The sequence below is a fragment of the Malaclemys terrapin genome, chromosome 1 (genome assembly GCF_027887155.1).
Source record: "Malaclemys terrapin pileata isolate rMalTer1 chromosome 1, rMalTer1.hap1, whole genome shotgun sequence".
Lineage (NCBI taxonomy): Eukaryota > Metazoa > Chordata > Testudines > Emydidae > Malaclemys > Malaclemys terrapin.
In genome coordinates this window covers 271,726,627-272,880,059 of record NC_071505.1, presented here as the reverse complement: position 1 = coordinate 272,880,059, position 1,153,433 = coordinate 271,726,627, and the positions used below count along the sequence as shown (strand labels likewise).

Sequence of the window (1,153,433 nt, the reverse complement as noted above, 5' to 3'; positions counted from 1 at the left end):
TTTTGAGTGTACCGGATTGCATGAGATGGCAGGTATTTTCAAACCTTTTCCCTGGGGTTAATATCTCTAGATTCCATACAAGAATGCTTTGACCTCTTCCCTTTCAACCTGCACCTCCCGACAAGCCACTCATGTCAAAAACTGCTTATGAGTGTGCTGTGAATACACTAATTAGACCAGCACAAATTCTGAGCTGGTAGTCAGTTTGTCTACATATGCTAGTGAGTTTTTATTTAAAACAGATTAAATAAAACATCAAGCCTGACAGCAAGTCTACTTATCATTTTGGCCCCTAGAAAAATAAACTGGAATCTAATTTCATTATGACTTTGCATAAGAATAATTTCATTCAGATTCATGATCTGAATTCATGTATATATATTCAAGATATTAATCTTATTTTAAAATGACAGATGAATGTCTTCAAATCAGGTGCATGGTATATTTCTATTTGTACAGCAAATCTCCAGACTGATTCTTTCTGGATAATTAACAGATTTCAAACCAGTGGTGCAGTTACAATAATTTGTTCCACAGTTCAGATCCATACTTGATTGACTTTAACATGTCGCAATAATAAGTTCTATAATTTAGACATAATAAAAGCTTAAATGAAAGTGTCAATTTGTTCAGTACAACATCGCAAACTAGTGCGTTAGTGTATCTCTTTTCTAAGGAAATTGAACTGGTGTAGTTGTAATTTGGCTATCTGCCAAATATTCTTATGGCTATTTACAGTATACAATTCAGCTTGAAACTGACATTAGAAATTCCCTAATATGCATGTCAGATTTGTATACAGAGAAAATGAGACATTTTTAATAGAGAAGGCCAACCTCATGTTTGTAATTCCATCTGAATTGGTGGAAGAGTAACATTAGACATGACTTCAGATCAAGGACTTGAATTAAGTGTGAACGTAGACACAAATATTTTTGTAGAGGAATTCCTTGTTCTCAAGAAGCCTGTAGATTTTGGCCATGTTGTTTATCATACATTTTAGATCTATTTACCTGTCCACGTACACAGGCATGTTTCTAGCTAAACTGCCAGATCCTGCAGAGAGCTATGTGGATGTACATCTTGCTATGCAGTGCGTATCTACATGGGACAACGTGTGATGGTATCATGCCTTTGTTGGGAGAGCATTCTTCAAACTTGCATGGGCAACAAAGTTTCTGTCCTGCCTACTGTACACCTGTAAGGTGAAATCTTGAACCTATCATAATCAATAGTGCGTAAAGAAGAAGAGGTATGGCTGTGGGTGGTCTTCCTTATTCCCAGTCCTTGAAGCAAAATTCCAATGCTCAGCGTCCATTCCCTTATTGAAAATTCCTATAGAAAATATGAATGCCTCTACACTTTCTTTTGGACCAGCTCTTAAAATACTGTACCTTCGATATAGAATTCTATAGGATGGCTTGAAAATATTCTAAGAGTTTTTACAGTCATTTCTTTGGAATCTTATTACGTTTTCTTATTATCTTACCTTATTACGTTTCCATGGGGTTTTGTTTGTATGTGATTGCTCTTGCATTAAAAGTAAGAGCACAGATCCTCAAAGGCATGTAGGTGCCTAACTCCCATTGATTTTATGGGAGTTAGGTGCCTAAATACCTTTCAGGAGATGGGCCAAGTTATTTATACAGCAAAGGTGCTGGTGCTGACCTCTGTTAACTAAATTAATCTCTGGCATAACTTCACTGAGCTCAAGGATTCAATACGTCTAGACCGATTGTGGTCAGGACTGGAAATCAGTATCTTGCCCTTGTATCTATGAACATCTTCATCCTATTATTCTGAGTCCACGACCTGTCCCCTTCTCAATAGAAAGGGAAGAATGGTGGCGGTGCTCCTGATGGTGGCAATATATCAGAGGGCTAAATTGTCACATTAACCTGTGCTGGTGGAAGTGCAGACCCACCCACCACAGCTGAAGTTCTAGGTAAAATTGGGCCCCTGTGAAGTTTGCTTCTTAGAACTCCAGGGATGTGCAGTCACTGCACCACTTTAAAGAGGGTAAATAGCAAGCTCCTCTGTTGCCATGGCTCTGTCTTGTCCTCATCTTCTTACTAGCCCTACCCAGTGATTGTGCTTCCTGAGTAGAAGTATTCCCCACCTTTTAGCAGGGTGCTAATGGGGGGTGGGAGGAGCAGATTCTTTCTGGTCTCTCATTTCTTGTGCACTCACAAGGGGTCTGAACCACTCTGTATTAGGGGCCAGATTGTGCCTTCACCCGAAAGGCTGTGAAAGTGGAGCTTCGAGGCACTGAGTACAAATAATAGATAAAATAACTAATTAAGAGTATCTTGAATATAGCACTACTGAAGTGCAGCCCCATTTAGGGGCCTGGCTGGCAGAGAGGTAGGGCACAATGTGACCCGTGGTGCCTGGGGCAGCCCTCACTGGAAATCCCAAGGTCAGAGCAGGCTTCAAAAGGGAGAGCAGATACTCCCAAGACTGGTGGCTAACACTGCCTCCCAACCTGTCACAAACTGTGCTTCTGATCCCCCCACAGGTTATCAAGAAGCAAAAAAGAAATCACACAGCCCCCTTTATTGCATTCCAGTTCTCTGGCTCCCAATCTCCACCTAGGTCCAGTTATTTTAAAACACTACTGACATATACAAAATGTTCTTCTGATCCCAAAGGCAGGGGCAGCAGGTTTGTATAATTTTTGGTGGTGCCCAGAACGGGTCCAACTCCTCCCCCCCCCCACCTACCCACACTTGCCTAAGGCTCTGGGAGGGAGTTTGGGTGTGGGAGTGGTGAGGGGTCAGACTCTGGGAGGGAGTTTGAGTCCGGCCTCTGGCCTGGGGCAGGGGCTTGGGTTGCAGGAGGAGGTGCAGGGGGTGGGCTCTGGGAGGGAGTTTCAGTGCAGGGTCTGGGCTGGGGCAGGGGGTTGGGTTGCAGGAGGGGGTGCAGGGGGTGGGCTCTGGGAGGGAGTTTCAGTGCAGGGTCTGGGCTGGGGCAGGGGGTTGGGGTGCGGGGGGGCAGGGGGCAGGCTCTGGGAGGGAGTTTGGGTGTGGGGTGCAGGCTCTGGGCTGGGATAGGGGGCTGGGGTGTGAGAGGGGATGCAGGGAGCAGGGTCTGGGAGGGAGTTTGGGTGTGGGGTGCAGGCTCTGGGCTGGGATAGGGGGCTGGGGTGTGAGAGGGGATGCAGGGGGCAGGGTCTGGGAAGGAGTTTGAGTGCAGGATCTGGGCTGGGGCAGGGGGTTGGGGTTACCTTGGGCGGCTCTCAAAAGCAACCCGCAGCCTCCTCTGGCAGCAGCTCCTAGGCGGGGGGCCGGAGGGGGAAGGGCAACATGCGGAGACATTCTTTCCCCCCCGCCCCGGGGCCACAGGGACGTGCCGGCCACTTCCAGAAGCGGAGCAGGTGGGCAGGAAGCTGCCTTAGCCCTGTTGCACTGCCGGTGGTGGTGGCGGGAGCCCTGGGCCCTTTTAAATCACCTGGGGGAGGCAGGTGGGGCTGGGGGACAAACCCAGCCCCGAACTTTGGTTGAGCTGGGCCCCACTGCTCTCATATTAGCGGAACTCGGGCACCACAAGCCCATACAATTCGCCCCCCCCCCCCCCCCCCGCCCAAAGGGTCAGACACATTACCAGGTCAATATAGGTTTGGATCTTACCCCAAATACCACGCTGCCAGCCAATCCTTTAGTGTCTAAAGCGGAGGAGGGATACCTCAGTGGTTTGAGCATTGGCTTGCTAAACCCAGGGTTGTGAGATCAATCCTTGAGGGGGCCACTTGGGGATCTGGGACAAAATCAGTACTTGGTCCTGCTAGTGAAGGCAGGGGACTGGACTCGATGACCTTTCAAGGTCCCTTCCAGTTCTAGGAGATGAGATAGCTCCATTAATAATTATAAAGGTTTATAATAAAGAAAAAAGAAAGAACAAGAAGAGAGATGCACATACATACAAAAGCTTCCAAGTCCATATATCAGGTTCCTAGCAGTATTGATGAGTTTGCTGGCTTGAAAGTCCATCTGGAACATGTCCACTGCTTGGATGGGTCATTCAGTCCTTTGTTCAGAGCTTCATTTGTAGAAAGTTTACTCCAGAGGTAAGAAGCAGGACTGAAGACAAAATGGAGAAGATGCAGCTGCCTTTTATAGTCTTTTGCCATGCGGCCTGTGCTTCCTTTGTTTCTAGCACAAGCTGCCCAGCACATGGCTTGGAAACCTTTTCTGTCCATAGGCATGTCCCTGCATGCCTGGCTGAGTCATAAGCTGTATCCTCTGCCTTCTCTCAATGGGTCAGTTGTGTAGCTGATGGTCCTTAATGGGCCATCAAGCAGGCTAGGCAGTGCTGATGCCAAACTGTCTAAGAGTATCACCCAAAAGAATAGCCCAAGTTTGAAATACAGACATACATATCTATAACTCATAATATAGAGGTGATACAAACATATAAATGATATGATCATATCTGCCAAATCATAACATTTTTGCAGATATCTTACATGGCATATCTGGCACAACTCTTGCAATTTTACAGTATTAATATTCATAATATCCTCAAGTGTCCCCCAGATGCCATACAGCGTCACACACAGCATGCTGCACCACCTTGTGTCAACCCTCCATGCGTGGCCCTTAATACTTTCCTCAGGGAAGACATTTGATCACAAAATAAGGTGGGGGGGAAGAAGCTATGTTTTCTTTGTGAAGAAACAAGTATTCACCTCAAGACTATGAGTCACAGAGTTTGGTTCTGATCTCATCGATGCTGGGGTATGGCTGGAGAAACTCCACTAAAGCCATTGTCATTAGGCTTCATGGTATAAACTACCATGAGATAAGAATCAGCCCTCCCCCCTCCACACACACATATTTAAATGTCTGCTGAGCCAAGACTGTCTATATTTACTACAAACATGATTTATAAGACACTGTACCCCAATCTACCCTCTCCAGTGATTGGTCCAATGACATCAAGTAAAAGGAAGGAAAGTTATTTAGCATTCTTTGCTAAGAATAGGTCTGAGGCCTTAGGGCCTAAAAATAGATTAATCTATGGGTCAAATGGTGAAAGGACAAAATTCTCTATCTTTACAGGCATGCTATTTCCTTTCTAAAACTAAAAATAGTTTTTCTTGTGTTACAAGCAGCTATCTACTTTATATCACTGTACACCCTAATAGAAATCACCATTCTAGCTATCAGCCTACCTGCCATGTACAGGTAGTGGTGAGCTTTCTTTACTTTCAAGACTTGTAACCTAAGTGATAGAGTTACGATCAGTTATTTTTCCAAATTCTTACTAATGATTGGTTGGAACAATCCCCTCTGCACAGGTGTATTTTTGCATGGATGCTACAGTAAAATAAGGCAATTTCTTGATTTTTTTAAACCAAAAAGTATCATAGCTTCCTTATAATTTAATTTTTCAATGGTTTTTAAACTCTAAAATACTTTCCTTTATTTTTTCCAACCAGCAACAGCACCCATTATGCTAGGGTTGAAAACATCAACTTTCTTAACTGTGACAATTAAGCTGCTCTGTGATTAGCAGCCAGTTATGCAATAATATAGAAAACATTGCACAGACTATTTCTCCTTTTCTCACTGGGGTAGTAAAGTGACCTGTCCTGTCACCAAGGACAGCAACCCCTTACCAATGCATTTAGAAAGTCACAGACACATGATGATAAACATAGATCAGTGACTCTGGAGAAGATGCAGTTGCCATAAATAATATTTGTTGTAGTAACTACATATAACTTTGAGCTTATTGCAAACAGCCATTTGGAGGAAAGGATTATTTCTTGCATTGGAAAATAGTCTTAATGAGCCTTTTATATTAATGTCCATTATTAATGTGCTTCTAAGTACAGTGAAAGAAGAAAACAAGCAGCTTCAATAGGAAAATGAGTTTGGAGGGAAAAGAGAGTGGAGAATGGTGAGTAGGTGCTCAGATATTATAGAGATGCGTGTCAGAACAATGCCAATGAATGAACGAATGAATACACACACACAACATGTGCTCATTGCACAGACTTATTTCCTTAGTGGGCATTTACTTATGAGGAATTTCATCATACAGCATAGCTTAGTGCCATATACTGATGAGTTACAGCCCTAGCCATTATACCACAATATATAAGTTTATATCAACATTTCCGCTCTAGAACCTTGTTTTCCAGGATTCTATAACTTAGTTGTAAAACTTTCCCCTGGGCTAAATCTTGACCAAAGTAAACCTCAACCTAGGAGCAATATCTTTTTTTTTAAATGTTTAAACGACATGCTGGATTTTCCACTTGCCATCAGATCTGATGACAATGCTTTGGTACCATTTTTTTAAACATGGCAAGATATTTCTATTCTTATAGAATCATAGAATATCAGGGTTGGAAGGGACCTCAGGAGGTCATCTAGTCCAACCCCCTGCTCAAAGCAGGACCAATTCCCACTAAATCATCCCGTCCAGGGCTTCTTCTTGCTTTCTTCATCTCAGACATTCTTCATAACATTCTAGACACCTTCTCTCCCTCTAATCCATCCTCCCCCTGCATGTTTGTATAGTTGGCATCAGATGAGTTGGGGCTTGTGCTTTGATACCTTGGGATCTGATCCTACAACCTCTTGCTCATGTGTGGAGCTCCACTGAGGTCAATAATGTCACTCACATGATTAAATATGGATTGACGGGATCAGGCCCTTGATCTGTTCAGCTCTGCTCTTACTGCTGCTGTTCTTCTCTGGCAGCAGCATAATAACACACTTATTGATCACACTGTGGATGCTTTTCCCTATCAGTTTGCCTGTTCATGATTTTTCATCTCTTAACTGTTGTTGATTGCCCAGTCTGTTCTTTGCCTCCCAAAGGCTGTTTTTTTAATAACAACGAAAACCCAGCTATAATTAATTAAAATGATGTATTCCTTTTATGTTTAATTATTGGGCTGTGATTTCTTCTCTGAAGCCTGGTGTGTTAACACATGCTTTTTCCAGAGGCTTTCCAATCTGCAATTCCCACTCCCATTGCTCCACTGAGAATTATAACTACCACTGTAGTGTTGCTTCTCTGTTTCTCTAAATCTTCCATATGCCATGGGCGTCCCTTTTGCATCAGGTTGCATCATGTGATGTCAGAGCGTGAAAGAAAACAAATCACATTCCCTAGTGCAAATATAGAAATAACCCCAAAGGGCAGTGCCAACCAAAGTCAGTGGGAATTTGGCCACTGATTTCATTGGCAATAGAACTAGGCCCAAAAGGAGTATATCAGAATTAGTCCTGGGAGGTGAATTTACTATTTAACATTTAACGTTTGAACTTTTCTTATAAAATAAAGAAATCCCCCATAGTAGTAAGTAGAATATCATAAATTATTCCAAGCCTTCAAACATCAAGGCCTCCACTGTGTCCCATCTTATGGCGGGAGTGGACAGCAAGAAGGAGATCCTTGTAGCTCCTGAGAAAACTCCTCTCTGTGGTGAGCCTGCCACTGGGGAGTGCTGGCAGGTCAGACCTGAGCAGTGACAATGTGGGGGGACAGAGGCAGGGGACTGGGGATGTGAAGGGGGGACATGGGTGCCAAAAAGTAGCGAGAGGAGCAGGAGAGGGAGCAGTTACAAAGTTTCCTCTGCATTTTGTCAGCGGGGGGAAGAGACAATGATATATTTCATCCTGTGGGGAAGAAGCCAGAGGCTCCACCCCTGTCACCTGCTGATATCTGAAAATACACCGAGTTCTTGGGGAGATCCAGAGATGGCCAAGGGCTTCTCCTACCCCCTGTAGGATCCATCCCACCAGTAGGTTTTCCTACAGAGTTGTCTCAGAGGACTTCTGAAGGGAGGGTCCACTATGCAGGGGGTGAGGCAGTGACTGATAACTACAGCCCTACCAAATTCATAGTCCATTTTGGTGAATTTCACAGTCATAGGATTTTAAAAATAGTACATTTCATGATTTCAGCTATTTAAATCTGAAATTTCATGGTGTCATAATTGTAGGGTCCTCACCCAAAAGGAGTTGTGAGGGGGAGGGTGGTTGCAAGGTTATTGTAGAGGGGTGCAGTATTGCCACCCTTACTTCCGCACTGCTGCTGGCGGTGGTGCTGCCTTCTGAGCTGGGTAGCTGGAGAGCGGCAGCCACTGGCCGGGAGCCCAGCTCTGAAGGCAGAGCCGCTGCCAGCAGCAGCACAGAAGTAAGGATGGCACAGTATGGTATTGCTACCTTTACGTCTGTGCTGCTGCCTGCAAAGCTGGGCCCTCACTCAGCAGCTGCCTCTCTCTGGCTGCCAAGCGCTGCAGGTAGCAGCACGGAAGTAAGGGTAGCATAGTATGGTATTGCCACCCTTACTCCTGCACTGCTGCTGGAAGGGCGCTGCCTTCAGAGCTGGGCACCTGGCAACAGCCACTGCTCTCTGGCCACCCAGCTCTGAAGGCAGCACAGAAGTAAGGGTGGCAATACTGCGACCGCCCAAAAATAACCTTGTGAGCCACCCTGCAACTCCCTTTTTGGTTAGGACCTGCAATTTGAGAAACACTGGTCTCCCTGGTGAAATCTGTATAGTATAGGGCAGGAGTCGGCAACCTTTCAGAATTGGTGTGCCGAGTCTTCATTTATTCACTCTAATTTAAGGTTTCACGTGCCAGTAATACATTTTAATGTTTTAGATGGTCTCTGTCTCTTGTTGTATGTAAAATAAATAAGGTTTTTAAAATGTTTAAGAAGCTTCATTTAAAATTAAATTAAAATGGAGAGCCCGCCAGACCAGTGGCCAGGACCCCGGCAGTGTGAGTGCCACTGAAAATCAGCTCGCATGCCACGTTTGGCATGTGTGCCATAGGTTGTCTACCCATGTTATAAGGTAAAAGCAAACAAAAGACCAGATTTCACAGTCCTTGATGTGTTTTTCTGTGATGTGAATTTGGTAGGGCCCTATTGATAACACAGCCTGTCAAGGGGACAGTGAGACGGCACAGACCCACCGACCCCTGCTATGAACCCCTTTCAATTGCGTGGAGCAGAAAATCCAAAGAATCCTAATGCCAGGGCTTCTGTGATTTGGTAGGGGATGCACGTGGCAGAAGTGCAGGTATGAGCTAGGGTTGCCAACCCTCCAGGATTGTCCTGGAGTCTACAGGAATTAAAGACTAATTTTTAATTAAAGATTATGTTACATGATGAAACCTCGAGGAATACATCCGATCAAAATTGGCAACTCTAGTACAAACACAGGACACAGGCATCTCAAGACTGGATGTTTTTCTAAAATATATGCTCCGGTAATTATTTGGGGGAAGTTTGTTGGCCTGTGCTATGTAGAAAATCACACTAGAGGACCACAGTAGTCCCGTCTGGCTCTGGCATCTATGAATCTCAACTTTCCCTACCCACAGACCTCATAACCAACAGACAGATATTTCAGCATACACTATCTACAGTCACAAACAAACACCAGTCTCCTCTATAGAACGACCAGTAAATGGACACTGTTGCGGTCCTGCATAAACCCCACAAATCTCACGTTCATCCGGAGCACCACCCTCTTCAAAAAATATAAACAACTCTCTCCTTATATACTGCATTTACTGCCTCCCTGGACCCCAGCCTTTGCTTTCTTTGCTGTCAGTGGCTCCCATTCTGAACTGTCTTGTCCCCTTGTATCTGGAGGCTAGATTAGCAGCTGGTAGCCTGGAGCGAATTTACAGCGGTCCTAATAGCATGGATGCCAAATCAGGAGGCCCCAAGAATCATGACAACTAGATAGAAGTTTCCAGAAAATCAGGGGCTATTTCTACAGTCCTTGTGAACCCCCTGCCATAGTCATAAATGTATAGTTGCATAGTTGCCTAAATGCCTCAGTGAGTTATATTGTAGTAATATTAGTTATTATTTTCTAAGCTATTGGCTCCAGAGCTATTATTTCTCTATATAGGAAACAACAGAATTTGTAATAATTGTGAACTAACTATTTCTAGTATTACCACTATTATATTGCCCGCAGACAGGCTGACAGAGATTTTAATGGTTGTGAACCAGCTATTTCTGTGCTCACGGTTATTAGCAGCTCTCCACAGAGGAGCCAAAGAAGTTTTAATGGTCATGAATCAGCTCGTTCTGGGTTCATGGCTATTACAAACTCCAAAGAAATGCCAGTGAAGTTTATCATATTCGTGAACTGGCTATTTCTGTCTCACAGTAATTATAAACTCCACCAAGAAACTGAAAGAGTTTGCAATAGTCACAAGCTAGCTCTCTCTAGGCTTGGAGCTATTATGAACTCTGATAAGAGGCTCAGGGAGTTCATAAAGTTCCCACACTGGTATTTCTATGGCTTATGACAAACTCAATATAAAAACCAATGGAGTTGCTAATGTTTCTCAGAAAACCATTTTCCAATTCACAATACCACCCTTACTTTATAACAGAGGTGCCCAGCCTCTGCTGTACTGAGAGCCACCATGGCAACTTGCCAGGAGCCTGAGGGCTGTAACTCATTTATATATGCATTTACATAAATTTACATGAATTTTGTGTCAATCTGTATTCCCCCAGTGTCGCAATGAGAAATATACTGGTGTGAATAAATAACATATATTTGACTAACCCTAAAGCGATCTCTTTTTTTGCTTTTGCTTTTCCTGCCCTCCTTCCATTTAGCTTCCTATTGTCTCCTGCTTGGTTGAACTGAGCCCTTAGGCAGCTCATTTTCCTATCCCAATTTTGGCTAGGCACCAGGAAAGCAAAGACACCATCCTATTGAAATCAGATAAAAAAGAACCATAGAGCTGTGGATTCGGCATGCTGCTGACACGGCATATTTTGCAATATACCCGCCCCCGTGGCGCCACATACATATTGAACAGGTCAGGTGATAGAACAACCCCTTACAGATCTCCACAAGTGAAAGTCTCCGCAATATTAATGACATTTACCTATTTTTAAAAAAAGTAAAGGTGGTAGATCTATTTGTATTTAAAACACCTCTTAAAACAGAGCAAGCCATTAAAAATATTTTAACTGACTAAATTCTTCATGCAACAGAGTCATTGACTCTCCTTTTCTACAGGCTCTGTTTGGAGTTAATGGACTTTGATGCCACTTTGTGCCTTTGCCTTCTCTTAAAATGCACAACTCACATAGTGTTTCATTATTTCTCAAGAGAGCTTGCAACGATAGGCACTATTTTTTCAGGTAATGGTCTATATCAGCCAGGACCTTGTATCTTACTTCCTACCAAGCACTTAAAGCCACTAGCAGTAAGATGGGAATAATTCCACTTGTTGTTTGAGCCACATTTAAATCTTCTGTAATTTTGCCCCAGTCAGGTATCAGGTAATCTGCTTTTCCCACTAAAAGCTCAGTCCTGGTCTACACTTAAAATTTAGTTTGACATAGCTCCTTTGCTCAGAGATGTGAAAAATTCACACCCCTGAGCACTGTAGTTAAGCCGACCTAACCCCCACTGTAGATGCAGCAAGAATGATGGAAGAATTCTTCCGTCAACCTAGCTACAATTGCTCAGGTAAGTGGATTATCCACATCGAGGAAAAAACCCCTTCTGGTAATGCTGGAAGTGTTTACACTATGAGCACTACAGTCGCATAGCGTCAGCTCTGTAGCTGTGCCGCTGTTGCACCAGTAATGTAGACATGCCCTCACCGGAGCACAAATTGGCTACAGCATACACATAAAAAGTTCTCAGTGTTTTTTTCTAGTCTAGGGCTGTGTCTACACTTAAAATGCTGCAACGGCACAGCTGCAGTGCTGCAACTGCATGGCTGTAGCGCATTAGCATAGACACTCACTACAGTGATGGGAGGGGTTCTCCTGTCTCTGAAGGCAATCCACCTCCCTGAGGGACAGTAGCTAGGTTGACTGAAGAATTCTTCCGACTCCCTAGTGCTATCTACACCAGTGGTTAGGGCGGCTCACACAAAATGGAGGAGGAGCTCCCTCATAACTTTTAGCCTAATGGCTAGAGTACTCACCGGAGAAGTGGGAGACCCATCTCAATTCCCCATCTGAGGGGTAGAAGGAATTTGAACAGGGAGCTGACACTTCTGATGTGGTGTGTCCTCAGTCTCTCCTGTTGAAGCTGGTCTTAATTTCAGAGAAGATCCTGGAAAAAGCAAGAGAAATGGACAAGTAATAACTACCATTTACCTATGTAAAAGTCATGAATCGCTGACAGAAACTCCATGCCAGCCTTCTAAAATTCATGTTTTGGTATGTTAAGCCAGTTAGAAGATAAAAACTTACTGACAGACACAAATGTCGTTAGTTTCATTGCCAATTGTAATCGTGTATAATTAACTAGGAAACCTGAATAGGTCTACGTGCATTGGTGCGCTGATTTGGTAATACAATAATTGTACTTAACCAGCACCTTTGATCTCACAATCTCAAAGTGCTTTACGAACATTAATTGAGTCTCACAAAACTCCTGTGAGGTGGGTAAGTGTTCTCCTGTTTGTAAAGAGCGGTAAATTGAAGCACAGCAAGGTTAGGTATAATAGGGAATAATTCTGTATTGGCAAGGAGATGAGCCCAAGGCCATAGAATCATAAGGCAAGATTGTGCTAGGTTCCATGTGGCTGCAACAGGCTGTGGAGGAAAGGTTATGTAGGGTTACCATATCTCATAAATAAAAAAAGAGGACCCTCCACGGGCCCTGGCCCCGCCCATTTCCCCACCCCTAGCCCCGCCCCAACTCCACCCCTTCCCCACCCTAACTCCGCCCCCTCCTCCCTCCCACTCCAAGCCAGGGGGAAAGGGCTGCCCCAGTGCTACCGGCTTCAGGGTTTGCCGGGCAGCCCCCAGACCCTGCACCCCCAGCCGGCGCTTCCCCAGCGCAGCTGGAGCCCAGGAGGGGAAGCGCCCAGCCGGGGGCGCAGGGTCTGGAGGCTGCCCAGCAAACCGTGAAGCCGGTAGTGCTCGGGCTTTGGGCAGCCCCTATGCCTCCGGACCCTGCGCCCCCAGCCGGGCACTTCCCCTCCCGGGCTCCGGCGGCGCAGGGTCCGGAGGCACGGGGGCTGCCCGAAGCCGGTAGCTCTCGGGCAGCCCAGCTCTTAAACAGAGCCGAAGAGTCGGGGAGGAACAGAGCCGCCATTTTCCCTGACATGTTCGGCTTTTTGGCAATTCCCCCCGGACGGGGGTTTGACTGCCAAAAAGTCGGACATGTCCGGGAAAAAGAGGATGTATGGCAACCCTAAGGTTATGTGCCTTTGTGCAAGAGCCGGTCTTTGGCTGCTGTAGCTGCTAGCTCTCCAGAGAAGGCTTGGAGGGGTGGAAAAGGGATAGGCCCTTTTTACTGCTCCTCTCTGGACTGCCAGTCTGCAGAGCATTATGGGCCCAAAGAGAAACAGAACAGTAAGATTATCTTCAAGGTTGGCACTGTGGCTGTGCTCCTGCATTCTCCAGAGCTCCAGGAGATACTGTGCCTGCCTCAGGCAGCATGCTCTGCAATCTAGTGTATCTCAATACTGCTTCCAAAGTGGAGCTGGGTCTTAAGAGCTTTGCCCTGGAAGATGCTAAGTGCCCTCAGTTACAGCGGGAGTTCAGAATGCTCAGTAATTTGCAAGGTTGAGCCCTGTAAACATATTAGAGCCTAACATATTAGACAACTCCCACCTGTTTATGCTCTCTGTATGTGTGTATATATATCTCCTCAATATATGTTCCATTCTATATGCATCCGAAGAAGTGGGCTGTAGTCCACGAAAGCTTATGCTCTAATAAATTTGTTAGTCTCTAAGGTGCCACAAGTACTCCTGTTCTTCTTTTTGCGGATACAGACTAACACGGCTGTTACTCTGAAACCTGTCATTAGAGCCTATGGATCCTTTCCTAATTTCATTCTGTTCATCCTAGTTATTTCTACACATTAAGGAACCCTTCTTGGAACTTCTGATATGCACCCTGAACCCTAATGAAACCAGTTATCAGGAGGGAATGTTTCTCAAACTGATGTCTTCCACAGATTTCCTCTAATGGGCCATGAGGGGGAGGAAATTCAGTGATGATAAGAAAGACACCTAGGGCTAGTCTGCAGGGTTGGGTAATGCCCTCTACAGGGGTGTGAGTTCTAAATGCACACTAATGTGTTGTGCATTATGTGGTCCGTGTAGATCATTGGTTCTCACAAGAAATTTTTTGGTGGCCTTAGTGTGTGGCCACCAACTCTTGCTGGTGGCCCGCTCTGATAACTTTCCCTAAAATACTTAATTAACTTTAGGAAAAACAAATAAATATGCACATATCCATGTCCAAATCATTGTAATTTATTTATGTAGGGTTTTTTTCAGACTCAAAAATAATGTACAGTTGTCTTTATTCTTTACTGGATCTAAACAGAATAGAAATAAAATAAGGTGCTTTGCACAGTCTTCTCTTTTCTGTTGTTTCTTTTGTTTTTTTGGTTGCTGGTTGTTGTTGGTTTTTTAGACTTGCTAGCTAATAAGTCTGGTCTTGTGAAAACTGATATTTGTAGGTTCGTTAATATCACTTTTCACAGCAGACTTATTCAGCCCTGGCAAGCTGGGGGACAAATTAAGCCCTGGATGGAGAGGTGGGTAGGGAGGCAGCGGGGGCCAGGGGCAATGGAGGGCTGGGGAAGGCAGCAGGGGCCATGGGCAATGTGGAAGGGGGATGGTGAGCCCGGGGCAGGAGCTTGAAGCCCCACGACTGGGGGATGGAGCCTTAAGCCCTGCAGGTGGAATCCAAAGCCCCATGGCCGGAAGCCCAAGCATCACTGCCCCTGGGAAAGAGGGGAAGTCACACTGGCTGACTGCTCCTCTAGTGTTTGTGGCTCTAGAGGGGGGCAGGGCCCAACCCCCATGGGTGACCCTGGGGAAGGGATGAATGCTTTGCCACTACCCACCCCCCAATCACTGTCCAGGAGGTTGTGGCTACAAGAAAAACCCCTGTTGGCTGCATGCGGCCATGGTGGCCACATTTGAGAAATGCTGGTGTAGATCCTGTTAGTGTGCTTTCACATAGTGCTGTTGGAAACAGTAGTGAGTTAAAGCACACTAGGGAAACTTTAGTGTGCACCAGCAGGGCCTATATGTACCAACTGATGGTCCACATTAGTGCACTTTAGCAATCACACCTGTAGAATGCATTATCCCACCGTGTAGACAAGACCTTAGTTTAAAAACTGGGACACATGGCAATGGTCCTTCATTTAGAAGGGGCAACTACTAATTGCTTTAAACTGCAGCCTATTGTGATGTATTTTGCTGATACCATCACTGTTTTGTTGGGAATTTCAAAGACATTTTTCATGAGGGTTTCTGAAAGGAAAGCAACTTCTAAGGCTGTCTACACTACAGCTTTTGTCAGCAGAACTTATGTCACCCGGGGGGGTGAATAAACAACCCTCCTGAGCAACATAACTTACACCGAGCTAAGCACCGGTGTGGCCAGTGCTATGTTGGCGGGAGAGTGTTCTGTTCTTGTGATGCCATTGAGTTTTGCTCATTTTGCCAGCAGTTTTCATTCTTTTACCTTTAGGGCCAGGACCTTCACTGGTGTAAACTGCAGTGGAGCTATGCTGATTTGCACCCATTGAGGATTTGGCCCTAGAGAGGCTTGGTTTTGTTAAATTTAGTGTTAGCATAAATATATTTATATACACTACTATCATCTTTGTTGATTAGGAAAAGCTCCAAATAGGCAGTCACTCAATAATAACTTCCAGGGAGACGCATTGCTATTAGACATATTCTGTGTATGGCTTTGTGTACACTGAACTTTCGTCAGTAAAACTTTTGTTGTTCAAGGGTATGAAAAAAACACACTCCCAGGCGACAAAAGTTTTACTGATGAAAAGTATCAGTATGAACAGTGCTTTGCGGCAGGAGCTCTCCTGCCGATAAAGCTACTACCAATCATTGGGGATGGAATTTTTTTGTTGGCGGGAGAGCTCTCTCCTGCCGGCAAAGAGCAGCTACACTGCACACCTTTTAGTGGCATGGCTGTAGTGGCACAGCTGTGTTGCTAAAAGGTGCATAGCATAGACATAGCCTAAGATCCTCTGGCTGGTAAGACCCACTCTCTCTCAGAAACTTAGTGGTAAAGAATGCTGTTTACTGGACTGGTATTTGATTTGAGGAAGAATGAAATCCCTATAGAAAATGACCCTGGGAGACATGCTGTTCTGTTCTCACAGTTATGTGGACAACCATATTCAAACGAGATAGTCATCACCATGGCATCACTACTAAGAGGAGATCAGAGAGGTTTACAGAGCATTTTGACACACGAAATAGCTAATCAGCTGGGCAGCCTCAGAGTGCCCACGGTCAGTTGTAGCAGGTAATGGGATTACTGCCAACAAGAAATAAAAGGGAAAACAAATGGAAAACAAAGTTCACTAACTGGGTACAGAAGCGTCACTATCAGACTTTTGCTGATATATTTTTCATAACCATCAGGCTGTTTGTGTTTCAACAATTTCACTAATTATTTCATCGTGAAATAATTAGCATATGGGACCTGATCCTGCAAGATATCCAGCACCTTATAGGCGGCACTAAAACCCTCTTATGTTTATGCTTCAGCTGACTAGCTCAGTGATTTGGAAATAATTCCAGCGATGAGCATTGTGCAGCATCTTGTTTTGTTTCTTCTGTTAACTGCTGTCTCTGTCCCTGCTTGGGAAAAGCAAGAAGTACAAGTGCTAAATGTTCAGTATTAATAAGTCTGATACAAGTAATTTGCTTGCTCAGTCTAAGTGCTGGCTAGACTGGCTGTCGTGTGGCAACTCCTGCTAGCCAATTAGAATGTTACTGATTGCAGTTTACATTATGTAATTCTCCTTTTGGCGCTGGCTTTAGTACCTGTGTGATGTGCGAACAGAGGAGGGGGGTACTTCACAATCTTTGGGCAGTTCCAAAGTTTCTGTCGCCTGGGCTCATTTCATTGCTGCTGGTAGGTGCCTGACCCCCTCCTCCTGGTGTGCTAAAGAATAAAGCTTGGTGGTTTCTTCATTGAGACAAGGACTTAACCACACTAAGGCCTGGTCTACACTACGACTTTAATTCGGATTTATCAGCTTTAATTCGAATTAACCCTGTAACCGTCCACACAACGACGCCATTTAATTCGATGTAAAGGGCCCTTTAAATCGATTTCTGTACTCCACCCCAACGAGCGGAGTAGCGCCAAAATCGATTTTAGCAATTCGAATTAGGGTTAGTGTGGCCGCAATTCGATGGTATTGGCCTCCGGGAGCTATCCCACAGTGCATCATTGTGACCGCTCTGGACAGCAATCCGAACTCGGATGCACTGGCCAGGTAGACAGGAAAAGCCCCGCGAACATTTGAACTTCATTTCCTGTTTGCCCAGCGTGGAGAGCACAGGTGACCACAGATACCTCATCAGCACAGGTAACCATGCAGGCTGATAATCGAAAAAGAGCACCAGCATGGACCGTGAGGGAGGTACTGGATCTGATTGCTGTATGGGGAGAGGATTCAGTGCTTGCAGAACTTCGTTCTAAAAGACGAAATGCAAAAACTTTTGAAAAAATTTCCAAGGGCATGATGGAGAGAGGCCACAATAGGGACTCTGAGCAGTGCCGCGTGAAGGTCAAGGAGCTCAGACAAGCCTATCAAAAAACAAAGGAGGCAAACGGTCGCTCCGGGTCAGAGCCGCGGACATGCCGCTACTATGCCGAGCTGCATGCAATTCTAGGGGGGGCTGCCACCACTACCCCACCTTTGTTCGTGGATTCTGGGTCGGGGATAGTCTCGACGCCTGAGGATTCTGCCGATGGGGTAGAGGAGGAGGAGGAGGAGGAGGATGAGCTTGCAGAGAGCACACAGCACTCCATTCTCCCCAACAGCCAGGATCTTTTTATCACCCTGACTGAAGTACCCTCCCAAGCCTCCCAAGCCAGTACCCAAGACTCTGACCCCATGGAAGGGACCTCAGGTGAGTTTACCTTTTAAAATATAAAACTTGTTTTAAAAGCAAACGGTTTTTAATGATTACTTTGCCTGACTTTGCATTCGCGGTCAGTTCAGCTACTGGAAAAGTCTGTAGCTACTGGAAAAGTCTGTTAACGTGTATGGGGATGGAGCGGAAATCCTCCAGGGACATCTCCATGAAGCTCTCCTGGAGGTACTCCGAAAGCCTTGCCAGAAGGTTTCTGGGCAGTGCATCCTTATTCCCTCCTCCATGGTAGGACACTTGACCACGCCATGCTTGCAGCAAGTAATCTGGTATCATTGCCTGACAAAGCCTGGCAGCGTATGGTCCCGGTGTTTGCTGGCATTCAAGCAACATCCGTTCTTTATCTTGTTGTGTAATCCTCAGGAGAGTGATATCACTCCTGGTAACCTGGTTGAAATACGGGAACTTAATTAAGGGGACAGAGGTGGCTGTTCCTACTGGGCTGTTTGCCTGTGGCGGAAAATAAATCCTTCCCTGCAGTTAGCCAAGCGCAGATGGGAAATTGGCCCTGAAGTTTTCCGCGTTTGGCTAGCAGGGATCTTCCCTGTTACCAGCCACGCGGTGGGGGGAGGGTACCGTGATCATCCCAGAGAATTCATGGCGAGGGGGGGGGGTCGGCGGCGGGGGGGGGGGTAGTTTGGTGCCTGCAGGGATCTTCCCTGATACCAGCCACGCGGTGGGGGGAGGGGTACCGTGATCATCCCAGAGAATTCATGGCGGGGGAGGGGGGGGTTAGTTTGTTTTCTGGTGCTGCTGAATGTTAACAGAAAAACCGCAGCACTCTACTTGCCTGAAGGGGCCCAGACAAGCCCCCCCACACTGCCCCCCCCCAACTGGCTGAGATTGGCCAGGCTTCTGCAGCACTCTACAGGCTATGCTTGGTATGTGGGAAAGGAGGGTGCAGAAGCTGTAAAACAATGGCTTACCATGGCCGCATGCAAGCCGAATTCTGTTGCCCAGACCTGTGATCTCTAGCAGCAAAGCCACAAGCACTCAGCATTAAGAGGCAAAATGCGACCTTGCACAGAAATCACATGTGCTATGTAATGTGAACAGTGTTGGTCACCGTGAAAGAGTATAAGCATTGTTCTGCAAAATGTAGCTTTTAAAACAATTCTCTCTTTTTTCCCCTCCCTACAGCAGCTGCAAATTCCTCAAGCCTCCCTCCTCCATCCCGAAGGTTATCACAGATAAGGCGTCGTAAGAAGAAGACGCGGGAGGACATGTTTTCTGAAATTATGCAATCCAGCAGGAGTGACAGAGCTCATCTGAATGAGTGGAAGGAAACAGTTTCAAAGTATAGGAAAGAAGTCAGTGAACGTGAGGAGAGGAGGGACCAACGTGAGGAGAGGAGGGACCAACGTGAGGAGAGGAGAGACGATCGAGATGAGAGATGGCGGCAGGAAGACCAGAGGATGAAGGATGCAACGCTGGGGCTGCTCCGGCGTCTGGTGGAGGTTCAGGAACGGCTGCTGGAAAACAGACTGCCGCTTCAGCCCCTGTTCCACCCTCCCCCCTCCCCATGTTCCGTATCCTCCTCACCCAGACGTGTAAGAACGCGGGGGGGGAGGCTCCGTACACCTTCCCATTCCACCCCAGTAGACAGCCCAAGCAAAAGGCTGTCATTTTTTTAACCTTTTCTTTGTGGCTTTTTCCTTCCCAGCAATCCTCCTCCCAAATACCACCCGGGTTCCCTCCCTCTTTTTCTAATCTATTAATAAAGAATAAATGATTTTTAAATGATAGTGACTTTATTTGGTTTGAAAGAAAGATGGGGGAAGGGGCAGGGTGGGTTCCTTACAGAAAATCAGTCAGTAAAGGGGGAGGGTTTTCATGAAGGAGAAACAAACAGATATTTCACACGGTAGCCTGGCCAGCCATGAAACTGGTTTTCAAAGCTTCTCTGATGCACAGCGCTTCGTGGTGTGATCTTCTAATCGCCCTGGTGTCTGGCTGCGCGTAATCAGCAGCCAGGCGATTTGCCTCAGCCTCCCACCCCGCCATAAAGGTCTCCCCCTTACTTTCACAGAGATTGTGGAGCACACAGCAAGCAGAAATAACAATGGGGAGATTTCTTTGGCTGAGGTCAGAGCGAGTCAATAATGAACGCCAGCGACCTTTTAAACGGCCAAATGCACATTATACCACCATTCTGCACTTGCTTAGCCTGTAGTTAAACAGCTCCTGACTCCTGTCCAGGCTGCCTGTGTATGGCTTCATAAGCCATGGCATTAAGGGGTAGGCTGGGTCCCCAAGAATAACTATGGGCATTTCAACATCCCCAACGGTTATTTTCTGGTCCGGAAAGTAAGTCCCTTGCTGCAGCCCTTTAAACAGAGTAGTGTTCCTGAAGACGCGAGCGTCATGAACCCTTCCCGCCCAGCCCGCGTTGATGTTGGTGAAACGTCCCTTGTGATCCACAAGTGCTTGCAGCACCATTGAAAAGTACCCCTTGCGGTTTATGTACTCGGTGGCTTGGTGCTCCGGTGCCAAGATAGGGATATGGGTTCCGTCTATTGCCCCACCACAGTTAGGGAATCCCATTGCAGCAAAACCATCCACTATAGCCTGCACATTTCCCAGAGTCACTAACTTTCGTAGCAGCACCTGAGTGATTGCTTTGGCTACTTGCATCACAGCAGCCCCCACAGTAGATTTGCCCACTCCAAATTGATTCCCGACTGACTGGTAGCTGTCTGGCGTTGCAAGCTTCCACAGGGCTATCGCCACGCGCTTCTCAACTGTGAGGGCTGCTCTCATCTTGGTATTCTGGCGTTTCAGGGCAGGAGACAGCAAGTCACAAAGTTCCATGAAAGTGCCCTTACGCATGCGAAAGTTCCGCAGCCACTGGGAATCGTCCCAGACCTGCAACACTATGCGGTCCCACCAGTCTGTGCTTGTTTCCCTTGCCCAGAATCGGCGTTCCATGGATAGAATCTGCCCCATTAACAACATGATCTCCAAAGCACCGGGGCCTGTGGTTTCACTGAATTCTGTGTCCGTGTCCGTGTCCATGTCCTCATCATGCTTGTCGCTGCGCTGCCGCCGCCGCTGCCTCCTCGCCTCGTTTTTCTGGTCCTGGCTGAGCATAAACTCCACGAGAACGCGCGAGGTGTTTGCAATATTCATGAGTGCTGTCTTGACCTCAGCGGGCTCCATGCTTGCCGTGGTATGGAGTCTGCAGTGTTCACCCACCCAGGAAAAAAGGCGCGAAAATGGTTGTCTGCCGTCCGTTGCTTTCATGCAGGGAGGGAGGGAGGGAGGAAGTGAGGCTGTACCCAGAACCACCTGCGACGATGTTTTTTGTCCCATCAGGCACTGGGATCTTAACCCACAATCCCAATGGGCGCGGGAGACTGCGGGAACTATGGGATAGCTATGGAATTGCTACCCACAGTGCAACGGTGCAGAAATCGACGCTAGCCCCGGTACTTGGACGCACACCACCGAATTATTGTGCTAGTGTGGCCGCACTCATTTCGACTTTATACAACCTGTTTCTCAAATCCGAATTATCTAAATTCGGATTAATCCCGTAGTGTAGACATACCCTAAGGCAGTGGCTACCACACTTGAACTCACAACTAATTCACACTGACACAAGCAAGCAAATGAAAAACAATAACCATAAACTGCATGTAAGGATTTGATTAAAGAGAAATACACAATCACTACAAATATTAAATAATTAAAATGACTGGAGATATTAATAATGCTTTTTAATTACTAAAGGCTATGGTGGCAAACATACTAGGGCACATGACCACACACTCCCCCAACGTTCCTAAACAGATGGGTCTCCCCCCTCAGGTCTGTCTGTCCCCCATGTCTCAGGTACCAGGTGGTGACACGTTGCAGGCCTGTATAGAGATGCTGTTAGAAACATATTTTATTATACTGGGAACTGGCAGTGTATTTCTTGATGATCCAGGCGGATGAAAGATCTTAGTGACAATGCACCTTAATGGCGCATGATTAAACCATAACTATCTATCTAATTACAACACAAGGTACTCACTCAGGTTCCCTTTCTGGCTGAGTGGTCTGGGTGCTGAAGCAGGCAAGCAGCTCCTCCATGGGGATTGCAGAAGAGGGACTAACCACCTGCCCATAGGCACCGACTCCTGGGGCAGGAGCAGCCACAGAAAAAAAATGGTGGGTGCTCAGCATTCATCAGCAGCCCCACTGATCAGCTCCTCCCCTTCCCTCCCGACACCTACCTGCCTGCCTGCTGTGGATCAACTGTTCAGCGGCGTGCAGGAGGTACTGGGGGAAAGGGGGCAGAGCGAGGGGAAAGAGGCAGAGCGGGGGCAGAGCGTGGCAGGGGCGGGAAGAAGTGGGGCCGGGGCGGGACCTTGGGGGGAAGGGGTGGAGTGGGGGTGGAGCCTGGGGTCGAGCACCCCCGGGGAAATGAAAATATAGCACCTGTGCCCCTGCCCCCTTCTGGAACAGAGCTGACAGTCTTTAAAGCTTGGAACCCACAGGTTCAGTTGGAAGCAGGTTGGGTTTCTGGATCCAAAATCCCAGGTCTGGTCTGGGCTGGCTGCAGGCAGGGCAAGCAGGCTGCAGGCATTGGCAGGAGAGACAGGCTGTCTCCTCCTATTGTTGGCAGGCTGATGGCAGGAGGAGTGGACTGTCCCCCCCTGAGGCTTTTCTGCAGGCGGAGGTTACATACAGGCCAGTAGGTGGGCTTGGAAGTGCTGTGCTGGCAGGCTGTAGAGAGATCTTATCTCACCTCCACTCCCTGGCTGGTCTCTGCTGAGGGGAGGGAAAGCAGGACTGTTCATAGCCTTGCTTCTGCTTTCCCAGGCATATGGGGCTCTGCTCAGAGTGAGTTATAAAGGAGTTTTTAAACTAAGGGCTGGGGGAAAGCTGACAGGTGCAGACAAGCACACAGTTCAGATAGACACATTACTTAGGGGAGTCAAGTATCAGGGGGTAGCCGTGTTAGTCTGTATCTACAAAAGCAACAAGGAGTCTGGTGGCACATTAAAGACTAACAGATTTATTTGGGCATAAGCTTTCATGGGTAAAAACCTCACTTCTTTGGATGCATAGAGTGAAAGTTACAGATGCAGGCATTATATACTGACACATGGAGAGCAGGGAGTTACTTCGCAAGTGGAGAACCAGTGTTGTCAGGGCCAATTCAATCAGGGTGGATGTAGTCCACTCCCAATAATAGATGAGGAGGTGTCAATTCCAGGAGAGGAAAAGCTGCTTCTGTAATGAGCCAGCCACTCCCAGTCCCTATTCAAGCCCAGATTAATGGTGTGAAATTTGCAAATGAATTATTATTTTGCGGAGGGACTGTCCAGTCCAGAGCAATGCCCCTTTGCCATGTACATTGGCCAAACTGGACAGTCCCTCCGCAAAAGAATAAATGGACACAAATCAGACATCAGGAATGGTAACATACATAAGCCAGTAAGTGAACACTTCAATCTCCCTGGTCATTCTATTACAGATTTAAAAGTCACTATCATTGAACAAAAAAACTTCAGAAACAGACTTCAAAGAGAAACAGCAGAACTAAAATTCATTTGCAAATTTCACACCATTAATCTGGGCTTGAATAGGGACTGGGAGTGGCTGGCTCATTACAGAAGCAGCTTTTCCTCTCCTGGAATTGACACCTCCTCATCCATTATTGGGAGTGGACTACATCCACCCTGATTGAATTGGCCCCGTCAACACTGGTTCTCCACTTGCAAAGTAATTCCCTGCTCTCCATGTGTCAGTATATAATGCCTGCATCTGTAACTTTAACTCTATGCGTCCGAAGAAGTGAGGTTTTTACCCACGAAAGCTTATGCCCAAATAAATCTGTTAGGCTTTAAGGTGCCACCAGACTCCTTGTTGTTTTTACTTAGGGGAGGATTTGTTAAAGGAGATACTCTATATCTAGTAAAGAGGAGAGGATAGAAGCAGATAAAGTAGAGCTAGGAACGCAAACAAAAAAGAGTCCCATTCAATTACCTCACATGAAGACAGACACCTAAATATTGACAATTTATATAAGTGCTTTTATACAAATGCTAGAAGTCTAAATACTAAGATGGGTGGACTTGAGTGCCTGGTATTAAATGAGGATGTTGATATAATAGGCATCACAGAAACTTCATGGCATTATGATAATCAATGGGACATGATAATATCAGGGTACAAAATATATAGGAATGACAGAGTACGGAGTGCTGATGGGGTTGTGGAACTATATGTGAAAGAAAGCACAGAGTCAAATATAATAAAATATTAAAAGAATCAAACTGTAACATAGAATCTCAATGGATAGAAATCCCATGCTTGAATAATAAGAGTATAGCAGTAAGAATATACTACCAACCACCTGACCTACATTTCTAGTAGGGTGACCAGATGAGAGACGTGAAATATCGGGACGTGGGGGGACAACAACAACAACAACAACAAAAACCCAAGAGCTGGCGGCGGAGGAAAAAACAAAAACAAAAGCAAAAAAACCCCCAAGAGCATAGGAAAAATTGGTGGGGGCTGAGCACTCACCGGCAGCTCCACGCCCCGCCCCCCCACAGCAGCTCACCTTCGCTTTGCCTCCACCTCCCCTGAGCTGGCTGCCACGTCCTTCTTCTCCCCCCTCCCTTCAGTGCTTGCGCCGCCATACAGCTGATTAGCACAAGCCTGGGAGGGAGGGGTGAGGAGGAGGAATGTGGCATGCTTGGGGAAGAGGCGGGGCCAGGGTGGGGATTTGGGGAGGGATCCAATGGGGTAGTGAGGGGACGGGACCAGGTGGGGATTTGGGGACGGATCCGATGGGGGAAGGAAGGGGCAGAGTCCGGGCAGGGCTGGGATGGAGTTGGGGCGGGGGGGCGCGAGCCCCCTCCCCCTGTGCGCCGGAGGGCAAAATATTGGGGCAATTCGTGTCCCGACCGAACATCGGTTGGGACGTGGGACAAACAAGTAAATATTGGGACAGTCCTGATAAAATTGGGACTTCTGGTCACCCTAATTTCTAGACACCATTAATGACTGCTTCTTGGAGCAGCTAGTCCTGGAACCCACATGGGGAGAGGCAATTCTTGATTTAGTCTTAAATGGAGCAAAGGATCTGGTCCAAGAATTGAATATAGCTGAACTGCTCAGTAATATCGACCATAATATAATTGAATTTAATGTCCTGGTAGGGTGGAAAATACCAAAGAAACCCACCACAGTATCATTTAGCTTCAAAAAGTAAACTACACAAAAATGAGGAGGCTAGAAATTAAAAGGAACAGTCACAAGAGTGAAATGCCTGCAAGGTGCATGGAAACTTTTTAAAAACACCATAATAGAGACTCAAACTAAATGTATACCTCAAATAATAATAATAATAAATAATAAAACCCAGTAAGTGGACCAAAAAATGCCACCATGGCTAAACAACAGAATAAAAGAGGTGGCTAGAGGTAAAAAAGACATCTTTTAAAAATTGGAAGTCAAACCCTACTGAGAAAAATACAAAGGAGCATAAATTCCAGAAAGTGTAAAGGTATAATTAGGTAGACCAAATTATTTTTTTTGAAGAGTAACTAGCAAAAGACACAAACACAATTTTTAAAAAATATATCAGAACATAAGAACGGCCATACTGGGTCAGACCAAAGGTCCATCTAGCCCAGTATCCTGTCTTCTGACAGTGGCCAAAGCCAAGTGCCCCAGAGGGAACGAACAGAACAGGTAATCATGAAATGATCCATCCCCTGTCTCCCATTCCTAGCTTCTGGCAAACAGAGGCTTGGGACACTTCAGAGCATGGTTTTGCAACCCTGCTGATCCTGGCTAATAGCCATTGATTGGACCTATCCTCCTTGAATTTATCTAGTTCTTTTAAAAACCCTGTTATAATCTTGGCCTTCAAAACATCCTCTGGAGAAGAGTTCCACAGGTTGACTGTGCATTGTGTTAAAAAATACTTCCTTTTATTTGTTTTAAACTTGCTGCCTATCAATTTCATTTGGTGACCCTAGTTCTTGTATTATGTGAAGGGGTAAATAACACTTCCTTATTTACTTTCTCCACATGAGTCATGATTTTATAGATCTCTATCATATCTCCCCTTAGGCATCTTTTTTCCAAGCTGAAAAGTCCCAGTCTTATTAATCTCTCCTTATATGGAAACTGTTCCATACCCCTAATAATTTTTGTTGCCCTTTTCTGAACCTTTTCCAAGTCCAATAGCTGACTGTGAAGAGTTACAAATGGATCTCACAAAACTAGGTGACTGGCAACAAATAGCAGATGAAATTCAATGTTGCTAAGTGCAAAGCAATACACATTGGAAAACATAATCCCAACTATACATACAAAATGATGGGGTCTAAGCTGTAACTCCTCATGAAAGGGATCTCAGAGTCATCATGATAGTTCTCTGAAAACATCTGCTCAATGCGCAGCAGCAGTCAAAAAAGCTAACAAAATGATAGGAACATTTAGGAAAGGGATAGATAATAAGACAGAAAATATCATAATTTAGCTATATAGATCCATGGTACTCCCACACCTTGAATACTTTGTACAGTTCTGGTCGCCCCATTTCAAAAAAGATATATTAGAATTGGAGAAAGTACAGAGAAGGGCAACAAAAATGATTCCATATAAGAAGAGATTAAAAAGACTGGGACTGCTCAGCTTGGAAAAGAGACGACTGAGGGACATATGATAGATGATTATAAAATCATGAATGGTGTAAAGAAAGTGAATAAGAAAGTGTTATTTACCCATTCACATAACACAAGAACTAGGAGTCACTCAATGAAATTAATAGGCAGCAGGTTTAAAACAAACATAAGGAAGCACTTTGTTACACAATGCAGTCAGCCTCTGGAACTCGTTGCGAGGGGATGTTGTGAAGGCCAAAAGTATAACTGTGTACCAAAAAGAATTAGATACATTCATGGAGGAGCGGTCCATCAATGGCTATTAGCGAAGACGGTCAGGGATGCAACCCCATGCTCTGGTGTCCCTAAACCTCTGACTACCAGAGCCCGGGACTGGACAACAGGGGATGGCTCTCTTGATAAAATTGCCCTGTTCTGTTAGTTCCCTCTGAAGCATCTAGCACTGACTACTGTCAGAAGACTGAACACTGGGCGAGGTCTGACCCAGTGTGTCCATTCACATGTTCTTATGTTCTTAAACTGCTTGCAGTCTGCCTGGCTGTCTTCTGCTCTCTAACTGGCTGCTGGGGGCTGCTGTTGTCTCCCCTCCTCCCACTGGTTGAGAGATGAGGGTTTCCAGGGTGACGGGGGTGGGGGCAACTGTGCATCCCCCTTCTCTTCCCTTTTTTGCTAGAGCAGTCAAACAGGATGTTAGGGATCATTAAAAAGGGGATAGAGAATAAGACGGAGAATATATTATTGCCCTGATATAAATCGATGGTACACCCACATCTCGAATACTGCGTACAGATGTGGTCTCCTCATCTAAAAAAAGATATGCTGGCACTAGAAAAGGTTCAGAAAAGGGCAACTAAAATGATTAGGGGTTTGGAACGGGTCCCATATGAGGAGAGATTAAAGAGGTTAGGACTCTTCAGCTTGGAAAAGAGGAGACTAAGGGGGGATATGATAGAGGTATATAAAATCATGAGTGATGTGGATAAGGAAAAGTTATTTACTTATTCCCATAATACAAGAACTAGGGGTCACCAAATAAAATTAATAGGCAGCAGGTTTAAAACAAATAAAAGGAAGTTCTTCTTCACGCAGCGCACAGTCAACTTGTAAAACTCCTTACCTGAGGAGGTTGTGAAGGCTAGGACTATAACAGCGTTTAAAAGAGAACTGGATAAATTCATGGTGGTTAAGTCCATTAATGGCTATTAGCCAGGAATGGTGTCCCTAGCCTCTGTTTGTCAGAGGATGGAGATAGATGGCAGGAGAGAGATCACTTGATCATTGCCTGTTGGTCCACTCCCTCTGGGGCACCTGGCATTGGCCACTGTCGGTAGACAGGATACTGGGCTAGATGGACCTTTGGTCTGACCCATTACGGCCATTCTTATGTTCTTATGTGCAGGACTGTCTTGGCCCCCCAGGGGCCTAAAGACATGCCTCTTCTCTTGAGGCACAGCCCCTTGCTAAGAGGGTGGTGGGCTACAATTGTTTATATATTTCGGTGGAACAGTTAATGTCAGCACACTGGGAAATAATGTCTTGTAACAAGATGGGGAGCTGGAATGTTTGGGTTTATGGGATTTTTAATTACTTTCTTTAACATCAACAATTAATGAAAGAAGAAGCAGTTTTGCTGTCGGTGAGAAGACACATTTTTATTTTTGTCTGAGGAGGAAGACTAGTAACAGCCAATTGAAAATGAATATGCTGATGGATAAGGCACTGTAGTTCCGAATGTATACCTATGTGTCGGTAAATACATTTTCTTAGACATTTTTTTCTTATTGTTTTACAATGAGAAATAAAATCTCAGCATTGGTGCACTGCATAAATATTTCCCTTGTGACTCTAATGTACTCTTGCTAGTTTGGATTGCCTTCATACACATACTGCAAATTAATGTGCACTGCAGCTCTGTATTACCAGAAGGCTAACCTATTCTTTTGCAGGTACTTCTATTGCTTCAATTATTGTAGCATCTGAGCACCTCACATTCTTGAATGTATTTGTCCTGGCAACAACCCTGTGAAGTAGGTAAGTGCTATTGTCTCCATTTTACAGATGGGACTATTATTTCAATTTCAGTGAGGGACAGGCTACGGGCACACAAAGTCTGTGACAGAGCAGGAAATTGACCTGAGTTTCCCTGTCCCAGGCTTGTGCCCAAACCACTGGTTTGTCCTTCTTCTCTCTTCACTTCTGGTATTTTTAACACACCTATCCCCATGGTATCTGAGCATAAATGACCAAGGACAAGATTTTAAAAAGTGACTAGTGATTTGGGGTATCGCAGTTTTGGTATGCCCAATTTGAAACACCTTAATAGGGGGATCTGTTTTTTTCAGAGGCAAGTGTCATAAGAGTTAGTCCAGGGGTCTGATTGCTGATACTGGACAGTGATCTGACAGTGATGTGTGCTATACCTCTAAAATATAAAAGTATTAATATAAAAGTCACCTAGGCAACAAAACCCTATTACTAAATGAGATGCTGTGAGTGAACATAAACGATACTGCATTGCTGAGTTATTTAAAGTCAAGGGGGGGGCTGTTGAAACATAAATGTCTGATAGATACATTTCAATGATAGCTGTATGTTAATGCATCCCACCCAAAAAGGTGCGAAGACAAACATTGTCTAAAATAAATAAGAAAATACCTAATACCTAAGGAGGAGGTGGATCTGTAATTTAGTAGGGTCTTTTCAGAATGAAGGGACTTTCTGAAGCCTTAGTGGAGTGTCACTTAGAATTTAAGATCTCTGGTAGCAATTTGTTGTAGGGGGCTCAGCGTACATAGAAATGATTAAGTGGAACCAAAGACATCAGTGGTATAATAGAAACCTCTCATGAATAAGATCCAATAAAGCATTTTACTCCTACTGTGCTGATTAGGTTATGAAGTTCAGTATAATTCACAAGGTTCAGCTCTCATAAACTCCCTGTCTTCAGTATGAAGGCTTGTTAAAGATGAATAGCAATCTATTTTACAGCTAATCCATATAAATAAAGGGTAAATAAAGTCCAAGTTGCCACAGCTTATTTTCTCAGTTGTTTTCTGGGGCTTTTTATGTCAAAGAGAATTGAGTTGAAGATGGAAATGATCAAACAATTTTTCTGTGAAGACTTGTTATATACATTTTGGACAAAATAACATGCTCAAGTACCCAGGTTTCTAAGGGTATGTCTGTATTACAATAATATACCTGTAGTTGGTCCATGTCAGCTGATTCGGGCTTGTGTGGCTCAGGCTGCGGGGCTATAAAATTGCAGTATAGACATTTGGGCTTGGGCTGGAGCCTGGGGTCTGGGACCCTCCCCCCTCACGGGGTCCCAGATGCTGGGCTGCAGCCCAACCCCAGACGGCTACCCTGCAATTTTATAGTTCTGCAGGCTAAGCCCAAGTCAGACGACACAGGCCAGCAGTGGGTGTTTTATTGAAGTGTAACCTCCACCCCCTCTTTCAAAAGAGAACCATGCAGAAGCGGGGATGGCTTTAGTATCAGGAGAAGGGGCAGCCTTTGCTTCTCCAAGGAATGCCACAGTGGTCCTCTGTGACAGTACAAAAGTTTTCAAGCATTCCCAGTGCCTGGTGGCCAGGGTCTCCCTGCTTCGAGACATGCCACACAAACTGGGAGAAAGGTGAGTGCATCAGGGATCTGCTCTGGCAGCTGCACAGACACAATGTGGTGTCCCTTTGCAGTGGGGAGGAAGGTGGCTAGCCGTCTTGATCAGAAAGTTCATGGAACACAGAACAGTTGCGATGTGACTCTCTTTCCCTGTTCCTTTCCCACTCTTTGCTGGATGAAGGGGCTAGGTTTCTTGATGCTGAGGGGCTTGGTTTGGGGATGAGTGGTCATTTGCAGTGATTCACGTCTCCCCCTCCATGCAGGCTCAGTCTGCTAGCTTAGAATATAGTCTATATCCATTCAAATTGCCTCCCAGTCCTGTCTGCATATGTCGGCAAATTTCTGGTGCAGCAGAAACTCCAGATGGTTCTTAAGGTTCAATAGCAGCTAAAATGTGCTTGGTCCACTGTGATCCAGCACCAGTATGAGCGTTCACTGGATCAGGCTGTCTCTAAAAGCTTTGCAAGCCAGTCCTGTACGGTGCCCTCTCTGTTTTAAAGTACTTGCCCTTAGTCTCGCAAAAGTTATGAAGGGTACAAGTATTTTCCCTCCTGTTCTCCCAGTCTCTGTCAGTTCCAAATATTTGTCCTCAACCTTCCCTCAAACAACATCTTTCTTTTGCTTCTGCCCCTACTCAGTCCTCTAAAGCACCTTTATTTCTCCCCATGCTATCCCACTCATTTCAGCTCCCTCTATCACTCAATCTCTGTCCTTTATCCCTTCCCTCTCTCTGTACCTCTCCCCTTATTCCTATCCCTTGCTTTTTGGCAACTGCCTGTTTTGGTGGCCCAGAAAGACATTGCACTAAGCACTTTCATCTTCAGAGGTGGAGGGGGTGCCTGCATGAGCTCTGATCAGGAGAGACAGGACAACAGTAACACCGTTATTCAGCAGCTCTCCGACTGCTCTCCATCAACAAATCAGCTGTTCAGTGCAAAGATGACTTTGGTATAACTATTCTTCTGTTCCTAAGAGATGTCCACTTCACGGTGCAACTACTGATTGTCAGGCTGGCTGGTTAGGAATGAGTGTGACTTGACAATGCTTGGATGTGACCGGGATCCTAACTTAATGGTGCAGGTCCATCTTTGCTACAATAAAACGACTGTCTTCTTTGTATGCAGATCATGCATGTAGCCATGCATGATGGACTTCATGCAGAACAGTTTAACCAGACGTTAAATCTTGCCTTGAGGGGAGAATGTTTTCCAAAGTGTGTGTATTCATTCTTTTATTCATTTAGATCTGTGTTTCTATACTAGTGGCTGGAATAAATCTTTATATTGTACTCAGAGAATAATAACAGAGGTCAGAATGCTGTCAGCAAAGTTTATTATGTACATTATTTGTACACATATAGAGATCTTCAAACAGGTACATAGCCTGAGACAGTTAAAATCCATGTATGTGTGTGCAAGCAGGTAATTAAACATTCAGTACATTGTATATGTTAATTTTATTTATACTTTTCAAGGAAAATATGACACCTCTATATCATCACAAACAGTATGATAGAATAAACACAGAAAGATATAATAGCTCTACTGCACAGATAACACTGGTCTACAATTTTTGAGAAGTCGTCTGCTTCAGAGTTAAAATGTGCTATTTATTATGTATTTTGATGTGCTGAATTCAAATATGACAATTAAAACAACTGTTGGCTACTGTTTCTAAGATATTTAAGTTTTTACATTTTATGTCTATGTATATTGTGTAGATAGTAGAGTTTTAATCATAAATTGTAAACCTAGGTCTTTTCATGTGTTTATGGTTGCTTTACATGATAATATTTCACCTGTCCTGTTTATGTAACACTTTAAAAATCAGCAAAAGGGTTATATAAATAAAATTTATTATGAAACAAAAAGCAAAAAACTATTCTGTACATAGTTTAGTCCTATTCAGTGTCTACTCGGCGCTTCTTGGCTTGTCTCTTGTATTCATTAAATGGAGCATCTCTTGTCACTGTCCAGCAATAGTCTGCAAGCATTGAAGGGTTCCATTTGCCCTGATAGCGTTTCTCCCTTGTTGCAATGTCCTGGTGAAATCGCTCGCCGTGCTCGTCGCTCACTGCTCCGCAGTTCGGTGGAAAAAAATCTAGATGAGAGTGCAAAAAATGTATCTTTCGGGACATGTTGCAACCAAGGCTTTTGTATGCCTTGAGGAGGTTTTCCACCAACAACCTGTAGTTGTCTGCCTTGTTGTTTCCGAGAAAATTTATTGCCACTAACTGGAAGGCTTTCCATGCCGTCTTTTCCTTGCCACGCAGTGCATGGTCAAATGCATCATCTCAAAGAAGTTCACGAATCTGAGGACCAACAAAGACACCTTCCTTTATCTTAGCTTCACTTAACCTTGGAAATTTTCCACGGAGGTACTTGAAAGCTGCTTGTGTTTTGTCAATGGTCTTGACAAAGTTCTTCATCAGACCCAGCTTGATGTGTAAGGGTGGTAACAAAATCTTCCTTGATTCAACAAGTGGTGGATGCTGAACACTTTTCCTCCCAGGCTCCAATGACTGTCGGAGTGGCCAATCTTTCTTGATGTAGTGGGAATCTCTTGCATGACCATCCCATGAGCAGAGAAAACAGCAGTACTTTGTGTATCCAGTCTGAAGACCAAGCAAGAGAGCAACAACCTTCAAATCGCCACAAAGCTGCCACCGATGTTGTTCATAGTTTATGCACCTCAAAAGTTGTTTTATGTTGTCATAGGTTTCCTTCATATGGACTGCATGACCAACTGGAATTGATGGCAAAACATTGCCATTATGCAGTAAAACAGCTTTAAGACTCGTTTTCGATGAATCAATGAACAGTCTCCACTCATCTGGATCGTGAACGATGTTGAGGGCTGCCATCACACCATTGATGTTGTTGCAGGCTACAAGATCACCTTCCATGAAGAAGAATGGGACAAGATCCTTTGGACGGTCACGGAACATGGAAACCCTAACATCACCTTCCAGGAGATTCCACTGCTGTAGTCTGGAGCCCAACAGCTCTGCCTTACTCTTGGGTAGTTCCAAATCCCTGATAAGTTCATTCAGTTCACCTTGTGTTATGAGGTGTGGTTCAGAGGAGGAGGATGGGAGAAAATGTGGGTCCTGTGACATTAATGGTTCAGGACCAGAAGTTTCATCCTCTTCCTCGTCTGACTCAAGTGAGAATGATTCTGGTGCATCAGGAACCAGCAGTCCTTCTCCGTGGGGTACTGGGCATATAGCTGATGGAATGTTTGGATAGTGCACAGTTCACTTGTTCTTCTTTGACACACCTTTCCCAACTGGAGGCACCATGCAGAAGTAACAATTGCTGGTATGATCTGTTGGCTCTCTCCAAATCATTGGCACCGCAAAAGGCATAGATTTCCTTTTCCTGTTCAACCACTGGCCAAGATTTGTTGCGCAAGTGTTGCAGCATATGTGTGGGGCCCACCTCTTGTCCTGATCTCCATTTTTGCAGCCAAAATAAAGGTGATAGGCTTTCTTAACCATAGTGGTTATACTGCGCTTTTGTGATGCAAAAGTCACTTCACCACAAACATAGCAGAAGTTATCTGCACTGTTCACACAAGTACAAGGCATCTCTGCTCACTTTGGCTAAACAGAAATGTGTCCCTTTGCAAAATCAAACACTGACAAATAAGAGAGCACGACACTGTATGATTTCTAGAGCTGATATAGGGCAATTTGTTCAGCAGAGTGATGTAAGCTTCGTTATGATTGCATCATCCATGACTTCTAGGAATAACATGATGCAATTCATATCATGTATGACGCAATACCAGCTTCAGATTGCATCATTCATTGTTTTGCCTAAAAAGCAAGTACTGTCCAAATCCAGTCACAGATTTATTCATAGATCCAGTCAAAGATGTATTTTAGACATTTCTGGTTTAAATTGAGATCCCTTCCCTTTATAACTCACTTATCCTCCATCATTCCCAGGTCAAGGGTCGTATATACTGACCCAATAGCATATCTTGAAAACTAGAGCCAATCAACAATTTTAAGCATCATTTTCGTTCTCAGTGACCCAGAATTAGTAAAGTTGGACTACATTTATTTCAGAAGCATTTTGGCTGTAGAGCAGTGTAATACATCCATCCTGCATCAGCGTTCACACTCTCTGCCAAGCATTCAGTTGATCAGTGAATACCTGTTAACATGGGTTAGAGCTTTGTACAATATTTATACCCTAAATCGGGGTGGCCAACCTGAGCCTGAGAAGGAGCCAGAATTTACCAATGTACATTGCCAAAGAGCCACAATAATACGTCAGCAGTCCCCCATTAGTCCCCCCCCACCTCCGCTGCTTCCAGCGCCTCCTACCCACCAGCAGCCCCGCCAATCAGTCCCTCCCCCTCTTTCCCTCCCCCACCTCCTGATCAGCTGTTTCATGGCGTGCAGGAGGCTCTGGGGGGGAGAGGAGAGGAGCGAGGGCATGGCAAACTCAAGGGAGGGGACGGGAAGGGGTGGAGTGGGGGCAGGGCCTGTGGCAGAGCCAGGGGTTGATCAGTGAGCACCCCCCGGCACAGTGGAAAGTTGGCACCTGTAGCTCCAGCCCCGGATTCGGTGCCTATACAAGGAGCTGCATATTAACTTCTGAAGAGCCGCATGTGGCTCCGGAGCCATAGGTTGGCCACCCCTGTGCTAAATACTCTGGTGCATGCCTCAAGGGAACCTCTCCTGGTGATAATTGTCAGGTTGGGGGTGGATTAAAAAGAAAGGCAGCCGCTCCTTCTTTGCTGTCTAGAATGGCCCTCCAGGGACAGTTTTCAGAGACGACCTGTAACTCTTGATGGTGGGGCGGAGGCATAATTTAAAGGTTGGGGGTGGGGGCATTTGACCCCTCTACGTGTCGCCTTTGGCCCCTGTCCCACTGCCCCAGCATCTCTCACACCTGCTTCAAGCCGGCACCAACTTGCCCCCACTCTCCTCACAGCTGCTTCCCCACTTATGTCTCCCATCGTCTCCCCACTGCGGGCGCAGCACAGGCCAGAGCAGGCTTGGACACCTACTGCCAAGTAGGTAACTGTGGCTGCAGGTGAGGAAGGGATGGACTCAGGGAGGTGCCCTGCCAGACCAGTCTTTCTCAGGTGCACCATTTCAGATTTGGTAGGGGAGAGCAACTTTAACTGCAATTCCAGGGGCTACGGAGGCACCTGAAAACTAGGGTTTTTTTGATAGCTTAGAAATTAGCTGACAGGAGCACTATATCTAATTCCTATATAAAGAAAGAAAAAAATATAGAAACACCAGTTAAAGCCATATTTTAAATTTATATGTAAGTTTAGAACAAACAGGAGATAATACAGCAAAATGTTACCAATCCCAAGCCTTCAGGTGGAGTCAGAACTGTTCGGCAGCGTCCTCCCATTAAACCATTCAGATCCTCATTCAGCTCAACTTGTGGAGGGGAGGAGCCTATGCTTTGAGAATGGGAGGAGTCCATTTCAATCTCTATGGCCAGGATAAAGTCCCATCTGAGGAGGGGGTGCTGCAGTCACTGAGGAGCCTGTTGCTCTCAGGAGAGAATTCTGGATTCGGGAATGACAGGTCCCAAGATTCCATGTTGGACAAGCCCGAGCAAAGACTGTGGAAGGTAAGGGATGGAAGCACTTGGTGCACAGAAATTTTTTATGCTGATGTCAGAATAACATCTGAATAGCTGGGTCTGAGGCAAGCTATGCTTAGGTAAGTGTGTAATGAACAGGCTGGCGTGCATTTGCTCCTTGTACCTCTCATGGTTCTGGCTGTCATGGGCCCTACACTGCTAACAAATAGCAGAGATTCTCTGTTAGCTCGGGCATCAGGGCCCCTGTGCTTTGGTGCAGGCTACAGGGGTTCTGCACCAGCCACAGCTGTGAAGTTCTCCAAGGCTGTTGTGTGCAGCACAGTGACACATGGTGGTTCCACCAGACTGTGGAACTGTCACAACAGAGCAGTACTCCCTGAGTTACTCCTGCACCATCCCAGGGCCTAGTGAGCTGTTCAATGCAGTGAAACGGTTGTCAGAGAATAGAACGGGGTCAAATAAAAGCTGCCTCTGAAATCCATGTGTGAGTGACAGGGCCATCTGTGACGTTGTGCAGTCTATATGGTTTTATAAAAACTTGATAATAAGTCAATATAATGTAACTGAGATAGTTTTAGAGAAAATACGGTAATAAGTGAATATAACGTAACTGGGATATGCCTCATGCAAAAGGTCTCTTGTAAGGTATCATTACAAAGCTTATAATCTACTGAGTGTGATCATCCGATTTGTATAAATGTACCACTCTTGTATCTAAAACTAGAAATATAAAATATAACTCTGAGGGCCCATTGTAATTGTGTAAAGTGTGGACCATTAATGATGGTTTGGAATCTTGATGACTCCCATTGTCTGCAGATGACTGTATTTACCTGTGAGTCTTCCTGTATATGTGTGTGCTGGCAAGTGAGTAATGAAGTCTTGCAGTGACATGTGATCATGTCACCTGAACTGGAATCCATCTTTAACCTGGTGCTTTTCCAGTGAGGGGGGGTGGAAACCCAGAGAGACAAAGAGTTCCCGCCTTATGCAAAAGATATATAAAGGGGGGAGGAGAACAGAGAGGGGGAGAAGCCATCATGAAGAATCCCCTAGCTATCACCTGAGCTGCAACAAGAGCTGCACCAGGGGAAAGAATTGTGCCCAGGCCTGGAAGGTGTCCAGTCTGAGAAAAACTTACTGAAGCATCTCTGAGGGTGAGATTATCTGTATTCAGTTTGATTAGGCATAGATTTGCGCATTTTATTTTATTTTGCTTGTGACTTACTTTGTTCTGTCTGTTACTACTTTGAACCACTTAAATCCTACTGTCTGTATTTAATAAAATCACTTTCTATTTAGTAATTCACTCAGAGTATGTATTAATACCTGGGGGAGCAAACAACTGTGCATATCTCTCTATCAGTGTTATAGAGGGCGAACAATTTATGAGTTTGCCCTGCATAAACTTTATGCAGGGCAAAACGGATTTATCTGGGTTTAGACCCCATTGGGAGTTGGGCATCTGAGTGCTAAAGACAAGCACGCTACTGCGAGCTGTTTTCAGGTAAACTTGCAGCTTTGGGACAAGTGATTCAGACCCTGGGTCTGTGTCTGGAGCCAGACGGGAGTGTCTGGCTCAGCAAGACAGGGTGCTGGAGTCCTGAGCTGGCAGGGAAAACAGAAGCAGGGGTAGTCTTTGCACATCGGGTGGCAGCTCCCAAGGGGGTTTCTGTGATCCAACCCGTCACAGTGGCGTAGTCGAGCAGGATCTGTGCACAGCTGATTGCTTTGAGATACTGGTAGTGATTTTAAGTGAGTTTTAAGTGTGGTGGCTGGAGAACAGACAAAGTGGTTACTGGTTTGTTATTTTCTGTTTGCTTATTTCGGGAAAGGGAAGTAGGGACAGAAAAGGAAGCAAAATAAGTAAGAATGAAGATCAAAAGAAGTTAAAACTACACAAGTTGCAAATTGCCCAGAAAGACTGAACAATGGGCGCTGGGAATGTCTCTGTTAACTAAGAAGCCCCTGAGCTGAGTGCATCTCAGTTTCAGTGAACTGCAGATGGGTGTGGCCCAACCTCTGTCTGTGCTGAAGCTGACTGGGGTGTCTAATTTAGCAAGACAGGAGTGGAGGGGTGCCTGTTCTGGCAGGAGGGTGTTCTCTGTGGTATCCCAGCTCATCAAGTGATGGTCTCAAGGGAAGACAAATGGAAATTGATGTACAATTTGCCTGGGGAAAGCCTGACCTGGAAAAAGAAAAGGCTGCCCACCAGCCTGGCCTTAAGAGACAAAGCAATTAAGACCCAGAAGCATGACCTGGCTGTAATGGAGTGGAAGAGGTGCACAGAGACATGTATCCTGGAGCTGGAAGTTGGGGTCCTGGTGACTGCTGCGGTGGGAACAAACCCCAAGGACTCTAGCTGGAAGCAAACCCAACCTGAGTGAAAGGGGGGGGGGATTTTGCTGGCCAGCGAAAGGTCCCTCATAGCTGGAAGCTGTGAGCCTACAGCTGGGTCAGGGTCTCTTTCCCTTTTGGGGGACACAGGAGTGTCTGCCCCATAGGGGAGCCCAAAAACGAATTTTAGGTATACTGCCTCCGCCATGGTCAGTGTCCAAGTCTCTGGCAGTAAGTTCAGGAGGAGGGTGTGACGTTGTGCAGTCTATATGGTTTTATAAAAACTTGATAATAAGTCAATATAATGTAACTGAGATAGTTTTAGAGAAAATACGGTAATAAGTGAATGTAAGTAACTGGGATATGCCTCATGCAAAAGGTCTCTTGTAAGGTATCATTACAAAGCTTATAATCTACTGAGTGTGATCATCTGATTTGTATAAATGTACCACTCTTGTATCTAAAACTAGAAATATAAAATGTAACTCTGAGGGCCTATTGTAATTGTGTAAAGTGTGGACCATTAATGATGGTTTGGAATCTTGATGACTCCCATTGTCTGCAGATGGCTGTATTTACCTGTGAGTCTTCCTGTATATGTGTGTGCTGGCAAGTGAGTAATGAAGTCTTGCAGTGACATGTGATCATGTCACCTGAACTGGAATCCATCTTTAACCTGGTGCTTTTCCAGTGAGGGGGGGTGAAAACCCAGAGAAAGACAAAGGATTCCCACCTTATGCAAAAGATATATAAAGGGGGGAGGAGAACAGAGAGGGAGAGGAGCCATCATGAAAAATTCCCTAGCTACCACCTGAGTTGGAACAAGAGATGTACCAGGTGTCCAGTCTGAGGAAAAAACTTACTGAAGCATCTCTGAGGGTGAGATTATCTGTATTCAGTTTGATTAGACATAGATTTGCACATTTTATTTTATTTTGCTTGGTGACTTACTTTGTTCTGTCTATTACTACTTGGAACCACTTAAATCCTACTTTCTGTATTTAATAAAATCACTTTTTACTTATTAATTAATTCAGAGTATGTATTAATACCTGGGGGAGCAAATAACTGTGCATATCTCTCTATCAGTGTTATAGAGGGCGAACAATTTATGAGTTTATCTTGCATAAGCTTTATACAGGGTAAAACAGATTTATTTGGGTTTAGACCCCATGGGGAGTTGGGCATCTGAGTGCTAAAGACAAGCACACTTCTGTGAGTTGTTTTCAGGTAAACCTGCAGCTCTGGGGCAAGTAATTCAGACCCTGGGTCTTTGTTGGAGCAGATGGGAGTGTCTGGCTCAGCAAGACAGGGTGCTGGAGTCCTGAGCCGGCAGGGAAAACAGGAGCAGAGGTAGTCTTGGCACATCAGTTGGCAAGTCCCAGGGGGGTTTCTGTGATCCAACCTGTCACACCTGTGTTATAATGCTCCTTGATTTCCCTATGAGAAAAGCTGGATGGCTAACACATTAGGCCCGTCACATAGTCTGAAACACTGGGGTCAGCATTTGTTTGCATTTGTCATTCTGCTTAATTTCTACTTATATTCCATGGCAGCTGATTGAAAATTTTTCTGCTGTGCACTGGAGATTGTGAGCCAGACCCTTAGCTGGTGCAAAGCAATGTATCTCCAGTGGTGCAATATATTCTACTGCTAACATCCATGTCTTGCATCAGATCTTACGGTCTTCTCTGGGGTTGCTGAAGTAATTTCTTATTCCTTGTTATGTTTGTTTATTTATTTTCACAGACTCACATTTTATACTGCCTTTAATTAGACTTGCCCAAATTCAGGCGATCAGCAAAAATAAACAAACAAAATAAAATAAAATAAAAAAGTAAAAAATTTTCAACTGCCCAGCTGCAATGAAGACTCTTGCTACTTCTTCATAAAATATTTCCAAGAGGACTACGCCTGCATGAAGGATTGCTGGAGTGTTGGAGACTGATGTGGGCTGACTGTTGTGGGCCGTGTGGCTGATCTCTTGGGATCAGAGGACCCTATATGTGGTGAAATTGGTTTTCAGTAACCACTCATCATAGAGTCCAGTGTCTGGGTTGTGAGACAAGGACTGGAATGCCTAAGAAGACTGCATTTCTGACTTCTTGTTATCCAGTGAGGTGAGACAGAAGTTTATTTTTGTTACTGGCTTGGTATATCAAATGGAAGAATAGCCATGAGTTTGGGCTGAGTGTGCCTTATTTCTCAGCAATTTGTCCTGAATCTGGTATTCTCAGCTGTGACCCACTGAGGCACTGTGACAGTACCCCTAAGTAAGACCATGTCTATTATATTAAGATTGCTTTGCCAATGTAGCAATACGAGCATGTTATACTGGCAAAATGCTCCTAGTATGAATGCAACTATATAGCTGCATCCACACGAGGGACTTCTGCTGGCTGTAGTCGGGGATCACACCTCTTTATTTCCCTGACCAACACAGCTATGCTGGCAGAAGCTGTAGTGTAGATCTGGCCTTAGGGTTCATATTGTATAGTGTTCCCCAAGAACATCACAGCATTAGTATTATCTTCAAATCTCTAGATTTCTCTTCCAGCCCAAATTTGTTTCATTAATCTCACTAATAACCTCAAGAAACTCTGAACATGAATTCTGATACCAGCAGTGACTTCACTTATAACTGACCAATATTATGACATCATCCTTTGACATACTTCTGAGATTTCTTCAGTACATGGCTGTAAAGACTGCTCGTGGAGATCAAAATTAGGGTGTATTTCAATACAGCGTTAGTTGGAGCCAGATATCCTAATCTTAGCAACTACCTTGAAAGTAAATTCTCAGACCAATTTTTACATAAAAACATTTAGGACTCAGTAATTTTAGTCTTTGTAGAATTTGCAGAAGACCCCCTGGACAGTAATTAAGTAGTTAAAGGATATTTTTCATTTTGTATGATGTCTAATAAGTGATCCTACTTAAAGCAAGTAACAGATCGAGTTACATAGTTTTCTTTTTATTAGCTGACCTCGCAAGCTAATAAATTCTTCCTGTATTTTTCTGCTACTGCCAATTTGCAGCATACAGGAAACTAATCTTGTACAATAACTACCTTCCTGTACTCAGTTCCTAAATGGAGTCAAATGGATTTGGTGGCGGAAGAGCTCCCCAGCAGTTCCTGTGAAACAGTGCTGAGCACAGCAAGAACTGATAGAGGCTGTTTGCTGTTATTGACTTTGACGAAGTAATTATGTTCTCATTTGGCTGCCTAGCACTTAAAGAATAATAATAATAATGATATACAAAAAATCCCCTGTACAATGACTACAACAATTTCAACATCAAATTGGACATGAGATATGTATTTTTAATATGTTAAATATATAGCTGTAGCTTTTTAAGAAGGCAAAACTTGTTAGCAGCAGTCATTTACTGCACAGAGGTCTTGGATATTAGTCCCGATGGTGCTGTAAAATTTCTTTCCAGACACAGAGGACTATGGTCAGTAATGAGTTAATAATGGAATTGTATTCTCATTAGAGAATCAGCTGCGGTTTTTAGAGTTAAAAGACCATTAATACATAGCACACAGCAAATGAATCCTGATCTCTTTCTAGCAAGTTCAGAGCCATGCATTTTGCATGCGCTATTTTGCATGCACACAAAAGGCCTTATCCTGCACCAATTGAAATTGGTTGCAAAGCTCCCATGGACCTCGGTAGTGCAGGATCAAACCTTAGCATGATGTGTACTTTGCCAGATGGACTCCTGTCTAGCCCAGTATACATGCAAATTCTGTCTATACATGTTTGGTAGTATACTTGCACAACTGTTATTCTTACTTTGCATTATGTGGGGAAAGGGCCTTTCAGAGTGAGCTTTCTGCTTTGATTCAGCCAAGGTAATGGTCCGGTTGATATTAGAGACAAGGTGGGGGAGGTAAACTTTCGATCTTACACAGAGCTCTTCTTCAGGTCTGGGCAACTAAGTCAGCGTGTCACAACTAAATACAAGGTTGATATGGCAATGAAAGTGAAACACAGCTTTATTTAGTTAGTTATTTAGAGGAATTGTCATCAAACAGTTTTACAACAAGCTACAAATTCAGGAGAAATATTTGAGTGACATTTTTGGAAAACATGTTTAATTATACCATTTCCCCACTGGCTCTCACCTATGTCTGACTCTTGCTTCATTTGCACTTATAGAAAAGGTTAAATGCTAAGTATGGTTCATATATTGTTCCCCGGGGGCGGGGGGACCTGATAGCTTCTGTGCTGTGGCTGTCATTACTGTAAAGCATTTATGAGAAATCACACATGCTATTCCACTAAAATAGATTCACTTATCTGCAGCAATCTTTATTAGAGCTGAATACCAGATCTACTTGTCAATACAGCTAGTTGGATAAGACTGGACAAAAAATAGTGTTCTAGAGGTGGACCTTTTAATGTGTGATTTAATGATTTAAAATGACACGTGGATAGTGGGCCCAACTTCAGAGCGCCGTGGTCAGTTAGAGTGCTGCTGCTAAAATGTTGTGTTTTGTCCACTAGAATCGGCTTTTGGGATTACTATTGGATATATTTGATTGTATCCTTCCCCTTCACATGTCACTGGTTATAAGCTTTCAGGGTAAGCTTTGTAAGTGTTCATACATACACCTAGTGCATCCAGCCCCTGATACTAATTGGGGCCTCTGGGCTTTACTGCATTATAACAATAATTAAAAAAAAAAAATCCAGGGAAATTCCCCCTTAATGGGTGTTATTCAATGCTTCCTTTTATCTTTATTCAGTGTGTGGCCTCCAGGCCTTAATGTTTTTTTAAAGTACGTTTTTTATATAGTTTCGTCACTGCCTAGACACCAGCAGCAGGAGCATTGAGAGTAGACGTGGTAGTCTCACTGCTTCAATTCTGGTGCAGCTCCCAGAAGCTGAGAGCAGCAATTGCCAGGAAAACCCAGCTCGGTCCTTGCAGCTCTTGGATGCTCAGTACAGAGGTGAAAGTAAGCCAGTAGGCGCGGTACGGCGTACCGGCAAGAGCCGGTGCGCCATTCCAGGGCGGATTGGCTTCCCTGGTGGCAATTTAAAGGGCCTGGGGCTCCCAGCAGCGGCTGGAGCCCCAGACCCTTTAAATTGTCCCCAGAGCCCTGCTGCCGGAGCCCTGGGAAAGCGGCAGCGGGGCTCTGGCCGCTATTTAAAGGACCTGGGGCTGCAGTAGCTGCTACCGCCCCGGCCCTTAAAATAGCTGCTGGAGCCCCGTTGCCGCCTCCCCAGGGCTCCGGCAGCAGGGCTCTGGGGACGATTTAAAGGGTCCAGGGCTCCGGCTGCCACTACCGCCCCGGGCCCTTTAAATCATCCCTGGAGCCTGCTGGAGCCCTGGGGTAGTGGCGGTGGGGCTCAGGCAGCGATTTAAAGGGCATGGGGCTCGGCCGCCGCTACTGCCCCAGGTCCTTTAACTTGCCACCGGAGCACTGCTGCCGCTACCCCAGGGCTCCGGAAGCAGGGCTCTGGGGACAATTTAAAGGGTCCGGGGTGGTAGCAGCAGCCGGAGCTCCGGGCCCTTTAAATCACCGCCCGAGATCCCGGCTGCCACTGCTTTCCCGGGGCTCTGGCAGCATGGCTTGGGTGGCGATTTAAAGGGTTTGGGGCTCCCACGGCCGCTACCCTCCGGGGCCCTTTAAATCGCCATCCGAGCCCCGCTGCTGGAGCCCTGGGGTAGTGGCGGCGGGGCTCTGGTAGTGATTTAATGGGTCAGGGGCTCCCGGCTGCTGCTACTGCAGCGGAGACCAGGGCCCTTTAAAGCTCCGCCAGAGGCCAGGGCCCCCTCCGATTGTGATTTAAAGTGCCCGGCTCCGCTGTGGTAGCAGCTCTGCAGCTGGTAGCTCTGGGGGTGATTTAAAGGGCCCAGGGCTCCCAGCTGCTGCTACCACAGCCCCAGGCCCGGGCCCTTTAAATCCTGATTTAAAGTGCCCGGGGATTTAAAGGCCCCGCCTCTTCCGGTAGAGGCCACGCCTCTTCGGTTGAACGTCCCCCTTCCCCCCCAAGGACTCTGGAGTACCGGTAAGTCCTTTAAGTTATTTTCACCCCTTGCTCAGTAGCTATATGGGGATGGTGCTTGCACAGTTCAGTCAAAGGTTGGAGCTGTGAGGGGATGGAGCATGTTCAGTGTGGATAGACTCTTCAGAGAAGCTGCTAAACTATAATGATTCCACTCAGCATGTGCAAACTGCAATTTTTCAGTGGCTTATAATGTGACCAAATTTGGATGAGTTTTTATAGGGATGACAAAAGTTGTGTCTGTGACACCAACGCAACATCCTTGCCAAATTTCAAACCTTTATTCTGGAGTATGGAGGCACTAGAGCTTCTCAGTAAAATGGTTGTTAAATAAACAAACAAACAACATGGTCAATATCTATATCTATATCCATGTTCTTTGTTTTGGAAGTGGCCAAACCATTTTGGCTGAAATGTTCTTAAAAGAAAGGTAGAGAGCCAGCATGGAAAATTTCAGTTTGAATCGTTAAAGTTTTGCTAAATTATAAATAAAGTAACTGAAAACAGGGTCTTATATGGAAAGTGTCAGGCAACCTTAATGATAGCTGGTATTAATGTCTTTGCCTATATCTATATAGTGCTTTTAGGTATATGCACACACATACAACATAAATAAATACACACCTGTCAAATTAAATGTACACATGTGCAAGATGTTACATATTTAACTTTCCCTGACTTTTAGGCAGTATATATTTACTTGTTGTTTTTGTCTTCATTGTTCATTGCATCTTCTCTATATGTTTTCAAGTGCTACAATATCTTATTTGATATGAGCCAACAAGAACAGAACATTATGTTCTAAGTGGAACCCTACCAGAGAAATGTATTATTCTCAACATTATCACATTTTTAGACTTCGAGTGTACCTGCTGGGAATTCTATTTTAGTGGTTTATTTTAATTTTTTGAGTCACTTTCACAGACACTACTACCTAGCTTATATGAGTTATTATTTTCAAGAGAATATTAGTGCAACAGATTGCTTTTTGCTTTGAGTTAATCTTATTTGTTCCAGTGAGCAGTTTTGGAACAATGTAGGTAAATTTCTTCCTGCATATCTGAATTTCCAAAACAAATCTCTGCATGATCTGACTAAAATTATGACTTATCTCAATGGTTCCCCACCAAATTCACAAGGATGTTAAAGTTCACCATTTTTTAGGCATTTATTTTGGTGCATTGGCATGGCAATCTAGGTAATTCTACTCACTTCAGGTGTTTTACTCCAGATTAACAGCAGTGTAACTGAGATGAGGATCTGGTCCATGTACAATTTGGCAAAGGTTTTAATCAAAATAAATAAAAAACAATTAAATAAAAGTCAATTTAATTTGTTCCTAGCTATCTTCTGAGCATCTCGCAGTTACAGTGATCAGTCAGACAGATCAAAAGTTCTCATGAAAAACAAAAACCCTTCAACCCAAACCTCTCTCCTGGAAACACAGGGTATGTTTACACTGCAATTAGACACCTGTGTCTGGCCTGTGCCAGCTGACTCATGCTCATGGGGCTCAGACTAAGAGGCTGTTGAATAGCAGTGTAGACGTTCAGGCTCTGACTGTAGCTGACTCTCCCACCTTGTAAGGTCCCAGAGTCATGATTCCAGACCAAGCCTGAATGTCTACATGGCAATTAAACAGCGAGTCAACTCAGCTGACACGGGCTAGCTATGGGTGTCTGATTGCAGTGTAGACATAACCACAGGGAGGGGAAGGGAAAAACACTCAACTAATCCTGGTGTTTACTTTCAGATTAAAATTGCACAGTCTGGCCCTGAGTCTTCATTGCCCTGTACCTTATATTGCAAAAGTGCAAAATAAGTGTAAAAGGCTACCATTCTTATTTGGTAGCATTCTGCACCCACTTTGCACAGGTTTTGGTAACTACACAAAGTGCAAATGGAGAATCAGGCCCCATCTCTTCTAATTAACCCTCGTTTGCAGGCATTGTAGCAAATGTTAGGCAGAGGGGCAGATCTGCAGTTCTTTCTCTACATTAATTTATTTTTATCTCTCTTCTTGACTACTGAAACCAGACTCATTCACTTTCAACCTTCTGGAACCTTCCGTGAATTTAGCAAGTTGTCTGTGTTAGAGAACTGATCTGCTTTAACACACCAGAATAGTCCTCATTTGGTCTCTGAGTCTGTTGGTTGGGAGTTAAGCTAAATTAATATAATTTTGCCTCCCTAATCTGGAGGTCATCTAAAATATGCTGCCCCATTGTATGTGAGGGTTTTTTCTCTTTCGCTAGTAAATATTCATTTCACACAATTATTGTTGTTTTTTGGCTTTCCTTTTCCTATGCCGTCCTGAAAAGATCTAATTTTCCAGTATCCTGATATGAATCATAAAGGAAGCTTTAGAAGTTTTGTTTCTGTATTTCTAACTCTTTTCCAAACTTGCTCCTATCTCCTGTATTTGAAGTGAAATCCTGGATCCATTAAAGTCAATATCATAAATTCCATTGAAGTCAATGGGGCCAGGATTTCAATCTGGATCTTGCTGTCACCTTGCGGTTTGCTCAGTGTTGTTTGTCACTTTGTGTATGTGCAGGAGGTGTTTGTGTATGGGGGAACACAATATAGCAATGAGTGAGCCTCAAAAGTTCTGCAATTTCGTTCATTTCAGCAGAGGCTCACAAAATTCAGATGTTTATGATTATTACCTGAATGCTGGGTTCCTTAAGACCAAAATCCTGACACCAGCATCTAAGCCAAGTAACTGGACTGGGTGCTACTGCTAGAGAGATACCCGAGGAGCAGGAGGAAAGAATCTTGGCTACAGACCAGGGAATGGCTCCAGCCACTCAGTGGAGTGCATTTCATACTAACGGTGGAAGCAGCCTGGTATAATGGTATAAGTTAGAGCATAAGGTAAGAATACGCACATACACTTGTAACAAGTTTTATGATGTAAATTCCTGAGCAGAGTATGCCCAGTCTCTGAGACAACAAAACACTTTCCAGAAACAAAACAATATTAACTTAAATGTTATGTGCTAATGCAAATGTAGGCTAGGTGTTATGACTTTCTGGAATCATTGTTGCAAGCTGTGAATTATGCATGAAATGATTAATGCCGGCTAATTCACAGCATACAAATCCTTCTGGCAACAGCCACATAGTGCTGGATAGAGAGAGAGAGACAGTAAATATTAAACTCAAAGAAATTACCCAGAAAAGTCCATTGTAACCCAGAAATCTAAAACCTAAAAAAACGCATTGCTTTTCCCCATCCAGAGCACACGAGCTAGCTAGAGCCTTTAGAAAAGAAGCTTCATATTACAGAACCTAGATTCTATGATCTTGTATTATAAATAGATTACGGTATAAATGGATTACAAACCACCAGCCACAGAGAAAAAAATCTTGCACACAAAAGCACTTTTTACGGAGTATTTTAGCTGGTTTTGTATGATCTTTTCACCTACACAATGCACAGGTCCAGTGTGGTTTCCTCTTTCCCAATGACAAACAAACACCAGTAGGTGCAGGGAAGCACTGGAGAAATCACTTAGTATGAGTTGTGCAAAATATTTGCAATGCAGTTTGAAAACCTCAACATCTGAGCATTTTTGCATGTCATTGCAAGTTTGAAGTGGGTCCCATTTTCATATTAAAATGGGACCGTTTTCAGTAACGTTGGGCCAATTTTCAAGTGTAATTGTTTTTCTTGACCTTGTAAGGATTTGCAGGCAGATTACTGTTTCATGAAATTTTGATCAAACAGGAATTTACTGAAATGTGGGAAACAAAATTTGGGAAAATGTAATGGGAAAGAAATATCTTCTAAAGTTGCACAGCCCTATCACTAAATCTTTAATACTCTCTTATAATAAATATGCCTGGTCTCATTCATGACTACATCACTCGAGCTCTACGCCAGCTGTAATGGAGTTACACAAGTTACACAAGTTAGATCAACTTAAACAGTAATGGAGACCAGTCCTCAGTTACTTCATCCAGAATAAGGCTGTCCTAACATGGTGCAGGATCGGATTCTCTTCAGCATTAGCCCTGTGGACACGTGCTAGTAGGGTTACCATTCGTCCGGTTTTATCCAGACATGTCCTCCTTTTTGTGCTAAAAATAGCGTCCGGGGGGAATTTGTAAATAACTCAAAATGTCCGGGATTTCCCCCCTCCCCCGGCAGAGCGAGCGGCTGGGAGGGCTGCAGGAAAGTCATGGGCTGGACTCCGGAGCAGCTGTAGAGGAGCTCCGCCCTGCATTCTGAGCCAGCAGCTCTCCCCTGCAGCCCGGCTCCGGCAACACTGTGCAGGGCCAGGGACCGGGTTTGGTTGTGCTGGGGAGCGCAGCCACGTGTCCGGCTCGCACAGAGCCCAACACCCTGTTCTGAGCAGCAGGGTAAGGGGGCCAGGGGGCAGGAGAAGGGGCAGGGAGGTTCTGGAGGGGGCAGTCAAGAAACGGGGGGGGGTCGGGAGTTCAGGGGGGGGCTTTTTGGGGGGAGTGGAGAAAGTTTTGGGCAGTCAGGGTACAGGTAGGGGGTAGGGTCCTGGGGGGCAGTTGGGGGGGGTCTTAGGAGGGGGCAGTTAGGGGACAAGGAACAGGGAGTCTTAGGTAGGGGGTGGGGTTCTGGAAGGCAGTTAGGAGCAGGGGTCCCAGGAGGGGGCAGTCAGGGGACAAGGAGCGGGGGGGTGGGGGGCTGGGAGTTCTGGGGGGGAGCTTTCAGGGGGCAGGAGTGGGGAGAGGGATCGGAGCAGTCAGGGGACAGGGAGCAGAGGGGTTTAGATGGGTTGGGAGTTCTGGGGGGGGCTGTCAGGGGGTGGGGAGTGGTTGGATGGGGCGTGGGAGTCCCAGGGGTCTGTCTGGGGGTGGGGGTGTGGATAAGGGTTGGGGCAGTCAGGGGACAAGAGGCAGGGAGACTTAGATAGGGAGTGGAGTCCTGGGGGGCAGTTAGGGGCAGGGGTCCCAGGAGGGGGCAGTCAGGGGACAAGGAACGGGGGGAGGGTTGGGGGTTCTGGGGGGGCGGGAAGTGGGAGGGGCTAGGGCGGGGCTCCTCCCGTCCTCTTTTTTGCTTGCTGAAATATGGTAACCCTACGTGCTAGCCAGCCCATTAATTTGGAGGGGCTTGATCATGGCAATTCAAAGAGAGTTGCTGACAGGGTAACATTCCTACCTGATGCCTCTTATTATTGGCTCAGAGCTCATGGCTTGATCCTGCACAGCACAGGAGCGGAGTGTTGAGCATATAAGTGAAAATTTCCTTAATGTAAAAAGTGGAAAAGGGAGCATGGAGGAACTCAATGAGCACATTGGTGTACAGTTGCCAAGTTACTCCTGGCCTCATTAGGATGATGAGGGTCTCATGAAAGCCCATGTCTCCTTAGTCACACTCAGTTTCTTTGCCCATGAGCTACACCCAGTTTACATTCTGCAGTTATGAATAAAGGAGCAGGCATACAAGAGCTTGAAACGTAATGCCACCCCGAGTGGAGGAGTATACCTACGATTTGACTTTACTTGCACTCAGACTTTGTTTGTACTGGAGTGGAGCTATCATGCACAGTGGGCAATGCAGTGCTTAGGATCAAAACCTTAGTTAATAGAAATGAAAAAAAAACCCACCTCTTTAATTTCTCTTACTGGTGAGCCCTTACCAACTGTCACTCCATACAGGGAGTGTATTTTAATAATTTCTTATGTATGTAGCATCCCTTACCTGTACCGCAGAGGCTGTGGAGTGCCATTTCAAGTGGGGACCATTGAGTCCCTCCCTCGCCTAACCATCCTCTTCCCCTCTCAGGTGCCCCTCCTTACCAGCAGCCTGATCCCCTTGGGGCCATGAGCCCCTACACCCATCCCCTCCAAATCTGACTGAGTGACATTAGGACCTGGCACACAGGGTCGCAGTTCCACTCAAGTTTGGCCCAGCCACAAACTGGTTGGGACATGGCCTGGGTGGCTCCCGTGGCTCTGACTATTAACCACCGAGTGTCTCAGATGCCTAGTCAACCCAAGGAACATCCAGGGACCGCACCTTGGTAAGAATCCCAGCATCTTCCAAGCAACTGCAGGACTTGGTGGTGGGTGGACTGAGCTACTTCTTATCATGGCACTCACCGATGGCCTCAGGTTTGTAGGAAACTCTCAAGTTTAGTAAACTTTTCAAGCCCTGAATATTATAAAAGATGAAAAGTGTGTTTCCTCAGTAATCCGCAAATACATTTCAAGAGTAGAAAAGTCAAGGAGACTCGTTAGTTCTCTTTGCAGTTATATCCATAAAACTGTTTCATTTTTTCTCTTCATGGGAGATGTATAACTGTTCCTGAAATGTGGATGTTACCTCTGTTCCAGCTGAAGGAAACTACAGGGTTATGCTTGGCTTGTTTTTTTTTTTTCTAAAGTTCAGCTCTACTGTATATAACTACAAGCAAAAAATTAATTGAAAATGTAAAATATATAAATTAGAATTACTCTTCTTGCACTAGGAGTTTAATTTTTCCAGTGCAATGTTCCTTGCCAGCAACGGATGCACTAAAACTCGTTGGCACCAAGAAGTTATTATTCGCTGGTCTTTGCCAATTTGAATCAACGTGATCTGTGGAATACTCAAAACAAAGACTGGGCTCTGTTTAGCAGAAAGCATATATGGGCTTCCACACTGTGTAGTCTGCAGGTCTCACTTCCGCACTCAGCCAAGCTCTTCGGCAGGAAATTTTGCCAGGGCATGGGAGTCTTTTTTCCTTTGTTTGGAGAGATTGCAGGTGCCTGGTGATGTAAAGAACTGTTAAGGGTAGAGATTTCATTAAAATACTTGCTTTTCTTCCTTATCTTGATTTGCCAGAGCCCAAAATCTCACAGCGTAAGAAGTTTTTTTTAATTATCATTTTCAAAGTTAATCCAGCTCAGAGCAGGAGAAGGGATAGCATATCCCCTTAAACATAGACTCAGCTGTTCTGCCTTGACTGCTGTTTTGACATTCTTGGATGCAAATCTATCCCTTAATGCTCAAACGTGGTGCACACACTGGTTCTCTGGCATGCCTATGCCTATCACCATCTGTTGGGGTGGCATTATGCCCACTCACAAAATTCGATGCCAATTTTAAGAGGGCATAGGTATCAACCAAATATAGATTTAGAAAAATAGCTAGCAAAATGCTACAGATGTCATTTTAGCTGCAAGAAATTCCTCTTGGTGTCAAGCAATCCCAAATGGGGTCCACACGTTTCAGAACAAGGAAGCACTTCTCTTAAGTTTTGTGGGCACTGGATTATCAGCAATGGCTTCGTATCCCGAACATCAAGAAAATAAGGTAAATGCTTCTTATTAACCAAAGAATGATAGCATGCTACACATTTATTCTTTCTTGAAAGACTCTAACCCACAAAAACAAACAGACAAACAAACCCTGCTGACATTTTTCATTGTTGCACTTGATTATCTTACCTGTCCCTCTTTTAAATTCAACGAATTTTCATGCCACTAGAGTTAGGGTATGACTTCACTAGCAACGTTAAAGTGCTGGCCACGGCAGCGCTTTAACGTGGCTGTGTAGTCATGGCACCAGCGCTGGGAGAGAGCTCTCCCAGTGCTGTAAAAAAATCACTCCCATGAGGGGAGTAGCTACCAGCACTGGGAGCATGGCTGGTGCACTGTCTACACTGCCACTTTACAGTGCTGAAACTTGCAGTGTTCGGGGGGGGTGTTTTTTCACACCCCTGAATGAGAAAGTTGCAGCGTTGTAAAGTGGCAGTGTAGACAAGGCCTTAGGCAAATATGGGGGGTGGTAGAGAGGGAGGGTGTTTGTGTGAAATATTCAAAAACGTTCATATGAAGAGTAACCATAAAGTCACTTGGAAGATATTTATGGTTTGTGAAAAGTGAAAGTAAAAACAATGCAAATATTTTTTGAAACACTTTGACATTTCCAAATTGTAAACTTTTTGGAACTTTCTGTTCCTTGAAAATGTTTTATATTTTGACTATTCAATCCAATTCAGGACAAAGCCACATTTCAAAATAGTAGATTTTCCTGTGGGTCAGAAATTGTGGTTTTGAGATGGTTCTAACTGGGGCCTATAAAACGTGCCTACCAGTGTTGCCCCATGCAGAAGTTTTTGACCATGCATCTGATATTGAATAAATAACAAGCAATAGTAATAAATATTTCTACCAGTAAACAGCAGTCTGCAAACGCCAAGAAGGCAAAGGGTCTGCTCTGCTGAATTTAGTCAAATGTGGTACATGGGAAAACCACACAGACAGAAGCTAGAGGAGATCAGCGTGGAGATCAGCGTTTAATGGGTCGATTTGAAGGTGCGTTATGGATAAGAAGTAAGAGACTGTTTCAAGCACTGAAGTGAGAGTGGGAAATGAAGGTAATAGGAAACAAGACTGGGAAGAGGATACAGAATAGGGGGAAATGAGAGCAAAGATGTCAACAGGATGACATTTTGGAGAGCCTTGACGATGACAGCTGGGAACTTGAACTTGATGTAGAAAAAGAAAGGAAGCTAATGAGAAAGGAAGAAATGAGATGATTTTAGCAATGGCATTTTAGATAGAGAATACATAGACAAGGTGACTTGCAGGCTGCCCAAGAGAAAGAAGTCACAGCAGTACCAAAGCAAGTGGAGATGGAGGAAAATGAATGAATTTTAGCAATATGCTAAAGGAAGATACAAGAGAGCTTATCAAAGGCCTGGATGCAGGCAGAAAAGAAAGAGGAAGGGGTAGTCAAAAAGGATACAGACATATCCCAAAATTATGAATCTAAGAATTCACAAGGAATGTAAATAGACTTGCTTATCTAAATCCAAGCCCTCATCAAGAGGATGAACTTGAAAATGTTTCAATTCGGCCAATTGTTCATATGGAATTTAAAAGTGTTAAGAGTTCCTTAAAGGACTACATCATTAGCGGTGTCATTTGCTTAGCCTATGAGGTCTTAAACCTAATATTTGCATGCATGTCACTAGGAACACGCTAGCTATGTGAGTCATCAATGCAGGCTCCTCAGGTAGGCTTTGCTTGCCTTTTCTTGGGTCAGAATGTGACCTTTACCTGGTCTTGTAAATTGGCTCTGAATCTGCCTTTACATGTCAGGTTTACCTTCTCATTGGTCTAGCTTCTGATACATTTACTAATGCTGAGTTGTATCTTATTCCCCAAGTAGTCCCACTGAAATGAATGGGGCAATTCCTGAAAGAGGCACTACTAAACAAGAATAAGTCTGGCCAGTGCAGGTGTCATCAGCCTCCACTGAAAATCATTGTCTCAGATATGGTATCCCATATTGTATCCAGAGGGTGAAGTTCTGTTCCAGTGAAGTGCTGGGATCATGCTCAGAACTGGAAGTACAGGGAGGTAATATGGCATGGAGCATTCCTCTCCTGAGTTCTTATTTAGATTTTACAGCAGGCGCTGATCCCAGAAGCCCATGGTGCTCCCAAAGCTGGAATCTGTCCAAAACATATATAGGGCTCACAAACCTCTTTTTATCTTAGAATGGGAGATGAATGCAACATGTCTGAATGCAACTTTTATAACAAGAGACCTAATTAGAATGATTATCTCATTAAAAAGCCCTGCAGACAATGAAAGAGACCTGTCTAATTGAGAGAAATTATGAGGATGACTCAGTGACCTATTTCATTCTATCCATAACTGAGGCCAAATCCTGCCGTTCATACTCATCTTGAGCATGTGTCATGCTTCTCAAGTAGTCCCATTGATTTCATCCTGAGTAAGGGTGGCAAAATCAGGCCATATGGCCCTGATTCAGCAAGTTACTGAAGCATGTGAGCAGTACTATTGAAGTAACTCAGACAGTTCAGGTGATTCCGTACTTAAAGACATAATAAAGACAGTCCCTGCCCTGAAGATCTTATAATCTAAAAACTGCTTCAAGGGAGGCACACGCTTAAGTACCTTGCTGAGTCAGGGTCTATTTCAGTAGATGCATTTTTAATTTTCAACAAGAAACTAGAATCAGTATTAGTTTAAATTAAACATCCCCAGAAATGAAAGGCTCAGCTACTATGACAAATGCCTGTGTCAAGAAAGAAAGAAAGAAAGAAAGAAAGAAAGAAAGAAAGAAAGAAAGAAAGAAAGAAAAAGAAAGAAAGAAAGAAAGAAAAAGAAAAAGGACACAATTTGTTGCAATGCTCACAACATTCTAACTTTGTGACTCACAGATGCATGCACTGGCTAACATTTTCTTGGTGACGTTTGAGGGAAGCAACAGTGTAAGGAACAGAATTATGGAAAGAACAAAGCCAACAGGCTATGGACAGGGAAGATAATTAGGACAAATCCCACAAGGATACAGTCTTTATTGTTTATTACTCTAGGAATAAATTGTGACAAAGACATTTGTTCAAGCAGCAAGTGGGAGAAAGCAACAACTCCATGCATATTTACAACACGCCTAATATGTGGAGGGAAAACAGCAACAACTCTAGAGCAATTAAATATTGATGATGTTGACAGTTGTCTTCCCTCTTAAAGCACTAGCAGAAATGTCTGGAAAACATAGTTGATGACTGACTTCCATTGCTCCCTGCCAGAGAAGCATGAAGTACATCTAAGGAAACAGGTGCCATTAGCCCGGGATTATGTCTTGTTACATTCTATTTGCTTATCTTTGACCCACCGCATTCTCACAAGGCTGTGTTGAAATAAGTGTCTTCTTTAAACTATTGTTAAGCAAGTTTTATTTGACAAAACTGTCTATCAACGGAAATATTTTAAAGGAGCATTTACTTACCAAGGAACAAGCACAGAATTTAAAATGTATAACTTCCTCATCTGAAGTTGTTTACAAATAGAATTGCATCCTCTGCATTAATTATTCTGTTGTAATGAGAATGGAAGCAATATGAATCCAGCCAGGACTGTCTTGGAATAGTAGTGAAGATCAAATGATTGCTTTTTAAAAAGTAGTGTATAGCCTTTTGTGACAGTTTGTATAGAGGGTTTTCTGTATCTATAGGAATGTTGTTATTTGTGATATAGAAATAGTAAGATTTTTATATTTGTCTTAATACTTATGAAGGGGAAAAAACCTGCAGAATTATTCCTTTTAAAACAAGCAAACAACAAGACTGAAAGAGATACGGGATTCTCAGGCTTCTCTCTATTAATGGGAGCTTTGTGCTTTTTAACAAAGAGGCACATTATAAATTCCTGTTTAAAAATAAAAACTCTTCATTGCAAGTCAAAAAATCAAGTACTAACTAAATATCCTAAGAAGCATATATTGGAGACTTTTGCAAGCTACAACACATTAAATTCATTATGCCAGTCCTAAATGTAATTATATAAATAGTGCGTTTTTTCAGTCTGAAATGCTTATTCATGTTGTAGTAACTACCAGAGTCAGTGGATAATCCCCTTGCCATACAAACATTTTGTAATTCTGACTGATCTAATATGACGGAAACAAGGATATGTAAGCAGAATCTGCATGAGTTCTAGCCTGATATCTAGTCATGAGCTAGGGAAGACGACTTCATGAATTGATCTCGTTTGCATAGACACGCCCTCTCTGCCTAGGCGCATAGCATGATGGGAATGCTTTGCCCAAATGATCACTTTTGACTGGTGTTGGATCACAAGTCACTTTGTTATTGGAGGTGGGCAGGAGTAGTAAAGTGTTGTTATCCTTGTTATGTGAATTAAGGGTGCTTGGCATATCTGAGGGACTCACCCTCAACTAAACTGCACTCGCTAGGCAGGGTGCCAAAGCACAGTGGAGTGGAGAGAGAGTGGGGACAATATTTGTAGCTGGTGGTGAGGGCCCTGCTGCAGGGTCCCAGACACCATTTGACCTTTCCTCTGTGTAGTAACAGAGATGATTAAGATTCAGTTGAGAGACTTATTGCACACTAATGGAGTTGAAGTCACTGATAATCAGGTCTAAGCATTAGACCTACTTTGGGACAGTGTTTCTGATGCATGAGGCTGCCCATTCTGCACTAACAACGAGGCTCCCCTCCCCTACTAAACAGCTGAAATCACTGAGAGCCCTGTGTTAATTGGTGGGACCTTGAGGCATCCCAGAGGGTGCTGAGTGGCTGGCAGGGCAGCCAGAGAAGTGCCTGTACAGTGAAGCGGGCAAGGTGCCTTCTCCTGCCATAGTAGGAAGTGAATTCACGCAGATGCACCTCTGAACTCTGGGTCTGCACTGACCAAGGACAACAAATGTGAGTGGGGTGTGGAGAAGGGAGGGGGACATTAAAGGAACTTTTGGTTGCTGGACTTAAGAATCTGAGGCAAAAGGACACTGCCCAATGTATTCTGGAGTGGGTGTTTTACTCATGGTTTTATGCTTATCCTGCTTGCAGTGTTTTCCCAAGTTAATGCCGGGTGACTTTCCCCCTTTTCACCAAAAGTTTCCTTTCTACATTCAGACTCTATGCTTGTGAAAAGGAAAGTATTGCCTCTTAGAGGTGCCCAAGAAGTGGTGAGTAATTGTCCCAAATTACTGGGTGGGGGCTCACGCCAGTTCTGTGTTGTATTGTTGAAAAGGAACTCTTAGATATTGAACCCGGCCCTTGGTGCCGACTTCAACTGAAAGAGGGGTTACAGATATAGAGATCACTCTCTGATCAGCACTCCTCTGTGTCATACAGTTATTACATGGTGTCTGGAAACAACAAGCAGAAAACAAACAACAACAAAATCCTAAGTCTCATTTTGGCAGAGAACAAAAAGAGGTGATTACAGCACTTCCAAATTTTCCACAAAGCAAATAGTATTGAGAAACCAGAGAGGTTCCCCATGAAATTCTTCACATGGCTGTATGTGACAGGCTCAGAGGCACTGGAGAACTACACTACATTCCACTGGGAGCATGAAGAGGACTGCAAATTGCTAGAAAAAGACATTTAGAAATTTCAAGAATACTTTGCTCCACATAAATGTCAGTAGGGAATGGCATGTTTTCTGTACTAGAAGCCAGCCGCCAGGTGAGATCATTGAACATTAGGTTAACAGAGATTTCTATTAAAGCTAAGTCATGTGAATTCGAATACTTAACAGAGGGAATAATTAGATCAAATTAACTGTGGTATAACTGATAAAGAGGTCAAAGCAAGGAGTTCATGAGAAATGGACATGACATTACTCAGAACAGTGGATATTTGCAGTGAAGAGTGTGCTTTTCTAAATGCAAATGTTAACATGCAGTGAAAGAAATGAAGTGTATCTAATTAAAAAGACACACCAAGGGATAGAGACAGAATAACAAATGTAAACAAATGGTAGAGACCTGCTTGCTATACATGGGAGGACAATCGCAACACAATACAATGTAATCCAGCACAAGGGATGCCATCTGAAGCATTGCAATAAAATCAACCATTTTGCAAAGGTGTGTCCCTCTCAGTAAAAACAGCAAAGAACTTAATAAAAAAGAAAAAGCCCCAGCAGATTCAAGAGATCCATACTGACCATTGTTAGAATATCTCCACACATCTCACTATGCTTTTTTAGGATCATCAGATCAGAGACTAATGGGCTGAAGGACAAAAATCGTCATGCAAATGTCTCAAGTCTCCTGAGCCAAAGGCAATTGTGAAGTAATTACAAAAGAACTTTGTCAGAACAGAAGAAACTGAAACAGAAGAACTGGAACAGAAGAAATACTAGGGCAGGAAAGAATGTTAGATTTCAAACAGAGAGTGGTTGGCAACTTGCTAACATAATGACTATTCCATGAGCACTAAGGATATAATCATAACTGCCTTGAGGATCAGTCCTACAGGAGGAATAGAAGACAACTATACAAAACCATGGAGGATGCTGGCTGGCTATTTCCTAGGGGTACCCAACATGCTGGTGTAAGCAATACATGTCCACCCAGTCACTGACAATGAAGAGAAACAGAAGCAACAAATAGACTCCAGGTGGCAGATCCACTTCAGTGGTGAACCAGGCCACTGCAGATGGAACTGTTCCGAGAATGAGAAGTGGCTATGTGAATGGATCAGAGAGCCCTTGGGGTTCAGAGATGTAGTTACTGACATATCCAATAAAAGACAGAATTCTCCTCTCACCTTGTCAGGGGGTTCAGCTTGCCTGCCCTGGTCTATTTATGTTTTATTAATTGGCTGTATTAGATGGTGATGACTGTTTTTTGATTATTGTTATGTTTTATTTGCATTTGATTTTCAAAAAAAGCAGCAGAAGAGAAGGTAAATTTAACAGGAGCTAGAGAGGTGTCAGTAGGTATTTACCATTACCATGATATAGAGGTATAACATGATTTTGCAACCCCATGTCATGTCACTGGGGCTAGGAAATAAGAACCAGATTGTTCCAGTCATGTGTGTCACACCTTTATTACAATTAGCACTGCAAATCAATATAGATATATATCAAAACAAATCATTATTGGGAAACAATAACCACGTTGGTAGATATCAGGCTCAATGTTCAAATCAATGATATTAGACTGAGCTAACAACAAATTAAATCTGCAGAATCAATTCTACTATTGGAAATGAAATCACTAACAATCAAATATAAAAAGCACATGCCAGTCATGCGATATCTATAGTTGCCATTCTGTTCACTTGGCTTGTGGAGTACTGTTTGGCTGTGATTTTAAGAGCAGTTACCCTTGCTCTCTGCTTTACTGTATGTCAGCGGTTCTCAAACTTTAGTACCCTGAACACCCCCATTTTGATTTAAAATTTCTTCACAAACCCCCTGCTTAGCCCCAGGCCCCACCCTCACTCCACCCCTTCCCCCAAAGCCCCAACCCCGCCCCACCTCTTCCTGCCCCCAGCTGTTCTGTGGCGTGCAGGAGGTGCTGGGAGGGAGGGGGAGGAGTTGATGAGCGGAGCCCGCGGACCCCCTGGAGTACCCTCGCGGACCCCAGTTTGAGAAACGCTGCTGTCCGTTAAGCAAGATATTGCAAAGTGGATGCATCTTATTACAGATGACATAGCTATTGGGTGTATTTTAGAGAGCTTTAGAAGGGTGATCGTATGCATCCAAGGTTGCTGGAGGCAGGAGAAATGATGGGGAGCACGCAGGCATAGTTCCTGGGACTCATGTTGAAATGGTTATTTAGCAGCTTTTAGGGGCAGCTTTTAATACTGCTCTGCCAGGCCTGTCCTGTTCCAAAACCTTTCATGCACGCATTCTCCTCTGATCTGCTCAGTGATAGATAAAGGACAGGCGGAGCAGAGAGAGGAGCACAGATCAAAAGCAGAGCGACAGCACCAGACTGATGGCACTGAAGGATCATTCCCCACTTTCTCAGTACCATATCTAGCACACACGTACTTTTCAAGCAGGCTCTCAGATGATTTCCTGGTGTTATCTGATAGTTTGGGGAAAGGAAAGAGAATGAAGGAACACGGAAGGGCCAGATATAGAGGCGTGACAATGCAGCAACATTTACATGCCTTAATTCTTGCTGAACAGCACTTTGCGCTGTGAAGAATCCCACTGAATCAATGGCACTACTCATGGAGCAAGGTCCTAGCCTGTAATATGATGAATGGAACAGGAAAAAGTTGGTCAGATTTCTGGAGGGACCTTGTTCGGAGTGTTACCAAGGAGCTCAGGAATGCCCGCTGAGTCCTCTAACTTTCAAACCATACAGCTTCCACATGTAACACTGGCCCCTCAGCATACTTCATAAAAAGCGCTTTCTGTCACAGGCCTAACTGAGCTTTCCCTTCTGGACACTCACCAGGTTGCTGTGTTTGGACCTATACACTGGACCCATGTTCATGCTTTTCAGCTTCCCTAAATCTGGGTAGGCTCCAGAATTATCTCTTTCCTTTGCATTTCCTGGGCACAGAATCTGTGTCTGTTACCCTTTCTCAGAAGTGGGACCTTGTTGTCCCAGCCACCCTAGGCCCCCGACGCCAGAGCTGAGCTCCCGCAGACTCCCTAGTATCTTAAGGACGTTGTTTTCCAGAGCGCTAACCCAATGGACACTCTGGTTTACAGTTCTCCTCTCCAGGAACATGTGATAGTTGAAGTACATAACACAAAAGCTTTGCAAAAGTTCCCAGACCAATCACTCTTTACTTTAGAAAGCACAGTACACAGATCTAGACAAAACAATAACATACTTTATACCTTTCCTATGTCTCAGTTTCTTCTCCTCTCTGGAGCATTATTTGGGTTTGGGTCAGAGTCCTCTTGGGCAGTGTTTCTCAACCTTTTTGATACCAGGAACCAGCTTACTGCCTTCCTAAATTGTGTCCGGGAAATCTCAGGGAGTAACACTGCTCTGGGGTGTGTCCAGGCTCCTCCCCTTCCTTGGAACAGCCTTGCTTTCTGTTCCTGGTCTCTCTTCTCTGGTAAGAGTGTCCTCTAGGGAAAAAAAAGTACATAACTCTAGGTGAAGCAATTTAGAAAGCAGCAGCTATAATTGAGATATCATCCCAGTTGCTGCAGCTCATTTTAAATGCTGTGAAACTGATGACAGTTGAACATGATACAGGGCAGTAGCCTCCACAGTGCTTAGTGGGGGCATTTGACGCAGAGAAAGATGTACAAATCTGCAGAGCAGTAAGTTAACTTTGTATTTTTTTATATCTAATTGATTCATATAGCACTTACATCTCTGTGGTCTCTACATTATAACAACTCTTCTGAGTACATGCACACACCTACAAATTGAAATGGTGAAAAAAAGATTAATTGTATTGCAAAACTCTTTGACAATTTGCTGAACCTCTGTATCACTGACATAAATCTTTTCCCCAAGTGCCTTGACTATCATTAACTTGAAAAATCAGCCAGGCAAAACCTTTATAAGTGGGTTCATGAAAATGGAGATACATATTTTGCAAGTACAGTATGCAGCAGACATCTGGCAGCAGGCAAAAACCTGCAGCATGATATTACACATTCTTCAATAATGCTTCATCTCTTTAGGACGATATTTATCTGAAGCCATGTACTATAGTTAGCAGGGCTTGTTTTCCTGGGGAGTGACAGCCTAATGTGAGGAATCGTTTTCATTTGCAGGTGGCCTCAAATTATGTAGATGAACTAATTTCCTTCTGTGGCCTCAAGGAGAATTCCTCAGCTCTCTCTTTTTTTCTCCCCAGGAATTCAACATCCAGCTCACTGCATTCATTTAAATACACTTCAATTTCAATAGCAAACACTAATGGCATTTGTTTCTAGCCTTTTCTGCACTTAAGAACTTCTGCTATAGAAGAGATTGGGAATCTGCTGGCTGATAGCTAAAATATAAATCCAAAGAGCTTGAGTAGATTTTGTTTTTTGTAAGTGTTGTAGTCTTCACACCCAGCTTTCTCTGTAATCAGAGACCGGTTCTTCAATAAATGGCATGTTATTTAAATCCTAACTTGTTTCATTTTGTCAAACTTTAGAAATTAGGGTTACCATACGTCCGTTTTTTCCCGGACATGTCCGGCTTTTTGGTAATCAAACCCCCATCCGGGGGAATTGCCAAAAAGCCGAACATGTCTAGGAAAAATACTGCTGGCCGGGCACTTCCCCTCCCACAGCTGCTGTGCTCCTCCCCTGACTCTTTGGCTCTGTTTAAGAGCCGAGCTGCCCGAGTGCTACCGGCTTCGGGCAGCCCCCTTGCCTCCGGACCCCGAGCCGCTAGCCGGGCACTTCCCCTCCCGGGCTCCGGGGGCTGTCCGAAGCCCGAGCGCTACCGGCTTCACGGTTTGCCGGGCAGCCTCCAGACCCTGTGCCCCCGGCTGGGCGCTTCCCCTCCCGGGCTTCAGCTGCGCTGGGGAAGTGCCGGCCGGGGGCGCAGGGTCTGGGGGCTGCCCGGCAAACTGTGAAGCCGGTAGCGCTGGGGCAGCCCTTTTCGCGTGGCTGGGAGGGAGGAGGGGGAGTTAGGGTGGGGACTTTGGGGAAGGGGTGGAGTTGGGGCGGGGAAGGGGTGGGAAAAGGGCGGGGCCAGGGCCCCATGGAGTGTCCTCTTTTTTATTTTTTAAATATGGTAACCCTATTATAAATGTTTCTAGTGCCAGACCCCAAGCCCCTAGAAATCAGGCCCTGAAAGACGTTTACTCATTCAAATAAGTTAAGTTAAATTAATAATTTAGGTGAAAAAACCCTGCGTGTAGTTTGGAATCTGCACAATGAAGAGACCTGCATTTTTGTCTGTTCTTTCTAGGTTTATATTTCTTTTCTGCTCATGGAAATGAGGATCTCCACACTCACATGATTCATGTAAATCCCGACTTGTAGCACCTCTGTTTTCATTGCTAGACACCCCTCCCCCCCAAATAGTGAACAATTTATTAAAAAACTTGACGTGGTTTTATGAGGTATATAATTGAGACTATGCTACAATTTGAAAAATTCAAGTTTCTCAAGTAAAAACTGACTTTACTTGAGAAGGCCTAAAATAAACTTTATCCCAAACTGCTTGAGGTGAAAGCCTCAAATTTATGAATGTGAATTTAACTAAATTGCACTGAGGCCACTTTAATTCTGAATAGGCGTGTCCACATAGAGGTTTAATGCAGTTTAACTAATCCATTTGAAAAATTAATTCAGATTAACTTTCCTGAGTATCCCAGTGTAGACAAGCCCTTAGATTTGTTATTGAAAACAAAGGCAAAATATTATGTATGAATGTATTCTTGTAATATTTACGAATAGTTTGAAAGAAATACACCACTAATCAAGCAACTGCACCAGTTTACTGGCAGATATAGTCAACTACTGCAGAAATATTAGGCTAAGAAATGATTTGACATATACTGCTATTATTCATCAAACAATGTATTCAGCTAATAGCTTTCGACCAGCTATAGAGTTGCTCAATTACCATAAACAATTATTTGCTGAACCAATTTTCCCATCAATTATAGCAATGCTAACCAAATCACATATTCAGTATTCAGACAGCTCTATTTATCGGGCTAGGACCCTGATTTTGCAATCAGATCCCCATAGATGCAGCCCTGTATTCATGGGGAACCCCCTGGAGATTTGCATGTGGGCAGAGGTTACCTGTGTGGCTCTGGCTGCAGGACCTGGGCCTCTGATCTTAGCTATGCCAGCTGGTTTACTGTGGGAGCTCTACCTGTAATGGAGGTTGGGCTGCTCTAACCCCCAGCATTCCGTTATTGGTTAGAGCATGCCCAGATGAATGCGACGTGCAGGCACAAGCTCATATTAAAGTTATGAGATGGAACAGTGAGTACCAATGGAAAAACCCAAAGGACCAGTACTGTTGTGAATTTCCAGGATTTCAATCATGCATATGACTCATGTGTATCTTTATCTGTAAAATGGGTTTCATGCTTTTTTATAAATAACTGAAAGCAAATAATAGAGCAATATTGTGACTAGCCCTAATGCGGATGTGCAGAGGATCAGCAAAGAGTAAAGATTCCCCCCACATCCCCTCACTTGTACATCTGCATTAGGGCTATCTGGATTTTAGCTCTGGTGCTGGGAAAAAGGCAAGACCCATGTACCAGATGATCTCCCCACATGGAAATTGTGAAGAGCAAGGATTGCCTCCCAATGTGCTGGCCTGTGTAGCTGGTTGTCTGCAGGAGAATTAAGCTGCTTTCTGAAAAGACCTATAACAAATTACTTCCCCAAGTGCAACCAGAGTGCCCTAGGGCTCCTCCTCAGCAATGCAACATCTCTCATTCATGCCCAGATCCAGCAAAATACAGAAGCACATGCTTAACTTTAAGCATGGGAGTAGTCCCCTTGCAGCATTGCTACCCCTAAACATTCAAAAATCAGCAATCAGACCCTCAAAACAATGAGAACTTAAAAATCTTTTGATTTTTAAGCCAAAGAAGCAATATGGGGTTCTTTTGTTTGCCTTCTGGCTTGGGGGACTTTAGGTTACACTCTGGTCACGTATTCAAGCTTTTCTTCACAACCAGAGAGCTAGAAACTTGCTTCTCATTTGAAATGAAAGCTGAGATTCTTAGGTAATCACCTGACTCCAGGAAGTGGGGCTTTAAGAAGAAAATCAAACATTGAGAGATTTGACATAAAATCATAAGAGTTGGCAACACTGCATCGACTGGTCATATTCTTTAAATTAAGCATGTGCTTAAGTGCTTTGCTGTACTGGAGCCAGAATACACAATCTAATCCTATAATGACTTGGGATCATTATTTTAGAAAATGTACCAAAATAACATGTTTCACCATCCATAAACAATGATGCAAATGATTATCATCAATAAGATACTGTCATCCTAACGCTAGGGTCCTAGCCATATTAGATATTTATTTTGTGTTCAAATAAATAAACCAAAAGTCTGTTACCTGATACATTTTTGGAGGTGTGTTATTTAAAAATACCAGGATCTGTTACAGAAATTGTCACCAATTTGCTTACTAGCAAAATACAGGAGGTCAATACATGACTTTGCCACTCTAATTCTTAGAGAGATAGACTACTGCCGCAAATGCTCATATTCGTATAATGTAAGATGTTTGTCAGCATCTGTTCTTTGGTTTTTAGAGGTCAAGGAGCATGACCTAAAACATGCAGCAAGGTCTATTAAGCACTATTGATGTTTAAAGGCACCTGAATGACACTGAACAGATGGATCTGAAACATCTGGGGTCAGGTGAGAAAGCAAACTCCAGCTGAAAAGAAATCAGAAGATTTCTTAAATAAAAAGGTGAAGCATCTGAACAAATTATGCTGCTAAAACATTTTGTGTGAGCCAACATATAATGATGAAAATGTTCTTTTCTTAGGAAAATTTTAGAATCAGTTTGTAGGGTGTCACCAAAATAATATTACTTGGAACTCTTCGGTGTACAGGATTTCAGAATTGTATGACTGAAATGTGTTGCTGTTTGAAAAAGTGTTTAATACAGAAGCCATCTTCCATACTGGAATCATTTCAGACCTCACTAAGGCAAATGCTTGTACAAGACACAGGAAACAAAAACTGTATTCTTCTGACCTAAGCTATTTTATATAGACAGAGAAACTCCTGGTAATTAAGCAGTCAGATACTGTTAATGCATTTGATGTACAACATAAAAGTGTACTTTTATCACAGCAGAATAAAAATAAATATAATTATTATGTGTATTTGCATATATTTCAGTTAAAAGACAGAAGAAAGCAGAAGGATGCTGCATTTATAAGCTCATAATCCTCTTTATCCACAAGACAGGCATAGCTAAATCTCACACAGTACAGATCACAAAGTAACTAGCTTGCAGTTACCATTACTACGTGGAACAGGAAACAGTTTAAAATGAAGATTGATCTCTCTCTTTAATGCCCCTCTGCATGTACTGTCAGCTTGTGTGTGTATTTATCAGCTGGAAGTCATGTCTGATTCCAATAAGCCCTGCTGTATTGTGGGCCAATTTAAACTTTGTAAGTTGTTTGTGAAAAGTTCAAACACTTCAAAACACTTGCTACTGTATGACAGGTACAAAGGGCCTAATGTCCTTGGTAAATTATTAATCCTGAACTGTCATAAACAAAAATTTTCTAGTATTTTTAGTAAACAGATCTGTAAAACAGAGCAGCAGCATGAGCTGGAGAACTTAGGAACTCCTTAGTTCTACGCCCATCTCTGACACTGGAACCTTGGGCAAATTACTTCACCTCTCTGCCTCAGTGTCCCCATCTGTAAAATGCTAATACCTTACACAGGTGCTGTTAACCTTTAATAGCTAATGTTTGCCCAGCATTGTGAACATGTTAATCCCTGTGTAAAAGGTAAGTAGCTATAACCGATACAGTGCAATGTAATAGCGCTTAGTATGCAAAGGGAATTTTATCTGCAATGTACTCTTCATAGGGAGAATAAACGGCAGCCTCCCGTATAGTACTGGTTCATTATTGGGATGAAGTCATAGACAATGAGAGCAAAAACGTGAGTGGTTTAACTAGTCAACCAAATGTCAAGAGGGCTTTATAGCCCCCACATTTAAAATTTGCCTTTCAAAATGTTTTGTATAAAAATGGTTCTGAATTACAAACTCAGATAAAGCAATCCCTTTCACTCCTAGCGTCCTTCCGTTCTCTCACAACCTGGTCACCTCCTTGATCTCATGTTCACTTTGCTTCTTTCCCTGGCACATTTTACCCCTCCCCTCTCCCTCACTTTTGTTCTTTGTCCTGTCTGGCCCTTTCCAACAGAACACTGGAGTGTCGGTGGATCTTCTTCAGATCACTAAATACAGCAGTAGTCACAGAGGCTATCCATATCTCTAATCATTCTCATCTTCCGTTCTGAACACCTTCTGTTTCTGCTATTTCATTTTGCCACCGAATGACTGAATCCCAGGGTAGAGTATACATTGATGTACATAGTGGTTTTATAATAGTTTCAGTATAACTTCCTATCCTATTCCTTGTGCATTCTAAGAGCTTGTTGCTTTTTTGACCAACATACTGAGCAGAGGTTTTCAGTGATGCCCACCTCTTTCCCCTTCGTGGTTAATTTGGAGTCAGATGAAAATTTCCTTAAAGTTTAGGGATTTCCAAACTGAGATAAGCTCCTGTCTAATTCACAGGTGGATTCCAGACTGCAGTGGACTTTCATTAACATTTTCCTGGAGCATCATCAGCTACCCCCCCCATTGGGTTGGACAGTGAAACAGTTGCTTGTTTACTTGTTAATCAAAGCCAAAGAACCATTTAGTAGAGTAGGTTATTAGTGAGATAAAAACCATGATAAAGCAGAAGAAAATTAGAGTCCACAGGAACTGTTATCCTTTCTGGAAATGGTATGAAATGCAGTGGAATTCAGACTCTTGATTGTTCTTAATCATTTTAATTTTAGTAAATTAAATTAGGGACAATGAAAACTGCTAGTCAGGCATTCCTGGAGAACAGAACTGATACAGCAGAGGCCACAACACTGTAAGTTTCTTTCTTTATACTGCCAACTTCTCTCCAATACTGTGCATCAGTCCTGAACTGGGTTGACCATCTACATTTATGAGAGGTCGTTTGATGAGAGACTCCGTGTCCAATCAATCCTTTGCACACTTTACTGACTAATCCAATGTGTCAATTTTACTAGTGGTTTGTGTAATGAGGACACCTACCTGCTCACTAGGAACTAAACCGAGGCTATCAGTTCATTTAATGAAAGCCACTAAATAGTCATCAGATGATAACAATTGTCACTAGTGCTGGAGTCAAACCAACGACCTAGGCATGTAAGACTACATTCACATCTCGTTAGCAATCACCCATTTCTAGAAGTGCTTGTTGAAAATTCAGGCCACAGGTTGGAAACACAGACGTGGCAGCTAAATTTCCTTGATGTGCCCAGAGATTAGTGAATGGTTACTCATTGCTAGGATAATATCTGTGCAGGGAAAGGTTTCAGTTTCATGATTAAGTGAGAAAGCTGAAAAGACTCAACTGAAAGATGATTTGCTTTATGATTTGTGAAGAGAGGGTTGTAGAAGAAATTACTTATTCAAAGTCTATGTCAAGAGTATCTCTTTGAAGATAAGATGTTTTCTACAAATGCCCGATATATATTCCCAATATAGAAAAAATAGCAGGTTTCCTTTCTGAAGTTTCTTGCAAAATGAAAAAAAGAAGTCAATGAATCTTTGTGTAATGTTAATGTAGCTTTTAACCTTTTCCTTATATTTTAATGTGCTTTCTCTCCAGTACAATTTGCCAGGCTCAGTGTGCAGGTAACAGTAAATCCAAGGGAATTTACTACTTTTCTATGGAGTTAAATGTATAAAACAACCTTGCATAGAGAAATTGTAAGAACAAAATAATCTTTCCTAGTACTAAGGGAAAGAATGACACATGAAAAATCATGCTGCAGAGAAAGACATTGCCGGTTTTAATTAGGGGTGGGCCAGGATGGCCAAGTTCTGCTTTTGGCAAATCCTCAATTGCCTTTCCATTGGCAAAAACAAAATCACACTCCATGTTTGGTTAAAAGCTATTAGCATAAAGTAATAGGGGTTATTTTACACTTTCCAAGCTTTCCCCCTGCAAATAACCTGGTCCTGTTTCTAAGAACATAAAGCGAATACACATGCTAAGCGAGGTCTATGGGACCTGTCTTGTTGACTTGGATTTCCTAGCCCATGCTTTGAGTATCCACACCCCTATATGGACATTCGGGCCTCACAACCATGCTGGCATGTCCATACTGCACTACCCAGACCTGTGTAAGAACATCAGGTTCTTGAGGGAAGAAAATGGGAGCAGATGGCAGTGATTAGAAGGGTCTTTCAAATGGAGAGGAGGGAATGGGTGAGAGAGGCTGGGAAGGGGTTTTTTGGAGAGGAGGGAGGTCAGTAGGTGACAGTGGGTGCATTGGGAAGCAGGAAAGGGAAATAAGAATAGGGACATATCAGAGCTCATGAAGAAAGGAAAAGAAAGTACATAAGAACAATGTTTTCCTGTATTTCCTCCTCCTCAAATCCTGACTGTCCCTTGTGACAGAATCTGAACAGGAGCTAAAACACCAGGGAGAAACCTACAGCTAGTGCTCTAAATCAAAACACCCCTAACTTGAAGGTGCTGGCATTCTGGTCACTGCTAGTCTATTATGTTCCTATTGGTTTCCCTTCCTATTTCTTTTTTAATGAATAGTTACAAATGATATTGAGAAACAGCATAATCTAGTACAATACATGCTTGGATGGGCACTCCTACCCTGTTTCCCCGAAAATAAGACATCCTCCGAAAATAAGGCCTACTTACAGTTTTGCCTCTCGTTGTAATATAAGGCATCCCCCCGATAATAAGACCTCCCCGATAATAAGGCATCCACCGATAATAAGGCATTTTTCATTTCTGAAAAATAAGACATCCCCTGAAAATAAGACCTAGTGCATCTTTGGGAGCAAAAATTAATATAAGACACTGTCTTATTTTCGGGGAAACAGGGTAGCTTCTAATCCTGGCTCCCTCAGAGATCCACAGTGTGGATGTGACAGGATCTACAGACCTCCCATGGAACCAAGAAGATGAGTAGAACAATACTGGGCTAGGGAGACCCATAGGGTGAGCAGACAGCAAGTGTGAAATATCAGGATGGGGGTGGGGGTGGGGAATAGGCTCCTATATAAGACAAAGCCCCAAATATTGGGATTGTCCCTATAAAATTGGGACATCTGGTCACCCTAGAGGCCCAGCTCCTCAACAGGTGCAGGGCATGTTCGCAGTGGAGAACAGTTTAAAAGGACACTGGTAGCCCAGGAGAAAAGGGAATGAACTGTATGTGATACCAGGAAGCAAGGCTGAAGCTGAGAGTTGCTCACGGAGTAGCAACAACTTTGTGAAGACTATGATAGCAGCAGGGACTTGGGTTCCCTGCCCTCTTTGGGAGCTGAAAGCCCTAAGAGAGATGGTCTAACTGATCTGGACACTGAGAGACTGAGGGGAGTCTGCTAAGCCCAAGACCAAACAGCAAATTGAAGAGCTCCAGACTAGTAGGTAGTGGGGTAATGTAATTTGGGATAGTTCAGTGATCAGGCTGGACACTTTGAGAGACCCCTTGGGCCCTGGGTTGGGACCCGGTGGAATGGGTGGCCCTGGATCCCCCTACATTGCCTGCCTCCCCCTCCTTTGTAGTGATGAGCTCTGGGACAATTGGAGCACAAGGGGGTGATTTGAGGCCACAGCTGGGGCTTCCTCTGGGATGACTAGGCCAGCAGAATCTGTAAGGTCACAAGCTGACCACTTGGCCAGCTGGTCACTAGACTTTCCCACTACAGTGGCCTTCTCCATGTCTCTGTTTTCCCATCTTTAAAATAGGGATAAATATGTTTACCTACCTCAGAGGAATGTTCTGAGGGTTAGTTAATGTTTGTACAAAGCTTTCAAAATGCTAAGTAGGGTTATTATGTTTCTTTTCTCAAGAAAACATTTCCTTACTATAATCAAACACTTTCAACCACCACCCATCAACCAGAAGTGACTCACCATCATCATGAGCCAAGGATATTATGTTTACTTCTGCAGGTTTGTTTGCGGAAAAAGAACAGCCTATAATTCTGAATGAGTCTGGCTGATTGCCCACTCCAGTGCAGGCAGAGTGAGAAATGGCAGAGTCCAGGGGTGTGGACATTGCTAGAATGCAAATTTTATGGGATCAAATTCTCTATGAATGTAGGTAGTGAAGCTGAGCAGGAAAGTGAACTGGAAAACTGAAGCAGGCAAATTCTTGCCACTACCAGGTTTCAGACCTAAGCAGAAATGCCATTTGGATCCCACATTCATCAGAATTGGTTGGGAACCAACAGTCACAAATAATAATTATTATTTATGGGTCAAAGTCAAAACAATTGTAGCTATGTTGATAGGAGAAGCTGTCCCGCTGACGTAGAGCTGTCTGCATGTGGCGGGGGGGAGTTCAGTATTACTACTGTTACCAGATTTGCCCGTTACTTTTAGGGTTACTCTTCAGGAGGGGGTGTGTGTGTGTCTGTAATTCTGTCAATGTACTGCTTGTGTCACTTGTGTTCTCATATGGAGCTCTATTTCTCCCTGTTGCAAGTTCCCTTCCAATGGAGCTATCCTGCAGGACCTAGGTTCCCCAGGGTTGGGTTCTTCCAGCCCCAGAATCAGACGGACACACACACACACACACATTAACAGAGTGCATCTGAGAGGACCAGGTTAATCAGCACTCCAAGCTGACCCCTTATATGTCCCTGGACTCAACAGGCTGGGTCGAAAAGCACCTCCAAGCTGTCACCCTCATATGCCATGTGCATCGCACCAGAATAGAGTATGTCTGAGCAGGCTGGGTCGAGCAGCACTTTCAATCTGCCACCCTTATATGCCCCTGGACTCAGCAGGCTGGGTCGAGCAGCACTTCCAAGCGGCCCCCCTCATATGTCCCAGGTTCAGCATGTCCCTATACCCACTTTCATGTTACAATTGTTCTGGTAGTAACCCACTTGCTGAGCAAACCCCACAGGATTTTTGGGTGCTGCAGGGATCTCTTAGCTTAGATACGAGGATCGTTGCTGCAGAGCGAATGGGGAAGCCAAAAAAACACCCTTGGGGGGGGGGGGGAGAGAGAGAGAGAGAGAGAGAGAGAAGCAACCAGCTTAACCATGAAAGTTATTTATTGCCAGGTAATAACCATACAAGGGGAGCCAAACAAACAAAACAGTTATAATATTAAATCTAATTTACATTTAATTATGAAAGTCAGGTTTAGAAAACTATAACTGATCACGCAAGTCAGGGTCAGAAGGCTATACCTACATAGAGAGAGAGAGAGAGAGAGATGGGTTCTTACCATTTAACGAAGCTTGAATCAATCAGCTGGTGGTAGCTGAGGGTCCGGAATGCTGGAGGCAGGCAGAGCCCCCAGCACAATCAGTCAGGAGAAGATGAAGTCCCAATGGAACTGATGCAGATTTTGGATCCAGGCATCAGAGCACTTACTTGAGCATGGGTAGGGGTTTTTGTAGGGAAACAACAATGGTTCAAGGGAGAACACTAGATTTATTTGTGGGTAAACTAATGGCTCAGGGAGTATACCAAAGTTGTTTTGTTCAGGCAACAATAGGAACTGATTACTCCTGGCGGTGTTCCTTCGCGGGAGCAATTAGGCAGCTTCAGTATTTTGTATACCAATAAAGGATTTATTACTAGAATTGGTCTGATAACTACTGAGCTGGGTGTGTGTAGGCGTGGGTTCATTAACATCTGGAGCAGAGATCCTCCATCATGCAGTGCTTCCCTGCTTTTCTGGTCCCAGAATTCAGTGCGGTTCTTGCCTTGGAATCTCTGTTCTCCATTTTGTATGCTAATGGGGATGCCTCCCTGTCCCATCTTTGATGCAACTGAGCCTAGGGGAGTTTCCTTAATCCTGTCACCCTTGTCTGGAGGATTTAGGTGGGTCTTCCACAGCCTTTTCATTGCTTTTTGTAAGTCTTTCTTCTGATTGGCTTTGGTTCAAGCAGAGGCTGGGGGTGGGGGAAGGTCTTTCATGAATCAGACAGGCTGGATACTGCACCCTGGTTCCCCAAGAACAGAGAGCTGGCAAGTAAGACTATGTCATTCAGGGGTGTGGATTTTTCACACCCCTGAGCAACGTAGTTATACCCCCATAGGTGTGTAGTGTGACTTGGCCTTAGAGAGACAAGGTGGGTGAAGTAATATCTTTTGTTGGACCAAATTCTATTGTTGAAAGAGACAAGCTTACATAGAGTTCTTCTTTGTGTCTGGGAAAGGTACTCAAAATGTCACAGCTAAATTCAAGGATGGAACAGATAAGGAGTTAATACATGTTACAAAAGACCATTCACAGTGAAGTGGGTAGTTAACACCTCTGCAGTCATAGGACAAATACATGTCAGATGTCTTTGGGATGGATACTTGTGCCTCTGTAGGGCACTCATTACCGCTAAGGAAGAGGTTCTCCTGTTGGCATAGTTAATCCACCTCCCCCAGAGGTGATATTTAGGTCAATGGAAGAATTCTTTTGTCAATCTATCACTGTCTATGCAGGAGCCTAGGTCATCTTAACTATGTAATTCAGGGTGATGTAGCTGGGTCAATTTAATTTTTGAGTATAGACCTGGCTTGAGTGTTGGCTGTTGTCTTGTAGATTATCTACACATCACCAAACTCATCCATTTCATCCTCACCCATAACAAATTTACATTCAAGAACAAATACTTTGGGAACAACCAGGGGTACTAGCTGGGCTCCCCAATATGCCAACCTCTTCATGGGTGACCTTGAGGAAGAATTTCTGGACTAAATCACCACAAAACCAGTGGTGTCTTATACCTGAGATACATTGATGATATTTTACTCCACTGGACAGATGACCTAACCTCCCTCCCTCATCAATTTCTACCACCACTTCAACCACCACCCATCCATCAAAGTGTCTCTAGAACACTTTCAAACCAGCCTCAATTTCTTGGACACCACAATCAGCTTCATAGTGGTACCCTACAGAGAACTATATACAAGAAACTGACATATCACCACACCACACTTACCTTCACAGATCTAGTAACCATCCCAAACTACACCAACAAATATGTTATCTACAGCCAAGCACTCAGATACCACAAAATATGCACTGAGGGGAAAGTCCAGGATACAGATCTTAGCTGCTTTCATCAAACAAGAACATTATACCAGAAGTAGACCACATCATGGAATTGGACCCATGGATAGCCAAGAATAGCCAAATACCCCAAGAGAACCAGCTTCAATACAGAAAAAAACCCCAACCCTCTCTGACTGCACGCCCCTAGTTGTCACCTATCACCCCTCACTGGAACCATGTGTGGTGTCTTTAAATAACTGCAATCCATAGTTGATGGAGATGACATCCTGAAAGAAATCTTTCCAGAACTCCCTCTTCTGGCCTTTGAACAACCCCCCAACCTTATCACCAGAAATAAGCGCTCCATAGACCAGGACACACCAACCAAAGTGCCACCAGCCCCTGCCATAACAACAGATGCAAAACCTCCAGACATATCTCCACTGCTACGATGATCAATATCCCACACAACACAGCTTTCAAGATCCATGGGTCCTACACATGCCTCTCACAACATATGGTGTTACCTCATCCAGTGTACTAAATGCTCCAACAACAACTGTGTGGTTAAAACCAGACAATCACTACACTCTCAAATGAACTCACACAGAAAAATAATAAAAGACAAAACCACCACATCACCTGTGGGTGAACACTTTTCACTAAACAATCACTCCATATCTGACCTCTTAGTCCTCAGCCTCCAAGAAAACCCATGCAACACCTTCAATAGACAAACCCTGGGAGTTTAAATTCATAACTCTGCTAGACATCAAAAATCATGGACTTAATAAAGAGACTGGATTTATGGCTCATTATAACAATCTGTAACCCACTAACACTCCTTTGTCCTATGACTGTAGGTAGACGTGTTAACTGCCCACTTCACTTTGAATGGTCTCTTGCAACATGTGTTAACTTCTTATCTATTCCAACCTTGTATTTAGCTGTGTCCTGGTCTACACTAGAAAGTTAGGTTGGCTTAACTATGTTAGTTAGTGCTGTGAAAAATCCATACCCCTGCATGGCATTATTAAGACAGCCTAAGTCCCTGTGTAGACAGCGCTAGGTCAACAAAGGAATTCTTCCCTCAATCTAGCTACTGCCTCTCAGGAGGCAGATCACCTGTCCTGATGGGAAAACCTCCTGTCAGCATAGGTAGAGTCTACACTGAAGCACGACAGTAGCACAGCTGCAGTAACGTTACTGTAGCATTTTAAGTGTAGACAATCCCTGTGACACTCAGGCCTTGGCTACACTCAGGACTTCCCAGCGCTGCCATGGCAGCGCTGTGACACGTGAGTGTAGTCGCGCCGCCAGCGCTGCGAGAGCTCTCTCGCAGCACTGTAAGTACTCCACCTCTCTGAGGGGAATAGCGTGCAGCGCTGCGAGTGAGCATGCAGTGCTGCAGGCTCTGATCACACTGGTGCTTTACAGCGCTGCACTCGCTGCACTCGGGGGGGGGGGGGCGTTTTTACACCCCTGAGCGCAGCAAGTTGCAGCGCTGTACAGCGCCAGTGTAGCCAAGGCCTCAGAGTATCTTTCCCAGACCTGAAGAAGAGCTCTGTGTAAGCTCAAAAGCTTGTCTCTCTTACCAGCAGAAGTTGGTCCAATAAAAGATATTGCCTCACCCACCTTGTCTTTCTCTAATATCCTGGGACCAACATCGCTACAACAACATTGCAAACAACTTTATTAATTTGTTTATTTATTTGGATTTTACAGTACTAGTGTCAGGCTATGATGGCTTCAAATTACTTGAACAGCTATAAAATTTAAAATCCACAGTTTACAATTCACATCTATTAATAAATGAACTGGCACATAAAACATCTTTTTTAATAGAGACCATAAAATATACAGGATGTGACCACAGGGCTGCATTACTGTTGCCAGCACAACGGAGCTGCCTTAGCTGTTGGAATTTCCTGACTTTGGAGTGATAGATCTTGCACCCTTAATCTTACATGAATGCTATTTATGTATACACATACATGGAGAGAGAGAGAGAGAGAGAGAGAGTCATAGGGACTGATTATGACTTTATAAGTAATGTAAATCAAGTCAGTGGAGTCACACCTGTGCAAAACTGGTTTAAGTGAGTTCAGAATCAAGCCCTTATTACATAAACAAAAACTAGAGCACTATAAATATGAATACACTTTAAAATTAATCAAATGGATTGTTAACTATAGTTATTAAGGACCTAGATTCACAAGGTTCCTGAGCAAGCCAGAATACACTTATTCCTAACGGAAACAGCTAGCCTGAGGCACCTTTTCAAATTTCAGTGAGCTAGGCAAAGAAATTAGTTTCTTCACACTGTTATTCTTTTTTTGCCTTCCCTTCTGGGAATGAAAAACAAAACGGGAGAACAGTTACATGCTGGTTAATGGACTGTGCTGTGTCACTAGATAAATATTCTGCACTCTAGAAAGGAACGAGCTAGTGTATTGAAAATGGATTCTCTCTGACCCTTGTTATCTAAAAGGAAGGCAGTGGTTTCTAATTAAAGTTTGCACTATAAAACATACAAAGTTGCAAATGAACAGTGAAAGGAAAGTCAAAAATGTTGCTGTGCACTGCAGCCTGAACTGAAGGCAAGGAAAGAAGACACCCCAGGCGGCCTATGCGATGGAAATCATAAAGTGGGAAATGGCCAAAGGGGAAATAATAATGGTGATCCACTATCCTATGGAAATTCAAAAGACAACAGGAAAGGGGGGTGGGGTGGGAGATAATAACAAGATCTTTATTGTGCATAAGAAAAGAGGATTTTATGTAGGTTGCACAATATAAGGATATTTGCTTGTGATTAGCTGCTTCTCACAGTCAGCAGATGATTGCAGGTTTCACAAGACAGGATTTCAGCTTAACCTCTTTTTCGAAAGACGTTGCTCACTGCAGTCTGCAAAATCAACTCATCTTGAATAGACACTGAAACCTGTGGCCCTCCTGCTATGAGGAGAGGACCTTCTCCTGAGATCCTCAGGAGAGGATCTTTTGTCTTCAGATGGAGCTGATATTCCTTTTCAGCTACATTTTGATCATTTTCTCTCTTGTCACTATAATTGATGAGAAATACCTTGTGGGGCAAGAGTAATTTTCATTACTCCATTTGAAAGAAGGGAACCTTGGCTTATTAGGGGAGGTAGAAAGAAACCCACTGGAAAAAGCTATGCTAGCTATGTGAATAAGTTTAATCTAAGAACTGTCCGCTGACTTTTAATTCTGCTCACTACATCCAGAGGAAAAGCATGTTCATTAGCTAAATCAGGTGCTTTCCATTTCAAAAGAACACCATGATCATTCCATGGGTGGCCATCATGCATCAATAAAACAGAGACAGTGACAGCTCTGCTCTTCCAAAGAATAGTTGTTACTCATAAAGAATACATCAGCTAGCAGGTGGAATTTTTTTAGTGCTGTCAGAACACAGCTGTTCTATGTCAAGTCAGTGACGTGTAGCACCTTTTCTAAAAAGCATATTTACACAGTTGTCACTTGTGTGTAGATATCTGCACACTACTGTTTGTCAAGTCTCCCCTTCCCCCATTCACTGCCTCGCTGGGATCACGGAAATAAAAATAAATAATCATTATACAAAATGAGTTACATTATTTATTTAGACGTATCATTCCAGGATAGGCATAAAGATGTATTTTGTACAATATACAATCCTGGATGCAAATCAACATGGTTACTTGAGGTAGCGTCTATATCACAAACATGACACAGAAAAAGGTCTAGTACCACAGGGTACTTGTACATTCTCTGAAACAAATGAGATATTTGGAAAACAGGTGGGATATAAAGTGTTGCTTCAAGGGAGACCTTAACAGTGCTCTGTAAATATATGGGGAGTGGGAGGGAGATCTTGTGCAAACAATATAAGCAACCTTCGTTTGGAATTGTGTCTGACAAAATAGAAAGCAGGAAGAACAAAAATGGGTTTACATATTTAATGTTTATTGATTTTTTACTGGGTTTTAAGATGAATTGCTCCAGGATGAGACTACAGATCTGAAAGGATTACTCGAAAGTGAGCTGTTGAGCATCCCCCTTTTTTCACTTTTGTCTTCTGCTTTTATCCCCTAAACTGTGCATCCCCCTAATTTTAAACAAACAAATGTCTGAGGATCAATTTCATTGGAAACAAAAAAGCCATAGATACAGTTAATATAGTTAGGAACAGATTTTTTTCGTAAACAAACCTGTTTATCCACAAATCTCCTCTGGAAGACATTTGAGGATATGAGTGAGTATAAAAACAAACAGCTAAACTGCTGCCTTCTGTGGGGGAGTCTGGGTTATTATTTTTAATAAAAAAATATAAGGAACTGCATCTTATTGACTTGAGATTGTAAATGTCTCTTTTAGTGCAAGATTTTGCACAGAATGTACTGTGTTTGTTACTGGAAAATGATTGCCGGCTATGATTTAGTGAATGTAATCACTGTATGGTTCTTGGAAAAGCATATTTTTTCCATGTACATTTAACACCTTTTTACATAACTGGGTTTGCTTTTGCCTGAACAGGAAGCTCCTGATAGACACAGATTTTCAAATCTCACAGTGTCTTCTTGTAATATGAGCAGAGCGTGTTGAGAATGACTGGAGTCTGCCTGCCTCCCAATGCTCCAACAAGTCCCTTTGTGGCAACAGTGGCCCTTCCCATTTCAGACTTAATGGACTCTGGGCTAAAATATCCAAAATGCAACAGTCAAATCTGGTTTCTCCATTTTCACATGAGAGCCCAGAAGACTGGTAGTTTTAGAGGGAAAGTGCAAGTCTCCTGGCTGGATCCATACTGAATACTGGAAGGGGGGTTGCAGGCTGCTAGGACTCTCCTCAAGAAGATGCATAAGCAGAGTGATGGGGCCAGCCCTGTTGTGCAAAGGATGTAGTTTCAGGGGGAAATCACTCAAGAACTCTGGCTATAATTCAGACACACAGCGAGACTTTATGTTTATCTAAATTGGACACAAATGCCAGAAAAAGGGTAGGTTCCTGAGTAAGGCACTGGACAGTGCTTTAGCAGACCTGGGTTCAAGTGATGGCTTTTAACCACAGACTTTCTGTGTGATCTTGGCAAAGTCACTTTCCCTCTCTGTGCCTCAGTTCTCCTTCTGCAAAAAGAGAACAACAAAACTTTTCCTGTCTGTCCTTGTGTATTTTAGATTATCAACCCTTTGTGGCAGGTACTGTTTCTCATTATTTCTCAGTGCTCAGCTTGTTGGGGCGTCTCTGTGTTACCATAATAGAACTAAACACTCCTTTTGAAGTTCATCCATCCCTACCTGTGCATCCATGCCAAGATAAATCCACTTTTCTCCTACCAAGATTCCAAAATCTTTACTTGAAGCCCTTATACTTTATCCCACCTTCTTACCCCTCATCCCAATCAGTTGACATTCCAGAGTGGAGTTCATCTCCCTATACTTCCCAATTGTTTGATCCTGCTCCCCAACTTCTTCACTTTAGTGGTCTATTTCTGATTAGTGTGATTAGCCTGAGAACAGATGGGAAGGACAGGTAGAGGCAGATCTGAGGCTAGTTCCTTGGAACTTTCTTGGGTGAGTTGATGCAAATAGGTATATGTTTAAAAAAAAAGAGAGAGAGAGAGAGCGCGCTAGTGTCCTGGGCAAACTATCAGAGTTGAGATTAGGTCTGGATAAATACCCAAAAGTCTAGATGCTTCTCTGAAATTTATATAAACTATGTAAACTTGAGCTGGAAATCTCTTCATAAAAAACTACTGTCTTATAAATTCCTGGCTCTTCCTTGTTCACTGCAGGATGAAATCCACAAGCAAAGTTGCAGAATAATGAAAGAAATGCCCCCTGCTTCCCCAACAATCAGTGACTGTATGTTATGGGAGATATCCTCTCTCCTAGAACTGGAAGGGACCTTGAAAGGTCATTGAGTCCAGCCCCCTGCCTCCACTAGCAGGACCAAGTACTGATTTTGCCCCAGATCCCTAAGTGGTCCCCTCAAGAATTGAACTCTCACCCCCTGGGTTTAGCAGGCCAATGCTCAAACCACTGAGCTATCCCTCCCCCCAATATGATCAATTCAGTCTAAAAAAATGTGTTTTGAGTTCAGGGCTAGAAATGGGGGAAGTGTGACATTATCTGATTAAAATATGACCATATAGATCATTGTTGCAACCACTGTTATATATTTGCAGCAAATATTGTACAAAGGTTGTTGAGTGAGGTGTCTAGGAAAAGGTTATGATTTGCTGGTTATGACTATGCTATCTGTATGCATGTATCATTTTTGTTTGTGACACTATAAGTATTGACTCTATACTTGGATTTCAAATGTTTGCTCCTGGGGGAATGCCTACAAAGTAATTAGCCAGCACATCTTGGAGGGATTATTCAAATTGAGTGGCCCATCGAAAGAACATTTAACTGACAATGGACCATGGGAGATGTCTATCTACATTTAATGGAATGTCCTGCTGTGAGTAGGCGAAATGCATGGACATGGGACTTGCCTATATGACTCCAAACTCCATCTTGTTGCTGTAATTTTTCACAGTAAGAACAATGGGATTCCCTCCACATGAAAAAGGACTATAAAAGGCAGCTGCATCTTCTTCATCTTGTTTTCAATCCTGCTTCTTACCTCTGGAGGAACTTTGCTATAAACTGAAGCTCTGAACAAAGGACTGAATGACCCATCCAGGCTGTGGATGTGTTCCAGAGACTTGACTTAAGCCAGCAGTTTATTCCATCACTGCTACAAGCCTGAACCAAGAACTTTGCCATTTCTGTATGTAATTGATTCCTTTAACCAATTTTCACTCTCACTTTTCTTTTTCTTTCTTTCTTTCTTTCTTTCTTTCTTTCTTTCTTTCTTTCTTTCTTTCTTTCTTTCTTTCTTTCTTTCTTTCTTTCTTTCTTTCAATAAACCTTTAGATTTTAGATACTAAAGAATTGGCACCAGCATATTTTTTGGGTAAGATCTAAGTTATATATTGACCTGGGTGTTTGGCTGGTCCTGTCGGATCAGAAGAACCTATTATTTGATGAGATTGGTTGTAAAGAACCACTCATCTCGGAATCCAGTGTTCTTGGTGGTGTTATAAGAACTGGAATGCCTGAAGAAACGGCCTTTATGTTTTCTTGTTATCCAGTGTGGTGAAACAGGAGTTTATTTATGTGGCTGGTTTGGTATATCTTATAAAAGAATAACCACCAGTTTTGGGTTGTGTTGGCCTTATTCCTCAGCAGTTTGTCCTGAATTTATTTGGCATTCTTAGTTATGACCCGCTAAGATACGGTTACAGGAAGGTTAGGGCTAGAGGCTATGTTTGTTATGGGAGCCAGGCTGCCCATTCATAGAAAAATGTGACTTAAATATTTGTTCATTTTTTTGATGCCTAAAACAATTGAAAGGTTCTGTCATACTTTCCTTTCAGATGGGGAGTCTGGATTTCAAAACAGTTTGGATCATTTACCTTTACATTCAGGTCTTCATTTATTTATATCTTTACATTTGCTTTTCATAGCAGAGGATGTTTAATTTGAAAAAAAAATACCATAAAAAGATAGCTTGACCCTTCCCCCACTTATTTGTAACTGCATTTATTATATGCTTAAAAGGCATTAACAAGAATACTGCTGTGTGTGCAAGTTTCTGAAGTCTCTTGTTTTGTTGCATAGTGCACAAACAAGTCATTTAGGAGAACAAAGTCTGAAAGTGAATCATAAACTTGTGGTTTTTTTAGCACAGTAGAGAATGTTTTTTGAAAACTCTCTCTGGTGGATGTGAAAACAGATAGCTGGTGTAGAGTGAATGCATAGGAGCAGTAGCTAGAATTTAGAGGCGTTTCAGAGGTGATTTCTGTGGACAGGTGAACAAAAATTTCTGTTGACTCTGTGCCAGGGATAATCACCTCATGCCTTAAAATATACCAGCAAAAAACTTCAGACTCTATTGAAAGGGACGCAAGTAAACAGCTTTGTTTATCACCTCATTAATAAATGCAGAATAAGGGAAACATCTACTCAACATAAAACCCCTATGAAGTCTCAAATGAGTTGTCATTTGACTAAACAGGAATGAAAAAAATATCTAGTTCAAAAAAGAGATCCGTTGTTAAAAAGAGGTTTGTAAAGATGTCTGGGTTATTATTGGAGATTGGCACAAACCAAATCCCCATAGCTAAGCACCTCCCAATACTGAGGGAGTTTGGGTCTCAACCAACTTGAACTTTGCTGCTATGTACATAATGGTGCTAAGACCAAACTGCCAGATAAGAGTCCTGAAATTTGGGGATGCTCCCATGTTTAAACATCAAACCCAAATGCTCCAAGCTTTGGGTTTGATGTTTAAAATATGTTCCCAATTTAGAGCTTCTCCCTGAATCTATTAATTATGAGATGGAAGACCTAGATTTAGTCCCTAGCTCTGCCACAGACTTCCTGTGTAACCCTGGGCAAGTCGTTTAATCTACCCCATGCATCACTTCCCCTTCTGTACAATGGTGTGATATGGGCCATATAGCTACCTACATGGCTTCACCTTTGGATACAAACCTGTCATTGCTCATTTAAAATTTTAACCCCTTTGTTTCTGAATGTTTTATTGGGAGAAAAGGAAAAAGGGGAGAAAAACAGTGGCAGCTGGGAGCAGGTGCAGAAGAGAGCGAGATGGAGCAAGGGGAGAGAAATGGAAGCGAGGGAATCAAAGCAGTAAGGGAGAGAGATGTGGGAGAGAAGGAGTGAGCAGGGAGGAGAAGATCCAGCAAGAGGCACTGGGCAGACAAGGTACCTGGGAGGTGGCTGGTTGGCAGGTGTTGAGCTGATGCGGTTGTGGTAGTGATTTGATGAGGGGAGAGGCAGATGTGCCTGTCAGCATGTGCTTGGGGTAGGCTGCTGCAGATAAGGGGATGCATGTGAAACGGAGGGGCTCCAGAACTGGCTGAAAGGGTCAGCTGTGTGGTCAAAGGGTTTCAGCCATAGGTGCCCTTTTCTCAGTTATTATTGTTATTATTTAGTTTTCAAGTGTCTGAATCATGTCACACAAAGAGCTACAGAGCCAGTTCCTGCCCAGCCCATTGTACAGTCTAAGGGTACGTCTACACTACCTGCTGGATCTAGACGTGATAAATCGATCCCCAAACGCGCTCCCCGTCGACTCTGGAACTCCACCGCTGCGAGAGGCGGAAGCGGAATCGATGTGGGAGCGGCAGCCATCGATCCTGCGCCGTGAGGATGTGAAGTAAGTCAATCTAAATTGACCTAAGATATGTTGACTTCAGCTACGCTATTCTCGTAGTTGAAGTTGCGTATCTTAGATTGATTCCCTCTCCCCCCGCCCCAGTGTAGACCAACCCTAAATATAACATGACACAAGAAAGGGCCATAAACAGGGACAGCTTGGGGAGAAAGGGTGACAATAATAAGAGTAACATGTTACTCAGCCTAATGGGCCTTGCACATCTCTTGAGAGCTGTGTTCATTTTATTTCCAGCTCATCCACACACATTTTTCCTGGGTGAGACAGCAGAAGTGAGAGTTTGAGGGGGATCTGAATGAGGCAAGTGAGGTCACTTGGAGAACAGGTTGGGAAACATTCTCAGCATAAAGGGCAGCGTGGAAGGAGGCACTGATATGTTTCAAAAAAAAATTTTTTCTCTTACTTAATTGGCCTCTCAGAGTTGGTAAGATAACTCCCACCTGTTCATGCTCTCTGTATGTGTGTATATATATCTCCTCAATATATGTTCCACTCTATATGCATCCGAAGAAGTGGGCAGTAGCCCACGAAAGCTTATGCTCTAATAAATTTGTTAGTCTCTAAGGTGCCACAAATACTCCTGTTCTTTTTGCGGATACAGACTAACACGGCTGTTACTCTGAAAACTGATATGTTTGCAAGAGGAGCTGAAAGTGATACAGATTCACATTTTTGGCAGCGTGGAGAAAGGGGGAAGAGGAAGTAGATCAGGAAAAAGATATAGGAGGTGTCTGGGTGAATCCAGGCCATGAAAGAAAGGGAGTTTAAACTCTGTATGCCGTTCAATGGGCAGTCAGTGAAATGGCTCATGGATGGGTCTTCAGCTGTCTCAGAGCTCCTCATGCAGAGCTGAGAGCTTGCTAAAAGTTACCTTTGTGCTCTTCCAAACCCTGAGGCGGGCTTTGCGTTTTACTTCTGTTTCTTTTTTTCTAATTTCAACAAAACAAATGAGATTTTGTATATTGTTTTTCAGGAGTTAAGAGACCCGTGAAACTGGAGTTAACATGGCAGCACTAGCAGGTTCTGAAGCACTATATAAAAGGGCTGGTGGAAATGTCTGTTGAAACTTTTTTAATGAGTTTTCAGCTACAGTCTTTTCATGAAAACTGCTTTCTTAAGAAAATGTTAGCTTTTTGTCAAATAACTGAAAAGTTTTCAGCTGGAAACTTTGCTTTCAGCTGAAAAATCTAAATTTCCTGATGAAAAGATGAGAAATGTTGACAAAAACGCTTTACGAGTTTGTGTTGAAATTTCCCACAGAGAAAAAAAAAAAAAAGACTGGCAAGCTCTACCATTTGCTCTTTGTTTGCCTGAAGATTAGGACTAATTTCATAAGCAGTTATAAATCTAATTTTTCTTTTCAGTGAACTAATGCCATATTAAATAAAACAAACAACACACCAAATCAAAACACTACACTGCACATACCGTTCTTCAGCTAGGATGAGGATGAAAGAAAGGATAAACCACAGATGTTAGTTATGTCATTTAATGCACTGTTGGAAAGTGCTCAGATACTACAGTGATGAAGGTGGCGTAAGAACCTGAATAGAATAGAATAAAAGACATGTAAGATGATACAGTCATTGTTAATAAAGAAGAGTGTATTTGTAACTAGAATATTCATATTTTCATTGTATGTCTAAACCAGAGCCAGAGTTCATTCCAATTTCACTTATACCAGTTTTGCACTGGTGTGACTAAGCTACTCCTACTTTGCATCAAGGTGCATCAGATCAGAACCGGACTCAGCGCATTCAAAACCAGGTTACATTTGAGCTGCAAGCTCATATCTATCTCAATAACAGGTTGATTCTGAACACCCAGCTGGAACACCCTCCACTTGTGGAATATTCAGATTTGGAGCTGGATTTCAACCTCCCAGGTTAGTGAGTGTTTGGATTCAAGGTTTGCATTATGTCCACACTAGAGATATGGGGTTTAGTCCTTGGGTAGAGTTGACGGCAGGATACAAAGAGGGAGGATTGTAGCTGGCACAAAGCAGCTGAATCTGGGGCAGGATCTGATCTCAGGTATACCTGGGTAAATCTAGAATAATTCCATTTACTTCACTACAGCTAATCCAGATTTACATCAGTGTGTATTTGAAATCAAAATCTGGCCCAAAACATTCACAATCTGGGCTCTCTGTGGTACATGGATGGAACTTGGAAGCTCCTTCCCTTCAATCTCAATTCTATCCCTGGGTTTGCTCGAGAGAGCCCTGAGCCCAGGAGCGGTGCCAGGGTTTTTGCCGCCCTAGGCAGCAGCGCTCCTCCTCTGAGCATTCAGGGGGCCTGGGGTCTTTGGCAGCGGGGGTCCTTCCGCTACGCATCTTCAAGGCACTTCGGCGGCGGGTCCCGGAGTGAGTGAAGGACCCGCCGCTGAATTTCCGCTGAAGACCTGGAGCAGAAGGACCCCCCCACGCCGAATTTCCGCTGAGGGCGGCAAAATGCTGCCCCCCAAATCCTGCCGCCGAGGTGACTGCCTAGAGTCGCCTAGTGGAAGCGCCGGCCCTGCCTGAGCCTTACTTCCCACTGCTCCATTTTCTAAAACTCTCTTTTCTTGAATAATCCCTTGATTCCCATTCACATGAAATTGCTACTGACCCTCTGAACCAGTGAACAAGTACAGCAGGCAAAAACAGTTGCTTTTAAAATTTTTTTGAAGGAAACTACTAGCTTTAACATATAAATTACAGTATATATAGCAAATTAACAGTGTATTAATAAATGAATTTATTTAGAAATCTTAAATTAATTTGCTCTAGAAATGAGCATGTAGATTCCAAATATAGAACCTTATCATCTTTCATAATTGTTTACACTAAAGGAATCAAGTAAATTCATGAACCTATACTGTTAATTTTAAAATCAAAGTATTTATATATAAAGCTTTATGCCAAAAGCATATTCCATATTAAAAAAAGCACTATGCAAATGATGCAGTGTAATTATTAGTGATGAGAGATAGCATTCAATATTACTGTTTTTTTGTGGTCAGATGCAAATGAATGGGAATTCCTCATTACCTGTGAGGTTAAGATTCAGAATTGCAAAAAATCTAATGACATAGGGCCAGAGTCTGATCTTAGTGACAAAAGTGTACATCTGAAGTAATTCCACGTAAGTAAATGGTGCTACTACAGATCTAGATCAATGTAACAGAGATCAGAATTCAGCCTACAATCTCTTCTCTTGTTCACTACAATGATTCCCAGTACCATTAGTTGCATTAGGAATGGAATCGCCACCAAAACAGGAAGGAATGACTTTCCAGCTTGTAACCGAGCAGACAAAGGAAAGGCGGAGGGAAGGAGTGGAGGATCAATAATAGCTTAAGTGGGCAGGGTTTTGTTATAGAGAAGACTATGAGGACTAGTACAGATGGTGACATGGGGGATGGGCAAGGGGAAGGAGTGCATTCAAGATTATGACTTATTTCTGCTTCCTTTTCTATGTACCAGTAAATCACTGTATGGATTCCTGCATTTTGTTTTATATTTGCATGTTTTAAAAGGATTTAATCCTGCAGTCTCTACTCTTGACTTCAGCGGGAGTTTTTTGTGAGTAAGGAGTGCAGCATCAGGCATGAAATCGTGTTATTGTTAGGATATCAGTTAAACAGACTATTTCTCTTTTCCTATATTATTTGGAAAATATTTGAGTCTTGTGACCCAGTTTCAGGGCATGCAGGGAACTGCTAAATAAGTAGGATCAAATTTTTAAAAGCTGCTCACTCTGCCACGTGCAATAAATATACAAAGCCTACTGCAAGTATTTTTTAAAGGAAAACATCTAAATTAAATCAGCTTTTGAGACATAATAACCTGTGCAAGGACTATTTCTGTGGGCTTTGCTCAGGTATTGCCACTGCAACTCATTTAATGTACACGTTTAACATAAGTCTAAAGCCTCAGTGGCAATGCCTTGCATGACACGTGGGAGAGTCAGGTTAGAAAATGACTGTGTCTCAATGTCCCTAGGCTACCAGAGGCTGAATTTTTTACAGATGGGACGATTTGGTCTCCAGGGAGAGGTCATAGCCTTGTGCTGCTGTTAAGAATCCTTTAGAAGCTATAAATGCCATGTGTGCAGCTCCCAAAGAAACAGGGGAGCAGTAAGAATTTCATTGAAGGGGAGGGTGGAAGACAGGCCCAGAAGAAAGAGGAGAGGTAAAATTCAGAGATTTTACTCCAGCAGGCCTCCCTCTTCTCTGTTCATATTTGTTAGGGATGTAGTCCTGCTTGTGCATGGAGGAGGAACACATGGTTGGTGCTCATTGTTTAAAATGAAGAATGAAAAATGTTAAAATACAGAATCCTTATTTACCGCAACTCTGACCACATCGACTTGCCACAAAGGCAACCCATTTCATTCTGAACTAGAAACAAGAGCAATACACCACAACAATCATTGGAGCCAGATATGATGTGACCTTAAATATATGTTGTGACGCTGCACCCCATAATGCTTTATGGGAATATGACATAACTGGAATATGTTTTGTGCTGCCTGTGCCATGTAACATATCTCTGTAATGGTTATGGTCTACTATATCTATTCATCCTATTTGTACACATATATCATTTTTTACTTGAGGTTAAGAATATTGTCTGTATACTTGCTTGATTTCTAAGTAAGCTTTGTGAGGCATTTGGTCAGCTTCTTTAGGAAGGAATTCACAAGGTTAAGTACTCAATCAGGAAGCACTTGGGGAACAATGCATCTTGGAATGCTCCAATCCACATAGGAAGTCTTCCTGGAGACATACAAGATACCATGTTGACAATGGCTTCGGCCTGTAAGGACTGTGAGTCATGCATGGACATGTGACTTGCCCAGGTGACTCCAGAATCCGTCTTGGAGCTGGACTTCGCAAAGGAGTGAGGAGGGGGTCTCCGCCCACAAGAGAAAGTCTATTTAAACCCGTGGGAGACCCCTCCATTTTGTCTTCAGCTGGCTAAAGAGATAGCCTCTCTACCCCCCAGGATACTTGGAAGAAACTGGAACAAACGACAGTAACTACAGGGGGTGTGAGTGATTGCTGGACCCAGGCTAAAAGGAGATTAGTTTGTAAAAGGGAGCATTCTGGAACTGGTGAGGATCTTATCTGTATTCAGTTTGATTAGACATAGATTTGTGCATTTTATTTTATTTTGCTTGGTGACTTACTTTGTTCTGTCTGTTACTACTTGGAACCACTTAAATCCTACTTTCTGTATTTAATAAAATCACTTTTTACTTATTAGTTAACTCAGAGTATGTATTAATACCTGGGGGAGCAAACAACTGTGCATATCTCTCTATCAGTGTTATAGAGGGCAAACAATTTATGAGTTTACCCTGTATAAGCTTTATACAGGGTAAAATGGATTTATTTGGGTTTAGACCCCATTGGGAGTTGGGCATCTGAGTGTTAAAGACAGGAACACTTTTGTTAACTGCTTTCAGGTAAGCCTGCAGGTTTGGGGTAAGTAATTCAGATCTTGTGTCTTTGTTGGAGCAGACGGGTGTGTCTGGCTCAGCAAGACAGGGTGCTGGAGTCCTGAGCTGGCAGGGAAAGTCTTGGCACATCAGGTGGCAGCTCCCAAGAGGGTTTCTGTGATCCAACCGGTCACATATGTGACTGAGAATGATGGTAGCAATGCATCCCTCACAGGACTGTTGTAAGGCATCATCAGTTATTATATGCTTTGAGATCCTCAGATAAACATGCTACATGCTGACAGGTTTCAAACTGTCTGAAATGGGTCATCTTGATTATCACTACAAAAGATTTTTTTCTCCTGCTGATAATTGCTCATCTTAATTAATTAGCCTCTTAGAGTTGGTAGGGCAACTCCCACCTTTTCGTGTTCTCTGTATGTCTATATATATCTCCTTACTATATGTTCCGTTCTATGCATCCGATGAAGTGGGCTGTAGCCCACGAAAGCTTATGCTCAAATAAATTTGTTAGTCTCTAAAGTGCCACAAATATTCCTGTTCTTTATGCTACATGCTGTAAGTGCAAAGCACTATCAATTTGACAATGCAGAAAAAAATAGCTAATATATTGTTTTAAATTAAAATCCCATTTAACTATAAGCATTGACCGTATGATGGACTTGATTCTACTTTTATTTATGGGGTGTTATTCAGGAATGATTCAACTGAAGTCAGAGAAGTTACAGTGATGTGGTGTATGTAAGACACGAACTATGCTGAATAGGTTTTTCATTTACTGGATTAGTTATGTCTTTTTCAAGACATTAAAATATCCAGAATTAATTCTAGCACGGAATATTTGAAAAACAAGTATAGACATAATGGACCACATCTTTCAATGGAGCTATGCCAATCTATATGAGCTGAGGAACTGGTCAAAAGCAAAAGTAGATACAGAGTATAATGACTTATCCATTGTGCTGTAGATACAGATTGTGATGAAATATCATGTAGATGTTTCATTCAGTTGAGCAGAAGTAGAACTATGCAGCAATTTATCTCTCACAATAATTAAATTCTGCTTAACTAAAAATCCCTCATCATTTTCAACTGGATCAGGTATTTATTTATTTATACTGGGGTGGGGGAGAAATATTTTCAAATGAGGATTAAAACATGTTAGGGGGAAGGAGGTATTTTATTTTGACTGATGATCTAATTGACAGTAATAATTGAATGTACTGGTAACAAAAGGAAATTCAAATACAAATCCTACCATTTCCTCTCCTCTCTCTCGCTTTCCTCCTACTTTCTCTCCTGTTTTGTTGGCCTTCCACATCCTCTTCTGTTATTACACCCACTTGCTGATCTTCTCATCCCGTGCTCTCTCTTTTCTGCCCCTGTCCTTCAAGGTATGCTGTAGCCTCACCATCACAACATAGCCTGGGATGGCAGTAGCCATCTGTGACGAACTGGGACTGTTCTTACTGTGGTCTTTGAATGCTGACAGGGGAGTGTGGCTAGGATAGTCTGCATTGGGGGATGGGAGACTGACCGACGGAGAATACCTGAGCATGTAACATGAGAACCCAGGAAGGGGTTAGAGGCCAGGTGACACCTTTGCCCGGGAAACTGAACAAAGGCTGTGGGAGGGGTCGCTGAAGGCAGAGTTTCAGGAGCTGGCTGGGAGGCAGATGGGGCTCTGACCTCGCAAGGGGGCTGGGGCGCCCTGGGACCCCAAGATGGACCTAACTGAGGGGGGTCTTGTTGTCTGTGCCTGCAAGACCTGTCTTGGACTGTATTCCTGTCGTCTAAATAAACCTTCCGCTTTACTGGCTGGCTGAGAGTCATGGTGAATCGCAGGAAGCCGGGGGTGCAGGACCTTGTGTCCCCCCACACACCGTGACACCATCACATACAAAGCAGTTCCTGGAGGGGATGTTCTCGCCAAGTGGACCTGGGACATGAATCTGCATAAGCCTATGGGAGTTTTTCCATTGAGCTAAATGGGAGAAAAATCAGGCCCTGGAAAGACAGACAGTATGTTCATTTGTAACTCTGTATGTTACTCAATGTATCTACCTTGGAACAAAGAAGAATTCAGTGAACATTAGGATCATACAAACCTATTCAGCCAAGAATCTTGGGAGACCAATCCAAGGACTGGACCACTAAACCAGACTCTCTACCTTACTTGCGAAGGCTGCCCATGAATGAAAGGTACTTTACCGTAGGTTTGCACCCAACACCTTATTTCCAAAGTTGATCAAAAGGTTTTATAAAATTCACTGTCATTATGTCAAGAAATAAGTGTTTCACTGTGAGGTAATTTGTACAGTTCTGCGAGATCGTTGTCTGTTTCCTGCCAGTAAAAAAGATGAATGATCACAAGGATGCTTTGGGCTTGTCTACACTTCATGGAAGATGCTTCCTACACTGATGAGAGAGGTCCTCTTGTCAGTGTATGCACGCCACCTCCCCGAGAGGTGGTAGAATTCTCCCACTGACCTAGCACTGTCTACATCAGGGATTAGAGTGGTTTACCTGTTGCTCAGGGGTGTGGATTTTTCACACTCCTGAGCAATGTAGTTATACTGACCTAATTTCCTAGTGTAGCCCAGACTTTAGAAATGAATGTGGTGTAGCAGTTGTTGGAATCTGGAGGGTCATAGCGAAAAATACTTAATAGGTCTAAAAAATAAACAAGCATTGTCCAAAAACATTAAAGAACAGTCCTAAATTCCAATATTCTGGAAAATAAGAATAATTGTCAGAATCCCCTCTTTCTTCCTTCCTGACTCCTTCCCCCGTCAGATAAAAAGCCAATTTTATCAGACAGCTTTATTAAGACTGAGTCTCAGACCACTTAAAACCAATTTTTACCTCCATAGCATAATTGAAAAACAGCCTAACCAAAACTACTTCTTGGATTCAGATGACGCTAAAAGTAACTGAATAATACAAGTGTTTGGCTCATACTTCATACCTGACTTTTCCTACAGAGGTGTTAGCATTCAGTGTAAAAAGCTTTCTCCAGGTAACAGAGGCCAAGTACATTTGATTTCATTTGTTTTCTGTTTCTTAGGGTATGTCTACAGTACAAAATTAATTCGAACTTATTCTATTCGAATTTTCGGAAGTGATTTTATACATTCGATATTGTGTGTCCCCACTAAAGTGCGTGAATTCGGCGGAGTGGGTCCACAGTACCGAGGCTAGCATCGAATGTTGAAGCGGTGCACTGTGGGAAGCTATCCCACAGTTCCCGCAGTCCCCGCCGCCCATTGGAATTCTGGGTTAAGCTCCCAGTGCATGATGGGGCAAAAACATTCTCGCAGGTATTTCTGGGTGTGTTTTGTCACTCGCTCCTCCCTCTGTGAAAGCTACAGCAGATGCCATACTGCCAGCAGACGGTGCAGTACGGTGCACCACTTGTCTCCTGGTACTATGAATCCACCTCGCATGCCCTCTTGTCTTTCTATCTACCCTTTTATCTGACCATTTCCCGCCTTTTACGGCTACCGTGAACCGAGCAGCACAGCTTCTGCCCAAACTCTGCTCTCCCGCTCTTGCATCGCTAGCTAATTTCTCCATGTTGTCTGTCCTGGGCTCCTGTGGAAAATACAGAAGGCAACAATTCCCCATCATTTTTCAGCCATCGTGAACTGAGCCACACAGCTTCTGCTGCAAACTCTGCTCTCCCACTCTTGCAGCTCTAGCGAGCTTCCCGCCTCCGTGAAAGCTACAGAAGACAACCATTTACCGCCTTTTATCGGCCATCTTGAACCGAACAGCTCTCCTATGTTTCACACCCTTTTTCCAGGATTACCCATGCAGGTGCCATAGCGTGGCAAGCATGGAGCCCGCTCAGATCTCTGCTGCAGTTTTGACCATTGTAAATACCTTGCACATTATCCAGCAGTATGTGCAGTACCTGCAAAACCGGGTGAGGAAGTGACGACAGCGTGATTACTATACTGATGAGGACATGGACACAGACATTCCTAGAAGCATGGCATGTGGCGATTGGGAGATCATGGTGGTATTAGGCCAGGTTCATGTTGTGGAACGCCGATTCTGGGTCTGGGAAACAAGCACAGACTGGTGGGACCGCATTGTGTTGCAGGTCTGGGATGATTCCCAGTGGCTGCAAAACTTTCGTATGTGTAGGCAGTAGCATAGCTAGCGGGGTTCAGGGGAAGCGGCTGCTTCCCCTACCACATTCCCCAAAAGTGGCGCCTGTGGAATGGGGCCGCAGGCTGGTTCCCGACACTCTGGGCGGCCGGCGGGACGGGGCCGCGGGCTGGCCTGCTGGCTCCCACCTCTTGCCGCTCCGGGCAGCCAGCAGAACGGGGCCGCGGGCTGACTCCCGACGCTCCAGGCGGCCGGCGGAATGGGGATGGCTCCCGGCGCTCCAGCTGGCGCATTGGAACGGGGCCGCGGGCTGGCTCCCGGCACTCTGGCCGGCGCAGTGGGGCCGCGGGCTCCTGGTGCTCCGTCCGGGACTCCGGCCCTGAGAGCGTGGCCGGGGGTCTCGGTGTCCCGGACAGCGCTCCGGATGGGGAAGCGGGGTGGCCCTGCGCATGCACCGCTCCGTCTTTCGGTGGCAGGGCTGCCAAAATGCCACTGAAGATCCGGCGCCTTTTTTCTCCGCCGCTCCTCTTCGGCTGCAACGCTGGCTACGCCACTGTGCGTCGGGTCACTTTCATGGAACTTTGTGACTTGCTGTCCCCTACCCTGAAGCTCAAAGACACCAAAATGAGAGCAGCCCTCACAGTTGAGAAGTGAGTGGCCATAGCACTGTGGAAGCTTGCAACGCCCGACAGCTACCGGTGAGTCAGGAATCAGTTTGGAGTGGGCAAATCTACTGTGGGGGCTGCTGTGCTGCAAGTAGCCAACGCAATCATTGACCAGCTGCTATCAAGGTTAGTGACTTTGGGCAATGTGCAGACCATTGTGGATGGCTTTAATGCGCTGGGGTTCCCTAACTGTGGCTGGGTGATAGACGGAACGCATATCCCTATCTTGGCCCCGTCACACCGGGGCAGCCAGTGCATAAACCACAAGGGGTACTTTTCCATGGTGCTGCAAGCACTGGTGGATCACAAGGGACGTTTCACTGACATCAACATGGGATGGCCGGGAAAGATGCATTACGCTCGCATCTTCAGGAACTCTGGTCTGTTTGAACAGTTGCAGGAAGGGACTTACTTCCCAGACCAGAAAATTACTGTTGGGGATGTTGAAATGCCTATAGTCATCCTTGGGGACCCAGCCTACCCCTTAATGCCATGGCTCATGAAGCCGTACACAGGCACCCTGGACAGTAGTAAGGAGCAGTTCAACTATAGGCTGAGCAAATGCAGAATGGTGGTAGAATATGCTTTTGGACGTTTGAAAGCTCACTGGCACAGTTTAGTGACTTGGTTAGATCTCAACACAACCAATATTCCAATTGTAATTGCTGCTTGTGTGTGCTCCACAATATCTGTGAGAGTAAGGGGAAGACATTTATGGCAGGGTGGAAGGTTGAGGCAACTCGCCTGGAGGCCAATTTCACACAGCCAGACAACAGAGCGATTAGAAGAGCGCAGCAGAGCGCGCTGCGCATCAGAGAAGCTTTGAAAGCCAGTTTCATGACTGGCCAGGGTACGGTGTGACAGTTGTGTTTGTTTCTCTTGAAGTTACCTGCCCCCATATATACGAAAGGAAATAAAGTCACAATTGTTTAAAAACCCTTCTTTATTACTTGTTGCACAACACATTGAGAGAAATCAGAAGGTACACCAGTGTTGGGGAGGGAGGGTAACTGGGTTAGTGGGGTGGAGGAGGAGGGAAGGACAAGTTCAGAAACCAAATCAAAAGTTCACATATTCCAGCTTTCTGCTGCTTGGGCAATCCTCTGGGGTTGAGTGTGTGGGTCCCCGTAACCTCCCCCCTCATGTTCTTGGGCGTCTGGGTGAGGAGGCTATGGAACTTGGGGAGGAGGGAGGGTGGTTATACAGGGGCTGCAGCAGCAGTCTGTGGTCTTGCTGCCTTTCCCGCATTAGATCCAACATACAGCGGAGCATGTCAGTTTGCTCCCCCATGAGCTTGACCATAGCATCCTGCCTGCTCTCATTGCGTGCATCCCTCCTCTCTTTGTGTTCCTGTAATGCTTTACAGGACTCTGCAATTGTTTGCCTCCACACATTCAGCTGGGCTCTATCAGTGCGGGAGGACTGAATGAGCTCGGCGAATATGTTGTCCCGGGTTTGTTTTTTCCGCCTTCTAATATGGACCAGCCTCTGGGACAGAGTAGATAGGGGCTGCGTTGAAACATTTGCACCTGTGGGAGGAGAAAAAGGGAAGGTAGTTTTTTAAAAGATACATTTCAGAGGACAAAGGGGACACTCTTTCTCAGTGAAACAGGCAATTTATAGTACACAGCACATGTTCTTTCTGTACAAGTTAGCATTTTGCCTCCAATACTGAAGTGCCTGCCACTTTGGTGTGAGTAAGCCATCACACACGGCCGGGCAACAGAATTCAGCTTGCAGGCAGCCTGGGGCACGCGGGGTTCTGCTTCTTCCACATTAATTTCAATGCTTTCAAACTGCTGGGCCCCCTTTCCTACAGCAAGCAATGCCTGGTGGGTTTGCCATATAAAAGGAGGGCCTGTGGGCTCTCTGGGATGATCACTTCACACAACACCCCTCCCCCCCACACCCACCTTTTGGCTCCGATGAAGCTCTGAGCAGGGATGAGCCCTTTAAACTAAATGCTGTGACAGTGTACCCCATAAGGCTTTATGGGGAGGGGGTGTTTATAAATGTATGTATGACATAACTGGAATATGTTTTGTGCTGCCTGTGCCATGTAATACATCTCCGTAAAGGTTATTGTCTACTATATCTGTTCATCCTATTTGTACATATATATCACTTTCTACTTGAGGTTAAGAATATGGGCTGTATGCTTGCTTGGTTTCTAAGTAAGCTTTGGGAGGCATTTGGTCAGCTTCTTTAGGAAGGAATTCGCCAGGTTAAGTACCTGATCAGGAGACACTTGGGGAACAATGCATCTTGGAATGCTCCAATCCACATAAGAAGTCCGACTGGAGACATACAAGATACCATGTGGACAATGGCTTCGGCCTGTAAAGACTGAGTCATGCAGGGACATGTGACTTGCCCAGGTGACTCCAGAACTCCATCTTGGAGCTGGACTTTGCATAGGAGGGAGGAGGGGGGTCTCCACCCACATGAGAGAGTCTATTTAAACCTGTGGGAGACCCCTCCATTTTGTCTTCAGCTGGCTAAAGAAGGAGCCTCTCCACGTCCCAGGATACTTGAAGGAAACGGAAACAAATGACAGTAACTACAGGGGGTGTGAGTGATTGCTGGACCCAGGCTAAAAGAAGATTAGCCTGTAAAAGGGAGCATTCTGGAACTGGTGAGGAACTTATCTGTATTTAGTTTGATTAGACATAGATTTGCACATTTTATTTTATTTTACTTTGTTCTGTCTTTTACGACTTGGAACCACTTAAATCCTACTGTCTGTATTTAATAAAATCACTTATTTAGTAATTTACTCAGAGTATGTATTAACACCTGAGGGAGCAAACAACTGTGCATATCTCTCTATCAGTGTTTTAGAGGGCAAACAATTTATGAGTTTGCCCTGCATAAGCTTTATGCAGGGTAAAACGGATTTATTTGGGTTTAGACCCTATTGGGAGTTGGGCATCTGAGTGCTAAAGACAAGCACACTTCTGTGAGCTGTTTTCAGGTAAACTTGCAGCTTTGGGACAAGTGATTCAGACCCTGGGTCTGTGTTGGAGCAGACTGGAGTGTCTGGCTCAGCAAGACAGGGTGCTGGAGTCCTGAGCCGGCAGGGAAAACAGGAGCAGAGGTAGTCTTGGCACATCAGGTGGCAGCTCCCAAGGGGGTTTCTGGCACCTGTGGGAGGAGAAAAAGGGAGGGTAGTTTTTTAAAAGATACATTTCAGAGACAAAGGGGACACTCTTTCTCAGTGAAACAGGCAATTCATCGTACACAGCACATGTTCTTTCTGTACAAGTTAGCATTTTGCCTCTTATACTGAAGTGCCTGCCACTTTGGTGTGAGTAAGCCATCACACACGGCCGGGCAACAGAATTCAGCTTGCAGGCAGCCTAGGGGCACGCAGGGTTCTGCTACTTCCGCATTAATTTCAATGCTTTCAAACTGCTGGGCCCCCTTTCCCACAGCAAGCAATGCCTGGTGGGTTTGCCATATAAAAGGAGGGCCTAGAATCATAGAATAGAATCATAGAATATCAGAGTTGGAAGGGACCTCCAGAGGTCATCTAGTCCAACCCCCTGCGGGCTCTCTGGGATGATCGCTTCACACAACCCCCCCCACCCCACACACACACACCTCGTGGCTCTGGTGAAGCTCTGAGCAGGGATGAGCCCTTTAAACTAAACGCGAACAGCCTGGCACGGCTGGGTTCCCCCCCTCACCCTGCACTGCGTGGCTCTGATCAGGCTCTCACTCACCAGAAGTACCTTCTCCAGGGTCATGGTCCGGGAGCCCACCTTGGGAATGGGGGGGGGGGGGGAGACTATTGGCTCCAGCGTTAAGAATAGTTCCTGGCTAGGGGGGGAAACGAATTCCCGGCTTGCCGCCTGTGCACTGTCCTCTTCCTCCTCTTCCTCCTCCTCCTCCTCCTTGTCCTCCAATGACTTATCCTCCTCGCTCCATGAAACTCCTCCCTTGTAGGTGTCCACAGACAGTGATGGGGTAGTGGTGATGTCACCCCCCATAATTGCATGCAGCTCACGATAGAAGCGGAATGTATGGAGCTGTGACCCAGAGTGCCCGTTCGCCTCCCTGACTCTTTGGTACGCTTGTCTGAGCTCCTTGATTTTTGTATGACACTGCTGTGTGTCCCTGGAGTAGCCTCTTTCCGTCATGGCCCTGGAGACTTTAGCATATGTATTTGCATTCCATTTTTTGGAACGTAGTTCTGCCATAACAGATTCATCTCCCCAACATGCGATGAGATCCAGTACCTCCCGTTCGGACCATGCTGGAGCTCGTCTGCGAATGCGGGACTGCGTGATCTCTTGTGATGGTGGACTCTGCATGGTTGCCTGTGATGGTGGACTGTGCTGATGGTCACCTGTGCTAATGGTGACCAAACAGGAAATGAAATTCAAAAGTTCCCATGGCTTTTCCTGCCCACCTGGCTAGTGCATCGGAGTTGAGAGTGTTGTCTAGAGTGGTCACAAGGGAGCATTCTGGGATAGCTCCATTCTGGCCAATAACGTCAAATTGCGTCCACAATACCTTTAACCCGGGATTGCGATCCCTATTTAAGTGCTACTCCACTTGCCTAGGTGGAGTACAGAAATCGGATTAAAGAGCCCTTTAAATTGAAAAAACTGGTTTGGTCGTGTGGACGGAATCTTTTTTTTTTTTCGAATTAAGTTGGCTAATTCCAAAATAACCGACTAGTGTAGACCAGGCCTTAGCCCTAAAACACGTGCCTTCTTTTTCAGCTTGATGCCTTAGTAACTGTTGAGAGGCAGTGCTTGCCTAACGAACCTCATCAGCACCTTTGGAAAATATGATTGGTTTCTTTGGCATTTAGTACTGGTCTTGTGTAGTCTTTGGTAAAATACCAAGGACAGATATTTAGACTTTACCTGCAAGAGTCACCTAGACAACAAAATTATGATCTGTATGTGGGAATTTTTCACAGAATAAACATGCATAAATTCTGGCTTTATGTGTTCCTCCCTGAACACTGTTTTGTTTTCCAATTGAATTAACAAGATATAGTTTACATATCACACTAAATATCTAATTACGTGCACATACGTGTAATAACTAATTACCTCTGCTTTAATTTTTTCCCAAAAGGGCTACTGAGATAATAATAGCAATTTTTTGGTATTTTTCTCAAGCTTTGTTGTGACTTGACGGGCCCTTGGGCTTCATGAAGATTAGAGAATTACATTAATTTCTTTCCATGAAATTAGGTGTATTTTTAAATGAGAGCCAAACCTGACACTAAAAATAGCCATACTGTGTGTTTGAGTAAAAGAGGATTTACTAGCGTCTTACATTTTCCTGCCCTGTGAAATAAATCAAATAAGTTTGTTCTAGCTCCCGATGTTCTCCAGGTTATTTCTCTAAAAGCTGGCAATTTCCCATTGCTTTCTTGTGGCACTTCAGACAAGTGGATATAATCCTCTCTTCCAGAAGGTGGAGACAGGTCAATGGTCACATCTGTCTCCCTAATGGAGGGAAGTTGCTGGCCCAGTTACTTCCTCTGGGTAGGCTGTTAGGATTTTTTGTTAAGCCAGGATCTTCGGAGCTGGGACCAAGACCCTGCTGGTTAGTGAGTTTGTGAATGTTTTCCTGCTGATTGATTTTAATCTCTGCAATACATTTCCTTTTACAGATATAGTAACAGACAAGTGATGAGGAGTGGGTTAGAGATCAGAGAAACAGTTTCAACTTTTTTCCCAATTCAGGGCAATGCACTTCCATCAAGAAGATGGTCCAGCTGCTGGTCACCAGATCCTGTCACCTGGACAACTCCTTGCCCCTCACCTCCATGACCTGTGCATTTTCATTTCCATTGGGAGAGCTCATGAGTCTTCTTCCATCTGACCTTGACTTGGGGGCCAAGGAGGACCCGAGCAGTCTCTTTGAAGCAGTGGCTACCATTGTAACTAGTGTTTCCTTGGTGAGGCTCATTTCAATTGATGCCATCATGTCTCTTCCCCCACTTTTTCATTGAAGCCCCCAATTTTTGTGCCAAACATGGAAAAGCAGGGGAAGTCCAATCCAGCAGCTGTAGGGACTCTGTGAGTTGGTTCCAGGACAGCATGAAGTGTCCTCTTGTCCAGGGTGCTCTGAAAAAGGAGCAGTTTAATAAAGAGATTTGTGTTCAGAGACAACAGCAGCTGTGATGGCAAGGAGGGTGCAGTAGAAAGCCCAGTTTTCAATGGTTATTCACCTGGATGGGCAGGGATGGTGTCCTTAGCCTCTGTTTGCCAGAACCTGGGAATAGGCGACAGGGAATGGATCACTTGATGATTATCTGTTCTATTTTTCCCTCTGAGGCAACTGGCATTGGCCACTGTCAGAAGACAGGATAATGGGCTAGATGGACCTTTGGTCCCTGTATGGACGTTCTTATGTTCCTTCAATCAGGAGGATTCTAAGGAGGTCCGCTCAGAACTCCATATCTTTTCCCTACAGGGTTAAAATATTTGCTTAGGTCCCACCTGAATGTTGTGTACACCAAAGTCATCAGACTGCTGGTCAGAAGAAATAAGAAGGCCTCTTTCCCTCAACCAAGGGCTCAAAATCTGATGTGGATTTATGATCCTAGGGACTATGCCATGGGTTTCTTGCTCAAACAATGTCCCATGGATTTCCTCTCTGAGAAAGAGCAGATTTTCTTTGATGAGGATTCAGAGTTTAATTAAGTCAAATAAATAAGTCTCTTTGGATAGATTTTACCCCCAAAATTTTAATGGAGTTTTTAAATTAAAAAGAACAGGGAAAAAAATAATTTCCTGACCAGCTCTAGATGACTGTCCCATTGTTTCACTGAAACGAAGGTGACATAGGAAGTTGGGATCATCAAGAGGAGGCCTTCTGGCAATTTGGGCCACCCCCATATAAGGTTTTGAAGAGGAGAACCAAAATCTTGAACTTGACCTAGTCTTCTTTAGGAAGCTGGTGAAGACACTAAAGCTTGGAGCAATGTGATTCCAGGAGCTGGTATTGCTGAGAGGCCAGGTAGCCATGATTTGAAATAATTGCTGCCTTTTTAAGGTCAGTGGTTTCATACCTTAATGCAGAATTATAACAAACAAGCCTTTTGCCCACAAATCTATGGCTTACCCGGATTAAATCCAAATCCATCTGATGAGGGAGCCAATCATCTTCTCAGCCACAGATGAAAAAAAAAAGGAGTTTCTCATGGCAATAGTAATTTAGGCTCTAGAAGTGGTGAGGAGTCCTGGTCAACACCAGGGTTGCAGATTTTGTGAAATAAATATCACATGTTGCCCAAGTTATATTTGTATGTAACTTCCTTTAATATGTGCTTTGATAAAAAAAAACACACCTGTTTTCACATTCAGGAAAGCTAATGGCTATGAAAGCTAATGACAAAACTTCTACTGACTTCTGTGGAAGCCAGATCAATACCTGTATGTTGTTTCAAATCAGTTCTGAATGTTAAAACACATCTTACAATTATCTAATTACAATGGCATTTCTTTCAACCACAAAATGTTATCTTAATTGCAAAGTACGTAGTTACAAAACATTGCTAGACCTTCGTTTATTTTTGAATCTGTGACTTACAGAGGAACAGTTCAATTGTTGTACAATACTCCCATGCATCTATCACAAGAGAAATGGCCTTATGCAGTTCTGTCAAAGTTGACAACTATCAGCTTTGCCACAAACAACTTTTAGACAAAATTAGGGATTGGCAAAAGAAAGAAGATCTCTTAGGAACTTGTCATCACTAACAAACTACACACATTTTAGATATCTCAGTTTAGCAACACATTTAAATAATAGACGTCTAAGCACTACAGCTTCACAGCAGATGAAAACCATTAAAAAAACAATCAAAATAAACCAAGTGCTCAATCACAGGAAATAACCTCTTTTTTATTCAAAGATACAAGGTTAAGGGTCTGGCTACTCCCCAGACAAAAAGCCAGAACTCCAGCTGAAAATGTACACAGTCCTTTCAAGCACTATAGAATCAGGATTATGCTATTAATTATGGATGACAGGGTAGGGTTTAAAACAAATAGTTTCAACCTCACCTTTAGGCTCACCTCAAGCTAAAGTTTTATTCCCAGTGATGAACACTTCTGTCTGTGTTCCTCCAAGATTAAAAAAACAGAAGGCCGAGTGCACCCCAATAGCAATGTTGCCTATTGACATTGACCTTCACAGCAGCAGGATTTTGCTCAAGGTATAATGTTGGCACGATTGTGAGCTGTTTTATTATTTAATGACAGGCAATAGTGAGAAGGCACTTTCTGGAGTTAGATAAGGTTGCTTGAAAAGCTAAGTGCAATGGAGATATTGATACTGATTCTCCACCGTCTTGCTCCTTGTGTAGCTATTTACATCATAAAAATGAACGCAAAATAGATGTAAAGTTCTACCATTGTAATCTGGTTGTACTTTATACCCACTTTATGTAGATGTAAAAGGATACACAAGGCACAAGGCTGTGGAAAATCAGGTCCATTGCGGGTAACCTATGGAAATCATGTAGGTTTACACCCAACTATAGCTCAAACTTTACTCTTAGTTAAACCCTTGAAATCCCACTGAATTTGATCCTATCTGTGCTATGCCACAGGACCATCACCATATAATCTACTACTTCCTGGAATTACATTACAGCATAGTAGGTGGGCACATGAATAAAAGAAGATCTACCAGCAGGTAGGAAAAGGCTGTAGTTTTATTAGTAGTAGTTGTATGTATTGTCATCATGTTTAGAAGCCTTACTCTAAGACCCTATGTTCATTATTCTATGCACTGTATAAATACAACGCAGATAAGTACAGACTTCTACTAAGCAATTTTCACTTCTTTTTAAGATTATAACACACAGGAAATATTACAATATTACAAAAAGGTGGCTGAGATCATTATGATGGCAATGTGACTTACTTTTGAAGAAGCAGAACAAATCTCAGTGGATTCCACATGAAGTAATAGCTATTAGATTCTCACAGGTACAAGAAAGAACCCATATATATCCCCTCTTGTGTTAGAGCAGACTACAATTTGGGGAAATGTCTCAATAAGAGAGCAAAACTTGTGAAGAGAGGAGGAAAGCTAGGATTGACATAAAGAATACAAGTAAAAGATAACTAAAGGAGTCAAAGTTTACTGCTAACATTTTGCAAATAGTTCAAGTGTGACAATGTATTCTTTGTATTCAATGTAGTTCATCAGCTGGAATGAAACAAGGCAGGGCTGGCCTTACCATGAGGTGAACTGAGGTGGCCGCCTCAGGTGCCAGACTGTGTGTGTGTGTGTGGGGTGCCACGAGGACCCAGAATGTAGAAAATTGTGTCTGCTGCTGGTGCATATGTATTCTTTCTGCTCTAGATGCACAGAGATGGTGGAGTGCTGTGCTGGAGGAAGGAGGGCACAAGAGACATAACAGGCAGGCAGGAGAAAAGGTGAGAGGAAATAACAGAAAGCAGCAGGAGCTGCAGGAAGAGAGAGGAGGAGGAGCCTCTTATGTACCTCTCTAGCACCCCCAGGAGCCTGGACTGATTAACACCAGTTTCTCAGGGAGCTTCCTGTTTCCTGCTGCTTCCCTGAACCCACTTGAGGAGAACAGGCAGTCAACTGAAGTAGTAGGAGCCAGTTAGGCCCTTAAGAAGCTGATATCTTCCCTCACTCAGGCCCTGCTACCAGCCTGCTTATTTGTCCCCTTCAATTGAGTGTTGAGAGCCACTATAGCTGGCACAGAACAGCAGTCATGAGTGAAAGAAGAAAACGCCCCTCTGGGGCAGCATTCAGAAAAAGAAAGAAAGCAAAGGAAGCTTTTCTATCTAAGCAGGAAGGAGCTCTCCTGAGATACATAGACACAAATGTTCATGGTGAGCTTTCCGGCCCCAATGAGGATGTGAATGGTGAGGAGATGCCTGATCTTCCAGTTAGTCAGAGTGCAGGTGACCTGGCAGCTATTGCAGCATCCATATCTCCATCTCAAATGGATGTAACCATGCACATTCCTCAAGAAAAGTGTAGATCAGAGAAGAGTGTGGTAGAGGCGCAAGAAACAACTGCTGGTGAGTTTAGTTCTTTAAGTCTAGATGATCCAGGACTCTGGACCCGCTTGAGCAGTAGCCAGAGGGACTTCTTTGTACTGCATGGGCCACAGCAAGTGAAAAACATCATGCTCCCCAAAGCCATTTCACACCATCCAACACATTACTGGCGTGACATCTCCAGTGGTGACAAAGTGGAGAGTCAAAGGCTTATGTACTCAAAAACCCAGAATGCTACATACTGTTTTTGTTGCAAACTCTTTCAGTCTAATGTTCCAGCAACAGTGTTGACACATGATGACATGTGTGATATTGATGCGAGTGATTTAGGTGATGAACTGAGAGCCCTCAAGATACATTTCAGCAGGATCAACTCCAAAGGCTGTTCTGGAATATAAGTGCACAAATAAGATGACCACCCTCTTTCCAAATGCTTTTGTTGCTCTGTGCATACTTCTAACACTTTCTGTTACAGTTGCCAATGGAGAACTCAGCTTCTCCAAGCTGAAGTTAATAAAAACACATCTACGCTCCACAATGACACAGGAGAGGCTGATCGGCCTTGCAACCATCTCAATAGACCATGAGCTGGCCCAGACTGTGGACCTTCAGGAAGCAGTTCAAATCTTTGCAGCCAAGAAGGCACGGAAAGCACCACTTTGATTATTCAAACAGATAAAAATGCCAGTGTTTACTATGCAGACAAGAAAAGTTACATTTGCTGTTCAGGCGTTTGAAAGTTAAGTGTTACTTAAAATTTTTGAACAAGGCATTTTAAGTTGTTAGTTCTCCTTTATTGGGGTAGGTAGCAGAGCAGTTACCATGAGAGGAGTAGAACAGGAAGAGGGCAGAATTGAGACCTGTGAGGAAAAATCTAGCCAGCCCTATAGGCCTCAATATCAGCCTGGGCCCACTCTGCAGGCCATAAGCCTGAACCAGGCTAAGTATTGTGATCTCTGACAGTGACAGTCAAAGGTTATAACCAGAGGAGGGAGGGAGGGGGGCCGGGGAAGGAGGATGGAAAGCCCCAGCAATAGAAATAATAGCGTGTGTGTTGATGGCTGTTGAAATATAATAACCGCTTTTGTGAAGTAATAAGTATAATGCAATTAGTTAGGATGATTAATTGTACACCCTCCTTACCCCTTTTGGGTGACCATGCCCTCCCCCTTATTTTAATTGCATAAGCACCTCCTTGTGTAATTGTACCCTGCCTGGAACATTTGTGTAACAGGCACCCCGTATAAGAAAAAGTAATGTCACTGTCGGAAACCACCAAGAGGCCCTCCACTCAATTTGCACCCTATTCTGGGAAAATTGCAAATGAGTGCCGAGAAGATCGGAAAGACCCTAAGTCTCCTATTCCTAATATGGGTATAATTAGTGGAATTGTGTGTAGCTTGTTTGAGGTTTTTGGCTTTAAAAAGGTTCAGTGTATTCTGCATTGGGGGAGCAGTATCTGACTGTTACCCCCAACGCGTTGGTATGTATTTAATAAATGTTCCTCAGGCTTGAGTCTCTGATCAAAGTGATGCATGGGTGACTTTTTCCACAACAGACCTTTCAAAGTTTTGGCCCAAGTGAGGGGGCATGGGGGCGTCATTTGAGCTCCCCGCCACAGGTGCCAAAATGTTGTGGGCTGGCCCTGAAACAAGGTATTAATAATGGAATGATCTGATGCAGTCTAGTTTGATCATATTGCCTTTCTGTCTTGTGCCTAATCATATTCATTACAGATGTGTGAATTCTTCTATGTGCAGGTTGTAGGTTTGGCCCACTGAGAATGGTCTTAGTAATTAAGATAATTTAAAGTAAGGATGGTCCAAATGACTTTTTGTTTCAAATTGTAACTCCATTTTATTTTTTTTTTTAAAGGTAAAAAAAACCTAGACATGAAACATTTAATTTGCCCTGAAATAAGTCGGATTTTTTAATGTAAATAAAATGGAAGTAGGATTAGAAACAAAAAAATCATTTTGACTCAAAAGTCACAATCTTTCATTTAAAAATATCAAAATTAAATGCTTTCGCTTTTTCAGTTTTTTCTTTTTCTTTTTCCAAATGAAACAACATGTCATACTTGACATGAATTTGTGAACTGTTTTGTATGACCAGAATATGCATTTTTCAGAGAAAAAGAGTTTCATCTGAAAAATTTCACTGAGCTGTCTTTGTTTCCCAACCCTTATTAATCCTCAAAGGCCCATCTGCTAAGCTTCTTTTTCTGGTTAGTTGTGGTGCTAGTGGACAAGCACAACCCACTTAACATTTTACAATAGTCAGATTTTCTCATGTGAGCACTTTGGCTCACAGCTGCTGCATAACCATTCTACATAAATCTGCTTCCAGGCTAATGAGCTGGGGAATAACTCTGGAGAACACTCAAAAAGAGCAGTACGTGGAATAAAATGGAGAAACATGTATGCAGATGAAATCAGCAACAAATCTACATGTTCATATAATCCAAACAAGCAAGATGCACACAAACTGAAATAGGAGGAACAGAAGCCAATGGCAAAAACAAAACAAAACAAAAAAACCAACTGCTCAGGTCTTTGGCTGGAGCACAGCACAGCACACTATATATGGCAAATCTAAACCCTTTGTAGTACTAGTGGTTCAGTTTCTTCTTGAGCGTAACCCCCCTGAATATTCATATGTAATATTAGTCTTGATAGTTATCCACTTAATGCAGGGCCGGCTCTGGCTTTTTTCTTTTCCATGTTACAATCAAAATGCTGCTGTCACCACTTATTTTGGACGAACACTATACCTGGCCTCCTCCTTTGCTAGCTGTATTTAGTGAGGATTGGTTATAGACACGGGTATGACATTGCTTAGTGGTTCTGCACTCTTGAGTGTGACCAGAATTCTCAAGCCATTTCACAACATGTTACAGTATTCTTTTATCATCGTGTCTGTTTGTACCAATATAAATCTGGTTTTCACTGTATTCTATTACAGCCACTTATTTTCTATAGGATGGAATTTGGTATAGAAGAGCATAGGCCAGAAGCTAATTTTTAAAATAATTTAATTATTATATAATATGTATTCAGCACCTACTATGTGCTAGGTACTTTCTGGAATATGTAAAATACACAGATCTCACCGCTGTGACAATCAAGAATAACTCTACTGAAGTAACCTGAGCTATGCCAGTGTAAAAACCAGTGTGAGTGATGTTAGAATTAAACTAGGGCTGTCGATTAATCGCAGTTAACTCACACGATTAAAAAAATTTAATTGTGAGTAAAAAAATTAATTGTGATAAATCACAGTTTTAATCACACTGTTAAACAATAGAATACCAATTGAAATTTATTAAATATTTAGGCTGTTTTTGTATATTTTCAAATATATTGATTTCAATTACAACACAGAATACAAAGTGTACACTGCTCACTTTATATTATTATATTTTATTACAAACATTTGCACTGTAAAAATGAGAAACAAAAGAAATAGTATTTTTCAGTTCACCTCATACAAGTACCGTAGAGCAATCTCTTTACTGTGAAAGTGCACTTTACAAATGTAGATTTTTTTTGCACTAAAAAAAAAACCACTGTAAAACTTTAGATTCTACAAGTCCACTCAGTCCTACTTCTTGTTCAGCCAATCGCTAAGACAAACAAGTTTTTTACGTTTATGGGAGATAAAGCTGCCCACTTCTTATTTACAATGTCACCAGAAAGTGAGAACAACATTTGCATGGGAGTTTTGTAGTCAGCGTTGCAAGGTATTTACATGCCAGATATGCTAAACATTTGTACGCCCCTTCATGCTTTGGCCACCATTCCAGAGGACATGCTTCCATGACACTCATTAGACAAATAATGCGTTAATTACATTTGTGACTGAACAACTTGGGGGAGGGGTGGGGAGAATTGTATGTCTCTGTCTCTGTTTTACCCACATTCTGCCATATACACCTCTACCCCGATATAACATGACCCGATATAACATGACCCGATATAACATGAATTCGGATATAATGCGGTAAAGCAGTGCTCCGGGGGGGCGGGGCTGTGCACTCCGGCGGATCAAAGCAAGTTCGATATACCGTGGTTTCACCTATAACGCAGTAAGATTTTTTGGCTCCTGAGGACAGCGTTATATTGAGGTAGAGCTGTATTTCATTTTATAGCAGTCTCGGATGATGACTCAGTACATGTTGTTTGTTTTAAGAACACTTTCGCTGCAGATTTGACAAAACGCAAAGAAGATATCAATGTGAGATTTCTAAAGATCGATACAGCACTCAACCAAAGTTTAAGAATCTGAAGTGCCTTCCAAAATCTGAGAGGGACGAGGTGTGGAGCATGCTTTCAGACATCTTAAAAAAGCAACCCTTCATTGTGGAAACTACAGAACCTGAACCACCAAAAAATAAAATCAACTTTCTGCTGGTGGCATCTGACTCAGATAATGAAAAGAAACATGCTTCGGTCTGCACTGCTTTGGATTGATATCGAACAGAATCTATCATCAGCATGGACACATGTCCTCTGGAATGGTGGTTGAAGAATGAAGGGACATATGAATCTTTAGCACATCTGGCATGTAAATATCTTGTGACGCCGGCTACAACAGTGCCATGCAAATGCCTGTTCTCACTTTCAGGTGACATTGTGAACAGGAAGCAGGCAGCATTATCTCCTGCAAATGTAAACAAACTTGTTTGTCTGAGCGATTGGCTGAACAAGAAATAGGACTGAGTGGACTTATAGGCTCTAAAGTTTTACATTGTTTTGTTTATGAGTGCCGTTATTTTTTTGTACATAATTCTACATTTGTAAATTCAACTTTCATGATAAAGAGATTGCACTACAGTATTTGCATTAGGTGAATTGTTTTTTCACAGTGAAAATATTTGTAATAAAAAATAAATATAAAGTGAGCATGGCACACTTGGTATTCTGTGTTGTAATTGAAAATGCAGAAAACACCCAAAATATTTAAATAAATGGTATTCTATTATTGTTTAACAGGGCGATTAATTGCATGATTAATCAAAATTAATTTTTTTTAATTGCTTGACAGTCCTAAATTAAACCCTTGGTGACTAAATTTATTATTATTATTATTTTAAATGGAGATATCTGGAAGGGACCTTAAAAGGCATTGAGTCTAGCCCCCTCACTAGCAGGTCCAAGTACTGATTTTTCCCCAGATCCCCCTCAAGGATTGAACTCACAACCCTGGGTTTAACAAGCCAATGCTCAAACCACTGAGCTATCCCTCCCCCACATAAGGTGAAGCAATCTAAGCACAGACAAGTTTAGTCAAGGCAAGGGATGGCAGGCAAAAGAGGGTAAGGGGCTGGAAGCAATTAAATAATGTGTCTGATTCTATAATTTGTGCATACTTTATAGTGGCTATTAATTTGTTTACAATTTAAAAAATTAAAACTGTAGTTTATTATAAAATAATAATAATTGTAATTAATAATAAGTAATTAATAAATGAAATCTGCTAATTTGCATGTATCCCAGGGACTTAAGATAACTTTGATTTCAAATATTAAGCTTAGTAAATGGTTATCCCATAATGCAGTCTAACTCAAAAGTCCTGCATGGTTCCTTTGGTTTTCCTTCATGAGGTAAATAATCATCCTTTGCATGAAAAATATCTATTTTAAAAATGCACCCTCTTCAAAATTATTAAATATCAAAACCATATTTCAATAAGGTTTAGTTTATTACATAAACTAATGCAAATTGTGAGATTCAATGTTAAGACAAGATTGTCAGTTTCAGCTTTGAATTTCCAGACATTAGTTAGTTGGCGTTATAATCTTAGGAGTCTATTCTACCCTCAGCATATGCATATAACTGCCATTATTTTTAATATGAATCAATACATGAGCACTGTGGAGAGGATAATGGCCTAAATGTTTCTTAACCATGACTTTGCTAGGCTTTTTTATTCTAGTTAATTCCCAGATCTATTGTGTAATGCTTTGTTCCCAAGAACAGGCTACTAAAGGCACACACAGTCTGTAACTCCCACGCTTCTCTCCATAAAAGCTACCCAAAGAAATCCATTTGCAGTTATCAACGGGAATAGTACAATTACCCAGCTGACATTTTAGCTCCTGTTCTCTTTTGGATATGTAATACACTAGTTTTAGTTCCATGTCGCTAACTGGAAAGTTTAGTAAATGAGTATTTTCAGGCAAGGGTGCCAACATGGGGGCTCAATTCTGCTCCCATTGAAAACTCCCTTGGCAAAACTCCGACTGACTTTAGGAGTGTAGAATCAGGCTTCTCTCTTGTTCGTGGGAGAGGCAACACAGGGTGCCAGTTGTGTAATAAGGTCATTCTCCTTTTGAGAAAGCAGTGTATATTCCCAGACCTGATGTTCTAACACTTAAAACACTTAAGTCCATTTCACAGAGGGGTGGATGCCTGAATCCCCAGCAACAGCTATAGTTATGGATTCCCAAGTGTTTCCATTATAAGTTTTTTGGTCATTGATCAGGACACTCATGTGAGTAAGGACAGATGTAGGGGTGGATTTTAAATGGCAACTTTATGAAAATGTAACATTGTGGAGAGGGACACTATCTGCCCCATCCCCCCATACCAGGCACTTAGGTGGATCCAGTGCAGGATTTACAAGGCATCAATCACATAACCCTTAACCCAGGGCAGACTCTCTACTGCCTACCCCAAGGATTCAGCTTGCTCTGCTGAATCCTCTCACTTTCCCTGCTGTGAAGGGGACAGAAGGTACAAAACAGGGACTAGGGTCTGCAAGGACTTCAAATCTCCTTTTCCACAGACCTGGGGTCCACCAGCAAAATCTCATTTCTCGTACTTTTGTGGTTGCTGGCCCTTTGGCCTTTTCTCCACACTGGACACTGGCCGCAAATTGCAAATTCATACAATTCCTAAGATTAAAATTCCTAAATTCTATAATTTAAACTAACTGTATCTCCATGATACTATGAGGAAGGTGAAACAGCCACTAGGCCACAGCTAATTTGGCCCTGATAGGAAAAATTCTTCCCTGACCCTTTAAATAGTGATTGGTCAGACCCAAAGCAGGTTAAAACCACAGTTTTTATTCTACTAACCAGAGGGAGTGACAGAGAGAGGGTTCAGCAAAAATTTGGCCAAGAGGCCTGATAAATCCTGGTTCAAGGGTTAATTAAATTATTTTGGGAAGCAAAAGCCCATCAGCTTACATCTCTCTGGCTGGCATAGCACCCAGAGGGCCTACCCCTGCCTACACTCCTCCTTTTATCTGAAATCTGTCTGGCACCTTGCAGATCCAATTAGGTTTCCCATTCATTAAATCAGTGGGTGGCATTTGTAGCTTTCTGCTTAAAGGATAAATTTTCAATACTCAGTTTCTGCCCAAAGGTGAATATTTTTGGAAAGTCTGAGCAAAATTTTTTCAACTTCATTTGAGTATGAGCAGTGTGTAAACTTGAAGAGTCCCATTATTTAAAATATATATAATTATTGTCACATGATTTTGAACAGCTCTAGAGATGAAACAACTTGGGTTAGAAAATTGTAATTTGTCATGTAGGCTCATTGAGGAGATGTACCTTTGAGTCTTCTCTGGTGGACGCTCGTTTTGATTTGATTTAGTTCATTTATTATGATATTGTAGGACCAATCTTAAATGTTGAGCCTTTGAGAACTGGACTTAGTGTATGCACAGTGTGCTTTGTATGATTATTTTTAGCACTTTTGGCAACATTTGGTGCTATAATTTACTCAAATGGCTTTGAAGCAATTTTCTCCTCCAGGCCATGGATAGATTCTTGACAAACCCTCTTTTAAAAAAGAATCCAGTTTTTCTGATTTATTTTTGGAATAAGGATGATGACCTTAAAAAAACAGACCCAAACAAACAAAAAAATCCCTATTATGTTAAACTCTCAATGGCACTAATGCACTGAACCACCTTGCGCGCCCTGCCGCCCTGCATCATTACTAAAACTGACACTGTGTTATTGATAATAACAAAAGCAAACAAGTCACATCTGTCAAGTATCAGAGGGGTAGCCATGTTAGTCTGAATCTGTAAAAGCAGCAAAGAGTCCTGTGTCACCTTATAGACCAGGGGTAAGGAACCTATGGCACACGTGCCGAAGGGGGTACACGAGCTGATTTTCAGTGGCACTCACACTGCCCAGGTCCTGGCCACCAGTCCTGGGGGCTCTGCATTTTAATTTAATTTTAAATGAAGCTTCTTAAACATTTTTAAAACCTTATTTACTTTACATACAACAATAATTTAGTTATTTATTATAGACTTATAGAAAGAGACCTTCTAAAAACGTTAAAATGTATTACTGGCACGTGAAACCTTGAAGTAGAGTGAATAAATGAAGAGTGGCACACCACTTCTGAAAGGTTGCTGACCCCTGTTATAGACTAAGTGGGTATTCACCCACGAAAGCTCAAGCTCCAATACGTCTGTTAGTCTATAAGGTGCCACAGGACTCTTTGCAAGTCACATTTGGAAAACTGAATTGTCACATCTTTTCATTATGAATCTTTGTTTTTCTGAGTTTATAAATCAGTTTATAACTTTATAAATCAATTTCAAACACAGTCTCAAGTCTTTTCCCAAACCTAAACACAAAGTTTGATTTGGTTGTTTTCAGGCTATTAAGCATAAAAGAGATAGTTGTTACACTTTAAGATCAGACAAAACAGAGACTGAAAAAGATCTAGCAGATAACTGCGTCTATCCTCCCTGCAAAATTCGGGGTTTAGTGGGAACTGGGAAACTATTAGTAGCTAATGTAGTCCAATCATTTTGATAAATGGCTTTTGCAAAACTTCTGTCTTTTTCTTAAAGATCTGCAAAAGGAGCCATTCCAATCCAATGACTTCACTTAGGCCAGACCTACATTACAGACCTATATTGGTATAACCACGAGGAGTGTGAAAAAGCCTATGTAGACAATACTGTGTCAACAGGAGAGCTTCTTCTGGCAATTTACTACCGCCTCTTGGATTAACTACGAGAAAGCTTCTCCCATTGGTGTAGGAGCATTTTCACTTAAGCGCTCCAGCAGCACAGCTGCATTGCTGCAGCTGTGCTGATGCAGTGTTTTAAATATTGACCTGCCCTTAGATTTAAAAACAATTACCTAGCTATAAATTTGCCAAGGAGATTGGCTACCTTCCACATTTCAGGTAAATAGGTGTTGTATTATAGCCTCTATGAAAGAGTTTACAATCACTGAATTGGCTTACAGAGAAGTCACCAAGCAGTAGAAGTTTCTTCTTTCCCTAAACTTGTTTTAACTATACCATATATGATATTTATGTTGGTGAGAGAGAAGTTTCTAAGAAATTTCTCTCACATAGACTGTGTAAATCCAATCAATTCAGAATGTTCTCTCTCTGATGGGATTATGTATTCATTAGAAACCGACTTGATCAAGTGTGAGTTGTGTCTTAAGTGTACCCAGCATTCAGCGGCTTGAAGATTGATTCTTCTCATGCCAGTCAAACCTCCCATGTGAGTGAAAACATATATATCCAGCTATAGGATAATGAACAGACAGTGAGTAACTGTGTTTTTCCCCACACAGAATACCTGCAGCTTAGACCTATGCAAATCCTTACCACAGAATATCTACACTTTAGTCCTATTCAAATCTTTACCCCAAATACACCTGGAACAGAAAATGAAAATTTATTTTCTCTGTGTAGCCTAAGGAATTAACTGGACTGTCCCATGAACAGAGTTAATCCAGATCACATAAGACAGTGGGAACCCCTTCTTCTACCAGGAACTAGTTGTATAAAAGCAAACAAGGTTGACTCATTCCAAATTATTGGCTAAATGAATGGACACAGGCTCTGAAAAAAATTCCATATTGAGTCATGATATTTACTCAAGCCAACTTAGAAACAGAGCTATACTTTCTACACAGGATTGGACTTGAGGCTATAGTGATGAATCTTTAACTTTGTGTTTTTTCACAAACCAAATCATTCTAACTTCGCATATAAACATCATTTTGATGCTGCAGGTCCTCCACATATGGAGAAATCAAAAGCTAAAATGTAGGGGGAAAGTGCTCCCTCGCCTTCCCCAACTAGTTTGCAGATTAATTAAAGCATTCAGTAACCTGGAGATAGATTGGTTTGAATCTTTTCATGCATGTAGAGCTTGCTATGAAAAAGGGATGCAAGATATTTGGACTCATTCACTTTCTGATTCACCTTTTCCTTGCAATTCTTACTGTTTCTACTGCATTTTGGGAATAAAAGGAATCTTATGTGGCTAATTTAACACCTGTAAATTATGACAAGTTATTAGATAATCATTCTATCTAGTGGCTAAGCCAGATTCTGCATTCTTTCTGCCCTGAACTAGATGCAGGAAGAGATGGGGGGAGACAAAGGTGGCCCTAAGCCTCTAGCCCAGCTGAGGGTCTGCTCAGCCTACGGCACATCCTACAGTTCTTTCATTGATTATAATCATGGATGTTACTTGTAATGATAGTAGGAACCAGGGTTCAGACTGAAGTGTGATGTTACAGTGGGTGAGATCCATGAAGGGACTTCAGCGCCGAAGTATCTAGGTGGATCATACTCCGTGAACTTTAATATGTAATATATATGCACAAGAGGAAAGGGTTAAACTTTCACGTGCAACCTTAACCTCTTCATTTCCTAATTTTTGAGCAGTTAACCATGCAACCTGAATGTTCCTTTAAAACTGGTTTTAAAGGACTAGCTGGCAATTTACTGCCCTACTGTTACAGTCTTAGATCACCATAGCAAACCACATGTAAGCATATTGATTTAGCTTTAACTATTGTATTAAATTCTGTTTCTATTCATTTCTGGCTTTCATTTGTATTTCTTTACATATCAGTTACAGGAAAGCGGGGGGTCTCTATCCTTCTATCTGAGCATCACACAATTGTGTATAAGAAATAGTATGTTCTCCACTCCCAGAATTAACTAGAAATGTTTCTGAGTCACAAAGTTCTGACCTGAGTATCAACTTCCCCATAGTTGGGGGATATTCAAACTCTTGGTGTTGGTACAGCTTATTATAAAGATGTTAGAGAGCTGTGAATTTTAGATCTGAATGAAAATTTTACCAAGATTCTGGAGTGTTGAGATGTAAGGAGTTGGTTTAGGCCCATTTCTAGCGTTAATGGACTGGCTCCTTGCACCCTCATTACAGTTAAGTGTGGTGGGATTATTGCTCAGTAGACCTGATTTATCTCGTCCTCTACCAATGCACATGTAGAAAATGGAAGAGGATGCTGTGGCAGATAGAAGAGGGAAAGACAGAAATTTGCATGAGAAACTATAGTAAAAAGATATTCTAATCAACTACTGTTAGAAGAGAGTATCAGACGGGTAGCCGTGTTAGTCTGAATCTGTAAAAAGCAACAGAGGGTCCTGTGGCACCTTTGAGACTAACTTCTGAGACTAACTTTGAGACAGAAGTTAGTCTCAAAGGTGCCACAGGACCCTCTGTTGCTTGTTAGAAGAGAGAGGATGATAGAAAGTCTATTTTATTACTGGTAGGTTACTAGTACTTATATTAAGAGTCTGCTAGTTCTTTGATGATACAGACGCTCCCCGGATTACATAAGACTCGACTTACACAAATTCGCACTTACGGAAAAAGTTCCATAAACCAGAAATAGGATTTTCGAGTTGCAGAAATTTTTGCGTAACGTACGGGTATACGTTTCTGACTTATGCAAAATTCGAGTTACGCAAGGCTTTCCGGAATGGAACGATTGTGTAAGTCGGGGGGCATCTGTATACTGGTATATCAGATCGATATCAGACAGGCTTCTCAGAATGTTGTGAGGTTAGGCCAGTATTCAGGAATTCAATGAGATCATCATTTCTACTTCTGAACATTGTGTACCCTCAGTACCCAAGTAATTCAGCTCTGTACTGAGCTCATTTCCTTCAAGTACAGGCAGACTTTCTTTAATTACTCAATTATTATTATTTCAGTTGAGAGCCATGAAAATAAAACTGATAGAAAATACTAAGCCTGGCCAAAATGGGAGCTTTGGGAAAGAGAGAAGTAACTGTAGGGGCCACCAGGGAGAGGTAGGATTAGAAGGTGAGAGTGAATGAGAGCAGTTGCAAAGTAGAGATCCACTTATCCAAGAAAACAATGAAGTACCACCTGTCACAGTTTCAGGATAACTGAATCTGTGTCCCTCCTCTGTGCTCAGGTCTCAGGTCACCAGTCATCATCTGTCTCTGGGCAAGGACCCTTGTCCCACTCCCTTCTGACCAGGGTTTTAAGGTTGCTCAGCTCCCTGCTCTACACTGTTATATCCCCAGCAAGTCAGTCTTCCCAAAGACTAGAGCCTGAGTGTTGCTTCCCCTCCAAGGGCTATGAACAGTGTGTTGCCAGCAGTTACAGGTCAACACACAGCTCTTTCTAAGCAAGCATATATATTCTTAAGGTAAAAACATTACAGAGGAAGCACATAGAAATAATAAACAAGTTGAAACACACACTGTACATACCAGGAGTAACTCTTTCACAAGGGTTGGGCCTCACCTTTTGGACAGTGTCCTGTCCATTTGCTGGATTAGAAAGTAGTCCCTGAGTCAGTTTAAATTCAGTCTTTTTATATCAAAAGTGCTTTCTTTGTTGGTTTCTGGAAAACCCAGTTTGATCTGGTATATGCAAATCTCCCCAGAGGGAGGTCCCTCTCTGGGGGTGTTTACAACCAAAATGATTCACCATACTCACGCCTCACTGTTTCTGGTTCCTGGAGGAGCTGTGCTAACTCTCCTTCCTGGAGTTGCATACAATCCCTGGCCCACAGTGATACATAAACTTAATACAATATTGCAAAGATATTGCATGTGGTTCCAATATCTCTCATGCCACCAGTGGAAACAATGAGCATTATTTCCATTTTGGGATGCTGGTAAATTTACAAAAAGCTCCAGCTTTACTTTCATGAAAACATCAGAATCCCTCAACAGATCCCTCTTAATTCCTACACACTCGTCATTGATAATGTGTTGATTGCAGAGGATTACTCACATCAGATAGTCTCAGCACCTTTTGTGGTTACAATTAAAACTTGATTTGGAACTGCATTCTTTAGTGCTGCATCCTTAAAAGCAGATCCAAAGGCTATATTTTGCATTTCTGTCCTAGGCCATCTCCCGTCTCCAACCCTCCTCTCCTGTTTGATAGCACTTGGAGACTCTATTTTGGACGGAACTGCATGACAAGAGTTATCTACTAGAATATTGAGAATCTTCCCAGAAGATCCCTACCTCTCTCTCGTTGAAAGAAATCCAAAAATATTAGGCCAAATTGTTCTCTCATGTAATTCCAGTGAATTCATTTTAGTGTTGAAGCCAGTATTGAAACTGATTTTAGTAGTGAAGCCAGGGATGAATTTGGACTACTGTGCTTGTCATCAATTGAGGATGCAGTAAGACAAGTATTCTAGTACAGTGTTTCTCAAACTGGGGTCCGCAGACCCCTGGGGGTCCCTCAGGGTACTCCATGGGGTCCGCGGGCCGCTCTGATAAACTCCTCCCCATCTCTCCCTGTGACCTATGAAGGAAGGCTGAAAGCATTGGGGTTGTTTAGTTTGGAAAAGAGAAGACTGAGAGGGGACATGATAGCAGTTTTCAGGTATCTAAAAGGGTGTCATAAGGAGGAGGGAGAAAACTTGTTCACCTTAGCCTCTAAGGATAGAACAAGAAGCAAATAGGCTTAAACTGCAGCAAGGGAGGTTTAAGTTGGACATCAGGAAAAAGTTCTTAACTGTCAGGGTGGTTAAACACTGGAATAAATTGCCTAGGGAGGTTGTGGAATCTCCATCTTTGGAGATATGTAAGAGTAGGTTAGATAAATGTCTATCAGGGATGGTCTAGACAGTATTTGGTCCTGCCATGAGGGCAGGGGACTGGACTCGATGAACTCTTGAGGTCCCTTCCAGTGCTAGAGTCTATGAATCTATGAATTTCCCAGCGCCTCCTTCAATCAGGGAACAGTTGTTCCCCAGTGTGAAGGAGGTGCTGGGAGGGAGGGGAAGGAGTGGGGACCCTGGGTCCGCACCACTCACAGAAGTGGCCAGCACGTCCCTACAGCCAGTGAGGAGTGACAGGGGGTCTCCATGCGCTGCCCCTGGCCCAAGCGCCAACACCACAGCTCCCATTGGCTGGGAACTGTGGCCAATGGGAGCTGCAGAGGCAGTGCCTGAGGGCAGAGGTAGTGTGCGGAGACCCTCTGCCCCCCCCCCCCCGCCTAGGAGTCCCTGTCAGAGAGATGTGCCGGTTGATTTCAGGAGCCGCCCGAGGTAAGCGCCTCTCCCCTCACCCCTTCATGCACCCCAACCCCCTGCTCCAGCCCAGAGCCCACACCCAAACTTTCTCCCAGAGCCCATACCCCCTCCTGCACCCAAACTCCCTCCCGCTCCCCTGGCCCCTGCTGAACTCCCTCCCACACCCCTTCCCATACCCAAACTACCTCCCAGAGCCTGCACCCCGCTCCCTCTCACACCCAAACTCCCAGCCCAGAGCACACACCCCTTCCCGCACCCAAACTCCTTCCAAGAGCCCGTACCCCTCACACCCCTCCTGCACCCTAACTGCCTCCCAGAGCCTGCATCCCCTCCTGCACTCCAAACCCCTGCCCCAGCCTGGTGAAAGTGAGTGAGGCTGCGGGAGAGTGAGCGATGGAGGGAGGGTGGGAGGGGGGATGGAGTGATCAGGGGCATGGCCTCGGGGAAGGGGGCAAGGAAGGGGCATGGCCTGTGGAGGGGGCGTGGCCTTGGGGAAGGGGGCAGGGCAAGGGCTGAACAGGGGGGTTTGAGGGTTCCCAAAAATTTTTAAATCAAAATGGGGGTCCTCGGGTTGCTAAAGTTTGAGAATCGTTATTCTAGTACATTGGTGAAGTTCTGTGGTTGTGAATCTTTTACTCAGAGGCAATGTATGTGGGAGTATGTGGGATCACCTGCCCTCTCCCCAGATTTGCAGCTTGGCTTGTATTGAGCATGCTCACAGAGACTGAGCATGCTCAATAACACTGCTGAATCTGGATGCCCTGACTCTGACCTCCCCCCCCACATACTATCAGGTCATCTCTGCTTTTACTACACATAAATAAACCATTCACAGTGATTTCCATAAACAACAAGACAATTATTTTCCTGGTGATTTTGACCACTTCTGTTTATTTGCTCAACCCCTGCAAAAACTTTAAATGTGGGAAGAATGGGATCTCCTCTTTTTGCTTCTCTTTACAGTTCTAAGAAGACATGAAGACAGCTCAAAACATTGTTACCTAAAGCATCCACATTTCTACCAGGCATGTGTTGACTGATTCAAGGAAAACATTTCATGCATGCGCTGGACCAAGCATAGCAAGTTGACGAACACATTTCAATCAGAGAATGTCTTTTTCAAACTTCACACTTTAATGGCACATACAGGCACTTAAAGGTATTGAGACATTTGATAATGGCTATTACCTACCAGTAAATTGCAGGTGTTCTTTGCTTTGCACATCTTTCTCCTCTACCCTGTTCATATCTCTTTACAGCATGTGAAACAAATACCCAGAAATGTTTAATTATTAAAGCAGGAGCAGTGCTTTGGAGGTGTAATTTTGCAGCATCACTGGCACCACTGAGAACAGTTTTACACAGATTTAAAAAAAAAACCACACCTTTTCACTGTACTTGCTATCCTAGTCAAATAAAGCAAACCTATTTTCCTTTTGTCTTCATAACAAAAAGTTACTCTAAGAATGACGTGTAGTTCTGTGGCCTGTGCATTGTGTGACGGAGTCCAGGGCATCATTTCAGAAATCCAAACAGTATTAAAATGGGAATATAGAAATACTAACATTATTACAGTAATGTTAGGAGCAGAAGAAACATACATTATAAGGTCAGATCTGGAGCTGGGGTAAACCAGGTTGGAGGCAATGGAGCTAAGCGGCTGCTGAGGATCCGGCGGGGTCCTTTCGAACATTTCAGAGTGCCATCACAGCTTCACAAATGGGCCTGATCCTGCAAGGTGCTGAATACCTTAACAGCACTCTGCAGGATTGAGCCCAATACTCTTTGGCTTTGTCTACACTACCAAGTTTTGTCACCAAAAACTGCCTTTTGGTGACAAAACAGTGAGTGCATACACACTGCGATGTGACTTTTGTCAGGAAAAATGCCCAGTTTCGGAGACAAAATACTTCTACCCCTACAATAGACTTTTTTCTTTTCCCTTCCCTTTATTATCGACAAAGAGCCAGTGTAGACCCCACACATGCTTTAATCACTTTATTTGGCCTCCAGGAAGTGTCCCACAATGCCCATCCTGACTGCTCTGGTCAGCAGTTTGAACTCTGTTGCCCTGCAGCCAGGTAAACAACAATCTGCCCCTCTCCCTTGCAAGCCCCGGGAAGTTTAAATTCCATTTCCTGCTTGCTGGCTTGGTGTGGGGAGGTCTCATCGTGTCTGCCCAAGTGACCATGGCTGGCTATCACACCAAATGGTCTTCTGCCTGGACCGCAGCAGAGCTGTTGGATCTGATCATTATATGGGGAAAGGAGTCTGTGCAGTCCCTGCTGTGCTTGACCCGTAGGAACTGGGATACCTATGGGCACATTTCTCGAGGCTTGTGTGAAAAGGGCTATGATTGGGACACGCAGCAGTGCAGATCGAAGATAAAGGAGCTGAGGCAGGCGTACCATAAGGCAAGGGAGGCAAACTGTTGCTCCGGTGCCGCATCTAAGACCTGCTGTTTCCATAAGGAGCTGGACGGTATCCTCGGTGGTGACCCCACCTCCACCGCCAAGAGCCCCGTGGATACTTTGGAGGGAATGGAAGCGGCGGAAAGAGGACCTAACCCTGGAGGATGAAGTTATTGATGAAAAGGTGGAGCTAGATGAGGATGTGGAGCTCCCAGCGGGGTCGACTGGTGGGGCAGGCAGACAGGAACTTTTCACCATTCCTGAGGTGCCTAGCCAGTCTCAGCAGTTGCTCTCAGGCGAGCAAGAAGCAGGAGATGAGATGCCTGGTAAGTGGCTGTGGCTTGTGTAGTGTGGAGATGGGTTCAGGGTATAGAAATGTACAAGGCTGGCTGCGTTTCTGTGAGCTGGACATTTCCCCATGTAGCTAATCGGTATGGTGGAACAGGGTGTTGATGCATGCTGAGATCTCACGGGAATCCTCCAGAGAGATCTTCAGGAAAGTTTCCTAGAGGTACTTGGCAATCCTCTGCCTCAGGCTGTGTGGCAGTGCAGCTTTGTTCCTTCCTGCGCCATTTGGCAATCACTTGTGCAGGGACCAAAGCTGCACACAGGTGAGCTGCATATAGAGCAGGGCGGAAGCCACAAGCATGTAGTGGCTGAACCCTGGTTTCCCTGCTTACCCTCAGCAGTGAGATGTCTGTTAGAATGATCCCTGCCTGTGGAAAAGTGTGGAATAATTTTAGAATTATTTCCCTGTAAAGCTGCACCGCAATCCCTGCAAAGACTGGTTTCAGAGTGGTAGCCATGTTAGTGTGTATCAGCAAAACGAGGAGTCCTTGTGGGACCTTGGAGACTAACAAATTTATTTGGGCATAAGCTTTTGTGGGCTAAAACCCACTTCATCAGATGCATGGAGTGTAAAATACAGTAGAGAGGTATAAATACACAGCATATGAAAAGATGGGAGTTCCTTACCAAGTGGGGGGGTCAGTGCTAATGAGCCAATTCAGTTAAGGTGGAAGTAGGCTATTCTCAACAGTTGACAAGAAGGGGTGGAAATCACTTTTGTAGTGCTAATGAGGCCAATGTAATCAAGGTGGCCCATTTCAAACTCACAAGAAGGTGTGAGTATCAGCAGGGAGAAATTAGTTTTTGTAGTGACCCATCCACTCCCAGTCTTTATTCAGGCCTAATTTGATGGTGTCCAGTTTGCAAATTAATTCCAGTTCTGCAGTTTCTCATTGGAGTCTGGTTTTGAAGTTTTTTGTTGTTGAAGAATTGCCACTTTTAAGTCTGTTATTGAGTGTCCAGGGAGATTGAAGTGTTCTTCTACTGGTTTTTGAATGTTATAATTCTTGATGTCAGATTTGTGTCCATTTATTCTTTTGCATAGAGACAGTCCAGTTTGGCCAATGTACATGGCAGAGGGGCATTGCTGGCACATAATATCATATATCACATTGGTAGATGTGCAGGTGAAGAAGCCCCTGATGCTGTGGCTGATGTGGTTAGGTCCTATGATGGTGTTTCTTGAATAGATATGTGGACAGAGTTGGCACTGGCGTTTGTTCCAGGGTTTGGATCCTGGGTTAGTATTTTTATTGTGTGGTGTGTAGTTGCTGGTGAGTATTTGCTTCAGGTTGGGGGGCTGTCTATAAGCAAGGACTGGCCTGTCTCCCCAGGTCTGAGAGAGTGAGGGGTCATTCTTCAGGATAGGTTGTAGATCCTTGATGATGCGCTGGAGAGGTTTTAGTTGGGGGCTGTAGGTGATGGCTAGTAGCATTCTGTTATTTTCTTTGTTGGGCCTGTCCTGTAGTAGATGACTTATGGGTACCCTTCTGGCTTTGTCAGTCTGTTTCTTCACTTCACCAGGTGGGTACTGTAGTTTTAAGAATGCTTGATAGAGATCCTGTAGGTGTTTGTCTCTGTCTGAGGGATCGGAGGAAATTCTGTTGTATCTTAGAGCTTGGCTGTAGACAATGGATCGTGTGATGTGGTCTGGATGAAAGCTGGAGGCATGTAGGTAAGTATAGCGGTCAGTAGGTTTCCGGTATAGGGTGGTGTTTATGTGACCATCGTTTATTTGCACTATAGTATGTAGGAAGTGATGACTTGTGTGGATTGGTCCATGCTGAGGTTGATGCTGGAGTGGAAATTGTGGAAACCCCGGTGGAATTCCTCAAAGGCCTCCTTCCCATGGGTCCAGATGATGAAGATGTCATCAATGTAGCACAAGTAGAGTAGGGGCATTAGGGGACGAGAGCTAAATAAGCGTTGTTCTAAGTCAGCCATAAAAATGTTGGCATACTGTGGGGCCATGCGGGTACCCATAGCAGTCCCACTGACTTGAAGGTATAAATTGTCCCCAAACCTGAAATAGTTGTGGGTGAGGACAAAGTCACAAAGTTCAGCCACCAGGTTTGCTGTGACATTATTGCGGATACTGTTCCTGACAGCTTGTAGTCCATCTTTGTGTGGAATGTTGGTGTAGAGAGCTTCCTCATCCATAGTGGCTAGGATGGTGTTTTCTGTAAGATCACCAAAGACTGTATGTGCTTCTGTCCAGGTACAACACTCTTCCCTCCCCTCCCAAAACTCACCATGTTTTGGGTGCTTGCAGAGATGTGTGCCTGGCAAGGGTCAGTGAGAAAGTGATTGGCATGTTGCACATGTACAGGCATTTTAATCATTTTCTTACTGGGATATGTGGCCTCAAATGTCAACATAGCCTCCTAGGAAAAAAACAGGGAATTAACCATGGAAGCTACTCTAAAGATATATGTTGCTGTTGTGCATTGTCAAAGTGCTTCCTCGAAGCCTCCCTGATTTCAATTGCCACCTTCTGGGCTCCTCTGACAGCCCTGGTATCTGGCTGCTCAAACTCAGTAGCCAAGTGCTTAGATTCACAAAGATTATGCAAAGTGCAGCACGCGGCTATGACCATGGGAATATGCTCCTCATTAAGGTCTAACCTGCCATAAAGGCAACGCCAGCACACCTTTAATCTGCCAAAGGCAATTTCAACTATCATCCAGCACCTTCTCAGCCTGTTGTTGAAATGCTCCTTACTGCTGTCCAGGTGTCCCATGTAAGGTTTCATGAACCGGGACTGTAAAGGGTAAACCAGGTCTCCCAGGATCACTACGGGCATTTCCACATCCCCCCACTATAATCTTGTGGTCTGGAAAGAAAGTCCCCGCTTGCAGCTTTCTGTTCAGGCCGGTGTTCCTGAAGATGCGTGCATCATGCACCTTTCTAGACCACCCCATGTTGATATCTGTGAAATGCCCACAGTGATCCACAAGTGCCTGCAACACCATGGAGAAGTACCCTTCCTATTGATGTACTCTGTTGCAAGATGGTTTGGTGCTAAAATTGGAATATGTGTGCCATTGTCCCTCCACAGTTAGGGAACCCATCTCTGCAAAGACATCCACTATTTCATGCACATTTCCCAGAGTCATGGTCCTTTATAGCAGGATGGAATTTATTGTCCTGCGCACTTGCATTAATGCAGCCCCAATGGTAAACTTCCCCACTCCAGATTGATTTGCAACCGACCGGTAGCAGTCTGGAGTCGCCAGCTTCCAGACAGCAATTGCCACACGTTTCTCTACCAAGCGGGCAGCTCTGATTCTGGTGTCCTTGCGCCGCAGGTCTGGGACCAGCTCGGCACACAGTTCCAGGAAGCTGGCTTTACACATCCAAAAGTTCTGTAGCCACTGCTCTTCATCCCACACCTGCATGACGATTCGATCCCACCATTCAGTGCCGGTTTCCCTAGCCCAAAAGTGACAGTCAATCCTATGCAGCTCCTCTGTGAATGCCAAAAGCAATGTAAAGTTGCTGCTATCCATATCACGCAGAATGCTGGGCGCCTGTGAGTCTTCCTCTGTCAGTAATTTCATGATTAACTGCACTGCCATGCGCAATGTCCTCATGACACTTAACAGAGCATAGTAGAGAAGTGTGGGATCCATATCTTCTCACTATAGATGCCGGGGTGCACAGCAAAGAATGGCTGTTGAAAAAATGGCACAAAAGAAAACCAGAAGCCAGTGGAGAGCTGGGACACAAAGCAATGCATGACGGGACATTTAGCACGGTCCCAAGATGTACTGTGATCCGCTCCGCCTTCCCACAACACCTAGTGACAGAAGGTGTCGCCTTGCTCTGTGGGATGCATACCCACAGTGCATTGCTCACACTGTCGATGATGGTGCCCCCAATGTGGATGTGATCTGTCTCCAGAGGGGGCTAGTTTGAACAAGCTTTTCTGATTTTTATTAAGTCAACTTTTGGGTGTCGATATAAGTGTAGGCAACAAAACTTGGTAGTGTAGACCAAGCCTTTGTTGCATGACTAAAGACTAATATTAGAATGAATGAGCTTCTATTTCCCTCGTTCGTCAGAGCAATATAGGATCCTAAATCAAAACTAATTTGGGGATCAGTTTAATGCCCCATTGATGATACCATCTGCTTTGGTTTTGAAGCGAGGAGTTATGGGTAGGGATTATTATTCAGTGGGATAACAGTGCCCAATTGGCTTGGCTACCCATTTCTTCAATAACTATTTCTGCTTCTTCGCACTAGCTGCTAAGAATGGAACACCCTCTGTAAATTAATCCATAATTGATCCACCGACTTTTATGTCATATCCCTCATCAATTAAGCATTTCTTCCAGGATGCATTAAAAAAATTATCCAATTAATAGAGAATAAACTGAGGGGTAGTGGTGTACAATTGATCGGTATTCAATAACAACAAAAAGTATATTATTCATACAAAAATTCTGTGTAAAGGTGTGTACATATTTTGATTGCAACCCTCTCCCCAGCTTTCATAAGTTGCTTGTCTTCTTTAATTTTAAGCTTTTGGGGGCAGGTGTGTGTGTTGGGGGAGAGACTGGTTAGTACATTGTGGGTGCTACAGGAATACAAATAATAATAACAAGCATAAATAAGTGCAGCTCCAATGCTACTTGGCTTGGCTACAGCAGTTTACACCAGCTGAGGATCTGACATGATATTTGTATGTGAAGAATCTCAGATGTCTATTGCATGTTCTGTACTCACTCTTTTTCAGCATATGCTGGAGTTCTACTGGGTCAATTGAGGACTCTGCAGCAGTGCACATCTGCGGGTGGGATTTTGCACTCAGTGGGAATTGCATTTCTCCCTAAAATCACAGGGTTTAATTTTTGAAAACAGTATGGACATCCCTATGTACTGCTAATGCTAGCAATACACTTTTGTCATGTTGGATTTATTTTCACAGTTGAGAGAATGATATTTTTTATGATTTTTTTAATATCCTCAAAATGGCCAGCTTCTTGATGAAAATTCATCTGATAAATTACTTGTGAGGGTAAATAATTTGTCATTTAACAACATGCAGGTATGACATCTTAAACACCACAAATATGCAAATAAATAAGTAGGGCTGGTGGCAATTTCTGCCTGCGAATTTGGAACTTCCATTGGTCATGTTACTGACATGCAGTTAATTCTCCAACACACAACACAACACAACAACTTGAGTGAAATTCAGATTGACATCATGAAAAGAAAGTTGGCAGAACACAGGGTCCTGTTGCTAAGCAATACTTGGCAATACAACACATGCACATTATGGCACTCATGACACCCCAAGGAGAGGAGATGTTTTCAATTTGATAAAAAACATCATTTCAGGGGAGAAAAACAGAGAAAATGGAGAGGAACAGTGTCATGGGAGCACTTCCATCCACCATATCCCCTTGTGGCCCTGAGGATGCACTGCATTCAGCATCCCCTTAGGTTCCTTCAATCAGTCACCCAGACTAGATTGGTTCAAAACATGTACCCCTTTCCTGGGGTCTGAGTTAGTAAGTCTTTCTATGAAGACCAACTCACTTCATCCCAGTTCACAGCCACTCTGGGTCCATATAAGATTCCCAGTCTGCTCTCTTGCTCCTGTTCCGGAGGCTCCCTCCAGCCTTCTTCCTGGAAGTGAGGATTTTTTACCCACGAAAGCTTATGCCCAAATAAATCTGGATATAGTGGCAGTTGGGAAGCCATTATTTCCAGTGTAAGTCAACTAAATTTGAAAAATGCTATTGCAAAACGACTGTCTTTTTCTCAAATAGCTATAATGGGAGCCAATTCACTCAGGGGCTGGTCATACAAGTTGCTGAGCACTCTGGCTCCAGTCCAGCAACATGCTTACGTACATGCCTGACTTTAAGCATATAAATAGTTCCAGTGAAGACAAGGCCTACTCATGTACTTAAGTGTGTCGCGGGATCAATTCTCCACGCCTTGCAGAACTGAACCTTGAGCACATGACACACATATGAAATGAATTTCTTAGCTACATGTGTCCCTAAAAGACCAGCCAGCTGTCTTTCAGGTAAACGTGTTTATGATCAGTGAACTGGCTGTAGAGAGAGAAGACCTCAGGCAGTAATAGTTTCCTCTCCACCTCACCCCAGTTTGTTTTAAATATACATGGTACGTTATTTGTATGTGTGAGAAAAGTGTCCAAGTCCCCCACTGTGTAATCCTAATAAAATCAGTGTGTTCTTTCTCTGACTGGATTCAGTAGCTCTTTATTATACACTTATTTCCCTAGGTGTGTGTTATTGGCTGTCAGAGCTGTGGGTTGAATTTACACCCTGTTGAGCTGCTTGGAGATTCAGATTGTTCTTCTAAGTGGATGAACACTTATATACACAAGTATAGCTCAGGCCTAGTCAATCCATTGCTCTTGCCACTTATTACCAGGAACAGCTTTTGAACAATAAAGGAAGGTAAAAAGAAAATCATCTGTGAAGCTTTTACTTTAGATTTTAATTGGGGAACATATAAGGAGACATAAGAAGCATAACTGTGTTCTCTAACATTGTGAGAGCACTTGTGAGTACAGCATTGTCCGTATGGTAATTAAGCACCACATACTTTAGGTCCTGGCCTGTTCATTTCTTGTTGACTGATTATGTCTGCTGTTTGTGTCTATATCCCACAGGCTGAGATGTGTGCTTCCAGTCTGATTCATCCTGCAAGTTGTCCAAGTACTGATCCTCCTCCTCTCTGCCCCGAGTAGTAAAAGGCCCTCCAATGGGTCTCCACTAGTGTGTGGAAAAGTGTGTGTCAGCATTGACCCTTATTGAGTTACCTGAGAAGCAGCGTCTCTGTCCTGTAAAAATGCCTTGCCTTATGTTTGAGTTCACTCATATCCCACTTACATCTGAATTTTTCCTGTACCTTGTGTACCTTACTGCTTCTTGAGACGGTGGATTACCTATGCCGACATCAGCATAGATAGTGTCTACACGGAAATGCAGTTGTGCCACTGTAGCATTTTCAGCATAAACAAGCCTCTAGGCAGCTGCTTGTGTGACTTATGTCTAAAGCAGGTCCTGGACTGACCTATTTTTGATCACACACTATCGGCACCTCTCCTCACTGCTCATTTCCCCTTCCCTCATTCCCTGTTGGCTTTCTCTCTACCTCTGGTTCCGAGATTCCCCCCTCTGCTGTGCTGAGCACAACTCCCAAGACAACTGCAGGTGGCAGAAGCTGAGAGTGCCAGTTGCCTGCGGCTGAATGAAGCTGGCAGTGAATAGGGGCAGCGGTCACTAAGCAGTGACACTGCCTATCACACAATCTGGGGACATTGACCAGGGCACCAGTTCCTTGGAACGAGTCCAACACTTTGGCCTGTCCCAGCTCAACAAGAACTACTGGCAGCTATTTGGTGGCTTCTCTTCTCTGCCTCAACTCCCTCTTAATAGGTGTATCAATGTAGGGGGAGAGGAGCCTTGTGGCAGGATCTCAGAGGGTACGTTTATGCAGCAATTAAATGTTCATGGATGGCCTGAGTCAGCAGATCTGGGCTCATGGGACTCAAGCTGTGGGCTGTAAAAATTGCTGTGTAGACATCGCCCATGGTCTGGGACCCCACAAGGAGGGAGGGTCCCAGAGTCTGGGCTCCAGCCACAGCCCAAACTGCAATTAAACATCCCCAGAGCCCGAGCCCACGGACTTGAGTCAGCTCATCAGGGCCAGCCACAGCTGTGTTTTATCCCAGTGTAGATGTACCCTTAGTGCCTCTGTGTTCCCGTGGCCAGTTCTCTGCTTGCTGGCTTTAGCCCCATCCCTTCTGCTGCTGCTCCTCTCCTCCAATCTCTGTTGGCCTCTACAGTTGCTGCACTCACCTTCTCCCTCCGCCTCCTGGGAGCCAATCAGAGACAGGCACAAAGAAAGTGACTGCCCTTGAAACTCAAACCCACTTTGATTTTTTCCACCCACCGTGTGCTGCAGGTTGAGTGTGGTCATATACAGCTGGAGATGACGTGCTCCCATGTGCAAGGTCTTGTGTCCTCCCATTCTACCAGCTGGGAACTATTGCGGTACTGTATGTAAAGATGCAGAAAATAAACCAAGGCCACAGAGGTAAGTCCCCTATTAGATATTGGAATATCTGATTATACAGTTAACCATACAAGCTATAGAGCTGTACAGCTATATACAAAGAGTTCAATATCTCTGGCTAACCAAACTCCACTAGTATTTAACAACTGTAATAAATGGATTCACAATGCATGGGTTTTCAGGGTAGATGCATAAAAACAAAAGACCAAATAGTTCAGAATCATAGTAAAAACAGGTTCAAGACTGAGTTGTGGCCATGGTCTAAAAGGGAAAAGAAATAAATTGTGAAGAATAAAAGCAAATGGACTCCCTGAAAGCAAAAAGAGCAGGCAATAAAGTTGCAAAACTCAAAAGTCAATTAAAATCTCTCTGCTTCACTTATCAAATTTCTCAAATCAATTTTAAATTGAGTCCTGTTTCTAGGATCTCAGTGAAGGAAAGCTGTAAGTCTCTCAAGGACTGCAACTTCACAAAATCTTGTTTGCCATCCATTGAATAATAAGGATACAGACTCTCTAGTCAATTGATTTAGGTGGCTAATGAGTTTGGCCTGAGGCATGAGCGCTGTGAATCAGGACACTGCCCAAATAAAAACAATGAGGCTTCCAGACATATTCCACCAGAAAATTTTTTTTACTGACTCTTTAGGATAGACTGGGCTATTTAACCTCTAAAATAAAAATGGAAAAGGACATTGGAGTAAGCAGATAAAAAGCACCATCTCCTAGTATAAATATAAACTCTATTAGCCCTTACGCCAACCCAATGCACTGTGTTTCTGTATCTTTGTTCCATTTATCAGACAAAAGCTTTATTGCTTGTATATCCCCATTCCACAGCAGACTAAAAAAAGGCAGAATTTATGCAAAGTTCAGCTCCTTAATAAGTGATAGCTTCCTCAGTCTCTTTAAGGTCCCCAGGACCACAAGCTCTGTCTGTCCACGGAAATGCAAAATCCTGTGTTAAAAAGTATAGTACTGCACTCTAAGAACTCGCTTCCGAAGTATACATGCTCAGGGAGTCAAGGTGTCAGAAACTGCTATCTTTGGCCAGCTGGTGAATGTGAAAAATGCTACATTCCTTCCACTTCTTGGAATATTTATATGTGAGGAGAAGGATTCAGGGTTCATTCTTACTAGGGAGAAAGTGGCCTACATGCATCTTCAGAGTAAGTAGTGTGAGGAAATCTTAGTAAAGTTATATAGCTGAGACAATGTGGATGAAGGAAAGACATGTAGAAAGTTTTTATAAATAGTAAGATCACACTCAACATATCACCTATTTTTCTGGTTAATTGAGCAAGTCATAAAGCCAGCTGGGTGAAACTGATAAGTCAAACTGCAACACCTAACTAACTTCTGTAACTTTCATAAATTCACAGATAATAAAGTCAGAAGGGATCATTGTGATCATCTAGTCTAACCTGGATGAAGCACTGGTGGGAGACTCTCTGGGACCAAGGCTAAACACCTTCAACCGTGGAGCTCCCTAAAATCAGAGACCAAGACAAACCTATATCTTGCCACTTTCTGGGCAAAAATGTAAGACTTGTCTCTTTGTGAAGTCTCCCTGTAATACTGGTGTTTGCAAAATGGCCTGGCACTGTTTGCCCTAGAGGTAATCAACAGGATGATCTTACTTAAGAATCAGGCATAAATTAATGTAGTAATGGAGTGTATGGTCCTCTTGGATACATAGATGTTGTACCTAGATACTGTAGTGAAGAGTGCATTATAAATGCCTAGATGAATTAGATTGGCTAAACAAACAGTGTTTGGTTGCAATGAATCAAAAGCTTACCCACCACATCCTCATGTTAATCAAAAGTTTTCATTGTAATGCTCAAGTTCTTCTCTGTGTTTCTGAACTGGACAACATCCAGTCAGCGAGGATAAATACACTTTCTCACTGTGTCTGGATGTTTCATGGGAGGCATGTGTGCCTCCAACCTAGTCAGCATGGAGTAAATCATCACAAATTACCACACAGGGATGAGAAGTGGGACAGCAGAATGGAAAAAATCCTTTAAGATATATCTCCAGTGTTCTAACAAAACCCATCATCGTCAGCAGGGAAGGATTAAAATTCTGGTTTAATGTGGGTGCAATGGAATTTGGAAGGAATAAAAACATCCTGGGCAAGATTCCAAGAGAATTCATAGGAAGAATGCCACAGGAATAAGCGCCTGTCAAAAGACAAGAGCCTAAAAACAAATTGATTCAGCTGTAAGTGCCAGCAAGTCTCTGTCTCTGTGGATGAAGCTACTGCCATAGGTCATGGGCAGTGAACAAGATCTTCAAAGAGGGTAACCATTTGTAGCCACAGAGGTAAGAATATTCCTCTAGGTAGCAGAGTGCAGCCTATCTCAGGAGAGGAAAAGAAAAATATTGAACTCCCCTCCCAACAAGATCTTGAAGCCCAGCAAAGGAGACAGGTTTTCTGATGAAGATTTAAAAAAAATTGAAAACGAGATAACTGGAAAATATAACATATGGACTCCAGAGGATCTGGAGCTGGCCAGAAGCTGGAGGTAATCTTTATGGATTAAAATAGTTACTCCCTGATTTTAGAATTATATGCCACATTAAAGACCTGACCAACCCAGGCCCAGGGCAATTTCTCATGTTGCTATGGGGAGAGAGGAGTTCCTTGTAGAAAAAAGCAATACACGAGTCTTTAGATTTGGACAAAAATCAATGAAAACAACATGCACTTTATTTTATTACGGACTCAACAGCCATTAAAAATAAAAATAAGGCCACTCAGTGGTGGCAGCAGTTAATGGATATTAATCCCTCTGTGAGAGTCATCAAATATAAATATCCATACGGGCCTGATCCAAAGCCCACATTGAGAAGACTCCATCTGACTTCGCTGGAGTTTGGATCAGGCCCCAAATATGTCAGGAAACATAAAAATTTCCTTCAGCATCTCAAAGGCATCAAACAAACACCAACATACCCAACTTATCAACAAAAAGGTGTTTGTTAAGTAAGCATGGTTCGCATTCCAGCAATAAAGTTGGCACTTATAAAAAAAATGACCCCCCCAAATCCCCCAAACCAGCCATTAACAATAGCAGTAGCTATCAAAACAAAAGTGGAATGTGCTTGGGTTGGAGGCAAAGGAAGAAAAGGAAGGCCAGCTACTCAGAAAACAGTTTGTTAAATGGGCCTAAGATACAAAGACCCTCTGAAATGGCCCACATCCCTAGTTACCATGACGCTGGACAAGGAAATGTCCACAGTCCAAAGGTATGAAGGGCTAATGTGTGGTAGAGTAGTGGGAAGGAGAACTGAAACCACCAGTAAATTTTGCATACCACCGTTTCTATTCCAGACTTTTTACACAACTTTATGTGAATCAGTCTCCGTGCCTCAGTTTCTCCAACAGTAAAATTAGGATAATAATTTTCTACATCACAGAGGTTTCAGGAAGCTTACTATGTTTGCCAAATACTTCCCTCAGATAGAAAGAGCTATAGAAGTACAAAGTAGGAAGGATGGACCAGTGGATAGGGTTCTAGTCTGAGCCATGGGTTAAACTCACTGTTCTGCCACAGGCTTCCCATGTGACCATGAGCAAATCACTTAGTCTTTCTGTGCCCCAGCTTCCCATCTGTAAAATAGGGACAATAGCACTTCCCTGCTTCATGTTGTTGTGAGATTAAGTACATTAAAGATTGTGAGGCACTCAGATACTGTAATAATAAGGGGCTATATAAGTATCTAAGATAGATCTGAGCTCTAATAAACCGAAGAAGCAAATAACATACCCGGCTTAACAATAACTAAAACTCAAAGGAAGGAAGGACAGGAATCCTAATGCTAACAGTGAACCGAGTGAAGTAGGCAGAAGTGATTGAAATAGTGGGTAAACCAACACTCTCATAAGTCCTCTCTCTGTTATCCAAAATACACTGCAGTACAATAGTGTGTTCTTCTCTTCCTAATAGTTTCTTGCAAGGTTTCAAAATAATAAGATAGAGTGCACAAACAACAGCAAAATGGTATATAGCCAAAAAAAAAAAAAAATTGATTCCCAGTATGAAATCTTAGGACCCCTCATAGCCTCTGACATCAGCCCAAGCCCAAATTCAAGCATCAAAGAAGCTATTAAGTATATATTTCATAGTAATAAATGTACAAGTGTAGAGCAGTTACATACAGTACAGAATATGAATAGCAAGAAATTAAATTAATGTCATATAAACAATGCTCAAAAGCAAACCTACTGTAGAACATCACTCACTACCTTTTGTCTCTTTTTCTCTCAGCCTCTGCAGCAAACCAAAAGGTGGGACTTCTTCAACAATAGAGAATATCTTCAACAATAGAGAATATTTAAGTGCTCTCTATTCTGTTAGCCCTACTCCACAGTCTGTCTCTCAGTCTTGCAGAACTCTTTACCAATGTGCTGGGGCTGCACTGAGTAACTCTCTCATCTTGGAACTCATGGGAGCCTCTCTGATGAACAGCATCCAAGATTCTAACTTTGTCATCAAAGCTATGTAGGCAGATGATTAGCATGGGGCTTATCGTCTGCATCAATAGAGTGGGTTGCTAAAGCTCAATGAGCCTGATCTGTTTTCACTCTGTCTCCAGTCCAAAAGCTTCCATTAGCCAAAATGCAAACAGCTCTGTTTAATTCCTTCCATTCCTTCTGCCAGGCTAATGTTCCAGAGGGGTTACCTGGTTTTTAATTTTCCTTTTGCTTGATTCTGAGAGGAACATGTCTTCGTCTAGCATGTCAATCCATCAAATACACTTAAGGGTGGGATCCTTCAGATCAGAAGCTCTTTGCTTCACTGTCTGCACTTCACTTGTCCATCACTGGTAAACCGACCTACCAATATTGATACTGAAAAAAATAGTTCCTGCTTTCTCCTGTGCATATACATGTACTACTTCTGCTCCCTTTCATGAGAAGAGTACTTAGATTTACCATAGTTTTTTTTGCAGGGTGGGGGGATTTTTGTGTGTAAATACATTTAGATTTATTAAACGTGCCTATTTGAGATTATAGATGCCTTGTGTATCAAATTTGACTAAAACACCCAGGACATTAAATGATGTAAAAAGTGATTGTGAGTGGAAACCCTGAGCTACTCCTAATAATAATAGTATTGCCGAGCAGCATATGTAACGGTCTATTTTAAAAAACAGTCCTTTATGTATCTAATATTTTTATCACTTTCTCACTGTTTTTCTTTCCTTCAGGATTTTACAATTTCTGAAATGCTAGCAGGTAACCAGTGCAAATATTATTTTATAAGATGTTGTTTCCAAACAATCACTTGTTTTAGTGGCATTTGGATTGCTCCATGTGTAAAAACCTGGAATGCTACTAAACCCAGTAAGTCTCTATGGCTGAAATTCAGCCAACCAAAGGGCCAATGCAAAACCTGTGTATCAGTTAAGTGTCTCTGTCTGTTTCTCTGTCACACACACCCCTGCTAACGCACATGCACACAAATGTAAAACAGCCATTGCTAAAGTAGGAGGCTGTACAAAGGGGTAGTTGCAGCATTTAATTCTGGAAAGCATTTGGAGATGCCATTTATATGCTGACTGCACAAAATATTGTACCATATCATGTACTACATATCAGCGCTATGTGGCAATTATTATATGCAAAGAAACCCCCTTTGAACAACATAGATATATGAAGAGATATATTTATTTGGATTAAGAAATAACTAGCAATCTGTGTCTATCCACTACTGGAAAATGAAATGTATATTTAATATTATATCCTCTCCATAATGATCTTGGTAACCATTTGAAAATCAGTATAGAGATGCTTACAAAGTGAAAAAGTGATGGTTTCAAAACACTGTGTAATAACACTATATAAAGATGCACAAGGAAGATCATAGACTCCATATATTATAAGTCTATTCTTTAATATACCAGAGATACTAAAAGCAACCATCCACATATTTCAGAGTTGGGGCACATACATGTATCCTGCCAGTGTAATAAGACAAATTCCCCAAATTTGAAACATAAATGTCAATGCCAGATTGTGAACCCCTTACACTAGTGAGCAATTACTCACCTTAGAAGACCACTGAAGTGAATAGGCTTTCTAAGGTGAACAACTGCTGACCAGTGTGAGTAAGAAATTCTCAGTTAGTGAAAAGGTATTGATTGGTACACTCTACCTACAGTAAAAGGAAAGATTGAAGTTTTTTGGGAAGAAGGGCAGCTACAGTCACTTATTTAATTTGTACTGTGATGCTAGGACACTGAGCATCCCAATGCCAGCGGGCAAGGGGCTCACTGCTATCAGGTAATGAATTTCAGCTGGCCTCATTAGTTTAATGTGCCCCAGCTCACTATTGTTATGGTCCACATCTAAGGGCTGGTCTCCCTCCCACAATCGATGCAGCAGGGATCAGTTTAGCGTGTCTAATGAAGATCCGCTAAAATGATGGCAGAGAACTCTTTGGTTGATCTCGGTACCCCAGCTCCCTGAGAAGAGTAAGGGAAGTCAACCGGAGTGTGTCTCCTGTTGACAGTGCAGTGTAGACACCAGGGTAAGTCGATCTAAGCTGGAGTAGCGTAACTTCGGTCGACTAACCCTGGTAGTGAAGAGAAGCCCTAAAGGGGGACATGTAATATATAATTGGAAAGCTCATAACTCACTGGTCACTAATATTCTTGTTTGATGTATGTAAGGTATGCATGGTGTATAATTTAGGTTTATGTCCATAACTTGTATGGGGTGTGATTTACAAGTTATGGACATAAATTTAAATTATAATTCTTAAAATGTGTTTGCCAGTCAAACAGGAGTCACCCAACTTAACAAAGGATTGTGTATTGGCTTGTCTGGACCAACTTGGTCATCAGGCAGGACAATGAAGGCAGATTGGCATGCCAGATAAACAAAGCTATCAAGGTAACAAATGGGGGGTTGGGGGGAGAGGGCAAGAGGAGGAGACAGCATAACTACACCCCAGCAGTGAAAAAAAACTTTATTTGAGCTATAAAGACAGGAGGTCTAATAATAAGCAATTGAATCAACTGGTTAACTACTATATTAATGTATCATGTAAGATTTTTTATGTATGCCAGTAACATGCTGATGATTAATAGCATTGCAAAATGACTGTATTAACACTACGGGAAGAATTATGAATACTCATTGATATTATGTTTTAAAGTGTGTGGCCAAACAAAGGAACAATTCCCACCCAGACAGTAGGGGGGCAGCTATTTGCCTGTCTCCTGTGTAAATTAAGCAGGGTGGAATCAAAAGAATAGAAGCCCTGTTTGCATAGACATCAATGGGGGAAAGGAAGAATAGCATGAGGTCAGCTTCTTGGTGGACATAGCAAGTTGAGCACACTGGAGGGCTTCCTGCCCCTGAAGCAAGGTCATTGAACTCTCGGAGATGTAAGCAAGGACAATCACAGAAAGCCATTTTAGGCATCCATCACTAGACAGACACAAGGGAGCAGAACTCCTGCAAGCTGAGAAAGATGGGTCCTTCAAAGATGGGGTTGAAGTCTCTGGAATTGAATATAGGTGAGAAACCTGCATAGGTAAAGCTCTTTCATCTAAGAAGACAAGGGAAACCAGCATCTTGTGCTTCTGTGGAAGGTCCTGACTGAAGGAAAGTTAGCTGTGTTTGGGAAGAAGAAGGACTGGTGAAGAAACCATCTTGAACAAAGCCTGTATCTTGCTAGATTAAGTTTTAGACTTTTAGATGCATGTTTTTGCTTTTATTTGTTTGTAATCCTTTCTAACTTCATTCCTTTTACTTAGCATCACTTAACCAATGTCCTACTGTTAATAAATTAGTTTTATTTTTTACTGTAAATCAACTCAGTACTGTGTTTAAAGGGAAGAATGTATTTACCCCAGTTAGTTAAATTAATAAGCTGTGATGTGGTTTTGTCTCTTTACAGGAACAACAAACCTTATTATTTCTCTGAGCAGCCCAGGAAAGGGCTGGACACATCAAGGCACATGGTTTTAGGGAAACTCAGGACTGGGAGTGTGTCGGGACTCATCTTACTGGTTGTTACCAAGGCTGCTGGAAACCAGAGTGTGACTGGTGTGTTGCTGGCAGGCTGCTGGACCAGGGCTGGAGCTATACACTGACACTCAGGGCATGACCTGCATGCTGGTAGGCTGGTTGTGAGTGGCTCAGTGAGCTACAGCAGCAAAACATTGTGAGGCTCCCAGGGTTACAGGGCAGGTGGTGACAACACCTCGCGGATCTGGATTGCATTCCCGACTCCCAACTGAACTGTCACAGATACATTAGGTTTTCTTTAGAAATTAATGTATGTCTCCAATAAAAACTGTTTGTTTGTATAACAAGTTTTGCATAGCTAAAGAAAATGGGTTCAGAGATTATTGCCATATTAAAGATACAGTATAAGTGTTTTTGTATGAATATTCCAAATGTTTTAAAGAGTGGAATTAACAATCTTTGATTCGTAAGATATAAAATCGAGGGTCTGAATGCATGTAGGACTGTAGACCCTTTGGTACTTTCTGTGAGAATAGAGTGTGCTAATCCCATTGTCCAGGCCAAATTTCAATTTGAAATGATCCAAATGGGTTATTATATTCTTCCTGCTCAAATTCCCTCTGCAGCTTTAACTGGAAATGTTATTCTTCATTTCCTGTGTTAGACCGTTGGGTTGTGCTGATGTGTGCTACTCAGAAGATGCTAGGTTCTACCTCAATGGGTGCTGAACTTCAGTGATGACTAAAGTTTTTATCCTGATGTCCTTACTCAGGGTCAGGTGATGCTCCCTCCACCCAAGACCTGCATCCAGAAAGTCCTCCCATGTGTGGATGCAATACCTCCTGCCTGGAAGGAGGCATCAGTGACAATGTTCTCCTTTCACCTGGACCCCACAGAGGGCCCTCACTGTGTCAAGGGATTTTTACAGAGGAAAGTGATGAGCAGTCTATAGGCTGAAGGAGAAGTGGATGACCCTGGGTAGGGCTTTGTCCCCTGCTGGCATCACAAAGATCAGAGCAAAAGAAAAATGTACCTCCACACTAGGGGTACCAGGGCCATCTGGAACGTGGGTCAGTATAGTTCCAATGAAACCATTTTCAGGGAGCAGGAGGAGAGAGGCACCCGAGACTCAGAGCTGACATGAAGGTATACAATCTCCACATAGATGGCCATGGCATCCCACTGGTTGACCAGGGTTTATAGGATTTGGAAGCCAGCTCCCCTGTTTCTGACAAGTTAAACCTTGCCCCCACACCAATGTAGAGGAAACTCCTCATGGGAATCTCATGTAGTTTCCTGGCCCCTAGTTTTTATTTAGTCCTTACTCAGACAAGGAATTTAACTGAGAAAAGACTGAATAAGAGTAGAGTAAGGCACTCATGATTTGGCTCACAAACTGATAATGGTCTTTGAGATTCATTTTAAGAGGAAATGCATTTTGACCCTTCACTGTTCTTATATGGCCCGAGCCAGCTCCTGACTTAAACCAACAGAATGGGGACCTTAAAGAAGTTGCATCAATGTAAAAAAAATGTAAGGGAGAGGAGACTCAAACTCTGCATGTGTTCTACTAATTCAGGAAGTATGTTACTTTTAGAGTACGTCTTCACTGCAGAGTTAAATTGAGTGGCCAGGGTGACAGACTGGCAATATCCTGTATTATCTTGAACAAACCTTTTGGAATTAAGATAAACTTTATTGAGTTAAGTTAAACCTTATTGAATTTGGGTTAACACCTTGGGGAAACACTGTTTGTAATGCAATTGCATATGTGTTATTGTGGCACTGTATATACCTTCTCTAGTAGGAAGGGGGATGCTAATGTATTCTCCCTTATCAACCCTTTGAAGCCACCCCCCAACCCCAGGAAGATATGCGTATACTAGTTCAAGCTGGATTTTCCAGGGACCAACAGACAAAGAAAGGGGTTTTGGATAAATAGCCTGTTTTTAAAGTGGCTCAAAGCCTTCTTCCTGATCCAGAAAATAGACAGGAGCCCTGGTCAATGGAGGTCCCCAGTTTTTTGGGAATGACTGGAAGGACTGGGTGTTTGTTCTGAGCTGGAGAAGTGATGAACTGGTAATCATAAGGAATCCCCTTGGGTGGGTGGGAGGGGGTGGGGGGTTAAGAATCCATGCTAGGCTTGGGGTTAATTCTGGTAAGCTTATTAGCATGTGTGTAGGTTCTTTTATTGTTTATAATATGTTTTTTCCTGAAATGCTTTGTACCTTAAGAATAAAATAGATTAACACTCAAGTGATTTAGCCTGCATTCCAACTGCAAAGTGGCTGGGTTACCAGCCTGAGTGAAAGCAGCAAACGGGCTATAACCCTTGCATCCAACTGGGCCAGATAGCCTGGGTTGAAAGCACCACCAAACTTAGCTGAGAGGGTTTTGTGTGTGGACAGGAGAAGGGTTAGGGGCAATACCCAGATAAAAGCCTGAGTTAATATGTAGTTAAGACATAACCCCAGAATATTAATCAGAAAATCTGTGTCTTCTATCAGAATGGACCCAGCGATTAGATTTGACAAGTATCTTTTTTCTCTTTTTCAAAGGAAGAAGTTGGTCTAGTTGTCAGGATACAGGACTAGTAACCAAGGCTGTCTGAGTTTTTGTGCAGACATTGCCACTAGCTCCTTCTGTGCCGGAGTGATGTCACATTAATTTCTATGCCTCAGTTCCTCCACCAGTTAGCCCCCCAAAATATGTATTTACCCACCACACAGTGGTAATAGGACAATTCATTAGTAAAAGCGTGTAAGTGCTTTGAAAATGGAAAAACACTATGTCGATGCTAAGGATTGTGATCAATTTTTCAAACATAGGCACCTGGGTCAGTTTTATGCACCAAAAGTGGCCTAATGTTCATAAGGCGCTAAGAACACTCAGCTTCCATTATCTTCAGCCCCCCCGAAAATCAGTCTAGGTTTATTTAGATGCCTAAATAAGGATTTAGTTGCTTAATTGTAGTCACCTAAGTTGAAAAATTTGGACCTATAATCATTATTATTTTAGTAATAATAAGTACCATTATAATAATAATAAGTAATAAACTAGCTCATGCTGGGTGAATATGATATGTACTTCTTTGCTCTTTTAAACCATACAAGAAGATTTAGACTTAGGGGGAAATATTTCTGTTATTAACTAACAATTGAATAATATAATGCCAATATTAACAGTCCTATAAGGGAAAACCTAGGATTTGCCATGCTTGCATCTTTTCAGGTATCAGAATGGAAACCTTGGGTTGATTACACAGATCACTGTCACATCACTATAGTATATTTTACCCTAGGCACAAACTAACTTAATATTTTATGAGATGTTTATCAGCATGCAGAAAAGTAATGTCTGAGGCAAAGTGATGGAACTGTCATTTGTGCTCCTTTGAGAATCTTAAAAGTAAATAAAGTTGCTTTAAAAAAAAAAGTGAGAGTGGGGCTCTGTGTTCCTGGAATTATTCCCAGGACACTCTATCCACAAAAGCACATGTTGTTATTAGCTAGCTGTAATAGAAGTGTAGCTTTTGGATAGCAACTCGGTGCTCATTTCATAGAATAGAAAAACATACCTTTCATCAGGTCATAAAGAAGGGAATTTAGTGGAAAGCTGTTAAAATCAAAGCCTGCAAGCACATACAAAGAGAGATTTATGCAATTAGCAAACTGAAGTAGATATTTTCATTGAAGGAAATTTCCATATGTGTAATGTATTTAATTGCTTAGGAAGTGTTAGGTAATTTAGCAATGATATAGGGCCTTATGTGGTAGATTTCCTGAATTCTAGATGAAGAATTATGTCCAACTCTTCTTTTAGATGAGGTCTTTTGGGAAGGAAGAAGCTTGGTAAAGTCATAACTTTGCTAGACACTAAAAATCATGGTCTTAATAAAAACACTGGATTTATGTCTTATTACAACAATCTGTAACCCATTAACCACCCTTTTCGTTCTATAACTACAGGGTTGTTACTTCTTTGAAAGGTCCCTTAGAATATGTGCTAACTAACTGCTTACGCTAAACTATCTGTTTGATCTTGTATTTAGCTGTGACACTTTTAGTACCTTTCCCAGCCTGAAGAAGAGCTGGGTGTAGCTCAAAAGTTTGTCTCTTTCACCAACAGAAGTTGGTCCAATAATATGGGATTACCTCACCCACCTTGTCTCTCCAATGTAACCAACACATTCTGATTGGAGCACTCTTCATGAGAAATCTGTAGGTGTTTTAAAGAGTTTGTGAGTTTCTGGTTGTGACATACCCAGGTACAATCAGGCTAATGAGCAGCTGTATAACTCCTGCCCTCTATCCTGGGGTGCCCTTTACACTGCTTTGCTGTTGTAGCCTCCAGGCTGAATTGCTCACACACGGCTTCCAGCAAGCAAATCACTACCAGCTATGTCTCTGTGTGTGCTGTAGCCAGCCAGCCACATCTTGTTCCCTACCAGCCTTAGTTATACTGCAGAGTGACCCCAGCACACTCCCAGTCTTAGATTTCCCCCCAGAAACGTATGTCTTGTACTGCCCAGCCCTCTCCTGGACTATACAAGCTTACATAAAGCAAAGAGCTAGATTTTAAGTGAATAGAAATAATGAGACATAAAAGTCAGAAGTCAGAAATAGTTGCAAGAAAATAAAATTTAAAAGGTACTGGTGCCTGACTTGACAAACTATATCAGATTCATCGTATATGCTCATCATATGCTTTCAGCAGTCTCATTTCATAGGCCAGGACCCCTTCTCCACTCCAATGCTGCTTCCTCTGTCCTTTAGAGTCCACGAATGAAGTGGGCGGAGGAGGGGCATGTCTTAGGGTGTTTGTCTCTCCTTTGTATAGTGTCATTTTCCTTCTTGAAAAACATTTCCAGCTGAGATTCAGGAGACAAAGAGTCTGTAAGGAAGGATGTTCCCTGCTGCTTTTCCTTATGTGCTGGAGCATCCTTTGTTTCCTTTCCTGCTTGATAACTCTGTTTACTGCTTAAGTGCAAATTAAGCAGAGTGCAAATTCCTTTGTTTGAGACAGACCTGTTTGCCAAACTCAGTTTGGAATATGTGTTAAGAATGCCATAGAGTGGAATCTTAGAACTTCACGTACAATGTTGCCACACACACGTTACCAGGCCAGTGAGGACCAGCAAATTATGAGTTTTCATATGATACCTTACAAGGAATACTTTGTACAAAAATTATTACAATAGTGTGTAGGGTCTGGGCATCGGTACATTCTGTCACACTGGTGAAATTAGCAGAGGATTGACATATTTACCTCCAAGCATCGATTACATAACCACTATGCCTGTGTTGTTCTGTGTGTAGAGGGCAAAAGCTGACTGAAGAAAAAGGAGATGAAACAAAGAATTTTTTTGATAATTTACCAATCAACAAGAAGTTAATTTTGTTGTTAAACTGACAGGTGATCATTGATTTAAAACAATGCAGGCACAAACTGGAAGGTAACAGCTGGCCATTGACTTGTATCTCTTGGCCCCATCATTACTTCAGTGAGTACAGTCTGATTTCAGATCAGGCAATTTCATTTCTAACGCCTAAGATGACAAGAAAAGTCTGTTATTTGGTGCTAAATTTCCATTTGTTTACTTTACTTCTCCTTATGTAATGACACTGGCATCAGTTATCTTGACACCCTTTTTGGTCTTGGCCTGCAGTCAGCATTTGAAATTGAGTTGCCTGAAGGATAGTGTGGACAACTGTGATTCATTCATGACCTAGTCATTGTACACTTCTGAGGACGGTAACAATCCTCAGATGCCAGCTTTCACAGTAAAATTGTTTTCTGCCTGCTAAATTCAAGTAAGTGTTTCTGAAGATACAGACGCAAGGGCTAGGGCTGATTCATTCATCACACAGTCTAACTCCCCAAATACATCTTAAATGTATCTCAAAATCTAGAGGTGAGTCTATGTGATGATAAAGGGAATATCAATAGGTGGAATACCTTCTTTCTTTTCTTCTCCCATCATCTTAGGGTATGCCTACAATACAAAATTAGGTCGATTTTATAGAAGTTGATCTTTAGAAATCGATTTTGTAAAGTCGATTGTGTACGTTCCCACTAAGCGCATTAAGTTGGTGGAGTGCGTCCTCAATACCATGGCTAGCATCGATTCACGGAGCGGTGCACTGTGGGTAGCTATCCCTCAGTTCCCGCAGTCTCCACTGCCCATTAGAATTCTGGGTTAAGCTCCCAATGCCTGATGGGGCTAAAACATTGTTGTGGATGGTTTGGGGTACATGTCGTCAGTCTCCCTTCCATCCCTCCTTGAAAGCATCGGCAGACAATTGTTTTGCGCCTTTTTTCCAGGGTTACCAATACAGATGACATAGCACGGCAAGCATGAAGCCCGCTCAGCTCACTGCTGCTGTTGTGAGCATTGTAAACACCTGACGCATTATCCTGCAGTATGTGCAGAACCTGGCTAAGAGACAGCAGCACGAAGACGATTGTGAGGAGGACATGGACACAGATGTTCCTGAAAGCACGGGCTGTGGTAATTGGGACATCATAGTGGCAGTGGGGCTGGGCCCGGCAAACAAGCACTGACTGGTGGGACTACATAGTGTTTCAGGTATGAGATGATTCACAGTGACTGCGAAACTTTCACATGCGTAAGGCCACTTTCCTTGAACTTTGTGAGCTGCTTTCCCCTTCCCTGAAGTGCAGGAATACCAAGATGAGAGCTGCCCTGACAGTTGAGAAGCGAGTGGCGATAGCCCTGTGGAAGTTTGCAACACCTGACTGCTACCAGTCAGTCAGGAATCAATTTGGAGTGGGCAAATCTACTGTGGGGACAGCTGTGATCCAAGTAGCCAATGCAATCACTGACATTCTGTTATCAAGGGTAGTGACTCTGGGAAATGTGCAGGTCATACTGGATGGCTTTGCTGCAATGGGGTTCCCTAACTGTGGTGGGATGATAGACAGAACACATATCCTTATCTTGGCACCGGACCACCTTGCCAACCAGTACATGAACCACAAGGGGTACTTCTCAATGGTGCTGCAAGCACTGGTGGATCATAAGGGACATTTCACCGACATCAACGTGGGATGGCTGGGAAAGGTGCATGATGCTCGCATCTTTAGGAACTCCGGGCTGTTCGAGCAGCTGCAAGAAGGGACTTACTTCCCAGATCAGAAAATTACTGTTGGGGATGTTGAAATGCCAATAGTTATCCTTGGGGACCCAGCCTATCCCTTGCTTCCATGGCTCATGAAGCCATACACAGGCAGCCTGGACAGTAGTAAGGAGCAGTTCAACTATAGGCTGAGCAAGTGCAGAATGGTGGTAGAATGTGCCTTTGGACATTTAAAAGCTCTCTGGCGCTGTTTATTGACTAGGTTAGACCTCAGTGTAACCAACATTCCCATTGTTAATGCTGCTTGCTGTGTGTTCCATAATATCTGTGAGAATAAGGGGGAGATGTTTATGGTGGGATGGGAGGTTCAGGCAAATCGCCTGGTGGCTGATTTTGAGCAGCCAGACACCAGGGCGATTAGAAGAGCACAGCTAGGCACCCTGCGCATCAGAGTGGCTTTGAAAACCAGTTTCATGACTGGCCAGGCTACGGTATGACACTTGTGTATGTTTCTCCTTGATGCAAAGCCATCCCCTTTGTTGATTTTAATTCCCTGTAAGCTAACTACCCTCCCTCCTTCGATCACAGCTGGCAAAGGAAATAAAGTAACTATTGTTTTGAAATTGTGTATTCTTCCTTTATTAATTAAAAAAAAGTGAGATAACTGACAAGGTAGCCTGGGTTGGGAGAGGTGGGGTGGGGTGGGGTGGGGTGGGGTGGTGGAGGAAGGAAGGACAAGGTCTCATTGCTTGATGTAGCCACACTACAAATCAAAACTGTTTGAATGACAGCCTTCTGTTGCTTGAGCCATCCTCTGGAGTGGAGTGGCTGGGTGCCCAGAGCCTCCCCCTCACATTCTTGGGCATCTGGGTGAGGAGGATATGGAACTTGAGAAGGAGGGCTGGCGGTTATACAGTGGTTGCGGGGGGGTGGGGGGGTGTCTGTGCTCTTGTTGGCTTTCCTGCAGCTCCACCAGATGCCTCATCATGTCCGTTTGCTCCCCCATTAGCCTCAGCATTGCCTCCTGCCTCTGCTCATTGCACTCACTTAAAGCTTTTCTGGCCTCTGCCACTGAATGCCTCCATGCATTAAGCTGTGCCCTATCAGTGTGGGAGGACTGCATGAGCTCAGAAAACATGTCATCAAGAGTATGTTTTTTTCACCTTCTAATCTGCAATAATTTCAGGGACGGAGATGATAGGGGGAGCATAGAAACATTTGCACCTGCGGGGGGATAAAAGGGAGAGTAAAATTTAAGATGATACATTTCTGAGAACCAAAAGGAGACTCTTTCACAGTGTATCAAGCAATTCACAGCAGACAGCACATGTGCTTTAGGTACAAGGTTGCATTTTACCTTTTATATTGAGCGCCTGCCCGTATGGTGACACATCGCACACGGCTGGGCAACAGAATTCAGTTTCCAGACAGCCATGGTAAGCCAATGGGTACACGGGGTTGGCTTCTTATGCCTTCATAACATGTGGGATGGTTTCAAATTGCAGCGCCCTCCTTTCCCACAGCAAGCAATGACGGTTGGGTTTCACATTTAAAAGGAGGGGCTGCAGTTTTCAGGTGGATGTGCAACACACACCTCCCCCAGACTCCGCATGGCTATTCTCTGGGGTGATCCCTTCACCTCTTCCCTCACCGCGGGGCTATTCTCTGGGATGATCCCTTTTAGCCAAGCGCAAACAGCCCAGCATGAACGGGGTCCTTTTACTGTTCCCCTACAAAATTTTCCCTACTTCAACCATGAATAATATCACTCATGAGGCTAACACAGAAACATATAGACCAAATATTGCTTGAATATGATTAAATCCCAGGACCATTCACTGAAATGCTTTGTGCTGCAATGACTCCGGGGAGAGGGATAGCTCAGTGGTTTGAGCGTTGGCCTGCTAAACCCAGGATTGTGAGCTCAATCCTTGAGGGGGCCACTTGGGTATCTGGGGCAAAATCAGTACTTGGTCCTGCTAGTGAAGACAGGGGGCTGGACTCGATGACCTTTCAAGGTCCCTTCCAGTTCTAGGAGATGGGATATCTCCATTAATTAAAATTTACTGGCTTGGCATGGTAAAGTGTCCTACCATGGAGGACAAAATAAGGCTTTCAGAGTGCCTCCAGGAGAGCTTCATGGAGATGTCCCTGGAGGATTCCCGCTCCATCTCCAGACACGTTAACAGACTTTTTCAGTAGCTGTACTGGCCGTGAATGCATCCCAATTTTTCAGGGCAAATCAAACATTAAACACTATTGCTTTTAAACCCTGTACTGTAGTTACAGATGTGCACTCACCAGAGGTGCCTTCTCTGGCTTCAGGGTCGGGGATCCCGCCGTGGGAGAGTATTGGCTCCAGGGTGATGAAAAGGTCCTGGCTGCCTGGGATTTACCGCTTGCCTGCTGCGCATTCTCCTCCTCCTCCTCCTCCTCCTCATCCAAAAAATCCTCCTCCGTGTTGCATAAGACTCCCCCCTTGCAGGTGTCCATGGTGGGTTAGTGGTGGGGTAGTGGTACGGTCCCCCCTAGAATGCCATGCAGCTGATCATAGAAGCAGCATGTATGGGGCTCTGACCCGGAGCGACCATTTGCCTCCTTTATCTTTTGGTAGGCTTGTCTGAGCTCCTTAACTTTCACGCGGCACTTGCTGTGTGTCCCTGTTGTAGCCTCTGTCCAACATGCCCTGTGCGATTTTGGCATGTATATTAGCATTTCTTCTTTTTGATCGGAGTTCGGCCTGTACAGATTCTTCTCTCCATACAGCAATCAGATCCAATGTCTCCCTTTTGGTTCATGCTGGAGCTCGTTTGCGATTCTGGGGGGACTGCATGGTCACCTGTGCTGCTGAGTTCGCCACGCTGACCAAACAGAAAATGAAATTCAAAATTTCCCGGGGCTTTTCCTGTGTACCTGGCTAGTGCATCGGAGTTCAAAGTGCTGTTCAGAATGGTCACTTGGAGCACTCTGGGATAGCTCCTGGAGGCAAATACCATAAAATTGCATCTGCACTACCCCAAATTCAACCCAACAAGGTTGATTTTAACATTACTCCTCTTGCTGGGGAGGAGTACAGAAGTCAATTTTAAGAGCCCTTTAGGTCGACAGAATGAGGTTGGTTGTGTAGATGCATTCATTTTCAAATCGACCTAACACGGCTAAATTCAACCTAACCCCGTAGTGTAGACCAGAGCCTAGATTCCCTTTACATTTCTCTCTGAAATTAGTCCACTGGGCATGATTATCCTCTCACTTATGCTCTGATCCAGCTCCCACTGAAGACATTGACTTGACTTCACTGGGAACTGGATCAGTGCCCTATTTCAGTATAAATCAAAAGCAAAATCCACATGTATTGTCATTGTGAGCACTATAGTGAAGGCTGTGTCAGCAGCTGCATTCCAAAGCTAACATATTACAAGATTTATAACTTTATGGTAAAGTTTTACTCCAGAGTAAAACTTAGCAACGAAGAGTGTAGCCTTGCTGAGCACACTGTTTTCCTTGTTTTTTTTTAAATTAAGGGATAAAACAAAATTAATAGTAGTTTCTGGCTGGGTTTTTTTTGCTCTCGTGAGATTATAAACCAAGAGTGTTTCTTGGATTTAAACTTTGAAAGTAACTATCTCATAATATGAATTTGTGCCTTCAGATGATTTAAGGGGAACAGATTATTTCATTTGCAAAAATAGTTGCTGCCTGCATGTAATATCCAATCTGGAGAAAGATTTTATGAGGAGACTTAGCACATAGTTATGGGCAAAATTCTCCTCTGTAATCTGCATTTTGGATCTCTATTGCATATGTTATTCTTCACTTTTTCTTCCATTGAGACTTCCACTGATATCTAAGAAATTTTTACCAATGAAGCAAGCTCAGAAAATGCAATAGGTGCTTCCAGTGTGGATCGGACAGGACAATTTTGTCCTAATACATTCATAGATTAAGTTCTTGGATATGGTAACCATAATTTGATGTCAAGTATCAGAGGGGTAGCCATGTTAGTCTGGATCTGTAAAAAGCAACAGAGAGTCTTGTGGCACCTGTAAGACTAACAGATGTATTGGAGCATAAGCTTTTGTGGGTGAATACCCACTTCGTCGGATGCATGTACATCCACCCACGAAAGCTTATGCTCCAATACATCTGTTAGTCTTAAAGGTGCCACAGGACTCTCTGTTGCTTTTTACATAATTTGATGGTGGACCAGTTTAATATTTTTTCACTTTTAGGAGTGCACTAAAAATGTACACTTTCATTCATTTGTACACATACATTTGTACACTTGTATCAGAGACTCTTCTTGCATTTTACAATGATGGGGTTGTTTAGTTTTCTTTGAGGTACTCTGTGAAAGATTTAATTTTTTTCTCTGCTAATCATTTGTCCTGGCAACCTTTGTTCACTTGAGTAGGGTTAAATGCAACTGCCTTTGGAGCCTAGATTGCCCAAAAGGGGATCACCAGAGTTCATACCTGCCTACTCTGGGGAGAAAGAGAGACCCCCTTTTAACTCATTTAAAATACACTGAACTGGAAGAGCTTTTTGGAGAGGTTGATTGCAATGACATCTCTCCCTTTTTTTTACCTTGTATCAGAGTGCATTGTCATCACTGTATTCTGTATCTACGTTCTGAAGTTTACATGAAACATTAAAAGGGCATTTTTCCCTTTTAATTGAGTTGAGTGGCTGTGGAAGCATCAGAAGCAGCTGTTCAAATTACCAGGCTGTGCAGTCAGGGAAAATGCTGGTCACAGCAAGGGCATCATCCAAGTTCTTGGTTTGAGTAAAGCCTCTTTGTCTGGTTATCCATTGCCTTACACCAGAGCAAAATGAGTACAAAGGGAGTGTAAAATGATACTAAATGATAACAGCAAAGTTTTACACTCATTTTGCACAGGGGTAAATAGTTACTGTAAGAGGTTGGACTCACCCCTGCAGCGCCTCTGGCTGGTCTCTCGGGGAATTAGCTCGACCCAGCCTCCAGAGTGCCCTCTGCAGGCCGGTGATCCGCCTTGTCCTCTACTGGGCCCTGTGTCCCTCCCAGGACCCCAGTGCCCCTTGCTCTGGGTGCTGCCCCCTGGCAGTACCCACACACACTAGGTCTCCCCTCCCAGGGAATCCCCTACCCACTAACCCCACCTTGCCTCAGTGTAAGACCACTGCCAGTCACCAATTAGCCCCCACTCCCTGGGGCAGACTGCAGTATAGGCCACTCATCACAGGCAAGGTTGGGTTTGGACCTGCTGCCTTGGCCTACACCTGGGTTGCCCTCTGCAACCTCCAGTACCCCTTGGCCTAATACTAGGCCGCAGCCTGGGGCTTTCCAGACTGGAGCTCCTCAGCTCCTCAGCCTTTCCCCAGCCCTTCTCCACTCTGGTACTCTGTCTTAGCTCCCTGCAGCCAGGACCTTCTCTCTCTCTAAGTGCAGAGAGGGACTCTGTCTGAGCTCCTGGCTCCCTGCCTTTATAGGGCCAGCTGAGTCTGTCTGGGGCATGGCCCCAGCTGCAGCCACCTCCCCCAAATCAGCTCAGCCTATCCTGACCCAGCCTTCTCCCAGGGCTATTTCAGGCCCTTTCAGGCAGGAGCTGGTGTCCACCCCACTACAGTTACATAAGGGCCAGGCAAAGGACAAACAGGTCTCCTGCCTGGGTTTACACACAAGGGGCTAGTTTTGTTTTATATGTATGCAAAACTCTACATCAACCCAGTTAGAAAGCTTCTACCTCTGATGTTGTCTCACACAGTATCTCCTCAATAGGGCTAGATCAGTGGTGGGAATGACGAACCGCGGCCACTGGGAGCTGCAGGGGGCTGTGCTTGTGGACGGTCAACATCAACAAAATGTCTTGTGGTCCACAATCAGATTACCCTGATGGGCCACATGTGGCCCACCACTGGGCTAGATTGTGCCTTTAAGGTTAATTAGAGAGACAAGTTAAGTGAGGTAATGTCTTTTATTAGACCAACTTCTGTTGGTGAGAGAGACAAGCTTTCGAGCTTACACAGAGCTCTTCTTCAGGTCTGGGAAATATACTCAGAGTATCATTGTCACAGCTAAATACAAGGTGGAACAGATTGTTTAGCATAAGTAGTAATACATATTTCAAGGGCTCATTCAGGTGAAGTGGTCCATAAACAACCCTACAGTCATAGGGAGGAAAGGAAGCTGGGTGGGAGTGGTTGGTTAGTGGGTTGAAGATTGATGTATTAAGTCATAAATCCAGTGTCTCTATTCAATTCAATTCAGTTCAGCTTTTAGTGTCTAGCAAAGTTATGAGTTTAAGCTCCCAGGCTCATCTTTTGAAAGTGTTGTGCAGGTTTCCTTTGAGGATGAGGACTGATAGGTCATATATCGAGTTATCACTTTGTGAAAAGTGTTCACCCCCAGGCATGATATGGTGTTTTTGTCTTTTATCATTTTCCTTTGGGAGTTCATGCGAGAGAGTAGTGCTTATCTGGTTTCACCCATTTAGCTGTTATTGGGGCATTTAGTGCACTGGATGAGATACACCCCATCTGTGATAAGTACGTGTAAGACCCATGGATCTAGAAAGGTGTGTTGTGGGGGATGTTGATCATTGTAGCACCGGAGATATGTCTGGGCTCCAGTGTATTTGTTGTTCTGGCAGGGTCTGGTGCCACTTTGAGTTGGTGTGTCCTGGTCTGTGGGGAGCTTGGTCTGATGATGAGCTTGGAAAGATTGGGCAGGGCGAGATGTTGTTTGAAGGCCAGAAGAGGCAGTTCAGGAAAGATTTCTTTAAGGATGGGGTCCCTCATCGAGTATGGGTTGTAGTTGTTTCATGATACCCCATATGGGTTCCAATATGAGGTGGTAGGTGACAACTAGGGGTGTGTGGTCAGAGGGGTTTTATTTCTGTATTGGAGTAGGTTTTCTCAGGGTATTTGGGTGGCCTGTACCATGATGTGATCTACTTCTCTGGTGGTGTCTCCTTGTTTAGAGAAGGTGGTTTTGAGTATGTTAAGGTGTAAATCTTGGACTTTCTCCTCAGCACATATTCTGTAATACTCTGAGTGCCTGGCTGTAGATAACAGATTCCTTGGTGGTGGTTACTGAATCTATGAAGGTATGTGTGGTGATCGGTGGGTTTCTTGTGTATAGCTGTCTGTAGGATTCCATTGCTGAAGCTCATTGTGGTGTCCAGGAAGTTGATGCTGTCCCAGGGAGTGTCCGTGAGAGAGTTGTTAAAGTTGTGGTGGAAATCAATGAGGGAGTTTAAGTTATCTGTCCAGAGGATGAAAATATCATCAACGTATCTCAGGAATATCATTGTTTTTGTGGTGCGTTTGTCCAGAAATTCTTCTTCAAGGTGGCCCATAAAGAGGTTGGCATATTGGGAAGCCATCTCAGTACCCCTGGCTGTTCCCATGGCTTGGATAAAGTGTTTGTTGTTGAATGTAAAGTTGTTATGGGTGATGATGAAATGGATGAGTTTAGCAATGTGTTTGGAGTGGATATCTGAGGGCTGTCTTGTAAATTTTTGAAGCAGGCAGCAATGCTGTCATTGTGAGGGATATTGGTGTATAGGGAGGTGACATCCATGGTGGCAAGGATGGTGTTCTGAGAGAGGTCGTTAATGTTGCAGAGTCAAGTGGTTGGAGGATGATTTTTATAAGTCCCAATATTCCTTCAGTAAGAGTGCTGTGGCCAGATATGATCAGTCTGTCTGGGTTCCCTTGTTTGTGTATCTTGGGAAGTATGGAGAAGGTCCATTGTAATGGGAAGTACAGAGAGGAACTTTCTTAAAGAGAGCATTGGGAATCATTCTCCACTAGAGAGGTACAGTGCCTCCCAGAATTTCTCATATGTGCTGGAATGCAAATAATTTGCTGCAGTCCTTAGAATCATAGAATCATAGAAGATTAGGGTTGGAAGAGACCTCAGGAGGTCATCTAGTCTAATCCCCTGCTCAAAGCAGGACCAACACCAACTAAATCATCCCAGCCAAGGCTTTGTCAAGCCTGACCTTAAAAACCTCTAAGAATGGAGATTCCACCACCTCCCTAGGTAACCCATTCCAGGGCTTCACCACCCTCTTAGTGAAATAGTGTTTCCTAATATCCAACCTAGACCTCCCTCACTGCAACTTGAGACCATTGCTCCTTGTTCTGTCATTTACCACCACTGAGAATAGCCTAGCTCCAGCCTCTTTGGAATCCCCTTCAGGCAATTGAAGGCTGCTATCAAATCCCCCCTCACTCTTCTCTTTTGCAGACTAAATAACCCCAGTTCCCTCAGCCTCTCCTCATAAGTCATGTGCCCCACCCCCCCTAATCATTTTTGTTGCCTCTCCTAGACTCTCTCCAATTTGTCCACATCCTTTCTGTAGTGGGGGGACCAACACTTTACGCAGTACTCCAGGTGTGGCCTCACCAGTGCCGAATAGCGGGGAATAATCACTTCACTCAATCTGCTGGCAATGCTCCTATTAATATAACCCAATATGCCATTGGCCTTCTTGGCAACAAGGGCACACTGCTGACTCATATCCATCTTCTTGTCCACTGTAATTCCCTGGTCCTTTTCTGCAGAACTTCTGCTTAGCCAGTCGGTCCCCAGCCTGTAACGGTGCATGGGATTCTTCCTTCCTAAGTGAAGAACTCTGCACTTGTCCTTGTTGAACCTTATCAGATTTCTTTTGGCCCAATCCTCTAATTTGTCTAGGTCACTCTGGACCCTATCCCTACCCTCCAGTATATCTACCTCTCCCCGCATCTTAGTGTCATCTGCAAACTTGCTGAGGATGCAATTCATCCCATCATCCAGATCATTAATAAAGATGTTGAACAAAACCGGCACCAGGATTGACCCCTGGGGCACTCTGCTTGATACCAGCTGCCAGCTAGACATCGAGCCATTGATCACTACCCATTGAGCCCAACAATCTAGCCAGCTTTCTATCCACCTTATAGTCCATTCATCCAATCCATAATTTTTTAACTTGCTGGCAAGAATATTGTGGGAGACCATATCAAAAGCTTTGCTAAAGTCAAGATATATCACATCCACTGCTTTCCCCATATCTACAGAGCCCGTTATCTCAACATAGAAGGCAATCAGGCATGACTTGCCCTTGGTAAATCCATGTTAACTGTTTCTGATCACCTTCCTCTCCTCCAAGTGCTTCAAAATGGATTCCTTGAGGACCTGCTCCATGAATTTGCCGGGGACTGAAGTGAGGCTGAACGGTCTGTAGTTCCCCAGGTTCTCTTTTTTCCATTTTTTAAATATGGGCACCATATTTGCCTTTTTCCAATCATCCGGGACCTCCCCCGATCACCACGAAGTTTCAAAGATAATGGCCAATGGCTCTGCAATCATATCAGCCAACTCCCTCAGCACCTTTGGATGCATTAGATCTGGACCCATGGACGTGTGCATGTCTAGCTTTTCTAAATAGTCCTTAACCTGTTCTATCAACACTGAGGGCTGCTCACCTCTGTGAAGACCAAGGCAAAAAACGTATTAAGTACTACAGCATTTTCCACATCATCTGTCACTATGTTGCCTCTAAAGTATGCCTTTAAAGTATGCTATATACTTTCCCAGGGCCATCCCTAGCTATTGTGGGACCCCAGGCCTCTGTGGGGGAGGGGGGAGGAAGCTGGCCCCAGGCCTCTGCAGGTGGGTGGGAGGGGTTGGGGCATGCGGGGAACCACCCCCGAGCATGCAATGATGGCACGGCTGGGGCCGGGCTGCTGCACTTCCTGCCACCGGTGAGTGCAGGCCCAGCCCTGCTGCACTCCTCAGGGAAGTGGGGGTGGAGCAGGGGCGGGAAGAGGTGGGGTGGGGTGGAGCAGGAGCGGGAAGAGGCGGGGCGGGGGAGAGCAGGAGCAGGAAGAACCGGAGCAGGGGCTGAAGCAGCATGCAGCTGCGCAGGGCACCAGAAAATTTAGTGCCCCAAATTTCCTGGTGCCCTACACAGCTGCGTACTTTGCGTATGGGGAAGGATGGCCCTGTACTTTCCCCTGTGCAGGAAACCAGCTCTCTTGTCTGGCATATGGAGGGAGAGAAAAAGCTATGGTTCTACCTTCCTATTACCCACCACGCCCAGCCCCCTTTCCAGTGAGTCGTTTCTCACCTGTAGCAGTTCCTATGCTCCCTTGAGTGCTGGGGCTGCTTCTCTAGTCCTCCCTTATGCTGGTAATGCAAAGGAGAGTGAGTGGAAGCCTTTTACTCCTTCCCCCACTCCACTACACAGCCGCATAAGGGCTAGATTGTGCCCCTTGTTTTACTTAGTTCTGCAAAGTTTCTTTCATTTAAACTGAAGCATAGTTGATCATCCATCTAAACACAAGCCAGACTTGCTCAAGGCCATGAAAGGTCAGATTTTTCCTGGCAGCTAAAACCAAAACAATAGTAAAAACTCAACTAGCAGTAAATCTCTACTCTAGCCACTATAAATACCTATGGGAAAGTACAACAGCAACAGCTACAGTGAACATTTTAAAACATTGCGACACATTGGATATGGGCCAAGATCTGCTGTCAGTTACACCCATGCAGCCACTTACAAGTCAATGGCACTGGGCTAGTGTCACAGATAAGAGTTTCAGAGTAGCAGCCGTGTTAGTCTGTATCCACAAAAAGAACAGGAGTACTTGTGGCACCTTAGAGACTAACAAATTTATTAGAGCATAAGCTTTCGTGGACTACAGCCCACTTCTTCAGATGCATATATATGCACAGATGCATATATATGCATCCGAAGAAGTGGGCTGTAGTCCACGAAAGCTTATGCTCTAATAAATTTGTTAGTCTCTACGGTGCCACAAGTACTCCTGTTCTTTTTACAGATAAGAGTATGGCCCATCACCTTTGCAATACACCATGAGCATTCAGTAGGAAGATCAACACTCCCTCTGAATCTGTCTGAAAGAGTTTTGATGGGAAAACATTCCTGTTAGCTGACTGGCAATCATCTGCTTTCAAAGGTCTCATCATTTACCCACCTTTTTTAAAATCATTTTTTAAGACTCCAGGTGAAACTCAGTCCATTTCTTTTTCTTTATTTAAGCTGAAGATTGTGTCATGCATTAGTTACAGTTCTGACATTAAAAAGAAAATGATGAATGCAGTCATTACTTTCACAGAGAAGAGTGGCGTGAGGAGTTCTCCATTAGCCATCTAGCCTTTGTATTCCTGTGCCTTTTTGTGCCATTTGATTAAAATTTGCCATTATGATTATGGATGCCATTATTTCTTTCTAAAAAGATTATTGTTATGCCTATTTTTCATCTGCATTGACCTTGTCCTTTATGTGACTGTGACTTCATTCATATATAATTATATCGATATATGAAAGTGGACAATGGAATTAGAACCCTGAAAAAGAAAAATGCTTATGGCTTATTATTTTTTTAAATAGAGCAGCTTAATTCAAAGTGGTTTTTTTTTTTAAATTAATGACATGACAGGCTGACAAACTGCTGACTCCCTGTTGAAAATCTTTTAAAAAAAATCTGGTGGGAAAGCTCTGTTTTTGTAGCAATGGATCTGGGTTCCCCACTGTTCATGTTTGCTTCTGATCTGCAAATAGTAGGAGGCTATTTGCTACTGTAAAAGTTCATTTTGTGCTATTTCAGAGTCTTCATTTCAACAGACACCCATCTGTCTGAAGAGAGGCTCTTTCTTCTCAGAGAAATATACACAACTAAATCTCCTACAATTTCTTCTGTGAATTAGTTTTTTTCTCTCCTCCATCTCTATAGATTGTTTCAAACAATGCAAAAACATGGCAGAATGAAATGATATAACCAGACTAGATTCTTACCCGCTGAAAATTTACAGACCAGTTCAGCTGGGAAAGCTACTTATGTAGCTTTGCATTTCCACATTCAGTGTAAATTTATGAATGGAAGAGTTTCTCAGCTGTTCACATTAATGTTGAACAGCACATGTACACTTCCTGCTACTAATTCATAACCTAGGCTTCCTAGCTTGTCACAACATGAACCACACTTACTGCAATACAACAAGCCTGAAACTAGGCAAGATTTGCTCCAAACTATTTTTTATTTAGAAGGGACCTCTTTGACTAGAGATATACAAAAGTTAAAACTAGGGAAGATAATTTCCAATAGGAGTTCAAAATCTGTTTGTCTTCCCAAACAAATAAAAAGGGAATGAAAGTTAGTATACATACTAATTCCCAGAGTCATCCACATAAAAAATGAAAAATTAAAAAGTGAGTTCAACTTTGTTGGATGCTACTTAGAGTTAAATAGGTAGCTCTTAATCAGTGTCTGTGGAGTTTCTAAAATGATGATGATCCTCTATTCCCTTTTATTTTGTTAATTTAAAACTTTGTTTTGACTTTTGTTAAAATGATATAGGGAAGGAAAGACAAAAACTATCAATAAAGTACTGCCTAGTCCTATTTGTTTGGATTTGTTTTAATTTTTCATATCACATAGCACTGTGCAATATGACATAATCTGAACTAATTTCCACCCTAACCCTTTCAAGTGAATAGCATATCAAATACTACATTACATTACTTTATCAGCATGATTTACATACCTGGCACAAACGTTATATATGTGAATGCATTGTATGTATATTGTATCAGGGCACACAATAAATTCAAGAATGCAAATGCATTTTACAACTGATTAGACCTTACAAGAATTCAAAAACAACCTATGTTAAGAGTATGCTAGGACTGCATGACTATATAGTCAAAAGTCAAGAGCTACCAAAGTTAAGGTTGTTTGTAGAACCTTAACTCTGCCCGCTCATGTGTACATTACACGATCACATATTATTTATAAAATAATACAGTGTAATATCACAACTTATTTTATCTTCTCCTGTACTAGCTGAGTGAGAAACCACATGCAACATTTTTTGTGCATGCTGGGTATGTGATTTTCAGAGACTCATAACTCTGTCAATTTTCATAAGAATCATCAGAAACATTTTTCAGTAAAGGCTATTAACCCCAGTCTCTCTTTCTGTGTATCTGTTCAATTTTATTTTATTAATTGGATATGTGAGGGCTTTTTTCAACCTCAAACCACTTTTCCCCTCAAATTTTCAAAAATAAAATCACTCTCAGACAGAGGAAAAGCCCCAAAAATATAGACCCTAAAGGCATAAATTCTGGAATAAATTCTGTAAAGGAGAGGAAAAAACCTGTACGACCCCAGAGGGCACCCCTGCATCCCTTACCTGTCATACAGAAGGCATTCCTGAGTGTGTCAATGACATTGTGGGTCCAATGCCGCGCCCCACTCAGAAGAGGAACAAGAATATCTTAGTGGTGTTGGATTTTGCCACTAGATACCCTGATGCGGCCACTCTGTCCAATATAAAAGCTGAGACAATGGCAAGAGCCCTGCTCACTATATTCAGCAGAGTTGGCTTCACTAAGGAGATTTTATCTGATCGGGGGGCAAACTTTATGTCGCAGTTGTTCAACGAGCTGTGAAAGGTGTGTGGTGTGAAACAACTTAAGATTGTTCCCTATCACCCCCAGGCCAATGGGTTGGTGGAAAGGTTCAATGGGACCCTAGAATCCATGCTGGGAATGTATACCAAGAAAAGAGGCCAAAGTTGGGATGAGTTATTTCCATTCCTGCTGTATGCTTACAGGGAGGTACCCCGAGAGTCCACGGGATTTTCTCCATTTGACCTTCTATATGAAGAAAAGTGAGGGGATCTCACTAAAGACACATGGGAAGGGTGCAATGAAGTGAGGGAAGAACCAGTAACTGAGTATGTTCAAAGGTTCAGGAGGGAGTTACAGGACATGATGGAAGTGGTCCAAACAACCTTCAAGACAGTCAGGCCAAACAAAAGGCGTGGTATGATAAAAATACTTGTAAATGCACTTTTGACATAGGAGACTTGATGATGGTACTCAACTCTGTGAAAAGGTTCAAAATGTAAAACTCCTGGGAGGGGCTCTTTATGGTGGTAGAAGTGGCAAATGAGGACATGTATCAAGTTAAAAAGCCCCACAATAATACTGTTCCCCAACTGGTACATGTGACCCAGCTCAAAGACTATCACAGAGAGGCCAGAGTAAACATGATCTGTTGTGTCCAAGGGGAAACTGAGGCACATCCACTCATTGATTTGATGGGTGAATGCCAAGATGGGTCAGCTCTTGAAAGTATGGAAATCTGTAATGAATTAACACCAATTGAAAAGGGGGAGGTGTTGTCAGCACTGCAAGGGTACAGTGAGGTATTTTCCAACAAGCCAGGGACAACGCACTTGCTGTCGCATAAAATCTTCACAAAAGGGACACATACCCTCCTTCCAGGCCTTAAAGGGCCACCGGTAAGGTGAAAGAGCAAATTCGTACAGAGATACAGAACATGGTGGACTTGGGAATAATTAAGGAATCTGACAGCTCGTGGGCATCCCCTGTGGTCTTGGTCCCCAAAAGGGATGGCACTGTAAGATTGTGTCTGGACTATAGGAAACTTAATGCTGTTACTGTAACAGATGCGTACCCCATGCCAAAAATTGATGACATGCTGGATGTGCTGAGCCAAGCCAAATACCTCAGTACTTTTGATTTAACTGGAGGTTACTGGCAGATCCCTCTGGAAGAGGAGGCACAACAAAAATCTGCGTTTATCGCTGATAAAGGGCTCTATGAATTCACGGTGTTACCTTTTGGTTTGGTAAATGCTGGTGCAACCTTCCAGAGACTGATCAACAAAGTGTTAAATGGTTTACAGAACTATGCAAGGGCATACAGAGATGACATTGCTGTATTCAGAAGCACCTGGGATGATCACAAGATGCACCTGGGGGTTGTGCTATCAAAACTCAAGGAAGCTGGTCTAACCATAAAACCCTGCAAGTGCAAGATAGGGGCAGCCAAAGTCCCTTATCTAGGACATTGGGTTGAGGAGGGGGCAAAATATCCCCCAAACTTCTTAAGGTAGAAACCATTGTAAAGAGGCTTGTGCCCCAAACTAAAAGGCAGGCCCAATCCTTCATAGGTGTGGCAAACTATTACAGGAAGTTTGTGTTTGTGTGTAAAACGGTGTAAAAAGCACCAACCTATTAAGGTAATTTGGCCAGAGGTGTGCCAGAAGGGTTTTGATAAGGTAAAGGCACTCTTGTCTGAAGAGCCCATGCTGGCCAGCCCTGACTTTGATCAGACTTTTGAATTGTGTACTGATGCATCTGACACTGGACTGGGTGCTATGCTGATGCAAACAGGGGAGGACAGCAAGAAGCACCCCATTGTGTTCCTAAGCAAAAAGCTGCCTCGTATTGAGCAGAATGACTCTGTCATAGAAAAGGCATGCTATGCCACAGTGTGGGCTGTTAAACAACTGAGACCTTACCTCTTTAATAGGAGGTTCAAGATTCTAACAGACCATTTGCCCCTGATATGGCTAAACAGAACCAAGGGCACAAACTCCAAACTGCTACAGTGGAGCCTGGTCCTGCAGGAATTTAACATGGAGATTGTGCACATTAAAGGGAAGGAAAACATGGTAGCAGATGCTCTGTCTAGAAAAGGGGAAACTGGGCATATTGCCTCTGCATTGGTCAGTGACCAACCCTCTGGCAATAATCTCAGGTGGGAGGTGTGACATCACACTCCATATTCTTTATGAAAATATGCTTATGATATGGATATGACATAGCTGAGATACACATTATGCAAGAAGGCTCATGTAAGTTATCATTGAAAAGATTATGATTTACTGAATGTGATTATCCAATTTGTATGCATGTCTCATTTCTGTATCTGAAGATAGAAATATTGACCATGTATCTGTATTTCAAATGTGTTACTTTAGGTGTCACCCACAGCTAATCCTTCAGGTACAACAATGAAAAGCCAGACAGGGCTGATGGCCCATTAGCAAAGACAATGGACTGTGAAAGGGCTTAGTCTTCCTGTGGACGCTTCAGACAGCCTGAGAGTAATGGCAGCCACAGCTCTGCAGAGACGTGGCTCCAAGTCATCCGGTACCAGACACCCCTCCACCCCCACCCGTCTGTTGAAATGCCAGTGTTTTTCCACTGGAAGAAAACAGTTCCCACTGTAAAAAAGAGCTATATAAGGCAGGGGAGTGACATCATCATGTTTCTCCTCTGCCTCCCCACCCAAAGAGACACTGAAAAACACCTGGAAGCAAGAACTGAACTGGAGGGGTAGAAGAGTTGAGCCCAAGCTGGAAGGGTGTCTAGCTTGTGAGTAATAATACCTGAGGTCTCAAGCTGAATGCTGGTGCAGCTGCCTTTCAAGACTTTCTGTAATCTGCCTGTAATAATATCTAGGGTGAAAAATTACGATTTGTAAACAATTTCTTTCGTGAAACAAGCTTAGTTTGCGTATTTTGTTTTATTGGCTTAGTAATCTGCTTTGTTCTGTCTGCTATCGCTTTAACCTCTTAAAATCTACCTTCTATAGTTAATAAATTTATTTTGTTTATTATTAAACACAATTTATGTAATTTCTAACTGGGGTGGGGGGAGAAGTTGTGCACATCTCTCTTCACATTGAGGAAGAGAGCGAATTTTTATGAGCTTGCGCTGTGCAGATTTTTCTATACAGCGCAAGACAGTATTATTTTGGGTTTATCTCCCAAAATGGGTGTGCCCATGAGTGCTGGGTGAGTCCTCTCACACAAAGCTGACTTCAGTCTGTGTCTGCAGTGGGGTATGGCCCTACCTGAGTGTGTGTATGTGTGCTGCAAGAGGCCAAAAAGCCTAATTCAGCAAAACGGGGAGAAGGAACCCAGGTTGGCAGAGCAGGAATGGCTCAGTGAAATCCCAGTACATCAGGCGGCATCTCGGACGGGGCGAGTCCAACCCGTCACAGTCAGGCTCACAGAATGCATCCCCTCCATTAAAAAAGGAAAAAAAAATGTTCATCCATCCCCAAACATGGAACCAAATTCAAATCTCAACTCTGCATATGAGGAATAATGCCATCAAAGGCAATGGAATTAGTCTGATTTTACACTGGTATAACTGACAGTGGAATTCTTCCCTTTTGCTATAAATGGAATGATCAATTGACAGATCTCAAAGAAATTTACAAACAAAGTATTCTTGTTTTATAGATGGGGAAAATGAAGCTTAAAGAGGTGGAGTGACTTAAATGAGAGGTAAATCAAGCACTCAGTCTTACGAAAGGTCATATTGAGGTCTCAGTCCTTCACTGCCTTGCACCTGTCATTCACACCTGTGAGTGCAATGCCAGTGTAATATGTCACTAATTCAGAATGGTAGCATTTTTCACCCCTTTTGCACAGGTACAAATGTCTATGCAAGCCATTAGAGTATCAGATCCTCAAAGCCCATATGGAAAGATATATTTGGCAGCCAAGTTTCTCCCCCACATTCCAGCCAGTTTAAATGTTACCTATGGCATGCAATTGGCCAACAGAGAATGATTCTCCAGTGGCATAGAGTCACTTATGCATTTCCCATCAGCAGGTGTGCCCTGGAGATCGCCAGCTTCCCTAGTGATCCCCTTGGAATTCCTTTGGGTCCATTTGCTGCCAGCACAAGTTAGAGCAGTCTGCATTTAGCGATTTGGAAAGTACCAAACTGTTCAACCATTAGAAATGCACTGATAGAGCTGGCAAGAACTGATAACTCTGTTATTTTATGGTAAACTAGAACTCTTACAGAATAAAGGCAAGTCTTCCAATCAAGTCTTCCAATCTCCTACAATTCTGAAGTGCTATGTTCTGACTGATGGGAACTTTTTTCTTTTAATTGATTAAAACATCACACAAGTTTGTTAAATAATGAGAACAAGATTATGACAATACTGAAATAATTCTATGTATGTGTGTGCATGTGTGTGCGGTATGTGTTTGTATTATTATTAGTCAAAGGCTGGGACCCCACCATGCTAGGTGCTGTACAAACACAGAATAAAAGGATGGTCCCTGCCCCAAGAGACTTACAATTTAAGTATGTTAAACTACCTCAAAAGTCACCAAAATTAGGCACCTAGGCCCATGTTTTTAAAGGTATTTAAGTGCCTAAATATGGAAATGGGTACTTAATGAGATTTTTGAAAGCACCTAGGTGCTTACCTCCCACTAAACACTTATCTGCATCTTTGGGGACCTCAATACCTTTAAAAATCTGGTCCCTCATAAGTTACATAAAATGCCATAAAAGCAGTGGTGAGCTGGAGCCGGATCGCACTGGTTCGCGTGAACCGGTTGTTAAATTTTGAAGCAGTTTTAGAACCGGTTGTTAACCGCTTCCCTGCAAGGAGGCACTGCGGCTTTGATGAGTTCTGGCCGGGAAGTGATGTAATTCCTCCTCCAGCCGCCGGGGGCACTGCGCTGGGGAAGCCATGTAGGCCGCCGCCTGGCCTTGGGCATGGGCCCTGTTGCGGCTGCTGCTCCCCTGACCCCTGGCCCTGAGGCTCCCACTGCTGCCTGGTGGGTCCCCAGCTGCTTTGCTGGGCCTGGGCTGCATCCTGCTGCTCGGACTGCTCCGAGCCGCTCTCCCTGTGAGTACCCGCCACTGTCTCCAGCCAGCCCCGCACCCCCTGCCTCCAGCTAGCCCTGCCCCATGCCCCTGTCTGCAGCCGGCCCCATGTCCACTGGTGCTCTGCAGTTCCCAGGGCAGTAACTCGGCACACCTGGTTCAATGAGGGGGCAGGAAGCAGCTGGGACCCACACATGTGCAAACCCTAGGGTGACCAGGTAACAAGTGTGAAAAATCGGGACAGGGGTTGGGGGATAATAGGAGCCTATATAAGAAAAAGACCCAAAAATTGGGACTGTCCCTATAAAATCGGGACATCTGGTCACCTTAGCCCACCCCCCGGAAGTGGCGGGAACCCACACATGTGAAACGGAGCTCATTTTTAGTTCAGGCCCATCTTTTTAAAAAAGAACTTTAGGTAGGGTTAACATACATGTCCGTATTTTCCCGGACATGTCAGGCTTTTTGGTTCTTAAATTGCTGTCCGGGAGGAATTTTTTTGCTTGTTCCTGGGAAAATACGGACGTATGGTAACCCTATTGGTACAAAAAATACATACTGTGGCACATCCCTTAAATCAGAACTTTTTATAGGGAACCAGTTGTTAAGATTTTGGCAGCTCATCACTGCATAAAAGTACCCACCAACAGTAATAGTCATTATAAAATTAATCTCCATTTTCATCAGCAGTATCAACTACCAATGAAAAGATTTGGTCTTTTTAAGAGGTTTCCCAGAATCAGAGTAGTGCAAAGGTGGCTTTCCTGTCAGTGCAATTAGATTGGTTCAGCTACATCAGTGCAAAAAACACTCTATGTAAACAAGCCCTTAATAATGCTACCTTTGCTCTGAAATAATTAGAGTTTACAATCACAAAGTAGATTATTCCCCATCAAGCGTGGCCATCTATATCAGTACAATGATAATAAACAGTGTGGTACTTTCCAAAGACCTGTTTACATACACCAGTCTATTACTAACCTCTGACAGCACTGGGCCAGATTCCCTTGTGCGCTCTGGATAGCACATTGCACCTTGAGTAGTTCTATTGCCCTCACTTCGAGTCAGGTGTTCCATACTCTGGCCCATCATCTTTTAATTTTAGATATTTTTGTGAACAACTGTAGGAGAGGATTTAAAAACCAAGCAAACAGCCAAAACTTCTAGTACTTTTACTGCTTCCAGTAATTTACCTACTTACTCCAAAACTTCCAGTACTTTACTTACTTACTTTTACTGTACTAGACCTGCTAAGCCTCTGCACTTTAAACTAACTTAATGTATCAAATAAGTTGTTGCAGTGAAAGCAGCAGCAGCAGGGAAATAACCTTTTTCTTAGGAAAATCCGTAAATTAATTCATACAGGTGATTTCCAATGTCTGTTATGGAAATTAAATATAGTAAGTTGTTTGTTAATATTAGCAGCAACATTTAACAATTACAGCCTGTCATTATACTGTAAATCATTTTACTGTACATATACTACAATAGCTCTCATTAAGTTAGCTGAATACCCTCAGTAATACAAAGAAAGTTGTCTGCGTTATTCTCTGTGAAAACATTACTACTCCAAAATGCTAATCTTCATGGCAAAAAACAAGCACTAATTGATGAAAGCTGAGAAGAAGCAGTATTTTCCCTAATTTTCCATAATAGGGATTCTAGCACTTTCTTTTGAAACTTCTGATACTGAGCACTGTCAGAGAAAGTTTACTGGACTAGAAGGTGCAATAATCTGTTTTAGCAATTACTGTTTCTATCTTCCTCACTGATATTTTAAGTTTCAGTAGTCCTCCCAACTACATATAATTGCAGAAGTCATTGGTGATATCAAATCCCTAGGCAAAGTTTAGTCCTTTTGTTTCATATCAAATGCTATACTGTTAATGTTTTCATGCATGATACACGGAGGCTGCATATTACATAAAATCAGGTAATATTAAAAAAGTACATGCCCTTCCAACATAGTTTTGTTCTGTAAATGCTAGTTTCAACTTTAATACACTACATGCTTTTTAGAGTAATAGCTCCAAGCCAGCTTGGGTCTTTACATGGTCCCCATCATTTTGGTATCTGAAAGCCAGATTTTTAAAGAGTTTTATGCACCTGAACAGGCAGATAGGAGCCTAAGTCCACTATGTAGGCACCACTGACATTTTCAAAGCCTTAGTTCAGTTGTCGTCTAACCCTACAGCTACCTAACTACCCGTGGTGCCCAGGGGTGGCCCTAGACTAGCTACCAGCAACTGGCACCTTAGGCGAACCATGCAATCGGTGCCCCCACCCCTAAACCCCAAGGGCAGATCTAGGCTGAGGTTTTTGGTAAAGTGGGAAACATTTTGCCCCTTTTTTCCTTTTAATGTTTTTTAAGCATTTTTTTATTTTAAACAGAGGCTTAATTATTCAGTTTGTCCATTCGTCCGTCTATCCAACTAATGTTTCTGAGATCAGATAAAATAGACACATGAAATTTTCAGAATAGATTTGTACACGACAACTAGATGATATTTCAGTCCAATTTCAAATAAAAATGCATTAAAAATGTTAATTATATTACAAATATAATTTGTTAATTATATTACAAATCCAAAATCATCCATTACGCTATCCTGCTTTAACTTCCATTACCACCACATCAAAATAGAAAGAAATAAGAAAACTCTTCAGTGAACTTTAACCTGTATTTACAAAATACTCCAAATAAAAAACACTCTGTGCTCTTAAAACATGACTTTTCTTGCTTTATGTTTTGAAAATTCAGTCACTAGTTCTTTTAGATCCAGTTTTCCAGCTATTTCATGCTCTATTGACATTGTGGCAAGTCTGACAAGTCTCTCTTGCACCATTGTTGAACGCAGATATGTTTTTATCAATTAACTTTGAGAAGCTATGTTCCCCACTACCTACGGAAACTGGCAAAGTTAAAAGAATTCGTAGAGCTATAAAAATGTTTGGAAAACTGTGAGTTTATTTTCACAAACAAACTTCAGTACTTCTTCAGGAGTGGGAAGTTTCTTAAGACGTCTTGAGAAAGCCTGAAGCTCACTACACAAATCTGTAGCATCAATGTCTTTTGAATTTTCATGAGTCAATGCCGTCTCCAGTTTTATACAAAATTCTCTTATCTGTTTTGCTGTTTTCTTTTGCGAGCTGTGGATATCATATAGAAAGCCAAATACTGACTCTAGCTGCTGCATCTGTTGAAATATTTCATCAACTGAGTGAATAGCAGTATTAAGGACTGCAAAGTAGAAATTCATTTTGAACCTTTGTTTTACGTTCAGAATGGGTGTGTCTCGTCCTTCATATGAAAACTGATGTTTCTTTTGCCGAATGCGAACTGGCTCTGGTTCAAATTCTGTTGGAAAGTATATTTCTTCAGCAAGCTCGAGAGAATCTACCAGTGTTCTTTCGAACCCTTCATCACTTCTGAATTCCTCCAGAATATTTTAGTTTGCTGCAATTTTTGAATAGGAGATGTTCAAGTTCTTTTCCTGAAGCTGCTTACTAGTGAGGTTAATCTTTAAAAGAATATTATACCACAAAATGAGTGATGTCACAAATTTGAACTTGGAAAGGCCATTTGCAAGCGCTTCTGCATCTGAACGTGCCGTATTGCCAGATGATCCAGTAAAGGTAGTATCATCAGAAATTTCAATTAGGGCATCATAAATGTTTCCAAGTTCATAGTGAAGAGGCTTCAAAGCATCAATGTGACTCTCCCATCTTGTCTAAGTGGTTTCACAGTTAGAGAATTCACATGGTGAGTCAGAATCTCCGAACTGCATGTTAAGCCTGAGAAAAACACATAAACATGTTGCATCAGGTCAAAGAAACTGCTTGCCTCCAAACAGCATCTAGCAGCATCATTGACAAACAAATTCAGAGAATGTGCACTGCAAGGAATGAAAAAAGCCCTAGGATTGATTTCCATCATTTTCCTTTGCACACTATTGTCTTTAGCCTTCATATTACCCCCATTATCATAGCCTTGTCCACATAAGTTTTCAACAGATAATGACATTGTTTCAAGCTCTTGTAGAATAGTTTCAGTCATAAATGCTCCAGTCGTCTCCTTCAGTGGTACAAAACCCCCAAAATGTTCCTTTATGAGCACGTCAATATTATCTTCATCTTCAGACTTTTCCATATCCATAAAATGAATGATCAATGTCATTTGTTCAACATGACTCACATCTGATGTACAGTCCAGTATTATTGAAAAGTATTTTGCAGAAAGGGCAGCTTCTACAATTTTCTTTTTAATGGCATTTGCTAGGATTTGAATTGGTTCATTCTGCATATTTTTTTCCTAAGTAAGAAACCTGTGTTTCATGATCAGTTATTTTACATAGATGCTCCTTCATGACTGGATCAAACAAAGCTAGGTATTCAACAAATTTTAAAAAGTTTACAGTACCTGGATTGTATAATTTTTCATTTCCATCGTGGCTGAGGAATGCTAAATTTTGCCCACTGAGAACTCTCACTAAAGCAATCAGATGCGCTAATATTTGTTGCCAATATTCTTCTTTTTCCTTGATCACACGTACATTTTCTTCATTGATAGTTTTTCCTTTTTTAATCGTAATTCAAGTTATTCCAATTTTGAAAACATTCCAAATGTTCTGTACTTCTTTCATGTGAAGAGAGAATTGAAGATATGTTTTTCCGGTCCTTTGAATCATTTTCACTAAGTGATGTACAAATTGCTTGATTTCTAAACAACTTGCAGCAAAAGCAAAACACAGAGTCCTTTGACACTGAATATTGTAACCACTTTCAATGAATTTCTTCCCCATTAATGAGTTTCCTCTTATAATGCTGAGCAGAGAATTTTCTTTTATTTCCGTCCTTAGAGAAGGGAAATTCATGAACTTGTTCAGGTCCATGTTCCATGAGAATTTGCCGCACACTGTTATCACATCTGGGCCATGAAGCTGGGTCCCCATACTGTAAATTGTTTGTAACTTCCTCATCCTTTCTTCCTTCTACTTCATTTACTTCAATTTCTGCATGGGTCTCTGAAGGTGAATAAATTTTCTCCACTTCCATATCAGTCTGTTCATAATTATACAGCCCGATAATAATGCTAAGGTTTAATAACGCTTAAAGATACTCACATTTTGGATTTATAATGCTGAAAGACGTTATTCTTTATTCTTTGGCACCAAGAAACACATTTTCCCACAGTATTTGCTCAATTCTTAACCATTTACCTGCAACGTGTGTTAAAATGACCGTTTGACATGTATTAACTCGCAATATCTCCGCACTACATGAATTTCTGGCTATGCGACCTTGATGTATATTCGAGTTAGGTGTCACTAGCATTGCAGCTCTTGCCGCTGGTGGATGTGTTTCATTGTGGCTGTTATTGCTTATCAAAACTGCGGAGTGGATCATCTTGACCCTACATCACAAATTGAAATAAACTTCACTAAAATATTATTTATTTTTGCAGTAAATAAAAGATTTGACATATTAATAAATTCTCAGAAATGAATTATAATTCATATTCTCTCCGTACACACATAGGAATTGAAATAATGACATCTTCGTTATTTTATTTGTATTTTTTTCATCTTTTTCATTTTTCCACCATTTTTTTTCAAATTTGATTTTTTTTTCCCTCGAATTTGGTGCCACATTTAACTTGGCACCCTAGGCGGCTGCCTAGTTTGCCTTTAAATAATAAATAAAGAAAGAAAGAATACATAAATAAATAATAATCCTTTATGGATGGGCTGCCCCTGGTGGTGCCTAAGGGCCAGATTTTTAAAGGGATTTAGGTGTTGCTCAGCTGAGCAGAACCATGCCTAACCCTGAGGAGATCTTCCACCTCGTGAAATGTTCAACCCCAAGTTAGGCAGCTCTGTGCTGCCTAAGGTGCCTATAGCATTCATGGGGATAGAAAGGGATGTTCAGAAGCCAGTCAACCGAGCAGGGAGCTGCTTAAAGTAGCCAGGAGTGAAATCCTGAGAGAAGGGGCAGGTAGAGAAGAGGGGTTTAAGTGCCTAGGCAGCTGACCTGGTGTGTCTGGCTGACAGGTCAGAGGTAGGTGTCTCCCTCAAGATCCTCAGGCTTGAACTCTCTTCTGGAGTTAAACTGCTGACCTGGTTTAGGTACCTAGGCAGCCCATGCCCTAGCAGCTGAAACATACTCTCTCTTTCTTTCTCTCACACATGTGCGCCTAACACTTTATGCCTCTCTCATGCTCGACCTATATTTCCCAAAGCATGGCAGAAATGTACACACTAAGGGGGGACTAGATGGGGCCTCAGTGGTAGCTGTGAAAATGCCAGTGACACCTACAGGATGGACTTAGGTGCCTATTTGCCTCTTTAGATGGCTAAATCCCTTTAAAAATCTGGTCCTAAATTTCCATTGGTCCACATTTTCAAGTGACAAAGCGCTGCTGCCACCCCACGGCTAACAAGCTGCCCAGACCCTATCTTAAGCTGAAGTCCCAGAGGCCTCAAATCAGGTTTTTTAAACTAGGTAGGGGAAATACCTGTCTTTTTATCAGGGCCTGGTCCCATAGGCGTGCTCTGAGCATGACTAGAACCTGATACCTGTTAGCCCCAACAACAGCAGGCAGGCTGGATGTGGGTACGGGGGGATGGGAGGGGCACGCACAGCACCCACACTAAAGCCAGGACACAAGGAAATCTAGGGTAAGACTGAGCTGGAGAGAGAGATTGTTTCACCTGCAAGGGCATAGGCTAGTCATGTCTGAGGATCCTGGCTGGAGAGAGGCGCCTATCTCTGGCCTGTCAATCAGTGGCAACAGTTCAGCTACTTGGGTACCTAAGCTCCTCAATATTTCACTCCTAACTAGTTTAGACAGCGGTTGGCTTCTGAAAATCCCTATTTTAGATACTTAACTCTTCCCAGGAACTCTGTGGGGAGCCTGGGACAGCCTGGAGGTGCCTATCTCATTCACTGGAGCAACTCCTAAAGCCTTTAAAAATCTGGCCAGGTGTGACTCATAATCAGGGCCACCCAGAGGGGGGAGCAAGTGGGGCAATTTGCCCCAGGCCCCGCAGGGGCCCCCACGAGTATGTCGGAGGCTCCCCCCACTTCCGTCTTCCCCCATCCCCTGGCGTCTCAGCTGGTAAGGGGGTGGGGCTGTGAGCTGCGGCCAAGTGGCAGGAACTCAGGCCCCGCTGGAGATACCATGCCGCTGAAGTGCTGCCCGGGGCTGCTCCTGGACGTGGCGCGCTGAGGCTCCAGGAGAGGGGGTAAGTGGCATGGTAAGGGGCCAGGGCCGGACACCCCCCAGACCCCATCCCCCACAGCCCTGACCCCCAACTCCGAGCCCAGCCCCTCTGAGCCGGACCCCCCCCGACCCCATTCCCCCCACAGCCCAGATCCCCAGCTCCGAGCCCAGCCCCTCTGAGCCGGGTACCCCCCCGATCCCATCGCCCCCACAGCCATGGCCCATGGCTCCGAGCCCAGCCCCTGTGTGCTGGACACCCCGCCGACCTCATCCCCCTCACAGCCCTGACCCCCAGCTCTGAGCCCAGCCCCTCTGAGCCGGACACCCCCCCGACCCCATCTCCTCACAGCCCTGAGTCCAGCCCCTGTGAGCTGGGCACCCCACAACCCAAAGCCCCGCTCCCCACCCAGCCCTGGGCACCAACCATCACCATCACCCAGCAACAGCCCATTATGTAATTGCAAATGTATACATACCATTAAAGCATTTAATGTTTTTAAATAATGTATTTCGTGTATTTTCAAATTATTACAAATTAATTTTTGAATGTTTTTCACTAGTTATTTTTTACATTTCTAAATACATGTTACTGTAGTATTGCAACTTTTTTTAATGGAAGGGGCCCCAAAATTGCTTTGCCCCAGGCCCCCTGAATCCTCTGGGTGGCCCTGCTCATAATCCTTAATTGAGCTTCACGTCACCTTTGTAGGCAGGGACATACTGTCTCCCCCTGCTATACAGATGGGAACTGAGGCCCAGAGAGACTACACTGCACACGCTGTATGGTAGAGTGTCAAATACATACACTGCACACCCGAGTAGCTTGGGTATAAATAGCAGTGAAGACAGCGAGGCACTGCTGGTGAGTTAAGACATGTCAGCTCTCTATACCACAGGCACCAACTTTTCAAAGTGCCGGTGAGTGCACGACCCCCGGCTTCATCCCAGGTCCCCTGCACTCCTCCCCGTCCCCCAAGGCTCCACCCCACCCTGACTTTTCCCACCCAGTTCCACCCCCCCGCCGAGCGCGCCGCATCCTCGCTCCTCCCCCCTCCCTCCCAGCCTCCTGCACACCGCAAAACAGCTGATTGTGGTGGGAGGCATGGGGAGGGAATGGGGGGGTGTTGACCTGCGGGGCCTGTTGGCGGGCGGAAGGAGCTCAGGGATGGGGGGGAGCTAATGGGGGCACACCCACGATTTTTCACCCTGGCGGCTCCAGCCCCACAGCACCCATGGAGTCGGCGCCTATGCTCTACACCCCCACCCCCCGTCCCCAAGCAGTACCTCCTCCCCCCCTGTTTACATGGCTGATTTTAGAAATGTAGTGTCCCACTGCTGGAGTTTTCCTCAAATCAAGGAAGTGGGGAAAAGCTCTGGCAGCTTCCCACTGCTGGAGCCTTTCCCCACTGTTCCTCCCTGCCAGAGCCTTTCACTGCCACGTTGATGTGAGTATGGAGGCAGCTTGCTTTTCATTGTGGCATGTGGCTATATGAACCCTACACACTGCCGCAACTGGATGTACCTTAAGTGTCTTGCCCAAGATCACACAGTGCCTGTGGAAAAGTAGAGAACTGGACCGAGCTCTCCCAAGCCCCAGGCTAGTGCCCTAACAACTGTATCATGCTTCCTCACTGATCTATGTGTGCATGGCACTCAGACTTTCAAGACACTGAGACTATGTCTACACTACCACTTTCATTGGTAAAACTTATGTCACTCAGGGGTGTGAAAAAAATCACACCCCTGACCAACATAAGTTACACTGACAGAAGCGCCGGTGTGGACTGCGCTATGTTGGTGAGACATGCATTCCCGCCAACAGATCTACTGCTGTTCACTGGGGGTGGTTTAATTATGCTGATGGGACAGCTCTCTCCTGTCAGTATAGAGCAGTTACACGGAAGATCTTACTGTAGCGCAGCTGCATCAGTACAGCAGTGCCACTGCAAGGTCTCTAGTGTAGACATAGCCTGAGTCAATCATAAATGCTGTCTTTAAAACTCCATGCTCAGGAGAAGATCTTAAAGCATATAATAGAAATTATTTCTAAGAACAGTCAAGTAGCCCTACTCCTCTGTAATTGTACTTGGAAATACAATGTTAGAGACTGCTTATGCTGGAAAAAGTTAATTTGGTCTTCATTTCCCTCCGATTTCTAAAAATAGATTAGAATTAAATGTCATGTACTTTTGGAATGTGTGTATTTGGTAGCTAACAAACTCATTATTTATGATCTCGGAATTCTTTCCATGGAAACTATTATAAGGTCATTATTATCATCAAGCAGCAATTAAGGCTGGTTCAGGAGTGTGTGGGTATTTTTGAGAGCCACTGGGGAAAGGGCAGGCCTGTAGCCTTAAAATTCCACTTGTCCTGCAGAAAAATGGTGTGTGTATATGAGTGTGTGTGTAAAAATATATAACACACATGCATTGTTATCCAGAAATTTTCTGTGTGTGTAACTATATAAGGCTACGTCCTCACTACGGGGGGGGAGGGTGTCGATATAAGATACGCAAATTCAGTTACGCGAATAGCATATCTGAATTCAACGTATCGGAGCCGACTTATCCCGCTGTGAGGACGGCGGCAAATCGACTACCGCGGCTCCCCCGTCAATGGCACTTACTCCTACCTCCACTGGTGGAGTAGAAGCGTCGATTCGGGGATCGATTGTCGTGTCCCCACGAGACGTGATAATTCGATCCCCGAGAGATTGATTTCTACCCGCCGATTCAGGTGGGTAGTGTAAACCTGCCCTAACACGCATTTATTATTTTCCAGGAACTCAGTGACATTCAGTGTAATTCATCTTACAGAGCAGGAGACCGTGCCCCTTGTCCCCCCACCACCATAGCACTGGTAGAATTTTTAAGTACCCTGGTTGTATAGTCATAGATGGTATTTTAAATCCCTGATGATATTCCAACCAAAATTAAGGCTCCAACCTACAAGGTGCCGAGTGCTCTCAACTCCCATTGAAGTCAAGAGAGTTTGTCGCCTTGCAAGATTGGGCCCTTTGTGTAGTGAGAAAGGGCCAGATTCTCAGTTATCTCAAGGCCTCTTGTCTGGGAATATAAAAGATCCTTAAAGTGAGTATAACTGTACTTCAGCTGTAAGATCCCCTCAGATTGCCAGAGTGGTGTAAAGGAACCTCAGGGTAAATGAGAATCAGGTCCTCAGTTATTGATGTAAGCTGTCCCTGTGGAAAGCGCTGATATTTACTCATATCCTCATCAGAGAATAGAGCATTGTTCTAAATCTTCAATTGTACAGACTCTATTCCTTATTGCTGAGAGTATTGCACCCTTTAGAGGACTGTGACTGTTTGTTGCCTAGAATAAGATGGGGGGTGGACGGATGCTGATTGAGAACAAGATTTTTTTTTTAAACAAAAAGTTTGTGTAAAGCATCAGAACTGGATTTGGGGTGACAAGTTACTCCAGGGATATAGCTTATGAGTTTATTTTAATTTAAAAACTGCAGCCAGGGACAATTTAGCAGTTTGGTTCAGTGTCCAAAATTAATGGGATCAACAAAAACTGCCTGGAACTTTATTGTTATAACATAAATAGGTAAAGTTAAAATACTTACAGCCTCTCTGCTAGTGAATACTATAGTAATACTATAATTAAAGATAGTGGCAAAAATACAGATTTTTATAAATAGGCACAAATATTAGGTGTAATAAAATTTCCACTTTCTAATAGGATACCTGAGTCAATTATTGTAAAAAACATGCAGAATATATTTTTATATTTCTCTCCCTCCCCAATTTATTTTATTTTAGGCATCTCTAGTTTTATTAGGATGCTCTGATGATATGATTTTGTTGCCTGATCATTTTAAGATGACCAGCATCAGATCTTTTGTTAAAAAGTTTCATAGTTGTGAGAACTCCCTGCCTTTAGTGCCTGATAGTCTAAGTCTGAATTTCTCTATCTGCAGTTTCCCTGTGGTGTGTTGCTGATGGGCATAGAGGGTGATGTAGGCTATCTAGCCTGTGAAAGGAATAACTGAAGTTTTAAGCAAATGCATCTTGCCTTCGAGAATCTCTGCAAATCTGCCTAAAACAACATTTAGTGTGAGAATTTGCTACAAATGTCCAATTTCTTTAGTATATTAAGCTTAGATTGAGTGTTTGTTTTATTTGTTGACCTGTTTGCTATCCTTTATAATCATTTAAAATCTACCTTTTGTTTTTGTTTTGTCCAAAACCAGTGTATGTGAAAATCATAACTTGGGGCAGAAAGCTGTGTATATTCCTCTCCACATTGAGGGCGGGGGTGAATTTCATGAGCTTACGCTGTACAGTTCTCCGTGCAGCGCAACAGTGTATTTTTAGATTTACCCTCCAAAAGGTGGTGTGCACTTGAGTAACTGGGCAGTTCCTTAGCTGAGCCTTCCCACACAGAGCTGATCTCAGCATCTGTGTGTATAGCTGCAGCTGGGTAGGTCCCTACCTATATGTGTGCTGGTAATGTACAGCCTAAAGCCTGGGAAAGGGCTTGGCAGGCTTGCCTCACCAGTAGTGTAAAGAGAGCCCAGGCTGGTGGGTCAGGCAGGCTCAGTGGTACCCCAGTTCCAGGTGGCACCCCTTGGGGGGAACCCATCACATAGACTTTATATTATATATTACTTTAATATGATTATATATTATATGTAATATGTATTATTTTATGTTTTGACATTATAAACACAAAAATATATGATATTATTGAAATGAAATGATTTTATATGATCAAAACAAAGCATTTTGATGTTTCTGAATCAACATTTTTCAGAATGTCCATTCCTCAAGGAATTTAGAAATGTAGACATTTTGTTCTGACTGTGAACAAAAATCAATTCAAAATGTCAAATTTTCTGCAGGCCAGAAAGTCCATTTTCCAATCAGGTCTACAGCTAATACTGTGCCATATATTGAGCTTAAGTAAGCTTTCTTCTGTTTGCACAGCAGCTGGACAATGGAGGACAACCCACTTATGCAATACTCTGAACCACATGTCCAAAGCATGATCAGCATTTAGAACAAAAATATGAAGGAAGAAGCATTGATTTCCATCCAATTCACATTCTAAAGGTTTTCTTCACAGTCCCAAGTACTAGAGACTTAATTTTTTAAAATGAAAGCTGGGATTCTGGAGTACAGACTCTAGGAAGGCATTGGCTCACTATGCCACCTCAGTTTGATCACCGTTTTAAATAAAGAATTAGTAAAATAAGGATGCCTTGGTGGTCACCCAAGAAAGAAAGTCTTTCCTTTATTCCCTTGGATACCAAGCCTAATTTCCTCAGGCACTATTCCTTCTTGAAGTCTCCTCCTCTCTCCCTTGATAGTTCAGAAACTCATAACATTTAATCCAGACCATTAGCAAAGTAAGGAATAACAATGTTCTTCTTTCTTAGCTGTTACCTTCAGAGCTTCAGTTTCCATACTAATGCACACAGTAGGGACCCTCTCTTTTTGCAAACAGCAACACCTATTTTAGTGGCAGTCAGAGTACCAGAAAGTCACTTTACAGAGGGGCTGATTAATTTGCATTACGGCAGTTAGACATTCCTAAATTCTAGAGCTGGAAGGGACCTTGAGAGGTCATCGAGTCCAGTCCCCTGCCCTCATGGCAGGACCAAATACTGTCTAGACCATCCCTGATAGACATTTATCTAACCTACTCTTAAATATATCCAGAGATGGAGATTCCACAACCTTCCTCGGCAGTTTATTCCAGTGTTTAACCGCCCTGACAGTTAGGATCTTTTTCCTAAAGTCCAACCTAAATCTCCCTTGCTGCAGTTTAAGCCCATTGCTTCTTTTTCTATCCTTAGAGGCTAAGATGAACAAGTTTTCTTCCTCTTCCTTATGACACTACTATCATGTCCCCTCTCAGTCTTCTCTTTTCAAACTAAACAAACCCAATTCTTTCAGCCTTCCTTCATAGGTCATGTTCTCTAGATCTTTAATCATTCTTGTTGCTCTTCTCTGGACCCTCTCCAATTTCTCCACATCTTTCTTGAAATGCGGTGTCCAGAACTGGACACAATACTCCAGTTGAGGCCTAACCAGTGCAGAGTAGAGCGGAAGAATGACTTCTCGTGTCTTGCTCACAACACACCTGTTAATGCATCCCAGAATCATGTTTACTTTTTTTGCAACAGCATCACACTGTTGACTCATATTTAGCTTGTGGTCCACTATAACCCCTAGATCCCTTTCTGCCATACTCTTTCCTAGACAGTCTCTTCCCATTCTGTATGTGTGAAACTGATTGTTCCTTCTTAAGTGGAGCACTTTGCATTTGTCTTTATTAATCTTCATCCTGTTTACCTCAGATCATTTCTCCAATTTGTCCAGATCATTTTGAATTATGACCCTGTCCTCCAAAGCAGTTGCAATCCCTCCCAGTTTGATATAATCTGCAAACTGAATAAGCGTACTTTCTATGCCAATATCGAAGTCACTGATGAAGATATTGAACAGAGCCGGTCCCAAAATAGACCCCTGCGGAACCCCACTTGTTATACCTTTCCAGCAGGACTGGGAACCATTAATAACTACTCTCTGAGTACGGTTATCCAGCCAATTATGCACCCACCTTATAGTAGCCCCATCTAAGTTATATTTGCCTAGTTTATTGATAAGAATATCATGCGAGACTGTATCAAATGCCTTACTAAAGTCTAGGTATACCACATCCACCGCTTCTCCCTTATCCACAAGACTCATTATCCTATCAAAGAAAGCTATCAGATTGGATTGACATGATTTGTTCTTTACAAATCCATGCTGGCTATTCCCTATCACCTTACCACCTTCCAAGTGTTTGCAGATGATTTCCTTAATCACTTGCTCCATTATCTTCCCTGGCACAGAAGTTAAACTAACTGATCTGTAGTTGACTGGGTTGTTTTTATTTCTCTTTTTATAGACGGGCACTATATTTGCCCTTTTACAGTCTTCTGGAATCTCTCCTATCTCCCATGATTTTCCAAAGACAATAGTTAGAGGCTCAGATACCTCCCCTATTAGCTCCTTGAGTATTCTAGGATGCATTTAATCAGGCCCTGGTGACTTGCAGGCATCTAACTTTTCTAAGTGATTTTTAACTTGTTCTTTTTTTATTTTATCTTCCAAACCTACTCCCTTCCCATTATCATTCACTATGTTAGGCATTGCTTCAGACTTCTCGGTGAAGACCGAAACAAAGAAGTCATTGCGCATCTCTGCCATTTCCAAGTTTCCTGTTCCTGTTTCTTCCTCCTCACTGAGCAGTGGGCCTATCCTGTCCTTGGTCTTCCTCTTGCTTCTAATGTATTGATAAAATTCATTTACTAAAGTCAGGTTATTTTCATTTTCCTAGTTAACTTTCAGTGTCAGTCTTATCAAAACCTTCTCTGTATCCATAATTTCCCCAAGCTGTGGTTTTAAATTTATAGGGTGTGGTTCTGGGCTTTTTTCACATTTTTTTTACTCTTAGCTCAATAGAAATAAATTATTGTTTGTCTCCATTATTATGTGAAGAAACTATTGGCATATGATCCCTTTCACTTGTCCAGGCTAGAATCTCATCCAATTAGAATAACTCTCCATATGCAGTTGCTCGTAGTGCAAATAATTTGGCCATTTTTGCTTATAGCATTTCTAGAGGAGTGGGGGTGGAGGACGTAGAGAGATGCAAGATGCATAAGGACCATCCCTTCTGATGGATGAAAGCCAATGGATGTATGTAAGTAGAGGAAGATTGGGAGTGGAATTTTCAAAACAATTAAGGGAGTAAGGTGCCCATCTCTGACAGAAAATCAATGCAGTTGGGTGCCTAACTTCCTTAGATGCCTTCGAAAATACTACTCATGATACATTATTGATGGATACTGTCAATGCCTCCTAGAAAGAGTGTAAGATACTCTTCCCACAAATGAGCTGTCGCACAATATTGGCAATCTCAAACATTCCCTAAGTGGGTAATCGCCTCTGATCACTCTTTTGGAATTTTCTGATTTCCTAGCTCCCTATCAGTCTTTTAAAGGTATGTTATGGAGATTGCATTGGTATCTTTGATTGACCTCCTGCTCCTGAGAATGGACAGAATCTGCCTCTGTTGTGTCTATAAGCAGCATTTGATAGCACTGACCACAAGTTGTTGACTCACCTACGAACACTGGCTGGAGGGGAAGGTTGTTCTAGTAGCCTTGTTCCCTCCAATAGAAAATATCCCGGAGACTGATGTTAAGCTCATCATCTGTAATACTTCTCTTATGTGAAGATCTGCAGAGTATTATTCTGTTACTTCTGGGGGACTTCTGTGCCAAAAAATTAAAAATTCTGCACAAAATACATTAAAATTCTGCAAATTTTATTTGTCAATATAACACTATATAATCACGCCAATTTCAATTATTTTGGTAATTTATTTCAAAATACCTGTCAGCAAGTATGTCTGTAATAATATAGACACACAAAAATTTCCCCAGGAGTAGAGAATTAAAGAAACCCCTATCACAACCCAGTTTCTATTTCTCTGCCCCCTTCCCTCCCCCTCCCCCCAGCCAGGGGACCAGACATCCACAACCCTCCCCCCACTTGTGACCCCCCCAAGCCAATACAGCTGAACCCCTTCCTTCCCAGAGCCCAACCATGCCCCCCCAGTCCACATACATGCACCCCTTACCCCCCCCCCCAAGCCCAGCCATGTGGCCTACCCAGCCTAGATACTCACACCTCCTACATCCCCAGAGCCCAGCTGCACCCCCTCCTTGCCCAGACACCTGTTCCCCTCCCCCACCAAGAGCCCAGGTATCCAGACGAATGCTCGGCTCCAAGCTTACAAAGAGTTTCCTGCACGCCACCCTCTCCTTCCTTCAGGGCATGCTGGGAACTGAAGCTGCCAAGAATCAGCTACAGGGGTGGGCAAACTATGGTCTGGGGGCCACATCCGGCCCTCCAGATGTTTTAATCCAGCCCTCGAGCTCCCACCCGGGAGTGGGGTCCAGGGCTTCAGCTGGGGACCGGGTCTGGGGACTTGTCCCACTCCGCGCAGCTTCTGCAAGCAGCGACATGTCACCCCTCCGACTCCTACATGTAGGGGCACGCTGCCCCCGCCCCAAGCACTGCCCCCACAGCTCCCATTGGCCAGGAATCACGACCAATGGGAGATGCAGGGGTGGCGCCTGCGGACAGCGCAACATGCAGAGCTGTCTGGCCGCGCCTCTGCATAGGAGCCAGAGGGGGGAATATGCCACTGTTACTGGGAACTGCTTGAGGTAAGCACTGCCTGGAGCCCACACCCCTGACCCCCCTCCTGCGCCCCACCCCTCTGCCTCAGCCCTGATCCTCCTCCCGCCCTCCAAACCCTTCGGTCCCAGCCCGGAACACCCACAACCGTGCATCCCTCATCTCTGCTAAGGGATAGAGATATGGTTTGTGATGCAGTGTAATCAGTATTCTGACAACATTCAGTTTTATGTCCCTCTTTTATCCTATCTGGATAGTGCAATCTCTAATTTCCTGGTGCTGCACTGAGATAGAGGTTCTCATATGGAAAACTTGGCTTTAGATCATTTTAGACAGATCATTAGCCAGAAGTGGTGCAAATATGTAGGGGAAAGCCTCTATACTGTAGAGTCTACAGGAACTGGCAGAGGTTGCATCTGTTGCTTCTATTAAGAGTGGAAAAGGAAATTCTGAATCTAAAAGTCTTTTTAAGATTCTTTGCTTTTTTGAAAGATTGTGGGAAAATTCCACCCCCAAATTCCATCTGTGGCATTCTTTTCTTTATGATGCAGCCTTCAGCATACTTCTCCAGGCCTTCATTATTATTGATGATATATGCATCCGAAGAAGTGGGCTGTAGTCCACGAAAGCTTATGCTCTAATAAATTTGTTAGTCTCTAAGGTGCCACAAGTAGTCTTGTTCTTTTTGCGGATACAGACTAACACGGCTGCTACTCTGAAACCTGTCATTATTATTGTTATTATTTATTGACAGTAGTGCCCACAACATTTTAAGTGCTATACAAACAGGGCCGGCTCCAGCATTTCTGCTACCCCAAGCAAAAAAAAAAAAAGCCGCGATCGGCGGCGGCAGTTCAGCGGCAGATCCATCGCTCCTAGAGGGAGGGAGGGACCTGCCGCCCCCAAATTGCCGCAGGTGCCGCCCCTCTCCCTTGGCCGCCCCAAGCACCTGCTTGTTAAGCTGGTGCCTGGAGCCGGCCCTGTGTACAAACACAAGAGAAAGATAGTCCCTACCCTGAGGTGCTCACACTCTAAAAAAACAAGGCAAATAATAGACACACATTTCCAAGAGAGGTGGACAAACATAGCACCAAGGATGGCATTACTGTTGGAGTGAAGAGGGAAAAGTAAAGAGAACAAGAAAAGCTAAATTGGAAGGGTCGTGTATAGTCTGTCACCTTTGCCACTTCAGTGCAAGGTACATTGTGATGTGCTTTACACAAGATAATCCTTGAAAACCACCTGGAAGCTTCATCAGCTGAAAAACACAATGACCTGCTTCCTTAGTGGTCTGCACTGTGTTGAGCATTTTCCACTTCTGCTCTGCGTGCTGCACTGGCTGCCTGCTCATTTTCAAACGTAATTCAAACTGTTGGGGTTATGAAGTCTTAAATAGTCTGTATTGTGGATAGCTATGAAACTACTTGTCTCCTTGTGTTCTTTCTTGACAGCTAAGATCAGCTAAGGAACTCTGGCTAAGAGTTCCTAGATCTGAACATCTGAGGCCTAGTGGCAGGACATTCATGGTGGAGGGTTTGCAATTCTGGAACTCATTTCCCTTATTGGTTGACCAGAAGTCAAGGTTATTGACCATCAGGGCATGACTCTCTTTATGCAGGTCTTTAATTAGAGAAGGCTGGATGTTGGTTATAGCTATGTATAAACAAATAAAATTGGGTGTTGTCTTTGCTTTCTGTAGGGGAAATTGTATGTATTGGTTTTAAATTATTTTGAGGACTAGCTTTCAATTGTTGACAGAATGTTATTGGTTTCAAATTCTGGTCTTAACTGATGTAAATCACCAATTGGGCTAAACAATGGATGCATGTTTTTGTTAATTAATTAAATAAGCACTGAGAGGCACAAAACAGCTGAGTGAAAATGTTCCCAGAATGCACCACCAATGTGTCTTCACCTTTATGCTCAAGGACTACCACTAGGGGTGAAAAGGTAAGTCACTCTCCAAAGCCCATTGACTCCTTGGCTGAAGCTGCCCCCAAAGATATCAGTTATTCCCAATTCCAGTGGTGGGAAAACTGTCCAAAAGGAACTGGACTGAAACCAGTGAGCTTGTTTCACATCCATTTGTAAAAACATTTTTGTTTAACTCCATTTTTTTCCTCTTCAATAAAACATAAAGCAGTTGTAAAAGTCAAGCCTTCTGATTTTGCCATTTTTCTGTGAATTAGGATGCCTGAGTAACCTTGATGGGCATGTTTAAGAAATATACTGCTTTGAAACTTTATGCTAATTGCCATCTTCATCAAGGATCGGCATACTGGAGACCCACTCTTGCCTTTATTTATTTATTTTGTTGTTTCTTCTTCTACAAAACAGAAAGTACAGTCATGAAATCATCTCGTGGGCTTGTCTCCTGAGAATTGTTTTCTTCACTCAGGAAAGAATATGCTTTATCACACAGTGGATTTTCTAGCTTTGTTAGGAAACACGTCACATGTCAGAGTGTTTACGTTTTAAGGTGTAACCTGAATCAGTGTACAAAAAAAGAAACAACTTTAGAAAATGTTTGGTTTAAAATTTTTATTTGAGCTCAGTGAGGTTAGGTCAGTACATAATAATAGGCTGTCTTGACAACAAAAGGCTGGATCGACATAGAACATGATTGGAATTATGCATGGCATTTATAATGAACCTCATTATGCAACAAGGAAGTCTAATTCTATAGTAAAGGCCTGCAGTTTGCAGTCTTATTAATATTCAGTACTGATGTCAGCATTGAACAATAGCTGCCCCTTCCACATGTTATAGCCATAAACAACAAATAGAAACCTATTTTTTTGTAGCTTTCACATTTTCTGGGGGAGGAGGATTTTTGTCATTGTTGCTTTTTAATTAAAAAGAGATGACTGGCCTGGTCTTTCCCTTAAAATTTGGCTTCCTTCAGGAAAAAATAAAAATAAAATAAGGTTATTATAATCCTTTCTCTGTACTGAAAGAAAAGCATGTATGACAACTGCCAAAATCCCACCAGGTTTTATATTTATTAACAATAAAATGCACTTTACTGTCCCTATTAGGCTATAATTTACATCAAGAAGGTTCTGTTATCCCCTTGATGGAATTATATTGTAGTTGGAAATACTGTATATTATTCTGTATATTGCTATGGATTTCCATTTTGATTGCTATTATTGAATGTATGTAGCATTTCCAGTTGAAATGTTGGTTTTAGGAGTTTATTGCTCAGCCATAAATGTAAAAGTGATTTTTCTTTTTATGCACCCATGTTCTGAATACCTTTTCAGCTGCTATTAAATACTGTTCCATAATTCGGTATTAAATAGTTGATAACATCAGCTGGAAGCAGGCCAGTAATGGGCATGTTTATTTGCTAAAATACAACTCTGCTGTGACACTATTTGACTTTAGAGTAGACATTTTATGTTGAATTGGGAACATGTTGGCAAATGGGAGTCAAATAAAATTCAAGATTTAAGAGGATTCAGATTGGCATGTGGCAGGGTTATATGAGCACGTAAAGATGGGGAAACAAGTGTGCACACAGATGAACTGATCATCTGGCCATGAACTAATATTTATTCAGATTCTTTTTAGAATACAATAGTACTAGTCAGTAACCTCTCAGCAGGCTGGTTACAATCAGCATCTATTAAAATAAAAAGACAGACATCTCAGTTGATCTCACAATTTTTATGTATGCCTGACTTCTATTGCAATCAATGGGATTTTTGCATGCAAAAGGACTGCAGTATCTGTCCAGCAGTACTTTACAAGCTCAAAATAACTATTGTATTTAGCTTACATTGACTTTCTAGTGACTTAACAAAACCAAAATAGGACCCTTTTGTTCCAAAATAGTGCTGACATACAGACTTCCACCAAAATAATAAAATGTGTGAAATAAAATGTACATCAGTGTAAGTTTGTGCCGACATGTTCTTACAGTTCTGTTTTTCCTTGAGCTATACCTCTCATTGTCTCTCAGATTGTAATTGTTTACCCTTTTCTATTAAAAGACCAAGTTCTAAAACAGGAGGAGATTAAAAATAAACTATCATAGATCTAAAAGAAGTTTACAATTATTAGACCTGGGACAGCTATTCAATCTGAAATAAAATAAATACCTCCAAATTTGCCTGGTTTTCAGTTTAGGGGGCTTATGGAAATGTATGTTTCCTACAAAATTTATCATACTGAAAAAAACATTCATCAGTTGAGCACTGAATTTCTGGCATTGCTGGATCTCTGTGAAAATGCTGAGGCAGCATCACCATTAGCACAGCAGAATGTTAGATTAACAATTGAACTCTCTCAGAAAAGCTGGGCCAAATGGGTTGTACTGATTTAAAAAAAATCATATAACTTTTATTAAAACAATTTGAATATTGCTCAACCTATGCTTATTTAGTATTTGTATTGCAGTAGCAAGTAAATGTCCCAAATCGGGACTGGAGCTCCACTGTGCTATGAATTGTGCAAAGACCTAATAAAAGACAGTCTTTGCCCCAAAGAGCTTGAAGTTTAAATAGACAAGACAGACAAAGCATGGGTGGGGGGGGGGAGGATGCAACATATAAGCAGAACAATGGGTGGCAGACATCATGGCAATTCCTTTAGTAACATTTATAGTGAGACATGATGTGAACAAGGGGAAGAGGGAGGGTGTGGGCGTTAACAGGAGCACGGGAGTGGGAAAGGAAGGAAAATATGAAGTGAGTGAAGTAGAAACAGACAAAAGAGGATGGAGGGGAGAGAGCATGTAGTTGCAGCAAAGAGGCTGTGAGGGCAGGAGGGGCAGAATGTTGGCAAAAGCAATCAGGCAGCAAGGAGGAAAAAATATCCAGAATCAAAACATAAAGGGGAAAAGAAAGGTCGGTCAAAGTTCCAGAAATTCCAAAGGTGCTGCCACTGCTGCTAACACTAGCTGCCTCTGCTCTCACTGCCTTCTGGGGGAGGAGAGTAGGTCTCTTGGCTCTCGGGGCTGACTCCAGCCACAGTTTCTGTCTCCCCCCGTGCACGTGACTGGTTGTGCAGTAGCATCATGAACCTCAGATATATGTGAACCCTATGCTGTCTCAAATCTGTTATATTCCCATGCCGTATATATTTGTCATAATCACTTGGAATGCTTATATGACAAACTGACATTGTGAACAATGTTTTTTATCATTAACAAAAAAATTAGTAACTAGCCTCTTGAATTTTGAGTTGGGATTTCTTACATGGTGGGAATCAAATAGTTGAAGTCGAATAGCATTTCCTCTGCTACTTGACTGGCTGAAGTTATCCTGTGTATTTAGGAGGCTCATTAGAAACCATTTTGATTTGTTGTCTCAGAGGAATTGCTGCATTTTATGTGCTTTCTCTGAGTCAGGCAGACTGACAAGCCCCCACCCCTGCTGCCGGAAAAAAATCTAACCAAAGCAGGTTTTTTGTCTGGCGTCTGTCACATTCCAAAGGCATGGGGTTTCCCTAGCAACCATCTGCCAAGATTTAAGGGATCAACATCTACCCCAAATCCTTGTGAGTGAGTGGTTCTGTGCTGATTCCTCCTGGGGGACATGATGAGAGGCAAAGGGCTACCTGTCTCTTGGATTAGGGGAAAGCAGGCACTAAAAAGGTGGGCAGGCTTATCACCAATGCCAGAGTCACAGAGGGAGAGTGGGCACATGGAAGTAGTCTTTACCATCCCCGCATCAGGCAAGGGTATAGGGGCCTGTTGATGGAAGGGGGAATGCAAAGACTTTGGAGTTTGATATGTTCCTCCATAGGCTTTGGATACTTATAAAACTGAACTTAATGTGGTTCCCCCATTGCTATATTCAGATGTTGCTTTGATCTGGTGAGGGCAGCTTGCTGCATTCCTCTGGGTTCTGTTGCGTTCATGCAGCAGTTTGCACATTTCTTTGTTTACTCCATTCAACAATTATTTAAAGGGGACGACCAGGCCTAGAAGAATGTCTAACTTGGTTGCTCCTGACTAATTTTATAATTAGATTGTTGCCCCTTTTCAACCTAAATGGTTGAAAGTTCGGGGCCTTGAGGATATTCCATTTGGAGGTAGAAACTGACGATGGAATCTAGTATTTTCTTTGATGCAATCTTGCTTATTTATAGGGAATGTACAAGGTTTTGCTTCTCCAAACCCAGGAGAAACCAGAAACAAAAATAAATAGTTTCTTAGCTTACAGCCCCATGCCTTGTTAGCCAATGCCAGACCCAAAGAACCTCTCTCTTGCTCTAGTTTTTTCCAGGGTCAGACACTGAGCTCGCAGGCTACTACTTGGCTTTCTTGCATTTTGCCTCTGTTTTTCTTTTTCTGTTCTCTTCTCCCTTTCCCCAAACACACACATTTTATCCAAAACAATACTCAGCAAAAGACTCTCTACCCACCCAGGGCTTGTTTACACTTACTGGGGGATCGATGAGCACAATCGATGCATTGGCAGTCGATTTAGCGGGTCTAGTGAAGACCCACTAAATCGACAGCATATCGCTCTCCCCTCAACTCCTGTACTCCACCGGATCGAGAAGAGTAAGGGGAGTTGACAGGAAAGCATCTCCAATCAACATTGCGTAAGTAGAGCTAAGCTACGTCACATAACTCAAATTGTGTAGTTTAGATTGAATTTCCCCTGTAGTGTAGACAAGGCCCCAGTCTAAAACTCCTGTGCTGGTTCACATAACCCTTTTGTTTTAGGTGGGGGTTTGTGATTAACTTTACCTTACCATTATGCCAACTAAGGGTATGTTCACACTCCTCTACCTCACTGGGTTGTTTTTTAACTTGGCATAGAACAAGGTTTCACCTAGCTCATAACAGTACTTTTTAGGGATCATCATTACTCTAGTAACTGTTTGCATGCAGTTCATAGGCCACAAGAATTAGTAAAGGTTTGTTTCAGAGTAGCAGCCGTGTTAGTCTGTATCCGCAAAAAGAACAGGAGTACTTGTGGCACCTTAGAGACTAACAAATTTATTAGAGCATAAGCTTTCGTGGACTACAGCCCACTTCTTCGGATGCATATAGAATGGAACATATATTGAGGAGATATATATACACACATACAGAGAGCATAAACAGGTGGGGGTTGTCTTACCAACTCTGAGAGGCCAATTATTGTTAGTCTCTAAGGTGCCACAAGTATTCCTGTTCTTCTTTTTAAAGGTTTGTTGGTACTTTGGGATCATGGTAGGTAGCAGGCCAGTTTATCTGCCGCTGGTTCTACTACTGATCCTTCTGCAGATGTCATTTGTGTGTGCAATTGGGTGTACTTTCTGCTTTAACCTCTGCTGAATCTTTCACCTCTTCTACTGGTGGTAGTTGCTGCTGAGGGTCGTTGATCTCTGTGTCTTATCTGCCTGGCCTAAATTTCACTGTATCCAGCCCAAGTCCCTCTTGCTGAATGCAAAGATGGAATAATGAGCTGCTCAGTTTACTGCAAATCTCATTACCAGACATGTGGAGCAGCATGGGTGAGGCATTTCTCCTCACAATAGAAAGCCTGTGAATCAGTCAGACCACCTACTACACAGGAGTGAGCACCCATGGGGTCAGTTTTAGGGAGAGAAAAAGTGGACGGGAAGAAGGGGTTCAATAACAGCATCGATCATTTTTCCTCTATCTCCTCCATTCTCTCCATTCCTACAATACACAAAAGAATAATTATAAAGGGGCCTTCCATTCGTAGCCTGGGGAATGTGGATATTTTGCATTTCTGCATAATGCAAAGCTGTTGAAATAACTGTTGGCCTGAAATTCTCTAACAGCTCAACTTGTAATGTATGGCTTTGAAATCTGGATAGCTATTGTCAGTTAAATTAATATTTTCATTGAGACATTAATGTTTGCCTGATGACATGTGTTCTATTCTAAAAGGAATAGCTGTCTGTCTCTCCCTTCCTCTGTCTGAAGTGGCCATTATTATGATTGCTACTCAGTTTTTATTGAATGGGAAAGTAAATAGCTACATAAGTCAGCAAGATAAACTTGTGTATGTTGGCATGAAAGTAACAGCTGTCAATGACAGTACATTCAGGTCTTCAGTGGCTTTGACATCTTCCGTTAAGCAGCATTTTAACAGATATACACATACATACATACATACACACTGTGACAAAATGACCAATGGTATGGTGGGTCCCGCGCTTCTCTTGGCAGGGGGCTAAGATGCCACCCCTTATCCCTGCTCTTGGGGCTCCGAGGGCCCTACTAGTGGCTTGGGAAGGTGGTAGAGAAGGGAAGCAGGGGAGGGGTCTGGATTTGCTCCTCATTCTGAGCCCCAGCCCCTCACAACCCCTGCAGGTTTCTTACCCTCTTCCCCCACATGTAGGGCTACCCTTGGTCCTTGAGACAGGGGGAGGGAGTCTCCCTGCCCTGCTGGAGCAGGGTCCCCCTTCCTTCAGTTCTCTGGTCTTTCAAGTCTCAGCAGGACACCTCCAAACTCCAGTCCTCTCTCCTTCCTCACACACCCTGACTGCCTGAAGCAGGGGGGTTTATTAGGTTCCTGACAGGGCCTTAATTAACTACAGGTGCTCCAGTTAACCTGTAGCAACCCTCCCTAGGCTGGAGGAGGGGCTTTTAGCAGTGGGCTAGCTAGTGCTCACCCATATCCCGGTGCTCAAAAGGACCATTCTTCCACTGCTCCCTGGCCCTGCTGTATCACAACATGCAGAGAAGTTTTTATGTTAGAACTCAAAAGTGTGGGCTGGTTTCTCCAAGTTCACGTTGTGCTATTTAAGCAATGCATAAGCAGCAAATTTAAGCTAAATGGAGAATTCTACACGCATGGAGGGAAATCTATGCTGGGGTAGGGCTGGCAAAGACAGCTCTGCTCTGCCACCTCCTATGCAGGAGCTGCACTGCCAAACATAAGGCAATTAGTACAGGGGCATGTCTTAGGAGGAGAAAGGAGGGCAGCCCTCATGGTGAAGCAAGGTTCCCTAGTGCTGTAATGTCCCTAAAGGACCTAACACCAGTGATATAAGTTAAAGTTACTCTCTGTGGGAGGAAGGATAGACTAGTGGTTTGAGTCCTAGCATGGGACTCAGGAGACCTACTTCAATTCCTTGCTCTGCTATGGGCTTCCTATGTGACTTTGAATTAGATTCCTAGGCACTTTGCTGCTTGGTGGAATTCACAGCCCTGAGTTAGGTGGCCAACACAGATACCTAAGAAAGGGATCATTAGAAGCCAGCATGGTGAGAGGGAAGCTGCCTAAGGTAGCCAGGAGTGAAATGGAGAGGAAAGGGGTGGGGTTTAGGGCCCAGCTCCATAAAAGTGGTGGGTTAGTTAGTTACCTAGCTCCCCTTGACCTGGGCGTTAGGCCCCTGAATGGCAGGCTGGATGGAGGTATCTATCTTCACTTGGGAGTCTCAGCTATGAACCCTCCTGGAGTTAGGTGCCTAAGTCAGGTCAGCCCTTTCTCATGAAAAAGGAGAATGACTCCAGCCCCATTATAGCCAGTAACTCAGGGGTTAGGCATGAGCGAGGGCGCTGAGCCGCTTGCAGTGTCAGGACTGAGGTGGTTTGTGCATGCCCAGCGGGCGGAAATTTAGGTATTTATGGGGATCGAGGAAGAATTCTTCTCTCGACCTAGCTGCATCTACAGTGGGGATTCGGTCAACCTAACCAGATCGCACAATGCATAAAAATTTTCACAGCCCTGAGCAATGTAGTTCGGTCAACCTAAGTGTTAGGTGTAGACAAGGCCTTAAATAGAAAAATGTTGAGGTTTTGGAAAGTTTTTCTTCCCAAATCATAAGAAAAAGCCACCTCCCCCCCCCTTTTTTTTTTGGTGGAAGTAAAATTCTACAATATTTCTGTCTGGGACAGTACCATATTTTCATTTTGGAAACACTGAAATGGAAACCTTTTGGTATTTCCAAAATGAAATACGCTCTCTGGAGTTCTGGCTCTGAAGCAGCCCAACAGGTAAGTAGCCTGCTGTAATAGAAACCTCAGAGCCAGGCACATGAGAGTCCAGCATCTGCAGCCAGCTCCCTGTTAGCCCCCCAGCCTCCATTCAAAGGCAATGAGATGAGCCTAGCACTTTTATCTAACTTTCTCTTTGACTGGGGAATAATGCACTTTTCATATGTATGGTATCATTTCTATGCCCAAAGAAGGAACAATTTAATAAATTTATTTAAAGAATTGTTCCCATAAAAAAGTGAAAAAATATCTGCTTCATGACTTTGTCCATAGTTTATAGTGAGCAAATTAGGTTTATGGGTCAAATTTTTCTATCAGACACATGCGATGCATTACCTTGCATCTCAGAAAAGCTATTACTGCTCTTACGGTATGTACACGTATGCACCAGCAGCTTCTTCTACACGCAGCAATCTTTTTCCTTTTAATAAATAGCAATGCAAGAATTATTTGCTCTTTGGTTTTTAATCTGTAAGATGCAGTTGGCAGAACTGCTTATCACAGGATTTGATTTTTAGTTTATGGAGATTTGATTATAGGCAAACGAAGAACAGCACATTATATCAAGGATATATGTGTGGTATTTATGGAAATGAAGGATTTTAATTCAAGGAAATAATCTTCTTTGCTAACCAAAAAAAAAAAAAAAAAGAAAGAAAGAAGAATAAAAAAACAGTTACAAGTCTGATTAAGTGAAGCATCAACTTTCCTAACAAAATGTAGGTTAAACTAAAATATGAGTGTCTCTTGTACAGAGTTGAGCACTGTGTAGGTGCTAGAGAAAAAAAATATATGGAAGGCCTGGGACATGAAATCTGGATCCAGATTTGGATTAGAGCATTTGCAACGTTTGGAGGCACTTCAGATCTGAGATTGTGTTTCACGCCCTTTATCAAATAGAACCAAGCCATAAAGTTCTGATCCACCTCTAGATCCAGATTTCCAGAATTCAGGGGATCCAGGTTTCCACATGTATAAACCATACCTTGAATGTTTGTTTTTGATAAACAGATTCCTCTCTATTAGAGGACAAAATTGCTCATACAGAGGTGGTTACAATGAAGCTGTAAAGCCGCAGAGGAGAATGCCTCTGACTGGATGTAAAACAGATGAATAAGATGTAGCCTTGTGTGATAAAAAGACAAAGGTATACATCCAATACAGGAATAATTAGAGTTGCTGACAGCTGTGCTGCAAATCATTTCTCAAAGCCACTTTTTAAACTGGCAATGATTTTAAAACATGGCATTTACTTTTTCTGATTCTTTCCTACAATTGACAGTGTAGGTTACAATTTGCAGGCAAACTAACAGCACCTTCTTTTAAGATAACTGATGTGGCCAGAGGAAGAACATTTACTGTCAGGCTGCAGTACAATATATGAAGAAAAAATATCCCTACAGAGCTGGCAAATGAACACGAGGCTGTTGAATGATGATTTACCCCTGGAATAATTGCTGCCAGATGCCCTTTCGGAGTATGCAGCTGGAATTAGAATTCTTGAGGAGGAATCCTAAGTGAAGGGCTGCAGCAAGGTTGGTCTTTCTTTTCTATTTTTTGTGCCGGAGAACAACAAAAAAAAAAATGTCTCTCCCTGTCTGGACAGAATGGTACTGTCCCAGACAGAAAGGTCCCCATAGGCCAAGCTATTCATGTAGCACTACACTGCTGAGAGTTCCAAGCTATGACAGTGATAGGGAGCAAAACAAGGAAACAACTGCAGTGCCCGCATGGCAATTAGCACAGTATGGATTGGCTTTGCTAGCCAATGCTGCAGAAAGAGAGAGAGAGAGGAAATAAGGATTAGAACGGAACCACCCACTATCTCAAGAGTTCCAAATGAATCACAAGCACATAAAGCAATACAGCAAATAATTCTTGCACCAACTTATTTCTTAAAATGAAAAAAAAAATAGCTTTGTTCATTATTTTGCCATATTCAAAATCATTTATTCAATAAATGTGGGGATGAATTCACTGAACATCTGTAAAGTTCTCTGGCTGACCCTCTGTGTATCTTTTCCAAGCCTTTTTCAGTTTGTCAGAACCATATTATTTATGAAAAAACAATCCTGTATTCAAAATTGCATGTACAGCAAAATGCATTTGTTTTAATGGTTCAGTTCCATATAGAAAATCACTGAAAATGAGAACTATACCAAAAATCTAGTAGCTAGTGCTGAAATAAGTGTATTTTCTGATTTGCCAGTAATAACAACATTCTTCAGGGTATCATCTCAATGTGATGTGTGGGGATTTATGCACATCACTGCTAGTAAAAGTCGTGGGAGTAATCCATGTAAATACCTGTGTGCTGAGATGAGAACAGGCTGTTTAGTATTCACACTGATATAAAGCTCCTGTAAAGGATCATCATTTCTCACCAGTGTAAAGTGTTTTTTTTTTTTATCACAATGAAGCATCGTTTATTTTACAAGTGATTCTTTAATTCTAATTTTGGGTTCCAGTTGGAGAATTTTAGCGAGATCCAAGTTTAGAAAACAGAACAATGATTTTTCCACAAATGTTTAAGAACTGATGCCATGTAAATATCCCAGCAATGATCTCTCCATTATGTTTCTCTATCACCTTTAAAAAAAAAACAATCAAACAAAAAACACCCCCATCAAACACACATCTCTCTTTTTAATGAAAACACACCCATTCACAGAGGAGGTCAACTTCATCAGCACAGATGTATTGTGATCAGACACTTGAAAACATCCCTCAAACATGGGTTTCTTAGTCTCTAAAAGCTCAGTCCACAGCATGCACAAGACTCAGTAATCATTATTGTCTTAATGTCAAAACACAAACGTCACAGAGAGTCATATAGCAGGAAGCAATACAAATCACCACCCTTCTCCCCCACAGAAAATACGCTATGCAAGGGGACTGTTGGCCCCTTACTAAAACTCAGTGGGTTTTTTTGGTTGTCTAGCTCCCAGTACCAAGAGGAAGGGGAAGAGTTGATGGGAAGTCAGGACCTTGAGACTGACAGTGCCCAGAACAATGGGGACAGGCAAGTGCTCCAGGTCAGCCTGATTGACAGTCTAATGAGGGAGTCAGGAGGCTGCGGGGGAGGGAGCTTCTCCTCCATGTGAGGTGGAGCTGCTGGGCCAGAGTGGGGCTGAGCTAAGGAGAGAGCAGAAGCTTGAGCTGAGCTGGGGAGGCGAACCATGCTGGCCAGAGAGAACCAGAGAATCAGCCCAGGAAGCAAATCCATGCTGGGAGCAGGGCCACAGCAACAAAAGCCAGAGAAGCAGCCCAGGGAGCAGGTCAGTGCTGGGAGCAGAGCTGTAGCAACCAGAGCCAGAAGGGCTGGAAAAGCAGCCCAGGGGGTTGGAGGCAGAGCAGCAGCAGCAGTGCTGGGGCAGGAGTTGGGGCCGGGGCTGGAGCAGTCCGGAGTCAGGTGTGGAGAGCAGCTGGAGAGAGTGAGGGGGGATCGTGGGCAGCGGGCCCAGTACAGGGAGATGCCCCCAGCCAAGAGGCCTTGCAGGCCAGACTTGAAGGGGGATCGTAACCGGGGGGGCTGACGCTGGGAAGCAGGGTCCTGCCACCTAGAGCCCGAAGGCATGTGGCTACCACCAGAGCAATTGTCCGACCCGCAGCAGCCCGGCAGCACAGCCAGGGCCTAAGAAGGAGGCTTGGGACGTGCGTGGAACAGACTGTGAACAGCCCTGACATTCCAGAGACGGCTGGTTGTGATGTCCCCGTGCCACAGAGCGGGGTGACGTGTTTTCCTTTAACCTTTCCCATATTTTCCTTATTTTTAAAAATTGATTGCTGTTTAATAAAGTGTATTTACTTGAAGTATACATAATGGTTAGTGGATCACGGAAGCGTCCAGTGCGGAGAGAGCACTTGAGAGTGGGGACACCCTAGTCCCTTTTCTAAGTGACCACAACAAAGTTGGGGGTTGAGTCCCCCAGGAATCCTGGTCCCAGCCTTGTTGGGGTTATGAGGACTCTGCTGCACAGGAGAGTGGAAGGGGAACCCTCAAGGTCAGGCAGGTCTCTGGGTAAAGAAAGGGGGAGTGAGGACTCAGATCCTTTTGGTAGCCAATTTCACCAAGGTAGTGTCTAAGCCAGGAAAGTTCCCCACAATAGCGGGACCGTTCCCCTGATTACACTTGCTACATAAAGACTTGATCCCGCAAAGTGTTTAAAGCTGCATTTTAGGTTAGGATCACCCTTAACTTCAGCAGATCCTAGGAATAGGCCCTAAGTTAGATTTCTGACAACTCACTGCCCCCTACTGCACACTACTCCATGACAGGGTTTCTCTGTAGCCACAGGGAGGATGAATTAGTCCTGTGATTCATCCAGGAAGATAGTTTGAGTAATATTTTCAGAAGAGCTACAGCTTATTTCTAGACTGAATTTATCTAACTTCAGTTTCCAGCCATTGGCTTTTGTTATGTGCTTGTCTGACAGATTAAAGCATCCTTTCCTATCAGATATCTCTCACGTCTGTACATAGGATGCAATCAAGTCACCTCTTCACCTTCTTTTCAATAATCTAAATAGATTGAACCATTAAGTCTCTCATTTCAAGGTATATTTTCCAGTCCTCAAATCATTCTTGTGGCTCTTCTCTGATCCCTTTCTAGTTTTTCAGCATTTGTTTTTGAAATGTGGGTGCAAGCACAGAGCCCCTCAGCTCCCAGTGTCCGCGGTTTGCTGTTCCCAGCCAATGGAAGCTGCGGGACGCTCCAAGTAAACAAAATGTCCCGACCCGCCAGCGGCTTACCCTGACGGGCCGGGAGCCAAAGTTTGCCAACCCCTGCTATATTTTAAAAGCTGGCATCACAAGAAACGCTCTTTGATGCGTCACTTTTTTACCAAAAATATTCAGCTTATGAACAAATTTTAAGATCTCTCAGTTGGTTTTAATCCATTTTATGTGTGCCCTATTCATTTTGTATATGCATACAGTTTTAATCAGTGGCATTCAGTCAAACACCTAAGAAACTACACAGAAGTCTAAATTAGGGCTGTCAATTAATCGCACTTAACTCAAGTGATTAACTCAAAACAAATTAACTCGATAAAAAAAATTAATCAGGATTAATTGCAGTTTCAGTCGCACTGTTAAACAATAATGGAGTACCAATTTAAATTTATTATAAACATTTTTGGATGTTTTCTACATTTTCAAATATATTGATTTCAATTACAACACAGAATACAAAGTGTACAGCACTCAGTGTATATTGTTATTTTTTATTACAAATATTTTCCTGTAAAAAAGATAAACAAAAGAAATAGCATTTTTCAATTCACCTCGTACAAGTACTGTAGTGCAGTCTCTTTAGTATGAAAGCGCATCTTGCAAATGTAGAATTATTTTTTTTACATAACTCAAAAACAAATCAATGTAAAACTTTAGAGCCGGCAAGTCCTCTCAGTCCTACACCTTGTTCAGCCAGTCGCTAAGACAACGAGTTTGTTTACATGTGCAGAAGATAATGCTGCCAACTAGTTATTTACAATGTCGCCTGAAAGTGAGAACAGGCGTTCACCCGGCACTGTTGTAGCCAGCATTGCAAGGTATTTATGTGCCAGATGCGCTAACCATTCATATGCCCCTTCATGTTCGACTTGTAGATTGCACTATCTGTTAACTTTTTTTACGGTGCAAAAATTTATAATTAATAATAATAATGTAAAGTGAGCACTCTACACTTTGTATTCTATATTGTAATAGAAATCAGTATATTAGAAAATGTAGAATAACATTTAAAAATATTTATAATAAATATAAAGTGGTATTTTATTATTGGTTAACAGTGCGATTAAAACTGCGATTAATCACAATTAATTTTTTTAATCATTTGACATTCCTAGACTATATATGTTATAGCAACAGTTACTTTATAATCTTACTAAAGATTATACCAAATTTGTGTGACGGGACCTACCGTATATCACTTATACTAGTTCTGAACTTCTGTGCAATAGGATTTTCCTCGTCCTGCCTCAGAGGAGATGGGAGATCATGGTGTATTTCAGTCCAGATGAGGAGAGTTGGAGATGTCTCCATTTGGAGCCAATCACAGCTTCTTCTCCGTGCATTGGCTAGTTTGGGTCACATGAGCAGCTCTTTGTTTCCACACCTCACAGGACTTGATGTATAGCCACCCACTGCTAGCCTTCAGGACAGAGAGCTGAGTATAGATTCCAGGTTGCTCTGACACCAGATTGCTATCTGCCACTCCCTCCCCCTACATTTACTGTTTCTGAATTTTTCTCTTTCTTAACCCTTTAAGAGAAATTAGAATGGCATTAGGAACTGGGTTGGATTTGAAGGACTGGTGGAAATGTTTTGATATGATTCTTCTCTCTCAAATTGCCTCTCATCTTCCTCTTTTCTTTTCATCCTCTTCTGAGCAAACTGACACACAATAGATGAAATAGATGAGTAGGCTCTTTGTGACTCAGAGCATCCCAAGGAAAAAGAAAACGGACGTATTAATTTGCTGTGAGAATCTTAAGGACTGAAAGAATTTTTTATGCCTGGAGAAATGTATGGTGATTGATTGAACATATACAATTTCAATAGAAACCAATTCATCTTTCATGGATGCTTGCTGAGTTGTGGTCATAGACTGACAAGTATGGGTCACAGTACCTAAAAGTAAAGTGTTTGCATTATAATTAAATACACCCACTGTGACACAGAGCCCCATTGGTAGTGCACCACTCTGTGTCAGCCACTCGTGTCTGCAGTATGGCATAGTCAGATGGGGGCTCTCTTTTCCCTGGGACATAAAGGGGAAGGAAGTGGGCAAGATGGGATTATACCCACTGGGTCCAACCATAGTCCCAAACCCTTTTTAGTGGGAGAGCATTGAGTCATATTCCCATTTTTCCTCAGACCCTACATGCAGAGATGATCTGTGCTGCCGATAGTGGGGTGGGGAAAGGACAGAGTGAAGGCAGCCAGCTTCAGCAGTGTTACTGAGCATGCTCAGTCTGTGTGAGCATGCTCAGTACAAGCCAAGCAACAAATCTCGGTGGGGGGGCACATGACCCCGCGTGCCCCTCCCCAATACGGCGCCTCTGCCTACATGAATGACTGCAGATGGTTGGGCTGTGGATGCTGACCCTCAGCCTAGTGAGGATGGAATGCAAGTTCCGGTGTCCACAGACCATTCAATCTGTATGCTTTGCTCCATAACTTGGCTCTTAGGTTCTGCCACACTGAAAATAAAATTAATATTGACTCCTGAAAAATTCAAGTTGTACTCCCTTTAGAGACTGGGGCCTGGTCTTCACTGAAAAGTTAGTTCAGGGGTTGGCAACCTTTGGCACATGGCTTGCCAGGGTAAGCACACTGGCGGGCTGGGCCAGTTTGTTTACCTGCCATGTCCACAGGTGTGGCCAAACGTGGCTCCCACTAGCCACGGTTCGCTGCTCCAGGCCAATGGGGGCTGCGGGAAGCTGCGGCCAGCACAGCCTTCATCCCGTGCCGCTTCCTGCAGCCCCCATTGGCCTGGGAACTGACTTCAGTGGGAGCAAGATCACCCACTTAGTTTGCATGATGTCCAGAAAGTAAACATTTTAAATGAAATAAATATTTTAAGACTCGTTATCCGAGATATTTAAATATCTAGTAAAATGTGCATGTAAAAACTGGCTTTTATTTATATAAACTGTCAAAGAAGTTACTTTCAATAGGACAAAATGTAAGAAAAAAACAGCTGAAAACTGAGTGTCCATAAATAAAAAATATTTTTTTTCCCCTACTGGTACAGTACGTGCTGTTTTGTGATGCCCTGGAAATATGGCTGGGAATGTTCAAAATGTAAACCAGCAAACATGGAGTGGTCAAAAACCAGCAAACAAAGAGTTCAAGAAATGGCTTCTTCTAATAAAATAAATATCCATTTAATAAAAAGGTAAATTGACAAATTGGTCTATTTGAGTCCTATTTCTGCAAAGCCATGTTAGGCTAGTTACTAATGTGCTATCTATTCATTAAAGAATGTTACTATAGTTACAACATCCATTACAAAAATATTCTAGTAACATGATATAGTGGCTAAACAATGCAATAACAAACAAGTCTTTTCTGTTTCTAATGAACACTTGGACCCTTAAAAACTTATAAACAAGTAGTTTAAAAAAAATACCAGTGTAATTTTACTCTGAAAAACAGCTCTGTAAAAACAGATCTGTTCTCTGTGTACATCCTGTGCCTTAGCTACTGACTTTAGCCAGATTATGCCCAGAGTTACGCTTATGAAATACAATGATTTAGTGACAGGTTTCAGAGTAACAGCCGTGTTAGTCTGTATCCGCAAAAAGAAGAACAGGAGTACTTGTGGCACCTTAGAGACTAACAAATTTATTAGAGCATAAGCTTTCGTGGACTACAGCCCACTTCTTCGGATGCATATAGAATGGAACATATATTGAGGAGATATATATACACACATACAGAGAGCATAAACAGGTGGGAGTTGTCTTACCAACTCTGAGAGGCCAATTAATTAAGAGAAAAAAAACTTTTGAAGTGATAATCAAGCTAGCCGAGTACAGACAGTTTGATAAGAAGTGTGAGAGTACTTACAAGGGGAGATAGAGTCAATGTTTGTAATGGCTCAGCCATTCCCAGTCCTTATTCAAACCGGAGTTGATTGTGTCTAGTTTGCATATCAATTCTAGCTCTGCAGTCTCTCTTTGGAGTCTGTTTTTGAAGTTTTTCTGTTGTAATATAGCCACCCGCAGGACTGTCACTGAATGACCAGACAGGTTAAAGTGTTCTCCCACTGGTTTTTGAGTATTTTGATTCCTGATGTCAGATTTGTGTCCATTAATTCTTTTGCGTAGAGACTGTCCGGTTTGGCCAATGTACATGGCAGAGGGGCATTGCTGGCACATGATGGCATATATCACATTGGTAGATGTGCAGGTGAACGAGCCCCTGATGGTATGGCTGATGTGATTAGGTCCTATGATGATGTCACTTGAATAGATATGTGGACAGAGTTGGCATCGGGGTTTGTTACAAGGATAGGTTCCTGGGTTAGTGGTTTTGTTCAGTGATGTGTGGTTGCTGGTGAGTATTTGCTTTAGGTTGGGGGGTTGTCTGTAAGCGAGGACAGGTCTGTCTCCCAAGATCTGTGAGAGTAAAGGATCATCTTTCAGGATAGGTTGTAGATCTCTGATGATGCGCTGGAGAGGTTTTAGTTGGGGGCTGAAGGTGACAGCTAGTGGTGTTCTGTTATTTTCTTTGTTGGGCCTGTCTTGTAGGAGGTGACTTCTGGGTACTCGTCTGGCTCTGTCAATCTGTTTTTTCACTTCAGCAGGTGGGTATTGTAGTTTTAAGAATGCTTGATAGAGATCTTGTAGGTGCTTGTCTCTATCCGAGCGATTGGAGCAAATGCAGTTATATCTTAGAGCTTGGCTGTAGACAATGGATCGTGTTGTGTGTCCTGGATGGAAGCTGGAGGCATGTAGGTAAGTGTAGCGGTCAGTAGGTTTCCGGTATAGGGTGGTATTGATGTGACCATCGCTTATTAGCACAGTAGTGTCCAGGAAATGGACCGCTTGTGTGGATTGATCTAGGCTGAGGTTGATGGTGGGATGGAAATTATTGAAATCATGGTGAAATTCCTCAAGGGCTTCTTTTCCATGGGTCCAGATGATGAAGATGTCATCAATGTAGCGCAAGTAGAGTAGGGGCGTTAGGGGACGAGAGCTAAGGAAGCGTTGTTCTAAGTCAGCCATAAAAATGTTGGCATATTGTGGGGCCATGCGGGTACCCATAGCAGTGCCGCTGACTTGAAGGTATATATTGTCCCCAAATGTGAAATAGTTGTGGGTGAGGACAAAATCACAAAGTTCAGCCACCAGGTTAGCTGTGACATTATCAGGGATACTGTTCCTGATAGCTTGTAGTCCATCTTTGTGTGGAATATTGGTGTAGAGGGCTTCTACGTCCATAGTGGCCAGGATGGTGTTTTCTGGAAGATCACAGATGGATTGTAGTTTCCTCAGGAAGTCAGTGGTGTCTCGAAGATAGCTGGGAGTGCTGGTAGCGTAGGGTCTTAGGACAGAGTCTACATAACCAGACAAGCCTGATGTTAGGGTGCCAATGCCTGAGATGATGGGGTGTCCAGGATATCCAGGTTTATGGATCTTGGGTAGCAAATAGAATACCCCAGGTCGGGGTTCTAGGCATGTGTCTGTACGGATTTGTTCCTGTGCTTTGTCAGGGAGTTTTTTTAGCAGATGGTGTAGTTTCTTTAGGTAATCCTCAGTGGGATCAGAGGATAATGGCCTGTAGAATGTGGTGTTAGAGAGCTGTCTAGCAGCCTCCTGGTCATATTCCAATTTATTCATGATGATGACAGCACCTCCTTTGTCAGCCTTTTTGATTATGATGTCAGGGTTGTTTCTGAGGCTGTAGATGGCGTTGTGTTCAGCATGGCTGAGGTTATGTGGCAAGTGATGTTGCTTTTCCACAATTTCAGCCTTTGCACGTCGACGGAAGCAATCTATGTAGAAATCCAGTCTGTTGTTTCGACCGTCCGGAGGAGTCCATGCAGAATCCTTTTTTTTGTAGTGCTGGTAGGGAGGATTCTGTGGGTTAGTATGCTGTTCAGAGGTATGTTGGAAATATTCTTTGAGTCGGAGACGTCGAAAGTAGGATTCTAGGTCACCGCAGAACTGTATCATATTCATGGGTCTGGAGGGACAAAAGGAGAGGCCCCGAGATAGGACAGACTCTTCTGCTGGGCTAAGAGTATAGCTGGAAAGATTAACAATATTGCTGGGTGGGTTAAGGGAACTACTGTTGTGGCTGCTTGTGGCATGTAGCAGTTTAGATAGTTTAGTGTCCTTTTTCCTTTGTAGAGAGGCAAAGTTTGTCTTGTAAATGGCTTGTCTAGTTTTTGTAAAGTCTATCCATGAGGAAGTTTGTTTATGCTCTCTGTATGTGTGTATATATATCTCCTCAATATATGTTCCATTCTATATGCATCCGAAGAAGTGGGCTGTAGTCCACGAAAGCTTATGCTCTAATAAATTTGTTAGTCTCTAAGGTGCCACAAGTACTCCTGTTCTTCTTTTTAATGATTTAGTGGTTCGGAAGGAATGCACCATGCTTTTGACTTCTTTTTGCATTGTACAGTCAACACAACTAAGAGAGAGTAAACTAGATTCCATTCATTCCTGTGCATCATCAGCACAATTACCTACTCATTGCCTGTCATTTATATCTGTGCCCACCATTAAAGGTGTAATTCGGACCTTCCTGAGTGACTCAGCACGAGCAGGAAAAAATCCAGCTTGAACTTTCAGACCCCAGGCTAAATATGCAGGACCAGCATTTAGAAAAAAAAATCTCTGTACTTATAAACTGAACATATTTGATATAAAATTCACGGAGACAATTATTATGGAATCCCACAATCCTATTTGCACCAGGTAACATTTCATTTAACTCTGCCTTATGTGAAGACATCCAACAGAGGATTCCGAAGTTTGAAGGATCTCTCTGTTCCAAGTTAGACCCGGTGGAGTGCCTAAGCTACCCGGCAGTAGAAGCTGCACTCTTGTCCCAGGGGATGATTTGCCTGGAAGCAGCTTTGCAATAAAACGACAGTGCAGTTCTGCCCATAGGAATGTTGTGGGTAGATGCAATGGGCTTGCCAAGCTCATGGCAGAATTTAATCATTTTCCATCTAAACAAAAACATTATTTTTTCCATCTTTTTAGGAAAGAGAATCCAAAAGTAATAAAGCCATTCCTTAAAAACTTGCTCCTGGGCTAGGTGCCTCTTCCTTAATAGCTTCTGGCCTAGAGTTGGCTTAGTGGTATTACTGCAGACTTATACCAGTGTGAATGAAATTAGAATTGGGGGCCTCTTCCAAGTCCTGACTCAAGGTGTCAGAGTCATTGGGCCCAATGCTCCTACATTGATGTAAATCATGAGGAACTCCATCAAAGTCAATAGAGTTACATCAATCTAAAACCGGTTTGAGATCAGAATCAGGCAGACAGACCTTTTCCAGCTCTAGATTCTATTTTATCATCCTGTGCAAGACCCTACAAATAGTGGTTGTGCCAAAAACACTATGTTCCTGAGTGCTTTGCCCATATCCGAGGAGAGGAAATGAACAAGAGGTCAGCGTTTCTTTCTGGATAATATTTCACAACATTTACAAAAAGAAGTGCTTTGCTTACTTTTCGGTTATCCAAATTCCATTTGTATGCCTTCTGGAAATATCCAGCTTTCAAATATCCAAATGCTATATCTTTAATAGACATGTCAACACAAGTTATTCAGATGGATGAATGATTTTTTTTAAAAAAAGAGTGGATTATCCAAATCCAAAATGGACAAATTATGTCTGAAACTGAATTTGTTATCTAAAACTTCACTCGGCTCTTCATTCTCGTTTTAAGTAGCTTCTTCTGCTTTCCTTGTGATATCTTCATACCATGTGAGAGCTCACTCTTTCCTGATGTTCAGCTTTAGAAGATATTTACCTTTACTCAGTTTCACCCCATTCTTATTAGTTATTTATCTTTGGACCATCCTGTACAATTCTTCTCCCACTTTGGGCTGATATCCTGTCTCGTATGAAGCCAGTGGCCAAACTCCCATTGACTTTAATGGGGACAGGATTTCATGCTTGGTGTTACACACTTTTTTCATTCTACCTATAGATTGCTATTTTATGTCCTCGGGGGGATAACACTCTCTGGAGGCTCCTCCTGTAGAGGTTAACATGACCACTAAGGGTATATCTACATTGCAGCTGGCAGCGAGCCTCCCAGCCCAGGTAGATAGACTCATGCTACCATGGCTTGAGAGAGCAGCTCTAGCAGAAACTTGGACTAGCCACCTAAGCTCAAACCCAGGAGGTATGGTGGGCTCGACAGCCCAATCTGCCGCCCGAGCTGCAATGTCCACACTGTTATTTTTAGCTTGAGCCCTCTAGAGCAAATTTCAACCCGAATAGGGAGGCTTGCTCCCATCTGCAGTGTAGACATACCCTAAGTGGGAGAGTGGGTTCACTGAAAAAGGATCTTTGGAGTGGTATTTGTGTGGCTGGCAAAACATTAGCCAAAGGTTTTCAAACCTTCAGTAAATTTCAGATTGGATTTGGTTCAAGGGATTGGCAGAAGTTCAGTCTGGTTCTTATTTTATCTGAGCCAGTTAGTCCATCCTGTAAAACCCTAGTTAACCTGTTAGCTTGATCCTATAAAACCCTATCCTATTTACAAGTACAAATTCTAAGTGTCTGGGAAAATCTCCCTGAGCTAAAGCAGTGGGTGAAGCAAGGGCACTGAGAGGAGACACCGGGGCTTAAATTCAGTTTGAGCTGTCCGGAGCAGAGCTCTGGTAAATATTTTCAAACCTGCAGAGCAGAAGCCCTGAGCTCCGGGAAATACTCTTTGAGAATTTAATTCCTGGGAGACACAAATGAATGTATGCATGTCACAAACAATATTACTGATTTCCAAGTTTCCTCTGTCACTGAATGGGTATATATTTTTGTATTAAGCCTGGGGCTTGAATTTGAGGTTTGCTGCATTTGTTGATTTGTAATTGCCTTGATATATTTGTATAGGCCAGGGATTGGCGGTGGGAAGCGGCGGCCAGCACATCCCTCGGCCCGCGCCGCTTCCTGCAGCCCCCATTGGCCTGGAGTGGTGAACCGCAGCCAGTGGGAGCCGCAATCGGCCAAACTTGTGGATGCGGCAGGTAAAAAAACCAGCCCGGCCTGCCAGGGTGCTTACCCTGGCGAGCCGCGTGCCAAAGGTTGCCGAGCCCTGGTATAGGCCATTCTTTCTAATTAGCCTTAGCTACCATGAACTCATTCTGTTTTACCAACCTTTTACTGTATTTTTAAAAACTATCCTTCTCTTTTCCCTTTTTTGGAGGGAGAGACCTCAATATTGATACAAAATTTATATCAGTAAAATTGTTATAACTTATTTTTTAAAGTCATTACAAACTTGTTTGCATCTTTACTGAATATTCAGACACAGCTACAAGAATGTTCTATTTCCAAGCAGCCTGGCTATAACAATACACATGGTTACACTAATTATGTTAAAACATGTTGAAGCAAATCAAGCATTGTTTGCAGTGATATTGTAGCCATGTTGGTCCCAGGATATTAGAGAGACAAGGTGGATTAGGTAATAATCTTTTTTTGGACCAACTTCTGTTGATGAGAGAGAGAGGCTTTCAAGCTTACACAGCTCTGCTTCAGGTCTGGGAAATGATCCTGAAAAAAAATCTTTCTTGAACCCCCTCTTCTCGCCTGCAAACAACTCTCCAGCATCAATAGCCCCTTGAAATATGTGTTAACTACTATGCTAAACAATCTGTTCTATCTTAGGCCTGGTCTACACTAGGCGTTTATGTCGAAGTTAGCGCCATTACATCGAATTAACCCTGCACCCGTCCACACTGCGATGCTATTTAGTTCGACATAGAGGTCTCTTTAATTCGACTTCTGTACTCCTCCCCGACGAGGGGAGTAGCGCTAAATTCGACATGGCCATGTCGAATTAGGCTAGGTGTGGATGGAAATCGACGCTAATAGCTCCGGGAGCTATCCCACAGTGCACCACTCTGTTGACGCTCTGGACAGCAGTATGAGCTCGGATGCTCTGACCAGCCACACAGGAAAAGCCCCGGGAAAATTTGAATTTGAATTCCTTTTCCTGTCTGGCCAGTTTGAATCTCATTTCCTGTCTGGACATCGTGGCGATCACAGCAGCACTGGCAACGATGCAGAGCTCTCCAGCAGTGATGGCCGTGCAGTCTGTGAATAGAAAGAGGGCCCCAGCATGGACTGATCGGGAAGTCTTGGATCTCATCGCTGTGTGGGGCGATGAGTCCGTGCTTTCTGAGCTGCGCTCCAAGAAACGGAATGCAAAGATCTATGAGAAGATCTCAAAAGACATGTCAGAGAGAGGATACAGCCGGGATGCAACGCAGTGCCGTGTGAAAATCAAGGAGCTGAGACAAGGCTACCAGAAGACCAAAGAGGCAAACGGACGCTCCGGATCCCATCCCCAGACATCCCGTTTCTACGAGGCACTGCATTCCATCCTCGGTGCGGCCGCCACCACTACCCCACCACTGACCGTGGACTCTGAGGATGGGATATTGTCCACGGCTGGTTCCTCGGACATGTTAGCGGACGGGGAAGATGAGGAAGGAGATGAGGAGGGCGAGGCAGTCGGCAGCGCTCACAACACTGATTTCCCCGACAGCCAGGATCTTTTCATCACCCTTACAGAGATCCCCTACGAAGCGTTCCCAGCTTCGTACACAGACACAGAATCTGGGGAAGGATCAGCCAGTAAGTGTTGTAAACATCTAAACATTTATTTTTAACAGAACAGGAATATTAACAATTAAAAGAATGGGTTGTTCATGATTACTTTGCCCTAGGCACTTAACCGTTCAGTCATGGGCAGTGCAAGTTTTGAAAAAAAATCTAGCAATGTCCGGTTATCCGTGATTGTCCTGCCCAAGCCGCTCTACTGTTTATTCCCTGCTACTGCAGCTACAGTAAAATGCGGTCTATATGTGCAGGGATAGAGCAGTAATCCTCCCGGGACATCTCGATGAAGCTCTCCTGGCGGTAATTGGAAAGCCGTTGCATGAGGTTCCTGGGGAGAGCGGCCTTATTGGGTCCTCCGAAGTACGACACGTTGCCGCGCCACGAGACTATCAAGTACTCGGGAATCATTGCTCTGCACAGCAGGGCGGCATACGGCCCTGGTCTTTGGAGGCTTTCCCGGAGCATTCTCTCTCTCTCGCTGTCAGAGATCCTCATCAGGGTGATGTCGCCCATGGTGACCTGCTTTGAATTAGGTAGGGGAATGTTAGTGTTGGGACTGCTTGCTCGTTCCTTTACAGAACTGTAACAGCTGGTTTGCAGCCACGCGGTGGAGGCGGGAGAGGGGCTGCCGAAAGGGATCATTCCTGGGGACAGCCGCGAGGGGGTGGGACAGGGGCAGCGTTCCCGCTTGCCGGATTGCTGGCAGCAGGGACTGACATTGCTTTAAATGTGAAATGAGGCCAGTGGTAATATAAAAGTTTTAAACTGCCACAAGTCTACGGCTTACCATGTCTGCCTGCAACAGAAATTCCGTTGTGCTGCCCCGCTTCTCAAATGTGCTGTGGAAGACCCCAGGCACTGAATGCGAAGGCCGAGAATTCGACCTTGTGCTGAGTGCGCATGTGATAGGTGCTGTGCATGGTCTTGTTCACAGAGAAAGACTATGTTCTTTGTTCACAACTACATTTATCTTTCTGAGGAATTCACTCCCTTTTTCCCATTCCCACAGCCACATCTGCGACTGTCTCACAACCTAGCCTGGCATCACACTCCCAGAGGCTAGCGAAGATTAGGCATAGGAAGAAGAGGACACGGGAGGACATGTTCTCTGAACTTATGGCCTGTTCCCAAGCCCAGGCAGCACAGCAGACCCAGTGGCGGGAGAAATTGACCCAAATGCAGCAAGCAAACATGGATCGGGAGGAGAGGTGGCGGCAGGAAGACCAGCAGGCGACTCAAACGCTGCTTGGACTACTGAGGGAGCAAACAGACACGCTCCGGCGCCTTGTGGATGTTCTGCAGGAACGGAGGCAGGAGGACAGAGCCCCGCTGCAGTCCATCTCTAACCGCCCTCCCCCGCCACCAAGTCCCATACCCACCTCACCCAAAGTGCAAAGAAGGAGAGGCAGCAGAGTCCCTGCTAACTCTCACTCCACCCCTGCAGAGAGCTCTAGTAGCAGAAGGCTCTCATTCCCCAAAACTTGAAAAGTTCTTTCCTTCCCGCCTGACACAAGCCCCCGTCCAAGTTTCACCTCCCAGTTCCATGTGTAGTTGATAATAAAAAATACGTTCATGTTAAGTACTGTTTCGATGATGTTCTTTTGGAGGAGGAGGGGAAAGGGGGTTGGTAATTGGATAGGACAGTCGCCTTTGGCAGGGTACATAGGCGGGGGCAGGCACAGCAGCAGGGCACATACACAGTGCAGTGATGCAGTGACTAGTTACTCTGGTTAGTCTGGGAGGTTGTTTTCATGTTATGTGGTGGGGGGTGGGTTGCTCTGTGACTTTGTGGCGGGGGAGGGCAGTTACAGATCTTAAGCGGCGGTCCTTATGCAGGATCACAGAGCCACGCAGCAGGGGATCTGTAACCGTCCTCCCCCTGCCACAAAGTCACATAGCCCCCCCATACACACAGTCCCGATCAGGAGGGGTGACAGGCTCCGTTGAAACAACCATCCCACCGCAGCGGAGCCCGTCAATCCTTGAGTTTAGAAGCTTCATTCGCGTCACTACACTACACCCTCTCCGCACCACAGTCTGCGTCCCAGTTTTAAAAAATTCCCACGAAAACAGTATTAAAGAAAACGGTGTGCATTAACAAAGTAGAACTATTTTTATTTCGAAACGTGTGTTGGAAGGGGGTGAAGGGGGTATGTAACTGGGTAGGATAGTCAACATTAACTGGGTAAAGAAACGGGGGCAGGTTCAGCTTCTCTGTACACAAACTTAAAAGTCACAGGTTACCCTGCTCACTCAGGAACTTTGCTTTCAAAGCCTCCCGGATGCACAGCGCTTCCCGCTGTGCTCTTCTAATCGCACGGCTGTCTGGCTGTGCGTAATCAGCAGCCAGGCTATTTTCCTCAACCTCCCACCCCGCCATAAAGGTCTCCCCCTTGCTCTCACAGAGATTGTGGAGCACACAGCAAGCTGCAATAACAATGGGGATATTGGTTTCGCTGAGATCAGAGCGAGTCAGTAAGCTTCTCCATCTCCCCTTGAGACGGCCAAAAGCACACTCCACCACCATTCTGCACTTGCTCAGCCGGTAGTTGAAGAGTTCTTTTTCAGTGTCCAGGGCGCCAGTATAGGGCTTCATGAGCCAGGGCATTAGCGGGTAGGCTGGGTCCCCGAGGATGACTATAGGCATCTCCACATCCCCAACAGTTATTTTGTGGTCCGGGAAGTAAATACCTTGTTGCAGCCGTCTAAACAGACCAGAGTTCCTGAAAACACGAGCGTCATGAACCTTGCCCGGCCATCCCACGTAGATGTTGGTAAAACGTCCCCTGTGGTCCACCAGTGCTTGCAGCACCATGGAAAAATAGCCCTTTCGGTTAATGTACTGGGTGGCCTGGTGGTCCGGTGCCAGGATAGGTATGTGAGTTCCATCTATGGCCCCACCGCAGTTTGGGAATCCCATCGCTGCGAAGCCATCTATGATCACCTGCACGTTTCCCAGGGTCACTACCTTTGGCAGCAGTACATCAATGATTGCCTTCGCTACTTGCATCACAACAACCCCCACGGTAGATTTGCCCACCCCAAACTGGTTCGCGACTGACCGGTAGCTGTCTGGCGTTGCAAGCTTCCAGAGGGCTATGGCCACTCGCTTCTGTACACTCAGTGCAGCTCGCAACCGGGTGTCATTGCGCTTCAGGGCAGGGGACAGCAACTCACAAAGTTCCAGGAAAGTTCCCTTCCGCATGCGAAAGTTTCGCAGCCACTGGGATTCATCCCAGACCTGCAGCACTATGCGGTCCCACCACTCAGTGCTTGTTTCCCGTGCCCAGAATCGCCGTTCCACGGCATCAACATGACCCATTGCCATCGTGATGTCCTCGGCGCTGGGTCCCCTGCTTTCTGAGAGGTCTGTGCTACTCTCAGACTTCAGGACATCACCGCGGTGCCGTAGCCTCCTCGCCTGACTTTTCTGCATCTGCCTCAGGGAAACCTGTATGATAAGCTGCGAGGCGTTGAGAGTGGCCACAACTGCAGCGATAGTCGCAGCGTGCTCCATGCTCACAGTGCTGTGGCATCCGCGCTGTCAATGACTGGAAAAGTGCGCGAACTGATTTCCCGCCGGCGCTTTCAGGGAGGGAGGGCGGGAGTGATGGACGGATGACGACAGTTACCCAAAAGCACCCTCGACACATTTTGTTACCCAGAAGGCATTGCCGGCTACACCCAGAATTCCAATGGGCAGAGGGGACTGCGGGAACTGTGGGATAGCTGACCACAGTGCACCGCTTCGAATGTCGACGCTTTCACCGTTAGTGTGGACTCACAAAGTCGAATTACTGTCCTTAGTGTGGACACAGACGTTCGACTTTGCAATATCGATTCCAAAAATTCGATGCAAGTAAATTCGAACTACTCTCGTAGTGTAGACAAGGCCTTATATTTAGCTATGATACTGAGTATGGTTTCCCAGACCTGAAGAAGAGCTCCAGTGCTTGTCTCTCTCACCAACAGAAGTTGGTCCAATAAAAGATATTATTGTCACCTACCTTGTCTCTCCAAAGCTAATCAAAGAAATTACAGAAGGTTTTTTCTTCTAGCTCCCAACCACAAGCAAACATCAAGCAGACAAACCATGTAAACACTTTTAGGAAGAAACCTGACTGTGAAAGGAATGCAAAGTTGTGTTAGCATAAATCTAGAGATAAAGTGGGCCTATGCCATCCCCCCATTTCTTTTCAAAGAAAAAATAAAGAATGTTAGAAATATCCGTATTGAAATTGATTATTTTGTAAACACACTAAAGTCTTCATTCTTTAAACTTGGAGAATATTTATGGTGAGAAATGTTGTACAGAAGATACTGGCTACTTCCAATTCATGTTTAGGCTTAAAGGGGAAAACATTTGTTCTTTCTCAAATGCTTAAGATGACATACGTTTCTTTTAATATATTTATTTGCAAATATTTTGTATCTAAATGCAAGCCTTCATATAATAACGTTCTGATATCATTGTTATTTGACTTGTAAGAGGTATTATATACAACTGTAGCAAGGTTATTTGATGCTAGACTAATTACTGATGTAAGTAGCTATATAAGCATAGAATATATATACTAATGGGGAATTAATGAATTAATTACTGGCAGTGTTCAAGCAAACCCTCACCCAACACAGGAAGATAGGAAACTCATCATTCCAAAAATTGCCATGTATAGTCAACAACTTAGGCTAACAATTTTGTAAGACTTACTTACTTTTAACAGGCTGTTTTGAAAACTAAAAACTCTTATATAAAGAACAGGAGTGTTTGGACTTTTTGAAAACATAATTTCATTTCCTGTCAAACTCTAATAAAAGTAAACAAAAAATCTCAGAAAATGGACTGAATAAAAAGAAGGCATTAAAACTAATTTTAAAAGTTATCTGGATCTTTCTGGCCACAAAAACAACTAAGACAATTAAAGAAATGTTGGATATTCATTAAACAGCCTGCATATTCAGGAGCTAAAATTGTCACCTAAGCCAACCCTGAAGGAACGGAATGACAGCAACCAACTTGAATCTAACCAATCATGAAAGAGGTGTGTTTTCCCACAATTTCATGAAAATAAGAAGGGTAGAAAAGACTTTGAAGTGAGCACCCCAACTCACACCCCCTGCTATTCTGCTTAGACAACAAGCACTTCACAACTCATTCCTTCCATCTCTAGAAGCAAGCTGCCACTGACTGATAAGAAAAACAGAGAAGCCTCAAGAAGAAACCAACCCAGGAAAACTCTCCAAGACTTCAACATGAACTGGTGAGAGGAAGTGAGCTAAAACACTGGCAAGGGATTAGATTTAAAACTCTTGTAATGATTTTGTTGGGATATTGAAGTGCGGTTGTAACTTAAAAGACTAACAGTTTCCCCTGTTAATCACCAAGTGGTTAGACCTTGTGTTCCTGGAGAGGAGACAGAGGCTATACAGAGAAATAGTGGGATTTAATTGGATTTAAAATTCTTAATGTTGGCTAATTAGCCTGTCTCAAGACAGCATCTTAAATGGCTTCTTCTCAGTAACTGATTTATGTATTTTCTTTGGTTTCATAGTTAAGATTGCTTAGTTTGACAGCTCTGAACTGGTGTGTTTTTTATTAATAAACAACAGGTCCACCTCCCCTAAAATCATTTGTGTTTGGTCATATGTGAAATTTCATGTTTTCTTTTTCTTTCTTTAATAATAACAAAATAAGCCCGGTTTAATAATTGTGATTATTTTGCTTGTTCTTGATCATGGCGTCCTCTGTGGTATGTAAAATAAACCCTTGTGATTAAATAGTGGGAGCCACATCCCTGAGCTGGCAGTAAGAGAAAGAGTTAGTCAGAGCTGGCTGGCCTACTACCATTTCTTCTTTCTAGACTTAAATATTTCTAAACTAAATATTTTTAGTAATTTTTAAAACAAAATTACTTGGCATCCAACAACGTAAAACTACCCCTTTAACTCCACACCTTTCAGCTTTCACTGACTGTATATTCCTGTTTGTTTCCTCTTCTAGTCTCCATTTACAGTGTAAGTTCTTTTCTCTCTCCTTCCCTATCCCCGCAACACCTTTAGCTTTTTGAGCAGGCTCTTGTGAAGCTACTTTTCAGCCACTTATTTTGCCTTCTGTAACAGGACAGTAGGGGGAGGGCTGTCAGTAGTGGAGACTGAGCTGTGGATGCCTGCATCTAAAAGCATGAACCGCAACTGCCTGAGCTAAAAGACCTAGCTTTCGAAATAGCAGACTCAAACTGCTTTAAGAACAGGAGTACTTGTGGCACCTTAGAGACTAACAAATTTATTAGAGCATAAGCTTTCGTGGACTACAGCCCACTTCTTCGGATGCATATAGAATGGAACATATATTGAGGAGATATATATACACACATACAGAGAGCATAAACAGGTGGGAGTTGTCTTACCAACTCTGAGAGGCCAATTAAGTAAGAGAAAAAAAACTTTTGAAGTGATAATCAAGCTAGCCCAGTACAGACAGGTTGATAATAAGTGTGAGAATACTTACAAGGGGAGATAGATTCAATGTTTGTAATGGCTCAGCCATTCCCAGTCCTTATTCAATCCTTTGTTGATTGTGTCTAGTTTGCATATCAATTCCAGCTCAGCAGTCTCTCGTTGGAGTCTGTTTTTGAAGTTTTTCTGTTGTAATATAGCCACCCGCAGGTCTGTTACTGAATGACCAGACAGGTTAAAGTGTTCTCCCACTGGTTTTTGAGTATTATGATTCCTGATGTCAGATTTGTGTCCATTAATTCTTTTGTGTAGAGACTGTCCGGTTTGGCCAATGTACACGGCAGAGGGGCATTGCTGGCACATGATGGCATAGATCACATTGGTAGATGTGCAGGTGAACGAGCTCCTGATGGTATGGCTGATGTGATTCGGTCCTATGATGATGTCACTTGAACAGACTAACACGGCTGCTACTCTGAAACCTGTCAAACTGCTTTGTGATCCAGCCACTGGGGGGGACAGACACAGAGCCACATGTAAGTGTAAGGTACATATTTACTCTTTTTTTAGGGAACCACAGTCTGATGTGTTTTGGGGTCTTGCCCACATGCTCAGGGTCTAACTGATCACCATATTTGGTGTTGGGAAGGAATTTCCCTGAGGGTCAGATTGGCTGAGACCTTGGGGTTTTTTCACTTTTCACTGCAGCACAGGGCATGGGTCATTTGCAGGTTTAACCTAGTGTAAATGGTGTATTTGTAACTTGAAGTCTTTAAAACATGATTTGAGGACTTCAGTAACTCATCCAGAGGTTATGGGTCTTTACAGGAGTGGGTGAGTGAGGTTTTGTGGCCTGCAATGTTCAGGATATCAGACTAGATGACCACAATGGTCCCCTCTGACCTTAAAGTCTATTAATCTTTGTGTCTATTCAGATATTTCAGCATTTTCCCTCACTTGTAGATTTTGATACTTCTTCCCTTTGTACCATGTTCTCATAGATTTAGTTGAGCTACCCCTGTTGGACACTTACCAAACTGCTGTGAGGGGATCCAAACACGGAACACCATGTTACCTTGCTGGTAACCCCATGTTACCCCATGAACTTACCTTGCTGGGGAAGGGCAGAGTTTAGGCACTGTTCCTGGATTTGGGACTCGAGGCATACACTCCAGTACAGACCTGGTGTTTGACACCATTCCTGGCAGTGGGGACCTCAAAATCCAATTGCCTTGCCCCTGAAATTGGTGACATCTCCTCCAGCCTTCCCCAGCAGGACTTGGATCTTCCCCAGAATCCCATCAAAGGTGTGAGCCTTCTGGTTTACAATTTACCTTGTGAAGAATATGCAGTCGTGAAAGCCATCAGACACACAGACAGACTTTACACAGGATTCTTAAACACCATTACTCTCAACTTAGCAGCATAAGAAATACACAGAGCTGTACAAAATAACAAATACACCTATGTGCATTGTCCTGCCATAGTTTCCTCACCACTTGGAAGAGTTCCTTGGGCTTGTATAAAGTACCCTGAGGCCGATGGGATCCTTCCCTTGAAGCTCAAAATGGCTCTCCAGAATCACAGAGTCTTGCCAGCTCAGCTAGCCTTCTCACCTGGGCTGGTGCTGTAGCTAAACTGGATCTCTCCCGTTATGATAGCCAGCACAATGAAAGTGCAAGTTTTGAAGTAATTCAGATTTTCAATTCAAAGGCCATTGATGAGTAAATGTGATGCAGAAATTATGTGCTTAGCCTTTGGAAAAGGAGCAGATTGGGAGATGAAAAGTGCCAATCATAATTCATCCCTGTTTGAACGATCCATAGAACAGCACTGATGGGAGCCTCAAAGAAGCCAACATTTTTTGACCCAAGAAAAAGTCACACTGATGCTACTAAGGGCAACTAAGAGAGCTACACCTATAATACAGAGAACAGGCAGTGGTGAAATGAAGAGTTGGCCAGTGGCGAATTCTTGGCCCCTTCCTGAAAGCAAAATGATTTATGCATAGGACTGGCTAGAAAACAAGAATTCTGTTACATGAAAAAGAATTTGAGGTTTCACATTTGTTTTCATTCTGCTTTGGAATGAAAACAAGACTTTTCCAAATTTTTCACAGACACACCAAAAAAAACAAAAACAAAAACAAAAACACACACAGGGAGAAGGAAAAACAGAGTCCAGGATAGCCTGTATGCCAGTGATTAGGCCACTCTTATGGGGTGTGGAAGACCCAGGTTCAAATCCTTACTGTGTCAGATTTGGCGCAAAGATTTGAACTTGGGTTTTCCACATCCCAGGTGTACTCCCCTAACTTCTGGGCTATTAGCTATTCTGGAGTGATTGCTGTCTCTCATTTTGACCTGAGAAACCTTCCTGATGAAAATTTAGCCAAAACTGGTACATTTTCATGAAAAAGTTTTAGTTTTGATGAATCAGCATTTTCTGATGAAAAAATTTTTTGTCAAAAATTCCTGACCAGCTCTACTTATGCCCATATTTTTCTACATTTCTCTAAAAGGAAAAAAAGATGATGTTCTAGGCTATGAACAACTACCTTTCCATTTGAGAGGTATCTCTGTTTTCATGTAGAAGATCAATAACCCTTGGCTGTTGATGTGAGCTGGGCAGAGAATAAAATGATTTGGACATTGGCACCCTTTTACACTAATTGGGGACTTTGTCTGTTTAGACATATGAAGTTCTAAATCTGTACATGCTCGTTAACCATTTGGTATCCAGAATTCCTCACATTTCTAAATAATCTTATTTTTCTAAGCCAAGCACCTACACATAGTCTAGCTGTCTGAACATTTTGGAATCTAATGGCTAAAGGATATATTACATCCTAGTATGTATTAGGTGAGGATTTTCCAGTAGAAATAGAGAAATATCAATGGCTTTGAACAATGCACTGGTAAGAGCTCACTTGGACTCCTCTGTATAATTCTGGTCACCCAAATTCAAGAAAGATGAATATAAACTGGAACAGGTGCAGAGAAGATCTACTAGGATGATCAAAGGAATGGAGGGCCTATTTTATGAGAGGAGATTGGGAGACCTTGGCTTATTTAGTCTCACAAAAAGAGAGCTGACAGAGGATATGACTGCCCTCTATAAATACATGGAGGGGTGGGGGGAGTGGCGGTAAATACCAGGGAGGGTGAAGAGCTCTTTAAGCTAAAGGACAAGGTTGGCACAAGAACAAATGGATATAAATTGGCCATGAACAAATTCAGGCTGGGGGTAAACAACTTTGTTTTGAGAGCAAGTTGGACAAATTTCGGAGTCCAATTGTAAGGATTGCTTGTGATGGTAGAGGGCAGAGCTCAACATCCCTGGGGCTCATTTCTGGTGTACGTCTTATGTTCTTAAAAGCTCATTCTTCGGCATTTCAGCCAGTCACCAGCAGGGGTTAGGAAGGGATTCTCCCCCACCATTTATTCTGGAGAGTTTTTGTTTTGTTTACATCTCCATCCTCTTCAGCATCAGGGATGGCCATGGCTGGAGGTGGGATACTGGTCTCATTGGGCCAGTGCTCTGAGGTGGCATCAAGCATTCTCTCACTCAGGTGCTTGGCTAGCAGGTTCTTCTTCTAACTGATGACCATATGTGGGGTCGGAAGGAATTTTCTCCCAGGTTGGATTGGCAGTGACCTTGGGGGTTTTTCACATTCCTCTTCAGTGTGTGAGTGCAGGTCACTTGGCAGGATTATCTGGGTGTATCTCACTTAATCTTTTTCTTGCTATTGCAGGGGTCTCAAGCACCAGTGCACCTCAGTGCCTCCTATTCTGCCCGTGGCACATAATGATCTAGTCTCCTGTGCGCTGTAATACTTTGGTCTAATTTTGTTTGTTGGGTTTAGAGTGCAGGTGCTGGGTGGTATTGGTGGCCTGTGATATACAGGAGGTCAAATCGGATGGTCTGGTGGTCCCTTCTGGCCTCAAACTATATGACTCATCTTCTTTTTTCCACCATATACAACCAAATGGGTCCAGTGACATCCAGCGTATCCCAGCCCCCTGATTCCCTCCACAGGGCAAGAGGCAGCTATGGAGCTTTTAAAATACAGTCCGCTCCAGCTGTGGTCAGTGAGGAGACTGCTAAGTCTGGAGAGATTCTCATAGACCTTAGAAGCTCTCTGTCTGTGTTAGTCTCAAGAGTAAATCCTAGCTGATTAATTAATTTTAAATCACATAAAAGAAACTCTAATATGTTGCGTTTTTACTCTTCTTTATAGGTAGATGCTCTGATCGGAATTCTATAGAACACTTTCATTGTCTTTTAACAAACATTGGATAGCTACTTAGCATCATGCCTCTGATTCAGACAAAAGATAAAGTGATTTTTCTGGAATTCCCTTTCCGCTCTGTCTGCTGAAAGTGCTCTTCACATAGGCCCATTGTTATACAACTCTCCTTGATTTCTGTAGCAAATATTTTTGATGGAGTTAAAATGACCACTGGCTCTTGAGTCATGAAGGTAGCTATGCAAGTTTAACTGTACTTTGTTATTGCCATGAAAGTGTTCATCAGAACATTGAGAAGAATCAGAATGGAGACAAATTTAGAACAGACTAAAGAAATAAAAATCTATTAAAGGCCTCCTTTCTTTCTCCTCAGAGGGCAATACATAAATAAATAAATAAAGTGGTATGAACAGCGAGTATGAAATATACAGCTACTAGACCTCCATTTATGCATGATGTGATCTTGACCTGTATTTATCTATTCTCCATTTTCCTATTATTAATTTATTATGTACCTCTCCTAACCATATCACTACAAATCACATGGAAAAACAAATCTCAATAACTGGATGTTTTTCTTTTGTTAAAGGGGGCAGACTTACTAGAGCGTAAAAAGACAAATTATTATTTACAAGTGAGAAACTAATTTTTCACTACTCCAGATTGGAGCAAGAAATGATTTCACTACCTAAAAGTGAGTTGTGCTATACCCTTAGGAATATGTTTATGGACTTATTGAAAGTGTTTTTAATGTTTCATTTTTCCACCTCTAGCTTTGCAGTGTTTTCTTTGCTCTTTTATGAGTAAATGACCCTGATGAAAGCAGAAAAAAGGAAGCAGGAAAATAGTCTTCCAGCCAATAAAAAAAAAAAAATCCAAATACAATATAGTGACCGTCATATGAATCTCATCAAATGAATTGCGTCAAAGGTAGATGTTACAAAGGTAGATGTTGTTACCTCCCTTTTACAGATGAGCAAAGTGAGACACAGAGAAGTTAAGTGACATACTCCAGGTCACAGAGCAAGCCAGTAGCAGAGTTGGAAAAAAAACCCAGTAGGTGTGCAGCCAACGCAGTGATGACGAGCACAGGTAAAGTACAGAGAGAATCTGGGTGTTGTTCTGATTCCTGGTCCCCTACCACTAGACCACATTGCTTCTCATTAGCTCAAACTTTCAGTCATGTTCATTTCTATATTTCTGATGACCGTTATTAATTGGATTAAAAAATCCTAAAAAATAGGGTGGGGGTGATCCACAAAAGGTCCAAAAACTTTGCCTAAAAAAAACCTGAAACCAAAACATTACAATTGCTTATTTCCCTTTACTTTGAATGTGCCTCCCCACTTTTAGATGGCAGCAAAGGTACCAAAATATAGCAAGAGAGAAGAGACTATTCTTACTGTATTTCCATCCAGGCCAAGATCAGAAATACTAGAAACTTCATGTAAGTGTGAGCTTATCTGATTTCTAGTTCAATTTCAACATCAAAGAGATTTGAGAAAAGTTTGGATCAAGTTCATATTTTCACCTAAACTTCTGGGTACTCAGCTGAAGCATATTTCTAGGTTCATCCATGAGCACCAGAAATAACTCAGTTACTTTATCTCATTTCAAACCTTTAGCCAAACTGGGTCAGCAAGCACTTTTCAGAATACTCTGTGGGGAATTCATTGGTACATTATATCTAATTATGTTTGAACCCGCACTACTTCCTGACATAACATCTTTTCCACAAGTGTTTCAAAACCAATACCAGAGCAAACAGTATCACAGCATCAGAAAAAAATGACTCTCTGGTACTTGTTCCATACTGCAATGCAGAAGGGAAACTTTCAGGAATGGTATGACCATCTGTAGGGATACACTGGGTCTCAGATTACTGTGAGCTCCTGGAATCAAAGCAGAGACTCAGTATTGGGATATACAGCATTACATCTGTGCCGCATGAGCAGCCACTGCTGACCAAACTCCCCAAATCGTCTCTTAAACCCTGACTCTGCACCACTGAAATCAAAGGGATTTTTGCCTTCGATTTCAACTGGAGCAGGAGGAAGACCTTGGAGCTCACTTCATCTTTGCTCTGTTCTCCTGTAGTCATTTATACCAGTGCAAAGAGGAGGCATTCTATTACCACTTCACAGCCATTTCCCCCATGCAGACAATGGGCTAGCCCCCTTAGCTTCCACTAGCCGGGACAGAAAACCTGTGATTTCTTTTAACTGGGCCAGTGTCCTCTGTGGTTGTTCTAAAGTCCTGGACAGGAACTGAGGGAGGGAGGGAGGGAAGGATGGGGGAGAATATACCCAGGACTTCACAGGCCAGATTTTTCCATTCAGATTCCAGAGTTCTCTTATTATGATTTTATCCTTAGGGTTTCACTCTGTTCTCCAGCCTTATGTTGAAGTATTGATTTTACTTGCAGGGCATTTCAGGCTTTCTGATGCACACCACCTATCACTTTTGTATATTACAATGTAAACTGCATATCAAAAGAAAGCTGGGTTTCTTGCCTATCCCAAATACAGACTTGCAAGATGAGTGGCATTCGGCCCACAATACATTTTCATGCTAGAAGATGGAAAAGTTTGATGCTTTCTTCAAAGCTACCACATACTATGGCAGAGCTGCTTGGCTGCAAGTGCAAACAACAGGTATAAATAACATCATCTGCCTTGGAAAGCGAGAGCATGATAAGGCACTTTTGCTTAGGGTTGTTTTCTACATAACAGCCTATGAGCTCTGGGTATTTTAATGCTCTCTTTATGCCGCTGGAGCCAATCGGAGCAGAGAGAGATTACACTGAGGAGGTAAACAAGTTGTTTACAACTCAGCAGGGCTGCCAGTGTATCCGACTTATGTCAGCTGAAAGGCAATAAGAGCTTTGGACACTGGGCTGCTGATGGGAAAGGAGCCCCAGAGCTGCTAAGCTCTGGCTCCAGAAATGTCTGTGGGTCTTCAATAACAGGAAATCACGTGTGCTGTCATTATCAGCTGCTGAGAGAGAGACAGATGCACCCAGATCAATATCAGTGTCCAATATCAAAGACATATTATGATTGTACTGAGCATATTGAACTAGGAAGAACAACAAAACTATTTTAAAATGATGGCTGGCAAAAATCCCAAGGGTCTCTCTTTTTTGTCCCCCTCCTCCCCGTTTGGAGGCAGAGGATTCAAGCTTCACAGTTATTAAAGGAACTGAGAGTTGTTTCTGCCTGAAGTAACTTTGATCGTTATTGATCTAATTAAACTATGTTTGTTTAGAGGTCTATGGAAAGGGGTTGTAAATCAGCAAAGACAGCAATAACCGTCCTGACCTCTTGTAACTGTAAAGGGATATCTATTAGTACAGTTTGGGAATCAGCATGTTTTCCAGTGCAATTGAAACCACAGTACGTCTCTGGAGTGCACAGCAATTGTGCTATGTTACTGGCTTTCCTTAGAAACAAGATTGGAGGGGAAGAAAAATATATGAATATGTATGAATGTGCACCTACGCCAAGATAACAGCGCTCAGGACCATTATCGTACTAGCTTCATATGAGCAAAAGATTCATTTTGTAATGAATGCTGTATTGCTTGCACTTTATTTCACCAAAATAAACTACAGTTTAAAAATCAGACAAATCACCTTTAATGTAATACAAACCATACTAAGGGCCAAATCCTGCTCCATGCACAGATGCAGCCGTCACATAACTTTAGATGCTATTTTAGATTTTTTAAAAAACGGAATGGTTAAGCTTTTTTTAATTTTCTCCTTTCAAAACATGGCAGGATTCTGGTCTAAAGGCTTCAGTCTCAGGATGCCCACGGAAAATCCATAGCTAGCAGCAGCAGAATACAGCTTTCCATGTGGGCCTATCCTGCACTGACTTAACAGATATACTCTGATATACATGGAATGACTCTTTCAAAAGAGACATTGGCTGTTGCTTTCCCCACCCCTTCAAAACACTCCTTCATCTTATATGAAATGAGAAACATACAACTAGCTTTCTTAAAGTGAACTACCCCTTCCCCTCCCCGCCCAAAAGCTGCTATCCTGTTTTAAGAGTTGAAGGTTAAAGATCTTTTTTATTTTTAGCAGTTCTGATGGATGGAAGCTAATGCGCTTGCTTTATGCTCTATAGTTCATAGTACAGGCTCTGCGTGGGTGTATGTTTGTGTATGTGTGTGTGTCAGCTTCCCACATAATCCTGCATATACTGATAAAAGCCCTCTATAAGGATGAGAGGTGGTTTAGCTTGAATGTTAACAGCCACGTACATATTTCTCTCAAATGTAAATCAACTACTTCAATGGAGTTAAACAAGGGATCTGGCCCCAGGATTTTATGTGGGTCTTAATTCAGGTTAGAGAGCCGCATTTGTCTGAGATCTCCCAAACTCACTGCAGTGACTACAAGTTTCAAGAGCTCAGTTTTTTGATGGCACGTTGTGAAAAAGTGGCCTAGCTTTCAAACGTACAGGGTAGTTCAGTGATGCGAGCATTGGCTAGCAGCTATTTTCTTTTCTGTTGAAAAGTCTTCAGCAAGCAAAGGGTTACACTAAGCCGTTTTTAGTGCTTGCTTGGGATTGTTTACTGTTTTTCACACAACCGCCTTGCTGCATGTTTCAGGTGCCTGAAGGAGATAGCCTCTGGAGCATCAGTCTCGTCTGGTACGATAAAATAGGCGAGTCATTAATGTGATTCTTCAGATCCCCGTAGGGAGATCCAGAAATGCTGCAGAATAAACAAGCAGAGGAAATAATGAATGAGAGCAAATCAGAAAGGCAACAGAGCATGGTAGGGCCTACAGCCTGTAGTAAACAAGTGCACATGCAACTCTGGAACCGCCCCTTTCTCAGCACGATTAGACCAACGGCCCTAGAACAGAGTTTTCCACGGAAAGCGATTACAGCCTTGTCTAAATTCCTTTTTTTAACTTGCCCCAAGCCTGGATTCTGAGGCTCTCGACCCACGTGCTCTGAATTCATCATTCTATTTTTACAACTGTCTGAGAGCCATGGTTTCTTCTGGCAGATCCACTCTTAATGCTATTACCTAGCAGAGGAGAAAAGAAACATAGCTACTAAAATAACTGTGTATAATAGAAATAGATGGAAAAGACATTGTAGGTCATGTAATCTATGACCCTGCCAGCCAAGCTTGTTACCTACAGAATATATGAGAGTGCTTTGTACAACCGTTTCTATATTTATATATTATAGTCTCCATTGCAGAGGGAGATTTTTCAGTGAGATGTTTTTTTTCTTGACCAATTAAACACACTTACACATTCACTGTGAGCCAAATTTGCTGCCAATGTAAATGGGCACGCCTCAATTAACGTCGATCAAACCATATCTGTTTACACCAGCTGGGAATTTAGCCCCTTCTCTCTCTCAATATTTTTTGCCTATTTTTTATGGCACAAAAGGTTACTCCCTGGAATACACAAATGTAAAACAAGGTCACTGGTACTGAACTGAATAAAACAATCTTACTGTTTCTCAGCAAAAGAAAGATAAATATGCTTGAATCACGGTTTCTTGCTATTTTTTTAAATTTGCTACCAAGTTTTCTCCTTAGCATAGCATTAATATGAAAATTGTTCAAGAATCCTGAATGACCTGTTGTGGTTTTGGGTTTCATACTGTTATCATTTATTTCAGCCAGAGGAGTACATATTCCAGGGATTGTTTTTAAACTCCCCAAATATTGTAATATTTCCCAGTGGACATCTGGGAAAGTTATAGACATCATTCTGCTGCACACTGGGGCCACCGGAATAAGGTACTCAGATCCTTCTCCTCCAATCCCTTAATCCTGCATCACCGGAGTAGGGAGTTTTGCCACTGACACAAATGGGAGCAGGAGTAGGCCTCAAAACACAGGCCCTGCCACTTGCTATAACTCAAGTCTTATTACTTAAATGTTAACATTATAGGAACTAGGATACACAATTGAGCAGGTCTGACTCTGTCCAGTAGAGGGCAGCGGTACACAGACAGTAATTTGTTATACACCTCTACCCCGATATAACGCGATCCGATATAACACGAATTCGGATATAACATGGTAAAGCAGCGCTCCGGGCGGGGGGAGGGGGCTGCGTGCTCCAGCAGATCAAAGCAAGTTCAATATAACGCGGTTTCACCTATAATGCAGTAAGATTTTTTGGCTCCCAAGGACAGCGTTATATCGGGGTAGAGGTGTATTTTGCCCCTGAAACCAGAATAGTTTAAAAACAAAAGAAAAAAATGTATTGATCTGTAGGGCAAATGGAAAATATATTATAACCAAGGAAGTATTTTCAAATAAAGATTGTGGTGATTAAATATGAAATAAAGTTATGGGTCTGACAAACAACGGTAGCCAGCAAATGTATAGATGACACTAAGCTAATATTGTGCATCACAATACATAAATACAATACTGCTACTGACTACTACACATTATTGAAAGTAATTAAAAATAAATATTGATACCCAAGAAAATGTCACATGGTCATCCTGTGAATCTCCAAATTGGAGAGTTTGAGACTGGGACAAATTATTAAACAATCAATTTGTAAGGACCTAGAGGATAATAGGGTTAAAAGGAAAAGCCAGTATGGATTTATCAAGAATAACTCATGCCAAGCCAACCTAGTTTCCTTCTTTTGGCCTATTGGATAGAGGTAAGGAGTAGACCTGATATATCTTGATTTTGACACAGTCCCACATGAGATTCTCACAAGCAAACTAGGGAAATGTAGTCTAGATCAAATTGCTGTGAGGTGGGTGCAAAACTAGTTGAAAGACTATACTCAAAGAGTAATTATCAATGGTTCGCTGTCATCCTAGAAGGGCATTTAGTGGGGTCCCGCAGGGGTCACCCAGGATATGGTACTATTCAATATTTTCATTAATGACTTGGATGATGGAGTGGAGAGGATGCCCACAAAATTTGTGGATGATATCAAGCTGGGAGAGATTACAAGCACATTGGATGACAGGATTAGAAACCAACAAGATGAAATTCAATACAGACAAGTGCAAACTACTTCTCTTAGGAGGAAAAAATCAAATGTATTATATATATATAAATTTATAAGCCAAAAAATGGGGGATAACTGCCTACGTGGTAGTACTACTGAAGAGGAGCTGGGGATTACATAGGATCACAGATTGAATCTGAGTCAACAATGTGATGTAGTTGTGAAAAAGCCTAATATTCTGGGGTGTATTAATTGGAGTGTCATATGTAAGACATGAGAGGTAATTGTCCCACTCAACCTGGCATTGTTGAGTACTGCATCCAATTATGGGCACCTTTAGGAAAGATGTGGACAATTGGAGGGAGTCAAGAGGAGAGCAACAAAAATGATAAAAGGTTTAGAAAACTTGACCTATGAGGAAATGTTAAAAAACTGAGCAGGTTTAGTCTTGAGGAAAGCAAATTGAGGAAGAACCTGATAACTGTCTTCAGATATGTTAAGGACTGTTATAAAGAGGATGGTGAACAATTGTCCTCCATGTTCATTGGAGGTAGCACAAGAAGTAATAGCCTTAATCTGCAGCAAGGGAGATATTAGGAAAAACTTTCTAACTATAAGGGCAGTTTAGCGCTGGAATAGCTTCCAAGGGAGGTTGTGGAATCCCCATCATTGGAGGCAGAGGCGATGGATGGGGGAGCACACGGGGTCATGTGCCTCCCTGCCCAGATTCCTGCCAGGGTTTGCCAGCCCTGTTTGGTCATTTGGTGCAGCTAGGGCCCCTCTCTGCTTGGCAGATGCCAGAGCCTATGAGCTGTGAGCTGTGACCCTCAGGGAGAGGCAGGAGCAACATCTGGGAGCTGCAGGAAGAGGCTGCTGCTTTCCAGGAGGGGAGACTGAGGCCAAGGGGAGGGTCTGCCTGGGGGTGGGGTGTGACTTGAGCTGTTCCAGGGGCGGCTAACACTTTAATTCCCCTCACCCCAGATCAGCAGGTATGGGTCATCTCTGATTGAAGGTTTTTGAAAACAGGTTGGACAAACACCTGTCAGGAATGGTCTAAGTTTATGTGGTCCTGCCTCAGCACAGGGGACTGGACTTCATGATCTCTCAAGGTCCTTATAATTCCATTTAATAAATTACCCCTATGTTTAGGGATCCCCTTTTCTCCTTCCTCTGCTGATGCTCTTGAGTCACTAATTGAAGAATGGTAGGGTTGTGAGGTTAGGTGTGTACCAATAGTAGTTGAAGCCACGTGAGTGGGTGAGATACACCAAAGAAAAAGGTGTAAAGTAAGGACAGGAGGGGACCAAGGGCAGAGTTCTGTGCCAGCCCAAAGTGGGAGGGAAGAGGTGGAATGATCACAGTGATAGGACAAGAACCGGGAGAGGACAATATTTTGAGAGCCCAGAGATGACAAGATTTCAAGGAGGGTTTGACTGACCGCTGAAAGCAGCAGAGAGGTCAGGGAGCTTGAATATGTAGCAGGTTCCTTGTGATTTAATGACAGAGGTCATTAGAGATGTTGGTGTGAGCAGCTGGAATGGAATGAAAAAAACAGAACCCAGACTGACAAGAAGAAATCAAGGCAACTGTTGTAAATAGGAAGAGAAGATAAGGTTACAGAGGCATGTGGCGGCAAGCATGTGAGAAATCTCAGTGTCAGTGATGGAGGGGAAGAAGGAACTGATGGGAAGTTGGGGAGAGTGAGGAGCAACGGAGAGAGAAAGAGATATCAAAACAGATTTTGTTCACCTTCTCATTGAAAAGTTGTCAAGGTCCTGCACAACCAGGGAGCTAAGAACTGAAAGGGTGGAGGGTTTAACAAGGTAGTTAGAGGTTGAAAAAAGGTGATGAGAACTGTGACTGGAAGTCAAAGAAGGTGGAGACGTATTGTTCAGCAGGTAAGGTGACAGAACTGAAAGAAGAAGGGAACAAATTTGTAGTGGAAATAAGCGTTTCCTGAACTTTTCCTAGAGGCTTTCAGTGGCACAGCTGATGGATGGCAATAAAGGAGAATATTACTGATTCATTGAATATATTTCAGCTCCATTAAAAAAAAAGGAGCAGAGCAGTCAACAGTTGTTTGACTCTTTTTACATTCATTTTATCTTTTAATAAGGAGACTTCTAGCCTTTTAAATTTCAATTTGTAAAGGCACCCCAATGATCACTTAATCGCTCTAGTAGTTACTATGTAATGGCTCTTACAGGCACCTGCTCACACACTAGCCATGTTAAAAAATAAATCCAAGAACAAACTGCTCCCAGTTTCAGCTGGTTGACAGGTGTGAGTTCTGCTTTTACAAATGTCTTGTCACTATCTTCAGTGCTGTTTTTGGCCTTCAGGTTAAGGAAAATGTGTAGTAATAACTTAAACCCATAGCACTTTTACATTTATCTACAGTCATTACATAAAATATAATACCAATGCATTCAAAGTCATGAAACAAAGAAAACAAAAATAATAAAATAATAATAACGTGATAATATATATCATATTGTTCAGAGTTTAGCTCTTAAGTGTCTCATGTCATGTTGGTTTGAGGAGACAGGGCCTTACTGATTTCTGTCAATTTTAAGATTAATACCTTTTTGTTTTCAATGAGTATGAAGACAAATATAATATCTCCATCTTTTAGATGTGATTTTCATGATACATAGGAAAATCTTTATAAATCTCTCTTACTTTAAAACCCACTTGCCATTAGAGACACTATTAATAGTGCAGTATAATGCATTGTATGGAACTGGGTCTTCTAACAGTGTCATTACAGATGGCTCTGAATGTAGTATTAGTTCAGAGAGATACACTGGGGTAAATTTTCAGACTGCATTTTCTCAACATGCCTGTGCTTTGCTTGCATATTCACTTCCAGCACTGTAGCAACTGTGCATGCAAGTGTTAGAGTTTGCCCTTTTAAAACTTATTGGGGGCCAACTGGTTTTGCAGGTATAACATTTGTGTGCATAAAGGTGCTGGAGTATATAAAGCCTATGCACAAGAGACAGAGGCTGAAATACTAAAAAGTGATTTGTGATTTCTGGATGCCCAACTTGAGACACCTTAAAGGGGACTGATTTTAAGAACACTTTCTGAAAACAAGCCCTTTTTTGGTATCTCAAGTTGGGCACCCAGAACTACTCAGGTTAGCGAGAATTTTTATTATCTGTGCAAGTGTTTGCATCTACCAAGTGCAATGTGCAAAGCAGAGGAAATGTACCTCACCGTATCAAGTCAGACATTTCTATTTAAAATCACAAGGAGTGGGATTCACAAGATATTTAGGCACCTAACTGCCACTTTAGGTGGCAAAATCCTACATTTAGGTACCAGTGGTATTCATAAAATACCTGCTTAGCAAGTGCCTAACCCTGTAGCTGCCTAAAAGCCAGAGACATCTAAGGGCTTATCTTCACTAATGGAGTAAATTGACCTAAGTTACACTACACCAGCTATGTGAATAACATGACTGGAGTCGACGTAGCTTAGGTCGACTTACCCCCGTGTCTTGACTGCAATGGGTCAACGGGAGACACCCTCTGTTCAACTTCCCTTACTCTTCTCGGAGAGCTGGAGTACCAGAGTCTTCACTAGACCTGCTAAATTGACACCCGCTGTGTCGATTGCAGCAACGTCGATCTCCCTGGTAGTGAAGACAAGCCCTAAGTTTCCACCAATTAAGTCCCCAAGGCACCCACATTTTGGTGTCTGGGCAAACACACCGCCACTTTAGTCCTCACTGCCCAGCAGCTTGGTGCCTAATTCATAAACTAGGTGTTTCCCCGGCTGTCTTGCCCTTGTGGTCAGATCCAGTAGGTATACTCAGAGCATGGATAAACCCACAGAAAATGGGGGGTGGGGAGAGGAAAGGAGAGAATGAAAATGTCTTTAAATCCCAGTGGTTAGCGCACTCACCTGGGAGGGAGGTAACCCAGTTTCCAATCCCCATGTTCCAATGAATATTTATTTATTTATCTGCTTTGGAACAGCTTCAGCAAGAGAGATTGGAACACCCTGCCCCAGAATACCCCATGAACCATTTGTCAGGGCACCCTCCTGCGAGGTACAAGAGTCAAGTTCAAATTCTTGCTCCACATCAAGCAGAGAAAGAAACTGAACCTAGGCCTCCTACATTCTGTCTGGGTAAGCGCCACAATCACTGGGCTAAAAGTTATAAGAAGATGGCCCCACCACCACAACCAAAAGACTTCTGGCTTAAGACTGAACTGGCTTAAGCACCTACCTCCAGGAGAGGGTTCATGATTGTGAATCCCGAGTGGAGATACTTATCTCCCTCTAGCTTGGACTTAGGCACTTAGCTCCCTTTGAGGGGCAGGGCTTAGGCCAAAATCCTCTGTTTGCCATTTGTTACTGGCTAACTTATTGGAGGCATTTCCTCCATATTTATGTCCTTCTTCCCCAGTTAGTTTGGCACCCTCTCTCTGGTGTAATTTTCCTGATTGGTTTTGGCACAGGCTTAACCTATCTAGCAACCCAAAAGGCGGGAAAATACCCCCTGACCCTAAACTAATCCGCCAAGTGATAGTGAGTCTATTTAAGGGGGCGTCACCCTCCCCTTAGTGCTGTCTGCCCTACCGTGTTCTCCTGGTTTGTGCGGTCTCCGAAAGTCAAGACACCATCCAGGCCTGAGATACAGAAGAGCTTCATCGCTTAGGTTTTACCTGGTTCCAAGTCCATTGATCCAGAGCATCTGTGTTCCCCTGTGAGGCTCACTCCATCAAGCTTCACAGTTGAAGGTCCGGATCTGAAAGCCGAGAAGGAGAAGCAAGCCGTTAAACATCATACCATCAGGGTTCCTGTTCTCCAGAGCAGTAATATTGTCTTATTTGTTATATGCCCATAGTTATTGTAAGGGCTTTGTGGGATCTGAGCTTCAAGCCTGCCTTAGGATATATGTTCATTTTTGTTCTGTTTTATATACATTGCTTCCCGCTCCCACTACTGTATCTAACCCTTCACTAAACCACTTACCTGTTTTGCACCCTTATCATTATATCCCTATTTATTTTAAGCGACCCCAGATGATAGATGCTGGAGGGGTGAAGATCCTGTCTATAGGGGTGGGGTCTGCTAAACAACTAAATTTGAACTGTTATGAACCCACCTATCCTGTTACTACACAAAAGCGTGTAACAAACTAAGACAGCTCCCCACTCAGTGTGCTGGCTTTTGTGAATCCCATGCATTGTGTAGGGAAACTGGGCACCTAACTCAAGGCTGTGGATTCCACTAGGTGGCAGGGCACTTAAGCTCCTCCTTATGAGCCCCACCTCAGACCCCTCCTGCCAAGCCTTAATTATTCCCCCATCACATTGTTCTACTTTGCTTATTAACACATTTCCCCTTTAAAAATAAAACAAAAGAAACATTAATACACTACATGGTAAGGCCCAAAATTTGGTTCAAATTTCTTTTTTTTAAATTCTCTGCTTAAGAATTTAGGTGAGTGACTGAATACAACCTGCAAGCAAGGGGTGGCCAAAAGCCTGCTGGCTAAGATACTCTCCTGGGATAAAGGCAAACTATCTTAGAGACTTAAACCAGATCTCCTCATTCCAGGTTACTGGCTGTGCAGGACACACACACAGAAGAAGTTTAATTTTCAGCAAAATAAGCACTTTGTTGGAAAATTCCCTACCAACTTTACTTGCAGGTGGCTGTGGATTCCTTACTTTCATATAAAACATTAGCCTTACATACTTTTGTCACTGTTCACCCTGAGGAAATAAATTTCAGTTTCAAAGCAGGTATGTGCTCTGCTACTCTTTCAGAAATTAGAAATTCTAATGCATTATTACAGGGATCAGCAACCTTTGGCACGCAGCCCATCAGGGAAATCTGCTGGCAGGCAGGGATGGTTTGTTTATCTGCAACATCTGCAGGTTCGGCCGATAGCAGCTCCCACTGGCTATGGTTCGCCGTCCCAGGCCAATGGGGGCTGCGGGAAGCAGCGGCCAGCACATCCCTTGGCCTGTGCCATTTCCCACATCCCCCATTGGCCTGGAACAGTGAACAGTGGCATGTGGGAGCTGCGATTGGCTGAACCTGCGGATGCTACAGGTAAACAAACCATCCCGGCCCGCCAGTGGATTTCCCTGATGGGCTGCATGCAAAGGTTGCCGATCCCTGAATTATTATATCAATCGATATTTTAAGGGGTCTTACATTATTAAAGCATTTTGAAACAAGGAGTGGAAGTTTTACCATTGAGTTCAATGGGACAGGATTTCATCCTAGGTTTGGATATACAAGTTATGTCAAGATAGAAATAGATCACGGTAACAATCCTTTACTCAGTACATATTAAACTACAGACATTCATAGTTGTATGCTGTAGACTTTACAAACTAAAAAAGGTTTAAAATAATCTTCCAAGACAGGTGTCCATGAGCCACAGTTGGATAGTTGGTCCATAAGTGAAGTCAATTTCACCCTCTGAGCCCAATAAATCTTTTTTAAAGATGTCAGCTATTGCACACACACTCTTAAACCACACTGTAAAAATGTCACAAATCTACTGGAGTAAGGTTAGGGCTGTGATTGTTGTGTGAGTGAGATGATATGTCTTGTGGAAGTGCAACACTCACTCTGAATTACTTAAAGTTCTACCATGTATTGTTTTTAATTCTAACCTTTTCATTCTAAAAGGTAATACACATTCAAAACACAGAGATGTGTCTGCAACCTTAACTTCACATCAGTAAAGTACTGTTTGCTGGAGAATAATAAAAGCAAGTCTATATGGCACATGGATCAACCTAAAAGAAGGAAATTTGGCTAAATTGGATCAGATTTATATCTTTTTCTTACCAAGCTGTCTGTGTGTGCCTGGAAATTCACCTAATTGTTAGGACTCCCTACATGCCCAGAATAACTGTCCTTAAATAGCCAGTGATCTTCATATCATTAATTTCCTGTTCTGAAACCTGAAATGCCCTTTAATTATCCAGCTGTAGGAACACTTAAGATGGTACTAAATTCTGCTTAAGTACAGTCTCCTGCCAAAACGGAAGCCAAAATATATAATTATGTTGGCATTAACATTCTATAGCTGTGTGATATCAAAGCTGCACAATGGCTGGAACATTCCGTGAAGGGCAACATTGTCTGGGTAATGTAGCAGAAACACTTATCTAATAGCATGCCCTCCTGTGCCCTCTGTCAGAGTGCCAGCATATTAGTCCTATTATCAGTCTGCAAATACTATAGGCTTCCACATAGTAACTGTTGCCAAAAGAAACAGTCTTCCCTGTTACAGGAGCAAATGTCTATGAATGTATCTGAAACTGAAGAGTAATTAGATTACAGTGTTTCAAGCTGACCCCTGTGCAAGGAAAGATTCCTGCTTGCTAATTTACATTAATACAGATCCCGCTCTTTTTACTGAATGTTGTGTTTAGTTCACAGGTCATGCATTTTCCATAATGGATTCTAAACAGACTATTTCAGACAAGTAAAGAATAGTTGAGGTGACCTCTCCTAATATTATCTGTAAAAGCAATACTTGATTCCCACTCCCCCACCCCCAAATTATGCCTTTTCACTTTAGGATATTATTTCAAAGATTCAGATCATTGCTTTATTGTGGCAGTTTGAACCAAAGAGGTTAAAAATATCTATCAGGGAGTTATTTAATATACTAGCCTCCCTCATTAGAAGCATGTTGCAGCTGTCTGTCACTATGTATAGCAGTCTGTCACTTCCATCTAGTGAAAAAAAGGATTCAGGTATTATATAGGATTGTGACAGGGTCGGTAGCTCACCGCTGTGGCGCCTCCTCCTGGCCGCTTCGGGGAATTAGTTTTGCGCCAGTAGAGCGCCCTCCTTGGGTGGCGTTCCGCCTGTCGTCGCGCCTCTGTGGGGTGCACGGACTTGCGTTGCTCCCGACGTCGGCGTCCTCTTCCGGAGCACTGCCCTCCGACAGTGTCCCTCTGTCCAATCACACCCCCTTCCGGGGGGGGTGTGTGTGTTAAACAACAGTGCCACACCCTCAAGTCCAATCCTCGCAGTCCAGGACCTGGTGTGGTTTTGACGGGCCGCTCCCTGCGGCCTGTGGCTGTGCGCGGGGTAGCACAGCAAACAAAGGGGGAAAAAGGGGGGGGGGGACTCAGGCCCGCCCACTACTCTGAGTCCCGGTCCAGAGGCCCTCGTGTGACAGTCTCACTGTCTTCCTACTCCTTACTCCTCTAACTACCCCTCTGGACCGCTTCCCCAACAGCCCTTCACTACGCTAGGCCTCCTCCTCCCAGGCCTGCCGCCTAGCAGGCTATGGAGTAGGGCCTTCTCCCACTCTCTCAGGCTGGCCTGCACTGCGCTGTCCGTGGTGCTGGCCTCCCAGCTCTGGAGACAGACCTTCCCCTCTGAAGGCCTGGGACAGACTGACTGCTCCTGCTCTGGGCAGCCTTTTATATGGCTAAGCCGGGCCCTGATTGGCTGGCTCCAATCTGTCTTCTTATTGGCTCCCAGTAAGCCCTCTCTTGATTGGCCGCGTGTCTGCGCAGGCGCCTAGGCCTGCCGCAGCCCAGTCTCTCTAGGTGTGGGGTAATCGCCCCACCACACACCCTCCCCCTTAAGAACCCTACCGGGGGGGGGTATCCTAACCGGCCTAATGGCCTAGAGCACGGAAAGCAATCTTTGTCCCGGAGCGGCTCGGCTTACCGGCTCAAAATCTAGAAACTTAGCCCTTGTCACTGGGCCTTATGGCCTACTGGCCCCAAAGTTCCGGAAATTAGTCTTTGCCTACGGGCAACCCGGCTTATCCACCGTCTCAGCGGGGGGGTCCCACCGAAACACGCTGAGGCTTACCGGGTCCGACGTACCAGTCCGTCTCTTCCCTTAAGCTGCCTCCTATCTGCTCCGCTGCTGGAGTGTCCCACGGGTCTCCTGATTCTCCACGGGTCTCGTGGTTCACCGCCTCGGCTGGTCCCTCCCAGAGTGAGGCTCCCTCTCGACCTGGAGAAGTCGCAGTCCTCGGCGGTTCCAGGAGTGAGGGCTGGTCCTCCACCAGGGCTTCCCGCAAGGGTTCTCCTCCCACGGCCGTCTGCCTAGGCTGGGGTATGTTCCCTCCTCTCGCACTCTCTGTGCATTTGAGACACACCCCGTACAAGCGTGACGGATCCTCTGCCGTCAGGGCTAACTGTTTAGGGCCTCGGCAGTTGGGGGGGAGCCTGACAGCCCCCTCACGGACCACCCCCTGCGCTAAGGATCCCCCTCCTTGATCTGATTCTTCGCCCTCCTCCCCTAGCCTGGAGAAGAAATCGGCGTTAGTATGGGCCTTACCCGGTCGGTGGAGCACCTGGAAGTCGTAAGGCTGGAGGGCGAGGTACCACCGCATAATTCTAGCATTCGTGTCTTTCATGCTGTGGATCCATCGCAAAGGGGCGTGATCCGTGATTAATTTAAAACTATTCCCTAACAGATAGTAACGGAGGGCGTCGATAGCCCACCGTACCGCCAAGGCCTCTTTCTCTATTGTTGAGAAGTGTCTTTCTCGGGGGAACAGCTTCCGACTTAAATACAGTACAGGATGTTCCTCCCCGTCTACTTCCTGGGAGAGTACTGCGCCCAGGCCGACTTCCGAAGCGTCTGTTTGGAGTATAAACTCTTTCGTGAAGTCGGGGTGCCGTAGTACTGGTTCTTGAGTGAGCCGTTCCTTGAGTGTGTTAAAGGCTCGCTCGCATTGTGTAGTCCACTGTACCTGTCGAGGCTGGGAGTTCTTCGTTAGATCTGACAGGGGGGCGGCTATGGATGCGAAGTCTGGTACAAAACGACGATAGTACCCAGCTAATCCCAAGAACTGACGCACTTGTTTCTTCGTTGTGGGAGTGGGTACATCTCTGAGGGCTTGTACCTTGCTAATCAGGGGTGTTAGTTTCCCCCCTCCTACCGTGTATCCCAGGTAGGTCACTTCTTCTTGGCCTAAGTGACATTTCGCCGGGTTAGCTGTTAGGCCGGCTGCTCTGAGGGCTTGTAGCACTGCTGCCAGGTGGTGTAAATGGCTCTCCCAGTCAAGGCTATAAACCACGATATCGTCGATGTACGCCGCCGCGTATTGGTCGTGGGGCTGGAGGACCTTGTTCATCAGGCGTTGGAACGTGGCTGCGGCTCCGTGCAAGCCGAACGGCATGGTTACGAACTGGAAGAGGCCGAAAGGCGTAGGGAAGGCCGTCTTTGCTCGGGAGTTTGGCGTCAGTGGGATCTGCCAATATCCTTTAGTTAAATCTAAAGTTGACAGGTACTTGGCTCCTCCGAGGCGCTCTAACAGTTCATCCACTCTCGGCATTGGATAGGCATCAAAACGAGAGATAGCGTTGACCTTTCTGAAGTCGATACAAAACCGGGTCGCCCCATCTGGCTTCGGTACTAAGACGATAGGGCTTCACCACTCGCTCGTTGATTCTTCTACCACTCCCATCTCCAACATCGTCTCCACCTCCCGCCGGACAGTGTCCCACATTTTCTTGGGTAACGGTCGATGGTTGTCCGTCACTCTCTTCCCGGGGTCTGTGGCAATATGATGACTCATTAGGGTCGTCCGGCCTGGGCGGGCCGATAATACATCTGAGAACTTCTCCGCCATCTGTTGCAGTTGTCCTCTCTGTCTGGGGTCGAGGCCTGACCCCACCACAGCCGGTCCGGGGTCGGGAAGATCTCCTGCTAGGGGTCCAAGTTCCGACTCTGGGGTGGACGGGCCGATGAACATGGCTTCCCGGGTCTTCCAGGCCTTTAGGAGATTAATATGGTAAATACGGGTCTCTTTGCGTCGACCAGGTAGTCTGACCTCATAATCGACTGGTCCCACTCGTCGGATCACTTCGTAGGGACCCTGCCATTTGGCCAGGAGCTTCGACTCGGAAGAGGGCAGCAACAGCAACACCCTATCGCCTGGGGCGAACTTCCTCCCTCTTGCCCTTCGATTATAGAGGCGCTCCTGACCTGCCTGGGCCCGTTCCAAGTTTTCACGGGCGAAGGCCCCTAACGTTTGGAGTCGCTCCCGGAGCTGTAGCACGTATTGTGTGGTCCCAAGGACCCGTGTCTCCTGTGCTTCCCACTCCTCTTTCAGGAGGTCCAGTATTCCTCTGGGCTGCCTGCCGTATAGGAGCTCGAAGGGCGAGAACCCCGTCGAGGCCTGTGGTACCTCTCTTATCGCAAACAAGAGGGCCGGCAACAAGGTGTCCCAATGTGAGGGGTCCTCCTCCACAAACTTCCGCAACATGGCTTTTAGTGTACCGTTGAACCGCTCTACCAAGCCATCGGTCTGCGGGTGGTACACCGATGTCCGGAGGGTCCGGATATGGAGGAGGCGACATAGCTCAGCTATTAACTTGGAGGACACATTGGTGCCCTGGTCCGTCAATATTTCACCGGGTATCCCCACCCGGGCAAAAATCTTTACTAGTTCACCCGCAATGGTCGGTGCCGTCGCTGTCTTTAGGGGCATGGCTTCGGGATAGCGTGTGGCGTAGTCCACGACTACTAGTATAAAGCGGTTCCCTGTCTTGCTTCGCTCAAGGGGGCCGACGAGGTCCATCCCGATCCGTTCAAAGGGTACCCCCACGACTGGCATGGGTACCAGGGGTGCAGGAGCTACCCCTTTCGGTCCAGCTCGCTGGCATTCTGGGCACGAGGCGCAAAAGACTGCCACTTCCCGGTGGATGCCTGGCCAGAAAAACCGGCGGGCCACCCTCTGTAGGGTCTTCTCGCGTCCGAGGTGTCCAGCCCAAGGGTTCGCGTGGGCTAAGTGGAGGAGACCGGCTCGCAGTCTCCGGGGGACCAACAGCTGACGGAACGTCTCCCGGGTCTGGGGTTCCTGCGCTATTCGGTACAGGCGATCCTGCCATACCTCAAAGCGGGGGCCCTGTGGAATCCGTTGCGTCCCGTCCCCCTCAATGACAGGGTTGGTGGCTTGCTCCCAGGCTCGGCTTAAGGTTGGGTCTTCCCGTTGCTCACGTAAGAAGTCCCCGTCGCGCTCTAACTCTACCCAGGCGTCCTCCACCGAACGGGGTCTGTCTCCCGGACAACTCGCAGGGGTCTCCACCGTCGAGGAGGTCCCCTCGCCGGGGTCATCCCTTAGCCTGCTCCCAAGCAGCCCCGTTCCCGGTGCTATAGTCCTGTCTAGTCGGGGCTTGGGTGGCTGATATCTTAGGAGGACCTCTCCGAAGCCGGGCCAATCTCATCCCAACACCACCGGGTAGGCCAGCCTAGGGGCCACTCCTACTCGGAGACCCTCCTCTCGGCCGCCTACTCCCATCTTGACCCAGGCTGTGGGATACTGGCGGATGTCTCCATGCACACACTGCAGGTAGATCGGGGGCCCCGAAAGATTGAGGTTCGGGACCAGCCCCTCTCGTATGAGGGTCTGACTACACCCCGAATCTACGAGGGCATTGGTGGGATTCCCTTCAACCTGGACCGGGACTATCAATTTTCTTACCCCCTTCTGCCGTGCCCGTTGTCCGGCCATCCAGGCCTGCCCGTAGCTGCAGTCCATAAAAGGGCAATCTCGCCGGAAATGTCCCTCTTGACCACAGCCCCAGCACCTCTCTCGGGTTTCGGCCGGGCTTGGGCCTCCTCCAGGGGGGCCTGTTCGCTCCGGGGGCTGTGGCTCCCTTCGAGTCGCCACCGGCAATAACTTGGGTCGGGGTTCAGGGTTGGAAGGTCTCGGGTGCCGATGGCTGTTGCCTGCCAGTGGTCCAGAGGCTCCCGCCCCACGAGGATTCCCCTTCTCTGCGCCGCCCTTGCGACCAAGGCTCTCGGCTGCTCGGGGTGGTGCCTCTGCCCCCTCGGCGGATAAGTAGTCCTCCATTAAGGCCACTGCTGCGGAGAGGGTGGCCGGTCGATGCCGTCGCACCCAGGCTCTCCCTCCCGGGGGCAGGATCTGGGTGAACTGCTCTAAGGCTACCAGCTCCGCCACCTGGGGTCCCGTCAGGCCCTCTGGGTCCAACCATCTCCAGCAGTGGTCCCGGATGCATTGGGCCACGGCGCGGGGTCGGGCCCCTGGAGGATATTGTTCTTCACGGAGACGCTGTCGGTAGGTCTCTGGGCTAATGCCGGTATGGTCTAGGATGGCCGCCTTGACTCGGGCGTACTCGAGGGCTTCCCGAGGGTCGAGGCTCCGATATGCGGCCTGAGCCTGGCCCGTCAAATAAGGGGCTAGTAACGTGGCCCAATGTTCTGAGGGCCACCGGGCAGCAGTTGCCACCCGCTCAAATGTGACCAGATAGGCCTCTGGGTCATCCTCGGGCCCCATCTTGGTGAGGCGTATCGGTAGGGCCCCTGGGGTATCCCCCAATCCGGTTCCCATGGGGGCAGCAGGGGTGCCTCCTGCCGGCCGTAACAGTGCGGCCATCTGTTGCACCAAATGTTCCTGCTGCACCCGCTGCTGGGTGGCCAACTCTCGAAGGAGCTGCTGCTGATTCTCTTGGTGCTGAGTCATCAGCAGCTGCTGCTGAGTGGTCATCTGCTGCAGCATTTGCATCTGCTGCTGGTGCTGCTGGGCCGACTGCTCCTGCTGCTTCTCTAGCAGCCATTTTAGTAACTTCTCAGCCTCCATATTGGGGTTCAGCGGGTTACTCCCGGCTCAATCCCCTCACTCTGGACCCCTTTGGTGGGTCCGGGTCTGTACCCACAATCTGGGTCGACCGTCTGTCTGCGCAAGACACTGTTCTGGGTAATAGACCGCAGTCTTGGCGCTGGCCCCTCGTATCAGGGGCGGACCGCTATGCCCGCATTCTCCACCACGTGTGACAGGGTCGGTAGCTCACCGCTGTGGCGCCTCCTCCTGGCCGCTTCGGGGAATTAGTTTTGCGCCAGTAGAGCGCCCTCCTTGGGTGGCGTTCCGCCTGTCGTCGCGCCTCTGTGGGGTGCACGGACTTGCGTTGCTCCCGACGTCGGCGTCCTCTTCCGGAGCACTGCCCTCCGACAGTGTCCCTCTGTCCAATCACACCCCCTTCCGGGGGGGGTGTGTGTGTTAAACAACAGTGCCACACCCTCAAGTCTGATCCTCGCAGTCCAGGACCTGGTGTGGTTTTGACGGGCCGCTCCCTGCGGCCTGTGGCTGTGCGCGGGGTAGCACAGCAAACAAAGGGGGAAAAAGGGGGGGGGGACTCAGGCCCGCCCACTACTCTGAGTCCCGGTCCAGAGGCCCTCGTGTGACAGTCTCACTGTCTTCCTACTCCTTACTCCTCTAACTACCCCTCTGGACCGCTTCCCCAACAGCCCTTCACTACGCTAGGCCTCCTCCTCCCAGGCCTGCCGCCTAGCAGGCTATGGAGTAGGGCCTTCTCCCACTCTCTCAGGCTGGCCTGCACTGCGCTGTCCGTGGTGCTGGCCTCCCAGCTCTGGAGACAGACCTTCCCCTCTGAAGGCCTGGGACAGACTGACTGCTCCTGCTCTGGGCAGCCTTTTATATGGCTAAGCCGGGCCCTGATTGGCTGGCTCCAATCTGTCTTCTTATTGGCTCCCAGTAAGTCCTCTCTTGATTGGCCGCGTGTCTGCGCAGGCGCCTAGGCCTGCCGCAGCCCAGTCTCTCTAGGTGTGGGGTAATCGCCCCACCACAAGGATCTTAAAAAAAACTTTAATTACTATTAATGAAATACATTACAAAATACAGGTTTTTTGCTCTTAATTTAACATTTTATTTTCAATATTCCCATCGACATTGTGCAGTAGAAAGCATCTGCCCAATGCAGCCCATGGAGCTGAATTTATAGAAGAATATACAGACGATCTATTTATTATTGAGTCCATCATGTTAAAACAAATCGATCAGTCGAAAGAGAAGATAAGAGCTCAGGAGTTTGAGTTTTGTGTGTATTTATTTTACATTTTTGCATTTATAACATTCTTAAGCATTGAACTGCAAAATAAAATCCAAACAAACCCAAACTCCAATTTTAGAAGTTCTGTTGTAATCCTCTAGGTTGTAGATGCCAATAAGCGAAGACAAAACACTAATGCTTTAATAGTAAATGCCTCCTGTTTGTGAAATACATTTGCCTGATCCTTCAAACTCACATTTCTATATGGGCCTCATGTGAGGAAGGACTTTTCATGGGCGTAAGTATGGTGCTGAAGCCAATCGGTTAATTCCATACATTTCTCAAAGGTTGTAAGGACACAGGGTTATGGAGCAAGGAAGCTCACTGGGCCGCTTGGTTCTTCCATTAAAACAGAAGAAGCAGGGACACAATGACAAATTGTAACAGTGTACATGAAGTCAAGCCCTTACTCATGAAAGCAGTGACTTTGATAAAAATGCATTTATTTGCATTCAAAATGGGCATGTACAGTTACCTGTTTCTGCACGCTCCTTTTACTAGTATTTTTAATGTATCAGCATGTCTAAATATCCCTGTGGTATATTAATGAAGTGTCCCAGACATGCATGCAAATAACAGACATATTCTTTTTAAAAATACACTTTATTTTGCTTCCCTTGGCAGAAAAGAGATGGTTGACACACTATCAATGAAGAAGTGCAATCAGGTTAAATAAGAGATGAGTGGAGCGGGAGGAGATTCTAGTGGTTATGGCTCTGGTATGGCACTAAAGAGATAGGGGGGTAATTCCCTGCTCTGCCACAGGCTTTTGAGGTATGCTTGGGAAAGTCATTTAACATCTCATTTCTCATCTAAAAAAATAGGACTAATAATACTTCTATTCTAAAACACATTAAATGAATAGATCATTACACAACTATTAATGTATCAGCTACTATGGTGATGGGAGGTATCTAAATATAGAGATAGCGGGAATAATGCGGTAGGCAGATCTGTAGGATATAAGGCAGAAAACTTAGGTGATCTTTTCTACCATTGATCTCTACAAGTCTGCAATGATTTTATTATCAGCATCTCAAGTGGAACTGCGAAAACATACTTCCTAACATTCATGTGAAATCCAATTTGTGATTTAATACAACTGTGCTTCTGCTTTTTCTTTTTACTTTTCTACAAATATTCATCCAACCAGTTTTTATTCACATGACTGGAGAGGAGCACTTATTTGTTTGAATATGGATATTCATGCATGAACACATATATTTGTGTGCAAACAACTGTAGTCATACTAGGAGCTCTTATCTGGGCGACCGGTACATGCTGGTTGTGTGTGTTTGGGAGTGATGTTTCTACAGACAGGAAGAGAAACAGGAGAATGAGAATACCATTGACTTTCAAACAAATAAATGTACCTGAGTGATCAATCAACATGAGCAATAGCAACTAGGAGAGGTAGAAAGATACAAGGGGGAATGGTCAAGCAGAAGAAAATTCCCTCTCCTGGTGACATTTCCATGTATTCCAGTCCCAGAACGTGGAGCAAGATATCTGTACTACATATATTTAGGAGGTGTAAGATCAGCCACTGAATACAACTGCCCTATGGAGTCATCTGTATGCATAGCACAGTGCCATCAGAAAGTGACACGTTAGACACAACCAGAACAAAGTCAAATAGTGGAGCTCTATCAACCTCATCATCATCAAGAATGAAGAGAAGTGGGGCCACAGCTGTTGGTTGGTGGAATGTGATGAGACTATTTAATGTAAAGTTAGCTAGACAGCCAATAAGTCTGTCTTGTATCTTTCTCTTCTTGTTAGGGCATGGAGGAAATGCAGATACATTGAAAACAGATCCGCTGATGCTGCTGAATACAGGGCCTCATTCTGATCTTAGTTACATCAATTTTCACCATAGTAACTCCCCTGATGTATGTGGAATTATTCCTGATTTACACTGGCATAAGTGAGTTCCATATCCAATGGATGATTTATGCCAGTTGAGGATCTTGGCCTACACAGAGTCTCATTGCACATCACCACAACCACCAACTCTGCTCTGCCAAAGATGCCCTCCTCGATGCACCCTTTCATCTGCTTCTCGTACAACCCTCACTGTGCCTTCTTCTACATCACTTCAATACTTAGAATGCCCATCCCTCATCTAGCCTGCAGAGATGCTATCCTTTTAAAGGCCACTTCATTTTTTTAACAGCAAAATAATTAACCGTTGGAACAACTTACCTGGTGGATTCTCCATCACTTAAAGTCTTTACATTAGGAATGTGTCTCTTTCTAAAAACATGCTGTGACTCAGTCAGGAGTTATGAGCTTGATACAGAAATTATGGGTGATATTTTTTTGGCCTGTGTAATGCAGAAGGTCAGACTAGATGATCATAATGGTCCCTCTGGCCTTAAAGTTACATGAATTTTATATTTATTCTTATTTTGTGCAACAGCCAATGTCTTCTTGACAAGCAGGTGCATAGGAGTCAGCAGATGTGTAGGTAAAATTAAAGAATATCACAATCTCAGCACAGATCAGTGTCATGCTCCATTACAAAAATATATCCTATGTGTTCTTCATTAATAAAAAGACATGCCTAGCAAGTGCTTTTGACAGCCAGATATTCAAAAGACACTATGCAAAGAGGCTGCATGTGCTTTGTTGATGTCTTCTGGAAAAAAACAATGGCTAAAGTAATATTCTTTACTTTAAAAAAAGAAGAACAGGAGTACTTGTGGCACCTTAGAGACTAACAAATTTATTAGAGCATAAGCTTTCGTGGACTACAGCCCACTTCTTCGGCTGCATATGCATATGCATCCGAAGAAGTGGGCTGTAGTCCACGAAAGCTTATGCTCTAATAAATTTGTTAGTCTCTAAGGTGCCACAAGTACTCCTGTTCTTCTTTTTGTGGATACAGACTAACATGGCTGCTACTCTGAAACCATTCTTTACTTTGTTGCACTGTCCTGATTGCATCCTTTAAATTAACAGCACTCCCCTGCCCTTATCCATGTTGACTTTATCTTTGAGGTCATAAATAATTGATAAGGTGATAACATTCTGATTTTTATAATATTAGAGATACAAAGGACAGTAAAAAGAGTAAAGAAGTTACACTTCCATCGATCGATGGCTGTATAGTATTATTTGTGTTATTCATTATTACTAAATAAACTAGTATAACTTTAAACCCTCAAAACAAGCAACAGCAAACTTAATTAACTTAAATCCTTCAAACGTAAATAAAACAAGTTAACAAAATATCCAAATAGATAAAAAGGAAGAAAAATAAAAAGCTGAACAGAAGTACCTTCAAGTCTGGATTATGGTGCTATTTTCCAGGAATCTAAGTTCTTTCATCAAATAAGTGACAGACCGTACAGTATGTAATCATTGATTCTAAAACAATGAAATCTTCCTTCCTATAATCTGCTATAGTTGGGTAGTATTGAAAAGAAATGTTTCAATCCCCAAACTGTGCCATTATCAGATCTGGGTGAAATACTCGTGAGAAAATGGAGCCAAAATATGCCAGGTGTTGAGCTGGTGGAATTTGTGGAAAAGCAGCATTTTACAAAATATTTCCATTACAAGAACTTTTGAAGACTAAGGACATTTTATGAGACAACAGTGGTGACTCTCTAGAGCAGAGGCGGGCAAACTCCGGCCCGCGGGCCACATCCGGCCCACGGGACCATCCTGTCCGGCCCCTGAGCTCCTGGCTCAGGAGGCTAGCTCCCGGCCCCTCCCCAGTGGTTCCCCCTCCCCTGCAGCTTCAGCTCGCTCCACCCCCGGTGCAATGCTCTGGGCAGTAGGGCTGTGAGCTTCTGGGGCAGCGCAGCTGCAGAGCCCGGCCTGATCCGGTGCTCTGTGCTGCGCAGGGCCAGCTCCAGGCACCAGCTCAGCAAGCAGGTGCTTGGGGCAGCCAAGGGGAAGGAGCGGCACATTGGGCTCTTTGGCGGCAATTTGGCGGCGGGTCCCTTGGTCCCTCTCGGAGGGAAGGACCGGCCGCTGAATTGCCGCCGAAGAAGAAAGCAGTGCGGTGGAGCTACCGCCAATCACGATCACAGGTTTTTTCCCCCCCCCCACCACCGCTTGGGGCAGCAAAAACCCTGGAGCCGGCCCTGGTGCTGCGTGGTGGCGATGGTGTGTCTGGCTCCAGCCGGGCGGCGCAGCTGTAGCACTGCCAGCCACCGGTGCTCCAGGCATCACGGTAAGGGGCAGAGAGTGAGAGGGCTGGATAGAGGGCAGGGGAGTTCAGGCGGGTGGGCAGGGGATGGATCGGGGTCAGGGTGGTCAGAGGATGGGGAACAGGGGGGTTGAATGGGGACAGGAGTCCCGGGGGGCAGTCAGGAATGAGAGGAGGGGTTGGATGGGGCAGCAGGGGGCAGTCAGGGACAGGGGTTCCGGAGGCAGTCAGGGGACAGGGAGAAGGGGTGGTTGGATGGGGCAGGAGTCCTGGGGGGCAGTCAGGAATGAGAGGGGGGGTTGATAGGCTGGTGGGGGCAGTCAGGGGCGAGGGTTCTGGGGGCGGTCAGGGGACAGGGAGCAGGGGAAGAGTATGGCGCAGGGGTTCTCGGGGGGCCATCAGGGAACAGAGGGGGTTGGATGGGGCAGGAGTCCCAGAACGGGGTGGATGGGGGGGAGGCCGGGTCACGACCCCCTCCCCTAACTGGCCCTCCATACAATTTCCAAAACCTGATGCAGCCCTCAGGCCAAAACGTTTGCCCACCCCTGCTCTAGAGGCCACATGGATACAGGGGTGGGAGCCAGGAACTTAGGGGTCAAATTCTCTGCTGCCACAAATACCTAGCAGAGAGTTCCTGTCAGAAGGAACTCCTAGCTGGTACAAATACCCACCAGCCAGATCCTGCACCTCACCCCCACATCCTGTGAATGGGCTATGTCAAGAGGAGGGGATATGTCAAGAGCAAGGAGGGATGGGGTGGAACAGAAGTCTGCAACGCAATCTTCCATTGGTGTTGACTCCATTTAGGACCATATGCCAGAGGCACAACTTGGAGCATATCAGCAGCTGCTCTAAGCTACATAAAGGCTGTGGCTGGCACTGGCTCCTGACATACTCTCACTTCCCTCCTCCCTCCATTTCCCCCTCCCGCCCCCGAAGGCCAACAGTGCCACAGCGAGCATCAGCCAGGTTCATGGCCAATCCACTAGGCCACAGTGCCTTCCAGATATCTGACAATTTCTGTCATTTAGCATCCCCATCCGTACAGTGATATCAGTGATATACCATACGTAAAATCCAAAATCACACAGGATTTGAAGTATTGCCAGATATGTGTAGGTACGTATTGGCAACCTCATATTACAGAGGAGAAAACCAATTGCATTTATTGCATTGATGCTTGTTCTCTTGTATTATCTTGCACAGCTGCCTCTATAAATGTGACCCAGCGAGACCCTGCAAGGACTGACTATTTTTTGAATGGAGCCCATCTGGATAAGGTTCTCTTTTTCAGCTTGAAAAAAGAAAGATTTGTTTCTGGTCCTCAAGTGACATTTGAGGATCTGGGAGTGCTGCATAGTATGGGGCACTGCATCTAGGGAAGGCCTAGAGAAGAGCAATAACAGCATGCTACAATCCTGCTAACCAAAGTCCTGGGAGAAGTTAGCCAACCAATCCTATTCAAGTAATTTGAAGAGATGGCCAAAGGTTTGAATGCATTATCAAACTGACCCACTCACTCCTAACTATAATGCATATTCATAGGTTTGTACTGGTTCTTATTTTGCCTAAACAGCTTCACCCACCCCATATTTTGCTGCAAGCAAGAAAGCACCAAACACATAATGTCTTGACTTTTTGAGGTTAAAGTATCCACCTAAGCCAGGGATCGGCAACCTTTGGCACGGCAAAGTGGCGGCCAGCACATCCCTCGGCCCACGCTGCTTCCTGCAGCCCCCATTGGCCTGGAACAGCGAATCGTGGCCAGTGGGAGCTGCGATCGGCCGTACCTGTGGACGCAGCAGGTAAACAAACCAGCCTGGCGAGCCACGTGCCGATCCCTGACCTAAGCATTGCAATGAGAACACTTTTTTGCTTGGGACGTTAATGCTAAGAGATATTTTCTCTAGGCTTTATGTTACTGTTTGCATTTCAAGACAGTGCAGGTGTGTAATTAGAATGGCAATTTATATGTTTGGTAATGGAGTTTTATGAGTTGCAATTTCATTATGAAAAGGCAACTCTGTACAGTTTACTAAAATTCCTTACAAATGTATTGCTTTTTATAAACTGGGTTCTAAGAATAGAACCTCAGCATTTGGAACTAGAAGAAAAGGGAGCACTTACTAAGCAAGTGGAGCTACTGAAGTCACGGGGACTATGCATGGTTGTGTTTGCAGGTTTGGGCCCTAGTGTCCCAAATCTGCTACTCTTGTTAAGGTAACTAGTTCTTATTAGTCCCACAGAAGGTAGTGGACTAAATCTTGAAGTCTTTACTCAATGTTTAATCAGTCCTCACACAAACAAACCCTTTGGGAAGACAAGGAGAGTTTGCTCGATTAATGATGATGTATACAGTGTCGTCATAGCTGTGTTGGTCTTCTTCACTCTGCATAAGTTCCCAAGCGTCTCCCTCTCACACCAACAGCAGTTGGTCCAATAAAAAGATATTACCTCACCCACGCTGTCTACTCCATCATTAGAGAGACATTTCATAAAGACCTTAAAATTTGCATATGTGCAGAAGGGTTGTAAGATCAGGCCCCTAATTTAGAATGAACTGAAAATGAACAGAAAGTTGACCATTTAAAAAATGTGGAAAGACTGAGCCTGGTCCAGACACAATTCTGTGCTGTATCTGTCATGTTATGGGAGTAGCGTAACAAGATGTGACTGATGTAGCTTGACAGAACATTTTACAAAATGACACATTAAGCTAGATTCATTGAAGGGATAATGGACAGATGGTTTTCATTTGCAGAATTTTATTAGTGATGTGACATTCATAGTCATTAGTTGTTGCATTTAAAACTTTATTAAATAGTGATTTTTTTGCTTTCCATGTTTTAACACCACAATACCAACACTATCATTACACTCGACAAGCCACTTCCATTATAAACATCTATTTGCTGGGAAGCTATAACATTCTGAAAGAATGTCTACTTGGACTGAAAGTTTTCATGCTTATTCTCAGCACAACATTTATTTATTTGAAGGAAAAGTGGCAAAAATAATTTGAGCTGATTTCAGATACCTCTGTGTGAAAATATGATGTTTTCTCATTGGTTAGGAAATGTGGAGGTTGGGTAACTCAAAAAAAGTTTTTTCTAAAAGACTTCATAGAGCTATCAATTGAGACCCCTCTAAAAATGTTTTTGGCCTATTGGAATTATTTTTGTTTCCAAAGAGACACCTAAGAAGCCAGACAAAATATTATGAAATATATCTGTTTTTTTTAAAATTAAGCCAGAGAGGAATTTCTTCCAAGCTGACAAAAATCATTCAAACCAACTTACCTGTCTATAATTTTGCTCACTCTTAAATTTTTAAAATTACAACAAAGTTCAAAGCTGAAGACACAGACGATAGAGATATATTCACCTTTTACATTTGTATGCCTTGATCTTTGTAACTCTATGCATTTATTTCAATAATTAGCTATTTGAATAATTGAAAGTATTTTATACAACTTTTTTTTTGCATTTCTGGTTCTCTACATGTCATTTCTATATTACATCTACTGGTTTCTGGTGTCTATAGGAAGTGTCAAAATATCAAGACCAATGGCTGTGTGGAGAAGTACCTCCAAGGACTGAGGTGTTGCTCAGGTCACGTCTATGGGAATGCTAAATAATTCATATGGACAAGAGGGATGATTTATTGTGGAAACCATAATTATGAATTCTGGTTTTTTAAATCAAACATTAGTAAAAAATATGTGTATTTAAAAACAATTAAACAGTAAATAAATAGTAATTAATAAGGGTTTATTCTGATATCAAAATGCATGCTTGCCTTTTATAGGGAAAGGGTTTCTTGAGGATGAGGGCACACTTAATAGAATACCTGTATAATCACTAGATACTGCAACACAATTTGTTAATTAGAATGCACAGTTTTTCATTAAACCAATCTAAGGACTTATGTGGCCCCTTCACTGCGGTATCTGATTGTTAGATAAAAGTAGAAACATATCATTAGAACTCTAAGATCTGAAATGAGATAAGTAATGAACTGGCTTTATTCACTGAAACATGAACGTCCATTATGCCTTTGATGGCTAGTCGTCCACTGGTGGATTCGACTTCTCATAGACATTCCATTATTCTTGTGCATGTGTAAATACTTTACAAAGTTTATTTATGTAATTTACTTATTTATTTTAAGGCTTAGGCTTTTTCAGGGGCTGTGAGCATGCACAGATACTGCTGGACATTCATTTTGAGGGTCAGATTCTCTTCCTTTGTGTCACTCAGGTATGGCAAAGGGAACGGAAACCTTCTTCAAGTCTCCTATTAGGAATGCTCCACTGGCCTGAGGAGTTCCCAGTGGGTATAAAGCTAATAGAGCTGGTTCTTATGACTCCTTCCCTGCACCCCCTGGCATAGGTACATGTAAGGGTAGGGATGGGGAGTGGCCAGAGCAGTGTTCCCATATGATACCATAAGGATCAGAGCCAGCTGATGCAGCTTTGAGCTGCCCTATGGTTGCTTTAACCAGCACCCAAGAGAAAGTAAGGGATCATAACTGGCTCCCTGACAGCTCCCACTCTCTGCTGAGCCCAGCAAAAAGACGGACAAGGCAGAAAGTCTGGTTCTGATTCCTGAATAATCTGCACTTCACTATATCATTGATTCTGACAGATTAACAGTGCATGTCAGGGAAGGAGAGCATTCCGCCTTCCCAGGAATATCAAGCTGTATCCAGAGAGTTTACAGTTATTTCAGTGCGATCTATTTCACACACAGGACAATCTCAACTGGTGTGGCAGCCTGAACATCTTGTGTTGGCAGCTGTGAGAACCAGGTGCAGGAGTAGAGGCTCAGCATATCGTAGTGAGGATGTACACACTCTCCATAGGGGGATGAGGTTGGTGATGAGTGCCTGCTACCCCTTACTCTGCACTGTCTCAGTCCTGGAGTGACATTTGGTGTCACCTTTATGAAGAGGCTGGCACAGTCATCTTCTATAAGGTGTCTCACTGGCAACACTGCAAACACAGTCTGACAATTAAAAGCTGAATTAGAAACGCAAAAATCTGTAGGAAAACAAAATCCCCAGTTAAGGTAAGAGGCGTAAAATGTAATTGTGTAAATGCTACCTGCTACCCAGGCCTAGTGCTGGGGTTGAAACTTGCCCTAGGCAAGCTGCAGAATAGATGTCTGCCAAGTTACAAGTCATTCACACCACAGAGCAACCAAACATTTTTCTGCCCAAGGCAACCACCTGTTTTGTCTGTGCAGCAGAGGTAAGCTTGCTGTGACATATTTTTATTCATACAGAAAGGGCCATTGTACCACAGGCAGAACTTTGATTTCTTATATAAAGAGTAAACCTTTAAAGAAATAAATGGAAACTAAAGAGAACGCAGTTTTGCCATTTTAAAAAGATCTTAAAACTTTTTTTTACACTTTGGTGCATCACTATTTTCCCTGTCAGTTATCTGTGAGTGACAAATCACCAGCTTTGTTTGGCTTTGGTTTTGTTGGCAGTTGTTTTGATTTTTGAAAAAAAAAAAACCCAACTTCCTCTGTGCTATTATTATTGCCATGCAGCCTGAATCTTTGAAATTCAGGTTGAATGGCATTAATCTTAATTTTATCACAGAGCTTTCACAGAGTAATCACAAATTTCAACCCTGCCGGAGGAGTTAGTATTTTTGTAACATGCCTCTCTCTCTCCACTAGGGATAGCTGACAGTGACTACAAATTTAGTTCACATATATCACCGAAAACCCATCTGAACTGTTGACCCAGCCGACATATGACACGGTGCTTCACGTTGAACCCCAAATAGCCTCAGCATTCTCAGCCGTGGAAGCTCCACAAGGTTGTGGATCCAAGCTCTGCAGAAAAATGGCTTAATTAGAGAGACCAGCCTGCCACAGGAACCCCCAAAACACTGTTCACACACGCACACACACACCACCTTGTATATTAAGGTTAAAGATGAAGAACATGCTGTTGGCAATAAATGTAAAGGGCAACAGTAACAATAACTAAGATGAACCTTTGCTACGGTGGCATGATCAAATTGCTCTAGTCATGGTGGATGATCCCTTTCATTGTTAGACTGATGATTTCTGTTATGACTGTCAAAGATATCAAGTTACATGTCAGGTGACAGAGACAGAAATCGCTATTTAAAAAAAAAATATCCCAGGAAAATGGGAACCCCCAGTTCCCTAGCAGAAGGTACTTCTCCATCTTATTAAAACAAGCTAGATACAGTATCGCACATATTTATTGCAATCATAACCAAACAATAGTTTCTTAAATTGCATTCTCTGTTCATGAGAAGTTAGTATAAACTTTTTTCTGCAAAAAGTTTAAATGTCACAAAGATAATATACAATCTGTAAAATTATCCGATGCTTTTGGGAGGACAACTAGACATAGTGGTTGAAAAACACCTCCATCTGCCTGTTTGCATGGCAGTCTCTGGAGAACGCCACTGAACAGCTACACTAGCACCAGTTGTTCAAACAGTCTGTTGTTGAAAATTCATGTGGGGAGGGAGCCGAGAATGCTTAGCTAATCTAATAGTTTCCTCCAGGATTTTCCTAACCAATGTTCCAAATTTTCTCAATTTTAAAAGGTTAAAAATGGCTTTGAGAGGACTGGCTTGTTTTTTCAGAGTATCCCAGCATGGGGCAAGCATGTTATCTTTGCAGTCTGCTCCTGAAATCCTGTACATGAGCTACAAAGAAGGTTTGTTAACTTCAGCTAAACATTAGTAGGTGGTGTTTTGTACTCATGCAGTTGTTTAGATCACTGGTAAAATGTAAGAGCTTTTCAGAGCTAATCCTGTCAGCCATAGCAAAAATGTGAAGGCCAAGAAGATTAATAGGTAACTGAGCATCACACGGTTAAGCAGTGAATAGATTATGAAAGGTAGGAACTGGCATAGATTTGATTCTAAACTTGGTCCAAATGTCCCAAACCTGATGAGCCCTGTAATCAATCTCATTTGAATTTTGCATAGGATTTCATTACTGCTATCATCCACAGAGGATAGGGAAATACACGCTTTTGCAAAAATTGGAACACAAGGAACAAGAATGAGCAGAAGCAAGCTGTGCTGTAGAATTCAGGGTTGGAAAGCTCTCTTTTTGGCCCTCAAACTGAACATTATGGAGCTCATGGAACCCCTGTATAAAACAGTTGTAAGTGGTGAATGTGGATATAACCCTCCAGAAGTTAACTGGCCAAAAGTCTCTTGAGTGAATCCAGATTCTGTAGGTGTTTTCCAGGCAGTTTCCAAGCGTTGCTTACACCATCTATAGTTTTTGCTTAGCTCTGGAACCAGCCCAATGCGGGATTGGGTTTAGTAAGGTCAGCCATTTAAATTAACAAAACAAACCATCAGGGCTACTACTACATGTTCTCTCAGAAACTGATACACTTTTGGTAAAAGCCATAGCAAAGATGAATTTGGCCTGTGTTGCCAATCCTGCTAAGTTAATGAGTTGACTCGAGAATTGAAGAGATCTCCATGACAACAACAGTAATGTAAAAGCTGTTTGTCACTGATATAATGCTACCATGTAAGCTCTCCGTACTCTGCATATATATTGGAAAATATTTACATGTAACCATGAATGGTAATTCCCTAAAGTCTAGGTCAATAGATGACATGGTGGTTCTGATTTTCTGCCACATAAGCCTTGTGTATATTGGGCAAAAGCATGTGTTTGAAAAAGTTAACTAACAATTTTAAAATAGCACAATGTTAAATATCATTTTACCTTTAGCATGAACTTGTCCTAAGCCAGGCCCAGCTAACACATTTTTAAACACAACTGTCCTTGTCTATCCTAGTTGCTAAGTGATTTTCAACAGCACGTGTAGTTCAAATGCTAGTTACCATGTTTGCTAACATGATGTTTTTTCCCCTAGTATAGACACGATCATAATATGATCTTTTGCCCAGTTCATAGCGCAAGGCAAATCTTCCTGTCAGCAAGGTGTTTTTGGGACTAGGGAAAACAAGAGGGAAGAAATATGCCATAGCAGCAACACTGTCTGAACACATATGCCTTTGTCAAATCCTAAATTCATCCTTTTCTCTGTCCCTGCATATAAACTACTTGCTCACACTGTAATCATTTCCCAGCTACAGTTAATGGTAATTGTCCTGTGCATTAAGTTCATACTGTTATGCTGCGGATTGGACAATCAAAGCACCTCACTGAAGTTGTTGGGTGTGATAGGTGCTTTCCTTTCAAGATAAATGAAGGAACAATTAAATGATCTTTTGATAGCTGAAGCAAAGGAAATAAGACCACACGCAAGCTCGGCGCCGTGGTAGGCCATGCGGTCCAAAGAATTTCTTGGGGGGTCTGAGAACAAATACAAGGGCAGAGAATTCATTGGATCGCAGCTGTGTGTATATGTATGTGTGCACGCGTGTGAGTGCACAAGAGAAAGAGCAGAAACACCTGAGAAACACCCATAGAAGCAGCAGAAAGCTAGAAGACCACCAGGGTAGGACTAAGAAGATGGCTCAGAGAAAAAGCCTATAGAGTGCTTTTTGGGCAGAGTGTTGACTGAAAGAGGCTTGGAACTGTGAGTAAAGAAACTGTCTCCTGCTGTTTGAGTCCTATCGTGTTCAAAGGAACAGGACTTTGTAAATAAGCAGAATTGCATCAAAGGAATACCTGACTCTAACATCAATTTCTCCTCCTAAAGGAAACAACCTGCAAGACCCCATTGTGACACTCTCTACCTCAAAATAGTACCCTGGAATCCCATATTCGCCAGGGTGATATGATTATGATATGTTTTGTACCAAGTGTACCTTGTGAGGTATTATTTTAAAAGTCTTGATTTGTTGAACATTAATATCCTGTTGGATATTAGTTAACTTTATTTGTAGAGGAGAAAAAGAAGGGGGAAATGCCATTGCTAAGAAGGAGGCTACATAAATATCAATTTTTGCTGTTGACTTGAATAATTGGATATAGCCAGTTCTAGAATCAGACATAAAGAGTAAGTTTGTTGCTTTCTCCGCGTAATTAGTCTCTAAGGAGCTGAACTACTCTACGTATTAACCTTATGGGCTGTAGGGTGAGTTTTATTTTAGTATTTAGGGATCAAACAATTTTATACCAGTTATATAGTTTGATGTTAAATTAAAGAGTGACTTCATTATTTGGAGAGAAGTTTCCAGAACATTACACCAAATCTGCAATACTGGGGAGAAACAAAATGTAATCTGACACGGATTTAGGCATTTAGTCGATATGTTGAGAAAGTTTCATTATTTTTAACGTCAGTTTTAATTAAAACCAACCTTCCACTAGCTGTTAATTTTCTACGTGATATTTGCTTTTACCCGCGAGATTTTTACATTTTATAAGTGTTGCCATATTTCCAGCCATAGGCATCGACTCCATGGGTGCTCTGGGGCTGGAGCATCCAGGGGGAAAAAAAATAGTGGGTGCTCTGCACCCACCAGCAGCCCTGCAGATCAGCTCCTCCCCGTCCCTCCCAGCACCTCCTGCCCACCGTGGTCAGCTCCTGCCCCTCCCTCCCAGCACCTCCCGCCCACCGTGGTCTGCTCCTCCCCGTCCCTCCCAGCACCTCCCACCCACCGTGGTCAGCTCCTGCCCCTCCCTCCCAGCGCCTCCCACCCACTGTGGTCAGCTAGGGGGAAGGGGAGGAGCGGGTGCCATAAGAGGCAGAGCAGGGGTGGGGGCTTGGGCGAAGGGGTGGAGTGGGGGCAGGGTCTGGGGCGGAGTAGAGGTTGAGCACCTCCTGGGAACTGGGGAAGTCAGCGCCTCTGTTTCCAGCACCCCTGCACGTTCACCATCCCACACAAATTTCCTCCCAAGTATGTTGGTTTTGAAATTCATTCCTTGAACCATTTATCTGAACCACTGAGCAAGAACTGCATTTCTTGCAAAACGCAATTGAGCATTCAAGGGAAAGATATGGGCTTTCTCGTCTACTTTATCAGTTGTTTACTGCTTTAACTTAAAAAAAAAAAAACCAGTTGTCCAATGCCACTTTTGTAAACATTTGGAAAGATCTAGGCCCAGATCCTCAGCTGATGTAAATTGCAATAGCTCCATTGACTTCAGTGAAGTTAGGCCATTTTGTACATGTTCAGAATTTGTTCCCTAAGACTTGTTAACACTACAATCTTAACTTAATGTTTTTCGTTCATTATTCTGCATAACTAACTCGTTTTTAAAACCATCTTTGACCACTTACTAAAGAAGCAGAAAAATGACCCTACCAAATAAGCTACTCAGCTCCATGCTCTTCTCTACCTCCCTCTTTTTAATTGGGTGAATAATTTCACAATTTTACCCGCACAATGATGACAACAGACACCTGTCCTTCATATCTTCGACTGACTCCTCTCCCTGGACTCCTTTCCACTTCATCTTAACTTTCTCTGGATCACCTCCAAGATAGACATCTCCCTACCTGGCAAGCTGGGTCTCTGTCTCACTTGTCTTCCTTTCTATTCCATTATCTTCAGCACTATGTTCAACTTTCCAAAAAAATAGCAGACTCTGCCGGCCTAACCACTGTTACTTCAAAAGCCAACATCTGCCCCACCTTCATGCTCCCTGCTGAATCATTCATTCATACTTGTCACTTCATTGCTCTATTGCTGCAATGCTCATCCCAGTGACCTCTCAAACTTGCTCATATTCCGTCAGCTCACATCTATGGAGAAGGTCTCTATTGGTCCTCCTCATCCTTCTCTGTCCACACTTGCCTTGTTTTCAAGGCTTTCATGGCCACATTCCCTCTGTTCCTTTTTCACCTCATCTCTGTACTCCCACTCTCTCACTTCACTGAGAGAGTGTTACCTGCGGTCAATTAGGATCAGCTGATTCCAACTAAGGGCTACCTGAGACCTTTTTAAACCCTCCCCTGTTGAGGAGAGAGGGGGGAAGTCAAGCTGCCAGTAGGCGAGGAACAGCAAGCCTCACCAGGAGGGGAGGCTGCATTCCCTCCCATAATGGAGAAAAACAAGCCTAAAAGACTGGCTGCAAGAAGGGGCGGACTGCCCCTGTGCAGCCAAGAGGGACTGTTTTACCCCAAGCCCATCTCGCCAAGGCTAAAAACAGCTGAGGCTGGTGAGATCGAGAAGGTGCCTTGCCACAATGGTAAACACAACCTATATTCTGCAAAATGCAGGGAGATTGCGAGCACACAAGGTCTGCACAGCACAACGTCTGAATACCAAACAATGCAATTTCCTAATATATTGTGCGCATGTGCGAGCTTCCCTTTCTATTCGTCTCACTCTCACACTATAGGGGTCACCAGGGCTTAAATTCACTTGAAGTATTTTCCAGAGCTCCTGATGCCCCCCCAACACATTCTCTACCGACCAGACTGGGGATGGGAGCTTGGGTTTCTGCCCTGCAGCGGGGTGGTGAGTCAACTAGCATCTGCCCTGCAGGGTTTTGGGGCTCGGGGCTTCAGCCACAGTAGTCCCTAGCCCGCCCCCCACTGCAGGGCAGAAGCCGAGCTCCCCCCCACCCCAAATCTGGTAGGTGGAGAATGGGGGGCCATGGGGGAGCTCAGTGAGCTGCAGTTTAACTGTAAAAGAGCTGCATGGGGCTTGCAAGCCACAGTTTGGCCACCCCTGCTCTACAGCCTGGAGGTTCAGGCACTCAGCTGGGGTCAGGGATGAAGAGAGAACACCTGGGTGCCAGTCCCTGCTCCAATGAATAATTATTTATCATTACCTCCTTCTCCACCTTGGTTTTGTGAATGGTGCCCAAGTCTACTTTTAAATCTAGCCTGAAAAATCATGTTTTTTTAATGTTAAAATGAACCACTTTAACATTTCTTAACCGCTCCCCGCCTTTTCGACTGAGACAATTGGCTAAAATGGATATGAATTCGTAGAATATTTTAGTCTATCATCATTTTTTGAAAAAAAAAAAAAAAAGTTTTGACTGAAAAATTCCCCCCCGGGCATTTCAATTATATTATAATGTACCTAAATGTACAAATAATAACAGAGGCATAGAAACAGAGCTTTATCTTTAAAAAAAACCTTTGCAGTGTCTTCACTGTATATAGCATGCCAGGGATAAATTTTCCTTTGGGCTCAGGGGAAGGAAGGGAGTCTCGTTCTTTCTTTGCCAATCTAACACAGTAGAGTACCTCATAGCTGTATTTAGTGTCACAGAATGTTCAAGATGGCTGATGTTTCTTTGTAAATATTTAGGGTCAAATATAACCTCTTTTTCTCTTCATTAAGATACAGCATTTGAATTCAAGAGCTGAGTATGTGTCTAAGTGTTTAATTATGCAGGTATTCCAACAGCAGAAGGATGAACACAATTTAAGAATATTCTGAAACTGATTAGAATTGGTACCATCATGTCCAATTAAATATTAAGTACTGTACATTTGCTAGCAGAATTGTAAATCTACAGCAAAGTTACTTAGCACAATTCTCTTCCACTAAGCTTCCAATATTATTGTTGAATATTAGGGATTCTACATAAAACCTGAGTATATTATTTTCAGCCTCTTCTAATCTTGTCAGATATACTGATAAATATTCTGGATCCTGCTATTAGAAGAGAGGGAATCATTCATTCTCTTGGCAGTTTGCTGAGACACAGAGTTTTACAGTACATGAAAACACCCATAGTTTGGTTTAATTTACAACAGAACAGATAAGGCATTACTTTGTAGATATGAACAGCAAATATACAACTTGGAATCTGAGTGTTTTACACATGGCGATATAAAAGCTATAAAGGAGTCTGATGTCAAGTGCCTTAATTTCTCCTGACTTGTGAAAACTTTCTCCAAAGCAACACTTGTATCTCTCTTCCTATTGCTATCTAGCTCTTTCCTATGTGCTAAATCACTGTAGTATTTAGACAAAATTATGTAAAGCAACATACAGGCCATATAACTGTATTCATATTTCTTCCTTTTGTTATGTTATATATATTTAGTTGTTAGAATATTTCTTACTTCTCTTCCGGGTAATGATACCAGGCCAGTCTTTAGGGCTGTTAGGCCTGGTCTACACTAGGAGGTTATGTTGAATTTAGCAGTGTTAAATCGAATTAACTCTGCACCCGTCCACACAACAAAGCTATTTAGTTCGACATATAGGTCTCTTAAATTCGACTTCTGTACTCCTCCCCAACGAGGGGAGTAGCACTAAATTCGACATGGCCATGTCGAATTAGGGTAGGTGTGGATGGAAATTGACGCTAATAGCTCCGGGAGCTATCCCACAATGCACCACTCTGTTGATGTTCTGGACAGCAGTCCGAGCTCGGATGCTCTGATCAGCCACATAGGAAAAGCCCCGGGAAAATTTGAATTCCTTTTCCTGTCTGGGCAGTTTGAATCTCATTTCCTGTTTGGACATTGTGGCGAGCTCAGCAGCACTGGCAACGATGCAGAGCTCTCCAGCAGAGATGGCCATGCAATCGCAGAATAGAAAGAGTGCCCCAGCATGGACTGATCGGGAAGTCTTGGATCTGATCGCTGTGTGGGGCGATGAGTCCATGCTTTCGGAGCTGCGATCGAAAAGACGGAATGCAAAGATCTACGAGAAGATCTCAAAAGCCATGACAGAGAGCGGATACAGCCGGGATGCAACACAGTGCCACGTGAAAATCAAGGAGCTGAGACAAGGGTACCAGAAGACCAAAGAGGCAAACGGACGCTCCGGATCCCAGCCCCAGACATGCCGTTTCTACGAGGCACAGCATTCCATCCTAGGTGCGGCCGTCACCACTACCCCACCACTGACCGTGGACTCTGAGGATGGGATATTGTTGACGGCCACTTCCTCGGAGATGTTAGCGGACGGGGAAGATGAGGAAGGAGATGAGGAGGACGAGGCATTCGACAGCGCTTACAATGCTGATTTCCCAGACAGCCAGGATCTCTTCATCACCCTCACTGAGATCCCCTACCAACCGTCCCCAGGCGTTAACCCGGACCCAGAATCAGGGGAAGGATCAGTCGGTAAATGTTATAAACATGTAAACATTTATTTTGAACAGAACATTAATATCAACAGTGGGTTTTTCATGATTACTTTGCCCTAGGTGCTTAAAGTTTTAGTCTTTGGCAGTGCAAGTACTGCCAAAAAAATCTAACAATGTCCAGTTTATCATGATTGGTTTGCCCTAGGCGCTCTACTGTTTAGTCCTTGCCAGTGCAGCTACAGTAAAATTCAGTCTATATGTCCGGGGATAGAACTGAAATCCTCATGGGACATCTCCATGAAGCTCTCCTGGAGGTAATTGGAAAGCCTTTGCATGAGGTTCCTTGGGAGAGCGGCCTTGTTGTGTCCTCCATAGTAGGAAACGTTCCCGAGCCAGGCTAGCAGCAAGTACTCCGGGATCATTGCCTTGCAGAGCATGGTGGCATACGGCCCTGGTCTTTGCAGGCTTTCCCGAAGCATGGGTTCTTTGTCCCTGTCTGAAATACGCATCAGAGTGATGTCGCTCATGGTGACCTGCTTTGAATTAGGGGAATGTTAGTATTGGGACTGCTTCCCTGTTCCTTTACAGAACTGTAACCTGCGGTTTACAGCCATGCGGTGGAGGCGGGAGAGGAGCAGCATAGAGGGATCTTTCCCGGGGCAGCCGCGAGGGGGTGGGACAGTGGCAGAGTTCATGCTTGCCGGATTGCTGGCAGCAGGAACTGGCCAACGCTACGAGCATTGCTTTGAACGTGAAAGTAGGGCAGTGCTATTATTGAAGTTTTAAGCTGCCACAAGTCTATGGCTTACCATGTCAGCCTGCTACCCGAATTCCGCTGTCCTGCCCCGCTTGTCTGATCTGCACTGCAAGACCCCAGGCACTGAATGCGAAGGCTGAAAATTCGACCTTGTCCTGAGTGCGCATGTGATAGGTGCTCTGCATGGTCTTGTTCACAGAGAAAGACTATGTTCTTTGTTCACCAAAAAATTTATCTTTCTGAGGAATTCACTCCCTTTTTCCTATCCCACAGCTGTGACCAGGGCCGGCTCTAGGCACCAGCAAAACAAGCTGGTGCTTGGGGCGGCACATTTTTAGGGGCAGCATGGCCGGCGCCAGAATGCCACCCCTAAAAATGTGCCCCTGCCGCCCTAGCTCACCTCTGCTGCTGCTGCCACGGCGCGCGAAACAGCTGATTCGCGCGCCGCTGCTCCCACTCCCTCCCAGAGTTGAGAGCCTGGGAGGGAGGGGGAGCAGCGGCGCACGAATCAGCTGTTTCGCGCACCGCGGCGGCTCGGGGTCTCCCCCTCCCTCCCAGGCTCTCAAACCTGGGAGGGAGGGGGAGATCCCGAGCGGCCGTTTCGCGCGCCGCTGCTCCCCCTCCCTCCCAGACTTGAGAGCCTGGGAGGGAGGGGGAGAAGCGGCGCCTGCACCGCGACCACTAGGAGTCTCCCCCTCCCTCCCAGGCTCTCAAACCTGGGAGGGGGGGAGACTCCGAGTGGCCGTGGCGCGGGCGCCGCTTCTCCCCCTCCCTCCTAGGCTTGAGAGCCTGCGGGGAGGAGGCAGGGCTGGGGATTTGGGGAAGGGGCGGAGTTGAGGCGGGGCCGGGGGTGGGGTAATTAAAGAATGGGGGGGGGCAGCCAAAATTGTTTTTGCTTTGGGCGACAAAAATCCTAGAGCCGGCCCTGGCTGTGACTGTCTCCCGACCTAACCTGGGATCACACTCCCAGAGGCTGGCGCAGGTTAGGCGTAGAAAGAAAAGGGCATGGGACGACATGTTCTCAGAACTTATGGGCTGCTCCCCAGCCGAGGCTACCCAGCAGACCCAGTGGAAGGAGAACATGTCGCAATACCAGCGAGCACACAGCGAACAGGAGGAGAGGTGGCGGCAGGAAGACCAGCAGGCGACTCAAATGCTGCTTGGACTAATGAGGGAGCAAACAGAAATGCTCTGGCGCCTTGTGGATGTTCTGCAGGACCGGAGGCAGGAGGACAGAGCCCCGCTGCAGTCTATCTGTAACCACCCTCCCCCGCCACAAAGTCCCATACCCCCCTCACCCAAACTACCAAGAAGGAGGGGCGGCAGAGTCCGTGAAAACTGTCACTCCACCCCTGCAGACTGCTCAAGTACCAGAAGGCTGTCATTCCCCAAAATTTGATAAGTCCTTTCCTTCCCAAGCCCCCATCCCAGTTGCATCCCCTAACTGTGTAGTTGCTAATAAAAAATACATTTCTGTTCATTACTGTTTCCATCATGTTTTTTTAGAGGACAGTCTGTTTGAAGGGGGTGAAGGGGGTTGGTACAGGACAGTCACCTTTTCTAGGGTACAGACACGGGGGCAGGTTCAGCAGCAGGTCACACACACATTGCAGTCACTAGGCACCCTGGTCAGTCTGGGAGGTGGTTTTCATTTTCGGTCGGGGGGGGGGAGGCTATGTGACTTTGTGGCAGGGGAGGGCGGTTAGAGATCTTATGCAGCGGTCCTTATCCTGGATCACAGAGCCACGCAGCAGGGGATCTGTAACCATCCTCCCCCTGCCAGAAAGTCACATAGCCCCCACACACAGAGTCCCGAACAGGAGGGGTGGCAGGCTCCGTTCAAACAATCAGTCCGCCAGTGCGGACCACTCTAGGCAGGAGCATGTCATTCCTCGAGTTTAGAACCGTCCTTTGCATCACTACACTACACCCGCTCCCCACCACAGTCTGCGTCCCAGTTTCAACACTTTACCGCGAAAACAGTAATAAAGAAAACGGTGTTCATTAACAAATTTCCAGTGATTTTATTTTTAAACGTGTGTTGGAAGGGGGGGAAGAGGGTGAACGGGGTATGAAACTGGAGACGATAGTGAACATTCACTGGGTAAAGAAATGGGGGCAGGTTCAGCTTCTCTGTAAACAAACGTAATAGTCACAAGTTTCACAGGTTACCCTGCTCACTGAGGAACCTAGCTTTCAAAGCCTCCCGGATGCACAGCACGTCCCGCTGGGCTCTTCTAATCGCACGGCTGTCTGGCTGGGCGTAATCAGCAGCCAGGCTATTCGCCTCAACCTCTCACCCCGCCATAAAGGTCTCCCCCTTGCTCTCACAGAGATTGTGGAGCACACAGCAAGCTGCAATAACACTGGGGAATTGGTTTTGCTGAGATCAGAGCGAGTCAGTAAGCTTCTCCATCTCCTCTTGAGACATCCAAAAGCACACTCCACCACCATTCTGCACTTGCTCAGACGGTAGTTGAAGAGTTCTTTTTCACTGTCCAGGGCACCTGTATAGGGCTTCATGAGCCAGGGCATTAGCGGGTAGGCTAGGTCCCCGAGGATCACGATAGGCATCTCCACATCCCCAACAGTTATTTTGTGGTCCAGGAAGTAAATACCTTCCTGCAGCCGTCTAAACAGACCAGAGTTCCTGAAAACACGAGTGTCATGAACCTTGCCTGGCCATCCGACGTTGATGTTTGTAAAACGTCCCCTATGGTCCCCCAGTGCTTGCAGCACCATTGAAAAGTAGCCCTTTCGGTTAATGTACTGGCTGGCCTGGTGCTCCGGTCCCAGATTAGGGATGTGAGTTCCATCTATAGCCCCACCGCAGTTTGGGAATCCCATTGCGGCGAAGCCATCTATGATGACCTCCATGTTTCCCAGGGTCACTACCTTTGACAGCAGTACCTCAACGATTGCGTTGGCTACTTGCATCACAACAACCCCCACGGTAGATTTGCCCACGCCGAAGTGGTTCGCAACTGACCGGTAGCTGTCTGGCATTGCAAGCTTCCAGAGGGCTATGGCCACTCGCTTCTGGACAGTCAGGACTGCTCGCATCCGGGTGTCCTTGAGCTTCTGGGCAGGGGACAGCAACTCACAAAATTCCATGAAAGTTCCCTTCCGCATGCGAAAGTTTTGCAGCCACTGTGATTCATCCCAGACCTGCAGCACTATGCGGTCCCACCAGTCCGTGCTTGTTTCCCGTGCCCAGAATCGCCGTTCCACAGCATCAACATGACCCATTGCCACCATGATGTCCACGGCGTGGGGTCCCGTGCTTTGTGACAGGTCTGTGCCACTCTCAGACTTCATGTCCTCATCGCGCTGCCGTAGCCTCCTCGCCCGATTTCTCAGCATCTGCCTCTGGAAAAGGTGGATGATAAGTTGCAAGGTGTTGACAACGACCATAACTGCAGCGATGGTCGCAGCGGGCTCCATGCTCGCAGTGCTGTGGCATCCGCGCTGCCACTGACCAGAAAAGTGCGCGAACTGATTGCCCGCCGGCGCTTTCAGGAAGGGAGGGCGGGAGTGACGGTTGGATGACGACAGTTACCCAAAACCACCCTCGACACATTTTTTCCCCAGCAGGCATTGGGGGCTCAACCCAGAATTCCAATGGGCAGCGGGGATTGCGGGAACTGTGGGATAGCTGCCCACAGTGCACCGCTTCCAATGTCGACGCTTGCCCCGTTAGTGTGGACTCACACAGTTGAATTACTGTCCTTAGTGTGGATACACACGTTCGACTTTGTAATATCGATTCCCCATATTCAATTTAAGTAAAATTGAACTACTCTCATAGTGTAGACAAACCCTTACTAAAGCTTTTATAAAGAAGTGAATCTTATATTTTATTTGGGAGATTGGTACTTTAATCCAGAAACAATATTTTTATAATTTTATCAAAAATAAAGTGTGTCGTCTTGGGAAAGAGCAATCTTTATAAATATAATATTTTATTTGCCCCTTTCACGCCTGCCTCCCCCCCCCCAAAAAAAGATAAAAGCATTCTTAAATATTAGTGGGTTCAAATATTGAATGAGCATTATAGCAGGATCCTATTTATAACACTGAGTTATTTAGGTACAGTTGAGTGAAATGTTTTACCTGAACTAAGAAGGGTGGGAATTGAAATCAGTCTGTTTTAGGGTTCATATTGCTTTGGTGAACTTGTTGTATTAGATAATTATTGGCATGAACAAAACAAGATTGCCAGCCCCATTAATTCAAAATTCATGGGTTACATCAAAATACAGACAAGAGTTCAGAGGTGTATATACACACACACAGGTCAGGTCTTCTGATTTTTAAATTCTTAGACTGAAGCCTCCAGTCCATGTGTATGCATTTGTGTGTGTTGGGTTGAAAATTCAACCTGAAATCTACAGAAAACGCACACACAAATATCAAGGATCCTTTGGGGAAAAAATTAAAGACACGTAGCTGCTATCACATTACACTTTTATGTTAATTTTATAGGGATAATTTGCATATCTGGAAATAATTTATATTGCATCTTAAAATTCAGTGAAATAAAAACCTGTGTGAGAATTTAGTACTGGTGAAAGCATTGGAATGAGAGTCTTGGTCAATGAAGTCCTCCAATCATATATAATGCAGCAGCAAGTTAAACTTCCCCCTCACATTACTCTGCCAGCACACTTCAACCCTGATCTGAGGGTCTTCCTCTACGAATAACAGGAGTAGTTAAGTCTTGTGGTCGTCCTGTTCTTGGCTTTTCTGCGGCGTCCACTAATGAATTCAAAGCCTGTTGGAGAGTTTGTGATACAAGAGCTGCAACTGGCATTCACAAAACTCATCTTTACAGAGCTGGTCAAAAATGAAAACCTGTTTTTTTTGGGGGGGGGGGGGGGAAACAATGTTGGTTTAATTCTGAAGTGTTCAGAATGGACTAATTTTCATTTTTCTGCAAAAACTGAAAAAAGACAGACTGAAAATTTTTCGTGAAAAATTTCTTTTAAGAAAAGACTTTCCCCCCCCCCCAAAATCTCACAAAATGTCAACTTGCTCTATTCTGCCTCCTCTCAGTGTATTAGATTTTTTAAAAAATACACGACTCCCTCTTACATTAGCACAGGTTATGGGAATGAAGGCTTCTGGATACCTTTTACCCATAGCCAACAGTTTGAATCCAGGCAATATATAGTAGGGAATGAAGGTCATTCCCATCTAGTGGATGTTTGGTGGCTCTGTTTTTCCTACATCGAGCTGGGCAAATAATGGTTTTTTCAGTTCACTGGCAATTTCAAAGAGCTGAAAATTTTTCGAATGCAATCTGCATTCTGACAAAAATCAGAATGTTTTGTTTAGATTTTGATCATTTTAAAATATATATTAATCTTTAAAATAAAATTAAAGAACATTTTGAAAAGTCATTTCAAACCGAGACATTGAAATGTTTTTGTTTTAAAAACAAATAAAACAAAAATGTTTTGATTTTCTCAGAATGTTTTTTTTTCTGAAACAAACAATTCAGCAAAGTCAACACAAATGCACAAAATGCTTTGGTGTTACCAAATCTGTCCCCCCCCCATTTTATTTGCCAAAAACCCATTATGTATGAAAAATTTGGCCCAGCACTACTCCTATGAGATAGATTTTGTGGATCTCATATTTCTTCCTGTAATTTATTAATCATTATAAAGAACTATATATATTTCCAAAGAATTTGTAACAGCTATGCACCTGATTTAATTATACAAATAAGATTTTATTTGCCCCTTTAACCCCTGCCTTCCCCCTTATCTTAGTTTATTGTACAATTGTAACACTGTATTGCATTTGAAGAGTTAAGCATGACTATAAGGCACTAAGTCATCAGCGCATTTAAAAACATACTTAATTTTAAGTCAACGAGATTCAGGCACAAGCTTAAAGTTAAGCAAATGAGTAAGTGCTTTGCTGAATTGGGGCCTACGTGTTTACAGGACTGGGACTGTAGGCTCAATTCACATACAAATCTGTGGACTTGTGTGCATAAAGAATGCTTGAGCAAGCCCAGGTTTGTGGGAAAGTTCCCTTGCTGCACTACAGTGCATTGCAAACAGTCCTACTTTTTACTTATTCCACTAACCATCTCTGACTTTTAAATCTAACAAGAACTTTTGTTAAGGTAATTTATTATTAATAGGAACTAAATTGATGGATATTTACAGTACTTTCCCTACTGGTAGAAGTCTAGCAGATCATGTCTTGGGTTTTGATTGGTAGAAAATCTGTCATTAACTCAGCAAAATTACTAATTTTCCAGAACAGCTGCTCAGACATGCTGTGTCTGCTATCATTTAAAAAAAGATTATTGCTATTATAAACCATTGATTATGGTTTATTACAAAAATTATTACTTTTAATCAATTATCACAGTTAACAAGTGATTTCTTGGGGATTATTATTACCTAATTATTATTAAAGATCTGAGTACAGATGGCATATGCAATTCATTATTATTTATTGCTTTGACAAGCACAGATGGTGTAGTACAATCAGTAAGACTAATAGACAGTGATCCTTTGCTGAATATAATTATCAAATAAATGTGTCAAATGATTTTTCCAGTTTTGCTAACAGGCTGCAGAATAACTTAATGGGCTTGGTTCTTCAGACCATAGTCATATAAGTGCAATTAAGAAAAAAAATTCCCAAGACATTCCCAACCCAATTTGTGGACTCCCAGTTCATGTGCTGAGGTTCCAATCCTCATCCAGACCTAACCTGAAAATTGCCTAGGAGTCAATTTAATATGAGCTGTGTGTAGACTCTGTTGGCAAAACTTCTGAAGGCATAAAAAAAGATAAATTCTAGCAGTATAACCAGAGAGAAGAAAAAGAAAGCTCAACAGCATTTGAAGGCAGAAGATTTAAGAATAGCATGGCAGCTCCTTTAAAAAAACAAAAGATACAAAAGCCACCACGGCAAAAGACAAAAAAATCATATACCTTATAAACTACTAAGAGGAGTAACTTACTGCAGTGAAAAGATCAAAGGTTTATTTCAGCAGCAGGCACGTAAAGCACGTTACACCTTCTTTCTTTCCTCCCTTTTCATCCCTTGGACCTGACTTAACGCAGGACGATAACTATGTAATTTTACTAAATGTCTAGTCAGATTAAACTACTCCAAAGAAACAATACAAATGAACTAATATTCTTTTACTTGTAAATACATTTTAACTCTATTATTCACTCAGATTATATCACTGGGCCCAACACATTCGAACAATTGTTTGTCACAGTCACATTCCTTCTCCCAGCCACAAATACAGCTCCTCCTCCCCTACCCCGCCCCTTTCTTCACTGCTGACTCCCTTTGCCCCTCATTTCTTTTAAAGGCGCAGTGCCATATATTATCACTTAGTGATACCAATGCACAAATATCAGTCGATACAGAGCTGGGATTTTTCAAGCCTAAGGGACATAGGTCCTTCATGTACAGCTAGAATTCTTGTGATCCTATTTACTCCTATGGATTAGCCCCTGTAGTCATCAGGATCCCCTACATCAATTGCATATAATCAGAAGGTCTTTTTTCTATTCAGATGTAGGTCATTCCAGCTGCTAATATACATCATCCCCATCAGTTTAGAATATCCTGTTCCCATCTCACAAAAAGCAAACTACAACTAAGTTTCATTGCAAAAAATATAGAAATTCTTCTGTTTCTAAACATAATGGGAAAAATAAAAGATAAAACAGTGGGATATAATTATTTTAATGTTTATTATTCAATCCCCAAGCCAAATATATATAAACATATATAATGGCTAACTAATTCTTTCAGTCACATAGCAATAACTCTATTACTGATTTTTAGCTATTATTTTGAATTATATCCAAGCTGGAGTTGTCATGGTGAAGTTCCCAACATATATTTATATAGATAAATATTAAAAATGCAGAGTGATGTTATAAGACAAAAGGTAGATAACTCAATATATTCCAAATCAGAGCAGATGGTATTTTTACGAAACACAACTACATTTCAATATGTCAAAACAAAAGGGAGAGAAAGCAACGCAATCCAGTATTTAAATTTTGTCTACTTTTTCAGAACATTCACTCATGGGGAATCTGTAACGTAAATTTGCAAAGCCAAACATATACATTTAAACTTGTTCTTAAATCCCTTTGAGGATGGATTCACTAGTGTCAGGTCTTTTGGGGGCTTGATTCAACACCCAGGAAGTCAACAGAGTTGAATAGCATACTATTTGCAGTGTAAAATACTATTCAAAGTGAGTAAGGGTGGCAAAATTTAGCTCTTAGTATGTATCCAGTATGTACAGCTAGATTGTAAGATTTTACCACAAGAGAGAGAAGTCCCTGTGACTGTCTCCTATACACAGGCTTGTAAGGATTAGACTTTTATTGGTAAATGGCAATAAATGGCAATTTCACCATACACACAAACCTATTTCCATCAATAATAATCCAAATTTACAGATAGAAAAAGAAAGAAAAATGCTGCTTGAGAATTTTAGTTTGATTCAAGGATATTTACTTTGTATATGTTAAAACACAAACTGTGAACATTAAAAGTTAACAGACATAAAGCTTTAACTTTTAAAATCTCAATAGCTACCGTCATTAAATAATTATTGTTTAATTCCCTATAGTCTGGCCCTCCCCTTAATTTCCTACAACTGTGAAAATTTAAAAATAGATACTTTTTTTAAAAAAAAAGTCTTAAAATAAACATTGATCTATTTTGTTGAAATTGTCAGAATATAAAAATTGAATTCTGCCAAAGCCTACTTGCACAGAGGGCAAGAGGTAGTCAGGAAGTCCTGCCCGACTCCTGCCTCCTGTAATGTCCAGGGACAGGCTGGCCCAACAGAAGTTGCCATTGTTTCCAGTTTGTTTTGTTGATACCAAGGGGTTCAGTTCTTTTATTCAGAAGGTATCAGATAAACCGATTGAGCTGAGTATCAGGGGGTAGCCGTGTTAGTCTGTATCCACAAAAAACACAAGGAGTCCAGTGGCACCTTAAAGACTAACAGATTTATTCGGGCATAAGCTTTCGTGGGTAAAAATCCTCACTGCATCTGAAGAAGTGAGGTTTTTTACCCACGAAAGCTTGTACCCAAAACCTTAGTCTTTAAGGTACCACCGGACTCCTCGATTGAGCTGAGTTATCAAACAGACAGAAATCAGCACGGTACAGAAGAGGTTAACATTTTACCCTGGCTGGGAGAACAGGATTGTAGCTTACATCTTCACTCTCTTTCAAATTGATTACAACTATTGGTTTTTTTACTTTACTTGTTTACAACAGACAGAAAATGGTATAGATTCCACCTTATTAATTAAAGACGTTACACACCTGTTCTTATCTAGTTTCCAATTATTTTTCAGGTCACAAAGACATTTGAAGGACCAATTATCCATAAAACAGATAACTAGCATTGCTCAGATTTGGCAAACTTTATCAGAATCTACAGCTTGTTTTTGCCAGTTCTTACATCACTTCTCTACTCTGGTCCTTAGAAGAGAATCAAGAGTGTAATAATACTAAGTATTAGCATTTCATACTTTTCAATTTAGCAGTACCATGTAAACAGTATACGGGATAGACATAAGTAAGCAAGTATATGCCCCAATCCTATACCTACAAGTAAAGAATGATATAAAAGCAGCCTCGTCACTTAAATTATTAAGTGCTAAAACTTGCTAAGTATAAATCCAAGAGACTCCCTCATCCCTTCTCTGAAACAGATTACTTGCTTTTACTCTGCTCCCCTCTGAAGTCAGAAGGTTCTCAGTTCCCATGCAGCTCAGGCAGGAAATGGCTAATTTTTCCTCCCAAAATGTCTTGCTTCAGGGGAATTCACATCTCACAGATTTACAGAGCTCTTGAATTCTATAATCCTCATTTTAAATTCTCCCAAGTTACAGCTGTTTTCTGCTCCCTCCAAGATCACAAATTTTCACTACAGTAATCCCCCCGTTACCAATTGGAGCCATGCAGAAGTGTGGGGTAGGGAGGAGAGGATTTAGTATCAGGGCCTGTTACCTATCGGAAAGAGAAAAGGAACCTTTGCTTCTCTGAGGAACATCACAGAGGTCCTCTGTCACTGTACAAATGTTTTCAAGGTTCCTCCTCTCAAAGCCATGCCACACTAGCCAGGAGAAAAAGGATGGGGAGATCTGCTCCCTTGGTTGGACAGAGACAACATGGTGTCCCTTTGCAGTGCAGAGGTGAGTGGCTTGAGGTCTTGATTGGAAAAAGGTACAGTTGCTGTATAATATTTTTTTTTTTCGTTCCTTCTCTGCTCTTTGCTGGCCGAAGGGGCTGGATTTCCTGATGCTTTGGGGCTGGCTTGGGGATGGAAGGGCATTTGCAGCAGCCGTCTGCTAGCTTAGAATATAGTCTATTTCCACTCAAATTGCTTCCCAGTCCACCCCTGTAAGTATATGTTGGCAAATTTCTGATGCAGCAGAAACTCTGTCTGGTTCTTAAGGTTCAATGACAGCTAAAATGTGCTTGGTTTACCTTCATAGCTCACCAGCTTCCCCCTACCCCCACTACTATCCTGCAGCTGCTTAGTGTGAAATTTAATTCCCATTTTGCTGGGTTGTTGATATTGGGGGCAGAATTCCATTAGCCAGGGTAGGAGCACATACATGGGGTCCCCAGATTAATGTAGGGCATAGGTACACTGTATAGAACAATGTAGTTTCTGGGGAATACATTCACTTCCTCCCACATCAAATACAGTTCAGATCTCCTCAGCACCCAGGCTTCATGGACCTTTCCTGTGTGTCTGACGTTAGTATTTGTGAACCTGCCTTTTTTGATCCACTAGCCTTTGAAGAATGAGGGCGTAGTAATCTTTTTTGATGGACATACTCATGCCTTTTGGTGTGCAAAATATGGGGATGTGGGTGCCATCGATGGCCCCTATGCAGTTAGGATCCCCATTCTCTGGAACCCAGCTATCATTTCCAGAACATTGGTGATGATGAGAGTGTGGATAACTTCACAAACCTGCACCACCACATCCCCGACAGTGAGATTTCCCACCCCGCAGTGGTTTGTGACAAACTGGTAGCAGTCCAGCACTGTCAGCTTCCAGAGGACAAGAGCCACCTGCTTTTGCAGAGGTATGGGTCTCTGGAACCAATTGTTCAGCTGTAGGGTTGGGGCCAGGGCCTCACAGAGTTCCAGGAACACCCGCAGCCAATGGTCGTCATCCCAAGTTTCCAGTATTATTTGTTTCAACTATGCTGTGCTGCTTCTGGTTCAGAAGTGGTGGTCTACCCATGGACATATAGTCACATCACCTGTAGTTGCCTGCGGATCTATGTCATGCAGCAACAGTGGATCAGTCACCATCATGGTCACCTGTCTTCCGCTTGTGGGAAACTTTTGAGTCCATTCCCCCAAGATTCTAGCTGGCTGCATAGTGCAACACACACACACACACACACACACACACACACACACACACACGTTCCTCAAGAAGGAGCAGGAACAGAAACACATCATTGGTCACTTGCACCACATCTTCCACCAAGAGAGGCAGGACAAAAGGATAAACAAGGAACTGCCATTTGCAAATGTGTGAAGGCAGGGGACAATACCAACAACACACCGCAAGGTGGTTCCTAGAGTGTCTCCTGTGACGCACAGAACCCTGACATACTGCCCCTGAAATGGTAACACCAAACGTATGTGCCAAGAGGTGTCAGCGGGGACATGGATATTCACCTGTATACAGCTTGTATTCAGGTCCAGCACAGCTTATGTGGACACTCAGCATGGGTATGGGGTACCTGTGCAAGCATATACACAGTTAAGTACCCGAGTATGCGTGTCAGCGTAGGCACAGCCGCAGAGGGATCAGTTGCTATCCTCCAGGGGAGTAGTAGGCTGGCTGGTGCTGGGGAGCAAGGCTCATTGCATCCTCCCACTTGCTATACTGTGCAGCAGCCAAACCCAATCTCTTTTCTGCAACTATCTTATCATAACCTCTTGCTAATCAGTTTAATCACAGGTCCTGTGCCCCTACCCCCAGATGTTTGGAGCCAGCATAGAAACATCTTCCCCAGACTGCAGGGTTCACAAAAGGTGCTGAGACTCCCTTTTGATGGCTTAGGGTACGTTTACACAGGAAAAAAAAGAAAAGAAAAAAGAAAAGAGAAGGAACCACAGCTGCAAGTCTCAGAGCCCAGTCAAATGACTTGAGGTCATGGGGCAGGTGCTGTGGGGCTACAAATATCAGCATAGACCAGAGCCCAGGCTCTGGGTCCCTCCCGCTTCGCTGAGTTTCAGAGCCTGGGCTCCAGCCTGAGCCCAAACATCCACACTGTTGAGAATGTTTTCATCTTTGGTCAGATCCTGCAAAGTATCTTTTTTCTGCACCAGCAGAACTTTTACAGATGCCTTGGCACAGGGACAAACTAGTCTTCATAATAATAAGAAAGAAAATCTCAGCTTCTTCAGAAAAAAATGTTTGAAATTTTTATGGATGTAGCAGTGGCTGGTCTATAGTGGGAAGCCAGCACTTCTTATCAGCGCTAAGATGGAAAGACTTCAAGAGTCGGATGTGATTAGAAAATAATCCCATCTTTTTTTATGGTGCAGGATTTCTGGAAAGCCTGCTCTCTTCCTGAGCAACTTCCAGCAGTGAAGACAGAAGCAGCCAGTATCATGAAAACTGCTTCGAGCTTTAGGATCTTACAGGGTCTCAAAACTTGGTATGTATATATAATCAACATTTATGTTAAAAAAAATCCCATAAAACAACACAAACAAAAAGACTTATTTGAAGTACTTTTTCAAGAGTAAAATTAATAAACTGAATTCCTGGCATATGTACATTTTTAACATTATACATTTACTTTTGTGCATGTGAGTGTGTTTAGAGAAAAATACAGCAAAAAATTTACATGCCTATTTGCTGAGTTTTCTACAAATGAATTCACATCAGCTGCGCTTGTTCCTCTTTTTTGTTCACTTTCCACAAACATCTGCTGTGATTAGGCATCTAAGTATTCGTAGTAACTAATTCACGTGAGTATATTTGTTCGTGCTCAGTCCAAGAACAGAACAGTATCATGTGATTTGTCTGACCGGTCACAACTAATCAACACAGCTGGAGTTCTGAATATTAGACATAGCATAAACACAGAAGACCATTTATGATCAACCAAAATATTATTGTTTAATAAGGAATACTTTTGATGAAATTGTGATCTACTCACAAATATTCTCTAAGCAGAAAAAAAAGTGTAAATTTATCAGAAACATTATCAGTTATCTTTTCTTAAGACCAAATTTTACCCTGGGATCAAGGTGCCCAGGGGTATCCTGTTAGTTTAAACTACCATGAAATGTTGTCCTCAATTATTATAAATGTACTTCTTAACAATGGGTTCCTACATCCTTAATGAGGCTTTAAAATGTCTTAAAGTTATACTGGGTCTGGCATTACTGGACGGTGAAATTTCATTAGTTTGCAACAATGTTTTAAGGACTAGGAAAAGCTTGTCTAATGCTACTCTCCTTTGAGAAAGGCAGAGAAATTATTTTTAACAGAAGTAATACCAATGTGATAGAAGAGTATTTTTCAGTCAGGGAAAACTGCATGACTAGTGAGAACACTGAGGGTACGTCTACACTGACAAGAGCCGTGCACTTAATCTCAGAGACTGGGTCAGTAGACTCAGGCTCACACTGCAGGGCTAAAAGTAGCAGTGAAGACGTTCCCACTCAGGCTGGATCCTGGGCTCTGAGACTCTATCCCTTCACTGGGTTTAAGATCCCAGGCTCCAGCCCCAGTGAGTATATCTACACTGCTATTTTTAGCCCCACAGCCCAAGCCCCGCAAGCCCCAGTCAATTGAGCTCCAGCTCTGAGTCTCAGTGCTGTGGGTCATTTATTGCCGTGTAGACATATCCTGAGAGGCTAGCTGGGCATGGGAGCAGAGTAGTGACTCCCAGAAGTTTTGTTACTGGCACTTCAGGTGGTAAATGGCAGTGTGGTCAAACTCAAGATGTCAAAAGTTAGAGGGCAGAACAAAATAAATCCTTTACAGCATGGGAAGTGCACAGAATCCTTCCAGGCACATGAACCCTGTGCCCTTCATGTGCATTATAACACCCCTGTGAGCAGCAGTGTGTCCAAAAAAAAAAAAAGAACAGGAAACATACAAGAAAATACTGTATTGTATGGTCGGTCACCACCTGCTCCATGTTTGCCAGCTAGAAAGTACTTCTTTAGATTTGGCCAAATTTCTCCTCCAGTGGTTTGCCCTTCAGAGTGACTGACCCACAATGCTCAGCCTACCAATGACTGACCCTATTTGTGCTTGGATTTATTAGGCCAGTTCTGACACTCCCTGTAATACAAACCACCTTAAGCTAGATGATCATGATTCTGCCCTTAAAGTCTATGAATCTATAAAACGTGGGCTCTGTGGCCAGTGACCTGGTTGTAATTTGGTGATGTATTACACACTCTACATAAAGTGGAGTCTAGCCATTTAAAAAAAAAAAGAGGCTCAAAAAACAAAGTACATGATGCCTGTTCAAAGAATTACTCCTATTGGGCCAACAGCTCTGTCTGGAATGGACACACACACACACACACACACATTTCAGAGCTCAGAAACACTTGCCTGTCGGTTACAGATGCAATTTGTACTAGCAGGAACATTTTAAAATTTTCCTCAAGCAGAGGTCCCTGTGTGTCATGTTCTGTAGGAGCAAAACCACCCCCAACCGTTTATGTTCCAATATGCTCTTTGAACAGCAGTGGCATCAGTGCTTGTTCTCTGTCTCTGTACCTTAACAATGAATGTTCAACCAGGGAGAAATACTAACTACATTGAGAACCCGAGGCCATGTAAAACAATGTATTAGTAGCTGAACAAAGCAAGACTATTAAATATATGAGTTTTCTGTTCTCTGTAGCTTTACATTTCTGTGGAGGAACTAAAATACGAATTCCAGCTCTAGTAAATATAGCACACTTGTGGGATGTTAACAGATATATTTTGTTATGTATCAGAGGGGTAGCCATGTTAGTCTGAATCTGTAAAAAGCAACAGAGCTTTCGTGGGCAAGAACCTTCAGATGCATCTGAAGAAGTGAGGTTCTTACCCACGAAAGCTTATGCTCCCAATACTTCTGTTAGTCTTAAAGGTGCCACAGGACCCTCTGTTGCTTTTTACATATTTTGTTATTTAGCCCAATGAGTAAGAATTGCCCACATGGTTTGTCTTATCTACAATAATCCAGAATCTCAGACTATGGATTTAGTTTGGATTCAGAAAGATAGTTTATTAGTATAGAGTATATTTAACAAGGAATCTTTATATCTTCTGGAGATGAAAACATCACGAGGTCAACTGGATGTTCGTGAAAAATACCTTCAGATCTCTTGGCAGTTCCCTCCCCATAGCTAGTACACAGTTCTTGTTTTTAATCTTACAAAATAAATCTATTGGCCCATATTCATTCCTGGTGAATTTACACCACAGATTAATTAGCTTATTATTTGGGGGGGGGGGAGGGAGAGACGACTTTATTAAAACATGTTGATTGTTCTTCTTCAGATACAGAAGATAAACTTGGGAAATGTTTTTTTTTCCCCAAAACATGCTGTTGATACATCATTATACAGTGTTCTAAAATACTTTATTCATTTAGCTTTTATTTAAGGCTATTCAAAACATAATGGTTTCAATTTACATCAATTCTATAAACAAAATCCAGAGGGTCAGGCACTCAGGAGTTTACAAAGAGAGTCCTGGATTCAATCCTGTCCTAACCACTAGACCATCCTTCCTCTCTGGTCAGCCAAACTCCTTCCATCACACAAATCCCCTCTCCTTCCAACAACCTTCTCCAGTTACTCATTTCCTCTCACATCCTTTTCCAGTTACCAAAGCCCCAGCCCTTCTGATCATTCACTCCAAGAGGCCCCTTGGAGACAGGACATATGAGGAGGTCTTCTGCTTCCCAGCACCTCAAAGACTCAGGGAACCATCCCATTTCTGGAGACAAATACAGATTCCTTTTTAACAGCATTACAAAATTAATGGCTGAAGGCAACATGGTGGATGTTTACTGTTTTGAGTTCTAGTGTTTGCTACAGTGCTCTGTGGTTTAGATGCGCTCACTGTGACATGCATTGAAAAGTGGCTGATGGACTGTAAAAAAAGGGTTGCGATAAATGGCAGAGAGCTGAATTGGAGAGAGGGCATCACATGAATCTGTGGATCACTAAGGAACTAGAAGAGGGAATAAATGCCATGTTAATGAAATTTGCTAATGATACTAACTTGGCAAACATCAGTGAGGGTAGGTAAATAATAGAGGAAACATGGGCAAAACCCCCAAGAAATGAAATTCTACTTGAGAAAATGCACATGAGGGGAAATCATCTGAAATCTACACTGTAAAAACAAAATGTCAGAGAGACTTATTTCAAAAATCCTGTCTATGGTACAGTGTGCCATCATTTTCTAACTATATCACTAAACAACCACGTTATGTCTGGGTCCCTCAGCATAGGCCGTTAGGTGTGACAGCACACAGCAAATTAGATGCAAGTTTGCAGGATAATATAGCAGCAAAAAATCAATAATCGTGTCACAAGACAGGAAGGGAATATTCTCCCTCTCTCTGGCTCTGGAATTACCATACATGGAATGTTGTGAACAACTGTGCACTGGAGTACCAGTGAAATATTGACATATCTGATGGTCTTCAGAGAAGAGCAATAAATATGGTTAGAGATGGAGGGGCAGGCTTGAGTTAAAATATTCAACATGTATATCTTGACTAAGAGCAATTCAGAAGGGACATAATAATGATATACAACTATTTGAAGGGTGTAAACGTCAAGAAGCAAGAGATGTTATTTAACACAATGAGCCAGATAGAAGGGTACTGCATGAAAAGAGATATAATGAGATGAAATTAGGAAAGTGAAAATATTGATTCAATGTCAGGGTAGGAGTGAGGGAAAAAACCCTTCCTATAGTGAGATCTCTAAGAGACAAATCCAACTTCCAGGGAAGTCAATGGAAGTTCTAGTGATCAAGCCATTAGTCTGTGGAATAGACTCCCAAGGCAAGTGGTAGAAGCACTACTTAGCACATTTTTTAAATTAGACTTGACATGGGCATGTCCAAACTGTTGAGAGAAGGCTCATGATAGCAAAGCTCTTCTACCAATACTGAATTGTCACTACTTGCAAAATAAAATCCTTCCCGGACTTGTAGTGAAAGGAGACAAATTTGCTGATCAGCTGTGGTGAAGGAAAAAAAGACAGAGAAGGAGATAAAAGTGACTTTTATAAGACCCATACCTCCTCGCCTTTTTAAGGAGCCGGAGAGGGCATCCTTTTCTTGCAAGTCTCCTGTGGGGTGTCGATTTGGGAGCTTCTGGAAAAGTAGACAAAAGAGACAAAGTGCAATCAGCTTTGAATGAAAAATGTCAGGTTCTTGGAAGTAACATTGATTGTCCTGACTCTGAGGTAATTACTTTTGATACCAAATTTCAAACATTAGATGAGACTGAAACACGTAGAAACTTCCAAAGACAAAATGGCTTGTCTGTTTAGATTGTAAACTCTTCAGGACACATATTGTCCCTCACTGTATGTTTGATCAGTGCCTGGCACAATGAGGCCCTGGTCTCAGCTGGGGCCTCCAGATGCCAATGGAATGCAAATAATAATAAAATGGAGGAGTACCTATAGAAGAAAATTAAGTTTAGGAGAAAATAATATTACTAACCTGAGAAAATAGAGGACAAGATATAGTGGGCATCTACAAAAGTGCTGAGAGGGGCATGTAGCAGTTGGAGCTCCCAAAACTCAACTAGAATTCTGTATGGCAGGGGTCTCAAAGTACTGGCACACGGGCCATCTGCAGTCCTAGAATCTCCCCCCCTGCAGCCTGCAGAGGAGATACCCATGCAGCCATGCTTCCGGCTTTGTCTGCTGCAGGTGCGGCCCCCCGCAGCTCCCATTGGCTAGGGGAGAGGGACAGAGATTCCATCACAAGTCGCTGGGCCGAGTCAGCCATGGAGGCAGCGTCATTAGTTGCCGGGCAGAGTCAGTCATGGAGGCAGTGTCACTTTTATCCACAATGAATAAACAAGTCAAAATACCGAACACAACTATCTGATGCACACACCTTGCTGCAATCCTGAAAGTTTCAACTGCTCAGTCACTGAGGCCAAACATCAACAAACTCACAGAACTGAAGCGTTGCCAGGTGTCTGGCAAACACTAAAAACTCTCTGGCAGGCGAAGAACTGTATAAAGTTGTGCGACAGTTTTATTATTTCTAAGAAATTCGAAATAAAAATACAATATAAACATTTACTTTTCTGAACACCATCTTCAGTGACATTATTGGCCCGCTGGGAGGATTTGAGGACTGGCACTGGCCCTAAGGTAAATTGAGTTTGAGACCCCCTGCTCTGTGGAGACTCCTAGGAGGGGTGAAGCATGTATTTCCCTTTTTGCTTAGCCAGCTCTGCTGGCCAGTGCCTCCTCTTTCAAACACCACACACTTCCATGGGAGTTCCAGAAGTGAGCAGGAGTTACGCTCCCCATCAGAATTCTGGCCAGCTCCACGAAAGGGTGTAAAGGGGGCTGTGTGTGGTGGGCATATGGGAGAGACACTTCTTATAAACATGTCCTTTCTGCACCCGTACAAAGGCTTGCCAGGGTCTGTCTCATCACATTCTAAATCAGAATATGCCAGATTATAATAGTTATCCAAATTGTGGTAATGTGTTATTTCTTGATCTTCCCTCTTGTTAGGTAATTATATGACTTTTTCTTATTCTCAGAGTATATTCCAACTACTCATTAGAGCCAATACCCCCATATACATTTAATCTAATCAGGGCCGGATCCAGGCACCAGCCTGGCAAGCAGGTGCTTGGAGCGGCAGCTCCGGAGAGGTGCAGCAGGTCCAGCTATTCGGCGGCAATTCGGCAGACCGCCCCTCACTCCCACTTGGAGCAAAGCACCTCCCGCCGAATTGCCGCCGCAGATCACGATCGCGGCTTTTATTTTTATTTTTTGGCTGCTTGGGGCTGCCAAAATCCTGGAGCCGGCCCTAAATCTAATCTGTTGGTTTGAATGTTTTAAGCATAGGGATGTGTTAATCTTTTGCCTATATTAACCTATAAAACAGGACTTTGTGTATAAAAATCTGTTAAGGGAGGCCTTAGCGGCTATATTGCCACCTCCTACAGAAGAAGGACAGACTTTTTACTTTGAATAGAGTCTCAAATGGCTTTTTTTCTTTCTGCTCGGGTATGATGGTTACTGCTTAGAAACTGAAGAAAGTTAAAAACCTTTGGAGAATTGTTCTGTTTAAATATCTAGCATACAGGACCTAGTGACTTTATGCAGTAATATAAGGTGAAAGGCAGAGATGATGTGGGTGTGAATAAGGGGTGTAGTCAGTCTACATAGTGAGGCTATGTAGGTCAATGGGATTCTGGAGGAAGTTAACTTGTTGTAATGAACACATTGGCTGCATCTACTCCTAGCACATGTTAATACCAATTCTTCAGTATCAATGCATCAATATCGCCAGACACACCAGTATAGCGTTACCGTAGAGAAGACATGGATGTTTTTATAGTTGTCATGAAAACCTGCTCTGCACCTGATGCTAATTACACTAGCACTTACACTGCTGCAGTACATTGAAATGGACATTCAATTTGATAGTGTGGATGCGGCCTCTGAGGAGGCCAGAAAAAGGTTAGAGTTGCATGAATTCAGCGTCTGATCCATTGCTGATTGAAGTCAACTGGAATCCTTCCTTTGATGTCAGTGTGTGCTGGATCAGGCCATGAAATTATCTTCCGGTTCCCTTAGGCCAGGGATAGGCAAACTATGGCCCACGGGCCGCATCCGGTCTGCCAGCTGTTTTAATCCAGCACTTGAGCTCCTGCTGGGGAACGGGGTCTGGGGTCGCTCCACACAACTCCCAGAAGCAGCATCATGTCCTCCCTCTGGTTCCTACACGTAGGGGTAACCAGGGGGCTCTGCTACACATGCTGTCCTGCCCCAAGCATCGCCCCCGCAACTCCCATTGGCCAGGAACCCATTGGCCCTGATCCCCCTCCTGCCCTCCAAACCCCTTGGTCTCAGCCTGGAGCACCCTCCTACACCCCAAAACCCTCATCCCCAGCCCCACCCCAGAGCCTGCACCCCCAGCCAGAGCCCTCACATTCCTCCCCCCCCGTCCCAGCCTGGAGCCTCCTCCTGTACTCTGAATTCTTCATTTCTGGCCCACCCCAAAGCCTACCCTCTCCCACATCACAACCCCAATTTTGTGAGAATTCATGGCCCGCCATACAATTTCTATACCCAGATGTGGCCTTCGGGCCAAAAAGTTTGCCCACTCCTGCCTTAGGCTGTATCTTCACTCAGTAAAAAGCTATGTTCTTGAATCAAATTAGTTAATCGGGTAAATTCCTAGTGAAGCTCAGGCAGTATGTAGTTTTCACACAAGTTAGCAGGTTGAGCTAAAGACTCGACTTTCCCAGTGAAGACAAGGCCTCTGACTCACCTCTGAGTTTGGTACTGTATATCCTTACCTATCTCCACTATACCTTATCTTTTCTCCCCCTGTTAAATTCTCTCTCTCCCTGCTATTTGCTTTATCAATTTCATAACTGTAATATTTTTATATTAGAATGTGTTATGGGATTTGCTATACTGTGATACTGCATTCATTTAAAAACCATAACAAAACACCTCCCATTAACAGTCACAGGACAGAAGCATATAAATTCCACCCGCACTGAAATGAGAAAGAAGTTACACCACAAAGGTATCCATTCCCCAAAATAGGTTGTAAGGGGTAAAGAGTTGCAGATTATTATCTTGCTTTCATTTAATATTTTAATCAAGCTGCCTTGAGTCCCACAATGAAATAAACAACCCTCTGCCAAAGGAATTTCTCAGAATGAACAAATTGTTAATATTGAAACTCCATCTCTTAACTTCAGGTTTCAAGTAGCCAACTGAGATATAGATGGAATTAGGATCACAGTGGGAACTTTAGGACATAGGATATGTAAAGGCTCAATTCTTTCATGGAGTTTAAAGACAAAATAAAGTGTCCCTCCCCCCCGCCACCAACCAAACAACAAAAATCCCTCTTCCTTTTAACAAATGTCCTGTTACCCTCTATTGGCTGATTCATCAATAAGCAGCATTCAACACAGATTGGAACACAGCCGTCCACATTGTACAGGCCTCCTCTCTACTGCCAAGCACCAACTCAGCAGCTACACATCCTTCCTTTGAGTGCTTTGAAGTGATAACCCAGAAAGCAGAACCTCACTCTCTCCTTTTCCAACACAAAGACCAGAGCCACTCCCCCACTCCTAGGCACCATGAGGACAGATGCTACAATACCATTCCTCCCTTCCCCTTCCCATACTTGGTTCATCCCAATGGCGACCCCATTTTCCATCACTCTGGAGTGGAGCTTTGCCACCTCTGCCTCTTCTCACAGCACAGCAACAGCACAGGGCCCGGGATATCAAACAAATTTCCCAGCTATGGACATTTGGTGGGCCCTCACATCTTCATTAACAACTTGCTTTAGTGTAGTCCTCAGAAGAGTTGAGCTGTCTTGCTATTCTGTAAGTTTCTGGTGCACCCTAGATCAGTGTCTCTCAACCTTTTTCAGACTACTGTACCCCTTACAAGAGTCTGATATGTCTTGCATACCCCCCAAGCACAGTTGCCAACTTTACTGCAGTAAATAAGCACCCCGACTTTCACAATCAGTCCAAAATCAAACTAATCCCATTTCAAAACAAGGCCAAAACAAGCAAATCCCTAGGAACCCCAACACTCTATGTGATTAGATCCCTATGTAGCCTGTTGTCAAACTAGGCAAACATCTAGATGAGTTAATGTAGCCCCTGGAAGACCTCTGAATACCCCTGAGAACCACTGCCCTAGATCACCAGTATGGCTTGTTAGGCCGACATTCCCTTGCATCCCCCAGTACAACTGAAATGCAGAATGTCCCACAAAATGTGGTGTATTTGAGAGCTCTGACCTTGTCTAAGCTGTTTAATCTACAGAATACATTTATATAGAACATCTGAAATTCTGTAGGTGTGTCTCAATTGTTAAATTGCAGGTGCTAGTTTTTTGGGTGCCATTTTCTTTGGAGTCACATTTTAAACTGTGCATATTTTTGTCTATTTGCGAACATGGTTTTGATTATTTTTAATTACAATTTGTGTAAACCTGTTTATTGATATCCATAGGTATTACTCTGGCAGCCACTTGGTTATGTATGGAATAAGATACCTTTTAAATCTTTTAGAGAGAAAATGCACTTATTTTCTGGGATTGATGTGTAGATGGAGTTTCTTTGAATAGGATCGTTAAATGAAGTGAAGGAGAAAGAATTAGAATGGTATCTTAGGGATAATGTATTGACTACTCAAAAGGGTACACTTTCGCAACCGGAATTGTATTTTCTTCATTTAGAGAGTCTATCAGTGAACATTTTCCTTTACATGAACCATCAAAGTGCTTTGTGCAAAGAGAAAAATCATCACCTGCAAAAGAGGCATGCTTAACTATTTTTAAATGCCAAAAACATACATCTCCTTTAATTGTAATAGAATGACAGTCAAGCAAGTTAAATCTGATTCCTGCCCAGGCACCATTTTCCTTAAGAATTGTTTAAAGTTTGTATTCATGACAATTAATTCTTGGGAGTAAAAGCTCTTTCTCCCCTTTCCTCTCCAGTGCACTCTACTAGGATGCATAGTTAAAGGTGTGGAAATTGCACTTGGTGAATATGAGGTTTGGTAAATAGGAAACCTGAGTAATTTTTCCTTCTTTTAAACAGTCAAGCACATTATGTGCTTGTGTCTGTGCAAAGCAAACCCACAAATCCCATCCCAGAACTGTATAGTGGAAAGTCAAATGGATTTGCTAGGTGGATGCCTTTCCATAACCTTTTGCTAACATGGTTAAAGTAGAAAGAAATCAAACTCAAAGAATCATTCTTAAGAAAAAGACTCAGATAATCAAATCTACTAAGAAGGATTTATCAGCTGCTAGTATGGCCTTTGTGATTAGCAATCACGAGGACTGAGGAAAATGCTATGATAAAATGCCTATTATGTTAACAAAGTACATTATCTATTGTAACTGTGATACCAAAACATTCATTTTGTTTTGTGCAGTTCAAGCAATTGCTGCTTAAGTCACACTCAGTAATCATGAGAAAATAGACGTCTGGGTTTTTGGTAACATCAGTAGCATTAAGTGTTGGATGAATAATGAAAACAATTAATCAAATAATTTATTAAAAATATGGTGAAATTCATCTGATAGATTCTTCCAATATGATTTTGCTAACTCTAGTAATGCCATACGAAAATGCATATACCGAACAGCTCTGTGTAGCTCAAAGACTTGTCTCTCAATAGCAAAATTTGGTCAATAAAATATATTACTCACCCACCTTGCCTCTTTATACCAAAGGACAGTAATCAAATGACAGACCATACAAAATTTGTTTATTATGGTATATTTACTGAGTGTGGATTATACCTAGACCTCCCAGAATGTTGTAAAGACCATAAAATCCACAATGTATATTATTCACTTTACCCTGAGGGAAAACATGCCTGTATTACACTCAAAATCCATTGAAGTTAATAGGATTCTTTTCATTGACTTTAATGGGCTTTGGATCAGACCCCCCCAAAAGGATGCATTTGAGAAATGTTATTATTGTTATTATTGTTGTCATTATTGTTAGCCATGCAGTTAAACATGATGTATCAAGGATATTTATTGAACTAGTAAGGGCTTGCCTACGCAGGAATACTCAGGAAAATTAATCTGAATTACATTTTAAGCTAAATTAATTCTGAATAAAAGTAGACACACCGGGATTTAATGCAGTTTAACTCATACACTTTAAATTCACATCTTCACTTAATTTGGATTAATTTTGCTGAGTGTCCCTGTGTATAGAGAAGCCCTTATTAAGAAGTTGGGAGTGTTTGTACATGAATGAATATCGTTTGAGTTAATTTTATCCACCAGAATTAGAAATTTGGGGTGTTATTTTCAACAGCACTGAGTGTTGGTGTAGTCACACCCATTAATGTCAATAGGACAGGGGTTGTCTCCCCCAGGGGGTCACAAGGTTATTACATGGGGGGTCATAGATTCATAGATTCATAGATTATAGGACTGGAAGGGACCTCGAGAGGTCATCGAGTCCAGTCCCCTGCCCGCATGGCAGGACCAAATACTGTCTAGACCATCCCTGATAGACATTTATCTAACCTACTCTTAAATATCTCCAGAGACGGAGATTCCACAACCTCCCTAGGCAATTTGTTCCAGTGTTTAACCACCCTGACAGTTAGGAACTTTTTCCTAATGTCCAACCTAGACCTCCCTTGCTGCAGTTTAATCCCATTGTTTCTGGTTCTATCCTTAGAGGCTAAGGTGAACAAGTTCTCTCCCTCCTCCTTATGACACCCTTTTAGATACCTGAAAACTGTTATCATGTCCCCTCTCAGTCTTCTCTTTTCCAAACTAAACAAACCCAATTCTTTCAGCCTTCCTTCATAGGTCATGTTCTCAAGACCTTTAATCATTCTTGTTGCTCTTCTTTGGACCCTTTCCAATTTCTCCACATCTTTTTTAAAATGCGGCGCCCAGAACTGGACACAATACTCCAGCTGAGGCCTAACCAGAGCAGAGTAGAGCGGAAGAATGACTTCTCGTGTCTTGCTCACAACACACCTGTTAATACATCCCAGAATCATGTTTGCTTTTTTTGCAACAGCAACTGTTGACTCATATTTAGCTTGTGGTCCACTATAACCCCTAGATCCCTTTCTGCCGTACTCCTTCCTAGACAGTCTTTTCCCATTCTGTATGTGTGAAATTGATTTTTCCTTCCTAAGTGGAGCACTTTGCATTTGTCTTTGTTAAACTTCATCCTGTTTAACTCAGACCATTTCTCCAATTTGTCCAGATCATTTTGAATTATGACCCGGTCCTCCAAAGTAGTTGCAATCCCTCCCAGTTTGGTATCATCTGCAAACTTAATAAGCGTACTTTCTATGCCAATATCTAAGTCGTTGATGAAGATATTGAACAGAGCCGGCCCAAAACAGACCCCTGCAGTACCCCACTCGTTACGCCTTTCCAGCAGGATTGGGAACCATTAATAACAACTCTCTGAGTACGGTTATCCAGCCAGTTATACACCCACCTTATAGTAGCCCCATCTAAATTGTATTTGCCTAGTTTATCGATAAGAATATCATGCGAGACCGTATCAAATGCCTTACTAAAGTCTAGGTATACCACATCCACCGCTTCACCCTTATCCACAAGGCTCGTTATCCTATCAAAGAAAGCTATCAGATTGGTTTGACATGATTTGTTCTTCACAAATCCATGCTGGCTGTTCCCTATCACCTTACCACCTTCCAAGTGTTTGCAGATGATTTCCTTAATTACTTGCTCCATTATCTTCCCTGGCACAGAAGTTAAACTAACTGGTCTGTAGTTTCCTGGGTTGTTTTTATTTCCCTTTTTATAGATGGGCACTATATTTGCCCTTTTCCAGTCTTCTGGAATCTCTCCCGTCTCCCATGACTTTCCAAAGATAATAGCTAGAGGCTCAGATACCTCCTCTATTAGCTCCTTGAGTATTCTAGGATGCATTTCATCAGGCCCTGGTGACTTGCAGGCATCTAACTTTTCCAAGTGATTTTTAACTTGTTCTTTTTTTATTTTATCCGCTAAACCTACCCCCTTCCCATTAGTATTCACTATGTTAGGCATTCCTTCAGACTTCTCGGTGAAGACCGAAACAAAGAAGTCATTAAGCATCTCTGCCATTTCCAAGTTTCCTGTTACTGTTTCTCCCTCTTCACTAAGCAGTGGGCCTACCCTGTCTTTGGTCTTCCTCTTGCTTCTAATGTATTGATAAAAAGTCTTCTTGTTTCCTTTTATTCCCGTAGCTAGTTTGAGCTCATTTTGTGCCTTTGCCTTTCTAATCTTGCCCCTGCATTCCTGTGTTGTTTGCCTATATTCATCCTTTGTAATCTGTCCTAGTTTCCATTTTTTATATGACTCCTTTTTATTTTTTAGATCGTGCAAGATCTCGTGGTTAAGCCAAGGTGGTCTTTTGCCACATTTTCTATCTTTCCTAACCAGCGGAATAGCTTGCTTTTGGGCCCTTAATAGTGTCCCTTTGAAAAACTGCCAACTCTCCTCAGTTGTTTTTCCCCTCAGTCTTGAGCTGTCAGCCTCCACCCCAAACCCTGCGTTGCCTTCAGCATTTATAATGGTGTTAAATATATTTTAAAGTGTTTTTCATTTATAAGGGGGGTCACACTCAGGTTTGGTATGTGAAAGGGGTCACTGGAACAAAAGTCTGAGAACCACTGCAATAGGAGCTTTGGATTTGACTTCAGTGGCACTTTTAAAACTACCACCATTAAGTTCCTATACAGATTTTTTTCTTGTTTAAAATATATATTGGTCTTGTCAAACATAACACTACTCTGTGGAGCAGTATAAAGAAATGCATGAAGATAAAATACCTTTACTATTTACTCACTGGATAGAGGGCTAGGAAGTGTCCTGAGATTCAGATTTTGTGCAAATACAAACACGTTTCAATGAAATTCAACTTTAAAAACCACACACTAAATCTGTGTTTAGCTTTTCCTCTGATTTCTTGCCTGTATGTTATTGTCCCTCTTCCCCTGAAGCAGCTTATAGCACTTATATAAAAGGGACAGCACAGTTTGTGATTGTTGCATACTAAACAAATGTTGCTGAGGTCATCTTTTCCCTTGCTGGTGAAAAAAACCCTAAAGGTAACATTACCTCACACATGCAAAAAGGCAGCCATAATTTGGTCCTATGTAGATTGCTCTGAATTTGTATAACAATAAAATCATATGAAAAAATTAGATTATTTTCACTAGTGTACTATTATATAAACCTCTACCCCAATATAACATTGTCCTCGGGAGCCAAAAAATCTTACCGCATTATAGGTGAAACCGCGTTATATCGAACTTCCTTTGATACGCCAGAGCGCGCAGCCCCGCCCCCTCGGAGTGCTGCTTTACCACATTATATCTGAATTTGGGTCACGTTATATCGGGGCAGAGGTGTACTTAATCCAAATTGAATTTCATGTGTACTATCTAGTCCTTTAATGGGTTTAAGTCTGTCTGGAGAGTCTCACTCTCTTTCATGACCCTTACTGACCCAACCATAGAGTCGACACCAAATATGGGGCCAAATCCACAGCTGGTGTAAATTACTGTAGCTCCATTGATTTGCCAGTTTACACTTACCAAGGATTTGGACCTTAAATGCACTGACCAGTCCCTCCTGTGGAACATTAAATAGCACCGGTTCCAACATCATTCCTCAGGATTAATCACTATTCACTTAGCAGCAACTAGTCATTACAGCTACTTGCTTCTTATTGCTTAACTAGTAAAGCTGGTTGGAGAAAAAAATGGGGAAAGTTTTTCACACAATTTTTTCAGATTTCAATTTTATTACCCTTATAAACTAAGCAGTTTTTAATTCTTTATGAGACTTTGCTGCTTATCCCACGATCATTCATTTATTTATTAATCACCTCCGATTGCTCATCAACAGCACTTTAAAAGCCCAAATAAATTAGGTCTGAGTCATCTTTCTCTACTATTTTACTAACATTTTCAAAGAATTCTAGCATAACAGAGATGCACATTTTTTCTGTATGTAAAGTCTGTTAGACTAACATTATACTAATCCAAGAATTATACTAATCAATTCTAAATTCAGCCTTATAGCACAAAATCTGCCATAGATACAAATAATAATATTTTCCTTTTCAAAAGGAAACATCCCCTGTCCCCATAAGGCAACTGGATGCTGCCTAATAACAGTACAAACACAATAAAAAAGGTTATGCCCTCTGGAAGCATGAAGATATGCATAATGTCAAACACAGGAAAATAAAGCTGGTGTAGGACCAGTGGTCAGTATGTAGCCAGTTGTTACATTGAGTATTGACTCTGCTGTGAGAATGTCAGTGTCTCATTGCCGGAGGAAACAGGGCCCACTTCCGTAAAGGAAGCAGATATGTCCATGCTCAGGAAATCATTCTTTGATGTTGACAGTCTTGCTAGCTAAACACCCTGTGTCTAAAAGCCTTCCTTGTTAGAAAAGAGTAATGAGCACAATAATGAGCTGCTTCAGCACAATCTCGAGTCTTCAGGCAGCTGAACACTTTGGGCTCGAGTCACAAAAGGATTTAGGTACAAAACTGCAATTTTAGTCACTCAAATCCCAGCATCAGACCCCACTGGGATTCACAAAGCTCCTTCTCAGCTGCCACTGAACCTGTAGGTGCTTAAATTTTTGCCTATGTGTTTGCCTCTGTGCACACACACTGCAGCCCCACATCAGCTATCCACACCCCTAAGCCTCAGGGAGATGCATGAACTATGAAAAGACAGGAGTTCCTCGGTCTAACTTGTCTGCAGGGCCAAGGCGGTTAAGCATGCTCGGAGCTTGCCTGTTGGATCAGGACCCTACAGATGAGCTTACACAAAACAGATGGAGGAGGAGCACTTTCCTCATAACTTTTAGGTCAGTGGCTAGGGTTCTCAGCTGGGATGTGGGAGACCATCAATTCAAGTCCCCACACTACCTAAGGGGGAAAAGGAATTTGACCAGGGATGTGCCACAACTCAGGTGAGTGTTCTAACCACTGGATTACAGGATGTTCTGATATGGGGGCTCCCTCAGTCCCTCCTGTTCAAGCAGTTCCTAGGATTGCCAGGTGTATGTTTTTTGACCGGAATGCCCAGTCAAAAAGGGACCTTGGCAGCTCCGGCAGTTAAAAGTCCAGTCGGCGGCGCAACCAGGTCCCTGAAGCCCCTAGATGCATGGGCAGCCAGAGAGGCTCCTCACGCAGCTCCCATTGGCTGGGAACCACAACCAATGGGAGCTGCAGAGGCGGCACCTGCAGGCGCAAGGGTAGCGTGTGGAGCCTCCCTGGCTGCCCCCACAGCTCCCATTGGTTGTGGTTCCCAGCCAATGGGAGCTGTGGAGCTGGCCATTGGGGTGGGGGCAACGCGCGGAGCCTCCCTGGCCATCCATGCTTCTAGGGGCTTCAGGGAGCTGATGGCCACTTCCCAGGAGCCGTGGTAAGCGCTGCCGGGATCCTGTATCTCGAACCTTCTCCTGCACACCAACCACCTGCCCCAACCCGGAGTCCCCTCCTGCACCCAAACTCCCTTCTGAAGCCCACACCCTCCCACCAACCTGCCCCAGAGCCCTTTCCTGCACCCCAAGCCCCTCATCCCCAGCCCTACCTGAGTCCACACCCCCAGACGGAGCCCACACCCACTTCCACACTCTGAACCCCTGGGCCCCAGCCCAGAGCCCTCTCCTGCACCCTGAACCCCTTATTTCTGGCCCCACCCAGAGCCCACACCCCCAGCTCAGAGCCCCAAGCCTCCCTGCACCCCAACCCCCTGCCCCAGCCCGGAGCCCACTCCCACACCCCAACCCCCTCATCTCTGGCCCCACCCCATAGCCTGCACCCCCAGGTGGAGCTCTCACCCCCCTCCCGCACCCCAACCTCCTGCCCCAGCCCAGTGAAAGTGAGTGAGGGTGGGGGAGAGTGAGTGATGGAGGGGAGGAGGGAGCGAGCAGGGGCGGGGCCTCAGAGAAGGGGTGGGGCCTCAGGGCAGGGGGCAGGGCAGGGGTGTTTGGTTTTGTGCAGTTAGAAAGTTGGCAACCCTAGTTGTTCCACTGTGGGAAAATAATGTTAAAAAGTCATTGGAGCAGGGGGACTGGAGCCTGGGTCTCTCACCTCCTATCTGAGTACTCTACCCAGCAGGCTACAGCGTCATTCTCATCTTTGTGCATGCTCTTCCTCTGGTCCAATAGTTCTCTTGTTATATAATGAAGACCCCTCACCAGCTAGTAAAGTGGGGGAGCTGCCTAGTATGCTGGCTTTGGTGAATCCCATTCTGAGGCACCTATCTTTCCCCATGCATTGTATAGGAGCGGAGGCACCTAACTCAGCCTTTGTGAATCCCAGTGATTTTCTAGGCATCCAATATGACACTATTACAAACGTGTATTTCCTTGATAGAGCTCCTCTCCTTCTAACTCAGTTTTTCTTCCCTAGCGCCTCCCAGAGTTCTAACTTACTGCACTGGATAATTGTTTACCTGCCATTTTCTTTCAGCCTAAGTCATTAAACTAGCCCAGTACAGATTCCTAACAACAGCAGTGAAGGCAAGTGTTTCTTGTCTTCTTACCAGCAAGATTGCCTGCCATGTTTTCAACCACATACATTTATGATCTTCACCTGCTGCTGTTAATTACCTCTGAGTACACCTTTAGATGTCAATTTCACCTATGTGCTTTCAGTGGCAAGAACAGCTGTTTCTAAGGCCAACAGCTAGTTGAAGGTGTTTGTGACAGAGAGCTGTATGTTGGGTTAAGCATAAGTATTTTGTGCTTTACTCCTCTCCCTCCCTTCTCCTTCGCCCATTAGAAGCTGTGTTCTCAAAGTGTTTTCAGGAGTGCGAGTTCAGGGTGGGTGGGTGTATAGAGAGTGTTGTGAGGCTTTAATGTTTTTGTTCAGTAGTTGTTTGCAATGTTGTTATAGCATGTTGGTCCCAGGATATGACAGAGACAAGGTGGGTGAGGTAATATCTTTTATTGAACCAACTTCTGTTGTTTTGTCCAGTAGGACAGATTGGGAGAGTGCACACTCCGTTTCTTTTGTTGTTTAGTTTTGAGAGTTCTTAGTTGTTTTTTGGTGGTTTTTAGTGTGTGAGGGGAGTCTGCCTGGCGTAAAGACTGGGAGGGAGAGTGAGGGTGTTCTGGCTCCCTCCCCTTTCTGTTTTTGTTTGTGACCTTATTGATCTAAGCAGGTTTTCCATTAAACTGGAACAATTTCACTAAATGAAAATAAAAATGTGAAAACCTTCGATTATTGTTTTTAAATGTAATTGTAAATTTTTGTGCTGATCTAGCTGTTACCATCAGCAGCCTGCACAATTCTTTCCTGGCCTGTCATGCTGATGTGGCCTGTGTAAGACCTGGCTGGATGTTGATGCTGACCCAGTTCCTGCACAGCTGGTTCTGGCCAGGTACAGTGTGACCCACTAACTTCATAAAGAACGAAATGTGGTGGTCAGAGTAACTGATTTTAATCTTGCTTATGGAACACAAGATGGCCAGCCAGAGAAATGAGTCCATTCAAGTAAATTGCTATTCTTGTAGGGTGGGTGAGAACATTTTATAGTTCTGCTGCCACCACGTTACTTGGATCTCTCCTGTTGACACTTGTATAAAATACTTGAATAGCCAGAGGGAGAATGATTTTATAGCCTAGTAGTTAGGACACTTACCTGGGAGGGCAGACACTGAGATTTCAGTGCCCCTCCAGAACAGAGAGTCAAACCTGGGTCTCCAACATCCCATCTTAGTGCCCAAATCATTGGCTATTAGGAATTCAGGGGGGTCACTACCACCTCCTCCTTGGTTTTAAGAATCTAGCCATTCCTTTCCTTTCCTTTCCTTTCCTTTCCTTTCCTTTGGGTTTCGGTTCAACCTGAAGCAATTTTTTAAAAAACTTTTTGGAACTACCAGCAAATCAGTTATTCATACAGCTCTACCCTAATCTCCACCTATCATATTTCTGAGCAGTCTTTGCACTCTGAAAAACCATAAAGATTGCCCTTGTAGCTGACCATGTTATTATTGGCACATGGTGGGGAAGATTGATTGTATCCATCTCCACTACTTTACCATAGGTAGAAAGGACCAGACACAATCTAACCCATAATTTATCATCAATTAATAACTAATAACACTTCTGTACAAATATTGGCTTTTGAAGACCAAAGATTTGATGAAAGGAAAACAAACTCTCATCCAATTCCTCTTGAGGCAAACACTTAGAAGGGAAATGCCCTTAAGCCATTTGTCACTTTTCCAAAAACAGTCTTTAACTGCTGGGTGCAAGTCTTCTCCCTTGGGCAGTCAGATATCTGTGACCTCCCCAGCTCATACGCTCCCAAACAAACTCAGTCAGCAGCAATGTAATAACACACACAGACTTTTATTTTAGTCAAAGGCTTTCACATAGAGTCTCCAATTCACCCCAGCTTAAGTCTATTGAAGTCAGTGGAGTTAAGTATTAATTTGGCTCAAAGCACTTCTGTTGCCTTGTGATATTCTTGTGATCATTTATGTTAGTAATAAAAAGGTTTACTTTTTCCCAGTTAGCTAGCTGTTATAGCATTTGAACTATGATAAAAATCCTATAATATAAATGCTATAATTCACATCTGGAATGGGGAGTTATAAAGGATTTTGTTCATTTAAGAATTGTGGTTGGTCAGGGTTTGGCTCAGCGTGGCCGTGAAAGAGCCTCTGACACTTTTCATAAAGAACAGAGGTTTGGCCAGACTTGCCACACTGTGAATCATTCAGTACATGGGACAGTGGCATAGTCTGCAGGGCTGTCAAATATCATTTATCTTATATGAGACCATTGCATTTGGCAGCCCCATCACACAGATCTAGTTCGCACCCATCTACTTGTCCCAGACAACTACAGACACTCAGCACCCCCACTCATCCCTAGGATGCCCAAACATTCTCCCCTCTTCCTCAGCCAAAGCTAACTAACTTTGGGCAGATGCCTAGACCACCAATGATTGGGCCAGGATGTGCTGACCATGAGCTGAAGTTTCTGGTCATATGCAAATTAGTTCACTAAATAATTTGTAAAACATGTCATGAATGGAGTGGCACAGGATTCGGCAGCTGTGGAGCTGAGTAGCTAGAGAGCTTAGAGGAGGCTCAAGTTTGAACACGCAGATTTTTGCTGGGCTTCCAGGTGTCCTGGTGTAACCAGAATAATACAAGCTTGGAAAAAGGCCTTGGCTGCATCCTTTCCATAAAGCCATATGGCTGGTAAACAGAGATATTGTACCTCTGGGGCTATCCAAATGGATGAGCCAAAAACACATTATAATAAAACCCAACCATTGTTTTTAATGCTGCCAGAGCCCTCACAACAAGTGCCTGTTCCCTGAGAGATGACTACAGGCAGCACCTCACCTCAGGGACACTTTCTCTTTCACTTTGTATTCCCATAACCTCTAAAACCACATCCAGTTTCAACCAGAGAGGAAAAACCCTTACAATTCACAACAACAAATAGGGCAGCTCTGATATTTACCTGGAGTTTCACAACCAGGGCTGCTGGAACCATTTGTATGGTGGGGTGCTGAGAGCCATTGGACCAAATTGTAAACCCTGTATATAATGGAAACCACTTGAAGACACCCGGTACCCCTAGTTCCAGCACCCATGTTCACACACAGCCTGGCTTTTGTTCAGTGAAGTCCCTTTTTCCCTTCTACAAGGGAGTAACCCACGCGTCTTTAAGGTGCTGAACTTTGCTGGGCTCAGGTGCAACTAATGAGCTGGGATTGTACCCTTTCATGAATACCCCCTACTGAGACACTCTAGGCTGTTGTGACTAAGGGCTGGTCTACACTATGGGGGGAGATCGATCTACACAACTTCAACTACGTGAATAACGTAGCTGAAGTCGATGTACTTAGATCTACTTACTGCGATGTCTTCACTGCAGTATGTCGACAGGAAACGCTCTCCCATCAATTCCCCTTGAGCTTCTCATTGAGGTGGAGTACCGGAGTCGATGCTAGGGTGAGCAGTGGTTGATTTATCACATCTATACTAGACACGATAAATCGACCCCCGTTGGATCGATCGCTGCCCGTCGATCTGGACGGTAGTGTAGACATACCCTAAGATCTCTTTATAGGGGCAGCACTAGGGCAAGGTGCAGCAGGGCAGTGGGGTGCCCCCTGAAGAGGACCAAAAGACCTGTGTAGCACTCCATTTATGTACTTTAGAAGCTTTAGCCTGTTTTGTTATGAGCTTGTGGTACGAGGGAATCTAGGGGATTTAAAACCAGAATCTTAAACTGCTAGCCATTTCCTAGGGTAATTAAACATGCACCTTCTGTTTACAGAAAGAAGACTTGTTTCCAACATGTTCCAGTTTGGTTTTCTGTTTTTTTCTTTTCCTTTTTCCGTGTTTGTATTTTTTTAAAGACTAATGTGCTAAAAATAGCTCATGCATTGTTTTGGAACATACAGTACTCTGCTTCACTATAACTCTGCTTTAAAACTGCAATGTGATTGGTCATGACCCTGGGCAGAAGGAAAATTAAGACCTTTGCATGTGGCATACAAAAGAGATCTAGATTCAATCTTGTAAAGAAAAACGGCTAAACATTTATGTGATTATGAGGAACAGCATATTCCTCTGTAGCCATGTGCTTCTGGATGTATTCCAAGATATTAATAGCAGGAGTGACAGGGCTGTACATTATATTGTTATTTCCTACTTGGAGAGAACAGAATGTTAGACTGTGAGAATATGACATGGAAACTATGTGAGTTGGCTGCGCTGTTCTATTTTATTTACTCCTTCTTGAATCTTTCTGTCCTTTTGCGCTTTTGCAATCACTTTAAAAAGGATTCACTTTTTACTCAAGAGGAAGAAAACAGGAATTTCCTCTGAGGATCACATTATGGCCCATTTAATCCAATATTTTGTCTTTTATCATTACAGCAGCCAATGATGCATTATATGAAGGATTAAAACTTGCTTTACATTTCTTCACCCAGTTGGTGATCACTTTTTGCCAATAAGTGTGAATATTGATAGACTTAATTTTTTATCTTAATTGGATAACTGCAGATATTACATATTCATATAAATCCTTTTCATGTAGATCTCATTAAGCTACATGGTTTGCATTAATAATATCCTTCAGCTGTGGGTTTCACAAGTTAATTATTAGAACTATTTGTAGTGAATAATTGATTCACCAAAGAGGAAGTCAGATACTTGGAAGAGCCTGGTCTAGAAAATTAGGTAGAAAAGAATGTCTCTGTTTTTAATTGTTGTTACAACCTGGCCTAGAACCTGCTGTATGATCACCAATCTGTTATGAGTAGAGCAAAATGATGGGTGCCACATGCTTCCAAGTCAAGTGGGTCTGGGCTGAGTCTAGTCATGTTCCTAGCTCTGCGTCTCTAGGGCACAGTCCCAGGTACAGATGTTTTATCTGAGCCCTGCCTTGGGCCATGGGCCTCTGGAGTCCAGCTGCTCCAGACCCTGGAACCAGTGTTTCAGACTTTGTAAGCTCCCTAGTTTCCAATACACAGTTCCTCAGAGTTTCACTTAGCTGTGAACTCTCTGTCTTCTATTTCAAACCCATCAGGGACAACGTGGCAGGAAGGCAAGGAACACAGGTTTAGCAAAGCAATTTCTTAACTACAGATGTTTTACTCTTAAAAAAGCACTAGAGTTATAGATCTATGCACAATACAAAAATCCTGAGACTTAACTCCTGAGTCCGATGTTCTGAGTCCAAGGTCTTGTCAGTGTTTCAGGCTAGGCAGAGTCCCTCCTGACTTCTCTCTGACTCTCCAGACCGATCTCTTTGCATGTGGCAACGAATGCTGCACCCTCCCCGCCCCGCCCAAACACTCCTTCTTAAATACCGTCTGTCGCTTTTTGCCATGTGCACCACTGGCATGCTTGTCCCTTCCCCCTTTCCGGGTTCCTGCATAGAGAGTCCATTTTCCCTCAACTACCAGCCTATCCCAATGGAACAATCACAGTCAATGGCCCTAGATTGTTATATTGAAGGAGGAACTCTGAGATGTCATAGTGAAGTGTCAAACAACTTTTCTGGGCAAGCATAGCTGACTGGAATGCACCATAATAACTTTGCCTTGGGCAAGATTAGATGTGAGTTCAGCACATAGCACAAAATGGAGTTCCCTAATCCGAAATGGAGGTTACAGTACAAATGGAGTTCACTGTATGACCCACACATATCCTGCTGTGTTACAATGGTGATGAATTCTCTTGACTTTTGATTTTTTTACAGATTTGTTTGTCATTCAAAATATAGATGCATGTGTATATAGATCCTTTTGCAGGTGCATGTGTACTCATTTTGATCAGTTCAAGCATGAAGGACTGAGTGTGTTCATTATCCTTTATTAGCTCCTACAGTAATGGCCTTTAGAGTTAACCTCACTACTTGGGTATTGCAGTTATTTCATAGGGATAGACCATGGTATCTGTGGTACCACACTGTAGTAAGTACCAACATAAATAGCAACCACTGAATTAGCAACACATAAGGGCAGTCTTCCCTGGACACACTTTTCCAAAAGCACCCAATAGAACTTAGGCTCCCAAGTAACTAAGAGGCTTTTGAAAATATTGCCCACCCCCCTTCGCTTTACAAGAGCATGGTAAACTTCTATCCACATAGTTTTATCAGACATATTTCACACATTCTGGTGTTTATGGTGGTGAAATCTTTAGAAATCTAGAAATGTAAACGATGAACTATGTTTGTGCTTGCTTCTTTGCATGAACATTATACCTGAGTGCCAAAAGATAAAGTTTTCAAAATGGCAATGGTAATGCATCAGAAAGCTGCACAAACGGCTGGGAATGTTGCAAAATCAAATGAACACCAAAAACATGAAATAAACTCTTTGCCTGATTCATTTCTACCATCCTCCAAATCTTTTGCCAAGCAAAGCAGAAAGAAGTTTGACAAAAGCTCTGGCATATGTCGCCAGATTGTCTATGTCTAGACTGAGCAATAATAGCCCACTGCAAAATGGTGGAAAAAAGTCAAAGAATATTGACAACTTGTGGCTGCAGCTATGCTGGGTGCTAAGTTAAGGTTGCCATTACAAACCAGAAAATAGCTCTTCTTGTTCTCTAGCTATATTAAGAAGTTGCCACACTGCATATGCAATTTTCTCTCTTCCCCGTGTGCATGTAAATTATAATACGGTCTTTAATTACCTGATCACATGTATATTCAGGAACAACTTCTGTCTGACTCTTACACGGGAGTACAATGAGGAGCAGGAGGGTGGAGAAGGCAGAAGAAATCCACACCCCCTATTGCATAGCTTGAGAAAGGCAAAACAGAATTGTAGCCCCAGTACTCTTCAGGATTTCATTGACTCCTATCTTTGGTTCCCAAGGAATACACAGCACAACAAAAGGGCCCTGACCCCTCATCCCATGAAGAAATGTAATTGTAGGTATACTCCATCTGTGTGTCAAGGAGTTCAGGGAGGGTTTTTTTTTTTTAAGTATTCAACATTGCATTCTAAACATAATCTTTTATGCATAGACTGTACAACCATAACTAACAATAGAGCACAGTATCCCGATATTTCCTAAATCTGAGGGCTTACTGTATTCCACAGACCCTGCCTTGTCCGATAGCTATGGTACAAGACGGATAAGGACTTGCACCCCTAAATGATCTTGTTGATCTATCGGCCCTATTTCCTTTTCCTTACCCAAGGATGAAAATTCTCTCATCTTCAGGATATTTGGTCAGCTGTTGTTCCTCCACTAACAGCCACATCCACAACCAAAATAATGTTTTTTATAAAAAGAAACATGAAGACAAAGAGGAGAATTTCTGCTGTCTCCCACCCAGCTGTGATGTGTAAAGCTTTGCTATAGGACTCAATTTCAAATAATTTAAATATTGGTAACATTAAATAATCATTGTCTGCTAATACCAACCTTTCAGTCTGTGGTGCCCAAATTCTCTCCATCTGTTCCCTGAAGCTAACAGTCTGTTGCAACATTGAGTCAAGTGAGAATCCTTCACAGTATGTACAGCACCCCTTCAAGGTTTAATGTTTACAGGCACAATCTCCTTTTGTTGTGGATAGAAGCAGGTGTCAAAGACTCCATTAGCATGTTGAGATAGGACTTCATATTTCAACCAACATGGTATATTTCACCTTTTCTTTGCTTGGAGCCTTTCACAACAAGCTATTTGGAACTCATTTGCTACTAACAATTTTCATGATTATTTCAAGAGATATTCCCTTCCCAACCCCAAAACACAGAAGAAGAGGTGTAATATGGGAGTTTCAAACTTTCCTCTGATGCACTGTGGGTTGCTCCATTACAGATCAAACACTGAACTAGATTTAATCCAGAGCAAAAATGCCAGTTGGTTTCTCTTCTTGAGTGAAAAGTGAATCCCTTTAAAAGTGATTCAGTTAAAACAATTTTGGGGATGGGTGTTCAAATTCAAAAAGAGAGAAAGAGAAAAACTGGTGATATTAAATATATGTTAGGGACGAATATATTTAATTTTTGTTTGTTTTTAAAGTGGAGTGAATTAACTGGCACATTAGTTCTCTTTCCTGGCACAGAAGTGGTGCTACAGCTTTGAACCACCAACCCTGATATAAAAGTGGAATCTCCATCACTTGAGATAAAGCAACAGCTACAGTAACTTTTAATAGTTATACTCTCTGTGGAGCATGCACTGGTAGCAAGTGAACTACAATGATTTTGTTTTCTGCATATTATAGTTTAAATTTCTAGGATACTGCTGTTTCAAAAATTTCTAGGATACTGCCATTTTGTGAGGTAGATAGTTGCAGCACATTAAAGAGGCAACATACACTGTGCTCTCTAATGGAGACTTGACTTTTGGTTCTATTTTGTTTTGTTGTTTCTTTTAATTTAAATATAAATAACTCTCTATTCTGTAAGCCTTTAAATTAGCATCTCACATCTAGGCAAGAAGGGTTACAAATGGAACTGGATTCCGCTGAGTTAAGTCAACAAAACAATAGTGGCCCAGAAATCAGAAGGAGTTTAGTACAGGCATTCCAACTAGAAGCCTGAATTTCAAAAATGTATAGAAGGAACAAATTATTTTTTTTCTCCTTTAAATCTAGAAACAAATACTTTTTATGTTTGAACTTGTAGGGCTGAGTTTTGAGAGGAGTGTTGAGTGAACTAAAAAGTGCTTTATACCTGGCTTTGTGTCTGTAAACACCTATGTGCATGCACAAAGAGGCATATTTGTGTGCACACATACAGTTTTTCAAATTCCCCGTTACTCTTCCCCCTCTAGCACTAGAAAATTGAGCCCTTGCTTTGTGACTGACTTTGATTTTAAAGAGCATAATTTTTAAAAACTAAAGTGTTTTATAGTTGCTCTTTTAAAACCAAAGATTCTCATTCTTGAGCACAGCAGAAGATTACAGATTCTGAGCTTCCATATTCCTAAAGCAGTCACTTGAGTCTTTTATTATGACTGTACTTACTCCCACTGTGAAATCACCCCAAGGGGCCACCTATGCATGATTTATTTAACAAATGATGCATTTATGTTCCCTGTAAGGCTGTTCCATTAGAAATACACTATTTTGCCATTTAAATTAGCATTGGGCCCAAGCGATGAATTTGGAGCTGAATTCCCCCAACAGGTGAGGGGGTTTGCATCTGATATTCTCCTGCAGACTTCTCTGTAGTATGACAGGCCAGAGAAACAAAGGTGGAGATTTGTAAAGCTGCCTACGGGTATATCTACTCTACATATTAAAGCAGGGCCTGTGTGACCCATACCTGCAGACTCGTTGCCAAGCTCAGACTTCAATTCCCACACTGCATTGCTATGCGAGCCTCATACCCATGCCAGTGCATCCATACTGAGCTATGCTGACATGAGTCAGACGCTGTTGCTTTTTTGGGGGATACATCCCCCAAACAAGCTGCTCTAGGGCTTGTTTCATGGTGTGTTGTGGGAGAACTCATCTGTCCAACCCGCAGCACTTGACCACCAACACATCCAGCTGAGTCATTTCTGGGTTGTGTGTGCTCCCTGCAACCAAAGTTAGCAACATAGATCCAGCACTGGTGGAAGACCTTCTCCTGCTCACACTTTCACTCCTATTTTGGGATTCAGGCACAGCATCTGAGAGATGCTGGTGGACATTTCAGTGGCACTATTTGTCCTATTGAAGGCACCTTTTGAAGGGTGTACAGACATGGTGTCTGCAACCCAGCTGATGCCGCTCATGTTGGTTGCCAAAACCACAATTCCCCTCTATGTAGACCAGCACTTCTGGACACCAGCATCAAGATACATGTATGAGGGAGGCCATCCCTGTCCAAAAGTAGGTCACTGTAGCCATCTGGAAGCTGGTTACCCCAGACTGCTATAGGTCCATGGCTAACCAGTTGGCAAGTCAACTCTGGGGGGTGTGGTAGTGGTGGTTGGTGAGGCAATCAGGACTGTGGCTTACCCAAAGGTGGTGGGCATTAGCAGTGTTCCTGAAATAATTACCAGCTGTGAGGGAATGGGCTTTCCAAACTGCACAGGAGCTATCAGGGGGACTTGTGCCCACAGTTTGCCCTCTGCAAAGAATGTAAGAGTACATAAACTGGAAAGGGTACTAATTCCATCATTATGCAGGGCCTGGTTGACCAAAGAGGCAGGTTCACAGACACCAATGTGGTAAGTGATTTGAATGCCCAGTTCGCAGCTTTGAAAATATCAGCTGATGTGCAGATCTGAATCCAGACCTGAACCATCCCAAAATATCAAGGGATGCACAGCCAGTGTTCTAGTTCAGGTCCCTGTGTAGGAGGGAATGCAGGAAATCTCAAATTACTTGAAGGACCTCACAAGCTTTGAAGCACTCAAAGATTCAGTAATTTCTGGTGTCTGCATAGTTGATAAAATCTCACAGAACAGCACTTTCTTAATAAGTCTGAAAGGTTGACTTCACTTTATAGAATCATAGAAATGTAGGACTGGAAGAGACCTCAATATGTCATCTAGTCCAGTGCCCTGCACTGAGGCAGGACTAAGTATTATCTAGACTGTCCCTGATAGGTGTTTGTCTAACCTGTTCTTAAAAACAAGTTATGAACAAAGGATAAACATAAGGATACAGGCTGTCACAGATAGGTACTATATTGCCCTTTTCCAGTCCTCTGGGATGTCTCCTGTCCTCCACAATTTCTGAAAGATAACTGCTAATGTCTCAGAGATTTCTTCAGACAGTTCTATAAATATTTGAGGACGTATTTCATCAGGCCATGCCAACTTGAGGACATCCATTTATCCTTTTACATCTCTACGACACAAATCAGACATCAGGAATGGTAACATACAAAAGCCAGTAGAACACTTCAATCTCCCTGGACACTCAATAACAGATTTAAAAGTAGCCATTCTTCAACAAAATAACTTCAAAAACAGACTGCAAAGAGAAACTGCTGAGCTACAATTCATTTGCAAACTTAACACTATCAATTTGGGCTTGAATAGGGACTGGGAGTGGCTACTTCACTACAAAAGCAATTTTCCCTCTCTTGATATTGACACCTCCTCCTCAATTATTGGGAGCGGACCACATCCACCCTGACTAAATTGGCCTTCAACATTGGTTCTCCACTTGTGAGGTAACTAACTCCCTTCTCTTCATGTGCTAATATATATTTATGCCTGTTGCTGTAATTTTTACTCCATGCATCTGAAGAAGTGGGTTTTTTACCCATGAAAGCTTATGCCCAAATAAATCTGTTAGTCTTTAAGGTGCCACCGAACTCCTTGTTGTTTTTGTGGATACAGACTAACACGGCTATCCTCTGATACATTGTATGGCTTGGCCTTTCTAATTTTGTCCCTACATGAATGTGGTTTTTTTTTTTATATTAATCCTTTATAATTTGACCTAGCTTCCACTTTTTGTATGTCTCTTTTTTGAGTTTCAGGTGACTGAATATCTGGGTAAGCCAGGGTGGTCTCATACCATACTTCCTATCTTTCCTGTGCATTGGGATAGTTTGCTCTTGTGCCTTTAATAATGTCTCTCTAAAAAATTGCCAGCTCTCCTGAAGAATTTGGAATGTCGGGTCATCTTCTTTGATGGTTCATATGGAATCCATACATCATTAAGATTACTACATGCGGATATGAGTTAATCTCTTCTGCTACATACAAGAGAAAATACCACTTTTTTTTTAATGTTACTTCAGTTTATGGAGATTCCCCTGCATGGCTCAGTCCTGTCAGCATGAGGAGTAATGATGTCTTCATACATGACAATGTATATATGTAGGCTATGTCTACACCAGCACTTTTGTTGGTAAAACTTTTGTCAGTCAGGGGTGTGAAAAAATACCCCGACTGACATAAGTTTAACCAACAAAAGTACTGGTGTGGACCACTGTTCATTAGGGGTGGTTTAATTATGCCGATGGGAGAGCTCTCTACAGATCTGCTACATGGGAGACCTTACAGCGGTGCAGCTGCAGTGGTACAACTGTGCCACTGTAAGGTCTGTAGTGTAGGCATAGCCTTAGCGAGACTCTTGCCATTTAAAATTAATTTAAACAATTCCCTGTTACACCATTGGACTATTTAGCTGGGGAAAGAACCCCAAATACAATAAAATGTTTCAATTATGATATCATTTGATATTTACCTGGAGACTTGACATCTACTTGTTTTTGTGAACTGGAATTTTACTTGGTACTTTCCAGCAAATAAATACACACACAATGGCTCAGTCTTGGCAGTGGGATCATCATGAGGCTACTTGTGGAGAAACAGCTTCAGCAAGAGCTATTCCAGAGAATTGATATAGAAAGATGGTGGACTAATTAACTTGCCCTGAATATTTATCTGTCCTTTAAGCTTATACAAAATATTCTTATCATGTGCTGGCCATGGTAACCAGAAGCTTTCACTGGGGTTGGCATAATAACAGGATGGGGTGTCACTCTTCCTTCTCTACTCCCTTTTCCTCTTCCCTCTTTTACATTTAGTATGTAAATTCTAAATCACTTGACAAGGTGACAGGCAAGTCAATATCAGGCAGCCAGCAGGTGGGCAGCAAGAAAGCAGGACAGCAGGAGGGCACCAGTGTATTGTACAACTTGATATTCAATGTAGCCATTAAAGATTTCAGCACACATAAAATCTATAGGAAAAAACTGTGGCCCAGATCCTCGGCTGGGGTGAATCTGCATAGCTCCACAGGCTCATTGAAGAGGACTTCGCCATTACCAGCTGCATACTGCATTCTCTGTCTCACTCCTTCACTCTCTGACTCATTTATTGTTCCTTTTCCCTCCCCTTTACATGTATAATATTTGTACAAAATTACTCTATACACCAATGACATGTAGAACCAGATTCTTAGGCCTGATTATCCATAGGAACACTTTAAGGATTCCTGCTGACAGAGTTAGGATAACCAGGTGTCCGGTTTTCGACCACTGACCAGGCTGTTAAAAGCTGACCAGCACCGCTGACCAAGCTGCTAAAAGTCTGGTCAGCGGTGCTGCGGCGCTAAGGCAGGCTAGCCCCTATCTGTCCTGGCTGGCCAATGGGAGTGGGGCGGGGGGAGGGGGGAGTTGGAGCCTGTGGGCAAAAGCAGCACGTGGAGCCTCCTGGCCGTCCCCCCTCCCCCAGCCTAGGACCTGGACCTGCTGGCTGCTTCCAGGGCATATGCAGCATGGTGCCAGCCAGGAGAGGTAGGGGCTAGCCTGCCTTAGCCCCCACGCTGCGCTGCTGACTGGGGCCTGTCTAAGGTAAGCCCACATTCCTACCCCTTGCCCCAGCCCAGAGCCCCCTTCCACACCCTGAACCCCTCATCCCCAGCATCCCCAGCCCAGAGCCCATACCCCCTCCTGCACCCCAACCCCTAGACCTGAGCCCCCCCCCCCGCACCCCAACCCCCTGTCCCAGCCCAGTGAAAGTGAGTGAGGGTGGGGGAGAGTGAGACACCAAGGGAGGGGGAATGTAGTGAGTGGGGGGGTGGGGCCTTGGGGGAAGGGTGAGGCAGGGGCAGGGCCTCCGGGAAGGGGCAGGGCTCGGGTGTTCGGTTTTGTGCGACTAGAAAGTTGGTAACCTCAGACAGAGGTGAATCCTTGAGTGGCGCAGAATCAGCAATGACTAGCTGGCTCTACACCACCCACTCCAGTGCTCTTTCCATATTGGATGTGGGGAAATGGCAGTAAGGGGAATGCCAGGTGCAGAAGGGAGCAGAGTGGAGTGCACAGCTCTCTGCCTGATTTTTAGCTGATTTGGCAGTACTTCCTATAGGATACACTAAAATATGCCAGGTGCTATTTAGGTCTCAGGCCAGTGCAGGATTGGGGAGGAGGCAGAAAAGTCAAGAGTCATCCAGGGGTGGCTAAACAATGCCTTTTTACAGTTAAAGTGCCGCTTGCAGAGCCCCCCCACACTCCCAATCATCAGGGGCGGCTCTAGCTTTTTTGCTGCCCCAAGCACGGCACGTAGGTTGCCTTCAGCGGCTTGCCTGCGGGAGGTCCCTGGTCCTACGGATTTAGCGGCATGCCTGCGGGAGGTCTGCCAGTCCCGCGGCTTTGACGTGCCCGCCACCGAATTGCCGCGGACCGGCGGACCTCCCGCAGGGATGCCACCGAAGGTGGCCTGACTGTCGCCCCCTCAGGGACCGGCAGGGTGCCCCTTGCTGCTTGCCACCCCAGGCATGTGTTTGGAGCGTTGGTGCCTGGAGCCCCCGCTGGCAAACATTCTCTACATACAAGGCTCGGGGGAGGGGAAGGGGGAGCTTGGGGCTTCTGCCCTGCAGCGGGGTGGTGGGGCAAGGAGCTTCTGCCAGAGACAACTGATGCCTGCTGAGAGTGGAGGGCACAATTTAAAGGTCCCCCCTCCCAACAGCTTGAGTCACACCCCACCAGGCACACACAAACACACACCCCTCCTTACCCTCAGCAGCCTCTCCATGCAGCTCCCTGGTGTTAGCTCTGTGTGGAGAGGCAGCAGCAAAAGCAGTGGCTCTCTCTGCAGCTCCCAGCTGTTTGCTGCTGCCTCTCCCCATGGCCACAGCTCCCAGCTTGCAGACTCCAGCAGCTGTTGTGCAGGGAGGGGGCTGAGCGGCACTATGTGACCAAACAGGGCCAACAAACCCTGGCAAAAATTGGGGGGGGGGGAGGGCATGGTCGCATCCCCCCCCCCCATGTCGCCTCTGGCTTCTGCCCCGCGAGGAGGTCATCTCTGGGCTTCAGCCCCCCAGGGTGTGCCTGCCAGGGCTCAGAGTTTCACCAGGCATGGGTCTGAAGCCCCAAGCCCTGACAGGCCAACCCCACGGGGCTGAAGCCCCAAGCCCCAGCAGGTATGCCCTGGTTCTCAAACTTCTGAAGATTGTCATATGCAGCTTGGAGGACAAGTAAGTTTGGCTACCCACCCTGGTCAGTCATCTATTCCTCCCCTTCTTCCGCTAAGTAACACAGAGTATAAACTCAGCACACAGCTAAGGAACTGTCCAATATTCTTTAGTAATACTAAATTAAGTGTCTTAATGATCAGCACTTTAAAATATTTTTTCTCCTTAGAGCTGCTCAAAATCCCCATCCTCCCTACTCCTCCCAGGAACATGTTGACTTCATGAACAGTCAAAAACTGAAACATTTTGATTGAGAAATGCCAATGTGTTGCCTCAGGAGTTTTGGTTCAGATGCCTTATGCACCCAGTTTGCTCTACATGCCAAGCTTCCGGGTTGGGCTACATCTCCTATGATGCACCATGTTGAGGGGAGGCAGTGCATCCTGGGAGTCCAATGGCTGCAGTTCATCATGGGCATCAGGTAAGTGAAGTACAACTACCATGAGGAATCGTGGCGGTGTTTCCTAGTCAAAGTATTTCAGTTTTCATACAAATATTTTGGTTTTCTGGAGTTCAGTTTTTTAATGATAAATCAAGATATTTCCATGGAAAGAAGACACTTTTGGTGAAAAATTATTTTGTCAAAATCCAATATTCTATTAAAAAAGAATTTAAACTACAATTTTTCAACCAGGCCTAAGATACATGCGTGATTTCCAAATGCGTTGTGATGGATCTGCAAAGCAGGGGACTACAACTCTCATCAGCACCCTCCCCATCATAGGTGTTGACTTCCTCTCTACTCAGGAGATGCTCGATCCCCCCTCTCCATCCCAGGCCTACCCCCACTCCACCCCTTCCTCCAAGTCCCCACCCCGCCCTGCCTTGTCCCACCTCACTCCCCCGAGCACGCCCTGTCCCTGCTCCTCCCTCTCCCTCCCAGTGCCTCCTGCACCCGTGGAACAGCTGTTCCCTGGCATGCAGGAGGCACAGGGAGGGAGGGGGAGGAGTTGATCAGGGTGGGTGTAAGACACGGGCGGGTGGGGAAGGGGGGGAGCTTGGCTGCCAATGGGTGCTAAGCACCCGTTAATTTTTTTCCTTTGGTGCTCCAGGGCTCTAGCACCCATGGAGTCAGCACCTATGCTCCTCATTGCACATCTCCTTCCTCCTGGCTAAGTAAGGACTACATTTCCGATCATTCCCCTGTCCATTGCATTTCCCCTTCCCTGTACCAGGTCAGGGGTAAGGTGGTGAACTGTAAAGTGGCCAGGTTCTGTTTGTGAGTGTGGGAACTGCATGGCAGCAGGGAACTGGAAAGAAGCCCCAGGAACTGTGGACAGAGCTGCATCTGGAACAGGCTGTGACTGCTGGACATCTTACCTGGGTGCAGGTTTGCATGGGACTTATGGGGGAGCAGCAACAGTTGGGCATGGAATGGTTATTGGGATCCACCAGAGCTACTGCCTACAAGGCCTAGCTGCTGAAGCACCTACAGTGCTTGCCTCTGAGACCTGTTAAATCAGGCATGCTACTGGCAACCTAAGAATTTGGGGTACAGAGTAACCTCAATAATTAGAGTATGTTTACCATGTTCTGTTTACCTATTGGCATTTATTTTAAAGAAAATATAAAAGATATTAAGTCTTAGTATGTGGCCCTATAACAGATAAGTAGATTAAAAATATATTAGTTTAATCTTTGAGTATTTGTTGCCCAGAAGTTCTTAAGCAAGATAATTCAGCAAAAATTATTAAAAAGAATGAAGGGGCTGAAAAAAGCTACTGGAGTAATAAGATCAGCTTCCCTTCGATACCTTGTAATATCATCCTGTTCCTCTGCCTCATTTACTTAGTGATAGAAACTCATTTGCTTTGAAGGTTCATTAACTTTCCAGTCCACATGAAAGATGTGTTCAGATTAGAAGTTCAAGAACATCTGATAAAATTAGACCTTAAGTCTAGGTCTACACTGCAAAAAACTCACGGCTGGCCCATGCCAGCTGACTCAGGCTCGCGTGGCTAGGGCTAAGGAGATCTTTATTTGTGGTGCAAACGTTCAGGCTCAAGCTGGAACCTGAGGTCTAGGAACCTGTGAGGTGAGAGCGTCCCAGAGCTCAGGCTGCAATCAAACCCAAACGCCTACACTGCAATTAAAAAGCCCCTTCGCCCGAACCTCGTGAGCCCAAGTCAGCTGGCATGGACCAGTCATGGGTTTTAAATTGTAGTGTAGACATACCCTTGCTGGCACAAATGTCCCAGTATGGATTGGACTGAGAGTTTCTTTAAACATTATTAAAAAGTATTCATCCACTTAATACTTCCACGCACACAGTAGGTTACTAAAATACTAGATTTCATATACTTTTTGTGGTTACAGAATATGATAATGAAGTAAAGAAATCCACACCAATGCCTCAGTTGCCTGTGACTCATAGACTCATAGACTCATAGACTTTAAGGTCAGAAGGGACCATTATGATCATCTAGTCTGACCCCCTGCATGCTGCAGGCCATAAAACCGTCCCTACCCCTTCCCTGGACTCTGCTGTTGAAGTCCCCAATCCTGTTTTAGGTGACTTCAATCGGCAGAGACCCTCCTGCTAGAGATCCCTGCCCCATGCTGCGGAGGAAGGCGAAAAACCTCCAGAGGCTCGGCCAATCTGCCCTGGAGGAAAATTCCTTCCCGACCCCAAAAATGGCGATCAGTCAGACCCCGAGCATATAGGCAAGAGTCACCAGCCTGACCCCTGTCAGCCATTATACGATTTACCTACCATTGTTTGGTTTTCCTTGACTACTATGTTTTACCATTAAACCATTCCCTCCATAAATTTATCTAACTTAATCTTAAAACCAGACAGGTCCGTCGCCCCCACCGTTTCCCTCGGAAGGCCGTTCCAATATTTCACCCCTCTGACGGTCAAAAACCTTCGTCTAATTTCAAGCCTGAACTTCCCCACGGCCAGTTTATATCCATTCGTTCTCGTATCCACATTAGTACTAAGCTGGAATAATTCTTCTCCCTCCCTTGTATTAATCCCTCTAATATATTTAAAGATAGCAATCATATCCCCCCTCAGCCTTCGCTTTGTCAGACTAAACAACCCAAGCTCCTCTAGTCTCTTTTCATACGACAGGTTTTCCATTCCTCTGATCATCCTAGTGGCCCTTCTCTGCACCCGTTCCAGTTTGAGTTCATCTTTTTTAAACATGGGAGACCAGAACTGCACACAGTACTCCAAGTGAGGTCTCACCAGCGCCTTGTACAACGGGAGCAGGACCTCCTTATCCCTACTAGATATACCTCGCCTAATGCATCCCAAGACAGCATTGGCTTTTTTCACCGCCACGTCGCATTGTCGACTCATAGTCATCCTGCGGTCTACGAGGACCCCTAGGTCCTTCTCCTCTTCCGTTACTTCTAACCAATGCGTCCCCATCTTGTAACTAAAATTGTTATTAGTCATCCCCAAATGCATTACCTTACACTTTTTACTATTAAATTTCATCCTATTTCTGATACTCCAATTCACAAGCTCATTCAAGTCTCCCTGCAGGATATCCCTATCCTCCTCCGAATTTACAACGCCTCCCACCTTCGTATCATCCGCAAACTTTATCAGCCCACTCCTGCAATCGGTCCCGAGGTCAGTTATAAATAGATTAAATAAAATGGGTCCCAAAACCGAACCTTGAGGCACTCCACTAGTAACCTCCCTCCAACCCGACAGTTCACCCTTTAATACGACCCGCTGCATTCTCCCCATTAACCAATTCCTTATCCACCTCTGGATTTTCATATCGATCCCCATGTTTTTCAGTTTAACCAATAATTCCTCATGGGGTACAGTATCAAACGCTTTACTGAAATCCAGGTATATTAGGTCCACCGCATTTCCCTTATCTAATAAATCCGTTACTTTCTCAAAGAAGGAGATCAGATTCGTTTGGCACGATCTGCCCTTCGTAAAACCATGTTGTAATTTATCGCAATTGCCACTAACCTCCAGGTCCTCAACTAGTTTCTCTTTCAGAATTTTCTCTAACACCTTGCACACTACAGATGTTAAACTAACAGGCCTGTAGTTACCCGGATCACTTTTTTTCCCTTTCTTGAAAATAGGAACCACATTAGCTATTCTCCAGTCTAACGGGACCACCCCCGAGTTTACAGATTCATTAAATATTATCGCTAACGGGCCTGCTATTTCCCGCGCCAATTCCTTCAATATTCTCGGATGAAGATCGTCCGGTCCTCCCGACTTAGCCCCATTAAGGCAATCAAGTTTTGTTACTACCTCGAATACGGTAATCCCCCATCCCGAATGCCCCTCTGTAGTGGTGCTAGTATCCCTAATACCTTCATTGGCCTCATTAAACACCGATGCAAAATATTCATTGAGATATTGCGCCATGCCTAGATTGTCTTTAATCTCCTCTCCGGCAATAGTCTTCAGCGGTCCCACTTCTTCTGTCTTTGCTTTCTTCCTATTTATGTGGCTGTAAAACCTCTTACTATTGCTTTTAATTCCCCTCGCTAGGTCCAACTCTACACGGCCTTTGGCCTTTCTCACTCTATCTCTACATTCTCGGACTTCACTAAGGTAAGTTTCTTTACTAATCCCTCCCCTCTTCCACTCTTTGTACGCTTTCTGTTTTTTCCTAATCACCCCTTTGAGTCGGTCGCTCATCCAGCTCGGTCTAAATCTCCTGCTTTGTAATCTTTTTCCCTTTTTTGGAATGCAGGCCTCCGACAGCTCATGCATCTTTAACTTGAAGTAATCCCAGGCTTCTTCTGCCTTTAGATCCCTTAATACGTTTGCCCAATCCACTTCCCTTACCAGTCCCCTTAATTTGTTAAAATTGGCCTTTTTAAAATTATAAACCCTAGTCTTTGACTTAATTCTGTTACTCCTCCCATGTATTTTAAACCGAATTAGCTCATGATCACTGGAGCCCAAATTGTCCCCCACTAGCACTTCCTCAACGAGGTCCTCACTGCTTACCAGAATCAAATCTAAAGTGGCCTCCCCCCTCGTCGGTTCAGCTACCACTTGATGAAGGAATTGATCAGCAAGCACATCTAGGAACATCTGAGCCCTATTATTACTACTAGCGTTTGTGCCCCAATCTATATCCGGGAAGTTAAAGTGACACTTGTAAATAAAAAAAATTGATTTCTCCTAGTCATCCAATGAACCTTTGGTGGGACCCAGTCTTTCTATTCAGGGTTTGCCTCCAAACAATTTCGGCTTCCAGCTATCTCCTGGTCGTCCCCTCTAGCAGGGGCTCAGCTAGTAAGCAAACTAGCTCAGTCTCTGGGCTGCAACCAGGCTTCTCTCACATCAGGCGAAGGAGAGCGTTAGTCTCCTGCCTGGGCACCCCTGAACTGAGCTAGGTCTTCTCCTTTTAACTCTCCTCTCTCCATGCCTGACATTTGCTGAAGGTGTAGTGGGGAGGGGACAGCTGGTTTCACAGGCTCTCATTAGCCCTCTTCCTGCCACTGGTGGGGGGGAGGGTGGGTGAGCTATCTGCTCCATCACAGATTTATTTTTTTAAATGCTCTAGTTCAAAAGGAATTATTGTACGAGAGTTCTATTGCCTGTGTTATACAGGAGGTCAGACTAGATGATCACAGTGGACCCTTGTGGCCTTGGAATCTATGAAAAGCAATAAGACCAGGGCGGGCGCACCCATTAGGCGACCTAGGTGGTCGCCTAGGGCGCTACAATTTGGGGGGCGGCGACCGCAGCAGTATTTTGGCGGCTGGACCTTCCGCCACCTCTGTGGGGGGCGGCATTTCGGGGTGGGACCTTCCACTGCCTAGGGCGGCAGAAAAGCTGGCGGCGCTCCTGAATAAGACAATATAGATATCACTTAATACACTCTAAATGATGATAAACAGGACATTGCTTCAGTGAGATTAGTACTTTTGAAACATCAGTATACGGCTGAGAGTTAGAAATGCTTGAAGCAGCTTGGGAAAACAAAACAAAACAAGAACAAACACTCACCACCACTGATCCTTAAAATAGTCACAAACAAAAAGTTTTAATAAAAAGAGCTAAGTGTGATTCAGCTAAACACCCAAAGCAATACAACATGTTCTCGAGTTGTTAAAAACACAGACCTGTGTGCCACATCTGGAAATGACAGGTTATGGAACCTAGTCTGTTCTCAATGCCCTCTAACCCTTCATCACTTACTTGCAACCCAGCAGATTTATAACACATAGCCAACCTTAACAGGATCTGCTAGAATTAGCAAAATTTACCCACCCTCCCTTCCTCTGGTCATTCCAAAGGTCCCTGAGACCATACCCAACACCTCATTTAGTTCTGCTGACATCCTACCCCTCTTACCAACCATACCCATCTGTTCATAAACAAAACGACTGTTTAGATGTAAAAAGAAGGGATATTCACTGAAGCATTCATGAAATTACTTGAAAATGCTTAGAAAAAGCATCCCCCCAACATTTACTAAACATGGACTTCACGGTTTGCTTAGACAAGAGAAATAAAAATGTTTATTTAAGAAAAGTGCTAAGGACAACAGAGAAGTGTTAAGTAATCAATATAGTTTTGCTCTGGGTAACTTAAAAAGTCTCTTAAGTGTAAGATGGAACAGTTTATCCCAAACAGTACAGTGACATAGGAGAGTGAGTTTGTGAAAGGGTAGAGTAGGGACTATAGGTAGGGTGACCAGATAGCAACTGTGAAAAATCGGGACGAGGGTGGGGAGTAATAGGCACCTCTATAAGAAAAAGTCCCAAAAAATGGGACTGTCCCTATAAAAACGGAACATCTGGTCACCCTAACTATAGGCATTAAAATTCCTTACTACTGAGTCCTGGGAGAGATCAAAAGGAAGAACCTAACTGCAAAGTTAATTTCTCCTTTCTTCTTTCTGATTACCTTCAGCCTGAAATAATAGTGGTTTAGGTAATTTTACCTTGGGGTAATGTGATCATGGAGTTTTCTTGGAGCTGAAAGAAGCTGCACTGTTTGATGCTAGCTGTCAGACTCCATTAAGGGCAAGGCAGCTTCTACCAGTAACCCTACTAGCTGTGAAGACAAGAACAAGCTCCTGAGCTAAAAATTCCAGACTGGGGTGAGATTTGGAGGTACCCAAAACTTCTAACCAGGAGTGAGCGTCTCAGCTATTCTGTATTACAGGCTAAGATGAGCTCCTGTGCTATACCACATTTCTACACTAGACTTCTCGCCTTAAGAAAAAAGAAGACTTTCAACTATACTAAACTCTGAAACTGGAGAAAGAACAGGAGTACTTGTGGCACCTTAGAGACTAACAAATTTATTTGAGCATAAGCTTTCGTGGGCTACAGCCCACTTCATCGGATGCATGTATAGCCCACAAAAGCTTATGCTCAAATATATTTGTTAGTCTCTAAGATGCCACAAGTACTCCTGTGCTTTTTGTGGATACAGACTAACACGGCTGCTACTCTGAAACCTGAAACTGGAGAGAGTGCTTTAGGCTTTATGATCTCTGAGCCCCAACCTTTGGTAGGTTCTAGCCAATCAGTGCTCTCCACTTGACCCAAAATGGAGTCTCATGGGGTAGGTGTGCAAGGCTTGTGGCAAGGTGAAGATGCAGTGGGTGGGGCTGGCCGCTGCCCCTGCTGGTCCATCAGTGCAGCCCCCACTGCATGCTGGCTCTTGGCCAGCAGGGCCCCACCCCCATCCCATTTCCGGCTGGCACTGGCTGCGTGCTGTGAGCTGCGGTGGCTGGTGAATGTGGGCTGGTGCCAAGTGGCAGGTGGTTATGTGTCACTGCTGTTGCCCACCCATCAGCCCTTTACGTGTTCCTCCTCTCGCTATCCTCTCCCTGCTTTGCCCCTTCACGCCCCCCAGCCCAGCTGCTCTCCCATGTCCCCCTCAGGAGGGCGCATCCTGTTCCCAGTGCTGTGCAGAGAAAAAGCCCCTGGTCAGAGCGCTCAACTCACCAGCAACCTGGCCGGCAGGCTCTGTCCTCTCCCACTGCCTCTGGCTGGGCTGGCGCCTGGGAAAGTCCAAGACCCTCTGGCCTGGGACACTGGCCAGGAGGAGCTGAGCCCTGCATGTGCCAAAGCCCCGCACAGCGCTGGCCCAGGGAAGCTTCTTGGTCCCTCAGCTAAGCTCTGGAATGGCGGGGGAGGGGGGGGAGCAATTTCCAGCCTGTTTGCATTGCGAACCTGCAGGCTGCACAGCAGCCCCTGGAGCAGGGGCTTAGCACCCTCTTCACCTGCCTTGCCTGCCATGGGTCCTGCCCCCAGGAAACATGGGGCTGCTCCATCCCCTAGGCACCCTCCCCTGCTGAGCCACCTCTCTGCCCAGGTTCACTGAAGCCCCTGCAGTCAGGTTTCCTGAGCCCTGGTGCACAATGCATCCTTAGAGCTTAACCCCTTCCTGCCCGTGCTGTAGCGGAGGCGGCTGGGTTATGTCAGTGGCCAGCAGCAGCCTGCAGGTGTTTGCTGCCTTTCGACACTGTGCGGGCAGGAAGGGACAAGCTGCTTCCATAGGGTTACCATACGTCCGGTTTTTCCTGGACAGGTCCGGCTTTTCGGCAATCAAACCCCCGTCCGGGGGGAATTGCCAAAAAGCCGAACATGTCCAGGAAAATGCCGGCCGGTCACTTCCCCTCCCGCGGCTGCTCTGCTCCTCCCCTGACTCTACGGCTCTGTTTAAGAGCCGAGCTGCCCGAGCGCTATGGGCTTCAGGCAGCCCCCTTGCCTCCGGACCCCAGCCGCCGGCCGGGCACTTCCCCTCCTGGGCTCCGGCAGCGCAGGGTCCGGAGGCATGGGGGCTGCCCGAAGCCGGTAGCGCTCGGGCAGCTTGGCTCTTAAACAGAGCCGAAGAGTCAGGGGAGGAGCAGAACCTCCGGCTGCAGCGGCTACGGGCTTTGGGCAGCCCCCATGCCTCCGGACCCTGTGCCGCCGGAGCCAGGGAGGGGAAGTGCCCGGCTGGGGGCACAGGGTCCGGAGGCATAGGGGCTGCCCGAAGCCCAAGCGCTACTGGCTTCACGGTTTGCCGGGCAGCCTCCAGACCCTGCACCCCTGGCTGGGCGCTTCCCCTCCCGGGCTCCAGCTGTGCTGGGGAAGCGCCGGCCGGGGGCGCAGGGTCTGGGGGCTGCCTGGCAAACTGTGAAGCTGATAGAGCTCGGGCAGCCCTTTTCGCGTGGGAGGGAGAAGGGGGCGGAGTTAGAGCGGGGTTGGGGCGGGGAAGGGGTGGGGTTGGGGTGGGGCTGGGGGTGGGGAAATGGGCGGGGCCAGGGCCCGTGGAGGGTCCTCCTTTTTTATTTGTTAAATATGGTAACCCTATGCTTCCAGCCACACAATGGGTGGGAGGTCAGAGAAGAGATGAGCTCTGCAGAGACATGGGCCAGGTCATCCCTTCCCCTCCCCCAACTCCCCTGCAGCTGGAAGTAGCTCCCGTCCCTTTTCTCCTGCACAGTGCTGAAAGGCTGCTGCTGGCCATGTTCTGGTGTGAACCCTGGTAGAAATCTGGGGAGGGGATCCTGTGACCCTGTGTGACACCTCCCCCCCAACACACATGTTGTCTCAGGAAGACACAGCACCAGGTACCAGGAGAGGTACCAGGACCATCCCAGGGGCCCAGCCAGGCATGGGGGCGGAGAGTACTGGATAGGGAGGGTCAGGTCAGTCAGTCACTGCCCCTGTGTGAGAGAGGGGGTATGGGAGTGTGTGTGTGCGTCATCACTCCCTGTGTGAATCCTAAAGCCTTAAAGATAAGAAGGTAAATAAAAAGAATCCAATTATGCAATATTTCTTTTTAACAGGGGTTCAGTCAACATGATGTTAATTTGAATGTTTATACTGCATAGTTCTGATTGATTATCATTGAACTTGCTTGAATACGAGTAATTTTACCAGGTGTCCCATATTCAGCACAGGGAAATATGGTCACTCTAGTTTTAAAGCTGTTTATATTATTAATCTTTAAGTCCCTCACTACCCACTCCTCCCTAGATTTCAAAGGACACTTCTTAAGAAGGCCAGCAAAACAAAAATTCGACTTTCTATGTCAAACCACTTAGGAACTAAGATGGACTCCCCTCTCTGCCAGTGTATTTAAAAAAAAAACTTCAGATAAAACAAAACATTTTGGGCCTAGTTCTCATTTACACTAAAGCCCCTTTACTTTGGTGTAACATAATTTACATTCACACCCACTTAAAAGGCCCTTTTACACTCCCAGAGTGGGGTAAGAGAAGAATCAATCTCTTAACTTTAATTGTCTGCATTTTCTGAGTTGTACCAAACTTCCCAGAAAAACTCTACCCTGAAATGAGATACTGCATGTACTTTTTTTTAGAAAAATTGGTATCTACCTGAAGAACCTAGGAAGTGGGTTTTAAAATCAGGCATATACTGAGGAGCCAGCTTCAGTCTTAACTATGAAGTAGCAAATATTAGTACATAATATGCCTTCTGAAAAGACATTAAAGATGGACATAATTACACTCCCTTGTGCCTACCCTGTATGATATCTATATATTCTTGTTATTTGGGGGATACTGCTTTTCATGGCACAAGTCTTTCCCAGATTGCTCACGCAAGCCAATACAAAATCAGTGGGAATTTGTGAGCAAATCAAGCAGGGCTTAGCCCCATGCATGTAAGGATGGAACTGGGAATTGGGAGTACTCTAAAGATATCATTAGACCAGTGTTTCCCAAACTTGGGACGCCGCTTGTGTAGGGAAAGCCCCTGGTGGTCCGGTCTGGTCTGTTTACCTGCCCAGTTCGCCGCTCCAGGCCAATGGGGACTGCTGGAAGCGGCGTGGGCTGAGGGACGTACTGGCCGCCGCTTCCAGCAGCTCCCATTGGCCTGGAGTGGTGAACCGCAGCCAGTGGGAGCCGCAATCGGCTGGACCTGCAGATGCGACAGGTAAACAAACCGGCCCGGCCCGCGAGAGGCTTTCCCTTCACAAGCGGCGTCCCAAGTTTGGGAAACACTGCATTAGACAATGAAGCACCTTTGCTGGAGAATTGTGCACAGTCCTCATAACTCTAAAAGAGTTGACAATACGTAACTCTCTTTGGTCTCAGTTTGCAGAGTTTTTGCTTGTTCAGATGGAAGATATATTGATTTAAAATATTTCAATAAAAACAAAGTTTTGCTATGGGCAGCATCCCAAACTGCAACCTGAAGTCATTTGTTTACTGCACAGACTGAGCAAGCATAAGCTTTGCCATGCTGTGCTGCATCCATGACTTGAAAATGCTTCCTTTAAAGAGCTGTATGCAATGTTGCTGTAGCCATGTCAGTCCCAGATATTATAGACACAAAGTGGATGAGGTAACGTCTTTTATTGGGCCAACTCCTCTGTCACCAACAGAAGTCAATCCAATAAAAGCCATTACCTCACCCACCTTGTCTCTCCTTTAAAAGGTGTCATGCTCAATCTTCATGCCCATTCAATCTTTGAGCTCGCTGGTGAGACTTCCAGTCAGGGATGACCATTGTGAAGGATTTTTAAACAGGTGTGTGGGCTGAAATTACTAACCCATCTCACGTAGACCTCCAAGCAGCCAGCAAATAGTATTAAGATATGCCTATATATTTTTAGAATTGAACGTTATGACACAGATTGTATATTGCACATTTCAGAAATTTTAGTCTAAAATATGTGTGGCTAGTTCAGAAACAAGAATTTCTCTACCTTGCACTGAAATTACTGGTTCCTGAAGAGGCTACTTCAATATCAGAAAGAAATGGGAACAAACATAGTCAATCTTTCCCACTTGTTGGGGTCAAGTGACTAACTCTGAGAACTCATTATTACCTCTAATGAAAGAACTTCTCTTGCACCTAATGAACAATTAACTCATCGCAGATTCCCATTTAAATGTGAAGAAGAGACTCAAACACATGATCTTATGACTCTGGGGTATTTATAACTAGAATGGGTCATTCAGTAATGCAGAAGTTACTATTTTTCTTTTGATGACTGATGTTGACTTTGTGTAACGTGTATCCTGCATTTTGAATATCTGTGTGGTCGGGGCAGTTTTTTACTTTTCTTTTCTTTTTTTAATTGTCTTCCCCCCAACAGAAAGTATTTAGTTACTGATCAGAGCTTTATTCTTCATAAATTAAATTATATTCTGCAAAGGTGGTGAGCCAGGCTTTGTTGGTTCAGTATCTATGGAGAAAAATACTAATTCCTTTTGTTTTGTTTGGTTTGGTTTCTTAAACAAATAATTGAGCCCAAGAAATCTCATTCCACCCCATCCCCAAAATATGTGGTGACTGGAAGCATATTTCCATACTCCTACATCCCTTATGCTATTCATACTCTAACAATATTGATGACATTTTGAGGAGTCCACTGAATATGCTCAGTGAGTTCCAGGCTCTTCCTGACAACAGGAGAAGCCACTCCAGGAACAGTGGTTATTAGTCATTTATGAATCTGAGTGCCATAAAATGTTAGAATGCATTATGGGCCTGTTATAAGGAAATCTCCCTCAGGGCCCGGCTGACCAGGATGCTCTGTCACCCTAATCACAGTGAGGAGAAATAGAGACAGTGCAACTGGAAAGCTAAATCTTTGTCCTTATTTTATTCTTGACCTTTGAGGAAAAAATCCCATGGATGTCAGTGGGAATTGCTCCCATGAAACAATCTGATTATCCAAATGTAGGATTAATGTGTTTGTAAAAACTCACTTTCTGTTTTTCGTTTTCTTTTCACCTTTACTTCCAATTAATGAGTCGTAATCTTTTGGCATCAGCATAAAATGGAACAGAAGACCTGTCTTCATCTCATTATTTCGCTGCCATGAAGAAGGTACCATAGAATTGAAAATGATTTTCCATCTCTCCGTTGCATTGGTCATTGTTTACTGGAGGCTGTTCTGTAACACAGTGACCATCTGTTGGTAAGCAGTGAAAACACTTAATCATGCAGTCTGTTACTGTTAAAATACCATAATCACATCAATGATTGCTGCAAGGTATTAATATACTTTTCTCACTAACAATAATTACATCTTTAGAAGGCCAATTCAGCTCTCAGTGGCATTGGTATAATTCCAGAATAACTGCACTGAAATCAAAGGACTATCTCTGGATTTATAATGGTATAACTGTGGTCAGACTTTCACTCAGACATTTTATAAGAACGTTGGGAAAGACTTTGTTTTGCATAAATTATTTTCCTCATAATATTTATGATTCAAAATGATTTTTTTATTACAGTTAATAATTCAAAAGAATAAATACAAACAAACTATTTCTATCACACACACAAGGGGTGGGTGTAGTTACATTCAGTTATTACAAGTGGTAAATATTCTAATTATTGAGCACTGTAGTTTAAAGAAGTGCACTTTATAATCACAGGTACTAATTTTATCTTCACAACATTGTCTCATGTTTAAGCACATTCATTGGAGTTTTCGTAAAGGTACCCACATAAGAGACCACCCACACTATCAAACCCCAGAATTACATCTGGGTGTAATTCAAATAGAAATTCACATCAGTACATCTTAAAGGATAAGCCTTGAATGAGGCTAGTTAAAAGTAGCCATGCTATTACAACTGCATGTATTATTTTTTGTATAAAAGGAAGTGGTACCCTGAGGATAGAGCAGGCGCAAGAAATACTGTCCATACATTAAAAAGAAGAACAGGAGTACTTGTGGCACTCCTGTTCTTCTTTTTGCGGATACAGACTAACACGGCTGCTACTCTGAAACCTGTCCATACATTGAAGGTTATTTTCTGTATCAGGGTGGGAAACCATTTCTAATTCAAGAAAACCTTTCTTTGTATCATTTATTATGACCATAGGCAACAATCACTTTACCCACTAAAATGCTATCGTCAGTTAATGATTTAATAAATTGCAGACAAGGGGAGGCGATGGGAAAGGCAGAAAAAGTGACCAGGGAAACCTGGTCTTTGGGAGAGTTGTAAATACCTTCAGTGAAGTGCTAAGTGCCCTCAAATCCATTAGCTTCATTGAAGTTGCTCAGGACCTCCCAGAAAAGCATTCTGCACATTATAGGACTAGGCCCTGGGTCAGTGAACTCACTAGCCAGGTACAATAGAAACATTTACTTTGAATTAGATTACTCCCCAGCATGTCAGAACTTTTTGCATACACAGAGGCCAGGCCAGTTTAAAGTGAGATCATTTATTTCTGACAATGCTTGAAAACAGCCAGGGCCATCAGGTTTCATTTTGCCGGATGCAAGCTACATGTCTTTAGACTAATGAAACAAACAGTTAATATATTTAATATCATGACAACAGGTTTAGATCTCATACAATTCCAAACAAAGCATTTATTGTGTGTCGTGTGACATTACTAGAGCTAGGGGATCGCATAACAAACAGTTTTATATGATGAATAGATCCTTTCCCCCTTCCCACTCCCATTCATGAGCTTTCCATGAACAAATCACAAATTCCCCAAATCTGTGCATGAGTCACTATTTTATTTGTATATTCGTTTGTCTAAATAAATTATAGCCTTTGGCAACTGAGCTTTTTGAACACAGGTCTGTCACATCTTACGCGCATTTAACATAAGCGATTTCAACTTTACGCGGTCGGCAAAAAAAAAAAAAAAGAAAAAAGAAAGAAAGAGAAAACCAACAGTTTTAATACTATACCTGTAGTGCGGGCGATTTCGCCCGCCATAGAACTCAATTGGGTTTTGGCTATACGCGGTTTTCGCTTTACGCGCTAACCGCGGAACGGAATCCCCGCGTAAGATGAGACAGACTTGTACTCATTATTGACCATGAGGGATTGGTTCAGTTCTCCACTTGGATGACATGAGCTTTATAAACAGAGGCATGCCTGAGCAAATCACTTTGTGCTTTGAATCTCTCAGGTGGTGAGGGATGCAAGGTGCACATTATGGTGAATAACAGCATACTCATATACATGGTTCATGTGCAGCGATAGTTCCATATCACAGTTACCCTCAAATGCTGCTGTTGTCCACCGTGTCCCATAGCGATACCCCAAAGTGCCATACACAGACAGTGCCCAGTGGATTTGTGCAAGAAATTGAAAAGGATCATTAAAACTATTTTCAACCAATAATACAGCAACATGCTTTAATCAAAATGAAAATAATGCTCAGCAAATATGTCCCAGAGAGATTACAAATATTAATAAACCACACAGAAGCAGCTCATTTGCATGAGTATTGTGCTCATTTCTTACACTGTTGCTATACCCTAAAATAAATTATGATCTGAGATATTTGCTGTGGGAATTGTTAAATGATACCTAATCTGAAAATAGCAGTGCGATTTACTCTACATTGTATGACATTTAGCTTTTGTCACATGATGATGTAATGTAACATAACATGAATATGTGCCATGAAACCAAGGTCACAATTTAAAATATATTCTTCCTTTTGGCTTTGCTACTCATGATCAACTTGTGGAATAAGTATCTAGTCCATTGCAAATTTGTGACCAAGAACCTAAAGATTTCAAAGTATCGTCATTTAATTCAGTGCCAGCAAAGCATAACATTAACCTATTCACAACATCCGGATAATAGGTGTAATTTGATTTAAAAACTACTTTATAATCCTCAGAAATTTAACCTCATTTCTTGTTTAGCTGCGGAAAGAATTTTTGCTTGAGAGATGTAGAATTCTGGATGGATTTTTTTATTATTATTATTGCTTTTTGACAGTTGACTAATTTTTTTTCTTTTCATTTATGATTTTATTATCTTTTCCTATTATTTTCCCTTACAACATAACTGGTTGGTTAGGCAAGACCTATTTATGTGGAAAGCGTTAGATCAGGGGTCGGCAACGTTCGGCACGCGGCTCGCCAGGGTAAGCACCCTGGTGGGCCGGGCCAGTTTTATTTACCTGCTGACGCAGCAGGTTCAGCCGATCGTGGCCCCCACTGGCCGCGGTTCGCCGTCCCGGGCCAATGGGGGCGGCGAGAAGTGGCGCGGGTGAGCAATGTGCGAACCGCAGCCAGTGGGGGCCGCGATTGGCCGAACCTGCTGCGTCAGCAGGTAAATAAAACTGGCCCGGCCCGCCAGGGTGCTTACCCTGGCGAGCCACGTGCCGAATGTTGCCGACCCCTGCGTTAGATGACTGTTTTGTAGGCAATGGAACTTTCAGCAGGGGATAAGTCCTGCAGCTAGTGGGGGTGCTGCAAAAGCAAGGACTTGAACATTTAGTCCAGGTTTTCCAGGTGTGAATCAGTGTCTACATTACACGAATGAGCTCCAAACTGAAAATGTATAGAATTACCTGCTGTATAAAGGTGAATTCTCATACTTCAGTTGAACTAAATGCAAGTAGTTTTCATACTTCTCAGCAGCTGGTCAGAGAGTGACATTGTAATCTCCAGTGAGAGGAGACTGCTTGTTTTTCAAGGTGCATGGTGAGTGTCCATGGCAACTGCTGAGGTCTGGGAAGGCAAATAGAATTATACAGAGGGGAAAAGCAGGCAACACTAAAGAGCCTTTGGGCCTCATTTGAGATGAACTACTTGGGTCACTGCCAAAGGTAATGAATTCATTGACACAGGATTGATAAGCGCGAGCGACAGGAAGCTCAGATCACAGTGTGGCCTCAATAGGTGAGTGTCCAATTTACTGATTATCTAATTTTCATTGCGTTCTGTTAAAATGCAAAAATAGGTCTAAGTCTATATTAAGGACAAAGGGGCTGATCCTGCAAACGCTTATGCATGAGTATATTTAACCCTCTGAGTATTCCAATTGTACAAAATGAGACTATTAGAAACTTGTTCAAGTGACTTATCAGGTTGGAACCAGTAAATCAGATTTTAGCACCGCATATCCCCCCATGAGGCTGCTTAGTGCAAAGCAGCCACAAAGCTGTGTTAGCTGGCCAATAAAGGAGTCTGCCAGTGCAGGAGAATCCACAGGTGGTGTAGGGCTAGTGTAGCTGTCTCTATTTTACCCCAGCAAGGCCCCCTCTCCTTCCTCAGAGTGGTCCTATGGAGGACATTCCTGGGGACAGAGGGTGTAGCTGGAAAATTGCTGTGTGAACCCTAGCAGCCAGAATGGCTCTTGGGGGACATTGCAGGCAAGCACAAATTAGGGGAGACCTTAAACTACTCTAACTTAAGCTAGAGACTTAAAATAAAAAAGAGCTAGGTATACACACTACACATTCCCACTGGGTTGCATAGGGTCTACAGAAGTATGTTTCTTGGCTCTTGATGCTGTAGTTTTGATTTTAAAGGGATAGCCCATTGACATAGCAAGCCCAGGGGCAGTTAGTTCAACATTAACTAGCTGTAACTGGTCAGGCAGAAATATATTACCTAATATTCAATCTTAAAACACATATGCAATGTTCTTGTAGCTGTGCTGGCCCTGAAGAAGAGCTCTGTGTAAGCTTGAAAGCTCGTCTCTCTCACCAACAGAAGTTGGTCCAATAACACATATTACCTTCCACACTGTATCTCCCTAACCTGAAAACATCACACACTTATTGAAAAGTTGAAAGAAATTCGAACCAACGAAGAAACAGGGAAGAATCTTTGAATCAAGGAAGAATTTTAAACTAAACAGGCCCTTGAACCACACTTTGATTGATACCCCTCCATACAGCCGGTCCTATATTCAGTTTCCTTAGATGAATCAGTTACTTTTCTTAATGAGGAACAATTAGTACAAGGAATATACTTTCATTATTTTCTCTTCAGAAACTTTTCAGTTTTCTGGTGTAAACTGTCTTTTACTGCTGACCAGTGCTGGGATTGGGCAATAATAGTTTGCAGTCTTCGCCAGTATAAATAACACTGCATAGAAAATGCAAATGTTTTGGTTATGTGCACAGTTAAACAGAAACAGAGATAAAGAAGGATAGAAAAACTGAATTAGCCGTTGGACAAAATGTTTTTTCCTGGTACAATTTCAAGACTAGCTAATTTTAATGGAGCAATGATATAGTCTACATTGGTATGGCAGATAGTAAAACAAATTAGAATAAACAGTACAGTGAATGATGATAAACAGGGACAATAAATAAGACCTATAAAATGTATCATGATGTATTGTGCTGTAGCTAATAGCTGCATAGACATTCATAAGAATGTCAGGAGGCCTCGGGTTTTAATTGGTGATATTTTAAAGGAAAAAGTCAAACGCTTCTAGAACAAACTAAAATAAATCCAATCACAGGATTATTTTATTCTGTTTACGGAAATGCCAACCCCTCCAATTCCCTTTAAAATTTTGTAAGCAAAACACTGATTTGTTAGTGAAACATCATATGAAAATAAGTTTTCAGGTCTCTTTGAAATATTTAATATTCCCTTAGATTTAAAGCATGGCACAGATTTGTAGATTCTGAAATTATAAAGCCAAAAGGGAACATTGTGATTATTCAGTCTGACCTCCTGCATAACACAGGCCAAAGAAGTTCCCTGAGTTAATTTCTGTTTGAACTAGAGTATCATTTAGAAAAGCATCCAATATTTATTTAAACATTTCTACTGATGGAAAATCTACTACAGCCCTTGGTAAATTGTTCCAGTGGTGAATTACCCACATTGGTAAAAATGTGTGCATTATACCTAGTCTAAATTTGTCTAGATTCAAATTCCAGTCACGCAATCATGTTATATCTTTATCTGTTAGATTGAAGAGCCCTCTATTACCAAATTTCTGTTCCTCCATGTGGCTACTTATAGACTGTGAGCAAGTCACCCTTTAACCTTCACTTTGATAGGCTAAAGAGATGGCGCTTCTTGAGTCTTTCAATGAGGCATGTTTTCCAATTCTTCTTCTCTGAACCCTCTCCAATTTATTAACATCCTTCTTGAACTGTGGAAACCAGAACTGGACAAAGTGTTCGGATAGCAGTGGCAGCAGTACCAAATACAGAGATAATTTAATTCCCCTACTCCTACTTGCTATTCCATCCAAGGATCACATCAGTCCTTTTGGCATCACCAAGAAAACATTCATTCATGGAGCTAGTGGTGTCACTAAAAGGCTTACCCAGATGTGGAATGAAAGACGACTTATGTTAATGATCTATTTCTCACAATCACACTGTAAACCAACAAGGGGATTTCTTTATTTCTTCTGGAAATCAACCCCTTGAGTACACAAAGAACAGCAAAAATGGAAGAACAATATTTCTTCATACACCATTGAGTTTTGTTTGGATACTGTAAAATATTTAAGCTCAGATGGTGTTTTTCTCAAAAAAAGTATATACAATATAATACAGGGATCGGTAACCTTTGGCACGCGGCCCAACAGGGAAATCCGCTGGCGGGCCAGGCCAGTTTGTTTACCTGCAGCATCCACAGGGTTTGCTGATTGCAGCTTCCATTGGCCGCGGTTTGCCATCCCAGGTCAATGGGGGTTGCAGAAAGCAGCAGCCAGCACATCCCTCGGCCTGCGCTGCTTCCCGTAGCCCCCATTGGCCTGGAATGGCAAACCATGGCCAGTGGGAGCTACGATCAGCCGAACCTGCGGACGTGGCAGGTAAACAAATTGGCCTGGGCCCTGGCAGGCCGCGTGCCAAAGGTTGCCGATCCCTGCAATATTTAGTACTGTTCTGGAACAGTTCTGTTCTAGAATTCTTTGCATTGGTCTTCACAGTTGAAGATGTGAGGGAGATTCACAAACCTGAGCCATTCTTTTTAGGTGACAAATCTGAGGAACTGACCCAGATTGAGGTGTCGTTAGAGGAGGTTTTGGAACAAATTGATAAACTAAACAGTAATAACTCACCAGAACCAGATGGTATTCACCCAAGAGTTCTGAAGGAACTCAAATGTGAAATTTCAGGACTACTAACTGTCATCTATAACCTATCATTTAAATCAGCTTCTGTACCAAATGACTGGAGGATAGCTATTGTGATGCCAACTTTTAAAAAGGGCTCCCTTCTTTGAGGGTGTCAAAAAGCATGCGGACAAGGGGGATCCAGTGGATATAGTGTATTTAGATCTTCAGAAAGCCTTTGACAAGGTCCCTAACCAAAGGCTCTTAAGCAAAGCAAGCAGTCATGGGATAAGAGGGAAAGTTCTCTCATGGATTGGTAACTGGTTAAAAGATAGGAAACAAAGAGTAGAAATAAATGGTCAGTTTTCAGAATGGAGAGAGGTAAAGAGTGGTGTCCCCCCCGGGGTCTATACTGGGCCCAGTCCTATTCAACATATTCATAAATCTGGAAAAGGGGTAAACAGTGAGGTGGCAAAATTTGCAGATAATACAAAACTTCTCAAGATAGTTAAGTCCCAGGCAGACTGCGAAGAGCTGCAAAATGATCTCTCAAAACTGGGTGACTAGGCAACAAAATGGGAGATGAAATTCAATGTTGATAAATGCAAAGTAATGCACATTGGAAAACATAATCCCAACTATACATATAAAATTATGGGGTCTAAATTAGCTGTTACCACTCAAGAGAGAGATCTTGGAGTCATTGTGGATAGTTCTCTGAAAACATCTACTCAGTGTGCAGCAACAGTCAAAAAAGCTAACACAATGTTGGGAATCATTAAGAAAGGGATAGATAATAAGACAGAAAATATCATATTGCCTCTATATAAATCCATGGTATCCCCACATCTTGAATACTGTGTGCAGATGTGGTCGCCACATCTCAAAAAAAAAAGATATATTGGACTTGGAAAAAGTTCAGAAAAGGGCAACAAAAATGATTAGGGGTATGGAATGGCTGCATTTTGAGGAGAGATTAATAAGATGGACTTTTCAGCTTGGAAAAGAGACGACTAAGGGGTGATTTGATAGAGGTCTATAAATCATAACTGGTGTGGAGAAAGTAAATAAGGAAGTGTTATTTACTCCTTCTCAGAACACAAAACCTAGGGGCCACCAAATGAAATTAATAGGCACCAGGTTTAAAACAAACAAAAGGAAGTATTTTTCACACAATGCACAGTCAACCTGTGGAACTCCTTGCCAGAGGATGTTGTGAAGGCCAACACTACGACATGGTTCAAAAAAGAACTAGATAAATTCATAGAGGATAGGTCCATCAATGGCTATTAGCCAGGATGGGTAGGGATGGTGTCCCTAGCCTCTTTTTGCCAGAAACTGGGAATGAGCGACAGGGGATGGATCACTTGATGATTACCTGTTCTGTTCATTCCCTCTGGGGCACCTGGTATTGGCCACTGTTGGAAGACAGGATACTGGGTACCTTTGATCTGACCCAGTATGGCTGTTCTTATGACTAGTAGGTACAGAGTTTAATTATTGGAATTTAAGATTTAACAGGCAAATGAGAAAACTTATTTTAGGCTTCTCAGAACATTTCAGATATTAGCAAGCTTTACCGAGAGGAAAATAAGGTGATTATTGGGGACCTGAATAGAGCAGAATTAAAAACTGAATCTGGCTATTACTATCACTGCAGTACTACACTACACTCTATTATGTTTTCTCAGCTAGTTTAATGAAATTCTTTGTCCTACACACAAAAGACCTGCAATGTAATAAACTTATTAATGAACATTAGTGAACCTCTTTGAAGACATTAAAAGGATCACTGGCAAAGAAGGGAGAATTTAATTCACTTATTCAACAATAATGTTATTGTTTTGTAAAAAAATACACCGGCGTTTTAAAGTTTTAAAAGGCTTATTTCATGCTATAGACATGTAAAAGATCTTGTAAAAGATTTGTGCGTGTATTTTTCTGGACATCTACATCCAATTTTAAAAAGTGGAAACAAGGTATTGCTTTTAATCCATACTAGGACTGTAGCTATAGAAAATAAAGAAGCACTACATGCTATTTCATGAACAAAGAGGAATGGTTCATAAGCTTTAAAAATTCTCTCATGCCAATAGGGTTTTTTTTCCATTATTTATTTGTTTGTTTTCATTCACTCTTGTTGACTTTAGACCAACGCTGGGAACTTCATAAGCTGTAAAGCATGTGTCTAATTCTTAGCATTATGTACTGTACCAGTTGACAATTTGCATGAAGTTCAGTTTGTTTCAAACATAAAACAATTAAGCAATAAGGCACAATGTGGAGATGTGATTATCTGATGATAACCAGAGTTTCCTGAACTTCCTTTATTGCAGTATAAAGTGTATTTCAGATTGTTCTCTGGAAACTGGTGGCAGCAGAGTTCAATCTATCCCTTTAGAATGTTGAACTCACAATCCTTTTTTTTTTTTGTCTAAGCTACTTGTAAAGTACAAGAGAGAACTACATACGCTCAAAAAACATTCTAATTGGCTGGTGCATATTCCACAGGGGAGATTAATTTACAAGCACCATACAGTTCTGCTAAAACTACTTCTCGACATTTCAAAATGTCAATAGTATGTTTTTCCAGCTCTGTAAACATATTTTAATCCATAATATAAACTTTAATATTAGTTTTAAGACACCTTTGGGGATGTGGTTATTTAAGCAATAAGATACGGTAGGATGTGAATTATGGTCTAATAATTTCACACCAACTGCATTGTTAGGCATGAGGCCAAAGGCCAAGGGACCACTGGACACAGTAGGTGTAAATTATTATATTATAATTCACACTCTGGAGTATCTTAATGCAATTAGAGAAATCTTCTAAACATGTTTTTATTGTATTTTAAATTCATAGTCTGATAGCCTTCCAACATTAAAAGCTGTTCATTGTTGATACTGGGCTCACTATCAATCAAAATATCTCCATATTATTTGTTGTTTGTTTTGCAGTTTTACATGCTTTAAGGGGGAATCTCGGAAGCTACATTTCCGACTTCATATCCTGAAAATGAAATCAAGAACCTTCTGCATCCAATAGAAATGCAGTAATATGCTTCTATTACCCTGTGTACAATAGCAGAATGATTACATCAGTTTTGTATCAATTTCTCAAATGTAACTGTATCAGTGAAACAGTTTATAACGCTAGGCTAGCATATTTTCATTTTCCAGGCACTGTATTAGCTTGTTATACAATTCTTCAAGGGTGAAGAGTGTTGCTTTGATCCTGTCTCTGCTTCTTTTGTAGAGGTTGACCACAGCTCTAAGACAGCTTTTAACTAGGTTTGTAAATGGTGTTATGTGGACACAGGGCCGGCTTTAGGAAGTGCGGGGCCCGATTCGAACAGTTTTGACGGGGCCCCGGCAGGGATGACTGAAAAAAAAAAAACCCACGTAAAAAACACGTGGGGCTTGTACTCACCGGGCGGCGCTCCTAGTCTTCGGCAGTGGGTCCTTCACTCGCTCCGGGTCTTCGGTGGCACTGAAGGACCTGCCGCAGAAGTGCTGCCAAAGACCCAGAGCGAGTGAAGGACCCGTCGCTGAAGTGCCGCCGAAGATCCGGAGCGCTGCCGGGTGAGTAAAAATTAAAAAGGAGCCTCTAGCCAGGGAAGAGATTCTCGGCCACTTGCCCCCACCCCGGCGGCCCTGCCACTGGGCACGGGGCCCTCTTAGGCGAGGGGCCCGATTCGGGGGAATTGGTGGAATTGGCCTAAAGCCGGCCCTGTGTGGACATAAACTATGCAACCCCATTTTGAATTACCTTCAATAAATGTGTTTTCCTGTCTTAAAACGTTGATAGTATGAATAGAGTTTCAGGCATAGGTATCTGAAGGACATATCAGAGGGGCAATAAGCCTTAGCAATTTGAGCATGGAGCCAAAAAACATGGATTTCTGCATTATAATCCTGGTTTTGGCATAATTGCTCTGTGGTTGCATGCCATTGCCACATCCCCTCATGAGCAACAACCTCAGCTGGGGTAAATAGGCCCAGCTAAGTATTACAGTATAGTCCACACAGAACTGGCCTCAGAGATAATTGCAGTCCCTACCCTTCCTTGATTATCCTGAATGTTTGAATCTCTAGTACAGGGGTCGGCAATGTTTGGCACGCAGCTCACCAGGGTAAGCACCCAGGCGGGCCGGGCCAGTTTATTTACCTGCTGATGCGTCAGGTTTAGCCGATCGCGGCCCCCACTGGCCATGGTTCGCCATCCTGGGCCAATGGGGGTGGTGGGAAGCCACGGCCAGCACATCCCTTGGCTGTGCCGCTTCCCGCCGCCCCCATTGGCCCAGGACAGCAAACCGCGGCGAGTGGGGGCCGCGATCTGCTGAACCTGCCGTGTCAGCAGGTAAATAAATTGGCCCGGCCCGCTAGGGTGCTTACCCTGGTGAGCTGCGTGCCAAACGTTGCTGACCCCTGCTCTAGCAATACAGAAGACTTAGTTCTGCCTAGGCAGCTGGACAACAGGCTGGGGCTTAGGGGGACAATTTTAAGAGCTCCTTCCCAAAAAGCCCATACCAAACAAAAGCAAACATGGGATTGCATTTTAGCTTCTCAGCTAATCTGAAATTTCTGTCAAGTGGAGAGAAAAGCATTTCCCCTCACAGCCAAGTTAAAAACTGCTTGTCAAAACACCTCCAGCCACAGACCAATTTTTAACTTAGCTTAAATTTTAAAATGTTAGTTTAATATATATATATATATATATATATATTGTGACAAAGTTCCTCCTCTATCTTGGTGGGTCCTGCACTTACTGGCGGATTTTCTTGCCTCAGAGATTCACCATGTGGGTTGGCGAACAGCCCAGAGACCTTCCCCTCTGGAAGAACCCACAGTCCAGGTCTATTGGGAGGTTTGGAGGGAACCCGTCCCACCCTCTACTCCGGGTTCCAGCCCAGGGCCTTGTGGACTGCAGCTGTCTATAGTGCCTCCTGTAACAGCTGCATGACAGCTACAACTCCCTGGGCTACTTCCCCATGGCCTCCTCCAAACACCTTCCTTATTCTCACCACAGGACCTTCCTCCTGGTGTCTGATAATGCGTGTGTTCCTCAGTCCTCCAGCAGCACACGCTCTCCCTCTCCCTCTCAGCTCCTTGCGCCTCTTGCTCCCAGCTCCTCACACTCCCACCACAAACTGAAGTGAGCTCCTTTGAAAACCCAGGTGCCCTGATTAGCTAGGGTTACCATATTTCAGCAAGCAAAAAAGAGGACGGGAGGAGCCCGGCCCTAGCCCCACCCCCGTCCTGCCCTAGCCCCGTCCCTGCCCCTCCCACTTTCTGCCCCCCTCAGAGTCCCCAACCCTCCCCCCGCTCCTTGTCCCCTAACTGCCCCCTCCTAAGACCCCCCCCACCCTAACTGCCCCCCAGAACCCCACCCCCTACCTAAGCTCCCTGTTCCTTGTCCCCTAACTGCCCCCTCCTAAGACCTCCCCACCCTAACTGCCCCCCAGCACCCCACCTCCTACCTATATCCTGACTGCCCAAAACCTTATCCACACACCCCCCCCGAAAGCCCCCTCCCGAACTCCCGGACCCCCCCGTCTCTTGACTGCCCCCTCCAAAACCTCCCTGCCCCTTCTCCGACCCCCTGCCCCCTTGTTGTTGGCCTTCGTCTAACGTCTCTGTGAGCCGTTCGTCCCGGCATGCTGGCTGGCAGGGGAGGAGGAGTAGGGGAGGAGCTCCAGACTGCCGGTGCGAACTGCCGGAGGCGATCTGCGAATGCAGGGAGGGAGAGAGGGAGTAATCTCTGCTGCAGGGGAGGTGGAGGACGTGCTCTCTCTGGCTGTCGGAGCCCCATGTAAGTGACACCATCCGGCCGGCTGCCCTGTTAGCCGTGCGCGCTCTGCATGGGGGAGGGGGGGGAAGTCCGGACATTTACAAATTCCCCCCAGACGCTATTTTTAGCTCAAAAAGCCGGACATGTCCGGGGGAATCCAGACGAATGGTAACCCTAGATTAGCCTGCCTTAATTGATTCTAGCAGCTTCTTCTTAATTGGCTCCAGGTGTCCTAATTAGCCTGCCTGCCTTAACTGGTTCTTGCAGGTTCCTGATTACTCTAGTGCAGCCCCTGCTCTGGTCACTCAGGGAACAGAAAACTACACATCCAGTGACCAGTATATTTGCCCTCTACCAGACTCCTGTACCCCACTGGTCTGGGTCTGTCACAATATATATATATATATATTAGCCCATTTTTATCTCCCGGTGCCCGGTAGAGAAATTTCCTTAGGGGCCCCCCAAGCTACCTCTTGACACAGGTAGCAAATATATCTGATATATATATCTCCCTTTTCCCTTATCTCCCTCATAGGGGTGAGAGAGGCAGGCCACCAGGAAGAGTGCCTCACATTAGCTTTAGATAGGCCAAGGACCTAAAGCAAGCAGCCCCTGACAAAATAAGTTTTTTATATATGTGTGTGTTGATATATAAATTATGCCATTTTAATGGCAAATAAATATTTCAGAGACTGCCATACAGTAGCAAACTATTTTCCAGCAGCATGTTATTCTCAGATTAGTATCACTGCTCAGAGAACTCATGTTCTCCAACCAGAATCTCCAACATCTGAGACCATTTTATTACATGAAATCTAAGGTATAAATGAACCATGCTTTGTACCACTATAGGGGCATAATCCTTTAATACACCCATCTCCATGAAGCCTTGTGGCTTAGATCAGTAAATCAAAGTTGTACTTTCATACCTAGTTACTATTATGTATCTTTCCACTGACTCCTTACTTTATACATAATCAGCTATGAATTATAACCAGACTTACAGTTTAAATGAGTACATCATTATTTCACATAACCCAGGAAGAAATAAGTTTTGAGATGAAATTACATATATTCACAGTCCACTCATTCAGAAACAGAGGGGCATAATAAAGAAGCAGAGCTCTCTAATTCTTGAATGTGAACAGCATTAACCATCACTGGCACATTTGCAAGGGTTTCAAGAGCTGACGCTAAGGTTGACATTGCCAGTGCTAGAACACCACCGCAGTGTGGAAACTTTAGGTACATTATTAAGGATAAACCATGAAAAAAAAAAAAATACCAGTACTGTATTTATTACCTGTATTCTGAAGAAAGAACAACAGCACCAATTGCATAAAGTTGTAAAATACCAGTAATAAACATGTAAATAATTATCATGTTTGCAATTCCAATAAAACACAGACATCTACAAAGAACTATTATATATGTATAGGTAATATAATAAAACCATTCATTGAGATACAAGAAACATCATATTATTGTACTATATAAAACAGCTGTACAGTGTGCACACAAACTTCCCCAATCTCTCCAAATTGTTTGCCAATTACGTCTCCCTATCCTCACTCACTTAACACAGAATTTGTTCATTGTCCATGGGAGAGCAGTAGGTAACTATCTTGTATTTTTAAACTATGTACTTATAGTGCAGTTTGTCTCCATATATAAAAAAGGAAATAAACACACATATATACACACGCACACACACACAACAGATCTATGTAACTCCTGCTTCCTGTGCTCTTGAATGGATGTTTGTAGAAAATCCTGCATGCATTGCAGGGGCAGAAACTTGCTGACTCTGCAGATTGAAATCATTAGATGGTTTTGCTTCTAATACTCCACAAACAAATTGAAATCACATAGTGGTATCCCAGATCCCTGAAGACAGTCTGTTGCAGGGTGTATCTTCTGCCTTCTTCAGCAGAGTTGGCTTTTTACAGGGAGGTGGGGGAGGAGCTGTGATTCTTTGCTCAGTGTTGTGCAGGATTTTCTGCCAGTCTCCTCTCTCTTCACACAGCTTTCGCCTCCAGTCCAGGAGTTCCTGCAGTGCAGCGCTCTCGTTCTCTGAAAGTCTGAGCTGGTGGATAACCTGTTAATAAGAAGGGAAAGAAAAGAAGAATGCATCTACCGTTAATTATATTGGTAATGTAAAATCATAAAGCTTACACTGGATGCTTTTCAGTACAGGAACTCTTGGCCTGCTGCTAGATCCACCAAGAGATGTAAGTGCCTAACTACCTGCCACTAAGTCCAACATTTATGTGCCACTGAGATCCTCAAAACTTCCACTTAGCTGTAGCCAAACATTGGAGATGCCTAAATTTCTGCCAGTGCACACACCTAAACCTTGGCAGAATTCACAAATTAAGCATTCCCTGCCTATCTTGCTTGCAAGGCCTGATCCAACTAACCTGGATAAAGTGAGGAGTTAGTGGTGCCAGTGCTCCTCCACACCTCTTTTAGAACACTGACCCAGGACGTTAGAGACCAGGTTCAAATCCTCATGCTGCCTGATTTGGAGCAGGCACTTGAACTCAGATCTTCCATATCCCAGGTGAGTGCTATGCAGTGGGGCTCCCTCACTATCTCCTACTGAAGTTGTTCCACTTTGGATAAAATATATAAATAGTCATTGGACCAGGCAGAGAAAATGAGGCTGACTCCATAGTCTGGAGTGGAGTTACCAGAGGTTTACATCAGTGGAAATGAGAAGTAGAATCAGGCCCCATGTGTTTTGTTGGTCTGTAAAGCACTCATGCACATACATGGCATTGTACAAATAATGACTTTCGAAATATAGCCATGAATTGGACTCATAATTGATATTGTTATATTGAATGACCCTGTGCTATGAGGTAACCACTCCCCACTCTACAGATTCTATCAATTTTTGCTGAGTACACACACACAGGAGGAGATTAAAAGCTTATCCTCACATCATGAATGGAAATTCTAAAACTCCTTCAATGTGACCAAGCTCAAGTCTTTCTAGATGGTGAGGAGCTGGCTACTGCTCTCATTTCATTGTACTCAACTGAACAGATAGGTGGCACAGAACCTTTACTATACATAAAGCAAACAGTCCTCAGAAGTTTTGATGTATAGAACAGCAAGAGTCCCCCCTTTGACACCCTCCCCCCCAACAGTTTTAGGCTTAAGGTTACATTTCAATGCATTACTGTTTTGTAGCTCATTGCTACCTAGATGCGATCTTTCACACTGATAAATTCTGGATGCTAAAGTTTTGTTAATCTGTTGTTTTACACCCTTGTGATGCTATTTACTGAGCCTGCTAAAAGGGGGTGAGACGGTATCGGTTGGATTAGATTCAGGTAGCATCAAATATCACCAATCATTCTGGGTAAATTAGTGCCCCATCCTGATGTGAATCTATAGATCTACAAGTGTGTGTGGAAATGGTAGCTCTTCCTCCCGAAATGGCAAAGCATATCACCGTGGGACAAATTCAGCCTGTTGCAAACAATGTGCAACTCTCTATAAAACCAATGGAGATGCACCCACTTATAGCAAGGGCACCTTGGTATGTAGGGAATGTATTGAGATGATCTACTGGAGGTGAAGGTGATACTCTTCATGCTATATTTGAAATGGGAGAGACACTTGCCATCTCTCTTCTATTCGTAAGAAGTATATGTCTCTCCCAAAGACACTTCTCACCTTAAGCTTTAAAAATAGATATTTTACACTGGAAATAAAAGAAAATCAGACAATTTATAATATAGAAATAGACATGCCTTGGCATCTGCCTCCCAAGAGTGTCCAATTTGAGAGTTACAGAACTCAAGTTTACATCCTGACACAGTGAGAAACTTTGAAAAAACACTGTATACATGAGCCAGCAATACATGCAAAATATTTAGGCCTGTCCACACTGGGAAATGGACCATATTTTTAAGCACTTGTCTTTAAAATGTTATCAGGCGATATATAGCAGCTCTTCTGCAGTCCTGGCCCTCTGCAGCTGCCCAGGGAGCAGGATTTGCCCCTAATCATAGGTGCCTGAAGAACTACATGTAATCTGCTTAGTTCCTTGGTGATCCGTAATACTACTTGTCATAGATACGTATTAGCCTTATAATCTCTCTCAATCATATTAGGCAGAAATCAGCTATAACTATAATATCAATTTAATCTCAGATTTTACTCAGTCCCAACTCTCGTGAGCATCAGCAAAAGGTTTACTTGTCTATGATCTGTGTAAGGACCTCAGGATTTTGCCTATGCTTCATAACTAGGCTTTGCAGAATTAGATTAACAAAATGTTTGTGATGGGTAATGTTGATGCTTATTTTTAAGCATTTTTAATTTTTAATATATATTTAAATTTTCACAGTTGAGCAAAATTATGGGTTTCAAGCATTTCCCCCCCCCCCTATTTTTATCTACTTAAATGTTCAGAGTTGTGGGAAATTATGAAGGGTCAGACAATTATTTAGAGACAGTAGACACTGAGATATATAAAGTGAAAGCTTTATAATAGTTTAAACACAAACTGTCAACTAGCATAAGGGTGATCCAGTGGATATAGTGAATTTGGACTTTCAGAAAGCCTTTGACAAGGTCCCTCATCAAAGGCTCTTAAGCAAAGTAGGCAGTCATGGGTTAAGAGAGAAGGTACACTCATGGATCAGTAACTGGTTAAAAGATAGGAAATAAAGGGTAGGAATAAGTGGTCAGTTTTCACAGTGGAGAGAGGTAAATAGAGGGGTCCCCCAAGGATTTGTACTGAGACCAGTGCTGTTCAACATATTCATAAATGATCTGGGAAAAGGGATAAACAGTGAGGTGGCAAAATTTCTCAAGATAGTTTAGGCCAAAACTGACTATAAAGAGTTACAAAGGAATCTCACAAAACTGGGTGACTGGACAATAAAATGGCAGAAATTCAGTGTTGATAATGCACATTGGAAAAACAAAATCCCAACTATACATACAAAATGATGGGGTTTAAATTAGCTGTTACCGTACAAGAAAGAGTTCTGGGAGTCACTGTAGAAAGTTTCCTGAAAATATCTGCTCAATGTGCAGCAGCAGTCAAACAAGCTAACACAATATTAAGAATCATTAGGAAAGGGATAGATAATAAAATAGAAAATATTGCTGTGCCACCACATAAATCCATATTATGCCCACACCTTGAATACTGCATGCTGTTGTGGTCACCCCATCTCAAAAAAGATATACTAGAATTGGAAAAAGTACAGAGAAATGCAATAAAAATGATTAGGGATATGGAACAGCTTCCATATGAGGAGAGATTAAAAAAACTGGGACTATTCATTTTAGAAAAGAGACAACTAAGGGGCGATGTGATAGAAGTCTATACAATCATAAACGGTGTGGGAAAAGTGAATAAGGAAGTGTTATTTACAACTTCACGTAACACATGAACCAGAGGTCACCCAATGCAATTAACAAGCAGCAGGTTTAAAACAGACATAAGAAAGTACTTTTTCACACAACGCACAGTCAACCTGTGGAACTCATTGCCAGGGGATATTGTGAAGGCCAAAAGTATAAGTGGATTACAAAAAAAATCAGATAAGTTCATGGATGATAGACCCATCAATGGCAATCCACAACCCCATGCTTTGGGTATCCCTAAACCTCCGACTCCTAGAAACTGGGACTGGACAACAGGGGATGAATCACTCAATAAATTGCCTGATTCTGTTCAGTCCCACTGAACAGTGGCCATGGCCACTGTCAGAAGATAGGATACTTGGCTAAGTGGACCATTGGTCCGACCCAGAATGGCCATTCTTATCATCTTCTGTTCTAACATCATATGTCAAAATATACAAAGTAAATATCCTTAAATTAAACTCTAATAAGTTCTTGGCAGCATTTTTCTTTGCCTATTTGTAAATTTCAATTATTACCTAAGGACATATTCTTTTAATCTGTTTGTGTGTGTTCGGTGAAATCAACGTTTACCAACATTTACTGACAAAAATCTAAGCCTTCCAAGTCTATTCATAACGTTCTGGGGAAAAAAAGCAAACAACTACCTGGCTAAAGAGGAGCTTTCAACAATTTTTTTTTAAAGTTATGCCCTATTCATGCTGGAAGACACTAGCCAGAACAGCAAAGTTACCCGAATTAACTAGAGGACTTTTTAGATAACACTATAAACTCAATAAACTTTTTGTCTCAGTGTTACAGAGACTACACCTTCCTCCACTCTCACATACTCCAGAAAACCAGCTAAAGATTGAATCCAGATAATTTACTGGAAAATAAAATACTCAACATATATTGTTAAAAGGATATTGCCAACCCTTTGAGATACCCAAATTTATCTTCCATTTTCTGTGGGGATGGGTATATTGGGAGAAAAGAAGCACATCTGGAACTTGATGTAGGTCAGGGGTTGGCAACCTTTGGCACACGGTTTATTTACCTGCTGCGTCCGCAGGTTTGGCCGATCGTGGCTCCCACTGGCTGCGGTTCGCCGTTCCGGCCAATGGGGGGCTGTGGGAAGCGGTGCGGGCTGAAGGATGTGCTGGCCGCAGCTTCCCGCAGTCCCCATTGGCCTGGAGCGGCAAACCACGGCCAGTGGGAGCTGCGAACAGCCGAACCTGTGGACGCGGCAGGTAAACAAACTGGCCTGGCCCGCCAGGGTGCTTACCCTGGCGAGCCGCATGCCAGAGGTTGCCGACCCCTGGTGTAGGTCATATAGATGCAGGAGTTGGTATCACTGTAGCACAGGATTGGAAGTGATATTCACATAAGGGCTAATTCCTATTGACGTTGATGGGCTTTGGATCATGGTCAAAACCCAAATTGACAAGACAGGGTACATTTTATTTTTTTTACTGTTACCATTCATATCTCTGAAGACAATAACAAGCAATTCTGCTATATCACATAAGGTCCCATTTTAAGGACTGAGGAAGGTACAGAGGGCCCAAAGGCTTTTAGACCAGTGTTGAGCATAATACTCTGACAGGTGCTAATACATTTGAAGAGGAAGTTGAATTAGAATGTCAGCTAAAAGCTTTCATTTAAAGAGCTTCAATAAATAAATAAAGTTGTACATAAATGGTGAGAGTTAAATGTATTTAATGTCAAAACAGATCCTTTAAAAACTCCTCCTAAGGTGCTATCAGGTGTGTTAAATGATTATATTTTATGGCATTACTTTAATGAAATAGTAAGGAATTTTCATCTTTGAAAGATACATAGAAGTGTTTGAACTGAGAAGGCTTTGTTGCTATTCTGTAACTGAGAAACAAAGGCACACAGGTGCAGGGTGAAAAGTAAGTACAATCTGACTGCACAAAGAAATTGACAAATGCATCCTATTTATAGCATGTAGAAACTGAAAGCTTTATGATACTGGCACCACTTGTGCGTGTTGTAGTTAACATTGTGTCAGCATTTTCATTATACACCCCATTTTTCATTTTACAATGGACATAAAAATTTGGTCCAGGTTTCAAATGGAGATACATCTTTTTTATTTTATTTTTTTGTTAACCAGAACTGAAAAAAAATCTGTTTGGCCATTTAAAAATTGTACACGTATCTTTTTCAAATCTTTTTTTATTTGTTTTTATTTTTATTTGTATTAACCATTGGGAGACTGAAACATGTATACATACACCCTTCTAAATAACCATTTGGCTAGTAGTCTGGAAAGTATTAGTATTTTAACGTGTATAGACAAACAAGTAATGCAACAAGAAGTGAGGAAAATACACAAGAAACATTAAATCTTTATATGGGTTCATTAATATACTTAGATTTGGGTGAACAACTAAGAGAATAATCTAGTGGATACATTTTCCTCTTTTCTGTTCATGAATTGACTTATGAAAAGCTAATAATTTTCTCAAGTTTATTCATTATATAGAGAGATTTACTGAACCATTTCTGTGAATGATTCTTAGTCTGTAGCATAATATTAAAAATGCAAGCTGTGCTTCTCAGTGATGACAGAATACATATTTTGCTAAGGACAAGCAGAAGAGGACATAGGGAATGGGTAAGACCTTATTATTGTATATAAGTATAGAGCTTGTCATGAAAATTGAACTGAGAAAGCCTGGCGTATCTATTGGCAGGAGAGAGACTTTACCAAGTTTAGACTGGGATTTTAAACAGGACCTAAGGAGTTAAGCACCCAACTCCCATTGAAACTCAATGCTCAATGGGAGTTTGGCAACCTAGATTCTCGGGCCCTTTGAAAACCTACTTTGCATTTTCACAGAGAGAGCTGGGAGTTGAGAGTGGGGATGTGGGGGGAGGGGCGAGGGAGGGAAGGGAGAGGAAAGGTAGAGGAAGAGGAAAACAAGGATGCTTATAGGCCTGGAGGGGAGCAGGGCTGTGTTTGTGGAAGGGGACTGTGTTAAGGAGACAAATGGTACATGAAGAGTGAGATCTGGGTGAAGGATTCCCAGTCCCTGAGTCCCAATCTTTTTGTCCATTAAAACTCTCCCGTCACTCCTGAACTCAGTTCCCTTGGCAGTGCTGCTTCCCTGTACAGTGAAGCCAAGATGGTAGTGCCATGAAGACCCTTTCAAGCATTCATGCCCAAACTAGCATGCAGCCCAACAACTTTTAAGAAGCAGTGATAGCTGTGGCCAAGTCATCCACCAATGAGAAATCTTAACACAAGTCCAGTCTCTCTTATCTCACCGACTCACTACAATCAATAGAATTGTAGCACGCAAAGTAGATGTAGAGGAAGGGTGATGAGTGACTGTGTTCCTATGACAGCAAAAAGGCCTTAATTAAGAATGACCAGAACTAGTGACTTGGTTCTGTCTATCTATAATCATGACTAGCAATTATAACAACACTTGATAATTTATCTTAATTATAATCTTCAAATGGTAGTCTACACACAAGATTTTAGTGAGTTTTAACTATGTGAAAGATTCTGTTATTCTATCATTAAGATCATTTGGAACAAAACAAAAATAATAAAGGTGCCACAGAGGGCAAACATTTTTAAAGGACCCATTTAAAATTAATTTTAACTCAAAGTAATTTATAGATGTACATGTAAATGATCAGATACTTGATTCTGTAATCAAAGATCAAGTGCTTTAATATTAGGGATAAGTTTTATTATCCATATATAACAAAGAGGTTGAATCCCTGCTTTAAGTTTCAAACTCAATGCAGCCTTAACTATAAACCCATGGCCAGTGCCTCCATAATAAACATAAATGTCTATTAAGTTCAATTTTGTTCATTTATGTAATTCTGTTTCTTTAAAATTCATTTAACAAAATTCAGTTTTTTTTGGGTCACTCTCTCTTTGGAAGAATTCAGTTTTTGTTAAATAATTCACAAAGTATGTAAATCAATTTGTTGGTCATTTGTCATTGTACTGTTTTTTCTATTGACTATTCACCTGAAGGAGGCATTTAATGACATTTATGGAAATTAAAACAGACAAATAATTCTACGTGCTCAAATAATAACAGCTCAGTACTCTGAAATGCAAATTTAATTTCAGTAATTTTTGTATGGGGCTAGTAAAATTCATTAATTAACATACATAACCATTACAGAAACTGGCATATTTGCCACAGTGTAGTTTCTGTGGTAAATATTGACTGTAAAACTGTGCTCCATAGACATTTGTATAAAGTAACTACCACTTATTTTGCTTCTGTAAATATATTGCCGATTATGTTCATGTAATGACTTTATCTACCACGGTGTTGCTTTAAACTAACCATCAGCAGATTCTGGCAATTACCATAGTTTTGTTCTTCCTCCATGAGTATTTTACATTATTAATAAAGTCAAACTCACATAATGGAAGCCACAAGGGAGATTAAATAGCAGAAGTATCTAAGGGTGGCTTTTTTTTCCTCCTTACAATCTGATTAGTTTTTAAAGCTACTCACAAAAGAAACTTAACATGCTTTATAGTAAGAAATTATAATTAACTCTTAAAAAGCTGAATTGCCCTGACAGAGATTTCCTAGATTTAAAGCCAGAAGGGACCACTGCAACCATCTAGTCTGACTTCCTGAGTAACACAGGCCATAGGATTTCACTCAGTAATTCCTGCAGAAATTATTATTCCTAAAGGAATTATTCTCCCTACTATGTAAGTGATTACTAGTGAGCTGAATAACTTGTGGTTTAATCTTGCATGTCATGCCTCTCTCTCACAAGCACCTGTTTCCAAACTCCTCCTCCTTCACCATCCTCCAATTCCCCTCCTTAGGGTATGTCTACATGGCAATTAGACACCTGCGGCTGGCCCGTGCCAGCTGACTTGCATCCATGGGGTTTGGACAAAGGGGCTGTTTACTTACGATCAGGCTTAGGCTGCAGCCTGAGCTCTGGGACCCTCCCACCTCACAGGGTCCTAGAGTCTGGGCTGTAGCCCAAGTCTGAACGTCTACACAGCAATTAAACAGACCCTTAGCCTGAGCCCTGCGAGCCTGAGTCAGCTGGCACAGCCAGCCACGGGTTTTTAATTGCAGCCTAGACATACCCTTAGTGCCTTGAATCTCTCTCCAACTGCCAGATCTGCCTGCAAACCTCATGTGTGTCCTGATCTGACTAAATCCAGGCTGTAATACTCTCCCGTCTGTTATCTATACTTGACCTCCTTTCAATTGCTCATAGTTCTTGGTTTCGAACTCTTTTCTCCAGATACATTTCCCCAAATCCTCCTCCAGCTGACAAATCCTTCTGCTATCTACTTCCTGAAACCCAATCTCAGCCTTAGCTGCGGAACCCACTGTAACCTCTCCAAGAACTAGATCTTGTCCTTCTTGCCCAGGCGTCACTAACCTGGAAAATAGGAACCAGACTATGGGTTAAATAATAAAAAAACCTGCATTTAAAGTTAAATACAAGTAAAAATCCTCCCCTCCCCCCCAAAGATAACAAGGGTATGTTAAAATCCCTGTTAAATAAATCAAATCAATATGTTAATCTGTGTTTCACTGGGAACCCACCATTGGTAATTTAAGATCACAGCGGGGAGCAGAGATCAGCTATGATAAATGAGTTTACATGTTTCTACATTCCATTTCAAATAGAAGTGTGCCACTGGGACCCAAGCTGAACCATACAATTCTCTTGTGAATTTTGGGACATGCATTTTTTAAACACTGTCCCCTTGGACTCAGTAACTTGATATTGGATCTGCCTCAGAGAAGTGATCTAAGTTAATCATTCCCACAAACTGATGATGACTTTCAATGGTTTCATTGGAACAACATATTTCGTAATATACAAGATTCCTCATAATTTAAAATCATAAATGATAAATTTATTTATTGAAAAGGCATAACTGCCAAATGCTTGAGGCCAGATACTTATGCTGGTACAAATCTGGAATAATTTTGGAAGGGTCATTGGAGTTATACCAGTTTAACTCCAACGTGAGAGGAGAATCAGGGGCATAATTAATACAGACTGTATTCACCTTCTTGTGAATGAGAGCAAAATCTGTCCCTTTATGTTTAAATTGCATGTTATCAAATCACATAAGAATGTTTTCCGCCATTATTTTCATACACCAGACATACTCAGCTAGATTTAGAAGAAATACTGTATAAATCACTATCACAGGAAGTCATAACATAGCTGGATATTTAAAAGCACTGAATAATCTTCTGAACAGTAACAAACTTCCTATGTATGCAGTCTAAAATAGGGAGAACAAGATGATATACTTCTGAGAATAAGTGATTGCTGTAAGGAGCAGGAAGGAATACTACCACACATGACCACCATTTCATAGATGTCTGGGTGCATTATGGCAAGTTTCTCTTTCCTTTCAAGCACCAAGTATTGGTCACTACTAGAGGCCAGTTCCAACACGGCAAACCCCATGTCCTGTCCTAATTTCAGAAATTAACTATTCTTCCCTGCTTCCAGCTGTTATGGCCTTGGGTCTGATTCAACTCCCATCCACGTTAATAAAAAGACTCTCTTTGACATCAGTGAGTATTGGATCAGATCCCTTGTCACTAGTGAAATTATCAATGAACGATCAAATGTTCAAATATCAATGAATGATCCAAATATTTTATTTTAAGTAGATTTGTATATATATTTTAAAAAGTGTACTTTTAAGTATAAATTGGTCTCTGACTAGTGAAAGCACACAATAAGATTGTTTGCTCAAAATGGATTTGGTCAACCATAGTACAGCGAGTGGCGACTCTTACTGCATCAAAAACTCACAGATAAAGTGAGTTGGCATCTGTTGTTTGGTATAAAAGAAATAATCAAGACTCTGGTGTCAAAAGTTTTCAGACAAGAGATGTTTCACAGGAACACAATTAGTAAAAATATAAATTTAAGACAAAGCCTCTCTACCAGTACAATTTTATGTCAAGTTGTATCTTCTAACAATTTTACACAATAAAGAGTCTCTATTTCATTTTCTTACTGGTACTTTGGAAGTGTTAAAACTTTAATATGGAAGTACGTTTGTTCTTTTTTATGGATAAAATTTATTTGACTAAACAATTAAGTAACTAGCTTGATTTATTTTGGAAAACAACATAATTTTGCTTCTGAAGAAAATGTGTTTGAATATCTTTTTTCATCCTTTTCTGGACTGTATTGCTTTAATGTTAATCTCTCTCTCTGTAACTACTACTCAGTTAATTCCTTCTATACTGGGACTAAAATGAGTAGTGAAAGCATTTAGCATCATGAGGGATCAAACTCTAAATCATAAAATAATTTTAATATTAATAATTTTCTTGTTCTGGCTGTGTTCACACCATGTCTGATCTCAAGAGGCTCTGCAATTCCAATGAACTCAGTGACAGACGGATCCAATTTTTCAGTCATTTGTCTGTATACTTTCTGCATTACATCCATGATGGATAATAAAAATATACTAATCAATTTCACTAGTTGGCTTCACTTTTTATGGTTCTCATTTGTTAGCAGGAGGCTACCACGTTGTCTTAAATATTTTATTGGAAAATTGGATAAAAAAGCATAGAATGTATTGTTAACACAAGCACACACACACACTTTTGGAAACAGGCACTGAAAAGCAATTTGCCTCAGAGAGAATGATAACATCATACTGACCAAATGACCTCCTAAGGTATAAAAGGGGTGCATGCCCTATACAGGTTGCAGCATATTCCCCTATATGTGCCATGTCATGGCTCCCTCTTATTTCCTTTTGGGCACTACATGTCCCCAAGGGAGTATGGATGGAGCAGTCTCTCTGAAACCAGGATATGCAGTTCTTCCTGGCCCTTACGTGGGTTGCGGAAGGTAGGAGGATGGAGAGGAAATAAAAAAACTTCTTGGGCATCTCTCCCCTACTCTACACCCGTGTAAGTGCAGGGTGCAATCTGGCTCAAAGTAAATACTCATAATTGTCACCTGTATATGTTCTTGCTCTTTCTGATTAACTTTATCTTCCACATCCTAGTCCAACATAAACCCATTCCCTGCCCTATGGTGCCTATTTACAAAGAACATTCGTAGTTTGGAATATAAACCACAACATCCAAGACGTCAGAAGAAATTTTAACTATCCAAGTCATGGATAGCATTCATTTTTTCATTCTAGAACGTTTATGTTACAGCTGGGGTGATACAGAGTTCATTTGTGACATGTGAGGATAATAGAAATTCAAGCCACTGAAAAGGTGGTGTTGCTTTTGACATATTTCCTCTTTATTTCTCAGGTAAAAGGGCTGGTGTATGGCTATGTGGGCCCATCATATAGTGTCAAGCAGGACAGCTTGTAGCCTATGGGTACAGGTATTGTCTAGGTCTGGCATAGGTATAGGCTGTAAAGCAATGAGGATAGAGGCCACAGGCAATAGCTTAGCCAAACTAATCAAGGCATGAGAAGCCTTAGCATAAGCAGCTAACTCGGCATAACCCTAGATCATAAGATAGGGCAAGATAGAATGCTGTAATGACTAAACTGCTGATAGGTAACCACAAAATGCTAGTTTATACCAGCTTGAAATATTTTAAAATTAGGAACATCAGCAGATGTCCGACCACAAGAATACCATGGCAACTAATTGACGTTGATGCTATCTATGGGAGAAGGGTACCTGAGGGTAAGGAAATACAAAAAAAGACAAGGGGATGAAACCCCCTACTGAATAATGCATTAAGCATAGTGACATCAGCGTAACATTATAAAAGTTGTATCCCTGCCTGTGTGCCTTGGGAGATATAACTCTTGGGAGCTGCCAGAATGATGGTGACGAGGAAGAAGAGGATGATGATGAAAATAATGACTAACACTCCAGGTACTTCTGTGGTGAGTATATGGATGGTCAAATGCTCATTCTGTCTTATTTCTATCTATCTTGCTGGGTCGGAGTATTTGTAACTTTGCTAACACTGTTAATAAAACTATTACAAATATAGAAGGATTTCCTAAGTGTGAGTTTTGCAACCCTGCACGTCAGGGTTCCCAACTGAACAATAATTCTAATAAGACTGGGCCTTATTTTGGGATAAGAACCTACCAAAGCTCAGAGTCTTAACTGGGAATTCTTGAGTAATCAATATAAACAATACACAATCAATAGATCAGGCAAAAAGTGCCACTGATTCAATGGAGCATCACTGAGGATCTGGCTCCTGATATAAAGGAACATAGTTTTCAAAAGGATAATTTTTAGGATGCTTTTTTGCACCTATATTTTACACCTACAGTCTCATCAGGTACTCGGTGGGGCACTACTGGGCACTACCTAGTACTCAGACTGGGTTCCGCAATTAATTTTTGCAGGGGTAAATGGTATCTGCAAGAATGGAGGTTGGTGTTCAGACCTTTTGAACCTTTATCTCATAATGACATATCAATGTGTCCATGACCACAATAACCTAGATCATTAGACCCAGAGAGCTTCCATACAGAGTGAAAGTCTTTTCAGTGGTCAAACAATGCCACTGTGTTGTGTGTGTGTGTTGGGGGAGGAGGGGGAGTGATGTGTAAATTCCAGGAATATTAGGGCTGTGATGAGCCCAGCAATAAAACCAGAAGATCCAAGTCTATATTTATTTGTATGATTGCCAGGCTGTATTCTCTGACCAGGTACGAAGAATATCAGAAAGAGGGAAAGCATGTGACAATTACAAAAATGTTGGGCCAAATTGTTCTTGACTCTTAGGGAAAAAAATCGAGTTGATAATGGAGAATTATTACTTACTATGAGTTATAAGTATAAAAGCTAACATGCTCATTGAATTAAATGAAAATGAGTAGTTTGACTAGAAGTTATGTCTGGTGGCTGGACTTAAACCAAGATATTGTAAGAATGTCTAGTCAATGTGTACTCTGTAGCCAGGAGCCAGTTCCATGAGGTGCATATTCTTTCTTACCACAGCTCATGAACTCGGCCTACTGAAAAAACAATGCTATGGTCGATGTGATATTCCCAAACAATTGAAACATGGATTTCCTGCAATTTGTTGAGGTCTTGCTGTATGCAGCAACTTCTGTTGTCTTCCTGTCTGTGATTAGGGCCCTCCTCCCTTCACATGAGGTGTCCTCGCAAATCTATCACGTTTCTCACGGTGAACCCAAACACCAATGCAATATACATTGCTCCTTCCAGGTTATGGTCCTTTCTCAGCTACTTTACTCAAAGCTGGATTTTTGATACCAATATAAAATGGTCCTATCCTAAGGGCCTCCTGCAAGTGGTCACCAAAATGTCAGTGTGTGGACATAATATCAGATAAACAGTTTCCTTCTTGTTTCTGCTGGGGTAAAACTTATCCCAGCTAGAATATTTGTTTGGGTATGTAGTGATTTTTTAAAACGTCAGCAATGTGCTCATAGTTCCTATTACCCAGTTCTTGAGGGAAATATATTTTTCAGGACAACAACTGTCTTGTTTCTCTATCAGAGTAAGGTAAATGGATCATTTCCTGCAAATGACTTCAATGTAAATGGCATAAAAATACTGTACAGCAACTTAAAAATCCTTATCTCTTCAAAGTGGAATTCATTCATTTTTTCATTGCCATTTATTCATTTTTTAAACCTTTCTTTTTCTTCTTTTCTTTTTAACTGGATGCTTCTTCCTTGCTACTTAATTGATCACTTCCATCTTGTTGTTTCAAAGAAACCCTTGAAAGGTAACACAACTAAATGGACCCCATTTTCATTCCCATTGATTTTCTTGTTATGTCATCAAAATCCAATCAGACACTTTAATTTAGCTACAATCCATAACCTGTGTGTCATCTTTGACTTTGACATTTCTCTAGGTCCACATATCCAGGCTATGTGTAAATCTTGCTGAGTCTTTCTTTATAACATCTCTCATCATCTCGTGTCTCTGTTACTAGACTGGTTAGGAACTACGAGGAAAGGGATAGATAATAAGATAGAAAATATCATAATGCCACTACATAAATTCATGGTAAACCCACACCTTGAATACTGTGTGCAGTTCAGGTCACCCCATCTCAAAAAAAGATATATTAGAATTGGAAAGGCAATAAAGGCAGAGAAGGGCAACAAAAATGATCAGGGGTATGGAACAGCTTTCATACGAGGTGGGATTAGAAAGACTGGGACTGTTCATTTTAGAAAAGAGATGCCTAAGTGGGTATATGATAGAGGTCTATAAAATCATGAACATTGTGGAGAAAGTGAATAGGGAAGTGTTATTTACCCCTTCACATAACGTACAAACTAGGGGTCACCTGATGAAATTCTAGGCAGCAGATTCAAAACAAATGTAAGGAACTACGTCTTCACACAGTGCATAATCAACCTGTGGAACTCATTGCCACAGGATGTTGTGAAGTCCAAAAGTATAAGTGGGTTCAAAAAAAGAATTAGATAAGCTCATGAAGGATAGGTCCATCAATGGCTGTGAGCCAAGATGATCAGGGACGCAACACCATACTCTGAGTGTCCCTAAGCTTCTAACTGCCAGAAGCTGGGACTGGATGGCAGGGGACTTATCACTTGATAAATTGCCCTCTTCTGTTCATTTCCTCGAAAGCATCTAGCATTGGCCACTACTGGAAGATAGGATACTAGGTTAGATGGACCACTGTTCTGACCAAATATGGCCATTTTTATGTCTTTCGCTTTGGCCTTGACAAATCCAATCTTGCCCTGATCATATCCATTCAGAATTCTGCTGCAAAGATCATTTTCCTAGCCCATTGCTTTGACTATGTTACCCCTTTCTTTGAATTCCTGCACTGGCTCCCCCTTCTCCACTGCATCAAACTGCTTGTATTCACTTTCAAGGCCAATCCTTACCCTGCCTATCATCTCTCATTCACTGCTGATGCTTACCTCTAATCGGTTCATAATGCCTTCCTTCACTGCTCACTTAGTAAATTTCCAAATAAGACCCTATATGCTTTCTCCCATGCTACTCCACACACTTTTGGGAGGAACTCCCCATCAATGTCCACACAGCTACCTCATTAGCCACCTTTAAAGCCTGCCTCAAAATTCTTCTTTGCCTATAAACAATTTGACAATAGTTAGGTTGCTGGTGTGCAGAGACTCTTACATACCATGCTGACAAATACGGTTTCAGTGTTTACTTGTACATCCCCATCTGTTTGTATCCATTTGCTGTCCCTTGTCTTATACTTAGATTGTAAGCTCCTTGGGGCAGGGACGGTTTTTTTGCTCTGTGTTTGTACAGCACCTAGCATAAGGGGTCCTAGCCCATGGCTAGGACTCCTAGGCCCTACAGGAATTAAAATAAATAATAATAATAATAATGACAGAAGGAGAAGAATAAGAATAACAAGAAGGAGAAGAAGAAGAAGAAATAATTCAAGTTTGCCTCCGTTGTCTGCAATGCATTTCTACATAATGGACTGGATCAAAAGCTTAGACTCAAACACTGAATTTTGGATTCAGTGTTTGTGTGGATGAGTGCCCTCTTCGCCAACACACCATGGATTGAACCTGGCGAACTCCAGAGCTAAAATATACAGCCTGAGCTAAAGCTCTATAACTGGCGACTGTAGCACCTCACATCCTCTGTGGATGAGCACAGAAGGGGCCCTGTAACTCATACTCACCAGTGGGTTACATTTACAACATATTTGGACTGAATTTTGCACTTTTGTCCAACTCTGCATATAAACACAGAGTGTAGCTAGTACTGCATGGATATATGAGGAGAGAAGAAGGCAGAAGTAGTTTTCACTACCTTCCCGTCAGCAAAACCACAATTCCACTCGCTGAACGTGAGGACAAGAAGATTTAAGCACTGGAAAGTGCAGAACTTTCTCTATTAAAGGACGTAGCAGTTGTTGCGTAATGGTCATGACATTTCCCATGATGTGTGTACACCATTGATTCAGATATAACATAACTCTGCCTTATTTAACTCTATGAAGCCTTTTGCAATATATTTTTGTCTGAAAAGCCTGATAAGAAATAAAGTTATAGTATGTTATAACTCTTCATTTTTGTCCGGGTGTGAGATTACAAAAAGATTTCTTTGCAATTACTGTCAAAACAACAAACTTGAAAACAATTTATGGTATTTCTCGATTCAGATCAATGATATATAGGGTATTATATGACATCTCTTGGATGTTGTACGTCTATAAAGGTGTTAGTGATTTTTTTTATTAAAGACTAGACTTGCTCGATTGCCACATTTTTCTTCAAAGATGATCAAAGACTTCTGCCAGCTAATGGTTGAACATGACAGACATTAATAATGAATTTTAGAGCCATTTAGAGCAGTGATAACAGGCTAATGGTAACAGCTCACAGCAGTATCCAGGATTAATTTTTTTTAACTTCTGAACATTCAACAAAAAGAAGTGATTGACAACAAATATTAAATCAAGTATGAACAAATAGGGCCCTGGAAACTTCACTGAATATGCAGTTCTTTCTGAGAGGATAGACTGCTGAAACAATAAGATTTCACCAAATAAGAACTATGGCTTAAGCTCTAATGAAACAATAAATACATTCTTAACAAATGTGAAAATATGTTTTCCCATTTTTCATTGTCAGATGTTGGCTGCTTTTTTTACTGCAATATGCCAAACAGTGCTGTGAGGGTTTATTTATTTATTTAAATAGAAGAGTAGGTGTGTTGATTCTCTAATTCAGAAATTGGTGAGAAAACAGACATCATTATTGACCTCACTGCCTTAAGCACTGGTGACAGAAGAACCAGACATTTCAAAAAGGGGTACTCCAAAATCTTGTGGTAGGATGTACACTTCCCAGATATTATTCTATGTAGCAGGCTGGTTGGCTACTAATGGCAGTTTTATTTAATGTATCACTATGGATCCAATACTGGAAACTAATAAGTACCCTCAGCACTCACTGACGTCAAGTGAATCAATACTCAAGGCTTAAACCAATCTCCAAAAGAGATTTCACAGCTCTTGGTGGCAATTCTTCTACTTTTTCCCTGCTATGGTGAAGCACCCAAACTTTGTGGCACATTTCTCGGAGCCTCTGTGTTATGAGAGACATGGATTTGACATAACTTGCAGCCAATCTGGCCTTGGCTTAGGCAGACGGAACAACGGCAGCTGCCTGTGTTACTAACAAGGACTGAGAAGGTGGAGGGGGGGGGGCGGAGGAATGTGAATAGCTCAGCTTGAGTCTGGGTGCCTGCGTTTGTAAGTTTCTTGCTCAAAACTGCTTTGCCGATAAGTAGAAACTATGAGTTCTTTGTTGTTGCTAGGGAAACCCAAACCTATTAAAAGTTACTATGAGTGCTTTGTTTTGAGGTACCTATAAAAGAGTTTAGAGAGTATGTGCAATTTGGAGAAGTTTGGGAGAAGTTCGAGAGGATTTTTATGAGCTAGGAGACCGACACCTAACTCCCCAGTGGCTAGGAGACAGGCTGGCCGCTGAACCGTGCTGCTGAATCACTAGAAACCGCCTCAGACCTTGGGTACCTATATCAACCTGGGGTGAGTCTAGACTATTGCTAGGTTTTCATGTGTGCTTTAGACTCAATAAAAAAGGATCTTGGGGTGGAAGCAATCATTTATCAGATGGAGGTGCTGTGTCCCCCACTGATTTATTTCCTGACACCGCCTGGAAAACAGGGATTAGTTACCATAGCTTTGGGTTCAGATAACCCTGGGTAACAACTGGGTTGAGATCTAATTTGCATAGTAAGTCATACTATAAATATATGCACATTAGGTACATTATAAAATTCTTTTATATCCCATTTGTCTATACCAAAAATACAAAGGCAAGAATACATAAAATAATTTACTCACCACAGAATTATGTGAAACATCTTGCTGATTCCATTTCTTTGTCTCTCTGTCCTTCAGTCTCCTTATTTTCTCATTTATCCCTATATCTTTTCCCTTTTCTGTCATTTTAAACTCCCCTTTGTTTTCTCTCCCTGATCTCCTTTTTATTATTCTTGCTCTGTCTCTCTTCCGCCTTTTCTTCTTTCCTAATCTTCTTATCCATATCCCCACATCTCTTCTTTGCCTTCCTTCTCAGTCTGTTTGTCCTTGCTACAAGCCACCTTGTTTGTATCATCCTTTGTTTGGTTCCCAGCTTATCCCCACAATTATTTCCCCATTTCTTTTGCCCTGCCCATCATTTTCCACCTGTTCTTTATCTCCACGTTGTCCCCCTCATCTACTTTACAGACTGTCCATGGTGCTTTTTGATGCCCACATAAGGACATGGAAACTTTTAGCCAGCCTGCTCTTTCCTCTCCACCATGCTCTTTCTCTTCATCTCCCAAGCCACAGACCAGGGTAGAAAATGGTAATAACAACTGTATCAAAAATACAGACAAACAATTCACAATTATATAGGGAAAAAAATCAGAAAGGCCAGCACACTTTCATTTTAATGCAGAGTGCCTGGTAGTACTTGGCAAAGCTTTTCGGATGGAACTTTTTTTTTTTTTTTTTTTGCAGAAAAATGCAGATCCAGGTTGACTGAAACATTTTGTGAATTCATGTCGATTTTGGCTAATTGTTTTGAATGAAATGAAAAACATTCGGAAATGTTAAAATGAACCATTTTGACATTATCAAAACTAAATATTTTGGTTTTTTGAGGGGAACTTAGGCACCATTCACAGACAGGAGGTAGCAGTGGACTCCTTATATCCAAAAGCCCAGCCAACATCCTATGGGGAAATCTCCTGTTGAAGCTTTCCCACTCTGAGTGTTTGTTTCTTAGATTCCCTGTGCTTAATAATGTTAACTTTTAAATAACTATGCTTTGGGACCAGTTCCTGGAATGTGACTAAACTGAAAAGAATGCATAAATCTCACCTTTGCACTCCCTTGCTCATGTTGCTGCTCTGTGCAGGGCTAGTCCTCCATATTATGTTATTGCAGAGGCAGCAACATTTCCCATCTAAATAAGGCTGTAAGGTAACTGAGAAGAGGAGGCATCTTTTGGCTTTCTCCTCCATTTTGAAGAGCTTTTGTGCCCCTTACCTAGGTGTCTAGAGTAGGATGGGAGTTGTATACTGTGCAGCCAAGCACCCCTGAAAGGCCCAGTGGTCTACCAAGAATTGACTTGAAAAGGAGAATAGGTTAAGATAAAGAAATTTTAAGTTAAGTCTGAGAAAGGAAGAGATTCCAATGCTCTGTCTCAGAACAGCAGGGTCTGGTGATTGCATGTTGAAGCTGCCAAGAGGCAGAACAAATTAGGGTTTTTCCCAGAAGGAAATTCGGGTTTTACCTAGAAGGGAGAGGCAGATCTCCCTTCTGTGACTGACAGATCTGGTCCTGCCTTCTGAAGAGCTTGAGCACAGGAAAACTTTTGTTGGAATGACAGACTTGGATATAATGAAAAAATCAGTTCCTTCAAGAGTAGCTTTACTGTCCAGCTTTAGTTTACATTTTGAAGGCTTATCTTTGCAACAGAATGGGCTAGAAAGCTTTTCTATTAAATAAAAGCTTAGAATAAATGGAACCTGGAATCCCCAATTAGGGAAAAAATCCTTATGCTTGTGCATTAACACATATTTTTTAAAAAGATGTAGTATCTGAGTAGATTCGCCCACGTGGAACACTTTCTCACCAGTCTGTTACTGGCCTCTCCTTTGGATCACTGATCCTCAGATCTATGACACCCAATCCAGCCCACCATATTGTTTAGGGATGCAAGAAGGATGAGATTAATGCTACAGCACCACACCCAGTGCAAAGTTATGAGCCATTTGTTTTTATCGGGCATCCACTTGCTATGTATATATTCTACTGAGCCTGGAAACTTATGACCATGCAGTCACAGAACTGTAAAAGGCAGTACAGGGTTAACTAGTGCTGGCTGAAAAAAGGTAAGTATATTTTGTGAGGTTTTTTTTAAAGAAAGATTTTTCATTTCTTTTGAAGAAAATTTATTTTTTGATAAAACATTTTAAAACAAAATTTCACTTTGAAATTCATTTTCTTTTGGTGGGAAAAATTCCACTCCTATTTTTAAATGTTCTCCCTATTTTCCAGTGAGAGAGAGAGAGAGAGAGAGGGATTTTTCTGACAATTCTTAAATGTGAAATGGCCTGTCAACATTTTTCATTTTAAATTTTTGACAAAATCCAAAATATTTGGATGAAAATGAAATTGTCAAAACCCTATTGTTCAATTAAAACAGTTTTTGTCAAAAATTGTCAACCAGCACTAGGGATAATCATCTGAGTAACTGATTTTAATTCTATGGGATATTTGGTGCTAATTCTGAATTATATGAAAACTTCATTATTGTTTAAAATTAAAAGTCACAGGTGCTATACATGTTATGCTCCTGTAAATGGACTTGACATTTGCTCTTTAATGTGTGTATATGTGTGTTTTCGTTGCATTGAGAGTAGAATGTACCATGAGCCACATTACCATAACTTCATCTGTGATATATCAGAGTCATGAGATTGTGTGACATAAGTGAAATTAACTCTTCTCGCCTCTATAAGCAATTCTCTGTAAGATATAAAAAAAGCATAAGTATAAAAAGACCTCACAGGCTAATGAACCAGTTTCCTTTAGCTGAAGTGACAGAGCATCTTCCAAGGCATCCAAAGACTCCGTTTCAGTCCTATGTATGCCTCTTCCTATATAGCAATTAGGATCTTTACAGATCTGTGCAACAATCTTTGTCTGATTACATGTCTGTAAAAGAATTGCTGCTACGTGAAAAAGTGAGGCTAATGAAGTGAAGCATGGTAAAATGACTTACCCTGGGCTCTCATATTGCTAGTGTCACCATCAGTGTGCTAAGAAATGCCAATTGTAATTAAAACAAATCATTGTCAAATACATTTCATAGCATACTCATAATGAGGAATGCTTTTCACTCTGTGGATTTTCACATCTCTCTGCTGAAAAAAATGAACACAGATTTCTTTCAGGTGTTCTTTTCTTGGTAGCAAAACTAGCGACATTTTGGGATGCATGCATTCATTAGAGCAGATTGTATTGGAAAAGCATAAAATGCAAGCCCACTTTCTGTGGTAGACGTAAGATATCTTCATCTTACTGAAGTTGTATTTAAGATTGCACTTGTAGGTATGAGTTTTGAGAACATGAAATGAAATTTATTTTGGAGACAAGACTTCTGTGAGTATGTTCAAGTTCATGATATTTGGGTGGCAAGACATCTGTCTTTGGTGTGGATGTAAACATTGCTTTAACTGGTGAGTTCCTTGATTTTTAGTGTTTTTATTTACAGGAAGTGCAAAGGATCTGTGGGCCTCAGAAGCTGCGGCTCTCAAGAGGTGCTTCTAAAGCCAGAGACCTTGGCTGAGTTTGTGATGGCGTGAGTTTGAGGAGCATCTGAAGTGTGGAAGGGGGAGGGTAGAAAGAAAGTGCTGTCAGAGGAAGAAGGTGCTGAGCAGCCCGTTGGTGAGGGAAAGGTCCCGGTCAGGTGTTGCGGGAGGAGCTGTGTAGTCCCCAAAGGCAGCCTGCTGAGAGGCTTTTCCCTGCAGTAGCTTGGGGTCTGGGGAAGGCAGGTGCAGCACAGCTGCAGCTGGCCCGGGGCACCTCCGGGTCGGCAGAGGTGGAGGGGAGGCTCGGGGCTTCGGCTGGCCCAAAACTCTTCTGGCCAAGGGCAGGGTGAGGGGGGAGGGTGCTAGGGCCTCTGGCGAGTACGGGGTGGGGATTCGTGGCCTCGGCTGCAGGGAAGGGGCAGGTGGTCTCGGGGCTCCAGCTGGGGGTGGGGGGAGAGGGAAGAGGCAGAGCCGGGGGCTAGCCTCCCCTAAGGAGGGCTCCACCTGCCACCCATGCTGGGCCCATTGAACTCACTGACAAAACTCCCATTGGACATAGGGCCTGGATTTCACCTTTGTTGTTTTGGATTGCCAAAAATAAAAAACAAACAAACAATAAAAATCTTATACATTTCGACAAAGCACATCCCTTATCTTCTAGTACAACATTTTGAAAATTGCATCGTCTAATTAGTTCTTACTAATAAGGAAATTCCGCTAATATATTTTCCCCTTGGACTTCATTTGGCAGTTACAGCAAGATTTTTAGTTTCAAATAAAACATGGCTCACAATTCTATTTTTTTTTTTAAAGACAGGATGAAACATATGAGGATTACAAATGGAAAATTCTAATTATATCTGTTAAATAAAGTAAAAATAATGGCTGGAAGGCCTAATGCTCGAACAGAATTGAATAACTGGAATGCAAAGTGTTTCAGGTTTTGTACAAAATACTGAAGAAAAGAATGAAGAAAATACATTACTCCATGTTCTCCATTCCTCCCCCACATTTGTTTTACTTAATGTACTTTAGAGCTAATTTTATGTTGGTAATACTTTATATTAAGTTCCATTAATTAAACACAAATTTCAAAGTAATTAAAGTGCAATATTTATATTTCTTTTGTACCTAATGATATTTTCAGTGACTTCAATACTTTTGCATGAAGAGACTATATAATTATTAATTTCTTCTTATGAAGCTGATTATTATTCAGGTCTTTCTGGTGCGACTGTGAATATTTTGGGAGAGATCAGTATCCTCTTTCCCCCAGGTTGCTGAGTCAGATTGCCTTTCTGAAAATTATGCCCTCACAAACCAGCAATGTAAAGTGATATAAACTTTGAATTGTGGCATTAGAAACCTCCAAGAAGATCATCTCCACAATGAAAAAACTTGAAAAGAACACTCATAATTGTATTTGGCTTAACATAAAGAGAATAATTTAAGGGAAACCTGTATTTTTCAAAGCCAACACAAACATGTGAATAGGGAATGCTTTCAGTATGCAGTCTCTGTGACATTCTTATTCGTTTCAGTATATTAGACCATCTGTAAAATATTTACCTGACTAGTGTGGCTCTCCCTGTGCCTTTGATTTGATGAGCTCGCTGTAGTGCTGGCCGACAGTCTTGAATATTCATTTTCCTCTGGTAAACCTAAAGCAGAATAATACTAACTTATAGCCTGACATTTATATAGTGCCAGACTTTCAGCCAGAGATTGAAAACGCTTGACATTTTTTACTAGATGAGTACAAAAGACATAAATATGATGACATATTGCTATACCCAGGGTTACTGAAATTTTCCAAGAGATAAATTATTGTTATTACTTATCAGCTACTGTTGGTGTATGTGCCACTTTACAGAGAGAACAATGATGCTGGAAAAGCTTACACCAACCAGGGATTCTCCCTATGTCAGAGGAATCCCTGGTTCCCTTGTAGAACAATTTCCATCCCCTTTGTGCCACTGGAACAGTGCAAAGGGGACAGAGCAGAGGGCCAAGACCTGGCTCTAAATGCATTTCCCAAGCTCATGTAGGAAGTCTGTGGAAGAGCTGGGCTTAGCACCTGGATCTCCTGAGCCCCGATCCAGTGTCTTCACCATAAGAACATCCTTTCCTTCAGAATCAAGCTCTAAATGATGTTTGTACACTGCACTCTTTGCAAATTGTTGTGTATTGTACATAAAATGCATGAAATCTTTAAAGAAATAATCAGAGGTCCAAAATGTAATAAAGCATAAACTAAAATGAGAACTTGTAATGCATTGAGTTTTTTGCTTGTATAAATGGCCCGGGAACCGTGCTGTCTTGCAAACTTCTACTTGTCCAATCATCAGAGGTGATTTTTTTAAACAGATGAAAAACAACTGTTTTGTATGTGGATATTATTTTTTGTGAAACAGAGATAATAGATAAATTATCAGAATTTTTAAAAAAATTAGCTAATATTCTACACTCTATATTGACATCACACCAGTTCTATACTGATGCCTCTTCAGTGATTTAAGGTGAGTTATTCCTGATTTATCTCGGTCCATATGATTAAAGAATCATCCACATTCTTTAAATGTATAATGCTATTTTGAGTGGGCACTGTAAGAACTAATGTGAAATACTGGTGTGATTGAAGAACATCATCAAAATAAACTAAAAATATTTTCTTAGCCACTACTGTTTTTTTTCTTTAAATAATATTGTAGTATATCCTTCCACATTAGGACACTCTTAAAGGATAACCTTGATCTAAGTCCCAGGCATCAGTGATTCATCTGTTTATTTCTATGTAAGGTACTTAGATAAGATGTCTTATCAAATAAGCAGAGTTTCCATGTACACTGAAGTTCAAAGAAGTACGTCAGCATGGACATGGAAAGCAGAGAGCTGGTGGAGTTTGGAAAGATAAATGGAGTTGTAGATTACATTCTGAAAGGTTTCCTTTACATACACTTGGGTAAATATTAGGACACCACAGCTGTGCACTGAATAAGACCTTTGCTTAATTCATCACAAAGTTGGAAATATCAGTTTAGCAGGTGCACAACCATTAGAACAAAAGTTGCTTAAATCAGAGAATCAGGTTTGAGGACAAATCATGGTCTCTGGGTTGGGTTTTATTGAGGAGCTTCTGGTTTAACCCAAATTAACACCAGTTTAACAAAAGCATCCAGCTTTGTTTCCTTCCAAACACTTTGATAGGCACTAAATTCAAAAATATGAAACCCAGAAGTATAACCTATACAGGTTGTCACCTATATTTCCTGAGACTTTCTTGCCCTAGTTTTCTGGTTAGTATAGCTCTCTTTTCGCTCTCAACACAGCCTTCTTCTATGCCAGGGTTTCTCAACCAGGGGAAAGCGGGGGTCACATAAAACTTTCTAGGGCAGTGCAGCGAGCCTTCTCACTCACTCACTCACGAGGTCACAATGCCACTGATTCAAATTTGGCCCAGTCACCTTTCCTTCTTGATGGAGGAGTGCCTCGGCCAAATTTCAGTGAGTCGTGTTATGAGCTAGTATGCACGGTTGCAATGCTCATTAGCACTCTTCAATGATGAAATTGAGAAATACTTCCCTGAAAATATTGTGCGATATTAAAGTATGTGCTTTTAAAGGTTTCCTAGCCTGTTCACAGTTAGACAGCAGGATCAAAGGAGTGCTTTATTTAAAGTAGAATCCCCTTTATTGGAATCAATGTATTAATGGCCCTGGTTCATCTAGATTGCATTGGGAAGTCTCATTTTGGGGGAGGGTGTTCCAAGTAAAAAAAAAAAAAAGGTTGGGGAGAGTGTGATTCAAAAAAAGGTAGAGACCCCCTGTCACATGGCATTGATTCTAAGGCCTTGACTCCACTGGAAAGGGTTTTTTTCTTATAGCAATACTGGTAAACCCCCCATAGTAGAGATTCAGCTTATAGCAGCAAGAGAGTGCTTTTGCTGTTATAGCTTTTACCAGTTCCCTGAATAAAATAAGCTATGCTGGCAAAAAGACATCTTAGCTGATATAACTGAATTTACAGTAGGGCTTTTGCTAGCATAGTTATGTCGGTTAGAGATGTGAGTTTTTTCACACTCCTAATCACACAGCTATGTTGGCAAATCCTTTAAGTATAGAGCAGGCCTAAATAAGCAACCGTTGGAGCTGCCACTGAATCCTGGTTGGAAATTAATACTTGAAATGACAAGCTATTGTTTAGCTTAGGCTATGTCTTCACTGCAGAGTTAACTCGAGTTATCTACACTTGAGTTAACTTCTCTCAAGCTAGCCTACCTCAAGAGTGGCCACACTGCAAAATAACACTTCAACCTGCGATAGCAGCACAGAGTGGTTGTGTCAGCAGCTGATGAATTGTGCTAATTTGAATGCTAGCCTACACTGCCTGATGAGCCAGCCAACTTGAATTAACACCACCACTATGCTTGAGTTAATGTGTTTTGTGTGTGGCTAGGACTTGAATTAGGGGCGACACTTGTGTTATAACTCAAGTTAGCTCTGCAGCAAAGACAGAGTGGCCTCTTCCTAGGGACAGTGGTGGGGCAGACTGCAACATAGTTTGGGGATTTGTCTCTCAAATTCACAAAAAGACCTGTATGTTCCCATCCAGTATAGTCAGTTTATTTCATAGTGGTTATAGCTAATCATTTTTCTTAATTTGTTATTCCCAGCTCTCTTCTACCACATTTTAATTAATATTTGGAAGGGATGAACAGTAAATTTCCATGCACTCAGAGTCTATCAAGTCCATACACTGGAGTCTATCAAGATCCTGGATATATTAGCCCACTCTTCAGTACTTGAGCGCTTTCTTCCATGAACTCTGCTTTTTTATTGTTAGGATCTGGCACTTTTCAGCTGTAGGCCATAAAGTGCTAGATGGAATTTCTGCTTATTGTCTGTGTGTTTTAGAAACACTTATGTGGTTCTTCCTGTTAAACTAAAACTATGGTAGGTCTGGAGGGTTAGTGCTTTAGGAAATGTCACAGTTCTGTTGTGGCACTCTGCTTTTCCATGCTGTTACTGCAAACACTGAAGGAAGACAAACTAAGGAGGAAGAGGATTACAATATATAAAAATGAAAAACTTCCATTAAAATTCCATACTAATTCAACTTAGCTTCTGAATGTGATACAGCATTCGTCTGTTAGGAGGTTGTGCCAGCCAACTTTTTAGCTGCTTAGGAATGGTTTTCTAAAGAATTCATCAGATTCTTTCAGAAGTAAGATTAAAGTCTTGCAAAATGATTGTTCTTTTCAGTATAATAACTTTAAATTTCTTTTATTATACTACATGCTTCAGAGGAGTGGTACGGTCACTTCACTCTTCATGACAGCAAAGGACAAGATTTTATTTAAGAAATTGCTTCAGTATTTGCTTAAATGAGTAATGTATTAATCTGGATTTCTACTTCTAACTATGGAAATCAGACTGCTGGTACATCTCAGTACTTGGTAGTTTTATCATCTAAATATCATATATTTAATCATGCATTTCATGCCAAAAATTCCACAAAGTTAGCAGAGTTTGATGAGCAGTAAAAGAAAAGAGTAAGTCTATACTTTAAAATGGGATAAATCTTATGGGCATGTTTTCAAATGTCATCATTCTCTAAAGATGCCCAAGAAAAGACAGACTTTAAAACATTTAAGAAGCTAAGCTCTCATAACTGAAGGACTTTTCTACTTTTTTTTTAAAAAAATAGATCATCTTTGGAACCCTGGATTCCTTTAATCCTTCTTCTGAAGTGCTCCAGAGGATTTTCCCATTTGTTAACTGATGTAACCATCATTACTAGGGCTGGCTGGAAAACAAGAATTCTGTTTTGTAAAAAAAAATAAGGTTTTGGAATTTGGTTTCATTCCAGTATGGAACAAAACTGAGACCTTTCCATTTTTTTCATGAAAGATCAGAAAGAGAGGCCCACCCATCAGACCCTGTAATAGCCAAGAACTTGGGCACTCATCACTGATTCAGAGCAGAGATTGAAATATGTGTATCCCACCTCCCAGGTAAGTGTCATAAGCCACGGGCTATTCTCTGGTGGGATGGGTCTCTCATTCTCTCCTGTTGGAGCTGTTCCATCTTGTATATATAATCATGTATTCATTGGACCAGTATGCTAGAGATGAACTCTGTGGATTAGGGGTTAGGGTACTCACATAGGATGTGGGAGACCCATGCTCATGTCCCTGCTCTAGAGCTTAGAGCTTCCACATCTCTCCTGATTAACATTCTATCAAAACTGATCTGTTTCTGCAAAAATTCTCAGTTTCAGCAAATCAGCATTTTTGAACGAACAAAATGGTTGGAAAATTCCCAATCCTCTCTAATCATTACACTTTCTGGTCACACTGTATATTAAAGTTCTATTTATTAATCATTTTAAAAGGGTTGATAAATTATTCATAGATGTTATAAGCATGTTACCAATGTGAGTAGTATGGGTTATTGATATTATAGAATAGAAATTATAAATGGCTACAAGCAAACTCTTGACCTGTTAGATTCTGTAACAACTGATTAGCTATTTATGAGAGAAACTCTTAATCATTTATTAACCCTTTATAAACTATTCAGACATGTAAATTTAATATATAAAATGTAACTTAATTTCTTAACTGTCAATAGTAAGCAATCCCTTCAGGACATTAGAAAATACTACTAAAACCCTAGATAGATAAGAATTTAAAGCCCAGTCCACACATAGATTTTGTACCAGTATAACTATTTTGGCGCAGGGTGTGATATATTTATATCAGGAAATATTTATACTGATACAACTTCCAGTGTGGATACAGTTATACCGGCATAGAGGTGCCTTACAGTGGTATAGTATGTCCCTCTTTCCATATGGGAATGGGCTACACTGGTATAAGCATCTTTATACTGATATAATTGTGTCCACACTAAGGGGGTTGTACTGATTTAACTGTCAGGTACAACTTTTGTGTGTAGACAAGTCCTAAATAGATTAAAATCAATGGGTTTTAGGGCAATTAGTGCCTTGGAGGACCTGGCCATCACTTCCTAGGTGCTTGTAAATTTGTATTGTTTCTTCAGTGCCACTTACAACCACACATTACTCAGCTTTCATTAGCAGGAAAACCTGTACCAAGAGAAGAGTATGTTTTCCATTTTCAATCCACTTTACATTGATTAGAAGATCAGAAGTCTGAATTCTCAGTTGCCCAGGCCACTTATATGAGCTAGTGAGCTAACTACAAATTCCTCGACAAAGGCAATTCTGTGTCATTCACGCTCAGTTATTATTGGAGACAGGCTTACTAACTCATAAATACAAAGTTAAGCCAGTTTTTGATGGATATTTTGCAATTCAAAACATTCTAGAGTTTGACTATATCTTAAAAAACTCATTCAGAAAACCACTTAAGCAATTTTATGTTAGAATGTTTTTAGATTAAAAACCGCTTACCATTTGAGACTGAATTTCCATTTTCAGCAGTTACGGAACTGGACAGTGGATTAGACGATTGAGTTCCATGGTTGTTTGCATTTTTATCTTGGGTTTCTGATCCAACTTCTGATGTGGTGGGATCTTCCCTGCTTGTCAAGTTCATATTAGTTTCAACACCTGATATAAATAAACAGCCTGTCAGCTTTTCACTGAATAGTGTATCTCTCTCTCTCTCACACACACACACACACACACACACACACACACACACACACACACACACACACACACACACACACACACACACACACACACACACACACAGAGTAACCTGGTATCTACTAATCAAATTGCATTTTAAAATGAATTTTAAGTAAACACTAAACCCACTAGAAAAAAAATTTCAGGCAAAGACAATAATGAAATGCAATCTAAAGTTTATAATAGCAAAGAATTAACTGGGTTTCATTTGTGCTGTTTCTTTTCATACATATATCAGTTTACAAAATCAAAAACAAGTGTTCCTCCTTCTACAATGCATGATAATCTCTTGCTCTGAAAATTCTTGGCAAATATACTGCCTATATTTTAGATTCTATTCTATTCTATATAGGTTCTTATACTGTCCTTACTACTGTAATATCTCAGTAAAATGTGCTAGTGCATTAAGTGATGTGACTAATAACGGTCACATGTGGTTTTGTCTTTCTCTCACATTCTCCCAGGAGGAGAATTTAGGTGACCTTTCGCACAAACTCAAATGAATGGCAAATACCCGTTTTCTGCCATGACAGTTCTTTAAGAATTATTCCTCCTAAGATAACCAAGAAAAATGCACGAAAGTCCATCATCTTAAAAAAGTAGACACAGAACTGTCACAGACATAGTTTTGAGACTGTCCCTCTAATTTCATTCTAATGTCTTACATCCTGTATATAAGGCTCCACTGCCTAGCACCTTTTGTAGCCATTGACAACTGTGCAAAGGAGGTATAAGTACTGCCAGATCAGAATGGTAGCCTTGCTGACCTAATGTGGACGATGACAGCTGGTGCAAGGCAGTGAAGAATCAGGTGTCTTATCTTTGTCATTCTGCTTTTTCCACCCTTGTCTGCAGAAACAAACATACGTACTGCCTTGAAATAGTGTCAAGGCTCTGGATGGGAACTCAAGATAACTGGGTTCAATTGCTGCCACAAACATTTTACGTGCTTATGAGCAAGTCATTTAATCCATCTGTGCTTCAGTTCCCTCTGCAAAGTGGGGATAAGAATAGTTACATTTCCTTGTCTCACTGTCTTGTATGTTTAGACTGTAAGCTCTTCAGGGCAGGGACTATTCCTACTATGGGCTTGTACAGCGGCATTGTACTGATCTTGGATTTGATCCTTTTGATGCTACCATAATAACAACCACCATCATCAGAGAGCAAAATAAGTGTACATTGTTAAAGTGTAACATCAGAATCCTCCTTAAGGCAAATCCCAAAATGACACGGACTCTTTACAGATTGAGCCCCACCCAGAGTGATCTCCAGCTAGGTCCATAAGACAGCCTGGCTCTGACAGTTTAACACAATTCTAAAGCCCTGGGGTATGGATCCATGCCTTTCCAAAGATACTTTCATTTCTCCCCAAAAGACAAATAATGTCTATAACACGTGTGCACATTGAACCCCTATGCAAAGGGAAGGGAAAACTGAATTTAAATTAACTCTCTGTTCATCAGCTACGTCTCCTGCACCCTCTCATATTAGCTGATTTAGGAAAAGAGCTAGAGCCTCAGCAGAGTCTGACTTGGCACACAGTACAACATTAAAGAATGTGAAGTAAATGCTTGACTTAGCCTTGGTAGTAGCAGGCTAGCTGTAAAGTACAGCTACATATTATAGCTTATATAAAATTTGCCTGAAAGAGAAACTCCACAAATCTTTAGTGGGAAATAGTCAGTACAGTTGCCTATAGATCATCATAAACCACCTACGTAATTACTATGCCTCCTATTACATAAAAAGTAGAAAGTCATTGAATAGGGTCCTTCTTTTTCTTGATACCCAGAAGATTTATTGAGTGCCCCCAAAATCTGCAATTCATATGAGAAATTCAAGTTGACAGTGGATTTTTGTATATCTATTTTGCAAATTTTTTTTCTTTCAGAGACACATATATGTCTCCTTTGACTAATGCAGTACCCTTGAAAAAGAGGATTTTTTGTTTTGTTTTATATTTTAAGGTTGAAATGCTGAAAAGCATTATGGACAGTTATTATCCAGTTAAATGGATAGTCTACTACCACCTTTAACTAGAAGAAGAAAACGGTGGACAGATATGAAGTATATCTGGGACAGACATCTTTAGATACAAATTAACTGTTCCATGTGCTCCATTCACGGTAGCAAATGCATGCCTTTAATTGCTAACAGGGCAAATATTAAAGAGAAACTACAGAGATACAATTCCTAGGCCTTGTATACACTGGCAGTGGTGTGGATAGTACGTGTAGAAACACACCACAGTGAAAAGCAGGCTGTGTCCATACTGTGATGTGCAGCTATACGTGGCAGTGAGAGGCATTGACTCCCCAAAACCAGAGCCTTTCCCCACTGCTGGAGCTTTTCTCTGTGACCGGGAAAGGCTCCAGCAGCGGGAAAACAGCAGGATAATACACTGCTAAAAATAGCGGTGTAGACATGGGAGGCACTGCTTGGGCATGTAGAGAGCCACGTAGGGTTTATACCCTAAGATTCTGGCATGTTTTTACTCTACTCACTAAGCAGTGTCTCACCGTCTACACTGTTATTTATACCCATGCTCGGCGTCTGTATTCTACACACTGCCGTAAGTTTAGACATAGCTAGTGCGAACCACATTGGTATTTGAAATAGTTCTGTCTTCTCTACCAGAAGCCTAGGTGAGGGGAAGCAAATCTAGATTTCACCTCATAGAAGTCTGGGTTATATAACTGAACTTATGTTTATTTTATATATGTAGGGCATTTCTACTTCTCAGTACTAGGTTCCAGTGATCCAATAGAAAAACACCACCGCGTATATTGGCTGATTGCTAGTAATGGGAATAAAACCCTACAGTGAACAGCTATAGTGCATAAATATTGGACATATATTGTTGACTTATTTCCTGCTCTGTGGAATTAGGTGAGTTTTCTAAATAAGGTCATTCTGTGGATAGCATAACAAATTGATCTCTATTTTTTTCAAAACATATTTATTACATAAGCTGTTGCATTGTGTAGTGGCATCTTGAGATAAGTATACTGCACATCATGCACAATTAAATATTAGCTTGAAACTCACTTGAACTTCACAACATCCTGATACACTCCTACAGTAATTTGGAAACTACTTTCTATATATAGTACTATCAACTTTCCTCTGTCCGGTATCCCTGACACAAACATACTTGTGCACCGTTCCTCCACCCCTGTCAACGTTCTAAAAATGTCAACAAAAATTCTTTAAGAGAAAAGAATAAAAAAAAAAAATGGCTTCTAAAGCTGTCATGCTGCTAGTCAGCACTATTGAGTGTTGGCTGTTTGTTCAAACTCACTCTGTTGCTCTCACCATAAGTACATTGCAACAGAGATTGGCAGTGTCTTAACTTGATAATGAATAAACAAAAGCTTATGTGAAGAGTGATACTGACACTGATATTGGGAGAAGCCAGTAAGGGTGAAAGCATGACAATAGGCAGTTTATGGTAGGCAGGCAGGCAGGATCAGAGGCTTCAAGAGTGGAAGATTTTAAACGGAAAACTTCCCAGGTCCTGTGATGAATAAGAATATTTTGAACATTATTAGACTTTGCCAGGAATATGATGGAGTGTTTAATTCTCATAGTCAAATTCTGCTCTGACTTACACCTGGCAAAATCTCACTGAAGTCAAAGAGATTGAATGGGTTGTAAATTGGGGCACAATTAGGCCATTACTTGTGGCATGGTGGAGAGTCAGAAACATTGTCACACTCTGTTTATCTGTAAACCACTGGAGTATTTTTTTCAAATGTAACAAATACGATACACAGTAGAGTCAACTCATGAATCCCCCATTCACCTGTTATGTTCCGAGTTCCTGGAAGAGATGATGTTTAGAGCTCATGACATAATCATGAGACAGTGAGTGTAATAAAGACACTCGCTCTCATACTGGGGAAAAAAAGTTTGATTATGCCAATCATGGAAATGATTAACTACTACTGTTTCTTTTCTTCTCTTTCTTTATGTGAATTCCTATGAATCAAAATACCAGGGGGCTAAATGATCCTTCTCTCTTTGACAAAGAAAAAATGTCCCTATTTTAGTTGAGCTGTAAATATTCAAAATATTCTGTTATAAAACATGTATCTCTTTGTATGAGCACAAATGTGAATTTCCATACACTATATTTGTTTTATGAGTAGGAACATACTTAAATTAATATTGTTACCATCAGCTTATATAGCTAGTCACACATCCTTCATGGAAAATGGATGAACAGAACCTACCTATCGGGTCCAATTGGCCTGCAGACACAAGTTGTATATTGACACATATTGAAAGACTATATGGTAATTAAGTGAGAAAATAAATTAAATCTGCTCTCCCACTTAAATAAACTTAGAGACATAATTTAGCTCAAATGTAAGTGTCAACATGTACACGGATTTCCACAAAATATCATTATGCTAGCAAGATTCACATACTCATGTCTTAGCCAATTGATTGTCTTTTTCTATTTCTGAATCCATATCTTTCCTGCAGAACTACTCCCTCGTGGAATGACTGCCTATTTCTCCCTCTAGCTCTCTCTTTAAAAAAATACCTCTACCTTCCTTCCCATAACTCACCTGCCTCTTCCAATTTTTTGTCTTTCCATGGCAGTGGTTCTTGAGTTCAGAGCTCTTTTACAGACTGATCCAAAGCCCAGTGAAAACAATCGAAGGCTCCTATTGATTTTAATGGGTCAGGTTCATACTTCCCCTGCACGATTGGTGCAGTGTCGCCAAAGTGCAATGAGAGCTGTAATATGGGTCATTAGGGATAAGCTTTCAGTACCCACTGCCACAGCTCAGAAAGAAAAGAAAAATCTGCCTCTGAGGACAGGTCTACACTACCACTTAAGTCGATCTAACTTATGTTGCTCAGAGGTGTAAACCTGCTCCTCTCCCGAGCGACGCAAGTTACAGCGACCTAAGCGCTGACCACACCAGCTCTATACGGCAGGAGATGCTGTCCTGCTGACATAGCTACTGCCTCTCACGGAGGTGGAGGAATTGTGAGGACTCTCCCGTCGACATACAGCGCCTTCACCAGACACGCTACAGCAGTGTAGCTGCAACAATGCAGCTGCACCAATGTAGCACTTCTAGTGTAGACCTGTCCTCAGGTGCAGAAGGTCAAGAAAGACTAACATCATTTAAAAAAAAAGAAAAGAAGAATTAAAATAAATGGGATTAGTAGTTTATGCTGAAAACTGTTTCTCTTTTAATAGAAAATGGCCAATGTCCAGTAATGCTTTCAGTCTGCAGATTCAACCATAACAGCCAAAAGTCATTTCATCTTTCAACCCTGTGGAGTAATGGCTACCCACTAAAACCTTATCTCTCTCTCTCAACATATATTAGAGTATATCTAGCAATTTGATACTGGAAGAGCATTATTTCCTTATGTGCCAAGATCATCATGGCCTACTGAAACACAGTACAGTAAGCTGTAGAGAAATGAGCCATCCTATTACCATTTTTATCTGACCTTGAAAATATTAAGAAAATAATGTAACCCAAGAAGAAAACTACTAAAGAATAAGTATGGCTGTGGTTGAGCTAAGTAAAGGCATGGAGAATATAGAACATATAATGGTGAAATGCTCAACGCAGGAGGCAGAAGTTCTCTCTCTCTACCAAAAATATCATTTAATGCTGATATTAAAATGCCCTACTCTATCCCATGTTTCAGTGGGGAGGATGTTTGATGAGACCGGCTAAGGGAAAAGCAACCTGAGTCCTGAGAGGAGGAGAGGGAAAGGAAGGGTCAAGCTTGTCTCTTTCACAGCCTTCCTCCTCCCAGAATGTACATGGAAGTTATGCATTGGCCATGCTCTGAGGGGAAAGAAGATTAATTCAAATGGCTCCAGCCCTTTGCTGAATATAAATCTCTCACAGGAATGCAGCAGCCATCCTGCTGCTGTTGCTGCCCAGCCCTAGATTCGAGGTGTACTTTGAACTGTGTTTCCAGTTTGGGGAACTGTTTCCCCTCAGGGCAAGACTGACAAGGTGTCAAGCAGTGGTTTGTTTTTGTTTGCCTTGGCACTCTGGAGGCCCATTTTCAGGCTAGGAAGGTGTAATGACAGAAATGTTGTAAATGTATAAGCGTAATTTCATTGCAACGTGTGGCCAGTGTCCAGTGCAATGAGAGGCTCAGTGGGGCCAACTGCCAGAAGTGAACATAAGAAAGAGACTCAGAAGATAACTGGAGGATGCTATCAGCTTGTATGAAATAGGGAAGATCTTTAAGGCTTTTCAGACTGATATATACCTGATGCAAACCCTGAATAATGTAAAGCCAGGGACTGAGGTTGGGATGCAGAGTCTGTTGCAGAGGGTATAGGGAAACAGGACTTTTGAATGTCTGTCTCTTCTGTGGTGGTTCATAGGGCTTCTGATGTAAAAAACTGCTGAGCCATATGTCTAGATCTCGATGGGCAGTGGAACTTACTCTTAGGGACAGGCATGTACATCCCCAGCGAGTAGAGGGTAGCTCTGAGTCCTTAAAGGCATGGAGGGACTCGTCTGTCTTCTGGTTCAAGAGGTGTGATTCATCAAAGGGGAAGTCCTCAGTGTTATTCTGGATCTCCCTAGGGAGCCTATCGCATGGAGCCATGACTCCCTGCACATAAAAATGGCAGTAGCCATAGCTCTAGAGGAGGTATCAGCAGCCTGCAGATTGAAGAGCAGACCTGGCTATCAGTTTGCCGTTGTCTATCAGAGATTGAAAACGAGCTCTGTCATGCTGCGGAATGCTGTCAGTACACTCTGCAAAATAGACGTAGCTCAGGAAATCATATTTAGCCATTAGTGCATGTTAATTGGCTGTCCTGAACTGGAGGCTGGGTGATGAGAAGATCTTTCTCCCCACCATATCCAGGCATTTCCCCTATTTATTGATAGGAGTAGACCATGGATATTGTGGTCAAGCACATTCAAAAGCTGGATGGACCAGCAGTGAGTTGGGAGTAGGGTGAGAAAACAGAAATTCCACTCCTTTGGCTGGCACATAATAGCGTTTCTCCACCTTATTGTGGGTGGGAGCACGGGTGGCAAAGGTGTGCCAAACTGTCCTAGCTGGCTCCAGTATGGCTTCATTAATGGGGAGAGCTATTCTGTTGGGTCCAGCTGTTGGGATGATGTCTAAAAATTTATGCTGGGAGTCCTGGATCTTCTTAAGAGGAATCTGAAGCTCTCCAGCAATTCTGCGGCGAAAGTCCTGAAACTGCCTGAAACCATTGGGGCGGAGGGTAGGGTGCTGGGGAAGGGGGACTAGAGAGGGAAGGAGATGTAGAAGTCACTGCTTTGTCTGGGGATGATGATGGCAGCCTTGCTGGTTCCAGAAGGACCGCTGGATCTGGAGTGTAATGTTCCTTCTCCTCTTCTGCTAGATCCAGGAGCAATTTGAACATCCCCTTAGAGGGGAGGAAAAGGGTGACTCTCTGGTAGATCAGATTGACTCTGCAGGGGAGTACTAGTCCCCAGGTCCCCAAATGGCCAGTAGTAGGAGTCAACTGGTGGTCAGGGAGGGCCCCAGGGCATGGGGTACCAGCGGCTTCAAGAGAGATGATGTAGAGTGTGGTGCTTAGGGTATTACATGGGAGGTGGGAACACTCAACTTCTTGTCTCTGTTCCAATAAATATTAATACAAAGTGGTCCCACTGAAAAGTGATGGACCTCACAGGACCTGGGTGAGGTATGCTTGGGGATGTTGGGCTTGGGGAGCCAGCCCAGTGACATGGTAGGCAGAATGGGGCTGCTGATTTAGGAAGGTGGCCCCAGCACATCTGGGTGCTGCCTCCTAAGGTGAGACTAAAGGGCACTGGTACCAGACTCCCTGCCCCATGAAGGGTTAGACTTAGGAGATTCCTTCATAGTGGTAGCAAGCAGACACAGTTAGCTGCCTCATTCCTCCCACCTGACCTTCCTCCCTCTCATCACAAGTCCCAGTCCATTTTTTTTAAAGTCAGTCAGTGTCCTACTCCTACCCTCCTCTCTCTCTTCCCTGCCCTGACTAAATGACATATTGAAAATTGTGTAGAAAATGCCTACTAGTGGACTTCCTGTTCTGGGTCAAAAAGGGTTAAAACATTTTGTTCAATATTTCTGATAGAAATGTTTCATAAACATTTATAACAAAAACACTTAAATGAATCAGAAACAAATTCCCCTTTCCTCATAATTGTTGTTTTATGGAGAATTTCAAAATGTGGAGCTTTCAATTCAAATCAAAATTAATACAAATTTTGAAATCTCAACATCCTCCACAAAACAGAATTATCATTCTCCACCCAGGACTAATTATATGGCACAAGGCCACTTAACACCATTGTGGGCCCAAGTAAATACCTAGAATATCCTCCTGCAAAAAACTTAAAAATTAATAAAGTGGTGGCTGGCCACTTTAAATCTGTTTCATTGTTTCATTCTCCTTCATGTCCTGATCAAGCTAATAACGGCGCTACAATAACTTTAATCCCTTAGCAATGAAGTCAGGCCATTTTTATTACTAAATAATTGCATTTTATATGTACAGGCGTCAGAACTTTCTGATGTTGCTGCCACAAATGACAGCTTGTTTCAGTTCAATTTTCTTTATTTGTTCTCTCCGCCCTCATGTTGTTGGCAGGCAACATCAATGCACCTCTGCTACAATCAACACAGTGCATGACTCCTGAACAATGCATTCACTGGACCTGCATCTTGGATTCAAGTCTACCTCCATATGCCATTACATTATTGATTATTTGAAAATATGTTGTTTACATTTTAAAGATTCCAATCTGGCCATGCTTCTCAGTTACAAGGTGATTTCCAGAATCCAGCAATAAAGATGGAACGGTACTCCAGGCTGTTAGTTTCACTTTCCAATTAAAATAATAGGCTTGTAGATTGCCACCTGAATTCCATGTTACATGCTGAGTGTTATTACAGTTTATGTGCTTGAGATACACCGGGGTGAGGTGGTACAGCTTAGTTATTGTGCTTCTGCCATAGAATGGATGTGGGAATTAAGGGAGACAAAACAGAGAAAAACTTAGAAAAGGTTAAGTGTTACATAAAGCATGAGGACTGGAAGGGAACTCACATGGAATGGACAATTTAAAAAGTTATTTGAAAAGATTGTGCAGCCCTCCCCCCTTAACTTCTTCCTCTTGAGACAGTAATTATGGAAAATCTCTAAAGCCCCAATCCTGCAATGTCTTATGCATATGTTTAATTTTAGGCATGCACGTTTAATGATATAAGTGGGGTCTGAATGAGCTCTCCCCAACATCTAAGACAAACTGGGGGGGGGAAGACTTCAAGAGCGGACCAAGTTCTGGGTACCCACTCTCTAAAAATCAGGGCATTAAAGGTTTCTCTAGTTGGGCAATCAAAAATTGATACACTCATAATCAAAAACACTTTTAAAAATGTTGACCTAAGTATGTGACTGAAATTAGGTAAATTTGAATGTGGAAAACCACACAAACGTGAGGAAAGTTTTCCCTACACCCATCACCATTGCCCTTCCATAGAGGCCATTAAACAAGACAGCCCACATCCTTCAAAGTTAGGAATATGCAAATATGACAAGAGAATATTAAATTAAATTCTATTATTAGGCTACAATGGACTAATTTTTTCTAGGAATGATGCCTTGATAAAGGCCTGTGCATGGCCCAAAAAGGAAGAAAAAAAAAGCATAACACTGTCTAAAATTCCCAAATCACATCTGTTACCTCTCTCCAGTGGTTTCTTCAAGACCTTCTACAGATTAAAAGAGAAACACTGGAGGTCAGGGAACACCACAATACCCTGGAATTTATGTGACTTATTGCATGTAGCTAACAGTTCCAATTTTAAATATTTTAAATACTGACTATAGCTATCAGATCCTCAGAGTGAGCTGCTTATGATCAATCCAAGAGAAAAAACAAACAAAAAAATCAAATAAAGGGTAAATTTGACAGGCATAGAGCTGTGAGTGTGCCTCTTTCCCTTCCTTTCTCATTCCTATAGTCTTCCTAGCCTCCCCATTCCTCACCCTACCACTATACCAATTAAAAACAACAAAAAACCCAAGATCAACAAGGAAATATGTAACTAAAGATGTGATGCCAGTTCTTCACCATCTTAATACGCTTGTATGTTACATCCATGTGCCCCAACTCTTTGTTTTGCATCGTTTTGCGTGAAGGCTCTCCTGGACAATGTTTCTTCTCCATGTTTGCACAGCACCCTGCACAATGTGTCCCCAATCCCAACTGCAGCCTTTTGGCCTTGTCACTATATAAATGTTTATTACTTTCCCTAATAAAAAAAAAAAAAAAACAACAACAACTTGTCTGGAATTACAAAAGGTTCATGGAAATTCTCTGAGCAAGAAAAGAGGCTAGGCAGTAAGTTTCTCTGGCCCACTTCATTCTCCTTGTGCTGCTCTGGTAACATGAAGGCAACACTACTTGCTAGCTAGAGAACTCCCCTAGCATGGCAGAATTTCCAGCATGGAACTGGTGTTGCTAGCTCCTAGGCTACCTTCTCAGTAATCCCCTGTTTAGGGGGTCCATGGCCAACCAGTGTAAGGCTAATTTAGAAGTGACTCCAGCACCGAAGAGCTATGAGCAGCTCTCTTGATTTCCCCCACTCTGCTGTATCTAGTAGAAATTGGGCACAGCAACCCTAAATGTGTAGAGTAAATTACTCACTTGTGAATTATTCAGCTGTATGCACATATTCAATCTGAAGATTAGTCACAGAAAATATTTGAGTCAGACAGAACTGTGTTAGGTAATTAAACAGATGTATATAAGCAGGTATTGATCTATGCCAAAGAAGTATTTTGAAGCTTAATTCATTAATGTTTTAAAAGTGCTTTGAGATCCTCAGCTAACAAATGCTATATAAATGCAAAGTATCATATTATCATTTCCTCGGTACTCCTGGATAACAGAAGATAAAAGGTGACAGTATATCCTTCTATAGTGCTCACAATTTGTAAATTCTTGGGCTTTGCTACAAAAGAATGAAATCTATTATGTTATAATGTAGGAATAATGAGATGCAGATATGAATATTATCTTTATTAAGTTGCTTAAGAAGAAGGGTTGAGTGGCTTAGAGGATAAAGGACTGGGATTTCATCTCTCAAACCCAAGTGGGAATTTAATTTGCAATCCAGTATAGAGCTATGTTAGCTACCAACAGTAGCTTACTTTAATCGGCTCATAGTGGGGAATTATTTACAAGCTATCAAAAGAATACCCTCCTCTGACAGGACATTCCTTTACAGAGACAAGAACCAAGTTGCTATTTTCCACAGCTCTGCCTATCATATAAAGCGTGTTTGTTTGCTAAGCTCTAGCTGGAACTAGGATGCCAAAATATCATAGAATCATAGAATATCAGAGTTGGAAGGGACCTCAGGAGGTCATCTAGTCCAACCCCCTGCTCAAAGTAGGACCAATCCCCAACTAAATCATCCCAGCCAGGGCTTTGTCAAGCCTGATCTTAAAAACCTCTAAGGAAGGAGATTCCACCACCTCCCTAGGTAACCCATTCCAGTGATTCACCACCCTCCTAGTGAAAAAGTTTTTCCTAATATCCAACCTAAACCTCTCCCACTGCAACTTGAGACTGTTACTCCTATCTGCAATACCTGGGGGCCATTAGCTTCCTGAGTATCACAATTATAATTGGATAGCATGGAGCTGCTCATTTGCATGTAAGTTTATCTGGGAAATATCTGACTCAGGAAGGGGGTAAAAAGGGGACCCAAAATAGGTAATGGATGTGAAGGATGTGGGAGATGCCCATAACATTTTATGAATATTATATGTCTATCTGATTGTTATTGTGTTGCTTGCTGCATGATTTCAAAGGGGGTAACTCAGACATGAGCTGGCCTGCACATAGACAAAAAAGCAGACAAACACCTCTGATAGCCACCCCAGCCCCACATTTATTGATAATTAAAGGACAATACAGAGAGCCAACTGCATGGAAGTCTATCCGCAACCCATTTCTGGTGGGGCTGCAGAAATCAGTTTAACCAGGTTTAAGAGATACAGGGAGACAAAAAGCTTTGGGACTGATAAATGAACAGCCTTGAAACACAAGGGGAAGACACAGGAACTGAGTGCAAGCAGACTGTACTCCAGTTCCTAGAAGTGGGAATGCCTTGGTAAGTTATGCTTACCTTAGCTTCAGGTAAGACAGTTATCTGTGTAGACTGCTGTGTTAAAACTGTTTGCTCTTGTAATGCTCTGTCCTACCATTGAGTTTAAACACTACTTTATTTTGGAAAGGCTGTTTGGGCTCACTGCATTCATCATTAGCTCCCAAAGGGAAGATTATTGGGGCTCAAACCCAGTAGGACTTGCTTAGGAATCACGATCAGGATACTGAGCCTGGGACCCATTCTGAGAAGCGGAAAATCATGGGGTTTCTCCCCAGAACAGATGAAGAAAAGAGGCCTGTCACCTGGATGAGGACACTCAAAGAGACTCGAGAGGGAGTCAAAGTTGCAGCTAGCCCCGAACTGTGACAATGGGTATTGAAATTTTTATCTTTGAAATCAGTAGCATAATCTAGATAGCAGCAATGGTTTTGTGGTTATGGCACTGAAGTGGGACTCATAAGGGCTAGATTCAAATCCAAAATGCAGAGTTCAAGTCCTGGTCCTGGGCTGAATGACTCAGGGATAGCATTTGTCCCAAATTCCCTGCAGCGCTGCTCTGCACCTGCCCGAAGCTCAGGGGTGGTGACTGCCTCTTCCCAGCATGGGGGATAGAAGTGGGCCTTAGTGCCCCCCACCCCCAGCCATGAGGCCCTGTCTCTGCTTCTCCTCTTCTCTTGGAGGTCCCGCCTCCTGGCCAGGCTGGAAGCTGGAGCTGGGCTGTGGTAAGAGCTACCCAGGGAGGCCAGGACCTTCCACCTGCAATGGGTGGCACTCTCAGGGGGCAGGAATATGGGCCGGGGGCTGCTCTCAGGCACTCCAGCCCCCCACCCAGGGCAGATGGAGAGTCTGGGACTCCCCACAGCGGCCCGAGTTCCCTGGGCGACTCTTACCATGGCCTGGCTCTGGTTTCCAGCCTGAGCAGGGGGTGGGTCCTCAGAGGGAGAGGAAGAGCGGGGCAGGGCCTTGGGGAAGAGGAGGGATGGGGCCACAGAGCAGGTGGGGCTCCTACATGTGTCCTACTTTTGCCTTTAAAAAGGGGTGGTCACCCGTGTCTCTGGTCTGTCATAGTCTTCCTTTATGACCTTAGACAAATCATTTAACCTCTCTGTGCCTCAGTTCCCTACTGTCTGTTTTGTCTATTTAGATTGTTAACTCTTCAGAGTAGGAATCTTCTCTTAATATGTGAACAGTATGTACATAAATTAGTACAATAGGCCCTGATTGCAGTTGGGGCCTCTACGTGCTACAAAGGAATAACAACACTAATATAAGTCGAGCCCAGTTCAGTAGTCCCTGAAAATTATTCCCATCTGCTGGGTGTTTTGTGGTCTATGTGAAAAGAGCTGGTGCAGTCTCAATCCAGTCCACAGCAGGCAAATGTCCATGTCACAAAACCACTGGTTGGTAGTTTCAACAAAGAGGTCAAGAAATGAATGGCCATGAGAGTCTTCTCACCCCTTGAGATTGTTCCTCCAGGTCAAGACTGAGGCAGACTATTGAGATTTGCTTGCACTGCCTCTATTGTACTTCTGGGAATAAAGAAAGAACTTTAGTCTCCAAGGCTGTAATCTAGTACCTTTCACACTCGATTTTTAAAAAATAAATGAACTACTATGAAGAGCTCCAAAAACGAGCCTTACTTTTAGTGAGATCTCTGGATGAAGTCTTGGCCTTACTGAATAGCATAATGGGGTAAATTAGCTACAACGAATCAGGAAAAAGATCTTGGAGTCATCATGGATAGTTCTCTGAAGACATCCACGCAGTGTGCAGCGGTGGTCCAAAAAGCAAACAAGATGTTAGGAATCATTAAAAAGGGGATAGAGAATAAGATAGAGAGTATCTTATTGCCCTTATATAAATCGATGGTATGCCCACATCTTGAATACTGCGTACAGATGTGGTCTCCTCATCTCAAAAAAGATATACTGGCATTAGAAAAGGTTCATAGAAGGGCAACTAAAATGATTAGGGGTTTGGAACGGGTCCCATATGAAGAGAGATTAAAGAGGCTAGGACTTTTCAGCTTGGAAAAGAGGAGACTAAGTGGGGATATGATAGAGGTATATAAAATCATGAGTGATGTGGAGAAAGTAAATAAGGAAAAGTTATTTACTTGTTCCCATAATACAAGAACTAGGGGCCACCAAATGAAATTAATGGGCAGCAAGTTTAAAACAAATAAAAGGAAGTTCTTCTTCACACAGCGCACAGTCCACTTGTGGAACTCCTTGCCTGAGGAGGTGTGAAGGCTAGGACTATAACAGGGTTTAAAAGAGAACTGGATAAATTCATGGAGGTTAAGTCCATTAATGGCTATTAGCCAGGATGGGTAAGGAATGGTGTCCCTAGCCTCTGTTTGTCAGAGGATGGAGATGGATGGCAGGAGAGAGATCACTTGATCATTACCTGTTAGGTTCACTCCCTCTGGGGCACCTGGCATTAGCCACTGTCGGTAGACAGGATACTGGGCTAGATGGACCTTTGGTCTGACCCAGTACCGCCGTTCTTATGTCCATTGACTTCAAAAAGGCCTGAATTTCACCCTCTATTTTGAGATAAAGTCATTGACTGGATTATACTCTCTTCAGTGAAGAGAATCACATAGTAGTAAACTGAAGATCACTGTTCTGGACAAACCTTTTAATTTTCATGCACACATGGCATCACCTACTATAGATAAACCATTTCAAATAAAGAGAATCTGGGGAAAGAGAGGAATCTTGCAAGAGCTTAAAATTCACTAGACAGAATAAGATATTATAAAAATACTAGACAAGCCAAGAAGTTATGCATTTTCCAATATAACACTTCAAATTTTGCATAAAGCAATCCACTTCCTTATGATACTATCTTATTAAAATGCACCAGAGGTTAAATGAAAGGTAATATTTATAACCGCTGTTACAAGAGAAATGAACTATAGTAAACTAAAATGTGAGCCGTAAAAACACACTGTGTATATTTGTCTGTGTTTCTTTGATGCAATAGATCCTTTTTCTCATCAACAATTTATATGTAACAATTTATATATAACTGCACTTAAATTTATGCAGCAGCTTTTATCTAATAAAATATTGATTTTAAATTGTATGGTATACCTTCCTTGAACTTTGATCTTTCATACTTAGTGCTGTCTTGATGAAATATTTAGGAGTCCAATATTTTCCATGTGAAAGGTAAATTCAGAGTTGCTAGATGGTAGGTTTAGTTGATACACTAGCCTCGGATCACAGGATACCTGAGCTGATCTCCATCTTTTGATCACAGGTAATGAAAAATGAGTTTGTAGAAATCTCTAAACCTGAGACAACCTTTTGTGTGGATCATAAAAGCCAATTTGCAGTCTCTGTTGAAGTGGGCCTACCGTGCTGCACTAAAAGGGAAGTGCTTAGGTGCATTGAGAATGCACTTCCACTTCCAATTTAACAACCACTTTTGAGCCAAAGACATAATGGTGAGAGAAACCAATTAAATTTGCTCTCCTTATATGAAAAAAAGCCAAAATATTTTCAATGTATTTTGTCAAATGTGTGTAAAGAGTATGTGATGTCCACTTTAATGAAAATTCCTAAATATATTTACTTAATATCCTCTAATTTAGTTTGATTCTGCTCTATTATATCCGCATAAACTAACCCCACAGGAGTCAATGGAGCTGTGCCCATAGAGAATACAATATACAAAAAATGAGAGGATAATCAAGCCAACGATACATCGTTTTTCATTATGTTTGAAAGTAGGAAATCAGACCCAATTTAAATATGCCATCAATATTTACACAAACAAAGCTAATTACTGGGCCAGATATGGGTTCAAAGATGGAAAAGAGGATCATACATTCAATAATCCTGGATTTTAAATTAACAGATTCTGGTATTAAACAAACTGTTGACACTCCCCACAGACTAGGACTGTCCAAGGAGGACAGCTGGCACACTGCTTTTATATGGAGAGAAACTGCTGTATATAGTGCATTACATACTTATTTTTTTTTGGTATGTGGTTGTTATTAAATTAAAAAAGTAACATTAAACCAGATGACCAGACTCCACTTTTGAATCAGACATTAGAAGACTTGCCAACTGCATTATTAATATAGCTAAAGTAACTGCTGACATCAAGATGAACTCTAAAAATTCATAATCTGCATGCACACCAATCTGGAGCTTCACTATTCTGTACAATAATAACAAATTAACAAAAAATCTTAAACCTTTTGCTCCTTGCACAAGGTGAATGACTGAATAAGGATCTGTAAAATATTATGGTCTCAAAACTATGTATGTAAAGTAGCAAGCTTCTGCTCAATTGCATCAGGTACAATGGACTTTGCTCTGCAATCTGAAAGCCTGGTCATCAATTAGGGTGTGTGTGTGTGTGTGTGTGTGTGTGTGTGTTTCGTTGCAACCCCTCTTGTATTAGATTGGAGTCTTAAATTCTTCTAAATGGAGAAACATGATTGCATTATCCAAACTCGTGTCTTCATGAAAATGTAATAATGAAACTCTGAACTGAAGTCTTCAAATTAAAGTAAATATTCTGTATGATACAGCTAATCTACTGAAATATACAAAATACAATTTTGCAGTCAAGATATTGCCACTGAATTGACATTGTAAACTCATCTTCATATGATGTACTATCTAGTCATTTTGTTTAAACTACTGGAATGTGAAGAAAAACATTTAAATTTGTAGTGTAAGAACTGACTAGTAGATGAAAAGTAGACATTTCAGAGAAAACTTGAGGAACTGTATAAACTGCTAATATATTTTCTGCATTTTTATTCCCTGATTTCTCACAACTACAAGATATATATTTTATAAAAATAGGCCATTGGTTTCTAATTTATCTACTTCTGACACAAGTTGTTTTATTTTGTGGGACAGTTTCTCTGTGAAACTGGAGCAATAGCAAAGTAAGCATTAAAAAAACCTATCTTCCTCTCCGGCTTCAAGAGGAGCCGCAGCCCCGCGCCTACCGGGGACAGAAAGCTCCAGGGCTGTGGGTGCCGGAGCTCACTGTCCCCGGCAGGCACGGGACCGCAGCTTCTCTCCCCTGCTGGGCACTAGGCACTAGGTGGAGCACATCAATGCACCACCTTGGGGACCACTGACGGGCTTGAAACCCCGCTATACCGCGACCCCGCATTTAGCGCAATGTAATTTTTTGGACCCCAAACATCGCGATATAGCGGGGTTTCACTGTATCTGAGCTGGAAGGAATACCTTAAAACAGCCCACAAAGAATTAGCAAAGTAATGCATCGCAACTTGGGGTTGTGTATGGATTTTTTACATTTCTTTGAATCTGAGCTATGAATAGTTTCTTTTAAAGGTGGTTGAAGAGATGGGCATAATGTTTTATTTTCACATTATTTTGCTTTAAAACAGGCCTTTTCTGCAAAAAGTTGTGAAAGTGAAAAACATGGAGATTCTCCTGACTGTAGTACTTCTGAAGAACAGTTCCAGTGAACACATTCTCTTTCTCTCACATACGTGCACGCACACACACACACACACACACGTATGTCAGTCTGGCAGTTAGTCAACAAATTGAAAAGAACATACTGGTACTCCAGAGATGCTATGCTGAGTAATTTGTAGATCTGTTTGTGGTCTTTGTTTTAGAATGTAAGTATTTTTGTAATTTAACTCTATACATATATTCTCTTAATAGTTGGGATCTTAAAATAATCTATTTATTATTATTAAATACCTATATTGCCATACTTCCCAGTGCCTCCATCAGGAATGGGACCCCATTATGCTAGGTGTTGTACAAACACAAAGGTAGACAATATCTGTGCCACAAAGAGCTTACATTCAAGAGGATAAGTGGCACATGAAGGACAAGCCAGCAGGAAACACAAATATATATATAAATTTCCCCCCTTTGCTTTTGTACTATATGAATAAAAAAAGTATCAGATATCTCAGACTGCCCCAAGGCAAAAATCATTACCTAGCCTACCTTAGCCATCATCAGTTAGCAGAGTTCATGTTTGTGGTGGCAGAGTGGGACTTGGAGAGGGAGCTGATGGAACAAAGGGAGTGTATTCACTGCATAAGGATGAGTGTGGAAGAAAGCATGAGGACATTTGTGGGGGAAGTGGATGATGGAGGCAGGCATAGTTGGTGAAGGTGCAGTGCTGACAGTATGATAGAAGAGATTAAAACATTTACTTATCAGTGCTTTTCAGTTCACTTTTAAATTTAATAACAAAACCAAAAGAACTGGCACAAATATTGAGATACAGATATTGTCAACTGAGTGTGTGCAGAGAGAACACACAGTACGGTGAAGTATTCCCATCAAGCTTACCTTCAGGCTCCCTAATCTTTCTTCCTGCTGCGGACTTTCGAAGCATGCTCCGTCCTGAGTTGAACAAGCTAGTTAACTCATCAAGGGGACTGGTCAAGGGTCTTGAGTTTGTAGGGCTGTATGGAAGTGGAGATGATGAGTTGGAGTTTGATTTCCTGTGCTCAGCTCTTGCCACCTTTACTGGGGAGTAAGGCAGCTTGGGGAATGGGGAAGATGAACCTCCAACTTGAACAGGATTTGGTCTTTGAGGTACTTTTGATGGATCTGAGTTTGTTCCTGTGTTCCCTGTATTAGCCAGAAAAGTAGCACAAGTCTCTGGGGGGAAAGTAAAATGTGAGGAAGGTCGATAGGAAATAGATGGGGGCATAGGAGGAGGCGGGGGAGGGAGAGGAGGAGGAGGAGTTGAAGGAGGAGATACTTTGCTTGAAACATTAAATACAGCCAAACCTGGGGATGAAGGCCTTTCATTCTCCCCTTTCTGGTTTTTGGAATACTGTGGGGATAGAGGACTTGAACCCTCTGACTGCACCGGGTATTTTAGATTGGTTTCCAAGACAGGAAGCTTTTTCACTTCTAGTGGTGTTAGGGGTGATTCATCAGAAGCAGGTGAGCATGTTACAGGGGTTGGAGGAAACACAAGAAGTGGGGGCCTATGGGGAAGCAAGTTTGGGAAAGGGGCTGGAATGTCACAAGAGTCTTTATAGCCCAAGGCTGCTTGATTATTTGCATCAAGTTCTTCAGCTGGTACAGAGTTTTTGCTCTCAAACAACAGCGGAGGAGATCCGGTCACTAATGGAACCATCCCATTACCATTGCTGCCTTCTTCCGGTAAAAAATATTTCATCTCTTCATAAACAGACTCTCCTTGGTCTGGGCTTTCTGGTTCAGCAGAACTATTCATCATAGCATTCCCTACCATTTCAATATACACCGGCTCAGTTTCCTCCTCTTCCTGTGACATACACAAACTCAACGTACTGTGATGTGGCCCATCAGCAGAAGTTGCTCTTTGTATTGTCATAATGTCATGACCACCTGTTTTAGATACTATGTTTGAATGTTTCACATCCCCAGGCTTTTGGCCAGATATCTCTTCATAAGAGCCACTGAGCTTTGTGTTGGGACTTCTTTTTGGCTTTCTCGGAGGAATCTTTTTCATGGTGCTATAGTCATCACTGTGTGGCCTTGGTCGGGTCAATACTGAAATGGAAATATATAAGTATATATATTAACAACAGATCAAGGTCTTGAGTCTTCTGCAAGATAATGTCTTACAAAAGTTTTGTACTTAAACCTTCATTGCATAGGATTCAAGGTACTGTAATGAGCTCTGGTCAAAAGCTAACCTGCACGCATATGGAGTAAGAAATAAGACTCAGGACTTTCTGCTTCAAAAACCACTGGCCTCTATCATTGGAGGTGAAGAGATGGAATCTTGCCTTCCTATCAGTAGTACTAAAGTTAGTCATCAAAGGGTGAGAATCAGAAATACCTGAACAGATCAACAAGGAGTCTGGTGGCACCTTAAAGACTAACAGATTTATTTGGGCATAAGCTTTCGTGAGTAAAAACCTCACTTCTTCGGATGCATCCGAAGAAGTGAGGTTTTTACTCACGAAAGCTTATGCCCAAATAAATCTGTTAGTCTTTAAGGTGCCACCAGACTCCTTGTTGTTTTTGTAGATACAGACTAACACGGCTACCCCCTGATACTGAACAGATCAGTCATTCAATGAGCGGTGCTCTGCAGGAGTGTGCAGTGTCCACTGGGTTTGCCCATTTTTGCTGGCTAATGCACGAGGGAGGGAAGCAGCACAAAGGAAGTAGAAACCACACACAAGGTCCCTGCCATGAAGTCCTACAGCCTGGAGGACATTCTCTCGAAGGGTTTAGAGCTGGCATAACCAGATTGTAGTTACCCTCCTCACAGCCTCTGGTGCAGGAAGGGAAGAGTGGAAGTGGATGGCATGCCAGGGGCTATCCGCAGCTGGTAATTGATCCCTTAGAACCCTGACTAGCTGTCACCAACTAGAGTAGCCCCAGACACCACTTGGGGTAGAGAATCAGGGAGCTATAGCTGACTCTTTGGACAGACCTCCAATCTGTCATTCCCATCAGAACTTGGGTACAGTAAAGAATCTGGTCCAATAATTTCACATTTATTTAGCCCATGCACCTTCAAAGATGCCAGGTGACTTATAAATTAGTACATATACACTACCATTAACATAAGAAAAAAATGTCTTTATTTCAAAGAACCATTTGATTGTAGGTATATTATTCCTCCCTAGCGCTGCTGGACACAGAAGGCCCAAACACTGTGCAACTGCTGCAGTTTCACTGAACTGGGATAGAAAGCCTCAAGCATGGACTGGAACTCTCCATCCCTTAAATGCATCTCTCCCCTCTGGAGCACAAAGAGCGGTTTCAGGGGTGGATGGGCCAGAAGAAGGATAGGAAAGATGGAAATACATCTGACATAGATACATCAACCTAAATTATCAGGCAAAGAGGATATGCAGGGCCTCTAGCCACCATACGAGTGGCTACAGAGTGGTTGTATATTATTTCCCACCCTGATTGCAGCAAAGGAAGGATCTGCTAGCCTCTAGGCAAAATCTGATTACTCAGGCTTAACAAGTGAGAGCGAAAACCATTTCTTCCTCTTTAATTTTAAGTACGGCGAGGGGGCAGGACTACTTTAATCAAAATTGCAGTTTACACACTGTAATGCTTTGAAACATTTTTGGACTTTCATCCTATTTCAGTATGATCTGTGTACCATTACCTCCAAGTTCACCACATGTGAATTCTCATATAATTCACTTAACTCGCAACTCAAGTGCCGCTATCTCTGGTGTGGTTTATTCTTGTGCCTTCATATTAATGTGGAGAGAAAGAGTAGATAATTTAGATCTAACCTAGTAAAATTCAACATTCAAAATGTTCTACGTTAGCTGTCAAAAGATTATAACACTGTTTAAAAGTTAAATAAAATAGTTAATAGGGCAGAATGGCTAAAATTGACACAGCTCACTTAACTCCAGGGAGAACTCTGTAAATAAGTTTTTGTTGTTGACAAACTAGGAAATTAGAACAAATGAATAGTTATTTACTGATTTAGTTGGAATTACTGATAAGTTGGCCATTTTATTTATTGCCACTGAAGATATTCTAAGGAAACAAGACTTTATGAAGGCCTCTGAAAACATTTTAAAGATTCAAAGTCAAAAGATCAATGTTTGTGAGGGTTAGTCCCTTTCTGCCTAACCTTCATTAGCTGTTTCCTTAGAAGCTGCCGACAGGCAAGCGCTAACAGCCTCGTATGAAGCGCTCAGTCTTGTGTTGGGGTCCCTCTTTGGTTTGGGAGGAGGCTGTTTCCTTGGTGATGGCAGGCTATCATCCATGCTGAACACAGAGTACAGGGAGGGGGATCTGATGGATGATCCAGCCACAGAATGTACCAAGCCATCCACTGCCATGGGGACAGGCACAGAACTGGAATGAAAATGCTTAGGCGTTCGGCAGCCGGCAAAGCTGTCCTCAGAGACCTTCCCACCCCTGTCTTCAACTCTGAAAACACAGAAAAGATGCCCAGATGCATTATTCAAATGATAACAATGAACCTGTTCATGCAAACATAACAACGGCTTTTTGGTAAACAATCTTCCAACACCCCTGCTGTGCCTAGAGGGTGTGTGTAGTAATCTTCTGACAAACAAATCCAGATCAAGCTGCTAGCATTCTTCCATTTCCTGTTTTATGATAAAACAGGACACTGGATCTTTTTCACCCAAATACAGCTTTCCTCAAGCACTTTCATATTGTTTATCGGACATTCATTGAATGAATTGTTCACACTTTGATTGTTAAGCACAGTCAAAAGCTAGGATTTCAATCTGAATGACAATTTCTGGGAAATGCATTTTAATAGAAAGTTACTGAGGCAGCAAATGCTGAGCTTTTATCACTGTTTTCTAAAAAAAACCACAACTATAAATTCTACTTATGAAATCCAAATCTTTAAAATATTGTGACCTTTTAAGAGATGAATTTGGCTTTGTGTTATATCCTACCTATACACCAACACAAGTCTTGTTTAAGCTTTCCATTATTATCATTTTGAGCACAATTGTGGATTTTTCTAACTTATTGTAGTGATTGTACTTAAAATCTCAGCAGTTTCCAATATATATTGGAAAATAATGTTGCTAGTTTGATTCCAACAAGCTGGTGAAAATGAGACCCCACCCCCTCCACACACACCAAATTTCTTCAACCTTAAAAAGAAAGAGTTACTTAGATTAAAAGTAACTGAAGACACCTTCCAGATATCTAAAACCAGCCTTGTAATACAGTGTAGCAATGTACTGTACTAACTAAAAGATGGTAGTACAATAACTTTACAAACAAGCCCTCCAGCATTTGTTTTTATAATTGTATTTCTGCATGGCAGATCACCAGCAGAGCTGGATTCAACTACAGGATATAGCCAGCTGCCCATGTAGTACATGAAATAGCTAAAGATGAAAGCTTGGTGCTCAGTGGATAATTTGTTTTCAGTGTAATGTTTAATTACAGTCTTTCCTACAAAGGCATTTCCTTCAGTATGTAATCAGTGGGATATCTGAAGCTAATTAAACAGACCCACTCTCATTTTTACTTCAATAAAAATCATCTGACAGAGGCAATGGAGGCCAGGGGAAGCTGTTTCTGATAAGATACAATGAGCTGGAATCAAGCTCCTGTGGAAAAATAAACATTCCTATGATCAGTGAGTTATAGACACAGATAATAAGTTTATATTACAAAAACCACCTCTCCATGTAGGTATCTGTACTTAACCTACAGGGATGGATGCTAGAATATTTGCTAGATTTGCTAGAATAGGTTCATTAAACTTCCAATTAATGCTAAACATTAAGCGATTTTTTAAATGAGAAGAAAAGATCCTCTTGGCAATCTGTCTATTAGGCACATTTCTCAGTCTGGACTTCACTGCTTTTTTTATGCCTGCATAGCTGTTCCTGTTAATTTGGCATGCATCCAGTTGAATTTTCTAAGATAGAGTTATTATTATTAATTATTATAATTATTTATTAAAATCTCACTAAAAATCTATTTCACTTATACTGAAACACTATTTATTTTTAAATGCTAAAATGTCTTAGAGATTTTAACAATAGTTATTGTATGTGCTGGTGCCTCCTGAATCAGATATCTTTTATATTGTTGCTTTATGCAGCTAGAATTAATTACTTGATATGGCTTTACAAACAAGAAAAGTATTTAATGAAGACCCAAGAGTCATTTGAGCATACATTTAAAGAAGCCAGAGTCAAGTTTACATATGAGCATTATTACTGCCATGACTAGCATGGACTGCACTGAGAACTTTAGGAAAACTGATTCCTACAGTTAGAGAAGTTGCTTTCTTTCCTTACCTTTTGGGGGCTTCTTCTTGCCTGTTTCTAACCTCTAACTTTTCCCTACGGTACGCAGCATTCATTTCATTGCGGAGCCGGTCATTTTCCCGAGCAATGTCAGAAGCATTCTGAATGACCAAAGCATCATATGCTTTCAGCCCCATATCCTCTGCATTCTGCAGAAAGTCTTTGATTGATGTGATCTCTTGCTGTTTGATGCTCATCTTCTGTAGCAAACGCTGGCGAGCTAGAAATCCTCTTACAACTGCCATAATGGAAGAAAAAAGATATAGACCAATGAGAGATAGAATTCAACAATGAATAACTTAATATTATTGTGCATTCAGCTGTAAAATGGATAGTGTGAATAAATATCTAGCAATATCCTTTATAAAAGGAGAAAGAAATATTAGGCTCTCTCTACCAATTGCATACCAAAATGGACAATATGCATTTTTTGCTCACTAATAACAATGCCTAAACTGAGGTATAGTAATAAACTCATTTACCAGTTTGAGTTACCAGTACTCAGTATTTAGTTTCACTGGCAATTTTTCACCCCTTGCTTATATTACACTATGAAGCTTATGTCTCTGCTAGGGAGTGTGAGAGGATAATATTATGGCATAAATTTAAAACATAATTTGGCTCACAATGTGCTAATTTTCTGTATGATAGAATGTACAGTTTGTCAACTTCCTCTTAGTGGGAAAGAATGATGGTACATGTCCGATTGTAAAAGAGATGATAGCCTATTCTTATATCCATTCAATTTTTCTCTCCTTATTATGTACAAAAATTAAACTCTTAGTCTCCCAACCAATGCCAAGAGATTAATAAAAACTGTAGAAGGGGAAAGAGTCTCTGGGTTCCATGTATTATAAAGAATGTATATTTACATTCTTTGTAATATAACAGTATCATCCTTTGAATACTGGAGTTTTTCATATGGACACCTGCATACAATTGTTATTTTAGATATATGTTGTTTCAAAAGAGGTGGGTGGATAGAGTTATTGACCTATATATTGGGGCAGTAATAATCAAATATGTGCTGTGGCTTAGTAGGAAGAGTGAGCTAATTGTATTGTACTTTACTTGTAATTTTAAATAATCAACAGAATGCTCAGAGTTTGTTGGTTGACATTTTATTCTAAATCAAATTGTGCATATACACATACAGTACAGGGAACAGATAGCGTAGTGTGTATAAAGGTCTATTTGCATGAGTTTGGGACAATCACATTACACATGAGTGATGAAGCCATAGGTGAGTTATACAAGTCATCTTAAATTATGTTTATAAAATGTTCATACTACATCACCACCATGTATATTCTACATATATGTCATAGTTTACAAGAAACAATTTCACAAATGTTTTGGAGAAATTAAAAAAGTGCTTGGGATTATTTCATAAGTTCTTCTGCCTGCAAAATCATGTGCATTAGTTCACCTTAGTAAAAATGTAAAGGATTCAGGGAGAAAAAATGAAATAAAATAAATATATTTAAATATAATGCACCCCTACAATCACTAAATATAGTTTTTTCTATTCATGAAAATGTCACAAATTAAAATCACATGTATCATCTTTTTCCAGGGTTAGAAATGCAGTGTGTCCCACTGGGAAGCTGTTTTAGGACTATTTAACTGATGCCAGAAATATTTAGGTGATTTTATTACTTTGACTTCCATCTAGTAAGAACAAATATCCACATTGAGCCAAATCTCACTCATTCATGTAGTTAGTCCCATTACAGCCAACGGAAATATTCCTATGACTAAGGTGAGCAAAATTTGACGACTGCCTTTATTCAATGTTGTTTGAGTTCAAGGGAAAAAAGCATCAAAACAATAAAAAAATTGATATTAAGGTTTTCAGATAAAGACCTGCCAAAAATCTAAAAAGCATACAGCTTTTTTTTTAATTGCACAACTGAGTATTTAGCTCTTAGGAATGCTGTAATGTAAAATGAAAAAGAAAACAGTCATGCTGAACTAATCTAAAGGAAAAATGTCTTCCAGGAATGTAAAATGTTACTGAATAAAATAAAGAGGATAAAGCTGAGAGCAACATAAGATATTTGTTATCACCTTCCTTGTCCTTGTTTATATATTTATAATCAGATTTGGATGCTCAGTGTTTAATTGCTTGAAATGTAGGAAAGGTTAATGTGAATATACCAGTATTCTCTGTCTCCAAAATTCACTGGGGTTTGAATTCACCCAGTCTTATCTATTTCAAGCATGTTTATAATGGAGGAATTTGAGGATTTACATTTCCATTATTGTAGCCAACTGTGTCTCAATCTCTCTAACCACATTTTATAATAAAAGTTGACTTCTTTAACATCAGAAACATTAATGCACTAACCTTATTTAGTTCAAAAGGAAATTAATAGTGCATTTTCCTTTTGACAATTTTATGAGAGGCTTCATATTTGACGCACACATTACGGAATCTGAACTCATAAAATGCTGGTGTTGAGGAGGTAATGAATACATGCACAGAACATAATCTAGGAGAGTTCACTGCTCTCAAATACACAATATTGAAAGAGCTTAATCATATAGAATTGTTCCTTCACCTGCTGTACTTTCTGAAATATATTTTCAGAGCAAATGGCATATTTGCTAAACATTTAAGCAGAAAATCCTAAATCACCTTGAAGAAAACAATATATTTCTAAAGCTGTGAGACCTTTTTATCTTTGTTTTAGATATTTTTGTTTTATTTTTTTAAAGATAAATAAAGCAAAAGTGAACCACTGGTAGAGGATAAGAAATATATATATGTGCTGGATAAATCTACATTATGATTGTTAGCAGGACTGCAGAGGACGGGACACTGAAATTGATATGCTGGTCATTAAAACTGGTCATAATATTTTTGATGACATATGCAGTTTCATTGAGGCAGAGATGTATCGGTTTTGACTAAAAAGCGACAAAGAGTCCTGTGGCACCTTATAGACTATCAAAAGTATTGGAGCATAAGCTTTCGTGGGTGAATACCCACTTCGACTAAGTTCATTGAGAAGACTGAGAGAGAAAGACTTTCTCCACACACACATACACCGCCTCCCACAAACTTCCTGAATTGAACAGCTCTGGTTTCAATCCAAAAATGGACATTTCAACAAAATTCTGTCTTCATTAAAATATTTGAGAGTTTTTGTTTTCATTCCAGTGCACAATGAAAACAAATTTTGAAACCTCCAATGGAAGCTAAATGGAAGTGTCATCTTTTGGCAGGCTCTCTGTTCATAATGTAGTCCTTACTGCACTGCTTTCCTCATTTATGTTGGCCACTCCCAATACCAGAGGTGTACCTGATTCTTTAGGGTTCCCTTTGGTACAAAGATTGGTGTTGTGGAAATTGTGGAAGGTTGTGGATTTGGCTTCTATACACAGATAAATTAATTCATACTTTGGCTGGATTGTGATGGAAGAACTTCAGGAAAATTAGCTTTTCCCTCAGTCCCCTAATCAGTTCTCTAGTTGATTCAGAATGATCAGAACTGCTCCTGGGTAGCTGCTGAACTTGTACACCCCTGGGTTACTACAGAGGTTGTGATAATCTGAAGTATTTGAGCTCACAGCTCCTGGTTTAGGTGGGATGGGTCTCGTAGGCAATTTTCAGGGAGGGATACTTGGCTCTTTAAGTTGCTTCCCTCCTTTCTCCACTACAGTCTGGGCTTGATGACCTATCAACACATGATGAAAGACTTACCTGTTTTCTCAGGATTTTGTTGAAGGCAGGGTGGAAAATTACTGAGGGGATGACTGGAAAGGTTTGGATGGATGATAATGTTTGGGATCGATAAGATTTTTGTATGAGGGCTGTTTTTCTTTTGGAGAACTCTGAGGTGTCCTGTTATATTATTTTATGAAAATTATCTACATTTTTTACTGTGCTTTGAATTTGAGATAGGCACAATGACTATATTTGAATAAATAAATGTAAAACTTCATTTTACCCATTTCAATAATAGATTACCTATTAGAGATTGCCCTGATCTACAGATGTGAGTCTATTCTGGACAATCTAATGTCATGACTGGTATTTGATGCCACTGCATTATGCCCTTAATCAATATGTCATAAAGAAAAAGACATGTCTTTAGCTTCAAAAGATCTCTGGCTTGAAGTACAACAAGACTGATGTCCATCAGCCTAAGAGTACCTTTGCGTTACTGTCAGTAGACTCGGTGCAATCCATTTATTCTAGGGGTAGAATGGGTTATGTAAGGTCATGTTGAGTCATACTGCTTTTTCGGGAGAAGCAGAAGGCATTCCAAACCTCTCAAAGCTCCTGGGCTTGCTGTTGTTACATACTTGCAACTACACCTATTTGTGGAGTATTGCTTACTTTGCAGGCCGATGCATGGATGGGGGAAATCTGCCTGGGCCTTACTCAAGCCATGTGTGGGACAGGAATGTTCCTTACTCCATCAGCTTCCTCAGACTTCCCACACCTGTGTAAAGACAGGCAAAATCTGCCCCACAATAGGTGAGAGCTTTCTAAATACTGTTCCTGAGAAAGTGAATTTTTAAATGGAAGTCAAATCCAGAGGCTGGAAACAAGAAGCTGAGAAACTGAATTTTGTGGGAAGTTAAGAAAGCATTTATCCTCCTTACTTAGGATTAAACTTTGCAGATGTCATGTAAACCTTGGTGTTATGGCAGCTGAGGAAGGTCTGGTTTGTGGTGAAGTAGAATATTACTGGTCATTGAGTTTAAACTAGATGCAAGAAGGTGAAGATTGTCAACTTCTGTTGGTAGTCAGCACGAGAGGGAAAGCAGGATGAATCAGTTTTGCTTTTCTATTGCAGATAAATGTGTGGAGGCAATGGGGCTAATTGCATTTCAAGTTAGACATGTGCTTCAATACCTTGTTGAATGGGGATCTGTGTAAACGACCATCCTCCAAAATCTGAAACATTATTAATTCCTATTATTATTTCCACACAGATGACTTTGTTCCCCTTGCTTCAAGTGTTCTCTCTCTTTCCCCTGCTTTCTCTCTACAACCCCCATTTAGTGAAGAACAGATCATTAAATTGACAGTTTTAAAAAATATATATATCCAGGACATTTTTTAACCAACTACGTGATAACTGTAAAATCAAGACGTACTTCTGTCTGTTGAGTCAGCTTTTTTTAAAAGTGTTAATGTGAATTGTTGCTGCTACAAGCCAACTAAATAAATAATGTATAGTGTGAAGGAAGCTGTTTTATACAAAGCAATATTCACTTTTGAAATGGTTATTTGAGATTCTGATGGGAAATAGAACAGAAACTACAGGAAATCAGGAGACAGTGGATAGTATCTCCTTAAAAAGTGTGCCAAAAATGTCAAAATGACCTTAGTAAAGACACCAACATAAAAGTCAAAGAGAAAAAAAAAACAAGCCAAAAGAAAATAAGCAAGATACCACAAATGAGAACAAAATAAAGACAACCAACACCCTATATTAGTAGCATTAAAATAGCTGTTTTATGGATGTAAGATATATGCAAATATTTAAAAAGTTTGCATCTTCTATACTTTATTGGTTATATAGTGGGGAATTAAGAGTGATATTAAAAACTCTCAAATCCTAGAAATATAGTCTGTTCTTTAAAAAATAAGAAGCACTGGTGAAAAAGGAATGATAGAGGGACATTTAGTTTTAATTGCAGCCAGAAACTAGAACTGAAACTGGGTTTGTCAGACAAAAGGTGCTCTTGTTAACAATGTCAGTCTGGACTTCTAAAAATCTGTATAGTCAGTTAGTTGGAGGTGGAATTGTTTGGAAATGTGTCAAATACAATAACTAATCAAGGAAGAGAAAACTCCCATACCACAAAATGTTCTTGCACTCAATGTACAAAAATTATAGTTCAGAAATATTTGTTCTGTAATTGTTACCTTTTTGACAAGTTATAATTTTCCTCTGCAGCTGAAGGCACAAATCATTGAGATGGTCAGCTTGCCAGTACTTTAGAAACACTTTTTGGACTCCTATCTAAAATACAAACAGCAGAGAAACCTTTACCATCATGAAAAAAAAGGGCAAGATGATTATAGCTAAATAATGATCATACATAAAGCATCTAGCAAACGGTTGAGACGAGATCAGAAACGTAATATATGTCACAATACCTGTATTTGGTGTTTTTCCCTTCCATTTATAAGGCCACAAGGAAACACCTTGCTTTTGAAACTTTCCGAACATGCACATAGACAATACAAAAAATCCTTAGCAGTTCTTTTTATGCACAACTTTCAAAGACATTTCTTTCTAGCTGCCTTCAAAAACCTGTGTCTTTACAAACAGTGAATACTGAGAAAATGGGAGTATTGATTAAGTAAGAGTTGCTCTCATGTGCTATTTTCTTCTCAAGATTTTTTGTGGAAGAAGCATTTCTTTGCTACTTAGAATTGTAAAGAAGAAACAAGCACGCAGTGAGCTATGCTTAACAATGAAGAACATAGCTCTTTTTGCTGCTGGGATTGCTACTCACCTGTATGGTTAATAGGTGTGTGGATTAATTTGTACAAGTCTGGCAATAATTGCTCAAATTATTCCAAATTTTACTTGCTTGTAGCCTACAAGCCTGGTTCTGCTCTGTTACACCAATGGAGCCCCATTGAAAATATTTTCTGTGGGGATGCCTTTGTGTGACTGACAGCAGAATTAGAAAAAATAACCTTTGTACAAATGGACAAAAAAAGCTCAAATCATCATAAGCTGATAAAACACAGAAGATATTGCAATTTATGTTGTGCTTTCTTCAGAATACCCCATATACGCAGCCGAGGTTACAGAATTAACATAATACTATACCGCTGTTTGATTTCAGCAAAATCTACAGCCAGTTAATAAAAGCATATGCAAAACTCTGATTAAATAATTTAAGCAATGATTCAGTGCTGGACATGGCTAAAACCAAAGTAAAGAAATGTCAGTATGCAATGATGAAACAAACCTACAGTTTCAAATCTCCCATGTATTGTAACCCTCTTTAACCAACTCGTATAATAAGAAATATTAATAAAACCTTACATTTATATTGCACTTTTCATACTGAAGGGTCCCAAAGTGCTTTCCAAACAGGAATCATTTAGGCCAAAAATGATTGGCTAATATTTTGGCAGAATTTGCACCACAACACTCTTCTGAATTGGATGCCAAACTAATTTAACAGTTTTTGATTGTCTCACCTCTAGGCCTTGCCTGTACTAACAAGCTTTGTAGCGATAATTCACCATTTGTGCAGTTCCATTGGCTGCAGCATTAGTCACTTAGAAGCACAAAATGCCAGTGCCCTATCCACATAGGGTTGCCAGTTTTGGTTGGACATATTCCTGGAGGTTTCATCACATGACATAATCTTTAATTAAAGATAATCTTTAATTCCTGGAGACTCCAGGACAAACCTGAAGGACTGGCAACCCTATGTCCACGTGAATCTTCCAGCACTGCTACTGGTGGTAAAGCTGCACTAGTGGTGAATTACACTTGTAAAAGTTGTTATTGTACATGTAGCCACAGGGCCAGATACCAGCTTGTAAACTCAAAACTCTATTTGACTTCAATGGGCTTTGCATTAGGTCCTCTAAATCTGGCCAAAAAAAAAAAAAAAGAGAGAGAGAGAGAGAGATAAACTCTACCAAAGATCATAGAGAGATTCTCTTTTATGTTATCTCTTAGCAGCCTGGACTTTTGGAGATGAAAGTAAAGATTCCCCACCCCATTCCAACATGTGTGTGATTCAGCTCATAACTATCGGTCTATGTGGGGGGGGGGGGTGTGAAGTTTTGCTCATTTCTTCTGCAGGCATAGAGAATGCAGATGAAAGAGTACAGTTCTGCTGTGTGAAGAATGAGTGGCAGGATTCAGAGACACAACACAGTGAAGTCTGCACCCCTTGTGGAGGGTTAGGTATGGGCCAAAGGAGAGATGGTTACATCTCTAGGACTGTATTTTACAGTTAGACAAAAGCAGCAGCTGTAGAGCAGTTGTGTTTCCACGCCCAAGTCTGGTGGGGGGATTGTTTCCCTCCAGCCCTTATGCTATTATACTACACATTATTCTGGCCACAGGCTTAACTGACAAGTGAGACCTATATGTGTGGCTACTTACTGTTATAATGAGATTATTCAAATTCAAAATTGGAAGTCTCAAATTTCAGATCTTCTAACATACAAACTACATTTCTGTAAAGTGTAGGTGGTTTGGACAACAAAATTCACCAGATAGGAAAATAATTATGACTACCAGTGCTCTTGATGTTGGAAGGCATGGGAATGATTTTGCTAGTGAGAAGATACATAATGTTTTTCTGCGAAAGACTTTGTTAATTCTTTTATTTAGATAGCTACTTTTGTAGTTAATAAAAGTGCTATTCTCGCTAATCAACTTGCCTCCTGCGTGCCTACCAAACATTCCAGCTACTTTTATTAGTTGGGTCAAGAATAAATTTCCTCTCCTCTCCCACCTCCATATATCAATAAACAAGTAACTGCATTATGGGAGTTTTATAATTGCCTCTGAGACACCCAGTATTAGCTATTGTTGGGAATAAGATACTGTACAAGAGGGACCAATGGTAAGATCCGGTATGATATTTCCTGTAAAAATTCCTAAATATCTGGAAGAATATGACATTCACAAAACCAAATTTACAGTTGTGGTGGTTTCATTAACTTACACTATGTTGCTTGCTTTGGTTTATGTGTGTGTTGTGGGAAAGGGAGGTCCAAAATTGTCAAGCTTCACTCTTCATGCTGTAGATACCATCTAACTATTCATTTGTTTTGTTTTATTATGTTTGTTGCATTCCCAGAAAGTTACAGAGGATAGTTGCTCAATGTTTATTACTTCACTTAGTGTACTGTCTTTCTTTTTTGAAATTGCTCACCATTTTTGGCAGCAAATTGGTGTGACACTTTGTACAATATCTACTTGTAGTATAAATCTGAGACACAGGAATTAGCAAGGAAATGTGCACACTTTCTTCAACTCACTCTTTTCTATCTGACCACTACTGGCAGATATATGCCACTGATAATAATGCTAAACTATGAAATATAAATCAAGTCTAGAAACTTAAAACCAAATTCAGAAATGGTTTAGGGCATTCTTCCATTCCTGTGACTTCATGTAGATTGATGTTTTGGACCAAATGTTCAAAGTGGCCTTCAGTAATTTAACTCCCAAATTTTGCAGATGAAAATGATAGGTGAGTTATCTAAATTCTGATTTGAGGATATAAAGATTCTTATTTATATATATATCTTATATATAAAGATGCAAAGACTCTTTTCTAAAATTTCTATCTATTTCATTCTCGTGCACAATCATCATAGTAAATTAAGCCTTTTGAGGGAGGTGGGAACTACATTTCACTAAACTTGCTTTAGTAGAAACCTACAGAGAATCTTAGGCCTTGTCTACATGGGAAAATTCTTCAGCATAGCTATTATGGAATAATTATTCCACTATAGCTATTTTGGAATAATTCTTCCATATGGACACTCTATTGCAGAATACAAGCGGTTTTATTCTGGAATAGTTATTCCTTTCACAAAGTGGAATAAAATTACTTTTATCTTGCAATAGAATTTGCAGAATCATTTCTCCCTGCCTTTTACTATACAAGTATACTTGCTTATACAAGCAAGACTATGCCTTTTCCTTGAGTCAAAGAAATGCAACCACCACTTCCTTACTTAGCCAAAAAGATCTCACCAAGGTCTCTAGTGACCTCTTTATACTGTAGTCTATGGGGCCATTCCTCTATGGGGTTATCCTTCTTGATTTATCAGCTGACTTTGTGCAGTTGATCTCTCCCTCCTTCCCAAACTTTCACCATTCTATACCTGCCTGGTTCTCTTAATTCTCTGACTTGCTCCTTTAGTGTCTCTTTTGGTTTCTCCATCACTCCTTGCCCAGTCTCTGCTGCCTTTCCTTAGGGCTCTGTCCTCAGGTCTCCTCTTTTTTTCTCGACTATTTTCTGGATAACCTCAAATGTTATCATGGCTTCAACTATCATCTCTATTCCCACATATCTCTCTCTCTCCGCCCCCAGTCTCTCTACCTTTGTTTAGATTTGCATCTCTGTCCTTCAGGCATCTACTCTTGGATTCCCTGCTTCAAGGTCAAGTGAATGTACCAACAAATAACTCCCCTTATTTCCCCAGGAAAATCATCCCAAATTCCTCTCTTCGTCCTCACTGCTGAAAATTCCATCTTCCTTCCTGACACACACGTCCAAAATTTTGGTGTGATATTAGATTCCTCTCTTGACTTCTCCCACCACATCAAGTTTGTCACTAAGTTCTATGGGTTGTCACTAAGCTCTCAATCATCAACTTTTCAAACTTCCCCCTCCAACCCTCCCCCCCCCCCCAGAAAAAAACCTGTTCTTTTCTTCTCTATCCCTATGGCTAACACGTTTGCTATGCTGTTCTCATTTCTTGTCTTGACTACTGCAACCCCCTTCTCTCTGGTATCCCTGCTCCTCACTACTTTACTCCACTCATCCAAAATCCTTCTGTTAGTATTATTATCATTATTTATTATTTGTATTAGAGTGGTTCTCAGAGGCCCCAATGTTGGGCATGATGACACCCATTAAACTAATCTTTTCCTTCTACTCTGATTATGTTACTTCCTCTTTTTACCTTCTTTTCTAAGGTTTCCATTAGCCTTCTGTATCAAATTGAAGCTTTTCATTCTCAGTTTCAAGGCTCTGCCCAGTTGTGTGCCTGCTCTGATTTCTGCATATTCCCCACATAGCTCCACACAATTCTTCTTCCTAACCACCCTCTAAGCATCTTTCTTTCACTCTTTTCATGTCTGTTTCCATGCTGCTATAAAGTCCTCTGGGCGGGGATTATATATTTTAAATTACCATGTACATGTACAATGACATCCTAACTACCAAAATATTTAAAATAATAATGCAAAACTATAGACACTTTTCTGTGTTTAGCATTTTCACTTCAGTGGATATATTTTTGTTGAAAAGACGAGTATTACAAACAGCTGATGCTAAATGATTTTCTCTCTTTTTCTGCATGCAAATGTTTGACTGAATGAGCGGACTAAAGCTTCCTCAAATTTGTACATCACTTGTATTTATTCAACACATTTTTGTTTTTGCATTTTTCTTTTAGCCTTTGGATTGAACATGAAAAATTCACTTTGAGAATTTAAAACTCTTTATATATGAAATTTGTTGGTTAGTTGCACTTAGTCTCATAAGAAACACAGTATTGTATATATTCCTGGAGTGGATGAGTTTATAATTAGATGGGAAGCTCAAAGAAGCCTATGGAGCTTTATAAGTGAACCCAAAAGGAACACAATCATGACTGAAGCAAATTCATTTTTAAATTTGCGTAAACACTATTTACGATTTTTTGCAATATGTGACATCTCTACTGACAGTACACCTTTAAACAACATCTACTGTTAGAGAAATTGGCATGAGACATTAGATTACTTTAGTATTAATTGAGCTTTGTATAGATCTACCTTTGAAATGAATCTTCTGAAGTTAACCTAGAACATCTATACTCACTCCACAATGTATAATGTTGATGCTCCTTGAAAGGGAGAATAATGAAAATGTTTGGATTTCATACATCAGTTATGTGTCTCATAAAAACAGTTTTTGAGACTACAGCCTGTCTTCATTTTGGTCTTCTCTCTAATCACATAATGTTTCTTGCTTGTCAAGGGGGCGGGGGGGAAGGTTAAAATGTTCTACTACCAAGACACTCACTTCTCAATACTTTCAGGACTACAAAATGCTCTCATCTGAGGTTGAAATTTTAATGTCATTCAGTCTCCTGTAAAAGTAAACGATCTGTGAATTATAGTCATAGTTATTTTAATTAGAAAATCATAAGGGTTTTAATGTTATTTTTCAAAATGATACATTCTTAAAGATTAAGTAAAATTGTCATTGATGACTACCAAAGCTTCAATTACTGCTATTTTTTTTAAAGAAAAGGTGTAGGATGCAAAAGTACAGACATTCAAAATTACGGAATGGTTGCTGAGATGGAGTGTAGGTGGTATAAAGGCAGTATTAGATCATACTTAATAGGTGTCAAGGGAATCTGTGAAGCTATTCTTTAGTTTAAAAAAGGCAATTTGTGGGAGTGCTGTGTGTTTCTGGCAGTACGTTCAAAATAGCTACCTAGAAAAGACAGACAGTTATAATATAAAGATATTTTACATGACACACATTTTCATAGTACATTAATGAAATGTGAAAAAAACCTAAAGCTATTGTAAAATTTGTCTTTTTGTGGTATTAATGTATATAAAATCATTATAATGACATACACAGTTACAGGGCACAGATATAAGAACTGAACTATTATTTGTAAAAGCACTAACTTTCTGCTTTATTTATGAGCTTTTACTTACACATTTTTAAGGCCTTGTTCCATTGTCTCTGGCATACTAATGACCTCTGATTCTGGCATGAACCAAATAGGACGTCAATTCTGCAAATGCTTATGTATGCCCTTAGCTTAAGGCACATGAGTAGACCCATGCTCACATAAATAACAATAAGCATGTGTTAGTGTCTCAAGAATTGGGGCTTTAGAGCATCCCCTCTTTGCTGCACTTCCATTTCCTCTCTCCAGGTAAGGAGAAAGGTCCTGAACCAGGAAATAGCTGGGGTTTGTTGGGAAGTGGCTGCTGCATGGTGTGCCAGAAGATACAGAGAAGCTGGAGGCACTGAGGGACCCCTAGGACCTGAATGCAGAACAGGTTTTCACTGCCAGATATTACAGCTGGGCGCAGGTCTCTATGGGACTTGTGGGGCGCTAACTGAGCTTGGCCTGGAAATCTGCAAGATCCTATTTGCTAGAATAGAGACTGAATTGGAGAGGGAACTCCAGGCACCAGGCCTGAAGAGTCCTGACTCTTGATTGGACTGCCCATGGACCTAAACAAGAACCACTATTGCTTACTTTAAATTCTAACTGCGTAAGCCCCTGTACCTAGGTTACTTGCAAACTTTCCCTTTCCTGCCAGCCTTAGTAAAGTACCCTTTCACTTACATGTGTCGGAACGGGGTTATTGGGACACACCAGGGCTAGTGCCTAAAAGGCCTAGCTGTTGAAGCACCTACTGTGTTTACCTCTGAACCGGGTGTGCTACTGGCACTTTGAGGGTTTGGTTTACTTCAGCACTGAGCAGCCCCAATAATTACAACTGCTACAAAATAGACTGACAGCTCTGTTATTTGAAAATGCTAGAAATATGCAGAAGGACTGAAAAGAAAAAAATATGTATGTGTGTTGAGACAGACATACAGACAATGAGAGACAGCAATAGCAGCAACAGTTGGGAGCTGAAAGCCTGGAAGACAAAGCCAGATATATAAAATAACAACTACAAAGGCATGTGCTGCATAGGAGGAAAGAGATAAAGAGGGCTAGAGGGAATGAGAAGTATGTAGAGGAGAAAGTAGGCTAAAAGAGGAGGATTGCAAAAGCTTGGCTGTGGAGGAAAGGATCAGGGGACATGTAATCAGAGAAAACAATCTCTGAAGCAAAGAGATCGGCCTGGACAAAGATATGGGCTGAGATTTAAACACATATGCAATATAAAACAAATAAAGAGCTTTCAAGTCTTTAGGTCTTAAACAGATATACAAGGAAGAGAGGAAAAAAGAAGGAAGGAACAGAACCGAAACATGTTCAAGAAGCAAAAAGTTAAAAATAGGAACCTAGGAACAGAGTTCAGAAGATAGAGAGTAAGAGCACATGTGCACACCTAGGTGAAAATTAAAGACCCATCCCTTAAAGATCTCGCAGCCCAAGGAGACTGTGACTAACATTTTTGTTTGTGTCCATTTATGTCACACAATGCAAATAATTTTTTAGTTGGCAAAATAAGGGTCCAATTTACTCCTTGGGTTCCTCCAGCAGACTCTTGGGAGGGTGGGATGCAGTAGTGCTTCAGGCCAGGCAGTCAATAGGACTGGCCAGCGATAAATAAATGGAAAAAAGAGAAATTAAAAGGAAAAGTCACAAGAATAAAATGCCTGCAAACTGCATTGAAACTATTTAAAAACACCATAATAGAGACTCAAACCAAATGTATACCCCAATTAAAAAAAAAAAAGCCACTGTGGCAGAATAAAGGAGGTGGGTAGCAGCAAAAAGCCATCCTTTAAAAATTGGAGGTAAAATCCGATTGAGGAAAATTGAAAGGAACATACACTTTGCAAGTCAAGTGTAGAGGTATAAGGCAGGCCAAGAAAGAATTTGAAGAAGAACTAGCTAAAGACACAAAAACTATCAACAATTTTTTTAGGTACATCAGAAAGCAGGAAGCCTGCCAAACAATCAGTGGGGCCACTGGACATCTGAGCTCTAAAGGAGCACTTAAGGAAGACAACAAGAGCATTGCCTAGAAGCTAAATGAATTCTTTGCATCAGCCTTTGCTGCAGAGTAGGTGAGGAAGATTCCGACACTTGAGCCATTCTTTTTAGGTGACAAATCTGAGGAACTGTCCCAGACTGAGGTCAATAGCAGAGGTTTTGGAACAAATTGATAAATTAAATAGTAATAAATCATTAGGACCAGATGGTATTCACCCAAGCGTTTCGAAGGAACTCAGATATGAAATACGTAACCTGTCGCTTAACTCCACCTCTGTACCAGATGACTGAAGGTTAGCTAATGTAATGCGAATTTAGAAGAAAAAAAAGGCTTCAGAGGCGATCCTGGCAATTACAAACTGGTAAGCCTAACTTCAATACCAGGCAAACTGGTTGAAACTATAGTAAAGAACAGAATTATCAGACACATGGATGAACCCTATTTGTTGGGGAAGAGTTAACATGGCTTTTGTAAAGAGAAATCATGTCTCACAAATCCATTAGAATTTTTTGAAGGTGTCAACAAGTATGTGGAAAAGGGTGATCCAGTTGATGTAGTGTACTTGGATTTTCAGAAAACCTTTGACAAGATGCCTCAACAAAGGTTCTTGAGCAAAGTAAGAAGTCATGAGATAAGAGGGAAGAAATCCTCTCATGGCTCAGTAACTGGTTAAAAAAGACAGGAAACAAAGGGCAGGAATAAACAGTCAATTTTCACAGTGGAGAAAAGTAAATAGCTGGGTCCCCTACAGATATATAGTGGGACCAGTGCTGTTCAACATATTCATAAATGATCTGGAAAAGGGAATAAACAGTGAGGAGGTAAAGTTTGCAGATGATACAAAACTACTCAAGATAGTTAAGTCCAAAGCTAACTGTGAACAGTTACAAAGGGATCTCACTAAATTGGGTGACTGGGCAACAAAACAGCCGAAGAAGTTCTGTGTGGATAAATGCAAAGTAATGTACATTGGAAAACATAATCCCAACTTTACATACAAAATGATGTGATCAAAACTAGCTGTTATCCTTCAAGAAAAAGAACTTGGAGACACTTTGGATAGTTCTCTGAAAACATCTGCTCATTGTGCAGCAGCAGTCAAAAAAGCTAATAGAATGATAGGAACCATTAAGAAGGAGATAGATAATCAGACAGAAAATATCATAATGCCATCATATAAACCCATGGTATGTTCACACCTTGAATACTGTGTGCAATTCTGGTTGCCCCAACTCAAACCATTAGAATTAGAAAAGGTAGAGAAGTACAACAAAAATGATTGGGGGTATGGAACAATTTTCATATGAGAAGAGATAAATAAGACTGGGAGTGTTCAGTTTAGATAACAAGCAACCAAGGGGGGATGTGATAGATGTCTATAAAATTATGAATGGCACGGAGAAAGTGAATACATTGTCCTGTTTTGTTCATTCCCTCTGAAGCACCCAGTACCCGCCACTGTCAGACGACAGTATACTGGGCTAAGTGGACCATTGGTCTAACCCAGTGTGGCCATTTTTATGTTCTTATGTAATATATTCTGTGACGGCTCCTGCCACTGACAAATTCTTTCCAATCCCAGAATGGGATTATGTGTTGTTTAGACAATGCATTTTTTGCTATCAGATTCTTTGCACAAACATTTCCCAGTCTAGTAGGGGCATTATTAACTCCTTTAATTTTATAGTCTGGCAACTCCTCTTTCCTATTTATTTAGTATCTTTAAAACTGTATCTTTATTTTAAATGTCATAAAAGAAAACAAACTGTGTTAAAAATAGGACATTGAGAAAAACTTTTTGTTTCAAAAACAGTTAAGATTTCTAAATGACAAATTTATAAATTGATACATTTACAAAATCCAAACATCTTCAATGAAGGAAAAAAGAATAGTTACACTGTCTACAAAATAATCAAACACTATATTCATATCAAGTACAAAGAAATACATATTTCATTACAACACAGCTACTTTAATTCTGAGCCAAAACACATAATGTTGTTAAATCAATAATCGCCAAATATAAACAACAACAAAACTGCTGAAATAGAAACATAAAATGTACATAGGTACACACTGGTGTCTCACATGCAGAAGTCCATATACATAATTTTATCATAAATCAACTATGTTTTGCGCATTCTATTAAACTACCACTACAATATGATTTCCCAGAGAGAGCAAAAAGCACAATTAAGTACTTTATGAAAATATCTACTATCTTTTGATAAACATATTGATTTAACATTTGTGTTTTAATCGTATCATGTAAAAGAACATATTTAGATCCTGATATCACAAAAATGCAGTAAAAACTCTTGGGTCATGAAACATGCATTTCTTTGTACTTGATAAGAGTCATGGACCAAATCCTGCATTATTTTAAATTCCTCTTTTGACACTCTGCTGGTGCAAAGTGGACTTAGAGCAATCCTAAATGGGCAGCTGGGGATTCCACTTGCATAAGGATTTAATTAAAAAAAAACCCTGAGAACCATAACATGTATAGGGTCCTTCAAACTGGAGAGGGTGGTATGTTCAGGAACATTGTGGGCTTCTGCTATAACCCCATTAATTCCTATGAGTAAACCTTCAGCAGCACTGAACTCCTGGCAACATGCTTAGGCAATTGTTCAGTACCTGACTCTGAAGGAAGAGAATCAACCATACTGAACTACCAGTACCATTTCCTGCAGACCTAACATTCCTCTGAGTTCTCCCATCCAAGTACCAGTCCTGTCCAATTCTCCTCAGTTTCTGAGATCTGAATGGTATAGGTGTTGAAGGCTATTGGGAAGAAAGAATTGCTGAGGGCTTTGGAGAAGGTAAACTAGTTACACCAAAGGTTAAAGTATTAAGTTAAAACAATGCTCCCAAAAGGCAAAAATTTTATGATTCCTATTTCTTACTCAAAATAGTATTTCTAATATTCAAAGCTTGAAAGGTCCATTCTAGTCTAGTCCTACCCTGCTGGACTAGCCATTGATAACTACACCAGCTTTAAATCATAGAACACTCTTTTGGGAATAAGAATGAAAAGTTAGGATAGAGTTTGCAAAGATGCAAACAAGGTCTGTATAAAATGACAAAAAAAGGATTAACTGCAGGCTACTGACGTCAGCCAATCAAAATTTAAACTTGAGAGTTTTGACTAGAAAGCTCAATAAGCTACTGTGTTAACTACACCTTTACTGAATTTATATTTTCAAGTTCAACTGTGCGGGGAATGATAATCCAAATAAATGAAACTTTCCTTCTGTCATTATGAAGTAAGAACAGCCAAAGATTGTTTGTGCCATATATTTGTCCCAAATATTGCTAACAATCGCAAACTGCGTGTTGTGGGAGTAGTGTGTTTTGCTTAGTAAATATTCTGAAATATTTTTTAAAAATTGAAATTTTTTTGAAAAAATGAAAATGAGAATAGAATGTGAGGATTAGAAACCTTTACTAGTGGAATGTGAGTACAAAGTTGGCCGAAGGCCAGTTGGTTGTGCTACACTAAAGTGGGAGTTCAATGGCCCTGGGGTACTTTTATTGAATGTGTCCCTGAATTTACTGGGATCAATTCTGCTCCCTCTAATGTCAATGGCAAAACTTCCATAGAATCATAGAAATATAGGTTGGAAGGGATCTCGTGAGGTCATTTAGTTTAGCCCCCTGATCTGAAGCAGGACCAAGTGAACTTAGACCATCCCTGAGAGGTGTTTGTCCAACCTGTTCTTAAAAACCTCCAGTGATGGGGATTACATAACCTTCGTTGGACTTCACTGGGAGTTGGATTAAGCCCATCATTTGAAATCTCAAAGGAATAGGAATAGTGTATATTGGTTTAGAGATTTTTTAGGGCTGTTGATTAATCACAGTTAACTCATGCAATTAACTCAAAAAATTAATCATGATTAAAAAAATTGATCGTGATTAATCGCAGTTTTAATCACACTGTTAAACAATAGAATACCAATTGAAACTTATTAAATATTTGGATGTTTTTCCACGTTTTCATATATATTGTATTCTGTGCTGTAATTGAAAAATATATGTTATTTTTATTACAAATGTTTACACTGTAAAAATGATAAACAAAAGAAATAGTATTTTCAATTCACCTCATACAAGTACTGTAATGCAATCTCTTTATCGTGAAAGAGCAACTTACAACTGTAGATTTTTTTGTTATGTAACTGCACTCAAAAACAAAACAATGTAAAACTTCAGAGCCAACAAGTCCACTCTGTCCTACTTCTTGTTCAGCCAATTGCTAAGACAAACAAGATTGTTTACGTTTATAGGAGATAATGATGTCCTCTTCTTATTTAAAGTGTCACCAGAAAGTGAGAACAGGCATTTGCATGGCACTTTTGTAGCTGGCATTGCAAGGTATTTAGGTGCCAGATATGCTAAACATTTGTATGGCCCTTCATGCTTTGGCCACCATTCCATAACGTGTTAATTACATTTGTGACTGAACTCCTTGTGGGAGAATTGTATGTCCCCTGCTCTGTTTTACCCGCATTCTGCCATATATTTCATGTTACAGCAGTCTCGGATGATGACCCAGCACATGATGTTCATTTTAAGAACACTTTCACTAAAGATTCGACAAAACACAAAGAAGGTACCAATGTGAGATTTCTAAAGATAGCTACAGCACTTGACCCAAGGTTTAAGAATCTGAAGTGCCTTCCAAAATCTGAGAGGGATGAGTGTGGAGCATGCTTTCAGAAGTCTTAAAAGAGCAACACTCCGATGCAGAAACTACAGAACCCGGAACCACCAAAAAAGAAAATCAACCTTCTGCTGGTGGCATCTGACTCAGATAATGAAAATGAACATATGTTGGTCTGCACTGCTTTGGATTGTTATCGAGCAGAACCCGTCATCAGCATGGATGCATGTCCTCTGGAACGGTGGTTGAAGCATGAAGGGACATATGACTCTTTAGCACATCTGGCACGTAAATATCTTGCGACATCGGCTACAACAGTGCCATGAGAATGCCTGTTCTCACTTTCAGGAGACATTGTAAACAACACACAGGCAGCATTATCTCCTGCAAATGTAAACAAACTTGTTTGCCTGAGCGATTGGCAAGCTCTAAAATTTTACATTGTTTTATTTTTGAATACAGTTTTTTTTATCATAATTCTACATTTGTAAGTTCAACTTTCACAATAAAGAGATTGCACTACAGTACTTGTATTAGGTGAATTGAAAAATACGATTTCTTTTGTTTTTTACAGTGCAAATACTTGTAATAAAAAATAAATATAAAGTGAGCACTGTACACTTTGTATTCTATGTTGTAACTGAAATCAATATATTTTAAAATGTAGAAAACATCCAAAAATATTTAAATAAATGGTATTCTATTATTATTTAACAGTACGATTAATCACGATTAATTTTTTTAATCGCTTGACAGCCCTAATTTTTTTTACTTGATATGGTGTGCTAACAATGTTTCCTTTGCAGTAGGCAGCTACAGCTTGTTGCATGGCTGCACACTGCTCAAGTATGTATTTAAATTGAAAAGAAAGCCATATCAAAGCAACAGCACAGAAAAACGATGTGAAAATGTCTTTTTGTTAATAAGACTGCACTTTTACAACTCACATTTCAGCAGTTAAGCTAAGTGCAGCAGTAGAAGTGCTTTGTATTGTATGCCAGCTTTAATAAAACAGCTCCTTTTTGTCCTAGTATAATTATCTCCAGTTCAACTTACCCAAATAACAAGGAACCTTTCATAAAACTATCAACACTTTTCTAACAAATACTTTCCTTTCAACATGGAAGCTGCTGAATCAAGCACCAGCTCATGACTGGTTGATGTTGTTTACTCTTGAGTTTTATAAAACAGAAAATAAAGCATGAATGGATTCTATCCCTAGATCTCACTCATCTGCCTCTGCGATGCAGCCCGCACTATGTTATATTACTGATAGCATACGTGTTTATTCTGACCAGGCTCCAACGTTTTGGGGAATAAATTGTTCATTGAGTAGGCTCTGGGTTTGTTGTTGTTGCTGGTTTTTAGTTATTAGAAAGCTTTCCAAACTCATGAGTTAAATTAAAAGCCAGATAGAGATAGTCAAGTAAAAAAAATAAATTGCTCATTTTTGAGAGCTTACTAAGAACACAGTTTTTTTTTTAACTTAATATCTAATAGCAATGAGGATCTACATACTCAAATAGGGTGGCATGGTGCATTTTAGCAATAAGGTTAAACAATTTATCACTCTTCCACTCTGAAAAAAGTAGTCCAGAGTGTGCTTAATTTTCCTCCACCACTGAATTTATAGGCAAAAGGATTCTGCGTGGACTCCTCCTGAAGGTCAAAACAACAAACTGGACTTCTACACAGAGTGCTTCTGCCAAAGTGCACGAATTGAAATTGTGGAAAAGCAGCATCACTTGCCCCATAACCTCAGCCGTGCAGAACACAACGCCATCCACAGTCTCAGAAACAACTCTGACCTCATAATCAAAAAGGCTGACAAAGGAGGTGCTGTCGTCATCATGAATAAGTCGGAATATGAATGAGAGGCTGCTAGGCAATTCTATGATACCACATTCTACAAGCCATTACCCTCTGATCCCACTGAGGGTTACCAAAAGAAACTATACCATCTGCTCAAGAAACTGCCTAAAGAAGCACAGGAACAAATCTACAAAGACACACCCCTAGAGCCCCAACCAGAGGTATTCTATCTGCTACCGAAAATCCATAAACCTGGGAATCCTGGATGCCCCATCATCTCAGGCATTGGCAGGACCGTCTGACTATGTAGACTCTCTCCTCAGGCCCTACACTACGAGCACTCCCAGCTATCTTCGAGACACCACTGACTTCCTGATGGTTTTCCAAAAAACACCATCCTAGCAACTATGGATGTAGAGGCTCTCTACACCAACATTCCGCAGAAAGATGGACTACAAGCCATCAGGAACAGTATACCCGATAATGTCACAGCAAACCTGATGGCTGAACTTTGTGACTTTGTCCTCACCCACAACTATTCCAGATTTGGGGACAATTTATACCTTCAAGTCAGCGGAACTGCCATGGGTAACCGCCTGGCCCCACAGCAGGATTTCAACAATTTCCACCCCACCATCAACCTCAGCCTGGACCAGTCCACACAAGAGATCCACTTCCTGGACACTACAGTGCAAATAAGCGATGGTCACATAAAGACCACCTTATACAGAAAACCTACTGACTGCTATACTTACCTACATGCCTCCAGCTTTCATCCAGATCACATCACACAATCCATTGTCTACAGCCAAGCTCTAAGATACAACCGCATTTGCTCCAATCCCTCAGACAGAGACAAACACCTACAGGATCTCTATCTAGCATTCTTAAAACTACAATCCCCACCTGGTGAAGTGAAGAAACAGATTGACAGAGCCAGAAGGGTACCCAGAAGTTACCTACTACAGGACAGGCCCAACAAAGAAAGTAACAGAACGCCACTAGCCATCGCCTTCAGCCCTCAACTAAAACCTCTCCAGTGCGTCATCAAGGATCTACAACCTATCCTGAAGGATGATCCCTCAGTCTCTCAGATCTTGGGAGACAGGCCACTCCTCGCTTACAGACAGCCCCCCAACTTGAAGCAAATACTACCAGCCACTACACACCACACAACAAAAACACTAACCCAGGAACCAATCCCTGCAACAAACCCTGTTGCCAACTCTGTTCGCATATCTATTCAAGGGACACCATCATAGAACCTAACCACAGCAGCCACACCATCAAGGGCTCATTCACTTGCACATCTACCAATGTGATATATGCCATCATGTGCCAGCAATGCCCCTCTGTCACATACATTGGCCAAACTGGACAGTCTCTACGCAAAAGAATACATGGACAGAAATCAGAAGTCAAGAATTATAACATTCAAAAACTAGTCAGAGAACACTTCAGTCTCCCCGGACACTTAATAACAGACTTAAAAGTGGCAATTCTTCAACAAAAAAACGTCAAAAACAGACTCCAATGAGAATCTGCAGAACTGGAATTAATTCGCAAACTAGACACCATCAAATTACATAACTGCTTTTTCCTCCCTTGGTATTCTACTGTTGAGAATAACCCACTTCCACTTTAATTGAATTGTCTCGTTAGCACTGACCCCCAACTTGATAAGGCAACTCCCATCTTTTCATGTACTGTGTATATATACCTGCCTACTGTTCCTTTCCACTCCATGCATCTGATGAAGTGGGTTTTCACTCACGAAAGCTAATGCCCAAATAAATTTGTTGATCTCTAAGGTGCCACAAGTACTCCACGTTGTTTTTCCTTTCTCTTGTGGTGTCATATAGAGACGGGGTTATTTCCATCACTTTCTTCTACTTCTTCATAGTTCATTTGGATTATATATTTATCAGTCAATCTGCTAGTGCTCTTCAGGGAATAATAGGCAAGAATTCTGGGGAGGACTTTGCTTTGACTTATTCATGAACTCCTACATCAAATAAATTTTCTATTCCAACACTGATTCATTTGAAGTAATCACTGCTGGCAACAGGACAGACTAAATTGGTTATACATGCACCCCCTACCTCTTGTGTGGTTTTTTTAGTGATACAGTACAAGATAACTCCTTTTCTCAAGGCTTTGTTCACTGACATCATCCTGTATTACTAATTCTTCCTTTTCTTTTCTTTCTGCTCCCCTTCTTGCCTTTTAAAGATTCCTCTACTGTTGTAGCACAGAGGAGGACATCCATGACAACTGCTGATTGTATAAGCTTCCTCTTTTAGACTGTTATTTAAAGTTCAACTTTCATGATTAGTCAAACAAGCCAAAAAATGAAAAGAGGGATTATGTGGCACACATTACTCACCGATGCTGGAGACGTGGATTCTTGCTTTTATGTCACCTACTGTGCTGGTTAACTCTTGTACTTACTGGGCCTTCACCTACAGCAAACTTACATTCTAACCTTACACTGGTTATTTCTCCCCTTCAGTCATGGACACCTCTCTGTTCACTCCCCATAGCTCACCGCTCTTTGGAGTATGTGCATGGAGCGAAGGTCATTTATTTGCCTCAGCACATCTTCCCTTCCAGTGCTTCTCAGCCATTGAGTCATTACTTCTCCTTAAATTCACATTAAAAATGTTCTTATCCATGGAGCTTATTGTCTGAATCTCTCAAGTGTTCTGTGATTCTCTGGTTTGAAGGACATTGCATTGTATACTGTTGTATTTTTGCACAATTCACTTTTCAACATGTTATATTAGCTTACAGCTGGGACATCCAAAATGTTTTAGAGATCACAAGTTTCCTTCCCTTTTACAGCAGAGATCCTGTGTTATAATTCCCTTTTTACATTCCTATCTTTCAAGGTTTCAGATTTGTTTTCAAATGCCAAGATCATTGTTCTTGAATTGCAGGCATTTACTGCTGGCCAATTGCTTTTTAAATTCTCTTGTTCTAGCACTATTTCTGACTCCCCGTGGAGTTCAACTCCACAGGCACCATGCAGTGCACTTTCTGACCGGACTACAATATATAATTACAGTTCCTCAGCATTTTCCCACCTGGACACTTGAAGCTCCAAATAAAGTTGTGAAGGTTAGTGGCACACTCAGTTAACATACAACAGGTTTTATACTAGAGGGTGTTTTAATAGAGATCCCTATGGTCAGGGTGCAGGGCATAACCCAGAAAGGCACTTATGACATTCAGGATGAAACTGAGTTAAGAAATCTTTCTGGGGAAAGTGAAACTATTGAAATGTTTTTGTCTTTTGTCATGTTTCTAACCTTTTGGTCTTTCTTATACAGGACATTAGATCATATAACCTTCTTGCCTTATAACCTATGAATCTAAACCAGAGGCTGTGCTCTGGTAGTAGCCATGCACAGACACTAGATGGGAGACTATGGGCATTATTATGTAATTGGAAAAGCTTTAAGCGATGAAGACTAATCTACAAAGTATGTACACTTAATTGAGCTTCCTCACTCCCAACAAGAGTGCTTACTGATTTTTTTACACATATTAATGATCACAGCTAATGATGTTCTACTAAATTCAGTAAATCAGATTATTTCATTCCAAAGAATACGTGTAATGTCTTACTCACACCAAAACATCAAAAGGATATATTTTTGCAAAAGATCTGGTGATTCCCACAATGAAAATTACTCCTCTTGCTTGTTTAAAGACCTAAACTGATATTTTAGTTATTTTATAAGTCACAAACCTGCCAGCCTTGTAATTTACACTGCTGAAGAACAAGACGACATTTCTCCTTGGCAGATAACTTCTTTTTCTCTCCCAGTGCTGTATCAGACAAGTTCTTATACCTGCAAAAATCAGCAAAGGGATAGTTGCACAAGCAGGTAGTTCACAGGTGTATCCTAAAGTTACAGAGTATTGTAAATGTTGTTTATTGCAATTGTCAGTTGCTATCTCAGTTTCCACATAGTTTAGTGTTCTAAGCACTGAAATTGCAGCTAGTATTCCTGAGTTCAAATGCTAGAACAGAAAATGTCTCTGCAGCCTTTGTAAATCCATTTACTAGATCTGCAGAACTGTCTATGTATACAAGTTTTAAATTGCTAGATGCACCCTCTTATCACTCCCAATAATGATGTGTATCAGGTGACATTAAAAGTAGCATTTACTTCTTGCATGTTCTTTTGCAGTTTCATCTAAAACCTACTGCAGTGGAAAAACTCAGATTAATTTCACTATGCTTTGGATCAGGTCCTGGGAGGGGAAAATATTTTTCCAGCAAATCTCACATTAAAAGATGGATATTTAATGAGAATTAATTTGGAAGTGACATGGTTAAAAAGTGGCTGGGTTTTCTACCAATCTCAAATTAGTACATTTTTTCCAACAATTTGAGGTTTTGAAAAAAATGACTTATAGTCAGAGACTGAAGGAGTTTAATCTGTTTAGTTCATCAAAAAAATTGTCTGTACCTATTTTCAAATGATTCTCAGCCTATGAAGTTTTTATTTAGAGATAAGCAAACTGAATTAGCTTGATTTTACATGTGGTATAGTACCTTGTTAAGCACATGTAAAAAAAAATCTGTGTCAAAATGTAAAAGGACAACACATATCATTAACATATCAGATGCCTCCCATTGTGAATGCAGTGTAGTTGTATCGGTGTTGGTCCCAGGATATTAGAGGGAGACAAGGTGGGTGAGGTAATATCTTTTAGTGGACCAAATTTTGTTGGCAAGAAAGCCTGTCTCTCTCACCAACAGAAGTTGGTTTAATAAAAGATATTACCTCCCCCAACCTTGTCTCTCCTATTGTGAACTGCAGGTCACATTATTGTCTAATACATATTGTAGTTAGCTTGGTAGCCTCTAAAGGCAAGTGTTTTTATTTCCTCCTGGACATCAGAAAATCATATTTTTCTTTGTCACGCTCATTATAGAATAGCTGATAATACTGCACAAATATTGAATTGATGGTGCAGGTTTATATACGGAAGCAATTTAATTTACTCGGAAACATCAAGACCTATCCAGACTTTGCCTCTGTGGAAATATAACCTGGGAAGCCTCTGCAGTCACAAAGATTATTCCCTGTACACAGGAAGATCTTATAAATTAAATAAATAAATATATTAATGGAGATACCCTATCTCCTAGAACTGGAAGGGGCCTTGAAAGGTCATAGGAGTCCAACCCCCTGCCTTCACTAGCAGGACCAAGTACTGATTTTGCCCCAGATCCCTAAGTGGCCCCCTCAAGGATTGAACTCACAACCCTGAGTGTAGTAGGCCAATGCGCAAACCACTGAGCTATCCCCCCAAAAACAGCAGCCTGAGTCTAGCCTTATGCAGGCACACATACCTGACCCAACTGATTAACATACCGTAGAGCCATCAGGCTTGGGAGAATGACGCTAAGGGACCTCATGAGAATGCTCAGTGCTCCTCTGACATCCTAACTTAGGGCAGGGGAGGAAGGATATTCAACCAGCCAAGGAAAAAAACTTTTAAAAGGGCTGGGTGGCATCTCTTTGATGACTCCAAAACAAAGCTATCACCCAGACAAATTTACAGGATCCACTGGATCAAAATCAGCCACCACTAAAATGGTAATTAGGAGATAAGAGTTCTCTTCAGCTGGAGGCACCCTTCCTGATACTGTTCCTGAGGAAACAGGTTAGACAGTTGGTAGCAGAGTCACTCTCTTTATCTCCAACACCCTCTTCCCCACCTCCCACTTGCCCCCATCGGTGAATCTGGATGGGACTTCCCTAAATATGTTTGTTGTGTCAGTGGGGTTTAGCTCTGTGCCCCCTGTGCACACAGCTCCACGATTCCCAAACACAAAGAATGAGCAATGTGTTTTGTTCCTTTCGAAGCCAGATGACCAGACTGGACCAGAGAGCAGCCACCATACATGGCACTCTGGGGTTATTGCAACTCCTCTCAGTCCCCATAGTCCTCATACCTCTTCTGCTATTATTTGTGAACAGAGCTCTTCCTTGTAGGTGGTGGTTTTGTTTGTTTGTTATGGAGGCTTGACACTGTTACAGCAGTTTCAGGAAGCTTGTAAATATGGGAAATTCATTCCACTAAGCTCTTCACAGATAAACACATCATCTTATCATTTTCTCCCTCACTTCCCCTTAAGTGCACAATTGACAAGATCCAAAATGATGATGATCTTTGGATGGAATATTCCTCTGGGCGTATGTTACAGCACAGTAAGCTAAAGTAATATTCTCAAAAGCAATACACTATTTTATTTACACAGAACTCGCACACAGACTGTGTCTGTAATTGTAGCACTACACACAGTAAGTCTTCACTCATTTGAAAACACTTCACAGACTTGCTTTCAATGGCACCACTTACGGAATAAGGTACTAATCAACAGGAGCAAGAGTGGCAGAATCTGGCCCTTACACTGCAACAGAAAGAACACACAAAATGGAGCACATGGGACACAAAAATGAGGAATCCCAGCTCAAGAGCTTAAACACACTGATTAGACTTGCTTGAGCTATGTCCACGAACATTTAAAAGTCTTCTACAAAAGGACAATTCTTTGTGCCACTTTCCCCATCACTTCCTTCTCTTTTAGAGCTAAGGTAGACTGAAGTGATGAAGTTGTCAGTTTTCTCTGTTATAGCCACACATATTAATACAATCCCAAGGTTTCAATTATAAAAAACTTGCTTCAAAGCAATTCTCTAGATCATTTCCTTGTGGTGATTTAAATAAGGAAACTCCAGCATGGCATGCAGTTGCTACCTGTAAGTTAAATGATGTATTTTTAAATAACCAAACAGTTGTGGGGGGAGGGAGGGAAGCAAAACTGCCACTCTAAATCTTCAAGCTGCCATTTCATTCTCTCTTCTTTTTTGGTTTAATATATTCTGTTTGCCAATTTAGCATGGCATTGTTCTAATGCTTCTATTCAAAAGATAAATCATTGCAGAAAAACAATCAAAATGAATTGGTTTCTCGTGTTTACATTTAATTGCATTTAAAAAGAATGAATTGCCATCATAAAACAAGAAAAGCAGGTAGCGCTGCATTGCTGAATTCCAATGATCCCTTCCCCTGGCACACTCTTTCTCCCACAGCTAGTATTGATCTGGACACCCAAGTGACTGAGGACAGATGCACGGATGGATTTTAAGCATCAGACTGCAATGTCAGTAAAATTTAATATTACAAATGACAATGTAATAACGTTTTGAAGGGAGATACCTTTGGTAGTGGTGCTAGGCCAGGGATCAGCAACCTTTGGCACGCGGCCCATCAGGGAAATCTGCTGGCGGACCGGGCCAGTTTGTTTACCTGCAGCATCCGCAAGTTCGGCCGATTTCAGCTCCCACTAGCCACGGTTCGCCGTTTCAGGCCAATGGGGGCTGTGGGAAGTGGTGCGGGCCGAGGCATGTGCCAGCTGCTGATTCCTGCAGCCCCCATTGGCTTGGGATAGTGAACTGCGGCCAGTGGGGCTGCGATTGTTCAAACCTGGCAGAACAAACTTCCCTTCTATGAACCTTGTCTTGCATTGGACCCTTGGTCCCTTGTCCATTCCTGAATCCACATGGAGCTCAGGTGCCTATGAAATTGACTAGACTGAAATAATCTTCCAAGGGAAATAGTCACTTGGGACATTTTAATCTAAACTGGATGAAAATTAAAAAATATAGCAAATAATTATGCAATAAAATAATCATGCACTGGTATAGGGGTGGGCTCTTGGCCTTTTCCATCTCTAATTTTTATAATTTTATATTAGGTTTCACCATCAGCAACCATCACAAGACATCTGAATTTCAATCTCTGGAGAGAAAAAATAACTAAGAAGCGTGTCTTAATCCTAGAGCATCTATTCATGCACTTCACGTAATTAAGCAAGGGTTTCCTCATCTCAGACAATGTGGCAGCAGAATAATAAATGGAATTCTAAATTATATTTTCAGCTCTTGGGATTAGTCAATTCAGCTTTGCAAATAAAAATGAATTCATAACATCTGCTAAAAATTTGCATTACAATACTTTCATGTCCTTTTACTTAAAGTTGACATTCCCATTTCATCTTGATAATGCAATATAAATTATTATATTTATTAAAGAGACTGGCAAAAATGACACATTAAATCAGAAATTCCCTAGCCTAAAACATACATACAATCAGGTGGGCGAATAAAAATCAATGATTTTTTGAAAAAAAAAATCTGATTTTTTTTTAATCAGATTTTTTTGGGTGGTGGTGATTTAAATTTTAAGAAGTTTTTCTTTTAACAAATAAACCTGTTTAAAATGAAATCTGAATTTAATACAAAAGTGTTAAGTCCTAAATCTCTTAAAACATGTACATAAAAAATAAATATGCTGAATGGTCCAGCCTCTATCAAAAACTCTCAGCTAAGGCTACTCTTCTACATAAAGAAAGAATCAGGGGAAAAACATAACTTTTGACATCAAGCTTTATAAATATGGCTTTATAAAAATGTCCTGTATTAAGGACTTGATCTTGTGTGGGACCCGGGAGGTAGTGCTACTGGGTACAAGAGACTGACAAAGTCATCAGAGGCATGGGACCCAATCTCTGAGTGCAAGACATAATATCACATGTAGATCATCAGGATCATCCACTGAGCCCACCTGGGTGGTCGCATACTCCTATTTTATAGCTTCTCCCTACCTGAGCTCTGATTGGCTCATTTCTCAAATTACAAATATTTATGACTCCAGCCACCATGGAAACTTACTCTCCAGATCACGGAAGAACACTGATCTGCCCAGGACCTACCAGACCTTGCTTCTGGATGGTTCTGGGCACTTCAAGTAAATGGCCTTGCTCTGTCTCCTGCCATGTGTACACAGACAGCAATACAAACAAACAGAAAATCTCAACTGCTTCCCTCTGTCTCTAATCAAATAAAATATTGCAGAGCAAAATACAGGTGGGCTACAGGAGCAGATAGGGCTGGGGAGTTCTGTAACAAGGGAGAAGGAGCAGAGTGTGCAACCAGAAAGGAGCAGAACTAGTGTCAAAGCAGGACACCATGGGGAAAAAGGACAAACTGCTCAGAGTGCAGCCTCTAAGGTTAATTTCAACACCTGGGAACTGGAGGAAAAAAATTGCCATGACTGCAGGTCATTAAAAAAAAAAAAAAAAGATCCAATCTGGGAATATGTTCAAGAAATTCCTGTACCTCTAGGTAACAAAGGAACAAATGCCAAATGTAAACAAAGAGATGCAAACCCGGTTGTCAGAATGAAATAACATTATGAAAAGTGCTCCTCAGAAGGCTCTTACCATTGCCCGGCTGCAGCTCTTCATATGAAGTCGACATACCTAGACCTACTCACTGCGGTGTCTTCACTGCGCTGAGTTGACTGCTGCTATTCCCCCATCAACTCTGCCTGTGCCTCTCGCGGCGGTGGAGTACAGGAGTCGATGGGAGAGCGCTCGGGGGGTCGATTTATCACATCTAGACTAGACGGGATAAATCAACCCCGCTGGATCGATTGCTGCCTGCCGATCTGGCGGGTACTATAGACATTCTCTAGGTAACCCATTCCAGTGCTTCACCACCATCCTAGTGAAATAGTTTTTCCTAATATCCAACCAAGACCTCCCACACTGCAGCTTGAGACCATTGCTTCTTGTTCTGTCATCTGCCACCACTGAGAACAGCCGAGCTCCATCCTCTTTGGAACCCCCCTTCAGGTAGTTGAAGGCTGCTATCAAATCTCCCCTCATTCTTCTCTTCTGCAGACTAAACAATCCCAGTTCCCTCAGCCTCTCCTCATAAGTCATGTGCCCCAGCCCCCTAATCATTTTAATTGCCCTCCTCCTGACTCTCTCCAATTTGTCCACATTGCTTCTGTAGTGGGGGGACCAAAACTGGATACAGTACTCCAGGTGTGGCCTCACCAGTGCCAAATAGAGGGAATAATCACTTCCCTTGATCTGCTGACAATGCTCCTACTAATACAGTCCAATATGCCGTTGGTCTTCTTGGCAATAAGGGCACATTGCTGACTCATATCCAGCTTTTTGTTCACTGTAATCCCAAGGTCCTTTTCTGCAGAACTGCCACTTAGCCAGTCAGTCCCCAGCCTGTAGCAGTGCATGGGATTCTTGCTTCCTAAGTGCAGGACTCTGCATTTGTCCTTGTTGAACCTTATCAGATTTCTTTTGGCCCAATCCTCCAATTTGTCTAGGTCACTCTGGACCCTATCCCTATCCTCCAGTGTATCTACCTCTCCCCCCAGCTTAGTGTCATCTGCGAACTTGCTGAGGGTGCAATTCATCCCATCATCCAGATCATTAATAAAGATGTTGAACAAAACCAGTCCCGGGACCGACCCCTGGGGCATTCCGCTTGATAAGGGCTGCCAACTAGACATCGAGCCGTTGATCACTACCCGTTAAGCCCAACAATCTAGCCAACTTTCTATCCACCTTATATCCATACTTCTGGATTGGATGAATCCTGTGGGAGACCGTATCAAAAACAGCTAAAATCAAGCTATATCACATCCATCACTTTCCTCATATCCACAGAGCCAATTATCTCATTATAGAAGGCAATCAGGTTGGTCAGGCATGACTTGCCCTTGGTGAATCCATGTTGACTGTTCCTGATCACCTTCCTCTCCTCCAAGTGCTTCAAAATGGATTCTTTGAGGACCTGCTCCATGATTTTGTCAGGGACTGAAATGAGGCTGACCGGTCTGTAGTTCCCCAGGTTTCTTTCTTCCCTTTTTAAAATATGGGCACTATATTTGCCTTTTTCCAATCATCCAGGACCTCCCCCGATTGCCACAAATTTTCAAAGATAATGGCCAATGGCTCTGCAATCACATCAGCCAACTCCCTCAGCACCCTTGGATGCATTAGATCTGGACCCATGGACTTGTGCATGTCCAGATTTTTTAAATAGTCCTTAACCTGTTCCTTCACCACTGTGAGTTGCTCAGCTCCTCCGCATACTGTGTTGCCCAGTGCAGCAGTCTGGGAGCTGACCTTGTCTGTGAAGACTGAGGCAAAAAAAGCATTGACTACTTCAGCTTTTTCCACATCATCTGTCACTAGGTTGCCTCCCCCATTCAGTAAGGGTCCCACACTTTCCCTGACCTTCCTATTGCTAACATACCAGTAGAAACCCTTCTTGTTTCCCTTCACATCCCTTGCTAGCTGCAATTCCAATTGTGCCTTTACCTTCCTAGTTACACCCCTGCATGCTCGAGCAATATTTTTACACTTCTCTATAGTCATCTGTCCAAATTTCCACTTCTTGTAAGCTTCCTTTTTGAGTTTAAGCTCACCAAAGATTTCACTATTAAGCCAAGCTGGTCGCCTGCCATATTTGCTATGCTTTCTGCACATCCAGATGGTTTGTTCTTGCACCCTCAATAAGGCTTCTTTAAAATACAGCCAGCTCTTCTGGATATCTTTCCCCCTCATATTAACCTCCCAGGGGATCCTGCCTATCAGTTCTCTAAGGGAGTCAAAGTCTGTTTTTCTGAAGTCCTTTCTTCCTTTTGTCAGGATCCTGAACTCAACCATCTCATGGTCACTGCTGCCTAGGTTGCCACTCACTTCTACTTCCCCTACCAATTCTTCCCTGTTTGTAAGCAGTAGGTCAAGAAGAGCACGGCCCCTAGTTGGTTCCTCCAGCACTTGTACCAGGAAGTTGTCCCCAACACTCTCCAAAAACTTCCTAGATTGTCTATGCATTGCTGTATTGCTCTCCCAGCAGATGTCAGGGTGACTGAAGTCCCCATTAGAACCAGGGCCTGTGATCTGGAAACTTCAGTTAGTTGTCCAAAGAAAGCCTCGTCTACCTCATCCTTCTGATCTGGTGGTCTATAGCAGTGGTTCTCAAACTAGGGCTGCCCCTTGTTCCGGGAAAGGCCCTGGTGAGCCGGGCCAGGCTGGTTTGTTTACCTGCTGCGTCTGCAGGTTCGGCTGATCGCAGCTCCCACTGGCCGCAGTTCGCCGCTCCAGGCCAATGGGGGCTGCAGGAAGGGCGGCCAGCATGTCCCTTGGCCTGTGCCACTTCCTGCAGCCCCCATTGGCCTGGAGCAGCAAACTGCGGGCAGTGGAAGCCGCGATCGGCTGAACCTGTGGACGTGGCAGATAAAAAACTGGCCCAGCCCACCAGGGCTTTCCCTGAACAAGTGGTGGCCCTAGTTTGAGAACCACTGGTCTATAGTACACCCCCACCATGACATCACCCTTGTTGCTCTCGCATCTACACTTAACCCAAAGACTCAACAGGCTTTTCTCCAGTTTCATACTGGAGCTTTGAGAATACTTAAACGTATATTTATACTTTTAAGAATACTTAAAAGGAATAGCAGGAAAAGCTATAACAAACTGTGAACAAAAATTCAAGTGTCAAATGCATAGCTTTGACAAAATGCTGCACATGTAGCCAGGATGAGAAGAAATCTAGAAGAAGATAATGAAGGGAACTGAAACTTATAACATATGGATACAGTGCTCACGTGATGCACCTTTTATCCAAAGACTTAAGTACAATTCCAGGAATAAAGGAAACTCTTGAAATTGCAAAATACTTCTGTTGCTTCAGTTTTACTGAAGAGAACAAATTAATCCTCCCCGACCAGGACAGGGGTGTGGGTAACCTGGTGTAACAGTGTGTATAAACCCCTCACTGGACAGGAGGTGGTTAAGGAGCAACTCTGGGCTAAGAAGGCCCCACCCCTCTTCCAGTGCTGAGCATACTTAGGTTGGAGGCAGGGTTTGAAAGGCAGCCAGACACCTCAATCAGGGCTAGGGGCTGGCATGCCAGGAAGAAGGATGTGGTCTGGGAGCTCCAGGGAAGGATGTGAGCCGAGCCCACACCGAGGCCGGGAACAGGGGAGCTTCAGCACCCAGAGTCTGGGACCAGAGTGGGAAGCCCGGAAGGCAGCACTCTCCAGGGACAGACGGCAGCCAGCTGGGATGCAGAAGAAGTTAGGAAGTCACTCAGAGAAGCGGACTTGAGGCTGACGCAAGGCACCACCAGGTGGGCAAAGTCAAACCAGCCTCCCAGGGCTTTGGGTTGGAACCCGGTGAAGTGGGAGGGCCTAGGTTTCCCTTCCCCACCTATAAACTGCACCCACAAGGTGGAGTTGTTGCCAAGATCTGTACACGTTAGACAGAGCTGCCACCTATGAACTGTGCCTGTTAGGCATAGTTGCTGTGAGAAGCTGTACCAACTAGGTGGATTTGCTGCCCAGAACTGTACCCACTAGATGAGGCTGTCGCTGGAGACAAATCATTGGGTGTAACTGCTGCCTTGAGCTATTTATTAAGAACTGGCCTAGTTTGATGACAATTTGTGACAAAATAGATGGAACTATCACAGCCAAAGTGGTCAACATTGGACTAATGAGAAGTGTAGAAGTGTAGAAGATATACTGAATATACTGAAACCTATTTCCATATCCTTGGACAAACCTATTTCCATATCCTTGGACAAACTGCATTAAGATTGCTGCTGAATTGCTGATGCTGTTGAAATTTGGAAAGAACTTCAAGAGAAACTAAAGGAAGAAATACCCGACAACAAAGTTACATTGCAGGCAGTAAAGAAGTGGATGGATCAAGTACTTACTCCACCTCATTTTCCTGCCAATATTCTCAACCCAAAGTACCAGGATAGATGCCTAGCTGATGAAGAAAAATGCTGCTATGACATGGGCATCTAATAATTTCTCATCAGTCATGCCGACCATAACAAATTTCAGGGCTGGAGATGAAGCAGCACATGTTTGCTGATGATGTTTTAAAGAAAGCCACACCAATGAACTGGTGGAAGTCACTAGCTAAGCACCAGGAGTCAGTGTTTGTTGAAGGGCAAAACTAACTTTTCATAGCAGTAGTGTCTTCTGCAGGTACAGGAAGAACATTTTCTTCATTTGGACTAATTCTTTCAGTTTTGAGAAATCAATTGGAAGTTGAAAAAGCAGGAAACTTGTCTTTCTCTTCCATTCTATCAATAAAAATTATGAGGGAGAGGATGAGATCTACTAATTTTAAAAGTTTGACAGCCTAAGTAACTTAGGAGACTGTTGCATTTTCAAGAGACTTAGACAAGTAGGAATTTACGCTCAAGTTGCTTTCACTTAGGCATATTTGAAAATTTTCTGAGGCTGACCTGAAATAATCAATTAATTCGCTGACTAAAGTTAATCCCTCCATTTAATAAGTCATTTAGTTGTAAATGTGAAATATGTTTTGATAAGAGAAGTTAATGTATCCAGAACATTTAAGATGGTTTTGTTTAATAAAAATAATGTTTTTATGCTGTTTTGTGTGTTTAATTAAATTCCAGTTACCATCCTAATGCAGCTTGACACAAATCACGAGCAACAAATTAATTATCTAGTAAATAAACAATATCATGGACCATTTTCTAACACACTAAAATGTGCAATTAATAAGAATCTGAAAATATTAATGGTTTAAATAAATGATATCGTTATAGTCTACCCTTCCAGGTAGAAAAAAAAAGTACCAAGTCTAGGGTAAAGGCTCTATTGAGTTGTAAATCAACATGTTTTAATGGTTATATCACCTGTAAGAATATATCACCTTTCTTTAGAAAATACCTGAACTACAAATGGAAAAGTTGATTAAAATCCATGATTTAAATGTAGCCTTTCCACTTGGGGATTTAAACATGATTTTAATCACTTTTATTTAAATCAATCCACCCTGCAACCAGCCCTATTCCATAAGAACTCACCTGTAGCTCTGTAAACATTGAGATTTAACCACAGATAGATGGATCTTTCCTTTAGTTTACCCTCGCTGGTGCATGCGCACACCCCACACAGGAGACATATCAGTGAAGAAGCAGCAGAATGCTGCACTGCTACACAGAATACACAGATTGTAGAGCAAATTTAGGATTCCTGTCAGTCCACTAGACTTGATATTGTATAGCATGGAGCTGATGTGAAGTGGTGTGTAAGGCTTATCACACTATTCTCTGCTCCACAATTATATTTCTCAAGAAGGCAAGGAACCTAGAAACACACATCATGTATTCATTCTAACCTGTGCATGGAATCCTCTCCTTCATTACTGTGAGCTGCCTCATAAAAACACACAATGGGTAAAAGACAGGCCTGACTTAGGACCAGAATCTGCAGCTCTGACTCTTGTTGAATAGCACCTCACTCAGTGAGTGAACACGCTGGTTTCAATTGGACTACTTGAGGAGATAGATACTACTCCATGTGAGTAAGTGGACCACAATCTGGCCCTTTATCAGTTGTTATTTATTATACCATGCCACAGAAGAATCAGGGCTTGATCTGAGCAGATACTATGCCATCCTGATACTTATCTGTCCTTCTGATCAGCTCTTTTCTGACCATCCATGTACATTTCCCCAGCCAGGACAGGCCTGGTGCAGCCTCACCCACACTAGACGCAGCTCATTAGCTGTCAGGGTAAGCACTGCCTAGTCAATTTGGCAGGCTGAGGCAGGCACTACTTAGAATTGTGTGTGTGTATCAAAAGCAGAAAGCAAAAGCACTGAGAGGAAGGGAGGCCTTGACCTTGACAGAAAATATTGTTTCTTAGAATTGAACCTTGTGTTCAGTCTAGGTTGAGTTCCCTTTTCTTCTCTGCTTTTATTGTTCTCCACTGCTAGGTCTCTTTTGCTCTAATGGTTCTTATCTCAGCCTCCAGTGCTGCAAGGCTGACTGGCCCATAAGCACAGAAATGCAGATAATCTCTCCAATGCAACTGGTGGCTCAGGTAGCAAGGAATTCAGGGCAATGAGGAGATCCTTTTTAAGCCCTTCTGAGACCCTGAGAGCAAAGAAGGCTCCTCTTGAAGTCTATCTGTAGCTCTCTTTAGAGGGGGCTTCTCTTTGTGCACTTCAATAACATTGGAGGGAGGGTTTGTAAGAACATAAGAATGGCCCTAGTGGGTCAGACCAAAGGTCCATCTAGCCCAGTGTCCTGTCTTCTGACAGTGGCCAATGCCAGGTGCCCCAGAGGGAATGAACAGAACAGGTAATCATCAAGTGATCCATCTCCTGTCACCCATTCCCAGCTTCTGGCAAACTGAGGCTAGGGACACCATCCCTGCCCATCCTGGCTAATAGCCATTGATGGACCTATCCTCCATGATAAGGATGCTTGAAATTCCAGCTTCACTAAGATTTCTCTACTTGTGAAAGCTAGAAGAGTATTTATAGCTTATGCAGTCTGTACACACCCCAGTATTTTCCATGGGGCATTGCCTGAGACCTCTGTAGAAACAATGAGCCAGATTCTGCACTTGGTTACATTGGTGTCTGACAGGAGTAATTCAGCTGAAATTGATGGAGTTAAACTGGTGTAAGACACAGCAGAGTAAGGCCTAGTGAGTCCTGTCCCTATAAGTAAATGGAACCCACACATTCAAATGTGTATCAGGTTTCTATATTCACTTTCAATTGTCACTAACAGCACCTATCTCACTCACATCATTCAGTCAGACTGGGAATCAGGCCCTAGACAGCCTCCGCTAGTATCTGCTTCTTCTGGTGGAGGTTATCAGGATATCAGAATCTTCGGAAGGTGGTGTAGAAAAGAGCAAACATCTGTTTGTGTTAAGGGGACAGGAAAGAAAAGCCTAGCATTTGCGATACCAGGGAGGCACGAAAGAGAAGGCGAGACAGAGGTGGAATGGCCTTGGAAAGGGTTGCAGTTATATGTATGTAGTATCAAGTCACATGTTGGGAAAGTACTAGCAGTCAAGCTGGGAGTAAACCAGCATATTTTGTTCTGGCCATGGGGAAATACAGATATACTGACTTAATCAATGACTGAACAATTGTTCTTTTAAAGCTACGTTATTTAAGTAAATTAGTCTATTCTTGTCAAAATTTGCTCCTTAACCCGGTAATTCTGCTGTCTTACATATTTGCATTGCATAAACTAGTGTACAATGGATTTATTTCTTTAAAATGTTTTTTCTCTTAGCTGGCCTGTGTTTTTATTAATTTAAGAGGTTTATTCGTTTAACAGGAATTTGCTTAGAAGCATTTTAATATGTACAGATTTGTAGAGATAGTAGTGGCTGATAATACTTTCTTTTAACAGGTTTATTCCTATGTCAGACATTTAATGAAGCTTCTTACTACCATATATACTTTTCTGTGCATTTTTCTTTGTCATTATGTGCTACCCACAAATTACGAGGTAGTTAAGAATCATATTATCTTGATAGAAACATAGGGGGGGCTGAAATCTTTTAACTTTGTTAGTTGCTAGTTTCTGACAGAATTTGGGCAGTTTTTTGGGATATGAGTCAAGAACTTTAGTTTACTAAGACAAATGAATCAAATCTAATTTAAATCTATCTTTCTAATCTAGTATCAGAGGGGTAGCCGTGTTAGTCTGAATCTGTAAAAAGCAACAGAGGGTCCTGTGGCACCTTTGAGACTAACAGAAGTATTGGGAGCATAAGCTTTCGTGGGTAAGAACCTCACTTCTTGCATCTGAAGAAGTGAGGTTCTTACCCACGAAAGCTTATGCTCCCAATACTTCTGTTAGTCTCAAAGGTGCCACAGGATCCTCTGTTGCTTTCTAATCTAGGTATTCATACGGCACCTATTACCATGCTATCTTGGTGCTGTGTCCTCCTGTTTGGAAACAGCCTGAATTTTAAAATTCATGCATGCACAAAATGCATGGAAATTATAAGGATACAGCAGGATAACAAAAAGTTATTTATTCCTTTAATAAATATTTGGTTAACCCTGAGAGATGGAAAAGTCAATTTCTAGTGGATATATGGGAATTGGGCCAGGATGTCAGTCCAGAGATACCAGGGTTGGCACTTAATAACTCTGTAACTGGAATTAACTTTTTAAAGTTTTCAGAGAGATTGTATTTAAAAGGAGAAAAACCTCTAGAACACAGGTTACCAGGGCAGTTGAAAAGCGGCTGGAAACCTAATAGGATGCCCATGGCATGATGGGATTGAGAAACATGTATCATGTGATGCTGAACCTGCCCCCTATGAGGCACTGCAAACCCTTCCCAAAACACCCTGCAGCCAGCTGCACAGTGGGATAGCTACAAGGAGCATAGTGTGGACATGCAACAGTGGTTTAATTGCACCGGTGGCTGTAAATTGACATAATTTAAATTGATTTAACTTTGTAGTATAGACATAGACTTACTGTAATCTGATGACATGAGAGTCTTCTGATTACACTATTTACACATGTGAACCTCCCCCATCACAATCAACTCCTTCCTTCCCTGAAAGCATTGTAATTGGGGATGTGAAAAATATTTATAATGAAACCAAAGTAGACAAAATAAGAGCCCATATTGGGAAAATATTTATTTGGGTTGCATATACCTAGTTACTATATTTATTTAATTTGGGGGGTTATAGAGGAGTAAGAGAGAATGTGGGAGACAGATAAATTAAGGGCCTTCACAGAGGATAAAAACCAGATCCCGAGGTTGTTTTAATCTAAGAAGTATTGTACATTTAACTGACTTTTTAAATGTGCTCACAGGAGTTACAGGGCCAGAAACCAACCTCTGCTACTGCCTCTTGGCATTGCTCCATTGGCCAAAATCAAATAAATATAGCCTTCCATTGGATCTGTCCCAGGTGCTAGAGATTTTCACCCCAGAAAAACTGAGTATTCTCAGTTTCTATTTCAATTCTATTTCTCAGTTTGCTCTGTATGAGATTTTTTTTTCTCTTTAATGTACATTGGTACCCGATGAGCCCATGATATACATTGACAATATGCACCTTCTCTGAGAGAACTCTAAATTGTTTTCCCCTTTCACTAACGAAGGCATTTTGGTAGAGTTTGGTGCTTCCTGAAACTTCCTTGTCTGCTTATAAAGAAATACTCTCACTTCCAGACTTGCTCAGATTTAGCTTTGCACATGGCATCCAGAGTCGAGGTAAATTTGTCTGTCTCACATTTCGAATTTGTATTTGCAGTGTCCTCAAAATGACTGTGTCAACATTTTTGACGTGCTCTATCTTTTCTGCTGACTCAACACTGATCTCATGAAAAATGTACATGAAAGCTATATTCAAAGAGAAGAATGCTTATTTTATTTTGTCAAACAAAAATTATTCTAATATCAACACTAATGAGAACCACCAATTCAGTTTCTAAATCTGTGACACCATATTACATAATAGGCCAAATCTAGAGTTGATGTAACTTTGTGTTGCTCCATTCAAGAAAATGAAGCAATTCCAATTTACACCAGTTTCTCTCATAAAGATTAATGGAGTCTTAGTATACATCAAGGCACTAGTCTATGAGCAGAGTTATTTTTTAGTGTTATTCATTAGGGCTAAAATAGGCCAGCCAATCTGATCACCTGTCACTTTGTAAGTGTACTTACTACAGAATTCTTACTAATGTCCTGCCTAACCTGTTCATTAGTGTCTGCAGACTGTTCTGCAGTTTCCTTTCTTCATAGAAGGTTTGGGGTATATTTAGATCAACATTTCCTGCTAACACAAAGCTAGCTTCTCCACTTTTTGCACTCTCAATATATATTTTAAAAAAAACTCTCATAATTTCCTTCTGAGGAAAAGGAGAGAGGAAAAAAGAAAGAACTGTTTGTGAGAGATTAACAGTCAGATGCCTGACTGCTCTTCTGGAAGGTGATCAGATTCCACAGCAATGAGGGGTGTAGATGAACCTGAACAGAACTGCAGGTTTTAAGTTCAGTGAAGTATGATTTCTACGGCGAACTTCAAAATTGCAGTCAGATTAAAAACCATCACACTGTAATTAAAATAGTCATTGTATGTATTTCCCTGTACCTATTGCCATGATTATCACAAGAAACTATTATTGTGACATTTTATCCTCATCACAATATTTGCAGTAAGAACTGATTAGTTTTGTCATCTTTTTAAATTGTCTTAAGAATGAAACAATCAAAATGTTAACTCCTCTTGAATGTTTTTTTTTTAAATAAACAGCTTTCTGAAGCTCCAACCAGTGACTAAATCTTCTCCACTTTTGAAGGTATTTCTGGTAGAATCTTTCCTACTCTTTAGTAATATCTGTTGTACGTTTGCAGAATAGGTTGACTCTAACCCCATGAACCATCAAGAAGCCACACCTTGAGATGGAGAATGCTCAGATTGGGATGACTATCATTCTGGGAGAGGAGCTGAGGAGTGATTGGAAGATTCATCGCTGGACAAAAAGCTAGGTGAAGCAGGTAAGGTATTAGGATAACTCTGGACTTATCCTCTCTGATTTTGTGTACCATTCTGAGAATGAAAGGTGCTGGGGGAAAACACATAAAACAGCATCTTCATCCAAGCGTGGAGGAAGGCATTCCCCAAGGAATTGTGACCTAGATCCCCCCTTCAACAGAATAGATGGCCTTTTTTGTTCATAGCTGGGGTGGAGAGATCCACTTCCGGAAACCCCCAAGTCTGAAATATGCTGAGAAGAACATGGGAATCCAACTTACATTTGTAGTCTTGGGAAAAACACCTGCTGAGAGCATTGTCTGTGACTTTTTACCTGCCCGGGAGATACATTGCTGAGATTCCTATGCAATGTTTTATGCACTAGTTCCATACCATAATTGCTTCAGCTCAGAGGGAGAGGGTTCTTGCTCCTCCCCTGCAAATGATATAGAATATGCAGGGCACGTTGTCTCTCATGACTTTGATAAACCTGTGTCTGATGAAAGGCAGAAAATGGAGACAGGCATTTCTGACCTCTCTACGCTCCAACAGGTTGATATAGAGGATGGTTTCTTGGGGTGACCACCTGCCCTGTACCATGAGAGAACTGAGATGCACCCTCCATCCTAACAAAGATTCATCCATGGGTATAATTGTTAGGCTCTGGTTCCAGGCAGTCAGGCCTAGTGGTTGGAGAGGTGGTCGAAGTCAGACAGAGGGTCAGGAACAGGCTGGGGGCTGTGCTGAAACTGGGGTCTGGGAACAGACCTTGGGTCAGAACCAAGTCAGAATTCATAGGCAAGCCCATAAGTGTCATTATCAGAATCCAAATGCGGGCCAAAGTTGAAGCAGGATTATCCAAATCTGTAGATAAACCAAATCGATATTGTAGTCGGAGTCCAGATGCAGGCCAAGGGTTGGAGTCAGTCCGAGGGTCTGGGGGTCAGGAGGTGGATGAAGGGCTGGAGTCGGTCAGTAGCAGGCATGGCAGCTAAGTGAGCAGCACTGGGCTGGCTGCAAGTTTGCCTCACAACAGTTATCATAGGTGTTGGTTGGAAGAAGGGAACACCCTCTCCTACATTGTGATGAGCCTTCCAACAGTCTAGAGAGAGTGTTTTCCCTGTTAAAGAACTGACACCTGTTTGTCTATGTCATGCCTGTTTGGCAAGTAAATTGATCTGAACCACCCCTAGAACCAGAGAAGGCATAATCTCACATGTTCTGACACAAAAGTGCAAGCCTCATGGTATTCTCTGCAAACAACTTCAGTCCATCAAACAGGCGATCGTCTACCGTATTCTGGAAAACTGGGATGCCCTGTGCAGATATCAAAAGCAACAGAGTCCTGTGGCACCTTTAAGAGTAACAGATGTATTGGAGCATAAGCTTTCGTGGGTGAATTCACCCATGAAAGCTTATGCTCCAATACATCTGTTAGTCTTAAAGGTGCCACAGGACTCTCTGTTGCTTTTTACAGATCCAGACTAACACGGCTACCCCTCTGACACTGTGCAGATATGTGCAGCATTGAGAGCTGCCAGAAGAGATATTCTGGCCAGGAACTGCCCCTCAGTAGTGGGAGTCTGAAATTGTTCCATTTGTTCTGGAGGAAAGTGCTGAATAAAGGAAACATGTTCTGCACAATCTGTAAAGTTTTATTTGGCCATCAGCACCAGGTAATTTGCAATGAGGAATTGTAGAGCAACCAATAAGTAAGAGTTTCTCCCCAGAACGTCCCTTCTAGTCTCTGTCATACATGGTGGACTCATACCACTATTGTTTGGGTGAGAAAATAGGGTGAGAAAAGAGGAACTCTGAGTCCTTGGTGGGAAGATATTTTTATCAGCTCTCTTACTTGTAGATGTTACTGTAGCCAGGGTTTGCCAAATGGTTTTTGCAGGTTCCAGCAGAGCCTCACTGATAGGAAGGGCAACTCCGGAGGGTGTCACAGAGTGAAGAATATCCAACAGTTTATGTTGAGATTCTTTAATCTCCTCAAGAGGTTTCTGTAGGGAGTCTGCCACCCATTTAATGAGGTCTTGAAACTGCCAAAAATCACCAGCCATAGATGGAGGAGGAGGCATTACCACCTCATCAGGCGATAAGGACAAGATTGTTGTTTGAGGGGTATATTCTTTGTCTGCCCTAGCCTCCTGATCCGTGAACATTTCCTCCTGTTGCTGAAGACAAGAAACTTGAATGTCCCTGTCATCCCAATGAGAGAAGGGCGTGGCCCTGGAGAGCTGTCAGCAATACGCTGCCCATGGATCCCAATATGGCCATTGAGGACCATATGGGGGAGGGGATGGCATCCAGGTTTGCTCCCACCAAGACTGATGAGGTTCCCACACATATTCCATGTCTCTTTGAGAAAGGGGGTTTCTGCAAGGGTACACAGAAGAATACTGGACAGATATTGATAATACTAAAGGTAGGTCTCCATCACTATCCTCTTTTTGCCCCTAATGGGGGAGTTCCAACCGAAAGGGGAGGTGACGGTACCAGGAGTGTATAAGTGTCCGGAGACTGAGTGGTTCTCATTACTGAGAGAGTTGGTACCTGCAAGCAATGGAGACTGTGGTTCAGCAGTTACCAATAAGTTCTTTAGGTACCTAAAGTCTTGCAGTACTGAATGGAGTTGAGTCGTGGTACTGGTGGCCCAGTACATTTGTCCCTGCAGAACAGTACTGAGGATTCTGAGTGCTTCCCAGACAGTACTGACCTAGATGAAGGCTAGTCTTACACAGTACCAAAGAGCTCAGTGGGGTGCTGGAAAAACGGTTAAGTCCAACAGTACTGATCTTTTATGTTTGCTCATACCATCTCCACAAGATGGTACTGGAGTCTTCTCAGTGCTATGCTTACTCTTAGAAAAACTATGGGATTTTCATGACTTATTGGTACCAGAGGAGCCCTTTGCCTCTACAGTACTGAGCCTCGAGGAGAAAGTCTCTGGAGGATCTTTAGAGGAAGTCTCTAAGGAAGTCTTTCCCTTTAGAGGAAGCCTCCTTTGTAGGAGAATGTTGCGCCGAGGTTGAAGAGGTGATGGAGAACCTTGGAGACGGATATACAAAGGGGTTCTTCTGACCTGACTCTGAAGCAGGGTGAAGGGAGCGCTCCATCATTAACAGTTGTAGCTTGATTTCCCAGTTCTTCTGTGCCCTGGATTTGAGGGCTAATTAGAAGTTACACTTCTGTGAGACATGCAACTTCCTGGGCAGCAAATGCACATAGGGTGTCCGTCGCTGACTAGGATAGCTTCCTTACACAAAAGGTGACATTTAAACCCTGGTGAACCAGACATGCTGCTCACAGAGAGGATTTCCCCAAAAGAAATAAAACAGTCTCTCAAATAACCAGTAGCTAACTAACTACCACTACTAAGTAACTAGCTAACCTAAAATAAAGTAAGTTAGATCTAAGTCAGCAAGCAGCCCAGGTACACTGTGGACATACTAATCTCTGCCTCAGGCCCAGGTGGTTGAGAAGGAACTGAGGGCGTTCACCCACGCAGCCTGATGTAGCATTGGTGTGGGGCATGAGGACATCAGCAGTGCATGCATGGGCTAACTGGACACTGCTAATGAAAACCTCCATCAAAGGCACATGGCACATGTGAAGTGAAGCACCCATAGGGACATTATTCGAAGAACCATTTCTTCCCAACTAAGATCACCTGAGGATAGTCTTGAAAAAGGGGACTGCACTTTTATAAAAGAGAGACTGTCTCACAAGCTATTTTTAAGTAAAGAGACCAGAAGGAGAAATAGTCAAGAATGGGTAGGAGGAAGAGGAGAAGTGAGTCCTGGAACTGTGAAATGACATTGACCAAATCCCAAAGGACTCTTGGAGTAGTGAAGAAACAGAGGCAGGGATTTCTTAACTTTGGCACCCAGAAAGATAATGGAACAAATAACAAACCATCAGTTTGTACGCAGCTAGAAGATAATGTGATAGGTAGCAGTCAACATGGATTTGTCAAGAACAATTCACATCAAACCAACCTAATATCCTTCTTTGATGGGGTAACCAGCATTGTGGATGGGGGGTGAGAGGAAGCAATAATGTGATATAGCTTGACTTCAGTAAGGTGTTTAATAGTGTCTCACAGAACCTTGTCATAAACAAAGTAAGGAAATATAGCCTAGACTAACCTACAAGGTGGGTGCACAACTGTGTGGAAAACCATCCTCAGAGAGTAGTTATCAATGGCTCACATCAGGCTGGAAGGGCATATTGAGTGGGGTCCTGCAGGGATCTGCCTTGGATCTGGTTCTATTCAATATCATGATTTGGATAATGGCATTCAGAGAATACTTGTAAAATTTGCGGATAATACCAAGCTAGGAGGGGTTGCAAGCACTTTGTTGTACGGGATTAGAATTCAAAATGAATTTGACAAACTGAAGAAATAAGCAGGATTAAATTCAAGAAGGACAAATGCAAAACACTACACTTAGGAAGCAATTGCACAAATACAAAATTAGAAATGACTGCCTAGGAAGGAATCTACAGAAAAGGACCTGGTTATAGTCAGGGCCGGCACTAGACAAAACAATTTTGGCCGCCCCCCCCAACGCTTATTTAATTACCCCACCCGTGGCCCCACCTCAACTCCGCCCCTTCCCCAAATCCCCAGCCCTGCCTCCTCCCCCCAGGCTCTCAAGCCTAGGAGGGAGGGAGGAAAGGAGGAAGTGGGAGAAGCAGCGCCGCGGCCACTCGTAGTCTCCCCCTCCCTCCCAGGTTTGAGAGCCTGGGAGGGAGGGGGAGACTCCGAATGGCCGCAGTGCGGGCGCTGCTTCTCCCCCTCCCTCCCTGGCTCCCAAGCCTGGGAGGGAGGGGGAGCAGCAGCGCGCGAAACGGCCGCTCGGGATCTCCCCCTCCCTCCCAGGTTTCAGAGCCTGGGAGGGAGGGGGAGACCCCGAGCCGCCGCGGCGCGCAAATCAGCTGATTCGCGCGCCGTGGCAGCAGCAGCAGAGGTGAGCTAGGGCGGCTGGGACACATTTTTAGGGGCGGCATTCTGGCCCCGGCCATGCCGCCCCTAAAAATGTGCCACCCCAAGCACCAGCTTGTTTTGCTGGTGAGTAGAGCCGGCCCTGGTTATAGTGGATTACAAACTAACATAAGTCAACAATGTAATATTGTTGCAAAAAAAGCAAACATCATTCTGGGGTATATTAGTAGGAGTGTTGTAAGCAAGACACAAGATGTAATTCTTCCTCTTTACTCAGAACAGATAAGGTGTCAACTGGAGAATTGTGTCCAGTTCTGGGCACCACACTTTAGGAAAGATGTGGACAAATTGGAGAAAGTCCAGAGGAGAGCAACAAAAATGATTAAAGGTCTAGAAAACATGACCAGTGAGGAAAGATTAAAAAAACCTGGGTTTGTTTTGTCTGGAGATGAGAAGACTGAGGGAGGACACGATAACAGTCTTCAAGCACATAAAACATTGTTATAAAGAGGAAGGTGATAAATTGTTGTCCTTAATCACTGGACAGGATTAGAAATAATGGACTTAAATTGCAGCAATGGAGATTTAGGTTAGACATTAGGAAAAACTTTCTAACTCTCAAGGTAATTAAGCACGAAATTACCTAGAGTGGTTGTGGAATCTCTGTCACTGGAGGTTTTTAGGAACAGGTGAGACAAACATCTCTCAGGGGTAGTCTAGATAATACTTATTCCTGCCTCAGTGCAGGGACTGGACTAGATGACCTATCAAGGTCCCTTCCAGTCCTACATATCTATGATTTCTACAGTTTGTGTGCTTGGTGTTCTTTGATAGATTTGCATATCTCTTTTTTCTCTGTGAGCAAAGTGGATATGTGATTGAAAATTCCTTTACTTGCCTAGGCTGTCATGTAGTTCCACGGAGGGGAACAGTAAACTATAGACTCTACGGTCTCAGTGGAACTGTCTCATGATGCAGCAGCTGCTGGGAAGGCTTGAAGGAACTGTCACTAGTTTCAGGGCCTAGACTGTGAGGTCCCTACTGCCAAGAAGGCTGTCAGACATTGGGTCTGGACATGGAGTGTGTGAGTAGAGGGCCAGGGCCAGAGACACAGTACCTAAACTCTGCCCAGGCCCAGCAAGTCAAGAACACATGGGACTCAAAGTTTGGGTCCAGTAAAAAAAGCCTGGCAAATGCCCACAAGGAGGCGCTCCTCTAAGGTTGTATTAGAATACAAAAGTGTCACATACAAATTGTACCTGGGGCAGGGAGGTTCTCTTTTAGCCTTAATTTTGTTAGTTTCTAATCCAAGATGCAAAATGTCATTTTAGAAAATAATTTGAGAAAGATGGGGCCATAATAAACTTGTTTCAAATAATGAATGAGAAAAACAGGAGCACATTACTGCCTCATCCTACCTGAATGTACTTTAACAGTTCTGTCCTTCTGCCTCAGTGAGAAAGAAACTGAAGGTTGGCTCATTACTTTGGATGGACATTTGTACCCCAAATGGCTTTTACAGGTTTGCCTTGAGCACCAAGTGAGATGAATGACATGAAGCTCAGCCAGCTTCCATTTCATTAATTGATACAGAGAGGTTAGGGCCTAGGAAGTGCTGCTAACATGATTGGACTCTTTCAGTGCCTCAAAGCTTTTTGTCCCTGTGATTCTACACTAGTGGTTCTTGGATATTATGCATGTTCTGCAGTTGCATATGACACCAACAAACATCAAGTCTGTTACCCAGTTCCCAGTGAAAGTCTGGTTGGACATCATCTGTCCGTAGGTTGTATGGTACATTGTGATTGTTAATGCAAAAACTAGAACGTACAATGGTTTGGGAGGGCTGTGTGAACACAGTCTTTTTTTTATTTCTGTTGCTATTTTTTCTTCTTTCCAGCAGAAAAATACATTAGTGAAAAGATTATAGATTTCTTCCACAAATCAGATTTTTGCTTACAAATCAGCTACTTTGATGTCTGTATGACATTGATTGTGTATGCAAAGTGCAGGCATAAAAAGGGAGGCTACGATTTCAAAATCTAAGAACATAAGAATGGCCGTACTGGGTCAGACCAAAGGTCCATCCAGCCCAGTATCCGGTCTACCAACAATGGCCAATGCCAGGTGCCCCAGAGGGAGTGAACCTAACAGGTAATGATCAAGTGATCTCTCTCCTGCCGTCCATGACCACCCTCTGACAAACAGAGGCCAGGGACACCATTCCTTACCCAGCCTGGCTAATAGACATTAATGGACTTAACCACCATGAATTTATCCAGTTCTCTTTTAAACCCTGTTATAGTCCTAGCTTTCACAACCTCCTCAGGCAAGGAGTTCCACAAGTGGACTGTGCACTGTGTGAAGAAGAACTTCCTTTCATTTGTTTTAAACCTGCTGCCCATTAATTTCATTTGGTGGCCCCTAGTTTTTATATTATGGGAACAAGTAAATAACTTTTCCTTCTTCATTTTCTCCACATCACTCATGATTTTATATACCTCTATCATATCCCCCCTTAGTCTGCTCTTTTCCAAGCTGAAAAGTCCTAGCCTCTTTAATCTCTCCTCATATGGGACCTGTTCCAAACCCCTAATCATTTTAGTTGCCCTTCTCTGAACCTTTTCTAATGCCAGTATATCTTTTTTGAGATGTGCCCAAGATGTGCAAATTCTTAAGCGGTTAAAGCAGAAGCTGTGGATATAATTTTTCAAAAGTTTTAAATAATTGTAGGCACTTTTGTTTTACTGTATGCTGCTTGATAAGCTTTAGAAACTGAGCCAACACTGCAGGCACGTTCAGCAGAACTACTGCAGCAAGAGTTGGCAAATCCCACAGTAATCATATCTATCATTTGACAATTATACCCGTGCTGTTTTAACAGCATTTAATAGTATCTATTTATAGTATTTATTACATATTCATTGACAGTAACTGGCACTACTTCCACTTAACCAGAACTTTCAGAAGATTTCAGTCTAGGTCAGTGATCCTTGGTGATTGACTAGTTTATTGAGCAACTGTTAACTTTTAATTCTATATTCCAGAAGTGATTAAGCCAAAAAAGTAATAGTATTACAGCTAATGTTTAAAGTATCATTGCTCAGGAAGCAACTTTTTTGTATACAGAAACCTTTTCTTTACAATTTCCTTTCTTCAGACCCCTCCCCCCCCAAAAAATATTACAAAACGACTCATCACATATATTGGAGACTACTTATATTTATTCATAGTTAATAAACAATAAAACAAATTAATCTAAACTCAGCCCAGAAAATTTGAACAGTACCTTCTTGCTAATATGATACCCATTTGTCCCGTTACACCATTCCTTTTCCACAAAGGCCACTACTTCAAACAATCAATCAATTTATTTGCCCTTAGAAAAGCATTCACTTTTTAAACTTACCATTTAACCGATTATTTATCCTGGCCACATCACCCAGGTTATATTAATAGAGACTAGTACAAAAAATAAAACATAAAAATAACCCCCCTAAAATGGGACTGAACAAGTGGTCTAGCAGCAGTGTGATATACCCTCAAGTCGGGATCCGGCCCTCAATTACCTTTTTGTAAAGTGCTTTGAGATCTACTACAATTATCCTTTGCTCCTTGGACTGGCAAAGGCTGGGAACACTGTAGAGATAGCAAATTCAGCCTTGGAGGAAAGAAAACCCCTCAAATTGGTAACAAATGCTGCTGAGTACCACAACTACATTCATTACAACTCAGCCAATCAAAGAGTCACTGCACTCACTCTTTGAGAGTGAAGGTAGGGGATGCATTAATCTCTCAACCCTTGGGCCTCTGAGAATGACAGATCTTCTTGAGTTTGAAGTGTCCAGTTAAAATGTTTGCTTATAGGCCTATCTACAAATCATTACAACCTTGTTCCAAGCTGCGGTGCTCCCCTCTGCCTCCTGTGGAGGCCCGGAGCACTGGGGATCCTCCTTGCCTCCCACTGTGGCTGGGAGCTGCCAGGGTCCCCCCTGCCACCTGCAGCAGCTGGGAGTTCCAAGGATCCCCCCACCACCTGCCATGGTGGGGAGCTCTGGGGATTCCCCCTACCCTCCGCGGTGGCTGAGAATGGCAGGGGTTCCTCTTGCCACCCACGGTGGCCGGGAGCAGTGGTGATTCCCCCTGCCACCAGGTTCCCCCTGCTGCCCGCAGGGTCGGGAGCAGTGGGGATTACCCCTGCCACCAACAGCAGCTGGGAGCAGCAGGGATTCCCCTTGCTGATGGGTCACCCCTGCTGCCTGCAGCAGCTGGGAGCGGCCGATCCCTCCTGCGACCTGTGATGGCCAGAAGCAGTGGTGGGGAGCTGTGGGGCTCCCCCTGCAAAACACAGTGGTCAGGAGCTGCAGGGGTACCCCCCGCTTCCTGCCTCCGCAGGTGGCAGGGAACCCTGCAGCTCCCAGCCGGCACTGGCTGAAGTCACAGAGGTCTTTGGAAGTCATGGATTCCATGACTTCCATGGCCTCCATGACTAAATCACAGCCTAACCCATGGATACTGAGGATGTTACAATGGTGATTTGGTACAAGTGCAAATGATGACAAATACACATGACACTTGTCACGGAGTCACCGGGCAATGCCCTGGAACTACTCCATACAAAGCCAGTCAGGACTCTGGGGGAGCATGTCTCCTCTTTGTGAGCATACTGTCTCCAGGGCAAGAAGCTTACACAGCTTCGACCTTACTGGGTCTGACCTTGGAGCATTCAACATCCCCTTCTCACACTGTGTGCTTCCCACAGCGAGTCCGCACAGGTGGGGCTCCTGGGGAAGCCAGTGGGCCCTGCACCCCAATTCCACAGTCAGATGTGACTCTCAGCCAGCCAGTAAAACAGAAGGTTTATTAGACGACAGGAACACAGTCCAAAACAGAGCTTGTAGGTACGAGAACAGGACCCCTAAATCAGGTCCATCTTGGAGCCAGGAAGGCTAGAGTCCCATCTGGGCCCCCCTCCATTTCCCAAGCCAGCTCCAAACTGAAACCCCCTCCAGCCCCTCCTCTGGCCTCTCTCTCTTTCCAGGGCCAGGAGGCTACCTCATCTTTTTGTTCTCCAACACCTTCAGTTGGCACCTTTGCAGGGGAGGGGCCGAGGCCATCAGTTGCCAGGAGACAGGGCATCAGCCATTCTCTGTGCAGACACCATCAGACTGGCCCTTTAGGGCTCTGCAACAATCACACACCCTTATCACACCACCTAGATACTTAAGAACTGCACAGGGGAAACTGAGGCGCACACACACAGTATTCAGAGAAAACATTAAGAACATTCCCACTTCATCACAACACTTTAGCAAGGTAAATGAAGACCAAGGTCTGTTCTAAGGGGCTTATGTTCCTCCTCCAATTTCCAAAAAATAAAATCTAAATACAATTGGCCAGATGGTGACAGTGCAAAACATGCAAAGAGGATTAAGCATGGTCCTGTGACATGTACTCCATGCACTCAATTGAGAGTAGGGGCTCCCTCCCCGCAGTGGCCCCCATCCCGCACTGCAGGTTGGTAGCACTGAGGTTAGCAGGCAGCACCTTTCTGCAGAAGAGTAGTGTTGAGCTGTTTTTCTCCTGTTTGGTGAGCTTGCAGAGTATCATCAAACTAGCGGTTACTGTAATCAAAATAATCGTTTCAAAATAAGTATTTTAAGTGTACTCCCTTCTCGGAGTAAGAAATAATACACCTAAATATATGAAAAGATGTCAAATTTCTTTTCTTGTATTTCTTTTGATCAGACAACATTCAGTTTAATTTTGCTGCAGTATTAAAAGAAGTTCATGAAAATGTTACAGAAACAGAAATATACAAAAACCAGTGATTAAAAGGGAGGAAGAAAAAAGTGATGGTTTGGCCCCAAAAGTGGTGGTACATTTCTGCTTTCCTCCCCTTTGCCCCACCTTTTCAAATATTCCCTTTTTTTTCCTGATAGCAGCAGTGAAATGTGGATTTACGGTATAAACACTTGTAACCCCTCACCAGACAAAGCACCAAAATAAACCAGCACTTGAGATATGAATACTAGATTTCACAAGAGCCCAATAACAAACTAGAAAATGATGATGAAAGTGATGTGACCATTTCCTGTTCTAAACCAATTTAAAACAAAAATTACATGGAGATACTATGCTAATGTTTTACGCTATATATTGATGCTACTAAAGTTCAATCATTTACATATTTGCTCAATCAAGAAATAGTTCCTATATAAGATTTATTTATGCATCATGTGTATGATTCCTTCAATTTAAAGAACGGTGCTCTATGCCAGCTCAAGTAATTTTTCTCTAAAGAAAATCTGAAAGGCTCATCAACAAAATAACAGTGTAAACACTTACACAATATGACAGAAGGCACTGTGCTGTAGGTAATAAAAAGCTTTTATCAAACTCAAAAGAATTTACCTTGACAAGAAGTCAGTGAAAGAGAGGCGTACTGGATAACCATGCCGTATGATTTTCACCATCTCTAGGACACCAATATACTGCAGCTGAGCAGACACGTAAAAATTATCAAAAGAGTCTGGCAGCTTAGAGTTATTGGGTTTGATACAATGAACAGAATGAGGTGTGCAGTTCTGAAGCTTCCCAATAATATCTGAGAGTGATTTCTGTGGAGAGAAATAAAACCCAACAGATTCTCAAACAGTCATTTGTCAGAAGTGAAAGAGTTGCATAACATAAGATATATCTACCTTTTAAAAAAATGTATTTCACATCATTTTCTTAAAAGGCTTGACCTGAATGCACATATTGGTTACACAGGCAAATCATACTTCTGCTTGTCCTTGTAATCTGTACAGTTTCATTCTGTGCTTAAAACTCTTCTATAAATCTTTATCCAGCAAACATTTACTAACCCTGAGCTGTGTGGCCATAGTGAGTGGGCCCCCTCGTTCCAGTCTCTGAAGAAATGTGGAAGTTCCTTTCTTTTTCAACAACTGTGGGTGAGAAAAGTGTACACAGAATATGGTTATACCAATACAGGCCAAGTATTACAATTTTCCTTGGTAAGGCAGTTCACTAATAGAGGCAAATATAAAGCTGTGTTTGAATCATGTCATATAGCAAAAAATCACTTGAGGCTAGATTTTCAAAAATAGCCAGGAGAATAGCTAGATGCCCTCAGAAAACTGCATAACTAAGGCTATTAATAAAGTTTTGATTTCAAAAGTGGTCCTGTATGATTGTATGTGCAAAATTCCATTTGAAGACAGCATGTAAATGTACTGTTACACTGAAAATAAGTATGTGTGCATATGTAAAATCATTCCTTCTCAGAATGAGGCAAAGTAAAAATGTTATGGCATCAGAGCTTGTAGATTTAGTGTAACATACAGATTGTATATCATAATACTTATTTCTGCGAAGACCCCCTTCATCACTAGATGGGTTTTGAATGGCTGTGGGATTCAACAATTCCCAGGGCTAATGGTAAATTATGAATGAAAAAGCCCCGATATTCATGACTGAATTATTTTTTTCCTCTTGTTACAGGTGAATGTAGTTAAAACATTTTTTTAAAATCATGTAAAATATGATTAGTATGAGCGGGTATTTCCTGTACCACCAGGACCAGTAATATCTACTAGTAAGCACGGAAAACAAAACCTTTTAATAGTGTCCACTTTGTATCTTTGAGACAATACTGTAAAGATTAATTATTTTAAGAAGAGCCACAAGAAGCTGGCTTCTTCTGCTGAGGTTTCTAAATTAGGGCTGGCAGACAACTAGCTTCTAATGTAGGGGCTCCCAAACTTGGTTCACAGCTTGTTCAGGGTAAGCCCTGGTGGGCCGTGAGATGCTTTGTTTACCTGAGCGTCCGCAGGTACGGCCACTCTCAACTCCCAGTGGCTGCGGTTCACTGTTCCCGGACCGCCAGGGGCTTACCCTGAACAAGCCATGAACCAAGTTTGGGAATCCCTGGTCTAATGTCAGGTCTACACTACCAACTTACATCAGTATGAATATGTTGTTCTTGGTTGTGAAAAATCCACATCCCTGAATGACACAATTATGCCGACCTAACCCCCCCACGTAGACAGTGCTATGGAGGGTTTCTCCCATTGACATAGCTACTGCTTCTTGTGGAGGTGGATTAAATATGCTGATAGGAGAAGCTCTCCTGTCAGCATAGTAGCATCTTCACTGATCTGCTACAGCAGCGCAACTGAAGCATTTTAATTGTAGACTTTCCTGAAGATTTCATCAAGAGTACAGAAATTAAGATACTATTCACATCCATGGATACTTATACATATCTGTGACAATCTTTTATCCTTTCGCCCTCTTTCAGTTCCATTTTTCTAGTCCACTTGGCCCATAACTCCCTTTGTCTCAGAGTTGGTATGTTCTAGCCAACTCCCATCCTATCCAGTTGTACCAAAATGCAAGTGTACATAGTCATCTAATCACATCCAGGTCAAATCCTGTTTATAGAAGAATTGCATTGCCCCACAACTTAATCACTGTGCTGGACACTGCAGCTGTTTACTCTTTTAAATCTCACACAGCGTGGAACAAGATTTGAAAAAAAAATTCATCTCCATCCTCGAACAGAGACTGGAGGTCTGCAGAGCCCTGATCTCTTAATAACAACACTTAGCACTTTTATAATGTTTTTCGTCCATAGATCCTAAAATGGTTTAGAAATGTGGGTAATTAACTTAATTTTATGCAGGTGTCATTTCAATTTTACAGATAAGGGAAACTGCGGCACACACACAAATTAAGTGACTAGCTCAAATTCACTCACTGATTCAGTAGCAAAGCCAGGAACAACATTCTGGTTGCTTAACTCCCAGTCTGTGGTGTTACACCCACAGCTTTGCTTCCTCCCTCTGGGGTTAGGGCTACTGGAGAACAGGGAGGCAGGAACAGAAGATGAGTTTAATCAAAACTATCCTAATCTTGAATATTTTCTGCTTTGGATTCAAAAATAAGGGTTGTATCAAATCATGTCTTAATTCTCCAGATACACTCTAAATCTCCTTTCAGCTCTTCACAGACACCAAATTTGGCTTTGACAAGAATGTTTTATATTTGAAAATCTTGTTCCTCTGTCAGATCTACAAGAGAAAGTGTGGGTGTCTAGCTCCATAATTACTGTTAGAAGGAGAAACCTACAATATGTTTCTACTTCCACAATATTTTAAAGTTTTAATTCCCAACAATCTTGTAATTGGTGTATTTATCCCAAATATGCCTACCGTGGGGTTTCTTGCATATGAAAGACCTAGGTTTACTTGGTCCTGCCTCAGTGCAGGGGGCCTGGACTTGATGACCTCTTGAGGTCCATTCCAGCCTGTATTTCTATGATTCTATTTGCAGATTAACAGTTAAATGAAGCACAATGATCCAAAAAAGTCACAGTGAAGAGTCAACAGTGATAAAAAAGCTTTAGCTAGTCAAATACTTTATATTTAGTCTTCTGGTTTATAAAAGCTGCTGTAAGGCTGATCCATGCAAGGGAAAGGTCAGTGTGTAGAGCAAGGCCAAAAAAGTCTGCATCAGGAAGCTACCAAGGGGCTAGAAGGAGAAGAGCTGATGTGATCACATGAGAGTTGTGAGAGTATGAATAATAACTTCCTATTTTGGCTTTTTGTCTCTTCTGTGCCAGGAGGCCACACAGCTTGTAGGAGTTTCACAGCCTTTAGTCTGGAGTATAATTTGTTTGTAGCCTCACTGGGAGGAGGATGACCAGACACCAGGTCTACCATGACCTACTGTGCATTCCAGAATTATGACCAGATTTCAGATCCAATTGTGTACTGGACTGGTGCACTACCCTCATCACCACCACCACCACAGATAGTGCTGCAAAGGAGCACAAACTCATTTTGTGGTAGTATGCTCCAAAATCAATGAGGAAATCTTGCCTGTGAGCACACAGATAGGCAGGTGAGTGGGCGTATTTAGAAACACAGGAAATTAGCTAAGCCCGTGAAAGAGCTAAGGCTGAAATGAGCTTTAAAGTAGAGAGGAAGTGGGAAGCAGCAGAAGATTGGGAATCACAACTAACCCACCTCTAAAGACATCACCTACCTAAAAATATCACCTCCTACTACCTCTCCTCCCCTCCCAAACCATAACCCACCCTTATTTCCTTCTACCAGTCAGTGACATGGGCACTTCAAATCATTGCTATCTGAATTACATCTGCCAGCCTTATCCATCCCCACACATGGACACCTCCTAGCTCATCTCTTCCCACTGCCTACTGTAATGAGACAAGTCTCAAACAGCTGCCAAAGCCCTCCCAAACACATGAGGAAATCACCCCTCTCCAGTTAATAAAACCTTATGAGCATTCCCTCTTCCTTCCTCCTGCGTGGCCTCTTCTGCTTTCTAAGCCCCCCACCCTCACCCCCATGATAAACTTAAGAAAGGTGTTGTGGTTATGGCTTTCAAAATGGGGTCATTTTGTTTGTATGGAGACAGAACTCCTATGTCCCGTTATTCTAAATAATAATTAATGAATGGATACTTTAATTAATTAATTGATACTCTCCCTGGATAGATTCTGTAGGCTGCGTGTTGGAAAAAAGGAGGAGATTAAGGTATGATAAACACATTTTTTAAGGGTCTAGGGTTCAAACCATTTTTTAAGGGTCTAGGGTTCAAACCAGCACCATTGAAGTCAATAGCCATATTGCTATTGACTTTACTGAGAGTGGGAGTAAACTGTTGTCATGCTAATTTCCAAGGGCATTTATATGAAAAACTCCCATTAGTATTCACTGGCGTTACCTGCATAGATCATCCCACAAATAGATGTGAGAGCAAACTCTGCAATCCTGTGGCTGGAATTGATTTTTTACAGCTGTATGTCAAAAGACAAAACTATGCAACTCAATAGGCCTAGTGATACACCTGCTCTATTCGGGGAACACCTTTCCTGCTTTTCTAGAAAGAGGTAATATTCCATGATAGCTTCAAACTTGGATTTAGCAATTATGTGACTTCTATTTAAAAGGTAATACTCCAAGTTTTTAGGTCCACTAAACCCTTCAACATAATTTGTTTTCATTGATTTCACTACTATAAAATGGCAATAACTTTACAAAATATTTTGATTCAGTGAGGAAAACAAAATGTTGTCCTGCAAGGGACAATGTTGCAATCGAACAATAGATTGTTCTGGACAGACTCCCAATTGTGGTTTCCTTTTTTGTTTTTACTTTTGGCTGAAATCAGGTAATGGAAGTGAAGACCAATTCAGATACTGAGGGATTTTAATTTCAGCTCAATAGATTTATATTGATATATACAAAGGCCTACACTACACAGTTCTCCTCCAACTCTGACTTAACATTGTCTACTGTTCTGTTCATCTTTAATTTTTATGATATAAACAATCAGGCAGAGAATGAGAGTTTAACCAATATACCACATATATGCATGAATGTAAAATTATTGCTTGTAAACCATAAACCTCTTATGTGATGCATACCAACAGATTAAGGAAGATAAATTTATCCCTCTAAGTTTACTGTCCCTTAAGTTATTTTACATTCATTATGACAGCCACATAGATGAAGCATCCAGTGTTCCACATAATAATTTTGTTGCTGTAATATTGAACTCACTGCTATATTGTCCAGGGAAGACAGATTTCAGAGATCCTTCAATCAACAATAATATTGTATAGTTTCCTCAGTTGCTTTGCAATCAGAATGGTGTGCCTGATTATTTCAACAGGTAAAATTTAGAATGTTGCCTGGAATTTATGGAGCTTTCTGAAATAACCAGATTTCTTGGACATTATATTCGATGAGGAAAGGTTTTTCTCTAGTGTTCAAGAGTGAAAAAAGTTCCAAACTCCTACCTTACTGAGCTCCATATATTTCTTTGCTTCTCCTCTTGTGTAGGCTACTGATGTTTTCTTATTGAGCAAGGCTGCTTTGGATCCTCTAATTTTAAGAGAATGATATGGAGGGACAAGGGATCCTGTCTGCGTCAGTTTAGACTGGAACAACTGATTGATTACTATATTTTCACTAGCTGGAAGAAAAAGAAAATTAATGCACAGAGATAAGATACAGGTGAGAAAATCACCTACACAGTGAAAGGAACAGGACACACACAGCAGGAGATAGTTTATGCATCGTCTTGTTTAATACTATTTCAGATGAACAGCCCATTAAGTTTTGCATTTATGCATTGTTAGTTATTCTAATCCAAGTCCAATAGCATTCAATTATCCCAGTCATCCCAGTTGTCAGGCATCAGTGATTGTTTTTAAATGTGCTTATGTCAAAATATGCTTAAATTGAACTGAGTGGGGGCACTAAGCAACACCAAATAAAGTTTAGGATTCGGTGTTACAGGTCTGTCTAAACTTCAGTGTTTGGGTGATGATTATTTTGGATGTTTTGCTATATTCTGGACTCCTATTTAGTTACTGTAGCTTGCACCTACATGAATTAAATAGTGTAAAATGAACATATGCTGTAAAAATGGTATGATATTTTGTAGCATCCAGATGTATGCTAGGCACGTCACAAAAGTCAGATAAAGACACTGTATCTGAGACAAAGAAAAATAATCTGACATGACACAACAAGTGGGAGTTGTGACAGATGTGAGACCTGGGAAGCATGCAATCCTGCAAAGATTATTATATTGAAATGTGTCAGAAATGCATGGACTTTTTAGACAGTAAGTGTTTCCATGGTCCTGGCTGAATTGGTTTCCTGGAAAATCCCTGGGTGATGCTTACTGCAAAATTTCTCAACAGTTATGCCAAAACCCAGCTTCTGAAGCTTTGGTCCCTGAAAAAGGGCCTGTTACAGGAGGCCAGAGATTAAAGGCCTAGACTATATAAAGAACCAACTGAATTGTCCAAGATTGTTCTTGTTCTGAAACTTGATATCCAAAGAGCAAACCTATTGAGAACTTTGAAAGATGGGCTCCTACCAGAGACCTATGTTAGATAGGGTTACCATACGTCCGGATTTTCCCGGACATGTCCAGCTTTTGGGGGCTCAAATCCCCGTCCGGGGGGAAATCCCCAAAAGCCGGACATGTCCAGGAAAATCAGGAGGGCTCGGTGGTGCTCGGCCGGGGCCGGCGCCGGTGCGGGGCCGGGGGCATGGTGCCGGGCCGGGAACCAGTGGGGCAGTGCCGGGCCAGGGTCACAGTGCCGGGCCGGGGAGCCGGTCAGCCGGGGAGCCGAGCCCGCAGGGCGGGGAGCCGGGAAGCCGAGCCCGCAGCGGGGCGGGGAGCCGGGAAGCCGAGCCCGCAGCGGGGCGGGGAGCCGAGCCCGCGGGGCGGGGAGCCGGTAGCCGGGGAGCCGAGCCCGCGGGGCGGGGAGCCGGGGAGCCGAGCCCGCGGGGCGGGGAGCCGGGGGGGTGCGCCGGGCCGCCGGGGCCGGCAGTGCTGGGCAGGCCGGGGGTGATCGGCCGGGGCCGGCACCCCAGGGCCCGAGCCGACCCAGGCTGGAAACGCCGGGGGGGGCCAGCCTGGGCCGCGCCTCCTCCCCCCACACCCCCCCTTACCTGCTTCAGGCTTCCCGCGAATCAAATATTCGCGGGAAGCAGGGGAGGGGGCGGAGACTTTGGGAGGGGGCGGGGTTGGGGCGGGGGTGTGGGCGGGGCTGGGGGCGGGGCCGGGGGCTGTGGAGTGTCCTCCATTTGGAGGCACAAAATATGGTAACCCTATGTTAGAGGTGGGTGGCCTCTGGTAAACTTTTACCATGTGTGCAGGACCATTTCTTGTTTTTTTGAGTTTTCTCTGATGCTTTTTCTCCAAGAATAAATGTAGTATGCTTTGTGAAGACTGACTGGGTAGTTGGAGTATACTGTTGCAACCCCTGGAGAAAGAGCAAACCACATGTGCTGAACCCTGGTCAGATCTGCTGCGGAAATCACTGTGAGAAGCAGAGTGACTGTAAGCCTAAATTCCTGGAGGCAGAAAGACACAGGTTTCTACCCAAGAGAGGTGACAGGTAGGGCCTGAAACATTTAAGTGCGTGCCTTTGAGGAAACCAAGGAGGGGGAGGGTGTCAAAGGTGCAGTTAACCCTGTGATGGGTGACAAACAGTAAGGGATGGGAAAGAGAAGAGAGAGTTGTAGCAACCTGATTTCACAGTTGTTCATTTTAAACATGTGCATATTATAGAGCTTCAGGGTAGTTTTTAATATGTGTACCAAATAAGAGCAATAAGCTGCTATCTATTTTTGACTCACTTATTGTGGATAGCACAGAAGAGATGAGTTTTCAAGGGGAATTTAAACAAGAGGGTACTGGTTTGGCAGGCAAGAGTAGGATGTTCCATAAAGGGGGTCGGCATGACAAGACATGAAAAAAAATATGACAAAGAAACAATGGTAACTGAACTTTAGAGAACGTCTGCTGGTGAGTGTTATGCTAGTCACAGGCTGAGTAGACTCATGTTCTAAAATTTCTCCTGTAAGGAAAAGGTCACCTGGGTAGACTTGGTAACGGCTTTGCTTGGAATGGAAACTAAGCACCGAACTAATCTGTGAGCTGACTGAGGGTTGAAAATTCAAAATAAAAGCTCAGTTGTCCTTCCATGGGACAAATGATGGGTCAGGCTGTAGAACTAACATGGAAGGCTAGAAAATGATTGCATTATTAATTCTTAAAACAGTGTGTGGGTGGGGAGGAAGAAGAAGGGGCTTTGCAAGAAATCTAGGTTAAGATTTTAGAAAGTGACATGAGAATAGTTTATACTGGAATGTAAATATATAGTGGAATACCAAAATAAAAACTAACAGCTAATTCTTATTAATATCCCTCATTGCTTTTATTTATTTAAATTCTTGTTTTTAGATGCTATGGTGATAGATTCCCTATATTTATTATCATGTGCTATTTGCTTTACAGGAGCACCTTGGAGACCCAATCAAGAGACTATTGTTGAATGTGAAATACAAACAAATTGAAAAAAATAAATAAATAAAAAGGCAGTCACTGCCCAAAGAACTCACAATCTAGGATTATGACAAGACCTAATGTGTGGATGAAATAGACAGACATGCAGTAGGATGTGGGATTGAGGAATGGAAAGATGAAGTAACAGTAAAATCACAATATTTAGCATAACAAGCAGTAGTTCTACAGGTTGCTCTTTACTTGTGACAGATTGTGTAAATTAACAGGATAATGGATCAGCTTCCCTTTTGTTGCAGAGACTACTATAATTAACATAATAGTAATCATATATTTAAGGAGAACTAGAGTCTAAAACAACTCCCTTGACTCAGTAAGACCACCACTACTCTCTATTCAAAGCGGGATCCAAGGGGATGACCAGTAGCCCCAGTAAAAAAGGGTGTGTCCAGTGCCATCATTAGAAGCAGTAACAAGATGTCCCCCAAAATTAGAATCACAGTCTATGCTAACAGGTCTTTGTCTTTGTTTCTGTGTGTTTGTTATTTTAGGCGCAGGGTAAAATTTTCAAAAGCCTCAAAGTGATTTAGGAGCCTAAATCCCATTTTCAAAAGTGACTTAGGCTCTTAGGAGAGAGAGAGTGTGTGTGTGTGGGGAGACTAGGCCCTGGTCTATACTGGGGGAGTGGGTGTCGATCTAAGATCGACAATTTCAGCTATGTGAATAGCGTAGCTGAAGTCGGTGTATCTTAGGTCAACTTACCTGGCCGTGAGGACAGCGGCAGGTCAACCGCTGCCATTCTCCCGGCGACTCTGCTTCCGCCTCTCGCGAGCTGGAGTACAGGGGTCGACAGGAGAGCATTCAGGGATTGATTTATCCGCATCTAGACGAGACGCGATAAATCGATCCCCGATAGATCGATCTCTATCCGCCGATCCAGCGGTTAGTGAATACCTGCCCTAAGACTCACTGAAAATCAATGGGAGTTGGCATTTAATTCACTTAAGCAACTGTGGAAATCCCACTAGGCACCTGTCTGCATCTTTAGCTGGTTAAATACCTTTGTAAATCTGGCCTTCGGAGCCTAAGTTTCATTGAAAGTCAATGGGATTTAAGTATCGGGGTAGCCATGTTAGTCTGTATCTACAAAAACAACAAGGAGTCTGGTGCACCTTAAAGACTAACAGATTTATTTAAATGGGATTTAGGCTCCTACATGCCTAAGTCACTTTTGAAAATAAGAAGGTGCTTTAGAAAATTTTATGTTTAGTCCTCTTCAATTAGTTGGATCTATTGATATTTGACTTCTAAATTATATATACACTCACATTCACCATATCAAAGAGTTTATATATCAAATGCAATTTCCCCTTTTTCCTTATAAAAGACTGCCTCAACTGGATCCATAATGTAGTAATTAAAATAAAAGGAGAGGCTATATGATAGAAAGGAATAATGCTCTCTGTCTTTTACCAAACACTGTATGTTTATATATATTTCTTATACTCACTGTCTAGCAGATCATCATACAGCAAGGAATAGTACAGGGGTTGGCAACCTTTCAGAAGTGGTGTGCTGAGTCTTCATTTATTCACTCTGATTTAAGGTTTTGCGTGCCAGTAATACATGTTAACCTTTTTAGAAGGTCTCTTTCTATAAGTCTAATATATAACTAAACTATTGTTGTATGTAAAATTAAATAAGGTTTTAAAAATGTTTAAGAAGCTTCATTTAAAATTAAATTAAAATGCAGAGCCCCCCGGACCAGTGGCCAGGACCCGGACAGTGTGAGTGCCATTGAAAATCAGCTCGTGTGCCGCTTTCGGCACGCGTGCCATAGGTTGCCTACCCCTGGAATAGTATAATACAAATTAAGTTCAAACAACAAAGAACTAGAATATTGCTAAAACTATAATAAATAGGAATATATTCAAGTTCAATTCTTTATTTGTTCCTTCATCCATAATATTATTAAAGGCTCATATTTTTGTCAGTACTGCTTGTCTTTGAAATGCAGCAATGACTTTATCAGAGAATTTAGCTAATTTCACTGTATAATTGCTAGGAAGTCAATATATTCTACTAGCAGTGTTGATTCTGAAGGCAAATATTACATCAGAAGACCTCTATTTCTGTGGCATAAAATATAATAGATAATATTTTAGTTGAAATACTCTGCAGTGGTTTAGGGAAAGAAAGATAACATCTGCGAGAAAATAAACTGTCGTGTTTCCTTGAGGAAAGTGGATTTCTTTTTAAATACAAAGACAAAGGTAAACATAAAATGACAAGAAATTTCTAACTATATAATTATAATTCACTAATAAATAAACAAAGATGTCTACAAAATTATTACTAGACATACAATTATAGAATAGGCACACTGAACCAAATTTACAGAATCCTTTTCCTCACCTAGACACATTATGTGTCTATTTACTGAAAAATACAGGCACACCCACAAAATGCCATTTTAGTAGCAGTTCTTGAGTCATTTTTAGTAATTAAATTAATCCCACTACAATTGGTATAACTTTAGAAACCTTAGTTGTTTTCATTAGTCTTTAGAAAAAATCTTTTCAAAATTCATACCCTTAATGTCACAGAAAGGTGTTTTACATGTACAGCTGTTAAAAGCCTGTTTAAATTAAAGTTTTGATTGGGCTTCAAAATAACTTGTACACAATGTATACTATAGTAAGAGTATTATTATTTCTGGTATTGAAAATGAAAAGTTTCTTTCAATTATTAAGTTGTGGATGACATATTTTATAAAACTATGGTAATGATTAGAAAGTGAAGGCATGATGTAGCACATTCTAACAACAAAAAAGCACTTACTTTTCATTACAAATAGGAGATTTTGTGAAAGTGAATCTTTATTTTTTTCAATAGCTCCAACAATTTCGTAAGTCACCTGCAGTCAAATATAATAGCATAATTAGTAATGTTTAAAACTGCATTTAAAAATCTTTCGCTGTAAAACTTATAGTTGTAGCTGCACAGTTATGGTTGCAACCAGATAAGCCCTGTTTCTAGCCTTCCCCCAATCTCACCAATAACACTGGTCTACAATTTTTGAGAAGTCATCTGCTTCAGAGATACAATGTGCTATTTATTATGTATTTTGATGTGCTGAATTCAAATATGACAATTAAAACAACTGACTGGCTACTGTTTCTAAGATATTTAAGTTTTTACATTTTATGTCTATATATATTGTGTAGATAGTAGAGTTTTAATCATAAATTGTAAACCTAGGTCTTTTCATGTGTTTATGGTTGCTTTACATGATAATATTTCACCTGTCCTGTTTATGTAACACTCTAAAAATCAGCAAAAGGATTATATAAATAAAATTTATTATGAAAGAAAAGGCAAAAAACTATTATGTACATAGTTTAGTCCTATTCAGTGTCTATTCGGCGCTTCTTGGCTTGTCTCTTGTATTCATTAAATGGAGCATCTCTTGTCACTGTCCAGCAATAGTCTGCAAGCATTGATGGGCTCCATTTGCCCTGATAGCGTTTCTCCATTGTTGCAATGTCCTGGTGAAATTGCTCGCCGTGCTCGTCGCTCACTGCTCCGCAGTTCGGAGGAAAAAAATCTAGATGAGAGTACAAAAAATGTATCTGTAGTGACATGTTGCAACCAAGGCTTTTGTATGCCTTGAGGAGGTTTTCCACCAACAACCTGTAGTTGTCTGCCTTGTTGTTTCCGAGAAAAATTGCCACTAACTGGAAGGCTTTCCATGCCGTCTTTTCCTTGCCATGCAGCGCATGGTCAAATGCATCATCTCGAAGAAGTTCACGAATCTGAGGACCAACAAAGACACCTTCCTTTATCTTTGCTTCACTTAACCTTGGAAATTTTCCACGGAGGTACATGAAAGCTGCTTGTGTTTTGTCAATGGTCTTGACAAAGTTCATCAGACCCAGCTTGATCTGTAAGGGTGGTAACAATATCTTCCTTGATTCAACAAGTGGTGGATGCTGAACACTTTTCCTCCCAGGCTCCAATGACTGTCGGAGTGGCCAATCTTTCTTGATGTAGTGGGAATCTCTTGCATGACCATCCCATGAGCAGAGAAAACAGCAGTACTTTGTGTATCTGCAGACCAAGCAAGAGAGCAACAACCTTCAAATCGCCACAAAACTGCCACTGATGTTGGTCATAGTTTATGCACCTCAAAAGTTGTTTCATATTGTCATAGGTTTCCTTCATATGGACTGCATGACCAACTGGAATTGATGGCAAAACATTGCCATTATGCAGTAAAACAGCTTTAAGACTCGTCTTCGATGAATCAATTAACAGTCTCCACTCATCTGGATCATGAACGATGTTGAGGGCTGCCATCACACCATCAATGTTGTTGCAGGCTACAAGATCGCCTTCCATGAAGAAGTATGGGACAAGATCCTTTTGACGGTCACGGAACATGGAAACCCTAACATCACCTGCCAGGAGATTCCACTGCTGTAATCTGGAGCCCAACAGCTCTGCCTTACTCTTGGGTAGTTCCAAGTCCCTGACAAGGTCATTCAGTTCAACTTGTGTTATGAGGTGTGGTTCAGAGGAGGAGGATGGGATAAAATGTGGGTCCTGTGACATTGATGTTTCAGGACCAGAAGTTTCATCCTCTTCCTCGTCTGACTTAAATGAGAATGATTCTGGTGCATCAGAAACCATCAGTCCTTTTCCGTGGGGTACTGGGTGTATAGCTGATGGAATGTTTGGATAATGCACAGTCCACTTTTTCTTCTTTGACACACCTTTCCCAACTGGAGGCACCATGCAGAAGTAACAATTGCTGGTATGATCTGTTGGCTCTCTCCAAATCATTGGCACTGCAAAAGGCATAGATTTCCTTTTCCTGTTCAACCACTGGCCAAGATTTGTTGTGCAAGTGTTGCAGCATATGTGTGGGGCCCACCTCTTGTCCTGATCTCCAATTTTGCAGCCAAAATAAAGGTGATCAGCTTTCTTAACCATAGTGGTTATACTGCGCTTTTGTGATGCAAAAGTCACTTCACCACAAACATAGCAGAAGTTATCTGCACTGTTCACACAAGTACGAGGCATCTCTGCTCACTTTGGCTAAACAGAAATGTGTTCCTTTGCAAAATCAAACACTGACAAATAAGAGAGCACGACACTGTATGATTTCTAGAGCTAATATAGGGCAATTCGTTCAGCAGAGTGATGTAAGCTTCGTTATGATTGCCTCATCCATGACTTCTAGGAATAACATGATGCAATTCATATCATGTATGACGCAATACCAGCTTCAGATTGCATCATTCATTGTTTTGCCTAAAAAGCAAGTACTGTCCAAACCCAGTCATAGATTTATTTATAGAGCCAGTCAAAGATGTATTTTAGTCATTTCTGGTTTAAATTGAGATCCCTTGCCTTTATAACTCACTTATCCTCCGCCATTCCCAAGTTAAGGGTCGTATATATTGACCCATTAGCATATCTCGAAAACTAGAGCCAATCAACAATTTTAAGCATCATTTTCATTCTCAGTGACCCAGCATTAGTAAAATTTGACTACATTTATTTCAGAAGCATTTTGGCTGCAGAGCAGTGTAATTTTAACTAGAATTAGTTTGGCCTTATTTATTCTGTTTCTGCAAAGTGTGCTAAAATTAAGTCAAACTGATTTTGAGATACATGCACTTCAAAATTATTCAGATTTAGGATTTTGACTGATATCTATCATCTCTTTGTGTCCCAACAGATCAAAACCGGCTTGTTGCTATGCTTTCAAGCTTTCCATAGAGTTAAATGCCCTTGACGACTAGCGCGTAGGCTGCATTTGAAGGAAACCATTTTAATAAAGCACTATTGTTAAGATCTTTTGTACTTTTGTATGTAATTGTAAGTGTGTGTGTGCGCCTGTGTAGCTTTGAGACCTCATGGGGAGATGCAGAGTTATTTTGTTGACATGCTAGGTAGCCAGACAAGGTTAGACTCATCAGAACCAACTAGGCAATGAGCTCATTGAGGCTAGGTGGAGGGACAGAGAAAACGTGTGCAAGTGATTATATCCATACTACACCATTTTAAGTTTACAAAGTGCTTTGCAGTCATTAGTTAATCCTCACAGCAGCACTGTGAGGTAGGACATTGTAGTATGATTTCCACTTTATAGTTGGGACGCTACAGAGAATTGATTATGAGCACAGTCTCTCTTCAGGCTCTTTTTACTTATGTCACATTTTTAAAGATACAGAGTAAAGATAACCTTCAGTAAAAGGGTGGATTTTGGAACAGCACAACAGGCCTCTATCACATATTTGTTACCTCATAAAATGGTCTATAGAAATGAAGTCTCCCTGGACATGAAACTCACAGCCCTTAGATATTGCAACTAATACAGCAGTGTTTCTCCTCAGCAACAAAAGTTATCCTGAGTAATTCAAATCTCTCCTTTGGTCACTACACTGGCTCCCCATTGATACCTAGATCAAATTCAAGATCTTGGTCCTATTCTTCAAGGAATTCAAAGGCCATGGGCCAAGGAACTAAAACACCACTAGAAGTGCTGGGGTGGGGACCCCAGACAACAGTTTCACTCCTCTGGCACAATGAAGTTGTCTACTGCATAGGAAAAGTTTACCTGTGCAGGAGACAGAGCCTTCTTGGGACCTGCCCAAGACTGTAGGAGCAACTCTTACGGGATCTAGGAACCACAATAAACCTCCCCACTTTTTATTCCAAGGACAGAATGCACTTTGACTGAGTGATCAACAAGAAAAACACATAGTACTGCAGACATCCACCTCCGACAAAAAACAAAACCCAACTAAAACAAAACCAGTCACACACAATTATTCCCCCAAGTAGAGGAAGAGAGAAAAAAAGGAAAGACCCACATGTGATGGATTCCAGTCATGTTGCTTAATATACTACTGGAAGGCACTCAGATACCACAGTGATAGCCACAGTATAAGATTCTTGAATAGCATAACAAAGCGTAACACAGTAATACAAACACCACCTTCCCTCCTTTATGGGTCCATCGCTCCTGGAGCACAGTTGTCCATGGTGATGGGAAAATGGAACCCAAAGTGGTTCTCAATCTCTTGATTTTCTGTATTCAAATTTCCAAATTTAATTTTGTATTAACATCAGTTTTAATATTTCATCTCACATTATATGTATGTTAAAATGCTAAAATGATTTCTCTCATATCTAACAATTTTAAATAGATGCAAACCATGACTAAGGCTGAAAACAAGACCTGCATTAATAATACACCTTGGGTACAATTTTGAAAGATACCTAATGTAAGCTTAAGTCCCATTTTTAATATTACATAGACATGTAGAATCTCAGTCCCAGTGTCATTCAAAGAAATTTAGGCTCTTATGGTACTTAGGCACTTAGTAATACTGATCAGTAAAATAAGTTGCTTTAATTAGGTCATTTGGCAATTATGTAATGCTGTACAGGCAGTCCTCGGACTTACAACACAATTGGTTCCTGAAAATCACGTCTTAAGTCGAAAACATCGTAACTCGAATGTCCCATAGGAACAATGTCAGATCGAGCATTGTAAAGTCGAAACCCACGTTGTAAAGTTGAAACACGATGACAATTTATAAACGTCATAACTTGAACATTGTAAAGTCGAGGACTGCCTGTATTACTCGTGAAAAAAGATTATATGACTTGGATCTATGTAACACGTTATGTTAATTACATCATTTGACAATTACTTAGTATGATATCTGTCATAGAAAAGGTCTGACAATAGAACTGCATGCCATTTCTTTTCTTTTTTTTATGACAGATGCAATATTATATAATTCTTTAATGACACCTCTTATTAACAGGCAGCATATTTACTAAACTATTAGTATAATTTAAATAGACTATTAAATGCTTTTAGTGTTCTTAAAATAAATGTTTCACCATATTTCTCCATGAATAATAATTTACAGCACTTATTTTACAAATCCATAACATCATTTCTTAATTGAGAATGTTAGTCTTTAACTAAATTAGAAGAAGAGTTACTATCAGTGGTTATAGTATGTAAAGCAGGTGATGATAATAAATTATCCTTATATGTCTGCACAGAAGTGAACAAATTTGGGAACCTGGGGTACTGATATAATTCAGTACTAAATGCTGGATTTCTTTTTTTAATAAGACATCTCTTATATTACTTGTGATATGTAAAACAATTAGGAATCTTATTTATGATGAAATTACTATGCTCACTATCAGGGTACGTCTACATACAAAAACAACCCTGTGATACCAAGTTTCAAAGCCCAGTCTGCTAACTCAGGCTTGCAGGTCTTGCGCTGCAGGGCTAAAAATAAGTGTAGACATTTGGGCTTAGGCAAGAGACTGGTCTCCGAGACCCTCCTCACTTGCCGGGCTTCAGAGCCCAGGCTCCAGTCAAAGCCTGCATGTGTACACTGCTATTTTTAACCCCACAGTGCTAACCCTGCATGCCTGAGTCAGTTGACCTGGGCTCTGAGACTTGCTGCTGCAGGTTTTTTATTGCTGTGTATATATATACACCCACACTTTTTCTTGCTGACATGGTGAATTAAGTCAATGCTTCAACTCACTGAAGAGTGATTCTGTAAAAGTGGTCTTGTGGGGCTTCATATGTACTATCTCATAGTGATTCTAGTTCACATGTGCTCAGTTCATAAGTAAAAAGATGTTCTACTTTTTTGCCAGCCTTGTACATTCAGTCATCCACTCGGACAGTGCTGCTAGCTTTGAATGTCAATTTGTCCACTTCTCTCATAAATCTCTACACTTTCAAATTTCTACACTCCTTATGCATGCAATATGCTTCCTAGACTAATCAAAAATTAGTCCACTCCTTCGTATCCATTCCTCAGCATCAACTTCTGCTGTGGTGCCTACAAGAAATGGCCACATTGAATTGTTGTCAAGCACAGCTAATATTTTTAATTGTAAATTATTCAGAACCATCAAAATGTGCACATAGCTAACCTATGTAACTGCATGCCCCTATCTTCATAACACCTTTCCACCTTCCCCACTCCCCTTCTGCTGTTCATTACAATTGTTTGTTGCATCTCATTTCAAGCTCTTTGGGGCAGAGACTATATCTACTTACGTATTTGAACAGCACCTAAAGTAATGTTTGGGGTCGTTGGGTGCTAACACAATATAAATTAAACACAGTCATATGTACAGTACCACATGACATATGGTTTCAGTAAAAATAAATGTTTGGGTTGAGTTTATGTCTTAAAGTGGGTGAAGTTCAGAGGGGAGGGTTTTTTGTTCCTTATTTTCTACAACCCAGTTAGTCTACCCTTAAAGGTTTTCACTATTTTTAGTGCCACCGAATCAATAATAAGCCAAAGCAGAACCTGGGAACTAGCCCCTTTAAAAAAATAGGGAAAGTACATATCTGAATTTATGACTCAGGCCTTTAATGGACTCAAACTTGAACCCCAAAGATAATTGGAAAAGAATGATCAGGATTTGAACTTTGATCTGGCTCAAAGTGCATCTGCATTCAAATCAGTTAAAAAGTAATGCCTGGCTGTTTTAATAATGAGATAAAGTGTAATAAGCATATTTTGCATTGTTTTGATAGTATTACATTGTTGTGGTGGGTTATCCACATTATGTAAAATTAATTTAACATTTCATGCTGATAAAGCATCTCACCGTGAAACTCTGCAAGAGATTTAAGATGTAGACACTGGTCTTAATTTGCAGTTAAAACATTTAAATTCGGTTAATGGTAAAAAAGACATTTATCATTTTGCATAATTTAAATGAACACACTGAGTGCAGATATCAACACACTGGGCCCTCATTGGTATTTTATTTATTACTTTCCTGCCAGAAGATAAAGATGTAGATAAAAGAAGCTATCAAGTCTTTGATGAAACAGTGAGATCACTTACAAGCTTGAACCTATCAATCTCTTTAGTTTTCTTTCTAGAACCTAAACCTTGTTAAGTGAACATTCTTCATATATTCTGACATGATTTAGTCGAACACACTGATAGAAATAATAGACCATGAAGACACACATCTATTTAGCAGCAAGAATTGGCTAGGGGTTTTTTGGGGGTTCTTTTTTGGGTGGGAGAGGCGGGAAAGACCTGTAAATAAACCTCCAAAACCAGGTCTGATTTAAAAAAAACAAAAAACAAAACACAACTAACTTCTCTCTGTGAAAGAGAACATCTTTGTCAAATAACCTTTAGTGGCTCAGGTATAACTTAGAGTAGACTGATTTGATTGTTCTGTCTGGGGATTCAGCCTGGGGAAAAAATAAAGAAAATAAAAGCTTCCCTATTGATTAATCCCTCTATTTGGTCTTTTGATTTAAAGGTTCAGTTTCAGAGTCTGCCTGGGCTGTAAAACTGTCTCACACAAGGCTCCCATTGGTGAAGGTGAGTTGACAGTTGAGAGAGGTATTTTTGACACATACATAGTTGGGAAATTGAACGGACATTGATCTGCACTTAAAGGACATTATGTAAACAGCTTTAAAGAGCAAAGAAGCCGGTCTTTTGGTCTGATCAGTTTATTACAATTCTGTAGGTCAAAACTGTGGCAAGGTATGTAATGTCAAGGGGTCTATCAAATTTGTTAATGTGTTCGTAAATTTAGGCTGCATAAAGCTTGAGTTATAATGACAAATTGTTCAGATAACGTGGATTACATACAGATAGAATCTCTCAAGTATCAGTACATTAAATGTCTCTGATGGTTTAAGATGTGGCTGTTAGCATAGTACTAGGATGATATATTTCAGATTTACTTACTGGTACATTAACACCATTTATAAGAGAAGAGATATTTTGAGCCCTGGCAAATGTTCAGTAATGGAATACTATCCTTTCGTCCTAAAAAAATCACTTCCATCAGCAATGCTAACAGATCAGTAACATAATTCATGAGAAACCCTGATGGCATGTGGGAGCCAGAGACATGTGGATGTCAATGTTCTGAATCCAAGTATCTCCAAATTCTATATTGCACTTTACTGGTGCAATTCCATCAGATGGTGAAATTCATTTATCAAATAAAATAAAAAAACAGTATTAGATTCAGCAATACATATTCATAGTGTGTAGTATGGGACTTAGCTACTTCAGAGACTGTCTTCATCCATGATGCCTTAAGAAAACTACACACCCCAGGGAAAATGCAGCGGAATACACCCAGGCTCTGAGTATTAGACCCTAGGAACAAAGCATTCTCAGAAGCAAGACCCCAGCTGTGCAACCCCTTTCCAGAAGAGATCAGACTAAGCCCTAGCCTGGTGGTGTTCAGATCAAGGTATAAAACAACTTTTTGATAAATCCTGCCATCAGAATTGATTTTTTAAAAAAAATCCTAACACTCAAAGTCATGTTCCTCTCCCACTGCTCCAAAAGAACAAAACCAAAACTCCCCAAAAAAGATCTTATTGTTCTGTTTATGCTCCTTTAAGTACTTACATTCTGTGATGCTAAGTGCTAAATAACATCCTACAACAAACAGACATTATATGTAAAGATGATATGGTTCTGTTCAGTTGCAGAATTAAACTCAGAGATAAAGTAATGCACATACCCATGAAACCCTACTTCTGCCCGCTTGTGCATATCCATTATGGTACAGTCTTTAATTATATGGTCACATTCTATTTTTTCCACATGATACCTGCCTCATTCTGTTAAATCTCTCTAATGCCTCACTCTTTCCAGTCTCCCACCCTCAAAATCTTTCTCTCACATAGTATTGCTTCTCCCTCCCCACTCCTTGCTCCCGTCCCACCCCCACCCATAAATCAAAGAAATAAACAAATGTAATTTTATATTGTATTATTATAGGTGATTGCTACTGCACTTTTTTCTGCAATATCAGATGCACAGCTGTCAATACCCATGTAGCATCTGGTAATGTTTTCTTCACTGAAATCAGCCGAACAATCTCACAACAAATACAGTGAATACATGAGCCAAGAAAAGAACCCAGAATTTCTGGCACCAGGACTGCCAAACCACCTGCCACATAGGGCCCTGGGTCATAACGATTCCCTATGAGGGCCAGGGTGAAGTGCTAGCATGATTTGTTTGTTCTGTACCACACATAGTGTGAATAAGCCATTTCACACTGACTAAGAAATATGTGGCAACAATAATTTGAGCTACCTAAGGTCATCAGGCTGTCCGCCCTCTACTGTTTAACAGAAGACTCGTATCCATTGTAACTTTCTACCAAACACACACTGGTTCTAGAAAAACTGACTGACTTTAAATGGGTAACCTTAGAGGGTTGAAAGCTCCATATTCAATTATCAAATGCCTTTGTACAGGTCATTCATTTTCTACCCTCTGAGCCTAATTCACTTGTCATTTACACTCATGTCAATCATGAGAAACTTCCCTGAAGTTAAGGGAGTTACATCAGAGTAAAATTGGTATAAGTGAAATCAGAATCAGGCCCCCTTGTTTTAAATGTTGGGATCTCAAAGTCAATGAGTCATCCAAGTGTTGCTTTACACTTCATTTACTTCAAATACATTTAATTGAACAAGAGTATAACAATGGCTACCAAATACCGCCAAACTATATTGATACTTTTTGTATGAAAATCTTATTTTGGATTGCCAATACAACCTGATATATTTAAAGGTCTGATTTGCTATCAAGATGCACCATAAAGCACTTAACAAAATGTAGTAACAGCACAAGCTTAAGAACAGCATCAGCAAAAGTAAAATCCCTTAAAAATTCCTGCGGTGTTTTTTTAAATGAACCCATTAGGCTATGTTGGTTTGGGAAAATCTGCATTTTATGTACTTATTTATTAAACAACTATTCTTCTGTTGAAGAAATTATACTCTGTGATAGCGACATAATGATCCCAGGAGAAATGAAAAATGCGAATGTATTTTTGAAAAATGCTCAACCACCATTCAAACAGGGATGCCTTAACATTTCAAAAGGATCTTTCTATCTTTGCAAGACAAGAGCCTCTTACCCTCAGTTAGCATCCTATCAACAGCTTGTCAAGTCTTGCACACACTGGGCCAGCTCCTTAGCCATTGTACAGAGTATCTGCACTGACTTTAATGGGGCTATGGGGATTTACATCAGCAGAGGTGCTGGCCCATTGTTCATACTTTAGATTAAACATCATTAATAGTACTGGGGAAAGGTCAAACCAAAAGTCTCTTTAATAAAATGAAATTCTAAGGATAAAACACAAATGAATGAAAGGTATACAATTTACCACTCAGGTCCTAAGTTTTGGAACTAGGTACCTGAGGCTTTGATCTTAATTAATGGTCCTATTGAGTGTTTTGTAAGAGGATACCACAAGCACGTTCCTCCCTCCCCCAGCCCCCATGTGGCTTTTTCAGTGTGCTTATTGTTCTTGTTATGAGTTTAATTTTCATTCCTTAACTGCTTCACTGCTGCTCATTCATGCCAACTTGCATATTGTTCTGGGGCGCGGTAGCATTCTAGCACTATTTTGACATATCTTTATCATTATAATAGAACATCGTGTCATGCAATCTACCTAGCTATCGTAGTTATACAGCACCTATCACCACACTATCTAAGCCCAATATGTTTGCTACACTGAGCAGTACTGCAGGAGAATATTGCTCTAACTACCTGGCATGATGAAGAGTTATGTGTTATGCACTCTTGGTGAAAAGTTCCATTTCTCTTGGGGGGGGGGGGGAATGTGTGTGTGTGTGTGTGTGTGTGCGCGCGCGCGCATGCGCAATAGAGTGTATACGTTCTAACAATTATCTATTCAACATCATTTGTAATTAAGTACAATAATCAGATATCCCAGTTAACCATGCTTGTATAATTAGCCTAACTAATTATAGTGAAATTGAGGTTTTCATCATTGATCAACTTGTTTACCAAGCTTACCTTTCCTGTCTTCTCCCTGTCCAAAAGGGAAAGAATCTAGGGCAAGGTGTCTGATATACCACAGGGCATATAGAACGTAGGACATAAAGCTTATATATCTACACACACACACACACTACATACACCAATTTAGTTTATAAAGACTATCTTTAAACATAGGGCCTGAACTTGCAAGCCACAAAACTGTTATGTGAGTTTCATGAGCAGATGGGTTCGCAGCATGAATGGCACAAGAGGGAGAGAGAGAGAAAAGGCCAATCTAATTAGACATAAGGACCAAATCCTGCAATTCTTATTCTGTATCCTTACATGATGATTTCATTTGGAGTTTTGACTATATAATGACTGTAGGGTTTAAACCATTGATTCTATACATTCAGAACACAGAACATCAGCAGCATATCAGAATGAGCCTGAAGAAGGATTTTTGAAATTTCCTTTGGGCCAAGAAATTCTCATATTGGCCCTGTCCATCACCATCTTGTACTGTGGCATATTAAATACCAAGAGAAAACATAAAGGAGTATAAAATATATTTCCCATATCAGCAAAAAGAGAAAAGTGATTGTCCTACTATCAGAATGGTGCCTGCACTTTTTAAAAAAAAATCTGATTTTGATTGGTAGGACAGAGGAACAGTGTGCAGACAGAGATGAAGGAAGAGAATTAATGTACGAAGAGGGAGAAAGAGTACTGGATTTCAAAGCCAGTCAAAATTTTCCAAATTATGATTTTTTGTTGGAAAAAAATTTGATGTATTTTTCACAAAAGTTGCCAAAAATTCACCCTGTTTTTTGACCATCTGGAGTGAAATTTCAAAAAAAAAGCACAATATTTTGGTGTACATTTTCACAAAAAGAATCATTTTTTTTTAATCAGATCTCTGGAACATGGTAAGGATTTTCAAAACCTTTCCTAGGCCAAGAAATTCTCATAGTAGCCCTACCAATCATCACCTTGTACCTTGTCATGTTAAGGATCAAGAGAAAACAAAGGAGCAGAGGCACCGTCTTTCTAAGTGGCTCAACCCCCGCTCCATCTGAGGCCCCGCCCCCACTCCATCTCTTACCCCAACCCCCTATCCCGCCTCTTCCTGCTTCACACCACCCCACCTCACCCTGCCCCATTCCATCCCCTCCCCCAGTGTGCCCCACCCTCGCTCCTCCCCCCACCCCACCTCCTGCACACCACTGAAAAGCTGATCATGAAGGGCAGGAGGCGCTGCGAGGGAAGGGAAGGAGCTGATCAGTGGGGCCCACCAGTGGGCGGGAGATGCTGGGGGGAGGGGGAGGAGCTGATTAGGGTGCTCTCGATGGGTCCTGAGCACCCACTATTTTTTTTCCATGGGTGCTCCAGCCCTGGAGTACCTATGTAGTCGGCACCTATGTAAAGGAGTATAAACTATGAATTTTGAGATATTAGATTCTTTCTAACAGTGTATTGTCAGATAAACTGATTTGTTTATAATGGACTCAGCTCTTTCTGTTAGCTGTCAGAACTTGTTAGTTCAGAAGCTTTGAGGAATCTCTTTTATCCTTACTGCTCTTTTCCTTAGCCATATATGATTCATTACTCACTTCCCTCTACTCACTTACCCTTCCAGCGTAATGCATAACAGTGAAGGTGGGACTCTGATCCTTTGGTGCAACATTGCCATTTCCATCTTTCATGGAAGAATATACTGCATTTGTGTCTGAGGTTTCCAGGTACGATTGAAGGCGTTTAGAAAGATTCTGTTCTATTGACCAAATGGATTGGCTTTCTTCATCCAGCATGGCCAAAAAACCTGATGGTTTCTGAAATGAAAAATGGATGATCTTAGATTTCTCCGTTTTTACTCATTGGCAGAATACTATTCTTCCATTTACAGTAAATGTCTTGTTTATTAAACAGAATTGTGTATCGCTGTAGAAAAAAATCTTTCGGTTAAAGTCTGCTAAGCACAAGAGATAGTCAAAAAATGCAAAAATTCACATTTGATTTACTCTAAAATTGTGATCACTAATCTCTTAAAAAAACAGCAAGGGATTATGCTATTTCATAGAAATCATACTCCAGAAATCAATTCCAAGGATAGAAGAAATCTCCATGGTCACAACAGGAGTCAGAAATCTGTAGTAGCATCTAGGGACTGTATACAGACCCTACGTGTGGGGGCCAGTGGATCAGTAAAGGCAGTTGACCTCTGCCAAACCCTTTACCCCATACTGGTGCACAGGGCAGTTATGGAGGCCTCCTTCTATGAACTTTTTGCCCCTGTCACCTTCTCTAGAGACACTTAAATCAGAAACTGCTAGTCTGGATTTTTATTAGCCTAAAACAGAGACCATGTGTATAAATATAAATGGTGTATAAATGGGTTTGAAAACTACCTGAAAGAAAAAATCCAAGGCTTCTGTATGGTTACCAGGAGAATATGTTGTTTCCATAGTAACTCCTTCCTGTACACATTCTGCTTGCTCTTGTAGAAAAAGCACTTCATTGATATACCAGTGTATCTTCTCATTGATCATGTTCACACACAGCTGTTGTAAAAAGAAGGAAAAATAAGTAATAGAAATTTACAAAATAATTCATCAATACAGACTTTACTCGGTGTCTAATATCAAACTTGATGAAATGTTGATGTACAATGTGTGATCTCTTGTTAAACCAGAGATTAGGAAGGCACTGGGGAAATGTACATTGTAACTACTATTAGTACTAAATTGAGAAGAAACAGTTCTCTGTTTATACTGATTATTGTGAATTCTACATATTAGTCCAAATTTTACCAGTACTCTGATATACTGGTGTAAATCTCAAGTAATTCCACTTATTAAAGTGGAATTACATCACATTTACATAAAACACCACCGTGAGGGAAGGTAGTGCATCATGGGACTCCAATGGCCACAGTGCATAATGGGAGATGAAGCCTGGCTGGAAAGCCCAATCAATAGAGGAGAATGGGGACATGAGGCAGCCAAACTGTAATTCCGACAGAGCAATGCATCGAAATGTGTTTCTTTCCAGCTGAAAATGTTTGGGTTTTGGCAGAAAATGGAAAACTTCATTTCAAGTATACAGCTTTTTGACAACAAACAAAGAAACAAAACCCCCAGAATATTTTCTTCAGAAAGCACACACATTTTGCAAAAAAAATTGTCTAGCTGAGAAGCCAAATTTCAACTGAAAAATAGTTGAGATGTCATTTTTTGATTGGACATTTTTTAGAGATATCAGCCTGTGGAAGAATACATATTCGATTACTTCATGGAAGAGTGTTTCTTGAAGTATTTTATTCAAATTAAGTGGGAAATAGTCATAACTAAGAAAACCAAGGGTTGGAAGAACTGAATTATGAGGAAAGATTAAAGACTGAATGCATCCAGTCTCTTTTCAGATTAGACCTTAGTCACATGTTTATTTTGGCTAGAAATGGTGTCACCCAGGAATAAAGGATATAAAAATAGTTCCAATCAATCAATTATGTTTTTTTTTAAATGACTAAAATATGTAGTTCAGTCTTGAAAGTACATGATTTACCATTAAGATCAGCAAAAAGACTCCAAATAATGGACATTTCAGAACAGCTTTTGTACTTTAAAACCTAATACTAATGCAATCTGCTTGCAATCAGTGAAGCTGTGTAGCATGACCAAAAAAAAATAATAATAAAAAAATCCAAAACAAACAAAAAATCAATTTTATAATTGAGTGCATATCCAAATACAGAATAATAGAAAATAAAAGTCTTAAATGCAACCATCTATTTTTAAAGTGATATTTCTAAAAATTAATCAATTTCACAACTTTTTCTCAAACACTTAAAACTGAAACTAGAAGAGTGAATTACACAAACAAGCAATACATTTAGGAAAAGATACTTTTTTATATAACTTTATATAATCTATTATCCTTCAGTTTCAGAATTCTAATTCTAGTTACAGAATCCTTCTTCCAGAAAAATCTTAACATTACTTTAAGAGACATCTAGAACATAAAAAAACTATCTTTTGTTTAACAGAGTATCTGAATCCTCATTATGACAAAAATTTGTGCCATGAACACATTCATGACCAGACACCATTTAATTTTGCACAATAATATTTTTTTTAAAAAGGTAATTAGTTAAAATAACTTGCCATGAGTTCAAGATTATAGAATCATAGGAGTGGAAGGGATCTTGAGAGGTGATCTAGTCCAGTCCCCGGCACCCAAGGCAGGACTAAGTATTAACTAGACCATCCCTGACAAGTGTTTGTCTAACCTGCTCTTAAAATATCTCCAGTGATGGAGATTCCACAACCTGCCTAGGCAATTCATTCCACTGCTTAACCACCCTGACTGTTAGGAAGTTTTTCCTAATGTCCAACCTAAACCTCCCTTGCTGCAATTTAAGCCCATTGCTTCTTGTCCTATCCTCAGAGGTTAAGAAGAACGTTTTTTTCTCCTTCTTCCTTGTAAGAACCTTTTATGACCTTGAAAACAAAGCCAGTTTTTTCAATGGTCATGTTTTCTAAACCTTTAAACATTTTTGTTGCTATTCTCTGGACTTTCCTGAAATTTGGCCACATCTTTCCTGAAATGTGGTGCCCTGAAGTGGACACAATACTCCAGTTGAGGCCTAATCAGCATGGATTAGAGCAGAAGAATTACTTCTCGTGTCTTGCTTACAACACTCCTGCTAATACATCCCAGAATGATGTTCACATTTTTGCAACAAAATTACACGGTTGACTCATATATAGCTTGTGGTCCACTATGACCCCCAGATCCCTTTCTGCAGTACTCCTTCCTAGGCAGTCATTTCCCATTTTGTATACATGCAACTCATTGTTCTTTCTAAGTGGAGTACTTTGCATTTGTCCTCATTGAATTTCATCCTATTTACTTCAGACCATTTCTCCAGTTTGTCCAGATCTTTTTGAATTATAATTCTATCCAGGGCTGCACAGAGGTGGGGGGCAAGTGGCGTAATTTGCCCCAGGCCCTGGGCCACGCAAGGGCCCCCATGAGAATGTCGGAAGCTCCCGCCCATCTCAGCACGCCACATCCAGGAGTGGCCCTGGACAGTGCTGCAGCCATGTGGCCTGAGCGCCTCCCACTCGGAGCCACTTGGTAAGGGGGCTCCGAGCTCTGAGCCGAGGGGCAGGAGCTCAGGTCCCGTGGAGCCACGCCGCTGCAGCGCTGTCCAGGGCCACTCCTGGAAGCTGAAGCTCCGGGAGAGGGGGGAGGCGGAAGTAAGCAGCATGGTAAGCCCCTCTGAGCCGGGCACCCCCAACCCCACCCTCCCCCAGGCCTGACCCCCCCAGCTCTGAGCCCAGCCCCTCTGAGCTGGGCACCCCCCAACCCCATCTCCCCACAGCCCTGACTCCCAGCTCTGAGCCCAGCCCCTGTGAGCTGAGCACCCCCCAACCCAGAGCCCAGCTCCCCACCCAGCCCTGGGCAATAGTAGCGCCACCCCCAGGCAGCGACAGCCCATTGGCACCAACCATCACCATCACCCAGCAACAGCCCATTATGTAACTGCAAATGTATACATACCATAAAGCATTTAATGTTTTTAAATAATGTATTTTGTGTATTTTCAAATTATTAAAAAATAATTTTTGAATGTATTTCACTGGTTATTGTTTACATTTCCAAATACATGTTACTAGAGTATTGCAACTTTTTTTTATGGAAGGGGCCCCCGAAATTGCTTAGCCTCAGGCCCCCTGAATTCTCTGGGCGGCCCTGATTCTATCCTCCAAAGCACTTGCAACCCCTCCAGTTCGGTATCATCTGCAAACTTTATAAGTGTATTCTGTATGCCATTATCTAAATCATTGATGAAGATCTTGAACAGAACCAGACCCAGAACTGATCCCTGAAGGACCCCACTTGTTATGTCCTTCCAGCATGACTGAACCACTGATAACTACTTGGGAACTATTTTCCAACCAGTTTTGCACCCACCTTATAGTAGCTCCATCTAGGTTGCATTCCCCTAGTTTGTTTATGAGAAGGTCATGCGAGACAGTATCAAAAGTTTTACTAAAATAAAGATATACCACATCTACTGCTTCCCTCCCATCCACAAGGCTTGTTCCCCTGTTAGAAAGCTATTAGGTTGGTTTGATAAGATTTGTACTTGACAAATCCATGCTGTTACTTATCACCTTATTATATTCTAGATATTTGAAAATTGATTGCTTTATTCTTTGTTCCATTATCTCTCTGAGTACATAAGTTAAGCTGACTGGACTGTAATTCCTCAGGTTGTCCTTATTTCCATTTTTATAAATTGGCACTATATTTGCCCATTTCCAGTCTTCTGGAATCTCTCCCGTCTTCCATGACTTTCCAAAGATAATCGCTAATGGCTCATTCTCTGAAATGCTTCCAGTTCCACATGCAGGGCCAGTTAGACAGGCAGAAATGCAGGGTCTCAATGCATGGATGAGACAATGGTACAGGGAGGAGGGGTTTAGATTTATTAGGAACTGGGGAAACTATTGGGAAAGGATGGGCTCCACCTAAACTAAAATGAAACCAGATTGCTGGCACTTCAAATTAAAAAGATCGTAGAATAGTTTTTAAACTGGACCACTCAAAACGGGGTGACTGGGCAACAAAATGGCAGATGAAATTCAATGTTGATTAATGCAAAGTAATGAACATTGGAAAACATAATCCCAACTATATATATAAAATGATGGGTCTAAATTAGCTGTTACCAGTCAAGAAAGATATCTTAGAGTCATTGTGGATAGTTCTCTGAAAATATCCACTCAATGTGCAGCGGCAGTCAAAAAAAGCAAACAGAATGTTAGGAATCATTAAGAAAGGGATAGAAAATAAGACAGAAAATATCCTATTACCTCTATATAAATCCATGGTACGCCCACATCTTGAATACTGCACACAGATGTGGTCCCCCCATTACAAAAAAGATATATTGGACTTGGAAAAGGTTCAGAAAAGGGCAACAAAAATGATTAGGGGTATGAAACAGCTGCCATATGAGGAGAGATTAATAAAACTTGGAAAAGAGACGACTAAGAGGGGATATGCTAGAGGTCTATAAAATCATGACTGATATGGAGAAAGTAAATAAGGAAGCGTTATTTACTCCTTCTCAGAACACAAGAACTAGGGGCCACCAAATGTAATCAATAGGCAGCAGGTTTAAAACAAACAAAAGGAAGTATTTTTTCACACAACGCACAGTCAACCTGTGGAATTCCTTGCCAGAGGATGTTGTGAAGGCCAAGACTATAACAGGGTTCAAAAAAGAACTAAATAAATTCATGGAGGATAGGTCCATCCATAGCTATTAGCCAGGATCGGCAGAGAGGGTGTCCCTAGTCTCTGTTTGCCAAAAGCTGAGAATGGGTGACAGAGGATGGATCACTTGATGATTATCTGTTCTGTTCATTCCCTCTGGGGCACCTGGCATTGGCCACTGTCAGAAGATAGGATGCTATATTAGATGGACCTTTGGTCTGCCCAGTATGGCGGTTCTTATGTAGATATCTCCTTAGCTCCTTGAGTATTCTAGGCTGCATTTCATCAGGCCCCGGTGACTTGAAGACATCTAATTTGTCTAAGTAATTTTGAACTTGTTTTTTCCCTATTTTAGCCTCTGATCCTACCTCATTTTCACTGGCATTGACTATGTTAGATGTCCAATCACCACCAACCATCTTGGTGAAAACTGAAACAAAGAAGTCATTAAGCACCTGTGCAATTTCCACATTTTCTGTTATTGTTTTCCCCACATCATTGAATAACAGGCCTACCCTATCCTTGGTCTTCCTCTTGCTTCTAATGTATTTGTATTTTCTTGTTACCCTTAATGTCTCTAGCTAGTTTTATCTCATTTTGTGCCTTGGCCTTTCTAATTTTTCTTCTACATACTTGTGTTATTTATTTATATTAATACTTTGTAATTTGACCTAGTTTCCACACTTTTTATAGAACTCCTTTTTGAGTTTCAGATCATTGAAGATCTCCTGGTTAAGCCATGGTGGTCTCTTGCCATACTTCCTGTCTTTCCTTTTAATCACATGCAATTCTTCTGAAAAGCATTACACAAATGGAATACATCAAGAGTGACTGACTATGCAGAAAAATTACTAGACAATGTAATTTGAGTTGGCAGGTGGGAACATCTTAGTCACATCTTGAAAATGTCTGATGTACAATACTTGAGTCAATCATAAAAACCCCACATGCTATTCTGTGAAGGTTTTCCACATTTCCACAGAACACAGGAGGTTATTAGAGGAAAACAATACTTTGCAATGTGAACTTTACTGATCAATACATTGCAGCATACTACATAAATAGTTCAATTTTCAATGGTAAGACACTGAAAATAGAAACGTGTCATTCAGATCCTCAGACCGGAACTTATGAAAGTGGATTCTGCTACCGAAATCAAAAAGGAAAGTAAGTTCAATTGGCTACATATCAAGAAGCAAGCTCAGATTTCTGTAGATGCATTCAATTAGTAGACACACTAAGCACAGAGAAAGAGTAAATTCTGACTCCTTAGGTGATTCTAGTAAGCATTGAAAGTGGAAACATAAGAGAGAGGAGGTGTGGAGCTGCAAGTGAGCTGATGGCACTATACCTGAGCAAATAATTAACCCAGGTTAAAAATCAGTTTGTTTAAAACTGAAACTGATTTGTTTTCAGTTTTTGTTACCGACATGAAAAACTGGAAGAAAAAAAAAAAAAAGAGTTTGGGTCGAACAAAAATGATTCATTTAGAAACAAAACATCAAATTGGGTAATTTAGAAAATGTCAAAACAAAGAGTTTTGACTTTTTCAAAGTTTTTTCCTAAATTTTTATTTGGCCCAAACTAATTGTTGAATTCTACTCAAATCACAAATATTTTCGGACAGCTCAAAACTGCATTTTTAGGCAAATTTTCTATTCTCCAAAAAAAAAATTGTCCAACTTTAATTTTCAGTTCCCTTATACTGACAATGGTTTTCCATACTCATGCCAGCATAACTTAGACCATCCCAATATGTCTCTTACAAAGAGTGTAGGGAGAATACTAATTGAAAAGTTTCAGAGTGCAATTTAACAGATTAATGTAATAATTCAAAAAGCTAAAATTGAAATACACTAAAACTAAATTATACTAAACAAATTCTGCTAACCCAGCCTCTTACTGAGTGCCATATCAAATACAATAAACAGTAACATATTTTCTAGTAAAGTACACAGAAATGACAGACCATGTAAGAGCACACATTATACAAACATCTGCATCAAACTTAGAAGGAAATGTAACAGTAATATGAGAAACTAACATGATGAAAATTATCCATACAGTAAATACTACATAAACACCTTTAAGCTCTATTGATTTGCTTCACTTTTGCCTATGGTGCTTCTTTTCATCAACCTTATTCTTTTATTATTTACATGCTTCTATCTGGTTCCATCATGTGCCTCTTCATTATGAGAGTGCCCATTTCTATACAGGTGACACTCAAGGGCCACATGAATAGTACAATTGAGCTATTCTGTTTCATCAAATATCCAAGAGTAGATGTCTTAGTCTTAGGCCATCTCTACACTTACCAGTAGATTGGCACTGCTGGAATCGATGCAGTGGTGTCAATTTAGCAGGTCTAGTGAAACTCTCAGGTCAACTCTGGTACTCCTGCTCCCCAACAAGAGTAAGAGAAGTCGATGGGAGAGCATCTCCTATCAACACAGTGTGGTGTAGACACCGCAGTGAGTTGACTTAAGCTACATCAACTTTGGTTACATTACTCATGTAACTGGAGTAGCGTAATTTATGTTAATTTACCGCAATAGTATAGACAAGGCAAACTGAAGTGTATCTTCTCTGAGTCTCCTGGTAGATAACAAGTTTGCACCGTCTATAATCTTTAATAATGACCACTTAAAGTTCAGAACAAATAAACTGTCTATTGCCCACACATTTTTATTGAATCAGACTAGCTGTCCACTTCTACTGCTAGGAGATGTTTGTGGCTTAGTTTTGAAGTTGGAAAATTTACAAAAGGAAGCAGGATAAGTACTGCAAGAATTATGGGAAACCAGAATGGAACTCTTTGTTTCTACACTATTAAACCAAAACAAGTATCTTCTATGTCTTTTTCAGTAACTGGTAAAATTTGATGGTACTTGGTAAAGTAAATCCTTAACTCATCACCACATTAAATAATGTATCCTAATTGGAAATTCTCACAACCCTACTTTGGTGGCAATTATAGCTGACTAAATAGCACAACCTATAAGTGTTCTCCAAATCCAAAGGCAAGTGGGAGACAGAAATAGTTCCTGACCTCTACTAAGCAACTATAATGTAATTAAAACTTTCTCAATCACTTGTTCTTTATTGTATATAAGATAACATTTGAAAAAAAATATTGCCAAATAACTTGGAGATTGTAAAAAGAAAACTTGATGATTGTCAATCAACTTTAATGCTTTAGATGTAAACCACTTGAAAATCTCTTTCATATTCTCTGGTCATGCAAGATTACCCTCTCTGAAAATGAATATACAACATGCTGAGTAAAGGTTATAGGTGTTTTATCAACCCATCTATTAAGCTGTGGGGTATAGGCCTAGAGGAGGAAGCTCCCCTGCCAAGTCTAATTGAGAAAGGTGTGCTCTAGCTTGAGTAAAAAAAGTAATCCTGAGATACAAGGCAGAATCTTCTACTTATTCAGCATGGATTGAGAAGTTATTTCGAACTTGAATGAAGACAATCACTCATTACTACAGAAAATATTTTGGTGATTTCTTATCTTGTCCTGACCACTCTAACAAAACAAAACAAATAAGTTGATTGCAAAGACTCCTCATAGAGCTTTGCTTGGCACTTGTGAGAAGTCCACATCATTATGTATAGAACTAGCTGAATATTTTCTACTAGATGTACTTTCATTGAAATGCACAGTTTCATCAAAGCTGAAATGTTTAATGGATGTATATAAAATTTGACCAAGTTTTTGACAGGAAGGTTTCTGAAGTCCAGGATGAACTCTGTTAACTTAAAATATATAGATAGATGGGGGGGGGGGGAGAGAGAGAGAGAGGAAAAAAAAAGATGAATCAGATTATTTTTGGTCCTATGTGGAATTCATTTCTTTTTGTGATCTTCAAAAGTTGTTGGGAAATGGAATTGTCATTAGTTAGAGCTGGCTGGAGAATAACTACTCTCTGGGAACATTTTTCCAACCAGTTATGCACCCACCTTATAGTAGCTCCATCTAGATTGTATTTTCCTAATTTGTTTATGAGAAGGTCATGCAAGACAGTATCAAAAGCCTTACTAAAGTCAAGATATACCACACCTCTCGCTTCCCCCTACACAAAAGGCTGTCAAAGAAAGTTGCTAGGTAGGTTTGGCATGATTTGTTCTTGACAAATCTATGCTGACTGTTTCTCAGCAGCTATTATCTACGTGTTTGCAAATTGATAATTTAATTATTTGCTCCATTATCTTTCCATGTACTGAAGGTAAGCTCACTGGTCTGTAATTACCTGGGTTGTTCTCATTCCCCTTTTTATAGACTGGCACTATATTTGACTTCTGCCACTCTTCAGGAATCGCTCCTATCTTCCAAGAGTTTTCGAAGATAATCGCTAATTGCTCAGATATCTCCTCAGTCAGCTCCTCTAGTATTCTAGAATGTATTATATAAGGCCCTGGTGACTTGAAAACAACTAACTTGTCTAAATAATTTAACTTGTTCTTTCCCCTCTAATCCTAGCTAATTTTCACTGGCATTCTCTATGTTAGATGTCCAATTGCTACTAAACTTTTTGGTGAAAACCGAAACAAAAATGTCATTTACCATTTCTGCCACTTCCACATTTTCTGTTATTGGATTTCCCCCCTAACTGAATAATGGGCATACCCTATTTGTGGTCTTGCTCAGGCTTCTAATGTATTTGTAGAATGTTTTCTTGTTACCCTTTATGTCTCTAGCTAGTTTAATCTCATTTTGTGACTTGGCTTTTCTAATTTTGTCCCTATATACTTGTATTATTTGTTTATATTCATCTTTTGTAATTTGATCTATTTCCACTTTTTGTAGGATTTTTTTTTTCTTTTTTCTTTTCTTTTTTTTTTTTTTTTGAGTTTCAGATCACTGAAACTGGTTAGCCAGCGTGGTCTCTTGCCATAACTCCTACCTTTCCTATGCAGTGGGATAGTTTGTTCTTGTGCCCTTAAAAATGTCTCTTTGAAGAAACTGCCAACTCTCTTGAACTGTTTTCCCCTTTAGACTTGCTTCCCAATGGGATCTTACCTACCAACTCCCTGAGTTTGCTAAAGTCTGCCTTCTTGACATCCATTTTCTTTATTGTGCTGTTTTCCCTACTACCATTCTTTAGAATCATGGACTTTATCATTTCATGATCACTGTACCCCAAGCTGCTTTCCACTTTCAATTTTTTAACCAGTTCTTTGTGCCAGAAATATAGTGCAAGAGAAACCAAATATTGTGTTAAGCTTCTAATATAAATATCAGTGACCTGCAGAGTGCTCCAGCAAGAAGCAGAATATTTCTCTAAGTTATTTTGAAGATATATGAATTTAATAAATAAATAATAATAACAACAGACTTTCCTTAAAAGAATTTGGAATTAAAGACTTCAAACTGGCTCCAAATTTTCCACTCAAGAACTTTAGTTGCTTCTCAACAAATCAAGCATTTCCTGTGTAAAAATGGATGCTGCTGTGGAAAGCTACATATCAATTTTGTTGATCATTTCCTTTCTATGGTATTCCATCCATGACAAACAGAATCTAGTTGGTAAACCTAAGTTTCAGATAAATTATTTTATTTCCAGATATGATGTGCCCAACATAAAAAAAAAAGACTTATTTTAATGTTGGGTACCTAGTATACACTTTGATACATCCACCTTTCAGAATAATTTGTTTATTGGGAAGATTAGACATGTCCTAATAGTAATCAAGCAAGAATAAAGAAATGAGGGAAATCAAGAAAACAGATCAAAGAGATTGGGGCGGCAGCAGAGAGAAATGGCCAGGGCAGTAGAGAGATGGTGTAGAAAGCGGTGAGACAATCAAATCCAAGTACAAGTCAAAGAATAAGACATTAAAACCTTATTGTGAACATAGGGTGGTAGATCTTGACTTAAATGACAAAAATTTTTACCTGTTAAAGACCGAAATGGAGCTCTAAGCCCCTTGTCACATTTGGAGTGAGGGGATTGAAGTACTTGCAGCTGCTCCTTGAGGCATTGTGCTCATGGTCACTGTATTGTCTCTTACCTCCCACAGCAGCAACAACATTTTAACCAGTGTGCACCCTGTCCCATTCTGCTACCCCAGTGCTTGCCTAGCTCTGCTGGCTGATGTAGAGGCAAGCGGGATGAGGGCTACACCACTGCTTACCCATGCATATGGGGCTCTGAAAAAAAAAGTGGGAATGCGTGCAGAGCTGGGCATGTAACACTATGTCACTTGTTCACACGACCTCTAAAGCATTACTCGTGGATATGCCATACACTCTGTAGTAAAGACAATGGATAATCTGTAAAATCTAACTGATGTTCTCTGTTGAGTCATGTAACATCTTCTCTTTTTACATCTATCTACCTACTGTGACAAAGTTCCTACTCTATCTTGGTGGGTCCTGCGCTTATTGGCAGATTTTCTTGCCTCAGAGATTCACCATGTGGGTTGGGGAACAGCCCAGAGACCTTCCCCTCTGGAAGAACCCACAGTCCAGGTCAATTGGGAGGTTTGGGGAGAACCCAGGCCCGCCCTCTACTCCGGGTTCCAGCCCAGGGCCCCGTGGACTGCAGCTGTCTATAGTGCCTCCTGTAACAGCTGCATGACAGCTACAACTCCCTGGGCTACTTCCCCATGGCCTCCTCCAAACACCTTCCTTATTCTCACCACATAACTCTTGTGCTCCTCAGTCTTCCAGCAGCACACCCTCTCACTCTCAGTTCCTTGCACCTCTTGCTCCCAGCTCCTCACACTCGTACCACAAACTGATGTGAGCTCCTTTTAAAACCCAGGTGCTCTGATTAGCCTGCCTTAATTGATTCTAGCAGCTTCTTCTTAATTGGCTCCAGGTGTCCTAATTAGCCTGCCTGTCTTAACTGGTTCTAGCAGGTTCCTGATTACTCTAGTGCAGCCCCTTCTCTGGTCACTCAGGGAACAGAAAACTACTCATCCAGTGACCAGTATATTTGCCCGCTACCAGATTCCTGTACTCCACTGGTCTGGGTCTGTCACACTACATAATATACAATGAATTTACATGCTTAGATTTCCAGAAACTAGCTGAGGCAATCGGAGATATAATCTAAAAGTCAAGGAAAGTGTGGGCCCCTTACTGAATGAGGGAGGCAACCTAGTGACTGAGGATGTGGAAAAAGCTAATGTACTCAATGATTTTTTTGCCTCTGTCTTCATGAACAAGGTCAGCTCCCAGACTGCTGCACTGGGCAGCACAGTATGGGGAGAAGGTGACCAGCCCTCTGTGGAGAAAGAAGTGGTTCAGGACTATTTAGAAAAACTGGATGAGCACTAATCCATGGGGCCGGATGCGCTGCATCGGAGGGTGCTAAAGGAGTTGGCAGATGTGATTGCAGAGCCATTGGCCATTATCTTTGAAAACTCCTGGCAATCGGGAGGAGGTCCCGGATGACTGGAAAAAGGCTAATGTAGTGCCCATCTTTAAAAAAGTGAAGAAGGAGGATCTGGGGAACTACAGGCCAGTCAGCCTCACCTCAGTCCCTGGAAAAATCATGGAGCAGGTCCTCAAGGAATCAATTTTGAAGCACTTAGAAGAGAGGAAAGTGATCAGGAACAGGCAGCATGGATTCACCAAGGGCAAGTCATGCCTGACTAACCTAATTGCCTTCTATGAGGAGATAACTGGCTCTGTGGATGAAGGGAAAGCAGTGGATGTGTTATTCCTTGACTTTAGCAAAGCTTTTGATATGGTCTCCCACAGTATTCTTGCCAGCAAGTTAAAGAAGTATGGGCTGGATAAATGGACTATAAGGTGGAAAGCTGGCTAGATCGTCGGGCTCAATGGGTAGTGATCAATGGCTCCATGTCTAGTTGGCAACCAGTTTCAAGCAGAGTGCCCCAAGGGTCAGTCCTGGGGCTGGTTTTGTTCAATATCTTCATTAATGATCTGGAGGATGGCGTGGACTGCACTCTCAGCAAGTTTGCAGATGACACTAAACTGGGAGGAGTGGTAGATATGCTGGAGGATAGGGATAGGATACAGAGGGACCTAGACAAATTAGAGGATTGGGCCAAAAGAAACCTGATGAGGTTCAACAAGGACAAGTCCAGAGTCCTGCACTTAGGACGGAAGAATCCCATTCACTGTTACAGACTAGGGACCGAGTGGCTAGGCAGCAGTTCTGCATAAAAGGACCTAGGGCTTACCGTGGACGAGAAGCTGGATATGAGTCAACAGTGTGCCCTTGTTGCCAAGAAAGCTAACAGCATTTTGGGCTGTATAAGTAGGGGCATTTCCAGCAGATTGAGGGACGTGATTGTTCCCCTCTATTCGACATTGGTGAGGCCTCACCTGGAGTACTGTGTCCAGTTTTGGACCCCACACTACAAGAAGGATGTGGAAAAATTGGAAAGAGTACAACGGAGGGCAACAAAAATGATTAGGAGGATGGAGCACATGAGTTATGAGGAGAGGCTGAGGGAACTGGGATTGTTTAGTCTGCAGAAGAGAAGAATGAGGGGTGATTTGATAGCTGCTTTCAACTACCTGAAAGGGGGTTCCAAAGAGGATGGATCTAGACTGTTCTCAGTGGTAGCAGATGACAGAACAAGGAGTAATGGTCTCAAGTTGCAGTGGGGGAGGTTTAGATTGGATATTAGGAAAAACTTTTTCACTAGGAGGGTGGGGTGAAGCACTGGAATGGGTTACCTAGGGAGGTGGTGGAATCTCCTTCCTTAGAGGTTTTTAAGGTCAGGCTTGACAAAGCCCTGGCTGGGATGATTTAGTTGGGATTAGGTCCTGCTTTGAGCAGGGGGTTGGATTAGATGACCTCCTGAGGTCTCTTCCAACCCTGATATTCTATGATTCTAAAATAGTTTTAATTATTGTACTGACTAAGATAGGTCACATGATTGAATCCTAAAACACAAAAGTCTCAGCAAGCTGTAACTGAAGAGGAAACACACTGAGAAATGTAATTTTATTCCCCACTTATAGATGAATTTATGATGAAATTCCTTTGAGTACAATTAGCCTGTGCAAGACCTTCTATGCCACTTAAACTCCATGTTGCAACTATGAAAGGGGAATCCTGAATGGAGCCATGGAGACCTGTGCATTTCCTGCATTCCCTGCCTGAGGAGGGCTCTGAACCAATCCCCCACACAGAGGCTGATGAAAAGTGCAGCACGATCCATGATTGTCCTGTGGCCCTAATGATCCACCCATGAGGTGGTCCAGCATAGTCCAGGGGATAGAGCATGGGACCAGGAGTCAAGAGATCTGGATCCTGTGCCTTGTTCTGTCACCTGCTGTATAACCTTGGACAAGTTCCTTAACCTCTCTGTGCCTCTACTTCCCTATCTGTGACATGAAGGTTGTGATACATACCCTCCTTTGCAAAGCATTTGGAAATCTGCAGATGAAAAGTGCTATTCAACAACTAACCACCATTGTTATTCTAGTCTATTGTCTGGATTAGTGGCTGCAGGAGAAAGGAAGGGCTGTGGTACAATACATTTATCCTAATCTCAGATTGTGGATGAGGATTTCACCCTTCCCAATCTCTGTATAAAGCCCTGGGGTGGCGAGTTATATGGGCCCGTGGTGCCTGGGCTCCAGGAATATTCAGGGCCCGGGTGCCTGGCACCACCAATGTTCGGGGCCAGATTTCTCCGCCGGCTCCACCTGCTGCCCCTGTGTGCCTCCCCTGGAGAGTCTCTTGCCCCCACCTGCCACCTCTGGGCAATTTAAAAGGGCCCAGGACAAGGGCCCCTGGCCGCCGCCACCACCACTGGCAGCGCAGCGGGACTAAGGCAGCTTCCTGCCCGCCCGCTCCACGCCACTCCCGGAAGCAGCCAGCACGTCTCTGCAGCACCTGGTAGGGGGGGGAGGCGGTATGTCTCCCAGCACTTCCCGAGCACTGAGCTGCTGCCAGAGGGGTGTGCAGGTTGTTTCAGGAGCTGGCGCTGCCTGAGGTAAGCGCCGACCCCCTGACCTCCTGCTACACCCCAACTCCCTGCCCCATCCCAGAGCCCACAGCCCACACCCAAACTCCCTCCCAGAGCCTGACCCCTGCACCCCAAACCCCTACTCTATCCCAGAGACTGCACCCTGCACCCAAACTCCCTCCCTGAACCTGAACCTCTCCCGCACCCAAACTCCCTCCCAGAGCCCACACCCCCCCCGAACCCCAACCCCCTACCCCATCCCAGAGCCTGCACCCCACACCCAAACTCCCTCCAGAGCCTGTACCCAAACTCCCTCCCAGAGCCTTAGGCGGGGGGCGGGGGAGGGAGGGGAGAGGTGGGACCCGTTCTGGGCACCACCAGAAATTATCCAAACCTGCCGCTAGTGCTGGTACTCGGACTTTATACAGGTAATGTGAATCTTACTCTTGGAGCACCATGCCTGGTTCTTCTGAAGCTTTTTGAAGCTTTCTTGGCAACATTGTAGGAAACAAATATTTGGGGAAAATGACATAAATGACAACAACAGATAACCTCAGCACCCTCCCTTCCATTTCTTCTTAACATTCATTGGATGTGTCTTCTCTTTAATTGCATTTCACACTCTTTTGGGCAAGGAGAATTTCTGCCTATGTGCTTGTACAGCTTCTAGTACAGTTAGGCCTCACTCTTAACTGAGACTTTTGGGGGTAACACGTCTAATAAATAAGATAATATTAAACACCCCAGGGCAAAAGTGGATACCTCCAATATTTAGGGGGAGTAAAATGAAAACAGAATAGAACAGAACATAAAAGGACAAACCTTAGAAAATGAGAGAAAAATGAGATTCAGTTACCTTTCACCTAAAAGTGCTACTACTATTATTGCCAGACTACTGATACTGACAGAGACAGTCACATGATCATATAAGCTAAAAACATTTTTAAAGGAGTTTTTAAGTTTATAGGGCAAATTATTCCATGATTCTCTTGATCTTGTATTAGAAATGTAATTTCCAGTGAGCAATAATGCTCTTAGCCTGTATCTTCTTGCATTATTATTACACTACCAGTTTTTGAACTTGTGGTGCAATGGTTTTCTACTATCAACCTCTACTGCAGTTACTGTTAGTTATTTATGTACACTGTTTTGCTAACGTTGTTCCAGAAAGAATGATTTGACCTACTATTGTGAAGATTTATGTGTTTAAACTATTGATGCTAAACAAATATAAGTTAAACAGCATGCCCAATACTGATTTTAACATTGCAGCATTCTTCTTTTATGTGATCTCTAAAACTCATCTCCTAGTTAGTGCCAAGTTTTAATTGTCTTGCTTTCTGAAGTTATCAAGCTTTTGGTGTGGAGATAATTACGTTTCTTTTTCCAGTTCCCTGGCATCTATTATCCTGTTCATTGTTCATTAACTATCACTAGACTAATTCATTGTTTGTCTTTAGCATTTCAACACTTTAGTGGCTCATTCAATCACATTCCATGGAGTGAACATGTTATCTGACCAAAATTGTCTTGCTCCCTTTTCCAGAGACATATCATGCATCTTCAAACCTGTTTTATAATAGCTGCTTACATTTTATATATGATTTAGTAACATATTGTCACTTTTAACAGTTAGATTGAAAGTCCTATTGGTCTGTTTTAAAAATGAGAGAAATTCAAAACAATTTTCAATGTTCTCAATCTGGCAGATTTGGACAATTGGAGTACTTTAATCTTTTTTGGAAAGAGTTACATTTTTTCATAAAAACAAGCAAACACATACTGAGGCGAATGCATTTTCTTACAGTAATCAGAAGCAAAAGTTTAAGTTCCCCAAAATTATTTTTATACTGTTTTAAAATAGGTTAAGTTAAATTTAAAGAAAAATTAAATTAAAATTGGGCCACTTTGCAGTAAGGGACAGTAATGGTTAAATGTTCCCCATGGTAATATCTTTAAAATCTGTGTTGGTGTTATTCTTTTTATCCTTCTACAGCCTCCACAGATCTAGAGACAGATATAGGCATATGTATATTTTATGTGCAGTAGAGCCCTAGTTACCCAAAGATTTCATCTGACTGTGGAAGCTTGGGATAAATTTGTCTTCAAAAATCAGGAGAGCCATCTCAGCAGACATTGATAAGGGCCTGATTCTTCCACCAGTATTCATAATTGTTCAAATTCAGTAGAGTTTCCCTGGTGTAGAACTCATGTGAGAGCAGAATCAGGACTATTTTTTCTGAGGTCAAATTTCAATACCTTAAGTACAAAACTTATCATTGTTTCATGAAGCCATTTGAAAATTGCTACTGTTCTCTCCCTTGTCCTGACTGTAAAATCAACCTCTGAACATCTCCCTGACTTGCTACTCAAAACTGGAAGACAAATCCCAAACTGCTTCTCACTGAGGAAGTGTTATCTCTCATTGTCTAATCTGCTGTGTTCCAAACATAACAAACTTCACTTGTTTGCATTTTTATCCCAGACAGGGCTGACTGCACCTCTGCCCTCTTTCAGATCTCTGTGAGTGCACCCCTTTAGGTGTTAGACTTTGAGCCCCCGAGGGTGGAATTTTGCAATTCTCCCATTCTTGGACCAGGATCTGGGTACAGCAGTCCATTTATACCAGTGCTTCTCAATCTTTGGCCGGCCGGTTGCTTGCAGCTCAATCAGCACAGAGCTGTGGCACATGTGACATCCTTAGGGCCATACAGGTAGTATTGGATGTGGCCCACAATGGTAAATAGGCTGAGAATCACTGATCTATACTTATTAGTGTACAATGCTGACTGGACACTTGTGTTTCTTCCCTTTGAGGAGCCTGTGACCAGCGATGTAATGACTGACAGCCTTCTTAAAAACAAGTATATTTATTAGCAAAAGGAACAAACTACTAGTGAAACTGACTTCAAAACAACAGATAGCCTACAAACGTTTAGTGTAATTTAACCTCACACCTCACTACAAGCTAAATTATATGGGCTTCTCTCTTGAGAAACAGGAAAAGAACAGAACCAATTTACATTCTTTTAAGCCACTTTTGCACCCTCCTGATCCTAAACTGCTCTAAGTTACAACGGCCTCTCACTAGCTACCTACAGGCCACAGCACTGCCCATAATCTCAGTGCTACTTGCAGTGGCCCCATCCCTTCAGCCCACAGTCCCACCCCCAGAACATCCCCTACAGCAGGGCTTATGAGGAGGTCCATCGAAAATAGCCTCACAGCTGCCCATGTTTCCTCCCTAGTGGAGAATCCCCTGCTGAATTGAAGGCTTTTAGAGCTCCTTTATGATTCTCCAGCCCTTTGAGTCAGTGTAAAGGGGCCAGTGCAGAAGTACGTATCTCACCTAATGGACTGCTCACGTGCAAAGAGTTACAAACATGCTTAATTGTTCTGATGGATAGAATCAAATTTTAATTGAGGAGATTCATTGATCTGGATAAACACAGGGACTTAGGTGCCTGACCTCCAGACCTAAGGGCCTAAGTCTCAGTTTTAGGCTCCACTGCAATCCACAAAACTCCCGTTCCATGCCTCTGTGCATGCACACTGCTGCCCCACTCTTGGGGTCCAGATGCCTATCTCCTCTCTAAGCCCCAGAGCAATCCGCACACCAGGGCAAATAGGTGTTCATGTGCCTAACTTTTGTGGAGGTCCTGATCTGGCAGGCTTTGGTTCACACTTGTTAGTTGGTTGGTGAAAGCTAATTACAGAATTCAACCAATTTGGGGATTGTGTCCTGTTCCTTGACAGTCTGCACTGAGGTTGGCATACACACTCACGAACCACTTCAGACAGTGTGACACCCACCTTATAACTTTTAGCCCAGTGGTTCTAGTACCCACCTGGCATCTGGGAGACCTGGGTTCAGCTCCCCCCTCTGCCTGAGGGGGAGCAAGGATTTGAACAAGGATCTCTCAGTTCTCAAGAGTGTGCTCTAACTCTGAGCTATGGAATATTCCAATGTGCAGCTCCACTCAACCTCTCCTGTTGAAGCTGTTTCACTGTGGATTAAATAATTAAAGTCACTCGGACAGAGAACAAGAGAGAAAGTGAGAATGACTCTGTAACCTGGTGGCTAGGTCACCTGTGTGGGGGGTGGGAGATCCATGGTGCAATCCCCCTGCTCCAATAACTATTGGTAGAAGGTGGAATTGAACCCAGGTTTCCTACATCCCAGGTGAGTGTTCTTACCATGGGGCTCAGATTTATAAAGTGGACTCTTTCTCCCCCCACCCCTGTTGTGTGGAGTCAGAGTGTGGCAGGTGCCTAAAGGCTTGTCTTAATGTACAGTGCTACCGCAATGCAGCTGTGCCACTATTGCGCGTTCACGACGATCCTCCGACACTGATGTGAGCTTCTGACCTCCTTCTGCCACCTCCCCAAGGAGAGAGCTGGGCTAGCTGGCCAGAAAGGAGAATGGAGCTCTGCCCGGAGGGAGCTTTGCCTGCAGAATTAAGGAGGGACAGGCCTGCTGCCAGAGCAGCCACTGGGGAGATGCACTTAGAGCCCAAGAGGTGAGTGTTGCACAAACAAGAGACTGTTTAGGAACCATGCCTGATGGAAATGGCAGAGTGGAAAGACTGGTGGGAGGCCCAGTATTGAGTTTGCTTTTTGTTTTAGAATATTTCAGGGGTAAACCCCTCCAAGCCCCCTGAGGGAAGGGACAATTAACTAGTTGGCTGGACTCCGCCTCAGTGGACACTGGAGACAGAGACTTCTTCCTCCTGGGGAGACCTCTGGTCATGTTGGGGTGCCCGAAAGGTTCACGAAGGGGTGCTGCTCCAACTATGATATTACCACACTGGAAAATGCTAAAAGTAAGAGAAAATGGTTTGAAAAAACCCTTTTACTAAATCTGAGAAATATAGTCCAAGGATGTATGGAAATCAGAACTGTAGTTTCACTGCTTGTGCTGAGTGACTCTGGACTAAAACATTTGCCTGAAACCAAAACCATTTCCTGGATTCTGTAGGGACTGTAGCTTAGATACCCGAGAACTAAGAAACTGCTACCTGATTACGAACGTCAACCAGGAGGAAGAAAGGGTCTCCCTTCTTCTCTGGCACACTCTGAAAGTAGAAATAGCCTGACAAAGGCACAGCACAACTGTGTGTCCTTCAAGTTATGAATGTAGCAGAAGTAGTGACTTCTCTCCTCTGGCATGCATCCTAATCCTGGAACTAAACCAAAAGAAGACACTTTGTGGGATCAAGAAACTGGGAGAGTGCTGAAGTCTGATTTTAAAAAATCCTAGTTGGAGGTAATTACAATAATTAATTTTTATCTGGATGTGAGTCTTCTAATGTGGGCTAAGATCCTAGAAGCTAATATTTAGAGGCATGATCAATAGCTGTTTTCCCACTTTTTCTCAGACCAGAAAAATAGTAGAGTTGACAGCGAGTCCAGAAATAATTTTCAGAACATTTCCCCTGATCTCAAAGATGATGATCCTTTGAAGGCAAGTAACTAGCCTGCTACTGAATGGATCTGTGAATTGGATTGCATCTTGCTGTCATGGCCAGGGGCTCCAATCAGGATCAAGACCCCACTGTACAATCAGATAGGAAGATCTGGTCCATGTCTTTTAAAATAATTACTTGAATTGCTTATATATGGAGCTATACCCATCTCATAGAGCTGGAAGGGACCCTGAAAGGTCATGGACTCCAGCCCCCTGACTTCACTAGCAGGACCAAGTACTCATTTTTGCCCCAGATCCCTAAGTAGCCCCCTCAAGGGTTGAACTCACAATCCTAAGTTTAGCAGGCCAATGCTCAAACCACTGAGCTATCCCTCCCCCCACTGAGCTTATGGCTTTAATGCCTAGATTTTTATATAATAAATTGGTATTTGCAGAAGTGTAAATTACTATGTAGCATAAAGAAGCTGGAGATTGATTCAAACAGCAATACTGTCATTGTATAATGCATAACTGGTTGTGAGCCTATAACTTTAAGTGGATCACCAACCATGGTTGTCAAAACAAAGTCCAAGCTCTCAGTTTCAGTTCCACATCTTTTTTCCCAGAGCCAGTTTTAATAAGAGACAGAAAATAAAAAATAACACAAAACTGTGGGTAACAGACACCTGGCTCCACTTTCCACAAGCTGGATAAGTAGAGAACACACACTTCCCACTAGATAGTCTTTCCTAGCTAATTCTGAGGACTCCTGCCCAGTCCACAGAGAGGGATTTCCCTCAGAGTATTTCCTCAACCCTCATCTCCCCAAGACAAACCCAGAAGCCTTCCTTTCTTATACTCTCCAGCTGGCAGTCATATGATACTTTGTCAGCTGACCTGCCATCGTGAGTACTGTCTACACACTACAACTCCCAGCAATCCCTGATCTTAAAGGATTCAAGAGCTGTAAAAGGCACATTGGGATGTGTGCTTGCATCCCAAGATCCAGTGCTCTCTTGCAATAATCATGTCTTACTAAGTGATTTTAACTATAGTGAACAAGAGTAGGACAGTCAGGGCCAGCTCCAGGCACCAGCTGACCAAGCACATGCTTGGGCGGCACCTTGTAAGGGGCGGCCAATCTTGGGGTGGCGGGGGGTGCTCGGGTTTTTTGTTTGTTTTGTTTCAGCGGGGCAGCGCTCGGGGGTATTTTTTTTTTTTTGGTTTGGAGGGGTGGCGCTTGGGGGGGTTGGTTGTTTTTGTTTGGGCGGGGCGGCGCTCGGAGGGGTTGTTTTTGTTTCGGTGGGGTTGTTTTTGTTTCGGCGGGACAGGGCTCAGGGGGGGTTGTTTTTGTTTGGGCAGGGCGGGGCGGCACTCTTTTTTTTTTTGCTTGGGGCGGCAAAAAAGTTAGAGCCGGCCCTGAGGACAGTATCCCTTTAAAATAGTTTATGGCCTCTCAGTAGCCGTCACCATGGTGTGTGTTTTAGAAGCTGTCAGTATCTATCTGGGGAAGCAGAGCATATATAGCTTAGAGGCTTGCCTGGTGTGTATATTTGGTGAACACAATTATTTGGGTCCCTGTGTGCCAGTATGATTCATACAAGTTATGTCTGTTACAAACATACAACACCTACATATCACTACTTGGGTTGAAAAATCTACAAAGGGTTTTCGATTCTCATATGACTGAAGTGTGTATATTGTGTAGGAAAAGCAATAGATTGGAATATTTAGATATTATAGATTAATATACAGACTGTTTAATTAATGTACCCCCGATGTTTATTAGAATCTCTTTAAAATTCTGTCTTCTTTCAATTTGAATATCTCAAGTGTCCCTTTGACTTGATATTATGGTCTGTGCTTACATATAAAGGTTAAGGGCTGGAGTCTGCCTAGCCCTTAAGCAGGTGTGAAGTGGGTGCGGGGGAGGGAAGGGAGTAAGAAGGACCCCTCTTCTTGTGCAGTCTGCACAAGGATTAGGGGGAGTTGTAATCCCTGCATCTAGAGAAGCTCAGGAACTGTATCCTAATAACTCCCCAAGGCATACTGAGCCCAAAGATGTCATCTTGAGGTTGGGGAAGGGTGGGGAGCAGGTTGAGTCATAGTTCCACCATGTTGGCCAGCAGAGATTGCTGACTAGGGAGGGAGGAGGAGAGTATGAACTGATCAGAAGCCAAATTGGAGGGAATCAAAGAGAGAGTTGGAGAGAAAGTTGAGCCACCCATAAAATAAAGAATTTACTGGGGGAAGAGAGCAACCTCTACATTTCCACTGATTTCACAGCATAATAAACCTTTTGGCTTTTGTTGGTACTGAAGTCACTTCCCTTCCTGCTACTTCTTTAATTTTCTTTTGCTGCTGCAGTACACAATGAACAACTGAACAATAATAGACATTTTCTTTCAGTTCTGTGGGCAGAGGTCAGTATGTTTTGTAAAACATTCAGTTCTGAAAATCTTTGGATCCAATAAGTGATGCTAAAAGGTGAACACATAGTTGTACAATTTTCACAAAGTGTTTGATTTTAAATGGATTTTTAAGCATTCAGAATGCTAGATTAATTTCTTTTCAATGGTTTTAATTCAGCTTTTTAAAAAGTCACATGCTGTAATGTCATACAGAGGTGAATCTGCCAATAATAGCACTGAACATAATGTGATATTTTCATTCTATTCTTTATCCAAAGCGTCTGCAGACCTCTTGATCTTACTTCTAATCCAGTCTACTATCCTCCCACTCACTGACCTACTTGAAGTATCAGTTCCATAAGCAAGAAACCAGACAACAAGAAGTACTTCTCTGAAAATATTTTTTAAAGCAGATACTATTGTTCTCCCAAGCAATTATGTTAGATGTTTACTAGCTTCTTTGAAAATGATTAATAACTCTGCAAAGCCTGAATTTTAATTTAGAGCCACGATGGCAGAATGGGAAGAATTTATTGTAAGAGCAACATTTTTCTCCTGTGTGTGACATTGTTTTCAGTTGGGGCAAATGCTTGTTTTGTCTCAAAAAAATAAAAGCGTATCAGATAAACAGCATTTATACTTGCAACCAATCCAGCAAAATAAAGCAACTTACCTGTTCATACTTATTCTTTTGAAATTCCTCAAACCCAAAGATATCCAATATTCCAATTTCAAATACCTGGTCACTGAAACAATAAGATAGTACAGGTTACAGGTATTCAAGCAAGTGGAAAATGTATTGCTCCTGTCCATATAAGTTTTGTTCTAGGATGCAAGTACTCCACACACTACAAAATAGTATGGTGTACATAAGCACACCACATACATGATAAATCCTTGTGACAAACTGCACTGACTTTGACTGCCTCATCAGCACCCTACCCCATGAGCCACCCTGCACAGGGATTGTTAATATTCCAGAGGTCTAAGCAGTTTCAACAGCCACCGTTTAAATATAGAATAAAATAAATCCGAAAAATGTTTCGCTTGTTTACACTAAGACCAATGTTTTCAAACATTCAGGAGCCCATCTGATAACTCAGATGTGAGATGGGCAGCTAGTGGGAATGGGTAGGTGTCTGGATGCACCCAGTTGCCCAAGCATCCATTTTTCAGCGGGATTTTTCCAAAACATCTGTACCTATTTCCTGTGTGCTCAGTGCAGAGTGGAAATGCCAAATGGATGCATATTAGCATAGGAAAAGTCTCAACTTATATATGCTAATGGCACTTGGACATCTAGTGAGCCATGTAAAATATCATTTTCAGTCACTGTTGGAGATTACCCAAGCCTACAAGATTTTAGGCTGGTACTAGTGACAGTGCAGACAAGGAAGCTCAACTGCACAGATCTAGACATTGACAACACCATTATAAAAATCAATGAAAAGAAAAGCCCCCAAACTTTGTGGACATATTGCCAGGCAAGCACCCAACAACCATATGTGCCAATGTAACACAGAAGCTGTGGGCATTGTGTGTAAACCAGGTAACAGTTAATGGGGGCAATGGAAGGATGTAGGAGCTGTGGTATGTCGCCAGATATCTAGCTACCAAACCCATAAACCCTGGTGCATAGCTATCATACTCATAGCACAGGTGTGGTTTTGATTTCTATAGGTTGCATTTCCTGCCATCGGTCCCCTCAGAGGGAAGTGTGAACCATACACGGGGACCGGTATAGATGGTAAGTTCACCATAATGTAGGATTCCTGAATAATTTAATGCTGGGTCTGCCTACCCATAGAGAAGTTCATCTTTATCCCTTGGGCTCTTAGATTTAGGAAGCCCTTTTAGGGTTTAGCATCTACACTGTATTTTAAAACCTGCAGCAGCAAGTCTCAGAGCCCAGGTCTACAGACTTGGGTGTGTGAGTCTCGTGCTCAGGCACTAAAAACAGTAGTGTAGCAGCGCAGGCTGGAGCTTGGGCTTTGAAACCAACCTTCCCTAGGCTTCAGAGCCCAAGTCCAAACATCTTCCCAGATGCTTTTAGTGCCACAGAGCGAGCCCTGCAAGCCCAAGTCTATAGATCTGGGCTCTGACACTCATTGCTGTGGGTTTTAAAATGCAGTGTAGTCATACCCTTAGACACAAATAGGCTTCACTGATGCCCATAGTGTCCCTGATGGTCCTCGGAAAAGACACAAGAGCATCGACGCCAAGTGGCAGGGATGCCAAGTACTCTGGCTGGAACAGTGGACATTATTGCTCCAGGTCAGCCTCCACAGCTTCCTTCATGTCATCACATCCTAGAGGTACTGGATCAATTCAGGGGTAAGCCTGTATCTCTGTATGACCTCAGGCTCAGGAGAGACAAGGAAGGTCCTCTGAGGATCATAGAGCCTGAGAGGAAGGAAAGGCCATCTCTGCTCAGAGCCTTGACCTCTTTCCTTCACTATCCTTTCCCTGAGTTGCCTCAGAATGTATCCAGCTCGGTTAGCTGGGCTACTGCAGCCTCTTCCGACTCCCAATTCCCCCAGTGAAAACCGTCACTCTAAACCCTGCTATATGTATCTCTTTCATCTCCTGCACCCTGCCTCTCCTATCCCCTAATCCTCACTATCCTCCTCTTTCCCTACACCAGTTGTGTACTCCTCAGTAAAACCTGTCTGTCTCAAATTTTTATTTGGGGATTCTTACACTCTGTGCTGTCTGCTTCAAAGGTGCACAGACTACAGAGCAGTCAATGAGGAGTTGAGGTGTGAATATCTTCCTCCAGTTTGTGTACCCTGCCTTAATCTGCCCAGTTCAATTGCCCAAGCCACTGGGCATTCAGACAACTTTGAACATTCTTAGGGGTGGCTATTTGCATGTACCAAAACATTTGAAAGTGTGGGACTTTGGTACCTCCACCATTCAACAGCTGTCCCTCTTACTTGAGCTTTGTTTCCAGGATCAGCATTTGGGCTTCAGCAGAACAGACATCTCCTCTCTCTATATATGAGGGTGCTTACATAAAGTTACTTGTCAGCAGTGCATATCATCCCCATTAATCAAATATGTATATCGGGTAGTTAAGCCGAAAAAAAGTATAAAATGTTAAATCCTCAATTGGTGTAGTTCCTCTGAAGTCAATTCAGCAGCATCCATTCATACCAGGTGAGGATCTGGCCCTAAATTTCAAAACAGCACCTACTTACCTCAACCCACTCCCCCAGAAACCTCTTACATTTAATAAAACAACAGAATTACCAACATCTTTGCTGACATTCTGAGCCTTCCTCTCAGACAGGCAAGGCATTTTTAAAAGCGTTCCTTAGCTGTCATACCCCAAAAGTTCCCATTCATTTCTGAGGAGTAGTAGTTCAATAGTTGCATTAACTCTACTGGTCATTGGAAGACTGACTATATTCTCAAATGACAGAGAGATGCATAATAAATCTAGACTAGACTGACTTTGTTGGGTGGGAGAGGTTATCATGAGATTGATTAGCATATGAGAAAATTTCTTCACCAAGAAAAAGAGAAATAGCATGGGCTACATTTCTAATAATGCAACCCATTTTAACTTTTTGCTTAAATAATGTAAGCTTCAGTCTCATATGCTCATGATTCAAGTCTCCATTTAAGCAGAGATATACCAGCCTTGTACTCTCTGCATTTTCAAGAGGATCACCAATAGATGAATCATCTCTAATGTTTATACTTTGCATTCATTCAGAAGTTATAATAGCAAACAGCATGGGTCTAAATTAAACCCAGGGAGAGTTACACACACCTAAAAGAGGGCAGAATTTGGACCATAGTCATTTTCGAAAGGAACATCTACCATCTTCCCTGAAAACACTGTATATTCTTTTAAATACTTAGCATGTTATAATTTTAGTAAACACATTTGAAAGTTGAATGAACACCAGAATGCCTTTGTTATTTGTGGATTGGCAAATATCCGTCGATTTACCTTAATAGTATTTGCAAAATGATGAGTTCTCCCATGCCTTTCCCTCAGTTAACCTACATACAATGTTGTCTAAAATACACCCTATTGCTAGGGTTTTCAACAATGGAATCCTACAGACACCTATATATAATAAACACAAGGATCAACACACCTATCTTCACAGATCCAGTAACCACTCCAAACAAGAAATCTGTTGTCTACAGCCAGACGCTCAGATGCCACAGAATATAATCCGAGGAGAAAGTCTGGGATATACACCTTAATACATTTAAAACCACCTTCCCTTAACAAAGAGACTTCACCAGAGAAGTAGATCATATCATGGAACAGGCCACCCTAATACCTCGAGAGAACCTGCTTCAATACAAGAAAAAAAAAAAAAACATTGACCACACATCTCTAGTTGTCAAATACCACCCTACACTGGAACCCATATGGGCTATCATACAACCCATATTAAATGGGGACCCCATCCTGAAAGAAATATTTTCCGAACCCCCTCTTCTGGCCTTCAAATAACCCCCAATCTTGCCGGGCTTATCATCAGAAGCAAGATCCCAACAGACCAGAACACACAACTCAAAAGTAGCATCAGACCCTGCCAGAACAACAGATGCAAAACTTCTAGATATATCTCCACTGCTGAGATGATCAATACCCACCACAACACACCTTTCAAAATCCCTGGGTCCTATGCAAGACTATCAAAACATGTGGTGTACCTCATCCAGTGCACTAAATGCACGAAGAACAGTTATGTAGATGAAATGAAACAATCACTACACTCATGAATGAACTCACATAGAAAAATGGTAACAACAAAAACACCATATCATCCTGAGGTGAACATTTTTCACAAAACAATCACTCCATATCTAATCTCTTGGTCCTTGTTCTCAAAAGGAAACATGCACAATATCTTCAAAAGACAAGTCTGAGAGTTTAAAATCGTGGACTCAAAAAGGCACTGGATTTAGGTCTCATTACAACAACCTGTAACCCTCCTTTCTCCTCCGACTGCAGAGGTGTCAGCAGCTCACTTCACCTTGAATAGTCTCTTGCCACATGTGTTAACTCCTTATGCTTAACAATTTGTTCCACCTTATAGTTAGCTGTGACACTCTGAGTATCTTTCCAAGACCTGAAGAAGAGCTTTGTGAAAGATCAAAATCTTGTTTCTTTCACCAACAGAAGTTGCTCTAATAAAAGATATACTTCACCCACCCTGCCTCTATAAATTTCAAGACAGATAAATTAGATAAAATAATTCTTCACCTCTCCCAGAAAGCCTAATACCTTTCCATGTAACTTCCTCTCAGAGCAATACCCAGGGCCTGCTTTCCTTGCTTCACCACTATGTAACCCATCAGGCTCCCTTTCCTCAAGTCCTATGTTAATACTATTAGACAGAGCCTTGCCACTGCCTGTGAGATTTTCCTTCTGATGAACAAGAGAGTTCCATGACTTCTTTAACCCCAGCAGGGTGGAAGGTCCCTAAAACAATTGGCCATAATAATGACTATCATCATCTCAGGCATCCTACCCAAGGACCATTGCTGTACCTCATCTCCAGAAATCCCCAAGGACAAAGGTGACATGAATGGGGTCTGCTGTCTTGAGCAGCATAGTTTTAACTAAATCATCTTGCACTTATATTTGGACACACCTGAAAACCACTAAACCTTATCCCAATCCTGCTTCTAGCCTGACTGGCACAGAATATCTTCAGAGGATACAGCTGGCCAGAAAATAATAATTTTGTTTCACAAAAAAAATTGAGGTTGTGAAAGTAGTATTAGGTCCAATGTGGAAACTGTTTCTTCCACATCCGAGAAGCGTGCCCTAACCATTGGGATATTGGCTATCTTGACAAAAGTTTTGTCCAAACTGACACATTTCCATGAAACATGTTGACAGAAAAAAAGTTTGTCAAAAGAATTTGATCTGCTCTACTTGAGATTCCTGGCCCTTGTGTCCTCAGTGAGGTCATCTCTCTCTCTCTCTCCACACCCGCATGCAGTGCAGTCACACTACATAAATCGGACTCGATTTTTTTCCCCTTTTAATAAGAGCCACCTAGTCTGGCTACTAGGAGCTATATCAGAATAACTGCAGCCCCACACTGGTCCTTAAGTCTGTCTTCCTGTCATCATAGTGTAGAGCTGGAAAAATGGATTTGATTAAGAAATCCAGTCATTATCTTTGTTAACTTTTTGCCCATTTTCGGTAACTTAAATTTCAACAGACAATGTAATACACTAATTAAAATAATATTTTATAGTTGGCTATAAATTACTTCACTACATTTATGTGTATGTGTCCTTATCCCACTTTAAGACTTTTCCCCCCAGGAGAGGGTTGGGACATATTTTTCTTGCTTAGTTGTCAATCATACTAATTCCAGCAAAATTACTTTTCTTAAATTAATCATAACAGAGATTTCCAAAGCAAAATAGAAGGATCTGTTTTCTCATGTTTACAAAGTTTACAAAGCACTGCTTTCTTACCTTCATTAAACATGGCCTGGAAATATAGAAGCACACACCTTACTTATTGAAAGAAAGAAGTCTCTAGAGCCAATATTCCTATATTGTGATATTGGTTTTACTTCTCATTAAGTTTGAAAGACTCAATATTTACATTGTCTAAGTGTCAATACTGTTGAGAAATCCTAAAAGAAAGTAAAGTAAAATAAGGACTATTGAGAAAGAAAATTCTTCCTTTTTAATATGTGTCCCTTGAGATTTCTGGTGGCATATATCACTTTGGTAGATGTGCAGGTGAACGAGCCCCTGATGGTGTGGCTGTTGGTAAGTGAGGGCTGGCCTGTCTCCCAAGGTCTCTGAGAATGAGGGATCATCCTTTAGCAAGCTCCTGATGGTGTGGCTGTGATCTAGGTTGTAGATCCTTGATGATGCTCTAGGAGAGGTTTTCGTAGGGGGCTGTAGGTGATGGCTAGTGGTATTCTGTTACTTTCTTTGTTGGGCCTGTCCTGTAACAGGACAGGACGCCACTAGCCATCACTTACATCCCCCAACTAAAACCTCTCCAGCGCATCATCAAGGATCTACAACCTATCCTGAAGGACAGCCCCTCAACCTGAAGCAAATACTCACCAGCAACTACACACCACACAATAAAAACACTAACCCAGGAACCAATCCCTGCAACAAACCCTGTTGCCAACTCTGTATGCATATCTATTCAAGGGACAGCACCATAGGACCTAACCACAGCAGCCACACCATCAGGAGCTTGTTCACCTGCACATCTACCAATGTGATATATGCCATCATGTGCCAGCAATGTCCCTCTGCCATGTATATTGGCCAAACCATACAGTCTCTACACAAAAGAATAAATGGACACAAATCAGATATCAAGAATTGTAACATTCAAAAACCAGTAGAAGAACACTTCAATCTCCCTGGACACTCAATAACAGACTTAAAAGGGGCAATTCTTCAACAACAAAAACTTCAAAAACAGACTTCAGCGAGAAATTGCAGAACTGGGATTAATTTGCAAACTGGCCACCACTGAATTAGGCCTAAATAAAGACTGGGAGTGGATGGGTCACTACAAAAAGTAATTTTCCCTCTGCTGATACTCACACCTTCTTGTCAACTGTTGGAAATGGGTGACGTACACCTTGATTGAATTGGCCTCGTTAGCAGTGGCGAGCTGGAGCCGGTTTGCACTGGTTCACGGGAACCAGTTGTTAAATTTAGAAGCCCTTTTGGAACCGGTTGTCCCACACAGGACAACTGGTTCTAAAAGGGCTTTTAAATTTAACACCGGGCAGCTCTCCCTACTTGGTAATGCAACTCCCATCTTTTCATGTGCTGTAATATTTATACTGCTTACTGTATTTTTCACTCCATGCATTTGATGAAGTGGGTTTTAGCCCACGAAAGCTTATGCCCAAATAAATGTGTTAGTCTCTAAGGTGCCACGAGGACTCCTCATTGTTTTTGCTGATACAGTCTAATACAGCTGCCACTCTGAAACCCAACTCCTAAGAGCAACTTATAGATACCAGGTTTCCTGATTGATATTACCGTGGCAGATGTCATACCAGTGATGATCATGAGGTGCTGTTGACCCATTTGCAATTCTTGGGAGAGATGGACAAAATTCCCTTAGAATGGTTCTGCACACTCATTTCAGAGCAATCTTACATGTTGATATTGAGTAACTACTCTTCTGCTCCTGAAGGTTTTCAGCTATGGACTTCAGTAAAGTCCAGTCATATCATCCCTTTGGTTCAATGTCTATGTAAAGCAATGAGGTGCGACTGTGAGGTTGTATGGCTTAACATGTCATCACTATGATGGCACTCAGCTTTACATCTCCTTTTCATCTGATCCAGACACAGTCCTCACCCTGCTCCTCCAACATCTGGCAGTGACCAGGATGAAAGCTAGCTGGTTTAAGTTTGATCTGGATAAACTACAAGTGATACTGATTAACAAGGGGAAGTACTATGATGATTTGATACAGTATATAGCCTTTCCAACTGAGGCCTAGTGTAGGCCTATACTCCTACACATACATTGCCAGAACAGCAGTTCACCTTTGCCTACAACGATTATTAAAACATAAATGTAAAGGTTGATGGAACTGACTTAGTGGGTCTCTAATTCTCTTGATTATCCCTCAGACACTGTGGAGGCACTGACTTTTCTGTTTACCCACTCCTCTGAGGCCTGACTGGTATATGCAGGTTGGACATGAGGAGTGGGGACGGGGGAGGAGGAAGGAATCACAGACTGAACTTCTGATGCTGCAGATACTTGCATGACTAGTAGTGGGTGGTGAAGATTTTCTTCAACCACAGTATCCAGGTTGATTAAAAACCTTCCTCAGTTCACTCAATGCTAGCTAACTTTCCCATCTCTTGAAAGGCTAGATTTGTTCTGCAGTTTAAGAATCTGTTTTTGTCTTTTATGAGTAAGCATAAAAAACCCCCCAACAACAATGCATACTGGGCCAAAGCTCAAAAAATGACATTATGCCCCATACTGCATTAGGGATTTTTATTTTCCAAATCATATGGGGGAATGTTCCTTCATGCTGTTGGTTCATGTTTTCAGTTGAAGGGTCCCCCTATGATACCCTCCTATTGCTGAGCTCAGTGATAGATGAATAGAAATTTTTGTCAAGAAAGGGAAAAATTCCTACTGATTTCTTCTCTAAGGCTGATAGCTATATGCCTCAAAACTATCTTGCATGTGATCTTATTAGAACTCAAATGATGCATAATGCATGTGAAGGAATTCTGTGAATGAGATTTCCAGTATTTTCCTTGTGCCAAAACAAATGTTGCCACTGTTATATTCTGTCAATATTTGAAAAGATTTTACTATGGATAAAAAATTACACTGTTGAAAGATTCAAAATATGGTTTCAGAAATATTTGGTAGATTATATTTCAAAGGGAAATTGCCTGTGGCTGACTTAACACCATGGATACGAAGCCATAATCAAAAGCTAACCTCATTTGCTAGTCTGCAGTGCCTCAAATATTTTGGCATTAGCCCCATCTTCAGGTAATGAAACAGGGAGACTTTTTCTTTTGCTAACAAATTACTACGAACATAGTACCCGCTACTTTGTAAGGGGCATAGGTAGCAAGGCCAGACAAAAAACTAGGTTTTCCAAACTAAACATATCCAATTCAATATTTTTTTCATCAGTTAGAAAAGATAAACATTTTCTGAGCCTTATAGGCATTGCTAGTACTCTATGAACAGGCCCTCTTTCAACTATCAGTCAGGACTTCCTGATATGTCACATTAATACATGATATATTGGTACTAATGTCAGATGCTCTAGACCTGACACTGCCAAAGGGTAATCAAATAATTTAAATTGCAACAGTCAATGATATTTGTTTAAGGCTCTATTATCCAAAGCTCACAATCAGCAAGTTTGTTAGCAATACAATAAACCTTAGCAATACAAGGTCTTAAACACTCATGCAGATGGTTTGTAAAATACAGTAGATAGAACAGAAGCATCTAATATACTTGAAACTAAAAAAGTTAATAAATATTCTTTTTTAACAATGATGAGCACTAACAAGCATTTGGAGTTACTTTTCTATAGTCAAATTTTAGAACTCTAATCACACATGATTAGTTTCCTGTCATAGTGCCCTCCTTAAAAACAATATCATACACGACAGACAAAGCTGTGAACATGGAAGTACTTGGTAATCAGCCTTCATTTGTATTCATGGTTATAATTATGCTGGTTAATATAAAAATGGTGCTTTAATTAGACAAAATTGTGAGTCACTATGAATGAACAAGTTCAATTTTCCTGAAGGTGAATAATAACTCTATCTTTACATTGTTATTCAAACTGCTGCTGTACATTGATTTAACTGGCATTATTCATTAATGTGTTTGTCAGATTCTGGCAATGCTTTTATCCACTTTGCACCTAGATAGCTATGTTCTCGCATCTACTCAGTACACTTTTTTCCCCTTAAATCTAATGACAATCATCCAGTTTTTCTTCACCTGTAAACCACCCATTAGCTATTTCATAGTAAATAAAAAAATCAATATTAATGATCAAATTATAGTAATTCCACAAAGAAAGTGAAGCCCAGAATTTTTTAGTAATGCACTTTGATTTTCAATATATTGAGTCAGATTGTTTCTAGCACATTAGCATCAAATTTTATTGTTCTATAAAGTCTTGTTAAAAGAACTTTGTAACGCACTTTGGGCCAAGTCTTATTCCAAATTGCACTGTTGCAATCCCACTGATTGCCCTGGTATAAATAAGTAAAATTTGATCCATAAACTGCAGATGTATGTGATAAGTTGCATTTATTCTATATCTTTGATTACTTCACCTGCACTCTGCCCAGCTCCACCAAGACAACTTCTAAGATTCCAAACCTCTGAGCATCTTCAAACAGCTGCCATATTATAGTCCGGATAGGTAGCACTGCCTTTTATTAAGGCTGCCTGACTATTAGAAACAACTTGACAAATATATCTTTCTCCCCGCCAAAATGTAGAACTCTCCCCAAGCATACTCAGTTACAACTGGATAAAATATAGGATGAGCAATATGCAGTCCTGTACAAGTGACAGTTTAAGGTCTAACATCTTAAGATTGCGTTAGGACTAGGAAAAAAGAGGCACCGGGCAGGAAAGACACCAGCTCCTAGCTTTGATAGGTCCTGAAATATCAAACCTTAAAATCACAGATAATTATGTATAAAAAAAGCTATTTCCAATAATTTTGGAGGTTTTTAGAATGTGTTGTATGTTTTTCTCTCCCTCCAAAGCCTTAATAATTGGACTCATGGTAACTAAGGCTACATCTAAACTACACGTTAAGGGTGTGTGATGGAATACATCCCAGTGTTCACACCCTACACACTATTGTAATAATCTTTGTCCAAAGTATGCCTTGTAAGGTATCATTTGAAAATTCAATTTGTTGATAAAATGTGAGGCAACACTGTATGTGAAGTTATAAGATTCCCCTGTATGCTGTTAAAAATACATGTTAAGACTCATGTAGTACCATACTGGTCAAACAGACCTGTCTTGAACAAAGGAGTGTATGTTTGCCTTAACTGGCATTTAAGCAGTAAACAGGGTCACCAAGCAGGAGGGAAAAACAAAGGATGTTCAAACAGGAGAAAAAATCAGCAGGGAATATCCTGCCACACGAACTCTTTGTCTCCTGGTTCTCAGCTGGAAATGTTTTTCAAGAGACTGACTGAAACCATAAAAAGGAGGGACAAACACCCCCAAGGTACCCCATCTCTCCCTGTCCACCTCATTCTCCACATTCGAGAAGACAAAAGCAAACAGCTGTTGGACTCTTGAGGAAGGGTCCTGATCCAGAAGCTTGGGCAATAATCTGCTGGAGCATGTGGTGAGAAAGTTTGTTTTGCAGCTAAGATAGTTTCTTAAGTAGATATTAGTGAGCATTGTTTCTTTATTTTTCTTGTAACAATTTCTGATTTTTATGCCTCATTACTTGTACTCACTTAATATCTATCTCTTTGTAGTTAATAAACTTGATTTACTGTGTTATCTAATCCGGTTTGTTTAAGATGAAGTGTCTGGGTAATTAATTTTTTAAGGTAATAAAATGGCATATTATTCCCTTAAAGAAATAACAAATGTAATATATTTGTACTGCCCAAGAGAAGGCTGGGCAGTACAGGTCATACATTTCTGGGGGAAGATCTAGGACTGGGGGTGAGCTGGGGTCACCCTGTACTATAACTAAGGCTAGCGAGAGCCAGGGTATAGTTGGCAGGCTGCAGTTACATGAAGACCCTTAGGATGTGACCAGCATGCTGGCAAGCTGTTTGCGAGTGGCCCAGCTCGGTGCTACTACAGAAAAGCATGGTAAGGTACTTAAGGTTGCAGGGCAAGAGTGACGCAATCCCCCACTAGTCTGGATTGTGCCCTGGTATGTCAGAGGGCGTGATCATGGCTACACTGATATTTATATTTGAGCTAGTTCAATGAGAGCTAGTGCAAGTATATGTACACGAGCAAGGGAATCACACCCCTAGCTCATAGTGTAGACATAGCCTAAGATAGCCTGGGCCCAATTCATCTCTGTGCCAGAGCTGAGCTGGTCCAAGAAGCTCAGGGAGGAGGAAAGAGCAAAATATAGCTCTGTGCCACATTGTACCCCCCTCATCATGAACAGACCAAGGGCAACTTCTGGCACAGATTAGAGCAACCTGAAGTTGCTCTAACTTGAGCCCAGTTGCATGTGGCTCTAAGGGGCTGGTCCAGTAAAAGAATCCCAGGCGAAGCCACCTTCCACCTTGGAATGCCTCCAGTACATTCCCTGCATTGGCATAGAGCTGGGTATGCAGCTCTACTCTAGCCAGGGAAGCCCTTTATATTGGGGGAATTCCCTGATGCCCAGCTATAGTAGCTTTAAAGCCCCTTTATGACATTAAACCTGTATGGAAGAGATGCAGAGCAATTGTGATTTTGGCTCAACGGCTTTACAAATGGATGGATTTCTTAAAAAAACAAAACTAATATTTCTAAAATAGTATTTCTGCTAAATATATGGCCTGTACAGCCTGGTGGACTGTGGTATAAAGGGATTATTGGTACTTGTTAAAGACGAGCCACAGAACTCACTTGTGGTTTACCACTTGTGAATAATGCCAAACCAGCATGTATTTGGTATATATGAAAAAGCCGGTATTTATCAGTGTGCATGTGACATTTTGAATCTTAGTTAAGACACATACATATTACAGTCTAATTAGACCTCTTGTTTTAGTTTTCTGTCTGAATTCTGCTGAGATTAATGCATTTTAATAGGCATTCATGTTTTCCAAGAAACCATGTCAGATGTAATTTGTTTGAGTTTAGCAGATGATTACCTAAAGGCCTGTAGAAAATACTCTTAAGATGTCACTCAAAGAGAAGTGAAATTTAAACATGTATTTGAAGGCTTTTGAGCTGAATTTTCTTTTTAATAACCTGCCCAATATCATGAGCTATTGAGAAAAAGAATAAGTGAGCTTTGCACCAACTAAATGCCAACCAGACCACTACTTGTTAAATACCATATTTGATGCCATAATGCCAACTTTTAAAAAATTAGCAGTAACATACACCATTATAGAAGAATATACAGACTAATACCAATAACTTACATGAAAAAATAACATGCCTACTAACATAAAGCAGTGTCATATCAACTCTGGACTCAGCTTAGAGCAGTTACAGATTTGGATTTGATATGCAGTTAATTATCTAGATACATAAATATTAGACACTGACTGGTGTAGAAATAATCACCTCTCTCTTTGGTCTGTAAATTCATTTGCATACAAGAACACAAGGTACATTTTTTTTATCAAGCAGTGAAGAATTTGGAACACTCCATGAATGATCAATAACATCACTAAGTATAACTGGAATGCTATAATTAAATGCTTTAATGATGGCTACATTGCTCATGTGTCTTTTGTACGTTAGATTTTTTGTAATAGGACATCAACATGTAAGATTACCAATGGGATTAGTTAGCACTTGAGCTCCTACCTGCTGCTCTCATACTGATTCTGGAGGTAGTAGTTGATTGTGTTCACTAAAAAACTAAATAAACGACTATACAGTGACTTTGCCAAAAGATCGCGGTAAAAGTCTGCAATCTCTATAGTGTGTCTCCTCATGATCATGTCTCCTAAGAAAGTAAACACAAAAAGGAGAAGAAAACATGATTATAAAGTGTACAAACTACTTTAAAAATACTTTTTCATATAATAATCTCTCTGTCCAGCCTCTTCACTTGTCCCATTTCCCGTGCCCCTGCTGTGTACTAATTATGCAGAAAGACCTAGTGAGTCAAATAACAAAAGCTCCCACTAACATACTTGGAAGATTCTCAGGTTAGGAGCGAACATAGACAAAAAATAATTTGTGTGGCATACAGGCTCCTTTCTTGGTGCAGGTGACTTATCTGCATGGAATTTCTTAATGACACTGGTTTTTAAAAAACATTGAATTTTAGCATTAGGACCTGGTCTGTGACCTTGCTGCAAGGTTCACCACAGTTGAGGTCTATCAGCGTCAGCCTCTGATCTGTTGCTGAGCTCCATGTTACAAAAGGTTGCTGTAATTCCAAGGCCCAGTTTGATCTCCTCCAAGATATCCTTGAGAGAGTCTCTTTGCTGGTTCATAAACAATTAGAAACAAACCATTAACTCTTTTAGCTCTGACAGACACCAGAAGGATCTAAAAGCTACCAAGTCTGATTTATTAGAATGTGGACTTGGAAGAAAGTACCTTTGAAATACTGGACATCCGTTGTTAAGGCTGAAGCAAGTTCATCTGGCGATACCTGCAACATTCCTGCCACTAAAAGGAAAGAGTTGTTTTGAAGAGAGAGGAACATGTGTTCAATTACTGTATTTCAATATATAAACAGATTTTTTATTTCAATGCTATTTTTTGTAAACAGTGAAAAAGCCTACACAATAATGCAGAGTTAGCTGTCATAGCAGTAATCAAAATTAATGAACATGTAAAATCGGCTTACTATAATCAGGACTTTGTAAAGGTTGAATGTATCTGTATATTAAATTACAGCTTTTTTTCTGTCATACAGATTACACAGAACTTTCCCTAGGGCTTGGCAGGATCTCTTTAGTATTAGAGTTAAGGTATGCTGCTTATTGGTAATCTGTATTCATAAGCCACTTTGAGGAGATTTGTAAGTGACCAACAGGGCAACTTCAAAGCAAGAGAAGCTTTTAAGGCAAGGATTTCTGAATGTAAGGAATTCTATTAAATGCAAATTGCTTAGACGTTGACATGCAACAAAAGTATATGTAGATATAGATAGATAGATATAAAAAAGACCAAAGTACACTATACAATTTCTTTGGGCAAATGGCACCATTGAGAATGACACTGAATTTGATAATTTGCCACAATAGCATTTTGCTTATTCCCATAAAAATCTGTAGTTTATAAAGCATCAGAGTCAATAGGGTTCTGTGTTTCCCCAGTAATTTATGAGTCTCCAGGATGCAGATCTTTGTTTGCCTGGAACAGTGTTTCCATCTATTGGTGAATCAGTGAAATCACCTGATTATAAGAAACAAAGTAGGCAATTCTAGAAGGTCACGTTCTACTGACCTTGTTCTAATAGCCGCAGGTCTGACACAAATGCTGTCTCAGCGTCTGTCAGAGTAGTAAACCGAATATCTCCAAGATGCAGAATTGCTGAGAGAATTACAAACAGGTTTTCCACCTCCTGCACATTTTATACACAAACATAAAGAAAAGTTCAGCTGGGCATACAAATGAAAGAAGATCTTTTATACAACATACATGTGCTATAAATATACAGCAGTGGCATTTGTTCAACTAAAAACTATTAATTTATTATGTGAGGATTTAGGGTTTAGAAATCATACTGTGGCCAATACAGTATATAGAACAATAAGAATAGTCTAATGCTTTTACTTTTGCATTTATGTAAATCAAATTAACTGATGAGATAAGAAATAATAAAATATCTTTAATGGAAGTATTATTTCTGCAAGAAATAAGCATTTCTTGCCTATTGAGAATTCTAACAGTGATAAATTCTACATCTGTGAAGAGCACTTTTTTTTTCTTTTAGCCAGTCATATTCACAATCAAACAGTCTAGTTTAAAGTTAAATTATACCAGACTCCATGTAGTGAAAACTATAGTTAAGTTTGTTTGTTTGTTAAATCCATTGTGATATTCTGTTTTCAGATGTTCATAAGTTTGGAAAACAATCATCTCTTGGTTGTAATTTTCCAGATATAGTTTCTGTGATTTTTGTAAAAATGTTTTTAAAATTAAGCAAATGATGGTCCAGGAAACTGGACTGGAAAAAAGAAAAAACAACAGTTTTCCCATTATAAAAACGTTCTTGTGAATCTTTAAAAAAACAAACAAAAATCAAATAAAACAGCCTATAGTCAAGGCCCTTTGTACTATTTAGCAATTCGATTTAAATTATGTGGCTAAGAACCCTTATTTACTTGAGAGAGCTACATTGCATTACTTAGAAAGATTAACTGATCATGAACTTATTTGATAAACCTGAAATAATTACTGAATGAATTCTTAGAGCCCAAACCTGCGAAGACTTATACATGTGCTTTCCTTCACACACAATGAGTATCCCCATTAAATACTCTTTGAGAATCAGGGCCAAAATATGCACTACAATATGTAAACATTTAACCAGAGCATCTTCTGCAGCAGAGACCAAATTAGCTTTGCAAATAACTGCTCAGAAATCTAAAATTTCTTGAAATTGACCCGAGACAGTTTTCCAGATGTTTGGAGAAACAACAGAGCTAGTAAAAGATGCTTCTCCCTTTTGCTGCTTTCTCTACCAAAATGACCCTGGGTAATGAACAAGGCTATAATTTGTATTCTTACCTCTTCCATGAATAATCTGAATAATTTCTTTATATTCAGTGAACCATAGTGAGGCACCACATGGTCTCTTAGAAGTTGGCAAATATCATTACTGCAATTTTTCAGATTGGGTAAATAAGGCATAGAGAATCTACATGACTTGCTACAGGATACAAAAAGGAGTTTGCAGATGATCTAGGGCAGGGGTCGGCAACCTCTGGCATGTGGCTCGCCAGGGTAAGCACCCTGGCAGACCGGGCCAGTTTGTTTACCTGCCGCGTTGGCAAGTTCAGCTGATCCCGGCTCCCACTGGCTGCGGTTCGCTGTCCCAGGCCAATGTGGGCTGCGGGAAGCGGTGAGGGATGTGCTGGACACGACTTCCCGCCGCCCTCATTGGCCTGGGATGGCGAACCGCAACAAGTGTGAGCCGCCATCGGCTGAACCTGCTGACACGGCAGGTAAACAAACTGGCTCGGCCCGCTAGGGTGCTTACCCTGGCGAGCCGCGTGCCAGAGGTTGCCGACCCCTGATCTAGGGTAAGGAAACAGATCTCTTATGCAACCTCTCAGGAGTTATGCTACTATAAAAAAAACTAATAATGCTTTCTTATATAATTTGAAATCTACAGATGGAAAAGTCACGATATCAGTGAAGAGGTTTATTAGCCCATTTTACAGATCGGAAAACTAAGATTCAGAAAGATTGACAAGCACACAAGGACACTGGGAGTCACTTTAAATCGCAAGGATTTTGTGTGGCTCTGGAAATCAAGAGACTGGGTTCTAGTGCTGGGTCAGATACTTATTTGCTGTGTCCCTAGACAATAATGATTCCCCATCTTTAAAACAGGGATATTAAAAAATATTAGCCTGCCTCACAGGATGGTTGAGGATTAATTAGAAATGTTTATGTAGTTCTTCAAAAAGATAAAGCGCTATGTCAGTAACTCTTATCTGTTCCCTGCAGCTAGAAGGACCAGAGATCACTGTACATGGGTTTTTCCACAGATATCAAAGGTGGTATAGAGCTAAATTACAGGGCATGGCTGGCTCTATACTAACCACCATATTACCACCAGCATAAGAGGCATGTGTATAGTGCTGCTGTGTGCCACTGATCCCCGCTGGCCAAATAGCTCCTTGCGGGGACTACTGCAGCCAAGTGAAACTAAAGAAGCCGGAGTCTGCTCTAAGTTAGTCCAGAGACCACTTCCTCAGCTATTCCAAGTGGAGCTATGGTGCAACTGAGGATCTGGCTCTGAGAAAAAACTCTGCTTTGGATAATAAGGTGCTCTCAAATGTCCTCTACTGCTCTCAAAAGTTTGTCTGTAACTGTGTATTTAGGGGCTGAAACTCCCCTCCTTAACCAAACAAAAGAGCTAATGAAACTCATCCAGATTCTGGTTTGTTTTCAGAGTTGAAACCCCAATACTACTGGAAAGTAGTTGTGAGTTGACCCAGCACTTTGTGGATTAGTATGACAATCAGTATGCACAGAAAGCACCCCACTTTACTTCAGAATTTCTCTGTCCAATACAGCTACAAATATCGTCTCTGTAGAAGTAGCTGGGTTTTTTTTAACTCAGGCCAGGAGTCCCTACACTGCTCAGACATTGGCACTGTGTTTTTTCTAGTGAGAATGGTAGGCAAGGAGAGTAAAAACAAAGGGGAACTTAACTTCATATGTTAACGTGTGTTTTGTTTTTAATAGAATTTTCAGGATTTTAATTTAATAACCTGACCTTTTAGGATATAATGTTTAATTTGGGGGTTGAAAACAAAGTTGTACAATTTAAAATCTGCCAAGATGTTGAACTATGAAAAACAGTTACAGTATTCTGCTTATTCCTGACGATTTCCCTACACATTTGCTATTCAGGACTCATATTACGAAAATGAATTCTACTGACAGATCCAGAACAATCTACGCAACATATTCTAGGATTGCATTATGGGCTAAATGCTGGGCCCACTGATGTTAGTGGGAATTTTGCTACTGATTTCTGTAAGACCAGGATTTGGCCTATCAAGAATAAAGAAAAGTGCAATTAATTGTATTCCACATAAGTGTAGACTATTAGTAGCAATCACACAAATGCTCACAGAAATACATTCTTCATATTGAAAGTCTGGGTAGGTGTCAAATTATAGCTGATAATGGAACTGTAGTTGCTACCTTAACTAAGGAGTTGTAAGCAACGTCATAATACTCCATCACCACAAGAGCCTCAGTCTAGCTCCCAGTTAGGTAACAGCTTCACCATGGCATCACCAGTTTATTTCTTTATCGTTGCTGACAACTGTTGATCTCTTTCCGTTAGAAATGATGCCTACCTGACTTCATATGACAATCCAGCCTATTGTCACATTAGCTTTTTCTCAGCTTTACCAGGATGATGTTAGGTAATGGGTATTTGTTTTTTATGCGTGTTCACTGGATTTTTATTATTTATTTGAACAATGGTAATGCCTAGCGACTCCACTTCTTGTATAGTCTCACGTATAACAGAGAGAGAGCGTCACAGTCATATGAGCATGCTTCTGATTTGAAAGGGGATTACATGGCATACAAAGGTGTTCCCAAATCCAAACACTTATCACCCTAGATTTCATTCTTCCCATTTCTGTTTTCCTTCTTTACTCATTCCCAAATTCGCTCCATTGCCTGGTTTATATGGTTAAAGGCCGACTTTGAGCTTCTCTCTCTTTAAGAGCATAAGAACGGCCATACTGGGTCAGACCAATGGCTCATCTAGCCCAGTATCCTGTCCTCTGACAGGGGCCAGTGCCAGCTGGGTCAAAGGGAACAGAACAGGGAAATTATCAAGAGATCCATCCTCTGTCATCCAGTCCCAGCTTATGGAAATCGGAGGTTTTGGGACACCCAGAGCATGGAGTTGCATCCATGATCATCTTGGCTACTAGCCATTGATGGACCTATCCTCCATGAACTTATCTCATTCTTTTTTTTAACCCGGTAATACTTTTGGCCTTCATCTCCTAGCAACAAGATCCAAACGTTGACTGTGCGTTGTGTGAAGTACTTCCTTATATTTGTTTTAAACCTACTCCCTAATAATTTCATAAGGTGACACCTAGTTCTTGTGTTATGTGAAGGGGTAAATAACTCTTCTCTATTTGCTTTCTCCACACTATTTCTGATTTTATAGACCTCTATCATATCCCCCCTTAGTTACCTCTTTTCTAAGCTGAACAATCCCAATCTTTTTAATTTCTTCATGTATGGAAGCTGTTCCATGCCCTTAATCACTTCTCTGTACCTTTTCCAATTCTAATATATCTTTTTGAGAAGAGAAGACCAGATTTACATGTAGTAGTCAAGGTGTGAGCGTACCATGTATATATCTAGTGATATTATGATATTTTCTGTCTTATCTATCTCTTTCCTAATGGTTCCTAGCATTCTGTTAGTTTTTGACTGCTGCTGCACATTGAGTGTTTGTTTTCAGAGAACTATCCATGATGACTACATGATCTCTTTCTTGAGTGGTAACAGCTAATTTAGACCCCAACATTTTGCATGCTTGGTTGGGATTATATTTTCCAATGTGCATTACTTTGCATTTATCAGTATTGAATTTCATCTGCCATTTTATTGCCCAGCATCCTGTTTAATGAGATCCCTTTGTAGCTCTTTGCAATCTGCTTTGGATTTAGCCATTTTGGGTAATTTTGCAAATTTTGTCTGCAAATTTTGTCACCTAACTGTTCACCCCCTTTTCCAGATCATTTATCAATATGTTGAACAGTGCTGGTCACAGTACAGATCTTTGGGGGAACCTGCTATTTATCTCTCTCCATTCTGAAAACTGGCAATTTTTCCTACCCTTTTGTTTCCTATCTTGTAGCCAATTACTGATCCATGAGAGGACCTTCCCTCTTATCCCATGACTACTTACTTTGCTTAAAAGTCTTTGGTGAGGGATCTTATCAAAGCCTTGCTGAATGTCCAAGAACACTATATAGACTGTAGCACACTTGTCCTCATTTTTGTTGACACCCTCAAAAAAATGGATAGACTGGTAAGGTATGATTTCCCTTTACAAAAGCGATGTTGAATTTTCCCCTATATATTGTGTTCATCTATGTGTCTGACAAGTCTGTTCTTTACGATAGTTTCAGTCAAATTGCCTGGTTTACCAGTCCATATTTGTCAGGATTGCCTCTGCAGCCTTTAAAAAAAAGGGATTGCATTAGCTGCCCTTCAGTCATCTGGTACAGAGGCTGATTTAAGTGAAAGGTTACAAACCGAATAAATGCCCAAATACATTTGTTAGTCTATAAGGTGTCACAAAGACTCCTCATTGAAACCGCAGTTAGTAGTTCTGCAATTTGAATTCCTTCAGAACTCTTGGGTGAATACTATCTGGTCCTGGTGATTTATTACTGTTTAAGTTATACATTTGTTCCAAAAATTCCTTTATTGACACCTCAATCTGGGACAGTTCCTCATATTTGTCACATAAGAAAAATGGCTCAGGTGTGGGAATCTCCCTCGCATCCTCTGCAGTGAAGGCTGATGAAAAGAATTCATTTAGTTTCTCTGCAATGGCCTTGTCTTTTTTGAGTGCTCCTTTAGAGCTCAGTCATCCAGTGGCCCCACTGATGGTTTGGCAGGCTTCCTGCTTCTGATGTACTTAAAAAAATTGCTGCTAGTTTTTGTTTCTTAAGCTAGTTGTTCTTCAAATTCTTTCTTGGCCTGCCTTACATCTTTACACTTGATTTGCAGAGTTTATGCTCCTTTCTATACTCCTCAGTCGGATTTGACCTCCAATTTTTAAAAGGATATTTTTTGCCTCTACCCACCTCTTTTATTCTTCTGTTTAGCCAGAGTGGCTTTTTCCCCCCATTTTGCGTATATGTTTAGTTTGAGCCTCTATTATGGTGTTTCTAAACAGTCCCTATGCAGTTTGCAGGCATCTCACCCTTGTGACAGTACCTTTTAATTTCTGTTTACCTGGGTTTCTCATTTTTGTGTACCCTTTTTAAAGTTAAATGCTACTGGGGTGGGTTTCTTTGGCATTCCCCCCCACCAACCCCCCAACAGGGATGTTTAAATTTAATTACATTAAATTGCTATTACCGAGCAGTTCAGCTATATTCACCTCTTGGACCATATCCTTTGCTTCACTTAGGACTAAATGAAGAATTGCCTCTCCCCTTGTGGGTTCTAGGACTAGCTGCTCCTTGTTGCTTTTGTTAGTTGAAGTCAAATCTTTCATGTCACTTGACTGTAATTTTGTGTGTCTAATTATGTATATGCCTTTTTCAGATGCTAGCAATCAGACAGCATTTGGAATGTATACTTCACAAAATTAAAAGGGACAGCAATATAATCAGGAAGGGAAAAATACCCAGGGCGTTTTATAATTTTTTGTCATATGGGATTTGATTGTTTCTTGCTATCGAGACATTATGTAATTTAATTGTTCACAGGATTATAATTTGCAGCTGTTCTGTGAGACTTTAAGAATGAAAAAGGTTTACATTGTTGGTGCAGTATCTAATTAAAAGTGATTACAATCATTTCCCTGGAGTGAACTATCACTTTGTTTCATTGGCACAAAAAAGGGCCAGGCCTATATTTTTCTGGGGGGTCTGTCAATATGAGTTTCTTATGACTTTTCACTAGATAAAAGAGTCATTCTAGGCAGGAACTATATAGGCTTGCATAACTTACCAGGTTATTGAATCCAAAAGCAGTTAGGGCTTGTTTTAGGACAGCTAATTTCTCTCTGTTGAGAGTGTTCACTGTTACTGATGTCTCCTCCAGTACAGTCTGGTTCAGATACCTGCACGGGCGGGGGGGAAAAAGCATATAGCCTTTATGAGGTTGGCACGCAATCAAGCTTCTATGGTTAAAAGCCATCTTTTGCCTTCCAACCTAATGGAAGTCACACACAAACACCTGTACATAATGTTCTTAAGTGTTTACAGGAGACTCAGTGAATTGTTCTCTCACCTCTCTGAGGGAAAGGCATTTGTGACAGAATGTGTTTATGTTCTACATTTCCCTAGGCTCTTGCATAACTACCCATTATTACATGCAGCTATTAGCTCACAAGTTTTCCTTGTGACATTTGTGTGTATTTCGCTAGAACTTGCAAGGTGCATTTCTGCCATTCCTGAGGAGTCAAGTAAGACTGTTTAATTTTCATGTGGCCTCATGGTCCCCCCTCCCCCATTTATTCTCTTCCAAATATTCAGTAGCGTTGATTTTTATCTGTAGCCAAGCAGAGCTCAGGCACAGTGAAAAAGAGAGGTTGACAAGGAGCTGATTGTGGCTTCCCAATTCTCAGATACCCAAAGCCCCAGTGCAAGTTGAAGCTAAAGGGGACAACTTTAATTTATGCCACTGAGATCTTCTGCCAGTGAAGAATGGACTCTGACTGTGTCCTCCCTATCTCCCTTTTGCCAGCTGCTGGAATTCCTGCCTCTGCCAGCTTTTTTGCTGCCAAAGACTCCCCTACAAAGGGGTAATTCTCCAGTGTAACTCTCTGACTGCTTTAAATTCACTTTGTGCAGCTTGGAGGACTTGAGAATTCAACTCTTATCAGCCTGATCCCAAGTTCACTGAATGCCTGGGGACTGAGCACTTGAATTAAATGGGAGATGTAGTAAGATTGCTTAATTTTCTTGTGGCCTGATGTTTCCCCCTCTCAGTGTAGTGTCTGATCCTTAGAGATGCCGAGTACACACTTAAATAGTAAATGTGTTACATGTACTGAGTCATAAGCTCCCACTATAACATATAATATGCACTGAAAGGAAGTGTTAGTGAATTACAAATATCCCTGCAATGTGTCACACACACACACCCCTACCTACCTGTGTAAAAACAGACAATGGAAAACAAAAAGAGCCAATATACAGTGCAAGACAGCTATGCCACATGACAACTGAAATATAGTACTATATACTAACACAAAGAACAGCAAGCTAAGAAATGTTCTTAGCAGTAATATATTGTGGCCTTCCTATAACATGCATAGCAATACACCTAATTGTATCTCACTGCAAAATGAAAGGGAGAGAGAGAGAATGGGTGTTTGCATTTTCACATTGAGATGTCCCATGTCCATAACAAACAGACCTGGTGGCGGTTTGAGCTCTGACAATTCCTGATCACATTCCTATTCCAGCTGGGATGGATAGGTCTCATCATGGACTCCCCATTCAGTCATCAGACTACTCCCAAGGTCAGTCTACATTACAGTTAGGTCAACACGAGGCAGTTTACGACGACCTGACTATGAAAATATCTATACTTAAATTTTGCTCCTGCTCATGCAATTGCCCTGCTACTTAATAACTCCACCTCCATGAGAGGCATGGAGTCAAAGTCACAGTAGTTAGGTCAACACAGTTGACCTGCTGCTTATGTCAACTGTTACTGGCTTTCAGGAGTCATCCCACAATGCCCCCACATAGACAGTACAATCAACATAAGTGCTCCTGGTAAGGACATGCAACGCTGACACAAGGAGCAAAGTGTTGACACGCACAAGCGATGTAATTAATGCAGTGGCTGTATGCCGACATAAGTTAGGTCGACTTAATTTTGTAGTATAGACATGGCCTTAGGGAGCTCTCACAAGAGTTGTGCTTTGCATAAGAGTACACAGCTTTTACAGTTAGGTGTAGGAATTATTTGTGCTTCTCTAACCAATCTCACTGGGGGTTATGACAGACAATGAAAAGACTTATGAGAAAGCATGATGTGGTGAAATATATAGATGTAATAGCAATGAAGATTTACCCTAAATAAGGGGATCCCAAACTTGGTTTGCGGCCCTGCTTCCCGCAGCTCCCATTGGCTGGGAACGGCGAACCATGGCCACTGGGAGCTGCAAGTGGCCGTACCTGTGGATGCTCATGTAAACAAAAAGAAGAACAGGAGTACTTGTGGCACCTTAGAGACTAACAAATTTATTAGAGCATAAGCTTTCATGGACTACAGCCCACTTCTTCGGATGCTGTAGTAATAATAAATTTGTTAGTCTCTAAGGTGCCACAAGTACTCCTGTTCTTCTTTTTGCGGATACAGACTAACACGGCTGCTACTCTGAAACATGTAAACAAAGCATCTCGTGGCCTGCCAGGGGCTCACCCTGAACAGGCTGTGAACCAAGTTTGGAAACCCCTGCCCTAAATGGAAATTGGGTGGCCGAGAAACATGGATGGAAGAAAAATGTGTATAGAGGCACAGTACTTCCCACCGACAGGATAGCTAGACCAGTAGCTCTTTTTAATGTATAACAGACCTTACACCACTAGGACTGGAGTCTGTGAAGTTCTGACTTAACACCTCCTGAGGTACTCAGCATCTTGCAGAACTGGGCCCTTACAGTCAGATTTTCAAAAGAGATCACCACCCAGCAGCCCTCACGGAGAATTTATTACATCTCTCTCTGCATAGTTGGCACCTTATTTTCTCTCTTTTGCAGAATGGTATCATGTGCCTTTACACATTCAGGCAATATGGTTAATCCGCTCTTTTTAATGTTTTTGAAGAGTATATATATGAGCTTTCGTACAAATACTTTAATTAAATTTGCCAACTCAGGGTCCAGTCTTGGAAGGGGCTGAGTTTTCTCAATCTTCACTGACTTGTGCTCAGCATCTCCCACGATCACACATTTTGTTGAGAGATAATTGGTTGTTGAGTATCCTATGAGTGAGATTTTCAAAAGTGCAGTGTAGGCCAAACTCTGCTCACACTGATGCCAAAGATAAAAAAATATATTGACTTCAATAGGAACAAGGTTAGGCCAATGGTGAATGTTTTTCAAAATGAAATCCTAAGTACCTACTGGGACCGGCCAGCCTGGAGAGACTTCCACTTTCCCACTAAGGTTCTGACACAGTTGTGATCAGCACAGGCACTTGATAAGGAGCTCTCTACATTTAAAAAGTGGGGGTGGGGCAGCTGCAGGCAGGACATTTTCTGAGATGTGCTCAACTCTGGAATTTACAACTCTACTTCTTTGGCCTAAAATAGCTAATTTGCTGACTTTTAGAACATGCTGCAAGACCCATCTATTTCCCAAGCTACGTAAGGAGGATTGAAAGGTGAGAATTGCTGGGAAGGAATGGATATTTAGTTTTAAAAAATCACAAAGCTTTAGTCACTATTTTTAAATGTCAGACAGTATTTTAAAATTGTGTTAAGCATTTACAGGCCTAGGTGGACATTATATAAACCCAAACAGCAGAGAGCGCCTGTTATGTTTACTTGCCAAAATAGTCACAAATCACATTTTGTATTCTTCAACCTGCCCCAGCTGAGAAACAGTGACAACTGGAAAAGATATACTTCTAGTTATAAGAATACTTCCCCCCGCTGCTAAAGATGGACCCAGGATGCAAATGTCTTGAGACACATTGCAGACCATTTCTACCACATAACTAGACTTAGGATCACAATTCACCACCAGCTACACTGGTGTAAAACTGAAGTAAAGTGGTAATGAATCAAACCCTTAGCATTAATGTCATACCTCACACTACAGATACATAATTATTTAATAAAATGTTAACATTTTTTAATATTTATGATCACTCTCATTTATAGAGAACTTTTGGTTGATGTTGACATTTCAGTGACGGGGATGGAATTACATTGCTGCTGATAAAGAGGATGCTTTGCAATTATAAATGGCTAAAAATTTCCACTACAGACTGCCATATAGCATTCAGATATTAGCCTTACTTGCCTTTCTGTTACTATGAACTACACTCTGTTATAGCTATCATACATTGATTAAACCCTTTACTAATACTAGAGTGTTTATGTGTTCCAACAACAGTTTCCTTTGAATGTAATAGGTCATATTAATCGATACTTGATAGGAAATAAATAGATATTTTTCAGTAAGTAAATATTAGGCCAGATCCTCAGCTGGAGTATTGGCATAGCTTCTTTGAAGTCAATGTGGATATATCAATTTACGCCAGCTAACTATCCCGCCCATAAATTTTAATACTAACAATAAAGTTTTTACTATCTATAGTACCTTTCATCCAAAGATCTCAAAGGGCTTTACAAACATGAAAGCGTCACAACTCACTAGAGATAAGTATTATCACCATTTTAAACTTGAGGAACAGGAGGCAAGGAGAGGGTAATTGATTTGCCCAAGGTCACACAGTGAGTCGGCAATAGTTCTGGATACAGAATGCAGAACTGAATCATTGCCCTGTGCATAACCACTGGACAATTCCTCCCTCATTGCTATCAGTTTTAGTTCATTTTTTTTTCACGGGGTGGGGAGGGGGCTGGGGGCGCTCTCTTCTGTGGATACAATTTCAGCTTGCAAAATTTGTGCTCACAGTTCACTGCAGGCAGAAATCTAAGTACTTTTGTCTGCAAATACCTTACTGCATACATGGAATGCTTCCAATAGGAATAATGATTTCCAGAACTCCAATCAAATATATCCCCTGTCCTGAGAGGAAAAAGGGTAATCCCTGGCTTCAGTACAAAGTAGATAATTATGGGCCCATGACTTTACATTTATTAGTACGGAATGTCATCTCATTGCAAGACCCCCACTGTCCCCTTCTTTTTGGGTCACGACACATTTGCCACCCCTCAAATTTCGTTATTATCAACAAATTTGATTGTTGCCAAAGCTTACTGTGTGAGCTGCTGAAGAATCACAGTTAATGCCCTCCACCAGGGCCTAATTAGTTCTTGCCTGACATCATAGCAAGGCCCATCTGGTGAGAGTAAGGAAGGCAGGGAAAGGGACAGGCACTCCTCCAGGGATAGTTCTTTTTAAAATCAATCTGTTATGGGGGGGTCGGGGGTGGGGTGTTGGCAGTCCTGGCCTTTGAGGCCTAATGGAATTTGTCCACGTACATTTTTTAGCCAACTAAGTATATTAAACAGGAGAAACTGCCTGTGACACATGTGGCAATTTCCTGCAATATCCTTGAAAAACCTTACTGAATTAAGTTTAAGTATCTTTGGAGTACATTGTATTAGATGCAAAAGTTATGTATTATCATGGGCTAGGATTGTATGCAACCTCTCTAGAGGGAAGATGTGATATGAATGCTGGGTAGTGTTATGAACTTCAAAGGACTGTATTGAACTATGTGCCAGACAAGAATGGACTTTTGGGACAAACAGCGTCAAGTGGTTTGCCTGAGAAATCTCTAGGGGGAGGTGAATACAAATTCCCCACCTCTGGTTATGCAAAAAAACCCAACCTTTTCAAGTTACGCTCTGAGGAAAGGACCACTGTCTGCTGATTACCTGTTCCCAGAGTCTCAAGATCAAAGGTCCAAGCTGTATAAATGAAAGACTAAATTATTCTTGCGGGGAGGGCAGGATGTTACTTTTGAGTTAAGGCTGTTCTGAACTGGTAACCACAAAAATATTCTTTGTGGGGTTTGAAAGACTGATTCCTATCAGAGCCCTTGTCGGAGTTGGTAAGCTTAAAAGTATCTGTGTAGGTTCTTTTGTGGGTTTTAATGTTTTTTCTGTAATGTTTTCACCTTAAAAATAAGTGTGATTGCTTAGAAAGAGTACTGTGATAACCTGTAATTGAGGGCAATTACAACTGTTCATAAGCCTTCGAAGAAGAAGCAAAGTGCAAACACTGGGAATAGCACAGTGTAGGCAGGGAACCTCACAGCCTGGAAAAACCCCAGTCAAGAGGGAGAGAGACATGGGTCTCTGCCCCAGAGAGGTGACAGCTGAGGAGTGGAGAGCCTAAAGTGGATGCCCCTGCTTTGAACTGCACCACTGTTGAAACTTCATATTTAGCATCAGACTGAGTTTTCAAAATTCAGAGGTAAAGCCCATTTTTGAGTTCAGATTCCTACCTGGAATGGCTCTCAGGAAATGTGGAGATGGGGCCCTCGTGAATACCTAGATAGATAAAAAATCAGTGTCACCCTTGTGACTCCTGACCTATTAGCTGAGAAATTCCCTTTTATTTTGTTACTGAAAATCTTTGAAAGGTTGAGAGAGAGCGAGAGAGAGAGGTGAATAACACTGAGAATACTACTTAGGCACTGGAGTTTCCTTGTAATGTTTGATTTATGCAGGCTACATTTAGGAAATTTCTAAAGTCTTGCATACATGGAATTATTTAATATAGTTTCATTGGGCCTTAAATTGCATATTTAGGTGTGTGTTTACAGAACGGGTCTCAGATTGGCCGAACATACTGTGGTAGATTTAGAAATTCTTAAACTGAACCTTTAGGCTGATGGTGGCTGTTCAGACAAGTAATGTTCACATCCAGTCTGTGCAGTTCTAATAATTAACTACTTTCCACTGAATGTCTGACCATCTGTTTAAATGCTATCATGTCAACATTTGCCCTGGACTAGTGTAACCAGAGAGATTATCAGCACACAGAAAAGTTTTAATTTAAGAACATGTGAACAACTGTTTATTTCAAAAAGAAGAAATTAGCTGATCCACAAAATGGGATTTGTTTAAGAAGATAAACCGATCAATAATTGTACTACAGCACAGAACCTGAGTAAAATATGGTGCTGCTTTAGACTAAAACAGTTGCTTGAAAACTGAAAAGACGTATACATTTAGCTTTATCTTTCTAATCTTTTTTCTAATACAACAGGTCTAATCTGTAACAATTTCAAACTATTTCTATGCTCCCAAAAGAACAGATAGAATGAGCTATTCACCTTATTTCAGAAATATTCCATGCTGCTACTTTTAGATATAAATTTATCATAATATAGTTTTCCACATTTTATTTGAGGGAACTGGATTTCTGGGTTGAAATTTTCATATATAGATGCAACAAGAGATCACATAAATATATGTAAGCATCTGTTATGTATTGAAAGCTTGCACTGACACAGAAATTGAAATGCATGCATAAACTGATAATTTAATTATTATTAATACCTACATTGCAGTATAGGAGCTTTCCAAATAGAGAGACGACACATAGACAAGTGCCAGTTTATCTGTGAAAATATGGATTTTTGTGACACACCCACTGCATGCATTTGAAAACTTGCACCAAATACTCCAAAAGAGTAAGGGACACATTACTGGTTAAATCCCTTTAAGGTAACACTTTAAGAAAAGAGATTTATTACAGTCTTATAAGTTGAAAATGCAAATATCAAGGAGTGGAAACTAAGGCCTTTTCTACACTACAAAGTTAATTCAACTTAAGTTACGCTGACGATCATATGTCGCTTTAATGACATTGGTTGTGCACGTCCACACAATGCTCCTTGTGTCAGCGGAGCGTGACCACCGGTGCTTTTGTATCAACAGAGAGAGCATTGCATTGTGGGTGGCTATCCCACGGTGCAACTTGCCACCCTCCCCTATGGGAAGATCTGCGAATGGATTGCGGTGCATCATGGGGATGTGCAGATATTTCCGTCCCATCATTCCATGGACTTCCAACTTTGTTTCCTGCCATTTTTGAACAACCCCTGTAAACTGTGCACCTGCCATCTCTGCCTGAGAGCATGGATCCTGAGCTGCTGACCAGTCAGGTGATGAGCGTTATGAACACAACGTGGCTGGTCCTGCAATATTTCATGAGCTGGGAAACAGAAAGTGAATCTGTAGTGCCTGCCCTGCTCTGTGCAGTGGAAAGAAACAATTCAAGATTGCTGCTGGCATTCAAGCAGCAGCTTCACATGGTGGACCATCGGTACTGGGCTCAGAGTCAGGAAACAGGCACTGAGTGGTGGGATCGCATCGTGATGCATGTATGGGATGATGAGCAGTGGCTGCAGAACTTTCGGATGCGCAAAGTCACCTTCCTGGAACTGTGGGCAGAACTTGCCCCTGCCCTGAAAGCTGAATGAGAGTTGTCTTCCCAGTGGAAAAACGAATGGTGATCATTGTGTGGCAAATCCAGATTGCCTACCAGTCAATCACAAATCAGTTTGAAGTTCTAAAATCCACTGCGGGAGAGGGGAGGCGGGTTATGGTGATGTAAGTGCCCAGGGCTATTAATCGCCTCCGGCTACGAAGGACTGTGATTCTTGGTAATGTGCAGGAAATAATTGATGGCTTTGCAGCAATGGGATTCCCTAACTGTAGCGGGACAATAGATGGCCTGCATAGCCCAGTTTTAACCTCAGCCTATCTTGCGACAGGGTACATCAACTGAAAGGGCTACTTCTCCAAGGTCTTGCAGGTCACCGGGGCCTTTTCACTGACATCAATGCGGGTTGGTTAGGGAAAGTTCATGAAGCATGCATCATTAGGAACACTGGACTGTACAGAAAGCTGCATGCTGGGACTTTCTTTCCAGACTAGAAGATTCCAGTGGGGGATGTGGAAATCCCTATAGTGATCCTGGGATACCCAGACTACCCCTTATTCCCATGGCTCATGAAGCCTTACACTGGGAACCTAGACAGCAGCAAGGAGCACTTCAACAACAGGCTTAACAGGTGCAGAATGACTGTTGAATGTATCTTTGGCAGCTTAAAAGCCTGCTGGCACTGCCTTTTTGGCAGGTTAGACCTCAATGAGGAAAATATTCTGATAGCGGCCTGCTGTGCTCTGCCTAACATTTGTGAAGTGAAAAGCAAAAGTTTCCCCAGGGTGGAGTGCTGAGGAGTATAGGCTGGCTGCTGATTTTGAGCAGCAAGAAACAAGGACAATTAGAGGGGCTCATATCAGGAGGTTTTGAAGGAGCATTTGGACAATGAGCCCCAGTAATGTATCGATACATTCGGCCAGGCAATGTTTACTTGCTGTCTTGAATGACCCCTGTAATGCTTGCTTCCTGAGCTTTAATTATAGTGAGCAAATGTTCCTGCCTATAGCCACTGTGTTCGAATTTTAGTAGCAACTACTGTGTGAATGAGACAAATGAAGACTGACTCATTTCGTTTCAAAGAGAACACTTTATTTGTCCTCAAGAACACATCTGCATTATCTAACCAAGAGGATTGTGAGTGCACTCATAGTTCGTGAATCATAGAAGTCGCATACACCTCTTTCTCACTTCCCCTTGGCTAGCACATAGGTCAGAGAGAGTCCCAAATATGGTGAGTTCAGAGGGAGCATGGGGAAGTGAGGGTTGGGAAGGGGAGATGGGCAAGAAGGGACAAAAGGTCTGAGTGGCTTGCAAAGGTCATTACACACGCCTAGGGAGAGTATTCTGAATATTGATACCCTTTTGCACAGGATCAGGTAATCAAACCCGATATCTGACTCCTGAGAGTAACCCAGGATGGAAGAGTGCATCTCCTGCATGCATGTGGCTTCAGACTGGGTCCATATACTGCTTGCGTGTGTGCCGTTTTGGTCCCTGCAGAAATAATTGCCAGTTGGTGTGGCAAAGTTTCCTACAGTAGGGGGAGAAAGAAGGCAGCTCTGCCAAGGAACCTTTGGCAGAGGATTGCAGAATACCTATAGGAAAGCTTCCTAAAGCTCTCTATGGGGGAGTCCCAGGACATCCCGGCATATATTAACAAACTTTCCCTCCAGGCCCCCACTGCATAGCTGCATAGGTTCTGTTCTTAATTTCTATCCCTTAACCCTCCTCTACCATATAACAAAGTAAATGAGACCTCAATCTCCTATCACTGTGCAGTATCAAAGCAAAATGTGTGCCTACCGGAGCTTGCCTCTCCTGCTTCATCCGCGCCTGAGCCAGAGTGCTGGGACTGGCTAGACTCCTCCAGGGTCAAAAATAGGTCCTGGCTTGCCATGCCACTGGACAACTGCATCGCATAGCCCACATCCGCTTCCAACTCCACTTCCTCATCCACCACTTCGTCCTCAGGGTTGACTCTGTTGGCCATTGCCTCCAGTCCCCCCAAAGTATCCTTAGGCTCTTGGTGGTGGTGGTGGGGTTGCCACTGAGGAGGGATGCAGCTCCTCTTAGAAGCGGCATGTTTTCAGTGCTGCACCAGAGTGATGGGTGGCCTCCCTTGCCTTCTGGAATGCCTGTCTTAGCTCCTTGATCTTAGCATGACACTGCTGCATGTCCTTTCTCCTGCATGCCATGAGCAATCTGCCTGTAGATATCAAAGTTCCTACCGCTGGAGCAAAGCTGCGACTGCACAACCTATTCTCCTCACAGACCCAGCAGATCCAAAAGCTCTGGTGTACTCCATGCAGGAGGGCATCTGTTCCAAAAGCCGCCATGGTCAGCTGGGAAGATGTGTGAACAGTCCAAGCCGAGCAAACAGGAAGAAGAATTTCACAAATTCCTGTGCCTTTAAATGGAGGGAGAGGCACATGCCTGTGTACCAGCAGGATAGCAGAGTTCAACCTGCTAACCAGAGTGGTCATGATAGGCATTGTGGGACACCTGCTGGAGGCCAATTAGGGCAAAATAAGCAAGCACAGTACAGTATCTATGAATATGTTGAGTCACTCTATGTAGCAGAAATCGCTATGGCTCTTGTCAAGGTGGTTTTATTTTGTTGGCATAGCAGGGGAGTTACATCAGTGGAAGGAGCAGGGCCAGCTCCAGGCACCAGCTTGGCAAGCAGGTGCTTGGGGCAGCCACTCCGGAGGGGGGAGGAACGTCCAGCTATTCGACGGCAATTCGGCGGACGGTCCCTCACTCCTGCTCGGAGCGAAGGACCTCCCGCCGAATTGTCGCCACAGATCACGATCGCGGCTTTTTTTTTTTTTTTTTTTTGGCTGCTTGGGGTGGCCAAAACCCTGGAGCCAGCCCTAGGAAGGAGCATTTCAGTGTGTACACCTCCACTGTTTTGTCAACCAACACTGACTTTTGTCAACAAAACTGTGTAATGTAGATGAGGCCTTAGGAGGAAAAATTTGACTAGGCATGAGAGGCATGTTCAGATCAAGTTTAGGAAAGAATTTGGGTACAAGACTGAAATATGGGTTTAGGATTCGAATCATATTTAGTGGTGCCAGTAATGTGCAGTCTCAGTCTCAGCATTCTTCAGCCCCAAATGGCAGAAATCTTATGAGCGCAAATGATCTCATGATATTTGTGCCACCTTGAACTGTAAGCTTTCAAGAGCAGCTTTATCATGAAATTTCAACTGTTTGCGAACTAGAATCAGAAACTAACCCCTTCTATTTTGGATTTAACCAAAACTAAAACTGGAAGAGCTGGTTCAGATCCAGGGATTTGAAATTGAAATAACTGCTGTACTCATCCTACCTCCATGTCACACTCACCTGAGATGTTCAGATTCAAAGGGCTGGCTTTGGTACAAAGGGACCTTAGTAGGAACTGATGATTTTGTCCAGATATGTCTCTAGCAATATTGCAGAAAATTAAGAAAATAAGATATTTAGCATTCCTACCAGCAAACAACTCTATTAGAACACCATAAGGAGATGATTCTCCAGGCTCACTGTCTGAACCAAAACCTGGGGCCTTTAGAAGAGATGTTTTTCTCTAGCCAGACACCTATCCTTTCTATCAGTGAACAGGATGTTGAGTGGTCATTCCTAGTAGTCAGAGCAGGAGTCAGGAATTGAAGCCAAGGGTTAGAGCTGGAGTCTGATGTTAGATATCAGAACTGAGGGTCAGAGCTGGTGCAGGAGCTATCACAGCTATGGGCAAATGCTTTAAGCACCACTGAACTGCATCTTGCGCTTAGGAGCCAGTCTGCTGATTCTTCCAGTCAATCAGGCAGCCTACTACAGGTGAGCTGCATGATTAGGCTACTTGGAGATTAGCTCTGTTGCAGGTCTTGATTCTGGGGACTTTCCTTGTGAAGGCTGGCAGCTGTTACAATCAGAATTTTTGAGAAAACTTGCTGGGTGATGGCGAGACTGAAGGCAACTGTACTGAAAACATTGGCTGTTGGTCTTGAAGCTTTAGTATTTCTGCTTAGATGCTGCAATAAATGCTGAACATGAAGATAAGTGTCTCATAGATCTGTGGATGCTAATATTTCTCCTGTTACACAGCTGTTGTTATAGACTAAAGAGATTCTTTCTTGAATTTCTTGTACTAAAAAAAAAAAAAAACAGTTTAGCCCTTTGAGATCTCAAACTGCTGTGATGCTTCTTGAACATGTGAGGATTAAAAACAGAGGAAAAATGCCTTTATCCAGCTGATATGAAGTGACACGAAGAATAGCATTAGAATAGTAAAAAGACAATTTTGGAGATATTGAATGCACTTGTGTAAGCCAGTTTATTTGGATGGGAAGAGTCAGAGGGTTATTTTAGGTTAGTGTTTCTTGAAAGAAGTGAGGTAACTTTGACACAGTAACCATTTTTAAATGATTGAACCCATCTCTCAGATATGTTTTCCCAATCTGAGAAAATGACTATTTCTGCTTCCCAAAAGAATTGGAGTGGTGACTGAGGGAAACCAGGATTTTGATTTGTTGGGTCATGAACTTCTTCCTGTCCCTTTGGTATTCTTGAGCTACAAGAAAGAGATGATTGTGGTTGTTATGATCTTCTGAGAAAGCTTTGAATGTTTTGGGTGGAAGTGGATTGAGTTTATGCCTGAGGGGAGGAGAAACTCTTAACAGAGTAATAGTCTTAAATTAGTGCATCAAGGCCATTGCAAAGTCTGTCTGAATAGTAGGGACACAAGCGTTAATTTGTACTGGATCTTGATTGTTCTCTGGGCAAAGTAAAAGAGTTTTTCAGGTCACTACTTCACCTGCCAACCCACAGATTTTGGAAAAACCTTGCAAATGTTAAAGGTGATGTCATCTAGAAAGGCAGTAGCTAAAATCACACAATCTGATTCTTCTTATGGGATGATACAGCCTTCTTACCTTGAATTTTGGAAGCAAATTTTTGGTAATGAGCTCCAAGATAGCCCATGTCTCTTTAGAAAGTTTAGATAACATATTAGACAGCTGTCATGGAAGGTTTATAATCAGAGACTTTCCAAACACCTTTGATTCTTTCCTTTGACAAGAAAAAACTCTTTCATTTTTATGAGAGTTGAGTTAAAAAGCTTTTAAGATAGCAGGTGGAACAGCATCCTCAGTAAAATCTATGACCTTCTCAGTTTGATTAAGTGGCTCAAGTTCTCTTCATTAAACTCCTCAATCTAACTACAAAACAGGGAGATGAAGATGGACCCTTCTCCCTCAGAAACCTCCAGGGAGATATGCTCGGATGTCTTTTTGCTGAAAAGGTCTGCCAGCCTTTCTGGCATAAGGGTGGAGCACTTAATGAATAAGAGATCTATTGATTTTATATTGTTTGGCTCTCCATAGCTAGGCTGAGTGTGCTAATATGGGGGATGAAGGAGTAGCTGGTAAAGGCAATGTTATTTTTCTCTATTTTTGTCTGTTATTTCCTGAAGAAAAAAAGGTTGTTTGATGAATGTCAGCATCTGCTACTCACTGAGGCGAAGTGTAAACTGGTTCCTGTGGGGAGTTATGACTCCTTGTGGTAAGAGCCTATTCTGTCTTCAGGTTCATTTGCCTCCTTTCAATTACGTGTGGAAATCCATTGGTATGGATTGCCAGAGCTCCCTGCGGAAATGGGACAGTATTGGTTTTTGATCTAGTACTCAGGCAAAGTCCAATTTTTGCTAACAAATGGTCAAAAATGGTAGGCAAAGGAATTTTATCTGCAGACAGCGAAGATACAAATAGTTGAAAGTAAACAAATAAAATAAATGCAATACTTTCTCTTAATCATGTAATGAAAAATAGGATTTTTAAAATAATAATTTTCCAAATCTGAAGTTTTTCTAAAATGTCCTGTCAAAATCTTGACTGTAAATTTCTAAAATCTTGTGTACAAAAAAATTACATATGACAGATAAAGGTAATAACATTTTCTCAATTATTCAAAATAGCCGTAAAAGCTGGGATCCCTATTTTTTTTTATTTTTTTTTTTACAAGGTAGAAAATTTCACTCGTTTTTCTATATATCTTCTGTGACCACATGCAAATCTCTGTCACACAATAATTTTCCATATTATTTACACTACTCTGTCAAAGAAATTCACAACACAGGATGATGTAACGTTTTGTTGTTTTTTCAGAAGATTTCATTGACCTTGATACGATTTCCTGAGAACCTGTCCCAACACACAGAGGTACCCAAATTCTTTGAAATTCTGCTGACAGACAGTAAATAAGAGAATTGGTACATTGCTTGTTTAGCATGACCTAGTTTATGAGTCTCTCAGCTTTTTAGGCCAAAGGTAAGAAAGTGCACCTGCAGTTCACATAACGAAAACATCTTGTTTTATCCTAGAGAAGAGCATATCTCTTTGATTAAATGGGTTCAGATTAGCCTGAATAAATCCCTTCATGCACATGTGGACTTGAAAGGGTTTTTGTTACAACTTGATCTTACTTAAAATGGGTCGGTAACAAGCATATCCTACCTATGCTAGTTTCCATGAAATGTTGCACCTAGTTGCATTGATTGCTCTAAAAACAAATACAGTGTGTAATGACATAACAGAATACATGATTTCAGGTCACCAGGACAGTGAAACAGATCTAGTAAAGATGACATATTTCTATAGTGTGAAGTAGTACTGTGTGTTCACTCCACATGTGAATCAGGCCCTGATTCAACAAATCATTTAAGTGTGTCCTTAACTTTAAGCCCCTGCTTAAATCTCATGGATTTCAATGGGCAATTGAAATCCATGGGACTTAATCATGTGCTTAGTGTTGAGCATGCTTGGTGCTTATGTGGGCAAAATGGGAAGTCTCACATGCCTGTGCTGCCAACATACAACTTTTGTTCACCTACGTATTGCACACGACAGGAGACACTAAGATTTCCTTTGACTCAGTATTGAGAGAGAAGAAAGCAGAGCTTACAGTTAAAAGGGAAAACAGGGAGTAAGAAGACCTTGTTCTATTCCCAACCCTGCCATGGATTTCCAAGGTGATCTTAGGCAAATTATCTAACCTCACTTTCTTGATCCATTAAAAATAAGAATACTTTTGCTACCAACCTTATAGAGGTGTTGCTAGTCTCCATTAATTAATATTCATAAATTGTTTGAAATCTCCAAGAATAGCCCATATTATGTAAGCGCAACGTATAATTAAATAAGCAGACACCGTCTCTGGGGCAAGAAATATGTGTGTTGTGGATCCTATTTGACCTTATTTCCTATTAAATACAGTGGTTATCAATAAAATATTCAATATTATTCCACAATTATCACCTTTAATTTCTATTCAAAGTAAAGGGAAAACTGGAATATCTCATTATGTGGCAACTCATGGCAAATTATAAAATTTTTAATGCTTACCACTATACAAACAGTATGCTAAGAGGAAGGCAAGCAGTTTCAGGCAGATACAATATTCTTATCCTCCTGTCCTAAACAGCTGGCTAATATTGCTGAATGCCATGAGGCTGTTACTATGTCTTGCTCTAAAACTGGCCACATTTTAGCTGTGAGTGAAGTTATTCCCATATATATTTTACTAAATCCTGATGACCTTCATTAGGGAAAAGGACCACTGACTTTGATAGCAGTTTTGCCTGAGTAAGGACAAACAACTTCATGGTTTCACACACATTTTGTTAAGTGTTTTCAAATATACTAGGATAAAAGGTACTGTGTAAGTATATGATATTATCTAAAAAAAAAAAAACAACACACCAATCCACGCAACATTCACGAAGTCACAGGATAACAGATTACAAACAGTTTTTTTTCTTTAGATCTATCATGTGAACAGGAGGGGACAATGTACTCTGTTTTGTGGGGAAAAGCTGCCCTGCACTTAGTACTGTTTGATATGTAAACAGAAACGAGATAAGGACAAAACAAAACAGTTGACATCAATAAAGCCGACAACAGTTGCAGAACATGATAATGAACTGCTTCTGGCTTTTTTCTTGCAGGGAAGGGGGAATATTTTTACTGTCTCTTCCTTTGTCGTCATCTTTCCAACCTAATGTATAAACAAATCTTACATTCTCTGAACCAAGTTACCTTGTAGCACTGAGGTGAAATTAATACAAATTGTTCATCTCTGCAAATCTCTGCTAATAACCAGAATAATATGCTATTGCACAAAGCGGTCATTGTAAAATGAATATAGCCCTGTCAATGTTAGCAAAAAAATCAGGATAAAATTCATAAATTAAGCAGCATGGAGAACTTTTTGAATTTTGTGATGTCCATTGCATGGCTCTTGCTTTTATTATTCTAAAATCAACACATAAGAGGCTAAAACATCTGTTTGCAGTAAAGCAGGTTTAACACAGATAGCCAGTGCACTGTTCAGTCAATAAAGTTCTGCCTTGATATATTCACCAGTAAAACCTCCAGTAAATCTTTAAAAGAAATGTTCCATTACTATGGATTTATGTTAACTCTGCTGTAAGAGATTATTGATTAATACTTAACTACAGCTGGACTCCTCATGTTCTGTAACCAGATGCTATACCCACATGTAAACTGAAGAAATTTGGTTTGATCTTTATTTTTGTACAAAATACCAAATGCCTTTAGGCTAAGATATTTTAGCCAAGCATACTAGTAGTTTAACAGATGCTATATATTCCTTTGGGAAAGGAGCCAGTTACTGGATAGATCTTTTCTATTTTTAATAAATATTATTTTTTTATTTTTAATAAATATGTTCCTAAGAATATATGCAGAAATCTTATTTTTGTAGATATCAGGTTTTTGAATGGTGCTAACAATGCTTCCCAAAGAAAAGTAATGTTGTTTCAGAAGCAGATCACAGCATCATGATGTTCTTTTGAAGTGTGATTATATCTATGAAATAAAACACAGAATGATGTGCATTAGAGAGAGAGAGAGAGATCCTACAGGATTCCCTGTCAACTGTGTGTAACTCCTATTAACCTCCATGGAAGTTTTATAATCATTATATGAATTATATTATTATGCCAAATCCTGCTTCTAGTGACTCAGTTTTACACTTGAATGCAATTACTCTAGATTTATATAATTGAAGTTTATATTAAATATATACTTTCCACTGTGGCCCCATTCAAAAGCCTGATACACACTAGGAAATATGCAATGAATGCTGCTCAGCAGGTGCAGAAAACAGGTTAGTGCCTGCAAGTGCAGACAGGACCAATCCATGTTCAGCATTGTTTCAGAAACTGGTTGAACTTTCTCCTTCAGCTTGGAGTCACTTGGTACTTTTTGTTTAGATTTGTTCTTTTTCATTAGGTTACCTGCTAGATGTAATTAAGTTTATTAGGCTCTAGGGGTTTCTACAGAGTTCACTACTTATTTAATATTTAGGATAATGGTTCTAAGAGTCAAATCTAGTGTACTACATCTAAAAGTCAAAAAGTGAGTAGGATACTCTAGTTATAACTTTCTTCAGTGCACAATTATAGTGGATTCTTTTTCTGATATTATACTTTAAATCAATCTGTGTACTATCTGATAATTGTACACATACTACACACACTAATAAGCAGATAACATAACAGATGTATTTAAGAACCATTAGTAAATATATCAGTAAAAATAATGAACTCCGCATATGGCTCAAAACTTAACCTGTACATGATATTTTTTCAGTTAGTTAATTAATTAATTAACTCACCAGTGCTGAGTAGAAACTCCCTCTTCCCCCAAAGCAAGGAGAATTCTTCTTAACACTAAAGATGCTTTTTAACGTATTTCAACCTTCCAAAACAATTACTTTTCATAGAAGAAGGATCTGTGACATTAAATCACCCCTTCTGCAGCACCCCACCCTTAAATAATTTTATAAAAAGGGCAAAATACTACAATCAATGAGCTATATTCTACCAGAAATAAACCATTCCAGGTTATGCATTGGGGCCTGGATTCAGGAAAGCATTTAAGAAGCATGTTCTTAAGTCCCATTGACTTCAAATGATTTACACCTGAATAAAAGGGAACGGATTTTCCCGATTCAAAGCTCGGTAGTTTGTTGGTACTCTTCTCAAGTGGTGCACTGACAGCTGCACAAATAGACTCACTCCCAAAGGCATGCCCTGTTGAGTCTTACTGTTATAACTAATACTGTATTTACATACAGGGATTTGTATTTTGTGAACATTAGAAAATTAAGCCTGAGGTCATCATGACTGAGATCCTCAAAGTACAAAATTTAACTTCAATAACTAAACAAATCACAGGGGATCACTACAGATACCTGGTGTGCTCTATAATTCTGTAAAGAGGCCAGGTTTGGCTCACGCTGCATTGTTTTCTTGAAAAAAAAAAAAAAAAGGTGATACGCAGAAGAAGAAAGATGAGGACAGAATAAATTATGCCTCATAGCAGCCCTTTTCCTTTCACTTATATGAATGGGAAGAAAAGATAGAATATTATAATTACATGTTTACAAAATAGGTTCCACAATAAACTCCACAACCCCATAATATGATAATTTGTTTCCTATTATTCCAGTTTAGTTCCTCTCCACTGAGATCAACCTAATCTCATAACATAGTTTTAAAAATAAACATTCACTAGGGTAAATCTTTTTTGTTAGAGGAGTTTTCAGGGTGCTCCACTCATTTTAATATACTTCCTGAATCAGGAAGGTTGTTGAAACAGGAAATTCAGAAGTGGAAATATGGCAAATGTACCTACAGCTGATTAAAACAAGCTGATCTCAGGAGGGCAGTCTGTATCAGGTCACACAGGGTAGTAAGGAGACAGTAACAAATAAAAAAGCAAATGGATTTCTAATAGTGAATTTGATTTTTTTTATGTATGACTGAGAACAGTGGACAGCTCATACATACGGTTATAGGATTTTTTAAATGGTAAATTTCATGATTTCAGTTATTTAAATCTGAAATTTCATGGTGTTGTAATTGTAGGGGTCCTGACCCAAAAAGGAGTTCTGTGGGGGGTGGCTGTCACAAGATTATTGTAGGGGGGTTGCCGTACAGTGACTGCCTTCAGAGCTGAACAGCTGCAGAGTGGCGGCTGCCGGCCGGGATCCCAGTTCTGAAGGCAGAGCCGCTGTCAGCAGCAGCACGGAAGTAAGGGTGGCATGGCATGGTATTGACACCCTTACTTCTGTGCTGCTGCTCGGGGAGCGCTGCCTTCAGAGCTGGGTACCTGGCCAACAGCCACCACTCAGCTCTGAAGGCTGCACAGAAGTAAGGGTGCCAATAGCATGACCCCCTAAAATAACCCTGTGACCCTCCCTGCAATTCCCTTTTGGGTCAGGTCCCCCAATTTAAGAAACACCAGTCTCCCCCATGAAATCTGTATCATATAGGGCAGGGATCGGCAACCTTTGGCATGTGGCCCACCAGGGTAAGCACCCTGGCGGGCCGGGCCGGTTTGTTTAGCTGCCGCATCCGCAGATTCAGCCGATCGCAGCTCCCACTGGCCTCGGTTTGCCATTCCAGGACAATGGGGGCTGCGGGAAGCGGCGCGGCCCGAGGTATGTGCTGTCCACAGCTTCCTACAGCCCCCATTGGCCTGGAGCAGCGAACCGCGGCCAGTGGGAGCCGCGATCCGCCGAACCTGCAGACGCGGCAGGTAAACAAACTGGCCCAGCCTGCCTGGTGGACCGTGTGCCAAAGGTTGCCGATCCCTGGTATAGGGTAAAAGCACACAAAAGACCAGATTTCACAGTCCATGACGTGTTCTTCATGGCTGTGATTTGGTAGGGCCCTAATCATACAAAACCAACAATAAAGAAGAGCTCGCAAATAATAGGATGTCCAGGCATGTCCCTTAGAGCAACAGAAGTTCTTAACCAGCTTGTACGTCAGACAATGTGCAGATAAAAAGATTAGAAAATTATGTCCAAGATAATCATTACTGAGATCCTGAAAGTGAAACATTGAACTTCAATAGCCCATCAAATCAGAGGGGATTGCTACAGATACCCTACGTGCTCCTTTGAGTAGCAGAGAATTTTAATGACAAAAGTAGTTCCCCACATTTTTTCTAATGGACTATTGCTCTGTCTAGCTAAAATTTCCTATTGAATAGTATCTTTTATCACTTATTTTTAACCTGGCAAGACAACATAGGTTTTTTTTCAATGTGACTAGCACTATTCTCAGTCTTGGCAATCCCCAGTTTAGCCAAGCAAAACAAGTCATGAATCTGGCATCCATGTAAGCTGGTGTCAAAATAAACACTGTAATTACTGTGGAAGTTTAATATTAAGCTGTAACGCACCAGTGTGCTATACTGACATATACCCAATGATTTGGTTACATAAACATTTCCCAAATATTAAAGCATAAATTAAAAGATGCCAGTCCTTGTCATAAGCCATAAATTACGTTTCTCTATAATTGCTGTTACAAATGCTGCCTGTTCATCAGATGGCATTTGTACAGTGTTTTAGTCCCCGATTCTCTTATCTTGGTCAGTACAGAATAACCATTATATACGTTGCCACTAAGTTTCTGATTTTACGGAAATCTGTTTCCTTTGAACAGTTCATTGTGGAAATTAGAATCAACTTAAATTATTTCTGTTTCCCATCATTCTCCCATGTTGTCCAGGTTCAAGAAACTTTGAATCTTTAAATCAGCTAACTACAGGCCTTGTCAACAGAACTAGCTCACAGGCCGGGATGGCATACTAACAAGCACAGATAGCATCGGACATGCCTTCCTCCAAAACAGTCTCCACCCCTTCCAGCCATATTCTTCCCCAAGTCAGAGCCCCGAATGACATCTGTACTCATCTGGCAAAGGACTTGTATTTTTGCCTGGCTTAAGAGGCTCTTTATGTGCCAAAATACTTGAAGGATTCCAAGCCGTCTGAGCCATTTTGCCTCTGCTTATGAGCCAAAGTGAACTGAAGCTATGACTGTTGAATGTTGCTGTCTGCTCTTAAATGTCCTGTTTTATATGATTGATTTTGTTCTGAAGTAAGGTAAATTACAATGCCTACAGCCATATCACATTGGACTATGGTCCCTTTAGATACCTCAAGATAAGCAGAGATGAGCAGGGTTAATATTTGGGATAGAGGAGTTCCAAAGAACACCTAAGTGATGGTGATTCAGTTTGTGATGCTCTGAGGCTGTATTGAACTGATGCCCCGAAATAGCATACAAGGGCAAGGCCGATGGAGGTGCAATCTTTTAGAAGACAGCTAAAACTACTTGTGGGTATTAGTACTCTCCTAACATTTTTCACAACTATATAGTTGGTAAACCTAAGACTTGGCCAAAGTCCAACTTGGGTAATTATATTCTGACTAAATAAAATCCTTTGCCAATTTCAACTGGATTCAAGGGGGAATCCCTGGATGGCAAAGAGCTGACATAGCCGGCTTTATGCCACACCACCCAAATCTCAGTGTAGACAGCATTATGGGGAAAGGGAGTTCCCAGAGGAACGGTTAGGGTCAGAGCATGCTGTGCTCTGGTGCTCCTAGCTGCCTTCACTAGTCAGTGTATATTAGAGCAGCACTGAGGTTCTTCTAACTTAATCAAGAGGCCTAAATGATCTTTGCAGGTCTGGAGATAGGGTGAGTGCAAATAAGGGTGAGATATCCCCCCTCTCCTGATCCAGTAGGAAGTGGATGTTGTTCAACATCTTCATTAAAGAACTGGATGATGGGACGGATTGCACCCTCAGCAAGTTCGCGGATGATGCTAAGCTGGGGGGAGAGGTAGATATGCTGGAGGGTAGGGATAGGGTGCAGTGTAACCTAGACAAATTGGAGGATTGGGCCAAAAGAAATCTGATGATGTTCAACAAGGACAAGTGCAGAGTCCTGCACTTAGGATGGAAGACTCCCATGCACTGCTACAAGCTGGGGACTGACAGCCTAAGCAGCAGTTCTGCAGAAAAGGACCTGGGGATTACAATGGACGAAAAGCTGGATATAATCAACACTGTGCCTTTGTTGCCAAGAAGACTAATGGCATATTGGGCTGTATTAGTAGGACCATTGCCAGCAGATCAAGGGAAGTGATTATTCCCCTCTATTGGGCACTGGTGAGGCCACATCTGGAGTATTGCATCCAGTTTTGGACCCCCCGCCCACTACAGAAAAGATGTGGACAAATTGGAGAGAGTCCAGCAGAGGGCAATAAAAATGATTAGGGGGCTGTGGCACATGGCTTACGAGGAGAGGTTGAGGGAACTGGGTTTATTTAGTCTGCAGAAGAGAAGAGTGAGGGGGGATTTGATAGCAGCCTTCAATTACCTGAAGGGGGATTCCAAAGAGGATGGAGCTCCACTGTTCTCAGAAGCGGCAAATAACAGAACAAGAAACAATGGTCTCAGGTTGAAGTGGGGGACGTCTAGGTTGGATATTAGGAAAAAATATTTCACTAGGAGGGTGGTGAAGCACTGGAATGGGTTACCTAGGGAGGTGGTGGAGTCTCCATCCTTAGAGGTTTTTAAGGCCAGGCTTGACAAAGCCCTGGCTGGGATGATTTAGTTGGGATTGGTCCTGCTTTGAGCAGGGGGTTGGACTAGATGACCTCCTGAGGTCTCTTCCAACCCTAATCTTCTATGCATCTATGATTTTTTGGGGCTCAGCAAGGCCCAAAGACTGGGGCCTTTTGTGCTAATAAGAATATCTTAAGCAACCTACTCCGTACTAGAAATCGATTTAAAATAACTATAGCATGCTTATTTTAAGAATACTGTTCATAATATAAATTGCAGAAATATATTTTTGCCTTAGGTTTAACACAATGCAATATATAAGAGGTTCAGATGCTGAATCCACATGTGAATGGACCCCACATGTGAGACAGTTAGCATCTAAATAACTTTTAGGGACACATTTTGTACTTATAGTAATGGCAAAAATAGCTGCTTTAACATTTTTATAAATGAACAATCACATTTACTGTTCAGTTGAGGCTTTTGTAGTATTTTCACACTAAATGTAAAGTAAATCTCATTGCTATCCCTCTTGCCTCCAAAAACATCTTTGGGGCTACACCCATTCTAAGTATAACTGAAATATAACTCTTGCTGAATAACTCTCATGTCTTGATTTCTTCAACACTAAGGACCAAACTTAGCCCCAGGATAAGTGGGTTTAACTCCCACTGACCTCCAGGGAAGTTTCACCCTCTTATAAAGTGCCGAATTTGGGCCAGAAGTTATGCGATATTCAAACCTATCTTCTGAAAAACAAAACTCTAAAAACATTTGGTTCATGTTACATTTGTTTTTGTACTTTTCTTTCTTTGTTTCAATCAACCAGTTCCAAATAATACTTCATTATACGTTTAGTGTTCTGTTAAACACATGATCTACCCTGAGTACCCTAGCATCTGTACAAGCACTGGTTCTTTGGACAGAATTCTTCTTTTTTCTTTTTTTTTTAAACTTAATTACTGAGTTGTGTTTTCTCCCTCTTGAGTTAAACATATTTTCTTTTTTTTACCTCTCTCCCTTTGTTTTTATGCCACAGCCAGATTATCTTGTTCTTATTTTCTGCATGTGTTTCCCCTATCATGCTGAGAGAAAGAGAGAGAAACAAAGGCTCCCTCAATCAAAGAAATAGAAAATGATACCATGCCAAGGCAAATGAAGCAGCTGGCATGTGTATGGAGTGAAACAAAACATGCTGACATAGAGGGGTGAGACGCTACAAAGTGATAGGATAGAAAAGTTAGTGGCAAATCTTGTAATTAAACACAAAGACCGTGTGTCTGAGCCAACATAATTTTCCTCATTTTGAAGAGCAAAAAGTCACCAACAGAGTAGAGAGCACAAGAGATTACCAGCTCCCTGAGTTCTTATAGGATACTATAGAAGGGATGAAAACACACAGAGCTATAGGGATTTTGTGCTTCCCTACCTACCACATTTCACCTCTCCATAAATACAATTAAATGCAAAGAAAACTGTTAATTTGTTCATTACATGTAGTTCTATATCTTAAGCTCATCAGAATTCTGAGAGTGAGAGAGAGACAAAACATACTTATCAAAAAGAGAGGTAACAGAAATGATTTTCTGTCCATCTTAGAACCTGCAGGGGAGTGTCATACATAGCACTGTCTCTGTTCAGTCAGTATGCATGAAGAATAATACAATGAAGAAAGGACTGTTAACATAAGATGAAGGAATATACCCAGGGGAATAAGACTTTCAGATTTAGACTTTCAAACAAAGCAGAATTTGTATATCATTTATCCTGAAAGCCAGACAAATGACAAGTCCACTTGGACCAAGGACAAGGATTCAAAACCAGTCCCAGGTTGTTTACTACATAGACTTTGTTTAATAAAGTTTGTTCTTGGTCTTCATAGAAAGTAATGCTCCACTAGAGCTATTATTTGTTAAAGAATCCTTCAAGATTAAAGTGGTAACGAGGTAACATAAATAAAAGTATAATATTACTAAGGGAATAAAAAACAACAACAAAGAACCAAAGCTAAGGCACCTCAGCTTTAAGCTGATATACCACTTTCTTGACATGTGGAATATATAATCACTGGAAGAAGGATGAGCCAGAGTCTTGCCGCTTTCAGGGCCAGATTTTCAAAGTTGGGTGCATGGCATTATGCACATATATTTATGTGATCCTAGTTTAAAAGTATCTGAATACACTATGTGATATCAGTGCATATGAGGCCTGAATTCTTAGAGGTGGGTGGGCACAAGCTAAAAGCTTGTCTAAAAGCTCCTCCCCCAGGCTTGTGGGAGGAGCCACTGGACTCAGGATCCAAATGAATATGGGGGACAACTAAAGAGCAACAGGGTCAGGAGTGGAGATCAAAGGTTAAAAATTAGGGATCCAGTGAGGGACACCAAGCAGAGAACCCCGGACAGTGCCCACTGCTCCTCAAAGCCGTCTATGGAGCCAGTGGACACTACTCAGAGGAACTCTGCCTGGATATGTGAGACAAGAGAGGAACAGAAATAGGTCCCACAGTCACAGAGCACCTCCCCATGTAGCATCCTCCTCCTGGCATTGTAAATGATTACTTAGGCCAATGCCAGGAGGAGGCTGACACGGAGGTCTCGCGACTTTGTGGGGTCACGGACAGGGTGTGCATATATGAAGAGGTGTGGGGAAAAGTGCAGCCAGAACTTCAACAGGAGGTTCTGGAGGAGCCAGAATAAGGGCTGCAACCTGGTGCATTCCAGATAGGCATGTGCCAGGGTCTCCCTCACACCGCAAAATGGACAGGCGTCAGGGATGGGGATGAACCCATGCCAGGTACATGCCCATACTCATGGTTTCATGAAGGAGCCGCATATCAGGCATCAGCTTGTGCATATGGTTAGTTAGGAGCATGACTGACCCAGTGCATGGCTATCTTTGCAAATAAGTTAGACATATACAAATGTATGCACACAATGGCACATGCTTAATTCTGAAAAGCTGACCCATAATATCCAATGTAAAGTGTTTATGCCTTTCCTCAATAATAGAGTAATGTCATGATCCATCAACATTTCTTCTAGAACTTCACCACCAATATGTATCTCACAGGCCTATAGAGGATTATTAGGTAAATTTTCAGGGAGATATATGTTATCTTTAATTTTGTACACTAGGTATTACTTTTTGCTCTGTGTTTGCATAGCACACAGTGCAATGGGGTCTGGCAATGACTAGAGCCCCTAGCGCTATCGTAATACATATAACCATACAGCCATGAGTTTACTGGAAAGTGAGCAGACACAGTCAGTGACATGTGCAAGTCATACAGAAAATATGGGAGACCACTAAAGAAAATAATGGGCCTGCATCTCCTCTCACTGGGCCTGATTATCAGCTTCACTCAGCTACTCAGCAGTTGCTCAAAGAGAGCCCATTAGCATCTTAATCCTGTTTTGATCATAATCATAGTTTTAAACGCCAAGGTATTATGCAAAAATTATGGCAGATGAGTGTATTTAATGATCTGTGCAGTCCTGGAAAAACAAATTCCAGAGTTTGGTACCTAAATTTGGCTCTTCAAAGTACATCCTAAAATTTACCCAGATACTGGAACACACACAAATGAAGGGCTGAAAAAAGAAGAGCTGATTAAGGTGAAGGTTTGGGAAGTAAATATTAAAATATTAAATGACTTGTACACAAATATACTACTTAGGGGCCTGATTCTGCTCCCAGTGAAGTCACTGGGAGTCCTTCCCTATTGCCGTGACTCGAGAAAGCATTTAAGTGCATGTTGCGATGTTCTACTGAATAGGAATGGACTTAAGCACATGCATAAGTGGGAATTTGGTGAACTGAGGCTTAAAGTAATCATGTTTAGAAAATCAATATAAGGTGCAAAAAAAGCACAAACTTTGTTAAAATTAGTTATATTTATAGATGTCTACACACATCTAAAAATACCAACTGTAAAAATATTCCTATTTCTGCCAAATGCAGATACAATTAGTATTGTCAATCAATAGCACTTTACTATATGAAGATATTTATTAATACAACATAAAATACATTTTCACTGCCATAACCCCAACAATGCCAAATGAGTTAATCATGGTTATTGCTACATGGAATAACAAATAAATCATATCCATTGGCCAATTGCTGGGATGAAGCATTGCCTCTGGAGGAAGGAGTAAAGCAAGAGAATATGTGAGATGCTTGACGACAAAGCTCCAAGTGGTTAATGAAGGCTACATTTTGGAAAAGAATGTAATAAGGAGCTACAAAGGGAAAAAATGTTAACACCAGTTCCATTTTATACGTGTATTTTCTGAAATTTCTCTGCACATTCTTCTGTTGTCTTTTATTTTTTGGTTGATCAACAAATATTTTGGGTCAGATTAACAAGGTCAACTGCCTCTTAATATATGTACATTGCCACCTAAATTTTCTTAATTGACTGATGAATTTTAGATGTCCAATTTGAGAGGTCTTAATGAAGGCTTGATTTTTGCCAAATGTGTGCTCAATATTTTCTGAAAAGGTCCCTTTTAAATGTCTCAAAATGGAGGCAACCAAAATCACTCATCAATTTTGAAAATTTAGGCTGGAAGTTTTTAAAAAATAGTTATATTTGAAAAAAATATTGATGATTTCAGGCTGTACATTATTAATAGCTTAATTCTGAGTTATAATGAGCTCTGTCTGTGAAACTAACTTTTGGGCAACTGGTGTACATAGAAATACCATTTGCAATGTTTTCTTATCTTTCCAGAGAGAGCACACTACTTAGCTTGGATATGTGCAAATTACACACACCAAAGCAGAGCACCAGGTACTGCAAATATTAGAGATGATGTTATATGCATTTATATGCATCCAGTGCTTTGCTAGCTTTTTCTATTTAGTTAGACTTAGTAATTTCGCACCTTGACTAGTATAATCTCCTCTTTTACATCCTTCCTCTTTTTCTCTCCCTTATAGTCTCTCCCTCCTTGCTTTTTGTTCCTTCCTCCTCTGTTTTGTATTCAGTTCAAATTTCTCATTCCTACCTATAAAGCATTGCACAACTCTGTCGACACCTACAACTCTCTCTCTGATCTAAGAGTAGCAGCCGTGTTAGTCTGTATCCACAAAAAGAACAGGAGTAAGGTGCCACAAGTACTCCTGTTCTTTTCTCTGATCTAAATTCTTCCTGCCTCACTCCTGTTGTTCCCAATGCTCGGCCCAACCCTCTCCTATCACTTAAGCTGGGACCAAACAAAAACCTGGCAACGGGGGCAGGGGGGTAAATCAGAAAAAATCAGAACTCTTCTGAACTTTGTAAAATTTGGCTTTATAATGAGAACAATGAAAGCTCCAGATCTTAACATCCCCACGGCATTTGGGAGCTAGCAGGAGCAAGTCTTCCAGCCACCTAAAAATAGCTGCATAGACAGCACTTTGAAGTTGTGGCATGGTCTGGAGCTCGGGCTCTGAAGCCCACCCTCCTTCCTAGGCTTCAGAGGTAGAGTTCCAGCCTGAGCCACAACTTCAAATCACTATCAATACAACTATTTTTTAGAGTGCTAGCATGAGTCTCTCGATCTGCGCTGAGAGCCGGGAGGTTCGTTCCCACTTCCTCCAAAATACTGCATACTTGTTCTTCTGTGACTTCTTCCATTGCTGCCCCCAACACTTAAAGCATTTGCCATATTTCAAATCATTTCAAATCAATCTTAAAACCCCACCTACTGTGCAAAGCCTATGGGTGCTAATAAACACACCTAATTCCACTGCTGTGACTTGTATCATCGCACTGTACTGTAACTGTTAATGCATTGCAAGCTCTTTGGGGAAGAAGCTGTGTTATGTGTAAGGCTACGATTTAGTCAAAGTAAAAGTCACGGACAGGTCACGGGCAATAAACGAGAATTCATGGCTTGTGACCTGTCCATGACTTATACTAAAAATACCTGTCAAGTATCAAAGGGGTAGCCATGTTAGTCTGGATCTGTAAAAAGCAACAGAGGGTCCTGTGGCACCTTTAAGACTAACAGATGTATTGGAGCATAAGCTTTCGTGGGTGAATGCCCATGCGTCTGACGAAGTGGGTATTCACCCACGAAAGCTTATGCTCCAATACATCTGTTAGTCTTAAAGGTGCCACAGGACCCTCTGTTGCACTAAAAATACCTGTGATTAAATCATGGGGTGGGGCGCTGGGAGGTTGCTGCTGGGGGCCCGTGGGGACTGCTGCTGGGAGAGGGTGCCCGGGGCTAGCGGCACCAACTGCTGGGGCCAGTGGACTGTGGCTGCTCTGGCTGGCTTCCCGGGGACCACTGCTCAGGGCCATGGACCGTGGCTGCTCCAGCCACCCCGGCACCGGAGCCACATGCTTGGGTGGCCCTAGGATCAGCCACATTGGCCCCCACAGAAGTCACAGAGGTCACGGAAAGTCATAGAATACATGACTTCCGCGACCTCCATAACAGACGCGGAGCCCTAATTATGTGTATTCATAGATTCATAGATTCTAGGACTGGAAGGAACCTCGAGAGGTCATCGAGTCCAGTCCCCTGCCCGCATGGCAGGACCAAATACTGTCTAGACCATCCCTGATAGACATTTATCTAACCTACTCTTAAATATCTCCAGAGATGGAGATTCCACAACCTCCCTAGGCAATTTGTTCCAGTGTTTAACCACCCTGACAGTTAGGAACTTTTTCCTAATGTCCAACCTAGACCTCCCTTGCTGCAGTTTAAACCCATTGTTTCTGGTTCTATCCTTAGAGGCTAAGGTGAACAAGTTCTCTCCCTCCTCCTTATGACACCCTTTTAGATACCTGAAAACTGCTATCATGTCCCCTCTCAGTCTTCTCTTTTCCAAACTAAACAAACCCAGTTCTTTCAGCCTTCCTTCATAGGTCATGTTCTCAAGACCTTTAATCATTCTTGTTGCTCTTCTTTGGACCCTTTCCAATTTCTCCACATCTTTTTTAAAATGCGGCGCCCAGAACTGGACACAATACTCCAGCTGAGGCCTAACCAGAGCAGAGCGGAAGAATGACTTCTCGTGTCTTGCTCACAACACACCTGTTAATACATCCCAGAATCATGTTTGCTTTTTTTGCAACAGCATCACACTGTTGACTCATATTTAGCTTGTGGTCCACTATAACCCCTAGATCCCTTTCTGCCGTACTCCTTCCTAGACAGTCTCTTCCCATTCTGTATGTGTGAAATTGATTTTTCCTTCCTAAGTGGAGCACTTTGCATTTGTCTTTGTTAAACTTCATCCTGTTTAACTCAGACCATTTCTCCAATTTGTCCAGATCATTTTGAATTACGACCCTGTCCTCCAAAGTAGTTGCAATCCCTCCCAGTTTGGTATCATCCGCAAACTTAATAAGCGTACTTTCTATGCCAATATCTAAGTCATTGATGAAGATATTGAACAGAGCCGGTCCCAAAACAGACCCCTGCGGTACCCCACTCGTTACGCCTCCAGCAGGATTGGGAACCATTAATAACAACTCTCTGAGTACGGTTATCCAGCCAGTTATGCACCCACCTTATAGTAGCCCCATCTAAATTGTATTTGCCTAGTTTATCGATAAGAATATCATGCAAGACCGTATCAAATGCCTTACTAAAGTCTAGGTATACCACATCCACAGCTTCACCCTTATCCACAAGGCTCGTTATCCTATCAAAGAAAGCTATCAGATTGGTTTGACATGATTTGTTCTTCACAAATCCATGCTGGCTGTTCCCTATCACCTTACCACCTTCCAAGTGTTTGCAGATGATTTCCTTAATTACTTGCTCCATTATCTTCCCTGGCACAGAAGTTAAACTAACTTCTAGTATTCTAATGGGAAATCTTAGTTTGCCTGATTTCAGACAGAAACCAACAATTGGGGGTTTGAAAGTTCAGTCAGAACTTGCATGTTTGTATTCAACTTATGAAAAAAGCACCAGAGCTGGGCAAGAGACAATTCTATCAAAAATAGATGCAGCACATATATATTATATCTAGTAAACATGTATATAATATGTACACTATATATAAAACACTGTTTGTGCCAGCGTAGCTTCAAGAGTATATCCACCAGCAAAATACAGTGGTCTTTAATTAAAAAAATACATGTTGCTCTTTAAACTAAGTCACACAAAGAAAGAAAGAAAGAAAGAAAGAAAGAAAGAAAGAAAGAAAGAAAGAAAGAGACTGATTTCCTCCCCAAAACACCTGTATAAATCAGGAGTAACTCCACTAAGGACAATGAGGCTACACTGAAATGAAATCAGCATGAGTGAACACAGTGAGACTCTACAGCATTAAATTATACAAAGGAAGAAATAGCAAATTGTGAAACCTATAAAGTCTCATAAAAATCTCTAATTCTCTGAGATACAGAACCTTCATCCTTAATTCCAACAACTGTAACACATAATGTTCATAGGTAGCACTATATAAAAAACCCGCCACATAATAATAGTTTGATAAACTAATAATAAAAGCTACATTTTTCATTAGATTGGAATCAGAAATTCCATTTATCTTAGACACAAAGTCAAGGAGAAGACTTTTTAGCACAGTGCTCTAAAATAATTCTAGTCAAGGTGGAATGATTTGTAGAATGATTCCAGTGATATCTCACTTTTAAAATGAAATTTCTAATGGACCTTTCATAGATAAAGATGTATGCTGCTTCAGGATAATGGGGGAATGATGTGATTTCAACAATTGCTTCTGTACATCTGCCCACACAAGTCACATTATTTTAAAAATAATTCTTATCTTGGTTGAAATATTAGGTGTAGTTAGGTTTATTCATGTTATTAGTTCAGGCAAAACCTACTAAAAACACTGATCTTAATGATACACACATCTAAGACTAAGACATAAGGTTAATAAATACTATATTGTTGGCAAAGTTCTAAGGTGGATAAAAATGGTCAGTTACCTAAGATTTAAATCAGGGAAGAGGGAAGTGACAAATAGTGTAGGCAACAACAGTGGGTCCACCTGGATCATGGGACATGCAAAATGGAAGCGGACCCAAAAGTAGGAGGGCTGGTTGATATTCAAGTGTAGGGAAAATGGTTTAAAATAAATGGGGTGGGTAGGTTAACAGGTGATTTAAGCAATTTAATGCAGGAAAAAAGTGGGTTGGAGCAGACTATTACAAAGAGTTTTGCTTGTTTGTGTGTGTGTTTGTTTGTTTATTAAATGTTTAAAGGAAAAAGAGTTATTAGAAAAAAGGATTTTAGGGTGGTGCCTTGCTTGCTTGCTGTACCCTTAGCAATCGAAAACTGAAGGTTGGCACTTTTTATACCCTCAGAGCATCCTGCATCATGGAAAGTTGGGTTGAGTGGCTCCAAGAGCACTGCCTTCTAGAAGATTCCAAATTTGTGTGCCGTAGGGATGCACTTATGCCATGAATAGGGATCCTCATGGGCAATTCTAGAATAATCACCACTTAACTTCACATTGTTCTAGGATTCATTAGAAAAGAGGGTTGCCGAATACACACAAAAATTCTGAGGCATAAGACATTAGTGCCTTCAGTCATCTAAAACAGTGCACTTTGAAAACAGTCTCTCATGCTCTTTTTCTAAGCCACTCACTTTCCTTCACTGCTTTTTCACTGTTCTTTTTGACAAATGAAGTTTATCATTTAAATTGGAAGAATGATATTCTCAGTGATCAAGCAAAGAAGTGCTGATCAATTCAGATTTTAATGACTAATCCAGTTACTTCATTACAGTAGCTACTTTATACATCACGTTAATGTGAGACTTTCTTACTGGCACCAAAAATCATAAGAGGAAATACTAGCTAGGCTAGGGATCGGTAACCTTTGGCACGTGGCCCGCCAGTGTAAGCCCCCTGGTGGGCCAGGCCGGTTTGTTTACCTGATGCATCTGCAGGTTTGGTCAATCACAGCTCCCACTGGCTGCAGCTTGCTGCTCCAGGCCAATGGGGGATGCGGGAAGCGGCGCCGGCCGAGGGATGTGCCTGCTGCCACTTCCCAGAACCCCCATTGGCCTGGAGTGGCAAACCAGGGCCAGTGGGAGCTGTGATCGGCTGAACCTGCGGACACGGCAGGTAAACAAATCAGCCCGGCCTGCCAGGGGGCTTACCCTGGTGGGCCACAGGCCAAAGGTTGCCTATCCCTGCTCTATAATCAGCTCTGACTCTATCTAAATCATAGTGCATGATTATCTACACCCTGTTTCAAGCTTCTTTCCAGGCCTCTCCTTAATACTCTTTTTTTGTCCTCAATGATCATACCTTTTCTCCCTCAGTATGAGCCAAAGTTTCTCCCTTCTCCCTTTAGAACACACTTCCTTCACCAAGATTTCCACTGCACATCAAATACATGCTGATCTGCCCCCACACCATGTCTCTTTGTTCTGTAAATGTCCAATGTAGCTTTCATGTCCCTCAGGGAAAGGACCTGCCTTAACTATGAGATTGTAAAGGGTCATGCACATCTATAGCACTAGAAAAGAAACACATACAATAATTAGCATACATTTATTTTAACTCACATTACAATAATTTCCTTAATAAATTTAAATTCAATCCATACTCAGCCACAAAAGCAAACACAAAACAAGACAACTTAACCTGAAATTAACCTTTATACCATTTATCATTTATTTTCATTAAAAACCTTAATAAACTTCTATAGTTCTTTTAAAACACACAAAACCAATAGAGAGCCTGGAAATTCCAAATACAACCCCCTCCCCTAATTCAACTGCATGCAAATGAGTAGTTAAGGTCATTCAAACATTCTTTATTCACCCAGTAGCACCATCTTGAGAATCTCTCTTCACTCTTGACTCTCCCCTCTCTGTTCAGTCTTGCATCTCCAATACTACTGCCAATATCTCAGCATAGACATTCTGCCACCAGTTGAAAGTTATCTGGTTGAAAACCAAATTTATTTTCCCCCTTATTTGTCCCTCCATTTTCTATCACTGCCATTAGTTACACTTTCATCTCGGTCACCTAGGCTCACAATCTCAGCGTCACACTTGTCTCCTCTATTCCTTCTCCTCCCCATTCCAAGCTGTTTCCACAGTTCTTTCTTTTCATTTCCAGAAATTGTTTTTCATCAGCATTCCTGCCTATAAAATCTTTGTCCATGCCTTGGACATCTCTGACATTGTCTATGGAAGTCTTCTCAAATCTTGCCTCCCACCCACTCAGTCCATCAAAAATGCGAATGCCAAAATCATCTTCCTCACTAGCTGACCAAAGCGTCACTCCCATTTTCCAATCTATTCATTAGCTTCCATTCACCTATGCATCACTTCCAAGTTCCCAGCCCTGACACTTAAACTGGTGCATAATTCCAGCCCTGGCTACTTCACAGCTCTTATTGTTCTGACTCCTTATCTCATTTTTTCCACTGTGTCAGGTCTTCCTGCCTATCTGCTTCTTTTGTCTCCTCCTACGCTCAGCTTTGTACCTTCTGACATGTAGCAACCTGTGACTGGAACAGTCTCCACTCCTGAACAAAACTACCATCATTCAAAGCCATCTCTAAAAATACATCTTTCATGAACTGCTCAACATCACTCCATCAATTGTAGCAAGAGAGTGAAAGGAGAAAGTGTTAGAAGTGAAAATCTACAATACTTAAAAGCTGCTTCATAGCCAATCTCTTCTCTAGTCATTTGGCATGAGATTCTGGCCCAGTTGAAATCAATGGCAAAACTCTCATTTCACCCCCCGCGTCTCTTGTTTGTACTATCTATTAATCTCATAAGTCAACTTCTCAGAGAAGGGACAACAACATGTCATCCATGCCAGATGATGGAGCTTAAAATAAATTAATAATAATAATAATAATTTTTATTTCTTTAAATAAAAATGTTCATTTTTATACTGAAAACCAGGAACAAATAAGAGTTGTTTTAAAGCCTTTCCTACTCAACGTGCTTGATCAAATCTCAATGGGAACAAAGGCGTAGCCAGTGACCTTAACAAACCGTGGATAATCTTGAGACTGTTCAGTTTTCACTCTAATGGCTGCAATTTTAAATAAGTTAAGAAAGGAACAAAAGTCAGACACAAACCATTTCAACCAGCTGAGCATGAACTAAAATTCAGTTTCAAAGGAGATTTTACCTAATTAAATTTGTTATTAGTATCATGCTTACACATGTTTAAAGAAAACATGACAGATTCAATCATTGGTCTTACCAGAATGATATGATCTCATCAAAGTATTAGTCAGAAAGAAGTTGTTGATGATGGGCCAAATCCTGCTTGCCTTACTCATGCAAATAGTCTCATGATGTTAAATTCATCTCTGGTGTAACTCTGCCAACCAGGATGAACATTGCTAACTGAACTACTCGTGTGTAACAAAAGCATAATGCGGACCAAAATGTTTCTTAACAGTGCAAACTACAATCTACTGTATATAACTAAAGCAAAGCTTTATCAATAAAAGTAACTTTATGTATATATTCTGCTATAAATTACTTCTGGAGCTGGAGTTACGATGTACAAGTGTAACTCCGACAGACCCTGGTCAGTGGCGGGTGGGATTGAACTTGGGACCTCAATGCATGAGCCTCTAGTGCATGAGCTAAAAGCCAACCGGCTCTTAGCTAAGGCTGTAGAGCAGACTCATTTAACTTTCTCTAAATGGTCTGGGTGCCACTAGATGGGACAGAACACCACACCCAGAAGGTGTGTGGGTTACACAAGTATCTATTTAGAAATATTACTTTGTTCTTTTTGAATATTGATCAGCTATTTGATGAGATAACGTCTTTCTTCATATGAATCTAATTATCCAGGTCTTTGTTGAGTTGTTTCTTGCTGGAACTCCTTGCAAAGTAACTTCAAACTGTGCTATTTTCTGAAAAAATGAAGTGATTCCAAACAATTTTTGCTAAAGAGGAATAAATTAATGTTCTGGACCTCAGCAAAACAATTTTTTTGGTCTTCAAAGCCTTCAAAGGGTTTACAAGAAAAAAATAGAAGACAAATTTAACTGATTTTTCCCCTTTGAAATTATCTTTTTTGGGAAGCAATGTAGCCCCAGGTTTGTTTCAAAGTTGCTGTAGTAGCTTATTCTATCAGAAACTGTGGCAACATATTTAAATACCAAAAGAGTAAGGAACTTAAGGTGTTACCAAGCAGTGCCACCATAAATATTTGTGCTTAAAAAAATCAGTTTAGATAAAGGTTTTCCACCAGAAATGAAAATTACATCATCAGCCTCTTTACAGGCCTGAAAATCTAGGACAGTTGTTTTATTCAAGTGTCAGCCAGTATGGAAGATGCACAAATTGACAGAAAATGCCAAAGAAACATTCAAACATTGAGACATCAAAGGATCCGTTTCTGATTTTTTTTTTTTTTTTGCTGTTATCTAGTTGAAGCTCTGAACAGACGACCAATTTAAGGGGGGAGAGGGGAACAGTTACTTAGCCTAGAGTAACCGTGATTCTTCAAGTTGTGTTGTTCACATAGATTCCACTCTTGATGTGCATGTGTCCCTTGCACTCAAGATTAGGTTATTCTGACAATCAGCTTTAGCTGGGGCTTCACCTGTGTCCCAGAGGTCCCTGTACCATGCTGCCCAAGGACATAAAGCATAAAGGAGGATCAGCTGTTCGTCACCTTCACCAATACAGAATCCTGTAGTAGTAGGAGTAGGACTCCATAATAGTGGAGATGGAAGACGAGTTGTGACAACACATCTTGATGCATTACAGTTACTGTAAGGTAAGCCACTGCTCTTTCTTCTTTGAGTGACTGTCCACATGGATCTCACTCTTGGTGGTTAAGAAACAGTTATCTGTTTCTTGGAGGTAGGTGTATGAAATCTACTTTAACAATGACTGGAGGACAGCCCTACCAAAAAAGACATCTGATCTGAAAGCATCTACCAAAAAACAGAATCATAGAATATCAGAGTTGGAAGGGACCTCAAGAGGTCATCTAGTCCAACCCCCTGCTCAAAGCAGGACCAATTCCCAGCTAAATCATCCCAGCCAGGGCTTTGTCATGCCGGGCCTTAAAAACCTCCAAGGAAGGAGACTCCACTACTTCCCTAGGTAACGCATTCCAGTGTTTCACCACCCTCCTAGTGAAATAGTTTTTCCTGATATCCAACCTGGACCTCCCCCACTGTAATTTGAGACCATTGCTCCTTGTTCTGTCATCTGCCACCACTGAGAACAGCCGAGCTCCATCCTCTTTGGAACGCCCCTTCAGGTAGTTGAAGGCTGCTATCAAATCCCCCCTCATTCTTCTCTTCTGGAGGCTAAACAATCCCAGTTCCCTCAGCCTCTTCTCATAAGTCATGTGCTCCAGACCCCTAATCATTTTTGTTGCCCTCCGCTGGACTCTTTCCAATTTTTCCACATCCTTCTTGTAGTGTGGGGCCCAAAACTGGACACAGTATTCCAGATGAGGCCTCACCAATGTCGAATAAAGGGGAACGATCACGTTCCTCGATCTGCTGGCAATGCCCCTACTTATACAGCCCAAAATGCCATTAGCCTTCTTGGCAACAAGAGCACACTGTTGACTCATATCCAGCTTCTCATCCACTGTGACCCCAGGTCCTTTTCTGCAGAACTGCTACCTAGCCATTCGGTCCCTAGTCTGTAGCAGTGCATGGGATTCTTCCGTCCTAAGTGCAGGACTCTGCACTTGTCCTTGTTGAACCTCATCAGGTTTTTTTCGGCCCAATCCTCTAATTTGTCTAGGTCCCTCTAGAGTATTGTAAATGTGTGGACTTAGCTCCATGTAGCTGCCATACACATTTCAGAAATAAGAACATTCTTGAAACAGGCAGGTGGATCTATCTTCTAATAAGATCTTATACAGTGGACACCTATTCTGATAATCTTTGTGAGGATACTGCCTAACCCTTAGGGACTCTCATGTTCACAGATCCTGCATCTTGCCTCAGCTTCTTCAGGACTCTCGGTATCATGAGGGTCAGGGTAAGGCATACATCATTCCCAGTGTCCAAGGGAGGAAAAAGGCATCTAACAGGGATCCCTTGCTGGAGGCCTCTCTGGAGCAGAACACTAGCATTTCTTGTTCTGGTCTGTGACAAACAGCTCAAGAAATGGTTATCCCTTTTTTCAGAAAAAATCTAGGGCTCCCAGAGAAACTTCCTGCCAAAAGAATCTGGTCTCATGTGCCTGGGTTGCATGTATACTGAGAATGAAATCCATGTGGACAATCACTTAAAAGAGAACAATAATTTTAAGCAAACATCTTTTCAAAATTAGGACTCTGTGTTCAACAGAAGTTGAAGGTTCCCAGCACCTTTGAGGATCAAGGCATTAAATAGAAAACAAAAAAGATTATATTAGCTCCATAGCAAACATGAAATTGGTCTCCTACCTGTGTGCAGACAAATTACTGAGGTACAGGCCGTACTTTTCTTCAGCAGACAGCCCATCCATCAACAAGTAAAAAACAAGAAAATTGCTCTGGTTGAGAGGCTGCATGACAACACGGGACTTCTCCAGCATGTACGTATAAATCCTTGCTGATTAAAAAACAAACAAACAAGTGAATCATTGAATGGATTGTTTTTGATGTAAATTAAAAACCATTAGCTATCACAAAAGATGGAAAATAAACATTTACGCCTTATAAAAGGATCTATAGTACAAGATGAAAGACAAATATAAATCTAATGCAAGAACCACAGTCAAAACACTGCCAGTAAAAACCCAAGAGATTATAAATATAATGGGTGAAATCCTGGCTCCATTGAGAATTAATGGCAAAACTCTCTATTGATGAAATTGGTAATATTGGTGGTCTTCTATATTTGGTTTTGTTTATCAGGAGAAACAGAAGTCAAACCATTGCAAAAGGGAGAAACAGTCCAACTATAATGTAACTATAAACCTTCCCTGAAACAAGAAAAGAAAGAAACTGAAGTTCAAATAAAATGTAGATACTATTTTTTATTGACTATGCACTCAAAGGAAATGCACTCAATTTAGCTCTAAATTAAACATGTTTTGTGTACAAGATAATATCAGTACTGTATATTCGGTACCATATGCAGCTACTTTCAACATAGATTTCAGTGCAACATGGGCATTTAATAACTACTGATAAAGTGTTTATGACAGATGGTATGCATCTCTGTCCCTAATTCACAACAGAAATGTAGCATGTAGATGTGGGGATGGGTGTTGTGTTGAAGAAAACCCCAATCTGTTTGTCTGAAAAGATGATACAGAAATTGGCTGGGGCAGAGGTATGCAGATTGTTCTGTGAGTTGCAGCATCTGGGCTGGATCACTGAACCTTTAGAGGACAACCAATGAGCATCATTAAGAGACTTTGTGTCCTCCCTGAGCCATCTCCTGGAGTAGGCAGTGAACCAAGACCCTACTGTGCATATACAGAACTGGATAAGACTGGTATGGGGTGGGGTGTGGCAAGCCTGGATCAAAGGAAGCATGTCTGGACATGCAAACTGACCCAGAAGGATGGATTAGATAAAACAGATGGTCAGCAAGCAGGCTGACTAAAGAGTGGTCAGAGGAGAGAACTGCTTTTCTGAGATGTAAACTATTAATTCACTTCTCTGTCTTCTTTGTAACTAATTGAGAATGCCTATTTATTTTGCTCATCAGAAGCATAAACCTAGATACATTAAGCACTGTTTCTTTTCTTTTAATTCCATTTCCTCTCTCTTTTTAATAAATCTTGTCTTGGTTATGCTTACTGGTGTACGAATAGTTGGTTCCACACAAACATCCACAAAGAATCTCTAAAGAGAGGTGCAGAAAAGTAAAGCATTTTTGGACACTACACCTCCTTCTCAGTCTCAATCAAGGGGCATAGACAACGGTGTCTACTCCCAGTAAGTTGGGTTGCCATTAGGCTACAGTGGCTGAACGTATGGGGAGAAGTCAAAGGAGGTGAGAGTTGATTGAAGTGTTGGTCACAGTGCGCATTTTGATGGACTTAAAGCTGTGTATGTAACTGTTCTGACCAGGGCCGGCTCCAGGCACCAGCATTCTAAGCAGGTGCTTGGGGAGGCAATCTGCAAGGGGCGGCAGTCCGTGTGTTTTTGCTGCCCCAAGCAGTGCACTGAATTGCCGCCGTGGACGGCGGAGGCAGTCCGTGTGCCGTTAGGGTGGCACACACGTTTCCGCAGTGGCAGCAATTCGGCGGCAGCTTCTATGTTCAGCTGCCCGCGGTGGCAATTCAGCAGCTTCTGTCTTCCAATTGAAGACAGAAGCTGCCGCCGAATTGCCACTGCCGCGGAAACGTGTGTGCCGCCCTAACGGCACACGGACTGCCCCCGCCGTCCACAGCGGCAATTCGGCACGCTGCTTGGGGCGGCAAAAACAGTAGAGCCGGCCCTGGTTCTGACTGTGTGTTTTGGGTACTACACTTTTACATTTCTGGAAGTCTTCTGTCTCCTAGAAGCAGACACCATTTTCTGTTCAATTTAGATACAACCTGTTACAGAAGATATACACATTGGGTCCATACATGCACTGTCTTGCATCTTGTGCAGTCATTTATGTGCAAAGGGAGTGAAAAGTAGTTATAAAATGATTCCATTCTGATCTGAAAGAATTATACACCCATTTTTCAGAAGCGTAAATGACTGGAAACGGTGTGAGGCAGGATTTCAGTGCAAAACATTCCCACGGTCAGTGCCAAGCTTTGACTTCCTCTCTAACGCTGCCATTAGGAATCAAAATCACTATCACAATTTTTTCCCTAAGTAGATAGGTTGGGACAGATACTTCAGGGCTCTAAGGCTGCTTTGTGCCACAAGTGTGACATAATCTGGCCCTAACGCCATGATTTTAATCATTCCACAGATGAACCCACTGGTGTCATACAGCCAGCACAGGACATAGAGCCAACATGTCAGTCATCCAGCCTGCTGTCAGTGTAGTAAGAAAAAGGGGACAATGGGGGAAGAAAGGGATGTGTCTTGAAAACCATTATGCTGATCCTGGCCTGTGTTTTGGCCCCCATTTTACTGTGGCTGCACAGCATTCATTGCAGCACTGCTACTCTAACACAGATAGACAGCACAGGGAATCTGGCCTGAACAGAACTGCCCAAGAATCAGAGTCATTACGTGACTGTGGTTCCACCAAAGTGGAATAGAGAATATGAATCTGATTGATTAATACGTTAAAAATTCAGTGATGCGGAACACTTGTACATGCCAACACTATCAGGCCTTATTTAGGCAGTCAAAACTAAAATCAACCCCCATTCAACTACTTTAAGAGATCCACTTAAATAAGGATAAATGTGCTTATTAATCATCTTTGTTTGCTCATCTCCAGATATGGGAAGAACTGTTAAGAACTATCAGGTTTCTGATTAGCATGAATCAAAAATATTGTCCTCTTAACGCAGCTTAATGGAATTCAGAAACAAACCTAACAGTGCACTATTCTTCTATAAAGTGAAATATGTTTTTTTAACAATCTATGTGTGAAATAAAATGTATAAAGTTAAGGAAATATAATAGAGTTCTAAACCAAAGATGTATTATTTTTGTCCAGTGGAAATTATGCCTATACACAGCAAGGAAATTTCCACTTCCTTTCATAGATCACTTGACCTACTCAGTAGTTACAAAGTCAGCAAGCAGACTCTGTATTGTAAGTGTGGACATTGGGTCCTTTTTTCAGCATTCATTCTTTGAAACTGCATATCTCTCTCTCTCTCTCTCTCAAATACTGTGCTGTCTTCAGCAGAGCTGTTGCAAAAGACAAAATAATGTTTGATGGATTAGAGCTGAACCATTTTATGAGAATATATCAGAGAGCTGTTTTGGCTCCAGTCTCTTCATTCTTCATATAACAAAAAATAATACTCTGAAAAGTGGTTGAGACTTGAAACCGTTTTTTTTTTTTTTTTTTAAGCCAATCACCAGTATTTGTAACACACTGTTTCCTATGCTATAATGACAAACATTTAGGGGAAAATAAATTCTGCTTCATTTCGTGAATCAGGCTGTGTCCTTATGCTTTAATACTACGGAACTTACTCTCAGAAATAATGGCTTTCTTTCTGAAAGTGAGGCTTTGGAGCAGGGAGGTAGGAAACTGTCAGACTTGATTTCCTTTGGGCTTAACTGCTGACTTTCTTTTCAGATTTTTGAGACGCTGAATGACCGTGGCTTACTTCCTTATATCCATGACAGCCAGGTGCCAACTGAATACATTTTTTTCCCTCCAACATACTGAAATGTCCACGTTGGGTCTCAATTAACTTCTGGCAATACCAAAATCATCTGGTGTCATTTCTGTGCAATCAGTCTCTTCAGTGACTAAGGAATAAATATAAACTACTATAGTCTATCAGGCTAGCTCTATCAGCATAATGGCCAACAAGGGTCAGGCTAGAGACTCTTGCCTATATGCTCGGGGTATTACTGATCGCCATATTTGGGGTCGGGAAGGAATTTTCCTCCAGGGTAGATTGGCTGAGCCTCTGGAGGTTTTTCGCCTTCCTCCGCAGCATGGGGCAGGGATCACTAGCAGGAGGGTCTCAGCCGATTGAAGTCACTAAAACACAGGATTGGGGACTTCAACGGTAGAGTCCAGGGAAGGGTCTTGCGGCCTGCAGCATGCAGGGGGTCAGACCAGATGATCATAATGGTCCCTTCTGACCTTAATGTCTATGAGTCTATGAGTCTATGAGTCTATGAGCTCCAACTTCTATTAAACATTTAACATTTCATTTGCTAGACACTATTGTTCTTTGAGAGTCACGCCTATGCATTCCCACTTTGGGGAGTTGTCCACTGGTGGTAAGTTTGCTGCCAACTGGGAATGCTGAAGCCATCAAAGAAGAAATAGCAGTTGCTTCAGATTATAGTTAGCATGTTCCCAGGAAGGTAACACACAGAATGATGCTCTGAGAAACAACAGTAGGGCATATGAGAAATTTAGGAGGTCTTCCCAGTGTTAGATAGAGATTGAAGGGGACAAGAAGCCTCCGCTACAAACATTTTGGGATTGCATTGCTTTGGGGGAGGTGGAAGTTCAGACTGTGAGGTTCATTAGGCAGCTATGGAACTTCAGTATCTCATCAGACTGTAATTTAGGAGTGGTATTGGACTCCTTACTTACATTAAACTCTCACAGAGCAGGTTCCAGGAGTAACACTTTCTACCATCTCCACATGACTGCTAGACTGCCTACCATCCTGAAGCATGATGACTTGACCTTGGTTATACATGCCTGACTGGACTATAGCAATGCGATATCCATGGCATGAACCATTAATTCTTCAGAAACTCTGAGTACATAATGCTGCAACACATCTTCTCAACAACATGGGCTACCACAAGTGCATCAAGCCTGTCCTCTGCTTTCTATACTAATTTTCCACTGAGTCAAGTTCAAACTCTTCGTCCTTATCTTCAAGGCACTCAATGGCTTGGACCCAGCATATCTAAAAGATCACCTAAAGCTTGAAATAATAGCCAACATGGGTTTGTCAAGCACAAATCATGCCGAATGAACCAAATTTCCTTCTTTGACAGAGTTACTGGCCTAGTGGATAGAGGGGAAGCAGTAGATGTGATATATTTTGGTTTTGGTAAGGCTTTGATGTTGACTCACATGCCGTTTTCATAAGCAAAGTAAGGAAACGTGGTTTAGTTGAAATTAACTATAAGGTGGGTGGAAGAACTGGTTGAAAAACTGAACTCAAAGAGTAGCTATCAAGGGTTTGCTATAAAACAGGGAACATGTATATTGTAGGGGTCTGTCATGGGTCTGATATTATTCAATACTTTCATTAATAGCTTTGATAATGGATTGAAGAGTATCCTTATAAAATCTGGGGCTGACACCAAACTGGGACAGGTTGCAAACACGTTGGAGGACAGGATTAGAATTCAAAATGAGCTTAATAAATTGTAGAATTGGTCTGAATTCAACAAGATTTCTGCAGCCTAGAGCATGGGTCACTTCCAGGTTTAAACTAGTATAAATGATGGAATCTCTGTTACATGATGTCTTTAAATCATGATTTGACGACTTCAATAAATCAGCCAGAGTTTATGGGTCTATGACAGGAGTGGGTGGAAGAGGTTCTGTGGCCTGCAATGTGCAGGAGGTCAGACTGGATGATCATGGTGGTCCCGTCTGGCCTTAAAGTCTATGAGATGAAATTCAATAAAGACAAGTTCAAAACTCTATATTAGGAAGGGGAAAAAATCACACAAACAATTACAAATTGGGGAAATGACTGACTTCGCAACAGTACTGCTGAAAGGGATCTGGGGGCTATAGTGGATTACAAATTGAATATGAACCAGCAATGTGATGCAGTTGCGAAAAAGACTACTGTTCCCTTCTACTCAGTACTGATGAGGCATCTGCTGGAATACTGTCTCCAGTGTCGGTAGCTACACTTTTAAGAAAGATGTGTATGAGTTGGAGAGAGTCTAGAGAAGTACAACAAAAATGATAGGAAGTTTAGAAAATCTGACCTAAAAAGAAAGGTAAAAAACACCAGGCATGTTTAATCTTGAGAAAAGAAGACCGAGAGGGGACCCAATACCAGTTTTCAAATATGTTAAGGGCTGTTAGAAAGAGGATGTGCACCGAAGATAGGACGAGAAGTAATTGGCTTAATCTGCAGCAAGAGAGATTTAGGTTAGATATTATGAAATTATTCTTATAGTCAGAAAAATTTAAATACCAGAATAGCTTACCAAGCAAGATTGTGGAATCCCCATCATTGGAGGTTTTTAAGGACAGGTTAGACAATTACCTCTCAGGGATGCTCTAGGTATACTTGGTCTGGCCTCAGCATTGGGGGATGGAATAGATGACCTCTCAAGGTCTCTTTCAGTCCTACATTTCTATGATTCTATGTAGACTGTGACCGACAACTCTACTTCTCAGGCAAAATGGAACTTTCTTCTATAAGGGTAAATCTCATCTGTAAGCAGATGGAGCTCTTTCAGGGGCTCCATCTGCTGTTGATGTTTGGGTTTGGTAGGGCTATTTATTATGTACACACTATGTGTTTGTATTAGAGAAGGCAAGATCAAAGAAATGCACCTTGCTTTTGAATCAGAAGATGGTAAGATTTGTGGTGGTCCTTGAATTTCCACAGAAACTAAGAGCCATCAAAAAGCTAACCACTTTCTGCTCCAAAAACAAGGTGTTTCTTTGGCCTACCTTCTTTAATATAAATCCATAGCAGTGTGTATATAAAAAAAGATAAATAACCCTACCAAACACAAACACTCAACTGCATACATCATTCTTACCTTGGGGGGAAGATAAGAGAAAGAATAACTATGTGTGGCAGATGTTAGTGATATTACTTAATGTACTACAGGAAGGATTTCAGATACTATTGTGATGAAGGAGGTATAAGACCTTACAGAGAAGAGGAGAGACGAGAAGAGATAGGAATCCTGTATTTTTAAACCAACTGCAGGATTTTGTTATTTTTTAAGACCCTGACTTATGAGGACTATCAGTCTCCATTTTTCAGCTGTGCACTAAGGCACATTTTTAGGGTGCAAAATGTCCTTTCTAATTAGGGCTGTCAGTTAATTGCAGTTAACTCAAATGATTAACTCAAAACAAATTAACTCGAGTAAAAAATTAATTGGTATTAATCACAGTTTTAATCACACTGTTAAACAATAACAGAATACCAACTGAAATTTATTATAAATATGTTTGGATGTTTTTCTACATTTTCAAATACCGGTATATTGATTTCAATTACTATGCAGAATACAAAGTATACATTGCTCATTTTTTATGATTTCTTTTATTACAAATATTTGCACTGTAAAAAAGATAAAATAAATAGTATTTTTCAATTTACCTCATACAATCTCTTTGTCCTGCAAGTGCAACTTACACATGTAGGGTTTTTTTGGTTGCATAACTGCACTCAAAAACAAAACAATGTAAAACGTTAGAGCCTGCATCAGTGTGTTGCTCTTTTAAGACTGCTGACAGCATGTTCCAAACTTCGTACCTCTCAGACTTTGGAAGGCACTGAAGATTCTTAAACCTTGGGTTGAGTGCTGTAGATATCTTTAGAAATCTAATACTGGTTCTGTGTCATTATGCCCCATATTCTTCATAGTAATATTATTATGAGTATGGCAAAATTATGATGTATTTTGTGCAGGATAAGGCATGTGAGATATCACTGGAAAGGTTATGATTTACTGAATATGATTATCCTACTTGGACGCATATATCATTTCTGTATCTGAAGTTAGGAATATTGTCTATGCATCTATTACAAATGTGTTAACACTTGGGGAACGCCCATTAGACAGAATGCAATCAGTATAGATGGCTCACAGGGAAGAGCGATTTGGGAGAACAATAGGTTTTAGAAGATGCTAATCACCTACCTGCCTCAAACAGCCTCTGAGTTATGGCTGCAGGGACATGTGACCAAGTCACCTGGTACTGGACTCCATTATAATACTAGTGTTTTTCCACTGACCGGGGGTGGAAATCAACCTGGGAGACAAATGATTCTCGCCATATGCAAAAACTATTTAAGGCAGGGGAGTGACACCATCATGGTTTGTTCTTCACTGACTCCCTGCCCAAGAAAGAGGACTGCTGGAAACACCTGAGAAACAAAAGGACTGAACTAGAGGGAAGGGGTGAACCCAGGCTAGAGGGTTGTCTAGACTGTGAATGGAATATCTGGAGATTTAAGCTGCAAACAAGTGCAGCTTGCCTTCAAGACTTTCTACAAACTGCCTAGAACAACATTTAGGGTGAGAATTTGCTGTTAATATCCAATTTAATTAGTATATTAAGCTTAGATTACGTTTTTGTTTTATTTTCTAGGTAATCTGCTTTGATCTGTTTGCTATCCCTTATAATCACTTAAAATCTATCTTTGTAGTTAATAAACTTGTTTTGTTTTGTCTAAAATCAGTGCATGTAGAAATCATAACTTGGGGCAGAAAGCTGTGTATATCCCTCTTCACATTGAGGGAGGGGGTGAATTTCATGAGCTTACGTTGTACAGTTCTCTGTGCAATGCAAGACAGCATAATTTTGGGTTTACCCCCTAGAGAGGCATATGCACTCGAATATTGGGCAATTCCTTAGCTGATTTCAGTGTCTGTGTGTTTCTGCAGCTGGGTATGTCACTACCTGTGTGCAGGTGAAAGTGTGAGACTGGGAGCATGTCTACAGCTTGTCACAGCATTCCATGGTGAAAAGGAGCCCAGGCTGGTGGGTCAAGCAGGCTCAGTGATACCCCAATCCTAGGTGGCACCTTGAAGGGGGAGGGAACCTGTCACAGGTAGCTTCTTTGTTTTTTGTCAAATCTCCAGTGAAAATGTTCTTAAATTGAACAACATGTGCTGGGTCGTCATCCGAGACTTCCATAACACTAAATATATGACAGAATGCAGGTAAAACCACAGAGCAGGAGACATACAATTCTCCCCCAAGGAGTTTAGTCACAAATGTAATTAAGGCACAATTTTTTTAACAAGCATCATCCGCATGGAAGCATGTCCTCTGGAATCATGGTCGAAGCATAAAGGGGCATTCAAATGTTTAGCATATCTGGCACATAAATACCTTGCAACACCAGTTACAACAGTGCTATGTGAACGCCTGTTCTCACGTTCAGGTGACATTGTAAATAAGCAGAGGGCAGCATTACCTCCCCTAAATGTAAACAAACTTGTTTATCTGATCAATTGGCTGAACAAGAAGTAAGACTGATGGGACTTGTTGGCTCTAAAGTTTTACATTGTGTTATTTTTGAGTGCATTTATGTAAAAAAAATCAAAATTTTAAAGTTGCACTTTCACTATAAAGAGATTGCACTACCATACTTGCATGAGGTGAATTAAAAAATATTGTCTTATCTTTTTTACAGTGCAAATATTTGTAATAAAAATAATAATATAAAGTGAGCACTGTACACTTTGTATTCTGTTGCAACTGAAATAAATATATTTGAAAATGTAGAAAACATCCAAAAATATTTAAATAAATGGTATTCTATTGTTTAACAGTGCGATTAAAACTGTGATCACATTTTTTTAATCTCATGATTAATCACAATTAATATTTTAATAGTTGACAGCCCTATTTCTAATGTATATACTTATTTTATTGACATTCAGGGAAGGAACATGAAGCAGCCTTAAAATTTGTTTCTCAGAATATTTGGGGCATAGAAAAGAGCAAATTAGTCCTGTTTCTAGTGTATAAAGCATAACTGTACTAAGTCGCCAAAATGGATACGAGATGTTATTGTTTGATGTAAAATTTAGGTCTTTTCTCATATGTTGAATCACTTGTGATAAACTACTGTAAGGATGAATATTACTTTGGAGGCTCTTACTCATTTCCTTCACATTGAATTATTGACTGTAATTTTGTCAACATTCTCAGTTCTTGTTGCACCTCATTGTGCATCTTCTATGATAATTTGCTCTGAGTCAGACCTCGTAACAAAACATCTTTCATTAAGGTTTCTAAACAATCTAAAATCTTGCCGGTCGTGACCTATTTTTTAAGTTTTGTTTACAAACCAGCTGCATTTGTCCCTGTTTGCATAAATGTCAGTTATAAAGTCACATCTCAAGAGAATCTGGTGCTTTTGATATTTACACTGTTCATTCATGTTTAAACAGTGCAAGAGACGGTAAATATTGCTGCAAATGCTCTTCCATAGAGACACACAAAATCACGGAGTGGGTTTTAATCTACAGTTCAATACAATGGGCCTGATCCTCTTCTCACAGAGGTATAAATCAGGTATAACTTCACTGAAAAAACTGCAGTAGGATGGCCTATTTCAGCTTACAGCTACTAACAACAACGTTAGCCACTTTTCCTGCCACATTCCTTGTCTTCTGGCACCTTGGCATGTAAATGATGACAATCTTAAACTCCCTCAGACCCAGTAAGAATTACTGGGCCAAATTCAGAGGTGACGTGTAACCAGGTATAAGTTACATGTTAGTATATGCTAATGGACCTGATTCACCAATATATTATTCCAACCACTGAAATCAACAGAGCTACAGTGGTATAGATTTGTCTTGTTACACTATTTTTCATACCCCCCTAGTGAGGTCCCCTCTATTTCCAGTTCAAAATCCTTGCCAGATTATGTCTCTTTACATGCTCTAGCTTCCCACAAATGAAATACATTACCTTTGTGACTTCACTCTTCTTGGCTCTGGGACTGTGTTTTGTCAGTTTCTTTAACAGCCATCAGAGTCTCTGGCATCTGAAAGCAGACCTTTGTGATCCAGACCTCCCCTGGGTGCTTCAGTACTCAGCACCCACCAATAATTCCTTTTATCTCTGTTACTTCAGGGGCAAACCCAACATGCAGGTGCCTCTTGCCCACAGTACCTGCCCCATTGGCAGGACTGTCTGACTTCTTCCCCTTTGGTGTCTGTGATGGCTGGGCCTATCTGGACACTGTAATAGTGGGCTACCTACCAAGCCTGAGACTCATGCTCCTGAACTTGTTGCTGCTGCTTCATCTGCAGATTCAAGATATCAGAGATCTCATGCTTGAGATGGGCGTAAGAATTGTTTTGTATTATGATTCCCTCCTTGAGAAGAGGCGGTGCTTTTGGTACCATATTTTGGTGAGTTGCACTCACTTCTTTGAGCAACCCCCGGTGTCCTGGCACAGTGGTGCCATTTTTTTCAGCTACCTCTGTCCCCTGCAGGTCTTCTGTGGCTCAGACCTCCAGCTGGGTCACACAGTCCAACCTCCTTCCTGGTAAACTCAAGTAAAGCACCAATTATAACACAATGGTTTCTTACCCATCTAAGCTTAATTCCCAGTTCCTCAATCAACTCAGCAGGGTTTCTCCTGCACTCATGCCCTCAACTGTGGCCACAAACAGGCCCTGCCCTGCCCTGGCTCCTTTAACTGTGGCCTAGGAGGCATCCTTCTTCACTCCTCAGGTTACAACCAGGAACTGTCTTGCTAGCAGCAGGCGCCTCCTTTTATTTTGGCCTGCTGGGCCTACACTGGCTGGTGCTGGTCCCAAGGCCTTCTAGCTGCTACAGGACCAGATCTCAATGGCTCTCAAAATGGCTGCTCCTCGGATGCCTCTCTAGGCAAGTGTGGAGATGTAATACTAGCTGCTCTTTTCCTCTCAGAGAACTATTTCCTGGGGTGGGGTGCAGCAGAGCATGGGACCTTGAGCAGGGGGCCACAGAGGCCTGGTATATTTAGTCTCATATCATGTAATTAAAGGCTGTATTATATAATGCATAGGCAACCTTAATCTGGCATTTCCTAACTTCTGACTGCTTGACTTTGCAACCTTAATAATGTTATTTTAATCTAGGTGTGTGTGTTTCTCTCTCTCTCTGTTAGTTATACATGGAGTAGCTCTATTGACTTCAGTTAAAGATATATGAAATATAGGATTTTTAAAACCTGAGTTCTACAACCTTTAGCTTTAATCTTACAATCTCAAGTCAAAATGTGGTTTTAGTCCACGTTGATGTTTAAATCACCTTCTTTCTTCAAATCATCCTGCAGTGATTTATAAATGAAAAACCTTTTTACCCTTCTTAGTTTTAAATGTTCTTCATAAGTATCATATTCCTAATGGAAAAAATCCTTTTGGTTACACACATCATGATATTTTCATCATGAAGGGAAAAGAATAAACCATCTAATTTTACTAAGGTGCAGTGAGTTCTCCCGTAGAAATTGAAATGAGATTTTTTGTCCTTATTTCCGTGAACTGAAATATACCTAGAGAATGTACTTAGGGGACTTCTCTGAAAGCACAGACCAATTTAGAATGTTTAAAAAAATGGATAATTTTGGAAACGTGAGGACAATTCAATCTAATTTACCCAGAAGCTAGACTGTAGCTTTTGCCACATATCTGTGCCACTCCAGGAGAAGTTCAGGGAATTGTGCCTCTGAGAGATACAATTCCCTCCATGCTTACCTCTTGCTCTAGCCAATGGCCTGTATTGCCACCAAATTACAACCTCCCCTTGATAGCCCAGCTTTGCTGGCCAGTGTTTTGAGGATGATGCCAAAGTTACACCCACTCTCCATCCTTCTCACCAACCAGCTTTTGTGGGGAATTAGCAAGCTTCCACCTATTCATGTGCACCCAGACATACAGTCTAGGAACCTATAAGAGGATGAGTGGACTCTTACTTTCCCTATACCCTAAGTCAAAATCTAGCCCCCCAATGTTGGGATTTCTTCAATATCATTTTTCAAGACTGAAAATAAAGTTAACATTATCAAAGTAAATTCATGGAGCCAATTTCTGCCCACAAAAGAATGAATGCAGTTCTAAATGCACACAGTGGGAGACCCACAATGCATTCAAGGATCATGTTTAGCCCATGATGTTCACTGTGGCTCACACTTCACAAATATTTAATATTTTTTGTGTCTGAAACTCCCTGTATAAAAGGAAGCCCTAAGGGTTTAGGTGATATTAAAATACATCCTATAACCCTAATTACTAATGCTGTAATCTACGTTAATGATCCTTTATTTATTTTAATTTCATTAGAAGAGTAAAAACATCTTATTTTTTAAAATCCATAAACATACACCTCTACCCCGATATAACACGACTTGATATAACACAAATTCAGATATAACGCAGTAAAGCAGTGCTCCAGGGGGGCGGGGCTGCGCACTCCAGCGGATCAAAGCAAGTTCCATATAACGCAGCTTCACCTATAACGCGGTAAAATTTTTTGGCTCCCAAGGACAGCGTTATATCGGGGTAGAGGTGTATATAGAAATATAGTTTCCTTTAAAACATAGGAGGTATTCCACAATTTTTCCTTGTGTTTATCTGCCCTCTAGTGGTTAAGTAGAACAGATAACTTCTTTTTAATTCTGTACTTCTGATTCCTGCTACTGATTGGCTAATAATTACACAAATGCTAATATTTTTATGATTTTGTCTCCTTTGCCTCATACCACAATCCCTCTTGTCTCATCTGCCTACTACATCTGGTCTTTTGGATAATTAGCATTTTGGGTCAGGGACCATCATTTTCTATATGCCTAGCATAATGGGACTCAGATGCGGTAGTCTTCTAGATGCAACCATAATATAAATAATACTTACCTCCAGTTAATACTTTCTTCTTCTCACAGAACTGTAGCTCAAAATATTTTATAAAACAGCTGGACAAATCATTCAGAGTTGTTTTAGCATGTCCAAAAGCCTCCAAGATACAGTTTACCTGCGATAAAATATAAAGGTAGTGAAGTGACAATATGACAAGAAGTAATCAGGAAAGAGTTTCAGTGGGCTTCAGTGGCAGCTGTTGGGTGCATAGTACTTGAAATCAGGCCAGTTATTTGTGTGCCTAAATAGTGCTTTTATTTCTGAAACTCTTTGCCAAGGTTCATAGCGAAATAAGGAGGGCTCAAAGGACAAAGCCTTTGTAAGAGAGACAAATTGGGTGAGGTGATATCTTTTATTGGACCAATTTCTGTTGGTGAAAGAGACAAGCTCAAAGGAAACCTGCATAATACCTTCAAAAGAGCTTAAAATAACAACTTAGTTAGACACTAAAAATCATGGACTCAGTAAAGACACCAGATTATAGTTCACTATAACAATCTGAAACCCTCTAAGAGCAGGCCTTCACTACGGGGGGGGGGGGGGGGGGGGTCGATTTAAGATACGCAAATTCAGCTACGCCAATAGCTATGCTGGCTATGTGCCAGTTGGGGCCCTCCCCAGATGGGGAAATCTAGCAGCTTTATGGCCCCTGTGCACCATTAGACTATCACAAAGGGGCTGGAGTGAGGGAGAGGATCTGGCTTATTGACATCAAATAGAGTTACTCCTGATTTACACCAGTGTAAGACAGAGATGAATCCAGCTCAGCATTTTTTATTTTTTATTTTTTGGGGGGCAGCTCTCTCTATAAAAGCATTTCCTTGATTCAACTTACTGGGCAAATTATTTTTTTAAAGAACATATTTTGCAGAAAGAAAATAAGTTTTACTTTTCTCTCACACAAACAAATGACTGGTACAGATATAACATGCAGTGGTCAATCCAGATGCCATTTTTACACCTTTTTAATTTTTTTTTAAAGTTTTACAATAAAAGTGTATTTTCTCATTTAGTTGAGCCGGGGTTTGTGTGATTCCCTGTGTATTTAAGTCACTATATATCATATAGAATCAAAGGACTGGAAGGGACCTCGAAAGATCATCTAGTCCAGTTCCCTGCATTCAAGGCAGGACTAAGTATTATCTAAACCATCACTTTAGTATGTTATTTTTTAACTAGATGGAGAGCCTGACTCAGAACTAATTTGCACCTTGCATTCTCATTTGCACCTTGGAAAACTTGGGTATAATGCACTACTATTTTACTACACAAAAGTGCAAGGCTGTAGAAAAGCATGCCTAAGGTTGTGAATCTGTCACAGAAGTCATGAACTCCGTGACTTTCCGTGATTGCTGTGAATTCTGCAGCAGCCGGTACGGCTGGCCTGTGGGCCACCTGAGCAGCTCGGGCAGCCCCTGGACCAGCCGCACCATCTGCTACTAGGGCAGTCTCAGGCCACTGTGCCCCCCACGAGGAGCATCAGGAGTGTGTGTGTGTGGGAGGGGCTCAGGGTTGAGGCAGGGAGTTGCGGCGTGGGAGGGGGTGAGGACTCCGGACACTGCTTACTTTGGGGAAGCGGCAATATGTCCCTTGGCTCCATCCTAAGTGGAGGCATGGCCAGTGGGGCTCTGCGCATGCCTCTGCTCACAGGCACCACTCCTGCAGCTTACATTGGTCACGGTTCCCGGCCAATGAGAGCTGCAAAGCCAATGCTTGGGGCGGGACAGCGCACAGAGCTCCACTGGACGTGCCTCCATATAGGAGCTAAGGGACATGTCGCCACTGCCAGGGAGCCTGCCAGCTTTACCAACCCCTCCCCCGCAGCAGAAGCAGGTGTCCCAGGCCGCGCGCTGCTGCTCACCCCAACCCTAGCACCAGTAGTCAGGGATATATAGTACAAGTCTCGGACAAGTCATGGGCTGTGAATTTTTGTTTACTGCCTGTGACTTGTTCACGACTTTTACTAACAATACCAGTGACTAAAACGTAGCCTTGAAATATTAGAAATTCAATTAGCTATTTGTCCAGTAGATGGCAGCAGAAAATTGGCTAATTTAGTTCTGTAACTTCAGTAGAATTATATCAAGGATGAATTTGGCCCAGTGAGACTAATTAAGCACTTGTGTAAAGAGATACAATTCTACTGACTTTAATAGAGTTATATGTAGCTGCTGCAGGTATCAATTAAGCTTATCATGCTTACCAGTACTTCCTAAAAAGTAAATTAAAGTGAAAACCAAAGTTGCCTGCCTGTTACCACATGTACTCATTTACTTTTTATGGAAAGCATCTTAACTGATCTGAATTGCCCCTGCATGGGTGTTGATAGAAGTTGACCCAATGACAGAGACTAAGCCAGTGTCAGGAGCAGAACCCAAATTTCCTGACTCCTATTCCAGTTCCTTATCCACTGGACCATGCTGGTCATTTCCCCAGTTACTTATTCTCTGAGTCCTCCAGTTCTTCGTATTTATTATTTAATCTGAATTTTAGGAAAGGAAAAGTGATAGAAGATCTGATCTGGATTTTGAAATCATAACTGAGTTAAAATACAGGAGTACGATTTATGGGCCAGCCTTCAGCTGGAGCAAATCAGTGTAGGTCCACTGAAGTCAGTGGAGTTATTCTGATGTACACCTGCTTTAGATTTGACCCATTGTGTTTAACATAATGAACTAAGGCTTTGTTACTTGTATATGACTATGCTAATACAACATCAAACAGGAGAATTTAAATGCAAAAAACTGAAAAGTTGCACTTCCCACTCTAACATTAACACAGTTTCATTGATCATCTATATCAAAGCATGTATTTTAAAAAGCATCACCAGTGATTCAGACCTCTCTGTGTGGTACCAGTGCAATGCAATAAAGTCAACACTGCTCTGAGAACTTTAATATTTGAATTTCCAGACTGTGGCTTTGTTTGAATGCATTGTATAATGCTTGAAGTAAATTCAGCTGTGCTTATTTCAGTGTAATCAGATTTCAATACACAATTATTGAAATATAAATGCAGCTGTGTTTTCCAATAGCCAATCAGACATCAGTAGGACTCTTAGCTCATCGGCAATGTGAATGTACAAGATATGTATCTGCACATCTGTAGCGTCTCGTTTCCAAATCACTGATGGAAGGGTTGTCTATTTGTGTCAGTTGTACTTGGCCAGTGTTTCTCTATCTAGAATGCAGCATGAATATTTCAGAAAGAAAATAGTGTGTTTTGAATAACCTGTGTGTCAGTTTCAAATGCTATTACAAAAAAACCCCTAAAAATTAGCAAAGATCTCATTTCTTATTGAAGATTATGCATATGACAAGTCTGAGTTCCAAAACAACGACAATTTGAGTTCAGTTTAAGTGGTGGTGGTGAGTGAGGGAGAGACTGACAAGTTTTTTAAAAGCAGAATATTCAGAAATCAGAAATGACTGCATGGACTGCAGATTAAAACATTTCAAATATTATTACTATTACTGTTATTATTTGTATTCCCATAGTGCATAGAAGCCCTCATCATGGACCACGACCCCATTGTGCTAGGCACAGTAAAAACACAGAACATTCCCTGGTGCAAATAGTTTACAGTGTAAGAGAAGAGAGAACAGATGTATACAGACAGACAAATGGGGGGAGTACAAGTAAACAATAAGACAATATTGGTCAATATGGTAGGCAGCGGAACTAAGTCCAAGCATGAGTTGTTGAGCCCAAAAAGTCATTTTGGAAACAGTTATAAAAGTCCAAAAATAAGTGGTTTAGACTGGAGCGTCCATCTGAACCTTAACCATCGGATTCCTGCTGTAACAGTATAATGATAGGTGAGTTGCGCTGCCCAGCTGAATGAAAACTTTGTATTTAGTATTTACTGTCACAGAAATAGATTCTGCTGTTGGATACATGTGGCCAATTCCCGTGCTTTTCCTGACAGAATTTGATCCAGTTATAGAAATCAGGTATGAAATTAAGTAGAATTTATACATCTTATATCTATTTATAAATTTATGTTACAGTTTCCAAATAAAGGGCTGATAACTCTGCCCTCACGTAGGCTTTTGCAATCCCTTTTGGTGTAATGGCAAAATATGACTAAGAACATATAGAAATCATTTTGCTAAATTTATAGCTAAAAATAAATGATTAATATCGCTTTCAAAATGTAATGAACAAGTCATACTAGAGGAATACAATTAGATCTATGTTATTGTGATCTGATTTAACGGGGATTTGACATAGTGTGTAAATAAAAAATAATTCTTTTGCAAGTGACTGTTAGAGAATAGTAATGATAGTACTGTATGTATCACCAAGACACAGTGATTTTCCGTAAAACTTTCCAATTTTGTCTCCTATAAGATTACTTCAGATTCCACAATATTTTTTATACTTGCCATAAGGAGCACCAAGATGGAGAAGGTGGGTGAGGAAGTTCGAAAGCTTGTCTCTTTCACCAACAGAAGTTGGTCCAATAAAAGATATTACCTTACTCACATTGTCTCTCTAATGTCCTGGGATCAACACTGCTACAGCAATACTGCATGTAAGGAACACCACAGACACAGACATAATCTTATTTAGTTATTGAAGGCAATAGGAATGTTTTTAAGGGTGAGCACTGTACTATAGACATTCCCTATATGTAGAAGCAAGGATGAAAATCAAAATGACCAAAAACCATATTAGCAAAGCTGGTTTCCACATTTTGGCCCAATCTCTTCAGCTCAATGTGAGCTTGATCCTGCTCCTATTCAAGTCAGTGGGAAAAACACTCCATTGACTTGAATATGCAAGGCTGCAAGAAGCCTTTAATCTGTATTTTATGCAAAATACCTAAAATATTTCAATAGCTAGGGCAGGATCAAGCCCTATGTGAGCATGCCTGTGGAATTCACAGTTTTCCTCTAAGTAAAAATATCTTTCCTTGGTCAAAATACATATTGATGCTATGTTCTGAAACAGTTCAAAATACTACTTACATGTTTTATCTTTGAATCAAAGGTACTCCTGCTGGAATTGGATCTGCATGTCAGGTGCTTCACTATTTGTTTGCAGGCTTCAGTTTTCCCAGAACCACTTTCTCCACTGCAGAAAGGAGGGAAGGGAGAAAAAGGCCACTATTTAATTTTTTGTCTCAGTTTTATACATTACATTATTTACAGCCTCTATTATCTCTACTGGAGTGGATACTCCAGACAAATGTTAATTCCTAATAGAGGCATAATTGGGAAATAATATTATCATTAAATAATCTGGATATTAAATAATCACATAAAAGACAAACTGGAGCATAATCTATGATTATGGACACTAGCCAGTATATGCACAGTTTTCCACTTGTCCTCAGATTAGCACAGAGACAATCAAAAGTTAAAGTTCTTATCCTCTGTAGTGTTCTAATAGCAATGCTGTTACCATTCCTTTTAATGAGCCCAACAAGGTGATCATACCAATGCCGAGATATCTGGGGCTTTGTGTTTGAAGGGGGATGGGAGTGGCAAAGGTGAGAAGAAAAGAAAGAGATGGAAACTTACCAAGAGAATGAGGAATGGAAGAGAAAGAGACTGAAGAAAAAGACAGCTAAGCCCAAAGTTGGCTGACATATGGCACGCTGACGTGCCAGCAATTTTCCTTTTGCTATGTTGCCCTGCTCTCTAGGCAAGCTGCAGAGTAAAATTTTCAAGCTCCCCAATCTCTGAAGTGCTACATACTCAGACTTCAGAGATTATGACTATTGTTTCATTTCATTCCTTGCACATGGAGAAGAATAAACAAAGAATGGGAGGGAAGGAGTGGGCAAAGAAAACAGGTAATGGGAGGTAGGAACAAGAAGGTGGGGAGGAGACAGAAGAGAAGGGGAAAAGGAAGTGACATCACAGTATCAGCAAGGAAATTAACACAACAGAAATAAAGGAGTGGAGAGGAGAAAGACCAGGAGATGAAAAACAATACAGAATTAAAAATCATAAGCTTCCATAGAATCACCAATACACATGGATACTGAGGCAAGCCCCATTTGAAAATCTATGAAGGGACCATGCAGATCACAGATTTCTCAATAGGCAATTGAATCAAGCGAAGTTCAATTATGAGTACAGAAAGGGGAGCAACTACATATATCCTCCCATTTTACTTATCTATCAAGCTAACTTAAAAAAACCCCTGTTTCTACAATAGCCCACGAAAATGTCATAATTGTAATGGTCATGGCAGATGATGAGCCTGTTGCCTATTGAGGGAACCATGTGACCTTCAGTCTCATTCCTTGTGTCAATGGGAGATGAACAGAGGAGATTTTGACATATATTACTTGTCTGTAGAATACAAACCTTCCCCCTGCTGCCACTTCAAGCCTGGAGAAGACAAGGATACAAAAAGTGTGCAAAGGAAGAAACAAAGGAGAAAAGGGCTTTATAAAGAGTCAGGAACTTTGACAGTGGCCTCAGACAGTCTCTATAGTGTATGCACACAGATCCTGTACATATGACAATCTGTGCCTAGTGAACTCCTGTCCTAGATGGCAAGACTGAGCTGATGGAAGAAAATATCCGAGGATTGGAGATGCAGGTGGAAACTCTGGTTGAGTTTAGAAGGGGGTTCGAGCAGATGATGGAGCAAAGACATGAGAAGGCTGAAGGGAAAAGCTCAGACTTCCAGATGGAAGCAGGACCAAAGAACTCTGAGGGGAGACTGCTGGGTGAGGAAAGTAGACAATGGAAGCATGTGACTAAGAAAACCAGGCAGAGAAAAAGACAGGCTAGTGAAGGAGAAATAGAGCTCAGGAACAGGTTTGCGGAGTTGGAAAATGAAGAAGGAGCACAGCAGGTGGTCACTGAAGGTGAGAGGGCAAGGAAGAAGAGAAGAGCAGCTAGTCCTATAGGAAGAGGGGAAGAGTCAATGGAGATAACAACACCAAATATGAGCCCCAGGAGGATACGGGATGGGTTGCGGAGGATTGCAAGGGACAATAGGAATTGAGAGGATTTGCAGCCAGAGGGAACAGGGGATAGACTGGAGAATCGCACCATCACCAGGAAAAGGCAGGTCTACGTGATTGGGAACTCCTTACTGAGAAGAACAGAGAGGCCTGTAACCAGAGCTGATCCAGAGAACAGAAGGGTGTGCTGTCTGCCAGGTGCTAAGATATGGGATGTGGACCTGAGGCTGAAGAGGATCCTAACGGGAGCAGGAAAAAATCCGCTGATTGTCTTTCATGTGGGAACAAATGATACAGCTAGATTCTCGCTGGAACGTATCAAGGGAGACTATGCCAGGCTGGGGAAGATTCTTAAGGAAATTGAGGCTCAGTGATCTTCAGTGGGATTCTGCCTGTTCCTAGAGAAGGGCAACAGAGGTGTGACAAGATTATGATGAACAACACATGGCTCAGGCAGTGGTGTTATAAGGAGGGCTCTGGGATGTATGGCCACTGGGAAGCATTCATGGACAGAGGACTGTTCTCTCGGGATGGACTTCACCTGAGTAGGGCAGGAAATAGACTTCTAGGATGGAGGCTGGCACAACTGATTAAGAGAGCTTTAAACTAGGAATTTGGGGGAGATGGTTGGGAGATGTCCAGGTAATCTCCACGCTGGATTTTACCATTGAGAGGGAAGAAAACAAAGTAAGAAAGGATACAGCCATGGGTAGGAGAATGGACATAAGGAGGAAGGGTAGTGTAGATACCAGTCTAATAGGTGATACTGGCAGTAGAATGTCTGTGCATAATCAGGTAAAGAATGTGAGAGAAGCCAAACAGCAAAAATTAAGATGCTTGTACACTAATGCGAGGAGCCTAGGTAACAAAATGGAGGTGCAGGAAGTGAAACTAGATATTATAGGGATAATAGAAACATGGTGGAATAGTAGTCATGACTGGAGTACAGGTATTGAAGGGTATGTGCTGTTTAGGAAAGATAGAAATAAAGGCAAAGGTGGTGGAGTAGCATTGTATATCAATGATGAGGTAGACTGTAAAGAAATAAGAAGGGATGGAATGAATAAGACAGAGTCTGTCTAGGCAAAAATCACATTGGGGAAGAAAGCTACTGGAGCCTCCCCTGGGATAGTGCTTGGGGTGTGCTATAGACCACCGGGATCTGATTTGGATATGGATAGAGATCTCTGTAATGTTTTTAATGAAGTAAATACTAATGGGAATTGTGTGATCATGAGAGACTTTAATTTCCCAGATATAGACTGGAGGACAAGTGCTAGTAGTAGATAGGGCTCAGATTTTCCTGTATGTGATAGCTGATGGATTCCTTCACCAAGTAGTTGCTGAACTAACAAAAGGGGGATGCCATTTTAAATTTGGTTTTGGTGAGTAGTGAGGACCTCATAGAAGAAATGGTTGTAGGGGACAACCTTGGTTTGACCATGAGCTAATTCAGTTCAAACTAAATGGAAGGATAAACAAAAATAGATCTGTGACTAGGGTTTTTGATTTCAAAAGGGCTAACTTTAAAAAAATAAGGAAATTAGTTAGGGAAGTGGATTGGACTGAAGAACTTGTGGCTCTAAGAAAGTATCAGAAGCCTGCATCCCAAGAAAGGGGAAACAATTCATAGGCAGGAGGTGTAGATCAAGCTGGATGAGCAAGCATCTCAGAGAGGTGATTAAGAAAAAGCAGAAAGCCTACAAGGAGTGGAAGATGGGAGGGATTAGCAAGGAAAGCTACCTTATTGAGGTCAGAACATGTAGGGATAAGTGAGAAAGGCCAAAAGCCATGTAGAGTTGGACCTTGCAAAGGGAATTAAAACCAATAGTAAAAGGTTCTATAGCATATAAATAAGAAGAAAACAAAGAGAGAAGAAGTAGAAACACTAAACACCGAGGATGGAGTGGAGGTTAAGGATAATTTAGGCATGGCCCAATATCTAAACAAATACTTTGCCTCAGTCTTTAATGAGGAGCTTATATACTCTTTTTATTACTGACATTGGCACAAAAAGTGGGAATGTGCCAATAAAGTTTGTGGATGACACAAAGCTGGGAGCTATTGCCAATACAGAGAGGGACCAGGATATCCTACAGGAAGATCTGGATGACCTTGTAAACTGGAGTAATAGTAATAGGATGAAATTTAATAGTGAAAAGTGCAAGGTCATGCATTTTAGGGATTAATAACAGAATTTTTGTTATAAACTGGAGACGCATCACATGGAAGTAACAGAGGAGGAGAAGGACCTCAGAGTATTGGCAAAAAGAAGAACAGGAGTACTTGTGGCACCTTAGAGACTAACAAATTTATTAGAGCATAAGCTTTCGTGGACTACAGCCCACTTCTTCGGATGCATATAGAATGGAACATATAATGAGGAGATATATATACACACATACAGAGAGCATAAACAGGTGGGAGTTGTCTTACTAACTCTGAGAGGCCAATTAATTAAGAGAAAAAAAAAAAAAAAAAAAAAAAAAAAAAAAACTTTTGAAGTGATAATCAAGCTAGCCGAGTACAGACAGTGTGATAAGAAGTGTGAGAGTACTTACAAGGGGAGATAGTCAACGTTTGTAATGGCTCAGCCATTCCCAGTCCTTATTCAAACCGGAGTTGATTGTGTCTAGTTTGCATATCAATTCTAGCTCTGCAGTCTCTCTTTGGAGTCTGTTTTTGAAGTTTTTCTGTTGTAATATAGCCACCCGCAGGTCTGTCACTGAATGACCAGACAGGTTAAAGTGTTCTCCCACTGGTTTTTGAGTATTTTGATTCCTGATGTCAGATTTGTGTCCATTAATTCTTTTGCGTAGAGACTGTCCGGTTTGGCCAATGTACATGGCAGAGGGGCATTGCTGGCACATGATGGCATAGATCACATTGGTAGATGTGCAGGTGAACGAGCCCCTGATGGTATGGCTGATGTGATTAGGTCCTATGATGATGTCACTTGAATAGATATGTGGACAGAGTTGGCATCGGGGTTTGTTACAAGGATAGGTTCCTGGGTTAGTGGTTTTGTTCAGTGATGTGTGGTTGCTGGTGAGTATTTGCTTTAGGTTGGGGGGTTGTCTGTAAGCGAGGACAGGTCTGTCTCCCAAGATCTGTGAGAGTAAAGGATCATCTTTCAGGATAGGTTGTAGATCTCTGATGATGCGCTGGAGAGGTTTTAGTTGGGGGCTGAAGGTGACAGCTAGTGGTGTTCTGTTATTTTCTTTGTTGGGCCTGTCTTGTAGGAGGTGACTTCTGGGTACCTGTCTGGCTCTGTCAATCTGTTTTTTCACTTCAGCAGGTGGGTATTGTAGTTTTAAGAATGCTTGATAGAGATCTTGTAGGTGCTTGTCTCTATCCGAGGGATTGGAGCAAATGCGGTTATATCTTAGAGCTTGGCTGTAGACAATGGATCGTGTGGTGTGTCCTGGATGGAAGCTGGAGGCATGTAGGTAAGTGTAGCGGTCAGTAGGTTTCCGGTATAGGGTGGTATTGATGTGACCATCGCTTATTAGCACAGTAGTGTCCAGGAAATGGACCGCTTGTGTGGATTGATCTAGGCTGAGGTTGATGGTGGGATGGAAATTATTGAAATCATGGTGAAATTCCTCAAGGGCTTCTTTTCCATGGGTCCAGATGATGAAGATGTCATCAATGTAGCGCAAGTAGAGTAGGGGCGTTAGGGGACGAGAGCTAAGGAAGCGTTGTTCTAAGTCAGCCATAAAAATGTTGGCATATTGTGGGGCCATGCGGGTACCCATAGCAGTGCCGCTGACTTGAAGGTATATATTGTCCCCAAATGTGAAATAGTTGTGGGTGAGGACAAAATCACAAAGTTCAGCCACCAGGTTAGCTGTGACATTATCAGGGATACTGTTCCTGATAGCTTGTCTGGTTATGTAGACTCTGTCCTAAGACCCTACGCTACCAGCACTCCCAGCTATCTTCGAGACACCACTGACTTCCTGAGGAAACTACAATCCATCGGTGATCTTCCAGAAAACACCATCCTGGCCACTATGGACGTAGAAGCCCTCTACACCAATATTCCACACAAAGATGGACTACAAGCTATCAGGAACAGTATCCCTGATAATGTCACAGCTAACCTGGTGGCTGAACTTTGTGATTTTGTCCTCACCCACAACTATTTCACATTTGGGGACAATATATACCTTCAAGTCAGCGGCACTGCTATGGGTACCCGCATGGCCCCACAATATGCCAACATTTTTATGGCTGACTTAGAACAACGCTTCCTTAGCTCTCGTCCCCTAACGCCCCTACTCTACTTGCGCTACATTGATGACATCTTCATCATCTGGACCCATGGAAAAGAAGCCCTTGAGGAATTTCACCATGATTTCAATAATTTCCATCCCACCATCAACCTCAGCCTAGATCAATCCACACAAGCGGTCCATTTCCTGGACACTACTGTGCTAATAAGCGATGGTCACATCAATACCACCCTATACCGGAAACCTACTGACCGCTACACTTACCTACATGCCTCCAGCTTCCATCCAGGACACACCACACGATCCATTGTCTACAGCCAAGCTCTAAGATATAACCGCATTTGCTCCAATCCCTCGGATAGAGACAAGCACCTACAAGATCTCTATCAAGCATTCTTAAAACTACAATACCCACCTGCTGAAGTGAAAAAACAGATTGACAGAGCCAGACGGGTACCCAGAAGTCACCTCCTACAAGACAGGCCCAACAAAGAAAATAACAGAACACCACTAGCTGTCACCTTCAGCCCCCAACTAAAACCTCTCCAGCGCATCATCAGAGATCTACAACCTATCCTGAAAGATGATCCTTTACTCTCACAGATCTTGGGAGACAGACCTGTCCTCGCTTACAGACAACCCCCCAACCTAAAGCAAATACTCACCAGCAACCACACATCACTGAACAAAACCACTAACCCAGGAACCTATCCTTGTAACAAACCCCGATGCCAACTCTGTCCACATATCTATTCAAGTGACATCATCATAGGACCCAATCACATCAGCCATACCATCAGGGGCTCGTTCACCTGCACATCTACCAATGTGATCTATGCCATCATGTGCCAGCAATGCCCCTCTGCCATGTACATTGGCCAAACCGGACAGTCTCTACGCAAAAGAATTAATGGACACAAATCTGACATCAGGAATCAAAATACTCAAAAACCAGTGGGAGAACACTTTAACCTGTCTGGTCATTCAGTGACAGACCTGCGGGTGGCTATATTACAACAGAAAAACTTCAAAAACAGACTCCAAAGAGAGACTGCAGAGCTAGAATTGATATGCAAACTAGACACAATCAACTCCGGTTTGAATAAGGACTGGGAATGGCTGAGCCATTACAAACGTTGACTATCTCCCCTTGTAAGTACTCTCACACTTCTTATCACACTGTCTGTACTCGGCTAGCTTGATTATCACTTCAAAAGTTTTTTTTTTTTTTTTTTTTTTTTTTTTCTCTTAATTAATTGGCCTCTCAGAGTTAGTAAGACAACTCCCACCTGTTTATGCTCTCTGTATGTGTGTATATATATCTCCTCATTATATGTTCCATTCTATATGCATCCGAAGAAGTGGGCTGTAGTCCACGAAAGCTTATGCTCTAATAAATTTGTTAGTCTCTAAGGTGCCACAAGTACTCCTGTTCTTCTTTTTGCGGATACAGACTAACACGGCTGTTACTCTGAAACTCAGAGTATTGGTTATCATAGGATGACTATGAGCCGTCAATGTGATATGGCTGTTAAAAAAGCTACTATGGTCTTGGGATGCATCAGGCAAAGTATTTCCAGTAGAGATAAGGAGGTATTAGTACCATTATACAAGGCATTGATGAGACCTCCTCTGGAATATTGTGTGCAGTTCTGGTCTCCCATGTTTAAGAAGGATGAAATCAAACTGGAACAGGTACAGAGACGGGCTACTAGGATGATCCGAGGAATGGAAAATCTGTCTTATGAAAGGAGACTCAAAGAGCTTGGCTTGTTTAGCCTAACCAAAAGAAGGCTGAGGGGAGATATGCTTGCTCTCTATAAATATATCAGAGGGATAAATATCACGGAGGGAGAAGAATAATTCAACTCGGTACCAATGTGGACACAAGAACAAATGGATACAAACTGGCCATCAGGAAGTTTAGACTTGAAATTAGACAAAGGTTTCTAACCATCAGAGGAGTGAAGTTCTGGAATAGCCTTCCAAAGGGAGCAGTGGAGGTAAAAGACATATCTGGCTTCAAGACTAAGCTCGATAAATTTATGGAAGGGATCGTATGATGGGATAGCCTAATTTTGGCAATTAATTGATCTTTGACTATTAGCGGTACATATGCCCAATGACCTGTGATGAGACACTAGATAGGGTGGACTCTGAATTACTACAGAGAATTCTTTCCTGGGTGTCTGGCTGGTGAGTCTTGCCCACATGCTCAGGATTTAGCTGATCACCATATTTGGGGTCAGGAAGGAATTTTCCTCCAGGGCAGATTGACAGAGGCCCTGGGAAGTTTTCACCTTCCTTTGCAGTATGGGGCACGGGTCACTTGCTGGAGGATTCTCTGCACCTTGAAGTCTTGAAACCACAAGTTGAGGACTTCAATAGCTCAGACATAGGTCAGGGGTTTGTTACAGGAGTGGATGGGTGAGATTCTGTGGCCTGCGTTGTGCAGGAGGTCAGACTAGAATATCATAATGGTCCCTTCTGACCTTAAAGTCTATGAGTCTATAAGACTCGCCTTTTCTCTGAATCTATGCAGAATGAGACTGCCTTTGCTATTTATGGTTTTTGACTAATTTAAACTATTGTTGTTTTAATATTGTAAGTTTCTATCATCATTTAGAGTCTGATCCTGCATTCTTTGTACACCCAAAGCTCCTATTGAAGTGGATGGGAGTTTTTGGCTGTGCAAAGGTTTCAGAAGCCTTGTATGTATTTTATGCAAAGCACGTAAAATACTTCAGTAGCTAACATTTTTTTAAAAAATCATCATTGAAGTCAAGGAGTTCACTGGCATACCTAATCTGAATTTAACAGCCCAGTGGGATTTACAGTGCAAGGTCTGCGACATAAATGCACTATGCAAGGCTCCGGTCATCAGCATTTGGTTTCCTGAAAAGTTTCTCCTGGAAAATCTGATGTTATTCAAGGTTGTTTTCAGAAATCTGCCTGGTCCCAGATAATTTAATACCCTGCAAAGGTAATAATGTCTGTATTCACTAATGCATTCGTTTGCAAGAAAAGGGTTGGAAACTAAAAAGTTTCTTAACCAGACAGCACTGTATTCATTGTAATGATCTTAAAAAATCAGCCCTGCAAAAGGTCAGTGAACTTCTGCTAGTGGCATAAGCTGTTTGGAAAGGTCACAGTAGCTGCAGTGCTAAGGACATGACAACTCATGTTTGATTTACCAAGTAGTAGAAAGTGTACCAGCATGGAGAGTCATTTAAGTGTTTCGGTGAATTTAAGTTTAATCACATGCATTCATGTTAACATAATAAATATCACATAGAGGGATTTTCCCATAGCAAAAATCTCTGTAGCGAGTGGAAGGGTTAACCACTGAATAGAGCTGTAGCAGGAACTGGTTCTGTGGGATAAAGGGATGAGCACAGTAGTAATAACGGCAGTTTTGAAACTGCATTTGCTTCAGAAGAAGAGGAGAAGTTGCAAGCAGCACCATATACTATAAGGTACATGGAATCACAAAAGGTCTACTGGGAGTAAAAATACCCCAAAACCTCTCTTTCCCCCTTCCCAAACACTTCCTCCCAACAAAGTTCTACCTTCTTTGAAAAAGCTTCAAAATAACCCAGACTGCCTATTTTATTTCAGTAGTGCCCAAAATGTGCTAGGTGCAGTGCAGACACACTACCCCAATGCTACCCCAAATAGCTTACAACCTAAAGAGCAATGATCAGACAAATGTGGGGGAAATTATTCAAAACCCTGTATAACCAAAGCCAAACCCTGGCACATGTCTTGTTTGTTTTTCTATATCTATATCTACATATAACATCCATCTCTTACCAATCATCGTATTTTTATTCTCCCTTTTCTCTTCCTTTTTATTTTTTCTTCTTGCCCTCTATCTCTAACCACTCCGGTTTCTCACACTGAACACTCCTTCTCCAGTCCTTGCTTCCCTGCTCCCCGCCCCACCACTCATCACAGATCTAAAGCTGAGTGTAAGAAGCTGATATCATTAGCAGGGGCAGCTCTATGTTTTTTGCCGCCCCAAGCATGCAGGGGCGCCAGGGTTTTTGCCGCCCTAGGCGGCAGCGCTCCTCCTCTGAGCACTTGGCGGCGGGGATCCTTCCGCTCCACGTCTTTGGGGCACTTCAGCGGCAGGTCCCAGAGTGAGTGAAGGACCCGCCGCCGAATTTCCGCCGAAGACCCGGAGAGGAAGGAGCCCCACCACCAAATTTCCGCCAAGGATGGCAAAATGCTGCCCCCCAAATCCTGCCACCCTAGGCGACTGCCTAGGGTCGCCTAGTGGAAGTGCCGGCCCTACAAACACGGCAGTCAGGCTGCCTTCGGTGGCATGCCTGCGGGAGGTCCGTTGGTCACAGGGATTCGGCAGCGTTTCTGTGGGTGACCTGCCAGTCCCACGCCTTCAGCGTACCCACCACCAAATTGCCGCTGAACCCGCGGAACTGGTGGACCTCCCACAGGCATGCCACCGAAAGCGGCCTGTCTGCTGCCTTCACGGGGACCAGCACGCTGTCCCCCGTGGCATGCCACCCCAGGCACGCACTTGCTCTGCTGGTGCCTGGAGCCGCCCCTGATCATTAGGGAAACAAAGAAACTACTCAACTAGAAGACAACCTCCATGGTTTCAGGCATCTTTCTGACATGTCTAAGGATATTGGTGGGTTTGCTGGGGATTGGAGCAGAGCCCGCATGTCTTTTCTTGTCTGTCTTCCCAGAGCCCTTCAGTCACTTCCTGCTGGTGATGGAATGTTGGTACTTCCAACATTAGGGCCCTATCAAATTCACAGCCAGGAAAAACACATCACGGACAGTGAAATCTGGTCTCACACTGTGAAATATGGTCTTTTGTGTGCTTTTACCCTATACTATATAGATTTCATGGGGGAGACCGGAGTTTCTCGAATTGGGGGTCCAGACCCAAAAGGGAGTTGTAGGAGGGTCGCAAGGTTACTTCAGGGTGGTCGTGTTATTGCCACCCTTACTTCTGTGCTGCTGCTGGCAGCTCTGCCTTCAGAGCTGGGCGCCTGGCCAGCAGCCGCTGCTCTCTCGCCACCCAGTTCTGAAGACAGCACCGCCACCTGCAGCAGTGCAGAAGGGTAGCAGTACCACAACCCCCACTACAATCACTTTGTGACTCCCAAACTCCTTTTTGGGTGAGGACTCCTACAATTACAACACTGTGACATTTCAGATTTAAATAGCTGAAATCATTAAATTTACTATATTAAAAATCCTATGACAGTGAAATTGATGACCAAAATGGATTGTGAATTTGGTAGGCTCTAATCATGATTCCTTTCAGGGCCACCCAGAGGATTCAGGGGGCCTGGGGCAAAGCAATTTTGGGGGCCCCTTCCAGAAAAAAAGTTGAAATACTACAGAATACTATATTTTCATGGGGGCCCCTGTGGGGACCAGGGCCTGGGGCAACCACTGTAGTACACAGACTACCTGGGTAGCTTCAGGATGCCAGCAGCAACTGTGCCTTCACTGCCTTTGTTACCCACAAGAGTGAGGGATCCGCTCACATCACTACCATCCATGGAAAATGGTGCCAGCATTCAGTGCCATTGCCTAATATTCATAGTTTCATGTTACCAAGCAATTCTGTCTTCATTTCTCCGATCCGTGGCAGGTCACACTCACCATGGCTGGTGCTGTGACAACATGCACAAGCACTCCAAAGCAGAAGTGTCAATAAACATGTCTTTTTACAACTTTATGGGAGCAAGAAAAGGAATTTCAGGATCTTCAGTTTCACTTTCTGTTGTAACTCTCCTGACAATGGTACCTCTGTTTTTTTATCTGTAGCTGCTGCTGTTGTGGTCATGAAGGGCTCCCCCTCCCCACCCATGGAACATCTGAGTCAGATAATGAAGAGAAAGAAGAGGACTCAGAATGACACGTTCAATGAAATCCTGCAAGCCACTGTTGCATCAGCCTGTGAGCACAGGGCCTGGAGGGTGAATATTGCAGGCAGACTGGAGAAGGAAAGAGCAGAAAGGAGAAAGGCCCACGAGTGCCTGCAGGAAAAGGAGAAGGAGATGCACCAGGATATAATGGGGCTTCTCTGGCAGCAAACACAGATTCTGCAGACTCCTGGTAACCTACAGGTTCAACAAACCCAGGCTTGCCTCCTTTTGCAGTCCATAGAGAACTCCTTTGCAGCACTTCCTTACACCCTCCCTCAACATTCCATCTGGCATCTGAGGCCACATCCCTATCCCTATCATTCGACCCCATGGGACATTAAAGACAACCAGAGCTTCATATACGCTGACCTGTGAGAACTACGATAGCTGTATGTGTAGCTCAAATGGACACAAATGTTCTTTCCCCTTGATAAATTATGTTCTATCAATTTATTAAGTTTTTAATGTATTTGCTTTTACAATGCACAGATTTTTCTTTTCACTGATTTTGTTATTGAATAGAATTCTATTATTTGGAACATAATTTCATCTTTATTAGTACACAAGATATGCTGCAGAGTGCCTAAGAGGTCTGAAATCACCCACTTGCTTGTTACTGTGCAGTGACACACAACTCATGGGATCAGTGACAAACACTGAGATGTTATGTTATTATTACACAGGGTAATAATCATAAATTTACAGGAAGGACAGCAAATTTAATAGGTGCGTTGACAGTGTTATATGCTTACATGTACACCAAAAACCATACAATTTCTAACAGAGCCAACACAGCAGGACCAGGTAGAGCTCAATACACCACAACACACTACTGTGGCTCACTGTTAAAGTGCTCCTTCAAAGCCTCCATAAGCCATATAGCTCTGCACTGAGCTCTTCTAATAGTCTTTGTGTCTGGCTGTTCAATCTCAGAAGACAGCTGTTCCACCTTTCCCCCCTTTGCCTCACAGATATTATGCAGGACACAGCAGGCAGCTATAACCATGGGGTGTTATTCTCACTGAGATCCAATCTTGGGAGTAAACACTGCCAGCATCCCTCCAAAAACACATTCAACAGTCATTCTGCACAGGCTGAGCCAGTAGTTTCATTGCAGCTGTCATGGTGGCTGGTGTCTGGTTTCACAAGCTAGGGGAGCAAGAGGTAAGCCGGGTCCCCCAGGATCACTACTGGCATTTCAACATCAGCAATGGTAATCTGCTGGTCAGGACAGTCCCTGATTGTAGCTTTCTGAACAGTCCTGTGCTCTTAAAGATGTGCGTGTCATGCATCTTCCCTGACCAGCCCGCATTAATGTTGGTGAATTGTCCCTGGTGATCCACCAATGTTTGCATAACCATAGAGAAGTAGCCCTTTCTGTTCATGTACTCTGTGGCAAGGTGGTCTTGTGCCAAAATAAGGACATATGTGCCGTCTACTGCTTCATCATAGTTCAGGAACCTCACTGATGCAGATCCATCCACTACGTCCTACACATGGCTAAGAGTCACAGTCCTGCATAGCAGGAGGCAATTAGTGACCCTGCACACTTGCATGATAACAGCCCCCCAGAGTAGATTTTCCAACTCAAAACTGATTTTCCACTGACCGGGAAATTTCTGCAAATATTGAGAAATTTGCTTTCTAGTTATGAGACAGATTGTAATTTCATTAATATCATTGTAAATTCAAAAATCCAGCATTGCAAATTTGCAGTGTGATTGCCACTTGCTTCTCCACTGGCAGTGCAGTTCTCGTTCTGGTGTCCCTGTGCTGGAGGGCTGGGGAGAGCTCGGCACACAGATGCAGGAATGTGGCCTTGTACATCCAAAAGTTCTTGTCTTGTCATTCCAAGCCTGTATTGTAATGCAATCTCATCAGTCAGTGCTCTTTTCTCGGGCCCAGACAGAGTGCTCCACCATGTGCAGCTGCTCCATGAATGCTATCAACAACCTTGAATTTGTTCTTGCTATGTCCCATAGCAATCTGTCCTCTAAGAAACCGTCATGTTCCCTGCTGATTTGGTTATTCTTGCAGCTCTGCAAATACTAGAGGATCGTGCATTCTGGGCTTGCAATGCTTATGACAATAGTGCAGAGCAATGCAGGCTCCATGCTTCAATCAGAGATGGCAGATAGTGAGGAGAGTCTTGTGGGTTTATGGGATTTTGAAAAAAGGAGCGAAAATTATGGGATATAGATGACATAATGGGATGGAGACAGTTGCACACTGGGAAGTTGACCCCTTGCTCCCAGTCATCCTTGCGCAACTCATTTAGGCCCCAGCATGTATTGCCAAAACTTCCCCAAAGACAGTAGACTGGATGGTGGCGGGTTGCACATTGGTATACCTACCCATGATACACTGCACTCTGCATCAATACAAGCACTCTTGGTGAGTATGCGCAGCACAGATGCAAGGAGACAAGTACGAATGCACACAAGCAATATACTAACTGCAATGGTTTAATGCTGGCATCAACCAAAGTTTGTAGTGTAGACATGGCCAAAGACTCAGGTTCAAGCCCAGGATCAGTCATGGATCTGTTGTGTGACCTTGGACAAAGCACTTCGACACTCTGTGCCTCTTCTTGGTTTTATCTGTCTTGTCTGTTTAGTTCTCACACTATTTGAGGGAAGGAACTGTCTGTACAATGTCTAGCAAAATGGAGCCCTGCTTATAGTTGTGGTCTCTGGGTGCTCCTCTAACATAACTAATGATGGAAGGTAAATTTTGTTTTGAAAAAAGATAGACAAAGTGTAATTAAGTGATATGGAAAAAGTGCAATTCTGAGTCTGAAAATATGAAGGCAGTTTCAGCAACTTCAGTAAAGAAAAAATGTTCATAAAACTAGAAACCATGTTAAAAACATTAAGGGTAATTTCTGCAAATATTGAGAAATTTGCTTTCTAGTTATGAGACAGATTGTAATTTTATTCATATCATTGTAAATTCAAAAATACTGCATTGATTTAAATTACATTAATTCATATTTACACCAGTGTAACAGATCACATTTCTGACCTTTATGTTGTCTCCATTGTACCTAGAAATATATATAAGCTTTTTGAGGAAATCTGTGGAAACATCATATAATGGGTACCAGTGTTTCCTGCGTGTAAGAGGCATATTTGCTACATTAAACATGGAACTTATCTGCTCTAGAGGAGAAGTTGCATTACTTCTACTTTTGATGTTCTCCTGTGGTTCTAGGAGATTTTAAATGTGTGGGTTTAAATTTCTCATCGACAAGAATTTTCTGGATACAAAACTGGAAACCTCCCGTACACAGAAAAATGTCTATAGCCTAACTATGTTGTCATCACATGAGACAAACTCCTATTAATGCCATTTGAATACGGGGGGAGAAGGGTACACCTCTTTTAAATAAATAAATAATAAATATCTGAATGCAGTGCTTATAAAAGCTACTAATTACACATCCTTTGAGAAAAAAGTAGTCACAGAACTGCTGCAACATAGCAGTGATAATGCAAATGTCTGCACAATTCCCAACCAAAGTGTTTCACTCCTAACCCTTTTAATCCTTGGCCTCACCGTTATGAACAATAATGCTGCCTAGTAGGAATGAGGAATCTCTATGTGGTTCAAGGTTTTGCAAACTTCAGAAATATTTTTCAAAACATTTGAGTTTCACAAATCAAATATGAGTTTTAATTAAAACCAACAAAATAGAAGCCACTGCTTTACAAAAAGAAGAAAATAATGAAAAATATTTTTGTGCTACTTTGGGAAACATAACTAACATAACCAAACTGCCTAATGATGGGTGTCAATGGATTATACTGAGTACTGATGATTCACATGTAAAAATTAGGGCTCTTGATTAATTACAGTTAACTCATGCGATTAACTCAAAAAATTAATTGTGATTAAAAAAATTAATCACGATTAACCACACTATTAACAGAATACAAATTGAAATGTATTAAATATTTTTAGATGTTGTTCTTCATTTTCAAATATATCGATTTCAATTACAACACAGAATACAAAGTGTACAGTGCTCACTTTATATTATTTTTATTACAAATATTTGCACTGTAAAAATGATAAACAAAAGAAATAGTATTTTTCAATTCACCTCATACAAGTACTGTAGTGCAATCTCTTTATCATGAAAGTGCAACTTAGAAATGTAGGGTATTTTTGTTACATAACTGCACTCAAATAAAACAATGTAAAACTTTAGAGCCTGCAAGTCCACTCAGTCCTATTTCTTGTTCTGCCAATCGCTAAGAGAAACAAGTTTTTTTACATTTACGGGAGATAATGCTGCCCACTTCTTAATTACAATGTCACCTGAAAGTGAGAACAGGTGTTTGCATGGCACTATTATAGCTGGCGTTGCAAGATATTTACGTGCCAGATGCGCTAAAGATTCATATGCCTCTTCATGCTTTGGCCATCGTCCAGAGGACATGCTTCCATGCTGATGATGGTCGTTAAAAAATAATGCGTTAATTAAATCAGTGACTGAACTCCTTGGGGGAGAATTGTAGGTTGCCTGCTGTTTTATCCTCATTCTGCCATATATTTCATGTTATAGCAATCTCGAATAATGATCCAGGACATGTTGTTCATTTTAAGAACACTTTCACTGCAAATTTGACAAAATGCAAATAAGATAGCAATGTGAAATTTCTAAAGATAGCTAGAGCACTTGACCCAAAATGTAAGAATCTGAAGTGTCTTCCAAAATCTGAGAAGGATGAGCTGTGGAGCATGCTTTCAGAAGTCTTAAAAGAGCAACATTCTGATGCGGAAACTACAGAACCCGAACCACCAAAAAAGAAAATCAACCTTCTGCTGATGGCATCTGACTCAGATGATGAAAATGAACATGCGTCGGTCCGCACTGCCTTGGACATTATCGAGCAGAACCCATCATTAGCATGGACGTATGTCCTCTGGAATAGTGGTTGAAGCATCAAGAGACATATGAATCTTCAGCGCATCTGGAATGTAAATATCTTGCGTCGCTGGCTACAACAGTGCCATGCAAAGGCCTGTTCTCACTTTCAAGGGACAAGTTGTAAACAAGAAGCAGGCAGCGTTATCTTCTGCAAATGTAAACAAACTTGTTTGTCGGAGCGATTGGCTGAACAAGGGCTTCTAGGCTCTAAAATTCTACATTGTTTTATGTTTGAATGCAGGTTTTTATTGTACATAATTCTACATCTGTAAATTCAACTTTCATGATAAAGAGATTGCACTATAGTACTTGTAGATGAATTGAAAATACTATTTCTTTTGTTTTTTACAGTGCAACTATTTTTAATCAAAAATAAATATAACGTGAGCACTGTATACTTTGTATTCTGTGTTTAACAGTGCGCTTAATCACGATTAATTTTTTTAATTGTGTGATTAATCACGATTAATTTTTTTAATTGCTTGGCAGCCCTAATAAAAATCTTTGAAAATGGTATTAAATTAAGTATTGAAGCTACTCATATAAAGAAAAGTTTGTCAACAGCGCTTTCTTTCTAGCCATCCATGGCACTGATGGGGCATAAAGTTGTCTTACATTATTGCATTTTCAGACCCATGTGATTCTACATGAGAAAGGTCCATGTATTTGTCAGAGAGGGGCCTCATAAATTGATATAAATTTATGATAAATATTGCTGATCTGTTTATCTTAGTTTAATTTTGTTTTTTAAATAGAAATATATTTTTATTTATATGCATTTCCATGCTGCCCATCACTGTAGTAGTAGGCAGAAATGGCAGAGCTATTAAACAGATCCATATATGAAGTGTGTATGGACTACATCTGATCCCTTACCAACATGGAACTACCTAACATTAATAAGGTAGTCAATCCCTTAGACAGTTCATTAAAATTCCTTTTTGCCCCAACTACTATGAACCAATATGCTAAGAAAGAAGGAGAAGATGGTCTTATAAGGGGAACCAATGGGTAATGCTAAATTTTGCCCTGAATTTAATGTTATTGTTGATCTGCATTGTCCCACAGTTCACAAGTGTGAGTGTGGGGGTTCTTCATTTGAGAAATATATTGGGACCTTGTTTCAGAGTAACAGCCGTGTTAGTCTGTATCCGCAAAAAGAAGAACAGGAGTACTTGTGGCACCTTAGAGACTAACAAATTTATTAGAGCATAAGCTTTCGTGGACTACAGCCCACTTCTTCAGATGCAGCACCTTGATATGGGGGGGAAACAAGCAACTATTAACAGGTGTAAGCAATTAATCCCTGATAGACCAATCTGCTATTGACACATGTCATGACTTTTTAAAGAAATAAATATGCAGAAGTGGACACTAATATAGGTTATGGTTGGTCAAAACATTTCCATTCAAACTGTTTTTTGACTGAGAATTGGATTTTTGACACAACATTTTTTTCTGATTTCCTTAGAAAATTTTAGCATTTTGTAAAAAAAAGAGAACGACCCAAACTTGAAATATTTCTATTCAAAGTGGTGCCCCAGGTGCTTCATGGGAGTCGTGATTTAGGTGCTTATACCCCCATTCTCTTCTATGGGCTGGGCTCTCTGGCAGAACACACAATGGCCAGGGACACCTATGATATGCCTTCTTCCCTCATCATGAGCTCAGTCCACAGAGAAGAATAGGTTCATAAGGAACCCAAACAATTCCTCTGAGGCACCAAAGTGCTATTTTGAATAGAAATACTTCACATTTCATAAAGGAGAAATACACGGAAAAAAATTTGTAGTGCAACTGCTATATCAAATTTTAATAAGGAGAAGCAACGTATCTAAGCAGTACATATGTACAGCTTGTTTCTGTTCAGTAACATGCTACATTGTATGCAAGGTAGAATAGCTGCTCATAACCACAAATTGAATTTGTTTCTGTTAGGGCAACTTTGTTTTTTTGTCTGGACATTAAATAGAACATTCAAAGCTTTGGAAGAATGTCTAAAATGAGCCCCCATCTCCCCCCTGAAAATTGAAACCACGTTTTGTACCTGCCACTCATTCAACAGATGAATGAGGAGCTTGTGCAGCCTGGACGTGGAAGGAATCTATTCCACTACACAAACGTCCAGTATTTCATAATCACCATTTCTGGCTAAGGACAGAGGTAGTAGTGGTGGCACACTTAGTACCATACCCCACCCTCTTTATTTTCTATGTTTCATCCTTGCAAGTGCTTAAAGTGAATGAAAACAAAGGGAGTCAATGTGCAGTAGCCATGTAATTCATTATCCAATTGCTTGTCCACACGTCAGGGTGAAATGCACTATAGGTCCCTGAGTCTCTCAGTGTGCCTAAATGTCTAAGGCCCAATATCTTTTGGGAATTTCAACAGGCCAACAATAACATCTCAAAGGAATGCAATGCTATGGCTCTGCACAGTGAAGTTTTTCCACCACTAGCATTAAAAGTAGATTAGGTATACACTACAGTTGTCATCAGAGATATTTTTTAGTGAGTGAAGTTTTGGGATAAATGTTTATTTTCAGTTCCCAGGAAGTACTAGAACCAAAAGTGCAGAATACTGCAAAATAGGTTATTCTTGCACTATTTCCATTCATGACTTGAATGAGAAGTCATAGAAGTCTTGTTCACTTGAACTGCCAACCAACTTTGGAAACCCAAGAGATTCAGATAAGTTATAAATATGCACTAAATTTTTGGATGTTCCTCTGAATCCAAATTCTAAACACTTCCTGGTGTGCCAATTATTAATGCTAAAATCTATTCTGATACTAAGTAATAAATAGGTTGAAGAAAATCAGCTGGCAGATGGTAAGCTCTTTGGGACAGGAATTCTCCTTTTGTTCTGAGTTTGTACAGCACCTAGAACAAATGGGGTTCTGGTCCATGACTCGACTTCTTAGGTGCTACTGCAATACAAATCATTAAGAATATTAAGAATAGATATAAAACTATTGTGTTTATATCAACATGCTTATTGTTATATAATATTGACATTGGGGATAGATGTAATCCTTTTCTGCAACTGGAAATAATGCATCACTACATTTTTAACCAGAATTATGTACTATAAAAAATAAGATGCCCTGTAAATAGCAATCATGCATTAATGCTTTCTGATTATTAATTCTAGTAGAAAATAAGGGGTGATGAAACATTGAGAAAACAAAACAAAATTAGGTTCCCCAGTCTATCATTTTTAAGAGAAGAGAATCTCACTCCTTTTCAGATTTACACTGGATTTATAAATGCGGCTTATTTAGCTATTAGGCCATTGGACATTAGCACTACTGGTTGCTAAACTGGGTAACAGATTAAAATAATTCATTTGATGTAAGTGTTTTAAATGTTTTGTTTTAATCACCAAATTAGACATTAATGTCCAATATAAGGGTGGCTAAATCTGTTAAGGATGCTTGGCTCTCACCAAGACATCTATAAACTATCGTGTAGTTAGGCTTTCTGGATAATACTAATGCTTATCTTGTCAGTTCTTAATGCATTTCTAAAGCCAGGCATGCCTTGAGGGGAGGAGAAGGACAACTTTAGCAAGCAAGAAAAAAACAAATGTGTTAGAAACAAACTGGTTTGATACAGGGAAGTCCACCTCTTGGCTGTAAAAAGCACATAGTACAATCTAACTATATTTTAACGCAAACTGCACCCTGCACTGTTTTCCCTCTATTAAACATTAGAAGTCAGCTGAGAGAATAGAAAAAACAAACCAAATTACATTGAATAAATGGCAAAAAAATCTACACACAACCCTACAACATTTGGCTAAATGTATCCCTAGTGTAACATTATGCACTTCAATAAAGTTAACCCAAGGAGACATTTGGTCATTTTCAGAGTGAAAAAATGGAACTATTTTCTCATAACACCAAAAACCCCAGGGAAGAGACTTAAGAAGCGTATTTGCATGAGAAAAGAGATATTTTGAGAGAAAATATGAGGAGTTAAAGAAAGCTAATGTAGCAGACAGATTGCAGATGAGCTGCAGAAGAATTGGCTCTCTTGCTAATTTGGGGGGGATTGTGCGATGGAAAAGAGAGGAAATAGAAGGTAGATCAGCAGAGGGGCCAGGCCCAGGGGAAGATTAGGTGCATGAAGTAAACTGGAGCAAGACAATGGAGAACTTTAAAGGCCAGGGGAAAAGTTTCTACTGAATCCCAAAATGAAAACATATGGCCAATTCTCATTTGCAATAGAGCCCCTTTACAACACTCTGTGAAGGGTAAAGACCCATTAAAGTGGGCGCAAATTACAATTACACACACTGCGAAGGCAATATAAATTAGCCTTAGCATAAATGCAAACAAGGCTCACAGTTCTTACCCAAAGAGTAAGATTGAACATGGGGTGGTGGTGGATTTTTCGTTTGGTTGTTTTTTGTGGTCAGGGATGGGAGACAGTAAATCTCTTACTATATGAATACACAAATTTCTCCCCTCTGGGGAGATCAGAGCGCAGGAACCATGGGAGTCGCTGAAGCCCGCTGTTTATCCTCAAGCTGGATGGAGGATTCCTTTCATCTCCATTTTATTTATTATTATGTATTTGTATTGTGGTAGTAGTTAGAGGCTCCAGCCCCATCAAAGCTCTACAGACACCTAATGAAGAAACAATCCCTCATTTAAGACCATGTAATCTATGTGTAAATTTAGAGACAACAGAGAGATACAATAAAGCAACATGGGGGCAGGGGAGTTGATATACAAGGACATATATTGACAGTAATCTCCACTAATTGAGCTGTCTAGCATAAAGCTAGATTCCATTTTTGCAGCCACCGCCCTCCCTGAAGGATATCTGGATAAATGCACTGCAGCAAGCCCTCAGAAAGCACTTGTTGAAGTGGTAGACTCCACCAGACTTGGAGAGAGTGCACCATCTCCTTTTGTTTGTGCCTCTCAGGTTGTATTAGCTCACATACACAGGGAGTGGTGAAGAGATAGGAGGCTGCCATGCTCTCCCCGCATCCCTCCCAAAGTGAGTTAGAGTAGCGTACACAAGGGCACTAGTAGGCAACAAGGACTGTACTCTTCAGGCTCGACCTTACTCTAGCCCTGAGCCAGTAAGTATTTAAGCATAACTTTATGCATGTGAACAGTCCCACCGAAGTCACTGGGACTACTCATAGTCAGAAAGTTAAGAACGTGATTAGGGGGTGAAAATAAAGTAAGATGAAAGACATTTTTCACTGACTCCTGATATCAAAACGCATGTTACCTGAATGTGGCACCTGGTGGTTACTATTTCTTGGGCAAACGTGGAAGGAAAAAGTGGCTATATCAACTGAGAAAAAGTGTACCAATAATAGTTATACTGCATGCAGAATTCATCAGATACAGTTCGTGTGTCCAATGAAAGAGTAATTAATAAATGATTAGTAAAGGCCACTAAACCCATGGGAAATGCTTTCTTGCACATAAGCTTCAGGCAGCTCAGGAAAAACTGAACTAAAAACACAGCTAATAGAAGATAAACACTAACTTCACTAATAAAACAAGGTGACATGCTTGATGAGGGTGATGAGGATGAAAGAGTGTATGGTATATGACACTATTTCCAGGTTTCCTTAGTCTCTTCCAAGAATGTACTAGGTTGTTCGACATTGCACTGCAGACAAAATAAAGCATTTCTGTAGAGTGTGTGTGTGTTTTTTCTTTCTTTCTTTCCAGATTCTTCAGGAGAAATTTAAAAAAGGGGGTATTTGGTCACAATAGTAGTGTTGCTTTATTTATTTAACAGTAAGCAGTTAATGTGAGTACAACATGTTGACAATTGAAAATACAAAGCAAAACATAAGTGCTAAGTATTAATATCATGGGACCCGACTAATTTGCTTATCTACACATCCCACACTTTGCACTCAAAATTAACCACCTCTCTTCACTTGTTAGTAAAGCCTATTTAGTAAGAACTATTACTAAAACACCATTATTTTTATAAAACTTATTACATAGTTCTGTGCTGACACTATAAAGCATTGACATCAATAATTAAAACTAGACTAGACTTGTCAAACAAATGAATATCTTTGCTTATTTTTCTTAATACATTTCACTTACTCATTAATTCCCTTTGCAAAAGCAGACCCTTATGCCAGCATGGATTACCGTTTAACTTCAAGGGGACTCCACATGGTGATACAGTCCATCCATGTGAATCACTTTACACGATTAGGGCCTACTATAATTTGCAATAGCTCTCCTGCTCATTAGTACATAGAAGCAAGATTTTACTATATTAAGCAATTACAAAAGATAGACCAAACTACGAGTAACAAGATCAGCACACTTCAGACTCTGGGTTAGCTGCTTGCCTGTGTGGAGGGCTGATACTTTACTCTCCACTGCTACAGTGGTATGTTGGATAGTTCTGTAAGGTGAGATTTTGGCAAACCAATAAAGTGCCTGAAACCACTATGGTTTCTTGATAAAGCAACCTAGTCAGCAGGCTGTAAAGTGGCCATGCTGGGGGGAGGGAGATTTGGGGTGCCACAGAAAGGGCAGCTTGACCCCACATCCTTCCTGATAAGAATTGTGTTGAAGTTGCTGATACATGCATTTTAAAAGAGCAGGATGTGCCCCAGGAATGTCTATTGGGGTCTCAAGGCTACAACACTGGAAAAACCCACACCTGGTTAATCAGTAATCAGAAGGAACCTCTTGCTTGACCATTGAAACTGCTTACTTAACTAGTTTTCTTTAAGGGACGTGTCATTCTATTACTAATGTATAAATAAGGGAGGAAAGTTTGAGGTAGTTGGACTCGTTTGGGGACTCTTTTGGACTCTTTATGGACTCTCCCTCTGGATACATCTTGCGTTCTCCACCGGCAGACCTAAGATTTGGCCACCGGAAGCCTGCCGCTGTGTCACTCGAGAGCCACACTCAGCTTTGGTAATTATCAAGGGTTGGGGGTATTTCACTAATCTGTTGCGGACGTGTGTAAGTGCTTGAGACTAAGTAAAGTTTAGCTTGAAGTGAAAGCACTCTTGTATTGCCCTGTTTGTACCAGCCATCTATCGGTCGAACGGCCATGTCTCCCCTGATTTATTTCCTGACACCACCTCGCACAGAGTAAAAGTTACCAAGAGCTTTGTGTTGAAAGAACCCTGGGTAACAGTTCAGACTACCCACCTGAACCAGCAACAGCAGAAAATATCACAAGGAGAACAAATAAAGGATTCCTGTTAACTCAGAAGCCACTGTCTGTCATTTTGGAACCACATCACTGATATTTTATTATTATTATTAATAATGTTAATGAGACTAATAAAGGGATCTCTGATGACCACTTCTGACCAGGAGAAATGGCCTTATAATACTTGTGTTTAGCTTTGGTTTTGGTTTATATAAAAATGAGCATTAATTAGTCTATGAATCTCAGCATTCAAACCCTGCTAATGATCATTGATGGGGGGGGTTATATTACAGTTAAACATAACAGAATCTAAACTGATTTGAGACAGGAAAGATCTTTTGAATATCATTTCAAGTACTTCAGAAAATTCTCAATTCCCCCCTGGTCTTTCAGGGTATGTCTACACTGCAATTAGACCCTTGCAGCTGGCCTATGACTTGGGCTTGCAGGGCTCAAGTAAGGGACTGTTTAATTGTGGTGTAGACATTAGAGCTCAAGCTGCAGCCTGAGCTCTGGGACCCTGCCACCTCCAGCCAAGCCTGACCATGTACACTGCAATTAAACAACCCCTTAGCCTGAGCCCCACAAGCCTGAGTCAGCTGGCATTGGCAAACTGTGGGTGTCTAATTGCATAAGAACATAAGAATGGCCATACTGTGTCAGACCAAAGGTCCATCCAGCCTAGTATCCTGTCTACCGACAGTGGCCAATGCCAGGTGCCCCAGAGGGAGTGAACCTAACAGGTAATGATCAAGTGATCTCTCTCCTGCCATCCATCTCCACCCTCTGACAAAAAGAGGCTAGGGACACCATTCCTTACCCATCCTGGCTAGTAGCCATTAATGGACTTAATCTCCATGAATTTATCCAGTTCTCTTTTAAACCCTGTTTTAGTCCTAGCCTTCACAACCTCCTCAGGCAAGGAGTTCCACAAGTTGACTATGAGCTGTGTGAAGAAGAACTTCCTTTTATTTGTTTTAAACCTGCTGCCCATTAATTTCATTTGGTGGCCCCTAGTTCTTATATTATGGGAACAAGTAAATAACTTTTCCTTATTTACTTTCTCCACATCACTCATGATTTTATATACCTCTATCATATCCCCCCTTAGTCTCCTCTTTTCCAAGCTGAAAAGTCCTAGCCTCTTTAATCTCTCCTCATATGGGACCCGTTCCAAATCCTTAATCATTTTAGTTGCCCTTCTCTGAACCTTCTCTAGTGCCAGTATAACTTTATTGAGATGAGGAGACCACATCTGTTCGCAGTATTCAAGATGTGGGCGTACCATGGATTTATATAAGGTCAATAAGATATTCTCCGTCTTATTTTCTATCCCCTTTTTAATGATTCCTAACATCCTGTTTGCTTTTTTGACTGCCGCTGCATACTGCTGTCTAGACATACCCTCCATTATTGTTAAAGAAAAGAGAGAGAGAGAGAGAGAATTGTTCAAGGACCCTAACTCTTGGTGTTAGGTTATCCAGTAAGTCATAGCTTTACAAATTCTTTTTCTCTTCAGCTTCTAGTTCCATACTAAACTTTGGATCCAATTAGAGTCCAACTAAAAGATGCCTGGAATGTGTATGTCTGTGGATTGCGTTGGATATAACATACAGACATCAAGTTCTAATGATCTCAGCAGAACACTCTAACATCATTCCTCCATCAGGTCACTGATATACTGTAACCTAGAATGAACTGGATCGGGGCTCAATATTCTGAGCTCTGCTGTACCACGTATCGCCTCCCTCCTTATCTAAAATTATCACCATCATCTGGTCTCTGTCACTAAACCAGTTCTTTATTGAAGTGAATATCTCTCCATTTATAGCATTTGCCAATATTATACATTAGTATCTTAATTTGGTATTTGACATTTTTCAAAATGTAAGTACATTTTACCTACTGCTCCACCTCATACACTATTGTTGCCAACCCCTCAACACTATTAATCTACTAGTTATGTCCCAAGTGGATATGAAGTGAGAGTTCATATTCTGTGGAGCGCTTCATTGAAAACACTGAATGCCAGGGAATTTTTTATTTTTATCAAACAAATTATTTCACCTCAATAAAAATATAAATAAAGAGAATGTGAGCACAGGATAATGGTTTTCTGCTGCTTAAAAGTCACTGTTCCCTGCACAGTTCAGTAACAGCTCCATTCTGATTATGTTATAAAACAGGTGTATGGTTTGTTTCAGCCAACCAGCAGTCAGTTTTTCCATAAAAGTACATCTTTGTTTTTAAAAGTGCACAGTATTTTTTAAATGAATACATATTACACAAATGTTTACTTACTATATTCAGTGAAGCTCAGGGAATATATAGTGCTTCTACTGATTACAAAAAAACATGTATCTATTAAAGTACAATTTAATGAAAATATATACATGCGATTATGTCTATTCAGTTACCTCAACTTTCATAACCATGAAGCAGTCTGATTAGCCAGTTCTGTCTAATTTAGGTATTTATATGGCGCAGGCAGCCCCACAATCTACAAAGTATTTATAACTACCAAACCCCTGAAAATTACTTCTATCCCCATTTAACAGGATGGGGAACTGAGGCACAGAAAGACTTGCTCAGAGTCACCCAGGAAGTCCATGGCAGAGCAGGGACTTTAACCCATGTCTCCCAAGTCCTAGGTTACATCTGAGCCATTGGACAATCCCTCCTCTCTAGTTTGGGTCCTAGTTCATAATCAGTTTGATATAACTAAAAAACTAAAACAATTTTGGATTGTGGACAAATCTTTGTTATTAAAGATGCAGTTGAATGAAGCTCACATTTCTCCAACAAAATGAATAACACTTACACTGAATTAAATATTTTCTTTCACACTGTTATGTTGCAATTGGAGGGAAAAAACAAAAAGGAAACCTTGTCTGCAGAGTCCCTGGGGAAACATTTCAAAGGCATGAGTTATAAATCACTTAATAGAAAGATAGATTTTCACCTGAGAATAAAGCATTGAGGACGTCGCTCCTGGAAAAGCATGTGGTAAGCCCTTTCAGCACAGGAGAATATATGTGGGGGAAGTGAGGAACACAGTTTGCCAGAGTCACTTAGGTAAAGTTGGGTGACCTGAAAAATAACTGAACATTAACACAGGTGGCAAATTCTAAACCAATATTGTTTCATCTCTTCAATAAGACGCTTTCTTAGGGCTCTCTAGACAATATAAGCAAACTATTTGGGTTCCTTAAACTATTTGTAAAGCATTTCATTAAAGCAATACATACATCAATATCATCACAAGAGTTCTATTTAAGATATGCTATTTTAATACTTAATTATAATAATAGTGGCCAATCGTGGAGATTTGGCCAATTGTTAAAAAAACAGATAATATATTAAGTTACATTATTTATACTGCACATGATAATCCTTCAATGTCCTGGTTTTAAAATCTTAAACAAAAATAGCATGGATGCCCTTTGAAATAATAAGACAGAGATCAATGAAATCAGGTTACAGGTTAATTAATTTATTATATGACACAGCAGTCTCCCTGTAATACTTTATTTGCAATTTAGAAACACTTCTGTAATACACATAATTAGCAGCATGCTCTACTCTCATTGGCTAAAAATGGCAAAAACCAGTTATCCTACTGTTACCCTACATTCCTCTGAGACAAACCTGACATTTAAGGACTGGTAACTAATTAGAATCAGAGCCTTCAGCAAAATTGGCTTGTAAATATCTATAGTTTAGCTCATTTAAAAAATGCTGAGCCTGACTTAAGTACTATTGTATTTCACTAACTGTATCTCTGTATTAGATGAGACAACACAGAGCTACTCACCTACCCTAGAAAGTGAATATTTCCTTTTTCTTTTTGTCATGAATAGCAGAATATTTCAACAAGTTACAAACCACAGACTCGATCCTACAAAAACTTGATATACATTACTAGTCCCACTGAACTTATGTGTTAAATATTTGCAAGATCAGATTCCCGATTAATAAATCAGACTTTTTATTATTTCTATACTATCATTGTCTTAAAGAAATACTACATATAGGCAGGGCCGCCCAGAGGATTCAGGGTGCCTGGGTCAAAGCGGGGGGGAGCTGCGGCACTTGTATTCACCCGGCGGCGGTCAGGGTCTTCGGTGGCATTTTGGCGGAGTGGGGCCCTTCAGTCGCTCCTTGTCTTCGGCAGCCCTGAAGGGCCCCCGGCCGCTGAAATACCACCAAAGACCCGGACCGCCGCCAGGCCAGGGCTTGCGGGGCCCCTGTGGGGCCTGGGGCAAATTGCCCCACTTGCCACCCCCTCTGGGTAGTTATTCACCGAATCAATAAATATTTTATAAGGGTTAGTCTTTCAAGGTTTTTTTTATACTACATATATTACCAGGGTATTTATGAGCATGGTAAGATCTTTCTCATTTTCCACTTGTTCAAAATACTTTTCCTTATTTTTCTTATTGATAACAGGTATTTTAGGGGTTGAAAGGCTCAAACATTTTTGAATAATTGGTAATTTCACTCACTCCTCCTTTCAGCTTTTTCTCTATTAATTTGTTTTTCACTGATATATTTGTAAAAGTTCTTTATATTCCCATATGTCTGCAATGAACATGTCTACTTTTTGTCTGGCCTCCTCCTTCCCCGGAATAGTATCCATTTTGATTGCCTCGTTCTTCTTCAGTATACAATAAAGGATCTTAGAGTGTTCCGCCATCTGCATCAGCTATTTCTTGTTTCATATCTAACTCTTTGTCAGGGGAATTATTGCTTCTTGCACCTGTAGTCTGCCAGGATTTCCCTGCCTTCTTCTATAGTGGTAGATTTTAATACTTCCTTCTGTCTGATCCAAAGCCCAACAAAGCCTATGGGAAAGATAGCCATTAACTTCAATGGTCTTTAGAACAGACACCAACCTACTCCTACTGAAGTCAACTGAACAGCTCCCATTGCCTGCAAAGAGAGCAGTATGGTGTCTTGATTTCTTAATTCCTCCATATCTGCTTTCTTAGCATCCAATATACTGATGAGAGTACTTTCTGAGAATCTATTTCTTAACTGCTGAATTGCAGTGCTTTGTAGTCAATGATGTCCAGCTTCCCTCTTATTCCGACATTTTCAGAAAGTGCATCTTTGCAGGTCCAAAGTAGATCCAGGATTATTTCTCCTCTAGTTGGAAGAGACTAGCTTATGTTCTAGAACAATGTGGTTGGTTCATAGAGTTACACCGAGTGCAGGCTGTCTGAATGATTAAGTCCTTTATGATAATTTTGACATCAAGGGCAAAAATCAGGTCCTGTTGACTTTTACCTCAAAAAACAGGGACAAAATAGCACCAGCTGTGTTATTTTGCCATTGTATTCTGACCAAACAAGAAATACCTGCATAATACACAATGACCATGCAGATAGTTTACTCTGGAAGAAGTGGAAGTAATCCCAGTGGGCAGGCTCATAGGAGCTCAAAGGGTTATGTTCTAACCATACCCCATAATTCCAACAGTGCACTTTGCAGGTTTTGGGAGAAGAGGCAGAAGCTGAGGTCTGGTGTACAAATTCAAGAGCCGGTATGCCATACCGGACCAGCTTCCCCAGGGATAGCTGCTTCCCCAGGGGGCGATTTAAAGGGCCTGGGGCTCCCGGCAGCGGCTGGAGCCCCGCTGCCAGAGTCCCAGGGTACCTGCGGCAGCCAGGAGTCCCCGGGGCTCCTTCAGCAATTTAAAGGGCCCAGGGCTCAACTGCTGTAGTGGCGGCTGGAGCCCCAGGCCCTTTAAATGGACCCTGAGCCCCGGGGCTCCCAGCCTCCTCTGCAGCTGGTAGCTCCGGCAGTGATTTAAAGGGTCAAAGGCTCCCAGCTGCCACTACCGCAGCTGGAGCCCCGGGTCCTTTAAATCTTGATTTAAAGGCCCTGGGGCTCTAAAGGCCCCACCTCGTCCGGTTGAGGCCATGCCCCTTCTGGTTGAGGCCCCGCCACCTGTTCAGGACTCCGGCATACTGGTAAGTCTTTTAAGTTACTTTCACCCCTGCAAATTCAATACATAACTAGTGCATGGGCCTGCCTCACCACCCCCTCCAGCCATAGATGCTACTATAAATTCAGAGTTCCAGTGTCTCCGATGGGAGGGGAGAGGTCTTGGACCCGGCTTCCTGCTTCCCAGAACCCCTGCCATGTCCTCATTCTGCCTCCTCTACCTCTTCCTCTTTCAGGGTAACTCTAGGAGAGATGGCAGCTCAGTAAGGCCATATGCAGCAATGCAAAGTGAGGGTGTGATGTTACACCCCAAAAGGCTTTATGGAAATATGCTTATGAATGTATATATGTCATAACTGTAATATGTTTTATGCTACGTGTGACGTTGTGCAGTCTATATGGTTTTATAAAAACTTGATAATAAGTCAATATAATGTAACTGAGATAGTTTTAGAGAAAATACGGTAATAAGTGAATGTAAGTAACTGGGATATGCCTCATGCAAAAGGTCTCTTGTAAGGTATCATTCCAAAGCTTATAATCTACTGAATGTGATCATCTGATTTGTATAAATGTACCACTCTTGTATCTAAAACTAGAAATATAAAATGTAACTCTGAGGGCCTATTGTAATTGTGTAAAGTGTGGACCATTAATGATGGTTTGGAATCTTGATGACTCCCATTGTCTGCAGATGGCTGTATTTACCTGTGAGTCTTCCTGTATATGTGTGTGCTGGCAAGCGAGTAATGAAGTCTTGCAGTGACATGTGATCATGTCACCTGAACTGGAATCCATCTTTAACCTGGTGCTTTTCCAGTGAGGGTGGGTGGAAACCCAGAGAGACAAAGAGTTCCCGCCTTATGCAAAAGATATATAAAGGGGGGAAGAGAACAGAGAAGGAGAGAAGCCATCATGAAGAATCCCCTAGCTACCACCTGAGCTGCAACAAGAGCTGTACCAGGGGAAAGAATTGTGCCCAGGCCTGGAAGGTGTCCAGTCTGAGAAAAACTTACTGAAACATCTTTGAGGGTGAGATTATCTGTATTTAGTTTGATTAGGCATAGATTTGCGCATTTTATTTTATTTTGCTTGGTGACTTACTTTGTTCTGTCTGTTACTACTTTGAACCACTTAAATCCTACTGTCTGTATTTAATAAAATCACTTTTTATTTAGTAATTTACTCAGAGTATGTATTAATACCTGGGGGAGCAAACAACTGTGCATATCTCTCTATCAGTGTTATAGAGGGCGAACAATTTATGAGTTTGCATAAGCTTTATGCAGGGTAAAACGGATTTATCTGGGTTTAGACCCCATTGGGAGTTGGGCATCTGAGTGCTAAAGACAAGCACGCTACTGCGAGCTGTTTTCAGGTAAACTTGCAGCTTTGGGACAAGTGATTCAGACCCTGGGTCTGTGTCTGGAGCCAGACAGGAGTGTCTGGCTCAGCAAGACAGGGTGCTGGAGTCCTGAGCTGGCAGGGAAAACAGAAGCAGGGGTAGTCTTTGCACATCGGGTGGCAGTTCCCAAGGGGGTTTCTGTGATCCAACCCGTCACACTACGTATGCCATGTAACATATCTATGTAAAGGTATGATGTACTGAATGTATTCATCCTATTTGTATGCATTTATCATTTTTTTATTCAAAGTTATGAATACTGGCTGTGTACTTGCTTGATTTCTAAGTAGCCTTAGTAAAGCATTTGGTCAGCTTCTTGAGAAAGGAATGTACAAATTAAGTGCCAAATCAAGAAACACTTAAAGGACAATGAATCTTGGAAGGATCCAATCCACATAAGAAGTCTACTTGAGGACATTCAGGGTAGCATGTAAACAACGGCTGCTGCCTGTAAAAACTGAGTCATGCATGGACAAGTGACTTGCCCATGTGACTCCAAAACTCCATCTTGGAGTTGGACTTTGCATAGGAGAGAGGAGGGTGTCTCCACCCACAAGAGAAAGTCTATTTAAATCCCTGGGAGATGCCTCCATTTTGTCTTCAGCTGGCTAGGATACCTGAAATAAACTGGAACAAAGGACAGTAATTACAGGGTGGGTGAGTGATTGCTGGACCCAGACTAGAAAGAGACTAGTCTGTAAAAGGAAGCTTTCTGGAATTCCTCTGAGGGTGAGGTTTTTATCTGTATTCAGTTTTCTTACTGTATAAGACATAGACTTACGTGTTCTATTTTATTTTGCTTGGTAATTCACTTTGTTCTGTCTGCTATTAGTTGGAAATACTTAAATCCTACTTTCTGTATTTAATAAAATCACTTTTTACTTATTAATTAACCCAGAGTATGTATTAATACCTGGGGGGGGGACAAATAGCTGTGCATACCTCTCTATCAGTGTTATAGAGGTCGAACAATTTATGAGTTTACCCTGCATAAGTTTTATACAGGGTAAAACGGATTTATTAGGGGTTTGGACCCCATTGGGAGTTAGGCATCTGAGCGTTAAAGACAGGAACACTTCTTAAGCTGCTTTCAGTTTAAGCCTACAGCTGTTAGGGGACGTGGTTCAGACTTGGATCTGGGTTTGCAGCAGGCTAGCGGGCCTGGCTCAAACCAGGCTGGGCACTGAAGTCCCGAGTTGGGAGGGCAGGGAAAGCAGGGGCAGAAGTAGTGTTGGTACATCAGTTGGCAGCCCCAAGAGGGTTTCTGTGATCCAACCCATCACAGAGGGGAAGAGAACCCCTTGCACATGCATGTGACTCTTGGGATGCAACTCACGTATAAGGCAGGATCCCACTGACAAGGAAATTGGAAATATAGCACATGCCGAGACTTCAGTTTTACACTGTTAATACCTGTTTAAGTATTCGTTAACATGCTGTATTGTTGCAAACATTTCTGAGCTATGCAATAGGGGTAGCCTCTAAAAACAATGTGTGGACCACCAAAGGGTTTTAGTGGATTTTGTGCCCCTGTACTACCTTAAGGTTGCCCAGTCCTGCTCTATGAGGAAAGGGCTTGAGGAATTCCATATTCAACAAGGTGGGAGATTTCCAACTTAAGGACCAAATTTTAATCAGCTGCTCCTGCCACCTGTACTTTACACCATTTGTTTCCCGAGTTTACTATTAGGTCATACATGTGACATTTTAAACAGTCACAACCTACAGTCACCTAATGGTGATTCTGAATACTACAAACTCTCTGTAAGTCTTGCAAGGAAAATTACTACCTGTTTGTACAGTTCTTATCACAAGGCCGCCCATCTCAATATAGCACAAATAAAACATAATAATAATAATAATAATAATAATAAAAATAATAGGCAAAATTCAATGCTTCATACTGACCCTGTGCATCTAAAATGACCGGGCTAGACTGAGACATGACATGTAAAACATAATGTAAATTTATGTTATGCCCACATTGCAAGAGTACCAATATTTTGATACTGAAATGACAGACACCTTATTTATAAGTGGATTGGAGTTCATCAAATAAGATTAGTGAAAGAGAGCTTTGCCCAGGCCCAATTGAACCATCACTTTTAGGTACTTTTTTTTTTTTGGTACCCAAATAATCCGTGAATGAAATATTGTTCTGCTTATTGTCACCTCTAGCAAGATTGCTGTTTCACACTAGTAGCACTCAAGCAGAAGAAGATAAGTAACAGGCAACATCATAAAACAAAATAAAGATGGTTATGGCCTGAAGGAGACATTCATAAAGATATGAACAAGACACTGTGTGCCTTAGGCAAAATTAAATTTATTGCTACTAATGCAAAATTCAAATGAGATGTTCCTAATATGAAAAGAACAGAGGTATTTCTTATTGTTTTCCTTTTTAGTGCTTTGGGATCCCAGATGTGCTATATGAATGAAACTCCACTGAAGTAGATCTACATCATAACATTTTTAGAAGAAAATGCTTACCATAGTGGAATAAATTGGAAGTTCTTTAAATGGATTAACCAGCAACAGTATATCTCCAACATAGGTCTGGAAAATAAATTATAATTGGTTTATTAAGTGATAAATTAGATCTTTCAGGAAGTTAATGATTTTCCTTCAGAAAAGACTTTTTGCAAAAGCATCTTAAATCCAGTAATCAACAAACGAATTACAAGTTCATAGTTCCACAATTCAGAACCTTTTAAATTCTTGCTCTTAAAAACTAAGATCCAAATTTACAATTCAGATTGTATTATTATAAAAAGTATAATTAACACTAAATGCTTCACAAAGTAAAATGATTAACAAAGAAATTGCATTGCATATATTATTGTAAGATTATTTGTTAAATGAATCTGCAATTCACCATTTGTTAAGATTAGCAAAAATGAGTGAAGTTCCTATCACACAACCCAATTGCTCCATCATCTTATTATGGGATAGACCATGCTAGTAGTGCTAGCAGAGTTAGATAAATTGAATGGGTATTTAAAAAGTTGTTACTGGCATAAAAGACAGTAATCAACATAATTATGACACAACCTACATACATACAAATAGAATTCTAAATATTGACTACACTAAAGTCAATGACAAAATTCCCATTGTCTACAATGGGGCCAGGATTTCACCCACAATATTAGAACAAACACTACATGAATCCAGTGGGCTGCATTCTCCAATATATCCTGACTGCTTTGTGCCTTACTTTTTACTCACCTCCCAGTGGACTAGAGCTAATGTCTCCACACATCTTCTGATTCCTGACATAAGAGGCATGGCCAGATTGCCATATCAGCTCTTTGGGACCACAAGCAGCCAGTGAAAGGCTTCTCTAGCTTGTACCAGAGAGTACACCAGTGATGGGATGGCCTCAGGAGCCAGGATATGTAAAGGTGACTTTAAACCACCTTTCCCACCCACCTCCGCCCCAGTTTTTCACCCAACAAAGATTTTCCATAACAGAATAACCTTGTTCATACATGGGGCAGCTGAAGAGTAGTTTCTACAAAGAATAATAACAAAAGAACGTAAGAGCAAGCCAACTGAAACACATATATTGGCCCTGATTATTTTAATACTATGCACTATAGAAAACTAAAAATAAAAACTGAAGAATTGTTTGGTGGCAAATGCTTTTCTAATTGATTCATAAAATTCTAATACCATGAGGTGTTTTGTCAAACTGATAATGACTGAAATGATAGCTGTAGTTGTTGAGGAAAAGTAGAATTTAGTAATTTTTTTTCACATATACCTCTACCCCGATATAACGCTGTTCTCAGGAGCCAAAAAATCTTGCCGCGTTATAGGTGAAACCGCGATATACCGAACTTGCTTTGATCCGCCGGAGTGCACAGCCCCTCCCCTCCAGAGCGCTGCTTTACCATGTTATATCCGAATTTGTGTTATATCGGGTTGCGTTATATCGGGGTAGAGGTGTACTAAAAGTAATGTGGACTTCTGTTTACATTGTATTAGAACATCAAAAAGTGTTTTTCAACATATTATTAATTAAATAATTCAGTTAATATTGTACTTTTAAAAGATTCTGCCCACAAACACTGACTTACTTAAAGAAAAATGTTTCAGACATTCTGTTACCAAAACAAACCAATAAAACAAAACAAAGCAAAAAAACAACCAACCAAATAAAAAAAAAACACTAATAAAAAAAGACAAAGGAAACAAACAATGGCCTGAGGGAGAATTTTCCTCTACTGTCTCAATGTGTTTTGTGTTGTCTCCCGGTGGAAAGGACCATGTTGTCTTCTTTGTCTTATACAGCACTATGGACAATGTCTGAACTCAGTTTTAGCTTTACTTTTGTGTAAAAAGACTATACTTAATAGTTTATTTTCATGTAAACAATTATCTGTCACAATACAGTCCTCAATTTGCTTTTTATAATATTTAGAAGCCCAAAGAACGCAAAAATATTATGTCAAATCACTAGGCCCAGGCCCCTGGAGCCGCTCTGCGTCACATCCTTTGTGGAAAACTGCCATAAAGCCAGCACAGGCAGTTTCTTAACCAATCTCTGCAGGATTCCGTCCACATAGGGTGATCCTCTGATGCTGTAGAAATGTGATAGTGAGTCCTATGCCACCTTTTTGCTAGCTGCAAACTGTAAGAGGGTGAGGCCTCGGCTCTCTAATCACCAGCTGATTTCCATATGCCAAAAAGGGCCACTTGGGGCTATTGGCACCCACTGTAAACCCTGAATGCTATTCTAATGTACACCAAAGAACGGATCTGTGCCCAGTCAGTCCCAGGATCAGAAGAGCACATGGGGTGCAGGGATGGGGTGGGCGGTTAAAGATGCCTTTGCATCCATTCTCTGTCTCCCCATACAAGCTTTGCCATGTTCCTTGACTGAAGCCCAGGACCTGGCCCATTGTCATTAGAAAACCAGCAACCACTAGTATTCCAAAATTCTTTTGATGCCATTCAATCATATAATAGTCTTAGTGATTTGAAACTTTCATTGTATTAAAGTTCTGTTTAATTGTTGATTCTTTAAAAAATTGTTCTAAGACACCTATCATTAGCTCATTCTAAAAATCTATTTACATAAATAGTTTAGGCTTATCAAGGCACCCATATTTCCAGTAACATAAAGGTATCAGTTATTCCTATTCAAATATTTCTTACAAAGCAGCTACATTCACCCAGTGTTCTGCACAGGAGTGTATAAGGTGTCTATGAAACACAAAACTAGGCAGCACTGACCTGGGACCTGAGGCTATGCTGATTTAGCATATCCCCTGAGCAGCCATCACAGATGGGACTTCTGGGTTGCAACAAAAAAATCAAATCTACCCATCTGCCCACGTGCCCCACCTCTCTCCACAAACAGAACATCCTTATGGAGGGGAGGTACAATAAAACCACCTGCCCTCAGAATGAAGCCCTGCTTAGATCCCCTGTTGGATAGGGCAGATGTAGTTTATGCCTCTCTGCAACAGCTTCAGTGAGCATGGCAGTATGTGTGCTATGGTGAGGGAGATCTGGGTTTGAAAATGGCCTCCAGCAGCTTTTTCCTTTCTGAGATGATGGAGCCCAGGTAAATAATGGATGAGAGGTTTTTCAATTCTGATGGCAATCGCCACACACTGCACAAATGGCTGCTATTAACCATAACAGCACTGCTCAATGGCTTCGAGATCACTATTGTGCTCTTGAACAAAACAAAAATATTTAATTAGGCCAGAAGGATAGGCAGACATAGAACCTCAGGGTCAATCCTGAGAATGAGAAATCAGGTGAACTATTTTAAGAATAAACCTACACTTGGCCCTGATTTTCACAGATGCTGAGCATTTGTAGCTCCCATTGATTTGAGTCAGAGTTGTGCATGCTCAGTACCTCTGAAAATGAGATAAAAAGGAGGATTCACATAAACAAAAAAGGCAGGAACATAAATATAATCTCAGCATCTGAACAACATTGTTACTACCAACCAATATCATAGTACCTATGAACGTAATTTCCGTATTTAATTTCAGGTGTTTACAGTAGCTTGTTGTTTATGACATTCTGAATCTCTGCATTTCTCTGGTCTAAGCACACTCTGTCAATTCATTAGATTAAATCAGATTCACACATTTCACATTTACATGCAAATTACCTAATCAGCTGTTCAATAAGCTGGAAAAGGGTAAGTAGTTATGAATAGAGATGCCAGAAATATGCATATGCAGATTTTACTTTTGAAATAATCTATGGCTGACTGGATTCTCCCTTTGTTTAACATGGCAAGAACAGAAAAATCCTTTGCATGTAAATCATCTTGTAATTATTTTAGTGTGTCTAAATCATTAACTTAACAGTATCAAGAGAATTATTCATGTAAATTGTAGGAAAAAAGGAACTGGGAATCAAATGCTGTATACTGATTTCTGGATTTGTTATCCAAATCTCTATTCCATTCCGGTTATTGTAATCAGAAGCCTGCATGAAAATTATGCGTACCTAAAGTTAAAGACAGAAATCTCTTGATAGTTTAAGAGGAATGAGTTCACATGCCCCTATCACATTTTACCAGCACATATTTTCTGGTAAATATACATATAGACTTACCTGTGCATACTCACTATATCTTTTTTTCCCCTAATTTCAGACTTTCCCAATTAAATTTGAGTAGTTGTAAATTTAACACACACATACGCCTTCATTCATCTTAATATTACTCAGCAATATTGCCAGCCTAGTGTCCAGTAATTCTGCTTAGCTGGAATTACTAACAGTCCAATACTATTTTCTTTAATTGCTCATCACTGAAAGTTGACTGTAGGTAACTGAATAAAAATGCTGCAGTAAGCAGTTTCAAAGCCACTCACATATATCTGATTGTTACTGAAACGTTTCTGAATCTCATAGAGCAGGCTGCTGTCTGTTAGCTCACTCAGAGTAGCCAGGTCATCATTTGGTGCTGGAGGCATTAACTTGACCTGGAAAATACAAATCATACATTCAAATAATCTAACTTCATAGCCGCTCACCCTGCAGTGTAATGCCCTAGTTTCAATTACAAGTGACAACCACTACAATTGATATAAATGTTTATTCTGCATTATGAAACCAAAAAGTTGTCTATACTTCCCAAATAACTCTTCAACCTTTATTTTAAGCAATAGAAGTAAATTAGAAAGATTAATAATTTTAAGGCATATATTCTGTATGGGTTTAATGGGGACTTAAGTATATGGAAATGTACATGTATGCTATTTGCAATCTCTAAACGTGACAAGACTCCAAGTTCAAGTAGAACACTCCTGCCCTCTTCAGTGACTGTTTCTGATGAAGATGATCGAGAGTTGAAAAGTTAATGCTCTTGTAAATCACATATCGGCTGCCACCAAACAGAGCTCCCATATTGCTGTAGCTTCACCCTTCTCAGCATATGGAACTTAATATGCTATTGGAATTCAGCTGCACAGAACATAACAGAGGAAAGTGAGAGTCGGGAGTTAAACTGTCAATAGGAGTAGAAGGTGCTCAGCATCTAAGGTATGAGTCACAATGTTTTATTATTATTTATATCACAGTAGCACCCAAAATGTGCTTGGTGCTTTCCAAACACAGGAGATAAGAGGCCTAAAGAGTGTACAATCTAAATGTTATAGAAACAAATTCTGTTACCAAAGGAAAACTGCTTATATGTTGTAAAAGTACAATACATCAACTATAAGAGAACTGCTATAAAATACGATAAAGACTGATACATTGTGCAGTGAATTCTACTATACTCACAGTGCAGGTTGAATCATTGTTAATATCAGCTGGCAAGTTTAATGTTTCTAGACGCCAGAAGAACATATAGACAAATAGATAATAGTCACCTAGATGTGTTTGACGTAAACAACTGGCAAATCCACATTTTAACAAAAACAAAAAGAAAATGGCATTCACAATGTTATTTCATCAGTAATTGACCAATGTGATCAGTGCAAAAACACTGAGAGTACAAGCTTGAAGTCAATGGCGGTTTTGCCAATTACTTTAATAGGTGCAGTATCTGGCCCTGGGAGTCCGAAGTTCTGGGTTCTTTTCTTACATTTATCACTGATTCATTGTGTGACTGGGTAAATCAGTTAACCTGTATGTGCCTCAGTCTCTTGATCTGTGAAAAAGGACTAAATGGGACCTTTTTTAAGTGCTGGAGATCATTGACCAAAAGGTACTGTGATTATACATATATATATGAAAAATATTATAATTGTCATTTTAAGGCAGAGATAATCAGACACTGAGGCTACCCCCTGTGTTGTTGGGTAACCAAGATGAACAGGATTTGGTGCTCTACATCCATCCCCAGATGTGAATCCTTGGAAATAACAGAACATATATATTTTTCTCAGTCCATCCATCAATCAATCAATCAAACAATAAATAGGAGTACTAGATTTAAGATACCCAAGATACACACAAAAAGAGTGTTTGAAGGCACTCAACCTTCATCTTTATGCCAAGCAAAAAAAAACAAAAACCACTAGCCATTTGGTGTTTGACAGAACCACCAAATCCTGCTGAGTCTTATTGTTTAAATAGTTTACCAGCTTTTCTCAGAAACAATACATCTGTTGGTATAAAACAACTGAACTTACAAACATATAGCCCTTCTCTAGCATCACAAACAATTTCAGAATTGTAGAATATCAACTATGTAGCCCTTTACACTTCAGTTCACCCTAAAGATTCTCACAGGCTCAAGATTTGTGTCAAGAATGACAGCTCTCAGGACATGAACACAAAAAGGAGTGGCAGTTTTCTAAGTCTGCATTTAATAACAAAGCACTTTTTCTATTTTCTTCTTTATACATTGTTGTTACTTCTTGCATGAATCAGGACATGCTACTTATGAGAATTTTTTTCTATTTTTCAAACTTGTTATGCCTTTAGATATCATAGAGCACAATCACATACAGTATATACAAATGACTCAGAGTGAACTGCTCTATTCAGTTCCTCATCAATTCCACAACCAATCCTATTATTGTCTTCATTAAACTCCAACTCTATTCCTAATGAATGAGCCACCAATTTAAATCATACACTTGGAGGAAAACACAATTCAAAGCAAAAAAAAAAAAAAAAGAAAGAAAGAAAGAAAGAACACCTAATCTTAATTAGGAAATTAGGAAGTATTAAAGGTCAGAAGAAATAGATATTGGGGATAATTTCATTTCAAATTAATTTTTTATCATTTCCTAAAATTAAACTGCTTACATTACAGAACTCACAAATAAAAGTATTCATATGCATTTAGCTGCATGTGTGCTACATGATGACTCTCATGACTTTTATACAATGAGCCAACATGCATATTTTCAGGGTCACTTCTGAGTAGAACTTATAACAAAATGTGACCCCAATAATGGATATATTGTCTTTGGGCTAAACTGTGCCTTTAGGAATAGCTCTGTGTAAGGGGCAATGCATAAGATGCACCCCTCACACACACACCATGAGTAGCCCTGGGATGGGTTATGATTCAGAGATTCACAGTTCTTCCTCTGCTTTGCTCCCCTCTGATGAGATGGGTGAGGAGTGGAATAATTTATAGCTGGCCTCAAGAGTGCCGCTTAATTCCCTGCATACCAAACTAGCTCTGTAGAGTGACAAGTGGGAAGGGGATAAAACGTTGGCTCTGCCCAGTCTATCACACCTTGGGCAGCATACAGCAGAGTGTTAGCAACCACTTTAAGACTAGTCTCACTCTGGCTCGTCATTATTTTCCATCCATTCTTCAAAATAAAATTGTATGTGATAGGTAATATTCCAAATTTCACAGAAATGTGTCTCTTTTTTTGATCAGTACTAGTAACAGGCAATAAATACTGACCAAAGAAAGTCTCTACTCGTAGGTTTTGTCTACACTCCACACGTCTTGTGACGGCATATAGCGTAAGTGTAGCCACACACAGCAATGAAAAATAGGCTGCATCCACACTGCAGTATGTAGCTATGCATGACAGTGCAAGGCTCTGACAGGGGGAGGCAGCAGTTAAAGGTTCCAGCAGCAGGGTGGCAGCGGAACACTACACCGCTAGAAATAGCAGTGTAGATCGGGGAGGCACTACTTGGGCATGTAGAGAGCCATATACAGGGGGGCTAGAACAATTTGTATAGTGGGGGTGCACTGAGCCATTGAACCAAACTGTAATCCCAGTATATAATGGAAATAACTTCAAGCTAGGGGGTGCAGTAGCACCCCTAGTTCCAGCATGTATGGCCATATAGGCTATGTACCCACAGGATTCAGGTGTGTCTTTACTTTATACACATAAGCAGTGCCTCACCATCTACACCATTATTTATACCCATGCTAGGAGGCGTGTAGGGTATGTACTCACATGCCGCCATAAGCAGTGTGCAGTGTAGATATAGCCATAGGTAGGGTGACCAGGTGTCCTGTTTTCGACAGGAACAACCCGGTTGAAAAGGGACCCTGGCAGCTCCGGTCAGCACTGCCGACTGGGCAGTTAAAAGTGCAGTCGGCGGGGCTGCGATGCTAAGACAGGCTAGTCCCTACCTGTCCTGGCTAGTATTGTGCTGTGCCCCGGAAGTGGCCAGCAGGTCTGGCTCGGGATTTTTAACTGGGGGGCCATGGGACTCCACGCACGGCTCCACACTCCCATTGGCCAGGAACCAGCCAATGGGAGCTGTGGGGGATGGGGGGCGGCATCTGAGGGCGAGAGTGGCGTGTGGAGCCTCCTGGCCCCCCAGCCTAGGACCCAGACCTGCTGGCTGCTTTTGGGGCATGCGGAGCGTGATGCGAGGACAGACAGGCAGGCAGCCTGTCTTAGCTCCCCCGCTGCACAACTAACCGGGAGTCACCTGATGTAAGCCCGTGCCCCAACCTTGAGCCCCAACCTCCTGCCCCAGCCCTGAGCCCCCCCCAAACCTGGAGCCTCCCCGCACCCCAAACCCCTCATCCCTGGCCCCAGCCCAGAGCCCTCACCCCTAGCCCAGTGCCCATACCCCCTCCTGCATACCCATTCCAGAGCCCCTTCCCACATCCTGAACCCCTCATCCCTAGCCCCACCCCAGAGCTCTCACCCCCTGCCTCAACCCGCAGCTCCCTCCCGTACTCTGAATCCCTTGGCCCCATCCCTCAGCCCAGGGCCTCCTCCTGCATCCCAAACCCCTCATCCCCAGCCCCACCCAGAGCCTGCACCTCCATCCAGAGCCCTCACCCCCTCCCGTACCCCAAATCCCTGCCCAAGTCCTAAGCCCCCTCCCGCACCCTGAACCCCTCATTTTTGGCCCCACCCAGAGCTCACACCCCAGTTAGAGCCCTCAACCTCACCCTCTCCCGCACCCCAACCCCTTGCCCCAGCCCAGTGAAAGTGAGTGAGGGTGGGGGAGAGTGAACCACCGAGGGAGGAGGAATGTAGTGAGCAGGGGCGGAGCCTCAAGGAAGGAACGGGGCTAGAGTGTTTGGTTTTGTGCGACCAGAAAGTTGGCAACCCTACCCATAGGCAAACCATCATGTGCACGTGACAGCATGAATTTTACCAACAACATTTCAACATTTGTTCCACCCAACCTAAAAGAGCAGTTGCAGATATCTGGTATTCCTAAAGACCTTCATCTATAATACAACTGTTGAACTAGATCAAGTAGTAACATTCAAGGAAACCATATACGGTAATAATTCTGTAAAATATACATTCTGGATAGACCAAATAAAGACACCTCAATCAGATTTTGTTGTCACTATTAACATTTTAAGACTGTAGGCTGTGCAACTGTTGGACCAGTTTCAACCTGCTCAGTAGAAAAACCTTTCTTATACATATGGTAGTAAGAAATTAGACATCAGGGAGATCACCCTGGGGGGAAAAAAAACCTTGAAAAACTGTTCTCTCCTGGTCTCAGAGTCTCTTTAAAATCATATGAAAAGACTAGAGACAAAGCAGATTTAGAAGCAGAATACATTGATTCATTTGTTTACTCTCTGCAAGCTATGGAATAATAAAGTTTAAGGATTTTTTTTAAACCAAATGATGTGCCAGAAAGTTTGTAGTTATGCTATATTGTGTTTCCAGACCCACAGAGCGGTCATCCTTTTCTCTTATAATTGTGGAGATCAGATTCCAGAGTAAGAATTTGATATACTTTTTCAAGTTCTTATATTTTTATATCATGATTTTGAGATTCTTTGTCAGGACCTAGTTTATTTGTTCACAATGAGAATTCAGAACTGTCCAATTTATTTTTAAATTATGCTTCCTCCTTTCTGCTTTCACTGTAGAACTTTTCAGTAGATACCTATCACCTTATTCATATCAGAACTAGGGCTGTTAAGCGATTAAAAAAATTAATTGCGATTAATCGTGTGATTAAAAAAATTAATCGTGCAATTAATCACGATGTTAAACAATAATAGAATACCATTTATTTAAATATTTTTGGATGTTTTCTACATTTTCAAATATATTGATATATTGATTTTAATTACAACACAGAATACAAAGTGTACAGTGCTCACTTTATATTTATTTTTATTTTTATTATAAATATTTGAACTGTAATAAACAAAATAAATAGTATTTTTAATTCACCTCATACAAATACTGTAGTGCAATCTCTTTAGCATCTCTTTACAAATGTAGAATTATGTATAAAAAATAACTGCATTGAAAAATAAAAAAATGGAAAACTTTAGAGCCTATGTGTCCACTCAGTCCTACTTCTTGTTCAGCCAATCGCTCAGACAAACAAGTTTGTTTACATTTGCAGGAGATAATGCTGCCTGCTTCTTGTTTACAGTGTCACCTGAAAGTGAGAACAGGCGTTCGTGTGACAATGTTATAGCCGATATCACAAGATATTTATGTGCCAGATGTGCTAAAGATTCGTATGTCCCTTCATGCTTCAACCACCATTCCAGAGGACATGCATCCATACTGAAGACAGGTTTTTCTTGATAACAATCCAAACCAGTGTGGAACGACACAGAGCAGCGGCACAGAGGCAGCAAACAGGGCGGCTAACAGGGGAGTTTGAGAGGGAGTTCTCATTGGAGGAGAAGGTATCTGTGTTTGTGTCTGTCTTTGTTGTCCTTGTGTGTTTGTAGAGGCCTGCAGGGGCAGGGTGCTGGGAGGGACGCCGAGCCCTGATTAGGGGGCGGGGCTTAGCTGAGTAGGGGGCCCATAAAAGCGGCCACCCAGCCAGGCAGCGGCACAGAGGCAGCAAACAGGGCGGCTAACAGGGGAGTTTGAGAGGGAGTTTGCAGGGGGAGGTAAAGGGGGAGGCAGGAGGGTGGGGCGTGGTGTGTGCTCTGTGTCCCCAGGTGCTGTGGGCAGAGACTGCAGCAGCCATGAGCCAAGCAGCAGCAGCAGACGGAATGCAGATGGCGACATGTGGGAGCTGTGGTATGTATATAGTCCTAGCAGGAGACCCGGAACAAAGGTATGTGTGTATGAAGTGTCGCCTTATAGTGTTACTGGAGGAAAAGATTAAGGGGCTGGAGATGCAGGTAGAGACCCTGGTGGAGTTTAGGCGGGGGTTTGAGCAGCTGATGGAGGATGGGCAAGGCGGGGCTGAAGGGGAAGGCCCTAGGGTGCAGAAGGAGGCAGTAGTAGATGACAGCGAGAGGGGAATGGAAGGAGGAGATCCAGGGAAGTGGAAGCATGTGACTGTGAGAAGTAGGCCAAGGAAAAGGAGGGCCAGTGAGGGGGGAATAGAACTCAGGAATAGGTTTGAGTGTTTGGATAACGAGGTAGAGGGGCAGCAGGTGGTGACTGAAGGTGGGAGGGTGAGGAAGAAGAGAAGAGCTGCTAGTCCGAGAGAGAGGGGGGAGGAGTTGATGGAGACAGCACCAATTATGGGCCACCAGAGGATACAGGAAGGCATAAGGGGGAGCATAAGAGAAGATAGGAACAGACACAGGTCAGGACTAGAGGGATCGGAGACTAGATTACTAGATCGCACTGTTGCCAGGCGACGGCAGGTGTATGTAATTGGAGACTCTTTACTGAGGAGATTGGACAGGCCTGTGACCAGGGCGGACCCGGAGAACAGAAGGGTGTGCTGTCTACCGGGTGCAAAGATACGCGATGTGGACCTGTGGTTGAAAAGGATCCTAAAAGGAGCAGGTAAGAACCCCTTGATAATCCTTCATGTAGGAACGAATGACACGGCTAGGTTCTCGTTAGAGAGAATCAAGGGAGATTATGCCAGGCTGGGGAAGACTCTCAAGGAGATAGAGGCTCAGGTTATCTTTCAGTGGGATTTCAGAGTAACAGCCGTGTTAGTCTGTATCCGCAAAAAGAAGAACAGGAGTACTTGTGGCACCTTAGAGACTAACAAATTTATTAGAGCATAAGCTTTCGTGGACTACAGCCCACTTCTTCGGATGCATCCGAAGAAGTGGGCTGTAGTCCACGAAAGCTTATGCTCTAATAAATTTGTTAGTCTCTAAGGTGCCACAAGTACTCCTGTTCTTCTTTTAGTGGGATTCTGCCTGTTACAAGGGAAGGGCAGCAAAGGGCTGATAGGATTGTGAGGATAAATAGTTGGCTAAGGGAATGGTGCTATAAGGAGGGCTTTGGGATGTATGGCCACTGGGAGGCTTTCGGGGACAGACACCTGTTCTCGCGGGATGGGCTTCACCTGAGTAGGGAAGGAAATAGACTTCTGGGAGGGAGGCTGGCTCATCTTATCAAAAGAGCTTTAAACTAGGAAGTTTGGGGAGATGGTTGGGAGATGCACAGTTAATCTCCACGCCAGTTTCCAGTATTGAAAAGCTGAGTGTAATAAGAGGAGACATAGCCGGGGAGATGAGATTGGACATAGGAGGGACAGGGGGGACGAACACAAAGAGGCCCACAACATACAGTGCTAGTAATGGGAGACAGGCTAAACGACATACATTAGGCTGTTTGTACACCAATGCGAGAAGCCTAGGTAATAAAATGGAGGAATTGGAGCTCTTGGTCCGAGAATTGAAACCGGATATCGTAGGAATAACTGAAACGTGGTGGAATGGCGGTCATGACTGGAACGCAGGTATGGAGGGGTATGCGCTGTTTAGGAAAGACCGGGATAAAGGTAAAGGTGGGGGGGTGGCATTGTATGTCAATAGTGAAATAAGCTGTAAAGAAATAATAGTGGATGGAATAGATAACACGGAGTCCGTCTGGGCGATACTCAAGCTGGGTAAAAGGACTACTAGAGCCTCTCCGGGGATAGTGCTTGGGGTGTGCTATAGACCGCCGGGATCGACCCAGGATATGGATAAGGAACTGTTTAACGTATTAAGGGAGGTAAATACTAATAGAAACTGTGTAATTATGGGGGACTTTAACTTCCCGGATATAGATTGGGGAACAAACGCTAGTAGCAATAATAGGGCTCAGATGTTCCTAGATGTGCTTGCTGATCAATTCCTTTATCAAGTGGTAGCTGAGCCGACGAGGGGGGAGGCCATTTTAGATTTGATTCTAGTAAGTAGTGACGACCTTGTTGAGGAAGTGGTAGTGGGGGACAACTTGGGCTCCAGTGATCATGAGCTAATTCGCTTTAAACTAAATGGAAAGAGTACCAGAATTAAGTCAAAGACTAGGGTTTATAATTTTAAAAAGGCCAATTTTAACAAATTAAGGGGACTGGTAAGGGAAGTGGATTGGGCAAACGTATTAAGGGACCTAAAGGCAGAAGAAGCCTGGGATTACTTTAAGTTAAAGATGCAAGAGCTGTTAGAGGCCTGTATCCCCAAAAAGGGAAAAAGATTACTAAGCAAGAGACTTAGACCGAGCTGGATGAGCGACCGGCTGAAAGGGGCGATTAGGGAAAAACAGAAAGTGTACAAAGAGTGGAAGAGGGGAGGGATCAGTAAGGAAACTTACCTTAGTGAAGTCAGAGAATGTAGAGATAGAGTGAGAAAGGCCAAAGGCCGGGAAGAGTTGGACTTAGCGAGGGGAATTAAAAGTAATAGTAAGAGGTTTTACAGCCATATAAATAGGAAGAAAGCAAAGAAAGAAGAAGTGGGACCGCTGAAGACTATAGCCGGAGAGGAGATTAAAGATAATCTAGGCATGGCGCAATATCTCAATGAATATTTTGCATCGGTGTTTAATGAGGCCAATGAAGGTATTAGGGATACTAGCACCGTTACAGAGGGGCATACAGGATGGGGGATTACCGCATCCGAGGTAGAAACAAAACTAGAACGCCTTAATGGGACTAAGTCGGGTGGACCGGATGATCTTCATCCGAGAATATTGAAGGAATTGGCGCGGGAAATAGCAGGCCCATTAGCGACTATATTTAATGAATCTGTAAACTCGGGGGTAGTCCCGTTAGACTGGAGAATAGCCAATGTGGTTCCTATTTTCAAGAAAGGGAAAAAAAGTGACCCGGGTAACTATAGGCCTGTTAGTTTAACATCAGTAGTGTGCAAGGTGCTGGAGAAGATTCTGAAAGAGAAACTAGTTGAGGACCTTGAAGTTAATGGCAAATGCGATAAATTACAGCATGGTTTTACGAAGGGCAGATCGTGCCAAACGAATCTGATCTCCTTCTTTGAGAAAGTAACGGACTTATTAGATAAGGGAAATGCGGTTGACCTAATATACCTGGATTTCAGTAAAGCGTTTGATACAGTACCCCATGAGGAACTATTGGTTAAAATGAAAAACATGGGGATCGATATGAAAATCCAGAGGTGGATAGGGAATTGGTTAATGGGGAGAATGCAGCGGGTCGTATTAAAGGGTGAATTGTCGGGTTGGAGGGAGGTTACTAGTGGAGTGCCTCAAGGTTCGGTTTTGGGACCCATCTTATTTAATCTATTTATAACTGACCTCGGGACCGATTGCAAGAGTGGGCTGATAAAGTTTGCGGATGATACGAAGGTGGGAGGAGTTGCAAACTCGGAGGAGGATAGGGATATTCTGCAGGGAGACTTGAATGAGCTTGTGAATTGGAGTATCAGAAATAGGATGAAATTTAATAGTAAAAAGTGTAAGGTGATGCACTTGGGGACGAATAATAACAATTTTAGTTACAAGATGGGGACGCATTGGTTAGAAGTAACGGAAGAGGAGAAGGACCTAGGGGTCCTTGTGGACCGCAGGATGACTATGAGTCGGCAATGTGACGTGGCGGTGAAAAAAGCCAATGCGGTCTTGGGATGTATTAGGCGAGGTATATCTAGTAGAGATAGGGAGGTCCTGCTTCCGTTGTATAAGGCGCTGGTGAGACCTCATTTGGAGTACTGTGTGCAGTTCTGGTCTCCAATGTTTAAAAAAGATGAACTCAAACTGGAACAGGTGCAGAGAAGGGCGACTAAGATGTTCAGAGGAATGGAAAACCTGTCGTATGAAAAGAGATTAGAGGAGCTTGGGTTGTTTAGTCTGACAAAGCGAAGGCTGAGGGGGGATATGATTGCTATCTTTAAATATATCAGAGGGGTTAATACAAGGGAGGGAGAGGAATTATTCCAGTTTAGTACTAATGTGGACACGAGAACGAATGGATACAAACTGGCCGGGGGGAAGTTTAGGCTTGAAATTAGACAAGGTTTCTGACCGTCAGAGGGGTGAAATATTGGAACGGCCTTCCGAGGGGAACGGTGGGGGCGACGGACCTGTCTGGTTTTAAGATTAAGTTGGTTAAGTTTATGGAGGGAATGGTTTAATGATAAAACATAGTAGCCAAGGAAAACCAAGCAATGGTACATGAATAGCATAATGGCCAACAAGGGTCAGGCTAGAGACTCTTGCCTATATGCTCGGGGTATTACTGATCGCCATATTTGGGGTCGGGAAGGAATTTTCCTCCAGGGTAGATTGGCTGAGCCTCTGGAGGTTTTTCGCCTTCCTCCGCAGCATGGGGCAGGGATCACTAGCAGGAGGGTCTCAGGCAATTGAAGTCACTAAAACACAGGATTGGGGACTTCAACGGTAGAGTCCAGGGAAGGGTCTTGCGGCCTGCAGCATGCAGGGGGTCAGACCAGATGATCATAATGGTCCCTTCTGACCTTAAAGTCTATGAGTCTATGAGTCTATGTTCATTTTAATCATCTGAGTCAGATGCCACCAGCAGAAGGCTGATTTTCTTTTTTGGTGGTTCAGGTTCCGTAGTTTCAACATCGCAGTGTTGCTCTTTTAAGACTTCCGAAAGCATGTTCCACACCTCATCCCTCTCAGATTTTTAGAAGGCACTTCAGATTCTTTAACCTTGGGTCAGGTGCTGTAGCTATCTTTAGAAATCTCACATTGGTATTATTAGAGATGGAAAGAACGAGCAGGAGGACCCAGAGGTGGATTGAATAAATGGGCTTCTTTATTGCGGTACTTGTTCCCCTCGACCCAATTGTCGAGTAAGCCCTGAAATAATCATATCACACTCTTTTATCTAAGTTAATATGTAAATACCCACATTTACTCCAACACCCCCGAAACCCTTATTTGATAATATGAACACCCATATAATGAATATTAATAGCTATTTACTGAATATAATTATACCCGCCCCATTTACTGTTTACAGCATTAAGCATATTATACAGACATTTTTACCTTGAAGATACATTTCTTTGCAATAATTGTAGCCACAAGTTCCCTTAATCAGCAGTTCACAGAGGAGGGAGGAAGGGGACATGACCCGAGCTCGTTTATGTAGTTGGGAGAGGAAGGGAGGGGGGAGAGATAACACTTCTTCACACAAAGGGTATCCTTCAGACAACCATATTTCTTATGCAGCTACAAAGTTTATCTATCCTTAACAAGCAGAAGGGTGTGGGAAAGGGTGGCAACTTTATCTATCAAGGGAAGAAACAGTGCTTGCCAGTGCCTCACTTCCTATTACAATGGTAGTGGTTACCTAGGTCTTTACTTAACCCTTACATATCCCAACAGGCAGTGATGAGCTGCCAAAGTCTTAAAAACCAGTTCCCTACTGGTTCTTCGGTGGCTGATCCCTCACTCGCTCCGGGTCTTCGGTGGCACATCGGCGGCGGGTCCTTCAGTGCCGCCGAAGACCCGGTAGGGAACTGCCCCGGTGAGTACAAGCCCCACGTGCCTCCCAAAACAGCCTGTTCCCCCGTCCTGCCCCCGACTGCCCCCTCAGAACCAGCAACCCAGCAACCCCCCCGCTCCTTGTCCCCCAACCAACCCCGCCCAAGATCCCCCACCCTAACTGCCCCCCCGGACCCCACCCTCTACCCAACTCGCCCCGCTCCCTGTCCCCTGACTGCCCCGACCCCATTCACCACCACCCCGACAGATCCCCGGAACTTCCACGCCTACTCAACCCCCCCCCCCGCTCCCCATCCTCTGACCACCCTCCCCAGAACCTCCACCCCCTCCAAACGCTCCCTGCCCCTTATCCAACCCCTCCTCCCAGCCCCGGCCTGGCCCCCTTACCATGCTGCTCAGGGCCAGTGTAACAACTGAAAAACCACCCTCTCCCAATTGCCCACCCCTTTAACAACCGGTTCTAAACCGACTTCTGCATTTAACAACTGGTTCACGTGAACCCATGCGAACCAGCTCCAGCTCACCACTGCCAACAGGTACCTTCTTTACATTTTGTCAAATCTGTGGTGAAAGTGTTCTTAAAATGAACAACATGTGCTGGGTAATCATCCGAGACTGCTATAACATGAAATATATGGCAGAATGCAGATAGAACAGAGCAGGAGACATACAATTCTCCCCCAAGGAGTTCATTCACAAATAGTGGCCAAAGCATGAAGGGGTATATGAATATTTAGCATATCTGGCATGTAAATACCTAGCTATGCCGGCTACAAGATTGCCACGTAAATGCCTGTTCTCATATTCAGGTGACATTGTAAATAAGAAGCAGGAAGCATTATCTCCTGTAAATGTAAACAAACTTGTTTGCCTTAGCGATTGGCTGAAGAAGAAGTAGGAATGAGTGGACTTCTAAAGTTTTACATTGTTTTGTTTTGGAGTGTAGTTATGTAGCAAAAAATCTATATTTGTAAATTGCACTTGCACAATAGAGCTAGCACTACAGTACTTGTATGAGGTGAACTGAAAAATACTATTTCTTTTGTTTATCATTTTTACAGTTGAAATATTAGTAATAAAAATAATATACATTGAGCACTGTACACTTTGTATTCTGTATTGTAATTGAAATCAATATATTTTAAATGTAGAAAAACATCCAAAATATTTAATAAATTTCAATTGGTATTCTATTGTTTAACACACAATTAATTTTTTTAATTGCAAGTAATTTTTTTTGAGTTGACTTTTTTATGGGTAGAAAAGCTATTAGGCCATCTTCAAAGGTTTCTAAAATGTGTTTATTATAACTTTTCTCTCCCAAGGAGGCATGGGGTTGGCAGTCTGGCTTTATAGGAATAAAAAATAGAAATTCTGAATAAACAATTCTAAGATAGTTTTATTTAAATGTGTGGTATAGAGGGCCAATTCCTGATCCAAAGGATGTCAAGATAGGTTTTGCACCCATACAGAATAATAGGATGTTATGGTATTGTGATGGGTTGGATCACAGAAACCCCCTTGGGAGCTGCCACCAGATGTGCAAAGACTACCTCTGCTCCTGTTTTCCCTGCCAGATCAGGACTCCAGCACCCTGTCTTGCTGAGCCAGACTTTCCCATCTGCTCCAACACGGACCCAGGGTCTGAATCACTTGCCCCAAAGCTGCAAGTTTACCTGAAAACAGCTCACAGAAGTGTGCTTGTCTTTAGCACTCAGATGCCCAACTCCCAATGGGGTCTAAACCCAGATAAATCCGTTTTACCCTGCATAAAGCTTATGCAGGGCAAACTCATAAATTGTTCGCCCTCTATAACACTGATAGAGAGATATGCACAGTTGTTTGCTCCCCCAGATATTAATACATACTTTGAGTAAATTACGAAATAAAAAGTGTTTTTATTAAATACAGACAGTAGGATTTAAGTGGTTCCAAGTAGTAACAGACAGAACAAAGTAAGTCACCAAGCAAAATAAAATAAAATGCGCAAATCTATGCCTAATCAAACTGAATACAGATAATCTCACCCTCAGAGATGCTTCAGTAAGTTTTTTCTCAGACTGGACACCTTCCAGGCCTGGGCACAATTCTTTCCCCTGGTACAGCTCTTGTTGCAGCTCAGGTGATAGCTAGGGGATTCTTCATGATGGCTCCTTTCCCCCCCTTTGTTCTCTTCCACCCCTTTATATATCTTTCGCATAAGGCGGGAACCCTTTGTCCCTCTGGGTTTCCACCCCCCCTCACTGGAAAAGCACCAGGTTAAAGATGGATTCCGGTTCAGGTGACATGATCACATGTCATTGCAAGACTTCATTACTCACTTGCTAGCACACACACATATACAGGAAGACTCACAGGTAAACACAGCCATCTGCAGACAATGGGAGTCATCAAGATTCCAAACCATCATTAATGGCCCACACTTTACATAATTACAATAAGCCCTCAGAGTTATATTTTATATTTCTAGTTTTAGATACAAGAGTGGTACATTTATACAAATCGGATGATCACACTCAGTAGATTATAAGCTTTGTAATGATACCTTACAAGAGACCTTTTGCTTGAAGCATATCCCAGTTACGTTATATTCACTTTTTACCATATTTTTCTAAAACTATCCCAGTTACATTATAGTCACTTATTATCATGTTTTTATAAAATCATATAGACTGCACAACGTCACAGGTATTTGCTCTCATTTGGGATGCCACACATAAGTAATACTGCGTGAGGGAGGAAAAAGGGCTGCACATCGCCAGGATATACCATCCAGCCAAGGTCAAGGAGAAGAATTTGATGATGTTGGCCCATGAAGCAAATAAATGCTGTAAAAGCTAGATTTAAACTCAAGTAGTAAAAAAGAGACGTACATATAAGAAATTCCACATGCGTTAAGTTCACAAATGAATTGACTGGGGGTTAAATACTTCCAGGGCATTTCCAATTTTATTCTGTTCACCTCCTTTTTTCTGAGCATACAGATGAGTTTATTCTATTTTATCCTTCTTGCCTCCTGTGTCTGACTGACAAAGTGACCTTATAATATATATTTTATTACAGTTCTCAATACCCTAAACTAAGGCGACAGCAGCTCAAAACTAATAATCTGAACGGTCACTGAACATTCTCAGGCATAGATATATTAGAAGCTAAATGCTATCTTATTTTTAATATTAACAATGAAGTTTTCTATTTACTCATTTGACAGTGTGTACAGGTCTGTCTCATCTTACGCTGGGGTTACGTTCCGCAGTCAGCGCCTAAAGCGAAAATCGCGTATAGTCAAAATTACATTGAATGTAATGGAATCGCCCACACTACAGAAACAGTATTTAAATTTAAAGGACACCAAGTATTTAAATTGTTATTTTTCTCTTTTTGTTGTTTTTTTTGTTTTTGTTTTTGCCGACCGTGTAAAGCTGAAATCGCGCATGTTAAATGCGCCTAAGATGAGATAGACCTGTATGTGTGTTTGAGAATATATAATTGTTTATAATCTGTTTAAATGGCTTAATAACAAAACGTTAGTAATTTTCACTATATCACCAGAAGTAATTTTATTTATTAGTACCATTAATAAGGCAGTATGCATTCTATTTTCCATGCACAATAGTCTTCCAATCACTACTCTCCCCTGCATGTTTTATCTAACATTACAGCAATAAAGAAAAAACCACTGAATATTGTACATTCGAAGTCCACATCACATTATGTGGCCAACAATATGTGGCACAACAGTTCTATGCCAAGTCTGTTTTCAAAAAGAAATGGCTTAATCAAGCAAAAAGACTAAGCATTTTTGCTTGTGGAATGTAACGCACAACTCCTTTTCGTGCCAGAGATCTCAATCGTGTATTGGGGAAAATCTCCTCCTCAACTGATAAGAACAGAAATTGCCAACTATGCAACTATGGTGATTATTCATATTGCCTTCTTGATCTGGCATATTGGGTTCAGGAAATTAATTGAGATAAAAAAACATATTTCAGCTAGGAAAAAAAAAGAATCAAAAGTCCCCAATTGCTCATCTGACCTTATCTGGATATGGTATTTTGTTATTTTGTCTATTAACATTTTGTGCTTGTGTGTAAATCTGAGCTATTATAATTTTTTTTATTTCAAAACCAAAAATAGTGTTATATCTTTCAATATTACAAAATGTATATTCCAAGCCTAATAAGTTCAAAATCTTCTCTCAGATCCCCTGAGGAAGGCCTAATCTACATGCCATATTGCCTATGAATGTATGATATCTTTGACATGCACCAGGTGAAATATCATGCTGATCTGTTTTAATAATATATGAAGATAAAACCTGAGTAATGACTCTGCATATCGTAATGAAAAATTAAACAGAACATGATTACTTCCAGTATAGGTTAGGATACAAACATTACGGATAAATTACACTGAATCCTTGTTAGTTATATCACAAGTCCTATGTTGAAAGCTTTTATTTTTAATGTAAAGCTGTGACGTTGTGCAGTCTATATGGTTTTATAAAAACTTGATAATAAGTCAATATAATGTAACTGAGCTGGTTTTAGAGAAAATACGGTAATAAGTGAATGTAACGTAACTGGGATATGCTTCATGCAAAAGGTCTCTTGTAAGGTATCATTACAAAGCTTATAATCTATTGAGTATGATCATCTGATTTGTATAAATGTACCACTCTTGTATCTAAAACTAGAAATATAAAATGTAACTCTGAGGGCCTATTGTAATTGTGTAAAGTGTGGACCATTAATGATGGTTTGGAATCTTGATGACTCCCATTGTCTGCAGATGGCTGTATTTACCTGTGAGTCTTCCTGTATATGTGTGTGCTGGCAAGTGAGTAATGAAGTCTTGCAGTGACATGTGATCATGTCACCTGAACTGGAATCCATCTTTAACCTGGTGCTTTTCCAGTGAGGGAGGGTGGAAAACCAGAGAGACAAAGAGTTCCCGCCTTATGCAAAAGATATATAAAGGGGGAAAGAGAACAGAGAGGGAGAGAAGCCATCATGAAGAATCCCCTAGCTACCACCTGAGCTGCAACAAGAGCTGTACCAGGGGAAAGGATTGTGCCCAGGCCTGGAAGATGTCCAGTCTGAGAAAAACTTACTGAAACATCTCTGAGGGTGAGATTATCTGTATTTAGTTTGATTAGGCATAGATTTGCGCATTTTATTTTATTTTGCTTGGTGACTTACTTTGTTCTGTCTGTTACTACTTTGAACCACTTAAATCCTACTGTCTGTATTTAATAAAATCACTTTTTATTTAGTAATTTACTCAGAGTATGTATTAATACCTGAGGGAGCAAACAACTGTGCATATCTCTCTATCAGTGTTATAGAGGGCGAACAATTTATGAGTTTGCCCTGCATAAGCTTTATGCAGGGTAAAACGGATTTATCTGGGTTTAGACCCCATTGGGAGTTGGGCATCTGAGTGCTAAAGACAAGCACGCTACTGCGAGCTGTTTTCAGGTAAACTTGCAGCTTTGGGACAAGTGATTCAGACCCTGGGTCTGTGTCTGGAGCCAGACGGGAGTGTCTGGCTCAGCAAGACAGGGTGCTGGAGTCCTGAGCTGGCAGGGAAAACAGAAGCAGGGGTAGTCTTTGCACATCGGGTGGCAGCTCCCAAGGGGGTTTCTGTGATCCAACCCGTCACAAAAGCATTGTCTGTTACGGAAACATTTTGCCAAGATTCCTTCAAAGCAACTGCATTCAACAGAAATTTTAGTTCACAATAATAAAAAAGTATGTTATTTAGAAGGATTAGTGCTGAGTACATTATAGAAGTCAGAACTGCTTCATAAATACATAGCAGTCTTTCCAGTTGCTCGTGATCTATATCACGGAGACATTATTGGTGACAAATAGTTTGGAATGTATAGCAAATGGCAAGAGATTCTGAACAAACTATCTCTGTCTCTCAACTATGTCATGGACATCCATCATTGTATTAATAAAGGAAGTAAAACTAGCTACAGTCATATAAATGCTAATATTTGACTACACAGATTTTTACAATATTGTTATGAGCTGGGTGAAATCTCGTTATGGGATGTTAAACTGTGAACTCTCCAGTAAAGAGACTGCATAGTGTATGTGTTAATACAGCACTGTGTATATAATTATAGCAAGAGAGAGGAGAAAAAAAAATCATAGTTTCTTTATTTTTCTATTATTATTTGCACTTTGGTACCATGCAAAGGCCCCAAGGTTTTGAGTGCCTGACCAATTATTTAAAATTTAAAAACCAAATACATCTGCTGATCACAACTATGTCTATGGAATGCAGCGAGACAGGGGGTCTTTCAGGTAGTCTGATCCCAAGACATTGGGGTGTAATGATTTTGAGAATTATTATTGGAAAATGACTTTAGCCAAACTTATAGTATGAATTGATTACATTCCTGTGTTTTCTTGTTCATCAAATTTTAAATTTCCAGATCCAAGACATTTAAGAAACTTGACATGTACCTGTTCAAGTTTGGTTGTGTCAGTCACTGTGACATTGTCAGATGCGGTATCTTGAGACTGCTGCTTACATAAGCCTTTTGTTGCATCTTTGAACATGGTGTCTTTCTCCAGCAAACTGTCTTGTTTGGCAATCGGCAAAGCCAGGGGATTGCTACAGAGAGAATCAATAAAGCAATTAGTCTCCTTTTGAAGATGCCTGACAAAACTGAGAGGTATGAATGTGGAACTAAAATATAATTCATGTCTGAGACAGTTGTTCCTGATCCAAAAAGAAACATAAATTGGATGAGAACTGCAGACTGTTCACTGGTCTATGCCAAAGATACAGTGGTCTTGGCAAAGCACTTTGATTTAAAATTCACTTTTATGCAAGTCTGCTTCAGAAGAAAGCTAAGCAACCCAAATAGAATATGCATGAGGTTGTATTTGATAGTGCTAGGTTGGCAAATCAATAAGCAATCTGAAAGCTGAATTTAAATGTATGATTAACTTCCACAATAGTAATTTGAAAAATAATACATTTAAAAACAATTTGATACACAGATACTGTCATTGCATTAAATAAAATAAAAATGTATAGTTTTTGATAAGCAAATAAGCTATATTTAATTTGTATTAAAATATATATACACTGTTCCAGAATTAGTAATATAATAATATTTAAGGTGAAAAAAAGAAAATATCTGATACCTACAATGACTGCCAACGTACAAACACTCCTCTGTATGAGCTGAAGCTCTATTCCTAACTCCGGCGCTTGGAGTCCCCCACTGCCATATTTCCACTCCACAGCACACCGCACTTCTAAAAAAGCCAATGCCGGACATGCAAGCTCTTACAAGATTTTAGATACGTCATGCACCCAGGACACTAAACACCAGCAGAAGCCTTGGAATACAGGTAAGTTTGAAAAGTAAGATCCAGCAGAGGAGTTACTGAACCCAGTTTCCCCTGTTTCCTGGATATGTCTCCTTTGACCAACCACAGTGAAGGTGGAAGTAACGCGGAGGAAAGGAAGACTACCTGGAGAATAAAATCCTGGCCCATTGAAGTCAATGGGAGTTTTGCCATTAACTGTAGCAGGGACAGGATTTCACCTGGAGACTGTGTCCTGGCTACCCAAGAAGAATGGAAGGAGGGTTTACTCCCAACCCTAATAGTGGCCCCAATTCTTATTCAGGACTGCACTTAAGCACCTGCTTAACTTTAGACAGGCGCTTAAGTGCAGTCTTGAATAGGGGTGCACTTAAGCATATGCTGATAGCTTTCCTCAATCAGGACCATTTTTAGCAGTAATGTGATATTAAAATGTTAGTAAATAAAAGTGCCTTGTTTATAGTAACAAATAACTTCAGTGCTCACTGACAGAAATGACACATTACATTTTATTCCAAGACAGCTCTAATTCAAGGTATAATCTTGTTAAGTATTTTCAAGAGACCATATTTTAAAGGAGCTTTTATTTTTCAGAAAGTAATGCTCCTAGTGCTGATTGTCTCACACTTTTTTTTAGAGAATGGCGTGATTAGTAATATAAAATCCTAATTTAAAAACATGATTACATTTTATGCCAACTTCCCTTTTAATGCAACTTTTCCTGTTGCTCACAGCTTTCTGGAAGTCCTTTTGGGTTGGGATTTTTAATACTTAGTCTCAGCACAAAAGCTAAACTTTTAACGGAAAGTTTGAGCCTCATGACTGCAGGCATTTTCAAACTAATTTTCTGGTATTTATTACGAAAAAACAAACAAAACAAAACAAAAATAATATGAATGTTTCCCAAATTTACAAGTGCTCCCAATATATTCTGATTAGAAATTGTGCTCAAATACGGTGCGGTGATCATCATTAAAATCTTCACATTTGCTATTTGCAAGGTATACATATTAATACGGTATTCCCTTTGTAAGTGTTCACAGCTACAGGATCTTTCTGCTGTAATATTCCTCTTTCCCCATCCCATCCCAACTCTACCGTTTGTAGCACACCCAACCATCCCCAGACACAGCATGTGCACTTGTAGCCTCATGTTTAAAATTAAAGTGTAAGCTCTTCAAGGCAGAGAGATGAAAAGAAACTGATTTAGGGGTTGCAGATAGAAGCTGGTTATAGCAGACACCTTCAGGCAGCAAAGTGCAAAACTTCCGTCCACTCCTTTCGTGATGAAGTAGGTATATTTTCAGTTTAAAAAGAAAATACCACAATACATTGTGGAGGGTTCATTACAGTACATTTTTAACGTTAATGACATACTTTGATAATTCAGTACGTATGAATAGTAAATAAACCGCAGGCTAAGTTCTTAAACAAAAGCTGTGTAAACTATATTGATTTATGCCTGCATGCCACACAAACTATTTGTATTTAAGAGATTTTAAAAAGCCTCTAGATAATAAAAGTGCTGGAATATAATTTATATTTCAACAAGAAGGTGACATGAATTCCAACCAAGGAAAGACAGAATAACATATTGCACAAACAAATCTCTTTGATTTAGGTTCAGAAAGATACTAAGAACATTAAAAGAGATAGGCAACTTAGCTAGAAATATGATCTTTCCACCAAACAGTGGCTTTTAGTAAAATACCTCTATAAAAATTAATTGCAAGTTAGCCACAAGGTGAAATTCTATGTTTAAAACGGTGCAATTGAAAATCCAATTATAGCACAGTAGAAAGAAGATCTTATGTTAATGCAGGTGTGTGGTTAAGCATGAGCAATCATCTCCAGAATGTTGTGCTCTGCTACCAGATAATTAACCACAAAGGGAGTTATGTGGCTTGAGGCAAAAGTGAAGATGCATACTGGACACAAAGGTCAGTTATCAAGGGTAATCTACTTGAACTAGGTTGGGCTACTGTTATTGGCACACATTACTGGAAAAATCCCAGTGTGCTATACAAACAATAGTCACCTTAATTTTTAACTACATGAGCCATCTGTGTATTAGATTAATTTGTTGATTTTGTGCTGCAAAATATCACCCGAGTTATCAATTTCTAGCATTTTTACACTGAAAAGATTGTATGTAGAGGGATGTTTTGGAAGCTGACATTCAAAGATATAATAGTAGTTTTACAGTGAGTGTCTAAGTTAGCATAGCTGTTAACTAGGTAGAAAGTTGTCCGGGTAGAAAACTTTCTTTAAATACAGATATAAATGCAGAAACAGACTCTTATATCTTATAATCTCTGTTGGAGAGTACTTCTCGCCTGTACAATTTACATCATCCTCATTGCCTGATCAAATTTTGGTTCTTCCACACTGTTGCAAAATCAAGTAGAATTTGTAAACTCCACAATCCCAATTAATTTGGTTTAAAGAGTTTAAAAGTCTTCACCAGCAAAGCTTTCAAGTCTTAATTTCCATTTTTTTCTTTGTTTAAACACCAGAGAAATTAAAATACAAACTGTCATATAAATGTAACGTTTGAGTGTTTAAATTACAAATTTAAATGCTCCACCAGGAAATAATTAAAAAAAAAAAAATAACCTTCTCATTGCAGTGTTGACTCAGGCAAATTACAACTGTTGTATTTTGTATTCCTGTGTTAATTTAAAAATGTATTCATTACTGTGCTTAATATTTATGCTCTAAAATATATTCCAAAAAACATACAGTATGTGCAATGTGACTAAGGTAACATTGCTCTAAGAACCATTTCCTGACTTCAGAGTATTTATCCGTCATCTGGTCAGTGTGAGTGTTAGGCTTCGTCTACATTAGAAAAGTTATACCAGTGTAACTACATTAATTAGGGGGTATGGGTTTTTACCAATACAGTTATACTGGTGTAAGCCCTGATATGGATACAGTTATAGCAGTATAGAGGTGCCTTATGCTGGTAAAGCTTATTTCATTTCCTGAACCAGAATAAGCCATACCAATTTACACACTTTTAAACTGGTATAATTGCATCCCCACTGAGGAAGGGAGGTTTGCTGCTTTAACTATACCATTACAGGACACAAGCCCTTAGATGATTCATCCTGTGCAGTAACTGGATCTTCGAGATGTGAGTGCTCAACTTCAGGTGCATGTGTGCCCTACACACCTCTGATTGGGGATTTTCATTAGCAGTGCCCATTCAGCCCATGCGTATGCCCTAGACATCCTTGTGTCCCACACTGAGGTTATATAGGCAAATCACCTCAGTTCCTTCTCCACCACCAAGTCTCATAAGGAAAATACAAAACAGAGGGGAAGAAGGGAGGGTTGTGGAGCACCCATAGGGACACATCTCAAAGAACCACAGTTACTGTACAGGGTGAGTAACCTCTTTGTCTTCTCCTGAGCAGTACCTCCGAAAGGAGAAGGGAACTTCAGAATCGAGTACATAACTGAGGAAAGAACTGAATTACCAACTGCTGCATCCCATCTAGAGTCACTGATTAGGGCATAGTGCCTGTAAAAGGGACGTACCAAGGACCATGTAGCGACTCTGCAGATCTCAGGCTACATCTACACTACGGGGGGGGGGGTCGATTTAAGATACGCAAATTCAGCTAGCATAGCTGAATTCGACGTATCGCAGCCGACTTACCCCGCTGTAGGGATGGAGGCAAAATCGATCTCTGCGGCTTCCCGTCGATGGTGCTTACTCCCACCTCCACTGGTGGAGTCAGAGTGTCGATTCGGGGATCGATTGTCGCGTCCCAACGGGACGCGATAAATCGATCCCCGAGAGGTCGATTTCTACCCGCCGATTCAGGCGGGTAGTGTAGACCCAGCCTTAGATACTGGGACATTTTGAAGTAACAGCCATAGGTGCAGACTGCAACTTCATAGAATGAGCTGACACACCAGGAGGAGGTGGAATGATGGCAGCACCTTAACAAGTAATAATACATCCAGCGATCCATTTCCACAGTCTCAGGGCAGAAATAGTAGATCCTTTAGATCTGCCTGCAAACAAAACTGTGTAGAGGAGATTTTTCTGAATGATTTAGCCCAGGATCAGCAACCGTTGACATGTGGCTCGCCAGGGTAAGCCCCCTGGCGGGCCGGGCCAGTTTGTTTACCTGCCGCATCTCCAGGTTCGGCCGATCGCAACTCCCACTGGCCGCGGTTCACTGCACCAGGCCAATGGAGGTGGAGGGAAGCTGCAGCCAGCACATCCCTCGGCCCACACCACTTCCCGCAGCCCACATTGGCCTGGAACTGTGAACCGCGGCCAGTCGGAGCTGCGATCAGCCGAACCTGTGGATGCGGCAGGTAAACAAACCGGCCCGGCCCACAAGGGGGCTTACCCTGGCGCGCCACCTGCCAAAGGTTGCCAATCCCTGATCTAGAGTGTCAAAATCAGCCTCGAAAACCGAATAATATGGTTCTGGAAAGAAAACTGGTAAATAAATAATCTGATTCAGATGAAACTCAGAGAATACTTTAGGAAGAAATCTGGGGCATAAGGAATCCTTGTCCTTGCAGAAATGAGGGTCTGCCATTAAGACCTCAATATCATCCACTAAAAAGGCCATCTTCATAGACAAGTTCAATAATGAACAAGTTGCCATTGGTTCAAAGAGAGGTTTCATGAATTTTTATGAACTAAACGGAGTTCCCAAACTGGAATGGGGACTTTAACCTGTTTCCCAGACCTTTCATGAATGTTACAGTTGCAGGATGAGCAAACAGTGAGAACCCATAAATTGTGGGATGAAAAGCTGTTAAAGCAACTAAATGAATCTTGAGGTAACTAATTCACACCATCATTTTCTTTAAATGCAGGAGAACCAGTGGAAGCGGAGCACATTCATCAACAACTTTCTGGAGATGACACCAGTGACTAAATATTCTCCATTTCTGAAGGCAAATATTTCTGATAGACTCTTTCCTACCACTATCAGTTAGTAATATTTGCTGTACTCTGCAGAACAGGCTGACTCTAACCCAACAAACCATTGAGGAGCTACGTCTTGAGGTGGAGAGTTCTCAGATTAGGATGCAACAGTTGACTGGTGCCCTGTAAGAGGAGTTGAGGAATGATTGGAGGATTTATCACTGGACAGAGCGCTAGGTGAAGTAGGTAAGGAAACCATGTCTGCCTTGACCATGACGGGGCTATTAGGATAACTCTGGCTTTGTCCTGTCTGATCTTGTTCACCACCTGGAGAATAAGAGGTGTAGGAGGAAATGTTTCTCTACCCAAGGGAGGAGGAATGCATCCCTCCAATGATCTGTGGCCTAAGCCTCCAACTGAACAGAAAAGGTGACATTCTTTGTTTGTAGCAGTGGTGAAGAGGTCCACTTCTGGGAACCCCCAATATGCTGACAAGAAACTGGGAGTCCAACTCCCATTTATTGTCTTGCTGAGACCATCTGCTGTGATGTTTTGCCTGCCAGAGAGATTATTTGCCAAAATTCTTATGCAATGCCTTAACCACCAGTTCAATAACTGTATTTCTTTGGTGTGGGCAGAGAGCAGGTCAGACCCTTTCCTGCTGGTTGATGTAAAACATGCAGGACACATTGTTGTCATGATTTCGATAGACTTGTCTCTGATGAGAGGCATAAAATGATGGCAAGAATTTCTGGCTGTCCTGAGCGCCAATGGGTTGATTGGGGGGAGGGGGTTCTTGGGGCAATCATATGCCCTGTACCATATGGGCCGTATGCACCCTATCCCAACAGAGATACATCTCTAGCTACAGTTACTATTGGCACCAGTTGAAGGAAGGGAACTCCTGCACCTACATTGTAATCATTCTTCCACCAGTCTAAGGAGTGTTTCACCTGTTGGGGAACTGACATCCGTTTGTCTAAGCCTGTAGTCTACAAACTTTTTCAATATCACCCCCTCCCTTACCTGGTGTGTGCCCCTCCCCTCTCTTCCCCCCCCCACCGGAAGCTGGGGTGGGGGTGGGGGAATGAATGGGACAGGATGGGGGAGGGGGAATCATGCTCTGAGAGTGGGGGTGAATGGGGCAGGGTGGGGGAGAGTGAGCTGTGCTGGGGCAGGACGGGGGAGCCACTGGTACCTTTCTTGCTGGAGCTGTCCCTGAGTGCTCCTCCAGGCTCCAGCTGCTGCTCTTCCCACTCCCGCCCCCACTCCCACCCCTGGTGGCGGAGGCCGGTTACGGCAGGTAACCGGACTTTTAATGTCTGATCAGCAGTGCTGATCAGGCACTGCCAGGTTGCCTTTCCAACCAGACTTTCCAGTTGAAAACCAGTCACCTGGCAACCCTAAGTCTGGGCTTGGGGCCATGGCTGGGAACGGTGGCCAGGAGAGGAGCTGTGGCTGTGGCTGGGCCACAGTGGAACTGGGGGCAGAGTGGGGCTGGCTGGCACTCCCTCTCTGCCCCCCCGGATGGAGGGGTTTCCCGTCAGTGAAGGGTCCCCGCTTCCTGAGAGGCAGTAGCTAGATCAATGGAAGAATTCTTCTGTCAACCTAGTGCTGTCTACACAGGGACTTATGTAGGCTTAACTATGTCTTTCAGGGGTGTAGATTTTTCACACCCTTGACCGACACAGTTAAACCAACCTAATTTTCTAGTGTAGAACATGCTGTAATAAGAACTCATGAGAAGGGTCCCTGAAGAGGAAATGGGGAAGGGTGATGAGAAGGAGGGAGGAAGGAAAAGTGGATGGTGTACAGCCCATTGTTATTGCTTGCAGCACCACTTCCGCCAACATGATACATTCCCAGGCTTGTTGGAAATGGGAGAGACAGTTGCCAAACAGGGGGAGATGGGCAAGTAATTGCAGCTAACTGTCTAGAGAAAGGGGAAGGTTCAAACTGTCGACCATCTTGTCAAAACTGATGTTTTTAAGAAGAAGCCTGCAGTGTCAGATGGATTAAAGCAGTGGCTCTCAACCTTTCCAGACTACTGTATCCCTTTCAAGAGTCTGATTTGTCTTGGGTTACCCCAAGTTTCACCTCACTTAAAAACGTACAAAATCAGACCTAAAAATACAAGTGTCACAGCCACACTACTAGTGAAAAATTGCTTATTTTATCATTTTCACCATATAATTATAAAATAAATCAATTGGAATATAAATGTTGTACTTACATTTCAGGATATAACATATAGAGCAGTATAAACAAATCATTGTCTGTATGAAATTTTAGTTTGTACTGACTTTGCTAGTGCTTTTTATGTAGCCTGTTGTAAAACTAGGCTAATAGATAAAATGGAAGACCATTGAGTACCCTCAGGGGAACTTATACGCCTGGTTGAGTACCACTGGGTTAAAGGATCGCTTTCTCTGGAACCTCTGCCTCTTTCTTGGAGGTTCCAAAGGCCTATTAAACCCAGAGAAGTGCAGTGTGCAGCATCTTTGGGCCATTTGCTATCTATTGAATTTTCTTTTGTTCCCAGGGGTGTAGATGCCCAACGAATGCAATGTGGCTCCAGAGTCTTGTAGTGTGTGGAGCGATTCATTGGTATTCTCCACAAACAACTTCAATCCATCGAATGGGAGATCCTATTCTATTCTGGACTTCTCTGGGGAAACCATACACATGGAGTCAGGATGCCCTATCCATCACCACTGCTGTGGAGATAGAACAAGCCGCAGTAACTTCTAAGGACATTAGTAACTGTCCCTCAGCAATAATAGCCTGCAACTATTCCCTTAGGTCTGGAGGAATGTGTTGAATAAAACACTGTTTGCTCTTTCAGCTATGGGATCTCTCTTCCCCCTGAATACCAGAGGAACCCTTAGCCTCCACTGTACCATGCTTTAAGTGGAATCTTCCAAAGCTATTGCCCTGTTTGGACAGCGAGGTCTTTTCAAGGTAGACTCCTTAAGAGGGGAGGTAGAGCTCCCCTCTTGGAACCTTTAGAGGAGGCCTCTGAAGCATTCCCTTTCTGGGAGCATGCTGAACTGAGATAAAAGTGGCAGAGACTGATGTAAAGGCGGGGGCTCTCTTGACCTGACTCCAAAGCAGCTCCATTGTTAACCGTCACAACTTGCTTTCCCAGTTCTGTCTTGCCCTGGACTTGAGTGATAACCAGAAATTACACTTCTGTGGGATGCGTGACTCTGCTAAACAGTGAACGTGCTTAGAGTGTCCATCACTGACTGGGATGGCCTCGCAGCATGTGAGGCAGAGTTTAAAACCCACTGAACTGGGTGTATCCCTCTCAGGGAAAGAGGGCTCCCCTGAGGGAGTAAATAACAAACAATCCTCCAAATAATAGTCAACTAATTAATTAACTAACTGACACAATGAAACTAATTTAAACTAAGGCAAACTGAAGTCACCAAAGGCAAAGAAGCCAAGGCACACTTGATAAGGACACCCTAAGCTGTGTCTCAGTCTGAGGTGGTTGAGAAGGATCTGAGAGTGGTTCACCTGCATGGCCCTATATAGCCTTGGTGTGGGACGTGAGGATGTCTAGGAGGAGGGCAAATGTGCACTGCTAATGAAAATCTCTTGTCAAAGGCACATGGGGCATACACACACCAGAAGTGCAGCATCAATAGTGACACTATTTGGATTTCTTCTTAAGAGAACTTCATGCCTAAGATGTTTATATTTTTAGTAAAATGATACCAAGTATTATAATGCTATATTTTGCCTTTTAGCAAAAACAAGCAAGGATAAATATTTATCATATAAAAGTCTGACACAATGTGAAATCATCTTTTTTATTGGGTTATCCTCCACCATTCTCTTGCATGTTTATTCATGAGTGATAATGCTTTATCAGAAACAACAAGGAGTCTGGTGGCACCTTAAAGACTAACAGATTTATTTGGGCATAAGCTTTCGTGAGTTAAAACCTCACTTCTTCAGATGCATAGAGTGAAAGTTACAGATGCAGGCATCAGAACAATGAGAAAAACTCAGATCAGATGGTAACACAAACAGTAAAGGTATATCACAAACACATTTTGTAAATCCTGAACTACTTGAGGTTGCTGGTACAATCTGAATATGTGGAGAGGGAAAGAGCACTTACATATAATCATTATTGGCATTTCTTGTAAGTTAACTTCCTAATCTATCTCTTGTAATTTAGATATGTTAAAACTACTCAATGGAAGAACAAGAAAAGAAACATATTCCAATATAGGAATTATTGCTTCACAATCCCAGGAATTTAGCCAGCTGAGCCAAATGATTGCTCATCAAAATCATGTCTGCTTGGTAACCTACCATAATACAAACACACTGACAACAAAACTTTTATCTTTACTTGAAGAGTACATATTGACCATCAATTCATCTGTTCATGCTGTTCTGGACAAAATCAATGCTGTAATTGAAACCCAAATTGGACAAATTAAATTCGGTTGCTAGAGCAGGGACAATTGACAATAGGTTTCTAACATTGACTCCTTTTTTTAATATTGTTCAAAATATGACTTTAACAGCTCTATTCAAGCACACAATCTTCACCTGTTACAATGGAAGAACTATCTATATGTTACAGTTACAAAGTATTGTTTCAGTTTACTCTTACAGACAGCTCATCTGAATCATATCAGAACTACATATCAGAACAGTAAAACTTGATAGGGTGCAGAACTGAACATACAACAAAAGTAGGAAGGGAAAGATAAAGTTCACTCACCATTTGCTGTGGCCATGGTCTTGATTAAAGGAACAATTGTCAGATTATTATTACTTGTATTGTGGCAGCACTGAGGATATATCTACACAACAAAGAAAAACACGTTTGGCTTGAGCCAGCCAACTCAGGCTCACAGGACTGTGGGGCTGTTTCATTGCTATGTAGACTTCTTGGCTCCAGGTGGAGACTGAGCTCTGAAACTCTCCCATCCCTCCAGATCCCAGAGCCCCGCGGCCTGAGCCTCATGAGACCGAATCAGCTGGCGTGGGCCAGCCATGGATTTTTCTTTGCTGTGTAGACATGCCCTGAGAGGCCTCAATCATAGATCAGGGGCCCCACAGTACTAGGTGCTATACAAACAGATTCTCTCCAGAGCCAAGATCTGCTCAGCATGCAAGAATGGAGGGAAGCGGATACGAGAGCCAGTTACAACTCCCTGATTATGATGGCACATACATGCAGGTCTTGGACTTAGCATAGGTTAGGGCAATGGTGGGCAACCTGCAGACCGGTTCACCATTCCTGGCCAATGGGAGCTGCGGGAAGTGGTGTGGGACACAGGGATTCCTGTGACGGTCAATGTCAGCAAACTGTCTCGCGGCCCACCAGCAGATTACCCTGACAGACCGCGTGTGGTCCGCGGGCAACAGGTTGCCCACCACTGGGTTAGGGCAATCTGGGATCTTCTGTAATTTATGCCATCTGACAATGGTCTCTTAAGGGACTGCACAGGAGGATGTGGGGAAAGGACTGTGCTGTGCTCTAGGTATGCCAAGGCCAAGTGAGTCATGGTTCAGATATACTGATTCTGTGCCTGCTAAGAGATATCCCACAGCAGGGGAATTCTCAGCTAGCCAGTTCCAGGGGCTTTCCTGCCTCTTTATGCTGCAGTAGAGAATTTGACAGAATTTGTATTTGAAATGCCTGTTCTAACCGTGTAAGCTTCTACAACACCAACCAAACTATGGTATCTGGGAACTTATAAGCATCTTATAAGCATCAACCAAGTTATCTGATCATTGAATGTCATGAGAGAACATAGGACAAACAAAAGTGTGATGTGCCCTGCCGCTTCTGGGGTTTGCTTCATTATATTTTTGTTTAGATAAATCTAATTATCCTCATGGCTCCTGCTACTGTGACTTGTCTTTTGTCAAAAGATGGATTTTGCACTGAAGGAAACAATCTAGTGCAGTTTTCAGAGTGGTAGCAGTGTTAGTCTGTATCAGCAAAAAGAACAAGGAGTACTTGTGGCACCTTAGAGACTAACAAATTTATTTGAGCATAAGCTTTCATGGGCTAAACCCCACTTCATCAGATGCAAGCAGTGGAAAATATAGTAGGAAGATATATATACACAGAGGACATGAAAAAATGGGTGTTGCCATACTAACTATAACAAGAGTAATCAGTTAATGTGGGCTATTATTAGGAGAAAAAAATGTTTGTAGTGATAATCAGGATGGCCCATTTCCAACAGTTGACAAGAAGGTGTGAGTAACAGTAGGGGGAGAAATTAGCATGGGGAAATAGGTTTTACTTTGTGTAATGACCCATCCACTCCCAGTCTTTATTCAAGCCAAATTTAATGGTGTCAAGTTTGCAAATTAATTCCAATTCTGTAGTTTCTCGTTGGAGTCTGTTTTTGAAGTTTTTTTGTTGAAGTATTGCGACTTTGAGGTCTGTAATCAAATGACCAGAGAGGTTGAAGTGTTCTCTGACTGTTTTTTGAATGTTATAATTCTTGACGTCTGATTTGTGTCCATTTATTCTTTTGCATAGAGACTGTCCGGTTTGGCCAATGTACATGGCAGAGGGGCAGTGTTTCTTAACAACCAGCCCGTAGACTGGTGCCAGTCCCAGAGATTTCCCTGACACAGTTTAGAAAGGCTGCAAACCAGTCCTTGGCATCATAAAGTTTGAGAAACACTTGTTTAGAGCACTGTCTAAACTCTTCTGGTTGGGTATTACACAGCCTAGGTCACAATATCAAAAAGGACCAGCCTCCTGTGAATTATTACTAGATCTGTCCAGAGTGAGACTCTGAGGGCAAGCATAGATCAATAGAAAGGGGGAAAGAGAATGTAAAGTCAGGCAGTTTCATCTTCCACAGATGGTTCATCTTCAGAATCATTTTTTTTTAATTTTTCAATGAATTTTTACAGGTATTTCTGGATGAAGGTCACATTCCACGCGTCTGACGAAGTGGGTATTCACCCACGAAAGCTTATGCTCCAATACATCTGTTAGTCTATAAGGTGCCACAGGACTCTTTGTTGCTTTTTACAGATCCAGACTAACCCGGCTACCCCTCTGATACTATTCCACAATAGCTATTTTAATTATCATTGTATACATGGTAACTATTGGGAATTTCTCAGTGAGTCACTCTCTTCCTCTACATTTTAGGAAGCAAGGGATGAGGAGAGCAGATCACACAGCCTCTGTGCTGTGTCCCAACCACATCCTTCAAATGTTGATAGCTCTGGAAAGCAGAGTGCAATCTGTGACACAAAGTTCCAGAATACAGGAAATCTGAAATTAATGCATAATCTAATGATCAAGCATAACAAAAAAGCTGTTAGGAGAATAAAGAATGGGAGGCTGGTCAAGGGGCAGGAAGAGTCCAGGTCAATGTGCTACAGCTCAACTTCAGCTTCTAGTTAGCCTGTTTTTAAAAGTGCACATGGCCAGTTCATATGCATGCACCTAGGTAGAGGAGGTAACTTCAGAACTTAGCAATATATCTTCTTGTGCGTGCACAGAATGACAATGTTTAACTTTTTTCCTAAGGCATCCCTCCCCTCCAATTTAGCATATTGTGCACTCCATGCTAAAGACTACGTATGTAACAATTTCCACATTTTTGAATGTGTCAAGTTTTAAAATTCAGCTATTGTTCAGTTTCAGAGAATCAAAAATATTATTGGTTGGAGATCCTTTGGTAACCATAGGAGTCATTTGGAAAACCAACTAGCAAACAACATGCTTTTTTAAATAAAGAGGTAGGTTTAAAGGTAAGGTTGCCCTCAGGTAACTCCATTTTGATGTTTTTGATAACGGCACATCATATAAAACTGCAGGATACAGGTTGAAAATTGTTTGATAAAAATGATTGGTATGTGTATAACTTTCACTTTAGTTCTGTGTTTATTGAGGATGACAAAAGGAAAAATAATCACTGTTACAATAATGGTGTTATTAATGTTTTCACTGAAAACAAAAAAGGCTATCTTAAATTCAAGGGTTTGTAATGCAAAACCAATGTTTGACACTTTGAAGTTGAACTACTTTATTATTTGAAGATTGTTAAGATTACTTACACATTGAGGACAATGCAAGTTTTATGTAAGATGATTTGCTTATTCAAACTATCTTCACCATGAGTATTAGATTGGATTAATGTTCATTCCAAAAAACCAAGACTGCCCAGCATCCAGCTACACTAGTGACTGCTACAGACACATTCCCAAACTGGAATAAGCACTCCAGATCTACCATGTACTAAATATAGAATCTTTCCTAAATGTGACTGTGTAACATGTAACCTTGAATTTAAAGAGTTAACCATTTCCTGGCTATTGTTTGTTCCTTCCTGATTCTTATATAGTCTGTAAACTCTTTATAGAAAGTAAATTGTAACCGCTACTAAACATCAGTGACAATATATACATAAACCTTTATTTATTTTATTATTCTTTGTATAAATGTTTTAGTTGTTTTATGAAGAAAAAATAAAAAGCTTATACAAACACAGAGACAAAAGAGTCCTGCTAGCAACCAGAAATAATCTTACACTTTTCTTTATAAATGATCTGCATCTTTTAAAAAATCCATACATTACAATGTCTGGAAATTAACAATACTAATGGATCGAGCCTGTTGCTCACTATATAAACCCCCTCTCACCCACCCAGTTGACACCACCTTTCCCAAACTTAAGGTTGCCCCCTTTTAAGGCCTGGTTTACACTAAAGGGAAAAGTCGATCTTAGCTAAGCAATTTGAGTTACGTGAATAGCATAACTCAAATCGACGTAGCTTAGATCTACTTAACCGGGGCTCCACACTACGTGACATCAACAGGAGACGCTCTCTCATTGACTCCCCTTATTCTTCTCTATCAGATAGAGTACAGGAGTTGACAGGAGAGTGATCAGCAGTCGATTTAGTAGGTCTTCACTAGACCCACTAAATGACCACCAATGCATCGATCGCCACAGCGTAGATCCTCCAGTAAGTGTAGATGAGCCCAAAGATTTGCAAGAATACATACAAAGATTAAAATCCAACTTTTTGTCAAGAGAGAGAACTGAATCTGTGTTCCACCTAGTCACTCTGAGTTCATTCTATGGAATGCTACCATTCTCTCCACCTCACACCTGAATTACCATATGTGGTACAATTCAGACTACAAACTGTAACTGCCTGAATCAGTCTTCATTTCTGTCCATAGGTGCTTCTGTTATTCTTATTCTAAGGACATGACCCTGCTCCTATTGAAGTCAATGGTAGTTTTACCAATTCATTCTCATCTACCTTAATGGGAGCATGATTGAGTCTGTTAGAGGGCTTATTCGTTCACCCTCTCACTTCCCTGGTCCTTCTTGCATGAACAGAGAGCAACAATACCCGAAGTCCGAAGGTGCAAATAATTCAATGTTTGTTGGGGTGAACTTCCAGCAAGCAATGATTCCAATTTCCTTCTGCAGTGTCCCCCTTCCCAGCTCTGACACCACAGAGCCTTGCCTGTGTCCCTGTTCCCATTCCCCCTTTAGCAAAACATGATTTCAATTTACCACCTCCCACCCCTTACTTCCTGATTGACTGCAGACTATATAGTAAAACTTGAATTCTGCTTAGCTATACCTTAACCAATCATTTTACTGAAATTTAACTAACCAATCCTAACATTTTGTAACATGATTATCTAACCAATTATATCTCACCACCTTAATTAGTTTACACCCAGCAAAATTAATTAGACAGCAGACAGAAACAATCACAGAACCCGACAGAGATTATAAAGACAAACAGTAGGGAAATGGGGACTACAGTGATAGAACAACAAAGAAATGAGGATTTCACATCCCAGCTATTGATAAATGAGTTTAAATCTTCTAGGCTCTTCCCTTTCTCTGGAGGTGATAGATTGGATCACTTTTTTAACAGCCCAGAACTTCCTTATTTCAGTGTGATTGGTGAGGACATGATCATTCGCTTCCCAGCTTATGGCTGCCTCTGACGTTTAGCCAAAGGCCTTAGCCTAAGAACAAGGCCTCAGACTATCATAGTGAGAGAAGGCCTATAAACAGGCAGACTGATTTTGATTCTTGTTTTGTACCTCTATAACTACCTAAGTGATTATAAGAATACACCTACATTCTTAAAGTATAGGCCTTTGCAGACAGGCCTGAATATCTAACAGAGTCTAAGATGGTACCCCACAGTAATTCTGCTAAAATAACCCAGGAATTTTTACTGACTAACATAACAATACATTATGTTCTTCTTACCGTACTTTATAGCCTATATTGATGTACAAAATTAAAGCAAACTTAGTAGAGACGGGGAACCAAAAACAGAGAAACATAAAGCAACTTTCTAAAATGAGGAACCCAATTAGCCCATCAGTTGTGCATACAATCTACAGGAAAATCTTGCCCCAACATTTTATCACTTTAATAGTACACCCTTAACAATAAAAAAAAACTTACAGTTTATTGGAAAGTGCAGGCAGATCATGGATGATCTCTTCATATGGCTCCTCTTGTGATAAAGCAGAAACAGATAACGGGTCTTTCATTTTTTCCTCCCATACAGTTTCAGCCTTCAGCAGCATTTCTTCAATAAATTCAGAAGCTGCGATATCTAGACAGTGGCATAACAAGACTATCAGGCAAAAGAAAGTAGAACAGCAAAACCCTACTTGACTCAAAACTCCAGATCAGATTAAGATTTAACAAAGGTTAATATCAACATTTTGTCAAAAAGACAAGCACTGCTCCTGATATTTATCACAAAATAGTGCACCAGGTTATTGATAAAAAATAAATGTATGATGCCTTCTGTATGAAATTACATCATAATTGTTTACAGTACTTCAAAGCCAGTCTCATTCTACCAGGAGCTAAACTATTCAATATTATGTGAACTACAGGAAGATAAAAATATTGAATGCCATAACGGAAGAATTAGAGAGATGGGGTAGGTGAGGTAATATCTTTTATTGGACCAACCTCTGTTAGTGAAAGAGACAAACTACACACAGAAAGATATTACCTCACCCACCTTTTCTCTTTAATGTCCTAGGACCAACATGGCAACAAAAACATTGCAAACAATAATTAAACCATGTTTTTGAACAAAAGAGAGTATTGAAAGCTCTTGGTATCCCCCCCCACACACACAAATTAGTCTGACACCTAAAATTGTATACTGATTTGCACAAGTTGAAGTGCTGAAAGCAACTTTTTTTTTTTTTTTTTTTGTGCTATGTGAATATTCTGAGTTAAGGTTTAAGTTTTCAGATGGCTTATGTTCACTCATTGCAACCTTTCCTCAGAAGGTAAGGTATTGCACTTCCACAGAAGGATTTTTAATAATAATGCTTTGTTTAATGTACTATGTATTTCTTTGGTTGCTCCTCTTTTCCAGGGTATTTGCCTTCTTCACCTCTAATACTTTATTTGTAAGTAAGGCTAAAATTTTGTCATGCATATTTTTAGTAAAAGTCACCGATAGGTCATGGACAAATAAAAATTCATGGAAACCTGTGACCTATCGGTGACTTTTACTAAAAATATACATGACAAAATGTAAGCTGAAGGTCCTCACACCAGCAGCGGGAGGCCCAGCTCCAAGCTGTGGGTCCCCCACTGGATGTGGCTCAGAGGCCAGGAGCCTGGGGTGTCCCACCGGCTGCCCGTGAGGGCTGGGAGCTCCAGGTGTCTCCCCACTGCCTGCGATGATGGGAGATGCAGGATCTCCCACCCCCAAAAGGGTCTGGGAGCTGCAGAGCACCCCCCACCGACCACGGTGGCTCAGAGCTCCCGGGGCCTAGCTGCCTGAAGTTCCCAGGCAGCGGGGAACCCTGCAGCTCCCAGGCGCCATGGGCTGAAGTCACAAAGGTCTCTGGAAGTCACAGAATCCGTGACTTCTGCGACCTCCATGACAAAATCATTGCCTTATTTATAAGGTGAATTATGCTGAGGACACTACTTCTCCTAGCCTGCCAATAAGACTCTTCAGTTTTTTACAGTACTAGACTTCCATTTCCTCTATCTATATTCTACATACAGCCCAATTTCAAAATCATTTATTTCCTCACTTCTATTCTGAGGAAGTTTCCTTCTGAGACAATGACAGTGCTGCTCTTTGAGTCTGGTGGGTTAGAGAGGTGCCTCAAAGCAGCAGTACTATGGAGCAGGGTGAACTGCTTTTGCGACATTTTGCTTTTGCAACATTATTAAACATCCAGGGTTCAATTAGCAGCTGCTGCTGTGCCACTGTATGTGAAGAGCAACAGTAGCATGCAGCCAGGTACCCTGGAGGAGCAATGGGCTGGTTGGTGGGTGGAGGAAGAAGTAAAAAGGAAGGCCTGCAGAGGAGGGGTAGAGGCAGTTTTTGCAGGGAGAGTCATCTGTGCAAAAAGAAAGGGTTGCAGTACACTGGGAAACATGTTGCCCTTTGATAACTGAGCTGATCATGAGATCCTGATCAGGGCTAATAGGTTATGCCTGTCAATCCTGAGCATCTCTGAAAATCATGGAGATGAGCATCCAACCTTGTAGCATCTAACTCTGGCTATGGGGAGGTAGAGAAAGACAGGAACCTCCAAAACCAAGTCTCCATAGGAATAAAAAAATATGCTAAAAATAATACTAAAAGTTATAGAGAAGACATTTTATGAATGGATCTTTTTTTATTATGTTATCAGGTTTTTTGGATGACTTTCCATAAGAGAAGGCACAATTTACCTAAAATATACAAGAAATGCTATTATTTTAAAATACATGTAAGCAGAGTCTGAATGAGCTCTCCCTGACATCCAGTGATGAGCTGCGGAAGAGCACTTCAGTAGCTGATCTTGTTTGCATGGGGACACCCACCCTGCCTACATGCTCAGCCTGATGGGATTGCTTGCCCAAATGATCATTTTTGGCTAGTGTTGGATCCCCAGTCTCCTTGTTATTGGGGAAGGAGTAATAAAGCGTTGTTTTTCTTGTAGTGTGATCAAGGGCAGCACAACTGTACTTGGCATAGCCTGACTGAGAGACTCACCCTCAACTAAATGGCACTTGCTAGGCAGGGGACATCGGTATCAAAGCCCAGTGAGTTGACAGTGGGTGGGGACAGGTACTTGTACCTGATGGTGTGGGCCCTGCTTAAGGGTCTTAGATACTATTTGACTCTTCATCTCTCCACTGTATAATAAAAGAGCTAATTGAGACTCAATTGAGAGTCTTGTTACAAACTGCAGAGCTGAAATCACTGATACCTAGGTCTAAGTGTTAGATGTGCTTTGGGACAGTGTGTCTGATGCAAGAGACTGCCCTGTGTGCACCAGCAGTGAGGCTCCCCCCCTAACAGCTGAACTTACTGAAAGCTTTGTTAGTGGTGGGACCTGAATACATGATTGGCTGGCAGAGTGGCCAGTAATCAGCAGCCAGGCAGCCAGTGGAGAGGTGCCACGAGCAAGTTCCCAGGCAGTGGAACGAGTAAGGTGCCACCTTACCCCCCTCCACCCATGGTGGGAAGTAAACTCTGCAGATGCACCTCTGAACTCTGGGTCTGCACTGACCAAGGACAACAACTGTGAGTGGGATGCAGAGAAGGGATGGACACATTAAAGGGACTTTTGGTTGCTGGACATAAGAACTTGAGGGAAAAGGACACTGCCCAACTTATTTTGGGGGTCGGTCTTTTGCTCATGGTTTATGTTCATGAACCCTGTTTGCAGTGTTTTCCCAAATTAATGACGAGTTATTTCCCTCCTTTTATTAATTTTTTTTGCTACACTCAGACTCTGTGCTTACAAGAGGGGAAGCATTGCCTCTTAGAGGCACCCAGGGGGTGGTGTGTAATTGTCCCAGGTCACTGGGTGGGGGCTTGAGCTGGTTTTGTGTTGTATTGTTGAAAAGGAACCCCTAAATACTGAACCCGGCCCTTGTTGCTGCCAAATCTTACTGGCAGAAGGGTTACATACAATAAATCATCACCTATTCTATAACTTTAAGAAGATCCTTTAAGGCATTGGTCCTCATATAATGCCACAGCTTCAGAACCCAAAGGCGAGAGGTGAAAAGCACCCCAACTACAACAGTATTTTGTGAACACATAACCTCTCAAAACTTCTTGAGTCAGTCTCTTTGAAATTACATGATACGTTCTTGTGGTGGAATTATGCAGTAAAATTCCCTTTGAGGCATTCACATACCTCCATACAAAACAACTTACTCTTTGCATGGTGGGCTTAGCCAACAGTATACAGATGATGAGTGAAGGATAGAACCATTTGCTGAGGGAAAAATAAAGGACTATCAAATTTATTAGCACATAAATAACATTATTGGATCATCACCCACCTGAGGGCTTTTCATCATTGCAGCTGAGAAGACTAGGGTTTGCCCGATGCATCAACAGCAGTTTCACAAGTTTTGTCTAGAAAATGACAAAAATATTTTTGAAGTAACAAAAGTATGATGTGAATATCACAGTTACAATTCAATTTAAAAGGCCTCTTTAGTCAGTACTTCCATACCATGGGAAGCCGTGTAGTGATATGATCCACCTGCTCCAACCAACCCCACAGCCGTTTCTAAACTAAGAGGTGCACACAATGTACAATTCTTTCACAAGCCTAGGATTTCTTTTCCAAGTTTCAGTGTATCCCAGGCATACATACACTCTGCACATGCAGAGGTATCCCCATCAGCAATGACAGATTAACATTTCCCACCTGCCATAGCCTGGATCCCAAACATTCCACACATTTAACCAAGGGCTTGTCAACACAAGGGTTGCCACCATAGTGGAGCAGTGCATTTCTGGTCCATGCTGGCACCACTTTGAAAATAGTGCTAGCCCTCCCAGAGACGGAAATTTAAAAAATTTAAAATTTAAAAAATTTAAAAAATTAAAAAAAAATTGAACCCACGTGGCTTCTGCTTTGCATCCCACAATTCACAGGGAAAACAATCCCTTGATGCATATTGCTCAGCCATGAACCAAATGACCATGGGAAAACCTTTGAAAACTCTACTCCCTCAGTTCACATAAACCACTGCCATGCGTTCACATGATGCAAACTGAAAGTGGAAAGGCATCCCATGTGCATGCTATTGGTACATACTGTGAGTTACCAGATGCACATCAAAAAGCTTCACATTAAACTCCCTGTGCAGACACACCCTGACTCTGTACTAACTCTGTACTGTCACTGCCAAACTAGGGAACTGAATCATAGCCACTACAAAAAGAAACCTGTTCTTTTTTGCTAAAAGAAATTTGTCTTATGTTTATCAGCCCCTTTGATAGTAATGGTAAAAATTATCTTGATACAATATCGTACTGTCAACAGAATAATTTTTCCACTCCTCTTGCAAGAGTGCCGCAAACAATGTTTTTTTGATGTTCCTGCCATTGTACTGTACTGTAGCCTCTTAAGATATTTGTACAGCAAACAGGGTTTGTACATTGTCTAGTCTGATAAATGGAAAGATTAGAAAGAAAGAAGTAAGAAATGGCACTAAGAAGGGGTGGGGAATATACAGAGCACATGGATACACAGCTGAAAAAAGAAGAGAGGTCTTTTGGGCAGCTTGGAATATATGGTAAAGGCACAATGCTTACAACGTAAACATAACCAGACAGTTGAGGACTAAATGAATAAAGGTAGGTCAGACAGAAAATAAAAGATTCCTTAGACTTTTCAAACTTTTTGAATTAGTGACCCCTTTCATATAACAAGTCTCTGAGTGTGACCCCATTTTATACATTAAAAATGGGGGGGGGGGTAATTTAATTTAATGAGGAACTGTCAGCTCCATGGAGCTAATAGCTTGTGATCCCCATGTAACCACCTTGTGACTGCCTCAACCCCCAGTTTGAGAATCCCAGCTTTAGATCAAACTAAGAAGAGATCTAAAGAAAAATGAGACCTGGATGGGATGCCAGAAGAAAGGATGCAACTTGTCATGGAAGGAACAGTATGATGGTAAAAAAGGCTAGTGATAGGGAAATTGTTCTGAAAGAAATAATACAAATACTAGGAAGACACAAACAAGTTAGTAAATAAATAGAAGAATGGGGAATTACTTGATAAATGCAAAGGTAAAATAGAATGTCTATTCATACAAAGCAGGCAAATATTGTTTATGGAATACTGCTAAAATAATTTCTTTCTAAAACTACTTCAAGCTCCTCCCCTTTCTAATTCTGGTTTTCCTTTCTGGTAGTAGCAGCAGGGACAGCAACTGTAATAGTGAATTCCAAATCCAATTAGCCCTGCTCACGAGTTAGAACCCCTAACAAATCTTTGTGTGTTTTTCCATTGCAAATGACATCTACCCTGCTTAGTCACTGAGCAGACTAAATCAGCAGCAATTGCATAATCTCTTTAACAGTGATTCTAGAAAGAAGTAGTGGTAGTACTAAAACATGTATTTTATTCTCTTTCAATTCAGGAAGAATAGGTAGCTTCTGGTGTTAGACTAAGTTTTGGTCTTGGGCCATGCTGTAATGTCAGTGCTTCTTGCTGTTGAAATAATTCCAGCTGGAAATCCTTGATGCACATCACTAAGGCTAAGTTATTCAGGTCACTGCTAATTTCAATTACTTTATAACTCCTGCTCCTGGATAGTGAATGCCTGGCTGCTTTGGTTTGAAACTAATTTAGTTTACATGCTTTAGAACAGGAGGTTAAAATCCAGCTGGCATATCTCTTCATAGAATAGGGCTGGATCCACAAAGGAATGAATTTCTACAATAGCTGCAGTATGCCAATCCTGGGAAACACACAGTCTTCAGAAAATGCCTCCTACTGCAGGTATGTCAATTCTATAGAGATTATGACTAAAGTAGAGGTAATTAACGTAACATGAATTGTAATATATAATGATACATTATAGATCCTACAGACAAAATGACAGATAACTGTGGATCTATCCTTATCAAATCATATAATTTTAACCATTGTTTTTCCTAATGTGGTTGTGCCATAAGGAATGGTTGTGTGCTTATTATTTTTAAATTATTTTTTAATTATTAAGTAATTATTATTACTTGTAAAAAGTACGAAGTTCCTTAAGGGAATTAACTATCCCCTCCAGCCCATACGTCCTGGAGGGAGGTAGCAGACAGGGTTGTTTCATCTGCTTTCGTTGGCAAATTCAGTCAGTTGTTCATTTGCCCAGAACACATCAAATTTTAAACTTGTTAATATATATTCTTCTCTTACTGAATAATTGCAATCTTGCATAAGGGAAACACACACACATGCATCTATGCAGGTGAATTACACTTGGGTGTAAGTGAAACAAAATACATTCCTCAATCAGCAGTCAAAACACTGGGTAGTCCTATGACTCCCTTCACAACCACCACTCCAGTCCCTGGTCAGGAACAAGTGCCACAATCCTTGTGCATCCCATTGTGACCATTTGGCTACTGAATCTGAATATCAATGTGGATCTAGTGGCTACACCTCCGAACCTTTCCCCTGGTCCATCCCATTTCATGTTAGTTAATGCACAGCTAGCACAAATCTCACTTCTAGTACACAGACTGTGCACAAAATCACCCATTGCTCTGCAGAATACAGTGGAACAATGGGTTTTCTGCTCTGCTGAGAGCCTTGATATTGGTAGATAAATTTCACTCTATATGCAAACCCCTCAATAATATCAGTTTTCAGTCTTCACAGTTTTTAACCACTGCTTTGTTAAATATTATAAATGTTAAATGTCAGATTTATTCTTTTAATAATCAGCTCTCACTACATGCATGAAAGATACTACCAATTATATCAATGTACAATGGTATGTACATAGAGGGAAATCAGAATATTTGAGTCTAGATCCATGTTGCAGATCTGCGTGGATAATTTTTTTTCTAAATTACTGAATATAAATATTTGGGGCTCGTCTATTCATTGAATTACTGTGCCGGCAATCTAAGTTGTAAATCTCCAGCAAAACCAGCTTGCTGTGCAGTAACTCAGTATCTGGATACTGCTATAGAACAGTGAAAGTCACTGGTGTGGCTTGGAGCATGTCTAGACTAGCGAGCCTACAATGGCACAGCTGTAGTGTTGCAGCTGTGCCATCATAAGATGGCTCGTGTAGCTGCTCTATGCCAACGGGAGAGGACTCTCCCATCAACATAAAACCCGCGGTAGCTATGTCGTCAGGAGAAGCTCTCCCGCCGATATAGCGCTGTAAACACCGGGCTCCTGTCGGTGTTACTTATGTCACTGGGGGGGGGGGTGTTCTCACACCCCTGAGTGACGTAAGTTATACTGACAAAAGTGGTAGCGTAGACAAGGCCTTCGGGTGCTATGCTTTCAGCTACTATGCTTAGTCTGAAACAGCAGTAAGTCAAAGCTCACTGCAGAATTTGTAATGTGCAGTAGCAGGATCCACATGGTGAACTAGGGTTAGGGTACTTCTACATGGATGGAATAAAATCCCCATGGCATGGCTACAGATGGCCTGGGTCAGCTGACTCAGGTTCCCAGCGCTCGGGCTGTGGAGCTAAAAATTGCTATGTTGATGTTCAGGCTTGAGCTGGAGCCGAAGCTCTAGGACCCTCCACTCTCAGGCTCCAGCCTGAGCCCAAATGTCTACAAAGCAATTTTTCAGCTCCCAAGCCCAAGCCCCGCAAGCTCGAGTGAGCTGACCCAGGCCAGCCCCAGGTATTTTTATCCCTGTGTAGACATACCCTGCATGCACGGCAGGCTAGTACACTGTAGATTTATACCTCAACTTAACGCACACTAATTCTCCATACAGGCAAGCCTTTAGAACACTTTGGAAGCACTGCTGGTCCCAAAAATATATTTTTTTAAGTAACGGTCAGATCTGTTCTCATGTCCTTTGCTGGCTATACTCCCACATAAACATTTTTGACATTTTACAGGACTGCTGCAGTCCATTTCATGCCTGTATAATATTAAATAAAACCACAGCATAGATAAGTTAAATACAGAATGATTAAGAAGAGGTCTATTATTAGTATTCATATTACAATAGCATCTAACTTCCCAAATGAAATTGGGGTCTCAATTCAGGCCTATGCACCAAACATCTATATATTCCCAATGAGTTTACAGTGTAATGTAAGTAGACCAGTCAGACAAAATATGGGAGAAATAAAGTACTATTATCCCTATTTTAAAGATGAAGAATTGTGGCACAGAGTTTAAATAACTTGCCCATGGTCATACATGAAGTTTACAGCAGCACTGTGATTAAACCCACATTTTGTGGGTCCGAACTTTAAAACCATCCTTCCACTCAAGTAAGAAAAAAATACTGTTTTATATTATTCTAGGTCCACTGCACCCCATTTTTATCCTATAACTCAACTCAGTGACATACACCAGCAATCAGGCCAGCTCAGCACAGACAATGATATAAATTGTGTTTGTAGCCAGCCCAAAGTGGCATATAATATTACGTTCTATTACACTGGTCTACAATTTTTGAGAAGTTGTCTGCTTCAGAGATAAAATGTGCTATTTATTATGTATTTTGATGTGCTGAATTCAAATATGACAATTAAAACAACTGATTGGCTACTGTTTCTAAGATATTTAAGTTTTTACATTTTATGTCTATGTATATTGTGTAGATAGTAGAGTTTTAATCATAAATTGTAAACCTAGGTCTTTTCATGTGTTTATGGTTGCTTTACATGATAATATTTCACCTGTTTATATAACACTTTAAAAATCAGCAAAAGGGTTATAGAAATAAAATTTCTTATGAAACAAAAGGCAAAAAACTATTATGTACATAGTTTAGTCCTATTCAGTGTCTACTCGGCGCTTCTTGGCTTGTCTCTTGTATTCATTAAATGGAGCATCACTTGTCCCTGTCCAGCAATAGTCTGCAAGCATTGATGGGCTCCATTTGCCCTGATAGCGTTTCTCCATTGTTGCAATGTCCTGGTGAAATCGCTCGCCGTGCTCGTCGCTCACTGCTCCGCAGTTCGGTGGAAAAAAATCTAGGTGAGAGTGCAAAAAATGTATCTTTAGTGACATGTTGCAACCAAGGCTTTTGTATGCCTTGAGGAGGTTTTCCACCAACAACCTGTAGTTGTCTGCCTTGTTGTTTCCGAGAAAATTTATTGCCACTAACTGGAAGACTTTCCATGCCGTCTTTTCCTTGCCACGCAGTGCATGGTCAAATGCATCATCTCGAAGAAGTTCACGAATCTGAGGACCAACAAAGACACCTTCCTTTATCTTAGCTTCACTTAACCTTGGAAATTTTCCATGGAGGTACTTGAAAGCTGCTTGTGTTTTGTCAATGGCCTTGACAAAGTTCTTCATCAGACCCAGCTTGATGTGTAAAGGTGGTAACAAAATCTTCCTTGATTCAACAAGTGGTGGATGCTGAACACTTTTCCTCCCAGGCTCCAATGACTGTCAGAGTGGCCAATCTTTCTTGATGTAGTGGGAATCTCTTGCACGACTATCCCATTCGCAGAGAAAACAGCAGTAAAAGTACTGTATCCAGTCTGCAGACCAAGCAAGAGAGCAACAACCTTCAAATCACCACAAAGCTGCCACTGATGTTGGTCATAGTTTATGCACCTCAAAAGTTGTTTCATGTTGTCATAGGTTTCCTTCATATGGACTGCATGACTAACTGGAATTGATGGCAAAACATTGCCATTATGCAGTAAAACAGCTTTAAGACTCGTCTTCGATGAATCAATGAACAGTCTCCACTCATCTGGATCGTGAACGATGTTGAGGGCTGCCATCACACCATGGATGTTGTTGCAGGCTACAAGATCACCTTCCATGAAGAAGAATGGGACAAGATCCTTTTGACAGTCATGGAAGATGGAAACCCTAACATCACCTGTCAGGAGATTCCACTGCTGTAGTCTGGAGCCCAAGAGCTCTGCCTTACTCTTGGGTAGTTCCAAATCCCTGACAAGGTCATTCAGTTCACCTTGTGTTATGAGGTGTGGTTCAGAGGAGGAGGATGGGAGAAAATGTGGGTCCTGTGACATTGATGGTTCAGGACCAGAAGTTTCATCCTCTTCCTCTTCCTCGTCTGACTCAAGTGAGAATGATTCTGGTGCATCAGGAACCGGCAGTCCTTCTCTGTGGGGTTCTGGGTGTATAGCTGATGGAATGTTTGGATAATGCACAGTCCACTTTTTCTTCTTTGACACACCTTTCCCAACTGGAGGCACCATGCAGAAGTAACAATTGCTGGTATGATCTGTTGGCTCTCTCCAAATCATTGGCACTGCAAAAGGCATAGATTTCCTTTTCCTGTTCAACCACTGGTGAAGATTTGTTGCACAAGTGTTGCAGCATATGTGTGGCGCCCACCTCTTGTCCTGATCTCCAATTTTGCAGCCAAAATAAAGGTGATAGGCTTTCTTAACCATAGTGGTTATACTGCGCTTTTGTGATGCAAAAGTCGCTTCACCACAAACATAGCAGAAGTTATCTGCACTGTTCACACAAGTACGAGGCATCTCTGCTCACTTTGGCTAAACAGAAATGTGTCCCTTTGCAAAATCAAATACTGACAAATAAGAGAGCACGACACTATATGATTTCTAGAGCTGATATAGGGCAATTTGTTCAGCAGAGTGATGTAAGCTTCGTTATGATTGCATCATCCATGACTTCTAGGAATAACATGATGCAATTCATATCTTGTATGACGCAATAGCAGCTTCAGATTGCATCATTCATTGTTTTGCCTAAAAAGCAAGTACTGTCCAAACCCAGTTGTAGATTTATTTATAGATCCAGTCAAAGATGTATTTTAGTCATTTCTGGTTTAAATTGAGATCCCTTCCCGTTATAACTCACTTATCCTCCGCCATTCCCAAGTCAAGGGTTGTATATACTGACCCAATAGCATATCTTGAAAACTAGAGCCAATCAACAATTTTAAGCATCATTTTCATTCTCAGTGACCCAGAATTAGTAAAGTTTGATTACATTTATTTCAGAAGCATTTTGGCTGTAGAGCAGTGTTATACGAGAACACAGTAATCAATGTCATTGGCTCTAGTTGAAACAATTACTTGAAATATATTTATATCTTTGGTGGTGAAAAGCCTCACAGGTTAACAACAACATCTTTAAATACATTCTGTATGCTAAACATGACTCGTGCAGTGATGACACTGAAGTATATTTGTGCTTAACCTGCATGAAAAAATACCAAGGCAGCAGAATCTTGTACAGTTTAGTAATTAGCCTGCTTCACAAATCAGTAAGTAAAGCATTAAAAGAATTTAATTCAGGAGTGATAAAGGAAATAATAATCAGCTTCTCAGGATGTGGCAGGGATAAGCACAGCATAGCAAAAGTCTAGAAGTATTCTTCAAATGATATGTTTTAATCGGTTGCATAGTGAACAAAAAAAAAACAATTATAAAATATCTGACAAGATCTGAGAATAACTATAGGCATTTTATATGAATGTAACTGAAAAACAAATCATTATTATCTGTGATTTTAAATCCTGTCAGTACAGTAGTATTGCTATATTTAACTTAGAAGACAAATCTATTATAGAAATAATATTGAAAAGCCAGTATAATGCTTATGAACATTTCATTCCAAGGTTCCTCTGAGTCCAGACAGAGATATCAAAGGGCTACTGTCATTTACAATAGTTCAGGCCTGAATTGTATGTAAAAGCTGGGAAACATTTGGAAAACCTAATACATTAAAATATACTTTTAATTATTATTGGTAATTGAAAATAAATATTTCCCTATAGTACTTGCAATCCAAATACTATAGTACAGTTATAGTACTTGAATATGTGTTTACATAATGATAAACCAACCACTGAATTGTTGGGACTAAAAAAAGCTCCTATGAGTTGGTTATTCCATAATTATCCAGCACAGGGTTTCTGGCACCTTTCCTTTGATGCATCTGGCTCTAGCCTCTCTCAGGCCTGGTTGACACTAGAAAATTAGGTTGGAATAACTATGTCACTCAGGGGTGTTAAGCCAATCTAAATTCCCATGTGACAGCTCTAAAATGATGGAAGAATTGTTCCATCAACCTAACTACTGCCTCTTGGGAGGTGGATTAACTACACCAATGGGAGAACCCCTCCTGTTGGTGCAGATAACGTTTACACTGAAGAGCTACAACTGTGCTGTTGTAGAGTTTTAAGTTGTACTGGTTGAAACTGGATAAGCAATTCTTATGCTCTTGAATCCTCACAATGAAACTGGTTAGTCTATTTTTATTGTCCAAGGCAAGCATCCCAAGAGACATCCAGTCCTTAGACTGACATTTAAAAAGAAACAGCAACAACCAGTGTAGTGATATGGGTGATAAATAGATGATCGGTGTTATTTGAAATAGAGTAATACTGAATCATATCTAAATCAACTTGTCTTTGAAGAGACAACAAACAAACTATATTTTCCATTGATGCTTTCAATGCTATGGTATCAGGCCTTTCTTGGTTTGATGAAGTGATCAGTGGAAAAAAGCTACCACTTCCCATTTCCACAGCCTAAATTAATTTAATTAGGGAGTGACCTGGCATTGCTATAATTATTAAGGTGCCTCTTCTAAATGTCAAGTTAATTTCCTTAAATTTCTTTTCAGTGCCCAACTATATATAATAATACATCTGAGGTCACTGATGCACTAATACTATTTTTTATACAGAAGACTATTTTTTCTATCGTCAAAGATAATCGGCAGAACAAAGCAAAGCCCTACACTCAACTTGATGGCATTTCTCTGTTTCTCTGTTTGGGTGTAGTGCAATAATTTTTGAACTCTGCTTCTGATCAATTCCAAAAATATTAAGAAATACTCTAGACATCAGTGGACAGAACCCTATTGGAAGGGAAAAATAAATGGAGGACACACAGAGCCCCTGGCATCTGGTTACAGACCGAGCAACTTCAACCAGGTCAATTGTCTATAAATCAAAGAACCAGTTGACATCTGCCATCAGCACTTTCCAGCACAAAACTCTCCAACCCTCCCCTCCATTCAGGCTTGTCCATTGTCTCAATGGAGTTTAAAATGTTGACAATCTGAATGACTTGGAGGGAGAGAGAAATAGGGGGCATACAGAATTGCTGGCATGTGGAGGGAGAATGGGGAACACAGAACCCCTGACATGTGGCAGAGGATGAAATGGGAGGAGACATGGAACCCTGGAATGGGGAAGGAGGAAATGAGGGGCACACATAGAGGCCCTGGCATGAGGGAGGATGTGTGTTGGAGGGTTCAGGGATGGGAAGGGGAACACAGGGACTTGTGGGGAAACAGGGAAATAAAGGAATGCAAGGAGCCTGTAGTGTGTGCAATGCACTCAGCCTACAAAAGCAACGACATGTGTGATCCGTTAGTCTATTAGCAATGCTTCAAAAAAAACATGATTATTCATGAGGACAGGAAATACATATAAATAAGAGAATGTTAATCCTACGATCATGTAGAAGACAAACTTGAAAATGCTGTGTCAAAAATGTATTATTTAGCATCATGGCTTGTGATGAACAAGCTAGAAACTACCATCTGGACCAATGGTCCCCAGCCTTTCAGTGTGGTGGGCGCTGGACGACCAGCCGCCGAAATGCCACCGAGAAGCGGCATCATCGAGAACCATCGCTGCTGAGAAGCAGCGGCATTTCGGCAGCGACGCTTCTTGGCATTGATGCTTCTCAGCGGCATTTCGGCAGCTGCTTGTCCGGCGGCCATGCTCCTCGGCAATGGGGCGCTCCCTTGTCAGTAGACAGGCGCACATAAATGCCCCGGTAGGCGCCATGGCGCCCATGGGCACTGCGTTGGGGACCACTGATCTGGACAGTCTGACTGAATGCTCCTAGTAGAAAAAACATGCACTTGAAGAACTAAAGATCCAGTAGAACTAAACTATCTGTTCTTCTAGAGTTACTATGGATCTTGTTTAATCAAAACGTATAAAGATATTGCTCTCAGGAACAGCTGGCCTGGACATTTTTGATTCAATGAAATTTTGTCAAAATATGCTGTTTCTATGAAGTTTTCATTGGGAAAGTTGAGAGTGAGAGAGAAATCTCTCATGCTCAAGGGAGACCCAGGTTCAACTCCCTGCTGTGTCTGATGCAGCGGAGAGGTTTTCATCCCAGATCACTCTGAATTAGGAAGAACAGGTCAGGGCCCTAAAACATCTGGACAGACAGTGAGACACTCCTCTCAAAAGGTTTTGGGTTTGTTCTAATGTGAAATGAAAACAAATTTCAAAACCTTCAAGTTGCTGCAAAACAAAATTGCCATCCTCCAGCCAGCTCTACTCTTGGGTCTATCTTCAAGGAAGGCAGCCAGGAATTCTGTTGTCCTGAGTACAGGGTGGGGAGATGCCTGACTAGAATGAGCAAACTTAGTGTATGAACTTCTACTGCATGAGCTAAAAGCCACATAGCTTTTTTTTAGTTTTTTTTTAGGGGGGAGGGATAGCTCAGTGGTTTGAGTATTGGTCTGCTAAACCCAGGGTTGTGAGTTCAATCCTTGAGGGGGCCACTTAGGGATCTGGGGCAAAATAAGAACGTGGTCCTGCTAGTGAAGGCAGGGGGCTGGACTCGATGACCTTTCAGGGTCCCTTCCAGTTCCAGGAGATGGGATATCTCTTAGCCAATATTGTAGCAGACTTGTCAATCCTAGATGGTCTAGGTGCCACTAGAGGGGGACAGAGCACCACACCAAGCATGCGTGTGTCACACAGGCTCTTGTTTGAGCTGCTTGTAATAGATAGAAGATGAGCTCTCTGTAAGCTCAAAAGCTTGCCTCTCTCACCAGCAGAAGTTGGTCCAATGAAAGATATTAGTTCAACCACCTTGTCACTGCAATATGTACAGACAGCAATAGCAGTTAAGGATAGAGGATATACACACACATACAGTCTACTATATCTTTGCACACTTGCTCCCTATAAAAGAATGTGCAGAGCCTCTACCTGGAAAAACAGTTTGCAAATTGCGAATGGAGACATTTGTCCTCCCAGGAAAATTTACAAGGAAATCAAGAGTGATTCATTAATGGGAGCGATGTTTATGATGCAAGGAGCCAAGAAAACATGTACATATGGACAGGAAAAGCACAGAAGGTGTATCATTCACCCTGAACAACTTTACTTTCAACTACCTAAACAAGGGGTAAGAAACTTAAAACAGACAGTTAAAGAAGCAGCAGACTAATATTATAAAGCCCACCACACGTTAAAGCAGGGGTCGGCAAGCTCTGGCACACGGCTCGCCAGGGTAAGCACCCTGGTGGACTGGACCAGTTTGTTTACCTGCCGCCTCCACAGGTTCGGCCGATCGCGGCTCCCACTGGCTGCAGTTTGCCGCTCCAGGCCAATGTGGGCGGTAGGAAGCGGCATGGGCCGAGGGATGTGCTGGCCGCGGATTCCCGCCATCCCCGTTGGCCTGGAACGGCGAACCACTGCCAGTGGGAGCCGCAATCGGCTGAATCTGCGGAGGCAGCAGGTAAACAAACTGGTCCGGCCCGCCAGGGTGCTTACCTTGGTGAGCCACGTGCCAGAGGTTGCCGACCCCTGCGTTAAAGGTTAGCTAAGTTACATCGCTCAGTTATATAAACCTCAGGTTATGGTGCACAAATATTGTCCAGCTTGTAGCCAGTAAGGCCTGTTGCCACAGATAAGAGACTCCAATGACAGGACAGAAGACAGGATGCATGAAGAAGTGATAGAAAAGAAATTCCTCAGGAACCACTGCAGATTGTGAAGTCTGCTCTAAACTGTTACCAGATCATGTTTTGGTTTCTTTGTTCTCAGCTGGGGTACTTCTGAGAAGAGCAGGTTCAACTGTCCTGATAAGTGTCTCCCCTCTCCTGGTCTCTGGTCTGGTATTTTGTCCCTAAGTAGTATACAGGATCTAAAGTCTCTGTGGGTATGTCTACACTGCTGATGGCAGCAAACAGCCCAGCATGGGTAGACAGCTCAGGCTCTCAAGGCCACTCAACCCCCTGGCTCTGAGCTCATGCAGCTAGCCTACATCTCTGCCACAACAGCAATGTCCACATTGTTACTTTTAGCATGCTAGCTTGAGCACCACTAGCAGGAAGCTTGTTTACCCAGGCTGGGAGGCTCACTCCAAGCTTCAGTGTATACATATCCTCTGCAGCTGCTGACGCAGGGTAAGATACTAGCTCTGGTTAAGGCCTTTATTCCTCACAGGGTTCCCTTAATGATTCTCCCAAGCTTCAGTGTTACTCTCCCCCAGCCTTTTTTCCTCCTTCCCCCTTTGAGACACACTTGTTAAAGCTGTAAATTCAGAAAGCTGCAGATTTTATGCAAATAATAAAATGTACTAGCTTGCATATTCAATGGCTATGCATTACCTAATTTACATGTGTTCCTAACCATCAAATCCTTCCCTTCCTCACTCTTGCTCCCTGTCCAAATCCATATATTCTCCCTGTCAAACCCAACATTCCCCCCTACCCCTCTCCTTCTGGTTCCTTGCTTCAAGTTTCTTCCAAGTTCCTTTGAATTCTTGAATACATATTGTGCTATACAATGCTAGGTACTCTTAAAACTCAGGTTCTAGGTGTCTCAAAGCAGGCACCCAAAATTAGTGAACACTTTTGACCTTAATTGTTCTGTGCTTCAGATCCCTATGTGCAAAATGGGGATATCACCACCCCCTCACTTCATGGGGTTTTGTGAAAATAAATTCATTAAAGTCTGTGAAGTACTCAGATACTATAGTGGTGAGCTCCATAGAAAAGCCCATGGGGAAAAAAATGGTCATTGGAGCAGGGTTGAATATCATGCAGTAAATTAAACGCGGGGCAGCCCATTGAACAGTAAGAAAAAAAATATTGAATAGCTGCTGTCAGGGCTGGATCCCCACTTTGAACTTTAGGGTACAAATGTAGGGGCCTGCATGAAAACTTCTAATCTTAACTACCAGCTTAGCTCTGGTTCGGCTGCCACCATTTCAAGGGATTCCCTTCCTGGGAAACCTTGAAAAACCTTCACCAAATCCCTGGTGAAAACAAATCCAAACCCCTTGGATCTTAAAACAAGGGGAAATTAACCATTCCCCTCCTTCCTCCCACCAACTCCTGGTGAATCAAGATCCAAAACCCCTTTGGATCTAAAACAAGGAAAAATCAATCAGGTTCTTAAAAAGAAGGTTTTTAATTAAAGAAAAAGGTAAAAATCATCTCTGTAAAATCAGTATGGAAATTAACCTTACAGGGTAATCAAACTTAAAGAGCTCAGAGGACTCCCCTCTAGTCTCAGGTTCAAAGTACAGCAAACAAAGATAAACACTCTAGTAAAAGGTACATTTACAAGTTGAGAAAACAAAGGAAAACTAACATGCCTTGCCTGGCTATTTACTTACAAGTTTGAAATAGGAAAGACTTGTTTAGAAAGATGTGGAGAACCTGGATTGATGTCTGGTCCCTTTCAGTCCCGAGAACGAACACACTCTCCAACAAAGAACACAAACAACAGCCTTCCCCCCCCAAGATTTGAAAGTATCTTGTCCCCTTATTGGTCCTTTAGGTCAGATGCCAGCCAGGTTACCTGAGCTTCTTAACCCTTTACAGGGAAAAGGATTTTGGAGTCTCTGGCCAGGAGGGGTTTTATAGTACTGTACACAGGACAGCTATTACCCTTCCCTTTATAGTTATGACAGCTGCTCATTAAGTGAACATCTATTCTGTGCTCTGAATGAAGCTGGATGTCCTGTGGGAAAAATAGTACGTGATCATGTAATTAAAGACTATATCATAATACATAGTCCTCAGAGGTTGGATTAAGCACAGGCAATCTTAATATTGACATATCCGAAATTCTGAATGCTTGATTCCATAATGTTCTTTAACTTTGTGTGTGTGTGTGTGTAATTAATATCTATGTTGAAGTGAGAGTTATTACATCGAGTATATCAAGGACAGCTCACTTATACTGATCACTGAGGGGCTGTGATGGTCAAACAGCAATGTATAATGCATTAACTTAATGTCGCATACATTAACATATTTAGTTGAAAGTCTTGAATTATTTCTTAAAAACTGTGCCTGCACATAATCTGAATTTAATGCATAGAAGTGTATGTCTGTTTCAATGTCATCTTGTATTGTATTAAACCCTCTCCGCCTGTCTTAGCATTATATGGGCTGGTCCACACTAACCCCCCACTTCGAACTAAGATACGCAACTTCAGCTACATTATTCACGTAGCTGAAGTCGAACTATCTTCGTTCGAACTTACCGCGGGTCCACACGCGGCAGACAGGCTCCCCCGTCGACTCCGCGTACTCCTCTTGCGGAGCAGGAGTACTGGCGTCGACGGCGAGCACTTCTGGGATTGATCCCAGAAGATCAATTGCTTACCACCGGACCCGGAGGTAAGTATAGACGTACCCTATGTCTACAATTAGCATTTGAAAGATGTATTGAAATCTTCTGAAAAATAGTAAAAAGGAAAGCGAGAGAGAGAGAACATAGAAACCCAACTGTGGTTCTCTGGCTTGAGGGAAATCAATAGAATATAATCTGAAGGGAAACACTGACACTGTATCTGATGATCATCATGTTTGCTGAAAAGAAAAGACCAAAGGGAAGAGGATGATTTATACCTCGATAAAACAGTCTCTAGATTTTCGACCATAAATGAAAGATTCTAACTGCTTGACAAAGAAAATATATATTCTCTGAATAACTATACTCTATTCAGTTTGAAATACTGAACAATTCCAACCCCTTTGGGTTCAATTCAGTGAAAAATATCTTGGACTGTGTTTGCAGAAGCTCTGAAATTGAATTTGGGGGAAACTCTGCCTTGATATGCAAGCTAGTGGCAGTGTGAAACTGAGTATATTTTCCCCTCTTTTTTCTTTCTTTTTTTTTAACTGTCAGGTCTATTGTTACAATATTGAAATATGATAATTTAATGATCTTTGTACATTTATTTCAATATGGAGGTTAGCATGGAGTTAAACCAAATAGAATGAAACTACACTTCACAGTGGAGTAGAATGATAAATCTGTATTCATACCAAAAGTAAACATGAACAGGTAGTACAACAATCTGTACTATCAGAAGTCAGTGAAAGGGATATATTCCCTGTTGTGACCTAAAAGAAATGTTGAATTTGATGGGACTAAGCAGCAGTTCAATTTATGCGATTAAGCTAATTAATGGAAATTAATCAAAAAGATATTTAGGCGCAAATATACAGGAATCAATATTTAACTCAGGGAAATGTGTATAGACAATACACAAAGGGGTGGCGGGAAGTGTTTAAAGGATTGCTATTTCATGGGTAAACTTTTGAAAAAGATACATGTAGTATTAAATTAGGAATTCCCTAAAAAAGAGGAGCTAGACAAGTTAGCTTGCCATACAACGTTTTCAAGCTTTCTTCTTATAAAACACACTTGCAAGTGCACTTTGTGATGGTGTTCTCGGTAAAGTATGGAGAACTTCTATTTAACAATTGTATTATTCTAATTTAACATCATAGAAGCGTTGCCAACTTTCACAGCTTTATTATGAACTTCTGATATTTGGTAAGCCTCAGCTCCTGGAGTTTCATGATTATGTGAGAATCTCAGCTTGCATTTTCAAAAATAAGTATCTTTCCAGCCATGATGGTTGCAGGGAAAAGCTTGAAAATATGAAACCTAGAGGCTCAGAAGCAAGAGGTCAAATAAATAAAAAGACCGATAAAAAAAGAAACCCATATTTATTTAATGTAATGTATTTATTTATTAAATCTCATGATTTTTTTATGGCCTGACTCATAATTTTTGAATGTGTGGGACTGGCAATACTGCAGTAACTGGAGTCTGTTGCAATCTGATCTGTCCAAGATAGTGGATGACTTTTATTCCTATATTCCTATATAAAAGTGACAACAGCTCCATACATACTGTATATACACCCACTGACAGACTGATGTACCTAAGTGGTTACCTTTCTCTCTTGTTTTTTAATATTTGGACAAGCACTGTTTTAATCCATTTTATGTAGTATGTTTAGCAGTGACTATAATATATTTTACAATATTTTTCCATAAGAACATCAAACGTTCTTCAGGAATGTATGGACTTATCAGCGTCTGATATTTCTTCTCTGGAAGTTATATGCAACACACATGTTTGGTTTTGCTGATAGTGATACTAGTTAAAGCACATCAAGTGTGCATATACTATTTTATCATTTGCTTTACTTCTAAGCAAGGTGAATAAAAGTTCTCTGTGCCATGGATTCTAAGCCACATGCAACAGGTGGGCACATTAGACCTGTTGGCACACATTACACCATACCCTCACTGTTCCTGTATCCTGATTGAAACTTGGCGACCAAAAATAGCATCTGCTGACAGCTTTCACTGTAAACTGTTTGAGGGTGGTTTCGTGAAATATTGCCAACAATCTGGCTTGTTAGGATTTTGGTACCACCGTTTGGAAATGCCACAGTATACAGTAACTTTTTATTGTGCATTCAGCTTTTGGAGTTTTAATAGTATTTACATTTTGCTTTGTTCTACACATTCATAGAACCCTCTAATATGCATAGAAAAGGCAATAGCAACAGAAGGTCTTATTCAGACTCTGAAGACATTTCTTTTGCAGTAACAGGAAGCTCATGTAATATAGAGAATCTGAGATTATAGATCAGCTATGGAGAGTTTTATACCTTTAATGCAACTGGGTTAATACTTCCCTTCCATGTTTTTCATATGGTTTAGTTCTGATGTTATAGTGATAAGATACTAGCTTCAAAGCCTTTTTTTGTAATCTAGCAGCATTCATCCCTTTTCAGCTCAAGATTTTTAATGAGGTTCATGGTCTTTTTAATCTTTAATCACTGTAAACTTCTTCACATACAGCAGCTCATGCAATTTGCTCATTCTAAATTTTAAACCACATGATGCTTTCTTTTCAAGTATGGTTAACTAGCACAGTCTCTATTTTATTACGGCTGTAGAAGTAACAAAGATTTCTTTTCACTCCCATCTGGCATGTTATATGATATGCCTAAACATAAGACTTTGTTTTAAAAAAGAGTTATGGTTGAAAACATACTTGAGTAGAGACCAGTTATTACCCTGAAACAATATTATACTTCCTTTACAAAAATACGATCTTCAAAAAAAGTCTGGAAAGGAACTAACCATCCATTTTTTTCTGCTTTTTAACCCTTCATTATTCATTATCACATCACCCTACCTACACAATCTATACATTTGTTCTCCTTAAATTTGGCAAAAATACATGCCAGGGTCAAAATAAATTACAGGATTTTTCACCCTATTGACCCATCTTTTTGTTTGTTTGATTGTTTGTTTTGTTTGTTTTGTGAGTGAGGGCCAAAAATTTAAAGAGGGTTGGCTTGTAGGGTCTGCAGGGCAGGAGTCCTATGCTCCAGTAGGTCATGAGTGTCTCACAAAATCAAGTATCAGAGGGGTAGCCATGTTAGTCTGGATCTGTAAAAAACAACAGAGAGTCCGGTGGCACTTTATAGACTAACAGATGTATTGGAGCATAAGCTTTCATGGGTGAATACCCACTTCGTCAGATGCATGTGTCTGACGGAGTGGGTATTCACCCACGAAAACTTATGCTCCAATACATCTGTTAGGGTACGTCTATACTACCCACTGGATCGGCGGGTAGTGTTCGATGTCTCGGGGATCGACGCCCGTACTCCACCTCGGCAGGAGGAGTAAGCGGAGTCGATGGGGGAGCTGCGGCAGTCGACTTGCCGCCGTGAGGACGGTGAGATAAGTCAAACTAAGATACTTCAACTTCAGCTACGCGAATAGCGTAGCTGAAGTTGTGTATCTTAGTTTGAACACCGCCCCCCCCCCCCCCGCTAGTGTAGCCCAGGCCTTAATCTATAAGGTGACACAGGACTCTTTGTCACAAAATCAAGGCTCCTGGTCCTAATGACAAGTCTACAGGAGATATGAGAGCAGTATGGGGAGTTATACTTGGGTGAGATGGGGGTTAGTGAAAGGTGGAGAATAGAGGGGATGAGGAGAATCTTCAATGCACGTGGAAAACTTTAAGCACTTTTATAGCTAGAGACTTGTAAGTTTTTAAGATTGTTAATGTGGATCTGACTCCATCTTTTGTTGACCCACTTTATGTTTCCCCTCACCTCCACACCTTCTCTGATCCTCTGCAGCCACATGACATAAAAAACTAGGTAATTAGGCAACAGCATAGCAGAAAAGGGATAGATAATAAGACAGAAAATATCATATTGCCTCTATATGAATCCATGGTACACCCACATTTTGAATACTGCATGCAGATGAGGTTGCCCCATCTCAAAAAAGATATATTGAACTGGAAAAGCTACAGAAAAGGACAACGAAAATGATTAGGGATATGGAACAGTTTCCATATGAGGAGAGATTAATAAGACTGGGACTTTTCAGGATGGAAAAGAGATGACTAAAGGGGGATATGACAGAGGTCTATAAAATCATGACTGGTGTGGAGAAGGTAAATAAAAGGAAGTGTTATTTACTCCTCATAACACAAGAACTAGGGATCACCAAATGAAATTAATAGGCAGCAGGTTTTAAACAAACAAAAGGAAGTATTTCTTCACATAACGCACAGTCAACCTGTGAAACTTTTTGCCAGAGGACGTTGTGAAGGCCAAAATTATAACAGGGTTTAAAAAAGGACTAGATAAAATCATGGAGATAGGTCCATCAAATGCTATTAGCAGTAGCTAGGTGTCTAGCGGTTCTCTTAATCATTTTGCCTGGCATCTTCAAAGATAGAAGATGGGACAGGAGCTAGGTGGCACGCCACAAAACGGACAGGATTAATAGGGCAGGAGGCAGCAGAGGAGTGAAGGGGTGGAGATCATTTCACTTTTCTGAAGAAGGCATAGGGGCTGGTTTACCACCAATTGACAGTGTTTCCTAATTTTGAATATGCAATTAAATTTAGGTCACTGGATCTAAAAAACAAACACAGAATAGGTTTGGAAAAGATTATATAGAGATAGAAAAAAGTAATGAATGAGAGAATAGAGCACTCCACGTTACCCTAATCCATAATGCAGGGTGAAAAGAAATAAAAAATCTACATATTTAAAAATACAAAATATTTTTTTAATAAAATGTTCAGTTAACTTGTGGAACTCATTGCTGCAGCACATTATGGAGTTAAACAGCTAGTAGGATTCAAAGAAATATTAAATTGTTTTATGAATAAGAATAGCATTTGTAAGCACAACAGCAAGGACAGAATTTGACAGGCTGTCAATCATTGTGACTCAAGACATAGCATTATGATTGGATGGGGTCATGGTAGGGTACTGTAAAATTTGATGTTTTGTGAAGGTTTAAGGTTTTCTTCTGAAGCATCCATCATTGGCCATTATCAAAGACAAGATACGGAACTAGAAAGCCCATCTGTCCATTCTGATATGTTCCCAGAAAGCACAATGGAAAGAAGCCCTTAAGAAGAATTTCCAAGGTAACAGGTCTATGGGTTATGCAAGTATTTTTCAAAAGATGAGAGAATCATAAACACAGAACATTGAGGACTTCTATGTGCACATTCAAGGATTAACTATGCATGTTATGACTACACTACCATATTTCAAGGTTTTTGTTTTTCTAATGTCTAAATTGAACTGACTCATCCATTTAGATTCTAGGCTGCTATAAAATTAGTTTATCACCTCCTGGAATGATATTGCTATTCTCATTGTAAACACAAATGGTAATAAACATGTATCAAGCCAGAACCAAATGTGTTTGTGTACAGATCATAAAAGAGCAGTATGCTGCTCACACAGAGATTTATCACTCGCATGAGTTTTCTAAGTGAGACTTTTAAACAAAACCAACCACTAACATGTATTACAGAGCCCATTCCAAGAGGGTGGAGTTGTAAAGAGTAACATTTATTCAGCTCATCCTAGGAAATGCAGTTAATACATTTTATTACTAATCATAAATTAATTTCCCCTCAAAATTATTTGCATTTGAGGCATATTAATCATGGAAGGTATTTTAAGTGGGGTTGTCCTTAAACTGATATATTTCTCAAAATGTTATCAATATTCATAAAGCATCACATTACACAGAGGAAAAACAACATTTATAATAAAGCACTCAGTACAGATCTCTAAATATAAGATGCATATAAATTCATATTGAGGGTAAAAGATGTTTCAAAATATCATTATAAGAATGATTTTTTAAAAAAACAAACAAACAAACCGTGATTGCTTATCCATTGGGTGAAATATTTCCCTCCACATCTAATGAGACTTTCTTGACAAAGCAATTTAAAGATGATTTGCTTGTAACCTCTTACGAACAGAACCCACACTGGGTCATTGTTATCTATTAAGTCAAAATGGAAAATTATCCATGGTGTTAATAAGATAATATATTGAAAGTTGTATTGTTCATTAACTATGCATGGGAAAAGTGAATATGCTTTATTTGTTAATGGCAATGAGTGTCAGTGCAGTATTCCTTATTTATTGTTGTTCACAGATATCTGGGGACAGGGACCATTTTTTGTCATATGTTCATACAGTACCTAGTATAATGGGGTGAGACTCCTGGGTACTACCACAATAAATAATAATAATAATTAATAATTCCTTTGGAGTTATATGTGAGAGGATTGGAGGCCTTGCAAAAAGCAAGAGCTGCAAATTGTGTGTTCTTAAAGTCAGATAATGTATTCCCCAGTTTAAGAAATTCTGGAAAACCATTATGTTTGCATTTCTTTTCTTTCCAATGCCTATACATTAAATTACTCTGAGATGTATTTGAGCACGTTTAGAACTAAATGCTCTCCAATGTACACAGCCCAAACAAACGGGCTGTGAGCTGCAGTGGCCTATACAGGATAGAATTCTCCATCCCAGACTGTGGGGAGGAAGTGGAGCTGGGCTCTGAATGAAGCCCACCTCCTTCCTCGGGCTTCAGAGCCCGAGCTCCAGACAGAACCCGAATGTCTACACAGCTGTTTTTAGCACCGTAGAGTGAGCCCTGCAAGCCCAAGTCTGTAGACCCGGTCTCCAATATTTGCCGCCACGGGTTTTAGAACGCAGTGTAGATGTATCCAGGGATGCAGTAGCCATCATAGCTGCTGTGCAATGCCCTCAATACCTGTGCAATGCTGCTGTGTATGCCACCACATAGATCCAAAGGACATGCCCTAACTCATGTACAGGGAGCCTCTGCAGAGCACTGCTTTATAGTAAACATGTAGGTTTCCCACAACTAGCTCCACTCCTTCTCCCTGTATCAGATTCCCACCATTTCCAGTATGGTGATGACTTTCGGTGACCCGCACTTGGGCTGCAGGGTTCGTTCTTCAGAAAGTGTTCTCATTGTTTTTTCCGCACAATATCCATTAATGACCCCCAGCAAATTAAGGCATCAGAAAATAGAAAACAATATAAAATGAGACAAATCAACACTAGCACACACAGTTATCACACAAAATCTTCATTCATGCTCCATTTACAAACAAATACTTGTTTAGGTGAAAAATGGCTTATATTGAGAGAGGAAATTTGGCTATGAATTTACCTATTCAAATATAGTGCAACCCTATGCACATAAATCCCAATGATCTTTGAACCTAAGTACTGGAAAAAACTATCCAACTACTAATACATATGGTCACAGAGTTACAAGTATAATATATCTCAGAAGTAAAGGTTAATATTTTAAACTGAAGAATTAATTAGTTTCAAGTTCACTATTTTACCTGACTACTAATATGCTTTTTGCCACAAAGGATATTATTTGTTTGAACAAAGAGGGAAAAGGAGATATTAGAAGCCATTTACATCGTGAAAATGAGAACACAAACAGTAAGGGGACATGCATTGTAAGTTAATAAGCAACAAAACTTTAATCAATATGTAATTCTGTATAACAAATCTTCTCTCTGAATGTTTCTGGAAACTTGAAGATGGATAATATAGCAAGTGGGGGCATTAACGTAGGTGCACAATCTGTCAGATCAACTCTTTTATATATTTGTGATAAGTACCTGAATTGCATTTACAAAAATAATCTTGTCTTTGTAATTTTTTGGAACTGGTTAGGTGCTTAAAATGCAATCTGAAAATCTAATCCGGAATGTGAAGAATACTGTAACAGAAAGGGATTTTTAAATGAAATAAGCATCATAGTCTTTCCTAGCCTAGAAATTAGAAGAATGTTTTTTTTTTAAATAAATTGAACCCATTGTAAACAGCCTTATGTCCTAAAGAGTCAACTGTCCACCTTTCATATCTCATCACTCATAAACTTCGCAGTGTAAGTACATATAAATAATCGACATATCCATATCACTGAAACAGAAAAAAAGAGTTTACTGCTTCTATCAAAGACTAGATAGAGGTTGAACTATACTTGATGCACTGAATTATCTCCATTGACTTTTAGTAATACAATATTTGTAGTTTCTTTTCTTAGCTTTTACATAGTGCTTTATATTTTCAGTTTCTTGTACACATATTTCTTTATCAATCCTCACAGTATTACCATAAGACATGTAAGTAGAATTATTTTCATTTTACAGGTGAGGTAGCTGAGGAAACAAGTTTCAAAAGTATCCAAGAATTTCAAGTGCCCAAACTGAGAGATGCCTGGGTGTCCAAAGGTTGGGCTTTTCATTCTAGTTGACACTTTTGAAAATTTGGTCTAAATGTCTTTGCTGATAATCACACAATGAGTCAGTGTCAGAACCAGGATTAGAATTAAGAAGTTTCTGACTCCCAGTAGGCCACATGGATTTTTATTTATAGTTATTGAATAAACTTTATAAAAATAACAATCAGAAATATAAACACGTCTAACTCCTGAATTATGTATGGAAGTGCATGGCTCTCTCCAACCCAAAGTGTTGGAACTGGACATTAGAAATGGGATAAAATATGGAAAAGAAATGTAGTTTTGCACCTCTATTTCAAACCATATTCTGTCTGGCCATACCTCTCCACCTTCCCGTTCTACCCCCCCCCCTCCGCCCCACCAGACACAGGTACTGCCAAGATTCCTCACGGCAAAAGCAGAATAATCCGAACAGGGGTCGGTGTATAGTAGTGGACCAGGAGGATTTACACTATAAGACACCAGAACAGCCTTCCACATTTCAATAAATAGGGAGCTCACTGAATGCCAATTTTGGAAGCTTTGAGGAAGCCAGGCTTGGAATGCATCCCGTAGATACTCCTTTGCTATGTAGCTTTGTCTTGACTAAACTCTAGCCAATGGCATCAAAGTATGATATTTATTTATCATGGTATGATATCTATTTACCTAACCAAAACTATGTTCTTCTTTAATACATTAAAATATTCCCATTTAAAAATGCTCACTACTGAAAAAGGAGGCTACAACATACACTGAAAAGACATGCAGGAGAAAAATCAAACTTTACCTGTCCATATTTTGCAGCCAAATGCAGAGGGGTCCAGTACTGATTATCCACGACATTGACATCAGCACCATGATCCAGTATCAGAGATGCCACATCCTTGTACCCATTTGCACAGGCTATGTGCAGCTGTGAATAATACAAAAGCAGTGTATTATTTTAAAGACTTTCACAAGACATATGTGATTAGCAGGCATTTTAACTTGCCCAAAAGTTTAACTTGTGGGGAGGAGGAAATACTCTTCTTTCAAAACCGGGCAAATTATGAAAATGAGAAATGCAAAACCAGTATTTGAGAACAATATTCCAAACATTGCAGAAATCCAGTTTGATCAGAGGTTTTCAGTGTTTAGAAATTAAAGCAGGAAATATCAGAACAAAGGAGAATTCCAGCCAATCAGCATCAAGTGTTGCATTAATGATCCAGTCTGACCCAGATGCTGCTCTTACAATTTATAATTTTCATCCTTCCTTTTCTGTTCACTTCATGTTTCCTATCTTTGCCCTCAATCCGAGGCACCTGCACAGGTTCTATGAGCCCAGGCAAATTCATACCTTCCAACAGAGCTCGGTCTATGGCCTAATTTACTTTTGTCACAGTTTTAAAATCTCAATTGGGAGACGATGGTGCTTTACTGCTCCCAATTTAATTTATTAACACGCAATGGCACTAAACTCTTTGGCTTTGCAGAGGTTATGCTGGGGAAATCATAGTCACAGAACAAAGCCTCTATGATTTTACTCCAGTGTAAATTTTTTCTTTTTCTGGTCTCACCTCCCTGCATGTTTCAATGTTTAAAAGATTAGAACTGGGACTCTTGACTAGCCAGCTCCATGATATATTAAAGAATAAAAATTGTAACTGAACTGAGTGATGGAGATGCTCGTGAAACCACTGTCATCTTGAGCCCAAGGAGAGTATGGGATGAGGTGTTAAAGAATGAGGGAGAAGGGGAAAGATGAAGCGCAGAAAATAGCCTTACTTGTTAGAGGTTAATTTTAGAGTCATAGAATGTCAGGGTTGGAAGGAATCTCAAGAGATCATCTAGTCCAACCCCCTGCTTAAAGCAGGACCAACCCTCAGACAGATTTTTGCCCCAGATCCCTAAATGGCCCCCTCAAGGATTGAATTTATAACCCTGGGTTTAGCAGGCCAATGCTCAAACCACTGAGCTATCCTTCCCTCCCCCCTCCCCCCCGTTTTGGAAACCAGAAAGTTAAACTGTACAATTTTTTGTTTCAATGCCTGGCTCCTGCATGTGTTCTACATTTATGTCTGTACATTATTTTCATTACAGATGGAGAACAGTAATTAAAACAAATACAATATAAAATCAGACAAGTACAGCTCTACCCCGATATAATGCTGTCCTCGGGAGCCAAAAAATCTTACCGCATTATAGGTGAAACCACGTTATATCGAACTTCCTTTGATCCGCTAGAGCACGCAGCTCCCCCACCCACCCCCCAAGCACTGCTTTACCCCGTTATATCCGAATTTGTGTTATATTGGGTCGCATTATATCGGGGTAGAAGTTAATATATGGACACACAAAAGCTAACCAACATGAAAGAGGCTATAGGATAATGAAAATACTAGAAACTAAATGGATGAATAGACAAAAGTACAATAGAAGATACTGTATCAGGGATAATCTGCCATTAGGGATTCCTCCTGGAAACTCAGTTTTTATGCATGGAGAATAAGAACATGTATTATCATGAGGGATATACTTCAAATGTCCCAAATGATTCAGGTTAGGAAATGGTTCAGATTACCGATCAGTGGTATTTGTTCTCAAGCTGATATTTTCTATGGGTCCAAGCATCCATCTCTTATTCCATAAGCAAATGCCAGAGAAACCTGGAGGCTTTATCCTGGAGATGCGGGAGGGGAGCAGTACAAAATAACTGTCCTTTCCACAGCCACAAGGAATCACTTCTGCCAGACCTCCATGGAATCAGGATTGCAAAAGATTCTGGGCAAACTGGACTAAGGAGAGAAGGGGAGAAACCACTGTATGTGGCCTGGTCCTCTACCGAGACAATAGATATTCAACTGATATCTTTTCCTGAGTTATTTCTGCCTGAAGCAGCATTAAATGAGGCAGGTAGGGAAGAAGGTTGCACTCAGGATTGGAATGGCTGCCTATTGGCAAAAAGGCTCCTGCAGTTACCCTGTGCTAGGGATGAATGGGCCCAGGGTAGCTGCACAGAGGGGCCAACCTTTAGTATGGCTAGGACTGGATGCTCTCTTTCCCACTTATTTCTTCTTCAGCTATGTCTATAATTTATATAGATAGTTTCCATTGAGATCATCATAGATATAGAGCTATATTAGAGCATTTCTGTGGAAAAGTCTCCCATCAAAAAACACAGTTTTGTCAAAACGGAGGGCTTTTTGGTGAGAAAATGCCAATTCCAATGAAAAGTTTTGATTTCCCCAGGGGAAATGTGAAAACAAAAATTAAATTTTGTTTCGACATAAAATGTGGTTTTGACCTTTTGCTTAAAACAAAACAAAATTATACTGTATGTCAAAATGTCAATTAGGAATGAAAACTGTCATTCTGAATTGGCTTAAAACGTCACTAGGGAAAACCAACACTTTTTGACTGAAACATTTTAAACAAAGATTTTACATTTTGCCAACCAGCCTGCTTTTTCTCTACGTACATGCATACATATACATGCACCTATATATACACATTCATACATATGTATATATAGGTGGCTTGAGTCACTCCATGGGAGTCCTACCAGTGCAGGCTGCCAGAGATGTGCCAAATCAGGAAGTAAAATATATGGATAATGCATGTGCAGAACTACACATTATTTCCTAATGTACTGTGGTTGCCTGGAACTCATAGTGCCTTTTTCCAGACTTGTAGTTTTCACATTGCTGCTGAGAAGTGTGGACTGAATATTTAAAAGAAAGTTATATCACTCTTGGGATGCTGTTATACTAGGCTGCTCTGATAAATTGGCCATGGTTTTGATGCAGCCTGTCATCCCGGTGATAGGTTTATCTCCTTGGTACACCTAACTGTTATGGAATAGGGAATTTATTTGTGCCCAGCTTCTAACTATGACTGACATTACAACTCCAGGCATGAAAACCATTCAATGAACATAAAATGTATTCAGTTGCTTATACACAGAAAAAAGTGAGAGCATGGGAAACAACAGCATTACAAAAAAAGACTTGCTGCAATCTTATTAATTCACATCCTGTAAAAGCTTTTTAGTTTTCCCTTGCATTTCAAAACAGTTACTTCTCAGCCATGAAATACAGAGACTCTGGATGATATCACCATGAAACAGGCTTCCTTTTGCGAGCCAGAAATGGGATTTTTGCTATTGTCTCTGTATAGATAGGTTTATCAGGTACAGCAAAAAGCCCATTGCCAGAATCTTTTGACACAGACAGGCTGACTCCATATTAATGAACGGGGAGGAAATCAGTCTAACATAGTCTGTTGCTGAAATGTGCCTTTTGGATATTTTATCTCTCAGATCACAAAACAAAGGCTTTGCATAACATAAATCCCCAACAAAAGAAAAATAGTCCACTCTGTATCTATTTGCTGTCAGACAACAAATGCAGTTCAGAAATCAAAGTCCAAATAAATGACATTCAAACACAAATATCCCTGTGATGGGGCTGCTGGGCGCACTGGGATGTAAAGGGTTAAAGACACCCTGGGGAGGCTGTGCGGGAGGCAGCCAATAAGGAAAAGGCTTGTCATTCCAGCCAATTAGGGGAAGGTTTGTTGGAGGAGCCAACCAGGGCCAGGCTGGCCCATATAAGAAGGGGCTGCTGAGCAAAGCAGAGGCAGTCACTCCCTGGAGTTTGTGGGAGAAGGGCTGGCGCACCATAGACAGAGCAGTGCTGGGCAGGGTCAGCAGAACAGGAGAAAGCTCCAGGCTGATGGCTGCCAAACTGAGGCCCTGATAGAAGAGCAGAGGAGAATTGCTGAGGAAGTGGCCAGGGCAGCACATGGCTGCCAGCTATAGGGTCCCTGGGTTAGGGCCTGGAGCAGCAGGCGGCCTGGACTTCTCCCTGCCACCACCCTTAGCCCAATGGCCATTGAGGGAAGTGGCCAATGCATGGACTGCAGTCTGCCACTGAGATGAGTGGCTAGAACTGTGACTGTAGATTGCCACTGAGGCAAGTGGTTAGACTGAGGACTGTTGATCCCCTGGAAAGGGGGAAAGAACTGAGTGGAGCCAATCCAGAGGACTGTGTCCAGAAGAGAACAACGTGGTCCAGGGAGCGATGCAGAGACAGGAGACAGGATTGATGACAGGAGAGATGTGGAGACAGGAGTGACGACAGGTGAGACACCACCTGAGGAGGGTGCACCGACAACCCTGAGTTAATTCCCAGGACAGCCAGAAGGAGGCGCCGTGGTGGTGAGTCAAACGCCGTCACAATCCCCTTTTGCCAAGTTTCAAGAGCCAGACAGATTCCAGTATTTGTGCAACAAACTAAAAGATGGATTCTCTAAACCTTCTCTTCTTATAGTGCATATTTGTTCTTCATAATAAAATGGAGGTTAGTTATTGTAACTGGAGGTACTTCAAGATGTCTGGTACCTAGCTGTACTCCAAACATAGGTATGCATGCCATGTGCCCAAATCCAGAAGTTCTTCAAAGTAGTGTCTGTTGACCCACATGTGCCCAGTAGCTTCTCTTGTGTTCCTGACAGGGAGTATAATAAGTGGTGTGGGTCAACACCTCTCCAGTTCCCCTTCTTACTGCAATCCTACAGGATCCAGAGCAAAGGGGAAGAAGGGTGGGTAGTGGAATACAGATGGGGACCACACATCTTCAAGAACCTCCAGTACCAGTATGTAACTTCCATTTCTTCTTTGAGTGCTGGTCCCTATGTGTATTCCACAAGTGGGTGACTAGCTGGCAATGTTCAGAGTGCAGTAGGGTACGAGAAAGCTGGTAGCAGAGATGCTTGTAGTACAGCCAGTCCTTTGGCCTCACCCGTAGCTGCAGCTTGAGTGAGAGAGTCGTGTAATGAGAAGGTGTGGACAGAACTCCAAGTTGCCACTCTGCAGATGTCCTGTAGCAGAACATCCGATAGGGATGCCACGGAGACCACTTGTGCTCACATGGAGTGATCTGTGATACCCCCAGAAGAGGGAAGGTGTGCTATTTTGTAGCATTTTAATATGCGTCCTGAAACCCACTTAAGAAATCCTCTGTGGAATTTGGCCTATCCATGCAACCATTCTGCTTTGGCAACAAAGAATCTCGGAGATTTTCTAAACTGTTTGGCTCTTCGTAGGTAGAGTGCCAGGGCACATCTGATGTCCAGAGTGTGAAGTCTCTTGTCTGTGCAAGAGGCCTGGCATTTCAGGACCAATACAGGTTAGTGAACCAATTGATTGACATGGAACTCAGAAACAATCTTAGGGAGTAATTTGGGGTGTAACCTAAGGAAAACCTTCTCTATTGTATATGGAGGGTCTGCCATCATAGCTTCTAGTTCACTGATCTTCCTGGCTGAAGTTATGGTCACTAGGAATGCACCTTCATAGATAGGTAGGTCATGGCACATGTTACCATTGACTCGAAGGGCAAGCCTGTGAATACTGAAAGGACAAGGTTTAGGCCCCACTGAAGTATAGGTTTAATGACTGCTGGAAAGGTCCTGATCAAGCTCTTTATAAATCAAACTGTGGGTGGGTGTATGAAGATAGAACGTCCCTTCACCAAAGGAAGGAAGGCACTAATTGCTGCCAGGTGTATTTGCAGTGAACTACGGGCCTCTTCGAGGTGAAAAGATAATCTAGAATGATCAGGATGATGACTGTATGACTTCCCCATGGATACTGATGGCATTGTGCCCAGGGCATGAAACACCACCATTTGGCCCAGTAGCAGGATCTAGTGGAATCCTTCTGACTTTGGCTGAAGAGTTTTTGGATGGGGTGGAGCACCAGCATTCTATGTCTGACACCCATCTAAACACCAGGCCACAACATGGAGTAGGTCTGGGTTGGGGTGCTTGATCAACCCCCATCTGAGTTAGGGTGCCCTGAAATGGGTGGATTCTGATTGGTGGGCATGCGGACATCATTAGGAGTCTTGTGAACCAGACTTGTCTGAGCCAGTAGGGACCCTGAAGGATGACGGTGGGTCTGCCATGACAGATCTTTCAGAAATTTGTGGTAGTAGGGGGATGGGAGGAAAGGCGTCACCTTGGGAATTGCGGCCCATGGCTTTCCTGGAGCAATACACGGGGAGCTTCCTGTTTGTCTGGGTTGCAAAGAGGTCACATAGGGGAGTTCCCCATTATGGAACTATGTCGGCTAGAACAGTGTTGTGTATCTCCCATTCATGGTCTGTGGAGAAGCATCTGCTCAGCCTGTCTGCCAGGCAGTTGTGAATATCCAAGAGGTATGCACCTTGTATCATAATGCAGTTTCTGAGACATCAATTCCAAAGTGCTTCCCCACAGAGAGGACGAGATCACACTCCTGTTTGTTGATACAGACCATTGTGGTGATATTGTCTGACATTATCTACAAATGGAGTGAGCATATGGGAGGAAGGAAGCCCTTGCATGCAAGGCATACTGCTCTCAGTTCTAGTAAGTTTATGTATAGTCTGGTCTCTCTTGGGGTCAAGGTATCCTGAGCAGTGTGGTGACCAGGTGAGCTCCCCACTCTGTAAGGGAGTTGTCTGTCAAAATAGTGGCCTTCGGTATGAGAGGGTTGAAGGGAGTTCCCATCATGACCCTGTGTAGTTGGACCACCATACAAGGAAGATGAGAACTCTGGTAGGAACAGTGACACTGGAGTCAATGTGATCTCTGCTTGGTTGGTAGATTGAGTGGAGCCAAGCTTGCTGACATCTCAAGTGGAGTCTGACGAATGGTGTCCTGTAGCTGCATGTAGCCATGTGGCCTAGCAGAGAAAGACACCCGAGTATCATAGCTTGCAGTCTGCATGTAATGTATGAGATCAAGTTGCTCATTGCATAAAACTTGTCTGTGGGGAGAAATGCTCTCATGGACACTAAATCCAGCATCACCCCTATAAAATGTATTGTCTTTCAAGGGGACAAAACAGACTTTTCTTTGTTTATGCAAATCCCTAAGGTGGTAAGAAGGTGCCAAAGAAACCTTATTTCTAACATGACTTCCTGGCAAGAGCAGCCTATAGGAGCCAATTGTCCAGCTATAGGAACACCGTATATCCCCTATGTCATATTTGAGCAGCTACCAGGGCAAACACTTTGATTAATACCTTGGGTGCCATAGCCAGCCCAAAGGGGAGGACACAAAACTGGTAGTGCTCTTGACCAACCATGAAGTTGAGGAATTTCCTGTGATATCGGTGAATATCTATGTGAAAATATGTGCTCATCATGTTGAGAACTGTGAGCCACATTCCTTCCGGAGGAAGAGGATTATAGATGCTAGCATAATCATCCTAAATTTTAGCTTTCAAATAAAGATGTTGAATTGCCAAAGGTCCAGGATGGGTCTCCACCCTCTGTCTTTTTGGGGGATTAGGAACTATGGGGAATAGAAACCTCTCCTTTGGTATTGAGGCAGGATGTATTCTATCACTCCCTGGCGAACAAGGGATTCTTTCTCTTGTTGAAGAATTAGTTGATGAGAGTGGTTCCCAGAGGGTGATCAGTGAGGTGGCTTGTGAAGAGGGTAGGAAAGAAACTCTTCAGAGTATCCCTGATACATAATCTCCAGAACCCAACTGTCCATGGTGATCTTGTTCAGGGTGTGGGCAAAGAAAGTAAGATGGCCTCCAAAGATGACAGGGCAAGGTAGCATCTGTGTTGGTGCCTGGGTCTCAACCTTTATCTCAAAATTGGCCCTGGACCTGCAGCTGTGAGTAGGCAGAATATGTGGCAGCCCAGGAAGCTGGGAAAGCGGACTTCTTAGTCCTTTGCTATTTACGTGGAGGCTTGGTTAGATGCTGGTAATATGGACCATGTGAAGGGGGTACCTGTGACCTAAAGGACTGCCTCTGGTGTCTCTTCCTGGGTGCTGGAATGCAAATCCCTAGGGATCGCAGTGTGGCTCATGAGTCCTTTAGAGAGCAAAGAGACTCGTCTGTCTTCTTGTTAAAGAGATTGGACACATTGAAGGGAAGGTCTTGAATGGTGTTTTGGACTTCTCTAAGAAAGCATGACAACTGGAGTCAGGAGTCCCTTCACATGACAAATCCTGTGTCCAAACTTCTAAATGCCGTATCTGTGGAGTCCTAAAGAGCTACGTTCACCACCAATCTTCCCTCGGCTATAAAAGATTGGAATTGGGCTCAGCCTTTCATGGGGAGTTTATCTTTGAAGTCTGCAAGGCTGCTGTAGGTATTAAAATTGTATTTAGCTAATAGAGATTGGTAACTACGTATGCAAAATTGCGGACATGAGGAGGAGAATACCTTCCTCCCAAGAAGGTCCAGTCTCTTTGGGCCATTTTCTGCAGGGGTGGATTTCTGGTAGTGCGACCAACTTCTTTTTGTGGATGCATATCACTAGAGAGTTAGGGCCAGGGTGGGGAAAAAAGAAAGTCAGCTCCTTTAGGAGGAACAAAATAATGCCTCTTTGGTGTAGGGACACATGATGTTAATGTGTGTCAAATTGTTCTGGCCAGTTCCAAGATAGCCTCATTAATTGGAAGGGCTATTTTGGTCAGTCCTTGTGGCTGTAAAATGTCCAAGAGTTTGGGGTTCTGAACCTCTTCCAGCGGGATCTGTAAATTGTCAGCGACAGGTTAGCTGCATCATCTAGAAAAGACAAAGAAGCCCCCATTGGAACTGGCGGTAACAGCTCTGGCTCTTCCTCTTTGTAAACCGACAGAACCAGATGATGAGAGGGGGAGGAGAGGAACGGTTCCTGAGAGGGATCCATGTACTTGCCCTGGAGGGGCCCTTGGGCCAGAAGAAGGGATCCATCAGTCTTGGCAGCCTGAAAGGGAATCTGTACCACTTCTCTATGGAGGGTTCATATCCAGAGGGATGGTAAGCATAGCCTCTTGACTGTCTATCAGGGCTCCTGGGCCTTCTTGGAGATCCTTTCTCCTCTAGCTCCTCCACTTACGAGGATGGTTCAGTCAGTAGCAGTGGTACCATCAGTACTGGGGTGCTCTGCCCAATGACAAAAGTTGCTCCTGGGACATTGAGAATGGTTCTTCCTGAGGGGTAAAGACATCTCTTAGAAGTGAGGGGCCCAAAAGGAGTGGAGACAGCAGATAGGGGAGAAATATATCCTCTGGTGTTACAAAAGTCTCAGTGTGGCCCAGAGTTTGAGGAGTTCCCATGGGAACACCAGAAGGATCCATCACAGTCGGTTGTACTTTGACTAAATGAGGTGTTACCGATTGGTGCTTCCTGACTCGCACTAGAAGATGGGACCAGCAAGCGCCTATCATTACATTTTGGTCCCACTGACACTGCCTTGTGCCTTGCCCTCAAGCCTGAGGGTCTTTGGTGCCAGTACCGTGGGATCCATACATGAATCTCAATTGACCTGGACCAGCTTGGGGAGGAAATGCATTTTTTATGGCAGTCCTCTGCGGTGCATCCATGAGAGTGCCCTTTTCTCTCATGGGGAGCCCTATTCAAGGAGTCTTTAGGCTTCAGTGGCAGAGGGTCCACTCCAAGGCTCGTGCTTGGAGGGGTGCTGGTAGATGGCTGAGTCCAATGTACGGAGGGGAATCTCCTGGGTCCGGGTCAGAGTGGGGCCTCCTAGCTTCCTCAATCAGGAACTTAAGTCAGAGCTCTTGGGCCTCTCTAGTTCTGGGTTGGAAAATCTACAAATGCTGCACTTTGCAGAGATGTATGTTTTACCTAGCAGTACAGGCACCATTGACATCACTGATGGAGAAGGAGCAAGGAAAGGAGATGCAATTCCTGAATCCTGGGACTCTGGGCATAGTCCAAGACCAGGGAGGTTTTCCCCCTGAATGGGGTGGAAGGGGGAACTATCCTATACAGCAGGGGTCGGCAACCTCTGGCACATGGCTCGCTAGGTTAAGCACCCTGACGGGACAGGCCAGTTTGTTTACCTGCCACGTCCGCAGGTTTCGCCGATCGCGGCTCCTACTGGCCGCGGTTTGCCATTCCAGGCCAATGTGGGCGGCGAGAAGCAGCTTGGGCCGAGGGATCAGCCGAACCTGCAGACGCGGCAGGTAAACAAACTGGCCTGGCCCACCAGGGTGCTTACCCTGGCAAGCCGCGTGCCAGAGGTTGCCGACCCCTGCTATACAGACTATACACTATAATAACTGTGACTCACAAACTAGATATAAAAACTATTTACAGTGAGTTTATTTTACGGGTTGTTACTGTAGGAGAACATAATTCTGACTCGGGTCATGAGCCAATAAGAAGGAATTGGCAAGGCATTGATCTACACCCCCTATTATACCCATAGTTGGAACATGAGGGAAGCTACTGCACATGTAGGTCAACGGGCACTGCTTTGAAGAACTTCCAAACTCGGGTGCATGGTGCGTATGCATACCCACTTATAGAATACACATAGGGACCAACACTTGAAGAAGTAAAAGAAGTCAGCTGTGTCCGGCTACATACCACTAAAACTGAACTCCTTGATAATCCCAGCCATGTAAACACCTGCTGCTACTCACATGTTCAATTAATGTTTTAATTGATGATATTTTAAAGACAACAGTGATATTTTAAAACCATGGAATTAATCAGATAACATTTCAGAGACCCTTTTTTTCTGATTTTAGATTATTTGCAATAAATATCTAAGAATATAAAGTCAGGAAATTCCATATTTGGATTCCGAGGACAAACTCCCTGTTCTTCCCTCATGGTATATAACAATACCAGAGATTGTACATTGAGATATATCCTATCATAGCTGTGCTATTGCTTTTTATATTAGGAAGCAATAATTTGATATTATTGTGATACAATGAAACTGGACAGTTGAAATGGCAGCCGTTTCAAAAATGATAGTAGAGGGCTTTTTAATATAGCAGACAAAGGTGTAACAAGATCCAGTGGCTGGAGGCTAAACAAACGCAGACTAGATATAAGGCATGAATTTTGGTCAGTGACAGTTGTTAATCATTAGAATAATTTACCTAGCAATGTGGTGTATTATCCATCACTTGAAGTCTTTACATCAAGACTGGATATCTTTCTGAACGATATGCTTTTGCTCAGCCAAAAGTTATGGGTCAATCAGAAGTTAATCACTGGGTGAAATTCTAGGGCCTGTGTTATGCAGGAGTTCATATCATGATGGCTTGAAAATCTGTGCAGTACCATATTTTTCTGCCTAAGGTTTTTTTTTAAAGTTCCCATCACTCAAATGTCCAAGGGCTCATATAGATGCATATGTACAGCGTAGTTTTCAAAACTATGAATGAGTAAGAAACACGTCTTTATGAAATAGATGTAATACTAACCTACTTTAAAATGCCAAATATCGTACAAACCAATAACTGGATCCTACTTTATGTAGCATGCAGGCACATTGATTTCATCCCCCATCCTGCATCTGTCTCTGTATAGGCAGACCCTTCTACCTGCACAGAGCCCCACTGAAGCCAAAAGCCTTAGACCCCAACTTGCAAATATTTATGCACTTCATTGGGACTACTCACGTGTGAAAAGTGAAGCAAATGCATGTTCACAGGATTGGGATCTGAATCAACATGTACTTACCAGTGTAATTCCTTTATCATTCTTCTGATTCACACTCCCTCCAGCCAATATAAGTTGTTTGACATCTGCAAGCATTGTCATAGGTCTCTGAATCTTCATCTGGCGCAGTGAGTTCAGATCCACACCTGTGCAGAAGAAAATAAAACATTTAAAGAAAAAAGGCTAAAATCTTCCATTTTATTCAGACTTTCAACTATGAATGCTTATTTTGTTTTGATCTTTTGATTGGTAGGCACTGAATGAACAGGATGAAGAGCAGGTCTAAATGTTCACTTACAAATGCCTCAATTGTATAATGTCAGAGAAGATTATTCTCTTCAAGTGCATGGGCCTGACTCTTCACATCAATGTAAATCAGGAATAATGCCACTAATGGCCATGAAGTTGGTAAGGTGTAAAATTGGTGCAAATGAGAGGAGAATTAGGCCTGATCTCTTCCCTAAAGGGCTTTCAGTAGGAAAAGGGCAAAACTAGGATGGTGGAAAGGGGTGTGTGACAAGACCCTGTCACTTTGGTGCACCCAGCTTAAAAGTGGGGGAAAAGAACAGTGGGTTTAGACCTCTAAGAGATCCCTTAAAATATCATCCAGGATCAGTTGCTAGCCGAACCAATAAGAATTGGTCCTCCAGTGGCTTGAAAGGTCTGGAGTGGGCAAAAGCCAATCAGGCCCCGCATGCAAGGTAAAAAGGACTGTCTGCTGCCTTCCTCCAGGGGGCAGTTCTGGGGAAACTGGGAGAAGGGAGGAAGGATCTTTCTCATCTTAACCCTGCCTCATCAGGACCTAACACTGACTGCCCCTTTTGACAGAGTCAGCGAAATACTGTTTTGTTCATATTGAAGAACTTCAAGCCCAGATGGCCATCTCAAGTTGGGTATCAGTTTGCCTGCTGTAAAATGAAAGGGAGCTAGCTTTATGAGATACTCCACTGGTTCAGGTGAACCCATGACAAGGTAGAACAAAGATGTTTGGTGATGAAGTTGGCAGTTAGTTACATTTTGATAATATAATATTCAATCAAGATTCTGGGCCTGATTCTCCACTGCCCTGCACCCTGTATTGTCATTTATACCTACAAAAAGAAAATATGAAATGAGCATAAAATGTTACTCTTCTGACGAGGTAATGTTTTAACCCAATTTGCATGGGTGTAAATGGCTACACTACATGCAAGGCTGGGGAGAATCAGGCCCATTATTTCTTCCTACCATCCACAGGCTGTCTCGTGTTCTAAGTTTTATTTGCATGCAGATATTCAAATGATTCCAAATCAGGTGTGGAGTACTAGGAGTCCTAATATTAAAAGCCACATTCACTCATTCATATCTTTATACAGCTCTGTCTCCTCACAGCCTCTGCAGGACAGTACTGTTAAAAAGAAATATAAAACTAAACTGAAGAAAATTAGATTGCTGTATTGGGAAAATAAATCTCATATGTGGGCAAATCCTGTCCTCCTACATTAATATAACTCCCAGTAAAAAAAAATCTAGAATTAAAAATCACACAGGAGCCTTTATTTTAACCTTTGGTTTATTTTTCACCACGAAAGTAAATTGATTGATCCTGGGTTTTTTTCTCTCTATCTATATACACATTTTAATGAAGACCTTAGCTTCTATTTTGTTTTCAATGTTTATGAAATGTACAAAAATAAATTGCCTACCCTTCTTTCCTTACTCATTTAAATAGCCCCACTGAGCTCAACTGGGCCTCAAACTTGCCCTCATGGATAGTTGCTTATGGATCAGGGCCCTGGACTACTCATAAAAGTCAAGAAAGATTTGACACAAAGGTATGAGCTATTGTAACTGTGGAACTTGGCACATGTACTATTATTTTATTAGCATTTGGAAACACTGCTTCAAGTAAGAATCTTTAACCATATTCTTTTCATTTATCCATTTGTATAGAGTTTTATGCTGCTGCTATTTTAATTCGCATTGGCTTCAAGCTTGATATGCAGGATGTCAGCACAACTGCAACATTTTCCTGTACAAAATTTCATATTTGCTAAGCTATAGTTATCTTCATAATCAGAGTTATTGGTAGTTAAGAAATGGTTTATGCATGCACTCCTTTTAATTCTAAAAGTGAAGGATGAATTTTCACATGTAGGATGTAGCAATGTTGTTTGTGGTACTGTATTTTGGCTGCTGCAGCATCTCACTGACTGAAAAGAATGGGATAAATCAGTTAGGTGATGTCTGTCATACAGTTTAACACCTAGAGACAAATCACACCAATCTTACTGCAAGTAGTCCTATGGCAGTCAATGAGACTATCTGCATGAGTAAGGTCACAGGAATTTGGTCCCTTAATGGTGATATTGTGCCAATGAAGAGCAATATGTGCTTACTTGCTATTGACTGACAGTTGTAGACAAGAATGCACTTTTAATTTCATACAATATTCGATACAGAATCTAAGCATTCTTTCTGTCAGAACAGGGGGTTTTCCTCTATGTACAGATTTGCATTTCACAAATCACAGATTAAAAGACCTCAATAAAACGTGCAGGTACACTCGTATCCTATGTACTATCAATTCCACCTCCTCTTCCCTCTTGCTCTCACCTTTCTCCATCTTGTTTTTTAACAATAGAGTGACAGATTGTTGTTCACCACCCAAACCACCTTCTTATCCCAACGACTTGACTCTTTTATAAACACTGAGGCTTAAATAGCCAAACTTTTGTGGGACCTAAATAAAGTCCATATCACCAGTCATGTCACCTCATAGCACTCACTTCAAATGTTTTTCCCTCTAGTTCAACACTCATGTATATACGCAGACTGAAAGATGTTGGAGGTGAGGGGTGAAACATGAGTGACAGTGACGATGCTTTTTAATTGCAACTGATCTGTAGTGCAGAGAGTAATTGTGAAAATAGGCTTGAAATATTAAGTTTACTACTGAAATTTGAATTTGTCATTTGTTTCCTCTTCTCAGTTCCACCTGCAAACAATTATGATAAGTCTATTTCAGAAGGTTGTTAATGGTTACATGCCTCTCAAGCCCCAATAAAAGTAGCAATACCAATATAACAAATAACAGTTATTTGGTCTGTTAGTCTTAAAGGTGCCACAGGACCCTCTGTTGCTTTTTACAGATTCAGATTAACATGGCTACCCCTCTGTTAATATAACAAATGTAGCAATAGATAAACTAGAATACATATATATCCGCCACTCCACCATCAATACTCCTGGCCCCCGGACAAAAATATTAAGACAATAATGTTTAATTACTATAATGGCTTAAAAATATCTTGCCTTATATAATGTTTAGTAAGCACTAAAGTTAGGGTTGGCAAAAAGTCGGAGGTTTCTTTGTCTTTTCAAGTACTCAGGTTAGCTAAGTCTCCTCAGCCTTTGGAAAAACCTAGTTCACACTTGGCATACTAGGAGGCTCACCACAGGCAATAGCATGCTCACTCCCCATACTAATAATGTAATATCTTATCCTTATACCTTACAGGGCATGCTTTGAATAAAAAGCAACAGAATTATAGTTGCCTTCACAATCTTATCTTACCATATCATATGCATGGGGGGGTTGTGAATGAAGGTTGCATGAACAATTTTAATTCTGAAATTTTCTAACTTTAAAGGCCTTTATTTCCAGAGCTCAGGTAGGACTTTAAACACCACCACCTTAACATTCAAAGTACAAGACATATGTATTATTCACACATCTGGAGTAATAATAAAAGACTTGTTAGATACATGAAATATCTAATATTAGCCAAGGGCCAATATACTCAAACAATTTCTTTTAGCTTATTAATTAAATAGAAAGTTCTGTTAAAAGTAGGAAAAATGTACATAATGAGACTAAAACATTTATCTTGCACATGTACCATGTGGAAAGGTATAAAGCAACAGTAGTCTAGAGGTAGCTAAACCAATTATATAAATAACATTTTTTTCCCTTTTTTGTTATAGCAGCTTGAGTATGTATACATTCTCATTGTACTGTAAGCAGAAAGATATGAGTTTATTTTCAGATATACAAGACTGAGTTCAAATTGTGTTGCCAGTTCTAACAAACCAGTGCTTTGTTTTCTAAGATTAAATGATGATGATGCATTTTGGATGCGCAATTCTCCTAAAGGCTCAAGCCCAAGACACAGAAATATAAAAAGAATTCTCCTATTTTCAGCAATAAATTACACAGCAAATATGTCTGTCTGCCATGTGTCAAAGATGGAACCAACAAGTTGCATAATAATTTGCTACTCAGTTCTAGTTTCACCAATTTATATCTGAGTCATCTAATTGACAATGCAACTAAATACCATGAAAGGAAGTACTTTCTAAGTATTACTATTTAATTCAGTCTAACAGGGGAGGGATAGCTCAGTGGTTTGAGCATTGGTCTCCCAAACCCAGGGTTGTAAGTTCAATCCTTAAGGGGGCCATTTAGAGATCTGTTGCAAAAATCTGTCAGGGACAGTACTTGGTCCTGCTGTGAAAGCAGGGGATTGGACTCAATGACTTTTCAAGGTCCTTCCAGCTCTATGAGATAGGTATATCACCATATAATAAAAAAACACACATAAGGATCATACCCCATATCAGAGTTTTACTGTCACAAATTTTACTGGAAAACATTGTGCCTAAGTAAACAGAAGGAACTTGTATGTGAAATGTAAGTAATAATAACATCCCTTTGAAATGTATTTTATCAGTCAACTTTAAACCAGATATTTTTAATGCGCCACTGAAGCTTTGCTTTAAAATCAAACATAGACTTCATTCTAAATGAAGATTTTGCTCAAGAAAGGGGACATACTGGCATTCCCAAAGGTTGAAGTCCTCTCTTTATAAAACAAAATGAAACATACAGTCACACTGAAAGCTTTCACACACTTCCTAACCAAGATAGCTCAAACCTGTTCTGGAGTGAAAGGGTAGACCTGTGTACATCAGAAGTTTTCCTTTGTGTGTGGCTGCACAGGACCCCATACTTTCAGATCTGTTCTGTCAGTATTGCAGTGCAGAACATGTTGAGCACCTCACAGACTTAGCCTGTCATTCACCCTGTGCCTCAAACCTGAAAGATCAACTTGGCAACCCAACCTGCACCACACTGGCAGTGACCAGTGCTTCAAGCCATTTGTGACAGGGTACAACAGCACTCCCTAGCCCAGACCCTAAAGACTTAATGCTGCAATTAAACCTGAACTGCTAGAGGGAGCAGGGGAAGTATAAATGGCTGCCTAGGAGACAGCAAGGATGAAACATCTGAGTGTGAGCTGGAGCCCTGCTCACAGGTCTGTATGTGGAAACTGCTGGTTGTAGTTGATGTTTGGGTATTTCTTACTGTTTATACTCTTCATAAGTTCTCTTAAAGGTGTTCCTGAGAAGAAGGGCATACATCTAACTGAAGGCTGCCTGCCTGTTGTATATCATGTGCTGGGAAATCAGTGCACCAGCCCACCACACCAAAACCCTCATGAAGCCACCACTGATTAATGACATGCTCAATCCCCCTCATAGATGACAAAACCATCCTAAAGCCTCCCTAGCTGCCAAACCTTCCCTAACACTTAAATATACTATGCTGCTTGCAGAAGTCTGCCTCAGGCCCACACATTTTGATCTTCACCCAGAGCCCTGTAAATCTCAGGGATGCCCCTGAATGCACCACATTCTCAATGCCACTGATGCACATTACCAAGACAGAACTAAAACTAAAAGAGCTCTAATGAGAAGACAAGCAGAAAAATCAAGTTATTTCAGTATGTACAAAGAACAACTGCAGCTGATACAGATGAAACAGAGGGGAACTGATGTGCACTATGCACAGATTGTGAATGATGTGAATGAAAGAGAAGCAGATGGAAGGGATCAGCAGAGATGACTGTAACAAGGCAACAAAATTATATAAACAGGATGAACATTTAAAGATGTGTTAGACTGCATTCATTCTTACCATAATTGCTATATATTTTAATGAAAACTAGTGATTGATGACATTGTGCCTGGATTTTCCGTCACCACTCATGATCCTCTCCATCTCCCTTCTTATTTTTCTCCCATTCCCCCTTTGTCAATTTCCTAAAGTGCCACAATTTTCCTCCCAGTATTGTGAGAGAAGATAGAAATTTAAGATGCACTGTACAAAAGATATAATGAGGCAGAACAAATATAGCACTGTTGATATATTATAAGGGCAAGTTCCACCTGGATGGGCATCAGACATGCCAAACCCATGAAAAAAAATGCAGAAATTGGGCTTGTTTTTGGCTTAATTGGCTTGTGAGCTCCTTGTTGGCTAGTTTTTGGCTTGTAACTTGTTGCTTGTTTGGCTTGTTGCAGCCAGGGCCGGCTCCAGGGTTTTGGCCACCCCAAGCAGCCAAAAAAAAAAAAATAATAAAAAAGCCGTGATCATGATCTGCGGCGGCAATTCGGTTGGAAGTCCTTTGCTCCGAGCTGGAGTGAGGGACCATCCGCCGAATTGCCGCCGACTAGTTGGACATGCTGCCCCTCTCCGGAGAGGCCGCCCCAAGCACCTGCTTGCCAGGCTGGTGCCTGGAGCCAGCCCTGGTTGCAGCTTGTTGCTTCTTTTTTTTTTTTGATCAGCTCCCGGCAAGCAGGGGCAAGGGGGAGGCAAGCAGCGCAAGGGGGGAGAGTGTCAGGGGTGCACAGCGGGCCCACCACAGTCCCAGACTGCTTATTTACCATGTGAAAGTTGGCAACTGTGGTGGGCATGCCAGGAATGAACAAGAACACAAGGAGCTCATTCCACTGAATTTCTTTGTGGGGACAAGGCACAGTGGCATTTTCCAATCTCGTCTGAACACAAGCACTTCACAGAGTGAGGGCCTCTAGAGTGCTAGCTTCCCCAAATAGTCAGACAGAGTGGAAAGTTCATGGCCCTGTCTGTGACTATACTCTAACCAGTGATGGTTGCCAGATTTAGAAGAGAGCAGATACTGAACTTTTTCAAGGAGGGCACAGAGACCACATTCTCCCTATGCTCTAGGAGGCACTGTGCCCACTTGAAGCCCGATGCTTCCCAAAGCTCCCACTGGGCATTGGAGTACCACTTCTCCTCTCAATTCAGGGCTGTGCATTAAATGAAGCCTAAAGTAAACTGGAAGCACCTCTCCCCAAACATAAAGAATGTTTAGGGTACCCAGAGTTTGCCCTTAGGTAAGCGGAGACTGCTTACTGCTTTCTTCAAGTAGTGATTAATTTCATTAGGCATTACAATGCCACTATAATAAGCTATAATTAAGCTGAGTTTTATTGTGATTTCTATACAGGAAAACAGAATATGTGCATGAAATGCAGAACATTTCAAAAAAATGTCAGCCCTGTAATTGGTGTCTGAAAATCCACAAAAATGGGCAATATCCCACAGAATGTATGCCTACTTTTTCAAAGTAGTTACTAGAGATTTAACCATTTAATTCCAACTTGTTTTAATAAGAGCTGCATTGTTATATATCTGTGCATTAGTGGATAATATCCTGAAAAGTCCCTTGTTCAAGGCCAGATCAGTTTGAAAATTGGATTTGGAATGTGAAAAAATGTACAAAGCTGCTAAACCTGCTCAGATAATTAAAGAAAAGGATAGATACCATCTTGATGTCCTTGGAATCCATGAGTATAGATGGACAGAGATGAACAAAAACTACACTTTAGAGAAACAAATAAGACCATCATCTTCTCCAGGAATGTGGATGATAGACATGAAGATGGGAAACGTAGCAATGCTGTTGAATGAAGCACAATAGGCACTGACTGAGTGAAAATCAGTCAATGAATGAATTATTAGATCTTGCTTTCACACTAGATTCTTCAAACAAACAGTTACAGAATGCTATGTACCAACCAACAAAAAACTAAATGATGCTTTTTATGATTTGTAATCTGTGTTAAGCAAGGTCCCCAAACATGATATCCTAGTGAATGTGGGTGATTGTAATGCAAAGATTGGAAGTAACAATGATAGTTTGGATAAAATTATGTGCAAGTGCGGCAAAAGGATAAATAATTAGCAGAAATCTGTGGTGTGAATTACCTAGTGATAGATGGAACAATATTTCCTAATAAAGAAATTCATAACATGACATGGAACTCCCCCAAATGGTACTACAAAGAACCAGGTAGATCACTTCTGTATTTCAAGAAAGCTTTACAGCTTGTTGGCAGATGTACATGGGTAAACAGGAACAGGTGTGGGCAATGACCATAATCTTGGTATTGCTAAACTAAAGGTCAAGTTAAAGAGGAAGAAGAAAGTTAAAATAAGACCACACATCAACAGTGTACAATTTGAAGACCCAAACACAAAAAGTGCTTTTCAGCTTGAAATGAAGAACAGGTCAATGGTTCTCCTGGCATGAACAGAAGAAAACCAAGACACTGATACTTTGTGGGAAAACATCAGAAAGTGGTATCTAGAAAGTACAAAGACCATTCAAATAACAACGAAATATAAAAGGGGAAAATGGATTACTAATACAGCAGTGGAAAAGAGACGTGTAAAGCAAAATTTATCAGTGCTAACACATGTGAAGAGAGTAGCAAGTGGCAAGAAGATAGAAGCTCTTGACAGAGTGGTAAAAAGATGTGCTGGAAGAATAAAAGGGCATGTACTGATAGAAAATATCAAGACACTGAAGATGCTAACCAAAGATTTGACCTTACAACTTGAATCAAACAGTTAAAAGGAAACTTTACCAGTATTGGAGCCCTATTAAAGTGCAAATGGAAGGACTCTTAGTAGAGGAGAACAAAGGAAAAGATGGGCAGAGTACTTTCAGGCTGTATTAAATAGACCAAGACCAAGCAAACTACTAGGTATTGGTGATGAAGACTACCAATCGAGCTTGATATTGATTTGAGAGTTATTATAATGGAAGAAGTTAGAAAAGCCATCAGTAAACTCAAAAATGGCAAAGCAGCTAAAGAGGATAACATTACTGAAGAGATACTTAAAACAAGTGATGAAATGATCTCCAGACTTTCCTTGCATTTTTGGATAGAATATGAAATGAAAGAAAGTACCCAAAGCAGCGAAAGAGCAACCTTATCGTAAAATTGATAAGGAACGGTACCTTACCAACTGCAGTAAGTGGAGAGAGATCACGTTACTCTCAGTGCCTGGGAAAATCGTATGCAATGTCATCAAGAAACAAACAGAACTTCAGGAAGGAACAAGCAGCTTTTAGACCAGTGAGGCCATGTGAAGACCATATTGTTTTTCAGACACATTATAAAACACAGTGTGGAGTGACAAGCACGTCTTGTGATAAATGTTATAGATTTCCAGAATGCTTTTGAAGCATACACAGAGACCGTCTTGGGAAAATTGTGGCATACTATGAACTACCAGCAAAAATAGTTAGAGTTTTCAAGCATCTATATGATAATGACAAATGTGCAATCAGAGAAGGGGACAGTATTAGTCATTGGTTTGCAGTGACCACTGGAGTAAGGCAAGGGTGTATTATGTCCCCACTGTAATTTGCACTGGTCATTGATGATGTCATGAAGAAAGTAACCATAGAAGAAAACCAAGGAATTTTATGGACAAATGATGAAGCACAATTGGATTACTTGCTTTTGCTGATGACATTGTCCTGGTTAATTCAACACATTGCTTAATGGAAGAAAAGACCCAGCTTTTGGCCCATACAGCAAAATAAGCTAGTTTGCTCATTGACAAGGGAAAAACAAAATATATGACTTTCAATGTCCCAAAAATTATCATTAGAATGGCCAAAGAAACACTAGAAGTAGTAAATCATTTCACCTGTCTAGGGAGTGAGATGTGCAATGTCAGTGACACAATGCCAGATGTTAGGCAATGAAAAAGCAGCCAACAACTTTCATAACCTTAAAAATATTTGGAAAAGTAGCATGATTGGTACTGTCACTAAAATACGAACTTTTAACACAGGCACCACGTATGTCCTCCTTAATACAGCAGAGTCATAGAAATCTACAACAAAAATTGATAAGACAATAAATTCATTCCAAAATAAATGCCTACAGAAGATCTACAGAGTCCATTGGAGAGAGTGTTTTGTAACATCAGAAATTCTAAGTAGAGTAAAACAACCTAACACATCAAATATGGTAAGATGACAATGATGGACATATTTGATGCCACCAACACAATTTCCACAGCAAGTGATACTATGGACACCACCTGGAAAGAGAAAAATAGGGCAACCTAGAGAAACATTATGTAGAATAATAGAGAAAGAAACCCAATCCTTCAATTTTACACTCACAAGCCAGTTAATAGACTAGCACAAGACCAAAATAACAGGAGAATAAAGAGCAAAGATTAGTGGATAATGCACAAACAGAACTCATAGGAGAAAATCTATTTAAATTATGGTATCTTCAGCAAATTAGGGAATATTAAAAGGTAAAAAGGAAGGAGAATATGCACCTAATATGATGGATGTCATTTAGCACTTCAGGCCTTCCCCATATTAAATCTTGTTGTTAAAATGAACAATGGAGAAGGGAGTTTGTGTCCACAGATTCAGGAGAAACCTCTCTGTCGGATCTCAGATACTTTAGTCTTTTTGCTCAGCTTTTCCCTCAATCTCAGAATTTTTTTTTCAGGGACTTCTAGCAATACTTTGAATATAAAAATGAAAAACCTCATGAAATGTACCATAGATATTGTAGCTAAAGAATATTTACTAAGTGTGTGTGTGTGTGTGTGTAAAGTATGGAAACACTCTTTACAAATCCCTGTTCTACTGGTTGGGAAGGAATTTTTCCCCAAGTCAGATTGGCAGGGACTTTGGGGGGGTTTTACCTTCCTTTCTGCAGCATCGGGCACAGCTCACTTGCTAGGATCATCTGGGTATATCTCATGTAACCAATTCCCTGCCATTGCAGGGGCCTCATGTATTGATGCACCTTATTCTCGGTCTGTGGCACACAAGAGCTGAGTCTCCTGAGGCTGTAATATTTTGGACCAGTTCTGGTTACTGAGGGTGTTTAGTGGCCTACGACATACAGCTCAGACTAGATCATTTGATTTTAAACTCTGTGACAATGGCAAGTAAACACCACTGTTTTAGTATCTCCATAGATGGCCTTGTCTCTCATTATGGGACTGCCATTTTAATTATAGTCCCCAGCAGAGGTCCAATAAGTAGGACTGAATAACTCTGCTTTTCCAATATAAAGTATTTAGAAAACATTTTTATGTTCTGATTTAAGATTAGCTATGAACTGAGATGGATTTAGATACCACAGTGATGAGATCTAAAAATAAAAATACACAAATCGTAGCTTACCATAACTTTAAAGCTCTCTAATTACCAATGTTTTCTATACCTGCAAAGTTAATTGTTCCAATACTACTTTGAATCATCAGCTTGGGAAGACAGTAGCATTCAGATTCATTTTTAACTGAGCCTTTAATTATATGTAAAACTCTTGATTTTGTTTCTGTGTAATTAGAGGCAGTTATTAGAATATTTTCTGCATTCCATTGCCAGTTTCGTTTAATGCTAAAGTCAGATGGCATGATTCAATGGAAAACATCAAGAGAACATCTTAGGAATTGATCGATAGAATGGAGAATAGTGTAAGGCTTCTAGTAGTGGTGGTGCAGGGGAGAGGCTGTATTGTGTTGTTCACAAAATCACAAATTGAAGGCTGTGTGAAGTTCAAAAGACCAGACTTTCATGAGAATGCATGGCACTAATCAGAAAAATAGCAGAGAGATTAATTTATGTATGTAATAAACTGCAGAAGTCTGATTAACAAGTGACTGGGCACAGGCTATTGGAAAAATGCATCTTGGTAAAGGATTTTGACGTGGGTCTAAATCCTGAGTTTTGTTTTACTGACGGAAAGCTGAGCACCGACTTGGCCTGCTGTGAATTATTTTGAAAACACAAAATGGATAGCATTAATCCTGCTGTGTCAACCAGGCCTTAACATACAAGATTAGGATAAATGTGTAAAAGATGAAAATGCTTTGTGATTATACTGCTCATTTTTCTTTTTTATTTAGTGAAATTTGCAGTTTCAGGAAGCTGGGTTTTAGTATGGTTTGTATGAATCCCACAAAATGGTTAATCATCTCTTCAACAATTGACAGGTAACAGTGGCCTGTCCTCAAGGTATGTTCAGCGATTGAAAGCTTTGATATATAAAGCTTTTTTCACATGCATCCGAAGAAGTGGGTATTCACCCATGAAAGCTCATGCTCCTATATGTCTGTTAGTCTATAAGGTGCCACAGGACTCTTTGCTGCTTTTACAGATCCAGACTAACACGGCTACCCCTTTGATACTTGATATATAATGTTATCATGTTTTATTGCTTTATATGTTGTCATCACCCAATAAGATACTATGGAGATTCTCTGAAAGCCATCCTAACTGCAAAAAGAAGAACAGGAGTACTTGTGGCACCTTAGAGACTAACAAATTTATTAGAGCATAAGCTTTCGTGGACTACAGCCCACTTCTTCGGATGCATATAGAATGGAACATATAATGAGGAGATATATATACACACATACAGAGAGCATAAACAGGTGGGAGTTGTCTTACCAACTCTGAGAGGCCAATTAATTAAGAGAAAAAAAAAAACTTTTGAAGTGATAATCAAGCTAGCCGAGTACAGACAGTGTGATAAGAAGTGTGAGAGTACTTACAAGGGGAGATAGAGTCAACGTTTGTAATGGCTCAGCCATTCCCAGTCCTTATTCAAACCGGAGTTGATTGTGTCTAGTTTGCATATCAATTCTAGCTCTGCAGAACATTGATATGTTCCATTCTATATGCATCCGAAGAAGTGGGCTGTAGTCCACGAAAGCTTATGCTCTAATAAATTTGTTAGTCTCTAAGGTGCCACAAGTACTCCTGTTCTTCTTTTTGCGGATACAGACTAACACGGCTGTTACTCTGAAACTTGTCATTATGCAAGGCCATCCTAACTGGTCTCTCTAGCTTAGAGAACACTTCAACTCGCCTATTCATGTAGTTAAGCTTTTTATTAAAGAAGTTACTTTTTTCTCAACTTCCTCCAGGCCTGAATAGTGTTACTCCAAAAATAGCCTTTTGCTCAGAGCATGTCAGGGGGTGGGAGAGTTGGAATCATGTACTTTTTTCATACAGCTCTTGTCATTTCACAGAAAGAGCAGAACCTGGCAGCACTTTCATTCCCGGTGATTGAGCATAACTCATGCTTCCCAGATTACCATATATACTTTCTGTAATGTTTCCTTTTTTCACTTGTCATTTTGATAAAGCCAGTGGACTGTTTAAATAGTTTGAGATGCCAATTAAAAATAAAAGATCTCTAACTGCAGAATGAGTGCACCTTGGGATGAATATATTCAGGGCCGGCTCCAGGCACCAGGCACCCAAGCACATGCTTGGGGCGGCACCTGGTAAGGGGCAGCGGGGGGAGCGCGGCGTTGCATTCCGTGGGGGGGGAGGTGCTCCGGCGGCACGGCGCTGGGGGGGCGGGCTCCGGTTGTGCGGGGCTCGACGAGGGGGCGGCGCGGGCGCGGCGCTGGAAGGGGGTTCCGGCGGGGGCGGGCTCCAGCGGCGCGGCGCAGCGCAGGGCTCGGCGCTCGGGGGGGGGTTTCCAGCGCGCGGCACTCGGTGGGGGTGCGGCACGAGCGCGGCGCTGGAGGGGGGTTCCGGCAGCACTTGGCAGGGGGCGGGGGCGGGCTCCGGCGGTGTGGTGCTCGGCGGCGCAGGGCTCGGCACTCGGGGGGGGGGTCCAGCGGCGCTTGGCGCGGGGGGGGGGTGGGCTCCGGCACTCGGCGGGCGGGCGGCGCTCTGGGGGGGGTTCCGGCAGCGCTCGGCTGGGAGGGGGGCGGCGCGACGCTCGGCGGGGGAGCTGGGGGGCGGCGCTTTCTTTTGCTGCTTGGGGCAGCAAAAAAGCTAGAGCCGGCCCTGAATATATCACAGACTGGGTCTACGTGCACATTACAGCTCAAGTCGGTATAAGTTATGTCGCTTGGAGTGTGAATAAGCCACCACCCTGAGTGACGTAAGTTACACCAACCTGAGCTCCAGTGTGGATAACACTGTTGCCAGGAGAGCTTCTCCCGCTGACACAGCTACCGCTGCTTGCGGGGGCTGGAATAATTAAGTTGCTTAGAGCAGACAGTTTGTTTACATTTGCAGCTCCCAGTGGCCATGGTTCGCCGTCCCGGCCAATGGGAGCAGCGGATTACCCTGATGGGCCGCAGGTTGCCCACCACTGGCTTAGAGCATCTGTACCAGCAGCATACAACGGCTCAGCTGCATTGGGAAAAGTCCTAGCCCTATTGAAATCAACAGGAGTTTTGATTTCAGAGGGGCCAGAATTCCACTGAGTTGCAATCAGAGCCAGATGTATCACTGTTTAATTTTTTTTCCTACAACAACCTCCCACCACTCATCCAGAACCATGGTCTTTTGATAAACACTGATCTACATTTTGTCATACAAAGACACTGTTCCATATATTTTCCTTGAATCTAGAAAAATTGAAATGCATCTAGCAAACCTCTTTGAAATGAGCACCAAAATATTTGCCATTTATATTTATGTATTTCTCTTCTATAAGCAAAATAGCACACAGACAACCTGACTTGGGGGCAAGAGAACTTTTTAATGAAGAGCCATTGGAACTAGTAGTATAATAAGTAGAATTCATTCTGCTGTATAATATGCATGCAGGATGCAACTTTAGCCAAAGTTCTTGCAGCCCCAACTGTTTGCATAGTGCAGTGTAATGAGGATTCAAGCGGCTCGTGCAACTGGCAAACACACATTAATCTAATTTTCCAACAAGAAAGTTCTTGAAATGTGAAAAATTCTCCAAGCAACAGGCAAACAAGATGATGGAAAATATCATGATATGTGAACCACTGGAAACACCACTGATTATATTTGTATAACTACACATTGTATATCATCTTCTTGTCAGTTTAACTCAACTTTTCTCCCACATGTCCATTGGCAGGATGCTTTGACTTGGTTTAAACTATGATGGATTTCTTCGTTTAAGATCAGATTTAAGTAATGTATCTTCACATTATTTCCTTTTATTTATTTATGTTTATCAAATATGTCTTAGGCTTCATGGCTGTCATATACATAAATTGTTTTAGACCTCACTGCAATGTGAATGAATGTAAGTGTAACAAAACTGACATATTCCAGCCAAAATATTGCTGCAGATATGATACCTAAGTTTGGAATTAAACCGGTGAATAACAAAGTATCCCTGATATACAGTTGCTGTCATCTGTCATTAAAAAATACAAATCCATGTAATATCAATGCAAAATGAAAAGTTTTGAAAGTTGTAAAATTTCATATAAGTGATTTCCATTGAGAATAGGTGCATGATCAATATTTTACAGTCTGTAAAAGAAGACAATCACAATAGCCCGAAGCTATGCTCCTTGCATCTGAAAGGGAAGCATAGCAACTACAAATAGTTACTGCTGAATTTTGTAAATTCAGATTGTATCTGGATTTGACATGCCAAAATTGTTTGTTTATTTAAGTGGTTTATCTACTAAAGTACCCTAGGCTGCTTCTCTGCACTGAACTAGCATTCTGGTGTCTCCATATAAATGGAGAAAAAATCTCAGATGGCTACTATAGGAAACAATCTGTTGGTTTTCCAATTTCTATATATATTAATGAGATGCTGGGTAAGATTCACACCTAGTCAGGATTATTGTGATTGCACCCAAACCCCTTCCAAAAAAGCTCCTTTGACTTCAGTGCGGACTTATATCAGCTGAAGAGCTGCCTCTTGTACTTCTCCCCGCCCCTAGAAAGAAAGGAAAAGAAATCTAAAATAAGAGCTGACTTACCATTTTCTTCCAAGTATGTCAGAAGGATGCAGCTGGATTCCGTCCCTTCCATGGCATAATCAAGAGCAATGTTTCCATTAACATCCTGCAGCAGCACATTGGCCCCAGCCTAAAAGCAATAATTAAGAACATTTTATATCTTTAGATCTAAAAGCTACAGGTAAAAAAAGTTTGCAAAAGTTGTGAGTACAGAAATACTAGGGCCAATTTACAGTTTCTATAGACAAATATGTAAAACTCAGGGGGCTTGGATCATTTCCAGAAGAAGTTAGGCACATTTCTTTTGTTCTGGACAGCATTTTATTTCACATTGTGGTTTCATTTGAAAATGAAGCTCCAAATGAAAAGTGTAGACAAAACAAAACAAACAAAAACCACCTCTGTCACAAGGTTTAAACAACGTAGTGCATTACCTAAAGGACTGATGTCCATATTACTACAAATCCGACTCAAAATTTGGCATAAAGACAGATTGCTTAGGAGAGGCCTAGGACTGATTATCTTGTGCGGATGTGAGGGGGAAATGATGCCAGAATTATGGAGCCACACACTTCCTAGGTGGTAAGAACCATGGGAGAATTTCATATTTTCCATGTTAAGGAGGATTAGTCACAAGTTGCAATATGGTGGCCAGTCTAATCCTATTTTTACAAGAGATTTGTGCTATTCCATAAAAAAAAAAAAAAAAGATAATTGTATCACTGAGGAAAGCTTTATTGCAGTAAAGGGTCCTGTATCTTCTTTTAGAAAACATAACTTCTATTCAGTTTAAGTATTTCTCCCTGTGGCTTTATATCAACAGCAACTGCAAAACAAGAGTAACTTCTATTACATTTAGTTACTTTTCCTTGCAGCTTTCATAGAGTTTAAGGCCAGAAGGGACCATTAGATCATGTAGTCTGACCTTCTATATAACGCAGGCCATAGAACTTGACCAAGATACCCCTATAGTTAGCTCAGTGACTTTAGTGAGACTAAAACATTTCAATCCTCAGGAAACTAAATTATTATGTGCCACAGGCAGAGAACAGGAAAGGCCAAGGTGCCACCAATCCCTGAGGCCCCTGCAATGGCAGGGAATTGATTATGTGAGATATGCCTAGATTATGCTAGCAAGCAATCCATGCCCCATACTGAAGAGGTAAGACCCCCGCAACTCACCAAAGATCACTGCCAAACTGACCTGGGGGGAAATTCCTTCCTGACTCCAAATGTGGTAATCAGTTTGACCCTGAGCAAGACATACTACCCAAGCATCTAAGAAAGAGGATTTTCTGCACCGCCTCAGAGCCCTAGTATGCCCTAACTTGATGCTCTATTTCCAGCTTCAGCCAATTCCCAATGTTTCAGGCAAAAATAAAAAATAAACAACCCAAAATACATCCGGTCAATTGTGCATTGAGGGGAAAAAATCCTTCATTATCCCTGTAGATGACCAGCTGAAGCCTGTGTGATAAGAGTGTGGCTTACTTTTACTCTTATGAAAGTGATAGCTACAAACTAAGGACAGCCTCTCTTTAAACCAGAATGGCAAAAGTGCACTACTAATGGGGGGAGGGGGTTATTATTACTAGAAGACATGACTTGTGTGCTGAGGAGCTTAAATTCTAAGGACCTGATCCAATGCCCACCAAAGTCAATGGAAAAAAAAACCACCAGTGACTTTGATAGGTATTGGGGATCAGCTTCTGGGTTAGGATGACATTAGTCTATGTGGGTGGGAATGGGAGGGAGGTTTATACAGCATGAAATGTTTTGAAAATTTTCTACACTGATTCCATTAAAATACATATTTCTATTAAAGTGTCCCAAAAGTGTGAATCAGCACTAGAGAGATGAGGAAAACACATTCTGAGGATGGATTTGAAGAAGAGGATTACTTTAAAAGATCGATTAACCTTTATTTTACTGTTGTTTCACTATTACATTTACATTGTTTCACTATTCAGAATAATTTTGTATTTAGCATATTTATATTGGCTGGATTTTTTTTTTTTTTTTGTAGAACTAATGCACACATTTTTATCTAAAGAGCTTATTTACTAAAAGCACAATTTAAACCCTAAAAGTACATATCTTTTCCTGCATGAAACTCACATCCAAACAATGTCAGGCAACATTCACAAGAAAAAGCATTTATCTATACAGTACATATTTTCTTTCCAATTGGAGCTAAGAAACCAATATTCCTTATACACATTACAAATTAGGAAATGAAGGGTATTTAAGTTAGTCTGAAGGGTATTTAAGTTCCCTTTGTAAAGTGTAATTTCATAGAGGGAAGGATATGACATGAAATTCCTCAGATCCCATAAATTTTATGGGATGCCACTGCATTAGTTCACCTCTTTAAGAAATGTTTATGATGAGCCAATCACAAACAGGAGGTCAAGCTTGGTCAAACTTGCAGCTAGACAGATCAGAGATGCTTCAGAACTTGGGTAATGAAGTAATTCTGAACAGCAGTGCACATCTTTAAAATAAGAACTTGACCCAAATGTACTTTTAAAAAAGTATTTAATTACTGAACAATGAACGTGTTTAATATAAAAATATTTATAATCTTACATTATTCCTCTGATTAGAGACACCTTTATTTTAATGTAATAGCACCTTCAGTTCTGAAGAGATAGGAAAGGGAAGGAGGTGAGGGGGTGGGGAGATCAAGAGAAGCATCAATTACTGTTACCATGGTTATTCTGATTGTTACAGACCAATAAGGAAGTAGCTGCTAAAATTAGATTTAACAGTGGAGAGTTTTGCAATATAGTTTTCAAGCTAAAGACCAGAAAAATTCTCGTTGTTGCAGTTGTTAGACAATCATTTTTTCTTTCAATAGTCATAAATAAGCGTTTTAACTTTTTGTACAAAATAAACCCACAGTGCACCTACTCTCATTCCTGATCCCAATCCTTCAACTGAATCCTCTAGCATAGACCCTTATTCCAATGCACAGCCACATTAACTAGTAGATCTGACTGAGGGGTCAACTTTACTGGGGTTCTGCCCTGGCACACAGGTCTGTGCTAGCAGACCCAATTGTAGGTTCAGGGACTTAGGTGGTAAGCTCTTTAGGACAGATATCTCATTTTCCTTCTTTTTTCTGGTATTGCCAACAAAAACGGTCACTTACCCATACAGTAACTGTTGTTCTTCAAGATATGTTGTGCACATACATATTTCCACTGCAGGTGTTTGTGTGCCCAGTGCACCCAAGTCAGACTTTAGCCTGTGCCCGTTCTCCTTGGGTTCTGAGGCAAGGGCATAAAAAGGGTGGGGCTGCTACCTTCTTTTCTGTCCCTTCACACTGCTGCACATAATGTCCAAAGTAGAGGAGAAGGTGGGAGCATCATGTGATGTATATATGTGCACAACACATCTGGAAGGACAACAGTCACTGTGCAGGTACCTTTTCCCCCCTTGGAGTGATTGTGCACATATACATTTCATTGCAGGTGACTCATCAGAAGTTTCCTTATAAGTGGAGGGACTTCAGAAATTGTAGCACCAACTTGCCAAAGTTGGCTTTGTCACAAGAAGTTTGGGGGATGAACAGAAAAAGTACATATAGATGACCACATCGCTGCCTTGTAGATATCAGCTATTGGAAAATTGCTCAGAAAGAACTGATGAAGTAGACTGAGCCCTGGTGGAGTGAGCCATTATTCTCAGTGGAGGAGAGACTTTAGCAAGATTGTAGCAGAACTTAATGCAGTCAGAAATCCAATGTGAGGTTTGTTGAGTGGGCACTGATTGCCCTTTGGCTCTCTCAGCATAGGTTATGAAAAGCCTGGGAGAAGTTCTAGTGTGCTCCCAGTAGAATACCAAAGGTCTATGAACCTCCAATGTATGAAGTGTTTCTTCAGCTTTAGGAGATTGGAGTTTAGGGAAAAACACGAGCAAATGAATAATTGATTCAGATGGAAAGCTGAAACTACCTTAGACATAAACTTAGGGTGTGGCCTAAGGGAAACCTTATCTTTATCTTTATGGAAGTCCGGGAAAGGAGGATCAGCCAGAAGAGCTTGAAGTTCAGAAACCCTCCTAGCAAAAGTGATCAGCACCAGAAAAGTCATCTTCATAAACAATAACGGTAATGAAGCTCTCTCCATAGGCAGGAGAGGAGAGTTTCCTACGAGTTGAGAGAGGATCAGACACAGGAGGGTAAATGTTGGGTAGACTTTTCAAAAATTGAGAAAATGAGAGGTTGAGAGAAAATGCAAAACCCATCTATTGGTGCATGTAGCACAGAAACAGAAGCCAGGTGAAGGCTCACAGAACTAATTGCAAATCCTGAGGATTTCAGGTGCAACAGATAGTCCAGCACATGTGACCTCTCTGTGATGAGGTGATAAATATTGAGATTGTGCCAAAATCGAAAAATCTCTTCCACTTTGCTGTGTACATGGCGCTAATGGATTTCTTTCTGTTGCTTACCAAGATGGTCTGAACCCCTCATGAGCATGATTTCTCAGAAGAATTCAACCAGAGATCATCCAAACCATGACATGGACAGATTGAAGGTAAAGGTGTAGGGACTTGCCTTGGTTCTGAGCCAGGAGATCCTCAACTAGGATAAAGTTATCATAGCGCTGATGAAGGTCTGTGACCAATACTGTCTTGGCCATGGTGGTGCTTCTGCGAAGGTTATGTGCTGTGCCAGATGTAACTGTGATTCATCCACATTTATTTTCAGACCCAGACAGGAGAACGAGCTGGAGTCAGTGTTGCCACCTCAGATGGAACTGGTGAGCGCTTAAATTTCTGAAGCCTCAAACTGGTCCTGGAGGACTTCCAGAAGATTTTCTGAGAGAAGTCTGAGACTTCAAGGTTTTATCAGAATCAGAACGTCTGGGTCGCTTTGATGAGGCAGACAGGGAAGATGAAGCAGGACATTTATCACCGGACTTGTATTTTGAAACAGAAGGAGCTGGAGGGCACTTCTAATCAATTCTGAGTCCTCTGCTTTATGGTCAGCACTCGGCTCTGATGCAGGATGCATCACCTCTTACATGAGGTGGATTTTAAGATGAAAGTTCCTCTGTTTTCTGTCCTGATGTGGAAGGAGATACAAATAGAACATTTGTCCCTCACATGATCCTCTCCCAGACAAATCAAGCTGCTCTTGTTCCTAATCATGATAGGGATAACATGTACATGGCAAATTGCTTAAAACCTGGGGATTTTTTCATTCTAAAATCCTTCATGATAACTACTAAACTATAACTAACTTACTAACTAGTTTACTACTAATTCTAACACTATACACTAAAAGTTGTAGAGATGCTGGCTACCCAAAGCAAATGTTATGGGGAGTGCCAACTCTTGCCACAGGTAGTGAGAAGGAACTGAAAAGGAGGCAGCAGCCATATCATCACCTGAGAGCATGAGGAGAGCCAGGGTGCATGTGCCACCTTGTGGTACTGCTGGCAGAAGTTTCCAAGTCAAGTGAACTGGGTGCACAAACACCTACAAGGGAATGTATATGTGTACAGTCACACAAAGGAGAACCAAGAGTTCAAACTATCACAAATGAGGCCCCAGAAAGTCATGAGACTGGCTTAGAAATCATAAGATTGTTTTTTAAGTTGGGCCAAATAAGCCTTTAGATGTTTGAGCCATTAGGAATTATATTATCAATATTTTCTCTGGAACAATGAGGACTAGAAATGTACATTGTTTTAAAATGAAAGCCAATATTCTTGTGTATTCACTTGACTCCAAGAGAATTACAATTATAGCACCCAAGAAGAGCTACAGCCCTATGAGAAGCACCATCTGCCCAGGCAGATGCCTTTGTAGGTTTAAGTGTGTACCTGTAATCAGGCAATAACATTTGATAAACTTGGTTGCTTCTGGAGATGGCTGTTTTGTTTCTATGTTTAGCTGTGCATTTAAATAACTACAAGGACTTGAGATATGCACCTGTTTTTCAATGTCTTATAAATTTAAATAAACATAAATCCCTAGGCTAGTTGATCAATTTTGTTTCAATAGTGCCTTTTCAGCTGTCTGTAAGGAATAACAGTTGAAACTAAGGCATACTGGGATATGACTATTCACTTTTTTTGAAAGTAGTAATTTTCTTCTCAACTTCTCTCCTCCCCTCCACTCCCTTACATGATTTTCTGGCGGGTAAGCCCTTCATGACAGCTGTCTGAAAACAGCATCTCTTTCATCAAGGAACTAAAATTAATCAATATTATATATTCCAGATCAGGTTCATCTCATCAGCTAAGTCCTACAGTTGATGACTGAAGAGGCTTTATCAGCCTTTATTTAGTACTTGCCTTTATAATTTGAACCTCCAAACTATCCTACTGCAAAGCATATCCATCTTACCATGCACATATGAGGTAATGAAAATGGGTAGCATTTTATAATCTTTGTTCCCAAATATCCATTACATTTAGATTTAGTGAGACAGCTATTACATTCCATAGGAAAGAATAGAGGATTTGCTGGATGAATCTGACCATTGATCAAATCAAGCACTCCCCCAGCAGTGGCTACAATTAGATTGCTCCAAAGGAAAATAAGTTTTAATGCACCCTTCAAGGCAATCAAGAGGTTATTGGAGAACAGAAAAATTGGAAAACAAAAGACCTGACAACTGAGACCTCATCTCTGACTCCTTTGCTTCTCCACATAAGAGCTGCTACATGGTTGTTACTGTAGCTTTAGAGATGTTAACACCTCATTACATCAGCAGGGGGAGATAGATGATCACCAAGAAGTCCTGCATGTCTCTGGAGGTCATGGAGCTCATTTTCATGAGCTATCTGGACACTCCAAGTCCAATCCATAGCTTCAGACCAGGCCTGTCCTTCTTTAGTATTGATCATCCCATTGCAGAGCTGGTTTTATAAAGTGATGTTAAGAAAAGACATAGGAATAAGGAGGACTGCTGTAAGACTGTATTAACCCTACATCCATACTGATGGGAAATTTATATGGCAGAAGTTGTAGGAGACAAGGCTTCCTCATTTCCTCAGTTGTAGTACCTTTGATTTGGCAACTACCTGATAATTATACATCCCTTATGACCATGTTGAGTCGAGACACCCCAAGGGGAGAACAGAGGATATGAACCCCAAAGAGTAAGCAAATGATCAACTGGTCATATACAATGTTACTGTGTATAACAAAAAATATTGACTAAGGTTTTCTATGAAAGCTTGTAATGTTCTGAACTTGATGAGTTATGAGCTATGTATATATAGTTATGAGCTATCATTATGAGCTATGTATACAGACTGTGTTTATGAATCTATACTCATCTTTATAGAATACTGTGCTCATGACCTGTACTACAATTTTAAATGTACCTCACAACAGAGAGGGGAGTGTGACCTGACAGCAAGTGTAAAAAATCGGGATGGGGTGGGGGTATAGGCACCTATATAAGACAAACCCCCAAATATCGGGACTGTCCCTGTAAAATTGGGACATCTGGTCACCCTGAGGGAGGGGCACCTCTCAAGCCAAATGTTTACATATCAAACGATGGTACAACCCAGGAAAAGGCAAATGATGGAACATTACAGTTATTAGGGAGACACTGAGACAGCCCCACTACCAAGTTGAGAGTGAATTTCCTGCAGCATGTATCACCACAGAGAGAAAGAAAAAAAATCCCTGAAAACCCTGTTAAAAAGGAAGAGGTTTGAAGTGAAAGGTATCCAGAACTGAGGGTAACACTCTCAAAGGCGGGGTGTTGTCTGTGAACTCTGGATCTCCCCTAGATCTAAGGGGCACACTGGGAAACTATTCAAAGGCAATATGTAACTGATACTAGAAGAGGGAATTTGTCTAATATAGAAATATAAATTCGGAAGTTGAGTCTTTATGGTTATTTTCTATGTTACTTGTATGTGTTTGCCTTTCCTTACTATTTCATCTTTGAATCTGTGATTTTTCTATTAAATAAAACGTTGATTTTTTTACCCCGAGCAGGTCACTGGTGTGAACACTGTATGGAGTGTATGTGCCAAAGTTAACTGATAACTGGGGGGCTGGTTTCCCTCCTTCAGAGGTGATGAACCAGAGGGGAAAAGTCCAACTATCTGGTAATTAAGAACTTGAGAAGGATGGTTTGGGGGAGACTTGGAATTGGAAGGACTCTTGGGGTCACTCTGCAAGTAGTAACTTGGCTAGTGGAAGTCAGAGTGATACTTTTACGCTTGTGGACAGGTTACTGCTGTCAAGGTTCTGAGCTATAGCTGCACAGCATTAAGACACCCCAGGTTACAGGGCAGCTGTTAACAGAACTTCTTACTGGTCTGGATGATCCCCAACATGTCACACAATGCAAGCCTGGATCAGGGTTTCCCCTATCCTTTCTGTTACTCCAGTTACGCACCCATATCCAGATGTAATGGTCTTAAATCATCATTATTAGTTATATTCAAGCATAATTCAACTGAGTTCAGGTTGCTAAATGTTGCTTTGAAGGCTAAGGAGAATTGTTCTGCAAAGGCTAAAGAAAATAGTCAAAATGCTTTTTAATTACAAAAGCCATCCATGTTGGTATGAATATGTTATTTCTGTGTGTTCTTCTAGCTCAAAAACAGCTTGTTACAACCATTCCTAACAACCAATATAGTTAGATCCCTTTGAAAACTCATGGCTACTCTAAAATAACCTGTGGCCAGTAAGGGGTAATAAACAGGATACCAAACGCACTGTGCTCCAGCCCAGAGCCTCATCTGCCACTTGCTCAGCCCCTACCTCTGGCTTTCCCCACCCCGAAACACCCAGGAGCATTGACACAGCCACTGTAGAGCTGAAGAACAGGGGGAGTGCCCTTTTACAGGGAGTATTTCATAGAGCCTGTTTCTGACTTTCTTTTCAGGCACCTTTATAACACCAGAGAGACAAAAAGGGGCCTTAACATCAGTTAAAGAGTATTGAAATCTAGCTAACAAAAGGGCAGTATTTTTTTTTATTATTATTATTTATTTAAAATACTTTTTTAAATGTTGGACATAGCAGTATATGATTTATACAGCCTGCTTAGCCTGAGTGGCTCTTTGTAAAATCTGTATGGCTAAGCTGATGCTTTATTAAATTTAGGAAGAGTATGGATAAGCCAAGGAGAAATTAAAACCTCCCTCCAAATGCTGAAAGCCTAAAGAATCTGTGGAGTTCCAAAATTCTGCAGGATATATAGAGGTTGGGGACCCCGTAGAGTCTGCAAGCAGTCCTAAGAGAAGAACTCTTAGAGCAGCCAAGCATGCAGATAAGGAATAAGATGACCTTTTATATTGTCTGATTATTTTCTTAACAAAGAAAACCAAACTCTATGAAATGGGGAGTTTGGACTTTTTAGTGTGTGCACTGTATCGTAGATCAGGTTAGGAAAGGCATTAAGGTCAGAGTTTCAAAGGTTTTTAGGCACCAAGAGATACAAACAGATGTCTAGTGGGATTTTCAAAAACATCTAACATGCTTTGGCACTTTGAAGTTCCCACTAAGTATCTATCTGCATCTTTTGGTTCCCAAATACCTTTGTATGCATGAAGTAGGCATTGTATCTGATAATCTGCCTATTAACATACACTGGCATATAGGACCTAAAGGGTAAAACCATTAACTGCTGTACTTTGGCATCTCAGTGGTGGCCAAAGTGGCTGAAATATATCAACTATGCTTCATACAAACATCTCCCGTTCAAATAAACAGGGCATAAAAATAACAAACACATTTGTAAGTATTGTTCAGAGCTACATTTTCACTTGATTGACGTTGCGCAGTTGCATGCATTAATACTTACTTGCAAAAACAAGACAAAAGTTCCAATTACATCTTTATGAACATGCTACAGTAATTGCCCCAAACACTAGTGTATTGTCACTGCAAGACCCAGCATTTTGCACTAGTACTATAAATAGTAGTCTACTTTTTAAATACTGGAATTTACTGTACAATATATAGATTTCTGGGACAGGGTATATATGTTTTTCTTTCATAAAAATATTTCACAGTTAAAATAAAGACAGCAGCTGGGCAAATACCTGATTTTGCAGTTGGGCCAGCAAACCAAAAATTCAGAGAAAATACTTTGTTAGTAACATTTTCAGAACTTGTCAGCAAATCAGAAGAGGCCGAGAGAGACAAAGACAAAGAGCATTCTTTTAAAACCTTTAACCTAATATCTAAGGCACTTTCATGGCATGTTTGAATCCCCACTTGGGAGCAGAGACTTGAATTCAGATCGCAACCCTGCCAAGTGAGTGTCTTAACCACTAGGTTATAGGCTACTGTACTTTCAATCTCTCCTACTGAAGCCGTTCCACTTTGTATCAATTCTTAAATAATCATTGGGTTAAAAAGAGAATGACTGTATAAATGCCCTGGTGATAAAGGCACTCACCTGGGAGGGAGAAGATATGGATTCAGATCCCACCTCTGATGAAACACACTGCCAACACAGGAAGTAAAGTGTGCACATGCTCAAGCGATGTAATAACTGCAGCAGCTGCACGCCAATGTAATTTAGGTTGACATAATTTTGTAGTGTAGACATCGCCACAGGCACAGAGAAGATCTGAATCCCCATCTCCTGCCTCCAAGGTGAATGCCAGTTCTAACTGTGGATGTGTTATGATGGACCCTGACAAATAAAGTAGTACTGCTGACCATCTGTCTAGCAACAACAAAAGAAGAGTTTCACCCATGATTTTTCCACCCCTCGTTGCTTTATACTTGGGATTTTAGGTACATCATTTGGACAAAAATAAACAAAGATTTCAGAAAAGACAAATTTAATCCTAGTGTAACAACATTGACATTACTAGAGTTTCACAAAGCATCAATATAGCCAAAAACATCTATGTCAGGCTACAGCCCTGTTGTCTAGCAACTGCATGTAGCATTCTGACTCCTCTTCCTACATAGTTCCCTGACCGCCCTCCAAGTGCCTGACTGGGTGTTCACTTTCAAGCCATGCTTTGTACTCCACCCTATCCACCTGTAGGAGAGCTAAGTAGGTCGCTTAGTCCCTACTCTCTGATACTCAGATTGAGCCTCTGCAATCTGTCTCAGGACATAAATTTTTAGCTTGCTGCTCAATTGTTCTCTATATGATTTACTTTAGATATTTGAATTCTTTGAGTAATTCATTCCTATGGATACATGTTATTTAACACTTGTCTTTATATGTATGTAATCAGGAGTAAAACACTGTTCTCTGTTACTCATGATCGCCATCACTGGCTTCATGCGGTTGTATAGATGCAGCCAAGGATAAAATTTAGCCTGACGTATATAAATGACTATGAAATTAGGATGGACAGAGGAAAATGGACTTTTGCCCCATTAATGCAGCTCAGTCTGAAGTAAAAAATCTCTCTGCTCTGCATTCCCCTCCCAAGGTATCATTTGCTATTATTATTACTTTTGGGGTGCTCCAGAATATGCTAGGCATTGTGCTAAATGAAGAGAAAAAAATATTTGGCTTAATGATATGGACAAATGCAGAAGAGACTGAGGAAAAACTCCATTTGTTCTCTTCTAACCTAAAGTATATTTACATTGAACTCAGGTTTCCAAAATGTAAAGGGCAGCATTTATTCAGTAGCACTGTTCACTCTTTTCAATTTTTGAAAAAAATGCATCATCATTTTACAAAATGTTTCTTTACATAAGCTATTACAACTACATGTTACTAGACAAAAATATATAAATGTATTTACACTTTGGCCTCCTGTTCACCTGTATTTTTAGTATCATTCATTACAAAGTGTTTGTGTCTGTGTGGATGTAGACGCATGCACACACACATATAGTAAAATGAGCAGAAGGTCCCTAACCGTCTAACACAGTGATATTCTGAGCTCAGTAGTTCAGGAGCCAAATTAGCGATTAACATTACCCGAAAGAGTCACAGTCTGTGAATTCATGGTTTCATTTAACATTTATATGTATATACTGTATAATTCTCACAGCAAAATGACTGACCAAGTATTATTATTTTATCAACTACAACTGGTTAATAATATAGTAAAAGCATCCTGATTGGCTAATAACTAAGATTGGTTAATAATTAGCTCACACAGTGTTTTAATATCATGTGCTGCAAAGAGACGCAGGAGACACATTAAAGAGCCACTTGTGGCTTGCGAGCCTCAGTCTGAGTACAACTCATCTAACATATTAGATTTTAAGAGGTTTTCAAAGGCCTCGTGATGTCCACAGAAGCTGTTCAGCAGCATTTCAGAGGGGAGCCTGTGGGTGATAAAACAGCTTTAAGCAACATTTAACACCCAGTCAGATCGCCAATAGGAAAAATCAGTAGGATGTGCAGGGACCTCCATAGCTCCATCCCATCACCTTCCCTGGGGCAAAGCCTTGTAGAGGCCGGAACTTACTGCACTGAACTGTGCAAGTGTGGGCAATTCCCTCTTTTATTGCTCCTGATTGGACTCCAATAGTTTGACTCCATTTTTCTTGCAAAAGTGAAGGTGACAACGTTGCCCTATATATTTTCATGATGCAGGTCATTAGTATGAAAAATCATTCTTCACTAGCTCATGATTCAAAACCCAGCACTTAGAATAGGGCTCACAAAAATAAAGGAATTTTCTCATGTTGACAAATCACAAAGAAAGAAAATTAAATAGAACATTAAATAAAAATGACTGAGCAGCTGCCTTCTCTTTGAGTGCATGTTTTACTTCCAACACGTTTCAACAACAGACTTTGTGGAGGCAGAATATTTCACAGTTATCATCATTTTGCTATGAGAAGGTCTGATTAAAACCTACACTTCAGTGTTTACTATTTATATATTATTCCATTAAAATGGTATATATTATACTGACTGCATTCTCTTTTAACCCATGTTTACCTTCTGTCGATCGTGAGTCAAAATCTAATGTACACCTGTGCTTTGGTAACTATAGCCACAATGCTCCTCATAATGTTTTTGCTCTGACATATAATATTTCTATTGAAGATGGCAGAGAATACATCTAGTTAATATGTATTTTCCTGAAATACACTAAATTGACCTTTTACATAATTTGTCTGTTGCATTTAGATTCCAATTTGCATACTTACATTTTGTTTTTTTTCCCCTTTACCTCTATGGTCGTGCCCTATTTTTGTGACACCCCAAATCCTTAGATTATCAATGACACAGATAATCCCCAATTTCAGAAGAGAGAGAGCTAGTGCTTCCCAAGTCTGAATGGCTAAGAAGGGGGGCCCACCAAGTCCATAATGAGACAACTATCTTCTTCTCCAGAGCTGGCTGGCCTATCTGATATGGGACTAGAATACTGCAGTGGAGTTTCAAGTTTGCTAAATTCCACTGCTGTAATTCTCAATCCCTTCTTTCCTGGTCTTGACACAAGAACAGAACAGGTAGGAGGTTGCAAAGATGTTTTTAAGTCACCTTTGAACATCTTGAATTTTCACCTTAGCCTATGGCATAAATTACAGTAGCTCAGGGCTGCTCTAATGGGCTTCTTGGGGCTGTATGGCAGCCAAGAATAGCTTTAGTATATCATGCTCTGGTCATACTTCCCATGCTGGGGACTGGCTCTGAGCTAGTCCCCTTCCATTCTTACAGCTCTACATCAGTTGGAGATCCCTGTTATACAGGAGCTATTTCGAGGAGGTTGTTTCCTCCCCTTTTATGCCATCAGTGTAGCATAAAAGGACTGGGGAAGAAAAGAGAATCCAGGTCTACAGAATTACAGTTTCACAAAGGGGCCTCTCCAGTAGAGGGGCTTCCATCACTGCCTCCCCCAAAGGCTATGACAGACCTTTGATTAACAAGGAATGTTAATTAATCAAATCTGGTAATTGAGGCTCCAAGGTATCATATTTCATGAACAATTCGTGTTTCTTTCAGAAATGTGAATAAATATTAATGTTTTAAACAAAATATTCAGTAGCTTTCATTGTCATTCAGAAAGAATTAAACATCCCATTTAAAAAAAACTTAACTGTTATGGAAACAACAAAGTGGGGAAACACACCTAGAGATCCTCATGATCTTATTAGCCAACCTTGGCCTTTTATTACCCATTCTCCCAATTGTCACTTTCATCTATGCCAAGTCTAAAACCAGGCCCTAGTCTACAAAGATTTAAGAACATGAGTAATCCCATGGACTTCAGTGGGACTATACGCATGCATAATCAAGTTAAGCAACCATGCAACTCTTTGCTGGACTGGGGTCTTAGATTGATAATTATTTGTAGCAGAGGCCATGTCATGTTTTTAATTTGCTCTATAAGGGACTTAACACCATTTGGGGTAAATACAATGATAAACAACCACAATAGTATACTGCTTGACATACCATTATTGATTACTATAAAAGACTGTCAGTAAAAAAAAAAAAAAATCTTTCTATTGAATGTCAATGAGCAAGAAAAGGAAATCACTCACAGCAATGGAAGTACCATACAAAATTGTTCTAATATAATTGAAATAAAGGCATCTGGCCTACTTTTAGCTGAATATGAAATAGTTTAAAACAGTGGCTCTCAACCTTTCCAGACTACTGTACCCCTTTTCAGGAGACTGATTTGTCTTGCATACCCCCAAATTACACCTCATTTAAAAACTACTTGCTTACAAAATCAGACCTAAAAATACAAAAGGGTCACAGCACACTAGTACTGAAAAATTGCTGACTTTCTCATTTTTATAATTATAAAATAGATCAATTGGAATATAAATATTGTTCTTACATTTCAGCGTATAGTACACAGAGCAGTATAAACAAGTCATTGTCTGTATCAAATTTTAGTTTGTACTGACTTTGCTAGTGCTTTCTATGTAGCCTGATGTAAAACTAAGCAAATATCTAGATGAGTTGATGCACACCTTGGAAGACCTCTGAGTACCGCCCGAGGTACGTGTACCCCTGGTTGAGAACCACTGGTCTAAAGGCTTCTATTTGCACCTGTAGTAATTTCTGAAAAAAACAGCTATATTAAGAATGCCCAGTTTATCATCCCATTGAGGTCATGAATCAAATCCAATACATACATTGAAAATATAAAGCAAATTATGTATTCCAGATGTGGTGCAACCTTGTATTCACAATTGTAAAGGAGGAATTCATCATCAGCTCATACATAAGTAGAATATTTCCAAATTATCTACTATCTGAGATTTTCTGTTTTAATTTTTTTTTAATTGATGCCTATGCAAATCTATTGCAGTTAACACTCTGTTTAATTCAGACTTGGGTATTATGGCTCAACTTATCAGTTTGCTGTAACATTCCAAACATATTTCTCCTTTGTGATGTTTATTCACCTTGATTATATTAATAAAGACACTGCTGAGTGGAATGATAGAAACATCTTTTCTGTAACTCCCAGAATTTGACCAAACTAAATCACAGACATTGTGTGTGTGTTTAGCCACCATTGATTAAAAGCAGAACACCACATAGCAAGGAATAATTGTCGGGGCTCTTATAGGCAAGGCCAAATTGCAGCAATTTGCAGTTTTTTGCTAATCAGAATGGGACGAAGAAAAAAAGGTTAACAGGCTATGAAAATGAAAGGGAGGAAGTGGATAGCGACCTTGGTTCTGACATTTAAGTTTTATTTTTGTTATGTCTAGAAATACTAAAAATGCTTTGCTAATAAGAGATAATAAGCAATTTGCTGAAGCTAGAACAACTGGTGACCCACTAGGAGACACCATAAGTAATGTACTTTGTTTAAGTTAGCTATAAAAAATTAAGTGAAAAAGTACACGTTGAAGAATTTCCTGGAAGCAGTCCTGGGAGACTTTTCTCTGACACCCTACTCCACAACAAGAAGGCGACTGGCCATTGGTGACCTGCTGTTATGAAACCATCTCAGACTTTAGGTAACTATTTTGGGGGTATGCTGAACCTATTACATATATATGTGTGTGTGTGCTCAAAACCTAATAAAAAGGAATTTTTGGTGAGGCACTCTGGTTTGTAACAATCATTCATCAGATGGAGGATCTATGTCCCCACTGATTTATTCCTGACACAATATTAAAATAATAATAATAATAAAAAAAAAATAAGTTACCACTGCTTTGGGTTCTGAAAACCCTGGGAAACAGTCTCCCCTTACATCACTTCTTGCTGGAATCAAACAAACATGCATTTTTTACCAAGTTCACCCATAAAAAAACAAAAAATTGATAGTACCCTATTGCTGTTGTCAAGCTACATTAGTATGGAGTATAGGTTCCCAGACACATTATAAAGATAAGGGATGCGATTTTCATTTACCCTAAGGCCATTTTACACCACTGAGCAGAATAAAGACAGAGTTACAGTGGGAAAAAACAGTTAAATCCTCTTTAAGACCTTTTTCTACTACCAGAATGGCATAAAGAAAAGTCTGAATATAAATGGGAATCTGGCCTAAGTATTGATCCTGGAAAATTTTCAAGAGATGTGACAGTGTTGCTGTTTTTTTCCTCTTTTTTATTGCAATAAAATTATATAAAGAAATATAAATATTGTTATTGTATGGCATTTGTAGATTTCATACATCCTTTTATTTTCTTCTTTCTTTTCACTTCTGAGGGTAAGTCTACACTACCCGACGGATCGGTGGGCAGTGATCGATCCAGCCGGGGTCTAGTCTAATCTAGATGCGATAAATTGACCCCCAAGCGCTCTCCCATCGACTCCTGTACTCCACCGCCGTGAGAGGCGCAAGCAGAGTCGACAGCAGAGTGGCAGCAGTCGACTCACAGCAGTGAATACACCACGGTGAGTAGGTCTAAGTACGTCGACTTCAGCTACGTTATTCAGGTATCTGAAGTTGCATAACTTAGATCGATTCCCCCTCTCCCCCAGTGCAGACCAGGCCTGAGTCCCGCTACCAAAAGTAAGGGGCTCAGAGCTGTGGGGGTGGGGCTGGCTAGAAGCTCCAGCCCTGGGGCAGAAAATGTCAGGGAGGTCAGTAGAAGTCACAGATTCTGTGACTTCCGTGACATAATCGTAGCCTTAATTATAAGCTCTTTGGGGCAGGAAGTGTCTTTTTTCCCTCTGTTTACATAGTACCTAGTACAATGCGGTCTTGATCTATGACTAGGGCTCATAAGCACGATGATAATACAAATTAATAATAAAATAATAATAATAATAATAATAATAATAAAAAATATGGTATTTTTAAAGCAATACGACTTTTGTGTTTAGACAAGGCCTATGACTCTGTGGTGTCCCCTACGCACTACATTAAGGGAGAGAAAAGGAGAGCCAGGTGCCTAATAAGATCTGCATTGGCAACAATTTCTTTAAAAAGCAAGTTTCAGAGTAGCAGCCATGTTAGTCTGTATCCGCAAAAAGAACAGGAGTACTTGTGGCACCTTAGAGACTAACAAATTTATTAGAGCATAAGCTTTCGTGGACTACATCCGAAGAAGTGGGCTGTAGTCCACGAAAGCTTATGCTCTAATAAATTTGTTAGTCTCTAAGGTGCCACAAGTACTCCTTTTTTAAAAAGCAAGGAAATTAACAGAAAAATCTTTGTCACCTTTAAGTTAAGACCCACCTTCATATCTATGTAGGCATAGCAAAGAACATTACAGTTCAACAAACCAAAGCATTGACAAATATGAATTAGGACAGGTAAGAATAGACAGATAAATATTCAAATATAATAACTGTTCATACAATCTCTCCGATAGATATATAGGTATTTAATATAACATTTTTCACAGAAACACCCATATTTATTTGAAGACACACTTCCTGTCAACTTTCTGTGGTCTTAATTTCAATATAGTTAATAAAATATTATTTTAAAAATAATTATTTTAGGGTTGGCATTCTCCTTATGGGAAAGGTATTTTTAAATCAATTAATTGTAAGCAATTCCATGCCATGGGAAAGATTTTGAATAGACAAAAAAAAAAAAAAAAAAAAAGACTGTCATGGCACATTCTACAGCTAGCTTGACAGGCCTGGTCTGTTCCACTAATGCAGTCAGAAGATAAAAGAATTAGCACTGATGACTGAAAACTAAAGACTAACATTTCCACATCTACTCAAGCACCATGGGGACTTAAAATCTCCCCATCAGCTATAAGGCTTGTACAGAAAAACACAGTTCTGGCCCTGAACAATTCTGATAACAGTGAAGAAGCACACTGTCTTTTGAATAACATCCTTGATGGTAAAATATACATCAAATAAAACTAATCACATACACAAGGGATGCAAAGTTAATGCCAGCAATCCTAGGACAAGAAAGAAATAATTATTTAAAAAATAATGTAAACTCCAAAAATATAGGCTTGCCAAGCCATTGAAGTTTTAGTGCTCCAGCACCACTACTTCCTGGGGAATTCATGAACACCCTATTAATTCAGTATACATATGGATATACATGTGGGACATAACTAGTACTAAGTTGGTTTTAATGACTGCACTTAATATTTAGACAATTAAAATACGTCCCTGGGAAGTTCGCTGGTCGTTATCAGTTAATATAAATTCTTCACTATTTTCAGAACTAAATGAAAAACAAATTTATTTGACTTAGCTTTCCATCAATAGGGTCTCCTCCTCCTCCTCCCTCTGCCTTTCTCTCTTTTACACACACACACACACACACACACACACACACACACACACTCATTCACAATTCTAAAACCCTGTAAATTAATCTAGTTATTCTGCTTACACTCTAGAAAAGGAGAAAGTGACATTGTTTTGTTATAAAGAAGAAATTTAATTTTACGAACACCAACCTTATGACCCAGTTATACAAACCATTTTTCCCTCAAAGGAAAAAAAATAAATCACATAAAGAAAATAATGTAGATGAATAACAAGTCGACAGCCCTTCATATCCCAATATCTTGAATATAGTGTAAATTGCTTTGCAGGGGTTTGAAGGTCGAGGAAGCACTATACTGCAACTTATTTACTGTACATATTGTAATTTTGAAAGGTTGAATTCTATGAACTTTTTGATTGAACTCCTCTATTCCTAATTTGTTTTTAAAATAGAGGTTCTACTATATATATATTTTTTTCTTTTCTTACTTACATATTTTGCCATTTTAGGGTTGTGCAACAAACTTAAATAGAATCTAACCTTTACCATAAGCCTTAGCTGGAATCAATACTTCATCTTTTCATTCTCTCAGGAATAAGTTACCTCAGTTTTTGCCTCTCTTTCCTCAGATGCCAGCTGTTTTATTCCATTTACCATCGTAGGGTATGTCTTCACAGCCAAAAAAGGCGATTTTAAAAAATTTGGGTTAGATAACCCACATTAGGTAACTTGGGTTAAAACAGTAGTGAAAACACAGCAACTCAGTTTTCAACTCAGTTAGCAGCTCAAGTTCAATCGCAGGCACCTCTACAGGCTTTACCTCAAGCTGCTAACCCAAGTTAAAAGCTTAGCTGCAGTGTCTTCACTACTATTTTAACATGAGTTTGCTAACCCAAATTAAGAACACACTTTTTATTTCTTTTTGGCAGTGAAGACATACCCTTAGATGCCCAACTCTGTACTCTCTCCACCTTAACTATGACAAACAGAATGACCAAAGCTGGACATTATATTCCAAATGCTATCTAAACTATGTATTAAAAGAGCCTTGGACTTTACACCTGTCTTGATACAAGTCAACATTTTTATAGCCTTTGTAATACTGCTGAGAGGGGGAAAAATGAGCATTTAAAAGGCAAAAGGTGTTATAGAGCAGTCTAGCTAAGAATTAAAGTCATTTCACATTATAAACCTGATATTCAATCACAACATCCAAGTTTGCCAAGAAGAAATCAATACTCTGAATTTTTTACAAGTCACATTTCATGATAAGCTAGTTTTTTTTTTTTCTGGGATGTTTGGTGGGGAAACAGAAAAGGAGTTCTGAAGTTATGATATTTCAAAAATTTGTGTTATTCACTTTTTTAAAGATTTCCTAAAAGTTTTCAGAACATCATATATCTAAAATGGATTGCTATAAAAACTCTTTTTTTGTTGGTTTCACGGGCCACACTGAGAAAGCTTTGGGGGAGGGAGAGAATTAAAGGGATGGGAGAGAGAAGAGAGAGATGGGAATGTGTGGGGGGGAGGATTTTCACAGATTCATAGATTCCAAGGCCAGAAGGGACTACTGTGATCATCTAGTCTAACCTGAACAACACAGACCAACCATGGAATAATTCCCAGACCGTATCTTTTAGAAAAACATCCAATCTTGATTTAAATGCTGCCAGTGATGGAGAAACAATCACACCGCTTGGTAAGTTGCTCCAATGGCAGGGCCGGCTCCAGGCACCAGCCCAGCAAGCAGGTGCTTGGGGCTGCCAAGGGGAAGGGGCGGCACGTCGGGCTGTTCGGCTGCAATTCGCCGGTGGGTCCCTCTTGGAGGGAAGCACCTGCTGCCGAATTCCCGCCAAAGAAGAAAGCAGTGCGGTGGAGCTGCCGTTGGAGTGCCCAACCCTGGAGCCAGTCCTGTCCAATGGTTAATTATTTTTAGAGTTAAAGTTTACACCTTATTTGAAGCTAAACAGCTTCAACTGCAATTTCCAGCCGTTGGATGGTATTATACTTCCTCTGCTAGATTGAAGAGTCCATTAATAAATATTTGTTCCCCAGGTAGATACTTATACACTGTAATCAAGACACACCTTAACCTTCTCTTTGTTACACTGACGGAGCTCATTTATTTAGCTTATCAATAGAAAGGCATGTTTTCTAATCCTTTAATCATTCTTGTGGCTCTGGTCTGAACCCTTTCCAATTTTTCAAAATCCTTCTTGAATTGCGGGCACGCAAACTGGACACAGTATTACAGTAGTGATCACACAAGTGCCAAATACAGTTGTAAAATAACCTTTCTACTACTAATCTAGATTCCCCTGTTTATGCATCCAAGGATCTCATTAGCATTTTTGGCCACAGCATTGCACTAGAAGCTTACATGCAATTGATTATCCAGCATGACCCCCAAATCTTTTTCAGAGTCACTGCTTCCCAGGATAGAGTCCTCCTTCATGAGTTATACATTTACATGTAGACATATTAAAACATATAGCAGGGATCAGCAACCTTTGGCATGCGGCCCGCCAGGGTAAGCACCCTGGTGGGTTGGGCCGGTTTGTTTACCTGCCACGTCCGCAGGTTCAGCCGATCGCGGCTCCCACTGGCCACGGTTTGCCGCTCCAGGCCAACGGGGGTGGCGGGAAGTGGCGGCCAGCACATCCCTCGGCCTGCGCTGCAGCCCCCATTGGCCTGGGATGGTGAACCGTGGGCAGTGGGAGCCAGGATCAGCGAACCTGTGGACGCAGCAGGTAAACAAACTGGCCCGGCCCGCCAGGGTGCTTACCTAGCAGGCCACGTGCCAAAGGTTGCTGATCATATAGTGTTGGCTTGCACGCAGCTTACCAAGCAACCCAAATTACACTGCATCAGTGACCTGTCCTCTTCATTATTTACCACTTCCCTAATTTTTGTATCATCTAAAAACTTTATGAGGGAAGATTTTATGTTTTCTTCCAGGGCATTGATAAAAATGTGAACTAGCGTAGGGCCAAGAACCAATCCCTGTGGGGCCCCACTAGAAACACCCATTCAATGATGATGATTCCCTGTTTACAATGACATTTGAGACCTATCAGTCAGACAGCTTTTAATCCATTTCATGGAGGAGAAGAATGTTAGTGGGGAGGAATATAAAGATATAATAATACAAAGAGCTTGTAATGGAGTTCATATACCCATCACTGTAGTGCCACTTCTTAGGTCAGAACTCCAGAGGGAGCATGAGAACATCAGGAAGCATTGTGACTCAGCAACTCCTATCTGAGGCACAATTCTTCTACTGTACTGCAGAGGTGTGCACTGGGGGCAGGGAAGGGTAAGGTGAGGTGCTGCAGACCTTAAAAGGATGTGCCATGGTCCACTTCACGCAATCAGCCAACTCTACCCCTTCCTGCAGGTTGGAAAACCACAGCAGCTCTAACAAAACAAGTGGATGCAGATACAGCCATGTTAGACTAAGACACATCCTGGTCTCAGGAAAGTGGATGAAAAGGGATAATGCCTTGCAAAGGGAATTAGAAAAAGTGCCTTTCCCACCCCAGAAAAGTTGCTCAAACTTCCTACTGGAAAGGGAGAATTCCTACATGTGCTGAATAAAGAAGTGATATAATGAGGAGATAACAGGAGAGTGGGTGAGACCTGGGGGATGTGGAAGCTTTGTCTCCTTCCCTCCTTTTCTATTACAAAAGCAAACAAGAAGCCAAGGTGTGTTTGGGTAGTGGTGTAAGTGGGGTGGAGTGATGGTCAGTGTTGAAGGATTATGTGGTAGTGGAAACAGTGTAAGATCCACAACAGAGCAAACCTGGCTGGCTTCTTTAACTGCTTATTTCCACACTTAAAAAAAAAAAGATGTAAAACTTTTGTAAATGGTGTGACTATCTGGAGAGTGTTTGCTGGACTGCACTAACACACACTTTCAATCTCAACTCTTTAACTGAAATTTATTTTTCGAAGTATTGTAAAAATAATTGGGGATAGCTCAAAGAATGCATTTGACCATTGTACAACAGTTAAACAAATGGGATGCGAAGATGCACTGAAGAAGGCATAGAAAAACAGTTAATAAAACATTATAATGACATTACATTAAACAGTATGATCTTTGGGAACTGCATTCAGTTTTATTCACATATCCTTAAGATATTACAGCAGAAAATTAAAAGGTCAGGAAAAGGGCAATAAATATGGCTGAAGTATAACAGGATGTGTGTATGACAAGAGATTGTAAGACCTAGAATTATTTGGCAAGGAAAGGAGAATAAATACAAGGGGACCTTCAAAGTACCATTGGTGACTGAAACTAAATTATAGTATTTCCCCATCTGCTCGTGCACATGGGATTTAATCTGGAAGTCTTATAGAAAAACCAAACAATTCCACCACTGAATTCCTCTGATAACAGTGCAGAAGCACACAATCTTTTCAAATTTAATTTAATTTTAATTATTCAAAATTATGACAGATACAGTACAAAGTGATCAGTCTTTCTCTCATAATATGAGAACAAAAGGTCACTTGATGAAGTTAATGCCTGCTAATTTTAGAACCAAAAAGGTACTTCTGTTTCACATAGGAGTAACATTCTGCTTCACATAGTGTAGTCTGTCTGTTGAATTTACTGGCACAAAAAGTCATTGAACCAAATACATCAGTTAGATTTAAAACCAGGGTGGGTTATTTTTTGTTTATGTTTGTAAGTATGCAAACTAAGATCAATCAGAACTCATGTTGTAGGGCATAAAATGATCACCTGCAGGGGTCAAAAAGGAATGTCACTCATGTACAGCACTGCAAAGTCATTGCTGCCAGAAAAGTGAGGGTGGAAAACTTCCTCTGAAGATCAGCTATGGGGTATATTGCCAGAGAAGAGGGACAATAAATCTGGTCTAATGTGTATATCCTAGTTCTTAACTACATGCTTTCTTCATGGCTTCCATATTTTGGACTCCAAACAATGTAACGGGATATTACCATCAGATTGATTAAGATACTTTTCTTCTTCCCCTAACAGGAGTGAGTCCTTCCCTTCTGCTTGAGTCAGGCAGGATGATTAACAAAGTGCGAGGCACAGCTCTAAAGAGGAAAAGCTGCTCCTGGGCAGTTTCTAGCTTGTAGGGCCAAATGAACAACCTAACTGGGTGAATAAATGAGTTGTAGCAAAATCTGAGCAACTGGTTAGCAACCTGGACTTTTTCCCATCCCCCCTCATGTTGCTGAACCTGGTGTGGGTAGGCAGGAAGATTAGGAAGCAATGCCCCTTCCCCAAACTCCAGTTGCTAAGCAGCTAAAATTCACTGGTTGTACATCTCCAGTGCATATTCTGCTTCTAATTGATTCCTCATAGAATTACTTTTATTTTTTAAAGAGGGGAGGTGCCAAATGACACATGGGGATAAATGACTTAGTTTCATGTATGTGATTGGATACTGCCATTTGATACTGGTGTGGAGGTGACAAAATCTAAATGAACAGATACATGTGGATGATGTACATAAAGAAAAGGATGTATGCTGTCTCCCTGCACATGGGAAATGCTGAGAGGTTAAATGGTATGTAACAAGTGATTACTGTGTACGGTATCTAGTAGCTGTGAATATAAGTGCATTATGCTACTGCAAGCAGCTAATAGTTCCAAAACACTAAATCAACTAATTTGCATTTTTGCAATGTGTTAGATTCACAGGGGACACAGGGTGATTAATAAACTTGAGATATTCCAAGAGTTCAAGCTATGTGCTGTACAGCAGGTTAATATGCAGCCTGAGTAACACTCTCCTGATGGATGGTAATTACATCTATACACTCTACAAACAAGTCATTGTGTGAAATACCACTGTACTTAGAAAGCTTAGAATGCCATCTTAACTCAAAAGGAAACTGGATTCCAGAATAACATAGTGTAACTAGAGAACTAGTCCATCCAAGCAGACTCTGAACTATGAAGTTACTGTGTCTGTGTAATGCATGAAGTACAGTACACTAAAAAGATTTTTTAGCCACAGAATGCAATGGCATATTTCTATAACCACAATATCCTAATCCTATTTAAAAAAATCATATCTTTTCTTATTGATCAAATTTGATATGATCCTGTAATATATAGAACTCAACCAGTATGCATATATTTTGCATATTTATCAGCTATATGATTACAAGTTCATTTGCATGAAAAAAAGAATTAGTCAACTAATATATACGCATATAAACTTCTGCACTTGTTTTTCTATTTCAAAAGTCCAACAAAGTATTTTATAGGAAGAAATAGAGCACAGATACTTAAGGGACATAAGAATACCATGTGGCCTCTCAAGGCCTTTATCCCTAATTATGCATTTTTAATAGGTTAATTTGTTGTTTTCACAGGTTTTATCAAATCTTATATATTGCAATCTTAGCATCATATGATTGGTGCACATAAACTAGTTAATTCCCATCTCCAAAGTATGTCTAGTTTCCTCTTTTGTTTATCATAGTCTCCTTCTTCTCCTGAATGTAATGTTTTATTGCTCATTCTCTCAACAGTTCTGTCTTTTAAATATCTTTTCTGAAAATAAATCCATCCTGAACTATTTATAGGTTAGTCCTTTTCTTTTTTCCATGAGTTGCCCCATTCCATTTTTAAACTTGACCACAGTGCTGCTGCTTAAACGTGTAATTTGCATACTGTGGATCTTGGGTCAAGAAAACAGTTTTGAATATTATCAAGTTGCCTCCAGATTAAGTACTCTACAAAAAAAACCATAGACCATGCTTCAGGGAAAGATGTAAAACTGGTGTCAGCAGTTATTTTTGTTGTGTCTTAACCTAACCATGTAAGTACTACAAGTACAGTACAAACAGTTATGAACACCAGAGTTACGAACTAACCGGTCAACCACACACCTCATTTGGAGCCAGAGGTACTTAATCACACACACACACACACACACACACACACACACAAAGAAGCAAATGCAGTACAGTACTGTGTTAAACATAAACTACTAAAAAAAAAGAGAATTTTTAAAAAAGATTTGATGAGATAAGAAAACTGTTTTTGTGCTTGTTTCATTTAAATTAATATTATTAAAAGCAGTGTTTTTCTTCTGCGCAGTAAAATTTCAAAACTGTATTAACTCAATGTTCAGTTGTAAACTTTTGAAACAAAAACCATAACATTTTGTTCAGAGTTACCAACAACCTCCATTCCCAAGAAATTCAAAAATCCTACTCACAGATCTCCATTGTTCTTCAATTTAAGTCTTTAATGACTATACTTCATTTCCTATCCAAGTCTCATTAGTTTACATTGTTGTCCACTGAATTGAATTAGCTCCTCATTTTCAGAGACCAAGTCTACACCAAATTTAGGACTTTCGTTCCACTATATGTTTCTCCCCTCCTGTTATTTTAACTGAAGAAACTGCAAAGGTACATGTAAACAAACATGAACTTTTTTACTGACCCTTCTGCAACCTTCTTTATTATCTCCATTAACCCTGCACTGTTACCCTTTACCAAAACCATCTGCTTTCAGTCCATAAGCCAGTTTTTGCTGAAGCAGTTTTCTTCTCACTGCCTTTACACATCAATTGTTAGGGTAGCACATCATGACAAGCTGCCCTTGAATTTTTGATAAATTATGTCACTGCTGCATTTTCCTCTACTCACTCACTCATGAGCTCAAAAATTCATGAATATTCATTTGACTTCTCTCTTTCAAGAATCCATGATCATCGCCCCATGTAAATGACCTGGGGCCTACTTATCTGAAAGACCATCTCTCTCCCCTCACTTGAATCAGGGAGAGGGGGAAGCTGCAAAGATATTCTCTGTGAGGGCCCCTCAGCTTTGGATATCACTTCCCTATTGCTCCTAGCCATGAATGGATGGAAAGGCAATGATGAGGGATCTTTAAAACCTAAGCATGGTGGGTTTTTTGTTTATTTATTGCTGCTGAGTGATTGGTGATTGCTATGTATAATCTTGATTAATTGTTGGAGGAGGTAGGAGAAGAAGACAGAGAAACAGTACAATCTATGCTTGCAGATTTAAGAAATTTTCAGGAGTGCCTAGAGCACAGAATAAGTATTCCTTTTTTATGGTAATGTTTATAAATCAAGGTAACTAAATACCAGTGTATGAATGCACTAGACCCCTCATTTTTGGTCCCACTGTTTCAGGACTTCATCATTTCTAACACTGAGTATCTCACTCACCTTACTGCCCACTGTAACTTCAAATAAACTGTAGAGGAAAACCACTTATCAGAGGCCAAAAATCTTTTCTTCATTCTTCCTCCACTTGACATCTTCCACATTAAGAAGCCCTTCTGCCAATCCAGTATTGAAAAGCATCTTGATCATCATTTCTAATTGTTAAATTCTTCATATATCGTTAATAACAAGCATCTCTTACAGATCAAGCTATAAAAATGCAGTACTTAGGCAAATCTGAGAAGCCCTGCAAGTATCTTATCAAAGGGTTCTGCAAAACGTAGGACACTTCCTTGACTTTTTACAAAATATATCAAGTAGATGTTATTTGTCCTGGTCTTTCCTTTTACAGTGCTGCTTACATGTAATAACTTTTTACAATTGTGGCCTTTTAAAAAAAATCACCATTTCTCAGATACTTTGGCAATGTAGAGGGGCCTAAAAGTGGGTAACAAGTGTAATTTACACTTATTTTAAGGCTGTTACATTACCAGAGCGGTGTGAAGAGACCTTTATGTAAATGAGAATTCAAGCCAAAGTATTGAAGAATTTCAAAATCTGTGGCACTCCTAGGACAAAGTGAGCATTGAAAGAAAGGAGTTTAATTTCTTTTGTGCAAAAAGACTAAGATACATATCCCATGTCCTCATTGTGGATTATTTATCTAAAGATTTGCCTTTCAAATACAACATACTTTTATGACTAAAAGAACTCTTACTATTTAGCCATAATTTTACCATACCCACACCATTCTTTTATGTTTTCAAGGGTATCAACAATGTTAAAACCAACCAAATGTAACAGAACATCCCACTTTTGGTTCTTGGTGCATTACTCCTTGTCATGAACATGCAGCTAAGGGTAGCATAAAATCCCTCCTTTACCTATAAAGGGTTAAGAAGCTCAAATAATCTGGTTGGCACCTGACCAAAAGGGGAGAAGATACTTTCAAATCTTTGGGGGAAGGTTTTTGCTTTGTGCTGTGCGTTGTTCTCTATGAGACAAAGAGAGAGACCAAGCAAGAAATCCAGCTCCTACTGAAATGATGCATCTAATATTACAGAAATAATAAGTAATAGCAAGGAAATGCATTAGATTATCTTTTGTTTTAGCTTGTGAATTTTCCCTATGCTAAGAGGGAGGTTTATTCCTGTTTTTTTGTAACTTTAAAGTTTTGCCTAGAGGGTAATCCTCTGTGTTTTAAATCTTATTACCCTGTAAAATTACCTTTCATCCTGATTTTACAGAGGTGCTTCTTTTACTTTTTTCTTTATAATAAAGTTCTGTTTTTAATAATAGGGTCTGGTCTGTGCTCACCTTGATTACCTATTTGGTTGGCATATTATTCTCAAGCCTCCCCAGGAAAGCGGCTTGGGGGGATATTTTGGGGAAACAGGAACTCCAAGCGGTCCTTTTCCTGAATCTTTGTCTAACTCATTTGGTGGTGGCAGCGATATCATCCCAGGGCAAGGAATTTGTGCCTTGGGGAAGTTTTTAACCAAAGTTGGTGGAATATAAGCTTAGGGGGGGCTTTCATGAGGGTCCCCACATCTATACCCCACAGTTCAAAATGTGGAGGGAACCCTGACACTCCTATTGCTATTACCTGAAATTTGAAAATGTTCACCCATCTTCTTCATTTTTATGTAAAACTGGTATGGTTTCTAAAGTTTAAAAAAGTCCATTAGCAGGTGAACCCAGCAATTAAACTACTCTTGTCAAAAATACAATATGTTAGGAACTATACAATGCACACAGAGTATTATTTACTTTGAGTCACAGATTTAATATGTACCTCCAAAATCACAACCTGCTGGGCTACAGGTTTGCCTCTGAGTCATAAGAGTAAGGTAGTAACATAGATTCACAGCACTTAACTGCAGTGTCACAATACACTACACTGATAACCTGTGGTTGCAAAGAATTCTTAGACATTTTCCCCTTAAGTATGGGCCTTTACCCTTGTGTTCTGGCATAATTCCAATATGAGTAATATATATATTCCACCAACATAAAATGTAGTTTGACCTAACTAAAGAAATATTCTTCTTCCTTTCCTCTTCTTATACTATTGTATACAGTGTTTGTAGTAGTTTTAAAATGACTGTTGCATTCTTCTCTGAGGTGGCAGCATTTTGGTGATGGAGGGATAAAGGAATGCCTATATAGAGAACTGGTTGAAAAACAAAAACAACATTTCAGTTTTTCATCAAAATTGAAAATTCCTTGAACAGTTTAGTTGCAACGGTGGCTTTAAAAAGGTGTTATATTCAGTAAAAACATAAATAATAAAAAACAGGGCCTCTAGATCTCTTCAAAACTAGATGGATCCACAAATTGCTGCAAGAGACTCATCTTGCAAATGAGATCTATGAGAAGCTAACGGAAGAAAGGTTGCTTAGGTTCTTGTGAGAATTCTCCAATACAAAAAGTAAGGGCATAGCATTCCTTCATAACAAAGATTTCCCCTTTCTGACATCAGTGGTGAAATTCAGTTCCCAGGAACTTTATACTTTGCCTGAGGATCTTTCCACATATATTACCTACTTAATGCTCATATCCTAAACTGTCAAGACACAATATTCTTCTATCCAAATGAAATGTTTAGTGCCATATTTTTGGTATTCTGAGCTTGGTGAGAGAGAAATTGGTAGGCACAAAGGGGAATGTGTTTAGACGTCTTCAAGCCTTAAAAGTCTTCACATGTTTGTCTATATAAGACAAACCTTATATATGCCATTACTTTAACATCTGAGTACATCACAATATTTAATGTATTTTTCCTTAAAACACCCTTGAGAAGTAAGACATACTATTACACTCCTGTTTTACTGATGTAGAGCTAAGGGATACTAAATGAGTTGAACAATCCAGCACATAGGAAGTTCATGGCAGAGCAGGGAACTGAACCAACAGCTCTTAAGTGCCCTAACTACTAGATCACCTAATATTCATATCACTTTGTAGTCTAATCTCTGGCACGATGTGAGTGCCACCAGGAGCAATATACAATAACTTAAGTCATGCTTTACATAAAACAGAATTAAAAGCAAATTTTACCAAAAGATAGATTGGTGTCCCCCAATTTTCCTTTGTAATTGTTGTCCATTTTGTCAGTGATTAATTACACCACTTTCTCCACTGGCACAACTGAACAACGTTTAGCATTTCACACTTATGTCTCCCTTCTCATACCTATTATGAGAAGATTCCCTATCCAGTTAATGAACCACAATCACCAGCTTCTCTCACAAATACTGCTTAGGCAAAGTATTAACTCAATCTCTAAATATCACTCTCAGGTTACCATCAATTATTTCCTATTCTTGACCTTCAATGGTCCTACTGTCTCCTGTCCTTTAACTTTCTCTATGTCTGAAAAATGTTTATTTCTTAATTATATTCTTTTCTCTTGATTTCATACTACTGCTTGTTATGAGGTTATTTTTTAAAATATTATTTGCTAATATTTTTCTCAGGGTTGATATTTCTAACAAGCTCCTCATTTTTTATAATCACCTTTTCCCATGCACTTTTTAATCCCTGATACTATAACATGGACACTTGCACACAATCATTGTATATCTAGCTGGTATTCCATGTGATTTAATTCAATATATTACACAAATAATGAGAATTCTTAACTCCTGCAATACATTACTTCTGTATAATTATGAAACACATGTAGAATAATTAAATCCACACATCCCCATGATCACATCATATGTCCTGCAGTTTTTCATATAACTTTTATACTGCAGCAAGTTTCGTAGCCCATGAAAGTACAAAGTACGTGCTGAAGAACTCAGTGTTTTCTTCTTACTTCCATTTTATCTTTCATTTAATCCTAAAGCAATTAATATTGTGATCACTGATCATTGTTTGCCAGGATTCATCCTATTTTGGTGCTTTTAGTCAGATCCATTATAATGCAACTGTCCAAACAGTGCTCTCAGTCACACTGAAGTCAAAAGAGTTGCATATGTGGGTTGCAGAATTTGGCTTACTATATGTAATATAAAATGCTATTTCCAAATAGATGGGGAATTGACAGGGAAGTGCTCATTAACGAGCAACATGGGAACAAAATACCACAAATGAAACATATAGCCAGGTTTAAAATGTTCAACCAATATTATCACTGCAGCCAAATCTGACCAGTTAAATACAATACATTATTATGATGTTTGCCAATGTGGCAGTGGTTTAAAATTTTTTTTTCAGCTTTCCTTACCTAAACAGGAGTATAAACCTATCAGATCTCACAAGCTAAGCAAAATCAGAGCAGGTTGGTAAGAGATATCCATGACACACTTAGAGGATGAAGGAAATGGTACTGTGATTCAGGAGACAACATTCTCCCTTCTTAATCAACACTGCATCACTATTCCAGCACAGTACTCAGAATAATGTGCTTCTGGAGATGCTATACTTTAGATGAGATATACAACAGAACCATTTATGGTCATTAAATATCTCATAATACTTTTTGTAAGAATGGGACGCGTAAGCTCAAAGTCCTCACCAAATTCAACTTGAATAATCACATTCTGCCTAACTAAATTTCTTCTGTAGTTTCAATTAGATATGGTATAATTTACTTACTATTTTAACCAGTTGTGTAATGTTCCTGTTGTGAAGTTGTAGAGTTTCACTGCAGAAGTTAGCTGGGTTCTAATAATAGGCTATGTGATTCCAATATTTATAGTCTGTGGGCCTTATTCTCATTTAAAACTAATGCTCCCTTTCATCACTCCAACTTTTAAGAAGATCTAACAATAGGTGTAAATGTAATTTCAAATTAACACTTTATGGCCCCTTTACCATACCAGAGTGGTGAAAAAAATGGTGAGCCTCAATGTGAAGATTTAAAATGTAAAAGTTTTGCCAGTATAACTATGTTGTTGAGAGGGGGGATTTTTTCCCCTCACTTTAAGTATATCAGTATAGTTAAAGTGTCAAAACATCTTAGTGTGGACCAGCCTTTAAGTGAAAAATCAGATCCTGTACAATTGCTTGGTAGATTTTGTAAGAAGCTTTTGATCCATTTGGATAAGAAATGTTTTATGAATGTCAGATTGTTCTCAATGTAATCAATGAGAGTTGCACTCACTCATGCCAAGGATTGATTTGGCCAACTGTCTGTAAAACTATTTTATAAGAGAAAATGCCAAATCTGGTCATGGCTGGCTTTATTCTTACGCAAACACAAATGTCATGCCCAATTTTTTTGGTTCATTTCTACATACATGTAGTATCAGAGTTCTATAAAAAATATCCTTTAAACTGAGAGACCGTGCAGCAAGTAGTAATATGTCAAAATCTTCTCTTTGGAGGATAAATCATTTTCCAGTCTCACTGAAGCCTAAAAAGAACTTGATATTCTCTTTACACCATTCCTTCCATTTGCTTTTCAACACTGCATTACTCATACGTAAGATGGTCTGTTCACATGACAGAAACAAGAAATCTGCAGAGCAGGAGGTCAGCAACGTTGGAAGTCTGCCTATTCATTCAGGGGGCACTTCAAAAATGCCCAAATGAATTGTAGTGTTTGGTGTTACACAACTCAGACAACTTGTCTAACATTGCAGATCTGCTGCTGGGGCTTGTAAACCTAATGCAGGATGTTTCAAGCATAACTCTGTCTTATCTACTCAGAAGCAGCTCAGTTTTCCCAAATTCTTTTTTAAAAGATATTGGATCTAATACGGCCCCAGTACAACTCCTTTAAAGCAAACAGAATCTTAACCACCTAAACCAAAACTGAATTTTGTCCATCAATTCCAAGTAACACAACCCAGCTGAGCAAAAGCAACATTCACTCAGCTGACAGATAGTGATTAAATTCTTGGTTTTTCTAGTAATGTGAGAAAAAGAAACTATTAGAAATGGGTTTCTGCAGTACACAACTATTTTCATGTGCTTATAAACAAACAAAAAACCACCCTCATATACATGAGACTGCTGCTGTATATCATTCTAATTCATTATTAATCATGATTATTATGGACCATAGGATCCAATCAAGAATGAAGCCCCATCGTGCTAGGCACTGTACAAGCACAGTGGTACACAGTCCCTGCCCTGAAGAGCTTATGATCTAAATAGACAAGACAGGGGCAGAGGAAAGGAAAGGGTGTAACACAAGCAGATCCTCAATACTATCTCTGGGTGGCAATATAATGAACTGAATAACATCACCGTCCCTATGGCAATTGATTTCTCTTCTGCTGCACTCCTCTTTTCATGCAACTGGCTGATTAAACATCCTGTGATTAACTTGCTTTAAAAAAAAATGGCCTGAAACACAGATTGCAAATGTACTAAAAAAAAAAAAAGTAGTGAGTGTAGTGCTCTTTTGGGGTTCACTATAATGAAGCTGAATGATTAGTTATCAGTAACACTCGGAAACAAGGAGGAACTGTGAGCCCTAAAGACATTCATAGTCCATAAGGCAATCTGTGTTGAGTTGTATGGAAATAATGATAGTTGTAGAAAAATAATGATGAATCCATAATGATGAAACACGTCTGTTCCCTTCATAAGTATCTAATAATTATTAGAGCCTTAAAAAGAAAGACAAGACACTGGGCCTGATTCAGACTCCTGGCATTATGGAGTTGCACTAGCACCTGGTAAGAATTTGTTCCTTTGTGTTTTCCCAGCTCATTTATAGATATGTTGTTTTTGAACATCTTTGCCTTTCAAATAAACCATCACTGATCCTTATTTCAACAGTAGGTGTTAGGGTAAAAAAGGACATCGAAATGAAGAAAAATGAACAGAGGGCAGAAGCAAAGATCCACAAAAAGCTCTCTGCTTACTTCTCCTATTGTACAAAGATGCCAGATAAATTCACTGAATTCCAGTAGTGTACTACTATTATTGTATATGACACATTGAACAGTACTTAAGCTAAATGATGGTTGAAGGAATCAAATATATAAAGGGAAAAATACTTGGAGCTAAAATGAGTTAGGTTATGGAGAAACAAGTATGCTGCAGTGAAGGACACAAATTTAAAGTTACAACCATTAAGGCAGTGATACTCAGACTGAGGCTTCAGAGCCACAAGTGGCTCTTTAATGTGTCTCCTGTGGCTCTTTGCAGCACATGATATTAAACCACTGTGAGATTTAATTATTAACCAATCTAAGTTATTAATCAGTGTGCTTAAACTTAAACTGGCAATCAATGTGCTTAAACTATGTTATTAACCAATTGTAGTTGATAAAATAATAATTCTTGGTCAGTCATTTTGCTGTGAGAATTATATATCTATAAATCAGGACAGTCGATTAATCGCAGTTAACTCATGCGATTAACTAAAAAAAGTAATCGCAATTTTAAAAATCATGATTAATCGCAGTTTTAATTGCACTGTTAAACAATAGAATACCAACTGAAATTTAATTAAATATTTTGGTTTTTGTTCTACATTTTCAAATAAATTTTCAAATATATTGATTTCAATTAAAACACAGAACACAAAATGTACAGTGTTCACTTTGTCATTTTTACAGTGCAAATATTTATAATAAAATAATATGAACAAAATAAATGGTATTTTTAATGTATATATATATATACACATATGCACATATACATATACACACACACACCCCATTTCCCATCATACAGCTTAAATATGAATATATACTACTATAGTAAATGAAACAATGAATTCACACTACTGTGGCTCTTCTGGGTAATGTTGATCACTGTTTGGCTCCTGAACCACTGAAGTCTGAGTATCAGTGATTTAAAATAATACAGAATACACTGGACACTTTTCTGCATCTAAGAAAACACAAGCAAGACCCAAGCACAGTGTCTGGGGCAATCTATATATATTTTTTTTTATTGGAAGACAATTCACAAAATGTAGGAAGAACTGCAGTAAAAATAGAAAAGTCTTTTGGACATGTAGTTACATGTCTCAGCAGATGTTTTCAATTTAAATAAAAATTAGTGAAGAAAACCCATGATAAATGTAATATATAATACATCAGGGATCGGCAACCTTTGGCACATGACCTGTCAGGGAAATCCGCTGGCAGGCCAGACGGTTTGTTTACCTGCAGTTTCCTCAGGTTCGGCTGATCACAGCTCCCACTGGCCGCAGTTCGCCGGTCCAGGCCAATCTGGGCTGCGGGAAGCAGCGCGGGCCGAGGGATGTGCTGGCCGCCACTTCCCGCAGCCCCGATTGGCCTGGAACGGTGAACCGCGGCCAGTGGGAGCTGTGATCGGCCGAACCTGAGGACACTGCAGATAAATAAATTGTCCCGTCCCGCCAGCAGATTTCCCTGAAGGGCCACGTGCCAAAGTTGCCAATCCCTGTAATATATGCTGAACACAAACTTCAGAGACATTGCAAAAGGGATACGGCCCACACTGGCAGAATGGCTGTCAATAACATCTAGTTGTGTAGTGTTTGGAAGGAAGAGGCAAATCAGAACACATACTTCTGATATCATCTGGATATCTTTAATTATCTTCAGCTGCTGAAGATTTCAATTAACTGTAGTCATAAAAGTATACATCGCTACTTCAATCTATGGGGCTCTGTTCTTAAAGGAGAGGAGGCTGAAATGGAACTTTCGGGCTCTCTTTGGCCCACAGCTGTCTTGGCGTCTGCTGCTCCATGAAAGATCTGTGAACCTCCTGCATAAAACATTATGCAAAAGTAGTTCCTTATCCCACGGGGAAATTTCCACATCTGAAACTGGCAGGTAAATCTTTATAAAGCTGCCCAATCCCACCCTTTTTTCACATATAGCAATCTGAGTGTTAGGGATTATGAATCTCCTCTTGTGCTAGCAGTGGACCCGGGGCACAGTTCTTTATTGTTTAACTCTTTTATAGCTAGGAAAGATTATTTGGGACTGTGTTGTCCAAAGCTCCTCCTTAGCTGACAGATTCAAAATGGAGATTACATGAGGCCTATGGTTAGAGCATTACCCTGTTGTGGGGACTGAGGGGCAGGGGGGAACTAACTGCAGTCGGTATTTTTCTTTTTTAGCCTCTCCTGCTTTGTCATTCCCTCTTCCTTTTCCCCTTGCTGCCTCTGCAGCTTCAGAGAGTGGGCAGTGGGAAGAGAGGAATGTGCCGACACTTAGGAGTTGAGTCGCTGGGGGGGGGGGAATGGAGTTTTCATACATATCCAGTCACCCACAGGTCTGCAATTTCTACTGTCAGAACATGGGCCCCCCTCTCCCTCTCGACATTGTCTGACCTAGGTCCAGAATAGGACAGCCTGGTACACAGTCCAGGAATTTTCTGAGGAAACTATTTTGTTCACATTATCTGTTCACAAAAAATTTCAAGATTTCAACTTGGTCCTGATTCAGGATGGAAAAAATTTCAAAGTATCAAAATCCCATGGGATGGGAAAACCATTTTGTGGCCTGATCTACTTTTGGAACTTATATGGCCCACAAGGCTGTGTATAGTATGTAGTGTACAAGATAGGGGACTTGAGAAACTTTATCACAATGATGAAAATTGTTGGCCTTCTTTCCCTCTGTTTTCTATTTAGGACCCAATTTTGAAGTCCTTACTTGGGCAAGTTTCCCATTGACCTCTATTACATTTTTGCACAAGATAGAATTTCAGGATTTGGCCCATCGTGGGGAGGGATTGGGCTATTCTCTTTGAATTTATCACTTGTAGATATCCTGCATATTCAATCTTTAAGAGAGAAAATGTTGCAATTGTTTTCTTAGTCAAATAAATCACAAGGGAATTTTAAAAAAAATAAAACAAAATGAAGGAATTTATGAGGTTTTATGAAGTGTTGTTTACTCTTTTAACTGCATTGTAAATTTGTGGCATAACAGAAGTTGCCTGCAACTGATATGGACATTATCCAGTCCCACACTACACATTAGATACAGACTATGAAACACTCCAACCTCAAGGCAAAGCAATTATTAATATCAGAAGCTCACACAAACATGGTTTGGGGATGTGAAATAAAAGCTTCTCTACAATTTCTAGTTCCATTTTCACTTGGATGAAATGTTACTAAACATATTATTTATGTCACAGTTCAGAAACTATTGCTCATCTAACAATTTCCTTCTACAAGATTATATTTATTATTCCCAACCCTGGGAGAAAAAGTAAGTGATTTATGTAGTGTGGGCCAAAATCTGCCATGAGGAGTGCTGAGTACATAGGAAGGGGTCAGAATTTGCCAATATATGTGTATATATAATTACAGAAATACTCTTGTTTTGTGCAACTATAGTACACATAGGACAGCCTTATATGCTGCAATGTTTCAGAAGATGTGCAAAACCTTTTGAAAAACAAGGTTTGTATTAAATAGGGGTCAAAGCATACGGATGATGTGGGATGCAAAAGTACTTTGGTTATAGACTGGATTTGAAATAATGGGCTTGTATTCTACTGCAGTTCTAGGCAAAATCCTAGGGTGCAGAGGTGAGATTTTCAAAAGTGCTGAAGATTGCCCTAACTCTGCTTCCACTGAAGTCATTAGGAGTATATAATACTGAGCATTTTTTAAAATCCTACCTAGGGAGCAATGGCAGGCTTAAATAAGGACAATATTGTCCTGCTTCAAAAAGACATAATTTCTCTCATGAAACAGATTGAAAATAGGATATTTTAGGATCTTTTTAACCCATTTCATCAGGGAATAGATGCTCTTGACTGTTTGTGACTCAGATTTCCTTACTTATATTGTAAATTAGTCATAAAGAAAAGAAAATACATATCTATTTGTATGGCAGTACAATGTGCTCACAATGTCTTAGGCCATGATCCCTCAACTTGAAGAGACCAACACAGCAGGCTATGGAGAAATGGTAAATATTATATACAATCAAAGTTTTTGCTAATAAATGGTTGAAGATCATGAACCAGCTCATTGCTTCTGCAACATGAACTTCTCAATTTTAGCCAATGTAAAGGTCTTCTCAAACTAAAGGATGCTCAAGGAGGAATACACAACAAACAGTTCTAGCCTATACTCGTTAAGGTGGTGTGAACTTGGTCCAAAATATGCAAATACCATCTGCCAGAGATTTCTCAATCTTTGGCAAAAATAATGACAATGTTTATAGTGGCTAACTCCCACTCTATCATATCTGACAGCTGTGATTTAGGAACATAATAATATAGTCAACACACAAAACCAGAAAATAGTATACATAATACATGTTGCACCTAATGGGACCAATCCCAAACAGATGTCAGATGTCATTGATAACTTGAGGAAAACAGCAATCATAAATGAATTCAGAAATTACAAAAGGCTAAGACTCACCAAGATTCTAAGAAATGATATGGTGAGACTCAGATCAGACCTTAGGAATAGAAAAGGCTTAACAAGAATAAAGTGCTCATCTATCATAGGCTGAATGTAGTGTCTGTTATACTTATTATACATAACATTCTTTCTTTCATAGATTCAAAGTTGGTTAGATCAATATTAAATTTATCTTACTTTCATCAAATTCACAGACATCTCTTCATGAATACTGAGTGTAACTGAATGCTAAGAATACTTCTTGCTTTTGAGAAACAATTTTGATACGACTATCTGCCAGCTTGGCCTTTAATAGCAAGCAATAGGGAGAAGAGAAAGGAAATCATCTGCTTGTCCCATTTGGGACTGACCTATTATCCAGATATATCATCTCCTAACAAAAACAAAACAAAAACAAACAAACAAAAAACCCTTGACATGACATTTACACTGTAGACACTTTAAAGACCTGAAAAATTTCTTACCATAGACTCTTACCATAGACCTGGCCTCAGAAAGAAAGAAAAAGAAAGCCATGACATATGGATATATTCTTCTCACTGATCTGATTAGTTATATTATATGTTGCATTCACACAACCATTTCAGAGCTCATACTTTTGCATACTATGTCTCATTTTCAAGAACACGATGCACTGAATTTTTTTACTTACTACTAACAGTAGCAGGACAATATCAGGATTATCACATGCACAGGCTACATGCACTGATGTCCAAAAATCCTCATCCTGATGATTTACATTTACTCCTCTGTCAATCAGAATTTCTGCAGCAAAGGCATTGTCATAACGAGCACACTGAAAGAGAGAAGAGAAGATTAGACACAGAGCTTAGCTCAAGGTACAACTAAATTTATCAACGAACTTTTTTCAGTTTGTGTTTATTCTCTACATAACATAGAAAGTGATCAGATAATGTATTGAAGATTAAGCTTCCATTTCTGCAGGGAGCTGATGGATCCATGGAAATAAACTCTGTGACATGCAGGGGGTACATACTCTTAGTGTAGGATCCACGAGGTTCCCTATTGCCCAAAGAACAGAACTACACCAAATTTACAGAAGGCTTGGCTTTCCACAGCTACACAGAGAACAGGATTTACCCTTGATTAAATTACATCATTACCAGGGCTCTGATCTTTCCTAAGAATTTTCATACAGAACAAATTACAGATGGGACTGCACAGCTCCAGGCATAAACAATGGGGTACAACATCTTTTGCCTCTAGTTCATCAGGGTTTGAAAACAGCCCAGATGTGTAGTGACAAAAATAAAACAATCACTGCATTCTGATGTTTGTTCAGTGGCCTTTGTGAAATGAATTGGCAATCTTAGTCCACTTCACACAACAAAAATCAGCAATTGTAATTAGCTTCCTTGTTAGAGAGGGTGGTTGACTGACTGGGCATGCCAAATAAACAATTCTGTGCCTCCCAAAAGAATGGACACTCCAGGTGGTAATTTCAAAAAAGCTTAGGGCCTGAACTCTGCTACCATTGATGTCAATGGGAGTTAGGTCAAAACTTAGTACTTCTGAAAGTCCCACTCTCAATTGCTGGTTTAAAGCACATTAATATGGCAGCCTGGAAAAATGTGAATAATGCTCTTAATTCAGCATCTTCTACAGCTTTTATTAAAGAAATAGATCACTTTTTGGAATAGTGAGGAGAAGACACGGAGGAAAAAGGAAATAGAACAGCTTTATAATGTAAGTCATTTTTGAATGACATTTTATGGTAAATATATTTTTAGTTCAGTTCTTGAGTGAGCAGATTCCTCATACTAATGGCAAAGACTCCACAAGGATCATCCTTTTCCCTTACATAAATCAGATTATATCCAGTTAAATTTTAAAAACTGCTACATAAACAATCTGAGAATACATCTACACTACCCGCCAGATCAGCGGGTAGCGATCGATCTATCGGGGATCGATTTATCGCTGGTAGTATCAACACGATAAATCGATCCCCGATCGCTCTCCCGTCGACTGCTGAACTCCAGCTCGGCGAGAAGCAGAAGCAAAGTCGACGGGGGAGCAGCAGCCGTCAATCCCGCGCCGCGAGGACGCAAAGTAAGTGATTCTAAGTCGATCTAAGATACGTCGACTTCAGCTACGCCATTCTCGTAGCTGAAGTTGCGTATCTTAGATCGATTCCCTCCCCCGCCCCCCACTGTAGACCAGGCCTGAGTGAGCAAATCTTTAAATAAATGCCAAGTTACTATTTTTAAAAAAATCTTGAAATAAAGCTGGCTGCTCTATTTGTAGCATGACTGATCCCCAGATGTATTGGCACTGTGTTTAAAAGAGGGTCAAATCTGGGTCACATTGAAATCAATGCACATTTTGCCATTGTCTCTAATGGGATCAGGATTTGGCGGTAAATGAATTAACAATACTCACGAAACCAAGTCAGTAGCTTACATACTCTACAATATATCATGTTTCTCCCTGCATGAAGTTTTCACTTCTCTTGGAATTGTGTGTTAACTTAGGTAGTGACAGGCCCCACGAGACCTACTGAATGTAATGAGGCATGATGCATTAAGCTAAAAAAAACCTAAAAGACAGTTCACTGAGCTCTGCAGTTAAAAAGAATGTTCCAGTTGCCACGTAGAGTAACTTAAAATCCTTAGAGAAGGTTCTCTTTTGGTTTTAAAATGTGAGTGGGACAGCTTGCTTACAAGGCACACTGCTTTGTGGCTGTTAACTAGGGCCAAGATTTTCAGATCTGATTAGCAATTTCGAGGTACTCATATTTTTCGGTGCCCAACTTCACACACCTTAAAGGAGTGTCATTTTAAGAGGGCAGTTGCTCAACACTTTTCAAATTTCAGGCTCCTTTAAGATGCCTCAAGTCAGAAACTCCAAAACACTCATCACTTCTGAAAATCTTGGCCTAGAACTTTTGTTGGTGACTCCTAAATCACAGAGGGGCACGTGAGTAAGGACAACAACAGTAACACAAGGCCAGAGAAGAGAATTAATTTTTTTTCTTCTCCTTTTTCTTCTGGTCTTCTGAGATATAAGACACAAGAACAACCAATATGAATGGGGTGAAGATGGGCAGCACTGCATTGGTTGATAGGCAACATGGGTTTAGGATACAAGGCAACAGCACACAGAAATGGCTAAAAATTGTAAAATTATGTTGGGCAGGGAGTTGGAATTCCATCACAGAGTCAGAGACTTGAGTCTAGTAAGGTTACACTGTACCTGTAAAATGCCAGTGTGATAATGCTGCTGTGCTCCATATATGTAAAATGGGAAACATATGTCTCTCCAAACCAAACTGAAATAGTAGTATACTTTTAGGAGGCCAAATCTGCCCTCTATTGTACTCATGAAGCCATATTGAATTAATCAAGGTTACATTTGTGTAACAAACTTGGGCCCAAGCATCTAAGTTAGATGTGTTAGAACTAAGCCTAATGGCCAACAGCTATGGCAGCTGACCTGGAGCTACTCACAGCCTTCAAAAATAAGGGAACATGAAGGCTGGATACCTATAGTGAGATCCTGACCTCATTGAAGTCAACAGAAATTTTGCAACTGACTTCAAAGAAGGTAGGATCTTTTTCTCTAGAAAGAAGTGCTGTACAATATTTACTGAACTCTCTTGATTTATCACAGACAATACCAATTAACTGTGGGAAAACTTGTTTTTCGATAATCTTTTTCTTATTCTCCAAATGATGTTTTTGGCAAGGTACATGTTGGCTGAAATTTTGGTTCTTATTTCATGGACCTTACATTTGAAAATTGAAAAGATTAAGGAGTCATATTGTCTGTTTACACTCATCTCTCCCCTTAAAGCATTCTTCTTCTGTAAGGCCTTTCAGTGATAACCCATCATTTATACAGAACACTCCTAAAAAACAAATCCAAAGCTTAGAGTTGTCCCTTTGTCCTGCACATCATGTTTGGACTGTGTTATTTGTGTATAAGAAAGGATCCTGCTCTCTTACTCACACAAGTAGAACCCTATGCATTTTAAAGGCATTATTTGCACACACACGATTTGACCTTTAAACTGTGAACTTCGTGTGGCACACAGAGGCAGGTGGTCCTCTATGTCGACAAAGCAAAAATTGTCAGCGCTCAAATAAATACAAAAATATTTTCAAATCCAGCATAAATTTGAATCATTTAATGCCACTTAGGTTTTGCAGAGCTCTCTCAAGCAGAAATATCATACGACAATGGGGTTTTGCAGCATGTGTCACCTCCATCACAGGCCCTGCTTCCAGCCAGCGCCATAGTGAATGATGCTGGACAGGGAAGCAAAGGAGTGTGTGCTATACATCACTAGTAGTTTCCACAAAAATCAAACTTTTCTGTGGGAAAGTTTCAATTTTGCTGAAATTTTTCAAATTTCTGTTGGGAAAATCTAAACAAAATATTTTGTTTTGGGTTGGTTCAATACGAATTGGAATATTTCAGTTTGTTGAGCTGACCCAAAATATTTAATTTTTAGGCAATTCATCATTAAGCTGCATTTCGTATAGTGGCTAATGGCCTCATTGTCATTGTCATTAAGGCCTCCATTTTCTCCTATAGACTGGGCTTTCTGGCCAGATTATATCTGCCATGATGCAATGCAGATTCCCCTTTGCATAGGTTCATGTTGAACTGACTCAAAATGAAACATTTCACTGTTTCCAAATCGACATTTTTCTAAATATTCCATTCCTTGAAAATTTTTGACAAATTCAACTTTTTGTGCAGGTTTGGGACGAAAACAAATGTTGCACTATTGGAATTGCCCACTGGACAGATATTCTGATTTTCACTCAGCTGGAGGCATCAGGGTTCTGTACAGTCAGAGATATAACCTACAGCTGCATCCCACAGGCAGAACCCCCATGTAGTTTAAAGGCACTACATCTGCAGGGGTGGATCAAGTACATTCTGTAAGGTAGATTAAGATGAATACGATTTATTTTGGTATTAGAGACACAAATTACTAACTTCCTTGTCTGAATATAAAGTAGTAGCAGCAGTAATCATGGGATTGCTTCCACTGGATTTATTTGGTTTGCTAGCAGTAGAAATGTGTGATCAAATTCTGATTTTCAAGTATACTGCCCTTAATTTGGGGGTGTGTTTTTATTGGCTTTTTAAAAAACACTAGAAAACCAGGCAGCTTACATGAACATTTCATTAATATTTGTGAACCTTCTGAAAGAATCTGGGTAAATTAACCATTTTGTGTTCAAAACAGGCAAAACTTGTCATATTCTCCTGAGCATTGGGACATTTGACCCACCCCTCAGAGCAAAACACAGGTGCCCTGCAAACCTATGTGGGTCAAAATAGAAAACATGGTATGTATGATGGGGCCCAGCAAAATAAAATAATAGAGCTTCTTACAACTCTGCTGTGAGTCCCCAATTGCCATTCTGTACTTCACAGTAACTAAAAGTGACCCAACACCAGTGTATATGCTGTATTTCTCTCTCTCCCTTAATTACATGGTAAACACAAACCTGCTCCCTTTTCTTTTAATCGCTTAATCTGAAATAAAAATAACTATGGTGATCTAAATGCAGATACTGTGTTAGATTTCCATTTGTAGGAAATCAACACTGAAAAAAATAAAAAGGAAGGAACGACATCAGTTAAACTGTAGGTTAAATTGTCTTTTTTCTAGTCTGTGAAGGTTTTAAAATATTGCATTTCTCCATCCTACGAAGCAGGCAATTTTCCCTTTGCTCTTACTTACTGTGCAGATAATTTATGCCGAAAACATCTAACTGGATTTTGCTAGTGATGCATCCTTACTACATGATGCATCCCTACATAAGCCTTTTGAATGCCACCATGTATTTCATGTGCACAGCTGGATGCAATTATAATCACCGTGGTGCTCAGTGTAGATAAAAATTACTGATAAACCTTTCTTGTTGTTAATATGCCCAATATGCTACTCAGAATCTTGCCATATTTATCCACTGTCACTAACATTAATCTTCAATCACTCTTACCAGATGGAGCAAGGAGCCTCCTGAGGAAATAAGAGTGTGAGGGTCCGCACCATCCTTTAGTAGCCGTAGCACTGAAATATCAAAGAAAAGAGAAGGAGAAAGAATTAATGCACCAATGCACCCAGAACTGAGATCTTAATAGCCTGATTTTTCATCATCTTCATTAACAGATTTAATAATATATGCAAACCTCTGAGATAACATATGTAAAACTATCATGTCAGCATTTCCTGTCTCATTTATTTTAATGGCTAGGTCTGGCAGTTCAGGACCTTTGATAACTATCCTAACTATGAGCAATATCAAGGACTTCTCTAGAGCAGTAGTTCTCAACCAGGGATCCCACTGGGGAGCCACAAGCAGGTTTCGGGGAATCTGCAAAGCAGGATCAGCATTAGACATGCTGGGGCCCAGGGCAGAAAGCCAAATCCCCATCACATGGGGCTGAAGCCTGGGGCCTGAGCCCCCCCCCACTGGGGGTTGAACCGAAGCCTGAGCAACTTAGCTTCGCAGGGCTTTCTGTGGCATGTGACTGGGCCCCGGGCAATTGCCCTGCTTGATACTCCCTAATGCTAGCCCTGTTTTTTATATGCAGAAAAACAGTTGTTGTGGCAAAAGTAGGCCGTGAAGTTTTTTAAAGCATGTTGAGGGGGCCTCAGAATGAAAAAGGTTGAGAACCCCTTGCTTTAGAGTGTGGTTGTGTTTCTGTAGTTCTGAACACAGGATATTCCATAGCAAGGTTAAAGTCACCTGATTAGACCATGTTCGTGTGAGTGCAGAACACAGTTAACTGATTTTATTGTATTTTGCAGAGTTCCCCGAGACCTGGAGGCTCTTTTGCTAAATGATTGAGATTGGTGTTCATAACTTATATTGCCTGAAATTAATCTCCATGCCACAGCTTAGTGAAGTGCACTCCATTCAACCTCTACAGCACATTGTCTGATCACTGACATTGCATAATTCCTGAAAAGATACTTGGGGCCACATTCTGCTCACAGTTACATGTAACAAACTCTTTTGAAATGAACCCAGGCATTTAACTCAGAACAGAAGATAGCCCTGCATATTGGTGCTCAGTCAGGATTGATAATTCTTTATTCTTTTTCCTTGGTCTCTATGGCTTTTATAACCTTTTCACTTGGAATTCAGGAATTGACTAATTCACTCTATTATTGTTCATTCCAGGGCAGGACTGAATAATGAAAAGGCCAAGACATCATCAGGGGATTTCACCCTGTTTGTGCTGGCTAACTGGCATAAGAAGTCCACAATGACCTCACCCCTGAGAAATACCCCCAGCACAGAGGTCCTCTATAGAAGCACAGCTGGTTCCACATTCTCATCAGGAGGCCCTGGTCCAAGAGAAGTTATATGATGGGTCAGGGGTATGATAGGCCCATAGTAGAGGAGCGCACAGGTTAAGACAGCTCTTATGGCTCTCAGCCCCTGAACAGGGGAGTTGCAAACCATCCCCCCCTTTTGCTCTGCACTGAAGCTTGTGCCTCACTCAATATAAGAATTGTGAAATGCATAGAAATATTAAAAGCAGTCACTGAAAGAACCTGTCACAGTTTCACAGTGAACTCACTGTGGTCCAGTAAGGGCACCCACTCTAGGCTCCCAGCTCTAGGCTCCCAGCTCCCCAGCAGTCACCTCTTTTGGGTGGAGACCTACATCTTTCTCCCTCCTGACTGAGGTTTTTCCAGACTGCACAGTTTTCTGCTGTGTTATTCTCAGCAAGCCACACTGCCTAAAAAGGTCAAGGTCTGTGCACTGCTAACTCTTTGAAGGCTATGAATAACATAATTGCCAGCAGTTAGCTCTTTCTAAGCAAGCACATTTATTCTTAAGGTGAAAGCAATGCAAAGAAAAGCAATTAAAAATAAAATAACCTACGCATGTGCTAAAAAAATTAATAGAGGCCACCCCAACTCCAACCTTGGACTAGGGAAGGGTTGGAAGGACTGACACCTGCCAAAGGTTGCCACATAGGAATGGCCATACTGGGTCAGACCAAAGGCCCATCTAGCCCAGTATCCTGTCTACCGACAGTGGCCAATGCCAAGTGCCCCAGAGGGAATGAACAGAACAGGTAATAATCAAGTGATGCATCCCATCTTCCCTTTCCCCAACCCTTGGGCAGAAGGTTCTGTCCATTTGCTGTATCAGAAAGAAGGCTCTAAATCAGTTTAAAGTCAGACTATTTATCTAAAAGTCCTTTATTTGTCAGTAGTCTCTGGAGACTCCAATTTGAACCAGTATATTTGAGCCTCTGCAAGTGGCAGTACCTCCTTGGAGGTATTATAACCTCAGTCAATTTGCCTAATCAACCTCCACTGTCCTAGTTCCTAGAAAGCTATAGTCACCCTTCCCCATGGAAATGCATACAATGCCTGGCACACAATGATACATAAACTTAACACAGTGAGATCTTCCAAATATATTGCAGGAAATTGCCATCTGTCACAGAGGCAAGATGTGAACTCATGGTCTCTTGGCCTCCAGTTCAGTGTACTTCCCACAATCCATGAGATGCTTATATGGACAGGCAAGCAAGACCTGGGAGCATGCAAAGTCTATTGGAGCATTCACAAAACTAGCAGGCCAGTGATGAATCTGTTCTACAGCATATGAGCAAATGGTATTTTTGAGAGGTGTGATAAATGAGGGGGGTGTCCCTTTTGTGAACAATAAGCCAGCCAGTTAGCTATAGAATCCCTCTTGGTAGTTGTTCTCTACTTATTAACCCTTTACAGGTAAAGCAAGTCCACAGGTAAAAGGAAGGGAGTGGGCGCCTGACCAAAAGAGCCAACAAGAGGGCTAGAACTTTTTAAAATTGGGAAAAAAACGTTCCCTTTGTCTGGCTGTTGTTCTTCTCTGGAGAGACAGGACAGAGCAGAGACAGGGCTGAGACTATTCGGTAATAAAGCTTTTTGTCAGGTATGGAAATCATCAGATCATACCTAAAACTCCTCATTTGAACCCCAGATATGTAAGTAGATCATAAAATGCCTAGCAAGATGCGATTAGGTTTATCTCTGTTTATTTCTTATTGGCTTGTGGACTCCTCTGTGCAATCCTAAATGCTTTTGTTTTACTTGTAACCTTTAAGCTGGACCTCAAGAAGGTTATTCTTGATGTTTAATTTTTGTGAGTGGGATTTTTAAATCTAGCAAAAGCCTAAGTTCCAGATGTATTTTCTTTCTTTTTGTTTTTAATAAAATTTACCTTTTTTAAGAACAGGATTGGATTTTTGGTGTCCTAAGAGGTTTGAGCATACGTTGTTTAATTAGCTGTAGCAACAGCTAATTTCCTTTGTTTTCTTTCTCAGCTCTTCCCTGGAGGGGGCAAGAAATGGCTTGAGGATACCCCACCAGAAGGAATTTCCAAGTGCTCCTTCCTGAGTTCTCAAAAGGGAAAAGGTTTTTTTTTTTTGCACTTGGGTGTTGGCAGCATCTACCCATCCAAGGTCAGAGAGAAGCTGTGACCTTGGGAGTTTAATACCAGCCCGGAGCGGCCAGTATTAATTTTTAGAATCCTCAAGGGCCCCCACCTTCTGCACTCAAAGTGACAGAGTCAGCCTTGACAAGAGGTTTATAATTTAGCCAGATCTTGATGGATTTCCATGGGACACTTACAATTTGGCTCTCCCGCTATGTAATTTGAAGTTCCTGCTACAAACCACAGAAGCACTAGAGGTTTTCAATAATGGTCAGATGTGTTTTTTTGTTTGCTCAGTAGATTTTTTTAAACACTGGCAATTTCACTAGCTTTGTTTTCTGAAATGGCTGAGCCATTCTTGATCAAATTTTCCAGAAAAAAAAATCTTTCCGAGTCAGACACCAAACAGAAAATTTCAGGTAAAACAGTTAAAGTTCAGTAACGTTATAATGAAAATAGGGATTTATAATGGGAAGGGATAGGCAACCTTAAATATACGAGCAGTTACATGCTCCACCTATAATGATACGTCCTGGTATATATTTTGGAAGAATCAAAAAATGACAGTTAAAACAACAGATTCCGCTCTGTATTTCATTTCAGGCTTTGAAAATCAACAGACAGTCTAAACCCTCTTATAAATTCAAACCTGAAGAATAAAACCATCATACGTTCTCATTTGCTTTTTTACTTTTTTTTGCTTCATTTAATTTAGTTAATTGCAAATGGGCTTTGCTTTCTGGCAAACACAATTTTGTAAACTAAATACTCTTAGACTCTACTGTTGTTCTTGGCACTGCCACTGAACTGGGAAGCAGAATACTGAGTAATGTGGATTAAATGGACTGTGTTACAATTGCCAAGCAAAATGGAGAATATAAGGGAGCATATTTATACTTGCCATAAACTTGGCAAAAGTGGAAGAATGAAGGGAAAAAAAACCACAAATGATTTCTTCCTCTTCTCATTTATAGGAGCCCAGTGATTAAAGATCACTCGTCCTCCCACACACAACACATCCCATTATGGGCTAAAGCTCAAAAGCTGGACTTTTTGTCCCTATCAGTACTAACGAACATTACAGAGTGCCCTCAAAGGGGGATGGGGACATACTGTTCCCCTTACGTTACAGCTGCTAGAGTCCTAGACTCCCCAACACACACACACACACACACACTCACACTCTTTGTATAGTTTGTTCAGAAGCCTTGTAATAGCTAGACCACCAAAACTTCCTGGCACTCGCCCCGCTCCTATGCTCTGCATAGTTTCTAGCTTCACCTCTTCAGGGTCTAAGCCACCTAATAGTTTCCTTTATGTTGCAATTTCTATCTGAGGAACTTTACAAAAATGAACTAAGACAGGCTACAGCCCTCCAATATAGGTAGAATCCTCATCTGCAAATGAGGGAAGTGACATACATATTCCTTAAAAGTGGGATTTTCCCAAAAGTGTTCAGTGTTGGCCTAACTCTGCTCTCACTGATGTCAAGGGGAATTTCAGCGCTGACTTCAAAGGGAGCAGGCCTAGGCCAGTGCTGAGCACTTTTTGGAAATCACATTGTGACTCTGACAGACCAGGTGCCAGGTCATGCCAAGGCCCCATGGCTGAACACTGACAAATGCATAGCTGGAAACTGGTCTGGCTTACCTGTGGGTTACTGTACTTAAAATAGATATTAGTGTTATAAGAGTGTGTTTAGACTTTATGGAATGCTTGTAGGATGCTGCATGTATTAATCTTACTTATAATATCTGAATCCGTGGTATAAAGTTATACTGAATGTTTTCATTGTAAATCTTTGTTACTGTGTAACTCACCCAACAGGAAAAAGAAGCAGTAACTAAGGTAAAGTGTTCATCCGGCACACAATATGGCCCATTGAAGGCAAATGAGGCATTATGTAGCACCAAAGGACAGAGACCTTGTTGACTGCACTCCTAACTCCATTCTGGAAAGGGAGACCTGTGCATGAACTCATACTGTCAGCTTGGATTCTGGGTTGAGGGCGTATAAAAATCCATGACAAGGAGAAACTTGGTCTCTTTATGCTGTCTGGACTCTGAAGGGAAAAGATTCCTAAACACAAGCAAGAGATCCTCATGCTGTTGGCATGGGTCAGCCTCAAAGAATATACAAAGCTGCTTATTATAGACACTTTTATTACCTTTTTAAATCTACGACTGTAACTCATTTGTCTGTGTATGTTTCCTGTTTTAACCTTGTAAATAACTCTCATTTCTTTTCTTAGTTAATAAATCTTTAGTTAATTACAGGACTGGTTACAGATATTGTCTTTGGTTTGCAATCTGGGTACAAATTGGAGATATCTTATCTCCTAGAACTGGAAGGGACCCTGAAAGGTCATGGAGTCCAGCCCCCTGCCTTCACTAGCAGGACCAAGTACTGATTTTGCCCCAGATCCCTAAGTGGCCCCCTCAAGGATTAAACTCACAACCCTGGGTTTAACAGGCTAATGCTCAAACCACTGAGCTATCCCTTCCCCCCTAAATGTCTTAGGGTAAGTGACCGATCCTTTGGAACTGGGAGTAACCTGAATATTGCTGTGATATTTGATGTAAAGTGACCATCTATCACAGGGATTGGCAATCTTTGGCACGTGGCCCATCAGGGAAATCCACTGGTGGGCCGATATGGTTGGTTTACCTGCAACGTCCGCAGGTTCAGCCAATTGCAGCTCCCACTGGCCGCAGTTTGCCATTTCAGGCCAATGGAATGGCGAACCCCGGCCAGTGGGAGCTGCGATCGGCCGAACCTGAGGACGCTGCAGGTAAAAAACTATCCCGGCCTGCCAGCAGATTTTCCTGATGGGCCACGTGCCAAAGGTTGCCAATCCCTGATCTATCACATAGTCCAGCTTGCCTGGGTGGTAAAATAGAGTGGAATGCCCAATGTCTGTGACTCCATGGTAAGACTGTTATAGTGCTTCAGGAGTTCACATTTGTTAGTAGGTTGGTGAAATCTAATTATAGAACATACCACAAGTTTGGGGTGTCTGCCCTGCTTTTTGACAGTCTGCCCTGAGGTTGGCATTCATGGTCGTGAGCTACTCCAGACAGCGTGACACACATGCTAAGTGATATTCCAATATGACACAGGAAGTATGTCACAGAGACAAAGCATATCCCAGTGACAAATTCTCCCTGTGTTTTTTTATTATTAGAAGTGAAGCTGGGTTCTCAAGGCACCCCCTCTCCACAATAACCTTCAGCAGCCCAAGCAATTAACTGTCTGGAAAAAATTAACTGTGTGAAACAAGGTAATGACTTCTCAGCTCCATTTATCAATGACTCATGGTTGAAGGCAAAAATGGCAGCCTCTTCTAATGCATGATTCTCCCTCCTGCCAGTGAGTCAAAATACAGGAACACTTTGAAACATCTGTGATTCTTGTGACCACAAAGTGAGTTGAAATCTCTGCAGAGATAATGACAATGGCCCTCATTGCTTTTTCAGCAGAAACCAACTACAGAGATTACTCCACAAACAACGTATATAGCTGTTGTAGACATAAACCCAGTACAAAAATACACATTAAGAAGATCATGTTCATAAATATGTGGATGATTCATGTACAAAAATGAGATTAAAGAAAATAATCACTTCAAGTTTTTATCCATCTAGATTGCTTTCATTTTCTTCATTATTGCTCTGTAGAGTCAGCAGTACTACAGAGATCTCACATCACAAAGACTGTGAGGGCAGTGGATGTGAACTCTCATGTAGTTTGGGTCAATATTCTTTGTCCTGAAATAGGATCAGTTGTCACATTCCACAACACACAAAAGCAACTGACAAGCCTCTAGGATTTACCTCACTGTAAAGAAGAATAAATATCCCAATGCAATTCAATTAGATCCCTACTCAACATTCTCTAGTGATATTCTGCCCTGGTCTCCCCCCCATGAAATCTGGTATTTTGTGTGCTTTTACACTATACTATACAGATTTCACAGGGGAAACCAGCGTTTCTCAAATTGGGGGTCCTATCCCAAAAGAGAGTTGCAGGGGGGGTCACAAGGTTATTTTAGGGGGATTGCGGTATTGACACCCTTACTTCTGTACTGCCTTCAGAGCTAGGTGGCCAGAGAGCAGCAGCTGTTGGCTGGGAGCCCAGCTCTGAAGGCAGTGCCCCGCCAGCAGCAGTGCAGAAGTAAGAGCGACAATACCATACCATGCCACCCTTACTTCTGGACTGCTGCCTTCAGAGTTGGGTGGCCAGAGAGAGGCGGCTGCTGACTGTGGGCCATGATTTCATGGTCCCTGATGCATTTTTCATGGCCATGAATTTGGTAGGGCCCTAGTAATGCAGGAATAAGTGGTGCACAGATTTCTGACTCTCATATACTGTGTGGGTGCACTATGCCAACCTAACCGATCCTCATGATGGAAATCTATTGAAGCTACTGGGAATATTAGCTAAGGATGAGATGAACAGGCCCTAAAGCAGGAAGTTAAAAGTTACTTGAAAAGAAATATATAGATATATAGTCATCCAATCATATTTGAAAGAGAATCAAGATTTGCTTAGGATTTTAAGTAAATGCTGAGATCATTTCTTATTTGTCCCAACAAGTCTATCCAGTTCTCCATAGATGTAATTAAGATATGGTGCACTATATTATTAAAATATATTACACATATGAACACACAATCACTATTATTATCATCTCCTATCCATACCCTTTTCCCATGACTTCTACCCACTTCTACCTCTGCTTCTATCCATATCTCCCCACACTGGTCCCTGCCCCCACATCTCCTAACTCTGGCCCCGCTTCCCTTCTGTTTCTATCCACTCCCCCTAGACTGGCTCTGTGCCCCCTCTCTTTCTGTGCCTATTTCCCCCCATACACACACTCCTCACTCTTTGCATTCCAGTCAGGCTGTTTCCTCCTTCTCCTTCACACTGGCTGGATACCAGCAATTGAGAGCACAGGAGAGACAGCCTTCCTGTTCTCAGTTCTGATGCCTTATCCTTTATAAGAAAGTCCTGCTCAGCCCCTGGGTCATGCTCAGTGTAGATGGTATCTTTGAAGAATTTAGCCGCCAAACTAACAAGTCTCTACTAAGGATGTGTGAACTGAGATTTTTCATTTAGTTTATAACTGAGACAAATTTGGGTGGATTTTCATGGGAACAGCAAAAGGCCCATCCCTGACACCAAGGTGACCCCCTGCCCTCCCTCTGTACTAAAGCATGGAGGTGCTGAAGCTTTTCAATTACAAGATTATAAGATTGTGGTTTTTTTATTCAACGTGGATGCAATAATGTATTTTCCCCTAATCTCATTCTTGGAAATGGCTGAAGAACTGTAGTTGAAACTTAAAAACAAACAAAACAAAAAAAATCAGTTTGAGACAGACACCTGTCATGGAAAATTTCAACCTGAAAAATTTAAAGTTTGGCACAGTTAAAAGGAACTGAAAACAGGGTCTTATAATGGAAAGTGTTAGGCAACCTTAACTATAGGTGGTGTTCCTATCTGTAATATGAGCCACCAATTTTTATGAGACAATCCTGCATAGAATTCTTTAAACATATGTGGTAGGACTGAAGACTATTGTTTTAACTGGATGAAACCTCACTGGATAAAGGGGTTTTGTATTAGTAGAGATATGTGTGCCAGGCTATGTCTACACTATGAACCTTACAATGGCACAGCTTTGCCGCTACAGCCATGCCGCTGTAGGGTCTCCTGTATAGCCGCTCTATGCTGGTGGAGGAGATCTCTCCTGCTGGCATAATTAAACCACCCCAATGAGTGGTGATGCACTCCCACCAAAATAGCACTGTCCACACTGACACTTTTGTCAGTGAAACTTTTGTCGGTCAGGGGTGTGTTTTTTGTAGAGAGAGCTTTTGAGCTCAGTAGTGTCTGTTAAGGGGTTTGGAACTGTGAGAAAAGAGAGGGTCTTCTGTTTTACTCCTACTGTGATCAGGGAAACAGGACTTTGTACATTCAGTGTAAATCAAGAGGATTGTATGAAAGAAATTCCTGATTCCACCATCAATTACTTCTCCTATCAGAAATAATCCACAAGACCTCACATTTTGCCTAATTGCTTGGTGCATGTAAGTGAGCACAGTTCAATTGACTTCAAGGGAGTTTCCCCCAAGAGATAATTTGATTCTATGTTTATTATTTGTCTTATAGTAGTGCCTGAACATACCAAACAATTTAAAACCTCATTATAACAGATGCAGGAGAAAGAGTACATACGTTCTGAAAAACATTTATATAAAGTAATTTGATGTTGGCGTTTCCCTATACAACTCAACATGTCCATCACCTTTCCAAGAGGCATCTGACAATGCTGATCAAGGTAATAAAATGAATCTCCCTCACTTTCACTTGATTAAAAAGGATCTTTCCAGAGGTATTCAGTCATGTGAATCTCCCATTTCCTCCCTGAGTACCTGGCTCAAAGATCAGATTTTTTTTGTTTGTTGTTTTGTTTTGTTTTGTTTTGTTGTGGAGAAACACACAGAAGTAAATGATGACAACTTTACAATGTCAGGCAACATTCATTTCATATAAACAATCTAACTCTTATGCATTTAGACCTCAGTGTTTGAGTCCATTGAACTTTACTGATAATATTATTGTATGTTTCTGTTTCTTGCCTCAGCTGATGCTAATCTTAGTTCTCACTGGAAAATGTAATTTTCCTGGATATAAATAATGTCCCTTTCATTTTCTGTAATAACCACAATCCACGTGCACTCATTCTGGATGAAATTCACCCGAGTACACAGGGTCAGCCCAGATTTTATGCACTCTTTCAGCCCACAGCACAAAGGAGAATTTCACTGCTTATCTAGAGGGATATTTTGCTTGCTACCTTCAATAATACATCTTTTAAAAATATTGCAAGACACTTTTATTTTCCTGAGTATGTTATAATTTTTATAAGGAAGATTTTCGTAAAACATGATTACCCCTCAAAACCGTCCAAATATCTTCAAGATCAAAAGCAATCTGTTCTTTCCTTCTATAGTGATTCATTTTCCCACATGCCTATGTGAGTTTCATTGTGATTTCTGTTAAATAATGTAACATTTGTTAATACATGCACCATCCTCAAAATTGGCCTGAGGGACACCTGAACCAGTCACAAGAGACACCAAGGCAGAAGGAGCACTTGAGAATACATGGTTTCTGTGGTCTCATTTTCCATAAGACTTTTTTCAAATTTTAAACAGCTGATAGGCAGTCTTCTGACCCTCCAATCTTCCAACATAATTTTCTCTTCTCAACAATTAAAATAGAGATTCTGCACACAAATGTGTCAAGGAGAAAGTGTTAATGTGGCACTGGAATATTCCCTTTTTCTCATGCAAATCTGTAAGAAGATAGCATCTCTGATCTCTTGGGCACCAGAAGGTCTGACTAATTATGTTTACATTGTAAGATCCATTTGGTATGCTGAATGTACAACAGCTATAGAGCTTTCTACGAACAATTCCCGTGGGGAAAGACAGAAGCCATTTTGTTGCCAAAGTTGCTGCAGACAGTACAGAGGAAACACACACAATGGGCTTTCGAATGGAGACCAGGGCTGCCCAGAGGATTCAAGGGGCCTGGGGCAAAGTGGGGGAGCTTGTACTTACCGGGCGGTGCTCTGAGTCTGTGGCAGCGGTGGCGGCATTTCAGCAGCAGGGGGCCCTTCAGTCGCTCTGTATCTTTGGCAGCTTTGAGGGGCCCCCCACCGCCGAAATGCCGCCGAAGACCCAGACCGCCGCCGAGTGAGGAAAGGGATTCTCGGCCAGGGCTTGCGGGTCCTGGGGCAAATTGAGGTGCCCATTCATGCCACCTCAGCATTATTTCTATGCCCCAGCACCAATCCATTTTCACATTGTACCAATTACATGAAGATGAGCCTGCGGTGCAGATGAATACTGATTTCATATGTTATTCGTAGGCCCTGAAAAGCCAAGGAAATCAAGCCAGAATTGTCATAAATCTTTAATGAACATACTCCTAAAGCTACAATGAATTGATTTTTTTTTTAACCTTTGCACATTTGCTGTGATTGGTTTTAGAGAAATTTTAAGATTCAGGCAGTGTTATCAGTAGATGTAATCATCTAAATCATCCCTCCCATTTGTCTTATTAATTTAACATATATTCTATAGCAGCAGATTGCCACTAGTGATATCACTTATTGCTGATGGTTTCTTTCAAAGCTCTACCTATATGTTTCTATTATTTATTCACAGCAAGCATTAACACAATGAACACCCTTTTTGAGAAACTCATTCTTAATCTCTTGTTATAGAAATCCTGGGACTGAGATGTGATTTTTACAGCGATCTATGGCAATGTCTGTCAAATTTTCTCAAGCCAAGCTACTTTTTAAAATTTTTGAATAATACAAACAAAAAACCCTCTTCCTTTATCAAATGCATTTAGAAATGAAAGAAAATGATCAATTAAAAGAACCCACACAAAACAAGATTATACAAATTATGAACCTCCTGGAGAATGGTGGATGTGAAAGGGGAAAAAAAAAAAAAGGTTTTCCAGCGTTTACTGACTTAGAGAAATTTTATCGTGGGAGGTAGAAGTAACATTGATCTCTGTTAGGATACTGTCTTGGAAATAAAACAAAACTGCTGCCCCATTCTTCCTAGGACTATGTTTATAGCTTGTAAATCCCATGCAGCCAAGAGTCAGATGCAGATGGCCTCAGTGTAACTGAGACATTGATTTTCCTGAATTTAAAATTGTGATGTAAACTGTTGGACTGAATCAGGAGAAATAACAGCTGCATGATGTTTCCCTTGTTCTTTTATAACAATAAAATAAACTATTTTAAAAAAGATTAATTTCACTGACTTGGGCTCCAACCCCATTTTATAACTCCTACAGGTAGAGCCCTTCAACCGCATTCCCTCTCCTCTACTTCCCAAGCAGCAACTGACAGTCTTCCCCCTGAGCCCCTGTGATTAGAGCAATGCACTCCATAATGTCTGGAGAACGGGGGGGGGAGAGGAGATAAATTACCTGATCTCCTTACAAAGAGATAACAAGGTTGGGGTTTGCTTTACTTGGCAAAGTTGAGTTCTGTTATGGTGGCCAAAGTCCCCCCTCTCCTCCTCCCCCGCTTCTCAGAATGTAGAAGAGGTATGCATACAGCAAAGGAAGCTGGCAATTTCAAATATGGATTCTGGATAAATCTGTGAGAAACAGGATTTAAAAACAAGCTGATGCATATTGATTTACTATCTAAATAGACTCAAACAATTTGCATTTGAAACTTACATCAGACATATACTCAGTCTGGATATTTTCCATATGTCATATTAGCCCCTTTCTGGGAGTTTATTGTATTCTGTATTATAGCTGGTTTTCAAAAAATAATTAGAGACTGTGTGTCTATATACATGGACCCTAGATTTAAAATTACCTCAACTACATCCTGATTGAGGTAGAGAGAAAGAGATATACATTACATTTATCTCAGGCAACATTACTGCATGTGTATGTACACACACTGTTCTCTTTGTAAAGGGTGTGATCACTCACTTGTGTCTCTCTTTTTGGATTAGCTGTTACACTGACAAAACTCTGACCAGAACGATTATGAGGAGACAGTGCAGGAAACTGTTATATTAGATATCTCATCCCATACACCTACCAGTATTTTGTCTTTGTGCATTGATTAAATTAATGGATCTTCCTTTTTCTGCTATCATGTATTACCATCTCCAACTCTATAATGGCTAGACAAGCATTTCTGTCACAATCACATATATACTATTATAAATTCAAATAGAACTTAATGTAAAGCTTCTGATTTCCACATTAAGAGATGTAAAATGTATTAAATATACTTTTTGTTTCTGAAGAAATCATAGAACTATAGAAAGGCTTATGTGTGAGGAACTAGGGAGAATCTTGTACCTTTTAAATGGTGGAAATTAGAAAGATGTTGGCAAGTCTGTGTCCAGTTCTGCACTTAGTTACACCAGTCACTCAATGGAGTTTATGTGGATTTGCACTTAGAGTAGATTTGGCCATTTTCCCTATTGTTTCATAGTATTAGCAATGACTGTCATTGGGCAAAAGGGGTGAATTCCCGAGAAATTATTTGATAATCCATTTCCTGCCATGTTGGCACCTGGCATATTTTCATATTTGGGGGGAACTGAAAATTAGTCAGGGTGACTCATGGAAACCCACAGACCCATGTTCATGGGCAAAATCCACACCTGTGGATTATGAAGGAGCTGGAAGAAAAGGAAAGGCAGGTGCCTTACAAAAGCCACATGGCCAGTGAATTAAGCACAGTGCTTTGAGATTTTGAGTTCTGCTACCATCTCTGTCACTGACTTGCCTTACTAGTATCTTCTATTTCTATTGCACAGTATAGAGAGTCCTGCAACCACACCTTCTTTCTCCCAGCCTTCTCACCGGCACTATGGCCAGTGATGAGTGGCAGAGCGCTGGCTATGCTGGTTCTGGACCACCTGGGGATTCCCCTACACCTGGGGAACGTCAGCTAAGTCAGCTTACTGTTTGCTTCGTGCTGCACAGTGGTTTGTACAGTGCCTAGCATAATGGGCACCTGGTTGATTGCTAGGGTTTCTAGGCGCTTCAGTAATACTACTACTCCTATTAATAATAATAAAACAGGAATTATGAGAACCAGGATCTATCGCTGTGTCTTTTGACTTCCAGTCCTGTCGCTAGTAAACTAGATTACAATACTTTCAAGACAAATCAGCAACCCCATCTATAAAATGGGGACAAAATACACATCGACAAACAATATGTACATCTGTAGGCATCCTAAATTCTGTATGTCTTCAGACTTGGCTCATAGTAAAAATCATGATCCCACTCTTAAGCTGAAGAAGTCACAGGTCAGAGAGGTTAAGTAACTCTAATTTCGCAAAGCAAGTTAGTGTCACTACCAGGGTTAGAATGCAAGATCTGGATTCCTAATCATATGTCAGATCTGTTAGATCACAATGCTGCACAGCCCTTTATGGGCTATTCCCTTAGCTGTGTCTGAGATATATTCAGTTGCAGCAAAGACAGTTCCAAGCAGGGCAAAGCAGCCGAAAAGGAACTGAAGGCCCAATTTCGTGTGTCTCATTTTCTCCAACTATAAAATTCAGATGGTGATTTTTACTATAAGTGAAATCAGGAAATCCAGAGGATTTAAGATGTCCACAGCCACATGTCACTGGAGGTAGGTAAATAAGGAAAATTATTCCTTTTTTACAAATGGGAAAACGGAGACCCAGAAAAGTTAGAAGGACACTGCCATCTCAGCTGTATTGTTTGAACAATGCATATTTAGAATCCTTGTCTCAAGGATTAGCCTTTCTATCGAATTGAGTTTGCATTTTGCTCTGAAATACCTTTTTAGCAGGTGTAAAACAGAGGCTTGTGTTTGCAAGACTCTTCAAAATGTGCCCACTGCCACCTTCAGATGAGTGGGTCTTTGTCCAGTTAGCTGGAAGAAAAGGGGCGTTGCTCCTTACAGAAGGGAGAAGGGGGAGAATTGACAGGCATGGACAGGAAGGGCAGGAAGTAGCTGGGGCCAAGTCAAGTGAAGGTCACTGCACTGCCTTTCCTGCTGACCAGAAGAGAGAGACAGAGAGAGTGTGTCGGGGGGGGGGGGGTGTATTTATACCGTATGCAGTCCTGGAAGTCCCTCTTTATCAGGATTGAGTTCGCATTTCCATTTTCAGGATCATGCACATAGGCTGAGTAAGTGGTGATGTGGACTTGCAGGCACAGTATTATATACTGGGCATGTAAGAGAGACCTCCAAGACCTTGGGCAGTTCACATCTGGGCCCGGAGGTGAGGCAATCTTGAGCTGGCATGGAAGCAGAGGCATGCTACAGGAGCAGCTGATGCACCTTGTGCAATCTTTGGCAGCCTGGGAGTGGACACCGAATGCAAATATGGTTCATCTCAGTTAAAAAAGAGAGAGAGAGAGAGAGAGAGAAAGAAGAAGGAACGTTTGGGTACCTGGCAGGAGGTGGAGGGGAGGCAGCCAAGCTTTTTGCTGGCGCCTCCTTGTGGTGGATGTCTAGTGCAGGTACTTGGCATGGAAGAGAAATAGTTATAGGATAACATGAATTAGAGAAGGATTGAAGGACGGTATCCCTTAAGGAAGCTGAGTTAGAGGGGGTTGTACTGTGGGGAGCTGACCCCCACTCCTTTCCCTAGCCCCTTTAAGGAAGCTCAGGAAGTGGGTCTGGGGCTTCTGTGTCTGGAACAGTGAGGAGACAACTCCTCCGCTCCCTTCCTGCACAGTACAGTTTGCTGTGAGTGCTCCCATATATTTCAAGCAGATAAAAGTTGCAGCCTAATTAAACCACATCCATGGCCTCCTGTCTTTCTTCTAGTGTGTATAGACAATAGCTGGGGAGTGTTCAAGGCACATGGGTGTATAGGGTGTGGTCATCTGAGCATGGCAGCCTTTCCGTTATAGGAAAAGAAGCTGTGCGAGACAAAGAGAGCTTCTAGCCACCTCAAATAGTATGTCCTGGGTGTGCTGTATATATTTTTGGGGGGAGATTTGTGGGATGTGACTGAGAGGAGAAATTCTCTGCTCTCTCTCTCTCTCTTTAATTTAAAGGTTGATTGCTGGCTACAAAAGTGGTGCAAATAGGAATAAATAAAACCAGGTAACACTACTTCTGGAAACTTATTAATAGAGATCCAATACACTGAAATGGCAACTGAATCCAATACACTGGAATGGCATATTCATGTCTATAATATGTAGATATGAACAGCTGCTCTCCTCACATACTGCTCTGCAGGATGGCTGGGGGAAAGAGCCTACACCTTCCAGAGTAGTCCATACACCTGATGAAGTCACCTGTAGGCACATATGGCCAGTGCGCTCCAGAATGTGTCAACAATCTCTTGACCTGCCTAAGAATCAGCATTGAAAATAAATGGGGGAACTGAAGAAAGACAAATCCAATTTGAAAACAAATTTGATCTTGAAGCTTCTAAGCTGTTGTTAGTGTTAACTATACATATACAGACACCGCTTTTATAAACTACACTGGGAAAAGCATCAGAAACTAAGTAACAATTATTTTTAAATGTAACTTCGGGAGTGATAAAATAAGTGTTCTTTATGTTGCTTGCCTGAGATGCATTTGAATGGATTTGGCATAAAGGTGAGAGTCCTAATCAAGGTTCAGACACTGACTTGCTCTATGTCCTTGGGTAAGGCATTTGACTTCTCTAAGCCTGAGTTACCCCATCTGTCAAATTTCAACCATATCCCCCTTACCTTTCATTCTGAATTTATGCAGTCCTACCAATGCCCTGTAGTAATATAATGAAACCTCTTTATGAAGCCTTGTGGGGGATCTGTGTTGTTAGCAAATTATAAATAGTATAAATCAGTACCTTACAAAGAGGCTTTATATAGGTTTTCAGTTTAAATCAGACCCAGATAGAACTTTGATATGTAATTTCTATACTTTCTTGGAAAAATCCAGACCTCAGTACTACCTCTATAATCTGTAAATTCTTTAAACAATAATAATCTTTATAAATATTAAGAGTGTTGCACAATTTCCTGGAGCAAAGTTTCTCTAACGTGGGCTTCACCAGCCAGTCAAAGATACCCCCCGCATAAAGGAATCCATCAGTGGTAAAGAGCTGTGATAGTGATTCCCGGTATGGGGTTTAGGAGCTGTGATTGGGAGAAATGGCACCCCAGCAGTGCTGACAACTCTTACAATGTCATCCCAAATCTCTGTATATCTGGTGTCTTTCTTGAAGCCCCAGCTCTTCGAGTTGTGTGATTGCGGGAGGATCTCAGCTTTCATTAAAAAGAAAAATAAGTTTCTGGCACTCATGGTTTAGGAGAAAAGCTCAATAATGTGACCCAAGTGTAATTTCAAGGTTCAAAACCCAGAAAGTAAATATGAAGAACTCTCTACAGAACAAGGAGTAATGGTCTCAAGTTGCAGTGAGGGAGGTTTAGGTTAGATATTAGGAAAAACTTTTTCACTAGGGGGTGGTGAAGAACTGGAATGGGTTACCTAGGGAGGTGGTGGAATCTCCTTCCTTAGAGGTTTTTAAGGTCAGGCTTGACAAAGCCCTGGCTGGGATGATCTAGTTGGGGATTGGTCCTGCTTTGAGCAGGGGGTTGGACTAGATGACCTCCTGAGGTCCCTTCCAACCCTGATATTCTATGTTTCTATGTTTCTATATTCACAGAATTTTACCATGTTTGTTCAATTTACTTTAAATTTAATAAGCTCTCTTTTTCATGTTCATTAAATGATGGGCAATAACACATTTCTATCTTAGACAACAATAAGATATCAGAACAACCATTCTCTGTAGAAGCATTTTCCCATCCTGTTCCAGCTTAAATTCCAATCTACAGACGTCTCCTTTGCCACCCATTGATGGTTTTTCATGACTTTCCAAGTTAACAAACTTAGCTATCATGACTGGATTCCTTTGCCAGCTCTTTCTATAACAGCTGAAGTTAAAATAATTGTTCATTCCATTCAAGTTTTCAGCTGAAAGGATTATACACTGTCTGATTCTCCTATAATTTACACAGGTTCTCCAACAATATAACTCCTGTAGCTTCCATAGAATTACTCCTGATTTACACCAACGTGAGTGGAGTCCTTTTTTTTTGCTCCAATATCATACAAAGCATATGTAAAGTTTACACCAATTGGTTTACAAACAGTGCAAGCAATCCATTAGTGTTTGTATTAAAGATTTTCAACGATAACAAGCTATTGCCCTATCTAACAGCTGGGTGCTAATTGTCAGTACAGACCATCAAGCTGTGTGGATTTTATGCATACGAATAGGATTGACAGACTGTATCAAAGGAAACAAAACTATATTGGATGGTATGGAGCACATTTGGAAGTTTGCGCATGTATGTATTAATCCAAAATAATCAGATTTGTAAATCTGTGAGCAAGGCCATGAAGAAAATTGTTGGTGAGGGGAACATTAGTAAGACCTTGACCCCTTAACACATCTAGATCAGACACTATCTTTTCTCCTAACCAGTTTATTTCTTTTAAGAAATAGTCATGTGTGATACTGTAAATATCTTCTCTTTGAGAGGGTTTTAGGGAGATCCAGGGAGTGTCTTGTGATTGTCCCAGACTTAGGCCTAGTCTACACACAGATTTTGTATTGACATAACTATTTTGGTAAGGGATATGTTTTTTTACTGAAACAGTTATATTGGTAGAACCCCTACTGTGGACGCAATTATACCAGTATCAATATTCCTTACACTGGTATAGATTATTCCCCATACAGGAATAGTAGTATGGGCATTTTGATACTGGTATAACTGCATATTGGTATAGTTAAAGTGGTACTTTTACATGTAGAGAAATCCTTATTCCAACATATTGGACTTTGGTAGAACATAATTAATATAGCACTATCCCCCCACATTTCAACATATCAGACAATAACACCTATTGTTTTTGCATCTTTAGGTTTGCAAAATACATAGGGTTTGGGAATTTTAAATGTCCCAAATATTAAGACTATCAACATTTCTCATGGGAACACAACAATATAATATCTAATTGTCCAAGAGTTTCTTTCCCTTTTGACATCCAACATAAATGTTCCCTTATATTGCACTTATGTCTTTTTATACTTACTTGTTCGACTCTGAATAATTCCTTCACACTCTTGATATTTACACACTTCAAATATTTTGTAGATTTATTGGACTACAGCCTACTTCCACTAACATCAGTGGAAGCTTTTGATTTGACAATTCAATGGGAGTAGGAAAGAACCCATCAAGTCACCTCTTATTCTTATAAACATCTGCCCTTGTCACTTAGAATTCTTATTATAGCTCTTAAATTTGCACTCACAAGCCATTCCATCCAATCCACTGATCATCTTTGTTTTTCTTGTCCAAACATCATCCAATGTTTCAATTTATTTCCAGTAATGATGTGCCCATTAATGAAGATGTTTACTAAACCTAGGCCTAATGTTAATCCCTGCCACTAATAGGTTGAATAGCCACCTTCCCGAGATTCAATATAATGCCATTCATTGCTATCCTTCATTTATACACTTTCAGATAACTCAGTCTCTGCAAGAGTGCTCAGATCCAATTTGGACAATTTTGAGACTTGGATTTCATCCAACTATCAAATATTTGACTAAAATCTAAGTATATTGCATCTATCACAATCTCTTCATCTTCATGTTTGGATTCCAACCATACACCCATTGCAATCGACATCAAAACTCCCAATGATTTCAAATGGAGCAGAATTGTGCCTTAAATCCATGCACACACACAATACACAGGTAATCAAGTTAGTCTTATCAAGATTCCTTATCCTCTAGCTGTTTTGCCATTTTTCTCTCAGTATTTGTAGAGTTATTTTACAAGAGATCAAAGTTGGATTTAAAAATAACTATCAGGCTCATTCTTCATTTGGTTTTCAAAGATTGCTATCATATATATGGTATCTTTCCATTTCTTCCCAGCTCTCCATGATTTCTCAAAAGCAACTGGAAGTTGTATCTTAAGTTTTTATGTTTTGGTCTGTTTTATCCCAACGTGCACAAAAATGTAAATTAGGAATTTTCATGCCAATCCTGTGCCTCTTCATAGATAGTTCACAAACTAGGTGGAGATCAATCTTTCCACATTGGTTTTATCATCCTACCCGCTGTGGTTATGTGTAGCAAAAAAAGTCACTAAATGGGAATGGGGTCAGTTAGACCCTGCAATGTCAGTCAATGGGGAAAATGAAAGTACTACATTTCCAAGGTCTTTGGGGGTCTCTTGGACCCCAAACACATCCACAAATTTTAATAAAACATGATAGGCAAACCATTGCCTCTTCTTTCTTTAAGTATTCTCAAACTATGATGAACACAACCTGTTAGTGTTGGTTTTGTCTGCAGCCTTTCATGTATTTGAAGACCACTATCACATCCCCCCTTTATCTCCTCTTTTCCAAACTAAACGTACCCAGTCCCTTCAACCTTTGCTCATATCAATTGCATTCCATCCCTTTGATCATCTTTGTCACTTGTCTCTGGATGCTTTCCAGTTTCTCCACATCCTTTCTATACATTGGTTACCAATATTGGACACAGTACTGCAACTGAGGCCTAACCAGCGTGACTTGCATGCTATGCCTCTGTTAATACAACCTAAAATTGCATTATTTATTTATTTATTTATTTTGCAACAGCATTGCCTTGCTGGCTTGTGTTGAGGCTGTGGTCCACCACAACTCCTAGATCTTTCTCAGCAGTGCTGATGCCAAGTCAGTTATCCCCCATTCTGTATTTGTGCCTTTGTTTTTTCTTCCCTAAGTGTAGCATTTTACACTGGTTTTTGTTGAATTTCATTTTGTTGTCTATAGTCCAGTTCTCCAATTTATCAAGATCCCTCTGAATTTTAGCTCTATTCTCCACAGTATTGGCAACTCCAAAGATTTGGCAACTCCAAAGTATTGGCAGGTATTGGCAACTTGATCAATATGCTCTCTATATCTACATCCAGGTCATTAATAAAGATGTTAAACAAAACTGGACCCAAAATAAATCTCTTTGGAACCCCACTTGAGACCTCTCTCCAATTCAACATCATTCCATTAATAGTTACTCTTTGTTTGTGGTTGTTTAATCAATTATGTATCCTCTTAATGGTTGTTCTGCCAAGCCCGCATTGTGGGACTGTGTCAAAAGCCTTGCTGAAGTCCAGGTATATCATGTCCACCACATTCCCCCATCCACCAACCAGTTACCCTGTCAAAGAAGGAAATGAAGCTGGTTTGGCATGATTTGTTCTTGGTAAATCCATGCTGGCTGCTAGTGATTACCCCTTTATCCTCCGGGTATTCGTATTGTTCTAGTGCAGGGGTTCACAAACTTGGTTCATGGCTTGTTCCGGGTCACGAGACACTTTGTTTACCTGAGCATCCACAGGTATGGCCGTTCACAGCTCCCAGTGGCTGCGGTTCACCGTTCCCGGCCAATGGGAGCTGCGGGAAGCAGGGGCCCAGTCCGTCTTGCGGCTCACTAGGGGCTTACCCTGAACAAGCCGCGAACCAAGTTTGGGAACCCCTGCGTTAGTGGATTCCCAGATACCAAAGCCAGGCTGAGGAATTCCCCAGTTCCTCCTTTCCCCCCTTTTTTAAAGATGGACACAACATTAGCCCTTCTCTGGTCTTCTGGGATCTCTCCTATCATTTATACATTTGTAAATATTATTGCCAGTGGCTCCAAGATTTTCTTCAGCTAACTCCTTGGATTGTTTTTATTTTGAGGCAGCAGTTATGATATATTACATGAATCTTTCAGCATTGTTTTTATCATCATAGTTTCTATGGTTTTACTTTTGAAAAAAATGTACCAAAAGAGAGACCCCCAGTTAACAATTGCCTTGAGTATCATCATAATTGTCCAACAAATTGAGTTTCTTTGAGATAACAGTGTCAAAATGATTTTATGGGAAGCCTACACTTGCTAGGAAGAGATTCTGGGGAAGCCACAATTGTCATATACATTTTCTGGTGAGCCCACACTTAACAAATGCTGTTGCTGGGGCAAAGACTCACTGTTGATGAAGAAAAGAAGTGTGCTGAGTGTAAAAACTTTGTATATTCAGAATATATGTCATCTATTTGCTCCATTTGTTCAAAGCAGTAGGCCATTTACTGCCACTTTGTTGTGTTTGTGCCTTTTATATTGTTGCTATTGCTATTTGTTTTCATTGTCTAAACATGGGGTGGCAAAATAAGCTATACTGGTAGAAGCATAGCTTTGCTAGCATAAGCTGCATCCACAATAGAAGCGTTTTTTTCTGGTATAGTACACCAGTATACCTATACCAGTAAAGCACTCCTAGTGTAGACATGGCTCAACTAATCACTTTCATAGTTGGGAATGCATATCACTTGGATCATCTGCTTTATATTATGTTGTCTAAATATTTTCTTACATCTATATTCTCAACAAATTTCTGTTTTAACCTGCTAGTCATGTTAAAACTTCTTTTCTTTGTTTTTCTCACTAAAGACAGAACTAAAACATTCAGTACCTCAGCCATTTTAAGTCATCTTTCACTTCATTCCCTTCATCAGAAGTTAACAGGTATTCTTTATTTCTAATATTATTTGCCTCTGGATATTATTTGTAAGACCCCCTAAGCTTTGTAAGAACTACCCATAGTTCTTCAAAGCAAGCCTTCATAGCATTTTTGTTTGGTTGTTCCCTGCCATTTACTATTATCAATATAGGATTTTATATTTTAACACATCAGGGTACAAGAAATCCCTCATTAACTGGCTAGAATTTGAGACCCTTACTCACTGTTCCATTAGTCATTCCACTGAGGTTAATGGAAGTATCATGGAGTTAGGTGCTATTCAACATGAGTATGGGTATAGAATTGGTCCCTATGTCATAGTGATCATTCCTTGCCGTCTTCCTTCTTGAAAGAACTGAAAGTCTAGTGCACCTTAATTATAGGCTCTCTTTAGGATTTCCCAGCATTTTTCTAACCTGGTAGATTTCTACACTTTCCGCCTGTACACTTCACTCACTAGACTTCTTTATTCCCATTAATTTGTTCTCCTAAAATGTAATATAACTGTACTATTGTATTTCCTAGAATATATTCCTTTTTTTCAGGTGAGTGTTAAACATTTCAAGCAGATCATGTTCACTGGTCCCAACCTTCCCTATTTCTCTCTGATTTCTCTCTGTTTCAATCAGTTACTACCTACTGATAAAAAGTAACAGCGAGTTAAATGCTTCCCCCCCCCCCAAAACAGAGGTGGAAGAGAGCATGGTCATGGCATGGGGAGCAGCTCCTTGAAAGGATGCTTCCACCTCTTGCCCATTTCCATGCAGCTGTAGACAACTTGTGCCACTGTTCTATGGCTCAGAGGTGGAGGCACGTCAATGGCTGAAGAGTGATTTTGGGAACAGCTGACCTTCAAGGCATGTTCTGCATGGAACTTAATGTTGTTTCTAGGAGTATTTTACTTCCACTTCGATGCATTTTATTTCCGGCTTAGATGCGAAAAGCTATTAGCAGCACAATATTTCACTCAGTTATGCTACCATTTGGGAAAAGACAACAAAGTGACACCATAAAGGGTCAACATCCATATGGTAGATGCTTTCTGTCCATCCAGATCTCTGGGATTTGCAGGGTTTAGAGGCTGTAGCCCCTACTTCCTCCAACTCCAACCCTTTCAAAGGGGCATTTGTCAGAAGCTCTGCAAGCTAACTGGCCCTCTGTCCACTTTCACTGGTTTAGCAAGGTTATTAACAGAATTTAAAAGTAAGTGGTAAGTTTTAAAATCTAAAATGTATTTGCTTTTTCAAAGTAGATATATAGTTAGAACCACGCAGACAGGCAGGCTTAGTGGAAGCCTCATTGGAACTATACATGCTTCTACTTGCTTTGAATTTGGCCCTGATGCTCTACAATTCTATTCATATATATCTATGTTTCTTTAAACAAATTGTGCAATTCCAACCCATGTGTAAATATACTGAAGTCAATGGATTTAAGCCAAGGATGAATCTGGCTTATTGTGCTAAAATACATTGCAGTATGGTGAAGGCACCAGATGTACCCCTCCTTTGTGTCACCTTACTCATGAATTCAGGCACAGAGCAGCAGCTCACGTCTCCAACAGATTTTAGGGAAATTGCAAGTCATATTTTTCCTACTCTTTATGAGCAAATGTTGAGATCTGAAAACCTATCACTACATACCAGCAGTATCTGTGTTTGTGAAATGTGAAGCACAGACCTTAGCTGCAGTATTAAGTCACTAAGCTGTTGTGTTTGCCTTTTGAGTCTGAATTTAATCAAAACTCCAAACAGTGCACAGCATGAGAAATTACCTCCTGCAACCATTTCATGTAAAATTACAGTATCTACTATTTCAAGATCACATATCCTATACTGTAATATTATAGTCAGTAAAAGGAAACAATGTAAAAAAGTGATATGCAGTCTCAGGCTGTCTGCCTGAAATCTTCCTTGAATTGTGTACATGAGACTTATATGCTTAAATGGGTAGATTTAGAATAATTGTCAATGTCGTCCTAACTACTGACCTCTCCAGCTCATAGCCCAAATGCAATTCATGTTAACAATCAAGCTAAATTATCCATTCTTTTCGATTCATTAATTGAGTTTTTACCAGCATCAGTTCCTCCACTGTAAAAATCTGCAAAGGCTGCGAATAGCAATAATCAAGAAAAATCAGTTTTCTATTTATTATGCCATATAACCTATGTACTGTATTCAGCTCGAGCTCATAGCTATAGTTGTTGTACATTGTCAACTTGATGTACAAAGGTCTTTAATGGCTACAGTTTTTTACACAAAGTTAAGGACACGTCTCAGTGTGTTATGAAGAAAATATTCTTTCAAATGAAGTGACATATTAGTTCTGCCTTGTATTTTTTGTGTTTGGAATTGTTATTGGGGAACAAAATGTAGACAAGATAAGCTAAAGAAGGATCTAAAGAAACCTCTCAAAACACTGAGCACATAGTCCTAGGTCTTTTCCTCAGACACACAAGTGCTTCCTGGCCATCCCTGGAGGAAGTACTGCAATTCAGGCTTAGGGAAGAAGCAGAACAGCAAAAGCCCTGAGAAGAATGGGCTAACATTATTTTTAAAATTAATTTATTGCATTCCATTGGTTCCAAATTGTGTCCATTGCAACCAGGGGTCATGGGAGATTGTCCATCTCTGACAATCTTTAAATCAAGATTGGATGTTTTTTTTCTAAAAGCTATGATCTAGGAAATTTTGGGGAAGTTCTTTGGCTTGTGTTACACAAGTAGTCAGATTAGATCACACAGATCCCTTCATGGCTTGGAATCTATGAAATCTATGAGTGGACTTGTGAATACAGGTGGTTTATAGCCTCACACCACATTATATGGTGGCAGGAAGGCAGAATTGGAGGTTCCCATTAAAGTTAAGAGGCAAATTGCCAAATATGAGGTATTGATTTTTATTTGGTTTGTTCTAACTCCACATTATCATCTTTGTGTGATCACAGGTGGCCCCTTTCTCCTTGCTACACCAAGCTAAGGTAGAAAATTGTTTATAATTATAGTAACAAAGCACACACAAAACAAACAAAAAATTATAGTGAAAGAGACCAGAATGGAATGATGGAGGGGACTGACTGGCTGATGTCAAGGAAGTTGGAGACAAAGACCTAGGAAGCTGGACTTCAGCATTAGGCTTCATATCAGTTCAGGTCACTCTATACCTCTAGCAAAACTGGATCCCTGGAGAGGCCAATAATGATCTTAATGGATGGTGCCTGCATTTTTGTAATTAGAACTAATACACTTTTAAAGGGAAGTTAAAAAGTATTTCTAAAAAGTATGGGTATGTCTAGCTGCACCTGGGAAGTGGGATTCCCAGTTTGTGTGGCCAGACTTGTGCTAGCTCAACTTGAGATAGCATAGCACAATAAAACATAGCATTGTGGCACTGGCAGCATCTCAAATTCACTGTCCAACCTCGGACCAGGGATTGGCTTGCACTCAGGCAGCTAGTCCAAGCTTCCACCAGTGCCCCAATGTCTATGCTGCTATTTTTAGCAGATTAGTGCAAACTGAGCTAGTACATTTCTGTCTACACGCGCTGGGAATTGCACCTCCCAACTCCAAATTAGATGTACCCTTTATGTCACAAACTCCTGATTCAGGCCCTATCCTATAAAAACTTACTCACACGATTAACTTTACACAAATTGAGTAGTTCCATTGAAGTAAATATTATATCATAGTCCACCTATGAAAAAAGTCTGCAATTGAAAGTATATAGGCCCAATCCTAATAATTTCATTTAGGAAAACTAAATGAAAACATTCTTAAAATTATTTGAATTCTTGTTCTAAGTTTCTTTAAACACACTCAGTTCCATGCTTAATTGCTGATGAAAGTGATAGGGAACATCCTTTCTGGCCTTAAAGTCTATGAATCTAAAAGCTAGATGGCTTTAACAAAAAGCCATGCTACATTCTGGAGCCCCCCCTTCAGGGAGGCTAGCCCCTGGATTTGCCCCTTCTACCCATGCATCCCCCCAGCCAGAGCCCCAATACCCCTGCCCCCCCTGCAGCTGGAGCCCTCAGCCCCTCCCTTGACCAGAAGAATCCCAGGGCCATCTGGAGCCCTGAGCCCCTCGTCGTCGTCCCCATGGCCAGAGGAGCCCTGGGCCAGCTGGAGCCTTCCCAGCTCCAGTGTGCCTCCCCAGACCCCAAGGTGCCCCACAGGAAAAGCTCTTGTTTCTTCTCTTCCGAGAGAAGAACCTGAACTTTTGATATGCCCCAAGCAGGTTCCGGGGCAGTTTGTGTTATTCAGCTTCCCAGGTTCATCAGTAATCTCCCTGGAGTACAGGGAGATTACAGATGAACCCAGGAAGCTAAATAGCAGATACCACCTCTTTGGCCATCCCGGAACCTGCCTGGGGCATAATAATAAGCAAAAACTTCCGTCACCAAACCCACAGCTGGTGTCCGGCAGTCGCAGCTGTGCCAGGGAAGGCTCAGCCTAGCCTGACCTATTATACCCACTGCCCATGTGCTACAACTAGAATGGAATTTTTAAAGCTGGGCAGTCTACAAAGCCAGTCACAATGTTCATTAAGGACTTGATCCAAAGGCCAATGAAATCGATGGAAAGTCTGCCTCTGACTACGATGGGCTACAGTGCAGGCTCTAAGCTCTAGTGTTCATAGGCCTACAGCACAATGAAGAGTACAGTTCAGCCCTCAGGAACATAGCAATTTTGGGTTAAACAAAATGTTAATTAATCAGTTTTGTAAACCAGACTTATATACTTCTAGCTATTTTCTTCTAAAATGTATGCATTTCATATACATTTAACTTCATAAATATAAATCTTCCATATTACAATTAAATAATATTTTACATTTTAATTATACTTTTTTGCAAAACAAAAAAGTACCTTATTGTATAGTGTGCATCTTGCACATTTTTAGTGTATTTATAGAACACAAACCATGCACTGAAGACAAAAAGCACATATGGAATCCTGTAGAAATTCAAATGTATTCAAATTTTATCTCCCTGTGATTTTATGATTGCTTTGAAATGGGTTACTTTCATTACTTAACATCTGTTGCCCAATAACCAAAGGCTTTATGTTTCTCGGTGTTCTAACAAAAGGATGCCCTGTGTTACTGAATTCATCACACACTATGCCAAACAAGTTTAACAACCATGCTGGATCTACAAGATTGAAGGATTGCTCTGGTTTGAAAGGTGCCTCTGCCTTCTGGGCCTTTCAAACAGCCCCTTTGTCAATGGGTGGAAAAGCTGGTTGATGAGATGCTTCATTTTTCCATATGCAGAAAGGATTAAGTTACTAAGATCTTGTCTGGTTGACAATCAGCTGTTTTAGCCTTACACATATGTATGATTTCCTAACGCAGAATGCATTTGTTTCAACAGCCTTGGATTTATTCAATTACAGTATAACTATTTTTTTTCCTTTTTATAACTTCAATTCTGCAAAGATTTATGGACATCCATAACTTTACACACCATGAGAAATCCCATAAACTTCACTACTCACAGTGTGTGAACTGTAGCATGTATTCATTTTTTTTTGAAGGATTAGGGTCACGTATGTCACATTGTATGTGTATATGCATATATATCAATCACATTTGCTTTTACAACGGTTCCTCTTAAAATCAACATTTGCCAGTGGTTACCAAATAATGGTGTCTGACACACATTTTTCTCCTCTAATTAGAAAAGAAACTAACTGTGGTTTGCCCAAATGGCAATCACTGGCATTTCAGTGGCCACTACTGCATGCATACAGTTAATTCCATTTATATTCCCAGACAAAAACTGTGTTAAAATGGAGTTACTGTTGATAATACATAATAGTAAATTAAGGTAAATACATTATACAGGGATATTGTAATTATTCCAAAACAAAGCATTATAAACCCAGAAAATTTAGTGTTAAAGTGAACGTAGAGAAATCCAAACATGCTAAGGTATGAAAATGCACATTTAGGGCACCCAGATAAATTTAAATCTGCCCTGTAGTGACACAATGTAAAGAACATACGATTCTGATCAATATCTTTTAGCGGTTTTGGTCCAAAATTATATTAAACTGATTCTTAAAGACCCATTTGATTTTTTTGTATTTTCTTTCCTTATATGGTATCACTACAGAATAATTTACTAACAGGTCTCTAAAATTCAGTTCCATTTTAATGCAGTTTTTGTCTGGGAATTTCCTTTTCTTTTAAATTAAAAGTTTATTCATGCACATGAACCAAAAGTCTCACACTTCACGGGTATGCTCTGACTGGTTCATCTTACTCTAAAGCAGTGCAAAGCATTCAGAGCATATTGGCCAGTTCAACTGGGTTTATTATTTCAGCTTTGTTTCAACACTGCAGCACAAAATAGACTGGAAGTATATATCCCAGTTTCCCCCAGCCTCCTGTCCTCCAAATTTCTCCCTACCTCTTGCACCTCCCTGTTAGGATATAGACGTTCAAGCCTGTCTGTAAAGGCCTATACTTTAAGAATTTAGGAATATGTTTATTATTTAGCTAGTTATAGAGATATAAAAGAAAGAATCTGTGTAAGGGCCTTCTCTCACTGTGACAATCTGAGGCCCTGTTTAGTCATACTGAAATAAGGCAATCTGGGGCTGTTAGGAAGGTGATCCAATCTATCACCTCCAGAGAAAGGGAAAAGCCTAGAAGACATAAAAGGAAATTTAGTTTGATAGTTTTCTGTCTGGTAAGAACTCACTTATCAATAGACACAGCTGGGAATCCCTTAGGTCTTTATAGATGTAGTTGTGAAATCCTCACTTCTGTATTGTTTTGTATGTTTATTTGCATTGTCTCTGTCTGGTTCTGTGATTGTTTCTGTCTGCTGTATAATTAATTTTGCTGGGTGTAAACTAATTAAGGTGGTGGGATATAATTGGTTAGCTAATCATGTTACAATACGTTTGGATTGTTTAGGTAAATTTCAGTAGAATGATTGGTTAAGGTATAGCTGTGAATATTACTATATAAAATTAAGGGCAAACAGGAAGTTGGGATTCAAAAATAAGGAAAAAGGAACTTGGATTTAAGCTTGCTGGAAGTTCACCCCAATAAACATCGAATTGTTTGCCCCTTCGGACGTTGGGTATTGTTGCTCTCTGTTCATGCGAGAAGGACCAGGGAAGTGGGAGAGTGAAGGAATAAGCTCTCTAACACTCCCTACATTCCCAGCATGCATATCCCAAAATACCTTTCCCTCTTGTTCCACACACACACACACACACACACACACTTCCTATACCACCCACCTATGTCTTTGAGAAGAGATGGTGCAACATTTGAAAAGAGATATTTTAGATTATTGTTCACTTTGTCATTATTTTTCATAACTGCAAGTTTATCTGTCAGCAGAGGCTGGTGTATAAAATCATCTCCCACAGAGAAACTTAAAAAGAATTTCCCTTTTTCAAAATGTTCACCATTTCCCCATGTTGTCAGTGAGAACAAGAGACAGTGAAGCCAGCTTTCCCTCAAGGAAGATGGATACCCCTATGCTGTCAGAAGGCAGAAATACTCAGAATTACTGAGAATAGTGGGAGAACAGTTGCCATTTTCAAAATGCTCATTAAGAGAAGGCTGCTGAGGGTGGCTTTAGTCCATTGAGAACCTCAGGAGATGGCAGTTATTTTGGAGGAGAGAAGGTTTTTTATGGAATTCCCTGTAATAGAACATTGTTCCTCAGCCCCTGCTGAAGGAAAACTTTCATTCTTGAACAATATTGGGAAAAAGTGACCATTATTCCTTTAAAAATGTCTTCAACTGGAGCCAAGAAGAAATACTTAAGATTGAACATTAATTTGATGCCTGTGTTTCATTATTAAGATCACTTGAGACAAAAATGATCTGATGCTGGGTGCTAAATTTCTTAAATGATCCATTTAAAAAAAAATAATTTTAGCTCAAACTAATGAAGAGTTATTTGTATAAATTCTCAGGAAATTAATCCTGTACACAAAAATCAAGCGCTGTAATTTTGGGGAGGATATGCTCTATTCTCCCTAGATAATAAAGTGGTTGAATCCCTACTTCAAGTGCAAAGCTCACCTCAGCCTTAAGTATATCACTAAGAGCATAGTTTCCTCAATATCCACAGAATCATATAGGTTAGAGATGGGGGGAAAAACCCCAAAACATGCATGTAATCTAACCCATCATCCCTAACACGGCAGGGTTATTTTGCATGATTCCTAATGTGCTAGTCTAGCTTAAATGCCCCTAAAGAAGGAGCTTTAGATTTCCGTTAGTAGACTGTTTTACAATCTAACAGGTTTCATTGTCAGAAAGCTTTACCTGATATTAAGCCTACATTTTTGTTCTTTCATCATCTTTTCCAAACTACACAACCCTTATACCACTATAAAAATCCTCTCTATCTTTGGTGTTTATGTCCAAATTCTTAGTATTATGGGAATCTAAGTTCAAATATATGTAAATTATTAAAACTTGGTCAATATCACATCTCCCCAAGAGGCTGACCTGTACCTCATCGTGGTCAAGAGGTGTAACATCTGAACGAGGGGATTGCTTATTGGAGCTATGCCATCAGCAATGAAGGCTGGTCTGAAATATTGCCCTGGGGATTATGTGAGGTGGACAGATCCAATGTGAACCCTGAAAATGATGGCTAGCACAGGTGGCAAAGATGCAGGGCAGCACTGTGCCTAGCTACCTGAGATGAAGGAAGTCGCCAAGAAAGACTCAATGGCTTGGATCACACAGGACAAAATCAGTACTGGTAGACCAGGAAAAGGTTCGCAATACTGCGCTTCCATTTCATCCCAGTGGGACAAGGTATTCTTTGGGACAATCATTTGCTCTTGCTTCTATCAACATGAATAATTTAGTGCTAAGAAAGCTCCCGCCCTACTCTCAGCTGCAGATGCCCTGCTGGTGCTGTCTTCCCCTGACGTAAACGTGATTGGTTCAAGTCAAAGCCTCTCTGGGGACATGCGTCCTCTGATGTCAGCAGGTGCGTCTGCAGTATATCATGACAATGTATTCAATCATAGATATTATCTCCACCAATCCACCAAAATTGCAACCTGGAATGTTGCAACTATTTACAGGCGTGGTCATCAGCTCGCTGCCTCTCACAAAATGGACCATCTTGGCATATCAATTGCCAGCCTTATGAAAGCAAGGTGCCATGAGATGGAAGATTATTTATTTCTGTATTCCAGCGGTCCCAACCACTTATATCGGGGAGCATTACTACTGGGGAGAATGCAGCGGGTCGTATTAAAGGGTGAACTGTCAGGTTGGAGGGAGGTTACTAGTGGAGTGCCTCCATGTTCGGTTTTGGGACCCATTTTATTTAATCTATTTATAACTGACCTCAGAACCGATTGCAGGAGTGGGCTGATAAAGTTTGCGGATGATACGAAGGTGGGAGGCATTGCAAATTCGGAGGAGGATAGGGATATTCTGCAGGGAGACTTGAATGAGCTTGTGAATTGGAGTATCAGAAATAGGATGAAATTTAATAGTGAAAAGTGTAAGGTGATGCACTTGGGGATGACTAATAACAATTTTAGTTACAAGATGGGGACGCATTGGTTAGAAGTAACGGAAGAGGAGAAGGACCTAGGGGTCCTTGTAGACCGCAGGATGACTATGAGTTGACAATGTGACGTGGCGGTGAAAAAAGCCAATGCGGTCTTGGGATGCATTAGGCGAGGTATATCTAGTAGGGATAAGGAGGTCCTGCTTCCGTTGTATAAGGCGCTGGTGAGACCTCATTTGGAGTACTGTGTGCAGTTCTGGTCTCCCATGTTTAAAAAAGATGAACTCAAACTGGAACGGGTGCAGAGAAGGGCGACTAGGATGATCAGAGGAATGGAAAACCTGTCGTATGAAAAGAGACTAGAGGAGCTTGGGTTGTTTAGTCTGACAAAGCGAAGGCTGAGGGGGGATATGATTGCTATCTTTAAATATATCAGAGGGATAAATACAAGGGAGGGAGAGGAATTATTCCAGCTTAGTACTAATGTGGACACGAGAACGAATGGGTATAAACTGGCCGTGGGGAAGTTCAGGCTTGAAATTAGATGAAGGTTTCTGACCGTCAGAGGGGTGAAATATTGGAACGGCCTTCCTAGGGAAACGGTGGGGGCGACGGACCTGTCTGGTTTTAAGATTAAGTTAGATAAGTTTATGGAGGGAATGGTTTAATGGTAAAACATAGTAGCCAAGGAAAACCAATCAATGGTACGTAAATAGTATAATGGCCAACAGGGGTCAGGCTAGAGACTCTTGCCTACATGCTCGGGGTCTTACTGATCGCCATATTTGGGGTCGGGAAGGAATTTTCCTCCAGGGTAGATTTGCTGAGCCTCTGGAGGTTTTTCGCCTTCCTCCGCAGCATGGGGCAGGGATCACTAGCAGGAGGGTCTCTGCCGATTGAAGTCACTAAAACACAGGATTGGGGACTTCAACAGCAGAGTCCAGGGAAGGGTTTTGTGGCCTGCAGCATGCAGGGGGTCAGACCAGATGATCATAATGGTCCCTTCTGACCTTAAAGTCTATGAGTCTATGAGAATCAGCTTGCTGCCTCTCACAAAATGGACCATCTTGTCATATCAATTGCCAGCCTTATGAAAGCAAGGTGCCATGAGATGGAAGATTATTTATTTCTGTATTCCAGCGGTCCCAACCACTTATATCGGGGAGCATTACTACTGTAAGGCGAGGCCATGTCCACCTTGATAACTTGGGATGCCCGTGTCTTCTCAACTACTTATTGCACATCTGAAACATTGACAAAGTCATCTTGCTGTTATAGTAGTCTATGTGCCAAGAGAGGAATCAGCTGATTTAGTCAAAAACGATTTCTACTATCAATTGGAATCGTTAGTGTGCACTGTTCCTCCACATGATAATGGCCAATGACCTGTTCAAGCCCAATCAACAGAAAGCCAGTAACTGCATTCAGATTGCAGCCGCACAGGAATGGACCAAATGGCAAACGACTGCTGCGGTCGACTGTTCAGCTAAGTGTTGAAGAAGAAGATCACATCTAGCACTTATCCTGTTAAATCAGTCCCTCCAGCCCCCTAATTGTTTTTGTTGCTCTCCCATGAATTCAATTAATTTTATCCACCTCTGCTCAATTTATAAATATTAAAGCTGTGTGAACTTTTCATAATGAAACCCAAACACAAAAAGCTGTCTTGGGTTTCCTTAACAACATGAAACCCAGCCCTCCTTTGCTTTAAAGGGTTCACAGAAGTTCATACAAGTTTTGATGACTCTGGGTACTGTTTTAAATCAGAGAGTGAAGCAAGCAGCCATTGCCACAGTTGTTGTGGAGACTTTTGGGTGCCACAATTGTTCAGGTGATTCCCAGAGAGTTCAGTGCATTCTGGGGTACATCATGTCTCAAAATTAGGGAAACAGCCATTGTTACAGCAGCAGGACTCAGTGGATTAGTGGGCAAGATCTATATAGGTGTCCCCCTCCAACTGCAGTGCTGGGAGATGGGGAAACAGATTATCACTTTGAAGAGCATGAGCGTAGACAAGAACAGCCAACCACCACCTCACTTCGGAAAAGTGTGTTTTTGTGTGGTGGGCATTTGCAAATCACGGGCCAGTTCCCTGAGACAGAAGCAAAATGGAAAGAGAATACTTGGCCTGTTGAGGGTAAAGGTGTCCCTGGGAAGAGGGACAATGTCTCCTGAATTATTGGCCTCAGGTGAAAAAAATATATGAAACTCAGCAGTTTTGCTCTGAGTTTTTCTGGTTCATTAAAAAAAATGTAGTTTGATGGATTCCAGGGCGCACACACTGGGGAAAAAAAAATAAGATTTCTACTAACTCCTCAGCTGAATCTGGTGCATTTAGTGAGCCTTTAATATATAAATTTTCAGCACAACGTGGGCTCTGGTAACATTCAATTTTGCATTGAAAAAAATAAACAAATACCGTGAAAATCCCTTCATACCATGTAATTAACTAGTTAATGGTTATATTAGGACACAGCATATGTGTGTGCATGTATGATTACCCTGCTTAATTTAAAAGCATGCACACTTTGCAATGAGCTCTGCATGGGTACTCTGTGTGCTAAATGTAGCAGGGTCGGGGCTCTAGACCAGGGGTCAGCAATGTTCGGCACGCGGCTCGCCAGGGTAAGCACCCTAGTGGGCTGGGCCAGTTTATTTACCTGCTGACGTGGCAGGTTCGGCCAATCACGGCCCCACTGGCCGCGGTTCGCCATCCCGGGCCAATGGGGGCGGCGGGAAGCTGTGGCCACCACATCCCTCAGCCCGCGCCGCTTCCCGCCGCCCACATTGGCCGGGACGGTGAACCGTGTTGACTGGGAGCCGCAATCAGCCAAACCTGCCATGTCAGCAGGTAAATAAACTGGCCCGGCCCGCTAGGGTGCTTACCCTGGCAAGCCGCGTGCCGAACGTTGCAGACCCCTGCTCTAGACAGTCACACAAGGGCAGAGATATTCTGTTATGCCCTATTAACCAGTGTCATTCAAATGAACTCTTTAGAGCCATTAAGGGTATGTCTACACAGCAAAAAACAAAACAAAACACTGCAGTGAGCCTCAGAGCCCAAGTCAATGGATTTGGGCTCACAGGGCTCATGCTGTGGGGCTAAAAATAGCAGTGCAGCCGTTGAGGCTTGAGATGGAACCCGGACTCTGTGACCCACTCACACAAGTCACAACAGGATGCTTTTACTCTTCGGTATGGCAGATATTCTCTATTATATATACTACAAAAGTAATGCTGTCATATTTAAACCCTTACAAATGAGGAGATTTTTCACTAGGTCACGCATGTACACCTTTTATTAGTGTTAATAAAAGAGTATTAAAGTTGGAGAGATAGCCTTTGGTTTTTCACAATATAAAGTAGTTCAAGAACAAATGAAATTCAAGTGTTACCATACATTAAAATGACATATTAGTGACAATAAAAGAAGATTTACTACCTGAACACAATAATAAAATAACACAATCAATAATCACCCCTCTCCAGGTGAGAAGGGGAGATGTTTACAATGTCACTACTTCAATAAACTCAGATAAGTCTCCTGTAACACATTCTAACATTGTATCACTGCCAGAGTGCACAAAAAGCATCATGAACCTTCATGTTTCCATAGATCATTGTGAAGACATTCCACTCCCCCTCCCCAGTTACAGTGATTCAGGTATGAGTGGGGGGAGGAAGCAAAGTATTTGCCTGGATTTGCTGACAATACACACTCCTGGGTAATGGGCTGGCTCAGGGAGAGGCATCATCCCTTTTCTTACCTCTTGGCCACCTCATGTGTGGGTGAAGTACTGAGACTAGGAGGAGACAGGATGCCCCTAGCCCAGGGGTAGTCAATTATTTTTTGTCAAGGTCCACATTTCTTGGTCAAGGTATAGTCAAGGCCCAGATGCCACAGAAAACAATAACAAAACCCAATAACAATCATGAGTAAATAAAATGATTTGGGGATCTGTTCAAAAGCATCTGGCAGTCTGAATTTGGACCGCGATCCGCCTGTTGACTCCCCCCTGTCCTAGCACTTTCTCTGAGGTCTAATGGGTCTGTTTGCAGGCTATGAGGGCTCCTTGCTTCTAGAAATGTATACAGCTCCTCTTAAGGGCAGGATACCATACCGGTGCCTATTTTAAGCCTATCCCATGCTCCCCCTGCCTTGTGGTTTTTAGTTTGTTGCTCCTGTTCACTTTCAGTGGCTGCTGGATTTTTCTGTTCTGCTCTGGATTCAGCTTTTTCAGGGGCCAGTATTAATTTGTTTTTTCTCACCAAGTGAACTGTGTATGCTCATACATTCAGCGTAAATGTTAAATAGTCTGAAGGGTCTGACCTCTAGGCTGTGCTGCAAAGCATATCTACTATTCTGCCTGGCTTTTGGTGAGAAGGAAGCTGTGAGAAGATGGGGAGTGGTGAGGATGTTAATTTTTAAATCACAGGCATCACTGTTTAGGGGACTGAATGAGGGAATTGTATATTAAAACAATTGCATTTCTAAATGCTGTGAAGAGCACTTACAAGAGTGCCTATCCTTGGCTCTATCTGTTTTTGTTTATAAATCAAAATACATAATCTGATGCACTCAAATAATAGCAAATATACATAGCCACTAGCGTTGAGTGAAAGGTTCAGGAAAGAGGGGGAGGACAGAATTCAAATTTGTCCAACCCACCACACTGAAATGTGGTAAAGGAAGGCCAAACATAGCAGGGTGGAGTTGGCTAATACAAAAAGTAGTGATGTTCCATTGGCCAAGATCCTGCTTTAGAGCAGTTTTATGCCACTGTGGCAATGCCTAGTTACCCAAAGACAGATTTCCCACAAAATGGAGGGTTCCCCCTATGTATGTTGCATTGGAGCTATGAAAGTCACAACAGCAAGGACTCTGTTACAACCACTCCCAACCAACAATTCAGGGGACTGCTCAGGTCCTTAAACCATCCTTATCTGCCAGAAATGTCCCCCTTTTTGCATTTGGATTCAAGAACAATTTAGAACAGCCCTCATAATGCTGTCAGTTGCATCAGGGACTGGACAAGTGCCAACGGAGTCCCAGTACTGGGTAGCACAAAAGTGGCTTAAAGCCACCAGTGTCTGTTTGTGCATGTAGAATCATAGAAGTTCAGGACTGGAAGAGAGGTCATCTAATCTGGTCCCCTGCAATCAAGGCAGGACTACAGAATAGCTAGACCATTCCTGACAGGTGTTTGTCTAACCCAATCTTAAAAACCTCCAATGATGAAGATTCCACAATCTCCCTAGGCAATTTGTTCCAGTGCTTAACCACCCTGACAGTTAGGAAGTTTTCCTAATGTCCAACCTAAATCTCCTTTACAGTAATTTAAGCCAATTGCTTCTTGTCCTGTCCTCCAAGGTTAACAAGAACATTTTTTCTCCCTCCCTCTTGTAACAATATTTTATGTACTCGAAAACTGTTATCACATCCCCCCTCCATCTTCTCTTCTCCAGGCTAAACAAACCCAATGTTTTCAATATTTCCTCATAGGTCCTGTTTTCTAGACCTTTAATCATTTTGTTGCTCTTCTCTGGACTTTCTCCGATTTGCGTGCATCTTTTCTGAAATGTGGTGTTTAGAACGGGACACAATATTCCAGCTGAGGCCTTATCAGCGTGGAATAGAGCAGAAGAATTACTTCTTGTATCTTGCTTACAACACTCTTTCTAATACATGCCAGAATGATGTTTGTTTTTTTTGCAACAGTGTCACACTGTTGACTCATATTTAGCTTGTGATCCTCTATGACCCCCAGGTGCCTTTCTGCAGTACTCCTTCCTATGTAGCCATTTACCTTTTGTATGTGTGCAACTGATTGTTCCTTCTTAAGTGTAGTACATTGCATTTGTCCTTTTTGAATTCATCCTATTAACTTCAGACCATTTCTCCAGTTTGTCCAGATCATTTTGAATTTTAATCCTACCCTCCAAAGCACTTGCAACTTCTGCCAGCTTGGTATCATCTGCAAACTTTATATAAGTGTACTCTATACCATTATCTAAACCATTGATGAAGATATTGAATAGAACCAGACCCAGAACTGATCCCTGAGGAGCCCCACTTGATATACCCTTCCAGTTTGACTGTGAACCACTGATAACTACTCCCTGGGAACAGTTTTCCAACCAGTTATGCACCCGTCATATCTGAATTTCCCTAGTTTATTTATGGGAAGGTCACGTGAGACAATATCAAAAGCCTTACTAAAGTCAAGATATACCACATCTACTGCTTCCCCTTAACCACAAAGCTTGTCAAAGAAAGCTATTAGCTATTTGTTCTTGACAAATCCATGCTGACTGTTACTTATTGCCTTACTATCTTTGAGTTGTTTGCAAATGGATTGCTTGATTATTTGCTCCATTATTTTCCCAGGTACTGAAGTTAAGGTGATTGGTCTGTAATTCCCTAGGTTATCCTTATTCCCCATTTTATAGATTGGCACTATATTTGTCCTCTTGCAATCCCCTGGAATCTCTCCCATCTTCTATGAGTTTTCAAAGATAATCACTAATGGCTCAGATACCTTCTCAACGACTTGAGTATTCCAGGATGTATTTCATCAGGTCCTGATGACTTGAAGATATCTAACTTGTCTAAGTAATTTTTAACTTGTTCTGTCCTTATTTTAGCCTCAAATCCTACCTCATTTTCACTGGTGTTCACTATGTTAGATGTACATCACTAGTAAAATTTGGTGAAAACTGAAACAAAAAAGTGAGCAATGGGCCTTGGTCTTCCTCTTACTTCTAATGTATTTGTAGAAAGTTTTCTTGTGACCCTCTATGTCTCTGGCTAATTTAACCTTGTTTCGTGTCTTTGCTTTTATAATTTTGTCCCTATATGCTTGTGTTGCTTCTTTCATAGATTCATAGATTCTAGGACTGGAAGGGACCTCGAGAGGTCATCGAGTCCAGTCCCCTGCCCTTATGGCAGGACCAAATACTGTCTAGACCATCCCTGATAGACATTTATCTAACCTACTCTTAAATATCTCCAAAGATGGAGATTCCACAACCTCCCTAGGCAGTTTATTCCAGTGTTTAACCACCTTGACAGTTAGGAACTTTTTCCTAATGTCCAACCTAAACCTCCCTTGCTGCAGTTTAAGACCATTGCTTCTTGTTCTATCCTTAGAGGCTAAGGTGAACAAGTTTTCTCTCTCCTCCTTATGACACCCTTTTAGATACCTGAAAACTGCTATCATGTCCCCTCTCAGTCTTCTCTTTTCCAAACTAAACAAACCCAATTCTTTCAGCCTTCCTTCATAGGTCATGTTCTCAAGACCTTTAATCATTCTTGTTGTTCTTCTCTGGACCCTCTCCAATTTCTCCACATCTTTCTTGAAATGCGGTGCCCAGTTGAGGTGACACAATACTCCAGTTGAGGCCTAAACCAGCTCAGAGTAGAGTGGAAGAATGACTTCTCATGTCTTGCTCACAACACACCTGTTAATACATCCCAGAATCATGTTTGCTTTTTTTTGCAACAGCATCACACTGTTGACTCATATTTAGCTTGTGGTCAACTATAACCCCTAGATCCCTTTCTGACGTACTCCTTCCTAGACGGTCTCTTCCCATTCTGTATGTGTGAAACTGATTGTTCCTTCCTAAGTGGAGCACTTTGCATTTCTTTGTTAAACTTCATCCTGTTTACCTCAGACCATTTCTCCAATATGTCCAGATCATTTTGAATTATGGCCCTGTCCTCCAAAGCAGTTGCAATCCCTCCCAGTTTGGTATCATCCACAAACTTAATAAGCGTACTTTCTATGCCAATATCGAAGCCGTTACTGAAGATATTGAACAGAGCTGGTCCCAAAACAGACCCCTGCAGAACCCCACTTGTTATGCCTTTCCAGCAGGATTGGGAACCATTAATAACAACTCTCTGCGTATGGTTATCCAGCCAGTTATGCACCCACCTTATAGTAGCCCCATCTAAATTGTATTTGCCTAGTTTATCGATAAGAATATCATGCGAGACTGTATCAAATGCCTTACTAAAGTGTAGGTATACAACATCCACAGCTTCTCCCTTATCCACAAGGCTCGTTATCCTATCAAAGAAAGCTGTCAGATTGGTTTGACACAATTTGTTCTTTACAAATCCATGCTGGCTATTCCCTATCACCTTACCACCTTCCAAGTGTTTGCAGATGATTTCCTTAATTACTTGCTCCATTATCTTCCCTGGCACAGAAGTTAAACTAACTGGTCTGTAGTTTCCTGGGTTGTTTTTATTTCCCTTTTTATAGATGGGCACTATATTTGCCCTTTTCCAGTCTTCTGGACTCTCTCCCGTCTCCCATAATTTTCCAAAGATAATAGCTAGAGGCTCAGATACCTCCTCTATTAGCTCCTTGAGTTTTCTAGGATGCATTTCATCAGGCCCTGGTGACTTGCAGGCATCTAACTTTTCTAAGTGATTTTTAACTTGTTCTTTTTTTATTTTATCTGCTAAACCTACTCCCTTCCCATTAGAATTCACTAGGTTAGGCATTCCTTCAGACTTCTCGGTGAAGACCAAAACAAAGAAGTCATTGAGCATCTCTGCCATTTCCAAGTTTCCTGTTACTGTTTCTCCCTCTTCACTGAGCAATGGGCCTACCCTGTCTTTGGTCTTCCTCTTGCTTCTAATGTATTGATAAAAAGTCTTCTTGTTTCCCTTTATTCCCGTAGCTAGTTTGAGCTCATTTTGTGCCTTTGCCTTTCTAATCTTGCCCCTGCATTCCTGTGTTGTTTGCCTATATTAATCCTTTGTAATCTGTCCTAGTTTCCATTTTTTATATGATTCCTTTTTATTTTTTTAGATCATGCAAGATCTCGTGGTTAAGCCAAGGTGGTCTTTTGCCACATTTTCTATCTTTCCTATTCATCCTTTGTAATTTGATTGAGTTTCCACTTTTTGTAGGACTCTTTTTAGAGTTTCAGATTGAAGATCTCCTGGTTAAACCAGGGTGGTCTCTTGCCATACTTTCTATCTTTCCTATGCAGTGGGATAGTTTGGTCTTGTGCCCTTAATAATGTCTCTTTGAAACCTTTCCAACTCTCTTAAACAAACAGTTTTCCGCCAAGACTTGCTTCCCATGGGATCTTACCTACCAACCCCTTGAGTTTATAAAGTCTGCCTTCTTGAAATCCATTTTCTTTATTGTGCTGTTTTCCTTCCTACCATTCCTTAGAATCATGAACTCTATCATTTAATGATGATTTTCATCCAAGCTGCCTTCCACTTTCAAATTCTCATTCTCCCCTATTTGTCTAAATCAGGGATCGGCAACCTGGTAAGCCCCCTGACGGGCTGGGCTGGTTTGTTTACCTGCCACATCTGCAGGTTCAGCCGATCACAGCTCCTACTGGCTGCAGTTTGCCGCTCCAGGCCAACGGGGGCTGCGGGAAGCAACCTGGGCCGAGGGATGTGCTGGCCGCTGCTTCCCACAGCCCACATTGGCCTGGAGCGGTGAACCGTGGCCAGTGGGAGCTGCAATTGGCTGAAACTGTGGATGCTGTAAGTAAACAAACTGGCCCGGCTTTCCAGGGGGCTTACCCTGGCAGGCCACGTGCCAAAGGTTGCCGATCCCTGGTCTAAATCAAATCTAGTACAGCCTCTCCCTTATTGCTTTCTCCACCTTCTGAATTAAAAAAATTGTTTCCAATGTATTCCAAGAACTTGTTGGATAACCTGTGCCCTGTTGTATTATTTTCCCAACACGGGTCTGGGTAGTTGAAGTCCCCCATGACCATCAAACACTCCTGTGCTTGGAATGATTTTGTTAGATGTTTAAAAAAAAAAGCCTCATCAACTTCTTCCTGGGTAGGTGGTCTGTAGTAGACCTCTACCATGACATTACCCTTGTTTTTTATGCCTTTTATCCTTACCCAGCAACTTTCAACAAATCTGCTTACTATTTCCATCTCAACCTCGGTCCAAGGGTATACATCTTTGATATACAAGGCAACACTTCCTCCCTTTTTTCCCCTGCCTATCCTTCCCGAGCAAGCTATACTCTTCTATACTAATATTCCAGTCATGTGAACTATCCCACCCAGCCTCTGTGATACCAACTATCTCATAGTTGTAATCACTCACTAGGATTTCTAGTTCTTCCTGCTTATTCCCCATATTTGCATTAGTTTATTAACGTCTATGATACAGATTTGTTATCCCCTCTTGTCTCTCCTTTGTCTCTGCAATGCCCATGCTCCCCCCATATTCTGACTCTTCTCCCAGGTCTCCATGTTTTTTAATTACACGTGTGCCTACGCACAGGCATGCACACACTCCAGCTGTGAAGAGCATACAACACAGCTCAGGATCTGGGCAATTATGCTGTCAGGAGGTTACATCACATCACCAGCTCAGTGAATCCAGAAGCAAACAGAGACAGTGTTTTAATGTCAATGTTTCATAAAGCCAAGTCACTGTACATAAACGCTGTCACATCACAACAATCACCACCATCACTTTGGGGTCAGGGTTCATCAAACACTATGGCTAAAGCCCATCCTCTTAAGAATCACCAATTCCTAATAACCATTTAATTGCCCCCAGCCAGAGCCACATCTCCGAATGAAGCTTATTTATTTCAGAGCTTTGTTTAAATACAGGGAAAACATTTTTCAAAGCATCACTAAACAACAATTCCATGGCTGTGGTATGCAAGAAGTCAGACTACATGATCAAAATGGTCCCTTCTGGCCTTAAAATCTATGACTCTGTAAACACCTTTATCCTACAGTGACATCCTAAGGCCTCCAAAACACTATGTGCTTTCATCAAGGACATACAATATATGCCATAATGTTTTATATTATATAATACACATTTATTCTATTGCATGTTAATTGCAAAGTTCATAGTACATACTAGCTACAAATAACTAATGTTATTTGAAATTAAGTCTAAAATAATGCCCCAAGACACAAGGTAGTTGCTACTCTGAAACTTTTAGCCACACAAAGGAATAAACCATGAGAAGACTGCTAAATGCGTGTGGTACCTTCTTTGTCATCATGATGTATGATTGCATCCTGTATCATATCAGCGAGGTTGAAATGAACTCGGTGATTCTTTCCATGTTTCAATTTTTTCACATGTCCTTCCTGTTTCTGAAAAGCTTTTTCTCTTTCATAATATGCCTTTATTTGATCACAGCGCATACGCTTCACCAACCGCTGACGCTGGCCTAAAGGGAGGGACTCCAGCAAGCACTGGTCAATTTCCATGTCATGTGTTCGAAAAACATTACATAGCTGGAAACAGCCTACAAGAAATGAAAGTTAAACGAATTAAGGTCAGATAACACTGAGTTTTCAATGTTTAATGAAATTCCCACCAAACTTCTAGGGGTTTCTATTTAATTCTTTAGAAGTAAGCTTCACCTAGTTGACTAATGCTATTTGGGAAGCACCTGTTTTGCTATCATCTGCTTTATGGAAACACATAATTAATTCCATCTTAAAAATATTTTCACTTTTAATGCATGCTTTAAAATGCATAAACACAAAAATTAATAGAAAGAGGTCTGAGAGTTCAAATATGTGAGACATATGAGACATAAATAATTCAATGTAATACGAGTGGTTCCATTTGCCTACAAACAAGACAATATTATACAGGGAAATGCCAGTCTAAAATGTTTGTGCCTCCATTTTTGCATTTTCATTTTGCTTTGGATTAGCAAATTCCTGTTACTCAGTGAGAAGAAAAAACAAAATATCACAACTATAATGATTTCATTAGCATGATATGGGTACGCAGGCAAATGTCTAGCTATTAAAACCAGAAAAATCATTATTGATTAGTAACTATGTGAACAAGGTTTTTTGCATTGTATTTAGCTCTCCAGTGGAATCTTCTGATAAAGCTAGATATCAGGAACTGAAGAAGAAACAAACTGAAAATGTAACTATGTTTCAGTCAGTCATTCTCTATGCACCCTGAAGTAGGATTCCTTCCCCCGCACGCCAATGTTAAATTCGCCATTTTTACCAGATGGTAAAGATGGGAGGGATGGTAAAGTAACCCATGCTTGCCCAATGCAGCTTTCTGTCCCACTCTAGTGGCCGGCCCTCATAGAAGTTTGTACATCTGCTAGTGCCTTTGGACTAACAGGGCTTGTTTAGCTCTGGCAGGAAAGACTTGCAGTTTTAAGTCAGTGATCCCCAAACTTTTTACCTTGCACCCTCTGTCTGTGCCTTACTCCTGTCTGTACCTTCTCTCCCCCAGGGCTAGAAGCAGAGCTGTGGCTCCAGGAGGGGGAGGATGTGGACAGGGGCAAGGGGCCTAAGGCTGGGGCCAGAGCCAGGGCCAGGGCTGGGAGCAGAGCTGGGTGGCACTCCCTCCCCACTCCCTATGAGGGCTGGCCCAGACCCCAGCTGCACCCTCCTGAATGTTCCTCTGTGCCCCCATGAGGGGGGGCATGCCCCACGGTTTGGGGGCCTCTGTTTCAAGACCAGAGTTCAGTCCCTACTCCTGACAACCAGCCCAGGTACATACCATTACAGTAACATCAAGCTTTAAAAAAGTACTTTTTAGCACTCTTATTGATAAGTGTTTGCTCACTCATATTAGCAGTCATTTCAGCTAAAATGGAATGGTATAACAGTGCTTGGCATTTGAGCTGCCAAATATCAGAAAGCACAAAGAATAAAATATAGCTCCATGACGAGACAGTTGGGAGTGAACACCAGTTGGCAAACTGAAATCTTCATGAACATTTGAAATATTTATTTAATGTTTAGGATGGAAGGAAACTGGAAACAAAGTGGGACGCCGGCATCAAAATTTTCAAAACCATTACTACTCTTGTTTGCCTCGGTTTTTCATTTGCCTAACTTCAGACTCCTTGTGCTAAAACTTCAACTTGGCCTGCAATAGAAGAGAAATAAGGTACAGGAGGGAAAAGAACCAGTGCTGAAAATCATGCTCCAACACCAGTCAAATGAGACAAAGAAGTATTATCCCTTCACCACACTTCTGTTAGTCTCAAAGGTGCCACAGGACCCTCTGTTGCCCTTCACCACAGACACTGAACATCAGAACTATTCCAGTTGTTTGATATTCCAGAGATTATGATTAGCTCTGACTGAATATAAGTTTAAGATTTTCTTGTTGTGTTCTTCATGTAAAGAATCTATCTAATTTGGACCAGATGGTTGCTAGCAGGAGAGACAGATCTTCACCAAAATGGGACAAGTGCAGTATCTTTTCCCATTGATTTCAAATCGTTTCACTGAGTGGGGTTCCAGAGGCCTCTGGGGAACTATGGAATATAACCTATGATTTAGATCTGTGCCCCTCTTTGTTGATTAAATATAGCATCAAGATTCCAAGGAAGACTTCCGCTGGTATAAACTATCATAGCTTCATTGCATCACTTGAACTATGACAATTTGCACCAACTGAGGATCTACCCATCTGGGTTCGCAAGTGGCAGAGATAGTCATCTCAGTCTGAGATAAAAGCTATGTTGGTTGGCTCAGGGAAAAACTGGCAGAGTGGTTTGCCTGATGAGTCTTGTTTAATCTTTTGAAATAAAGTAAGTAAATCTAGAAGTTCCCTTTGATCCACTATTGTTTTTAGATAGCAAAGTTACAAGGGTATCCTAGTGTGGCCTCCTCCACTCCATCTCCATTTAGCAAAGAGATTGATAACTGGATGGATAATTGCAATGTCCTTGTCATTTCCAGACTAGATTACTCCAGTACAATGGGGTGTAAAAGCATGGGCCATTCACAAGTGCCCTTTTGCAGCCAGGTGTGACATTGCAAGAGTGTCCCATATTAATTTCTCCGGTCTGGGGCAGCAATAGGTTCACTTTACCTGCCTGGGGCAAGCAGAAGTCAACACACACTAACAAAATAGTATTTTGGAATCTTCAGGGAATTTAAGGGAAGATTTAAGAAGTCTCTACTCAGCCTGTGCTAACTGTGATAACCTAGCCAAATTTGAGCACATTTTCACAAAAGCACATACCTCACACAAAAAGCCACTCTCTTGCCACATTTTGAGTCCCCAAACCAAAGCAGGAGGGTGCAAAGCAACCAAACACAGGATCTTATAATTGGAAGTGCCAGGAAGATGAGAACTACCATGAGTAACTGTATGTGAACTGGGAATCACACCCCTAGCTTGTAGTGTAGACATACCCCAAGAAGACAAGTGACATATGAAGGGCGGGGAGAGAGGAAAACACTCAACTATATACAATTTTCATTTCATATACACACACACACACACACACACACACAGTTATTTTAACTAGACAAAGTAAGACAACTACTCCCACCTGTTCCTCTACCTACCCATCATGAACTGACTGATGTCATTTAAGCATCACAGCAGAGAGGGGCTTTCAGAAGGGATTTGAAGCAAGGGAGTATAGTGGTCTTATGGATCACTTCACATAAATTATATAATTTGTTGCCTATCAACATAATCAGACAAGAAAATATCTGAAATAAAGATAAGCTACAGTTTGGTGCAGTGGTTTGATAAGGTCATCATGACTGTCACTAGATGATTGTACATTAATAACGTGCTGACAATATTGCCTGCTATCAAATCCTTTTAGAAAAGTGTATTATTAGGTATGATTTATTTACTCAGATGCACTCTGCCAAAGTCACAACAGTGCAGGATGGCTTTCAGTGTGTACCCATCATGTAAGTACTATATGTCCCTTATGAATCTATAAGTTTGAAAAACCACCTGGAAATATGAAAGGCCAACAAAAGGTAAAAAATATATTTCTTGTTTGTTAGAAACTAGAATAGGACAAAGGAAAGCCATGGTTATTCTAAAGCAATTTAAGTGGTATTCACTATTATAGAACTACTTCACCAGACATGGGACCAAATAAAACCATTATGAAGAGTGTAATTATGACTACAAAATAAGCTGTTGATATAATTGTAGCAATTTGCTCACAAAAGCCTGAGTACCAATTTTAAACACAAATTACTAGCACGATCATGTATAAACAAGAAATTCCTGAGCAAATAGGATTTGCTCACTTCAAATTGTGCTATAACATCATTTTGAGGCTAAGGGAAGGAATTCTTAGTCCCAATAGGTGTTGCAGGGCTAGGGCTAGCTCACAAATGACTAACATAGGGTATGGAGGGTGCAGTGAAAAGAGTGAGAAAGCTAGTTAGATTTCTTTATCATACATGGGCCATGCTCTGCATAATTCCATACTTTGCATAAAACCATTGCCCATACCTCTCTTTGTGAATTATATGCACACATTTCCCCCTCTATGCTTCTGTTCCTCTGTGGGGGACAAGCTGCAGAAGACACTTTTGTAGCTTGAAACGGTGTGGAGAATCTCCCTGTCTGGAGGATCATTGCAGATTTGTCCTCAAACACAACAGAACACAGTTTCCCACTGGTGTTTGTACCTTCTACATCCAGATTTTCACTTCATTTCACAAATCTGCTATTGTGATCCACAGAAACAAATGCTGTCCCGATGTGGAAATAATGCTTTTTACTTAAGATAGCAAAGTTGCCTCCCCATTCCTTCCTTCCCCCTCCCCCCCCCCCCAACCGTTGGAATGAATTTCTGCTTACAGTAACAAGAATCTGAATTTTGTTGTGACACAAGATAAGAATGCAATATGTTGAAAGCTACAAAAGCAATTGAAAACATTAGTCTTTAACTTGCAAACACTGACATGTTTATCTTTACTCTACTATTAAAGTCAGGGGGACTAGTCGCCTTAATGGGAGAAAAGTTAAGTTTGTTGGTAAATGCTGGCAGGACTGGAGGCTTAAGATTAAATTGACAATGGTCTGTGATCATATTGGAAAATATTACAATATTTTAAGAAAGATTGTCTTTTAAACATACACCATAAGTCAGAAAAAAAGTATATACAGTCAGTAACATACCAGGAGTGTCTGTTATTTGGAATGAATCTAAACTTAATTTTTCTAAGCAGACTTTGGGAAAAAGCCAATTACTCGTGAAACATACACCCAGTGGTAGATTCAAGAAAAGGGGGAAAAAAATTTAACTTTGAAGACTGAATCACGCTTTGTATAATGTAAAATGTACACAGGGAAAAGTGTAGATTGTATAAGGATAATACAAGAATTATTAAATAAGGATTTATAGGTGCAATTATTCCTTAAAGACTGTAGACCTTAAGCTTAATACTGTTGTGTTAACCTGCAAGTTCTCCAGTATAGCACAGGTCAGAAAGGTATAATTTACAAAGCCTTGCTTTATCTCTGATTGGTTTTTGTTGTATGCATTGCTTTGTTATCCTCTGTTATAGCTGCACATTTTGAAATTCCCAAATCATAGCCAATCAGCAATAGATGGTTCCTCTTAATAAATCTACCCACTCTGGCAGTGGCTTTGAAATGAGAAGAGAAGTGCAGCTGTTGATTAGACAAGGGTGACAATGTAGGTGAGGTAATGTCTTTTAGTGGCTCAACATCGGTTGCTGTAAAGGACTAGCTTCCAAGCTTCTCAGAACTTTTCTTCATGTCTGGGAAGGTAACCAGAGTGTCTAAGCTAAATACAAATTGGAACAGATTGTTAAGCAGGAGGGGCTCACACATGCTGTAGGAGACCACTTAAAATGAAGTGGGCAGTTAAGGGATAGATTGTTAAGCATTGTTAAGCATAAGGGGTTCCCTCCCCATTCCTGGGAGTTAGGGGAGCTCCTATTCCACATGATGTCTCCAGAGAATGTCATGAGCCACTGGGGCTGTGTGTTGTGTCTATGCAGTGGTTGGGGGGGAATTCCCCCATCTTTCTTGCCCCACGTAGTATCTGCTTGGGGTGGAAGTTGGAGCAATGGGGCTACATATGAGGCAGAAGGGGTGCCCTGTTCAGCTCTCTCTTCCTGCCCCATGTGGTGGACACAGAGTAGGGCATGGATCACTGGGGCTATATGCTAGGTCCCCCTGCCATTGCTACAGCTGCTCAGGAAACTCCCAGGTGTTCCAGTACAGTGTGTGCTGATGATGATTTGGCAGTGCTGCTAGCCCAGCTTCAGAATGCTTTTGTCGTTATTATTTTGGCAGGTTGTCAAATATTTCCTCAGAAATGCAAGCGAGAGAACAAAAATTGTGATGTTGACAGTTTATATCTTAGCAAAAGCTGGATGGATTTCATTGAACAAAGACACTTTCACAGCCTGAGGGCTATTCCTTTGCCAGATTCCCAGGTGTGCTGCTAACAATAGAGGTGGGAAAGCTTCAAAAAGAAAAGGTCACAAGAATCTATATAATGGTAAGTGTTGGACTACTTAAATATAGGGGCCCTATAACGTTCACCCAAAATACATGGGTCAGAATTTTCAATTTTGGGAGCCTAAAATTAAGCACCTTAATCCATATCTCGGCAACTAAATGAAAATGGCCTGATTTTCAGAGGGGTCAAGTCCCTGCAACTCCCATTGACTTCAATGTTCTGTCAACAATAGTTTATCATTCATTTAAAAAAAAACAACAACTAATAAAACCTAGACTTCTATATTGCAATAATTTTTGCAGAATATAATATTACCAATCTGTACCCAAAATGTGGCTAGCTTAACGCTTAAGACGGATATGAGAAAATCCTGGGTTAATCAATAAATAACATTGTTAGTACTGGATCAGGTCTGCAATGGGTGTAAATCAGTGTGACTCCTTCAAGTTCAATGGAACTGTGCTAATTCACAGCAACTGGCCCCTTGGTAATTAATATAGGTTGGTGAGATTCTGATCATAAGATTAATGAACTCACCTTTTTCAGCAATTGCTACACATGGTTACTTCACTGCATACATTTCCTGCAGCAGTGATTTGCTGCTACCAAAAAGAAATGATTAAAAAGTCATTTATCATTGTTGCTGCAGCTGAAGTGAGTTTAGCGGCTGCAGGAGAAATCAGTAATATGTATGCAACAGCCCAACTGAAGTTGCAGTGCCTGCACTGTAAAAGTAATTCCTGTAATTATAGGTACCCTCTTTATAAATCAAAAGTTATCATACATCATCTTCATGTCCTTTCAGTTTTGAAAAAAAGTGCTTCTTAGCGACAGAAGCAGCAAGATTAGTGTAAATCCATCTCAAATTGCACTGTTAAAGTCAGTATCAAAATACTTGTATTTAAAAATCTTTTGGTCAATCTAGGGAAAATTACTTACAAGTTCAAGAGCAATTCTGTTACATCTGTTAGGCTTTTGCTGAAGCACACTGCTCTTAACCACTCACCTCACTTCAACAGCTGAAGTATTTTGGTTAGGTCACCAGCATTGTGTTCAGTTTAGTGAGATGCCTTTATTCCTTTTTCAAAGCAGATGAACAAGGAGTTATAAATATAAGTGTTATTTACCTCCATGTAAAGAATTCAACTAATGCCATGTCTTCGGAGCAATAAATTGCATCTCAGCAAAGATGTTGATCTGGCTCTCCTGTCCCTGGTTCTACTGAGCTCTTGTAGATGCAATTACAAAGTTAGGCCCCTTCAATGGCTTAATATACAAAGCTTCCTGATTTTCTGCCTTTGCTGAAGAGGAATACTGAGCATCGTCAAGTGACTGTCCCCTTATAAAACCTTACTCCTGTATGCTTTTCTTCAGAAGCCCTTTGATGTGACTAGACTGGTAAGCAGGAGCTGCAATCAATTTCCAGCTTGATACCAAGGAAAATAGTACTTATCGGACACTATTAATCAACTCTACAGGCTCTCTAATAGACTCTATTATCTATCTATCAGTGATGCTACTGCAACATTTTATAACAATTTATTACTTTTAAATCACCAAGTCAACCATTTGGGTTCTACCTTTGTAGGGCTAGAAGGAAATCTGAATAATAAAGAACCAATTTAATGGTGGGCTCTATTCTCTCATTTATGAGTTATGTCACGTAACACTCTGGAACATATGGATCTTGTGTGTATTAGGTAAGAATCATTAACTGCCTACTAGCCAATCCAACAAACATAATGCAACAATATACGCATGCACTGGCCTTAAATGTAATGAAATATGGATTTCAAATATGTGCAAAGGGATTCTCTATGGGAATGTATGTATACACATGTGCATATATATTTTAAAATCTATATGCATGTGCAGATATACACACATACAATATGGAAACAGGAGGAGGTCTAAATTCAAATTGTTTGTTTCACATGGTGCATTTCCTAAAATAGGAAGCCCTATCACAGTGGGCAGTGCTCAGAACTGCATGAATGTATGGGAAACGAATGGGCACAATCTGCTCGTGCTGATGCTGCTTGATCCGGTGACTGAAAAGCTGCTGTCTCCACATGCTCTCTGCTGCTGTTGTCCTTGCACAGTCTCTTAGAAGATGAGACAAGGGCACACTCTGGATTCTCAGAATAAGCATAATCAATCTCAAGCGCTCCGTCCCCCCAAATACAAAAACCACTACAAAAGGGAAACAAGCCCCGTGGATTGTTTGATGGCACTGGAGTTTCTGATAGAAAGCTAGTCCATAGTTGCCCAGTAACAGCATAAAGTGGTACTAGACCATTTGTCTCTCACCTTGCACCTAACCAATGTAACTGGGCTTTGTGTAAGGGACAAAGCTGGATGGAATTCAGCCCCCAGTCCACCAGCAACCTGCAAGATTATAATGTAGCCCCCTCTCCAGACTATAACTTCTGCCCTTCTGGTCCCATATGCAGGGGGTGTTGGGTGTCTGGATTGGTGAAATTAGGGATCCTGTAGTATCCCAAGCACATCTCCAACAGCCCAAATCTAATTAGTCTATTTGGGACAGGGGCAGAAGCCTCTTAAGGTATCTCTACACTGGCACTGTAAACCCAGCTAATGGACCTGGGAATCACAGCCATGCTAACGTGTCCATACTTCACTACACAGACCTTTTGACTCAGGTCTGCAGCTTGACCTCCATCCACACTGCAAAATGATAGGGCTTGGACCCAAGTCACAGCAGGACTCAGGCTCTAACCTAACCCCCAGCAGGCTCCTAGGACTGGGATCCTGAGGACTTCCTGACCCAAGTCAGAATGATGTGTATGTGGATGGAAGAGAGGCTTGGGCTCAAACTTTAACAGGTGTAGGGTGCAGAATAGACACAGCCCTATACAACAAGCAAAAGCAGTGAGGGCTCTGCAGCACAGCCGTACCACCTCTGTGCCTGCCCCTCTCCCCCATCAGTGAGATTAAAGTGGGTAGTGTACTGTACTACAGGTCAATAAATTTCACCCAGAGAAGAGGGAATTTTAGGAGTAATTATCGGCTAAAGTACATGAGGAGAGTTTAATGGGCATTAATCTAATTCCCATTGGACAGGTATCTAAATGCCAAAAAACAAACAAACAAACAAAAAAAAACACCACCATCCCTTCTTGCTGGATTTATATCTGTATTTACAGTGCTCAGATACCAGTGGTAAGCACGGTATATCAATAGACAATACATTGACCAGATGCCCTGATATTAGGGGCTTTGTCTTATGTAGGCAACCTATTACTGCCCCCCCTTTCCGCTTTTTCACATTTGCTATCTGGTCACCCTAACAGACAAACAGGCAGGCAGAGAAAAACTAATAAAGAAGAAAAACCTAGATGATCTCAAAAGGAAAAGATGTTTGTCCCTAAAAGAGATACAGAATTTTAAAAAGAACAGTACATTCATAATTAAACATTAATGCTGTCAGTGTTCAGGGTATGATGACTTCAAGGTATTTGATCAGAAAATAACGGTCAGGTGAACTGCATTAACCGTGCTACCAGGCAGTTTTAATTTTTCTCCTCACTTTTTTCAAAATGTTGGTTTAAAAAAAATGGTTAGAAGAAAGAAAGTGAGCTGACATCTTTGAGGTAGGTTTTCACCTTTTACAGCTTTCTTCAGTTACTCTTGGGCAAGTGCACCATGTCACAAGAGTAAACTGGATTCTAGGAGGTAACTAGTGGACATTACATGCATAATTTGTTAGATTAGCACATTAACGTTTGCTATGACTTTCAAAGCCTCTGCTGAAACGTGGTTTTGGAAGCTCTGGCTGGATTTTAATGTTTTAAAAACCTCTAAAAATAATTAGATCAACAGCAAATAAAAATTAAGAAGCTTGAAGCCTGAAGTTCCAGTGGAAGCACAGAGGGTCTGAGTTTGCGGTAAGAAATCTTAAAGGATAAGAAAAAAGGGGGGAAAGTGACTGCTAGGAAGTTTCTACTTTTAACCTACGGAGTTATCAGCTAGCTCTCTGGTCTTTTTTTTTTTCATGTTGGTCACACTGGGAAAAATATGAAGTTGCAACTAAACTGAATATATGGAATATTCCTAACATTCAGTAAATGGAAAAGACTTAACACATTCATTCATAATGCACACTGTCAGATGTAGAAAAACAGATTCCCTCATGCACTGCAGAAATATTCCCAGGCATTTCAGAATATTAACATATGAATGGTTTGTAACACAGGCTGAAGACATCAGAACTCACATATGTAACCAGGCTAAAACACGGAGATAGGTGGCTGCCAAGGTGAATTTGTAACTTTGAAGGATGAATTAATATACAAGTGCACAGTGATGGGAACCAAAAATAATGTTGCCCGGCTAAGATGCTGAGTGAACCCACACTAAAGTAAGGAAATTGTAAAAGGTGAATCGAGAAGGGAAAATGCTAGCCAGCAAGAGGCAGAAAAAGTACCTGTTTCCTAGTAAAGAAAAAACAGAGCAAACAAAAACACATAGGCGAGATCAAAACGAGCACAGAGGCATTTCATCATAGAGCTTCTCAGATGCCACTAAGACAGCAAGCATGGTAGGGATCAAGGGAAGTGTCCAGCACATGGAAAGAGCTGCAGAAAATGTAAGGAGGATGAAAAAATAAACTTTTTTTCTTTTTTTACAAAACCCCGCAAGCCACAAAATAAGGCACATATGGTTGAAGACAAAGAAGATTTTCAGTATCACACATCACATAAGAGCAAAGAAAACCAAAAGGAAAACTGTGGTTTCTAATTCAGAACATGAGGACTGGCAAGCACCCAGGAAGGAAACCCTGTGGCAAATGGATTATGGTTCTATATGCAATCTAATCTTTTAGAGAGATTGTTGCAAAGTAAGACCAGTATAAATGCAAAAATCTAGTTAACAGTACAGTAGACATAGGCAAAAATTCTATGACAGTTCTAATACGCAAGTCTGATGCACAGAATGGATGAGATAGAGTCTGTTTGGGCCAAAATCACTTTAGGGAAGAAAGATACGGTACTAGAGATTCCCCTGACATAGATACCCCCACTGGGATATCAGGATATGGATAGAGATCTCTTTAATGTTTTTAATTAAATAAATACTAATTGGAATTCTGTGATTATGGGATACGTTAACTTCCCAGACTAGAGGACAAGTGCTACTAATAATAGTAGGGCCCATATTTTCCTGAATGTGATAGTTGACAAATTTCTTCACCAACTAGTTACTGATCCAACAAGAGGTGATGCCATTTTAGATTTGGTATTGATGAGTAGTGAGAACCTCATAGGAGAACTGGTTGTAGAGGACAACCTTGGTTTCAGTGACCATGAGCTAATTCAGTTTAAATTAAATGGAAGGATAAACAAAAATAGATCTGCAATTAGGGTCCTTCATTTCAGAAGAGCTAACTTAAAAAAAATTAAGAGAATTAGTTAGGGAAGTGGACTGGACCAAAGAACTCCAGGATCTGAATGTGGCAGTGGCTTGGAATTATTTTAAGTCAAAGTTTCAGAAGTTATCTGAAGTCTGCATCCCAAGTAAGGGGAAAAAATTCATAGGGAAGGGTTGCAGACCAAGCTGGATGAGCAAGCATCTCAAACAGATCATTAAGAGAAAGAAGAAAGCCTACAAGGAATGGAAAATGGAAGGGATCAGCAAAAACAGCTACCTCTTGGAGGTCAGAAAGTGTAGGGATGAAGTGAAAACTGCCAAAAGCCAAGCAGAGTTGGACCTTGCAAAGAGAATTAAAACCGATAGTAAAAAGTTTGATAGCCATATAAATGACGTAAGCAGGGTCTGAATGAATTCCCCTGACAGTTAGCTGGGAGGCTTTAGGAGCAAACTGTATTTACATGAACACACCTGCTCTGTCTAGATATCTAGCAAATAGAGCAGTGTTGCTCAAAGTGATCAACCTTGGCTGGTGCTGGGTTGCAAATCACTTTAGTACTGAATGCAGGGGTAGTGAAGTGCTGTTTCAATGTTGTTTTCATTATTGTATGAATACAGGGAAGCGGAACTGTGCTTAAACTGTCCCTAATGAGGGCATCACCCTCAGCTGAAAGGACCTTGTTAAGCCAGGGGCTCAAATGCCAGAGCCCTGTGAAAGTAAGAAGGGTGGGGACAGGTGTCCCAGCCAGGAGCTGTGGACTCCCCCCAAAGGGTCCTCCCTGGACTGGTTTAACTTGTCCCTTACCCCCCACACACACTGTTCAAAGCAAGAGCTAAATAGGCTTCATTGGGAACCTCTTTACTATTTTAAATGCTCAATCTGAGCGGAAATCAGTTGTGGTAGGACTATGTTTCTTGCCCTGCCTGCTAAGAGCTGAAAATTACTAAGACTGATGTGCAGAGAGAGGCAGGTGGCAGCAGAAAGTCAACTGGTGGCAAGCGGCCAGCAAATGGCTGGCAGAGAGGGGTGGCGACAAGTGCCCGAGCAGTGGAGCGAGTAAGGTGCCTCTTTCCCCTTTCCCCCTCCACCCAGGGTGGGAGGTGAACTCTGCAGATGCACCTCTGAACTCTGGGTCTGCACTGACCAAGGACAGTAACTATGAGTGGGGTGCAGAGAAGGGACGGGCACACTAAAGGGACTTTTGGGTTGCTGGACTTAAAAACCTGAGGGGAAAAGTACACTGGCCAACATACTTGGGGGTGGGTCTTTTGCTCACAGTTTATGTTTATGAACCCTGTTTGTGGTGTTTTCCCAAATTAATGCCAAGTTACTTCCTTCCTTTTATTAAAAGTTTCTTTTCTACACAGAGTCTGTGCTTGCAAGTGGGGAAGTATTGCCTCTCAGAGGCATCCTGGGGTGCTGTGTAATTTTCCCAGGTTTTTGGGTGGGGGCTCAAGACAGTTTTGTGTTGTATTGATGGAAAGGAATCCCTAGATATTGAACCAGGTCCTGGTTGCTGCTGGCTCCACCTGGCAGAAGGGTTGCAATAAGAAGAAAACAAACAAAGAAGAAGTGGGACTGCTAAGCACTGAGAATGGGGTTGAGATTAAAGATAATCTAGGTATGTCCAAACACCTAAATAAATACTTTGCCTCAGTTTTTAATGAGGCTAACAAAAAGGTTAGGAGGAGTGGCAGGGTGGCTAATGGCAATGAGGATATGCAGGTAGAAATTACCACATCAGAGGTGGAAGTCAAACTCAAACAACTTAATGGGACTAAACTGGGGGCCTGGATAATCTTCATCCAAGAATATTAAAAGAATTGGCACATGAAATTGCAAGTCCAGTATCAAAGATTTTTAATGAATTTGTAAACTTGGGGTTGTACCTTATGACTGGAGAATTGCTAATACAGTTCCTATTTTTAAGAACAGGGAAAACAGTGATCCAGGAAACCACAGGCCGATTAGTTTGACCTCAGTTGTATGTAAGGTCTTGGAACAACTTTTGAAAGAGAAAGTAGTTAAGGACATAGACGTGAATGGCAATATGGGATAAAATACAACATGGTTTTTATGGTAGTTTGAGCCAGACCAACCTAATCTCCTTCTTTGAGAAGGTAACTGATTTTTTAGACAAAGGAAATGCAGTAGATCTAATCTACCTGGATTTCAGTAAGGCATTTGGCATAATTTCCCATTATCAGTTACATTGAATAAGATGGGGATTAATATGAGAATTGAAAGCTGGATAAGGAACCAATTAAAAGGGAGACTACAATGGGTCATACTGAAAGGTGAACTGTCAGGCTAAGGGAGGCTATTAGTGGAGATCCTCAGGGATTGTCCTTAGGACCAATCTTATTTAACATTTGTATTACTGACCTTGGCACAAAAAGTGAGAGTATGCCAATAAAATTTGCAGATGACAAAAAGTTGGCAGGTATTGCCAATACAGAGGAGGACCGGAATATCATACAAGAAGATCTGGATGACCTTGTAAACTGGAGTATTAAAAATGGGATGAAATTTAATAGTGCAAAGTGTAAGGTTATGCATTTAGGGACCAAACTAAGTTATTCAACTCCAGCTACATGCATATGAGTCTAAGGCCATGTCTACTCTTATGGGGGATTGACACTGCTGCGATTGATGCAGCGGGTTTCGATTTAATGGGTCTAGTGAAGACCCACTAAATCGACTGCAGAGCACTCTCTGGTCAACTCCGGTACTCCACTGGAACAAGAAGAGTAAGGTAAGTCAACGGGAGAGCGTCTCCCATCAACGCAGCGCAGTGTAGACACTGCAGTAAGTCAACCTAAGCTACGTCGACTCCAGCTACGTTATTTAGGTCAACTTACCCCGGTAGTGTAGACAAGGCCTAAGACTTATCTTTGATATAGTGTTCAGTTCTAGGTAGCAGTATTAAACTGGAGGCAGTTCAAAGAGAACAGCACAAAGGGTTATATGGCCTGCAGAACTGATTTATGAAGAAAAGTTTAAAAGAATTAAAGATGTATAGTTTCAGTAAGTGTTAGCTAAGGAGGGTCAAGATAACAGACATTTGAAGAGTGTGAACAGCAAAGAGGGAGAAAAGTCATTTACCATAATGAAAATGAGTAGAGTTAGGCGTAATGGGTGCAATTTAATGGAGCAAAATTTTAAGCTGAGTCAAGAAAAAGAACTCCACAGAGTGAGATTTCTTAGCCTGTTGAATAATCTCTCATGGGAAGGTGTGAAAGCCTCTTTGCTTGGCACATTTAAAAGAAGATTGGATAAAAATATTAATAAAGGTACACTAGGAAATGATGGGCTGGTGGGTTAAAGGGCAAAATGACCTCCTCATTTTCAGAGTCTAGATTCGCTGAACCTGGTTCTTATCTGCTGTGGCTCTTTAATGCCACCATACAGCAGATGGAGCTGGCCCCTGGGGAATACCCCTGGCATAAGGAAATTCTCCACTTGTCACTCAATAGGAGGAAGAGCTCTACTCTCTCCTCAATACTTGCTCGCATAGTAAGGGTACATATTAGTTGTAAAGATTAGAGGATGTTTGGGATTTGGCTGGAGTGCAAAGTGTTCTGGCTATTCTCAGCTGCCCCTTGGGTTTTTATGAATGATTGTAGGTTATAGTAACCTTTAAGCTGCTCTAACTTAAATCACGAGGTTGGGCAGGCTTCCAGATACCCTGATAATAGAGGATACAAAAATGGCTTAAAACCGTCTCCCCAGTCCTCCTTCCCAAACTTGTGTTTGTGCCAATGGGCATAAGATTCTCTAGCATGAGAGGAAATGAGCCTCTTTACAGTGGACACAGATGATCTCTATATAACAGTTCATAGTGATATATAACAATACACAAGGAATTCAGGACGTAACAGCAACAGCCATGTGAACTAGCTGAGAAAAAGAGAAGAAGCCAAAAAATTGAAGTTCCTCATTGAACAAGGTATATTGAAAAAAGGCACGCAGCCAAGCAACCGGATCAGTGTTGATCTACAAGAAACTCCTATTTCCTTCATTGTGCAAGTAAATAGCCAATGTACAGATGATTCCTCAAAGCTACCAAAAAAACAATAGCAGAGAAAATTGATCCTGCTCACAATATCAGATGTTGCCTAAAATTCATTATCTGTCTACAGCCAAATAAATTAACATAACCTGAACCTTAGATCTTATGCAAAGTAACACTGCACAAAAAGACAGGTTAATAGGATCTCTGGCAAGATTATCAAGCCCAACATTTAGCATCTGTCTAAAACAAAGTTTCTGTTTTAAAGTGTTCTCTGATGGTAGAAAACACACATTCTAGGATGGCAGAAATCTTCACATCCCAGCCCCTCGACTGAGGAACCCAACAATAAACCCTATGCTTGTGTGTTGTGCCATCCTGTCCACATTTCCTGCCAGTTCCATTCTTGTAAGACAGGAAGAGATTAAAACTGACAAATTCCCATCTCACTGGATCACCTTACAGAGCAGGAATCTTGTCAGATGTAGACCCCTGCCACCATGCAAAAATGGAACTGGCAGACAGCAGGGATGTGATGGCCAAACTTGCACATCTGCAAATCACAACAGACCAAACAGTCTGTCTTTTCCATTGTCATGCCAAGCAGCTGGAATTTTAATACTGTAACAGATTTTCTTTGGAGGGGCTTATTTTAATATTTGGAAAATGAGTTTTATGGGATGACCAAATATGGAAGCTATCAACTTTGACAGTGGTCTTTTATAGGTATGTGTGTAATCATAAAATATCAATCAGGATGGCCATTTATTTTGTTTCCGACCAAACTAAACCCGCCTTGTTCAGAATAGACACAAATGCTATTTTCTTTGGAATCAAACTAGATTATCTTTTTCACTGTATGAGTTGTCTTACATATCTGGAGTCATACCACATGACTTGTTTTTTATACTATTGTTTACTTTCTAAATGTATAGCTAATTCTCCTCTGATTTTAAAGCAGATCTACTGTGTAATGGCAGGTCACAGTTACAGATTTCAGTTGACAGATTTGGGAAAAACAGGATTGATCAGTGCCTTATTTTAGGTATGCAAAAAATAAACCCTGAAACTTGATTTAACATTGTAATAAAAAATGGGTTACGTTTGTACCATTTCACATCCAGAAGCATGGAGATACGCTATGCCATTTTCTGTTCTTGCCATAATCTTTGCCTCAAAAATGTGATATCAGAATCTTAATGTTTCATGCATGCTGTGCAATATGGTGAGAAAGTATGTTACTTTGACCTTTACAATTGTCTTTCATTTTATCTTCTGGATAGTCATATCTCTTTGCTGTCTACAGAATCTCTACCCTGCAAGGAAGATATAAGTAGCCTGAATACCAAAAAATGTGAGGTTTATGGGATTTTAAGCATATTAAAAGTACCTGGTATAATCTTTCACAAAAAACGCTGATGTCTCATGCACATTTTAGATTTTACAATGGGACTACAAAATGACAATGATAGAATATAAATCTATTCTGGGCATGATTGTAGTTTGCATGACAAATGTTACACATAAAACCTATTCTTATTTCAGTATGAAGTTTGAAATCCTGTGATCCTCAAATGTCCAACTAGTGGAAACTGCGTCCCTTACTTTTTATTCCGTGCTGTATTTAGCCTAATAAAAATGTAATAAATATCTTCTCTTTAAAATCTGCAAATGCTTTTCTAAGCAATTAATTGCAATTGTAGGCAGAAAGTGTTATACAGTCATATTCTCTCTGTGTCTCTGTCTCTCTCTCTCTCTCTCTCTCACACACACACACACACACACACACACACACACACTTTCAAATATGTGTCCTAATTCACATTTATTCATCTGAATAAGCATTCACATTTTCAAAAGCACTGAGCACCCAGCAGCTCCCATGGAAGCCAGTGGTAGCTGCTGGGTGCTCCACACTTATATAAAACTTTTCATCTGAAGATTTGTAGAAGTGCAAGTATCATAATGGTAGTATTACCAACCTAAAGCATTAAAAAAATCTTGAGTTAGCACCCTCTTCAAAGTATTAAATTTGAGATTCCTTTTATTTCTGATGGGGAAAAAAGGTAGAAAATATGACCCCAATCATGAAGGCTAGAAATTTCCTTTCTGAAAAAAAGGGAAAGCTGAGATTCTCTCATAGTCATATAAATCCAAGAGCTGGAAAAATCACCCAACATTGTGAGAGTCATGATAAAATTGTGAGAATGGGCAGCACTGCAATTAATTTCCCTTGTATACCTACACCTAGTTGGGTTGCAGAAGTGCTGGGATTAGAGGGAGAAAGCGGTTAGTGGGTGTAGTTCTGCATGTAGCCTGGGCTAGGGAATAGAGGAACTTGTGTGTTTGACTCTATTGAATTTAAAACAACATGGTCTTGCTTCATTCAATCAGATACCCACAATGCTACCATAATGCTAGTACTGGCTAAAGCTTTCCCCTCTTTTAAACCACTGTTTTCACTTCTTATAAACTTTAGTTGTCAAGGTGGGATGAGAAGTCCTCTGTGTTGTATTGTTATCTCTTTTCAATGTTTTTCATTTATGAAATGCCCAGAGCATTAGCTCAACACCCAGCGTTTTTTTTTTTTTTTTTTATAAATATGAAACAGCCAGTATTTCCTCAACCTTCCTACCCTCACCATAATTGGTGGTCAATGTGAACAAATAATTTGCAATTAATAGCTTATTCCAGTATTGTGAAGATGAAGATTCAAACATTGTGAGTCAGATCCCCCAAAATCACGATTGTTTTTAAACAAGAACTTTGGGGTTCATTTTATTGGTCATCTGGTTTCTGATCCTTTAGGGTGTGCTCAGTTCATATCTTCAAATTTTCCTCTCCATCCGTAAGGTCTAGAAATTTGCCTTATTTTTAAATGGAAGCTGAGTCTTTTCTTTCTTTTCCAGTGCCTTTACAAGAGTACACACACACACACACACACACGGTGGTAACCTACGCACAGTGAATCTGTCTCAATTTTCTTATTGGACCCCCCCCACCCCAGAGAGGAATCCCCTTCCACCTCTCCTAATCTCAGCAGCAGCTGACAGTTTCTTTTAGTTTTGCTAATCATCTCATTTCATTAATACTCATAACCTTATTCCAAAGGTTACTCAGTCACAAGCATGTACTAGGAAAAATACATTTTCCCTACATCCATACTGTGTACATGACTTAGCTCTTTTATTGTGGAATAAACTGTGACACTATAGTTAGCTGGCGCCATAATGATATTGTAAGCTACAGCGAAGAGTGGTCTAGTGGGTAAAGCCCTAGTCTAATAGCCAGGAGACCTTGCTTCTATTCACAGATCTGCCATTGACCAGCAGTATGACTTTGGACAAGTCATTTTATTTCCATGTCCTGTTTCCCTATCAGTGGTGTGTATAATGTAGAACATGTCATTTTTGTGGCACATCAGATATAATGGAGTAAATGAATAATATATGGAGATATACCTATCTCATAGAACAAGAAGGGACCCTGAAAGGTCATCAAGTCCAGCCCCCTGCCTTCACTAGCAGGACCAAGTACTGATTTTGCCCCAGACCCCTAAGTGGCCCCCTCAAGGATTGAACTCATAACCCTGAATTTAGCAGGCCAATGCTCAAATCACTGAGCTATCCCTCCCCCCATGAAAATTGGCTCTGGCTCAACCCTGGAAAGAGAGAAATCACAATAATAGGAACAGGGGGGAAAAAAATGAAGAATTTGCCACTTATTTAACCTCACAGGTGATCAAGGACATTAGATCACAGATTGTCAGCACAGAGTGAAACCTTTGGTCATCACTGCTCCTGGACACACAGATTGGTGGTTAGGAATTCATTCTTCCATTTTAGACTAACCAGGAAGCCACACTCTTCCTTTTCAAATCAATCTATCAAGAGTCACACTTTGTACTTACTCAAATTAAGAGATTACAACTCGCTCTACTGAATGGAACCACCACAAAAAAGGCTGAAGTTGTTGCCACATGTAGCAGCACACCTCCTAAGCAACAACAGCTGACAGGAACCAGGGCCGGCTCTGGCTTTTTGGCCACCCCAAGGAAAAAAAAACAAAACAAAAAAACCCCCAAAACCCAGGGCGGCCAGAGCCAGGGTGCAGGGGGAGGGAGAGAGAGAGAAGGAGGGTGGCCAGGGCTTCAGCAGGGCGCTGCCACGCGGCCCCTCCCGCCCCGCCACCTGCCAGGAGGGCTCTGCGCCGCTCCGGTCAGCTGGGAGGGAAGGACGTGGGCTGCCCTGCTGGGCTTACTGCAGGGCGCTCCCGTCCTCCACGCTGCCGCCCCCTACAGGGAGGCCGGAGCGTAACAACACACACACACACACACACACACACACACACACACACACACACACAAAAGCGCCCATGCCGCCCTAGGATTGGGCGGAATGCCGCCTCCTACAAGCTGCCACCCCAAGCACCAGCTTGCTCGGCTGGTGCCTGGAGCCGGCCCTGCAGGAACATCTCACACCTGTGCTTCACAAACTGCACTAGCTCCCCATTCACTATAGAACCAAATTCAAGGTCCTGATCTTAATCCACAAAGAATTTCTTGGACTAAGGACTATTTCAGAGACCATCTCACCTACCACAGCCTTCCCACATGGCTTCTCCCGCTGACATAGCTACCACCTCTCACGGAGGCAGGAGTTATTAAACCAACAGGAGAGCTATCTCCCATCGGCTGAGAGCAGCTTCACCAGAAGCACTCCAGCTGCATCTCTGTAAATGATGTAGTGTAGACATAACCTGTCACACTTAACTTTTTAACACACAAAAATATACAGTTAAGGTTCCCAGCAGTGTACACTGGAGTCAAAGCTAATACTTATTTTATCTGAGAAGGGAAACACCAAATTATGAGATTTTTTTTTTTTTTACAAATTTAAAGACAAAATCTCTTATAACATGTAAATTCCTGTAATTACTTTTCTCCAGCTGAAGCTTCTTTCCACCTTTTCAGATAGTATGTAGCAATTGGGGGCTATATCAGAGGCAGTTACTGCACTAACTTTGCACCTTTGGAAAGCTGGGTTCAAATCCTGACTTGTCACCAGTAAAAATGAATTAGGTGTTCTCTTCCTAGTTCCTGACATGATTCTGCATGAATGAAAGCCTCTCTCTCTTGCACACGCATACTTAAGTAAGATGAACTATTAGAACAACAGTGATGTTGCAGTAAGGGTGTGACTGGGTTCTGATATTCACATCTGCTGGACATAATATTTGCATATATTGATTTGAGCCAGACCCGTAGCTGGTGTAAATCAACATAGCTCCATTGACTTCACTGGTATTTAGGAAACAAAGTTCAATGTATATTATGAGATTTGTGTCAGAACTATGATATTTGAGAGAGTGTAGAAGCAAGATGCTGCATAATTTGCAAAATTACATTAATTCATACAGTTGTAGGTCATACTATTCAGCATGAGAGAAGAATGGCACACAGCAGAAGGCATGTAGTATTTCCTCTCTAACACTGTTCTCTCTGCCAGGGATGGAATGTGGCTCATAATAGCAGATAGCCAAGCAGAAGATGGTATAGCAACTGTCAGCACGAACAGTGACAGCTCTAAGCAGCAAAGGCATTTGGCTACAAAATCAGAAGGTCAATAGTAGTGGCAGCATGAGCTGTTCAAGCAGGCAGAAAGGAATAATGGGTTTGGGACTTAGGGTGTCTTTTTTTTTCATTTTGCTTTTGTTGGTGCTTGTGTGAATTTTATTTAACATATTGGCTATGTGCTCCCTACCCTATGGAAGTGGGGGCTCATGACAGTTTATCTGAAAACAGCATGATGGCAGACAGCAATTAAGCACCAGGAACTGCAGTGGCAGGCATCAGCATTGGCAGCCCTGGGCACAATCTGGGCAAAATGCAGAGACATAGTGATGGAGTGAATGGCCCATGTAGTGTGTGTTTGGATGAAATCATGGATTACCTCTCATTTTCAGTCTCCCACTGACAACAGTGCATTTAATGAATGTAGGAATAGCCAGTAAAACCCACTAATGGTACTGCATCTGTCCAGTAAGAACAGAACAGCATTTGCCCTCCTCCTCTCTTCCTTCCACCTCTCAGTTTGCAGTGGCTCATGGCATTTAGTTCAGAAATATAAACTACAAAAATGCCAAAGCCAAACAAACAGCACGAGCAGTTGCTAATGTGTTGGCTTATCTGTATCTCTAATTTTCATTTTTTTTTAAACATTTCCCCTTTTCCCAATCCCTACAGAAACTCAGAATGAGCTCTGTACAAACACATTCTGTCTAGTTCTCTCTCACACAGAAACCAGCAGCATGATGGATAAAACACATAAGTCACAGAGGGCAAAGTCAGATTCTAACCACTGATTGGTTAGGATGCTTTCCCAGGACCTGAGAATGATTGCATCGTCAGTACTGCCACCCTGTCCTCTCCTCTACCCCAAGCCCATACCTGTGCTTTGGTCCCAATTGTCTCCTAGCCCCCCCAAAAACTCCCCTCCCCAAACACCCCCCCCCAGCAATATAATTTGAGGTATTAGGCTGCAGAGTGAAGAGTCATTACATTTGTCTCCTCCTCCCCAGTTGCAGGCGGAGATGAAAGTGCATTGCTAAAGCTATGTGGAGAAGCTGATGCAGTAAAAGGCATCATGACTGGCTACAGGCAGCACCCATCACTTTCAAAAGTCAAACATTTAAAAGGAAAATTAAAAACATTGTATGTAGTATAATACAGATTTAGTAAGAGAGAGTTGATTAATGCAGCAAAATAATAGAAAATAAACACTACTGTTAAACATCCCCTCCGCCGTATTTTCTAGTGCTTCATTGCTGTCTCCCTAGTACACCTAAGCTTCCAAGAATCCATCATTTGCCTCCTTACTGCTATAAAATCCTATTGTCTTCTTTGACTTCTATTGGTTACAGAACCTAGAAGTCTATTTTCAGAATTCTTATATAGTGATATAGTCCATACATGTCATTATAGGTTATAATTTCATTACAGATTAAAGCCACAGCTATACTGTTAGTAAAGAAATATCACAGTGAATAAAGGCAGATCTAAAATATAGATCTGACATCTTACAAATGCTTTGTTTTGCTGCAAAAGTCTCATTATTAAGCCCCCATGCCAAAACCCACAAACTGATTATTAGAAATCTTTATTAGAGTTATACACTTATAAAGAGTAAGTGATCTGTGCTCATGTGTATGGTAAGGGAATTTAAGTTTGTAAGTCCCATTAGTAATAGGGGGCCTTATACATAAATGCCACTGAATCCACATGAGAGGAGACCTAATATTTAATATCTCCTTGAGATACAAAAGATAGTTTCAAGGTACCTTAATTCCATGACAAGGACACTGAAGAATCACATTCTTCATTTCTTAACAATAATACACTATTTTAAAAATAGTTCCAGGAATGGCCTTCAGTGCACTTGTGTCAACAAAGACCATAATCCAGGGAGAAAACCTCTTTCAGCAATGTCCCATTTGTCATTACAAGACAGTGACATTAATACTAGAAGAAGTCTGAAGTTTTCAAAGTCCTTCAATGGAAAATATCCACAGCCAGCAAAGCAATTATGGTTGCTTGGAACAAAACATAAAATGATAATTTCTTAGTCTGCTGTGACATCTATTATTTCCAGTCACACACTGGATTTTTTTTTAAAGAAATTAATTAGCTCAGAAAATACTATCAAACATGCAACTATGAAAAAGCACACCCTTTTAAAAGATACCAAACAGAGATGATAAGAAATTTCTCTGCACTGAACCAATACACTTAGATCCTAATCAGAGTCTTTTAGAGCTGCAGCATGCATGATTCAAGGGTAAAAGTTTATTTTTTGAGTCTGTCCCTGAGAATGGTTGCATTTTGCAGATTTAAATACTAGTGGGGGACACAAAGGATTGATGTATAGTAGATGATGTGAGTGTTTTAATTATGGTTTTATTTTCATTTTTATTAATCCTGTTGGGGACCAGAGATAGGTCCTGGGATGTCCTTGAAGGTACCCAGGACACAGACCTATGTCTGAGATGTTTCCTGTCTTTGGGTGTTTTGTTCAATGGCTGTTTAAATATATAAATAAAAGAAGTTTGGAAAGCTAATAATATGGGCTCTAAAATCAGAGCTGAGTCACACAGTGAAGTTCTCAGTACACAAGAGAAAGAAGCAACATTATACACTGCCTGCATATATTCACATGCAACGTAACAACTCCCTTCCATGACTATCAAATTGGCATCATGCAGTATCTGCCTTGATACTTTTTGCAAAGGCAGTAAATACAGACACCTCAGAAAACAAAATAGAGACAATTATAAAATCAAAATAACCATTTTGTTACTTACAGCACTTGATAAAATGGTAATGAGACATTCTTTCATCTCAGACCGTAGTCTTCCTACAGGTTTCAGCATTCTCTTCTGCTACAACTGTCATGCCTACAAAATACATTATTTAGAGCCTTTCCTCAGGTATCCAGTTTACCTCAGAATACATTATTTAATGTAGCTTCTGTTCCAAGATCTTGTAGAGGTTTCCAAGTCATTCTCACCCAGCTGCTGGAGTTAAGATAAACCTCTGTGTGTCTTGAACCATGACTATTGCACGTGCTATTGTAACACACTTGATTGACACTGCTCCTAATCCCACATCCCCGGAATAGTAAGATTTAATTGGCGTGCACTTGCAGCCACATTCTTCCAGCACTGAGGTGTGCTGCTGCACTGCGGCTCTCACAGTCCTGTCAGTTAATGGCTTTTCAATAGCTTTCAAATGGCAGCTTGATGAAACTAAGCTTGATGAGTGAGCTCGAGTGAAGTAGCAGAACAAGGGATCTTAAACCTTATTTATGCATGTTGTCTGTGAGCCAAATGTGACCAGATTCTTAGCTGGTGTTCAAATGGGATTATTTTTAGTTGCCACCAGTTGCTATGTGAATAGGAAATTGATACAGGTTACCAAAAATAACCTTTTAGCAACACAGATCGTTTTGTCAGTTTGTTCTAAGGTGAAAATGAGGACATAGCTCACAGCCACCTCCAGACGCTCCAGTTTGTCTGTGGGCTTGTTTTAAATTAAAAATGTTTGTGTTTGTATTCTGTAACATGCTCTTATTTTGCCACTTCTTTGAAGACTGTAGTGAATTGCATCAGTATTTATAATTGGACTATTTCTGACTGAACTGGAATTCAGAAAAAAGGAACTGTAAGGTTTACATATTGAACTCATAACAAATATATGTTTTTCTAATCATATTTTAACCATTCAAATTCTAATGATAAGAAAAATGTCTAATAAAATACAATCAGCTATAAATATACAATAAACTTCATTAAGTGCAAATTAATGTCTAGATATCTGACCTCTGAATAACATGTTGATGCATATTGATACATTACCCTGCATGTTCTGGGTTGTTTAAGGGCATACAAAAGGCAGACCTGCATTGTATTTTAAACAAACACTCAGACTCCATCATTGCTTTTAAAAGCAAAACATGGAGATCTGGCTACTACTACTTGGCAAATACTAATATAGCAGCAGAACCTATACTAAAATGTCAACTAGCTGAATAGCAATTTTAAGAAAATTATGCTTGGAAAATATCAAGGTACTTGAAGATGATGACAATGGTTTTGCTTCCTCTGTGCAACACACCATTATTATTATTTCACTGAGCAAGCATCTTGCAAAGTCAATCCGATTGGCTAGTCACAAATAGAATTACTGTTGGTCTGAAATATTGTTACTTTGTCTTATGCACACATGCCATTTTTAACATGTAAGTAGAGCAGGGAGCAGATCCACTTCATCAGCAATGATTACCAATTCAGATTTTATTAGCTGTCCTGTAAAGTACTAACGAGGTGGACTGATATATATTCAGACATCCAGTGATCAATTAGCAAGCCCCTTAGGTGAAAACTCAGTTCCTGACTAATGGCTAACTATTGCACCTTGGCTTTGAGGTGTGATCAGCATAACAATTGCTTTCCATGAGTTACTGTTCTTTCTTTGCTTCCAAAATATGTTTCTTTAAAATAAAATAAAAATAATAACAGGAATAACCAAAGGAAATAAGTCCAATCAAAAGCAACAAAGAAATTGAATTATCGTGCCATCTTTCCTCCTAAAACTCAACAGTAGACCAAAAGAATCAAATTAATTCATTCTCCAGTATCACTCTCAATCAGTACCTGGACATTTTTGGTCCATATCTGTTTATAAAATAAATAGCTATCTTATCTAAGAGTCAGTTCTAGTCATAGTCCATGAGCAAATGGCAACAAATCTGACAAAAGAACCCTTTCAGCAATGATTTTGGTGGTGACATTCCTGATAGGTTCAACCATGGTATTATGGTCAAATAGAAAGATTGTCTTTTATAATAGTATCATGCCTCTACCAATCCACACTGACTAAAAGCAGTAAGATTCTGTGTAAACCCTTCAGCAAGATGAATGGGAGCAGTGCCAAAAAAAAGGCCTTTGTCTTGAGACACAGAAGAATTACAGCTGTGAAAACAAATCAGATTATGGCTTGACCCAAATGTGGAAAAAATATTAATTGGATCTTGTTCATTTGTGAATCCAACATGTTTACATAAAGATTGTGTTTGCCAAGCCAAAAAAATAGGAAGGGCACTGCTAAGGATAGACAGTGTACTTGGTGCTGTAATAAAAAAAAGGAGGTACAGTCTCTGCCTAAAAAAGAATAAAATGTACAGGGCAGATTCTGAACTCAGTCACACTGCAAACAACTGCATGACTCCAGATTTACATCAAAGTAACTGGAAGCAGAATCTTACCTTTTACAGAGAGACACAACATGCACTACCCTCCACAAATGATATTTCCATTTTAGTACATACCTATGTTTTGCTTTTAGTGTATTAGGTGCTTACTGAATGGTTATCACTGGCTTTATGAAAGAAATGGGTTATAAGGAAGAATTTAAATTGAGAGGTTGATTCCTTCCACACTGCTGACGAGGAGGAGTTTTGGCATAAATGTGAGGGCAGTCTGGAAGACAGCACAAAGATGAGAGTGAAAGAATCATAGAATCGTAGGACTGGAAGGGACCTTGAGAGGTTTTGTAGTCCAGTCCCCTGCACTCCTGGCAGGACCAAAAAAGAAGGATCCCAAAGGAGTGGTTAGGTGGGAGTCACGATGGCCTAGTGAAAGGAATGAGGTGAGGAACGGGGATAAATGAGAACAGAGCTATAGACCTTTGTAGAGATGTGAAGAGCCTTGAGGATGAGAAGTGGAAGCTAAAATTGAGATAGAAGGTCAAAGGAACCCAGTGCAGGAATTTTTAAAATGGAAGTGACATGGTCCAGTTGGAGAGTATGAAACATGACTTTAGCTGTATCACTTTGGATAGATAGGCGAGTAAAGCTGCTAGGTAATTTTTCAACAAAATATGTGTAGTCAGAAAATGCTGATTCTTCAAAACCAAACATTTTCACAGAAGCATGTCATTTCTGAGGGAACTTTCATCACAAAAGTTTCTCAGGTCCAGGATGGAATTTCTGGATTTGTCTGGGATGTGGCAGACCCAGTTTCAAGACCTTGTTCTGAATTAGGCAGAGTCTAATTTGGGTCTTTGACATCCCAGGCAAGTGCCCTCACTACTGGGCTATAGCCTATTATGGGGCTTCTCTCTCTGAGATATTCCAAAAAGTCTTGTTCTGATGAAGAATGAAAACATGTTGCAAAGTCTCAAAAATTTTCTCAAAACAGAATTCTTTTTTTCCTGTTAGCCCTATTGGAGAGAGGCAGCCTGGAGCAGCTGGAGAGAGGAAGTTTCAGTACTCATGGTGGAAAATGATCCAGGCATAAACAAGGATTTAAAATATTAAAGCAAAGAGGAAAAATTAGGATTTTTTCAGACGCAGTGAAGAAAGAACCAATGGGATTTTTGCAGGCATTTGAAACTTGGCAAATTTCAGGTGATAATTCTAATGAGTTTGCAAAACTATTCGTTTGGTCAACAAAGGAAGTGGTGTATTGGTCATCTTGGATGTTTTTCTTTTCTAGACTGAAGTTAGGCAGTGAAAAAAAGGGAATTCTGGATACAGGGAGAAAAACATGAACAACAGTTAGAGATCTACCATGTGAATGACCACAGCAAACATGGATCAAACCTAAATGCACTGGCACACTACAGTTTCTGAATTTTCAAGGATATTGATACAGTGTGTCTAAACACAGGCCCTGATCCAGCAGAGTCCTAAAGAACATGTTGATTTCAACAGGACTAGTCACATGCTTGAAGCTGAGCACATGCTTATACGCTTTACTGGACTGGGACCATATACTGAACTGAAATCAAACCCGATTTCAAGTGTTTTGGAGGTTCAAATGGGCTGTTTTGGACAGTTTCATGAAAATCATAGAATCACAGAATCATAGAAGATTAGGGATGGAAGAGACCTCAAGAGGTCATCTAGTCCAACTCCCAGCTGAATGCAGGACCAACTCCAGGGGCACTCTGCTTGATACCAGCTGCCAGCTAGACATCGAGCCGTTGATCACTACCCATTGAGCCCGACAATCTAGCCAGCTTTCTATCCACCTTATAGTCCATTCATCTTTTATCTTTATCTTTTAAATGTGTTATGACTGGCCATAACTAGCACAGACATTTGACTTATGATATAAACTCTTTTACAGCAAAATCAGATGTTGTATCAGATTTGCACAATTCCTCCCTTCCTTTCATGAGAGGAGTTGCAGGGTCACAGCTTCCTTGTCTTATAAAAAATACCTTTGAAATATTTCATACAATACTGTAATAAACAAAAATATTGGCCAAAATGATGTTTTGTTACCTATTGTTGTGCTAAAACATTGATATAGTGTACTGTATAAATATTTTGTTATTCTTTTAGTGTTTTCTAGCGTCGCAAAAAATTGACCTTACAATATTCTTAGCATTAGAGTATTTTATACACTGTGTAGGATTGTAAAAATTGATGGATATATGCAGACCTATTTGAAAGCAGTTTGAATAATGAGAAAACACCATAGCTGCTGTTTTAGAAACATGATAAAGTTTACTGTTTGCACCATTTCCAATCAGCACAACAAAGCTTGATATTTTCCTTCACATGTTACAATCGCATTGCATTACAGTAACTCCTTGCTTAACATTGTAGTTAAGTTCCTGAAAAAAATGCTACTTTAAGTGAAATAATGTTAAGCGAATCCAATTTCCCCATAAGAATGAATGTAAATAGGGGTTAGGTTCCAGGGAAAAATTTTTCGCCAGACAAAAGACTAGATTTTATATATATACACCCACATACACAGTATAAGTTTTAAACAATTTGATACTGTACACAGCAATGATGATTGTGAAGCTTGGTTGAAGTGGTAAAGTCAGAGGGTAGAAGAGGGTGGGATATTTCCCAGGGAATGCCTTACTGCTAAATGATGAACTAGCACTCGGCTGAGCTCTCAAGGGTTAACATATTGTTGTTAATGTAGCCTCACACTCCACAAGGCAGCAGGAATGGAAGGAGGGGAGACAGCATGGCAGAGAGAAACAGAGATATACACAGTGTATGTGTGAGAGAGAGCTTATTGCCCCTCTAAGTACACTGACCCACTCTAAGTACATTGCCTTTTTAAGTAGATCAGCAAGTTGAGACAGAAACTGCTGCCAGCAAGCTCCCCCCTCCTGAGCCCTGTCATGTCCCACCCCTGCTCTGATAGGGGTAAAGGAGCGGTGGGAGGTGGACACCGTGACATTAGCACCCCTCTTCCCCCCTCACTCCCTTGCACAGCAAGCAGAAGGCTCCCGGGAGCAGCTCCAAGGCAGAGGGCAGGAGCAGCACATGGCAATGGGGGGAAGGACAGCTGAACTGCCCAGAAATTGATAGCCTGCTGGGCGGCTGCCATACAGGAACCTAGGGGAGTGGGAGCTGAGCGGGGAGCTGATAGGGGGGCTGGTGAACCACACTGGTATTCAAGCCCTCACCAGTTAGCTCCAACGGGCTGCTCTTTCTGCAAGCAGTGGACAAAGCAGGCAGCTACCAAACAACATTGTAAGGAAGCATTGCACAACTTTAAACGAGCATGTTCCCTAATTGATCAGCAACATAATAATGAAACAATGTTAACCAGGGCAACTTTAAGTGGGAGTTACTGTACTTATTTGTATAAGGCTGCATTGCTTCACCTGGCAACAAAATGAAAATTGCTTATGTGTTTTGACAAATGACACTAGGCAAATCAGTCCTATGTCACACTATCTATCCATTGATGACCACACCACAGATAATCTATAACAGGACTAAGCTCCCCAGTGAAGAACTGTTCTGTGGATGAGCCACACCACCTATAGACGCTTGCCAGGAATTACTCGACAGACAGTCTCTAATTGCATGGCCTACCTGATGAAGAAACAAACCACATATGATATTTTACGCAATGTTTTTCAACTAGGTCTGATGAAATCCTTGAGGATCTGGTTTATGTGAGTTACATGAAACTGACTCAACAGGACCCCTTGGAAAGCATTGGAAACAAGCTAGCTACTATGGCCCAGCAGAAGGTTTGGATTCTACTAACCCCAGATTTCCAAGAGGAATTCTCTTCTTCTCCTCTGCCTCCCTTCACCCACTCCTCTCCCTTCCTGTCTTACCAATAACACTGCTTTATTCAATGACGTGGTGATCTTCCTTCCACTCCTCTCTCCCAAGGCTGAGGCCCCAAAGGAAAACAGAAGTGAGGAAATGCTTTTGCTTCTGCCCCGCAGGTAGAGAAGCAGACAGGATCTGGTGTAATAGCTAGAATATTCAAGTGTGTAGTGCTTATGGGGCATTGTCTTCTTTTGGTCCTTGGCCTTGCAATGATAGCAGCAGCAGAAGTGTCTCTCCTTTCTGCCTTTTGGGGGAGATAGGTGCTGCCTTCCAGCATACTCTGTTGCGGCCCCTCATGGCTCTGCAAGTGCATTATGCCCATCACCCCTTCAGGTCTTTTCAATCAAGTACCCAGACTAGATTGGTTTGAAACATGTACCCCCTTCCTGGGGTCTGAGTCATTAAGTCTTTCTACAAAGTTTAACTCACTTTGTTAGTCACCCCAATTCAAAGTCACTCTGGGTCCATATAAGAGTACCAGTCTGCTCTCTTGCTCCTGTTCAGGAGGTCCTCCCAATCCCCTTCCTGGATCCAGGGGTGATATTGTCCTGCTCTGAGCTACTGAATAGCATTACCACTGCAGTCTGAAATATAGGGAGTAGAGATTTGGAAAAACTTTAGCGGTTGTTAAGATGGGAAGTGATTAAAGTAGGAACAATTATTTAAAAACCCAGCAAAGGTTTTAGTAAGTGAAGAAGGATTTGATATGATCATCAGTCTCTTCAGGGACCTGGGGTAATTTCAGAGATACTTCTTGTGCTAACCACAAACAACGAAAGGAAAAGATTGATACTGGAAATACTAATGGTGCAGAGAGAGTTTGGGATTGACAGAACATTTAAACATTTTATGATGACATCCTGTTTGAATCTGACAGAAATCACTTTAGCAGAAGAGGTTCCAACATCTAGATTAAAAAATAGCGGGGCCTGTTAGGCAGGCTTTAAAGTAACTAAGAAAAGTGGAGAAAAATAATTTTGCATTAACTCAAATAATCCAGTGAGTACTTTCAATATACAAAGTAAGGCAGTAGAGGGAGTTGTGCTGAAACAAAGAAGATCATTCACATTCTTAAGGCCTGTACACAAAAACCAAAAACATGAGAAACTCCCAAGAAGAAACTAGAAATGCTACTGAATGGATGGCGACTGGCATTTAGTCACCCTTGTGGGATAATTCACATACCTGGAATGTCAATACAGATGAAAATAGTCTGTATAGAGCAGAAACAGAAGAGAAGATGGAGGGGTAGCGTTATATGTCAAAAATATTTACAGCTCCAGGGAGCTACTTTTTTAACAATGAAAAGTGTAGAGATGAAAATATTTTCATTTAGATTGCAAGGACTGAAAAGAAGAGGATATGTCTGTGCACATCTGGTACAGTTCAAGAATAAAAAATTCCTAGTCGATTCTTGGGGTAATCAGCATCATGAGATACCATTTTCATGGAGAACTTTAACTATCTGCATATCTGTGGGTTAAAATTATATTATCTATAGAAATAAGATGCTGATTGTCACCCCATCTATGTGTCACTATGAAGCCTAGAAAATCTGTCGAATCAGCATGAAGTAATGAAAACAGTCAAGGCTGAGAGCTCTTTTTGTTCAGAATATCACCAATTCAGTCATCACTGGGCCAGTGAGAACCAGATGGAATGTTGGAGTCCAAAGATTCTGTGGCAATTGGAATTCAACAGTTGAGCAGAGAAGGTGGGAATAACAACTATGTGGGGTAACAAAGAGGTGGTTGTGCCTCCAGCCAGGAGCCAGCTCTGTGCACAAACTTTGGGGAACATGTACAAACAGCAACACTGCTCAATACAACACAGAGCATGGAAACAAGAGCCCACATTTAGGCTTACACACACACCTACCTTTACAAATTATACCTGTGCAACAGCATGGGCTTTCAGCTACTGGTATATTATATTATAATAAATATAACCCAAATTTGTGTGGGTTACATATATATAAAATCTCAAGAGAGGTTATTCTTAAATTATGTTGAACACAAATTTATGATCTAAAAAGCAAGGACTAGAACTAGGTAATAACGTAACCTAGATCTGTTTTGTTCTTACTTTCTGAATCCTTCTAGTGCAGAGGTCCCCAAACTGTGGGGTGCACCCCCTTAGGGGGGTGTGGTGGAATGTCCGGGGGGGTACAGCGGGGCCTGAGCCAGCCCCCTCCCATTCCCAAAGGGCAGGGAGGGAAGGAGGAAGGGAGGGAGGGAGCACCACCCAAACCCTCCCTGCCCTCAGCTCTGCTCCAGTCCTTCTCCCAACCATGTTCCTGGCTCCCGGCCCTGCGCCTGGCACTATCCCCAGCCTCCACGTGGCTCCACTCCTGGCCCCACATCAACCCCCAGCCTTGGCCACTGGCCACGGCTCCATTCCTGGCCTGGGGCCAAGGCTGGGGGTAAGGCCGGGAGGGGAGCTGCACCTGGCCGCAGGTCCAGCTGCCTTCCCCCAGCGTAGCCCGGCTGTAGCTGTTCTCTTGCCCCCAGCCTTGGTCCCAGGCTGCGGCCCCGCTCCTGGCCCCAGACCCACCTCCAGCTGCATCACCAGCCTCGGCCCTCTTACCTCTGTCCGCCCCCACCTCCCCGCCCCCGCTCCCATCCCTGGTAGGGTCGGGGGGGGGGAGCACGGACAGGGGTAAGAGGGGTATGACCTTAAAAGTTTAGAGACTGATGTTCTAATGGATTCCTTTAGATCTCTGTATCAAATGCAAACATCTCAGCCTCTCTTTCAAGACCCTGCTTACACGTCAACTCCATTTGTTACCACATTCCCTTTCATCACCTTTGCTCTATTAATACACCATCTTCATCATTCCTTCTTCCTCCTTCCTTTATTCTCTCCTTTAGACATTCTTTTTTGCATGCTGTACCCCTCCCCATGTACCTGTGCTCACCCCTCTTTTCCTTCAAATCTCTCCTCAAACTCACCTCTTTCTCAATGTCTCTCCCAGTGGTAAAATGCTGTGCCAAATAGCTCTCACAAGCCTTTACTAAAATATTATTCTTAACAAAATCAGACTAAGCTAGCACTTCCTGAGTCTCATATGGCACTTTTGTTATTGTCTGTCTACTGAGACTGTAATTGCCTTGGGGCAGAACCCAAGTTTTCTGTGGGTCTTACAGACATAAGCAACCTGTCAGCACTTAAATAACAACATATTATGAAGCAACACCCTGAACTGGGGCCTGATAACATTATAAATACTTGAAGGGTGAAATGACCAATGATGGAAAAGAAGTATTTGTGATGGTTAATGTGGCTTAGGAGTGATTAAAATTAAATTAAAAGGATGATTTAGGCTGAATATCAGGCAAAACTTCCTGGAATGACTGTGGAAATGTGTGATGATAAGGTAGCTCCTTCTGGAGACCCTCCTATGGCAGGCCACAGCATGACAGAGGTGCCTACCTCAATTTCCCCTTGATTCGGCTATAAAAAGAACATATTCTCTCTCAGTGTCCAATTCAAAAGCCCATCTCTGGGCTTAACTGATTTCTCTATATGTTCAATAGTCCCTCATGATAAAGCCATTCTCCCCAAAATACAACAGATTTATAGCAGTTTTCCATGCCTCCTCCTGGGATATAATTTCCAGTTCATCCTTCCAAAAGTCCATCTCCAGTCCATTCTCAGACTCTCTCTGCCCTTGTTCCAGGGCTCCACTCTCCAGACCATTTGCCTGAGAGCTCCCAGATTTGCTTATTTCCTGCTACTCTTCCCTGATAGTCCCAAATCAGGCCTCCCACAAGGGAATTCCCTACAGTGTTCCACTCAGACATGCATCCCTAAGTCCCACCCCTGCTCAGGGAACATCAGTTTAGGACCAACCCTTTGCTCAGCTTCTGCATCCTCCACTCAGGCCTGCTGCAAAGGGTCTTCCCACACTGTTCCACTCATCCAGGCTTTCCTGCCTGTGAGTTCTATCCCTCCCTGTTCCTGGGATTCACCCCCTAACATCAACCCTCTTATTTTGAACTCAGTTTCCTCTTTCCATGCTGCTTGGGACCCTCCTCCCCCTCCCCTGTTAATCAGCAGGGATTGCACAGCTCTAGTCAGTCCATACCAACAACATGCTTCACCTTTTATTTTTTCCCCATGGCTCTCTGCATCAGCTTTCTTCCAGTGTTCCTTTTTCTCCCTGAGTCTCTCCTTTCTTTTTCAGGCAGTTCTCATTGTCCTCTGTGTGTCTCACTTGCCCGATTCCTGTATGACTCTTCCACTGTCAGTCTCTCCCCATTTACATTGCCCAGGTGCTGTCTTTTAGCTCATCTGAGACACAGCTGATGAGTCACAGGTGGCAGTGGACCCAGCTCCCTCTTACAGGGGATAGTCACCCTGTGACAAAGAGTCTCCCAAAAAATAGTTATGGAATTCCTTTTTTGCTTTTGTCCATTTATAACTGGACTGGACAAAAGGCTAGCAAATATACTGCAGAACTTTCCTTCACTGACAGGAATATGAACTGGATATCCTAATAACTTGTTTCCAACTCTAACTTCTATTATCCAGCAGAGGTTGACTCAGTCAGTATGAATTCTAGCATTATTATTTTAGTGGAGATAAGCAGATTTACAAAAGTTACATGCGTGAGGAAAAAGCATTAATTGTAATTGGCTACTTAAAGATATCAACTTTGGGAACGAAGACAATGGCCCTGACTCTGGCTTCCCCCATAACCCCTTAACTTTCATACAAGGATAATCAGCAAAACAGAAACAGTTCCTTGGGAATCCTCCTGATACAAAGGGCTTCCTCGGTTGGCATAGAGCCAATAGAATGTCTCTAAACTATTCTGCCTCCTCATGGACCCTGAAATAGCAGCATGCTGGAAGCATGGCTATGGAAGGGAAGGGAGTGGGAAAGAAAAGGTAGCCTCTAACTAGTCTGGACTGCTGCAACAGCCCATAATGAGTGATTGCAGGTAGCAGTACATCAGTGCACCCTGAGGCAGGGCATTGTTTTGGCACTTAGCCACCTCCAGAGTCTGAGGGGTGACAAGGAAGGTGGCACAACCACCTTTTTTTCCATTTCTTTTTCTCTCTCCCCCATTTTCCCCCACCACAACCTTTCAGGGCTTCAACAAACTCAGTTTGCAGCCCAGAATCAGGTCAAAGACTTTGTTAAGAAGAATGATAATCAAGTCAAATGCATATGATAAGGAAGAGCTTTTACCCACAAGGAGGATATTGTGGTACAGTATAGCCAGAAGCAGACACATTGATCCCTTTATCTACTTGCCTTGTCTAAGAGTAAGTTGAGAGAGATGTAGAGTTGACTGTAATCAGCATGGAAGTAATAGAATCAATATCTGATGTTGAAAATAGCATGAGATATCTCAGAAGCTGATGAGAAATGCGTACTTGATAGTGGAAGGAAAGAGGGGGAAATGTGATGTGTCTATCAGAAATAAAGGAGCAGTAATGAGGTATGACAAACAAAAAGAGGACTATGGATACCAGCTTTTGGGGACACTCAAGCAATAGAGAGTGAGCAATAAACATAAAATACCACCAAGACCAAGTAGAAAGATAATAAAAGAATCTGATTTACCACCCAGAGAAGGGCAGTAGTACTATGAAAGGATTCACAGATAGATTAAAAGCAGCCAAAGAAGCTATGCTGAGAGGGGTGATCAGAAAAGTGAGGGGGGGAGGGGGGGAGGAATACCTTTCCTAGAATTTTTTAAAGAATAGAGGGGTCAGAGCTGAGATCAGAGTGACTGAAGAACAGAAAAGTAAGTACTTTTGAAAAGTAGATTGGCAGTAGTTGTTTCAAACATAATAGAGAAAGTTTCAGTAAAGCTGAAGTGATTGTTGAAATCAGGGATAAGAGAAAAGTATAGGAAGGTGGGCTAATCAGCTCCTGCAAACAGCAATAGAGATAGTCAGGTCAATTCTCTGTGTTTGGCCAGTTTTTGTTTAGACATAAAAATAAAGAGCAAATTCCTCAGCGTAGCAAAAAGCTGATTTACACACGAACAAGGAAGGAGTAAGGCTGTTACTGCACACTCCATTAGAGCTGGAATAAACACCAGCAACCTACCTACATTCAGTAAAAATGGAGCAGAGATGGAAACTGATTTTTATATACATTATAAAATGTACCGTATGGTAGAACATTGCATTCACCAATCATTTTGAAAACTTGTGGAATCTCTTATTACAAAATAAACTTATTTTGCTTCTTACAAGAATAGTTCCAGTCCCTTTTCAAGTAATAAGCAAAGTGTTTGCTGCAGAGGCATTATTTCAGAAAAACTCTGGGGAGGACAAATTGGTGTCAGCATATAGAACATTCCATGTAATTATATTATTTCCTGTGAAGTTGGGGCTGGGTGCCAAGGGGGAGAGAGAGAGTGGAAGACATACTTGAGCATATAGACCTATGAAAACCCTGAGGGCAAGCAAACGTTGAGGGGCACTGCCCCCCTTCCCCATAGTGAACGATGGACCGGTTTTAATGATGTTTCAATGATCATTTGCTTCTTTCATTGAAATGGTTATTAGAGGGGTACCTTCTATTATCATTTTCTTGATAGTATATTAATAACTGTGCTTTCTTTTAAAATATCAATAGACATCTGAAAATAAAGTGAAAAAGAAAATGTGCATGTCCACACATACACTCACAAAATACAGTAAATGTGACAAAAGAGAAAAAGATGATTGGGTATGAAAGGTTTCATCTTGACTAGCTTTGGAGGCTTCATTTGCCTTCCCTTACATGGGTGTTTTCCCTCAAGAAGGTGGTAGAAGTATTGGAGGAGCTTAATGTAACAGAATACCTTCCAGTCAGGCCAGGGAGCTCAGAAATTATTCCCCCTCCTCCCAACCAAAATACAAAAAGCTGAGATCCTCAAAGATTGTCACGGGATGCTGAAAATCCTCAAATGAGGAGGATGCCACACAACACAGCTTGGAATTTACTAGACACTGAACGTCAAATTGTAAACAACTGTTTTTAGATTTGCACCACAATATTCAGTGGGAGCAAGACCAGACCTTTCAAGTGAATGGAAAATGACTGAAGCTATAGTTTAAAAAGAAGCAAAAATCACACAATACACCAAGAGTAATTTGCATGACATTTTTCATATGTGTGGAACTTGGGTGTGAACTTAGGAACTGCACTGATCAACTGCTACAGAACTTCTTTGTCCTAAAAACAATTTTCCCTGTCACTATCAATATATTTCTGTCATGCAGGGACAATATAGGATCTTGTAATGCTAATTTGACACATTTGAATGTATAAATTCAAGGGAGCCTTGATTTTTCCGTTTCCTGACTTTAGGTCTAATCCTGGAAGATACTGAGTGGCCTCGAATGAAGTCAATGAGAGTTGGGAGTGCTGAGCACCTTCTTGGATTGGTCCTTTTGTGATTTTAACTATGCACATTTAACACTGCATTAACACAAGTCTTGTATTTATTTCCCTAGGTTACTTTTAAAGGGGAAAAATCACCGAAACTAAGTAATGTCAGCACTTGATTATCCTAATTATAAGCTTTGAAACTAACAATTCATTAATAGTTCTTCTCTGGGAATGGGTTCTTTGCCCAGAGACAGTTTCATGCTAGGCTGAATTCAAAAGTCAGCAGTACATTTCAAACTGAACTGATAAACTTATTTTAAACAAAAGAACTCATGAAAGCTTGAACTATGCAGAAAGCAGGCAAAATTATGGAGAGATACTAAAACCATGGGATATGGGTGTGTGTCGATAATTTCTCCTCTTTCTGGTTCTAGAGCAGTAATGATTCCATAATTAAGGTTGCAGTTAGGTTTCTGTGTAAAGCTGAATTTTCAAATCTCTTTAAAACACACGTGCACCGTTACAGTGGCTTGAAAATTAACATATCAGGCCAAGGCATCTGGTAAAATTTGTGGTACAAATTTATGGTCATTTGGTCAAGGGTTTTCTAATATGCAGGCTGTCCAAAATGACCTGATTTTAAAAGTCAAGCCCTAGAATGCCTTTGTGCATAAAGGTAGGGGAAAAAAGGAATTTGGAGAGATATGAAACCGAAACATGGCAAGCTCTAAAATTTGAAAAGAAAATATCAAAGCTTGTTTTTCGCTCTGTGGAGTGAACCTTCATATGACTGCAAGCCACCCCTCACTCAGAGCCACACTGGGCAAACTCCTCAGCTGAGCTGGTCACTGCCAGCTCTCTTCTTCTCCTTTCCACCTCAAAAGCCTGAGCCCTGCAGCTCTCAGATCTACTGCCTGGTATGTTTGAGGGACAGGCAAAGGGGCAGAGTTGACAGCTATAGGCCTCAAGTTCCCAGCCCCCCAACCACACCTGCCCTAGCCTGTGAACCACAGGGAGTTCATTAGCTGAGGCAGCAGCAATTTGAGTGGGACAGAGAGCTGCGCTCCTGTGAACAAGTGTCATGGAGGTAGAGGTGAGACCTGCAGGGATCTAAGGGAAGTTACAAGGTTCCATGTTTCCTATGACACACAGAACCCAGCTTACAGCAGGAGAAATAGGGCTAGGAGATGCTTTCATCAAAGCCATTCAGCCACCAGCTTCCCTTCCTCTCTGCTTGGATCCCCTCACCTCCGAAACCAATCAAAGGAACACATGGTCCAAGAAGAAACTCTGTCGCCAATGTCAAGCATTCAAAAGCATGAGTCAGGCCCCAATTTTTTTGCTTAAAAATCATGAGATTAAAAAGATAAAAGATTATTTTTATTTGCCTTTAGTTTGATAGCCATTAGGGTGCGCTCTAGTCCCATTTTCAAGCTTTTCTCCATAATAATGATGGCTATAAACTTACTTTTTACCTTTAAAAAAAATGAAAGCTGAGAGTCTCACATTCACATGACTCCAGGAGCTGGGGCTTCAAGAAAAAAACATACACACACAAAAATCACATGAGTTGGTAATACTGATGATTAGTGGGGAGCTGGTAGGTGCAGGGCTGTAAGGTACACACCTCCCACCCCTGCTTTGCTTGCTGCTGCCTGACCTAATCTGGATGCAGGAGAAAGGGACTTGGAAGCTTTGCTTCCAAGAGCTCTGCTGCCCTCCTTTACTGCTCCCCCAAACAGACCAGGAGGTAGAGAAGGGGAAGAGATGACAGCTGCAGGGCTCTCAGAAGTGCAGCTGTCAGCCCTACTCCAATTGCTGCTGCCCAGCTAACAAACTCCCTGTGGCTCACAGGGTGGGGCAGCTGAAGGCAGAGCCACGCTGGGAACTTCGCTCCTGAGAGTCTTCAGCTGTCATCTCTGCTCCTTTGCCAAGCTCCCAAACATATCAGGGGCATGAAGAGGTCAGATACAGGGGCAGAGAAGAGAGCTACAGGGCTCTCAGCTCCCAGCCCCATTCCTCTAGATTCATAGATTCCAAGGCCAGTATTGACTATTGTGGTCTAATCTACTCTCCTGTATAACACAGGCCAGAGAACTTCCACAGAATAATTCCTAGAGAATAGCTTTTTGAAAAACATCCAACCTTGATTCAAAAGTTGTCAGTGATGGAGAATCCACCACAACTCTTGGTAAATTGTTCCAGTGGTAAATTACTCTCACTATTAAAAATATATGCCTTATTTACAGTCTGAATTTGTCTAGCTTCAACTTCCAGCCATTGGATCATGTTATACTTTTCTCTTCTAAATTGAAGAGCTCATTATTAAATATTTGGTCCCAATGTTGGTATTTATAGATTGTAATCAAGTCATGCCTTGCCCTCCTTTTGTTAAACTAAATAGACTGAGCTCCTTGAGTCTATCACTATAGGGTATGTTTTCTAATACTTCAAGAATTCTTGCTGCTCCTCTCTGAACCCTCTCCAATTTCTCAACATCCTTCTTTGAACTGTGGGCACCAGAAGATGACACCATATTCCAGGAATAGTTGCATCAGTACCTAATACAGAGGTAAATTAACCTCTCTAATCCTACTCAAGATTCCCCGGTTTATGTATTCCAGGATCAGATTAGCTCTTTGGCCACAATATCACTTTGGGAGCTTATGTTCAGCTGATTAACCACCACCATCCCCAGATCTTGTTCAGAGTCACTACTCGCAGGATAGAGTCCCCCATCGTGTCTGATCTACATTCTTTGTTCCTAGATATATACATTTACATTTAGCCATATTAAAATATATATTGTTTGCTTGAACCTAGTTTACCAAGCAATCCAGATCACTGACCTGTCATTCATTATTTACCTCTCCCGCAATTTGTATTTCAGCTGCAAACTTTATCAGTGATGATTTTATGTTTTCTTCCAGGTCATTAATACAAATGTTAAATAGCATAGGGCTAAGAACCAACCCCTTATGATTCTCTTTTTACAGTTACATTTTGATACCTATTAGTTAGCCAGTTTTGAATCCATTTAACATGTGCCATTTTATGCCTACAGCAAACTGGTCACAGCTCGTCAGCTATGGAGGAGATCAGACTAGATGATCCCAATGGTCCCCTCTAGCATTACAGTCTATGAACTACCAACACTCCAGTACCTGTCAAACCAGTAGGCATGGAAGGGCAGGGTGTGTGAATCATTGAGGAGGGGATGAGTGGGATAGACAGAGCTGGAGGGGGCAGAACTGAGCAGAAGGGGTGAGGGTTAGAGCTCTTGGGGATAAGAAGCTTGGAGTTACACGAGGGGATCTTGAGTTAGCTATCTCCATATAAAAAACACTTTTCCACCAGTGAAGACATAGTGTCATAGACATTGCCAGGGGATTCCTGGCCATGAGGTACAGTTAATGCTACTATTGCTGCATTAACCTGGTCATAAATATCCACTTGACTATTTATGCTATATTATTCTATATGTACAGTATGGCAGCTGCTATCTGGTTCCTCAGCTTTCCATTCCAAAATGCCCCCTGAAATCATGCAGAACCACCAACCATATTAGGAGGCGGAATGGCCTTTGTGGACTCCAGGGATCTACGATGGCTCCCCACTACTGCCTTCTGCTGCTTTGGACCCTGCTAATTTCACTCTTATTCATTCCTCTCCACACTCGCAAACAAGGAAAGCAGAAAGCTTGTGATCAATAGCTATGTAATTTAATCAGAAACCTCTGTTAACCCTTCCATGCATTTGTTTTGTTTAGATCTCTGCTTTGCATGGTACTGGGCAAAGAGAGGTTCCTGTCCTGTCCTGTTGTTGTGATTACTATGTTAAATGAACACCACCCTTTATCTAATAATGGGCATATCTGTGGTTGAGTTGCTGCATCTCCTAAGACTTTTTTATCAATATTCATATAAATAGATAAATAAATAAATCTCCCAAAGGAGACTTTTAAACAAAGTCGGGGGACAAAATCTCTTTTGTAACTTTCTATTGTAGGTCTGTTGTGCATAGACTGGATTTTCTTGCATACATTCACAGACCATGATTTGAATAGGCAATGTCATGGTCCACCTACTACTCTTGGATGACCTAATTGTATTTATCCCCTTGCAGGAAGGCCCACAAAGAGCTGCAGTGTTCTCATCTATATGTATGATGTAGTCGAGAAGAAAATCAGCACGCATATGACCAAGACGATGTACCTTCTAACTCCTGTTCAGACCACCATGTGAGTGAGAAAAGTAATAATAATCAATCAAGAGAGTTTATGTGAATATTGAGATTCTGAAAGGCAGCACATAAGCAACAAAGACTAGATTACAGTGTTGTAGCCGTGTTTATATTAGGATATTAGAGAGACTCATCTACCTTATCTCTCTAAAGATTAGCTTAGATAGCTAAACTACAATTTATGGTAAGATAGCTATTGTTGGCAAACTAGTCAAAAAAGGCTTATGTCTTTCAGCTGATCTATGTTTTTTACCTTAACTATGGACGTCAGAGATGAAGGACAGAAACTTAAAAAGAGATTTCCATACTAAGAGTTTGTAGCACCCTAACTGCATAACTAATGATTACTAGAAGGTTTGAGCAGAAGTGGTATGGTGATAAATGCACTACATACCAAATGAAGAGACATCAAAGAGTGCACTGGAGACCAAATGTCACTCCCCCAATGATCTAGTGTAGATAGGACCTATCACCTTACTATGCTTTAGTGTAGACGAGGTCATAAAATATATACACATACCCACAATTTGTAGAATGTGCCCCTCTAGCCTCCCTGGTATGTGAGCACGGTGATATACTGTTGTCCTATCTGAAACTTCTCTTCTAAAAAGGCAAGTTTTATAGTTCTATTGAGTTGCTGCATCTCCTAAGACATTTTTATCAATATTCATATAAATAGATAAATAAATAAATCTCCCAAAGGAGACTTTTAAACAAAGTCGGGGGACAAAATCTCTTTTGTAACTTTCTATTGTAGGTCTGTTGTGCATAGACTGGATTTTCTAGCATACATTCATAGACCATGATTTGAATAGGTAATGTCATGGTCCACCAACTACTCTTGGATGACCTAATTGTATCAGTTCTATTACTGTTCTATTACTGTTGGTTGATTTTAATAACTCCAGCTTTTACAGAAAGTATCTCTTATTTGATTTCTCTAGAGTGTTGTGTCTCTTCACCTTATGTCCTGTAATCCATAAGTATAAAAAAGCAAAACAAAACAGGTCTTGAAGCATTTGTAATAGACAGTTTTTCTATTCTGCTCTCTGCACCACACTCACTGAGAGCACAGCTCCTCCAGGGCATGCTGTTATAGCCTCACTACTTGCCCTCATGTCCTGTCCATTCTTCTGTGAAAAGTTCTGTAGATTAAAACTCAGCATAAACGTATGTGGGAATTTTCCTGGAAGTTTGCTAGGAGACAATGCTCGTAGAGAACAGCATTATCCCATCCATAACCCTTCTACCTGGCCACATTCCGTCCTTAATCTTGATTGTATGCTGTTCTCATAAAAAAGCATCCACGGTGTGACGGAGCAGGGAGCAGGGCAGATTTGACCTGGGAATGTTGCAGGGGGGTTGCAGTGGGGATGTGGGACTTCCCTTGAAGGAAGCTACCTGAGCTGTAACCTGAGCCAGGAACGGGGGTGGGGAGAATTAACACCTTCTGCCCGGGAGACTGAACAAAGGAGAGGAGCAGCGGGAGGAGTTGGGAGTTTAGTTTCGGTTTGGGCTGGGTGGTGCAACGCAGGGAACCCCAAGCTGGGGTCTAAGCTCCCTGAACCTCCCAGAGGGACCTAATTGAGGGGGTCTGGTCGTACCTACACGCTCTGCTTGAGACTGTGTTCCTGTCCTTAAATAAACCTTCTGCTTTACTGGCTGGTTGAGAGTCGCAGTGAATCTCGGGAAGAGGGGTGCAGGGCCCTAACTCCCCCACAATCCGCAACAACTGGTAGCAGCGGTGGGATCTACTGCACCCCGTGGACGGCGCTTCCTGCAGTAAGTGACTGGGGAGCAGTAAAACGAAGGGGGATTGACGGGGACCAGGCCTGCTGAAGAGTGGGAGAGAGACGGTTATTACCCCTGGGAGTGTGTGACCAGCGAGAAGGACTTTTGCAGTAACAGGGTCCCCCGGGGGGATCGCAGCGAGTGGTCCCAGGGGCGGAGGAGTCTGCAGCTCAACCCTGGCAGAGAGGCGGTGACCTCGAGAAGGGCTGGCACACTAGGGGTCCCCCTGGGAACTGTGGGGAGCTGTGAGCACACAGGCCGGTGAGTGGCCAGCAGGAAGATGTATGCCAAGAGGCTTAAGAGCGACCTGGTGGAGCTGTGCAAGCAGAGGCGGCTGCGCATTGGGAGGCTCACCAAAGAACAGCTCATTGCCCAGCTGGAGGCGGAAGATCGCGCGAATGAACTGATCCCTGTGTCTCAGGGAAGCAGCCTGGCAAATGCAGCGCAGGCACCAGTGTCTGTCCCAGCTGGGAGTGGTCAGCCGGCTGCTGAGGGCTTCCCGAGACCCCTCCTTCCTATGCCTAGGGGAAGGGTGGGGAGGAGCCCAGCAAATACCAAGGGCGCCGCGACCCCCCCGGCCAGCAGGGGACCCTCCCGGCGAAGCTCGCCGGCCAGCAGAGGATCCTCCCGGCGACGTTCGGCATCCGTGGAGCGGAATTGGCTGGAATGGGAGAAAGAGCTAAAACTGAGAGAGCTGGAGGATCGTGAACGACAGAGACAGCATGAACGGGAGGAGAAAGAGAGACAGCATCAGCGTGAACGGGAGGAGAAAGAGAGACAGCATCAGCGTGAACGGGAGGAGAAAGAGAGACAGCATGAACGGGAGGAGAATGAGAGACAGCGTCAGCATGACCTGGAACTGGCGAGATTGAAGGGCAGCGAACCCCCGGCTGCGGTGAGTGAGGGGGGACCCAGGACTGCACGGAGCTTTGATAAGTGCATCATGGCCCCATACAAGGAGGGGGAGGACATGGAGGACTTCCTGGAGGCCTTTGAGATGGCCTGCGAGCTGCACCGGGTTGATCCCGCGGACAGACTCCGGGTCCTTACCCCCTTACTGGACCCCAAAGCCGTGGCATTGTACCGCCAACTGGGAGAGGCAGAGAAAGGGGACTACGAACTATTCAAAAAGGCCCTGCTACGTGAGTTTGGGCTGACTCCTGAGATGTACCGGGAAAGGTTCCGGAGTCAAGATAAAACCCCTGAGATCTCATATCTGCAACTAGCCGTCCGCATGGAAAGATACGCCAGCAAGTGGGCTGGTGGGGCCCAGACGAAGGAGGACCTGATTAAACTACTGGTACTGGAGCAACTGTATGAGCGGTGCCCATCCGACCTGAGGCTGTGGTTGGTGGACAGAAAGCCAGAGAACCCGCGACACGCCGGGCAGCTGGCTGATGAGTTTGTAAAGAGCCGGTCAGGGGGTGGCAGGGAGGAGCCCCAAAGGAACAGGCCCGCCGCGATGCAGAGAGAGAGTCACCCTGGGACCTCCCAAAGGGGGAATATGGGGAATCCCCTCCCACGGGGAATGCCCAGCATCAGGGACAACCGACCGGCTCGAGGGGACCCACGGGACCTGAGCTGCTATTACTGCGGCCGAAGAGGCCACGTTCGGGCCCAGTGCCCCAAGCTCAAGGACAGACTGAGCAGACCGAACCCGCACCGGGTTAACTTGGTAGAGGCCCAGACGGACGAGGGGCAGGCTTCCCACGCAAGAGGGGCTGGCAGCTTATCAACTGCTCAAGAGAGAGAAGGGCCCCCGGCCAGCTTCTCTAGGGGGCCAGATGCTCCGGATTCAAAGTTCTCCGTTTACAGGGTTGGCGCGGGGCTGTCCCTGCGGAGCGAGTGCCTTGTTCCCCTGGAGGTGGATGGGAAGAAAGTTTATGGATACTGGGACACGGGCGCAGAGGTGACACTGGCCCGGCCCGAGGTGGTGGCCCCAGATCGGGTGGTGCCCAACACCTTCCTGACCCTGACCGGGGTGGGCGGGACCCCATTCAAGGTTCCCGTAGCGAGGGTACACCTGAAATGGGGGGCCAAGGAGGGCCCCAAGGACGTGGGAGTGCACCACCATTTGCCCACTGAGGTGTTGATGGGGGGGGACCTAGAGGACTGGCCAAGCAGCCCCCAGACCGCCTTAGTCGTGACCCGTAGCCAGAGCCGGCGAGGGGCACTACGCCCTGACCTTGGGAAGGATGTCCCACCGGAGGCACCGAACCCTTCCCGGGTGGGGAGGGAACACCCAAGGACAGGCCGCGGGGTGGCTGGGGCTTCCGACCCAGCCGACGAGAGGGAGCAGGTCCCCATCCCTTCCCCAGCCGCCGAGTTCCAGGCCGAGTTGCAGAAGGACCCCTCCCTGCGGAAGCTAAGGGGCCTGGCTGACCTCAGTGTGGTACAGACCATGAGGAGAGGATGCAAGGAGAGGTTCCTGTGGGAGAAGGGGTTCCTGTACCGAGAGTGGGCTCCCCCGGGGGAAGTGGAGTCGTGGGGGATCAGGAGGCAGCTGGTGGTTCCCCAGAAGTTTCGCCACAAGCTACTGTACCTGGCCCATGACATCCCTCTCGCAGGGCACCAGGGGATCCGGCGCACCAGGCAGAGGCTGCTACAGAACTTTTACTGGCCCAGGGTCTTCACCAACGTCCGGCAGTACTGCCGATCCTGTGACCCCTGCCAGAGGGTGGGGAAGGCCCGGGACAAGGGGAAGGCAGCATTGAGACCTTTGCCCATCATAGAGGAGCCTTTCCAGAAGGTGGCCATGGACATAGTGGGACCTCTCAGCAAGACGACCCGGTCTGGGAAGAAATACATCCTGGTGGTGGTAGATTTCGCCACCCGCTACCCCGAGGCAGTGCCCTTATCGTCCATTGAAGCAGACACTGTGGCGGATGCGCTGCTGACCATTTTCAGCCGAGTGGGGTTCCCCAAGGAAGTCTTGACGGACCAAGGGTCCAACTTCATGTCGGCCCTACTCCGGTGCTTGTGGGAGAGATGTGGGGTCCGGCACAACTGGGCCTCAGCATATCACCCCCAATCCAACGGGCTGGTGGAGAGGTTCAATGGGACGCTAAAAATGATGCTGAAAACATTTATGAATCAGCACCCGCAAGACTGGGACAAGTACTTACCTCACCTGCTGTTTGCGTACAGGGAGGTACCCCAGGAGTCTACCGGGTTTTCGCCTTTCGAACTGCTATATGGAAGGCGGGTAAGGGGGCCCCTGGACCTGATGAGAGACGAATGGGAGGGGAAGGCCACTCCTGACGGAGAGTCGGTGGTGGAGTATGTCCTGACCTTCCGGGAATGACTTGCCGAGCTCATGGGCCTGGCCAGGGAGAATCTGGCCAGAGCCCAGAGGAAGCAGAAGGTCTGGTATGACCGCACAGCACGGGCCCGCGCCTTCGCCACTGGGGATCAGGTGATGGTCCTCATCCCCGTGAGGAAAAACAAACTCCAGGCCGCCTGGGAAGGGCCCTTCAAGGTTGTCAAGCAACTAAACGAGGTAAACTATGTGGTGGAGCTGTCGAACCGGGCACACCACCACCGGGTGTACCATGTGAATATGATGAAGCCATATTATGACAGGGGGAATATGGTGTTGGCCGTGTGTGGACAGTGGGAGGGGCAGGGAGATGACCCTTTAGTAGATCTATTCCCTGGGACAAGAGTTGGCTTCCCCCTGGAAGCAATTCCCCTCTCGGATCGGCTAACCCCTGCCCAGCGAGCTGAGATCGGAGGGGTGCTGCATCTGTACCAGCAGCTGTTTTCCAACCAGCCTGGACGCACTAATCTGACTGTCCACCGGGTGCAGACAGGATCGCACCCGCCTATAAAATGCTCCCCCTTCCGAGCCACAGGGAAAACTGCTCAGGACCTGGAAAGAGAGGTCAATGACATGCTGGCTTTGGGGGTGATCCAGCCGTCTTCCAGCCCTTGGGCCTCGCCGGTGGTGCTGGTCCCCAAAAAGGACGGGTCGATCCGGTTCTGTGTGGACTATCGGAAGCTCAATGCCATCACTGTAGCCGATGCCTACCCCATGCCCAGGCCGGACGAGCTCCTAGACAAGCTGGGAGGTGCTCGGTACCTTACCACCATGGATCTTACAAAGGGCTATTGGCAAGTGCCGCTGGATGCAGATGCCAGGCTGAAATCGGCCTTTGTCACCCCTCTGGGGCTCTGAGTTCCTGACCCTGCCCTTCGGCCTCAAGGGAGCGCCGGCCACCTTCCAGCGCCTGGTGGATCAGCTACTGAGGGGGATGGAGAGTTTTGCCGTGGCGTATATCGATGACATCTGTGTCTTTAGCCAGACCTGGGAGGACCACATATCCCAGGTTAGACAAGTGCTGGACCGACTCCAGAAGGCTGGGCTGACCGTAAAACCGGAGAAGTGCAAGGTGGGGATGGCTGAGGTATCCTACCTAGGCCACCGGGTGGGAAGCGGCTGCCTAAAGCCGGAACCAGCCAAAGTGGAGGTGATCAGAGACTGGCCCGCTCCTCAAACCAAAAAGCAGGTCCAAGCCTTTATTGGGATGGCAGGGTACTATCGGAGGTTCGTGCCCCACTTTAGCGCCATAGCCGCCCCCATCACTGAGCTGTGCAAGAAGGGGAAGCCAGACAAAGTGGTCTGGACCGAGGAGTGCCAGGAGGCTCTCCGGGCGCTGAAGGAGGCTCTGGTCAGTGGCCCAGTTCTGGCAAACCCAGACTTTGACAAGCCCTTTATGGTGTTCACCGACGCCTCAGACACAGGACTGGGGGCGGTGTTAATGCAGGAGGATGAAAAGGGGGAGAGATACCCCATCGTGTACCTGAGCAAGAAGTTGCTACCCCGGGAGCAGAACTACGCGGCCATCGAGAAGGAATGCCTGGCCATGGTGTGGGCCCTCAAGAAACTAGAGCCATATCTCTTTGGGCGTCACTTCACCGTGCACACCGACCACTCTCCCCTGACCTGGCTGCACCAGATGAAAGGAGCCAACGCCAAGCTCCTGAGATGGAGCCTGCTCCTGCAGGATTATGACATGGACGTGGTCCATGTGAAGGGACGTGACAACCTGATAGCGGACGCATTGTCCCGGAGAGGGAGCCCTGAACTTCCCCAGGTCACTGGTCAGAGTGACCCCGCTCAGTTCAGTCTCGAAGGGGGGAGAGATGTGACGGAGCAGGGAGCAGGGCAGATTTGACCTGGGAATGTTGCAGGGGGGTTGCAGTGGGGATGTGGGACTTCCCTTGAAGGAAGCTACCTGAGCTGTAACCTGAGCCAGGAACGGGGATGGGGAGAATTAACACCTTCTGCCCGGGAGACTGAACAAAGGAGAGGAGCAGCGGGAGGAGTTGGGAGTTTAGTTTCGGTTTGGGCTGGGTGGTGCAACGCAGGGAACCCCAAGCTGGGGTCTAAGCTCCCTGAACCTCCCAGAGGGACCTAATTGAGGGGGTCTGGTCGTACCTACACGCTCTGCTTGAGACTGTGTTCCTGTCCTTAAATAAACCTTCTGCTTTACTGGCTGGTTGAGAGTCGCAGTGAATCTCAGGAAGAGGGGTGCAGGGCCCTAACTCCCCCACAATCCGCAACACACGGGCTCCAGGGTATGGGAGAAGATGCTATGCTGTTACCTTCTCACACCCCTAGGGTCATAAGAATGTGATTTCTACTCTTGTTGTTCCGTTGACCAGCACCTAGAGGGGGAAATTATATGGCCCTAAAAAAGCAAAAGTTAAATTTTTGCAAGTTTCTACAAAGAAAAAGCTACTGTGAATTGTGCTTACAACCCTTCTTTTTGTAGCCATAAAATAATGACTGAAAAATCAGTATTATATCCAGTGAGGATATAAGTCATGACTTTAAGTGACTGTGGAATAAGAATATGAGCACACATATTAATCATGACAAAGTTAATTGTACATTTGAAAAAATATGGGGTGTCAAGCAGCTTCAAAGATTGTTTAAAATTGCTGGGTAACTAATATATTTATGGCAGCTTTCATTTCCAATAAATATAAAGATTGTTTTACCAAGCCAAGGGCTCTGAAGCAACATGAATACTTAACATATAGTCAAGAGAAGAAGAAAAAAATCTAAATGTAAAATGGATAGTCAAAATAAAATATAGGACTTGAGATTTTTGCTCTATTTCTCTCTTTCCCATTTTGGAAATAAAAAATAGATTTGTTCCCAAGGTCAATTAATGATTCAAAATACATGTACTACCACAATGAATAATGTACACATCTCTGAAATTGCATACTTCCAAAATGTACTGCTACTGTTGTAAATATGCTACCTGTAGCAGATTTACTAGCTATATTTTTCTGTAACTGGCAGAATTAAAAAACTAGGGCATTTTTAACACAGAAAATATAGAGTATGTTGATCAATTATATATATTCATATTATTTTAGGGAAGTATATACCACAGTAAGTACCTGGGGGATATCCTTGCCCTACTGACGTCAACAACAGTTTTTCCATTGACTTCAATGGAGCCAGGATTTCATCCCTGCTCCATAGCTCCGTCCTCCAATTGCCCCCAGCATACTCCTTCTGCATCCATGGAATCCCAGCCTATAGAGTGAAGGCAGAGGAGCTTCTTCAGTTGTAAAAGAAGGAGGAGCCATTGGCATTGCTCCTTCATTCACCATCCCCTGCCTAGTTTCAGCTGTACTTGGTTCCTTTCGATTCACAAGGATTGAAAGAAACACATAGGCCCTAGTCTCTAAATTTTATTTTTAGATTCAGGATTACACTTATTTTTTTCATTTGCTTTCATTTGGGGATTGATTCTCCTTTCACTTATTCCTGAATCTTTACACTAGTGTAACTTGATAGGAGTCGGCTGTGTTACGCCAACTGGTGTAAGTAAACGGAGTACCAGGAAGCTCATATCTGTGATGTATAGCACTAAGGAATAGTGCTTGATCTGCAAGGTCCAAAAAAATTGCTACTATGTGTAGAAAAGGAAAGTTCCACAAGGCAACACAAAGGAGCAGATGTCAACAAGAACCCTGCCAGGCTGGAGATTAATCAGAGTTCCAGCAGGAGCTAGTAGTGCCTTATATCCCCCAAAGATGTTGTCCCATAGATTTAAGAGTAAAGGAAAAGCATACACACCTGAGCCACTCTTCAGTGAATTGCATCAGGACTGCAGGATCAGACCATTAGAAAGTATTCAGCTGATAGGAAATGCTGAATGCACATGTAAGGAGACCTTCAGGATGCAAAAGCTTTTGGAGTAATCCTATCCCTTGCTGGTTCAAATAATGACCTTCAGAGCTGGAAAGGGATTTTGTTTTTTCTATCAGTAAGACTCAGACTGTTTAAAATACTGCCTTTGTTGATTCAAAAGCTATATTTGGATCATCCTGTGCTGGACTATTTTGCTGCTAGATCAGCAGATAATAGTAGTAACAAAAAATGTCTTCTGGCGTGCAATGACAAAGTATCAGTAGTGACTTCATTAAGTCACCATATATTTGAGAAGCATGCCTGGAAGCATTATGTACAGTAGGGTAGAGTTTGGATAATATTAAATCCAATAAGTCATAGCAGTGAATTTAAGGCAAGAGTGGCAGCCTCCACTCCAGACAGGATTAGGTGCAGCTTAAATGACACATAAGGCCTTGCACATTTCTTTGGGGGCAGGAGAATGGCTGTAACCCTAAATGTTTTGCCTTCCATTTAAAAAAAATATTCATGCATTGTCTTTAAGATGAATTTGATTTTTTTTAAAGTGTCATAATGGAACATACAGTAAAAAATTCACTCATTTAGTGAAGTCTATCAAGGCAAATTCCCCACTAACATCAATGGGAATTGTGTGTGAATGAAAACAGCAGGCTCAACCCTGAGATAACATTCTTTGGGCTGGGACCTCACTCAGCACATTAGCTGTCTTCACTAAATATTAATTCAATTTTAATCCTTAAAATGAAAAGCATGTTTTAACACAATAAACTAAAAGGGAATCTGAATTTTCAAAGAGGGATTTTATTTTTAACGTGTTATTCCTAAAGGGCCTGATCCAAAGCTCACTGAAGTCAGGAGCAGGGAATGTTTCCATTGACTGCAGTGGATCTTGGCTCAGGCCCCAAATTATTCCAGTGGTTTATTACCAATATTGGGCCTAATCCTCCAGCTACTTACTTACATGATCTGTTGTTATTCACATTTAGTTGCAGACACTTCAACAAATTTTTTGTAAAAATTTTAAGAAGCTAGGGTTTGGGGGACTGCCTGAGGATCGGGGCAAGGGGGCTCGATGGGTTAATGGAGGAAGGGAGTTCATTAGATTAGAGGGGTTGGAGGCAGGAGAGAAGTTGCTGGATTGGGGAGGCTGCTGAACTTCAGGGGATATCAGAGGGATGTTGCTAGTTTTTTGGGAGGCACACATGTGCAGATGGTCACAGGGTTTGGGGAGAGATAGGAGTGGAGGCCTGCCAATCCTGGTCCTGGGCTGGACCTAGCAGAAGGAGCAGCCATTTTGTAACAGCCCCCTTCCCTCCAGGAAAACAGCTCCCTTGCTAGGCCTGAGACACAATTTTGCTGGAGGTATTGGGGAAATTCTCAGAATTGTCTACATTCTGGTACACCAAATGCCTGGGACAGTTGTTGAAAACCCAGACTGCCTTGGACAAACCAGGACTGTGGCAATACTTACATGAATAAGAAATACTCAAGTGAGGGGTTGTAGAATGCCTGCCATCCACCCACCTCAATGGGTGGGAAACTTGATGGGGCCAGCAGCAATTGGGACATCTCCACTTGCATGGGGAGGGAAAACACACACTGAGGGGATGGAGGAGTGCACCTCCACTTCAGAGTCTCTAGCCCCTCATTGGCTAACTTGGGGAGGAAGGGAGCTGATTTGTCCCTCACCTTTCTTTTCATTAATTTAAACCCTAGCCTGGGCTATGTGGAGCCTTTTTTCCCATTGTTCCAGCAGCACCACAATTTGCTTTTGGATTGGATTCTTTTCAGGTTCCCAGATCCAGAATGACAGGACAAAGAGGAATTGAGGTGGGCTCTGCACCTAGAAGAAGCGATACCCAGTGGGTAGATAGAAGCTCTGTGACCCACCACTTCTCCTGTGTGTGTGGTGCACTCCAGCCATGGGTCATACCCCTTTCCCCAACCAGGGCAGCATAGCCTGCTCCAGCATCAGGAGCCCTACTGGGAGAAGGTTGAATGTGGTTTGTCCTCCCCCACACCCATTCCTGCTCACAGGGATAGGTACATTTGGGGATGCTGCTATGGTCTGCCTCCCTCAGTCCTTCCTGGACCAGCTGTGATGTCACTGTTTCCCCCCCAAAAAATCTCTTTGCTCATGGAGGTGGGGGTGGGGATGAGAAACATGTGGGGCTCCTGACACAGCTGTTGGGATGTCTGACTCCTTGGGTTCTGTGGCCAGGACCAGCTATAATGTCACCAGGCTTCCCTCCTGTCCTTGCTCATGGGAGGAGGCAGCAAGGGACACGTAGGGGACCTGCTGTTACCAGCAATGTGGTGGGTGGCCTGCCTGTCTCTGGAGACGTTCAGCTAAGATCTGGCAAGATGTTGGGTCCTCTTCCCCCAACTCTTCAGCTCATGGCAAGGGGCACTAGGGACCATGTGCTCAAGGAGCAACTGTGGGGACTGGCTCCCTCCCTTGCTGAGCTGAAGGGGGTGGGGTGAGGTGGGAAGGCGAGGCAGCCCTCAACTGCTGGAATGGGACAGCTACCTCTCCCTCTGCAGTTAAAGTGGGATCAGTGCGGTGTCTTCTCTCTCATGCCCTGGAGGGACCTGGTCAGCCTTCCTGGATGCATTAAGAGTTGTTGCCTTTGATGAGGGTGAGGATTCCTTTACACATCTTTACCAGGACATTGCAGCTACCCCACTGGACATGAGATTCTGAATTTCCTCAGGCCTTTGGAGCAGATGAGGACCACAGGCAAAGCTCCTATGCAGATGAAGAGCTGCAGGAGGAGGGGAGGCAGAGGGGCCATTCCCCCATCCCAAACTGAGGAACAGACTAGGACAAGGAGATTGAAGTGGAGAGGAACCAGGACCCCAGCTGGCGCCATTCCCTTTGTGGCTGATATTGAGTCAGAGTGGTACATCTACTTCAGGTGATACCCCAAATCCCTTATAGAGGAAATACATGGGTCAGACTGAGAGTCTGAGTCTGGGGACAGCAAAGGTCACAGCCTAATTGAGGTTGAACTAGAGGATGTGCAGGCCCATGGACACTCCCTCTTCCCCTTGGCGTGATGGTGGTCCAGTCTAAACCCTAGCTGGAACCCACTAGTAGGAGAAGGGGTGGGCTGCAAGTCTCAGTGCACTGTGCCAAGAGTAGCTGCCCAGGTCCTTCCCCCTTCAGCTATGAATCCTCCCCCTGCCCCACCACACCCACACAAGGGATATGGGACAAATTGGCTAAATCATTAGCCCTGGTTGCCCAAAGGCTAGGCAGCCTGCCAAAGAAGGGTTACTCCTGTTCAGTCAGAGGGGCAACACTGTCATAGGGTTGGGGTGATGGCAGCATCTCACAGAATGCCATGGAATAATCAGGGCAGGAGACCCCCATCTCCAGCACTATCCCTGGGGACTCACATGCCATACCCAATCTCTGCCAAGAGAAGTGGGGGCAGGGGTGCCAAAGTTCTGGGATCTTATATGGGAACTGATAGGCCTCAGGGGGTGCATTTATCGAAAAAATATGGAAAGGGGAATTTGTGTATTCATTCACCCTACTTTTATTTTTTTGGGAGGCTCAGGGGGAGGACACAGGTAAAAGGGAAAATAAAGATGATGACAAACCCCTACGATAACCAAGTCCCTTGAGAACTGGGCTTTGGCATTTTGCATATACGCATGTATAATTTCTGAGAGAACCCATGAGAGAAGTGTTGCCTTATTCAAATATGAGGACTTAATAGCAAGGACTCATGCTACATATGGAGGCATAGCATGGTTAAGACAGATTACGGAATTCAGTCAGAGGAACTAGAATTTACCACTGGGTAAAACAAGACAGGACTTTGGGTGGAATGTATGTCTGCATATCATCCTGACCAGTTGGCTTTCACAGACAGTGGTTGCTAGTGCCAAAACCACAGGCACCAGCTGTTGGTATAAGATCCAATGTTTGTTTTGCATTTAATGACAGGGAGTGTTTTTGTTCCCACTGCAAGTACAAACACCACTGTAGGAAGTGTATGGTGCCCTTGTTTGCTATGGGGCCAAAGGAAAAGGCCTAACCGTGTGATAGGAAAGGCAGATCAACAAGAGCCCAGTACTTCAACAGAACTGGGGGTGAGGGACATAGCGCTATGAAGAAGGTCCCTTCCCCAATTAACTTACAAGTGTTATGGACTTTGTATGGAATATTCTGAAAGGACAGACACAGCTTATTTATGGAATGGATTTTTGGCTGGTTTCCAAATCCCATACAGGGGAGTGAGGTGCTATGTTTGGGCTGAGAACTTGAAGTTTATTAAAGGATTTGAGCCTAAAGTGCAGGACAAAATTTTGGAAGATGTGGCAGTGAAGAGAGTAGTGGGACCATACTTGAGCCTTCCAATGGCAGACTTGGTATATCTTCCTTGGATGGTACCAAAAAGGCCAAGAGAGAAAACAGGATTTCTTGTCTTAGAGCTGCGGCTCCTCTGCAAATGACTGTATCAACTCTCAATAATGTTCAGTTTGATTTCCTTGTTTGATGCCACTGTGGCCATGGTTAGAAAGTGTGGCCCTGATCCTATGTTAGCAAAATGTGACCTCAAGTCTGCATGCAAGTTACTTCCCATGCAGCCCAGAGATTTTAACTTGCTGGGTTTTCAGTTTGAGAAACATTACTATTTTGATAAGGCCATGCCCATGGGGTGCTCAGTGTCTTGTGTAGCAGTTCCAAGCTGCAGGGGATCAATGAGAGACAGACAGCGCTAAATAATGCTGTGCACTCTCTTGATTACTTCTTATTTGCAGAAAAGTTAGGGTCAGGCAATTGCACCTACTTACTGAGGGTGTTCCATGATTTGGCTGAGTGCCTTGGGGTCCCTCTTGAAAAAAATGAAGGCCCTACAAAAGCTAACGTATACTTGGGAAATGAACTGGACACAGTTCAGAGTGTGTCTCTGCTATCCAGAGAGAAGTTAGATATTGTTAGGGCATTGATAAGGGCAATCAAAGGGACCCAGAAGATACACTGAAAGAGTAAAGATGGTCATGTTGCATTTAAGCTTCACATGCCAGCTGGTTGCCCCTAGTAGCGCATTTTGTTGCCGTCAACATCCCCTTCTGGAGTACTGGAAATCTAATTGTTACAGGACTTATGCCCACCCCAGAGGAGAGGGTACTGGAAATGGCAATAAGTAACTAATCTTGTCTGTTTCTGATTCCAGGAGATAGCCAAAACATAGTTGATGTTGGATTTACAGGCACACTATAATGCATTGGAGTCACAAGGAGGAGGCCAGGTTGGCAGGCTAAGTTCCCTGTGAGCTGTGTGACCATGCAGCAGCTTATTAAGCGCCACACAGGCACTCATGGAATCCACCTGCTGTGGCTGGGGGAGGGGTTCCCCTCCCCCAACCTAGCCCAGCCCCCAACCTGCCACGGGCAGGGGAGGGGTGCCCCTCCCCTGACCCAAACCTAGCCATGGCCCAGACCTGCAGCGGCTGGGGGAGGGGGAGGGGTGACTATCCCAGCCCTGGAGCTGCCGTGGCAGGGAGAGGCACCTCTCCCCCGAGCCCAGGTGCTGCTGTGGGGAGAGAGAGCTGGGGAGAGTCATCTCTCCTTGCCATAGCCCCAGGGCAGCCTGCACCCCAAACCCTCATCCCTGCCCCCACCCCAGAGCCCACACCCTCAGCCAGAGCCCTCACCCCCCTGCACCCCAACCCGCTACCCCAGCCCTGAGCCCCCTCCCACACTCTGAACCGCTCGGCCCCACCCCCACCATATGAATTTTGTTTCTGCACATGTGCAGGAAAAATTAGAGGGAACACTGTTGGCAGGTGGATCACAGCTGGCCTTTTAGTACCATCTGTCCCCCTTGCAAGGGTGTGGCTGATAGTATTCAGAAGAGCAAGCTGAGTCCAATGGGTAGGCTGAGGAGAGTCTACACTGAGTTAAGGGTTACATGGGAGGAGCCTTGTAACCCATCTACAATGGAACCAGTTAAAATGCCTGATAGGTGAGAGAACACAGAGGATGGGTGACAGAGCAGTAGACCTCCTTCCTGTATTGAGTTTAATAAATTACACTACAGGCTGCTGTTAAAAATCCATTCCTTTGTTTGTCCTCATTCACCATCCTGTCTACATCAACACAACCAGTTACCCCAGTAATAGCAAAGGTACCTGCTACCTTAAGCTTGACAGGCAGCTGCCGTCTAACGGTTTTATGTTGCTATGCTGCTCTAACAGATAATGCAGAATAAAGAAGAGGTCCAGGAGGAATGGCCTCTATTTAGCATTGGTTTAAGAAGCTTTGAAAACTGACTTCCAAATTTTAAGAACATAGCCAAAAAAACCATCAAAGAAAGATTTAAAAAAACGATGCAATGATTAAAAAATTTAGCTACCATAATCCATAGATTTCAACATAGTTTATAAACCTCCACAGAGGAGGGCACGTGAAATGAAATTGCACATCCACAATTATCACTGACCATCCTGGCAAAAAAAGCCATCTTCACTCTTGATAAGACTTTTATGTGGTTCAAAGAACAATGAGAACTGAGGTCAAGGAAATATAAAATCAGTCAAGCACAAAACAAGATCTGTGTTTATATAGCCTCTCACATCCTCGAAACAAGATAAGCTCCCCACCCAAAAAAAACCCCCACGAACACCCAACAAAACAACTTAACAAAAAACCACAACACTTAACATTCTGATAGGTTCATCATAGCCAAAGGGTGCTTGTACTAATGACACAGGAGGAAAAACAAAAAGAAAAACAATTCATAATAATTACTATAACAAACTATAGTTATAATGGATTTGAGTGGTCATCTTTTAATGCAAACCAGCCCTTTTAGCAGAAATAAAAGTACCTTAATGCCCCACACTTAAACCATCTCACGTTTATACATTTGAAAAATATTTATTATTTTTTATTTGACCTTGGTGAAACTTAGGGCTGGTATCGATCCAAGATACGCAACTTCAGCTATGCGAATAGCATAGCTGAAGTCGAAGTATCTTGGATCAAATTACCTGGTGTCCACACGGCGTGGGATCGATGACCGTGGCTCTCCCGTCGACTGCGCTACCGCCACTCGCTCTAGTGGATTTCCGGAGTCGACGGTGAGCGCGTTCGGGGATCGATATATCGTGTCTTAATGAGACGCAATATATCGATCCCGGATAAATCGATTGCTACCCACCGAAATGGTGGGTAGTGAAGACGTACCCTTACTTTTAAAGTGTTGCCAATTCAATTCAATTTTTTGGCAGCCTAGAAATTTGATAAAATATGAGGTTAAGAGATTTTTTCCCCCATAGCACCGTATAAAACTCCACTTCTAGCATGAAGTTTTACAAGTAGTATTAATGACAGCAACAGTTCTCCTTCCCTTCACAGCTCTTCTCACTGGCAACAGGCAAGATAGATGCATCAGAACAGTACACCTCTACCCCGATATAACGCTGTCCTTGGGAGCCAAAAAATCTTACTGCATTATGGGTGATACCACGTTATATCGAACTTGCTTTGATCCGCCGGAGTGTGCAGCCCCGCCCCCACCGGAGCGCTGCTTTACCACGTTATATCTGAATTCGTGTTATATCGGGTCGCATTATATCGAGGTAGGGGTGTACTTCCCATGGGACCTAGTTATTACATTAACCAGATTAAACCTAGTTATAATGTCATTACCAATTAGAATATCTGCAGGAAGTCAATTCCTAATGCCTACCACCATTTCATCACTAAAATCCCCCCACTCCAGGTGGATCTTAGTCAAAGAGACAGTTGGAAACTTGGCTAGGGCCAAAAGAGTTATGCTTCTGCCAGCCAGTTTGTCCTCCAACATCCTTTAACCAAAGTAATGTCAGATGCTGTGTCACGCCAATCGCAGCATTCCCAACCATTCACTTTTGCTTTCTTAATAAATTCTTCACTACCTTCCCAAGACTCAGTTCTAATGTAATTTATGAGACCGTGTCCTCCCTCCAAAACTTCTCTTGGGGCTAATGTAGTAATGTTAGTGCTTACAGAGTTAGCATCTGCACTCATGACTACAACATTGTCACTTATAGTGGGTGCAGATTGTGGGGCAGTTTGAATCTTTGGACAATTTGGCTTTATATGGCTTGGCATTCCACACTGTGACAGATAACCAGCTTTCCTTCAGGATAACAGGTTTTAAATTCTTTTTTTTAAACAAAGTTCGGATTAGATTTACCCTTAAACCCTTCAACCTTTTTAAATTGTGGTGCAGAGTGATTGTTTTTTCTCAGGGGCTTATTCCTTTCACAAATCTGATTTTGTACATATTTGTCTGCAATTTCTGTAGCTTACAAAACAGAATTGGCTTTTTTTTTTTTCATATGGTAGCCCAGGTTTCATCTGAACTAATCTTAATAACTGTTCTAGTGTAATTAATTGCAACTGTTTTTCGAAATCACCATAAGCTTTTTCCCCAGTAACCCACTTCTTAACAACACCCAATAGTTTATGAGCACACTCCATAGAATAATCATTAGACATCTTAAAATTTCTAAATTTTAACCTGTAAGTTTCAGAGGTAACTTTAAATTGCTTTAACATGTATCCTTATATTTTACATATTTCAAAGCCTCATCTGCCCCCATCTCATTGACTGCAAAAGCTAGAGAGGTATTCAATCTGGTCAGTGAGACAGGCATCTGCTGCACATCTGGAATCTAGTGAATTTCAGAGTCATTCAAAGGTAACAAATTGTGGATAATATTCATCTTAAACCTATATTTATCTCAGAGCAATGGAAGAAAAAAAAGGGGGGGAGGAGGGTTGTTTGGGCCCAGAGATCTCAAAGCATACAATATTAATTTCATAGATCCCATTGATTTTAATATTGTTTAAAATGAGACAATATTCTTCATTTACAGAAACACACTAAAATGCAAAAATATATTTCAGTACTCATGGTAAGTCTGAAGCATATTATCCCCAATCAGAAACAAAAGCTTTACTTCAGTAGTTCTGTAAACATACATAATAAGATTGTCAGCTCTTTGGAGCAAAGACTATCTAAGTATACAATGAAAGATAAAGGGATGGATATGTCAAACAAGGTAGTGATGAAACAATCATGTTGAGTATAGTAAACTGCAGTCAGAGCACACCACCTGCCTACAACTGCCATGCCTAAACTCATTCAAGTATGGGCTTTTGCCAAACACTTTTTCCACCACTCGTCAGCTAGTGAATAATGCAATGCTAAATGCTAACTAGTGGGAGCAGAAGAACGTGTGGGATTTTCTGATTCCGACACAATCAGTCATTCTCATTTGTAAGATTTTAATTTTAGGCACCAGGATCTGCTGCCAACCAGCCAGAGATCTGCTGTTTCCTCCCTATGACACAGCTGGTCTCCAGGCAGCTGTTGCAGTATAATGTTCAGGAAGCTAACAATTACAAGCATTTTTAAAATGTGGGAGGGGAGACCTAAAGCATGCATAATACATGCACACACTCTTAAAGGCTTGCATTAGCATTGGGATTATCTTGCTTCTCAGATACTTGAAGGAACCTTAGATTGGCAGTTACGTCAAGTTGTGTCATTAGTTTTTCCTGTCTTAATTCCTATGTGATGATAGATCTTAGGTTGTCAGGTGGCTTACTGACTGTTTTCCATCATACTTTTTTGCTAAATTCCAATGTAACTCCCATCCACATTATTCTAGAGCAACATTAATGACAAATGAGTTAATCATGATGAAACCTTTACTGCTGGTCCTGTGGGTTACCTGCTGTGCAGATATCAATATTATATTAATATTTCATTCAAATCAAAAGAATGTTACAGCATATCTAGTATATTCAGCTTCAGAGAAGATGAACTATGCTGAACATATCTAGAACACTCAGCAGCAACGTAGGGGGTGTAAAGACCCCACACCAGATGACGGCCTCCAAATATGCTTCCCACAGCCCTCCCCACCACAAAAAAAAGCATGCCAGGGTTACCTTATGAATGTGCTTAATATCATGAAGACCACCAGCTCATGGGGAAAATCCTCTAATTATCTTACCACCAAAGGTCAAGTTGTATCAGTGTAAATTTGATTAATGTCACTGACTATTAGTAACCTCAGATACTCTCGACTCTCGATTTGTACTGTTGTAAACGTAGGCAGAATTTGACCCACTGCTTTTATTCTATATAACCTAAGCACAATAAGTACAATTCTCTGTTCTGGTCAAGTTGTGCTTACAGGCAGAAAAAGTGAAGGTGGCAAAAGTATATGCCTATGCCTCCCCTATTCTGGTTTGATCAGAAACCTACCCAGACACCAGTGTAAATTAAAGTAGCCTCACAGCTACTCTTACCTATTTGATTACACTGGTCTACAATTTTTGAGAAGTCGTCTGCTTCAGAGATAAAATGTGCTATTTATTATGTATTTTGAGGTGATGAATTCAAATATGACAATTAAAACAACTGATTGGCTACTGTTTCTAAGATATTTAAGATTTTACATTTTATGTCTATGTATATTGTGTAGATAGTAGAGTTTTAATCATAAATTGTAAACCTAGGTCTTTTCATGTGTTTATGGTTGCTTTACATGATAATATTTCACCTGTCCTGTTTATGTAACACTTTAAAATCAGCAAAAGGGTTATATAAATAAAATTTATTATGAAACAAAATGCAAAAAAACTATTTTGTACATAGTTTAGTCCTATTCAGTGTCTAGTCGGCGCTTCTTGGCTTGTCTCTTGTATTCATTAAATGGAGCATCTCTTGTCCAGCAATAGTCTGTAAGCATTGATGGGCTCCATTTGCCCTGATAGCGTTTCTCAATTGTTGCAATGTCCTGGTGAAATCGCTCGCATGCTCGTCGCTCACTGCTCCGCAGTTCGGTGGAAAAAAAATCTAGATGAGAGTGCAAAAAATGTATCTTTAGTGACATGTTGCAACCAAGGCTTTTGTATGCCTTGAGGAGGTTTTCCACCAACAACCTGTAGTTGTCTGCCTTGTTGTTTCTGAGAAAGTTTATTGCCACTAACTGGAAGGCTTTCCATGCCGTCTTTTCCTTGCCACGCAGTGCATGGTCAAATGCATCATCTCGAAGAAGTTCACAAATCTGAGGACTAACAAAGACACCTTCCTTTATCTTAGCTTCACTTAATCTTGGAAATTTTCCACGGAGGTACTTGAAAGCTGCTTGTGTTTGTCAATGGCTTTGACAAAGTTCTTCATCAGACCCAGCTTGATGTGTAAGGGTGGTAACAAAAATTTCCTTGATTCAACAAGTGGTGGATGCTGAACACTTTTCCTCCCAGGCTCCAACGACTGTTGGAGCTTTAAGACTCGTCTTCGATGAATCAATGAACAGTCTCCACACATCTGGATCGTGAACGATGTTGAGGGCTGCCATCACACCATCGATGTTGTTGCAGGCTACAAGATCACCTTCCATGAAGAAGAATGGGACAAGATCCTTTTGACGGTCACGGAACATGGAAACCCTAACATCACCTGCCAGGAGATTCCACTGCTGTAGTCTGGAGCCCAAGAGCTCTGCCTTACTCTTGGGTAGTTCCAAATCCCTGACAAGGTCATTCAGTTCACCTTGTGTTATGAGGTGTGGCTCAGAGGAGGAGGATGGGAGAAAATGTGGGTCCTGTGACAGTGATGGTTCAGGACCAGAAGTTTCATCCTCATCTGACTCAAGTGAGAATGATTCTGGTGCATCAGGAACCGGCAGTCCTTCTCCGTGGGGTACTGGGCGTATAGCTGATGGAATGTTTGGATAATGCACAGTCCACTTTTTCTTCTTTGACACACCTTTCCCAACTGGAGGCACCATGCAGGTATGATCTGTTGGCTCTCTCCAAATCATTGGCAATGTGAAAGGCATAGATTTCCTTTTCCTGTTCAACCACTGGCGAAGATTTGTTGCGCAAGTGTTGCAGCATATGTGTGGGGCCCACCTCTTGTCCTGATCTCCAATTTTGCAGCCAAAAGGTGATAGGCTTTCTTAACCATAGTGGTTATACTGTGCTTTTATGATGCAAAAGTCACTTCACCACAAACATAGCAGAAGTTATCTGCACTGTTCACACAAGTACGAGGCATCTCTGCTCATTTTGGCTAAACAGAAATGTGTCCCTTTGCAAAATCAAACACTGACAAATAAGAGAGCACGACACTGTATGATTTCTAGAGCTGATATAGGGCAATTTGTTCAGCAGAGTGATGTAAGCTTCGTTATGATTGCATCATTCATGACTTCTAGGAATAACATGATGCAATTCTTATAATGTATGATGCAATACCAGCTTCAGATTGCATCATTCATTGTTTTGCCTAAAAAACAAGTACTGTCCAAACCCAGTCATAGATTTATTCATAGATCCAGTCAAAGATGTATTTTAGTCATTTCTGGTTTAAATGGAGATCCCTTCCCTTTATAACTCACTTATCCTCCACCATTCCCAAGTCAAGGGTCATATATACTGACCCAATAGCATATCTTGAAAACTAGAGCCAATCAACAATTTTAAGCATCATTTTCGTTCTCAGTGACCCAGAATTAGTAAAGTTTGATTACATTTATTTCAGAAGCATTTTGGCTGTAGAGCAGTGTTACCTGTGGTCATGAAGGTGGATTCTGGCAACTGGAAAACAAAAAACAAAAACAAGCAGAGTGCTGAAAGCTTCTGGCATGCCTTTCTCTCAGTCACTCTTCTTACCCCTGGGGCTGCAAGTGAGCGGATGGCAGAGAGATTTTACTTCAGCTTTATCTCATCTGAGGAATTTCCCTGCATCTGGGGAATTCTCTAGTGGCCAGATCACTATGGGCTTGTCTGTCCAATATGTTTTGGCCTAGTACTTTCTTCTTATTGTGGCACACTCCTACTGGGAAAGTGAGGGAATGTTTTCCCCTCTATCAATGTCTACTCAACTGAGATATTATATATCAACAAGTCTGTATTATAACAGTGCCAGAAAAGGAGCAAAGGTAGCTGGTAATCACGAGGACATTTGATTAATCTTTTCTTAAATAGACATTCAGCATCAGAATAAGACACTAAAAAGAATGGAGCTGTTTGAAGACAGGCAGACTTCATACTTTCCTCCCCTACTTTCTTCCCGCCAGACTTTAAAAAACATTTTTATAGGCAATGTGGAATAATTTGTATGAGTCTATTGCAATCTTATCATCATCCTGAAAAGAAAAGATTGTACTACAAGTGACCCACTTACCCTGTTCTGGGTGAGTAGGTTTAAACAGACTACAAATATACCCTTTGGGAACCACTTTTCTGGCTTGGCTTAAAAGGGCCTTGAGCCTGGATCTTGTTTTAAAAAAATGATGGGGCCAAAATCAAAGGAAATGGGATTTTTTTTTTTAAAAAAAAAAGCCCAACTTGACCCAAAGACTGCTCAAGTGGCAATTTCATAGCACTCCACAAACTCTTTATGGCATATTTCCAACTGTACTATGTGATTAACAAGAAGTTACTATTCCTATAATGTCATGCCAGATAAAGAGAAAGTAAGACTGTTCTGGCTTTTGAAAACATCGTTGTGACTCCTAGACCAAATCCTAGACAAAGAATGCTGCTAGTGTAGTATAAGTGTTTGGAGAAACCACACTGAACTAGCAGATGTGGTGGTATTTTAACATTATAATGAAAACAAGCTGACATTTTGAGAAAGAAGAGCAGCACAAAAGGTAAATGAACTAATAGAATTGGTCAAAAAGTTGCAGCACTGATTTAAAATAACTATCCCTCTACCCCACAAAAAGTCTTTTTTGGCCAATTTAAGAACAACCCTTATTCCACAGATGTGCTAATAATATTAATACAAAATATTGTAACTTATTATAGTGTACCATACCACTGCTGCATAAAAACAGTTAAGATACTTATGAGTACAATATAAGTATCTAGACAGACAGATGTAAAAGCAGACAAAGTCCCTTCTTCTATAATAGTGAAATAATATTGCTGCAATTAGCATGCATAACAAAAGTGAAAAAGAAAGTATGTTGGCTTGTTGTCTATAAGAAACTCTAAAAAGAGGAGGGGAAGAAAGCATTTGCCAAATGCAGAAACATAGGAAAGAAATGTCTTATTTTTTCAATCTGCTAAGAGGGTGTCACAGATAGAGAGAGTGAAAACTGAAAAACTAAAGACCTTTAAAAATACCAGATATTTTGCATTGTGTAGCACTTTAAATACAAAATTTCAGCCTAAGGCTGTCAGAGTAATAGTCCCAAAGGGCCTATTTAAATTTTCCTAATAGCCAATGGAGCACCAATGATAGGAAGCACCTTTGAATCTGGGTGTCCCCCCCACACACACACACACCTTCTTTTGAAGTGTGCATCAAGTAGGGTGCATGCTCAGAGATGCGTAAAGTCCCTTTTTGGCTAGTTTTAGTGCTGACTGTAGCGAGAGTCCCTTCTTTCCCACCTTGATCTTTACCACTCTCTGCTGGTATCAGTTTTCTGTGGATTAAAATAACACACTTTCTGCCCAGCTCGGTTTCTAAGATGTTCAGATATTATGCTAATAAAGACCATACAACTATCTGGATTTACAGACTGCAAAGTGTCCCAACTGGCATTTGGCCTTAAAAAAAAAAAAATCAGGATCCTGATGAGCCCCCTCATCATTTAGCAAATGTAATGTATTGCATTAATGCTCATACCTGGAGGGAGTGGGAGAGAGAATGTGAACATAAAGCTCCCACACCCAGAGTTAATAATGGAAATGCAGAAATAATTTGCAAGGCTGGTGTCCTGTAATACCACCAGTGTCTTAGCTTTAATTCAGGTGTGCATTAATGGTATGTCTGCACTCCAGTAACCCCTCCCCGCCCTCCGCCCCTCCAGAGGATGGCCTGTATCAACTGTCTTGGGCTCAGGCTCCAGGGCTATAAAATCGCAATGTAGACATCCAGGCTCATTCTGAAGCCCAGACTCTGGGGCCCTGTGAGGAGGGAGGGTCCCAGAGCTTGAACTGGCCGAACAGCTACATTGCAATTTTATAGTCCTACATCCGTAGCCCAAGTCATTGGTGTTTTATTGCAGTGTAGACAGACCCTCTATGATAGTGGAAAATGTGTGAGCAACATTGGCAGTGCATCCAACTACACCTGTCATCAACCTGAAACTTCATCATTAGATAGGACCATTCCACATCCTACAAGATTAAGGGGTAAAATTGTGAGAAGTGACTCAATGACTGTTTAGGGTCCTAAATCACTTCTGAAATGCATTTAGGCATTTGTGACAGATTTACTCTAGGGCTAGACTGAGCCTGAGTTTGGGGTTGCATGAAGCCAAAAGGAGCTCAAAGGAACACAGTCCCTTCCCCTTCCCATGCTTCTCAATATGCAGACTGTGCCATCCTTTAGGATAATGGCCCCACTTTGTGATGGGGGATTTGAGATATGTCCATTGTCCCCTCCCCATCCCTTTTAGGGCAATGTATGCCCTTGAGTGTGCAAAGAACCAGCAGTCCCTGTGCTCCCCACACCATAGAAATGGTGTTTGTTGTTGGCCCTGTATTGGGTGCAAAAGAGGGGTCCTGCTGTAGCCTCCCCCAATCTGCTCCATGTGCATTCCACATACCCCACTTCCCCCGTGGGTCAGGCCTTCCACACCTGCAGAGGTGGAACAGAATTTGCACCTTCATATAGTAAACCTATGAACTTTTCTCACTGTCAAAACTGAACTATTTTTTAGTTTTATTCATGTCTTTTTTGTTTTATTTTTAAATTGATGGCTAAGACATGGTGAAGTATATACTTATAAAGATCAAAAAATATTCTGACTGGCCTTGCATAGCTGGGCTGAAGATTCTGGGAAGCTCTTCCCCTCATGCTCAGCACACCCATGTAGAGGTCAGGCCCGGCACATATCTAATGGTCTCTTGAGCTCTAAAGTAGTTAATACACCCTGCAACACTCCACAGTCCCACATGAGATGGGAACAAGGCCCGGGCATCAGTATCCCTGTGAGCCTGACAATATCTGGAAGAAGGTACTAGGAAAATACATGCTGCTTCTCTCAGAAAATTCCCCCACAGTGTTTCCTGATGCATCATGCTAAGATGTGCTCTGCTCAGGCAGAATGCCTCTGAGCATTTCCATTTAGCTGCTACAGCTCTAGACTCTTGCCTACAATGCTCCAGAGAGGTACAAGACCACAATTCAGCCAGTCCTGTACATGAAAAATAAAACCTTCTGAATAAGTCTCAAGTTATTCCAATACTACATCATGGATTTAAGTGAGAAGTTGATGTAAGAATGCTCACATTACTAAACATGCAAAGCTGGAATAAATGTAAATAGAGTAAGGGTATGTCTTCACTACCGGCCGGATCGGTGGGCAGTGATTGATTCATCGGGGATCGATTTATCGTGTCTAGTCTAGACACGATAAATCAATCCCCGAGCGCTCTCCCGTCGACTCCTGTACTCCAGCTCAGTGAGAGGCACAGGCAGAGTCGACAGGGGAACGGCAGCAGTTGACTCACCGTAGTGAAGACACCATGAAGAACAGCAGAGGCTAACAGCGGGAGTTTGCCTGGGAGTTCGCGTGGGGAGAGCGCACTGAGTCTTTCATCTGCAGGTTTCTCTGAGTAGTTCCTGCAACAGCTGAGGAAGCTCTTAAGAGGACGGTGATATGGAAGGTGAGCGATCAGCTGTTGTAACCTTCACAGGTTGTGCCATGTTTGTCTTTCTTCCACAGGACAGAAGCGACTTTGTCTGTACAAAGTGCAAGCTGGTCTCCATGTTGGAAGAGAAGGTTCGAGGGCTGGAGAAACGAGTGTCGACTCCGCGTTGCATAAGGGAAAATGAAGATTTCCTGGACAGACGTCAGGAGATGCTTCTACGGCCACAATGTTCTGAAGATTCAGAGCAGGCGCAGCAGGAACAGAAGGATTGTGAGGAGGTTTGGCAGCATGTGACCTCCAGAAGGAGAAAGAGGAGCGTCCATGCACCAGCAATGGAGATACAGGTGAGCAATCGTTTCCATGTTCTCTCTACAGGTACTAATGCGGAGAGTGGACTAGATGACCCATCTGAGGGAAGGGAGCAGAAGGAGACTCCACCGATTGGAAGGCAAAAGATGCACTGTCCTAGGGATGGGGGTTCCACGACCACCACTCCCAAGAGGAGGAGGAGGGTGGTGGTGGTCGGGGACTCCCTCCTCAGGGGGACTGAGTCATCTATCTGCCGCCCCGACCGGGAAAACTGAGAGGTCTGCTGCTTGCCAGGAGCTAGGATACACGATGTGACGGAGAGACTGCCGAGACTCATCAAGCCCTCGGATCGCTACCCCTTCCTGCTTCTCCATGTGGGCACCAATGATACTGCCAAGAATGACCTTGAGCGGATCACTGCAGATTATGTGGCTCTGGGAAGAAGGATAAAGGAGTTTGAGGCGCAAGTGGTGTTCTCGTCCATCCTCCCTGTGCAAGGAAAAGGCCGGGGTAGAGACCGTCGAATCGTGGAAGTCAACGAATGGCTACGCAGGTGGTGTCGGAGAGAAGGCTTTGGATTCTTCGACCATGGGATGGTGTTCCAAGAAGAAGGAGTGCAAGGCAGAGACGGGCTCCACCTAATGAAGAGAGGGAAGAGCATCTTTGCCAGCAGGCTGGCTAACCTAGTGAGGAGGGCTTTAAACTAGGTTCACCGGGGGAAGGAGACCAAAGTCCTGAGGTAAGTGGGGAAATGGGATCATGGGAGGAAGCACAAGCAGGAGAACGCAAGAGGGGAGGACTCCTGTCTCATGCTGAGAAAGAGGGACGATCGATGAGTTATCTTAAGTGCCTATACACAAATGCAAGAAGCCTGGGAAACAAGCTGGGAGAACTGGAAGTCCTGGCACAGTCAGGGAACTATGATGTGACTGGAATAACAGAGACTTGGTGGGATAACTCACATGACTGGAGTACTGTCATGGATGGATATAAACTGTTCAGGAAGGACAGGCAGGGCAGAAAAGGTGGGGGAGTTGTGTTGTATGTAAGAGAGGAGTATGACTGCTCAGAGCTCCGGTATGAAACTGCAGAAAAACCTGAGAGTCTCTGGATAAAGTTGAGAAGTGTGAGCAACAAGGGTGATGTCGTGGTTGGAGTCTGCTGTAGACCACCAGACCAGGGGGATGAGGTGGACAAGGCTTTCTTCTGGCAACTAGCAGAAGATGCTAGATCGCAGGCCCTGGTTCTCATGGGAGACTTTAATCACCCTGATATCTGCTGGGAGAGCAATAGCAATCCAGGAAATTTTTGGAAAGTGTAGGGGACAATTTCCTGGTGCAAGTGCTGGAGGAACCAACTAGGGGCAAAGCTTTTCTTGACCTGCTACTCACAAACAGGGAAGAACTAGTAGGGGAAGCAAAAGTGGATGGGAACCTGGGAGACAGTGACCATGAGATGGTTGAGTTCAGGATCCTGACACAAGGAAGAAAGGAGAGCAGCAGAATACAGACCCTGGACTTCAGAAAAGCAGACTTTGACTCCCTCAGGGAACAGATGGGCAGGATCCCCTGGGAGAATAACATGAAGGGCAAAGGGGTCCAGGAGAGCTGGCTGTATTTTAAAGAATCCTTATTGAGGTTGCAGGAACAAACCATCCCGATGTGTAGAAAGAATAGTAAATATGGCAGGCGACCAGCTTGGCTAAACAGTGAAATCCTTGCTGATCTTAAACGCAAAAAAGAAGCTTACAAGAAGTGGAAGATTGGACAAATGACCAGGGAGGAGTATAAAAATATTGCTCAGGCGTGCAGGAGTGAAATCAGGAAGGCCAAATCACACTTGGAGTTGCAGTTAGCAAGAGATGTTAAGAGTAACAAGAAGGGTTTCTTCAGGTATGTTAGCAACAAGAAGAAAATCAAGGAAAAAGTGTGGGCCCCTTACTGAATGAGGGAGGCAACCTAGTGACCGAGGATGTGGAAAAAGCTAATGTACTCAATGATTTTTTTGCCTCTGTCTTCATGCACAAGGTCAGCTCCCAGATTGCTGCACTGGGCAGTACAGCATGGGGAGAAGGTGACCAACCCTCTGTGGAGAAAGAAGTGGTTCGGGACTATTTAGAAAAACTGGACGTGCACAAGTCCATGGGGCCGGATGCGCTGCATCCGAGGGTGCTAAAGGAGTTGGCGGGTGAGATTGCAGAGCCATTAGCCATTATTTTTGAAAACTCATGGCGATCGGGGGAGGTCCCAGATGACTGGAAAAAGGCTAATGTAGTGCCCATCTTTAAAAAAGGGAAGAAGGAGGATCTGGGGAACTACAGGCCAGTCAGCCTCACCTCAGTCCCTGGAAAAATCATGGAGCAGGTCCTCAAGGAATCAATTATGAAACATTTAGAGGAGAGGAAAGTGATCAGGAACAGTCAGCATGGATTCACGAAGGGGAAGTCGTGCCTGACTAACCTAATTGCCTTCTATGATGAGATAAGTGGCTCTGTGGATGAGGGGAAAGCAGTGGATGTGTTATTCCTTGACTTTAGCAAAGCTTTTGATACGGTCTCCCACAGTATTCTTGCCGCCAAGTTAAAGAAGTATGGGCTGGATGAATGGACTGTAAGGTGGATAGAAAGCTGGCTAGATCATCGGGCTCAACGGGTAGTGATCAATGGCTCCATGTCTAGTTGGCAGCCGGTTTCAAGCGGAGTGCCCCAAGGGTCGGTCCTGGGGCCGGTTTTGTTTAATATCTTTATTAATGATCTGGAAGATGGTGTGGACTGCACTCTCCGCAAGTTTGCAGATGACACTAAACTAGGAGGCGTGGTAGAGACACTAGAGGGTAGGGATCGGATACAGAGGGACCTAGACAAATTAGAGGATTGGGCCGAAAAAAACCTGATGAGGTTCAACAAGGACAGGTGCAGAGTCCTGCACTTAGGACGGAAGAATCCCATGCACTGCTACAGACTAGGGACCGAATGGCTAGGTAGCAGTTCTGCAGAAAAGGACCTAGGGTTCACAGTGGACGAGAAGCTGGATATGAGTCAACAGTGTGCTCTTGTTGCCAAGAAGGCTAACGGCATTTTGGGCTGTATAAGTAGGGGCATTGACAGCAGATCGAGGAACGTGATCATTCCCCTTTATTCGACATTGGTGAGGCCTCATCTGGAATACTGTGTCCAGTTTTGGGCCCCACACTACAAGAAGGATGTGGAAAAATTGGAAAGAGTCCAGCGGAGGGCAACAAAAATGATTAGGGGTCTGGAGCACATGACTTATGAGGAGAGGCTGAGGGAACTGGGATTGTTTAGTCTCCAGAAGAGAAGAATGAGGGGGGATTTGATAGCAGCCTTCAACTACCTGAAGGGGGGCTCCAAAGAGGATGGAGCTCGGCTGTTCTCAGTGGTGGCAGATGACAGAACAAGGAGCAATGGTCTCAAGTTGCAGTGGGGGAGGTCCAGGTTGGATATCAGGAAAAACTATTTCACTAGGAGGGTGGTGAAACACTGGAATGCGTTACCTAGGGAGGTGGTGGAGTCTCCTTCCTTGGAGGTTTTTAAGGCCCGGCTTGACAAAGCCCTGGCTGGGATGATTTAGCTGGGAATTGGTCCTGCTTTGAGCAGGGGGTTGGACTAGATGACCTCTTGAGGTCCCTTCCAACTCTGATATTCTATGATTCTATGTGGTAAGTAAATCTAAGTACATCGACTTCAGCTACGTTATTCACGTAGCTGAAGTTGCGTAACTTAGATCGATCCCACCTTCACCCCCCCCCCCAGTGTAGACCAGGCCTCAGTATAAAAATTGATAAAGAATTATTAGAAACAAGCTATACAAATAAGGTGATATGTTTTATCTAAAGAATATGCCAAATATCTAATATTATGTTCTGATTGTTCTTTCTATCAGTATATTGTCCATTGTTTGCCAAAGCATTCAAAAGGCATTTTCACATAGTTCCCTAGTAGAATTTGTTCCGCTCGTGTTATTGGGGTTGCGGATGGGTGGGTGTCTTAAAACTGTGATAAAAGCTAATCACATACACTCAAAGCTCTGACTGGTCAGAGGAATCCACCATCACATAAGTTTCAGAGAACAGATGCTTTAACAACAGGATGTTACATAGGGTTACCATATTTCAGCGAGCAAAAAAGAGGACGGGAGGAGCCCCGCCCTAGCCCCGCCCCTGCCCCTCCCACTTCCCGCCCCCCCTGACCTCCCAACCCTCCCCCCGTTCCTTGTCCCCTGACTACCCCCTCCTGGGACCCCTGCCCCTAACTGCCCCCCAGGACTATCTAAGCCTCCCTGCCTCTTGTCCCCTGACTGCCCCAACCTTTATCCACACCCCCACCCCCAGACAGACCCCTGGGACTCCCACGCCCCATCCAACCACTCCCCACCCCCTGACAGCCCCCCCCCAGAACTCCCAACCCATCTAAACCCCTCTGCTCCCTGTCCCCTGACTGCTCCGATCCCTCTCCGCACTCCTGCCCCCTGACAGCCCCCCCCAGAACTCCCAACCCATCTAAACCCCTCTGCTCCCTGTCCCCTGACTGCTCCGATCCCTCTCCCCACTCCTGCCCCCTGACAGCTCCCCCCCAGAACTCCCAGCCCCCTACCCCCCCCGCTCCTTGTCCCCTGACTGCCCCCTCCTGGGACCCCTGCTCCTAACTGCCCTCCAGAACCCCACCCCCTACCTAAGACTCCCTGTTCCTTGTCCCCTAACTGCCCCCTCCTAAGACCCCCCCCCCAACTGCCCACCAGGACCCTACCCCCTACCTGTACCCTGACTGCCCAAAACTTTCTCCACTCCCCCCAAAAAGCCCCCCCCCCCCGTTTCTTGACTGCCCCCTCCAGAACCTCCCTGCCCCTTCTCCTGCCCCCCTTACCCTGCTGCTCAGAACAGGGTGTTGGGCTCTGTGCGAGCCGGACACGTGGCTGAACTCCCCAGCACAACAAAACCCGGTCCCTGGCCCTGCACAACAAAACCCGGTCCCAGATCCGGACCGGGTTGCAGGGCAGAGCTGCCCTTGTATCAGCACAAAGTGCTCTCGCTCCCGTTTTGCTACGCTGCATGGCAGAAACCGCTCCCAGTTGCAAAAGGGGAGGGCTGCACTTTGTGCTGAGACACTTGCTCAGAATGCAGGGCGGAGCTCCTCTCCAGCTGCTCCGGAGTCCAGCCCGGGACTTTCCTGCAGCCCTCCCAGCCGCTCACTCTGCTGTGCCGGGGGAGGGGGAAATCCCGGACATTGTGAGTGCTTTACAAATTCCCCCCGGACGCTATTTTTAGCACAAAAAGGAGGACATGTCCGGGTAAATCCGGACGAATGGTAACCCTAATGTTACATGTAAGTTCAAAGATGAAGGTTACAATCATCTTTATCGAAGGCTGATGAAATGTAATGGGTCAGTAGATTCTAATCATGTTGGTATACCAAACCTTTCAAACTTTGGGAGAAATGTTTTGCTAGGACAGTGTACAATAATCAAATATCATTAATGTCCTTTATCTCTGATTCTTGCCAAAACTCAAGATGACTTGAGACAGGAATTTCCGCAGAATATTCCCATCTGCATTGTCAGTTTGATATATGAACTCTCCTTCCAACTTGAAAATGATTTACAAATATGCTCAATAAAAAATAATATATTTTGAGCACTTTCCTGGATCTGAAAGATAAGAAAAATATGCATGCCTCATTTACATGAGGCCTCAAGTCCTACAGAAATATTAGGAAAAAAGAACACAGAATAAAAGCAAAGAGAAAAAAAGGCAAACCATTTCATCATTGCATCAACTTCAGCAAGACATATAAGCATATAAGCACCATTTGTTCTTTACTTGTCAGGTAAGATGAAGGATTCTGGAACTCCTGAATTTAACTGAAACAGCTTCCAGGAAGTTTGTAATACAAACTGAAACTTGCTATCTGGTCATGGGTGGAGTGCTGGGAAAACAAATGCTTCTGAAGGAAAGATAAGGCAATTCTACATTTCTGTGCTGATAGTTCTATATCACAGCTGTGCTGGGAAGGAGTGAGAATCCTGGGAAATGAACAAGGCAATGTGTTGATGGGCATAATACACAAAATTAGCAAAAATGTACAGGGGATGAAGGAGACAGATGGTCAGAAGATGAGATTTTTCCCTGTGGAAAAAAACTAAGTTTTCAACCAAAAAAATAATCAGACTATCTCCCATGTTGCTCCATGGTCTTTCCTCTTGGTCAGCAACTGCAGTATATCATGGGTACATTGTGGGAGTCTGTCTCCCACAATGTACCATAGCCATACAGTCTAGGTGGAGAACCTGACCCACAGAGAAGAATGGGAGCATGAGAAACCTGAACAACAAATCCCAGAAGACTGTGGGGAAGCATTTCTGAATTGACATTTTTTGCTTTTTTTGTTTTCAGACAAACTTTCGGTTTTCAGATGATCAGCTTTAGCAATTAAAAAAAATGAAGTTTTCCACAGAGCAAACAGTTTTTGCAAAAATATTCATTTAATTGAAAACCCAATTTTCTATTGAAAAATTTTTCAATGGACAATTTTTGAGCAGCCCTAACTATTGTAGGTGCATAGTTCTTAGCTGGTCAGCAGCTGGGATCACACTTTCCACCTGTCTAGCCACCTGTGGCTACATTATGTTTCTTTGGCAAAACCCACAAGAGGGGCTTAATTGCTTCAAAAACTGAGTTGCCAGCACAAGAGTATTCTGCACCTGAATGCTTAAATAAATATATTATTACTTATACAATTGTTGCAATAATAATGCAGATTGGAACAACAGAACCAACACCCTCCACAACTTTGGAAGTTGGGATTTAGATCTAATTCTGAACCCAAACTTCATGACTCAGGCCCATATCATCAATTGCCAGCCCCTATCCTGCAATCACATCTGCTTTGGTAAACCCGTTCACCTGTAGAGAACCCCAGAGATTTCAGTGGGACCCTACATACAGGTTATGTGAATATGAGTGCAGGACTGAGGCCTTATATATGCTCCAAGATCTTCTGTACATAAGCCCTTTGTAAGGTAAGCATCACTCATAACACTCCCTTGTGTCAGGATGATGTCCATGACAAGGGTGATGTTGTGGTGGGCGTGTGCCCACCGGATCAGAAAGATGAGGTGGATGAGGATTTCTTTGGACAACTAACTGAAGTTTCCAGATCACAGGCCCTGGTTCTAATGGCGGACTTCAATCATGCTGACATCTGCTGGGAGAGCAATACAGCAGTGCACAGACAATCTAGGAAGTCTTTCGAGAGTGTTGGGGACAACTTCCTGGTACAAGTGCTGGAGGAACCAACTAGGGGCCATGCTCCTCTTGACCTGCTGCTTACAAACAGGGAAGAATTGGTAGGGGAAGTAGAAGTGGGTGGCAACCTAGGCAGCAGGGACCATGAGATGGTTGAGTTCAGGATCCTGACAAAAGGAAGAAAGGAGAGTAGCAAAATACGGACCCTGGATTTCAGAAAAGCAGACTTAGACTCCCTTAGGGAACTGATGGGCAGGATCCCCTGGGAGGCTAATTTGAGGAGGAAAGGAGTCCCAAAGAGCTGGCTGTATTTTAAAGAAACCTTATTGAAGGTGCAAGAACAAACCATCCGGATGTACAGAAAGAATAGCAAATATGGCAGGCAACCAGCTTGGCTTAACAGTGAAATCTTTGGTGAGCTTAAACTCAAAAAGGAAGCTTACAAGAAGTGGAAATGTGGACAGATGACTAGGGAGGAGTATAAAAATATTGCTCAAGCATGCAGGGGTGTAATCAGGAAGGCCAAGGCACAATTGGAGTTGCAGCTAGCAAGGAATGTGAAGGGAAACAAGAAGAGTTTCTACAGGTATGTTAGCATCAAGAAGATGGTCAGGGAAAGTGAGGGACCCTTACTGAATGTGGGAGGCAACATAGTGACAGATGATGTGGAAAAAGCTGAAGTGGTCAATGCTTTTTTTGCCTCAGTCTTCACAGACAAGGTCAGCTCCCAGACTGCTGCACTGGGCAACACAGTGTGGGGAGGAGGTGAGCAGCTCTCAGTGGTGAAGGAACAGATTAAGGACTATTTAAAAAAACTGGACATGCACAACTCCATGGATCCAGATCTAATGCATCCATGGGTACTGAGGGAGTTGGCTGATGTGATTGCACAGCCATTGGCCATTATCTTTGAAAATTTGTGGTGACTGGTGGAAGTCCCGGGTGATTGGAAAAAGGCAAATATAGTGCCCATCTTTAAAAAAGGGAAGAAAGAAACCCAGGGAACTACAGACCGGTCAGCTCACTTCAGTCCCCGACAAAATCATGGAGCAGGTCCTCAAGGAATCCATTTTTAAGCATTTGAAGGAGAGGAAGGTGATCAGGAACAGTCAACATGGATTCACCAAGGGCAACTCAGGCCTGACCAACCTGATTGCCTTCTATGATGAGAAAACTGTCTCTGTGAATATGGGGTAAGTGGTGGATGTGATATATCTTGACTTTAGCAAGATACGGTCTGTATTCTTGCCAGCAAGTTAAAGAACTATGGACTGGATGAATGGACTATAAGGTGGATAGAAAGCTGGCTAGATCATCAGGCTCAACGGGTAGTGATCAACAGCTCGATGTCTAGTTTGCAGCTGGTATCAAGCGGAGTGCCCCAGGGATCGGTCCTGGGGCCGGTTTTGTTTAAATCTTTATTAATGATCTGGATGATGGAATGAATTGCACCCTCATCAAGTTTGCAGATGACACTAAGCTGGGGGGAGATATAGATATGCTGGAGGGTAGGGATAGGGTCCAGAGTGATCTAAACAAATTGGAGGATTGGGCCAAAAGAAATCTGATGAGGTTCAACAAGGACAAGTGCAGAGTCCTGCACTCAGGAAGGAAGAATCCCAAGCACCGCTACAGGCTAGGGACTGACTGGCTACGCAGCAGTTCTGCAGAAAAGGACCTGGGGATTACAGTGGACAAGAAACTGGATATGGGTCAGCAATGTGCCCTTGTTGCCAAGAAGGCCAACGGCATATTGGGCTGCATTAGTAGGAGCATTGCCAGCATATTGAGGGAAGTGATTATTCCCCTCTATTCGGCACTGGTGAGTCCACACCTGGAGTACTGTGTCCAGTTTTGCCCCCCCCCCCCACTACAGATGTGGGATGTGGACAAATTGCAAAGTGTCAAGCGGAGAGCAATGAAAATGATTAGGGGGCTGGGGCACATGACTTATGAGGAGAGGCTGAGGGAACTGGGGTTATTTAGTAAGCAGAAGAGAAGAGTGAGGGGGCAATTGATAGCAGCCTTCAACTACCTGAAGGGGGGTTCCAAAGAGGATGGAGCTAGGCTGTTCTTAGTGGGGGCAGATGACAGAGCAAGAAGCAATGGTCTCAAATTGCAGTGGGGGAGGTCTAGGTTGGATATTAGGAAACACTATTTCACTAGGAAGGTGGTGAAGCACTGGAATGGGTTACCTAGGGAGGTTGTGGAATCTCCATCCTTAGAGGTTTTTAAGGCCAGGCTTGACAAAGCCCTGGCTGGGATGATTTAGTTGGGGATTGGTCCTGCTTTAAACAGGGGGTTGGACTAGATGACCACCTGAGGTCTCTTCCAACCCTGATCTTCTATGATTCTATGTGATGCTGCAAGGGATCCTTGTCTCCAGCACCTGCTGTAGGTTATCTGCCTCTCACTGGTTATTCCATGGCTTGGCCCTTCAGCCAAGTCACATAAAGTTCAGTCCTTCTCTGAGGTAACATAAAGGTCTAAAAGTTCATAAAACATCCCAAGGGGGTGGGGTTCTGGGGGGCAGTTAGGAGCAGGGGTCCCAGGAGGGGGCAGTCAGGGGACAAGGAGCAGGGGGGGAGTGTTTGGGAGTTCTGGGGGGGCCTGTCAGGTGGCAGGGGTGGGGAGATGGATCGGAGCAGTCAGGGGACAGGGAGCAGAGGGGTTTAGATGGGTTGGGAGTTCTGGGGAGGGAGTGGGGAGTGGTTGGATGGGGCGTGGGAGTCCCAGGGGTCTGTCTGGGGGTGGGGGTGTGGATAAGGGTTGGGGCAGTCAGGGGACAAGAGGCAGGGAGGCTTAGATAGGGAGTGGAGTCCTGGGGGGCAGTTAGGAGCAGGGGTCCCAGGAGGGGGCAGTCAGGGGACAAGGAGCAGGGGGGGAGTGTTTGGGAGTTCTGGGGGGGGCTGTCAGGTGGCAGGGGTGGGGAGATGGATCGGAGCAGTCAGGGGACAGGGAGCAGAGGGGTTTAGATGGGTTGGGAGTTCGGGGGGGGGGCTGTCAGGGGGTGGGGAGTGGTTAGATGGGGCGTGGGAGTCCCAGGGGTCTGTCTGGGGGTGGGGGTGTGGATAAGGGTTGGGGCAGTCAGGGGACAAGAGGCAGGGAGGCTTAGATAGGGAGTGGAGTCCTGGGGGGCAGTTAGGGGCAGGGGTCCCAGGAGGGGGCAGTCAGGGGACAAGGAACGGGGGGAGTGTTTGGGAGTTCTGGGGGGGCCTGTCAGGTGGCAGGGGTGGGGAGATGGATCGGAGCAGTCAGGGGACAGGGAGCAGAGGGGTTTAGATGGGTTGGGAGTTCTGGGGAGGGAGTGGGGAGTGGTTGGATGGGGCGTGGGAGTCCCAGGGGTCTGTCTGGGGGTGGGGGTGTGGATAAGGGTTGGGGCAGTCAGGGGACAAGAGGCAGGGAGGCTTAGATAGGGAGTGGAGTCCTGGGGGGCAGTTAGGAGCAGGGGTCCCAGGAGGGGGCAGTCAGGGGACAAGGAGCAGGGGGGGAGTGTTTGGGAGTTCTGGGGGGGGCTGTCAGGTGGCAGGGGTGGGGAGATGGATCGGAGCAGTCAGGGGACAGGGAGCAGAGGGGTTTAGATGGGTTGGGAGTTCGGGGGGGGGCTGTCAGGGGGTGGGGAGTGGTTAGATGGGGCGTGGGAGTCCCAGGGGTCTGTCTGGGGGTGGGGGTGTGGATAAGGGTTGGGGCAGTCAGGGGACAAGAGGCAGGGAGGCTTAGATAGGGAGTGGAGTCCTGGGGGGCAGTTAGGGGCAGGGGTCCCAGGAGGGGGCAGTCAGGGGACAAGGAACGGGGGGAGGGTTGGGGGTTCTGGGGGGGCGGGAAGTGGGAGGGGCAGGGGCGGGGCTAGGGCGGGGCTCCTCCCGTCCTCTTTTTTTCTTGCTGAAATATGGTAACCCTAAGTTAACACCAATAGATGCAGGGCCAATGCAACCACTAGGCAGACTAGGCGGCCGCCTAGGGCGTCAAGTGATTGGGGGTGCCAAAAAGCGGTGTCCCAAATTTTTTTTGAAACAGTGGAGCACCAGCCTGCCACTGCTCCCTGCCTCCCAGTTCCAGAGGGGCCGCCAGCGGCACGGCTAGTCCCTCCCTCAGGGGGAGTAGCCGGCAGTGGAGCAGGGAAAGGGAGGGTCTAGCACTAGCAGCTACGCCTTCTTCCCTGCGCCACGGGCCAAGCCAGGCTCCCCGCCGCCTTCGGGGCTCTCAGCAGTGGTGGCGGCAGCAGGCTCGGGCGTGGGGGGGCTGGCTGCCTGTGCCACCGCTGAGAGCCCCGGGGGCGGCAGAGAGCCCGGCTCAACCCGTGGCACGGGGAAGAAGGGGCAGCTGCGCTCCGCTTTTCGGGCGGGGAAGCTGGGTGTCTATTCTGCCTGCAAGGTACCTAGCCAGGCCGCAGGGAGCCACACGGGCCTGCAGAACGCCGGGAGGTGGACAGGTCCAGTCCCTGGCCTGGGGAATGGTGTACGTGGGAGCAACTCAGGCACCCCTCCCCCAGCCAGACCCACCCCCTTCAACACCCACTGACCGGCTACCTTCTCCCCTGTGCACCCCCCGCCCCAACAACCCACCTGTCCTGCCACTTTTGCCTCTGGGCAACCTCCACACAGCAACACTCCTCCCCCCCCCCCCCCAGCCACCCACGGTCACCTTCACCCCTGCATCAACCTCGGGACCCCCCCTCCACCTGCCATCTCCCTTCTGCCCACTCCTCCCTTGTGCAAACCCTTCCGTGCCACCTTCACCCCCCTGCAACAACCCCAGGCACACCCCCGCCTGCCAGTCCCTTGCAACAATCTCCTCCTGACCACTCCTCCCTTGTGCCACTCCCTCCCTGCCACTGCACCCCGTGCAACAACCCTGGGCACAGACACACCCCTGCCTGCCAGCCCCTTGCAACAACCCCCTCCTGCCCACTCCTCCCTTGTGCCACTCCCTCCCTGCCACTGCACCCCCTGCAACAAGCCCCTTTTGCCTCTGTGCAATCTCTTCCCTGCCACTACATCCCCGCCCCCTCCACCTCTTGGCCACCTCCACCCCCTGCAACAATCCCGTGCACCCCCCTCTCTGGCACCTTCACCCCCTGGAAGAGCCCCCATACGACCCTCCTCTTTGCAGCCTTAACCTCTCCTCCCCCCCGTGCCCCTTGCACTTTGTGAACATCTGGGCCCCTGGGGGGAACTTGGCCGTAGGGAGGTGGGGGCTGGACATCGGGGGAGGGCACAAAGTGGAAGTTTCGCCTAGGGCGCAAAATATCCTTGCACTGGCCCTGAATAGATGCAGCCTCTGACTATATTAACCCCTCCCCCACCAGCTTTGTATAAAGAATAAGAATCTAAAGGAGCTTTACTGATTCCCTTTCCCACCTACTCCTAACTCAATCCTCCCCCTTCAACTTCGCAGGGTAAGACCCCTATTGAATCTCCTTCTTTCCCCAGAAAGAGAGGAGCTTGGGACTCTTATGGGTATACTATGTAAGTGTAACTGGGGGCAGAATTAGGTGGTCAGTATTCAACAAGAATATATGACTAACTGGGCCCAATTCTGCCCTCCGTTATAGTTGTGCAAACCCCACTGAAGTCAGCAGTTCACTGTTTTTATGGATAGCATCTATATTTTCTATTCCAATCTTCACAATTCTACAATTAGATGTTATGGTGATAGCTCACTATAGAATTTTGAAAATAAATACACAAATACCCATATGATAGGCTAACAGTGCACTTTGTTTTGCCATGGGAAACACTAAAGTTCAACTATAGTCTTATTTTTGTTTTTTTCAAGTAACATTTTGGTTTTGTTTCCATACTCTTTACATGGTTATTTTGGGGTTTAAGTTTTGTCCTGGCATAATTCAAACCCTATTTCATGTAATCTTTATGTGTATTATATTTAAACCAGAATCAATGTTTATATATATATACCTGATGTCAAAAGGGAGATTTCGTAACAACTAATAATGTGTATATTATATATGTATAAATAAAAGAAGAAATATAACATTATTAGTTGTTACGAAATCTCCCTTTTGACATCAGGAATTACTGTGTCTACCTATTTTCTATATCAGCCTAATATACCAGAAATAAGCAATGAAAAAGATGGAGAATTATCATACTGTACAAATGTTCACCAAAAAATTGACAAAAAGTTACATCACAAGTGTTTCTGTAATGGGATTCATTAGCTAGATAATGTGATACATGTTTAGTGTCATAGTCAAACTTACCCTTGTTATGTGGATGGTTTCAAGTTGGTAGACTAAGATGTAATAATCCTCGTCGACGTGACAATCCCGTTCGAGAATAGGACCCCGGCCTTCCGCAAAGCCCAAGCCCGCAAACTCGAAAAGTACACCCCCCTGGCTGACACCCTGTGGGCAAAAGGCTATGAGGTGTACACCAACGCTCTGATCATTGGGGCCCTGGGCGCCTGGGACCCCTGTAACGAGTGTGTACTGAGGACCTGCGGGATAGGCCGTCGCTACGCACGGCTCATGCGACGTCTAATGGTCTCAGATACTATCTGATGGTCCCGAGACATTTATACAGAGCACATCACCGGCCACTGCCAATACCGAGAGTGAGCCGGTGTGACTTCGCGCACCCACAATGAGGAAGAGACCTGAAGACTTCCTCTGTTGGACCTTATCCCCTGAACCCACCAAACCAAACTGAACTCCACCATATGAGGGTCATCCTAGCCTCATTACCCAGCCCGCTTATTTATACCTATGATTGCCTGTAATTCCTGTATGAGTGATGTACCCTCACTGCTTGCTGACTGTACCTTGATTCATCCACCTTATACCCCCCAATTGGGGATATTGCAGACTGTATGTGTTATGCGCTATCCAATATCAAAATACTAACATTCCCCTATACTCTGTACGTTACCTCCGATGACAAATAACTGAAGTTTCAACACTCTGTATCATCTATTTTTAAACATTTTCTAATAAAAGGTAAGAATAGAAGAGAATATATATTGTGTGTGTGACACTGCACCCCATATTCTTTACAGTGATATTATTATGATATGATTATGGCATAATTTTGATGCATTTTATGCAAGATTGGTCATGTGAAATGTCATTGGAAAAGTTATGATTTGCTGAATATGATTATCCTGTCTGTATGCATGTATCATTTTTTGTATCTGAAGTTATGAATATTGACATATGTATCAGTATTTCAAATGTAGTTACACCTGGGTAATGCCCACTAGACAATTTGCTTTCAGTCCAGATAGTGGGTGGGGAAGGGCCTATTTGGGGCAATGGGCCATTAGGAAATAATAGTAGGCCTTAGGAGAAGCTTATCTCCCACCTGGGGAGCGTTCCTGAGAATGCTACAGACAACTTCTGAGTAATGGCTGGTATGACTCTACAAGGACATGTGATGAGACCACATGTCTCTAGACTCCATCTTGGGATGTCAATATTTTTCCACAGACAGGTCTGGGAACCAAACTTTGGGAGGAAAGGGTTCCTGTCATATGCAAAAGCTATATAAGGCAGGGAGTGACATCATCTGGTGTTCTTCACACCCCACACAAGAAGACTCCTGGAAACACCTGAGGAACAAAGACAACTGGGGGAAGTGATGGACCCAGGCTAAAGGGATTTTTAGCCTGTGAATGAAACACCTGGGGATTCCAAGCTGTAAAGCAAGTGCAGCTTGTTCCTTAAGAATCTGCAGCCTGCTTGTATCATCTCTTAGGGTGAGAATCTGCTATTCATATAAAATCTATTTAGTATATTAAGTTTAGTTTGCATTTTTTGTTTATTTGTTAGGTAATCTGCTTTGATCTGTTTGCTATCACTTATAATCTATCTTTTGTAGTTAATAGACTTGTAGTTAATAGACACTGGCTTTATCTAAGCCAGTGAGTTGGAGTGAAGTGTGTGGGAATCATAACTCAAGAGCAAAAGGCTGTTGTATATTCCTCTCCACACTAAGGGAGGGGGCGAATTCTATGAGCTTACGCTGTACAGTTCCCTGTGCAGTGCATAACGGTATAATTTTGGGGTTGTACTCCAGAGAAGGTGCGTGCCTGAGGAGCTGGGAATAGCCTTCCCATGCAGGGGCTGGTCAGAGAGCCTGCTTGTAACTGCAGCTGGGTGTGCCCCTACCTGTATGTATGCTGGTGAAAGTGCAGGCTGGAGGACTTTTTAGCTTGTCACAGCAGTACAGTGTGAGAGGGAGCCCAGTCTGGTGGGTCAGGGGACTCAGTTATAACTCAGTTCCAGGTGGCACTGAAAGCATGTTAGGAGTTTTATTCTTTCACTGTGCATGCAACCCATGTTCATTGTGATGTCCCTAAATGTGTCCGAAAAGAGCACGTAAAACTGAAATTGTGTGGGATATAATTATAACTGTGTCCCACACGTGAAATTAGTATTTATTTAGGTTTTTAGACGAAATTTAGTGGCTTCTCCTTCCAAGTTTTATGAAAGTCAAGTCTCAATAGAGTTACAGTGACCACCCTCGACAAATATGTACATATTACACATCACTATAATGTCATATAGCAGAAACATGCACCATGTGTGCAAGAAGAATGTAAAAGGAAGATGCAATAAATAAATTGTCCTACTAAAATAAACAAAACAATAACACACAGACTCAGTAGTCTCTGCTTTTTTTAAGAGGGGGAGGAGGAAGAGATGGCTGTTTTCCAAGATACAAATTTTGTCTGTTGGAGTTGTGAACACTATAGAGCTGGTTGGAAAATCTCTTTTCTTCTCCATAGAAAATTTTTTATATTTTGTTAATCTGAAAACCCAAAGTTTTCTGCCAAAAACTAAACATTTTTGGGTTTTGAATGAAAATTTGAAACATTTCAGTTTTCTGGTGTTAGGTTTTTCTACAGCTCCTGACATTTCTCACAGTAAATACTTTACGAGTTTCCGTGAAAAAATTTATTTAGTTAAAGAACAAATTTTTCATCAAAAGTCAGCTTTGATGGAAATTTTTTGACAGCATTTGTAGAAAACTATAGCCAAGTGATCATCAAAAGGTTAACAGTTTACTCAGAGTATTATGTATTGGGGCCATCCTCTGTCCTTTCCTCCCCAAACACACTTCCTGTTCAGTTAGTATGTGTTTTTCCCAACTCTTATGTAGCCAACTAAAGCAGCACATTGCCAGCCTGCAATACTGTAAGTAGAGCATGTTTCTTGTGGACTGAAAGGTTCCTTTGCAACAAAACAAACAAACAAAAAGGTGCCACAGGACTCTATTTCTTTTTTGGTTTTATACCTGATGTCTCCTGCATAATCGAGTAGAAACTCTCTTCTCTTATAATTATACTGAACACACATACATTTTTTACTAGTTTGAAAGATATCCCCTGTACATATAATGGGAATATCACTAAAAACAGTTGAAACTTTCAAGATAGTAAAAGCTTCTAACTACACATAACTCCTTCCATTTTTGTTTTGTTTTATAAGCTGTGCTTGTTCTATTTGTCAGGCAGTTTCCTGTGTGTATTCACTTTGGATTATTGTCAGATTCCAAATTTAAAGAGGATTCTATTCTCCCTTCCTTCCTTGTCAGTCTGACCCTCATTCTCCTCCTTTGTATCTAGGGCCAGAATTTTCAAAAGAGCTCAGTTCCCACTTAGGCATCAATATAAGTGATCAGTTTCTCAAAAGAGTTCAGCAGCACTGTGATGGGGTTTATGGAACACATACCAAACCAGAGCAAGGCATGGAGCAATATTGGGACAGGGATGCTCTGCCCCATAACAGCTGCAGGGAATGCTCCAAGTGAAGGGACAATTTTAAAAGGGCACTGGTAGCCCAGTAGGGAGGAGGAGTTAGAGTCTGATGTCTGGAGCTGCAGGCAGAACAACTGTAGCACTGATAAGGGCACTCTGGGACCAAGATCCATATTTGTCCCATCCCCCCCCCTTTGGTGCTGAAAACAACGATATTCCCCAAAGAATGGGATGTTCTCCCTTGGCAGATGAAGCAGATACTACTAAGACTGTGACCATGCCCCAAATGGAGGGGAGACAGCCCAGTAGGAAGTGACCTGTGGGAATGTAACTTGGGGTGGACCGATGAATGGTCCAGACACAGCAACACCCCTTTAGAGCCATTGGTCGGCATTCATTGGAGTGGCAGGGCCTTGGTTTCCTCCCCTCTTTTGTGACAGAATCCCAAGGAAGGAAGAGGGGACACACAGAAGAGACTGAGACCCACCATATATGACCCAGTAGAACCCCATCCAGGGTTGCAGATTGAAAAGAAGTGTGAAGGCATTGCCTGATCGCTAGGCCAGCTGGCTATCAGACTGACCCACTATAAGCACTCAATACATTGAACTCTTTTGAAGATCTGAACATATATGTTACAAGACAGCCTGCTGGATGCGGAAGGCTTTTTCAAAATCTGGTCTCTGGTGTTTATATGACTCTCATCACCACAGTATCTGACCATCTCATAGTCAGTAATGAATTTATCTTCACAACATCCATGTGAGGTAGGGAAGTATTGTTATTCCTATTTTAAAGATGGAAACTAAGACACAAAAAGATTAAGCGACTTTATAATAATAAATAACAATATCTAGCTCTTCAATAGCACATTTCATTTTTGGATCTCAAAATGCTGTATAAAGGGGGTTGGTATCATTATCCCTATTTTATAGATGGGGAAAGAGGCACTGAGAGGGAAGTGACCTGCTCAGGTCACACAAGAAGCAAAGCTGAGAACTGATACTATGTCCACTCCCAGTGTCTCAACTAAAAGACTTATTTTATTTCAATCTGTCCCCACTTTTCCTCAGACTGTCCCCACTTCCCCTTTGGTTCTTCAAAACATCCAGAGAGAATTCATATTTTTATGCATGGGAGATTAAATCTCAAAAACAAGAGTGTGAGGGAAAGAGTTGAAAGAATGCCCTTTAACATGGTTTATGTAATAAAACAATGTTCTTACTCAACAGCAAAGAATCTCAGAGTGTATCTTTATCTGGTGATAACTCCAGACTATTGTCAAATTCACCTTGTGACATAACACATTGGGTACTTGTTCTCTTCAGCTGCACTGCTGCTGGCCTTACTATCCTCCACTCCTCACCGCACCCCATTGCTGTCCCCAGAACCAGATGTTCACTTGGGACATACTGAATGACTCATATACTTGGGCACACCAGCTGTCTGAATCACTGGACTGCCAACCAAAGTTTTTTTCACAGCATTTGTTGCCACAGAGTCACGCTCCCATCCCTGATCTAAACTAAGGGATGAAGACACTGGTAGGACAAACGAGGTTACATATTTTTAAAAACTACAAACAACAGCGATAGTTCTCATTAATAGAGCTGAGTGAATTTTTTTGGCCAAAACTTTTTTCACTGAAAAATGTAGATTCTGCAATGAAACAGGAGAGTACTGCTTAGTGGTTACAGTCTATGGAAGCAGCCCCACCCAGAGGTAATGAGTAGGGGAACCTAGGCCCTCTGTAATAGGCGGTTGGGGACACCCAAATCTGTGAGCTCTCTGCCTCTGCAAGAGTGAGCTTTGCTGGAGATTAGAGGGTCAGCTACCTGTACCAGTCTGTCTTCCTCACCAGCAAACTCCTCAAGGCTTCCCCAGCACAATCTCACCTAACAGGTAATAATCAGTGAACTTCAGCCCCTGAGTTCCTCAGAGATGTTTCTCTGCAATGCACAGCCCCTTTCACTGTATATTTACAGAAGATATTAAGTTCACTCCTCTTTTATAGAGTCAGTTCATCACAGCTTATTAACTTCACTGGGGTAAACACACGCAGCATTGAGTTGGATTATAGTGAAAATAAAACAAGTATAATAACAAAAGGACATAGGTTAAATGATACCAAGTATAAGGATAAAGATAGAGATGGTTACAAGCAAATAAAAGTGAATACATACATCTAACAGATGAAAAAAAATTAATCTGGCAGGATGCAGTCATTGTTCAAAGTTGATTCTCTCACCCACAGTCTCCTTTCCAGCTTTTTCTGGCCAGGATCCACCTTGGAGATCAAATCGCTTGGTTCCTTTGTCTCCTAAACTGAAGGATAATCCAGGGGTTCTTTGCCCCTCTTCTTTATAGACCACTGAATATTTGAAATGTATTATTCTGAAGGGCAACTCCAGTTCATACTGAGTAAAGGTGCAATGAGGTCTGTGTTATAAGGCTCCATGCTGGTTCCTCCCCTGTTGGTGATTGCTACAATGATCTGTTTCTGCAACCTCCAATATGCAAATGAATAACCAATAGACTGTGATTGCACCTGGATGGAGGTGTCAGCCTTTCCTTTGTCTGGTTAAAAACTGTTTTACCAGCTCCCCAGACTTCTCTGGTTTGAACACATTTCAATTCCATATTTTCAGCACAACTGTAGATTCCTCTGTGGGTTTATCGTACATACGCTATGTAAAAATATTAATAATCAGTATGTTATTCATTTTCCAAGGGTATTTTACATGACACCTATTAGATATAGATTATGACATTAGTGAGTTAGGGTACACTGAACTGATCTGGTCAGCTAAAATTTACTGCCAGACACTAGGGAGCCCCTTTGGCCTCAGCATTGGGATGCTCTTAGGGTCATACTCTCGCACTCCACCAGGTTCTGACCCACGGGCCCTCATGAGCACCATAAGGACAGTCAGATTGCAGGTAGTGAACAGGAACACCCTGCTTCCCAAGTCTCTTCCTACTTCTCTGGTGCTCTTCATGGTATGTGCTGGCCTGCAGGAGCACCGGCAGCCTTTTTGGCACCCTAGGCAGCGGAAGGTTCCACCCCCAAAATGGCGCCCCCAACAGAGGCGGTGGAAGGTCCCGCCCTCAAAATACCACTGACAACCGCAGCGGCCGGATGTTCGGCCGCCGCGGTCACCGCCCCAGGCAACCGCCTAGGTCGCCTAATGGGTTGCGCCGGCCCTGATGGCCTGTGGTTGTTCCTTGCAATCCAACCACAGGGCTTCTGCAGGACATGGAGCCCAGCTTTGTGCAGCTATGATGCAGCGTCCTGGGGTAGTCATTCCATAACAGCAAATATAAGACTTTCTCTCTCCACCATCAGCCTTCCTTTTAAGCCCCTACTCCAACTTGAGCATGCCATTAGGCCTCCCCAAATGAGGCTTTCCAAGCAGAGAATTGTTCCTGTCCCCCTATCTTGCTAGTGTGGGGTTTGTCCACTCCATCACAGCAAAACTGAAATATGGTGGGAATTGGTGTCAAAGTCAATGAATTTGTTTTGTTGGGGGAAAAAACTTAACAATTCTGGAAAAAAAAAATCAAAAGGTTTCATTCCGACATTTTTTAAATGAAGCATGTAGATATTGTGTGGTTCAAAACGGATTTTTCTTTAGAAATTTTCGGCCATCTTTGTTTTTTAAAATGAAAAAAGTTAAAAAAATTAAATGTAACATTTAATTTGGGTCAAACAAAATGTTTAAAAATATGTAAAATGCCAGCAAATGGAAACATCCATAATTTGCTCATTAATCTATTTTTATTAAATGAGTAAGTGGCCAATTGTGCATTCTTCAGGCACCCAATAATCACTTGTAGGTGCACAAGGAATGCAGTATTGTGTCCAGAGTTATTTGAAAAAATGGATGAATTACAGTTCTCTGGTACACGAGACAGAATAGAATTAATTCAACACTCAAAATTGCCATCACTATTTCATTATAGCAGCCAAGTGAACGTGACAGTGAACATCTATAGATACCCATGGCAACCTGAGGTTTAATTATAGTAGTGGGCTCACAGCACAGCTGCGAAATTTGTCTCAAGGATTTCATTGTAAACCTTTATTTGCCAGAGATTTATAGCTCACTTAAAACATTCCTGTTTGGTTAAAACTTTGTATATGAATCTGACCCAGAAATAACATTTGATATAAAGCTGTCAGAATAGATGAAGTTTTGTTTGAGAGCAAAATTAAGGCTTTTGCTCACTGCCAGCAAAATAAAGCTTCATTTAAGCAAATGCACATCCATCCACTCACATATATACCTATTTGTGGACAATTTTTGACCACTATCTGCATGCTCCGTGCTCTACTAACACAGAGGAAGACATTTACTGTACTTCAAATGAATTCTTCTTAAAATATGCCTGACATTTTTTAAAAATGAAGAGTAAATACTTCTTCAAACCCCGGGTACACAAATTGACTTTAGCCTTCTGTAGCTAAACATTTCCCTTGTTTCCCTTAAGAGTTAAAATAGGATTTTATCCCATCCCAGTCTATTTGTCTAGACTGAGTTCCAATATTAATAAATAAATATAATACAGTTCTATGGCATCTTTCATCCCATGATCTCAAAATGCTTTGTAAATTATCCGTGTCCCTGAATTATGTGGTGCTCCCAATGAGCATTTTGTTCAATCTAGGGCCATAAAATTTGGCTACAAGTATTTAAATCCTGCAACTCCCTGAGAGGAAGTTTAATCACTTCACCCAACCAATGAAGTAGAACATAAAAAGTGCTTAATACCACAGAACAACACTACATAACAGTAGAACACAAGTGCAATCTGTAGTATCTAATTGAAAAAGTACAGGGAAAGCAATTAGGAAGAATGTAATTACATGAGTTGAGATTTGCCCAGGACAGCATGGTTAAAACTCCTACTGTTACAAAAAGCACCATCATAATTTAACTAAAACAAACTGTCAAGATCTTTCTTTTATGTATGATTCAAAAGGGAACAAAAGGTCCTCTAATACCATGCTGGGCCACTGATTTAGAGCAAACTCTAAAACAGGGTTCGGCAACCTTTGGCACACGGCCCTTCAGGGAAAGCCGCTGGCGGGCAGGGACAGTTTGTTTACCTGCTGTGTCCGCAGGTTTGGCCAATCGCAGCTCCCACTGGCCGCGGTTCACCATCCCAGGCCAAAGGGGGCTGCGGGAAGCAGTGCGGGCTGAGGGATGTGCTGGCCGCCACTTCCCACAGCCCACATTGGCCTGGGATGGCAAACCGTGGCCAGTGGGAGCTGCGATCAGCCAAACCTACAGACGCTGCAGGTAAACAAACCGTCCAGGTTCACCAGCGGCTTTCCCTGATGGGCTGTGTGCCAAAGGTTGCTGATCCCTGCTCTAAAAGGTTAGACTGCAACCTGCAGAAGGATCAACACCAGTACCTGCCATACCTAGAGGTTCTTTGGGAGTGCTGGCACTGCTAATCCTGATTTACAAGATCAGGAAGGACCACAGTATACAGTGCTAATACATTACATCTGTTGTAAGGTCTTGATTCTGCACTGAAGTCATTGGCAAAACTCCGATTGACTTGAATGCTGCAAGCTCATGCTCTAAATAGCTTTGAAAGAGTGGACGTGACTCAGAAGCTTGATCTACACCAGTGTTTCCCAAACTTGGGACGCCGCTTGCGTAGGGAAAGCCCTTGGTGGGCCGGGCTGGTTTGTTTACCTGCTGCGTCCGCAGGTCCAACCAATTGCGGCTCCCACTGGCTGCGGTTCGCTGCTCCAGGCCAATGGGAGCTGCTGGAAGTTTGAGAAACACTGGTCTACACTACAGAGTTAAGTCAATGTATGGCAGCTTAAATTGACTTAATCTTGTCAGTGTCTACACTACAATTCTGCTTCACCTGGAGCTGGGGGCTCCAGCTATGAGCCCCCCGTGGGCTGACAGTTGGAGCCGGAGCTGAAAAGTGAAATAATAGCAGCCATGAAATTGACAAGAATATCCATTTCACTGCTGGTAGGCTCCCTGCTGTGAAATTTATCCCCACCCCAGCTCACAGCTGGGCTGTTAGTACCAGGGGTAGAGGGGGCTCACAGCTGTGAGCCCACTGCCAGTTGACAGCTTGGCTGGCCCCTGCCTGACAGCTGGGGGGAACGGGAAGCAGCTGTGAGCTGGGGGACTTGTGATATAATCGAGAGTTGTCACCACTGTTGTCATACACTTTTCTTTTAGCATTGTGTATTTGTGATGGGGTGTGCTCCCAACACCCACTCAGAAGGGGTTAACATAGGCTGCAAGCTGTGGGATATTTAGGCTCAGAGAAGAACCCTAATTAAGGCAAGATCACCTGTGCAGGAACAGGCAGGGCTGTTATAAAGCCAGGGACCTGGTAGCAGAAAAGTGGCTGTAGGGAGAGAAGGAGATTTGACCCAAGAGGAAGGTTTGTTTAGCAGGCCCAGAGGAAAGGGGTTTGGCTAGAAGGGTGGAGAATGACAGCCTAGGATAGGCAAGGTAGGAAGTAGTCCCAGGGAGTGGCAGGAAGGTTTGTGTTTACCCAGACCTTCGCTGCTAGAGATAAGGCCCTGGAGTGGAACCCAGAGTAGAGGGTGGTCTGGGTTCCCCTTGGAGCCAACGAATGAGTGCCACAAACTGGTCAGTGATATTCAAGATTGTCCACCACTGTTTGTCCCAGTCACAGAGGGGAATGACTTGTCCAGGGCAGTGGATTTAAGGACTGCCTGGGATGCTGTGGAGGACTTTGATCATACCCAGAAGGAGAGGACTCTTATGATTTGGTTGGAGAGCTAAGCCATGACGACGAGGCACAGCAGCTCCCGAGGAGCAAGAAAGGGGCCGCAAACCAAGAGAGTGTCGGGCTCGCAGAGCTAATCCCCAGATGGAGCGAGGAGAAGACGCCACCTACCAGTGAGTAGAGGTACTCCAGGGCACTCTCACATTATAATTTTGTTTTGTGTTCACATTCAGCAGTTGCTAGGCAACAAAAACAAAGATGCTGGTTGAATGATCAACTGGCATAGTCTGATCCAAAGTAATTAACCAGCCAACAACTGCCCTGCACCTACCCTTTGTCTGTCTTGTCTAGTTAGATTATAAACTCTTCGGTGGAGGGACTGTCTCTGAGAATGTATGTCTATGGTTCCTAATACAATTGCACCCTAATCTCGTGCAGTATTTCTAGGCACTGCCAGAATAAACAATAATAGTAAAGAAAATCTTCATAATGTGAACCAAACACACTGATGTACACATCTGTCTGAGTCTGAAAAATTGCACCAAAAGAAGTGTGAAAGGTTCCCATTCAGCTCAACTGGATGTTAATTCTGACTCATAATGATAATGTAAACAGTGATATCTATTCCACTGCTAATTATTTGGATAAAGTGGCAGATATTGGGGTAGGGTGCTGGTGAGTAGATGTTTTTAAGGATGGCTGGCATGTAATTAAGTCAATTCCCTTCTGCATGCCCAAAGTGGGGAAGGAGAGAAGAGATACCACCTCTTCTGCCAGTTCTAAACACCTCAAATGCCTTCTTGGTGCCAGAAATCTGTTGTGAATGCCATCTCATTTTGGGATCAGGAGTGGATGGAATTTTTGAGTAGTGGGATGGACCTTGGGAGAGCACCATTCCCCCCAACCAGATATAACTTCTGCTTTAAAGTAATATTCTATTCTGAAAAATGGCTCTGCACAAGTCACAAAGTGAAGTTCCATGTTTGTTGTGTATCATTAATTCCGTATCAAATTTGCCCAATTTACAGGAAGAAGATTTTTTTCTTCTAATGGCCAGTTATTTGTAACATGCTAGCACGAGTCTGTCTATGTGGACAGAGAGGCTCACTCCCAGCTCCAGTGTAGACATACCCGATCTGGTTCCTGCTTCTCCCTTGCTCCAGGGGAAAATTAATCTGTGCCAGCCCTTTTACTGTTGTGGGGGCCAGCCTGGTGGTGCTTGAGCAAAGTCTCTACTGACTCCTCTACCCACTCCAAGCCTACTCATGTGAATGGGGAAGTAGCAGCCTGGTTGCAGCTGCTCTTTCTCCCTTCCCCATGTAGGATTTGTTGATTCGGGATGCCCAGATGGGTTTAGGATTGACTCCTCAATATTGTGATTAATAAGTGTTGTCTAGGGTTGAAATTACCACACTGACAAATAAAGAGAGCCAAACTTTCATACATGCATGGTGTATAGAGTGTAGCACAAACTACATTCTGGCTTACAATATTTCTTTTCATACCTGTTTAACCTTGATTTGTCAAAGTGAATTAATTCATTTTTTTTGGACTCTGTTCAAATTTAAAACAAACAATCAATCAATCTCCAGAAAGGTAGCTGCTTTTCAACATCAATCCAGTTTGGAAATATTTCTCTATATCTGAGCTCCACTCTTGCAAAGGGGCTTAGGAAAATTTCTGATTAGAAGATTTTTAAGAATGTTATTTTGACAAAAGTTGTAGGAAGGTTTTACACTTACTCAAATCCCTGCTCCAAAGAAACCCACAAAACAACATCATTTAAAATAATAGTAAAGATAAAGTCTACACTCTGTTTCTGTTAGTTAGACTCATGGTATCATCCCACTATAAAACATGCTCAGTCAGAAAGTTATTTGACAATAGTCTGGCAAATGTTGCTCTCTAAAACCTATCCTAGGGGAGTAAAAGCAAGCAAATATTGGTTTCTGTTCCAAACACAAATTGTGCTATTCTGTTTTGTGAATTGAACTAAGTAGGGAACCATACCACTCATGAGTCCTGGAACTAGGGATGTAGATGGTGCTACAGCACCCCCTGACTTAAAGTGGTTTCCATCATATACAGGGTTTACAGTTTGGTGCAATGGCTCTCAGCACCCCCACTATACAAATTGTTCCAACATCTCTGAGACCACTAGCAAAGCTGGCTTCTATATAAGCTGGGTATAGAACATGCTAGTACTTTAGACAAACTGATTTAGTCCTCAGCTTATTGGTTGTACTTGATAAGACAATACCAAATTTTAAATCATTTTTTTAAATGTAATTCAATGTTGCCTCATTTCGTTTTAGTAGTCTCCGAATTTATTTTCTTCATGCTACCATTTTCAGTAAAACCATTGGGTACACAAACTACACACTGGCAATGGAAAAGAAAAGACAGCAAAGCACATCCACAATATCAGCTTATTCCAAGCAAGATGGCAAATGAAAGCACTGAACCATTTATAAACCCCCTTCCCACCCACAACTAGTACTGATGGCCAAATAAATATGTTCTAAACCAGATTCCATTATCCTTTATACAAGCTAATAATATTCAACTTGAAAATAATAAAGAGTCCTCTTCAAACAGAAATGCTGTCCTTGCAGTTGATTTGCAACAGCACTTTACCCAAGACTAACCGTCTTTATCACCATTTGATGTTCCAACTGAATTAAGATAAATTAGAAAAAAGAAATCCTAATCAAAAGGCTGCTTGTGTGCTATTTATTTCCTTTTCCATACTTAACAGAAATGTCCTGCTGGCAGCATATCTTTGTGTAATATTTTAATCATTCTTTTCACAGGATATTTTAAAAATCATTTAAAAAGAGAAAGATCCTGTCCTGAAATGTGCCAGATACTATCACTCACACAAAGATCACAGCATAGTGCACTGAAGCACATTCAACCTCAAGATGATCAGTGTATAAAGAGAGATTTGCCTTTCCTTACATCAGTGTGTTCTAAATATAAACCTGTTTTTAAAAACAGAACCATCTCTGTGATGTCACTGCTCATTCAAATTTAGTAGTAATCATCAAGTTTAAGACTGGTATACAAAAACATTTCTTCAAATACAACTTTTGCAAATATTAGCTTGCAATTGATGGCTGAATAAGGCTCCTATTTCACAACTTATTGTCTAGTTACTTTATTCCACATAGATTTTATATTATTATCAAATCATAGTAAACTAGATTTCTTTCAAAGACCTACATAGAAAGTATTGCCTTGAAATGATATATTTTAATATGTTCATTACTGTATATTTACATTTCTTAAATGCCTTACATATGTTGAAATATACAATCAGTGACAGTTGAAGAATATATAGTGTTTATATTGAGGGGAAAAAAATTATCTCCAGTGCTATTTAACTCAAATGCATTTAATTTTAAGAAATCTTTCTAGTAAGATCTTGAAAGTAAGAAACAATGCACAAAGAAATACAATTTCCTACCAGAAATATTATCCTGACAAATTTGGCTCCCACATAGTCCTGTGTTCAACTGAATCAATTTCACACTTACTCACCTCCCTGTCTCTGTGATGTGGTTTATTCATTGGTTTGATATTGCCATAGCAACTCTGCAACATGGTAACGTGTTAGGCAAGCTATGCTATTCACCTCCAAGTGTATGGTGAACAGCTGTCTGGTGTACATGCAGCATAATATTTTTATATAGATTGATTTCTGTTTCCTGCTATTAACCCACTATTTTAGCATCACCATTTGTAACTCTGTAGTTAAGGGTCTTTCATTATGACTATTAGAGCAGTCAATTTCCCACTAGTTATAGCTCAATTAGAAACATCAGCACCTACATCAAATTTACCATAGGAGATTTAAAGCCAGGGTACTTAGTTTCAAATTCACACACAAATTCATTTGACCATTTTCAAATAACTGGAAAAAATAAAACACACACAACCACTCCATTTCTCAACTCCGCCCCCTTGCAAATTTCATGGCTTCTATATTTTTTATATTGCTGTCCCATGAAAACAAATAAATAAGGATCAGATTGTGGCTGGAACTTGTTTGCTTGGGTGTGTGTGAATTAAGGAGCCATCCCACCCAACTTTGTGTGGCCTGCACAAGGGCCAGACATATTTGTAGTCCCTGTGCTCAAAGGAGTGCAGAGACTGCTCCCTTTGTGCCCTCCTGTAGGCTGGCCAGAAAATGACTGACCTGTCATGATGAAGGGGTGATATGCTACATCCCCTGAAGGGGAGTAGCAGGAGTGAGCTATTCCTGTGTTATGGGGTGGTGGGGGCAGGTGATGAGCAGAGAGGATTCTGTCTTCCTGGCTACACAAGAGCAATGTGACACTTCACCACCCCTACTTATGAGCTGTGTGCAATTTGCTGAATCCAGCCCTAAATAAAACAAACATCTGGACCAAAACACTCTTTGCTGCAGCACACACACGAGACCTTAAAGCTACCACAAAATCTATCACATCATTAATATGCAAATCAGGGCATCCCCAAATTCAGATCCAGATTATGGTAAAAAGACTAGGCAATCATCCAGCGCACTAGCTTGAGTGGGTGATGAAAACATCTCACTGACAGAGCACCTATCTGCACAAGCCAAGCTAAGGTTACACAAATACATTTACACACAGTTTAAACATGATTGTGTTTGAAATAGGTTACATAAGAGAATTTGGCCAGCTACTTTGTTTCTAAAAGACCTAAAGGCCCAGTTTTGCCATCAGAGCCACCTGTACAATTCCCACTGAAGTGAATGGAAGCCATGTGTAAATATATAAGTGAAAAACAGAGGCCAATGCCTCCTGGGGGCTAAAAATACATCTTTAATTCCAGTAACAGTCTACACTGCCCACCCAACTTACAACTTCTGCAGTCTCAACCATGTTTAAGCCCCACTTAAATAGGGTGACTAGATGTCCCGATTTTAGAGGGACAGTCCTGATTTTGGGGGCTTTTTCTTATATAGGCACCTATTACCCTCCACCCCCTGTCCTGATTTTTTACACTTGCTATCTGGTCACCCTATGCTTAAACACAGTTTATTAAATACTATTGTTTGCCTCAGGCTAAGTGTAGGATTGCATCTGTGGGATAACAATATTGTCTCAATTGAAATTCAAGTTACGGTCACAGAAATTAGGGTTGCCAACATTGTATTTCATAAGGGACTGTTTTCTTAGCATCCCCACCTCACCCCTTCTCTAGATATTATTTATTATTAGTAGTAGTAATAAGTACCCACCTACATTCACCAAAGGTATTTCTTGCTGCTTTTTGCAGCACTCAGCAACTCCCAATCTTGTTGTACAGAGATGAAAAAATAAAGGACATCCCTTGTAATAAGAGACTGTTGGCAACCCTAAGTGATGAGGTTTCTGTGTTCTAAGATGTACCATCAAAACATTACCATAGAGACTGGAAACAAAAAGCTTGAATGTGCTTTACCAGTGGAGCAGAAAAACTACAAAGACAAATGCAGTTATCTAAACTATAGCTTTCCCACCCACCCCCCTCATCCAAATCTCAGTAAAAGCTGCTTCAGCTGATGAATCCGCTGCCCACCAGACACACAAAAAAACTATATCTACTGCCTTTAGGATGTCCCTGTTTCCCTCCAGTGCAGCCTCACTGATGATAGCAATAACAGAAACATTTAGTGTAGAAAGGACACTAGAGCAGTGGTGGGCAACCTGTGGTCCACAGTCTGCATGCGGTCCATCAGGGTAATCTGATTGCAGGCCGTGAGACATTTTGCTGAGGCTGACCATCCGCAGGCATGGCCCTCCACAGTTCCCAGGGGCTGCAGTTCGCCGGCAGGCCGTTTCTATTGCCACTTCCTCAAACCCTGCTTGGATCAATTCTAGACAATAGGGTGTCAAAAATGCCAGCAACTACCAGTGCATTGTGTGCACTAGTTATCCTATGTTTGCTCTCACTAGGCAAGCGGCACAATGCATTCATGTGGTCTATACCTGGCCTTGGGAACCAGGGACTCCTGAATTCTTGTGTTGACTAAGTAGTTGAGCACAAATTCATCAAAAAAGCTGAGCAAAATGTTTGGACAAATACTTTATTTGCCCAAAAATGCACTTTTGGGCAGATCAACACTATTCACAAAATTGGGTCAAATTCAGATAATAGTTTTGGCCAACAGAGAAATCTTGAAACATTTGGTTCTGAAATTTTTGAATTGAAATGTTTTGACTTTTCATTTTGAAATTATGTTCCATTCCAAAACATAGCTTGATTTAGTTAAAAAAAAAAAAAAAAAACTGGGGGAAAATCCAAAATAAAATTAAAAAACTGAAATTTCACATCTGGTCAAATAAAACATTTAATTTGACCCTGAGTGAAATGTTTTGTGTTTTCATTTCAATGAGAAATACTGACAAAATTCTGGTTTGTGTTAATCCAAAATGTTTTTTTTTTCTTCCAGATTTTTTCAGTTTGGTCACTGAACTGAAAAATAAATTCTTCACTCAGTTTTACTGCTGCGTTCTAGTGCTGTTTTTTTCTTTGGATTTGGCACCCCTTTTATGGAAGGAGGCAGGAAGGGAGGGGGGAGAGAGAGAGAGAGAGACTGACTGACTATAAATGTTGGAGAACTTGTGGTGAAAAAGGAGTTTTCATGCATATATGGTGGACATGCTCAGTCATTCCAATATTTTGATGCAATTTGTAACCAAACATCACAAATTGTTGTATATTTATTACCAAATGCTCCTTTGCTAGTCCTCCTGGGGCTTTCTATTGGAAATGGTCGCACAAGAAAATTACGAATTAATCTCTCATCTGGTATTGGTAGCCTCTCACTGGAAAAAGAGAAATAGCCCAACCATTGAGGAATGGTTTGAAAAATATGGGAGGCTGTGGTTATGGAAAAAGTAACACACCAAATACATACTCAGCAAAATAGAAGACAGATAGATACTTAGATATTTGGTTACCCTTTATTCAGTATATAAAGTATATTCACCTGTACAAAAACCAGCACACCCGTCCAATTATATTTTTAATATTAAAATATGAAAGACATACCTCTTCTGTTAAATATGTGCATGTAGAGATTTCACTCAATTTAATAAAATCATTAGAAATGACAGATGTTGTAATGATGCTCACTGTGGAACATGGTAATACCCTGTTAAATAGAAAGAAATGATAACTACATTCTTGTATAATATCTCCTTAAAACAAAAGGTAACTGTTGTAATGATTGTTTTTTTTCTGATACTCACATGGAAAGGATTTGTAAACTTGTTAAAACTTCTAAATAAATACTCCTTAAAAACAAAAAACAGAAACCCTAATGAATCAGCTCTATTAAGCACAATGATACTGCAAGCAGTGAAGTGATTTCAGTTTCCTTTCAGCTAAAGTTACAATGCAGGCAACCTGCCATACAGTTCACAATATATTAAATCTCTCACAGAACAAATTTCATTTTCAATTTATACTAATTTTTTTCTCCTTCCAAAATTAACAACTTTAAAAATGTTGCCTAAATGATCATATTTTGCCTAATCTGACGGCCCTGCCTAAACTGATGATAGCTGATGGGAATGCACCTAATTTAAAATGAATGTTCATGACGACAGACCCTGTTCAACCTCTAAGAACCACTGTAATGTAGGAATACACAAGCAGTGAAAAGCAGAAGGGTGTCATTAATAACTTGTCAGGAGATTGCACTTGTCCTTATCATTGGCATGGAAGTGTGGCTAATGGAGACTGCAATCCTCTATCTTCCTCCAAGGGAGCGCAGACAAGATCTCCATGTGCCACATCAGGCTCATAGCCAAACCGTCAGTGATTTTTGGATTTTATAGTTATATGGTGGTAGGAGGAAAGGAAATGGAAAAAAAGGATTCCAACACTTGAAATCTCCATATACATCAATTTATTTTTAACGTTCTGAGAACAAAGAGAAATTTGAGTTGTTCATGAATACTGCTAAATAATCCTGTGAAAGAGATAAAGAACATGCAAAAAGCAAGAGGAACGGAATCCAGAAGATAACAGAGGTCTTAGTCTGATGAAGATTCAGAAATAACACTGAAACTCTACCCTTCACCTCCCATTCCATGCCTAAGGTCTTCAGTGTGGACGACAGCTAAAATGCTTATTGAGTCAATTCAAGAAGAACTAATTAGAAGGCAAAATGCTAATAAGGAAGATTAAGCAAAGGAAATGGGTGTGAGTGTGATTCAACACTCTCTTTAAGGGTCTCATCCTGTCCAGGGATGACACAGATCTACTTCAGCAATGTGGACTCCAGAAGGAGGAATACTGTCGCTATATTTCAAAGCTTCAATCTTGTAATCGGATCTGCTAGTATAGTCCTTGAGCTTGTGCAGAGCCCCAATGATTTTCCTTAGGACTTGTCTACATGGTCTGATAGAGCACGGCAAGCCAGGTGTAAATCAGCAGTGCACTAGCCTGCTGCACACTAACTATCCATGTGGACCCAACTTCCATGCTCACAGAGTTCCACCGCACACTCTGACACACTATATATCAGAAGCAGGGCCCCCAATTTGTGCATGGCAGGCTAGAGGACTGTAGATTTACACTGCAGCTTATGTGCACTAAGACTGTGCAGACAAGCTCTTATTTTTCAAACTTTTGAGAACTTGTCTTTGCAACCTTAACATTTCCCCCTCCACCCCCCAAACACACACAGACTTGATTTTATGCCAGTCTTTAAAAAAGGTACCATAAAGTGGTTGTATTATTCCTGGGAAAAAGCCAGTTTTCAGAGTTATTTATCAGACTACTCCATTAATGTAAAGTTTCAAGAGCCCAAACAAATATTAATTAAATTAGGCTAGGCAAAATAACATGCCTGGCTTTAATGTTTTTTATTTGATAGTTTATACCACTGGGATAGAATGGGAACTCTGATTTTATCTAAAGCTGGCAGTAGTAGATATATTACCTTTCAAACCACTACAATAAGTAACTTTCTCAGGCATGTATCCTCCCAGCAGAAATGCAGCTTTGCTTATGGATCATTTTTCAAGATATAGACATAAGTCTCAGGTCTGTTTTGTATATGCTGAGTTTTGACTCCGTGCTAGTACTTTCCAACTTCTCGCCACAACTTCTAAAACACATACTAGAGTTGACAAGAATATGCTAGCCAAAAATCAGCCTCTATTTTATGAGCTATGCTCTCACTAGCTGGTGCTATTGCAAGAACAGGAAATTAGTGTGAGAAGGATGAATAATTCAGCTGGACAAAATAGTCTGACAGTAAGTAAACTGATGATAATATAAGTAATCAGGTCATATCAGGAAATCTCTGAAAGAAGAAAGAGTGGGAACTCCAAGCCAGTTCTTAGCCAACAAAGGCAATCAGAAAGGCTCTGATTTCCATAGAGATTCTACTTTAGGCTTGGAATGTATTAACATGCTGTAGCTGTTATTTTGATTGATTGCACTCTGTGTTCATTGAGATCAACCAATGTTACCATCTCTGATGGTAAACAGGTATTTGTTTGTGATTATTTGCCCTTGAGTATTACTGCACAATTTGGTCCTTTTTAAAAATGGGTTTTGGAAAACTGCAGTCTCTCTGGGCAAGAAATTTGCTGAAATTTCAGACATATTGAAGCGCAAAAATAAACAATGTAAATCAGAATTGACCCTCTGTAATGAAATATCAACATATAAAATAAGAGTATTAGGGAATGCAACACAGATTTATTATTTTTGAGCATATCTTCCTAGGGGCTCAATCCAGCAAAATGTTGAACATCTGCCTGGAGTGCAGCATCCTCAACTCTCTAAGATAAGAAGGATCAAAATATCCATCACGTAACTAGTTTTAATGCATGTTTTAACCATACATATGTTAGGATATGATTTTAAAAATAAATACTTTTGGGGGCCCAATCCTGTAAACTATGACATATATGTTTAATGTTATTCATGCAAGTATATTTGCTGATTTCAGGTCTGTTGCATAATGTTTATTCTTATATTTCAAATTACTGTAATCATGTTCTGGAAATTGGCACATGTAAAGTTAAGGGTTTTCAGGATCAGGCCTCACTTAATTTGTTTTTACAGTTTTGTTTGTATTTAGATGTTAATGCTGTTAACAAAACTCAAAAGAGAAAACACTTTTTTCCCCAAAGCCCTTTAAGTAGTTACATTTATGTTTAGCTACTGAGAAAGTAAAATATATTTTGAAAAGAAGAGTGAGTATTTTAGCTAAATAAAACAATTTCATAGCTGTGTATATCTGGAAATAATAAATGCAAAGTAATTCTGAGAAGTGTATGTCCTAAACTGTTTAAATTTGACATGAATGATTAGCTGAGTATATTTAGAATCTACCACAGCCTAAATAAACACAGAAGAATTATCAGTTACTATAACAACTATGAAAACATCCATGAAGAATAACTACCATCATCAGGCATAATTTTCTCTAAAAGCATTTGTACAGAGGATTCAAAAACACAATGAAACATAAAAGAAATAGGATCTTTGGAGTGTATTATCACTGGTTTCCCTACAGCTTCATTCTTTGTAAATCTAGCAAAGAGACCTATTTAATACTGTCAATTATCAAATACAACAATACCCATTTTGATTTGTGCTTTGGATTTGACAGAACTATTACCTTGCTAAGTCCAAAATGTCAATGTTAACTTTGCTATAGTACAACTTGCTGAAGTCATGCGATTTGAAAAATAGGGGATTATGGGTCCTATCCTGCAGGGGTTTGATTTCCCTCTTGGAGATACATAGCATCTCAGCTGCCATTAACCCCAATGGGTGGAGAGGTTCTCAGCATCTCTAAGTAGACACACAGCAGCTTCCAGGATCAGATACTACAACATTATATCAGAATAATTTTATCTGTCTACTCTGTTGCACAACAATTTATATTTTACTAGAATGAAAAGACTACTTACTGACAGTGGTTTCATTTGAACTCTATGGTCAGAGTGTGCAATTGAGAGCAAGCAACCCCATGTGCGCACACTCATCTACCAGCCTCTGTCACATTAATTGCACCTTACTCTGTGAGTACTCCCACTGAAGGCAATGGGTTTACTTATAAATGAAATACCAAATATGAGTAAGGGTGGAAGAATCCAGACCTTTTTATTTTCCTATCAATTCATTCAGTTTTATCCCAGAAAACACATTTAGTCATTTATGAAAGAAAAATGTGTTTATTGTTTGTGTTTTGAAAATGCTTTACATGTTATTTTAAATGTATTTTGATAGCATCATTTTCTTTAAAATCACTTTCAGGAAATGTAAAAAAATGCTACTTCTATTATACAATTCCTACTTATAACTTATATAGTTAGGCAGCCAAAGCTGAAAGACTGAGCAACCAAAATTCTGTCAAACTACACAAAGTGAATAATGAACACTGTCTAGGAATTAATAATGAAACATGTAGGAGAAATTGAGTGATCTGAGGAGCTGATAAAAGTCTCAAGCAGCCAAATTAATGCAATGTAATTCCCTGCTTCAAAACTTATCACCCTCACCACAAAGTGAATATACATAAATATTATTCAGAACGGAGACAACATATGAATTGTTTATTAATTCACACTTTGTTCAGCTAATTTATTTCTTCTGTAAACAACACCCTCATTTATTCTCTGTCATATCTTAAGGTTTGATCCATCCTTATGTTAAAAAACAAACAAAACCCTCATACTACTCTGGTTGCATCTCTGTGTGCTATAATGGCAGCACAACTTTAATCGCACAGCACAATTTTTGTTATGACAGTCATGTATATTGGGGTCTAGCTGTAAGCAGTTTCCATATCTGCACTTGGCAAACATAGTCAGCATTTTACGCAAACCCTAGCTGTGTCTTTATTTACAATATGCATTTTTGGTCTAACTTGTGTCCAACTATAGCAGCCCGGTCCAGAACAGAATTCCAAACTATTTCTTTACAGGACACAGAGACCAACATAACAACGCAGACTTAATGGGCCTGATTCTCTGTAGCTGCACAATGTGTGTAATCTCATTGATCCATGCCTCAGCCGGGTGCATATAAATACCTAAAATTGATTAGATTGATAAATGCAAGTTCTTCATGCTGAGCAGCTACAGAATCAGACAATTCATTTTGACTGAAACTTCAGGCTCCAAAAAGATAAGCCAATACATGTGTATGACCAAGAAACACAATACATCTATCATTGTGTAGTGATTGAGACTTGCTTGTCAGCTGACATATCTTATTTCTGTGGTGTTAATACAGAGGGATTATTCTTTTCCTCTTTCTCCCCTAGATTTTCTGATGCAGTGGAGGTATATGTTACCTATTGTTGACCTTGAATTGTAACTTATCTCCATCCTTCTAACTAACAAAAGAGCTCTGATAGGGGAACAGAAATTCCCAAGAGTTCCCACTCAGAAAGTGATGGTGCATTTTATATTAAGGCAAAAAAAAAAAAAACCCTTATTTATTACATTCCTTTATTTATATTTGACATACCTCCAACAGCAGAAACCAGACCCTGCTGTTAGCCACAGACCACCATACCCCGTTCGTCCCTGTAACCCATTGCCACACCTTCCAATAAGGAGGATGACCTTTTTGATCTCTGAGGCCACCCTTCACATCCTTACACAACAACAGCAGTTCCCAATGTAGAAGTTTCTTCTGAATTAGGCAATGCAAGGGCATGGAGAAGTGTCTTTCCTGTGAAAAAGTCAGTCCTCTAAGCTTCTGAAGCTACCTCGACACTTATAGCAGAGTGTAGAGTACCTACACTGCATGCCCCCCTAGCACAGGTTAAATAGTAGTGCAGACGGTGAGGCACCACTTCGGTCAGTAGAGTACACACATGTCAGAATCTTAGGCTATATACCCCATACAGAGGTTCTCAAATGGTGAGGCATGTATTCTGGGGGACAGGGGAGGGCAGGGACTGTGAGAAGCTTTAGGAGAGCAGTGGCTGCTGGTTGAGCGCCCAGCTCTCAAGGCAGTGTCACCGCCACCAGCAGCAGTGGAGAAGTAAGGGTGGCAATGCCATACCATGCCATACTTACTTCTGCTCTGCTGCTGGCGGCAGCTCTGCCTTCGGAGCTGGCCGCCCAGCCAGCAGCTGCTGCTCTCTGCTCCGCCTTCAGAGCTGGGTGGTGGTATATGTACTTGTATGGCAGTACTGGGGGGAGGGGAGGATAAATAACTACAGACACAGAGAAGGGGGGGCAGTTCCCCCCTGCTGACGCCTTTCCCTGCTGCAGTGAGCTGCCAGAACCTTTCCCCACCACAGGGAAAGGCTTCAGCAGCAGGGAGTTGCCAAAGCCTCCTCCCTGCCAGAGCCTTTCACTACTGGGTGTAGCTACACATATCCTAGATATCATTGCAAATGTGGACAAGGCCTGAGTTGCTGGACTTGTATGGAAGCAGAGACATCCATTGCACTGCTTCTTGTTGCACCATCCTACAGACTAGTAGATTGGATTTCCAGGAGTCCTGCATCTGTTTCATGTACCTGCACCCTGTGTTCCTCCCTCCCCGTTCCACGTAGATTGCTACAGCTTCCAATGCCTCCCTAATGGTAGCTGCCTCTGAAACTTCCCTTTAGAAGAGCTTTTGCCATGTGATGGGGGACACTGTGATGTAATATTGTACTGATAAGTATGATCTTATGCAGGATTCCCACAGGTATTCAAAGACATGAGTGGAAGAAATAAATATGCTACAAAAGATGGCTTTGAGCTAGGCCCCATCAGTGGCTGATCCTAATGGTGCAACCATAGGAGGCTCCTTCAGGATATGAGAAAAGAAAAGGAAAATTCTCCCTTCTGCATCCAGCCTCTGGATCAGATCAACTAGGTCTCGGTTCACTCAGTTTACAGAAGACAAGGGGATGATCTAGCTTCTTATTTAACAGTCCTATATGGCTTCTACCTTTTCTTTCATTAGAGCCAAGTACTACTTCCAGTGAAGTGACAAAATTCTCATTGACTTTAATGGGAGCAGAAACAAGCTTCTGGGTAGCAGTTGTTTACTGGCCACTTGATGCATCAAAAGAACTTGTGCTGGAATTTGATGAGTAGGGAACTGATTTATTTGCAATTACTATTGGCTGCTTAATTCTGGTGGTGTTAATTTACACATTAAGTGTTTCTCCAACTTCTTTTATTTTTCATTTTTAAAGCTATCCTCAAGACTTTTGATCTGAAGGCAGGGGGTCAGGGTCGGCTCCAGGCACCAGCTTACCAAGCAAGTGCTTGGGACGGCCACTCCGGAGAGGGGCAGCATGTCCAGCTGTTCGGTGGCAATTCAGCGGACGGTCCCTCACTCCTGCTCAGAATGAAGGACCTTCTGCCGAATTGCCGCCGCAGATCGCAATTGCGATCGCAGCTTTTTTGTTTTGTTTTGTTTTGTTTTTTGGGGGTTTTTTTGGTTTGGCTGCTTGGGGCGGCCAAAACCCTGGAGCCGGCCCTGCAGGGGGTTACCAAGGCAACTCTCTCAGCAGGTCATTATCGAAACCTCATTATCAGACACTGGACTGTGGATGATTTTTCATTGGCTAAACTTACCCATTCAGCCCATAACCTGATTTTAATATTATTTTCCAAACTCAACATGCCAAATCTTTATTTTGTTGATTCAGGAAACCAAATAAAATACCATGACAATTTACAAATAAACTCTGTCCACAGGCTCCAGGGAATGAATATATGTTACAATTTTATATGTGTATTTCCATTATAACAGAAATATTAGAAATCAAATAAGAGATGTTAATGTGGGGAAATTGAAGAACTTTGGGTTTGCAGGAAAACATTCTGTTATTTCAATACAGTTTACAAAGGTAAGTACATAGACAAATATGTTGGGTAGATAGTTGAGTTTTTTCCCCCTTGTGGAGAAATTCTACATAGCCTTTATAGGCTGTTGTCTATATACACTGATGTGCAAGATTCCCACTGTAATGTGATAGCAATATGTTAAGCAACAAGCAGTAACTGAAGAAAATACTGATTCTGAATCCAGTTGGAATTGCCATAAATTTTAAATTGTGCAAATACAGAATTACGTAAACAGAGCATACTGAAACAAAAGACACTTGTTCCTGGAAAAACTTAAAAGGACAATGTTAAAACATGCGATTAAAATTTCCAGTCATTCTATATCCCCACTAGCATAAATTACCTATGCTATATCAGGTTTTGGGGAAAGACCTGCTCTGAAGAAGTTTTGATATCAGGTTATTATGTAAGATTATCAAACAAATATTTTATGAATTTTATTCCAACAATCTTTAGAGATTAGAGACAATAGGTGACATTCTGGTGCTGCTGAAATTAATGGGAGTTTTACCGTTGACTTCAATGAGCCCAACATTTTCCTCAACTTCTTTTTCCAGGTTAAAACTATGAATTGAGATCTACCAAGATGCTCTATAAAAGATATTATATGTGAAAGCATAGTAACAGCTCTACCCATTGATGTTTCCTTTTAATTCAGTCAGAGATCAAAGTAAGTTTCTCTGCTCCTGCTAACAAAAGGTCTGTTTCTAATGAAGCTCTACCCACAGCCTATTATTCTAGGATCTGTGAAAGAGAAATATTTTTTTTAAGTTAATAGGACAAAAATCAAACTAGGTTTCTTCCAGAGATCATATTCTACTGTAGTATTTAACACAAAGATCCAAGGTGAACCCAGAATGGATGTGGCAAACTTAATTGTTTTCCATATTTTTCCAGTGTAGCAAGTGTGTACAGTTACTGCAAAGCAGCATCAAGCCAGAAAACTGTAAGTAGTCCTACCTCACTGACTACAAACATATACGTGTAAAGTGCAAAGGGAGGGCCCAATCATGCAAGGTGCTGAATACCATTATTAGTTATATTACTGTAGCACCTAGTTATGGACCAGATTCACTTCCTAGTAACAGGAGCTGAAAGTGCTCAGTACCTTTCAGGATCCAGTGCTATATGAAGCAAGGCTGCTTGCATACTGTTGGACGCAGGTTCTGTGCAGAGACTGAGGCAATATTCCTTACTGCATTTTCTTCCTAAGGGCTGTTTTCCTCCCCCAATTCCAGCTTTCCAAGCCCAGACATTTTGGGGCTGCAGGAGCTATTAAGAAAATGCAAGAAATATTTTCACTCTCCTCACTCTCAAATTTTTTTTGAAAATTTGAGCGAAAAAATACCACACTTCTGGCCATGCCACAAATCTTGGAATGCAAATGCCTTCACAAATCTAACTATCCCCATGGCTGGTGTTCACTCCTACGAATACTTATTTTGGTGGGAAAACGGTTTGGGGAATTCAAATAATAATTTGAATTGGCACAGCATTGCATGGTAATCACAAACTATCTTCCAAGTGACATGGGATACTTCCAAGTGAAACCAGATACTTGGGTTCTTTAACACTGTACCAAATTCCAACACAGGGTAAGATCATCAGTTTGTGATCTAGTCCACAGCAAGAGGAAACATTGTTGAGCTACCCCTGGAGCTGTCATCCTGGTGTTAATTAAGATAATACACTGCCAGATGTCTATACCACTGCAGTTTATACACTCCGCTCACTGGCGTAACTACACTGCTGGGTGTGTTTGAGGGGCATTAAGTCCAAACTCCACCTCCTCCCTGTCCCCTCTCACTTCTCATGCATGAGAGGGGATGGAGCAGCTCTGAGATACCTGCTCCCCCTGTCTTCAAGAAGTTGTGTATGGCACACTGTGCAAGAGAGAGTCAGGAGGCATCATGCACCCTTTACTCTCTTGCTCTGGCCACAGGATGGCCAAAGTCTGACTCCCTGCCAGGACCTACTAATCTGCTTATTAAGGCCTTGTCTACATTGGGATTTTTAGCCACCAGCACAGCTCCACTGATGTGAGCTGCACTCGCACAGTTTTTAAGTTATGTTACACTAGGAAAGTCATGGTAAAACTGTATTAAGCCATTTTCTAACACAACCTATTTTCCCAGTGTTGACAGGGCCCTAATATAGATACATTGCACTAATGTAAACACTGCCTTGTCTTGGTGCAACTTCCCTTGCACCAGTCCTGGTTCACACTGGTGCAGCATCCCTACAATAAGGATTTGAACTGATGCTGCTACCCACAGCAATTTTCATCTGACAGCAGCACAGGTGTTGTATTAACACAGGAGGCACAACATGACAGCATGTAGTGCTTTAATAATTTTTTCCACCTTACCAGCCCAGGCACCATCAAATATTTATAAGCTATTTTGGGTGGCAATGCATTGAAAATTCAGTATGCTCAGCTGAGGTAGCCAACACTCAGAATAACAGTATGGAAAAAATTATGTTTGAAAATATTTCCCAAGTATTTCCCCATTCGCTGTTACAATCTGTTATATTGTAAAATAAATAATGCACAACCTACTTGCTCAGACTACTACCTGAGTTTTGAATTGGATACTTTTATGCATCATGAGCATGGATGTGACTGGCACATGTGCTAAGTTTTAAGTGTTATACCCAAGGGTATAGTCTCATCTCCAGGCATGGATATTTGCAGATACACAGTCCTGCATAGGAAGATAAGGCTATAGCCCTAAGGGTGTGAATTCTTTAATACAATGGAAAGCTGAATAAGCAAGGTGACTGATTATCCTTTCCCAAGCACTGTTTGCCATAGTGATGATGATTATAAATATTTCTAAGGTGCTCATTACCATGTGTGATCCCTGGTAATATCAAGAACAGCGAAGAAAAGTGCATAGTCTACAGGGTAACCTAACACATACAAAAAGGAGTCTACATATATTAAAACAAATGCCTTTAAATATTTGCATTGATGTCACAGCACAAAACAGAGATGACATCTGAGTAAGTTGTAGAACCCCCAGGACCAGACCTTAACATCCAGTAGCCACTTTGCACCACTGTGCTAAGTGGTTCTGACCACAGGGCAAGGGTTTCTGGCCCCTAGTGATCACTTCTGGGCATTGGGGATCCTCCATTGTCAGTGAGCCTGCTTACAGGTTTCTATGCTACTCTCTTCCCACTTATAGATATAGGTATCATGGCCAGAGGGAATGGGGATATGGCTGGAACCCCCCACATTATGCTGATCCCCAGTCACATTTAACCTGAAGACCTTCAGAGCTGCCCTCAGACTGCTCTAAGGAACCAGCCCTACACACAGCAGCCCCACGGTTTGGACAGTGCCAGGATGAACTTTAGGCCTCCATACTTGCTTGGTGAACTGGGTAGATGTAGGGGTTCCTGCACAGGGCTTCAAAACACCATAGTGAATGCCCTAGAGCCACCCTGCAATCAGTTTATATGCACTTCCTATTACCCATTATAGTGGCAGTCCTTAAAAATATACCAATTGTATCTAAAATATGAAGGATTGCATTTTTAAAAATGCTTTTACAGTGCAGCATTTTGCCTGTTCTCCTGAAGATCTTGTGATTAGTTCTGTATGACCGCATGACAGCAGCTTTTACACTAAGTCACTACTATCTACATTAACATTAGTAACTTCATCTATACAAGTAAAGCAGTATATTGATATGCAAAGTCTTCCTGCACACCAAAACTCCAGCATATCATCAACATTTTGCACTACTGAACCATTATGTTAATCCAAAGTGAGCCTTTATTGTTCAGTTTCCTCAGCACACTATTAATGACATGACAAAAGAGAGGCAATCATAGATAAATCATTCAAACTTCCCATTGGGTTTCCCTTTTATATTTCTGCCATCTGCATTGGCCACTATGTTACTACATATGTCTGAACACAATACCATGCAGGTCACAGCATATTCCAGATACTTGTGCCTTCTGTTGTGATTGTCACAGTCCAGTACTTCTGCTTTCAAATGTATGTCTGCAGGGATGGCTTTCATTCACATAAAGTGGAGGCAGCCAGCTGATCTCCCACTACTACATAAGCCCTTCTCCTCGGGAAATTTTGCTGCTAGTCCATCAGTTCACCCATCACCAGGCTTTTATTGTATAATGTATATATCACATATTTCATTACTTGTGAGTCAACATGTCCTATTCTGAGCATTCTATTTCCTTGGAGAAACTGTCTTGTTAAATTACTGTATACTTGTATGGGCTGTTTCCCTGGCAAATAATATTTTTTAAAGAAATAAATATATAGGGAACTTAAATCATTACCAAGGCCAGGAACATGTAAACATTTCTATCTACTAAAATTAACAGAGGCAAAAAGACAAAATGAACTATTGATGTTTCTGAATTAGCATTCTGAGGTCTGCAATCACCTTTCCCTAGCTGTGAACACAGCGCAACAAAAAAATTGATAGTCACTTATTTTGAGAGCTGAGCTACATGGATCGTTAATGGTTGACTTATTAAATATGGTAACAGAATCCCAGATTAGTGCTTTCTTCGTAAGCACACCATTCATAAACCTGTTTTTCAATTTAAGAATAATCATTTACACATACAGTAGCCACTCTAATATTCCTTTCGATCTACAGTATTTCATTCATTATTTTGACAGACCACATCACTTATGCCATCTACAAGAATATATATTATCAATTTTCAAATGGTTGCTCTGGTTTCATGCAGGAGCTACAAATTCACAATGTCTGCTTTCAGTCTTCCATCCATCATTTTCACAAAGGAATTGATGCAGGAGAAAACAAGACAATAAGGATAGGCTCTCTGATTCACCGTTATATATAGAGCTACACAACATAATTAGAGGCTAAGGAAAAGCAGGGATATTTCTTTAGCCATTCTAATCTTCTTCCTTTCCAGTGATCTCCATTTCTTTCAGGCTCTTGCAGCGTATACAATATAGGAAAGTATGTTTGTCTAAGAAATTTCAGTGAGGCAACCTAACAAATCTAGTACAGTATGTGCTCCTAATTTTTTCATGTTGCATACCAGCATTTATTTTGTATTACTACTGTGGGTCCCCTATCTGTGATGTGTCACAATACTTCAATAATGTTGTGACAGTATAGTCCTATTTTCTTTCAAGTATGGGATCCAAGGTAATCACTTGTTCTTTCAAGAACCAGAGAGCAAGTACCACTGGGAAGAACACTTCCCCCAGAGAAGACTCTGACAATATTTGGCATGTAGAGAATGAATTTCCCTTTTGGAGATTTCCAGCAATACATGCGATGCAATTGAAGTAACAGCCACAGTATTTTATATGTAAGCACATCCTAATGATTTAGGAATACAAATTCAAAGGCCTAGGATGTGCAGATGAAAACCAATTCACTTTTGTTCAGAACTGGACAAGTAGTAATCCTGATTTAAAAAAAAACAACACTAAATGATTATGAAATTAAGGTCCAACCCTGCTTTCATTATACAGGTTAAACTCCCATCCACTTCCATGGGAGTTTTGTCTTTCTCAGAACTGCTGGATAAGACCTGAAATATTCCACTAGTAATTATAAATAATAGTAAGAAATACAGTAAAAGATTGTGAGCGGCTCACATACTATGGTGATGGAGGCTATCTAAGCAGATAGATACTAATCAGGAGTGAATCTATGAGAGGTAAGAAATATCAAAAGCACCTCCCTCAAATATATTTATCAGTATCATGGATCCTTAATAAGAATTATGCTGTCTTATATTCTTTTATATATATATATGAAGAAATGAAAAAAGTATTGAACTGTTAAAAACATAGAGGCCAAATGGAGAGCTGGCATGATTCTTCACTTCCTTATTTCATTTTTAGACAGATGTGATTCAGTTGACTTCAGTGGAGTTACTCCTGATTTGCACTCTCATGAATAAGAAGAGAATCGGGCCCAGTATGTCTACAGTGAGGTGCTGATATTTAATGAGGCCTCACTCTGCCTCCATTTTTGAGGGAGCAATTTTGTGCCCACAGTCACCACAGGCCCAAATGCTACCTCTTATACCTCCAACTACACCTCTACCCTGATATAACGCTGTCCTCGGGAGCCAAAAAATCTTACCGCGTTATAGGTGAAACTGCATTATATCGAATTTGCTTCGATCCGCCGGAGTGAGCAGCCCCACCCTCTCGGAGAGCTGCTTTACCGCGTTATATCCGAATTTGTGTTATATCGGGTCAAGTTATATCGGGGTAGAGGTGTATATGATTTTCTGATGCAGTCAAACATGTCAGCTGCAGAACTCCCTCCTCCTCATCTGCTTCTTTTCAAAGACTATTTTGTCCTTTGACAATCTATTTTCATAAGTCGTTAAGGTTGCTGTCCTCTTTTACTCTCTCAAAATGTCACTGGGGTGGGTGCATCTCAAAAGCGTCATCGACACCTTCCTCATTCAGTGCATTGGCTCTGGATTCTCTGTGGGCACAGGGGAGATTTGGGAAAAAAGAGGAATCATTTTAACTGTCCAAAACCTGCACCTGTGGAATGCAGCCATTCTGCATACACATGGAGATTTACAGGACTCATGGTTACAGTCCAAGCAGATGTTGGAAACCAACCACAAGAACACATTTGCCTAAATTCTGTATATTTCTTTAAAGTTGACTTTTTTCATTTTTGGTTGGAGAACTTGAGAGAAATTGGGATTCAAAATAAATACCATTATGGTAAGTATACTTCCTAGGCATGTTCCAGGTGGCATAGAAAGATGTAGCCACATTAATTTCAGTAGAGCTAAAATAGTGTAATCAGCTGATAATCTGGCTATTTTAATCCAATTCTGGAAGGCTGTTACAAGCTGTGTTTATCTGGCAACCAGCCTGAGAATGAATGGGTTAAATCCCTGCACTAGTGTGCTGTTCCATCTGTTAAAGATTGCATTCGCTGAAAGGTTCAGCAGAAAGTATGTTGGGAGCTGTAAAGAGACAGCGGGAAACAGGCTGAAGGTTGGTTGGACTTGTGGGTTAGTAGAATCAGTCACAGAAGTGACACTTTCTCTGCTATGAAATGTATTACATATTACAAGGTGGTTTTCAGGCTAAAACATGTCATTTGTCAAGTAGTGAATGTCTGCATTCTGAAATCGTTCAATCCATGCACCAGCATATGCTACATTTTTCACTTTATTGGAGAGGCTTGTTATACACAATGAAATGCTGCAGCCCACTTTTAAATTTTTGGAAGCAACTTCCATTTAGTTGTGTTTTGATTGTACTGAGTCAGTCGTGTGTACTGAATTATCCAAAGATTAATTTAACACTTTTAAAATGTATAGTAAAAGTGTTCGTAGCAGTGGCTGTCGTTAAGAAGGCAACATTTACCCACAATTACCACAGACAGTGTTAATCAAGATACTGAAGTTTTCTTCTCTGTATTTAGAATAGGAAAGAACCAATGTGTCTCTAATATCCTGAGTGGTAAAGGAGAGTAAATGTTCACTTTCTAACAGCCACTTCCTTATGTATGGATGACACTAAATAAATAACGTTTCATTTTGTTAGGAAGATACTTAAAATAATATTAAGTATATAAGAGTGCATCTAAAAACAACATATATTGATTAGTGTAATTTAATCTATGTATTCATTCATGGACAACATTTTAGAGGGAGTCAAAATCCACAAGCTGTCTCTCAAAGGCTGGATATTACTTTTCAATCCTAAAGATAGTTGAAGAACATAAACTGGCAGAGATTTCTGCATTGACTATATAGCTGAGGAAACTCCTGTGTGTTGTTTATTCAAAAAAGTACATGAAATATTTTGCAACTAATGAAATATAACAAACTAACAATTTTCAGGAGAATATGTAAATAATTAATAAGCAGGAGAAATGTGCCCCTTTTGGGGATATTTGAGTACAGATGTATTAAACTTGCATGCCCTGGAAGATATAAAAGTATTCCAGTTCAGACATCTTTATAACCAGAGACTACAGCTACTTCTTCTTACCCATACATGGTTCCAATTTAGAGTATGTTCATGTAAATCTCAGCTCAGAATGTAGCAATTAGGCAGCTCATTTTGCCAATCAATAGATTTGTCTGAAATCATTTTTGCTAAGGCATCACATACATGAAATGCATTTAATGTTGCTTTTCTCCAAATTCTTGAAATAAACCTATTTTCCTTTTGAATGCAATGTGTCAGTTCTGTTTACATAAGAAGAAATATTGAAGCTTTTCTTTTAAATAATCAGCTGTAATTAATTCTTGGCCTCTGGTATGGTTTCAGTGCTTTTAGCATTACGCCTTTGAAAGCCAGCAAAAGAAAAAGCCATTCACTTTAATTTTGTGTTTTCCTAAATAATGTAGATCATGAGGAAACTTCACAACAATATTTAATAGAGCTGTGTCTGCTTTCACTAGTCTATCTATTCATTAGGAAATATTTCTTCATCAATATATTTGCCAGTAAACACCACATTGTTCTATTCAGTTTCTAGAGCTTCCGGTTCACTTGTAGCAGCAACATAGTGGCAACCAACTACAAGTCACTAGAGAAAACAATAAACCAGTTCATCCTTGGAGTGAAACCAAGGAAGCCAATGAGTTACACTACGGATACATTTTCTCCAATGTGCCCAGTTCCAAGTTCCACCTTAAAAAGCAGAAACAGGCACAGAAACTGTGTGATATTAGATGATGAACTCCATGGTAAGGGAAACCTACATTTAGCTAGGCATGCTTTAAGCAAAAGGTGACTCACTGCAGCCAATGGAAATGAATGTGCACAGCCTGAAGAAACATTATTTAATCAAACAAAATATATAGGAAAGGTGTAAAATGGGCTACATTTACTGAGGAGCTCCTAATAGTTTTAATGCCATATATTCATTAGACACTGTATAAATTAATTAGATTGTGGGTACTCTCATTAAATGCTATTTAATGAGTTAATAAGCTTGACAAGCAATGACAAATTGTTTAAGTGCATGTATGGGCAGATTTTGTTGTATTTGGAGAGTTGTGTGCTTGACAGTGTAATGCTTTGAATATATGTATGGGCTAATATAGTGTATGTGAAGTGACCTCTTATGCGTCTGGAGTGCACTAACAAGTAGGGAAGAACCTATGGGGAAAAAGGTGATAATTGGATAAGCATAAGAGTCTCCAGTTTGTCAAGGGAGTACTCTGCAATTGAGATTCAAGAACCACCCACTGCCTAGGACAAGGAAGAAACTTCTCCCCAGCGCATATTAGTGCCTAATTGAACATTACAGGGGGGCTCCCAGCTTCCTCTGAAGCACCCGGTACTAGGGTTAACATTCGTCCGGATTTACCCGGACATGTCCTCCTTTTTGTGCTAAAAATAGCGTCCGGGGGGAATTTGTAAAGCACTCACAATGTCCGGGATTTCCCCCCTCCCCCGGAGCGGCTGGGAGGGCTGCAGGAAAGTCCCGGGCTGGACTCCGGAGCAGCTGGAGAGGAGCTCCGCCCTGCATTCTGAGCAAGTGTCTCAGCACAAAGTGCAGCCCTCCCCTTTTGCAACTGGGAGCGGTTACTGCCATGCAGCGTAGCAAAACGGGAGCGAGAGCACTTTGTGCTGATACAAGGGCAGCTCTCCCCTGCAACCCGGTCTGGGCCAGGGACCGGGTTTTGTTGTGCAGGGCCAGGGACCGGGTTTTGTTGTGCTGGGGAGCTTAGCCACGTGTCCGGCTCGCACAGAGCCCAACACCCTGTTCTGAGCAGCAGGGTAAGGGGGGCAGGAGAAGGGGCAGGGAGGTTCTGGAGGGGGCAGTCAAGAAACGGGGGGGGGCTTTTTGGGGGGAGTGGAGAAAGTTTTGGGCAGTCAGGGTACAGGTAGGGGGTAGGGTCCTGGTGGGCAGTTGGGGGGGGGTCTTAGGAGGGGGCAGTTAGGGGACAAGGAACAGGGAGTCTTAGGTAGGGGGTGGGGTTCTGGAGGGAAGTTAGGAGCAGGGGTCCCAGGAGGGGGCAGTCAGGGGACAAGGAGCGAGGGGGTAGGGGGCTGGGAGTTCTGGGGGGGAGCTGTCAGGGGGCAGGAGTGGGGAGAGGGATCGGAGCAGTCAGGGGACAGGGAGCAGAGGGGTTTAGATGGGTTGGGAGTTCTGGGGGGGGCTGTCAGGGGGCAGGAGTGCGGAGAGGGATCGGAGCAGTCAGGGGACAGGGAGCAGAGGGGTTTAGATGGGTTGGGAGTTCTGGGGGGGAACTGTCAGGGGGCAGGAGTGGGGAGAGGGATCGGAGCAGTCGGGACAGGGAGCAGAGGGGTTTAGATGGGTTGGGAGTTCTGGGGGGGGCTGTCAGGGGGTGGGGAGTGGTTGGATGGGGCGTGGGAGTCCCAGGGGTCTGTCTGGGGGTGGGGGTGTGGATAAAGGTTGGGGCAGTCAGGGGACAAGAGGCAGGGAGGCTTAGATAGTCCTGGGGGGCAGTTAGGGGCAGGGGTCCCAGGAGGGGGTAGTCAGGGGACAAGGAACGGGGGGAGGGTTGGGAGGTCAGGGGGGGCGGGAAGTGGGAGGGGCAGGGGCGGGGCTAGGGCGGGGCTTCTCCCGTCCTCTTTTTTGCTCGCTGAAATATGGTAACCCTACCCGGTACTGATCCATGTCAGAGACAGGTTACCTGACTTGATGATCTATTATGGCATCTACTGTGGCTTTAATTCCCAGTCAGGGATTGATGGATATGTATGTATATTTATCACAGTTGTAGCTGCTAGAGTCTTTGTAGGCCCAGGAGAACTGGGGGAGCACATGCAGAACAAGTAAATGCTTCAGCCTTTCAGAGGATGCAATATGCATTCCCTGTATTGGCTCAGATCTACTGATTAGTGGGAAGGGTGGGATAATGGCCCCATTTGTCAAGTGTCACCACTGGACTTTGTGCTTGCTCTTATGGAGCACAAAGATTACTGCTGATCTCTGTATAGGGCACATTGGGCTCTCTATCTCCTCTTTCCTTCATGCCACAATCTATCCCCAGATCTCCATTTGAGAAGAGAAGGGTGTATTGTTCAAGGGAACACATTCTTCATGGAAATGTTATAAATATTGCTATTGCAATGTGAAGGCCAAAAATAGTCTGCATTTAGTTTTAATTATGATGCAGTTGCAGTGCATTAAACTATGCATGGTTAAGTGAATTTAGCAATATACCTTAATCACAATCTTCCAGCAATGTAGCTGATCTACAGTTCAGAAATAAATTACCATCCATTGTTTTAAATATTTTCTTGAAAAGTAAAACTCTATTGAACGAATTGTTTAACCATGTAATGAGCTGAGCATATGAATTCGAAGGGTAATTTCTGACCAGTTAATTTGATTTCTCCAATTCCTTTAAAACCAATTTTAAAAAGGAAGTTTATACCTTAGTAGCAGGTATAAATAATGAGGAAAAAAATAATCTTGGATGAGCCTATACCTCTTTTAAAGTATTCCATTCCTTTTGAACATCCCAGGGAAGGAAGTTTAATGTAATCTAATGACAAGAAAAGCAGAACCACACCATTACTGATGCTTTGAGAATCAGGTGAGAAACCTCTGTTGATGTCATCGTTTTCAGCAAAACTAAATTAACACACAGAAAATTGTTCTCCAACATCCTCCAGTGTATACTAGCCTGAACAAGCAGGATCTCAACAACAGAGCTCAAACTTCATAAAATACACTGGGTGGGACTATTTTGAAACAGGATCTTGAACAACTCAGCTACCAAAGCAGCATCAGAGAATGCCATCACACTCCATTTATGGCACCTAAAGATCAGATACACATGAAGCTGCTCTGCATTATTATGGCAGCAACATTGACTCCAGAAGCCAAAATAACACAGATTTCATAGGAAGGCCTCTAAGGAGAGGAGGCAAGAACCAAAAGAGTAGATTTCCTAAAGCAGTTTTTCCATCAAAGATAACTGTCTACTGTCTAGTCAATCCCAGACTCCTGGGTAGTACAAAAAAGCCTCATCTTTTGATTGATCCAGTTTTTGTAATATTAAATTCTCAAAGCATTCTCAGGGCCCATTCAAACTGCAAATACCCAATTGTGTCCCTCACCCAGGCTAAAGAGTTTGGACATTTTCAATTTATTTGGCTCTGTGGCTTTTGCATGCTTTGTAGATGTGATAAAAGCATAGTTAGGTCTCATCTACATTTCAAGATCAAAATGTGTTTTAGCCAGGTCAAAGTACAGCCATATGCAAACAGGCCCTTGACACTATCTTATTTGCAGCATAGACAGATCCTTAAGGAGGAAGGTCAAACCCTGATCAGTACTATTAAGGACTAGTCTATATAACAAATATTCTAAAACCCTCATGGCTGAGATGACAGGTACCTCTTTTAAAAAAAGGGGTCCCAAACTCTTCATCAAAACAAAGTCCCAGGTCACAAGCTCACTTCCTGTGCCAGTATTGGAGGACATTGTAGAGCACATTTAGCAAACAATATATTTAATAAAAATTTACAACACTCAACATTATTATTGATTTATCATATATGCTTTATCTTAATATATGTCCCAGTTTTCACTGATCATTACAACAGTCACCTGAAGCTACTTAAGTGAAAACATTTGTGATGCTGAGCCAGCGAGGTTAAGCAACCAGCAGGCTGAGTGCCCCAAAGGCAACCTTTAAGGACATATTAGTAGAACAGGGATTGGCAACCTTTGGCACGCAGCCCATCAGGGAAATCCGCTGGCAGGCTGGGACGGTTTGTTTACCTGCAGCGTCCGCAGGTTCGGCTAACAGCAGCTCCCACTGGCCGCGGTTCGGCGTTCCAGGCCAATCGGGGCTGCAGGAAGCAGCGGCCAGCATGCCTTTCAGCCTGCGCCACTTCCCGCAGCCCCCATTGGCCTGGAACGCCGAACCACGGCCAGTGGGAGCTGCGATCGGCCGAACCTGCGGATGCTGCAGGTAAACAAACCATCCCGGCCCGCCAGTGGATTTCCCTGATGGGCCACGTTCCAAAGGTTGCTGATCCCTGGAGTAGAGTATTGAAATGGTAAACAGGACTATTCCTTGTAGATACTTAGCAAAGTCATGTTAAATAGATGAGAGTTCTGGAAATGTAGGCCTGAATTGTTAGAGAATTAAGAATAAATACTAATAGTATTTGTCTGTGTTACCTATATCTTGTTAAAAGTTTAACAATGTGATCTAATTAGCTTGTAAATGCTAAAATTCTGTTCTTGTCTATATATATTCTAGTGATTCAGAGATCAAAAGGGGTTATTAACATTTAGTTAGAACTTGTGGTGTAATAATGTTATTGTCTTCATTTCTCTTTGAAAGTTGTAGTAAACTACCCATGAATTGCTTGAATGGTTAATTGCCTTTTGCTAATGAATACAACTAGTTACTGGTGTTTTGCCTAGGAAACGGATTAGCTTCAAAGCAACAATGTGCATTATCTATTCTTCATCCAAAGAAGACCTGTTGGGGTCATTTGATGACAAGAGGCTTATCTGCTGAACTTCAGCTATAAAGGAAGTCGGACCTGATTCTGTTTTATCTCAGATCTGCTTAAACTTTGTCAGGGAAAGTCTGAGTTGCAAACTGAGATCTCCAGGCATAGGTGCCGACTCCGTGGGTGCTCCGGGGCTGGAGCACACATGGGGAAAAATTAGTGGGTGCTCTGCACTCACCGACAGCCAAGCTCCCCGCCCTGCCCCACCCCACCTCAACTCTTCCTCTGCCTCCTCCCCTAAGCACACCACGTCTCTGCTCCTCTGCCTACCTCCCAATGCTTGCCACCATCAAACAGCAGTAGCAAGCTCCAGGAGTGACAGGGAAGGAGTGGGAATGTGGCGCGTTCAGGGGAGAAGGCGGGGCCGGGCCGGGGATTTGGGGAAGGAGTTGGAATAGGGGTAGGGAGGGGGCGGAGTTGGGGCAGGGACTTTGGGGAAGGGGTTAGAATGGGGGTGGGGCAAGGGTGGAGTTGGGGCTGGGCCAAGGGCAGAGGGCAGTCAAGCAGTAGAAGTCAGCACCTATGTCTCCAGGTCTACTCTGGATTATCCCTGCAATTTCTCATGGAAGAATTTGAACAAATTCTGCACATAGACTGCCTATTGGACTATAACCTTTTAAATTGATTCTAGAAAGATTTTTACAAATAAGCAACCTCACCATCTCTGCCATGAAACTGACCTAAGAACTTTATTCATATCTGTATGTATAATGATCTTTACCCCATAGCAACTCTCTTTCTTTTCTTTTTTAATAAATCTTAGATTTAGTTAAATAAGAATGGGCTGTAAGAGTGTATTTGGGTAAGATCTGAAATATTGACCTGGTGGGTAATGTGTCCAAGCTTTTGGGATTGGTAGAACTTTATATGTTGAATAAGTGTTTTAGTAACTGTGATGGGGTGTACCTACTATGCACCAGCCCCGAAAGAGTTAACTGTGCTTTGCAGGCTGAGGAAGCCCCACCCCTCTGACTCTGCTGCACATGCTCAGCCTGGAGGCAGAGTATAAAAGGAAGCAGCCCAACTCAGCCTGGGCAGGCTGCTGAAGGGGTAGGATGCAGGCTCTGTCCAGGGATTTGCTACAGGCAGTGGCGGCTCTAGCTTTTTTGCCACCCCAAGCACGGCAGGCAGGCTGCCTTCGGCGGCATGCCTGTGGGAAGTCTCCGATCCCGCGGATTCGGCGGCTTGTCTGCAGGAGGTCCACCGGTCCCACGGCTTCGACGTACCTGCTGCCGAATCCGCAGGACCGGCAGACCTCCTGCAGGCATGCCGCCGAAGGATTCCTGACTGCTGCCCTCGTAGGGACCAGCAGGCCGCCCTCTGCGGCTTGCTGCCCCAGGCACGCGCTTGGAGCGCTGGTGCCTGGAGCCGCCGCTGGCTACAGGTCCTGATTGCAGAACCATGGCACACAGAGCTCCAGATGGATTCCAGGCTACCTGCTGAGCCCAGAGAAGGGACAGTGCTGGCAGGAGCTATGCCACTTGAGGACCCCAGAGACCCAGAGGAACTGTGGAGCCTTGCTGAGGGAGGGAGAGAGAGTAGAAAGCAGCCCAGGGGACTTAGATATTTCTCTGGTGAGTGAACTAGGGAACCAGTCAGCAAGTTTTGGGAGGATCCCTGCTGACTCAGTGGTGGGCCCCCCACCACTGCCTGGGCTGCGACTCAGAGAAGCAGGGAGGGCCTGAGTCCCACTTTCGTGGTGCCACCCTACCGCTCCTTCACCCCGCCCAAGCGGTGTCCCACTTCTTCAGTGGGCCAATTGGCCATGCAATCCCACAGCGGTGGGTTACTTTACTGACTCTGGCCATTAGTCCATGCTGCCCTGAGAGGAAGGGCTGCTTTATTGACTCCAGTCATTAGGCTGTACTGCCATGTTTTATAGTCAGGGTTTTATAGTCAAGCTGTTTGGTTACTGGCTTGGTGAAATCTAATTATAGAATAAATCACCAGTTTTGAGAATCGTCTGCCCTATACTCTGCAGACTTTTTTTTTTTTTTTTTTTTTTTAAGCATTCCAGCATAGCCCCTTCAATACCATGGTCACATTTTTCTCTGAAGAAATTAAAATCAAGTTTGAAATACTATGAGCAGTGGCTGATTCTGGTTCTATTTCCATGGAAATGGATGGTGGAAGCACAAAAATTAGGTTAATGCTTTAAAAAAAAAGTCTTTAATGTGTTCTACCTTATTTTCACCCACCAGCCCTCATTTCTGTGAAAATGGAGAGAAGGGAAAGTTACCAGCAGTCAGTGTCAACAGCAGCAGCTGGGAGTGCAAACTGGTACTTGTTAATTTTTAGCCAATATCCAGCAGCTGAAATTTACAAGTGCCAGTTTAAATAAATAATAATAAAAAAAAACTTGAGCTTTTCCAATTAGAAAGAATAAAGAAATTAAACTGAAGACATATCTTTTGTTTCTAACGCAATTTTAAATGTTCTTACAATTAGAGGTTTTTAAAAAATATTTACATCTTTAATATAAAAATATTTTAAAAAGCTACTTATACATTTAAGTTGTGCAATTTTACTAGCTTCTGGTGATGGAAGGCACAAGGCTATTGTACATATTCACATGCCATGCATGTTAAGTTACCAAAAATGTAATACAGAATGTAATATATATTAGCTGCTTTTCGTGAACAATTTTTTGACTTATTTTCTATATGGTAGTTATGATTTTATGTAAGTGAATAATATAGATAAAATTGCTAATTAATAAGTTAATTTCAGACTTTTTGACCACTTTTACATATTCTTTTGTTGCCCAATATGTTGATTTGTTAGTATCTTAGAGCATACAAGATGAAGAATGCAAAAACATCACAAAGCAGCTATAAAAAGCAGTACCACCATGCACTGACAGAGTATCTCCAGTTTAGTTCTGTTTTCCATGTCCAGAACCAACTGACTGGCTCTTTATTGGGTTAACTGGACCTTGTGTGTGTGTATAGGTGTGCGAGTGAGAGACAGTGATGCCTGTCCATTAGCCCATATGCTGAAACAGAGGCAGAATAGCAACTTTTCTGCACCTCATTAATGAGGTAATTCTTAAGCATGGATCCAGTGACCCTTCCAGCCCCACACTCAATCCCTAAATGCCAGGCTGTTTGGAATCAACAGAATTAAGTCAAAATTGGGGGGGAGGGGCTGATGAACAGAGTGAGAAATTTTGTTTCTGCAAAATGTTTAAGTTTTAGTTTCATTCACACATTGCTAAGAATGTCTAAAAAGTCAGTTTGTGAACACTGCTATTATCAAGAGTGTATTCATCTATATTTATATTAACAGCTACTTGATGTTAATCTCCTCCCATGTCTCAGGCTTGCTTTTCAAATGCTGAAGTATAAAATTATGGGTGAGTGTCAAGTGTTTAAACATCTTTTGTTTCATCTATTGTAGCAGTGCAAATAACTGGAACTGGGCAGAAAGCCTAGAATCTACCAAATAGAAAGACATCACAAAGTGGCAGCATTGGCGCACACTGCACTAGTTCTTCACTGATGTAGTGTGAGAGCCGATCAGAAGATAGAATGGTAAGATGCTAGATGGGTTATTTTACTCATGACACAAGGAAGAATTAATGTGTTTAACTTCCCCACATCAAGAAAAGAATATTCTCCCGCAATTCTTGCTGTAGGTTAGTCTTTGTATTCTGCCATCCCACGATCAAGTGGTAACAGATGATGGAACCTTGCAGGTTAGTTTCCCATTGGAGAAAATATTAGAAAAACAAAGGAATCTGCATATATTCCTTGAGTAACTTGATTTACAAATATAAATCAGCCTTGGGACAAAAGTGGTCACACATGGCTTCCGGGCAATCCCCTTTTTCGGCGTTCTTAGCTGAAACACTAATGCCATGTGCACAAGGATCAGTGCCACCTGAAGAATTGACTCCTATTATGTGAAGAGCAAACTCCCCTTGGTGCTTGCCATAGCTCCCCCCCCTAGAAACTACATCACAGAATTAACAATACAAGCATTCCTTCAAAGACTGAAGAGTGGTTGTACACTAAGAAAAAGAATTTGTATGTAACAGTGTCACCTGGTGACTGACTCCTACCATAACAATACCATCTCTTTCAGTGTACAGTGAAGTGTGCTATGACTAGATGAAGGGAGTGAGTCACATACACAAACTGGTTCAAAGTAACTTTTGAGTCTCTCTCACACACACTGGTGAACAGTTACTTACACAATAGTCCCACTAGAATGAGTAACTGCTCAGCAATGTAACAGGCTCACAATCTGGCCTGTCATATTTTCTGGTTAATCCAATGAAAATGGAATCTCCCTACAACTCCATGTTGCATTTTTATTTAGTATTTCCTACTCTATTTAAGCAATTCATTGCATTACATAAAAAAAGCTAGGAGGACAGATCTTCAGAAGAATACATTAACACCTTGAAATATCAGCTTCCTGGGCCTGAAGTCACCACTTACAAATCAGTGTCAACTGTATCTCAAATACTAATTGTTTTCTTCTGTTGTAATATTACTAAATTAGGTCCAGTAATTAGACCTGAACGATGGTAAAACATAGGCAGCCTTCCCACACCCCTTGCATTCCTACTGAGGCCAGGTATTATGCCCATCTTTTCATTCCCAAATTATAAGGACCTGGGAGTCTCCTAATCAGGCCTATCACTAAGAGGGAAAGAGGTGGTGACACTGTTTCCGTAGGATCAATTCTGAGCACTACCTCGAAGAGGTAACATGAGACCATTGCTGAATACTAGCAACCCTACAAAATCTTGTGCTGTGCTTTTATGAAGATTATATGAAAATTAGTTGTATACAAAAATGTAGAGACAATTTTTTGCAATAGTCACATGAAAAATATTTAATTATTTCAAGTATGTCACATCCACAAATCTCTGAAGATTTGTTCATTTTTTGTTACATATTATCCATATGCATTTGTACAGTGCCCAACACAATGGGCTTGTGTTCTGACTGGGGTTTCTGTAATACAAATTAATAACTGTTATCAACCCCTTAAACTTAAACCCAATTATTTTACAAAAAGCTTAAATTTGTCTTTGTGATCATTTCTGATCATCACATTTTCTTGCATTCATTGTCAACTAATAGATTTTTCAAGGATAACAAAAATAAACAGAATACATTATTCAAGAAATAATTATGGTATATTATGTTAATACCATTTATCTCAAAACACATTACTTATTTTTCAGTTTCCTATAACTGCCCTTATCTATCTTGAAAATCTTATGTAGTGGCATTTTAAAAGAAGATTTTGGAGCTTCTAGACTGGTGCCATGTAGGGACTCCTAAATCAATTAATACTTAGCTGCCCTGTGCTGGAATTCTAATGAAAATATTTAGTGTGTTTTCACATTTACTTCTCTTTTCCCTGGACTTCTTCCTGCCACTCAAGGAAAGATTAAATATATTGGAGAGGAGGTTTTTGGGTATAACTGGATAACAGAAGTCTCTCTTGAAGACTATTTTAGGGGGCCTACTAGGATTATGTGATATAAGAGGGTCTCTTGAGGGAACAGGACCCAGAGGAAGCTTCTTGGTTGGAATGACATATGGGAAGGATGGAATATTGAGGGTCTCTGTAATAGGCAATTTAGCACAGTGTTGTTGATCATGAGAGCTGAGTCAATTGTGAGAGTAGATGTGGGACAGGGAAAGGGAAAGGCCAGCAATGAATGAAAGAGAAGCAGCTAGAGGGTTTGGGGACATGTTGGGGCCAGTCCAGGATAGGAAATCAATGTCTGGGTAGGGAGTGGAACCAAAGAGCAGAGCAGTTTCAGTTTTTGCTACCCTTCCATTACATGGTGGTACTGGTGTTATCAGCCTATCTCACAGTGAACAGGAGGGATGTGACAAGGCTATGGGCCCAGCATACAATCCCACACTTGAAAATGATTCCTACATTACTGTTCTACTGGGACTTTTTCAGCCACTTTCAATGTGTTTATTCAAATATGTTAAATTAAACAAATCCACATTATAGCTCATTAATGTGCAATATCTGTCTACAAGTTTAAATGGTTTTGAGTTAGAGAAAAGCAAAAAACAAAAAAAACCCCAAACTGATTACAGCCATTAAGTGATTCTTATAACTTAAAAAAAAAAAAAAAGTTTGGCCTTTTTAATTTGTAAAACAGAACTGCATTCGTGAATTAAGGCTTTGACTGCTGAGTTTTAGTTCAGATTGAATTAACTCTCACAGCCTGAAGTCAAGTTACAAATCTCTGAAAATAAGAATTCTGCTTCTAAAAAAATTAAGGGAAACCTTGAGAGACCTTTTTATGGTGCTAGAGGCAGCATTATAATAAAGCTTCAAATATTACTCTTCAGTTATCGGTAAGGTTCCCTCAGAGAAACCATATGCCAATTACCTAATAATAATAAATATCATGGCCCAGATTCTCTGGGCCAACTAAGTTTCACTTGAAGCAGGACTGGTGACGATGAAGTGTAAAAATAGCTTTATGGTGCCTAGAACAATTTAAAGCAGCTTCATCACTGATTTGAATTGTTCTTGGCTACCTACACCTGGCTATTATGGCAACCAAAGATTGCAGGAGCACCAAGGAAGTATGACTACTCCCCCTTTCCTTCACCACAGTGGGCTTGCCTACACTATTGGCCGGATCAACGGGCCAATGGGGGCGGCGGGAAGCTGCGGCCAGCACATCCCTCGCCCGCGCTGCTTCTCGCCACCCTCATTGGCCCGGGACGGCGAACCGCGGTGAATGGGGGCTGCTATTGGCCGAACCTGCGGCGTCAGCAGGTAAATAAACTGGCCCAGCCTGCCAGGGTACTTACCCTGGCGAGCCGCATGCCAAACGTTGCCGACCCCTGGTGTAGACCGGCCCACTGACACAGAAATAACAATATACTGCAATATCCCAAACCTTATTAAGTTAAACCTTATTGAATTAAGTTTAGTGCCTTTGGGGTTTATTGTATTAAAAATGCAAATGTGTTGTTATGAATTGTATGTAATCTCTCTAGGGGCTTCTCTACACCTGAAATGCTACAGTGGCACAGCTGCAGCTGCACTGCTGTAGCACTTCAGTGTAGATACTACCTATGCCGAAGGGAGGGGTTCTCCCATCAGCGTAGGGGATCCACTTCCCAGAGAGGAGGTAGCTAGGTTGATGGAAGAATTCTTCTGTCAACCGAGTTCTATCTGCACTGGGGGTTAGGTTGGTTTAACCACGGTACTTGGGGTGTGTGGATTTTTCACACCCCTGAGCAATGTAGCTGAGTCAACCTAACTTTTTAATGTAGACCAGGCCTAGGAGACATGACTAAAGCAATCTCTGGGAAGAATTAGCAACTTCAAGGAACTTTTGGGGACAATCAGTGTGAAGTGGATTTCCCAGGAAATACATGGGGAGAGAGGAATGCAAATGACCCATCTCTGAGTCCATCCTTTTGAAGCTGTGCCTGAGCAGAAAGCCATTGTCTGTCTCAATACCTATTCACGGTCTCTTCAGAGGCCCAAATTGGATACAAGTGCCTCATAAACTGATGAGCATTCTTGTTCTCTGCAAAAGGGAGTTATGAACTCGAAACCCTTGTGCAGGGTTTTCACAGACTACTCTCCTGCCAGAGTCCATGTTGGAGTTGGGGTGATCTCTGGTAAGTTTATTAGCATGTGTGTAGATTCTTTTATTGTTTTTAATATGTTTTCATCTTAAGGATAAAATGTGCTTGCTTAAAAAGAGCTGTGTGGTAACTTATACTTGTGGCAATTACACTGTGTACCATCTCTGAGGAGAAGGCAAAAAAACTGCTTAGGCAGCCCATCTTTTCCTGGGGATTTCACAGTGTAGTCAGAAAACAGTGCAGCCTGGAAATATCCCAGTCAGAAGGGAAACAGACATGTTTCCACCCAAAAGAGGCAACAGCTGGGGAGCTGTAAGCCTAGAATGGTTGCTGGGCCACAGAAGGGGAATAAACATGCAGTTGCCCTGAACTGTGACACACACATGACACACGCATGTTAGGCTATAGGGATAGAGGGGCTGGGAAGAGTCTGATGAAAAAAGTACCTGTGAATGTCCTCTGCACTAGGTAATCCCCAAGAGATTTTGGTCCTACATTGCCAGCTTCTGAAAGACATGTGGACAACTTCTCCATGTTCAGTTAGTTCTGGTGATTAACTCTAGTGTGTGTGTGTGTGTGTGTATGTGTGTGTTACATTGTGTGTGTGTGTGTAATGTAACATGCATACCAAAGACATCTATCTTTGCGATCATAAAAGAGAGAACAAAATTAACATCCATATTTGTTACTAATCACTTACGTCCACTGTATATTGTCATAGAAATAAAGTTGTCTATTAAAAAGTTGGAAGTCAGTGGTTTTGATTTCCTTGAGGGTGCTTTTTCTATAACATGCCTTGCTCAAAGCTAATCATAAAATGAATAAGAACCTTAATAATTAGATTGGCATGTTAAGTCACTAATGCTCTTTATATAAAGCTCCGAATTAGTGCACACAGCACATTCATCCATAAGCCAAATATAACAAACTCCTCAAACTTTCCCTTGCTATCTGACATCTCAAGGTATGTCTACACTGCACTCTAAGTTCAGGTCTGTGGGGTCCCAGGCTTGTGAACGCGGTATTTCCAAGCCCAGGCTTAAGTGTCCACACTGCATTATAAACCTGGTCTTACAAGTGCTGGACCCGGGTCTCACAGCTATACTAACAAATCTGTACTATGCAGACCTTCCAACTGGGGTCTGTGGCTTGACCTTTGTCTACACTGCAAAATGACAGGGATTGGACCAGAGTAGAAGGGGGAGCAGTTCAGACTGATTTGTGTGTGGACAGTAGGGGGGCTTGGGTTTAAACCTGAGTCAGGGCCCATGCTTAGTTTACAGCATACATACCCTAAGAGTTATCCTTACACCAGCTTTCCACCTGCTTTGTGCTAGAATATCTTACACTCTGAGAATAGTTCATTCATGGGGGAACTTGGGTGGGCCTACCATAGTGATGCCCATGCCATATCCATCCTCACCCACAACAAAATGGGCATAGCCAGGAGAAAGGGGACATGGCCAGGATACCGTTGCAACTGCCTAATTTCCAGCTGCTGCCAATGACCTCTAGGCCATAGGCAGCAAGGCATAAGATAGAGCAGGGGATCCCAAACTTGGTTCGTGGTTTGTTCAGGTAAGCCCCTGGCGGACTGGAGATGCTTTGTTTTTCTGAGCATCCGCAGCTACGGCCGCCCGCAGCTCCCAGTGGCTGCGATTCACCGTTCCTGGCCAATAGGAGCTGCGGAAAGCAGGGTGGGCCAGGCCACCGCTTCCCGCAGCTCCCATTGGCTGGGAACAGTGAACTGTGGCCACTGGGAGCTGTGAGTGGCCATATCTGTGGACGCTCAGGTAAACAAAGTGTCACCAGTCCACCAGGGGCTTACCCTGAACAAGCCACGAATGAAGTTTGGGAACCCTTGAGATAGAGTAACTTCAGCAGCTGGGTTAACATCTTCAAAGAGCTTTACAAACATCAATCCTCACAACACCTCTATGATAAGTGTGTTTTATTATTCCTGTTTTATAGGTGGAGATAAATACAGAGAAGTTAAGTGACGTGGAAGGTCACAGAACAAATCAATGTCAAAATCTGGATGAGAAGTCAGGAGTTGGTGGCGCTCAGTCCTGTGCTCAGAGCACTAGCCCACACTGCTTCTCTTTTCCTGTTCCCAAATATCTTGTCATCTGTGTTTCCTTGGAGCCATCCATATTTTTAGTTAAGTCGATCATGGTGGTGCTTCTTAGACTCCATTTCCAGCACAGCAGGAAATGATATGAACAAAGAAGGAATTCACGCTGCCTCTTATGGTTGTGAGGAGCTCCCTATAAACATGCCATTATACTATCCTCCTTCAAAACCCTCCTAAAAACTCACTTGGGCTGTGATGCCCACACAGCACTTGATAATGGACATGGAGTGAGTGTGCTGAAACTACTGCTCATCACCAAACACAGTATATATCACTGCTACCATGTCCTTCCTCTTCCAGTCCTTCTCCACTTACCTCAGACACTTAGAGAGTAAGCTCTGTGGGGCAGTGACTTTCTTTTATTATATGTGTCCACAGCACCTAGCACAAAGAGACCTCAATCAGGGATCAAACCACAAAGTGCTACTGCAATACAAATAGTAATAGTTATAATCTTTTTACTGTTCACTTTAAATATTATTCCTCTCAATACCAGTTGAATCCATATTGATGCTATATGCATCCAATGGAATTATTTTTGTTTTGCAGCAGCTACTCTCTACCAAGATTTTGAACTCAAGCCCCAAAGTTACATTATGGAGAGTTCAAGAGAGCAACTGCACAGACTGCCAAACCTTCAAGACATAAAAAAAGAGTTGTATTTTGTTGGATCTTTCTTTTGTCTTGTCATACACAGTGATAGTCAGTGTATCAATGGCTTCTGCAGTTATTGAATGGTTCACTTTCTGCTTTGACCTTTACCTACCCACAAAAGCTATTTATTTCCACCTCCTTCAGGAATATTACCCTTCAATCATCTGGAATTTGGGTATCCAATATAGTACCATGTAGCTATTTATTTGTGTCGTGGTTACTGGGCAAATTGAGCCTTACAGCCCGTCAGTCCCTTAGATGACAGGCCTGGCGTCCTGCACCTCACTCTGGGAGAAACCACAGGGTCTGGACTCTCTTAGATTGGATCTCTGAGTAGCATCTCCCCCCGGCAACCATGGTAACTCAACAGGCCTAGCAGCACTGGGGACCTGTAAGCCCTTCTCCAGGAGTCTGTGACAGCAGCTGATTAAAGTGACTCAAAAACAGCATCCTCAAAACAAAACAGCTTTTTATTGCGAAAGGGGATAAACATTTAGGAAATCATGTTAACAAAACAAAAAAAGAATACTATAGTCATATTTTGTTACCCAAGCATAATGTCATAGTTCAAGTAACTCCATCATATTCCCATTTCTGGGTTGGGAGACCCAACCTAGTTACGGCAGTTCCTTTCTCTTTGGCCAGGTCTACACTACAGACTTATATCGGTATAACTATGTTGTTCAGGAGTGTGAAAAATCCCCACCACTGAGCAATGTAGTTATACTAACCTAATCCCCTGTGTAGACCGTGCTATGTTGACGAGAGAGCGTCTCTGCCTCTAGGAGAAGTAGATTAATTACACCGACAGGAGAAGCTCTCCTACCAACATAGGAGCGTCTTCACTTAAGCACTACAGTGGCGCAGCTACATCGATGCAGCTATGCCAATGCAGCATTTTAAGTGTAGATCTTCCCTTTGTGTCTCAGTCAATTTGGATGTCAGCCTCAGCCTGATGACCACCCACACGCCCCTCCTCCTTTCTGAGGCCAGCATCTTGAAGGTCTAGAATCCCCTTTGATCCTGTGTTTTGGTATCATCACCAAAGCTATATCAACAAATACTCGACAAATAGACTAACTGTGACCATCACCATACAATATTTGTCTTTACACACAGATTCTCATGTGATTTCTATGAAGCTTCTGTGCAAAGTAAAATGAAATAGGTATAAATTTAGGGTACTACAGTACTTCATTCTTAGTAAGAATTCACAAATTGAAGAAGCTGGATTCTCTACATGCAGAGCTGACTATTTGGCAATAGACTATAGGAAGATCCTTTCATCTTACTGATCTGAAAATATTTTATCATTTGATATTTCATTCAGAAAGGTGCAATGACCTGTAGTTCCAATATTAAATTGACTGATTCTTAACTAGCAGGCCTAGACCACCCAATGTTAAACATCTCAAATGGTTGTTACTGCTGGCAACACATGAGGATATGATGCTGCCAAACATCACTGAGTGCATCCCTAATTATTGCTAATTTCATGAGAGGTTACAACATTGTTCTGTAGTCATTAGCTGTGACCATCTCTGAGTTAACAGTAGACAGAAGACAAATAGAAAAACTTGTAGACAATCATGTAGCAAGACTCCCCAAAAGGGCTTGGTGCAACTATAGGTTAGGGGCCTCTTTCCTGATTCCAAAATCCGACCCTCTCCAGCACCAGTCCAGCCCCCTGCCTCCCTCCATCTCCCTCGCCACCCCAATCCAGCCTCCATATCCCCCAGCTCCTGCTCAGCTACCCCATAACCCCAATCAGCCCTCCTGTCCCCAAATTCCTGCCTAGCTTCCCTCCAGCTCCCTCATGGCTCCCCTACAGATCCCCAGCTTCTCCATGCCCCTCCTCCCTTCCAGTTCTGATCCAGCCCTCACAGCCTCCTTCAATCTAGCCCTCTGCTCCCACAGCTCTGATTAAATTAGTTCTCCAGGTCCTCTCCTGTCCCCACTTCCTCCACCCTCCTAGCCCTGAGAGGCGCCTATGTTCCAATGTGCTGAGGGGTGCTTGACCCCGGCTCTGCACCAAGCCCCGCCCCTGCCCTGCTTCTTCCAACCTCCCCCCCCAAGCACACCCCACCCTCACTCCTCCCACCCCGACCACAGTCGGTGGGAGGTGCTGGGATGGAAGGGGAGGCAATGATCGGGGGGGGAGGGGGAGGTTAACGGTGAGTGCTCAGCACCCACCATTTTTTTTCCATGGGTGCTTCAGCCCCGGAGCACCCACGGAGTTGCTGCCTATGCTAGCCACATTTCAGGCCCCCCCAAACCCTCTTTCAGTTCTCCCATTCAGTCTCCTTCAGCTCTTATCTAGTCCCCGACTTCCCTCACTATGCCCTGTGGAAAGCAACCAAAGCTTTTATCTTTCATCTCAGGAGGAGTCGGGGGGGAGGGGAGCACGTCTCCCGTCTCTGCTTCCCCATAACTCCATGCCCCTGTGTATCCCCTGGTGCTGCAATTTCCCCCCACCCTCATCTTTTCCACATGTCCTTGCCAGCTGTTCACACCTGCGGTCACGCCAGCTGAAGCCCCTCCCCCCCAGCCCCCATATCCCAGCCGCCCTCCTGCCCTAATGAGATAATAGACCTCACTCTCCCCCAGAAGTCCCTCTAATTGGGCCCCCCATAATCTCATTACCTATTGACTGTGTGCCCCTTGGACCACTGCAGCTATGCCACTGCATTTAGTAAGTGCAATTGAGATCTACTACGCTATGAGCTGACAGCGGATCACAAGTTCTTAGGGGCAATTTTAACTTGTGCTGCCCTGTTTGGAGTCTGACTCCTTCAAATTTCCTTTGGACCACACACCTCTTTTTTGGTACCAAGACGAGCATTTGGTATAATCTTTGTTTTGCCACAATGTTTGTTTCTTGGTATAGCATCATACTAAGTAGGTTTATCTTGTCTGCACACCATGTTACGCAGGGATTTCTACTCTACCTTCTGATGATCACTTCAAGATGCTATATGTTTCCCAGAAGCATGTACCACATACACCTCACTTCACTGTGCTGCTTTGAAATCAGGGAGCTATTTTGAGGAACATCATGCTTGACTGAAATAGAACAGTGGTTTCCAAGCACAGTGAGGCATTGCCATGTGTTGGTCATGCAGTTGCCTCAAACAAGTATAAAATATCCAAATTTCAAAAAAGCTCAAGCTATATTTGATTACACACAATATATACTATACAACTTTGAGTCAGTCTATCCACCTGTTGACCAGATGGGTGATTATACTCATTCATGTTCAACATTAAGTATAATCTCACAAATTCTATTTCAAACATTATTGACAGGATTTACACACTTTTTCAGTTCCACCACAAACAGACAAATTTCACTTTTGCAATGAAGAGATATTACAATGGGGAGGCAGTGTGGCCTATGGGATAAAGCATGGGACTGGGAGTCAGGAGACCCGGTTCTGTGTCCCAGCTCTGCCACTGACCTCCTATACCACCTTAGGCAAGTCACTTCTCTATGCTTGTTTCCCCTACACCAATTTACCTGCTTTGATTATTTAAACTTGTGCTCTTTGGGACAGGGACTGTCTCTTACTATGTGTTTGTACAGAACCTAATGCTCCAATCTCAGCTGGGGCTTCAAGGTGCTATTGTAGTACAAATAACTGCACTACCATGGTACAGAGTTAAGAGCTCTGCACATCCTACCATACAAGTTCAGTTCTCTGACCTGGGCTCCTGCTGCCTGTGCCAGCATGGATAGGAATACAGAGGAGTCAGCCTACTTAGCCCAAGGGAGGAGCCTCTGCAGTGACCCCACCACCCTCCTTCCCAGGTCAAATTCAAGACAGCAATGATAGGCTTTGAAAGGAGTCCTATTCAGCCCTCCTTAGCAAAGGAAAGTCACCATGGGTCCAGGTTAGCCAGGAGGGAAGGAGAAAGGTACAGTGACCAGACATCCCATTTTTAAAGGGACAGTCTCATATTTAAGCCCTCCTGCTGGTGTCCCAACTTTTTCTTTAAAATGGGTAAATTGTCCTGTATTTTATGTTTCCCCCAATCAGTACTTGTGGGTCCTGCTGCTGGCCGGATCCCTGCTCGCCAGCCGCGCACCACCAGCAGTGAGTGGGGAAGGGGGTCCAATGGCTGATGATGGGGGTGGGTGTGCAAGGCTGGTAGGGGGGCAAAGCTGCAGCACGCAGGGCCAGCCACTCCCCCTGCTGGTCTGTCAGCGCAGCCCCTGCTGTGTGCCAGACCCCGTCCCGTTCCCAGCTGGCACTGGCTGCACGTTGCAGTGGCTGGTGAGTGCGGGCAGGCGCCAAGCAGCGGCTGGTTACATGACGCCTCTGTTGCCCACCCATTAGCCCTTTACATGCTCCCCCACTCGCTGTTCTCTCCCTGCTTTTCCCCTTCACAACACCTGCTCCTCCATATCCCCCCCCCGCCAGTGGGACACTTCTCATTCCCAGTGCTGTGCAGAGAAGCAGCCCCTGGTTGGAGCACTCAACTCATCAACAGCCTGGCCAGCAGGCTCCTTCCTCTCCCACTGCCTCTGACTGGACCGGTGCCCTGGAAAACAGCTCAGAGCACTGACCAGGGGAGCCGAGCCCTGCAGATGCCAAAGCCCCACACAGCACTGGCACAGAGCAGCCATTTCTCCCCTCAGCTAAGCTCTGGTGTGGCGGGAGGTGGGGGGAGATTTCCAGCCTATTCGCGCCTGGACCGTGCAGGCTCCACAGCAGCCCCCAGGCAGGGGCTTAGCACCCTCTTCACCCACCCACCCCCAGCCCTGGGTCCTGCCCCCATGGAGCGCAGGGCTTCCCCGTCTCCGAAGCACCCTCCCCTGTTGAGCCACCTCTCTGGCTGGGTTCACTGAAGCCCCTGCAGTCAGGTTCCCTGGGCCCTGGTGCACAGTGCAGCCTTAGGGCTTAACCTCTTCCTGCCCACACTGTAGCCTGGGGACAGGAGGCGGCTGGGTTATGTAGGTGGCCAGCAGCAGCCTGGAGGTGTTAGCTACCTCTTGACATTGTGCAGGCAGGAAGGGACAAGCTGCTTCCAGTCCCGGGGGGGGGGGGGGGAAGAGAAGAGAGAGAGTGTGAGTGAGTGTATAGAGATGAGCTCTGCAAAGACATGGGCCAGGTCATCCCTTCCCCCGCTCCTCCTCTCCTGTGGCTGGAAGCAGCTCCTGTCCTGTCCAGTGCCGAAAGGCTGCTGCTGGCCACATTGTGGTGTGAACCCTGGCAGAAATCTGGGGAGGGGGGCATGTGACCCTGTGTGCTCCCCCATGTGTTGCCTCGGGAAGATGCGGCACCAGGTACTGGTTGAATACAAGTAATTTTACCAGGTGTCCCATATTCAGCATAGTGAAATCCGGTCACCCTAGCAAGCGAAGAATAAAAAACAACGGTGGGGGGGGGATATAAATCCCCAAATTAAACCAAATAATTTATATTTTCTGAGGAAATAATACTTGGCACTTCTCATGTTCGAAGTGCTTTACAAACAGGTAAAGAAGGTCAACAAACATGTGGACAAGGGTGATCCGGTGGATGTAGAGTACTTGGATTTTCAGAAAGCCTTTGACAAGGTCCCTCACCAAAGGCTCTTAAGCACAGTAGGCAGTCATGGGATAAGAGGGAAGGTCCTCTCATGGATCAGTAACTGGTTAAAAGATGGGAAACAAAGGGTAGGAATAAAGGGTCAGTTTTCAGAATGGAGAGACATAAATAGTGGGGCCCCTCAGGAATCTGTCCTGGTACCAGTGCTGTTGAACATATTCATAAATGGTCTAGAAAAGAAGTAAACACAAACTTGTAGATGACACTAAATTACTCATGATAAAGTCCAAAATAGACAGTGAAGAGTTACAAAGGAATCACACAAAATTGGGTGACTGGGCAACAAAATGTTGTATGCATGTCAGTCTATTAGAGAGACAAGAGGGTAGGTAATATCTTTTACTGGACCAACTTTTCTGTTTGTGAGAAAGTCAAGCTTTCAAGCCACATAGAGCTCTGACCTGAAGAAAAGCTCTGCGTGGCCCAAAAGCTTGTCTCTCACCAAAACAAGTTGGTCCAATAAAAGCTATTACCTCACCCACCTTGTCTCTAGGCAATAAAATGGCAGATGAAATTCATTGTCTATAAATGCAAAGTAATGCACATTGGACAACATAATCGCAACTACATGAACAAAATGATAGGGGTCTAAATTCGCTGTTACTACAAGAAAGAGATCTTGGAGTCACCACAGATAGTCCTCTGAAAATATCCACTCAACATGCAGCAGTAGTCAAAAAAGCTAACACATAAGAAGACAAAAAATTCCATAATATCACTATGTAAATACACAGTACACTCACATCTTGAATACTGCATGTAGGTCTGGTCAACCCATCTCAAAAAAAGATATATTAGAATTGGAAAAGGTACAGAGAAGGGCAACAAAAGTAATTAGGGGTATGGAACAGCTTCCAGATGAGGAGAGATGAAAAACCCTGGGACTATTCAGTTTAGAAAAGAGATGACTGAGGGGGGTTATGATAGAGGTCTATAAAATTATGAATGATGTGGAGAAAGTGAACAGGGAATTGTTATTTACCCCTTCACATAACACACAAACCAAGGGTCACCAAATGAAATGAATAGGCAGCAGGTTTAAAATGAAGAAACGGAAATACTTTTTCACACAGTGTACAGTCAATCTATGGAACTCATTGCCAGAGGATGTTGTGAAGACCAAAAGTATAACTAGGGTCAAAAAAGAATTAGATAAGTTCATGGAGGATAGGTCCATCAATGGCTATTAACCAAGATAGTCAGGGACTCAAGCCATGCTCTGGTGTCCCTAAACCTCTGACTGTTAGAAGTTGGGACTGGCCAACAGATGGTAGATAACTCATAAATTGTCCTGTTCTGCGCATCAGGCATTGTCAGAAGACAGGATACTGGGCTAGATGGATCATTGGTCTCACTCACTATGGCCATTCTTATGTACGTTATCCAATTAATTAATATTAGCAATGGCCACGTGAGGTTGGTATCACTCCTATTTTAAACAGGGGGAAATTAAGACAGACAGTGAAAACTTGCCCAGGCTTTTAGCTGAAAATCGGTGTTAGAGCTGGGACAAGAACAGAAGAGCTCCTAGCTCTGAGTACCATGCTCACACCACTGGACTGCACCTTTCCTTCAGGGGCTGGGTAGAAAAACAAAAATAATCTTTTGTAGCCGATAGGCTGGTGTGGGAGTAATGCAGTCATTTATTTACACTGTTTTGATGGCAGGCTTGCTTCAAGTTGTGCTCTTATCCATTTACTCCACCCAAGGGGAGGAGGATGCTCAGTGCAATGTCATTAAACTAGAGCGGATTATTTGAGGAAGGGCATCTGGGGCAGATCCTAGACTAGTTTTCTCACCTCCACTCTTCCTCTAAGGCTATGTCTACACTGCACTTTTGTCGTTAAAACTTTTGTCAGTTAGGGGGGTGAAAAAACACACCCCTGACTGACAAAACTTTTAATGACAAAATGTCCCTATGAACAGCGTTTTGTCGGCAGGAGACACTTTCCCGCCAACAAAGCTACCGCCCCGCATGGGGGTGATTTTGCCATCAGGAAAGCTCTCTCCTGTTGGCAAAGAGTGGCTACACAGCATACCTTACAGCAGCAGAACTATATTGGCATAGCTGTGCCACTGTAAGGTACTAAATGTAGACATAGCCTAAAACAGTCTTTCTCAACCTTTCTGATACCATGGACCAGCTATTGCCTTCCTAAACTGTGTCAGGGAGATTTCAGGGACCGGTACCAGTCCATGGACGGGTGGTTGAGAAACATGTCCATAAGAACATAATGTAAGAACATAAGAACGGCCATACTGGGTCAGACCAAAGGTCCATCTAGCCCAGTATCCTGTCTTCCGACAGTGGCCAATGCCAGGTGCCCCAGAGGGAATGAACAGAACAGGTAATCATCAAGTGATTCATCCCCTGTTGCCCATTCCCAGCTTCTGCCAAATGGAGGCTAGGGACACCATCCCTGCCCATCCTGGCTAATAGCCATTGATGGACCTATCACATACATGTGGTTTCCATCACATACAGGGCTGACAGTTTGGTTCAATGGCTCTCAGCACCCCCACTATGCAAATTGTTCCAGCCCCCGAACACTGCTCTAAACTAGAGGCTCGCTCCGCACACAACAGGGGAGCCAGCCTCTTCCCCAAGGGGCTACATGTGTGACCCTCTCCATCGCTCCCCTAGTAACCTTAGCAACTAGCTGCTTTCACCCTTCTCCGGGCGGGCTCCCGCAGACCAGCCCGCTCCCCGCGCGGCTTGTGGCAAGGGGGTGTCTCTTACCCTCCGCTTAAAGGCTCGCTCAGGACACAAAGCGCGACGCCTGTCACAGCACCGGCCGCTTCCCGGCCGGGGCTCAGGCGCTGGCAAACTCGCGGAGCAGCAAACCCGGCCCGTGAGAAACCGGGGCCCCTGGCAGCCCCCCGCGGCAGCTCAAGAGGCGCTTCAGCAGCCCGCGGCTCTGCAAGGCGACGAGCGCTTGAACTTCAGCTGGGCAACAAAGCCGCCCAGCGTGTGCCTGCAGCTCCGCTGCGGTCAGTCTCTCTCCCCGCCCGCGCGCCTCACACTCACCGCTCAGACCAGGGGGCTCTCACCAGCCCGCAGCCTCCGGCTGGGAGGCGCTCTCGATTGCCCCGGGTTTGGCCAGCGTAGTCCCAGGCTCCGCCAGTCAGGCACTTCAGAGCAGAGCGATCCCCTGTCTGAGACTCTGCCCAGCACCGAGAGGGGGTGGGAGGAGACCAGAGCGGGAGGGAGACACACACACTAATTACAGCTGCTTAGTCAAAGGTAACAGCTGCTTTGCTTTCTCTCCTCCCAGCCGCGCAGCACTTCGTTCCCACAAGGAGGTGTGAGCGCTGGAGGCGCCGCTTGTGTTGATCTCTTGACACACACTTTCGCTTTGTCAGTGTCTCAAACACACACATCTCCCCAGTTACTTCTCTGTCACATTCACATACTGGCTGTTAGTTCTCCCTCTCTCTCTTTCTCTCTCACACACACACACACACACACTGTTGTGTATTCCTCTCAGCCTGACACACCCACACAGCTTGTGTACACACACTCGACTTCCTTGCCTTACAGTTTCCGACTGTCCCTGCCACGGGGCAAAAGCAGCAATGGTAGAAGCTTGAATGGAGACAGGCTGGCCGCAGTTTAATCACTATACTTGCTCTGAACAGGGTTAGACTGCATGGGCCTTTCAACAGCACAGCCTGTCTACACTAGTGTTCACACCATTGCCACCATCCATGGATTTATAGCCCTGGCAGCAGTGCAGACATACTTATTTCCTCAGGTCTCGACCTCCCTACCCCAACCTCTTTTACTTCACTCTGAGTAACAATGGCAATTAGGATAAAGCCGTTATTTCAATTGACTCAATACAATATGGTGACAAAACCATTGCACAATAAAAACAAGAGACAGAAAGTTAATGTACTTAACACTTTAGAAAAAGCAAGTGATGAGCAAATAGACTCCACATAATCAGGGACTTTTTTTTTTTTTTTTTGCAAGATTTCTGTACATTCTGCTAGGAAATATGCCACTAAAGCATGAGAATGCTGCTTACAGCATACACATTCCTACATCCACACACACCCTTCTCTCCTTTAGATTTATCCAAATGTAGAAATTATAAAGATGCAAGTCTTTTCAAACTTCCTTGTCTGTTTTTCCCCCTTTGCATCAACCTCTTGAAGGAAGGGGAGAAAAATACCCATTCAAATTTAAACAATCTGGTTGCTGTTCAGCACAACAAAGAACCGGTTGATATCCTGCCAAATTGACAATGCCAAACAAAAGGGAAACACTGGGAACATCACAGTTGTTGCCCAGTGAGATGGTATGAAAAAAATGCCACTAAAGGTACATTTCTTCATCCATATGCTGTAAGCAGCATTCTCATGCTTTAGTGCAGAGGTGCTCAACTGGGGTAAGCGTAACTCTAGGGATACACAGAGGTCTTCTGGGGGTACATTAACTCATCTAAATATTTGCCTACTTTGACAACAGGCTACACAAAAAGCAGTAGTGAAGTCAATACAAACTACAATTTCATACAGACAGTGACTTTTTTATACTGTTCTATATACTATACACTGAAATGTAAGTACAATATTTCTATTCCAATCAATTTATTTTATAATTATATGGTAAAAAGGAGAAAGTAAGCATTTTTTCAGTAATAGTGTGGCTGTGACATTTTTGTATTTTTATGTCTGATTTTGTAAGCAAATAGTTTTTAAGTGAGGTGGAACTTGGGATATGCAAGACAAATCAAACTCCTGAAAGGAGTACAGTAATCTGGGAAGGTTGAGAGCCACTGTTCTAATGGCATCTTTCCTAGTAGAATGTACAGAAGTCTAGCAAAAAAAAAAAGTCCTTACTATCAAGAGTCTATTTTTGAGCATGTCAAACAGTTATCCTATGTCTACACTGGCAACTGAATGACTAAACTTTTGTCTTTCACAGGTGTAAAAAAAAAAAAACCCACACCCCCGAAAGACAAAAGTTTTGCCAACGACAAGCGCCAGCGTGAACAGCTCTTTGCTGGCAGGAGCACTCTTCTGCTAACAACGGTAACACCGTTCGTTGGGGGTGGAAGTTTTTTGTCTGCAGGAAAGCTGACAAACAGCGGCTACACTGCGCACCTATTAGTGACACAGCTGTAGCAACACAGCCCAGTTGCTAAAAGCTGCGTAGTTTAGACATACCCTTACAATGGCTCTTTGAAGATACTGATGGTATCTCTGCACTTCACTTGCTTTTTCCAAAGGGTTACAGTAACATTCTCACTCTTATTTTTATTGTGCTCGTCATCTTTTTATACTGGGCCAATTGAAATAATGGATTTATACTAATTGCCATTGTTACTTAGGCCTTGGCTACACTACAAAGTTTTGTTGACAAAAGGCAGCTTTTGTCAGCAAAAATGCCTGTTTTGGTGAAAAAAATAAAACATAGGAGCCGAGTTTGTAATCTTCTTGGGGGTGCTCCCTCCTGGCTCTGCCCAGGCCCCACCCCCACTCCATGCCTTCCTCCAAGGCCCCACCCCTGCCCTGTTTCTTCCCGTCCCCACTCTGCCCCTTCCCCACCCAGTTCCACTCCCTCCCCTTGAGCACTCTCACCCTCGCTCCTCCCTCCTCCCCTCCAGCACATCCTGACACCCTGAAACAGCTGATCCAAAGCAGGTGGTAGGTGCTGGGAGGGAGGTGGAGGTGCTGATCGTCGGGGCCCACCGGTGGGCAGGAGGTGCTGGGGGGAGGGGGAGGTTCTGGTAGGGGGGCTGCTGGTGGGTGTTCAGCACTCACTAATTTTTTCCCATGTTCCAGCCCCGGAGCACCCACAGAGTTGGCACCTATGAAATAAAACCACCCTGAAAAGAGACATAAGACTTTTTGTGCAAAATTTTTGTCAACGAAGTGCCAATGTAGACACCACGCTTGATTTTATTGCTTTAATTGGGTTCCAGGAGGTGTCGCACAATGCCCATCTGGTCTGGTCAGCAATTTGAACTCCACTGACCTGCAGCCAGGTAAACAACCATCCGCCCCTCCCCCTTAGAAGCCCCAGGAATTTTTGAAATTCCATTTCCTGTTTGCTCGGTGTGGAGAGGTCTCATCACATCTTCCCGGGTGACCATGGCAGGTTATCGCAGCAAACACTCTCCCATTTGGACCACTATGGAGCTGCTCAGTATATGGGGAGAGGAGGCTGTGTGTAGGAATTTTTTACCTACAGCCAGATTTCTTGAGGCTTGTGCAAAAAGGGCTATGATTGGAACATGCTACAGTGCAGAGTGAAGATAAAGGAGCTGAGGCAGACGTACCATAAGGTGAGGGAGGCAAACTGTCACTCCGGTGCTGCACCTAAGACCTGCCGGTTCTATAAGGAGCTGGATGCTGTCCTCTGTGGTGACCCCACCTCCAATGCCAAGTGCCCCATGGATTCTTCGGTGGGCCTGGAGATGGCAGAAAGAGGACCTAAGTCGGAGAACGAACTCATTGATGAAGAGATGGAGTTAGACGGCGATGTGGAGCTCCTGGCATGGTCACCAGGTAGGGCAGGCAGCCAGGAACTGTTCACCATTCAGAGGTGTCTAGCCAGTCTCAGCAGTTGAACTCTGGCAAGCAAGAAGAAGTTGAGGAGGCACCTGGTAAGTGGCTGTGGTTTGTGTAGTGCGGAGGTGGGTTCAGGGTATAGAAATGTATAAGGCTGGCTGTGTTTCTGTATGCTGGACATTTCCCTGTGTAGCTAATTAGTATGCTGGAACAGGGTGTTGATGCATGCCAAGATCTCACAGGAATCCTCCAGAGAGATCTCTAGGAAAATTTCCTGGAAGGACTTAGTAATCCTCTGCTGAAAGTTCCTTGGCAGAGCTACTTTGATCCTTCCTTCCCCCATTGTAGGAAACTTTCCCATGCCATTCGGCAATCACTTGTGCAGGGACAGAAGCAGCACACAGGCGAGCAGCATAGGGACCAGGGACGAAGCCACAAGCATCTAGTAGATATACCCTCACTTCCCTGCTTACCCTCAGCAGTGAGATATCTGCTATAATGACCCCCACCTGTGGAAAAGTGTGGGAGAACTTTAAAATTTTTTCCCTAGTCAGCTGCACCACAACCCTTTCAGAGTAAATGCCCTTTCCCCCAGGTGGAGCGCTCCCCCGCAGCCAACACTCTCCATGTTTTGGGTGTTCACTGACCCTTGCGCTTGCCAAGGGTCAGTGAGAAAGTGATTGTTATGTTACAAAAGGTGTATTTTACTGAAATATTTCAATGCTGTGCATGAACTTAACAATCATACTTCTGTGCATTGTTCCTTCTGCTTCAGCAGATGTATCCTTCAGGAACACCCCCACACACACTGGCCGAGCGTCTCTGCCAGATAAGAAAGCGCCCAATACAAAGCAAAGAAGACATGTTCCAGGAGGTACCACACTTCTCCAATGCAGAGAAAAGGGAACACAAGGATTGGAGGGAAGCCGAAAGACAGGACAGAAAAGAAAATCAGGAGTTTGTTAAGGACGCTACTGAGACGATGATTAAAGTCATGGAGGAGCAAACACAGATGCTGAAATCCTTAATAATGCTGCAGACTGACCAGATGTGTGCCCGCCTTCCCCTGCAGCACATTCAGAACTCTTTTCCATGCCCGCCCAAACTCCCCCCACACACTCCTTCCGCTTTCTGGGACTTCTTGGTTTCCCCTTCCTTCAAACTCCTCGGACAACTTTCAAAATGATAGCTTGCCCTACACACAGCTCTGAAAGTCTGCCCTTCCCTGGTATCTCCTTTCCCACTATGTAAGGCCCCAAATGTCACCATTGCTACCTAGGAAAACTACATGTAATGTAACATTGCAGCACCAATCATGGAGATATACATTACTGGTTCTCATTTTCAAAGTGTTGCCTCAAAGTCTCCCCGATTCAAATTGCTCCCCTCTGGGCCCCTCTGATAGCCATGGTATCTGGCTGCTCAAGCTCAGCAGCCAACCAGTCTGCCTCAACATTCCACCCCATAGCAAACCTTTCACCCTTACCTTCACAAAGATTATGCAACGTACAACATGTGGCTATGACCATGGGAATATTATCCTCATTGAGGTCTAACCTGCCATAAAGGCATCGCCAGCGTGCCTTTAATCTGCCAAAGGCACATTCCACTTTTCATCCGGCACCTGCTCAGCCTGTTGTTGAACTGCTCCTTATTGCTGTTCAGGTTTCCTGTGTAAGGTTTCATGACCCACGACTGTAAGTGGTACACTGGGTCTTCCAGGATCATTATGGGCATTTCAACATCCCCCACTGTAATCTTGTGGTCTGGAAAGAAAGTCCCTGCTTGCAGCTTTCTATATAGACCAGTGTTCCTAAAGATGCACGTGTCATGCACCTTCCCAGACCACCCCACCCTGATGTCAGTGAAACGCCCACGGTGATGCACAAGCACATGCAACATCATGGAGAAGTACCCCTTCCTATTGATGTACTCCATCGCAAGATGATCTGGTGCCAAAATTGGAATGTGTGTACCATCAGTCGCCCCTCCACAGTTAGGAAAACCCATTTCTGCAAAGTTGTCCAATATTTCACACACATTTCCCAGAGTCACGGTCCTTTGTAACAGGATGTGATTAATTGCCCTGCACACTTGCATTAACACAGCTCCAATGGTCGACTTCCTGACTCCAAATTGATTTACGACCAACTGGTAACAGTCTGGAGTCACCAGTTTCCACACAGCAATTGCCACATGCTTCTGCACCAATCGGGCAGCTGTGGTGTCCCTGTGTCGCAGTGCTAGGGTGAGCTCCGCACACAGTTCCAGGAAGGTGGCTTTCTGCATCCAAAAGTTCTGTAGCCACTGCTTGTTATCCCACACCTGCATGCTGATATCATCCCACCATTCAGTGCTTGTTTCCTGAGCCTAAAAGCAATGGTCCACCCTCTGCAGCTGTTCTGTGAATGCCAAAAGCAATCTAAAGTTGCTCCTATCCATAACACACAGCATGTCAGGCAACTAGGAGTCTTCTTCAGTTAGGAACTTCGCGATTAACTGCACTGTCATCTGCAATGTCTTCATGACAGTAATCAGAGCACAGCAGAGCAGTGTGGGAGCCATCCCTTCACACAAAGGTGCCGGGGTGCACAGCAAACAAGGGCCTTTGAAAAATACTGCTAAAGAAAGCCAGAAGCCCATGGAATGCTGGGACACAACACAATGCATCATGGGACATTGAGCCCAGTCCCAAGATGTGCTGTGATCTGCTCCACCTTCCCTCAAGACCTAGCAGCAGAAGGTGTTGAGCTGGACTGTGGGATAGCACTGCTCGCACTATCGAAGTTAGTTCCCCAACTGTGGATGTGCTCTGCTGACAGAGGGAGTGAGTGTGAACATACAATACTGATTTTTGTTATAGCACTTTTTGAGTGTCGACATAACTTTTGTAGACAAAACTCAGTAGTGTAGACAAGGCCTCAGATACACTAGGAGAAGCTCTGAGCTGTGTGTTGGGCCATGTCTACACTAGAAAGTTTAAAACAGCACAACTGTACTGAAGCAGCTGCTCTGCTGTAAGATCTCCTATGTAGTTGCTCTGTGCTGAAGGGAGAGAGCTCTCCTGTCAACATAATTAAACCACCCTCTTAGCATGTAAGCTTGTTTGTCAGCCCGAGATCGAATTTTGGGTTTGACTTTTTGATACTCTTATATCTTATACTAATATGTGTGAAGAACAATGAACAAAGACACCACGTGTTGCATTTCCCACAACCAGATAGGGCTTTTAGTACAATGAGAAAAGATAAGGGATGGAGCTAAAGTGTTACGGGGTATGGTGGGAATGTAATAAATATATGAGTATACACTGGAAGGCTGCCTGCCTCTTTTCTCGAGCCAAGGTCAAGCAACCAGTCGGGAAGGGCAAAGGGGGATTGGGTGGGGAAGGTATAAAACACTAAAAGACAAAAGAAATGCCTATCCCTGACCATAGCACATCATTCCTCACTCCTCCCATGGGATACAAAAGAGATGGGATGAAGATCCTAGTCTCACGACCCTCCAAAATGGAACATGACCAGAAATTGTAAGGGGTGGGACTGTGGGCGTGCACTGCAGGAATATTTGGGCCTGCTAAGAAGGAGGAGATGGGAATAGGGAAAGTCAGTGGGACAACTCGCATGAGTAAATTTAAGCACGGAAGAAAGTCTTTGAAAGATAGGGGCCTTTGTCAAAAAAGGATCAAGTCGCAAGTACTAAAACAAAAGCAGAATGATGGTGTCTAAAACAAATATTTCATTCAGCTGATATTTCTGCTTTTTGGAAGCAGAGAAACAAGACAAAGCTTTGGTCTGAGAGAAGTTGCCCATCTCCATAGAATTGTTTAACATTACCTCTGCTTTTTGTGGCCATACATTGCTGCGGGGACTTACAAGTTTTACTGTCATTTGAAGTCCATCATAGTTCTAGTATAATAATATTTTGCACCATCAGCAAGGATCTCAAAGTGCTTTACAAACATTACTGAGCTAAGTCTCACTGTACCTCTGTGAAGTCAATTAGTAGTATCCCCTCTTTATAAATGAGGAAAGAAAAGACAAAGATTAAGTGACCTGGCCAAATTTACAAAGGAAGCTTGTGGCACAGTCAAAAAGAGTACCCAAATGTCTTCTAGTCTACGTTTTAATCTCAGAGCCATTAAATAAAAATGTGAAAAATATTAACAGTAGGCAACATTAACTAACCACATTGCAAAAATTGAATAAAATTAAAACAAAAACCATGTCTTTGGATGTATTGTGAACTTTTAGTTTACTTCCAACAGGCGGCCAACACTGAAATAATATCCTAACAAATAACAAATTAATCAGAACTGTTAAAGTAAGTGGACAATATTTCATTAAAAAGGCAATATTGTTTCTGTTCCCAAAGCTGATACTTTCACTTGCAGCAAGATATAAAAGGCCAATTTCCCACTGGCCATAACCTCCAGTATATACGAAGAGATCCAATTTTGTAGTATTAATCATTTTGCTAACATGAAAACATGTACTAATCATCTTTTGCAACCCCATGAGATAGGAGGCAGTAAAAAATAAAAAAGATTACTTCAAATATAAATCTGAGGTTGGTAATGTTCACTGTAGAAATACATTTCTGTTATACGACTTCAGTACAATACATTTTGGATAAAGTTGTAATAGTTAGCTGGGATCACTTGGTGATGTTAACTGAATGCATTTTTTCCTTATCGGATTCCAATATAATCTAACCACAATTTGGATTAATTCCTATTCAACCTACAGGGATGTTACTGAAAATACATACTCTTTCTCTATTGATAGCTGTGAATCTACGTTACTATCCTGCTTAGGACATAACCTACAGTATAACACCTTGCTTATCCCCTGGAGCATGCCATTTGTACAGCTGCTCAGCGGATAGAATTGTGAAATGGAAGAAATTTGTGATCTAGAGAATGGCAGTCTAAGTAACATCCCCTTGGGAGCTGTGGTGTGCACTCTGAGGTTGGTAACAGGCATTTGGGGAAGGATTTATACAAATATAGGATAAGGCAGGAGATGAGCAGAGATTGGCATGACCAGTCCCCAGGCCGCTTGCATTTTGCAAGAGGAATGCAGTTTGAGCTTGCATGGAGCTTGTCTAAACTGTATCCCATGCTGCAGCTGAGGCTCACAGCATGTGCTTTGAAGCAAAAGAGGAATTTTTCCTTCAACCTCTACTGCCAATCTCTACTCACAGGTCCAAATGATTACCACTTTTCCTAAAGGTCATTAGTCCTTATCTAGCTAATCTCTATTACCAAATAAGTGCCTGTCTTGCTACCTAGAGAACGGCCCCTCTCCTTACTGGGAGTCATTTCAGGCTGTTGTTACGTGATACATGTGCCTACTGGAAGCTTGTTTCCAAAATGCTAATGCACAAAGCACATTCTTCCCAGCAGCAGTGGGCAGGCCTCCAGTGCAATGGTGTGCCAATTCCTACATGTGAAACTTTGGCTGCCGGTGCCCACTGAGAATGCAAGGTGGCTGGATGGCCCCCAATGTTACCATGGCTACACTATTTCAGGCCATTTTTGTGACCCTCCCTGTTGCCATATGTGGTATGAATTAGCTCATTTTTCTGCTCTCAGCCCGTTGGGCTCTCCTGGCTACTTTGTACTCTTCAGCTGGATGTTCTTCTACAGCCAGCATTTTGATATTTCTATACAACTTTTCACCTGCTTCCATCACTTGCATGTTTTCTTTAATGTATCTTTTCATTGAAATCAAGTCAGACTAACATCAGACTACTCCAAGGTCTATTCAGCTTGTATGTTATTCTTAAATGTCACAGTTTCTTTGGTTATAACATCCTAGCTTGTGTGTTTGATGCTCTTCCCTGGTGCCCCTCGGGGACTATTTACAGTGGAGTGACTACTGCACTCTGTTTCTCAGGGCTTATCTCACTCCCTATGGAGCCCCGTTATCATAGAATCCTAGAAATTAGAGATGATGGAGACCTATTCTATCAGGGGTTCCTAAAGTGTTTTGTACTGTGTGTATGGATCATCTCCTAATACAGCAATCATCTGTGAAAAGGCAGATGGTACAGTTTGACAACTTGGAGGATAGGGTCAGGTGGGAAGCAGTGCTTGGAGACTAGGGTAACATTTGGAGGCTGGGGGGTGGGCAGTTTCAGGTGGATTGGATGGAAGGGAGTTAAGAGCCAGGGAGGGAAGTGAAAAGGTGATGGGTGGCCACAGAAAGTATAGAAGCAGGCCTAAGGAGAGAAGTAGAGAGCTGGGGCTGGCAAGAAAATAAAGAAAGGAAGGGCTAGGGGAACAGTATTTCAGGAAAGACAAAGTGCATGATTTTAAATCACTGCAGATGGACTATGGCATCTCTGATTCTCAAACCTTGCTTCCAAGCCAGTTTGCCCATCTAGACACAACTGGAGCAGTAAACAGGCTGTCTTGAAGAAGATAAATTGATGGGTAAAGAAACATTTTCCTTATATGATGATTAGGGCACATAGGGTACACACATGAAATGTGGGGGGCAAGGTAAAGGAAAAAAGGGTGAGGAGACTCAGAATATACACATCACAGTATCACCACTGCTTGCTGTACAATATTAATCTGAAAGATGCAATACAAGGAAACTCCATTATTTTGGAGAGATCATGCAACACTGCAAGAAGTTCAAGCAATGGGAAAGAAGGACACAGAGGGCTGCTGTCCTTTCAGAGAGAGAAAAAATACATGTATCTTTATTTACATATACCTCACATAGCAGCAGCCTGACCTAGCTGGCTCTAATGAACCAGTGACATGAGTTTCTAACCAAGGATACTTAATGAAACATTATGAAAGTCAAGAAGAAAAAGTTTGTTTTCATTTAAATATAGATGACACTCACAGTATCTTTGCAACTGTCAATTCAAATTACCCTGATCACATTTGTTTTTCAAATTAGACATCATCCTGCTATGATAGATCTGAAGCAAGAAGGCAATCAGCTAAAGACTGTCCTTTGTGCATTTCCCAAATATGTTTTCAGTCTCCCTAATTAAAATAAATCCCACTCTATAAATGATTAGTTCAGGGACGTATGGTACCTAGAGACACAAGTGATGCCTCCGAGCTAAAACAGGCTCAGATATAGCTAGTGAATTGATTTTAACATCAGGAATAGACATTTTAATACAAAGCATAGGAAATTTAAGAGTAGATGTCAATATTTAAATCGTTATGTTATATTCAGAGGTTTGCTTTCTCACCACCCTCTACTCAACAAAGCAATATTTCTACATAGTAAAGGCAGTTAGTCAGATGCTTAGCTGGTATAAATCAACACAGATCCATTGTATTCAATTCACTAATTTATACCAACTGAGGATCTGGCCCAATGTATCTTAGTTCTGAAAACGGGAGTTTGAGAGAGAGATCCCCTGGCTGAAGAAGGAGCAAGTATGAATTCTTGGGGTGAGTGCACTGAGTGTCCTTTGATCCTTGATCACCCTTGTGATCATCCTTCCCTTAACCCTAACCTTTTTGTCCTTTGATCCTTGATCACCGTTGATCATCCTTCCCCTGTGTGTTGAGGGGACAGGGCTGATCTAGGAGAGAAGGGCTTAAAAGCCAAACATTAAGCAACCAAGGGGAGCTTGAGAGGGTGTTTTTAGGGGGGCAAAAGAATAAAATCAGCATGGTTTGGAAAAGCCACATCGGCAATGCCACTGCTGCTCAGGGCTCCTCCACCTGCGTTCAGACAAAGAACCTGACTATGGATGCCTCTACCCAGGTCCTGGTGTGGATTTGCAGAGACTGAATTTCCCCATTACAGAAAGCCAGGCAGGGGAGACGATCCAGTGTGAGAGGTGCCTACTTGTAGAATTTCTCAGGAAGCAGGTGAGAGAGCTACATTGAGCTAGGCTTAAGAGCATCTATGCACATGAGGAATTCATTCAAAATATGCATATGGAGATCTCCAAGTTTAAGGAAGCAATCCAACTGGAGAGGACTGCAGTAGCAGCACCAGGGAAGGAGGAAATTGCTCCTTCACAGGGAGGAACCTGGCTGCTGGTTGCTTATGGCAGCAGGCAATGCTCCACCCCTACTCCCAACCACTTTCCATAGAGATAAAAAATTTGCTGCCCTACTCCTCCACCACCTTTTGGGGGAGTGCAAGCCATGTACCCCCAAGCTTGGGAGGACGATGGCCACCACTCCCAAGAGGAAACAAAGTGGGGTGGGGTGGTCAGTGACTCCCTTCTAAAAAAATTCGGATTAATCCCGTAGTATAGACATACCCTAAGAGAGAAAGGGGCATTCAGCTGCCAGCCTGACATGATATCACAGGAGGTGGCCTCTCTGCCAGCAGCCTGTATCCAAGACATTATGGAAGGATTGCTGAGCATCATCCAGCCCTCTGACTACCCCATGCTGCTCATCCATACGAGGACTAGTGATATCGCAAGGTATTTCTGGTAGGCTCAGGGACATAACTACAGGGCTGAATGGGGTAGGGTCACAGGTGGTATTCCAGTCAAAGGTAGGAGCCAAAGCAGAGACAGACACACATCCTGAAGGTGAATGCATGGCTGCATGGATGGTGTCACCAGAAGGGCTTTGGTTTCCTTGATCATGGGATGCTGTTCCAAGAATGACTGCTGAGCAGAACTGGGTCCACTTATCAAGGAAAAGGAAGAGTATCTTCAGATGCAGACTGGCTAATTTAGTGAGGCAGGCTTTAAACTAGGTTTGACAGGGGCAGGAGACAAGACAAAAGCTCACACAAGTCCAAAACATGGCTACTCGGATGAAAGGTCAAAATCAGGGGGCGGGAGGGGAACGGGGGACATTGGCAATCACAGCTGGGACAAAAGGAGAGGGAATATAGAGGGGAAATCTAATGAATATCTGAGATATCTGTATACTAATGCAAGAAGTATGGGTAATAAAGTTGAATAACTAGAAATACTAGTGAATAATCAATTACAATATATTTGGCATCACAGAGACTTGGTGGGATAGTTCACATGACTGGAATATTGGTATAGAATGGTACAGTTTGTTGCAGGAAGGATAGGCAAGGGAAAAAAGAGGAAGTGCTGCTTTGTAAATCAAAGATGTATACACTTGCACTGAGGTTGAGATAGAAGTGGGAGATAGAAACTGTTGAAAGTCTCTGAGTAAGGAAAATGTTGCCATACATTTTACCAGGACAATAATGATCAGCAAATTATGAGTTTTCAAATGAAATCTCAATAGACATACTTTGTATAAAGACTATTACAAAGTGGACACATGGATATATTCTGTCACAGCACTGGAGACATAAGGTGGAGAAAATTACTAGAAAAGAAGCTATTATAGATTTGATTCTGACAAACAGGGAGGAACTAGTTGAGAATTTAAAGGTGGAAGGCAGCTTGGGTGAAAGTGATCATGAAATGGTACAGTTGGTGATTCTAAGGAATGGTCACAGGGAAGCAGCAGAATAAAGGCAATGGACTTCAAGAAGGCAGACTTCAGCAAATTCAGATAATTGGTAGGTAAGATCCCCTGGGAAGCAAGTCTAAGGGAAAAAAGTTCAGGAAGCTGGCAGTTTTTTTAAAGAGACATTATTAAAGGCACAAAAGCAAACTATCCCAATGCATAGGAAAGATAGGAAGCATGGTAGGAGAACACCCTGGTTAACCAAGAATCTTGAACAACCTGAAGTCATACAAAAAGTAAAAACTAAGTAAAATTACAAAGGATGAATAATTATATATACACACACATATATAACAAGCACACAGGATAACATTAGAAAAGCCAAGGCACAAAACAAGATTAAACTAGCTATGGATATAAAAGATAACAAGAAAATATTTTACAAAGTACACTAGAAGCAAAAGGAAGACTGAGGACAGGGTAGACCCATTACTCAATGAGGAGGGAAAGACAATAACAGAAAAAGCATCAAAGGTTGAAGTGTCAAATGCCTTCTTTGTTTCAGTTTTCACCAAACAGGTGACTATCAGATGATAGTGAACATCAGTGTAAACGGGGTAGCGTCTGAGGCTAAAATAGGAAAAGAACAAGTTACGAATTATGTGGAGAAGTTAGATGTCTTCAAGTCAGCAGGGCCTGATGAAATGCATCCTATAATGTTCAACGAATTGGCTGAAGAGATCTCTGAGCCATTACCAATTATCTCTGAGAACTGGTGGAGGATGGAAGAGATGCCAGAGAACTGGAAAAGGGAAAATATAGTACCTATCGATACAAAAGAATAATAAGAATAACCTGGGGAATTACAGACAAGACAGCTTAACTTCTGTACCCAGAATGATAAGGGAGCAAATAATCAATTTGTAAGTACCTAAAAGATAATAAGGTGATAAGTAACAGTCAACATGGATTTGTCAAGAACAAATCATGTCAAACCAACCTAATATCCTTTTTTGACAGGGTAGAAAGCCTTGTGGACAGGGAGAAAGCAGTAGATGTGATAATGACTTTACTTTAGTAAGGCTTTTGATGCTGTCTTACACAAAAGTTTCTCATAAACAAATAAGGGAAATATAGCCTAGACAAACCTACTATAACTTGGGTGCACAACTGGTTGGAAACGTGTACACAGAGTAGTTCTCAGTGGTTCACAGTCAAGCTGGAAGGGCATATAGAGTGGAGTCCTACTGGAATTTGTCCTGGGGCTGGTTCTTTTCAGTATCTTCATAAGTGATTTGGATAATGGCATAGAGTGTACACTTACACAGTCTGTGGATGATACCAAACTGGGAAGGATTGCAATTGTTTTGGAGCACAAGATTAGAATTCAAAATGATCTTGACAAACTAGAAAAATGGTCCAAAATAAATAGGATGAAATTCAACAACGACAAGAAAATATGACCTATGAGGAAAGATTGAAAAAATTGGGTTTGTTTAGTCTGGAGAAGAGAAGACTGAGGGGGGATGTGATAACAGTCTTCAAGTATGTAAAAGGTTGTTATAAAGAGGAGAGTGATAAATTGTTCTCCTTAACTACTGAAGACAGGACAAGAAGCAATGGGCTTAAATTGCAGCAAGGGAGATTTAGGTTAGATGTTAGGCAAAACTTTCTAACTGTCAGGGTAGTTAAGCACTAGAACAAGCTACCTAGGGAGGTTGTGGAATCTCCGTCATTGGAGGTTTCTAAGTACATGTTAGATAAACACCTGTCAGGGGTTGTCTAGAGTCAATACTTACCCCAGTATATTTACCCCAGTGCAGGCACCTGGACTAGATGACCTATCAAGGTCCCTTCTAGTCCTATGTTTCTATGATTCTTAAAGTTTATAAGAAAACTGGTTGTATACTGTGTCTGAGAACCTCTGGGCAATTGTCATAAAAATCACAACCTAAGCTGAACAAAATTAAGTAAGAAGAAAAATATGTATGTTTTGTGGCTAAAGCACTGGCCTGTGGGTCAGGAGATCTACATTCCATTTTGGCTGTGCCACAGACTTCCTGCATGATCTTAGTCATATTATTTAGTCTCATTGTGCATCAGTTTCCCATCTAAAACTGAAATGATACTTTCCTCCCACCCTTTGTCTTACTATTTATATGCACTTTCATTATAAGCACGGTCTCTTAGGATATGTTTGCAGATTGCCTTGTATATTGGGGCACTGATTTTGGTTATGGCCTCTAGTCTCTATGTTTTGCATATAACTACTACATATTACTATTACAATGATACTTATTAGTAATTGTAACAGTAGGTCCACTAAACTAGAACATTTAATCGATTTAAACGGATTGCATAATATTGCATTACAAACATAACCCCCCATCCTGCAACAGACTCTGGGAGGGCATTTCATTAAAATCATTGGCCCCACTTACACTAAGCCAGGGCCCTCCACAGAGTCAGTTGCAGGATAAGGGCCATAATGAACTTCCGATTGTGTGATTTAATTAATTTCAACATCATTTTTTACTGGGTCTGTTTCTTGGAAAATTGGGTTTTCAATTAACATTTTTCTTTCAGTTAAAAGTCAAAATTTGTCTTAATTTTGCACAGGGGGTAAAAAAAACCCTTCATTTTCCCTGAAGTTTTCCATGGAAAAGAAACCCATTTTCTGATCAGCTCTAGAATTCAGAAATTACAATATAGGTGCATATGTACTGTGCACGTTATGACAAACTCTCTCTTCAGGAATTAAATATATTTTACACTTAGCATTAGCAATGCTGATAGTTTAATCTATTATGAGGCATATGTGAAAGCTAGTGCTTTCAATTAAAAAATACAAAAAATGGGCAATGTACTGTTATTGTAGTGAAAAAAATCACGCATACTCTAGGTTAAATTAACCTTTATGTACAAGGGAGTTTAACAATACACAGAGTTGACAAATTCCTCAGTCAATTTATCCAAGCAGTTAGGTATAATAAAACATGACCTTTCCATCAGCTGAACCGGCTCACTGGCTCTGCAGCCAACAAAATAATCTCTGTGAGAATGTGGTGGTGGTGGAATTGAAGGGACATTGTCAAGATTGGAAGGTCCATTACTTTTTTCTTTATCCATGCACAAAATCCAATAGTACACATTATTTAAAAAAACAAAAACAAACCCCTACTGTTTTTATAATAAAAAACATTAACTAATACTGTAGCAGTATGAGGAAGCCTGAACCAACAAAGCAGTGTCCTGGATTTTGGATAATTCACAAGACAGATGAGGAAATTATTTTAATTAAATATTTAGAAGGGACTTCTGTAAATAGTAAGTAAAATGCTAGTGGAAAAATTATGAAGACACCATGACCAGCATTTTTAGCTTTTACAGACTAGTCTACATCCTTATTATTTTAAGGTAGGGGAATGTAAAAACTTTTCCTGTCACTTATATTCTTTTCCATGTTATTCTTCATCCCTTCTTGCTATGAATGCAAGAAAAGGGCCCTGTTTATCAGCAAGCAGCAAATCCTGGGCTCCAATTAAGCCAGCACACGAGCACTTCTTCCAAGCTCACCTTCTTGTTCTCCAGAATTTCTGTTTCACTAAAACTTCTCTGGCTGTTATGGTTCCAAAGAAAGCCTTGAATCCATGGAGCGTAATGATGCAGAGATGTTATTAGTTATGTTTATCATGGGAGTGCCCAGGGACCAAACAAGAATGGGGACCGATTGTGCTCAGCTTTATACAGAGCACTAGATGTCGACCTGAGTCCACAAAGAGTCTCGAACAGTAGCATCGGTGAACTTCCCCACTGATCTCAATTCTATGCCAGGAGGTTCCTATTCTTTAGCTGCTGCTCTGAATAATCCACCCCTGCAGCTTTTCTGCATGAGAGATGGGGTGGGACCTGGGAGCAAGCAAATGTGGAGCAGAGTGGGAGAGCAGGCCAGAAGAAGGAGCAGCATACCAGCAGAGGAGAAACAGGACCTGTTGAGAATGGTTCTATTAGGAGTTCTAATCCAACCACTCCTCCCCGCAGACATATTCCTCTACTGCATAGGGCAGCACAGTATGGGGAAGAAATGACCAGCCCTCTGTAGAGAAATAAGTGGTTTAGGACTATTTAGAAAAGCTGGACGAGCACAAGTCCATGGGGCCGGATGCACTGCATCCAAGGGTGCTAAAGGAGTTGGCTGATGTAATTGCAGAGCCATTGGCCATTAACTTTGAAAACTCATGGCTATCGGGGGAGGTCCAGGATGACTGGAAAAAGGCAAATGTTGTGCCCATCTTTAAAAAAGGGAAGAAAGAAGATCTGGGGAACTACAGGCCAGTCAGCCTCACCTCAGTCCCTGGAAAAATCATGCCTGACTAATTGCCTATGATGAGATAACTGGCTCTGTGGATGAGGGGAAAGCAGTGGACATGTTATTCCTTGACTTTAGCAAAGCTTTTGATATGGTCTCCCACAGTATTCTTGCCAGCAAGTTAAAGAACTATGGGCTGGAAGAATGGACTATAAAGTGGATAGAAAGCTGGCTAGATCATAGGGCTCAACGGGTAGTGATCAATGGCTCCATGTCTAGTTGGCAGCCGGTTTCAAGCGGAGTGCCCCAAGGGTCGGTCCTGGGGTCTGGTTTTGTTCAATATCTTCATTAATGATCTGGAGGATAACGTGGATTGCACCCTCAGCAAGTTTGAAGATGACACTAAACTGGGAGGAGTGGTAGATACGCTGGAGGTAGGGCTAGGATACAGAGGGACCTAGACAAATTAGAGGATTGGGCCAAAAGAAATCTGATGAGGTTCAACAAGGACAAGTGCAGAGTCCTGCAGTTAGGAAGGAAGAATCCCATGCACTGCTACAGACTAGGGACCGAGTGGCTAGGCAGCAGTTCTGCAGAAAAGGACCTAAGGGTTACAGTGGACAAGAAGCTGGATATGAGTCAATAGTGTGCCCTTGTTGCCAAGAAGGCTAGCAGCATTTTGGGCTCTATAAGTAGGGGCATTGCCAGCAGATCGAGGGACGTGATCATTCCCCTTTATTTGGCATTGGTGAGTCCACACCTGGGAGTACTGTGTCCAGTTTTGGTCCCCCCCACTACAGAAGGGATGTGGACAAATTGGAGAGCATCCAGCGGAGAGCAATGAAAATGATTAGGCAGCTGGGGCACATGATTTATGAGGAGAGGCTGAGGGACTGGGATTATTACATCTGCAGAAGAGAAGAATGAGGGGGGATTTGATAGCTGCTTTCAACTACCTGAAAGGGGGTTCCAAAGAGGATGGATCTAGACTGTTCTCAGTGGTACCAGATGACAGGACAAGGAATAATGGTTCAAGTTGCAGTGGGGGGAGGTTTAGGTTGGATATTAGGAAAAACCTTTTCACTAGGAGAGTGGTGAAGCACTGGAATGGGTTACCTAGGGAGGTGGTAGAATCTCCTTCCTTAGGAGTTTTTAAGGCCCGGCTTTACAAAGCCCTGGCTGGGATGCTTTAGTTGGGGATTGGTCCTGCTTTGAGCAGGTGGTTGGACTAGATGACCTTCTGAGGTCCCTTCCAACCCTGATATTTATGAATCTATGATTCTATGATTTTCTGCCCTTATTAAGATATTGCAGTTGGCTAGACCTGAAAATCTAATATGCAGTCAGTTTCCTAAGAATTATGAGAGATATTTTCAAAACCAATTAAGGAATGTAAGAGCACCTGTCTCATTTACAATAGGGTTGATTGCACCCCTATCTTAGCTGCTTTTCAAAGGGTCTCTCCAATATTTTAAGGCCAAATCCAGTAAAACTGAGCAAAGAATGAGTCAAAAGGGCCTTGTTCTGACAAATATACTGCCCAATGTGGCATCTGAAGAAAGGAATTGCCAGCTTTAACATTTTATCACAGATAGATCTGATCAGAAAATATTTTTCTCCTCAAACACAGAAAAATGCACATTTTAGTGACTTTTCAGGGAAACACACACACACAAACCACCCTACCCACCATGAACTTAGGGTTGAAAACTGAAAACTTTGATTTGGAAACGCTGTCCCAGTGCTTCAGGGATATTGTCCTTAAACTTCCTCATGCCCCCATTCTTCCTCCAGTCTTCCTTCCTTGGCCAGACTACATCTTCCACACCATGGTCTCCCCTCTTGCTGAGCTACTACAGTGCATCATGGGAGTCACATGCCTGTAGTGTGGGTGCATCTATGGGAGATGTAGTGTGGCTGGAGATTCCATCCCACAGGAGAAAGATGGGGGACTAGGAGAAGGATGTGGGCATGAGATAACCAATCTACAGCTCCCATGAGGCACTGCAACAGCATTTCAGATGCCTAATTTTCAGTTGTTTTGGTGTTGGGTTTTTCAATAAAAAAAAAGTCAGCTTTCAATGGAAAAGAGATACTTCACTAAAAAAAAAGTTTAGTTTAGTCCAGGGGCCAGCAACCTCTGGCACACGGCTCACCAGGGTAAGCACCCTGGCGGGCTGGACCACTTTGTTTACCTGCCGTCTTCGCAGGTTCAGCCGATTGCAGGTCCCACTGGCCACGGTTCGCCGCTCCAGGGCAATGGGGGCTGCGGGAAGCGGCACGGGCCGAGGGATGTGCTGGGTGTCTTCTCGCCGCCCCCACTGGGAGCCGCAATCGGCCGAACCTGTGGAGGCGGCAGGTAAACAAACTGGTCCGGCCCGCCAGGGCGCTTACCCTGGCTAGCCCCGTGCCAGAAGTTGCCAACCCCTGGTTTAGTCAAAACACCCAGTTTTCTATTAAAAGTTAGTTTCAATGGAAATTTTCAACTAGACCTATTCATAGGACTATGTTACCTATGACAATGAACTGCAGCCTAGTCCTGTCAAATATAGGGAGAACATGGCCATCTGCTTTCCTCTCACATTGCGGTTGTATGCTTTGCATGAAGCCCTTAGCTATAACGTCAAAATGCTCACTTCCCCTACTGCACACTGCATTTTGGAAAGCCATTGCAGAAGTCTTCTCCACTGCCTGCACATTGTTGTGGAGGCCCTGTATTGGCTCAGTGCTCTTCAGCCTCCAGGGCAGCATTTCCATTGCATTTTATCCTAGACCTTAATGATAATAAAAGCAATGGTTCTCTCATATTACCCAGGCTACTTCACAGAGATGAATTTGGGTACCTAAATTTAGACACCTCAATGCATAATTGTGCATATAACTACTTGAATACTTGTTTTTAGGTACCAAGTGCTGAGGTAGATGCATAAAAGCCTGGATCTTTAGTGCTGGGATATTCTGTTCTAAGGGGCCAAAAGGAGTTGGATTTACAACTTTCAATAGGAGTAGGTTATCTAATGCCCTTAGACTCTTCAATTTGTATTTAAACACACACATATCAGATTTTCAATGGGGATGAATTAGGATACCTGTGTTTCAAAACTGGATCCATTAAGGAACCCTACTATGAGGCTTTGATTATGTTAGTCAGAATATTGTCTAATGTGCAAAAAACCTGCCTCTTTTAAATCCAATTGAAGTTTAATATTATCAAAATAATTTGAGAGATTCCATAAAGAAATCATTAAACTGATCTGAGAAAGAGAAGGTTTAAGGTCAACTTTTCTTGCTTCTTCCAGTACTATATGTGACATATGCTGCTCTTAACATGAAGGAATTGTAAACATATAGAAAGGAATCTAAATTATAAGCACCTTGAGGCAAGGATTGTCTCCTTCCATGGACTTGTTCCTGCTCCTATTGAAGTCAAAGAGAAACCCTGCATTGATTTCAGTGGTACAGTCAGGATGCCCTGTTGTGTGTCAAACACACTGTAGTGTTTAATAATAGATAGTCTGGTACCTGACACATTTATAGAAAATAGTCAATGGAAAAAATTACTCAAGTTTTAGATTCATTTAATGGTAGTTATAAAGGTTCTTTAAAGACAAAGAGGGACATGCACTGTAACTTTTACCTACTATTATTACAGAAAGGATGTACTTCAGCTGGGCAAATACATATAAGAAATTTATTTTAAAAACAATTTGCCTTAAAAAAGCGAGTTTAGGTATAATGCATAGTTATCAGTGTGAAAAATAAGACGTGACAGACAGGGGAACCTTGCCTTTTAGCATGTTCTTTACAATAAAATCATGATAAGTAAACATGACATTTTAACCTTTTCCTTGGCAATACTACAGAAACAAACTAACAAAAACACGCAACCAGGGACTTGGTGAAGTGAAAGGGTTAAGTCATGTTTAACCAGAATGTATACTTAGTCCTTTTTATCTCCCTGGGACTTGTTAGCACTCTGAGTACCAATTCACTAAGAATGAATAATACCATGAATGACATCAGCTTCCACCAATATGCAAGAGGTTACTATGGTAATGGAGAAAGTTTTTCACAGTACAAAAAAAGTCCCATGCTTCATATATTAGTCAGGCAAAGAAAGCAGTCACATTAACTATAGCAGCTTTCTAATGAATAGTCATTTATTCAGCATGCATGTTAGCAGTTCTGTTGTGTTCTTCTGAACATCAGACCTTTGGCAGTTACATTGAAAAACTTGGCAGATTTACAAAAGTGTTAACATTTTTTTTTCAGAACCTAGTTTTTCCCTTTTGGAGTCCATGTCTTCAGCATATTCACAGAGTTTTTAAACTTAATGCCAACAAGGGAGGTCTCTGTGATGAGCTCAACTGCACTATCTATACAGAGAGCAGGAGGCCTAAGCCATGCAAGTGTCTCAAAATAGATGATTTTTTTTATTAGTTGCTGAAAATCAGTTTGCAGGTCCTTATATTTGGTTGCTCAGCACCTTTTCCATTAGCGTTTAATTCACAGCAACAAAAACAATATATCGTATTTTGTACAGTGCAAGAACTGGGAACTAGGACTTTGAATTCTACCAGTGTGATAGAGTGAGGTACTCATTTGTTATGTCATGTCTGACATTAATTACTTTTACGCCATCAAAACACTGTTACCCTAGAATACACTACTGCTCACTATGACTTAAAGTTGAACACAAAGCATTTGTGAAACATAAGTAAGAAACTATTGTTTTCCTATTTCTTTTTCAAAAGTAGAGTGATAATGCCAGGATCACAAGAATACTTTCTTGTTCTGGGATATGAGCTTATTCAACTCTCTCTAATCTGCAAGAGAAGGCACCTATCACCTTGGGTAACTGGTGCTTGGACAATATTCTCTTCTGCACCAGTGCTCAGCTCACTGAGGAAGATGCAGTGTGGGAGCAGAGGGGAAGCTGTATCAGGGATCCAGTCACAGATCCATGATTCTGAGGGTCTGGCACCAACACATCTTAGAGCTCCTGATAAGCAGCTCTACGTTTTGCCACAGACATGGCCTTAATGGACCTTATGCCAGTGAATAATAAACATAGCTGAGCAAAGCTCTACCACATTCTTCCACAGGCATTTCCCCTTCCTTCTCCATTATGCGCCCTGTACCAGGGCTGAGGGATTGAGAGGGAGTCAGAAGCACACTTGGAAGCAGCAGAGAGTCCCAGTACACCAGAAGAATAGGGCACCTGGACCCAGATTACAGCCCCTTTATGCCACGTGGGTGGGGCAAAGGGGCTATAAACTCAGCAGAGAATCTGACCAAATATCCTTTAACTTTCTAGCTTTCTGTATGCAAATCTAACTGACTCTCCTGGGTTTCAGACCTCTCCAAAGTCTTGCTCCAGCCCACAGTCTCATCACTACGAAGTTAGTGAAGACTGTTCAAATCCCACGCAGACACTCATCATCATATTGGATATTTTTTTATCTCAGGAGAGTTTTGAAGGCTGGTTTTAAAGATAAATCATCTTTGATCTGGTTGAATTTTGCCAACAAAATTTGCAAATTGATGGCCTTTGCAAATGACACTTTCACAGTTTTACTCCTCCCCCATTATATGACCTGTTATGTAGCTGGTTGAAGTTTTCAAATTTCAATGAGATTTTACATTTTGAGTTTTGATTGTGGGGGCGTGGAGGGACTAAAAAAAATGGAAATCTTATCACTATTTTCCCCCAAGGTCTACTTCTACATTTGAAAGGCATGCTCTCATTTCAGAGGCATTCTGAAAATACAGAACTTTTACCACTTCAAAAATAGGTACAGGGATGTGGAATACAAAAATGCAGTCACAAGGTGATAGGGCCCTGAGAAAGTAAAAATCCCAGTGTCTCCTCTTTGTTCATCAGAATATTGTAGCAACTGCATTGAATCTTTCTGACCTCGTATCAACCAGCTGTATTTCTCTCACCCACTTACTGTAGTCACTCACAAATGGAGTATGGAGGAATTACTTTTTCATTGGTAGTTTAGGATTGACTGTCCAGCATTTTGATGATTTATGTAAAGAATTCTAAAACCAACTAGATAAAACTATATGGTCCTGTATAATGTACACAGCACTTCATGAAAATGAAGGCCATAGAAGCACTGATTGGAAGCATGTGTATTGGGCTATATTATGCTCCTACACATGTGCAAACCAATTTGCTTCAATTGACTTACACAGATATCAGAGCAGAATTTAGACTACTCTTCAGAGCAGGGATGGTCTTATGTTTGTGTTAAGCCTAGCACTCAGAGCTGGGGCCTCTAGGTGCTATTGCAATACAGCAATGATAATATGGGAAGCACTGTATAGACTTCCCAACATAGTTTAGACAATCATCTTAATCCTGATTTGTAAATTATCCGACCCTCTTGTCAGCTATCATGTGTTTCAGCCAGGAGGAACTTAAACAGATTTTTAATATATGGAGAAAATTTTATTTCCTCCTCTAAATGCAGCAATAAAAAATAATAGTACAAAACCTCAACATTTTGACAACACTTTCACCAAACAATGGTATCTCAGTGCCTGATCCAGCCCTGCAATGAAGTCAATTAGAGTCTTTTCGTAGACTTCAGTGGGCTGTCCATCAGGCACCAAGTTAGCAGAGTTTCTCCCTATACTTCAGATGGAAAGTAACTAATGTCTCAGACCACTCCGTGGCAACTGTTGGTCAAAGACAACTTTGTAATGGCAACCACTCATATGCACTACATACTGTATCTTTGTATTAAAGTCCTGCAAGCAGGTGGGGCAATCCATACAAATTAGGGATCTAGCTCTCAGTCACATGTTTGTATCTGAGATTTCAAAATAGTTCAGGCAACCCTATTGTCCAATATATGAACATCAGTGGGAGAATTTTTTAGCCAGATTATAGGTTGATATACAAAGACTGATCATTGCCAGGTCCGCATCTGAAAGAAGTGAGTGAAACCTTCTGTCCATAACTAGATAAAAAGGTAGATCCAGCTGTAGCTGCTACCTGCTCTTGACAGCAGCTTGGAGTCCAGAGTCCTAGATTGTGCACTTGCCCCACAGCTGGCAGGCAAGCTCAGTGGTGCAATATCAGGTCTGCCATCTCTTCTGGTTGTTTCCTTCAATTAATATCTCGATGGGCTGAGTCATGAATGAGAGCTAGCCAGCCAGCTCACTCTCCCCCATAGCCCAATCACATCAAAACACCAGGGTAGGCTACTGACAGCTTGGGCTGTATCAGGTGATCTGGAGATCTAGAACTGAGTGGAGTTGATCAAACAGGATGGAATTTTCATGAAAGTTTTCACCAAAATGGCTTTTTTCCTGTTAAATTTGAAATTTAGATGAAAGACTTAATAAAAAATTCTAACTTTTTGGATTACTCAACCAGCTTTGGTAACCAACGTACTAAAGGTACTGGAATCTCCATCTCTTCTCTAATGCCCCAAATGGCTCTATGTAAATGGGGAATTAGAAATAAGATGCAACCTTGTGAAATCCCACAAGAGGTCCCTCGGGGACAAGCAGCAATTGCCCACCTCTTCCCTCTGAGAATGCTTGGTTAGAGGAGCATCCCAATCCATAGCGTTGACTCCTCTGCAACTAACAATCTCATGCTCAACAATCTCAAGCAGCTGACAGATCTAATATTAGCTAGCATGCACACATAATCTTCATCCGCTGTCTGGAGGAATCCCTGTGCCAATGCAGATAGATGTCAGTACATACCTTGGTTGGTACCTAGACTGCCAAAGTTCCAATGACAACTGAGGCCACAAGATTCTCTGAGTGTTGCTCCACCAACTTTTCCTATAATAGCACATGCAAATGAAATAAAGGGCAATTGTTGGTCAGACTGTCAAAATTAAGTGATTTTTTTTTTAAACAAAGGTTATACTGAGGATTCGTAAAGAGAAGCTGTCAGTCTGCATTCCTTTAAGGAGGCATTGACAGATTCCACCAATTTAAAGACTCAATTCTTCCCCACAAGACTTTAGCAGCCAGGAAGGGCCTGGGTCCTCAAGACATGTACTAAGATGCTTACCTCACCTATAGTATCTCAGAGCAGCAGTGGCTGAAATTCAAGCAAAGAAGATACAGTTTGTCTTCTTCTACTGTAGGAGAATGGGGCTCACTGTTATTCATCTACATCCTTTGATTCATTTGGAGTCAATTAAAATCAAGGAAATATCCCCTCTCCCCTATGGACAAATGCTAACAATAACAGAATCACATGCACCTGAGCCAATTTGTGCTCGGTATTTAGACTAATGGCTTCAGAATAGAGTTAAAGATACTTCTACATAAGCCAAGTTAGACAAATCACCAGTTGAGGAGAACTATTTATTATCAGTGTGCATGTACACTTAGTTCATTGGGTCTTCAATAGAACATGAGGGGTCAAAAATACACTAATGTAATACAGGATTTATTTTACTGATTATAGCTATAGAGGAAACTGGAATATATCTTCTGGACTGTATAGGGAAGTGAAGAGTAACCAGAAATTGGTACTATTGACGATACTCATGGTAATTTATGGCAAAAGCACAAGAAGTTTATGGTAAGCTGGTAATAAGCATTTGTACCAGTACTGGGAGATGAAGAATGTATTGACAACAGTTTTAGTTGCATTTAGTGGTAATAATTTCATTGTCAGTAGTTGCACAGAGCAGCAAATAATAATTTAAGATTAATTAATGTTTCAAAGAAGAATACAAAGGAAGAGTTTCACAGCATTCTTCCCACCTGTGCTGTTATTATTACTATTAGAAGCTCCGCTGCAGCTGCTGGTTTCTGGCTCAAAATCAGACATTCCCCCATTTCCTCTCCCCCCACACACACACTTTTTAAAACTAAGAATAATGCAGATATTTATATTTTAGACTGACCATGGTTTTTTCTTTTGCAAAACTGAGGGATGTTTAGATTTTCCATATTCCACAGCTCATGACCTCTACAGCAAATCTCTTTTTCCTTCCATCGTTAAAGATTATTTTATTTCAGTACAAGTATGGGAGAACGCAGTTTAATATCAAGTCCATTAAACATACCACCAAGAGCTACAAAACTCTACATTTTAGTCTTCAAGGAAAGTTCAAAGCAGACTGGTCCCACTTCTAATGTAACAGAATGTAAATTTAAAAACAGAGTAAGCTCCAAAACTAGTAGTAGAACAGCACCAAAAATGCTATTTTATTTTTTAAGAGAACAGGTGAAAACAAGTATAAAAAAATTATTCTTGTGCTTGTATTATCACTACAGCTGATTTACAACAGTGTGAGAACAGAATCAGTCCCACTCACAATTGACTGAAGAAAATATATCAGTAATGCTGATTTTGCTTTCACTTTACCTAATGTCTCTCTCTTCTATCTGTTTTCAGTGTTCACATGCTGAATATTATGGGCCCAATTTGGGGGTCTGCTGCAGCTGATTTGGCCCAATCCAGCAGCACAAAGCAGCCAGAAACCTGGTTTACTGATGCCTCTTGGTTAAGGGGAATTCCTGGGTGGAGTGCAGACACTCTATACCACCATTTCCTTCCTAGCCTCTGGCATAAAGGATATTTCCTGGAGAGAAACACACAGCAGAGTTTACCTCATGATTCCCAGCTACTGGAATGGCCCCTTGACAACAAATGACGTTGGGCATAATTTAGAGTTGCATTGAGACTGCTCTAAACCAGTCAGGGGATCAGACTAAATTGCCCCAATCCTAGGGCCATTCAAAGGTAACTTAGAACCACCTTTGACCTCCCTTTCCTCTTAGTGTCTGTAACCTGCAGCTGAGGATCTAGCAACTATCTCCAGAAAGAGACTTAGATGTGCTATGTTCTGTATATGACCAGTTCCTATACTGAGGGCCTCACAAACATTAACTCATTCTCACAACATTCCATTGTGTTATCCAGGTTTCCCTTTCATTCTGCTCTCAGGTCCTTCCTCTTTCCATTCAGTCCTTATGATGTGACTGGGTCTTAGGACACACACACATGCCTCAAATGAGGCAAGCTCATCTCTGAACACTAATAATGCTGACTTCTTCCATCCCAAAGTGCCTAACAAACTAGATGCATTGAGAACCTCTTCAGTCAGGAGTGACAGCCAAGCAATGCACAGAACAACGAACCAAAGAATTGGGGGCAGGTGACATTTAAGTGTTGTGGGAAATGTCATGTCAAGACAAAGCATATATTTGTTGTAGTAAGTGAAGGCCCTAATAAAGGCCCAGTATGAGGCCTGAGGCCTGAACTAAAGTAATGGTCAAGACTTGGCTAACATAAAGCAAAGCTAAGCTGTGAGCCAGAGGCAGGCCCTGCTCACAGAAGCTGGCAAGGAAAGGGCTGATGTTGCATAAATATATATTCACCTAGCAAAGTTAAAGTACAAACATGGTACCAAAACACACTATACTGGAACATTCCAGAGATAACAGGGAACAGGCCGACCCATCCCAATGACAGGGGCAAAAGGGTAAAATGATGGATAGAGTTGTTCTGATCGAACCAATCTGTACAAGGTGAGAGGCGGCACCTTGCTACGTAGAGGGGTTGCACCTCAATACATCAGGAGTGATGTGTAACTTGTTTGTACCAGTGTTGTCAGATGCTACCAGTGTGGTGCTCTGCTTTCTCCTATGTTGATATCACTCAGCTGTGTGCGTCTGTTCCCTCTGTGTGCTGCCCCAGCTTTGTGCAAATAGCTGACCCAGCAGACCCGAAGAGAACCCCCAATAACTACAGAGTCTAGTAAGATGCAAAGTCACGTCGACCAGGTTTATTGCGACCTTGGACACAATTGCAGTTCTCCGTAGATTACTTAGTCTACCGGGCATACTACGAGAAAGTGCCTCTTGGCAATGGACCCAGCTCAGTGGTGGGACTTTCCACTACCCCCGTGGCTGGACAAAGACACCACCCCAGGGATACATTCTTATACACAGGTACAAACAAGTTACACATCACTCCTGATGTATTGAGGTGCAACCCCTCTACGTAGCAAGGTGCCGCCTCTCACCTTGTACAGATTGGTTCGATCAAAACAATTCTATCCATCATTTTACCCTTTTGCCCCCGTCATTGGGATGGGTCGGCCTGTTCCATGTTATCTCTGGAATGTTCCAGTATAGTGTGTTTTGGTACCATGTTTGTACTTTAACTTTGCTAGGTGAATATATATTTATGCAACATCAGCCCTTTCCTTGCCAGCTTCTGTGAGCAGGGCCTGCCTCTGGCTCACAGCTTAGCTTGGCTTTATGTTAGCCAAGGCTTGACCATTACTTTAGTTCAGGCCTCAGGCCTCATACTGGGCCTTTATTAGGGCCTTCACTTACTACATTTGTCACTGCAGCCTGTGTTTATCGTAGATGCAATGCACTTGGGCTAGAAGAATTCACTCAACTGCAGCTAAGTAGAAAGCAGAGGATAGAATGCACTTCAGAGTGGGAAGAGCTTATTCCTACAAGGCAGAAGACTAGGAAGCAGGCAGAGGAGAGCTTGGAGGAGAGGTAGAGAAGAGGATGTGGGGAAAAAACTCTCAGGTGGGAAGAGGAAAGAACCTATGAGAGCTTGCGAACTGGAGAACAGAACTGGAGCTTGAAAATGGAAATGGCTCTGGAGGAAAGAAGTGTGGGAGACTGGCAATTTTCATGGAAGATCAGAAAGCAAATCTTGTCCTTCCTATGAGAGTGGGGTTTTGATTTGAATCTGAAATCCTGATATTATTGTATAGCTTAAGCACATGTGTAGTTAGACCTGGCTGGAAAATAGGAACAATTTTTAATGAAAATTCTCACCAAAAAAAAGTCTTTCTTGCATTTTAAAATATTTTGGCTGGTAGTAATGTGTCTGGCTCACAGTTCAGTGATGAGCAGTGCAATGTTGAGGTTTTTAAGCACTTTTACTGTAGATCTGGAAGAACTGCAGATTTTTCAGTTAAGATTAAAAAACAAGTTTAGTGAGCAAATAACAGTGAACTGGCAAGCCACATTTCACATGCTTCAGTGCGTGCCATGCTTTGGAACTCCAGCGCTAGACTGATACTTTGTCCTAGTTTGAGTTTCTCAATAGGGATCATCTGTCAGCTTCCAGGTAATAATAAAGCAAGTCAGAAGATACTCATAGGTGGGTCCCTACCAAACTCAACGTCCATTTTGGTCAATTTCATGGCCATAGGATTTTAAAAATTGTGAATTTCATGATTTCAGCAATTTAAATTGTAATTGTAGGGGTCCTGACCCAAAAAGGAGTTGTGGCGGGGGGTGAGGGGTGCAGGGTTATTGTAGGGGAGGTTGCGGTACTGCTACCCTTACTTCTGCACTGCTGCTGGCAGCAATGCTGCCTCCAGACCAGGGTAGCTGGAGAGCAGTGGCTGCGAGCCCAGCTCTGAAGGCAGAGCCGCCGCTGCCAGCAGCAGCGCTGAAGTAAGGATGGCATGGTATGGTATTGTCACTCTTACTTCTGCGCTGCTGCTGGCGGTGCTGCCTTCAGAACAAGGCTCCCGGCTAACAGCCGCTGCCCTCCGGCCACTCAGCTCTGAAGGCAGTGCAGAAGTAAGGGTGGCAATACTGCACCCCTCTAAAATAACCTTGTGACACCCTCCCCCTGCAATTCCCTTTTGGGTCAGGACCCCCAATTTGAGGAAGTTTGGTCACCCCCATGAAATGTGTATAATATAGGGTGAAAGCAAACAAAAGATTACATTTCACAGGGGGAGATCAGATTTCATGTTCCGTGACACGTTTTTCGTGGCCGTGAATTTGGTAGGGCCCTACTCATATGCCTTAATATTTGAGGTTTAAAATGTCAAATAATGGAAGAAAAGCCTCTGAATAGAAAAAAGTTGTATTAATTTCACTTTTTAAAATAGTGGTGTCTGCCTGACTGAGAACACAGGTTTCATTACTGGAGCACAGTGGCTAAGCTACCAATAGACCTTCCATTAGCACTGTCTGCAGGAGAAGATTGCTAATAGCTTGATCTCTTCCCCGCTGAAAGTTGCACCCATGAGAAGACTGAAAATGAACCGGTCCCCCTAAAAATGAAATCTTCAGGAGAAAGCAAGTTACAGCACTACATTTAACTAGATTTGCAGCTGTGCCGGATAATCTAGTTTCACCGTTTATGCACAGGGCATTTCTAGAGTATTAGTGCACTGATTTCAGGACAGAATTGATTTTTTTTTTAATAATAGTCTAATGTGGGTCAGTGCATTGCATATAAAAATATCAAAAGCTAAGGAAGATTTAAAATAAGCTGCACGGTCTGTCTGTGTTGTTGGAATTTACGCTCCATTGGTCATGCAACCGCAGCTTCTTACCTGTGTGCTAGCTTAATCCCCATTTGCTTACCATTACCCTTCTTCCCCCAAAATGCCTCTGATTGTTTTCCCTGCCCTGTAGCTCGCAGCTATTGCCCCTCACGCCAGGTCCCTTGCCCCTCTGGCTTTCTTTGATCCATACAGCATTCTTTAGCTCCCTTGCTCAGGATGGAACTCTATCCCTACTATTCCCCACGCTTCCCATAACCCACTTGTCTTGCCTCTCAACTGTTGATGATTGTCCCCAGTCTTGACAATTAGAGTGAGGGATGAAGGTAGGTCTTCCATTTCAAGAGATGATTTATCATGGTACTATGGATCACCTGATCCTTCATGACTCTGTAATTTAATCCACCAAATAACTAATCACTGCCACATCTGTACCAGTGAGAACAGTAGGTTGTGTACATTCAGGGAAAGAGGGGCCTAAGGTGTTACCCAGTCAGAACAAGGTCCTTTAATCAAGAACAAGTGTACCCCAGATATGAGGCTAGAGGTAAAATTTTCAAATACACCTAAGTGACTTAGTATGGGTTTGGTATAAATCAAAATAAATACCGGGTAAAAGGCTTCTAAGTTCTAGGCATACATTCATTATAAAAATACATCCACAAAGCTATCCAAATTGACAGCCATGTCAGCCTATAAAATGTCCTAGACCACCAACACTGAAGATCAGCCCCTTCCTCCTCCATGCCCTCATTCTCTCTCAGGAAAACCCAGAGAGGAGAAATAAGCATTACAGTGTTCCTGGAGCAAAACTGACCAAGTGGCAGAGAGAAGGATCCTCCATTCAGAATGCCCTGCCCCAACTTCCAGACAAAATGCATTTAGAGACTATTTTCATGAGTGTCACTGTGGCTCTTAACTGTTAGGCTAGGACGCAAGGAGAGAGAGGCAGTCCTTAAGGTATACAAACCCCAAACTGTTCAGAGAGATATAAATACCTTGAATAGTACCTGGAAATTAACTGGAAGACAGCACAGGTGCAACATGTTTCCTGTGGGAAGCACTGCTCATAAACACAGTGCTGCACTTTGCCATAGCTGAACTTCCTGAGCAGACTTCAAGTGTAGCCCAGATACAAAATATTGCATTCAAATGGGGAGTTGCCAAGCCTGCAGTCAGTCTGCAAAGATCTGCACCTGAAAAATTAAGTTACAACAACCTAGCCAGGTGTGGATGACAAAAATGATCATTCATGACCATTGCTGTTCTGTGAACATGCAAATGGAACTCAGGATCCAACAGGTTATAACTTACCATGTGCAGATTCCTAGAGTCCTTTCACAACCCATTACCAAATCCTTCCCAAGGAAGTATTGTCTTGCAATTAAGGCTCTGGATCACCAGATTCAATTCCCATCTTTGCCAGATTCTCTGCATGACACTGGGTAAATTATTTTAATTTCTCAGTCCATCAACACCCCTTGTGTAACATGAGGATACCCACACTTCCTTTATCAGTCTTATCTGTTCAGATTGTATAAACACCACAATAAGTCAACCTAAGGTACGTTGACTGCAGTTATATTATTTACATAGCTGGAGTTGCATAACTTAGGTCGAGTTAGACCCGTAGTGTAGATCTGCCCGCAGTTAGCTACTTTCCTCTGAGGGAGTATGAGTCCAGCTACAGGGAACCCAAACTACCACACCCAATTCCAGAACCCTGTGGGTGTGGAGTGCTAATTATGCATCAGCCTCGTAACAATGAAATGACCCAGGCATTCCTCCCCCACTTCTCTATAGCTCTCTTAAAAATATACCTCCCCGTTAAGATGTCGCGATTTTATAGGGACAGTCCCAATTTTTGGATCTTTTTCTTATATAGGCTCCTATTACCCCCCACCCCGTCCCGATTTTTCACATTTTCTGTCTGGTCACCCTAAGCATGTGGGTTACACAAGCAAGCAGAGAGTGGCATGAACTTAAGAGACCTGTCAGCAGGCCACCCATTAAAAAGGATTTCACCATTAATTACTTTCTTTCAATACAAGAGGAGGCAAGAAACAAAATGTAATTGACAGGGTCTAATGAGTATATTGTATAAATGTACATAAGCTATTTCATTTTGTACTTCATTTGAATTTACTCTGTGTCATTAAATAATTAAGTTGAGACTAGCAGGGTTGAAAAAATAGAGACTTGCTAAATGAAAATAGTTTTACATATGTATATAGATTTGTGAAAATAGCACTGGAGATTTAAGATTCTGACATTCCCTATTAACATGTCTTCATAGTATTACCATTGCTAAAATGAACAGTAATGCTATTTGCAGCAGCTTTAACTAAAAAGAATGATCATGTTAACACAAGCCTTATGAATAACGTATAAGGCTGTATTCAGCTTAGTCATCTCATCTTGCATTTGGTTAAAATAAAAAAAACAAAGGACTATACTGGGCATTAAACAGCAATTTCTCATTCTAGCTGCTGTATCATTACTTCAGAGCAATTGAAGACTAAAGAATGCAAAGCCATCCCATTAAGTGAGACTTTTAAGAGATGTTCTCATTCTCAGATGGAGGCCAGTCTGGGAATTTTTCTATTTTTATTTTAATCTTTTAGGCTCTTGATGAATTTTTAATAGGGCATGGAAAAATCAATTAAATCTTTTTATTTGGATGCTATTACAGAGTTATACTCTTGTGGGTAGCCAGGTAGAGCTAATTAACCAAAGAAAGCATTTTGTACTTTAAAATGGTGGTAAGAAAAGATTATGTTCACAACCTAAAGATCTAGTAGCTTTTAAAAATGAAGAAGTATTTTAATAGCAATAAGTATCAGAGAGGTAGCCGTGTTAGTCTGAATCTGTAAAAAGCAACAGAGGGTCCTGTGGCACCTTTAAGACTAACAGAAGTATTGGGAGCATAAGCTTTCATGGGTAAGAACCTCACAAGTGTATCTGAAGAAGTGAGGTTCTTACCCATGAAAGCTTATGTTCCCAATACTTCTGTTAGTCTTAAAGGTGCCACAGGACCCTCTGTTGCTTTTTAATGGCAATAGTGGATGGGTTGAATAATGATTTTAGTCTGAAGAAAGTTATTCAGAAAATAAGACAGACCATTAAAATCTCTATTTAAATAAAGTCAAACTGATAATTTTATTCTTTAAATAAAGCCAAACTGAACATTTTATTCTTGTAAAGCATAATACCAGTTTACTAAACCAAGATTAAAAAATAAAACAAAACAAAACAAAAACAAAAAAAGAGCCTACTATCTTACAGTTGTGTTTTGGACCATGGCTAATTAACAGAGCTGGGCATGGGGGTTTGAGATTTTAAGTGCTTTACCGGTCCCAGATCAGGATAAAAATATCAACAAGCTCAAAAATTTTCATAAACTGATAATCTGAAAAAAATTCAGATCAGGTCACTCAAGGTATTTTGTTTCTCTAATTTGAAATATTTTAGTTAGCTTTTAGTATAAATTAAAATTCCACAACAAAAATATTTTAAACCAAAAAATTGAACTCTTTAAAAAGTCAGAACACCCATTTTGACAATTTCAGTGTTTCAGTTTCAATGAATCTGTATTATTTGACAAAAGAGTGGGAAATTCCTGACCAAACCTGCTAATGAATACTGCTGACCCCAGAAGACGTCCCTCTTAATTTGTGTATATTTAATTTTAAACATTAACTTTAATAAAATTTTTAAAACTGTGTTTGAAAAATTCAATCAGCCCCTCCTCCATAATGGGTAGGAAGTTTTCCTGGGGAAAGTGCCATTAGCCGCTGAGGAATCAAAGGCTTGGTCTACTCTGGCAAGTTTTTTCGCCAGAAGGCAGCTTTTGGTGCTGAAATAGCAGAGGTGTACATACTGCAAAGCAACTTTTTTTGCCAAAACTCCTCAGTTGCAGTGCTGTAATAAAAGCACCCCAACGAGAGTCATAAGCTTTTTTGAACTGAGGCTTTAGTGCTGTAGTGCCAGTGTAGACACTATGCTTGATTTTAGTGCTGTTATTAGGCTCCAGATGGTGTCCCACAATGCCCATCCTGACCAATCTGGTCAGCAGTTTCAACTCCACTGCCCTGAAGCCAGGTAAGCAACATTCTGATCCTCCCCTTTTAAAGCCCCAGGAATTTTGAAATTCCCCTTCTTGTTTTCTCAGCGTGCAGAGCTCACATCACATCTTCCCAGGCGACCATGGTGGCTCCACGCAGCAAACAATCTTCCACTTGGACCACTGCAGAGCTACTGGATGTGATAAGTGTTTGGGAAGAGGGGGCTGTGCAGTCACAGCTGTGCTTGAGCCGTAGAAATTTTGATACCTACAGCCAGATTGCATGCAGCTTGCACAAAAAGGGATATGCCTAGGACATGCTACTGTGCAAAGCAAAGGTGAAGGAGCTGAGGAACGCATGCCACAAGGCAAGGGAGGCAAACTGTCGCTCTGGAGCTGCGCCCCAGACCTATCACTTTTATAAGGAATTGGACGCTATCCTAGGTAGTGACCCCACCTCCAGCGCAAAGAGCCCCATGGATACTTTGGCGGGTCTAGAGCCAGTGGAAAGTTGACCTGACCAAAGGAGGAAGTCATTGATGAAGAGGTAGAGGCTGAAGATGTGGATCCCTAAGATGCGGCTAGTCAGGAGCTGTTCTCCACTCCAGAGGTGTCTAGCCAGTCTCTGCAATTGCCCTCTGGCGAGCCAGAAGCAGGAGAGGAGACGCCAGGTAAGTGCTTTTGCTTTGTATAGTTCTGAAGCGAGTTAATGACAGAGAATATAGAAAGTTGGCTTGGTTTCTGTGTGCTGGGCATTTCCCCGCATGGCTAGGCAGTACAGTGGAACAGGGAGTTGATGCACTCCGAGATTTCACGGAAATCCTCCGGAGAGATCTCTAGGAAACTTTCCTGGAGGTACTCAGCAATCCTCTGCTGGAGGTTCCTTGGAAGAGCTGCTTTGATCCTTCCTCCATTGAGAGACACTTTCCCACTCCACTCTGCAATTACTTGGGCAGGGACCAAAGCTGCACACAGGCGAGCAACATAGGGACTGGGCGGAAGCCACAAGCGTATAGATGCACCCTTGTTTCCCTGTTTACCCTCAGGAGTGAGATATCTTCCATAGTGACTGCCGCCTGTGGGAAAGGGTGAGAAAGTTTAGAGTGTTGCCCCCCATAAGTGCCCTGTCATCTTTTCAGCAATACACCAGGCCCCTGCCCCTGGTTTAATTCACAATTCTTGGGGTCATCTGCCTCTTGTGTGCTTGCCTAGGGTCACCGAGAACGTGATAGGTATGTTACCAGCAGTGTATTAGTGTTACTGTTTCAGTGCTCTGTGTGTAGTTCATAACAGCACTTCTGTTTATTGTGAATTATGCTTCTCCAGACTTCACCTTGAGAACCAACCCGCCAACAGCAGCAGAGCATCTGCATAAGATAAGAAAACGGCTGAGACGGACCAAGGAAGATATGTTCCAGGTGATGCTGCAGCAGTCAGAGGTAGAAAACACTGAACGCAAGAAGTTGAGGGAAAGCGACAAGCAGGAAAGAGAAGAGGATTCTTACAACAGGGATGCCACAGAGCAGACGATTAAAGTTTTGGAGTGTCAAATCGACATGTTCCAGACTTCTGTAACACTGCAGACTGAGCAGACTGATGCATGCCCACCCTCCCCTTCAGCACATTCAAACTCTTTCCCATGAACTCCCCAAACTCCCCTTGCGCATTCCTTTCCGCCTTCTGGCACTTCACCCTTTCCTCTACACTCCACCCTTACAGACAGCTGTTCCAATGAAAGCTGGACCTATACTCAGCTATGAAAATCAGCCCTCTACCCCGGTACCTTCTCACCGACCAACAGTGAGTATATGTGTGTGTAAGTCCATGTGGTGGTGTGGTTTATTTGGCAATAAAAGCAAAGATTTTTGAATTATAATCACTCTTTATTTCTTTCTATGCAAGGTATGATAGCACCTGCAAATCAACAGGCACTTTAGTTCCTTACATTGAATCCTAGGACTTAACAATCACAATTGCTTCCTAGCCTACCAAATGTAATTAACCATCGTAGTCCCAAGCATAGCAACAAACATTACTGGTTTTCATCTTTGAGGCATTGCCTCAAGGCATCCCTGATTCTTATTGCCTCACATTGCGCCTCTCTAATAGCCCTGGTATCTGGCTGCTCAAAATCAGCAGCCAGGCATTGTGCCTTGGCAGTCCACCCCTGAGTAAACCATTCACTCTTCCCTTAAATATTATGCAGCGTACAAAACACAGCTATATCCATGGGAATATTTTCCTCATTCGGGTCTCAGCTGCCTTATAGGCATTGCCAATATGCCTTTAATCGGCCAAACGCACATTCAATGATCATTCTGTACCTACTCAGCCTGTTGTTGAACTGCTCCTTACTGCTATTTAGGTTTCCCATGTATGGCTTCATGAGCCATTGCATTAAGGAGTATGCCGTTTCTTCCAGGATCACTATTGGCATTTCAACTTCCCCTATGGTAATCTTCTGGTCTGGAAAGAAAGAAAGTCCCTGGTGTTCCTAAAGATACATGCGTCATACACCTTCCCGGACCACCCCACACTAATGTCAGTGAAACACCCACGGTGATCCACAAAGGTCTGCAAAACCATGGAGAAGTATCACTTCCAATTGATGTACTCTGTCGCAAGGTGGTCCGGTGCGGGAAGTGGCACCACTTTTCACAGCTCCCATTGGCTGAGAACGGTGAACTGCAGCCACAGGGAGCTGAGGGGCTCCATGCCTGCAGATGCTCCAGGTAAACAAAACAACAATGTGTTAGATATTCAAGTCAATGATTCCATAGACTTTAAAATCATCAAATTTTGCTGTAGACCCGTTTATAAGCCGACCCCCACTCTTTGATGTGTCACTTTTTTACCAAAAATATTCAGCTTATGATTGAGTATATATGGTAAATCATCCCAGCCAGAGCTTTGTCAAGCCTGACCTTAAAAACCTCTAAGGAAGGAGATTCCACCACCACCCTAGGTAACCCATTCCAGTGCTTCACCACCCTCCTAGAGGAAAAGTTTTTCCTAATATCCAACCTAAACATACCCCACTGCAACTTGAGACCATTACTCCTTGTTCTATCATCTGGTACCACTGAGAACAGTCTAGATCCATCCTCTTCGGAACCCCCTTTCAGGTAGTTGAAAGCAGCTATCAAATCCCCCCTCATTCTTCTCTTCCGCAGACAAAATAATCCCAGTTCCCTCACCTTCTCCTCATAAGTCATGTGCTCCAGCCGCCTAATCATTTTTGTTGCCCTCCACTGGACTCTTTCCAATTTTTCCACATCCTTCTTGTAGTGTGGGGCCCAAAACTGGACACAGTACTCCAGATGAGGCCTCACCAATGCCATATAGAGGGGAACGATCACATCCCTCGATCTGCTGGCAATGCCCCTACTTATACAGGGCAATATCTCATCAAAGAAGGCAATTAGGTTAGTCAGGCATGACTTGCCCTTGGTGAATCCATCCTGACTGTTCCTGATCACTTTCCTCTCCTCTAAGTGCTTCAAAATTGATTCCTCGAGGACCTGCTCCATGATATTACATAATAATACATAACAGTCTGGCAGTGGGTTAAGTAAATAACCAATAATATCTTTGCTGAACTATACAAAGGATCCGTTCTGAGAAATTCAAACCCAAACCTCTCAAGCATGATATAGATAATCATAAAAAAATCTAACCCTCCAGGATAAGAAACTGATTTGACACTGGATTTGGTTATTTTGGAACATGGGAGTAACAGCCAAATCTAAGACAAAGAAAAATTTTGCTACTTTGCTACTAAGGATTGAAAAACAGTTCCTCTCTGCTTTGACATCATTTTCTGATGATGATGGTGGAAGATATTTTTTCTTGTAGTTGCATCATTTTAGTTTATTGAGTTAGTAATAAAATGATTCATCAAGACTAGAGAGAAATAAGTATATTTTAATGTGTTTTAAAACTTTAGTATTTACTTTTTCTATACACAGGCAAAGTCTAATCTCAATATTTTTAAATATTATGTGTTTATTTTACCTTAAAGGAAAAACAAAAATAGTAAAAGGATATCTCCCAATGTTTTCCTAAAGGATGACCCCCACCCCCTCAACATTTAGACAGAAAGGAGATGTTAGGAAGTTGTACTCTTCCCTCACATCTGACCTTTGATACACTGCACACTCTGAAATAATCACCTTCTTGGCATCCTTGTGAATCCTTCTAACCAGAAAAAGGAGTAGATAGAATACATGCACCTAGCTTTGAGAGTCATATTAAAAATAACAAAATGATACATATAGATATTAGAAGTTTAGGTTAAATTTGTAACCCATCTAGACAGCTAGCATAACAGAGGGCCAACAAGAAAGAAAGAACGAACATTCCCCTTTTGAAATTAATAAAGTCCTACAGAAATTAAGAGATAGTATAGAGGCACAATTTCCCCATTAAAAGGTTAAAACTAGGGCTGTCAAGCAATTAAAAAAATTAATCGTAATTAATCACATTGTTAAACAATAGAATACCATTTATTTAAGTATTTTTGGATGTTTTCTACATTTTCAAATATATGGATTTCAATTACAACACAGAATACAACGTGTACAGTGCTCACTTTATATTTATTTTTATTATAAATATTTGTGCTAAAAACAAAACAAAATAGTATTTTTCAATTCACCTCATACAAATACTGTAGTGTAATCTTTTTATCATGAAAGTTGAACTTACAAATGTAGAATTATGTACAAAAAACCTGCATTCAAAAATAACACTGTAAAATTTTAGAGGCTATAAATCCACTGAGTCCTACTTCTTGTTCAGCCAGTTGTTCAGACAAACAAGTTTGTTTACATTTGCAGGAAATAATGCTGCCCGCTTCTTGTTTACAATGTCACCTGAAAGTGAGAACAGACATTAGTATGGCACTGTTGTAGCCGGCATTGCAAGATATTTACATGCCAGATGCGCTAAAGATTCATATATGCCTTCATGCTTCAACCACCCTTCCAGAGGACATGCGTCCATGCTGATGATGGGTTCTGCTTGATAACTATCCAAAGCAGTGCAGACCGATGCATGTTCGTTTTCATCATCTGAGTCAGATGCCACCAACAGAAGGTTGATTTTCTTTTTTGGTGGTTTGGGTTCTGTAGTTTCCACATCCGAGTGTTGCTCTTTTAAGACTTCTGAAAGCATGCTCCACACCTTGTCCCTCTCAGATTTTGGAAGGCACTTCAGATTCTTAAACCTTGGATTGAGTGATGTAGCTAACTTTAGAAATCTCACATTGGTACCTTCTTTTGCATTTTGTCAAATCTGCAGTGAAAGTGTTCTTAAAACGAACAACATGTAGTGGGTCATCATCCAAGACTGCTATAATATGAAATACATGACAGAATGCAGGTAAAACAGAGCAGGAGACATACTATTCTCCCCCAAGGAGTGCAGTCAAAATTTAATTAACACATTAATTTTTAATGAGCATCATTAGCATGGAAGCATGCCCTCTGGAATAGTAGCTGAAGCATGAAGGGGCATACAAATGTTTAGCATATCTGACACGTAAATGCCTTCCAATGCTGGCTACAAAAGTGCCATGCGAACACCTATTCTCACTTTCAGGTGACATTGTAAATAAGAAGCTGGCAGCATTATCTCCCATAATGTAAATAAACTTGTTTGTCTTAGCAAGTGACTTTATAAGAAGTAGGACTGAGTGCACTTATAGGCTCTAAAGTAGGGGTCGGCAACCTTTGGCGCACAGCCCATCAGGATAATCTGCTGGCGGGCCATGAGATGTTTTGTTTACATTGACAGTCTGCAGGCACGGCCCCCCACAACTCCCATTGGCCAGGAACAGTGAACCGCGGCCACTGGGAGCTGCAGGGAGCCGTGCCTGCGGACGGTCAATGTAAACAAAATGTCTCGCGGCCCACGCAGATTACACTGAAGGGCCATGTGCCGAAGGTTGCCGACCCTGGCTCAAAAGTTTTACTTTTTTTGTTTGAGGTCAGTTATGTAACAAAAAACAGAAAAACAAAAAAAAATCTACATTTGTAAGATGCACTTTCATGATAAAGAGATTGCAGTACAGTACTTATATGAGGTGAATTGAAAAATACTATTTCTTTTATCGTGTTTACAGTGCAAATATTTGTAATAAAATAAAAATATAAAGTGAGCACTGTACACTTTGAATTCTGTGTTGTAATTTAAATCAATATATATGAAAACGTAGAAAAAACATCCAAAAATAGCTAATAAATTTCAACGGGTATTCTATTGTTTAACAGTGTGATTAAAACTGCGATAAATCATGATTCATTTTTTTAATTGTGATTAATTTTTTTGAGTTAATTGTGTGAGTTAACTGTGATTAATTGACAGCCCTAGCAAAAACCACAGCATGTACTGAAGATTCATTTTTAACCTGAATATCTGCTTAGATTACTTGAACTATTGTCACTAATCCAGTTCATTCCAACACGATACAGCCATAGTTAGCATAATATCCAAATTCTTACAGATTATTATTTGTTGTAAAGCCAAAAAATGCAAATTCAAGTTTTTTCCCCAGTCAATAAGTGCTTTAATCTTAAAATGAAATTCCTACATGAGTTCAAATAGCAGACAGAATTTATAACAAAATATCCCCAACAGCTATATTAATATGCATTTTTGGATTGCATATTAGATTTTACATTAAGAGCATTTATAACCATTCAAACAATCTCTCTAGCATCAAGCGTTCAGCTGTCAAAGGAAAAGATCCTGAATAAAGCAGATAAGTTCCACCGGGCCCTTATTTGTAAACATAGTACAGCTGCCAAGTGTATCAGAATTCTCTTAAGTTACCTGATCACGTAGTTGGGAGTAGAATGTAGAACAGACTTTGTCAGCTTGCAAACAGAATCTATGTCTTCCAATCTACAACAAATCTTTCAAGTATTAACAATGGGTAGAGATAACATGCTATTCAAATGCTGGAGATACTACAAAGAGCACTCGTTGACAATGTTTTACATTTTGTAAATCCAACTTTTTTTTTAAAGGGAAGCAGTTTTCCATTTTTTTCAGTCTTTCATTTTTGCCTGTACATGAATTCAGTAAAATTGCTTCCCCTCACACTTTCCAATTGTTTTGTAAAGTGGGGGAAAGAGTAAAGAGCAAGAGTCCAGGCAAATATAAGTAGATATAAAGTAGTATAGTATTTCAATATTTTGTCCAATAAAAAGAAAGTTATTCTTGAAAGGGGGACTAACAGGCAGCCAGTTGAAGGAAGTCAGATAGGTGAGATATTTTGATAGTGACAACAAACCTACTTTTCCTCAAATAGTCACAATAAAATTAACATTAGGAGGCAGCATGGAACAGTAAAGCAGGAGTCAGGAGAACTGGCCTGAAATTCTGGCCCCACTAAAGGGAACAGCAGCTCTCACATTGGACTTCAATGAGTCCAGGATTTTACCCCTAGGCTGGCCCCTAGATCAAATGTGGCCCCAAACAAAGAGCATCTTCAGCGTCCCCCTCCATTTGTTAAAATTTTGAATACCTTATTTTATATTGCATTTGTAGCCCATTTTATGATTTGCATGCATGATTTAGCCCTGTCATATAAGATTATAAGTTTGCACACTAGGATCTGTACATCTGTATTTATTCATGTCATTCAAGCAAATAAAAAACGTTTCCTCTAATCTTATGGAAACTTTTGTCTCACAACAAAAACAGCACCCCAAGCCCAGAGCCCTCCAAGCCTGGCACCCTTTTCAGTTGCCTGGGTTGCCTGCCTCAATTTCCGGCCCTGCCCCTAGTTTCAACTATTCACAGCTCTACAATTTACCTACCATGTGACCCTGGTTAAGTCACAGCTCTGTTGCCCAGTTTCTCTCCTTGCTCAGAAAGGGACTAGCAATTTTTTTCCCTGTGGATCAGTTTACCCTGGGAATCTTGTTTTTAGTGTATCCATTCTCAGAGTGGAGGGAGATTTATTTCCTGGCTGAGCTGGGGGATGGGAAGAAACAGAGACCCTATTTCCTCTCTCTTTCCTCCTGATCAAAGACTGCCAAGAGGCACAAGTCATTGAATTAGGAAGTCAAATAGGTGGACAGTGTCAAAGCTGAGCTTCTTCAAAGCAGGTGTTCAGATACCACGGAGATGGGTGCAGTATACGAAACTGAACAGAAGAGCAGAAGCACTCCCCCATTGCCCCAGCACTTTTTTGGAGGAGCAACAAACGTCCCTAGCTTTTTCTCCAGTTTAGGGGTAGAGACACAGCTGCTCTTTGCCCCCTCTTCTGTTGTGCACCTGAGGCAGATATTTCAAGCAGTAGCCTATGGTCTCTAGGCTGGCTGCTTGCTTTAGTCCCTGCTGCTGCAGGTAAGTGCCTCCACAGAGGGATGGGTTGTCTCTCTGCTAAAAGGGTGAGTGCCTTGGGAGTTGTCTCCAAACCAACTACAATTATTGGACCCAAGTCACAAGGCTATTACTCCAGCTTTAGGCCAGTGTAAACCTACTGAGTTCACTGGAGCTACAACCAGTATAAAACAGAGTGGTAAATCAATCACAATATATTTTATAGGGACCAACTGCTGTAATTTAAACTGACCCTTACTTCTCAGTCAGGAAAGAAAGGGTTCAACATTAAAAATATTGTCCTTAAAGCATCTTCTCCTCCCCTCTGCCTCCATCCCTGCCGCACCCTCCTATGCTTACTTACATTTCCCAATGAAATCAATGGCAAATTATGTGCATACTAAGTTATCTTCCTCTTTATTGGCTTGAAAGTCTATCAAAAAAAATAAAAGTGACTCCAAGGAGCAGGGGATAGATATCCTGACATCTAGTTATGCCTTCAAAGAGATTAGCTGGCCTTATTGAGGAGAACTGTCTTTCAATGATGCAGAAATCCCTACAGAGAGCACACAAAGGAAGATGTGACAAATGTAACAGGAATCTATATTCCCTAATTGCTAATATGTCTCCTTCTGGGTAGCTTTGCATTTCATTCTTATCTTTACTCCCCCTGCACCCCACATGTTCAATTTAGTTTCCCTAAAAAACTCCTGTTCAGTTGCAAAACAAGGACAATATGCATCATCTACTTATACTGTATAATGAAAAGCCTGTAATGAAATTGAAGTAAAGGGTATTGTGTAACTAACTTCCTTTATCTATAGCAGGATTTTCAGTCGGTGGGGAGGAGGGAGAAAAAGAGCACTAACAAAACAAGATTGCTTCATTATTCAGTTCCAGAGAGGGTAACATTGGTGGGCCCATGACGTATTTTGGCTTGAAAGATTTGTAAAAATACACTGCTCTACAGCCAAATTGCTTCTGAAATAAATGTAGTCAAACTTTACTAATTCTGGGTCACTGAGAACGAAAATGATGCTTAAAATTGTTGATTGGCTCTAGTTTTCAAGATATGCTATTGGGTCAGTATATACGACCCTTGACTTGGGAATGGCGGAGGATAAATGAGTTATACAGGGAAGGGATCTCAATTTAAACCAGAAATGACTAAAATACATCTTTGACTGGGTTTGGACAGTACTTGCTTTTTAGGCAAAACAATGAATGATGCAATCTGAAGCTGGTATTGCATCATACATGATATGAATTGCATCATGTTATTCCTAGAAGTCATGGATGATGCAATCATAACGAAGCTTACATCCCTCTGCTGAACAAATTGCCCTATATCAGCTCTAGAAATCATACAGGGTCGTGCTCTCTTAGGGTACGTCTACACTTACCTCCGGGTCCGGCGGCAGGCAATCGATGTTCTGGGATCGATTTATCGCGTCTGGTTTAGATGCGATAAATCGATCCCGGAAGTGCTTGCCGTTGACGACGGTACTCCAGCTCGGCAAGAGGAGTACGCGGCATCGACGGGGGAGCCTCCCTGCCGCGTCTGGACCCGCGGTAAGTTCGGACTAAGGTACTTCGAATTCAGCTGCGTTATTAATGTAGCTGAATTTGCGTACCTTAGTCCGAAGTGGGGGGTTAGTGTGGAGCAGGCTTTATTTGTCAGTGTTTGATTTTGCAAAGGGACACATTTCTGTGTAGCCAAAGTGAGCAGAGATGCCTCGTACTTGTGTGAACAGTGCAGATAACTTCTGCTATGTTTGTGGTGAAGTGACTTTTGCATCACAAAAGCGCAGTATAACCACTATGGTTAAGAAAGCCTATCACCTTTAATTTTGGCTGCAAAATTGGAGATCAGGACAAGAGGTAGGCCCCACACATATGCTGCAACACTTGTGCAACCAATCTTCGCCAGTGGTTGAACAGGAAAAGGAAATCTATGCCTTTTGCAATGCCAATGATTTGGAGAGAGCCAACAGATCATACCAGCAATTGTTACTTCTGTATGGTGCCTCCAGTTGGGAAAAGGTGTGTCAAAGAAAAAGTGGACTGTGCATTATCCAAACATTCCATCAGCTATACACCCAGTACCCCACAGAGAAGGACTGCCAGTTCCTGATGCACCAGAATCATTCTCACTTGAGTCAGACAAGGAAGAGGAAGAGGATGAAACTTCTGGTCCTGAACCATCAATGTCATAGGACCCACATTTTCTCCCATCCTCCTCCTCTGAACCACACCTCATAACACAAGGTGAGCTGAATGACCTTGTCAGGGATTTGGAACTATCCAAGAGTAAGGCAGAGCTCTTGGGCTCCAGACTACAGCAGTGGAATCTCCTGGCAGGTGATGTTAGGGTTTCCATGTTCCGTGACCGTCAAAAGGATCTTGTCCCATTCTTCTTCATGGAAGGTGATCTTGTAGCCTGCAACAACATCGATGGTGTGATGGCAGCCCTCAACATCATTCACGATCCAGATGAGTGGAGACTGTTCATTGATTCATTGAAAACGAGTCTTAAAGCTGTTTTACTGCATAATGGCAATGTTTTGCCATGAATTCCAGTTGGTCATGCAGTCCCTATGAAGGAAACCTATGACAACATGAAACAACTTTTGAGGTGCATAAACTATGACCAACATCAGTGACAGCTTTGTGGCGATTTGAAGGTTGTTGCTCTCTTGCTTGGTCTGCAGACTGGATACACAAAGTACTGCTGTTTTCTCTGCGAATGGGATAGTCGTGCAAGAGATTCCCACTACATAAACTTTCTGGGAAACAACAAGGCAGACAACTACAGGTTGTTGGTGGAAAACTTCCTCAAGGCATACAAAAGCCTTGGTTGCAACATGTCACTAAAGAGACATTTTTTGCACTCTCATCTAGATTTTTTTCCACCGAACTGCGGAGCAGTGAGCGACGAGCACGGCGAGCGATTTCACCAGGACATTGCAACAATGGAGAAAAGCTATCAGGGCAAATGGAGCCCATCAATGCTTGCAGACTATTGCTGGACAGTGACAAGAGATGCTCCATTTAATGAATACATGAGACAAGCCAAGAAGCGCCAAGTAGACACTGAATAGGACTAAACTATGTACATAATAGTTTTTTGCCTTTTGTTTCATAATAAATTTTATTTATATAACCCTTTTGTTGATTTTTAAAGTGTTACATAAACAGGACAGGGGAAATATCATGTAAAGCAACCATAAACACATGAAGACCTAGGTTTACAATTTATGATTAAAACTCTACTATCTACACAATATACATAGACATAAAATGTAAAAACTTAAATATCTTAGAAACAGTAGCCACTTGTTTTAATTGTCATATTTGAATTCAGCACATCAAAATAAATAAATAGCACATTTTCTCTCTGAAGCAGACGATTTCTCAAAAATTGTAGACCAGTGATATTGTATTCACATTTCTTCTCTCTTCAGTACCTGTGTTTTACTCTAAGCAGTTGGTCATACTCTAGCAGTGTTTTATGGACTCTTGTAAATACCTCTTTCAGGAATTTCAAAAGAGATTCTTGGGCTTTCCTAACAGTGGCCAGCAAAGACTCCAACTAACTCATCATATCATATAACCCTTTATACCATATAACCACTCTGTCTGGGATTCCCTCTGTGATTATGCCTTAGTTGTTTGCAGGAAAGAAATTCTTTGATCTGCAGCTGTAGGATTACTGAAGCTTTACCTTGACTGATTTTTTTAAAAAATCCATCATCCATACTAAAAAAAAAATCCATTGTGTTTCTATAGGTTTTCAGATTAAAAACTGGCCTGTGGATGAGCAAACTATAGCGATTGTTGCTTATACAATAATATAACCTTTGGAATAGAACCCCATGTTGCGAGCATACACAGGAGAATGCTCTTTAACAACGTACCTTGCTGAATTTAGCAGGTAACAAGTGGAAATTCAAAGAAGCATCCAATTAAGCAAATTTACAAACCTTTGCAATGTGTTTGTCTGCAATATCTGCTTTGTTCATGATTTTAATTAGAGGACTTAACTTGCTTCTCACCATTAAACAAAATGAATCCACCCCATCTAAATGTGGCAGTCTTAAATAGAAGACTTTCTTGTAAATCTGGCACCCTCCTACTCCCCTTCAGCTGGGAGACATGCTACATGTTTTCCACTTCCAGCGTATAATTAGTGAAATGTGGAGGATGCTCATGTTGTTCAGGACCAAGATTCGTTTAGAAAACTGTTAAACACAAACCCGTTTGTCTAGGATTAGACAAAGCTATTTCTGCTGTAATTTTCAGTCAAACATATGGCAACATTAGCTCTGAAGGAATATTGATTCATTTTTCATTTGTCACTCTTGTCCACAGATAAATATTAATCTATAGACAAATATTTTTCTTTCTAATGAAGAGAAAAGAGATGAGATTCCTGAAAAGGTGACATTCAGTAGCCAGTCAAGTGAGGTCAGACAGGTGAGGTGTTTTGATACTGATGAACCATCTACCCCTCCCCTTCTAGCTACAACAGGCAGCATCATGCAACATGGATAGGAGACTTAGGTCGAAAACCTAGTCCCGTTGAAGGGAATGGCAGATCGCCCATTAACTTCAATGGGGCCAGGATTTCACCAATAGGTTCTGCTATTTACAGCTCTGCCATTGATGTACTTTATGACTTAGGTTAAATCCTTTCTCTTCTGTGCCTCAGTTTATTTACTTGATGGGGTAAGACTATCAACTGCATTCTTGTAGATCAGCTTACCTGGTGGCATATTCCCAGACTTTCAAGTCTCCTGCTAATCAAGTTGTCCTCCTGCTAATCTAAATCTCTAGGCCTTTGAACAACCAATATGGGGCAAAGAAGACCTTTTATTAATTTTCACTAATACAGATATCATGCTATTTATTTTCCTTTGTAAAGTGATTTGAGATTTACAAATGAAAAATTTAGCATTGAAAGCACTATGTTAAGTGTCTGTTTGAAAAAATAAATCAGGTAAGCAGAAATCTGAAAGATGCATTATAAAATCAATTTTAGAAAAGCCTCCAATTTGCAAATATATATTTAGATTTCTTTTGTATGCAAGTCTGAGGGCAGATATTTTTCTCTGCATATGGTATGCACAGTGCATATTGCTGACCAAAGGTAATAAACAAGACTTATATCATTCTGCTCACTTCAGTACACACACTTGTCAAGTTCCCAAAGTGTGTACTTGAAATTTCATTTAGTGAGAAACAAAGAAGCAATAATAAGTCTGGCCAACATCTCGTGAGTGGAAAAAAAAAACGTTCAGTTGAATTTTTTTTTTTTATGGAACTGTTAGCTATTTCAGTGAAAAAAGGCAAAAAAAAGCCATCAATTTTTTCCTGTTATCAAAAATCAAGTTTTGAAAAGTGAAAGACTGCAAATCATTTTGATAGCCCTTTCAATAAGCTGTTCTGATAACTTGGATGAAAAATTGATAAAAAAAATAGCCCCATGGCAAGCCCTGTGAAATGGAAATAAATTCACTTTTCTGATTTTTTTTTTTTTTTTTTTGGATGGGGAGGCACCTTTAGGCACTACCCACTCTTCATCTAATTACACGAGTGGACTGAGCCAAGAACGTATTTCTGCCATCATAGATTTTTCCATTGAAGCTGCAGGAGGGAGATACTGACTAGGTATTGTTAATATTGTAAATAAAGCCCACTTGGTAAATCTGTTTTTCAGCTCTTGAGCCAGAATTTTAATGCAATGGGATCTTTAAAGAATGCATAAACCGCCAGAGCAGCACTGTGTGATTAGCCCAGCATCTCAAAGTGTGTAGGAAGAATTACTATTCTTGTGGTGCAAATAAAATCCTCAGTAGAATACGTGTGGGGACAAGTGCCAGTTCAGTTGGGAAATTCTTGATAGCATTATCATGCTGTCTGTAGTGGCTCAGGACCATGAGTGCCTACCTGAGGGTAGACTATCAAAAGCAGAGCAGACCCCCCAAACTGGTGACTTCACCAACCCAGTACCAAGGGTGAACTCCCAAAGTTCTACAATAGTCATAGAATATCAGGGTTGGAAGGGACCGCAGGAGGTCATCTAGTCCAACCCCCTGCTCAAAGTAGGGCCAATTACCAACTAAATCATCCCAGCCAGGGCTTTGTCAAGCCGGGCCTTAAAAACCTCCAAGGAAGGAGATTCCACCACCTCCCTAGGTAACGCATTCCAGTGCTTCACCACCCTCATAGTGAAATAGTGTTTCCTAATATCCAACCTAGACCTCCCCCACTGCAACTTGAGACCATTGCTCCTTGTTCTGTCATCTGCCACCACTGAGAACAGCCGAGCTCCATTCTCTTTGGAACCCCCCTTCAGGTAGTTGAAAGCAGCTATCAATCCCCCCTCAGTCTTCTCTTCTGGAGACTAAACAATCCCAGTTCCCTCAGCCTCTCCTCATAAGTCATGTACTCCAGACCCCTAATCATTTTTGTTGCCCTCCGCTGGACTCTTTCCAATATTTCCACATCCTTCTTGTAGTGTGGGGCCCAAAACTGGACACAGTCCAGATGAGGCCTCACCAATGTCGAATAAAGGGGAATGATCACGTTCCTTGATCTGCTGGCAATGCCCCTACTTATACAGCCTAAAATGCCGTTAGCCTTCCTGGCAACAAGAGCACACTGACTCATATCCAGCTTCTCATCCACTGTGACCCCTAGGTCCTTTTCTGCAGAACTGCTACCTAGCCATTCGGTCCCTAGTCTGTAGCAGTGCATAGGATTCTTCTGTCCTAAGTGCAGGACTCTGCACTTGTCCTTGTTGAACCTCATCAGGTTTTTTTTTTTTGGCCCAATCCTCTAATTTGTCTAGGTCCCTCTGTATCTGATCCCTACCCTCCAGCGTATCTACCACGCCTCCCAGTTTAGTGTCATCTGCAAACTTGCTGAGAGTGCAGTCTACACCATCCTCCAGATTATTAATGAAGATATTAAACAAAACCGGCCCCAGGACTGACCCTTGGGGCACTCTGCTTGAAACCGGCTGCCAACTAGACATGGAGCCATTGATCACTACCCGTTGAGCCCGACGATCTAGCCAGCTTTCTATCCACCTTACCGTCCATTCATCCAGCCCATACTACTTTAACTTGGCAGCAAAAATACTGTGGGAGACCGTATCAAAAGCTTTGCTAACGTCAAGGAATAAAACATCCACTACTTTCCCCTCATCCACAGAGCCAGTTATCTCATCATAGAAGGCAACTAGGTTAGTCAGGCACGACTTCCCCTTCATGAATTCATGCTGACTGTTCCTGATCACTTTCCTCTCCTCTAAGTGTTTCATAATAGATTCCTTGAGGACCTGCTCCATGATTTTTCCAGGGACTGAGTTGAGGCTGACTGGCCTGTAGCTCCCCAGATCCTCCTTCTTCCCTTTTTTAAAGATGGGCACTACATTAGCCTTTTTCCAGTCATCCGGGACCTCCCCCGATCGCCATGAGTTTTCAAAGATGATGGCCAGTGGCTCCGCAATCACATCTGCCAACTCCTTTAGCACCCTTGGATGCAGCGCATCCGGCCCCATGGATTTGTGCTCATCCAGTTTTTCTAAATAGTCCCAAACCACTCCTTTCTCCACAGAGGGCTGGTCACCTCCTCTCCATACTGTGCTGCCCAGTCCAGCAGTCTGGGAGCTGACCTTGTTTGTGAAAACAGAGGCAAAAAAAAACATTGAGTACATTAGCTTTTTCCACATCCTCTGTCACTAGGTTGCCTCCCTCATTCAGTAAGGGGACCACACTTTCCTTGACTTTTATAATGGAGTCACAGAAAGTCCCTTTAGACACTCCAGTCTATCTTGCCATCCAGGCAAACTGGACTACGTAATAAATAGTCACTTACACCAAAAAAACATAACCCAAAATATTTTGGGTTACACCCAGTCCAAAGAGACCAGTCACTCACCCAGGTCAATTTGCATCCTAGATCTCAAACCAAAAACAATGATGATAGGCAATTCTGTACTAAACTAACCAAAGATTTATTAGGTAAGAAAAAGGAACAAGAGTTATTGAGAGGTTAAAGCAGGTAATATACAGTGGCGTAGCCAGGTTCTAACATCAGGGGGAGCGAACACATAAAAAAAGCACCACCCAACATATCAAATTATTAATTACATCCATTCCCTCCCACTTCCTGCCCCTGACTGCCCCCCTCAGAACCCCCAACACCTCCTCACTCCTTGTCCCCTCACTGCCCCCTCCTGGGAGCCCTGTCCCTAACTGCCTCCCAGGACCCCACACCCTACCTAAGCCTCCCTGCTCCTTGTCCCCTGACTGCCTCCTCCTGAGACCCCCCCACCCTAACTGCCCCCCTAGGACCTTATCTTCTACCTGTCCCCTGACTGCCCCGACCCTTATCCACACCCCCGCCCCCAGATAGACCCCCAGGACTCCCATGCCTATCCAACCACTCCCTGCCCCGACAGGACCTCCAATATACACCGACCCTGTAATCCAAAGTGGGGGGGGGAGGGACCACGCACAGCTCCTGCCATTGAGGGTACATGGGCAGCTGCTTCTGCCCTAGCACCTGGCTTTAGTGTTAAGCCAGAAGCCTTTGCGAGCAGGTAGAGAGTTACTGCTAGAGTCTGGCACAAACAGACCTAGCAGAGAACACAACAATAGCCAGGGCCCCAGAGGGGGTAGCAAGTGAGGCAATTTGCCCGGGCCCCTGCAGGGGCCCTGCGAGCCCTGGCCCGGCTGCGGTCCGGGTCTTCGGCGGCGGGCACCCTTCAGTGCTGCCGAAGAAGCGGAGCGACTGAAAGGCCCCCTGCCGCCGAAGACCCGGACCACCGCTGGGTGAGTACAGGAGCTGCAGCTCCCCCACTTTGCCTCAAGCCCCCTGAATCCTCTGGGAGGCCCTGACAGTAGTGCTGCCTCTGCCATCCCACCTCAGAGCCCATAAACAAAAGAGACAGAGCTGTGCTTAATACAGTGCATGGGGTGGGGAGGGAGTACAGACAAAGGGACGGGGCATGGAGAAAAACCACAGAGACTGAGAAAGTGAGGAAGAAGGAGAAGCTAGGAGGCGGTGTCTCTGGAAGGAAGGCCTGGGGAATGGGGGGGCATTCAGCTGCAGCATGTTAATGAGACCTTGCAAACACAAGGGAAAGAAACAGGGAAGGGATTGTGTCGGAGCAGAGGACACAAGCGGGGCTACTCACTCAGTCTCCCTTGTGGCATTGGGTAGCAGGGCCCAGGAAATGAAAATCTCTTAACCACACAGAATTGTTAACTGCTCCCAAATCCTTTTGTGCCATGGCTGCAAGCTTAGAAGAGCTTAAACTGTGAGATGCATGAACTTCCTCAATAAATATCTCTTGTGCGGTGCCTCAAGCAGGTTTGCATTGTATTACCCAGATGAAAAGCCCAGCAGAGAAAGCTTGCAACTTTCCCAGCTCTTTTAGCAGTGTTTGGGGCCTTTAGTCACTTGGGATGCATATTCCACCCCCTCTCCACACCCCTGCCCCCAGAAAGTCCCCCCCGCCCCAACCATCCCCCTGCTCCCTGACTGCCCCCCTGGACTCCCCTTACCACCATGCAGATCGAGCTGCTGGCTACCCCTGGAGCCAAAGTTAAACATGCTGCCAGCGCCCAGCCCTCCCCCACAACGTGCTGAGGTGGGGGAGGGGTGAGGGGGGGGTCTGGCTGCTGGAGGACCAATAGGAGCAGCTCAACTCAGCCCAGGCAGCCAATCAGTAGTGCCATACTCTGCATGGTGGGGGGGGGGAGAAGAGAAGAGAGGAGGGGGAAAAAAATCCAGGACCTTTCCTACTAAGGCGCCATGTGCTCAGTGGGGGAGTGGCTGTTCCCCTCTAGCAACGCTACTAGTAAAATAGGTAAGTGAGTCACAGTCTACAATTCCAAATGGTAGCAGAGATGTAGTAATCTGCCAGTTTTCCAAAAGTCTTTTAGGGCTACCCAGAATAATTCTGGGCTCTCAGTCTTCTCGTTCAGTTATTTTGTCCTGTTAGAACCCAAACAGTCCAGAGATGAAGAATTTTTCCTTGTGTCCATACTTATAACTTCTCACAGAAAACAAGCTAACAGGCTCACTACCCATGTGGGATCTTTGAGGGCAGAGAGAGAGAGAGGGAATGCATTTAGTGTCTTTGAACTCTGATCTCTACACCCACAATGACCACTTGCCTTTAAATGTGCAAGAAGTAGCACTTTCCTGTTAAAGTTCTTCATTTGCATTATACCAGGCTTCCTTCTCTTTTGTTGTGTTATTTAGTTACAAGGGTATATAGAATGTAAATGTTTGCTATTACATTATAACAGGATACAGATGAGTGAAAACAATGCATGTAACCTCCCATTAGTTTTCATTAAACATAAATACCAAATACTTTCTTATACATTTAACATTCACTTTAATCTATACTAATACACAAGTGATTTGGCCTGGCTTCCAGCTGTTTGTCAATTCTCAGTGTTGGCCAGAGCTGGCACTTGGCTTACCAGTGTCACAAACATAATTTGTCTGTGTACATGGGGGTGGGGGGAGAATGAGATTGCCTAAAAATGAATGCTATGCAACTGGAAGGGCTTTATTCACCCATACTGGTTATGGGGACAGAGTCATATTAGCAGAACACACCTCCGTGAGGCTCTGTGATGGCATCCTATCCATCTGCATGGTGCTCATTGCAGGACTGGGTCTTAAATTGTTACTTGTAACAAGGAAAGTAAAATATTTTCAGAGGTATTTGTAAGTAGCTGTTGTATCTTGAAGTACTTGGAAGAATATCATTGTCACACTTATACTAGGTCAGTGAGCTGATCACTGATGCAGCATTAAGCCTCCTAGTTTGTGTAGCCTACTTCAGCACATCCTTTGTCTCCTTCTCCCTCTGCCTTCTTCATTGCAGTTGCTTACACTTGGAATATCCTCTGAACCTCAGCAGTCCAAAGATTCCCTTTCTTTCTCCCTTCAAATCCTTCCTGAAAAACAAAACAAAACAAAGCAAAGCAAAAAACCCTCACTTCTTTGAGGTCCTCAAATGCTAACTTGTATCAGTAAATGCTAACTCAAAACTTTATTAATAAATGTTCTGTTAGCAAGAGGCTATGTCTTCCAATGCATTATTCTTGTTTTCCTTTATGACTCAGGGCAGGAAGTAAGTCTTGTTTTCTTTTTCCTACATAGCTGAGCATGCACTGTGATATTTTAACAAGATACATACAAATCAGCAAACACAAAGCATGACACAAACAGTCCAGTTTCAGGCAAATACCTGGATTTTCAGACTTCCATAAACATACAATTCAGACCAACCCAGGAAAGTGGATTAAAATGGTACTGTTAAGACAATTTAGGAACGATGCAATTTCTAGCAAATTTGTGCAGCAAATGTTTATGTTCAACTGCCGTACCACACTTCAGATTGAGAGACATGCTGAGTAGAAGATACCTGATGCTCATTTCTATTTACAGATATTGCTTACCTGCTGGATCTGTAGCAGCCTATGCAAAAGTGTAATTGCAAAACACATAACATGAATGACCTATCTCAATTTAAAGACTAAATTTTGCTTTTGGTGTCGTGGGTGCAACTCCCATGGATTTCAAGCAGAATTATATTACATAAAACTAAAAAGCAGATATTGGCCAAAGACTATTTATTCACATATTTAAAAGCTCTGATTCAAATGTATTTCAGTAAGAGTTCTCCAGGACTTTGTCTTCTCTTGCTCTAATATCTATGTAACAAGGACATCTTTTCACCAGAAAGCTGACAAGCTATTTGTTAGGCTTCTCGGTACTTGCTGTATTGTTAGAACTGGATGCCAGTTTAATGTCCTTTTTAAACTTCAGGGAGAAAAGGGTTGGGAGATTATACTATACCATTATTACTTCCACAGTATCCAACATCCAGAACCCTGCATGCATTTTATTGCCAGGCTTCAGATGAAGAATGATTTGATTTTGCTGGGCAAAATCCATCACAGTGCCATATGCTCCCCCTGTGCTGCTTGGTGTAGAGGAAATACATGACAGGCACACAGAAATGAGACTGGGGAAGGGCTGCACAGAGGGGTAACATAGCTATGAGGCATACTACTCCCTTTCCATCTGCAGTCCATCCTCAATGAATCCACGTTTGGGGAAGCATGTGGTTAACGGGGTAGCAGCCTGAAAGATAGATGAAGTTGTCAAAGCAGGTGTTATAAACATGCTCCCATTGAAACAAGGCTTAAGATATGCAGCAAATTGCTATGTTGGTTAATGTTGAATGATTTTGCAAATTCTGGATATAATCCTGGCCCCATTGAAGTCAATGGGAGTTTTGCAATGGACTTCAATAGGGGCAAGATTCCACCCTTTGTGTTTTGCATGCACCTGAGGAGAGGGTGTGTGCTCTACATGACAGGAAAGTCAATGGCAGCTTGGCATATTTGCTAGTTTTGCCTCCAGTGCTTAGGGCAAGGGTGGCAGAGAGGCATATGAAAGTACATTGACGGCCAATCTGAATGAGAATTTGAGGGGTTCTTGCTAATTCTTCCCATGGATCTTTCGTCTACTTACTTGCACACAGCAGATGCCACCACCTTTTTCTTTTTGCACCACTGCTATCACATAGGGGAGTGTATTTGCAGCTAACAGACCTGCACAGATTTCCCCCTTTTCTATAAGGTGGTCTGTGAAAGTGGTGTGCTGTAGTAATTGCTATTAATTACTGGAGAGAAAGCAGCAAAAAGCAAGAACAACCTAACTTATATTAGAATATGTTTGGCAAAATTCCCTTCCTTCTCTCCATAAACTTTATTTTATGGACACAACATAAAGCATCCTTTCTTAATTTCTCTCTGGGCTTAACAGTCACTTCCCAGAAGATCTATGGTAGGAGTTTTGCACAGTGAAAGAACTGATCATTTTGTCTACATCTCTCTCAATATCAAGCTATTTTAAACAGAATGCAATTAAGTTTATTTATTTTAAGCTTGAGGACAAATGGTATCTAATATTCAATTGGTGTGGTAAATTTTACCAGGGTCATTTAATTCCAACATAAGATTTTTCTTTGGAGAATTTAGTAAAGAGTTTATATTGTTATGAAAGAGTTCCAGTACATACATTCTCTAGGGGTATTTAGAATTAATTGATGGTCCAGATGACAATTGTGGGTTTTTACAGGACAAATACAAAAGTAGTATTAATACTTACCATAATACTAGTAATTATACACTTTTCTTCATAGACAAGTAGGTTTTGCACTAGACTGGAGTAAAAAAGAAAATTGGAGCTTCTGTCCTGCAGGGAATTCTGATATTTCAATGTTTGTTTTTGTCCCATGTCAGGACAGTCAAAATAGCATAATTTTTCACTGAATGAAAAGTTCCAAAAAATGTTTTGATTCAGTTTGTCATTAAGCTGAATCTACCTAATGTGCCACGGGAGTTGCAGTTCAGGTGCTATGGGCCATGATCCTTGGCTGGACTACGTCTCTCACAATGAACCTTGTCTCCCCCTCTGCCCAAGACATGTAGTGAATCATGGGAGTCACATGATTGCATTACACCATGGGAGATGTAGTCTAGCCAGGGAGCCCAGCCCATAAGAGATCATGGTCATGAAAGCACCCAAACTACAATGCCCAGGAAGGATTGCAGCACCTTAGGCAGATGCAGTTTAATGTCAAACTGAACTGAATCAACATCTTGATTTGCTTCAGCAAACCAGAATGTTGCAGTTCAGGCCCAAATTACATGAAGTGAAATATTCATTTAGATTTTCCCCAACCAAGAAACCAGGAAAAATTTGGGAGGAGGAGGAGAAGGGGGTAGGGAATCTAAATTCTCCTGCAGAAAAATTAGTGTTGCAGAAACTGGATTTTCTTTTTAAACAAAATAAATTCAGAAAATATTCCCAATCAGGTCTATATTGTGCTTTCATGGCCCCTGATGTGAGCGGTAGCAAATGGCATCCAAATGACCAATGAAGAGGGAAGTTGAGAACTGAAACTGCTTCTTGTTGCAGATCAGTTTTGACAAGTGCGCGAGTCATTTATGCAAGTGATTGTTGTTACTTTGCAGGAAAAGCTTGGAGCAAAATTCTACTTGCCAATGTACACTGGGCATCTCTTAATACTGCAAATCTTTGTTACATATTGGCCAGCTCAGCATGTGAAATTTTCATTGGAGATGGAAAAAATTAGAGGTAATGTTGGTTATATATGAATTCAGCTGGGTTTTTGTTCTGTGAAACTAAAAAGCAAGTCAGTTTAAATTCAGAACAAGATCCCATTTTTTCTTCAATTTTTGTAAAAGCAAAATCAACATTGTTCAATAGCTGAGGAAGGATATGTGGCCAGCGTTGCATCGGCTGCCTGTCACCTGCCATCAAACAGGCACTCTGAGAGCCTCTTTAATGCAGCAGGTGCGTATGTCTCTGCCAGGAGAGGCTTTTCATTCATCCAGATTTACCCTTGTTTCCTCAGGAGCCCATCACAAGTGTATCAGAGGACAGTAGCAGCAAGTAGGTGGAAGATGCTGAGGCCATAGCTTGAAAGGGAGAGGAGGATGATAACACTGCTGAAGGGATTTTTGTGCTTTAGGTCCCTGTGGTCAGGAGCCAGGGTCTCCTGCCTAGTGGTTAGCACCCAAGGCAGCAACTCCACTTAACGGGTGCAGTCCTCATGTGGTGTAGGGGAACCTAGGCCCACCTACTCCACCGGGTTGTCATCAAGGGCCCTGGAAGGCTCGTTCAGTGTCATTTACCCTGTAGGACCTTGCCTCAGCCTCAAATCAGCTTCCCTGGGTCACTTCCTGTCTCCTGCTGCATCCCAGCTGGCTGTCCCTGTGGGGTGCTGCCTACTAGGATCACGGCTCTGGTCCTGGTCCCCGGGAGCTGCGGCTTGTCTGTCCCAAGCTTGGTGTGGGTTCAGGTCTCATGCTGCTCTGGAGCTCCCAGAGTACATCCTTTTCCCTGCTTTGCCAGCCCCTAACTGGGGTGTCTGAATGCCTTTTAAACTCGGGCAGAGGGGCATGGCTTCCTGAGCTCAGAGTTGCTTCTAAGGGAGGGATAGCTCAGTGGTTTGAGCATTGGCCTGCTAAACCCAGGGTTGTGAGTTCAATCCTTGAGGGGGCCACTTGGGAATCTGGGGCAAAATCAGTACTTGGTCCTGCTAGTGAAGGCAGGGGGCTGGACTCGATGACCTTTCAAGGTCCCTTCCAGTTCTAGAAGATGGGATATCTCCATTAATTATAACTAACTGATGCACTGAAAGTTTAAATCAAAATGGTCACTATTGGCCTTTGTGTTCTGGATTTAAAAAGGTCAACGTTTCATTTCAACACTTTCTAAAAGAGGTGATTCAAAACGGTATTTCAGACTTTCAATACTGTGAAAATTTGAACTGTTCACCCCAATTCAGGGCTAAACAAATGTTCACAGTCTCAATTTTTTGCGCCACAGAAATTCCATTTTCTGGCCAGCTCTAGTATTGGGTGTGGCCTGTTAATTGTGTGGAATCAGGCAATTCGTTGGAATATCCAAACTAACCACAATAAGTCTCTGGACATAATACATTACATGTGCCTCTATAATGAGGCTGTCCCACAAGCAATGCTCTACAGCCTCTCCTATCATGGTTACTCGCAACTGAATCACCCACTGGTGTGTAGAATCTTTCTCAGAGATAGAGTTAATGCTTTCAGCATTAACTTACACAGCAATTTGCAGTGTAAATTAAGGCCTGTTCCCATGAGAGCATACAATGCAGAGCAGCTATTTCCCGACTCACAAGATTTAATGTGGAAAGCTATAATGGCAGTTATGCAGTGGGAGGAGTTGCCTTTCCCTGCTGTGCAGACTCTGTGGCTAGAATTATGTGCAATTAACACTTTTGCTCCTTTCTGAACCACAAAGCAAATGGGAGTAAAACAGCCGTTCGTAATTTGGTACAGGTAGCTTAGTTATGAAGATTATTATTGCATCAATACAGAAATGAGAGGCTAAACGTCTATTTTGAGCAGCTTTGTTTCCTCTTCCCCTCAGTTACTTTTTCCATGTGCTATAATCACAGAGGAGAAAAAAATACTTTTCTGGCCAATTTTACATAAGCTTAAGGGCTAGTGAACTGGTTAAGTGTAAGATTCAGAAAGCACAATAGAGAAGGAGATAGAACAAGTAAAATACAGCAAAGATTGGAAATATTTCTTCATCGTGCTTAAAGTTGAAACTTATCTAAATAATTAAGAGTCAGTGCTACCTCAGAATGCTTCAAATCACCAACAGACTGAATAAACCATAATTATTATAGGAATCAGTTATGTCATCTTATCTTGTAGCATGCTTTGAGGGCACAGTATTTCACAGTATTTCCACCTGGAGGAGTCTAATTCTGGTCATTAATTACTGTTTCAGTATATGCACTTTTGTTATTGTAAGAATTTAGATATGTCACCCTATATTTGTGCTAATAATTTAATACAGCATATCTAACATGTTGACAATTAAAATCATCGATAGCTCTCACGACTAATGCTTTCTACCTGTGGATACACTTTTTTCTTGTAATTCCACAAGCAACTTATTGATGTGTGTTTAATTATCATATTTTTATCTATGCAAGGTTACTGAGCTTACAGGTGACTGGAAAAAATATCACTGATAACATCCTTCCCTGAAGGATGGACAGATAGCAGCAGACACAGTATCTCTTTGTGGCACTTTGGCATGGTGTTAATTTTTATACTAACAATTTGCTTAATGTATTGTCACCAGTGATATTTGATGATTGGACCAAAAATGTTAGACTTGGTGTAAGTGGATCAATTACTGGAGCTTATGCAAGATATGAACTTAACTCGTAGTACCTCTAAGATTGACAAACTGATCTTTGGATTTGATGGCCAGGCAAGAAATTTCATAGTCTCAAGAAACTAAGCTTCTCTTTCTTCTGATGGGCTTAGTTTCCTAGTCTATATACTCTTGCTTTCATTTTGAGACAGACAAGGAGATGGCAAATAGTTCTTACTGATACCATACATGGGCATAGTGTGAGAGCATTTTTGGACTCAATCACTTACTTCTCAAAGTAGTCTTACTTCTTATCCCAACACCAAGGAGGGGGGGGGGAAATTACTTCATAACTCAAATCCAGAGACATCTGGTTTTTGGTAGTAGCCTTCTTGAAGGTTTTCCATGAGCTTCTCTTATATGATCCTCACTTCAGAAATGGGATATGTCCTTTAGTGGCAATTTTGATCATCTTGCGGCTTAAACTTCCTGGAAGATGTACTAATATTGTTATACCAATAGAATAAAAACCAGCAGGATCTTATTAAGAGGGATAAGGCAAAGATGCCACATTTATTGTAAATATACTGATAAAGCAAAAGATAAAAGTAAACAACGTTGTTTGACTACTTATTCCTATCACTACTTATTCCTTACACACACACACACATATATTCACTCACACAATCATTCATTCAAGTTCTGTATAGGTGTTATAGTTACCAGCCTAGAAGTTGCTCATGCCAAGTTACTGACCAGGTATCTTGGTCATGAGGATGGAGACAAGTCCGTGTCAGGTGCACCTGATGCTCCTGGAGGTTGGCAGCAGAGACTCAAAGTCCTCAGTCTTTAGAGTCCATTCTTATAGGAATTAATTCCTATGTTAGTCTATGGGAACTGTTTCATCCTGCTGTTGCTGACAATCAGCAGATGGCACATTCCTGGTGGCTCCACACTGTCCAAAGTGGCACATTCCTGGTGGCTTCACACTGTCCAAAGTTTGTGTTTCTCATCCTTCCAGGTGATGGGGTGGATCCCAGTTTACCCTCCAGGGGTTGTCTGGTAGTCCACTTGACACATTCTTTGGCCGATGGATACTCCCTTTCTAGGCTGGCACCTCCCTAACCATTCATGTACATCAAGCATTCATCAACATACATTCCATATCTTAACCATATTTATCTTAACCATATTTTAATTTACTGTCTCCACCACTTTCGGGGTGTGTGCTAATTCATTTGAGACTCCAGGCCCTTTAATCACAGAGAGTGGGGGAGTCTGTTCCCAGGAGTCTTTGCTGTTACAATGAAGTGAAAGTCACTTAACGGCTTATAGCGTTTGTTTACATTGTATCAATTACTTCAAGAACAAAGTCAATTAACTTGTTTGTAAGTTTTACATAGTAATAAAGTATCTTTCACGGGACAGATACAATCAATGGTTTCTACAGACAGCAGCTTACAAGTTTTAACAGAAGACCCAAGAGATTTTTGTACTTTGTGAAACTGTTGGATTTTAAAGTGTGGGGGATAAATTATGGGGGGGTCACTGTCACTTGGGGGAATTACTGTTAGTACCTTCTTTAATATCCCTACATAATGAATGAGTCTGAAAGCCTTTGTTACAAGATTTTGATGGTCCAATATTAAAAATAATGAAGTGCTTGCCATTAAAAGGATGACATCAGAGTCATCGGAATAGGTAATGCCCCACCAGTACTATAGACTAGCTACCTGGAGAGTTTCCTCACACTCCACATCTAGAATTGTTAATGTAGATTAAGAATGACTTATGCACTGGGTGGAAATAATTGTGTGAAAGTGACTTCTATGGTGCTACATCTCACAAAGATTAAAACATCCATTATCTTTAATGTGCAAACATAACGTGCTAACTGATTCATGAATTAATCCAGTATTAGAGCTAGTGGACTTTTTGAAATATTGGTGGAAATTGTTAAAATCTTCAAAGGCTTTTTTGCAAACAATCTTTTAGTGTTTTCCAACCAGTTCAAGCAAATCTGCAGGGTTTCATGAAAGTTTAATAGCAAAACCTGAAATCATGCCTGGTATCTAGGTGTAGTAACTCAGGGCATGCCTAAACAAACACTAATTCATGGCAAACTGGGGGGTGTAAATCAACCTCACACTAGCCTACAACTCACTAAGTGTCCACGTGGATGCTGCTATTGCCCACTGAATGTTCCTTAGTGCATGGTGATCTACCCCCACTTTTAAACTGGAGTAGATTAAAGTGCAGTAGGGAACTTTTAATGCATGGCAACAGGGTCCACACGGACAGACAGTGCACAGTAAGTTAGTATGGGGTAGATTTATACCCCAGCTTCCTGCAAACTAGTATTCATTTAGACAAGTCCTGAGTCAGTACCAATGGAACCTTGAGGCCGCCTTCATGTGTCTCAAATCTTGTTTGGAATCCTTCCTACATCTCATGCTGTGTATTCTTCCATATAATCATAGAAATGTGGGGCTGGAAGGGACCTCAAGGGGTCATCTAGTCCATCCAGCAGTGCTGAGATAGGATTAAGTACAGCTAGACTTTATCTGACAGGTGTTTGTCCAGCTTGTTATTAAAAACCTCCACTGACAGGGAATCCACAGCTTTCCTAAGTAACTTGTGATTAAAGCTTTGCCTAATATGTAACCCTGATCACCCTTGCTGCAAATTAATAGCTAGTTACTTCTTGTCCTACCCTCAGTGGGCACGGAAAACAATTAATCACCACCCACTTTATAACATCCTTAACATATTTGAAGATTATTATCATTCCCCCCTCCCATCTGTCTTCTTTTCTCTAGAAGAAACATTCTTTCAATCTTTCCTCATAGGTCATGTTTTCTAAATCACTTATTTTTGTCGCTCTCCTCTGGACTCTCTCCAATTTGCCCACATCTTTCTTAAAGTGTGGTAACCAAAACTAGACACAATACTGCAGCTAAGGCTTCACTAGTGCCAAGTGGAGTGGAACAATTATCTCCCATTCTTACACATGGCACATCCATAAGTAGATCCCAGAATGACATTTGCCCTTTTTCTGCAGCATTACCCTGCTGAGACATATTGGATAGTACCAACACAGGACAGACCCCTGTGGGAGCCTGTGACGGGTTACCACCACACTCCGGGATGCCACCTGATATACTGAGGCCTGACTGAGCCCACCCATCCCAACAGCCTGGTCTCCCTCACCCTGTCCTGCAGTGCAAGGCCCTCAAGCAACCTCCAGCACACACAAACAGGTAGGGACACGCCCAGCTGCAAAAAGACAGACACTGAGATCAGCTCTGTGTGGGAAGACTCAGCTCAGAGACTGCCCAGTACTCAAGTGCATACCCCCTCTGGAGTGTAAACCCAAAATTGTATTGTCTTGCACTGTACAGAAAACTGTATAGTGTAAGCTCACTAAATTCGCTCCCTCCCTCAATGTAGAGGAAGATATGCACAGCTTTTTGCCCCCCCCCCCCCATTATGAATTGCACAAACTGAGTTTTAGAAAACAAAACAAGTTTATTAACTACAACGGACAGATTTTAAGTGATTATAAGGGATAGCAAACAGATCAAAGTAGATTACTGAGCAAAGAAACTAGCTACAAATAGTAATTTCTCCCCCTAAATGTTGTTTTAAGCAGGTTGCAGAGATTCTTGAAGACAAACTTCTTTTTGCTTGCAACTTAGAGTTCCAGATACTCCTTTCATAGGCCAAACACCTTCTAGCCTGGGTCCAGTTCTTCCCCAGTTCAGTCTTAGGTGTTTCTAGCAGTCATCTCAGGTGGGAATTCAGTGAAGAACTGACCCTGATTAACTCAATCCCCAGCCTTAAATAGGATTTACATATGGTGGGAATCCTTTGTTTCCCAATTTGATCTCCACCCCTTTTGTGGAAAAATACTAGGAGGCCAAGATGGGGTCCAGTACCCGGTGACATGATCACCTGACCCTGCAGTGTCAAAGCAGCATCCCAAAAAGCTTCTGAGGAAGGTGGGAAATTAGTATCTTTAAAGTCCTATTCTTGTTCCTAATGGTCCATCCAGGCTGATTGCCTATTGTCTGATGGGCATTCCCCAGGTACAAACACTTTTATAATTGATACATAGTCCATGTTCCTAACTTCAGATACAGACATGATACATGCATACAAATAGGACAATTGTAGTCAGTACATTATAACCTTTCCCACTTGACCCATATTGCATAAAGTATATCCTAGTTATGCATATTCATATCATAACAATATCTCTATGAAGAATATGGGGTGCAGTGACACAGAGCCCACTTGATACAGCCTCCCAGTGTGACAGTAACTACTCTCTGAGTATAGTCTTTCAGCCAGTTGTGCACCCACTTTATAGTAATATCATCTAGACCATATTTTTTATCTTTTCTTTTTATTTCTCATTAGATAGACATTGGTGTTAAGGAATCATAGTTTTACTTGACTTCCTCTGAGTGGTGTTACATACTGGGCCTGATTCTTCCTTACCCTATACCTTTTATCATCAAGCTGTTGCCGGACTGCCTGCTGGCTTCTGCCAGATGAAATACTAACACCAATCTTGGAAGGTTAACGTATCATTTCCAGATACTAGGCAGGGCTTTTCAAGCAAGCCCTGTGTAACCTCAGTTCTACCAATGCATCTCAGTCCTTACCTGAAACAGGCCCCTTCACACCACTTCTGGGCTTCAAATCCATCGAAGACATTTAATACAGTCTACAGAGCTAGGAAAGGTTTGCATATGCTCTTTAAAACTGCACATTTATTTAATCTTGCAGATGCTATTTTAGATGATAATCTAAAGAAAAGTGTCATATTAATGATCTGTTCCTTATTTACAGTTATACAACTTTTGACCATGCTTATTGTCTCTACTGAGTCTGCCTGCTTCAGGTAAGAAATGCATTAAATGTTATCATGAAGAAATTATTATCCTGAAATTATGCACTGCTGCATTTCACATCTGAGCAGAGATATTAAGAATTCTCATTCCATCAAGTTCCCCCAACACTCTCCCCCACCAAAAAATGTTAATGTTTGTTCCTCTAAACAAGCTACATTTGTTCCAAAGCATTTCCCCTTCATTTGATAACATCCTGCAATTCATAAGAATAATTACCTGGTAATATTTCAGTTTGCCTCCAGCTACTAGCATTCTCATTTGACAAGGTGACATCTGTGCTATCAGATATTAAACAAAGATGCATGTTTGATGTGGGTATGTATATACATATACATGTTGGAATATCAAATGATTTTCTCAACCCCTCCACACTTTTCTTCAAAGGGATTTATTTTATACCTTTATATGCCTTCTAATCTCCTGATAAATCATTAATCTGAGAGATAATACATTGTTTCAGGAAATTATTAATCCTCTTGCGCCAATAGCAGTCTAAAAATATGAGCATTAACTACCACACAAGCGTTTGGTTCATCAAAGAACATGTATGGTTTTGGATGCAGTAGAATGCCATGAAAGCCTTATTATAGTGCAGGAGTTCTCAAACTGGGGGTCGGGATCCCTCAGGGGGTCGAGAGGTTATTACATGGGGGGTCGCGAGCTGTCAACCTCCACCCCAAACCCCACTTTTCCTCCAGCAGTTATAATGGTGTTAAATATATTAAAAGGTGTGTTTAATTTATTGGGGGAGGGGGACTCACTCTCAAAGGCTTGCTGTGTGAAAGGGGTTGCCAGTAAAAAAGTTTGAGACCCACTGTTATAGTGATTCTCTCGCTCTTGTGACATGTAAGCTAGATATATATTTATTCAAACAAGTCCATATGCTACTTTCCTCAGAAGCAACTACTCCATTGATTGAATCTCAATAATATTTCCAAAGTAAACTTTTGAAGCCTGTGAAGAGTGACTACAGATCCGGATTAAAGTTTCCTAGAGCCCTTGACCTATCCTGAAGTTTGAAGTACTAGTCTACCCCAGGTTAAAAGTTTTACATTTTTGAAGATTTTCTGCTGGATGGGGCATCCAGAACTGTACATAGTATTCAAGGTGTGGCCATACCATAGACTTATATAGTGGCATTATGTTATTTTCTATTTTATTAGTTCTCCCATTCCTAATGGTTCCTAACAATGTGTTAGCTTGTTTGACTGCTGCTGCACACTGAGCAGATGTTTTCAGAGAACTAGTAGAAAGATCTCTTTCCTGAGTGGTAATGTCTAATTGAAACCCCATCATTTTGTAGGTATAGTTGGGATTATGTTTTCCAATATGCATTACTTTCCATTTTTCAACACTGAATTTCATCTGTCATTTTGTTGCCCAGTCATCTAATTGTGTGAGATCCCATTGTAACTCTTCACAGTCTGCTTTGGACTTAACTATCCAGCTCCACTAAAGTCAATGGGAGTCAGATCAAGACCTCTACTGCTGGCTGCTTTTATGGCTCTGGAATTGTCTTTGAATGTTGTATTGTTCTGTCTGTTAACCTGCTTTGCCTTTTCGAAAACAGGAATGATCTGTACTACCATGTAGGTGGAAGGCATTTCCTCCATTTGATATAGAGCCAAATTGCTGTAGAATCATAGAATCATATTGCTGTAGCCTATGAGACTTTCTTAAAGAGGCCATTGATCTTTTAAAATATTTTTTTGGGAGAGGGAGTAACCTATTTCTGATGGGTTAGGTACTAGTAGAGTTGTTTAAAGTGGCTGCCCCCATGACCTAATGAATAATGATATGTACCATGTGAGAGTTCCTGGTCCAAGATCTCAACAGTGAGGGCCCACCCTGGGGGTCTATGGAAGTGATCTCCTCACAAGCTGGAGGACAGAGAGGAATAGGTACACTGAATTAGAATTAAATCTATTAAAAGCAATAGCACTGTTCTAAAATCAACAGAGTTGGATCCATTCAGACCAAGTCTGGACTGACCCACAGTGTTTTAACTTCCATTCCAACTAGTCATAAAAATGGTGAAGTTCTGAATCCAAATTTCCCTAAAGTTCATGGGAGTTCAGATCTGTTATTTGAGCTTGAGGTTTTCTAAGTTTTGTATTAGGACTCATTTATCCAACCTAGCTTGATTAGTATGTGCTTAGTGTTTTGTCCCCTAAACAAAAATCTTGGTTATTGTTTATAAGAAAAAAAGCCAAGAAAAACAGAGCTATATTTACAGGTATGACATGTTTCAATGACCAAACGTGGTATCCAGAGTCTTGAGTTAGTGGTGAATTTTGGGTAAACAAGAAGTGCAGGAGCAGCTCTGCCATGCATACCAGAACTGGCAAATATAGAAGGAATGTTTATTTTTTCTGTACCAAATGGAAATCAAATTTAACAGAGATTTAATTAAAATGTCTAGTCAGCAGTAGATTAAAAAGGCAAGCACACAGGGCTTGGAAAAAGTTAAAGGGAAAAATATTAGTGTTCTCTTGTCCCAAGGAAATTTTCTGAGGTCCCTGTATAATGTCATCTATTTAGTGTACATTGTTTTCTTTATATCTTTGTAATGCATATTTGGACCCAGTCTTCCATTCCTTATTGCATCATTTAGAGCACTTGGACCCAAATATAACTGATGGGACTAGGTCAGATCTCTGTGGTATAGGACATACCTGGATGTGAACCACTGTCAAGTGACAGCTCAAAAGGTTATTGCCATCCCCCTTTACTGCATTTTTTTAACATTTATTTTTGGAAAACTAGCTTTTGTTGCATGGCTAAAAATTAAGTTTTATTCTTCAATCCATTTATGCTACATGTGCACTTTCTGTGAATATTGTTACTGTAACTAATGAACCATGGCAACAGGAGAAGCAAAGTCAGAGTTGAAATTGCTTTTCCTGATGACTTCAATTTACTATGAAATTTGTATTGGAGCTAAAATGACACACAATTTGACTGGTAAATTTTAATTTACCAACGGAAAAATAAGCAGTCTTTTGCTGACTTCTCAAAAATAAATGGGTCCATTTAACTACTTTTTAAAGGCCTCAAGGATTAAGAAGCTGAATTATTTCTATGAGCTCTTAAAATTGTGGAACATAAAATACATTAAAAGCTAGTTTAACAACAACAAACAGCTATCCCTGTTCATACTTAATAAGGCTTGTATAATGCCTTATTTATATTGAACTTCTTTAATTATCAGGTCATCGTTTTTGTGTTGTATACATCAAAAGGAATATTCAATTTACATTAGACCCTATTCTGAGAAATAAAAAGGAAACAGAATCCTTCTGAAAAATGCTGATTTTTCTGCCTGAACTAATATTAAAAGGACAACTACAAAGCATTATCTCAGAATCAGTGAAGCTAGAAACAGAAGGAAAGCTATCAGCTCATCTAGGGACTGATCCACAGCCCATTGAAGTCAATACAGAGACAACACCCCCACCTCCGTGGATTTCACTGAACTTTGGGTCACGTCCCTAGTCTATCCCCCTTGTCAGAGCACATTTGTTCTCTGCAATATATTTTCCAGCTTTTTGATTATGAGGCCTGTTGTATCTTTTGCTCTCCTTTACACACAACCCACCACATGCACACACTTGGATTCCACATAGCAGTTGTTACTAAAGCATACAGTGCCTAGATACACACATTTGCTCTGACTGGTTACTGGCAGTTTCTAAAATCAAAACTGAGTGCCACTAAAGGGCTCACAAACTATTTAGAGGGATCCTACCCTGTTCCTATACACTATGGATCTGATCCAAAGCTCACCAGAGTCTTTCGATTTAATTCCTATAGCCTTGGATGAGGCCCATGGCAAATCTTCCCCCCACTCCTTCTGAGGCTACCACAGAATCACTCACTGTGAGAGCACTGTGTTCACATTCAACCTCAGTTTTCTCAAGCCAATCTCATCTCAAAAACTTGTCCTATATATTTATGCCACCTTGGACAGTCCCTGTGTTTAAGTTTCTTAAAAATGTACCTCATATTTCTACTGTACGGCGGCCAGGCATATTAGCAGCCCTGGTGCTACTCAGGGATAGTTCCACTGCTACTGCTAGCCACTCTAAAGGAGGCAGGAGTATCTGGCACAGAGAGGTGAAGGGTACTACATCCTCTTCAAGGGAGGAACAGCAGCCACACCCTTTGTGCACCCTGGAGTACAGGGAAGCATTCTGACCATTTCAGACACAATTACAAGGATCAATCTCCCTCCCCACCTACAAAGTAGTAATGTGAAATGTCACACAATGCACGCAAAAACTCCAGCTTATAGTTGGCCCTATTTATAATCATCAGGAGTTGATTATGTTTCATAATTGTGTGGGAGGGGAGCATAGGAAAGACTCAAACTCTTTCATAGGCCCAACCCCAAAAGGCAAAAGGCATCTATGATCTTTCTGCTTCTTCTATCTTCCTGGAAGGTTTTATTACTTTTCAGAGATTTTCCTTCAGCTTGCAAAAATCTTTCTAACAATGTGGTATGGTCACAGGGTAGCTGGTCCCTGTGGAAACACTAAGCCCATGCCCCCGGACCAGAACACATCAGTTCAATCAGCCAAGTAAATAGCCTGGGCTACACCTGGGCTTATAAAGGGCTGCTAGTGGGCAGTTGGAGAAGGAGGTGGCATTGATTGAGACAGGCAGTGCACAAGGAAGGGAAAGCTGCACTGGACTGGAGCTAACTCCTGAGGTGGGTTCCCTGGCACAAAGATGCCAGGTGCTTAGGGAAACAGCCCTGAGGCTGCTGACCCAGAGAGGAAGCAGAACTGGCCAAAGCTGGGAACCTGCCAGACATAGATGACACGTGAGTCTTTCATTTGGAGAGGCTACTCCCAGGAGCACTCCTCCCCCCACTTCACCCCAAGACCCTGTCCCCTCTGTGCCTCTTCCCCCAAGACCCTCCCTGATGCTCACTCCTCTCCACCTCCACCCCCTCGTTGCTTGCCTTTAAGGGGAGGAGAAGGGAGGGACATAACCGTACTCAGAGAGTTGTTATTAATGGTTCCCAATCTTGCTGGAAAGGCATAACAAGTGGGGTTCTGCAGGGGTCTGTTTTGGGACCGGCTCTGTTCAATATCTTCATTAATGACTTAGATATTGGCATAGAAAGTATGCTTATTAAGTTTGCGGATGATACCAAACTGGGAGGGATTGCAACTACTTTGGAGGACAGGGTCATAATTCAAAATGATCTGGACAAATTGGAGAAATGGTCTGAGTTAAACAGGATGAAGTTTAACAAAGACAAATGCAAAGTGCTCCACTTAGGAAGAAAAAATCAGTTTCACACATACAGAATGGGAAGAGACTGTCTAGGAAGGAGTACAGCAGAAAGGGATCTAGGGGTTATAGTGGACCACAAGCTAAATATGAGTCAACAGTGTGATGCTGTTGCAAAAAAAGCAAACATGATTCTGGGATGTATTAACAGGTGTGTTGTGAGCAAGACACGAGAAGTCATTCTTCCGCTCTGGTTAGGCCTCAGCTGGAGTATTGTGTCCAGTTCTGGGCACCGCATTTCAAGAAAGATGTGGAGAAATTGGAAAGGGTCCAGAGAAGAGCAACAAGAATGATTAAAGGTCTTGAGAACATGACCTATGAAGGAAGGCTGAAAGAATTGGGTTTGTTTAGTTTGGAAAAGAGAAAACTGAGAGGGGACATGATAGCAGTTTTCAGGTATCTAAAAGGGTGTCATAAGGAGGAGGGAGAAAACTTGTTCACCTTAGCCTCTAAGGATAGAACAAGAAGCAATGGGCTTAAACTGCAGCAAGGGAGGTCTAGGTTGGACATTAGGAAAAAGTTCCTAACTGTCAGGGTGGTTAAACACTGGAATAAATTGCCTAGGGAGGTTGTGGAATCTCCATCTCTGGAGATATTTAAGAGTAGGTTAGATAAATGTCTATCAGGGATGGTCTAGACAGTATTTGGTCCTGCCATGCGGGCAGGGGACTGGACTTGATGACCTCTCGAGGTCCCTTCCAGTCCTAGAATCTATGACTCTATGAATCTATAATGGGGGCAGGACTATGGTCCAGGTGCCAGTAGGCCCCCCCACACACACTTCTGGGGAGCTTCCAGTGCTCCTGCTTCCAGAGCACAAAAGTGACAGGTTGGCGTGCCTCCAAAGGGAGGTGACCTGCAGCCAGCATTTGCCCCCTGTATGGCTGGTCTGTTTTATTTTGGGAAGGCTTAGCTCCCCCATGCCTTTTATATGCGCCACCCATGCTCAGGGCCGGCTCCAGGCACCAGCATAGCAAGCAGGTGCCTGGGGCGGCCAGTGAAGAGGGGGGTGGCACATCCGGCTGCTCGGCGACAATTCGACGGCTGGGCCGTCACTCCCTCTTGCAGTGAAGGACCTGGCACCAAATTGCCGCGGTAGAATGAAGCGGCGGTAGAGCTGCCGCCAATCACGGCTTTTTTAAAAAAAAATATTTATTTATTTATTTATTTATTTATATTTTTTTTATGCTTGGGGCGGCAAAAACACTAGAGCTGGCCCTGCCCATGCTAACAGAAGCCCCTGAGAGGCTGGAACCTGAGGATAAGGACTGAGTTAAGACTGGTTTTCTGTTCGGTGTCTTGCTTTTATTAAGAAAATCATCCTCCTTGAAAGAGACTGGGCATGGCAGCACATTCTTTGGTGCTGGGGAGAAGCTTGGCTGGTGACAGGTATCCAGAAATTAACTCAACAATATAGCTGGAGTTATTCCAGAGACAGATTACGGCCCATTACCTGCTGGCTATGCTATGGAATACTAAAGTTAAAGATGGAAGAGACTTGCTAGATTATCCAGTCTCATCTGCTAGTAAATGAAGGATTCTTTCCTACAGTATGTTCTGTCCAGTCTAGTTGTGTGTTCCACACAAACTTCCTTTGGGAGAATTTTCCACGTTCTAATGCGTCTTTCCTGTCAATACGTTTTCCCAATAGCTTACATTCTGCCCTGTTACTTCTAGTTATACCTTCATATTCTGCTCTCAATTATTGCTGTAAATCCTTGGTATTACACCCTTTTATTATCTATAGATGGTCAAGATCTATCTCCCTTTGCCACAAAGCACGTGAATCGTTCATCTCAATCTTTTCTCAAATCAAGTTACCAGTCCCTTGATAATTTGTTATTTTTCTCTAGACTCTTTATAATGTTAGTCTCTTTCTGGTATCATTGTCCATAGAACTGAGTGGAATATTTCAGCTGCACAAGAGTTGCTTAGAAAAGGGACTATTACCATTTTTGCCACACCACCTCCACTCTGTAGATGGTTAAATCAGCATAATATGCCCAAAATTGCATTGGCCTTTTTTGCCACCAAAGCATCTTGAAAATCCATACATGTTTGCGGTCTATTATCTCTAGGTCTCAATACTACTTTCCAGGTTTATCAGACCATGTGATACATGTTTTCCGAGCCCCTACCACTGAAATCCAGAAACTACTTAAGAACATAAGAACGGCTATACTGGGTCAGACCAAAGGTCCATCAAGCCCAGTATCCTGTCCTCTGACAGTGGCCAATGGCAGGTGCCCCAAAGGGGATGAACAGACAGGTTATCATCCAGTGACCCATGCTCTGTCACCCAATCCCAGCTTCTGGCAAACAGAGGCTAGGGACACAGTTCCTGCCCATCCTGGCTAATAGCCATTGATGGACCTATCTTCTATAAATCTATCTAGCTCCCTTTTCAACCCTGTTATAGTATTTGTCTTCACAACACCCTCAGGCAAGGAGTTCCAGAGGTTGACAGTGCATGGCTTGAAAAAATACTTTCTTTTGTATGTTTTAAACCTGTTTCCTATTAATTTCATTTGGTGGCTCCTTGTTCTTGTATTATGAGAAGGAGTAAATAACACTTCCTTATTTACTTTCTCTATACCACTCATCATTTTATAGACCTCTATCATATCCCCCATTAGTCACCTCTTTTCCAAGCTGAAAAGTCCCAGTCTTATTAATCTCTCCTCATACAGAAGCCGTTCTATATCCCTAATCATTTTTGTTGCCCTTTTCTGAACCTTATCCAATTCCAATATATCTTTTTTGAGATGAAGCAACCACATCGTCACGCAGTATTCAAGGTGTGGGTGTACCATGGATTTATATAGAGGCAATATATTTTCTGTCTTATTATCTATCCCTTTCTTGATGATTCCCAACATTCTGTTCACTTTTTTGACTGCCGCTGAACATAGGGTGGATGATTTCAGAGAACTATCCACAATGACTCCAAGATCTCTTTCTTGCGTGGTAACAGCTAATTTAGACCCCATCATTGTATCTGTATAGTTAGGATTATATTTTCCAATGTGCATTACTTTGCATTTATCAACATTAAATTTTATCTGCCATTTTGTTGCCTAGTCACCCAGTTTTGAGAGATCCTTTTGTAGCTCTTTGCAGTCTGCCTGGGACTTAACTATCTTGAGTAGTTTTGTATCATCTGCAAATTTTGCTACCTCACTGTTTTCCCCTTTTTCCAGATCGTTTATGACCGGGCCCAGTACAGATCCCTGGGGGACACCACTATTTAACTCTCTCCATTCTGAAAACTGACCATTTATTCCTACCCTTTGTTTCCTATCTTTTAACCAGTTACCCATCCATGAGAGAACCTTCCCTCTTATCCCATGACTGCTTATTTTGCTTAAGAGCCTTTGGAGAGGGACCTTGCCAAAGGCTTTCTGAAAATCGAAATCCACTGGATCTCCTTTGTCTGCATGCTTGTTGACACCCTCAAAGAATTCTAGTAGATTGGTGAGGCATGATTTCCCCTTACAAAAAACATGTTGATTATTTCCCAACAATTTATGTTCATCTATGTGTCTGACAATTTTGTTCTTTACGACAGTTTCAACCAATTTGCCCGGTACTGAAGTGAGGCTTTCTGGCCTGTAGTTGCCAGGGCCTCTGGAGCCTGTTTTAAAAATTGGCATTACATTAGCTATCCTCCAGTCATTTGGTACAGAAGCTGATTCAAATGATAGGTTACAGATGACAGTTAGTAGTCCTGCAATTTCACATTTGAGTTCCTTCAGAACTCTTGGGTGAATACCATCTGGTTCTGGTGACTTACTACTGTTTAGTTTATCAATTTGTTCCATAACCTCCATAAGCTAATGATACCTCAATTTGAGGCAGTTCCTCAGATCCATCACCCAAAAAGAATGGCTCAGGTTTGGGAATCTCCCTCACATCCTCAACAGTGAAGACCAATACAAATAATTCATTTAGTTTCTCCACAATGGCCTTATCGTCTTTGGCTGCTCCTTTAGCATCTCGATCGTCCAGTTGCCCCACTGGTTGTTTAGCAGGCTTTCTGCTTCTGATGTATTTTAAAAAAAAAATTGCTATTACTTTTGGAGTCTTTGGCTAGCTGTATTTCAAATTCTTTTTTGGTCTTTCTAATTATATTTTTACACTTCATTTACCAGAGTTTATGCTCTTTTCTATTTTCCTCATTTGGATTTATCTTCCACTTTTTAAAGGATGCCTTTTTGCCTCTCACTGCTTCTTTTACTTAGTTGTTTAACCACGATGGCTCTTTTTTGGTTATCTTACTATATTTTTTAAATTGGGGTATACATTTAAGTTGAGCGTCTATTATGGTGTCTTTAAAAAAGTTTCCACGCAGCTTGCAGGGATTTTACTTTTGGTACTGTACCTTTTAATTTCCGTTTCAGTAACCTCCTCATTTTTGTGTAGTTCCCCTTTCTTGCTTTTGTTTTTCCAGGTTGAGTCCCTTTGTTTTTTTATTCTCTCTCTAGGTTCCTCTGTTTTTATCTGTTCTCATTGTGTATTCAGCTCCTGCCAATGTAGTAACATCTATTAGTCTTATTAACATGCTGCATATGTTTCCAGTTCATTAATGAATACGTTAAATAAGACCAGTACTAACAGATTCCTCTGGTACTCCACTGGATACTTTCCCTCCAACTATAATACACTGATATTTACCATTAATCTTAGTTTACCGTCTTAGTCCCCTAGATAGTATTGCTAATGTAGCCAATTTAATTTTTCAAGTAAGATTTTGTGCCAAATGCTTTTCTCACATATAGTGCCACTACTGTATGTAAACTGACAGAGGCTACTTTCCACTAGTTCTTATTTAACTGTGTTCCCTCATTCTGAAAAACCCACTAAAATATTATAATAGATCCTCAAAAACAGTATGACAACTAAAAGGGAGATAAACAAGACCAGAAGCTCCCAGAAGTATTTGATGTGGGGGAAAGCAAATGCTTAGCAGTCATAAGTATAAAGCCGTTCCAATCAATCCTCAGGCCCTGTCAAGCTGAGGTCAGTGTCGGGTGCAAGGGGTGGAGGCAAAGGCGGAGTTATTCCTAGAGCTGTGACAATAACTGAATTTTCTGTTTGTTTGGCTGAAACAAGAGAGGGAAAAATCATTTCAGTCTGAAGAAACATTGTTTGACCTGAAACAAATTGTTTGGCTTCAGGTTTTTGTCTCCCCGCTTCCGTCCCCGCTTCTGTCCTCCCCCCGTTTTTTTTTTTAAATTAAAGGAAAGTTAAATTTGAAACAAATTAATTTCAAATCAAAAGATGAAAACATTTAATTGACTTTTCTGGTATTATTTCTCCTTCCCCCTGCCCCGACCAAAACAACTTGGCAAATATGATACAATTTTGCAAGACGTCTTGACTGACCCAAATCTGCATTTTTTTGGCAAAATTTCAGCAAAAAATGTGTCCAGCCCTGCTTATGCCACCTTTGTGCTCCTCCAATCCTAAGGGCTGGTTCAGTCCCTAATGAAGGTTAACGCAGCCTTAGGGCCAGCTCTCAATGCCCCTCCCCAGTGGCTAATCCACAGTCAGGGCTTCCAAGAACATCTTGTTAGGCATACTCAGAAACTTACCTGACATCAGACACTCCAGTGTATTACATTCTCTTATTTTCATTTTGTCTCCTGTACTAGTAATTTGATACGATCCACCTTCTTTTACCTACGTCAATTCCTCTAACTTTAGATATAAAACAGAATCAAAATATTTTTTCAGAATCATTTTATTTGTCGATGATACTTTGTTTCAATCCCTAGCTTATCTGGCTGGTTTCTTAGGACAGCTGATAACATGACGCGTTTCATGCTGATTATGTTCTGGCTTTGGCCAGGTGGTGCTTTGATTTAGCAGCCAGGGCAATGTGTTTGAAGTCCCTTTTTAATTATGAGAACTTCTGTTACTAGTATACCATGCATGTCTTGCATATTGTGTTTTAATATGAATAATCATAATTCAGTTCCTTCATTAGCACTGAAGTCTTCATTAACTTAGATTAGTAAGTAGTTTTTTGTCCACATAAGTATCCTCCTAGCCTTTGCCATGGCCTCTCTGATATTAATGTTCCTAAATGAGCTATTTTCTTTGTATTTCAGTAGCTGTGTAGTATCACAATGAACGGTCATGTCTGTTACTGACTTCATCCTAGACCACAACAAAAATATCCTGTCCTTTGTTCGCACTTTGCAATACCTAGGTGACTGGTTATGTATCTCAGTGAGCATTTTGTATTTTCATTTCTGTAAGTTATACCACAGCAAGGGGGCAGGTATGGGGGAGGAATAGCTTTAGTAAAGCTATATTGTAATTAGTTAGAATTTCTGGAAAGAGTTAATGAAACAGTAGTTGAATGACAGACTTTTCAAAGACTTTTCATGAAGTCCCTTGAGCAGTTGTACAGAAAACAACTGGGTAAGAAGCAATGGCCCATAATAGATTAAAAACTGGTAAAGAGATAGGAAGTAAAGACTAGGAATTAATGGGCAATTATCACTGTAGAAAAAGGTTAATAGTAGTTTGCCCCCATGATCAGTACTAAGTCTGGATTTCTTCAATATCTTAATTATGAAGAGTGACCTCAAGACTCCGTAAGTAATGAATGAAGTGGACAAAATATTCTGACAACATTTTAACTAATATATTAGTCAAGATTGCGAGAAACTCCAGCAGGAGCTCATGAAGCTGGGTAACGGGGCAATACAAAAGCAGATAAAAATGCAGAGAAATTCATATTAGAAGAAAAATCTTAGGCTACTTGTACATGCTGACAGGTTCACAATTAATTGTAACCTCTGATGGAGAGCTTAGCATCTTTGGGAGCAACCTGGGGGTGTGGGAGATGCCTTTATGATAAATTGCAATACAAGTACACAGAATACATCTCTTGATTGTGATGCAGGAAGAGTTATATTATAAAAAATGACATAGCATTTTCTTCTTTTCTTTACCACCTTGCTCATTTTAACCAACTTTATCTTAAAAAAAAAAAAAAGAACAGTAGAAATAGAAGAGGCCTAGACAGACAACAAAAGTGATGGGAACGTTGGGTTTAGGAAATTTATTTCCCGTGAGGGCTACCAGACATGTCTGAAGACAATCCACACCTTGAATAGACAGAGGTGATTTCAGTGACAAAAGGAAATACTTCTTCAGTGAGACTTGTGTTTCTGCTCCTGCAGTACACTCATCCCTTCCTGAGCTCACAAACAAGCTAGCAGGGCTTACAAATCAATTCCAGGTTTCATGTAACTGTGCAATGCACTAGCTCAGGGGTAGGCAACCTTTCAGAAGCAGTGTGCTGAGTCTTCATTTATTCATTTTAATTTAAGGTATCGCGTGCTGGTAATATATTTTAACGTTTTTTAGAAGGTCTCTCTGTATAAGTCTATATTACATAACTAAACTATTGTTGTACGTAAAGTAAACAAGGTTTCAAAATGTTTAAGAAGCTTCATTTAAAATTAAATTAAAATGCTGATCTTACGCCGTCAGCCTGCTCAGCCCACTGCCAGTCTGGGGTTCTGTTCACCTAGGCCGGCAGCGGGCTGAGAGGGGCCTGCGGCAGGGACACCGGCTTGCAAGGCCCCGGCAGCCAGGACCCCAGACCTGGGGGGGGGGTTCAGGTGTCAAGGCAGGGGGCTGGGAGTGTGTGGGGGGGTGCAGGGGTCAGGACAGAGGGCAGTAGGGGTGTGGGAGAGTTCAGGGGTCAGGGAAAAGGGCTGGGGGGTGTGGGGTTGCAGGGCAGAGGGCTGCATGTGGGGGGTTCAGAGGTCAGGGCAGAGGGCTGGGGGCTGTGGGGGTACAGGGCAGAAGGCTGGGTATGTGGGGGGGTTCAGGGCAGAGGGCTGAGGGTGGAGGGCAGAAGGCTGGGTGTGGGGGGGAGTTCAGGGGTCAGGGCAGAGGGCTGGGGGGCATGGGAGGTGCAGGGAAGAAGGCTGGGTGTGCAGGGAGTTCAGGGGTCAGGGCAGAGGGCTGGGGGGGGTGAAGGTGCAGGGCAGAAGGCTGGGTATTGAGGGGGGGTCAGGGATCAGGGCAGAGGGCTCAGCGTGTGTGGGGGTGTAGGGCAGAAGGCTGGGTGTGGGGAGGTTCAAGGGTCAGGGAAGAGGGCTGGGAGTGTGGGGGTGCAGGTCAGAAGGCTGGGTGTGTGGGGGGGGTTCAGGGGTCAAGACAGAGGGCAGTGAGGGTGTGAGGGGGTTCAGGGGTCAGGCAGAGGGCTGGGGAGGTGTGGGGGTGTAGGGCAGAAGGCTGTGTGGGGGGGGGTTCAGGGGTCAGGACAGAGGGCAGTGGGGGACTGGGGAGGTTTGGGGTCAGGGCAGAGGGCTGGGGCATGTGGGGGTGTAGGGCAGAAGGCTGTGTGTGTGGGAGGTTCAGGGGTCAGGGCAGAGGACTGGGCGGAATGGGGGTGCAGGGCAGAAGGCTGGGTGTGGGGGGGATTTCAGGAGTCAGGGCAGAGGGCTGGGTGTGTGTGGTGGTGTAGGGCAGAAGGATGGGTGTGGAGTGGGTTCAGGAGTCAGGGCAGAGGGCTGGGTGTGTGGGGGGGGTGTAGGGCAGAAGGCTGGGTGTGGGGGGTTCAGAGATCAGGGCAGAGGGCTGGGGGTGTGTGGAGGTGCAGGGGAGAAGGCTGGGCATGGGGAGGGGTTCAGGGATCAGGGCAGAGGGCTGGGGTGCTTGGCTCGTGGGGGTGCTTCCAGCCCCCTGCCCTGAGCGGCTCATAGCAGGGGGATGGAAGGGATATGCCCTGTTCCACCCCCTTCCCCAAGGTCCTGTCCCTACCTCTTCTCTGCCTCCTCTGCGGAGCAGCGAGCACACTGCCACTTGTCCCCCTCCCCCTCTCAAGGGCCATCAGCTGATCAGCGGCAGGGAGAGGGAGGGGGAAGAGGAAGGGCAGGAAAGCACGACACTGGGGGAAGAAGGGGAAGAAGCGGGGGAGGTGGGAAGCTTGGCTGCCGCAGGACCAAGCTTCTGCCTCCTGCCCCCGCAGGGGAGAGCAGTTGGCGGGGGGGCTGAGTGGGGCTGGGGGCCGGGACCGCGGCAGGCAGCAGCGTGCCACTCAAAATCGGCTTGCGTGCCATGTTTGGCACGCGTGCTGTAGGTTGCTGACCCCCGCACTAGCTACAGGGCTTCCTGACCTGCCATTAAATAGTAATTTTAGTCAAATAACTAGAATGCTTACTCATCTTCCTATGCATAGAGTACTTAGTACATCACTAGCGCTACTGAGATTAAAAAAAAAATAGAGAGGACACTAAATTAACTGGACCATTGTTCTTGCCTAGAATGGCAGTCCATATGCTCTAACTTTTTGCTTTTGTTAATCTTGAATGTACCAATATTTTAGTATGAGTAATCAGCATGTGAGCTGAATTAACAGTGGATCACAAAACTTAATCAATGTGATACCCCATCATACCTCTTTACTGTAAATGCAGTAACATTTCAATAAGATACCATTAAATACAATTATCTGAAGGTAAAGACATTTGTACTCTCAACATACTATTTGGTACTTTATTAACAGTGCACCAATAGTAATAATTAGCCCTTGGGACTCCAAACTGAATCAATAGCTCCAATACTACAGAAGCAAAAGATAATAGCAACATCCAAATCCTTCATGCTGTCCATAGGATGCATACAGCATGGATTTGCAGTTCAGCAAGGAAGACAGGGCATTTAGGGTCAAACTTTCACCTATGCCTCCACTGGTGAGCATGTAAAATGGTTAACATTCACATACCTGTGATAGCACTTGTAAATACCAGCGCTCACTTTGAAAATTTTAAGATCAGCAGTAGGAGTAATTATCAATTTTTTTTCCTGCCAGGCCTATTTGTCCTAGAGGGCTTTGCTAAGTGTGCACACAAGTGTTTCCATCAGCAAAATATGGATATATGCATGTACAACTTTACAGATGCATGCAGTAACCTACATGGAACTTGGATGGAAGAGCACAGGTAGCAGGAGGGAAGAGTTCAGAGGAGTTCTGTGTGACATGACTAGGATGCTAGCTGCAGTATAATGCCGACAGACCCGGGTTGTCAGCGGGGGTGGGGGTTGAACCTGGGACCTCTAGAGCTTAGTGCATGAGCCTCTACTTTATTAAGGTGTAAAACTTTTAGCATGAGCTAAAAGCCAACTGGCTGTTAGCTCAGGCTGTAGAGCAGTCTCTCTCTCTCTCTCTCTCTCTCTCTCTCTCTCTCTCTCTCTCTCTCTCTCTCTCTCTCTCTCTCTCTCTCTCTCTCTCTCTCTCTCTCTCAGTGGTCTTGGTGCCACTAGATGAGGCAGAACACCACACCCAGGAAGTGTGTGGGTTACGATAGTACCTCTGTAAAATGGGTCTTTTACAAGCATGGAGTGCTCATGTTATTATGCAGAGCACTGTACATGAAACAAGGCACAAGTGGAGCCGAGAAGTTTAAAGTTTTACACCTTAATGTCAACATCCTTAGGTTCTAACAAATATTTTCAGTGTCAGTTGATACCGATTCTTCAAACCATCTATGCTCACCAGATTACCCAGTTGTTGAAGCTATTACAGGTATAGGCCTTGATTCAAAGCACTTAAGTATGTGTGTAAAGTAAAGCACATTGTTAAGTCCCGTTGACTTCAATGGGGCTTAAAGAAGTACTTGGCTGAATGCTTTGAAGGGGAGTATTAATTGCATGGTTATGACTGACTTCCATTTTCCTTATGGGGACAAGCCAGAACATGACTGATAACCAAAACCACCAACTAAATGCCCGCACACACACACCCATTTGCTACATTCAGGGGTCAGCTGCTGCTGTCTAGCTGAGCATACAGATAGTTCACTGGAGAACAGCTGTACGGCAGCCCACAATTCAGCTGTCAATGACACTTTTAGCAGTGCATTTTCCAAATAAATAAAATGAGCTATATGCCAAAGCTAGAGTTTAATGTTATGATAGCAATGCAAGAAAGTGGTTGAATTTTTCCTCCCCTTTAAAGAAAAGGAATGTCTGTGCAGCAAGAAGAAAGCATTGTTGTGTTTCTGTATCATTTAATTTAGCTTTTGAAGCTTAGAGATATGTAAACCAATAGCCATAACCAAAACCTCTTTTTTTTAAGGCCTGCCTGTATAATGTAGCTGGAATTATACTATACATTTTATTATCCTATGATGTCTCTGAAATGGTGCAATTATGGGAAGGGACGATACTGAAGTTGGAAAATTGTGGAACGTGGACTGCTTAATAGAATGTCAATAGCATTATGGGAAGACAAGTACATGGATCACATCCGAGAATGATACCACAGCACGGCAGTCAACCTCCTTCTTATAGAAATTGCTTGAATTTTGTATATATTCCCACTCTGATACATTCAACTTTTTATTATTCCTGTTGTAGTAGCATCCAATATGATGGGTGTTCTTCACACACCAGCAGCAAAAGAAAGGCACTTGCCCTGAACCAAAGATTCTTCAGGACAAGCTAGTCTAAGTGGGACAAGCCAATTAATTCAGCACCATAATTTCACCCATCGTATCACTGAATCATCTGAAAGAGGAAAAAGTGTCCCTACATTATGAGCTTCTACTTCCAATCACTTATCTTCCATTTCAAAAAAGTCCTGTTGGGCTATGTATACCTGTGAATGAACATGGGTATTTTGAATCAGTTCTGGGCAATGTCCTATCCAAAATGGAGTGCAAAATCAGTTTCTGACAGGGAAGGATTATCTTGTATTTACAGAGAGTAATGTATAATAGAATGCAGTAGATTAATAAAGACCGTGGCGTGTCTAAGGACAGGTCTACACTGGCAAGTTTCTGCACCACAAGTTATACCACTTTTATTAAAACACTGGAATAAAAACACTGCGTGTCCACACTGTGCTCCTTGTGATGCTGGAGCGCATCCACATTAGCAGCTCTTGCAACGGCAAAGAGAGCAGTGCATTGTGGTAGCTATCCCATTGTGCAACTGGCTACAGGGTGCTTTGGGAAGGGTTTGCAATGCCTCATGGGGCAGGCAGAGTGTCACATGCTGCAGGTTTCCAAATCCCATTGTTCCATGGGCATCCTACAGCATTGCCAGCTGCTTTTCAGCTGAAGGGGTGGGGGGGGGGACTGTGTGACAGGGAGTGTGTGTGTGTATGGGGGGAGAGAGTATGTTATGAGGAACAGAGAGTGTGTTAGCATGCTGTCTTATAAGTTCAGACAGTGGCTGTTCAACCAGTCCTGGGGCGGGGGGGAAACCCCAACATCAGCCCCCACCTCCCTCCCTGGGCTCTCTGCACAGCAATCTCTCTCTCTCTGTCACACACACACACACACACACACACACACACACACCCCTACCTGCCTTTGTGTTCAACAGCACGCGCATTCCACATCAATGGTTTGCTTTGTGTCCCGGAGCAGATCAGCACAGCACGCAAGGGCTGTCAGAAACGTTGCTTTTAAAGGGGAGGAGCGCATGTCTCCAGAGCAGCCGAGTTCAAAACAATGAGCAGAGCGGTCACTTGAGGCATTATGGGACAGCTCCGGAGGCCAATTACAGCGCAGAAAGCAATCAAGTGTCTACCCTGGCAAAAGAGCGCTCGAGCCTCTGCGGAAATAGCCTTACGACTCTCGTCGAGGTGGCTTTTTTGCAGCGCTGCAACTGAGGAGTTTCTGCGCACAAAGTGGCTTGGAAGTGTGTACATGTCTGCAGTTTGAGTGTAGAAAGCTGTTTTACTGCACAGAAACTTGCCAGTGTAGTCAAGCCCTAATGAACTCTAGCTTATTTTTATCCCACTAATTAATTTCTAGATATAATTAAAAAAAACTTTTAACTGGGAGACCCTGTTAGATATCCCATCATCCTGATTAAGTACTTGACCTGATTAAGAAGAAATATTGCTGATCTCATTTGCACATGCTGCAAAGCTACTCAGAGTCAGTTAAAACAGGATCAAGGTCAGTTTCTTCTCTCTAGTCCTGGGTTTCTCTGCCAGAGAGAATCTGCATTTTCTGGAAGCTGCTTATATCACACTACCATTTGAGTTTGACAAGATGCTCTGACCTCCCTTGACTTCAAGTCCTGTGTCTGTCTCAACTTCCCTACTTTGGTTGACTTGTTGTTTTTCTTGGTGGTCCTCCCATACTGTTGTTTTTCTGAGGTAACTGAGACATCTCAAGCAGCAGGACAAGATCAGAAACAAGGATCATCAAAGTCAAACCCAGCAACCACTTTCATAAGCCTGGATCTGGTATAAGCATCACTTCCCACAGCCCCCATTGGCCTGGAGCAGCGAACCGCGGTCAGTAGGAGCTGCGATCGGCCGAACCTGCGGAGGCGGCAGGTAAACAAACTGGGTCGGCCCACCAGGGTGCTTACCCTGGTGAGCCGCATGCCAGAGGTTGCCGACCCCTGCTATAGCCCATTAGTTAGGGCACTTTCCTAAGAGGCAGGAAAACCCTTTTCACTTCCTTTCTCCCCATCATGCAGAGAGGGGAACTGAACATGCATCTCCCACATCCTGGCTGAGTGCTCTAACCACTGGGCTAAAAGTTACAAGAGCTGCAGTACTCTCACCTTCTTCTCTAGTATTTCTTCTAAGAGACACCTAAGGGACCTAACTCCAAGCTGTGGACCCCAAGAAGAGGGAGGTCCCTAACTCTGTAAGATGGGCAGGGCTTAGGCTACACCCCTCTTATCAACATCTGCTATTGGCTAGTTTAGGCAGGAGCCACCAGCACACTGGTTTTTATGGCTCCCATTCTTAGGTAACTCTCACTGTTCATCATATAGGGAGCCTGGATCCTTAACTCAAGCTTTGTGGATTCCAATGATTTTCTAAAAGTTAGGTGTTGTGATGCTGAGCATTGCAATGCCTAAGTCCCTTTTGCAGATCTGGGCTGGCCTGCCTACCTTTTAAGCTTAAATAATTCTGTGAGAATTAGTTCCTGTGATTAGTGAACATAAGCACAGCTTCACTGAGCTGTAAAGGGTACAGGAACTATTCAATGGCCAGTGCAGAGGACTTTACAGTTATCACACTGGTTTGTCAGATTAGTAGCAAGGATGCAGAAGTTGATGAAGGTACACTGAAGGCCGGAAGAATCCCATGTACTGCTACAGACTAGGGACCAAATGGCTAGGCAGCAGTTCTGCAGAAAAGGACCTACAGGTTACAGTGGACAAGAAGCTAGATATGAGTCAACAATATGCCCTTGTTGCCACGAAGGCTAACAGCATTTTGGGCTGTATAAGTAGGGGCATTGCCAGCAGATCGAGGGATGTGATCATTCCCCTCTATTCAACATTGGTGAGGCCTCATCTGGAGTACTGTGTCCAGTTTTGGGCTCCACACTACAAGAAGGATGTAGAAAAATTGGAAAGAGTCCAGCGGAGGGCAACAAAAATGATTAGAAGGCTGGAGCACATGACTTATGAGGAGAGGCTGAGGGAACTGGGATTATTTAGTCTGCAGAAGAGAAGAATGGGGGGGATTTGATAGCTGCTTTTAACTACCTGAAAGGGGGTTCCAAAGAGGATGGATCTAGACTGTTCTCAGTGGTAACAGAAGACAGAACAAGGAGAAATGGTCTCAAGTTGCAGTGTGGGAGGTTTAGGTTGGATATTAGGAAAAACTTTTTCACTAGGAGGGTGCTGAAGCACTGGAATGGGTTACCTAGGGAGGTGGTGGAATCTCCTTCCTTAGAGGTTTTTAAGGTCAAGCTTGACAAAGCCCTGGCTGGGATGATTTAGTTAGTAATTAGTCCTGCTTTGTGCAGGGGGTTGGACTAGATGACCTCCTGAGGTCCCTTCCAACCCTGATATTCTATGATTCTGTGATTCTATGGCATACAGATAACTGTTCTGTATTTTCTAAAAGAGGTGTGGGACTCAGAGCTGATTCTTGTAGCTTTGTCTTTCTTCCCCTGACATCTGTATGATGTTTAAGTAATGATATTTACCTTTTTGGCTGGTTTCCGAGAATGAATGCATTCCTTATCTCTAAGGAAGAGTTGAGGAAGGATGTAAGATTTGCAGACTGTGGCAGTCAATGAAGGCTGTTTAATTTTTCAGGACGACGAGGGCACGGGTTTGGGATATGACAGGTTTGTTAGCTCTGCTAATCCCATTTCTGTTCTGTGATACATATTGCAGTATCTAGTGCCAGCAGAATGGAACACTTTATTGTGAATGAACACAGAAGGCCTTGCGCTGGAACGTTGCCTCTTACATAACGTTTGCATTCTTGTGGTTGAGGCTACGCTTCTGTTTGAAACGTCAAACATACATATTTAAACAGAGAAATAATAGTGGGGCCTAGCGAGCAGCTGGGTAGGTTTAAAGTACTTTGCAATAGCTAAGGGTTGGAATGAGTCCTATGCATGACTTTTCTTATGAAGGTTTATTGTTACCTGTGCTCTGCAAAATGGCTATGTCCTATTGCTGAGCATGTCCCTTAGAAATTGGACAGTAGCTTAACTAGTTTAGGACAAAGGGATGCGAACCAAATTCTTTTCTTGGTTAAGAGGATACATAACTACCCAGCTTCTTTCCCCATCCCAAATTTGGGGTACTGAGCAATACTACGTATTTGGTTATGGTAAGTAAAAGGAATCCTCACTTGGTATGGTGCGGAAAGATGAACCCTCCATTTGGGCTGAGGAACCACGCTTTGCTTCTTCAAAGTGCTGAGCAACTATGTTCAGTAGAACCTTTATTTTTTCCTTAGAAATACATTGTAGCTGTTCAGTTACTACAATACTGATAAAGATAAAAACTTAATTTGTCAGAGCTTTCATTGTGCCCTGTTTTCAGCCCAGTGATTTTTCAGTTACTTTTCCATTTGAGAAGATGACTATTGCCCTCTTTCCTGGCCATGGCATTTCAAAATGTGGCATATATTTGCTATTGTCTGTCTCTCCTAACCATACTTGGTTCTGGGTACTTGCATGTATCTATTTGGACATAAGTGCTATTTCAAACCTTAATGCTTTGCAAAACATTGGCGAGGAAAAAAGAATGCTTTAACAAAAATAGTTTTTGTTGTATTGTTCTCAGTCTAAGCAGTAAAAGCAGCACTGAGTAGGAAGCTTGCCTGGCATATGAGAGACCTGGGTTCAGTTACTTCCTCCCCCCTAGCCTTCTAGGCTGAGTCACGGAACCCTGGTCTACACTACAGGGTTAGGTTGAATTTAGCCACGTTAGGTCGATTTTATAATGAATGCGTCTACACAACCAACCCCGTTCCGTCGACCTAAAGGGCTCTTAAAATCGACTTCTGTACTCCTCCCTGGTGATAGGAGTAGCACTAAAATCGACCTTGCTGGGTCAAATTTGGGGTAGTGCAGACGCAAATAGATGTTATTGGCCTCCAGGAGCTATCTCACAGTGCTCCAATATGACCGCTCTGGACAACACTTTCAATACTCGGTTTCAGAGTAGCAGCCGTGTTAGTCTGTATCCGCAAAAAGAACAGGAGTACTTGTGGCACCTTAGAGACTTTCAATACTGATGCACTAGCCAGGTACACAGGAAAAGCCCCAGGAACTTCTGAATTTCATTTCCTGTTTGGTCAGCGTGGCGAACTCAGCAGCACAGGTGACTATGCAGTCCCCCCAGAATTGCAAACGAGCTCCAGCATGGAGCAAATGGGAGACACTGGCTCTGACTGCTGTATGGGGAGAAGAATCTGTGCAGGCAGAACTCTGATCAAAAAGAAGAAATGCTAATATATATGCCAAAATCACACAGGGCATGATGGACAGAGGCTACAACAGGGACACACAGCAGTGCTGTGTGAAAGTTAAGGAGCTCAAGCAAGCCTACCAAAAGACAAAGGAGGCAAATGGTCGCTCTGGGTCAGAGCCCCATACATGCCGCTTCTATGATCAGCTGCATAGCATTCTAGGGGGGACCCTACCACTACCCCACCATTGTCCGTGGACACCTGCAAGAAAGGAGTCTCACGCAACACAGAGGAGGATTTTGTGGATGAGGAAGAGGAGGAGGAGAAGGAGGAGAATGTGCAGCAGGCAAGCGGTGAATCCATTCTCCTGGGCAGCCAGGACCTTTTCATCACCCTGGAGCCAATACCCTCCCATGGCGGGATCCCCGACCCTGAAGGCAGAGAAGACACCTCTGGTGAATGCACATTTGTAACTACAGTACAGGGTTTTAAAGCAATAGTGTTTAGTGTTTGATTTGCCCTGAAGACTTGGGATGCATTTGCGGCCAGTACAGCTACTGGAAAAGTCTGTTAACGTGTCTGGGGATGGAGCGGGAATTCTCCAGGCACATCTCCATGAAGCTCTCCTGGAGGTACTCTGAAAGCCTTTGCAGAAGGTTTCTGGGGAGGGCTGCCTTATTTCGTCCTCCACTGTAGGATACTTTACCACTCCTAGCAAGTAGTCTGGAATCATTGCAGCACAAAGCATGGCAGTGAATGGTCCTAGGTTTTGGTGACATTCAAGCAACATTCAGTCTATATCTTTCTGTGTTAGCCTCAGGAGAGTGATATCATTCGTGGTCACCTGGTTGAAATAGGAGAATTTTTGTAAGGGAACAGTAAAAGGACCCTGTTCATGCTGGGCTGTTTGCACTTGGCTAAAAGGGACCATCCTGGAAAATAGCCATGCAGCAGGGGAGGGGTGAAGGGATCATCCCAAATAGCTACACGGAGGGGTGGGGGCAAGTGTGTGCTGCACATCCACCCAAAAACCACAGCCCCTCCTTTTAAATGGCAAACCCAACCGGCATTGCTTGCTATGGGAAAGAAGGGTGCTGCAATTTGCAAATATTCCCACATGTTATGAAGGCATTAGAAGCCAAACCCGCGTACCCTTTTGCTTACCATGGCTGTCTGGAAACCAAATTCTGTTGCCCAGCCGTGTGTGATGTGTCACCATACCGGCAGACACTCAATATAAAAGGCAAAATGCGACCTTGTATCTAAAGCACATGTGGTGGCTGCTGTGAATTGCTTGATTCACTGTGAGTTTCCCTTTTGTTCTCAGAAATGTATCATCTTAAATTTTACTCTCCCTTTTTATCTCCCCGCAGGTGCAAATGTTTCTACGCTCCCCCTATCATTTCCGTCCCTGAGGTTATCGCAGATTAGAAGGAAAAAAAAAAAAAATGCACTCACAATGACATGTTTTCTGAGCTCATGCAGTCCTTCTGCACTGATAAGGCACAGCTGAATGCATGGAGGCATTCAGTGGCAGAGTCCAGGAAAGCATATTAAATGAGCACGATGAGCAGAGGCAGGATGCAATGCTGAGGCTAATGGGGTAGCAAATGGACATACTTAGGCATCTGGTGGAGCTGCAGGAAAGCCAACAAGAGCACAGACAGCCCTGCATCCACTGTTAAACTGCCTGCCCTCCTCCCCAAGTTCCATATCCTCCTCATCTAGACGCCCAAGAATGTTGGGGGGGAGGCTCTGGACACCCAGTCACTGCACTCCAGAAGATGGCCCAAGCAACAGAAGGCTGTCATTCAAACAGTTTTGATTTGTAGTGTGGCTACAATAAGCAATGTGGCCTTGTCCTTCCCTCCTCCCCCACCCGGGATACCTTATCAGTTATCCCCCCTTTTTTTTAATTAATAAAGAAAGAATGCATGGTTTCAAAACAATAGTGACTTTATTTTCTTTGCAAGCTGTAATCGAAGGGGGGAGGGTGGTTGGCTTACAGGGAGTTAAAATCAACAAAGGGGGTGGGTTTGCATCAAGGAGAGACACACACAACTATCACACTGAGGCCTGTCCTGTCATGAAACTGATTTTCAAAGCCTCTCTGATGCGCAGTGCGGCAACCTGTGCTCTTCTAATCGCCCTGGTGTCTGGCTGTTCAAAATTGGCAGCCAGGCGATTTGCCTTAGCCTCCCACCCCACCATAAACTTCTCGCCCTTACTCTCACAGATATTATGGAGCACACAGCAAGCAGCAATAACTATGGTAATATTGGTTACGCTGAGGTCTAACCTAGTCAGCAAACAGCGCCAGCGAGCTTTTAAACATCTAAAGGCACATTCTATCACCAGTCTGCACTTGAATAGTTGAACTGCTCCTTACTACTGTCCAGGCTGCCTGTGTATGGCTTCATGAGCCATGGGAGCAAGGTTGGAATGAAATCCAATTTGTCCTTTAACAGATTGCTGTCACCACAGCTTCGCCCATCTTCAAAAGTGTTTGCCTCCAGACCAAGTTGGATTGCAGCTTTGGAGTCCTGACCTCCCCCTTAATTAAAAACCAACAAACAAGCAAACAAAAACCATATATTGAAAATTTGCTAATTGTTTCCCTATATTTTTAAAAGAAGCTCAAATTAATACAGATTTTATTTTTAGCCATTCAAGCCATACTTTCTTTTACCTTTCCTTTAACTCTTTGGAGCCTATTCAGCTAGAGAGCTATGTGGTCTTGTGGGGCAGATGTGCTCTGTGATAACTTACTCAGTGTACATGCCCAAGGCATCTCATGACATCATCTCCAGAAGACTAAGTCATAAGGGAGCAGGACTAGGTAGCTGTGAAAGGCCAATACCAGTTTTATCCAACTGCAACGGAGGACAAAGCATGTATTTACAGTAAGGAGCAGTTTCTGTGGCCACTATTCCACAGGAATACATGGAGTTTCCAGTGAGTAGGAACCATGGAAACAATTTTATTTATTCTGCTGATTTATCATGCTAGGTACATGAACACAAGAAAAACTATTACAAAACTTATCAATAAATAATGAGCCGTACCTCACCCTATCAATCAGCCACTCGATATCAAAAAGAATATGCCTCTTACTGCCTTCTACACTCCACTTCCCCTCTCAAAGCTTTTCTTTATTTTAATACACTGGAATAGTTGATTATCTCAGTGCAGCTGTGGGAATAGTGTGCATTGACTGCTTTTGAAAAACCACTAGAGGGAAGCAAAAACCTTGTTTACCACCTTCTCCCTTCCCAGCCACACAATTGGCCACAAACAAAACAAAACCAAACAAAAAAACCAAACAAAAAACCTCAGTAATTAAAACCACTCATCTGCCATGGCAATATGATGGTACAGATTAAAACTGGTTGGAAAGTGGGAATTTTTCCTTTATAAAGTTTTGACTTTCTGTCAAAAAAAAAAAAAAAAAAAAAAAGTTTTAGGTTTTTGTTTTTTCAATGAAATGTCAAAATTTTCTGCTGAGAGCAGACACTTTGTATGCAAAATTTCATTTAGTCAAAAAGGAGTGGTCAGTGTGTGATGATGCTGGGCCTAAAAGTGGTGCTGCCTAGTGGTTAGGTCATTATGTCCCAGCTGTCCCCCGTCTTTGGCATCCTTTGCCCACAATCACCCCGACCTTTTGGTAGGTAGTGACTCAGTCCTCCAGCCAGGTCACCAATTGAGTCCACTCCCTTATGAAGTAACAGAGTCCAACAAAATATATATATAGTCCAACACCCCCACAAAAATCTTCAGCCCACCTCCACATCCCTGTGGTTCCACACCTTTCCTCAGGGCTCACAATGTCTCCATTCCCCCTTATCAATGCAGGTGGGGGGCTTGAAGAAGGGGTTTGTGCCTCCTTCACCAGAGGGTTGTTGTAAGGGGAGCCTGGGCCTTCCCACTCCATGGGACTTCAACCTAGGGCTCTACAGAAGACACCAGTAGCAAACACCCCAGGAGTGCTTTGAGGCTGCCAACCTGACCCACTTCTTACCATTTACTTTCCCAGTCCAGGGAATGGCCAAAAGACTTGCAAATGATCCCCCAGAAGTTAGAGTAAAGGGTTCCCTACTCCTAGGGAAAGACCTGTCCTTCCTCTAGATCCTGAGGTAGCTGCCACTTGCAGACCTTTTCCCCCTCCGCTAGAACTCCTGCTTTACCCTTACTCAGCAGCTCCCAAGATAGATGTATCCTGTCTGGATCTTCCTGCAGCTGGAGAAGGTGAGATGGGATGGAGCCACTTGGGCCCAGAACTGCTCCTTAACCCCTTCAATTTCAGCAGGGGGTTTGTTCACCCCATCACACAATGAAAAACCAGCCCTATTATAGAGAAGAGATATTTAGCACCTAAAATATGTTATAATGTTATACCAATTTTTGAGGGACAATTGTGAGTCTAAAACTTTGACAAGTGTTCATTTTACCCTTTTTAAAAACTAAAATTCTCTTTAGAAAAAAATAAGAAATATGTAATTTTTAAAAAAATCAAAGAGTTATTTTATAGGATTATTTTGGATTATTTGGCTATATTTATGAATGCATCACCAAATGGAATGGTAACTGAAAATAGATGCAGTATTAAAGTATAGAATCACTCATTAGCTTTCTCTCTTTCTTTTTCCTCTCTCTCTCTCTCTCTCACATACATTATTTTGTTATCATAACTATTTTATCTACATTAGTTTTTGTATTCATGTAGCATACTCAATTCCTACAACTTCATCGACAGCATGGAGTAAAAGTTTGCCATCTAGTGGCCATCCAGCACATACTTTTATCTTTAATGATCTTAAAAAGAGTTTTTGGTTGTCAGTTACTTCAAAACTCAGAAGTACATCTTGATATTTTTCACTATATAAGAACTTTTCTGAAATTATTCTAAAATATGAAGTATTTTTCCATAAAAAAATATTCAGGATGAAACAAAAACATTTTTTCTACCAAAACACATTGCTAACTAGCTCTGTATTCTGTGCTGACAAACCATGGGTATTTAGTTTTGCACTAAATGCAAAGTAATGCACATTAGAAACATAATCTCAACTACACATATAAAATGAGGAGGTTTAAATTACTTGTTACCATTCAAGAAAGGGATCTTGGAGTTATTGAGGATAGTTCTCTGAAAACATCCACTCAATATGCAGCAGCAGTCAAAAGAAAGCTAATAGAATGTTGGGAATCATTAGGAAAGGGATAGATAGTAAGATAGAAAATATCATATTGCCGATATATAAATCCATGGTACACCCACATCTTGAATACTGTGTGCAGATTTGGTCGCCCCATCTGAAAAAAAGATATATTAGAATTGGAAAAGGTTCAGAAAAGAGCAACAAAAATGATTAGGGGTATGGAGCAGCTTCCATATGAGGAGAGATTAATAAGACTGGGATTTTTCAGCTTGGAAAAGAGATGACTAAGGGGGGATATGATATAGGTTTAAAAAATCATGACTAGTGTGGAGAAAGTAAATAAGGAAGTGTTATTTACTGCTTCTCATAACACAAGAACTGGGGGTCACCAAAGGAAGTTAATAGGCAGCAGGTTTAAAACAAACAAAAGGAAGTATTTCTTCACACAAGGTACAGTCAGTCTGTGGAACTCTTTGCCAGAGGATGTTGAGAAGGCCAAGATAATAACATGGTTCAGAAAAGAACTAGATAAATTCCTGGAGGATAGGTCCATCATTGGTTATTAGCCACGATGGGCAGGGATGGTGTCCCTAGCCTCTGTTTGCCAGAAGCTGGGAATAGGAGACAGGGAATGGATTGCTTGATGATTACCTGTTCTGTTCTTTCCCTCTGGGGCACCTGGCATTGGCCACTGTTGGAAGACAGGATACTGGGCTAGATGGACCTTTGGTCTGACCCAGTATGGCCGTTCTTATGTCACTACTCCTGCAGTAATTCAAAGCTGTCATTTCCAGTGACAATGGCAACCAAGTGTTAAAACATGCCAAAATGGGATTTGTTTACATAGTGAGGCATGGAAAAAAGTGTCAAACTCCCAGCCTCTGTTGTTGGATGTTTCCCTGCTTCCAGAGCCTAGTCTCCTTCCTGACTCCATTTTCCAATTTCCCTCTGTTGATAATAATTCTGCATTTTCTGCTAAGCCCTCTCCTAGAACTGAGAGGGAGAAAAAGAGAACTCTTTCTTGGGATATATTTGTCCACACCTAGTATTTACCACACTTTCCCACAGTTGAATGCCACTGTTGTGTGAAAATAGTTTGGTTAGGCATCCATCATTTATTTTTTAAGTTGGACAATGTGGATTTCTCTGTCTAATCAAGCATTCCCTTCTTCTTTACACCCCTCAAAGTATTGTAACTTATATACACCTCTATCCTGATATAATGCTGTCCTCTGGAGCCAAAAAATCTTACCGCGTTATAGGTGAAACCATGTTATATTGAACTTGCTTTGATCCGCCGGAGCACACAACTCCCCCCACCCCCACCCCCCGCAGTGCTGCTTTACCGCGTTATATCCGAATTCATGTTATATCGGGTCGCGTTATATCAGGATAGAGATGTATAACTACAAAGAACAATTCAGAAAGTACGCTATGAGTCTCCTAAGGGAATTATTAAATCTTCTTGTATTTTTGCCCTTTGTGCCCTGACCTTTCCATTTTTAAAAGAATCTTTTGCTGTTACATGAATATAAAAATTGTTTTCAGCCTCTAATGTAGTTTAAATACAAATTAAAAACATTTAAATGTTATTAGTCCTCAGTTTTTAAATGGAGCAATAATTACTTAGATTGTAAATTCTTTAGTTTATGAACTGTTATATATTATTATATATTTTTACAAGGCCTAGACCAAGGGGGTCCTAGCTTCTAGGTGCTACCATAAAACAAATAAATAATAATAATAATAATGACAGCTGTTTTTCTTTTCTCAAAAGCTTTGTAAAATTCCTAGTATCTTGAGACTTGAGAGAGAAGTCAATTCAAATATTACACACCAGGTATCAAAACCTGAAGTGAAGGTAGCCCTTCCAATTAAATGAGAATGAGCCCTACAGTCACTAATTTTTAATCTGTATTACTTGCAATTCACAATATGGCTAATTACGTCACGGGCCCAGCATGATAATGTAAATTAAAGTACTATTTGAAATAAAAAAGTAGTATAAATAGGTTTTGATTCTTGTTGAAATTCTTGGTAGAAAACTGAAGGAATATTCTTCAAGTGGGTTGTTTCTTAAAAATATTACTTTGTAAAATTAACTATTGCTTCACTTGCCCTGGAGGAAAGGGAAAATGGGCCATAATTTTTACTACCACAAAGTATATTTAAATGTTTCAAATACTGAAAAGATGTTATTAGAAAAAAACCATGGTGCCAAAACGTCCATTGGCTGGAGGAGTGGCAGTGTAAGACCTAGGGCAGTGATTCTCAACCTTTCCAGACTACTGTACCCCTTTCAGGAGTCTGATTTCAGCCCCAGGCAGCGGGGCTTGGGCTTCAGCATGTATCTTAGCTTCATAGGGCCCCTGTTTGCACCCCCTAATGCCAGTCCTGCAGTTGCAACCCTTCTAACCCCATCCCATGATCCTCCTGGGGGTTGCCACCCCTATGTTGAGAAACACTATAGACAGCAGTATAAACAAGTTATTGTCTGTATGAAATTTTAGTGTGCACTAACTTCGCTGGTGCTTTTTATGCATCCTGTTGTAAAACTAACAAATATCTAGGTGAGTTGGGGTACCCCCTGGAAGACTTCTGCATACCCTCAGGAGTACACATACCCCTAGTTGAGAACCACTGGCCTAGGGTGACCTCATTACCCAACAGAATTAGATCATTCAACAGCATGAAATATTGTTTAGCTAATCCACGCTGTCTCTCAGTTTGTCAATATTTCTGATACCTTAACTACTTTTCTAGTATGTGATAACAGAAGACATTCCACTCCTAGAAAAGCCACATTCACCTTATATTCTGTTTATTCAGAGTTTCAACCAGTTCCACAGATTCCTATTTTGTTTACTCCAGCTTCCACATTTCCAGTACATTTTTTAAACCCTCAACTCTCTGAGCAGTATTGTATGACGACACATTGGCCAGGTCTTCTTGGCATTCTCTTTTTCAGTGTGCTGAGTGTTGATTGTGAGCCTTTGGATGCTCCAGCTTGCTTCATTCAGGGATTAAAAAAACAACAACATTTCTTTCTCTATGTAAATACTTGCCCCATACACACTAAGGATTCATTATACCACTCTGAGCAAGAGCATCCACAGGGTTTGTGCCTTGGAGTAGCATAGTGCATCCCAGAGCTCCCTGGAATGCTGAGGGTGTACGCCTACTGATACAACCCTAAGATTATACTCTCTCCTGTATATCCAACAGTTCTAGTGCATGATATGATGGAGACAGGGAAATGCCACCTTTGGCATGTCTCATGCCCCTAGATTAGGAGAGAGCAAGTCCCTGTATTCGGGGATCATAGGAAATATGATGGGTGACCAGATAAAAGTGTGAAAAGTCAGGACAGGGGATGGGGGGTAATAAGGGCCTATGTAAGAAAAAGCCCCAAATATTGGGACATCTGGTCACCCTAGAAATATGCCCAGACAGTAAGCAGGTGATATAGGAGGAGCTATGGGTGGAGAAGCAAACAAGCATACCCTCATCCTAAATGTATGGATTTCACTAGAATTTTTAATTTCTTAATGTTTGTTTTCTTAAACTTTAATAACCTTCCTTTTTGGGTAGCTGCCCAGGACACTTTCTGATACTTAGGAGTCAACATAAAAAGCAGTGCTATGGGTGTCATCCCTCAAAAAAAAAAAAAATAGTGAACACAACATGTGTCTCTCCTTATGCTCAAGAGTGCAAATATGTTGTGGGTCAAAAATTACACTCCTCCACCCAACCAACACAATCTAGTTTTGTTGATCTTCAGGACACACTTTAATCTATCTTCCCAGACTGTTCTGGGGAAATTGCTTGATTGGGGCACGGGGAAGTTGGAAAACAGGAAGAATGACTTTCTGTATAAGAGATGGGAATGTTTTTTGTGGATCTTGGTGGGAAAGAACTATGTTTGGGAGGAGTGATGAGACATTTATTGATTTTAAACCACTCACATATTTGTATTTATTACCTAGGGCTTGGGATAGATGCTGAACAATTTGAAAGGGAGAACTAAAAATAAAATTAGGGGGTATGAGAGTAAAGACATAATATATGAGCAATGACTACATAAGTTAAAGATGGATGATGAATGACAAGTAGCAAAATAGGAGCCTTGAATAAAACCAGTGGGTGAAATCAATGGGAGTTTGCCATTGTCCTAAGTGGGGCTAGTTTATAAGTGAAGTTACACAAGTTCCTCTGAAAAGGTCTGCTACAGTCCACAGCAGCAGGAGACAAAATACTGTTCTGCACATCCTACCATTGTATACTTAAAAAGCCCTATTCTACTGCTATATATAGGAATGGGAAGGTATTCACAAGCAGTTATGTGATTCAAGGGTAATTAAATTAGGTGAAAACTCACAAGATTGGCAGGTAACTCAATTTTTTCTCATTAGAGGAAATGCCCCTCATTTTAACAGCCAAATGTTCCTTCTTTTTGAATATCTAGAAGAGATGACCCAGTCCACAAATTGACAAAGAATGTACGCTTCGAGCTGCATAATCTGAATCTCTGATCTAGACAATTAAATTTGACATAAGTGTCTATCTTCCAAGGTCGGTGTGCAGCCTCAACAGGGGTTAACTGATTATATGATGAATATGCCACTCAGCTATTTTCATTTAAAAGAAATAACCACATAATTGTGCTGCTTGGGAGAAGCCTCTTTGGTTTGCTTTATTGCCAGAGGCTTGTGAGAGGAAAGCCAGTGGAAAGCATTTGTTTTGTTCTTGAGCAAGATGATAAATTCTGTAATAACTGTTATGAAATGTGATGAATTTGTAAAAGAGTGAGGAATGTACTGGGGACCATAAGAACCTTGAAACATTAAAACAAACTAGAGAATATTGCACTGTCTTTTGAGCTGTGATATGTCCAATAACAATGTATTTACAAAAGACTGAAGAAAAGAAACTTTGTACTGGAGTCATTAAAATGGTAAAAAATCTTTTTCAAACACAAATTAACTTGAAAGACAATATTCTCTGTAGGGACCCAAGCTTAATCTAGTTTATTTGAAGAAAAGGCAAGTTATCAGAAAATGTAAGTTGATACAGAAGAATATTAAGTCCTATGCTTTACAAAAGTAACCCCCTTCATTATTAAACTCCAAAGCTAATATACAATGAAAAGGCAACTACAGTGAAGATGAATTCTACAATAAAAATGAAACAGGTTTTGCGAGGAACTTCTTTTCCCCTGATAACATACTGGCAAAAGAAATGCAACTCAGTTTTTAATGGAAACAAAGTCAGTAATGTGTCAACCTGGAGAAGACAAGATGTGGCTCCTGAGGACAGCCCAATCTGAGGGTCATACCCATTGAAAAGAAAACAAAATAGAAATGATAATACAGTTCCTTTTATTTAGAGATCTCTTTTTCAGAAATCGTCTCAGATTACTGCTATGGAAATAACGTTCTAGTTCATTAATAAAAGGCCTGTTGTGTTACTGCAGATTGTTTGCACTAGCTAAAATAAAACTCTGTTTACAAGTTTCTATGAGATGGGTTCTACTAGATTAAATTTTACCTCAGATGTTTAAATAACCAAGGCCTTTTAAAAGTTCCAATAATAAATCTTGAATTTGGCAGATTACTTAGATCAGTATTTTCTCTCTTTGCTGCCTGACAAAGGCAGCTTTCCCAAGGTTGTAGGTGGAAGGAAATTACTTTAGCCTTTGGTGAGGAATCCAAATTGTTGCACATTGCAGATTGTTACCTTGAAGATTACATGACAACAAAATACATTAGGTTTCTGGACCTTGTTGCAATTTTTCTACTGAGACACTTGTTTTCGGAGGGCTTTTTGACAGGGCTCCACCATCGGAGGTCATTGAAATCTTATAGGAAAGGAATCACGGAGGCAGCCAAAATCCATGTGCGGCTGGATGTAGTGAAATCAAATTGCTATTTGGAATGTCTCTGGGGGGGTTCTTACTGCTGTAGCTGCTAACTAAAGAAGTCTTCACCAATCTCAAATAGAAAGAGGTCTAAAGGTCTGTGAATTCCTCTAGACTAAGGTTAATTTCAGAGTTTTTGCTTTTCTTACCAAGTTTGGCTTCCCTAAATATTAACTCTTGCTGGGACAATAAATTTAAGGGCATATTTTGGTTCCAAATATTCAAAGGCAAAGGTAAATTTTCAGAAGTGGTGAGGTGACTTAGCAGCCCAAGTCCTATTTTCATAAATGCCTTGGGCACTTAGGACCAGATCCACAAAGATATTAGAGCACCTAACTGCCTCTTTAGTTGTTTAAATCCACCATTTAGGCACCACTGATATTCTCAAAACAACTGCTCAGTTGCCACTTTACCTCACAAGATCTTAAATCCCCGAAGCATTTAAGTTTCCGCCTGTCAGCACTCACGAAGCCACCTAAGTGCTGACGATAATGAGATGCTCAGAGTCAGAGCTCACTCAAGCTGAAACCCCAGCTGCTCTGGAACAGGATTCTTAAGTTAGTTGAGGGACACCACTTTTGCCAGCAGCCCGCATCCTCTAGACAGGCTCTGCATACACCTAACACCTGATATCTGCAAAAAAGACCCAGGGATAAGCAGGCTGGAGATTCATGTGAGTCTCTCCTAGTGGTTAAAACACTCACCTAGCATGTAGGAAACTTAAGTTCAAGTCCCTACTCTGCCTCATTTGGTGTAGGGACTTGAACCCAGGTTGCTCACATCCCAGGTGAGTACCATCAGATTACTCACTATACTAGGGTGTGTCTTTTTCTCACTCTGATTTTTCATGAGAAAGGTCTGGGTTTTGGCTGCCAGGGCATGAGTTACTTAGTTGGCTGATGTGGTCTAACTCCAGAAGAGGTTCACAGCTGAGAATCACCTATCTCGGGCCCATCAGACAAGTGCCTCAAGCCCAGATCCATAGGAGCTCAGTGCCTAAATACCTTTAAGGAGCTGGGCTAAAGCCCCACCCCTCTCCTAAGTATTTCCTACTGGATAGCACAGGCACTCCCTACTCAGTGTGCTGGGTTCTGAGGATGCCTCTTTCCCCATACAATGAGCAGGGAGCCTGGATGCCTAACTTCGGGCTGAAGATTTCATTGCGTGGCAGGGTGCCTAGGCATTAGGCATTGCAATGCTTAAGTACCTTTGAGGATCTGGTCCTTTAGAGCCTAAGTCCAATTGACTTTGAATAGGACTTAGTATCCTAAGTAATGTATAAGATTTTGAAATTTTTACCCAATGCCTATAATGTCCTTTCGTATGGAAGAGCCTACAGGAGGGCAAACTGTGCACCTTTCACTGCTGTGCTGGTGGCAGAATGCTGTGAGCCCATAAAAGGGGCATAGGCCCTCTAACTGTGCAGCTATCTGGAGATCCATGGTGAGCTCCCACTGATCTCATTGTCATCTCCACATGGAAGGCCCAAAGCTCCATATCACTTCCAAAATACCCAGCCTCCTTAGAAATCACAACCCTTTGGGCTTTGCTTATGATCCATTCTCTTGGGGGAGGAGGGTTGAAGGCAACGAACATGAAATAATGCTGAAGGTGTCAGCATTCGCTCTTACTGGAACTTCCAGTATGAACTAGGTGCTTAAGAGAAGCTGTCAATAGCTCAGGCTGCCCTTTCCAGAGGCCAACTCCTACCCAAAATGTGCAGCTCCTTAATCACACTGGGTAAAATACAAGGGCATGGACATCTGCATGGTTCAGGTAAGGAAACGATGCTGCTTCTGGTTTGGTCCTACTCCTCTCATTTTAGCACTTGCTGTATGTTTGATTGGCTAAGATTTGTGATGCTCTTATTTCCTTTGCACCTAAGAAGAGTGGGACTCATACTGCTCAAGGAGTACAAATAAAGAGAAATGTAGAGAAAAAATTAATGGTATGGTACACTGAAGGAAAACAGAGACCCTGTTATGCCTTGAAGGCTTGCCTAGTAATTTACAGTAATTGAGAGAGCTACAGAAATTGATTTCCTTGTGTAAATTGCTGTGCTCATAAATGTTTCCTCCTTTCTGTTGGGAAAACAATGTGTAAAAGCAGTCTGCAAGGGCCATTCAGCAGCACGAAAAGGAGGGTATTGCTCTTAGTACAATTGATGGAGTTGCTTTAAATCTAGCAACTGACCCTACCAAGTGTATGTTACTGTGACTCCCAAAATGTATTCATCCCAGGATGCCTTAATAGATCATAATCTGATTCAGGACCTATACCAGGGCATCCTAGGATGCATAAATTGAGGCAGTCATAGTACGATGCAATAGATAGGGACAGTGTATGGATTTAGAGGAAACCCATCAATTAACAAAACATTAGCATTCTATAAACGGTGCCTGGATTCAGATGTTAATGTAAGGAAGCTAGCTGTGTTTCAGGAAATATCAATGGACATTGCTGACTCTGAGGAAAAGTGTGGCTCACCCACAGAATAAGGGATCTCAGACATTTCATAGTGTGGACCATTGACAACTGCCTGAACTACTTTCCTTCCAACTTGAAATCAGAGCACACCTGTGGCAACTACAATTGCTTAGATGTTCTAACCTCTTTGGGAAAAAAATATCACACACTCTGTTTTTCTCCCAATTTCAGCAGGAAATGCGATACAGCCAGCACTATGTAACCAGATACTTCTCTGCAACACATCACCAGCAATCTCAGAGCCCTGGGCCACAAGGTGCGGAGCACTGATGTAAAAAGCATACCATAGCACCAGCTAGACTAGGGCCTAGTCTTCACTTACCGGCTGGTCCGGTGGCACGCCATCGATGTTCTGGGATCGATCCCGGAAGTGCTCACAGTCGGCGCCGGTACTCCAGCTCGCCGAGAGGAGTACGCGGCGTCGACGGGGGGAGACTTCCGGCCGCGTCTGGACCGCGGTAAGTTCGGACTAAGGTACTTCGAATTCAGCTACGTTATTAACGTAGCTGAATTTACGTACCTTAGTCCGAAGTCCGGACTAAGTGGGGACCAGGCCTCAGACAATGAAATGTTCAGCAAATATGTTGGCTAATATGTTAATTAACACATTTTTAGACTCTGAGCACCAAATATAGACACAAGCAGAAGTGTTTACAAATGGATTAAATGTATCCTCTTTCCACTCTCTATTTTCCCTGTACCTTCAGTTCTAGTCACTTTTCTTTAGCTTATGTTGCATTGCCTAAATGCCTCATGTCCAATATTTCACTGACCTTCTTATAATGCCAGTGAAAAATTGGGTTAATATGTCAATCATTCCTATTGGCTATAAAGTAGAATTCACATTGAGAGAATTATGATGCCAGTCTCTTTACCTGAGAAGCAGGGTGAAGCACAGCGGGATAGATGAAGTATGGTTTTGCAGTTAGGGCAATGTACTGGAACCCTGAAGACCAGGGTTCAGTTCCTACCACTGCTACAGACTTCCTTGGACAACTCATTATTGTTTTGTGCCTCAGTTCCCCATTGGTAATATGGGTGAAAATAACACCTCCTCTCTCCCATCCATTGTCTGAATTGTTCATGTGGATTGTCAGGTCTCAGGGGCAGGACTGTGTCTCACTGTGTGTATGTACAGTGCCTAGTACGGTCAGCTAGGGCCTCTAGACCCTAATGTAACACCACCAACAAGCTGTACTCAGGCTGACACCTCCAGTCAGGATAATGATCATATGAAAGCACCATAATTAGGCTAGAACAAACATTGAGTGATTATATGGAAATAAGATACAAAGGTGACAAATATTGTGAGTCTATAGCCATCCAAAGAATTTTTTCAGCTCTTAAAATAATGCAGAAAAAAACAGGAACTGAAATCATTTATCCAACCCAACAATTATTATTTAGAATGAATTTGGAACATGACATATCATGAGAGACAGTCATCTCTTTCTGAGTGGGGGCATAGCAGCGTAAACATGAAGGCAGATCTGAAAGATATATGAAGACCCTAGGGAGGCAAGATGACACAAGACACCTGAAGCCACAGGCTGTGTTTCTGACATGCTACCTCCCAAAGCATCAAAGACAGGAAGGGATATGCTGGAAGAGAGTAGATGCATTATGTAAGATATTTCTCTATACTAAAATGGCTGAGAATCTATGGGTGCCAGGAAAAGCCTCATGATCACGAGTGAGAAACAAATGTCAGATTCTCATCATCATTTCAAACCTAAATCCTAGGTGCTTTCCTGCTCCAACCTTATGCATTACATCTGGTTTGTGTCCAGTTCATGTTAGTAATTGTCCCTTGTTTCCTATTCAGTATCAACCTTCAGTATCAGTATAAGGAAGCTTTCTTAATGCTGCCACTAATGTTTTCCTACTCAATCTCCGGGTACTTAGAATTTCGGTAACTGCTCTGCTAGCCCTCTTTATTGGCACAAATATTTCTGAATACACCCCCTTCTGTCTTGGATGGTCTGTAATAACGGACAATCAAAGATCACCCTGTTATTTTTACTTTAAACCAAATAGACTTTACTGCATCAGTTAATACGTATTTTTATTCACTGTTATATCCATTTCACTCCTCTTGCAGATTTGCCTCAACTCATTTAATCTCCCAGCCAATGTCTTCATTTAAGCAATTTATTCCGATTAGATCACACTTCTCTTTCTACACTTGTGTCTAATTAAATAATTGTGTTACTCGTATGCCTGGCAATTGTGTATAACACAATAGCCTTTCATTTCCCCTTTTGGGTTTCTCTGCCTCCCCACCCACCCCTCTGGAACTTGCCACCTCCCCTTCCTTTCCTCATGAAGCAACTGGTAATAATAAAACATTTGGCAGTAATAAAACTAACTTCATGTCTGGGAAGCTCCTCAAAAAGAAAAAAAAAAACACAACACTGTGCCTTTTCTGTTACTTACTTGCTGCTGCAATAGTCACTGAGTATCTGCAGGGGGTTAATATGCTCTGCTTCCTGCATTGTTGGGAGGGGCACAGAGGGTGAGAAGAACTGGAGCACGAAGACAAATGCCATTCTGCACCTCTGTGCGTCACCAGCAGTATATCCCAGTGGTCTAGTTTTAATCTAATTGTTCTATAAATAAATAAATAATCAAAATATAGACAATAGTCTTCTTCTCTGAAAAGACAAATATGCGAGGAGACTAAACCATTATGTGTTGGGCTATAGCCTTGGAGAATTTGACAGTAGTATTGTAGGGATGTGGCTTGCATTGCACTCATTTGGCCGTAAGAGCTTGTTTGAAGGCTTTGTAACTCTAGTGTGAAAATTCATGACAAAGTAATTGACAGCCTGGAAAACCCCAAAGAAATGTGTTAGTTGTAGATATGCAAATAATACCCTTTATAACATTCAATAGGTGAGGAAACTGCTTTCTGTTCTCCTATAATTAAAAAAAAAATGGGGGAAACCAGGGAAGGGAAGGCTCAGAGGACTGATAAGATGATGCAGATACTTTCACTTTTGGCCCAAGCCCACTTACTTGCTGCTTCCTGTTTTTGTGTCAAATGAAATGGTGGGCTCAGAATGGTTCTTTGTGGACATGTGGCCACATCACATATTTGGCACTGACTGGCAATCTGCATAGAGAGACCAAAGACTAAACAAGCATGAACAGTTGATTTCTCTCTCACCTCTGAGCTGTTAATTTTTGGTGGGGCAGGGGGTAGATTTCTTACTTCCCAACCCCAGATAGACTCCTTGTGCAAGGTCAGTTATAATTACAATTATTTGTATTGCAGTAGTAGGCTTGCCAACTTTCTAGTCGCACAAAACCGAACACCCTAGCCCCGCCTCTTCCTGAGGCCTCACCCCTACCCTGCCTGTTCCCCAAGACCCCACCCCCCACTCACTACATTCCCCCTCCCTCAGTGGCTTGCTCTCCCCCACCCACACTCACTTTCAGTGCACTGGGGCGGGGGTTGGGTTGTGAGAGGGGATGAGGGCTCTGGCTGGGGTGTGGGCTCTGGGGTGGGACTGGGGATGGGGTTTGAGGTGCATGAGGGTGCTCCGTGTGTGAGTGGGGTTCAGGGCTGGGGCAGGGGGTTGGGGCTCAAGGTTGGGGCGTGGGCTTACCTTGGGTAGCTTCCAGTCAGTGGGACAGTAGCGGGGGCTAAGGCAGGCTGCCTGCTTGTCCTGGTACTGTGGTGCACGCATCCCAGAAGCAGCCAGCAGGTCTGGGTCCTAGGCGGGGGGGCAGGAGACTCCACATGCTGCTCTCACCAGCAGGCACTGCCCCGCAGCTCCCATTGGCCAGGAACTGGCCAATGGGAGTGTGGAGCTGGTGGTCGGGGTGCGGGCAGTATGCAGAGCCCCATCCCACCCCCCCAGGAGCCAGACCTGCTGGTCGCTTCCGGGGTGCAGCGTGGTGTCAGCCAGGACAGGTAGGGACTAGCCTGCCTTAGCTCTGCAGCACTGCTGAGCGGAATTTTAATGGTTCAGTCGGCGGTGCTGATTGGAGCTGCCAGAGTCCCTTTTCGACCGGGTGTTCCAGTCAAAAACCAGACACCTGGTTACCCTATGCAGTGGAGCCTGAGGACCAGAACCCCATTGTGCCAGGTACTGTAGAAACACAGAAAAAAGACAGCTCCTGCTTCTAAGAACTTACAGTTTAAGTATTAGATTACAGGTGGACACGGATGGACAGATTAATAGATTCCAAGGCCAGAAAGGAATCATTGTGATCATCTAATCTGTCCTCCAGTATAAGACGGTCTTAGAACTTCCCTAAAATAATTCATAGAGTGTATCTTTTAGAAAAAACATCCCATCTTGATTTAAAATTTGTCAGTAATAAAGAAGCCACTACAATCCTTGGTAAATTGTTCCAATGGTTAATTACTCTCAATTACTTTTAAAATTTATTTATGCCTAACTTCCACCCATTGTATCATGTTTCACCTTTCTCTGCTAAATTGAAGAGCCCACTATCAAAATTTGTTCCCCATGGACATACTTATAGACTGTAATCAAGCCACCCTTTAATCTTCTCTGTTAAAATAAACAGATTGAGCTCCTTGAGTCTATCACTATAAGGCAGGTTTTCTAATCCTTTAATGATTCTCATGGCTCTTCTCTGAACCCTCTTCAATTTATCATCATTCTTGAACTGTGGACACCAGAACAGGACACAATATTCCAGCAGGGGTTGCTCCAGTGCCAAATACATAAGTAAAATAACTTTGCTTCTCCTACTTAAGATTCCCCTGTTTATCCATCAAGGATGGCATTAGCTTTTTTGGCCAGTGTCACACTGGGAACACATGTTCAGCTGATTATCCCCTGCCCCTGTGACTGGATGGGTAAACCCCACATCAGTAATGGAGAGTTTAAAGAGGTGCTGTGGACAAGGCTGGCCCCACCTTCTGATCCTGTCAGTCATGTAAGGGGTGGTATAAGGGCTTAGAAGCAGGAAGTTCCCCTGAGTTGCTGGGCAGCTCTGGGAGAGAGCAGATGGTCGCTCTGCAGCTCCCAAAGGAGACTCCTAGAAGCCTTGAGGGCATCTGGCCTCAGGAAGGCTACCGGCCTCCAGCCCCGTGGCTGCAAGAAGACAATGATTCTGGTATTCTGCTAGGTAGGATAGGTTCAGCAAGCCCCAAGGTGAGCCATTAGGACCGGTCCCACTAACCTGTACCCCTTTTGGGATTAGGGAATCTGGGACCACACTAAAGGGACTGGGAGTCAAGAGCCCCACCCACTTCAAACACAAGCAGACTATTTAACTCAGTTTGTACCAGAGACACCTACTTATGCAGATGAGGGGGCCTTAAGGATTTTTCCTTGTCCATACAGTAGGAAGCACCCGTCAGCTGCTTGAGAACTGTGGCACTCCGCCCTTGCCAAGTCTTCTTCAGAGTCACTGCTTCCTAAGAGAGAGTCCCCATCCTGAATGAATGGCCTACATTCTTTGTTCCTAGATGTATACATTTACAGTTAGCTGTATTAAAACACAAATTATTTGGTTGCACCCTGCTTACCAAATGATCTAGATTGCTCTGTATCAGCGACCTGTCTGCTTCATTATTCACCTCTCCCCCAGTTTTTGTGTCATTGGTAAACTTCATCAGTGATGATTTTGTTTTCTTCCAGGTCATTGATAAAAATGTTATCTAGCATAGGGCCAAGAACCAATCCCTGCAGGACCCCATTAGAAACATACCCCTTTGATGATGATGATTCCTTATTTACAATTACATTTTGAGACATCAGTTAGCCAGTTTTAAACCCATTTAACGTGGGCCATGTTATAATTTTAACCTCATTCTAGTTTTTTAATCAAAATGTCATGAGGCACCAAGTCAGATCAGGGAAGCACAAAGTAACAAGGCGATGATGCTGGTCAGCATGACAGGCAGGGGTCACAGCCCACCTAGGGTTGCCAGGTGTCCATTTTTCGACCAGAATCTCTGATTAAAAAAGGACCATGGCGGCTCTGGTTAGCACCACTGACCGGGCTGTTAAAAGTCCAGTTGGTGGGCCTGCCAGGCTGCCTACCTGCTTCCGCCTAGCTCCCCGAAAGTGGTGACTTGTCCCTCAGCTCCTAGGCAGAGACATGGCCGGGGGGGCTCTGCACGCTGCCCCCTCCCTGAGCTCCAGTTCTGCAGCTCCCATTGCGAAGGAACCATAGCCAATGGGAGCTGGGGGGTGGTGCCTGTGGGTGGAGGCAGTACACAGAGCCCCTTGCCTAGGAGCTGAGGGACCTGTCACAGCTTCTGGGGAGCCCCCCGAGATAAGCCCCACCCGGAGCCCACACCCCTCACAACCTCCTGCACCTCAACCACCAGCCCTGAGCCCCCTCCTGCACCCAAACTCCCTCCTGGAGCCTGCACCTCCTCCTGCACCCCAACCCAGAGCCCCCTCCCGTACCCAAACTCCCTACCAGAGCCTGCACCCCATACCCCCTCCTGAGCCCTCTCCTGAACCCAAACTGTCTCCCAGAACCTGCACCCTGCACCCTGCCCAAGCCCCCTTCCACACCCAAACTCCCTCCCAGAGCCCGCATCCCAATCCCCTGCCTCAGCCCAGAGCCGTCTCCCACTCCGAACCCTTCAGCTTCACCCTCCAGCCCGGAGCCCCCTCCTGCACACCAACCTCCTGCCTCAGCTCAGTGAAAATGAGCTAGTGAGTGGGGGGGGGGGGGCTAGTGACAGAGGGAGGGGTGATGGAGTGAGTGGGAAGGCAGGGCCGCAGGCCAGTGGCTGGGCCTAAGGGAAAGGGTAGGGTAGGGGGCAGAGCAAGGGAGTTCAGTTTTGTGCAATTAGAAAGTTGGCAACCCTAAGCACACTGGCTGCTTTTATTCAGGTCTGGGAGCATGGAGGAAAGGCTGAAGTTCTGCAGCATTTAAGCAGGCCACTAGTTTACTCAGGCCCTTGAGTGCACAGTGCAAGGATAAGCAGTTCTGTGCATCTTAGACGTCTTTCCCCTCAGTTATTATTTAATAAAAAATAAAACAGACTAATTATACAAACCAATTTCTGTCTCTTGCCTAAAAAGGGGGTGGAAAAATCATCCTCTTTGTTAGAAAACAAAGACTAGACAGTTTAGGGAGCCTTACAGTTCCTAGGCACAAGAGTATTTCTTAATAGGCTTCCTTATCCTGGGTATTCCAGAAATGTGAATTTCCTTGTTGTGTTGACTACCAGTGCAGTCAGAGAGACACTCACCTATCCATTCAAATCAAGGTTGTACTGTGCTATGGTTGGTATGCAAAAAAGCAGCCATGGGTTTGACGTGTGACACAGCTGCCCTCTAGTGGCCATGTGGCATGTGTACTGTACAGTTAAAACCACTACATTGGGTAGTTCCCCAAGAAACCCATAACTATGACCTGTGATGTGGTTCCCAAGATAAATAAGGTAGATGAGTTAATGTAAGAAACGGTTACTCACCTTCTCGTAACTGTTGTTCTTCGAGATGTGTTGTTCATGTCCATTCCAAGCAGGTGTGTGCGCGCCGCGTGCACGCCAGCCGGAAGATTTTCCCATAGCAGCGTCCGTAGGGTCGGCTCCGACGCCCCCTGGAGTGGCGCCTTTATGGTGCTGTATATAGGGGCCAGCCGACCCCCCCACCGCCTCAGTTCCTTCTTGCCGATACTCCGACAGAGGGGTAGGAGGGTGAGTATTGGAATGGACATGAACAACACATCTCGAAGAACAACAGTTACAAGAAGGTGAGTAACCGTTTCTTCTTCTTCGAGTGATTGTTCATGTCCATTCCAAGCAGGTGACTCACAAGCCCAAGTCTAGGTGGTGGGGTCGGAAGTCACTGCAGACTGGAGGCCTGCACGGCCAGATGCAGCATCCTCCTTAGCCTGGTGTGTAATGGCGTAGTGAGCCATAAAGGTGTGGATTGAGGACCAGGTGGCCGCTCTACAAATTTCCTGTGTTGGGATGTGGGCCAGGAACGCAGCTGAAGAGGCCTGCGCTCTTGTGGAGTGGGCCATGATAGGCGGGGCTGGTATATTGGCCCGACTGTAGCACTCCTGGATACAGGTTCTGATCCAAGCCGAGATCCTCTGTGACATGACCGGGGAGCCCCTTCCTACTGTCAGCCACAGCTACGAAAAGTTGGGTTGACTTCCTGAAGGGTCTTGTCCTTTCTATATAAAATGTGAGAGCCCTGCAAACATCCAGAGAATGCATCCTGCGCTCCTTAGCCGAGAAGTGCGGTTTTGGATAAAACACAGGGAGAAAAATGTCTTGACCCATGTGAAATGGGGAAACCACCTTAGGTAGGAATGCAGGATGCGGCCTGAGTTGGACTTTGTCCTTGTGGAAGACGGTGTATGGAGGCTCGGATGTCAGAGCTCTGAGTTCCGATACCCTCCATGCTGATGTGATAGCCACCAAGAACACGACCTTATGAGAGAGGTATAACAGCGCGCATGAAGCCAGCGGCTCGAACGGGGCCCCCGTGAGGACAGACAGGACTAAATTGAGGTCCCAAGCAGGGACAGGTTGACAGATATGTGGGAACAATCTGTCAAGACCCTTAAGGAACCGTCCAACAAGCGGGTTTGCAAACACTGAGGACAACCGCTCTCCAGGGTGGAATGCGGAGATTGCAGCAAGGTGGACTTGAATCGATGAGAGAGTTAGTCCCAGGTGTCTCAGACGTAGCAAGTAGTCCAAGATGAGAGGGATCAGGGCGAGCAAGGGGCCCTGACCGTGCTGTGTAACCCACAGGGAGAAGCGCTTCCACTTGGCCAAATATGTAGACCTTGTCGACGACTTCCTGCTGCCCAACAGGACCTGTCTGACCTGATGGGAGCATTGTAACTCCAGTGGGTTTAGCCATGGAGGATCCAAGCTGTGAGGTGGAGCGGCTCCAGGTTCGGGTGAAGGAGGTGACCGCGATCCTGCGTGATCAAGTCCGGTAGTAGGGGCAACCTGTGCGGAACCCTCGTAGACATGTGTAGGAGAGACGCGTACCAATGTTGGCACGGCCACACAGGAGCTATGAGGATGAGTCGAGCTTGATTTCTGTGGGCCTTGAGGATCACCTTGTGAATCAAGGGAATCGGGGGGAAGGAGTAAAAAAGCCCGTCTACCCAAGAGAGGAGAAACGCGTCTGATAGGGATCCCTGACTGCGTCCCACGAGGGAGCAGAATTGACGACACTTCCTGTTCTCTTTGGAAGCAAACAAGTCCACCCGGGGATGACCCCAGAGTCAGAAAATTGAGAGAACTACATCCCAGAGGATAGACCACTTGTGACCCTGGAACGAGTGGCTGAGAGTGTCCGCGAGTGCGTTGTGCATGCCGGGGAGGTAGGATGCTATCAGGTGAATTACGTTCTGTACGCAAAAATCCCATAATGCTTGGGCCTCCTGGCAAAGGGGAGAGGAGTGAGCACCACCCTATTTGTTGATATAAAACATCGTTGGAGTATTGTCTGTGAGGACAGAAACGCACTTGCCCGCGAGCTGGGACTTGAATGCCATGCATGCGAGGCGTACCGCTCGCAATTCTCTGACATTGATGTGCGATGAAAGATCCTCCCTCGACCAAAGACCTTGGGTCCAGAGGTGGCCCAGATGTGCACCCCATCTCTGATCCGACGCGTCTGTTACCAGGGTCAGGTAGGGCTCTGGTTCGAGGAAAGGGACCCCCGCGCAGACCACCCGTGGGTCGAGCCACCATTGGAGGGAGTCCAACACCGGACGAGGTAACGTCACCACTGAGTCTAGGGAGTCCCTGACTGGCCGATAAACCCCTGCCAACCAAGATTGGAGAGGGCACAGTCTGAGCCTGGCATGTCTGACGACATAGGTACATGCTACCATGTGCCCTAGTAATTTGAGGCAGCTTCTTACTGTGGTGGTAGGGTAACTTTGGAGGCCGAGAATGATGTTGGACAAAGTTCGGAATCTGGCCTCTGGGAGATATGCTCTGGCTTGCGTTGAGTCCAGAAGTGCTCCTATGAATTTGATTCTTTGTGTTGGAGAAAGAGTGGACTTGGCCTCATTGAGAAAGAGGCCGAGGGAGCTGAAGGTGTGCCTGATGAAGACCACCTGAGCCTCCACGAGTGCCTTGGTCCTGCCCTTGATGAGCCAATCGTCCAGGTAAGGGAATACCTGGATCCCTTGCCTGCGGAGGAAGGCTGCCACGACTGCCATGCACTTCGTGAAGACCCTTGGGGCTGCTGATAGACCGAAGGGTAGGACCGTGAACTGTAGATGAACGTCGCCGACGAGAAACCTGAGGTAACGCCTGTGGCGAGGGATTATCGCGATATGGAAGTATGCATCCTTTAAGTCGAGGGCGGCATACCAGTCTCCTGGATCCAGGGAAGGAATGATGGAGGACAGGGAGACCATGCAGAACTTGAGCTTCTTGACAAACTTGTTGAGATGCCGCAAGTCCAGAATAGGTCTGAGACCCCCTTTCACTTTCGGTATTAGGAAACATCGAGAATAGAAGCCCTTGCCCCGTAGTTCTGGATGCACCTCCCCCACTGCCCCTGCTGTAAGGAGGGACTGAACTTCTTGAAGGAGAAGTTGCTCATGAGAGGGGTCCCTGAAGAGGGATGGGGAGGGGGGCTGGTGGGGCGGGAGGGAGGAAAACTGGATAGAATATCCCTCCTCTACCGTGCGAAGCACCCAAGCGTCTGACATGATCCGGGCCCACGGATGATAGAAGGGGGACAGATGTGATGAAAAGGTAAGGTTGGGAGGATCCAGAGATCTGTCCGGTAGGCCGTCCTCGACCAAACCCTCAAAATGGTGGCCTAGGCCCCTGCGGAGGCCTTGGTTGGGCAGAAGACTGTCCGAAGGGCTGCTGTTGTTGCCTCCTCCTGCCAGTCCACGGTCTCCTGCGCACGGCATCACCTCGATTTTGAGATTGATATGGACGCAAGGCCTGTGGCAGCCTAAACTGCCTACGCTGAGTAACAGGGGTGTGTAGGCCTAAAGAATGGAGGGTGGTCCGCGAGTCCTTTAGGCTATGGAGCCGTTTGTCCGTCTTTTCTGAGAAAAGCGTGGGCCCTTCGAAAGGTAAGTCCTGTATAGTCTGTTGGACTTCATGAGGAAGGCCGGAAACTTGAAGCCAGGCTCCGCGCCTCATGACGAGACCAGTAGCCAATGTGCGTGAGGCCGAATCGGCTGCGTCCAAGGCTGCCTGAAGGGAAGCTCGAGTAATTAATCTGCCCTCCTCGACAAGGACCGAGAACTCGGTTCGTGAATCCTGTGGGAGGAGGTCCGTAAACCTAGACAAAGCCAAGCACATGTTGTGTCCATACCGGCTCACTATGGCCTGCTGATTGGCAATATGCAACTGTAGGCTCCCCGTTGAATAGACCTTACGTCCGAAGAGGTCCATCTTTTTAGCCTCTCTCTTTTTAGGAGTGGATCCCTGAAAACCTTGTCGCTCCCTCTGGTTGGCCGCATCCACCACCAGGGAGTCCGGCAGGGGGTGCATGTAAAGATGTTCATAGCCCTTGGTTGGGACAAAATACCGCCTCTCAGTCTTTTTGGCTGTAGGGGCCAATGAGGCTGGAGTTTACCACAAAGTGGGGGTTGTGTCCGCAATGGTTTTTATGAGGGGTAGGGCCACCCTAGATGGGCCCGACGGGGCCAGGATATCAATTCCAGGATCGGTGTCCACCTCGATCTGTTCTGTCTGTATCGAGAGGCTCTGGGCCGCTCAAATAAGGAGCTGTTGGAGGAGTCTATTATCCTCTAAAGCCAGAGCAGCAGAAGTTCCCGCTACTGCCTCATCCGGAGATGAAGAGGAAGATGTTCCATGTAGCTGCCCTTCATCTAGCACGTCTCCCTGTGTAAGGGCCTGCGGCACACGGTACTCCAGCTGCGCGGCTGGTGCGGGCTCAAGATGCGGGACCGTGGCCGGTACCGGGGTCGCCACCGAACGCCGAGGAGTGCTGGGCAGTGCCTGCGCTGAAGGAAGCAAAGCCCCTGTCGGTGCCGCTGTTTGACCTGGGGGTGCCGTAATGCCTTGTGGCACACTCCTGTCAGACGGCGGTGCCGGTGGCGGTGGCATTAGTGGCGGTGCCCCAGACGCTGAGGAGACGGAAGCAGTTCGTGAGCGGGGCCCGTATGCCTGACCCACCGACTGATGGTAGGCCCACGGCGTCCAGAACGGCCACTGTGGAGGTGGTTGCCACTCCTGCTGCTGATGCCACTGTGGCGGGTATGGTTGGGCACTCCTACGCGAGGACGATCTGCTCCTCAATCTGTTAGAACGGTAGGAGTCCGCCTCCAAGTCAGAAGTCTCTGAATAGGAGGACATTGGAGGAACGGTACCCACAGTTGCTGGCTGGGGTGCTCGCACCAGTGCCGCTACTGTGGCGCCGCGTGGAGAGTGTGGTGAGCGCATCGCCGGTTTACCCTTAGAGTGATACTGGGGCCCGGCGGCAGCCGGAGGTTGTCTGCACCGGGGCGGTGACGCCGGCACCAGAAGGTTCAAGAGGTCTGAGGCGGCCTCGAACGCCTCAGGCATCGATGGGAGGCGGACCTCCTCCATAATGTCCGGGGATCTATGGCGTTCTGGACTCAACCTTGCCCTCTCCGGGGCGGGAGTCAACGGGATGGCCGGATGGGTCTGTGGCGCGGGTTGCCCCGTAACAATTGTGGACTGCGCCCGACCTTTAGAGTCCCCGTGGGGAGATTGTTCAGTCCGCGGTCTGTTATTTTTAGCCAGCACCGGCGAAGGAGAGCGGCGTCTTGTCGAAGACGATTTCTTATGCACCGACTCTCTGCGGTGCCGGGGTCTTGGGGCCCTGGCCTCACGACCTATCTCTGGTGCCGGGGCACTGTGCACCGAGGACGAAGTGCTGGGTGCCGGCTCTGAAGGTCCGGGATCCGATTGCGGCCGCAGTGCCGCCTCCATTAGGAGGACTTTAAGTCTCTGCTCTCTATCCTTGAGAGTCCTGGGGCGAAAAGCCCTGCAAATAGAACACCTGTCCCTTTGATGTGTCTCCCCGAGGCACCGCAGGCAGGAAGAGTGCGGATCACTTTTTGGCATAAACTTCCTGCAGTCCCGACCACTGCTGCTCTTCTTCTAGGGTTAGGATTCGAGGGAAAATGTAACACCACCATTAATGGAGATATCCCATCTCCTAGAACTGGAAGGGACCTTGAAAGGTCATCGAGTCCAGCCCCCTGCCTTCACTAGCAGGACCAAGTATTGATTTTGCTCCAGATCCCTAAGTGGCCCCCTCAAGGATTGAACTCACAACCCTGGGTTTAGCAGGCCAATGCTCAAACCACTGAGCTATCCCTCCCCCCTAATGTCCTGCTAGTGCTTCGTCTGATGGGAGAGGAAGTGGGCAGGGTGTAGTCACACTCTTGTTGGGGAGCAGGAGAGAACAGGTTGGTATTCTTCTCACCATTTTACAGATGAGCAACTTGGAAACATAAATAAGTTGACTTGCCCAATATCACAGGGTAAGTCTATAGCAGAGCTGGAAAATGAACCCAGAACTCCTGGCTCCCAGTCCTTAGTTCTCACTAGGTAATTACCTCAAATATCAGTGAGTGCTACTGAATCCAAGTACCATCTGAATGCTGTGTTGTACACATGCCTGGTTTACATCTTTCTAGTACCCGCAGGTGATTGTCATGCCCTTCTCAAGCTGTTTCTTGCCCAAGTTATAAATACTTTGCTCTTTTATTCTCTCTTTAAAGTCAGTCCCTTCAGCTCACAAATCCTATTTGCTGCTCTTCTCTGAAATTGTGCCAGTTTGTCTACATTTTTCTGGTACGGATGTGCACAGAAAGGAAGGCACTATCCTAGGTACAGTCTCATCCGACCCAGAAAGAGCAGCTCTTGCCTATCTTCTAGGTTAGAGATGTGAAGAATCTGAATACAAAGCCCCAAATCATGGTGTGTGTTTTTTTTTTTTTTTGCATATTTTACCACAAACTTGTTTCTAATTCTTGTAGACTCTGTAGGTCTATTGGTATTAATGCTTACCCTGCCTTGCAGCTTCTTCCTCTCCCAGATGTACGAGTTTGCATTGTTTCCAAAGTCAAACCTCAGTTTATTTCCTGTCCACATTTCTAACTTCTCTACAAGTATGTCTACACTGCAGCTGGCCTGTGCCAGCTGACTTGAGCTCCTGGAGCTCAGGGTAAGGGACTGTTTAATTGCCATGTAGATGTTCAGGCTCAGCCTGCTAGGGGGGCAGGACCCAGAGCTCAGCTGCAGCCCAAGCCGGAACAGCTACATGGCAATCAAACCGCCCCTGAGCCTGAGCTGCAGGAGTACCACAGGTTTTTAATTGTAGATTTTTAATTGCAGTGTAGCCATAACCTATATCAGCCATAACATTCTCAATGACTGCAAAATCTTTTAATTGGCTTATTAGCATTATTGTTGTGTGAAAAATGTTTCTTTGGAGTCTGGACCTTGACTATACCTTGACCAAGAAATCTGGACCTCGACAAAAAATAATTGACCACCCATGGGCTACATTCTCCATTAATATGCTAACTTCTCACCCAGATATGGAATTAAAATATTTATTAAGACCTAATCTAGTTGTATCCCAGAAGGCACCTGCTGCCATACTCCCTGTGGGTGAGATGTATCCAGCAGCATAGCGGCTGTCTAAGACCCCTGCAGCTGTAGAATTGCTATGGTTCCACTACACATGGTGAGGGCAGCTGCAAACTGAGGACATGGGAATGCTGAATTTTCTGGATATAGCCTTGAATGGAGCAGGGAGACAGCCCAAGGGGGGATAAAACTATAGCAACTGGGTCTGCAGTTGTACAGACCCAGTGGCCACAAAGCCCTGTTTATGGAGTTGCAGCCTCTCTTTCAGAGCAGGAACTAGAATAGGGGCTGTGGACCTGATGTGCTAGAAAGAGACTCCAGCCCCCTCCACATTTTTCTTCACAAAATGTATTTTCCCAACCTTTGTGCAAGTTTGGGGGTGAATTTCACCCTAATGCATTTGATTTTCATCCCTCTGGGCCAAATGTAATGGAATGTGATATACATTTAGGACTATCCCCTACCCTCAGACTAATGGCAGGTTTGTACGAAGATCAAGAGTAGAGTATGGCTTTCAGTAGTAATACAACTTTTAATTAGTATTTATACATGACTTTATTGACACATTCACCAACACTCAGTGGAAGAATAGTCTACTCTTTATACCACCACTTTCCTCTTTTTAATTCATCCTCCTTTTACTGTTACTATCCTTCTATCATTTCTTTCCCTGCAGCTATTCCTCATTCCTCTCCACTCGGTGGGCTTCATGCCCTCATGAATGAGGCAGTGCTGCCATTAGAAGAGTTATCATTAAGAGTTAGAGTTAGCTTCCCTCCAAATTGGACTAGGAGCTCACACCTTTCAGAGATTGGTTCAGGCTGGTGTCAAGCACAGGAAATCAATCACTATCAGTTCCCAGCCTGTTCGTATCTGGGAGGTTTTCTTCACAACAATGAGGCTTAGAAACTTACTTTTTGTTATTAAATGAAAACTGAGATTCTGTAGAATCTGACCATAGCATGCAGTCCATGGAAATATACCAAATGGACCAGGTATTTGACACCAGAGCATGAAAATGTTAAGCATGATATATAGTCACAATGTGATATAGCAAGTGTGTAAAGGAACAATGAGTGGCATCAGATTGACACTCAAATGGGTCATCTGCAAAGTTGGAACATTTAGATCCATCACAGTCATCTGCCACTTGAGCTAATGCAGTAAAAGATAGAAGATGACAACCTGCTGCTATGTGGACCAGCACTAGATGGCAATGATATACACACTTTGCTAGAGCATTGTGGCGCTGACAGTTAGCCAGCTGAAAGAAGTATTGGGTGTACTAATTCACTTGTGCGTGGTTACCAAAGAGATGTTAAGTGGGCTAGTAGACATCGGCCCATTCACTTGTGCTGATAGGAATCAAGAGAATGTCAAGAGGCATTATAATGGGATCAAGCCCATTCACCTGTTAGAATAGTTCAAATAAATATTAGTGCTATTGTGTATATTTCTGTAACTTGATTTGCATTATATGTATACCCTATGCTTAATTAATCCTATATCAGAGGTTTGTGTCAGTAGTAAGATGAGTATTTGCTTGATGTGTAAACTTCCTGAAAGCTAATGAATGTTATCTGTATTGTTTTCACTTATCTATCCCTATTAGAATGTAATGGCAGGCAACTGCATATGTATATCACTAACTGGATCACTTGTGTATGCATAGGAAGTAAAATGTTAATTTCAAAACAAGTGGTCCTTGATGTGGTGACCTGAGGTGAAAAACTCAAAATGCACTCTTCATCAAAGGGAGAGCCTATGCTGGGAGTACAAGCGTTTGCTTGGCTGCTTTTCAGGGGAAACCGCTCTAAAAGTGGGCGGTGGGAATGATCTATTTGGATGCTGTCAGGGGGCATTCCAGATACAAGACAGAGGTCACAAAAGACATTTTGAGAAACCCTGAGAGAGTTATGGAAGCTAGCAGACATCACTGCTATCGTTTTGGACTCACAAACTTTGACTCACCTGTTACGTATTGTGACAAAGTTCCTCCTCTATCTTGGTGGGTCCTGCACTTATTGGCAGATTTTCTTGCCTCAGAGATTTACCATGTGGGTTGGGGAACAGCCCAGAGACCTTCCCCTCTGGGAGAGCCCACAGTCCAGGTCAATTGGGAGGTTTGGGGGGGAACCCGGGCCCGCCCGCTACTCCAGACTCCCACCCAGGGAACTATAGACTGCAGCTGTCTATAGTACCTCCTATAACAGCTGCATGACAGCTACAACTCCCTGGGCTACTTCCCCATGGCCTCCTCCAAACACCTTCCTTATTCTCACACAGGACCTTCCTCCTGGTGTCTGATAACGCTTGTGCTCCTCAGTCCTCCCGCAGCATACCCTCTCACTCTCAGCTCCTTACACTAGCACCACAAACTGAAGTGAGCTCCTTTTAAAACCCAGGTGCCCCAATTAGCCTGCCTTAATTGATTCTAGAAGCTTGTTCTTAATTGGCTCCAGGTGTCCTAATTAGCCTGCTTGGCTTAACTGGGTCTAGCAGGTTCCTGATTACTCTAGTGCAGCCCCTGCTCTGGTCACTCAGGGAACAGAAAACTACTCATCCAGTGACCAGTATATTTGCCCTCTACCAGACTCCTGTACCCCACTGATCTGGGTCTGTCACAGTATATTACCTGCTTTAACCTCTTAATATATCTTTCATTTCTTAGCTAATCAATCTTTAGTTTAGTTTACTAAAGAGATTGGTTTCAGCATGGTCTTTGGTGAGATCTGAAGTATACCCTGACCTCGGGTAAGTGGCTGGCCCTTTGTAGCTGGGAGTAACTGAAAGCGTGACAATTTTTGGTTTTAATAACCTTTCATCATTAAGTGCAGTTTGTCTGGGTGGTAATATAGGCTGGAATGTCTAAGGCGACTGGCTGTAGCTCCATGGTAAACTAGTACAGTGATTGAGGAGCACACATTTGTTGCTGGTTTGGTGAAATCTAATTATGGAATATACCACCAGTTTGGATGTGTCTGCCCTGTTTTTTTACAGTCTGACCTGAGATTCTGTGACCAGGGTTTCATAGACAGCAGAGGAATGGTGAAATTCAGGTACCTTGGGTTCTATTTGGGGGTCTGGAGGAAAGATAATTCTGCCCGTTTTCCCTCAAGCTTAATTCCATTTCCACTATCCCTGCTTCCCTCCAGGCAGTCTCTGTCCTATTCCCCCCCCCCCACACACACTTGTCATCCTGACCTAGTTCCATTTTCTTCTTCTAAGCAGTCCTAGTATCCACTCAGGCTTCTTATCTCAGTCCCAGTCTCCTTCCTCAGCAAGTCCTAGTCTCACCCCTCTGGACTTCCTATCCCAATCCCATGTCCTTCCCCCGAACCACCCCGGTCAGTCTTCCCCCCAACCCCTATTTCCTCATCTGATTTCAGTTTCCTCAGTTCACAGTCAATGCTAAAAACTGGGCTGACAATTGTCGTACATTTTTCAGTTTAATCTTTGCCTGCAGATTATTTAGCAATTTCTCATATACTGTACATTAATATGTATGTTGAGGGTTCTACTCTTTGGTGATTCTTTCTTATTTACAGCTTTAACAATAAAACATTTGTGAAATTTAATATGAATCTGAGCAGTATTTACATTAACTTGTTTGTTACTTCAGTACCTCCTGGATCATGATTTACTAATCACAATGGTCCTCATTACATTTGAGATATTTTGGATCAAACTCTGCAGTATCAAGGCCCTGAATAATGCCTCATGGACAAGAAGTTGTTTCAAAGACATGTCTGTATAGCCATTGGTATTTTTATTCCTCTATTGCCTAAAATAACCTATATTTCTGGTAATTCACATGACAGTCACATCAGAACTATGTCTGCTGGGTTTCCTGTTTTGGGCTGGCTCATCAAACCGAAGAAAGGGGGTTTAAAAAAAAAAAAGAAAAAAAGATTGAATTGGCCGCTTAACTGTATCTCCATTTTTTTCAATTACATAAAAACAAAAAAAGAACAGAGATAAGCATGATGCAAAACTGTAGAGTATCACAGGAGTCGAACTGCACCAAAAAAAGTGCCATCTCCATCCAATGATATTTTGGCCCTTCTCCGTGGTATTGTAAGTTGAAGTTCATCCCCTTCTTCTAATTTTGCAATGCCTGGAAAAGAATTTGAAATATCTTTAAATAGAATACTACCGTATGTAAAATACCTAATAGATTGCATTCAGAGAGTGTATTTTGTATTACCTAAACACACTTTTTGCAATACAAAAATGTATATCATTAGGCCCAATCTTGCAATCTATACTCAGGCAAAACTCACATTTAAATTCACCTATTATTTTGACCTTACATTTGAATGTCATTCCCTAATGATTACATTCTATTCTTAAAGAACTACTGCCACACTTCAGCAAAGTTACCATAAGCATAATAAATTGCCTTGTATTTCTTGTCCTCTAATTGGTAATTACGACGATTTATATACAAAGAATTTTTCCTTTCTAATTAGCTCCCTGCTACATGCATCATTTAGCGATGGCACAATCCGGTGTCCATGTCTAAGAAGAGCTTTTATTGTGGTGAGTTGTGATGCTATATACAATGAACTCTGGCATCAATGAATATATCAGGCACTTGGGTACAAGGTAAATACACAGAAGAAAACATTCATAGAGAGAGCTTGCTAAACAACAATGATGGGAAAAGAAGTCTAGAAAAGTAAAGGCAATTAAGAGGTTTGGTAAAATATAGTCTGACCGGTTGCAACAATGGTTCTTTAAAACTTGCACAGGGGTTAATAGAACACACATGTTTACTGCAGACTGCTGGAACTCTGCTAATATAAAAATATTATTTTTGTATTGGTGTGCATATCTTGATTTACTTGCATGCAAAGTTTCTGATGGGACTATCAAACACACACTGCATTGGCCTAACTCTGTTTGCACTTAAATCAATGATGGGACTCCAGTCATCTTGATTAGGAGCAGAGAGTTAGGCTGATACTGACTGCTTCATCCTTAAGATGCTTAAATCCATATTTGATTGACTAAAGCAGAACAGATGCCTAAAATGGCTATTGTAGTATCTACAGTAAATACAGATTTGAGCATCTAAGTATGAAAATTTGACTCTCTATGGAATTTCAATCATAAGAAAAATAGATGTTAATTGAGCACACACCAAAGTATGCCATACTTTTACTGGCAAAGTGATTTCTGAATCCATTACATTTTCACTATATGTAATCATGTATCACCGCAAATTATATTTGGCACAGCTTTACTATAAATAAGAAGGGTAAAAACTCAGATATTTACCAGCGGTATAGCAAGAATTATTAGGATAAGAATGAGGCATGTTTTGGATACAACGAAATAATGTCACCAAACTGAGATCATCACCAAATACATGAGCCTTTTTCCTTTGTATTAGATGTCCCATAGCAAATGTTGTATCTGTATATAAAACCTGAAGAATAAGAAACAAACTTCAGACATAGGGTGCTTAACAGCTTCACAGTGTAAGTCCAATATTGAAGTGAAATGAATATTCCTACCTGACCATATATGAAAAAGTAACCAGCTTCTTTGACCAATATTTTATTTCCTTGCTCTTCCAGAGCTGTTCCTCTTTTAAAGCTAAGAAGCCATGGAACAATGCTTGAGTCATCTAAAAGAGAGAGAATGAGAATAATTTCTGGTAAGAAAAAAATCAAAATTAGTTAGTTCCTTCTAGTTTCCTTTGGTCAAAAATCAACAATGCTGACCTCTTGAACAATAGCAAAGTTTAAAGAGAGGGGGATTTTCCAATTTAAATCGGGAGGAGATTTGCAAGACTTATCCAGATCCAAAATTTTCATTATTTTTTGTAACTGGTATTATATTAATCAGAATACTGCTTGTTAGTTAGCCTGGAGCTTGAGTAGAAAAATATGTGAATATGTGGAAGGCACTGTTACCTTTTTGTTGGATGTTACTTTTGCTATCAGCAATCAATTGCAGACAGGCCTGTAGCACTAAAAAGAAAAAAACAAGATTCCTTTTGTAATTAAAGAAAACAAATGAGAGGAAGTAATTAAGAGAATGGTTTAAGATCTTGGCAGGGTAAAAAAAAGTGACAAAACATACTCATGAGGGAAACACTCTTATTCTCACTATGTGAAAGCAGGATCTCCCATTTCTTCTTGTGGCAGATACTTGCCAGATGTGCAGAACAGCCACCAGATTTTCACATTAAAGGGTCCTGGAGAAATTCAGAGATCATGTAGCCAACCTTGAATACTATGATAAAACACTGGTCTTTCATCTGGGTTTCTTGTATACTTTAACAATGTAGTGTTAAGTCAAATGAGTTAGATGCTACCAGCTCCATTACTTTAGTTACATCTCTAACTGAAACCCCACCAGACAATTATCAGTTGTGATGGATGTTAGGCTTTCAAAAGTTGTTTGTTTGTTTTGTTTTGGTTTTTTTTGTAGTATTTGCAGGAGCTTTTTAGTTTCACATAATATTAAAAAAGGCCAAGAGTGAATATGAATTCATTTCATATTACATTCCTAAAAGAGTAAGACTTCCCCATGTTCCAAAACAATAGGCCTTTAGTGAAATTGCCTAACTTTAGTGAAATTGCCACAAAAAGTGCTGATACAATGTTTGTAAGAGAAATTGTTGCATTTACAGCTATAAAACTTTTAGTACTTGCCAAAACTCATCCATTGCTTTAAAGCTTTGACATTGGATAGAAATACAGATTACAAATTTAGTTATAGAAAAATAAGAAATATTGTGGTATTTTAAAGTGTTGGATCACAGCTAAATACAATTTAAGACACTTTAAAAAATATCTGCCTCAGATAAGTGCCAGGAATCATAATAAAGAATACTATAAAGTTGCATTCACTAAGCACAGATCTCAGTTAAGCCTTATGCTTTACTGTTACTTCAAAGGATGAAAGTGTTAAATAAAAAATGTCTACAGTACTGTCCAGAAAGTGGATGAACGTGCTAATCTAGTAATTTATCAGAAACGAAGAGAAGAAAATCCTAATTTGTTGAATCTCACTTCCTGAAGCAGATAAACTCTGTGGTCAAATTCTGCCACCCTTACTCATGCTGCTCCATGAGCAGGTCTATTTTTTTTAAACTAACATTAAGACCTATGTTCCTTATTACTGAGCCATATTAACTATTTACCGTGCAGTAGACTACACTGAAAATGTCTTTCCGATCTTCAGAAAAATCAGTCACTTTTGCATATGTAACTATCTTTTAAAAGAATGAGAAGCGATCTGGTGTCAGATGTGTGGTCCTGCTTCTATCACTGTTATTTCTGGTGATTTTTATAGCATTTCTTTTTTACTAAAATACACTGGGCCAGATACTCAGCTGGCATGGATCAGCCTAACACCATTGACTTCAATTAAACTATGCTTATTTGCACCTGCTGAAGATTTGGCCTTTGTATTTTTATTACTACCACATCGCAAAACTACTCATCATTCCAGGACACTGCTTTGTAATTATTAAGGCAGTAATATCCTAAAGGTCTGATAACATCTGAGAAACTTTTTCATAACAAATACAAGTACCATGTCTATTATCACATAACTTATTCCTAATTGTAACCTAAAGAAAACCATCTGTTTGTCTAATCTTTTTGTGCATCTATATTCCTTGGAATATAAACCTTTACTTTTTATAAGGAGAGGACAAAAGATGATGTAGTTTTGTTCACTGGTGCTAGAGCAAATGCTAACTGGCAAATTAAACCTCTTATTTAAAACCACAAATTAAACCACAGCAGTGTCCAAGGAACCAAAATCTAGTTCAGAACTACCAACAGCAACAGTTTTTTTAAATTGTTCAAAATTCAGGAGCAACAGGCCCCGATCCAGCAAAATACTTTGCTTTGTTATCTTCAATGGGACTAGTCACATGTTTAAACCTGAGCACATGTTTAAGTACTTTGCTGAATCAGGGCCATAGGGAGTAACATTACTTCTTGTTAAATAGGAAATAAGGAAGAAAATTTTCTCTGGGGAATCAGTATGGTTCCTCAGCAACACGAGTTCTGATAGTCAATTTATTTCAAGAAGTAACGATGACTTACTCAGACTACAACACCAAACACATACACATGCAAATACAGAATTAACAAATAGTAAGTATTAATAATAATAGATTGGAATGAATAAAAAAACCCTTATCTGAACACCCTAAACTCTCTGTAAATTCAGATCTGAGTTCTAACTTTGTGGGCTAAGCACTTCCCTAATAATAAATGATAAATATAATAATAATTAATAATGTCACAATGTGTATAAAATTGTTTAAGATCATCTAAAAACATATTTTAACAACTGAAGAAAACAGATTACAACATCATCATGATGACAGTATGCATTGCATCTGGAGTATTCAAAACTTGCATAATCTCTTGGGACCTCATACAGAAAAGAACTGCTCTTCTTGTAAGACAAATTTTTCTAACTTGTATTTTTTCCAGGGGAAAAAAATATAGAAACCAAGTTTCAGACTGTAATGTCTCTTCCCTGAGCTAAATGGATACTTCTGAAGTTAGAGACTGCAGGTGCATTAACAAACCACAGACAGAACTTAAAGGGATGTGGCCTATCTGAGCAACGCATGCTTATTTTCCAAAACACTAGGAAGGACTGTCCTGTGAGTCTAGTGAAGCTGTTGCTCTAGCAACGTTTCTTACACGAGACTGGGCTTATGTATACATCTATGCATGATCAGAGACTTTGTATCAATATTATCATATCCCCTCCCATGCTGGTTTTATAAAATCTTATTTGCATAGTTACCCATGTCCTAATAAGTTGGGATCTAACCTTCCAATATATTAATTCTTGAAGAAATTTTCAAATGTGGGTGCCTAAAGTTAAGTACATACGTATGGATTATGGTGCTAATTAAAAGTGGCCTGAGGTGCCAAACACTAACAATTCCCATTGATGCCAAATAGATTGTTTTTTCAAAGTTACTGAACTCTGCCAAACTACTTATGTAGGTGCCTAAACATGGCTTTAGGCACACAATTTAGGCAGGCCTTAGGGTATGCCCGAGTTTGAACACATTGGCATTAGCCCCCTAAGTATCTTTAGAGAGACGCTTGCTAAAAGGATTTCCACACATCCCTTCTTTCTTTCATGGCCTTCATATATTCTCCATGGACTTTCTGGAACATGCTTGAGTACTGTATTATTCTACATGAAGTGGGATTTTGTTTGTTTCTATCCCATTTTTCTTCCAGGAGCTGCTTGCTTTATTTTTCATCCATAGAAGGGAATGATGAAATATCCCTATATGATTCACTTGTGCATTTTTAAGGCTGGTTAATCTGGCACTCAGTACTAGAAATACTTTAGATACATAAACTAGTAAAGACAGCCTAATCCCAGTGTAAGGGCAGGTTAGTCGTATTTAGGGGATGTGACTCAGATCTAACATATATCCCCCAAATATTTGTTGCAGTATATTGATCTTAATAGATTGACAATTACTGTGTTATGTTCCACATAATAAGTGATTTGCTATGTAATTCACCCCAAATATTTTACGTACATATTAATTGCACATAATGGAATTCATGTCTTTTAAAAGGGAGAGTTTACTTTTGTGTAACTATTTTTGAGCGTCCAGTATTTCACATAATATGCATAGTATTGATTCATCCAGGCAGTAAATTGGATCCTTTATGCTAAACTGCATGTCCTGGATTAAATCTCTTCATGCCATGTGGTCAAGGAGTGGTTGCTTCCTCTTTGATTTACATTGCTGTCAGCAGAAACAAACAAACAAAAATCTTTCTTTTCCAGACCAGAAGTAGAACTTGAGAACTGCACCCACCTTTCCATAACATTTGCAAAAATACTGGGTATCCTCATGACCTGCTGGGGGCATTATGCTAGTCACCAATTTTTTCCCTTTGGGGGATGGCAAGCAAAGATTGGCCAAGGCAGGGTGGGTTTTTTCATCTTCCCCACAACAGGTCTGGAAACCAGTGGGGAAGGGCACGAGGGTTAGGTTATAATTAGGTCTCCGTGTCTGTCCTGGAGGTTGCGGAAGTCATGGATTCCATGACTTCCCTTGACCTCCATGACTTCTGCAGTGGTCAGTGTGGCTGGCCCCAGCTGCCCCAGGGACAGACACACCTGCTGCTGCTGGAGTGGTTCTGCAGCCAGCCACACCAGCCGCTGCTGAAGCTGCCCCAGAGCCAGCTGCTGCTCCCTGGCTGCGGTCCTGGGGGCGGCTGGAGCAGGGGTAGGAATGGGGTGACCCCCCAGCAGCTGGTGCCACTGGACCCGGGTCATCCCCCCGCCCCCAAGACCAGGGCCGGCTCCAGGGTTTTGGCCGCCCCAAGCAGCCAAACAAAAACAAAACAAACAAACAAAAAGCCGCGATCGCAATCTGTGGCGGCAATTCAGCGGGAGGTCCTTCGCTCCAAGGAGGAGTGAGGGACCATCTGCCGAATTACTACCGAACAGCTGGACATGCCACCCCTCTCCGAAGTGGCCGCCCCAAGCACCTGCTTGGTAAGCTGGTGCCTGGAGCCGGCCATGCCCAAGACCAGTGGCCCCACAGCTAAGATTTAGTCAGGGGTATTTATAGTACAAGTCATGGACAGGTCACAGGTCATGACTTTTTGTTTATTGCCCATGACCTGTCCATGACTTGTATTAAAAATACCCATGACTAAATTGTAGCCTTAGTTATAACATCACAACTTAGCATACAAGACTCTTAGCAGATGTCCAGTGCAGGGTCTCATTATAGAAGGGATACGATTGTCAAACATCATGGATTGGAAAAGCACTGGCAAAAGGCATTCCTAAAGAGACCTGAGAAAGTGGGGTTAGGGCTCCTGTGTATGGTAGAGTGGGGAGCCAATGCCCTCGTTTCATAGCTCCCTTTTACCTCCTACAAGCAAAGGGTGGCAAGGTCCCAGCTATGGGATGGCTGGGACCAGGATGAGGATTACGTGGAAATGATTAAGCAACAATGATGATCTGGATTTATTGCCAAGTACGCCCAAATATTTTATGAGAATACAGTTGTGGCCTAATTAAATCATATCCATTGCCACCTCTCTCTCTTCTGGCAAGCCTGGAATAGCTAGAGGAAACAGACAAAAGGTAATAGCTATAACAAGCTAACATTGAAGTTTGCATGCTGTTAATTATTTAGTCTGGACATGGGCATCTGCCGAAGAGGATCTTGACAGTTGCGGGTGTGAATTTGCTGGCTTGTATGCCAGATTAGGCTATTGCACTGATGTTTGAACGATGTGGAAATTTTCTGTGGCTAAATGGAGCCCAAGCCTTTTATTAGGGAAATTGGAGCAGGTGCTTTGTGACTTCTCAGTACACCACAGTAAATATTTGCTGTTAATTCATGGAATAACCACAAAAAAACTTTACCAAAGCTTAAACTGACAAAGGGCTTAATTCTAATATCCCTTATTTTCCTCTGGCATCAAAGTTATTCTTGTCGCACTGATGGAAATTAGATCAGAATCAGGCCCACACAGTACATGTGAATTAAACTTTGGCACACACAGGGACTAATAATTTGGCTCAGATAACCAAAAACCACCTTCTTGTTCCTGGACATCACGGTGCATGGATCTCTGGCATAAAACATGTTGGCACAAAATGAACAAATGTAACCATAGTGTTTAATATGGGGCTAGTTTCAGTTGTGCTGAAGACCCTATATTTTCCCGTGTGAGAAAGAAAGATACTCATTGCTCTAAAAAAGAAAAAAAAAAAAAGTCCTGTCATAAATGGTTTGATGATTTCTCTGCCTGGGTGTTAATTATATGTACTCCCGGCAATAGTCTATTAATTCCCACTCAGTGCAGCAAGAGTTCTGACTTTGAGTGATAAGCATACCGCTATATTTGGAATGTTGATCAAAACCACCTCTTTTCCATCTACTTGGGCTTTAACTTTCAAGGGTACATATTGTACTAGCACTGCTGATTATATATTATAAAAATATAATAGTGTCCTCCAAAATAAACTTTAAAAAGACCATAATTGTGATGTGTTCATTTGTGTTTCACTCTTCATAGTAATCAAAACCCTACTGTGTGGTCATTTTTACATGCAGAATTCCCAGCAAATGAAAAGAGTATTAAGCAGGAGTTCTATGCAGGCAATGGCTGCTGGATTGGGTATATGGGATGAATGATGGTACATATAAAAGAAAACTAATGCCTGAAATATATATTAACATTAATAAAAAAAAAAGTTTGAATAAAATATTTATCAAAACTAGATTCTTCATATTTAATTAACTTAAAATATTGTCTTTACCTACTGCCTAATGAAGGGAGATGTCAACAATAATATTTGAGATTACATTTTCTATTATTAACTTTTTATTAAACCAATTAAATTATCAGTGAACTATGGTCAACGACCTCATAAGAGTTAAAGTAAAATGTGAGACTATCAGAAACTAAGATGGTCATAAAAATACTTTACCGATAAGTTGCTCTCTAAGGCCTTGAATTAGCAAAGCACATAAGCACACGCTTAACCTTAAGCTCATGACTTCAAAATGAATGAAACCGAATCCGTAGGATCATTCAGCGCCTAGAAGGATAGGGGTGGCACCAAAATGTGTGAGGACTTGAAGACTGAATCTGCAGTGACAACCATTTCCATGACTAAATGAGAGGATTCAGCACCATGAACACCACCATCCTTCCTGGTTACTTCGGCCCCTCTGCTGTAAGACTATCTGCACTGGTGTTTGTGAACCTCACTGGGCCAGAAAGTTTGATCCAGGGACATAGTTTCTTAGTGAAAACTGGAAAGCTGATGTCACTGCAACATTGTATGCAAGAGAGAAGAGGGACAATCCTATTATGAAGATCTGTCTCTCATTTTGGCATCTGCCTCATTTTGACATGTCTCTCTAAAAGTTATTTATTTTAAAGAAGTTCCTTCTGGAGACTATGCAGACCTTTGGGACTGAAAAAAATGGACATAGTGACGTTCCTGTGAGCCACAAAGGGACTTCAATATACAAGGTTTTCAACTCACTTCACTAGTACTCTGTAACCTAAATTGTGGGGTCTCATTAGTGACACTTTTGTAGCGATAACTGACTTAGTATAATTTTTCTTTTAAGTCAATTTTCACTTTGTGATTCTATTTTCTATACTATGCCAATCAAAAGTTGTCTTTATTTAAGCTAACTAAAACTGGATGTGAAGACTGGTAAAATGGAGATACTTGTTGGTAGACACCTTGAAGAGAATAAATCTGAATTTTGACTTCAGAGGAGGCTGAGTAAGTAAGAGTAGGGATCACACAATTGCTCTCCCCAAATAACATTTGAAGAGGGACTGATAAAAGCCACCAGAGTCCTGTGGCTGAGAAAGCCAAATAAGCTTGCAGCGTGCTAAATCCAATTACATTTATCAAAGCTGGTATCTAACCCCAGTAGATGTTTTTGCTTGTATTTAAGTGTTAGGCATAGAAGAATACTAAAAGTTTAAGCAAAACCAAGGATGTTAGCTCAGTGGCTCTGGTGACATGCCATAAGAAGTCGATGGGGCTTCACAAAGAGCACTAAGTTTCCTCAAACTGCAGATTCTTTCTGCATAACATCTTTAAGACAGCCTTTCCTAGCCATCCACGCTGCGAAAATTCATCTCACCTTGTGTCTTGATTACTTGACAAATGGAAGTAATGACATCTTGCCCTGCTCATATCTGTTCAGAATGCTGCTGCAAAGATAATTTTTCTAGCCTGTTGCTTTGACCAAGTCTCTCCACTGATGCCTTTTCTCTATTGCAACAAACATAAGTGACTTGACTTCACTTTAAAGGCCATTCACAGCCTACCTCCACTCTACCCTTATTTTGCATTTATTATCAAGATATCAACTCCCACCTCTGATCAGCCAGAAGCTCAAGCACCTTCATGCTTTTCTCTCACGCTTGGGAGATTCTCCCATAAACATCCACAAAGAGACCTCAATATCCTCGACATTTTTCCTGAAACTTTCCTTTGCGATGATGCCTACCAAGAACTTGACAAGGGTTAGGCTGCTGGTGTGCTGAGAACACTACCTATCATGCTGACCAATAGAGTCTCATTATTTCCTTGTGCTCCCTATCTGTCTGTCTCCATCTATTGTCTCATGTCTTATACTTAGATTGTAAGATCTTTGGGGCAGGGACTGTCCTTTTGTTCAGTACAGCGCCTAGCACAGTGGGATCCTGGTCTATGACTGGGGCTCCTAGGGACCATGGTAATACAAAGAAAATAATGATCGTTTGATTCTGTACTGTATTGAGAGTTTTTTATTAAACTAAGGGCCTGATCCAAAGTCTATTGAGTCAACTGTAATAACCCCATTGAATTCAATAGGCTTTGGATTAGGTCCTCAGTGCATACGGTATTTTCTTTTTGGGTACTCAGGGGAAAGTAAGTGACTATACAGTAACTTGGGCTTTAGCCTACTAAGTGAAGTTTCAGTTAAATAAACATCATACTTTACTTAAAACGTGTCTTTGGCTGATAGTTTAAAGTTTGATTTAGGGTTGAAGTACACACAAATTGCTGATTTAACTAAATCAATTACTGAATTAAACTAAATCAACATCCAGTCAAACTAATTTAAGGTAGGTCTACACTTTGCTTACCGCCGGACCTGGAGGTGAGCAATCGATCTTCTGGGATCAATCCCGGAAGTGCTTGCCATCGACACCAGTACTCCAGCTCAGTGAGAGGAGTACGCGGCATCGACGTGGGAGCCTGCCTGCCGCGTCTGGACCCGCGGTAAGTTCGAACTAAGGTACTTCGAATTCATTCGTTATTAACGTAGCTGAATTTGCGTACCTTAGTTCGAAATGGGGGGTTAGTGTGGACCAGGCCTAAGAGAGTGACCACATGAGGACTGCCCTGATTTTTATCAATTTACAAACCCCCTTTAGTTAAATCAGTGTAATATGAGGAGGTAAACTGGGTCTTTATTATAATAAAAAGTACATTGACTCTTTAAGAACTATGGGGACAACTTTAGCGCTCTTCATGCACTTATATGCCTATTAAATTTTATGGGTCACGAGTAAGGCTGTGAGTTTATCACGGAGGTCACAGATTCCGTGACTTTCTGTGACCTCTGATTTCTGCAGCAGCTGGTGCTGGCTCAGGGGATGCCCGAGCCGGGCAGCCCCTGGGCCAGCAGCAGCAGTTTGGGTGTGTGGGAATGGGCTCAGAGCTAGGGGCAGGAGGTTGGGGAGTGGGGGAAGAGCTAATCTCAGGATGGGGGGCTCCCACTGGCATGGCCTTGCAGCTAGTAGGTGGCGGAGGGGCTGGGGGAGACTGCACCATGTGCTGCCTGCGCCTGCAGGCCCCGTCCCCACAGCACCCCTTGGCTGCAGTTCTTGGCCAATGGGAGCTGCGACAGCTGGGGCTTGTGCCCCTCCACCACCTAGGAGCTGCAGAGATGTGGAGCCAGGTAGGAAGCCCCTGCCAGCCCCGCTAAACCTCCCCTCGCTTCTCTCCCCCTCCCCAACACAAGTGGGAATCCCAGGCCACGCACTGCGGCCCAGCCATCCTCCCCAGCACCCACGGCACCCCCTGGACCTCCCCCCCCCAGTTTTAGTCACAGGAATTTTTAGTAAAAATCACAGACAGGTCACAGGCCATGAATTTTTGTTTATTGCCTGTGACCCGACCATGACTTTTACTAAAAATACTTGTGACTAAAACGTAGCCTTATTCATGAGTAGACTTGGGAGCATAATAAAGCATTGGTCTTTCATCAACAGAAAAACTATTCCATTAAAATTATAACACATGCAAAATGATTTCTAAAGATTTTTAAAAGTTTACTATGAAGCCTCAAAGTTAAAGCCACGAGAGAGTTCTGACAATTTTTTTTTTAAAGTGCCACCTTTTCAACAGAAGCATTTATATTTTTTAAAGGGAAACATTTTGAGCAAGAGTGACTAGTCTGTTGGATTCTTTTTGTTCTGCCTCTTTTGACAGGTACAAATTAGCTGTTCTCTGTGAAAACTTAAGACTTCCCCAAACAAAGCTATGAAGCTGTCCCGCCACTTCTCTCTTTCATGAGGAAACTGGTAAGTATTACCAGAAAAGTGACTTTATTATGATTTAAAAAGAAAAAAAAAACTGAACTCTGAGTTGTGTGAATTTACTGCTCTGGTTTGGTTCACTATAGAGAGAGATGTTTGAGTTATGAGAAGCAGGTTGGAATCCATATCCAAAAACTTGCCAGAAGGAGATCAAAAACTGGGCAGGGGATCAATATTCCATTTGGGTCGTTATGTTTAGAGTTAACACCATTCATTCTACAATAACAATGTAAAGCAAGGGGGAACACTGTGCTGCTGTTTCTTCCAGTTGAGAATGTGAGTCAAGCTCTGCTGTTTTCCTCACCTCCCAACCCCATCCCCTGTCTCTCCAGTATCTATACATCTTCCTCCAAGCAGTTCAACCCATCTTGTCACTTACTTATTTCTTCTGTGGGCAGAGCAGACCTTCTCCCTCTGCTTCTGCCTGCATTCCAGCCTCTCTCTTCATCACCTTCACCTGCCTCAGAATCAGGCAGCCTGATTTCCTGACAATGACAAACAAGGTTAGAGCAGGGAAAGCAGCTCCAAATACTCATCCCCTCCTCATCCTAGCAACAAGAGCAGGTCTCAGAGGGCACTGCAACTCACCTGCCTGGCAGCAGCTGCTGATAACTGCAAGGAAGAAGAGGATACAGTACCCTCTTTACTCTTATCCTGGGACTGGGGTAGCGGAGCTCTTGCCTGGACTCTGTAGATCAGCTCGCTGCGGAGAGTTGCTAGTTCTGCTTTAAGTGTGAGAACGTGGTAAAGACACACTGCTGCAAGAGAAGAGGACAGGAGCATTGCAAGCCACAGGAATGTGACCGAGAGGAGTCCTTTCCTGCCCAAACCAGCACCAGGGAGAGCAGGAGGAGAGGAGGAGATACCCTTCTGTTGGATGACGTGCACACAGTCCACGGATTTCATCTCTGCTCTTTCCTTACTAAAGCCAGAGGGAACATTCAGCTCTGTCTCCTTCTGGGGTGTAATCAATTTTGCCAGTTGCTGGCTGAAACTAAGGGCAGTCAAAATATCTGACCAAAACGCCCAGATCATTTCCCGTCATATGGAGCTGTTGATACAAACATTAAGTTTAATATACAGGGTAAGTGTCTAAGATGCAGGCTCCCTTAGCTTTCTTCTTACTGCTCTGCATCTTGGCAAATTATTATTCTCTCTTCAGCTGCTTGCTCAATCTACCTTCCTCATTTCACTTTCAGCTATTTACTTTTTATGGCAACTTGCCCGTTACCATCTCCTGTTATCTTTGTACCCAGACATGATTAAAACATCTGATACTATTTGTATCCTGAATCTTCAGAAATAGTGCAGAAGAGATGTAAGACTCCCTGCCAAAGTATTGTATCCTGTCGCAACCTAACACATAATGGGGTCTCTAAAAATAGAAATATACAGTCGTTCTCAAGAAAATGGAATGTATGTCAGTGCATGGACTGACAGAATTTCTATCATTATCCTGTATCCTAAAAACAGAAAAAAGCTTTCCAAGTACAGGGAGCAGAGTACAGGGAGCAGAGCATTTCATTTCTTTGACTGTGTGAAGTTGCAGGCTCAATGGAGGGCCAGATGTTCCCCAAGAATTTGAGAACAACTTTTAATTACAATTTGTTTAATAAATTTGCCGATTCTACTGCACAGTTCAAGCATTTGGATGTGGGATTAACCAAGGATTGATACAAAGGGGATGGTAGAAAGGAAGTGTATGGAGAATTCCAAAAAGAGGAAGAACTTGTTCCACTATGCATGCACTTTAGAAGGCAAAGATAATTCATGGAATTTAAACCTGTCTGCTTAATTTTACTTTGTAAACCTGTGTGCTTGGCTTTGGGCTCATCTCTTCCTATGGTCCTATTAATCCCTGCATCCCTCTGAACTTTTTGACAGAATCTTAAAATGGGGGTGAGGGGAATCTAACTACAGCAGAACCTCAGAGTTACAAACACCAGAATTACAAACTGACCAGTCAACCACACACATCATTTGGAACCAGAAGTATATAACTGGGCATTAGCAGAGCTTCCCCTTCACCTCCCTCTTCCCCCCCAAAAAAGCAAATACAGTACAGTACTGTATTAAACAAACTACTAAAGCATAAAAGGAAAGCAGCATTTTTCTTCTGCATAACAGTTTCAAAGCTGTATTAAGTCAATGTTCAGTTGTAAACTTTTGAAAAAAACATCCATAACATTTTGTTCAGAGTTACGAATATTTCAGAATTATGAACAACCTCCATTCCTGAGGTGTACATAACTGAAGTTCTATTGTAATTTACACTCTTGCCATCCCTTGCTTAATTCAGCTAGAGCAGAATGTTGCAGTACATCCCTTCAGCAACACAGACGACCATGAAAATGTCAGACGTGTCCACCACACTCTGCATTGACTTCCCATAAAAGTTAAGTTCAAGGTCTCAGTCCTCATCTTCAAAGCACTCAACAGTCTGGGCCCATGACATCTAAGAGATCATCCGATGCTCCAGGATGAGGACTGTGGTAAACAGGAATAATGGAACATTTTACTACCAGGGTAAAACTTGTCTGTGTAAGAAACAGGATCTTGGGGATGGTTTCAGACTGTGGAATGAACTCCTTCAGGAACAAAGGACCATCATAAACCTCACACCTTCTCACTCTAAGTGCAATGTATACTTTTTCAACCTTGCCTTTTCTAACAAATATGTAACAGCATATACCACAAGCACTACACTGCACACACAAATTCTCCCCCTGGGGAGAGAATGAGAAAAAGAACCACACATGAAAGATGTCATCCATCTCACTTACTGTATTACTGGAAGGTGCTCAGATATTATGGTGATTAGAGCAGTTTGAGAACCTATGTAGAACAGAATCCCATGATCTCCCCTCCAATGAAATTCAGGGTAATTTTAGTTGCTATATATTTTATGGGTTGTGTACTTTAATGATTATATATTATCGGATAAGTATTTATTTGGCACTGTAGTGACTGTGTGTGGCTCCCCTCCTGCCCAGCAGAGGGAGTGCCCTTACAGACACCCAAGTGGGCAGAGCCTCCGCCACCTGTTCCCGCCCCCTGGAAGTCAAGGGACGGGACAGGAAGTATAAAAGCCGGCCGCCAGAGCTCAGTGTGGCCCCAGCCAGCACAGGGAGCAGATGTGCGGTGGGAAGCTCGCGGCCGGGAGACCTCCGAGGCCGTGGCCCGAGCTGCCCCGAACCCACTACGAGGAGGAACCACCGGAGCCTGTCCGCTCCCATCATTGGGAGGACCCGTTGGAACTCCCCCACACCAACCCCGAAGGCGAGACACCACCAGGGGCCTTCCACCCCTGCTGTTACCTGGAGGAGCCACTTGAGTCCACACCGGACTTCCCCGAGGAGCTGCCAGACCTGCCACCAAGCCCCGGCCGGGAGGAACCCATGCTGATGGACTGGACTGGTCCCGGTGGCACGGACGAGGTAGGCCCTGAGGGGGAAACTGGAAGTAGCCCGGGGATAGCCAGCCCCGGTCAGGCTGCAGACACGTACAAGCCTATGTCAGTGTGTTTCGGTCAGGATACCCCACTGACTCACAGCAGCAGCAGCCGCTGCTAGGGCCCCGGGCTGGGATGCAGTGCAGTGGGTGGGCCTGCATCCCCCCCTGCCACCCCGCTCATGGGTGGCAGGCTTCCCCCTCACCCAACGCTCAGGTATAGGGCCTGAGCTCCCTACCTTTTGTATTGTTGCTCAGCCCCTGCACCAGAGGCCCTGAGCCCCCTAACTGTTATCGTGTTGCTCAGCCCCTGCCTGAGCCCTGAACTGACTGCTTGTTTGCTCAGCCCCTGCACCTGAGGGCCTGAGCCCTGAACTGACTGTTTGCTTGTTCCACCGGTAGTGAGTCAGTGTGGCTCCCCTCCTGCTCAGGAGGGTCGAGCCCCAGCACGAACCTTCTACAGGCACATAAACAGGAATTATAATTTGTATTACATAGTATCTAGAGGCCTCAGTTGTGTAGGGTCCCATTGTGTTCTAGCTCTTGCACGTACATATAGAGACAGTCCCTGCTTTGAAGTGTTTGCAATCTAAATAGACAGGACAGCCACAGGGAGGACAATGGAAGAGTAGTAACCCAAGATTTAAAAAAAAAAAAAAAATTGACCCAAGAGCTCTCTAAATCACTAATGTTTATTGTTAACAAATCTGCAAAAAACACAGATGAAATTCCAGAGGACTGGAAAAAATGGTAATGTGCCAATATTTTAAAAAGGTAAATGGGATAACCTGTGAAACTTTAGGCCAGGGGTTGGCAACGTTTGGCATGCGGCTCGCCAGGGTAAGCACGCAGGCGAGCGGGGCCAGTTTATTTACCTGCTGACGCGGCAGGTTCGGCTGATCATGGCCCCCACTGGCCGCGGTTCGCCGTCCCGGGCCAATGGGGGTGGCGGGAAGCTGCGGCCAGCACATCCCTCGCCCGCGCCACTTCTCGCCGCCACCATTGGCCCGGGACGGCGAACCACAGCCAGTGGGGGCCACGATCGGCTGAACCTGCCGCGTCAGCAGGTAAATAAACTGGCCCCGCTCGCCAGGGTGCTTACCCTGGCAAGCCGCGTGCCAAACGTTGCCGACCCCTGCTTTAGGCTGATTAGCCTGACATCGATGCCATGCAAATTCATGGAAAGGCCAAATATGGGAAGCTATTGGTAATTAATTAAAATGACAATAGCATAATCAATTACATTAGCAGGTTTATGCAAAATAGGTCTTGTCACACAAACATTTTTTGGTGAGATCACAAGTTTAGATGGTAAAAGTAACTGACTTCTGTAAAGCATTTGACGTAACCCTCCATGACATTCTGATAAAGTTAGCACTATACAAAATCATATTAATGGACTAAAAGTTGATTAACAGAGATCCCAAAAAGTAATTGTAAATTGGAAATTGTCATCCAATGGGGTTGTGTCTAGCAGAGTCTTAAAAGCAATCTGCTCGACTCACTAATAATCAATTTTTATAAATGATGTGGAAGAAAAAATAATTGCTGGTAAAATTTCCAAATTACACTAAAATTGGTAGTGTGATAAATTAAGATGGGCACAGGTCATTTATACAGACTAATCTGGATCACTTGTTAAGGTGGGCTCATCTGAACGTGTATTTTAAAACAAATAAATGAAATGTAGGAACAAAGAATGTAGGTCAGATGGGGCTCTCTCCTGGAAAGCAGTAACTATGAAAAGGAGGGGTTCATGGCAAATAATTAAGGCTAAGATTTAGTCACAGGTATTTTTGGTAGAAGTCATGGACAGGACAAGGGCAATAAATAAAAATTCACGGCCCATGACCTGTCCATGACTTCTACCAAAAATACCCATGACAATCTCTACTTCTGGGGCCCCGCTGCTCTGGGGTATGCCTGCACTAATGCTGGGGGTTGACTGACCCCCAGCCGCTGCTCCTGGGGACTGCTCTCCGGACAGCCTCCAGGCGCTCCTTGGGCCACTGCTCCAGCCACCCTGGGACTGCTACTGTTCAGGAGGTCCCCAGGGCACCCCCGTGACTGCTGCTTAGGCACTCCCCGGACCTGCCACACTGGCCACTGTTCCAGTGGTCCCCGGAGCCAGCTGCCCGGGACTGCCTGAGCAGTGGCTGGTGTGGCTGGTCCCGGGGCAGCCCCTAAGGCCAGCCGAGCAGGACCGCTGAATGGGCAGTCCCCAGGACCAACCAGCACCGGCTGCTGCAGAAGTCACAGAGGTCATGGAATCTGTGACTTCCGCAACCTCCATGAAAGAATTGCAGCCTTACAAATAACCAACTGAACTTGAGCTCTCAATGTGATGCTGTAGTTGAGAGAGCAAATTAATCCTTGAATGTATATGCGGTGCATATCAAGTAATAGTAGGGAGGTAGTATTCTTGCTGTATATAACATTAGCAAGACCATTACTGGAATGATGTGCCAAGTGCTGGTTCCGCATTTAAAAAAAATATATTGAAAAATTGGAAATGGTCCAGAAAACAGCTATAAGAACGATTCAAGATCTGGAAAACATGCCTTACAGTGAGATGCTAATATAGCTCAATCTATTTAGTTTAGATAAGAGAAGGTTAAGAGGTGACTTGATCATGATCTAGAAATGCCTTAATTGGGAAGAGAGATTTCTGATAGACTGAAAAAAGCAAGAGATTCAATGGTTGGAAGCACAAGTTAGACAAACTCAGACTAGAAAAAAGGCACATTTTTAAACAGTGGGGGTAACTAGTTATGGGAACAACTCCTCTAGGGATGCGATGAATTCTCCATCACTTGATCTCTTTCTAAGAGATATGCTGTAATTCAAACAGAAATTGCAGGCTTGATGATGAAATTACAGGGTGAGGAATTTTTGGCCTGCATCATGCAGGTCAGACTAGATGACCATAATGGCCCTTCTACCCTAAAAATCTACTACGTATTTTATTATATCCATTAAACAAATGGGGAACCAAGGCACAGAGAGATTTACATGCCCAAGGTCCGACAGGAAGTCTGTGGTTGAGTCAGGAACTGAACCCTTGATTTCTTGAGTTCCAGTCCAGTGCCCTAACCACAAAAGCATCCTTCCTCTTTAAGGAATGAAAATTATTTCTCACAAAGAAGTTTTTAAAAAGCACATAAGACTACAAGTCTCATGAATAAGGTCAGAGGAATAAATATTTAAGAGATGGCCAAGGGATAAATTCAAATAATTTAAAACAAAATCTCATGGTTTTAAAGAGTGTTAGGACAAATCCTTGGACGCTACTATGCAGAATCTCTGTCCACCGAAGCCTGTAGTCTATGCTATAGGTGTATGTTCAGCTGCAAAGTGCAGAATGGCTAACCGACCGATGGGTCAACATCGGATACTTCAAAATTAGCATGAGAATGGCACTGTTTCCTATAACTGCTTAAAACCCCCCAAAACAGAACAGGCTGGCATGCCCCAGTATACAAGACAGCATGGAGCACATAGAGGTTAGAGCAAGGAACAGAGGAGTAAGCAGAGCTTCCATTTTCACAAACATATTATTCAAAGTCCTTTCTCTAACCCCCTCCCTTTCCAAAGTGGCCAGTCAGACTCTGTCTGACTTCAGACAATCTTATACAACAGCTCCCGATGAAACGAGGTCACACTCACCTTGCCCCTACTTAAGCAGCAGCATGCTTAGACCCAGCCCTCTGAGATGAAGAGCAAATTTCCCAAGCACCTTCAAGTACCAGCATCTGGACCACAATAGAGGGATTGTTTTCACTACGGGGGTAAGTCGACCTAAGTTATGCTACTCCAGATACATGAATAACGTAGCTGGAGTTGACGCAGCTAGGGTCAACTTACCCCGGTGTTTTCACTGCACTGAGTTGACAGGAGACGCTCTCCAGTTGACTTCCCTTACTCTTCTCGGAAAGCTGGAGTACCAGGGTCGACTGGAGAGTACTCTGCCACTGGTTTAGCAGGTCTTCACTAGACCTGCTAAATTGATCCCTGCTGCATCGATTGCAGCAGCGTCAATCTCCCAGGAGTGAAGGCCAGCCCTTAAGAATCAGGAAATAAGAAGGAAGTCCCGGTCTCGCACAGGACACAGCATGGCTATAGCTGTTCCTTCACTGTTATCTTGGCTATGTATGCAGTGTCTAGGGGGCTGCTCAGGTAATTTAAGTATAATCACATAACACAATTTTCTTTTTAAAAGCTAGAAATAATTTAGCAGTACTGTACACATTTCGGACAGGGGAAGAATGAGTGAAATACAGAGGCTTCCTCTCTAGCTAGCTTTAGAGAAAATATCTCCTTATGATCCTACTTAAATTACGTATTAAAATACAGCCTGAACAAAACCCATTTGAAAGGCAGAATACACCTTAGTATACAAGTCAAGAAATATTGCACCAAATTCAAAACTGTCTCTTCAGGGTATGTATTGCTTTTTGGGAAGTATAACACAGCTGCTTGGCTTATATGTTACATTTTGAGTAATGTTATTTTTCTTCTTCTGTGATCCACCACAGACTCCACTCTCCCACCCCCCCCCCCCCCCCAACACTTTATCTTTTTCATATAGTTACCATCTACATTTCCACTCACACAAAATTCACACTGATGTCAGTAGCAATTTTGTGCAAGAACTGCAAGTTCAGGCCTTCACTCCACAGTGCACAAAAGTCATGTAAACTACATAGATGGGCAATTTACATCTACAGTTCCATTGAATGCTCTGTGAACATGGTTATTTTAGAGTGCCTTTTAAAGAGAACAGGAATACTACAGGAAAGAAAAAATAAGCAGAGGATTATTTTATGAAGCAAACTGTAGAACAAGAAAAGATAGAGTCCCATACAGAAAGTAAAACAGGATCAAATAGAAATGAATGGGATTTATATTTTGGAGCCACCCTCAGCAATCATTTCTTCTGTCTGGTTGCATGCTGGAAAAGGACTTTAGAAAAGGGTCACACTGCTTGAGCTGGGGAAGCATGAGAAAAAACAAAGCTTACCTTGTACAGAATTCCCAATAGTTTGGTTACCTAGCAACATAACACTACTGCCTTTACCCATGTCCTTATGTAAAACTCAACTAAACAAGCTTTGTACATCTGAGCTAAAATGAGTCGTTGTGATGAAGTTAAAAGGAAACCACCCCTCCTCAGCTGGAAGTGGGTACTCTAGATATCCTCTAGGAATTATTTTGGGGCAAGTTCTAGGGCCTGTGTTATACAGGTCAGACTAGAAGATCACAACAGTACCTTATGGCCTTGGAGTCTGAGTTCATGGGCTACAGTAGTAGTTAGGGTCCCTGCAGACCCAGTAACAAAGGGAGCACAGGGCTAAGGATCTTAGTAGTGTCAAGTCATAGTCTCATTTACACACAGCCAGCTCTCCCATTGAGCTGCTACAGTCTTCACGGAACACAGAATACTGTGCCCTTGGCACAGCCTTTCAGTTTCAAATTTTACAACCAGTTGGCACTCTGCCTTGTGAGTTACAAACCCTGAAGTCTTTGCCTCCTTGAGAAAGCAGGTGGAGTCAGCACTTTTCTTAGATTAGAGGCAATATACATCCATGGCTCTATGTATAATGCAGTTGCGGGTGTCTATGCAAACGGCTGCCTATTTTTTCCATTTTAAAGTTTCTTTATTATTGTGCTCCAGCACCTAAGCTTTTATTTAAAAGCTAAGCCTAAATCTTATGAGTGAAAAGATAATCTTCAAAATGTGCACCAATAAACTCATGCTGCACCATATGCAGAGCTTGCACACAGCATGACAAAATAGACTCATAGACTCATAGACATTAAGGTCAGAAGGGACCATTATGATCATCTGGTCTGACCCCCTGCATGCTGCAGGCCGCAAGACCCTTCCCTGGACTCTACCGTTGAAGTCCCCAATCCTGTGTTTTAGTGACTTCAATCGGCTGAGACCCTCCTGCTAGTGATCCCTGCCCCATGCTGCGGAGGAAGGCGAAAAACCTCCAGAGGCTCAGCCAATCTACCCTGGAGGAAAATTCCTTCCCGACCCCAAATATGGCGATCAGTAATACCCCGAGCATATAGGCAAGAGTCTCTAGCCTGACCCTTGTTGGCCATTATGCTGTTCATGTACCATTGCTTGGTTTTCCTTGGCTACTATGTTTTATCATTAAACCATTCCCTCCATAAACTTATCCAACTTAATCTTAAAACCAGACAGGTCCGTCGCCCCCACCGTTTCCCTCGGAAGGCCGTTCCAATATTTCACCCCTCTGATGGTCAGAAACCTTCGTCTAATTTCAAGCCTAAACTTCCCCCCGGCCAGTTTGTATCCATTCGTTCTCGTGTCCACATTAGTACTAAACTGGAATAATTCCTCTCCCTCCCTTGTATTAACCCCTCTGATATATTTAAAGATAGCAATCATATCCCCCCTCAGTCTTCGCTTTGTCAGACTAAACAACCCAAGCTCCTCTAATCTCTTTTCATACGACAGGTTTTCCATTCCTCTGATCATCTTAGTCGCCCTTCTCTGCACCCGTTCCAGTTTGAGTTCATCTTTTTTAAACATTGGAGACCAGAACTGCACACAGTACTCCAAATGAGGTCTCACCAGCGCCTTATACAACGGAAGCAGGACCTCCCTATCTCTACTAGATATACCTCGCCTAATACATCCCAAGACCGCATTGGCTTTTTTCACCGCCACGTCACATTGCCGACTCGTAGTCATCCTGCGGTCCACAAGGACCCCTAGGTCCTTCTCCTCTTCCGTTACTTCTAACCAATGCGTCCCCATCTTGTAACTAAAATTGTTATTATTCGTCCCCAAGTGCATCACCTTACACTTTTTACTATTAAATTTCATCCTATTTCTGATACTCCAATTCACAAGCTCATTCAAGTCTCCCTGCAGAGTATCCCTATCCTCCTCCGAGTTTGCAACTCCTCCCACCTTCGTATCATCCGCAAACTTTATCAGCCCACTCTTGCAATCGGTCCCGAGGTCAGTTATAAATAGATTAAATAAGATGGGTCCCAAAACCGAACCTTGAGGCACTCCACTAGTAACCTCCCTCCAACCCGACAATTCACCCTTTAATACGACCCGCTGCATTCTCCCCATTAACCAATTCCCTATCCACCTCTGGATTTTCATATCGATCCCCATGTTTTTCATTTTAACCAATAGTTCCTCATGGGGTACTGTATCAAACGCTTTACTGAAATCCAGGTATATTAGGTCCACCGCATTTCCCTTATCTAATAAGTCCGTTACTTTCTCAAAGAAGGAGATCAGATTCGTTTGGCACGATCTGCCCTTCGTAAAACCATGCTGTAATTTATCGCATTTGCCATTAACTTCAAGGTCCTCAACTAGTTTCTTTCAGAATCTTCTCCAGCACCTTGCACACTACTGATGTTAAACTAACAGGCCTATAGTTACCCGGGTCACTTTTTTTTCCCTTTCTTGAAAATAGGAACCACATTGGCTATTCTCCAGTCTAACGGGACTACCCCCGAGTTTACAGATTCATTAAATATAGTCGCTAATGGGCCTGCTATTTCCCGCGCCAATTCCTTCAATATTCTCGGATGAAGATCGTCCGGTCCACCCGACTTAGTCCCATTAAGGCGTTCTAGTTTTGTTTCTACCTCGGATGCGGTAATCCCCCATCCCGTATGCCCCTCTGTAACGGTGCTAGTATCCCTAATACCTTAATTGGCCTCATTAAACACCGATGCAAAATATTCATTGAGATATTGCGCCATGCCTAGATTATCTTTAATCTCCTCTCCGGCTATAGTCTTCAGCGGTCCCACTTCTTCTTTCTTTGCTTTCTTCCTATTTATATGGCTGTAAAACCTCTTACTATTACTTTTAATTCCCCTTGCTAAGTCCAACTCTTCCTGGCCTTTGGCCTTTCTCACTCTATCTCTACATTCTCTGACTTCACTAAGGTAAGTTTCCTTACTGATCCCTCCCCTCTTCCACTCTTTGTACGCTGTTTTTTCCTAATCGCCCCTTTCAGCCGGTCGCTCATCCAGCTCGGTCTAAGTCTCTTGCTTAGTAATCTTTTTCCCTTTTTGGGGATACAGGCCTCTGACAGCTCTTGCATCTTTAACTTAAAGTAATCCCAGGCTTCTTCTGCCTTTAGGTCCCTTAATACGTTTGCCCAATCCACTTCCCTTACCAGTCCCCTTAATTTGTTAAAATTGGCCTTTTTAAAATTATAAACCCTAGTCTTTGACTTAATTCTGGTACTCTTTCCATTTAGTTTAAAGCGAATTAGCTCATGATCACTGGAGCCCAAGTTGTCCCCCACTACCACTTCCTCAACAAGGTCCTCACTACTTACCAGAATCAAATCTAAAATAGCTCAGAGAAAGATGAACTGCTCCTATTAATCAACATTTGGGGGGGGGGGGGAGGGCTCAACTCTAATGACAAGTTAAAGATCAACATGGTTATTTCACAACTGTTTAGATTAGCAGGGGAAAGGGGGGGGAAAAATCAAGCTAATGCCCGAGGTTTTCCTTTAGTGGTTTTAGGTCACCAATTTGAGAGATTTTTAAAGGAGTCTTTTTTTCAGGAAAAAATGCTTTGAAAAATAAAACCCCTTTAAATATGTCTCAAGTGGCGCACAGAAAACTTTATGAAGCTGTTACAGGATACTGTTTATATGAAATATATAGAAAAATCTCATTCTACTCAGGTTCCTATACCATGCAATCCAACCACTTCTATTTCACTGCATTTCTTAAGTTACATGTTTATTCATTTTTCATAGTTAAGACAAGTGTAGGTAAACCATTAACCTTTCAAAAATTAATGCCGAGCTCTTCCATGCATGTGGAATTACTTGCATGTGGAATATGCTTAACATTCAGGGAACTACTGTGCATTGTGTAGGGTTTTAAAAAAAACCAAAAAAATAAGACATGACTTTTCCTTGCAATTTTCCCTTTTAAATTTCCTTTCTGAGAACTAAACAAGTTAAAACTCTTTTTGCCTGGAAGTTCAAATGGTGAATTTTAAATTCTGTCCTCTAGGTCTTTCAAAAGAAGGTGAAAGACATACCATAACCCTTTTATATCCTGGAGGGGTAATATTGAAGTAATATAAAAGGGCAAGAAATCCCTCAGTCACTGAGGAATGGTGATGAACAAAACCCCAACAGTAGTTTTCACAGTCTTGTGCGGTAAGTAGGGATTTGCCTATGACATAATATAGTTTTGCAAGCACAGGTTAAAAGCCAGATATGATTACATAAGCCTGCATAAAATCAAGTATGCCACTGACATTTTAAATTTGTATCTCAAGATGATTAGGTAGTGGAGCTAGTGAAAGTTTTTTGGGAGGATGGAAGACATCCTGTACAGATTTCAGAATGTTTTCACCTTGCTTTTAATCCAGATTAAGAAACTAAATATTCAGACAATCTTTCAGTCTGAAAGAGGAAATATAAGGGGGGCGGGGAGAAGAGGAAATCTGAAAAATGTAAAGGTGAAAAAGGGTAGCAGAAGGTCACCGATTATGAGCTGTACTCTGAAAAGCTGAAAATAGGTTAGAGGTCATAGAAATGGATGCTTGCAATTTAAAAAAAAATTAATCTACTAACCACCTTGTCAATTATATTTCTGTGCAGTAACAGAACATCTAATATGGGCAATCTGTATTCCATTTACATTGATTTGTTTTGTAAATAAATTGTAAATATTTTACCTGTTAAACAGCAGCAGTTACCAGGCAATCCAAAAAAGCCTAAATTCATTCTGAAAACATATCACAAACTGGAACAAGACATTAATGGCACTTTTAATGTATCAATTTATTGCACGTCAGTACATAAAAATAGAATGTGTTTTGTAAAATCAATTTTATTGTAAAAACCAGACTAGAATGAAAGTGTTTGTAAAAACTGCAATGGTTAGCACGTATACTGACACATTTATGCTTAGGGGACAAAATATAGAATTAGAAGTACTGCTTCGTAGGATACTTAAACTGAATACTAAAAAATTAAAGAAAATTCATTCCTTGAACATTCAATGACTGACTTTAAATTCAGAACACCAGCTATTGAATATGCTTTAGCTATATAGGCTTCTCTCTTCTGCACGATTCTACTGTAAACTATACAGACAGGACAGCATTATAAATTGTTCTAAACGGGACACACCAATCGTAGTTTAATCCCATCCTGTGCAGGAGGCATTAGTTTTATTTTTGGCAAAGTGTCTCTTGCAAATTGGCACATCATTCTTTTAAAATGCACTTGAAGAAAGTGATTTATGAAATATAACTGAAGGTATATCTGCATCTCTTTGCTAACTGAAAGTGTCAAATCATGTAAACTTGTCAAAGCTTAGGATTTTAAGGTCAGAACTATTCACTTTTACATTTGTCACCATAAGAACATCCAAGGTGACACTACTAATTAGTCAGGAGAGAGAGTGAGAATGTGAGAGTGCATCTACCCTTACAACTGGGAGATTGTCCACAAATATCAAGTCTGCCAAGTATGTTTGTGCTGTATTCTTTTACCTGAGAATGGACATGAGGGCACCTATATTAGTCATTTCCCCCCGCTTTGAAAGCTTATATCTTTGCATTTCACAGTTTCAGAACTAGATATTGGGAATGTAAACATGGGCCAATAGGAAGCATTATTTCCACTAATTACATCGAGAAATAAAGTACTCTTGCCTGGGGGGGATTTATCACAAGGACACTAGTGGCACAGCTACTCTATTTTGACTCCCAATTCTTTTGAAGTCTATTTTTTATATATATATATGGGCAGTTCCTACTCAAGCGTATACTACTATATCTTTAAACCTAAGAGCGACCCCTCTGTAAACCCTGGATCCAGACTACTTAGTCCCTTCTCCCCAAACAAGTCTATGATTGGTAATCGTACAAAATAAGAATATATACTGTTCACAGTTAAACACTTTATCTTACTGTTATTTTTTGCAAGAGGGAATATTCTACATAGAGGAGCACTGTCAAAGGTGCAATTGACTTAATTACCCTTCAATTTATTTTTCAGTTAAACACAAATGATGTAACAGCAGTAATACTTTAGCCAAACGGCAAAAATTCTTCTCAATACCCAACCATAACAGCTGCTTCTCAAACTGAAAATTCAACAGCAAAACACTGGTTTGTCACTGTACAATTTGGAGCCAGAATGAGTGCATTGCTGTAGACAAAAATCTTGACTTGTTAGATGTTCCAACTGGGAAGGATTCCCTCACGGGGGGGGGGGGGGGGGGGGGGGGGGGGAGGGGAGGGGAGGGGAGGAGGAATAATTTTCCACTTTTGTTACCAATAAATAATCACATTGACAGCAGTATAGTATTTACAGAAAACAGAACTTAACAAAATTGGGTTAAGAATTCCCTCCCACCTGCCCCAGATGGATTTCAAAGTGAAAGGGTAAACGTCTTTTAGAGATTCAGTTTCTCATTCATACTGCTTAACATGACCCTATCCCTATATGGCACAGGAAAGGAGTCTGAACAGGTGTATGTGGTTGAAGGAGTAAAAAGTGGAGGGTCAGTATTCAGTTTAATAAATCCTATGAATATAGACACCTCATACCTGGGATAAATATTTATCACAATGTGCAGGTTTTCAGATATATGACTTGAAAACCCACAGTCACTATGGTGATATGGTTTGGTGATCAAGAGTGCATTGCTAAACAGTTCTAGTTTGTCATGATTTCCTGCCCCTTCCCTCCCCACACCAGTTGCTTTTGCAACTATGGGCCCAATTCAACATTCCCTACTCAGATGATACAAGTGTATAAAGAGCCCTTTATGGAGTCAGAGTTTACACTAAAAATACACATTTAATTTATGTTCAGCTTTTGCTTTGGAAATCCATATTTTATATTGGGCGTAATTTAATAATTGCCAGATCACAACTTTTGAAGCAGCTATTTACAGAGCTGAATTTACAACAGTCAACAAATAATCTGCATGAGTGGCTGCTACTATTAAAAGCTTTTTCTTTCAGAACAGCAATATTTGTCCCACTTAGAATAAATAAATTATAGCTGAGTATTTTCTGTAGGAATTTAGTCAGTTCCAAATCTGTGATGTAGCTGAAATAGTACAACACAAGAACAAAATTTGTAAAAAATGTACACGGTCTGACAGGAATATACCAAGTAAACGAACGTTATGATCCATTAAATTCTTTTAGCCGTTAAGAAGGTTGCCACTTCTACATCACACAGGAAAAGAAATATACCGCACAACACTGAAATAATTAGAGGAGACAAGGAGAGTTTATAACACGAGGCAGTTCCAATGTTGACTCCAGTCATTTTAAAGGACTTCTGGCTGCAGTATTAAAAATATACTTGTCACTGAGATGGCAGCAATATAGGATATGTCTTTATTAAGAAAAATGAGTAACCATCGTTAAACTATTTTCTCTAGTTGAGAAATTTCACCCCTCATGTCCATATTTAATTGGTTGATAACTACATATCCATGTGCAATACCTGTACTTCCATATAATAAAGTAGTCATTAAGGCACCAGTTCAGGAATGCAGCTTTGTTCACTAAAGCTAACGGACCTTAAGCACATGCTTAAGTGCCACTCCTAAACAGGAATGGATTTAAGCATGTGCTGAAGTGCTTTCCTGAATTAGGGCTTAAGAGAATTCAGTCTGAAACAGCAATGGTACAGATTTTTGAATGGAAAACCTTTTTTCACAGATATACTTAGTCTGGTTAAAAAAAAGCTATTTGTTGAATAGGCAAACTGCATATTATCTGCAGCAAATGAGTAATTAAACCTAGACAAGGTATTTTATATATTTGTACATGTTAACTGAGCAGATGCCAGACAGCTTTGGTATAGTTGTTCAAGCAAGGATCCTCATTCTAGAAGGACAGTCACAATCAGGCTCTTATCTTATTATTCAACACTATTGACACTAAAGTGGTCACCATTAAGTCTTAATGTGACTGGAAGAAATTCACATTTTTGTTGATGGTACTTACAATCTGCACACTATACAATAAAATTTAAATAAGAAATCCGCAAACAAAAGGCTAAAAGTTAAAATAAAATGATCTATATTCACTAGGCTTTAACAAATCATAAATCTGCTAAGTCTAAATGTTTATGTGGCTTTCTTATCCCTATCATAGAAACCGTACAAATCAAACTCTGTTTTAACAGACTACTTGTTTTAGAAGTGTATGTAGAGGGAGTACAGACATGTTTAAGTTCATCAAATTTAAAATCAAATGTAAGTTTATATGTAGCACCCCACCTGCCATCTCTTAAACAAATAGTGTTGCTCTTTCTGCTATCCTGACCTAGACATGGGACACCCTGCCTAAACTGATGATTCTGTTGTGATGCCAACAAAAAGCAACTAATAATGGCTAAGTTGAAGAGCTGTGGACAAACAATAATTGTTCTGAAAGAGTTATATTTGTATGGTACATTTTTCCCCCTCTCTTCATCGGTTAATTCTCTTCTCAGATAGCAGGCTGTACAAGGAAAAAACATCTCTTGGCCTTTAGGCATGGACACTCAAATTTGTGAGCACTACTACAGTAAAAATAATGAAATTAATATAGAAAATTGGCTTTTCCTCTTAACCTTCAATTTGTAATATAACATATATAACCATAAAAATAATCAGGATCGTACACCCTTAGGTATACGCTGCCATTAATGATATTTACATTACTTAGCATATCTTGCATAACACAGAAATTCAAAGAATAAAACACTATCATGCATGGTATACTTAAACTAAATCCTAGAAGAGAAATATTGTTATGGAACATATTTTGCTAATCATGATTGGCCAAATAGCTGATACATACAGCAGAGAATACTGAAGAGCCTTCTGTCATCTTAAACTAATGTAAATTGTAATAATGTAGTCACAAGAAGTTTAACAGCCTTCATTGTATATATCGAACAAGTGGAAGAATAAACAAATCCAAAAGGTGTATGGGAAAGACCTGTAAAACTGTTCACTCATTTACAATGTTGCAAATGTAAAAACTATATGGATGATCATAATAAAGTATTAGACCTTTCCAAGTTTAATTTCACTCTTTAGGCAAGTACAGAGATAATATACATTTAAAAATTGACATTCTTTTACAATTTTTCACAAATCAAGGTACAGTGCAGTTTTATCAGAAAAAAGGGAATATCGATTATATTATTGTTACATTGGATGATGTTTTTGCCATTTCTTCAGGGGAGTGACTCTTTATTACTTCTTTGATGAACTGTTCAAGTGCAGTGAAATAACCTTGACACTGCCAAGTGTCATTGTGAGTTCCATCTGGAAATATTGCCAATCTCTTTGTCCGAGACGGGGATAATTCATAAAGCTGCTTCATCATAACTGGAGGAATTAACTGGTCAGATAGCCCAGAGATGAAGAGGGAAGGCATTCTGCACTGAGAGATTTTTCTGTAGGACAGGTATTGATTTTTGTAGCACCACAAAGGAAGATATCTCATTGGGAAGAAAGAAAACAAAGTGCTGGCCATATGTGGAATGCTAAGAAATGTGTTCTCCACCATTATGGCAGAAATCCTATGGGAATTTTCAGAAGCTAAATGAACCGCCACTGCTCCCCCCAAGGAACGGCCAAAAAGAAAGATTTTTGTTTTATCAAGGTCAGACCTAGTCATCACGTAGTCTAGCACAGCCTCAGAATCTAAGTATAAACCTTCTTCACTTGCTTCTCCTTCACTTTTTCCATAACCTCTATAATCAACCAGCAGCAAATTTACTTTCAAGTTTACCAGCATCAGCAAAGCATTCGGTAACCTGTGACCAATGTTGCCTGCATTCCCATGAAAATAAATGATAGTAGGAGAATACGCTGCATTGTCCCCAGTGTATCTCAACAGAATAAGATTGAGAAGAACTCCATCTTTGGTTTTGATGAAGATGTTTTCATGTGGTATACCGGTAGGCATAGGAACATAAAGGCGTGAAGAAGAGGGCTGTTCTGGGAAGTAAAGCAGTACATCCTGGAATTTATATAGTATACCTGCTATCGATACAAATATTAACATAAGTAAAGTAATGCCGCCATACAAATGAAAAGTTACTATCAAAGGTAGAAGAGAAATACGGCAGAGACCCCAAGACCATGATGCCAAAGCCAGTAGCCACCTTTCAACAAAGGTCCAAAGCATCCATGACTTTTCCATTGCAGTAGTGATTGATCTTTTAGTCCATATGTGTCCTGCAAAAAAACCCAAATATACATACATAAATATCAAACATGGAAAACAGTCAAGCAAGCATTCATATTCCTGAAGATTATTAGTAAACCATTGCATAAACAAAAGGTAACAACGAACTACTGTTTATTTCATCTTTTATGTAACTGGATCACTTTAATCACTTCCCAAAGTTCAACTGTAATAATCAGCAGGGCTCCTAGAAATTCGTCATGTAAAACCACGGAATTCGTGTTTTTATACAGAATCTTTAGTTTTGTGAAAAAAACATACATTAGCTACAGTGGAACCCTGTTAATCTGAGCCTCCATTATCCGTCTTAACCGAACCAGGGCTGTGAGCCCCAGGCAGCAGGGCTCAGGCTTCAGCTGACAGTGGGAGCTCCGCTGCTTGGGGCTGAAGGTCTTTGCCCATTTGCCAGATTATCCAAATTTTTGATTATCTCATCTGGCCCAGTGCCAATTAGCTCAGATAAACAGAGTTACAATGTATATCAATAAAAGACTATGTTCAACAGATACCTATATATATTGTGGCTAGGAAAACTAAAGTTCAGCATTTCATTTTAACTGCGAAAAAATGCGGATTTTTGTGGGGGGTTTTAAGTCAGAGAATTTTGGTTTTATCATCATGGAAAACTAGGATCTCTGATAATCGGTGAGAAGAGTAAAATAGGCTTTGCAACTCCTAGGAGAGTTCCTCTTTTGTTTTCATTTGAATACTACTTCGTACTAATAATCCCCTCAAATACAGTGGCTGACAGCAACATTATTCCCACCCAAATTGCAGAACAAAGCATGGGCACACATGGTGATTTGATCAGTTTGTAAAACTGCTTCCTGGGCATTAGCTCTAGGATCCAGAAATAAAAACGATATTCTTACTTCCATACCCGTGACAAGTGTCTTCAGTCTTTGACAATTTATATAGAAATAGTCTAACAGACCAACTTCCCCAAACCCTTGCAAATGCCTTGCTGCAACTATAGCCCTTAGTTACCTGAAAAAGTATTATAGCTGGATTATGACCAGATGAAATGGTGAAATTGTGATGGATGCCTACTACTTGTCCCCACCCCCATTTTGTACCTATGCTGCTTAATGCCACAGTTGTTCAGATTCGGTTTAAGATTTCTGCTACCAGCTTTCTAGCCATATTTCCTCCTGATTCATTTGTTACAGGCCATCAAGTGGGAAAGGTATTTAGCAGTATTTGTACCATCATCCACGGTGATGACCTCAGGTGGTTTTAATGTCCTACCAGGCTACTGAGAGGTCAGTTGTTTGTACCTCCTTGTGATCAGCAGAAACAATACTGGTTCAGGAGAAGGTCAGGATGCCAAAGCAAGTTCATGCCCCAATGAGAAAAGTACACCCAGAGATCAAAATGAGGGACACAGTGGTCAGTCCATGACATGGGAGTAAACTCTATCCCTCCAGCTACTTATCCCAATATATAAACCAGATCCACAACATAGCCCACTATATGCATTGAGACTGATGCCAACTAGAAGAATTATAGTAATAATGAGAAGTGGAATTAACCCCTAAAGAGTCCTTATCTAAGAAAGTCAGTCTGAGTGACTGTCGGCTCCAGACCGGACCCTGTTATGCTGTAAGGGTGATCAGACATCAGCAACAAAACATGCTAGCTCCAACCTGAGGTTCATGCACTAAACAATCTTGGCTTTTGGACAGGATATCGTCCTTAGAGATCACTACATTCGCTGAATTTCTCTCTCTAGTTTTATTCTTTTTTCCATGTGATTTATTCTTATTTCTAGCCTGAGTTCATCTGCAAATTTGCTAATGGGATTTACACTAAACACTCACTGGAAAAGAGTTAACAGATTTCAATTTCCGTGCAGCCACTGAATCACAATACAAGAAAACAGAACCACAAGAGTAGGCACAGAAAAATGTTAAGCACGCTGACTGAAGGACCTGATTGAAAATACCCATGGTTTGGTCTTCAAGTGCCAAGAACTGCAGGGATAATGACAAAGCAGGTGACCATGGTATGGCAGAAAAGCTGTGCTTTTATTCTGTGAGGAAGAAGACATAAATCATTGCCCTTGAAATAAGAAGGAAAGGGACCCCAAAGCCTTTTTTGATATAAGCCATTCACTGGTGAGGGAAATACCTGTGATCCAGTGCATGAGGTTACCATTATTATCATCAGAAAAAACACAAAGAGAAACAGTCACAGCATAGAGCAAATCTCAAGAACTCCGGAAGTCATAAGAACAGTTGAATAAACTACATCAGACATCATACTTCACTACCTGACGACTGACATTCACAAGTGAAACTTTACAGGATGGCAGGCATCCTTCTTATTTCAATTGTGCGTGCCTTTTTATTGTGATAGAAGAAGCTTTGTAGGCCATCCAAAGTGCTGCGTATACCAGTCTGGGAGCTTCTTCTGTATGCTGTTATTTAAGTTGCATAAAACCTTTGTACCAAAGTTTATAATTGCACTTGCAAAGCCAAGCCAATCTACTCCTCCAACTAAAAGTCAAGAAAGAATACTTTAAGAATTTAATTTAATTAAATCAGGTTTGTCATGTGGCTAAAGTTTTACAGATCTGGAAAAACAGTACTTTAAACAAACAGTACTTTTGTTTAATCTGACAATAAGGAGGGGGGGGAAGACAGTACAACCATAAATCCATCTCTTTTCACAATCAGCTACTTGATAGGATATTAAACCCATCTGGGTCCTTGAGTATCTGGTCATCAACATTGTGGTCAGTTGGCAGCAGAGGATTCTTCCCCAGAGAGTTATCTGAAACTTAACTGGTTCCATCACATGTCCTATTATTGGTGCTCAGAATTACAGCCAGTCAGAATCATAGAAGATTAGGGTTGGAAGAGACCTCAGGAGGTCATCTAGTCCAACCCCCTGCTCAAAGCAGGACCAACAACAACTAAATCATCCCAGCCATGGCTTTGTCAAGCTGGGCCTTAAAAACCTCTAAGGATGGAGATTCCACCACCTCCCTAGGTAACCCATTCCAGTGCTTCACCACCCTCCTAGTGAAATAGTTTTTCTTAATATATAACCTAGACCTTCCCCACTGCAACTTGAGACCATTGCTCCTTGTTATATCATCTGCCACCACTGATAACAGCCGAGCTCGATCCTCTTTGGAACCCCCTTTCAGGTAGTTGAAAGCAACTATCAAATCCCCCCACCCCATTCTTCTCTTCTGCAGACTAAATAATCCCAGTTCCTCAGCCTCTCCTCATAAATCATGTGCTCCAGCCCCCTAATCATTTTTGTTGCCCTCTGCTGGACTCTCCAATTTTTCCACATCCTTCTTGTAGTGTGGACACAAAACTGGACACAGTACTCTAGATGAGGCCTCATCAATGCCAAATAGGAGTGAATGATCACGTCCCTCGATCTGCTGGCAATGTCCCATCTTATACAGCCCAAAATGCCGTTAGCCTTCTTGGCAACAAGGGCACACTATTGACTCATATCCAGCTTCTCGTCCACTGTCATCCCCAAGTCCTTTTCTGCAGAACTGCTGCCTAGCCACTCGGTCCCTAGTCTGTAGCAGTGCATGGGATTCTTCCGTCCTAAGTGCAGGACTCAGCACTTGTCCTTGTTGAACCTCATCAGATTTGTTTTGGCCCAATCCTCTAACTTGTCTAGGTCACTCTGGACCCTATCCCTATCCTCCAGCATATCCACCTCTCCCCACAGCCTACTGTCATCCGTGAAATTGCTGAGGATGCAATCCATCCCATCATCCAGATCATTAATGAAGATACTGAACAAAACCAACTCCAGGATCGACCCCAGGGGCACTCCGCTTGATACCAGTGTCAACTGGACATCGAGCCGTTGATCACTACCTGTTGAGTCCGATGATCTAGCCAGCTTTCTATCCACTTTATAATCCATTCATCCAATTCATACTTCTTTAACTTGCTGGCAAGAATACTGTGGGAGACTGTATCAAAAGCTTTGCTAAAGTCGAAGTATATCACGCCTACCGCTTTCCCCATATCCACAGAGCCAGTTATCTCAGAAGCCGAAGGAGATTGGACAGAAGAGCAGTTTCAGACCCTCCATAATATTAACACCACAAGAGTAGAGGTGGAAGAGATGTCATTAAATTGATACCCAAAGAGTCCAAATAAAAGAGTCCCATAGGATTTTTAATTTTCCTTCTCTCCCCCAAAACCATTTGAAAGCGTGAACACATATGCGGTAATGAAGATTCCGTTTCTGAGCAAAATTGAAATTAAACCCCTGGAAGAGACCCTGTAAGCTAATATGAACGTAAAATCATTTTAAAGAAAGCTACAAATAACATTTTCTTCAGAGAGCAGTACTGCCATCAAGCTGTAAAACGCCTTACTACAATACACACACACACAATCTAATCTGATCTGCACAATGGAAGAAGAAACAGGCAAAGCTGGATTTCAGAGAGAGAAACCTAGAAATCAGGAGTATCATTTGCTATGGCACAAAGCGGGCAGTTACCCCCACCCTGCTGACTTTGGACACAGTTAAGCAATAATTGCCTAGCTTTTTTTCATTTGAAAATATTTGGAACACAAAATGTTCTATTTGCGGACACAACTTTGCCTACCCTCTGAAGTGGCGCCCCTGCTACAAATCATTGCGCTCTTAGAATAAAATGGCAAATGCATCTCTGGGAAAGCCACACATTTTGAAACCCTCAGCCCCTCCGTTACCCCTGACTTCCCCAACAGTGACTTTGCACTGTTTCCCAGGGGGCACAAAATACGGTTCTGTTTTGTAGTTTTGTAAGATAACGGTTATGCTGTCAACACTTAGAAAGGTATCGTTTGAAAGCAAGGAATTTCACACAGAACCATGAGATATAAAACCCTAGTCACAATTTACTTATATTGTATTGTTGATATTTGAAGAATAAAAGTACACATTTATTTTTGGTAGGTATACATACTCAAAATTAGATAACTAAACTATGATTTAAAAAAAATCACAGCAACAAAAATTTCCACCCTGGAAATTACAGACAGCTAGAAATAGAAAATAAATTTTGCATTGTTAAACAACTGCTAGCTGGGAGTAGAGCAAAACCTTATGGACATCCAACACTGAGTTCTCAAGATGTTTAAAACCAATTTCAATATGAGAAACACTTGTATCAAAAGTTTCTCTCATAGAAATACAACATAGCCCAGAATACAACTAGAGCTGCTAGTTATCGAAAAAGCAAAGGCGGCTTAGAGCTTCTCTACCTTCCACAATGTAGCTTTTAAAGAGTCATTTAAAGTCCGTTTAAAAGTTTCTTGTTCAAAGAAATTTAAACATTCAAACAATATTATATAAAAGAAGCCAAATACATCCCACTTTTCTTATGCTAATAGACCTTTTGAAGCCAAGGAGGCTACCCTTCTGAAAAGCAGAAGAATTTGGCCTCAAATTCCAATTTTTTGGAGGGTAAAAGCAACTCTAGATTTAAAGATTTTTTTTTTTTTTAAAGTAGTGCTTTAGTGTTGGCCTTCTTTAATGGCTTGTGTTTTAGCTAAGAGTTGAACTAAACTGCTATGTCCATGGGCCTGATCTGACAAGTTTAATGTTGCTTTTCCTGTTGCCATATGAGAGAGCCTAATGAAATTCATTCTGGACACCTGCAAATCTCATCTCGCGGGATTGAGACCATTTTTCTCTCTCTTTTCAGATTTATATTTTAATGTTTTTTCAAATAGCACTATATTAACATTAAGATGAAGTACATTAAGTCTTAAAAAAATTCCCTAAAACATAATTAACATTTACAGAGACTGGTTTTTAAATCAGTTTACAGTAAAGTGTCTTAAGACCCAAGATAACTCAATGTTGAACAAGAGCACACTTGCTGCAGTTTTCCTGAGAGTTTTTAAAGTAACTGAATGCCACATATGAATTCCTCCTCAGGCCTGTGACTTTTCTGCATCCAGGGCTTTATCTTCTCTCTGCCAAATATCACAATTTTGCCTGGTCTACATTCAGAGCATGGGAAGGCTGGGTGGAATGCATATTTTAAATACATTATGAGCTGTTAAATAATTATAGCAAGTGCACTAGTATTACAGCTAAACCTCATTAATTCAGTGTGAATCCTTGAAAGATTCAAAGAACAGCTATTAAATTACACTCCAAAAAGCTCAGTAATTCCACCCCACTGCAAAAACATGTCCTAAAAACCCTCTACTATTCTTACATTTATTTACATTTTGAGAGAGAGGAGACTATCACACCTTAACTCCAGTGACATGTAGAATAAAAACACCATGCAATAATTATCTTGTTAACTTTACATTATACATAACCCTTGAAGATATAAAGCCCAATTCAGAATTCAAGTCTCAATTTCTGTTCCATCATACTCAGGGATCCCACAAAAATACTTTAAAAGAGGCTTGGGTGATAGTGGAGAGGACAAAGCAAGGTTTATGAAAACAAAATAAACCTTGAAAATTACATTTTATACCATCTCATTTTCTGAAGATAATTACTTTAATGATGCATGGGGAAATTTACAAAAAAAATTCTAACAGCTACAGTCTTTGCAAGTAAAAGCAAAATATACTTTACCTAAAAGTAATCATCCTATTGTACAGCTGTTCAATTTTTTTCAGTCAACATGTCAAAAGCCTCCCTCAGTGTTTGTATTAATATCATGGATACTCATAGGGCAATTCTGCGCCACAGCACACATGCATAATTCACGTGCCACACACAATTTGTATCCCCCTGCAGAAAATAACTTCTGCCGAAAAGTTGCTGCAGTTACGCCTTTTGCCCACCAGGGGTTCTTGTGGCACTAGAACACAGCAGCCGCTCCAGGGCCCTAGCCAGCTGCGATAAGAAGGAGAAGAGGCTGCCTTCCTGGCAGCGCAGCACCCTGCCAGTAGGGCCAAGTCAGGAGACAGGGTATATAGGGGGGGAGGGGGGGAAAACAGATAGCGTGAGGCACACGGGGATGCTGGCGGGGGGGGGGGGGGTGTCACAGCCTGGAGTTAATAAGGGTTAGTCGGGGAGGACAGACTGGGGAAGGGCTGAATGGGAATGGAGGTGCAGGGCCACATGGGGATGGGGAGAGGGAGTGCAGGACCGGATGGAGGTGGCTGAGTGAGGGCACAGGGACACATGGGGATAGGGTGGCTGAGTGGGGGCACAGGGACACATGGGTGTGATGGGTTTTCCCTTGGGGTGCCACCTGGAACTGGGGTACCACCGAGTCCCCCTCACCCACCAACCTGGACTCACTTTACACTGTACTGCTGTGACCTGCCTGCCAAGCCTTCTCCCAGGCTCCAGCCTGCACTTTCACCAACACACATACAGGTAGGGACACACACACAGCTGCAATTACATGCAGACACTGTGATCAGCTCTGCATGGGAAGGCTCTAGCTAAGGAACTTCTCAGCTACTCAGGCACCACACACCCTCCCTGTAAACCCAAAATTATACCATCTTGTGCTGCACAGAGAACTGTACAGCATAAGCTTATGAAATTCACCCCCTCCCTCAATGTAGAGAGGAAATATGCAACAGCTTTCTGCCCTGAATTATGACTCCCACACAGTGGCTTTTAGACAAAGCAAAAACAAGTTTATTAACTATAAAAGGTAGATTTTAAGTGATTATAAGGGATAGCAAACAGATCAAAGTAGATTACCCAGCAAATAAACAAAACATGCAAACTAAGCTTAATATACTAAAGAGATTGAATATGAATAGCAGATCCTCATCCTAAGCGATGATACCAGCAGGCTGCAGATTCTTAAGGGGCAAGCTGCATTAATTTACAGTTTAAAATCCCCAGGTGTTCCATTCACAGGCTAAAAATCCCTTTAGCCAGGATCCAGCACTTCCCCCGCCCCCCCCCTCCACCCCCACCCCAGTATAGTGTCTCTGTTCTATAGGTGTTTCCAAGAGTCTCTTTGGGTGGGGAGTCTGTGAAGAACCATGATGATGTCACTCCTCTGCCTTAAATAGCTTTTGCATATGGTGGGAACCCTTTGTCTCAAAGCTTGGTTCCCACGCCAGTCAGTGGAAAAACATTGGTATCCCAAGATGGAGTCTAGCACCAGGTGACCTGATCACATGTCCCTGTAGGGTCACAGCAACCATAACTTAGATGCTCTTTGTAGGGTCCTCAGGAAGGCCCTCAGGTGGGAGATAAGCTTATTTTAAGGCCTATTGTTTTCTCCTAATGGCTTATTATCCTGAATGGGCCCTTCCCAGCCAGCCATCTAGACTGACAATTTTTTGCCTAGTGGGCGTTCCCCAAATGTAAACACATTTGTAATACAGATATATAGTCAATATTACTAAAATCGGATACAAAAATGATACATGCATACAAATACTCTGTATGCATCTGAAGAAGTGGGCTGTAGTCTAATAAATTTGTTAGTCTCTAAGGTGCCACAAGTACTCCTGTTCTTTTTGCGGATACAGACTAACACGGCTGCTACTCTGATACCTATAAGACATTATCCATTTATATTATTTTCCATCTGTAAATGTGAGTGCCCTATGAAGGAAGGTAAGTATTGTCCTCATTTTACAAATGTGAAAGCTAGGAAACAGAGGAATAAGGTGACTTGTCCAAGGGTGACCGAAAGGGTTACTGGAAGAGCTAAGAAGACAAATCAGACTCCTGGGCCAGTGGATAAGAAACTGAATTCTATTGTCTACATGTGCCTCCTTCCCACTCCTGGATAAATATTAGCCCTTTATTACCATACTAAAAGTGGTTGCTTGTCATGGCCAAAAAAATCCAAATGATTTTAGTTAAAGAGAGAAGTCATGGCTCACAACGTTTCAGGTAATAGTACATTTTTTCTCTTGGAAAACTATGACCAAGAGCCAAATGTCTTACTTTATCAAAAAATTCATAAAACAATTTAATATTTGAAATTGTTACACTACGCACTCATTCTAATACATTGGCCAAAACAGAGTCTGGGGTAACAGGAACAATGAAACAAATATCTAAAATTCACTTTTTTGTTATGGAAATCTCAGCTCTGACTGACATGCAGACCTCAAAATCAGTAATCCTTAATGAACCTTCAAAACAATATCTTTGTGAATATGTTAGTAGTTTCTTGAAGCCAACTGTTCTTGACTAGCAGTTTAGTAACATCTAAGAGTTTAGTAATGCAAATAGAAAATATGTATAAGATATTGGGTACCTGCAAGACAGTCACAAAGGCAACTTAATTGGCTGGTTGGATATACTCCTGGCACAGGGGAATACCAAGATGGCATAGAGTCAGTGCTATGCTACCTCCATCCCAATGCCAGCCTAGGGGATGAGGCTGGCTGAAAGAGAACTTGACCCCTTTTTGCTATTATAGACCCGTGGGAGCCACTACAGCCTGCACAATTTAGAGACCACTCTCCATTGCTTCTCAGACCTAGACTGGTACCTGACAGTCACATACATCGCTTATAGCCACGTTTGCAGTCCTATACCCCACAAGCTGCACTGGACACTGAACTCAAGATCTGGCTCACCAGGTATTAGGGTTCTAAACTTAAACATTTATTTTTGAAATCATTGAGTTTTGCAAGCTTTGTAATTTTGAGTTATTTAAAAAAGAATTTCTCTCTCAGATTATTTGGGAAGATTTTAAGAGGCACGCAGTAAACGCGGTCCTAAAAATTAGACCTATTTACTTTGCTGCTGCAAGTTACCTTCTTAATACTCTTGCTCTGCCCATCAACCTCAATTACTGTATGCCAAAAAGTTCTCAAACTTACAAAATACTATTTGGTTTCACTGAGGGGGAGAAAATCCCAAGACATCTGAAACTTCTAACAAATTACATACCGTAAAATGTATATAGGTTCTAGTAAGTAGTGTATGTGTTGGACAGTTTATTAAATTTAAGCTGTACAATAAATGTGAAGATCTGGTGGAAATCAGCTACCTTAATGCATAAGTGAAAAGAAATAACTTTTAAGAATATTTAAGCATAAATGCAGCACAAATGACTATCCCACTGTTTAGTAAAATAGGTTATTAACTAAACTGAGCTACGCATCTGACCTTTGATTACTTAATTTATCAAGCTTGCATTATTAATTTATTATTATTAGATAGATTTAATACATCCCGAAAAAGCATCTTGCGTCGCGCTGCTTTTCCTCCTCTTTCCTGCCGTGCCCTCCTCACACACACGGTCACTCATGTTCGCTGCGGGTTTCCCGGAGTGACGCTCCAGTCCGCACACACAGAAAGGGAGAGCCGGGTTATCTGGCGACTCCGCATCGTTCTGACCCAGGGGAAAAAAATCCCGACCGAGCCTCACGTGGGCGGGCGCAGAACAGGCACCGAACTGCCCTGTGGCCGAGACACAGGCCCGGCCCCGCCGCACGGGGCTCCGCTACCGGCCCAGCTTGGCTCAGCCACGGCGGCCCCGACCCAGTCACCAGGGGAGCCCGGGGACGGTGCAGGGTCCGCCCGGGGAGGCTCGCTGGGCTCCGAGCTGTGGGTCTCGGCAGGAGCCCGCCCAGCACCAGGCACCGAAACCCGGGGTGGGGGGGGGGAGGATAGGGGGGTTCCCTCCTCCAGTGACAGGCGGGGGGAGGGGCCGGGGCAGCCCTGAGGTGGCTCCCAGCAGCAGGAAGACGCCCCCTCCCCCCCGGCAGCGCCACGCTGCCCTCGCGCCTCCCCGCGTGTCTCTCACTCACTCAGACGCGCCGCGCTGCCCGGACCGCTCCCAGGCTGAAATCGGGCTCGGCGGGGCCCCCGCGCCTCATTCTCCTCCGCAGCCGGAGCTCGCCCCGCCCGCCGCGCTCACTCGGGCCAAAGCCGGGACTTCCAACTTCAACCACCGCCGCTTCCGGGAACGAAACCACCACCGCAGCCACTTCCGCTTCCGGGGCCAAGGGCATCATTGTGGTGCCTCCCCCCAACCTGATACTAGGACAACGAACTATTGCGTAGGACGGGGGGAGGGAGAACGGGACCAGTATCCTTTTTTCCTGGGATGAACCAACCCACGGGCGCAGAGGAGGGTGTAAGAGCTATTCCCGGCCAGGATTAAACCACTGCGCGCGGGGAGGGGTCCGCGACCTGGCGTCGTCGGGAAACTCCTTCCCTCCCCCCCCCTCAGCTTCCGAATGGGCGGGTCCGATGAACGAGTTTCCGGGTCGGTGCGTGGTCCCCAGTGACGTGTGCTGGGGCAGGAGCTGGGCTCGTTGTCGGTGGTGGGTGAGTTGGGCTGAAGGGGGGGCGTCAAGGTCGGCGCTGGGGCCGTTGTGACGCAGCCGCGTTACCCGTACTGGCCGCTGGGTGTGTAGGGCCGGGGTCCCCCGCTGCTCCCCCCACCCCCAGTCCGAGTCGCCCCTTTGGCAGGGCCCTGTGATTCCTCCCCTACCAAGAACCCCACAGCTGGGGGCGGGGGTGTTCTCATGACCCCCCAATGCCAGGTTCGCCATCATGCCCCTCCCCCCGGGCGGGGGCTTTGTGTGCACCCGCCTCTCCCTTCCCCCCACTGTTGTTATCATTGTATTATTATTATTTGTGAATAATGCAGGGGGTCAGTGTGTTGGGAGTATCAGTAGGGCTGGGATGGGCGATTGTTATGCTGGGAAGTGTTCCAGATGCCATCATCTGGTTGTTCACTGGGTAGGAAACTTTTGAAGGTGATTGAAGCCGTGTCTGTGCTAAAAGCAAGAGGGCAGTGGGTGCTGTGTGTCCCTGATTTCGCCCCAGATCAAGAGGCTTCTGGTCACTTATGCCTAGAACATTCTCAGTAGTTTTGAAATTGATCGGATGCAGCATTGCCTCACCCACTCAGCTTGACGACATTTCTGCCTGTCTGTGTGTAATATCTTTATGGGACCAACTTCTGTTTGTGTGTGAGAGAGAGAGCTGGTTACCCAGCGCTCTTCTTCAAGTCTGTGTAAGCTCAAAAGTTTGTCTTTCACCAACAGAAGCTGGTCCAGTAAATGATGTTATTTCACCCACTTTGTGTCTCTCATATTCTGGTACCATCACAGCTATAACAACATCAAGCGGAATGTAAGACCTTGCAAGCTTGGCTAATTATTATTAATTTGTGTTGTGGTGGATTGGGCCCCAAGGTGCTGAGTGCTGGACACCCAACACAGAAGGTCGTTCTTACCCTGAGAATCTTTGGACATGTCCACACCACAGATTAAGCCTGGGTCTGAGCCTGGGCTCAAGAAAAACCTTCTGTGAGTCCACACTGCAGTTGTGCTAAACTAGAGCTCAGACCCAGGACCCTGCAGGGTAGGAGGGTCCGAGCCCATGTTAAGCCAGGACCTAGGGTCCCTATTGGTTTCCTATGTACATGTGGCCCTGGCTTGACTCACATCTTGGGAGTCCTACAGATGTATCTCATGGTTCCTGGCAGCAGAGTGGCTGCGCTGCAGATAGCCAGCGCAGCGGGCCAGAAGCACTATTACTGCCTGGCCGAGTCCGCTCTCCTTTCCTGCTCTTCCCTCCATGTCCTATTCGCTGCTGTGTGGAACTTGCCCAGAGCAGGGAGCAAAGTTTCAAAGTGGGAGTCAGCTTCCAGGATGTTGGGGCTCATCTAGGGTTACCATACGTCCGTTTTTTCCCGGACATTTCCGGCTTTTCGGCAATGAAACCCCCATCCGGGGGGAATGGCCAAAAAGCAGAACATGTCCGGGAAAATGCCGGCCAGGCACTTCCCCTCCCGCGTCGGCTCTGCTCCTCCCCTGACTCTTCGGCTCTGTTTAAGAGCCAAGCTGCCCGAGCGCTATGGGCTTCAGGCAGCCCCCTTGCCTCCGGACCCCTGCCGCCGGCCGGGCACTTCCCCTCCCAGGCTCCGGCAGCGCAGGGTCCGGAGGCATGGGGGCTGCCCGAAGCACAAGCGCTACCGGCTTCACGGTTTGCCAGGCAGCCTCCAGACCCTGTGCCCCCGGCTGGGTGCTTCCCCTCCTGGGCTCCAGCTGCGCTGGGGAAGTGCCGGCCGGGGGCGCAGGGTCTGGGGGCTGCCCGGCAAACCGTGAAGCCGGTAGCACTCGGGCAGCCCTTTCCGTGTGTCTGGGAGTGGGAGGGAGGAGGGGGCAGAGTTAGGGCGGGGAAGGGGCAGGGTTGGGTTGGGGGTGGGAAATGGGCGGGGCTAGGACCCTGTGGAGGGTCCTCTTTTTTTATTAAGTATGGTAACCCTAGGCTCATCCCTTCCTGGGCCAGGCTGAGCTGGGAGCTCTACTGTTTTCCCTCCCTTGCAGGGCAGTGGTTGGTCCCTGCTCTACTCTCTGGCCCTTGCTCCAGTGCTCCCCCAGCCTTCCCTGGGGCTGTAGGGGCGGGGGAGGGGGTGCCCAGGTTGTGTGCACTTTCAGGACTATGAGTGAATGCCAGCCCCAAAACTTGCCTGCAGCGGTGCCTGCAGCTCCGGCTCCTCGCTGAAGCATGGAGCTTTCCCAAAGCAGGGAGTAAAATTCACAAAGTGGAGGTGGCTCTTAACTACTGGAGTGTTGGGGATCATCCCACTCTGAGCTGCACTGAGCCAGGAGGTTTACTGCTCCCCCTCCCTGCAGGGCAGTACTTGATCCCCGTTCTGCTCGTTGGCCCTTGCTCCCGGGCTTCTCTTGCCCTCCCTGGGGCTGTGTGTGTAGGGACACCCAGGCTGTATGCACTGTCAGGGTGGTGAGTGGGAAACAGCCCCAAAACTTCCCTGCAACCTCCTGGGGTACAGAGGGGGCAGGGATAAGGGATCCCCACAGAGTGCTGGAGAACACTGCACCCCAAGCCCTGGGGATGTACTTAACTGTTCTGCAGTCAGCAGCAGCCAGGCTCGGTGGGGAGAGGGGTGTCTTTTTCCTCTGATACCTTCATTTTATGTCAGACTTCAAAACAAACAGGAATGAATGAACAAATAAACACACCTTCATTGAACATCCAGTTTTAAAAATTAAGAATTGCAAAGTTTAAGTTTAATAGTTGACAGGCCTGGAGACGGATGTCCTAATTATACTCAGAACAGGTGCACGTGGGGATTTTCATGCCAATATGACTCAGCCTAGAGCTATAGAGCCCAATTCTCAGATTAGATGATAGTTCAGTATAAAGCCTTCTCAAACTGCAGTTGGTCTACTGACACAGCCACCAAAGGAGTTAATTATGTGGTTTGTGTACTCGTGCTCCTTGTGGCCATGAGTCCCATCAATAGCACCACTACAGTTAGGAAACAGAATGGGCAGTAGAGTTTTCCCACAATGCACATGTTCCTAGAGCTAGAGTGTCGATACTGGGGAGTGGGGGCTCTGGATACTATGATTTAGGATTGCACACTGCAGTGGGGATGCCAGAGCCCTAGGTTGGAGCATGAGTCAGAAAATTATTAATCTGTGGTTAAAATGCAAAGTAGATGCTCAAGCCCCAGGTCAGCTGACTCAAGTCCCACTAACGCTAGGCTTACATTGCTGTGTAGATGTAGCCACAGTGTAAGACCAGAGATAATAGGCATATACATCCAACAGACGGGGGGAGGTGTATATGTGTGTAGTTGTAATAATGCATGATTGATTGTAGTGCTCCAACTCCTTAACCATTTCTCCACTAGAAGAAGTAAAGAGTAAAAGTTGAATCCTACTGTTTTTTGTGCTGGAGTCAAAATTCCACTCCCCAAATAAAGAACATCTTTAATCGCTATTAGTGTCCCCAAAAATAACAGAACCCAGCACAACTTGGCACTGGAAAAATACAGAACAGGGAGTGGACATGCAGATTTCTGTGTCTCCTTCTCCAAAGTTGGGTTTTAGGTGATGGAATTAGGGGCCTTGAGTGCCAAACTTGGCAGGATGCATCATTTTCTGTTGGGCTGTGGCTTTTAGCCATGCCTCATCTTGATCAATAGTAACTACCTAAGAACCATCTAATCATGTACTACTAACCTGCACTATATTTAAATCTGTCACAGAGATGCAAGACTGTAATTCATTACTGTCCCTTGAACCATCTGATACCTCTGTTTAATTGAAAATAAGAAATGATTAAATGTCATAGACAGTCCTATTATATGATGCAAGATTTCCTCTCAAGTATGGGAGTCTGAATAGAAGGGAGAGGATGGTTTGAGACTAAGGCTGGGTGGCAGGAGATCTTGGATCAATTTGAAGGTCTGCCACAGACTTTTATGTGTCCTTGGGTTAATGGGACTTATGTTCCTAAGTGCCGCAGGATATGTCTACATTACAAGTGCAATGGCAGCACAGCTGTAAATGCTGCAGTTATGCCACTGTAATGTTGACACTCACTTCAATGATAGAAGAGGTTTTTCTATTGCTGTAGGAAAATCTTCCTCTCAAGAGGTAGTAGGTCATCCTAACCATGTTGAACAGATCATGACATTTTTCATAGTCCTGAGCGATGTAGCTATGTTGACCTATGTTTTAGGTATAGACCAAGCCTTAGTAACTTTTGATAATGGCCCTTATGCTTCTAAATCACTTAGGCACTTTCAAACATTTTACCTGTAATCTCATGGTATCTCTGTTCCCCATCAGTAAAAATTGGATAATATTTCCTTTTTCCATCCTTTTAACTGTTTTGTCAATGTAAAATTTATTCTCTTCAGGGATTTACAGCATTTTTTTTTTTTTTTTACAGAGCCTAGCACAAGGGGGCCCTAATTTCAGTTGGGGTTGTGGGGTGGTATTGTAATATAGATGATGATAATAATGGTAGTTAAACTAAGTGTAAAAATATCTACTGATTGTTCTATGTAAAAGTAATTTTTAAAAACCTACCTAATTCTTTTTAGAAATAGGGCAATTTGATGATATGTTTTCTTTCACTTTAAATATTTTTGTTTTTTTTAATAGTGAAAAAGTGAATCCTGATGTCTTCCACACCTACTTCTCAATCTTCCCCTAAACGAACTGTGGCATCAGTAGTTCCTTTTGCAGATCTGTGTTCAGTTTTAGAACGAATACAGAAATGTAAATCCCGGCCAGAGAAAACTAAGTATTTTAAGGAATTTTTAGATTCATGGAGGAAATTTCATGATGCTCTTCATAAAAAAGAGAAAGATGTCACAGACTCTTTTTATCCAGCAATGCGACTTATTCTTCCACAACTGGAAAGAGAGAGAATGGCTTATGGAATTAAAGAAACCATGCTTGCTAAGCTCTATATTGAACTGCTCAATTTACCCAAAGAAGGAAAAGATGCCCTAAAACTCTTAAATTATAGAACACCTACTGGCTCACATGGAGATGCTGGAGACTTTGCAATGATTGCCTATTTTGTATTGAAACCGAGGTGCCCAAAACAAGGCAGACTGACCATACAACAGGTGAATGAGCTGCTGGATTCAGTTGCTAGTAATAATGCTGCCAAAAGGAAGGACCTAGTAAAGAAAAGTCTTCTTCAGTTAATAACTCAGAGCTCAGCACTTGAACAGAAGTGGCTGATCCGGATGATTATAAAGGATCTAAAACTTGGTATTAGTCAGCAAACCGTATTTTCCCTTTTCCATCCTGATGCTGCTGAGTTACACAATGTCACAACTGACCTGGAGAAAGTTTGCAGACAACTGCATGACCCTTCTGCATCACTCAGTGATGTTTCCATCATGTTGTTTTCTGCCTTTAAACCTATGCTTGCTGCTATTGCTAATGTCCAGCAAATTGAGAAACAAATGAACCACCAAAGTTTTTACATAGAAACTAAACTAGATGGTGAACGTATGCAGATGCACAAAGATGGAGATGTATACAAGTATTTCTCCCGTAATGGGTTTGATTATTATACTCAGCAGTTTGGTGCTTCTCCCCTTGAAGGTTCATTAACTCCGTTTATTCATAATGTGTTTAAAAATAGTATACAAAACTGCATTCTTGATGGTGAAATGATGGCCTACAATCCCAATACACAAACTTTTATGCAGAAGGGAAGCAAATTTGACATAAAAAAAATGGCAGATGATTCTGATCTGCAGACATGCTTTTGTGTGTTTGATGTATTAATGGTTAATGATCAGAAGTTGGGTCATGAGATACTAAGCAAAAGATATGAGATTCTAAATGAGCTGTTTACACCAATAACAGGCAGAATACATATAGTTCAGAAAACACAGGCTAGCACCAGGAAAGAAGTAGTTGATGCTCTAAATGAAGCAATAGATAACCGAGAAGAAGGAATCATGATAAAAGATCCTATGTCCATTTACAAGCCAGACAAACGTGGGGAAGGCTGGTTAAAAATCAAACCAGAGTATGTCAATGGTCTCATGGATGAACTAGACCTATTAATTATTGGTGGTTACTGGGGAAAAGGTTTGCGTGGTGGCATGATGTCTCATTTTTTGTGTGCTGTTGCTGAGACTTCCCCTCCTGGTGAAAAACCATCTGTCTTTCATTCTATTTGTCGTGTTGGTTCTGGTTACACTATGAAGGAGCTATATGATCTTGGTTTGAAATTGGCCAAACACTGGAAACCTTACCGTAAAAGAGATCCTCCTTGTAATATTTTATGTGGAACTGAGAAGCCTGAAGTCTACATCGAGCCTTGTAACTCAGTCATAGTTCAGATTAAGGCAGCGGAGATTGTTACTAGTGATATGTACAAAACTGATTGCACTTTGCGATTCCCTCGAATTGAGAAAATAAGAGAGGACAAAGAGTGGCATGAATGTATGACTTTGGATTTCTTAGAACAGCTCAGAGGTAAAGCATCAGGGAAGCTAGCATCTAAGCACCTTGATATGGGTGATGATGAACCACAAGAAAAGAAACGGAAAACTGTACCAAAGGTTAAGAAAATAATTGGAATCATGGATAATTTTAAAGCCCCTGATCTTTCCAATGTAAATAAGATTTCTAATATATTTGAAAATGTTGAGTTTTGTGTTATGACTGGAACAGAAAACCATTCAAAATCTGAACTGGAAAGTAAAGTAGCAGAAAGTGGCGGTAATGTGGTACAAAACCCTGGACCAGACACTTACTGTGTTATTGCAGGAATTGAGAATGTCAGAGTAAAAAATATAATATCTTCCAACAAGCATGATGTTGTGAGAGCAGAGTGGCTTTTACAGTGTTTTGAAATGAAAATATTTGTACCATGGCAGCCTGCCTTCATGATTCACATGTCTCCAGATACAAAACAACATTTTGCATGTGAATACGATCGTTACGGTGACAGCTACACAGCAGATACAGATGTAACCCAACTAAAGGAAGTATTCTCAAGAATTAATAATAAAAATGATGAGAAGATGCCTTTGGACATGATTGCTGACTTAGAAGAACGTTATTTGTGGAATAGCTCTCCACTCGGTTTGTTCAGGCAAAATACCATTTATCTGGACCTTTATGCTGTTGTTAATGACCCCAGTACCAAGACCCATGGAACAATGCTATCAATTAGAGCTTTGGAGCTCCGTTTTCATGGAGCAAAAATAGTCTCACAGCTAAAGGAGGGTGTATCCCATGTAATTATGGGAGAAGATCATACCCATGTGAAAGAGATAAAAGCACTTAGGAGAACATTTGAGAAAAAATTTAAAATCCTATCTGAGCTGTGGGTAACAGATTCAATAAAGGAGGGGAAGTTACAGAATGAAAATCCATACCTAATTTAAAGCAGGTTTTAACTAGAAGTAAAGGCATTCTGATTAACTTGGTGGATTTAAGATTTGCTGAGGTCCTTCTGCATGTTTCCAGGTGTATACCTAGCCTATGGTTAAAGAGTAGCTCTAATTTTTATATATTGGAAAAGGAAAGGTAGCAGCTCCTGTGCTGGGGAAGGAGGGAAAGACTTCAGACTACATTACACTGTGGGAGGAAATGTCCAGTGCTAAAGAAATAATTACATGCTTTGTAAAACACAAAGATCTCCCATAGGAGATTGTTTTACTTATAGCTATGAAGATAATCTTGTACCACTGACAAAACTTGCCTTTATGTAAATACTGGCTATTTTATACCATTTGATCTTTCTGAAGTGTGAGATTGAATTTTTAAATCATTAATATTTAAAGAAAATATGCTATTGAATAAAGAAATTACAAAAAGCCTCTTAAACCAAAGCATTAACACAGTTAAATGTTTTTATAAAGTTCTACATTAATCATTGAATAACGATGGTACTATATGAATTTTAACATTCTGAAGTAGATATTCAACATATGTTTGAAAACTTTCAGAATCTATGCTGAGTGTAAATTTAGAGAAAGTGAGTTTCATGTATTTTAAGGATATTTTTTTCAGTAGTTTAAAACAGACCTGTAGAACTTTCATTAAGTGTTAAACATAACATCACTCATAATTGTATTGTCATAGCTACAATTTTAAAAAAATATTTGTATATACTCTAAAAGCTGTGAAATTTGCCATCCCTTCATTGTATCACAACTGTAGTTATTTTTGTACTTAACATGAATAGGGGTTGCAAACTGGGTCCTTTAAGTAACACTTCAATTTCAATAAGACTACTTGTGTAAGTGCTACTGTGTGAGTAGACGTAGCCTGGATCCAAAGATTTAGTTGAAGGGTGAATAAAAATATCAAAGTAACTTGTATATTGAAAATATGCACATATTTAAAAACTTGGGTGACATCCTGGCCTCATAGAAGTCAATGGCAAATCGCCTATTGACCTCAATGAAGTCAGGATTTCTCCCCTGATTTCAGCTTACCTTTCTATAAGTGATAATATATGGTTACTTTAAGGTATTCAGTAATGTATAGCATTTTATTTCCAAATACACTTCAGTTTTAATCAAGACTTTGTATTGAATGATTGAAATAAAGATCTATATTTTTTTTTATTCCAGTCTGAAATGTTATTTTAATGTGAAAATACTTCTGTAATGGGGGGGGGGGAGGGGAAATACGTGAACCTTTAGTGGCTGATCCTGCCCTATGAACATAAATAAGACTTTAGCCATTAACTTCGATTCTGTCGTGATCAGGTGCCACATAACAGTATTTGACCATATGGATTTTTTCAAGAAGAATTACATAAATAATTAGGAACATTATATCAAAGGCCAAATGGGAAGAAAGAAAGTTTTCTCATTTTTTTGCTTCCTTTTTATTAGTATAAACATGAAGGGCTAACTTTACAAATTATTCTTTAGTTAATTTAGTTTTCTAAAATAAACATTATAAACACCTATTTTTTTCTTATAATGTAGTTTACCAGATGAATCATTAAACTGTAGAATACATGAATCCATTCTTTTTTGTGCACTAAAAATACTAAGACGATGGATTTATTAAAATGGAAAAATTGTATACCAGCAGAAAATAGATACTCGTTCATGAGACAAATATTTTTGGTAAAAAAGTGACGCATCAAAGAGTGGGGGTCGGCTTATAAAGGGATCCACACCAAAATTTGATGATTTTAAACTCTATGGAATCATTGAATTGAATATCTAATCCATTGTCATTTTGTTTACATGGAGCTCCACAGGGAGCTGAGGGGCTCCATGCCTGCAGACGCTCTTAAGTAAACAAAACATCCCAACTCGCCAGTGGCTTACCCTGATGGGCTGGGAGCCAAAGTTTTCCTAATCCTGAAATATAGGGTCGGCTTATGAAAGGGTCATACAATTTTTTGCTATTTTTACCTATCCATTTTGGGGGGTCAGCTTATAAACGAATGGGCTAATGAACGAGTTTATATGGTACATAAGACACTCCTAACACGCAATCATCTTAAAAGGTTCCTTACAATGCAATACAACTTAGTTTATTAGCTTATATTAATGATAATATGTAATGAAAAGCATCATAGCAGATTTAATACATGAGATTTCCAACACCAATATGTTTTTTCTCAATTTTTTAAAAATCTGAATGTATTTGAATTTTTTTCTCTCCACCTTCTCTATTACTACGCCATTTTTAACCTGTCTTTCAAGAAAAATCTTTTGCCTTAATCCCAAGTATGATATACTACAAACAAAAAAGGGAGGAGTGTGGTTTTGAAGGTCAAAAATAAAACTTGGAACAATCTGCTGGCACCTCTTCCATGGAGTTGCTACTGGAAACATCATAATGCATACAGATATTCCAGATTGAATCACTTGTTTGTAGGTTTCACTTTCACCCAAGCTGCCTTCCACTTTCAAATTCTCAAGTAGTTCCTCCCTATTTGTCAAATCAAATCTAGAACAGCTTCTTCCCTAGTATCTTTATCCACCTTCTGAACTAAAAATATATGAGGGCCATCAAGCCCCCCAGGAATGGTTTATCACTCATTGCAAAGTGGTACTTTCAGAGGGAGACCTGGTAGAGAGGATTTTGATGCTGTTTAAGCTCAAGTATGGTACAAGAGTAAATCCTGGGTGTTTTAACAGGAGTGTTATGATGTTTGGGGGTCACCCAGATCAGTAAGACATTCAGTCACTGCTAGCCTTGTAATTTTGGGTACCCTTATGCTATGCTCCTATAGCTTAGAGCTCTGATAATAGTAGCAAGCTTTCAAGCAAAGACGTCTAACACGCTTCCACCTGCCTACTTACTCCTTGCAAAGTGACTCCAAGAGCCCTTCTGGTCCTGAGTCTCCCCAGATCAATCCCCCAAATTCTTAACTACCAGACACTCTGACATTCCCTTCTGCTTTGTCACCCCCTATGATGTGAAACCTGTTCCCAGTTATCAGTCCACTTGGGGCCGCCCACCCAGATTGTACAACAGAAACCTGCTTAGGATAAAAATAAACAAAAGGTTTATTTAATAGAAAAAATCATGGTTTTAAGGATGAAATAATAAGGAAAACCAAACACATACAAGGTACACAGAAAATAATAATAAAGATGCAACCTATATTAGCTAAATTCCCTTCTCTAACAAGTTACCTATTGCCTTTGAACAGTTTTCAAGTGTGCTGTTTATCATAGAGGGTGTGGTGCTAGCAGCTAACTGAGCTCAGGTCAGGACCACAAGGCAGTGTTAAGTGTCCCAATTCACTTGTTTGTAAATGTTAACGTTATTCCCTACCTTTGTCTGTAACCCGCTGAATGCTATTTACATTGTGTATGTATCCTGTCTGATGTGTACTAATGCAACTAAATTAGCCGGTTGGTGCAATGTCCTTTTTCATGTCTGTATCCTGTGCTTAATTAAACTTAAATCAAAGGATGTATTAGCATTTAGATGATTTAATTAATGTATGAAAACTAGTGAAATGCTAATGTTATTGTCTTCATCTACCTGAAACTCGTTGATTTACCTATAGACCATTTTGCTTTTCATAGTCTGAATGGCCTTTACTGAATGGATTATCTTTGAATGGCCTATTGAATGTTAAACAATGAAGATCACAAACTGTCTGCATTTGCTATTCATCAAAGCCCATGCAGAGAAGATGCCTGTCAGCTTGCTTGCCTATTTTAACTATAAAGATGTGGCCTTGGGAGCAATCTTTACCTCTGATCCATCTGAACGCTGACAGGGAGGGTCCAGGTGCCAGATAGAACATAAGAATGGCCTTACTGGGTCAGACCAAAAGTCCATCTAGCCCAGTATCCTGTCTTCCAACAGTGGCCAATGCCAGGTGCCCCAGAGGGAATGAACAGAACAGGTAATCATCAAGTGATGCATCCCCTGTCGCCCAGTCCTAGCTTCTGGGAAACAGAGGCTAGAGACACCATCCTTGCCCATCCTGGCTAATAGCCATTGATAGACCTATCCTCCATGAATTTACCTAGTTCTTTTTTGAACCCAGTTATAGTCTTGGCCTTCACAACATCCTCTGGCAAGGAGTTCCACAGGTTGACTTGGCATTATGTGAAAAAATACTTCCTTGTGTTTGTTTTAAACCTGGTGCCTATTAATTTCATTTGGTGACCCCCTAGTTCTTGTGTTACGATGAGTAAATAACACTTCCTTATTTACTTTGTCCACACCAGTCATGATTTTATAGATCTTTATCATATCCCCCTTTAGTCGTCTTTTTTTTAAGCTAAGAACTCCCAGTCTTATTAATCTCTCCTCATATAGCAGAGGCTCATACCCCTAATAATTTTTGTTGCCCTTTTCTGAACCTTTTCCAGTTCCAATATACACCTCTACCCCAATATAATGCGACCCGATATAACACGAATTCTGATATAACGTGGTAAGGCAGTACTCCAGGGCAGGGGAGGAGGGGCTGCGGACTCCAACGGATCAAAGCAAGTTCGATATAACGCGGTTTCACCTATAACGCAGTAAGATTTTTTGGCTCCCGAGGACAGCGTTCTATCAAGGTAGAGGTGTATCTGTTTTGAGATGTGACGACCATGTCTGCATGCAGTATTCAAGATGTGGGCGTACCATGGATTTATATAGAGGCAATATGATATTTTCTATCTTCTTATCTATCCCTTTCTTAATGATTCCCAACATTCTGTTCGCTTTTTTGACAGCCACTACACATTGAGTGGATGTTTTCAGAGAACTCTTTCTTGAGTGCTAACAGCTAATTTAGACCATATCATTTTATATGTATAGTTGGGATTATATTTTCCAGTGTGCATTATTTTGCATTTATCAACATTGAATTTCATCTGCCATTTTGTTGCCCAGTCACCCAGTTTTGAGAGATCCTTTTGTAGCTCTTCACAGTCTGCCTGGGACTTAACTATCTTGAATAGTTTTGTATCATCTGCAAATTTTGCCACCTCACTGTTTACCCCTTTTTCCAGATCATTTATGAATATGTTGAATAGGACTGGGCCCAGTACAGACTCCTGTGGGACACCACTATTTATCGCTCTCCCTTCTGAAAACTGACCATTTATTCCTACCCTTTGTTTCCTAACTTTTAACCAGTTACCAATCCATGAGAGAACCTACCCTCTTATCCCATGACTGCTTACTTTGCTTAAGAGCCTTTGGTGAGGGACCTTGTCAAAGGCTTTCTGAAAATCTAAATACATTATATTCACTGGATCCCCCTTTTCCACATGCTTGCTGACCCCCTCAAAGAATTCCATTAGATTGGTGAGGCATGATTTCCCTTTACAAAAATCACGTTGACTCTTCCCCCACAAATTATGTTCATCTGTGTGTCTGACAATTTTGTTCTTTATTATAGTTTCAACCAGTTTGCCGGGTACTGAAGTCAGGCTTACTGGCCTGTAATTGCTGGGGTCACCTCTGGAGCCCTTTTTAAAAATTGGCATCACATTCACTATCCTCCAGTCATTTGGTACAGAAGTTGATTTAAATGATAGGTTACAGATCACAGTTAGTAGTCCTGCAATTTCACATTTGAGTTCCTTCAGAACTCTTGGGTGAATACCATCTGGTCCTGGTGACTTATGACTGTTTAGTTGATCAAGTTGTTCCAAAACCACCTCTAATGACACCTCAATCTGGGACAGTTTCTCAGATTTGTCACTTAAAAAGAGGTCAGATAGGAGTCCAAAAAAGCCATTTTGGGGAAGCTCTGAGAGAATTTTTGAAAAGACTCTGAGTCTGGCAGATTGCTACATCTCTGCTTTTATTTTGAACCTACAAATGCTAATTCACCTGTAATGTATTTTCTTTGCTTTAACCTTGCTATAACTCTCATTACTTTTTCCTAATTAATAAATCTTCAGTTTTAGTTTACTATAGGATTGGCTACAGTGTTGTCTTTGGTGAGACCTGGAGTATATTTTGACCTGGGGTAACTGACTGACCCTTTGGGGTTGGAAGTAACCTAATTTTGGTTTTAATAACCTTTCATCATAAATTCTAGTTTGTGTGGGTGGTAAAGAGAAGTTAGAGAGCATAAAGGGACTATCTGTGGCTCCATGGTAAAACCAATATTGTGATCCAGGAGAACACCTGTTCCTGGCTTGGTAAAATGTAATGATAGAATATACCACCAGTCTGGGGTGTCTGCCCTGATTTCTGAAAATCTGACCTGAGTTTGGCACCGTTACAGAGGGAATCCAGTATTTCATGGACCACACCCAGTTTAGATGCATGCCCTCCATTTTTGGATAGCCTTAGTTTCAGAATCCTTCCCTATTAAGAGAGCTTTCTTTTCTTTTCTTTCATGGCTAGAGTTAATCCTTCCTTAGTTTTCCAAGTTTTGGGTTTTCTTTTCAGTTACAATGTCCTTCCATTAACTTTAATAGTCCACTATTGCCTTTCTATGAGTCTTACTGTGCTGGGTGCTTGGAATTAATTTTGTGCAAATAACTAGCCTGAGAGGTGCCCCTCCCTGTCTGGTTGCTGTGAGGTAATGTAGTTGCACCCTTGTAACAATTATAATGTTCTGCACAGCTATACGTGCATAAATTCAAAACCATAACCTGCATATGTATCTCCTAATGACCATCAAGTTCAGAACATTACACACTTTCATAAAAGATCTTACTTGACATATTTATAAACAATTACATTGTTTATAACACATTGATTGAATTGCTTATTCTTTGTTCAGACCCCCGTTCTGCCCTTAGGAAGTTTGGACCCTGATTGAGACACGGGAAGTAACTGTCCCACTCCTCAGTGCTGGTGAGGCCTCAGCTGGAGTACTATGTCCATTTTTGGGTGCCACATTTTAAGAAAGATGTGGGAAAACTGGAGAGAGTCCACAAAAGGGCAACAAAAATGATGATAGGCTTAGAAAACTGATTTATGAGGAAGCGCTTAAAAAACCTGGATATGTTTAGGCTTAAGAAAAGACTGATAAATCTTCAGCTTCATTAAGGGCTGTTATAAAAAGGATGGTGACCAACTGTTCTCCATATCCACTGAAGGTAGGACAATAAGTAATGGGCTTAAGCTGTAGCAATGGAGATTTAGGCTAGACTTTAGGAAAATCTTTCTAGCTATAAGAATATTGGGATAGGCTAGCAAGGAAGGTTGTGGAATCCCTGTCACTGGAGGTTTTTAAAAACAGGCAATCACCTGTCAGGGATGGTCTAGGTATACATAGTCCTGCCTCAGCATGGCGGAGATGGACTGGATGACCTGTTGAGGTCCCTTCCAACCCTATATTTCTATGATTCCATAGCTCAGGCCATGGAGTTTCACCCAGTAATTCCTGCATCAAACCCATAACTTTTAATTGTGATAATGCATATCTTTTAGAAAGACACCTAGTCTTGATTTAGACTCCAAATGTCAGGGAATCCACCACCCGTGAGGCAGGCCAGATTCTCTGGCCTGACTGGTAAGACTGACATTGACATTCAACTTTTGTAAGGTGGTTGTTAAAGCTTGATTTAACCTTTAATGCAAACTTTTATTAATGTGCTTTTATTTTTAATATCTATCTACCACTGCTACAAATCTTTCAATGGAGGCTTCTAAGAAACACTGTATTAAAATAAATTTCTATTTCTTTTTTGTGATGTAGCACAACTGGATTGTAGTTAGCCTCCTACTGTGGGTGGTGTTAAGGAGATTAATTGTTTATAAAAGTTAGCCAAATTTTGCTGAACATTTTTTATGTTTATGTGGAACTGACAAAATGCTTACATTTGGTGGTTTTCAATATTCAGAAGTGAGGAACTGCAGAACTCCAAAACAAAAAAGTCTAAAGGACAAAGTATTTTTATAATCTACAAGCAAGGCCTAGAAACTGTGAATATCATTCAACCCACTGAAAAAACTATTGCCACATCCAGACAGAAAAGTAATAAGTCAAGTTGATTAAAAAACAAAGTCAGTGTAATTGTGACAGAATGCACCCATGTTCACAAGCTACACACTATTTCAACAATCTTTGTACAAAGTATGCCTTTTTAAGATATCATTTAAAAACTCATAATTTACTCATGAGTATCATCCTGATAAACTATGTGTGGCAACATTGTATGTGAAGTTAGAGTCTACTGTATGGTATTATTAACACATGTTACAAACAGAAGTTGGCAAACAAGTGTGTCTCAAACAAAGGGATGTGTGCTCTGCTTAATTTGCATTTAAGCAGTAAACAGAATCATCAAGCATGAAGGGAAACAAAAGAAGCTCAAACACTTGAGGAAAAAGCAGCAGGGAACATCCTTCTTCATAGACTTTTGGTCTCCTGGTACCTAGCTAGAAATGTTTTTCAAGAGCAGTATTGAAACTGTAAAGAGGAGGAACAAACAGCCCAAAGCACCCACACACCCCCAACACCACCACCCATTGATTCACTGCACCTGAAATGACAAAATAAGTAGCCGTTGGACTGGAGAAGGGGTTCTGACCTAAGAAGTTTGGTCAGTAAGACTGCTGAAAGCCTGTGGTAATGAACTGAACATAATTTATTATGTTAGGTACCAATTGCGTTTTAGCTTCATTTTTTCTTGTAATCATTTCTGACTTTTATGCCTCATTACTTGTACTCACTTAAAATCTATGTCTTTGTAGTTAATAAACTTGTTTTCTTGTTTTATCTAATCCAGTGTGTTTAAATTGAAGTGTCTGGGAAACTCCATTTGCGGTGGCAAGTTGTGCTCATATTATTTCTATTAAAGAAATAACAGACTCGATATAAACTTGTACGGTCCCGGAGACATACATTTCTGGGAGAAAATGTAAGACTGGTGGTGTGTTGGGGTCACCTTGTGGTATAACCCAGGCTGGTGAGAGCCAGAGTGTAACCCAAGTGTGGCTGGCAGGCTGCAGTTGCACACAAACTCAGGGTGTGGCTTGCATGCTCAAAGGCTGTTTATGAGCCATGTGGGAGCTACTTCAGCAAGGCCTTGTAAGGCACCCAAGATTACAGGGCAAGGGTGGCACAACTGCTCCTTAGTCTAAATTGTACCCTGCTATGTCACAGTAATCATATAAAGGGTCTTGCTTTATTTCAGAAATACATTTCAGAAATAGCTGGCAGCAGTCTAGTGTTTCAGTGTTAATGTATTAATCTGATGTTTCAATATCAAAGGATCTTACTTTAGTACTGAAACGTTAGCCTATCTGCTGCTGTTGTGCTTCTTGTCAAAATAAGTAAAGCCATTTTTTGTTACATTTTGACTTGTTTCTGGATTGTCTTTTGGGTATAGAGGAAATTTGTAGGAGGAGGTTACCTTTACTTTTATTTCCCTAGAGTTTTTATATTTGGCATAACTTTTATATCTGGGTTTTCAACAAATATTATGCTTGAAAGCAAACCTCCTAACAGATCGCTGTAATGCAATGGTTTTATGTTTATCTTAAGATGATTTTAATGCTGTGATATCTGGCCATGCTGTTTCTTAAGGAGAGAGAAAAAAAGAAGAAAAAAAAACATAATAAAAGATGCTGTTGGGGAAACTTTTTTCCTGTTCACTGGCTTGTGACAAGCATTTTCCAGATAGGCTGTCAGTGGAGAAAAAGAAAGGGGAACAGCGCAGCTTGCAGGATTTGTTGTAATGGAACACCTGACATACAGATGGGCTAAAGCAATTGAATGTAAAATCTATGGTGGTGTAGTTTCTTGGTCAGTTACAAAGCCATTTCTGTTGCACAAATAACTAACTGCACAACATATCAGGTATGTTTTAAGTTGCTTTTGATAAGAAAATATTTAAAACAATTTAATAAAGAAAACCACACCAAAACAGCCCCTCGTCTACTCCACGCACACACATACCCTCCTAATAGGCTCAGATCCAGCCTTTTTCCCTTCCCAGGATCATACAATCCAAAAGGCAACTTATCCAGTGCAGGCCTACTGAGCAAGGAGAATAGGCTGAGGTGAACCCATGCAAGGGTTACAGATATCCTTATGTGCTTTGGGTCAGTATTTTATGGAAGCTTTAGCAGTTTAATTCCTTTCAGGGAGTTGGAAACAGCAGCCACTGCACAACATGGAATTGATTAAATCAGAGTTGTACATACATATCTAACACTGTTCTGACAGAAATCAACAATAGACCTTGCTATTTAGCTGTTGGCCAACTATCTTGAAATATGTGTAAATATTGTGACAGACCCAAACCAGTGCGGTACAGGAGTCTGGTAGAGGGCAAATATACTGGTCACTGGATGAGTAGTTTTCTGTTTCCTGAGTGACCAGAGCAGGGGCTGTACTAGAGTAATCAGGAACCTGCTAGAATCAATTAAGGCAGGCTAATCAAGGCACCTGGGTTTTTAAAAAGGAGCTCAGTTCAGTTTGTGTTGTGAGTGTGAGGAGCAGGGAGCAAGAGGTGCAAGGAGCTGAGAGGGAGAGCTGCTGGAGGACTGACGAGCACAAGCATTATCAGACCCCAGGCGGAAGGTCCTGTGGTGAGAATAAGAAAGGTGTTGGGAGAAGGCCATGGGGAAGTAGCCCCAGGGAGTTGTAGCTGTCATGCAGCTGTTACAGGAGGCACTATAGACAGCTGCAGTCCACAGGGCCCTGGGCTGGAACCTGGAGTAGAGAGTGGGCCCGGGTTCCCCCCAAACCTCCCAATTGATCTGAACTCTGGGTTCTTCCAGAGGGGACGGTCTCTGGGCTGTTCCCCAACCCAATGGTGAATCTCTGAGGCAAGAAAATCTGCCAATAAGCGCAGGACCCACCAAGATAGAGGAGGAACTTTGTCACAATATCTAGATCTTGGATATTTATAAAATGAAAGAGTATGCTTTTTTCACTGTCCTGTGACTAGTGTATTCATTTACACATGTGCAAAGTGGGTGTCAAAAATATTTTACACCCGTTCTGCACTCATGTAAATGACTACACAAGTAGTGGGCAGCAGATAATCAGGCGTAATGTCACTTATCGTCTGCAACAACTAGAGGCATTTGACTAAGGATTGTGGGAAAGGCAAAATTCTGTGACTAATGGTTTGTTTTCAAATAAATAACAGAAGTTTCTACTTTTTTAGCTCTATCCTCCAAAGTATTGGCCACCCCGCTCCTCAACTTTGTGTCATCTGCAAACTTGATCACTATGCTCATTATACCTACATTCAGGTTATTAATAAAGACCAGACCTAGAACAGATCCCTGTGGAATCCCACTTGAGACTTCCCTCCAATCTGACATCATTCCATTAATAGTTATTCTTTTTTTGCAGTTGTTTAACCAATTACATGTCCACTTAACGGTAGTTCTGTCACGCCCACATTTCTCCATCTTACTTATCAGAATGTCATGTGTGACTGGGTCAAAAGCCTTGCTGAAGTCCAGGTATATTATGTGCACTGCATTCTCCCTATCCACCAAACCAGTCACCATGTCAAAGAATGGAATCAAGCTGGTTTGGCATGATTGTTCTTAGTAAATCCATGCTGGCTGTTAGTGATTACCCCTTCATCTTCCAGATATTTGCAAATTGAATGTTTTATACATTGCTCTAGTGGCTTCCCAGGTATGCAAGTCAGGCTGGCTAATCTGTAGTTTCCTGGCTCCTCATTTTTTCCCCTTTTGAAAGATGGACATTACAATAGCCCTTCTCCAGCCTTCTAGGACTTCTCCTGTCATCCAGGAGTTTGCAAATATTATTGCCAGTGGCTCTGAGATTTCTTTAGCTAATTCCTTCAGTACCCTCGGGTTAATAGCATCTGGCCCCACTGATTTAAATTCATACACATTGGTTAGAAGATCTCTGACATGTCCTTCCCCTTTATTGTCTATGGTAACTTCGCTAGTCATTTGATCACATCATGTTATTTTTGTGGGAAGACTGAAGCAAAGTAGGCATTGAGAAGCTTTGCCTTCCTATCATCTTCCGTTACCAGCTCACCTTCTCCACTGAGCAGTGGACCCACACCGTCCTTGATCTTTCTTGTTTGTCTGACCAGTGGCGGATTAATAATTTTGCCACCCCTAGGCCGGGAAATAATTGCTGCCCTGGCCCTGCCCCAACTCCGCCCTTTCCCACCCCCATTCCAACCCCCTCCCCAAAGTCTCCGCTCCCTCGCTTCCCCTATTGGATCCCTTCCCCAAAGCCCTGCTCTGGCCCCACCTCTTCCCCCAGTGCGTTGCGTTCCTCCTCCCCCCTCCCTCCCTGCCCCGCAAAACAGCTGTTTCGCTGAGCAAGTTCTGGGATGGGAGAGAAACAGGACGTGGCGACGCGCTTGCAGAGGAGGCAGAGGTGAGCTGGAGCAGGGGGGCAGGGCGCGGAGGGGAGCTTCCACCCCTGCAAATTTGCTGGCCTAGGCCTTGTTGGCCTAGGCAATAATACGGCACTGTGTCTGACATATTTGTAGAACGCCTTCCTGTTGTCTCTAACATTCCTTGTCAGCTGTAACTCATTCTTTGCCTTGGCTTTCCTGATTTTCTCCCTATACGCTTGCTCTATTCCCATATATACTTTCTTTGTGACATGCCCCTCCTTCCATTTCCTGTATGGTTCTCTTTTGGGTTTTAGGTAGCTAAAAAGCTTATTGTGCAGCTACATTGGCCTCCTGTAGTTCTTCTTATCTTCCCTCTGCATCAGAATAGCTTGATATTGAGCCTCTAGTATTACATCTTTTAAGAAAGGCCAGCTCCCTTCAACTCCTTTTCTTCCTAATTGGTCTTCCCATGGGACTTTGCCTGCTATTTCTCTGAGTCAGTTGAAATCTGTCTTCCTGAAGTCCTTGTTTTGCTGTTCTCATGTCCTCCTTTCCTTAAGATCTTATTCTATCAGATTGTGATCACTTCTTCCCAAGTTCCCGACCACCTTCACTTTCACAACTAATTCAGCCCTATTTGTCAAAATGGACTACTTGTTTCCTCAGCTTTCTGAATCAGTAAGCTGTCCCCTATACACGCTAAGAATTTGCAGAACGTATTATGTTTTGCTGCAATCGTCTTCCAACAGATATCAATCAAGGAAGTTAAAATCCCCCATTAATACTAGCTCATGTGTGTTAGCTATTCTTGTTACTTCCTTGTAGAATGACCCATCCGTTTCCTCTTTCTGATTTGGTGGTCTATAATAGACCCACACCCTAGCATTGCTACTGTTATTTTCCCTTGTTGTTGTCACCCAGAGACTCTCAGTAGCTCTGTTGCTCACTTCCCCTTGGACCTCGCAGCAAGTGTACAAATTCTTGATGTACAGTGTAACACCTCCTCTTTTTTCCCCATAGAACAAGCTATATCCCTCAATGCTGGTTCTCCAATCATGGGAATTGTTTCACCAACTCTCTGTGATGCCAATTAAGTCATAATTTTCTTCATATACCGTGACTTCCAGTTCATCCTGCTTGTTCCCTATACTCCTTGCATTTGTATACAGGCATCAAAGATATTTTGCAGACTGTCCTGTTTTTCTTTTTGCCTTTTTAATGCAGTTGTGATTTCTAGAACCTTCTCCAGAAATTAGCCCCTTCCCCTTGTCTTCACTACTAGAGCCGCTATTAGGTCAACTTACAGCCATTGCAGTAATTACTGCACTGGTGCATGTCCACACTTCCCTCCTTGGGTCAGTGGTGTGCGTCTTCACCAGGACTGCCCCCACTGACCTAAGAGGGGCAGTGTGGCGAGCTGAGAGCCCAGTCTCTCAGCTCAGCTGGCAGCTTCCTGCCAGGAGCCCAGCTACACAACAGGCTCCCAATGGGATGCCCCACTTCCCACTCCCTGTTTCCCATGGGGGGAGCTAGGAGGAAGCTGTCTGGGGCTTCTCACCGCAGGGGGCAGGGTCCACTTGCCTTGGCATTTTGGTTCCATCCCCCCTTCCTGCTCCCCACTGGAAGCCGGGCAGCCTTGTCAATTTCTTGGGAGTGGGGGAAAGGTGGGGAAGCAGCCTGGGCTTCTTGCCTCAGCTCCCTGATGTGTAGACACTGCGTCACCCTAACTACACTGACATAAGCCCTATGCCTCTCATGGAGGTAGAGTTATTATGTCGCTGTAGTAGGGCTCTTACGTTGGCGGGAGCAAGGATGTAATAAAGACACTCACATAATTAGGTCGACGTAGGTTGATGTAAGGCAGCTTAACTGTGTAGTGTAGACCAGCCCTCTGAGTATGATTATGAAAATACAGTAGGTTGCAGCCTGCTGTGCATATACATGTTACATGAGTTTGTGTAATGTTGGACAAATTCAACCTCATTGATAAATTGCTATGTGCTGGTCTTTGTTGTATTTAGTGACAGCAACATACTTTATCAATAGCATTTTAGTAGGTTTTGATGTGTTTATATAACTGTAATTTAATGTCAGTGTAGTGATAATAAAAAAAAAAACCTTCCTGTTTTTAACCCAACCCTTTAGAAAGATATATTTGCAGAAGAAAAGAAGAGGCAGGAAGAAATAGTGAGTCAACACAGGATACCATCTGTTTTCTCACATAGTATTCTGTATCCATGTTACATGAAAAATGATCAGCTATTTAAATAAAAATATTAATCAGCCAGGTAGATTGAATTGTCCTTTTGCATAGAGTCAATTAATGATTTAATTAATGATATTAGTAAAATTCCATTCCATTTTAGTTACTGAACTAGTTTTTTGAGGGTTTATTTTTGCTTTGATCAATCTACAGAACAAAAATGATTCATGTATATATCCTGATTAGAAAAATGATATACTTGCTGTATTTGTTTTAATACTTTGAAATTTTCATGGGGTGGTGAACTAACTGGAAAGAACACCTATAACACAGATGAGGCTAAGATATTTCCTTTGCCAGAACTATGCTGAGAAGAATCAAGGTCCAGGAGCCCAAAGTGCATGCACAATCATATTTTGAACTCCTGTACACAGGTGCTGACTTGTGCTGGTGGGTGCTCAACCCCCACCCTGCCCCCATTCCAACCCCTTCCCCAAAGTCCCCGCCCCAACTCCACCTCTTCCCTGCTTCCTCCCCTGAGTGTGCCACATTCCTGTTCCTCCCCCACCCTCCCAGAGCTTGCTACAGCTGTTTGGCGGCAGCAAGCGCTGGGAGGGAGCGAGGGAAGAGTGGAAACAGAGCGCGCTCAGGGGAGGAGGCGGAGGAGGAGGTGGGGCGGGGAGGGGAGCTTGGCTGCCGGTGGGTGCAGAGCACTCACAAATTTTTCCCCATGGGTGCTCCAGCCTCAGAGCACCCCCAGAGTTGGTGCCTATGCTCCTGTATAATCTCTAGTGAGTGGTGACTCATGTAGATGAAGTTTATTTTTGTGGTCAGAGCTTGGAAGTATACTACCATGGGTTTTTTCCTAACCTGGTCCCTATTGTGCATATGTAACCCACACACCTTCTGGGTGTGGTTTTCTGGTACCGAGACAACTTAGAGAGAGAGAAAAATGAGTGTGCTCTACAACCTTAGCTAATAGGCAGTTGGCTTTTAGCTCATGTGGTAGAAGCTCATGCACTAAGCTCCAGAAGTCCCAGGTTCGATCCCACTTGCTGACGACTGGTGTCTGTTGGCGTTACACATGCAAGCACCCATATGTACGAATCAACTTTCAGGATTGGGGCTTCAGTTTCAACCACTGTGAACACTTTATAAGTTTGCACCATAACACATTTATTAATCACATGCTTAAATATCTTTAGATCCTTGTCAAATCTTCAGTTATGTGCATAAAGAATCAGAACATATTTTTGAGAGTTAATTTTGTGACATGGAATTAAAGAGCAGAAGGAAAATAAATTAATGGAAGACAAAGAATCAAGTTTGATTTCTTTCAACACTCAAAAAATTGGATAAGATGTGTTGTTATTTTCATGGAACTCCAGGATAATGATCAAATGGCAGATCTTGAACAGCTTTTCAGTTCCAGTGTTAATGTGGTTGACACGCTGTTCATTGTGATGTTCAACCTCAGTCTAGATAAGAACTATGCAGTTATCTTACAAATCTTGTGTGTAACTTCAATATGAATGCTTTCAAAAGAAGAACTTAAAGGTCAGTTGAAAATTGCACTGTGAAGGAAAAAAGTATGTTCACTAGTGGTAATCAATAAAGTCACTCTAGAGACATTCTGTTGGATCAACCAAGCACAGAACATCTGCGTTGGAGGTAACAGCTGTTGTACTACCACTGAACAGGACCATAAAATTTCACCCTCATTTGGCTTTGCTAATGAGTGAAAATGACTGCACTTAACTGATAATTATAGACTGCGCCTTATCACAGAAGCTTGATAGGAGAGGTGGAGTTTGTGTGCATAATTAAAATTACCCTTACATTTGAAAATAATATAGAAATGAAAAGACATGTACAGCTGAAAGTGTTTCCTTTTAGATACAATTTATTTTGCAGCTAAGCTGAGAAACTGTCATGAAGTGTAACTTTCCATCTGTCCATTCTATATAATTTCATTTTGTAATATAAGGTAGAAAGACTAGGTGGGAGAGCACTTTTAATTTTAAGTTTGAATTGCAATTAGTTTCTACTTCCTTAAAATGTGCTTTTGGCCGTATAGTTTTTAAAAAAGATTGTAATCTCTTTTGCACTAATTTCAAAAGTTTTTCATATAAAGAATGACAAAAAGAATGATGATTCAGCATGTTAACTTAGTATAGAATTTTTCTTTAAAAAATAATTCAGCTGATCAGTTCCTATGCATATCCCCAGTTATAATGGTTTTAGTGACAAAATAAATTTTACTCCTTCTTACTCTGGTTAACACTGCAGTGATTTTTTTTTATTACTAATTTGTATTAATGTAGTGCCTAGGAGTCCTAGTCATAGACCAGGATCCCATTGTGTTAGGCGCTGTACAAACACAGAACAAAGATTCGATTTTGACAAATAGGGAGGAACTGGTTGAGAAGTTGAAAGTGGAAGGCAGCTTGGGTGAAGTGATCATGAAAGGACTGATTCTAAGGAATGGTAAGAGGGAAAACAACACAATACAAATGGATTTCAAGAAGGCAGACTTTAGCAAACTCAGGGAGTTGGTAGGTAAGATTCCCATGGAAAGCAAGTCTAAGGGGAAAAACTGTTCAAGAGAGTTGGCATTTTTTCAAAGAGACTTTATTAAGGGCACAAGAGCAAACTATCCCACTGTGCAGGAAATATAGGAAGTATGGCAAGAGGTGACTCTGGCTTACCAAAGGATCTTTAGTGATCTGAAACTCAGAAAAGACTCCAACAAAATCTTTTGTAATTTGACCTAGTTTCCACTTTAACATAAAGAAACAGCACACACATATAGGGACAAATTTAGAAAGGCCAAGGTACAAAACGAGGTTAAACTAGCTGGAGACATAAAGGGTAACAAGAAAAGATTCTAAAAATACATTAGAAGAAAGAAGAAACCAAGGACAGGGTAGGCCCGTTACTCAGTGAGGATGGAAAAACAATAATAGAAAATGTTGAAATGACAGAAATGCTAAATGACCTTTTAGTTTCAGTTTTAATCAAAAAACTTTAATAGCAATTGGACAGCCAACTTAATGAATGACAGTGAAAATGATGTAGGATCAGAGGCTAAACTAGGGAAAGAACAAGTTAAAAATGACTTAGACAAGTTAGATGTCTTCAAGTCACCTGGGCCTGATAAAATACATCCTAGAATAATCAAGATGCTGAGGATATATCTGAGCCACTAGTGATTTATCTTCGAAAAGTCATGGAAGATGGGAAAGATTCCAGAGGACTGGAAAAAGGCAAATATAGTGGAAATCTATAAAAAGGGGAATAAAGACAACCTGGGAATTACAGACAATCAGCTTAACTTCCATATCTGGAAAGATAATAGAGCAAATAATTAAGCAATTAATTTGTAAACACCTAGAAGATAATAAGGTGATAAGTAAAAGTCAGCATGCATTTGTCAAGAACAAATTATGTCAAACCAACTGTGACATTCTGTACCTCGGGGTAACACCCAGCACCCCCATGTTCATCCTTATCAAATGATTGTGTGGTATCTAATGCAAAGTTTATCATGTTGGGTGTCTTCGGAAGGCTCATGATGTACTGAGTATTGTTGTTATAGTGATGTTATAGTAATTGTTGTTACAGTAATGTTATAGGTTGTAATTTCATGTATATAGTTATGAGGCTGAAAATGTGTCCTCATGACTTAAAATAGGCCCAGAAAAAACTCTCCAAGAGCAGAGGGGCAGTTCACACCTCATCAGGGCATGTATGGGACAAACCCAGCCCAGCCTCACAGGAACAAAGGACACTGGCCTAGGTAGCAACAAAGGATCTGTTGGACTCTTGAGTGAGTCACCCCCCCCCCTTCCTTTGGTCAGTTTGGAACTACGATGAGTGCTCACCTGACTCTGAATGGGGGGGGGGAGGGCAAAGCCAAGAGGGAAGAAAGGACATGATAAAAGGGAGAGATGTTTGCCATGCTCTTCCTCTCTTTTCCATCTCCATTTACAGACTTCACCACCAAACAACTGAAGCACTGATCAAAGGGGAGAGCCTGGCTGAAGGGCAACCAGCCAGCCTGTGGTGAGAAGCATTTAAGTTTGTATGTGCATTGAAAGTGTTAAGATCATCTTAGAATGCGTTTTGCTTTTATTTCATTTGACCAAATCTGACTTGTTGTGCTTCGACTTAGAATCACTTAAAATCTATCTTTGTAGTTAATAAATTTGTTTGTCTATTCTACATAAAGTAGTGCATTTGGTTTGAAGTGTGTCAGAGAATCCCCTTAGGATAACAAGCCTGGTGCATATCAATTTCTTTGCTAAATTGATGAACTCATATAAGCTTGCAGCGTCCAGCAGGCATAACTGGGCACGCAAGACGGAGGTTCCTAGGGTTGTGTCTGGGACTGGAGATATTGGCTAGTGTCATTCGGCTGCACAATCTAAGCAGCAGCTTACATGCCAGAGGCTGTGCGTGAACAGCCCAGGAGTGGGGGTCTCACAGCAGAGCTGGATACGGCTAGCTCCCAGAGTTAAGGATTGGAGTGACCTAGCAGATCACCAGTCCAGATAACACCAGGGGAATGTCACACCAATTTAATAGCTTTCTTTGACAGGGTAACAAGCCTTACGGATAGAGGGAAAGTGGTAGATGTGGCATATCTTGACTTTAGTAAGGCTTTTGATACTGTCTCACATGACTTTCTCATAAACAAACTAGGGAAATATGACCTAGATGGAGCTATTATAAGATGGGTGCATAACTGGTTGGAAAACTGTTCCCAGGGAGTAGTTATCAGTGGTTCTCAGTCATGCTGGAGGGGCATATAATGTGGAGTTCCTTAGGGATCAATTCTGGTTCTGTTCAATGTCTTTATCAAGGACTTAGATAATGGCATAGAGAGTACACTTATAAAGTTTGCGGACAATACCAAGTTGGGAGGGGTTGCAAATGCTTTGGAGGCTAAGGTTAAAATTTGAAATGATCTGAAATAATGAGGGATGAAATTCAATAAGGACAAATGCAAAATACTCCACTTAGGAAGACACAATCAGTTGGACACATACAAAATGAGCAATGACTGCCTAGGAAGGAGCCTACTGCAAAAGGGATCTGGGCGTCATAGTGGATCACAAGCACAGTATGAATCAACAGTCTAACACTGTTGGAAAAAAAGCAAACCTAATTCTGGGAGGCAGTAGCAGGAGTGTTGCAAGCAAGACCCGAGAAGTAATTCTTCTGCTCTACTACGTGCTGATTAGTCCTCAACTGGAGTATTGTGTCCAGTTCTGAGTACCACATTTCAGGAAAGATGTGGACAAATTGGAGAAAGTCCAGAGGAGAGCAACAAAAATGATTAAAGGTTTAGAAAACATGACCCGTAAGGGAAGATTGAGAAAATTGGGTTTGTTTAGTCTAGACAAGAGAAGACTGAGGGGGGCATGATAATAGCTTATAAGTACATAAAAGGAATGAGGAGAGAGAAAAATTGTTTTCCTTAACCTCTGAGGACAGGACAAGAAGCAGTGGGCTTAAATTGCAGCCAGGACGGTTTAGGTTGGACATTAGGAAAAACTTCTTAACTCTCAGGATAGTTAAGCACTGGAATAAATTGCTTAGGGAGGTTGTGGAATCTCCATCATTGGAGATTTTTAAGTGTAGGTTAGACAAACACCTGTCAGGGATGTTCTAGATCAGGGGTTCCCAAACTTGGTTCGGGGCAAGCCCCTCATGGGCTTTGTTTACATGAGCATCCGCAGGTAAGGCCACTCGCAGCTCGCAGTGGCCGTGGTTCGCTGTTCCTGGCCAATGGGAGCTGCAGGAAGCGGTGGTCCGGCCCGTACCACTTCTCGCAGCTCCCATTGGCCAGGAATGGTGAACCAGTTAGCTGGTCTAGATAATACTTAGTCCTGCCATGAGTGCAGGGAACTGGACTAGAAGACTTCTCATAGTCCCTTCCAGTCCTATGATTCTATGAAAAAGATGGTCCCTGCCCTAAAGGGGCTTATAATTTAAGAGACAACAGGTGATACAGACAAACATGGTAGTATAGGAAGAGTGAGACAATACTGATCAGCATGATAGGCAGTAGTCTCTGTACTTCTGCAGCCTAAATGTTCTCAAGTTATTGTAGGCATCATGAAAAACGAGCATTTTAAGGAGGAATTTGAAGGTGATTGTCACTATTTAGAGCAAATGCACATGTATTTCCCCTCAGTGGTTCAGTGAGGGCACCTATGATAGTTTAAAACCCATGCTTTTATCCAAAAACCTTTTTGTTTGTCTCTGGAGAATCCAGTGTGAACGAGTACATGCACATCTCCCCATGGAGGATGGAAGTTGCTTCAAAGGCGGTACATACAGCATATACACAATTACCTTTTTAATACGTTTCTCAACACTGTAGTCCCTAATTTAGTAAGGATTAATTTAACTCAATAAAGCTGGTCTTAATTCCAAAAGGCTTGTATAGGATATTGTCAGTCTGTCACAGTGATAATCAGGTAGCTTTGTGGATATTTACGGGGAGAGTCTCCTAAGCATGTGGGGCAGTATGGGAGAAAACATGAAGGTGTTTGTTTGCAAATTTAACAAGTGGTCAGTGGAGACTGGCAAAATCAATCTCTCTCTCTCTCTCTTTTTCTCTCAAATTGAAACTATTCCATTGTATATAAATAAAGAATCATTGGAGCAGGGGGATTGGGTGATGGTTTCCCTACTTCCCCAGTAGGGGCCCTAACCAGCAGGCTATAAAGTCATTCTCACTTTCTCTCTCTGGCCCAATGACTATTTAAATACTTTACAAAGTGAACAACTTCAACAGGAGAGATTGAGGGAGACCCACATCTGAACATCCCATAGCTCAATGGTATGGCCATTCTTCTAAAGAGTGGGAGACTCCCTGTTCCAATCCCTTCTAAAGCTGAGACAGGCATTGAATTTGGGTCTTTCACATCCCAAGTGAGTGTTCTATTCTAGGTATGTTTCTACACCACGCTCATCACCATAGCCTCTGAGCAAGAACATGAAACACTAAACAAAGCATGAATTCACAGAGCTCTGTAAATATGCAAAATATGTAGCTATTAGAAAAAAAAAAAGTAGGGAAGTTAGCAACGTGCAACAGACAACATGTGTGGTGTTTGAATAGCTCATGGTCTGTATGGAGACCGGTTCCCAGAAAATAATGAACCAGTCATAGGGTGCATGACCAAGAATAAAGGGCACATGTGGCAAGTTGTTTTAGAATGTGTATATAAGATGATTAATGATATTGTACTTGGAGTGTGATATGCCCTATGCTTTAGTCTAATCAACTCAGCATAGCTTTGCTGTATGCCAAATAAAGGAATCTGAGTGATGAGATGGGAGTCAAACTAAGTTCTTGGGGAATCAAGTGGAAAAGGTCTCAGGGAACCCCAGCACTGGGTGCCTTGCAGTAGTGCATTAAGCAATGTGACTAAACATCTGTCATGTGTTTCTTCTCTCAACCTCTCCCCAGAGGGAGAAGCATGTGTAGTGGAGTTTCTTGTTTTGGTAGGGTTTTTTTTTTTATTTTTATTAAACATGTTGATGTGCCTTGCCCTTGGAGCAGAAAGTGGTGAGGTTTGTGATGGCCCTTTGTTCCTGGGGGGAGTTCATTCCACAGTCTTGGATCAGTTCCCAGAGAAACTGTTGTCACCTGCACAATGAGCCTTACTCTTATTGCTGAGTTTCCGTTGTGCCAGAGGAGGGAGGTTGTCAACAATAGTCTTTGTCCTAGAGCTTTAGATAGTCTTTTAGGTAACAAGGCCCAGGACATGGAATACATTGAAGATAAGATCAAAATCTTGAACTTTATTTGATATTCTAGGGGAGCCAGTGTAGAGTGTGGAGGACGGGCATGATGTGTGCACGGTAGCCATTCAGATATGCTGGTCCCTATGGTTTGTGCTTGGTGACCACAATCGCATGCAGGTGTTTGCCTCGTTTTCCATTTAAAGAGGGTTTGTCCACATCTCCCCTGAGATGTCCCAATAAGATTCAATCTGCACCAGTCTTTCTGACATAAATCAAAACCCAGTGGTTCCTCAACAGGATCAATAACGAGCTGTTTGTTCTGAGCGATCAAAGTGCTCCATGTGACTCTCCATTGAGCCTCAGCATCAAAGTTGGATGTAAGGATATTGATACAGTTCCATAGAGGGTTGCAGGATTTTAATCTTGTCTTTGGCAGGTTCTGCAGGTCATGGTGCAGTGGGATCCTCATATCTGCACTGACATGATTAGAATAGCTGCTCAACTTCTTGTTTTCTTAATCTGTGGACGCTGGATATGCAATAGGACTGGGAGCCAGTCTACTGGAGTAGATTTGAGCGTCCCCAATACTATGCGCATAGCATTTATTGAGTTGAGTGTCAAGGAGTTTAGTGTGACTACTCTGAGACCACTGGAGCACAATATTCAGCTGCAGTATATACCAAGGCAGTGGTTGCAGTTCATAAGGTCCATGGACTGGAGCCCCATGATGTTCCAGACAATTTTCTGATAAGCGCAACACGAGACCTGACCTTATTGTGGGTGTTCTCGAGGTGTTGTCGAAAGCTCAAACTCCAGTCCAGTGTAATGCCAAGATACTTTGGATTAGCGTCATGGCTGATGCTGTCGCCACGGAACTGAACATCAAGTTTGGTATTAGCCATTTTATTGTTCAGATGGAAAGCAGTTACCATAGTTTTTATTTTATTTTTATTTATTTTTGGATTAGGCCTAAATTTCCAGTATTGGAAATAATCAGCCATTGTGCTAAGATCTCGGGTTAGGGTGCAGCTGATGGTATGGAGGCTTGTATGGTGAACACCTAGGGCAATATCATCCTCATACATGTATTTCCTTGACTTCGTCACTGGTATGTCCCTGGTGTATAGATTAAAAACGTATTGGGGCCAGGACCGAGCCCTGAGATATGCCCAAGTTAAGAGTTCTTGGTCTACTGATCTGGCCATTAAGGTGTGCCTTAAGGCGGCGGTCCTCAGTCGTTGCTTCCAGGCGGCGGATCATTTGCCGGCAGTGAATGACGTGGGAGACCTTGAGGAGGAGGCCCAGTCTCCAGACAGTGTTGTATGCCAAGGACAGATCAACAAGGGCAATTCCTGTCTTCAACTTACGTTGGAATCCTGCCTCAGTGTGGCCGGAAAGTGAAGCTACTTGGTCACAGCAGTTCCTCTTCAGGTGAAATCCTGCCTGCTCCACTGGGAGGATGTCTTTGATGATATCAGACAGCCGGTGAAGCAGCACCTGTTCCATAAGCTTGCTGGTGGTTGAGAGGAGAGAGATGGGGCGGTAGCTGGCTGAGTCCTCTGGAAGTTTCCCAGACTTCAGTAGGGCAACCACTGTTGTCTGTTGCCAGCTTCTTGGCACGTCTCTGGTTCTATGCATGGCAGTAAAAAGCGCCACCAGCTATTCCCGTGCCCGTCTCCCCAGATTGAGAAACTCTGGAGGAATGCCATCAACCTCTGCAGCTTTCCGGGTTTTTGCTTCCAACAGCGCAACATTAATCTCCTCAACAGAATATGGAGAGAAGAGTGGGGATTCCTCCGGGCATTGTTGAAGGTTTCTGCGGCGTTCTCGCTGGACCTCCTGCCGTGTAATCTTGTCTGTTGGCGTCTTGCTGTTAGAAAGAAGATGAAAAGCAACAGCAAGTGCTGTCACCTTTGCTGAGTGTTCCGTTACTGGCTGGGATCCTCCAAGTTGCCGCAAAAGAGCCCATGCCTTACGCAGGGCCGGCTCTAGGTTTTTTGCCACCCCAAGCAAAAAAATGTTTGGCCGTTTTTCCCCCCCCCCTTTTGGGGGGGGGCCTTTTACACATGTTTGCACTTTGCAATGTTTGTTTGTTTTATTTAAAAATTAAAAAAAAAAAGAGAATTTGTAGTTAGTGAAATAAAACAATTTCCTACTAGTGTACTCACTTAATTTTAACAAAATCACAATTACAAACAATTTGGGTTTAAAACATTAGGGTCTTCCAGTGCACCCAGTTTTTCATAAATGTGTGTGAGGGAATGAGTGGGTGAGCTGTGAAGGGTGGATTTGTTTGGTTGTGTTGGGAGATGAATGTGTGTGTTATGATCGGTGTGTGTGCGGGGCAGAGCGGCAGCCAGGGGTGGGTCTTCGGGTGTGCCGCGGGGGCAGTGGCGGGAGCCCTCTTTATAGGCGGTGGATTGCGGGGCGCAGTGTGGGGCCATGGAGGACGTGGCCGCAGACCCGCTGGGCAGTGAGCCCTACTATTACTACGGGGAGACGAATGAGAGCGGGCCGGGCGCACAGTGCGAGTGGCCGGTGGACTGGGAGGCGTTCTCACTGCTGCCTGTGCTCTACATGCTGGTCTTTGTGCTGGGGCTGTTGGGCAACGGGCTGGTGATCTTCACCATGTGGTGGGGCCCGCGGGTCAAGCGCCGCTCCACCGACACCTACATGGGCAACCTGGCGCTGGCTGACCTGGCCTTCGTGGTGACCCTGCTGCTGTGGGCTGCCTACATGGTGCTGTGCTTCCACTGGCCCTTCGGCTCGGCACTGTGCAAACTCAGCAGCTACCTGGTGCTGCTCAACATGTTTGCCTCCACCTTCTGCCTGGGCTGCCTCAACTTCGAGCGCTACCTGGCCATCGTGAACTCGCTGCCTCGCTCCCAGCGTGTATCTCCGCACTGTTCTCGGTGACCGTGCTCTGGCTGCTGGCCAGCCTGCTGGCCCTGCCCGCCCTGCTGCTGCGTGACAAGCAGCCCGGCCCAGCCAACAACTGGAATGCCGCCCCTGGAAATGTCGCTCCAAGCACGTGTTTGCTTTGCTAGTGCCTAGAGCCAGTCCTGGCCTTACAGCTTTAAATCAGGGCTTTCAACGGTATCTTTCCACCTTTCCAGGTGCACCAAATTCAAGGACTCGTGCAGTGGCATTATTTGGGTAGCTGCTCTTTTCAGATTCCCTCAGGAGAGACTCAGATTCTTTTGTCCAGCAAGGGGTAAAAGCCTTGCGGTGACCACGCGGGACGTACTTCTTAGCAGTCGATTTTAGGATGTTTGTAAAATGATCAAAGTTTCTAGGCATCTGTTCTAGCCATAGGATCCGAGATTCTGTTTCTGAAGTGTAGGCAGGCCAGTCAGCCTTGCAGAAATTCCCTTTGGCACAGACTGCAGAAGAGGCACTTCCAGGCCAATCTGGAGGATGATTGGGCAATGTTGGCTATGCGGAAAGTGACTCAAGATGGTTCTTGTTATGGCCAGTGGGACTATTATGGGTCACAAAACACAGGTCAGGGTTGTGATCTGTTGTCCACCTCGCAGACCGAAAAGATCCAGATTGCTTCAAATCATAGAGTAGGTGGAGGTCTTCGAGGGAAGCCCATTCTGTGATCTGCTCCCCAGCTGTGTCATTTTGAGCAGTATCCCCAGTCTTGATGATGGCCGTTAAGGTCATCTATGTAGATGGCCGGATGAGGAAGGGAAAGTAAGATGGGATCAGGCCCCATGATGCTAGATGGCTTGTATATATTTACTATAATGATGTCCCTAATTCTACCGTATATACTCAATCATAAGCCAGTTCATTTATAAGCCGATTTCCCCCCCCCCCCCCCAGATGGATAAGTAAAAATGGAAAATGTTTATAACCCGTTCGTAAGCTGACCCTATAATTCAGGGGTCAGCAAACTTTGGTTTCTGGGCCATCAGGATAAGACGCTGGTGGGCTGAGATGGTTTGTTTACCTCGAGTGTCCGAAGGCACGGAGGTAAACCTAAGTAAACAAAGTGTCCCAGCATGCCAGCTGCTTACTCTGACGGGCCAGGACAGCAACTGGTGGGGAAAATTTTTTTTGGGGGGAGAAGCTGGGAGTCAGGGGAGTAACCCCTGTGACCCCCAAACTCTCCCCATCCCCTTCCCACCTTATCTGGGGAAGGCCAGGGGAGGATGCTTCTGGCCTAGCTGGAGCTGCTCCGGCAGGCTGGGCAGTGTGGCCGCAGCCTGCTCTGGCGGGCCAGACCGGGCGGCACAGCCGGAGCATGTTCCAGTGGGCTGCGCCAGGCGGCACGGCCGCAGCGTGCTCTGGCAGCATGGCCACAGCCTGCTCTGGGGGGCAGGGCCGAGCGGCATGGCTGCAGCCTGCTAGCCCTGGAGCTGCAGCTGCTTTGGAGGCTGGAGAAAGAGCAGCATGGCCAGAAGCAGAGAGACTCTGGCCCCGCCTCTTCCCTTCTGGGTGTGCTGCCTCTCCTTGCTCCCTCTGTTGCGGGGGAGGGGCTGTGTCCCACCTCTCCCTCTCTATACCGGTTCATAAGCCGACCCCCTTCTCTAGTGCTTCCCTTTTTTACTAAAAAAAATTCAGCTTATGAATGAGTATATACAGTACGTTGATCTCTCTTCCACTGATCGAGGATTCTTCTAAACTTCCACATCCTCTAATCCATTTTGCATGTACACTGCTAACCCATGTTTTGGATGGTTGACAGCAATGATTTTGATATAGCCATAGATTTTATGTCTGGCAAGTTTATCTTCTTTCACTTGAGTTTTTTAGAGGGCCACAATGTCAATGTGATGGTTGTTGCAGGTCCTCGAGAGGTAATCCGCTTTTTCCCTGGACATCCCGTCTACATTAAGTTGGTATATTCGGAGGACTGGCCCAACTGTTCTTTTTTGGTCCTGAAAGGGTGGTTTGAGGAAGTATAATCATTGCTACGTTCACTGGGAGGTTGGTAAAACGACATCCAGTGACCAGTTGATGACATTGCTATTTGGTGGATTTGCACAAAACACAGAGCACAAAAAAACACCAGCACTTAACAACAGCACCAGGTGAAGGTTGTTGCCTTGCTCCCAATGACTGTATTGATGTAGCTTAATAGGGTGCTGCTGGATATACAAGCAGGAAAGGAACATAATGATTCGTAGATAGGAACATTCCAGCATATACTTGAAAGTCAATGGGAAAAGCTACTCACTTCAAGGCTCCTCTATCCTGTTACAAGTTACAAGCCTTGTTTTGTAAGTGCTGGGAGTTAACAGATGAAAGGGTTGCAAACAGTTAAAGGGACTTTGTTCTCTGAGATGAGAGGTGATTAAAAACAACTGAGCAGCTCCTGAATGAGACGGAGTGAACTGGTTTGTGAGTTAGGGGAAAAGACTCTCATCCAGATCCTAGAGGTCTTGGGTGCCTGTAGGAAGCTTAGACCTGCCAGGTTCTTCATGTGGAATATAATAAGACATCTGGCAAGCTAGACATACATCGTTATAGGCTTTTAAGGTGTCTCTTCTCTGAAATGTTTTTATTCAAAGAAATACATTGCTTTTGGAAAGACTGGTCACTGGGTATCACTGATTACAGCTCACAGAAGGAAAAGAACTGCAGGTGCTGAACATAAATCAGGCCTGCTGAGATAATCATGATTAGTGCCCAAGGCTTGGTCTGAGTGTGGGAGAATCGCATGATTCCATCCTAAAGGAGGTGATGGCATGAGACCTGATGGGAGGTGCACTCACAATGACCAGAAGGGATTAGAGGTGTAGTTCACAAGGGAACTATGACAATAACTTTCTCTTAAATTACTGCTTTTTAAAAACAATTATTTGAATTGCTCTGAAGTGCACAAGACTAAATGAAGGACTTAAATAATCATATTGCTGTAATCTTTGTTTCCTTTCCTCAGCTCTGCTTTACTATTTGCTGCCATCGCTACTGTTCCATGTCTAACATATAGATGCTAATACACTCTTCAGTGCAAGGCTAGGTCTTTCTATCTCTTCTGTAAAAGTTGCAGCACAGTTTGAATGCTATAAAATACTAGTTAGTTTAATTATATATAACAGCTGCAAATGCAACAAAAGTTGTTAAAAGTGCTACAGCTCAAGGGTTTTAGGAAGTACAAATAACTATTTCTAGACATTCCAGCCCTTTGTGCCTTCGAAAATGTCCTCTTAAACAATACAAAAAGACCATTGGGTAAGCAAATATTGTGGTTCAAAGAATAAACTAAAAATCATGGGCAGCAGTTGGAAACATCTGTGGCTGTTAATAGAAAAACTAATTTCACTAAAAAAAAGAGTAAGCCCAAGAGAAAAAGAAATGTCCTCATACTATAAATGAGTTAAACAAAAGCGAGTCAGTGTTCATCAGGACTGTGATAGTGAAGAAACACTTAAGATGTTACTATGTCCTTTTCAAACACACTCATAAAACTGATATAGCAAACAGAGCTGAATGGCAGTCCTTAAAAATGAATAACAGTGGAATTTAAGCAGTGGCTTTGGTTTTGTTGGATGGCAGTTCTGATACACTGTAACCCAGTATCAGTGACAGCAGCTAGCTCTTAATGCAGACAAAAGGCTTCCCATGAATACCCAGTTGACATTTTAAGTCTCACAATAAATCAGCTCAGGGAATACAATTTCAAGTGAAAACCCAATTCAAATATCACCGCCAGTAGTTAATCCCTTAGCAATACCCAGTGGAGCAACATAACTAACCCTCAAATGCACAAAAATAATTCCAAGCCACAGCTCTTCATCTTTTGGGAAACTTAATGATAAAATGGAACTCACGGATGTTAAGGGAATGAAGGATTGAATCCACAGTCCCTGAGCCATCAACCAGCATTCAGGGCCTCAATGACCCAGCCTGAAATGTGAGCTACACGTTTACACAAATGACACATTTTGTTGAAAAGTCAAAACCTGGAAAATTTCAACCAGCTTTAGGGACAGAGCCTCAGCTGGTGTAAATTGTCATAGCCGAGGACATGCCCCTTCATCTAAATAGGCCCCCATAGTATCTGAGCACCTGATTATGTTTGATTAACGTATCCTCACAACACCCCCGTGAGGTAGGGAAGCACTATTATCCCCATTTTACAGGTGAGGCACAGAGGGGCTAAATTAATGGGAGTTAGGTTTGCCTATGTGTTTTTGAAAATCCCAGTAGGTGCCTATCTACCTCTTTAGGTGCCTAAATTCATTTAAAAATCTGACCCTAACTTATTCTAGGTCACATAAGAACTGGATAAGACCAAAAGGTCCATCTAGCCCAGCATCCTGTCTTCCGACAGTGGCCAATGCCAGGTGCCCCAGAGGGAATGAACAGAACAGGTAATCATCAAGTGATCCATCCCCTGTCATCCATTCCCAGCTTCTGGCAAACAGAGGCTAGATACCCCATCCCTGCCCACCCTGGATAATAGCTGTTGATGGACCTATCCTCCGTGAACTTATCTAGTTCTTTTTTGGACACACAAGAAATCTGCTCACAGCAGGGACTTGAGTCCAGGTATCCAGCTTTCTTCCTGACCACTGCATCATCCCTCCTTAGGGATGTCTACACTGCAATTAGACACCCGCAACTGGCTCATGCTGGCTGCCTTGGGCTCGGGCTGCGGGGCTGTTTAATTGAAGAACAGACTTTCAGGCTCAAGCTGGAGCCCAGCCTTAGGAACCTGTCAGGTGGGAGGGTTCCAGAGCTCAGACTGCAGCCTGAGCCTGGAAATCTACATTGCAATTAAACAGCCCCGAAGTCTGAGCCCCACGTAGCCTGAGTCAGCTGGTATAGGCCAGCTGCGGATTTGCAGTGTAGACACGCCCTTAGTTCCCAAAGCCTAAACAGAACCAGCAGGTTTCCTTTTCTTTTCTACATTTGTCTATTAATATTTGTGTATGTGTGTTCCTTTTATGCCTGTGTAAGTCTCTGAAGAAGAGCAGAATTAAGCTGGGACAGTCAGTTTTAGTTTATATGTATAAAGGATGTGCACCATATTTAACTACTTCCAGCAAGGAATTGTTGTTGTGAAGGTCACTTTTAAAGGAGATTTACCACTCTTCTTAGACAAAGGGATTTTTAATATTATTTTCTTAAGTGGCAGGTTGATTCCCCCCCCCTTCCTTTTGCTTGTGTATGCAGTCAATACTAAAAAAGATTTTTGTAAGGTTGTCTTCATCCTTTTTCCTCTTAGTCCTCTTTACCACAGTAAAACAACATCAGAAAAACTGCAAAATGTTAAGTGCAATAAAACTAAGATTAAGATCAAACTGACTTAAATCTTCCATCCTACTGCAATACACCATACTAAGGGATGGAGTTTATAGAAATGACAATTCAGTACAGGGAAAGATAAAAAGGGTCAGATGAGTGTATCCAAAAAGTCTTTGTTGCTTGTGGTTTTGTACATCTGCATTCAGAATGTCTCTTAACATGTTTGATTATTGCAACAGAAAGATTGAGTATTAAAGTACAGTAGAACCCCGATCATCTGACTCTCCATCATCCGTCTGTCTGTATTAACCGAACAACCAGCACACCTGGGTTCAGAGGTGGGCGGTCTCTCCTGTGGCCACCAGATGGTGCTACAGCCTTGTGCTTTCCCATTCTCCAACTTATCCAAATTTTTAATTATCCCATCTGGGCCCAGTGCCAATTAGATAAGATAAACTGGGTTCTGCTGTTCTTGCCTTTGAGAAAAGGGTATTTCCTTAATAATGAAGGCATCACCAATAAAGCAGCATTGCACTTGTAGTCATAATTGACCTTCTCTGTTTTTTTTTCTTTACTTCAAATAGTCTGAAGTTGTGTATTGTTCTTTCTATTAATCTTTATTAAAAATTGTACATTCTTTATGCTAAATCAGATACTCAGAAAATAATCAAAATCTTCCTGTTAGTTTGCTGAGAGCAGCTTCTCTGAATAACTCTTCTAGTGCCATCTTTATTATATAGAAATCAGATAGAGGGGCAATTCTTTAGCCAATTCCTTCTTAGGGCCCAAATTGTGCAAAGCATTTAACGTGTGTTTAAAATGTAAGCATGTAAGTAGTCTCTTTGAAACAGTGGGACTAATCAGATGTTTAAAGATGAGCATGTGCTTAAACATCTGTAGGATTGGGACCTAATATTGAACTTTAAAAAATAAACTTATACAATTTAAGTTAAGCGACAGTGTGATGGTCTGTGCCCCTGTATTCAATTCTTGCACACTATTGTAATAATCCTTCTACAGAGCATGCCTTGTGAGGTATTTGAAAACTCATAATTTGCTGATTATTATTGTCCTGGTAATATATGTGTGGAAATATTGTATGTAAAATTATAAGATTCCACCATATGGTGTTACTAAAACATGTCCCAAGTCCGGGGACTAGTCAACCCAGTTTTTCAGAGACAAAGGGATGGCTGATGCCTCAGCCAGGTATAAACAAGGTCAAATGGGCTATCACCGGCTAAGTGGCTATTCACTGTCAGGAAAAGGGACATGGGTGAAAAATTTGCATCTTAGCAAAAAACAGCATGGGGTCCCCATCCACACAGTCTGCCCGTTGCCATGTAATGCTGAAGATGCTTCTCAAAGGAGAGAGAGGACTATAAAAAGGAGGGGCAGACACCCCACTGGATTTCTCCTTTTCTCTCTGCCTATGACATTCATGACACCTGAAGAACAAAAGAGGCAGTGTTGGCCGGGCAGGATCCGGATTGAAACAAGTTCAGCCAGTAGAACTGCTGAAACGAAGTGAGAGAGGCTTTGTTTTGGATTAACTCCAGTTTTTGTTAAATTAGGAATTAATTACATTTAACTTTTATTTTTCTCTTAACCATTTCTGACTTTTATGCCTCATTACGTGTATTCACTTAAAATCTCTCTATAGTTAATAGACTTGTTTTATTTTATCTAATCCAGTGGGTTTAAAGTGAAGTGTTTGGGAAAGTCTATTTGGGATAACAAGATTTGTGCATGTTGTTTCCATTAATAAAATGATGGACTTTATATGACCTTGTATTGTCCAGGAGAAAGTTGGGCAGTACAAGATATACACTTCTGGGGGGAAAGTCTGGGACTGGAAGTATGTTGGGGTCACCCTGCAATAAACAAATCCAATGTGCATCTGGCAGGCTGCAACTCACACAGACATAGCTGGGAGTAATTTACATGCTGGAGGCTGCTTGTGAGCAGACCAGGAGTGGTGGCTACAGAAGCAAAGTGGTGAAAAAGGCACCCTAGATTAGAGGCAGGGGGGACACAACCACTCATTAGTCTGTATCTTACCCTGGGTATGTCACACAGGGATTATTATAAAGATTTTAATTCCCTATGCCACACAATAGTTTTCAGACAGAAAAATTGATTTCAATGGAGCTATGCTGACTTACACCAGCTGAAGGCCAAGCTATTTAGTTTAGGCTAGACAAGAAGTCAATTTTGTGGGGGAAGTGGATGGCAGGTTCTTGCAGATTAAAGCACAAAACAACATTCTTTTAGATAGTATTTTTGGAGATACCATATAGAATTCAGCAGAACACAAATGGCAGCAGCTAGAAGATGCCACAGGCCAGGCAATTGAGGGATATCTGCAATCCAGTGTAACTAGCTAACAGCGAAATGAAAAGAAAAAAATATCCAATAATCAATTCAAATAGAGCGAGAATAGAAATCATGTCACCTGTTAGGGGGCTTATTCCTTCACCCTCTCACTTCCCTGGTCCTTCTCGCATGAACAGAGAGCAACAATACCCAAAGTCCTAAGGTGCAAACAATTCGATGTTTATTGGGGTGAACTTCCAGCAAGCATGATTCCAGTTTCCTTCCTCAGTGTCCCCCTTCCCAGCTCTGACACCACAAAGCCTTGCCTGTGTCCCTGTTCCCATTCCCCCCCCTTACTTCCTGATTGACTGCAGACTATATAGTAAAACTTGAGTTCTGTTTAGCTATACCTTAACCAATCATTTTACTGAAATTTAGCTAACCAATCCTAACAGATTGTAACATGCAGGGCTGGCTCCAGGGTTTTGGCCGCCCCAAGCAGCCCAAAAAAAAAAAAAAAAAAAAAATAGCCGTGATCGCGATCTGCGGCGGCAATGCGGCAGGAGGTCCTTTGCTCCCAGCGGGAGTGAGGGACCATCCGCCGAATCGCCGCTGAATACCTGGACGTGCCGCCCCTCTCCGGCGTGGCCGCCCCACGCACCTGCTTGCCAGGCTGGTACCTGGAGCCGGCTCTGGTAACATGATTATGTAACCAATTATATCCCACCACCTTAATTGTTTTACACCCAACAAAATTAATTATGCAGCAGACAGAAACAATCATAGTACCAGACAAACAATAGGGAAGTGGAGACTACAGTGATAGAACAATACAGAAATGAGGATTTCACATCCCAGCTATTGATAAGTGAGTTCTTGCCAGTCTGGGTGTTATCAAATTAAGTTTCCTTTTACATCTTCTAGGCTCTTCCCTTTCTCTGGAGGTGATAGGAATACAATCCTGTCCTGATATTCCTAACAGCCCAATAGCACCTTGTTTCAATGTGACTAGTTTGGAATGTGAGGATGTGACCGTTCACTTCCCAGCTTATGGCTGCCTGTGCTGCTTAGCCAAAAGCTTAGCCTAAGAACAAGGCCTCAGACTATCATAGTACGAGAAGGCCCTTACACAGACAGACAGTGGGGGGAAACAGTGATTTTGATTCTTATACCTCTATAACTAGCTAGGTGACAAGAATACACCTAAATTCTTAAAATATAGGCCTTTGCAGACAGGCCTGAGTATCTCTATCCTAACGTCACCTTTTTCTGGTTTTCTGATAACTGCAGGCTCTCTTCTGACTAGTCTCACATCAGGAAATCTGGGTAATAATAAGAAGTTGTGTTAAAGGAAGGTGTGACAGTTGGAGCTACTCTGTGGTAACTTATGCACACAGTATGTTGACCTGGTTATTGGGATGTACATAAGGATCTAGTTTATTGGGGGAAGGTGACTGTATGGAACAACAAGGAGGGAAAGAAGAAGAATGGCTCAAGACATGCTACTTCTTAGCAACCACTTAAGTTTTTAAGAGCCAAGGACTGGAAAAAGGCTAGGAGCCAGAAGATCAAAAGGACTATCCCAGTTTAAAAAGGGGTCCTCCTATCTCTTGAGTTTAGGTAGTTGTTCAGGGGGAACCTGACTCAGATGCAGGAAACTGATGGGGTGTCTGCAGAAATTAGGCCTGCATAGGTTACCATCCGGGAATGGTAACCTGTTGCTTAGCAAGATATGTTTGTTGTGACAGAATGCAGCCCTGTATTCATACCCTGTGCACCACTGTAATAATCTTTGTACAAAATACGCCTTGTGAGGTATCACTGGAAAACTAATAACTCACTGGTCAATAACATCATGGTGAAATGTATGTAGCAACATTGTATGTGAACTTATGAGAATAAGTTGCAATCACGACTGAAATGTGGCTAATAGACAAGTCTGGGGAGGGGATAAACCTGTTTGTCTTGGAGAAAGGACAAGCTCATACCTCTAGTCAGATGTCATCAAAGTTGATGATGGGCAATCAGCTGTCAAGTGGTCATTCTTTCCCAAGGAGTTGGGGCAGGAACCAATTGGTCTGCATTTTAACAAACAATAACATGGAACTTCTTTCACTATGAGGTGAGATTCCATGACTCCATGCTCACCCTCAGTAAAATGCATTTCAAATGGGGACAGGACTATAAAGTGAGGGGCAAAAACACCCAAGGTTTCTCTCACTCTTTCACCTAAGAAGACAAAAGAAACAGCCATTTTGACTTTGGGAGAGATTCTGACCTGAAATTTGGTCAGCCCTGCTGCTGGGAGCATGTGGTAAGAATTTTATCTTGAACCAAGTCTAGATTAAGTTTTAACACTAGAAAGCATGTTATCTTTAATGCCTGGTACTTGTAATCACTTAAAGTCTCTCTTTGTAGTTAAATAAACATGTTTTATTCTTTAATCAAAACTAATCCAGTGTTTGTGGTTCAACTGGACTGTGTGATCATAGAATATGAGGGTTGGCATGGACCTCAGAAGGTCATCTAGTCCCACCCCTTGCTCAAAGCAGGACCAATCCCCAACTAAATCATCCCAGCCAGGGCTTTGTCGAGCCTGGCCTTAAAAACCTCTAAGGAAGGAGATTCCACCACCTCCCTAGGTGCTAACTCCATTAACAGTAGCAAACTATTTGGATATCATTCCCTTAGGGGGCAACAGACCTAAAATATCTGAACTGACCAGGAGAAGGCTGGACACAGGTTTTAGGGAAGATTCAGAATAGGTAGGGTTGGGGTCACTCTGCAGGTAGTAACCAAAGCTGCTGAGGTCAGTCTTGCTGGCAGGCAGCAGCTATACACAGAAACTCAGGGTGTGACCTGCGTGCTGTTTGTGAGGAGTCCAGGTTAGGAGCTATAGCAACAATGTATTCTGAGGAATCCCAGGTTGCAGGACTGGTAATGACACAGCCCCTCACTGGTCTAGATTGCACCCCAGAATATCATACATGTAGATAGTTGTTTTAAAATCCTTTTTCTCCAAGGGTTTTGTTCCTGCTGCTAAAATATTTTGTTTTAATAGGGCTGTCTGATCATTGCAGCCCATTGGTCAGATCTCCTGAAGAAACGAACAACAGGTGGATGAACTCAGTTGGACCTACTGGGTAAGCATGGTGGATACAGAGGGTACTGTAGCCCAAGACCTGGTGGCAAAAATCATGGGATTGTACTGTAAGAAAGGTAGAGGTATAAGGCCTAACACCTGGGGGGCGGGAGGGGGGAGGGGGGCAGAGAGTGCAAGGTACACTCGGAGACCAGAAAGAGGACAGAGGAGTAACTAGCCCTGCAACCATGAGTGGTCTACTTAAATTTGTAAGTTGGACAAATCATCAACTATTTTGCAGATAATTGTCTCAGTGCCTGTACTTGCACTGCAAGGCCATTGTGACATGATTTGGCAACGATTAACTATTTATGGGTAGAGAGTGGTACTACAGAAAAGGATGTGGGGTTTATAGCGGATCACAAATTGAATGAGGGTGCTGTTATAGAAAAAGCAAATGTAATTGTGGCATGTATTAAAAGTCTCATATGTAAGATGTGGAAGTAACTGTTCCACTCTGCTTGGCACAGATGAGGCCTCAGCTGGATATGGTGTCCAGCTTTGGGCACCACACTTTAAGAAAGATGTGAACAAAGTAGGGAGAGGGTCCAGAGGAGGATAACAAAAATGATAAAAGTTTCAGAAAACATGACCTATCTGGAAAGGTTGGGCCCATTTCTCCAAGAGAAGAGAAGGCTGAATGGGGAACATACCTCTTCAAATATGTAAAAAGTTGTCAAGACAAGGACAGTGATCAATTGTTCGTGTCCACTGAGGGTAGGACAAGCAATAATCAGCTTAGTTGGCAGCATGGGAGATTTAGGTTGGATATTAAGAAAACTTTCTAATTATAAGGATAATTAAGCACTAGAACAAGTTACCATGGGAGATTGTGAAATCCATGTGCTTGGAAGCTTATAAGAGGTTAGAGAATAGGGTTTAGCATAAAATGCATATAGAGAATAATGAAAGAGCTCTCCAATGTTGGGGCCTAAGAGATCGTAAGGATAGTGGAGATGTAAATGGAGAAAAAAGGGAGGCGTGAGAGAAAGAAGAATGAGAAGAGATTAAATTTTGGGGAGGCCCAGTTTGAAAAGACAGCTAGATTGCTGCTTGAGATGTGGGATGGGATGCAGGGGAAAGAGGATAGGAGAAAAGTGGTAGATTTTGGCCATCATCAACATGGAATAGGTAGCTGAAACCATAAACAGATGAAGCTGCAGGGGGAAAGAGAATGTAATGGGACAGATAGATGGCTTTGGGGAAAAATAGAAGGGGGGAGAAGCTATTATAAGCAACACTTAGAAATTGCATAGGGTCTGATTGTTCCTGACTTTAGAACATGTGTGTAAGGGAAGGCGGCAGAAAGGCCAGGGGAAATGGTTTTGTCCCATCTCTTCTAGCACTGGAACTGTTCTCTTAACCATCATAGGACAGCCTCTTGCTGACAATTGTTGTTGGTCATGCGTCAGTCTCCTAGTGTAGAAAGAGCCAAAGAGACAGCAAATCCCACGTCAGCCACAAAGCTGGACGTATTTTCAACAGGCACATAGAGATTGTGTTATACTATTAGTAAGGTGTACTTGTTTCTAGATGTGAGCTGAACAATATAGGTGAGAGAGAAGCAATTCCTTACGCTTAATAGAGCTCAATCATTTTCTCTCACTTCTTTTGCATCCATATTTCCTACTTATGTTTTCAGTTCTCTCTCTCTCACACACACACAGCCTCCCCCCTTCCTTATTCCTCCCCCCCATCCCTTTCTCTGACCCTAAGCAGACTTAAGGAGCATATTCTCAGCTGGTGTAAAACAGACTAGTTCCAGTGATTCCATTGGAGCTAAGCCAATGTATGCCAGCTGAGGAGCTAGTTGTAAAGGTGTGTACCAACCTCATACTGGGCCAGACGGGGTTAATGAAAGCATGTGGGTTCAAACAGCCTCTTCTCCACTACACCAGGAAAGAGGAATTAAAAAAAGCAGAGTTCAGATGGGGACTGACCAGTAAGGAGAGTGGATTGGTGGCTCCCACTCAATGAGAGAAGCCTGGAGTCAGGATGCTGAGGACTGCTGGCAGACAGTGCTTCCCTAAAGGAAAATAGGCCTGCAATGGGGAGCCCAAGGCAGTTGGAAAGGAGAGTTGGAGGAAGTGAGTCTGCTAAAGGTTTTCCATGCTGCTGAAAGGGCCTGCAGGTAGCAGGACCCAGGACAGGTGAACAGGGAAACCTCTTCTGCAGCAGAGCCAGCTGGGTTGTAGAAAGTGCTAAGAAGCTAAGTGCAGTGACCCTGGGGAAGAGGCTGAGAGCAGCTGGTATGCTATGAGCCTGGGAAGAGGTTGTGGCAAAGGTCCATGACAGGGCAAGGTAGGAAGTGGACCAGGGAAGCAGCAAAGGGTCTGTGTAGTCAGGCTTGTTAAATAGTCCCGGACCAGAACCCAGTGGAGAAGGATGGCCTGGGTTCCCCTGGGTTCTACTGAGGAAGTAGAGCCAAACCCTCCAATGAGAAGTAAGGATTTTGAAACTCCCTGGCCCAGGGGTAAAGACTACTGAGTCAGTTGTCAGACCAAAGGCCTAATGTGATGCTGATGGGTGATTGTTTGTATTATTGATTCCACCTGGAAGGGTGGGGACTATGTGTGACCTGGTTGGATAGCTGAGTTGTATGAAGAAGCAAACCGTGACAGGGCCAAAGCAGCTGTTAGCAGGTGCCAAAGAAGGTAAGCTTTCTACACCAGACTCGGCCACAGGGTGGGAAGCCAGCTAGTGAGTCACATGCTTGTATTGATCAAAGAGTTTCTTTGTTCATAGCTACTGTATTTCATAGTTAGACACAACTGTGGAATCTTTTCTAGTCCACCATGGTATGTTTATAGGGGAAAAGCAAGCAATAAGTAGTGAAGTGATATCTAGATTTCCTGAACAAAAGCAGACTAATTCTCCTGTGAAGTGATTGGGTATTTTTTTATGTTAACAGCTAAATATTTACATAGCAAACACTCTGAAACTGTTACTGGGAGGGCTTGGCTTGTTAAAAATAGCAACTCATTTCAAAGCAAATCTTATTTATTTATCTGAATTTGTCTATATTTAGTAATGGTTTGCACATGTTTAAACCAATGCCTAGTCAATTTCATGTGTAAAAGGAAATTAATTCCTGAACTAGAATTTTAATCCAATAAACAAACAAACTGTGGATGATGTGTACAGATGACCAATAGAGCTCAACAGAAGAAAAAAAAAAAAACCACTTGGCTGAATAGATAATTAAATTAAATTCATGACATCTATCCTTGACATTATCAGTATTTTAAATGTCAAAGATTTGATGGCCGGACTGTGGCAGGCCTAAAGGTCAAAATTTGTGAAAACAATTTTTGCTGCTTTCAGTAGGTGGCAGTATGAGACATTAACATATAATATCTTCTCAATAGACTGCCGCTTAGTTAAAAAGAGTAGATACAATGATTGGAAACTTGTGGGTTGAAAAAATTAATTTTTTTCTTTATAGCCAATTAGTCAATTACTAGAGCCTGAGTTTTGTGCATTCAGTCCTCACCAATTTGAGGACACTTATCACGAGCCACAGGTAGCTTATTATTAGGATTAATCTTGATAACACAACTCTCGTATAATGAAAGTCATTATGTTTCTCAAATACTTGACAAAAGGGGTTTGTATCATTTCCCCCATCTTACAGATGTGGTGCTAAGCCCAGAGAGGTGCTGTGATTTGCAGGCTCAAATCAAATCTCTGAGGTACACCCACAGCTGGGATGGGTCATTCAGTCTTTTGTTCAGAGCTTCAGTTTGTAGCAAGGCTCCTCCAGCGGTCAGAAGCAGGATTGAAGACAAGATGGAGGAGATGCAGCTGCCTTTTATAGTCTCTTGCCATGTAGCCTCTGCTTTCTTTGTTTCAAAAACAAGCTATCCAGCACATGGCATGGAAAAACCTTAGAGTTCTGTCCATAGGCATGTCCCTGCATGCCTTGCTGAGTTACAAGGTGCATCTGCCTTCTCTCAACGGGTCAGTTGTATAGCTGATGGTCCTTAATGGGCCATCAAGCTGGCTAGGCAGTGCTGACGCCAAATTGTCTGGGGTGTCACCCAGAAGCATAGCACAAGTTTGAAGTGCAGACAGTATAGAGCCAATACTTATAACTTTAAATACAAAATGATACATGCATACAGATAGCATAATCATAACCAGCAAACCATAACCTTGTCTTAGACACCTTATTTGACCCCCTTCATACAAGATTTGGTGCCACTACAGGATCTTGGTTGCAACAATGATCTATACGGCCCCAGTTTGTGTCAATAACATTACAGCTTTGTATTTGTTATGGCCTGGTCTGATGCTCCTTTGAGTTGGGTGTCTTGGTCTATGGGGAGCTTACTACTGCTGCTGCTAAGTTTGAGGAGGTTGGGGGGTTGTTTGAAGGCCAGAAGTAGGGGTTTGGCAAAGACTTCTTTCAGGATGGGGTCCCATTTGATTATGGGTTGTAGTTTGTTGATACCTGGTATGGATTCCAGTTTGGGGTGGTAGGTGACAATTAAGGGTGTGCAGTCGGACAGGGTTTTATTTCTGTATTGGAGCAGATTCTCTCAGGGTATTTGGGTGGCTTGTTCCATGATGTGAGCTACTTCTCCAGTGGAGTGTTGTGGTTTGTGTTGAAGGTGGTTTTGAGTGTGTTAGGGTGTCTATCCTGGACTTTCTTCTCAGAGCATATGCTGTAGTATTTGAATGCCTGGCTGTAGATAACAGATTTCTCTAGCACTTTTTACACTCCCTGCTTTTTGTGAAGAACTTGGTGTTAAAGCATAAATCTGTAGCATACAGAGTTATAACCATCTGGCAATGTCTCCGCCATTTGTAACTGCCACCTTCCTTCTCCATCATAATGTTTTGAAGGGGAAATGAGATTATAGCAACCCTTTCACCCAACTATTTTTTCATGGTGAACAGTCATGAGGAAGCAGAGTGAGATGGAAATCACAGGTTTATACAAAGATTGGAACACTGAAGGCTTATGAGGCCATGGATCTCTGCGACACTCAGAATCTACCCTCCAGAGAGTATTAATGGAATTACCATGTTAGCTTAGACACATTCACAGATTTTAAAGCTAGAAAGGACCATTCTAATAATTTAGTCTGATCTCCTGTATAACACAGACAGCACCTTGCTGCTTCTACATGGTTTCACAAGATTGTAAAATCACCGGCTATATGTATTTGTAACTCATGGTATAGTCATTTAGCAATGGTACTTTTTTGTTGTTGTTGTTCACTCAAATAGAAAAGCCAACTGGATTCATCGCTTCCCTAAATGGGAACCGTGTTAAATTTGGAAATATAAAATGATGAGGCAGCCCAATAGAGTAGTTCAGTAACATGGTATCTGGGTTGAAATTCTACTTAATATACATTAAAGGTCTTAGCTTTACAACATTAGTGGTCTTAGCTGAAACTCTGGTGAATGTTTGCCACCAGGAAGCCACTACATTACTTGGCACAAATGTTAGCTCTTGTTTAAAAGTGTTGGAATGGCAGGGTTATTATAGGTCAGGATTGGAAGAGCAAAACAGAAAGCTACCATAGTGACGGTCCAGCTTTAGCCAAGGCTATCAGCTTCTGACTTCACAAGCACTGAAATTCAATCAAAATTTAAGAAGAGGTTGAGAGAATATAAATTCTTTTTTTAAAAAACAAAACAAACAAAAACCAGAATTGCCAGTTGCTATTTTTGTGAAGAATAAGCCCCCGACGTGATAAAGTGAAACTCCTCTCTGCTTTGAAATTAAGCACCCACAATGTTAGCTGCAAAGGAAGCACATTTTCCCACTACAAGGGAAAATTCAGCTGTACAAAACGTATGGCATTTAAAGATCAAGAAGGCCTCTGAGGGGAATAATTGCTTTACTCTTGGGTGTTTCTACAATTCAGATCACTGGGCACCCTGACATTAAATCAGTCAAAGGTCCTGTTGATCATAGCTAATGCACATTTGAGTTAGCAACCAAAAATGTTGAGAATAATCTAAGATCTTATGAAAACTTCAAATTAAGAAGAAAACACAGTTGGGGGAAGGAGGGAGGAAGAGGGAGGGAACCGTCATCCAGTTGCTGTTTTATGTGTTTGCCAATGATTACACAAATCCAAAGACAGTTCAGTTACAGAGCAAATCACACTCCAAAGATTTCAGTGAAAATACATTGAGACACTCCACTGGAGAAGTAGATCATATGATGAAACAGGCCACCCAAATACCCAGAGAGAACCTGCTTTAATACAGAAATGAAACCCCCTCTGACTGTACACTCGTAGCTGTCATCTACCACCCCATACTGGAACTCATATGGGGTATCATCAAACAATTGCAACACATACTTGATGGGGACTGCATCCTGAAAGAAATCTTTCCTGAACCACCTCCTCTGGGCTTCTAACAACCCCCCAAGCTCATTATTACATGCAAGCTTCCCACAGCCTAGGACATACCAACTCAAAGCAGTATCAGACCCTCCAAGAACAACAGATGCAAAATGTGCAGATATATCTCCACTGCTACAATGATAAATGCCCCCCATAACATCTTTCAAGATCTATAGGTCTGACCTATGCCTTTCACAACATGTGGTGTACCTCATCCAGTGCTATGTGTGTGAAACCAGACAATCACTAAGCTTTCAAATGAACTCACACAAGAAAATGATAAAAGACAAAAACATCCTATCAGCTGTGGGTGAACATTTTTCACAAAACAATCATTCTATATCTTACCTATCAGTCCTCCTCCTCAGAGGAACCTGCACAACTCTTTCTAAAGATGAACCTGGGAGTTTGAATTCATAACTTCGCTAGATACTAAAAATCACGATCTTACTAAAGACACTGGATTTATGGTTTATTCCAATAATCTGCACCCCACTAACACCCTTCCCCCTTTTTGTCCTATGACTACAAGTGTGTTAACAGGTCAGTTCACCTTGAATGGTTCCTTACTTTAGCATAAGTAGTTTGAACAGATAGCACATATTCTATCTTGTATTTTGCTGTGACACTCTTGGTACCTTTCCCAGATCTGAAGAAGAGCTCTATGTAGCTTGAAAGCTTGTCTCTCTCCCCACTAGAAGTTGGTCCGATCAAAGATATTACGTCTCTGCTAGAGAAACTGCAGTCAAGATAAGCAGAGGAGAGAGAAACTGTAGGGAGACAGAGAAACTGCAAGAGTACTCGAGGATAGTGAAGACAACACAGACTGAGCCAGAAATGTGAATGTGAAGGATGGTTGGAAGGGAAGTTTTAAGTTGGTACAGAATTAAACTGGACAGATAATACACCAATAAAAAAAATACCAAAACTCTAGGTGAGATTCTCCACTGCCCTGCACTTCATGCGGTCATTTACACTAGAGCAAACAGAATGCAGAATGGATAAAAATCATTATTCTAATTTAGTTGCATTTTATACACATTCTGTATTGGTGCCAATGACTATGCTATAGGTGCAGGGCAACTGGGAATCTACAGGCCTAGACATGTGTCTCAAAGTGCCTTTCATTTTCCGATTGATGTGACTAATAGCTAATGTGGACTTCTTACAAAGAAGGTAGTTTATTTAATGCAGTTCACCCATGCATGAATGAAAGTCAGAGCTGGCAGTAAATGGTATTTAGCAGATAGACTTTTCTGAGAATTCTCTCAATTTCCTTTTTGTAGGAAAATGTTGTTCTCACAGACACCATCACCACCCATAGCAACTCTCATCAAAAGCTTCTAATGTGATGGAAAGGTTCAACACCTATACAGAGAACTTGATTTGTATTTACAGGGTCCTAGAATCCATGCTCCAGCCTGAGCCCAGAAGTCTACACAGCAATGAAACAGCCCCACAGCTCAAGCCCTGCAAACCCGAATCAGCTGGCATGGGCCAGCCATGGGTTTTTCTTTGCTGTGTAGACACATGCTTAGTGGGTGTAACTGTAATTTGTGTCTTCTTTAAGGCCCCTTTACACTGCCGGAGTGGTGGTAGTCACCTTTCTAGTGAAATTAGAATCAGGGCTGCCAGAGCTTTACAGTCCAGACACTAAAATGTTGAACTATGACAACAGGCAGAATAATCAAACCTAATGCTCCCTCTGATTACAATAATAGCCCTCCTCTGTAACAGTCTGTGTACCAGAGTCTGTGTTCCCTCTGTTCCTCCTGCTGAAGTCAGTAAGAAATTCTTCCACCTTTTTAACTGGCTAGATAATCTTCAATATTTGCAGTTTTCCTGTGATTTATTCTTGTCTGCCTTTCCCTATTTTTTTCTTAATTATTTTTATCCCAAATGATCAGCTAGTTGCAGTCTGAGGACAAAGAGCCATACCTTATGCGCACAAACTGGACTCCTCCAGGTTAAAATATATATAGACAATGTATTATATTGTACATGGAAATTATATTTGCAATGCATCCAGGGGTGCCATAGTGTTCATGTTCAGAGGCTATCTGCATCTCTTCAGATGAGGTAGGCCTATTTTTAGTCCCAGCTACACTCAAATGTCAGATTTCAGTGTTGTGGCACATAGCACAAACCGGTTCTTGTTCAAAACCCCCTGTCACTTATCACAGAGCAGTTGCTGAAATTCTGTAGGTATAACTCAGCACAGGCCAATTCTCTTGACACACCATCCAGTCAAAAGTACCAATGTCTTTAGAAAAAAATGGTGGGGAAACATGTTTGGTGTTTTGTCAGTCTGAAACATGAAGCTTGCTTAACGCCATAATTGATTGTGGAACATGATTCTTGATTCCGTCACTAGTGTACTTTTTTTTTTATTCATGCCTCCTTACTCTGTGAACGTGGAAACCAGTTTCTAAACAATAAGCTGTGAAATTATACATTTTATGAACAGGAATGAGGGAACAGTTCTCTGAACCACACAGTGGAAGTTGAATCCACATGGAGGGTGAAAGCCTGTACCAGTTTCCCCTACAGACAGACAAAGGTGTGAATTTAAACTGCTATAGTTATATCAGTACAGTTCCCCATATGGCTACCCTTATTCTGATGTAAGAGCACCTTTTTCCAATCGTGCCTCTTGGGAAGGGGTCTACTATACACAAAAAAGCCACTTTTTTAGTGGTATGAGTGATCGTGAGGGGGTGCTATTCTGGTATAATTATAATGGTTTAACTCTACTGGTATAATTATACTGGTAAAACTTGTCTGTGTGGACAACTCCTGAAATTCAGCCATTCGGCAGCACCCACACTGAACATAATTACTGGGCTTTGTGCAGAAAACCATACAGCGGTGGCATGGGTGATGGAATACAGTTCAGTGCATGGACAGGCTATAGAGGTGTAATGCAGCCCTCTGTGGCTGCTATTCAAGTCTACAGACTTTGAGTGACCACTGGCCTTCCACAGTGCAGGGTTATCTGACTCCTGGACCAGGATAAGACAAGATCTAAAAATCTCTGTTAAGGCACAATAAGGGGACACTATCCATGGTGTGTCAAGGCCCCACTCTGTGTGGGCTTATCAATCTTCACACACTTTCCCCATGCCAGGGGAGAAAGGATGCCACTCTTAAGTGGTGTGGAAAGCCTGGTGTGAATGCTCTTCAACTGGATAGATTCACTTTGATAGATGCTTTTTATGCTGGACTGTTAACAGAGGTTCTTCCAACTCTTAAAACAGTGTGGTTTTTTAATGTATTTTAAAAACTGGCTTGCATTTTTATTCTTCAGTAAACAATACACCTGCTGTGTGAAATGAGGCCTCCCTTTATCAATCTAAAAGAGACAAAACAATCTAGACCAATGGAGGGGTTCTCTATTTCTAGGAAGTGGTGATCCTTTAACAACGTCTCTTCAAAATAAAATGCTTCTGCCTCTAACACTTCAGCTAACATTTGATTGTGAGGCAATTCACAGGGCTGTGTCAGTCCGGTAGGCTCAGATCCTCAAAGGTATTTAGGCAGGAGTTAGAAATCAATGGGAATTAGATGCCTAAATACCTTTTGAAGATCTGGGCCTTAGTCACTCAGTTCTTCATATGTAAAATGGGGATAATATTTCCCTACTCCACAGGGGTGTGGTTAGGATAAAAGATTTTGGCTTCTCAGCAGCCTGGGCTTCTATGTTTTCCAGGTCTCAGGGCAGCCCACTAGCCAGTCTCAGGTCTTCCAAAGTCCATAGCTCCAGGGTGACCCTTTCTTGGAGAATTTCAAAATGTGGGGAGGTTGTTCCAAACTGAAATAAAATCAAACTTTGAAATGTGGAAATCCTCCTCTAAACAGAACTACCTTTCTCTGCACAGGTCTAGTTTCTGCCCTTAATAGGTCCCGGTCCTGCAAATAGCTCTGTGAGCATGGACCCTTTTACCTTTGTAAAGGAGTTTGCAGGGTTGGGGTCGTGCTTTCTTATCAGAGTCTGTAAAATTATTTTTTTGTTGTTGCTATTTTGTGTCAAACATAAGGCAGATTTAACATAAGGCAAAATAGTCCTCTATATGCAGAACAGGTTTAACCTCCTTTGCTTTTATGTGTTTTCAATTGGTAACAAATTTAGAGTGCCTGTCCCAAGCTTTAGATGCCGTTGCCACACATGAGATTACATATTGTCATAACAAATACAATAACTCCTCACCCTAAAGCAACTAGGCAGACCCCCAAATTTCCCCATTGAACCTATCACTACCTACCTTTATTAACCTTCTTCCTCCCCAAAAGCCTGGATAAGTAGATGCAAACTGCAGCCTGTCCTGGAGGTCAGAGAGCTTGGGGGAGTGCCAAAGTTGAAGTCATCTCTTGAAAAACACCCTGCTTGAGACCTTCTCTCTCCTCCTCCTTCTTTCACAGAAAGGACTCCAGCTCAGTGCCTTTACTGACTGCAGTTGCTTGGCACTGCATAGGGTGAGGAGGGCTTTCAAATACGTGTCCCCAGTCCATAATAGTTTATAAGTCAAAACTAATGTCTTAAGCTCCACCTGGAAACCGATAAGCAGCCAGTACAGATCCTGGAGCACTCCCTGTGGGATTCATTGCTCAGTAAGAGGGTTACTTTCTTCTGTGCCAGCTTTGGTTGCAGGGGAGATGTAAGGAGCCAGACTCTCACCCCTAGTAAGGCCATGAGGTATGTTAGGGGGATTCCCATTGTGGGGTTGAGTGAGAAATATAAGATGTGGTATGAGCAGAAATATCTGAGTGTGACAGACCAGAGCCAAATATTTTTGTTCCATGATAAAATATTTCCTTTCCACTTTGAAGCTATTCCTACTTAGGAAAGCCAGTGGCTGCTCCGGTCATGTTAGGGCAGGAACCAAATGAAGCCTCTCTGTATAGAGTGCAATGGATGAAGTGTGGTAGAGTATGCACTGGTACAGAAGAGAAAAGCCACTTAAATTATTATTTATTTGTATTATCATAGTTCCCAGGAGCCCCAATCATGGACTAGCATTTTCACAGACATTGATTCGTCCTTTGTCTTCTTGAATAGTTTCAACTAAGGTCATGACCTGAATAACCACTTAGACTACAAAATGCTGGGTACCTCAAGACCAGCCTATGTTGTAGGAAATATTGTATTGCTGACACCTTGCAGGGATTCTATGTGAATGCCCTCTAATGAAACTGTATGACCCACACAGATAACGTCTGAGGAACAAGGCTCGCTTTCTTCATATTGCCCCCTAAGTCCTCCATATACTCTTACAGGGTGGGAAAAGCTACAATAGTGTCATGAATTATACAAATGTAGAGCTGGAAGAGATCTGAAAGTCATCAAGTCCAGTCCCTGTGCTGAGGTAGGTCCAAGTAAACCTAGACCATCCCTAAACATACCCAGTCTTTTAACCTGTCCTCCTAAATCCTGCCATAGTTTCTCTATGCCAGAAATGGGTGTGCATATATGTCCTCCAGCTATACAACACGTGTAGTAAAGCAGCTCTACTAAGATGGTTACAGGCATTTTACAGAGATCAAAAGGTCAGACATGAAATGAAAGAGGCTGCTGTATCATCACTGACCGCCAGTAAGAGATAATTGTCCTTGACCACTGCATCTACTTTTTAAAGTCCATGCTGAATTGCAATGTCTCTAGCATTTTATGCTCTGTATATTATTGTGTGAGAGGTGGAGTGTACACTAATCAAACTCTGGCAAGATTGTATTCTTGCCAAGAAGTAAATGAGATATATTGAACAGGCTTTTTTAATCTATTGAAATGCCTGTAGTCCATATTCTTTCAATGTTGGTCTTGTGGCTGTAACAAAACATCCTCTAAGTAAGATGCAACACAGGAAGTCAGTTTAAATCAGCCAAACAATCACTCAATCATTTCCAGTCAGTGGAAGAATATTCATAACATCACTTTAAAAGTCCTGCCACAGTTTCTTCCATGCCTTTCGGTTTTCACCTTTGGGTGCAATGACAATTGTGAAGAAGTTGTTTATAAGGTCATCAAGGATACTAGAAAGACTGATATAGCTATCTCATCTGACTCTAAGACAAAGCTAGTGCTATAGGGTGAGCTGTTGTACTAGTCTTGCAGGGCCTTATTCTGCAACTTTTATTCACTTTGACTGGCAATTAGTCATGTGTGAATAATCAGTAGGAATCAGGGCCGGCAAAGTTGTAGAATTTGGTCCCACTTACATCAGCTTCAGAACACTCACTACTTTACTAACACAATTTTAGAAGTCATAAATCAAGTTAGCGTCATTCAAGAGACTAATACTTCAGTGGGAATATCTATATGAATGAGAATTACTCATGACTGCAGGTTGCAGATTGGGGCCCATGAACAGATGACAGGTTTCTGTGCCTATTTTCTTTCTTTTAATACAGAAGCTTTCTTTCACTGGATCAGCTTAATATGTATATGTAATAAACTAGCTGCCATAACAAATGTGTCCTTTTTGGTGAAAATTGAATATTGGAGATAGCGAATACTTCTCTTTCAAATAAAAATTCAGGTTATGAACATAAAATTCATTATAACAGATATTGACCAAACAACTATAATAGGTGACTGAGTTATATAATGTGTGTGTGTGTGTGTGTGTGTGTGTGTGTGTGTGTACGTGCGCACACAGTTTATTCTATCTTAATTTATATCCTCCTATATATAGAGATGTATCAATTAAGGTAGAATAAAAGCACTCATGACTAGATTAGATCCATTTCTACAGTCTGTTACATGACTATATGGTAGCCTTAGGACAGTGGTTCCCAAACTTGTTCAGGGAAAGCCCCTGGTGGGATGGGCCAGTTTGTTTATCTGCCGCGTCCGCAGCTTCAGCCGATCGTGGCTCCCAGAGGCCGCAGTTCACTGCTCCAGGCCAATGGGAGCTGCCGGAAGCGGCGGCCAGTACGTCCCTCGGCCCGCGTCTCTTCCAGCAGGGGGTAGGGAGACACAGACCCACTTGACTGCACTGCATCCCAGCCCAGGGCCTGAACAGTGTCAGAGTGGTCCACCACTGGATCAGTGAGGATCTAGCTGCAACACGCTGAACCAGACACAGGCAGCAACTGAGCCAGACTGTAGCTGGTTGTCCCTGGGTCATTTCCCACCCTTCCCTGGGGGTGTACCTGGATCTCGGGATTGTCCTCCATCTCCCCTGGGTACACTGCAAGCAGTAATCCCAGTCACTCTTCAGCATCAGGCATGTCTGGTAGCTTGGGCAGTTCAGACGAGTCCTCAGGGCAGCAGAAGTCCTCAGCAAGGTGAAAGCATCTGCCTCCTTCAGTGGCTTCCACCCAACTGAGCTACAGGGCCTGCCTTTTATAATTCCTGTTCCTGTCCTGCCCCTCTGCTTCCAGGGTGGTGGGCATGGCTTTCCTGGTTCTGCCCACCAGGAAGTGTATGGCCCTTCCTCGCTGTTAATCGCCAAGGGAGGCCATGTGTTTTTGTTACAGTCAGTCATTTGCAATAACTAGTCTATTACCACCTCTTTGCTGCCCTTCATTTCCTTTTTTAAACTAGACCCACCCCCTTCCATTTGTTTTTGTATGTTAAGGTGATGCTGTGTTGTGGTTCAATGTACTGTGTCTACTTTTATTCTTTTGTAGATTGGCCTGGATATTTTGGAAGAGGATGGGGCATTATAAACTTTCATTATAAAAGTTCATTAGAACTGGACATATGCATCAATTTAGCCTTTTTTCATGCTTCCAGGATCTTATTGTTTAGCGTCCCCATTCTGGAACTGATTCTGCATTAGTGCAGAGGTCCAACACACCCAGTGAGTTGGAGGAGCGAGACTCAGCTTAGCTATGCCACATGATGCAAGGAACGATGACATCAGGCAAAGGGAAGATGGATGTTTTCAACAAATAAGGTGATGAGGCCACTTGTTTCTGAAGGGTATGCATCTCACTCTTTCCCTCTGTTTTATTCCCTTATTTATCAATTTATTTTGTATAAGATTGGTGTGGGAATGTGGGCCGTTGCTGGAGAGGAGGCATCTGAAGGGGGATAGGAAGTATGTGTGGCCTACAGGATGAGAGGACATTCCTGGTGTAGGGGGCAGCATGAGAGAATGCAGAGGCTTTTGGTAACATTTATACAGTAATAGCATTAACTATCCACATTACTGTAAAAATATTACCCCGCTTCTATCATTGTTGGCTAGTGTAATGAAAAATGTATAATGTATTAGATATTACAGACACTTGCAGAAGTCAGGGTCACTGTCTCCCAGGGAGATTCAGCTGAGCAAAATGGCAGGCAGCAGATTCACTGCCACCTTTTGCAGGGGACAGACAGCTTTAAATTGTAGACAGTGCTTCATGCTATACTGGAGGAGGCTGCCCAGGAAATGCCCTAAATCATCCCATCTCCTCATCATATACTACTTTGACAAGCAGCACTACCTACTTCTGGGAAAGTGATGGCTCTCTTTGGGCCTCAGGGCTGAGTAGGGGAAGTGGGATCAACCTGGCACTGGGCTGAATCTTATAAACATTAGCTGGCATAATAGACAATAAACATGTTTGTTACCTAATCGGTATGGAAAGTTAAACAGCGTTCCAAAGGCCTCTCCATGGCTTGTCAGGTAGCTCGTCCTGGAGGTGAAGATTTATCTTTGTAGGTGGCATATCCCCAAACACAGGTTTATTTTTCTATTTAGTTTTGATGTGCAGATATAAGCTAGGTCTGAATGAATGCTCCGCTGATAGCTAGATGGGAGGGGGAGAGACTTTGGGTGCATTTATGTAAATACAGTTTGCTCCTGCTCTACTTAGATATTTAGCACATAAAGCAGTGTCAAAGTAATCAGTTTTGGCTGGTGTTTGGTACAAATCACTTTAGCATTGAATACAGGGATAGTGAAATGCTGTTAACAAAATGTAATTATTGTAGGAATACAGGGAAGCAGGACTGTGCTTAACCTGTCCCAAATGAGGGGGGTCACTTCAGCTGAAAGGGCCTTGTTAAGCCAGGGGCTTGAATGTCAGAACCCTGTGAAAGTAAGACGGGTGGGGACAGATGTCCCATCCAGGAGGTGTGGACTTTCCCTAGGGTTTGACTGGTTTGACCTGTCCCAGACTGGTTTGACCTGTTCCTCCCAACTGTTCAAATAATAGAGCTAAGTAGGCTTCATTAAGAGCCTCTTTGTTATTTTAAATGCTCAGTCAGAGCTAAAAAACAGTCGTGGTGGGACTGTTTCTGCCCAGAGCTAAAATCACTTGAGATGGGGCAGTGTTTCTGTCCAGTCTACAAAGATCTGAAAATCACTAAGAGACTGATGTGCAGAGGTCACAGCAGAGAGAGGCAGGTGGCAGCAGAAGGTGACTGACAGTTGGCTGACAAACAAGTGGCTGGTGAGGCAGTGAGCAGAGCGAGCAGCCAGAAGTACGATTGGCAGAGAGGCACAGCGAGCGGCCAGCAGGGCAGCTGGTGGAAAGGCGCAGTGGGTGGCAGATGAGCAGTGGAGCGAGTAAAGTGCCTCCTTACCTCTACACAGGGTGGGAGGTGAACTCTGCAGAAGCACCTTTGAAGCCTGGGTCTGCACAGACCAAGGACAACAACTGTGAGTGGGGTGCAGAAAGGAACGGGCAGGCTAAAGAGACTTTTGGGTTGCTGGACTTAAGAACCTGAGGGGAAAAGGACACTGCCCAACTTATTTGGGGGGGTGGGTCTCTTGCTCATGGTTTATGGTTATGAACCCAGTTTGTGGCGTTTTCCCAAATTAATGCCGAGTTACTTCCCTCCTTTTATTAAAAGTTTCTTTTCTACACTCAGACTCTGTGCTTGCGAGTGGGGAATTATTGCCTCTCAGAGGCGCCCAGGAGTGTGTGTAATTTTCCCAGGTTACCAGGTGGTGGCTTGAGCCGATTCTGTGTTGTCTAGGGTTTCCTTTCCATCGATACATTGAACCTGGCCCTGGTTGCTGCTGGCTTCGCCTGGCAGAAGGATTACACAAGCAAGCCACATTATCTTTCATATGGCCCAGCCATGAACCAGTCCCCCATTGTGTTAGGGGCTGCACAATTTCACAAACTTACTCTAGCAGAATACTAATGAGACTCTTCCCACATACACTCACGAGAGAGCGAAGCAGCTTTCACTACTGCAAGAGATTTCAAACATTTACTTATTGGTAAGCCATGTAGGAGTGTGAGAGAGGTCAGAGTTGGTTATTCTATCATTTGTGATGAACACAACTGAATTGAAATGTCACAGCAGTTGCACCTGGTAATTTTAAAGCTTCAGAGTCTTGGTAGCCTGTGGTTTCACCTGCCAAGCAAATAAAAACTGACTCCCTGACTGACTGTACACATTTAAATTATTATAGACAAATATATTTTACAGTGTGCTTGAAAACATGCTGAGCACTTGTGGAGCATAGGCTGTGTTTGGATTTGATTTGGAGTTTAGCAGCTTACACTGTGCAGCTCCAAAACATTTAATAGAATACCAGTGCAGCCACCAGTGATTCTAATCACTTGTGTGGGGCTGACGGATGTTAACCTTTTTAGAGTCTGTAATGACCTTCTCAGACATTAGAGAACCTCTGCAGAAAGACACAGAAGATGTCATAGTGTAATAAAAACGACATAAAGAGCTCCCCTGAAAAGAGATAATATCTTTGTCAAACCCCTTACATTAGTTGTTTCAGCAATTTCCTTGCTGAGAATGAAGTTAGAATGTATTGGGGGGAGGGTTGCTGGCTCCCGAGGGAGGAATCTTTGAGCAGGATTTGTGATGGCCCCTTCCTTCTGCAGGAGTTACAGCTAGAAGATTGGTTAGAAGGTGAGATTGGCAGGGTTCATCTCGCCAATATGGTATTGAGTTGGGTGGCACTTAAAAAAAATCAAGAAACTGCTCCCACTTTTTTTTGGAAGCACAGAAGAGAACAGGCAACTTGAGACCCTCCTTTAAGAGCAGAACAGAGAGACTGAGATTAGTTTATTCATTATTGAGATTGATGCCAACTCATATATAAAAAAAAAAACCAGGTCTACATAGGCTTACACACCCTACTTGCTACATTTATGTTCCTCTTGAACAGTCCTGAAGATTTTAATAGGGATGAAAGCAATAGAGTTCCAAATAGGCTTGTCTAGAAATCACTTACAATCCATAGATCTTAATGAGCTCATTTTGCTAGGATTTTTAAAACAGACTTTGTGATCCCATAGCAGGGACATAATTTCCTATTTCATTCTATAAGGTATGTAAACAATTCTAAAGGAGTTTTATTACTCCATTAAAATCTATAGGATTTGATTGTAAGGACACTTTTGAACATGGTTGTAGCAAGCATGCTTTGTTTCTCCAGTGTAAACAAAACAACGTGCTAACCAAACCACACTATTGATTATGCACTCACTGCTAGCCTGGATTCAGCCTTTACAGATATTAAATTAGCTTTTACATACTGTATATGATCTACTAAACAGATTTTTAATGGCAAAAAATGAATCTTCACATTTGTTGTGTAACAATTTGTAACTGTGCTTATTATCCAGCACTTGGTATTAGATACTATTGTGTATGTTCATTGGGCCCCTCAGGTACAAAGTGGCCAGATCATAGACTTGTTCCAACAAAAACCCTAAAAGAAGAAACATACATGATGATTGTGTAACCCACACACCTCCTGGGTGTGGTGTTCTGTCCCATCTAGTGGCACCGAGACCACTTAGAGAGAATAAAATGAGTCTGCTCTACACGCTTAGCTAACAGCCAGTTGGCTTTTAGCTCATGTGGTAGAGGCTCATGCGCTAAGCTCTCAAGGTCCCTGGTTCGATCCTGCTCACCAGCGACTAGGGTTTGTAGGTGTTACAAGTGTGGGCTCATCCGGGATTTCAACTGGGAAGTCTCTGAAGCTCGAGACATGCTTCCTCAGCTAGGGGAAGTATGTAACCCACACACCGCCTGGGTGTGGTTTTCTGTCCCATCAAGTGGCACTGAGACCACTTAGAGAGAATAAAACGAGTCTGCTCTGCAGCCTTACCTAAAGGTCAGTTGGCTTTTAGCTCATGCGGTAGAGCAGAGGTCGGCAACCTCTGGCACACGTCCACAGGTTCGGCGATCATGGCTCCCACTGGCCGCGGTTCGCCACTCCAGGCCAATGGGGGCTGCGGGAAGCGGCACAGACCGAGGGATGTGCTGGCCGCGGCTTCCCACTGCCCTCATTTGCCTGGAGTGGCAAACCGCAGCCAGTGGGAGCCGTGATCGGCCGAACCTGCGGACGTGGCAGGTAAACAAACCGGCCCAGCCTGCCAAGGTGCTTACCACGGTGAACTGCGTGCCAGAAGTTGCCGACCCCTGCAATAGAGACTCATACTCTAAGGTCCTAAGGTCGCTGGTTCGATCCTGCCCACTGACAACCAGGATCCATCAGCATTACAATTGCAGTCCCTCATATTGTTCACTCTGCTTGTGTGTCATATCCCTTCCCTCAACCCATTCTCTGTCTTATCTATTTAGATTCTATACTATGGGAGGAAGGAATTATCTCTTACCCTACACTTGTGTAGTGCCTAACAAAATGGTGCCCTGAGTTTAGTTGAGGCCCTTAGGCGCTGCTGTACTACTAATTCGAATATTACTCTGCTAGTGGATCATTTCTTCAAAAAACAAACAGACTTTAATAAACTCAGAGAACTGGTAGATATGGTTCCTAAGGAGGTTTCTAAGGGAAAAGGGAGTTCAGGAGAGCTGGCAGTTTCTCAAAGAGACAATATTAAAGGCACAACGGCAGCCTATTCTGATAAGAAGGAAAGATAGGAAGAATAGTAAGAGGACAATATGGCTCCATTATGGCTCTTTAATGACCTGAAAATTAAAAAGGAATCCTACAAAAAGTGGAAACATGAAGAAATCAGCGAGGAGGAGTACAAAATGAATCTGTAAACTTGGGGGTTGTACCCTGTGACTGGAAAATTGCTAATACAGTTCTTATTTTTAAGAAATGGGGGGAAAGTGACCCAGGAAACTACACACCAGTGATTCGACCTCAATTGTATGCCAGGTCATGGAACAACTTTTGAAAGAAGAAGTAGTTAAGCACTTAGAGGTGATAAAATACATCATGGTTTTATAAAATGTAGATTAAGCCAGACCAAAGTAATCTCCTTCTTTGAGAAGATAACAGATTTTTTTAGATCTAAGTAAGGTATTTGATACAGTTCCACACAGGAAACTATTAGTTAAATTGGAGAAGATGAGGATTAGTATGAGAACTGAAAGGTGGATAAGGAACTGGTTCAAGGAGAGACTACAATGGGACATACTGAAAGTTGAACTGTCAGGCTAGAGGGAGGCTACTAGCGGACTTCATCAGGTATCGGTTTTAGGACCAATCTTATTTAACATTTGTATTACTGATCTTGGCACAAAAAGTGAGTGTGCACTAATAAAATTTGCAGATGACAATGTTGGGAAGTACTGCCAATACAGAGGAGGACTGGAATATCATACAAGATCTGGATGACCTGGTAAACTGGAGTAATAGAAATGGGATGAAATTTAATAGTGCAAAGTACAATAGCATGCATTTAGGGACTAACAATAAGAATGTTTGCTATAAACTGGGGATTTAAAGCGGCAGAGGAGAAAGACCTAGGTGTAATGATCACAGGATGACCATGAGCTGTCAATATAATGCAGCCATGAAAAAGACTAATGCAGTCCTAGGATGCATCAGGTCAGGTATTTCCAGTAGAGACAGAGAAGTGTTAGTACCATTATACAAGGCACTGGTGAGACCTCATCTGGAATACTGTGAGCAATTCCATGTTTAAGAAAGATGAATTCAGACTGGAACAGGTACAGAGAAGGGCTACTAGGATGATCCAAGGAATGGAAAACCTACCTTACAAGAGGATGCTTGGGCCAGCACATGCCATTGGCCTGGAGTGGCGAACCGTGGCCAGTGGGAGCTGTGATCAGCTGAACCTGTGGATGCTGCAGGTAAATAAACCGTCCTGGCCCTTCAGCAGATTCAGCAGCGGCTGCGTATCAAAGGTTGCCGATCCCTGATCTAACTGATCACCATATTTGGAGTCGGGAAGGAATTTTCCCCCAGGTCAGATTGGCAGAGACCCTGGGAGTGGGGGTGTCACTTTCCTCTGCAGCTTGGGGCATGGGTCACTAGTATAAATGGTGAATTATCTGTAAATTAATGTCTTTAAACCATGATTTGAGGACCTCAGTAACTCAACCAGAGATTATGGGTCTATTACCAGAGTGGGTAGGCAATGTTCTGTAGCCTGCGATGTGCAGGAGTTCAGGCCAGATGATCCTGATGGTCTCTTCTGACCTTAAAGTCTATGAGCACAAGTGGATAGGGGCAAAATCAGAAAGGCCCAGGCATGAAATGTCCCTACATCTAGCAAGGGACATAAAAGGCAATAAAAAGAGGTTCTCTAAATACATTAGGAGTAATGTAGGAAAAATGAAGCAAAATGCAGATCCTTCGCTTAGCAGGGAAGAAGATCTAATAACAGACAACATTAAAGAGGCTGAGGTGTTTAATGCCTATTTTGCTTCAGTCCTCGCTGGAATTGATATGCAAACTAGACACAATCAACTCAGGATTGAATAAGGACTGGGAATGGCTGAGCCATTACAAACATTGAATCTATCTCCCCTTGTAAGTATTCTCACACTTCTTATCAAACTGTCTGTACTGGGCTATCTTGATTATCATTTCAAAAGTTTTTTTTCTATTACTTAATTGGCCTCTCAGAGTTGGTAAGACAACTCCCACCTGTTCATGCTCTCTGTATGTGTGTATATATATCTCCTCAATATTTATTCCACTCTATATGCATCCGAAGAAGTGGGCTGTAGTCCACGAAAGCTTATGCTCTAATAAATTTGTTAGTCTCTAAGGTGCCACAAGTACTCCTGTTCTTTTTGAGGATACAGATTAACACGGCTGCTACTCTGAAACCTGATGACAAGAACACTCCCACGTGTGGACAAATTCTCTGGCGATTTAAGTCTTGAACATTAAGAAACTGTTGGTGTCACTATGCCTTGATGATGTTATCAAAGGCAATTTCAAGTAGTCTATTTTAAAAGAGTCCCCTTTATTTAAAGGGTGTCCTGAAAAGAGATTACAATGTGTGATGCTGTGGCATGATACAAAGGCTTTATCAGCATGAATTTAAGATGGACATGTTACCCAGGATTGGTGAAGCCATGAGTGAGTTATGTAGGAATTTGCAGGTCATCCTAGTGAGCCTATGTCTACACTAGCACTTTTGTCAGTAAAAACTTCTGTCAGCCAAGGTTGTGAAAAAAACACACACCCTGACCGACATAAGTTTCACTAACAGAAGCGCTGATGTGGACAGTGCTATATCTGCAGGAGTTGCTCTTCCACTGACATAGCTATTGCTGCTTGTTGGGGATGGCTTAATTATGCTGATGGGAGAGCTCTCTCCCACTGGCATAGAGCGGCCATATGGGAGACTTTATAGCGACGCAGCTGCAGCGGTACAGCCGTGCCTCTGTAAGGTCTGTAGTATAGATATAGCCTGAATATATGCAGGATACATTGGATATGTATTCACAGAAGTGTGGAAAAACCTGGTGAGGCAGAGATTACCACTGTGTTAGTGTTTGACCACCTCATAGTATAATATCTGCTGAGGGCCCCCATTCTACACTCTTTGGTCTGAGATCATAACAAATATTAACAAAACAGTAACAAATATTTTATTTCAAAATGTTAATAGGGTTGAAGAAATCATTTGGGGAGGAGGAGGAGACCAAGTATTTCCTAATTATTTATTAAATGCAAACTTTTCTCATATTTCTTCTGGGAACATGTTCATAATGTTCTGCATTTTGATTTACTAGAGGCCAATTTGGTCCTTTTGCAAATGGTGCCAGGTAAACTTGCTGTTGCTGGTGGTATTTGTGTGGTCCTGCAGGAAACCTGGGTGTCCTGTCACATACAAGGAGACTGGAGCACTAGTGTACAAGCAGGGAGAAGGAAAAGAGCAATCAGGAGGAAGACTGTTTGAGAATGTAATTAGAATAGAGCAACAGCATGATACAGCTAAACTGTCTTCTTTACTCTAACAACATCTAATCCAGATGTGGGCAAACTACAGCCCGTGGGACCATCTTCCCCAGGGTGGGGGAGCGGGGAGTCCCAGGGGACAGTCAGGGGACAGGGAGCAGGGGACGGTTGGATGGGGTGGCGGTTCTTGGCTGGGGGCACTCAGGGGATGGGGAACAGGGTGGGTGGATAGGCATGGGAGTCTCGGGGGACTTGTCAGGTGTCGGAGGTGTGGATGGGGTCAGGGCAGTCAGGGGACAGGTAGCAGGGGGGGTTGAATAGGGGTGGGATCCTGGGGAGCCTATCAGGGGGCGGGGGTGTGGATAGGGGTCGGGGCAGTCCGTGGACAGGGAGCAGGTGACGGTTGGATAGGGGGTGAGCTCCTGGGGGGGCCTGTCAGGGGACAGTGGTGTAGATAGGGGTCGGGGGGGCAGTCAGGGGACAGGAAGCGGGGGGGGTTGGATAGGGGGTGGAGTCCGGGGGGGGCAGTTAGGGATGGGGGGTCCTGGGAGGGGGCAGTCAGGGGACAAGGAGAAGGGGAGGTTGAATGGGTCGGGAGTTCTGAGGGGGGCAGTCAGGGGGCGGGAAGTGGGAGGGGGCAGATAGGAGGCAGGGGCCAGGCTGTTTGGGGAGGCACAACCTTCCCTACCCGGCCCTCCATACAGTTTTGCAGCCCCAATGTGTCCCTTGAGCCAAAAAGTTTGCCCACCCTGATCTAATCCATACCAAGCACTACACTTCAAAGATCAGAGGGGTAGCCGTGTTAGTCTGAATCTGTAAAAAGCAACAGAAGGTCCTGTGGCACCTTTAAGACTAACAGAAGTTTTGGGAGCATAAGCTTTCGTGGGTAAGAACCTCACTTCTTCAGATGCAAGTTCAGTATGGCATGTGAGAGAGGGGAATGCAAGTCTTCTGAAGAAGTGAGGTTCTTACCCATGAAAGCTTATGCTCCCAATACTTCTGTTAGTCTTAAAGGTGCCACAGGACCCTCTGTTGCTTTTTACACTTCAAAGAGTAAGGGACGTACATCTGATCCCTGCAGTTCTTCTGATCTCCTTTCCCTGCTGTCAGTGCTGCAAGACAGGTCATCGCTTTCTCCCCCTGCATTCTCAGCGTCCAGTAGCAGAGAGGAGACAGAAGGAAGGAGCTACTGCTAAGCCAAGTGAGGCAGCATTGGATCATCTCCCCACCTGATATATGTGGAGGAAGGAAGCATTGGGAAGGGTGAGGAAGAGGAAGAAGAGATCCTGGTAAAGGATCCAGGAATGGAGAGAGACAAGGTGGGTGAGGTCATATTTTTTACTAGGCCAACTTCTGTGGGTGAGAGAGACAAGCTTTCACAGAGCTCTTCTTCAGGTCTGGGAAACGAGTTTAACTGTACTCAGAGTGCAAGGTGGAACAGACCGTTTAGCACAAGTTGTTAATTCATATTTCAAGGGACCATTCAAGGCGAAGTGGCCTGGTAACACCTCTACAGCCATAGGGGGAGCAGCTGGGGGAAGGTAAGGAAGCTGGGGGAATGGTTTAATTGTCTGTATTCAATCTATGATTTTCAGGGTCTAGCAAAGTAATAAATTTAAGCTCCCAGGCTCGTCTTTTGAAAGTGTTGTACAAGTTTCTTTTGAGGACTGAGAGGTCAGATAGAGAGTGGTTGCTTTGACAGAACTGTGTAAGTTGCAGAGAGTCCTTTCATAAGGAAATCCTCTGGCAAAACAACAAAGCCAAAATACTCCAAACCTCTGTAGCAGTGCCAATGCCACAAATTACTCCACATCGGGGTGAGGGTGTGGCTAGGGCCTGGACAAGTCCTTGTATTCATTCTATCCTAGCTGTCAGAACAGTTACTGGTGCCTGATATGTTATGGGAAGATGGATGTTATTTGATTTTTGCCTTTAACGTAAATCCTGGTTTCTAAACTGTCTCCGGAATTCCCCTCTCTCACATGCCATACTGGAATTCTGAGTACTTAGCATTATGTGTGCACATGCCTCCTATTAATTTTTTTAAAAGCCACATGTTTCATACTCCAATGGGCTGAATTATTCAGACCTTAGCTTTTGCAGAATCAACATTCTCCTTGCTCTGCGTACAGCTCAGATGCAGATAATCCACAGGAGAAATCTGTGTTGTTCAAGGTTCCATTGTGTGGAGTCCTATCACTATCAGTTTTACACTGATCTGTAGGCACAAATACAGCTGAACAGTCTAACAGAAAACCAAGGGAAAAAGACAGCCACAGAGAAAAGAGGGAACAATATCTCATATACAACTCTGTGGAGCTGGAGTGCCACATAATTATTTAAAAGAACAGGAGTACTTGTGGCACCTTAGAGACTAACAGTTTTATTAGAGCATAAGCTTTCGTGGACTACAGCCCACTTCTTTGGATGCATATAGAGTGGAATAAATATTGAGGTGTGAGTTGTCTTACCAACTTTCTCTTACTTAATTGGCCTCTCAGAGTTGGTAAGACAACTCCCACCTGTTTATGCTCTCTGTATGTGTGTATATATATATCTCAATATTTATTCCACTCTATATGCATCTGAAGAAGTGGGCTGTAGTCCACGAAAGCTTATGCTCTAATAAATCTGTTAGTCTCTAAGGTGCCACAAGTACTCCTGTTCTTTTTGCAGATACAGACTAACACGGCTGCTACTCTGAAACCTATAATTATTAAAATAGAATCTCATTTTTTTCAAAATGCCATTCTTTCTATTTGAGCATTCTCAAAGGTGTTTACTGGATCAGTAGTTTGATATTTAATTGCCCTCATTTCACTGTCCTCTATAAACATGTTTCAAATTTTTATTCAGTGTTTAGATGTCTTTAAACATTTGACACAATAGCTATTGCTCTACTATGGGAACAAACCTTTGATAGGAGCTCTTCAGTCTAGCAGACAAATATATAATAAGATCCAATGGTTGGAAATTGAAGCTAGACAAATTCAGACAAACTAAGATGTATATTTTTAACAATGAGTAATTAACCATTTGTGACAAAGTATGAATTTTCTGTAATATTTTAGGAAGCCTCTGTGTGCCTCATTTTCCCCAATGTGCTGCAGGGTTACCTACGGTTCTGTGCTCTTTGCAGAAGCTCAGTGGGGTCCTGGGGAGCCTATCAGGGGGCGGGGGTGTGGATAGGGGTCGGGGCAGTCCGTGGACAGGGAGCAGGTGGCGGTTGGATAGGGGGTGAGCTCCTGGGGGGGCCTGTCAGGGGACAGTTTGCTAGACTGAAGAGCTCTTATCAAAGCAATAGCTATTGTGTCAAATGTTTAAAGACCTCTAAACACTGAATAAAAATTTGAAACATGTTTATAGAGGACAGTGAAATGAGGTGTGAATGGTTTCTAGCTGTCTAGATCTTAGCTCCCAAATCAGTCGAGCATCTGAGAAGACGACAAGCCCAATCACTGCGACTTTGATATTTAGCAACCAATGACCATGGATGGCTATCCCAGCTCTCATCAGGATACCAAGCAGTGTTGCCCAGCTGGGGAACAAAGGACTGGGAAGGCGCTAGGGTTGTAAGAATTGGCTGCTGAGAGCTTCTGAGGGTTCACCTGAAGTGGGACAAAGGACATCAGACAGATGGGGAGACAAAGCTTGCACAAAGGGCTGGGCTGGGCTCTGGCTACCCAGAATGGACTGTGCTGTAACTATCTTTTCTCAGTACTAATCAAGGACTTTTTATGCTGTTCCAGTCAACTAATAAACTTCTGTTTTACAGTGCTGGCTGAGTGTCACTTCAAATGCAGAGGAGGTGCATTGCTCCCTGAGATTGTACAAATCTCCCTCAGGGGTCTTTCTCAGTGGCATTTGCTGAATAGAGCTTACTGAAGGGTGCTGTAGGATCAGAGGTGGTGGTGAAGCCACGTTTTTTACCCTGGAGGAAGAGTGAGACCCCTAGAGGGTCTGGCATTCTGAAGGGTTCCTCCCAAAGACTGTTCCAAAGTTGGGACCATAGAACTGATCCTGTGGATCCGTGACACCATTATAACAACTTACCAAGGGTTGTGGGACTCTTCACTACCAGAAATTTTTAAATCAAGACTGGATGTCTTTTCTAAGTATGCTCTAGTTCACAGAAAAATTAGTTCAGGGAAGTCCTATGGCCTGTGGTATACAAGAGTTATGACTAGTTGTTCATAATAGTGTCTTCTGACCTTACGAACATAAGCATGTCCATACTGCATCAGAACAATGGTCCATTTAGCCCAGTAATCCTGTCTTCTCACAGTGGCCAATGCAAGATGCTTCAGTGGGAATGAACAAAACAGGGCAAATTATTGCATAATTGATCCCCTGTCATCCAGTCCCAGCTTCTGGCAGTTAAAGGCTTCGGGACATCCAGAGCATCTTTACTAATAGCCATTGATGGACCTATCCTTCATGAATTTATCTAATTATTTTTTGAACCAAGTTATAGTTTTGGCCTTCACAACATCCCCTGGCAACGAGTTCCACAGGTTGACTGTATGTTGACATTATAATCTATGGAAAAAATGAAGAACATTTGCCCAAAGATTTCTTTCTAAGAGGATATGACAGAGAGATACATATAGATGTGGGATTAGATGGAAGGAGATTGTTCACTTGAGGAGAGAGAGAGAGATTTATGAGTTTTCAACACAGAGATGATACTTGAAATTTAGACTGACAAAATTGCCAGAGACAGGAATCAAGTATAGAGGACAAGTAATTCAAATGTTTGATGTAAAAACCTCATCATATGGCTCCCCTTCTGCCATTTTAAAGATGAAGGTGAACAGCCAACTATAGCAAAATGTGCCATACTTCACCAGTATTCAAAGTGAGTTTCAATGACAGACGATGCATGCATAAAATTAAAGTAGTATCAGCCAAAAAGAAAAATAGGGACAGTCCTATACAGATGAGTAACAATGCCTTTGGTGTATAGAAAAGCAGTATAATACATCTATTTAGCTATATATGCTAGTAGTTGGATAAGGCAAAGTCCAATTTTGATTTTGGCAAAACCCCACTTATGTTTTGGTTTTTCAAGCCTTAGGCAACACAATGCACAATTCTGGGATTTGTTTTCAGCTTTGGATTCATAGCCTGTAGAAACAGAATATTTTACATTATCTTAGCTCATCTAAATAAAAATAATCTGGTATTTTACTATGGTTAATATTTATATTGCCTAGGAGCCTGTAATGGTCCCTCTCTCTTAGGTCTGGAGGGAGGCCACTCTGCCTAACTTCCACAGACAAAAATCGTTGGGCCTCTGGCCTTCTGGGTGAACAAAGCAGACAAAGCAGCCAATAGCTCTCAGCCTCCTGGATAGAGCCTTAGCAACAGTCTGATGCAGGCTGTCTGGCCAAAGGTGTAACAGTGGCTTGCCCCAACTGTGAGGTGGTGGCAGGGGGACCCGGGCCCACCCTACTTCAGTGGGTCCCAGCCTAGGTCCCTGATAGTGGTGGGCAGTCTTGTCAAAGGGGAAACACAAGCTCACTGCCTCACGTTCCAGCAGAAAAGCCAGACTGAAGTCTGGTTCCTCTGGGCTTTGCGGGCATTGCCATTTGAATGCAGAAGACCAAATCTCCAGCTGCACTGCCTTCTTGGGGAAACAAAATGACTGACAGGAGGGGAGTGAGTAAAGTCTGCTGAAGGAAAGGAAGTTTATGGTTGTTTCTTGAGAAGCTGATAGTCTATGTTTTGCAAACTTTTACAAGTGGGGCAGAGGTTCACAGAAGTAGTGAATATGAAATCAAAGGCTTAATTTGACTAGGTTTGAATTTCTTTGCAAATGTTCCTCACAATCTTGCTCACTGCTTATTTACTTAGATACTCCTAAGTATCTGTGCGGCCTATGAGGTGCTGGCATTCTGTCTAGGCCTCCATGGCTGAGCAATAGTAGTTCATGAAGGAGGCCTAGCTTGCTGGAAAGTCTGACCAAACGAGCCACATCATTGTGGCATCTGATTTCCAACACTGATCCAAATCACAAACCATGTGATCTTCATTTCTTTTATGCACAAAGGGCTACACTCAAATGGTTAAAACAATGTAGCCAGTTTTAACTCCACCCACACTGTCTTTCAGGCAGTTTTACTGTCCAAACTTAGGTTAAATCAACAAAAATACAGTTCCTCAAACTATGGATTTTGCCCCCGTTAGTTCTCAGTTTCCTTCTGCTTCCCTATCAACGGGACTCTGACAGTCCTTCTGCTCCTGCTTCCCTGTCTTAACCTCACAGGGGACTCAGGCAGTCCTAGTTCTCCAGGGCTCCCTATTCCCAGGGAGCAGGCAGTAAGAACCCTATGTCCACTCTCTCTACCTCTTTCCTGTCTGACTCGCCCAGGTTCCCCCTGGTCTCTCTCTAAGCTCAAATCCTCCCCCTCCCCCCGCATACCCTTTTAAAGCTCAACTGAGGTCAGCTGACCAACTACAGGTGGACTGGCCATGCTTCTTCTTAAAGGACCTGCTTCTTCTTAACTGTGACAAGCAGTTAAATGATTTTCAATTCCAATTTAGAGGGACCTATTCCAGATAGCTATTACTTTACACTAATAGTTTCCTGGAACAAATAGGGTCTATGCATCTGAAAACTCTTCACCCTTTATGGAAAAACTGGGTGGGAAGTCTTGTAAGTTTAACTCATCAAACTGATCCCGGACAAAAGGCCCACTGGGTTCTAGGACTCCCTCTCTTTCCCTCCTACTCCTACCCTCTTCTATAAATTATTCTGAACAGCAGATTATACCTTTAGAAAATAGACAAACCGTAACTGTGGGAAAGTTTGATAAACCTTCATTTAAAAAAAGAACGGATTTTGAAGTACATATTATACCAATAACTTATGTATCCTTGATAAGGACTCAGACAAATGACTTGTAATTAACAGCCCATTCAAATACAAATAATAGCTCCTACAAAGTGAAAGGAGAGAGGAAAAATGTGTGTGTACCAATATTAATTAGTTAGCTAAGCAATGTTACTTAGGTGACTACATAATTAAATCTGGAACACTGAGGTTTCATTTGCTGTATTTGTTAATATTTGTTTCCTTAAAACCCAGTTCTGCATTAAGTAGATGATTGCAGCTTATTTGACATATGTCTTCCAGAATGTTTGTGTTTTCATTGAAATAGAAATGGATTTTCCTTGAGATGCTTATATAACCACAGTAAAAAGCAACAGAGGGTCCTGTGGCACCTTTGAGACTAACAGAAGTTTTGGGAGCATAAGCTTTCGTGGGTCAGAACCTCACTTCTTCAGATGCAAGTATTCAGTATTCTTGCATCTGAAGAAGTGAGGTTCTGACCCACGAAAGCTTATGCTCCCAGTACTTCTGTTAGTCTCAAAGGTGCCACAGGACCCTCTGTTGCTTTTTACAGATTCAGACTAACACGGCTACCCCTCTGATACATAACCACAGTAGTTAGTAAAATTTTCCTTGCCCTATTGCCACCTTTAAAACTGCTTCATCAAGGGAGTCTCTGGGAGATAAAGGACTGAGTGTATAATTAATTTTACATTTGATATAAAATAATGAGTCTGATTGCTTTCTGTCCTGAGTATATAATAATTAAAGTTTTGTCAAGTAGCTTTTGAGACAACAAAAACCTTCTGATACACACATTAGTAATAATTAAATGAGGTTGATGATTGTGCCCTAACTGCTATCATGTGCTGGTGCTCACATGGTATTTATTTTATTAGATAATTGAATAAAGATATTCAGAAATGTCAACAGACTGGCAATGTGATTTTTAAATCAGTTTATAGTGTTAAGCTGGTAACCTTTACATGTTTGTGTTTTTATCATATTTCTCTTAGTATTTCATCTCTCCTTGTCTCTTTTATTTTATATTCACCCTTTCTTTACCGCCAGCCTCAGACTGTAGAGTAGAATGAGTGCATCCAAAGGTGATACCGATATTGCTCTATTGATCTTCCAGTGAACAAGGGAGAGCAATAAAAGATGCTGAGATTAGCACTAGAGATGGACAGTATCTCTTCCCTTTTCTTATTCTCCCTCTGTTAATGGAGCAAGATTTGCCCCATCTCTTTCTCAGTTGGACTTTCTTCATGCCATTGTAATTTCCTGGACAGCTAGCAGAAACCATTTTGCTGGCATGTAGATCTACTCTGCTGGGTTTTAATCTAAAATCAACAAGTTTCCATTGTGTACGAAACTGCACTTCAGCATAGTTTTCTCACTGCTGCCCAGGAGCCAGGAAATGTCTTATTACTTCATGATTCAATGATCAAATTACTCTACTTCAGTATTCTTCCCCACAAATATTTTCTGCTCTAAGGAATATCCCCTTTCTGGCATTTGGTAATGCAGAAATTGCTAATTACATTTACTATATATTAGATTGACAAGCTGGCTGACTTCCTTTGAACTGGCCTGTGATGGTTAATGGGGATCTAATAGTCGCTGCCCACTCCCTGTTGCAGTCATTGGAGTGGGTTCTGGATAATGATAGTTGAGTTTCAAAAGGTTTGGTTAGATAGGTATCCAAAAGCTTTGTGCTTATCTGAAACTTGTCTATGTGACTGAACCACTTTGAACTAAAAATGAGGATGGAAAACTCACTGGAAATCCAGCAAGAGAACATGTACTACAGGAGTGGGTGGGTGAGCTTCTGTGACCTATAATGTGCAGGAGGTCAGACTAGATTATCATGATGGTCCCTTCTGGCCTTAAAGTCTATGAGTCTATGTTCTTGTAATTTCCAATTCAGAAATGCCCTGTGGTTAAGGTTCTTTTATTGTACTTTCATATTCTGGCTCTAACCAACCAGGCAATGCAGAGGCATGCAAACAGGTAATCCGATTAATTTCAATCAAACCTTTTCAAACTTCAGAAAGGTTTAAACTTTGGGTTAACTAATGATCTTTATTTTATCTTAACTGGTTTGTCTGTCCCGCATTTTCTTCTTAAAACATTTTACCTATGTGGAGGGGCCTTAGATCAGTGGTTCTCAACCTTTCCTGACTACTGTACCCCTTTCAGGAGTCTGATTTGTCTTGCGTACCCCAAGTTACATCTCACTTAAAAATTACTTGCTTTCAAAAATCAGACAAAAATGCAAGTGTCACAGCACGCTGTTATTGAAATTGCATACTTTCTAATTTTTACCATATAATAATAAAATTAATCTAATGGAATATAAATATTGTACCTACATTTCATTGTGTAGTACATAGAGCAGTATAAAGAAGTCAGAAATTTTAGTTTGTACTGACTTCACTCATGCTTTTTATGTAGCCTGTTGTAAAACTAGGCAAATATCTAGATGAGTTCCTGTACTCCCTGGAAAACCTCTGTGTACCCCCAGGAGGTATGTATACCCATGGTTGAGAACCACTGCCTTAGATAACGTAAAGTATATGAAAAGCATAAGAGATTGGTTTTGAAAGTCTTTTCTGAAATGGAAACTGAATGATACTTTCAAACATCATCAGTGGTAAAGTTCCATATAATAGAAAACATCACCAAGAGCTTCTGAAGATAAACAGCTTCTCAACTGGTACTTAGTTGGTAATAGACACATCAGCTGAAGATAAATAGATTCTCAGCTGAAGTAAAGTTGAAAGTTAACGAGCTATGTCAACATACATATGCTAGCTGACAATCTAGCCCAAGATATCCCCCACTCATTATTTACATACTACTAGATGCATTGGCCATTGGAGTACATAGAATACTCTATGTTTATACAAGACAGCTACTCTGTCAGCTAGAAAGAGAAGAGAAACCTTGAGAATGGATTATTTCTGTCCTGTCATATATAATTAAATGCTTGATTTTTTTCATGAAAAATGTGAATATAACAGTGTGTTTCATGCATTGTAACATTTCTAAGTATAATAATCAATCAGCAAATTACTCTGTTTTAATTACATTAGGAAAATTTCTCCAGTATTTGAAACTTTTTTGCTTGATCTGGATTTCACGGTCAACTATGTATTTCAAAAGTAATTAGAAATAGCAGTCAAGATTATTGTTACAAAATGTTTGTATTATGGGGCCCTAGTCATGGATCTGAACTCCACTGTGCTAGGCACTGTGTGAATATATAACAAAAGAGTAGTCTCTGGCACCAAAAGGTTTTATAATGTAAGATAAGAGTAAATTCTTTAATATGGTGCAGCACATGCAGTAACTTTGTGTTTTTCTTCCCAGCGTTGGAACTGGCATTCAGAAAGAACAAACTCTGACATATAATACCTAAATGCTACCAACCTATACTCTTCATAATTGTCCAACCCTGCTGTAGTGAGGCTTTGCTAAGTCTTCAACTGGATGAGAACATATAGAGGTTATGGGTAAAACCCTGACTGCACTGAAGTCAATGGGAGTTTTGCCATTAAATTCAGTAGAGCCAGAATTTCACCCTATACTTTTGCCTTATATTTTTCTTCTCTATTAATAATCATTGCTTATGTTGCTTAATAATTGTGGCCTCTCATTATGTAACCATAATTTGGATTACTCTGTTGGACTCCTGAGAAACAAGTGCAGAATCTCTGTAATGGGAGATCTCTCTCTTCCAGGAAGAAAGAAAATTTTTGAAGTTTACCTGTCAAGTGGTGCCAAAGACCATATAAAAGTTGATAGAGGGTTGTGGTCTTTGTCCTAAGAGATCCCACAGACAACAGCTAGTAGATAGCAGCCTGTGCTGGTATAAAATGTACCCTCCAAACTAAATGGAGTTGGGATGCTGTGATCCACTCTTAAGGCTTTACCACATATCTAGAAGATCCATTTCCTCTTTTCCTTGAATGGATCCCCCAAATCCATACTAGAATAAATGTTGACAAGTATTTTGTTGATGAAGTATTGCTAGGCTAGTATCAATTCATATGTTACTAATTTTTTAAGCCAAATTTGATTTTAAATTTGAGACAAATTCACACCTGGTGTAACGGATTTACACCAGAATTAATTTGTCTTCTAATATTTATATTTCAGCTGGCAATAAAAGCATGAAATGGACAGAAATTAAACACTGAACAAAGGGTTCATTAAACGTAAAGTCCTCAGCAAGACAGAGCTTTAGAAGTTAAGAACAGCTTAGCTGATAATAGTACTGTAGCAATTAATGAATTTAACAACAATTATTTCAGTTAAAGAACATTTTATTAACATTTAACTCTAAGGCTACATCTACATTTGAAACTAGGCTCATCTAGACATATTTGCACTAGCTTTCACCTAGCTAGCATGCTAAAATTAGTGCTGTAGCTTCCGTAGAATGGGCTAGCCTCCCCAAATTCATACCCAGGGAGTCCAGATGGATTTGTACTCAAGATGGCTATCCCATGCTGTGTCTGTCTGCTGGTACACAATACTGTGGCTATATTACTATTTTTAGCCTGCTAGCTCAATGAGAATTAGCATGAATATGCCTATGTGAGCTGGGAATTACACTCTTAACTCCAAGTGTAGACATAGCCTGAAGCTTCACCTTTAATTTTTTGTGTGTTTTTAAAATAGCACTTACTAACTTTTGAAAATATAGCAAAGCACATACAAACAGCAAAAGTGTTTGGACCCTTGCAGGTAGTTTCCATTTGGAGGAGAAATTGATGATGTAGAGACATTTTCATTCTATTTATTTACAAAGTCCTGTTCCCCTGAACACAGCATAAGGCAAACAGGAGATAGTTTCTTTGCTCACAGCCTTTCAGCCAGCACTCAGCCCAAAAGCGCTCTCTCTAGCTTTGCTCAGTGCTACAGGCTTTCTTGCTGTCTTGTTTCCTGGTTCTCTGCTGCTTTTCTCCCTCCCTCCACTCTCTCACACCTCTCTACTCAAAACAGTGCCCCACCAACTCCCTCTCCCACATCGTTAAAATTCCTGAGTGGCCTCTCATGCACTTTTGTTTTGGGTATTGCCTATGTCTGGGGTTAAGACTGCTATTGTTTTATAAAGGACCTTACCTGTTTCTTACAGGATTACACTCACCAGTTTCAATGACATTTTGTCTAAACCACGATACCCTTGAAAATCTATCCCTAACTTGTTTTATCTGATACCATTGACATGTGGCTGTATGGAGTTGCTCTTCCTCGCCTCAAATAAAAAGTACAATTAAAGATCCATCTCCCACTACGTAAATGCTGGCTAGCCACAAATGAGGGGAACCAGTCAGTGAAGTCTTCAGGATTCTATCCAGGGTTTTCCATAATGTGATGTTGGAGCGCCATGATTAAAAACTGCAGAGGCTAATTGGCAACTGAAATTTGGATGTGCTCAGTATGTTCAGCTTTGAAGGATTTGTTCAGTTCCTATGCCCAGAATTATACCTAGTAAAAAGGAGACAGCTTCAAAACTGAAGGGGCAGAATCATGTGTTGAGCACAGTTTAATGCCAAGGGGTGGACAAAAGGGAGTTTCTTTTGTGGATATTGTATGGTTTAGCCTCCAGTTAAAAAAATAGTAGAATTTTAATGATTCCCAGATCATGGGAAGAATAATATCTTTCATAGTGAGTGCAAATATCAGTCCCAAGAGTGAGTCAAACATATTGCTGGTTACGGCAGCCACAATAGGACAGGTACTTCAAAATAACTGGGGTTGACAAATCCGCCCTTGAGCTCCAAAATTTGATAAACTTTGACAACTCTTGTTCCTTGAACAAACATACATTGAGAAGGTTAAGAAAATCCGATGACATCTCAAAAATCAATGTTTACCCCCAAGCCTATTGAAGAACAAAAGGTCACAACTCCTGGACCAACTTACATATTGTACCTAGAGTACAGAGTAGTGGCTGCAGTAAGGAGTTTTAAATGACTGGTTTACAATTTTAACATTTAATATTCACTGATATTTAATGGCAGCTCCTTAATAGTTACTTATAACTGAGCCTATGTCCACCAAACCAGATTAAATCCCTCACTGCCTGTTCTAAGGTGGGTTTCAAAGGTGTTAAAA

General features: G+C 42.1%; 5 protein-coding genes and 1 pseudogene across 10 annotated transcripts; 3 read left to right on the top strand and 3 right to left on the bottom strand.

Moving 5' to 3' along the window:
• The first annotated feature begins 203,049 nt into the window (after positions 1–203,049).
• LOC128837218 (uncharacterized) lies at positions 203,050–204,529 on the top strand. The gene is made up of 2 exons (XM_054028616.1): positions 203,050–203,489; positions 203,966–204,529. Exons 1-2 carry the CDS (start codon positions 203,276–203,278, stop codon positions 204,439–204,441), a joined length of 690 nt encoding a protein of 229 aa, XP_053884591.1. The 5' UTR covers positions 203,050–203,275; the 3' UTR covers positions 204,442–204,529.
• A 121,338-nt stretch (positions 204,530–325,867) lies between these two features.
• MYO16 (myosin XVI) lies at positions 325,868–914,122 on the bottom strand. 3 transcript variants are annotated; one of them, XM_054013071.1, is made up of 36 exons: positions 914,045–914,122; positions 799,208–799,300; positions 775,233–775,496; positions 732,109–732,179; positions 726,774–726,917; positions 688,095–688,203; positions 672,263–672,387; positions 660,572–660,697; positions 636,491–636,566; positions 632,621–632,774; positions 616,379–616,529; positions 597,747–597,857; positions 593,386–593,451; positions 586,501–586,628; positions 559,326–559,431; positions 554,350–554,467; positions 540,613–540,760; positions 502,719–502,830; positions 495,753–495,870; positions 494,898–494,969; positions 494,154–494,295; positions 480,799–480,871; positions 457,517–457,669; positions 456,740–456,940; positions 444,073–444,148; positions 438,203–438,378; positions 433,236–433,316; positions 432,781–432,986; positions 404,946–405,048; positions 386,217–386,313; positions 380,318–380,564; positions 378,145–378,446; positions 374,874–376,073; positions 356,146–356,304; positions 350,278–350,369; positions 325,868–327,116 (listed from the first exon to the last, which is right to left on the bottom strand). In XM_054013071.1, exons 2-36 carry the CDS (start codon positions 799,233–799,235, stop codon positions 326,883–326,885), a joined length of 5,769 nt encoding a protein of 1,922 aa, XP_053869046.1. In that variant the 5' UTR covers positions 799,236–799,300; positions 914,045–914,122; the 3' UTR covers positions 325,868–326,882. The 3 variants fall into 3 exon arrangements, with proteins under 3 accessions (XP_053869046.1, XP_053869064.1, XP_053869055.1); XM_054013089.1 differs by lacking the exon at positions 799,208–799,300 and having other exon boundaries at positions 914,045–914,118; XM_054013080.1 differs by lacking the exons at positions 799,208–799,300; positions 914,045–914,122 and adding an exon at positions 882,668–882,765.
• A 118,008-nt stretch (positions 914,123–1,032,130) lies between these two features.
• On the bottom strand, positions 1,032,131–1,063,511 carry TNFSF13B (TNF superfamily member 13b). Of its 2 annotated transcripts, none has more exons than XM_054013140.1 (7): positions 1,063,439–1,063,511; positions 1,045,395–1,045,857; positions 1,045,186–1,045,291; positions 1,034,619–1,034,675; positions 1,034,217–1,034,329; positions 1,033,978–1,034,128; positions 1,032,131–1,032,811 (listed from the first exon to the last, which is right to left on the bottom strand). In XM_054013140.1, exons 2-7 carry the CDS (start codon positions 1,045,839–1,045,841, stop codon positions 1,032,699–1,032,701), a joined length of 987 nt encoding a protein of 328 aa, XP_053869115.1. In that variant the 5' UTR covers positions 1,045,842–1,045,857; positions 1,063,439–1,063,511; the 3' UTR covers positions 1,032,131–1,032,698. The 2 variants fall into 2 exon arrangements, with proteins under 2 accessions (XP_053869115.1, XP_053869123.1); XM_054013148.1 differs by lacking the exon at positions 1,063,439–1,063,511 and adding an exon at positions 1,051,923–1,051,974.
• Positions 1,060,643–1,074,380, bottom strand: ABHD13 (abhydrolase domain containing 13). The gene is made up of 2 exons (XM_054013132.1): positions 1,074,219–1,074,380; positions 1,060,643–1,063,511 (listed from the first exon to the last, which is right to left on the bottom strand). The coding sequence occupies exon 2, from the start codon at positions 1,063,474–1,063,476 to the stop codon at positions 1,062,463–1,062,465; it is 1,014 nt and encodes a 337-aa protein (XP_053869107.1). The 5' UTR covers positions 1,063,477–1,063,511; positions 1,074,219–1,074,380; the 3' UTR covers positions 1,060,643–1,062,462.
• A 74-nt stretch (positions 1,074,381–1,074,454) lies between these two features.
• LIG4 (DNA ligase 4) lies at positions 1,074,455–1,083,298 on the top strand. Of its 3 annotated transcripts, none has more exons than XM_054013120.1 (2): positions 1,074,455–1,074,547; positions 1,079,349–1,083,298. In XM_054013120.1, the coding sequence occupies exon 2, from the start codon at positions 1,079,366–1,079,368 to the stop codon at positions 1,082,108–1,082,110; it is 2,745 nt and encodes a 914-aa protein (XP_053869095.1). In that variant the 5' UTR covers positions 1,074,455–1,074,547; positions 1,079,349–1,079,365; the 3' UTR covers positions 1,082,111–1,083,298. The 3 variants fall into 3 exon arrangements, with proteins under 3 accessions (XP_053869095.1, XP_053869077.1, XP_053869085.1); XM_054013102.1 differs by lacking the exon at positions 1,074,455–1,074,547 and adding an exon at positions 1,074,645–1,074,741; XM_054013110.1 differs by lacking the exon at positions 1,074,455–1,074,547 and adding an exon at positions 1,074,720–1,074,737.
• Positions 1,083,299–1,106,828: 23,530 nt separating this feature from the next.
• On the top strand, positions 1,106,829–1,107,433 carry LOC128839462 (apelin receptor-like; annotated as a pseudogene).
• The last annotated feature ends 46,000 nt before the right edge of the window (positions 1,107,434–1,153,433 follow it).

Excerpts from the sequence above, each read along its gene's own strand:
- LOC128837218 (XM_054028616.1), top strand. The coding sequence starts at position 203,276 with ATGAGGTTCCTGGGGAGAGCGGCCTTATTGGGTCCTCCGAAGTACGAC. Across the intron at positions 203,490-203,965 it reads GGTGACCTGCTTTGAATTAG|CCACATCTGCGACTGTCTCA; the intron begins GTAGGGGAATGT and ends CCATTCCCACAG.
- MYO16 (XM_054013071.1), bottom strand. The coding sequence starts at position 799,235 with ATGTCTCATTACCATTTTATCAAGTGCT. Across the intron at positions 540,761-554,349 it reads GAAGAAAGTATTAACTGGAG|CAAGGATTTATACGTACATG; the intron begins GTAAGTATTATT and ends TTTTTTAATCAG. Across the intron at positions 457,670-480,798 it reads AAAAGAATAAGTATGAACAG|CTGTGTGTGAACATGATCAA; the intron begins GTAAGTTGCTTT and ends TTTTTACAACAG.
- TNFSF13B (XM_054013140.1), bottom strand. The coding sequence starts at position 1,045,841 with ATGATCTGGGCGTTTTGGTCAGATATTTTGACTGCCCTTAGTTTCAGC. Across the intron at positions 1,045,292-1,045,394 it reads CAGCAGCTGCTGCCAGGCAG|GAAATCAGGCTGCCTGATTC; the intron begins GTGAGTTGCAGT and ends TGTCATTGTCAG. Across the intron at positions 1,034,129-1,034,216 it reads ACTTTTTCATATATGGTCAG|GTTTTATATACAGATACAAC; the intron begins GTAGGAATATTC and ends CTTATTCTTCAG.
- ABHD13 (XM_054013132.1), bottom strand. The coding sequence starts at position 1,063,476 with ATGGAAAAGTCATGGATGCTTTGGACCTTTGTTGAAAGGTGGCTACTG.
- LIG4 (XM_054013120.1), top strand. The coding sequence starts at position 1,079,366 with ATGTCTTCCACACCTACTTCTCAATCTTCCCCTAAACGAACTGTGGCA.